General features: G+C 43.1%; 1 protein-coding gene across 2 annotated transcripts; it reads left to right on the top strand.

The window, feature by feature from the left end:
* Positions 1 to 99936: 99936 nt before the first annotated feature.
* SH3RF3 (SH3 domain containing ring finger 3) lies at positions 99937 to 761755 on the top strand. 2 transcript variants are annotated; one of them, XM_073664834.1, is made up of 10 exons: positions 99937 to 100835; positions 406474 to 406749; positions 438626 to 438721; positions 530390 to 530743; positions 582191 to 582300; positions 629096 to 629266; positions 675217 to 675464; positions 690854 to 691191; positions 751984 to 752318; positions 757553 to 761755. In XM_073664834.1, the coding sequence occupies exons 1-10, from the start codon at positions 100308 to 100310 to the stop codon at positions 757719 to 757721; spliced, it is 2625 nt and encodes an 874-aa protein (XP_073520935.1). In that variant the 5' UTR covers positions 99937 to 100307; the 3' UTR covers positions 757722 to 761755. The 2 variants fall into 2 exon arrangements, with proteins under 2 accessions (XP_073520935.1, XP_073520937.1); XM_073664836.1 differs by lacking the exon at positions 530390 to 530743 and having other exon boundaries at positions 99939 to 100835.
* The last annotated feature ends 391678 nt before the right edge of the window (positions 761756 to 1153433 follow it).

Raw genomic sequence — 1153433 nt, forward strand, 5'->3', positions numbered from 1 at the left:
TCCTCAGATAAAAAACGCACATGCATCTTTAGTGTGTTTCAGTGGCAGAAACACTTCAAAAATGCATGTAATCCACACCTAAGTATGTCAATAAAGTTTCGTCACAGCCATATACCAGGAAGTATTAAAAACAAAGCAGCTTTATTTAAAGCATGACACACTAAAAAGAGACAAAAAACAAAGCGTCAAAAATGCGATAAAAAAGCATGTAAAAAATCTGCACACAAAAACGCTATAAAAAAAACAACAAGAAACCTCATTTAAATAATAGGTGCAGAAATGGTGCAACATCAAAAATTCAACAAAAGCTCATTGAGGGAATGTAGCCTTAGGCCACATTCACAAGACGAATATTTAGTGAGTTTTTGAGGTTGCATATTTTTGCTGCATTAAAACCGCAGTGTCTAAGGCTATGTTCCAGCAATTAATTTTTGGTGAGTTTTTCATGCTGCGTATTTTCGAAAAAACACAAGTAAACTATTTTACTTAATGGGTGCAGAAATGGTAGAGAAAATCTGCAAAATCTGATTACATTGGCATTCTTATGTTATTCCTTGCCCTTTATCAAACACTGAACAAAAGCTCATCATGGGAACGTAGCCTTACAGTTCCAGCAAAGTGGATGGGATTTCTATAAATCTCCTGCCCCTGTGCTTTTTAATTACTCAGCGTAAACTGACCTGCGGTGCGTGTTTCACATCTGCAGCATGTCAATTTCTCTTGCGTGTACACTGAATTTTCTGTGTAGATTTTCACTATAGACTTGCATTAGATGCGGAAAATCCACAGGTAAAACACACCCATGCACTTTTAGTAATGTGGAGGCACAGTAGGGGTATAATTACTATGGAGAGGCACAAAGGGGCCCAAAAGGATGGTCATATTACTGTGCATGGCACAGAGGGGACATTAATACTATCTAGAAGCACAGAGGGAGAACTATTATTAAGTGGACTTACAAAAAGAGGCATTATTACTACGTGACAAAACATTGGGGGGCATGATTATTACAAGATCAAATCCAAAATAGTGGTGATGCTGTGTAAAATGTAAAGAAAACAAGAATGCAATTATTCCCATTATCTTAATATATACTTACCTGGTAATGTCTTCACATCCTGTTCCATCCAGATGTGTCCGGATCCCAGAATTCCAAGCGGCGGAAGTTCGCCGACCGCCATATTGGGACACCCAAGTGATGGATGTCTCAATATGGAAACCGCTTGTGGTACCAGCCTCTTGCGCGGTACAACCAGCGGAACACTGTCGCGAACACGCTGTACACGCCGAATCAGCCGAATGATTCACTGACCGCCGTATCTAATGTCAGGGATTCCTGCGGCAGCGCAGTGTGAGCAGGCAGAGCGCGGCGTGAGCAGGCAGAGCGCGGCGTGAGCAGGCAGAGCGTGGCAGCGCGGTGTGAGCAGACAGAGCGCAGCGGCGCGGCGTGACATTACTGCCCTGCTGATGCAATAGCATCGGGCCTCCATCTAGTTTATTTATAACAGAACATAGAACACAGATTAGAAGGTGAAAGTTCATTTTTTTCACATGAAAAGGAAAAATGTCTAACTCAGAAATTGATGGCAGCAACTTATCTCAAAAAAGTTGGGACAGGGTTAGCAAAACGTTGGAAAAGTGGATCTAATGAAAGTCACGTGACTGTGTTTAAAAATAGCATGTTAGTGAGAGTCTTTCAGAAGCAAAGACGGCCAGAGGTTCACCAATCTGTGAATAACTGCGTCTAAAAATTGTGGAACAATTTAAAATCCTCCTCAACGTAAAATTGCAAAGACTTTGAATATCCACTATATACAGTACACAATATCGTCAAAGATTCAGAAATTCTTGAAAAATCCATATGTACAAGGGATAAGGCCGACAGTCAATATTGCAATCTCATGATCTAAGGGCCCTCGGGCGGCACTGCAATAAAAACAGGCAAATCACTGCATGTGTGGGCTCAAGAATACTTATAGAAATCATTGTCTGTGAGCAGAGTATGCCGTGCAATCCACAAATGCAAGTTAAAGGTCTATCATGTAGAGAACCAGCCATAGACGTATCAACACAATCCAGCAGTGATGCTATCTTCTGTAGACCAAAGCTCATTTAATATGGCAAAAATGGAAAACTGTTCTGTGATCAGATGAATCAAAATGTAAAATTCTTTATGGTGACCATAGACACTGTGTCCTTCAGACTTAAGTGGAGAAGGACCATCCAGCTTGTTATCAGTGCACAGTTCACAAGTCTGCATCTCTGATGGTACGTGGTTGCATTAGAGGCTATGACATGGGCAGGTTACACATCTTGAAAGGCACCATCAATGCTGAGCATTATAGAGAGGTTTTAGAAGAACCTCTGCTCCCATCCAGACAATGTCTATTTCAGGGAAGGCCTTGCATATTTCAGCAATATAATGTTAAATTACATACTGCATCCAGCGCAACAGCATGGATTCACAGAAGAAGAATGTGGGTGATGAAATGGCCACCTGCAGTCCAGACCTTTCACCAATAAAAACATCAGGCGCATTATGAAATTAAAAAATCTGGCAATGACGACCCAGGACTGATGAGTAGCTAGAATCCTACATAAGACAAGAATGGAATAACATTCCTCTCCCAAAACAATTGGTCTAATTTCCCAGACATTTACAGACTGTTGTAAAAAGACTAAGGAATGCTACACAATGTGAAAAGTCAAAGGAAGGGAAGAATGAATATATGCACACACAAATATCTGAGTCAAGTTAATAAGTTAATGAGACAAAAGTGTCATACATATATATATATATATATACTATTAGTATGACGCGCCCCTGGGCCTGTGTCGCGCTGCGATGCGCACGCGGGAGCTTACCCGGAGCCGGATCTCTTGAGGGTTGTAGTCTCGTGGCGGCGACCCGGTCCGTGCCCAGGGAGTCAAACTGAGCGGCGATGTACTAGCAGTAGATGGTTGGTGACTACGCCACCCGTTGAATGCAGCTATGGAGCTGCCGCTGCAGGGCAGACCGCTGAGGTCGGTGGAAGGATGGTGCAGCGTGGATGGTATAACCCCCAACGGGAGGGGTATGGCCTCAGGGCAGCCGACGTGGATGATGGGGGTAGCAGGAACCACTCAGAGACGGTGCGGTGTAGTTCAGGGTCTTTACTGGTAACAAAGAAAGACCCTCCCGGAGTACTTGCTAGTGATAGGGGCCTGGTCAGTCCTTGAGCAGATGGGATTTCCCCTGGCCAGGCGGAGTTGTAGGCCTTCCCAACTAACTGTACTCTTCTGGCTACCTTGCTAGAGGTGGGAATAAGTAGCCCACGTCCCTGAGTGTACCGTGTGGTGCTCACCCGTATGGCCGGTGACTCGGGGCCTTCTAATGGCTTCCGCTCCACGATGGCGGTGCTGGTCCCACGCGTGTGACCGTGCCTTCGGGCTTCTGGGCCAGAGGACCTGAAATCCTCTGCCTGACGGTTTCTGCTGCTGGGTAGGAGTTAGTCCCCACAGCCTCGGACTCCGGGTCCGGTAAGAAATCTTCTCAGTCAGGGCGAGCTCTGTAGCTGCCAGCCCCTGACTCGTTGTAACACTGCTCCCCACAGGGCTCCTGATGTTTCTTGCTATGCTGCTTCTCTTCTCTACTCTTGTTCTGTCTTCTTTCTCACTAACTCTGCCTCAGCCCCGGGTTTATATAGGGGAAGTCCTTCCCCTCCCAAGACTGGGCAGGAGGTGTGGCATGCACAGGATCCCTGACCAAAGGACCTCCCACCTGCTCTCAGACGTAATATCTCTATCACTGTGGCAACCAGACCCCTGGGGTGTCACATTCCCCCCTAGTGAAATTTAGTACTCCGGGACTAAACATATTTTTTTTTTTTTTTTTTTTTAGAAAAACATAACAAGGTTTAACAATAACAATACAATAAGAAAAACACATAAGATGGTTACGGCGTGTCCGCAACCGGGTGCAGTTTTGAAAAGCAAGGTGTCCATTTCACCAAAACAGGGAGACGTAACCAGGTAGGGGCCTGTCCTGCCCCGAGTCCTTAACAGTCTTTAGTCCATCCTGGGTTACGCTCCAACTATGTACAAGGATTCCCGGTAAATCCACCAAGGACTCCTAAAAAGAACTAGAAACACAAAATTATACACAAGCAACTATAAACAAGTAAACATTATAAGATAGCTTAAACATTTAGATCCTCCAACGTGCGGGTAGCTGGCCTCTAGTGGCCCTAGTGGACCTACGGAGCTGACTGTCTGGCCCTGAACTACAGGGTGTAGAAGCTGCCAAGGGTAAACTGGGCAGCTGTCCATGGGCCCTCTGGCTCACTAGGGGTATGGCATGCTCACTATAAGCAGAGGGTTGATTTTCCGGGTCTGCTTGTGTAGAGTCTTCTGCCTCCTGGACCGGCTGTTCTTCCAGCTCTACCGGTTGCTCCGTAGGTTCTTGGGATGATGGTTGGAGGAAGGTGAGTACGGGTACCACAACTGCACCATTGACTTGAGTCCAAGACCGAGGGAAGTCCCCGAGCACGGTACTAACCATATCTTCCCTTTCCTCTACGGGTCGATGGTCTTCTTGTTCCTCTTCAGGGTTCCTCAGTTGTTCGGGACACTTCTTCAGGTGGTCCCGGGATACAATGGCTGTGGTTTCCCCTCCGTCTTTACTGATGGTACAGACCTTCGGGTTTTCGTGGCTCGAGGGCAGTACGGTGTACGGGTCCTTCTCCCACTGGTCGTCCAACTTGTGGAGCCGTCTCTTCCTCTTCAAGACCTGCTCTCCGGGTACCAGGGGAACAGCGGGAGCATACTGGTTGTAAGTTTTCTCTTGTCTTTCCCTAGCCTGACAGAGACTTCGCTCCACGCTCTCCTGTACTCTCCGGTACTGCTGCTGCCTCTCTGTGTCCCAGTCTGTTTCTGGTGAAGTGTCCTCGGGTGTCAGGACTCCCATTTCCAGGTCAACAGGTAACTTACCAGGTCTTGCCCTCATTAGGTAAGCCGGGGTACAGTTGGTGGAACCTACCGGGATGTGGTTGTATAGGTCCACCAGATCGGGCAACTTTTCAGGCCACAGACTGCGTTCTTCCAGGGGCAATGTTTTTAGAAGATCCATTACCACCTGGTTCATTTTTTCACAAAGTCCATTAGTCTGCGGATGGTAGGGTGTCGTCCTTATCTTCCGGCAGCCATACAGATTGCAGAATTCCTGGAAGACCTCCGCTTCAAAGGCAGGTCCCTGGTCCGTCAGCACTTGGTCCGGGTACCCGTGTGGACGGCAAAAGTGCTGCTGGAAGGCTCTAGCTGCTGTTTGAGCCGTTAAGTCCTTGACGGGGACGACAACCAGAAACCGGGAGTAATGATCCACGATGGTTAACGCGTAGACGTAGCCACTTCTGCTTGGGGTCAGTTTTACATGATCCAAGGCTACCAGTTCCAACGGTTGCCGGGTGACGATGGACTGCAGGGGAGTCTTCTGGCTGGCGCGGTCCTTCCTTCTCAGGTTGCACGGGCCACAGTCTCTGCACCACTTCTCAATGGTTCCCCTCATGCCTACCCAGTGGAATCGCTCGCGCAGCAGGAACTCCAGCTTCTTCCACCCGAAGTGTCCAGCTCCGTCGTGGTATGCCTCCATCACCATGGCTGCGTCTCTTCGTGGCACCACTACTTGCCAGAGTAATTCATGCGTCCGGGAGTTAACCATTCTGCGGCACAACTTCCCTTTGTAAAGGAACAGTCGACTCTTCTCTGCCCATAGTTGTTTGGCTTCCTCCGGAGCGTCTGGTTCAAGGCGAGCCTCCGGCCGAGTCAGCATCTCCTTCACCAGTCGGACGGCAGGGTCGCTGTCTTGCGTTTCCGCCCAGTTGTAGTGAGGTAAGGGGTTCAACGTAGCAGCCTGCTTACTCCTTACCCGGTGGGAATACTGGATAGTCCCATGACGGTGGAACGCAGGGAGTTCAATTTCTTCCAGTCCCTCCGGATCTTCTCCTTCGTCCGGCAGGTTGGGCATCCTGGACAGGGCGTCCGCGTTAGTATTGGAGCGCCCTGCCCGGTATTTGATTATGAACTCGTAGTTGGACAGACGGGCCATCCACCTCTGCTCCAGGGCACCGAGTCTTGCCGTGTCCAGGTGTGTCAACGGGTTGTTATCCGTGTACACGGTGAACCGGGAAGAAGCAAGGTAATGCTTAAAGCGCTCAGTGACTGCCCATACCACGGCCAGGAACTCTAGCTTAAATGAGCTATAATTCTCGGGGTTCCTTTCAGTGGGTCGCAGTTTTCGGCTGGCGTAGGCGATTACTCGTTCTTTCCCCTGCTGGATCTGGGACAGTACGGCTCCTAGCCCGATGTTACTGGCGTCGGTGTAGAGGATGAAGGGCTGGCTATAATCCGGGTACGCCAAGATTTCATCCCCCGTGAGGGCCATCTTCAGCTGGCGGAAGGACTCTTCTTCTAGCTCCTCCCATTTGAAGGGCAGCTTCTGGTTCTTGGCCTTCCGGGACTGGCCTATCAGGAGGTCCTGCATAGGTGCTGCCTTTTTGGTGAAACCGGGAATAAACCTTCGGTAGTAGCCTACCAACCCGAGGAACTGCCGCACTTCTTTTACGCTGGAGGGGCTTGGCCATCCCTTAATTGCGGTGATCTTATCGGGGTCGGGAGCCACTCCGTCAGCGCTCACCACGTGTCCCAGGTACTGCACCTTTGGTTTCAGGAGGTGACACTTGGAGGGTTTCACCTTTAGGCCGTAACTCGCCAGAGCTTCGAACACCTCCGCCAGGTGTTTCAGGTGGTCCTCATAAGTTTTGGAGTATACGATGACATCGTCCAGGTACAACAGGACCGTCTCGAAGTTTCTGTGGCCCAGACAGCACTCCATTAATCATTGGAAGGTTCCTGGGGCGTTGCAGAGTCCGAACGGCATGCAGGTGAACTCACTAAGTCCCATCGGGGTGGTGAATGCGGTCTTCTCCCGGTCCGCCTCTGCTACAGGAACCTGCCAGTACCCGCTAGTGAGATCCAAGGTAGAGAAGAAGTTAGCAGATCTTAAAGCAGCCAATGACTCCTCTATCCTTGGTAAGGGGTACGCATCCTTGTGTGTGATACGGTTGATTTTCCGGTAATCTACACACATCCTCATGGTGTTGTCTTTCTTTTTGACTAAAACTAGCGGGGCTGCCCAGGGGCTACAGCTATCCCGGATTACCCCAGCCTCCTTCATGTCTCTAAGCATCCCCTTGGCGTGTTGGTAATGTGCAGGGGGTACGGGTCGATACCTCTCTTTTATGGGAGGATGATCTCCCGTGGGGATGCGGTGTTCTACCCCCTTGACTCGCCCGAAGTCTAACGGGTGTTTACTAAACACTCTCTCATACTCTTGAACCACCCGGTAGACTCCCTGTTTCTGGTGGGAGGGAGTGGAGTCAGTTCCCAAGTGTAGTTGCTGACACCAATCCTCCATTACTTTCTTAGAGCCGTTACCTTCCTCCGGGTGAGATGGAGGCAAGGGTTCCACAGACTGTATAGAGTTTTGGTTGATGGTATATAATTTTGCTAGCGTGGCATACCGGGGCAGGTACACTTCCCTCTCCCCGATATTGATTATGCGAACGGGCACCCTCCCATGGCGTACATTGACCACCCCCCGTGCTGTCAAAATGGTGGGCCTACTGTCTGAGTAAACTGGTTCTACCATTGCCTGGTAATCTCTACCTCTCAGACCAATAGCTGCCCGGCACCAAATCATCATTTCGCTTTTTGGGGGCATGGCAATAGGGAAAGGGTCACACATTCTTACGCTACCAATCTCACCGCCGGAGAGTTCCACCTGTTGCCGTCGCATCAGTGCCCGGATCTCTTTCTGGAGCACTCGCTGCTCGCCGGAGCTGGCGTTCTTGGCAACCTGCTGTAGAAGGAAAATCACCTCTGCAAGACAATTCTCAATTACATTAGTTCCTAGAGTTATTTTTGGGTGGCTCTCATGTTTGTCAATGTCTACAATGATCAGTCCCTGTGCTGCCAGTTCGACTCTACCGATTTTGATGGTCACCTCTTTAAATCCGATCTGTGGCACGGGCTGGCCATTGCTGGCGATGATACTCAAGTCGTCGTCAGGGTAGCGGGTAATATCCGAGTCATTCCAGTACTGCTTAAAGAGCACGTACGGGATAGTGGTGACCTGTGACCCGGTGTCCAGTAGGGCACTCATGGGAATGCCATCCAGTACCACAGGCAAGACTGGACGTCCTCCCACATATCTGTCGCGCCAGTTCGATGGGCCTGGTGATCTTTTTCCTGGGGGTTGGCCCTCTACCCCAGGTTGTGCCCGTTTAAAGAACAGTACCTTTCCATATGTCCGGGTTGATTGCAGCGGCGGCAGATGGGTCGTCCGTCCTCGCTGTATCGGTCACTGGGTCTTCCTCTGGCCGGTGGGGTCCTCCTTGGTCGACGCCACGGGATGTCCTCCGGTCCGGATGCCAGCTGGATCTTCCCTGGGGTGGAAACCTGTAAAGACTGCACAGTTCGGGTTAGCGCAGCAACGCTCTTAGCTAGCTCATGGACCTGATGGCGTAGGTCTGGAGCCGGGTCATTGTCCAAAGCCTGCGCATCAGCTCCCACAGGCCCTGCCGACAAGGGCGCCGCCTCCTGGTGGTAAGTGATAGCTGGGCGCCTGTGGGTCACAACGCCACCCGGTGCCGGTTCTCGGAGCACCCGGATGGCTCTGTCCTTGAACTGTGCAAAGTCCAGATGGGGATCCTGTAAGGCCATTGCCCGCAACTGGGTTCGGTGGGCATTGCAATATAAACCCTCTATAAATTGTTCAGTCAACAGCCTGTCCTCGTTTCCCACCCCATCAGGGTCGGTCTGCTTTATGGCCCTCAGGGCCTCTTGTAGGTTTAGTGCATAGTCCCTTATACTCTCATGCGCTCGCTGCTTGCACCCGTAGAATCTAAGCTTAATCTCGGCTGAGGTGCGGGTATCAAAGGTGTCCTTCAGCCGGGTTAGTATCCCTGCGACAGTCTTCCTCCCAGGTGGCCAGGATTTTACTTCCCTTTTGGCTGCCCCGGTTAGTTGAGCCACCAGGATGCTCACTTTTTGCTCTTCTGTGAGGGGGTACACCTGGAAGAGGCTATCCAGCTTTTCTCTAAAGTCATGCAGGGTATGTGACTCCCCTGAGTACTGGGGTAGCCAAGCTGCTCCCGGGATATAGGGCATGGTGAAGGGCATAACTGCAGCAGCGGTGGCGCTGGCGGGGGTTGAGGCAGTGAAGCTCTCCTCTGTATCCGACATCTTCCTCCCCCCTAGTGGACCGTGGCCTACCTTGCGATGATCCTGTTCCGTAGGCCGCGGCTCCGCAGTGGATCGTCAGGGTTGAGGACCTTCCGTCGCGCTCCGGTGACGTCGGCGTCTGCTGGGCTCCTTCCAGGACCTTACGCAACGTCCGGACGTGAGGCGGGGCTTCAGTTCTCGCGCGCTTTCGGAGTCCACGCCCCTCTTCTTCCCGCGCGGCGTCCTCAAGATGGCGTCCAATGGCGGGAAAACTCCACGGATGGCGGGAAGAAGGTCGAAGATGGCGCCGGATGGCGGGAAAACTTCGCGGATGGCGGGAAGAAGGTAGAAGATGGCGCCGGATGGCGGGAAACCTCCACGGATAGCGGGAATCTTCACCACTGGTAAGTTTGAACAGTCTTTGCTTTTCAGGCACGCAGTACCCGGTGGTTGCGGGCACGAAATCCTGCCGACTACGCCAAAGTTGACGCGCCCCTGGGCCTGTGTCGTGCTGCGATGCGCACGCGGGAGCTTACCCGGAGCCGGATCTCTTGAGGGTTGTAGTCTCGTGGCGGCGACCCGGTCCGTGCCCAGGGAGTCAAACTGAGCGGCGATGTACTAGCAGTAGATGGTTGGTGACTACGCCACCCGTTGAATGCAGCTATGGAGCTGCCGCTGCAGGGCAGACCGCTGAGGTCGGTGGAAGGATGGTGCAGCGTGGATGGTATAACCCCCAACGGGAGGGGTATGGCCTCAGGGCAGCCGACGTGGATGATGGGGGTAGCAGGAACCACTCAGAGACAGTGCGGTGTAGTTCAGGGTCTTTACTGGTGACAAAGAAAGACCCTCACGGAGTACTTGCTAGTGATAGGGGCCTGGTCAGTCCTTGAGCAGATGGGATTTCCCCTGGCCAGGCGGAGTTGTAGGCCTTCCCAACTAACTGTACTCTTCTGGCTACCTTGCTAGAGGCGGGAATAAGTAGCCCACGTCCCTGAGTGTACCGTGTGGTGCTCACCCGTATGGCCGGTGACTCGGGGCCTTCTAATGGCTTCCGCTCCACGATGGCGGTGCTGGTCCCACGCGTGTGACCGTGCCTTCGGGCTTCTGGGCCAGAGGACCTGAAATCCTCTGCCTGACGGTTTCTGCTGCTGGGTAGGAGTTAGTCCCCACAGCCTCGGACTCCGGGTCCGGTAAGAAATCTTCTCAGTCAGGGCGAGCTCTGTAGCTGCCAGCCCCTGACTCGTTGTAACACTGCTCCCCACAGGGCTCCTGATGTTTCTTGCTATGCTGCTTCTCTTCTCTACTCTTGTTCTGTCTTCTTTCTCACTAACTCTGCCTCAGCCCCGGGTTTATATAGGGGAAGTCCTTCCCCTCCCAAGACTGGGCAGGAGGTGTGGCATGCACAGGATCCCTGACCAAAGGACCTCCCACCTGCTCTCAGACGTAATATCTCTATCACTGTGGCAACCAGACCCCTGGGGTGTCACAAGTATGCATATAAATGCCAGACTGTGATGCAGAATAGAGCAATCGGTAAGGAAACACAAAAAAAAACAAAGTAAAAAAAACAATAAAAAGTCAATAAATGGTGTAATGAAAAATGGTTATACAGTCATGGCCAAAAGTATTGAGAATGAGACAAATAGTAATTTTTCCAAAGTTTACTGCTTCATTTTTTGTAATGTCAATTTGCATATACTCCTGAATGTCAAAGAGTGATCAGCTTAACAGCAATTACTGTACTTGCAAAGTCTATATTTGCCAAGAAAATGAACTTTAACCCCCAAAACACATTTCAACATCATTGCAGTCCTGCCTTAAAAGGAGCAGCTAACATCGTTTTAGTGATTGATCCATTAACACAGGTGTGGGTGTTGATGAGAACAGGGCTGGCGATCAATCAGTCATGATTAAGTAAGAATGACATCACTGGACACTTTAAAAGGAGGCTGGTTCTTGGTATCATTGTTTCTCTTCAGTTAACCATGGTTATCTCTAAAGAAACACGTGCAGCCATCATTGCACTGCACAAAAATGGCCTAACAGGGAAGAGTATCGCAGCTACAAAGATTGCACCTCAGTCAACAATCTATCGCATCATCAAGAACTTCAAGGAGAGAGCTTCCATTGTTGTCAAAAAGGCTCCAGGGCGCCAAAGAAAGACCAGCAAGCGCCAGGACCGTATCTTAAAACTGTTTCAGCTGCGGGATCGGACTAGCAGCAGTGCCGAGCTTGCTCAGGAATGGCAGCAGGCTGGTGTGAGTGCTTCGGCACGCACTGTGAGGCGGAGACTCTTTGAGCAAGGGCTGGTTTCAAGGAGGGCAGCAAAGAAGCCACTTCTCTCCAGAAAAAACATCAGGGACCGACTGATATTCTGAAAAAGGTACAGGGAGTGGACTGCTGAGGACTGGGGCAAAGTCATTTTCTCTGATGAATCCCCTTTTCGATTGTTTGGGACATCTGGAAAACAGCTTATTCAGAGAAGAAGAGGTGAGCGCTACCACCAGTCTTGTCTCATGCCAACTGTAAAGCATCCTGAAACCATTCATGTGTGGGGTTGCTTCTCAGCCAAGGGAATCGGCTCACTTACAGTCTTGCCTAAAAACACAGCCATGAATAAAGTACCAGAATGTCCTCCAAGAGCAACTTCTCCCAACCGTCCAAGAGCAGTTTGGCGCCCAACAATGTCTTTTCCAGCATGATGGAGCACCTTGCCATAAAGCAAAGGTGATAACTAAATGGCTCATGGAACAAAACATAGAGATTTTGGGTCCATGGCCTGGAAACTCCCCAGATTTTAATCCCATTGAGAACTTGTGGTCAATCATCAAGAGACGGGTGGACAAACAAAAACCAACAAATTCTGGCAAGATGCAAGCATTGATTATGCAAGAATGGACTGCTATCTGTCAGGATTTGGTCCAAAAGTTGATTGAGAGCATGCCAGGGAGAATTACAGAGGTCTTGAAGAAGAAGGGGCAACACTGCAAATATTGACTTGCTGCATTAACTCATTCTAACTGTCAATATAACCTATTGGTACTCATAATATGATTGCAATTATATTTCTGTATGTGATATAAACATCAGACAAACACTAATAAAAACCAGAGACCAGCAGATACATAGTACATAGATACATAGTTTATAAGGACGAAAAAAGACAAGCGTCCATCCAGTTCAGCCTATTTCTTGTGCACTGCAGCTATTCCGCAGCGTTGATCCAGGGGAAGGCAACAAAAAACCATGCGGTATAGGCCAATTTACATCATTGAGGAAAAATTCACTTCCCGACACCAATCTGGCAGTCAGATTAAATCCCTGGATTAATTAACGAAGCATAAGATGTAATTTTATTGTTCTCAAGAAAGGCGTCCAGGCCTCTCTTGAACTCATTAAGTGAGTTGGACATCACCACTTCCTCTCCCAGAGAGTTCCAGAGTCTCACGGCTCTGACCGGAAAGAATCCCCTTCTATGCTGGTGCAGGAACCTCCTTTCCTCCAGACGCATAGTGTGCCCCCTCGTCTTTGTCACCATCCTTGGTATAAACAGGTCATGGGAGAGATCTCTGTACTGCCCCCTGATGTATTTATACATGTTTATGAGGTCTCCCCTAAGCCTTCTCTTTTCCAACGTAAATAGGCCTAATTTTGACAACCTCTCTGGGTATTCTAGTCCCTCCATTCCCTTTATTACCTTAGTCGCCCTCTTTTGTACCCTCTCTAGCTCCAATATGTCTTTCCTGAGCACCGGAGCCCAGAACTGTGCACAATATTCTAAGTGCGGCCTTACCAGCGCTTTATACAGAGGAAGAACAATGTTCTCATCATATGCCCCTATTCCTCTTCTGATGCATGCCATGACTCTATTTGCCTTCGCAGCTGCTGCCTGACACTGGGCACTCCAATTTAATTTGCTATTAACCAAGACGCCCAGGTCCTTCTCCATGTCAGATTTCCCCAACGGTTTCCCATTTAATATGTATGGGTGACTGCTGTTTTTCTTTCCCATGTGAATGACCTTACATTTATCGGCATTGAACCCCATTTGCCATTTTTTGGCCCAACTCCCCAATTTATCTAAATCCTCCTGTAGCTGTGCCCTATCCTCATCTGTATTAACTACTTTACAAAGTTTAGTATCATCTGCAAATATTGCTATTTTACTATGCAACCCTTCCACTAGATCATTAATAAATATATTAAATAATATAGGGCCCAAGACAGACCCTTGAGGCACCCCGCTAGTAACCCTGACACACCCTGAGCTTACTCCATTGATAACCACCCTCTGCTTTCTATCACTCAGCCAGCTATTTACCCACTTGCACACATTATCCCCCAGACCAAGCATTCTCATTTTATAAACCAACCTTTTGTGTGGCACGGTATCAAACGCTTTGGACAAGTCAAGGTATACAACATCCACTGACTCTCCCCGGTCCAGCTGTGAGCTCACCTCCTCGTAGAAGGCCATCAGGTTTGTTTGGCAGGAGCGATCCCTCATGAATCCATGTTGACATGGAGTTAGACAGTTATTATCATTAAGATATTCTACAATAGCATCTCTAAGAAATCCTTCAAACAATTTACCCACAACAGACATTAAGCTGACTGGTCTATAGTTCCCAGGGTCACTTTTAGACCCCTTTTTGAATATTGGTACCACATTTGCTTGGCGCCAGTCTAGTGGGACAGTCCCTGTCCATAAAGAGTGCTTGAATATAAGATACAGCGGTCTGTCTATCACATTACTTAATTCCTTTAGTACCTGGGGGTGTATGCCATCTGGGCCTGGTGACTTGTCTATTTTGATATTATTTAGGCGTTTCTGAACTTCCTCCTGGGTTAGGTGGGTGATATTTAGCGGAGGGTTTACTTTATCAGTCTGCATTTCCTCCGATAAATTGTTTTCTTTTGTGAAAACAGTGGAGAAGAAGCTTTTGAGTAGGTTTGCTTTACCCTCATCGCCCTCTATGATTTTACCCAGGTTATTTTTCAATGGGCCAACACCATCAGTTTTAATCCTTTTACAGTTTATGTAGTTAAAGAACAGTTTGGGATTCATTTTACTTTCCTTGGCAATTAGTCTCTCTGTCTCCTCTTTTGCTATTCTTATTTGTTTCTTACAGATTTAGTTTTTTTCCCTATAAGATATTAGCGCTTCCTCGCTGCCTTCTTGTTTAAGTTTACCGAAAGCCCTTTTTTTGTTTTTCATTGCCCTCTTGACTTCCTTATTTAGCCACATTGGCTTCCTCCTATTCCTAGCCCTTTTATTCCCATAAGGTATGTACCTTCTACAGTGACTATGTAGGACTGTATTGAAAATTTCCCATTTTCTATCCGTGCTCCTATTACTGAAGATACTATCCCAGTCTATAAGGTGAAGGGCATCTCTTAGCTGATCAAACTTTGCCCTCCTGAAGTTGTGTTTTTGTGACTCCCTTGCTGGGCACCCTACTGAAGCACATGTGGAATTGTATAATGTTGTGGTCACTATTTCCCAGGTGCCCCCCGACCTGCACCTCAGTTATTCTGTCTGGCCTGTTAGTTAATATTAAGTCTAAAAGGGCCGTCCCTCTAGTTGGTTCCTGCACAAGTTGTGACAAATAATTGTCTTTGATAATTGACAGAAACCTGCTTCCTTTCTGAGATCTACAGCTTTCGGTTTCCCAGTCTATATCGGGGTAGTTGAAGTCCCCCATAATAATCACCTTCGTCTATTTGTCTCATTAATAGACTTTCCGTGGCTTCTGCTATATTTGGTGGTTTATAACAGACTCCTATGATAATTTTATTATTGTTTTTTGCCCCATGTATCTCCACCCATAAGGACTCGACCTCCTCATTTCCCTCCCATACATCCTCCCGTATTGTAGGCTTTAGACATGTCTTTACATATAGACAGACTCCACCCCCTTTCCGACTTCTTCGATCTCTTCTAAACAGACTGTAACCCTGTAAGTTAACTGCCCAGTCATAGCTTTCATCTAACCATGTCTCGGTTATTCCCACTATGTCATAGTTACCTGTAGATATTTCTGCTTCCAGTTCATCCATCTTATATGTCAGGCTCCTGGCATTTGCTAGCATGCAGTTTACACGATTTTGTTTTGTTCCAATCTTCTCCCTGTGGATTGTATTAGAAATTTTCTTACCTCCCTTCCAAGTATCTTGTCTTGGACCTTCTTTGTCGCACTTCATATCTTTCATTAGTATGTTCTCTGGTTGCATGTTCGTGTCAGGCATTTTTCTTCCCATCCCCTCTTCCCATCCCCTCTATCATGTGAAAATATAATTTTGGTGTCATTCTCAAAACTTTTGGCCATGACTGTACACTTTATTGATCAAACATGATGGTGTGCAGTGAACATACAATACGATAAAAAAGGAGGTGCACATGAAAATATAAAATAGTGATACAAAATGTCATAAAACTGGTTAGGGGAGAATTCTGCTGTGAGTATACAGTGCCTACAAGTAGTATTCAACCCCCTGCAGATTTAGCTGGTTTGATAAGATGCAAATAAGTTAGAGCCTTCAAACTGCAAACGAGAGTAGGTTTTATGAACAGAAGCATAAATCTTACAAACCAAAAAGTTATGTTGCTCAGTTGAATTTTATTCAATTTTAAACATAAAAGTGTGGGTCAATTATTATTCAACCCCTATGTTTAATATTTTGTGGAATAACCCTTGTTTGCAATTACAGCTAATAATCGTCTTTTATAAGACCTGATCAGGCCGGCACAGGTCTGTGGAGTTATCTTGGCCCACTCCTCCATGCAGATCTTCTCCAAGTTATCTAGGTTCTTTGGGTGTCTCATGTGGACTTTATTCTTGAGCTCCTTCCACAAGTTTTCAATTGGGTTAAGGTCAGGAGACTGACTAGGCCACTCCAACACCTTGACTTTTTCCCTCTTGAACCAGGCCTTGGTTTTCTTGGCTGTGTGCTTTGGGTCGTTGTCTTGTTGGAAGATGAAATTACGACCCATCTTAAGATCCTTGATGGAGGAGCGGAGGTTCTTGGCCAAAATCTCCAGGTAGGCCGTGCTTTCCATCTTCCCATGGATGCGGACCAGATGGCCAGGCCCCTTGGCTGAGAAACAGCCCCACAGCATGATGCTGCCACCACCATGCTTGACTGTAGGGATGGTATTCTTGGGGTCGTATGCAGTGCCATCCAGTCTCCAAGCGTCACGTGTGTGGTTGGCACCAAAGATCTCGATCTTGGTCTCATCAGACCATAGAACCTTGAACCAGTCTGTCTCAGAGTCCTCCAAGTGATCATGAGCAAACTGTAGACGAGCCTTGACATGACGCTTTGAAAGTAAAGGTACCTTACGGGCTCGTCTGGAACGGAGACCATTGCGGTGGAGTACGTTACTTATGGTATTGACTGAAACCAATGTCCCCACTGCCATGAGATCTTCCCGGAGCTCCTTCCTTGTTGTCCTTGGGTTAGCCTTGACTCTTCGGACAAGCCTGGCCTCGGCACGGGAGGACACTTTCAAAGGCTGTCCTGGCCGTGGAAGGCTAACAGTAGTTCCATAAGCCTTCCACTTACGGATGATGCTCCCAACAGTGGAGACAGGTAGGCCCAACTTTTTGGAAAGGGTTTTGTACCCCTTGCCAGCCTTGTGACCCTCCACGATCTTGTCTCTGATGGCCTTGGAATGCTCCTTTGTCTTTCCCATGTTGACCATGTCTGAGTGCTGTTCACAAGTTTGGGGAGGGTCTTAAATAGTCAGAAAAGGCTGGCAAAAGAGATCTTTAATCCACACATGTGAAGCTCATTATTCTTGGTGCCTGAACTACTTCTTAATACTTTAGGGGGACCAAACAGAATTCTTGTGGTTTGAGGGGTTGAATAATAAATGACACTCTGAATTAACTTTTAACGTTTAAAAAAAAACAAAAAAAAAAAAACAAAAACAAAATTTGCTGCAGTGCATTTCCCACTTCCAGGCTGATCTACAGTACAAATGTCACAATGCCAAGTTAATTCCGCATGTGTCAACCAGCTAAATCTGCAGGGGGTAGAATACTACTTGTAGGCACTGTACATACAATAGGGTAAATCTTAAAATAAAGTAAAGTATATTATCCACCTAAAGAAATAGCCTGTAATGTGCTGTAAAAGGACCATTTATACACATATATATTAGGTACCAAACAGGTAAGTAATTGGTGTTAGAGTCGATGGTAAATAAACAAAGTAAAGTATAGCAGTATATAGACATAGAGAATGTCAAAATGCAGAGTCACAAAGAGCTGGTCAAATGGTCCACAGGCTACATGGTAGGCAGGAAAATTGTAATAAAGACATGATAGCTAGGCAGATGCCAGCAGAGACTCCCTTGAGATGCGCCCACCCTGACACATGTTTCGATGTTGCCTTTGTTAGAGGGTATAGACACAGTCCTATTGCCAATGCAGACACAGTCCTATTTTACATTAGTGTGGCTGTGACTTTTATTCCCACCGAGACAGAGGATCTATGTCTTTCTGCAGTGTGCTGATTGTTGTAATCAGCTCTCTGCTGTGAAAGGTCACACCGTAGTTGAAACCCCAACAGCTTACTTTTGGGGCCAGCTATAAGTTGTTACTTACATGGTGTTCTCCATCGTTTTGTCTGATTTTAGTATCTCCCTGATTAGTTCCCGACATCAGCTTGAATTCTAACTACTGACTGTATGTCGATATTGTCCCTGATCTGGGCCTGTTGGATTTGACCAGGAATCATGACCATTCTTCCAGCTCACTCCACCAGCCAGCAGCCATTCTGTGGAGATAAAACCAGAAGGCCCTGTATATGTGTTAAAGGGTGAAGACCAAGGTTCTTTTGGGGACTGCTAAACAAAGTGGATTGTGAAAAGTCTGTCTATGAAAGAACTATTAAGAGCTGTCAGGCTTCCACTTTACAGTATAACTGTCCCAATTGTAGATCACCTACAAGAAGCAGTTGAGCAAATGCAAGACCTCACCTAGTTGGTCCAGGATCTTGCAGAGTGGATTCAGCCTCAAGTAACCACTCAAGACCAAGCCACTGCAGCACCTCCCTTATCCATTCCCAAACCTAAGATATCTGACCAATATTCAGGTGACTAAAAAAATGCATTCCTTTAGCGAAAGCTATCATCTGTCTCTGCTCACATTTTTTTTTAGCTATGGGAGCCAACATGAAGAACTCATCATTTTCCAGCTGCAGTGTGACCCTCGCTACCCTCTGGTGATCCAAAACTCACCACAGCTGACTTTGTCTATGAGGCACTTGGGCTCCTGTATAATGATCCTGACTATATAGCTATAACAGTAAATTAGCCTTGTTGCCTAAGGGCAACGTACTGCTGGAAGAATATTGTATTGAGTTCTGGTGCTGAGCCATGGCATTATACTGCATATTAACCTTACTTTCAAAAAACCTATTTGGTTGGAAAAATTTATGGCCACGGCCTTTATTAAAAATTCTTATACTTAAAAAACCATAACTTTAATAAAACTCTTATAACACCACAGCTTAGCCATAAGCTCAAGCCCATTTACCTTACCAACCTGGTGTCCATTCAGTCTCCCGAACGACTAACCCCAAGGCCGTGACGAATATAAACATATATGTAAAGAGGGTGGGCGGGGCAGCAGCACTAGATGAGCAGCGTCTGAGGACTGACACTCTCCTCAGGCGCTGCCATCTTTAATACCCTGCACCACCAATGTGTAATAAATATTAGGACTCTATCAGCAGCTGTCGCATAGGGAAGAAGTAGTCTTCCCCCTGTGACACCTCACTGACAGGCTGGCTACCTGAACCAATCCCCAGCATGGCGGGAAACCATTCCAGCCACATTAACCCTTTCAGGAGAGGAAAACAATGCATAATAATGCCATGCATTCCCCTCCTGAAGGTCCGGGTCTTAACATACTCTCACAGTGGAATAACCAGGCCCTTCGCCATCAGTTAGTTCCACATGAAAAGTTATATTTTAATACTTCACTCTTTGCTGCATATACAATAGAGGATGAAGTTTAGGAATACAGCCCAGTGCCATTTTGTTGGTGACTGCAGTGTGATACTGATTTGTGGACAGTGTAACTGAGGACTGCTGGCGGGGCCGGTTCTAGGTTACCCGCTGCTTGAGGTGAAATTTGAAATGGCGTTCCTCCCCGCAGTGCAATATAAACCTGCGATGATGAAACGCAATTCACCCATTGTGTTTTGGGTTTTGTATACGACATTCATTCTGTGGTAAAAATGACCTTTCATCATAATTTTCCATGTCAGAATAATTATGACGATATAAAACTTGCATGGCTTTTTATTTCTGTGTTGAAAAAAAATGTAAAAGTTTGTAAAATAAATAAAATAGGTTTGTGCCTCCATTTTCAGTAATGTTTTTATGTTTCTGACGATGAAAATGTGTTACGGCTTGTTTTTTGTGTAACTGAGCTAACATTTTTTTTATACTAATAGGGTAATAAGGGTACATACAATATTTTGATTGTCATTTTCATCTGCCTACCATCTATTGACCAATTATCATATTGAACTTGCTAATCAGACACTTGAGTAATATCATTGGTGTTATGTCTCTGATCAAACATTTGACTGACTGGAACATCGCTAGCTGAGTTTGCAATTAATAATCAATATCAATAGTTAATTAAAGGGAGTTTGTCACACCCAAAATGGCATTTAAACTGACTAAATATTTATATAGGTGACTTCTCCCCTATTTAAATCATAATGGGCAAGAATATCTTAACTTTATTGTTAATTAAAAATCAACTTTTGATTGATATGCAAATGAGGGAACTTTAGTGCACCCATGGCATGGTCTATGCCTTGGTGCACCATCATGCCCTCTTACTTGCATAATAAACTTCGTACCTCACATTGATTGACTTGTTTCCAAGGCCCAGAAATAGCATTGCTCCTCCTGTCTGCTATTGAGCACTGACACTGGATGATCACAGGGACGCACGCATAACGGCTGTTACATTCTGCAAAGGAAATAAAGAGAAAAAAAACAGCTCACCCTTGTCAGTTCCTCCAAAGCAATGATGAAGCTCATGATCACTCTACTGTTTAGCATCCATAAGAGAGAGAAAAAAAACAATCCAGCTTCTTGGAAGGACTTCAATGAACAAATTATTCTTGTCTGTTTTATGGATTTTTATCCACAGGAAACTTCCTCCCAAGACAAAAAAACTATTACCACATTATATACTAAAATCCTTATCTTTATCCCATGCTAACAAGAACACCTGCAAAGGGACCTTAGAAAATTGCAAGAATCTTCAGAGAATCATATTATGAAATCTAATTTATCCAAATCTGAGAATAAAGCCCTGGATCAATTATGCTCTAGAACAGACATAATAATTAAAATATCTGATAAAGGTGGATCTGTAGTATTTATGAATGATTGCAATTATGTGTCCACGATTGAGGACATGTTAACAGATCTGGATACTTATATACCCTTACAGAACGACCTAACTTTAATATTTCAGCAGGAATTAAACATTATTCCCCAGGAAGGTTTTTCTTTAGGAGTTCTGTCCATGAAACACTCTGAGTACTTGATTGTTGATAATCCTGTAACTCCAATTTTGCATGTGACTCGCCCCCTGGGCCGTGGGGCACTCGGATCTGGGCAATAGGGAGACGATGGGGGTAGTAGTGGCGACCCGGTTCCGTGGCTCAGGGTGGTCAGGCCAATGGTAGTCTGCTACGTTCTGCTGATAATGTCCGACTACGCCACCCGTGGATTGCGGTTATTAGGAACCGCCGCTGCATGCAGACCGCTGGGGCTGATGAGGTGTGCAGCTAGGGTAGTGTGACTCCCCACGGGAAGAGTGCGGCCCCAGGGCAGTATAATGGATGGTGGGAGTGATGGTAGTGAGAGTCCCAGTGCTAATAGTGCTGGAGGAGCAAGGAGCACACAGACAACAGGTTGCGGTCCAGGGTCTTTACTGAAACAGGTAAACTGACCCATAAACAGTCCCAGCTAGGAGGGGACCTGGATGTCTGAGAGCAACGGGGAAATTGGCCCTGGTCAGGGTGAGGGTGTAGGCCTACCGTGCTTCCTGCGCTCCTTCTGGCTATCTCCTCGTTATAGGGTAACAGCCCACGTTTCCGAGATTTCCGTGTATTCTCGCCTGTATGGCCTGCGACGTGGGTTCCTTTCTGCTCCCAGCCTTGTGCGGCTTTCCTGGTCCCTTCGGTTGTGGCAGGGCCTCCAGGCTTCTTAGGCCAAGGAATATACAGTCCCTTGCGGACTGGTTCTCTGCTTGGGGATGTGTAATCCTCCCAGCCTCAGACACCAAAGTCTGGTAAAGTAAGTCTTTTATCTGCCAAGACAGGCTCTCTTCGCCTCTTGTCTCTGGCTTGTGGCTCTCCTCCTGCCACACTTCCTCTTAGGTGCAATACAAAACTGTCTGTCCCTGCTCTGCTCTGGGTCAAGTCTCAGTCCTGAGACAGGCCTTCAAGTTCTCTCTAACCCTGCCCTCAGTACCAGCTTTTATAGGGGCAGCCAGCTCCCCCTACTGGCCTGAGACAGGAGGCATTGCATGCTAATGTTCCCCTGACTAGAGAACCTCCCCCTTGCTCTCAGACACAGCTTTAATTACACTTGTGGCATCCAGGCCAGGGTGACACATTCCCCTCTAGTGAAATTTAGTACTCCGGGACTAAACAATAAACAAAGACGATATGCATAACAATAAAACATTAATAGACAGACGACGCACAAATTGAGTTCTTAAGGTCACAGTGTGGCCTGTGACTGGGTGTCCATATCACCAGCACAACGGGGAGCCTTAACCAGGTGGGGGTCTTTCTTACCCCATGTCCTTCACAGTCTTAGTTCATTCCTTGGTTAGGCTCCGAAAGCAGTCCATACAAGGCTCCAATTATAAAAAGTCCATAACCTTTGAGTCCTTATGGTAACTGCAAGAAACTGAAACACAGAATAACCAAACAAGCATGTAACTTGGCAAACAATTCAACATTTGGTAACAGGGTTATTTACAATCTCAGCGCGCTCTATATTCTCCAGCGAGCGGGTATCTGCCCCTTTGTGCTCCTGGTTGACCTACGTAGCCCACTGTCTGGTGGTGGACTGACTTGGCTTTCCCCACTAGCGTTAGGGGTACAGCTACCAGCTGGGTGTACAGGTAGGGCAGGCAGCTGTCTGCGGGTCCTTTGGCTTACCGCAGGCATGGCAGGCTCACTGTCAGCAGAGGGTTGACTCTCCTGGGCTGCTGGTACAGGCTCTTCTGCCTCTGGAACCGCTTGCTCCTCTTCACCTTCCGGCTCTGGTGTTGGTTGTTGCTGTGCCGGTTGCAGGAAATGCAGGACGGGTACCACTATGGCATAATTTATGCGAGTCCAGGACTGAGGGAACTCTCCGAGAACGGTGCTGATCATTTCTTCCTTGTCCTCTGTGGGTTCAAGGTCACTCTGATCCTCTTCTGCACTACGGAGTTGCTCGGGGCACCTTTTGAGGTGGTCTCTGGAGACGACACTAGTGGTTTCTCCTCCGTCCTTGGTGATTACGCACACCTTTGGGTTGTCGTGGTCAGACTGCAGTATGGTGTAGGGTTCCCTTTCCCACTGGTCGTCCAACTTATGTAACCTTCTCTTCCGCTTCAGGACCTGCTCACCAGGTTTTAGGGGACCAGCAGGGGCGTGTTGGTTGAAGAGTCTTTCTTGCCTCTCTCTCACCTGGGCCAGGCTCTTCTCCACACTCTCCTGTACCTTCTTGTACTGCAGTTGCCTTTCCGTATCCCAGTCTGCATCCGGGGAGGTGTCCTCAGGTGTTAGGACTCCCATCTCCAGGTCTACGGGCAGCTTACCTGGTCTGGCTCGCATCAGGTAAGCCGGGGTGCAGTTGGTAGCGTTCACCGGGATATGATTGTATAAGTCTATCAGGTTTTTCTGGCCACAGGCTGCGTTCCTCCAGGGGCAACGTCTTCAGGAGATCAATAACTATATTGTTCATCTTCCCACACATCCCGTTGGTTTGGGGGTGGTAAGGCGTTGTCCGAATCTTCTTACAGCCATAGAGGTTGCAGAACTCCTGGAAGATTTCAGCTTCAAACGCTGGACCCTGGTCTGTCAGGACCTGTTCCGGATACCCGTGTGGACGGCAGAAGTATTGCTGGAAGACTCTGGCCGCTGTTTGGGCTGTCAAGTCCTTTACCGGGACCACCACTAGAAAACGGGAATAGTGGTCCACGATTGTCAGGGCATAGATGTATCCTGGCCGGCTTGGAGCCAATTTGACGTGGTCCAGAGCTACCAGCTCAAGAGGCTGCGTGGTGACGATGGGCCTCAAGGGTGTCTTCTGGTTGGTGCGGTCCTTCCTCCTCAGGTGACAAGGGCCACAGTCTCTGCACCACTTTTCTACAGCTCCTCTCATGCCGACCCAAAAGAACCTTCCTCTTAGCAGGAACTCCAGTTTCTTCCAACCAAAGTGTCCCGCTCTGTCATGGTAAGCCCCCAGGACCATAGCTGCATCCCGCCTTGGGACCACGACTTGCCAGGTCAGCTCGTGCGTCCGGTGGTTGACAATCCTTCTGCACAACTTGCCTTCAAAGAGGAACAGCTTGCTCTTCTCCTTCCATAGCTGTCTAGCTTCCTCTGGAGCATCCGGATTCATGCGGGCGTCTTCCTGGGTCTGCAGGTCTTTCACCAGGCAGATGGCCGGGTCACTATCTTGGGTCTCGGCCCAGCTGTGGTGAGGTAGGGGATTGATCATCACGGTTGTTAGATCCTCCTCCTTCACGCGGTGGGAGTATTGAGCGGCTCCATACCGGTGAAACGCAGGGAGTTCTACCTCCTCCAGCTCTTCTGGGTCTTCGTCACCTTCAGGTAAGTGAGGCATCCTCGATAGGGCGTCAGCGTTGGCATTGGTTTTGCCGGCCCGGTACTTGATCACGAAGTCATAGTTGGAGAGACGGGCCATCCACCGCTGTTCTAGGGCACCCAGTCTTGCATTGTCCAGGTGTGTCAACGGGTTGTTGTCCGTGTACACGGTGAACTTTGCGGAGGCCAGGTAATGCTTGAAGCGTTCCGTCACGGCCCACACCACCGCCAAGAATTCTAGCTTGAAGGAGCTGTAATTCTCCGGGTTCCTCTCGGTGGGCCTCAGCTTCCGGCTGGCGTACGCGATCACCCTTTCTCTGCCCTGTTGGTTTTGGGACAGTACGGCTCCCAGTCCCACATTACTGGCATCTGTGTGGAGAATGAAAGGCTGGCCATAATCAGGGTAGGCCAGGATCTCGTCCCCTGTGAGGGCCATCTTTAGCTGGCGGAAGGACTCCTCTTCCGGTTTATCCCACTTGAAGGGCGGATTTTGGCTCCTGGACCTAGACTGTTCGATCAGGAGGTCCTGCATAGGAGCTGCCATCTTGGTGAACCCGGGGATGAATCTTCGGTAGTAGCCTACCAACCCGAGAAACTGTCTCACCTCTTTGATGTTCGAGGGGCTTGGCCAGCTCTTGATTGCCGTGACCTTGTCAGGGTCGGGGGCCACTCCTTCCGCGCTTACCACGTGCCCTAGGTACTGGACCTTTGGTTTCAGCAGGTGAGACTTCGATGGTTTCACCTTCAGGCCATAGCCTGCCAGGGCTTCGAACACCTCAGCCAGGTGTTTGAGATGGTCCTCGTAGGTCTTCGAATAGACGATCACGTCGTCCAGGTAAAGGAGGACCGTCTCGAAGTTTCGGTGCCCTAGACAGCATTCCATCAGCCGCTGGAAGGTCCCTGGTGCGTTGCAGAGCCCGAAAGGCATACAGTTGAATTCGCTCAGTCCCATCGGGGTGGTGAAGGCGGTCTTCTCCTTGTCAGCCTCTGCCACAGGAACCTGCCAGTACCCGCTAGTAAGGTCCAAAGTAGAAAAGAAGTTAGCTGATTTTAGTGCGGCTAAAGACTCCTCTATTCTAGGCAGCGGGTATGCGTCTTCGTGGGTGATACGGTTGATTTGTCTATAGCCCGGCGCACATTCTCATGGTGCCGTCTTTCTTTTTCACCAGAACCAAGGGGGCTGCCCAGGGGCTACAGCTGTCTCTAATGGCCCCCGCTTCTTTCATTTCTCGTAGCATGCCCTTGGCGTTCTGATAATGTGCAGGGGGTACAGGCCTGTGTCTCTCTTTTATTGGTGGGTGGCTCCCTGTGGGGATGTGGTGTTCTATCCCCTTTACTCTGCCGAAGTCTAGCGGGTGCTTACTAAAGACTCTCTCGTACTCCTGTACCACCCGGTAGACTCCTTGTTTTTGGTGCAGGGGAGTGGAGTCAGCACCCATATGGAGTTTCTGGCACCAGTCCTCCTTTTGTTTCTGGGAGCCATTACCCTCCGCCTGAGGAGATGGAGGCAAGGGTTCCACGGCCCTGATAGCTTTGTGTTCGACAACAAACAGTTTGGCGAGTGTAGCGTACCTGGGTAAGTGTACTTCCCTCTCCCCAATGTTGAGGATGCGGACGGGCACCCTCCCATGACGGACATCAACCACCCCCTGGGCTGTCAAAATGGTGGGCCTGCTGTCTGAGTACACGGGTTCTACCATGGCTTGGTAGTCTCTACCTCTCAACCCGATTGCAGTCCGACACCAGATCATCATTTCACTTTTGGGAGGCATGGAAATGGGGAATGGGTCACTCAGTCTTACGCTACCGATCTCACCACCAGACAGTTCTACCTGCTGCCCTCTCATCACAGCTTTTATCTCCTTGTTGAGGACTCTCTGTTGGCTGGAACTAGCATTCACCGCCACCTGTTGTAGAATTACAATTACCTCTGAAAGGCAATTTTCAATTACGTTAGTACCCACAGTTATTTTAGGGTGACTTTCACGTCGGTCAATGTCCACAATAATTACTCCCTGTGCCAGTAGTTCAACTTTACCAATTTTTATGGTCATCTCCTTGAACCCCATCTGCGGCACGGGTAAGCCATTACTGGCGATGATGCTCAAGTTACTGTCTGGATACCGTGTGATATCAGCATCAGTCCAATACTTCTTAAAAAGTACATAAGGGATAGTGGTTACTTGCGACCCAGTATCCAGCAAGGCGCTCATGGGTATACCGTCCAGCACCACGGGTAAAACCGGGCGCCTCCCAACGTACTTATCACGCCAATTATAAGGGCCTGGTGATCTTATGCCTGGGGGTTGGCCCTCTGCCCCAGGTTGGACCCGTTTAAATTACAGTACCTGGAAATGTGTCCGGGCTGGTTGCATCGACGGCAAATGGGCTGTCCATCCTCTGCGTAGCGGTCTGTGGGCCTCCCTCGGAACGACGGGATCCTCCTCTGTCGACGCCACGGGACATCCTCCGGACTTGAAGCCAGCTCGATGGGTCTTGACGGGTCCACTTGCAACGCCTGGACGGTCCTGGTAAACGCCGCGACGCTCTTGGTCAGCTCCTGGACTTGGTCGTGCAGGTCTTTCGACGGGGCTTGGTTCAGGGCCTGTGCATCAGCCCCCACGGGGTCCATAGAGGAGGGCGCCGCCTCCTGGTGGTAGGTGAGAGCAGGGGGTTTATAGCGCCACTGGTTGCAGATTCACGGAGCACCTTTATGGCCCTGTCCTTAAATTGGGCAAAGGTCAGGTCGGGGTTCTGAAAGAACATGAGGCGCAGCTGGGCCCTGTGGGCGCTGGACAGCAGACCTTCTATGAATTGTTCTGTTAGCAGTTTGTCCGTTTCCTGCACACTGCCAGGGTCAGTTTGTTGGATAGCCCTCAAGGCTTCCTGCAGATTTAGGGCATAGTCTCTGATGCTGTCCTGTGCCCGCTGCTTACACCCAGAGAACCTCATTTTAATTTCAGCGGAGGTACGTGTGTCAAAGGTACCCCGCAGCCGGGCCAGAATACCCTTCACAGTTCTTTTCTCCTCAGTGGGCCATGATTTTACCTCCCTCTGGGCTGCGCCAGTTAACTGCCCTGTTAATATGCTGACCTTCTGTTCCTCTGTCAGGGGGTAAACGTGGAACAAACTGTATAGCCTTTCCTTGAAGTCAGTTAGGGCATGGGGCTCCCCTGAGTATTTGGGCAGCCAGGCCGCTCCAGGGATGTAGGGCAGGGAAAAGGGCATCACCGCTGCTGCAGCTGCGTTGGTGGTAGTGGGCGCCTCTGTGTCCGACATCTTCCTCCCCCCTAGTTAAGCGTGGCCTACCTTCCGACGATCCTCTTCTGTAGGCCGCGGCTCCGCTGCTGCTGCTCTGGACGAGGACCTTGCGTCGCGTCCTGATAACGTCAGCGTCGCTCTCTCTCCCTTCCAGGACCTTGCGCAGCGTCGGTGCGTGGGGCGGAGCTTCGGGTCTCGCGCGCTTTCGGCGTCCACGCCCCTCTTCTTCCCACGCGGCGTCCTGAAGATGGCGTCCGATGGCGGGAAACAGCTGCGGATGGCGGGAAGACGGCAGAAGACGGCGGGAAACGGTCCAAGATGGCGTCTGATGGTGGGAAACGACTCCGGACGGCGGGAAACTTCGCCACAGGTAAGTTACAAAAGTCTTTTTCAGGCACGCAGTACCCGGTGGTTGCGGGCACGAAATCCTGCCGACTACGCCAAAGCTGACTCGCCCCCTGGTCCGTGGGGCACTCGGATCCGAGCAATAGGGAGACGATGGGGGTAGTAGTGGCGACCCGGTTCCGTGGCTCAGGGTGGTCAGGCCAATGGTAGTCTGCTACGTTCTGCTGATAATGTCCGACTATGCCACCCGTGGATTGCGGTTATTAGGAACCGCCGCTGCATGCAGACCGCTGGGGCTGATGAGGTGTGCAGCTAGGGTAGTGTGACTCCCCACGGGAAGAGTGCGGCCTCAGGGCAGTATAATGGATGGTGGGAGTGATGGTAGTGAGAGTCCCAGTGCTAATAGTGCTGGAGGAGCAAGGAGCACACAGACAACAGGTTGCGGTCCAGGGTCTTTACTGAAACAGGTAAACTGACCCATAAACAGTCCCAGCTAGGAGGGGACCTGGATGTCTGAGAGCAACGGGGAAATTGGCCCTGGTCAGTGTGAGGGTGTAGGCCTACCGTGCTTCCTGCGCTCCTTCTGGCTATCTCCTCGTTATAGGGTAACAGCCCACGTTTCCGAGATTTCCGTGTATTCTCGCCTGTATGGCCTGCGACGTGGGTTCCTTTCTGCTCCCAGCCTTGTGCGGCTTTCCTGGTCCTTTCGGTTGTGGCAGGGCCTCCAGGCTTCTTAGGCCAAGGAATATACAGTCCCTTGCGGACTGGTTCTCTGCTTGGGGATGTGGAATCCTCCCAGCCTCAGACACCAAAGTCTGGTAAAGTAAGTCTTTTATCTGCCAAGACAGGCTCTCTTCGCCTCTTGTCTCTGGCTTGTGGCTCTCCTCCTGCCACACTTCCTGTTAGGTGCAATACAAAACTGTCTGTCCCTGCTCTGCTCTGGGTCAAGTCTCAGTCCTGAGACAGGCCTTCAAGTTCTCTCTAACCCTGCCCTCAGTACCAGCTTTTATAGGGGCAGCCAGCTCCCCCTACTGGCCTGATACAGGAGTCATTGCATGCTAATGTTCCCCTGACTAGAGAACCTCCCCCTTGCTCTCAGACACAGCTTTAATTACACTTGTGGCATCCAGGCCAGGGTGACACACATGCTCTGCCCAAAACACACATGGCAGTTTTTCCCCCACCAATGCGTCCCATAGTCTCGGTCATTGGGTCTGTGGAGAAACCCTTAAGCCAGTGGATAGCTTTATTGTTACAACCCCTTGTCCAGCGCATAACGGGTTATTTACAGGATGCAAGTGATATACTAAATATGTTACACAGTATACAATGGTCCAGAGAATGGTCATGGTTTAGCTACGATGTCATGTCATTGTAAATATATATTCCACACAATATAGCTTTCTTTCACACAATATTCTTTCTTTCACTCTGTAGTATGAACATGAAAAATGGTTATTTTATATTTCAAATCCATATTGAAATAAAATAAGAACCAGACATGTCAGCATTTGTAGGTATCCTACCTCAGTAGACTAGGGGTCATTAGTCCAGACATACTAAAACATAGCTTTAGTTTAAGTTTGCTAACAGTCTGAGGTTTAATCTTTATTACTGAAGGGAATTAGACTTTGTAAACGCTGTGTTTGCTAGAACCAGAGACAGACGATTGCACAATATGGTAAATGAGACTACAGGCATATGGCTTAAGATGGAGAAGCTTATTGTAGTACCAAAAATATAAGTGGCTATCTGAAACCCATTATGATGTATCCAACCTTTAAATAATATTCTGATTATATATTCTGTGTTAAGGTATACTTTATCTGTGAATGTATCTCACTGATACATAGCTTCTTAACACAATATACCGTCTGGGAAGAAAACCTTGTTCTGATTTATAACCCGGTGTAGGATTTACTCTTACCATATGTAAACATTATGACAGAAGTAGAATTGTCTGTGAACAGGTCTTGTCCGGCATTGCTTATCTGTGATAGCTGGCCACTGTCACGGGATTGGAATGTTGGACAACAACCTATGAATTTTCATGCTTACGTAATCTTAGGTTGGGTTAGCCTTTTTCTAAAATATAAAAGCTATTGAAGAATTCAGTTATGGCAGAAGCATTGTGGACCTGTCAAGAGGACGCTCTTTACAGTGTAGGACCTAGGACGCATTCTCTGCCCATCACTGAACGCTTCTCCAGCTGAAGTTTCCGGACAGATGATGTACATGCTACTAGGGAAATATTTTTCTTCTTCTATCTAATAGTAAGTATGTAACCTTTATAAGTATTTAACCTTAGTAACCTTTAATCTACAAAAGTGTACGCAATATCATAATATCATACTATTCCTTTGATTCTGTATTTTATCTTTCAAATTAACTATTATAAATAAAATTGCATTATATTACAAGTGGTTGCCTTCTTTAAAGCCGTATCCGAACCTTATTGCTAAAAACTTGGCAATACATAATTTGGCGTAGTCGGCAGGATACGCAGAAGGCTCAGAAGTTCTTTTTATTGGAAAGTAGAAGGGACTTTGTGTGATAGTGTTATATTGCGTAAAACATGCCTCTCTTTAAGAAAAAAGAGGTTGTAAGTGTTTCTGTAGAAATTCCAGGGTGGGAGCAGGCTCTTTACCATATTTTGGCCAAAGAGTGGTCGCAAAGTGTTGGATTAAGTGAATCATGGGATAAATGTTTAAAAGAGGCTGAACCTGCTGATGTGGTGACATGTCTGCAAAAAGTGAGAGTAGAAAAAAAACAGGAATTGGGTGCTGTGAGCAGGAGAGGATGGATTTTGTTACATGCTTAAAGGAGACAGCATGAGGAAGGGCTTCAATTGCTGCAAAGAATGCAAGCGTTAGAACAGCAAAGGTGTGAAATGCAGAGTGCTTTGACAGTGGTGCAATGTCGGAATAGGCTGCTAAGGATAGATGTGATGGATATCAGCATGTTGCAGAACGGGCTGCTGTATGTGTAGCGCAGTATAAATACAAAAAGAGGGAAGGTTAATAAAAAGTCAGGGGTTTCACATAATAGAAAGGTTACAGTAAAAGACCCTGAATCCCCACAGCAGGGGCCGGGCAAGACACGGGGAGAGAGAGGGTCCACTCTGTATTTTATCTTTCAAATTAACTATTATAAATAAAATTTGCGTTATATTACAAGTGGTTGCCTTCTTTAAAGCCGTATCCGAACCTTATTGCTAAAAACGTGGCAATACACACACTCTCTGTCTCTGTCCCGATTCTGGACTGCTACTCGCTTCTCTTCTCTGCTATCTCTTCTCTTCCAGGCTCTTACTATCTGCTCCGGTAGTTCCTCTCCTGCCACAGTGATACCCACTGCATTCAGCACTGCTCGCACTAAACCTTAGGTCTCTTTTCTGCACACTCTAGGCTCTTTCTGACTCATTACCAGTAAACTCTCTCTTGTCCCTTCAGCTTGGCTCCTCCCACTCTGCACTAGTCCCAACCATTAACTCTACCTGCCCCTGTCAACTACCTGTTGCTGGGCGGAACACAGTTTCATCAATAACAATGCAAATTATTCAACACACAAAGATTACAATGATACATGTGTCTTCAAGGGGTGACATGGGCAGCATTTCCATCTCCTTACACATACTCACAGTGCTCACTTGCACAATAGGACATTCCCATCCTGGTCATTTCACTTTTCCCACCTGACACTCTGACTATTTTAGGTGCAGAACCTTTCTCTCTATATAACATTTCCCACCCAGATTTTTAGCTGTTATAGCTACTTTAGGCAGCATGCACTTGCCATTCTCTGTTTGTGACAACACCCCAATATTTCCTCAAGTGACAGCTTCTTATATATTCATTAGCAAAAGGTTAATCTGGCCCAAAGTTATGGTAAACTATTTGGTAAGAGGGGAACCACAGTCCCCTTCCACCCTCTTACACATAGACCATGTATTACATGATTGCGTATTTATTTGATTATCAAATTATAATGCAGCTTTTTTATTTCGCAGTGGCAGAAAAAACATATGACCAGTTCAGGTTTCTAATGTAGGAAATTTGGCAATTAGCGGATCGTTGCCTTGACTGACAGGCTACAATTAAATGAGAGGTAGTATTGATGACAGAAACAGTCTAATCTACATAATTGAGGAGCTTTATAAGTACATTGTATATCTTGCCTTCCATTTACTTGGAGATACTATAGTAGAGTTCAGACCTGCATTCAGAATATTGAAGACTTCTGGGCTGAAATCGGTCCCTGTTCAATGCAAACACATTGTTCACTTTTTTTGTGATTTGCATTTTGATGTGGTCTTTTCTCCAAGTGCTTGCAGTTTCCAATAACAGCCAATAATACTGTAAATGCACCTTTATACCTTGTGGTAAAAGTTCAGTAATGTACAGAGGCTTCCATCTGTGCTTCATAGGTTCGATGAGAGATCTGTATCCAGAGTGTAGCTGTCTTCATTAGCGCAAATATCACCATAGCTTTAATACTTTGCTAATTTCCTCTTCAAGTGTGTTCCTTATTTTCTATAACCTGTTTTCTCCACCCTCCTTGAGACTGTAAATATTCTGACTCCATAACTGGGCTGCAAGTGTGGGGTTCTTTGCACAGCATTTCTATAACTGTCTGTATTGTGCCAGTACTCACACACCAAGAACTTCGTTAGACAGTGTCAACTGCAGAAGAAAATATGAAGATTCCAAGAGGGTTTTTTTTCTCAAGCTGAATTCTTGTATTATGCACACAGTAACAGCAACAGGAGAAAAGTTAATGCTAAGCCAGGGATGTACAGAGGATGAACATCAGACAATTATGGCTGACTTAATACTAAGTGAGCAAGAAGGGAGGGTTTACTTACATCAGAGCTGGAGAACAGGGAGACAGACAGGACAAACTTTCAAAGGCAAACCTGATTGTACAGCAGTTGTCATGCCTCGGTTTGGGGATTTAATCCTGTGACCTGTGGCTTTGTGGTCAGTTCCCCTGTCTGCTGCGTTATCGCCCTTTCTTCCCTGTCCAACTGTTGATGGTTTCAGTTGCCTTTGTTTTTCCCTTCTTGGTTTGCGCCTCTCCAGGTGTTTCTCATTTTCTCATTTTGGGAAAATGCCCTATCACATTCTGGGTGGGATTTTATATGTTCACCCTTCAATGCACTTCCTTGCTGGCTATACATCCTGGTGGATGTGTGTTCTGGCGTTCCAGCCCTTCAGCTAAGGGGTTTACCTTGTTTGGTAAACTACATTTGTATCCCTGCAGTGAGTCTGTTTTCTTAACTTTCCCTTTTACCACCGTTAGGTCTCTGTGAACACATCCCTAATTGTTGGTTCAGGTGTGGAAACAGCGAGTAGTGAAAGCGCACATACCTTGATCATTTCTCCTTCAGGGTGCGTAGGTGGAATACACGTCTCAGGCGTTATGGATGTTGGCGCCACTTTGCCTAGAAAAGATTTCTTATCGGCCTCCAGCTCCATTTCCACATGGGTAAATTCTGCTCCCAGCTGCGCAATATATTTCAGAAGAGTGACAGACAGAGATGAGCGGTGTTCGACTAGAACTGTTCGCCAATCTCAAATTCGAGCTATTTTGGGCGGTGTTCAAGTCGTTCGTCGAACGTGAACGATTTGCAAAAAATTTGGCTGTTCGAGGTTATGTTCGATAACTGTTTGTGCACCAAAAGCGTGTCCTGCATGTCTGGCATTTAGAGCACCAATCATGCAGGGATTGTCTGCCACTCACTGTAATGCCACAGCCATGGTGGTTGTGGCATTACAGTGGTTACCCAAATCGATGGGAACAGTGCTCACAGTGAAACATGAAAAGCCGGCAATTCATCAGCGGCATACACCGGTACCCGACAATTTAGAACCGAAAGTATAGAGCATCACACATAGATTAGATAGATAGAAACATGTCAGTCACATATATATGAAGTACAGTGACAGAGTTGCTTACTGTACTTGTCATTTAGTGTAAAGGATTTATTTAAAAAAATATTAGTGTTTTCATGCACCGTCTCTTTAAAAAAGCCGGCCGGCAATTCAGCAGCGGTACCCGACAATTTATAACAGAAAGAATAGAGCATCACACATAGGTTAGATAGATAGAAACATGTCAGTCACATATATAAGAAGTACAGTGATAGTGTTGATTACTGTACTTGTCATTTAGTGTTAAAATAAAGGATTTATTAAAAAAAAAATTGGCGTGGGGTTCCCCGTAATTTTAGTCTCTAGCGGAGGTTAAGCAGACGGCTGGGGCAGATGTTTGAAGCCTGGGAAGGGGGTAATACCCACGGAGCTTCCCAGACTACTAATATCAGCCCCCAGCTGAATACCTAGCCTTTACTAGCTATTAAAATGGGGGACCCCCAAAAAAATGACGTGGGGTCCCCCCTATTTTAATAGCTAGCAAAGGCTAGGCAGGCAGCTGGGGGCTGATATTAATAGCCCAGGAAGGGTGCCATGAATATTGGCCCCCTCCCAGGCTAGAAACACCAGCCGTCAGCCGCCCCAGAAATGGCGCATCCATAGGATGCGCCAATTCTGACACTTAGCCTCGCTCTTCCCACTGCCCTGTAGCGGTGGCAGTGGGGTAATAGGGTTGGGGTTGATGTCAGCTTATAATGCCAGCTGACATCAAGCCCAGGTTAGTAATGGAGAGGCGTCTATAAGACACCCCCATTACTAACCCCATAGTCAAAGTTACAAAAAAACACAAACACCCAGAATAAGGTCCTTTAATTGAAATAAAGACACAATTCTTTATTGTTCTAAATTAAACCATACTTACCAACACGCCCCTTCCAGCTGAAGCCAACGATCTCCTGCAATAAAAGTAAAGTAATAAAGCAACATCATCCTTACCTTTCCATGGTTGCCACGACAGCTTCAGCTCTGCTACATTCACATGACAGGCTGGACCGCAGCAGAACGCTGCCATCCAGCTTGCCATGTGGCAGACACTGAGAAGCGCAGGCATGCTTGCGCTCCTCAGTGTCTGGCTGTGACGGCATAAAGATGAGCCGAGTTCATGTCCAATGAACTCAGCTCACCTCATGCACGTCACTGACAGCGTGGGAAAATTCTCCTGCGCATGCGGTGAGTGCAGGAGAATTTTCCCACGCTGTCAGTGACGTGCATGAGGTGAGCTCATGTCCAATGAACTCAGCTCACCTCATGCACGTCACTGACAGCGTGGGAAAATTCTCAGTGCTCAGCGCTTCAGCAGGAGAATTCTCCCACGCTGGGATGGCATTGAGATGACAGGCTGGATGTCACAGCTGAGCGCTGCCATCCAGCATGCCATCAATCATAGACACTGCAGAGCGCAGGCATGCTTGCGCTCTGCAGTGTCTCTGAAGGATGACAAGCTGGATGGCAGCGCTCAGCTGTGATCCAGCCTGTCATCTCAATGCCATCCCGGCTTTTTTAAAGAGAGTGTCTTCTGAGCAGTTTGTCAGCTTTTGGACACCTTTGAAGGTGTTTTCTATGTGTTTATATGTGTTTTTGTTTGCCTGCCATTGGTTTTAACGGTGTTCGACGGTGTTCTAAGTTGTTCGACGAACAGTTCCTCGAACATCCTGGTGTTCGACGAACCGAACCGAACCCGAACACTACGGGGGTGGCTCAACACTAGTCACAGAGACTCTAGCTCTCTCTATCTGCTGAGAATTCAAATACCAACAAGAGGAATATAAATAGCCCGGAGGGATGCTTATGCAATATTTACCAAATGGGGAAACCCCATATAATACCCCTCACTAAAGACTATAAAATGTAACTTTTATTAAATATTCAATTAAAATGCACACTGGGTATTAAAAAACATCCCTGATCTACCTAAACTTTCTAATATAATCACTGATATGTTTTTTCTGATGGTCTCATAGGAAGCCACCATTCGTGGCAGAATAGGAAGGTAGTTTATACTAGCACATGTCCCCCAACATGTTTCACCGCTTCAGCTGCGTCGTCAGGGGATGGGACATTGGCTTGAATGGCTTCCAGCCAGACATACCTTCTATATATAGCCTGTGGCGCGTGCGCAGTCAATGTATCTTACGGTCACCGCTGCAGTGTCACTGCGCATGCAGTGACCGCAAGATACATTAACTGCACACGCACCGGGAGCCACAGGTCCCAGCACATGTGCACTGAAGCTGGTAATCACACCGGACCAGCAGCCCGACGTGTGCAAATGCGCATGCGCCCCACAAACCTAGCGCTTGCCAGGAGCAGTATTCAAATGTCATGGGCGGCACCAGCACTAACTGAACGCGGTGACTGCCCATGACCTAATCTGAGAATCACGCCCCTATGATGTATACGAGCAGGTAGGACAAAATATATAAAACGTTATAAAATCATTATACTACCACAGATTTTCATGAAAACAGCTTGTTAGTGATGCACATTGCATTACTAACAATCCAATGGGGGCAGTGTACATAGCAACTAGGAAGTGACAGGTTCCCTCTAAGCAAGAGGCACCACTAATCAAACAACACCATGAAGACCAAGGACATATCCAAACAAGTCAGGGACAAAGTTTGTTGAGAAATACAAGCCAGGGTTGCTTTATAAAAAAATATCCCAATCTCTGATGATCTCATCACCATGGAATCCATTATCATCAAATGGAAAGAACATGGTAACACAACAAGCCTGCCAAGAGAGGGCCACCCACCAAAACTCTCAGCCCAGGCAAGGAGGACATTTATCAGAGAGGCAGCACGAGACTAAAGGTAACCCTGAAAGAGCTTCAGAGTTCCAAAGCAGAGACTGGAGTATCTGTGCATACGACCACAATAAGCAGTACATTCCAACTAATATGACTTAGGATAAAAGCCAAATCAGAATCTCAATTTGCAGATACGGTGCTTCGGGTTATTGCCCCTTATCAGTGCAAAGTATGAGAACTGATTTGTCTAGATGAGAGGCTCTGGACTGAGGTCTAAGGGGTAATTTTTCTCCTTGTGGCGAGTGACATACTGGCTTTGGCATGCGTGTCTCCAAATTGAGATTCTGATTTGGCTTTTATTCTAAGTCATATAACAAGGCTCGTTAAAGGGTCAATAGTGACTTGTAGGATTGCTTCTTCCAACAGGTGGCGCTATAGAGTTCAAGTCCTCTTCTTCTCTGAAGAGGAAATTTGCATATTACGTTTCCCAGAGGAGCATTGCATGGCGAATAAGCCTCCTTAGAATGGCATGCCAAAACTGGTATGTCATTCTCCACAAAGAGAAACGTTACCTTTTAGAGCTCAGACTAGAACCTCTCACCTAGCCAAATCAGTCCTCATACTTTGCACTGATGAGGGGCAAAACCCTGAAACACCATGTCTGCAAATTGAGATTCTGATTTGTCTTTTATCCTAAGTTATATTACAAGGCTCATTAAAAGGTCGATAGTAACTTGTAGAATTGCTGCTTCCAACAGGTGGCACTATAGAGTTCAAGTCCTCTTCCTCTCTGAAGAGGCAATTTGCATATATCATTTATTGTGATAGATAAATCATGTAGGGGACTTAGGTTAGATGGAGGAAAGATGATGACTTCTGTTTTGTCCACATTGAGCTTTAGGAAGCAGGATGAGAAGAAGGAGGATATGGCTGATATACACTCTGGGATTCTGGACACCAGAGAGGTGATGTCTGGGCCAGAAAGGAAGAACAGAGTATCATCAGTACATAGATGGTACTGGAAGCCATAAGACTTTATGAGTTCTCTCAGGCCAAAGGTATAGATTGAGAAGAGTAGGGGTCCCAGAGGAGCCTTGAGGGACACCAACAGAGAACAACCGAGATGAGGAGGTAGTGTAGGTATGGGAGATGCTAAATGTGCGGTTCAAGAGGTATGAGGAGATCCAGGAGAGAGCAAGGTCTTTGATGCCAAGGGAGGAGAGGATTTGTAGTAGGAGGGAGTGGTCGACTGTGTCATAGACAGAGGACAGGCCTAGCGTGGCGGTGAAGTTGGGAAGGAGGTGGGATGGGATGGGGTCAAGTGCATAAGTGGTGAGGTGCGATTTGGAGAGGAGATGAGTGAACTCTCCTTCACTGATGGTGGGGAGGAAGGTTATAGGAGAGGGGCAGTGGTCTTTTATACATAGGAATTGTGGAGGATGGGCAGTAAAGGCTGGCCTTGTTTGGTCGACCTTATTTTTTAAATGTGCAGCGAAGTCTTCTGAAGAGAGGAGGAAGTATGGAGGGGGAGATGAGAAAGTGAATAGATGGTGGTCAGATAGGGAGAAAGGTGAGGTTATGAAGCTTAATAGGAAGCAGAGTCGGGTGAAGATAAGGTCTAATGTATGTCAGTCTGTGTGGGTGACTGCAGAGGACCACTGTGTACGACCAAAAGTCAAGGGATAGGAGTTTGGCGGCTGCAGACTGGCGGGTGTCAGTGGGCATATTAAAGTAGCCCATGATGATGGTGGGAATGTCAGCAGAGAGAAAGTGTAGAAACCAGGTGAATAGGTCAATAAAGGCAGTGGCCCGGCACAGGAGTCGGTATATGACGGCCACTTGCAGGTTCGAGGGAGAGTAGATACAGACAGAAATGCACTTCAAAAGAAGGGAGGATGAGGAAGGGTAGAGGTGGGATCAGGGGTGGATTAAGAGTAGCCAGGCCCCCGGGCAGTTTAGAAGGTGTGGGCCCCCCAGGTAACCGATGTATCACGTGACATGTCACATGATCCCCTTTGATACATCGTGTGATAGGTCATGTGAGTAAAACACAGGTGCTCTGGTGCAGATCTGTAGCTGGAAAATGTATAGTGCTGCAAATTTTTTCCTTATTTACAGCACTATACATAACATAGTGCTATACATAATAGAGCTGGAGTGGGACAGTCATTTTCACGAGGGGCCACATGAGAGACTGTGACTGTTGTGGAGGCCAAACCATTAGGCTAATATTAATTCTGATCAATTTTAATATTGACATGTTAATTATAATTATTTTTTTATATTAATTGTATCACTTAATATTGAGCAGAATTAAGTATGCTGACATCACCCTACATACAATATAAGCCCCCACATAGCCCCCTCCATACAATATGAGCCCCCACATAGCTTCCTACATTCAACATGAGCCCTCACATAGCCCCCTCAATCAACAACCAAAGCGATCAACCTATGGGGCCCTTATACATGTAAACCATAATCAAAAAAAACCCTTAAAAAATCTCCCTTTAATTAGTTTGTTTAAAAACCCAATACGTAAAGACATAAATTCACACCTCATAGTCACGTTTCTATGGACATGGACTAACTATATAGATTGCCAGAATAATGAGAGAGAATGTTTTAAGGCATTTTTATTACTTACTGCAAAGTCAAAAGTTTACATACATTTCATTAGTATTTGGTACCATTGCCCTTAAACTGAATTACTTGGGTCAAACGTTTGGGATATTCTTCCACAAGCTTCTCACAATAGTTGGTCGGAATTTGGGCCCATTCCTCCTGACAAAACTGGTGTACCTGATCCAGGTTTGTAGGTCACCTTGCTCGCACCTGCCTTTTCAGCTTAACCATAAATTTTCAATAGGATTGAGATCAGGGCTTTATGATGGCCACTCCAAAATATTGACTTTGCTATCCTTAAACCACTTTGTTACCATGTTGGTACTATGCTTCTGTCATTGTCCATTTGGAAGACCTATTTCTGCCCAAGCTTTAACTTCCTGGCTGATGTCTTGAGATGTTGCTACAGTATTGCCACATAATCTTCTTTTCTCATGATGCCATCTATTTTGTGAAGTACACCACTCCCTCCTGCAGCAAAACAACACCACAAAATGATGATGCCACCCCCCGTGTTTCACAGTTGGGATGGTGTTCTTAGGCTTCCAAGCTTCGCACTTTTTCATCCAAACGTAACGAAGGTCATTATGCCCAAAAAGTTAAATTTTAGTTTCATCAGACCACAGGACATGTCTCTAAAAATGAAGGTCTTTCTTCATGTGTGCATTTGCAAAGATTAATCTGGCTTTTTTTATGTTTCTTTTGGAGTAATGGCTTCTTCCTGGAAGAGTGACCTTTCAGCCCATGTTGATTCAGTACTCGTTTCACTGTGGTTGTTGACACAATCTTACCAGCTTCTGCCATCATCTTCACAAGGTCTTTTGCTTTTGTCCTTGGATTGATATGCACATGTCGAACCAAAGCACATTCATCTCTGGGACGCAGAACCCGTCTCCTTCCTGAGCATTATGATGGCTGGACATTCCCTTCTTGTTTGTACTTGCGTATAATTGTTGTACAGATGAACGAGGCACCTTCAGGTATCTTGAAATTGTACCCAAGTATCAGCCAGACTTGTGCAAGTCCACAATTCTCTTCCTGATATCTTGGCTGATTTCTTTAGACTTTCCCATTATGCTACACAAAGAAGCAGTGTGTTTCAGGGGTGCATTAAAATACATCCACAGGTGTGTCTCTAATTAAGTCGGATATTGCCCAAAAAACTATCAGAAGCTTCCAAACACATGCCATTATCATATGGGGAGTGCAGAATTGTTTAAAGGCATAGTAATCTTAGTGTATGTAAACTTTTGGCTTTGCAGTAAGTAAAAATGCCTTAAACATTCTCTCTCACTCTTTATTCTGGCATTTGGCAAATAATAAAAATGATGGTAATCCTAAATGACCTAAAACGGGAAAGGTTTATTCTGATTTCATGTCAGATATTGAGAAAAACATGCATATGTGTCTTTTTATATAGTGTATGTAAACTTCTGGTCTCAGTATATATATATAGACCCTATATGGCTGAACAGTTGTGTGCTTAGCTTATTGCCATCTTCTTCCGACATGTTTCCCCCCTCTTTTGGTCATTTAGGGATTCATCAGGGAATTCCTTCAATCAGGACAAGAAAAGGAGACCATAAGCTGTACTGTAATGAGGATCACAGCTCACAGGTCCAGATAATATGCCCCCACATAGCCCCTACATACAATATGATCCCCCACACAACCCCCTATATACAGCATGAGTCCACACACAGCCCCAATATACAGCATGAGCCCCCACACAGCCCCATACATAGTTTGAGCCCATACACAGCCCCATACATACAGTTTGAGCCCACACACAGCCCCATACATACAGTATGAGCCTACACACAGCTCCATACATACAGCATGAGCCCACACACAGCATGAGCCCACACAGAGTCCCTAATATACAGCATGAGCCCCCACATAGTTTACAGCCTGTACGTACGCCCTAGCACTTTGACTGACAATTCCCGGTGCAGTGCATCATTGCACAGCCAGCTGTATGACTGAAAGCTAGTGGTCCTGGGATGAATAAAGTCCATTTTTCCCCCATGAACTGCACCTTCAGTACAGCGGTCGGGCACCTTTCTAACACTATTAACCTGCAGATTAACCCTACATCTGCAGGTTAGTAGCGTTATCCGACACGACAGGTTCCCTTTAAAGGGGTTGTCCACTACTCGGACAAATCCAACTCAATCCGTATGTTCCCCCTTGTAAAATAACAACACTTCTACTCACTACCGGTGCCGTACTAGCGGCAGGGTTGGTATGGCACCAGTGGTGGGTAGGAGTGTTGGTATTTTACAAGAGGGAAACATACTGTTACGCTCACGCCCGGACTGACTGGCGTGAGCGTGGTTAGTGGTCCCACTGGGCCACGAACTGAGGAGTGCCTAGAGGGGCATGACTAGGGGCCTCGCCAGATCCGACCACGAACACACGGCAGCTTAATCGACTCTGTGGTCTGAGGAGGGATGTGGGAGGTGGCCCAGGTGCTACTCAAGGTCAGACCCCGGTAACAGCTGTTGACCCACACCAGGGAATGCAGGAATGGGCAGGCACAGCTGGTATGCAGACAGGTGGGTACTGGCTGGTATGGCTGGCATGCAGACAGGCGGGTACTGGCAGGCACGGCTGGTATGCAGACAGGCAGATACTGGCAGGTAGAAACGCAGGCTGGATAGGGACCAGTACAGACTGGGATACAGGAACAGAGCCACAGGTGCGGTGGACAAGCAGAGCAGAACCGCAGGAGCAGAGGACAAGAGGAGCAGAGCAGAGCGAAATGGTAGGTACGGAGGACAAGCAGAGCAGAGCGAAACCTCAGGTGCGGTGGACAAGCAGAGCAGAGCAAAACTGCAGGTGCGGTGGACAAGCAGAGCAGAGCGAAACCGCAGGTGCGGTGGACAAGCAGAGCAGAGGGAAACCGCAGGTGCGGTGGACAAGCACAGCAGAGCGAAACCGCAGGTGCGGTGGACAAGCAGAGCAGAGCGAAACCGCAGGTGCGGTGGACAAGCAGAGCAGAGCGAAACCGCAGGTGCGGTGGACAAGCAGAGCAGAGCGAAACCGCAGGTGCGGTGGACAAGGAGAGCAGAGCGAAACCGCAGGTGTGGTGGACAAGCAGAGCAGAGTGAAACCGCAGGTGCGGTGGACAAGCAGAGCAGAGTGAAACTACAGGTGCGGTGGACAAGCAGAGCAGAGCGAAACCGCAGGTGCGGTGGACAACCAGAGCAGAGCGAAACAGCAGGTGCGGAGGACAAGCAGAGCAGAGCGAAACCGCCAGTGCAGAGGACAGGAAGATAGTTAGAACACAGGATGAAGATACGGAGGCAGGGAAATGGGACAAGCAGAACCAGATACACACAAGGTACTTACAATGAAGTAGAAAGTGGACACAAAACTCACAAACAGAAGTACAGAGACAACGAGTTGGAGTTAGGTGCAGGTTCAGACACTGCAGAAAAAGGGAAGGTGCGGACATAGAGACAAACAGGTAACGGGCTAGGACACAGTTCAGACAGGAACTGAACCCGGAACAAGATACAGGACCGAGCCTGGGAACTCAGCCCCCAGGGTGGCGGAAACAGACTAGAAGTCACAGATACAGGTAACGGGCCTGGGTATACAGCCCCCAGGGTGGCGGAACAGACTAGAAGTCACAGATACAGGTAACAGGCCTGGGTATACAGCCCCCAGGGTGGCAGAACAGACTAGAAGTCACAGATACAGGTAAAAGGCCTGGGTATACAGCCCCCAGGGTGGCAGAAACAGACAAGATACAGGACAGGACCTGGCAACTCAGTTGCACAGAACACACTGAAAGAAAGTGTTGCTCAGGCACCTCCTACTGGGTGGAGGGGGTTTAAGTATCCAGTGACTCACTGCAATAGGCTGGGGACGCATTAGGAGTGCGCACACTGTAACTTTAAGAATCAGGCAGTAACCACACCGCCGCCCTAAGCAATCAGACAAGAGACATGCACTCAGCAAGTACTGGAGCAAAGTGTGCAGCCTGGACTGATAGGTAAGTTGGCAGGCTTCATGGTGGGAGATGGTAAGCCATGCCAGCACGCCGCCAGGGATGTTACACATACGGATTAAGATGGGGTTGTTTGAGTTGTGGAAAACCTCTTTAAGTAGTTAACAGCAGCTGGGCGAAGCTCAACTTCACCCAAGGCTGCAAGAGACAGATCTTGGCTTTAACCGCGCCCCGGCACTGACAGCTCACTCAGCATTAGAGCCGGCTTTCAGTCAATGCAGAGGCACAGTTACAGCTGCCGCTCACCATGCACTGAGCAGTTACTGAAGTTGCCCAGCAGCACCTCTATGACTGAAAGCCTTAGGCTGCCGGGAGGATTAAAGTTCATTTCCTCCTGGCAGTGGGGCTCTAAGTGCGGTTGGCTGTACGACTTCAGAACGCTATTAGCCTGCATATTAACCCCATATCGTTGAAAGCATTTATTTTACTAGACAGGTTACTAGACCATAAAATAGTGACAGTAGTATAAATGCATAGAAGCAGAATTTGCAGTAGTCATTCATAAAGTATAATGCACCCCCATAGTCATCCATAAAGTATAATGAACTCCCATAATGATCTACAGTAGCATAATGCACCCCATACACATCCACAGTATTATAATGCACCCCCATAGACATCCACAGTAGTGTAATGCACCCCATAGACACCCACAGTAGTATAATGCACACAATAGACATCCACAGTAGTATAATGCACCCCCATAAACATTCACAGTAGTATAATGCACCCCATTGACATCTACAGTATTATAATGCACCCCATAGACATCCACAGTAGTATAATGCACTCCATAGACATCCACAGTAGTATAATGCACCCCAAGACATTCACAGTAGTATAATGCACCCAATAAACGTGCACAGTAGTATAATGCACCCCATAAACATCCTCAGTAGTATAATGCATCCCATAGACATCCACAGTAGTATAAAGCACCACCATAGACATCCACAGTAGTATAATGCACCCCATAGACATCCATATTAGTATAATGCACTCCATAGACATCCATATTAGTTTAATGGACCCCATAGACATCCACAGTAGTATAATGCACCCCATAAACATCCACAGTAGTATAATGCATCCCATATATAAAAAAAAAAATAATCACCGTTCCTTCGCTCCCACACAGCGCGCTTCCTCTTGTAAAGCCAGCAGCTGACTCCAGCGTGTGACAGGAGCATGACATCACTGCCATTCACGCAAGTCACTTCAGCTTTTGAACAGACACGCCCACGCTGTGTATGCTGGGTCCTGCTCTGCCTGACGTCATACAGCAGGGTGGGCCCAGCATTATTTAAACAGCGTTCAGCCGTGAGCCTGCAGCGGTGACAATTTAAACATGTGGCGGTTTCAAACACATGCGAATTATAAAGGGGGCAATTAATTGGGCCCCCCAGAGTCCCGGGCGGTAGCACAGATTGCCCTCATTATAATCCGCCTATGGGTGGGATTGGGATGATGGTGTAGTTGTTAGAAAGCAGAAGACCCACTCCTCCACTATATCTATTGCCAGGATGAGGAGTGTGGGTGAAGTGAAGCCACTATAACACAGCGCAGCAGGTGAGGCTGTGTCAGAGGGTATTAGCTATGTTTCAGTGAGGCCCAGGAAGGATAGGTTACGAGAGGTAAAGAAGTGGTGAATGATGTGGAGCTTATTTCAGATGGAACAGGCGTTCAAAAACAGAGAAAGGGCGTGTTGGAGTGGGGGTTAAAGGGATGGGTTTGATGTTGCTGAGATTGCGGTGGTTTTTAGTAGGTGGCTGGTGAGTGAAAGGATGGAAAATTAATGGGGGGAAATCAGCTGTGTAGGTCCAGGAGTGGGGGATATATCTCCAGTAGTGAGGAGGAGTAGGGAGAGGAGGTGAGGAAAAGGTAAGTTGCCGGCTTGTTTTATGTTTTAGTAGAAGGGATCTGAGGTTAAGGTGCAGGTCGGCAGATGAGGGAAGGTGAGATAAACATTTGTTTGGAATAGTAACATTTGTAAGTAATAGTGGAGCAAAAACTGTAAGGTCATAGGTAAGCATGCTGAAAATGTAAGTGTGGGAAGTTAAAGAGGTAAGCAAAGTTAATAAACAGTTGTAGCTCTTACCTTCTGATCACTTTTGGAACATTTCTGGTATATTTTTAATGTGCACTTAAAAGCTGCACTTGAAGATCCACGAAGAAACCATGGTCCCAAGATCTTGTGTTTCACAATTGTACATCTTTAATTGCACATGAAAGATACCAGGTAAGACTAGAAGGGAGGAGCCGCAAGGAGAGAGGTAAGACAATTTGAGAAATAGGATAAATTTACAGACAGAGTTAACTTTGCTAATTGCACAGCAGGGAATGGAAGCATCAGACATACCTAAAACAGAGTGATAGACAGGTGTGAATTGTGATCAATGAATGTGAGGAATATTCAATTCAAAAAGCAGCAGATATACATGTGGAGGAGAAAGATGGATGGCCAGATCAAGCTTGGTGGTGACATTGAAGGATATATACTATAGGATTATATTTCTGGTATATTAAGCTGCACTTAAAGATGCACGTAGTTTGCAGTTTTGTTTTTACGGCATACATTCTGTGGTAAGAAATACTCTGATTCATGATTTTCGAGGTCAGTATGATTATGGCGATACCATACTTGCATAATCAATAAAATGTAGATGCTTGTAAAAAAAAAAAAAATTGGGGGAGGGTAGGTTTGTGTCGCCATAACCCATAACATTGTTATTTTTCTGTGAATTGAACTGACTGGGGTCTTGCTTTTCCTATTAACATTGGCTGTATAATTAGGGATTGCTTTCCTGCTGCAGCAATAAATTTGGGGCCAGTCAGACACCTCTGTGATGGTATGGCATGATGGATAAATATTAGTGATGAGCGAACGTGTTCGCCACTGCTCGGTACTCACCCTAGCATCACGGGGCTCGACAAGCTTGGCAAGTATTTCTGGGTTGCTCAGGCGGGAACTCGGGTCCTCTCCCTGCATGTTTGCCGCTATTTAGAGAGCCAATGAACATGCAGGGATTGACTGCCACGCACTGTAATGCCGTAGCCATGTTGGTTGTGGCATTACAGTGATTGGCTGGCCGCACAGCGTCATCAGGTCTATATAAGACCTGGCGCCGCTGTGCTCGTCACAGTCTACCCCGGAACCAAGAAGAGTAGGGAGAGGTGCTGCTGCGACAGGGAGAGATTTGCTTGTTTATAGTTAGTATAGGTATTCCACAACATATATATATCCATCTGAACTAACAGTCCTTCTGAGGACTAATCTAGCTGCTTATGTTCAGTGGTGATAGCAGGAGTTAGTCAGGCAGGCAGTGTATGTGGCAGACTGCAGTGCATATAGTGCAAGAGGGTCCATTGAATGTCCTGTTAGTTTAGGCATTCCACAACATATATATATATATCCTTCTGAACTAACAGTCCTTCTGAGTTCTAATCCAGCTGAAAATAATCAGTGTTAGGCAGGCAGTGTATGTGGCAGACTGCAGTGCATATAGCGCAAGAGGGTCCATTGAACATCCTGCCTGCTGCTGCTGTAATAAGTACAGATATTTGTAGACATAGCCCCAGATATCACAGTACACCATTTTTCTGCTCCATTTGCTTGTTAGCACTACAGAATACAGCCAGATCTGTTCATATTTCAGTGATAAAAATCCAGAAATTTGAACTGAACGTGGAAAATATTGGCCTCCTTTTCCATTCGGTTGCAGTGTGTCGGTCAAGCTATTCACACTAGGTGTCTGTGAAGAATAGTATTAGTAAATTACAGGTCTGCTATTTAAAACCGTGGTTCTCTGTCAGACATATCACCTATAACAGTGTTCCAAAATCAGCCATTTCTGCATTCCATTTCGTTGCAGTGTGTCGGTCAAGCTATTCACACTAGGTCTCTGTGCAGAATAATATTAGTAAATTACAGGCCTGCTATTTAAAACCGTGGTTCTCTGTCAGACATATCACCTATAACAGTGTTCCAAAATCAGCCATTTTTTCCATTTTCATTTCGTTGCAGTGTGTTGGTCAAGCTATTCACACTAGGTCTCTGTGTAGAATAATATTAGTAAATTACAGGCCTGCTGTAGCATCGGCGTCTCTGCCCCTGACAGGCAGAGACGCCGTTCCCCTTACCGACGCGCTCCGGGTCCGGCGTCTTCCGGCCTTCCTGCTGCTGCTGCCGGCACGCACAGCTTCCCTAGCACTGTGTTTAGGGCGCGCGCTCACTCCCTCTTAAGGGGCCACGTGCGCCGTCCTAAGGAGTCCCCGGCCAATGGCCGGATGACCTCTCATATAAAAGGCACCTCCTCCAAAATGTAGATGCCCGTGCAAGGTTGTAGCTCTGTGTGCTAAACTCTGCTTCAGCCCTCAGGTCCCGCTGCCAGCCTGACTATCAGTCCAGTCTGCCAGCCTGACTACCAGTCCAGTCTGCCAGCCTGACTACCAGTCCAGCCCGCCAGCCTGACTGCCAGTCCAGTCCGCCAGCCTGACTACCAGTCCAGTCCGCCAGCCTGACTACCAGTCCAGTCCGCCAGCCTGACCACCAGTCCAGTCCGCCAGCCTGACCACCAGTCCAGTCAGCCAGCCTGACTACCAGTCCAGTCCGCCGGCCTGACTACCAGTCCAGTCCACCAGCCTGTCTACCTGTGTCCGCCTGCCAAGTACACTGTCCAGCCCGACGGTCTGCCTACGGTCCTACACCGCCAGCCTGTCTATGTGCCAGGCTTGCCTGCCTACCTGGAGATTGTGCCAGTTACCTGCCGTGCCTACCAGCCAGCCTACCTGGAGGCTCCTGCCAGCTACCCGTGGTGTCTACTAGTCCATCTTCCCGGATCACTCGTCAGCCTGCCTGCCGTGCTCATCTGCTGTACCGGTCAGTCCCTGCCTTCTGACCCGTGGGAGACACATGCTGTCATATAAGGACTGGTCCAGAGTAGCACCTGGTCCCTCTGCTCAGTCCTTCCCTGGTTCACGGAGTCGATTGAGCCACCATGCGACCTTGGTCAGTCCGAGTTGATACCTAGTTACGCCCCTCTGGTCCCTCCTTGCACCGCAGCACAGAGGTTCCACCACCCGGATCCGTAACGCCTGCTATTTAAAACCGTGGTTCTCTGTCAGACATATCACCTATAACAGTGTTCCAAAATCAGCCATTTCTGCATTCCATTTCGTTGCAGTGTGTTGGTCAAGCTATTCACACTAGGTCTCTGTGTAGAATAATATTAGTAAATGACAGGCCTGCTATTTAAAACCGTGGTTCTCTGTCAGACATATCACCTATAAAAGTGTTTCAAAATCAGCCATTTCTGCCTTCCATTTCATTGCAGTGTGTTAGTCAAGCTATTCACACTAGGTCTCCGTGTAGAATAATATTAGTAAATTACAGGCCTGCTATTTAAAACTGTGCTTCTCTGTCAGACATATCACCTATAACAGTGTTCCAAAATCAGCCATTTCTGCCTTCCATTTCGTTGCAGTGTGTTGGTCAAGCTATTCACACTAGGTGTCTGTGAAGAATCGTATTAGTAAATTACAGGCCTGCTATTTAAAACCGTGGTTCTCTGTCAGACATATCACCTATAATAGTGTTCCAAAATCAGTAATTTCTTCCATTTTCATTTCGTTGCAGTGTGTCGGTCAAGCTATTCACACTAGGTCTCTGTGTCGAATAATATTAGTAAATTACAGGCCTGCTATTTAAAACCGTGGTTCTCTGTCAGATGCATCACATATAACTGCGTTCAAAAATCAGCCATTTCTCTTGAACGTGGAAAATATTGTCCTCCATTTAAAATGGGCAAGGTGCATGGCAAGGGACGGGGAAGTGGACGTGATGATGATGGTGCATGCAGAGTCGCCGAGGACATGGCCGTGGGCAAGCTGAAATTGTGCCACAACAAACACCCTCATCTTGTCACTCGATCTTCCTGTCCCAATTACTAGGGTACCACAGTACACCACTATTGAACCCAGAGCAGTGTCAAAAGGTTGTTGGTTGGATAGCAGATAATGCTTCCAGTCACTTTGCCACCACCACCACCACCCTGTCTTCCACACAGTAAAGTCTCAGTAGCCATGAGTCTGGACCGCATATTCCTCACCCTGATCCATCTTCCTCCCACCATGCCAAGTGCCCGGAGACAACTGATCCCACACTTGGACACTCAGAAGAGCTGTTCACTTTTCCATTTGTAGATTCGGGCCTCTCGCCCGGCCAGCTTCAAGCGAGTCAAGAGGAGAACGCGTGTAGCGATGTCCAAATATTGGAGCAGCCATGGTCACATGATGGCAACGGTGGGAAAGTGCAATAACTGTCGCAAGAGGTGGATGATGATGATGAGTCACAATTGCCAGAAAGTCAGGAGGAGGACCAGGGTGGGGAAGTGGAAGACGAGGTGGTGGATGATATAGTAACTGACCCAACTTGGCAGGGGGACATACAGAGCGAGGACAGCAGCATACAGGGGGAGGGAGATGAAGCATCACAACAGGCAGGAAGAAGCAATGTGGTGGCCGCAGACACAAGGCGGGAAAGCGTTCCTCGTAACGCCAACACGACGGAAGTTGCCAGAACATAGGTCTTCCCGAGTCTGATTGTTTTTTAAAGACTCTGCAGATAACTCCAGAAAGGCCATTTGCACCACCTGCCAGGCCAGCATCAGCAGGGGTAGGAAAACTAGCAGCCTGACCACCACCAGCATGATTAGGCACATGGCAGCAAAGCACCCGACTAAGTGGGCCGAACCCCAGGGTCCAGAAACAGTGTCTGCGGGTGACACCACTTCTTCTTCCGTTGTTGTGCATGCACGCCAATCCCCTGTCCATGGCGCATGCCAAGATGCCTCCCGCCCTGTACGTGTCATTGCACACTCTCAACTAGCACCATCAGCAAGGACGTCCACGTCCTTTTCCCAGTGCAGTGTTCAGTTGTATCTACCCCAGTCCTTGGAATGCAAGCGCAAATACGCAGCTAATGCCCAACAGGGCACACTACTAAATTCACACATTTCACGAATGCTTGCACTCGAAATGTTGCCTTTTAGGCTCGTGGAGAGGGTAGCTTCCCGCAACCTGATGGTGGAGGTTGTCCCTCGGTACTCTCTCCCCAGCCGCCACTATTTCTCCCGGTGTGCCGTCCCCGCATTACATGAGCATGTGTCCCACAACACTAGCCGTGCCCTCAACAATGCAGTTACTGGGAAAGTCCACCTAACCACGGACATGTGGACAAGTGATAGTGGGCAGAGGTGGTACATCTCGCTGATAGCACACTGGGTTAATATAGTGGAAGCCGGGACCCAGTCGGACCTTGGGACAGAACACGTCCTCCCGACACCGAGGATTGCAGGCCCTGGGTCAATCAGGGTTGCCCCCACATTGTACAGCTCTTACAGCTCCTCCTCTTCCTCTTCAGCCTCCATCTCCGAAATTACCACATCAGTCACAAGCTGGAAGCACTGCAGCACTGCCTCGGCCAAGTGGCAACAGGCTGTGCTGAAGCTAATATGCTTAGGAGACAAACCGCACAATGCTGAAGAGTTGTGGACAGCTCTGAAAGATCTGTGGCTGATACTGCTGACCCTACAGCCAGGCATGGTCGTGTGTGACAATGGCCGGAACCTGGTGGCTACTCTGAGGCGAGGCGAGCTCACACACGTACCATGTCTGGCCCATGAGCTTAGCCTTGTGGTTCACCGGTTTCTCAAAACCTACCTGGATCTGCAGAATCTGATTGTCAAAGAACGCCGCCTGTGTGCCCATTTTAGAAAGTCAGCTACAGCTTCCGCCGCCCTTGTCGTGCTTCAGCAGCATTTGCAGCTTCCAGCTCACCGACTGATCTGCGATGTCCCCACGCGATGGAACTCTACATTGCAGATGTCGGGAAGGATTTGTGAGCAGAAGAGGGAAGTTGTTGACTACCAGCATCAACACGGCCGTCGGTATTGAGTTCAGACTCCACACATAAGGCCTCAGGAGTGGACATGGATGTCAGACATATGTACCATCCTCCAAAACTTTGAGGACTCCACCAAGATGGTGAGCGGCGATGACGCCTTAATTAGCGTCACCATCCTGCTTCTCTGTCTTCTCTGCCGGAGCATGATGAGATGGAGCAATGATCCATACAGGGTAATTGCACACAGCCCAGCCTTATCTCATCCCAACGTGGATTGGGTGACAATGAGGAAGAGGAGGAGGAGGAAGAACAAGAGCTAGTTTCATGCGCTATAGATGGTACTACCTGCACAACTGTCACACCATCTGTTCAGCGTGGATGGCCTGAGGACAGGGAGGAGGAGGATGAGGAGGAGAGCATGGTCAGTCGTTCTCTGGGTGAGGACACGGAAGTCTTGCCTCTTTGCAGTCTGGTACACATGGCTGAGTTTATGTTACGCTGCCTTTCCCGTGACCCTCGCGTTGTCCAAATTTTGGGTGACAGTCATTACTGGTTGGTGACACTTCTAGACCCACGCTACAAGGAGAACTTTCTGTCTCTTATTCCCACGCAGGACAGGCCTAATAAAATGTTGCAGTACGAGAAAGCCATTGTTGCGGAATTATTTTAAAAATTTCCATCTGAAAACTCTGGCGGCAGAGGTCCGAACCAAGGAGTACAGCCAAGAGAGACACAAATGAAATCCAGCAGTGGCAGGGGAACACTGTCAAAGTTCTGGGACAGTTTTCTCAGACCCTCCCATCGCACAGGCCCTGAGGCACGGGGTACTCTCACAAGGAGAGAAAAGTTTTGGAAGATGGTGAGGAAGTATCTTGCCAACCGTACCAACGTCCTCCGTGATTCCTCTGTGCCTTATAATTATTGGATATCCAAGCTGGACACGTGGCATGAACTGGCTCTCTACACCTTGGAGGTCCTGGCCTGTCCTGCTGCTAGCATTTTGTCAGAGCGGGTTTTTAGTGCCGCTGGTGGAATTATAACTGAAAATGCTGACAGGCCGACTCTTATAAAAATGAACAAGGGCTGGATTGGGCCAGATTTCTCAACACCACCGAATGATAGCAGCGTAACATAAACTCAAATACAGTGTCTTTTTTTGGGGAGGTCTAACTCTATTCCCATGCACCTCTATCTTCACACTCAGACATGGGTATATGCTTCCTGATTTTGTGCATTTGCTCTTGTCCTCTTCCTTCTCTTCATCCTCAACATTCTCCTCCATATCACCACTATATCTACCATATCACCATATCTACGTCTCTTGCAAGGGACATTGGAGTTCCTCCAAAGTTTTGGCAGCCGTTGCATTCACTGCAGGGGCAAACAGTTTGGGAGACCCACTTCCTAATAATGGGAACATTGTTTTCAGGAGGCTCTCCGACCTCTATGTCTCTTGCAAGGGGCATTGGAGTGCCTCCAAATTTTTGCCACCCGATGCATTCACTGCATAGGCAAACAGTATGGGAGACCCACTTTATAATGATGGGAACCTTGTTTTCAGGGGGCCCTCTGACCTCTACGTCTCTTGCAAGGGACACTGGAGTTCCTCCACATTTTTGGCAGCTGTTGCATTCACTCCATAGGCAAACAGTATGGGAGACCCACTCCTTTTTAATGGGAACATGTCGAACTCGTTACTGTAGCCCAGCTCCATGTGTCTTTAAATTGTTAGTAGGGTTTTTCCTAAATTTTGGCAGCCTTTGGACTCACTGCATACCCTATAACTGTATAACAGCCCCTCTAATTTATAATGGGAACATGTCGTTACTGTGGCCCAGCTCTATGTGGGTTTAAATTGTTAGTGGGGTTTTTCCTAAATTTTGGCAGCTGTTGGACTCACTGCATACCTCATAACTGTATAGCAGACCATCTCCTTTCTAATGGAAACATGTCATATTCGTTACTGTGGCCGAGCTCTATGTGTCTTTAAATTGTTAGTCGGGTTTTTCCTAAATTTTGGCAGCCCTTGCAGTCACAGCATGGGCATTACCACTATAGGAGACCCACTCCTTTATAATGAGAACATTTTTTTTACTGAGACCCTCCTCTATGTCTCTTCAAAGGGGTATTGGGGTGCATCCAAATTTTTGGCAGCCCTTGCAGTCACTGCATACGCAATAACAATACAAACACATGGGCCATGCACACGGTGAACAAGTCTGTAGGACAGTGTTCACACCACCAAAAGACTGAAAAACACAAGGACACAGTAAAACAAACGTATAAAAAATACTCTGTTGTAAAAAAGTAACAGTAAACTGCAAGTGCTAGTAAAAAAAAATGGTGACAAAAAGCAGGGTATTTAGGTGACACGTTTTTTGCAAAAAATGTATACTAAGCCGCTCTACCAACGTCAAGGTAACCCACATCAGAGCAGTCCCTATCTGATGTATTTAAAAACTGATCATGTGTATAGTACCTATATGAACAGATCTGACAGGTAATGTCCATGTGGACACGCATGCCGTTCTCTGCAGCGTGTCCACATGGACATTCCTGTCAGATCTGCTCATATAGGTACTATACACATGATCAGTTTTTAAATACATCAGATAGGGACTGCTTTGATGTGGGTTACCTTGACGTTGGTAGAGCAGCTTAGTATACATTTTTTGCAAAAAAAGTGTCAACTATGTTTTTATCACCTTTTTACTAGCACTTGCTGTTTACTGTTACTTTTTTACAACAAAGTATTTTTATATGTTTGTTTTACTGTGTCCTTGTGTTTTTCACACGCAATAACAGTATAAGAGACACACTCTTTAATAATGGGAACAACAAAGCATAGCTGACTGCTGGTCCTTTACGAATAATAAGGTTGTAAAAATAGTGTTTGTGACTTTCACAATCTCTCCTTCATAAATAAAACAGGATGTGTCTGATGATGTTTCACACATCACATGGCCAGATAAGGTTGTAAAATGTTAAAATGACATTTCCCAGTGAATGCAATTGTCACAGTGAAAGCAATGCAAAAACGAATAAAAACGCTACGTGTGAACATAGCCCAAGGTGTGGAGGAGCATTTTTGTTTCTGGTTATTTATTTTGCCTTATATACAAGTCATTACCCTGGAAAGGATGTTCCTTAACATATTTCCCAGGAAAATCCATTTTGGCTTCGTTTTTGTATGTTTTATTGTGAGTCCGAAAAAGTGGCGTAATACCTCTGACAACATTGTTGACAGCATTGACCTGGGAGTCAGAAATGCTTCCAGGGGTCTTCCCCATGCTGTTCCCATGTCATTTGAGCACTGTTCCCATATATTTGGGCAATTTTTAGGCCCTCTGCAGACCGCTGGGGTGGGGGGGGGGCACCGGAAAAATGCTTGAGTTTCCCATAGACTTACATTGGGCTCGTTACTCGGACCCGAGCAACAAGTACCCAAGCATTTTAGTGCTCGCTCATCACTAATAGATATCTGGCCGTATTTCTTAGTGTCGAGGACACCATTAATACTGACCAAATGCATAACCCCATTTGCTGAAATGTAACCTCAAACTTGCAAGGAACCTTAACAATACCTCATTGTTACCTGCTGACACTCTTTATTGTGCATCAATAAAGCCCTTCGGTGGACTTTTGTTATAGCTAAATATTTTACATTCTGAGTCATCAATTCAGAGCACCTGTTGCCATTTTTCTGTATCCCGGTCCCTATTTTTTCATGCATAGTTGAGACGCTTGGCCTTGTTTCCAAGTTGAATGTGGGGCTTTTTGACTACAATTCTTCCATGAAGACCACTTCTGTGCAAACTTCTCCAAACAGTAGATGAGTCTATCTGGTCTCACTGGTTGCTGTCCGTTCTGAGCTTATGGCACTGCTGGATATCTTCTGATTTTGAAGGGAAATATGATGTATCTTTCATCTGCTGTACTAAGTTTCATAAGCTAACTACTGTGTCTATGGTCTTCCAAATTTCTCATTACTTGGTTCTTCAAAATAGCATGAACAGCACATCTTGACACCCCAGTATTCTTCAAAATCTTTGCCCAGGAGAAACATCGCTGATGCAGTATAATTACCCTGTGTCTTGTTGCTGTGCTCAGTCTTGCTAGGATGTATGAGCTATGACATGAAACTGTCTCCTGTAACCTCAGCTTTGTAATAGAGCTTGGCTGTTTCTCCCTCTAGCTTTAAGCCTCCAACACAGCTGTTTCAGTTTCAGTTAATGACTGTGTTTCAACTAAATGAAAATGTTGATCATTATCACCTGTTTTGTATTGGTTAATTATATACCTTACTTTAATTCTACAAAATTCTGAACTGATTCTGTTTTAAGGGCAAAGGGTGTTCACACCAAATTTTGTTTTAATTTAGATTTTGTTCATTCACTTTACATTGTGTTAATTGATAAAAAATAAACAATTAACGCTTCTATATTTGAAACCATTATTACTTTGCAACATTTTTTCCACAACTGCCTAAAACTTTTTTACAGTACTCCTATATTTTTGTTTTCACAAAGATGTAGATATGGTGGCGGAAATGTTGGGAGGCATAACTGCATTACGCTTTGCAAACAAGCCTATAAAAACACATCCAACATTCCTTAATGTATTTCCTGAGCATTCCAGACACATATTGTCACTTATGGATCCATAAAAAATCCAGAACCATTAAAGGGCTACAACATTGTACTCTGGGGCTCTACTGTACCCCTGTATACCGTATCACTACGATTTTATAAATCGTGTATTATGAAGGTATTTTCTGGCATACGGTACGACACAAAGCAAGAACTATGTAGTAAAAGGGTTTTCATTTATTTTGGCACTTTAAACTTTTTTTTTTTTTACCAAACTCTATTTTGCTTACATTTCTATTCTACGTAAAAATATATGATGCTCACAAGCCACAATTTCATTATTTGCACTGCTAACTTTGTGGAACAAAGCTTTCTATTTGATGTGGTAGGGTTAATTAGTAGATTAATCCTTTATCTGAAACTCCAAGTGAGTCTAAAGAACATGTTAATTATATTATATTCTGTTAATTGTATATTATGCACCCTTATCAAGAAGAATATTTCTCATACTCTGAGGCTTGATATTTGACATTGTTCCAACCTTTATACAAAGACTAATGTTTCCTATCAGTCAGACAAATTAGAGGATTAATCAGCTTGTAAAGATTTATGTATTAGAGTTTATGATTAATAGCACCAGTGAGTGTGTAGTGCAGGGTCTGGTTGAATGGGGAAGCCAAGCTCATGTGAAATGTTCTCCATGCGTCACTTGAAACCAACACAACAGAGTGAAACTAGAAAGCATAGCAATTAATCTATTTAAGAAAGAAAACACAGTGCCCCTTGTAACCTATTTATTATATACCTGAGATGTTCACCATGAACAATGAGAATGGACTGACCTTCTACACTATGAATCACTGCTGGGTTGGAGAATATGTTGTGCTATTCAATGATGATATACTGTTTTAGTTTAGCTCCTATTGTCTTCTAACACTTACGAAAAAAGGAGAAGTCTGTATGCTGAAGAAAATCCATGTTCATTACTGAAAGAGCAATTAATAAGTGGAAACATTCATGCATATAAATACAGTCTTTGTTGAATTTGCCTTGGTTTCTTGCAGCTAAGCAGAATAATTCCAATCCAACTTCTGAAAGCCAGGAAACTCCACTGATGGATGCAGTTTTGCCTACTAATATTACTTACCCCGCTATCTGTAAGGTCTCAGCCAGACGAGCACATTTTTGGCTATTGCGCTGTCAATGTGCATGATGGGCCACACACGGACAGCACATGGACCCAGGGCCGTATTTGCCCTTAGGCACTTGTAGGCACGTGCCTAGGGCGCCGGAATTCGGGGAGGGCGGCGCCTGAGCGTGTTTTTTTTTTGTGTGTGTTTTTTTTTTTGGTTCGTGCCCCCGGAGCCCCCCCCCCCCCGGTAATCGCACCCATAGGCGGATTATAATGAGGGCAATCCGGGGTGTCTATGGGAGGATTGCCCTCATTATATGTGCGGCGCTGCGGCACATACTGGCAGACAGTGGCGGGGGGCCCCGGACCGCTCCCCCAGCAGCGGCGCACGGCCGCTGCTTCTTCTCTGGCCGGGCCAGCACTGCAGCAGTTAACTTCCCTGTTTGCTGGCCTGGCCGCGTAACTGCTAGGAGACACGGCCCTGTGCGCGGCCGTGTCTCCTAGCTGTGACGTCACGCAGTGCGCGCCCGGCCTGCTGTGCTTCACCGGAAAAAAGCAGGATGACTGGAGCCGAGCCGGGGGATGGTGAGTCTATGTGTGTCTGTGTGTGTGAGAGTGTGTGTGTATGAGAGTGTGTGTGAGAGAGTGTGTATGTGTGAGAGTGAGTGTGTGTATGTGTGATTGAGTGTGTGTGTGTGTGTGCAGGCAGATATCATTGTGTGATGTCTGTTTATTTGTATTTTTGTGTTTCAAATGTGTTTATGCGTGTATGTATATGTTTGTGTGTGCGTGACTGCGTGCGGCCTCCCGCTGTCTCTGGGGGGGCGCCATGCGGCCTCCCGCTGTGTATAGATGGCGCTGTGCGGCCTCCTGCTGTGTATAGATGGCGCTGTGCGGCCTCCTGCTGTGTATAGATGGCGCTGTGCGGCCTCCTGCTGTGTATAGATGGCGCTGTGCAACCTCCTGCTGTGTATAGATGGCGCTGTGCGGCCTTCTGCTGTGTATAGATGCCGCTGTACGGCCTCCTGCTGTGTATAGATCGCGCTGTGCAGCCTCCTGCTGTGTATAGATGGCGCCGTGCGGCCTCCCACCGTGTATAGATGGCTACGTGTGCTCAATATTGAGTCATACAATTAATGTAAGGCTATGTGCCCACGATGCAGAAATGCCCTCTCGCCCTCCGGTCACGCCCACCCACCTCACCTCTCTAGTCTTCTCTGCTGCTGCGATCTGGAAAGAAGAGGAAGAGCCCGGTCACTTGAAGTTCCCACGGAGGTCCGGGCAGCACATCGCTGGTGGCGGCTCATCTCAGCAGGCAGCGCCGGTAATTGTGTCCTGTTGTGATGTGCCATTGCGCCGACACTGCCATCCGGGCCATGGTAACGGTGCATGATGCTGGCTGAGGAGCAGCCGCTTCTGCAGACAGTCTGCTCTGCAGCATAATTGATGATGGCAGGCGGCGATGCGGGATCATAGTTTAGGCGCAGACGCGCAGTCAGCAGCTGCTGTGCACAGACAGTACAGCCAGCGGGCAGCAGTGCCAGCCTGACAGAGCCCAGACTGCCTGAGTCTCTGACTAGTCTCAATCAGTGAATATGAATAGCGGTACCAGAGCGCCAATAACAGGGCAAAAATATTAAAAGGACTGATTTATTAATACACACAACGCGTTTCGGTGGACACAGCCACCTTCATCAGGTGTGACAAGCAGCAAACAATTGATCCTTATATACATTTGACTAGGTATACAATTACTTCAAAGGGGCGGGGCCAGATACAGAGTAATACCTCTATATTAACCCCTTGAGTTCATATATGCTCAATAGAGTAAAAAGGATGGTTATAAATAGTGTTGAGCCAACATGCTCGACACTGCTCGGTACTCGCCCGAGCATCACGCTACTCGGGATGTTCGGCGAGCACCGAGCATTTCCGGGTTACTCGGGCGGGAGCTCGGGTCTCCGCCCTGCATGTTTGGTGCTCTTTACAGAGCCAATGAACATGCAGGGATTGCCAGCCAGTCACTGTAATGCCGCAGCCATGTTGTTTGTGGGCATTACAGTGATTGGCTGGCCGCACAGCGTCACCTCTCAGACGATCAGCTCGTCATGATTGGTGTGTGTGGGTGTCTGTGCGTGTGTCTGCGAGTGTGTGCGATGTGTGCGGGTGTTTGTGCGATGTGTGCGGGTGTGCGCGATGTCTGCGAGTGTGTGCGGTGTCTGTGCGATGTGTGCGGGTGTGTGCGGTGTCTGTGAGGGTGTGCGCGGTGTCTGTGCGATGTCTGCGAGTGTGTGCGGTGTCTGTGCGATGTCTGCGGGTGTGTGCGGTGTCTGTGCGATGTCTGCGAGTGTGTGCGGTGTCTGTGCGATGTCTGCGGGTGTGTGCGTGCAGGCAGACATAGGCCGATGTGACACTACTACTCCCATCGGCCTATGTCTGTCACCCGTCCACTCGTGCCAGCAGGATCAGCTCGATGGGAGCAGTAGTTCCCATCAGCCTGATCCTGCTATTTAAATTGCCCTACTGTGTCCCCAATAAATTTTAAATACATGTCATTGGTGGCCAGTGGTTGCCTACAATAAATTAGTTCATACATTACCTGTCCCCACCGATCGCCACCTAAAATAAAGTAAAAAATAAAAAACTACACCTATACTCACCTAGACACCTAATTCCCCGAAGCCATAGATCTCCTGTAATAAAATATAAAATAATAAACCACAACCTTATCCTTACTCCTCCGTAGTAGTCCACGAGTGTCCCACGATGATCTCCAGTTTAGAGCAGCCACATAGAATGTGACCGTTCTGAACCGCTGCCGCCGCTAGATTGATGGGGTCGTAAAGCAGCCCTGTCATTGCATAAGCGGGTTCGCCGGAGTTCAGGCAGCGCTGCTCCGGTTAGCTCCTTTACGGCCCTGCTGTATCGTGAGAAATTCCCACGGTACAGCAGTGCCGTAAAGGAGGTCTCCGGAGCTGCGCTGCCTGAATGCACTCCGGTGACCTCAGTCAGGGGCTCACGCTGCCGGGAGCGGACGTGTTCCCGGCAGCGTGAGCTTACAGCAGCCATGCACAGCTGTCACCATCTCCAGATGTGACAGCTGTGCATGGGAGATCAGCGCAGGAACGTGGAAAGGTAACTATTTTTTTTTAGTAAACTAAGAATTAAATAAAATGGTGTGTTTTATTTCAAATAAATTATTTTTTTCTGGGTGTAGTGTGTTTTTTCTTTTTAACACTTTGTAGGTTAGTAATGGGGGTGTCTTATAGACGCCCATCATTACTAACCTGGGCTTCATGGCAGCTGGCGCTGACATGAACCCCAACCCTATTACCCCCTGCCACCGCACCAGGGCAGCATGGAAGAGCGAGGCTAAGTGCCAGAGTTGGCGCATCCTATGGATGCGCCATTTCTGGGGTGGCTGACGGCTGGTGTTTCTAGCCTGGGAGGGGGCCAATATTCATGGCACCCTTCATGGGCTTTAATATCAGCCCCCAGCTGTCTGCCTAGCCTTTGCTAGCTATTAAATAGGGGGTACCCCACGTCATTTTTTTGGGGGGGTCCCCCATTTTAATAGCTAGTAAAGGCTAGGTATTCAGCTGGGGGCTGATATTAGTAGTCTGGGAAGCTCCGTGGGTATTACCCACTTCCCAGGCTTCAAACATCTGCCCCAGCCGTCTGCTTAACCTCCGCTAGAGCCTAAAATTATGGGGGATCCCACGCCAATTTTTTTTTAAATAAATCCTTTATTTTAACACTAAATGACATTTGAGGAGTTAATAAAGATGCAGTCCCTAAATTATTATTTATTTTTTAATTAATTTTTCCCAAAAATTTTGACGTGGGCTTTGCCATATTTTTGCATGCCAGGTACAGCATCCAGCTTCTATGAACGCGCCATTTTCCGGGGTGGCTGCGGACTGCAATTTGCACCGGGGGGGGGCAGAAAGCTTGGGCCTCCCTGCGCTGCAGATTCCATCCCCCAGCTGCCTAGTTGTACCTGGCTGGACACACAAATAGGGAGAAGCCCCACGTATTTTTTTTTTTAATTATTTCATGAAATTAATGAAATAATAAAGAAAAAAAGGGCTTCCCTATATTGTTGTGTCCGGCCAGGTACAAATAGGCAGCTGGTGGTTGGGTGCAGCCCGTTCCTGCCTGCTGTACCTGGCTGGACACAAATATAGTGCGAAGCCCCACGTAAATTTTTTTTTAATTATTTCAGGAAATTGATGAAATAATTAAAAAAAAATTGACGTGGGGCTTCGCACTATATTTGTGTCCAGCCAGGTACAGCAGGCAGGAACGGGCTGCCCCCAACCACCAGCTGCCTATTTGTACCTGGTTGGACACAACAATATACGGAAGCCCTTTTTTTCTTAATTATTTCATGAATTTCATGAAATAATTAAAAAAAAAAATACATGGGGCTTCGCCCTATTTTTGTGTCCAGCCAGGTACAACTAGGCAGCTGGGGGCTGGAATCCACAGCGCAGGGAGGCCCAAGCTTTCTGGGCCCCACCCGTTGCAAATTGCAGTCTGCAGCCACCCCGGAAAATGGCGCGTTCATAGAAGCGCCATCTTCTGGCGCTGTACCCAACTCATCCAGGGCCCTGGTGCGGTGGCTCACTGGGTAATAAAGGGGTTAAGGCAAGCTTGGCATTATCAGCTGGCCCTAAGCCTGAAATTCATGGGGTCACGCCAATATTAGAGATGACCACCATGAATTTCTAGTAAAGTATTTAAAAAAAACACAACACCCAGAAAAAAGTCCTTTAATTGAAATAAACACACAATTCTTTATTGTTCTAAATTAAACTCTACTTACCATCACGCCCATTCCAGCTGAAGCCAACGATCTCCTGCAATAAAAGAAAAATAATAAAGCAACATCATCCTTACCTTTCCATGGTTCCCACGACAGCTTCAGCTCTGCTACATCGAGATGACAGGCTGGACCGCAGCAGAACGCTGCCATCCAGCCTGTCATCCCGCAGACACTGAGAAGCGCAGGCTTGCTTGCGCTCTTCAGTGTTTCTCTGTGACGGCATAAAGATGAGCCGAGGTCATGTCCAATGAACTCGGCTCACCTCATGCACGTCACTGACAGCGTGGGAAAATTCTCCTGCACTCAGCGCTTCAACGTGAGAATTTTCCCACGCTGTCAGTGACGTGAATGAGGTGAGGTCATGTCCAATGAACTCAGCTCACCTCATGCACGTCACTGACAGCGTGGGAAAATTCTCACGCTGAAGCGCTGAGTGCAGGAGAATTCATTTTTTTGAGGGCGTCCCCCATTTTAATAGCTAGTAAAGGCTAGGTATTCAGCTGGGGCTGATATTAGTAGCCTGGGAAGCTCCGTGGGTATTACCCCCTTCCCAGGCTTCAAACATCTGCCCCAGCCGTCTGCTTAACCTCCGCTAGAGACTAAAATTAAGGGGAACCCCACGCCAATTTTTTTTAAAATAAATCCTTTATTTTAACACTAAATGACAAGTACAGTAATCAACACTGTCACTGTACTTCATATATATGTGACTGACATGTTTCTATCTATCTAATCTATGTATGATTCTCTATTCCATCTATTCTAAATTGTCGGGTACAGATGCTGAATTGCCGGCCGGCTTTTTTAAAGAGACAGTGCATAAAAACACTATTATATTTTTAAATAAATCCTTTACACTAAATGACAAGTACAGTAAGCAACACTGTCACTGTACTTCATATATATGTGACTGACATGTTTCTATCTATCTAATCTATGTGTGAAGCTCTATTCTTTCTGTTGTAAATTGTCGGGTAGCGGTGTATGCCGCTGATGAATTGCCGGCTTTTCGCGTAATACATTCTACATTATTCTTAGTTGTTTTACTTCATGTAGAATTAACTTACAAGGAAAGAAAGGGTTTATTTTCATTCCGATATTTGTGTCCCATTGACCTGCATTGGTTTCTTGTATCGGAATCGGCGATATCCGATACTTTTTGGGTATCGGTCCGATCCAATCCGATACGATATTTCCTGATATCGGAAGGTATCGCTCAACACTATCCTTAACATATTTCACAGGAAAGCACTTTCACTTTCGTTTTTGAACGTTTTATTTTGAGCCTGTAAAAGTGGCTTAATACCTCTGACCACGTTGTTGACAGCAGTGGCCTGGGGGTCAGAAATGCTTCCTGGGGCGATCCCCATGCTGTCCCCATGTCATTTGAGCACTGTCACTATCGTTTTGGGCACTTGTTAGGCTTTTAAAAGACTGCCGGGGGAGCCGCCGCAAAAATGCTCGAGTCTCCCATAGACTAACATTGGGCTCGTTGCTCGGGTCGAGCACCCGAGTATCACGGCGAGCTCGGCCCGAGCTTCGAGCACCCGAGCATTTTAGTGCTCGCTCAACACTAGTTATAAATTAATACCTAATGAAGCATATAGGGTTCTTATAAAAAGGATTCGCAGTATAAAAACTTGTGAATCCTATAATCATAATACTTAATAGGATATATTGTTATCTACCACCCTATATTTTATATTATAAAAAAAAATAATAATAATTTTTACATACAACATAAAACAATGTATAAATATAAAGTTATAAAATTACAATCAGTTTCTATCATTATAATTAGGGAAATATATAAAAATATACACTGCATCCTGTGAGTGATTTAGGTTTCTGGCCTGTGCTGGTAAATACAGCAGCCTTTTTTTCTGCTATGTTTTTCTAAATTTTTGTGTCCTTTTGCTGTGTTTTTGTTATTGAACCAAGGTAAAAAGGTATATACGATGTAACGCTGGTGGGTGTGGGCCCACTGCGCCATGGGCTGGGCTTACTCTGGAGAAGTGTGACTAAGCGACTACCTGGTTTTCACTAGAGCCTCTGATAGTGAGGATAGGCTGGGCTGCAAGTAGTTGCCAGGTACAAGAGGACAAAGACAAAGCATGGTCAGATGGTCCGAGGTCAGGGCAGGCAGCATAGTGTCAATAAGAATAGCCGGGGTCAGGAGCAGAGAGGTCAGATAGGATGGAAAACTAGCTGGGGTCGTTAACGAGGAACAGAGTATGAAGACAAGTATACTAGGGAACTAACGGAGCAGGAACAAATGTTCGGGAAGGGGGTAGCAGGATGACCGACCTGATGCAAGTAGATGCCGTGTGAGTAGGGCGGAGCTGAGGAGGCCCGTGAGTTGACATAGGAAAAGGGGTGCCATCAACAAATTGAGTCACTTTCGGACCCATGGTTAGATACTTCAGAGCTGTCTTCTAGAGAATTAATGAGCTTCAGATTAGGACTAAACTTATAATTCACTTAGTGATACACTACAAGCCATATCTGAAATTCTACTCCATCTTTATTGATACATATTAGTGATTTCCATCCACATGGTTCTTTAAGTCATATGTCATGATGATTGATACGTCTCACTATCTTTAGCAAAGGAAAATGTATGGGATGATGACATGCGTTATTAGTTCTGTTCTGAAAAATGGGTCTTTTATTACTATGATGATTACTAACCGGAAGAGTTCTCAAGAGGACGATGCATGTTTTCAATTTCTTGTGGTTTTCTGGAGGAAAAAGTCAATTTTTCTTTTTTGAGGAATGTATTTTCTAATTTTTGATATTTGCATAACGGAGCATGGGCTGTTATGACAAAGTACTTATTTGCTTTATTGTAAACAAAATGAACATTTGTAGCTTGAATTTTGGGTTGGTGATACTAGGGTTTTTGTAGTTAAAACTGAAAACTTTCCAATAAAGATACAAAATGAAATAAAAAGAAAAAAGATAGGAAAAATGTGGGTATTAGAGATAAATGAATATACTGAAATTTGTTTCAATTAGATTTATTTGAAATGACTGGTGGATTCAATTCAGTCCAAATCTAATCGGTCTAAATTGAAAGCACCCCTATTGCCACGAAAAGATGTTTAATATGTGCTGAGTTCTCTCCAGACCCCAAATCATAACAAGCTGTGATAAAGAAAATAATCAATAATGCTATTATAATCTATAAATTAACAATATTGCTTAGCCTAATTAATAATATATATGGTATTATGTGTGTATGCTGTGTCCCTCTCTGCGAGCTGTGCACTGTGCGATGTGGACAGTGACAGCCTCCGCTCTGTTGTTGGCTCAGATCTGCAGTAATGAGCCGGCAACACAGCGGTGTTATAATATCCACCTTGCAGATGACGTCACCGATCTCTGCCGGGAAAATAATGAAACCTATATTCACCTCCAGTGCCGATGCTGTTCCAGCGGTGTCGGCACTAGCTCTCCCGGGTCTTGCATGACATTATTACGTCAGTCAATCAGCAGCCGCTTCGCTCTCCCATAGCTGCAGGTACTCTCTCGCTTCCTTTGGATGTCTGATTTGTAAGAAGGTGGGGAAAGGGAAGTGGCCTCTTATTTACAGCAGGGATCTTGTGACATAACAATGTCACATGAGTCCCGGGGAGCCAGTGTCGACACCACTGGAACAGCACCGGCACCGGAGGTGAATATGGGTGTCATTATTTTACTTAGTGGAAACATGGTAATTGGGAAGGGGTTGTCTGAGTAGTGGACAATTCCTTTAACTCTACTCTGAGAAGTCAGCTGTAAGCTATTGAATTTAACACTACTTTACTCACTTATACTAGTGTGCTGCTGAGTGCTTGTTTATTACTAAGATCTACCACTATATGGTCCCTGTGTGTTAATACTGGTCTTTGTACCGTGAATTTTTTTTTGGAATAGTATGGTTGTAGTGTCAAAATATTATATACTGTAGTGGTTATGTTGTGGCATTATTATTTGAGCCTTATATAGTGGTTTTATAGTTTATTTTGGTCATTGTATAGCGTGTTTTGTTGAGAAACAGTATGGAGGTAATATTGACTCATAATATTATTATTATTATTTATAACAATGTATATAAATCATTTTTATGTGTATGGGAGCAGAATTGGACTTGCCCACCAGAGAACCAGAGGATCCTCCAGTGGACCCCAGTCAGGCACTGCTACTCTAGGTTTCAAGCACAGACAAATCTGCTGTAGCCGGCAGCATAAATGAAGGTAGTTTTAGCATCTATTGTATATTGTGTGTGTGCTCTAGTGTAAGAGCCATCAGCATCCCTCCTGAAGATCTTATAGAGTTGAATGTAAGTTTTGTTTATTCTAAGGCCTGCAACAGTTAGCTAACCTACGGACAGCGATAACAATTGGGCCAGCCCATGGTTGGAGGAGTTAAGTGGGTATAGGAACTTTGTTAGACAGTTATTGGAAAGTACTGAGAAGAGAAGGAGCTATTGTTGGCAGACCAGCATTGCTTAAAGCACCACTCCAGCGTTTTTTTTATTGCAATGCTGGAGTGGTGACTTTAAATGTAACCCCCCTGCCTCCTGTCTTGTACTCACCTCCTCACTCATTTTCCAGCGTCGCTCCCAACGGTCTCTGGCAAAAAGTAATGTGCCAGCACATTTTCAATACAAGTCTATGAGAGCCTCGTTTTGGCCTCGTTCTGGCTCGCATAGACTTGCATTGAGAGCTTGTGACGTAACTTCTGACTTCCGGCCAATCAGAGGTTACAGGCACAAGATGGCACCGCAGGACCGGAGTGGCTCTGAAAAACAAGGAAGACGCCAGAGAGTGAGTATATGACCGGGGGCAGGGGGCTTATATTTAAAGCGCCACTCCCACATTGGAAAAAAAACTGCTGGTGTGGTGCTTTAAGCGTGTTGTGTGTGAAGAAGAGAGAAGACTATACTCAGGTAGCAAGTTCTGAAGAAACGAAGTACCAAGTGGCAGAAGTAGTCCTACATCAACAGGCAAGTGGGGTGCCTACAGGAAATGTTATCTATACTAGATAAGAATGTCAAGTGTAGCCAGCCTGGAGGCTCAACTTAAGTAAGACTGGGTTGGTCAGGCTGGGACATGTATTCTTCTAAGGATGCAGCAGCACACTGGGGCACATGTGACCCATATGAATTGGAAGTTGAGAATAATTGTGAGGGGCTTTAGCATTTGGCCTAGTAGGGTCTACTAGGGCATAATAGGCTAAGACGACGTTGAGTGGGGATGCTACTTGCGCAGTTTTAGGGTGCCAACCTCGACGGTCAGGTAGGAAAAAGAATAGGGTCTTTACAGGGCTACATAGGTGTCCTATTATTACCATTCCTTTGAAGCTTATTCTTATACAGACATGGCGAAAGTGTTGGCACCCTAAAAATTAGTTCTAGAAAAGGAAGTATTTCTCCCAGAAAATTATTGCAATTACACATGTTTTGTTATACATATGTTTATTTCCTTTGTGTGTATTGGAACAACACAAATAAAACAGAGAAAAAAAGGCAAATTGGGCATAATTTCACACAAAACCCCAAAAATAGGCTGGACAAATTGTTGGCACCTTTCCAAAATTGTGGGTAAACAACTTTGTTTCAAGCATGTGATGCTCATTCAAACTCAACAGGTGTAGGTAATATGAAAATCACACCTGAAACCAGATAAAAAGGGGAAAAGTTGACTCAATCTTTGCAATGTGTGTTTGCGTGTGCCACACTAATCATGGATTACAGAAAGAGAAGAAAAGAACTGTCTGAGGTCTTGAGAACCAAAATTGTTGAACAATATCAACAATCTCAAGGTTACAAGTCCATCTCCACGAGTCTTGATGTTCCTTTGTCCACGCTGTGCAACATAATCAAAAAGTTTACAACCCATTGGGCTGTAGCTAATCTCCCTGGACTTGGATGGCAGAGAAAAATTGATGAAAGATTGCAACATAGGATAGTCCAGATGGTGGATAAGCAGCCCCAATCAAGTACCAAAGAAATTCAAGCTCTCCTGCATACTTTAAAAGCTGCCAGGGACCAAGCTGCATGAGAGACTAGTCAGAGAGGTGGATTCTTCCCAGCGGCTTCTCTCTACCCGCTCTCATGAAGTGATAGGTTGCTCCCTGCATACATGTATGCGGAGAGATGTCATACCAGGACAACGGGTGGGGAAAAGCTGGTGACACACCTGTCTGACTAGCCTCTCATGTGGTTTGGTCCTCAGCACCTGTTAAAGCATGTCTTTCACTGAAGTTCCACAGCGTGTCAGAGTCAAACATATCTGGCTGAAATCATGCAGCCAGCGTCTAATACATGCTGCCCGTGGATCGATGTGATTTTACCACAATCCAGTGAGGTTTCTAAATTGACAGTTAATTGGCACTCGATTTTCTGGGCTAAACCTATAAAAACATGCAGCCATTAACAAATACCTTGAAAACTGCAGCAATTTGTGCAAAAACTGCATGTTAACACAATACAGTTGCCACTAGTTGTGCTCTTGTAAACTGGCCCCAGGAGGTAGTTGTGTGAGTGGTGCTCCATTTCCGTGTTAGGGCCAGCTACAGGAAATTTTGTGTTGTTGGAGGGTGTGTGCGACTCTGTACCTGGATCTGCTGCTTCCATCGTCCGTTCCATTGGGCACGTACGGCTCATTACTGCTATATCATTAGAAATGTCTGCTCTGTTCCTCTGCTCTGGGCAATATGGCACTGGCTCTGCCCTTCCAGACACTGTACTAGTACAGCTTCCGCCACTTGTTCCGTCACTCCCCGTGACTTTGCCTTTGGACATGCCCCTCTCACTCAGTGTTTCTCACTCAATCGGTTGCCTCCATTCATTTGGCGTTTCTTACCCGCTGGGCTACCTCCCTTCAATTGACGTTTCTCACCCGGTGAGCTGCCTACCTTCACTTGGCGTTCTTCACCTGATGGGCCACCATCCTTCACTCTGTGTTCTTCACCCGATGGGCAATCTCTCTTGCTGGACCGCACCTTTTCCATGACGTTGCACCTCTTTTGGGTCAGACCTTGGCTCTGGCACACCTCCCCCTTGAGAGCATCACTCCGGTTGGCTGGTACATCGTTTTCGCGCCTTCAGACACCGTCCACTCGCACGATGGGCAGGACTTCCTCATCTCAGACCACAGGATGCTGCCATCTTGGGACCCACACTGCCGTCCACCATCTTGGAATTCGCAATGTTGTGTGCCATCTTGAGGCTTGTGCCGTTGTCCACCATATTGTCCACATTACAGGTATTAGGTTCCCTGATTTCTTCACTTGAAATGTTTGAGTCCTACTGACAATGCCACTTGTAAGCTGTGCCCCGGTGGTAGTCATGTGAGGGGTGAGCCATTTCCACGTTGGGGCCAGCTACAGGAAATTTTGTATTTGAGGGTATGTGCAACATTGTTCCTTGATCTGCTGCTACCATCGTCAATTCCAATGCACTTAGTGCAGTCCCGCTCCTGTTTACCGTTTCAGTCAATAAGCCAGGCTAGTCCATTTTATATACAGCCAAACTGGTCCATTTTATATACAGCCAAACTGGTGAACAGGAGATTACAAGTTATACATTCTCTTCCTCCATCTTCCACACAATACACCGGCTCCATTCTCAGAGTTACAGTTAGCACTTTGTTCCCGGCAACAGGTACTGCAGAGGACATGGGGAGATGTTTGATTTGCCTGGGTTTCCTTAGGGGTAGGGTCATACGGGTCCACGTGTAACGCTATGATCCCAATACCCGGAGTCTTTAGCTTTACTAGTCCCAGAGGCCGTTCGTTGAGACTAAGCTCCCTATTTCTAGTGCTCACAGCAGGGCACTATCTTTTGCTAAGGTCCCCCTCTTCCACTAGACCCTACTTTTCCCGGACCACTCGCCTGTGATGTTCTGCCACCTCTGTAACTAGCTTCTTTCCATGCTGAGCCTTGTGTTTCTATAAGCAATGAACCTGTTTTCCTTCTGTCACCTCCTCTCTATCACACAGCTTACTCCACACTCTGCCCACTGAACACTGACTAAGTACTTCCTATATCCCTATAGCCTTCCCACTGGTTTCCCCTATAGGGCCGCCCACAACTCCTCTCTGGGGACAGCCTTGAGGTTAACCCTCCAGGAACCTGACACACACCGGCCATAAGGATAAAATACACTCTTTATACATCATATACAAACAATGTAAGCCTGTAAACATTAACTCTGGGTAACTTACCTCAATGTCTTCTTGAGGGGGACAGAGCTCCTGTCCACCCTCTTACACTCTTACTCTATACAGGTTACTACTATCACTGGCGTTCTCACTTATTGGGATGATGTCTGTAAAGCGTTGTGGAATTAGTGTGTCACGCAAGGTGTGGGAAAGACTTAGTGCAACACAAAGGGAAGAGGGAAAGGGAGCCCAGACTCTAGGGAAAGAGGAAAGTGGAGACCTCCTAGGCTGATCTAGTATCACCCTGTCTCCACTAACATCCCTATATTGGCTCTTCACCAATCGCTGCACGCGAACCTCGCCCTGTCTTTCTCTGGCATTTGGCCCTGGCTAGGGAAGGGAGTGGGATGAGCGCTAGTCGATCCCCACTGACCACTAAAGACAACAAGGGGGAACAAACAAGGGAACATAGCTTAGCTTTTAGTCAACTTTAGAGAGATGAACACCCGTCCTCATAGCTCCAGAGAGGATGAAGAAAAGCACTTGCTCCGAGCCTTCACAAAGGGTAATGTGAGTATCGCCGGAACCTCCCTCCAGCAGACAGGTATTTATACACCCAGGCCAGGGTGTTAATTAACCAGAGGAAGGTAGCTGCTGGGTCCTAGAGAGACAGTCGCTAAGAAGGTGTCTGTAATGCCAAATGTAGAGATCTCCTGCAACCAACTGCAGGGCTTCTGTCTGTCACTTCTGACACACCCATGAAAAAATGGCTCTATATAAGTGAGTAAAATAAATTAATGTGAATCCATAAGATTCAGTCTTCCACATTCTGCCACATCTCAAAATCAACTATAGTGTGGGCCATTGGCATCCCAATCCAACACTGGTGGTGGGGATGCCAGAAGTGAGGTCCACAGCAACCAAAATTGCATAACTTATCCTGAAGATGAGTTATAAAGCATTTTCCTACAAATGACGTACAGTATAAAAACTTTTGAGTGGAAATTACCACTCATGCATTGCCAGTACAATACTTCAGTGCATCACCGAAAAGGAGAAAAAAACTATTTCAAGTGATGATATGTTCAATTTTTTTTACATGGTATGAACTTAGCTTTATTTTTAATTAGAGATGCAAACATAAAGCAGTAAACCCTATATGTAGTAATATTGCCCTTGCAGTAATAATTACTACTTTTTATGCAGGCACTCTCAGAATTGTGTCTAAGAACAACTTCTCCCTAGATTTCTCGTCTCCGCTTTTCTATTTTGATCACGCTGAACAAGCAACATTATAGCTTCTTTGATTATGTTTATTTCTTGAGCAAACATTCATCAGCATGATTTTCAGCATAGTGTTTATGCATGTAAATTACCTATGTATGGAAGCTGATGTATATATTGTGTGAGAAAACACATTAAAAGGCCATTTATGTGCAAAAAGAGCCTTCTTGGTAAAATTAGCATTTATTAAATTGCTAAAACTCATAAGGCTGAATTGGATAACCCCCCTCTTCTGCCTGATGTAAATACCAGCACTGCTGTGATAGTGTAGACTAAAGGGCTATCCAGAAAACTCCACATCTGTAATAGTTGTAAATATATTTAATAAAAATTCACATGTGAACTCTTTTCAATTAAACAAAAGACCCTAAAGCAAGCAACTGCATGAAAACATTTTTAACACACTTTACCTAAAATATTGACTGCATTAATAGTATTTTCCCTACTTGGATCCATTATTAGGAAAAATATAACAATGTGCATTCTACTAAAATACCATCCAACATGTATAGCTCAAAAATATACATATCAGAAAAATATGCTAAAGTAAGCCATAAATGTTCACCAAATGCCACATATACCTATCAGATATGTTCCTTGAAAGGATTTTCTAAGAATGACTAGCTTACACTATAGGCTTGCTGAGGTTAAAAATAGCAAACACAGTTACTGTATTCGCACCATCCCGTGTGCAAAAGGTTGGAAGAGAAGTTTTGACTGCCTTTAATTTTGTGTTGTCGCAAGTGATGCACTCAAGTTTGGAAGTTTGGGGGTGAAATACTGCTGACAGATTCCCTTTAAAGGGGTAATCTCAAGTTTGAAAGTTATCCCCTATCCATGGAATAAGGGATAGCCTCATGATCGCTGGGGGAGCAACCGCTTGGAACATCCACTGATCCCAAGAAACAGGGCTCTACGAGCCCCATGTGAATGGAGCAGTGGTTGATCATGTGCACTGCAGCTCCATTCATTCTTATGGGAATGCTGAAGAAAAGTGAAGTACAGTGCTCTGCAATCTCCAGCAGTCGCATTAATACTGAATGGAGACCACCACTCCATTCACATGGGGCTATTCTGAGGCCCGGTTATTGGGATTGGGGAAAGTCTCAGTGGTCAGACCCCCAGCGATCGGGAAGATATCTCTTATTCCACGTAGAGGGGAGAACTTTTAAACTTGAGAATACCCCTTTAACCCCTTTACCCCCGGACCATTTTCTGTTTTTGCGTTTTCATTTTTTGCTCCCCTTGTTCCCAGAGCCATAACTTTTTTATTTTTTGGTCAATATGGCCGTGTCAGGGCTTATTTTCTGCGGGACAAGTTGTACGTTTGAACAACATCACTGGTTTTACCATGTCGTGTACTGAAAAATGGGAAAAAAATTCCAAGTGCGGTGAAATTGCAAAAAAAGTGCAATACTACAGTTGTTCTTTGGGATTTTTTTTACCACGTTCACTGAATGCTAAAACTGACCTGCCATTATTATTCTCCAGGTCATTAAGAGTTCGTAAACACCAAACATGTATAGGTTCTTTTTTATTTAAGTGGTGAAAAAAAAATCCAAAGTTTGCTAAAAAAAAGTTGCCATTTTCCAAGACCTCTAGTGCCTCCATTTTTCGTGATCTTGGGCCGGGTGAGGGCTTATTTTTTGTGCGCCGGGCTGACATTTTAATTGTTACCATTTTGGGATAGATCTGATGTTTTGATCGCCCGTTATTGCATTTTATTGCAATGTTACGGTGACCAAAAAAACGTAATTCTGGTGTTTAGAATTTTTTTATCGTTAAGCCGTTTACCGATTGGATTAATTATTTTTTTATATTGATAGATCGGGCGAAAGGGGGTGATTTAAACTTTTATGTTTTTTTTCTTTTTTTAATATTTTTAAAAACATTTTTTTTACACTTGCTGCTTGCTTCAATAGTCTCCATGGGAGACTAGAAGCAGCACTTATCTGATCGTTTCTGTTACACACATGCGATGAGCAGATCGAATCTGTGTAACAGAAATGCTCACTTGCTATGAGCGCTGACCACTGAGCGGCGCTCATAGCAATCTAGACATGATAACCATGGGTTGTTGTGCCAACCCATCGGTGACCCGTGATCATATGACGGGGTCTCCGATGGGCGGGGTAAGTGACGCGCATCCGGTTTGCGCAAGTTAAAGGTATTTAACTAGTTAAAAGCCGCGGGTGGATTGCGATTCCACCCGCGGCTGTTACGGAACATGTCAGCTCAGCTCATATTCCCGTAACATGAGCAGCCCGCGCTGAACCGGGGGTTCCGATGTGGTGCATACTATTATGTGCCACGTCGAAAAGGGGTTAAAGGGAATCTGTCAGGAGAATTTCACACCCCAACCTATCTATATACACATGTAGCTCTTTCAAAAACAAGTCCAGCACCACCTTTTTTGGCCAGTTATTTCCTCCTTTATTGAGAAATCAGCATTTGAATTGATATGTAAGGCTGTAGATCTGAAGCCTCTGGCACTCCAGCTCTATTACAACTCCTACTTGTCTGACAGCCTCTATACTGTGTGACTTCAGGCAAAAGAGCCATCAGTCAAGCAGAAGAAGGCATGTGAAATCCTTCTGACAGATTCCCTTTAAGTACTTTGGTATCTGAAGTCAGCTATAGGTGGCAGAATTGTGAATTGTTGACTGCAGCTTAAAAGTTCAGTTTAGATGTTTAAAAAGGCTTATTTTATACCAATTCCTGGCACATTTCATGGCATATTTTTCAGATACTGCTCAGATTAATAACTGTTAATAATATAGCTATATCCATCCAACATATTGACTAAACACATGCCCAACCACCCACTAGGGCAGGGATGTCAAACTCAAACACACAGAGGGCAAAATGAAAAACTTGGACAAAGTTGCGGGTCAACCAGTATACAGAATAATGGGCCCCACATAGTCCTCTATACAGAATAATGGGCCCCACATAGTCCTCCATACTGAATAATGGGCCCCACATAGTCCTCCATACAGTATAATGGGCCCATACAGTCCTCCATACAGTATAATGGGCCCCACATAGTACTCCACACAGAATAATGGGCCCCACATAGTCCTCCATACAGAATAATGGGCCCTCATAAGGGTGGTGATTCTGGTGTCGTGGGCCCCACATAGTCCTCCATACAGAATAATGGGACCCGCATAGTCCTCCATAAAGAATAATGGGCCCCACATAGTCCTCCATAAAGAATAATGGGCCCCACATAGTCCTCCATACAGAATAATGGGCCCCACATAGTCCTAAATACAGAATAATGGGCCCAACATAGTCCTCCATACAGAATAATGGGGCCCACATGCTCCTCCATACAGAATAATGGGCCCCACATAGTCCTCCATACTGAATTATGGGCCCCACATAGTCCTCCATAAAGAATAATGGGCCCCACATAGTCCTCCATACAGAATAATGGGCCCCACATAGTCCTCCATACAGAATAATGGGCCCCACATAGTGCTCCATACAGAATAATGGGCCCCACATAGTCCTCCATACAGAATAATGGACCCCACATAGTCCTCCATACAGAATAATGGGCCCCACATAGTCCTCCATACAGAATAATGGGCCCCACATAGTCCTCCATACAGAATAATGGGTCCCACATAGTCCTCCATAGAGAATAATGGGCCCCACATAGTCCTCCATACAGAATAATGGGCCCCACATAGTCCTCCATACAGAATAATGGACCTCACATAGTCCTCCATACAGTATAATGGGCCCCACATAGTCCTCCATAGAGAATAATGGGCCCCACATAGTCCTCCATACAGAATAATGGACCTCACATAGTCCTCCATACAGTATAATGGGCTCCATATAGTCCTCCATAAAGAATAATGGCCCCTCACAGGGGTGGTGGTTCTGGTGTCGCTGTCGGTGTATGCTCTAGGGCAGGGTTCCCCAACTCCAGTCCTCAAGGCCCACCAACAGGTCATGTTTTCAGGATTTCCTTAGTATTGCACAGGTGATGCAATTATCACCTGTGTAATACTAAGGAAATCCTGAAAACATGACCTGTTGGTGGGCCTTGAGGACTGGAGTTGGGGAACCCTGCTCTAGGGTGTCCTCATTTGTTTCACCTATGTTCCTGTTAGAAATCTCTAGGGGGCGACAAAGCACAATGAATACTATGTAATTAGATGACTTTATACTTAATGCTGGTACTTTTATAATCTGGTTCTGGATTACTGTTTTTTAAGAAACTCTAACCATAATGTCTATTCATCTTACATGTGAATGCTATTGTTTTCTGTAACTGATGTTGACAACATTATTAGTGCTAATATTCTGTACAATGTCCCGCACCCTGACGTAATAGTTTGTCAAAGATTTCAGGTAATTGATCACAGGCAGAGGTTCTGTATAGTATGTGGAGCATTGGTCACTTGAAGGTGAGAACCAGGAGATGCTTGTCAGATACTAAGCATCCAACTGTAATACACATTGTACAAATGTCCGAACAACTTATGTAAGTCCGTATTTATGTCCATCAGGCAATGAAGGAGTTAAGCCTGCAGGAAGAGACAGAGACCACAGGAGGGCTCTGCTGAGTAGAGAGCCATTCTGGATATGTGTTTTCAGACTTTATTTGTCATTATTCATGTTTCGATTTTTACAATATGATTGAACATTTAGTAAATTATTTTTGTAAACTGTCACACACACTGTTAACTTGTATAACCTTAGACCCACAATAAATGTGATTAGCCAGCAAAAGACATATAAGAACATATGTGGGAAAAGGTATATCATGGCTAACGTTCCCTATTGACATTAGAGAAAATAAGACCAAACCCAATCAACCATCTCATGTATATGAGACCCTCCTGAAGCACAAGGATCAGTGTGTTGAATTTCAATGCCCAATCCTTTTGTTCCTGTGGGAGATAAGCTGCAGCAGCTCACTCCCCTCTCCCCATTGAGAATACATTTATGCTCAGCCAAATGAAGCATGCATATGTATGGGTCGGTGTAAGAGATATAGCTGCCGGCCAAGTAAGTGTTCGGTCGTCAGCTATCTGAGGATTTTTGGACACGTAAACAGCATTTTCCAAGGTTTTTTTTTTAAAAAAAAAAACATAAAATGATAAAATAACCACTGCAGTGGTACCTGGGGGTACTGAAGTGATTACGTCACTCCATATTTTCTGCAGACATTTAAGTCACATACTGGCTTTAGGGATCACATTGTCATGTACAACACGTGACCAACGTAGCCAATGATTAGCTGCAGTGATCATAAGGGCTCATGCACACGACCGATTATATCTGACGAGTGTAATCTGTGATCTTCACTTATAGCACTCGTACCCATGATATTCTATGGGGCTGTGCATGTGTCTGATTCTTTCCTCTGAACGAGTGTTCCAAGGAAAAAATCTGAAACATGTCCGATTTTGATCCCAGTGTCGGATCAAAATTGGCAATAGAAGTCTATGGGTCCGTGAAAAACATCGGACCGCATGGACTGACAGAATGGAGAGGGAGGAGAAACTTTTTTTTCCTCCACCTTCAAGAAAAACTGATGCCAGAGTCTGATCAGAATAATGGGATGTTTTTCTCGGATGAAGATCGTGTGCACCTACCCTTAGATTGATTGACGTGGCATCAATGTGTAACGTGGCACGGGATGGAAGCCGTGCGCAAGGTACTCAGATGAATGTGAGGTCCTGGTTGGGTGTGCAGACTTGTGTCGAAGGGGCGGTATGCCTGTGCAGGCCGTATGTAACCGATGATGCTGGTTTGCCAGGACCAGATGTTAACCAGTTCATGAAAAGAGACCACCATTTAAAATTAAATTTCTTTTTACTGAAGAATAACTTGACATGAACTATATACTGTACAGCAGATAGTAGGCATTTATCTTCAAGGATGTTTCATTAACCATAAGCGTCATGAACACACACATCTCCTTCTTCCCTGAAAACGCTCTATATTCTTCGCTTACCTCCTCTACTCTTTGCACAACCCAGCACACTATCTTGGGAGCTTCAATTTTCCTCTGTGGGAACCTTACAGGTCGAGGTGTAAGGCTACAGCCCCTTTTCCTCTGTGGGAACCTTACAGGTCGAGGTGTAAGGCTACAGCCCCTTTTCCTCTGTGGGAACCTTACAGGTCGAGGTGTAAGGCTACAGCCCCTTTTCCTCTGTGGGAACCTTACAGGTCGAGGTGTAAGGCTACAGCCCCTTTTCCTCTGTGGGAACCTTACAGGTCGAGGTGTAAGGCTACAGCCCCTTTTCCTCTGTGGGAACCTTACAGGTCGAGGTGTAAGGCTACAGCCCCTTTTCCTCTGTGGGAACTTTACAGTTCGAGGAGTAACGCTACAGCCCCTTTTCCTCTGTGGGGACCGCACGGGTCGAGGTGTTATGCTACGGCCCCTCACAGCTACTCTGTTTCCAGTCCACAAGAGTCATAGACATCATCCTGAAGCAACGCGTCCTGTGATTTCTCCATAGGAGAGGATGTGTCCCAATATGGCGACACTTGACTTTCTTTACTGTGGACCGCATGGGTCGAGGTGTTATGCTACGGCCCCTCACAGCTACTCTGTTTCCAGTCCACAAGAGTCATAGACATCATCCTGAAGCAACGCGTCCTGTGATTTCTCCATAGGAGAGGATGTGTCCCAATATGGCGACACTTGACTTTCTTTACTGTGGACCGCATGGGTCGAGGTGTTATGCTACGGCCCCTCACAGCTACTCTGTTTCCAGTCCACAAGAGTCATAGACATCATCCTGAAGCAACGCGTCCTGTGATTTCTCCATAGGAGAGGATGTGTCCCAATATGGCGACACTTGACTTTCTTTACTGTGGACGCTTAGTAGCTACAAAGACATACATATTCTTTTCCTTTAGCTTCCCTTTAGGTTTGCCTTCTGTTTCCTCTCTGACGAAAACTCTGTTCCGTCCTGCTAGCCTTCGTGCCCCAGGCCCCGATAATCTTTCTCTCACTCTCTCTGTAACAGTACACACTACACATTACACTGTACATTACATGAAAGTGTGGCACCCCAGGGGTCTGGTTTTCCACAGTAACAGCAATGTTATGTCTGAGAGCAGGTGGGAGGTCTCTTGGTCAGGGATCCTATGCATGCCACACCTCCTGCCCAGTCCTGGGAGGGGAAGAACTTCCCCTATATAAACCTAGGGCTGAGGCAGGGTGAGTGAGTAGAGAAGAAGCAGAGAAAAGAAGCAAATATAGGAAGAAACAACAGGAGCTCTGTGGGAGCAGTGTTACAAGGAGTCAGGGGCTGGCAGCTGCAGAGCTCGCCCTGACTGAGAAGTTATCACCGGACCCGGAGTCCGAGGCTGTGGGGACTAACTCCTATCCAGCAGCAGAAACCGACCGGCAGGGGATTGCAGGTCCTCTGGCCCAGAAACCCGAAGGCCCCGAGTCACCGGCCATACGGGTGAGCACCACACGGTACACTCAGGGACGTGGGCTACTTATACCCGCCTCTAGCAAGGTAGCCAGAAGAGTATCGTTAGTTTGGGAGGCCTACAACTCCGCCTGGCCAGGGGAGATCCCATCTGCTCAAGGACTGACCAGGCCCCAATCGCTAGCCAGTACTCCGGGAGGGTCTATCTTTGTCACCAGTAAAGACCCTGAACTACACAGTACCGTCTCCGAGTGGTTCCTGCTACCCCCATCATCCACGTCGGCTGCCCTGAGGCCATACCCCTCCCGTTGGGGGTTATACCATCTACGCTGCACTATCCTACCACCGGCCTCAGCGGTCTGCCCTGCAGCGGCAGCTCCATAGCTGCATTCAACGGGTGGCGTAGTCATCCAACATCTACTGCTAATACAGCGCCACTTAGTCTGACACCCTGGGCACGGACCGGGTCACCGCCACAAGGACTACTACCCCCATCGAGATCCGGCTCCGGGTATCCCCTACAGCACTGGCCCAGGGGGCGCGTCAAAAGCTTCTCAAAGGACGTGGGCAAAGTGCCTATCCCCCTACAATTGCTGCACTAATGGGGTATTTAAAGAGTATGTAATGGTTATCTTATCATTTAATCACATTTCTTACTCTTAGCATGTTTTTTAAAAATCTCAAATAACCCCATTAAATCCTTCCTGCAAAAAGAAGTATAGTTACCTCCTGTGGATGGCAGAAGTTCAGAATTAAAGCCTGCACCATCTGCAGCAGATGTCAGCTGTAACATATAGATGACAACCGCCTGCAGAGTCCTGGGATGAGTCCAGTCATGGAAGTGTAACTCCCTAGAAAATCTGAAAAACTCAGAATTGCTGTTCTATTATATCTCACCTTTATAAAAAAAAAAGGTAATAAAAAGTGATTAAAGGGAATCTACATTATGCTGCTCTCAGAATAGGTGGCAATAACTTGGTGACAGATTCCCTTTAAATAACCATGTGTACCCCAATATTTTACCAATTAAAATGTCAACTCTTGCTCCCTTATTTCGCTTGAAAGAAAAATAAAAAAACTCATAAATTCTCGAATATGACAGCACAAGAAGTTTATTTTTATTAAAAAAAAAATGTATTAAAACAAAAACGGTATAAATTTGGAATCAAGTTAATTGTACTTGTGAGATGGTGGAAGGTACTGGCCCTAGTACCTACTGAATAATGTATGCATTTCTCTACAGGGATTTCCTGCACTCAACATAACTTTCTGCTGTCACGCGAAGTGACTGCAGATTGCTGAAATGTAACAGTGTGCAATGTGCACACTGTCAGGATTCATCTGTATTTCCAGTGTGAATGAGAGAAGCGGATGAGAAGCTAGTAAGCATGTGACCGCAATTATGCAAATTGCATAATTGCAGTCATTAGAGCTCCTGCTCTAGTTAGAAGTACAGTGGCAGTGTGCACATTGCACACTGTCACAATTTGGAAATTTGCAGTTGACGCGCCCCTGGGCCTGCTGTGTCGCGCAGCGTCTCGCGCACGGGGGCTTACCCGGAACCGGATCAGATGAGGGTTGTAGTCTCCGAGTGGCGGGGACCCGGTCCGTGCCCAGGGAGTCAGACTCAGTGTGTGGCAGTCTTGATAGATGTTATTTGAGTGTCGACTACGCCACCCGTTGATTTGCAGCTATGGAGCTGCCGCTGCAGGGCAGACCTCTGAGGTCGGTGTAGAATTGTGCAGCGTGATAGTATAACCCCCAGCGGGAGGGGTATGGCCTCAGGGCAGCCGACGTGGAAGATGGGGGTAGCAGGAACCACTCGGAGACGGTGCGGTGTAATTCAGGGTCTTTACTGGTGACAAAGATAGACCCTCCCGGAGTACTGGCTAGCGATTGGGGCCTGGTCAGTCCTTGAGCAGATGGGATCTCCCCTGGCCAGGCGGAGTTGTAGGCCTCCCAAACTGACTGTACTCTTCTGGCTACCTTGCTAGAAGCGGATATAAGTAGCCCATGTCCCTGAGTGTACTGTGTGGTGCTCACCCGTATGGCCGGTGACTCGGGGCCTTCTATTGGCTTCCGCTCCACGATGGCGGTGCTGGTCCCACACGTGTGACCGTGCCTTCGGGTTTCTGGGCCTGAGGACCTGAAATCCCCTGCCAGTCGGCTTCTGCTGCTGGGTAGGAGTTAGTCCCCACAGCCTCGGACGCCGGGTCCGGTAAGAAAGCTTCTCAGTCAGGGCGAGCTCTGCAGCTGCCAGCCCCTGACTCGTAGTAGTATTGCTCCCACTGAGCTCCAGCTGTTTCTTCCTATGACTGTCTCTTGTCTCTACTCTCCTGGACTCCTAACCCTGCTTCAGCCCCGGGTTTATATAGGGGAAGTCCTTCCCCTCCCAAGACTGGGCAGGAGGTGTGGCATGCACAGGATCCCTGACCAAAGGACCTCCCACCTGCTCTCAGACGTAACATCTCTATCACTGTGGCCACCAGACCCCTGGGGTGTCACATTCCCCCCTAGTGAAATTTAGTACTCCGGGACTAAACATATTTTTAGAAAAACATAACAAGGTATAACAATAACAATACAATAAGAAAAACACATAAGATGGTTACGGCGTGTCCGCAACCGGGTGCAGTCTTTGAAGAAAAGCAAGGTGTCCATTTCACCAAAACAGGGAGACGTAACCAGGTAGGGGTTTGTCCTACCCCGAGTCCTTAACAGTCTTTAGTCCGTCCTGGGTTACGCTCCAACTATGTACAAGGATTCCCGGTAAATCCACCAAGGACTCCTACAAATAACTAGAAACACAAAATTATACACAAGCAACAATACACAGGTAAACATAAATAAAACAATTTATACACTTCAAATCCTCCAGCGTGCGGGTAACTGGCCTCTAGTGGCCCTAGTGGACCTACGGAGCTGACTGCCTAGCCCTGAACTACAGGGTGTAGGAGCTGTCAAGGGTAAACTGGGCAGCTGTCTACCGGCTCTTTGGCTCACTAGGGATATGGCAGGCTCACTGCAAGCAGAGGGTTGATCCTCCTGGTCTGCGGGTGTGGGGTCTTCTGCCTCCTGGACCGGCTGTTCTTCCAGCTCTACCTGTTGCTCCGTAGGTGCTTGGGATGCTGGTTGGAGGAAGGTGAGTACGGGTACCACAACTGCACCATTGACTTGAGTCCAAGACCGAGGGAAGTCCCCGAGCACAGTACTAACCATATCTTCCCTTTCCTCTACGGGTCGATGGTCTTCTTGTTCCTCTTCAGGGTTCCTCAGTTGTTCGGGACACTTCTTCAGGTAGTCCCGGGATACAATAGCTGTGGTTTCCCCTCCGTCTTTACTGATGGTACAAACCTTCGGGTTCTCGTGGCTTGAGGGCAGTACGGTGTACGGGTCCTTTTCCCACTGGTCGTCCAACTTGTGGAGCCGTCTCTTCCTCTTCAAGACCTGCTCTCCGGGTACCAGGGGAACAGCGGGAGCATACTGGTTGTAAGTTTTCTCTTGTCTTTCCCTAGCCTGACAGAGACTTCGCTCCACGCTCTCCTGTACTCTCCGGTACTGCTGCTGCCTCTCCGTGTCCCAGTCTGTTTCTGGTGAAGTGTCCTCGGGTGTCAGGACTCCCATTTCCAGGTCAACAGGTAACTTACCAGGTCTTGCCCTCATTAGGTAAGCCGGGGTACAGTTGGTGGAACCTACCGGGATGTGGTTGTATAGGTCCACCAGATCGGGCAACTTCTCAGGCCACAGACTGCGTTCTTCCAGGGGCAACGTTTTTAAAAGATCCATTACCACCTGGTTCATTTTCTCACAAAGTCCATTAGTTTGCGGATGGTAGGGTGTCGTCCTTATCTTCCGGCAGCCATACAGATTGCAGAATTCCTGGAAGACCTCCGCTTCAAAGGCAGGTCCCTGGTCCGTCAGCACTTGGTCCGGGTACCCGTGTGGACGGCAAAAGTGCTGCTGGAAGGCTCTAGCTGCTGTTTGAGCCGTTAAGTCCTTGACGGGGACGACAACCAAGAACCGGGAGTAATGATCCACGATGGTTAACGCATAGACGTAGCCACTTCTGCTTGGGGTCAGTTTTACATGATCCAAGGCTACCAGTTCCAACGGTTGCCGGGTGACGATGGACTGCAGGGGAGTCTTCTGGCTGGCACGGTCCTTCCTTCTCAGGTTGCACGGGCCACAGTCTCTGCACCACTTCTCAATGTTTCCCCTCATGCCTACCCAGTGGAATCGCTCGCGCAGCAGGAACTCCAGCTTCTTCCACCCGAAGTGTCCAGCTCCGTCGTGGTATGCCTCCATCACCATGGCTGCGTCTCTTCGTGGCACCACTAGTTGCCAGAGTAGTTCATGCGTCCGGGAGTTAACCATTCTGCGGCACAACTTCCCCTTGTAAAGGAACAGTCGACTCTTCTCTGCCCATAGTTGTTTGGCTTCCTCCGGAGCGTCTGGTTCAAGGCAAGCCTCCGGGCGAGTGAGCATCTCCTTCACCAGTCGGACGGCAGGGTCGCTGTCTTGCGTTTCCGCCCAGTTGTAGTGAGGTAAGGGGTTCAACGTAGCAGCCTGCTTACTCCTTACCCGGTGGGAATACTGGATAGTCCCATGACGGTGGAACGCAGGGAGTTCAACTTCTTCCAGTCCCTCCGGATCTTCTCCTTCGTCCGGCAGGTTGGGCATCCTGGACAGGGCATCCGCGTTGGTATTGGAGCGTCCGGCCCGGTATTTGATTGTGAACTCGTAGTTGGACAGACGGGCCATCCACCTCTGCTCCAGGGCACCGAGTCTTGCCGTGTCCAGGTGTGTCAACGGGTTGTTATCCGTGTACACGGTGAACCGGGAAGAAGCGAGGTAATGCTTAAAGCGCTCGGTGACTGCCCATACTACGGCCAGGAACTCTAGCTTAAATGAGCTGTAATTCTCGGGGTTCCTTTCGGTGGGTCGCAGTTTTCGGCTGGCGTAGGCGATTACTCGTTTCTTCCCCTGCTGGATCTGGGACAGTACGGCTCCTAGCCCGATGTTACTGGCGTCGGTGTAGAGGATAAAGGGCTGGCTATAATCCGGGTACGCCAGGATTTCGTCCCCCGTGAGGGCCATCTTCAGCTGGCGGAAGGACTCTTCTTCCAGCTCCTCCCATTTGAAGGGCAGCTTCTGGTTCTTGGCCTTCCGGGACTGGCCTATCAGGAGGTCCTGCATAGGTGCTGCCTTTTTGGTGAAACCGGGAATAAACCTTCGGTAGTAGCCTACCAACCCGAGGAACTGCCGCACTTCTTTTACGCTGGAGGGGCTTGGCCATTCCTTAATTGCGGTGATCTTATCAGGGTCGGGAGCCACTCCGTCAGCGCTCACCACGTGTCCCAGGTACTGCACCTTTGGTTTCAGGAGGTGACACTTGGAGGGTTTCACCTTTAGGCCGTAACTCGCCAGAGCTTCGAACACTTCCGCCAGGTGTTTCAGGTGGTCCTCATACGTCTTGGAATATACGATGACATCGTCCAGGTACAACAAGACCGTCTCGAAGTTTCTGTGGCCCAGACAACACTCCATTAGTCGTTGGAAGGTTCCTGGTGCGTTGCAGAGTCCGAACGGCATGCAGGTGAACTCGCTAAGTCCCATCGGGGTGGTGAATGCGGTCTTCTCCCGGTCCGCCTCTGCTACAGGAACCTGCCAGTACCCGCTAGTGAGATACAAGGTAGAGAAGAAGTTAGCAGATCTTAAAGCAGCCAATGACTCCTCTATCCTTGGTAAGGGGTACGCATCCTTGTGTGTGATACGGTTGATTTTCCGGTAATCTACACACATCCTCATGGTGTTGTCTTTTTTTCTGACTAAGACCAGTGGAGCTGCCCAGGGGCTACAGCTATCCCTGATCACCCCAGCCTCCTTCATGTCTCTAAGCATCCCCTTGGCGTGTTGGTAGTGGGCAGGGGGTACGGGTCGATACCTCTCTTTTATAGGAGGATGGTCTCCCGTGGGGATGTGGTGTTCTACCCCCTTGACTCGCCCGAAGTCTAACGGGTGTTTACTGAACACTCTCTCGTACTCTTGAACCACCCGATAGACTCCTTGTTTCTGGTGTGCGGGAGTGGAGTCAGTACCCAGATGTAGTTGCTGACACCAGTCCTCCATGTTTTTCTTAGAGCCGTTACCTTCCTCCGGGTGAGATGGAGGCAAGGGTTCCACAGATTGTATAGAATTTTGGTTAATGGTATATAATTTAGCTAGCGTGGCATACCGGGGCAGATACATTTCCCTCTCCCCGATATTTATTATGCGAACGGGCACCCTCCCATGGCGTACATCAACCACCCCCCGTGCTGTCAAAATGGTGGGCCTACTGTCCGAGTAAACTGGTTCTACCATTGCCTGGTAATCCCTACCTCTCAGACCAATAGCTGCCCGGCACCAAATCATCATTTCACTTTTTGGGGGCATGGCAATAGGAAAAGGGTCACACATTCTTACGCTACCAATCTCACCGCCGGAGAGTTCCACCTGTTGCCGTCGCATCAGTGCCCGGATCTCTTTCTGGAGCACCCGCTGCTCGCCGGAGCTGGCGTTCTTGGCAACCTGCTGTAAAAGGAAAATCACCTCTGCAAGACAATTTTCAATTACATTAGCTCCTAGAGTTATTTTTGGGTGACTCTCATGTTTGTCAATATCTACAATGATCAGTCCCTGTGCTGCCAGTTCGACTCTACCGATTTTGATGGTCACCTCTTTAAATCCGATCTGTGGCACGGGCTGGCCATTGCTGGCGATGATACTCAAGTCGTCGTCAGGGTAGCGGGTAATATCCCAGTCATTCCAGTACTGCTTAAAGAGCACGTACGGGATGGTGGTGACCTGTGACCCGGTGTCCAGTAGGGCACTCATGGGAATGCCATCCAGTACCACAGGCAAGACTGGACGTCCTCCCACATATCTGCCGCGCCAGTTCGATGGGCCTGGTGATCTTTTTCCTGGGGGTTGGCCCTCTACCCCAGGTTGTGCCCGTTTAAAGAACAGTACCTTGCCATATGTCCGGGTTGATTGCAGCGGCGGCAGATGGGTCGTCCGTCCTCGCTGTATCGGTCACTGGGTCTTCCTCTGGCCGGTGGGGTCCTCCTTGGTCGACGCCACGGGATGTCCTCCGGTCCGGATGCCAGCTGGATCTCCCCTGGGGTGGAAACCTGTAAAGACTGCACAGTTCGGGTTAGCGCAGCAACGCTCTTAGCTAGCTCTTGGACCTGATGGTGTAGGTCTGGAGCCGGGTCATTGTCCAAAGCCTGCGCATCAGCTCCCACAGGCCCTGCCGACAAGGGCGCCGCCTCCTGGTGGTAAGTAATAGCTGGGCGCCTGTGGGTCATAACGCCACCCGGTGCCGGTTCTCGGAGCACCCGGATGGCTCTGTCCTTGAACTGTGCAAAGCCCAGATGGGGATCCTGTAAGGCCATCGCCCGCAACTGAGTTCGGTGGGCATTACAATACAGTCCCTCTATAAATTGTTCGGTCAACAGCCTGTCCTCGTTTCCCACTCCATCAGGGTCGGTCTGCTTAATGGCCCTCAGGGCCTCTTGTAGGTTTAGTGCATAGTCCCTTATACTCTCATGCGCTCGCTGCTTGCACCCGTAGAATCTAAGCTTAATCTCGGCTGAGGTGCGGGTATCAAAGGTATCCTTCAGCCGGGTTAGTATCCCTGCGACAGTCTTCCTCCCAGGTGGCCAGGATTTTACTTCCCTTTTGGCTGCCCCGGTTAGTTGGGCCACCAGGATGCTCACTTTTTGCTCTTCTGTGAGGGGGTACACCTGGAAGAGGCTATCCAGCTTTTCTCTAAAGTCATGCAGGGTATGTGACTCCCCTGAGTACTGGGGTAGCCAAGCGGCTCCCGGGATATAGGGCATGGTGAAGGGCATAACTGCAGCAGCGGTGGCGCTGGCGGGGGTTGAGGCAGTGAAGCTCTCCTCCGTATCCGACATCTTCCTGCCCCCTAGTGGACCGTGGCCTACCTTGCGATGATCCTGTTCCGTAGGCCGCGGCTCCGCAGTAGATCGTCAGGGTTGAGGACCTTCCGTCGCGCTCCGGTGACGTCGGCGTCTGCTGGGCTCCTTCCAGGACCTTACGCAACGTCCGGACGTGAGGCGGGGCTTCAGTTCTCGCGCGCTTTCGAAGTCCACGCCCCTCTTCTTCCCGCGCGGCGTCCTCAAGATGGCGTCCAACGGCGGGAAAACTCCACGGATGGCGGGAAGAAGGCCGAAGATGGCGCCGGATGGCGGGAAAACTTCGCGGATGGCGGGAAGAAGGCAGAAGATGGCGCCGGATGGCGGGAAACCTCACCACTGGTAAGTTTGAACAGTCTTTGCTTTTCAGGCACGCAGTACCCGGTGGTTGCGGGCACGAAATCCTGCCGACTACGCCAAAGTTGACGCGCCCCTGGGCCTGCTGTGTCGCGCAGCGTCTCGCGCACGGGGGCTTACCCGGAACCGGATCAGATGAGGGTTGTAGTCTCCGAGTGGCGGGGACCCGGTCCGTGCCCAGGGAGTCAGACTCAGTGTGTGGCAGTCTTGATAGATGTTATTTGAGTGTCGACTACGCCACCCTTTGATTTGCAGCTATGGAGCTGCCGCTGCAGGGCAGACCGCTGAGGTCGGTGTAGAATTGTGCAGCGTGATAGTATAACCCCCAACGGGAGGGGTATGGCCTCAGGGCAGCCGACGTGGAAGATGGGGGTAGCAGGAACCACTCGGAGACGGTGCGGTGTAATTCAGGGTCTTTACTGGTGACAAAGATAGACCCTCCCGGAGTACTGGCTAGCGATTGGGGCCTGGTCAGTCCTTGAGCAGATGGGATCTCCCCTGGCCAGGCGGAGTTGTAGGCCTCCCAAACTGACTGTACTCTTCTGGCTACCTTGCTAGAAGCGGATATAAGTAGCCCATGTCCCTGAGTGTACTGTGTGGTGCTCACCCGTATGGCCGGTGACTCGGGGCCTTCTATTGGCTTCCGCTCCACGATGGCGGTGCTGGTCCCACACGTGTGACCGTGCCTTCGGGTTTCTGGGCCTGAGGACCTGAAATCCCCTGCCAGTCGGCTTCTGCTGCTGGGTAGGAGTTAGTCCCCACAGCCTCGGACGCCGGGTCCGGTAAGAAAGCTTCTCAGTCAGGGCGAGCTCTGCAGCTGCCAGCCCCTGACTCGTAGTAGTATTGCTCCCACTGAGCTCCAGCTGTTTCTTCCTATGACTGTCTCTTGTCTCTACTCTCCTGGACTCCTAACCCTGCTTCAGCCCCGGGTTTATATAGGGGAAGTCCTTCCCCTCCCAAGACTGGGCAGGAGGTGTGGCATGCACAGGATCCCTGACCAAAGGACCTCCCACCTGCTCTCAGACGTAACATCTCTATCACTGTGGCCACCAGACCCCTGGGGTGTCACACAGTCACATAGAGTAAGTGTACAAAGTTATGGTCAGCCCAGAAAACCCATTTACTGTACATTGTAATCTACTTTATGCACGACAGAGGTCATTCACTTTGTTTATATAATAAATTGTACACAGTGATGTACCTATAGTACTATGCACTGCAAGACAAAATCTGGACCTGCACTTCCCCCTTCCCCCACCACCACCATTTTGTTCAAATGTGTTGCTAGAGTCTGGCATTGCAGGAGTCTACCAATTTTACTACCATCCTGTTATTGAACAATGCCCACTATACCAAGACCAATATACTGTACCAATAATACTACAAAAAAAGTAGTATAAGTGTATTCAATACAGGTAAATCCAGTGACTTCTTCCAGCCATGACTCATCTATGCAAAATTTAGAACACACACCTCCATGGCTGATCCTTTTTAGTGTACGCTCCCCACTTTTTCCACTATTTATACACAAACTAGATGATGCCGTAGTCTCCTAAGAGTCAGTAGCATAGCTACTGGGGGGGCAGAGAGTGCGGTCACCCCAGCCCCCGCGCTCTGAGGGGCCCATCCGGAGCTACACTACTTATAATTGTATCAGAGTGCGCAGCGCGCCGAAACAGTTAAACTCTCCAGACACGAACTACCCGCACTGCCACGCGAACACTATAGGGCTCATGAGCCGGGGAGGGGGTCCGTCATCTCATGTTCAACTGTATCGGCATCCCAGATGCTGATACAGTTGAAAGCAATGATGAGAGAGGGAGAGTCAGCTGATGCTCCCTCCCATCATTCCCCCTCTGCGTCTAACGTCTCAGCACAGTGGGCACGATGGCTTCGCTACATGGCACCCGCTGAGCTGAGATGTGTGGGAGCACAGAGCGCTCGTTGCAGAGACACTGGAGCAGCAGGGGAACGAGGAGGAGAGGTGAGTATTGTATTGCTTTGATGGGGAGTGCATTAGACGGTATGGAGGCCTATGAGGAGTGCATGATACTATATATAGGCCTATGGGTAGTGCATTATACTGTATGGAGGACTATGGGGACTGCATTATACTTTATGGCGGCTATTTAGGAGGACATCATACAGTGTGGGGATTACAGTGAGGGGGCCATCATACAGTGTGGGAGCTAATGTGGGGTCTTTATAAAGTTTGGGGGCCTACTAAGGGGTCAGTATACTGTGTGGGTGGTACTATACAGTGGGGGGCATTATACTCTGTATAGGAGAGCATCATACTGTGTAGAGGGGAGCTGTACAGGGGGGAGAATCGTGACATTATTAAATGTCAAGTGGGCACTTATTGTTATAGGGGAACTCAGGTTACTGTGGCTGTCAAAGGAGCACACAGAGGGCATTATTACTTTCTAGAGGGCAAAATGTGGGCACCGTTTTCTAGGGCACTTGCACAGGGCAATAATATATTCTAGAAGTTTGTTTTACCATCTAGAGGGCACACAGTACCACACAGTAGGTGCAGTAATAGGGACACATATGGCAGCAGTGGATCAGCATTGGGGTATTAGCAGGATAAGGAGTTTGTGCAGGTTGGGGATAGATGGGGACAGCACTGGAAATGTGAGAAGTCAGATGTGTCTTTGTTGTAATCTGTGCAAAAGACTCCTAGCTGGAAAAAGTTGTCAAGTCGGTCAGGACCAGATAGAAAAGACAGAAAAAGTGAATGACTCCACTAGAAAGAAGGTCAGCTGTAAGTCACCATCTATAATTGTACAGTAATCTGTTACATGTTCTGCAGGACTGGTATGTACCACTATATGGTCACCATATGGCAGTAAGATCAGTGTTGGTCTTTGTAAGTATGAACTATAAAGTAGTGTATAAGAAAAAACCGTTTCAGTAATCTGACCTTCATCAGTTTATACACTAAGTAATTCATACATATTCATGAAAATTGATAATATAGAACATAAGACAATCCGGCTCTCTGTATTTCATATGATAGCCATATGCCTGAGGGGAACCAAGCCTGTAGTAGCACATAGTATTGTGACGTCCGTCGCTGGAGTAAATAGCTAGTGTGACCTGGGCGCTTACACCGGTGTTTCCGTGTAAATCTCTGAAATACGTGATTCAGAAAGTAAAAAAAAAGTTAAAATAAATAAATATTTAAATAAAAATAATAAACACATTATACTCACCCACCACTTACCTGCACCTTGACCCCGATGTTCTCGTCCCCTGTAAAAAATAAAAAAACACCATATACTCACCTTTCAGCTAATCCCCGAAGCCATGGTCACCTGCAATAAAGGTAAAATAATAAACCAACCTCATCCTCACCTGTCCGCCGTAGTCCATATACCGAGTGTCCCACGAAGATCTCAGTGATAGCACAGCCACATCCGGGGATGTGACCGTTCTATCAGGCAGCCTGCGATACACTGCGGGAGTGCACTCCGGTCAGTGTATCTATCGCGAGAAGGTGTCAGCACTGAGGTCCTCAGAGTTCAAACAGCTGAAGATCAGCTGAGAGCTTCAGGACCTGACTTACGGCATTAGTGCTGTGTGGGAATTTTCCTACGCAACACTAATGCTGTAAGTGAGGTCCCAGAGCTCAAGTGACCTCATTCCTGCAGCACAGCAATGTTCACTGATAGGAGTGGCTCCACTCCTGTTAGTGTATAGTGCTGTCTTCTACAGCAGTCATACAAGTGATTGATGTGGCTGCTGTAGAAGTGACCCGGATAACCGTGGGACAATCGGATTACGTCATGACGGCGGACAGGTGAGGGATATGGTTGTTTTTTATTTATTTATTTTTTTACAGGAGACGAGAGATTCGGAGATTAGGCAAGTGATAAATACATTCTAAAACCGTGTGGAATTTAATTAAATACTTTATTCTGGCCGTGTCTTTATTGAAAAAATGTTGTAAAACTTACTACGGGGTTAGTAATAGGGGCATCTTATAGACGACCTCCATTACTAACCTGGACTTCATGTACACGAGGCTAACACGAGGCAGACGTGAACCCCAACCCTATTACCCCATTCGCCACTGCTACACGGCAGTGAGAAAAGTGGAGGCTAAGCGCCAGAATTAGCGCATCTTATGGATGCCCCATTTCTGGATCCTCTGAGGACTGATATTATCAGCCTCGGAGGGCGGCAGTATCCATGGCCCCTTCCCTGGCTATTAATATCAGCCCACAGCTGTCTGTTTAGTCTTTGCTGGTTACATTTTATAGGGGGACCATATGTCAATACTCACCCCTGGTAATTCAAGGGTTAGGGTATGTGCACAAAAATCCGAACAAGCAGCGCTTTGGACGCAGTATACTTTTTGCTTTGTCCAAAGTGCTGCGTTCTATTGAACGCAGGTGAATACGCATGTGTTCATTGAACCATGCGGATTCACCGCATTCAAAACATTCTACTGATCAGATTTCTCTTGCGGAAACTAGCAACTCCGCAAGAGAAATTGACATGGTGCAGTCTTGAAAGACATGCAGCATACCCGTGTCTGCGGGTGATTCGCAGGCACAGATGAACAAATAGTGGACATGGGATTTCTATAAATCCCATCCACAATGCTGTAACATCTGGAGCTGCGGGTTTGACGTTGCATAAGCAAGCAGCGGCTCCTGATTGTGTGCACATACCCTTAAAGCGATGTCCCATGTTTCTTTTTTCAAATATCTTTATTTAGCTCCAAAAAACATTCATTGCTGTACAAAAACGTATAAAAAAACGCATGGAAAAACGCATCAAAAATTCTGCAGCAAAGTGAATGAGAAACGTGAAGTGTCAAGCACACGTTGAGTATTTTTTGACTTGCAGATTTAGTGCAGAAAATAATCATCAGCATGTCAATTCTCTGTGCGTTTTTGCCACTTTTTTTGCCTGCGTTTTTTCAAAGGGTGAAAAACGCAGGCAAAACGCACCAAAAGGCAAAATAGAAAATAATCTTCAGCATGTCAATTCTCTGTGCATTGAAGGCACTGAAAAAATTCATCAAAATCTCAACAAAAAAAGTGGCAAAATCGCGGCAAAAACGCATGCAATAAGACGCATCAATATTGTGGTAAAATCGCGGCAAAAACACAATGTGTGAACATAGCCCTATTCTGCAAAAACCCATGAAAGCACAAAATCTTGATAAAAAAAAACCAAGATGTGTGCATGAGATTTCTGAAATCTCACAGACTTTTCTGTTACTGTAAAACACAGCAGAAAATTTGCATAAAAAAAGCATTAAAAAAATGCTGAAAAAACAAATGTGGGAACATGTCACTTCTTACAGCGTTTTCTCAGCGTTTTTCAGCCATTAGAAATAATGAGTGGTAAAAAAAAGATGGAAATAAGCATCAAAAACTCAGGGGTCATTTTTTTATTCCAAAACCTGATGAGATTTTTTTTTTCACTGAACTTTAAGTATATGCATAAAGAGATAAAAGGACAGTGAAAAAAATGCAGCAAAAAACGCTGCAGAAACGCACCAAAAAAGCAGCAAAAAAGCAAGAAAAATCCTGAACAAACCTTCCTGGCAAGACATCAGGATTTGCTGCAGAAAAAAAGCGCAGCAAAAACGCATTGCTACGTTATACAGTTCCAGAAAAGTCTATGAGATTCCAGCTAAACGCAACATGACCTCTGCTAATAATTCCAGCAAGTTTTGAGTTCCAAAAGTCAAATGGCGCTCCTTCCCTTCCAAGCACAGCCTTGCACGCAAACAGCAGTTTTCCACCACATATTGGGTATTGGCGTACTCAGGAGAAATTGCACAACAAATTGTATGGAGCATTTATTCCTGTTACCATTGTGAAATTGAAAAAATTGGGGCTAAAAGAACATTTTTGAGGGAACAATATGATTTTTTATTTTCTCGGCTCAACGTTATAAAATTCTGTGAAGCACCTGGGGGTTCAAGATGCTCACCAAACATCTATATAAATTCTTTGAGGGGTCTAGTTTCCAAAATGGGGTCACTTGTAGGGGGTTTTCACTGTTTATGAACATCAGGGGCTCTACAAATGACGAAATGGCATCTGCTAATGATTCAGCCAGTTTTGCGTTCCAAACGTCAAATGGAGTTCCTTCCCTTCCGAGTGCCTAAACAGTAGTTTTTCACCACATATGGAGTATCGGCATACTCAGGAGAAATTGTACAACAAATTGTATAGTACATTTTTTCATGTTACCCTTGTGAAAATGCAAAATTTGGGGCTAAAACATAATTTTTGTGGGAAAAATATGATTTATTTTCTCGGCTCAATGCTATAAAATTCTGTGATGCACCTGGGAGTGAGTTCAAAGTGCTCACCACACATCTAGATAAATTCCTTGAGGTGTCAAAATGTGGTCACTAATGGGGAGTTTCAACTGTTTAGGCATATCAGGGGTTCTCCAAACGTGACATGGCATACGCTATCTATTCCAGACAAATTGGAGCTCCAAAATTCAAATGGCCCTCCTTCCCTTCCAAGCCCTGCCACATGCCCAAACAGTAGTTTTACACCACATATGGGGTATTGGGATACTCATTCTATACAAATTCTATGGTGCATTTTCTCCTGTTACCCTTGTGGAAATGGTAAATTTGGAGCTAAAGTAACATTTTTGTGGGGAAAAATAAAATTTTCATTTTTTCCTTTCACATTGCTGTGAAGCACCTGAAGGGTTAATAATCTTATTGGATGTGGTTTTGACCAGTTTGAGGGGTGCAGTTTTTAGAATGGTGTCACTTTTACGTATTTTCAGTTATATAGACCCCTCAAAGTCAGTTCAAATGTGATGTGGTCCCTAAAAAATGGTTTTGCTAATTTTGTTGGAAAAATGAGAAATTGCTTATCAACTTTTAACCCTTATAACTTGCTAACAAAAAAAATATGTTTAAAAAATTATGCTGATGTAAACTAGACATGTGGGAAATGTTATTTATTAACTATTTTGCGTGACATAACTCTGGTTTAAGGGCATAAAAATTTAAAGTTTGGAAATTGCTAAATTTTCAAAGTTTTTGCCAATTTTCTGATATTTTCACAAATAAAAACAAGTCATATCGAAGAAATTTTACCACTATCATGAAGTACAATATGTAAGGAAAAAGAATCTCAGAATTACTTGAATATGTTGAAGCGTTCCAGAGTTGTTAGCACTAGTGATGAGCGAGCATGATCGTTACTCGAGATTTACGAGCATGCTCAGGTGTTTCCCGAGTATCTTCTGCGTGCACGGGTGTTATGTTTTAGTTGTGCTGTGTGCATGATTTGCGACTGTTTAACAGCTTTAATACAAGTGAGGAATACCTGTTTCTTAGGCATTCCTCACATGTATTAAAGCTGTCAAACAGTTGCAAATCATGCGCACGGAGTGACTCAAACATAACACTCGACCACGCTGAAGATACTCGGCGAGCACCCGAGCATGCTCGCCGAAGGGTTAACAGAACATACTCGTTCATCACTAATTACCATATAAAGTGACAGAATTGAAAAAATTGGCCTGGTCAGGAAGAAGAAAACAGGCTGGGAGAGGGTGTGTGAAGGGGTTAAGGTACATCCACATATGTAGGATTTATAACAAGATCCGAATGAAAGGGGCTAATCCACTGTAGTTTCCATGCAGAATCTATGCAGAAAAGGAGCATGTTACTTATTAACATTAAATGATATTTTCTGCTGCGTGGACAACAATCTGCACAGATTTTTTTGCTGGTGCAAGTGAACAGTTACAAAAACCACATCCACATCCACTAAATGCTGCTTGCTATTAGATTTCACGTGGATATTTTTCCAAAACACAATCTGTATCAAATCTCGAACTTGTGAATGAACCCTAAGGAATAGTTTGCTCCGAATTGGGTCACTGAGCCTTGCTACCTGCATTTATATTATGATACTGAATTATTGATTGTTATCTGCTTAGTGAAGGAGCACATGCTTGTGTATTGGCCCCACGCTTCTAGGGTAAGCTGGTACTAATTCTTCCTACTGACCAGAGGGGCAGAGGTTTTTTTTTAAAGCATTTTTTATTACTGCACACAAATTGGTGTGGCTGCCATACCACGCATACTGTACTAGCTAGAATCTCCTCTAATAAGTAAGTACACCCCTAGTGTGCTAATAGTACTCACAGATCAGAGTTGCCTTTCTAGCTGCATAGCGGAGCACCTGTGCAGCTTGTAAACTCCATCCTGGCACAAGAGATGGTCACATTGGTCAGTGGAGTGGAGATGAGAGGAGAAGGACGTGGGATGATGTCCCCGTTATGTGACATGAGGGGTCGGATGTTTCCATGAATACAAGGCTTTTGCTTTCCACTTGGTATCTGTAGTTGTCTTTTAACTTTTATTACTGCACAAAATTTGTTTTATTACTGCACAAAATGTGTATTACTGAACACTAAAAAGTACTCTGCAGAGGAGGACCATCTTGCAACTTCAATTAGTAATAGCTTGCCCGGGCTGCAAGTGGCATAGACAAATGGTGATGAGTTTTTTTGCCCTTTTATTTTATTTGCGCTGGTCCTGCATATTTAGATTTTCTTTTTAAAAAAACATCATATGTTGTTTTAAGTGCTATATTTTATGTTCATTACCAAGGTTGCATAGTCCGTAGGATTCTCTGGATGCTGCTCTGCATTTTTACCCTTGTGGTAAAGACCATAAAAATGAGCATAATGGGCATAATAAATACAAAGACTCATATTTCTAGAACATTATGGTGGATTTTAAAACAAAAAAACAAAAACATTTTTTTTTGTTTTTTACTAGTTTAATAATAAACAAAACTTGTCATCATATTAAAAAAAAATGCAGCAATGTGACCTCAGGTGAATACACTGAAAAGTTTTTAAAAATCATGAATAAATGGCACAAAAAAGGCATGAGTGAGCACCCAAGAGTTTTATTCAAAGGGTTAAATTACTTTATGACATGGATCTTATACTGCCAACACGCAGAGAGAGAGCTGCCTTGCATTAAATACCATTGACTCCATTCTGGCCCAAATGGGCTCTGGGCATAATATGTCATCACATTGGGCAATCAGCCACTTTTTACTGATTTGAGTAGTAGCTATTCCTTCTATGACTATGACAACTGATTTTATGGAATAAAGTTCTGTTTGCTGCATGGAAGAAGCTGAAATCCTTTCCTTTTTTACTTGTTCAATGGCTTTCTGCCCTCTTTGATATCAGTTTTTAATGTCCAGCACCCATTTGGGCACCTTGTCTATACACTGCGTGCAGAATTATTAGGCAAGTTGTATTTTAGAGGATTATTTTTATTATTGATCAACAACTATGTTCTCAATCAACTCAAAAGACTCATAAATATCCAAGCTTAATATTTTTGGAAGTTGGAGTGTTTTTTTTTAGATTTGGTTATCTTAGGAGGATATCTGTTTGTGCAGGTAACTATTACTGTGCAGAATTATTAGGCAACTTAATAAAAACCAAATATAATCCCATCTCACTTGTTTATTTTCACCAGGTAAACCAATATCAGTGCACAAAATTTAGAAATAATCATTTCTGACATGCAAAAACAAAAACCCCAAAAATTAGTGATCAGTATAGCCACCTTTCTTTATGATGACACTCAACAGACTTCCATCCATAGATTCTGTCAGTTGCTTGATCTGTTTTCGATCAACATTGCGTGCAGCAGCCACCACAGCCTCCCAGACACTGTTCCGAGAGGTGTACTGTTTTCCCTCCCTGTAGATCTCACATTTTATGATGGACCACAGGATCTCTTTGAGGTGCAGATCAGGTGAACAAGGGGGCAATGTCATTATTTTTTCTTCTTTTAGACCTTTACTGGCCAGCCACGCTGTGGAGTAGTGGGATGCATGTGATGGAGCATTGTCCTGCATGAAAATCATGTTTTTCTTGAATGATGCCGGCTTCTTCCTGTACCACTGCTTGAAGAAGTTGTCTTCCAGAAACTGGCAGTAGGTCTGGGAGTTGAGCTTCACTCCATCCTCAACCCGAAAAGGTCCCACAAGTTCATCTTTGATAATACCAGCCCATACCAGTACCCCACCTCCACCTTGCTGGCGTCTGAGTCGGAGTGGAGCTCTCTGCCCTTTACTGATCCAGCCTCTGGCCCATTCATCTGGCCCATCAAGAGTCACTCTCATTTCATCAGTTCATAAAACCTTTGAAAAATCAGTCTTAAGATATTTCTTCGCCCATTCTTGACGTTTTATCTTATGTTTCTTGTTCAAAGGTGGTCGTTTTTCAGCCTTCCTTACCTTGACCATGTCCCTGAGTATTGCACACCTTGTGCTTTTTGATACTCCAGTAACGTTGCAGCTCTGATATATGGCAAAACTTGTGGCGAATGGCATCTTGGCAGCTTCACGCTTGATTTTCCTCAATTCATGGGCAGTTATTTTGCGCCTTTTTTGGCCAACACGCTTCTTGCGACCCTGTTGGCTATTTGCCATGAAACGCTTGATTGTTCGGTGATCATGCTTCAAAAGTTTGGAAATTTCAAGATTGCTGCATCCCTCTGCAAGACATCTCACAATTTTGGACTTTTCAGAGCCCGTCAAATCTCTCTTCTGACCCATTTTGCCAAAGGAAAGGAAGTTGCCTAATAATTAAGCACATGTTATATAGAGTGTTGATGTCATTAGTCAACACCCCTCCTCATTACAGAGTTGCACATCACCAGATTTACTTAATTGGTAGTTGGCTCTCAGGTCTATGCAGCTTGGAGTAGGACAACATGTATAAAAAGTATCAAAGTGATCAAAATACTCATTTGCCTAATAATTCTGCACGCGGTGTATGACTGCGATGTCGGTTATTCAGATCAGTGAAGAGTATCAGTTTGGCCATTTTGATGTGGCTTTTATGCCTGCTTGAACCAGCCCAGAGTGAACTGAATTTAATGAGATGAGGGGCATTCCTATCTGTGTGTTGGCAGAGTGAGTTCAGTGGCTTAAGCTAATTGAATCCTTTGTACACACCACATACTTATACAGAGCAGTAAAAAATGGCTGCTTGCTTACTTTGATGCCAGCTTTTATGCCTAGTGCCCAATTGGGACAGTTTAGAGTGAAATTAATTTGATCCTTGTTCGGTGTTCTGCCTTGATTTTATCAGACCAAAGTTACTCAATTCTTTGACAACGCCAGTTACTTAATCAAATCAGTGAAAGGGGTCGTCTGTCCACTTTGATGAAAGCTTTTATGCCCAGAACTCATTTAGGATGGCATGGTGTGAAATTTTGATGCCTTGCATTCCTTTCCGTGTGTTGGCAGTGTGATATCAGTGGCTTAAAGTCATTTAACCCTTTAAATAAAAGTTTGGGCTTATTCAGATGTCAGTTTTTTACATATTAGTTTTGTTCATGATTTTCAACGCTAGACCATGAACCTATTATAGTTTATGGGGCTGTTCACATGTCTGTTTTTTTGCAGACTGAGTGGTCCACTGTGAGATATCCTTTTTTTTATTAGAGTCATGGCTCAAAGTTGCCTTATGCAAGTTTAGGGGTGAGTGTGAAACGAATACAACACTAGGATGCCATGCGTGTGCTGTCTGGTTTTCACTGACTGTTTGACACTAGAAGATTGAGAAACCTAAGTTGTTTTTTCTTGCAGATGAGAAAAACTGATGACACTCTGATTGTAAAAATGTCAGAGTTCAAAAGCAAATGCAATCCTATTAATTAATAAAAATGACGCAGTGACTAAACACTGGTGAAAATCTGACCCAAAACACAGATGAACAATGGTCTATTTTTTTGCATATAAGAAAAACTGATGAAGCTCTGATGGTAAAATCTGATCAAAACACTGATGAAAATCAGATCCAAAACACTGATGAAAATCAGATCCAAAACACTGATGAAAATTGGGTCCAAAACACTGATGAAAATCGGATCCAAAACACTGATGAAAATCTGATCAAATCACTGATGAAAATCAGATCCAAAACACTGATGAAAATCGGATCCAAAACACTGATGAAAATCTGATCAAATCACTGATGAAAATCGGATCCAAAACACTGATGAAAATCGGATCCAAAACACTGATGAAAATCGGATCCAAAACACTGATGAAAATCTGATCAAATCACTGATGAAAATCAGATCCAAAACACTGATGAAAATCGGATCCAAAACACTGATGAAAATCGGATCTAAAACACTGATGAAAATCGGATCCAAAACACTGATGAAAATCGGATCCAAAACACTGATGAAAATCTGATCCAAAACACTGATGAAAATCGGATCCAAAACACTGATGAAAATCTGATCAAATCACTGATGAAAATCGGATCCAAAACACTGATGAAAATCGGATCCAAAACACTGATGAAAATCGGATCCAAAACACTGATGAAAATCTGATCAAATCACTGATGAAAATCAGATCCAAAACACTGATGAAAATCGGATCCAAAACACTGATGAAAATCTGATCAAATCACTGATGAAAATCGGATCCAAAACACTGATGAAAATCGGATCCAAAACACTGATGAAAATCGGATCCAAAACACTGATGAAAATCTGATCAAATCACTGATGAAAATCAGATCCAAAACACTGATGAAAATCGGATCCAAAACACTGATGAAAATCGGATCTAAAACACTGATGAAAATCGGATCTGAAACACTGATAAAAATCTGACCATTTTGTGCAATAGAAAAATCCCGGACTTTTGATTGAGGTCTTAGCTGTCATGCAGAAGTCTGTGGATTTTGGTCGGATCACGCACTGCAATGCATCCGCCTATAGCGTGACAGCCTGATAGATATATAAGAAGATGTCATGCTCCGGTCAGGAGACCCGCACCAGTCCGTGCATTGCAGTCCATTATCTGATGTCTGCATGTGCCCTTACTTATGTAAATCAATGAAAATTGTTGTACTGCCACATTTGATGCCACCTTTTATGCCCAGATCCTATTTGGACCTGTCTGATAATAATTGCATTTAATGAGGGGAATCTCTGTGAGTGCTGGCAGTGTAAGATATGCCATGCAAAGTCATTTATCCATTTAAAAACAGCAGTGTTGTTCTGCCCAGTTTGATGACAGCTTTATGCCCAGAATCCCTCTGGAGCAGCCAGTTGGTAGTGTAACCCTTTACATAACCCCCTGGGGTGCCAGGGTCGTGGCTCCTGTGTGCACCTCACTGCACTGCCCTTTATGATGACGATGATGCCAGGCTTTGCCAGTATAAGGGCAGCAGCGCCAGAGATGAAAGCTCTGCTGCAATCAGGAAAGTGCTGAATAAAGCGAGTGCCGCCCGAATACGAGGCACCTCCAGCCGTCACCACCCGCCAGCCAGGCTGCTCCTCCTCCCGCCACTCGCAGGCTGTGCTCAGGTTACAGAGCTGCTATGGAGCTGCAGAGGGGGTGAGGGACAGGTCACCAGCCGGCAGCACAATGAAGCACATGCCCTGCTGATCTGCCATGAAGTTAGGGGCTGGCACGGAGGAGGTGAGGGGCTGCTTGGTGCCTCTATGAAGTGGCCCATGTGAGGACTCAGTGCCAGTCACCACAGCACCATTTCCCTGCCTGGCTTGTGCCCCCTCCGGCTGCTCTAGATGCTCCTCGGGGCTTCCTGGCTGTGCACCTCTAAGGGACCACAGAAGCCATCGAAGGGGGAAGAGGAGGAGAGGAGACGGGAGCGGGGCGGCAGGAGAGAAGGGGCAGACATGGACGAGTCGTCGCTGCTGGATCTGCTGGAGTGCTCGGTGTGCCTGGAGAGGCTGGACACCAGTGCCCGGGTGCTGCCGTGCCAGCACACCTTCTGCCGCCGCTGCCTGCAGAGCATTGTCAGCTCCAGGAACGAGCTGCGCTGCCCGGAGTGCCGCATCCTGGTGGAGTGCGGGGTGGACGATCTACCGGCCAATATCCTGCTGGTCCGGCTGCTGGATGGCATCCGCCAGAGACCCCGCAATAGCCCCACGGGGAGCCCCACTGCCGGCGGCCACCACTGTGCTGGCAGCAACAACAGCAACAACCACAGCCCAGGATGTGCTGCCACCGGAGGCACCCCGGGGACTCACCCACACAGCCCAAGCCTGAGGGACCTGGCTGCTGCCAGCCAAAATGCCCTCCTGCTAGCCAAGGTATGTGCCAGTGGCTCACGTGTTCCTGATTTATGTGCTTTGTGTAGCAGCTGAGCGCAGGCTGTGCCACCTTCATACTGCTGGTGCCATGTGAGCGATCTGGTGTCCGACAACTGTGCCCATCTGTGCCAGTCTGCAGATTCATGTATCACCAGGGGAGTACAGCTGGGGGCATAAGCCGAGGCAGGGGGGTCTACACATGCCATTCACTACTACTCTTCCATGTGGAATCAGGAGCACTATGGTGCTGTGCCATCCCCCTGCTGTGAATGGTACACATCCCTGGACCATGGTATGACTTATTGATTAGGGGGATGTGGCTACCATATTCTGGATCACTACCAGTCCCAGCATGCCAGTGGTGGCATATCATCCTGAGATGTAGGATGCCCAGGCTTGTCCCCTCTGGTGGCACTGGGCAGAGCTGACCACATGTATGGCCAAGTATGCAGCCCTCTGACCACCCATCTGTGGCTGGCATGCACATCGCCCGGCTAGCAATCCAGTATAAATGATTTACCATGCAATTATTCCTCATTACATCACCGCCTGATTAACCCTGTCCTGCCCGGGAGACTGCTATGTCTTACAGTTACGCACAGGGCTGAAGTAATGGCTATCCTGTGTTCTGCAGACCAGGCGCTGGCTTCTGCTTGGGCAGTGATATTCTGTATGTGATTTATGTTTCCTTGTTATATCACATAGTCCCATGGACGGACATGCTGCTATGGAAATGAGGAGGCTTGTAAGAGCCAAGGTGGTTGTTGTTGGGGGCTGTATCCAGAGCTCGTTGTCTGCTAGAGTACGAGGCCCCTAGCAGCCCCTATAGTTTCCTTGGGCAGGGAATAGGGATATATCTCCTTACTTATCTGATCATCGTCCCCTATAATATGCCAATAAAGTTTCACGTAACATCTTTATGGGAACTGTCACCATCCTGATGCCTGGATTGTCAGGCACAGCAGCTGACACTGGAGGTGTTTCCTATAAGAGCAAGCAGCTGTTATTACTGAGAACATGGGCACCGTTATACAATGGGCTCCTGATAAAGGGGGGATGTAAGGGACAGGGCGAGCCTTCCAACGTGTGTTAGAAGTATGGGGTCTCTTGTAAACTCAGTATCTGAGCAGGGGCCACAGGTAAGGGGCCACGACCAGCTCCAAAGCCACTTCTGTCACAGACACATAAAGGGGTGCATTGTGATCAGCTATGGGACTCATAGGTCCTGCTATTCTGTATTCCTCTGCCCCGGTATGGACTGCCATGCCTTATGCCACCTATGCAGAGCTTCCCCTTTAAGGGAATCATATGCTGAGGAGGTTGATGTGATAGAAACATCTACTAGCTCAACCCCTGCGTCTGACTGGCCAGCGTTAAAGGGGTCTGCAATGGTGACTGGTGGCCTATAACTGCAGATCTGAAGGATGTTAATAATGACTTATGCAATGAACGCTTAGCCACCGCTTTTAGTTGCTGTTTTTTTTTTTTGTCTCCCAAATATTTTAAACTATTTTGCCATATTTGCACATACCTAAAGGCAGCCATATGCTTTCAATAGCAGTTGGCCAACAGCTGTTCTTCTTGACCCACCATACTTACGCATGCTTACTTGGGTGAGCATACGTGTATTCTTAGTGCGGATAAAGGGAATCTGTCACCAGATTTTTGCTATGTAATCTGAGAACAGAATAATGTAGAGACAGAGACCCTGATTCAAATGATGTATCACTTACTGAGCTGCTTGCTATCATTTTAATAAAATACCTGTTTTATTTGCCGCATATCTACTTGATATCCAAATGTTGAGATCTGTATAACCCTGCCCCATCACTGATTGGCAGCCTTCTGCCCATGTAGAGTGTACACATAAAGCAGCCAATCAGAGGTGGTGGCGACTATACAGAGCCCATGAATATGGAGGACTACCTAGCAGCAGGTTTACTAGTCCTCTAGTGATAATCTCCTGCTGATAAAATACTGATTTTATCCAAACTACACTAAGCAGCCCAGTGACACATCGCTGGAATCAGGGTTTTGTCTCTACATTATGCTGCTCTCAGATTAAGTGGCAAATACCTGGTGACAGATTCCCTTTAAAAGCCTGTTTACACAGACTTCCTTTCCATAAGTTATCTGTTGCTTTTGATGGGCAGAATAGCCTTTAGCGTGTAGTTTTGATATAGATAGTTAGACATTTTTGGAGCCCAAAACTAGGATGGATCCAAAAGTAGCACTGGTACATACGTTTTTTCATCTTTTAGTTTGCTTCATTTATGGATCATTTTTGAGGACCTATTTCAAATGAACCTTTAATTTTAAATATGTTTAAAGAAATGAAGTTTTTGCTTGGCCGGTCTTCAGGCTACCCAGTAATACCAGCCAATATTCCATTCATCATAGCGTTGCAAAGACTTGTACCTTCCCCCGAGCATGCACCCTGGGAAGTGCTCAGCCGTACTGTGTTTGGAAATTTGGAAAAGTTTAGAATAAAAGTTATACTGGAACCTCGGCCATTGTGAATCACTTTTAATACATACAAAACAAATAGAATGTTAACTTTGTATAGAATTTAGACCACCCTTTTGACCCCCTATATCTACTGTATACAATTATTTGATCGCTGGTGACAATACCGATTTTATAACTTCATTACAACAATCAATGATGTAACTTGAAGCTCATGAGACCGCAATGCAAAATCTCAAACAGGACCTCCGCCTTTAATATTGTTCTTTTTACATGTGTCAATGGGACCATTTGTGCCCCACTTGGCTCCAAGGGCCAGGTGCAACTTCAAGCCCTGTACCCACTATTGTTATGCCCCTAAGAACAATGCTAGAATGGTCTTATATTTATATAATGATCAATACTATAATGATAATATATTATATCCATATAATGATAATATATTATATCCATATTTAGGAGCATACCGCCATCTGATAACTGTTTCATAGTGACTCCAGCTCTCTTACGCCTTCTTGTTAGTGGAATGCCCTACAACTTAAAGGGCTTGTCCTTTTACTTAGGAAAGGGTAAAACTATTAGATTCCTTTAGGTTTGACTTCTGGTATCGCCACAGCCCATTCAACCAGCTAATGTCATGGGTGTGTCAGATGTAATAGACAGTCGCTTTGGATCTAGCTGTAGAAGGTCACTGCGCTTGGCATTGCAGACACCTTCTTAATCCTTCTTCCTTTAAGACCCAGCGGCGACATCCCTCCTACCGCTGATTAACACACCCTTGCATGGGAGTTAAAAACCCTCAGTTTGCTCCAGGCAATCGCTGGTGATACTTCTATGTTCTTTTGTGCATGCTTGGAGCACTAGCTGTTGGCTGGTTTCTTCTCTGGTGCCCTTGTAGGACAGTTGGCGTTATTCCTCTGGTGTCTGCTCAAGCTAAGTTAATCCACTTTGTTTGTCTACCTTGTTGTCTTTAGTTTGTAGTGGGGCCTGACCAGTGCTCCCCTCTCCCCCTACCTATCTAGGGCCAAGCTCTAGGGATATACAGGGTTTAGGGTCCTACTCGGTGATTGGTGTGGAACCAATATAGGGATGGTAGGGTAGGCAGGGTGTTATTAGATCTGCCTAGGGGTCTCCACTCCCCCTCTTCCCTTCGTGTTGCACTTAGTCTTTCCCACACCTTGCGTGACAGCTAATCGGGGAGATGCTGGGAGTTGGACATTGATGGCTTTCTTCTGTGCATAATAATGGTAGAAGGAGCTTTAAGAACATTGGCCCAACTAGACATGGTGCTAATCAGCAGACAGAACGTATGATCAAAACACTCCTTCATCATGTGATTGGATCGGTTATGCCGGCATAAATATAATCGTTATTGGCTGCACTTTACAGGGGAGGTGCTGCCTATAACACGCAAGGTGCATGGAACAGAACAATTGTATTAACAGTCATTCTGTCCCCATATACTTTGTGTCGGCCAATGTCATTGAATGCCAAATGATTTGTAAATAGTCGATTAAAGCTCATTTTTGCCCCATACAATTATGCACTAATTTGATCTTGGGTATAAATATATATTTTCCTAAACTGAGTGTAAATCCAGGTAACAGCAGTTGTGTAGTACCTGGAGCCAGGCCATGCACCTGAGCGGATGCAGTAAAATATGTCAGAACACCCAGGGCTTGGATGCTTTGTCCCTACAGCTGTCTGTTCTTTACTACATTTCAGATTTAATGAGGAATATATTATGTGTACAGTGTAATCCCATGCCAGCAATACTAAAGACACCAAGATATATTATACTGTATATAATAATGGTGACCTGAAGAAGTCAACAGTTATACTGAGAATTGTACAAATATGGTACATTAATGTTGCTTTATGTGATTGGTTGTGTATTAATATAAAAGAAATAGACACAATATACGTTGTCTGGAATATTATGTATCTCACTATATCCAACAGTTACCATGCTGCTATGCCACGTGGCACAAGTGGAAAGGGCACCATGTAGTCTCTCTCTTTGTATCAGTTCGGGAAGAACACTGCCCTGATACCCCAATATCATTTCTAAACTTTTTAAAGGCCAGCATTTTCCAATCTCGTGTATCTTCTGTCCTATTGGAATATCTATAATTAATGCCGGATGACTGTGTATAGTGAACCTCGCAGAATTTGCATTACTGTGCTGTTGCCTGATCTTCTCCATATCACTGTTAAAGGGAACCTGTCAGCAGGTTTTTGCTATTTAATCTGAGTGTAGCATATTATAGAGCAAGAGAGCCTGATTCCAGGGATGTGTCACTTATTAGGCTGTGTGCTGTAGTTTCAATACAATCAGTGTTTTATTAGCAGGCGATTATCACTGCCTGACTAGGTCTCATGTGCAGGCCAGTCCAGCTAATCAGTGTAACCCCGCCCCCACCAATGATTGGCAGCTTGCTGACAGTGTATAGTATACAGAGGAAGCTGACAATCAGGGGTGTGGGCTTGTTATACACAAAGCGGCATTCTGACCACTGCTACATTTTATAACAGAGAAAACAGGTATTAGATCAAAACTACACCAAGCAGCCCAGTAAGTGACACATCGCTGGAATCAGGGTCTCTGCCTCTATATATTGCTGCTCTCAGATTACATAGCAAAACTGCTGACAGATTCCCTTTAAATAAGCAGCCTCCGTGCAGGAAAGGTAAGATACGAGGACACATTTTAGTTTGCAGGTAATGGATTGTATATGTCATTTTCTTTTTTCTGTCTTTTGATTGATTCGGAGTATTCTTACGAAGTTTTAAAACCTGTGTTGTCGAATAATCTAATGAAAAACATCCACAACCATTGAGTCATAGAATGAATATCCTGATAGCCTGGTACCGGATCACATTACCGCAAGAAGAGCCAGAGTTCTCGCTAAAAGGCCAATGCAGATCATTCATCAACTATTTCTTCGTATGCTGCCAGACCGGGCAAACTCTCCAGGCTACTACAGATGATTGGAGCTCAGCATTTTCCTAAGAGGAAATTGAGTCTGAGTAGACAATCCCCTTTGGAAAATATTCTTAAAGATCTAGGTCACTTTGAAGCCTTTCATCGTCCCGAGGATGGCGGTGCTATCGTCCTTTTGCTGCTCAGAAGGTTAATGCTTAATATACGTATGTCAGAAGGATATAGGGTTAGCAGAGCTATTGTAATTAGTGAGCGGGTATGGCACTGATTCTCTGCATATGCATTTAGCTTTCTGACACATACATGTGCTTATCCGTATTGGTATATCCCATCAATCAGTATAATATGTCCCACAATCACAGGCGCTATAGCAAAGCGGAAATGTTATTTTGCTGCTAAATTGAAGAGAAGATGTCTTATCAGGTGAAGAATGTGGAGGATCATATCTGCTTATCCACATATGTGTAATTGTCTTCACATATAGAATTTGTGGATATTCCTGTTTTCCTTACAGGGGTTGTCCTGCCCAAATCCATAAGTCTGCAGTCACTCTGTGTGTCACTCTGTGTCACTCTGTGTGTCACTCTGTGTGTCACTCTGTGTGACTGCAGACTTATGAATCCCCCCAGTGCACGCACTGTGATTGGATCGGAGGGTATGTATGAGTTATACATACTCCCGGCCAGTGGGCGTGGCCTTGTTCCCAGACTCTTGTATGGAGATGAGGCCGCGCTGTCTAGTTGGCCACGCCCACTGGATGGCCGCATCACTAGGCGTCAGTACGAGTGTATGGAGTGAGGCCACGCCCACTAGACGGGCCCTGGCCGGGAGTATGTATAACTCATACATACCCTCCGGTCCAGGGTCAGAAACCAGCAAATCCCCGCAGCGTACAGAGCGTGCACTGGGGGGATTCATGAGTCTGCAGTTAAAACCACTTTAAAGGAGAAATTGTTAGTTACTGCTCTGATGTAGGATTGTCCATTGTCCACTTGTTTTTTGTTTTGTTTCTTAGTGGCCTATAGTTAAATGATGAAGTTGCTCTGCCAGTTGTCTTCATGAAAAATGACCTACTATTTTGTGTCTACAGCTCCAATACACACCGGTGTGTCTCCATGGTAATAGACAACAAATAAACCCTGCATGTTCTAAATACTTTAGTGCTATTTCCTTTCAATTTCAATCTTCTTTCCAAGGGAAAAGTGGACATGTGGTATACTTCACCATAGGGGCTCGTGCAGATGGCCGTATTTTCAGTCCGAGTGCAATCTGACAAAACATCTGATCGAATTGGGACCAATGTTATTCTATGGGGCCTTGTACATGTCCGATTTTTTTCCTCGGTACGAGGAAAGAAATTGTTGCATGCTCAAGTTTGATCCAATAGTCGCATCGCACTCAGCCATGCAATTCAATGAGTGTGTGGAAAACATCGGACTGCTCTTGGATGACAGCTGAGTGCAGTCTGATTTCCCCAGACTGACAGAATGGAGAAGATGGAGACATTTTTTTCTCCATGTTCTCCTCATCTGAGTGAATCGGATTACACTATGATCATACTCAAATCAGAGTGTGATTAGCATAATCGGCCGATTCTCTCGGGTGATAGAATATATGCTCGTCTGGATGTTACCTGGAGCATGGTATGATGTGGAGAGTGGCATTACCTAGCTGATCTAGTAATACGCTGACTTTTAGTAAATGGAAATGAGTACCTTGCTTACTGTAATGTTGGTTTGCGTTATTGATCAGGGTGGTTACTAAATTGTCAAAGTGTCATTGAAGATATAGATTGCCCTAAGTTCAAGACTAGAATTCTCCTTATGTAAAATACACACTGGTAAAATCAATAGCGTCTGGCATTGAAGGGGAAGTCTGGACAACTTACAAGTGCATTCATGCTGTTCATTATTAGAAGTCATTTAAGCCGCTGTTGTCCCAGTTTTTCCATGGAGTGGGCTGCTTTCTCACACAAAGGACTAGTTGCAGGTGACTCCTACTGATTTAAATGGAGCTTATCCCTTTAGTTTTTCCCTATTAATACTTATTTTAAATTGAGTGCTAATTGTTATGTATTTTGTGCACTTTGTAAAGCGGCATCCAGACCAATGACTGTGCAAACCGGTGTGTCATGTGCTAGCTCCAGCTGTAAAGCTGATGGTGATAATTCCTTGCATGGAAGGATTTTTTTGGAGGAAATTACAATCCAGCCCATTATCAACTTTAAGATTGCCTTTACAGGCTGCAGTTGGTGCTTGTGCCCAGAAAAGGGAATGGCCCTGCTGTTCTACAAACTGTCTATTACCGAAATTGTTCCATAAACTCTTCCCCGTGTGCCCCATATGGCCGACTCTTGACGCTCCCTCTGTGAGTTGGAACGGGGAGGCCATCTAACGCAATGATCACACATTTTGGACGTACCTGTGGCAAATAGGACGTACATTTTCTGAAGAATCTGCAGTAGAAATCAGAGTTTTCTGCCATTGTGTAAGCAGCTCCGCACATGGATTCGCCCCATTGTCATTCACTGGAGCTAATCTGCTGCTTGTCTGCTGTCAATCACAAAATCCTCAGTGATCATTATTATACACAGAACATGGCATTATAAGCAGTGCCGTATAGGATCTCTACATCCTTAATTTTTCTTATTGCAGGGATAAAAAGAATAAAAATCTAAAACATCAACATTTTGTTACATTTTGTTACAGATGAAGGTTTGCATTTGTCAAGCAGCTATAAAAATATCATTAAATGTGCTTGAAATAGCAAGTAATATAACTAATAGTGATGGGCGAACATGTGCCGCACTTAAAGGGCTTTTCCCATGAACGAAGTTCATTTTAATCAATAGATCTTGGAATAATAATAAGTTCCACAATTGGATGTGATGAAATAAAATGTTCCTGTGCTGAGATAATCTTATAAATGCGCCCCTGCTGTGACCCTACCCTTTCTCAGTGGCAGCCAATGCACAGATAGAAAAGGGTGCTGGCGAATCTATTGAAATGAGCCAGTCCAACAGCCCGCCTCAATTTTTTTTTTCTAGCGGATCCCTTTTTTTTGTTTATGTATAATGCTCTGCATCATTATATGACTTCAAGAAAGACATTAAAGGGAATCTATATGTAGGTTTTTGCAGAGAGAGCGGCATAATATAGGGACAGAGACCATTGTTCCAACGATATATCATCCCTTACAATACTGGTTGCTGCAGTTTTGATAAAATCATTGTTTTTTCTGCTGTAGATCTATCAATTCTTTACAAGTTGAGCTCTGTATAATCCCACCCATAACATTGATTGGCAGCTTTTTGTGTACACTGTGCATAGGCAGACAGCTGTTAATAAGTGGTTGGAAGTGAGGTTACACACAGCAGGAGGACTACATGGCAGGAGACAACTAGTCTTCCTGTGATAATCTCCAGTTGATAAAACACTGATTTTATTGAAACTACAACAAGGAGCCTAATGAGTGATACTGATGACTGGAATCAGGGTCTCTGTCCCTACATCATGCTGTTCTCAGATTACATACCAAAAACCTGATGATAGATTGTTAAACTTTACTCTGTATACCTTTATAGTTTACAGTAATGGACCTAAGGAACAAAAATAATTAACTTCATCATTTGTCTTCTTAAAAGTTTCATTCTAAAATTTTGTTGAGAATAAGACTTTTTGTTTCATATATAAAACATAACAAGTTTTGAATTTGTTTGAACCTATGTAATGTCTTTATGTTTTCGTTTTCAGAATGTATATGTATTAATATGACATAATCAGGCTCCAAATGCATAAAAAAAAGTTAAAAAATATTTGCAGATTTTGTTGAGTTTGTTTTTCGACATCTGTTTCCAATTAGTCATGCCGATGAATGGAGTGTTGGTTTTTCAAACCTTTCCAAGTACTGTCATCCTGGGATATTTTTAATATGTCTGGATTATAGTTTGGCACAATGCTCTTGAAGCATCGCAATGGAATGCATGAGCCATTCTTTATTGGAAAAGCATTGTTTAGCACTGTTTTGTACATTGGCGCTTTTCATTTCTGTAAATGGCTGTTTTTAATCGTTGTGAGTCACTTTAGATATTTACATATCTGTTCAGATTGTAAAGACATATAAGGCAGCCTATACAAATGATGGTTTTTTTTTGCTTTATATTGTTTTGGTCTTCAACCTAAGGTGTCTTGTGCCTCGTGTTGTCTGCTTATGCGGATGGTGAAAGTCATGCCTGTGCTAAAACTCAAGATCTTGCCCTGCTTAGCGGGGATAATTAACACTTGGCAGTTATTAATGCATAACAAGAACTGACAGTAGGATGATAAAGAAGCTGGCTGTGTATCCGATTATGGCTATACGAAGATGCTGGAGAACAAGTCTCCTCTAAAGAGGGCAATTTGATACATAAGTCATGTACTGGAGCATGGAGTTTATACAGTACACCACTGTGAGGTCATGTAACGTAACAAGCTGTTTTTGGTAATAATTACGTTAAAAATCTTCAACCAACGATTGCAGGAAATTTGTGCCAATAGCTGCATATGTGGGAGGCAGAAGACGCATGTATTGTTTCATGTCTCAAGGTCTGGATGATTGGTGATGACCTAAACTCCATTCAGGACTGTCCAATAAATAAAGTAAGAATGAGTTGTGCATCTCGTTCAGACCATGCTTCCAGTCTAGAGAAGAGCAGGTGAAGTCAGACTGCGGAAGCCATCATAAGCAATAGTATAGATAGTACAGTTGTGCTCAAAAGTTTACATTCCTTTCTTGGCCTTGTTTCAGGGAATATGAATGATAACAAAAAACCTTTTTCTCCACTCATGGTTATTGGTTGGGTGAAGCCATTTATTGTCAAACTACTGTGTTTTCTCTTTTTAAATCTTAATGACAATCTTATTATATTTATAGCTTTTTTAGCCCATGTATGGTACAATTACTTGGGTACTGTAATATTGTTATACTTAGTACAATATGTGTGGGTGGTAGAGTTGGTTTGAATCGAATAGAGAAATGGAGAAATCTGCAGCATGATCTGCTTTGGAAAATCTATACCATAGTTATACTTGTCTGTTAGAAGGTGATATTTACCTTTGTTTGGTGTAGTGTCATAAGTGCCCTGATAATTTCTTGTTTTGGGGCTTAAAGGGAGTCTTTCACCAGGTTTTTGCTACCTCATCCGAGCCCAGCATAATGTAGGTGCAAAGACCCTGATTCCAACTATACATCACTTACTGTGCTGTTCGTGGCCATTTTGGTAAAATCCCTATTTTATCTGCTGCAGTTCTCTGAATGCTGAGCTCTGTATAACCCCGTCCACACCACTGATTGGCAGATTTCTACCCATGTACAGTGCACACAAAGCTGCCAATCAGTGGTGGGGGTCGGGGATATACAAAGCTCATGAATATGGAGGACTACCTGGTAGCAGGTTTACTAGTCCTTTAGTGATAATCTCCTGCTGATAAAACACTGATGTTATCAAAACGACACTAAGCAGTAGGTGATACATCGCTGAAATCAGGGACCCTGTCTCTACATTATTCTGCTTTCAGATTAGGTGTGACAGATTCCCTTAAAGATCTTTTAAAAAGCTCCCAGTACCCCTGATAGTAGCCGATATTACGGTACCTCTATGCAATGCGCGTTTTCTATGGGCTGTGAAATCAGTGGTATTTATCATGTGTGTGCAATCTTACCCAACACCTGGCTTGTGTTCTGCTTGCTTATTTTTTGGCAACCCTGGCCCGTACTACATAACTGGTGTATATTTAGCTTGCGTCTGCTACCTAATCCATCACTCGTGTCTCTGGATGATGTTTTTGTTAGATCTTCATCTGTAAACAGCAATCTGTTGTAAAGTTCTTCCTATTACCACAACCCTCAGCAATTTACCAACGTCTAATTGTTACTGTTCATTAAGCAAGCACAGGAAAGCCGTACACTCGTGTATATACACTGTCAGAAAAAGAAAATCTTGGATAGATTTGTATATGCATATACCTTATCCCGGTCAGTCAGTGCTAATAGGATTATGACAATATTTAAATGATTATTTGTCATGATAGATATGCTGAAATATACAGAAATTGTTGTAGACTGTAGCAATTCATTAAAAATTCAATTAAGTATCTCCAGCTCTGCTAATCTCCAATACAGCACATTCATAATTAATTTGCTACTTTGTAAACAAAATTGACCTCTTTTAGACACAATTATGTGCTCGTTGGTCACTGTAATACTTGAAGACTTGTGTAATAGTACTCTCCATCAAATATATGGTGGAGAACAAACAAGTGCTTAAGGATGATCTGTCACCACCATTGACATGTTTGTTCTAGTAAATACTTGTTTTCCCCAGGAACATATTATTTTTATATCTGATATTTGTTGTTCCTCTGTTATTTCTCATGGAAACATATGAATAAATTGACAATTGGGAGTTGCGATGCTCCTTGTCATTGTAAGCATTGGACAGTGGCAGAGAGTATAGGGTTATGTCCCCAACTGGTCTGCCATGGCAAGTTCTTCCAGCTACGACTTGTCGGCAGAGTTTACGAGACATACACATTTCACTTCTCAGAATTTCACTACTGTTCCCAACATATACAAACCCACACTTGCTGATACCCCCATGCTGTGCCTGTTGCTGTCGCTTTTGTCCTTACTACTACTAGAGATGAGCGAACCCGAACGAACCCGAACTGTAAAGTTCGGGGTTCATGTCCAGTGCTGAACTCTGAATACAGGCTACTCCTGGAAGTCCGTTTTACAATTCAGGAGTGAGAGAGTTTCCAGCTCCAAAGTTGTTTAGGTCACCAATGATTTATATAGGGTTTGGGTTCAGGTTCTAGTTTGGGTACAGTGTTGGTACCCGAACCGAACTTTGGACTCAAGTTCGGTCGAACACGATGAAACTGAACTTCCATAGGTCCACTGATTCGTAATTACTGCTCATACTGTGACACCTGTTTGTGCCCCACATAGTAATAATGCCCCCTTTGTACCCTTTAAATGGTAAAACTGCTAACTAGAATATAATAATGGAGCTTTATTTTTTTTCATCCCATCTGTGCCCTAGAAAGTAATCACATAGTAATGGCAACAAGAAATGTTGGTGGTGAAGCAGGAGCGGAGTCCCTGCTCTGTACATTGATTTCCTGGCGGTGGGCTTCAGGAAAATGGCCGTCGGAGGCATGCGCAGATTTCGATCTCAGCTAAATGCTTCACTGCTGACATTTTCTTGAAGCCCAGGTCCTGCAGCCTCACACCGTTGGGACACCCCCTTCTTCCCAGCCAGGGCCCGCAGCATCGACTCACTCCTGCTGCCGCCCTGTGACCCCGCTCCACTGTCGCTGCCCCCCCCTCCCCGGTAAGCTACATTCGGACCATAAGACGCACCCCCATTTTCCTCCCAGATTTTGGGGGGAAAAGTGCGTCTTATAGTCTGAAAAATATGGTATTTATTTACAATTTAAAATGATTAGGAACTGCAAATAAAAACCACATTACCCAGCAAACAATAAAGAAAAAACTCAAACACAAGCTCCATATAAGTGGAAATGCGCTTGGAACGTGCAAAATTCTGAAATGAAGGTGTAGAGATCTGAGGTTGTGGGTTGTAAGTAATCACCTAGGCAGGTTAACAATGCAGCAATATTTTATTAATCACCTCCATGGTAATGCAGCAGTTCCAAGTAAATGGCCAAAATACAGTTCTCTCAGTCCTTAAGTTCTCAACCTGGGATCAGTAGTTCCACTGGATTTGTATCAGGTGATACCCACTGTCTCCCAACTTTTGGTATCTCCAGCCAGTATACTTTGTAGCCACAGTCCATGATCCTCCAGACGACAGATAAAACGATGAAAGCACAGATATCCAGTAGCAGCAGTCCTTCAATAAAGTTTAAATCCAAATGACATATCCACAACTGAAGCACGTTTATCCACTTTAGTTGATAACAGATCTTCAACACTCCGTAAGTCATCCATCCAACAGCTCCAGGTCCACAGCCATAGATCCTAACCCTCAGGCATCCTCCCACCAACTCTACTAAAACATCACTCTCCTTTCTTTCACTGGGATCAGTCCCCTCCCAGGTCAGAAGTGATCACCCTCCTGTTAGAACTCTCCTGTTAGGTTTTTTTTAGTTTGCTGGTCACATGACCATTTTTGCCTATTTAATCCGGCTCCGCCCTCCTGGTCTTGCTGGACTTCATTGTATTTACTACTCTTGAGCTAGCTTGGTGCTCTGTTGCTGTTCTCTGTTAGTTTTGCTAGGTCTTCTGACCTCTATGCTTTTTGTTGTGTGTTTGTCTTTGACTGCTACTATTTCTGCTAGGAGGTGTCCAAACTTATCCCAGTCCCTAGTTCTTGTAGGGATCCCTCCCTCACATCTATAGGTCTTCGTTCAGACTAGCCGAGGACTTTAGCGGGTCTGATCGCAGGATCAGGTTCCCCGTTACATCGTAGGGATCTAGTTTAGTTCTATTGTAGGGACAGTTCTCCTGTCTTTCCTTAGTCCCTGTAGCAGATCATAACACCTCCACCTTAAGCATTTACTGTTAGCTAAAAACAATGAAGAATATTCTAGGAGCCTTCATCTGAGACTGCATGTAAGACCCCCTGTGGTGACTTCTCCACTGTGTCTACAATCTACACACACATAATGAGATTATTAGCTGTCGGAACCATGGTTAGATACTCCTGAGATACAGATATCCTGAGATACAGATTAGTGGAATGCTGGACATTTTACAAGTGAATCTAGTGCACATACTGACAAGTTAGCAGAACTATATAAAACATAAGTAAATCACTAATAAAACACAATAATAATATTGACAAAAATGGTGGTCTGTTACTGGAAAAGTATCATAGTCTTTAGTAAGTGGGCAGCTCCTCATAGAAGGTGTGAGGATCCATCCTGAAAGAAGATGGTCAGGTATTGTTTCAGCTTTATATTGATGTTCATAGAAGCTCAGTTTTTCCTTTTAGAGGTGATGTTATTTAGTTGAATTTACAAATCCGCCTTTTAGCTAGACAGTTTGTTTAAAAGAAGAGCCGGTCTGAAGAGGCTGCATAAACTGTGAACTGCTGGGACTGCAAAGACATTGTTTGGCTCAGACACTTATTCAATCAGCTCTTTTACTCAATCAAAGTCAAGCACTGCCTAAAATAGCCGAGTTAGCACCCTCCGCTCCTTACTCCTGGCTCTGTTCCTTTCAAGTTGAAGTTACAGAGATATGAAAGTGTATAGGGATGACACAGCACTCTTCAGGATGAGAAGTATTATTCTTAGCCCTGGCCAGGAGGGGTCTGATGGAGCACAAGTTATACTTATAGAGTATATATAACCTAAAACATAATATGCAACCAATAGGCTAACCCAGGGCTCGACAAACCCAGGCGCCTGGTCGCCAGTGGCGCCTAGAAAATGTTGTCTGGCGCCTAGAAAATGTTGCCTGGTGCTTGAGGAGTTGAGAAGAAAAAAAAATACTCTCAATCCAATCCCACCTCCTGCACGGAGTCATCCAATCGGAGGAAGCAGGGACAGTATCGCTCAGGCCGCCTTCTCCACTTTGCTCCGCCCCCCTTATGCTCCGGGACTGGACAGGGAGAGTTGGGTTACGGGGGAAGCAGGGCCGGCGTCAGCACCCGGCGTACCCGGGCAAGTGCTGGAAAATCAGAGGGGCCCAGCCGCCCACTCACTGTCGGGGCCCGGGCCCACACACCCACCCGCCCACTCACTGTCGGGGCCGGGCCCACACACTGTCGGGGCCGGGCCCACACACCCACCCGCCCACTCACTGTCGGGGCTGGGCCCACACACCCACCCGCCCACTCACTGTCGGGGCCGGGCCCACACACCCACCCGCCCACTCACTGTCGGGGCCGGGCCCACACACCCACCCGCCCACTCACTGTCGGGGCCCTGGCCGCTTCCTCGGCACCTGTTCAGGGACGCAGGCGCTGCTTGATTGCCGGCACTTCCCCCAGACATGGCCGCGCGCTGTCCGGCTGTGTCTGCTAGTAATGACACGGCAGGGTCGACGGCACTGCACCTTTAATTGTGCTTGTGTGTCGCTCCTGCCGCGTCATTACTAGCAGACACAGCCGCACAGCGCGCGGCCATGTCTGGGGGAGTGCCGGCAATCAAACACCGTCGGAGCGGAGGTCCTGCACAGATGGGCGGGAGGGGCCCGGACCCGACCGCAAGTGGGCCCCTCTGATGTTCCAGGGCCATGAAGTCTGTGACACGCCGGGGGCCCTGCACTGCCCCATACCCGAGGAGCTGCTGGACAGGACACTGGACCGGGGACAGGTGAGTGAGGCTTCCCCAATCCCCATATTAAAAATATTAGTAATGGGTCTGTGTGAGTGCATGTATATGTGTATATGACTGTGTATATATATTTGTCTGTTTTATCTATGTGTATGTCTGTATGTGTACATATGTCTGCGTACCGTGTGTGCGCACGCATATGTCTGCGTACCGTGTGTGCGCGTGCATATGTCTGCGTACCGGGTGTGCGCACGCATATGTCTGCGTACCGTGTGTGCGTGCATATGTCTGCGTACCGTGTGCGCGTGCGCATATGTCTGCGTACCGTGTGTGCGCACGCATATGTCTGCGTACCGTGTGTGCGTGCATATGTCTGCGTACCGTGTGTGCACGCGCATATGTCTGCGTACCGTGTGTGCGCACGCATATGTCTGCGTACCGTGTGTACGTGCATATGTCTGCGTACCGTGTGCGCGCGCGCATATGTCTGCGTACCGTGTGTGCGCGCGCATATGTCTGCGTACCGTGTGTGCGCGCGCATATGTCTGCGTACCGTGTGTGTGCGTGCATATGTCTGCGTACCGTGTGTGCGCGCGCATATGTCTGCGTACCGTGTGTGCGCGCGCATGTCTGCGTACCGTGTGTGCGCACGCATATGTCTGCGTACCGTGTGTGCGTGCATATGTCTGCGTACCGTGTGTGCGTGTGCATATGTCTGCGTATGTGAAGGATGAGGGGGCAGGCTGGGCCATGTGTAATAAATAAATATATATATATATATTTATTTATTTCTCCGCCGTATCTGTGCATCATGAATCGTGTATGTGTTAAAAGGGCCCACTGAGACTCTTTCGCCCGGGGCCCAGAAAAACCTGGAGCCGGCCCTGGGGGGAAGGATCGCTGTGGCCGGGGGCCCGTTCTCATCTCCCGCTACCTGTGTAAGTACATACAAAGGCCGTGCTCCCCGGGGAGACGCCGTGTGTGAGGGGGTCTATATGTACAGTTTGTCAACAAAAAAAATTCTGGCTCCTAAATTTTTTGGCTGGCTCCTAGATTCTGAACAACTTTGTCAACCCCTGGGCTAACCAAGGCTTCTAAAGGGGTCTAACCATTTTATATACATAGACCGTTATGTATGGCTTTACATGGCAGGTCATTATCAGGCAAGACTGATCAAGTGGATTCAGAATGCTGTTCTTAAGAAAGAAAGCCACAATTTATGTTGGCATGGAATCACCATGTAAATGCTCAAATTCCGAGTCAATTTACAGGGTCAATGGGTATCTATTATTTTCGAGGAACTTTTGAGGCTCCCAAGAGCTAATCCAGATTACATTTTTATAGAGATTAGAAATATTGGAAGTATAGAAGAGTGGTATTACTCTAGGATACCATAGCTAATATATTAACCGGAAAACAACCAAGTGTCAAATTGATGGCCCTAGGTCCCAAGCTTTAAAATAAATATCAAAAGACTGAACGTCACTTCCAAACAAAACAGGTACATACCAAGTATAGCAATCTCCATATATAACTAACAAATAAAGTTGCACTAACTGGCGCTCCTATGGATATCCCAAATACAGAGGCAAAAAAATGGAACAATAAAAGAAAAAAAATGTTCCTTGGAGATCTTTTATGATCTCTTGGGGAATAAATTATGTAAAAAATATAAATATGTACATCTACAATAAAATCGAAAAAAGTAATAAAAGATAAAAAGTCGCCACTACAAAAATATGAGAAAAAAAACATTTTTTTGGATGTAAAATAAATTTTTAGATACATGATACAAAAAACCTGCACAGATTAGTTATTCACACAAAACCGTAATAACCTGGAAAATTCGACAGGTTATTTGGTCTGAAAGGTGAAAAAAAATAATGCAATTTGTCCCACAAAAAAAAGCCTCATACAGCCACATCAATGACAAAATAAAAAGATTATAGCTGCTACAAACAGGAGTGACAAAAAAAAAGGGTGTCGTAGAGAAAAATTGTAAAATCCATAAGGACATCTCTGGAGAGGGGACATATCACCCTCACATTGAACATATGGGATTAAGATATATTTTCGGCTTCGTGGGGAATTGACGAACATAACGTATTCACTCACATCACCGTAAAGCCAACCGAACACCTCCAACTTAATATCAGATGAATGCCATGTTTCATCTCTATAGAAAGGTAAAGTCTTAATAGGAAACATGACAACAATATCTCCCGCCTGGGACCTCCAGGGGCGAAGATATCCTGAAAGTTGGGGATATTATAATCTTCGAAAGGCCTAGCATATCCCACGACCAGCCCCTTACATGAGCTCACCAAGGGGAGGTATGTGGGTGTTACGTTGATCCAATAAAAATCAGTTTTGTTTTTTTCATTTGTCAGTTTTTGAAGACATAGTGCTCTGTGGTTCTGTTCATTGCTCTACAGCCATTTGCCCACGTAGCGTTTTTGTAGCATTTTTGCAGCTTTTTTACGGCCGAGAAAACGCTTGTAAAACCGTCTGCCATGCAAAGCAATGTGAATTCGGATGTGCTGTGCACATGATGAGCTGATTAGCGCGCCGAATTCGCATTGCGTTGCAAAACGCAGCATGACCATTTGTACCGCGATTACGCTGCAAATTCGCTGCCATTGAGGAACATTGAAACGCAGCAAACCCGCAGGTATTTGTGGATTTGCTTCGTTTCAATTAAATTCAATGGCCGTGAATTTGCAGCGTACTCGCGGTGCGTGTGGTACCCAGGATGAAGAGGAAAAAAAAAATAAAAAGTTAAAAATAAAAAAAAACCTGTATACTCACCTCTCCGGTCTGCTCCCGGCGACGATCCTCTCTTCTCGGCATCCTGCGGTGTACTTGCAGGACCTGCGGTGACATCATGTCATTTAGTCAGCTGATGGTCACGTCAGCGGTCAGGTGATGGTCGCGTGCCCATCAGCTGACTAAATGACGTCACCGCAGGTCTTTCCAGTACACTGCGGGACGCCGACAAGAGAGGATCGCCGCCGGGAGCAGACCGGAGAGGTGAGTATACAGGTTTTATTTATTTTTAACTTTTTAAGGTTATGTGCCCACGATGCAGAAATGCTCAGGATTTTTTCCTGAGCGTTTCTGCATCTCCCTGGCAGAAAAAAAACGCATGCGGATTGTACATGCGTTTTCCTGCCAGGGACAAGCGGAAGTGAGGCGTCCTTCACATGCATTTCCGCATGCGGGTTGACAAGCGCTTTCCAAGCGATTTTAGCATCACTTGGAAAGTGCTTGTGACAACTAGGTCACACTATATAAAGCCATGCAAACGGCATGGATTTATATAATGTGACCCGAGAGAGTGGTTAAAAATAAAAAAATAAACTAATACTTACCTTCCGATGGCCCCCGAGACTTGCTGCACTCCTGTGCTGGCTGCCGTCAGATCGCGGTACGCTGTACTGAAAAGACCTGCCGTCACATGACTGTGACGTCAGCGCCGGTCCTTCAGTCCTGCACGTTCTGTCGGCAAGCGAAGAGAAGGAGTCCGGGGGCCGTCGGATGGTGAATATAATCTTTATTTTTTATTTTATTCTTTTTTTTATGGTACCTGGGTGTGGAGGAGAGTCTCCTGTCCTCCACACCCTGGTACCATCCGCACATTAGAACGTGCCAATTACACAAGAACAGATGCAGTCTTGCGGAATTGGCGCGTTCTAATGCAGGTCAATGGCGGCGAAAACGCAGCGCTTCCGCAAAATTAATGGACATGCTGCGGATTTTTGAGCACAGCATAAACGCTGCGGAAAAATTCGCAGCATGGGCATTGAAAGTGCGGAATTGCATTGGAGACCATGGGGGAAGGTTTACCAAGCGTTTCCGCTGCGGAAATTCCGCAGCGTAAACGCTTGAAAAACGCATCGTGGGCACACAGCCTAATTATTATTTTTTTTTTACTATTGATGCTGCATTTAAAGCATCTAAGTTGGTCACACAATATAAATCCATGCCAGTTGCATGGATTTATATTGTGTGTAGTGTTGAGCGATACCTTCCGATATCGGGAAATATCGGATCGGATTGGATCGGTCCGATACCCAAAAAATATCGGATATCGCCGATTCCGATACCGGAAACCAATGCAAGTCAATGGGACACAAATATCGGAATAAAAATAAACCCTTTCTTTCCTTGTAGGTTAATTCTACATGAAGGAAAACAACTAAGAATAATGTAGAATGTATTACATGAAAAGCCGGCAATTCATCAGCGGCATACACCAGTACCCGACAATTTAGAACAGAAAGAATAGAACATCACACATAGATTAGATAGATAGAAACATGTCAGTCACATATATAAGAAGTACAGTGATAGTGTTGATTACTGTACTTGTCATTTAGTGTTAAAATAAAGGATTTATTTAAAAAAAAATTGGCGTGGGGTTCCCCGTAATTTTAGTCTCTAGCAGAGGTTAAGGAGACGGCTGGGGCAGATGTTTGAAGCCTGGGAAGGGGGTAATACCCACGGAGCTTCCCAGGCTACTAATATCAGCCCCCAGCTGAATACCTAGCCTTTACTAGCTATTAAAATGGGGGACCCCAAAAAAAATGACGTGGGGTCCCCCCTATTTTAATAGCTAGCAAAGGGTAGGCAGACAGCTGGGGGCTGATATTAATAGCCCAGGAAGGGTGCCATGAATATTGGCCCCCTCCCAGGCTAGAAACACCATCCGTCAGCCGCCCCAGAAATGGCGCATCCATAGGATGCGCCAATTCTGACACTTAGCCTCGCTCTTCCCACTGCCCTGTAGCGGTGGCAGTGGGGTAATAGGGCTGGGGTTGATCTCAGCTTATAATGCCAGCTGACATCAAGCCCAGGTTAGTAATGGAGAGGCGTCTATAAGACACCCCCATTACTAACCCCATAGGCAAAGTTTAAAAAAGCCCCACAAACACCCAGAATAAAGTCCTTTAATTGAAATAAACACAATTCTTTATTGTTCTAAATTAAACCATACTTACCATCACGCCCATTCCAGCTGAAGCCAATGTCTTCTGCAATAAAAGTAAAATAATAAACCAACATCATCCTTACCTTTCCATGGTTCCCACGATGGCTCCAGCTCTGCTACATTCACATGACAGGCTGGATCGCAGCCGAAAGCTGCGGCTGACGGATGGTGTTTCTAGCCTGGGAGGGGGCCAATATTCATGGAACCCTTCCTGGGCTATTAATATCGGCCCCCAGCTGTCTGCCTAGCCTTTGCTAGCTATTAAAATAGGGGGGACCCCACGTCATTTTTTTTGGGGTCCCACATTTTAATAGCTAGTAAAGGCTAGGTATTCATCTGGGGGCTGATATTAGTAGCCTGGGAAGCTCCGTGGGTATTACCCCCTTCCCAGGCTTCAAACATCTGCCCCAGCTGTCTGCTTAACCTCCGCTAGAGACTAAAATTACGGGGAACCCCACGCTGATTTTTTTTTTTAATAAATCCTTTATTTTAACACTAAATGACAAGTACAGTAATCAACACTGTCACTGTGCTTCTTATATATGTGACTGACATGTTTCTATCTCTCTAATCTATGTGTGAAGCTCTATTCTGTCTGTTATAAATTGTCGGGTACAGATGCTGAATTGCCGGCCGGCTTTTTTAAAGAGACGGTGCATGAAAACACTAATATTTTTTTTAATAAATCCTTTAACACTAAATGACAAATACAGTAAGCTGAGCGCTGCCATCCAGCTTGTCATCCTTCAGAGACACTGCAGAGCGCAGGCATTATGGGAACTTCCGATTCCGGTATTCGATATTGTAAAACTATCGGAACTCAGTATCGGAACTCCAATACCGCGAGTATCGGTCGATACCCGATATTTCAGTATCGGAATGCTCAACACCAATTGTGTGACCAACTTGTCAAGCACTTTCCAAGTGATGGTAAAATCGCTTGGAAAAGTGCTTGAAAAAACGCATGCGAAAACGCATGTAAAAACGCTGGAAAAACGCTTCTCTCTGGCAGAAAAAACGCATGTAAATCTGCATGCGTTTTTTTCTGCCAGAGAGGCAAAAATGCTCTGCATCAAATCTGCTACGTGGGCACATAGCCTAAGGAGTTGCTGTAAGGAGTGCTTCCCTCTGCTTAGCTGAGGCATTTCCGTGACACATGTTTAGTACTTTTCTTTTGTTATCCCTTTTAAGTCATGTGATTGTATATACCATAATGTATTGTTCCCATTTTGTAACATCTTTGTATATTTTTTTCATAAACAATCGGCCTGTATAAACGATTGATGGTGGCAGCTAGTTCCTTTTGTTATTGAGGTGTTGGTGGTGATTGTATCGAGGTATTTATATTCCATGTGTTGGAATCGGAGGTGTATATATCATACGCTCACTGTGAGTTCCCCAATAGCTGCCCCAGTGGGGAAAACAGCCGTTCCCTTGTCCATCACTCATCAGTTAATTGTGTAATTGTCCTTAAGGCAGCGGAGTTGAATATAAGTAAATAAAAGTAATATTGTTTTGGAGATTTCAGAAATGGTTACAAAAAAACCTTATTAGTTTTAAAGTGAATTTGTCTTTAGGTATCACAATTTGAGGATAACTTAATGTAAGGATGAGACCCTGATTGCCACAGTCTGTCACTTACTGGGCTTCCAGCTGTAGCTCTGATGATATCACTGTTTTATCTTCTGCAGCTCTGCTAGCCCTCTCAATATTGAGCTCTGTGTAACCCCCATCTACACCATTGCTAGAAAACTTTCTATCTACTCTTTGCAAAGGAAGAAAGCTGCCAATTATTGTTATTGCGTTGAGATAACCAGAACTCATGAATATTGAGGACTGTGTAGAAGGAGCTTACCATTGAGAAGACTAGCAGAGCTGCAGAAGATAAAATAGTGGTTTGTTAAAACTACAGCAGAAAGCTTAGTAAATGACTCAAGACTGGCATCTGCTTCCACTCCATGTTTTTTTCAGACAGATACTCTTTTAATGGTAATAAACTTTATGGGAAGTTAAAATTTAGAAACCATACAAACATGTATTAAACACTTCAATGGACATTAAAGCTATGGCAGTAGCTGCACCATTAGACCCTTCTACCATCATGATCATATCATACTTAATCGTGTTATGCCTTTAACTAGGCACTCGCTTTACATATGTAAACCTTATGTTACAGGATGAATCTTGTGGCAGGTTCCCTATATTTTTTTCTGTGCTCACCAAGAACTTTTGTTTTCCAGACAACTACTGTATAGTTAAGATGACTTTCAATTAAATACATTTAACGCTGTTTCAGTTTTATGATTATTTCATTTTTCATGCCACCTTTGGGCACACATCAAGCGCCATATCATCTGTTGACAGCAGTATAAAGAAGATGAAGTGTAGTAAATATAATCTCGCAAAATGAAAAATGTACAACTTTGGCAAATGTAGTATTTTATTTCTAAAACCCTTTAGCTCATAAAACATTGGAGCAAAACGCCCACTTTGACTAAACCTCAGGTTGTAGGGTTGTCCAAAACCAACAATGTTTTCTGCGACGATAATATTACTAATACAAGACTTGTAGTAGTGACTTGCTGCATCTGAACATGGAATTTGTGGTGTGGTTGCGTATCTATACATATAACTATTAGATCTGTTTTATATGGCTGATTCATTGAGAAATTCTATTTGAGCAGACAGCAGATAGAGATGTGTTAATTATAAGAGTTTATTAATACTATAGTGTATGACCTCTTTGGTTTGCGTGTGTAATTTCTCTTCCTGGAATCTTCCATGTTGTGATGATGCATATAATGGCTGCTGTATGTTCCAAATAAAGCAGTTCATTCTCCCACAATGTCTGACTGCTGATGATTCTGTAAAAAAGCCTGAAACCTGCAACAAGTGGCATAGAAGATGAGAATAGCCCTTTAAAGAGACTCTGTTACCAGGTTTTTGCTACCTCATCTGAAAGCAGCATAATATAAGGAAAGAGACCCTGATTCCAGCAATGTATCACTTAGATTACTAGGTTCAGCAGTTGTGACACAATCAGAGGTTTTAGATGTAGTGTGTAGCAGAGCTGAGAAAGCTAACCCCGCCCACACCACAGCTCTATGTGTACATTGTCTATTGACAGTGAGCTGCTAATTAGTGCTTGGGTGGAGTTGGACCAGGATGCCAACAAGCTGTAGTCCTATAGTGTTAATCTCCTGCATTGCATTGAAACAGCAGTACACAGCCTAATAAGTGACACATCGCTGAAATCAGTGTCTCAACCCCTACATCATGCTGCCCTCAGATTACATAGCAAAATCCTGCTGACATATCCCCTTTAATTAATAAAGACAAATAAGCACAGGATTATGTTATCAAAATCACATTATAAAGCAATACCCTATAAACCTATATCCAGTAACAATGTATGTTTGTGCCTCCACTCTGCATATAGGCTAAGGGAAGAGCTCAAGCTTTCTCTCATTATGACAGCTGCGCTGGCACACCCTTCTGTAACAAAAAAGCTCCACTGCCAATCAGCTGTCACAAGATTGGCATCTTAAGCCCCTGAATTAGCCAAGAGTACATGGCCTGGGTGGTCCTCTAGAGTAGCAGCGATGCTTACTTAGCAATTTTCTACTTTGGCTAATGCTACTGTAAAAAAGAATACAGTTCCTTTGGAGAGACGACTCTTAAATATTATATGAAGACATTTCAGAAGGATGGGAGAAGATGTTGGGTCAAAACACTAAAATGCTTGGTCATAAGCACCAATGGCAGCCTTTACTGTGCCTGCACACACTATCCACAGAAAAAAGGGAGACTCAGCTGTGAGTTCATTGCTCCGATGGTTAGAGTGACCTTTACTTGTACTTACGGTATATGTCCATTCACACGGACGACCAGCGGCATGATACGACTGCTGATTGGTAAACTTTTACCAATTGGCGGTGAATTGACTTCCTGTTTACACAGGCAGACCAAAGCAAACGATGTGCATTGAGCGATCTGTACTAAATTGCTCAGTGCGCATAGGCTGCCATAGTTATAGGCACTGCGAGTCCTATTCCCACCTGACGAAGCACCGCCCAGAGCGATGATCTTTTGTTCTGGACTTTGCTCGTTCATCGGTTGATCGGCAGCCTGTTTAAATGGCAAGTTTTTAACAACGCTCATTCACAATTATCTTGCAGTGTAAATGCCCCTTATCCCTTTGTTAAAGCACAGACAGTAAATGTAGAGTTAGCATTGTTTGTCTGGTCATTATCACCATAACGTAATAAACAATCTATTGCATTTGTAATGACTAACAGGTGCGGGTATGAAATGTGCCAGGATTATTTTTTCTCTTGATTGTGGATATGTTTCAGCCCACAGTCTAAAATGAATTAAACAGCTGCAGATAGCACATGAAGATATGTTGGCACGGCGGAGTGAGCGTAAGTCTCATTGTCTGCTTACAGTTATATGTGGACATTGTCAGTATGGGCGTTTCTGGAAGGGTTAATGACTAAAAGGAATGCTCTTTGGTGGTCTAAGTAATCTCTGGAACTAAGGGGTGTTCTTTTCTGGCTTTGCATGCTGACTTGAATAGGAACGTGGGAAGCTGCGTAGAAAGTTTTGACTAGTCCCAAGTTCACATTTTAGAGTTTGTTACCCAAGCCAAGGAAGCCCTCTAAGTCCTGACTGTTGGATGGAGACACCTATTGGACCTCTATCCTATTGCTGACTACTGGCATATTTTACTCCATACAGATGGCACTAAAAAAATTACATTTTAACACCCTGACCCAGCTGCTCCCTCCCCTCTACCAGGGACTTTTGCAGTGATTCAGCTAGTCAGTTTTTAATCACATGATTTCATAGACCTAATGGAAAAGAGAAGAATTAGCGGAGACGAGATCTTAGTGCCAAGATCTCAATCTGTGCATGCGCCGCCCACAATGTCCATTTTCCCGGAGTCCACCGCATTGTATACCATGTAAATGCAGGGGCTTTCTCAAAATGTCGACGGAGCTCCAGCACTGACGAACACCCGCAGCATCGCACATCCAAACACCCACTCCTCCCAGTGTGGGGCCCGCAGCATCACCCCACTCCTGCCTCTGCCGCCTCCACCAGCAATGACCCTGGGACCCCGCTCCACCGTAGCCGGTAAGGTATATTTGTATTATAAGACGCACCCCCATTTCCCTGTTGGGGGAAAAAAGTGCGTCTTATAAAGCGAAAAATACGGTAATATGATGACTGCAATATATTAAAAGTATTAAAGTGTTGATGGGAGTATGTTTTTAATTTAGGTTTCTCGACACTGAAGATTTCAGGGTTACCATCTCATTCATCTAATCCTATTGTATCTAATTCAGTGTAAATGCATAGCTATTTCAAGACCAGGATTTTTTTTATAGTATTTGCCTACTTTAGGTGTTTGCTGGTTTAATGGCTATAAAAGTTTTTTCTTTACTAACTGTAGAAGAGGAATTTTGCATTTGTTAAAACGTCACACTGGGCTTTCTATCTGTACCAGTTGTATAGAACTATCATTTTTGGCAGATCCCGTCTCCTATCCTGCGCCCATCTGCTGAAGATGGTCCTTAGACAGTGATGTATTTTAATGGTCTAGCTGAGAGAAGCTGATGGGACTCTGTGACATGACAGAAGTTCTTGGAAACTAGAATTATACTTGAATGCAGTGAACAAGGTTTTATCTGCACTTTTCCGCCTGATTAAGACCAGTGCTGATATTAATGAAGAGCACCGCTGAGACTTTATACACTACAGCCATGTAAAGCAGGCGCTGCCCTTAGAAAGAGGCTGGAGACCACCTTTTTGTTATAAACCAGTCAGAGTTTACACCCATGTGCCAAAGTGTAATTAGTTCTATTTTACTCCTTTTCTTCCTCAGGGAGCAGTATTGACTTCTATTAGCTTTTGGCAGCTGAAGCCTTAATATCTGATGTCATATGGTTTCTTGCCATCAGATATAGTTACTGTAGCAACATATAAACAGGACACAAAACAGTTTCACGTGATTACGTCACTAGTCAGACAACCATCATCTTTTTGTTTATTTTTTAACATTGTTTACAGAACGTTCTACATAATAAAATAAACATAAAATGATGTTTTGGGACGCAGCTCATTTCTAGAGATGTGTCCAAAAATGCTGTCTATGGGTGCTATGTATATACAGCGGAGTGGGTGGGTGCCTTGTTCTGTGTGCCAGGAGGCTATGCCAACAAGTCATTTTGACTTGGCCAGGCTGGTTATGTACAGGGCTAAGGTAGCACCCTGAAGTTTTTCCCTGGGTGAAAGACTTTTATGGCAAACCTCCAAGAGATCTTTAAGCAGATGATATATTTTATATAGAATATTAACCTAAATCTATAGATTCTGAAAAAATCATTTTTAATTAGATTATTCAAAATAATATACATAAAAGTACAGTGTTTCTGGTTGTTATTCTCACTTTCTCTATACTGATATCTTTTCTGACCCTAGATATATCCATTTAAATTTGAGTTTGCTACAGGCTATATTTTTAGCTGTGGACTGTGAAAAAAAAACTACCTTAAAGGGTTGGTCCAACACTAATAGTAAATTTCATACGATATGTCTATTTTAATTACTAATTGAACCACTTTTCTAATATACTTCATTTGCCAATTCCCTAACCTTCCCTCTCTGCATTAACTTCTCTCTGTGTTTTTATTTTTATTTCTAAAGGCCCCGTCACACTTAGCGACGCTGCTACGATCCTGACAACGATACGACCTGTCAGGGATCGTTGCTGCGTCGCTATGTGGTCGCTGGTGAGCTGTCAAACAGGCAGGCTCACCAGCGATCAGGGGAGCAGCGACATCGTGGAAAGAATCTTTCCACGATGTCCTGCTCCTGGTTACGAGCCTGCTGAAGCAGGAGCAGGCTGGTAACTATTGTAAACATCGGGTTACTAGGGGCACACGCGCACCTAGTAACCCGTTGTTTATCATGGTTACCACTCTGCTACAGTGAGCGGGAGGTTACCGCTCACTTTAACAGGCTCGTAACCATGATAAACAGCGGGTTACTAAGTGCGCGTGTGCCCCTAGTAACCCGATGTTTACCATAGTTACCAGCCTGATCGCTGCTCCCGCTGGTCACACACAGCGATGTGTGCTGACCAGCGGGAGAGCAACGACCAAAAAATGGTCCAGGACACTTTGCAGCGATCAGCGATCTCACAGCAGGGGCCTGATCGCTGCAAAGTGTCACACATAGCGACATCGCTGGTGAGGTCGCTGTTGCGTCACCAAAACCGTGACACAGCAGCGATCTCGCTAGCGATCTCGCTATGTGAGACGGGGGCTTAATGCATGGGATTCTCATCAGGGGGCAGGGGCTGCTGTCACTCATATGACATCCTTTTCCATTCGAAAACAACGCGTCATTGGTGGCAGCGCTGTGGTCACTTAGTCCCCACCATTGCTTTCACTGCCCTGAAACCAGATGTCATCAGACATGTCTTTTCAGATTCTGGGCTGTGCCTTTTCTACTAAGCATGTGCCGGTTATCAATTCTGATACATGCTCAAGCACTGGGTGACGAACAGCCAATTACCTGAAAGGTGAGGTTGTGGAAGATACTTTGAAGTCACAGTTCCACAACATAGTTAGACTGAGTCCAGCAACACAATGTAGTTATACTATATCTGCAAGGTCTCACCCAGGCAAAGATTTCAAAACAACCTTGGGTTACAAGAAGAAACTTGGGTTTTTGAAGAAGCAACAGCTGTGGGCTGTAGAGCGGTTCAATAATGAGTGTCTTCAGGCAATATTTAAGCATGGTGGAGGCTCCCTGCAAGTGTAGAGCTGCATTTCAACAAATGGAGTTGAGAATTTGGTCAGGGTTATTGGTGCCCTCAATACTGAGAAATACTGGCATTTACATAGAGATGAGCGAACCCGAACTTAAAGGGGTGGTCCAGTACTTTATATTACCCCCCCAATGTATCCCCCCGGGGCCCCTAAGGATTTTTGTAATTACCTTACATTGCAGATACTGCCTGTGAGCAACACTATCACTGGCCACTCACAGGCATCACGTGACCCCCGGCTGCAGCCGGCTCTGACATCCGCTGATGTCACGACAAATGCTGGCAGCAGCCGGGGGTCTTCTGCGTTCCAGGTGGATGCCAGGCTGTGGGTGGGGTTACACCCCCCCCCCCCCCCCCGCGTCACAACCGGCATCCACCGCGCGCTCTCCCTCTCCTCATTCATTTGGAAAGCGCGCAGTGGATGCTGGGTGTGACGCGGAGGGTAACCCCGCCCACAGCCCAGCAGCCACCGCAGGGACCCCAGCGCTGAGTCACGCCTCACTTGTCATGACGTCCGCGCGGGGTCACCTGATGCCTGTGAGCGGCCAAGGATAGCGCCGCTCAAAGGCATTATCAGCAACTTAAGGTAATTACAAAAAGTCTTAGGGGCCCCGGGGGAATACAGTTAATATAAAGTACTGTACAACTTCTTTAAAAGTTTGGCATTCGTTCTGGACAGTTAGTGTCCAGTACTAAATGGCAAACATAGACTTCTCCCGGAAGTCCATTGGAGAGAGAGAGAGAGAGAGAGAGATTTTTTTTCCAGGTTTAGGTCCCTATTGTTTTCAATAGGGTTCGGGTTCTGGTTCAAGTTCGTGTACAGTTCTGGTACCCGAACCGAATTTTGGAATAAAGCCATCTGACTGGCTGCAAATTTATTGTACAGCAGTAACCCCAAACATACATTCAATGACATTAAGAACTATCTTCTACGTAAAGAAAATTAAAGAGTCCTGGAGTCATGCGGCGGCAACCCTGAATATTGTGGCCCCGCTCCGTCGCAGCCATCCCCGATGGGCTAAACTCGGATTACAAGACGCACCAATATTTTCCTCCTAAATTTTGGAGAAAAAAAGTGTGTCTTGTGATCCGAAAAATACGGTAGTTAATTTAGTGACAAAATGTATATGTGGTGGAGAAAGGTTGAACTTGATGGATGTAGGTCTTTTTTCAACCTATGTAACTATGTAAGTGATGATATGGCCTCCATGGAGCCCTGATCTCAACATCATTGAGTCTATCTGGGATTACATGATAAGACAATGGAATTTACGTAAGCCTACGTCCACAGATCTATGGTTAGTAGTGTTGAGCGAGCGTGCTCGTTTAAACCTTTAAACAAGCACGCTCGCGTACTCGCCGAGTAGTTTTGGCGTGCTCGGCATCTGTTTCAGCGGCCACGGCTGCATGTGTCGCGGCTGTTAGACAGCTGTGACACATGCAGGGATTGCCTAACAAACAGGCAATCCCTGCATGTGTCACAGCTGTCTAACAGCCGCGACACATGCAGCCGCGGCGGCTCAAACAGAGATGTTGAGCACGCAGAAACTACTCGGCGAGTACCCGAGCGTGCTCTTTTAAAGGGTTAAATGAGCACGCTCGCTGAACACTAATGGTTAATTCTCCAAGATGTTTGGAACAGCTTCCCCTGTTGAGTTCCTTCAAAAATTGTATACAAGTGTATCTCGAAGAATTGATGGTGCTCTGAAGGCAAAGTGAGGTCTCACCAAATATTGGCTTGATTTAGATTTCTCTTTTGTTCATTCACTTTACATTTTGCTAAGTAAAAATAAATTAAACACTTCTATTTGTGAAAGCATTCTGACATTATAGAATTTCTTCCACATCCTCTTAAAGTGAATTTGTGACCAGGTTTTTGCTACCTCATCTGAGAGCAGCATATTGTTGGAAAAGAGGCCCTGAATCCAGAGATGTATCACTTAGTTTACTGGGTGCAGCAGTTGTGACACAATCAGAGTTTTTAGATGTAGAATGCAGTGGAGCTCAGAAAGTTAACCCGCCCACACCAGGTTTTATATGTACTTAGTTTATTGACAGTGAGCTGCTTATCACAGGAGGGGGCTGAGTTGGGCCATGAGGCAAGTGCCATCTAGTCACAGCAATGATAATATCCTGATGATAAAACCTTCATTGTAAGTAAATAACAGCATACAGCTTGATAATTTACAAATCGTTGAATTCACTGTTTTTACCCCTACCTCATGCTGTCCTCAGATTACATAGAAAAACCTGCTGACAGATTCCCTTTAAACTGTTATACAGTACTGAAAATAAAATGCACAGTAGGGACTTGTAACCTAAGTAATTTCTAATAATCAGTGCCAATACCAGTGGTATTTGTGGGATGTGAATATGCTGAGATTTGACATTCATCTCTACTATACGTGCACAATACACAATTTGGTATAATGATGGAAAGCAAATACAATAGTGCTCATTCCTTGGAATCAGGCTATCCGGATATAGAATAACATGCTGGATGGGAAGACATTTACAAACATTCACTATTTTCGGCTTGATTTTCTTTTTGTACAGTGAAGTTTTGTTTCCTATTGTAATCGTATTTGCTTCATCTTTGAGAACAGCAAATGCAGAATCGGGAGAATAGTTCTAGGAGTTTGTTTAATCTGTAAAGCTTTGTCAGCGCCAACAGGGATAGAAACATTACTTTCTTAACTGTACTTTATATGCAGCTTTTCATCTTTGCCAGTATTGTGATTTGGAAAATCATGTGAAAGCTGCCTATGGCAAACAGCTTTACTGAGACATTGGCAGTGTACAACCCAAGCTTTACGAATTAGGAATTAGCTCTAAACAGCATCAAGACCACAGGGTTTAACCCCTTAAGAGCAATCTGGCTGCAGAAATGAAAAATTATTTCTCGTTTCCAGTTATAGAATGCATAGGTATATCGATTGCAAAACGTTAGGCACATCTTGTCAATTTATATATTCTCTTCATTAGTTAAAGGGAATCTATCATCAGGTTTCTCTTATGTTATCTGAAGACAGCATGAAGTAGGGGCTGATATACAGAGTTCAGTGATGTGTCATTAAGTTGTGTTCTGTTTACTTACAATGAAGGTTTTATCACCAGGAGATTATCACTGCCCTGACTATAGCTTATGCTACTGCTAGTCTGACTCTGCCCCCTCTTATGATAAGCAGCGCACTGTCAATAGACAATGTACAGAGAGAGCTATGGTGGGGGAGGAGTTAGGTTTCTGAACTACATGTAAAAATTCTGACTGTGTCACAACGGCTGCACTCAGTAAATTAAGTGATACATCGTTGGAATCAGGGTCTCTTTGTATACCTTATGCTTTCATATGAGGTAGCAAAAACCTGGTGACAGATTCCCTTTAAAGAATATCTGTCCGTTTAAAAAAAAAAACTGTAGAAATTCATGGACTTACTGTCCTTATCACCGACAAGCAATTCTAACTGAATTTAGTGCACTTATCAGTTTTAATACGTCAAAGAAATCTCGCTATTCTCTTGCTCTGTACTGTGACACAAACTTTTTTTGAGTTGGTGGTTCAATTCCATCAGCATTTTGCCAGCACTATAGGTGCCAAAACTTCCTTTTTCCTATTTCCCAAGTTAGATCAAGTTGTCTGAAAGTATGATGATTCTTTAAATGAAAAGGTATGCCGAATATTATTTGATACTTACAGAAATCTATTTAGATGTCATCATCATTACAAAAACTAAGGTTTTTTTCTGAGATTATAAAAAGCAGGTGTTTTGATAAAATAACATACCTATACTCAACCATCATATAGCCAGCAGTTCCAACTTAGGTTCTCCCTTCCAGTTTTCGAGCTATAACCACATTGCCAGCTTTTGACCATTTTTTTGGTCCAGGAAAACCCCTTTAAGTCATATATTATTTTAAAATTTTACATTACTTCCCTCTTTGTATTACAGTTTTCTCCATCAGGCACTGGAAGCTACAGTGGGTACGGAAAGTATTCAGACCCCTTTAAATTTTTCACTCTTTGTTTCATTGCAGCCATTTGGTAAAGTCTAAAAAGTAATTTTTTTTTTCTCGTTAAAGTACACTCTACACCCCATCTTGACTGAAAAAAAACAGAAATGTAGACAGATGTACGTGAGATGTTGAGATATTTGATGTTACATCATAAAATTCTTCTACAATTTATGATGAAAATACGAAAAAAAACAAACATCTTAAACCATCATCATAAAGTCACGATAAACTTTGAACCTCTTTTTTTAAAAATTTGTGGCAGGCATATGCTGTGTGGTGAAGGAAACTGAAGGACATCTGGTGTGGGTTGCATGAAAGAATCTTACTTCTTTTTTTCTGCTAGAACCACAAGAAACATCCCAGGAGCTTATAAAAAGGGATGATGAAGAGGTTCTTTCAGCGGGTCTAGAAGTACCGTGATTAGCACCACGTATTTGCCTCCCCGTAATAACCAAGGGTAGTTTGATTGAAATGTGAATGAAGATGATATTGGCAAAGATGAAAATAAGAAATCCTGTTCTGCTCTATATATTGCTCCTACATTCATGTACAGTTTATGTCTAAAACAGACAAGAGAATAAATCCCTGAAAGATACACTCTGTAAAGTATCTCAATTCCCATTACACATTCTATTACGTATTATGTAGGTTCTTCTTGCACAAGGTGAACCAGCCATACTGGATGCCTTTTTATGCATTATCAAATTTCTGGTTTTGGGGTCTCACTTTCAGAATTGACAACTTTTAATTGCTGCAATAAAACCTAATGAGGGTTCAACCTTAAACATTTATGGCATAGCCACAGTATGGGTAGTAGAGGATACAGCATGCTGTAACACATTAGTGCAGGAGAATGCGCCCAATGCAGTGGTATACATTAAGAAGTCTACACTCAAAGTGCCATAACTACAGCGACGATGAAGGCACCTCACACTGCTTGGCTGCTATTCTTCTTTCTTCACCTCCTTGGTTAACATCTGGATGACAATCTGTGTTTGATAGAAGTCTGTTATCTGAGGAACCTAATGTGACAGTTGATTTGTACTGGACTCAGACTTGATTGTAGAGTTCTTTTTGTGTGGAGACACCATATACAATCAAGAATAAATTGTGGCGTTTCATTTCTGGTGCTACCAATTATCAGAAGAATCAGTGTCCCATTCCAGATATACAGTCAGGTCTGTGGAGTTGGTAAGCCTAACCTCCGACTCCTCAATTTCTATGACACCGACTCCACGACTCCCTCATACATGGCTCATGTTTAAGTGATAAATTTACTGTAGCACAGATTCATCTCAGCTAAAAGTCTAGACCCTTAGATCAGGAATAGGACAGACATTTATAGGACATTTCATAACTTTCCCAAATTCTTATGAAAAAATATTCCCCACAAACTGCATTGAACTACAGTACCCAATTTATTATATACTGTATTCTCAGGAACCTCCAGCTCTCTATACTTCGCCGCACAGAGTGAAAGACATTGGGGGTGAAGCTGCTGCAAGAATGACGACAAGCCACCTTGGGATAACGGCTGCTGGCCTTATCCTGTAGCGGGAAAACTATGCGGCATAGAAGAGACGCCGTGTGCATATAGCCTAATATCAGAAGGTTTTGAAGTTGCTGCCAGTTAATTCTGCTATTTTTCCCACAAAATACACTTTATAGAAATATTCCAGATAAGTAGATTTTTGTGTGGATTCACCCTCACCCCAGACATTTTGTCCCAGCTGGCACGGTGGTTCCATGTATCCCCCTGGTTATCTCAGCTGGCACGGTGGTTCTGTAGCACCCTGAGGATTCGGCTGCTGCAGGGGTATTGCACCTCAACCCAGAGGTGTGATATTCCACTCCCGGGTAAGGATGGAGTGTGGAACTGAGCTCGGTAGGCTGCATGCACTACACACATCCCATTTCCGAGGAACAGGCCGACGGTACTCCCACTTAGAAATGTGCAGGTACGACCGAGTCTGTTCCTGGCTGGAGTGGGAGGGGGGTGGTACATCCCAAGTAGTGTAGGGGCAGATAGGGGGAGCAGCCTGGGTAAAGATAGGAGCTCATTGGGTGCTGGTCACCTGAGCTCACACATAGAGGGTGTATATAAGGTGGGCACCAACTAGAATCAGGGTCAGTCTGTCAGAATCAGGAAGAGGAGCAGAGCAGAGCCCTAGAGAGAGAGAGAGTGGAGCAGAGAAAGAGAGACCCAGAGGGGGAAGCAGAAGAGAGGACTCCAAGATCCCAAATTAAAACAACGGGTGAAGAGCCGGCATCAGGGTACCGGAACCCAAGCTGGTGGGGGCAGAAACACACCCTAGCCAGAGACCGGAGACCGTGGGCAGCGTTTGCCACGGTCACCCATCACATCCACCCCGAAGGCACACCACATGAAGGGTCAGGGAACCCAGGGCCAAGGGTGTCCCAACAGAAGGCCCGAGGGAGCTGGACCTAGGTGGATCACTGGTGGGGACGGCCAGAGAAAGGACAGAAGGAGAGCTCAGGGTCACGCTCCGGACTCGCTTGGGGGTTGGCTGGATCCAGGACCTGGTGGACGCAGCACGGCTCGGGTGGTCACTAGCAGCTGGAGTGACCGGAACATCAGCAGTGAGTAAATACCCTAAACTGCACAACCCGACTCTGTCTTCCTTTAACATCTATGCTGCACCACCACAACCCCCATCCTCTGCACCTGACCCCCTGAGGCTATACCCCACCCGTTGGGGGTTATACCATCAAAAGCTGCACCTACACCATCAGCCTCAGCGGACCCTGCTGCAGCGGCGGCCATAGTGACCGCAATACAACGGGTGGCGTAGTCGACACAAAAGAACTTTAGTAACATCTGTAGAACTGCCACATCACACTGAGCTTGACGCCCTGGGCACGGGACCGGGTCACAGCCGCTCGGAGACTACAGCCCCCCATCTGATCCGGTGCCGGGTATTCCCCTCAAAAAGGAATATGTCCCAGGGGGCGCGTCAACTTTGGCGTAGTCGGCAGGATTACGTGCCCGCAACACCCGGGTACTGCGTGCCTGAAGAAAAGTGCAAGTTTACCTCAGAAAGAAGTCTCCCGCCGGTTCCGGAGGGTCCACGCCATCGGACTCCATCACCAGTCGTTTCCCGCCGATTGTCCGCCATTTCCAGCTTGTTCCCGCCATCTGCAGAGTTTCCCGCCACTGGGCGACGCTTCCCGCCAAAACCGCAGATTTCCCGCCTTGGAAGAGCAGCGGACGCCATTATGGGCGTGCCAAAGGAGGGCAAGAGGCCACCTCCCATCGTGGGCCGGGACAGAAAATGGCGCCAAAAGTGGAAACCGCCCCCACCAACAGAGACTGTGATGTTGGAGGTGTCTGTCAGCGTGAAAGAACTACCCCTGGAGCTGACAGTCACCGAGTTGCCCCGGGACCGCCCTCGAGGTGGGGGGAGACGAAAGGAGAGAACAAAGATGGGTGCCGCCTGGAGCAGTCTGGAGCGAGCGCACCCGGAGGCAAGAAGTCTAACGAGGAGTAGCGGAGAAGCTTACCCGGATATGGAGAAAAAGCAGAACAGCACCGGCCCGCTGGCCAGGAGCCTGCTGGAAGAAGAGCAGAGCAGCACCGACCCGTTGGTCAGGAGCCTGCTGGACACCACGACCCCACTAGGCCTAGTGGAGGTCCTTGCACAGCTCCCCCGAGACCGGGAGTGTGCACAGACTGCCCTGGAGGGCCTCGCACGGAGGATGGCCCGGGTACAGCGCGAGATACTGGCGGAGTGGAGCCGGGAGATGACCCAGCAAGCAGAGACCAGTCAACGGAGCACGCTACCCTGGAAGAGGAAGCAGACCGCCTCTGAGGATGGCGCGGGAGGACCCAAGGCCGGAGACGGCGCCGAGGAGGGAGCCGAACGCATGGAGGCAGGTAAAGGGGACGCTTATACCCCATACCGAGAGACCGCCCACCTGCCCCGGTTCCCCGTCGCAGAGCCCGAAAGTCCCCCGTCCGTGCCAGTAACCGCCATGTCACCGCTAATGACTAGGCCCCAACCGGAAGCCGCCGCCGCGACCCCTGTGATGTCACGCGCCTCGACCCGGGGCGTGACAAAGCAGGAAATACCACCAGCCTGGTCGCAAGGCCTAGTACCCCCGGGCGCCGAATCACCAACAGCGCCCCCTACCTCCGCGGAGCCTCCGGCCTGGCCGCAAGGCCAGGTAGCCCAGGGCGCCGCCGTCCTAACGGTGCCCTTCACCTTCCAGGTGCCCCAGGCCTGGCCGCAAGGCCTGGGCAACCCGGGCGCCACCACCACCGCGCCCGCATCCGTAAAACCAAGGGTGCCGAGTTTGGGAAAGGACCTCTTCAGCCAGCTCACATGGCCGGACGGGCGGCCCTTTATCTGGCCCGAGGAGTTTTGTGAGCTGGAGCGGCAACAAAGACTAGGGCCCTTGTGTGAGCCCCTGATCCCGGCTCCGAAGCCCGTGACTCGGGTCTCGCCTCCTTTAGAAGAAGCCCAATTCGTGTGGGACCCCACGGGAGAAGATTTGATGGGGTTCACCGGAGAAACTCGGGCAGTCGCCGCTGAGCGTACTGAGTGTTGTCGTCAGCAGCTAGCAGAGTTTGCGAGAGAACGGGAGGAGAGGCGGGTCAGAGAACAACAGGCCCAAATCCGGAGCGCGGAGCAGAAGAGCCGGACTAGGAGGAACCCCCGTGCAGCGCACTGTCCCCGCACCATCGGGACGGTGATAAAGTTCAACCCGCAGCATGGGTGGGGCTTTATTCGGGACCGTAACAACCGCGGTGACGTTTTTGTGACCCGCAGAGACGTCGAGTCCCACCTGCCGGAAGGTCACAAAGGCCGTGACCTCTACGTAGGAGACGAGGTCACTTTCACCCGGCACAAGTGTGCCAAAGGACCTTACGCCCTCCACGTACACCGCTTGACGGAGGAGGAGTTGCGGTGCGAGGAGGAGGAGCAAGAGGACCCGGACGGGTCTGAAGCAACACCATATCACCAAGAAAAAGCAGGAGGGAGCCGTCGTTAAGGACGGGGGTAGAGACTGTATATAGTTGCCCGTCGGGGCACAGTGAACCGTTGCTGCTAAAATAGTCCCCGTTGGGACCAGTGAACTGTTTACCCGTTAACCCCTTCATCCTACAGGCTGAGGACTGTGAGCAGCCATTCCCTTCCCTCTACCTGGCCGAGGACTGAGAGCGGCCAACTTCCCCTGTAAATAGTTGCGCGTCCTAAAGCGCCCCCTACCGGTTTTATAGAAAACCAGTTTTTCAAAGAGACTGTCGCACTTTTCCCGGACACACGTTGCACAGTGTCCGGAGGAGGAACCAGAAACAAGAAACGACTACGAGAATGTTATATGAAAAGTTTTATATATATATATAATGTTTTATATGTTTTTCTATGTTTATAAAAAAAATTTGTATGTTTTGGTGTTTATGTCTTACAGCCCGAGGACGTGCTGTGATTTACCAGGGGGGAATGTAGCACCCTGAGGATTCGGCTGCTGCAGGGGTATTGCACCTCAACCCAGAGGTGTGATATTCCACTCCCGGGTAAGGATGGAGTGTGGAACTGAGCTCGGTAGGCTGCATGCACTACACACATCCCATTTCCGAGGAACAGGCCGACGGTACTCCCACTTAGAAATGTGCAGGTACGACCGAGTCTGTTCCTGGCTGGAGTGGGAGGGGGGTGGTACATCCCAAGTAGTGTAGGGGCAGATAGGGGGAGCAGCCTGGGTAAAGATAGGAGCTCATTGGGTGCTGGTCACCTGAGCTCACACATAGAGGGTGTATATAAGGTGGGCACCAACTAGAATCAGGGTCAGTCTGTCAGAATCAGGAAGAGGAGCAGAGCAGAGCCCTAGAGAGAGAGAGAGTGGAGCAGAGAAAGAGAGACCCAGAGGGGGAAGCAGAAGAGAGGACTCCAAGATCCCAAATTAAAACAACGGGTGAAGAGCCGGCATCAGGGTACCGGAACCCAAGCTGGTGGGGGCAGAAACACACCCTAGCCAGAGACCGGAGACCGTGGGCAGCGTTTGCCACGGTCACCCATCATATCCACCCCGAAGGCACACCACATGAAGGGTCAGGGAACCCAGGGCCAAGGGTGTCCCAACAGAAGGCCCGAGGGAGCTGGACCTAGGTGGATCACTGGTGGGGACGGCCAGAGAAAGGACAGAAGGAGAGCTCAGGGTCACGCTCCGGACTCGCTTGGGGGTTGGCTGGATCCAGGACCTGGTGGACGCAGCACGGCTCGGGTGGTCACTAGCAGCTGGAGTGACCGGAACATCAGCAGTGAGTAAATACCCTAAACTGCACAACCCGACTCTGTCTTCCTTTAACATCTATGCTGCACCACCACAACCCCCATCCTCTGCACCTGACCCCCTGAGGCTATACCCCACCCGTTGGGGGTTATACCATCAAAAGCTGCACCTACACCATCAGCCTCAGCGGACCCTGCTGCAGCGGCGGCCATAGTGACCGCAATACAACGGGTGGCGTAGTCGACACAAAAGAACTTTAGTAACATCTGTAGAACTGCCACATCACACTGAGCTTGACGCCCTGGGCACGGGACCGGGTCACAGCCGCTCGGAGACTACAGCCCCCCATCTGATCCGGTGCCGGGTATTCCCCTCAAAAAGGAATATGTCCCAGGGGGCGCGTCAGTTCCATGTATCCCACTGGTCATCTCGGCTGGCACGGTGGTTCCATTTATTCCCCTGGTCATCTCAGCTGGCACGGTGGTTCCATGTATCCCACTGGTCATCTCAGCTGGCACGGTTGTTCCATGTATCCCCCTGGTCATCTCAGCTGGCACGGTGGTTCCATGTATCCCACTGGTCATCTCAACTGGCACGGTGGTTCCATGAATCCCCCTGGTCATCTCAGCTGACATGGTGGTTCCATCTATCCCCCTGGTCATCTCAGCTGGCATGGTGGTTCCATGTATCCCCCTGGTCATTTCAGCTGGCACGGTGGTTCCATCAATCCCCCTGGTCATCTCAGCTGACATGGTGGTTCCATGTATCCCCCTGGTCATCTCAGCTGGCATGGTGGTTCCATGTATCCCCCTGGTCATCTCAGCTGGCACAGTGGTTCCATGTATTCCACTGGTCATATCAACTGGAACGGTGGTTCCATGTATCCCCCTGGTCATCTCAGCTGGCACAGTGGTTCCATGTATCCCACTGGTCATATTAACTGGCACGGTGGTTCCATGTATCCCCCTGGTCATCTCAGCTGGCACGGTAGTTCCATGTATTCCCCTGGTCATCTCAGCTGGCACAGTGGTTCCATGTTTTCCCCCTGGTTATCTCAGCTGGCACGGTGGCTCCATGTATCCCACTGGTCATCTCAGCTGGCACGGTGGTTCCATGAATCCCCCTGATCATCATCTCAGCTGGCACGGTGGTTCCATGTATCCCACTGGTCATTTGTATAATGTAGAGAATGAGGGAAAGCACTTACCGAGATGCTTTATATGTTGCGTGTGGTGGCTTAGAAGACATAAAATGGAAATCTTGTCTTGCTGGAACTCCCTACAAGTAAATGCCTGTAGTAATAATAGCTCCATAGTGGTTGTGAATAAAGAAATGGTCGGAAGCCGTCTTTTCAGAATGCAGATACCCAGTGTTCATGAATTTGCTCGAGGAATCAAAGTCCTTGCAGCAGGGGACCTGTTTTCTTATGTCATTTTCAGTCACCAGAAATCATGTAATGATACCATGTACGCCTCGCTAGCCGTGAGAGGATTAAACTCAGCTCTGTAGATTTCCTGACTCTTTTTGGGGTTTAGATGTCTACCAAGGGCTGTTTGAAGGAGCGCACTGGCATCCAGAGGCCCATAACTGTTTGCAGCTGTGTTTATTTTCTTGGATTTTGACTCTTCTTGGCTGAAATCCATTGCTGAGAAATGAAATACTTAAAGCAGCAGTTCATTTCCTACCGCCTGCTCTACAGAACTGGGTTGCTCTGGTGTGCTGTATACTGATATTGAGCGTTGTTTTAATAATGGTAATAACTCTAAAAATATATAATATTCTATATTTCTCGGTATTGCATTATTTTCATAAGTTGGTAAAAAGTCATGTAATTATAGCTTTGTGTATATATAGAGACATTTGTGATATGCCTTGGGATTTATAACAATAACGTTAGGTCTAAATTCCAAAAAAACACAGTAAAGCTGAATAGACTGCAACAATCACTGTTTTTCCAGTTTATATGGAATAGTTCCGAAGGTATTTTATGTATATCTTTATACTCAGATGTTCTATTAATTATGGCAAAAAATAAAAATGATATGCTTCCCATATAAAAAAGAATCCTGGTCATTCTTTCATAGAATTTGGAAAGATTGATCATACCTTGTAGTAAACTCTACACTCCTTATTATTGGGTAAATGATCTTGAACATTCTATTCCGTTTCTTCACATATTTGTGAATGTGGATGCAAGGTTACGGTAAATTCTGAAACACATTGAAGGGATTTCCTGGGCTTTAAAAAAAGGCATATGTGAAAACATAATAAAAAAGCAAATAGTCAACTTTGTCCCTTATGCTCGGGGCCCAGGATCCAGCAGTCCTCCACTAGTCTATTTCTACTTTTCTGAAGCAACAATGTGATGACAGCTGGAATATATGCGCCTTGTGACCACTGCAGACAGGGAATAGAGGAAATCTTACACCAGGGCTGTGGAGTCAGAGTCGTGGAGTCGGTGTCCATTTTGGTGGAGTCGGCATAAAATATATAATAATTTGGGTTCAGTAGTACAATGCAGGATGTGCTGTAAATGTTTCATAAGAATTTGGATTGAGGTCTAAGGGGTAACGTTTCTCCTTGTGGAGAGTGACAAACCGGCTCTGGCATTGGAAGCATCAATCCTACAAGTCACAATCGACCCTTTAACGAGTCGTGTAATATAACTTAGAATAATAACCAAATCAGAATCTCAATTTATAGACACGGTGTTTCAGGCTGTTGGCCCTCGTCAGTGCAAAGTATGAGAACTGATTTAGCTAGGTGAGAGGCTCTGGACTGAGGTCTAAGGGGTAACGTTTCTCCTGCAAGACTCGTTAAAGGGGTGATTGTGACTTGTAGAATTGCTGCTTCCAAAAGGAGGCGCTATAGAGTTCAAATCCTCTTCATCTCTGAAGAGGCAATTTGAATAAGAATTTGGGAAAGTTATGAAATGTCCTATAAATGTCTGTTCTATTCCTGATTTAAGGATCTAGGCATTTAGTTGAGATGAATCTGTGCTGCACTTTATGTACATGCTTAGTAGTGAGGCAGTGCTGTGGAGTTGGAGTTGGAATCGGAAGTCAGGGAAATTTAGGACTCGGGGTCAGAGTCGGTGGTTTGGCTTTCCGACTCCACAGCCCTGGCTTACACTCCGGCGTCACCTCACTAACCTCACTAAGGTCAATGTATCACAGTGGGGGACTACCGGAGTGACGGCACAGGCGAAGCAGAGGATTTCATAGGTAAGTAATATGTTTTTTCACATGTAGCTGGCCCCATTAACTTCTGTCAACAAAACTGAAATATAATGATGTTACTGTTATACATTTTGCTTTAGTTTTAATTTTTTTGGTAAACCAAGATAACAAGTCACAACTTTCTACATAAAGTTATTAATCCATACTCAGTGTCTAAATTCTTCTAAACCATAAATAGCATTTTAGAAAAATCCCATAAAAGCTAAGTTTATATGCGGGCACATTGGGTGCCTGATACTGATTCACAATTGTAAATTAGTCTTATTATTAATACTGATTTGAATTTGCTAATATCCATTAACTTAGAAAACCTGACAACACAATGATCCTAAAGCTACCAAATTAGGCTATATCTGCACACGGCATCTGTGAAGAATATTGAAGATATAATCTCAGGTCAATTATTGTGCCCTGTTTGGCTGGGGATTATAGAGGTCTACAATGTACAGCTGTAACCGGACACTTTTGCAGCTAAACAAGAAGGAAGGGGGCTGAGGGACAATGCGTGACAAAATCCCCACCTTCTGCTGTGGAGCTGCCACATTAAGACCCCCTGTGGACCACAGCCATGCGGCATGTCTTTTGTGTCAGACAAGTATAATTCAATACCGAGTTATGGTAATACAATGCATCCCAGCGATACAGCAAATAGATTTTTGGAAACACACGAACAGGAGGAATATCACCCTAGCTTCCAGCACAGTGTAGCGCGTAGGGATGGGGAGATACACGGCACAGCCTTTTGGGAAACCCCTAGGGCCTTTGTGTTTGGTCTCCCAACGTAGCAGGGACCCGGCTGGATCCAATGACACTAGTACCGTTACTCTAGGACCGTCCATTAAGGAAGTATAGCCCCTTTTAGTTTTTGGAGTTTGTAGTTGAGAGAGACCAGGGGTAGAGATTTAGGTCCAGCCAAGGGGCAGGAGGGGGAGTGACCCAGAGGGGTTAAGAGCTCCAGCAGCCCTAGCTCAGTGTCCGGCAATAAAGGGAACCACAAGCCTCCTATGCGGCAGCCCCTCCCCCGCAAGCCAAGCCTTCAATCTGACTGGTAACTGACTCTCAATAACTGCTTATATCTTTTGTACCACTACAATTGTGTTTGCATCTCTGACCATTATATATATATATATATATATATATACAGTACAGACCAAAAGTTTGGACACACCTTTTCATTTAAAGATTTTTCTGTATTTTCATGACTATGAAAATTGTACATTCACACTGAAGGCATCAAAACTATGAATTACCACATGTGGAATTATATACTTAACAAAAAAGTGTGAAACCACTGAAAATATGTCTTATATTCTAGGTTCTTCACAGTAGCCACCTTTTGCCTTGATGACTGCTTTGCGCACTCTTGGCATTCTCTTGATGAGCTTCAAGAGGTAGTCACCAGAAATGGTCTTCCAACAATCTTGAAGGAGTTCCCAGAGATGCTTAGCACTTGTTGGCCCTTTTGCCTTCACTCTGCGGTCCAGCTCACCCCAAACCATCTCGATTGGGTTCAGGTCTGGTGACTGTGGAGGTCAGGTCATCTGGGTTTAGCCCCCCATCACTCTCCTTCTTGTTCAAATAGCCCTTACACAGCCTGGAGGTGTGTTTGGGGTCATTGTCCTGTTGAAAAAGAAATGATGGTCCAACTAAACGCAAACCGGATGGAATAGCATGCCGCTGCAAGATGCTGTCGTAGCCATGCTGGTTCAGTATGCCTTCAATTTTGAATAAATCCCCAACAGTGTCACCAGCAAAGCATCCCCACACCATCACACCTCTTCCTCCATGCTTCACGGTGGGAACCAGGCATGTAGAGTCCACCCGTTCACCTTTTCTGCGTCGCACAAAGACACGGTGGTTGGAACCAAAGATCTCAAATTTGGACTCATCAGACCAAAGCACAGATTTCCACTGGTCTAATGTCCATTCCTTGTGTTCTTTAGCCCAAACAAGTCTCTTCTGCTTGTTGCCTGTCCTTAGCAGTGGTTTCCTAGCAGCTATTTTACCATGAAGGCCTGCTGCACAAAGTCTCCTCTTAACAGTTGTTAAAGAGATGTGTCTGCTGCTAGAACTCTGTGTGGCATTGACCTGGTCTCTAATCTGAGCTGCTGTTAACCTGCGATTTCTGAGGCTGGTGACTCTGATAAACTTATCCTCAGAAGCAGAGGTGACTCTTGGTCTTCCTTTCCTGGGGCGGTCCTCATGTGAGCCAGTTTCTTTGTAGTGCTTGATGGTTTTTGCAACTGCACTTGGGGACACATTCAAAGTTTTCCCAATTTTTCACACTGACTGACCTTCATTTCTTAAAGTAATGATGGCCACTCGTTTTTCTTTACTTAGCTGCTTTTTTCTTGCCATAATACAAATTCTAACAGTCTATTCAGTAGGACTATCAGCTGTGTATCCACCAGACTTCTACACAACACAACTGATGGTCCCAACCCCATTTATAAGGCAAGAAATCCCACTTATTAAACCTGACAGGGCACACCTGTGAAGTGAAAACCATTTCCGGTGACTACCTTTTGAAGTTCATCAAGAGAATTCCAAGAGTGTGCAAAGCAGTCATCAAAGCAAAAGGTGGCTACTTTGAAGAACCTAGAATATAAGATATATTTTCAGTTGTTTCACACTTTTTTGTTAAGTATATAATTCCACATGTGTTAATTCATAGTTTTGATGCCTTCAGTGTGAATGTACAATTTTCATAGTCATGAAAATACAGAAAAATCTTTAAATGAAAAGGTGTGTCCAAACTTTTGGTCTGTACTGTATATATATATATATATATATATATATATATATATATATATATATACACACACACACACACACATATATATATATATATATATATATATATATATATATATATACAGTACAGACCAAAAGTTTGGACACACCTTCTCATTTAAAGATTTTTCTGTATTTTCATGACTTTGAAAATTGTACATTCACACTGAAGGCATCAAAACTATGAATTAACACATGTGGAATTATATACTTAACAAAAAAGTGTGAAACAACTGAAAATATGTCTTATATTTTAGGTTCTTCAAAGTAGCCACCTTTTGCTTTGATGAATGCATTGCACAATCTTGGCATTCTCTTGATGATCTTCAAGAGGTAGTCACTGGAAATGGTTTTCACTTCACAGGTGTGTCTTGTCAGGTTTAATAAGTGGGATTTCTTGCCTTATTAATGGGGTTGGGACCATCAGTTGTGTTGTGCAGAAATCAGGTGGATACACAGCTGATAGTCCTACTGAATAGACTGTTAGAATTTGTATTATGGAAAGAAAAAAGCAGCTAAGTAAAGAAAAACGAGTGGCCATCATTACTTTGAGAATTGAAGGTCAGTCAGTCCGAAAAATTGGGCAAACTTTGAAAGTGTCCCCAGTGCAGTTGCAAAAACCATCAAGCGCTAGAAAGAAACTGGCTCACATGAGGACCACCCCAGAAAAGGAAAACCAAGAGTCACCTCTGCTTCTGAGGATAAGTTTTTCCGAGTCACCAGCCTCAGAAATAGCAGGTTAACAGCAGCTCAGATTAGAGACCAAGTCAATGCCACACAGAGTTCTAGCAGCAGACACATCTCTTCAACAACTGTTAAGAGGAGACTTTGTGCAGCAGGCCTTCATGGTAAAATAGCTGCTAGGAAACCAATGCTAAGGACAGGCAACAAGCAGAAGAGACTTGTTTGGGCTAAAGAAGACAAGGAATGGACATTAGACCAGTGGAAATCTGTGCTTTGGTCTGATGAGTCCAAATTTGAGATCTTTGGTTCCAACCACCGTGTCTTTATGCGACGCAGAAAAGGTGAACAGATGGACTCTACATGCCTGGTTCCCATCGTGAAGCATGGAGGAGGAGGTGTGATGGTGTGGGGGTGCTTTGCTGGTGACACTGTTGGGGATTTATTCAAAATTGAAGGCATACTGAACCAGCATGGCTACGACAGCATCTTGCAGCGGCATGCTATTCCATCCGGTTTGCGTTTAGTTGGACCATCATTTATTTTTCAACAGGACAATGACCCCAAACACACCTCCAGGCTGTGTAAGAGCTATTTGACCAAGAAGGAGAGTGATGGGGTGCTACACCAGATGACCTGGCCTCCACAGTCACCAGACCTGAACCCAATCGAGATGGTTTGGGGTGAGCTGGACCGCAGAGTGAAGGCAAATGGGCCAACAAGTGCTAAGCATCTCTGGGAACTCCTTCAAGATTGTTGGAAGACCATTTCCGGTGACTACCTCTTGAAGCTCATCAAGAGAATGCCAAGAGTGTGCAAAGCAGTCATCAAAGCAAAAGGTGGCTACTTTGAAGAACCTAGAATATAAGACATATTTTCAGTTGTTTCACTCTTTTTTGTTAAGTATATAATTCCACATGTGTTAATTCATAGTTTTGATGCCTTCAGTGTGAATGTACAATTTTCAAAGTCATGAAAATACAGAAAAATCTTTAAATGAGAAGGTATGTCCAAACTTTTGGTCTGTACTGTATATATCCCTTATGTGTGTAGTGTCTAGTGTGCCCTTAAGGTGATTAAAAAGCTCCACAAAAGTGCCCCGTTAAATGAAAATAATGCATAGCAACGTCAAAACTACATTACTGTGTACATGTTCCATCTTATGTCACTTTTAACCACTTCAGGGTTCGGAAACCCTCAAGTGGTTAAAATAAGTGAAATGTTCATTGTTCATGTGGCTTCAACTGGGAAGCCGCCTGCTCTCACAGTATAGAGTAGAAGACCCCAGTGGAGGAGATGCTGCAAGAAATATGGTGAAGCTACTTCAGGAAAACAACTGCTTGCATTAAAGAGTTTTTTAAATGACCAGAAGTGCTGTCAAATGGCTAGGAAATCCACTAATAACTAAAATGAATGGGTTGCTGTGCTTGTAAACTGCTCACACTCCTGACCTGGTGATGTTGAAGAACTGACACTCAACTCAGTTGGATTGTGTTGACTCTGACAATCAGTAAGTGAAAACATATTGCAAAAAAAGAAGGAAAAAAACTCAGCACTCACCATGCTGCAACAAAATCTTCTTTAATATTAAGTCACAAAGAACGAATTACATCTTCACAGGGGAGAGTAGCAAAGATGTAATGTGGGCAATGGCTGTTCTGCGTTCACTACCGCCTTCTCTAGCCCTTTCTTTGAGAGCAAATCTTAGTGATGTACTATAATTTACTGTAACCCCTGGGAAGGAATTTTATAGTACATAGAGTATGTGGGGTCTGAGACAATAACACAGGACAGAATATGCTATTATAATAGATGTCCATTAACGCTGTTTATAACAACATACCATATATATTACATTGTCATAATACAACATAAAACACAAAAACAACGAGTGAATGTTTAAAATAAACAAAGAAATACAGTCTAGATGGTTTCTCTGTTAGTCTGTGGCATTTTCTTACTGACTAATTAAATCTAAAGTAGTTAGTCGTGAAGACATCCTACAGAAAACAAAGAACAGGACACAGGCAATATGGTGGCCCAGGTAATACTCTGTACTATTGCAAACAGGGCTTTGGGGGAGGTTCCTGCTGCAGCAAGTTGTTTTACAGCCAGCTACAAGACAAGAGGAGAAAAATGGACATAGTTGATCTTGTAAGACAAGCAGAGATCTCTTTGTCTATTTCTCAGTGTTAGTTGTACTATAATAAGAATAGGAGCAATGAAAGAAAGGAGATTACCATAATTAAGGAATTGCTCTGATATTTTTGTGCATTTTCTGTGTTTATTCTGCGAAAAAGCATAGAAATTCTGATCATAATCTCTTGGAGAGAATTATCTCCACCTGTGAGTTGAGCAGTGCTGTTTATCATGTCTCAAACTTTTGGTTTGATTATGTCATCAGTAAAAAATATTTTTCTATAGTTCCTTGTTGGAGCAAAATCATTTGTAATGTACATTTTTTTCTCCCAAATTCTACATTCCAGTTGCCGATGTTACTGTCTGGGGTTTTGTGGCTTACTTGCTGCAAAGTCCCATCATATAGAGGATTTATTAGGGAATTAGATTATTCTGAGTCATAATGCAGCCTCAGAGTAATTCTTCACCAGAAATAGAGACTTGGGGGCCAATTCTTTAAGTCTGGTATTGCACACACCACTATTAATGAAGAGTTCACGCCACTTAATGAAATCCTTTTTTTAAAAAAAACTTTATCTTTATTTATTTATTGAATATACACTGCTCAAAAAAATTAAGGGAACTCTTAAACAACAGAATATAACTCCAAGTAAATCAAACTTCTGTGAAATCAAACTGTCCACTTAGGAAGCAACACTGATTGACAATCAATTTCACATGCTGTTGTGCAAATGGAATAGACAATAGATGGAAATTATTGGCAATTATCAAGATACACTCAATAAAGGAGTGGTTCTGCAGGTGGAGACCACAGACCACATCTCAGTACCAATGCTTTCTGGCTGGTGTTTTGGTCACTTTTGAATGTTGGTTGTGCTTTCACACTCGTGGTAGCATGAGACAGACTCTACAACCCACAGAATTTGCTCAGGTAGTGCAGCTCATCCAGGATGGCACATCAATGCGAGCTGTGGCAATAAGGTTTGCTGTGTCTGTCAGCATAGTGTCCAGAGGCTGGAGGCGCTACCAGGAGACAGGCCAGAATACCAGGAGACGTGGAGGGGGCTGTAGGAGGGCAACAACCCAGCAGCAGGACCGCTACATCTGCCTTTGTGCAAGGAGGAACAGGAGGAGCAGTGCCAGAGCCCTGCAAAATGACCTCCAGCAGGCCACAAATGTGCATGTGTCTGCACAAACGGTTAGAAACCGACTCCAGGAGGGTGGTATGAGGGTCCGACGTCCATAGATGGGGGTTGTGCTCACAGCCCAACACTGTGCAGGACGCTTGGCATTTGACACAGAACACCAGGATTGGCAAAGTCGCAACTGGCGCCCTATGCTCTTTACAGATGAAAGCAGGTTCACACTGAGCACATGTAACAGACGTGACAGGGTCTGGAGACGCCGTGGAGAGAGATCTGCTACCTGCAACATCCTTCAGCATCACCGGTTTGGCAGTGGGTTAGTAATGGTATGGGGTGGCATTTCTTTGGAGGGCAGCACAGCCCTCCATGTGCTCACTAGAGGTAGCCTGACTGCCATTACGTACAGAGATGAGATCCTCAGACCCCTTGTGAGACCATATGCTGGTGCGGTTGGCCCTGGGTTCCTCCTAATGCAGGACAATGCCAGACCTCATGTGGCTGGAGTGTGTCAGCAGTTCCTGCAAGATGAAGGCATTGAAGCTATGGACTGGCCCGCCCGTTCTCCAGACCTGTATCCGATTGAGCACATCTGGGACATCATGTCTCGTTCCATCCACCAACATCACGTTGCACCACAGAATGTCCAGGAGTTGGCGGATGCTTTAGTCCAGGTCTGGGAGGAGATCCCACAGGAGACCATTCGCAACCTCATCAGGAGCATGCCCAGGCGTTGTAGGGAGGTCATACAGGCACTTGGAGGCCACACACAATACTGAGCCTCATTTTGACTTGTTTTAAGGACATTACATCAAAGTTGGATCAGCCTGTAGTGTGTTTTTCCACTTTAATTTTGGGGATGCCTCCAAATCCAGGCCTCCATTGGTTAATAAATTTGATTTCCATTGATGATTTTTGTGTGATTTTGTTGTCAGCACATTCAACTTTGTACAGAACAAAGTATTCAATGAGAATATTTCATTCATTCAGATCTAGGATGTGTTATTTGAGTGTTCTCTTTATTTTTTTGAGCAGTGTATAAAGAGAAAAAGACATACAATCATAAGGCACTAGCCGTTCCGAGATGAATACAAGGAGACAATCACTGAGGGAAGGAAATAACAACCAAAGAAATTAACTTATTACTCAAATCCTTAGGACTGTACAGAATAACAACATCATTTAAGCATTAAAAGACCAGGATATGAAAATACATAGCCATAGTTGTTCAAGCTGAGAGTGGCAATCCAGAGAAAAATATCTAATGACATTAGCAAAGAAGAAAAAAGCAAAAAGCAAAAAGGAGAACAGCAGAAGAAGATGCACTAAAAGAAGAGAGGAGGATAAGGTGGGGGAGGGAAGGCAATATCAAAAGGTGTTCCCACATAGGGCTAAAGAGCGCAGATCAGTTCTCCCTGATAAAGGCCAGGTAGTCATTCGATGTTCTAAATTCCATCCAATAAAACCAGGTTTTGTGGAAACGATCATAAGAGTTATTAATCGAAGCAGTGAGTTCTTCCATTAACACCAACTCATTTATTTTAGTGAACCAGAGGGAGATTGTCGGAGCAGTATCTTTCTTCCTGAGCACGGGAATGCATGATCTTGCAGTTGCGAATAAATGTCTTAATATCGAATGCCTGTAGGTATGGAGGAGGACGAGAGCCGGGTCAAGGTCTGAAATGAGATTTGTGATTTTACGTATCACTTGCTGCACTTTTCCCCCAAAATAAGAGAGAAGCCTGCAGGACCAGAAAATGTGTAACCAGAAAATTTGGTGCATCTTTGTTGTCGTTCACCCCTCTTCAAAAATGCAAATACAGTCAGACACTGGAGTAGCTTTTCTGGCCTAAGGAATGGCATCAGTTTTAATTAATTTGATGGGCTGGAGTAGCCATGCTCCATCCTGCCCCGGCACTTCCCCAGCTCTACCCATTTTGGTGGAGCTGCGGTGAAAATGCCAGAAGTCGCTACATTTTTGTGCAGTTCCACACTGTCCAAAATTTTGCAACTTTTCAAAGTGTTGGCTGAATTTGATGAATCAGCCTCATTGTGTTAGAAATACTTAGAACTGAATTATTGGATTACTAAGTTTAATAGGAACTTTGTTTCATAGACACCCAACTTTGTGTGTTAGTTCCCATGGATAGCAGCAAATAATAGCTTTATCACATTTTAGAACAGAGCAAGTTGATCTTGATTGGTTACTAGCACGTTGATGTTCTAATTTTTAAGTATCTACTTGGCAGAAAGGTGACGTAACGTTTTTGATCTAAGTACCGGAACCTTTGAATCACCTCCCTCTCATTAACGCTGAACTGTTTACTCACATTATCATATGAAAATGGATTTGTTCCATGTCGATTTGACATCATGTTCAATCCTCCAGCGAGGATAGTTGCTAAGTAATTAGTGAGGCTGTAATAGGCATTCGTCTAATTGCACAAGAGGGAGCCAGACTTCATATTCTTGGAATTCCGGGAATACAATACTTACAGCATATTTGGCCCACATCATCCATTTTATTGGACTGACTTTACTAATGTGTGTTTTTAATGGACTTTCTGCATTTATGATTCTAGAAAACATGTAATACAGCACATTGTAAAAAGTAAGTTGTAATATACTGTACATGTATACGACGTACCACTTTATGAAACCGAAAGATGGCAGTAGTAATGTGGTAGGTAAGTTATTTTTAAAAAAAAACTCGAGCCAATGGACAAAAAATGTAAGGAGGGAAAGGGAAGATCACCTGAACAACCACAGATGTGGCACTTTCTATTCTATGTAACAGTACTTAGCTTTTCTAATAAAATAAATGGAGGTTTTGGGCCAAATAATAATTACAATTTTTTTTAAATTTGTTACCCTTGAAAATATAACATTTTTAATAATAATAATACCTTTTATGACAATAGGATTAGTAAAACTGGTAAATCAGAGACACACAATGCACAGCTGACTACATGGACAGCATGGTGGCTCATTCATTTTAATACGTGGTTAGGACCGTCCCGATTGGGTACACCTTGTCGCTGGTGGGATGGCTTTAAGCTTTTTTGATCATAAACAGTGTTTACATAGTACACTATGTTATTTATATGCACTATTGCTTTTTTCTTACTTAGTGCTGGGTATATTTTAATTTTGTTTTTTATCTTACAGAAGTTACTTATATATTTATGCTCTATCCCTATCAATTTCTAATTGGCCAGGGTCCGGCTGTTATCGGTTTTTGCAGCAGTGGCCGCCAACCGGAAGTACTTACTTGCTGAGCTTGGCCGTCTACTTGTAGTGGCCACCGTGGGGTACTGCACATCTGCCTCCTATTGAATTAAATAGGCAGATGTATAGTACCCTGCCTCAGCCACTACAACTAGACGGCCAAGCTCAGCAAGTAAGTACTTCCGGTCGGTGGCCACCACCACCGACACCGATAACAGCTGATCGGCCGGGTGCTGGACCCCGGCCAATCAGACATTGATGCCCTGTCCTACGGACAGGGCATCAATGTATAAGTGGTGGACTACTTCTTTAAGTTTTGTCTATTTAATGGCCAATTTGAACATGATCTTTTTCGTTGCATGTATACCAACTTATACTCCAGTTCATTTCTTTTGGTTTTGCTATGTGGTTAGCACTGTAGCCTTTTCGTGCTTGGGTTCTGGGTTCAAATCCCACCAAGGACAACATCTCCAAGACGTTTGTATGTTCTTCTCATGTTTCCATGGGTTTTCTTTGAGTTTCCTCCCACACTCCAAAGACATACAGAATTTAGATTTCGAGCCCCAATGTGGACAGTGCTGATGATAGCTATAAAGCGCTGTAGATTTAATGGCGCTATGTAAATTAGTAAAATAAATATATAGACTGTGAAATAGCAGTACATTGAGCCATGCAAAAAAAGTTTTTTCGGTAGTAGAACTTACACGGGTCAAAGAAGTTTCCATTGGAGCCAAGAAGATTTTTCATCATTTTACTGTAAAGAATAGAGATTTGATTTTTTCCATCCTATATAATAAAGATAATTGCAAGAATGGACAGAAGAGTGAAGTTGTCCATAGCAAACATAAAAGCATAAGTATCTGTTGGAAAATAACAGATGTCGTGTAAGTTTTTGGAGTACATAGCAGCAAACCATCTCCACATGAACAAAGCATAAATTGCAGAGGAAGAGTGTGGTTGGTATGAATATGCCTTCTTGCATAATGACTTTCCATTATGATATGAACAGCAGCTCTGCAGAACAGAGGCATGGCAGGGATGCGCGCTAGGCTTTTAGAGCGACAGAATGAAACAGCAGGAGAATGTGGGGAGTTTCTCAGTTCCAAAAGATCCCACTGTCTGGTCCGGTTAGAAATCAGCTTCTCTTGTGCGGCACATGCTATTGTAGACTGAACTCAGAATAAAATTACAGCTATCAAAGGCAATTTACATTGCAAAATATTTCTCTCCAGATCTCATTCGCTGACCTCTGCTGCTTGTTACTGCTTACTTACTGCCTGCATTCTTTCTAAAAGGATAGCAGCTCCGGCACTGTCATTAGTCAGAATGGTTATATCCACTGATTGTGACTTTTTGTCACGTAATTTCTGATATGGACGTCCAAAATAGCATCATTATTGCAAATAGATAGCATCAATTAAGTGAAATTTTCTACTTTTATCTCCACGGCAGGTCACAATAGAATGGTTTGTGAGCTCTTTGCAGCATTTGGTTTATATCAGTATTGATAATGGTATATGTTTTATGTACACTTTCAATATAGTAAAATCTGCTCCTTCTGCGTAGATCTTAAATCTAGACAATCCAGTGTGTTTAAAGGGTTTAGCTACTACTTTTTTAATATTGGCATATCCTTAAAATAAGTCATCAATATCTGATTATTGGGGATGCAACACACCGCCCCCCCACCGATCATCTGTTACCTGTGCCGATGATGAAACACAGCAGCTCTGTCATATCTCTAATGTCCGTGGACGAATACTGCAGATCCACCTCTATTCAAATGAATAGGGGATGGAGCTGTAGTACCTGGCCATGACCACTATAATTTTGATGGAGCTGCTGTGTTCCTGCAGCATCTGAGAACTTCTACCCGCCATCGGCACCAGCAATAGCTGATCGGCAGGGGGTGCTGAGTTGCACACCCCCATCAATCAGATATTGAAGACCAAGCCTAAGGACAGGCCATCAGTAAAAAAGTAGTATCCAAACCCTTTAAGAAAAACTACTTACTGGTGCAAATATACAGAACTGTGAGCCATTTCAATATATTTTTACATCAATTGTAACTAAACACCTGAAGAATTCACTATTATTTTTTAGATTTTATGCACGTATTGTATTATGTATTTTCATTCCAATCCATCATTGTAGGGCCAATGACTTAGAAGTAAAGGTTGAGTAGCTTGCAAATATAATATGTCCCCTATATAATTGGGTCTCTTGCCAAATTTTAACCGTATAAATACATTATCATTGTACATCTGATATACTTTTTAGCTTGTCTTTGATATATATTGCCTAATTTGATGAAGTCTTTCGCCACTTTATTTCACAAAATGTAGTCATAGTAAGGTTAAAGGGGTATTCCAATCTCCAAGATCCTATCCCAATATGTAGTAGGTGTAATAATAATAATATTAGCAAATATCTCCAATTAGAAATGTAGTATAGTATTTTTGATTCGCCATCTCTCTTACCTCATATGCAGGCAATACAGGACCTTAGGTATCCATGGTTACGACCACTAGCAACTAGCTAACTAACTGTGACTTTATCAGTGGACGTAACCATGGATACCTAAGGTCCTGCAATGCCTACACATGGGGTAAGTGACATAGTGAATCAGAAAATAATATACTACATTTCTAATTGGAGTTATTTGCTAATATTATTATTATTACACCTACTACATATTGGGATGGGATCTTGGAGATGGGAATACCCCTTTAACTGAATACTCTTGTTAAATGGGTTGTCCAAATTTTTCAAGCTTTGACATACAGCAGGAAAAGTGCTAAAATAAATAACCACTGTTCAGTTCCCCACTGCTGCCACTGTTTTTTTGTCTATTTTCTTGCAGCATTGATGCCAAGTACATCCATGTGAGTTGTACACCAATCACTGGACTCAGCCGTATGGTGCCATGTATAATATACCGTACATTGCTGCAGGGAGGTAACCAAAGACCATATAACATTTTCTGCTGTTAGCCATTTTTTTTTTAAATCCCTAACAACCTCTTTCACAACACTTTTAAGCAACAGCAGCAGCTGACAGTTGTTGTTTAGCTAAAAGTTAGTTTGGATCCCATTCTAATATATTTGGAAGCCTATTTCTCTCTTTTCCTAAGAAGACAAGGAGCCACTCCCTCTGGTTGGAGAAAAAGGGATTCAAACACCTGAGGCACCGAAGATTTTTTACCCTAAGGGGATGTGTGCACGATGCGGATTTGAAGCAGAAATTTCCTGAACACTTTTGCCTCTCCCTGGCAGAAAAAACGCAGGCGGATTTTACATCCGTTTTTGACACGTTTTTTTACATGCGTTTTTTTAAGCGTTTGTGTACATCAAGGAATGCTTTTTGGAGCTAAATAAAGTTATTTGGTGGGACATTGCTTAAACCCTTGGATTACCATAGAACTGGGGTGAGTATATTAATTAATTTAAATGATTAAAGAATGTGTCTGCTGTAATTCAAATAAAGTGTTTGCTCTGCGCCTGTGTGTTTATTTAACTCTTTACTTTAATTTAGTTTGGTCATGAAAAGGTCTGATTGACACCTTGTCATCACCAAACAAAAGAGCTGGGTGTCAGCTAGTCCCATTCACCCAGTCTTCATTAGCATTTCTATTCATGTAATTTATGCGGCTGCTGTGAGCTGTTATTATTAGCCTGGGAAGGTGCCATTAGGCAAACCTGGTCCCTGGCCATTTAACCCCTTAAGCCCCGCGGGTGGTTTGCACGTTAATGACCGGGCCAATTTTTACAATTCTGACCACTGTCACTTTATGAGGTAATTACTCTGGAACGCTTCAACGGATCCCCCTGATTCTGAGAATGTTTTTTCGTGACATATTGTACTTCATGATTGTGGAAAAATTTCTTCGATATCACTTGCGTTTATTTGTGAAAAAAACGGAAATTTGGCGAAAATTTTGAAAATTTTGCAATTTTCAAAATTTGAATTTTTAAGCCCTGAAATCAGAGCGATATGTCACACAAAAGAGTTAATAAATAACATTTCCCACATGTCTACTTTACATCAGCACAATTTTGGAACCAAAATTTTTTTTTGTTAGGGAGCTATAAGGGTTAAAAGTTGACCAGCGATTTCTCATTTTTCCAACAAAATTTACAAAACCATTTTTTTAGGGACCACATCACATTTGAAGTCACTTTGAGAGGTCTTTATGACAGAAAATACCCAAAAGTGACACCATTCTAAAAACTGCACCCCTCAAGGTGCTCAAAACCACATTCAAGAACTTTATTAACCCTTCAGGTGCTTCATAGGAATTTTTTGAATGTGGAAGAAAAAAATGAACATTTAACTTTTTTCACAAAAATGTTACTTTAGACCCAGTTTTTTTTATTTTCACAGGGGTAACAAGAAAAAATGGACCGCAAAATTTGTTGTGCAATTTCCCCTGGGCACGCAGATACCCAATATTTGGGGAAAAAACACTGTTTGGGCGCACTGTAGGGCTCGGAAGGGAAGGAGCGCCATTTGACTTTTTGATTGTAAAATTTGCTTGAATAATTAGCGGACACCATGTTGCGTTTAGAGAGCCCCTGTGTGCCGAAGCATTGGAGCTCCCCCACAAGTGACCCCATTTTGGAAACTAGACCCCCCAAGGCACCTATCTAGATGCATAGTGAGCAGTTGCAATCCCCAGGTGCTTCACAAATTGATTCGTAAAAATGAAAAAGTGAAAAAAAAAACACTTTTTCATTGTTACGAATCAATTTGTGAAGCACCTGGGGGTTCCAACTGCTCACTATGCATCTAGATAGGTGCCTTGGGGGGTCTAGTTTCCAAAATGGGGTCACTTGTGGGGGAGCTCCAATGTTTGGGCACACAGGGACTCTCTAAATGCAACATGGTATCCGCTAACAAATTGAATGGAAAATCGGCTCAAATTGTTAGCGGACACCACATTGCGTTTGGAGAGCCCCTCTGTGCCCAAACTTTGGAGCTCCCCCACAAGTGACCCCATTTTGGAAACTAGACCCCCCAAGGCACCTATCTAGATGCATAGTGAGCACTTGGAAGCCCCAGGTGCTTCACAAATTGATTCGTAATAATGAAAAAGTGAAAAAAAAAAACACTTTTTCATTTTTACGAATCAATTTGTGAAGCACCTAGGGGTTCCAAGTGCTCACTATGCATCTAGATAGGTGACTTGGGGGGTCTAGTTTCCAAAATGGGGTCACTTGTGGGGGAGCTCCAAAGTTTGGGCACAGAGGGGCTCTCCAAACGCAATGTGGTGTCCGCTAACAATTTGAGCCGATTTTCCATTCAATTTGTTAGCGGATACCATGTTGCATTTAGAGAGTCCCTGTGTGCCCAAACATTGGAGCTCCCCCACAAGTGACCCCATTTTGGAAACTAGACCCCCCAAGGCACTTTTCTAGATGCATAGTGAGCACTTGGAACCCCCAGGTGCTTCACAAATTGATTCGTAATAATGAAAAAGTGAAAAAAAAAACACTTTTTCATTTTTACGAATCAATTTGTGAAGCACCTAGGGGTTCCAAGTGCTCACTATGCATCTAGATAGGTGCCTTGGGGGGGTCTAGTTTCCAAAATGGGGTCACTTGTGGGGGAGCTCCAATGTTTGGGCACACAGGGACTCTCTAAATGCAACATGGTATCCGCTAACAAATTGAATGGAAAATCGGCTCAAATTGTTAGCGGACACCACATTGCATTTGGAGAGCCCCTCTGTGCCCAAACTTTGGAGCTCCCCCACAAGTGACCCCATTTTGGAAACTAGACCCCCCAAGGCACCTTTCTAGATGCATAGTGAGCACTTGGAACCCCCAGGTGCTTCACAAATTGATTTGTAATAATGAAAAAGTGAAAAAAAAAACACTTTTTCATTTTTATGAATCAATTTGTGAAGCACCTGGGGTTCCAAGTGCTCACTATGCATCTAGATAGGTGCCTTGGGGGGTCTAGTTTCCAAAATGGGGTCACTTGTGCGGGAGCTCCAATGTTTGGGCACACAGGGACTCTCCAAATGCAACATGATATCCGCTAACAATTTGAGCCGACAATTTGTTAGCGGATATCATGTTGCATTTGGAGAGTCCCTCTGTGCCCAAGCATTGGAGCTCCCCCACAAGTGACCCCATTTTGGAAACTAGACCCCCCAAGGCACCTTTCTAGATGCATAGTGAGCACTTGGAACCCCCAGGTGCTTCACAAATTGATTCGTAATAATGAAAAAGTGAAAAAAAAAACACTTTTTCATTTTTATGAATCAATTTGTGAAGCACCTGGGGTTCCAAGTGCTCACTATGCATCTAGATAGGTGCCTTGGGGGGTCTAGTTTCCAAAATGGGGTCACTTGTGGGGGAGCTCCAATGTTTGGGCACACAGGGACTCTCCAAATGCAACATGATATCCGCTAACAATTTGAGCCGACAATTTGTTAGCGGATATCATGTTGCATTTGGAGAGTCCCTGTGTGCCCAAACATTGGAGCTCCCCCACAAGTGACCCCATTTTGGAAACTAGACCCCCCAAGGCACCTATCTAGATTCATAGTGAGCACTTGGAACCCCAGGTGCTTCACAAATTGATTCATAAAAATGAAAAAGTGTTTTTTTTTTCACTTTTTCATTATTACGAATCAATTTGTGAAGCACCTGGGGGTTCCAAGTGCTCACTATGCATCTAGAAAGGTGCCTTGGGGGGTCTAGTTTCCAAAATGGGGTCACTTGTGGGGGAGCTCCAATATTTGGGCACACAGGGGCTCTCCAAACGCAATATGGCGTCCGCTAACAATTTGAGCCGATTTTCTTTCAATTTGTTAGCGGACACCATGTCGCGTTTGGAGAGCCCGTGATGTGCCTAAACAGTGGAGCTCCCCCACAAGTGTCCCCATTTTGGAAACTATACCCCTCAAGGATTTTATTAAGGTGTATAGTGAACATTTTGAACCCAGAGGTACGGCACAGAATTTGTTTACATTAGGTCATCATATTGAATAAGTTGTCATTATTCTTGAGCGCAAGTGCTCGCTACTTGAGTTTGCATCGAGTACTCAGGTATGCACCATGTACAGCGTGTGCTCGAGTGACATGCTTGAGTCCCTGCTCCGCATGTTTCACGGTTATTAGACACCCAAAAAAAACCATGTGGGGATCGCTCGTGCATGGCAGGCAATCCCCGTAAAGTTTTTTGGCCGCGAAGCATATGGGGCAGAGACTCGAGCATGTCACTCAAATACCCACGATACTCAATGCATACCAGAGCACCCGATGCAAACTCAAGTAGCGAGCACTTGCTCTCAACACTAGTCGCCATATCGTCATCTTTTTTTCTTACTTTTGAAAAAAATCCCAACCCCAGCCCTAACCCTAGCACAACCCTAGCCCCAGCACAACCCTAGCCCCAGCACAACCCTAGACCCAGCACAACCCTAGCCCCAGCACAACCCTAGCCCCAAACCCAGCCCTAACCCTAGCCCAATCCTAACCCAAGAGTTTATTTTTGACGCCGTTCCTTGTGCGGTATAAGTGATTAGACGACTTTATTCTTCGGGTCGGTGTGATTACAGCAATGCCAGAATCATATGGGGTTTTTATGACTGACAGCTGTCACACACTAAAAGACGCATTTTTTGTAAAATCTAGTTTTTGCATCGCCATATTTTGAGAGCTATAATTTTTCCAGATTTTGGCAGACAGTCATGTGACGGCTCGTTTTTTGCGGGATGACTTGACGTTGTTATTGGTGCCATTTTCAGGCACGTGACATTTTTTGATCGCTTTCTATTCCGATTTTTGGGAGGCAGAATAAACAAAAACCAACAATTCAGGAATTGTTTTTTTTTTTTTTTTTTTTATTCTGTTCCGCGTGTGGTAAAATTGATGAGGTAGCTTTATTCTTCGGGTCAGTACGTTTACAGCGGTACCACATTTGTATCATTTTTCTATGTTTTGGCGCTTATACACAATAAAAGCTATTTTATAGAAAAAAATATTTTTTAGTATCGCTTTATTCTGAGAGCTATAACTTTTTTATTTTTCGGCTGATGGAGCTGTATGGCGGCTTGTTTTTTGCGGGACGAGATGACGTTTTCAGCGGTATCATTTTTATTTATATGCGTCTTTTTGATCGCGTGTTATTCCACTTTTTGTTTGGCGTTATGGTGATAAAGCATTGTTTTTTGCTTCGTTTTTTTTTTTTTTTTTTTACCGTGTTCACTGAAGGGGTTAACTAGTGGGACAGTTTTATAGGTCAGGTTGTTCCGGACGCGGCGATACCAAATATGTGTACTTTTATTGTTTTTTTTTATTTTTTTTATAATAATATTTATTGATGGGTACATTATATTTTTATTTTTGGTGTATTATTTTTTTTATTTTTTTATAATATTTTTGCACATTTTTTTTTTTTTTTTTTTCCACTTTCACACAGTTTATACACTTTATTACTTTGTCCCACTCTGGGACTTTCACTTTTTTTTTTCTGATCGCCTGCATGGCACAGGAATGGAGCACCATCCCTATGCCATGAAGGCTGTCAGAAGTGCACAGTGTGAAGATTGCTTGGAGATGCACTGCGCATGTCCAAGCAATCTTCCTGCTCTCTGGTGACCCGGATGTTGTCTTGACGACATCGGGTCGTCATGGCAACACCCGGGAAGCCTTTGCAGACTGCGCTGGAAGCCGGAAGAGGAGGTGAGTATCGGCGATCACCTCCCCTTGCCCCCACAATGCCGCGATCGACTTCGATCGCAGCATCGCGGGGGTTAATGTGCTGGGAGCGGTGCAGGACCGCTCCCTGCACATAGTACCGGGTGTCAGCTGTGACAATCAGCTGACACCCGGCGGCGATCGCGCCCGCACAGCCTGTGTGCGCGCGCGATCGCGATGACGTACTAATACGGGTCTGGCTCTTAAGTCCCAGGGCACAGACGCGTATTAGTACGTCAGATGTTATTAAGGGGTTAATAACATCTCACGGCTGGTTCGTTATCCGCTACGTCCCCCCGATCAGCACTCAGCAGCGCTTTGAACACAGCACATTTTTGTTGCGTCCAAAACGCTGTGTTCTAATACCTTTTGTTGTCAGTACATGTGAATCCACCACGTATAATGACACTTCAATCGGTAAATTGATATAATATATTGAATTCACGCTGAACTGTTGCGTGAATGAGCAAAACAATTAAATAATTGAGATAATTGATTAAAAGATGCTTTATTGATATAAAATCATACAACTAAAATTGATAAAATATTTGTATAGGACGAGGATAGAGGGATAAATTGGGATCCCTGAAGAAGGAAACCGCAACTGTTTCCGAAACGCGTTGGAACTTTGGTCCTCTCAGCTATCCTTAGCTGCCTCATCACGTGATAGTCACGTGACCGTGACATCACGTCAGGTCTTGCACGTTCAGCCTGCCTTACCACAAGCAAGCGCGCCAACGAGCAGCATACCACTGAAGCACGAGTCATCGGCCGGGACTCTGCTCACCAACACCACTAGCCAGAAATCGCCTTTCCTCAGGACTCTTGGACATCACAGAGGCTAATCACCTCTATAGCCACGCATTGAAGGCATCTTCATAGAAACAGCCGCACTCTACTCACGCTGCACCAAGGTATTGTAAGCACATAGAAGCTACATACGGACAGTGCACCTGTTGAAGGTAAGACTTTCTTCATAGACTGTGCCAACACTGATGACCGCACATTATACTCTAATTGCGGCGCCTGATATTGGAAACTTCCCTTATGTGTCTCCTTCTCTCCCACAGCAGCCATAATAGTATCACGCTGTTACAAGGGTCTGCCTGAAACAATTCAGGTCCGCACTATCTATCCAGCCCTATTCATCCTGGAAATAGGTCTATACTATATTGACCGAACATAATCTCCAAACATCTGTAGGGATCCATGCGGATTAACCCAGTATTAACTACTGCCTATGAATGAGAAAGCCTAATTCCTGTAATACCTCAGCAGCCTATCATACGCTACTGCACATATAATCAGGTATTATTATTACCATACCAATAGGCACATCGCTATGGATATACTCCTACACCTTATCAAATAACAGTTGTACCTTTCATATTCTAGCATTCAGCACTTCTGCACTCTAATCTGCACAGCCTTACAACAGCAGGTATCATTACGGGGACCATCCTCCTACTACCCCATACGGGTAAGTAACGTATACTTTCCTACTTAGGCCTTCTATCAGGATATAATCACTATCCTTATATCTAAAAAATGTATTCCCTCCATTTAGGGCCCACCATTAACCATCATCAGCTCCAAATCTACAATACTACCTCTAGCAATAGGACCTAAATCCATCAAGTCGAGAATACTCAACACCGGAGGACAATTTATCCCTCTATCCTCGTCCTATACAAATATTTTATCAATTTTAGTTGTATGATTTTATATCAATAAAGCATCTTTTAATCAATTATCTCAATTATTTAATTTTTTGGCTATCAATATCACCCCTCCGCAGTCCCAGAAATGGCGCATCCATAAGATGCACCAAATCTGACGCTTAGCCTCACTCTTCCCACTGCCCTGTAGCAGTGGCGAGTGGGGTAATGGGGTTGGGGTACATGTCAGCCTTGTATTGGTGGCTGACGTGAAGCCCAGGTTAGTAATGGGGGCGTCTATTAGACGCCCCCATTACTAACTGCGTAGTAAAGTGGTCGGCGCTTTGTCAATAAAAGACACGGCCAGAATAAAGTATTTTAATGAAATAAAACACACACTGTTCTACAATTTTTTTATTACCCTCGGTCCGTGAAGCCCTCGATCTCCTGAAAAAAACGTAAAAAGACAAACAACCATATTCCTCACCTGTCCGCCATCAACAACGCAGTCCACGATTACGCCGAGTGTCCCGCGGTGATCCCGGTCACTTCTACTGCAGTGACATCAGCAATCACTGATGTCACTGCTGTAGAAGACAGCAATGTACACTGACAGGGGTGTAAAATCACAGCACATCCGGATTACTATTGCTATACATGGCAGACCTATTAACATGCGGTTTTAATACGTTTCCGCGGCGGAAAAACCACTGCGGAAGCGCATTAAAAACGCATAGTGTGCACATAGCCTAATTGTGGAATAGCCTCCCTCAACAGTTGGTCACACTGGTAATTGTTTAGGCTTCAACAAGTTTTAGATGATTTAGATGAAAATAGCATTAATGTTTCAGTAAATGCATTTGTATAGACTTATTCTTCAAATGTTAATCCAATCTGATCAGCACTTGGGATAATGAGGGAAAGCTTTCACTCTTAGGCCAAATTGGTTTATTCATTTTGGTTTTTTTTTGCTTTCTTGTAGATCAAGAGAGGATCAAATTTCCAAAGTTTACTTGCATACTCTACCTTCCTTCATATTCTTCTGTCTGATCAACATTCGGGATAGTGAGGAAACGTTTTCACGCTTAGGTCAAATTGGTTTATTGATTTTGTTTTTTTTTTGCCTTCTTGTAGATCAATAGGTGATCAAAATTGCAAAGTTTACTTACATCCCTTACCTTCCTTCATATTCTTCCATCCCTTGGTTGAACTTGATGAACATATCTTTTCTTTAAACCCTGCTATGGGTCATAAAGATAACTAATGGCAAATCATCTGAAAAATGTCATCACTTTTACTTTCTTACTTTCAATATGTTTTCATATTACTTTGTCGATGTTGAAGTGGCCCTGTCCTACTGTATACAGGTGGTCAAAAGTAAATAGACCCAAGTTGAGCTTTTGACATTTTGATATCTGGAAAGGTTACAAGCCACTCCTGCTCCTGCCAGACCATAAAGTCTCAGCTATTCAGGTTTGAACGTTGTTTTTCTTTAGTTTTCAGAGAGACGTTTGCATTTTTATATTTTAAACAATTGTAACAAGTTCTGCATGCCTATAAAAATTATTAACACAAAATTTCAATCAATAATTCAATTCAAAAATGCCATTTATTTGCTGAGCTGTTCTTACGAGGAGAATTCTTATTAGAAAAGCTGTTTTTAAATGCTTAAGTCAGCATGATTTATTGAGCTGCCTCATTCAAAGACAAAAGCAACTACATTTCTCAGTTTCATTTTGTTACACTCACCAGTATAAAAGTTACATATCATGTTTTACAAGCTATTGGCTTTGTAACATTTTGTAACGCTACATCTTAATTTATATATCAGATCATATATTTGGCAAACTTCTACTGGCAACTGGCACCTAAGGGAAATAATTTCACTTAAGACTGCATTCACACATCGGAATGATGTCATAGTGCTATCTGATTTTTTATCGGACAGCACTTGGACCCCTAGAATGGAATGGATGTACTAACACATCTGTTAAAATCACTGATTCGAGAGTCAGATCCGTATGACTCGGAGCATGGCCTATTCTGATCTGATTTTGCTGATCAGATTCGGCCATTAAAGGGGGTTGTCTTAAACGAACAGTGAATTTCATACTATATGTCTAACTGTTTAATTATCTAACCACTTTAATGGACTTCGACTAGTGTACTCTAATGTTCTTCAACTAAAAATTCCCTATTCCCTGCCATTCCGTCTCTCCGCTGACTTCTTGTCTGTGTTTTATTTTCTTACTTGACAATGACAATTTGTTTGAGTTCCGGCATGCACTGGGTTTTCTCATCATCAGGTGGGAGTACCAGCAATCACTGGGTATTCTCATCATCAGCTGGCTGGAGCTGCTATCACTACCTCTTGCTCTGTTTTCTGCCCTGAAACAAAGCTTTAGGGCAATCACTTACCACAGCCTTTTTCAGTACATCCCATGATGACATCCTGTCTCAGTAACCATGATGTATAAGCAACTGCAGCTTCTATCATGCCACCACACTTCTTCAGTCCCTGCCACCCTGCTTATTCAGTCCACACTGCCACATTGCTTTTGTCACCATCACCTCATTCACTGACATGAGATCATCAGGGAGTGGTGATAGAAGCAGGGAAAGTGACAACAGCTCCATTCCACAGCTGCTGTCACTGCCCTGAAATGGAAATGGAATGTCAATTTGAAAAAAATACTTACTATGGAAGAGACTCGCCTATTCAAGTTTATGGGTGCACAAAAATAATCGGATCCCACATGAATAATTTGTCAGATAGTACGTAGTTACTAAAGAAAGTCAGATAGTACGTAGTTAAGATATTGTGTACCTCTATATACCAGTCATAGGTTCCAATCCAAATTCATCTTTTACTAACATGTTATCTGTTAATTGAGGTATATGACAAGTATTACCTGTACCTAATAATTTAGTGGCTTAAGATCTTTCCTGGTTCATCCAAAGGTGTCATCAAGTTTTATTTATCAATCAATCAATCAATCAATATAAAAACTTGGTCCTACATTATCGAATTGTGGCTAGCCAATGGTGTAGAACTTATCATGGCAGTCGAATAGCCACTAAGGGTGATTCTGGTATTGTGTAATTAATTTGACTTTTGCCACTTCAATATCACCAAGTTCTTTATCTGTACAGTATTTAATCCTAAAATATGCAAAAAAGCTTTCCTCTTGAAGTAATAATAATGGCGGCAGTACCTTCTATTGATAGCCTCCTTGTAAGACGATGATCCTCCCATAATAGTGTCTTGAGTCATGACTATGGATGTCACCCAAAGAAAATGCACCCGGACAGCAGGCAGGAAAATGCAGTTGTGCTCAAAAGTTTACATACCCCGGCAGAATTTTTCCTTTCTTGACCTTGTTTCAGAGAATATGAATGATAACAAAAAAACTTTTTCTCCACTCATGGTTGTTGCAATTTATTGTCAAACTACTGTGTTTTCTCTTTTTAAAACTTAATGACAACCAAAAACATCCAAATGACCCTGATCAAAAGTTCACATACCCCAGTTCTTAATACCGTGTATTGCCCCCTCTAACATCAATTACAGCTTGAAGTCTTTTGTGATAATTGTGGATGAGGTTCTTTATTTTCTCAGAGGGTAAAGCTGCCCATTCTTCTTGGCAAAAATCCTCCAGTTCCTGTAAATTTCTGGCCTGTCTTGCATGAACTGTGCGCTTGAGATCTCCCCAGAGTGGCTCAATGATATTGAGGTCAGGAGACTGAGATGGCCACTCCAGAACCTTCACTTTGTTCTGCTGTAGCCAATGACAGGTCGACTTGGCCTTGTGTTTTGGATCGTTGTCATGTTGGAACGTTCAAGTACATCCCATGCGCAGCTTCCGGGCTGATGACTGCAAATTTGCCTCCAGTATTTGCTGATAACGTGCTGCTTTCATCTTTCCTTCAACCTTTACCAAGTTTCCTGTGCCTTTGTAGCTCACGCATCTCCAAAACCTCAGCGATCCACCTCCGTGCTTTACTGTAGGAATGGTGTTCCTTTCAGCATAGGCTTTGTTGACCTCTCTCCAAATGTAACTTTTATGGTTGTGGCCAAAAAGTTCAATTTTGGTCTCATCACTCCAAATCACCTTGTTCCAGAAGTTTTGAGGCTTGTCTCTGTGCTGTTTGGCGTATTGTAGGCGAGATACTTTGTGGCATTTGCGCAGTAATGGCTTTCTTCTGGCAACTCAACCATGCAGCCCATTTTTCTTCAAGTGCCTCCTTATTGTGCATCTTGAAACAACCTCACCGCTAGTTTTCAAAGAGTCCTGAATTTCAGCTGATGTTATTTGTGGGTTTTTCTTTGCATCCCCAACCATTTTCTTGGCAGTTGTGGCCAAAATTTTTGTTGGTCTCCTTGACCATGGTTTGGTTTTTACAGAGCCCCTGATTTCCCATTTGTTAATCACAGTTTGAACGCTGCTGACTGGCATTATCAATTCCTTGGATATTTTTTTGTATCCCTTTCCTGTGTTATACAGTTCAACTACCTTTTCCCGTAGATCCGTTGACAATTCTTTTGCTTTCCCCATGACTCACAATCCAGAAACGTCAGTGGCTGGCTGAAAGATGCAAGAGTCTGTCTGGATTCCAGAAACTCACTCAGCTTTTATGCACACACATTGATTACAAGCAAACAGGACAAGGTGAGAATGTTATCTTTAGTAGCCATTCAAACCCATTTGCGTCAAATTCTGTGCATGTTATCAGGCCAAAATCACTAGGGTATGTGAACTTTTGATCAGGGTCATTTGGATGTTTTTGGTTGTCATTAAGATTTAAAAAGAGAAAACACAGTAGTTTGACAATAAATGGCTTCATCCAACCAATAACCATGAGTGGAGAAAAAGTTGTTTTGTTATCATTCATATTCTCTGAAAAAAGGCCAAGAAAGGAAAAATTCTGCCGGGGTATGTAAACTTTTGAGCACAACCGTCCATTTTGCATATGTTTAATAACACACCTAGATTTGACATGTTTATATTTCTTGTATTTCAATTTTTGAGGCACGTTCTACAATAAAATTTGAGTGCTTCTACTTCATAAATCTATTTAGGGCCATATTTGTCTGTTACAAAAACTTTCTACAAGCTTAATGAAAATGCTTAAATGATTCTCACACATAATAAATCATTTCAGCAGGCATATTTTTTTCAATTTCCATATATTAAATCTAGAAAATATCACTTATCAGTGATTTTCGCTATACACCATTAACATAAAATAAAAAAAATAAAAAAATGATTTTTTTTTTTAATATTACATTGCCCATTGGATCAAGTACTAAATGTCATGTTCCATCTTAGAGCTACCTTAAATCATAAATTAGGGAACTGCACTTCCAGTATCTTTTACTGCCAATGCTAATTTTACGTGTCGGAAAACTGGGTTTTTGCAGCAGGAGCTTGTCATGGCAGAATGTAAATGCAGAGAAATTAGAGGTTTTTGCAATGTCCTGGAGACCATTGAGACAACCGCTGTGTGTTCTTTGTTCACAGAAGACTGGCCCCATAAACGGTGCTTGCATTTTGCTGACATTGTCAGATCAACGATGGGAATTAGAATCCCCTGCAGTTGCCCTACTCTATTACCTAAATCTCTCCTGCTTAGGAAGTCATTTACATAGTAGATATGCAAGGAACTAATGAAAATGCAATTGCCTAAAATATTAATAAGGATTTTTTACCTGGAGCATTTCTGTAACATTTATGGAATATTTGTGTTTTGTGAAAGTCTTCATACTGGAGCCTCCACCAGAAAAAACAATGAGGTTCTTGTATAACCCATTATCTAGAATCACGTAGGAAAGAAACATTTGCAGTAGCTTTGGCCTTTGCATCTGCTGCTTGTGATTTTAGGACAACTCATCAGTAGTGAAGCTGCATTTTGTAGCTTATTCCAAAGACATTATTATCTTAGGCATGGATTGATTGAAAATGACCAATGGAGACATGTTCACCTTCCAACACCCGAGCGGATCTAGCACAGCCTGCTCTGGAGGTCTTCGCTAGCTTCGAAAGCAGTGTTTGCTTTGTCCGGAAGTCACAACACCACTGCAGCCTGTGATTGACTGCAGCAATCAGGTGACCAAATGAGTACGTCATCGGGGAAACATCTTATGACACTCTTTTCCAGTCACCTGACCGCTGCAGCCAACCATAGACTGCAGCGGTGCTGTTTAGAAATTTGGTTCCCAATTAATCACAAAATAACTTAATATTTTTGGAATAAACCCTTTAAATACATAATTATCTTTTTTCCTTTACTTTTTCTGATTAAACCATTTGTTGCATGTAGTGATTAAATAAGAACATTTTAATTAGTTGTGAAACAATAGAACTTCTTCTGATATGTCATTACCTTATCACTTATGCCACACTTATTTGTGAGATCCAAAAGGGTTTCCAGAACTAATGCTTTCAGATCTATACTTTTGTCGCAGTGTTATAATTCTTATGAAGCACTTTCTGTACGTTAATAATATAGCATTACAGTAATAAACTTTTCACTTATTTCTTAATAAAAAAAAACAATTACTCACCGATTGTCATTTTCCCAGTTCCCCGGCCGTCCCAATCGTCTCCTCACTTACGTAATTTCTATTCTGACTTGCCGACTAACACATGGATCTATGTATGAGCCACAAGTCATTTTACAATGTAATCCTATGGAGCGTCCGAACAAGGTTCCATATGCTTATATAGTAAGGCCCCCTTCACCCGTCCGTGTTTCCAGTCCATGTGGTATCTGTTTTTCTCACGGATACCACACGTACCCCTTATAATCTATGGTGCTATGCACATGTCTGTGTTTTTTTCACGAGACTGTGTGTCCATGTAAAGCAGAGACATGTCCATTTTATTCCGGCAGCATGGATGACAAGGGCCAATACAAATCTGTGTGCCGTGGACATCCGTATGCTATCCGTGTGCCGTCTGTGTGTTGTACGTGTTTAACATTGCAGAGTATAGGAGACGCTTTGTAATTTCATTCTTTACCATACCCAGAAAACACAGATGGCACACTGATAACTCACTGATGATACACTGATGACACACTGATGGCACACTGATGACACACTGACGACACACTGACATCACATTGACAGCACACTGACGTCACACTGATACAAAACACTAATGACACCTGTACTGTTTTTTCTGCAACCGGTGTTATAAGGACGAGTGAAGGGGGCCTAAAAGCGACTTACGACTGACACATAGAGCCATATGTGAGCCATCTAGTCGGAATAGAAGTCACGTAAATGAGAAGAGGTCTGGAGCGGCACTAGAAACCGGTGAAGACGGCGATCAGTGAGTATCTTAACACACTTTCACTACACTACATATACCTGTAACAGTATTCATAAAGCACAAAGTATGTATCCAAGCTAGTGACATCAGTACATTTAAATGTCAAAAAATACTATGTAGCTACACGGTGGAGTACTCCTTTAAAATGAAAACACAGAAAAGAACAACTGATGAAGTAGACACAAACCACCATTAAAGCATTAAAAATAGCATTTTATTTATAAAAATTAAAAATAGTAACCATTATATACGTCAAGGTCTAGAAAGGAGGAAATGGTGGGAAAACATCAATATCCAATAGTGTATACAAATACTAGTATAGACCACATAAAAATGGTCCTTATAAACAGTAATTATAGTATAGCATCAAACTGGCCATAACCAAGAATTCAGACAGAAATGGTATGTGCTGTTTTAGTATAAGATGTATTGCTTACCCTTGATAAGGGAGGATACATGAGCCCACCACGCTGCCCCAATGCACGTTTTGCTTAATTGCTTTCTCAAGGGGAAATGACAGGTTTAGCTAATAAAAAATGTTTGGGAGTGCTTCTATAAATTGGTATCACTTGCCTGCCAGCTGGATACATGGGCATAACACTTGGCATTCAATCTGCTCTCACAGACTTTTCACACACGCCTGACGCTCGCATTCCAGCCACATTTGAGTTGGCAATATAGCTCTTCTATTTCTAGGGTTTACTCAAAATTAAATTGGGATTGAACACAGCAGCCTGGACAATATTTGCCTGGTACGTTCAGTGGCGGCTCTCACAAATATCCATCCAAATACTTCTCTAATCCCTGGTCTTCTGCCTCTCTCGTCTCATCTTACAGCACACCTTTATTGTTTTTCAAGGCGGGTAGAGACATCAGTGAATCGCTGTAGTGCTAACTGTGGCTTTAGGGTTAGTGCGCAATAGTGCTGTTTATTGCTTTATGACACCATTGGTTTGGGCCGTAATAGATGTCGGTATTGACAAAGCATGGCATTTTATTAGATCGCTGTCCATGACAATTTGTGTCCATCAGGAATATTGAAAATCAGACTAAAGTAGTAAAGTCCTTGTTATGAGTCTAAGGGAGACTAAATATGACTTTGGAAAATTATGGGGATTTTTTTGTCTGTTTAGTTTTTATAATTTGCTTTTTGCACTTTGTTTTACTGCGGATCTCTGTTTCTCTGCTGCCCTAGATTTAAAGCGTTCTGGCCTTAGCAAAAAAATAATTTGATTCTAATAATATTTTCCAGCACTTTTGTATATTTATGGCTATTTTTAAGCTTGCTGCATGCAGAATGCTTTTTCACAGCCCATAGTGAATTGGCGTAAAGATTGCTGTAGCTTTCCCTCAGTGCCTCGGAAGCTATGTATAATAAGGAATAGTTACTGGAAGGAGAAGGTAAAGGATGACCTCAGCACAGCCAGTCAGCAGCCTACTAAATCACCTTGCTGCTTGCTTCATTACTGGCTGCAATTTGATGGATTACCTATTTTATCTCAGATATCCTCTAGTGGGATATTTGATGACTATGATGAATGAGACTTGGAAATTTCAAAAAAGAACATATATATTTCTAAGCAAAATATATTATCTCAAAATATGATTTGTAATAAGACCGGATATTGCTCTATTTGCTTCACTGACTTGCATCATAACCTGGGCTATGTTGACTTAATGAAGTCCATGTTTTGTAGATCAACCCCTATCGAATTAAGTAAGGCTGATCGCGCGTCATAGAGAGTCATGCTTATCAATTCTACGTTTAAGCAGAGTGGTTGTTCAACCGTTATTCATCCTCCAGTCAGTATCCCCACGAAGCTGCATGGCAGTGTGGCCGCAACGCTTCCTAACAGTCTCCCTGAGTTTTCCCTTAATGATTGGGCAGAGTGATCCTAAATCACTCAGCCTGATACTAGAGAGAAATGTGCACATGTACCACTAGACCTCTCCATCCAATCACTGTAGTGATACCTGCACTGTCGTAGGGAGGAAACTGGAAGCGGAAAAATCAGTGTCCACTGTCCTGGTACGACCAGGGCAACACTGGAGCCTAGAGAGATGAGAAGCAACTCGACCCCAATATGTGGCTACTACTAATGCCCACCTTCAGGGATCTTACAATAGCCATTGCTGCAGTCCACTGGGGATACTGAAAACCACCCCTTTACTGATTTAGACCATTAAAAGGAACCTGTCACATAAACAAACGCAATGAACCGGCGACCGCACTTTTAGCACCACTGCCAGATGGAAATAAACTTTATTCCTCCAGGCAGTGCTGAGATTTCAGTCATGGAGGCGCCGGCTCGGGTTCAGTGACAGGTCTGAGTATAGAGAGCAGCGTCTGTAACCGTGCCCCCGGCCCTGACTGACAGGAGCTCAGCATTAGGGCCGCCTGTCAATCAGTGCTGGGGATGCGATTACAGACGCTGCTCTCTATACTCAGAGCTGTCACTGAACCCGCGCCAATGCCGCCACCATGACTAAAACCCAAATGCTACCTGGAGGAATAAAGTTCATTTCCTTCCGGCAGCGGGGCTCAAAGTGCCGGCGCCCGGTAGGTTCAGAACGCTATTAACCTGCAGCTTAACCCAACATCTGCAGGCTAATAGCGTTTTTTCATGTGACAGGTTCCTTTTAAGGATAATGTCATCAAAGGGATTGTTTCATCATCCTTACTGGTAAAATTGCAAAGTATTTGTAAAAACACAAATTTTGGAATTGTTATTAAAAATCCTCTTTGTTCTGATGGATGGAGGGAGTTTTAATTTTCTTGTTACTGGCCTTCACTGCAGTGCATCAGCAGTGGACGGTCTCCTAGGCCAGGATCGCGACACTTGCAAAATTATTTATTAATTATTTATTTTACTCACTTACATAGCGCTATTACTTCCACAACTTTACATACATTATCATCGCTGTCCCCATTGGGGCTCACAATCTACATTCCCTATCAGTATGTCTTTGAAGTGTGGGAGGAAACCGGAGAACCCAGAGGAAACCCACAGAAACACAGGGAGAACATACAAACTCCTTGCAGATGTTGTCCTTGGTGGGATTTGAACCCAGGACCCCAGTGCTGCAAAACTACAATACTAACCACTGAGCCACCGTGCTCTTTTCTATAGAAAGCTAGCTGTGTCCAGCCATCCTGAGTGTCCTCTAAAGTAAAGGAGGCAAAGTTGCCTCTGCTCTCATGAAACAACTCTTAACCATTTCACAGTCCTATACCACTATGACTGCTGAACTTAAAGGGGTATTCCCATCTCCAAGATCCTATCCCAATGTGTAGTAGGTGTAATAATAATAATTGAAAATACCTCCAATTAGAAATGTAGTATAGTTTTTCTGATTCACTATGTCTCTTTCCTCGTGTTCAGGCATTGCAGGACCTTAGGTATCCATAGTTACGACCACTGATATGGTGACAATTAGTTGGTACTGGCCGTAACCATGGATACCTAAGGTACTGCAATGCCTTCACATGAGGAAAGAGACATAGCGAATCAGAAAAACTATACTACATTTCTAATTGGAAGTATTTGCAAATATTATTATTATTAGTAGTATTACACCTACTACATATTGGGATAGGATCTTGGAGATGGGAATACTCCTTTAACCTTCACTGCTTTAGATATAGATGCTGCTTAATGCTATTTCTCTGAATGATATGTGGCCCTGTATATCTGTTTGCTCTGTATCTAATTAGGGCTCTGTATGATAATATTTAGTCATGCAGCACACTGGTTCCAAGTTAGTTCCTAAAGTATAATGGGACATTGGCTCTAATCCACTCATTTCTGAACTACAGGTCCCTTATTAAAGCACTTCAAATGAGACAAAAACTCTGATGTGCAATCTAGTAAAGCAATGTGTGTCTTACTGTATATTATCTCCTTTATTTTTTGTATCGCTGCCTCCTCTAGTCTTATGTATGTGTCAGACTTTTCATGCTTCTGTTATTTCCTTCATGTAGGTAGATACTGTCCTGTGAGTGCTAATCTTCACCCACAGTAGGAATTAAGGAAAAAGACCTTGACAAGTAATACATCATGGGGACATAATGAAAGCAGAAAATGTAGAATTCCTACACTTCTGTTCTTTAGTCTCGAAGCCTAATTATTTTCTGTGTATGACTGGACAACAAGTGGTCATTAAAGAAGTTGTCCACTACTTGGACAAATCCTTGTCATTCACACGCTTGGCCCCGATAAAATAAAAAAGTTTATACTTACCTCCCGTGACGGCGTTGTTCCAGCGGTGTTGGCACTCATGGTCCCAGGGCTCTAATGCTGTGTTGTGACACATTACCAGGCGCTGGCGTCACGGGCCTCGCCTTCAGACAAATTGAACTTAAAGACGAAGTCAGAGATCAGCTACTTTCTCTTCATGTTCAATTCGACAGAAGGCGGAGATAGTGACGTCAGCGCTGATTGGGCGCCGGGGTCACATGTCACAGCAACAGCATGTGATCCCCGGGACCGCGAGTGCGGACACCGCTGGAACGGCGCCGGCACAAGAGTTGAGTATAGGCTTTTTTATTTTATAGGGGCCAAACATTTAGATCAAGAATGGGTTGTCCTAGTAGTGGACGACCCCTTTAATGTAATATTTTGTGATAACATTTAAAAAAAACTCCTACCTTTACTTGCCAATAACATTTCATGGAGAGTATTGGGTTACATTATTCATCTGCACATCACCAGCCCTAAAGGCTATAACACATTATTTGAGCTACTTTGACAGCTCAGGGGTAAATTATCTCGTGTGATTTCCTTTTTCTGGGTAAGATGTTTGGCACAAGAAGAATTTTCACTTTAAGACAGGGAATAAGGTTCAAAACCTACCATTACTAAGTTTAATATCTTCACACATCAAGCCCTTTACACAAAACCCAAAATGGAGTGAATGGGAACGCCAGGCCCACTCCAACCCTCCCACCATGGGCGTACCCAGGATCAACACCAGGGAGGGGCAAGCCATGGTCACAGATACCGAAGAGAAATATATATATAGTACAATGCAAAGATTTCACTTCTCACATTACATGAGCGATATCTATTCTAAATTCCACAATAGCTCAGAAACCGGCGAATCGCTCCACACAGCATACTGGCCGCCATAAAATGCCCCATAAAGGATACTGGTCCCCATATAATGCTCCATACAGGATACTGGCCAACATATAACGCTCCATACAGAATACTGACCCCCATATAACGCTCCATACGGAATACTGACCCCCATATAACGCTCCATACAGGATACTGGCCCCCATATAACGCTCCATACAGAATACTGGCCCCCATATAACGCTCCATGCAGGATACTGGCCCCCATATAATGCTCCATACAGAATACTGGCCCCCATATAACGCTGCATACAGAATACTGGCTCCCATATAACGCTCCATACAGGATACTGGCCCCTATATAACGCTCCATGCAGGATACTGGCCCCCATATAACGCTCCATGCAGGATACTGGCCCCCATATAACGCTCCAAGCAGGATACTGGCCTCCATATAACGCTCCATACAGAATACTGGCCCCCATATAGCGCTCCATACAGAATACTGGCCCCATATAACGCTCCATACAGAATACTGGCCCCCATATAATGCTCCATGCAGGCTGTTCCCCACACATAATGCCTCATGCAGGCTGTTCCCCCCCACATAATGCCCCACGTAGGCTGTTCCCCCCACATAATGCCCCACGCAGGCTGTTCCCTCCACATAATGCCCCATGCAGGCTGTTCTCCCCCATATAATGCCCCATGTAGGATGTCACCCCACCTTATAATGCCCCATGCAGGATGTCACCCCCCCTTATAATGCCCCATGCAGGATGTCACCCCCCCTTATAATGCCCCATGCAGGATGTGCCCCCCCCTTATAATGCCCCATGCAGGATGTCACCCCCCCTTATAATGCCCCATGCAGGATGTCACCCCCCCTTATAATGCCCCATGCAGGATGTACCCCCCCCTTATAATGCCCCATGCAGGACGTCACCCCCCTTATAATGCCCCATGCAGGATGTCACACACCCCCACCTCACACCCCTCCCTTATACTGCCACAGGCCTCCATACAATAAAAAAAAAAATCAAATACTCACCTCACATCTCACCTGCTGCCACTGCTCCAGACTCCTCAGCGTCACCGGCCTCATCCCACTCTGCGCTGTGACTGCTCAGGAGAGAGCGCGGTGACGTCTGACCTGAGATGTCACAATGCAGCAGCCGCGGAGGATGCAGGAGCTGCTGCGGAGGCACGGGGAGGGGTAAGTATTGTGCCGGGTGCTGGGGCCCTGAGCAAGCGAGGGGAGCGGGCGCTGATTGTGAGGGCCCCCCCCACCTGCTCAGGGCCCCGGCATTTGCCCGGGTGCTGACGCCAGCCCTGGTGTGCGGCTTGCGTGCCTGCTTCTAGGGGGGGCAGCTGCCCCTCCCTGCCCCACGGTGGGTACGCCCATGCCTCTCACCATTCCCTTAAAAATCCTGGCTTAGAAAATACAATTCTCAAACACTCATCAAATGCAGCTTTCGTGGACTTTTCTATCACACCCTGGATAAGACATACAGATCATTGCAGACAAGTCATGATATTTGTTTAATCATTGAATTAATTACTAAATAAAAACTTTCTGGCGATGCAGCTTTATTGGCTTAGATATTATATTTGTTGTAAAGTAATAACTTCATTGCGGCAGCTTTAGGATAGCTCATTTACCAGACACTCTGCTCTTCTTTCTTCTCCAGAGGACTAACATCTTGAATGTTAATACTAGAGTGGAGAAGCAGTGAAGGATTTCTGGCCGGTCTGCCAATGTGGGTCACATGGGAAGAAGCAAGGATTTAGTAGAAACTTCAGGCATGCAGATGAGATGCCTGCTGTTCTCAGCAGGTGGACCTGCCTGACCTGCTGTGCGCAACTGACACTGTGTGACCTTATGGGAAAATAATCATTTCTCTGCAACTGTTCCTGCTTCTAATCCCTCATTAACCCTTTAGCCCACCCCTCGTAGAGCCGAACCCAGCCATGGCCCTCAGGTGCTGATGGCTGCTGCTGGAAATGCTAAGTAGTGGTTAATGGTATCCCCAGCTGGTATACATCTGGGGTTTACCTTACCATCAAATAATTTCACACATTATTTTGCAAAGAATGGTTAGGATTTTGAAAAAATGTCTATGTGTCACATCTAGTGAATAATCTCCATTCAGATTTTACATTTTATCAGTTTTTTGTTTTTTTTCATTTTGATGAAGATAAAATTTCGCACATCTAAATTTGCACTCATTCATGTCCTCAGCTTAACAAAAAATGGTATTTGTTATTCAGTATGATTTCCCCAAAACATTTATCACCTACATTCAGTATTGATAATAAACGTGTTATCATTGGTGTTCCATAGCTGGAACCCCCGTAATGAATAAATGAGGGCCCCTGTTTCTCTTTGTTACTCATCTGGGGTGAAGGCGAGTTTGAATTGTGTGGTGATCAGCATGGTGTGGTGTGGTGATCAGCATGAGCAAGTCAGCCGAAACAGAGAATCGTAAATTGTAGCCACAACGCACATAAGGGTTGCCAAAACTTTCAGAATTTCCAGGACAGTCTGTAAAAATAGGGCACTATTTGCCCCATCTATAAAAATAATTTAGGGTGTCCATGATTTTTTATGAGCTTAAGAAACTTATACCGATTATCATGATGGTAGTTTTCATCATTTTACAGTTTACAGTGAACGCAGCTAATGTCTGATATAAGAACTGTGGGCTGTAGACATCTATCGCTTATAATCATAATGATTTATTAGGGTTTTCCAATGTGTCTGTAAAAAATATTATCTGTCTGAATTTTTAGTGAGTTATCCAGAAAAAATAAAAAGTCAAGTTGCGCTCATGCTCGGCTTTCTCTACTCAAAAATGCATTCCAGTGGTCGATCTAAGTGATACCTTTTGTTTGTGCGACAACCTCTTTTTTTTAAAAAAATAGGAGCGATTTTCTCCATGTTGTGCTGCACTGTATGAGGAAGACTATATTTTGTCTTTTATGAATATAGATTATAGTCTATACATTCAAGTTAATGAGACATGACATACTATGTAGATATAAAGTACTTGATGAAAATGATGGGTACCAATACCAGGAGCTGCCCACAATTTTTATTTTGATCATTGTGACGCGCCCCTGGGCCTACTTGGTGTAGCGTTGCGCACGCGGGGACTACCCGGAGCCGGGCCTGTTGGGGGTAGTAGTCTCGTGGCGGTGACCCGGTCCGTGCCCAGGGAGTCAAACTGTGTGGCTGAGTATTAGCAGTAGATGTTGGACGACTACGCCACCCGTTGAATGCAGCTATGGAGCTGCCGCTGCAGGGCAGACCGCTGAGGCCGGTGGAAGGATTGTGCAGCGTGGATGGTATAACCCCCAACGGGAGGGGTATGGCCTCAGGGCAGCCGAAGTGGATGATGGGGGTAGCAGGGACCACTCAGAGACGATGCGGTGTAGTTCAGGGTCTTTACTGGTGATAAAGATAGACCCTCCCGGAGTACTGGCTAGCGATCGGGGCCTGGTCAGTCTTTGAGCAGATGGGATTCCCCCTGGCCAGGCGGAGTTGTAGGCCTCCCCAACTAATTGTACTCTTCTAGCTACCTTGCTAGAGGCGGGTAAAAGTAGCCCACGTCCCTGAGTGTACCGTGTGGTGCTCACCCGTATGGCCGGTGACTCGGGGCCTTCTAGTGGCTTCCGCTCCACGACGGCGGTGCTGGTCCCACGCGTGTGACCGTGCCTTCGGGTTTCTTGGCCAGAGGACCTGAAATCCCCTGCCGGTCGGTTTCTGCTGCTGGGTAAGGATTAGTCCCCACAGCCTCGGACTCCGGGTCCGGTGGTAACTCTTCAATCAGGGCGAGCTCTTCAGCTGCCAGCCCCTGATTCCTTTTAGCACGACTTCCCCAGAGCTCCTGATCTCTCTTTCCTATAGCTGCTTCTCCTCTTCTTAACTCTCCTTCTTAACTAACCCTGCCTCAGCCCCAGTTTTATATAGGGGAAGTTCTTCCCCTCCCAGGACTGGGCAGGAGGTGTGGCATGCATAGGATTCCTGACCAAGAGACCTCCCACCTGCTCTCAGACATAATATTGCTATTACTGTGGACCCCTGGGGTGCCACATTCCCCCCTAGTGAAATTTAGTACTCCGGGACTAAACATACTTTTGTAAAACATAACAAGTAAAAACAGAAACAGTACAATAAAGAAAAACACATTAGGATGGTCACGGCATGTCCGCAACCGGGTGCAGTCTTTGAAGAAAACAAAGGTGTCCATTTCACCAAAACAAGGAGACGTAACCAGGTAGGGGTCTGTCCTGCCCCGAGTCCTTATCAGTCTTTTAGTCCGTCCTGGGTTACGCTCCAACTATATGCAAAAAGGATTCCCGGTAAATCCACAAAGACTCCTACAAATAACTAGAAACACAAAATTATACACAAGCAACAATAAACAGGTAAACATTAATAAAATAGCTTGTACATTTAGATCCTCCACCGTATGGGCAACTGGCCTCTAGTGACCCTAGTGGACCTACGGAGCTGGCTGACTGGTCCTGAGCTACAGGGTATAGGAGCTGTCAAGGGTAAACTGGGCAGCCGTCTACGGACTCTTTGGCTCACTAGGGGTATGGCAGGCTCACTATAAGCAGAGGGTTGACTCTCCTGGTCTGCTTGTGTGGGGCCTTCTGCCTCCTGGACCGGCTGTTCTTCCAGCTCTACCTGTGTCTCCGTAGGCACTTGGGATGCTGGTTGGAGGAACGTGAGGACGGGTACCACAACAGCACCATTGACTTTAGTCCAAGACCGAGGGAAGTCTCCGAGCACAGTACTAATCATATCTTCCCTTTCCTCTACGGGTCGAGGGTCTTCTTGTTCCTCTTCAGGGTTCGGTAGCTGTTCGGGACACTTCTTCAGGTGATCCCGGGATACAATGGCTGTGGTTTCCCCTCCGTCTTTACTGATTGTACAGATCTTTGGGTTGTCGTGGCTTGAGGGCAGTACGGTGTACGGGTCCTTCTCCCACTGGTCGTCCAACTTGTGGAGCCGTCTTTTCCTCTTCAAGACCTGCTCTCCGGGCACCAGGGGAACAGCGGGAGCATACTGGTTGTAAGTTTTCTCTTGTCTTTCCCTAGCTTGACAGAGACTTCGCTCCACGCTCTCCTGTACTTTCCGGTACTGCTGCTGCCTCTCTGTGTCCCAGTCTGCTTCTGGTGAAGTGTCCTCGGGTGTCAGGACTCCCATCTCCAGATCAACAGGAAGCTTACCAGGTCTTGCCCTCATTAGGTAAGCCGGGGTACAGTTGGTGGAACCTACAGGGATGTGGTTGTATAGGTCCACCAGGTCGGGCAGCTTTTCAGGCCACAGACTACATTCTTCCAGGGGCAATGTTTTCAGAAGATCTATCACCACCTGGTTAATTTTCTCACAAAGTCCATTAGTTTGCGGGTGATAGGGTGTTGTTCTTATCTTCCGGCAGCCATACAGGGTGCAGAACTCCTGGAAGACTTCCGCTTCAAAGGCAGGCCCCTGGTCCGTCAGCACCTGCTCCGGGTATCCGTGCGGACGGCAGAAGTGCTGCTGGAAGACTCTAGCTGCTGTTTGAGCCGTTAAGTCCTTGACGGGGACGACAACCAAGAACCGGGAGTAGTCATCCACGATGGTTAACGCGTAGACGTAGCCACTTCTGCTTGGGGTCAGTTTTACATGATCCAAGGCTACCAGTTCCAACGGCTGTCTGGTGATGATGGACTGCAGGGGAGTCTTCTGGCTGGCACGGCCCCTCCTTCTTAGGTTGCATGGGCCACAGTCTCTGCACCACCTCTCGATGGTTCCTCTCATGCCTACCCAATGGAACCGCCCGCGCAGCAGGAACTCCAACTTCTTCCATCCGAAGTGCCCAGCTCCGTCGTGGTATGCCTCCATCACCATAGCTGCGTCTCTTCTTGGCACCACTACTTGCCAGATTAGTTCATGCGTCCGGGAGTTAACCATTCTGCGGCACAACTTCCCCTTGTAAAGGAACAGTCGACTCTTCTCAGCCCACAGTTGCTTGGCTTCCTCCGGAGCGTCTGGGTCAAGGCGTGCATCTGGCCGAGTCAGCATCTCCTTTACCAGTCGGACGGCAGGGTCACTGTCTTGCGTCTCCGCCCAGTTGTAATGAGGTAATGGGTTGAACGTAGCGGATTGCTTACTCCTTACACGGTGGGAATACTGGATAGTCCCATGACGGTGGAACGCGGGGAGTTCAACTTCTTCCAGTTCCTCTGAATCTTCCCCTACGTCCGGTAGGTTCGGCATCCTGGACAGGGCGTCCGCGTTGGTATTGGAGCGTCCTGCCCGGTATTTGATTGTAAACTCATAGTTGGACAAGCGGGCCATCCATCTCTGCTCTAGGGCACCGAGTCTTGCAGTGTCCAGGTGTGTCAACGGGTTGTTATCCGTGTACACGGTGAACCGGGAAGCAGCGAGGTAGTGCTTAAAGCGTTCGGTGACTGCCCACACCACTGCCAGGAACTCTAGCTTAAATGAGCTGTAATTCTCAGGGTTTCTTTCGGTGGGTCGCAGTTTTCGGCTGGCGTAAGCAATTACCCGTTCCTTCCCCTGCTGGATCTGGGACAGTACGGCTCCTAGCCCGATGTTACTGGCGTCGGTGTAGAGGATAAAGGGCTGGCTATAATCAGGGTACGCCAGGATTTCACCCCCCGTGAGGGCCATCTTCAGCTGGCGGAAGGACTCTTCTTCCAGCTTCTCCCATCTGAAGGGTGGCTTCTGGTTCTTGGCCTTCCTGGACTGGCCTATCAGGAGGTCCTGCATAGGAGCTGCCTTTTTGGTGAAACCGGGAATGAACCTTCGGTAGTAGCCTACCAACCCGAGGAACTGCCTCACTTCCTTTACGCTGGAGGGGCTTGGCCATTCCTTAATTGCGGTGATCTTATCAGGGTCGGGAGCCACTCCGTCAGCACTCACCACGTGTCCCAGGTACTGCACCTTTGGCTTCAGGAGGTGACACTTGGAGGGTTTCACCTTTAGGCCGTAACTTGCCAGAGCTTCGAACACTTCCGCCAGGTGTTTCAGGTGGTCCTCGTAGGTCTTGGAATAGACGATGACATCGTCCAGGTATAACAGGACCGTCTCAAAGTTTCGGTGTCCCAGACAGCATTCCATCAATCGCTGGAAGGTTCCTGGTGCGTTGCAGAGTCCGAACGGCATGCAGGTAAACTCGCTAAGTCCCATCGGGGTGGTGAATGCGGTCTTCTCCCGGTCCGCCTCTGCTACAGGAACCTGCGAGTACCCGCTAGTGAGATCCAAGGTGGAGAAGAAGTTAGCAGATTTTAAAGCAGCCAAAGACTCCTCTATTCTTGGTAAGGGGTACGCATCTTTGTGTGTGATACGGTTAATTTTCCGGTAATCTACACACATTCTCATGGTGTTGTCTTTCTTTTTGACCAAGACTAGTGGAGCTGCCCAGGGGCTACAACTATCCCTGATTACCCCAGCCTCCTTCATGTCTCTAAGCATCCCCTTGGCGTGTTGGTAGTGTGCAGGGGGTACGGGTCGATACCTCTCTTTTATGGGAGGATGGTCTCCCGTGGGGATGTGGTGTTCTACCCCCTTGACTCGCCCGAAGTCTAACGGGTGTTTACTAAACACTCTCTCGTACTCTCGAACCACCCGGTAGACTCCCTGTTTCTGGTGGGAGGGAGTGGAGTCAGTACCCAAATGTAGTTGCTGACACCAATCCTCCATTATTTTCGTAGAGCCGTTACCTTCCTCCGGGTGAGATGGAGGCAAGGGTTCCACAGACTGTATAGAATTTTGGTTGATAGTATATAATTTGGCTAGCGTAGCATACCGGGGCAGGTATACTTCCCTTTTCCCGATATTTATTATACGAACGGGCACCCTCCCATGGCGTACATCAACTACCCCCCGTGCTGTCAAAATGGTGGGCCTACTGTCTGAGTAGACTGGTTCTACCATGGCCTGGTAATCTCTACCTCTCAGACCAATAGCTGCCCGGCACCAAATCATCATTTCACTTTTCGGGGGCATGGCAATAGGGAAAGGGTCACACATTCTTATGCTACCAATCTCACCACCGGAGAGTTCCACCTGTTGCCGTCGCATCAGTGCCCGGATCTCTTTCTGGAGCACTCTCTGCTGGCCGGAGCTGGCGTTCTTGGCAACCTGCTGTAAAATGAAAATCACCTCTGCAAGACAATTTTCAATCACATTAGTTCCTAGAGTTATCTTTGGGTGACTCTCGCGCTTGTCAATGTCTACAATGATCAGTCCCTGTGCTGCCAGTTCGACTCTACCGATTTTAATGGTCATTTCTTTAAATCCGATCTGTGGCCCGGGCTGACCATTACTGGCGATGATACTCAAGTCGTCGTCTGGATAGCGGGTTATATCCGAGTCATTCCAGTACTGCTTGAAGAGCACGTACGGGATGGTGGTGACCTGTGACCCGGTGTCCAGTAGGGCACTCATAGGGATGCCATCCAGTACCACAGGCAAGACTGGACGTCCTCCCACATATTTGTCGCGCCAGTTCGATGGGCCTGGTGATCTTTTTCCTGGGGGTTGGCCCTCTACCCCAGGTTGTGCCAGTTTAAAGGACAGTACCTTGCCATATGTCCGGGTTGATTGCAGCGGCGGCAGATGGGTTGTCCGTCCTCGTTGTACCGGTCGCTGGGTCTTCCTCTGGCCGGTGGGGTCCTCCTTGGTCGACGCCACGGGATGTCCTCCAGTCCGGATGCCAGCTGGATCTTCCCTGGAGTGGAAACCTGTAAAGACTGCACAGTTCGGGTTAGCGCAGCAACGCTTTTAGCTAGCTCTTGGACCTGATGGTGCAGGTCCGGAGCCGGGTCATTGTTCAAAGCCTGCGCATCAGCCCCCACAGGCCCTGCCGACAAGGGCGCCGCCTCCTGGTGGTAAGTGATAGCTGGGCGCCTGTGGGTCACAACGCCACCCGGTGTCGGTTCTCGGAGCACCCGGATGGCTCTGTCCTTGAACTGTGCAAAGTCCAGATGAGGATCCTGTAAGGCTATGGCCCGCAACTGGGTTCGGTGGACATTGCAATATAGTCCCTCTATAAATTGTTCGGTCAACAGCCTGTCCTCGTTTCCCACGCTGTCAGGGTCGGTCTGCTTAATGGCTCTCAGGGCCTCTTGTAGGTTTAGTGCATAGTCCCTTATACTCTCATGTGCTCGCTGCTTGCACCCATAGAATCTAAGCTTAATCTCGGCTGAGGTGCGGGTATCAAAGGTGTCCCTCAGCCGGGTTAGTATCCCTGCGACAGTCCTCCTCCCAGGTGGCCAGGACTTTACCTCCCTTTGGGCTGCCCCGGTTAGTTGGGCCACCAGGATGCTCACTTTTTGCTCTTCTGTGAGGGGGTACACCTGGAAGAAGCTATCCAGCTTTTCTTTAAAGTCATTCAGGGTATGTGACTCCCCTGAGTACTGGGGTAGCCAGGCTGCTCCCGGGATATAGGGCATGGTGAAAGGCATGACTGCAGCAGCGGTGGCGCTGGCGGAGGTTGAGGCAGTGAAGCTCTCCTCCGTATCCGACATCTTTCTCCCCCCCTAGTGGACCGTGGCCTACCTTGCGATGATCCTCTTCCGTAGGCCGCGGCTCCGCAGTGGATCGTCAGGGTTGAGGACCTTCCGTCGCGCTTCTGTGACGTCGGCGTCTGCTGGGCTCCTTCCAGGACCTTACGCAACGTCCGGACGTGAGGCGGGGCTTCAGTTCTCGCGCGCTTTCGGAGTCCACGCCCCTCTTCTTCCCGCGCGGCGTCTTCAAGATGGCGTCCAACGGCGGGAAAACTCCACGAATGGCGGGAAGAAGGCAGAAGATGGCGCCAGATGGCGGGAAAACTTCGCGGATGGCGGGAAGAAGGTAGAAGATGGCGCCGGATGGCGGGAATCTTCACCACTGGTAAGTTTGAACAGTCTTTTTCAGGCACGCAGTACCCGGTGGTTGCGGGCACGAAATCCTGCCGACTACGCCAAATGTTGACGCGCCCCTGGGCCTACTTGGTGTAGCGTTGCGCACGCGGGGACTACCCGGAGCCGGGCCTGTTGGGGGTAGTAGTCTCGTGGCGGTGACCCGGTCCGTGCCCAGGGAGTCAAACTGTGTGGCTGAGTATTAGCAGTAGATGTTGGACGACTACGCCACCCGTTGAATGCAGCTATGGAGCTGCCGCTGCAGGGCAGACCGCTGAGGCCGGTGGAAGGATTGTGCAGCGTGGATGGTATAACCCCCAACGTGAGGGGTATGGCCTCAGGGCAGCCGAAGTGGATGATGGGGGTAGCAAGGACCACTCAGAGACGATGCGGTGTAGTTCAGGGTCTTTACTGGTGATAAAGATAGACCCTCCCGGAGTACTGGCTAGCGATCGGGGCCTGGTCAGTCTTTGAGCAGATGGGATTCCCCCTGGCCAGGCGGAGTTGTAGGCCTCCCCAACTAATTGTACTCTTCTGGCTACCTTGCTAGAGGCGGGTAAAAGTAGCCCACGTCCCTGAGTGTACCGTGTGGTGCTCACCCGTATGGCCGGTGACTCGGGGCCTTCTAGTGGCTTCCGCTCCACGACGGCGGTGCTGGTCCCACGCGTGTGACCGTGCCTTCGGGTTTCTTGGCCAGAGGACCTGAAATCCCCTGCCGGTCGGTTTCTGCTGCTGGGTAAGGATTAGTCCCCACAGCCTCGGACTCCGGGTCCGGTGGTAACTCTTCAATCAGGGCGAGCTCTTCAGCTGCCAGCCCCTGATTCCTTTTAGCACGACTTCCCCAGAGCTCCTGATCTCTCTTTCCTATAGCTGCTTCTCCTCTTCTTAACTCTCCTTCTTAACTAACCCTGCCTCAGCCCCAGTTTTATATAGGGGAAGTTCTTCCCCTCCCAGGACTGGGCAGGAGGTGTGGCATGCATAGGATTCCTGACCAAGAGACCTCCCACCTGCTCTCAGACATAATATTGCTATTACTGTGGAAACCAGACCCCTGGAGTGCCACATTTGTAATCCAGTAACCACAAATTAAGACATTCTGACACAAATCTTGTCTGTTGATCCTTTTGTCTTGGAAAAAACAATTGATTGCATTTATAGCTAATGCAAAGCATAGAGGAATATACTATTTCTAGACAAAACCAAAAATTTCTTTACCAGAACTTTTTGGAAGTGCATTGAGGTGAAGGGTGCATTGCTGGAAAAGGGAAAAAAAAAAAAAAAAAAACTCTTTAAATCTCTTAGTTTGCGACTGTGAACGAGCTGCGTGTGTCCGGAGCGTAAGTGCGAACGAAAGTAAGTGTGTGACTTGTTTTTCAGTGACTTTGTATTCAGGGAGTTTGGAAGGGAGGACTTAGGACTGAATTGCTGACTGTATTTCATTAATTCTTTACTTTACTTTTTACTTAACATTCTGTATATTGCAATCCCCATTAGGAAATGAGCTCCATTATTGACAATGCTATCCAGTGTACATCTTGCCACATGTATGTATTCCTTGAACAGCCGGTCGGGGTTGCTTACTGCTGCGCTAGATGTGTGCACGTTGTGCGTTTGGAAGCCCAGATACTGGATCTAAATGAGCAGCTGGCAACACTGAGATCCATTGACAACATGGAAAGGAGTCTGCTGCTCACTGAGCAGCAGCTCACTGGGGTAGATGTGGGGGAGGGTGGTAGTCGGGAGCTGCAGGACAGTGAGGTCGCTAGTTGGGTGACAGTTAGAAGGGGTGGTAGAGGGAAGAGCGCCAGGGAGGCTAGTCCTGATCTGGCACACCCCAATAAGTTTGCAAAGTTGGCAGATGAGGGAAGTGACGGTACAGGGGTAGCACTACTGCAGCAAGGCATGTCCCCTGAAAGCCGGAGGGAAATAGGAGAGTAGGGCAGGCCAGGCAGTTGTTGGTAGTGGGGGACTCAATTATTAGAGGAACAGATAGGGCAATCTGTCACAAAGACAGGGATCGTCGAACAGTGTGCTGCCTACCTGGCGCTCGAGTCCGGCACATCGCTGATCGGGTTGACAGATTACTGGGAGGGGCTGGTGAGGACCCAGCAGTCATGGTGCACATTGGCACAAATGACAAAGTTAGAGGTAGGTGGAAGGTCCTTAAAGATGATTTCAGGGAATTAGGCTGCAAGCTGAAAGCAAGGACCTCCAAGGTGGTATTCTCTGAAATACTACCGGTACCACGTGCCATGCCAGAGAGGCAACGGGAGATTAGGGAGATAAATAAGTGGCTCAAGAACTGGTGTAGGAAGGAGGGATTTGGGTTCCTGGAGAACTGGGCCGACTTCTCAGTTGGCTACAGACTCTACGCTAGGGACCGGCTGCACCTTAATGGAAGGGTGCAGCTGTGCTGGGGGAGAAAATGGCTAGAAGGTTGGAAGAGTGTTTAAACTAGGGATTGGGGGGGAGGGTATTCATTTTATAGGTGGGGAAGATAGTGCAGATAGTGACCTGGGCACAAATAAAGAAATTGGGGGTGGGGTTAGAGCAGTCAATAAAGTAAGAAGGAATAGAGGTACAGAGAGATACATAAAATGCATGTACACTAATGCCAGAAGCCTCACCAACAAAATGGAGGAATTAGAATTAATTTTGTTGGAAAATAAATATGACATGGTAGGGATATCTGAGACGTGGCTGGACGAGAGCCATGACTGGGCAGTTAATTTACAGGGCTATAGTCTGTTCAGAAATGACCGTACAAACAAGCGAGGGGGGGGTGTGTGTTTATATGTAAAATCATCCTTAAAACCTGTCTTGCGGGAGGATATATGTGAATCTAATGAAAATGTAGAGTCCCTGTGGGTGGAGATAAGGGGAGGGGGAAAAAATAATAAATTACTGATAGGGGTTTGTTATAAGTCTCCAAAAATAATGGAAGTAGCGGAGAATATCCTCGTAAAGCAAATAGATGAAGCAGCGACTCAAGGAGAAGTCATTATTATGGGAGACTTCAACTACCCTGAAATACATTGGGGGACAGAAACATGTAGTTTAAGCAAAGGAAATAGGTTTTTGACTACTATGAGAGACAATTACCTTTCACAACTGGTTCAGGACCCAACAAGAAGGGGGGCACTGCTAGACCTAATATTAACCAATAGACCAGACCGCATATCAAATTTACGAGTTGGGGGTCACTTGGGTAATAGTGATCACAAAATAATACTTTTTCATGTAACCTTTAATAAGATGTGTAGTAGAGGGGTTACAAGGACACTAAACTTCAGGAAGGCAAATTTCCAACGGTTAAGAGATGATCTTAGTGCAATAAACTGGGACGATATCCTGAGACATAAAGCTACACAAAGCAAATGGGAGACATTTATTAACATCCTGAATAGGACCTGTGCACAATATATACCCCTTGGGAATAAACATGCTAGAAATAGGAGGAAACCACTATGGCTAAATAGAGCTGTAAGGGGCGCAATAAGTGACAAAAAGAAAGCATTTAGAGAACTAAAGCAAGTAGGTAGTGATGAGGCATTAAATAAATATAGAAAATTAAATAAATTATGTAAAAAACAAATCAAGGCAGCAAAGATTGAGACAGAGAGAATCATTGCCAGAGAAAGTAAAAATAACCCCAAAATATTCTTTAACCCCTTAATAACATCTGACGTACTAATACGCGTCTGTGCCCTGGGACTTAAGAGCCAGACCCGTATTAGTACGTCATCGCGATCGCGCGCGCACACAGGCTGTGCGGGCGCGATCGCCGCCGGGTGTCAGCTGATTGTCACAGCTGACACCCGGTACTATGTGCAGGGAGCGGTCACGCACCGCTCCCAGCACATTAACCCCCGCGATGCTGCGATCGAAGTCGATCGCGGCATTGCGGGGGCAAGGGGAGGTGATCGGCGATACTCACCTCCTCTTCCGGCTTCCAGCGCAGTCTGCAAACTCTTCCCGGGTGTTGCCATGACGACCCGATGTCGTCATGACAACATCCGGGTCACCAGAGAGCAGGAAGATTGCTTGGACATGCGCAGTGCATCTCCAAGCAATCTTCACACTGTGCACTTCTGACAGCCTTCATGGCATAGGGATGGTGCTCCATTCCTGTGCCATGCAGGCGATCAGAAAAAAAAAAGTGAAAGTCCCAGAGTGGGACAAAGTAATAAAGTATATAAACTGTGTGAAAGTGGAAAAAAAAAAAAAAAAAAATGTGCAAAAATATTATAAAAAAATAAAAAAAATAATACACCAAAAATAAAAATATAATGTACCCATCAATAAATATTATTATAAAAAAAATAAAAAAAAAACAATAAAAGTACACATATTTGGTATCGCCGCGTCCGGAACAACCTGACCTATAAAACTGTCCCACTAGTTAACCCCTTCAGTGAACACGGTAAAAAAAAAAAAAAAAAAACCAAGCAAAAAACAATGCTTTATCACCATACCGCCAAACAAAAAGTGGAATAACACACGATCAAAAAGACGCATATAAATAAAAATGATACTGCTGAAAACGTCATCTCATCCCGCAAAAAACAAGCCGCCATATAGCTCCATCAGCCGAAAAATAAAAAAGTTATAGCTCTCAGAATAAAGCGATACTAAAAAATATTTTTTTCTATAAAATAGCTTTTATTGTGTATAAGCGCCAAAACATAGAAAAATGATACAAATGTGGTACCGCTGTAAACGTACTGACCCGAAGAGTAAAGCTGCCTCATCAATTTTACCACACGCGGAACAGAATAAAAAAAAAAAAAAAAAACAATTCCTGAATTGTTGGTTTTTGTTTATTCTGCCTCCCAAAAATCGGAATAGAAAGCGATCAAAAAATGTCACGTGCCTGAAAATGGCACCAATAACAACGTCAAGTCATCCCGCAAAAAACGAGCCGTCACATGACTGTCTGCCAAAATCTGGAAAAATTATAGCTCTCAAAATATGGCGATGCAAAAACTAGATTTTACAAAAAATGCGTCTTTTAGTGTGTGACAGCTGTCAGTCATAAAAACCCCATATGATTCTGGCATTGCTGTAATCACACCGACCCGAAGAATAAAGTCGTCTAATCACTTATACCGCACAAGGAACGGCGTCAAAAATAAACTCTTGAGTTAGGATTGGGCTAGGGTTAGGGCTGGGTTTGGGGCTAGGGTTGTGCTGGGGCTAGGGTTGTGCTGGGGCTAGGGTTGTGCTGGGGCTAGGGTTGTGCTAGGGTTAGGGCTGGGGTTGGGATTTTTTTCAAAAGTAAGAAAAAAAGATGACGATATGGCGACTAGTGTTGAGAGCAAGTGCTCGCTACTTGAGTTTGCATCGGGTGCTCTGGTATGCATTTAGTATCGTGGGTATTTGAGTGACATGCTCGAGTCTCTGCCCCATATGCTTCGCGGCCAAAAAACTTTACGGGGATTGCCTGCCATGCACGAGCGATCCCCGCATGTTTTTTTTTGGGTGTCTAATAACCGTGAAACATGCGGAGCAGGGACTCGAGCATGTCACTCGAGCACACGCTGTACATGGTGCATACCTGAGTACCCGATGCAAACTCAAGTAGCGAGCACTTGCGCTCAAGAATAATGAAAACTTATTCAATATGATGACCTAATGTAAACAAATAATGTGCCGAACCTCTGGGTTCAAAATGTTCACTATACACCTTAATAAAATCTTTGAGGGGTATAGTTTCCAAAATGGGGACACTTGTGGGGGAGCTCCACTGTTTAGGCACATCACGGGCTCTCCAAACGCGACATGGTGTCCGCTAACAAATTGAATGGAAAATCGGCTCAAATTGTTAGCGGACGCCATGTTGCGTTTGGAGAGCCCCTGTGTGTCCAAACATTGGAGCTCCCCCACAAGTGACCCCATTTTGGAAACTAGACCCCCCAAGGCACCTATCTAGATGCATAGTGAGCACTTAGAACCCCCAGGTGCTTCACAAATTGATTCGTAAAAATGAAAAAGTGAAAATAAAACACTTTTTCATTTTTATGAATCATTTTGTGAAGCACCTGGGGTTCCAAGTGCTCACTATGAATCTAGATAGGTGCCTTGGGGGGTCTAGTTTCCAAAATGGGGTCACTTGTGGGGGAGCTCCAATGTTTGGGCACACAGGGACTCTCTAAATGCAACATGGTATCCGCTAACAAATTGAATGGAAAATCGGCTCAAATTGTTAGCGGACATCACATTGCGTTTGGAGAGCCCCTCTGTGCCCAAACTTTGGAGCTCCCCCACAAGTGACCCCATTTTGGAAACTAGACCCCCCAAGGCACCTTTCTAGATGCATAGTGAGCACTTGGAACCCCCAGGTGCTTCACAAATTGATTCGTAAAAATGAAAAAGTGAAAAAAAAAAACACTTTTTCATTTTTATGAATCAATTTGTGAAGCACCTGGGGTTCCAAGTGCTCACTATGAATCTAGATAGGTGCCTTGGGGGGTCTAGTTTCCAAAATGGGGTCACTTGTGGGGGAGCTCCAATGTTTGGGCACACAGGGACTCTCCAAATGCAACATGATATCCGCTAACAAATTGTCGGCTCAAATTGTTAGCGGATATCATGTTGCATTTGGAGAGTCCCTGTGTGCCCAAACATTGGAGCTCCTCCACAAGTGACCCCATTTTGGAAACTAGACCCCCCAAGGCACCTATCTAGATGCATAGTGAGCACTTGGAACCCCTAGGTGCTTCACAAATTAATTCGTAAAAATGAAAAAGTGGTTTTTTTTTCACTTTTTCATTATTACGAATCAATTTGTGAAGCACCTGGGGGTTCCAAGTGCTCACTATGCATCTAGAAAGGTGCCTTGGGGGGTCTAGTTTCCAAAATGGGGTCACTTGTGGGGGAGCTCCAAAGTTTGGGCACAGAGGGACTCTCCAAACGCAATGTGGCGTCCGCTAACAATTTGAGCCGATTTTCCATTCAATTTGTTAGCGGATACCATGTTGCATTTAGAGAGTCCCTGTGTGCCCAAACATTGGAGCTCTCCCACAAGTGACCCCATTTTGGAAACTAGACCCCCCAAGGCACCTATCTAGATGCATAGTGAGCAGTTGGAACCCCCAGGTGCTTCACAAATTGATTCATAAAAATGAAAAAGTTTTTTTTTTTTCACTTTTTCATTGTTACGAATCAATTTGTGAAGCACCTGGGGGTTCCAAGTGCTCACTATGCATCTAGATAGGTGCCTTGGGGGGTCTAGTTTCCAAAATGGGGTCACTTGTGGGGAAGCTCCAATGTTTGGGCACACAGCAGCTCTCCAAACGCAACATGGTGTCGCTAACAATTTGAGCCAATTTTGCGTTAAATTTGTTAGCGGACACCATGTTGCATTTAGAGAGCCGCTGTGTGCCCAAATATTGGAGCTCCCCCACAAGTGACCCCATTTTGGAAACTAGACCACCCAAGGCACCTATCTAGATGCATAGTGAGCACTTGGAACCCTCAGGTGCTTCACAAATTGATTCATACAAATGAAAAAGTGTTTTTTTTTCACTTTTTCATTGTTACGAATCAATTTGTGAAGCACCTGGGGGTTCCAAGTGCTCACTATGCATCTAGAAAGGTGCCTTGGGGGGTCTAGTTTCCAAAATGGGGTCACTTGTGGGGGAGCTCCAAAGTTTGGGCACAGAGGGGCTCTCCAAACACAACATGGCGTCCGCTAATTATTCAAGCAAATTTTACAATCAAAAAGTCAAATAGCGCTCCTTCCCTTCCGAGCCCTGCCGTGCGCCCAAACAGTATTTTTTCCCCAAATATTGGGTATCTGCGTGCCCAGGGGAAATTGCACAACAAATTTTGGGGTCCATTTTTTCTTGTTACCCCTGTGAAAATAAAAAAAAATGGGTCTAAATTAACATTTTTGTGAAAAAAGTTAAATGTTCATTTTTTTCTTCCACATTCAAAAAATTCCTGTGAAGCACCTGAAGGGTTAATAAAGTTCTTGAATGTGGTTTTGAGCACCTTGAGGGGTGCAGTTTTTAGAATGGTGTCACTTTTGGGTATTTTCTGTCATAAAGACCTCTCAAAGTGACTTCAAATGTGATGTGGTCCCTAAAAAAATGGTTTTGTAAATTTTGTTGGAAAAATGAGAAATCGCTGGTCAACTTTTAACCCTTATAGCTCCCTAACAAAAAAAAATTTTGGTTCCAAAATTGTGCTGATGTGAAGTAGACATGTGGGAAATGTTATTTATTAACTCTTTTGTGTGACATATCGCTCTGATTTCAGGGCTTAAAAATTCAAATTTTGAAAATTGCAAAATTTTCAAAATTTTCGCCAAATTTCCGTTTTTTTCACAAATAAACGCAAGTGATATCGAAGAAATTTTTCCACAATCATGAAGTACAATATGTCACGAAAAAACAATCTCAGAATCAGGGGGATCCGTTGAAGCGTTCGAGAGTAATTACCTCATAAAGTGACAGTGGTCAGAATTGTAAAAATTGGCCCGGTCATTAACGTGCAAACCACCCGCGGGGCATAAGGGGTTAACTACATAAATAGTAAAAAACTAAAAAATGATAGTGTTGGCCCCCTTAAAAATAGTCTGGGTGAAATGGTGGATGAGGATGAGGAAAAAGCCAATATGCTAAATGATTTTTTTTCAACCGTATTTACACAAGAAAATCGCATGACTGAAAACATGATTAGTGATAACAAAAATTCTCCAGTAAATGTCACTTGCTTAACCCAGCAGGAAGTACGGCGGCGTCTAAAAATCAATAAAGTTGACAAATCCCCAGGCCCGGATGGGATACACCCGCGAGTACTGCAGGAATTAAGTAACGTCATAGATAGACCATTATTTTTAATCTTTAAAGATTCCATAATAACAGGGTCTGTACCACAGGACTGGCGTATAGCAAATGTGGTGCCAATATTCAAAAAGGGGACAAAAACTGAACTTGGAAATTATAGGCCAGTAAGCTTAACCTCTACTGTGGGTAAAATCCTGGAGGGTTTCCTAAGAGATGCTATGATAGAGTATCTGAAGAAGAATAATCTCATGACCCAATATCAACATGGGTTTACGAGGGACCGTTCCTGTCAAACTAATCTGATCAGTTTTTATGAGGAGGCAAGTTCTGGACTGGACCAAGGAAATGCAGTGGATGTTGTGTATATGGACTTTTCAAAAGCTTTTGATACGGTTCCACACAAAAGGTTGATACATAAAATGAGAACAATGGGGATAGGGGAAAATATATGTATGTGGGTTAAGAATTGGCTTAGTGATAGGAAACAAAGGGTGGTTATTAATGGAAAACACTCAGACTGGGTCTCAGTTAACAGTGGGGTACCACAGGGGTCAGTATTGGGCCCCCTTCTTTTTAACATATTTATTAATGACCTTGTAGGGGGCATACAGAGTAATATTTCAATATTTGCAGATGACACTAAACTCTGCAGGGTAATCAATACAGAGGAGGACAATTTTATATTACAGGAGGATCTATGTAAACTAGAAGCTTGGGCTGATAAATGGCAAATGAGCTTTAATGGGGATAAATGTAAGGTAATGCACTTGGGCAGAGGAAATAAAATGTATAATTATATGCTTAATTATAAAACACTGGGCAAAACTGTAACTGAAAAAGACCTGGGTGTATTGGTGGACGACAAGCTCACGTTTAGTGGCCAGTGTCAGGCTGCTGCTGCAAAGGCAAATAAAATAATGGGATGCATGAAAAGAGGCATAGATGCTCATGAGGAGAACATAATTTTACCTCTATACAAGTCATTAGTGTGACCACACTTAGAATACTGTGTACAGTTCTGGTCTCCGGTGTATAAGAAAGACATAGCTGAACTAGAGCGGGTGCAGAGAAGAGCGACCAAGGTTATTAGAGGACTGGGGGGTCTGCAATACCAAGACAGGTTATTACACTTGGGGTTATTTACTGTGGAAAAAAGAAGGCTTAGAGGTGATCTTATTACTATGTACATGTATATGAGGGGACATTACAAAGACCTTTCTACTGATCTTTTTACTCTGAGGCCTGAGACGGGGACAAGGGGGCATCTTCTACGTCTGGAGGAAAGAAGGTTTAATCATAATCACAGATGGGGATTCTTTACTGTAGGAGCAGTGAGACTATGGAACTCTCTGCCGCATGATGTTGTAATGAGTGATTCACTGTTAAAATTTAAGAAGGGCATGGATGCCTTTCTTGAAAAGTATAATATTACAGGTTATAAATACTAGATTCCTTGATAGGGCGTTGATCCAGGGAACTAGTCTGATTGTCGTATGGAGTCGGGAAGGAATTTTTTTCCCCAATGTGGAGCTTAGTGTTTGCCACATGGTTTTTTTTTGCCTTCCTCTGGATCAACAAGTTAAGCTATGGGTTGAACTAGATGGACTTAGCCTTCCTTCAACCTTAAAAACTATGTTACTATGTTAGAACATCATGAGGTATGTTTCAAGACATACTATAGAATAGCGTTATATGAAATGGAGACCTCAAATTTGAACTCTATTAATAATATCACATCTATCAGAGCTTGAATCACCTAGACAAGGAAGGAGTATGAGTAGTCTTATATCGTTGATCTTTGTGACCAGATGTAGATTTTCAGTAGCCCTTAGCTGTAATTTAATAGGAATTCGACAATAATTTTTCTTTTTATTGGTGGGCTATTGCCGAAGCCCTTTTTTTTTTCTTTTTTTTTTTTTTACTACTGAACAGTGTGGGGTTGACCTACAAAATCACACATTGATGGCTTACCCTAAAAGTGCATTTAAACTGCAAGATTATCGTAAGCGAACGTTCCTAGAAATGTTCCTTTTACAATAATCTTGAAGCCTAACCAGGCTGTTGATCACCTGATGAATGCACAAAATGCTCGTTCATCGATTGAAATGATCTTTTGGTTTTCAAAAAAGATCATCATTCTGGGCAGTGAATCGTCTTGTGTAAACAGGGCTCGCAATACCAAGAACAATGGCAGCCAATGAACACTGATCTATTACAGATCACCAATTAGCAAATATTTACCCATTCTTTTAACGCTGCCAAATCAGGTAATGTAAGCCAACCTTTAAGACAGGCCCCATCCTTTGGTGTTGATTAGAGATGAGTGAATCAATTCTATGCAATTCTATTTGTGTCTAATTTTATGAAATTTGCAGGTTCTGGCAAATTTGAATAATTTGCCTTTCAATTCACACAAATTGCCCAAAAAATGCCCACTTCCACTTCACACATTGCACAAAATTGCATCAGCCACAGAAGGCTCACATAACCTTGGGCACGACCTCACAGGTTTCAATATAATGCCTTGTAGCTATCATATCAAATGGTATAGTGCAGCCAACCAGTAGAAACTATCGTAGCTTGTGTAAAAGCCAAAGCAAGGAATGCAGCAGCCATTTTAGGGTGATTTAGGATAGTGAGAGCATGTCTAAGTTCACAGCTTACTAATATATATTGCCAGATGAGACCTCAGAGTTGCAGTTGTGCTCAAAAGTTTACATACCTCGGCAGAATTTTTCCTTTCTTGGCTCACCTGTGACCTGTTTGCTTGTAATCAGTGTGTGTGCATAAAAGCTGAGTGAGTTTCTGTGATCCAGACAGACTCTTGCATGTCCATCTTTCATCCAGCCACTGACGTTTCTGGATTGTGAGTCATGGGGAAAGCAAAAGAATTGTCAACGGATCTACGGGAAAAGTTAGTTGAACTGTATAACACAGGAAAGGGATACAAAAAAATATCCAAGGAATTGATAATGCCAGTCAGCAGCGTTCAAACTGTGATTAACAAATGGAAAATCAGGAGCTCTGTAAAAACCAAACCACGGTCAGGTAGACCAACAAAAATTTCGGCCACAACTGCCAGGAAAATTGTTCGGGATTGAAAGAAAAACCCACAAATAACATCAGCTGAAATTCAGGACTCTTTGAAAACTAGCAGTATGGGTGTTTCAAGATGCACAATAAGGAGGCACTTGAAGAAAAATGCGCTGCATGGTCGAGTCACCGGAAGAAAGCCATTACTGTGCAAATGCCACAAAGTATCTCACCTACAATATTCCAAACAGCACAGAGACAAGCCTCAAAACTTCTGGAACAAGATAATTTGGAGTGATGAGACCAAAATTTAACTTTTTGGCCACAACCATAAACGTTACATTTGGAGAGAGGTCAACAAGGCCTATGATGAAAGGAACACCATTCCTACAGTAAAGCACGGAGGTGGATCGCTGATGTTTAGGGAATGTGTGAGCTACAGAGGCACAGGAAACTTAGTAAAAGTTGAAGGAAAGATGAATGTAGCACGTTATCAGCAAATACTGGAGGCAAGTTTGCAGTCATCAGCCCGGAAACTGCGCATGGGACGTACTTGGACGTTCCAACATGACAACGATCTAAAACACAAGGCCAAGTCGACCTGTCATTGGCTACAGCAGAACAAAGTGAAGGTTCTGGAGTGGCCATCTCAGTCTCCTGACCTCAATATCATTGAGCCACTCTGGGGAGATCTCAAGCACGCAGTTCATGCAAGACATCCCAGGAATTTACAGGAACTGGAAGCTTTTTGCTAAGAAGAATGGGCAGCTTTACCATCTGAGAAAATAAAGAACCTCATCCACAACTACCACAAAAGACTTCAAGCTGTCATTGATGTTAGAGTGGGCAATACACGGTATTAAGAACTGGGGTATGTGAACTTTTGATCAGGGTCATTTGGATGTTTTTGGTTGTCATTAAGATTTAAAAAGAGAAACCACAGTAGTTTGACAATAAATGGCTTCACCCAACCAATAACCATGAGTGGAGAAAAAGGTTTTTGTTATCATTCATATTCCCTGAAACAAGGTCATGAAAGCAAAAATTATGCCGGGGTATGTAAAATTTTGAGCAGAACTGTATACACAAGTATTTTCTGGGCAATGGAAGGCTTTGCAGAATTGCAATTAACGGTTAATGAAATTACTGCTAATCACATTTTTTTGCATTGATTCAATCATCTCTAATATTGATGGATTGAGCGTTCTTTGTATCACTGAAATCCTTCACGTGCTGTGTTCTCCTGCTTTTTCTGTGCACATCAAAAATATATGCCATTACCTGAACTGTTTTACTAGTGTTGTCCTTTAAAATCTCTTAGGTTGGGACAATCAATCAGTTTTATAAAATCTGTGGTGATTAGCAAGGTTAATCTCCAAATGAGAAAATCTCTTTAATAGAGTTCTCTTACAAGTGTATCAGTAAAATGAGTTTATTTGTGATTATTGAGGCACAGTCCTAAAAATATATCAATATAGTAACATATTCTATGAACCAGATATTATAGAACTTAACCATAGAATGACAAAAAGGAGTCTATTATTCAATCATAGCAGTCAATTTAGTTAAAGAGGGTTGTCTGGGACTCTCTCTTCCGTCTCAATTGAGAGCATAGAGACAAGAGGCAGTTATCATACACCTATTCTATTCCAATGAATTGGACTGGTGCACAATACCTGATAATCGTGAATATGATGGACGTTGTATCCCCTGCACCGCTCCATTCTCAATGCAGAAGTGAGTGGAGAGAGACAATCCCTTTAAGTTTCTGGCTCTGTTATTTCCATTTTCTTGAAATCCAAAGCTGGATTGTGTATAACATTTAGAAAATGTGCTCATTGTATTTTTCTCCCAGACTGAAATATAATCTGGTTTATATGAATAAAGCAGAATCTGATGGCAGGTGTTGTCTGCAAAAAAAATATTAGATCCCGACCTGAACCCTGGAAATTATTGTTGTGGATGATTTTCTGCTGTTAAATAAAACGAAGCCTACAAAATATACACAAGACTAAGATAACAAAATGGAACTGATTCTGCTCACCCTCATGTTGTCATCGGCAGTAGTGAAGGAAAGCAGGTGCACAGGAGCAGTGCAGGAGTCGGCCCCAGAAGTGGACCAAAGGTAAATGTTCCAGCACTCTGCCAGCTTCCCATAAAATCAATATGTTTTTAGGACAAAGTTAAAACACCTACATAAGATAAAAAAACAAACAAAAAAACATGGTGAGATAAAGGGGTGGCAGCATTACGTGTTTCAAACTGGTTCTTAATCGTAATTACTAATAAACATTGATTTTATCGGAAGCTGGTAGAGTGCTGGAACATTTACCTTTAGAGAAAACCATGTTAAAGGGAATCTGTCAGCAGGTTTTTGCTATGTAATCTGAAGACCGTAGGAGATAGAGGCTGAAACACAGAATTCAGGGATGTGTCACTTGTCAAACCGCGTGCTGTTATTTACTAACTGTGAAGGATTTATCACTAAGAGATTAACATTGCCAGACTACATTAGTCCCCTCCCCCTGTGATAAGCACCTCACTGTCTATGGACTTTGTACACAGAGAGCCAGGTGTGGGCGGGGTTAGCTTTCTCAGCTCTGCTGCATTGCTAAATCTAAAAGCTCTGATTGTGTCAGAACCACCGCACCCAGTAATCTAAGTGATACATCGTTGGATTCAGCTTCTCTTTGCGTACATCAGGCTGCTCTCAGATGAGGTAGCAAAAACCTGCTGACAGATTCCCTTTAACTACTTACATATGGGTATTATTTGTACAGAAATTGTAAACTTACCGGCAAGGATCAAGCTGAATGGGACAGGATCCTGGGTTCGGGGACTAAATTTTACGCACTAATAAAATAATAAAACTTCATTAATTATGGTAAAATTTTTGCAGAGTGCTATGCGTGACCATAATCCTTAATAAATTCAAAAGGTGACACAATAAATACGTATATTGAGTCATGTCATGTATATCTCTCTACATGTATAAAGTCATGGTGTGGGTTGGATTCCAGACAGAATCTTAAGTACTGCCTGAACACTCTGGCCAATTTACTAATCCTTTCCCTTGGGATTTACTGGAGGCAGCTGAAGAACATGCATTCAGATTTTAATAGAAAGAATTAAAATTAACAAAAATGTACATTCAGGCATTACTAACAATTGCTAATTTCTCATACTTTAGCGGCTATTATTAAATGGCTACTTCTATGAAATAATTATTTTTTTTCATTTGTCTAGTCAATCCCTGCAGCATGAAGGCTTTTGTTGGTGAATATTTAAGTGAGTGTATTAGTCAGCGGGCCTCAAAGTTAATGTGAATAGATTGGCAGTCTATGTATATATTCACACTGCACTGGCTAACATCCAATGTTCATTTCTACTGTAATGTGCTTTGATGGGGATTTAACTGCATTTCTTAGATAGGATGAGATAAGGTGCTGGAGAAATTCAATAAATTGTTCTGTGAACAAATGGATTTATAAAAGTGTCAAATTTACTACCTACCGAGCTTGAAAAATTCTGGAAGCCAAAGATGTGAATTTCCCACTTTGCAATAAGAGCTTTTAGTTTCCTTGGTTAATACTGTATATAGCTGTTATATGTAATACTTTTGTGTACTTGCTAATGTTTTCTGTGGGGACAGCGACCAGAAATTAGTAATTTTTAATTAAACTGAAGAATTTATTTCCACTGTTCTTTGTAAATAGCTATGGTGAATAGGAATACTCAGATGCATTTATTTCATGCAAATATCATCGATTGGAGGTTAGTTTTACGATCTCAAATATTTTCTAGTAATGTAATCATTTATAACTGTAGTCTGCTTATGGCAAAAAAAAATATAATAAAATATCTGCCCTGTCAAAACAAATAAAACGATCACTTTTCTGTATTTCGTCACTTGGATCTGGGGAGCTGCACTGCCTCTATGTATGCATTTTCAGCTTGTTTATACGTAAAGGATGAAATCCAGAGTGAGGATACAAATCACCAATTATTCTTCACATAAAAACGCATTAAAGTGCAATTTACATGTAGTCTGGAGAGAAAACTTTTCCATGTATTGATTATGTCTGTTAACAGTGAATTATTCCATTTGACTGTGTCACTTCTAAATTAGTATACAAAGAGCATCTGGTTAGGGATTGCATATTTTCAGCTTTATTTTGAGCATTGTGACATTTGCACAATCTTTTATGGTGTAAATTAAAGAAAGAATTGGGGACCTTGTTGAGGGTTTGTTGTTTTATAGAAATTGTAGGATTTGGCAAAATGCATTGCTGTGTAGTTAGTCTCTATGTCCTGATCCCAGGATCAGTACTCCAGGTTGAAAGACGCATAAACTGTACTAGCTATTGAGCCCGCTCTATGCCCGGGTCGTGAGCATTTTTAGTGGTACATTTCTGGCGCCATTTTTTTTTAAGACACTGTGTCTGCGAATTCGCATATACAGTGTCTTCAATAAAATGGCGCCGGAGATCACAGTATGCGCACGCGCTGAATACGGCGTCATTTTATTGAAGTAATGTACTACAACATCAACATAGCAGTGCGCACGCACCAGCCATAGGGATGATGGCAATGGGCGGTGGGTACGTACTGCTATGTTGATGTTGTAGTATATTACTTAAAAAAATGGCATTAGATAGCGCGGTAGGCGCACAAGCTGACTCTGGCGCCATTTTATTGAAGTATTGTACTACTAAATTAAAGGGAACTTGTCACCAGAAATAACGTTATTAACCTGCAGATATGTGGTTAATCTACAGTTTGACAGCATTATTATGCTGCTTGGCACCTGCACGCAGCTTAATACAGCGGGGAAAAAATGTACTTTATTCCTCAAGAGACCAGGATTCAACCTCAGTCATGGGGGGCGGGGCCAGTTCAGTCATCGCTCTGAGTATATAGAGCGGCGGCTGCAATCGCGCCCCCAGCCCTGACTGACACTCGCTCTACATTGACGTTGGCTGTCCATCAGGGCTGGAGGCGCGGTTACAGCCGCCGCTGTATATTCTCAGAGCAATGACTGAACCTGCGCCTCCCCCAACCTCATGACTGAAACCGAATGCTGGCGGGGAGAATACAGTTACTTATTTCCCCGCATTTGGCTCCGTGCAGGCATCGGGTAGCATAATAATTCTGTTAATCTGCAGATTAACCACATATCTGCAGGTTAACAGCGTTATTTCTGGTGATAGGTTCCGTTTAACATAACACAAAAATGTACCAATAATAATACTGGCCACCCAAGTGTAGAACGGGTTCAATAGCTAGTCCTGATATATGCTCCCCCATCCTTGTATATATCCCCCTATTCTATTATATGCTCCCCCAGCCTGGTATATGCTTCCCCAGCCTGGTATATGCTCCCCCAGCCTGGTATATGCTCCCCCAACCTGGTCCCCCATCCGACTATATGCTCCCCCAGCCTGGTCCCCCATCCTATTATATGCTCCCCCATCCTGATATATGCTCCCCAAGCCTGGTCCCCCCATCCTATGATATGCTCCCCCATCCTGGTATATGCTCCCCATCCTGCCTGCGCTGCTGTTTTTCAATCCATATACAGTGGGTACGGAAAGTATTCAGACCCCTTTAAATTTTTCACTCTTTTTTTCATTGCAGCCATTTGGTAAATTCTAAAAAGTTCATTTTTTTTTCTCATTAATGTACACTCTGCACACCATCGTGACTGAAAAAAACCCAGAAATGTAGAAATTTTTGCAAATTTATTAAAAAAGAAAAACTGAAATATCACATGGTCATAAGTATTCAGACCCTTTGCTCAGTATTGAGTAGAAGCACCCTTTTGAGCTAGTACAGCCATGAGTCTTCTTGGGAATGATGCAACAAGTTTTTCACACCTGGATTTGGGGATCCTCTGCCATTCTTCCTTGCAGATCCTCTCCAGTTCCGTCAGGTTGGATGGTGAACGCTGGTGGACAGCCATTTTCAGGTCTCTCCAGAGATGCTCAATTGGGTTTAGGTCAGGGCTCTGGCTGGGCCAGTCAAGGATGGTCACAGAGTTGTTCTGAAGCCACTCCTCTGTTATTTTAGCTGTGTGCTTAGGGTCATTGTCTTGTTGGAAGGTGAACCTTCGGCCAAGTCTGAGGTCCAGAGCACTCTGGAAGAGGTTTTCATCCAGGATATCTCTGTACTTGGCTGCATTCATGTATCCTTCAATTGCAACCAGTTGTCCTGTCCCTGCAGCTGAAAAACACCCCCATAGCATGATGTTGCCACCACCATGTTTCACTGTTGGGATTGTATTGGGCAGGTGATGAGCAGTGCCTGGTTTTCCCCACACATACCGCTTAGAATTGTCACAAAAAAGTTCTATCTTCGTCTCATCAGATAAAAGAATCTTATTTATCATAGTCTGGGAGTCCTTCATGTGTTTTTGAGGAGAGTCTTCCGTCGGGGCACTCTGCCATAAAGGCCCAACTGGTGGAGGGCTGCAGTGATAGTTGATTTTGTGGAACTTTCTCCCATATCCCTACTGCATCTCTGGAGCTCAGCCACAGTGATATTGAGGTTCTTCTTTACCTCTCTCACCAAGGCTCTTCTCCCACGATTGCTCAGTTTGGCTGGATGGCCAGGTCTAGGAAGACTTCTGGTGGTCCCAAACTTCTTCCATTTTAAGGATTATGGAGGCCACTGTGCTCTTAGGAACCTTGAGTACTGCAGAAATTCTTTTGTAACCTTGGCCAGATCTGTGCCTTGCCACAATTCTGTGTCTGAGCTCATTGGGCAGTTCCTTTGAGCTCATGATTCTCATTTGGTCTGACATGCACTTTGAGCTGTGAAGTCTTATATAGACAGGTGTGTGCCTTTCCAAATCAAGTCCTATCAGTTTAATTAAACAAAGTTGGACTCCATTGAAGGAGTAGTACCATCTCAAGGAGGATCACAAGGAAATGGACAGCATGTGACTGTCTAAGCAAAGGGTCTGAATACTTATGACCATGTTTCAGTTTTTCTTTTTTAATAAGTTTGCAAAAATTTCTACATTTCTGTATACAAATAAAAAAAAAACTCTCCTACTCACCTTTCCTCTGCTTCCCTGCAGCTCATTGACTGCTTTAAATATTTAAATAAAATGGCACCAGAGTCAGCGTGTGCGCAATCCATGCTATGTGGCGCCATTTTGTTGAAGACACTCTGTGTGCGAGAAACTGTCTTCAATAAAACGATGCTGGAGATCGATCACGATATGCGCAGGCGCTGACTCCGGTGCCACACTCCTCCAGCTTCGTCCGCCGAAGATCGCAGACTCTGTCGCCACATTCCTCCTCCAGCCTCATCCTCCTCCCTGTCACCTCGAGTCACTCGATCGCCGTAGTATTAACTCTGGATGCGTCCTTCTGACTTCGGCCACACTGCGCACTGCGCAGGCACAGCCTGTGGACAGAAGGACACATCCAGCGTTATATTATAGATTTTGAATATTTGTGTATATCCAGGACGTATGGATAAGGGTATATATAATCCTCTCTGCAGTCTAAATCATAAAGATTAGTCATCAGATACATTTTTTTCAGAATGGTTGTTTTAGTTGGTTCCATGTTTATATAGTATTATACATTGTAAATTAAATTAGAAGCTCTGTATCGTCAGAGATTGTAGAAGTGCATCCATTGATGAGATGTAAAGTTGAGCTGTGTGTGGAAGCATAGAAGCTCTTCAAAGAGTTGTCCACTGCTAAGACAACAGCTTCTCATTCCTCATGTTTGGCCCCGATAAAATAAAAACACCTATACCCACCTTCCGTGCTGGTGCCATTCCAGCGGTGTCAGCACTTGCTTTCCTATTGCTCATGTGAGATTGTTATGACATGTGAGCCCTGCGCCAAGTCAGCTCTGGCGTCACCGTTCCCACCTTCAGACGTATAAGTAATTAACAGGTAGTGAGTGGCCAATAACACCAGCGCTGATTAGTAGAAGGACTCACGTGACGTAACCTCACATGAGGCCCGGGAACGCTAGTGCCGACACCGCGGAACCGGCACAGGAGGTGAGTATAAGTGGTTTAATTTTATCAGAGCCAAACACTCAGATTGAGAAGGGTTGTCCTAGTAGTGGACAACCCCTTTAATAGGGTTTCAACTGTTGGACTTTGCACTAGCCACTGTGCTTAGCAGGTCTCAAATGAACCATGGCTCTAACCATTTAAACCCTATACAGGGATGTGGAACTACACAGGGTCCCTTGGGTTGCATTCACAGAGTGGCCGCTGGCTGGTGGAGTTCCCAGGGAACTTCTGTCTGTGTCGTCCAGAACAATACATGCACATGTAAAAATGTTGCCGCCTACCCACAGAAGCAGAGGTTGTAGAAGTGGGTTCAGACATGGATGTAATACCAGATATTTCATAATTTGGATGAAATACAAACATTTGATTGACTCAAACCATATGAAGGAAATCTGGAAATGTTAAATGAACAATTATGATGAGTGTCCAAGTGCATGGTATTTGGATTTACTAATGATTTCCCCCTGTAATGTGTTCACGCACCAAATATTCACAATCCTCTTCAAAAGTAGTTCTAGTATTTCATATTTGTGCTTTGCCTGAAACTGGGATTACAAGAATTTTAATTGAATAAAGGGAAAATAGTCTCCGTACAGAGTTGTGTTACAAGCTAACACAGAAAAAAAATTAAAGTAAAACCATGTCAATAATAGTAAAAGTAAAACTTCAAATTATAGCGAGGATCAGCTTGACATACTCTCTTGTTGATGTAAAAACTTTAAAGGAATCTGTCAGCAAGATCAGGTTCCCCTCCCATCCCCAAACCGCATATCTGGGCATGTAGGTCTTTGAAATGTAAATCCATTGATACCTTTATATGGTATATCTGTTGCTGCATTTCTGAGTAGTGTTTTCATTAATATGTAAATGAGGTGTTAAGTACACTGGACGTGGCAGGGGAGGGGGGAAATATTTTAATTAACACAGTAGGCGGGGATTTCTTCATGTCCCCCGGCCCGCAAGCATCGGAATCTTCCCTGGATAAAAAGCAATTTCGCAGCAAACAGACCTCTAATATGAGGCATACAGGTAAGTATAGATTCACATTTCTATCACCTGTATGCCCATATTAGAGGTCAGATAAGTGCCAGGGTGGTGACAGATTCCCTTAAAAATGTGGTGCCCAGAACTGGACACAGTATTTCAGATGAGGTCTGACCAAAAAGGAGTAGAGGGAAAAAATACTTCATGTGATCTAGACTCTATGCTTCTCTTAACAGGTCCCAGAACTGTGTTTGCCTATACATATACAGTCATGGCCACAAGTGTTGGCACCCTTGAAATTGTTCCAGACAATAAAGTATTCCTCCCAGAAAATTATTGCATTTACACATGTTTAGTTATACACATGTTTATTTTTTTTGTGTGTATTGGAACACCACAAAATGAAACAGAGAATAAAAGCCAAATTGGACATAATTTTACACAAAATCCCAAAAATGGGCAGGAGAAAATAGTTGGCACCTTTCCAAAATTGTGGGTAAACAACTTTGTTTAAAGCATATGATACTTGTTCAAACTCACCTGTGGCAAGTAACAGGTGAGGGGAATATGAAAATCACACCTGAAATCAGATAAAAAGGGGAGAAGTTTACTCAATATTTGCATTACGTCTGTGTGCCACACTAAGCATGGAGAACCTAAAGAGGAGAAGAGAACTGTCTGAAGACTTGAGAACCAAAATTGTTGAAATACATCAACAAACTCTAGTTTACAAGTCCATCTCAAGAGATTTTGATGTTCCTTTGTCCACGGTGCGCAACATAACCGAGAAGTTTATAGCCCATGTCACTGTACTTAATCTCCCTGGACGTGGACGACAGAGAAAAATTAATGAAAGGTTGCAATGCTGGATAGTCCAGATGGTGGATAAGAAGCCCCAATCAAGTTATAAAGAAATTCAAGCTGTCCTGCAGGCTCAGGGTGTATTAGTGTCAATGCAAACTATTGGTCAACATTTGAATGAAATGAAACACTATGGCAGGAGACCCAGGAGGACCCCACTGCTGACACAGAGACATTAAAAAGCTAGACTGCAGTTTGTTAAAATGTACGTGAGTAAGCCAAAATTCTTCTGGGAAAGGGTCTTGATGAGACCAAGATAGAGCTTTTTGGTAAGGCACATGATTCTATTGTTTACCAAAAAGGAATGAGACCTACAAAGAAAAAAACACAGCATCTACAGTTAAATATGGCGGAGGAGTCAGGATCTAAATCCCATCGAGCACCTGTGGAGAGATCTTAAAATTGCTGTTTGGAGAAGGCACAACCAAATATGAGAGACCTGGAGCAGTTTGCAAAAGAAGAGTGGTCCAAAATTCCAGTTGTAAGGTGTAAGAAGTATGTTGATGGTTATAGGAAGCGATTGATTGCAGTTATTTATTCAAAAGGGAGTGCAACCAAATATTAAGTTGAGGGTGTTAACAATTTCGTCCTTCTCAATTTTGGGGTCTTGTGTAAAATTATGTCCAATTTGCCCTTTTTTCTCTGTTTTTTTGTGTTGTTCTAATACACACAGAGGAAATAAACATGTGTATAACAAAACATGTGTAATTGCAATCATTTTCTGGGAGAAATGCTTCATTTTCTGGAACAATTTCATGAGTGCCAAAACTTTTGGCCATGAGTTATATATATATATATATATATATATATATATATATATATATATTGCAATTTGAACACGTCACCAATTTTCTAAGTAAATATATTTCTAAGGGTGCTATTGACATGAAATTCTCACCAGATGTCAGTAACAAACCATCCAATCCACACAGACAAAGAAATCAGTCCATAGATGTCCATAAATTAAGTTTTGTGTAATAATAAGAAATGACACAGGGAAAAAGTTTTGAACACATGAAGAAAGAGAGGTACAAAAAGCCACGGAAAGTGATGACTAGTGTTGAGCGATACCTTCCGATATCGGGAAATATCGGATCGGATTGGATCGGACCGATACCGAAAAAGTATCGGATATCGCCGATTCCGATACCGGAAACCAATGCAAGTCAATGGGACAGAAATATCGGAATGAAAATAAACCCTTTCTTTCCTTGTAGGTTAATTCTACATGAAGGAAAACAACTAAGAATAATGTAGAATGTATTGGGGGAGGTGGGGGAGACAATAAAGGCATAGAGGTTTAGCCCAATCAAATGGAATAGCAGGAATTAATATTTTTTTTAAGACGTTCTGAGTTACGGAAATATTGACTATGTTAAGTATTTTTATATTTTGTCAGATATTTATGTTTCACTACTTCCATGCTCTTCACCTTCTTTTTTACTTCTCCCACACTTTCTCCTTCATCATCCTCAGCATCTTTTTCATCCTCTTCTTCTTCACCTTCTTCTTCTTCACCTTCTTCGTATTATTCTTTTTTTTTACATTCTTCATATTCTACTTCTTCATCTTCTTCATATTCTTCTTCTTCATCATATTCTTATTTGTGGCAGGCATTCCTGTAGTTGTTATCTATAAAAGGTTGGACATTACACCTTTCGTTCTGCCCGTCACAAAAGATTTACAACAGGATTTGTGCGCATAAAGGACTGTTCCCTGGTAAAACTGGGGGATGCTGAGTCACTGGTGCCCGCAGCAGGAACAGAATCCTCACGTCCTCTCCCTGCAGGCACAGAATCCCCACGTCCTCTCCCTGCTGAAACTCCACGCCCACGCCCACGACCACATGCCTTACTCCCTGCCTTCTTCATCTTGGTAGACTGATAAAGATAGGCAGAAAAGTACTAAGGGCTTAGTGTGCTTATTCCTGAACAGCTGCTAACAGGTATAAGAAACACTAATTTTATAAAGTGTGGACTAGACTTTAATATGAGCTAATGTGGCCTACACAACTGTAAAGTGGAGTGTTTGGTGAACTTTATTTAGGTTTTTTTTTGTCACAAAAAGACACTGGATGTGCCTAAAGATGTAATAACGATAGTATCACAAACTTTTTGTAGCTATTACAATGTAGGAAGGTAACCTACAATGCAATAGATGAGGCTACAAAAAATAGGCTAATACTAATCTGGCTGGGGCTGCAGGGCACAAGGCTGCAGAAAGGCTCCTCTATCTACTCCTATATAGTGTGTTTGGAACCAATTTAGCTGAATACGGATGGAACCACCACACTAATAGGAGAAATCAGGAAAAATTATGAATTGGCAAAAAAGGACAATGTATGAGGCAGTGACACACACTGAGTGCACTACAACCAGACGTGGTTGAAGCACACACTACAGGGTGAGCTGCACTCACACACCAGACCTTGCAGACAGCGGTGAACAGTGCAGATGCAGAGCACTGTGCACTAGCGCTGCAAGACCAAAAAAATTTCTCTATCTACTCCTATATAGTGTGTTTGGAACAAATTTAGCTGAATACGGATGGAACCACCACACTAATAGGAGATATCAGGAAAAATTATGAATTGGCAAAAAAGGACAATGTATGAGGCAGTGACACACACTGAGTGCACTACAACCAGACGTGGTTGAAGCACACACTACAGGGTGAGCTGCACTCACACACCAGACCTTGCAGACAGCGGTGAACAGTACAGATGCAGAGCACTGTGCACTAGTGCTGCAAGACCAAAAAAATTTCTCTATCTACTCCTATATAGTGTGTTTGGAACAAATTTAGCTGAATACGGATGGAACCACCACACTAATAGGAGATATCAGGAAAAATTATGAATTGGCAAAAAAGGACAATGTATGAGGCAGTGACACACACTGAGTGCACTATAACCAGACGTGGCTGAAGCACACACTACAGGGTGAGCTGCACTCACACACAGAGACCTTGCAGAAAGCGGTGAACAGCACAGAGAACTGTGCACTAGCACTGCAAGGCACAGCGATTTATAAAGTAGCTTGGGTAAAGCAGAATAGACCAAATAGGTAGCTAAAACTGTCCCTCAGAACAACAGCGTCCTATCCCTAACTGAATTCACAGCAGAGTGAGCTCAAAATGGCGGCGGCGGCTTTTATAGTGCATCATGACATAATTTCAGCAGCCAATCACAGCCATGCCATTAGTTAAGATGCCTACATGCCTAACAGGATGTGCCCACACTTCTTAGGATCCTCATTGGCTGAGTAAAATGAAAATGGCTCATTGCATTATGGGAACTTCCGATTCCGGTATACGATATTGCAAAAGTATCGGAATTAAGTATCGGAATTCCGATACCGCGAATATCGGCCGATACCCGATATTTCAGTATCGGAATGCTCAACACTAGTCATGACACCAGATGGAATCTATCAGTAATTGAAAAGAAAGAAAATTAGATACTTAGATAATTGGTAACGTGTTCAATATATATTTTTTATGTTGTATTGAGCAAAGTCTAGATAGAGCCTTTACTGTAGTCCAGAGCTGCATTTATAATACTGCAGTCTACAAGACTGTAATTTCCCTTAACTATTTGCTGGTCTAAAGCATACATATCAAACTCTGGCCTGTGGGCCAAATCTGGCCCTCGGGGTAGTTATATTTGGCCTGCGACACCAGAACCACCAGCCCTATGTGGTGCCATTATTCTGTATGGAGTACTATGTGGGGCCAATTATTCTGTATGGAGGATTATGTGGGACCCATTATTCTATGTAGATGACTATGTGGGGCCCATTATACTGTATACTGGTTGGCCCGCGACTTTGTCCAAGTTTTTCATTTTGGCCCTCTGTGTGTTTGTGCTTAATAGCATTCCTGGAACTGTTATTTTATACCAAGCATTATATGGTAATTAAACAAATGGACAAAATCGCTGTACCCTACTGGTAAATTAAGAAAAACCCACAATAATCACTGAAATAATTTGAAACTGAGAAACTTAATTTTCAATTTAAATTTACTGAATATCAACTAGTGAAAATCTGACATTGCTTTGGAATTGTGTTCCAACAGAAAAAAAAACCCCCAAAGAAAATGGCCTGGACAAAAATGATGGTATCCCTAGAAAAAATTGAAAATAATTTGACCATAGGGACATGTTAAACTAAGGTGTCTTCTGTAATTAGCATCACAGGTGTCTACAAACTTGTAAGTAGTCACTGTGTTGTTTGGTATTATGGTGTGTACCACACTGAATATGGACCAAAGAGAACTAAGGAGAGAATTATACCAGGAGATTAGAAAGAAAATTATAGACAAACATGTTAAAGGTAAAGGTTATAAGGCAATTTCTATACAGATTGATGTTGCTGTTACTGCAGTTGCAAATATTATTCAGAAGTGTAAGGTCTATGGGACTGTAGCCAACCTCCCTACATGTGGCCACATGAGGACAATTCATGACAAATTGAAGAGATGGGTAAAACCAATGGTAATCAGGGAGTCCAGAACAACTTCCAAAGAGATTAGACGTGAATCCCAAGGTCAAGGAACGTCAGTGTCAGATTGCACCATCTGTTGCTCTTTTGCCCAAAGTGGACTTTGGACTATGCCCCATGAGGAAACCACTGTTGAAAGCAAATCATAAAAAAGCAAGACTGGAAGTTGCCAAAATGCATGCTGACACTCAAAAAAGCTTCTGGGAGAATGTCCTTTGGACAGATGAGACAAAACTGGAGCTTTTTGGCAAGTCCAATCAGCTCTATGTTCACAGATGCAAAAATGAAGCCTACAAAGAAAAGAACACTGTCCCTACTGTGACACATGGAGTAGGCTCAATTATGTTTTGGGACTGATTTGCTGCATCTGATATAGGTTGTTTTGAATCTATGCAAGGTACAATGAAATCTCAAGACTATCAAGGCAGTCGCAGGTCATAGGTCTTCCAACAGGATAATGACCAAAACACCCAAAAATGGATAAAAGCAAAGCATTGGACTATTTTGAAGTGATCTTCTATGAGGCTTAATCTAAATCCTAGTGAACATCGGTGGAAGGAGTTGAAACATGTCGTCTGGAGAAGGCACCATTCACACCTGAGACAGCTGCAGCAGTTTGCTCACAAGACGTGGCCCAAAATACATGTGGGCAGGCGCAGAAGTTTTACTGAGATTTACAGAAATTGTTTTCTTGCAGTGATTGCCTCAAAAGTTTGTGCAACAAAATATTAACTTAAGGGTACCATCATTTTTGTCCAGGCCAGTTTCATTAGTTTTTTCTTAGTCTGTTAACCCACAATTCAAAACCAATGTCTGATGTTCATTAGTTGAATTCAGAAAATTTACAATGAAAATTACTTGTCAGTTTCAAGTTATTTCAGTGACCATTGTGGATTTTCTTACTTTATCAGAAGGATGCCAACAATTTTATTCAGTAGATGTAGTGAAAATCTAACTTTCTGCAGTCTTTATTTTTAAGAGCTCTACTAAATTCTTATAAACTTGGAAAAATGGCACCCCTAGAGTTTTTCAGTAGTGTCCCACCCCAAAAATACTAGTACTGAAAGAATCCAGCACTAATTAGTTAATGGAGACTATAGTATTTATTCGTGTCATCCAATCCACAGTGTTAAACGTGATATTTCGGCACTTTAAACCCTCATAAATAGGGATGAGCGAACTTGTGGAAGTTCTGGTTCTGGTACATGACCCGAACTTTAGTCCAAAGTTTTGTTCAGGTATCAGAACTGTACCTGAACTTGAACCAGAACCCGAACCTCATTGAAAACATTGGAGACCCGAACTTTGGATCTGGATAAAAAATATCTTTTACCCTCTCTCCTCTTCCTCTGGAACTCCGAACATTTCCACGGACTTCCGAAGTCCGTGTTCGGCATTTAACACCGGACACTAACTGTCCGGTATGAATGCCGAACTTTTAAGTTTGGGTTTGCTCATCTCTACTCATAAGGCATATACAGGTATTGAATACGACAGAGAAAGGTGAGAAGAAAGGAATTACTGTAAATGTCTATGATAATTCATTATATGTAATTACTAGATTAATAAAACGTATAAATCAGAAATTAAGGCTTTAATGCTCACCTTTTATGCAATATGCTGCTGTTCCTAAATCCATCAGAGCTATGTTAGTAGTATAGCTTGTGTGCCTAAGACGTTACGTTAAAATTGGAAGAATAGGACTAGGAAGCCACAACATCATCTTCAAAAATCATCATTAAATGCAACTTCTGTTCTGTTTTCCCAATACAATTCCGCCTGCTCGTTGGAGTAAAAAATGTCTTTGGAGTTCTTTCCCATGGCACATTGCAAACAATATTAAAAGTCACGTTTATCCCGTCTGTCTCTGTTCTAGCATCTAGAACTGTGCGTTTGGCACTCTACATAGTGACAGCCTCAGACAAGCTTTCCTTCTTGGCCAGGTGTTCAGAGGCCATTGTCACATGCCTCAATAGATGTAACCGTATCTTCCCTGACTTTATGTTTTGTGAAATTCAGCTTTTTAATCTTTTTCTCAGTGTTTCATATAACTAAACCAGGTTAATTAGTAAACAAGGACTCCATAAAAATTGAGAATGAACACTTATGTATTAAAAAATGCTTCTCCGCTATGGCTGCCCTTGCTTATTAATAATACTCTAGAGCTAGCCACAGTATCAAGGGCTACTGAGGCAACACTTCACTATCAGCTCCTCTGCTGCCAGATCAGCACCTTTCCCAACTTCATTGCCATAAGCATGTTAACCCCTGCAGGATTGGGGAATTTATTTTTTTGTTTCTTTTTTATTTTTTTTTCCTCCCCTTTGATCAATAGCTATAATTTTAGTATTTTCCAAGCGACATAGCTGTTTAAGGGCTTATTTTTGGGGAACAAGTTGTACTTGTATAATATACAGAAAAACAGCAAAGAAAATTCCAAGTAGGATGAATTAGTGAAAAAATTCTGCCAGTGTTTTTTGGGTTTTGCTTTTACAACTTTCACTGTATGGTACAAATGGCACAGTAATATGATTTTTTCAGGACAGTATAATACAGAGATAACAAATTTCTATTGTTTTTTTTATTATTATTTCAGTGATAAAACATTCAGAACTTTCTAAAAAAAATATGGCTTTTGTCACCATTTTCTGAGACCTTTAACTTTTTTTAATTTTTTTTCCAGCAATGTGCTTATGTCTGGTCTTGTTTTTACTGCTAGCATTTTGGGGTACATACAACATGTTTTGTGAGACTAGCAATGAACAAAAAATACAATTATAGCGTTTTTTTCTCTATATGGCCTTTTCTACATAGATTGATTATGTTTATATTTTTATATATCAAACTTTTATTGATGCTGTAATACCATATATGTCTATTTATATATATACAGGGTGGTCCAAAAGTAGGTGGACAGAAAGTGTAATAAGGTTATGAAGGGGGGGATTTATCAAACATGGTTTAAAGTGAAACTGGCTCAGTTGCCCTTAGCAACCAATCAGATTCCACTTTTCATTCCTCACAGACTATTTGGAAAATGAAAAGTGGAATCTGATTGGTTGCTAAGGGCAACTAAGCCAGTTTCACAGATCTAGTTTTCACACATAGATCTCCCCCAAATCTGTTTTCTTTTCAGATAATTCAGATAACACATAATGGCAAATAATTTAAATACAGATCAAAGAAAATGGATTTTACCAGAGTATTGGAAATCTCAAAATGCTGAAACCGTTAGAGCAAATTGGGTTGAAACATTTGGTACTCAAGCCCCAAAGAGGCAAACCATTTACCGCATTCGTGACAAATTCAATGCCACTGGCTCAATCCTTAATGCTCCAAAAACTGGTCCACCCAAAACAGTCTGTACAGAAGATAATAAACAACTTGTTGCTGAAACATTTGTTCAGAGTCCAAAAAAGTCCATCAGAAGAGCCTCTTTGGAATTGGGAATTTCACGAGCTTCTATCATGCGAATCCTGAAATCTATTGGGTGGAAAGCTTATCGTCCACGTCTAATTCATGGTTTATTGGAGGATGATCCAGACAGGCGGCTGCAATTTAGTGTTTGATAAATCTCCCCCTTCATAACCTTATTACACTTTCTGTCCATCTTCTTTTGGACCACCCTGTGTATATATGTATATATATATATATATATATTTTTTTTTTACATAGATATATATAATTATTATTTTTTATTGATCTGTCTATTTACTCTAATAGAACAATATTTCTTTATATAGTGTAAATGATGGTCTTCTATGAAGTCCACCCTGTGGTAGACATACACATGCCAGAGATTGCTCCAAAATCCAAAATGCTGCTGTAAGTGATTGACAGTGGCATCTAAATAGTAGAGATGATCAAATCTTTTGACATTCAGATTCACGAGCTTTGACAAATTTTTACCCAATTAGATTTTTCATGAATTATGAAGTTTTTCGTTTGTCCTGAAAAGGCATGTAGAACTCTCTGAAGTGGACTATATATAACTTACTTCAAACTCTTTAACGGAAATACATCCTTAACTCAGTATTATCAAAGTGACCTCAACGTATATGGCTATGGGTAAATGGATGGCACTTGCTCTTCATTGTTCATGCTTAGTCAGTGATTTTTGGCTTTCTCTCTTTATCTCTATTGCTAAGCTATGAAGTGTGATATCTTTTCACTATTTAAATTCACCCCAAAATGGCTGCTGTATTCCCTGCCTCTGCTTTTATACAGGCTATGATAGTCCATCCTGATTGGCTATACTATACCATGTAATGTGATAGCCTTATTGCATTATGGGGATGCCCCGCCATGCCTGAAGTTATGTGAGCCTTTTCTGGTTGGTGCAATTTTCAGCACTGTGTAAAATGGTAGTGGGCATTTTTAGTGAATCGCGTAAAACAAATGTCAGATTGTTCTAATTAACCAGGCCCATCGAATTCCTAAGACTTCAACATAAATTTGATTCATGTAGAATCGATTCACTCATCTCTGTTAGGCTATGTGCCCACGATGCAGAAATGCTCCAAATTTTTCCTGAGCGTTTCTGCGGATTGTACATGCGTTTCCCTGCCAGGGACATGCGGATGTGAAGCGTTCTTCACATGCATTTCCGCATGCGGGTTGACAAGCGCTTTCCAAGCGATTTTAGCATCACTTGGAAAGTGCTTGACAACTTGGTCACACTATATAAATCCATGCAACCAGCATGGATTTATATAGTGTGACCGAAAGAATGGTAAAAAATAAAAAATAAATCTATACTTACCTTCTGATGGCCCCCGCAGTCTTGCTTCCCTCCGTTCTCCCTTTCCGGCAGATGGCAGTATACTACACTGAAGGACCTGCCGACGTCAGCATCGCGTGACCCGTCACATGACTATGACGTCAGCGCAGGTCCTCCAGTCCATCGTGAGCTGCCGGCAAGTGAAGACGAGCACATCGGGGGCCGCCAGAAGGTAAATATAACATTTATTTTTCATTCTTTTTTTCACAGTTTCTATGGTACTCGGGTCCAGAGGAGAGTCTCCTCTCCTACACACCCGGGTATCATCCGCACATTGGAATGCATGGAATGTGCATCTACATATACAGTGATGCTTAATCCATGCGTTCCAATGCAAGTCAATGGCGGCGAAAACGCAGCGCTTCCGCAAAATTATTGGTAGTGCTGCGTTTTTTTCCGCAGCGGAAATTTCCGCAGCATATGCACAGCATATGTGGATTATCATTGGGGAACATGGCAAGCCTTCTACCATGCGTTTTTTAAGCGTTTCTGTAGTGTTTTTGCCGCTGCGGAAACGCTTAAAAAACGCATCGTGTGCACACAGCCTTAAACAGAAGTTATCAGAGATAGCACCAATCACTGCTGTTGCAGGAAGATATCAGCTGTAAAACACAGCCGATATCTGCCACATGTTAATCGGGCTAAACTCCTGAGCCCACTCTACACATGCGGAACCCGCGATGGACCTTTACGTTAAATGCACCAAAGATCTGTGGACTGGGACGGTAATGGATTTGAGGAATAGAACAATTTTTAGTTTTATTTAACAGATTTTTATCATGCTATGTTTTTGCAGGAGTTGTACGTGAGTTGCAGTTGCCTCTTTTGGTTGGAGAAATTGTCCTATCTCTGACATATATGGCAAATCTACAAGATGTGCCATCACTGTGATCCACATTTTTCTTTATAACAGCCCCTGCTGTCAATGGAGAGTTTGCTTGACATGGGTGTCTATCCACTCATTTGTATGGGAGTTCCAAAAATTGGCTAACATACAGGCTCTGCAGTTTCTGGAACTCATGTATAAATGAATGGATAATTTCATCAATGCTCAAAATTCCTTTACATTGTAAAGAAACCCTTAAGGTGAAACATCTCTTTGACTTGACATCTCCTACTTTGTATATATAAGACATCGGGGAGGCTTTTAAGTACGGTAAATATGGTTTTGTGCCTTGTGATTACTAAAACATGCAGAACTGATTTACATCGCCTCTAGTGTATATTTTGTCACTCTCACCTGAAGATGAGTGCTTGGTTACTATGGAAACAGTGTGCAGAAGGAACGCGGACCATGCTCACATCAGTCTCAACGTACAGGCTCAGTACCATAGAACGATGACCAGCCGCTAAGCAGACCACGACATTAGCCATTTTAAGCCACAGCAGTCTATGAATGCTATCATTTTACTATTGTGTTCCTTTCATTTAGAGAAATAGTGCAGGCAGTGATTCACTGTGGAGTGGGAGCCCAGTCACATTCCTTCTAAGACAGGCAGGACAGTGGGAGGATGACATGAATCAGATGGAAATGGAAAAACATTACACTTCCATTCTAAATCTATTCAAAAGTCGCTTAAGTGGTATAGACAAGAAATTTTATTGCAGATTTGTGTGTCTAAAGGGGATTTTTTAGGATGACAGTAAAATACCAGTACATATAGAAAAATCAGGATTTTACTGCTGATATAAAGGTGTTTAAAAGAATTAACACAACCATTTGCTAGGATTACTTACACCTATAGTTATACCTGGGTTTAGCTGATCATTGTAGGTCTGGCTCCAGAGACCCCCCAATCCTCAGCGCTAATTATTTGGAAAAGCTGGATGAGGCGAACATTTCAATACATTTAATATTTTGCCCAAACAAATGAATGGTCATCTGCGGTATATCATGGGTTTTCGTCTTTCGCTTGAAAAGGGGGCTCAATTTGTGCGAAACTGACTAAAAGAAGTTTCTGATTCGAGAACCCCAGTCTACGATGTCTATAGGCTCTTATATGTTATATTGATACGGGCTGTCATGATGAAACACTTTTATGAAGAAAGACTTGGAAGTTTACTTTTATATTAATTACATATTTTTAGAATGGGTCATCAATACCAGATTGATGGGGGTCCAAAAGCCAGTACCCCCACTGATCAGCTGTTTTCAGCTCTGATGTAAGCATTTGAGGGAGCTGCACAGCTCAGTGACCTGTGTAAGTGTAAAGTGGGGCAGAGCAGTAGTCGCGACTGAGCTGCTGTCCGGTTACGCTCTGGCACTTTACAGACTGGAGGTATTCCAGTCCCAGGTGGGCTGTGGGGTGTAGGGTGCATCTCACTCACTTGTGGGCTATGGGTCTCTGCTTCCTCCAGACTTCTGTCCTCAGGAGCCGCCGCACACAATGCATGGGACACCAGGTTCTTTGCAACATTCAAACTTTTACTTAACAGTCCAAGTTCATCAGGTAAATACAGGTGGGATAGGGCACATCAATGCAGATTTTATCCCTCCTTAGCACAACTCCTCTTCTCTCACACTCTCATTCTGGACTAACCCCAAACCGGTTGACTCCATCAGCCTCAGGGATTTGCCACCTGCTCCCCATGTAATTTCACATCCATCGACCTCGAGATGTCAGAAGACCACCTGCTCCCTGGTACCCGGCCCGAGCCGTAGGCTCCAGACGTTACAGAAATATCCATTAAAGATTTAAATTTGGCCTCCAACTGCCTCACATGACTGACACATGCTGTTCTAGCAGCCCACTGCACCTGAACTTGGATATCACACTAGTTACTTCGCCACCTCTGACTGAATTAACCGTAACCAGGAAGGGCCCACTCCTATAGCCACTCCTACCCCTCCCAACTGGGAATTTCCATAAACTCATTAACTAAGCCAAACAAACACAAAAACGAAAAAGGAGAGAAAGTGTGCAATTAAGATATTTAATCAAATGAGGTAATGACTTTGCTTTTGTACAGCTTCTTATTGAAACCGGAAGTAGGTGCAAAAGAGGGGGAAATCATTGCATGGCACATACAGTTGTATAACCCCAGGATGCACCCTTGAGCCCGTACCTCGATTATAACATACAATGATGCATTCTACAAAGAAATATCAGTATATCATGATAAGTCATCCTGAATAATAAACAGAATATCAAAATGTCAACAGTCCACATTAATATATAAAGTAGTAATAACAAGTGGATATGTAGATTATGTAGATTTATCACTACCTACAACCAGGAGTGGGAGAACATGAGGTCTATCCTCAAGCGTCATTGGCCGGTCCTCCAAACCGATCCTCTTTTAAGGGACTCTCTGATGGACCACCCATTAATGACAGCTCGCAGGTCTAGAAATTTGCGCGACATACTTGTTCGGAGTCATGATGTGCCCCAAACACCATCCTTGTTTGGATCCAGTGGATACTTGAGGGGTTGTTTCCAGTGTGGCCACTGTCTGGCCTGCAGCAATGTCCTTCGCTTCGCTTCATTTACATCAGCAGATGGGACCAAAATATATGACATTAAGGAATACGTGAATTGTGGCACCCGCAATGTGGTGTATTATGCCACTTGCGGTTGCCAACTTATATATGTTGGTCTAACATCCAGAGAGTTACGCAGATGTGTGAGGGAGCATGTGAGAGACATTGCGGCGGCCCGGACAGTGGAGGATCCCTCTTTGTTAAAAACTTTGCCCCGGCATTTTAGGACCCACCATGATTGCGACCCTGTCTCCCTTAAAATTAGGGGGATTGAGATCGTACATGGTGGGATACGCGGTGGCAACATTAGAAGGAACCTTGCCCAGCTTGAAACACGCTGGATTGTAACCCTAGGGATGATGACCCTTGGGGGTTTAAATGAATCTCTTAGTTTTGCCCCTTTTCTGTGATCGTTGCCCCCCGTGTCTTCTGTTTTATACACCTATAACATTTTAATATATATTTTTTTCTAAAAAAATCTTTTAACAGTTCCTGTTTCGTTTGATGTTGCCTCCCTCCTCGCCCTCGGCATGATCTATGTGAAGGGATTCCATTTTCCGGATGAGATTGGCATGGGCTGAAAATCATTGCATCATTATGACTGTTTTTTGGACTCTCATATATTTTTTTTTTTTGGGGTAGACTGTTTATGGGTTAATGTAAGTGGCGCTATTTAGCCCATGCCCTGATGCGATTCAGATGTACCTCTATTTTATTCATTGCTGTGATCTGCGCTCCTTCATTTCCTGCACCCTCCTCTTGGAGACAAGACGTATTAGATCGCGAATGCGCATGCCCGGGAGTCATGGTGACGCGTCCCTGCTCCCGGACGTGCTCACACTGTTTGCCGCGATGACGCTGGTGCACTTCCGGTTCGGAGGTGAGAGACAGGAAGTGACGTAGCGCTGCTGAGTGTCCAGCATCTGGTATTGTACAAACACCATGGGATATATAAAGAGGCCGCGGTCTGGGACACATCATATTCCCCCTGATGAAGCTATAACTTAAAGAAGAAACGTACGTTGGGGTTTGTAAGCGGGGGATTCTTCCACTGTGGGGGTTTGCATGGCGCTAATTTAGGCCTATGATGGGCTTGATACTTTTTGCATTACATTATGCATCTCCCATGTTATAGTTTACCCCTTTTTGTGATTGTTTGCCATTTGTCCCTTCCCTCAGCATGATGTTTTGCTACCTCAGTGACATATAGTCATACATATTCACTTGTTATTACTACTTTATATATTAATGTGGACTGTTGACATTTTGATATTCTGTTTATTATTCAGGATGACTTATCATGATATACTGATATTTCTTTGTAGAATGCATCATTGTATGTTATAATCGAGGTACGGGCTCATGGGTGCATCCTGGGGTTATACAACTGTATGTGCCATGCAATGATTTCCCCCTCTTGTGCACCTACCTCTGGTTTCAATAAGAAGCTGTACAAAAGCAAAGTCATTACCTCATTTGATTAAATATCTTAATTGCACACTTTCTCTCCTTTTTCGTTTTTGTGTTAGTTTGTCCTATGGTTGGAGTTTTTATGTGCCTGTTGACTATTGTCCACGGGACATAATTTATGGATAGTATGAAGTTTGTATATTTATCATTAACTAAGCCCCTCCCACACTGGAGCTAGGCCAATCACCAAACGTCTCCTTTGGGTGCTGGACAAAATTTACCCTTCACCCACTTAACATCAGTCACTACCTAACATCATGAACTGAACTTCCTATTTCTAAAGTTTTAGCCTATGTCTAATGTTAATTCTATACCTACTACGTAGATGGAGGCCCGATGCTATCGCATCGGGAGGGCGGTAATGTCACGATGGGGGCAGGCTTTGCAGCGTTGAGAATCTCTCCCCCATGTACTCACCCACCTATCCACTCTCTCTTTCCCCCATGTGCTGACTTCTCCCGTCTGTGCTCTCTTCTTTGACCTGTCTACCCCATGTGCTATCCCCCTTGTCTGCATTCTCTCTACTTCCTGTGCTGTGTTCTCCCTTCATGTGCTGTCCCATTTGAGCTGTCTCTCCCCTGTGCGCTTTCTCTCTCCCCCATCTGCTGTCTTCTCCTCTCATGTGATCTGTTCATTGACCTGTGTACCCGATGTGCTCTCCCCCTTTTCTGCTCTCTCTCTCCACCCATGTGCTGTCTTCTTCCCTCATGTGTTCTCTCGTTTGAGAACACCGCCGGGATCAGCCGAATGATTCACTGCGCCTGAGAGGAATTCGCTCAGGCGCATTAAATTGGATCGTCGCCAACTTTGTGCAGGCAGATAGCGGCATCACATTAAAACTGCGCATGCGCTCCTCCTGTACAAACTGAATGACTTGGGTCAAACAATTGGGATACCCTTCCACAAGCTTCTCACAATAGTTGGTCGGAATTTGGGCCCGTTCCTCCTGACAAAACTGGTGTAACTGATCCAGGTTTGTAGGTCGCCTTGCTCGCACCTGCCTTTTCAGCTTTGCCCATAAATTTTCAATAGGATTGAGATCAGGGCTTTGTGATGGCTACTTCAAAACATTGACTTTGGTATCCTTAAGCCACTTTGTTACCATTTTGGCAGTATGCTTCAGGTCATTTTCCATTTGGAAGACAACCAATTTTTCCATTTGCAAAACAACCCCACAACATGATGCTACCACCCCTGTGTTTCACAGTTGGGATGGTGTTCTTAGGCTTCCAAGCTTCTCCCTTTTTCCTCCAAACGTAACGATGGTCATTATGCCCAAAAAGTTCAATTTTAGTTTCATCAGACCACAGGACATGTCTCCAAAAATTAAGGTCTTTGTTCCTGTGTGCATTTGCAAAAATTAATCTGACTTTTTATGTTTCTTTTGGAGTAATAGCTGAGTGGCCTTTCAGCCCATGTTGATACAGTACTTGTTTCACTGTGGTTATTTACACAATCTTACCAGCTTCCGCCATCATCTTCACAACGTCTTTTGCTTTTGTCCTTGGGTTGATATGCACATGTCAGACTAAAGCACGTTCATCTCTGGGACACAGAACCTGTCTCCTTCCTGAGCGGTATGATGGCTGGACATTCCCATCTTGTTTGTACTTGTGTAGAATTGTTTGTACAGATGAATGAGGCACCTTCAGGTATTTTCAAATTGTACCCAAGGATGAGCCAGACTTGTGCAAGTCCACAATTCTCTTCCTGATATCTTGGCTGATTTCTTTACACTTTCCCATGGTGCTACACAAAGAAGCAGTGTGTTTCAGATGTGCATTAAAATACATCCACAGGTGTGTCTCTAATTAACTCAGATGTTGCCAAAAAAATCTGTCAGAAGCTTCCAAACACATGACATCTTCATATAGGCAGTCCAGAATTGTTTGAAGGCATAGTAATCTTAGTGTATTTAAACGTTTGACTTTGCAGTAAGTAATAAAAATGCCTTAAAACATTCTCTCTCATTATTCTGGCATTTGGCAAATATTAAAAATTATGGTAATCCTAATTGACCTAAAACAGGAAAGGTTTATTCTGATTTCATGTCAGATATTGATAAAAACATGCATGCTTGTCTTTTTATATAGTGTATATAAACTTCTGGTAACTGTAATAAAAGAACATGTCAATGTCAATAAAATATATTTAAATCATTCACAATGTTACTAATCATAAAACCTTGTGCACATTACATCTGGAGCATACCTATTTCACGAGGAAGAGATGAAGGGCATGAATTGCCATGAACACACCCTTACATAATGACTAGGTACTGCAGCTCAGCTCATATTGGAGAGAATGGGAGCTAATATACAGTACTCGGCAGCAGCCACTGTATAGAAATTCAGAAAAATTTGAGGCACCATAGAGGGATCCTTATAAAACTTTAATCTTTATTTCAGTATTTAAAAAAACATCACAATAGTGAGGAGACAAAATGAGGCAACATTTCGGCTATGTTTGGCCTTTCTCAAGCATAAAAAATATAACATTGCGGTATATGGCCGAAGTTTTATAACGATCTCTCTATGGTGTCTCGGGTTTTTCTGAATTTCTTCAGCTTGTGGATCTTGTGGGAGACCCTACCGAGTAAGCAGAATTTTATCAATGGTGCAAGTGAACAATATATTGGACTATTCCAGGGAAAGATCATCCATGAAAAAGTATTGGACAATCCACTTAATCAGAAATTTATGGCTGTGGCTAAGACCACCAACAAAAGGCTGTGACAATGATCAGATAAATGTGTACTTCAATCTAACTGTAGAAAAAAAGACATGGACCGTACATCTAGAATTTTTACTCTTGTGGTTAAGCAAAGTTAAATACGAGGTTCTTAGTTAACATTATGATCAGACCGTATGAAGCCCCCTGCCACGTCACGGCGAAACTCTTTGTAGGTCCCTAACCTTTTTTTATTTTACCTGGTACCAGTACTCCTCCCATTTTGCTCTCAATTTTTTGTCTGAGACATGTGAATTTTTTTTTAGATCTATTCACTTGATGTTGGTGCTGTGCGGCAACCCCCACCAAAGCGATAATGCACCAGCAGGGGGAGCAACCCAGGTGCACCGCAACACCCATGCTACAGACAAATACCCCATGACTCCAAGTCACCCTCCCACACAAGGACAGCACCACAGCTACAATAGATCTAAAAATTTCACCTTCCACATGGTCTCAGCCAAAAAGTTGAGAGCAAAATGGGAAGAGTGGTAGTACAGACTATGTATTGCAACATTACTGTAGGAAAAGACAGGGACCGCACATACAAAACTGCATTATAAATACCCTACCTGGGATATAGAGAAATATCTGGAAGTACGCTTTTTGACATAATATAAGCATACTTTTAAACCTAGTTCTAGAGATGACCCATCGGAGGAAGCTGATGTGAAACGTGCGTCAGGGGTGTTCCCTAGCTGCACAATCACTCTGGTATGTCTCTCTGATGCCTTTTACGGTATATTGATGGTTTGAATATGTATTTGTGTATTGCCCACTTGCTTATATCACCTTGCTATCCTCTTATGTACACTTAGTGCAGTGCCTAAGTGTGTATATACTAGGTCTAGAGATGAATACTTATCTATGTTTGTAGAAAAAAAACTGCCAATCTTCATTAGTATGTACTCCCACTTTTGCATTATAACCTCATAATTCCTTATGTCATCAGTTGTGTAGGGATATGAATAATGCTCCTCCAGGTCATGTTATACTAGTACTTCCTGATGAACATTTTTGTGGAAAGAAGCGTAAAAATAAAGCTTGAAATGTAGCCGCTGTGCAAGACTCTAATCAGTATCATCTGGGTGGGATAAAATAGTAATGTATAGAGTTTATTATTTATTATTAAAGATTTTTCCTTGATTTTATGTGCTCGCTAATGAGATTTTCAATGAGAAAATACGCAAACATCACATGCTACATTTCCTCTGCAGCAGCTGCTGATAACCAGGCGGATTACAGTGTAAAAGAGGGTCATCATCGTCAGACAACCCTTTTAATAGAGAAATCTCCATTGACATGATTGGAACTACTGTGCCCTTCAATGGTTAAACAGGCAAGTGCAGATGAGAGCAGAAAATCATGATTAGATTACAAAGAAGGAAATATAAAATCCTGTTAAATAACTGGTAAGTTTAACCGGCGTAATATTAGATTTTAAGAGGTCTAAATACATTTAGACGTTGCGAGTATTCTCAAGCCTCCATGTTTGGACTCTGGATATTAGTCGACATATATAACTTTAAATGACTTAACTATGTGCTCCATATAGCTGCGGTCTTTAGTGTATAGAGCTGTCACAGTGGGAGTGGGAAGTGGGCTTGTTTGCCAATAACCTCAGAGAAGAAATTCCATAACCTGCCGTGCAGAAAAGGTCAAACTCATTTTTGCAAACAGGAGTACGGTTGGTTTAGCCGCGCATTGCAGAAGCCAGCTCATTACTAGTAATTAATCCTCAAGGTTCTCGAATGTCAGTTCAGGGAGGCAATACCATAATGCAGGTAGGCTATGAAAAGTAATTGCTATTTTTCTTAGCTATGTGTGACCTAATTGAGAGCCAATCCTGCCTCATGTTTTCTCTCATTCTCACGTAGATATACCCTTAGCTAAGGACATGGTGGGGCAATAAAATGCATCTTCATCCTGGTGATTCTATGTCCTAGATGAACTTTCTCCTGTTAGTAATTTGCAGAATGATAAATTCCATTTTATTTTGTGAGCCTGACTGATACATGAAATATTCCAGATCTTGCAGAGAAAATATCTTTTCCGGGGGAAGGAAGCAAGGTTTGTTCTATCTAGCTACAAATATGTCATATTGTGCAGATGAATTCATCTTTTATATTCTGGGCTGAATGAAAAGATCTGCTTAATGTTATTGTAGTGTTTGCTGTAAGAAATCAGATTTCTTCTAGAACAGAGATACAAAACCTTTTCTGGTGTGATGGTCACTCTGTCCATAACAATTCCAAAGGGCCTTAATAGAACGTAAAGGGTTGTTACCATATGAGACATTTTCAACATATCGAAAATATATGTCATAATTGTATAAGAGGTGATGCTTTCACTTACAGGGATTCCCACCTATCGGGAAAATGGCAGTCTCCATTTTTGTGCGCCTAAAAAAGGAAAATACCATGCATGCACATGGCCCTCACCCCAATTGGTAATAGATACTCTTGAAGAAGCCCTCCCATGAAGATTATTTTTGAATAAATCTGTGGATATGTGCATGTAGTGTAGTGTGTTAATATACTCACCTGATGCCACCTTCTCCAGGATCCGTCACCATTCCGCTCCTCTTCTCAGTGACATCACCACTCTTCCAACCAACTATCTGGGTCTCTCTATGCGCATGCCGGAAGTCTCTTTTACAATGTTAATCTATGGAGCCTAGTTTTGACTCTCCAGAGGTTTACATTGTAAAAGCCACTTCTGAAGTCATCTGAAGAGTCTGAAGAGCGGAGATATCACTGAGAAAACCAGCAGAACGGCAGTGGATACCGGAGAGCGGGCGGTAGGTGAGTATATTATTTACACTGACACTACATTACATGTGACGCACCCCTGGGCCTGTGTCGCGCAGCGTTGCGCACGCGGGAGCTTACCCGGAGCCGGATCTCTTGAGGGTTGTAGTCTCGTGGCGGTGATCCGGTCCGTGCCCAGGGAGTCAGACTAAGTGGCGCTGTATTAGCGGTAGATGTTGGACGACTACGCCACCCGTTGAGTACAGCTAAGGAGCTGCTGCTGCAGGGCAGACCGCTGAGGCCGGTGGTAGGATTGTGCAGCGTGATAGTATAACCCCCAACGGGAGGGGTATGGCCTCAGGGCAGCCGACGTGGATGATGGGGGTAGCAGGAACCACTCAGAGACGGTACGGTGTAGTTCAGGGTCTTTACTGGTGACAACGATAGACCCTCCCGGAGTACTGGCTAGCGATTGGGGCCTGGTCAGTCCTTGAGCAGATGGGATCTCCCCTGGCCAGGCGGAGTTGTAGGCCTCCCAAACTAACTGTACTCTTCTGGCTACCTTGCTAGAGGCGGGTATAAGTAGCCCACGTCCCTGAGTGTACCGTGTGGTGCTCACCCGTATGGCCGGTGACTCGGGGCCTTCTAGTAGCTTCCGCTCCACGACGGCGGTGCTGGTCCCATGCGTGTGACCGTGCCTTCGGGTTTCTTGGCCAGAGGACCTGAAATCCCCTGCCTGACGGATTCTGCTGCTGGGTAGGAGTTAGTCCCCACAGCCTCGGACTCCGGGTCCGGTGATAGCTTCTCAGTCAGGGCGAGCTCTGCAGCTGCCAGCCCCTGACTCCTTGTAACACTGCTCCTACAGAGCTCCTGTTGTTTCTTCCCATAGCTGCTTCTCTTCTCTGTCTCTACTTCTGGCATGGCCCAGGAGCTGGGCCCAGCCGGAGCCACAGCTCCCTGTCAGCCCTCCTGGCTGAACTCTCCCTCTGAACTCTCTAACCCTGCCTCAGCCCCAGGTTTATATAGGGGAAGTTCTTCCCCTCCCAGGACTGGGCAGGAGGTGTGGCATGCATAGGATTCCTGACCAAGAGACCTCCCACCTGCTCTCAGACATAACATTGCTGTTACTGTGGAAACCAGACCCCTGGGGTGCCACACATGCACATAAACAGCAGATTTCTAAAAAAAATAATCTTCATTGGAGGCCTTCTTTAAGGGCTGTGGTGTTGTTCTGTGATGCCTCCTCCCAACCCATTGGTGGTGCTTTGCTTCATCTAGGAAAGCCTATTACATGAAATACTTCCACTAGGCAAATCCAATACCATACAACGGGTACTGGCCATCTAAAGTGTAGGTATTCTTCCACCAATCATATAATTGACTTGTGATTACACTTGAAAACTTCTTTAAAGTAATACATCATCTGGTGGTACCCACCGCATCACAAAATCCTAATTAATTGGGGTTTTACAGATGTTCCATATGCAACTTGCCTGCATACTCAGGTAATGGGTTGTGATGAGCATGGCTCAACGTGAAACCCATGCCAGAAATAACTCACAATTTTAGGTTATTACACAAAATACATTTGGGTAATGCTACATACTGTTATAACAAAATGTTGGATAGCTATGATCAACGATGGGAAGAAAACCTTCTATCATGATTAGCCCATAGGACTCCTACTGCGGCTCGCTAATACCTGCTTAATAGAATATAAAAAGTGCCTTAGTATTTTTGGTAAATGTGTCACATACCAACTTCAGTTGTTTTTAGGATGTCTATTTTTTACTTACAGCATATTAATAAACCTGCCCGAATCGGCCCAAAATAATATAGGCACTGAAGGGAGTTTGACTCCAGGTTGTAACCCAGTGTCTGCTGGATGTTTCTGAAAGGATGCCATGTTTCTCAGTAAAGCTAACAATATGGTTAAGAATATAGGAACATTTAAAATTGCTTCCTTGTCGCCTATAGAGCAGTGTAAGTGGTTTCAAGGGGTCCAAACTGGTGACAGACTCCCAAATTCCATTATTGCTATGGGATAGGTTTTACTGGAAATCCTCATAAAACACAATGTAGGTCATGAAGTTTGTTGAGTCTTGACTCATTAATTGCTGATTAGTAGACAGCTTATAATCTAGGATTCTGTTTTGTCATCAACCTTGGTTTCATCAAGGAAAAATAAGACACTAATTGAAATTTATCACTGCTGGGCTTTAGATTAATTGGCAGTTATGAAGTTTCTTATTAAAGTAAATGAAAAGGCCGAAGCAGTGGAGAACTAATCCTAATGCTTGCTTCTGATTTCTCATGGCTATATGTGGAAGTAGGGTATAATACTGAAAGATTACAGGGCAATTTATGTAAAGATAAAAGAAAATTGACGTCCCAACAGGGACGTAGTATTGTTTCTTTTCTGTATTATGCAAGGAGTGAATATGTTATGCTTTACGTTTATCTGTCTGCTTGCCTACATACCCATGCTCACATTTGCAGCCATGCACCATGCATGAGCATAAGTATCTCATCTGACATAGTCTTCTTCTAAACAGAGATATGTGACATACACAACAGCAGTGTGAAACAGAATTATAAAATCATAACCTAACCTTAGGTAAAAACCTGTTTATGTATTTCCTTTTACATCTTAAAAGAAGGAATAGTCCAACGTCCCCACATGTTCACTCGTTCCTTGACCATTTTTGCCCCTATTTCCTCACATCTTATCCTTGCTGGACTAACAGTTGTCATTTCTTATTTGAAAAAAAATTTTTTTTTCTCATCCTAAATTTTTCTTCCATTTCTTATCCAGATGAATATCATGTTTGGTTTGCAGCATCTTTATGCTGTTAATACCCAACTATATCCATCCTATAGTAAAAGTTCTCCTGCTCTCCATAAGATACTCTTCCCCCACAGACCAACTCGTCCTCCCAGCTGCCACTCTGCCAGTGTCAGTGCCAGTTATACATCTTATCCTGTTTGTGTGCTGCCATTGCTGCTTGTGTATTGAACTTCTAACCTGGCTTGTTTCACTAGTTTTCCACATAAACCCTTAATGTATATAACAATGAACTGGGTAGATTGTTAAATGAATAAGATGCTGCCTTTGTCTGTACATAGTAATTCAAGTATATTCTGCCAAGTACTGCTCATATAAGAGGGTGGAGGGCCACCAGAAGATTCTCCTGTTCTCCTGTGGGCCAGTCCAAGCCTACTTGATGTATCACAAAATCATTTGGTTATCTTGGGTCACTTACTGTATTATTATTGTTATATTTATTTATTTATATAGCGCCATTGATTCTATGATGCTGTACATGAGAAAGGGGTTACATACAAAATATAGATATCACTTACAGTAAACAAAGTAACCATGATAGACTGGTACAGGTGGAAGAGGACCCTGCCCTTGTGGGCTTACATTCTACAGGATGATGGGGAAGGAGATAGTAAGTTGTGGGGTTGCCGCAGCTCTGGTGGTGGTGAGAAGGCAGCGGGGTCATTGCAGGCTGTAAGCTTTCTTGAAGAGGTGGATTTTCAAGTTCCGTCTGAAGGATCCGAATGTGGTGGATAATCGGACATGTTGGGGCACAGAATTCCAGAGGATGGGGGATATTCGGGAGATTAAGTAAGGAACGAATAAGTGTGGAGGAGAAAAGGAGGTCTGGGGAGGACCGGAGATTGCGTGAGGGAATATATCAGGAGATTAGTTCGGAGATATACGGAGGAGACAGATTATGGATGGCTTTATAGGTCAGTGTTAGTAGTTTGAACTGGATACGTTGGGGAATTGGTAGCCAATGAAGTGTTTGGCAGAGGGGTGAAGCGGATGAGTAGCAAGGAGAGAGGTGGATTAGTCTGGCAGGAGAGTTAAGGATGGACTGGCGAGCTGCTAGAGTGTTATGGTACGCTAAACATTGACCAGGGAGTTAAACAACCGGAATAGTTAACACTATCTAAGTCGTTCTACAACCTGAGTCAGCTGCACCTAAAGTACTGGGAAAGGAGGGTACTACAGGAAAAAATGTGCAGTCTATTTGGTAGTCGTCCTCCACAAGGCAAAAAACATTGAAAATAGGTATAGGAAACGATCATAAAAAAATCTTCTAGCTCAACATGTTAAAACAAAAACACTTATTTCAGCTTTATGTAACTTCACTATCTCTATGTAACTCCTTTTTACTCAGGCCCCTTAGATGAGAATCCTGAAAAAGGGAACCCCCCTCTGTTAACTCAGTATTCCCTAAGGGTATGTGAAAATGGGTTAAACTTAAATGAGCCTCCAAAACTAATTTTTGAGGGAGCCTCATATAACATCAGATTTACCATATCAAGCCACAAAATTATCTATAATGCTTTTCTGAGTTCTAGATCTGCAAAGTTAAGATTACAGGCAAGTACTGTGCGCCTGTAAAGAACCTCAAACTAGGAGAGAAGACCCTAAAGTGCTATTATTTAGAAAGGTTATGTAGAAAACCCTTCTGAGGGCTCTCAAGAAAGAGGTTAATTCCAGAAAAGCAGTCTTTGCTTCTGAAGCATATTGCATAACTGTGAACGTGGGTTATGATGAAACACTGGCTAAGTCTCCATGGACTCCTTTAATGACAAGCGCTTTGCAGAAAAGTACTCTGGAAAAACAAAAGGCAGTCTACAAATCATGTTACTTTACAGTCTGTCATAACAGGATTTACCCATGCTGCCTGAGTGTTTGTTTTGGCACAAGGAATTGATGAAAATGGTTCTTATTCTTACATAATATTGCATATGGCATACTTATTCTATCTGTAACCTATAAGGCCAAATTATATTGTAATTTAATGACTAGTCTATCTCTTTTTTTTGTTGCGTTTGCACTTTTTTTTTTACTCTTTGTTAAGAAAAACATAGTGAGTAATGTAATAGTTTTAAAAAAGGTCTAAATCTATATTCTCATGTGTCAGTCATTCTGCCATATGATACAAATGCTGGGAGATGGGGTGTAAATCTGCGCTGCCAGAGATCCAATGTACGATAGGAAACCAAAAGATGTAGTTTTTATTCGTCAACGCGTTTCGCGGTATTCCAACCTCTTCATCAGGACAAACCACAATGATAGATACTAGACCTTCAGAAATGTGGATGCCTTCATTTATTTTTCATGGGAATTACTGTTCATGCAATTTACTAACATACAAAATGTTTACCAGATATTATATTATGCCCATCCATTAAGTCAATTCAGCATAAGTTGTCCTCTAAGCCATTTTAGAACCAGAACCAGTAATAATTTGCATGAAGCAGTTTTCAACAGCCGGTGTAGGGCCCAATGCATGTGGCTCTCCGCCTGCATCAATTCTAGAAAGATTGCGCACTAATGGCACCCGAGATTAATAGAATTTGTTATTACAGTCAAAATTATTTCATTGGCAGTTAATATCAAGGAGACATTCCACCAGGACTCCCCTTCCCCTTATTAGCCAGAAAGGAAAGCTGTTCTGGAAGACTTGAGCTCTCTATGTATTACAAGCATTTAAATGTCCGCCATACTACGTGATCCGTTCAGTGGCTACTGCAGTAGAATTTTCTTGCCATCTAGGGCGTTCCGTAAAATTTGCTATTTTCTGGGGGTTCTGGTCCTGTAGTAATTAGATGATCAATGCACTGCAGCTACTGAGATGACAAAGCCTGCTTTAGGCTCTGCCACAGCTCTCTACCTTTCCTCTCATTTGTAATTGTGTGAGATGAGAGATGTAGACCTGCTGGGGTTACTGTTCCAAAACTAAAAAACTGTTCCCTTGTAATGAAAAAAATGACCTAATGTTACAATAGGCTTTCAGTTTTTACATACTTTTTCTAACGCTAACTAGGGTTAGGGATAGTGCTAGGGTTAGGGTTAGCGTTTGAACTAGAGTTATGGATAGTGCTAGGGTTAGGACTAGGGATAGTGCTAGGGTTAGGATTAATGCTAGGATTACAGATAGTGCTAGATTTAAAGCTATAAAATAGCTCCATAAAAAACATAAAAATTGAATAAAAAGTTAAAAAAAACTGACTTTTTATTTTAACAGTTTTATGTTGGAATTCAGGAAAAAATCAGAAAATAACTAGGGGGTTGTATTGCAAACTATTATTACATCAGTATTTTCTTAAACTAAAATATATGTATTTGGGGTATAAGAGGTTCATGGATGGATGAAAGTGATTTAGAAAATGCTAATGGACCATGGTAAAGAGGGGCCGAAAATACTTAATTGTGCCATGCCTTTGTATCGGCAGCACATGCTGCACCACTGCTTTTCTGTTTCATTTTAATCGCTCTGGATTTTAGTTTTTACCTTTGTATATTAAAATGAGTTGCCTTACATCTTCAATCACTGCTCTCCTTTCTCCTAGCTTCGTACTTGCCAGGGAAGTGGTCCTCTCCTGATGATTGACAGGGTAGACCTTGCGTATCCGACAGCCTCTGACCTAAACTATGAACTCTTTGCCTCTGTAGCATTAGATGGGTGCATTGGCACTGATGCTGGCCAGATCCAGCATTCTGTTCAGTTTTAGGGCGGTAATTGCATGCCCTATAGTAGAAAGCTGGCAAGCATTGCACTCCTTGCATAGGAGACTTCTGATAGGCTGCAGAGGTGGCAGGTAACCTAGGCAACAAGTAGTAAACAAACTATAGAATCCCTCCATTCTTGTGAACAAAGAGGAATTTTAATAAGGTAATTTGCAAAGTTGCTTGTTTTTACAAGTACTTTGTAATTAATAAAACAAGACAACTCCTATAAATAACAGGCACAGTGTTTTTTTGCATTACACACATGGTTTGTTGGCCCATATTCTTTTTTAGCTCACCCTAAAGTTTCATTTATATTAATCATTATAGTGAACGAGCCTTCTTAAGAACACTTGTTTCAAAATAATCGTTCAGTGTAAAAAGGCTGCCAATCACCTGATGAACGAGCAAAACACTTGTTCATCTGGTGAAACGAACTTTTGTGCTGGACAAAAGATCATCATTCTCAACTCGCATCATCCTGTATAGACATGACCTGTGCTGCAGAGAAATATGGCAGCCTGTGCACACAGAATAATCTATTACAGATTGGATTGCTTAGTGTGTGTCGTTTACAGCGGTCTGTATGTGTATACAGGCTATTATACGATTGCCGATAGGTAAATATTTACCTTTTTTGGAGTAATTTAGTGCCGCCTGTTGGTGGTTACCTAGTACATACAAAGAAATAATGCAATATATGGTTTGAATCGCTATACTCCGAGAGACCTACTTGTCTATAGACACTTTCCTAATTTTTTTTAAAACTCTGTAACGTACACATTTTCTCGACATGCAAAGCTCTTACAATAGATGGAAGATACAATAAAAAGGCAACAGATGCTCTTTGATCACTTATACTAGGACCTGGCGGTAAATTGACAATGGGGCATTAAAAAATAAACATTTTTATTCTGTTTCATTTATATTTACCGTATCAATTTTGGTTGTAGATACACATCCTGTAGAAACGATTATTTCTCTTAAATCTGAGTATATTTGGGTCAACAGACCTTATATCTATTAGTACTTTAAAAGGGAAACTGACTAGGGATGAGCGAACCCATGGAAGTTTAGGTTCCGGTACCCAACAAGAACTGTACCCAAACTTCAACCAGAACCTGAACCTCATTGAAAACAATGGAGACCCGAACTTTTGATCTGGAAAATATTCTCTCTCTGCAACTTTCCTCAGAACTCCGAACATTGCAACGAACTTCCAGAAGAAGTCCATGTTCGGAGGTTTGCACCGGACACTAACTGTCCGTGTTACGAAACTGGCGTAGTACTGCTGGAAACCAGTGGCCGAACAGGAACAGCAAGCGGTTATAGATGTAAAGGAGTTGTAGGGAGCAGTCCATAGATGAATGAGAACAGTCTGGGAAAGAATATTCAGTAGCTGAGACTGGGACTAAGCTAACAGCTAGACACAATACTCAAGCAATGAGTGAGAAATCCATGTGGTTCTAAGTAGGCCCAAACAGGAAACAAGATGGATTCCAAGGCTCAGAATCTGCCATCTTAGTAAAAGACAATTGCAGAACACAACAGCAGCCTGCAATGGTAATTTGCAGCATAATTGTTAAGGTGAACAATAGCAGCCACTAGTGGTCAAACTGTAGAAAGACAAGAGGAATTCTGACAGTCCAGTACAAACCCTGAACTTTTAAGTTTGGGTTCGCTCATCTCTAAACCTTACAGCTGATACATGCTGCCTGACCCATGACCAGCATGTATCAGACACTGGCCTGGTTGCATGATCTCAGCCAGGTATGTTCAACTCTGAAATGCTGCGGCAGTTCAGAAAAAAACAAAGTTTAAAAGCCAGCCACCACAGGAAACTAGTCAGACAGGCGAGTCCCTAGCGGCTTCTCTCCACCCACTCCCCTGGAGCGATGGGTATATTCCTATACATGCACTAGTCTCCCGTGTGGCCGCAGCGTTTCTGAGTTAAACTTACCTGGCTGAAATCATGCAGCCACTGTCTGACACATGCTGCCTGTGGATCGAACAGCATGTATCAGCTGTCAAGTTCCCTTTAAGACACTGGCATGTACGTATAATATATGTCCTTGTGTAGTTTTCATGACTTTACATCCCATATAGTACATTTGCATTAGGTGTAGGGCCTTTGTGTTGATTACGAATGTGTTAGGAGACCTGTAAATGATTTGTGAACGCTCATGCAGCTGAGAAGGCGTAAGCAGCGTTTTTTCGGCTGATATTTCTTTGGGCCCTTTGTTTGAACTGGAGGAACTTTTGGTGTGATCACAGAGTCGCTGTGAGGTGTGTCATTCCCCGTCAGCATACACTATGTTGTCTGCTGTCTGGACACTCCGTGTCTGCAGGCACTACCACTACTAACACAGTTTCTCAGCTATGTGGATTTCAGAATAATTGGAGCAGCTGTGACGAGGATGCTCAAGCTGTTCATGTATTGACAGACAGTACGGAGCACGTGCAAATGTGTTATTAATTTATTTCATTCTGCTACTCTATCCCCTGCAACGACAAAACACTTGACAGATATCCACAAGCGAGACGTATGGGAGAGGAAATCTTGGAGAAAATGTTCTTAGTAGTAAGCTGTCATTTTATAGTAACAATATTATGTCATAGTTTTGTGACTACTTTAACACTTGTTTCTTTAGCTGGTCTTTAGACGTAAAGATTATTTCATAAGTTTGTAATAACTAGAAATAATTGTTATGTAGTGAAATCAGATGGTAATGACTCATGGAAATCATGTACAATATGTACCGCTGTCTACATTAGCAAGTGGGGATGACACCTCAGCCACCAGCTGTGATTCAGTAGACGTTGTGCCGGGACTGAATTTTACCTGCATTGGAAATTTAAAGCGTATCAAGTACTTTTTGATTTCAGATTTATTCCTAAACTCCACAAGAAAATGTGGTTGCAAAATAAAAAACAGCACTAAAGAGCCAGGGTGCTTTATAAAGTTTTTGTTGAGAGGCAAAATAACAAGAATTTGCAGTTCAAAAAGCTTTGAAGGAAACATGGCATATAGAAATTGGAGGAAGCAGCTCATTACATTGATATACAGTACAATATACTCGTTTTTCTTTACTTAGCTGCTTTTTTCTTGCCATAATACAAATTCTAACAGTCTATTCAGTAGGACTATCAGCTGTGTATCCACCAGACTTCTGCACAACACAACTGATGGTCCAACCCCATTTATAAAGCAAGAAATCCCACTTATTAAACCTGACAGGGCACACCTGTGAAGTGAAAACCATTTCCGGTGACTACCTCTTGAAGCTCATCAAGAGAATGCCAAGAATGTGCAAAGCAGTCATCAAAGCAAAAGGTGGCTACTTTGAAGAACCTAGAATATAAGACATATTTTCAGTTGTTTCACACTTTTTTGTTAAGTATATAATTCCACATGTGTTGTTTCATAGTTGTGATGCCTTCAGTGTGAATGTACAATTTTCATAGTCATGAAAATACAGAAAAATCTTTAAATGAGAAGGTGTGTCCAAACTTTTGGTCTGTACTGTACATTTTTATTGGAAAAGATTCAGAAAAACTTGCATTATATGCATACAAGCAGCTGGGATTTCAATGACTGAGTCCAGTGAGCAGTTCTACTCAGTGATTGACAGTCTTCACTGCATTGTTGTACATGTAGAGCGCTGTGAATCACTGAATAGGCCCGCCGACTGAACTCATGCAACAAACCCCAGGAATTTCAATTAATACAATACAAGTTATACTGATTTTTATCCAACCTATATATATCATTCTGTTCAGCTTATCCATCTCTATGTAGTGAGTCAGCCCCTGCTAACAACTGAATAACACTGTGACTTTAAGAGACAATGCTCCCCTCTGATGTGTGTGCTCTTGGGCTATTTCTTCCCCCCCCCTGCAGCTTGCTGTGTGTTGGTTTGGAAAATAAGCAGGAAGTTAGAGTTCAGGAAGTATCTGTGAGAGACTCATGCTGCCCTGTGAGAGACTCATGCTGCCCTGTGAGAGACAGGCATAACAATAAGTGTGTCCTAACAAGGGAGAAGATAGTGCCCAGTTATCACAGGATTGATCTCCAGTACTGTGTCAGAAGGAAGAAAGAGCATTGCACAGCCAAGGTAGTTCTCCCCGAGCACCTTTAACATGAAGGAGGAAACAACTCTGTGGTACCAGTGATCCCTCAACATTGAAAGAGGGAACGAGACTTGCCCGGATCCAGAAAAGGACAGATACATTAACCTGAAGGAAGAGCTCAACACAGCAAACTCGGCTTTATTGTATCAGGACCAAGCAGCAGCTACCAGATTTTCTTCTAAGCCCTACAGAACTGTGAGTGTGACACCGGTGTTTAGCTGTGTTAGGGTATAGAGTAGGTTTCTATAGTTAGGGCACTGTAGGATCACGGCCCTATTATTGGAAGCCATTTAGGAATTTAGCACAGAGTAGTTTGTAGAAATAGTTTATACTGTTTGTATTGAACTTTGCATTGCTGTAGCTGGAGCGCAGCTTGTGTGACATGCTCCAGCTATCTCTCCTTGTATATATTATTGCTATTATCATTACAATAACTATTAATCTTATTTTCCTGCATATAACCTGCTGTCTCTCAATAAAGCCGGTGTATTGTTTCTGCCTCCTCGTCTACTGTACCGTATTTGAGTCCTGCCCGGCGGTTGTCGTTCAGGCACTGCTACATCTATACCATGCTGTCCACAGATCAGACTGCGTGACCAAGGTGAGAGGTTCAGTTTAACCATAGAGTGATGATTCATCTACTACCTCGAATATCTTATCAATCAGTAGCTGATTGGCTTGCATGTAGCAGTTTATTCCTATGCCAATCTCTGCAGTCTGAGAAAATATCTGTCAAGACTCTCAATCTATAATATGTAACACTAAAACGTTTAGCTATATAATCACTGGTCGGAAAGGAGTATAGCTAAAATATATAAAATTCAAAATTTTATTAGATCCAAAAAATAAAAGAAAACATGAAAAAACAAAAAAACAAAACAGGAGAATACTGAAAGCTAATCAGGGACTCATTACACCAGTATGTATATATACATGTGTATTTGGCTCAGGTGCTAATCAAAAAAACAATTTTGTTGACATGATTCCATACAAAAGTAATTAAATTATTATCTATGCATATTTTTATGTCCAGGAATGGACCTTTTACTAGATATAGCAGCTAGGCAAATAATTTAATCAATAGAACTTTCTGCAATAAATTTAAATTAAAGTGCAAGTGCTTAGCTGCAAAACATTATCTGACATATGTATCAAATGCGTTAGATTTGTAACTGATATATATATAGCCACATGCAGATCCCAAATCTGAGCCAGGAAGATTTTTGGCTTCCTGTATGGGCCCAGTAATATGCTAATGCAACTCTGAAACGCAGAGACCAGTGTTATGCCCTACTGCATGCCCTCCTGGAAAAGATTCTTATGCATAATTTACATCACCCATAAATTGTCACACATGAACTTACTATTTATCACACAGGTGAAGTATCAGTGAGCCTTGTAGCTGCACCCCGACGACGCCATTTCACCACGCTTCTTCTAACAGGGAAATAAGAAACGTTGTCATATATCTTAATGATAATTGCTCATTAATGAGATAAGAGATGACAGTTGGTGCTCAAAAAGTTCTATGGACAGCTGTAACTTTTGCGTCAAGAGAGCCTGTCTGCATTTAGCTCCTCCCTCCATAGACTTTTATAAGTACCAACTGTCATCTATCTTATTAAAGTGAAAATCTGTCTTCACTGAACACAGATTTTATCCATGATAACTGAGAATAAATAATCAATCCAGGAGGAGAAAGAGGATTACTACTGTTAGGCCACATTCACACGTTCAGTACTTGATGACATTAGTATTTGTAAACCAAAACCAGGAGTGGGTGATAAATACAGAAGTGGTGACGTGTTTCTATTATACTTTTCCTCTGATTGTTCCTCTCCTGGTTTTGGCTTACAAATACTGATGTGAAATACTGACCAAATACTGGTAGTGTGAATATGGCCTTAGATATATTACAAAGTTGCTTATTTTCATGTGTACTATTGATTTATGAAATAAAAATTAAAATGATTACTCTTTAAATTTGCTTAAAATATCAATATATACAGTGGTGGCCAAAAGTATTCGCACCCCTGTAATTCTGTCAGATAATACTCAGTTTCTTCCTGAAAATGATTGCAATCACAAATTCTTTGGTATTATTATCTTAATTTAATTTGCTTGCAAGGAAAAAACACAAAAGAGAATGAAGCAAAAATCAAATCATTGATCATTTCACACAAAACTCCAAAAATGGGCCAGGCAAAAGTATTGCCACCCTCAGCCTAATACTTGGTTGCACAACCTTTAGCCAAAATAACTGCGAACAACCGCTTCCGGTAACCATCAATGAGTTTCTTACAATGCTCTGCTGGAATTGTAGACCATTCTTCTTTGGCAAACTGCTCCAGATCCCTGATATTTGAAGGGTGTCTTCTCCAAACTGCCATTTTGGGATCTCTCCACAGGTGTTCTATGGGAGTCAGGTCTGGACTCATTGCTGGCCTCCTTAGAAGTCTCCAGTGCTTTCTCTCAAACCATTTTATAGTGCTTTTGGGAGTGTGTTTTGGGTCATTGTCCTGCTGGAAGACCCATGAACCCATGACCTCTGAGGGAGACCCAGCTTTCTCACACTGGGCCCTACATTATGCTGCAAAATTTGTTGGTAGTCTTCAGACTTCATAATGCCATGCACACGGTCAAGCAGTCCAGTGCCAGAGGCAGCAAAGCATCACCAAAACATCAGGGAACCTCCGCCATGTTTGACTGTAGGAACCGTGTTCTTTTCTTTGAATGCCTCTTTTTTTTCCTGTGCACTCTATGTTGATGCTTTTTCCCAAAAAGCTCTACTTTTGTCTCATCTGTCAAAATACAGGAGAACAAAAATGAGTAATTAGGCAAAATAAGTAAAGTTTTATTAATAGATAAATTCAAAACATGAAAGTATACAAAATCCAAGAAATGGGGGAATAAAGTGCAAGGTGCCGGATAAAAGGGGGGAATGGCAGGGAGGGCAAAAAACAATCACAGTTGTTTAAATGTATAAATACATGACCAAGGGTAGAAATGCATCAATAAAATCGACAGGAAGGAGTATAAATGGGACAGTAAAAAAGGCTCACCCCCATAGAACAGCAAGAACCTCCTAATCAATACTAGATAGAGAATGTGTACACATCATAAATCATGCTTAGTAGCAGGGGATGAGGTCTCATGTTAGGTGCAGATGTGACTGCAAAAAGCATGTCAATAGATAAGGGGTGAACTGCAGTAATGTCCCAAAAAGATGCCCAGGATAATAGACCATTGCACTCACCCGTAAGGTCAGTATAAGAGAGCCCACGATTCCCGGAAGCCCCCAGGACGGCACATATGGAGGAGAACGCACCCCGACGCGCGTTTCGCCGGTCTTTCTCAAGAGGCGCATTCTGGACCCGGGACTCAACATGTTTGTTCAGGTACCGTGGTCCATTTAGCGTCTTATGGTTGGCCCTGGTTTGTTTTTTTGTCTCTTCTGACCAGAGAACATTCTTCCAAAACGTTTTAGGCTTTCTCAGGTAAGTTTTGGCAAACTCCAGCCTGGCTTTTTTATGTCTCGGGGTAAGAAGTGGGGTCTTCCTGGGTATCCTACCATACAGTACCTTTTCATTCAGACGCCGACGGATAGTACGGGTTGACACTGTTGTACCCTCGGACTGCAGGGCAGCTTGAACTTGTTTGGATGTTAGTCGAGGTTCTTTATCCACCATCAGCACAATCTTGCATTGAAATCTCTCGTCAATTTTTCTTTTCCGTCCACATCTAGGGAGGTTAGCCACAGTGCCATGGGCTTTACACTTCTTGATGACACTGCGCACAGAAGACACAGGAACATTCAGGTCTTTGGAGATGGACTTGTAGCCTTGAGATTGCTCATGCTTCCTCACAATTTGGTTTCTCAGACAGTTCTTTGGTCTTCTTTCTTTTCTCCATGCTCAATGTGGTACACACAAGGACACAGGACAGAGGTTGAGTCAACTTTAATCCATGTTAACTGGCTGCAAGTGTGATTTAGTTATTGCCAACACCTGTTAGGTGCCACAGGTAAGTTACAGGTGCTGTTAATGACACAAATTAGAGAAGCATCACATGATTTTTCAAACAGTGCCAATACTTTTGTCCATCCCCTTTTTTAGGTTTGGTGTGGAATTATATCCAATTTGGCTTTAGGACAATTCTTTTTGTGTTTTTTTCATTGAAGACAAATTAAATGAAGAGAATAATACCAAAGAATTTGTGATTGCAATCATTTTCAGGAAGAAACTGAGTATTATCTGACAGAATTGCAGGGGTGCCAATACTTTTGGCCACCACTGTACAATGCATGCCTTATTCAGACATCAGGTTTTTTGGTTAATATTTCATCAATATTTGTAAATCCAGGCGTAGGTCCAAAACATAGAACAGGTGTGAATCTTTCAGTCGTGGTTTTTCTCTGTGTACTCCTGATTTTGGTATACAAATCCTACGGAAATTCAGACCAAGAAAATCAGAGTTATGGGAATTACTCATATACATCCATTAACAAAGATGATCCTAACTAAAGATGATCCGTGCCGCCCTGGGTCCCCTCCTAGCTTACATGCAACACAGGACAGTGTTTCCTCATCTCTACAGTGTATAATGGGTTTCAGTAGCTATACCAGACCACTTCTCTGTCTTTTTCATGGGATATGACAGAGAAAAGAGATGATAAACAGTGATATGTTGATATCTAAAGATAAGGCTGAATTCTCTTAGGATTTTCTCCTAAGTTCAGTGGCTCCATTGAAGCTTATGTCCGAACCCAACGCAAAATAAGATTTGAGCGTATGTGTCGTCATTGACTATACTGACACAGACCAAGTCACTGTGAGCATCATTTTCGGCTGTGTACGCCTATTGGAGGTGGGCACCAAGAAATTGTCTACTCAGCTCAGTTGACTGTTGATAATATCAGTTGCACATGAGTACTTGGTATATAGGTTGGGTCTAGGTTTAGGTGGCTCGCAGTGCCATTATTATTTATTTAGTCACTATGTGCAAACATTTGGTTTGATTGATACCTCTGGTGGATTGGGATCTACTATTTTGCAGCAGTTTTATTTTATTTTTAACCACTTTTATAGCAACATTAATTCCACAGCATTACAGACATTATCATCACTATCCCCATTGGGGCTCACAATCTAATTTCCCTATCAGTATGTCTTTGGAGTGTAGGAGGAAACCGGAGAACCTGGAGGAAACCCACACAAACACGGGGAGAACATACAAACTCCTTGCAGATGTTGTCCTTGGTGGGATTTGAACCCACGACCCCAGCGCTGCGAAAGTACAGTGCTAGCCACTGAGCTACTCTGTGTTTGTGGCAATATTAATAGTAGCCAGTTATGGATTTGTTATTTGCATTTTAGACTAAGGCTGTGTGCACACGATGCGTTTTTTAAGCATTTCCGCATCGGCAATTCCTCTGCAGAAATGCTTAAAAAACGCTTGGAAGAAGGCCTGCCATGTTCCCCAATGATAAGCCGCATGTGCTGTGCACATGCTGCGGAAATTTCCGCTGCGGATTATCATTGCGAAAAAAAACCCCAGCACTACCAATAATTTTGCGGAAGCGCTGCGTTTTCGCCGCCATTTACTTGCATTGGACCGCATGGAATCCGCATCACTGGATCTGTACATGCGCATTCCATGCGTTTCAATGTGCGGATGGTACCCGGGTCTGGAGGATAGGAGACTCCTCCGGACCTGGGTTCCAAAAAAAAAGAATAAAATAAAAAATAAATATTATACTTACCTTCTGATGGCCCCCGGTGTGCTTGTCTTGGCTTGCTGGCAGATCGCGGTGGACTCAAGGACCTGCCATGGCATCATTTAGTCATGTGATGGGTCACGCGACCGGTGATGTCGGCAGGTCCTTTCAGTGTACCGCGAGCTGCCGGCAAGCCAAGACAAGGACACCGGGGGCCATCAGAAGATGAGTGTAGATTTATTTTTTATTTTTTAACATTCTTTTGGTCACACTATATAAATCCATGCCGTTTGCATGGATTTATATAGTGTGACCAAGTTGTCAAGCACTCTCCAAGTGATGCTAAAATCGCTTGGAAAGCGCTTGACAACCCGCATGCGGAAATGCATGTGAAGAACGCTTCACATCCGCTTGTCCCTGGCAGTAAAAACGCATGTACAATCCGCATGTACAATCCGCATGTACAATCCGCATGCGTTTTTTCTGCCAGGGAGATGCAGAAACGCTCAGGAAAAAATCCGGAGCATTTCTGCATCTTGGGCCCATAGCCTTATACTTCCTTCCCTTTCAGGAACAGTTTTCAGCAGGCTCCTTATCATCCGGGGCACGATTACAATGACAGATAACATCTTTATACTGTACACTGTAAACAGCTTATAGCACAGGATCCACCAAGTACAATAAGTGATGTCACTGCTGACCCTGATCCTCCTCCCTTCACATTGACCTTTGCATATTGTGGCTATGCGCACTTGTTGTTTCCTTAAGCAACAGGAAGTTAGAGTCTAAAAAGGTTGAGTGACCAGTGTGAAATTTGTAAGATTTCTATATTTATTTTTTTTTTACATTTTTATAAATGATATGGAGAAAAAACATTGCCAAGAATAAAAAAATAAAGATGACATTGATAAATCTGATTTTTTTTTTTTTTTTTTATAATAGGCCAATTTCCGATGACACAGTAGCATTAAGTGCATTTTTAACACTGTACGTTTGGATTTTCCATTCACTGCTGATTGTGATTCTTCTAAATGTTCTAAAGCAAGACCATGTTGAATATTGTATTGTTTATATGACAAGATCATATAAATTCATCAATGTTTTCCCCTATGCATTAGAGACATCTTTATTACATTTATAAGGTGCTCTTATCACAATTTTTTTGCTGTTGTTGTATTTATGGCATTTTGTAGGTCATTGAAATGCTTACAACAGCAAAAAATAACGTTGATTGATCTGACAGCAATTGTATGTTCTTGTACCATTCAACACTCAACAGGAACTGCACCTCTGGTAATTATAACCCTGCATACTTCAGATACTGGCAACAGGAGACAGCCCTTCAGAAGCAGGGGCTACTGACTACACCATAAAATGTTATTTGTCTCTGATGTTTGTGTTCAAAGAAGAAATCTCCAGTTCCACAGCACTCCAAGTTTCTGCTACACTTCCAATTAGTTGTATTAGGGCAGCTGTAAGTCTGGCATATCTGCTCATAGACGTGGGATCTAAAAACGACTGTCCAAGTCACATAAATTTGTAGCGTAAAATACTACCAGATTTACAGTATGCAAGTAAACTACATTTAGTTAAAAGAAAAAAAGTGGTTTGGTACCGTGTTAGTCAGTTGAAAAAAGATTGCTCTCAGTGGGAAAAACAAGATAATCTTGTAGTTATGATACATTTTAATGGCTAACAAAAATAAAATAAATGATTTTACAAGGCAAGCTTTCGGGACAACTTAGGTCCCTTCCTCAGGCTTTCATACCATGCCCAAGGAAGGGACCTAAGTTGTCCCGAAAGCTTGCCTTGTAACATTTATTTTATTTTTGCTAGCCATTAAATGGTATCATAACTACAAGATTATCTTGTTTATCCCACTGAGAGTAAACTACAGCATATAGACAGACTGATCGATACATAGTTAACAGATATATAGAAAGACGGATCAGAGATAAATAGGTCAAAATATAGATGATAGATTGATGGAAATGTAATAGACCGATTCATAAATATAAATAGATAGATAATAGATTGATTGATAGAATAGATAATTGAACTATCTATTGATCACAGCTCAAACAATAATAGATAAATACATAACAGATAGATAGAAATGCAGAGAAAGAAAGAAATGTAGATATATACAGATAGGATAGATAGGAGGGGGCATGCTGGAGATAGATGCTTCTGAGTCATGAAGAGGTGCCATCTCTTCATGAATCAGTTGCGTCGGACGAATAGCGTTGTCCTCTGTGTGCGCCTCACCATGAATCCTACTCTAGTCCTTGAAGGAATAAGATTTGTGGCATGATGGCCACTGCTCATCATATATTTCACAAGCAGGGTTCGCCACACCCCGTCCACCCCAGCTACTCCCATTTTGATGGAGCCAGGAGAAACTGGTGCGAAGTCACCCGAAGTCACAAAATTTAGGCACAAAATTTTCATGGCATTTTTGACAGCTTGGGTTCATAGTGTTTTACTCACCGTACAATGTTTACATCTTTAGTTCCTAAACCAATTTCTGTTTAGTCCCTTTTTTTATTTCTCAGTGGTCTCAGTACCTGTGAGTATACTGTATGCATGCCAATTACATGACAAAGAGAAGTTGGACAAGGGTCTAATGCAGGAATGCAGGTAGGAGAAGAGCAGGAAATGGGAAGGAGTTATATAAGTGACCGTGGGAGTGGGGGTATCATAAAAGGAGGGGTCTTTGAGAGGCGGTAAGACATTTTTTCTGTAGCCTTGGAAGAGCAATATCCCAGCTAGCCTCCCTTGGTTTTGGTGAGGTAGAGAGTACTGTTACATCTTTTCATGGAATAATGGGCCTGGAGTTAAATCTAAGAAGTGGGATGGATATTGTCACAGCATCATACGTTATTGGCAGTGGGGGGATGTCCTTGAAGTCGACTTGTAAGATCAATGGTGGATGCATGTTGGGGTGACAGCAAGGTAAGTCCAGGAGTCCCCCGAGTGACTTTAGATTTGTCCTAGTAAGTATGAGAAATTTTGCACAGGAAGCTAAGGTGCCTGAGTATGTGGTTTTATGGTAAAACTGCAGATTTGGTAAGTCTGAACTTGTGTCAAAAAGGCTAAAAGTAATATCACCTGTGCAATTGCAGATTGGGGCTTCAAGAACAAACCCTCCTCTTTAATGTTATAGCCAAGGCTATATTTTTTATGGTTGGGTGGAGTTTTGGGGCTTGGTGACCTCAGTAAGCTGTAATGTCATGAGATGTTGAATTTTATGCTTGTAAAACATTAATAAAATGGCTTCTGTGGCCAATTATTTCATATTTGTGTCATGTCTTTATTTGATTGAGCCAAAGAGGAGAAATATGAAATAAGTTGCCAATAACTCTTTGTCATGTTTTTATTACGGTTACTTCAATTCCTTGTAGTCTTTAATGATTGCATCCTTCTAGTAGTGGCGGACACAGGAGTCCTGGGCAAGAATGGTATATGGGCCCTTTGCAGCCCCACAGTTCATCCTAATGAACTCATTTATGTGTCTATGACAAGCTTCTTCAGAGGTGTAAGTGGGCCACCTTACCTCTCGAGCCCTTGTGTAACTTTGCAGGTTGCTTTAATTGAAAAATGCACCCTATGTGTCAATTCATCATTGCATTTGCGCCTTTTTGTCTAGTTTTTGGTGTTTTTACTTGCTTTCCATTTGCGCCTTATGTTTCTTTTAATTTGCACCATAAAGTCAACTTTATATGCTCCTGCCTGTTTTGTTTGGCATTTTGAGCGGGGTATGTTTTTTTTTTTTTTTTTCGTTTACATATTTTTAGATGATTTATCAGTTGAAATGTTTTAAAAAGTCACAAAATGTTTCTGTAAATTGACTACATTTTCCCCCAGAGTGATTTTATGTACGTCTGGACTTTTTTGTGCAAATTTTAAGATGTTTTAGCAGAACATGTGACTTAAGGCCTAAGAAAGAGCATTATTTATTTTGTGCAAAATTCTTGAACCATGTGCGACGTTTTAAAGAATTTATCACAAAAATTACAATAATTTAGGAGGGAAATGGGGGTGCGTCTTATAGTCCAAATGTAGCTTACCGGGGGGGTGCAGTGGCGGTGGAGCAGGGTCACATTTAACAGCAGGAGTGGGTCGACGCTGCGGAACCTCAGCTGGGAGATGGGGGTGTCTTGGTGATGCAAGGCAGGAGCGGAGTTCCCACTGCACATATTGACCTTGCAGTGGGCTTCAGGAAAATGGCACTGGTGTCGGGGTATGAGCAGATTGAGATCTCTGCTCAATGATGAACTGGGATCTCAATCTGCGCATATGCCGCCTCCACCGCAATTTTACTGAAGACCGCCGGGAGATCAATGTGCACAGCAGGGACTCCGCTCTTGCCTTGCACCGCCAGGACACCCCCTCTTCCCAGCCCAGGGTCCACAGCATCGTCCCACTCCTGCTGTTAAATGACGTAAATGTGACCCCGCTCTACTGCCGCATTTGGACTGTAAGACGCACCTGTGACCCCTGACATGCCTGATCCTGATGACAGGTTACTAATTATTTTTTTCCTATTTTCCTTCTCTAAACCTGGGGTGCATCGGATGCGTCTATAGTTTAAAAAATATGGTAATATACAGAGTAAGGAATGGTAAGGAATAGTATGGAGTATTAATTTTTCAAGTCCAGGCCCTAAGAAAAAGAAACATAATATTTGGGGATCATAAGTAGCATAACATCTTAAGTGTACAGCACTATATATTTTGGTATTAGTGTATATAGCGAAAGCAGTGTTCAATTTTATTAAAGAGATCCAGACAGCTCCCCCATGCCCCCAAACTGCCACCATGTGTTTATTCTTATGTTAATACTCTTCCTGACAAGCCCTTTGTATGGTATATTTGATTGTTAGTATATGTCAAAAGACAATTTTATAAATCCATTAGTGATATGCTAATTAGTTTCAGTCTAGTCAAGGGAGTGTTGGTTTCCACATTTCCCCAGACTAGTGGTCCCAAATTTAATGTTATCTCGCCTCTATGGGCATGATAACAAGAGCCGAAATCACCTACATTTCTTTGCAAATCTTCCGCATTTTCACAACTTTTGTCCTTTAACTTCAGTATGCAGTGAAGCCGAGTGCACATTCCCCGGCTTCATAGGAGCGCTGCCGGTATGGGATTTGGTGGTGGCAGATTGGGGATGTAAGAACAGCCGTGCTTGCTGATATTGTCTTCAGCTCCTTCATGGATGGCCGATTACGTTGTAACAATGTGCTCCCCGCACATACTCAGTGCACCTGTGAAGCCTGGGCATGGACACCTGGCTTCATTGTGCACTGACATGAAAGGACAAAAATCATGCCCACAGGGGAGTGATAACATGATTAATGGGACGACTTGTCTGGGATAATCAAATCCCCCTCGAATAGTCTGACACTAGTTAGAATATTGCAAATTGTTCATAAAATAATTTTTTGCCATACGCTGCATTCAGATATACAGTACAAACAGCTTGTTAGGAAGGGTATAACCATAAGAATAAATACATGGTGGCAGATTGGAGGGCATGGGGGAGCTGTCTGTTTCCCTTTAAATACAATGTATTTTCAACAGTGCACAGTGGGGAGTGCTATACAGCACTATCGGAAAAAACTTGGCGTGGTAACAGTTAAAACAATACTGTGTATTTGTGAACATGAACTAGATGAAAACTAAGGTCCTGTAAGTTTTAATTGCAAGGCATACCAAGCACTTCAGCTCTGTACCGTTCACCAGGATTTATTTTTATTTTTCCAAATGTCTTTGTATGTTTTAGTCATCCATAAAATTGTGTGGGCGGAATAAGGAGACGAATGATTGTTCTTAAATGTACTTCAGTTGTGCAATTCAGATCTTACATGTTCAGGTTAAATTGTCACTTCACAAAGTTTTTTTAATTTGTGAAGTTGTTCCCAAGTTCTTAAAGTAAAATATTATATGTGTCTGATATTCTTGGCCCATTATTTTCAAAAGTGGTAAAAATGCTACAGCCTGATGTTAATTTTAAAATGTGTTGCAAAATATTGAAAAGTCTAATTACATAGAGGCTTTACAAGGGGATGTGCTGGAGTCAGATGCTCCAGATTCATGGAGGGGTGCACACGTCTTCATGAATCTGGAGCGTCTGATGATTGGCGTGCGCCACCATGCGCTGCACCAACAATTTCACTCTAGTCAGGTACTGAATTGAGATTTCTGCTATGGAGATCTCCACAGTTTGTCATGAACTAAACGAGATGTGACCTCAGGATCCATCGCGCCCCTATCCTGCCACTGTGGCACCCCCAACTCCATTTCGGCAGAGCTTGGTGAAACTGGCGAGACACCAAAAGTCGCAAAATTTTTGCAACTTTTCAAAGCTGTTAAGACAGAATTCTGGTGTGAAAGCTCTGATGAATCTGGCCTGTTTTGTTTTGATTGTGTTTTTTGGTCAGTGATATTTTTTATGTCAAAATGATACATATTCTTAGGGCGCAGTCAGACGGCTGTATAACACAGACGATAATCGCATTGCAAAGCTTGGACTGGCCGTCGGCTTTCCTGACTCGAGCATGACAGCATATATTTCTATGCAGCTGTCACTCTCTAGTTAGGAGAGCCACCAGCCAGTCCGTTCATTGCTATTTGATCGTCGTCCGTGTTATACAATCGTCTGACTGCTCCCTTAGTATGAAGTTACACCTGACATTTTTCACATATGTTCCTCTATAGGACTTCAAAACACCAGAAAATTCTTTTTACAAAATTTGACAAAACACTTCTAAAAGAGTACTGTGATCAGTTCACTGTTAAAGATGTATTCTCATATTATTAAATTGGTTTAGTTTGTTACACAGCATGAAATTAAAAACAGCATGAAATTAAAAAAAGCATGAAATTAAGCAAGTTTGTAATTGACTTGCTTTTTCTACCAGTTTTCATTTTCCTGCTATGACAGCTTTTATCTTACATAGTGTGCAGATTGCCTAGGAGATTCCAGGCTGAGGAGTTAACTCCTGAGATCTCATCAGGATTGGTTTCAATGCAGCACTAAGCTGCTCATCTCCCTTCCCCTACCTGTCAACTCCTAGTCCTTACTTGTTATCCAACAATCCCCCAACCCTCACTAAACCATCTCAGACAGAATAGAATCATAGAATGTTAGAATTGGAGGGAAACTCCAGCTAAAGATAGTTCCAACTATGATAGATAAGCAAGGTCAATTCCTTGTAGACATTGCCCTTGCTGGGATTTGAACACAGGACCCCAGCATTGCAAGACTACACTGCTACCCACTGAGCCACCATGCTGCCATCTTAAAATAATAAGCAATAACAAAAATGTTTCTTTTTTAGGAGTCTACCCAGGTCTTAAACCCAAAACCTTCACATTACAGATAGATAGGAGCTTTATTGTGCTGAGCCACAAGCTCTAGTCCCATCCCATCGACAGAGCAGCCCGGAAGAGTTAGAGCTGCCTTGCTGACATGAGCAGGAGGAGCTGTCCATGACAGCTCTGAATTGGCGCCTGATTAAAAAGGCAGGTAGTTACCAACTTCCTTGCTGTTAGTTCTTAGGTCCATAGTAAAAAATATAAAATGGTTCCCGAAAAGCCATTTAAGCCAATTTTGCTGATACAAGCTGGTAAAACACCATACATGCTAGTATCATTTCTGGCCCGACCACCAGGAATCCTGACGAGAACTAACTTCCACCTAGGAATAGATGAAGCAATTAGCTCAGGTCATAACACTTGGAGGTCAGACTGGGTATAGTGATATGAGCAAGGCCCATGTTTCATGGATGTGTGAAACCAGTCTTAGTAAAGGCTTAAAAACAGTACATAAATATTTTTATGTAAGGAATGATATCCCTCTATTATATCTGGACTTCAGTGGAACAAATGTTTTCCACCTGCTCGTAATACATCATGTAGCATCTAAGGAATTTGGTTTGATGTCTATAGATGAAGCCGTCATTTATGCCTTTCGTTCTCTATGTATTACGTATTGTATTATGTACATTTATGTTTTGATGGAAACGTAATACTCTAACTTGTTTTATAGACGTAGTAAAATTAACTGTATGTAATGCTCATATGTGCACCATAACAATAACTATAAGTGTGATATGGGCTTTGTGATACATTGTGGGCAGGCACTACTAACTAAAAGTAATAAATAGGAGAATCCATTATCACTGTGCAAGGAACTCGGCACCAAATTCTTTGAAATAGAATCAATTTTCCCACCGTTATGAATTATCGGAAAACACATTTGTACAAATGTACCTTCCTCCGCTCTTTGCTACTCCATCAAGTTTATTAGACTTAAATAATTAATCTACCTATTTCCGATGCTTGTGCGATTTACCATAATCAGGAAGATATTAACCTGTCTCAGCCTTTTATCTTTTGTCAATAAACTTGAGTGGTAGTTCTCTGCTTTGTACTAACACTTTACATACTTGCTAATTATACTCTCATGGTGTCACAGTTAATTCAGCAACATCTGAGCCTATAGTATGGGCTAAAAATATTCTACAAATCTCTGTTGCCTCTATCGTTCTCGCTTTCCACCTCTATATATAATGTCTATGTAAATAGATCATCAGTTCTCCTTTTGTTTTGGTTGTTCGTTATTTCCTCTCTTGTAAAGCTCTAAGCTCAGAAGAACGTGTTGAAATAAAGTTTATATATCTGTATATACTCCTTTTAATTGAAATTGCAACAAAGATTGAAAAGTCATGGAATTATGGAAATCACTGGATCGATAGACATGTTAATGATATACAAATGATAAAAAAATAAACACAATTTTGAAAACATCTCGATTTTATTCAGCATTGAGTATGAGAGCCACTCGCAGACATACACACACTTGCACAACTTGGCATGCTATTAATGAGGTTATTTAAGGGTCTGAGGAATGTACTGCCACACAGAATACACTTGGGCATGGAAATCATTAAGATCCGCTGCTGGCAGCTTCCTTTGCAATTGTCGACAAACGACGTCTCAGATGTGCTCGATGGGAGACAAGTCTGGAGATGATGCAGGCCATGATAGCACATTTAGTAATCTTCACTGCTCACAGTAGTCCAAGCAACATTGTCATGTTGAAAAACTGCTTCTGGGATAATTTGAAGAAATGGCCGTACCACAGAACGCACTATGACCAAGTAATTGTAAGGCTGAACTGTTAGTGTTCCAGGAATAAAAACAAGAGGGCTCCGGCTACCATACGTGTATTTCTGCGTGTGTGCTCATACTCAATACTGAACAAATTGAGATGTTTTGAAAAATGTATTTTGATTTTTTTTTTATCGTTTGCATATCACTAACATGTCTATCAATCTTGCGATTTCCATAATTTTTTCATCTTCTGGTTGCAATTTCCATGTTGAGTGTGTATATGATTTTATACTGTACACGTTATAAACATTTTACACTGTGTTCCAAATTCTTATGCAAATAATATTTTCTCAGATTTTCCCAAATTACCTATATGAATTGCAGTCATTGTCATTTTCCAGTCAAATAACTATTAGAGTACAATTGAAAGATTTTTGTACAAACTGCCTATGATAACAGTATATTTTTAAAAAAATAAAAAACTCAAACTGCACTCAAAATGCATGTTCCAAATTATTATGCACAGCAGAGTTTTCAACCTTTTCATTTTAATAAAGAACAAAAAAATGGTCATTTTTGAAATTATAAGCATTAGCAGGTTATTACAAACTGAAATCAAACAGTTTTCAACTCAAAACTTTATTCTAGGTGATGTTACATTTGCACATAGGACCCCTTGTTCGAAAGGAGCTTCTGAACTCTCTCGTCCATTGAATTTGTCAGGTTTTGGATGGTGTCTGCTTCAATTGTTTTGCATGAGGACAGAATACCCTCCCAGAGCTGTTGCTTAGATGTGAACTGCCTCCTGCCATCATAGACACTCCTTTTGATGATGCTCCAGAGGTTCTCAATGGGGTTGAGGTCAGGGGAGCATGGGGGTCACACCATAAGTTTGTCCCCTTTTATGCCCATAGCAGCCAGAGATGCAGATGTGTTATGTGCAGCATGAGACGGGGCATTATCATGCATGAAAATGATCTTGCTGCGGAATGCACGGTTCTTCTTCTTGAACCATGGAAGGAAGCGCTGTTTGAGAAACTCAACATACATTATGGAGTTCATCTTTGCCCCTTCAGGGATCCTAAAAGGGCCGACAATCTCTCTCCCCATGATTCCAGCCCAAAACATTACTCCACCTCCTCCTTGTTAGCGCCGTAGCCGTGTTTGCATGGGGTGTCCATCAACCAGCCATCCTCCACTCCATCCATCTGGACCATCGAGATCATTTCATGCATGATAATACCCCGTCTCATGCTGCACATAACACATCTGCATCTCTGGCTGCTATGAGCATAAAAGGGGACAAACTTATGGTGTGGCACCCATGCTCCCCTGACCTCAACCCCATTGAGGACCTCTGGAGCATCATCAAAAGGAGTGTCTATGATGGCGGGAGGCAGTTCACATCTAAGCAACAGCTCTGGGAGGGTATTCTGTCCTTATGCAAAACAATTAAAGCAGAAACCATCCAAAACCTGACAAATTCAATGGACGAGAGAGTTCAGAAGCTCCTTTTGAACAAGGGGTCCTATGTGCAAATGTAACATCACCTAGAATAAAGTTTTGAGTTAAAAACTGTTTGATTTCAGTTTGTAATAACCTGCTAATGCTTATAATTTCAAAAATGACCATTTTTTTGTTCTTTATTAAAATGAAAAGGTTGAAATCTCTGCTGTGCATAATAATTTGGAACATGCATTTTGAGTGCAGTTTGAGTTTTTTTTTTTTTAAAATATACTGTTATCATAGGCAGTTTGTACAAAAACCTTTCAATTGTACTCTAATAGTTATTTGACTGGAAAATGACAATGACTGCAATTCATATAGGTAATTTGGGAAAATCTGAGAAAATATTATTTGCATAATAATTTGGAACACAGTGTATATTCAGGCTTATACAGTCATATGAAAAAGTTTGGGCACCCCTATTAATCTTAAGCTTAATGTTTTATTAAAATTGGTGTTTTTGCAACAGCTATTTCAGTTTGATATATGTAATAACTGTTGGACACAGTAATGTTTCTGCCTTGAAATGAGGTTTATTGTGCTAACAGAAAATGTGCAATCTGCATTCAAACAAAATTTGACCGGTGCATAAGTATGGGCACCCTTATCATTTTCTTGTTTTAAATACTCCTGCCTACTTTTTACTGACTTACTAAAGCACTTTTTTTGGTTTTGTAACCTCATTGAGCTTTGAACTTTATAGCCAGGTGTATGCAATCATGAGAAAAGCTACTTAAAGTGGCCACTTGCAAGTTGTTCTCCTGTTTGAATCTCCTCTGAAGAGTGGCATCATGGGCTTCTCAAAACAACTGTCAAATGATCTGAAAACAAAGATTATTCAACATAGTTGTTCAGGGGAAGGATACAAAAAGCTGTCTCAGAGATTTAACCTGTCAGTTTCCACTGTGAGGAACATAGTAAGGAAATGGAAGAACATAGGGACAGTTCTTGTTAAGGACAGAAGTGTCAGGACAAGAAAAACATCAGAAAGGCAGAGAAGAAGAATGGTGAGATCAGTCAAGGACAATCCTCAGACCACCTCCAGAGAGCTGCAGCATCAACTTGCTGCAGATGGTGTCACTGTGCATCGGTCAACTATACAACGCACTTTGCACAAGGAGAAGCTGTATGGGAGAGTGATGCGAAAGAAGCCGTTTCTGCAAGTACGCACAAACAGAGTCGGCTGAGGTATGCAAAAGCACATTTGAAGAAGCCTATTTCGTTTTGGAAGAAGGTCCTGTGGACTGATGAAACCAAGATTGAGTTGTTTGGTCATACAAAAAGGCATTATGCATGGTGGCAAAAAAACACAGCATTCCAAGAAAAATACTTGCTACCCACAGTAAAATTTGGTGGAGGTTCCATCATGCTTTGGGGCTGTGTGGTCAATGCCGGCACTGGGAATCTTGTTAAAGTTGAGGGACGCATGGATTCCACTCAGTATCAGCAGATTCTTGGCAATAGTGTTCAAGAATCAGTGATAAAGTTGAAGTTACGCAGTGGATGGATCTTTCAGCAAGACAATGATCCAAAACACCGCTCCAAATCTACTCAGGCATTCATGCAGAGGAACAATTACAATGTTCTGGAATGGCCATCCCAGTCCCCAGACCTGAATATCATTGAACATCTGTGGGATCATTTGAAGAGGCTGTCCATGCTCGGCGACCATCAAACTTAACTGAACTGGAATTGTTTTGTAAAGAGGAATGGTCAAAAATACCTTCATCCAGGATCCAGGAACTCATTAAAAGCTACAGGAAGCGACTAGAGGCTGTTATTTTTGCAAAAGGAGGATCTACTAAATATTAATGTCACTTTTCTGGTGAGGTGCCCATACTTATGCACCTGTCAAATTTTGTTTGAATGCAGATTGCACATTTTCTGTTAGTACAATAAACCTCATTTCAAGGCAGAAACATTACTGTATCCAACAGTTATTACATATATCAAACTGAAATAGCTGTTGCAAAAACACCAATTTTTATAAAACATTAAGCTTAAGATTAATAGGGGTGCCCAAACTTTTTCATATGACTGTATATATATATATATATACTGCCCAGTGCCCACCTGCCCACACAATACTGCTATTCACTGCCCAAATGAGGTGCTTTAAGCCCATTGTGTGACAAGTGCAATACAAATGTGTTTGTTGTTGTTGAGACTGCCTTACAATGTCTAAATATTACTTTGATTCAGTATCCAGTAGTGCCATCATAACAATCCTGTACATTATCCACATAAAACCACCGTTCATTGTCTTAATATTACTACTATACAATGCCTAAATAGAGAAAGAGATTGTTGATAAAGAACATGGAGTTCCCGGCTGTGAAAGTTGATCTACTGTATTCCTAAAAGTACAATGCTTTAAGGTTGTCTCAAAATTAGGGTTCTGGACAATTTGTTAATTTGCCACCCCCCTCAAACTGTGACTGTTTAATACATGGAATGTGCATTTACGCAAATATTGTCAAGTTTAATTTGTCATCAAACTGTCTTTTATGCATTCACTGTCTTATAATTAGGCAGTATTTTTTGTCTATCTTTTTTACATGAAATATCACAAATGTGAAGTACTCTTAGGCTAAGTGCCCACGATACGTATTTCATGCGTTTTTGGTGCGGAAATTTCCGCAGCGTAAACGCATGATAAACGCATGGTAACCCTTCTGCCATGGTCCCCTATGCAATTCCGCACTTTCAATGCCCATGCTGCGGATTTTTCCGCAGCGTTTATGCTGCGCTCAAAAATCCGCAGCATGTCCATTAATTTTGCGGAAGCGCGGCGTAATTGCCGCCATTGACTTGCATTGAGACGCATATAATCCGTGTCAGTACATTTGTACTCACGGATTCCATGCGTTTCAATGTGTGGATGGTTCCCAAGTCTGGAGGAGAGGAGACTCTCATCCAGACCTGGGTACCATTGTACCTGTGGAAAAAAGAATAAAATAAAAAATAAAGATTATACTCACCTTCCGACGGCCCCCGGTCTCCTTCCCTGTGCTTGCGGGCAGGACTGAAGGACCTGCGGTGACGTCACAGTCATGTGACCGCAGGCCCTTCAGCGCAGTGTCTCGCGATATCCCGGCAGCCAGGAACGAGCCAGGAACGAACGCGGCAGCACACGCCGGGCCATCGGAGGGTAAGTATAGCTTTATTTTTTTATTTTTAAACATTCTTTACGGTCACACTATATAAATCCATGCCGTTTGTATGGATTTATATAGTGTGACCTAGTTGTCAAGCACTTTCCAAGTGATGCTAAAATAGCCTGGAAAGCGCTTGTCAATCCGCATGTATTCCGCAGGAAAAACGCATGTACAGTCTGCATGCGTTTTTTCTGCCAGGGAGATGCAGAAATGATGCAGAAATTTTCTGCTTCATTTCTGCATCGTGGGCACATAGCCTTAGGGTTCGTTTACACGAGCAGGCAATCCTTTAAAGGGAATCTGTTACCAGGTTTTGGTAGCCCGTCTGAGAGCAGCGTAATGTAAGGGCAGAGACCTTGAATCCAGTGATGTGTCACTTACTGGGCTGCTTGCTGTTATTTTGATAAAATCACTGTTTTTTATGCTGCAGTTCTAGCAATCATTAGAATATTGAGCTAAGTATAGCCCCACCCACATCACAGATTGACAGCTTTCTACCCATGTACAGTGTACGCAGAAAGCTGCCAATCAGTGGTGGGGGTGGGGTTATACAGAGCTCATGAATATGGAGGACTACTTGGCAGCAGGTTTACTAGTCCTCGAGTGATAATATTCTGCTGAAAAAACTGTGATTTTTAGAAACGTACACTAAGGAGCCCGGGAAGTGATACATCGTTGTAATCAAGGTCTCTGCCCTTACATTATGCTGCTGTCAGATTAGGTTGCAAAAATTTGACGACAGATTCCCTTTAAATGATGATTGATACAATCGTAACTCACAACTAGTAAACAATATCAGACAAGTGTTTATAGAGGACGAGGATAGTGAAAGAAATGGTTGAATAGCGACCATTATATCATAACATCGAACATCGTGCACTGTGTTTACACAGACAAAAAAATTTGACGTCAAGGTGTGTTCAACGCTCAAATCCCTTAAGTGATACTATTTATCTCAAATACATACATTTATTAAATATTGTACAAACATTTCCGTTGATACTGTGCAAAGACAATGTAATTTCACAGTTTTATATGAACAGTAGTATATGCAATAATAACGATGAACAATATGACACGAATAATCACCTCGGAACACAGTCAACCAGTCACTGAAAGCCATATATACAGTGGGGAAAAAAGTATTTAGTCAGCCACCAATTGTGCAAGTTCTCCCACTTAAAAAGATGAGCGAGGCCTGTAATTGACATCATAGGCAGACCTCAACTATGAGAGACACAATGAGAAAACAAATCCTGAAAATCACATTGTCTGATTTGGAAAGAAATTTTTTTCAAATATTGGTGGAAAATAAGTATTTGGTCAATTACAAGCAAGATTTCTGGCTCTCACAGACCTGTAACTTCTTCTTGAAGAGGCTCCTCTGTCCTCCACTCATTACCTGTAAATAAGCTGTAAGTGGATTTGACTTACTCGGACTGAAATTATTTGGACTAAATAGATATTCCTTAACTAATATTGAGGTATGGATATACAGTATAACACCTATTGGCTGTTGTTATTCATGTATGGATCACTTGCATGTTTGTTTTTTGTTTTTCTGAGTATAATTTTATTGTTTATGACCTCCATTTTGGAGATCTTCTGCTGTTTTGACTATAAATTAAAGGGGTTGTCCGATTTTAAGCTACAAGTCTGCAGTCACTCTATGTGACTGCATGCTGTGGGGATTCTCAGGTGTGCAATTTGCATACTTCCAACCACATTACGACTAGACTGTGTCCGACCTCTCTCAATACACTTGCATTGAGAAAGGCCGTGCCCATCTAGTCTGCACGTGATTGCATGTGTGCAAATTGCATACTTGTGGTAACGCGCCTGCTGCTTTTCTGGTGTCGGCACCGGAGAATCTTCATAGAGCATAGTGCAATGTGAGGATGAACTTGATGGACCTAGGTATTTAATCAACCTACGTTACTATGTTGCAAGTCTGCAGGCACAATGAGTGACTGCAGACTTGTAGTTTAAGACTGGACAACCCCGTTAAGGTACATTCACATGGTTCTATTTCTGTTATGTAAACCTTCAAATTGTACATTGCCATAATATGGTAGCCATAGAAGTCAGTGGGGTCCTCCTGTATCTTGTGGAAGAATATTGGGGTCTTTTCTGTAAGATCAGATGTCATATTACTGAGGTTTTTACTCCCCAACACATTGGTTCTAGAACGTCACCGTCTTTATGGTGGTTGTACAGAGGCACCATATGGTTATGCTTGTAGCTTCCCAGTTAGTACTGTGATAGATCAAAATCACATACATATTTCACCAAGTATATTTGTTAGTATGCAATAAGAAAAAGTTTACAATGTGCTTGGACTATGCTTTACTTGCTCTCTGCGATTCATCCTGACACATCCAAACATCGCATCAGTCAAGCTGATTGCTGATCTTTTGGACTTTTGAGGATAAGAAAAGCCTTAGGTACTTGTTGACATGACATGAACTGAGCTGAACTTGACGAATGCAGAGGAAACCTCTATTTCCGTCACACACGATCTAAGAACACCGGCAGCAGCAGGTGGTGTGCTAAACAATTTTTGACCATGAAAATTTCCATCAGGATGATAAAAATCAATTTTTAGTTCAGAAGTGTGTCTAACAGAGTCCTTTTGAAAACAAAGCAAACATGATTAGATCAAAAGTGCTGTAATAAATAATAAATCAGTTTACCTTCCAGTATTGTGAAACGGTTTAATTATAGATCCCTCAATTAGATTAGATGTATTACAATGGGTAATTAAAAGTGTATCAAAGAAGCAGCTATCATGAGAACAAATGTACGCATCTCCTGAAATGTATCTCGTAATTCCATGTGACAGAGTGTCGCCTAAACGTTAACAGCCATGTAATAAACAATATGTATCTCATTTATTTGCCCTTTCAAAAAAATTATAGAGCTATTCTGACATGGATTTTAAAAGTACGTATATCAGATCTAAGAGATCTATTTAATCTATTGAGTGTTTTTATTAATATGCAAATGAGGAGTTAAGTTCTCTGGGCGTGACAAGGTAGTTAAAGGGAACCTGACAGCTGAAACATGATGTTTGGTCATTATGGCCAAATTAGGCCCATCCTTAAGGAGTTAAAACATATCCATAAGGCCCTATTAAAACCTCAGTATTTCATCAATATTCGTAAACCAAATCCAAAAGTAGTTCGAAAACACAGATGTGTAAATCTTTCCGTTATTGAAAGTAGAGCTACATCATTTAAAAAAGAAAAATATTATGCGACAATGAAAAAATAATAATATTTGGTCATTAAAGGGAACCTGACAGCTGATCCATGCTCTCCGTGAATCAGGCAGCGTTCAGCCATCAAAAGTAGGACCTAGCCGCACGGATAACTAGTCGCTGTGTTTCTGAGTCAAACTTACGTGGCTGAAATCATGGAGATGTCTGATATATGCTGCAGCCTGTCAGGTTCTCTTTAAGGAGCCAGTGCCTTCCAAGGTTGTTTTTTTATCTAGCTCCAACCTCTATATATTGATTACTCACTCTATGGGCACGTGCAGACGACTGCTTTAATTGCATGAGAGCTATCCATGGTTTTCACAGATAGGCACTCGTTCCCATCTTATTCTATGGGGTCGTGCACATGTCCAATTTTTCCCTCGGACCGAGTGATCTGAGGAAAAAAATTTTAGCATGCACTATTTGCCTCCGATAATAAATGGATGGCACTCGCCCATTCATGTCTATGGGTCTGTGAAAAAAATCGGACTGCACTCGGATGACATCCGATTTTCATGGACTGACATAATGGAGAAGGTGGAGAGATTTTATTTTTCTCTCCACCCCGCAGAAAATTGGATCCCACTCTGATAAAAGTGTGATTAGCATAAGGAGGCAATGGCTAGTTTAGTGCTCTTTCACGCCCAGAGCACTTAAAGTCCAATTCGTATATGAATCGTATTCCTAATTTCTCAGCAATGCGGCAACAGATGAAAGATGTAAAGTTGTCGATGGATTTATGTTTCAAAGTCTGCATGCCCAAATGTGCTATTGGGGTAGGGAGTTGATCTTACTGACAGATTAGGGAAATAATTTAAATTTAATGATTTAGTTTAATGACTTCAGTTAAAAGGAATTATTTTATTATAGGCTGAATGATCCCAATACATTAGTACTAGTGATGAGCAAATCAGCCAAAATTCATATCGCCAATTTGTTCGAATTTGGCTAGGAAACTTGGAATTTGATCAATGGGGTCAAAATGTATTTTATGCACATTTAATGGGTCTGAGGTCTCTTATGTGTGGGCCCACCTGTCTTCTTTGCTCCACAGGTGCTGTCTTTAGCACCTCCATTGCCCACTAGAACTAGAAGTGTCATGATGTTAGCGCCAGACTCATGACATGATGTCATGGTGTGCATCAGGCTGTGACATTATGATGTTGGTGCTGGAGGCACTGAAGACCTGATGGGACCCATAGCTTGAAGAAGACTAACAGCCTATGCATGAAAATTGGATTAGAACTAGAGATGAGCGAACCTGAACTTAAAAGTTTGGGGTTTGTACCAGACGGTTAATGTCCGGTGCCAACAGCCAAACACGGACTTCTCTTGGAAGTATGTTGCAGTGCTCGGAGTTCCAGGGGAAGTCCAGGAGGAGAGAGAGAGAATATTTTCCAGATCAAAAGTTCGGGTCCCCATTGTTTTCAATGGGGTTCGGGTCCTGATTCAAGTTCGGGTACAATTCTGGTACCCAAACCAAACTTTGGAATAAAGTCTGAGTCAAGTACCAGAACCTGAACTTCCACGGGTCCGCTGATCCTGAATTAGAATGTCAAAAGGTGAAGTTGCGCAGAATAGATGAGGACTGTGGAGAGGTGAATTTTTATACATATATATATATATTTTTTTTTTATCCATACCCAGCCCTTTTGAATTTAGCAATTTAGCAAAATGGTGGTCCACCCACAATTTAGCTGGATTTGTGCATATAGAAAACAATATTGAATTCTGGTGAATCATTACATTATTATTACAGTTACATTACGTGTGAAATTGTATAGATTTATTGATGTTCGAGGTAATCATTACTTGTGACAGCTTTCGTTGATGTTACTAATTATATCTGCCAAAGGTGGTGGATTAGCGTATGCAGCGATCATAGATCTAGAAGGTATTGTGTGAATGATAATTTTTTATGCTCATAAGGGAACATAACCAGGTCTATTGAAAGAAGGCATTGTTGTGTGACAGGGATATTGTGTAACCAGTAATTTGAGATAAAACATTTCTGAATGCCTCCATGAAAGGATAACACTGCTCAATCTCACCAAATATGTCACACAATCAAATTATTTTTGCTGCAATGCCAACAATTAAAGAGAATACCTTGAAAAATAAGTCAGAAATAAGGTACTGTTTGAAATTAATGGGCCCAGTTTATTAAGACCGGCATTCCAGCGTTAATGAAGGGGCGTTTTGGAGTAGGATGCGCCAAATCATTAATAGCTGCATGCCACTTAATGAATTCGGCACATCTTATCAGTGGCGTGCACCTCTTTGTACCTTGCCAGAAATGTTACTACCTTGCCAGAAATGTTACTACCTCTTGAAGCTCATCAAGAGAATGCCAAGAGTGTGTAAAGCAGTCATCAAAGCAAAAGGTGGCTACTTTGAAGAACCTAGAATATGAGACATATTTTCAGTTGTTTCACACTTTTTTGTTAAGTATATAATTCCACATGTATTAATTCATAGTTTTGATGCCTTCAGTGTGAATGTACAATTTTCATACTCATGAAAATACAGAAAAATCTTTAAATGAGAAGGTGTGTCCAAACTTTTGGTCTGTACTGTATGTAAGGCTATTTTCACAACATGTTTGACCCTACATTCAGTGGCTTTGTCAGGGACATATGAATCCCTGCAAAATGGGATTGGGGCATATTCGCTGATGTGGCCATTGTCTATAGTGATACAGACGGAGTCACAGTGTGTTCTGTCGTACATCATTTTCGGCCATAAAAGCCTATCGGAGACGTAGTAGACTATGCCTTGCTGCCAGCCTCAACTAGGCATAATGGCCGGAAATGATGTACGACAGAATGTGCTGTGACTCTGTCTGCATCATTATAGACAATAGCCCCATCAGCGAATACGTCCGAATCCCATTTTGAGGTTCAGACATAAGTCCCAACGGAGCCAATGAACGTGGGGTCAAACATGATGTGAACCTTGCCCAAATGGTCATCAAGAGTTTATAAAGCTGCACCAAATTCGCGGCTACAATCTCTATTAAGTCATTTATTTTCTGACACCCCCCGATGTGCAGTTGTAAACCTGCTTCTAACATTAAAAGTTGTCACCCTCTAGAATACCCCTGCATCACCTGGACAGGGAATGAAATCTCCTCCTATATGGATACAAGGGTAACATGGCTGAGGAAGCTGATAGCACACGGACAGGCTTAGTGTTGTAGACAAATGCGATTGTATGTATACTGACATGTGTATGATTTCAGTCTGGTCTGAAAAGCGCTTGCAGATGTTGTTTTGCAATGATACATCTATTTAATATAATGGATGATCTGCTCCTTAGGGAAATTCTTGGCTTGCCCAAGCAGAAGTGAACTGCAATGACTGCAGGATTAACCCTTGTAGTTGAGGGTTGAACAACCTCATGGTATTGAATAATACCATGGATTGGATGAACCAGTTTATTGTATCTATACATTATAAAATCTCATCTGTAGATTATGTATTAGTGTGTGACCTGACATGTACAGTGTGCTAGGCATTGTAGAATATTGAGTTACTGTACAGATGTGCTTTTTCTTTTGCCGTTGTATGGTTGTTGCATGTTTTGCATTTGTCTTTTAGAAGAAAGCCTTCCGACATTCTGTGAATTCATACATTTCACTGATTATCTGTTCTCTGTATAGTACTGCAATAAATAGCCGCTCCACAACCGCTGTCTGGAGGAAAAACCTCAGCCATTTGAGCAAACAGCTTGCAAAAACATTTGTAATTAGCATTGGTGATGATAATTACAGTAACATGCCGTATGAGCACCAAGGGGAATTCTTTTTCCCAGACCATCTTGCAGTCTTCTATTTTTTTCTTAGTTCTGTGAGAAATAGTAGAAGAAATAAGCCATTGTAAGGTTTATGGTCTCATTTCTTAGTCCAATAACTCTTAAGTGGTGCGTCCTCCCCATTTAGTGGTTTTGTGTTGTGAACTGTGGAGTTCTTGGTGCATTCTGAACGAATATAATAACAAACACAAGCAAAAATGATATATATTCTAAATATTGACAAGATATGCACTGATGAAGTGGACAGGACGTCCACGAAACGCATCTGATTTTGGCATCTAAATAAATGGACTCTTCACCAAGCATTGGGTATTGCATCCCTTCTTTTGACCCGGAGGAGCGCGGAATCATTGGCACTTTCTTGCATCCATAATATATTCTAAATAAAATTACAACAGATACATCTTTGATATACACTCATCAACACTGCAACACTGAGAAAGAAAAGTTGTGGAATTATGAAAATCATATGATCGATAAACATATTAATGATATGATGAAAAAATGGAAACAACATTTTCAAAGCATCTTGATTTATTCAGCATCCAGTATGAGCACCATGTGTAAGTAAAGAAAAACGAGTGACCATCATTACTTTAAGAAATGAAGTTCAGTCAGTCCGAAAAATTGGGCAAACTTTGAAAGTGTCCCCAAGTGCAGTTGCAAAAACCATCAAGCGCTACAAAGAAACTGGCTCACATGAGAACCGCCCCAGGAAAAGAAGACCAAGAGTCACCTCTGCTTCTGAGGATAAGTTTATCTGAGTCACCAGCCTCAGAAATCGCAGGTTAACAGCCGCTCAGATTAGAGACCAGGTCAATGCCACACAGAGTTCTAGCAGCAGCACATCTCTACAACAACTGTTAAGAGGAGACTTTGTGCAGCAGGCCTTCATGGTAAAATAGCTGCTAAGAAACCACTGCTAAGGACAGGGAACAAGCAGAAGAGACTTGTTTGGGCTAAAGAACACAAGGAATGGACATTAGACCAGTGGAGATCTGTGCTTTGGTCTGATGAGTCCAAATTTGAGATCTTTGTTTCCAACCACCGTGTCTTTGAAAAGGTGAACGGATGGACTCTACATGCCTGGTTCCCACTGTGAAGCATGGAGGAGGAGGTGTGATGGTGTGAGGGTGCTTTGCTGGTGACACTGTTGGGGATTTATTCAAAATTGAAGGCATACTGAACCAGCATGGCTACCACAGCATCTTGCAGCGGCATGCTATGCCATCCGCTTTGCGTTTAGTTGGACCATCATTTATTTTTCAACAGGACAATGACCCCAAACACACCTCCAGGCTGTGTAAGGGCTATTTGACCAAGAAGGAGAGTGATGGGGTGCTACGCCAGATGACCTGGCCTCCACAGTCACCAGACCTGAACCCAATTGAGATGGTTTGGGGTGAGCTGGACCGCAGAGTGAAGGCAAAAGGGCCAACAAGTGCTAAGCATCTCTGGGAACTCCTTCAAGATTGTTGGAAGACCATTTCCGGTGACTACCTCTTGAAGCTCATCAAGAGAATGCCAAGAGTGTGCAAAGCAGTCATCAAAGCAAAAGGTGGCTACTTTGAAGAACCTAGAATATAAGACATATTTTAAGTTGTTTCACACTTTTTTGTTAAGTATATAATTCCACATGTGTTAATTCATAGTTTTGATGCCTTCAGTGTGAATGTACAATTTTCATAGTCATGAAAATGCAGAAAAATCTTTAAATGAGAAGGTGTGTCCAAACTTTTGGTCTGTACTGTATATCACGAGCATATTCTATGGCTGCACAGTTGCTGTTGTATAATAAAAGTCTCTTCTGCTCTGGAGGACCCAGATTTCATTGTATTCTGTAAGGATAATAACTAAGATATCAGGAGAAACTGATGAGAAAATCTGTTCCAAACATTCAATCATCTTCCATTGAGACCATTGTTCAGCCATTGTCACTATTACTGTAGAATAATCTCAGAGATTTCATGAAGTGTGTCATTATGGCTGAATTCTGACAATACATACAATATCTCAGGGACCATGTTCAGGTCACAACCTATAAATCCTGCAGAAACACCTTGACGTTTAGATTGAAAGTGACTTTATTATGTTCTCTAATTGTGCGAGTTTCCTCTAGATACTCTGGTTTTACCTTAAAACTCTCCAATCATATCGTAAATTATAAAATAATCAGACCACAATTAAAAAGAGCTGGTAAAAATGTTACATAAAGTGAAAAGTGCCAATAAAATTTCAAAATATTGCACAAAGTCTGTATTTCAAATTTTCAGTGGAGCTGGACATGTAGGACACAAAATCCATAAAGAACTCTGCAATAGACAAAATAAAAAAAGTAAAATTAGGGCCTCTCAACAGTGTCACAGTCTGAATGTTGTCATAGCAAACTCACAGACCACCAGCTTTTGTATTAAAGGGGATGGCCACCTTTGATTAATTTTATTTGTACTTAAATTCATATATTTTGGGCTAAAAATCATTTTTGCCTTAGAGTTTCATTGTAAATTTTTCACCATTTTGCTTTTTCAGGCTCTGTTTCCTTGTACATCCAACTTTAATGTAGTCTATGGCCTTAAATGAGCTGAGAGGAGCTCCTAAAAAGACAGATGAAACTGTTACACGCTTTCCTGTTAGGGTATGTACACACGATAAGTATTTACTACGTGTTTGTGACGTTATATCCACTCGGTTTTGCCATAAAAACTGAAGAATTTCCTAGAACCAGCAAAGTAAATGAGATTCCTGAAGTCTCCCGCACATGTTGCTTCATTTTTCCTTGCAGATTTGAAATAGTTTCAAAACTGCATGTCAATTCTTTCAGTGTTTTTACAGCGTTTTTCACCTATTCTAATAAATGTGAAAAAAATGCTTCAAAAATACATGCAAAAAAGCAACAAAATCTCATTAAAAATGCGGCAAAACCACACATACTTTATGCTGTTTTTTCCAGTCAACACTTTAGTATTTACAGCAGAAATGTCTGCAGCAGCTACTTAACATGTGCACACACCCTTAGGCTATGTTCACACTTTGCGTTTTTGCTGCGTTTTTTTCTGCAGGATAAAACCTGCTCTTGCCAGTAAAGAAGCTGCTTACAAAAAGTAGGTTTTGCTGCGTTTTTTCACAAAGTTCAGCTTTGCTTCCACCACAAAAGCATGAACACAGGTCACTAATGCAAGGACATATGTGAAATCATAAAACCATTTTGGAAAAAAGGGCAATTTTATCAAATTATTTAGTGGAAAAAGATTTTTATGTCTGAAAAAATAATGACTATTCTGACCAAAAAAGTTCACATGAGTTCATGAGAAAATACACAATTACAAATGTTGAATACACAATTACAAATGTTGAATTGGATGGGAATAGTTTACCTAAAACATTGGCAGAGAATTTAGTTGAGCCCCCTGATGAAGGCTCTGCCGTAACGTGCGTCAGGGTGGGCTCATTACTCTTTTGGCTATATCCACTGAGGTATTTATACCATACTAACATACGGCCTTGTAAGTATTATTTGCGCCGCTGCATTTGAGCAGGCGATGTCTAGGATTCCTCAGGTCATATGGGATGGTTGCAGATATATTCTAATAGGCATGCTTTGGCTATATCTGCGGAGGTATTTATGCCATATTATCTCACAGCCTTATAAATACTGTTTGCACTGCTGCAATTGAGCAGGCGATCTCTACGATTCTTCAGGTCACATGGGATGTTGCAATTATATTCTAATAGGTATATTTTGTTGCATATATTGAGATATATTCTTATACTGAGACATATTGAGTGCTCTGTTTGATTCCTGTACTGGACCTTGAGTTGGTCAGATATTGTTCAATTTCACACCTTGGTCAGTCAATGCTTACTTTACACATATGAATCATTTTATTATAGGGGTTGGTACTTTAGATTACCCCCCCATGTATCCTCCCCCAGGTCCCTAAGACTTTTTGTAAATACCTTCTGCTGTTGATAATGCCTGTGAGCGACGCTATCGGTGGCCGCTCACAGGCATCACGCGACCCCCGGCTGCAGCCGGCTCTGACATCCGCTGATGTCACGACATCTGCTGGTAGCAGCCGGGGGTCACAATCTTCCTGGTTCCAGGTGGATGCCAGGCTGTGGGCCAGGTTACCCCCCGGCACCCGCCGAGCGCCCTGCCTCTCCCCATTCATTGTGAAAGTGCTCGGTGGATACCGGGTGTGACGCGGGGAGTAACCCCGCCCACAACCCAGCAGCCACCGCGGGGACCCCAGCGCTGAGTCACGCCTCATTGTCGTGACATTGGCGCTGGGGTCACGTGATGCCCCCCAAAGGTGGCCAACCCCTTAAATTCTTTGTCCAGGCAATTCTACTAATATTCTAATAAGGCAACATCACTTAGGATAGGTGTTACATTACTGCATTACACTTGGTGGGTGTTCTCAACTCCTAATAAGTCCCTCTTTAAATTAACGTCATGATTCCCTATTGATCAGAGTTTCCCTATAGATCAGAGTTAGGCCTCATTCACACGTCAGTGATTTCGTATCAGTGTTTGTATGCCAAAACCAGGAGTGGAACATACAGAGAAAAACTATAACTGAAAGATTGACGCCTGGTCTGTGTTTTGGAGACACTTCTGATTTTGGCATACAAATACTGATGAAATACTGATCAAAAATACTGATGTGTGAATAAGGCCTAACCTAAACATTTTGTAAAACCATTACCGAACTTTTATTCTAAAATGCAATAAGCCGGTGGTCTGTGAGTTTTTTCTGCACTATTCAGTTATTGATAGTGTTGAGTGGGACGTATTTTTTTAGATTTACCATAAAATTGGCCTTAATTTTTTTTTCATTTAAAATTCATAACAACAGAGACTGATTTGAGGGACTGCAGTATGTGTATGTTTCATAATATGTATACATATGTATATAGTAACGGAATTACTAAGAAATAATATGTTTGTCATATGCAAGTACTAAAATCCCTCTTCAGCCATGGGACTGCCATATTGCCCTTGTAAGGTTGGGAACAGTTGGCTATATTATATTAGTTGCACTCTTATCAGTGAAGCAGTTATGAAATTAAATGTCAACCTTTACCACCATTTCTGAGTTTATATATAGAATTTTGATAATAAATTGCTTTTCTTATCTTGTACTAATCCCAAGTTACAGCTATATGTAACTGTAAAATGGTATCCGGAGGTTGACATATACCGTACTTTCAGAAAAATGACTGCTGTGTATTTGGCCAATAATTCTAACACTACACAATTTCTATTTGGGCAAAAATCTTGATTCAGATACGAAAAAGTTTTTTTTATTTCTGGACATTTGTGGCAGTTATAATCATGGTGTCAGTTGTTAATAAGTCTCTTTTTTCATTAAATTTAGGAGGTAGACCAGCTCTTATCATACATGCTTGATAGGGGTTCATTAGACAGAGCTTGACCAAAAGAGGGTCCTTTTAACCTTCCATCTTGTAACATCCCTGGCGGCATGCATAGTGCACCACCTCCCACTATGCAAGACCGCAATCTTACCTGTCAGTCCAGCCTGCAAATCTTGCTCCAGTTCATGCTGTGTGCATGTCTCTTGACTGACTGCTTAGGGCGGCGGCCCGGTTACTTCCTGATTCTTATAGCTGCTGTGGGCGCACCCCTAATGCGTCTCCAGCCTATTGCTGTGAGTCACTGGATATTTAAACCCCCTCCACCCAGTAGGAGGTGCCTGAGCAACACTAACATTCAGTGTGCTCCTTGACTCTGTAGTTGCCAGGTCCAGTTCTGCTTCTTGTCTGTTTCCGCCATCTCTGGGGGCTGCATACCCAGACCTGTTATCTGTGACTTCTTGTCCGTTTCCGCCATCTCCGGGGGCTGTATACCCTGGTTCGTTCTTGTATCTCATTGCAGTAGCAGTTCCTGTCTGAACTGTATCTTAGCCTGTTACCTGTTTGTCTCTATGTCCATACCTTCCCTTTTCCTGCAGTATCTGAACCTGCACCTTACTCCAACTCGTTGTCTCTGTACTTCTGTTTGTGAGTTTTGTGTCCACTTGCTACTTCATAGGAAGTACCTTGTGTGTATCTGGTTCTGCTTGTTCCTTTTCCCTTCCTCCGTATCTTCTTGTGTTTTCCAGTCTGTTCCATGTGAACAGAGCCCTGTCCTCTCTGCCTTGTCCACCGCACCTGTGGTTTCGCTCCGCTCTGTCTTGCCCACCGCTCCGGCGGTTTCTCTCTGCTCTGACTTGCCCACCGCTCCGGCGGTTTCCCTCTGTTCCGCCTTACCCACCGCTCCGGCGGTTTCTCTCTGCTATGACTTGCCCACCGCTCCAGCGGCTTCCCTCTGCTCTGCCTTTCCCACCGCTCCGGCGGTTTCTCTCTGCTCTGACTTGCCCACCGCTCCGGTGGCTTCTCTCTGCTCTGCCTTGCTCACCGCACCAGCGGTTTCTCTCTGCTCTGCCTTGCCCACTGCTCCGGCGGCTTCTCTCTGCTCTGCCTTGCCCACCGCTCCGGCGGCTTCTCTCTGCTCTGCCTTGCCCACCACTCCGGCGGTTTCTCTCTGCTCTGCCTTGTCCACCGCACCTGCGGTTTCTCTCTGCTCTGCCTTGTCCACCACTCCGGCGGTTCCGCTCTGCTCTGCCTTGCCCACCGCACCTGCGGTTTTCGCTCTGCTCTGCTTGCTCACCGCACCAGCAGTTCCTCTCTGCTGTGCCTTGTCCTCCGCTCCGGCGATTTCGCTTTACTCTGCTTGTGTACTCATCTGCGGCTCTGTACCTGTCTCCCAGTCTGTACTGGACCCTATCCAGCCTGCGCTCCTACCTGCTAGTACCTCCCGGTCTGCACTCCAGCCGTGCTTGCCAGTGCCCACCTGTCTGCATACCAGCCGTGCTTGCCAGTGTCCATCTGTCTGCATACCAGCCGTGCTTGCCAGTGCCCATCTGTCTGCATACCAGCCGTACTTGCCAGTACCCACCTGTCTGCATACCAGCCGTACTTGCCAATACCCACCTGCCTGTATGCTAGTGTAACCTGCCTGTTCCTGCATTCCCCTGTGTGGGTCAACAACTGTGACCGGGGTCTGACCTGGAGTCGCACCTGGTCCCTCTGCTCGGTTCCTCCTTGGTCCACGGAGTCGACTAAGCCGCCGTGCGACCTTGGTTGGATCGGGTTGATACTTAGTTACGCCCCTCCAGGCACTCCTCGGTTCATGGTTGGTGGGATCACTAATCACTCTCATGCCAGTCAGTCCCGGCGCGAGCGTAACACATCTGGCTGTTGTATGCCATTATAAAGCAGGAAAAGGGTATAAAATAGAGTTGTAGATGGCAATTTTCCATACTGCAGTGTCCTGTAAAAAAAAATATACAGCTGAGCTTGTTTTTTTAGCATGGTAATCTATGGATGCCAACACAAGACATCCATCGTAGATGTTCATTAAATGTATACATCCTGAGCCATTCATGACGTGTCCATTAAATACATCCAATAGTAGTCTATGGATGATGGATTCCAGTGACAGGCGCATCTGTTTAATAGGAAAGCTCATCACATATTCAGGAATGTGCCATTCTTTTTTAGAACATAGCCCTTTCCACTTTGGAGCCCATTATGTTCTAACTTTTAAAACTTTTCAGCTTTGGACTAATTTTCCCCCTGTCCCAGCGGTCTTCCCTAGCCTATATGTGCTTTAGACCAATGAATTCTCCTCTCGCTCCATGGATGAGTGATGATGAGTAACATATGACAATATACAGGGATATTTATGTGTTTAATTTGAAATACGCCATGTGTAATCCATTCTCAAAGGGAGACAGCTCTGTCTTACATACAATTTTCCTGCTGATGTTTGCATGTATAGTTAATTAGATGCAGGTAATAGACACCACATTTATCACTGTAATGTAAGTCGCTAGAGCACTAAGTTTGCAGAGTTTGTCAGCAGAACATGGGTCTTGTGGTGTGGAATGGAAAAGTTAAGGCGAACTTTATTAATGAATACAGGCTCCCTTGACACTACAACATTAGTAATGCCCCTGTAGGCAGCGGTGCTGTGATGTACATCAGGGATGATCAAGACGCGACAGAGAATTGATGAGATTTTCCAATAGAAGGTCATCCACAAACATGGCAGTCACTTTGGTTGTATCCGCCGCAATAATTATATATTTAGATTTAGATGTAAATGAGCATATTTTATTATATGGGCAAATCTGGAGGCTGCACAGCCCACAGTACAGGACCTAATATGACCACTATGTGACTAAATACAATTCTTTCTGTAAATGTGAATGAATTTGTAGCACAAGAGTGCACTTATCTATTTATGGCTGTTGGGAGAAAAAACGATGAGCAGCTGAATTTTCCATTATGCCAAGGAGGATCACGTCTTGCACACAAAATACCTTTACCCTCTAGAAAATCAGGGGTTTTCCTACGAACGAAAGTTCATTTTAATCAATAGATCTCGGAATAATAATAATTTCCACAATTGAATGTATTTAAATAAAATGTTCCTGTGCTGAGATAATCCTATAAATGTGCCCCTGCTGTGTACTGTGTAATGGCTGTGTCTGACCGTACAGGAACATGGTCTGATCATACCACATCTCCTGGGCAGGGGAGGAAGCAAAAGAGTATACAGACATTACAGCACGGGATCACAGCTGATTCTTTTTCATGAGGTAAAACATTTCACTGCCTGTTTTTAAACAATGTTTTACTTCAAAGAAAGAATTAGCTGTGATCCCCTCCTGTAATGTCTTTATACTCTTTTGCTTCCTCCCCTGCCCAGGAGATGTGGTATGATCAGACTATGTTCCTGTACGGTCAGACACAGCCATTACACAGTACACAGCAGGGGCACATTTATAAGATTATCTCAGCACAGGGACATTTTATTTAAATGCATTCAATTGTGGAAATTATTATTACTCCAAGATCTATTGATTAAAATGAACTTTTGTTCATGGGAAAACCCCTTTAACAGTAAACATTTTTTGTGGGTCTTGGAATGCTTGATATTAAACCATACAGTATTCATCCAGATAACTAGTAGATTTCTCCAAGCCCCATCTAGTGACCCTGATACAAATCCAAACCCATCCCCCCAATGGGAATTTATGGGATATTTGGTTACTTCAAAGCAAATCTATATTGGACATAAAATATTTAATCATCCATTGTGTTAGTAAAGAATAGTGAAAGCTGGAGGCTCCTGTATGTTTGGGGCCTCTGTTGTTTTACAAGTTCGGGTGTGTTGAGTTTTGCCTCTTAAAGAGAACCGGTCATCAGGATTTTATACCCCAATCTAATGGCATGTATGTACAGGAAGTTGAGAGGTTCTCTTTAATGAACCAAATGATGATTAAGGCTGTGTGCCCACGATGCGTTTTTTAAGCGTTTCCGCAGCAGCAAAAAACTCTGCAGAAACGCTTAAAAAACGCTTGGTAGAAGGTCTGCCATGTTCCCCAATGATAATCCGCATGTGCTGTGCACATGCTGCAGAAATTTCCGCAGCGGATTATCATTGCGGAAAAATCCACAGCACTACCAGTTATTTTGCGGAAGCACAGCGTTTTCGCCGCCATTGACTTTCATTGAAACGCATGTAATCCGCATCACTGTATATGTAGATGCGCATTCCACGTGTTTCAATGTGCAGATGGTACCCGGGTGTGGAGGACAGAAGACTCTCATCCGGACCCGGGTACCATAGAAACTGTAAAAAAAAGAATAAAATAAAAGATAAAGATTATATTTACCTTCTGGCGGCCCCCGCTGCACTCGTCCTTTCATGCCGGCAGCTCGCGATGGACTGAAGGACCTGCGCTAACGTCATAGTCATGTGACAGGTCACGCGACACTGATGTTGGCAGGTCCTTCAGTGTACCGCGATCTGCCGGCAAGGGAGAACGGAGGGAAACAAGACACTGGGGGCCATCAGAAGGTAAGTATATATTTATTTTTTTTATTTTTTACCATTCTTTTACGGTCACACTATATAAATCCATGCCGGCTGCATGGATTTATATAGTGTGACCAAGTTGTCAAGCACTTTCCAGGTGATGCTAAAATCGCTTGGAAAGCGCTTGTCAACCCGCATGCGGAAATGGATGTGAAGAACACTTCACATCCGCATGTCCCTGGCAGGAAAACGCATGTACAATCCGCATGTACAATCCGCATGTACAATCCGCATGTACAATCCGCATGTACAATCCGCATGTACAATCCGCATGTACAATCCGCATGTACAATCCGCATGCGTTTTTTCTCTCAGGGAGATGCAGAAACACTCAGGAAAAATCCGGAGCATTTCTGCATCGTGGGCAAATAGCCTTAAGGGTTTTTTCCCAGGAACAAAAGTTAATTTTAATAATTGTCTGTGTCTGACCGTGTACAGAACATGGTCTGATCATACCACATCTCCTGGGCAGGGGAGGAAGCAAAAGACAATACAGACATTACAGCAGGGGATCGCAGAGGATTCATTTTGTGAGGTAAAACATTTCACTGCCTGTTTTTAAACAATATTTTACCTCACAAAATGAATCATCTGCTGTAATGTCACATCTTTATTTGTGGAAAGTTGTAGATGAGCTATAGGTTAGTGGGAGAACTGAGCCTGGCAATGTCTGGGCAATCTCTCTGCAATGAGAGAAGTCAAATCCTGAAATTACTTACAGTAAATTACTCGTTATACTATTTTTTAACTCAATTTATAAAGTTCAGATTGCATGGAGGAAAAGGGCAGCCACAGCAGAGAAATGGGGAGAAGTTATAGCAGGCATTTTCCTTTGCTGTTAATAGAAGCTATCTCTATTCATGGCTCTATATGGCACAATGACTGCAGCCTACAGGGAGGGTTCAATCTGTTACCAGTCTAGAAGTGCACTAAATAAGAAAGGAGCTTATTTCCATAGAAAATCTGTGCAGATCACAAAGATCGGCTGTTTGATGTGTAGCCTCTTTGAAAACAGTGATGAAACAGCAGTAAAAGCGGGGCACATGCTTGCATTGGCAATCTTACTTTAGCAATTATTTTTCATCTTCTTTCGATATGGCTCACATGTAAACTTAAATCTTTCATGTTGTACTAAATATCCTACTTTACTCATCCTGGAAAATGCACCAAATGTAGATCATCATTTTTTCCTTATATCATTTTTGATATTCCAGTTATATGTGGGTAATGCGTAAGCAAAACCTGTTAAAACACCAGAAAACCTATTTTTAATGTTTGTTAATGATATCACTTGATTATGTGTAATCGAGAATATTGTATAAAATCAATATTTGGCGCAGCTTTAATGTAGAGGGGTGCATTGCAAAAAAACACACTTGAACCCCTTAACAAAGATTGTATGTGTTAAAATTGTACATTATACAATGTATCAGAACTAAATGAAATTCAGTATTGGATGTATATTTGCTTCTTCCTGCCGCAAAACACCATAGCGGCATCATAGGTTTAAAAGGAGGTAAAAACAGGAAGTGAAGTAGATGTGGCTTTGGCCACATGGTGTGACTAGGGAGGCTATAAACAATAGCTGAGACAGTCAACTGTAAGCCGGCCTAAACAGGAGCTTCTACCAGTTTTATAGTGGCCATATCATCGCATAGTGGCTGCCGAGCTGCATAAAATGTAATTAAATTATTTAATTTCTCATCTCCACTATGGATATATTAAAGTGAAAAGTTGTAAAAGTCATAATTTATGTGAAGTCCATGCTGGTGTTACCAGAGTCTTTTCACTTGAAGCATTTACTACTTCTCCTGTAGGACACTGACTAATCATAAGCATGCAGCAATGAAGGGGAAAGAAGAACATGCCTATCGATAAGCTTAGAGTAGGTTTTTCAATGTGAGGCATGTAATGCCAGTCTCCTCACTGATCTCACTGAAGAGCGATTACAGGTCCTGAGAGTAGAGCAGAGATGAGATGATTACTAACAATTCTTTATCTTTCATCATTCTCAGGACAGTAAGTTTGGGGGGAGGGGCAGTACAGCAGAGCTGAGCTTTGTCTCATTACAAACACCTCTGCAGCTGTACCTTTCCTCTCAATGTTGTCAGCTTTGTTCCTTCCTCACACTAACAAATGAGAGATGAAAGATGCTAGAAATCTCTGCTCTACTCCAAGCACTTGTAATCACTCTGCAGTCAGACCAGTGAGGAGAACAGGCTGTCCATCATTACATTTCTCACACAGGACAAAACCTGTTTTAAACTTTTAAGCTATTGTGGCGGTATGTTCTTTTCCTCCCTGTATGTTTCTGCCTACTTGTGATTGGTAAACACAATACAAGGGAAGAAGTACACACCCCCAGTGAAAAAATCTCTGTTAACACCATTTTGTCCATACCATAAATTAAAACCTAAATGTTATAAGCTAACACATAATTGGTCACATAATTTCATGGATTTTAACTTACTGCAAATGCAATGCCAAAATCCTTATCAAAATGTATTTTTTCCATTTGTTGATTTCAATTTGTATTCCCAGTTGACCTATGAAAACATCTGTTTTGATTTTCCTATAAAAAACATGTCTAAATTTATTCTTTGGTAGATATTGGAAATATTTCACAATGAAAGTAGAATAGAACATTGTTTCATACCTAACAGAGGCATACAATTATTGGCTATAGCTCTTTCCTTGGCTTTTCCTTATTGAATAACATTACTTGCTAAATGCACAGAGTTTAACCGTTAGGGCTCATTCACACGTCAATATTTTACTTACTAGTACTATCCGTTTTTTTAGCACTCGTATCTATGACAGTCTATGGAGCTGTTCACATATCCGTGATTTTTGCAGACCGAGTGATCTGTGTAAAATTGCGGAGACGCATTCAGTATTGATAAAAAAGTGTCGGATGAAACTCGGCAATGCAAGTCTATGGATCAGTGAATTATCGGATCGCATTCGGATGCCATGTCTGTTTTTTACTGACTGATGGGAGAAGGTGGAGAAACTTTTTTTTGTCATCAGTAAAAAAAACTGATGAAACTCAGACAAAACTGATGAAAATCACTCATGAAACTTGGTCCATTTTTCTCGCACGTAAAAAAACCCCTGACTTCTGAACGAGGCCTTAGCGTAGAGGTAGAACCTGTTTGACCCTGCAGAACCACTACGTTGTCAGTCCGGGAGGTACAATAACCAGTGACATGCAGAGTGAGGGTTTGAGGGTAATAACATCTATTTCTGAATTTTATGGCAAAGTCGGGTGTAATGATTACACAAACCATCCTAATAATAATTGGAAAAGTTTTTTTCTGAAATTAGTGCCTTGTTTTCTTCCTGGTCTCATGCGATACAGTAAACACTAATTACTTTACTAATTGACAGGTTTATGCGGTACGCTTTTCCACTAGCAATCCTATCATTAATAGTAATGGCGTATGCATAAGTCGTATGTGTGACACTTTTGTGACACTTCTCACTTCTGTAGATGCTTCTCACCATTCATGGACTTAAAAAAACAAAGCAAATCTGTCAACGTAAAATGTAGATATGTGAGAAGCCTGTGATCAGGATTACATGGCTGCCATGGCCAGATGTCATGTAGTGCAGCATAGCGTGCAGACATCACAGCTCCAGCCATGCCTGCGCACTACACACAGAGCACATGTCTGAGATGGGATCCTTGGCGTCCACCTGTTCAAGTTCAAAGTTATTGCCAAGGTCACAGGAAGGGAGAAGAATGAAATATCAGGAGACACAACAACAGGTGCCGCATAAACTAGTCAATTCTTTAACTTTTCTCCATGGTCAGAACATGTTTTTCATTGTTTACAGATATGACGTTTCTTATATCCTTGTCATCTTATGATATGGCTTATTCTATTGGAGGATATTTATTATGGAGAGTGGGCTATGCCTGTTATGATGAAAGCTACAGGAAATATGTTATAGTTAAAGGAGAATTCCATTTCAAATGTTAAAAAAAGAAGAACAAGTGTTAAGGGAATCTGTCAGCAGGTTTTTGCTGCCTTTTCTGAGAGCAACATAATGGAGGAAAAGAAACCCTGATTCCAGCGATGTATCACTTAGTTTACTGGGTGCTGCCGTTGTGATGCAATCAGAGTTTTTAGATGTAGTGTGTAGCAGAGCTCAGAAAGCTAACCCTGACCACACCAGCCTCTGTATGGACATTGTATAGTGACAGCTGCTAATCAGTGCTGGAGGCGGAGTTGGACCAGGTCTCATGTGGGCACCAGTCCAGGCAGTGATAATCTCCTGCTGATAAAACACTAAACAACAGCACACAGCCTAATAAGTGATACATTTCTGAAATCAGTGTCTCAGACCCTACCTCATGCTGCCCTCAGATTATATAGCAAAAACCAGCTGACTGATTCCCTTTAACAAAGGTAATTTTCACCATAGCAAAAAATATATATTTCCTATATACAGTCTTTTAATAACCTGTTTTCAGTTTTTGAGATGTCATCTTGTAATAGATCGTAGATTTCCAAATAAATGTTGTAATGGAGCCATCCACAGACCCGAATGTAAATCAGATTTGTTATGGGGTGCAGCCTAATATAAAAAAAGTTCAGCTTTTGCAGCGTTTTATTCAGCAGGAAAACATTACATGTGTTTCTAAGTTATTTTCATGTGTTTTTTATGCATTCAATTCAATGGGTAAAAAATCCAGCAAAAACGCTGAAACGATTAACATGCTGCGTTTTAAAAAAAAAAAAAAAAAACCACCAGTCAAAAAACGCAAGAAAAAAATGCACCAAATGAGATTTTTAAAATTTCATTTACTTGATTGTTACTGTAAAGTGCTGTGTTTTTTTCTGCACAAAAAAATGCAGCAAAAATGCTGTGTGTGATCAAGCCTTAATAGACAGGTGAAGTGAATAACATTAATAAACTTCTATCTCAATTACGCCTGTCAAGCGGTGGGATATATGAGGCAGCAAGTAATTAGACAATTCTTGAAGTTGATGCGTTGAAAGCAGGAGAAATGAAGAAGCATAAGGATTTGAGCGGCTTTGACAGTATCTAAATTGGAATGATTAAAGGGGTTGTCCATGACTAAGATATTGATCACCTATTTTTAGGATAGGTAATCAATATCAGATCAGTAGGGGTCTGAGACCTGGAACTCCCACCAATCAGCTGTTTCTCGGCCACCAGGAGCACAAAGTGGATGCAGTTGGAACATCACACCGCCATATACTGTATAGTGGACAATCTCAGGTAATGCAGTCCAGTTCCCATTGAAGTGAATGACTGCTGTGCTGCAGTGTATGAAGCCATGGTGTTCCAGCTCTGGACACTGCGCACTTCTGGTAGCTGAAGGACCTGGTAACAGCTGATCAACGGAGGTGCTCATACCTTGGACAACCGCTTAACCCAAAGTGTTTGAGTCACACGAGGAGCAAAGGCTATCTGATTAGGCCACTATATTGCTACAAGTTAATGCTGGCTAACACTAGTGCATTGCTGCTTGTTGCTTACCAGGTTGTGTAGCCGAACACTGGTCAGAGTGTATATATATATATATGCATGGGTACGCTAAAGACATACTGATAGGGAATCTAGATTGTGAGCCCCAATGGGGACAGTGCCGATAATGTCTGTAAAGCTGTGGAATTAATGGCGCTATATAATTGAGTAAAATAAATAAAATACTGTATGTATACATACATATCGGATGGCTTTCCAAAAGTCCCACGTTCCATTTGTTTTGGAAATGGTTCTCTTGATAGAGAAAATATGACAGTGCCACTTTAAGAAATGGTAGTACTAACATTCTTGTGAGTAAATGATCATTTTGCTGAATTCATTGCATAATTGCGCAATGTAATTTTGCATAAATACTTAAATCCTTCATGGCCTATACTCGCTGGGGATCCCTGGAGACAACCCGTAGATGGTAGTTATAGAAAGATGTGCTCATTTCTGTGTTATGTATTATAGCAGACTGAATGTCTAAACTGCTTTGTTCAGAATGATTTGTGCGTATGAATTTATCATATATCCAAATGTATCATATTCCGTCTCATCTTTTCTATTAATAATAGATTTCTGTTATTTCTACATATTAAACTTGCAGGTAAGGCTGACATATGGTAACATCAGCTGTCAATCTGCATTGTAGTCATTTATTACTGGTCTCGCACTTGAATTAGAGAAATATGAATTAATTATATGACTTTTAGATTTCTAAAAATATATTTTTTTCCATATACCAGGAACCTTGTGTAGTGTAATAGCCGCAGTTTTACCGTGTGATTTTATGCTGTATTGGAGTCACCTACATAAATGCCTCCGGGGTTTTCGGCAATTACCTTCCCTTTGTACAGTAATTCTGTGGCACCCCAGGGGTCTGGTTGCCACAGTAATAGAAATATTACGTCTGAGAGCAAGTGGGAGGTTTCTCTGGTCAGGAGCCCTTAAGCATGCAACACTTCCTGCCCAGACCTGGGAGGGGAGGAATCTGCCCTTATAAACTGGGTCTGGGGCGGGATTAGTCAGTTGAGTCAGAGCCTGGAGACAGTTCCAGACACAGGGAGAGTTACAGCAGGAGCTCTGTAGGAGCAGTAGCTGAAGACCAGAGGCTGGAGCTGAGCATAGCTCGCCCTGGCAGAAGAATCGAGGAACCGGACACAGGAGTCCAAGGCTGTGGGGACTGATATTCACCCAGCAGCAGAAACCAGCCAGCAGGGGATTCCAGGTCCTCTGGCCATAGAAGCCCGGAGGCTCAGTCACAAGGAAGGGACCAGCACCGCCATCCAGGAGCGGAGGCTAACAGAAGGCCCCAAGTCACCAGCCATACGGGTGAGCACCACACGGTATACTCAGGGACGTGGGCTACTTCCACTCGCTTACAGCAAGGTAGCCAGGAAGAGTGCAGATAGACGGGGAGACCTACAACTCCACCTGGCCAGGGGAACTCCTGTTTGCTCGCAGACTGACCAGGCCCCTTATGTTAGCCAGTACTCCCGGGAGGGTCTGCCTTAATATCACCAGTAAAGACCCTGAACTGCACTGCAAAGACTCTGAGTCGTTCCTGCTTCATCGCCGCACCAGCACTACTAGTGCTGGGACTCCCGTGCACTATCACCCTCACCATCAACTACACTGCCCTGGGTCTCCACTCTTCCCGTGGGGAGTCACACTACCTCAGCTGCACACACCATCAGCCCCAGCGGTCTGCCTTGCAGCGGCGGTCCGCGCTGACCGCAATCCACGGGTGGCGTAGTCGGACAATTAACCTAAAACCCCCACAAAATACCGCCATCGGCCTGACCACCCTGAGCCATGGGACCGGGTCACTGCCACGGATTCTACAACCCCCAGAGACCCGGCTCCGGGTATCCCACACACGTCCACACTAGGCCCAGGGGGCGCGTCAATTCAGCCTAAGCAGATACAGTATATTAAGAAGGTATAGGAGTGAAATACCAACCAGTCCAACACTACTTCTACATGCATGTCGAGAATGTGATTTTCTTCAGATGCTTCATAAACAGAAAATTACTGCTACATGCACCATTTAGTGGATGATACCATGTGCGTCCATATTTTATTATCTACTTCTATTGCATACTTGGCTTTACAGACGTAAAAGTAAAGATCTGTGGAGGGAAATGAGAGAATGAGTCAATCTGCACTCAAATCCTTAAAAAAAACTTCATCTATTTTGTCTATTCTATATTTGTGAAGGAACGCTAAACACAGCAAATATACCAAACAATAATAATGTCCCAGCAATTCTGCCCTTTATCTCCTCCTTTTCTTTCATACTATTTAGTCTCACATTACATTTAAAAATGAGAGCTATACACAACCCCAATTCCAAAAAAAAGTTGGAACACTGTAAAATTTAAAGAAAACAAGAATGCAATGATTTGGAAATCTCTTATTGCTATATTTTATTCTCAGCAGAACATAGAACAGATCAGAAGGTGAAAGTTTGGCATTTCTCCATCTCATTTGGAAAAAATAACTCATTTGGAAATTAATAACAGTAAGGCTATGTTCACAAGTTGCATTTTTGCTGCGATTTTTTATGCAAATTATTGCTTATTACAGTACCAGCAAAAGCTATGATATTTCAGAAATGTCATGCACATGTTTGTTTTATTTTCAAGACTGATGTATAAAAGTATTGCATTGCGGCATGTCAATTCTTTCAGCATTTTTGCTGTGATTTTTCACCTATAGAAAGAAATGAGTGTTAAAAAAATAAAAAAAAAGCTGCAAAAATGCAGCAAAAACATTGCCATCAGTTTTTGCAGTTTTTAGTGAAACAAAAAAACGCAGGTACAGCAGGATGTGAAACCCATTTATTTTTGTATTTTCCCAAGCTTAAACCAAAATGTCTTGGTGTTCCCACATGAGCCTGGATGTTAGTATTAGTACAGTTTAATTAAATTAGTCATTAGTGTTGAGCGAGTATGTTCTATTAACCCTTTCGGCGAGTATGCTCGGGCCGAGCTCTGAGTATTTACAGCTGCTCGGTGATATGGTTGAATCGCTCCCGTGTGCATGATTTGCGACTGTTTGACAGTTTTATTACATGTGAGGAATGTCTATTTCTTACACATTCCTCACATGTAATAAAGGTGTCAAACAGTTGCAAATCATGCACACCGGAGCGATTCAACCATATCACCGAGCAGCTGTAAATACTCGGAGCTCGGCCCGAGCATACTCAGACAGAACATACTTGCTCAACACTATTAGTCATATGTGTTAAAGTAAACAAACTCTGAGAATCTAAATGCCTGAACAGTGTGAGAAAGTAAACAGTGCCTGACCAACTTAATGCACTGCCAATGCACTGTGTTAGGTAAACCATGTCCAACCAATTCAACTTCCCCCGCTGTTTTTACATTTGCAATTGTGTATTTTTTCATCAACTCATATAAACTTTTTTGTTCAGAATAGTCACTATTTATTCAGACATGAAAAACTTTTTCCAATAAATAATTTGATCAAATTGCCTTTTTTCCCCAAAAATGTTTATGGTTTCACATACGTCTTGCATTTGTGGCCTAACACCTTGTATTGTTAATGCTTGCAAGGTGGAAGCAAAACTGAACTTTGGGATGATCCTGAAAAACGCAGCAAAAACACAGCAAATAATTCTGCAAGAAAAGCAGCGAAACAACCTGCAAAACCTGCTTTTTCTCTGCAGCTTTTTTACTGTCAAGAAATCAGGTTTTGACTGCAGAAAAAAGCAGCAAAGAAAGCAACATATGAACATAGCCTAACACATCTCAAAAAAGTTAGGACAGGACCATGCCTTTCATTGTGTAGCATCCCCTCTTCTGTTTCCCATAGTCTGAAAATATCTGGGGAGTGAGGAGACCAATTTCTGGAATTTTGGCAGAATGTTGTCTCATTTTTTATTTGCTGGATCTTTTGTTTTAGACTGTTCAAAATGTTTTCTAATTGGCATTGTCTTGCTGGAACATGCAAGGCCTTCCCAAAAAATGGATATTGTCAGATGGGAGCAGAGGTAGTTCTAAAACCCACTGATAGTGCCCTTCAGGAATTGTAAGCTGCTCATACCATAGGCACTAATGTAACCCCATACCATCAGAGATGCAGGGTTTTGTACTGTCTGCTGATAACAAACTGGATAGTCTCCCTCTCCTATTGGGTCCATAGGACATGGTTTTCATAAAGAATTGCACATTTTTATTCATCTGGTCACGAAACAGTTTTCCATTTTGCCTCAGTCCATTTTTAATGAGCTTTGACCTATAGAAGATGGTAGCGTGAGATATCTTTAACTTACATTTGTGGATTGCACAGAGAATCATTTGCAGATATTATGTACTGTAGATGGCTGGATATTCAAAGACCAAGTATGAACACAAAATGCATCAGTGATGTGAGTCTCCATGCTGACCATTTTTTTTGGCCATGCACATAGATTGTAAGAATATAAAATAAAGAAATGTTACAAATTCATATGTTATTGTATTTCCTCTACTATTAGACCTTCTGGAGTTAGTTCCTTATCACAGAGCAGCTAGGAGGACTGCCCAATGCTGAGCATGGTTACCTGACATTAACCATACTTTGCAGAATTATTGGTCAAAATGGGAAGTTTCAAAAACATCAAAGATTTTCCTTTATAATGGTTTAAAAACAGTCTGCGGAAAAAGGTTGAATTTTAGATGTTAACTTAGGGCTGACATGACACCAGCGAGTGAGCTCATGTGGTGAGACCATTGGGCTGGGGACATGGAGGAATTTAAACTGACCATCTATTTGGTGGTCAGTGTAATTTATTTTTACTGGGGAAAGGATGGCAGCTGTACCAACATTAGTAAAAGGCCTCCATGTGGAAAACCCTCTCCCACAGTTATTTATGGTATTATCTCATAAAGCTGGAAAGTGGAACTTACTGTGTCCTAAGCTCACGGAATAAATGTGTCTCCAGCACCAAAAAGCTGTAATGTGAGCTCTAATATACGGAAACAAGACGGGGAAGTATTTACCTACCTGTTTATTACTATTGTAGTGTGAGTTTATCCTTTTTGCTCTGTTCACATTTATGTTGTCACCGGTTCTGTCATGTTTTCGATCAAACTAACTTATACTTTAGTAAGTCAATGTATCTGGCTACAATGGAAATATGAATACAGCCTCACTGAGCTCTGCATGTAACTTTCAGCATATATTCCAACTAGGCTCTTATCCGCTGCTGAATTTCATAAGGCTTTTTAACATTTTTCTCTCTTTAAAGGAAATCTGTTGCCAGATTTTTACTATGTAATCTGAGGCAAAACCTACAAGAAGCATAATGAGCAACTGTAGCTAAATAAGTAAAAAGCAAAAGTGCTTTTAAATAACAGAGTTCTTAGCAAACACTGTTTTTGTTAAAAAAAAGCATAAGGCTATGTGCCCACAATGCAGAAATGAAGCAGAAAATTTCTGCTTCATTTCTGCAAGTCCTCTCCCGGAAAAATGCATGCGGAAATCCGCACGCGTTTATTGCGCGTTTTTCGCGCTTTTTCGACATGCGGAATTGCCTTGCGTTTTTTCATGCATTGAATAAGGCAATTCCGCTTGTGGAAATGCAAAATGAATGAACATGCTGCGGATTTTTAACGCAGCATAAACGCTGCGGAAAAATCCGCAGCATGGGCATAGAACTTGCGGATTCTCATTGGGGACCATGGGGTGCGGATTACCCAGCGTTTTACAAACGTTTCCGCTGCGGAAATTCCGCATCAAAAACGCTTGTAATCCGCAACGTGGGCACGCAGCCTAAAAGCCATTCCACCACAGCAAGGTGACCCTATTTGGGTCAGTCTTACACTGTCTAATATTAAAATGTTACCATGTGTGAGTGTGATTAAGGGCAGACAAAGGACTGGGTCCCAAACGCTGGACACCTCAGCCTTGGGAAGCATTTTAAATATAATGTCCAGCTCAAGGAAGGGAGGCCACTCCTAACTTGCACAAAATGCAAAAATCCAAAGGAAAAACACAAAAATTGAGCTGGAGTTTGAGTTGGTATACATGCTACACATAAACGCATATTCACATTGGCCATTGAAAAGACAAACCCTACAAGAAACAAAATGAGCACAAACTCTGCTGTAACTAAAAAAGTAAAAAGCAAAAGTGCATTTAAATAACATAGGGTTCTTAGTAAACACTGTTTTTGATCAAAAAAAGCGTAAAAGCCATCCCACCACAGCAAGGTGACCCTATTCGGGACGGTCCAAGACTCTCTAATATGGCCAATGTGAACATGTGTTTATGTGTTGCATGTATACCAACTCAAACTCCAGCTCAATTTTTGTGTTTTTTTCTATGTAATCTGAGGACAGCATGAGGTTGGGGCTGAGACACAGATTTCATTGATGTGTCACTTATTAGGCTGTGTGCCCTTGTTTCAATACAATGAGTATTTATCACCAGGAGATAATGACTGCCAGGATTCATACTCCTGGGAGCCTGGGTCTGACCACACCCTCTCCTCTGATATGCAGCTTGGTGTCAATAGTCTATGTACACAAAAGCTGTGGTGTGGGCGGGTTAGCTTTCTGAGCTCTGCTACACACTACATCTAAAAACTCTGATTGTGCCACAACTGCTGCACTCAGTAATGTAGGTGACACATTGCTGGAATAAGAGTCTACATTATGCTGCTCTCAGATGAGGCAGCAAAAACCTAGTGACAGGTTCCCTTTAAAAGCAGCAAGGAAACTTGATTATCTGGAGGAGCTATAGGAAAGATGATTTATGATAAAATGTTGGGATGTGTGCTGTGCAGCAAGACAACAGTTAAAGCACCACTCCAGCGGTATGATAAAAAAAATGCTGGAGTGGTGCTTTAAATACATTAGGGAGTATAGCTGTGCATATCTAATTGTATGTATGAAATTATTCACACAAATTATAAATTAATATGGAAAGTTTTCATTCATGGCTAAGAACTAAGCTTGTAAAGGAAACATCGTATAGCCGATGAATGCTTGGTGTCTGACATTTGCTGAGCTCTGTCTATCTGTATCACTCTGTCCTAGCGGAAATGATCCATTTGGACAAGTTCTCTTTGAGGAATGGGGCTAGCTCCGAGTTCTGCTCTTAGCTCCTACGGCGTCTGTGTGATATCATTGCTTTATAGCATAATAGTAAACTAATAAGCTGCAACTCCCTTTATAAAGCATGTCTTTTTTTCTCTCCATACTAATGATTATTCATAAAGGTTTCCGCTATGCTTCATTGCTTGATATTTCTGTTTTCAGTCCATTAATTTGTAGAGTACATTTGTGAGCATTGCTCTCTACCTCGATTGTGCGGTCCACGTATTAACATGAAAAAGTGGATACTTACTCTACATCTCTCTATTGTGGTCTCAAATTTTATTAAAATGGCATTTTATATTTGCCTATGGAAGTTTTAATGCACATAAAGACATAGAAGCACAGACTGTGCTCACCTGCCAGGATGAAATGGGCTTTTAAATAGAAATCACATATACAATAATGTCTCTGGAATCATGTATATTTTATTAAAGTCCATAAAAGAAGAACCCCCGCACAGCAGCTACAATCAAGCAGCCATATGCAGAGGAATCACTTAATGCTTCTGGGCCCCAATGCAGCATTTATAACCAGACCTACAATGCGCCATTTATAATGCTGCAGTATGGCCTTGGTGCCGCTGCTTTCCCTACACTTCCCAATGCTCTGTACTTTCTATCTTATGCTTTATAAAGAATAAAACATACTTAGTATTAATAATGACTGAAATGGGTAAAGTTCTGTTAATACTATTATTGTGTGCTATGTTATTTCATTCAGTAAAAAGGTGGAAACATAATATCAGATAAAAACCCTACGGGAACCTGTTTTTTGATACTTTATTAAAATTGTGTTCACATAAAAAAATGTGTTTAACAGTAAAAAAAAATCACAACATACAAATCATTTCTCCCTCCCCTTCTATACCGGTAACACCCACCCTCAATGTTCCTACCTTTTATCTGTAATCAAATCTTCAAAAATGGCACTTTTCCTGGATGGAGAGGACCAATGATGTTTTTCTCTTCCATTCTTTTATGTTATTGCTGTCCCTTTTTAATTATTTATTAGATAGGCCATCAATGCAAAAGTAGTGAACAACCTCTTTAAATGTGGCACGCTAGTTAGGATGTTAGAATACGACAAGATTATGAAAACAGAATCATGAAAATTGCCAGACTCCTGCAAAAACTTCAAAAAAGCCCAAAATATACACTTCCCCAAAATACACAACTTACATACGTCAAAAATGAACAGTCCAATCCAGGTGTATATAATGCGGGTGTGAATTGCTTGCTGTTCTTGTAGAGTGGCATCTATCACTGCCTGACCATATCCATATCACATATTGTGTTCTTATTTATTGATGTTGATTGGGTTTCTGACATGTCCCTTTCTAGATATGGAACCAGTATTATCTAAATGTAATGTATAATATCATATCTCTGGCACTTTATGTCACCATTGTGCTTTACTATATTGTATGGTAAGGCTGTGATATAAGTGATACCTTTTTATGATATTTCTGTCATTTTATGTCACCATTGTGCTTCACTATATTGTGTTTATGTATTTTTTGGGAGTCTGGATTTTGTAGGTGTTTGTAGCTGCAGCAATTGGCCACCATCCATCACCGAGGCAGATGTGGTGCAGCTTGGCTGAAGCCAGTGGCTTTCTTCTTTGTCTTCCATATAATTGTTTTAAGGAGCTTTGTAAAATGTTTGCAGGTTAAATCTCGAAAATTGTTATGATGACACTATCAATGACGGCTTCTACCAACGCTCCGTTAGGAACATTGGTGGTTTCCTGTTACCAGTACATTGTGGGAGCTCAGGTGACATTAATAGTTAGGAAAAAGGTCTGTTAGGTCAAATGTCTGACAGCTCAGTGGAAAGAAACTCCTGGTAGAAATGTAGACTACTATGTATATAGAGAATATCACATATTGTAAGTCAGAATCATTACAAGATGGAAAATGGAGAGTGTCACAGGTGGACTATAGTAAGAGATTAAAAATCAAGGTACATTTCCAGTATGATGGATGAATGTTCTGCCGTCACTCACTCCTACAGCACGACTTGCATTTATGGGATGATCCTTTAATTGCTGGAATCCGGCCAGCTAGTGTCTCTTTTCCAGAAAGCATCACCTTCTGTTTTTCGCTCCAACTCCAGAGGGACCTGACAGCTAACACTCTGCAGTGACCCTGTAACAAGGGGGCAAGTGCAGATCTACAGGTGTCTTAATAGTACAGGTGTCGAGAGCTGCTGAGACGTCCCAGATCACATAAAGAAATGAATGAGCATTGAATAACTGCACAATGTTTAGCCTAGTGATCCCTCTGTTTTTCTTACATTGTTTTGTTACTTCAGCGGCTATTAAATCACAACTTCTTACTACTGGAAGCTACTTATATACAGCATCCTAAGTTAAAAATAGCACGTTTTGTTAGAAAACAGTAGTCCATAACCTGGCAATAGTTAGAATAATTTGCCTTTCACTGTGAAAAAATCATGCAGAATAGAGAACGTTAGGTCACACAGCAGGAATTAGGCACTGACAATGGCTTCCCAATATTTGGCACTATAAAAAACAATGTGTGTCAGTTTTTCATATTCTTTAACTTTTTTTTTCACGACCTCAAAGGATCACTAAACAACATTTTAAGTTATGTTCCTATTTCATATCATAACAATCTTTTTTATATAATGTACACGTGTTTTATTTTCGAGGGCGGGCTAGAAACAGCGATTTCGACTAGCAGTGGATTATTATTTTATTTTTATTTCCTTCCTTTTTTATTTGTTAACTTTTTTTCATTTATTTCAAACATTGTACCCTCACATAGTCATAAAAAATCTTTAGGGTAGTGTTTCAACTTTTTAATACTTTTTTATTGTTGATCTTCCCTCTTTTATTGTTGATCTTCCCTCTAACTGGGACTAGTATATTAGTTACACGTAAGCAGTCTCTTCCTGAGCTGCTGAGTTGATCTGGGTCTGCTAGGACCTAGCAGCTCCTGCTCCTTCTCATGACATAGAAGGGTTGGGAGGAGGAAGCACTGTTAGTTATTCCTAAGCTATATCTACAGTGCTAGTTCAGCGCTGTGTAGAGAGTGATCAGGAAGGCAGAAATGGTAATAAACCATCTTTGCCTTCTTTGTGGGGAGTCCGGCCATCTCTGACAGTTCGCTTCCCGTTCCTGTAGCAAATCAATTACTCAGCAAAGACATCTTAAAACATAATTGCAGATTAATATGCAGACCTCATCGACATTTTAATGCATTGGGCTGTCTGCATGTAGTTAAGCATGGAAGTATATTTAAAATGGTTAATTAAGAGCTTGAGACCAATAAATCAAATGTCACAAGACAAAGCAAATGTTTTTTTGTGTGTGTAAGTTGCAACTTTTTAGGCATGTTTATTGGAACATTTCCCAATGTTAGTAAATATGTGGAGAGCAGTGTGTCAAATGATGAATGTTAATATAGATCTTTTCGTATATCCAGGCTTTTTATGCATGTTAAAATGGTTGCAATGTTAATTTATTCTAAGCCTCTTTTAAGACAGTTATGACCTGTCAATAATATGCAATTGTTTTGCAACTTTTTTAGAACGCAATCACAAATTTTTCATACTTCATGCCAAAATGTTAACCACAACCTCTTTTTTTATAAGTTTTATGTTTTGCATAGATACTTAAAAAATGTGTAATAAAGAATGTAAAGCATTGATAAATTTGGCTTATACATTTACCTCAATGAAATGTCACAATTTACACAAAAAAAACTGACGCAAACACAATGACACATTTCCCCCAGTATGCATCAGTGGTAGTGTGCTTTAAAAAAAACAACCTCTGAGGTTTCTTTGATATTTTATGTCATATTTGAAGAAAAACTGTATGAATAAGGCTTACCTTGGCCACAATCTGTAGTCATGCTTAAAAAGTAGAAATATGACTTACAGCAGGGGTGAGGAACCTTCTTTCTGCCAAGGGCCATTTGGATATTAAGGCTGTATGCCCACTATGTGTTTTTTAAGCGTTTCCGCAGCGGCAATTCCACCGCAGAAATGCTTAAAAAACGCTTGGTAGAAGGTCTGCCATGTTCCCCAATGATAATCCGCATGTGCTGTGCACATGCTGCGGAAATTTCCGCTACGGATTATCATTGCAGAAAAATCCGCAGCACTACCAATTATTTTGCAGAATCGCTGTGTTTTAGCCACCATTGACTTGCATTGAATCGCTTAATATCTGCATGACTACATGTGCACATGCGGATATTAAGCGATTCAGTGTGCGGATGGTACCCGGGTCTGGAGAAGAGGAGACTCTCCTCCAAACCCAGATACCATAGTACCTGTAAAAAAAAAGAATTTAAAATAAAAATATACATTATACTCACCTTCTGATGTCCCGCGGTCTTCTATCCGGTACGTCTTGACTCCCCGGTGGCTCGCGATGGTGTAAAAGGACCTTCCATGACGTCATTCAGTCATGTGACAGGTCACGCGACCACTGATGTCGGCTGTCGTGTGACCTGTCACATGACTAAATGACGTCATGGAAGGTCTTTCTACACCACCGCGGGCCATCGGGGAGAACGGAGAAGGAGACCGGGGGCCATCGGAAGGTGAGTATATGTTTTTATTTATTTTTTACCATTTTTATTCTTTTTTTTTTAACTAACTTGGTCACACTATATAAAATCCATACCGGTTGCATGGATTTATATAGTGTGACCAAGTTGTCAAGTACTTTTCCAAGTGATGCTAAAATCGCTTGGAAAAGCACTTGATAACCCGCATGCGAAAATGCATGCAAAAACGCTTGACAAACGCTTCTACCTGGCAGGAAAAACGCATGTAAAATCTGCATGCTTTTTTTCTGACAGGGAGATGCAGAAATGCTCAAGAAAAATCAGGCGTATTTCTGCATCTTGTGCACATTGCCTTGTACCGTCCTTTGGGGGCCGTACAAATTGTGCACTAATTCCACCCACAAAGTACGTCCTGACTCTGTCACTGGAGACAGGATGTTATCTTTCATTGCTCGCGCCTCAGCATGCAGTAGTGAACACTGTGTGCGCATCCTCACAGAGCAAGAAGAAATTAAAAGGCTGGTGGCCATCAAAACACAGCTGCCGGCCCAAGTACTGTGTTTCCCAGGAATCTGCCCAGGGGCTGGAGAAAAGGTCATCGAGGGCCGTAAATGGCTCTCGAGCCTGAGGTTCCCCACCCCTGACTTACAGGATAGCTACCTCAAAAAGGCGGACTAGTGAGATAGTCTTCTTTCTTTTTTTTTCTTTCTTTCTGACAAAAGAGCTAATTTGCGTATCTTGTCCCATGGAACAGCTTATCTTAAGGAGAGCCAGTCCCCACTTCAAAGCTTTGGTAGAAAAGAACACTCATTTATCTGTATGTGACACTAGGAATGTGTTTTTCTCCCCTATCCATTTATCCCTATGTGGCACAAATGAGAGTTTTCTTAATTTTTTGGGGGGTAAAATAGTTAATTTGAGCATGGAACATTGCTAAAAAAAATCCTTACACAGCTGATCTCCTTACAGGGGTTGTACCAGTAAAAGCAAGAGACCGATCGCTGAGACCTGGACTGATCAACAGAATGAGAAGCTTTTATCCCTGGTAGAATGAAGTGTCAGCTCACATGCTTGACTGCTGCTCCATTTATACCTTATGGAGCTTCCAAGCGTTTCGCTGGGCTTTTCTGGCAGCCTCACAGACGATAAGAGGAGCGGCGGTCAAACATCAGTCCTGCTGCTTCATTTTGTAACAGGTAAAAGCGCCCCACCAGGGATAAAAGTTCCTCATTCTGCCTCTTAGTGCTGGTTCCTGCGATCGGACCCCAACCGTTCAGTAAGCAACTTGTTTTCACTGCACAACCCCATTAAGCAGAACCAGTTCCCACTTCCAAGCTGTGATACAAAAATACACTCATTTATACATATGTAACATTAGGAATGTGTTTTTCTCACATTATATGATGTTAGTAGGAAGAAGGGAAAATAATTTTGGTTTGATCATTTTTATGAAAAAATTGTAAACTTTTTTTTTTTTAAATGTACATATTTCCTGGTTTACAGCAAATACGTTTCATGTTTCTAAACTGCACATCAGATTGCTGCCTCTCCTCAGTGTGAAAAGATGTTCGGCTTCATTCACACCATGCATTAATGGACTGTGTATTATTCATATCTTATATCAAAGTCAGATCCAATCATGTTATAGGAAATCAGGTAAGCTATGACCCAAGGAAACAGTCCCTTGTTTTCTTCTGAATATACAGGTGCATCTCACTAAATTAGAATGCCATCGAATAATAATTTATTTCAGTTCTTCAATACAAAAAGTGAAACTCATATATTATATAGATTCATTACAAACAGAGTGATCTATTTCAAGTGTTTATTTCGGTTAATGTTGATGATTATGGCTTACAGCCAATGAAAACACAAAAGTCATTATCTCAGTAAATTAAAATAATTAACAAAAAACACCTGCAAAGACTTCCTAAGCATTTAAAAAGGTCCCTTAGTCTGTTTCAGTAGGCTCCACAATCATGGGGAAAACTGCTGACTTGGCAGATGTCCAGAAGGCAGTCATTGACACACTCCACAAGGTCCCAGAGTCTGGAGGAAGAGTGGAGAGGCACACAATCCAAGCTGCTTGAGGTCTAGTGTGAAGTTTCCACAATCAGTGATGGTTTGTGGAGCCATGTCATCTGCTGGTGTAGGTCCTCTGTGTTTTATCAAGACCAAAGTCAGCGCAGCCGTCTACCGGGAAATTTTAGAGCACTTCATGCTTCCCTCTGCCGACAAGATTTTTGAAGATGGAAATTTCATTCTCCGGCAGGACTTGGCACCTGTCCACACTGCCAAAAGTACCAATACCTGGTTTACAAACAACAGTATCACTGTGCTTGATTGGCCAGCAAACTCGCCTGACCTTAACCCCATAGAGAATCTATGGGGTATTGTCAAGAGGAAGATGAGAGACACCAGACGCAACAATGCAGACGAGCTGAAGGCTGCTATCAAAGCAACCTGGGCTTCCATAACACCTCAGCAGTCCCACAGGCTGATCGCCTCCATGCCACGCCACATTAAGGCAGTAATTGATGCAAAAGGAGCCCTGACCAAGTACTTAGTGCATTTACTGAACATACATTTCAGTAGGCTAACATTTTGGATTTTAAAAACATTTTTCAAGCTGTTGTTATAAAGTATTCTAATTTACTGAGATAATGACTTTTATGTTTTCATTGGCTGTAAGCCATAATCATCAACATTAACAGAAATAAACACTTGAAATAGATCACTCTGTTTGTAATGACAATATACGAGTTTCACTTTTTGTTTTGAAGAACTGTAATAAATTAACTTTTTGATGATATTCTAATTTAGTGAGATGCTCCTGTATAAGTATTTCTTACAACTGTCATACTGACTACAAATATGTTCAAGTTGATAAAGTCTTGTGTTTGTAAATGCCTGGTTCACGCTCTAAAACTCAAGTTGATGAAAGTCTTTTTCTTCTAAAGCATTTTCTTTTTGCATTTTGTTGGCCAGTTTTGTGGAGTTTAGATTTAATTCGGCCCTTTTGACATATGTTAGAAAGGTAGCAAGCACCTTTTGTAAAGGCAGAACTTTTAAAGAGAACCAGTCACTTGCAATAAATATGTAATTGTCTTACTTGGTATAAACACCTCTGTTCTCCTGAATCTGGAGTTCTTTTTCTTTTCTTCTGGCATCTCCCTGTTCACGAGATATTGTCCTCTCTTCCCTTGATATAAATCTAGTCTTTTAGCCAATTAGGCATTGTTTTCAAGATGATGCCTACAGAAAAGAGTAGAGGTACAAGACCTCTTGTCTTAGAAGACTAGATTTATATATAGGGAAGAGGGGACCATATCTTATGAATGAAAAGGAACCAAAAAATAAATCACCAAAGCAAAAAGAACAGTGGAATTTACCCGTAGGTAAAAAATGCCAACTAGGCAGTGACTTCAAGATGATGCCTACAGGAAAGAGTAGAGGTACACGACCACTTGGCTAACAAGACTAGATTTATATATAGGGAAGAGGGGACCATATCTTATGAATGAAGAGGAACAAAAATATAAATCACGAAATCAAAAAGAACAGCGGAATTTACCCTAGGTAAAAAATGCATACTTATGGTAAGTGACCGGCCCTCTTTAACTAAACATGCAACATTTTAGTTGTTCTCTATCCGTTGGTCTTAAGTAATTTTGAAATGCTATGTCGGTCATAGCTGACCGCTGTGACTCTTTTCATGCTATTGTCTAGAGTTGTCTGACAATGAGCCATTTGGAATGATTTATCATCAGGATCTTTGGCTATGTTAAGTACTTGTCACTTTATTGCTTTATTGAAAGTGTATATACCATGACATTTCCAGCTTCTATTGTTTCTTAACATTGGAGTCATAATTTACTGTCATGAACTTATACAATGCTAGTGGGAATGCTCCTTAAAATTAAGGCTGAACTCATCATTCATGTGGTTTAATAAAGTGTGTTTTCTGGAAAGCAGCATTCAGCACGATGAACGATGAGGCATAATAAGGCTAGTGCTGAGACAATGTATGTGCTTGCTATTGACAATGGAACAAAATTGTAATTGGCATTGACTTGTGAGAGGCCCAATTTGCTTACCTGTAGCATATACTGTAACCGACTTTAAACTGACAGTATATTCTAGAGAATGGATTGGGACCGGCTCATGAGCTCGATTGTAAACTGATTGATTGTGGAAAATAACGGAAATAAAAATGTTATATTTTACTCTATAGTTCCTGAAAATGTAATGAATCTTCATTCTTCAAATTCTTTCCAACCTCTAAATGCAAGATGTAATTTGATGCTGCGCTTTTTCCTTTTCTGAATCGCATTAGCCATGTTCGTGAGCTAATAACCCTTGCAGCAAAGTGCGGCATACAAGCTGCCGCAAGCACTTCATTGCATAATTTCACACATGTAGGCGAAAGAGCAGACTAGGAAACATAGTCATCCCTATTGTAATAACGGCTGCAGGAAGCCAAGTATATTGTTGTGAATAAAGTACATTTAAAAGCTTTCTATTTTTTGTGCTCATTGCAAGTATCCTTCAGGAATGTTGTTTATGGTGTTACAATATGTTAAAAAGTTGTTCCCCAAAAAAGCACAGTATAGGGAATAATTTGCTGATCTCTGGGGTCTGACCGCTGGGACCCCCAGTGATCCCAAGATTAGGGCTCTGCAACCCTGAGAACAATACTCTGGAGCTCTGTCTAGAACTGATGATCGGCCTCTATGCTTTCATTGTCTATGCGACTGTGGAGTGCAATACTCTGTAATTTTCGTCAGTCCTATAGGCAATGCATGGAGTGGAGCTTGATTATGCACATCCTGCTCCATTCGAGACAGGGCTCCAGAGCTCTGTTATTGGGGTTCCAAAGGCCCCATCTTGAGATCCCTGGGATTTGGACTCCTACTTACTTACGATAACTTACTTTTTTGGGAACCACCCTTTTAAGTGTTTATTTTGGATATGCAAAGGATCTCTCAGCTACTAGAAGTTCAATTTCTCAGATTGAGTTCTTTTCTCTATCTTAAACATTAATAAAACACAAAATTGTATATAATTTGTGCTTTTTTTCTGCTTGTACTGACAAGAAGTGCACTAGAGAAGAAGCTAGGAGAGACAAGTGTAATGTTTTAACAGCCAAACCAGTATTGAATTCAAAATAGAGCATTGCCAAAATCTTATTGAGAACATTGCTACCCATTGATAAAAACACCAACAATTATACTGAAAATATAACTTACAGAAGCACTCCTCCCATCAGAGTTTTATCCTCTTAATATATCGCAATCATCATATTATACAGCACTGTGTACTTACAATTGCTCATTTTGCCCTTTTACCCAGCTAATTCTTCTCTTTTCCATTAGGTCTATGACATCATGATTAAAAGCTGACTGGCTGAATCCTTCTAAACTCTATGTAAAAACAGGAGGTCAAATTTCCCTGCAGGAGTCATCATTAGAATTACAATTCTACATCACTGCAAAGTTTCTGATGGGGAGGAGGAGTGGTGCAGTTGGGTTGGAAATTGAAGAGGAGGTGGAGATGGGCTGCCAGGGACTTTGCAGTGATGTAGAATTGTAGTTCTAATGCTGACACATACAGGGAAAAGAGCTCCATAGAGCTTAGAAGGATTCAGCTAGTCTGGTTTTAATCATGATGTCATAGACTTAATGAAAAAGAGAAGAATTAGCTGGGTAGAAAGGCAAATGAGCAATTGTAAGTACTCAGTGCTACATAATATGATGATTGCAATATAATAAACGGATAAAAACTTTGATGGGAGGAGTGCTTCTTTAAAGAGAAAAGGTAAGTATTAAATCAAATAAAATAAATGGAAGATTTAAACAAAATGGCCAAAACATATAGTTATACTCTGCAAATTCCATAAAGCACTATACTATATAATACATCTCTCTGCCTTTTTATTCAGCATGTATAGAGTAGTAGATGAGATCTTTTTTCGTCTTGGCTCTGCTACGCTCCACATATGCTAATGATTGTATTCTAAAAGGTGTTTTATAAATATCCCGAAATGTGTTTCTAGCTTATCTGTGTGATATATCCCGAGTGTTGCAGAGCCAGCATCCTCTAGAGTACAGGCGTAAATAATAGGCTGCAAGTCAGCATGATCTATGGCTTCTCTTCAGGCATCGCAATAAAATCACATCTCAGTGCACCTGAAGCCCCGAGCAGCTTACCCCCTCCGAACCTAGTCCTGGGACAAGTAACTAAGTAACAGCATAGGCTACCATTCATTATCGGACCTGCTGTTTCTAGCATTTTTTAGGATGCTAAATGTTTCCTTTTAATGATATAGTATTTCTTGCTGGCATTTAAAGGGTTACTTAGCTGTGCTGTAAAGTCCAGGCTTATGAAATGCATTTTGGTTGGTTAGATACAGCATATATTTTATTGTATGTCTTCTGCTCTAAGACGTGAATTGTGTGGTGTCGCTGTAATGACGGCTCGTCACAGGGGAACATCTTCATTTAATAGAAAAGGTTGTTCTTCTGGGACTCCAGCTCCAAAATACAATTTTCAGAGTTTTTTAGAGCTCAGTATGATAACTGACAGATATGGTAAGGCCTTATTCAGACATCCGTGTTTCACATACATGATCACGTGTCATGTTTTTCATGGCTAGAACACGTGCTCGTTATATCTTATGCTGTTCTTGTGTCCGTATTTTGATAATCTGATCCAGTACTCTGATGGTCCTTTTTTTTCCCATGTCATTCTCCCTCCCCGCTCCCAAAAAAAGCAGGGGCGTAAGTTTTAGGGCTCGCTCACACAACCGTATACCACAGCCAACATCCATTGTTTTATCAGATAGCACTCAGCCCAATCTTATACTATGGGGCAGTGCCTGCTGTGGGTGCATCCAATATTCGGATCACGTGCACCCATACAAATCTAAGGGTGCGTGTGTAACATCGGACTGCACTCAGAGGTTATTTGAGTGCAGTCCGATTTCGGCGCACAGAGACAATGGAGAAGATGGAGAAATTAAGTTCTCTGTCTTCTCCGCACCTGTGCTGCGATTCTTTCATGCAAGAGAATTGGTTGATACTAAGATGACACTTGGCTCAAACTCTGACAGATCTAAGTGATATTAGCATAATCGGCCCAATTCTCCCATGAGAAAATCGACAGCCATGTGACCCTGGCCATATAAGCAGTCTACCTACTTTTACACATGCATCTGCACCCATGTCATTAAAATATGACATATTGGTAAGACTGTATTTGCATATGTGGTTTTGATGTGGGTTTTTGTAGCAATTTTTGTTGCATTTGTTGTTTCTACTGAAAACTCTGCTTGAATAATCCCACCAAGGACAACATCTGCAAGGAGTTTGTATGTTCTCCCCGTGTTTGTCTGGGTTTCCTCTGGGTACTCTGGTTTCCTCCCACACTCCAAAGTAATACAGATAGGGTATGTAGATTGTGAGCCCCGATGGGGACAGTGCTGATAATGTCTGTAAAGTGCTGTGGAATTAATGGCGCTATATAAAGGAGTAAAAGAAAGAAAGTTTTATGTACATACCAGCAGATTAATAAAAGTATTTGTTTTTATGATTTTTTTTTCTCCAGTGGGATAATAATATTTTACGAAACACATAATTTAAATTACTATCGAAATTGCATTTGGGAATCTATTTCTCTGTTTTAGGAACAGACAAATGAAATGCAGTTAGAAGCTAAGTGACCCTTGGTTTATTATGGGGTCCATGTTCTGGTATTTGTTAGTTTTTAGAATGGAAAAAAAAGTTCATCATGTTTATCTTTTTTTTGTGTTCTAAAAACTGGCACATGCCAGAACCCAGACATAACGATCCATGGGGCCTCTCTGTTTCTGTTTACATTAGTTATGCAATGGATACTTTTTGGATCTTAATTGAGTTTGTTTCGTTCAAGTGTGAACAGAGCCCAATAGTTACATACAGGTTCTACATCCTTATGGGTTTCTCATGTTTACCACAATGGGAGCCTATCCTTGTAATAGAACATATGACTGACTCTTGCTGCATTTTTAACCATACTGTAGCTTATGTGTGAACGCAGAGCAGTTTATGTCAGCAACACACAAATGCAAGATATGTTAGATTTGAGATATCGTGACAAGTGTGAGATCGTCCAGCTACATACTTGGATCAGTTGGGCAGGCCTCTTATGCCAACCTATTTGCAAACACTTTAAAGGGGTAGCCAATTAAATTTTCATCTAAATCCCTATCTATTTAGTGCCATAATTTAAACTAATTTCTAATATACTTGTATTAAAAATTCTCTAACCTTCCCTTACTACACTATGTAACTGCTAATGTATGATTTTTCCCTTACTCCCTGTGTGATGACGTCACTTGCAGAGGTGGCGCTGTTCTCTGCAAGCCGCCGGGTATTTTGACACCGCACTCTGACAGTGCGCTCTCCTCTGTGTTTCCAGCTAGTTACTAATGATCTGAGCCAGAAACTTTTCATTTCAGGGAGGGAGCAGTGACCGCTGCCTCTGCCCCCTGATGACACTTTGAATATCCCAGCATGCACTAGGATTCTTAAATGACGCGTCATCACACAGGAAGTAAGGAAAGATAGTAGAGTTAAGATAGTGTAGTTAGGGAACGGTAGGGTTTTTTTTATACAAGTATATTAGAAAATAGTTTAGATTATGGGACTAAATAAATGGAACATAGATGATCATTTTTGTTGGTCTTCCTACCATCCCTTTAAGGTATAAATGAGCATAACACCATATGCACCCAAATCAGTAGATACTGACACATTATTAGAATAACAGATCAGTCAACAGCAGTTTGTTGATTTGTTTCTAGGGAACAGCACTATATTTTCTATGCTGAAAATATGTGAAAACTCGAAAAGTTAAAATGCTTGTATAGCACAGAGAAGGCAATGCAAATGAGGATTTCCTAATTAGCAAACACTGTAGAACTTGTTACCATTCATAATAGATACAGTCTCCAGATTGTTTTGGGGAATAGTGTGAATAAATTACTGGTTAAAGGGTGCCTTTTCCCTAGAAAATATGACATTTCCATTTCATTCTGGATGTGTTTTCTTCCTCATCATCCCTATGGAAACCTAAAAGATAGACAATGAGGTAAAATAAGACAATGGTGAGAAGGAGTAGAGATGGCGATGTGTCTGGGACACATCACATAATTGGCACATTGTGGAAAGTCTCTCATTTCGTTATATCTGTATCTAGGGATATGACTATTCATGCCATACATCTGAGCAACTAGATTGTTCTGTCCAGCAGAAATCACTTGTTCACAGACAACACATAAACCAAAGCAACTTTTGGCTTTTTACATTTATATTCCCCAAAAGAAAACATCCAAGGGCGTTTTTCTAAGGCAGATAACTCCTGTAACGATATTTCAAAGCAATCAAATTTGGTTACTAGGTCATAATGGAATTTTTTCTAAACTCTAAGCTAGGAAGAGTATAAGTCAGTCTATGTGGATATTCAGCTTTCTATATAAGCAAGCATATTATAATTCACTGACATAAAATAAAAAAAGCCTAAAAATATATATTAAAAAGTTCATAACATTTAATTATGCACGGATTACTTACATTAAAATTTCATCAAATGGGTCAGCCGGCACCTCAGGCGCTGCTGGAATTACATCTCATACACGACCGACAAGTATCATGTACAGTGAAGGAAATAAGTATTTGATCCCTTGCTGTTTTTGTAAGTTTGCCCACTGACAAAGACATGAACAGTCTATAATTTTAAGTGTAGGTTAATTTTAACATTGAGAGATAGAATATCCAAAGAAAATCACATTGTATAAATTTGATAAATTTATTTGCATTTTGCAGTGAGAAATAAGTATTTGATCACCTACAAACCATTATGAGTTCTGGCTCCTACAGACCAGTTAAGACGCTCCTAATCAACTTGTTACCTGCATTAAAGACAGCTGTCTTACATAGTCACCTGTATAAAAGACTCCTGTCCACAGACTCAATTAATCAGTCAGACTCTAACCTCTGAAACATGGGCAAGACCAAAGAACTTTCTAAAGATGTCAGGGACAAGATCATAGACCTGCACAAAGCTGGAATGGGCTACAAAACCATAAGTAAGACGCTGGGTGGAAAGAGACAACTGTGCAATAATAAGAAAATTGAAGAAATGCAAAATGACTGTCAATCGACATCAGTCTGAGGCACCATGCAAAATCTCACCTCAAGGGGTATCCTTGATCATGAGGAAGGTCAGAGATCAGCCTAAAACTACACGGGGGTAACTTGTTAAAGATCTCAAGGCAGCTGGGACAACGGTCACCAAGAAAACCATTGATAACACATTACACCTTAAAGGTTTGAAATCCTGCAGTGCCTACAAGGTCCCGCTGCTCAAGAAGGCACATGTGCAGGCCCTTCTGAAGTTTGCTAATGAACACCTGGATGATTCTGTGAGTTATTGGGAGAAGGTGCTGTGGTCAGTTGAGACAAAATTAAGCTCTTTGGCATTAACTCAACTCGCCATGTTTGGAGGAAGAGAAATGCTGCCTATGACCCAAAGAACACCATCCCCACTGTCAAGCATGGAGGTGGAAACCTTATGTTTTGGCTGTGTTTCTCTGCTAAGGGCACAGGACTACTTCACCACATCAATGAGAGAATGGATGGAGCCATGTACCGTAAAATCCTGAGTGACTACCTCCTTCCCTCCGCCAGGACATTAAAAATGGGTCGTGGCTGGGTCTTCCATCAAGACAATGACCCAAAACATACAGCCAAGGCAACAAAGGAGTGGCTCAAAAAGAAGCACATTAAGGTCATGGAGTGGCCTAGTCAGTCTCCAGACCTTAATCCCATAGAAAACTTATGGAGGGAGTTGAAGCTCCAAATTGCCAAGCGACAGCATTAAAATCTGAATAATTTAAAGATGATCTGCAAAGAGGAGTGGACCAAAATTCCTCCTGACATGTGCGCAACCCTCATCATCAACTACAAAAACGTCTGACTGCTGTGCTTGCCAATAAGGGTTTTGCCACCAAGTATTAAGTGTTGTTTGCCAGAGGAATCAAATACTTATTTCTCACTGCAAAATGCAAATAAATGTATCTAATTTATACAATATGATTTTCTTGATTTTTTTGGGATATTCTATCTCTCAATGTTAAAATTAACCTACCCTTAACCCCTTTACAACCCAAGGTGGTTTGCACGTTAATGACCAGGCCAATTTTTACAATTCTGACCACTGTCACTTTATGAGGTTACTCTGGAACGCTTCAACGGATCCCCCTGATTCTGAGATTGTTTTTTCGTGACATATTGTACTTCATGATAGTGGAAACATTTCTTCGATATCACTTGCGTTTATTTGTGAAAAAAACGGAAATGTGGCAAAAATTTAGAAAATTTTGCAATTTTCAAAATTTAAATTTTTATGCCCTTAAATCAGAGAGATATGTCACACAAAATAGTTAATAAATAACATTTCCCACATGTTTACTTTGCATCAGCACAATTTTGGAACCAAAATATTTTTTTGTTATGGAGCTATAAGGGTTAAAAGTTGACCAGCGATTTCTCATTTTTCCAACAAAATTTACAAAACCATTTTTCTAGGGACCACATCACATTTGAAGTCACTTTGAGAGGTCTTTATGACAGAAAATACCCAAAAGTGACACCATTTTAAAAACTGCACCCCTCAAGTTGCTCAAAACCACATTCAAGAACTTTATTAACCCTTCAGGTGCTCCACAGGAGTTTTTGAAATGTGGAAGAAAAAAATGAACATTTAACTTTTTTCACAAAAATGTTGCTTTAGACCCAATTTTTTTTATTTTCGCAGGGGTAACAGGAAAAAATAGACCCCAAAATTTGTTGTGCAATTTCCCCTGGGCACGCAGATACCCCATATGTGAGGGAAAAAACACTGTTTGGGCGCACGGCAGGGCTCGGAAGGGAAGGAGCGCCATTTGAATTTTCGATTGTAAAATTTGCTTGAATAATTAGCGGACGCCATGTTGCGTTTGGAGAGCCCCTGATGTGCCTAAACAGTGGAAACCCCCCACAAGTGACCCCATTTTGGAAACTAGACCCCCCTGGGAACTTATCTAGATGGGTGGTGAGCATTTTGACCCCCAGGTGCTTCACAAATGAATCCGTAAAAATGAAAAAGTATTTTTTTTCCACTTTTTCATTTTTACAAATCAATTTGTGAAGCACCTGGGGGTTCCAAGTGCTCACTATGCATCTAGATAGGTGCCTTTGGGGGTCTAGTTTCCAAAATGGGGTCACTTGTGGGGGAGCTCCAATGTTTAGGCACACAGGGGCTCTCCAAACGCGACATGGTGTCCGCTAACAAATTGAATGGAAAATCGGCTCAAATTGTTAGCGGACACCATGTTGCGTTTGGAGAGCTCCTGTGTGCCTAAACAGCAGAGCTCCCCCACAAGTGACCCCATTTTAGAAACTAGACCCCCCAAGGCACCTATCTAGATGCATAGTGAGCGCTTGGAACCCCCAGGTGCTTCACAAATTGATTCTTAAAGATGAAAAAGTGGAAAAAGAACCACTTTTTTATTTTTACGGATTAATTTGTGAAGCACCTGGGGGTTCCAAGTGCTCACTATGCATCTAGATAGGTGCCTTTGTGGGTCTAGTTTCCAAAATAGGGTCACTTGTTGGGGAGCTCCAATGTTTAGGCACACAGGGGCTCTCCAAATGCAACATGGTGTCCGCTAACAAATTGAATGGAAAATCGGCTCAAATAGTGAGCACTTGGAACCCCCAGGTGCTTCACAAATTGATTCTTAAAAATGAAAAAGTATTTTTTTTCCACTTTTTCATTTTTACGAATCAATTTGTGAAGCACCTGGGGGTTCCAAGTGCTCACTGCGCATCTAGATAGGTGCCTTGGGGGGTCTAGTTTCCAAAATGGGGTCACTTGTGGGGGAGCTCCAATGTTTAGGCACACAGGTGCTCTCCAAACGCAACATTGTGTCCGCTAACAATTTGAGCCGATTTTCCATTAAATTTGTTAGTGGACACCATGTCGCGTTTGGAGAGCCCCTGTGTGCCTAAACAGTGGTAAACTAGACCCCTCAAGGATTTTATCAAGGGGTATAGTGAACATTTTGAACCCAGAGGTACGACACAGAATTTTAGAACATTAGGTCATCATATTGAATAAGTTGTCATTAGTCTTGAGCGCAAGTGTTCGCTACTTGAGTTTGCATCGGGTACTCAGGTATGCACCATGTACTGCGTGTGCTCGAGTGACATGCTCAAGTCCCTGCCTACATGTTTCACGGTTATTAGACACCCAAAAAAAAACATGCGAGGATCGCTCGTGCATGGCAGGCTATCCCCGCAAAGTTTTTTTTGGCCGCGAAGCACATGGGGCGGAGACTCGAGCATGTCACTCAAATACCCACAATACTCAATGCATACCAGAGCACCCGATGCAAACTCAAGTAGCGAGCACTTGCGCTCAACACTAGTCGCTATATCGTCATCTTTTTTTCTTACTTTTGAAAAAAATCCCAATCCCATCACAACCCTAACCCCAACCCTAGCCCCAAACCCAGCCCTAACCCTAGCCCAACCCTAACCCTAGCACAACCCTAACCCTAGCACAACCCTAACCCGAGAGTTTATTTTTTACGCCGTTCCTCGTGCCGTATAAGTGATTAGGCGACTTTATTCTTCGGGTCGGTGCAATTACAGCGATACCAGAATCATATGGGGTTTTTATGATTGACAGCTGTCACACACTAAAAGACACATTTTTTGTAATATCTAGTTTTTGCATCGCCTTATTTTGAGAGCTATAATTTTTCCATATTTTGGCAGACAGAGTCATGTGATGGCTTGTTTTTTGCGGGATGAGTTGACATTTTTATTGGTGCCATTTTCAGGCACGTGACATTTTTTGATCGCTTTCTATTCCGATTTTTGGGAGGCAGAATAAACAAAAACCAACAATTCAGGAATTGTTTTTTTTTTTTTTATTCTGTTCCGCGTGTGGTAAAATTGATAAGGCAGCTTTATTCTTTGGGTCAGTACGTTTACAGCGGTACCACATTTATATTGTTTTTCTATGTTTTGGCGCTTTTACACAATAAAAGCTATTTTATAGAAAAAATAATTTTTTTGCATCGCTTTATTCTGAGAGCTATAACTTTTTGATTTTTCGGATGATGGAGTTGTATGGCGGCTTGTTTTTTGCGGGACAAGATGATGTTTTCAGCAGTACCATTTTTATTTATATTCGTCTTTTTGATTGCGTGTTATTCCATTTTTTGTTTTGCAGTATGATGATAAAGCATTGTTCTTTACTTCGTTTTTTATTTTTATTTTTTACCGTGTTCACTGAAGGGGTTAACTAGTGGGACAGTTTTATAGGTCAGATCGTTCCGGACACGGCGATACAAAATATGTGTACTTTTATTGTTTGTTTGCTTTTTTTTCATAATAATATTTATTGATGGGTACATTATATTTTTATTTTTGGTGGATTATTATTTTTTTTTTTTATATATTTTTGCTAAAAATTTTTTTTTTTTTTTCACTTTCTGACAGTTTTTACACTTTTTTACTTTGTCCCACTCTGGGACTTTCACTTTTTTTATTCTGATCGCCTTCATAGCATAGGGATGAAGCACCATCCCTGTGCCATGCAGGCAGTCAGCGCTGCACAGTGAGAAGATTGTTTGGTCGTGCACTGTGCATGACCAAACAATGTTCCTGCTGCCTGGTGACCCGGATGTTGTCATGACGACATCGGGTCGTCATGGCAACACCCGGGAAGCCGCGGCAGACAGCGCTGGAGGCCAGAAGAGGAGGTGAGTATTGCGATCACCTCCCCTTGCCACCGCAATGCTGCGATCGACTTCGATCGCAGCATTGCGGGCGTTGATGTGCCGGGAGCGGTGCGGGACCGCTCCCTGCACATAGTACATAGTAGCTGTGACAATCAGCTGACAACCGGCAGCGATCGCGCCCGCACAGCCTGTGTGCGCGCGCGATCGCGATGACGTACTAATACGGGTCAGGCTCTTAAGTCCCAGGGCACAGACGCGTATTAATACGTCATGGGCTGTAAAGGGGTTAAAATTATAGATTGTTCATGTCTTTGTCAGTGGGCAAACTTACAAAAACAGCAAGGGATCAAATAATTATTTCCTTAACTGTACATGGCTGATTCAAATTATTAGGATATGCCAGGCATGCACCGAAACTGCCGGTATTGGTGGGTGGACATTGGCATCACATCAGGAACATCTCCCAATGGTGGAGTGAATAGCACATTGGTGAAAATCGATTTGCAGGACCAGGTTCATCGACCATGTCAGTAATCTGTGACTGCTGGATGGGAGCCCTGAAATCCGTCTCCTACCTGACTGTATTCATGGCTCTGGATGGGACACCCGAGAACCACCTTTTACCTGCCAGCATCACTGACTCTTCTTTTGACTTAATCCGAAAAAGACCCCTATACAATGTGCATAATAAACAAACTCTTTATTTGGATAACAAAGGATTCATTTTAAAAATATAAAAAACAAACATACTGGAATGGTGTTAGATACAGAAAAGACAAAAATACACAATGATGTATAAAACACTGCATAGATAAGGTCCAATTATATACTTATGATCATGTGAGGAGTAATAGTAACAGACAGAAATAATATCATGAATAATGACTCCCAATGGAGCTGCCTGATAATGAATATTCTCCTGTGAAAATGACTCCCACATATGACAGCAGAGTATTACATATGTGTCATATTGTCATAGTAAATGTATATCACAATTGTGCATATGTTTCACATTGGGGAGTCACCCTGCCAAGAGAAAAAAAGAGATGGACATCATCTATGGTGGTGGAGCCCATGTAAATACATAAGGAGCCTGGTGAATGTAGGTATTAAGTCTATATAGATATAACTGCTTAACAAGAATGACACGACTTTAAATAATTAGAAAAATAAAGTGCTTAGTGCGATATTATCATAATAGTCACTCAAGACTTCATAGACCACATCAGGAACTTAATCATACATACCCACCGTATATCATATATCACTGAGTGCCCCTTGATGCGCGTTTTGAATCCGGCTTCATCAGAAGTGGATGAACTGGGTCTGATTGATTCGCACAAACTCTGCCTGGCAAGTTTTGTATATGTATGTTTAGTTTACTACAACTGATACTGCTCCATAAATTCAATTAGCACCCTTTCTGTTGGAAAAATAAAAGTTCTATCTTTAAATGAATTGTTTTAAACCTGTATTATGGTGCATTGTAGAATCGCCTCTGAACTAAGGAAATGTTAAAGCTGCAGCAAATTCTGAATCCTGTATAAATTATTTTAAATCTTGAAGTGTTAACGCTGCCATTGTACAACTTACATTTCTACTAGACACAAGGCACAATGATGATAATGGGTTTCCCTATAGCTTGTGGCAATATTCTCTACCATGGTACTAATAACATTTTAATGATGATAATCTATATTATAATTCAATTTCTAAAGAAATGATATATTGTAGCAAATCCGGAATAGTGGATTTAGCATGTCTTCTATTTTTATTCCATAGACGTTGCCAGGCACATTCGTAGCACTTCCTACATTATATCAAACCTTATAAACCTATCAAGAAATGTTTCATGCTTAATGCCAGGCTATTCTAATATTGCTCTAAAAGATTAACCTGAACCAATAGGATCAGTTTCAATTTCCCATTAAGTATTAGAATCAGTTTCAATTTCCCATTAAGTATTAGCATGGCTTGTACTCCGGAATAAATATCCCAAGATTCCTTCAGACGTACAATTTTCATTTCAGTAGCTTATTAACTCATGCAAATTGTGTTACTTTTTATCCTAATTTAGGCTTTGACCATTATCCTACAGTTTTCAGGGACCTTATATCCTGTTTTACACACATACGCTGATTTGTCAAGATCGGCCTTTTTTGTGCTTGTCTTGATGAAGTGTGCGCTGGAGTAAGGTGTGCCAAATTCATTAAGAGGTGCCTCTTTATGAATATGAAGCTTCTTTCACCTGCTGTACATCAGCGTAAGAAATGTACTCCAGTCTAGGACTGGAGTATTTCTCTGTCGAAAATTTACTCCACTTCCATGAAGGAAATTCTGATTAATTTGTCAGGCATCCCAGGCCATGGTCCATCAGGCTGAGCTCTGCACATTTATCAAAAACTTGGCATAGCTGCTCAAAACTGGTGAAAATCGGTCAAGAGTCGCAAAATTGGTCTAAACTGCTTGATGAATCTTCCACATAGTCTATAGAGTAGTAAGTCAATTTCTCCATTGGTGGCTGTTTCTTGAAAATGGCGATGGTTATTTTTCACTCATTCTACATCATTAGATGTATGCTCTATATATAGTACACTTGTGGAGGGGACATTAGTAATTGCTGGTTCAATGTTATGAGTTCTGATGATACTAATGTGGATGTTGCCATGAGGTACATTTTCTAGAATTTCTGCTTCATATTCTTACACACAAGCAATCTAAGAATTATTTTTCCAGGTAATGTTTAGGTATTGATTTATTTTTCACTTTTCTTTAAAGAATGAGGTTTTGACATGTGCTGAATTGAAAAAGGCTTGTGGGATGAGCCTAAAAGTGTCCTATACTGTGACCAGTGTGTGATGATGTAAAGAATTCACTATGAGCGAAGACATAGTCCAGCTTCACTTATAGATTCTTCTTTAATTACATGAAACGCATACACAGGACATGAAAAGCCATAACAGGTAAATTTGCGTTACTGTAACACTTGCATCAACGCGTTTCAGGTGAACACTCACCCTTGATCAATACTTACTTATGATTAAGGGTGTGTTGATCCGAGCATTACACTAGCACAAATTGACCTGTCATCATGGCTTTTCATGTCCTGTGTATGGATTTCATGTAATTAAAGAAGAATCTATTCGTGAAGCTGGACTATTTCTTCTCTTATCGCATATTTGGGCGGCTGCAGAACTGTTGTTTGAGCTCCAAGTGGATGGGGTTACCATCAATGGTGAGCTGGAATCCATATTAAAGAATTCACTTTAGAAATGTGAGGGCAGGGATTTCTTCACTGTGATTTAAATTGTCAGCTGCCTGATTCACGAGTACCACAAGCAGCCAAGCGCCATCTACTGGTAACTAATTGTGTAGTACAACCAACATCTGCCGGTATTAGAGATAACTCCGATACTGGAAGTTTCATCCCTTGCATGCCAAAGTCAATAGTGACCAGGGCATCTGAATAGATAGAAAGAGTGGGAATAATTGTGAGCACTGAATTATCACGGCAGCCTAAGGCCTAATAAATGCCCCCATATTTGCCATATTAGTACTCCTATCAAGCTTGACTAGTAATACGACAAAATACTGCAACACAAATGTATTGTATCCACACAATTTGTATTAAAGGGAACTTATTTCTTTCCTTGAGCATCCAGTTTAGAAGGCATTCATGGAGAGGCTACAGTCACTGCTCACTATACTGTGAGTGGCGGCTATAAGCACGTCTTAGCACTATGATTGACAGCTCACTCTGCACAGATGCATTACAGAGCGAGCTGTCAATTAAAGTGCCAGTGCGTGCTTACAGCTGAAAGCACTGTGTGCATACCCTCATGACTGAAAGCCGGTGGCTCCCAGGAGGAAATACGTTTTTCTCCCAGTAGCCGCCTTTTCAGTGCAGTGGCCAGAAAGCATTGTAATGCTATGTACCTGCAGATTAACCCTATATCTGCAGGTAAATACTATTTTCCAAGGTGACAGGTTCCCTTTAAATAATATTATTCCTCAGCTATGAATACTACTCAGTATTTTCCCTTTTAGAATACATAATTTAGCGGACTCCTATAAGTTGACAATTGATCATGAAACCTTTTATTCATATCTGAGATCTGGGAGATTTACTGTCTTCCACGACATCTGTTCCGTATTTTATTTTACACAATTTTAGCCTCTCGCTCAACAGGGGGTCATGGCTTCGCAAGAGGGACTTTTCTAAAAAATGAAACTCAAAGTAATCAAACTAATAGGTGGTATGAACTTAGAGTACAATGACAAAGGGTGCACTAAATTTATTATCCAGCATTAGCCATCGTGACAAATTGTTACGCATTTTAAGACTATCTAATCCAAGTTTATTCTGTGTAAACCGTAGACAGTTTAAGTCTGAACTCTAATGACTGAATATTTTGTAAATCAGCTGGTCAAAGCCATCACTAAATTTCCAGCCTTTAGGGTCAATTAAAGATAGATGCAATATTTAAAGTTTTGTACTCCAAAGTAAAATTTAATAAAAAGAAAGATCTCAAAGCCATAAAAATTTAGATATTGCATTTTATAGAATGCATTTTTGAGACTATATTGAAAAGTAAATTTGATTATAATGAAAAAAGAATATAACGTGCTCCTAAGGCATTGCCTCCAGGTACTTACTGCAGCCTAATCCACACAGAATATAAATTTGAAAAGCAAATTGACAACAGAGTCTTTTTTTTAAGAAAGCTAATACTTGTAATGATAGCAACCAATCATAAAAGAATATGGTGGCTACATATTTTTCTGTGCACCGGTATTTTAGTGTACATTTTTGTCAATGTATGTGTGACACTGAGTCATTTCTCATGGACAAGCCGTGAGTTAGGGTAGTCAAGGAGTCTGAGGTCAAGAGCCAGGAGGGTACATCATAAACAGAGGAAAAATACGGAGGCATAGTCAGGTAATGGTCCGATGTCAGAATACCAGGAAGATAGTGGATCACAGCAAAGGGGCTAGACAAATGGATGGTCAGAACGAGGTCCAAGGTCTGGCAGCAATAGATCTACAAGCAAAGCACAAGACACAGAGTAACAAACCACACTGATCTTAAGCTACTACTGACAGCTATCTGGGACTGCCAGCCAAGTTAAGTACCTGAGTAATCATTAGGAATAGGGAACACCTGACGGAAGCTCAGCACCTCCCAGTCACAGATTGGACGGCCGAGCTGTCAATCAAAACAGACAGCTCAGCACGCCCCTACACCAGATGGGATGACTGAGCTGTCAATCACTGAGTACAAGACACACTGAGGAGTCGAATCGTGACATTATGGAAAAGTGTCATTGTATGAGAAAGAGGTGTACAACTTGGTATTTTTACAATTTGGATAGAAGTTCATATTATATTCTAAAATACTGCCAATGTATATATTACACCAGTTCCTACCAGTCAATATAGGCTGCTTTCACACATCTGTGTTTCGTGGACCAAGTACAAACCGGCAGCAAGTCTTCTGACCTGAACTTGACAGCCTCATAAATATACTGTCACGTTTGGTTCAGGACTCGACTCTGGTCAGTCCATGCATCGCGGTCTGAGTAAGGATTGGGAAACATGGATGTATGAAACTGGCTCTAGGGTTACCCAGTAAGCAGCTTCAAAAGCCCCTGGATCTGTATTATTCTTTGCATTTTTCATCAGTGCTAACTTCAAATGTTCTCCTGGTTGTTTTTGGAAAAGTGCACACTATATAAACGTTCCTGACTGCCGCATTTGAAGTCCTTTGAGACTAAATCTTCCCATATGTTATGGGATTACAATTCTCAAATCAGTCAAATGGTATTTACATTTCAGAAAGAAATATGAAGGTAATAAATATCAGATTGATTTTGGTGTGGCTTATGCTGCATATTTTCCAAATCTGCACATGGAAAAAACTTGACCTATTTTGCAGAAAGACTAGACATGAATATACACTTGGATAAAATTTATATTTTCAGCATTAACAATTTTATAACATTTTCTTTTTGTATTTATAAGTTCTTTGTCAAATCTTGTGATTAAAAATTCTTGGAATGTATAAAATGTCTGTTCGTCAATTTACTTGTCATTATGGATATGATCTGGGAATGATGAGGCAGGTAAAACCATTATCCATTGCAATGTGGTGATCAGGAGCTAGACTGGATCTTTTTACTTGTCTTCCCTACAGACATTAACTGGCTTTCCTTTCCTTTCCTTGCTGCCAAAACCACGGGCAGCATAAAATCCGGACAGACTTACTTATTACAGAAAGCTGTATTTTATTCTAAAATGAGACAGACTATATAGTTTAAAGGGAACCTGTCTCTTCTGAAGACACAATTTACCTGCAAATATAGTGGTAATCTGCAGGTAAACAGTGTGTAAATCGGGCTGGAAGCGTGGATACAGGGAAAACGTGAAGTTCTATTTTCCCTGGAGCCGCTTTTTTCCTAACATTAGAGTGGCGCATCGGGCTGTAAAAGTTGGTGCTTACTACACAGTGAGCTCATTGTAATCACTCCATCTGCACCTTGACTGATAGCCTGCTCTGCAGCTTATGAAATATTCTCCCTGCAACCATTGCCATGTCATCGGGGCAGCTTTAACAGTTGGTGCTCACTGCACAGTGAGCGCACTGTAATCACTCCATCTGCATCTTGACTGATAGCCTGCTCTGCAGCTTATGAAATATTCTCCCTGCAACCATTCACATGTCATCGGGGCAGCTTTAACAGTTGGTGCTCACTGCACAGTGAGCGCACTGTAATCACTCCATCGCACCTTGGCTAACAGCTGGACCTGCACAAACATGCTGCAGAGCGGCTGTCTACCAAGATGTAAGGGGAGTGATAACAATGCACTCACTTTGTAGTGAGCACCATCCTATAGCTTCCCCGATGACTGTAAGTGAGCAGCTTCAGGGAAAATATAACTTCATATTCTCCCTGTAGCCATACTTCTAGTAAACCAGCCTAACATGATTAAAATGCTATTAACCTGCAGATTATCACTATATTTGCATGTAAATACTGTGGGAAGAACTGGGGTGCCTCCCTACTACTCTCCTCAAACGGCTTACCTTGATTCCATGAAATGCCACAGGGTTTTCTATGAAACTGCAACTGCTGTTAAAGAGAACCAGTCAACTACGGGCAGCATGAATCACAACTAGGTTGCACAATTGCTACCAGGTATGGTTTTGCTCTGCCATTTTAAAGAAATATAGTTTGTAGATCCAACTGGGGACCAAAGCTGGAGATAAGACTAGCCCTGCGTTGTCCTAGGTCGGATCTTCCTGTCGTTGCTGGAGGTGAATGACAGTTCTCTCCCTATTTACAAGCAAGGGGGTGACCTACCAATCTGCTTCAACAGTGCTGGGAAGTCTAGTGCTGGCACTATTCTAGTTTCTAGCTACAGTCTCTGGATCTTAAAAGGATAATTTCTCTGAAAAGCTGAAGCTTTTCAGAGACTAATATGACTGTATTTAATCGGGGAGCCAAGCCACAATTCATGCTACCTGCAGTTTTGGCAGGCTGAGTCGCCTGACAGGTTCCCTTTAAGTAATGTAACACAGTGATCTTAGGCTACTATAGGACCATACTGTTCAGCTTTGTGTTTCTCTGATTAAACTAAATGATGGTGTGTTCCAACAAATTTTCTGTTATTAAGGTATTCTCCTCAGAAACATTGCTTTTAAGGTGGAATATGGCAGCTTTTAGAGACAGTGTATGGAATACTTACAGCTCCTTAATTGGGAACCATAGGGACTCTCTTTATTACCATCAGGCTTTTACTATTAGGTAAATGGAATTGTAATTGTCATGGCCATGAGTTGCATACTGTACTGTAAGTAGGTTTCCAGAAGTCAATATGCATTACAACTGCTGACACGGAAAGGATAATATTTCAACATGTGGGACACTTAAGAGTAAGTTATGTAACTTTAAAGAAAGCTCTAATTTTGTCAAGATGCTTTGGGACGTGATCTCTTTAATCCATCATGTCAGATGTATATCTATTGTAGAAAATATGCGACATCTGTTAGTATTCAATCCCAGAATGGAGTCCGATTCAGTGACCCCTGGTCGAAGAGACGGGAGCATCAGGTGTCTGCGGTGTGTATTGGTTTTTCTGACTGCCATAATTTCATTATGTCCACTGGAGAACAGTTGCATAAACTGGAAGAAAGACAAATTAATGTCACATACTTCTATATTTTTTGGCTGAGAATATAATAGATGGTGTCTTAAAGCTACAGTATTGCTAGATGCACATTATCAAAAGAGTTAAAGGTAGCAGATGGCAGCAATTCTACGAAACAAATAACATGGCCAAACGGAATAAATTTGCTTTTCTGGAATCTTAATATACGAGAGAGAAAGGCAGATGCGAGGACTTGCACTTGCAAAGAGTAGGATATTATAGCTTGTCTCGGAGCCCATACCTATGAATAAATTGACAAATACATTGTAGGCTTATCTGATCTGGTTGGCAAACCTTAATGGCATTCGTTGTGAACCTGAGGCTGCAGGCTGTGCTTTGAATTGGTGTTAAATTATATTGCAATGGCTGGCATTATAAAGCCTCAATATGATTTTCCTAGCTGTCACCAGTGATGAAAATATATAATTCTAAAGGACTCAAATCACTGGTATTGTAATGTAGCTTAAAAGACACCTACTGAACCTCCACGTGGCGATCCGGCAACAAATGCCACACTGATCCGATGGCCAGGAGTGAAATATCTACTTTTATTTTTCTTACCACCATATCGGTGTTTTTGTATTCAATGTGAATTATATCAAGACAGTGCATTCATTTCACAGCTAATGTAAAGTTTGGGAATATAAAGGAATCAACTGAAAGGGCTGAAAATCACTTATTCTGTTTGAAAACAGGCTTGAAAGGCTAAGCCGGGGTTTATGTCATTGCTCTATAGAACGCATTATATACGATAGAAGAAAACGATATAAGTTTCATGTTAACTATAAAAAATGTAATTGTTTTACTAGATGAGCAAAGTGGGCAATCTGCTGTGCTATCATGCATCTGTCTGCTCGGCACTGCCTTTTTGTATGCATTAGGCGTCATAGTGTACATTATGTGTCATCTATTGTATATCATGCATTATGCACCATGATCTCCACTCAAGTCACAGAATAGTGCCGGCTTTTTTTAAGCTTTCTATAAATAAATTCTGCTTTCCCTTGTAACAGTAGTTTCTCAGACTATGTAGTTAAGCATTTGCTGTTCTAAGGCTTTTGGCATCTTGCAGATCATTCATCCGAATGCCGCCTCTAGTACCTGAAGACCAACTAGAGTTCCAGTTTTGGTCCATTAACGTAATTTTCAGTAAAGTCAAACAGTCAGTTAACTGGTGCATTAAGACTGTGGTCAGATGTCAATACGCCGCTGTACGTTGCCGGACGTGTAAATAAGACTTGGCCACATAACACAGAAAATTAACTTTAGGACAATTACTGTGACCATCAAACTGGGAAAGACTAAGACAATCAATGCATTCACTAAACTTGGGTGAGAAGCAGTTTTACTGAGTTGTAAAGGGATGGCGTTTTTCTAAAACCACTTTACAAACTGTGGTGGTCCCACTTTCGGGACCCCGACTGATTCTAAGAATCGCTTTTTTTACCTATCTTCGTGTTTGTGCCGCAAAAGAGCAGCATTTAACTGTCCCAGCAAAATAAATGAGATTTCTGAAATCTCATGTACAATTTGCTATTTTTTTCTTTGAAGATTTGAAGCAGTTTCATTTCTGCAGCATGTCAATTCTTTCTGAATTTTTGCAATTGTTTTCACCCATTCAAATGAATGGGAAAAAATACATAATAAAAAAATAAAGAGCATGCGAAAACACAGTAAATACACTTTTTTTATGCAGCACTTTGATGCAGAAATGTCTTCAGCAAATATTTATTGTGTGCACATACCCTAGGTAGGATGCAGTGCGGATGCATGGTTTTTCCCCCTTCACAACATTGCCCCTCAGCTGTGCAGGAAATAATTGAAGGTGGAAGGAACGCTATGCACAGCCTGGGTCCCCTTCATTCTAAGAATCAGTGAGGGGCAAAGAGGTCAGACGTTACCAATCTTTTAGTGAGATGCTATCACTTTTTGGAGATCGGAAAATACCATTATGTGATTGATGCACTTAAACCTCATGCCACATGCTAAATATATAGAAATGTCTAAAAAGCTTTGCTTGCATAATTACATTTTGATCTCCATAATGTGGCAAATGAAAAAATAATTCCCAGTTGACTTCTAGAATCATTTCCCTTGAGAAAAGAGTCACTAGATTATCCGCAGCCGTGGTGCATCTATGTATTACAGGTGCATCTCACTAAATTAGAATATCATCAAAAAGTTCATGTATTTCAGTTCTTCAATACAAAAAGTGAAACTCATATATTATATAGAGTCATTACAAACAGAGTGATCTATTTCAAGTGTTTATTTCTGTTAATGTTGATGATTATGGCTTACAGCCAATGAAAACACAAAAGTCATTATCTCGGTAAATTAGAATAATTAACAAAAAACACCTGCAAAGGCTTCCTAAGCATTTAAAAAGGTCCCTTAGTGTGTTTCAGTAGGCTCCACAATCATGGGGAAGACTGCTGACTTGGCCGATGTCCAGAAGGCAGTCATTGACACTAAGTAAATGCAAAGTAAATTTTGCATTTCATTTGGAAATCAAGGTCCCAGAGTCTGGAGGAAGAGTGGAGAGGCACACAATCCAAGCTGCTTGAGGTCTAGTGTGAAGTTTCCACAATCAGTGATGGTTTGGAGAGCCATGTCATCTGCTGGTGTAGGTCCACTGTGTTTTATCAAGACCAAAGTCAGTGCAGCCGTCTACCAGGAAATTTTAGAGCACTTCATGCAGCTTCCCTCTGCTGACAAGCTTTTTGGAGATGGAAATTTCATTCTCCAGCAGGACTTGGCACCTGTCCACACTGCCAAAAGTACCAATACCTGGTTTAAAAACAATAGTATCACTGTGCTTTATTGGCCAGCAAACTCACCTGACATTAACCCCATAGAGAATCTATGGGGTATTGTCAAGAGGAAGATGAGACACCAGATCCAACAATGCAGATGAGCTGAAGGCTGCTATCAAAGCAACCTGGGCTTCCATAACACCTCAGCAGTGCCACAGGCTGATCGCCTCCATGCCACGCTGCATTGATGCAGTAATTGATGCAAAAGGAGCCCCGACCAAGTATTGAGTGCATTTACTGAACATACATTTCAGTAGGCCAACATTTCGGATTTTAAAAATATTTTTCAAGCTCATGTTATAAAGTATTCTAATTTACTGAGATAATGACTTTTGTGTTTTCATTGGCTGTAAGCCATAATCATCAACATTAACAGAAATATAAACACTTGAAATAGATCACTGTTTGTAATGACTATATATAATATATGAGTTTCACTTTGTGTATTGAAGAACTGAAATAAATTAATTTTTTGATGATATTCTAATTTTCTAATTTAGTGAGATGCACCTGTATATGTTTGCCCAATAATATGAATTGGCGTTATGTAATACCATATTCCCATGCAATGATTGTTGCAGGAGAGATGTTTGGATGGTCACAACTTCTTAAGTCGTAACTGAAGTGATTAGTTCAAGACTTCCTTTTACAAATGGGTTGTCTTAGGCTATGTTCACACATCATGTTTTTTTTGCCGTCAGTTTTCTGCCGCAAAACATGATCTTCAAGGGCATTTTGTTCAGGATTTTTCTTTCAGTTTTAGTGCTTTTTTATGTGTTTTTGGTGCGTTTTTTTCACTGTCCTTCTGTATCTATTTAAGCATGTACATAAAGTTCTGTGAAAAAAAAGAATCCCATTCTATTTTGGCATCAAAAATGCTGAAACAAATTTTGTTTTTTTCACCACCCGTTACTTCCTATGGGTGAAAAAACACTGAAAGAAGTGACATTGCTCTATTTTCCCAAAAAACATGCAAAGGACAAAATCATGAAAAAAAAAACCCATGATGTGTGAACAGAGAATTCTGGTTTCTCATAGATTTTGCTTGTACTGCAAAAGGCAGCTGAAAATTTGCATAAAAAACACAGAAAAAACGATGATGTGTGAACATAGCCTTACTTGGAAAGTGTTTTGTCATGTTAGGCTTTGTTCACATGTTCGTTTCCATTACTACTTTTTTTCTATTTTACCAAAAGAGACCCAAAAGTGATGAATAGTCAAATCCATCCCTTGATGGGCAGCAAAAGTGCCGGGTGGATCCCATTAAGTTATCAGCTTCCATCATGGCGTACGTCATTTTACCTATACGCCATTTTAACTTTAGATAGAAACCAGAATTTTGTTCAATTTTCTCTAGCAAAGATGGATTCTGCAACTGAACCTCTGACAGGAGCCTCCATCACAGTTGAGAAGATAGCCTTGGTCATCAATGACAACAATTGTCCAGTGATTTATTAAAGGTCTTAGTCCTAATCACATAATCATATAAAGTGCTGTTGAATAATTTCACCGTAACGTCTGCCTTCTTAAGACTCCGGCTACTTAATTCTTCCATAGAATTTCAATTATGGAGTGGAATAAAATCCCCTTGGGGTTAGGACCGGAGAGAGAGTTAGAAATATTGCTGTGGGAAAGTTTGAGTCATCCTGTTATCAAATCTAATTTGTATTCCAATGCATAACCTGATTTTAAATGGCACCTATGCAATTTAATATTCATTTCTTTTGTTCTGTATCACAAGAGAATAGTGCGTAGCGAGATATAAAACATTGGTTTACGAAGAGTGTTCAGAGACTGAATATCAACAGTGAGAATAAATTTGGTTTTGCATTCAGAATAATGAATAGGATTTACGTGATTTATATTCAGCCTGTTTTCAGCAATTATTTGGTGAACATTGGTTATCTATTACATGGCTTTTATTACTTTGCAGTTTATATAACCTCAAATCAATATTGCATTAACCGTTCAAATATTATTTCTCTAAAATTGCTTTCCAATGTAATCGGCTGTGAATACTGTAGCTATTGTTATTATTTCAGCCTTGTTATTTGCACAGAACAATTATTGTAATTGGACTGTTTTTCGTAGGTTTTTTTTTTACATTATTTGTGTATTCCATTATGCGTCCATGATCGTAAAGTTATTATATCAGGTAACAAATGGTAAACATACTTACAATCTCAGCTTATGTCTATCAATGCATTCTGTGTCTATACTAAGTATTTTAGGATATCCTGAAAAGAAATGAAGACTGAATGTATTCTGAATCCTTATTGTTATGCACTAAATAAAATGTTAGTTTTACTTTTTTTAAAACTTGTTTACTGTGTGAAACTGTATATATATCAATATTTATATATATATATATATATACATATTTATGTATACATATAAATATATATATATATATACTGTATATCTATATATAGATAGATACATATACAATGGGTAAAATAAATATTTGATACACTGCCGATTTTGCAAGGTTTTCCACCTACAAAGAATGGAGAGGTCTGTAATCTGTATCGTAGATACGCCTCAACTGTGAGAGACAGAATCTAAAAAGAAAAAACAGAAAATCATGTTGTATGATTTTTAAATAATTAAATTGCATTTTATTGCATAAAGTAAGTATTGGATCAGCTACCAACCAGCAAGAATTTGGGCTCTCACAGAGCTGTTAGTTTTTCTTTATGAAGCCCTCCTACTCTGCACTCATTACCTGTATTAATTGCGTCTGTTTGAACTCATTACCTGTATAAAAGACACCTGTCCACACACTCAATCACACTCCAACCTCTCCATGGCCAAGACCAAAGAGCTGTCTAAGGACGCCAGGGACAAAATTGTTGACCTGCACAAGGCTGGGGTGGGCTACTGGACAATAGGCAAGCAGCTTGGTGAGAAGGCAGCAACTGTTGGCACAATTATTAGAATATGGAAGAAACACAAGATGACTTTCAATCTTCCTCGGTCTGGGGTCCCATGCAAGATCTCGCTTTGTGGGGTAAGGAGAAAGGTCAAGAATCAGCCCAGAACTACACGGGAGGACCTGGTCAATGACCTCAAGAGAGCTGGGACTACAGTCTCAAACATTACCATAACACACTACGCCGTCATGGATTAAAATCCTGCATTGCACACAAGGTCCCCCTGCTCACCCCAGCACATGTCCAGGCCCATTTGAAGTTCACCAATGACTATCTGGATGATCCAGAGGGGACATGAAAGAAGGTCATGTGGTCAGATGAAACAAAAAGAGAACTTTTTGGTACCAACTCTATTTGCCGTGATTGTTGGAAGAAGAAGGATAAGTACAATCTCAAGAACAGCATCCCAACCATCAAGCATGATGGGGGAAACATCATTCTTTGGAGCTGCTTTTCGGCAAAGGTGATAGGACAACTACACCTTATTGAAGGGAGGATGGATGGGGTCATGTATTGCAAGATTTTGGCCAACAACCTCCTTCCCTCAGTAAGAGCATTGAAGATGGGTCATGGCTAGGTCTTCCAGCATGACAATGACCCGAAATCCACAGCCAGGGCAACTAAAGAGTCGCTCCGTAAGAAGCATTCCTGGAGTGGCCTAGCCAGTCTCCAGGCCTGAACCCAATAGAAAATCTTTGGAGGGAGCTGAAACTCAATGTTGCTCAGCAATAGCCCCAAAACCTGAAAGCAGAGAAGATCTGTATGGAGAAGTAGGCCAAAATCCCTGCTGCAGTGTGTCCAAACTTGGTCAAGAACTGCAGGAAACATCTGACCTCTGCAATTGCAAACAAAGGTTTTATATTTATATAATCTTCCCGAACAATCAGTGTGTTCAATTACCAAACGGTAACTCAGTTTTTAAGTAGAACCCATCAGCATATATATGCAGCCTACTATGCCACTGACAATATAGAGCAGATTAATATTTAATTTAGTAAGAAAAGATTCAGTATAACCTGTGTTTTACTCACTTTGCTCTTGCTGGGATTTTGGGTCCAGTGGGTGGTCCTATTAGTGACTGACAGCTTGCTATGTATAACTGTGTATACAGAGACAGCTGTCAATCACTGATAGGACCGCCCACTGGACCCATAATCCCGGAAACAGCAAAGGTTTAACCGGTTCCCGACCGCCCACTGTAGATAAATGTCCGCGCTGCCTGGGCTCTGTGCAGCGCCGACGTTTAAAAACGGTGGGTGGTCTCGCAGCGCTCAGGACCCCCAGGGTCCTGCAAGCGCTGCGATTCCGGTGCAGAGCGTTAGCTCTGACAGGGAACATCATCGGGACCTGATTAGATCAGGTCCCAGTGATGTTAACCCTTAGCTGTCTTCTATATGCTGTGATCTATAGTGATCGCGGCATATAGGAGACAGCAGGAGGAGAGGGGGTCGTCAACTTACCTCTCCGAAGACCTCCGAGTCCTTCCAGGACCTGGGGTTGCTATGGCAGCTGGAGGTCACATGACCGCCTCCAGCTCTGCCATATATGGTGTCCTGTCTGGCTCAGCTGCAGCTGTAGCCAGACAGGAGACTCTGACTGAAACAGTCAGGGAAGATCTCATGTAATGTAATATATGTCTATTACATTACATGAGATCAGAGATCAGAAAAATAAAAATTAATGTCCCATACAGGGACTAAGAAAAAATGTGAAAAAAAGTAAAAAAAAAGTTTTTAAACTATTAATAAAAAAATCACAAAATAAATAAAAATAAATAAATAAAATATTAAACCAATAAATCCGTATATTTTTACAAAACCAAAAAAAGTACACATATTTGGTATCGCCGCGTCCGAAACAACCCGAGCTATAAAACTGTCACACTAATTAACTCCTTCTGTGCACACCGTAATAAAAATAAATAAAAAACGGAGCAAAAAAATATGCTTTTTCATCATATTGCCAAACAAAAAGTGGAAAAAAATGCGATCAAAAAACAAAATAGAAATAAAAATGGTACCACTGAAAACGTCATCTTGTTACGCAAAAAAAAAGCCGCCATACAGCTCCATCAGCCGAAAAATAAAAAAGTTATAGCGCTCAGAATAAAGCAATGCAAAAAAAATATTTTTTTCTATAAAATAGTTTTATTGTGTAAAAGCGCCAAAACATAAAAAAAATACAGTAAGTGTAGTATCGCTGTAAACGTACTGACCCGAAGAATAACGCTGCCTGATCACTTTTACCACACGCAGAACGGCATAAAAAAAAAACTCAAAAAACAATTCCTGAATTGTTTGTTTTTGTTAATTTTACCTCCCAAAAAACGGAATAGAAAGCGATCAAAAAATGTCACGTCCCCAAAAATGGTACCAATAAAAATGTCAACTCGTCCCGCAAAAAACAAGCCGTCACATGACTCTGTCGGCCGAAATATGGAAAAATTATAGCTCTCAAAATATGGTGATGCAAAAACTAGATTTTGCAAAAAAAGCGTCTTTTAGTGTGTGACAGCTGTCAGTCATAAAAACCCGATATCAATCTGGTATCTCTGTAATCACACCGACCCGAAGAATAAAGTAATCTAATCAGTTATATCACACTAGGAACGGCGTAAAAAATAAATAAAACCAATTCTTCACCTGCTACTGATTTGTTTATTATGTCCCCAAAGATCCCAGTAAGGCTCTGCCCACATTTATCCTGTGCTCCGCGCTGAGCACTTACACCAGAGTTTCCTTGTAAATCTCTGAAATACATGATTCAGCCGGAACCCATGACGGAAGATTCCCTGTAATGAGACAGATATAGGCCACTGTGGACGCCGTCTAGCCTGGGATCCCACGGTGTCATTTGTTTTAGGCGTGCATAAAAGTGCGGTTGGCCACAGTTTTGTGCACTTCTGAAAAAAAGGACACCGCTACACAGAGGCCAGACGGTGTCCAGAGTAACTCTGCTGCCTCATTACAGTGAATGGATCCTGCAGGGGTTTCATCTGAATTACATCACTTGGAAATTTAGATGGAAACCCCGATGTAAGTGCTCAGCCTAGAGCGCCGGATAAATGTTACGTAAAATGTTCCCAATAAAAGCTTCAACTCAGTCCTCAAAAAAAGCTAGTCCCCACTCAGGTCCGTCATCTGTTAAAAATATAAGGGACTTCCAAGTTACTGGTAGCAGAAAGGCTCTGGAAAAGCAAAATGACCCTTGCCCCCCAAAAGAAATTCAGAAAATTTTGTGCTCCCAAATCCAAATGCCTATTCTACAATAATTTGTTCTCCAATTGTCAAATAGCACTCCGTCCCCCCCATATCTCACCGTATGGCTAAACGGCACGATACAGCCACATATGGGGTATTGACACTTTTAGAAGAAATTGTGTGACACATTTCGGCACCATTTTTACCCATTGCCCTGTGTGAAAATGTAAAATCTGAGGGTAAAACATTTTTTTGTGGTAAAAATATAATTATGATTTTTTCACTGCCCAATGGTATAAATTTAAAAATTAAAAAATACTCACTACTTCCCTAGATGAATTCCTTGAGAGGTGTAGTTTACAAAATGGGGTCATTTGTGGAGGTTTCTGCTGTTTTGGCATGTCAGCGACTCTTCAAATGTGACATGGTGTCTGCTGCCTATCCCAGCCAACATAGCGCTCCTTTCTCTTCCGAACCCTGCCGTACACCAAAGCAGTGGTTTTCCCCCACATATGGGGTATCGGCGTACTCAGGAGAAATTGTACAACAAATTTCATGGTGCAATTTCTCCGGTTATCCTTATGATAATGCAAAATTAGGGGATGAAAAACATTTTTTATGGGAAAAATGTGAAAATTTTATTTTCACGGCTCAATATTATAAACTTCTGTGAAGCAGCTGGGGGTGCAAGGTGCTCACCACACATCTAGATAAGTTCCCTAAGGGGTCTAGTTTCCAAAATGGTGGCACTTGTGGGGGGTTTCCGCTGTTTAGACACATTAGGAGCTCCACAAATGTGACATGGCGTCCGCTAATTATTCAAACAAATTTTACATTCAAAAAGTCAAATGGCGCTCCTTCCCTTTCAAACCCTGCCGTGCGCCCAAACAGTGGTTTTCCCTCACATATGGGGTATCGGCGTGTTCAGGAGAAATTGCACAACAAACTTCATGGTGCAATTTATCCTGTTACCCTTATGATAATACAAAATTAGAGAATGAAAAAGATTTTTTGTGGGAAAAATGTGAAAATTTTATTTTCACGGCTCAATATTATAAACTTCTGTGAAGCAGCTGGGGGTGCGAGGTGCTCACCACACATCTAGATAAGTTCCCTAAGGGGTCTAGTTTCCAAAATGGTGGCACTTGTGGGGGGTTTCCACTGTTTAGTCACATTAGGGGCTCCCCAAATGCGACATGGCGTCTGCTAATTATTCAAACAAATTTTACATTCAAAAAGTCAAATGGCGCTCCTTCCCTTTCAAACCCTGCCATGCGCCCAAACAGTAATTTGCCTCCACATATGGGGTATCAGCGTGTTCAGGAGAAATTGCACAACAAATTTCATGGTGCAATTTATCCTATTACCCTTATGATAATGCAAAATTAAGGGATGAAAAACGGTTTTGTGGGAAAAATGTGAAAATTTTATTTTTACGGCTCAATATTATAAACTTCTGTGAAGCAGCTGGGGGTGCGAGGTGCTCACCACACATCTAGATAAGTTCCCTAAGGGGTCTAGTTTCCAAAATGGTGGCACTTGTGGGGGGTTTCCACTGTTTAGTCACATTAGGGGCTCCCCAAATGCGACATGGCGTCTGCTAATTATTCAAACAAATTTTACATTCAAAAAGTCAAATGGCGCTCCTTCCCTTTCAAACCCTGCCATGCGCCCAAACAGTAATTTGCCTCCACATATGGGGTATCAGCGTGTTCAGGAGAAATTGCACAACAAATTTCATGGTGCAATTTATCCTATTACCCTTATGATAATGCAAAATTAAGGGATGAAAAACGGTTTTGTGGGAAAAATGTGAAAATTTTATTTTTACAGCTCAATATTATAAACTTCTGTGAAGCACCTTGGGGTTCAAGGTGCTCACCACACATCTAGATAAGTTCCCTAAGGGGTCTAGTTTCCAAAATGGTGTCACTTGTGGGGGGTTTCCACTGTTTAGGCACATCAGGAGCTCTCCAAACGCAACATGGCGTCTGCTAATTATTCAGACAAATTTTACATTCAAAAAGTCTAATGGCGCTCCTTCCCTTCCGAACCCTGCAGTGCGCCCAAACAGTGGTTTTCCCTCACATATGGGGTATCAGCACGCTCAAGAGAAATTGCACAAAAAAATTTGGGGTCCATTTTTTCCTGTTACCCCTGTTAAAATAAAAAAAATTGGGTCTAAAGTAACATTTTTGTGAAAAAAGTTAAATGTTAATTTTTTTTTTCCACATTCCAAAAATTCCTGTGAAGCACCTGAAGGGTTAATAAAGTTCTTGAATGTGGTTTTGAGCACCTTGAGGGGTGCAGTTTTTAGAATGGTGTCACTTTTGGGTATTTTCTGTCATAAAGACCCCTCAAAGTGACTTCAAATATGATGTGGTCCCTAAAAAAATGTTTTTGTAAATTTTGTTGGAAAAATGAGAAATCGCTGGTCAACTTTTAACCCTTATAGCTCCCTAACAAAAAAAAATTTTGGTTCCAAAATTGTGCTGATGTAAAGTAGACATGTGGGAAATGTTATTTATTAACTATTTTGTGTGACATATCTCTCTGATTTAAGGGCATGAAAACTCAAAGTTTGAAAATTGCAAAATTTTCTAAATTTTCGCCAAATTTCCGATTTTTTCACAAATAAACGCAAGTTATATGGAAGAAATTTTACCACTATCATGAAGTACAATATGTCATGAAAAAACAGTCTCAGAATCAGGGGAATACGTTGAAGCGTTCCAGAGTAATTACTTCATAAAGTGACAGTGGTCAGAATTGAAAAAATTGGCCCGGTCACGAAGGCAAAAACAGGCTCTGGCGCGAAGTGGTTAAATGATTATAATGTCCTAAATGATTAAAACACAGGTCATACTGAATAATTTCTTACAAAATGTATATCAATCTACTCCGCTCTATAACATACAGTACAGACCAAAAGTTTGGACACACCTTCTCATTAAAATATTTTTCTGTATTTTCATGACTATGAAAATTGTACATTCACACTGAAGGCACCAAAACTATGAATTAACACATGTGAAATTATATACTTAACAAAAAGTGTGAAACAACTCAAAATATGTCTTATATTCTAGGTTCTTCAAAGTAGCCACCTTTTACTTTGATGACTGCTTTGGACACTCTTGCCATTCTCTTGATGAGCTTCAAGAGGTAGTCACCGGAAATGGTCTTCCAACAATCTTGAAGGAGTTCCCAGAGATGCTTAGCACTTGTTGGCCCTTTTGCCTTCACTCTGCGGTCCAGCTCACCCCAAACCATCTCGATTGGGTTCAGGTCTGGTGACTGTGGAGGCGAGGTCATCTGGCGTAGCACCCCATCACTCTCCTTCTTGGTCAAATAGCCCTTACACAGCCTGGAGGTGTGTTTGGGGTCATTGTCCTGTTGAAAATAAATGATGGTTCAGCTAAAGGTAAACCGGATGGAATAGCATGCCGCTGCAAGATGCTGTGGTAGCCATGCTGGTTCAGTATGCCTTCAATTTTGAATAAATCCCCAACAGTGTCACCAGCAAAGCACCCCTACACCATCACACCTCCTCCTCCATGCTTCACGGTGGGAATCAGGCATGTAAAGTCCATCCGTTCACCTTTTCTGAGTCGCACAAAGACACGGTGGTTGGAACCAAAGATCTCAAATTTGGACTCATCAGACCAAAGCATAGATTTCCACTGGTCTAATGCCCATTCCTTGTGTTCTTTAGCCCAAACCAGTCTCTTCTGCTTGTTGCCTGTCCTTAGCAGTGGTTTCCTAGCAGCTATTTTACCATGAAGGCCTGCTGCACAAAGTCTCCTCTTAACAGTTGTTGTAGAGATGTGTCTGCTGCTAGAACTCTGTGTGGCATTGACCTGGTCTCTAATCTGAGCTGCTGTCAACCTGCGATTTCTGAGGCTGGTGACTCAGATAAACTTATCCTCAGAAGCAGAGGTGACTCTTGGTCTTCCTTTCCTGGGGCGGTCCTCATGTGAGCCAGTTTCTTTGTAGCGCTTGATGGTTTTTTGCAACTACACTTGGGGACACTTTCAAAGTTTTCGGACTGACTGACCTTCATTTCTTAAATTAATGATGGTCACTCGTTTTTCTTTACTTAGCTGCTTTTTTCTTGTCATAATACAAATTCTAACAGTATATTCAGTAGGACTATCAGCTGTATATCCACCCGACTTCTGCACAACACAACTGATGGTCCGAACCCCATTTATAAGGCAAGAAATCCCACTTATTAAACCTGACAGGGCACACCTGTGAAGTGAAAACCATTTCCGGTGACTACCTCTTGAAGCTCATCACGAGAATGCCAAGAGTGTGCAAAGCAGTCATCAAAGCAAAAGGTGGCTACTTTGAAGAACCTAGAATATAAGACATATTTTCAGTTGTTTCACACTTTTTTGTTAAGTATATAATTTCACATGTGTTAATTCATAGTTTTGGTGCCTTCAGTGTGAATGTACAATTTTCAAAGTCATGAAAATACAGAAAAATCTTTAAATGAGAAGGTGTGTCCAAACTTTTGGTCTGTACTGTATATTTGAAATGGGAGATAAATCTTCACTGAAATACCACATTGAGGACACTGTCTATGGGCAATACCCAGTCATGTACAATAAAAATGTATATTTCTGTGACTGCTGTGGATAGCGGAGGTAGATGTACAGTATATTCACAGAAGACCATGGGAAATAATGAGGCTAGTCTGAACTCCACTTTCTTCCCATTCACCCCAGAGCAGGTACATAGAGGGCTCCATGACATATATGTAGCACCCTGAGGATTCGGCTGCTACAGGAGTATTGCACCTCAACCCAGAGGTGTGATATTCCACTCCCGGGCAAGGATGGAGAGTGGAACTGAGCTCAGTCAGCTGCATGCACTACACACATCCCATTTCCGAGGAACAGGCCGACGGTACTCCCACTTAGAAATGTGCAGGTACGACCGAGTCTGTTCCTGGCTGGAGTGGGAGGGGGGTGGTACATCCCATGTAGTGTAGGGGCAGATAGGGGGAGCAGTCTGGGTAGTGATAGGAGCTCATTGGGTGCTGGTCACCTGAGCTCACACATAGAGGGATATATAAGGTGGGCACCAACTAGAATCAGGGTCAGTGGTAGAGAACAAGTCAGTTGGAGAGGAGCCTGTCTGATGCAGAGAACAAGTCAGCAGAGAGAAGGAAACAGCAGCCCTGGAGAGAGAGAGTGGAGCAGAGAAAGACCCAGAGGGGGAAGACAAAAGGGACCCAAGAACCCAAATTAGAGCACCGGGTGAGGAGTCAGCAAAAGGGTACCGGAACCCAAACTGGTGGGGGCAGAAAGCACACCCCAGCCAGAGACCGGAGACCGTGGGCAGCGTCTGCCACGGTCACCCATCACATCCACCCCGAAGGCACACCACATGAAGGGTCAGGGAACCCGAGGCCAAGGGTGTCCCAACAGAAGGCCCGAGGGAGCTGGACCTAGGTGGATCACTGGTGGGGACGGCTGAGGAAAGGACAGAGGGAGAGCTCAGGGCCACGCTCCGGACTTGTTTGGGGGTTGGCTGGATCCAGGACCTGGTGGACGCAGCACGGCTCGGGTGGTCACTAGCAGCTGGAGTGACCAGTACAACATCTGCAGTAAGTAAACACCCTTAACTGCACTACCCGACTCTGTCTTCATTGCCGTCTGCACTGCACCACCACAACCCCCATCCTCTGCACCTGTCCCCCCTGAGGCTATACCCCTCCCGTTGGGGGTTATCCCACCAAGCTGCGCACCCACCATCAGCCTCAGCGGACCTTGCTGCAGCGGCGGCCACAGTGACCGCATCACAACGGGTGGCGTAGTCGACACAAAAGAACTTTAGTAACATCTGTAGAACTGCCACATCACACTGAGCTTGACGCCCTGGGCACGGGACCGGGTCACAGCCGCTCGGAGACTACAACCCCCCATCTGATCCGGTGCCGGGTATTCCCCTCAAAAAGGAATATGTCCCAGGGGGCGCGTCAACTTTGGCGTAGTCGGCAGGATTACGTGCCCGCAACACCCGGGTACTGCGTGCCTGAAGAAAAGTGCAAGTTTACCTCAGAAAGAAGTCTCCCGCCGGTTCCGGAGGGTCCACGCCATCGGACCCCATCACAAGTCGTTTCCCGCCGATTGTCCGCCATTTCCAACTTGTTCCCGCCATCTGCAGAGTTTCCCGCCACTGGGCGACGCTTCCCGCCAAAACCGCAGATTTCCCGCCTTGGAAGAGCAGCGGACGCCATTATGGGCGTGCCAAAGGAGAGCAAGAGGCCACCTCCCATCGTGGGCCAGGACCGAAAATGGCGCCAAAAGTGGAAACCGCCCCCACCAACAGAGACTGTGATGCTAGAGGTGTCTGTCAGCGTGAGAGAACCGCCCCTGGAGCTGACAGTCACCCAGTGGCCCCGGGACCGCCCTCGAAGTGGGAGGAGACGAAAGAGAAGAGAAAAGATGGGTGTCGCTTGGAGCAGTCTGGAGCGAGCGCACCCGGAGGCAAGAGGTCTAACGAGGAGTAGCGGAGGAGCTTACCCGGAGATGGAGAGAAAGCAGAACAGCACCGGCCCGCTGGCCAGGAGTCTGCTAGAGACCGAGGAAGGAGGGCAGAGCAGCACCGGCCCGCTGGCCAGGAGCCTGCCGGAAGAAGAGCAGAGCAGCACCGACCCGATGGTCAGGAGCCTGCTAGAGTCCACAACCCCGCTAGGTCTAGCGGAGATCTTAGCGCAGCTCCCCCGAGACCGGGAGTGTGCACAAACTGCCTTGGAGGGCCTCGCAAGGAGGATGGCCCGGGTGCAGCGCGAGATACTGGCGGAGTGGAGCCGGGAGATGACCCAGCAAGCTGAGACCAGTCAACGGAGCACGCTACCCTGGAAGAGGAAGCAGACCGCCTCTGAGGATGGCGCGGGAGGACCCAAGGCCGGAGACGGCGCCGAGAAGGGAGCCGAACGCATGGAGGCAGGTAAAGGGGACGCCTATACCCCAAGCCGTGACACCGCTTACCTGCCCCAGCTCCCCGTCTCAGAGCCCGAAAGTCCCCCTGCTGTGCCCGTAGCCGCCATGTCACCGCTATGGACTAGGCCCCGACCGGAAGCCGCCGCAGCGACCCCTGTGACGTCACGCGCCTCGACCCGGAGCGTGACAAAGCAGGAAATACCACCAGCCTGGTCGCAAGGCCTAGTACCCCCGGGCGCCGCATCACCAACAGCGCCCCCTACCTCCGCGGAGCCTCCGGCCTGGCCGCAAGGCCAGGTAGCCCAGGGCGCCGCCGTATTAACGGTGCCCTTCACCTTCCAGGTGCCCCAGGCCTGGCCGCAAGGCCTGGGCAACCCGGGCGCCACCACCACCGCGCCCGCGCCCGTAAAACCAAGGGTGCCACACCTGGGGGAGGACTTGTTCAGCCAGCTCACATGGCCGGACGGGCGGCCCTTCATCTGGCCCGAAGGATACCATGAGCTGGAGCGGCAACAAAGACTAGGGCCCTTGTGTGAGCCCCTGATCCCGGCTCCGAAGCCCGTGACTCGGGTCTCGCCTCCTTTAGAAGAAGCCCAATTCGAGTGGGACCCCACGGGAGAAGATTTGATGGGGTTCACCGGAGAAACTCGGGCAGTCGCCGCTGAGCGTACTGAGTGTTGTCGTCAGCAGCTAGCAGAGTTTGCCAGAGAACGGGAGGAGAGGCGGGTCAGAGAACAACAGGCCCAAATCCGGAGCGCGGAGCAGAAGAGCCGGACTAGGAGGAACCCCCGTGCAGCGCACTGTCCCCGCACCATCGGGACGGTGATAAAGTTCAACCCGCAGCATGGGTGGGGCTTTATTCGGGACCGTAACAACCGCGGTGACGTTTTTGTGACCCGCAGAGACGTCGAGTCCCACCTGCCGGAAGGTCACAAAGGCCGTGACCTCTACGTAGGAGACGAGGTCACCTTCACCCGGCACAAGTGTGCCAAAGGACCTTACGCCCTCCACGTACACCGCTTGACGGAGGAGGAGTTGCGGTACGGGGAGGAGGAGCCAGAGGACCCGGGCGGGTCTGAAGCAACACCGTATCGCCAAGAAAAAGCAGGAGGGAGCCGTCGTTGAGGACGGGAGTAGAGACTGTATATAGTTGCCCGTCGGGGCACAGTGAACCGTTGCTGCTAAAATAGTCCCCGTTGGGACCAGTGAACTGTTTACCCGTTAACCCCTTCATCCTACAGGCTGAGGACTGTGAGCAGCCATTCCCTTCCCTCTACCTGGCCGAGGACTGGGAGCGACCAACTTCCCCTGTAAATAGTTGCGCGTCCTAAAGCGCCCCCTACCGGTTTTATAGAAGACCAGTTTTTGCAAAGTGACTGTCGCACTTTTCCCGGACACACGTTGCACAGTGTCCGGAGGAGAAACTTGAAACAAGAGACGACGAGAAAGTTTTATCTGCTAAGATATGTTATTTATATAATGTTTTATATGTTTTATATGTTTATATGAAAAATTTTGTATGTTTTGGTGTTTATGTCTTTACAGCCCGAGGACGTGCTGTGATTTACCAGGGGGGAATGTAGCACCCTGAGGATTCGGCTGCTACAGGAGTATTGCACCTCAACCCAGAGGTGTGATATTCCACTCCCGGGCAAGGATGGAGAGTGGAACTGAGCTCAGTCAGCTGCATGCACTACACACATCCCATTTCCGAGGAACAGGCCGACGGTACTCCCACTTAGAAATGTGCAGGTACGACCGAGTCTGTTCCTGGCTGGAGTGGGAGGGGGGTGGTACATCCCATGTAGTGTAGGGGCAGATAGGGGGAGCAGTCTGGGTAGTGATAGGAGCTCATTGGGTGCTGGTCACCTGAGCTCACACATAGAGGGATATATAAGGTGGGCACCAACTAGAATCAGGGTCAGTGGTAGAGAACAAGTCAGTTGGAGAGGAGCCTGTCTGATGCAGAGAACAAGTCAGCAGAGAGAAGGAAACAGCAGCCCTGGAGAGAGAGAGTGGAGCAGAGAAAGACCCAGAGGGGGAAGACAAAAGGGACCCAAGAACCCAAATTAGAGCACCGGGTGAGGAGTCAGCAAAAGGGTACCGGAACCCAAACTGGTGGGGGCAGAAAGCACACCCCAGCCAGAGACCGGAGACCGTGGGCAGCGTCTGCCACGGTCACCCATCACATCCACCCCGAAGGCACACCACATGAAGGGTCAGGGAACCCGAGGCCAAGGGTGTCCCAACAGAAGGCCCGAGGGAGCTGGACCTAGGTGGATCACTGGTGGGGACGGCTGAGGAAAGGACAGAGGGAGAGCTCAGGGCCACGCTCCGGACTTGTTTGGGGGTTGGCTGGATCCAGGACCTGGTGGACGCAGCACGGCTCGGGTGGTCACTAGCAGCTGGAGTGACCAGTACAACATCTGCAGTAAGTAAACACCCTTAACTGCACTACCCGACTCTGTCTTCATTGCCGTCTGCACTGCACCACCACAACCCCCATCCTCTGCACCTGTCCCCCCTGAGGCTATACCCCTCCCGTTGGGGGTTATCCCACCAAGCTGCGCACCCACCATCAGCCTCAGCGGACCTTGCTGCAGCGGCGGCCACAGTGACCGCATCACAACGGGTGGCGTAGTCGACACAAAAGAACTTTAGTAACATCTGTAGAACTGCCACATCACACTGAGCTTGACGCCCTGGGCACGGGACCGGGTCACAGCCGCTCGGAGACTACAACCCCCCATCTGATCCGGTGCCGGGTATTCCCCTCAAAAAGGAATATGTCCCAGGGGGCGCGTCATATACATCATTGATATAGTACATTTATAAGAAGGGAGATTCATTGCTTGCAGCTACCATTGAAACTTTGGATCTGATAAGTGTTACATAAGGAGTCCAACGTAATAGATTTCTTTACTTCTTTTGGGCATAGTTCACCTTTGCAGGCAATTCAGTGTGAATGATGCATATAAAATGAGTGCTATTTATCAATGTCTCTGTACTTTCTTGAGTTTTCATTATTTTTGTAAACCTTGTAAAGGACACATTGTACTTCAAGACATAAAACAACTCTAGGAAGAATAGATTACGGTTTTCAGTGTTAGGCATGGCTTGATGTATTGTGCATCCTAGTGACCTCTGACAGAAACAAGAGAGAAATTGATGTAACCAACATGTCCATGTACACTGCTTGTTTTTCTATATTTTGATTCATGACAAAAAGCTGTGTGACACCATTCATTACAATGAAGCCCTTTTAAAACGAATGGGCATCAAAACAATTGATCGTCTGCATTGCAGCAGTTCTGTGTGAGTTTCTCAGCTAATACAATGTACAGTACAATTAGCAGCAATGAGCAGCGGTATTATTTATTCTTTGCTGCTATTTTGGAAGTTATAACAATATGATGTACTTTTTACCTATTCAGTAATGGCCCCACAAATGTCAGATTTAATGGAAGTGGTTTATTTTAAACAGTTTCTCTCCATGAATTTGAGGTCTGAAGGGAGAAAATGTAAAGATTGTGCAACAGAATGAAGAATTTCTGCCGGTAAAGTTATAGAAATCACCCTAGGATAGGAATTATCATTGTTTTCATAGTGTAATTATTAAAAGCATGACTAAAGACATAGAAAATCAGTAAGGGGCTCCATGCACAATAGTTACTGTAGCTATCGGTCAAACGATGGTTCAGCCAATCGTTCAGGCTGCAGCTATATTTCCTCACTCCGCCATATACAGGAGCACTTGCTCTGTTGGGAAGTCCTATTCTCTGTACGAGAGGACCGCTGCTAGACTCCTCTGACACTGGACATGCTGGATTCATCTCCCCCCGAGCGTTATCTGCCAGGGAGAGTCAAAAACCCATAATATGCATTAGACTGTTGGCTGAGCCCGCCAATATCGGCGGGTTTAGCCAACATTGGTTGAATACAGCGGTCCCCAACTTCTCTTACCTTCAGAGCCACATCCAACTCTGAGACATGGTTGCAAGACACATTCAGGCCTGCCGTCCACAGTAGTGACACCCAGAGCCCCCCATTACTGGTATGATGACAGCCAAAGCTTCCCCACAGAGAGCATACTGAGATCTTGTGCCTCCCTCCAATGTAGACAGTATACTTTTATCCAGGAGTTTCACACTTTACCCTCATTCGGTATTCTCGTATATGTGACTAACAGTATCACCTTATTTCCAATTCACTATATTTGTCTCCCCCCCCCCCCCCGCAAGCATATGCACTGCACATACAGATCTTCTCTTCTATGCAAATCACCATCTTATAAAAGTCACCATCTAGAGACCTTCTCCTCGTAGCTGGTTGCTAGACCAGATTCTAATGTACCAAGCTGGCAGACCGATGGGAATCACATGTGGCTCCCAATCCACAGGTCCCTCAACATTCCTGGTGTAATGTGTATGGGGGCCTTAAGACTTTCAAGTTGGCAATTCAACTTTTAAAGTATTTGAGTGTGGTCCATTTCCAATCATTCATTAAAGAGTAACCGTTGATTTAATTCTTATTTCATAAATCAATAATACACATGAAAATAACCAACTTTGTAATATATGAAAATTCTCAATTCTCAAATGAAATCTTATCTGTAGCTCCTGCCATCTCTTATCTCTGTAATGGGAAAGTCTGTCTTCACTGATTTTACCTCAAAATTCAGAATTTTGACAATGATTTATCAATTTTGGCAGAGAAAGAAGCACATTTTTCTGATAAAATATATTATAAAGTTGCTTATTTTTACATCCACTATAGATCCACTATATATTCATGAAATAAGAATTAAATCAATGGTTATGCTTTCACCCCTTCACGACCGATGACATATATTTACATCATCGGTCATGTCTCTGCCTTTGATGCGGGCACCGGTGCTGAGCCCGCATCTTTCCCCACATTTATTAGCTGATTTAATCAGCCATCAAGTGCCTCTAACAATTGTGGGTGGAACTGGCCGGAAGCCTGTCACAAGTCCCGCCTATTGGCACCCCTGTCACGTGATCGCTGGAGCTGATGGGTTGTCACCTGTAGAAGACCCCTTTGTCTGTCATCACGATCCACTTGTGAATGCCGGATCATGATTTTTGCTATAAGAGGCGATCAAAACATTGTACCCCAAAATGGTATCAATAAAAAAGTCAGATAAAGCTGCAAAAAATAAATTCTCACCCGGCCCCAGATCCTGAAAAATTAAAACGCTATGGGTCTCGGAAAATGGCGACAAACGCAAAAACTTTTTTTCATATAAATTTCTGAATTTTTTTTCACCACTTAACTAAAAAATAACTTATTCATGTTTGGCATCTGCGTTCTCATACTGACCTGGGGAATCATATTGCCAGATGAGTTTTACCGTATATTGAACATGGCAAATAGAAAACCCAAAAAAACATTGTGGAGTTGCACTTTTTTTTGCAACTTCACTGCACTTTGAATTTTTTTCCAGTTTTCCAGTACATTGTGTGGTAAATCCAATGGTGTCATTCAAAAATACAACTCGTCCTGCAAAAAACAAGCCCTCATACGGCCATATTGACCACGAAATAAAAACGTTATGTCTTTTGGAAGAAGGGGAGGAAAAAATGAAAACGGAAAATCACCTGGGGGTGAAGGGGATGAGGTGTGTTCCCTTCTTGGTAAACAATGGTAATTGATATTATTTTGCTTTTGCCCAAGAATAGTCATTTGCAGAGGAAAAACTGAAGTGGGCATAACATTGAATAAGTGGTGTGACCCTTTAGTTTCAGAATCTATGGAGGGCCAAAAGATCAACCCAGCTGCTCATTAGGTGAAGGCGTATACTTGTGATATACCATCACTTTCATAATATGAGAAGAAACCTTTAATTCTACATTTTTAAAAGTCATATAGTTTTGCAAAGCCAACTTGCTATGGACTGTCGAATGGACTAGCCCACACTGAGGTCAAGATGACTACCAGTCCATTTTGCTAAAAATACCAACAAAAGTCAGAGGTATAACCTTTACTTTGGGTAATGATTCTGTTTTCTACGCTAGCTCTGTATGTAAGCACAGGTGACGGTAGAGAGGCTTCTTTCATCACCTGGTATCCCGCACACAGGGCACGTGCCTTGCTCCCCTCCAGCAGTGCCATTGGAAAAGAAATATTAGGCATTGGCTGTTTATAGAAGTAACGATAATGTGTTAGTACTGATAATAAAGTAAGAATAGTAACCTTTCCATAAACCTAACCTGGGCATATCCTGTCATTAGCTCGAGAGCGTCTTCTAATGTTCAAAGAGTTAGTTGCTAGTAGCAACAGGCTTTAATGATGCAAACATTTTCTTGTCTCTGAAAGCCAATTAGCAGGGTTTATATTACACTAACTATTCCAGTTTGTGTCCATGATGAATAGGAGTAATAATCTTCATTATGCAGCTTCATCTGTTAGGGATTAGTGCATATAGAACAGTGTAAATTTACAATAGGAGATACTTGTCCAGCAGTCAGAAAACCTTTGAATATTGTGCGTGGGAAATAGGAATATCCTACTATTTTCTCATTTGTATCAGTGTACATTTCTGTATTGGCTTGAAAAGTGCAACACTTGGAGTGGTCATTCTTTTATAATCTTATCATTGCTAATTCATTGTTGTACTGTAAGGTCATGTTCACACGTTCAGTATTTGGTCAGTATTTTACCTCAGTATTTGTAAGCCAAAACCAGGAGTGGAACAATCAGAGGAAAAGTATAATAGAAACACGTCACCACTTCTGTATTTATCACCCACTCCTGGTTTTGGCTTACAAACACTGAGGTAAAATACTGACCAAATACGGAATGTGGCCTAAAGGAATTCAACCTGAAAACGAAGTATCTGGGAGGTTCTCTGATTATGGAGACCAGGGCTGTGGAGTTGGTAAGCCAAACCTCCGACTCCTTAATTTCCATGACACCGACTCCACGACACCGACTCCCTCATACATGGCTCATGTATAAGTGATAAATTTACTGTAGCACAGATTCATCTCAGCTAAAAGTCTAGACCCTTAGATCAGGAATAGGACAGACATTTATAGGACATTTCATAACTTTCACAAATTCTTATGAAAAAATATTCCCCACAAACTGCATTGAATTACTGTACCCAATTTATTATATATTTTAGGAGTCGGAGTCGGTCCAGTTTAGGTGAGTCACAGTGCTCATTTCATGTGGTGTTGGTGCAGTGTGTCGGCCATTGTTGCTGTGGTTTTGTGCTTGTGGGGCGGCGAGGCCTGGAGTCATGGGGTCTCGGCCTTGCAGCATGGGTGCTGTGAGGTACCAGGCCGCCCGCCCTGCTGGTGCATTGTTGCAGCGGTGGTGGTTGGCGCACGGCTCCGCTCCCGTTCAGGCAGGAAATGTTAGGACGAGGTTTGCCGTGACGTGGCAGTGGGCTTCATACAGTCTGATCAGAATGTTAAACTAAGAACCTCATGTTCAGTTTTATATATTTTAGCCGAGAGGCATTAGATCAACGTTGTTTTTGGAGGTGCTGTCCATTCTCTTTTTCAGCTTAATGTCGGTCCAGTTTATACCGACTCCACCAAAATGGGCTCTGACTCCAACTCTACTACTCCGACCTCACAGCCCTGATGGAGACTGTCTGTTCTAGGTAAATCTGAGGTTACATATCTTTGAAGAGATTTTCTTGACGGCAGTGTCAAGTTGTTTCCCTGTTTCTTCTCTGATGCTATTAACGTACATATAGTTTATATTTCATCCCTGCAGATTGTTGTTCTTTGCATGCATAATATTAACATATTACATGCGACCACATTGGGAAGGAGAAATCTAAATGGAGGTCGGTCTAGCACTGTGTTGCTCCACTCACACACCTCCTCACCACAGCTGAGCAGGTGCAGTGGATAAGGAGATTTGGAGCTGTATTTCCAGAATTTGGTGGGGTCACACCAATGGGCTTCCAGTAATCTAACATTAATGAACTGTGGATAAACATGTTTGGTGGATAAATCTCCTTGACATCATATTATAAATGCCCTAAATTAAAGTCCATTTGGTGACAGATATACATTTCACTTGGGATGTTAAAATAACAGGGAACCTCGTGTACAAAGCTGTCTTACTTCATATTCTTCCTGCGCATAGTATCACCACTTCTAAATTTCACGTCGTTTTTCTAACATGCAGAGATATATAACAGAAAATATAAATATGTATAAGATCCTCAAAGCTCTTTTAAAGATTTAGGTCACTTTCAGGAAGAAAGATTTGGCTGTTTCCCTGAAGGCTGCAAAGTAACATTAATTATATTCAAGGACTTTCCATGATAACTTAAAGTTCTTTAAAGGTATTTTGCTTCACTTACAATTTATGGACAATCTTGTTAAGACATTGTATATTTAGTAATGTACGAAATGTAATATTTAAAACCATGATTTTCCTGCAGAAGGAAGCACATTACCCAGTGTAATTTTGGTAAATGTATTATTTTATTGTCTTAAAGGCATTGTTGACTCAATTTATCAATGTTAGGCCACGGCCCCACTATCAGTATTCGGTCAGTATTTTTTCTCAGGTGTGGGAGCCAAAACCATGTGAAGAACAATCAGAGAAAGGTATAATAGAAACCAGTGCACCAATTCTGCATTTATCACCCACTCCTGGTTTTGGCTCCCACACCTGAGAAAAATACTGACCGAATACTGACCAAATACTGATTGTGGGGCCGCGGCCTTAGAGGGTAGCTATGCTGTTGAAACAATAATGCAAGTCATACTCATCCAGCTCCATTGCTAATGATACAATAGTCTTAGCCAAGCCTGGAGCAGTGATGTTTTATAGCATTTTTTTGCAGTGTTGTGGCAAACAGGAATAAGATTTTTGGCGTAAGATGCACCCCAGCTCATGATGAATTCCCCCGTTCCGCCTGCATTCTGCAATAGCACCGCCCATTATGGCAGAGCCGGGCGAAACTGGCGTGAAAACGCCAAAAATTGCAATTTTTTAAAAATTTCTCAATGCAATTTTCACCAGAATTCTGGTGTAATTGCTTTGATAAATTGGGGTCATAGTGTCTAGTTTTCTCATACCGGCCATCACATTAATGAATTAAACAGACAGCATATTGCTTTTAACGACATATAATGTACAATTTCTGAATTTGTTTTCACCACTTAAATAAAAAACCTACATATGTTGGTATCTGCGGAATGATTGGAGAATCATATTGCCAGGTCAGTTTTACTGTCCAGTGAACATGGTAAATAAATAACCTAAAAAACAATTCTGAACTTGCACTTTTTTTGCAATTTAAACGCACTTGGAATTTTTTTCTGCTTTCCAGTGTATCACATGATGAATTAAATGATGTCATTCAAAAGTACAACTTGTCCTGCAAAAAAACAAGCCCTCAGACAGCTATGTGGACGGAAAAATAAAAATGTTATGGCTCTTGGAAGAAAGGGAGGAAAAATCGAAAATGGAAATTTGCCCGGACTTGAAGGGGTTAATAGTCTTAAACAGACCATATGTAACGCTTAGTTCCCATTCCAAGGTATTGCGGAGCTATTGAACACAAAGTGCCTGGTTGCCCAAAGATTAGCGCTATTTGCTAGGGGTTGCTCAAGGTGGGCAATGCCTTTTTATAACATGATAGCAATGTTGTGTAATGTAATAATGTCATTAAATAAATATTTACTTTTATGTTATTTAATATACTACTCGTGTGTATTTAGTCACTGGATTTATATGTACTGTATAGTTACTGGATTCCATCATTTGCATATTATATGACCATTTTATTAATTAGTTGTTTTTTTCTGTGATTCATTGGAGAAAAATATATTTGTAAGGAGAAAGACTTTTTTTCTACAACATGTTGTGAAGATCATGGATGTGTCTCATCTTAGCAGACCTTCTCTCACACTTCTTACTGTCTCCTAAGAAAGCTTCAGCTTGATTCACTGGACTTTTCACTCTGATATAAATACACTCTGACCACAGTGATGGCAAATAAGCAGCATTTGCCCTTCTCTGTCAGCAGGAGGTTGAGTTATGAGCAACATATAACTTGCTGATGAAAGACTCTCACAGGGTGAATTAGCTGCTGGTTTAGGTTAGACCCCATGAATCCTCTGAATATCACCTCTCGTTCTCAGTCTTATAAAAAGATGAGCTGCTATCAATGCAATGCAGCCGCTCAGATTAAAACAAGGAACCTATTACTGCTTATTGATTCTCTTACAGCGAGAATGTGAACTACTATGTCAGGTCGTCCATTTCTGCGGCTCGTGTGCTAATAAAGGTTTACAAAATACAAGCATGCCTACAGAGATAGAAATGCTGCCGACTCAGCAATAAGGGGGGCAGTGCAGTCATTGGCCTTGGACCCCGGCATTAAACTTGATTAAGATTCCAGTTAAAGTAAAATATCTCCTAATGATCTTCATCTGCTGTTCTCTCCTTTCTCTTCATCATTCCTCCTCTTGTACTGTCTAGGGATATCTTCTTTATTGCGACCACAAAATATCAGAAAAATAAAACAGCCATCCTAGAATTTTATTTCTATATATATATATTTATACGTTGTCTCTTAAATATGACTAAATATGCTGGGGTTTGATTGGTTCTGAGTTGGCCACCATTTTCCATTCATTGCTATGATAAAAAGGGTAAAACCCCAAAACTTTGGTAAAGGAGTTTTCCACTATGTTGATAACGTATTATTAGGAAAGTACAATAATATCACATCAGTGGGGATCACACACCCATCAAACCATAAATCAGCTATTATATGCTCCTGCATCAGCCAGATGTAAAGAGCACAGAGCAGAACACCACAGCTCCATCACACTGTTTAGTGGCCGCTCCGGGTACTGCAGATAAACTCATAATTTTAATAGGAAATATTCATTATTATTAATAATTTTTTTTTTAGAGCACCATAGATTCTATGGTACTGCACATTTGAAACGGGTTTACGTACAAAATGCAAATATTAATTACAATGAACAAGCTAACAATGACAGACTGGCTCAGAGGAGAAGAGGGCCCTCCCCTTGTGGGCTTACAGTCTACAGATTAATCGAGAAGGAGGCAGTAGGTTAAGGGGTGGCAGAAGCACCAGTGGTGTTGAGGTGACAGTGGGGTCATTGCAGGCTATAAACTTTCTTGAAGAAATGGTTTTTCAAGTTCTGTGTGAAAGTTCCCAATGTGGTAGATAATCGGACATGTTGCAGCACAGAATTCCAGAGGATGGGAGATACTCAGGAGAAGTCTCGGAGTTGATTGGGTGAGGAACGTACGAGTGTGTAGGAGAGCAGGAAGTCTTAGGAGAACCGGAGATTACGTGTGTTAAGATATTGAGAGATTAGTTTGGAGATATATATGGAGGAGACAGATTATGCACAGCTCTATAGGTCAGTAGTAGCTGGAACTGGATTTGTTGGGAATTGAAGGCCAATAAAGTGATTTGTAGATAGGAGAAGTGGAGGAGTAGCAAACAGAGAGATGAATTAATCTGGCAATATTATATAGATATATTTTGGATTTCAGGTATTAGACCAAAATGAAACCTGTTCTCTTAAAGGGGTTGTCCACAACTTGGACAATCCCTTCTCATTCCACATGTTTGTCCCCATCAAAATAAAAACACAGTCATGGACAAAAGAGTTGGCACCCTTGAAGTTGTTCCAGAAAATGAAGTATTTCTAATAGGAAACAATTGCAATTACACATGTTTTGTTATATACATGCTTATTTCCTTTGTGTGTATTGGAACAGCACAAAAAAACTGGGAAAAAAAGGCAAATTGGACATAATTTCACACAAAACCTCAAGAATAGGCCAGACAAAATTGTTGGCACCTCTCCAAAATTGTGGGTAAACAACATTGTTGCAAGCATGTGAAACTCATTCAAACTCACCTGTGGCAAGTAGCAGGTGTGGGTAATATGAAATTCACACCTGAAACCAGATAAAAAGGGGAGAAGTTGACTCAATCTTTGCATTGTGTGTCTGTGTGTGCCACACTAAGCATGAAGAACAGAAAGTTGAGAAGAGAACTGTCTGAGAACAGGGCTGTGGAGTCGGTAAGCCAAACCTCCAACTCCGACTCCTCAATTTCCATGACTCTGACTCCACGACTCCGACTCCCTCATACATGACTCATGTTTAAGTGATAAATTGACTGTAGCACAGATTAATCTCAGCTAAAAGTCTAGACCCTGTAAGGCAGCGCTAGTCATCATCCTGGGGGATACTCGCTGCAGCGCGTCAATTAAAGCACACCAGCCACGACTTTGCGGTGTTTCACAGTCCAACAGTTTATTACACTTCATAAACTGCTGATCACACAGTCCATCTTAGTGCTCACTGGCATATTAAACATCCAGGAGCCTTTCAACTAGCAGACAGGCCCTCTTGGCTGCAGTTACATCCCCCCGGCTAGGCACCAACATCAATGTCCATATCAATGTCCACATCAAGCAGTGTTTTACCTTTTGCCGGGTTGTAGCTGCTTCAGTCCGCTTTGTTCCACCACCACTGTGGCTCTAAGGCTTACCACATGTGGTCTCCAGCCCTTATCCCCGTCCAAGGCCACTGGCATCTCTCACACACACAGATCCAGGCTCTGCCCTCCAGGACGCTTATCCTCCAAAACCTCTGGCCCTCCAAGGCTTACTGGCATCGCTTACACCCACAAGGATCCAGGCTTCACCCTCCAGGAGTCCACCAAGCTTCTGGCCCTCCAAGGCTTACTGGCATCGCTTACACACACAAGGATCCAGGCATCACCCTCCAGGAGTCCACCAAGCTTCATCAGGCCTCACCAGGCCTCACACGGTGCCACACACACGGGGAACAGGCCTCACGCCTATCACACCCCTTGCACCACTGCACACACCTGTCTCAAATTACCAGGGTTTTTATATCCTATAGAAACAGCCACAGGACCTGTGCTTATCTCACAGTCACGTGTCCAGACCTTCCGTTGTGCAAAAGGACCAGTGTGATGTCACAGTCATGTGACCAGTCAGCTGAGGGAGGTACATGGTCCGTCAAAACACACACTGAACCATTAAAGGGATGCCTGCTGCATCACAACCCTTAGATCGGGAATAGGACAGACATTTATAGGACATTTCATAACTTTCCTAAATTTTTATGAAAAAATATTCCCTACAAACTCCATTTTATACCAACTCCACCAAAATGGACTCCGACTCCACGACTCCACAGCCCTGGTTGAGAACCAACATTGTTGAAAAATTTCAACAGTCTAAAGGTTATAAGTTCATCTCCAGAGACTGTAATGTTCATTTGTCCACGGTGCGCAACATAATCAAGAAGTTTATACAGTACAGACCAAAAGTTTGGACATACTTTCTCATTTAAAGATTTTTCTGTATTTTCATGACTATGAAAATTGTACATTCACACTGAAGGCATCAAAACTATGAATTAACACATGTGGAATTATATACTTAACAAAAAAGTGTGAAACAACTGAAAATATGTCTTATATTCTAGGTTCTTCAAAGTAGCCACCTTTTGCTTTGATGACTGCTTTGCACACTCTTGGCATTCTCTTGATGAGCTTCAAGAGGTAGTCACCGGAAATGGTTTTCACTTCACAGGTGTGCCCTGTCAGGTTTAATAAGTGGGATTTCTTGCCTTATAAATGGGGTTGAGACCATCAGTTGTGTTGTGCAGAAGTCAGGTGGATACACAGCTGATAGTCCTACTGAATAGACTGTTAGAATTTGTATTATGACAAGAAAAAGCAGCTAAGTAAAGAAAAACGAGTGGCCATCATTACTTTAAGAAATGAAGGTCAGTCAGTACGAAAAATTGGGAAAACTTTGAAAGTGTCCCCAAGTGCAGTTGCAAAAACCATTAAGTGCTACAAAGAAACTGGCTCACATGAGGACCGCCCCAGGAATGGAAGACCAAGAGTCACGTCTGCTTCTGACGATAAGTTTATCCGAGTCACCAGCCTCAGAAATCGCAGGTTAACAGCAGCTCAGATTAGAGACCAGGTCAATGCCACACAGAGTTCTAGCAGCAGAAACATCTCTTCAACAACTGTTAAGAGGAGACTTTGTGCAGCAGGCCTTCATGGTAAAATAGCTGCTAGGAAACCACTGCTAAGGAAGGCAACGAGCAGAAGAGACTTGTTTGGGCTAAAGAACACAAGGAATGGACATTAGACCAGTGGAAATCTGTGGTTTGGTCTGATGAGTCCAAATTTGAGATCTTTGGTTCCAACCACCATGTCTTTGTGCGACGCAGAAAAGGTGAACGGATGGATTCTACATGCCTGGTTCCCACCATGAAGCATGGAGGAGGAGATGTGATGGTGTGGGGGTGCTTTGCTGGTGACACTGTTGGGCATTTATTCAAAATTGAAGGCATACTGAACCAGCATGGCTACCACAGCATCTTGCAGCGGCATGCTATTCCATCCGGTCTGCATTTAGTTGGACCATCATTTATTTTTCAACAGGACAGTGACCCCAAACACACCTCTAGGCTGTGTAAGGGCTATTTAACCAAGAAGGAGAGTGATGGGGTTCTACGCCAGATGACCTCGCCTCCACAGTCACCAGACCTGAGCCCAATCGAGACGGTTTAGGGTGAGCTGGACCATAGAGTGAAGGCAAAAGGGCCAACAAGTGCTAAGCATCTCTGGGAACTCCTTCAAGATTGTTGGAAGACCATTTCCGGTGACTACCTCTTGAAGCTCATCAAGAGAATGCCAAGAGTGTGCAAAGCAGTCATCAAAGCAAAAGGTGGCTACTTTGAAGAACCTAGAATATAAGACATATTTTCAGTTGTTTCACACTTTTTTGTTAAGTATATAATTCCACATGTGTTAATTCATAGTTTAGATGCCTTCAGTGTGAATGTACAATTTTCATAGTCATGAAAATATAGAAAAATGTTTAAATGAGAAGGTGTGTCCAAACTTTTAGTCTGTACTGTATATAATCTGAGACATATTCATATATGTATATGTTTATAACTGGAGCTGGAGCTAATCTTTTCTGGACGTGGACGGCAGAGAAAAATTGATGACAGGTTGCAATGCAGGATAGATGGTGGATAAGCTGCCCCAATAAAGTTCCAAAGAAATTCCAACTGTCCTGCAGGCTCAGGGTGCATCAGTGTCAGCGCAAACTGTTTACATTTGAATGAAATGAAACACTATGGCAGGAGACCCAGGAGGACCTCACTGCTGACACAGACATAAAAAAGCTAGACTGCAGTTTGCCAAGATCCTTCTAGGAAAGCGTTTGTGGACAGATTACTCTAGTGGGCACATCATTCTTCTGTTTACTGAAAACAGAATGAGGCCTACAAAAAAACAACAACACAGTACCTACAGTCAAATGTGGTGAAGGTTCAAAGATGTTTTGGGGTTGTTTTGCTGCCTCTGGCACTGGTTGCCTTGACTGTGTGTAAAGCATCATGAAATCTGAGCATTAGTAAAGGATTTTGGGTCGCAATGTAGTGCCCGGTGATAGAAAGCTTTATTTGCGTCCTAGGTCATGGGTCTTCCAGCAGGACAATGGCCCCAAACATACTTAAAGAAGCACCCAGAAATGGCTGGAAACAAAGGGCTGGAGAATTCTAAAATGGCCAGCAATGAGTCCGTATCTAAGTCCCATTGAACACCTGTGGAGAAATCTTAAAATTGCTGTTGGGAGAAGGCACTATTTGGCTGATGGGAGAAGGCACCCTTCAAATATGAGAGACCTGAAGCAGTTTGCAAAGAGAGTGGTCCAAAATTGCAGTTGAGAGGTATAATGGTGTTAGGAACTGACCTGGGTTGGAGTAGTGGCATTGCAAATACTAGGGGCAGCAGTGACAGGTAGCGTAGTCAGGAAAAGCCAGGAATCGGTACACAGTAAAAGCAGTATACTCTTGAAGCATTTAGCACGTTGTTTAGTCAGGGAAAGCCAGGAATTGGTACACCGGAAAAACAGTAGAATCATGTATGAGGTAGCAGGTGAAGGGAGAGCTTGACTAGATGTTAGGAACGCAGTAATCTCACAAGGAATGAAGTGCCGGGCCAGGTTTAAATAGGGTGTTCAATCAGGTACTAACAAGATGTAGCCAATCAGAGACAACACAGCGTGGAGCCGCTCATGAACAACACAGGTACTAGAATCTAGGTTAGCCATGAACTGTCTAACGAGCTGAATAGCCCAGAAAAAAGAGCTGCCGCCTGGTGCACAAGAGCTGCTGGGTTTGAGTCCTGACAAAGAGTATGCAACCAAATATTAAGTTGAGGGTGCCAACAATTTTGTCCAGCCCATTTTTGGGGTTTTGTGTAAAATTATGTCCAATTTGCAATTTTTTCTCTGTTCTTTTGTATTGTTCCAATACACGCAAAGGCAGTAGACATGTATAACAAACATGTGAAATTACAATAATTTTCTGGAAGAAATACTTCATTTTCTGGAACACCTTCAAGGGTGCTAACACTTTTGACCATGACTGTATACTCACCTCCGGTGCCGGCGCTGTTCTAGTGGTGTCGGCACACGGGTTCCCCAGGGCTCATGTGAGGTTGCAATGTCATGTGAGCCCTGCGCCCAATCAGTGCCACTGTCCCTGCCTTCGGACAAATCAAAAATCTAGTGGACGTCAGATAGCGGCTGCAGCCCTGACTTCCTGTTGATGTTCAATATGTCCTAAGGCGGGGAGAGTGAAGCTGGCGCTGATTGGGAACGTGAGTGCCAATACTACTGTAACGGCGCTGGCACTGGCAGTGAGTATAGATATTTTTATTTTAATGGGGCCAAACAGGAGGAATGAGAAGAAGTTGTCCAATTAGTGGACACCCCCTTTAAGTCCTGGCCTTTATGTCAGATCTTTTTATGGAGGAGATCTATGCAGTTTCCCTCCCAAAGTGATGCCTGCCATCTATTTAGTTACTAGTGATTATAATAAACTCTAATAGGCCATATGCATCTGGGCTAAGTTTAGCTGAGTTTGGCCAATGATAGCTTAAGAGGCGTAAGGTCTGATTGGTGCCCTAGCCCATTTATTCTAGTTATTATGGGGGGAAATACAGCGCACATGTCTCACCAATAATAACTTGTTACATGTACCTAGGACATGTCAGAAGTACTTTACAACTAGAGGCATGCTTTAAGTTCTCCCATTACATTGATTTAAACCTGAGTACATCTGCAATATAAAGGGAGCTGATGTCCCGAGATCATAAGAAGTTGATTAAATAATCATCAGTTAAATTATTCTGTTAGATATTGTATATACTTACAAGCCCAACACTTATCCGTCTGGAACAGAAATGTGATAATCTCTGCATCCTGTTCTATAATTAAGCATTCACACCACATTAGATTTATTTTTTTTTCGTGTGATGTCCTGTATTGTTGCTGTCCATCCTAGTATTGCTAATTAGAAAGATCCTCCTTTCTCCCTTCTGGAGCGTTCCTTATTGGAAAGGATGTGCCAGTCCCAATTACCTCCCTTTATTACTCGGTGCGATCACTTTGGAAACTAATTAGTCGACAGTCAAAGACTTGTTTATTAGAAAGACGCTTTAGTGATGGATTAAACATCTGCTTGTGGATCCTCCTACAACATGGGAACACTTTTCAGAAACCACATTGTAATACTACAAGAAATATAGTTTTTTTTTTCTTTTTATTTACCCAACTACTATTGTCACTTGAATTTTAGTCCCAAAATGCAGTGTAACAGTGACCCCAACACACTATTTGTAGTCCCGGTCTTGTTACATTTATCACAGGAACTGATGGGCCATCTCAGGCACCAATTACTGGGTGCAGCAGAAGCTTCTGCCCCTTATACAAGTATGGACCTAAAATGTACTGTCCCTGCATGGAGTAATACAACCACTAGGGCACCAATGCAGTAGTTTCGACTTTAAAGAGACACAAGAATATTGATACTCATAGAGAGGTGCAATTTTCCTTTGGGACAGTATAATGTAGGTGGGTTACTTAGCAGGGGCTTCCCTTTCTAAATCATTACAGGTTAGTCTCTTACTCAAAACCTGCTCATCCCAATTGCAACTCAATTTCCTTGCTGCCATTGTAGTTGGATTTGCAATGCTTACATGTTATACTTTACAGACTCACGCCAAGTCCTGAAGTGCCCCAAAATATTACCCCTAATACATATCAAGCCATACACTGTGATTCCAAGCTCAGCACCATAAGACTATGTCACATCATACCCCTCCCTACCAGAGGAGATGTGACATCAGTCACCAGCATCATGGCATGAGGGCCAATTCCCCAAGCAACATGTCATTTAACTAAAAGGAGACAACCGATTAGGGGAAGGGCTGAGTGTTGCCCTCTGGATAGAACACAGTGATAAAAACATTGGGACATAAAACATTGAAATAAGAACAGGTGGGTAAAGTATGCCAACAACATATTGGATGTTTTCGCTAATAATTGGTGAGACGACATGTGGCTTCCACACGCTACAGCTGGAATAATTCTTACAGTTATGTTAAAGAACTAAATAACACAGTGATATCCTAATACAGAGATAGTAAAGATGGTGATGTCACAGTACAGAGATAATAAAGATGATGATGTCACAGTACAGAGATAATAAAGATGATGTCACAGTAAAGGTATAGTAAAGTGATGTCACAATACAGAAATGATAAAGAAGGTGATGTCACAGTAAAGTGATGTCACAGTACAGAGATGATAAAAAGGTGATGTCACAGTTAAAATATAGTAAAGTGATGTCACAATACAGAGATCATAAAGAAGATGATGCCACAATAGAAGTATAGTAAAGTGATGTCACAGTACAAAGAGGATAAAGAAGATGATGTCACTGTAAAGGCATAGTAAAGTGATGTCACAGTACAGAAATGATAAAGATGATGTCACAGTAAAGGTATAGTAAAGTGATGTCACAATACAGAAATGATAAAGAAGGTGATGTCACAGTAAAGTGATGTCACAGTACAGAGATGATAAAAAGGTGATGTCACAGTTAAAATATAGTAAAGTGATGTCACAATACTGAGATCATAAAGAAGATGATGCCACAATAGAAGTATAGTAAAGTGATGTCACAATACAGAAATGATAAAGAAGGTGATGTCACAGTAAAGTGATGTCACAGTACAGAGATGATAAAAAGGTGATGTCACAGTTAAAATATAGTAAAGTGATGTCACAATACTGAGATCATAAAGAAGATGATGCCACAATAGAAGTATAGTAAAGTGATGTCACAGTACAAAGAGGATAAAGAAGATGATGCCACTGTAAAGGCATAGTAAAGTGATGTCACAGTACAGAAATGATAAAGATGGTGATGTAACAGTAGAAGTGTAGTAAAGTGATGTCACAGTACAGAGATGATAAAGTAATGTGACAATAAAGATATTATAAAAAGTGATGTAATTGAACAGAGAGTAATAAGCAATGATATTCCAAAACAATGCGAGGATATTGATGTCACAGCATATCGGTAATAATCTAAGTGAGGGCAACAGTTCGATGTAATGGTCTGAACATGGTCACAGTGTGGAGATGATGCATGCAGTAATTATAGTAGGGGAATACAGGGATAATACACAACATGGTGTCACAAATCACAAATAAGTGATGTCACAGTATTGAGTAATGAAGACTGTAATAAACAACTGTACAGTCATTAGACAAGTTATTGGAGCACAGTGATATTACAGTATGGGGAAATGTGCACAGTGATGTCACAGCATGGCGTAGTGTTACAGAAAAGTAATAATAGACTTATGTCATACCTAAAGGCTAGGGGCACAGTGTTAAACATAGCATCATAATACCAGAATAATGCACAGGACAGAAATACTGAACACTTGTAATCCCTTACACGGCAAAGCCACAGTTAAGTCAGATCAGCACTAGGACCCAGATGGGGCTGCAACTCCCCTGAGAGTTTCCTAAAATGGCCATCCAGAATCCCACCTCTCATTTGCCATCTCATAACATTTGGTTATTGATCAGTGTTCTTCAATATGTGCTTCTTTCATTACATGCTGGGACCTTCACAGCTGCTGGAGAGCCACTGGTCGCATTAGACTGAACTAGATGAATTCTTTTTCCCCTTTGGCTGGCCATACACGTAATGATTTTCAGCCCACATCATGCCAGAAGGAAGGTGTTTCTCTCAGATTACTTCATGGCTGGTTTATAGTGATTAGATCATTATTGGACAAGATGTCAATACGGTTGCGATGAGCACAGTAACGAGCCTCACTAGGGATAGTATAACATTGACATCTTATTCTGGGTATTCTAGTAGCCAAGTCTCATGGGTGTAGGTTTATTAAACTGCTTGGTTTCTCTGTGTTGGTAATGTAATGGAGTCAATAATGGAAATGTCACTGGAAAGAAACACATTTTAGGAGTGTTCATGATCTATGTGTCTCCATTTGTATTTCATCACCCTAATGTTGCTATACAAATTATCTTACTGTCATTGGATTTATAGGGTTGTTGAATACCAGAAAAGTACCAGGAATTATAAAGAGAAAAGTAATGTTTCTTCATTCTGTTAGTGCACAGTGTGTCATCAATGATCAGATAAAACATTTGCAGGATATTAGGTAATCCTATGCCGATGCTACTGTTTATTGGACTTGAAGAACACATGTCAGGTTGGGTGAACATGTTTTATACAAGGACATTTGTACGGCTGATGCCAATCCCTGAATATTTCCACATACTCAGGTGTTTACATCAATAAATTACTACTCATTTTATATAGAAGTACTGGTATCAATGAATTTCCTATACAAAGTATTATTTTTATTATCCCTCAAACTCTCTAATTTTTTTGAGGAACATTTTGCGTGAATGTCAAATAAGGAAATAAGGTGTCAAACTCGTTATCTATACTCTGCAACCATGTATGGTCTACTATCGATGTGACCACACTATACTAGCTCAGACACCCCATACATTAAAGGGTTATTCCTATCACAGCCATTCTTTTAGCCAGACTGCTATATCTGTCAACAGGTGCTCACCATATAAGGTTGGGTCCAACTCTTGGCTGTTTTTGGAATCCTGACTTCCTGTGAATGTTCCACAGAAACAGATATTCCCTTTTTCTGCCATGAATGGCTGAGATGGGAATGATCATTTAAAGGGAATCTGTCAGCAGGATTTCACCTCCAAACTATTTATATGCACATGTAGCTCTTTCAAAGACAAGTCCAGCACTGCCTTTAAATGGCCAGTCTGCTCCTCCATAACTGATAAATTAGTGTTTGAATTGATATGCAAATGAGTTTGACAAGCTATTTGTAGCCTCTATGCTTTGTGACTTCAGGCAAAGGAGTCATCAAGTGATGCAGGAGGAGGCAGCACCAGGCAGGGATTAGAGCTGGAGTGACAGAGGTTTCAGATCTACAATAATTTTTCAGTCTCATTTGCATATCACTTTAAACATTAATTTCTTAGTAATGGAGGAATGGACTGGTCATGTACAGATATTGTCACACTTGTCTTTGATAGAGCTATATGTGCATATAAATTGTTTTTTTTTTTTGGGGGGGGGGGTGAAATTCTGCTGACAGATTCCCATAAAATAAATACTAAGAATATGCTAGATAGGTCCTGGTCCAAAGTACTTAAAGTGCACCTGTCAGCAGGACTGTGCTTAGTAAACCACATACACTATCAGGTGGGCGCCCTTACACTGAGTAAAATGATACCTTTGTTGATGAAATCCATGCTGTGGTTCTTTTATAAATCTTTATTTTCATTCCTGAGATAATGATATGCTCGTGATTCGGGGCGGCCTTTGGGGAGGGGCTTTATCTGGTAATTGTGTAATTACACTGCTTGTGTAATTGTGTTCCAAACCTAAAATTTACATGCACCAAAATGGCCCCCGCGCATGCACAGAAGCATCTCTCGGTTGCCAAGAGATGCTACTACGCAAGCACGGCTAGCGGTGCCATATTGCTACAGGCAAATTTCTTTTCCCTCCAGCAAAATGGCACCGCTAGCGGCACTTGCGCAGGAGCATCTATCGGCAAGCAATTGATGCTATTGCGTACACATGGGCGCCATTTTGCTGGAGGAAAAAGAAGCCTACATCATGCCAGAAGGAAGGTGTTTCTTGGTGTTTCTCTCAGATTACTTCATGGCTGATTTATAGTGAATAGATCATTATTGGACAAGATGTCCAATAATACCAGCACTTGCGCGGCAAGCGATAGATGCTACTGCACACACACGGGCGCTATTTTGCTGGAGGAAAAAGGAGCCTACATCATGCCAGAAGGAATGTGTTTCTTGGTGTTTCTCTCAGATTACTTCATGGCTGGTTTATGGTGATTAGATCATTATTGGACAAGATGTCAATACGGTTGTGATGATAGTACACCATTGACATCTTATTCTGGGTAGTCTAGTATCCAAGCTCATCGGTGTAGGTTTATTAAACTGCTTGGTTTCTCTGTGTCAGCAAGCGATAGATGCTACTGTGTACACGCGGGCGGCATTTTGCTGGAGGAAAAAGAATTTGGCTCCAGCAATATGGCGCCATGTGCCGCGCATGCGCAGTAGCATATCTCGGCAACCGAGAAATGCTACTGCTCAAGCACGGCTGACGGCGCCATATTGTTGCAGGCAAATTTCATTTTCCCCCAGTAAAATGGCGCCGCTAGCGGCGCTTGCGCAGTAGCATCTGTCGGCAAGTGGTAGATGCTATTGCGCATGCATAGGCGCCATTTTGCTGGAGGAAAAATAAATTTGCCTGCAGCAATATAGCACCGCCGGCCGCGCTTGCGCAGTAGCATTTCATGGCATCCGAGAGATGTTTCTTTAATCATGCGCCGGCAGTAGGGCTATTAAGGTGCATGTAATTTTCAGGTTTAGAGCACTAATTACAAAGGCAGTATTTAAAATAGGAGGCAGGTCACTGAAAGCACAGTGACCTGTCAGAAGCCAGAGATAGGAATACGTAAGCAGAGCACCAGATAAAGCCCCTTCCCAAAGTCCCGCCCCGAAGCACGGGCATCTCGTTATCTCAGGAATGAAAATAAAGATTCCAAAAGAACCACTGGATGGATTTCATCAAGCAAGGTATCATTTTACTAAGTTTAATGTCGCCCACCTGGCAGTATATGTGGTTTACTAAGCACAATCCTGCTGACAAGTGCACTTTAAGATAAATGTCCAATATATACACAGTGCTTTTAACATTTTGCTTAATTTGAAGGAGAAGGAGGGTAGATACTAGAGCAGTGTTTCCCAAATCTCATCCTCACGGCCCCCCATAGGTCATGTTTTCTGGATCTCCTTAGTATTGCACAGGTGAGAGAATTCCGGATGCCTTGATGATACTTCAATCACCTGTGTAATACTAAGGAGATCCTGAAAACATGACCTGTGGGGGGCCGTGAGGATGGGGTTTGGGAAACACTGTACTAAATGGACAGACTGGTTTTTTAGTTGTTGAATGATGTTTTTTTTTATCTACTCATAGAAGTACAGCCAATTATATTTTGAATGAATTGTAAATGAATAGACATTACATTATTCTGCATTTCTTTCATTTAAGTTTTCATTTGCTTTCATGTTTGGATTTGTCATTATCATTTATATGATTTCATTTTTTTTTTTAAATCTTTTCTTCATTGTTTACTATTGTTGAAAATGTCAAATCTAAAATGTCCTTTTCAAGCTTTGGATTGATGTTTTTAGATAATAACATTATTCACTATTTCTTTCTGAAGCTATTATTGTCGGAGCATTCAGCCAGCAATGATCCGAGTCATTAACATTTTGACATTTTTATTGTGTGGTTGATGGTGAAAAGCATTTCTTGATGATTGTTTAATTTATCATTACATTTGGTTTTTATGAATACGGAACTCTCTACTAGAAATGCCAGGATGAAAAGTGAAGTATTTTATGCAGGCACTGTTTCTTTTTAGGGTACAGAATAAAAATTTGTTAGGAAGATTTTAATTAAAAGTTTAATGCTGTGCATTACGGAGCTTCCCATGATCTTGTCTAGATGAAGACGGTAGCAATTACTAAATGACAAAGCCATAAAAACCTGAATACTTCATTCTTAGTAGTCGATAAACACTTTTACTAGAACCTGGTGGGTGGGCCTTATAGTAGTAATATTGACCACATTCGATATTAAAGATTTATAGTCATGAATGTCATAATTATCATACTATTTCCAATGTGCATTTATGCAGCCAGGTTTCTTTTTTGAGTCTTCATTTTTCCTCCTCTTTTAACAGCATAAAAACATTTTTAATTTTTCTGTCAACACACCCTTGTTAGGGCTTGTTCTATGCAGAAAAGGGCTATACTTTTGAATGACACCATTCAGTTTACCATACAATGTACTGTAAAATGGGAAAAAAAATTCTAGGGTGAAAAGATGAAAAACTGGCAATCAGTTTTTAAGGAATTTTGGGTTTAGTTTTTATTGCGTTCATTGTGCAGTAAAAATAACCTTACCACATGATTCTCTGGGTTTTATTTAATTTTTTTTAGCGGCGTAAAAAATTCTGAACTTCGTAAAAAAAATTCATATTTTTTTGTTGCCATCTTCCAATACCAATCATTTTTTTATTTTTCTGCCTGAAGACATGAATGATAGCTTGTCTTTTTTGTATGTGGAGCTGTAGATTTTAGTGGCACCATATTTATATGATGCACATACAACATTATGGTCTCTTTTTATTACAGTTATTGATAAAGGTGTGGCAACCAAAAAATGGCAATTTTGGCATTTCAGTTTTTTTTCTTTTTACCTGGTGGGTTAAATAATTTTAGATTTTGATAGACCATAATTTTAAGGATGCAGGTATACTGGATATATAAATATTTTTCTTTATTTTAGCTGGGAAAAAGACAGGTGATTTAAATGGTTATGTTTTTCTACTTTTTATAACTTTTCCCCTTACCCTTTATTTTTTAGTGCCCATAAGAGACCTGAGCCTGCAATTGTCTGATTTCTTGTACTATATACAATTCAATATTGAAGTATATAGTGAAAATTGTGGCCTCCTATGAAGCCCAGCCTGTGGCAGGACCCTAACTGCCATGTTAACCCATCGGCACAATGGAATCACGTTGTGGGGGAGACTTCACAGCGATTACACAATCTAAATGCCGCTGTCAATTATTATAATCTTTGAGAACTAACCAGAGATCTGTGGATGTAGGCTTCTGCAAATACTTCTGTTCTCCATGTAATCCCACACAGACTTGATAATGTTAACCTCAGGGCTATTTTATTACTCCCATGATTCCTTGTTCTTCTCTACACTGAAGATAGTTTTGGGGTTGTTGTCCTGTGGCATAATACATTTGAATCCTCAATGATGGTACTACATGATGGATAAATATCTGCCTTGATTTCTCAGTATTGAGGACACCATTAATCCTGACCAAATCCCCATCTCCATTTGCTGAAATGCAACCCCAAACTTGCAAGGAGCCTTCACCACACTTCACTGTGGCTTGCAGACATTGATCGTACCATTTTCCAGTCTTTCAGCGAACATAATGCCTTTTGTTACAGCCAAATATTTCCAATTTTGACTCATCAGTCCAGAGCACCTGCTGCCATTTTTCTGCACCTCAGTTCATATGTATTTGTGCATAGTTGAGCCTCTTGGCCTTGTTTCCATGTCATAGCAAGGGTTTTAGACAGCAACTCTTCCACAAAGGCCATTTCTGGCCAGATTTCTCCAAAAAGTAGGTGGGTGAAGCTGGGTCCCACAGATTACTGCCAGTTCTGAGCTGATGGCACTGCTGGAGTTCTTCCGATTTCAGAGGGAAGTATGATGTGTCTTTTATCTGCTGCACTAAGTTTTCTTGGCCTAATACTGTGTCTATAGTTCTCAACCTTGCCCTCACCTGTGCAATACTAAGGAAATCCTAAAAACATGATGTATTGGGGGGCCGTGAGGATGGAGTTTGGGAAACACTGCACTAGACTCTCAGGTCTGATCAGATTCCTGTAGTTGCATCCCCTCTTGCAAGACTTCTATAACATTTACTTGTCCCATGGAAAAACTTTCCATTTTAATGTAGATTCACATATATTACAAAGCAACTACCATTTCAGCATTTAAATATTCAGGTAATATACTGTAACTGAATGGTATATAACTAAAGTGATCGTCTAGTACACAGAGGTTTCCTTACCCTACATTGAGTATAGAATGCTATACCTGGTCTGCATGGAAAATAAAACAGTTTTTCTAACTTGAAAATGTTGTGCACAGAACTCAAATGCTATAGGTTTCTCAGAAGCAGAAAATGGGGTCTGCCTTTTTCCATAAACAGAGCAGTGCCCCTCTATCTTACTAGCTGTATCTTGTATTCCACCTTTCCCAATCACCTGAATGCAAATTAGATACGGGACCTGACAGAGGCCATAAACAACAATACCGATTTATAATAAGAGCCTCCTTTACAATCCCTACAATTTTTTTCTATATATATACAGTACAGACCAAAAGTTTGGACACACCTTCTCATTTAAACATTTTTCTGTATTTTCATGACTATGAAAATTGTACATTCACACTGAAGGCATCAAAACTATGAATTAACACATGTGGAATTATATACTTAACAAAAAAGTGTGAAACAACTGAAAATATGTCTTATATTCTAGGTTCTTCAAAGTAGCCACCTTTTGCTTTGATGACTGCTTTGCACACTCTTGCCATTCTCTTGATGAGCTTCAAGAGGTAGTCACCGGAAATGGTTTTCACTTCACAGGTGTGCCCTGTCAGGTTTAATAAGTGGGATTTCTTGCCTTATAAATGGGGTTGGGACCATCAGTTGTGTTGTGCAGAAGTCTGGTGGATACACAGCTGATAGTCCTACTGAATAGACTGTTAGAATTTGTATTATGGCAAGAAAAAAGCAGCTAAGTCAAGAAAAACGAGTGGCCATCATTACTTTAAAAAATGAAGGTCAGTCAGTGCGAAAAATTGTTAAAACTTTGAAAGTGTCCCCAAGTGCAGTTGCCAAAACCATCAAGCGCTACAAAGAAACTGGCTCACATGAGGACCGTCCCAGGCAAGGAAGACCAAGAGTCACCTCTGCTTCTGAGGATAAGTTTATCCGAGTCACCAGCCTCAGAAATCGCAGGTTAACAGCAGCTCAGATTAGAGACCAGTTCAATGCCACACAGAGTTCTAGCTGCAGACACATCTCTTCAACAACTGTTAAGAGGAGACTTTGTGCAGCAGGCCTTCATGGTAAAATAGTAGCTAGGAAACCACTGCTAAGGACAGGCAACAAGCAGAAGAGACTTGTTTGGGCTAAAGAACACAAGGAATGGACATTAGACCAGTGGAAATCTGTGCTTTGGTCTGATGAGTCCAAATTTGAGATCTTTGGTTCCAACCACCGTGTCTTTGTGCGACGCAGAAAAGGTGAACGGATGGACTCTACATGCCTGGTTCCCACCGTGAAGCATGGAGGAGGAGGTGTGATGGTGTAGGGGTGCTTTTCTGGTGACACTGTTGGGGATTTATTCAAAATTGAAGGCATACTGAACCAGCATGGCTACCACAGCATCTTGCAGCGGCATGCTATTCCATCCGGTTTGCGTTTAGTTGGACCTTCATTTATTTTTGAACAGGACAATGACCCCAAACACACCTCCAGGCTATGTAAGGGCTATTTGACCGAGAAGGAGAGTGATGGGGTGCTATGCCAGATGACCTGGCCTCCACAGTCACCAGACCTGAACCCAATCAAGATGGTTTGGGGTGAGCTGGACCGCAGAGTGAAGGCAAAAGGGCCAACAACAAGTGCTAAGCATCTCTGGGAACTCCTTCAAGATTGTTGGAAGACCATTTCTGGTGACTACCTCTTGAAGCTCATCAAGAGAATGCCAAGAGTGTGCAAAGCAGTCATCAAAGCAAAAGGTGGCTACTTTGAAGAACCTAGAATATAAGACATATTTTCAGTTGTTTCACACTTTTTTGTTAAGTATATAATTCCACATGTGTTAATTCATAGTTTTGATGCCTTCAGTGTGAATGTACAATTTTCATAGTCATGAAAATACAGAAAAATGTTTAAATGAGAAGGTGTGTCCAAACTTTTGGTCTGTACTGTATATATATATATATATATATATATATATATATATACTGTAGATCTAAAACTATTTATTTAACCTTAAGGATATAGCAAGATATTTGTATGTAAATTTAATGGGCATGTCTATATTTTGTTCAAACGCCCAATGAATAAAAAAAATTAACCAAGAAAATGAGTTGTTTTAACTATAGACAGAGTTTTCAAAATGACAGCTACTCCATTTATATGTTATCAGTGTCAGACAGGAAGCCTTATTCTTTTAAGATAGATTATTCTAAGGACATGTTTAATTTATCATTGAGACTTTATGAAATACTATAAAATCTGCTCCTCGGCTTACTGATATAAAAGCCATATCCCCTGCCTTAAAAAAAACTTTTATTTATAATATTTTATTTGCAAAAGTTTTATCTATTATTTTTCTCATTTATATTAGTAAAGATACAGAATTCTAATTTTTGCCATTAAGGACTGCACGAAAAGAAGAGAATCTTGCGGCTGTCATGTAATGTTCCTCCATAGGAAAGGAGGATTGCAGTCATTTGATATTTTCTGTAACCTCATTTTTACGACAAATGCGTAACAAACTGTGACATCCATTTGCACATATTTTTTTACATATTTTTTTGTCTGAAAAATAGAGTACATACTGTACATGTGGCTCCGGTCCCGGCGAGTCCCTGCAGTGCACATAGCTGGCGCTGGGGGGATTCATAAGTCTGTAGTCAGAGTGACTGCAGACTTATCTATTTGAACCAGACAACCCCTTTAAGAGTGGTCCTTACTGATGATCTAGAAGTTAAGACACGTTCACATATTATACATTTGTTTTTGTCATGGATTTTGCATGTATTCTTGTCAGTGCCATGTAAGTAAACATCTTCTAGAATAGGTAACATTGGATTTCTACCTTATAGTAAATGCTTCTGGCAAATCTGATGATTGAACTTACCCTTTCAGACTGTTTGCTTAAAGATGACCTTTGATCTTAGTCTATATGGAGGGAAAAAATGGATTAGATTCATTATTCAGTATTAAAGTTAGAGCACATTTAGTTTCCTATTATCTGCAACACATTTGTAAAGGATATCTTTAAAGGGAATTTGTCAGAAGGTCTTTGCCATGTAATCTGAGAGCTGCATGATGTAGGGACAGATACCCTGATTGCAACGATCTGTCACTTATTAGGCTGTATGTTGTGTAAGAAAAAAACTGTTTTAACAACAGGAGGTTATCACTAGAGGATGTGACTGCTCATTCAGCCACTCCCCCACACTGATTAGCAGCTTACTGTCAATATGCATTGTACACAGAAAGCTGGTGTGAGCGGGGTTATATAGGGTTCAGCATTCTGAGCTCCACTAGATCAACAGCAAAACTATGACTCTATCACAACTGCTGCACCCAATAAACTAAGTGATACATCGCTGGAATCAAGGTCTCTGTCCCTTCCTCATGTTGCTGTCAGATTACATAGCAAAAACCTGCTTACAGATTCCCTTTAACCTGTGTGAGAGCTGCTGTCTGGGGCAGACATACCATTGCAGCCGCACAGAGGCCCAAGTGTTAAGGAGACCCACTTCCACCTCCAAAGCAGTAGGCAGCTTCTGACACAGAAGGACCCATATAGTGTTCTTGCACAGGGGGCCTCATCATTTGGTGCAGAGCCTCCATCAGGGCATAACTGCCCTTACTGTTGTGTGGGGCCTGGTGAGCAGAAGTAAAGAGGAGGGGCCCGGACTTGTGCTCCTGCTCTCCGGGCCTCAGGGTATAGTAAAGCATTGTGTGCCAGCGTGCTGCCGTAGGCAGAACACATCTTGGTGCAGGGAGCCTTCCTGAAGCTCCACGGAACAACCGTGCAGCTCCAAGGGAGTCCCTCCACCTCTTCTGTGATGCGCTAGTGATGGTGCGTATGAGATGATGTCATCGCGTACGTGCTGGCATCTATGTACACAACTCGCCAGGATACCAGAAGTGGAGCTGCACCTGCAGGGGATCGTATGAGAGGTAAGTGTGAAAAACTTTTTTTTTTTAATAAAATGAATTAAATGCGCTTGGGGGAGGGAGCAAATTATGATGAATTGAAGGCGTGGGATGGGGGACAGTGAATGATGATGTATTGAGGTGGGGGAGCTCAAATAATGATGGTGTGTGGGACAGCAAATGATGGATTGAGGGTGGGAGACGGAGAACAGCAAATGATGAATTGAGGGTGGGGGTAGGGGACAGCAAATGATGAATTGAGGGTAAGAGACGGGGGACAGCAAATGAAAAAATTGAGGGTGGGTTATGGGGTACAGCAAATGATGACTTAAGGGTGGGGAGTGGGGAGAGCAAATAAGGATAAATTGAGGGTGGCGAACAGCAAAAGATAATGAATTAAGGGTGGGGGGAGCAAATGATGATGAATTCAGACTGGGGGATGAGGGGCATCAAATGATAATGAATTAAGGGTGGGGAGAATAAATGATGATGCATTGAGACTGGGTGATGAGGGACAGTAAATGATGATGAATCTCAATTCATCATCATTTACTGTCCCCCATCACCCAGTCTCAATACGTCATAATGTGTGAGGGGCAACAAATGATGATGCATTGGAGGTGGGGTAAATGATGAATTGAGTGTGGGGGAGAGCAAATGATGCTGTAGTGAGGATGGGGGAGACCGAACAATGATGATTTGAGGGTGGGGGTTGGAGAGAGAGAGGAAATGACATAATGAATTGTGCTGGAGGGCGGCATGTAAATATAATGAATCGAGAGAACAGGAGGTACAGAGTGGGGGCCTTGAGGATGCCGGAGTGTAACTGGTAATAAATTGGGGGAAAGAGTACAGGTTCTAATTCATTTATATTTTTATTGGGTGGGGAAAGTGGCTATTTATAGTTAGAGGGGGCAGAGTGGTGGATTACAATTTATATTTGGAATGGTGGGTTGCATAATAACTAATTATATAATAATGGTGGGCGCACATCTGTATTCAGCTGCATAGTGTAGAAGTTGGGGGAAAAGTGGGAATGTGCTCTGGAAGTGATGCTCTAGAAAACTGTGTGTTATTTTCTGCAGAGACGAGACCTGGCTTGAAGAAGTATTGGGGGTCTTCGCTGGATGAAGAAGAAAAGCAAAGATGAAGGACTTCAGCTAGAGACGTCACTGGTGAGTCAGTGTATTACCTGTACACTTACACTATACATCATTTACTATATACAGGGCTCTTGTGTATAATGTCACCGGTGATCACTGTATTTTCTGTACACTGACACTATATATATAGAGCTCCTGTGTATAATGTCACTGGTGATCACCATATTACCTGTACACTGATACTATATACAGAGCTCCTGTGTATAATGTCACTGGTGATCTCTGTATTACCTGTACGCTGACACTATATGCAGAACTCCTCCATATAATGTCACTGGTGATCACTGTATTACCTGTACACTGACACTATATACAGAGCTCCTCTGTATAATGTCACTGGTGATCACTGTATTACCTATAAACACACACTGATACTATATACAGAGCTCCTGTGTATAATGTCACTGGTGATCACTGTATTACCTGTACAATATACACAGCTCCTGTGTATAATATCACTGGTGATCCCTGTATTACCTGTACACTATACACTGTATACAGAGCACTTGTGTATAATGGCACTTATGGTATTAGTATTGTGGTTTTTGATTAATGATCAGCATTGTAGTGTTCAGTCACTATGTGGCGGTAGAATGTGGACTGGTCATGATGTGGCCGTATTTTTTCCTTGTATGTGGTATTATTTAGTTACTATGTGGTGGTAATATGTCTGGTCATGGTGTGGTGGTATTTGATCCTTATATGTGGTATTATTCGGTCACTATGTGGTGGTATTATGTGTCGTGGTCATGGTGTGACAGTATGTCTCTCTTGTACATAGTATTATTTAGTTACTATGTGGTGGTAATATGTGATCCAGCCATGGTGTGATGGTATTTGCCCCTTGTATGTGGTATTATTGGTGATTTTAAAAAATGTATGTGACACATTCCCTTAAAGAAAAACAAATAAAAATATACCTAAAAATAGTATTGGATATTATAAGAAATGTATAATAGGTTAGAGTAGAGTAGGGCCTGGCCAAGAGAGTCTACCTTGTCGTGGTGGCAAGCTTAAAAAATCTTTTGGCCAAAACGAAACCTGATGACTATGTACACTTGAAACCAGAAGTTTACATACACTATATAAAAAGACACAAATACATGTTTTTCTCAATATCTGACATGAAATCAGAATAAACCTTTCCCGCTTTAGGTCAATTAGGATTACCATAATTTTTAATATTTGCCAAATGCCAGAATAATGAGAGAGAGAGAGAATGTTTTAAGGCATTTTTATTACTTACTGCAAAGTCAAAAGTTTACGTACACTAAGAATACTATGCCTTTAAACAATTCTGGACTGCCCATATGATGATGTCATGTGTTTGGAAGCTTCTGATAGTGTTTTTGGCAACATCTGAGTTAATTAGAGACACACCTGTGGGTGTATTTTAATGCACAACTGAAACACACTGCTTCTTTGTGTAGCATCATGCGAAAGTCTAAAGAAGTCAGCCAAGATATCAGGAAGAGAATTGTGGACTTGCACAAGTTTAGCTCATACTTGGGTACAATTTCAAGATAACTGAAGGTGCCTCGTTCATCTGTACAAACAATTATGCACAAGTACAAGCAAGATGAGAATGTCCAGCCATCATACCGCTCAGGAAGGAGACGGGTTCTGTGTCCCAGAGGTGAACGTGCTTTGGTCTGACATGTGCATATCAACCCAAGGACAAAAGCAAAAGACCTTGTGAAGATGATGGCGGAAGCTGGTAAGATTGTGTCAATATCCACAGTGAAACAAGCACTGTATCAACATGGGCTGAAAGGCTACTTTGCCAGGAAGAAGCCATTACTTCAAAAGAAACATGAAAAAACAGATTACTCTTTTCAATTGCACACAAGTACACATACTTTAATTTTAGGAGACATGTCCTGTGGTCTGATGAACTAAAATTGAACTTTTTAGGCATAATGACCATTGTTACGTTTGGAGGAAAGAAGCTTGGAAGCCTAAGAACACCATCCCAACTGTGAAACATGGGGATGGCAGCATCATGTCGTGGGGGTGTATTGCTTCAGGAGTGACTGGTGCACTTCACAAAATAGATGGCATCATGAGAAAAGAAGATTATGTGACAATACTGAAGCAACTTCTCAAGACATCAGTCAGGAATTTAAAGCTTGGGCGGAAATGGATCTTCCAAATGGACAATGACCAGAAGCATACGCCAAAATGGTAACAAAGTGACTTAACCCCTTAAGGACAGAGCGAATTATGTACTTAATGACCAAGCCAAATTTTACAATTCTGACCACTGTCACTTTATGAGGTAATAACTCTGGAGCGCTTCAACGGATCCCACTGATTCCAAGATTGTTTTTTGATGACATATTGCACTTCATGATAGTGGTAAAATGTCTTCGATATTTGATGAAAATTTTTAAAATTGTGCAATTTTCAAACTTTGAATTTTTACGCCCTTAAATCAGAGAGATATGTCACACAATAAATAAATAACATTTCCCACATGTCTACTTTACTTCAGCACAATTTTGGAACCAAAATGTATTTTTGTTCGGAAGTTATAAGGGTTAAAAATTGACCATTGATTTCTAATTTTTCCAACAAAATTTACAAAACCATGTTTTTTTAGGGACAACATCACATTTGAAGTACCTTTGAGGGGTCTACATGACAGATTGTACCCAAAAGTGACACCATTCTAAAAACTGCACCCCTCAAGGTGCTCAAAACCACATTCAAGAAGTTTATTAATCCTTCACGTGTTTCACAGGAACTGAAGCAACGTGGAAAGAAAAAATGAACATTTAACTTTTTTTCACACAATTTTACTTTCCAAGGGTAACAAGAGAAAATGGGCCACAAAATTTGTTGTGCAATTTTTCATGAGTAAGCCAATACCCCATATGTGGAGGAAAACCACAGTTTGGGCGCACGGCAGGGTTCAGAAGGGAAGGAGCACCTTTTGACTTTTTGAATGTAAAATATGCTTGAAGAATTAGCGGACGCCATGTTGCGTTTGGGGTTCCCCTGATGTGCCTAAACAGTGGAAACCCCCAACAAGTGACCCCATTTTGGAAACTACACCCCTCAAGGATTTTATCAAGGGGTATAGTGAACATTTTGAACCCAGAGGTACGACACAGAATTTGATAATATTAGGTCATCATATTGCATAAGTTGTCAGCACAAGTGCTCACCATTTGCATCGGGTACTCGGGTATGCACCGAGTATCATGGGTGCTCGATTGACATACTCGAGTCCCTGTCCCACATGTTTCACGATTGTTAGACACCCCAAAAAAAACAAAAAAACATAAGGGGATCCCTTGTGTATGGCAGGCAATCCCCGCTTGTTTTTTGGCTGCGTAACAACCGTGAGACATGCGGAGCGAGGACTCAAGCATGTCATTCGAGCACCCGCGATACTCGGTGCATAGCTGAGCACCCGATGCAAACTCAAGTAGCAAGCACTTGCGCTCAACACTAGTCAGCATATCGTCATCATTTTTTTCTTTACTTTTGAAAACTCCCAACCCTAACCCTAGCCCTAATGCTATCCGTAAGCCTAAGCCTGGACTAACCCTAACCCTGGGCTAACCCTAACCCTAACCCTGGGCTAAACTTAACCCTAACCCTGGGCTAACCCTAGCACTGGGCTAACCCTAACCCTAACCTTGGGCTAACCCTATCCCTAACCCTGGGCTAACCCTAACCCTGACAAAAAATATATATTTTTATATTTTAACATTTTTATTTGCCTAAGGGAGGTACAAGAGGGGGTTTGATTTATTTATTTATTTTTTTTTTATTTCTTTTGATCACTGTGATATGGTTTATCACAGTGATCAAAATGAAACAATAGGGAAAATTCCCTGTTGTTGCCAGGCACTGCGCATGCGCCCACCATTTTTTTTTACCGGAAGATACCAGGGAGCCGGGGGACCAACAGGGGGAGATCGGAGGATGGCGGAGGTGCCAGGGGGGTCGGGGGCTTAATTTCTCACTCCTTGTATATAATGTCAGAGGAGAGAGAAATGAATGTAAACACGTTTTTTTGTGATTCGGTGAATGGCAGCGATCACGTGACAGTGGACCGGAAAAACTGGCCCTGATCATATTCTCCGGAGAATTTCCGACTCTGGGGGGCACTACAAACTTATTCCTCAGCGTCGTATTTTCACAGCGCTGACGAATAAGTACCCTTAACTGCCGCTGTGAAAATGCATTACTGCGGTCGGTAAGAGGTTAAGGATAACAAAGTCCATGTTTTGGAGTGGCCCTCACAAAGCCCTAATCTCAATCTTATTGAAATTTTATGGGCAAAGTTGAAAAGGCAAGTGCGAGCAAGGCGACCCACAAACCTGGATCAGTTACAGCAGTTTTGTCAGGAGGAATGGGCCCAAATTCTGACCAACTATTGTGAGAAGCTGGTGGAAGGATATCCCATACGTTTGACCCAAGTCATTCAGTTTAAGGGCAATGGTACCAAATACTAATGAAATGTATGTAAACTTTTGACTTTGCAGTAAGTAATAAAAATGCCTTAAAACATTCTCTCTCTCATTATTCTGGCATTTGGCAAATATTAAAAATTATGGTAATCCTAATTGACCTAAAACAGGAAAGGTTTATTCTGATTTCATGTCAGATATTGAGAAAAACATATGTGTCTTGTTATATAGTGTATGTAAACTTCTGGTTTCAACTGTATATGATATGGTGTTTGATGGGAACTGTTAGTGTGTGATTGGTGAGGCTGAGGTGCAGAAGTGGAGTTTTTCCAAGAGTGGGCGGTGGGACTGTGGAGGGTTCGAGGGGTGGAGGCGGAGCTGGGGTGGAGCATGGGTGGAGTCTCAAGGGGGCCCGCAAATTTTACCAGTATGGGGTCCGGAAATTCCAGGTGGCAGCCCTAAGTCTGATACTCCCCTGTAGCCATTTCCGACAATATGACTATTCTTTTTTTTGTAATATCTAAATGTACTGTCCATGAATTTTCACTTCACACTTACAAAATAGCTGTCATCATCTTGTAGTCTTACAACTCCTCAGAGTCTTAAGGGTGAACTGGTGTCATTCAATTCAAACACTTAACCTCTCTGTGTGAACCAGAGTAGATTGCAAAGCAATGTCTGTCCTTCCCATGCACCCTAATGGAGTCTGCAGAAGCTAAAAGCAGGATTTGTTGTCTGCTGGCCACATACGTTTTCTTGCTTTTCTGCTTACAACAAGGACTGATTTTTACCAAAAGAGATCAAATTAATTACTCATCGTAAAATAATTTTAGTAGTGGTGTAGACATTACGAAGACTGAGTTGGTAAGAATTAGTGATAGTGATGAGTGAATCTGCCGAAATTAAAAACGTATCAGTTCACTCAAACTTGGCCAGGAAATTCAATTCAGATTCGAGGTGAATCGCATGGACATTATCATTCTCTGATTGCACAATATTCTCTTAAATCATCTTTTAATGATAATAAATGGATATTGCAATAGCTGATTATAACAGAGAGATGTATGGCTATTATTATGGTTAGCTTGACTGTATTGTACAGCTTCCTTATACTTTACATGAAGCGTAATTGCTGTCTCTCATCCTTCTACTGCCACTTAACCCCTTCACGACATCCGCCATACATGTACAGCACAAGTTGGAAGCGGGTGTATGGAGCGGCCTCACAGGGTGAGCCCGTCCCATACCCGTTAGGTCATGGCTGCATGTTACAGCCAGGACCTGTCTCTAACAATCGCTGTTAAATGCCGCTGTCAAACTTCAGCATGGGGTCACCTCATTCTAACCTCCCATGGGCTCTCCTGTGACATGATCTTGGGTTGCCGATGGCTTTCTATGGCAGCCGGGGGTCTGCTGGAGACCTCCATGCCTGTCATTATGGAGCTCTTTTGAAACCCTTCCTGTGGCCGTGCTTCAAAGGAGACTGTGATTTTTGCTATATGCAGCAATGCCTTAGCATTGCTGTATATAGCAGAAACAATCAGACGATCGTATCTTCAAGTCTCCTAAAGGGAATAACAACTACTGTGAAAATTAAAAAAAAGGTTTTAAAAAATATGAAAAAAATTTAAATAAACATAAAAGATCAAATCACCCTCCTTTTCCCCTATTAAAAATAGATATTGATAAAATAAAAAATACATATACAGTATGTGGTATCACCACTTTAAGAAAAGTCCAATCTATCATAATATAAAAAATGTAAACCAATCGGTAAACACCGTAAACAAAAAAAAAAATCAAGAACGCCTAATTTATGTTATTTTGGTCTCTGCAATTACACATAAAAATGCTGTAAGAAGTGATCAAAATGTCACATTTATCCCAAAATGGTATCAATAAAAACGTTGCCTCGCCCCGCAAAAAATAAGCTATCACACAGCTCCATCGACCGAAAAATAAAAATGTTACGGATCTCAGAATATGATGAAACAAACTCAAATTTTTCATCACTAAAATAATTTAAAAAAATTGGACATGTTTGGTATCGCCGTAATTGTACTGATGAGGAGAATTATACTGCAACGTTGTTTTTTACCACAAAATGTACACCGTAAAAACAATTCCCAAAAAACAATGTCAGAATTGTTTATTTTTTCACAATTTCTCACCATTTGAATTTTTCCCCCCGTTTTCCAGTATACTATGTGGTAAAATGAATTATGTCATTCAAAAGTACAACTCGTCCTGCAATAACCTAGCCCTCATATGTCTGTGTAGACAGAAAAATAAGTTATGGCTCTGGGAAGAAGGGGAGGAAAAAGCGGAAACGCAAAAACAGAAATTGGCCCCGTCATGACGGGGTTAATATAAGCTACTGGCAGATCCACAAGATAACTGCATAAATATAAGCGACTTGTAATTCTCTTTTTTAATACTTTGCATATACAAATGAGTTCACGTATACTGTGCTTTCTCTAAATAGGCTCTGAATGATTCAGTAACGCTCCTAGATTGTGTTGCTTCTTACAAGATATAATGCCCAGTATACAACTCAATAAGAAATTAGTTGCAAACTTTTGTAGGTGTCTTTGTTGAGCAGTTCTCTAATATATTGTGAAGTATGGCTGCAAATCTGAAATTCAAGATTAGGGTACTAGTAATCCAATAATCCAATGTTAACCAGGGGTTTTATAATGGTGCTTGTCAATGCCAAGCAACATGTTTTTGATTCAAATTATGATTCTGGGTTTAAGATGTTGATAAATTCCAAACGTCTTTTATTGAAATTCATAACAGAGTGACTGGTGCATGTCTTGGTTACATTACATATTTTTGTATTGTTTTCAGAGGTGAGCTGATCTTTTGAAATTCGAATTTGCCGACTTCACCAAATTTTCCGCAAAAATTTGATTTGCGACAAATACATTTGCACAAATTTTTACTTAAGAGATTGTAATTGCTCTTAAAAAAACATGGGAGACAGGAGAGAGACCGTAGCAGACCATAAGAACTTATACTGTTCAGGCAAGAAAGAGGGGCCCCGATGACCATAAGAGCTTACACTCCACAGATGAGAGAGAACCACACTAAGTATGAGAGTTTACACTCTACAGACGAGAGAGAGGACCCCAATAACCATAAGAACTTATACTCTACAGACGAGAGAGAGAGGACCACACTGAGCATGAGAGTTTACACTCTACAGACGAGAGAGAGGACCACAATGACCATAAGAGCTTACACTCTACATACGAGAGAGAGAGGACCACACTGAGCATGAGAGTTTACACTCTACAGACGAGAGAAAGGACCACAATGACCATAAGAGCTTACACTCTACAGACGAGAGAGAGAGGACCACACTGAGCATGAGAGTTTACACTCTACAGACGAGAGAGAGGACCACGATGACCATAAGAGCTTATACTCTACAGACGAGAAAGAGAGGACCACACTGACCATGAGAGTTTAAATTCTACAGGAGAGACAGAACCGCGCTGACCATAAGAGCTTACCCTCTACAGACGAGAGAGAGAGAGGACCACACTGACCATAAGAGCTTACACTCTACGAGAGAGACTTACCCAGTGACTCTGGAGATGGGAAGGCCCACACAGCAACACTAAATGATATTTGCTGGCCTTATGATGCTTCAGCAGTGTAGGAAATAGTGGCAGGCCAGTTTTTTATTTTAACCGCGAATTGAATCTCAAAATATTCACAATTGTGTGAAACCACTAATTTCAGGAAATTAAACTCCTCCTGGTTCCTCTGCTAATCCATCTCCAATTGGTACCATTGGCCTAATAAGACTATCCGCATACTTATTCTATATTGCACCATTGTTCTACTACTGTACTGTGTTTTAGAGCAAAGTAATCTTGACAGATTGCTATACAATGGATAAGACTCAGTATAATTTGCATTATATTCATTTACACCTCTGCTCATTCTGATCTTAAGAGTCCAGTGGGCAGTCGTACAGCTATTGCTGTACGTACAGTCACTAAGGAGCTGACTGGGCCCGCCTACTGGACTCTTAAGCTCAGAATAAGCATTAATTTATATGAATAAATAGCAACTTATACTGCATTTGTTTCCGCAAACATGTATATCAATCTGCTCAGCTCATCCTGCTCTATATGATGCTGCCTGCAGATTGCACTGCATTTTAAGTGGACAGAACCCCCTAGAGAAAGAGAGAGAACTGTCCAAGTTCAAAGCAGACATTCATAGTGCCAGTGCAAATAGTTTTCAGTATGACAAAGGTGGTCTTGAGATCTGCTGTGTGAAATCTGTTCTCCCTTCCTCAATAAATCATCCTGACACTGGTAAGGAACATAGTAAATCTATCCACAAGAGATATTGCCAGAGGCAGTCATGCTTCTGCTCCAAGTGCTTTCCGATTACATAGAATGTGGTATTAATGACCCAGCCACATAGTGAGAGTTTAATCAGCGGCTCCCACAGCACAGATATGTGAGCTCAGAGTAGCGCGTCTCTGTCAGGTCTGCTTATGACACTCCGCAATACCCAGGGCTTACATAATACAGACATAGTTATCACTGACGATTTGAAATGACTCATTTAATATAAAATGTTTCACCTGCGTGGTGTATATATACTGGGGTGCTGCATACAAAGCAGCATGGTTTGGTTGGTCCCCGTCAGTCATATGAGTGTATTTCTCCTGTAGTTCCATATCTGTAAGTGTTTGAACATGAAACTAATGGTTTCATCCAATGTGTTGTACCCACGTTTAAAGGGAATCTGTCACATTAAACATATTTTGATCATCACCCTGTTACATACATTCTGTTATCCATAAGGCAAAGGATAATGTTTGTGCCTTTATTTCTGCACAGCTACTAATATATATGGTTATTGGCTTGATACATTGGTGGCATAGCAACCTCAAGGTTTTTATGATTTGCAGCGACACCTGTACGCATGGGCATCATGGTTCTGGTATGTCCACCGGCTCTTGTCATCACTGCGCTGTCTAGCATCGGACAATGGTCCCACGTCATTCAGCTCTGATACCGACGCTGCCGCGCATCCTTGTTACCATGGTGTAGCATGCGTCACTTCCAAGTGGACGCATTGCATCACTGGGAGATACCACCTGCTGCCCTGGTTATGATGGCGCTTTATGCTTAATTTCCAGTCAAGGCAGAGTTATGATTGTCTCCGTGTCATGCTGCAAACCTATTGGTGTGTACCCCTTTTTTAAACTCCTCTTCCTGTACATTCCATTACCCCTTGATAAAGGCTCGTACCGAAACGCGCGTCGGGGATGCGCACAAGTTGGTGTCCCTGCAGTGGTTGGCACTCTCCTCAGTTATACATACTTCATATTGGATCAATAGGTGTAGTCCTACCCATTTGTGACAGGACGGGTGCTATTTCATCCAGGTTCACATGGTTATGAGAGATCTATAGCCCTGATATCCACTATATACACACATGGTCAAAATTGTTGGTACCCCTCATTTAATGAAAGAAAATCTTTTGTCACATTATTTTCAGGGGTATCATCATTTCTGTCCAGGCCTATTTCATAAGTTTAATTTTTTTTTTAATTCTGTGGAAGCAGGGTTGAAAAGCAATGACTGACTTTCATTTATTCATTTTCATAGATTTTTAATTTATTATTACTTTTGTCAGATTCAAGTTATTTCTGTGACTATTGTGGGTTTTTCTTTCATTAAACGAGGGGTGCCAACAATTTTGACCACGTATGTACACTTTACATATTTTGATATTGGTAATCTGATACACTTATCATACATGGGCACGGCACTCCTCCTTTGTGTGTGTGTTTTTCACATGTAATCATATACATTTGTTCCCTGTACCATCCCATTTACCTGCATGAATTTTACTAATAAAGTTTTCTATTTTTGCAATATTGATGGACTCTAGTGATCATCTTTTTAGACTTTCTACCCTCCCCCTCTGCCCTCTGCACATTAAACATAGTTTGATCTGGCAACAGCATGTTATAAAGCAAGAAACGCTGAGCAGATTTATACAAGTTTGTGGAAACATATTCCATTTATCTTGTAATTTATTTTATAAAAGTCTTCCATATTCTGGGTTGAGTGATAAAGGGGGTGGGCTAATCAATGATTGTATGTATACTAATACGGATAAGGCTGTCATTCATTGATTAGTACTGCTTACTTAGGGTATTTTTTTTTGCATTTATTCTTGCTGATATGGCGATAACATATTCAAAAGCATTTTACAGACATTGTCATCAATCATTGTCATCATTGGGGTTCACAATCTAAATTCCCTATTTGTATGTCTTTTGGAGTTTCTGGATATTATATCTATAGTAATCAGAATGGAATCCATTGTTATTCTCCCAGTTATGAGTGTAGTATGTTAATGGGCATTTATTGTATATGATTTAATATTTGTTGTCTAAGTGGGCATTTGTATGTACTATTTTTTTATGTTTTTTCTCATTTACTATGTTTTAGACCATAACTGGCCATCTCCCCGATATATAAATTTCTAGTGGGCACTCTGCGATAACCAACAGTTGCCACCTGTTATCATTCCACCTTTCCCAGTCCCTTTACATGGCCACACAAAGTTGTGCAGTACACACAAAGCCTTGCTAATCTGACTGCTGACAATCTGTTCTAATTAACACTGTTTTTGTTCAAAAATAACATAAAAGCCATCCCACCACGGCAAGGTGACCCTATTCGGGATGGTCCTGCACTGTTTAATATTAAAACCTTACCATGTGTCAGAAGTTGTAAGGTAAGGTTTTAATATTAGACAGTGTAGGACCGTCCCATATGTTATTCCTATGTGTGCACAACATGTGTGCTATGCTTGTGTCATGTGTGCACTGTGATTGTACCATGAGTACACTGCGCTTGTCATGTGTTTGCTGTGCATGTGTGACTTGTGTGACGTGTGCACTGTAATTGTGTCATGAGTGCACTGTCCTTGTGTGATGTGTGCGCTGTGCTTGTGTGATGTGTGCGCTGTGCTTGTGTGATGTGTGCGCTGTGCTTGTGTGATGTGTGCATTGTGCTTGTGTCACATGTGCACTGTGGTTGTGTGACTTTGCTTGTGTGGCATGTGTGCTGTCATTTTCTGCTGCATGTACCATATATTATTCCTATGTGTGTACAACATGTTTTTATTGTATGATGTGTTACTTGAAGGATGGGGCCCATATACATTTATTCCACAGTGGGCTCCTGATCTCATTAATGTCTGCCTCTGACCAGTCGTTCTGTATATGTGCAATATGCATATTCACAATCCATAATGCTAATCTTTCATTGTATATGCTACAGACTACTGTATATAAATCTAAAAGCCAAATGATAAGACCTTCATGTGGATATGTGAATGCTGTGTTGGGATGGTTGGATAAATATGAAATGTTATTTATTGCAGTGATTTGCTCATAGAAAGATTTTGTATATGAATTGCATTGGAGGGTTTACTTCAGGGAGTTGCATAGCATTATGCTGGAGCTACATGATGACTTTGCCATGACAGCTTGCACTGCCAGAGATAACGCAATATTTTTTATGGCCAAAGTCATCGTGTTGTCTCAGTCTAAGACCACGGCCCCACTATCAGTATTTGGTCAGTATTTTTTTTTAGGAGTGGGAGCCAAAACCAGAAGTGGGTGATAAATGCAGAATTAGTGCAATTGTGTCTATTATACCTTTTCTCGGATTGTTCCTCGCCTGGTTTTGGTTCCCACTCCTGAGAAAAAATACTGACTGAATACTGACCAAATACTGATATTGGGGCCGTGGCCTTAGTGTTGCTCTCTTGCAGTCCTCTAAAAAGTTTTTTTGTGTTATGTTTGTGTCCTTTTTACAGTGTTTTGCTTTGCCCCAAACTTGTTTTTCCAGTTTTAAAAGTTTTTTAGTGCACAGGTCTGCACTGTGCAAAACTAACAAACACAGCTACTGTATATTCACCCACCAATGATCCATCAGCCACCCCGTGTCTTTTGTTGGTAGGCTTCAGTTGTGAGCTCAGGAGTCAGTCATTGTAGTGCGCTCAGTGGTCTCATCTTGTCTGCCTCGTTATGACCGCTCATCCCAATAATTGGCAGCAGCGGTCACTTGCACTCTATTCATGATGTTACCACTGCAGCCTGTCAACAGCGTCGAAGAGGTATTGCTGGACCTGGAGGGTGAGTGCTGTCTTTTTGTGATTTTCTGCAAGTATATAAATATGAATCCTGGACATCCTATTTATGAGAGCGGTGATGGTTATAGCAAAATAAAGCAAACCTTGCATTACACGTTTTTTCTTCATGGGGGGGCTGGATATGTTGTATGTAGGCTAGTGGGCTTGTTGGCCACGGCTACTTTTTAGTCCCAGTCCAGCCCTGTTATGTTTATTGTAATGTCCCTATGAAATCTATTTGGGCTAGAATATGTATATTTCTTTGCTCTATACACTTTATTATGCGTGACATTTTTACACAGACGCAGCTCATGATTTCTCTTACTTATTCTAACAATTCCACCTACTATAGTTGCTTTACATTTGGATTGCACTACTCACATTTTTATGGCTGCAGCACTAGTTTTTGTTTTGATGGTAATATGGTATATTGTTATTATATCCTTTATTACCATGGATCTACAGTACATCATACACTTTCCTTTCACTGCATACACGGTAGTAGACGTGACAGCTTCAAGTGAGAAGATGGATGTTATTTAGACGGATGTGTTTGTTGAATTAACTGGAAGGATACATGATGCTTTATAAGCCTAATCATTAAATGTGGATAACTCGCCGGAGAGAGAACATCACAGAGATTACCAGTAAGCAGACATCTCATCTTCACCGGCTGTGGAGGGTACAGAGTGCATTTTGAGGACACCAGTCCCCAGCATGAGCAATGCCATAATATGTATTAGGTTTATTAAAAAGATAATTATAAACAAATGGAGAGGAATGAATGTAAAATATATATGGCTCTGCTTTATTTCCCGATAAAAGGATATGCGTTTATTGCTGTATCACATATCTTAAAATCCTAAGGGATCAGTTTTACATTTTCCAGCAACAACTGGACAGTAGTTTACTGAGAATTTTGTCGACTAGAATAAAATGAATTTTTAGCATTAGAAATCCTAAATTGAGGTTGCTTTTTCTATCATATATGGTAAATGTCTTTTAATCTAGCCTCTATGGCAGGGATGTCAAACTCAAATACATAGAGGGCCAAAATCCTCCATACAGTATAATGGGCCACACATAGTCCTCAATACAGTATAATGGGCCCCACATAGTCATCTATACTGTGTAATGGGCTCCACATAGTCCTCCATACAGTATAATGGGCCCCCCATAGTCCTCCATACTGTATAATGGGCTCCATGTAGTCCTCCATAGAGTATAATGGCCCTACATAGTCCTCCATACAGAATAATGGGCCCCACATAGTCCTCCATACAGAATAATGTGCCACACATAGTCCTCCATACAGTATAATGGCCCTACATAGTCCTCCATACAGAATAATAGGCCCCACATAGTCCTCCATACAGAATAATGTGCCACACATATTCCTCCATACTGTATAATGGACTATACATAGTCCTTCATACAGTATAATGGGCTCACACAGTGCTCCATACATTATAATGGCCCTACATAGTCCTCCATACTGTATAATGGGCCCCAGATAGTCCTCCATACAGTATAATGGGCCCCACATAGTCCTCCATACTGTATAATGGGCCCCACATAGTCCTCCATACTGTATAATGGGCTCCACATAGTCCTCCATACAGTTTAATGGCCCCACATATTGTTCCATACAGAATAATGGCCCCACATTAACAAAATAAATATACCCCAGTCCCCCGCTCCTCCGGTCAGGATGTCGGTACAGTTGAAGGTGCAATGCCGGGAAGGAGGGGGGGTGTGCTATGCCAGCGTCGCGGGCCAAATATAATTACCCTGCTGGCCAAATTTGGCCCACGGGCCAGAGTTTGACATGTGCTCTATGGTATTAGGTATTCTGGATTGTAAGTATTGGCTGGTTATAAGGAAAGGTATATAGTAATGAACCTTATGAGAGGTTAAAGTACTGATTTAGTAAAAATACAGTGTATTACAGTAGTAGAAATGGCTGTGAAACTTTCCTAATCTCATCCACACGCTGTGTAAAAAATCTGCATTAAATTCTCAGATATTGACCAAGAGGTGGACATATTATTTGTAAGGAGCCCATTTCCACCTCAAAAGCAGGTGGAATTGATGAGCTGTTGGGCTGCAAAGTGCCCCTATATTGTCCTTTTAGGCTAAGTGCCCATGATGCAGAAATGCTGCATATTTGTTTTGCTTCTCCCTGGCAGGAAAAACACATGCGGATTGTACATGCGTTTTTCCTGCCAGGTAGAAGCTTTTGTCAAGCGTTCTTCACATGCATTTCTGCATGCGGGTTATCAAGCGCTTTTCCAGGCGATAGCATCACTTGGAAAGTGCTTGACAACTTGGTCACACTATATAAATCCATGCAACCGGTATGGATTTACATAGTGTGACCACGTAATAGTTTAAAAAAATGAATAAGAATGGTAAAAAATAAAAAATAAAGATTATATTTACCTTCCGATGGCCCCCGGTATTTTCTCCGCTCCGTCTGGTCTGTTGTATGGGTCGCGGTGGTGTGAAAGGACCTGCCATGACGTCATTTAGTCATGTGACAGGTCACGCGACCGCCAACGTCAGTGGTCGGGTGACCTGTCACATGACTCAATGACGTCATGGCAGGTCCTTTCACACCACCGCGACCCATACAACAGACCGGACGCATCACTGAGGAGACCGGGGGCCATCGGAAGGTAAGTATAATCTTTATTTTTTATTTGAAATTCTTTTTTTAACAGGTTCTATAGTACCCGAGTCTGGAGGAGAGTCTCCTCTTCTCCAGACCCGGGTACCATCCACACATAGAATCGCATATTATCCGAATGTAATTTCCGCAGCATGTGCACAGCACATGCAGATTATCATTGGGGACCATGGGGCACGTATTACCAAGCGTTTTTTAAGCGTTTTCGCTGCGGAAATTCTGCGGCAAAAACGCTTGAAAACCACATAGTGGGCATGCAGCCTTATAGGTGCCCTCTTATGTCTGTGTCCGCCAGTGTATTAATCAACAGTGCAGATTTACAGTATGTGAATTTATGCTACATAGGGTGAAATCAGCGGCGAATCTGCCTCTAACTCATGTGCATTTGTTGCTAATTTTGTAACTGGTTTAATTTTCTCCACTGAATTTATGACCTATGTAGACATACAGTAAGGGCATCAGGAAATTCAATGAATTTGAAGATTTGAAATAGTGAATAGCAGATTGATTAGGGATACATTTGAGGTGCGGTAAGGGTTGGTTTGATAGCAATGTCATTTCAGCTCACTCATTTCTTATCAAAGGATGGCTCAGAGAAAGTTCCAGCAGCACCGAAGGACGAGACAGAATAATAAGACTGTGCCCAGAAGGAGGAGCCCATGTCAGCATATTCACACTTTAACGTGCCTCTTAATCACTAAGAAGAAAGTGCATGTCAAGATATTGCAATTAATGAGCTGTCTGTATTGTACTCTGGAAAACATAACCAGTCAACAGCACGTTAATTCAAAGTCCAAGTATAAAACATTCTCGAGTGGAACTGGTTCTTTAACCACATTATTGATTCATTTTGTTTGATAACAATATATGATTCTACTGAAATTCTCTGTGGATTTATCTGTGGATTTATATCCTGGACTTATATTTTTATCAGATTTGTTTTATACAATATGAAGAAGGAGCTGAATGCACTATTAAACATGAGTGATCTCACAAACTGATATCTATAGCAGACAATAGTGCATCATTTGAAATATAAATTTGCTAATTTTTCTTAAAAATTTGATTTGCGTTGACTAAATTCTCCTCGAATCACAATACTAAAAACCCTCTAATTGCCTGGAAAATATCTGTATAACACTTTGAGTCCTCTTTGAACCCATTTGAAGCTCTGTATTGCAAACCATCCATTTTAATTTCAAAGTGACCTCAACCCATCTGGCTAGGTGCAAACAGATGTTACGCATTGGTAACCAGGACCTTAATTTCAGACTTTGTAGGTTACTTATATTGTATAAATGGTCAAAAAATTATCCCTTCCCTGGGGGTAGATGGCTGCCTTGCTTTTGTTTATATGCAGGCACTGTAAACCAAAGAAGCCGTGACATTTTCACATTGGGGTGCAAAAATTATGCCTGTTTGAGGGTATCAAGAGCTTTGCTCTTTGCTAATTGAAGAAGAGATTTTTCACGAGTCGTCCAAAAATGATTTCTTTAGTTAGGGAGACAAAACAGGTGTACCTTTTTTGGCATCCACAACAGGTTTGCTTTTTTACAAAATGATTAAGCAAAGGCTTTTTATTAAGGTGTCCAAAATGATTCTCATTTTTAAAGGGGTCAAAACAGGTGTACTGTTTTCAAAGTAAAGAAACAATGGCTTGTCACCCAGCCTTTACAAAAATCAGCCCTATTTTGGGAGCTGTTTCATGTTTGTGTAACACTCAACAATGTATGTTTCCCAACATCAGTAGTACTGTATAATGCTATAAAATACAGTGGGCAGCCAGGAAATGTAGTCCTGGCACGGTTTTGCAGTAGCAATGGCAGCATGAGAGGTCACACATTAGAGAATTTGTACGCAAGCAAAGAGATATGTGGCAGTTTAGGGTCAGCAATGACAGCACTGGCAGCAGTACAGTCTAGCACTATAAAACACAGTGGGCAGCCACGATTTGTGTGTGGTGTGGCTGTACAGTGGAAGCAGTAGAAGTAGCACGGTAGAGAATTACAGTGGCTGCCAGCAGTGCTGTTACTGTTGCTGCTGTTAGCAGTTCGCATTTCTATGTAGTATATGAGGGTTTTTTCTATTGTGCTACCACATCCGTTGCCACTTTTAGATTTAACATACATTTTGGACCCAAGTATAATATTTAACCCTTTACCCCCGAGGGTGGTTTGCACGTTAATGACCGGGCCAATTTTTACAATTCTGACCACTGTCACTTTATGAGGTAATTACTCTGGAACGCTTCAACAGATCCCGTTGATTCTGAGATTGTTTTTTCGTGACATATTGTACTTCATGATAGTGGTAAAATTTATTCGATATCACTTGCGTTTATTTGTGAAAAAAACAAATTTGGCAAAAATTTTGAAAATTTTGCAATTTTCAAAGTTTGAATTTTTATGCCCTTAAATCAGAGAGATATGTCACACAAAATAGTTAATAAACAACATTTCCCACATGTCTACTTTGTATCAGCACAAATTTGGAACCAAATTTTTTTTTTATTAGGGAGCTATAAGGGTTAAAAGATGACCAGCGATTTCTCATTTTTCCAACAAAATTTACAAAACCATTTTTTTGGGGACCACATCACATTTGAAGTCACTTTGAGGGGTCTTTATGACAGAAAATACCCAAAAGTGACACCATTCTAAAAACTGCACCCTCAAGGTGCTCAAAACCACATTCAAGAACTTTATTGACCCTTCAGGTGCTTCACAGGAATTTTTGGAATGTGGAAGAAAAAAATTAACATTTAACTTTTTTCACAAAAATTTTACTTTAGACTAAATTTTTTTTATTTTTGCAGGGGTAACAGGAAAAAATGGACCCCAAAATTTGTTGTGCAATTTCCCCTGAGCACGCAGATACCCCATATGTGAGGGAAAACCACTGTTTGGGCGCACGGCAGGGTTCGGAAGGGAAGGAGCGCCATTTGAGTTTTTGATTGTAAAATTTGCTTGAATAATTAGCGGCCGCCATGTTGCGTTTGGAGAACCCCTGATGTGCCTAAACAGTGGAAAACCCCCACAAGTGACACCATTTTGTAAACTAGACCCCTCAGGGAACTTATCTAGATGTGTGGTGAGCACCTTGAACCCCCAGGTGCTTCACAGAAGTTTAGAACATTGAGCCGTAAAAATAAAATTTTCACATTTTTGCCACAAAAATGTTTTTCAGCCCCCAATTTTGCATTTTTATAAGGGTAACAGAAGAAATTGCACCAAGCAGTTTGTTGTGCAATTTCTCCTGAGTAAGCAGATACCCCATATGTGGGGGAAAACCACTGTTTGGATGCACGGCAGGGTTCGGAAGGGAAGGAGCACCATTTGACTTTTTGAATGTAAAATTTACTTGAATACTTAACGGATGTGCCCCATATGTGCCTAAACAGTGGAAAAACCCCACAAGGGACACCATTTTGGAAATTAGACCCCTCAGGGAACTTATCTAGATATGTGGTGAGCACCCTGAACCCCCAAGTGCTTCTCAGAAGTTTATAACATGGAGCCGTGAAAATAAAAAAATCCAACTTTTTCCACAAAATTTATGTTTTAGTCCCAATTTTTTTATTTTCACAAGGGTAAGAGGAGAAAATGGACCCCAAAAACTGTTGTGCAATTTCTCCTGAGTACGCCAATACCCCATATGTGGGGAAATACAGTGTTTGGGCGCACAGCAGAGTTCAGAAGGGAAGGAGCATTGTGTGACTTTTTGAACGCAAAATTGGCTGGAATTGAGAGCGGACGCCATGTTGCGTTTGGAGAGCCCCTGATGTGCCTAAATAGTGGAAACCCCCCACAAGTGACCCCATTTTGGAAACTACACCCCTCAAGGATTTTATCAAGGGGTATAGTGAACATTTTGAACCCAGAGGTACGACACAGAATTTGATAACATTAGGTCATATTGAATAAGTTGTCATTAGTCTTGAGCGCTAGTGCTCGCTACTTGAGTTTGCATTAGGTACACGGGTATGCACAATGTATCGCGGGTGCTCGAGTGACATGCTCGCGTCCCCGCTCGCATGTTTCATGGTTATTGGACACCAAAAAAAAACTATGCGGGGATCGCTCGTGCATGGCAGACAATCCCCGCGAGGTTTTTTTGGCCACGAAGCATATGGGGCGGAGACTCTAGCATGTCACTCGAGCACCCGCGATACACAGTGCATACCCAAGCACCCGTTGCAAACTCAAGTAGCGAGCACTTGCGCTCAACACTAGTCGTCATATCGTCATCTTTTTTTTTTACTTTTGAAAAAAATCCCTAGCCCAACCCTAACCCTAGCCCAACCCTAACCCTAGCACAACCCTAACTCTAACCCTAGAGTTTATTTTTTACGCCGTTCCTCGTGCAGTGTAAGTGATTAGACGACTTTATTGTTTGGGTCGGTGCGATTACAGCGATACCAGAATCATATCGGGTTTTTATGATTGACAGCTGTCACACACTAAAAGACGCATTTTGTTTGTAAAATCTAGTTTTTGCATCGCCATATTTTGAGAGCTATAATTTTTCCAGATTTTGGCCGACAGAGTCATGTGACGACTTGTTTTTTGCGGGATGAGTTGACATTTTTATTGGTACCATTTTCAGACACGTGACATTTTTTGATCGCTTTCTATTCCGATTTTTGGGAGGCAGAATAAACAAAAACCAGCAATTCCAGAATTGTTTTTATGTTTTTTTTTTATGCTGTTCCGCGTGTGGTAAAATTGATAAGGCAGCTTTATTCTTCGGGTCAGTACGTTTACAGCGGTACCACATTTATATCGTTTTTCTATGTTTTGGCGCTTTTACATAAAAAAATATTTTTTTGCATCGCCTTATTCTGAGAGCTATAACTTTTTTATTTTTCGGCTGATGGAGCTGTATGGCGGCTTGTTTTTTAGCGGTACCATTTTTATTTATATTTGTCTTTTTGATCGCGTGTTATTTCATTTTTTTGTTTGGCGGTATGATGATAAAGCATTGTTTTTTGCGTCGTTTTTTCTTTTACCGTGTTCACTAAAGGGGTTAACTAATGGGACAGTTTTATAGGTCAGGTCGTTCCGGACGCGGCGATACCAAATATGTGTACTTTTATTGTTATTTTTTTTGTTTTTTTTCATAATAATATTTATTGATTGGTACATTATATTTATATTTTTGGTGGATTATTATTATTTTTTTTTTTCATATTTTTACAATTTTTTTTTCTTTTCATTTTTTAACACTTTTTTGACTTTTATTCTGTGTCCCACTCTGGGACTTTCACTTTTTTTATTCTGATTGCCTGTATAGCACAGGAATGCAGCACCATCCCTGTGCTATGCAGGCTGTCAGTGCTGCAGATGCAGAAGATATTTTGGTCATGTACTGCGCATGACCAAAATATCTTCCTGCTGTCTGGTCGGGTCATCATGGCAACATCCGGGAAGTCGCGGCAGACAGCGCTGGAGGCCGGGAGAGGAGGTGAGTATTGCGATCACCTCCCCTTGCCACCGCAATGCTGCGATCGACTTCGATCGCAGCATTGAGGGGGTTAATGTGCCGGGAGCGGTGCAGGACCGCTCCCTGCACATAGCACCGGGTGTCAGCTGTGACTATCAGCTGACACCTGGCGGCGATCACCCCACGCACCGCTTGTGTGCGGGCGCGATCGCCATATGACCTAATAATACGTCATTGGTCCAATCGGCCCAGGTCACCATGACGTACTATTAGGTCATCCTTCAGAAAGAGGTTAATTTGTTTACAAAACTTTCTTACCACATTTAGCCAACCCAAGAAAAATATGACATCAACCAGAAATGCTAGGCAGAGTTCATGTGATGGATAAGAAGGATAATTCAACAGCCTTCTTGTAATACCAGTGTGGGGTGTATTGCTCTCCAATTTGACGCTTTAGTTTTCTAAAACAGAACTGCACCGTTAAATGCAGGGCTGTGGAGTCAGTAAGCCAAACCTGCGACTCCGAATCCGACTCCTCAATTTCCCTTACACCGACTCCACGACTCCGACTCCCACATATATTGCTTATATTTAAGTGAAAAATGTATTGTAGTACAATGTGAACATCAGACATTTAATCATTTTTATAATACAATAATCAAGATATTTAGATAGAATATAATGATGGATAGCTGGAGGGATAGCTGGAGGGATAGATGAATGGATAGATGAATAGATAGATAGATAGAGGGATAGATAGAGGGATGGATAGATAGAGGGATGGATAGAGGGAGGGATGGATGGAGGGATGGATGGAGGGATAGATGGAGGGATAGATGGAGGGATAGAGTGTGATAGACAGATGACAGCTACAGACAGCAAATAGTACATTGCACATATCGCACATATAGTTCACACACATTGTACAGAGAGCACATAATAATCACCTACAATATTAGCATTAGTTACCTTCCTGTGACAGAGATGAGCAGTAGTACTTTCACTTTCTCCAGCTCGGGGCCCAGGAATCGGATCCTGTGCAGGGCTGGCACCCCTCCCCCTCCTCTCTCTGGTGAAGACGGCAGAAGACAGGACAGAGGAGGGGAGATTGCCCCTTGCAGTCTGGAGCCAGTACAGGATGGGAGCACTGCAGCATACAAGTGAGTTTTGATAGGTGCGTGCCCCTGCTTCTAGAGGGGGGGGCAGCTGCCCCCCCTGCCCCTCGCTGGCTACGGCCATGATTCACACACAGCGTTTTTGCGGATCCGTTTTTTGCAGCAAAATACAGTGTCTCTGGGCATCCCAGCAAAGTCAATGGGTTTCAAGCTATGACATTCAGACACATTGTTTTGTGAGGATCCGTTTTTGGGCTCAAAAACGGATCCTCACAAAGAATGAGCATGTCAGTTTGTTCGGCGTTTTTCTAATCTGCTTTTGCTATTGAAAACATTATCTATGAGCTCAAAAACCTTTCAGGTGATGCGGTTTTTTAAAAAGCTGATCTGATTTTGCAGCTGAAAAACGTATCCTCAAAAAAACGCAGCAAAAACGCTATGTGTGAATGTAGCCTTAGATCAGGAATAGAACAGCCATTTATAGGACATTTCATAACTTTCCCAAATTCCTATGAAAAAATATTCCTCACAAACTGCATTGATCTACTGCACCCAATTTATTATATATTTTTAGGAGTCGGAGTCGGTCCATTTTATACCGACTCCGACTCCACCAAAATGAGCACCGACTCCGACTCCACGACTCCTACTCCGACTCCACAGCCCTGGTTAAATGGCTCAATTTACTATAATAAAATATTTGGACATTTTAGGTTAACGTAAAGGACATGATTTTCCCCTGTCCCCAAAGGAACAAATAAAAACAAGGGAGAAGGTAGGAACACTTCTTAAAAATGATGCAACAGACCACAGTATAGTTGTGTTGTGTACTATTGTCAAGCTGAAAAACTAATATATGTATGTAAAAAGTAAAATGTGTGTAACTTTGTATGATTTTTTATCATTTTTTTGGGGAGAGGATAGATATTTTTGTGTGAAATTGTCCCACCCTCTCTCACCTTTAAACAAGATTTACTTAACCTTAAAAATATATAGCTCTCTATGTAGATACACACATAGAAAGTAATTTGTGGCAAGAGCCCACAGTATTGTTGTGGCACCTACAATTGTTAAATGTGACTAGTAAAACAGTTGCAAAGAAGTAATCTTTTTTTGTATTTTTTTATTCTTTATATTTTTTTTAAATAGTAACCATCCCTGTCAACCAAAATGCAACATAATTTAAGGAACCCTAAAATACTATATTACAATGAAGCTACACGTAGGTTCAATGCCAGAAATGAACATGCAGCAACAACATGCAGTGTGGTTCTGGGGGTGTACAGTTGATAAAGTAGACAATTAAACAGGTATTCAAAAACTAAAATGTGAACTTTCTTTAAAAAAATAAAAAATAAATAAAAAGTGTGGCTTGCGCATCTCAACATGCAGAAATCACACTTTCTGTGACACACAAGCTTTCGGAATTTGGTTTTAGTAGCAAAATTAGCACTGAGGGATTTAATGCTGCCCCTCCTTGTTAGCAGTGTATGGAGAAGAATAACACAATGCAGTTATTAAGGTGCTGTTACTGCAGTTAATCACAGAACAATCAATTCGCAGTCACAATGAGTGACTGTACAGATATAGCAGATACCTATGTATCACTTGGATTAGTATTCACAGACTGAGATTACCACTCCCATTTTCAATCTGCTTTATCAGTACGGAAGTAGTACACAACAAATGCGTTAGGCCTTTTTCTATTCTGTGAGTTCTGACCTCCTATCCCTACACGGTACAAGCATAAAATGGTGCTCTTTGGCCTGCCACTATCTTTTATACTGGTTGTGATAACCCACCTGATTGGCTGCAGTAGACCATGTGATTTGATAGCGTCAGGGTATTATGGGGAAGCCTGCGTGGCCATGCCTGACACCATTAACTCACTCACTGAGTATTCAGTGGTGTGTAAAATGGTTTTGGGCATTTTTATTTTTGCCAATCCTTGATTGCAAAGTGTTCAAATTTGTGTGGAATCTGGAATTTCAGGAAATTCGATCCTCCACACATGGATCCGGTCATCTCTAATGTATTGCATATATACCAACAAGTCTAGTATACATAAAAACAGCCAATATCAGCTATGTATCTACTGCACATTGCAGTGTAACCTGTTATAGAGCTGTCAAATGCTCTCAGTCACTGAAACTGGGACAAGCCATCTGAGAATCTATTATATTTCAGTGCCATACAGTCTAATTGATGCCCTTGTCGAATAATGTTTGAACTGGTTTGTTTAATTGGTGAGGTCATCTCGACCCTGTATATTGTTATAGAAGTAGAGGGGCTGAGTTTGTCATGTGTAACATGGATATATATCTTATCAGTACACCTAATGGGTTACTTGCAGTAACTCAATGTTATCACAAAGCTTAGTCACCTTTTCCTGTTCTGCTACATCTGTGACTTGGGAATGCCGTAATACTTTGATTACTAATTTTTGATTAAAATAAATGGATTAATTTTTGTAACTAGTCGTAAATATAAATGATATTGGGATTTGTTCACTTTCATGTTTCTTTTGTGTTCGATCAATCTGAGACCGCATCTACATATACAGGGTGGGCCATTTATATGGATACACCTAAATTAAATGGGAATGGTTGGTGATATCAACTTCCTGTTTGTGGCACATTAGTATATGGGAGGAGGAAAACTTTTCCAGATAGGTTGTGACCATGGCGGCCATTTTGAAGTCGGCCATTTTGGATCCAGCTTTATTTTTTTCAATGGGAAGAGGGTCATGTGACACATCAAACTTATTGAGAATTTCATAAGAAAAACAATGGTGTGATTGGTTTTAACATGACTTTATTCTTTCATGAGTTTTTTACAAGTTTATGACCGCTTATAAAATGTGTTCAAAGTGCTGTCCATTGTGTTGGATTGTCAATGCAACCCTCTTCTCCCACTCTTGACTCTCTGATAGCAACACCGCAGAAGAAATGCTAGCACATCTCGTATCTTCACAGCATAGACAATTGCCTTCAGATGACCCAAAAGATAAAAGTCTAAGGGGAGACCTTAGTGGCCATTCAGCTGGCCCATGACGACCAATCCACTTTCCAGGAAACTGTTCATACAGGAATGCTCGGACCTGACAGCCATAATGTGATGGTGCACCATCTTGTTGGAAAAACTCAGGGAATGTGCCATCTTCAGTGCATAAAGAGGGCAACACATCATCATGTAGCAATTTCAGATATCCAGTGGCATTGAGGCTTCCATTGATGAAGAATGGCCCTACTATCTTTGTACCCCATATACCACACCATGCCATCAAGATACGAGTCTTATGAAATTCTCAATAAGTTTGATGTGTCACATGACCCTCTTCCCATTGAAAAAGGTAAAGTTGGATCCAAAATGTCCAACTTCAAAATGGCCACCATGGTCACCACCCATCTGGAAAAGTTTTCCCCCTCCCATATACTATTGCGTCACAAACAGGAAGTTGATACCACCAACCATTCCCATTTAATTTAGGTATATTTATATAAATGGCCCACCCTGTAGATTGTAAGCTTGTGAGCAGGGACCTCACTCCTCTTGGTATCTGAGTTATGTGTTGTTATTCTGTTATGTTTTTATTGTCTGTATAATTCCCCTCTGAAATGTAAAGTGCTACGGAATATGTTGGCACTATAGAAATTTAAATTATTATTATTACATATTTCTGTTCCATAGACCGTTTAGGGAACTATACATTATTACATGCTTTCATTATGTTTGAAGAGTGTAAAGCATTGTGTGCAGAAAACAGGTCTACATGGAGGTCATGCCTTCTTCTCCTCCATGAGACTATTTCCTATTCTCCCACATCACAATGTGCAGCAATTCTTGTACTGAACCTGGTGCTGTCCGCGGTACTGAACTTCCAAAGCGAGCTCTTGTTAGGCAAAGTATGATGAAAGAATCCTTATTGTGGATAAAATATTAATACTATAATCAAAGTGCATTTCTTAGATGGTTTTTCCCGAACCTCAAGTCCCCTGCATGTGGCTCCCCGGTGGATGGCAGCTGTGGATATTATTATGGACTGGTGGCACCAAACAGTTCATGGCACTGTGACTATGCATAAGAATAAAATTAAATTTATCTGTTTTTATTAGTATACCTACAGTAGAAAAGGTATCTGAAAATGAATAATCCCTACTATGATCAGTGACATCCTGACCAGTATTTTCCAGGTTGTAATGTATACAGATTGGAATCTTTTTTTAATATATTTGCAAATTATTTAGACTTTCGTGGGAGGTTTATGGTCCTTTTTTAATATAGTGCTTATACATGACCAATATACACTGCTCAAAAAAATAAAGGGAACACTTAAACAACAGAATATAACTCCAAGTAAATCAAACTTCTGTGAAATCAAACTGTCCACTTAGGAAGCAACACTGATTGACAATCAATTTCACATGCTGTTGTGCAAATGGAATAGACAATAGATGGAAATTATTGGCAATTATCAAGACACACTCAATAAAGGAGTGTGGGGATCACAGACCACATCTCAGTACCAATGCTTTCTGGCTGATGTTTCGGTCACTTTTGAATGTTGGTTGTGCTTTCACACTCATGGTAGCATGAGACGGACTCTACAACCCACAGAAGTTGCTCAGGTAGTGCAGCTCATCCAGGATGGCACATCAATGCGAGCTGTGGCAAGAAGGTTTGCTGTGTCTGTCAGCGTAGTGTCCAGAGGCTGGAGGCGCTACCAGGAGACAGGCCAGTACACCAGGAGACGTGGAGGGAACCGTAGGAGGGCAACAACCCAGCAGCGGGACCGCTACCTCCACCTTTGTGCAAGGAGGAACAGGAGAAGCACTGCCAGAGCCCTGCAAAATGACCTCCAGCAGGCCACAAATGTGCATGTGTCTGCACAAATGGTTAGAAACCGACTCCATGAGGGTGGTATGCGGGCCTGACGTCCACAGATGGGGGTTGTGCTCACAGCCCAACACCGTGCACGACACTTGGCATTTGCCACAGAACACCAGGATTGACAAAGTCGCCACTGGCGCCCTGTGCTCTTCACAGATGAAAGCAGGTTCACACTGAGCACATGTGACAGACGTGACAGAGTCTGGAGACGCCGTGGAGAGCGATCTGAGATCCTCAGACCCCTTATGAGACCATATGCTGGTGCGGTTGACCCTGGGTTCCTCCAAATGCAGGACAATTCCAGACCTCATGTGGCTGGAGTGTGTCAGCAGTACCTGCAAGATGAAGGCATTGAAGCTATGGACTGGCCCACCTGTTCCCCAGACCTGAATCCCATTGAGCCCATCTGGGACATCATGTCTCGCTCCATCTACCAACGTCACGTTGCACCACAGACTGTCCAGGAGTTGGCGGATGCTTTAGTCCAGGTCTGGGAGGAGATCCCACAGGAGACCATCCGCAACCTCATCAGGAGCATGCCCAGGCATTGTAGGGAGGTCATACAGGCACGTGGAGGCCACAGACAATACTGAGCCTTATTTTGACTTGTTTTAAGGACATTACATCAAAGTTGGATCAGCCTGTAGTGTGTTTTTCCACTTTAATTTTGGGTTGACTCCAAATCCAGGCCTCCATTGGTTAATAAATTTGATTTCCATTGATGATTTTTGTGTGATTTTGTTGCCAGCACATTCAACTTTGTACAGAACAAAGTATTCAATGAGAATATTTCATTCATTCAGATCTAGGATGTGTTATTTAAGTGTTCCCTTTATTTTTTTGAGCAGTGTAGTATTACAATGATAGTTTGTTTCAAAACCTTCCCTAGAAAGAGCTATTTTTGCCCTGACTAGTTGGTACTTATTACTTTAACGGTATTTTGTTCCCTTTTATCTCATTCTTTGATACTTTCTGTCTATTCCTTAAGTATTTCCGTTGTGTAAATTTCTCTTTCATAAATCAATAGCATACGTGAAAGTAAGAAACCTTGTCATATATCTTATTAGAGAAATCTGCTTGTCTCTCATCCAGGACTGATCCTTCATTCTCAAAATTCTCAATTCAATTAAAAAAATCTGTCTTCAGTGAATACAGATTTTCCCATTACTGAGAAAGGATTCTATGGTGAACTGTAAATGTTGTTTCAGGAGAACCTGCGGCAGAATGTCTGGGTTTGCCTCTGGATCCTCACTCCCCTTCCCCTCTCCAGAAAATTTTAAAAGCACCAACTGCCATCTCCTATCTCAGTAATGGCAAAATCTGTCTTCACTGAATACAGACTTTACAGATTTTACCCATGACTTGACAGTGGAAGATCAGTCCTGGAGCGGAAAAAAGGAAATTCCTCTAACGAGATATATTACAGAGTTGCTTATTTTCTTGTGTACTATTGATTTATGAAATCACAAATCAATTGATAAATAAGTTATTCTTGAACTACTTTCATGACCATCAGCATTTACAAGTATTCTTTGACTGGCTTGAATAGTTGTATCTTTCAGGGCATGGGTGATCATTGAGCTTCATAGTAATGTACTTTGCAATAATATCCTGTAAATACTTATGGTTAGTTTATGGAATTACTTTATACTTTTCCGTAGGTTTTGCTTATGTTGATCACTAGTTTTTCTCTCATTTTAAAGAACCTACTTTCTGCTGTAAGGAAGCGTTTTTCAGCCATGATCTGGAGAGGCACATTACATTTGATATATGATATTTATTAGTTCATGCAGTTACAGAAAGCACAGTAGGGTACCCTAGTAATGCTTGCTTTCCAGCACAGCATGATCTACTCATTGCACTATTATTTTAGTAATAAGCGAAAATTGCAAAAGAGCTAAGTAAAAGTAGATATATTTAACTAGTACATGTAATGTGAAACTAAGGGAACATTATTTTACTTCGGGTATTACATTGCAGTTCTTGGTTAGGACAAATCAATAGTGTGGTTTTTAAAGGGTTGTCTGGTGGTTAACAAACCCCATTTTCAAATACTATATCAGGGAGTTCTAGGGCAATAGATGTGGAAACTGCTAGAGCTGGAGTAGAAAATGGCTTAAAACAGCATATGATGCCCTGTAGGGCTGGCACCTCCATATTCTGCATTGCAATGGGAATTGTACAATGTTTATTCTCCCTTTTGGTGGCAATTGAACATTAATGTTTTCTCTGACAACTTAATAGGAACCTGTCATGTAAGATAACGCTATTAACCTATGGGGTTAATTTGTAGGTTAGTAGTGTTCTGACACCATGAAGTACCGGCAGTGAGAGCCCTGCTGCCAGGAGGAAATTAACTTTTTTCCCCCAGCAGCATTTGCCTTTAAGTCACAGGGGTAGCACCGGCATGGTTTCAGTCATCACTCAGTGTATAGAAAGCGATGGCTGTAACCGTGCTCCTGGCACTGACTGACAGCCAGCTCTAACACTAATCCTGCTGTCAGTCAGTGCCAGGGGGTGCAATTACAGCCACCGATCTCTATACACCGATTGGTGACTTAAACTGTGCCGATGCCGCCCCTATGACTGGGAGCCAAACGCCGGCGGGGGGAATAAATTGAATTTCCTCCTGGCAGCAGGGCTCTCAGTACAGTTGTCAGAATGCTACTAACCTGCAGAGTAACCCGATAGCTGCTGCATGATGCATTGAAATCACTTTGGTTGTTTGGAGACCCTTGTAAAAAAAAAGTAAGTATTGAAAACTGATATTGAGACATTAACAGAACTGTGGAACAAACTGTGATCGAATTTCTTATTGCCTGCTGAGACATCCCTGCAATATTATTTACTTACTTACCTACACTGATTAGTTTACTGTGTATATTAGGATACGTTCAGTTGGGCAAGCAGTGGTGCTGCAAAAAGTCAAAACAAGAAGTAGAAATACTCAAAGCCAGCCATTCATTTGCCATAAGGAGTCACCCCCAGACAATGCAGTGCAACCTGGATTTTGGAGATTTGTTGTTCTAGTACCATTGAAATGTAAAACTGTTGTGACTATCTTTGTAAGAACTTATTAATATATAGTTACATATAGTAACATACAGTTACTATAGTTGAGCAGATCTTTTGAAATTCAAATTCGCCATATTCATCAAAATTTTTCCCCAAAATTTGATATGCATTGGACAAATTTGCCTCGAATGGCAATACTGAAAAGCCCCTAATTGCTCAGGAGAGAGAAACAGAGAGACCAAATCTGCACTCGGAGATTTATAATGTCCTTCTTGTTTGCAGTGTATGGAAAATTTAACAAAGCTGTTATTAAAGGGAATCTGTCAGCAGGTTTTTGCTATATAAACTGAGAGCAGAATGATGTAGAGACCCTGATTTCAGCGCTGTGTCATCAACTGGTCTGCTTGTTGTGGTTTAAATAAAATCAGTGTTTTATCAACAGGAGATCACTAGAGGATTAGTCTAGTTCCATGTAGTCCCCCATATTCATGAGGTCTGTATAATCCCGTCCTGCCATTGATTGTCAGCTTTCTGCCTATGCACAGTTTACACAGAAAGCTTCCAATCAGTGATGTGGGTTGGGTTATACAGAGCTCAGTCAGAGAACTGCTAGTTTTGCAGCAGAGAAAACAGTGATTTTATTAAAACTGCAGCAAACAGCCCAATAAGTGATATATCTCTGGAATCAGGGACTCTTCACCTACATTATGCTGCTCTCAGATTGCAAAGCAAAGCCCTGGTAACAGATTCACTTTAAGGTGCTGTTACTGCAGTGAAACACAGATGAATAAATTCACAGTCACACTGACTATACAGGTTCAACAGTTCCCTTATATATTACTAGAATGTTTGGATTGTTATTCACAGACTGAAACTATCACTCCCATTTTCAATGAAGTTCAGCATTTCTGTACTACACCAGAATCAGATTAGGCCTTTTTCTATCCCTAAGTGGAATGAGCGCTCTGACCTCCTATCACTACACTGTACAAGCATAAAATGGCGCTCTGTGGTCTGCCCCCATCTTCTATCCTGACTATGCTATAACTATGTGACGTCAAAAGCTGCAGGGCAGTAAGGGGTAGTCCACATGGCCACATAAAACGTCATTAGCCCATTCGCTGATGCGTCAGCAGTGTGTGAAATGGCGATGGCCATTTTTTTTTCAATTCTCGCTAATCGGATTACAAAGTGTTTGAATTTGCAGGGACCTGTGACTTTCAGGAAACTTAAGTCAAAGTTGATCCTCCATGGATCGATCTGCTCATCTCTTGTTACAATGACAATTATTACATTGAATTATAGATTGTGTTGTACAGCTTTTTCCCCTTCTTATTGATTTTGCCAAAAGATATTTCCTTTAGCGGTTTTCTTCTAGACTTCATTGATGATTACCTATTCTCAGGATAGGTCATCAATAACAGAATAGCCATGGGTTGTCTAATTAAAGGAGCCTTGAAGCATTGGAAGTAGAACGGCTTTACACATTGTATACACTATGTGCAGAATTATTAGGCAAGTTGTATTTTAGAGGATTATTTTTTTTGTTGATCAACAACTATGTTCTCAATCAACCCAAAAGACTCATAAATATCCAAGCTTAATATTTTTGGAAGTTGGAGTGTTTTTTTTAGATTTGGCTATCTTAGGAGGATATCTGTTTGTGCAAGTAACTATTACTGTGCCGAATTATTAGGCAACTTAATAAAAACCAAATATAATCCCATCTCACTTGTTTATTTTCACCAGGTAAACCAATATCAGTGCACAAAATTTAGAAATAAACATTTCTGACATTCAAAAACAAAAACCCAAAAAATTAGTGATCAATATAGCCACCTTTCTTAATGATGACACTCAACAGCCTTCCATCCATAGATTCTGTCAGTTGCTTGATCTGTTTTCGATCAACATTGCGTGCAGCAGCCACCACAGCCTCCCAGACACTGTTCCGAGAGGTGTACTGTTTTCCCTCCCTGTAGATCTCACATTTTATGATGGACCACAGGTTCTCTATGGGGTTCAGAACAGGTGAACAAGGGGCCATGTCATTATTTTTTCTTCTTTTAGACCTTTACTAGCCAGCCACGCTGTGGAGTAGTTGGATGCATGTGATGGAGCATTGTCCTGCATGAAAATCATGTTTTTCTTGAACGATACGGACTTCTTCCTGTACCACTGCTTGAAGAAGTTGTCTTCCAGAAACTGGCAGTAGGTCTGGGAGTTGAGCTTCAGTCCATCCTCAACCCGAAAAGGTCCCACAAGTTCATCTTTGATGATACCTGCCCATACCAGTACCCCACCTCCAACCTTGCTGGTGTCTGAGTTGGAGTGGAGCTCTGCCCTTTACTGATCCAGCCTCTGGTCCATCCATCTGGCCCATTAAGAGTCACTCTCATTTCATCAGTCCATAAAACCTTTGAAAAATCAGTCTTAAGATATTTCTTGGCCCATTCTTAACGTTTTATCTTATGTTTCTTGTTCAAAGGTGGTCGTTTTTCAGCTTTCCTTACCTTGGCCATGTCCCTGAGTATCGCACACCTTATGCTTTTTAATACTCCAGTAACGTTGTCACTCTGAAATATGGCAAAACTGGTGGTGAATGGCATCTTGCCAGCTTCACTCTTGATTTTCCTCAATTAATGGGCAGTTATTTTGCGCCTTTTTTGGCCAACACGCTTCTGGCGACCCTGTTGGCTATTTGCCATGAAACGCTTGATTGTTCGGTGATCACGCTTCAAAAGTTTGGAAATTTCAAGACTGCTGCTTCCCTCTACAAGACATCTCACAATTTTGGACTTTTCAGAGCCCGTCAAATCTCTCTTCTGACCCATTTTGTCAAAGGAAAGGAAGTTGCCTAATAATTAAGCACACCTTATATAGGGTGCTGATGTTATTAGTCAACACCCCTCCTCATTACAGAGATGCACATGACCAGATTTACTTAATTGGTAGTTGGCTCTCAAGCCTATGCAGCTTGGAGTAGGACAACATGTATAAAAAGTATCATGTGATCAAAATACGAATTTGCCTAATAATTCGGCACACAGTGTAGTAACTGCGGGAGGTACTGCTAGTTCTCAGCCATGTACGTCCATAAAAGAAAGCCATTACACAGTTTGCGAACCTTTGCCACTTGTGGTGCACTGGGGCCCCTTTAATTAGTTGAACAGTTGGGGGTGATAGGAGTTGGCCCCCAACTGGTTTGATATTCATGACCTAACTGAAGAACAGGTTTAAATATAAATCTTAGAAAAACCTTTTAAGACTAGAGCCTATGACAATGATTTGTCTTCTATATGGTGTAAAAAAATTTTGTATAAGGTATAATTTATGTTAAAATGTTTTCATTGATCAATAAAACATATATGTTAATTAAGAATAACCCAAATAGACCCAAGAAAACCAAGGGAAACTCAGAAAGAGCATATAAACTCCACACAGATTTTACCCAGTACTGCACGGTAACTGTGCTAAATACTGAGCCATCGTCCAGCCCCATCATGTAGCATGGTGGACTACATCAATATAACTGTAAATATTCAGAGACCTTTTCTCTGTGGTGTGATTAAAAGATGAACATGTACGATGTAATCCACAATGCACTGTGACACTCATCAGTCACGGTCATTGCTGAATCACATTCAATTTACAACACATTATCGCAAGGTGAAGGTTCTCTCCCCACTGACGAGCGCTCTGACAGAAGCTGAAGAAAAGATGAGAGAGATTGCTAGGACGTACTATATGATCTGTGAAATTACAGCTACCTGTCTGCGTTATCAGCATTTCTGAAGGAACAGCCGTTTCACTCTTACTGGATAAGACAAAGCTCGCCATTTGTTCTCTTGCAGTTATCTTTAAATCTGAATTACACATAATTTATTATTTAAATTGTCAAGCCTACTTTGGTCATTTTGCTTAACTTAGCTTTGAAACAAATATATATATATATATATATATATATATATATATATATATATATATACAGTACAGACCAAAAGTTTGGACACACCTTCTCGTTTAAAGATTTTTCTGTATTTTCATGACTATGAAAATTGTACATTCACACTGAAGGCATCAAAACTATGAATTATCACATGTAGAATTATATACTTAACAAAAAAGTGTGAAACAACTGAAAATACGTCTTATATTCTAGGTTCTTCAAAGTAGCCACCTTTTGCTTTGATGACTGCTTTGCACATTCTTGGCATTCTCTTGATGAGCTTCAAGAGGTAGTCACCGGAAATGGTTTTCACTTCACAGGTGTGCCCTGTCAGGTTTAATAAGTGGGATTTCTTGCCTTATAAATGGGGTTGGGACCATCAGTTGTGTTGTGCAGAAGTCTGATGGATACACAGCTGATAGTCCTACTGAATAGACTGTTAGAATTTGTATTATGGCAAGAAAAAAGCAGCTAAGTAAAGAAAAACGAGTGGCCATCATTACTTTAAGAAATGAAGGTCAGTCAGTGCTAAAAATTGGGAAAACTTTGAAAGTGTCCCCAAGTGCAGTTGCAAAAACCATCAAGCGCTACAAAGAAACTGGCTCACATGAGGACCGCCCCAGGAAAGGAAGACCAAAGTTTATCTGAGTCACCAGCCACAGAAATCGCAGGTTAACAGCAGCTCAAATTAGAGACCAGGTCAATGCCACACAGAGTTCTAGCAGCAGACACATCTCTTTAACAACTGTTAAGAGGAGACTTTGTGCAGCAGGCCTTCATGGTAAAATAGCTGCTAGGAAACCACTGCTAAGGACAGGCAACAAGCAGAAGAGACTTGTTTGGGCTAAAGAACACAAGGAATGGACATTAGACCAGTGGAAATCTGTGCTTTGGTCTGATGAGTCCAAATTTGAGATATTTGGTTCCAACCACCGTGTCTTTGTGCGACGCAGAAAAGGTGAACGGATGGACTCTACATGCCTGGTTCCCACCGTGAAGCATGGAGGAGGAGGTGTGATGGTGTGTGGGTGCTTTGCTGGTGACACTGTTGGGGATTTATTCAAAATTGAAGGCATACTGAACCAGCATGGCTACCACAGCATCTTGCAGCGGCATGCTATTCCATCCGGTTTGCATTTAGTTGGACCATCATTTATTTTTCAACAGGACAATGACCCCAAACACACCTCCAGGCTATGTAAGGGCTATTTGACCAAGAAGGAGAGTGATGGGGTGCTACGCCAGATGACCTGGCCTCCACAGTCACCAGACCTGAACACAATCGAGATGGTTTGGGGTGAACTGGACCGCAGAGTGAAGGCAAAAGGGCCAACAAGTGCTAAGCATCTCTGGGAACTCCTTCAAGATTGTTGGAAGACCATTTCCGTTGACTACCTCTTGAATCTCATCAAGAGAATGCCAAGAGTGTGCAAAGCAGTCATCAAAGCAAAGGTGGCTACTTTGAAAAACCTAGAATATAAGATATATTTTCAGTTGTTTCACACTTTTTTGTTAAGTATATAATTCCACACGTGTTAATTCATAGTTTTGATGCCTTCAGTGTGAATGTACAATTTTCATAGTTATGAAAATACAGAAAAATCTTTAAATGAGATGGTGTGTCCAAACTTTTGGTCTGTACTGTATATATATATATATATATATATATATATATATATATATATATGGAATTTCTACACCTTTACATTTTGTTTTCTTCTTGAAAGCCAGAATGCACAGTTCATAACATTGTTATTATAAGGCATAAGAATACTCACAAGGTATGATAATCACCGAGGACAATGTAGTAAGGAAGTAATAATGCTAGCTTTCATATTGCTACCTCCGCCGTATATGTATCCAAACTAGGCACTCTAACCAGTAATCCTTAAAACCCTTTTACACAAGAATGATAACCAACAAATTAGCGTTATTAAATTCATGACCCGGCCATTTTCCATTTTTTGCATTTTCGGATTTTGCTCCTTTTCTTCCCAGAACCATAACTTTTTTATTCCTCAGTCAATATGGCCATGTGAGGGCTTATTTTTTGTGGGACGAGTTGTACGTTTGAACGCCATCACTGGTTTTACCATATCATGTATTGGAAAACTGGAAAAAATTCCAAGTGCAGTGAAATTGCAAAAAAAGTGCAATACCACAGTTTTTTTTTTTTTTTTTACCACGTTCACTGAATGCTAAAACTGACCTGCCATTATTATTCTCCAGGTCACTACGCATTTTAGACACCAAACATGTATAGGTTCTTATTTATTTAAGTGGTGAAAAAAAATCCAAAGTATGTTTAAAAAAAAAATGGTGCTATTTTCCGAGACCCGTAGCGTCTCCATTTTCAAAGGGATCTGGTGCCGAGTGAGGGCTTATTTTTTGTGGGCTAAAAAAACATTTTGATTGATACCATTTTGGGGTACATCCGATGGTTTGATCACCTGTTATTGCATTGCATTTTATTGCAGTGGAGCGGCTACCAAAAAAACTTAATTTTGGTGATTTTCATTTTTTTCTTGTTACGCTGTTTACTGATCGGATTAATTTTTTTTATATTGATAGATCGGGTGATTCTGAATGCGGCGATACCAAATATATGTATATGTGATTGTTTTTATTGTTTTATTTTGAATGGGGCGAAAGGGGGGGTGATTTAAACTTTAATTTCTATTTTTTTTTTTAAATATTTTTAAAAACATTTTTTTTTTACTTTTTGCATGCTTCAATAGTCTCCATGGGAGACTAGAAGCTGCAATTGTCTGATTGCCTCTGCTACACACAGGCGATCATTATATCACCTGTGTGTAGCAGAATTGCTCACTTGCTATGAGTGCCGACCACTGGGTGGTGCTCATAGCAATCTGGCAGTGACAACAGCAGGGGTCTCCTGCAGTGGGGTTAGTGACGCGCTTTCGGTAAGCACAAGTTAAATGCCACTGTCAGAGATTGACAGTGGCATTTAACTAGTTAACAGCCGAGGGTGGATCGCGATTCCACCCGCGACTGTTAGGGGCACATGACAGCTGTACATATCAGCTGTCATGTGCCCGGAAAGGTGCTTTCTCAGTACCGGAGCCCGCACTAAAAGGAGGTACCCGACGCGTGCCGTACTATTACAACACACATTGGAAAGGGGTTAAGAACCCTCATTCACTGTTATTGACGTGTGTAAACATAATTGTGATCTGCCAATGAACGAGCAAACAAAACAACATCCCCACAACAACAGGGGATGTGCTGCCGAAATTATGCATACAGTTTGTAGAATGAATTAAAGGTATTAAAGGGAATCTGTTACTAAGGTTTTGCTATGTAATCTGAGAACACCATAATGTAATGCAGAGACCCTGATTACAGCGATATGTCACTTACTGGTGCTGTGTTACTGTTTCAATACAATCAGTGTTTTAGCTGCAGGATATTATAACTACAGGGCAGGCTGTCTTGTGCCTCTTTTTCTAGCCCTGCCCCCTGCACGGATTGGCAGCTCTGTGTCACTATACAATGTACACAGAGAGCTGTGATGTGGCGGGATTATACACAAAACAACTGAGCTCTGCTAGATCTGCCGCAGAGTAAAATGTGATTCTATCACACCTGCTGCACCCAGTAAACTAAGTGATACATTGTTAGAACCAGTGTCTCTGCCCCTACCTCATGCTGCTGTCAGATTGCATAGCAAAAACCTGCTGACAGATTCCTGTGTGCTTCTATTGATTTTGCATTAGCCTTTTTAAGAGGGCCTTTGAACCAGTGTTATTCGGCTTTGGCATTGGAAAAGTTTCAGTGTTTTGATATCAATACATGTGGCATTGATTTATTCTCACTGGTGGTTTGTAGTTTCTAATCCTTCTATCCTTACTTTGGTAGTTATTCCCCCATACACTGTCTTGCTATAGACCTAGTGGTTTTGTGCTTGTACACAGCAGCCAGATTGAACCATGAAAATGAACAGCAGGGTTCTGGAACAAAACAGCAGTTTGTACCATAGATGAAACAGAAGGTGGATTTAAGGGGTCCGTGATTTTTTTGAAGCTGTAGAAATTTATACCGATTATTTTCACTGTAATTATCACCATTTTACAGTTTACAATATAAACAGCTGATGTCTATATTAGAATTATGGGCTATAGACATCGATCACTCATAAACATAATTATTTATTATGGTTTTCCAATCTGTCCGTAAAAATTATTATCTGTCTGTGATTTTTGTTAAACTGTCAAGTTGGCAACCCTGGTCCTGAAATGGCAGTGCTCAACTGATGGGTGGTCAAATAGGTAAGAAACGGTTATATGAAAAGATTTGCAGGTCACTGATCCATCTGCCATGTCTGTAGTTAGTGGCCACCAGACCAGAACTCTACGAAATACCTACAACATCCCATTCTGATTGTTGGCCACAGCAATGTCCTTCCTTTGTGGATAATGCATGTATGACATCATGGTGGACCATTAATTAGAAGAGGCACCTAGTGTGTCACAGGTAGTCGGAGATTCACAGGATTTTGGTTTAGTGGCCACTGACTACCATAGTTGCTGCTTAACCAGGGTCCTGTGGATTTTTTTGTTATTTTACTATTTTAACGCATTTCCAGCTCTTAGCCAGATTTTTTTACATCCTCTTTTAACCCCCCTGTGATGGCAGAGAAATATAAGACATACAGTTATGTTTCCCCACAGAGTACAGCTGGATGCTGAGAGTCCCGGCTGGGGGGCACTTTGTGATCATCGTTTTGTCATGAGAGCCTTCTAACAAATTGCCATTAACCCCTTTAATCTTCATTCATAGATGGCGGATCAGCCCTAATTTAGGAAGAACTAAAATGCAGCAAAAAAATGGACCACTGAGAAAAACAAATAGCTTGTAGACGTTACCTGTAGCATAGGTCTAACCGAAAAACTGCTTTTAATGTCTATCAATATTGAAGAATAAAACTTTTTTGGATCAGTACAAGCTGCTACAATGACATGAATGCAAATATGAATGAAACACTTAAAACATTACATGAAATGCAACAAACAGATGGCATGATAGGATTTCTTGTGGTTGTTTGCAGCAGTAATTCTAGCCAGGCATCATACACAAGTGTTTCCTTAAATTTTTAATTATTGACCAATGTTTAACTAATTTACCTGCAAGAAAAACCTGGAAAAAGGGAAAAATATCAGAAGACCCATCATGTAATTTATATAACGCTAGTGCTTTGTGATGTCTGTAATTATGGAAAGTTGTTGCAATCTACATGTAGTTTCCATAGAAACTGGTATTGACAGCGCGTCACCTACATCAACATGCATGTGAAATGGCAACAACATCCATGCTCTAAGTGTGAACTCGAAGCAAAATGTTTATCTTTGGAAATCTGCATAGACTACTGTTAGTTGGACTACTGATTAGTTGGTGTACCATTTCTTGGTTGTCTGGCATGTTGTTTTTTTCTCCTCTCTAGCATGGTTCCCCTAATTCAGACTACTTGCCCCACAATGCCTCTGGCCTTGCAGGCAGCGGAGCCCATAATAAGGGCATAAGTGATAGAACAGTGATATAGAACTGCAACCCCCTGCAGACCAAGGCTGTGTTCACACACAGCATTTTTTTTCATTGTAGCTCATAGCAAGTCTTGTTATGGCACACATGGTGAGGTGGATTCACTAAGCTGTTTGTCTAGAGAGCAGCTTTCACTGGAGGCGTTAGTATAGAGATATATTGCTGACGTGGAGAAGCTGGAAGGCATAGGGAACAGCAGATCTGGATATGCAGGTTGGCTCCTGGAATAATGTAGCTGGGTATGATGGCTGGCACATGGAAGAGCATGGATCAGTGGAGCTGGATATGCTGAACAGCACATGGAAGAACGTGGAGCTGGATATGCTGAACTGCACATGGAGCAGTATGGCACAGGGAAGCTGGATATCCTTAACAGCACATGGAGCAGCATGGAACAAGATAGCTGGATATGCTGAAAAGCACGTGGAGCAGTATGGAACAGGGGAGCTGAATATCCTGAACAGCACACGGAGCAACAAGGAACAGGGGAGCTGGATATGCTGAACAGCACGTGAAGCAGCAAGGAACAGGGGAGCTGGATATGCTGAACAGCACGTGAAGCAGCGAGGAACAGGGGAGCTGGATATGCTGAACAGCACGTGAAGCTGCAAGGAACAGGGGAGCAGGATATGCTGAACAGCACGTGAAGCAGCATGGAACAGGGGAGCTGGATATGCTGGACTGCACATAGAGCAGCAAGTAACAGGGGAGCAGGATATGCTGGAATAGGTAAACTTGTACAGCAGAGTCAAGTTTGCAGTCATACAGAGTTGTGTTTGTTAAGAGACACTTCAAGAGAACTAAAGCAAAGTAACATTGTAGTCAGCGTGTCGCGGCCTGAGCCAAAGGCCAAAGTGACTGATGTCAGAGGTGCACACTGGATTATCATGCTAACCAATACACACAAGAGCAGAGGGAGCTGGGAAAGAAGATGTAGAGCCTGGTGCTGGAACAAGGCAAGGTAACACTTTCACACAGCAGATACTAACGTCTGCCTACACAGCAGAGCATGTGCTGGACTGGTGAGTATATGACTATGGTAAATGGAAAAAACAGATCAAAATGTATACACATTAACATAACAAATTTCACTTGTTGAATATAGCTGGTGAGTAAGTACTACAATTGCAAAAAACATACCTGGAGTGTTGATTGGTGGTGGTCCAGCCAACAATACTCCTAAAATCATTACAATGGAGGGACTGTAGCACCAAATTACTTGGCGAAATAACACCTTTACTCCATAACAAGTTTTATTATTTTCTAGCTGGTACTAGTTGATGAAACATTGAGTTATAACAAGATAATGTTTCATCTGTAAATGTTTTGTTGTAAACATCAACGTGAACAACATTATGGATAATAAACCCTGTTGTGTGCAGTACTGAAATGATGATGAATTTATTTGTGTACTACAATTACTATAAGAAAATATTAGTAATGTGTAAAGGAAAACTTAATGACCAGTCAGCCCTTTGTCACATTCTTATCTACACTTTTGAACGTTAAAATTGCAACACCAAGAAGAAGAAGTTGTCAAGATGTTAATGATATGCAAATGATGACAAATAGAAGGAAAAGAAGTTGTTTTTCAACACCACACCAGGCCTCATGTTGCTCCTCATGCTACCGTGAGCAGGCTGCATGGCCTAAATGTTCTACCGTGGTCTGCATCTTCTCTGGACTTGTCTCCCATCGAGCACAGCTTGAACAACATTGGCCGGCAAATGCAAAAGGAGCTGTCAGCAGCTGATCTTTATCTTCTGTGTCCAAATGCATTTGGCCTGGCAGAGCATTCCTCAGACAACCATTAATAACTGCAATTCTAGCATGCCAAGGCATGTAAGAGTGTGTATTTTTGTGCATGGTTTTCATACTCGATACTGATTAAATCGAGATGTTTTAAAAATTAGTTTACATTTTTTCATTGTTTGCAAAGTATTAACATGTATATCAATCTTGTGATTTTCTTAATTTCACAACTCTTCCTTCTTGGTGTTGCAATTTTAATGTTGTAATTAAACACTGGTACAGTAGTGTTGAGATTAATAGCAGTGTGTTCAAAGACATGAGTTTAGCACAGAATCTTTAGTTTTTATGTCCTTGCATTGGGAACATTGCACACTGTTTTCTAATTCAAAACATGAAGAGAAATGTGTATAATTTTTAACTAATTTACAGAAAACAACAAAAAATGAGCATTGGGCTGTTCTAAAAAATAGCAGTGTCTGCATTTGTCTTTACGAAATCACAATATGTACTTTTTTTGAGGATTTAGCATTCCTGTGAATCACTATCCTAATATTTAGTTGTATACCCACAGTTTTTTTTAGAACTGCTTCACATCTATGTTGCATAGAGTCAACCAACTTCTTGCACCTGTCATCTGCCCAGGTTTCTTTGACTACATACCACAATTTTTTGGCATTTGTTGGCTTTGCCTCAGAAACAGCATTTTTGATGTCACTCCACAAGTGTTCTTTCGGATTGAGGTCCGAGGATTGGGCTGGCCACTCCATAACCTCAATTGTGTTGGCCTAGACCCAAGACTTTGCTTGTTTACTGGTGTGTTTACGGTCGTTGTCTTGTTGAAACACCCATTTCAAGGGCATATCCTCTTCAGCGTTAGGCAACATGACCTCTTCAAGTATTTTAATATATGCAAACTCGTCCATGATCCGTGGTATGCGGTAAATAGGTCCAGCACCATAGTAAGAGAAACATGTCCATATCATGATGCTTGCACCAACCATGCTTCACTGCCTTCAGAGTGTACTGTGGCTTGAACGCAGAGTTTGGGGGTCGTCTGACGAACTGTTTGTGGCCCTTCGACCCAAAAAGAACAATTTTACTTTCATCAGTTGACAAAATGTTTCTCCATTTCTCTTTAGGCCAGTTGATGTGTTCTTTGGCAAATTGTACAGTACATGTCTTTTTTTTAACAGTGGGACTTTGCGGGGACTTCTTGCTAAGAGATTAGCGTCACACAGGTGTCTTCTAACTGTCACAGTATTCACAGGTAACTTGAGACTGTCTATGATCATCCTGGAGCTGATCATTGGCTGAGCCTTTGCCATTCTGGCTATTCTTCGATCCATTCGAATGGTAGTCTTCCGTTTTTTTCCACGCCTCTCTGGTTTTGCTTTCCATTTTAAAGCATTGGAGATCATTTTAGGTGAACAGCCTATCATTATCCGCACTTCTTTATAAGTTTCACCCTCTCCAATCAACTTTTTAATCAAAGTATGCTGTTCTTCTGAACAATGTCTCGAACGACATATTTTTCAGGCGTTCAAGGAGAAATGCATGTACAACATGTGCTGTCTTCGCCCTTCACCTGGTTCTTCACAGAATGATTGACATCACTAATTGAACTCCACACTGCTATTATTTTGAACACACCCTCTTTTGATTAATTATACAAATACACAGACTCAAAAACATGAAGATCGTGAATGCTGAGTCTCTTGGTTTTCTTACAATCTACTGCACCAACTGGTAAATTGTTTGACATGTGGCAATATAATTTATACCAAAAACAGTGATTAATCTGGTTAGTTATATTGGACTGCTATTATTTTGAACACTACTGTATATATTAAAACTGAGGGGATTCAGGTATTAACCTATGGCAGAACTGTTTTTAACCCGCAAGGCATGAGTGAAAATCAATGCCCTCAATTACTAGAAACCATGTTCTGAGATGAGCTCTAGTATTGTTAATCTACGCTTCAGAACAATGAGATTTAGTGAGTGCATGGCGGATAAATAAAAGGATTTAAAAAGCCGATTTGACCTACGCAATTTGAAGAAACATTGTTTATCTATTATAAGAATCAATCCAGGATTAACATACTTTAGAATATTTTATTTAATCTATACTAGTAACTAAGCTCTGGTTCATGCCAATTTGCATTATCCTTCATTATAGTGCCTTGAAAAGAAGCAATAATGCTTATGCTTTATAGATTGTTTGCATCAAGTTATATTCCTCCTTGCAGACGGTTGTTCAATGCGACAAATTCTTAATAGTAAACTACTAATAAGGTTTTTACTTTGGATAATAAAATAGCAGCTTAGAACTTTACCGCAGCGCCACACATCATCTAGGAACAATAATTAAAACTTGATAAAAATGCAATTTATTAGTCTCCAGTTTCCTCTGGCTTTTTCCCGCTCCAAAGTCAAATGTGTTATGATGGGCTTTTTCTTTTTTAGCACACCATTGATTTATTGCGAATGGGCAATATAAAAATTACAATTCTTATTAGTAAATATTTAGAATTTTAATGTGACTACAAGTTCCTTAAAGTAACACTGCTAAAGCTGAAAAACTGCATTGTGCCAACTGCAGAAGCTGATGCTCATCTTGCATTCTGCACTATGCCCAGACTGCTCTTATACGCAGGACCATCTATATGTATAGTGCATTGATCATGTGCATCGTTCAGAGGTGTGCGTGGGTTATACACAGCTCAGCATTCTGAGCACTGCTACATCTAAAACAGAGAAAACAGGGTTTCTATCAAAACTGCACATAGCAGCCAGGTAAGTGATATATCACTGGAACCAGGGCCTCTGCATCATGCCGCTCCTAGATAACATAGCAAAAAACTGATGACATATTCCCTTTATCTCTTTCCCATCTGTGCGATTTTCCATTTGTACACTTTTCTTTTTCTCCCCTTCCAATAGCCATATCTTTTTTATTTATCCATCCACATAATCATATGAGGACTTTAATTGCGGGACAAGTTGTAGTTTTGAATAACACCATTCATTTTACCATTAAAGGGAATCTGTCAGCAGGTTTTCGCTATCGCATCTGAGACCAATATGTTGTAGGCAAAGAGAAGCTGAATCCAACAACTTAGATTACTGGATGCAGCCGTTTTCACACAATCAGAGTTTTTACATTTAACAATGAAGCAGAGCTGAGAAAGCTAACCCCGCCCACCAGGCTCTGTATATACAAAGTCCATAGACAGTGAGCTGCTTATCACAGGAGGGGGTGTGTGGGACCAAGGCTCACCCAACCAGCTAGTCCAGCAATGATAAGCTCCTGATGCTAAAACAATCATTGTAAGAAAACAAAACCTCAGAGCTTGATAAGAGAGGCATCGCTGAAATCTGTGCTTTAACCCCTACCTCATGTTGTCTTCAGATTACAAAGCCAAAACCTGTTGTCAGATCCCCTTTAACTGTACTGGAAAATGGGGAAAAAAATCCAAGTGTGGTGAATTTGCAAGAAAAAAACACAAGTAAGCAATTTTTGGGGGGTTTTGTTTTTATGGCGTTCATTGCGATGTAAAAAGGACCTGCCAATATGATTCTTCAGGTCAGTATGACCTCTTTATTGTATAGGTTTTTTTATTATTTTAATGGTGAATAAATCTTGGAAATCTGGAAATAAGAAAAAAAAAGTCACCAGGTATCTGTCTCGTAATAATGCAGCCAGTGCCTGATTCATGCTATCGTGGTTCGGGCAGCGCGAAACCCCTGTCACGTCTCCTTTAACACAATTCAAGAAAAGTTGTAGGTCTCATTTTTTCTGGTCAAATTACTGCTTAAATACCTTTATGATATTGTTTGTGATATTGTTGTGTTTGTGAACTTTCATTTCATTGTTTTTCTTTTTCTTGTTTTTAGAATATTTCTCAGCTTCCATGTGGAAGAGCGCTCTATGCTTACGAAGGAAAGGAGCCTGGTGATCTCAAATTTAACAAGGGGGACATCATCATTCTAAGACGGAAAGTGGATGAGAACTGGTACCATGGAGAGCTGAATGGAAATCGTGGCTTCTTCCCAGCAAGTTACATCCAGTGCATAAAACCTCTCAGCCAGCCTACTCCACAAGGGAAAGCACTTTATGACTTTGCCATCAAGGATAAAGATCAGGATAAGGACTGTCTAACATTCACCAAGGTAAATATACAATAATCCGCTCTGCATGAAAATTCCATTGATCTCACTGCTGGAATAATTGCATTTAGCTTGAGAAACCACATCTCAAGTCTTCTGTTTTTATGTATTGCACCAATTAGTAAGAAAATGATCATAAAAAAACTGACAAAATAAGCCTTCTGTTGTATTCTCAGCAGGATACTAAGTAAGATGAGGAGTGAAAAATATGCACACCATCACAGACTATTTTGGACTGATTTCTGAGAATTAATATAAAGGGGACATTTACTAAATGCTAAACGCACCAGAATTCAACAATTGTCCTTTTTTTTAAGTTTGCTCAGTTAGTTGCATGGCCAGGATGGAAAAGGGATGGAAAAGGGATGGGGTTTAACAGACATGGGCAAATTAAGCTAACCAAAAATTGGTGTAAATATAAGGACGGTTTACACTACCCGACGTACGGCATTAAACGACCGCCAATCGGTAAATATGTGCTGACCAGTGATTGTTTAATAGCCTGTTTACATAGGCAGACCCCAATTCAGACGCTCAATGAACCATCTTTAGTAGCTCGTTAAGTGTTCATAGGCTAAACATTGTTCTCGGCAGCACAAATACTGTTGATATTTTGTGCAGAAGATCGTCACAAAACAACTTTTTGCCCAAGGAATGCTCGTTCATGATAATCTTGCAGTGTAAATGGACCTTTAGACTAGACAGTCTAAAAATGCATTGTATTTATCAAGCTGCATGAGCCACTATGATAAATGTGGTTCATTTTCAGGAGGAAATTTCGTCTAAGAGGATTATTTAGTGTCATTTTTTTTACTTGCTTTATCAATTTTTAGACAAATGTATCAAAGTATTGCACAATGTATGGCAAATTTAGCACAATTCATTTTGTCGGCCATTTTAAAAAATGTGACTGCATTTGTCAAAAATGCATCTACCGTAGTTCAACATAGAAGAATATTAGCAAGAAATAGCATATAAATTGGCAAGCATTGAGCAGTTATTCATTTTAGGTCAACATGTAAAAAAAAAAAGTTCAAAGGAGTGAACTTTCTCTTGGCTTCAACTTCTGCATCTTACTGTGTAGTGGATAGTATACAGTAATACAATACAAAAGATGTAATAAGCTTATAATTACCGTATTTTTCGAATTATAAGACTCACTTTTTCTCCCCAAATTTGGGAGAAAAATGGGGGTGCGTCTTATAATCTGAATGTATCTTATCAGGGAGGGGCAGCGGGGTCACAAGATGCAGGGTCGCTGATTCAGGAGGTTGACGGTGAAGGAGTTGGGTGATGTTGCAGGCCCCTAGCTGGGAGGAGGCGGTGTCCCGGCGCTGCAAGGCTTCGGGCCTAAGGCTCTTCCTAAGATGTCGGCGCTGTGTGGAGTCCTCCTCCCAGCCAGCCCGGAGATCGCCCCCTCCTGCCGTCGCCGGCCTCCTGAAGCAGCGACCCTGCCTCCTGTGACCCTGCTCCACCGCAGCCACCCCCTCCTGAAGCAGCGACCCTGCCTCCTGTTACTCCGCTCCATCTTTGATTCCTCGGTAAGCTAAAAATGGGACTATAAGAGGCACCACCATTTTATTTAAAAAAAAACTTTTTCCTATTTTTCCCCCCAAAATTTGGAGTGTCTTATGGTCTGGTGCGTCTTATAGTCCGCAAAATACGGTACCTAAAATAATTTTTTCATGTACAGTATACTATACTAATAATTTAAAGAAAGTTAATTGTAAAAAGATAAAATATATTTTTCTGAACTTATATCTACATAATGCTAAATATAAAAGTTGTATTGTAAGAAAAGCTAATTGAAAATCCTTTGATCTGTTGACATCTTGAACATTGCATATACAGTAGTAGACAGAAAAGTCTAGATAAATGTAACCTCATATTCAAGGATGTTTCTGTCCTAGTTTTTATGCCACCTTCTGAGTTGAGTGAATTTTCAACTTTTTTAAATATCAAAAATGATAAATTAAGCAAAACCAGTCACTCCAATTAAACGATTCTCTCTTTTTCAGACAAGATGGTCCAAACGGCATAAAATGAGTTAAAAAAATTGAAAAACTTGCTAAACAAGCCGTAAATCAACAAATCACTCTGAAAGTCGCAAAACATAAAAAAAACACAACACACGTTCTAAAAATTACAGTAGACTCCGAATAGTCATTTCATGACCAGGTGATTTTTTTTTTTTTGCTCACAATACCAATCTGTTCTTTGCCATCTCCAATGCTGACTAAGTCTGTTGATGTCATGGCATCGAGGCACATCACATATCATGACATCATCAAGTGAGGCCTAGTAATGTCGATTTTTGGCTCCTCTGGCACTGACTAGGTCTCTTGACATTATGACTTGTCGCCCCACAATGTCATGACTTCACAAGTCCATGGGGTGATGAACATCATGACATCACAAGACCTAGTCAGGGTCTGAGTGTGACTCAGGAAAGACTTAGTGCAACACAGAGGGAAGAGGGAAAGGAAGCCCAGACACTAGAGAAAGGGGGAGTGGAGACCTTCTAGTCTGGTCTAGTGTCACCCTATCTCAACTACCGTCCCTATATTGGCTCTTCACCAATCGCCGCACACGTGCCTCGCCCTGACTTTCCCTGGCGTATGGCTAAGGTTAGGGAAGGGAGGAGGGTCACGGGCGAAGATATGTCTGATATGTCCCTTCTCCAGACTTTCCGCAATGAAATCCTTCATGGCTTTTCTCTCTGGGCCAGAAAGATTATAAAGTCTGGACTTTGGTAGTTTAGCTCCGGGGGTCAGGTTAATAGTACAGTCATAAGCACGATGAGGAGGCAAATCCTGACACCCCCTCTCAGAAAAAACATCCTCAAAACTAGACAGAAAAGCAGGTAATATTTCCATAGAGACAGTAGCAAGGGAAATATCTAAACAGTTCTCATGGCAGTAATCCCCCCATTCAATAATCTCCCCGGTTTGTCAATCCACCAACGAATTATGTTTAACAAGCCAAGGGATACCCAAGACAATCGGTGTGGGAAGATTGTCCAGAACATAGTAAGGGATTATTTCACAATGAACTGACCCCACCCTCAGTTTTACATTATGTACAATCTGAGTAAATGTTTTCTGTGTAAGTGGCGCCAAGTCAATGGCGAAAATGGAAATAGATTTATCTAAAGTATAGCAAGCAAGACCATGAGTTTTCACAAACTCAGCATCCACCATGCTGACTCCGGCTCCACTATCAACAAACACAGAAATTTTCTCTGTTTTGCTCTCTAGCACCACCTCTGCTGACAGGACAAAGCTGGAACTGCAGTTTGGCCGCAAATGTACCCCTTGTTTATCCAACTCTAGACTACCAAGAGTTAATTTAGTCTCCTTTTGTTTAGGAATTGAAGGACAGGTCCCAACAAAATGTCCCTTTTTCCCAGAAAAAAAACATGCCTTTTTTCTTGCAAATCTCCGGGAGATGTATGATGCAGAGACACCCCCCAACGGCATGGGTTCCTCCACCTCCCCCAGTACTGGTTCACCCCCAGACCACTCCCCTGGCAGAGGTACACAACCCCGACAAGAAGGCCCCGGAGAAGGTGGTCTCACCCGTCTATCCCGAAGGCGTCTATCAAGACATATGGCCAAAGACATGGCAGCCTCCAAGGACTGTGGAGTTTCATAAACTGCCAAGGCATCTTTTAACCTTTCAGTAAGCCCCTCACAAATTTGACTTCTAAGGGCTGAGTCATTCCATTTGGAATCTGTTGCCCATCTATGGAATTCCGAACTGTACGTCTCCACTGACCGATTCCCCTGCTGAAGGCGACGTAGCCTAGACTCAACCAAGGCGACTCAGTCAGGGTCATCATAGATAAGGGCCAGAGCCCCGAAAAACCCCTCCACAGACTGGAGACAAACCGAGTCCCGCAGTAAAGAAAAAGCCCGGGATTGAGGATCGCCCTGCAGTAGAGAGATCACAATTTCAAATGCTTATCATTTCCGGAGGAATAGGGAGGAAGTTTAAAATACAATTTGCAGCCTCCTTGAATACAAAAAAATTGTCCCTACCTCCAGAAAATCTGTCCGGGGGGTAACTTTGGGTTCAGGCTGGGCAGGCCTACCTGCAGAGACCCCCATATTGGTGACCCGCTGATGCTGCTGCTGTACCTCACCGCGGAGGTCATTCACCTCCAGAGACAGCCTGTGCAGCTGCTCTACAACTGAACCTATACCAAAGGAGAAAGGATGAAAAAAGATCCATGCCCAAAAACACACAGAGAAAAAAAAAAAAACTGTCAGTTTTTTTTTTTTCCTTTTCAAAACGTGTTCGGCCAGCGATAATGTCACGCAGGGTTTGGGAAAGAATTAGTGCAAGGGAAAGGGAGCCCAGACACTAGGGAAAGGGGGAAGTGGAATGGTCTAGTGTCACCCTGTCTCAACTACCGTCCCTATATTGGCTCTTCACCAATCGCCACACGCGTGCCTCGCCCTGACTGTCCCTGGCGTATGGCTAAGGCTAGGAAAGAGAGGAGATAAACACTAGTCAATCTCCACTAAACTCTATAGACAACAAGGGTAGACAAACAAGGGGGAATTGCCTAGCTTTAGACGACTCCAGTCAAATGCGCACACGGCCTCAAGCTCCAGAGAGGACGAAATACTGCTCCTGCCAAAGCCTCACAAGTAGTAATGAATATCGCCGGCACTTCCTTCTCAGACACACCAAGTATTTATACACCCAGGCCAGGGAGCTAATTAGCTGGCGGGAGCTAACCGCTGGGTCCTAGAGACAGCCAGGTCCTAAGAAGATGTCTGTAATGCCAAACATAGAGATCTCCTGCAACCAACTGCAGGGCAACTGTTGGTCACCTCTGACACACCCGTGACATTGAGGCATTGGGAGACCAACACAAGTCATGGCATCACGTGAGTCCTTATAAATAGGCTCCGTGCAATGTCATGACTAGTGTTGAGTGAATTTGTTCGGCATTTCAAATTCGGGTTCGTGTTCGGGCTTCCATGCCTGACAGCGTGGCAAATCAGGGATGTTCGTGGGCGGAGCCGATTTTTTGGCGCGAACAAGCCGGAACCCCAAACACAAACCCGAATTTGAAATGCTGAACAAATTCGCTCACAGTCACTGGAACCGTGGAGATGAAAAACAAAGGCATGTGAAGAGAAAACTGGACCAGAACTGTGAAGACTGAGCATGAAGCTGCGCAAACAAGGTTGAGGAGAGAGGAGTATCATTTTATTTTTTGATTCTTTCCTGACTTTTTTGAATCCAGCAAAATTGCAGCCATTCTGTGAATCTGAATCTGTGGGGAAATTCGAGACAAATTTGATTCACCTCAAAGCGATTCCCATGGCTGCTCTAGACTGTAATATGTTGAATAAGGCTATGCTCACACACGTTGTGTTTTTTTTTCTGCTGCTAACTTTTCTCTGGCAGGAAAACAGCTGCGTTAAAAACGGGTTTGGTGCGTTTTTTGTTGCGTTTTTTGCTGTGTTTTTGCTGCATTTATTTGACCACCCATTACTTTCTATGGATGAAAAAGCGCTGCAAATACGCAGGAAAAAACGCAGGTGCGTTTTCTGCTGCAAAAACGCTGAAAGAAGTGACATGCTATATTTTCCAAATACGCAAGGAAGGCAGAAAATACGCTGCAAACAAAAAGCAACATGTGTGAACAGAGAATTCTGGTCTCTCATACACTTTGCTGGTACTTTAAGACGCAGCTGAAAATTTGCATAAAAATCTGCTGCAAAACACAACGTGTGTGAACATAGCCTAACTACTGCAGTGAAGGAGAGTGAGTGTGTTATGCTACATTCACATGCCAGTATTTTGGTCAGTATTTCACATCAGTATGTGTAAGCCAAAAGCAGGAGTGGAACAATCAGAGGAAAAGTATAATAGAAACACGTCACCACTTCTGTATTTATCACACACTCCTGGTTTCGACTTACAAATACTGGTGTAAAATACTGACCAAATACTTAACATGTGAATGTTGCCTTAGTCTGTGAATATTAAAGAGATTCAAATGATACGGGAGAGAAAGATAGGGAATGTGCCAATATCAGTTCCAGACTCTGTGTGATTGATCAGTGATGTGGTGTAGCTGGCATCTCTTCTGCTGCATTTAAACTACAATTATACATTTTTTCTTCATTATGAATGCACCAGAAAGCAACAGCAAGGCAGCATAATATTTTTTACAGAATAAAAATCTGAAATCATTGTTTGAGACAGTGGGCTTGCTTGTCACAAGTGAACGTTCTGCAATTTTACATTTCTTTTGCAATCCTTTTGTCAAGGGGGAATAATTATTTTTAAAAAATACAAAACAAAATTCCCCAAAATCCAGACATTTAACTATCTCTCAAAGTGTGTGTGTTGGAAAGAATTTATATTTTTTGCACATGTTTTTTTAGTCACATTTTTTATCCATACATACCACATCAATACAACTTCCTCTTGCAGGTGCTGGCTTTTTGGATGAGCGCCTATCTAGCATTTCTCATTATGTCATTTTTGGGAAGAGATTTGAATTTTGTTAAATAAAAAAAAAATAGACATCTAACTGTGCATGTCTGTTTTTCCATACCTCTTTTACTATTCCAGTTTGACAACCATACACGCCTACATACCTATACTGCGGCCTGCTGCCACATTTTGTTTCATGTACCTGTACCTACCAACCCAGCTATTCTTGTTGCGTAATTTTTGGTAATAATTGGGAATTAAAAGCTTACTAAAAAGCTAATTGTAGTGTTGTAGAAAACATATAGTTAAAAAAAAAGCGGCAATGGCAATGGACAAGTTACTGTATTAAAAAAATGTATAACCTGGCTAAGCATGTGGGAGACGCTAGTACAGGGTAGTAAAACTCAAACACGCAGAGGGCCAAAATGAAAAACTTTGAGAAAGTCGAGGCCCAACCAGTATACAGTATAATGGGCCCCACATAGTCCTCCATACAATATAATGGCTCCACATAGCTTTCCATACAGTATAATTGGCCCCACATAGTCCTCCATACAGTATAATAGGCTCACATAGTCCTCCATACAGAATAATGGGCTCCACATAGTCCTCCATAGAGTATAATGGGCTCACATATTCCTCCATACAGAATAATGGCCCCACATAGTCCTCAATACAGAATAATGGCCCCACATAGTCCTCTATACAGTATAATGGGCCTCACATAATCCTCCATGAAGAATAATGGCCCCATATAGGGGTGGTGGTTCTAGTGTCGCGGGCCAAACATAATCACCCTGCGGTCCAGATTTAGCCCACGGGCCAGAGTTTGACACGTGTGCGTTAGTATAGGCAGAAGCACCAACACCACTGGCACCAGCTGTCTGGACAGTAGTACTAAAAAACGCAGGTCACAATTGGCCTTCTTTGCCTGCACCAAGCTCATTAATGGGGAGGAAGCAGAGGGTGTTATGGAATACATGACACATCATTCGTTTCACAGCAAGATGATGTTACCTCTGACATTGACACCTTCAGTCAGTCAGTGTTCTGCACAGAATAATCTGCCTATTCTCAATAATTTTGCACAGTTTTTTTAATTAAAAAAATACATGAAAAGTCAGTGCGTTGTATTATTAGATGGGCTATTACTCAGTTTCTCTGGTGTTGTATCTTTGACATTACGAAGACTGTATTTGTGTTAAAGAGCTAGAAAGGGGTTGGATACATTCCTCTGAGAGGACAGATTGTTTACACACATCTTTTTTGGGGGCATTTGAGGGTTTTGCAGTATTGCAATTCACGGTGAATCAATTCTCTGAAAATCTAATTTTTTGAAGAATTTGTCGAACCTGTCAATTTTGACTTCCAAAAGATTTGATCATCTCTAGTACAGTATGAAGTTTTTATATCAAATCACTTTGATACGGAATAAGCTGTATGCACCGTATGCTAAAACCTATCTTGAAATAACACATCCCTTCTGAAAATGGATTTGACTTGTAGTTCTGGATAATTGTGTGGTTTCTTAATATTTAAAGCACTGAAATTAACAAAGATGCTCCTTTGCTGCTGCCTTATCACACATGCTTGACACAGCACTATGGGAATCAATACCACCTTCAAAGAAGTACTCTGTAAGATTCCTAGATAAGATTACAAAGTGCCTTGAGTGCTGTACTCAGTGGTGCCCCTTTGTTTTGAGGATCAATGGGGGTCCCAGCTGTTATCTCTAGATATGTCTCTATTATTATATGAGATAGAAAGTATATGGAGCTCCACAGATGAAGGGTCACAGATAACTCACATTATTGCATTTAAGGTAACATTTACTGTAGACATGGCTGTCAGATACATGTATATTAGCATTTCTTGATTCAATTTTAATCTTCATTTTGAAGGAAAAAACTAATATATGGTCAGCAGTATTGAATAATGGATCATTTGTGATTCGAATTTGCGAAAAAATTTTATTTGTGACAAATAAATTTTCTGCAAATTGAATGTTCCTTATTATGTTCTGCTGTCCCTCCAGATCCCAGAGTATAATAAATGTAAGATGTAAAATAAATAATACTTCTTCTTTCCAGCCACCTTGCTGCCATCCGGCCATTGTTCTTCTTTCTACCATCATGCGCCGCATCTCCATCCTCTTCACTGTAGGCCAGACGTCCGGCTTAGTCACTGTGCTTTGTAAAGTTATGGCACATGTCATGACATCACAACATTGCAACCTTGCGATGCACAATGATATGCATGGAGTGACTGTGGCCAAAACTGCTGGCATTTAGGGAAGAGATCAGAGATGTGGCGCACAACAGCGGAAAGAGGAGAACTACCGTATTTTTCAAACTATAAGACGCGCTTTTTTCTCCACCAAAACTTTGAAGGAAACTGGGGGGTCCGTCTTATAGTCCGAAAAATACGGTAGATGGCGGGCAGTGAACAGCGGGGCATCCGGAGAGGTGAGCAGTCAGGTGAGTATTAGTTGTTTTTTTTTTTACCATTTGCCAGCCCTAAATTGTTCAACGAAATGGTGGCTGGGTATATTTTTTTTTGCAAATCCCGAATCAAATCACAAAGTGTGTCAATTTACGTGGAACCATGACTTGAACTTGATCCTCTATAGATGGAATCATTTATCACTAATCAGCAGGGAACAAAGGTATGAAATTGCATAAGTTTACCCCCTTAAAAGTTTGAGCATTTCACAACCAATGTGGAGGCTCTAGGGGATTGCTAGAAATAGGAGAGCAGCAATTTGCTGTGAGTCCCAGAAGAAGATTGAAAACATAAAGGGACACAGAACAGAGAATTGCGCCACGCTCTGCAGAGAAAAGGCGAGGCGAGATCATATGGTTTAGTGACAAAGCTGGCTTAGGAGGGTCAACTTCAATACAACGAACAGGGTAGAAGTTTAATTGGGAAAAAAAACTTTCAAAGGCTGAGCTGCTGATCAAATGGACTGTGCAAGGGATGCCAGACAGAAAGGAATGAAATAAAATGCCGTCTAGGAGTCTGAAAGGTACTTTATGAGACAAGAAAGAACAAGAATGAACATTGTTCAAGGGCAAATGTAATAATGTTCATTAACTAAAAGGTTATAGAAATTAACAAAGGAATAGTTAGACTGGTAGTTTGGTTTGCTCTTCAATTAATTACAGATATTTATGTAATTTTCTATTTATATACATTTTAGCAATCAAAATCTTGGGGTTCTTATTTGCTTTACTGTTTATATATCTTATAGTATAATACAATATGTAGATTCGTAATAAAGATAAACTACATGTAGACAGAGAAAGTTTAGTCATTGCTTCTATTTGTAGTAGTTTTCCAACTGACCTGTGAAGTACAAATGGGAGAATATATGTTATCAAAATTCTTGTTTTTGCGTTGACTGATGCCCAAGTAATGTGAGAATGTCGTTACAATGTCTGACGCAGTCAATATAGTTGAGTCTTCTCCTCTTGCCTGTGACTGGCAGAACATGTACACAATGCATGGAGGGTTGTGCTTGGGTAATGAGTGAGTCGATGAATTCTCAAGTGTGTAGAGCAAAGCATTCTGCTCAGAACAAGCAAAATGCTGCACAGCTGATAAGATGGGGACTTACCGTAAAGACCCCAAGAGCAATCCAATAATTTGTTAAGGTATTGGATTATTCTTTAAAGGGAACCTGTCACTTGATTCATGATACCCAAACCACGGGCAAACGGAACAAGAGCATGGCTACTTGATTGCAGCCAGGTATATTTTTCTCCGAATGCTCCGGTCTTTCAGGAAAAATATAGTTTGAAGATTATTTTCCAGTACAGCTAGAAGTGATTGACAGGTCTCTCCCGATGGACACACATAGGAGAGATCTGTCAATCCTCTTGATTGGGAAAAGTTGGCCAGGAGATTGCAATTCTGGCTGTTTTCTCTTTTTCTAATTACCCCATTTATATATTTTGATAGACCGAACTTTTATGGATGTAGCAAACCGCATATCTGTATTTTTTTTTAATATCTTTTATTTTAAATACGGGTAAAACAGGTGACTAAAACTTTAGCATTTTTTTCTAACTTTTTTCATATTTTTAAATACTGTTTTTTTAACTTTCGACTGTACATTGTAGTGCCATTAGGGGACTTGAGCCTGTGATTGTCTGTTCGCTTGCCTTATACTATATACAGTGAGGAAAATAAGTATTTGATACACTGCCGATTTTGTAAGTTTTCCCACCTACAAAGAATGGAGAGTTCTGTAATCTGTAATTTTTATCTTAGGTATACTTGAACTGTGAGAGACAGAATCTTAAAACAAATCCAGAAAATCACATTGTATGATTTTTATATACCGTATTTTTCGGACTATAAGACGCACTTTTTTCCTCCAAAATTTTGGAGAAAAGTGGGGGGTGCGTCTTATAGTCCAAATACTATTTACCTGTATATACTGTATGGCTGTGCGCGGTGGTGGGTGTGGGGGAGCGGCAGCGGGGGATCAGCGTGGCACAGGAGGCCTATGCTGTGCCCGCTACTAAAGAAAATGAATATTCCCTGCTCCCCACGCCCATGGGCGTGGAGAGCAATGAATATTAATTTTCTTTAATAGCTGACAAAATGTAACCGCAGCGCGGCTCCTGCTGCCAGTCTGCGGTCTGTGTGCCCACTATTAAAGCTCATGAATATTCACTACAACCCATGGGAGTGGGTTGTAGTGAATATTCATAGCCTTTAATAGCAAGCACACTGACCGCAGACCGGCAGCAGGAGCGCGCTGCGGTACAGTGTACCGGCTATTGAAGAGACTGAATGGTCACTGCTCCCCATGCACAGAGTCCCGGCGTGGGCAGCAGTGACTATTCTGGCACAGCACTTCACTGGGTGAGGGTGCATGGCAGGGACGCCATGCGCGCCCTGCCGTGCGCAGCTCACACAGTGAGAGTGTCGGCAGCAGAGCAGGACAACACTGGAGGAGAGAGGAGGTGAGTATAATTATTTATTTTTGTGGGTAGCGTGATGGGCGCTCAAGGGGTGCCATGCATAGCAGGATGGGGGATCAAGGGGTGCCATGCATACCAGGAAGGGGGATCAAGGGGTGCCATGCAGCCCAGGATGGGGGATCAAGGGGTGCCATGCATACCAGGATGGGAGATCTAGGGGTACCATGTATACCAGGATGGGGATGAGGGCTACGTATACCAGGATGGGATGGGGGCCATGTACACCAGGAAGGAGGGGCCATACATACCAGGATGGAGAATATTAACAGAATTGGGGACATTATCCCAATACCAGTGCCAGCAGCTGACCCCCTCACCCAATAACATGACATCATGCCCACATTTTTTGCTTACATTTTTTTTCCTATTTTCCTCCTCTAAAACCTTAGGTGCGTCTTATGGTCCGGTGCGTCTTATAGTCTGAAAAATACGGTAATTAATTTGCATTTTATGACTTGAAATAAGTATTTGATACAGTAGAAAAACGGAACTTAATATTTGGTACAGAAACCTTTGTTTGCAATGACAAAAGTCAGATGTTTTCTGTAGTTCTTGACCAAGTTTGCACACACTGCAGCAGGGATTTTGGCCCACTCCTCCATACAGATCTTCTCAAGATCTTTCAGGTTTTGGGGCTGTTGCTGAGCAACATTGAGTTTCAGCTCCCTCCTAAGATTTTCTATTGGGTTCAGGCCTGGAGACTGGTTAGGCTACTCCAGGACCTTAAAATGCTTCTTACGGAGCCACTCCTTAGTTGCCCTGGCTGTGTGTTTCAGGTCATTGTCATGCTGGTAGACCAAGCTAAAGAGGTTGTTGGCCAAAATCTCACAATACATGACACCATCCATCCTCCCTTCAATACGGTGTAGTTGTCATGTCCCCTTTGCAGAAAAGCACTCCCAAAGTATGACTGTGTGGCACCCCAGGGGTCTGGTTTTCCACAGTAATGTAATGTTATGTCTGAGAGCAGGTGGGAGGTCCTTTGGTCAGGGATCCTGTGCATGCCACACCTCCTGCCCAGTCTTGGGAGGGGAAGAACTTCCCCTATATAAACCCGGGGCTGAAGCAGGGTTAGTCAGTCAAGGAGAGTAGAGACAAGAAACAGCAGAAGCAATACTACTACGAGTCAGGGGCTGGCAGCTGCAGAGCTCGCCCTGACTGAGAAGCTTTCTTACCGGACCCGGCGTCCGAGGCTGTGGGGACTAACTCTTACCCAGCAGCAGAAGCCGACCGGCAGGGGATTTCAGGTCCTCAGGCCCAGAAACCCGAAGGCACGGTCACACGCGTGGGACCAGCACCGCCATCGTGGAGCGGAAGCCATTAGAAGGCCCCGAGTCACCGGCCATACGGGTGAGCACCACACGGTACACTCAGGGACGTGGGCTACTTATATCCGCTTCTAGCAAGGTAGCCAGAAGAGTACAGTCAGTTTGGGAGGCCTACAACTCCGCCTGGCCAGGGGAGATCCCATCTGCTCAAGGACTGACCAGGCCCCGTTCACTAGCAAGTACTCCGGGAGGGTCTATCGTTGTTACCAGTAAAGACCCTGAATTACACCGCACCGTCTCTGAGTGGTTCCTGCTACCCCCATCATCCACATCTGCTGCCCTGAGGCCATACCCCTCCCGTTGGGGGTTATACCATCTACGCTGCACCATCCATCCACCGGCCTCAGCGGACTGTCCTGCAGCGGCAGCTCCATAGCTGCATTCAACGGGTGGCGTAGTCGTCCTACATCTACCGCTGTTACATCGCCGCTCAGTTTGACTCCCTGGGCACGGACCGGGTCACCGCCACGAGACTACAACCCTCAAGAGATCCGGCTCCGGGTAAGCTCCCGCGTGCGCAACGCAGCGCGACACAGGCCCAGGGGCGCGTCAACTTTGGCGTAGTCGGCAGGATTTCGTGCCCGCAACCACCGGGTACTGCGTGCCTGAAAAAGAGACTTTTCAAACTTACCTGTGGTGAAGATTCCCGCCATCCGGCGCCATCTTCAGCCTTCTTCCCGCCATCGGTGAAGTTTCCCGCCATCCGGCGCCATCTTCTGCCTTCTTCCCGCCATCCGTGGAGTTTTCCCGCCATTGGACGCCATCTTGAGGACGCCGCGCGGGAAGAAGAGGGGCGTGGACTCCGAAAGCGCGCGAGAACTGAAGCCCCGCCTCACGTCCGGATGTTGCGTAAGGTCCTGGAAGGAGCCCAGCAGACGCCGACGTCACAGGAGCGCGATGGAAGGTCCTCAACCCTGACGATCCACTGCGGAGCCGCGGCCTACGGAACAGGATCATCGCAAGGTAGGCCACGGTCCACTAGGGGGGAGGAAGATGTCGGATACGGAGGAGAGCTTCACTGCCTCAACCCCCGCCAGCGCTACCGCTGCTGCAGTTATGCCCTTCACCATGCCCTATATCCCGGGAGCAGCTTGGCTACCCCAGTACTCAGGGGAGTCACATACCCTGCATGACTTTAGAGAAAAGCTGGATAGCCTCTTCCAGGTGTACCCCCTCACAGAAGAGCAAAAAGTGAGCATCCTGGTGGCCCAACTAACCGGGGCAGCCAAAAGGGAAGTAAAATCCTGGCCACCTGGGAGGAAGACTGTCGCAGGGATACTAACCCGGCTGAAGGACACCTTTGATACCCGCACCTCAGCCGAGATTAAGCTTAGATTCTAAGGGTGCAAGCAGCGAGCGCATGAGAGTATAAGGGACTATGCACTAAACCTACAAGAGGCCCTGAGGGCCATTAAGCAGACCGACCCTGATGGAGTGGGAAACGAGGACAGGCTGTTGACCGAACAGTTTATAGAGGGACTGTATTGTAATACCCACCGAACCCAGTTGCGGGCAATGGCCTTACAGGATCCCCATCTGGGCTTTGCACAGTTCAAGGACAGAGCCATCCGGGTGCTCCGAGAACCGGCACCGGGTGGCGTTGTGACCCACAAGCGCCCTGCTATCACTTACCACCAGGAGGCGGCGCCCTTGTCGGCAGGGCCTGTGGGAGCTGATGCGCAGGCTTTGGACAATGACCCGGCTCCAGACCTACACCATCAGGTCCAAGAGCTAGCTAAGAGCGTTGCTGCGCTAACCCGAACTGTGCAGTCTTTACAGGCTTCCACCCCAGGGAAGATCCAGCTGGCATCCGGACCGGAGGACATCCCGTGGCGTCAACCAAGGAGGACCCCACCGGCCAGAGGAAGACCCAGTGTCCGATACAGCGAGGACGGACGACCCATCTGCCGCCGCTGCAATCAACCTGGACATATGGCAAGGTACTGTTCTTTAAACGGGCACAACCTGGGGTAGAGGGCCAACCCCCAGGAAAAAGATCACCAGGCCCATCGAACTGGCGCGACAGATATGTGGGAGGACGTCCAGTCTTGCCTGTGGTACTGGATGGCATTCCCATGAGTGCCCTACTGGACACCGGGTCACAGGTCACCACCATCCCGTACGTGCTCTTTAAGCAGTACTGGAATGACTCGGATATTACCCGCTACCCTGACGACGACTTGAGTATCATCGCCAGCAATGGCCAGCCCGTGCCACAGATCGGATTTAAAGAGGTGACCATCAAAATCGGTAGAGTCGAACTGGCAGCACAGGGACTGATCATTGTAGATATTGACAAACATGAGAGTCACCCAAAAATAACTCTAGGAACTAATGTAATTGAAAATTGTCTTGCAGAGGTGATTTTCCTTTTACAGCAGGTTGCCAAGAACGCCAGCTCCGGCGAGCAGCGGGTGCTCCAGAAAGAGATCCGGGCACTGATGCGACGGCAACAGGTGGAACTCTCCGGCGGTGAGATTGGTAGCGTAAGAATGTGTGACCCTTTTCCTATTGCCATGCCCCAAAAAGTGAAATGATGATTTGATGCCGGGCAGCTATTGGTCTGAGAGGTAGAGATTACCAGGCAATGGTAGAACCAGTTTACTCGGACAGTAGGCCCACCATTTTGACAGCACGGGGGGTGGTTGATGTACGCCATGGGAGGGTGCCCGTTCGCATAATAAATATCGGGGAGAGGGAAGTGTACCTGCCCCGGTATGCCACGCTAGCCAAATTATATACCATTAACCAAAATTCTATACAATCTGTGGAACCCTTGCCTCCATCTCACCCGGAGGAAGGTAACGGCTCTAAGAAAAAAATGGAGGACTGGTGTCAGCAACTACATCTGGGTACTGACTCCACTCCCGCACACCAGAAACAAGGAGTCTATCGGGTGGTTCAGGAGTACGAGAGAGTGTTCAGTAAACACCCGTTAGACTTCGGGCGAGTCAAGGGGGTAGAACACCACATCCCCACGGGAGACCATCCTCCTATAAAAGAGAGGTATCGACCCGTACCCCCTGCCCACTACCAACATGCCAAGGGGATGCTTAGAGACATGAAGGAGGCTGGGGTGATCAGGGATAGCTGTAGCCCCTGGGCAGCTCCACTAGTCTTAGTCCGAAAGAAAGACAACACCATGAGGATGTGTGTAGATTACCGGAAAATCAATCGTATCACACACAAGGATGCGTACCCCTTACCAAGGATAGAGGAGTCATTGGCTGCTTTAAGATCTGCTAACTTCTTCTCTACCTTGGATCTCACTAGCGGGTACTGGCAGGTTCCTGTAGCAGAGGCGGACCGGGAGAAGACCGCATTCACCACCCCGATGGGACTTAGCGAGTTCACCTGCATGCCGTTCGGACTCTGCAACGCACCGGGAACCTTCCAACGACTAATGGAGTGTTGTCTGGGCCACAGAAACTTCGAGACGGTCCTGTTGTACCTGGACGATGTCATCGTATATTCCAAGACGTATGAGGACCACCTGAAACACCTGGCGGAAGTGTTCGAAGCTCTGGCAAGTTACGGCCTAAAGGTGAAACCCTCCAAGTGTCACCTCCTGAAACCAAAGGTGCAGTACCTGGGACACGTGGTGAGCGCTGACGGAGTGGCTCCCGACCCTGATAAGATCACCGCAATTAAGGAATGGCCAAGCCCCTCCAGCGTAAAAGAAGTGCGGCAGTTCCTCGGGTTGGTAGGCTACTACCGAAGGTTTATTCCCGGTTTCACCAAAAAGGCAGCACCTATGTAGGACCTCCTGATAGGCCAGTCCCGGAAGGCCAAGAACCAGAAGCCACCTTCAAATGGGAGGAGCTGGAAGAAGAGTCCTTCCGCCAGCTGAAGATGGCCCTCACGGGGGACGAAATCCTGGCGTACCCGGATTATAGCCAGCCCTTTATCCTCTACACCGTACTGTCCCAGATCCAGCAGGGGAAGGAACGAGTAATTGCCTACGCCAGCCGAAAACTGCGACCCACCGAAAGGAACCCCGAGAATTACATCTCATTTAAGTTAGAGTTCCTGGCCGTAGTATGGGCAGTCACCGAGCGCTTTAAGCATTACCTCGCTTCTTCCCGGTTCACCGTGTACACGGATAACAACCCGTTGACACACCTGGACACGGCAAGACTCGGTGCCCTGGAGCAGAGGTGGATGGCCCATCTGTCCAACTACGAGTTCACAATCAAATACCGGGCAGGACGCTCCAATACCAACGCGGACGCCCTGTCCAGGATGCCCAACCTGCCGGACGGAGGAGAAGATCCGGAGGGACTGGAAGAAGTTGAACTCCCTGCATTCCACCGTCATGGGACTATCCAGTATTCCCACCGGGTAAGGAGTAAGCAGGCTGCTACGTTGAACCCCTTACCCCACTACAACTGGGCGGAAACGCAAGACAGCGACCCTGCCGTCCGACTGGTGAAGGAGATGCTGACTCGGCCGGAGGCTCGCCTTGAACCAGACGCTCCGGAGGAAGCCAAACAACTATGGGCAGAGAAGAGTCGACTGTTCCTTTACAAAGGGAAGTTGTGCCGCAGAATGGTTAACTCCCGGACGCATGAATTACTCTGGCAAGTAGTGGTGCCACGAAGAGACGCAGCCATGGTGATGGAGGCATACCACGACGGAGCTGGACACTTCGGGTGGAAGAAGCTGGAGTTCCTGCTGCGCGAGCGGTTCCACTGGGTAGGCATGAGGGGAACCATCGAGAAGTGGTGCAGAGACTGTGGCCCGTGCAACCTGAGAAGGAAGGACCGTGCCAGCCAGAAGACTCCCCTGCAGTCCATCGTCACCCGGCAACCGTTGGAACTGGTAGCCTTGGATCATGTAAAACTGACCCCAAGCAGAAGTGGCTACGTCTACGCGTTAACCATCGTGGATCATTACTCCTGGTTTCTGGTTGTCGTCCCCGTCAAGGACTTAACGGCTCAAACAGCAGCTAGAGCCTTCCAGCAGCACTTTTGCCGTCCACACGGGTACCCGGACCAAGTGCTGACGGACCAGGGACCTGCCTTTGAAGCGGAGGTCTTCCAGGAATTCTGCAATCTGTAAGGCTGCCGGAAGATAAGGACGACACCCTACCATCCGCAAACTAATGGACTTTGTGAGAAAATGAACCAGGTGGTAATGGATCTTCTAAAAACGTTGCCCCTGGAAGAACGCAGTCTGTGGCCTGAGAAGTTGCCCGATCTGGTGGACCTATACAACCACATCCCGGTAGGTTCCACCAACTGTACCCCGGCTTACCTAATGAGGGCAAGACCTGGTAAGTTACCTGTTGACCTGGAAATGGGAGTCCTGACACCCGAGGACACTTCACCAGAAACAGACTGGGACACAGAGAGGCAGCAGCAGTACCGGAGAGTACAGGAGAGCGTGGAGCGAAGTCTCTGTCAGGCTAGGTAAAGACAAGAGAAAACTTACAACCAGTATGCTCCCGCTGTTCCCCTGGTACCCGGAGAGCAGGTCTTGAAGAGGAAGAGACGGCTCCACAAGTTGGATGACCAGTGGGAGAAGGACCCGTACACCGTACTGCCCTCAATCCACGAGAACCCGAAGGTTTGTACCATCAGTAAAGACGGAGGGGAAACCACAGCCATTGTATCCCGGGACCACCTGAAGAAGTGTCCCGAACAACTGAGGAACCCTGAAGAGGAACAAGAAGACCATCGACCCGTAGAGGAAAGGGAAGATATGGTTAGTACTGTGCTCGGGGACTTCCCTCGGTCTTGGACTCAAGTCAATGGTGCAGTTGTGGTACCCGTACTCACCTTCCTCCAACCAGCATCCCAAGCACCTACGGAGCAACAGGTAGAGCTGGAAGAACAGCCGGTCCAGGAGGCAGAAGACTCCACACAAGCAGAACAGGAGGATCAACCCTCTGCTTATAGTGAGCCTGCCGTACCCCTAGTGAGACAAAGAGCCGGTAGACAGCTGCCCAGTTTACCCTTGACAGCTCCTACACCCTGTAGTTCAGGGCCAGACAGTCAGCTCCGTAGGTCCACTAGGGCCACTAGAGGCCAGTTACCCGCACGCTGGAGGATTTGAAGTGTATAAATTGTTTTATTTATGTTTATCTGTGTATTGTTGCTTGTGTATAATTTTGTGTTTCCAGTTATTTTTAGGAATCCTTGGTGGATTTACCGGGAATCCTTGTACATAGTTGGAGCGTAACCCAGGATGGACTAGAGACTGTTAAGGACTCGGGGTAGGACAGACCCCTACCTGGTTACGTCTCCCTGTTTTGGTGAAATGGACACCTTGCTTTCTTCAAAGACTACACCCGGTTACGGACATGCCGTGACCACCTTTATGTGTTTCTTCTTATTGTACTATTATTGTTGTTATATCTTGTTATGTTTTTTCTAAAATATGTTTAGTCCCGGAGTACTAAATTTCACTAGGGGGGAATGTGGCACCCCAGGGGTCTGGTTTTCCACAGTAATGTAATGTTATGTCTGAGAGCAGGTGGGAGGTCCTTTGGTCAGGGATCCTGTGCATGCCACACCTCCTGCCCAGTCTTGGGAGGGGAAGAACTTCCCCTATATAAACCCGGGGCTGAAGCAGGGTTAGTCAGTCAAGGAGAGTAGAGACAAGAAACAGCAGAAGCAATACTACTACGAGTCAGGGGCTGGCAGCTGCAGAGCTCGCCCTGACTGAGAAGCTTTCTTACCGGACCCGGCGTCCGAGGCTGTGGGGACTAACTCTTACCCAGCAGCAGAAGCCGACCGGCAGGGGATTTCAGGTCCTCAGGCCCAGAAACCCGAAGGCACGGTCACACGCGTGGGACCAGCACCGCCATCGTGGAGCGGAAGCCATTAGAAGGCCCCGGGGAGATCCCATCTGCTCAAGGACTGACCAGGCCCCGTTCACTAGCAAGTACTCCGGGAGGGTCTATCGTTGTTACCAGTAAAGACCCTGAATTACACCGCACCGTCTCTGAGTGGTTCCTGCTACCCCCATCATCCACATCTGCTGCCCTGAGGCCATACCCCTCCCGTTGGGGGTTATACCATCTACGCTGCACCATCCATCCACCGGCCTCAGCGGACTGTCCTGCAGCGGCAGCTCCATAGCTGCATTCAACGGGTGGCGTAGTCGTCCTACATCTACCGTTGTTACATCGCCGCTCAGTTTGACTCCCTGGGCACGGACCGGGTCACCGCCACGAGACTACAACCCTCAAGAGATCCGGCTCCGGGTAAGCTCCCGCGTGCGCAACGCAGCGCGACACAGGCCCAGGGGCGCGTCAACTGTTCTTGAGATTGTACTCATCCTACTTCCTCCAAACACGGCGAGTAGAGTTGATCCAAAAAGTTCTATTTTGGTCTCATCTGACCACATGACCTTCTCCCATGCCTCCTCCAGATCATCCAAATGGTCATTGGTGAACTTCAAATGGGCCTGGACATGTGCTGGCGTTAGTAGGGGGACCTTGTGTGCATTGCAGGATTTTAATCTATGACAGCGTAGTGTGTTACTAATGGTAATGTTTGAGACTGTGGTCCCAGCTCGCTTCAGGTCATTGACCAGGTCCTCCCGTGTAGTTCTAGGCTAATTCTTGACTTTTCTCAGAATCATCCTTACCCCACGAGAAGAGATCCTGCATAGAGCCCCAGACCGAGGAAGATTGACTGTCATCTTTTGTTTTTTCCATTTTCTAATGATTGTGCCAATAGTTGTTGCCTTCTCAACAAGCTGCTTACCTATTGTTCTGTAGCCCATCCCAACCTTGAGCAGGTCTACAATTTTGTCCCTGGTGTCCTTAGGCAGCTCTTTGGTCTTTGCCATGGTGGAGTTGTTGGAGTGTGATTTATTGAGTGTGTGGACAGGTGTCTTTTATGCAGGCAGCAAGTTCAAGCAGGTGCAATTAATACTGGTATTGAGTACAGAGTAGAAGGACATCTTAAAGAAAAACTAACAGTTCTTTGAGAGCCAGTATTATTGCTGGTTCATAGGTGATCAAATACTTTTATGCAATAAAATGCAATTTAATTATTTCAAATTCATGCAATGTGATTTTCTGTTTTTTCCCCTTAGATTCTGTCTCTCACAGTTGAAGTTTTCATATGATAAAAATCACAGACCTCTCCATTCTTTGTAGGTGGGAAAACTTGCAAAATCGGCAGTGTATCAAATACTTATTTTCCCCACTGTACAGCAATACCACAGTACTGCTGTGTATATCAAAAGTCATGGTCTCTTTTTAGCGCCAGCCACAAATTGACAGCAACATTTAACAGTTTAGCAGCTGCTAGCGGAGCTCCGCTTTATTCGTGGCTGTTAGAGGCGGATGATAGCTGAATAACACTGTCATGATCTTCCTTCAAAATTGTTGGCTCAGTTCCTTAAGGAGCCCCCTGGCGAAGGCTAACGCCTAAATGCGCGTCGGGACCTGACACCATTCAACCAGCAGGAGGAGATGAATTCAGGTTTGTGCACTTATATATTAAATGTACTATTCTTTTCTCATGGCAAGAGGTGGCCAATAGAAGAGAATTTCTGTCCGACTTTTTTCTAAAGGTGGTAATAATGACACCATTAGAGGAGAACATTAATGTAATATCCAAAAAATCAATGGCTCTTTTTTGTATGTTATAGGTAAACTTGAGGTTCATATTGTTTTTATTTAAATTTTCTACAAATTGTCTGGCCAAATCCTCTGTCCCATCCCATATCAGGAGCAGGTCATCGATATAGCGACCATACCACCTGATATGGGAGGGGACAGGGGAGACACCCTCAAAAAGAGCCATTTCCTCCCATTTAGACATAAAAATATTGGTGATAGAGGGGGAAAACCCGTCCCCATCGGCTAGAAATTCTCTTCCATTGGCCATCTCTTGTCATGAGAAAAAAACTATCAAAAACATTCCTGTGGGGGAACTTATTCAAACCAAAAGAAATACTAGTAAAGTTGATAGATATATACACGAATCTCTTATTGTTGGACACAGATTGCAGCATAGACAATATCCTAAATGGATGATTAAACAAGCATTCAACATAGTTGACAATATGAGACAATTGGCTTTATTCTAAGAAAAAGTACCAGATAGAAATATTGAGTCTAACAGAATCACATTTGTCACCACATATAGTCCTCAATTTTCGGCTATTAAAAATATTTTAACTAAATTTATGCCAATTCATTATCAGGATGCCAACCTTAAAAATATACTTACTGAACCGGTCAGATTTGTGGCCAAAAAAGCACCAACACTAGCTAATTTACTATCTCCAAGTCTATATACTAGTGAAAGTGTGAATAAAAATAGGAGAACATGGTTAGATATAAATGGATTCTTTAAATGTGGACATACTGTGTATACTTGCTACAAATTTGTTACTAAAACACACAATTTCACATCTTTAGACTCTGGGAAAACATATAATATATACAGTTTCATTGATTGCAACTCACAATTTGTCATATACATGATAACGTGCAACATATGCAAGATTCAATATGTCGGATGTACTTGCGGTCCTTTAAAAGTCCATATTTGGCGTCATCTTACTGATGCTAGTAATAAACTCACCTGAGGGTGCTCTGCTACCTCTAGACATTTTGCGGAGATCCATAATGGTGCCACATCAGCTTTCAGTGTCATAGGGATCGAGAAAGTCAGTAAACCTCTGAGGGGAGGAGACTGGTGCAGCAAACTACTAAATAGAGAATCCTGGTGGATCTATCTTCTCAACACCAGATCACCAATGGGAATGAATATACGAAACAATATTATTTACCATTATGATTAATGAGGTTTATATTGAGACTTCTTAGAATATGTCTTTATCTGAATGTGGTTGTATTCTAAATTTGTATATTTTTTTTAAATGTTTTTATGCTGTTTTTCTATTTGCTGAATGGGCCCATGTGATCCAACAGGAAATGATACAAATTGCTAGCAGGTAATGCATTTCAGATTAAGCAATGAATAAGGACACATTGTCTGAAACGCGTTTGCGATTTTGATGCAATTATGATACCACTGGTACTTGTGTAACTTGGACTATTAGAGATTTTAATATTTTTAAAATAAAACTATTTTTTTTTATGCTCTCTTCCATCCTAAGTAAACATTTGTGTGGTTATACTTATCTTGTGAATTGGCTATTAACAGAGAAAACAAGGATTCTATCAAAACTACATCATGCAGTCCAGTAACTGATACATAGCTGGAATCAGGGTCTCTGCTCCTACATCATTCATCTCTCAGATTACATAGCGAAATACTGCAGGCAGATCCCCTTTAAATAATGCCCTCCTAGAGTACTTTGTGCACAGTATAAACATAAAATAACGTCTCCCTGGAGAATAATCATACACTAACTGAAATGTAGAAAAAAGACATGGATTTCACATCTAAAAATCAAGCGTTGATCTAATGCCGCTAGGCAAAAACTTACAAAACTGAACAAGATGGTCTTAGTTTAACATAATGATCAGATTGTATGAAGCCTGCTGCCACTTCATTGTGACCCTCTCAGTGGATCCCTAACTTTTTTTAGCCTTAAAGGTGCAGCACCGTGCGCCAACAACCGCTGTCAGTGACAGTGCACCAGCAGGGCGGGCGACCTGATGTCTCGCAGCACCCATGCAGCAAGTTTGAGTCCCCATGACTCCAGGCCACACTGCCCTAGCATTAGATCATCTTGTGACTTTTAGATGTGGGGCCCATGTCTTTTTTCTATAGTTAATCATATTATCCTAAAATAACACAGGAGAAGAAGGAATGATCCAGCTTCTGATCCAGGTATGTATAAGCAAATGCCTTTATTTGCAAGCAATTAAAATACGTACCAAGAAAAAATCATTCACTCACCTGCAATCTGGAGGTGTGAGTGGGGACTTGGGGATTTCATTAACCTCACGCGTTTTGAGCGCTACATGCGCTCTTAAACTTTGTTTGAAACATGTTTACAATACATAGCATGTTTTTTTCTTGCTACGTATTTTAATTGCTTGTAAATAAAGGAACTCGTTTTATACATACCTGGATCGGAAGCTGGATCGTTCCTTCTCCTGCATTCATCGCATGCCGGGCAGTGGCGTCAATCGCGGGCTTCCGTGCTGATTGAACTTATGGAAGGGTGAGCTGGCTTTTCTTTCTTTTTTATGAAATAATACATCCATGCAGTATAATCATAAACACCCCTTGCAGTAAAATGATACCCTCTGGAGTGTAATTGTCACGCAAGGTGTAGGAAAGACTTAGTGCAACACAAAGGTAAGAGGGAAAGGGAGCTCAGACTGTAGGGAAAGGGGAGAGTGGAGACCTCATAGGTAGATCTAATCTCACCCTGTCTCCACTAAAGTCCCTATATTGGTTCTTCATCAATCGCCGCACGCGTACCGCGCCCTGTCTTTGGCCCTGGCTAGGGAAGGGAGGAGATGAGCGCTAGTCGATCCCCACTGACCGCTACAGACAACAAGGGGGGATAAACAAGGGAAAATAGCTTAGCTTTAGACGACTCCAGATAAATGCGCATATGTCCTCCAGCACCAGAGAGGTAGAAGTACTGCACTTGCGCAAGCCTTCACAAGGGATAATGTGAAAATTGCCGGCACCTTCCTCTGGCACACAGCTGGTACTTATACACCCAGGCCAGGGTGTTAATTGGCCAGAGGAAGGTAGCCACTGGGTCCTAGAGAGACAGCCTCTAAGAAGATGTCTGTAATGCCAAACGTAGAGATCTCCTGCAACCAACTGCAGGGCAACTCTCTGTCACTTCTGACCCACCCGTGACAGTAATGTGTTCCTTCCGTGGGCATGTGCCATGTGAATTGCTGAATGCAGTTCACTGCAGTTATCAGTTTCACTATAGATATTGGGTTCAATATGTTGTAGGGAACTTGTTTATTGCATCATTTGTTCCACAAATAGGATGAAAAACAGAAATATGAACAGCCCCAAAGACTATAGTGGGTATATGCCATATCCATGTAAAATAACAGACTTGTGAATTTGGCCAAAGATAGAGGGTCTCAAATTATTTCACATTCAGGGTTTATAGAATGCGGGGTGGTAATTATTATGGACATTTTACACATAGTGGAGAGCAAATATAGGCTTACATCCAGGTTTAGCAGACAGTACGCACATGATAGGCTTAGCTATAACAGCTCAGCAAGCCTCTTACAAGGTAGGTTTAGATGCAGCTGGTATTCTTATTAGAAGTTTTGTATTTTGCATGTTCTCATCAATAGTATGTACTAATCAAGGAGCTTAAAGGGGTATTCCCATTTCATACATTTTTGGCGTATCCATACTATTGTCACGGTTGTGTCGGAAGTGACAGACAGTCGCCCTGCAGTTGGTTGCAGGAGATCTCTACGTTTGATATTACAGACACCTTCTTAGAGGCTGTCTCTCTAGGACCCAGTGGCTACCTTCCTCTGGCTAATAAACACCCTGACCTGGGTGTATAAATACCTGCTGTCTGCTAGAGGGAGGTGCTGGCGATACTCACATTACCCTTTGTGAAGGCTCAGAGCAAGTGCATTACTTCTTCCTCTCTGGAGCTATGAGGACGGGTGTTCATCTCTCTGAAGTCGACTAAAGCTAAGCTATCTTTCCTTGTTTGTTTCCCCTTGTTGTCTTTAGTTGTCAGTGGGGATCGACTAGCGCTCATCCCCCTCCCTTCCCTAGCCAGGGCCTAATGCCAGGGAAAGACAGGGCGAGGTTCGTGTGCGGCGATTGGTGAAGAACCAATATAGGGACTTTAGTGGAGACAGGGTGAGATTAGATCTAGGAGGTCTCCACTTCCCCCTTTCCATAGTGTCTGGGTTCCCTTTCCCTCTTCCCTTTGTGTTGCACTAAGTCTTTCCCACACCTTGCGTGACAACTATAGACCATAAATATATAGTAAAAGCTGTTCCACCAACGCGATTTTCATCTTTCTCAACAACGGGGCCTTGATATGAGCCTCTGTCAATGTAGAGCTGGTCAGAATTCCTATTCATTTTTATGTGACATCCTGCCACCTCCCCATTGATAGCAGCACGTCATAGGACCCTGTTATTGAGATAGATGGCAGCATGGTGGCTCAGTGGTTAGCATTGTTGCTTTTCAGCATTGGGGTCCTGTGTACAAATCCCATCAAGTACATCTGCAAGGAGTTTGTTTGTTCTCAAATTTGTGTGAATTTCCTACCACACTCCTAAAGACATACTGATAGGGAGTGTAGATTATGAGCCCCAATGGGGATATGTCAGTCGGCGGCTTTCTCATAGAGAACACAGGAGCCCTCGGCTGCACAAGCTCTCCTGTATATGTGACGGAGATGGTTGTCTGCCGAACGATTGGCCAAAGCATCATTTGGCCAACAGCCATCTAGTGTGTATGGCCAGCTTAAGCAAGGTTATGAATACACTGAATGGTATAATACATGTTGAAAAAGGGTATGCAAAAAGAGAAATGTCTTCACAAAGTTTTATAAGGTTTGGGGACCTTGTTCAAGCACACCTGGCTTACCATCAAAAATCTGTTCCGGGATAATATGATGTACATGCTAATTTCAACATTCTAACTTTTGAATTAGGTCATTTAGTTGTATATTTCTCCTATACATTCATGTAATAAGGGGGTATACTTGACGTCTACATAGGTAAAACTGGACTCCCGGGGACACAAACTCTCTTGGTTTATGTGATTCATTAGTGGATTCACTCCTGAGGAGGGGCTGCAGCAATGGTGTGGCAAAGCATCCAAAGGTAGAGAACACATTAGGCTTTCCTTTATTACAAAGTATTTCTATCAAAGCATTAAAAATAATGCTTATATTTATCATGCTGTTAGTTTATCCAATTATTTATGGCCCTCTGAAAATAGAGGAGCTGTTTAATTCTTAAACATTTAATGCAATATTATTTTTAAAACACTAGAATTCTACACTTCAATCACATATTGATAGCCCTGTTTCTTATTAGAATGCATAGGCTAAATTATGAAATACAACCATAATTCCAAAACAGTTGGGGCACTATGTAAAATTTAAGGAAAACAAGAATACAATGATTTGTAAATCTATTATAATCATATTTCATTTTCAACACGACATAGAACACAGATCAGAAAGTGAAAGTTAGACATTTTTCCATTTGATATGAAAAAATGAACACATTTAGAAATTGGTGGCAGCAACACATCTCAAAATAAAGTTCTTCTTACAACAGTCTGTAAACGTCTGGGAAGTGAGGAGACAATTGCTGTAGTTTTGTGAAAGGAATGTTGTCCTATTCTTGTCTGATGTAGGCTTCCAGCTGCTCCACAGTCCTGGGTCGTCTTTGCTGTTTTTTTCATTTCATAATACACTAAAAGTTTTCTATTGGTAAAAGGTCTGGACTGCAGGCGGCCATTTCATCACCCAAACTCTTCTTCTGTGAATCCATGCTGTTGTGATGGATGCAGCATGTGGATTAGCATTTTCTTGTTGAAATATGCAAGGCCTTCCCTGAAATAGACATTGACTGGATGGGAGCAGAGGTTGTTGTAAAACCTCTCTATAATGGTCAGCATTGATGGTGCCTTTCAAGATGTGTATGCTGCCCATGCCATAGGCTCTAATGCAACCACGTATCATCAGAGATGCAGGCATTTGAACGATGTGCTGATAACAAACTGGATAGTCTCTCTCCTCTTGAGTCCCCAGGACACAATGTCTATGGTTTCCATAAAGAGTTTCACATTTTAATTCATATGATCACAAAAAAGTTTTTCATTGTGCCTCAGTCTATTGTAAATGAGCTTTGGCCCACAGGCGATGGCAGCATATCTGGATTGTGTTTATATGTGGCTTTCTCTTTGCATGATGCAGCTTTTATTTGCATGTGTGGCTTGGACTGTGTTCACAGACAATGATTTTTGGAAGTGTTTCCAGACTGCTTGCACTGGAAATGTTGCCATTTAGACTTGTAGAGATGGAAGCTTTCCGCAACCTCATGGCGGCGGCCGTCCCTCTGTACTCGGTCCCCAGCCGCCACTAGTCTTCCGCTGTGCCATCTCCACCTTACGCAAGCACTTGTCCCTTAACATCAGCTGTGCCCTGACCAACGCTGTAACTGGGAAGGTCCACTTAACCACAGACATGTGGAAAAGTGCTTGGGGCCAAGGACACTACATTTCCATGACGGCATACTGGGTGAACATTGTGGAAGCCATGACCCAGAACACGTGCTCTCGACTCCAAGAATTGCGGGCCCTGGTTTGATCAGGGTTTCCCCCACCTTCTACAGCAGTTTCTGCACCTCCTCCTCCTCACCGTCCATCTCCGAAACGTCAACATCAGTCGCAAGCTGGAAGCACTGCAGCACTGCCTTGGCCAAGCAGCAACAGGCTCTGTTGAAGCTAAACTGCTTAGGTGACAAACCGCTGCAGAGTTGTTGAAAGGTCTAGGCCAAACTGATCTGTGGTCTCGTCCCTGAATTTTACAGCCAGTCAAGGATTTATATTTACTAGCACAAGAAGATTTGGGGAGATGTCTCTTGTGACTAAGAGAAGGAGAATAGAGAGTAAGTAGATAGTTCATGAATTTGCAAGAGTGTCTCTTGAGTTGTAGAATGGGAGTGGATGGATTGGTATGGTTTAAGAATGTGAAAAGAGCATGAAAGCTGTACATGGTAAAGGATAAGACAGAGGGACTGATATAAATGGAGTACAGAGAGTGTGTGAAAGGGCAGTAAATTTCAAAGATTGCAGCACCTAGGACATAGATGATACAAATAGATATGGTAAATGCATCTTGCAGTAGAGGTGAACTAGAAACAAGTTTCTTTGAATATTTATGGATTACCTGTCTCCTGCCCTGTCCAACTGCCATGTTTAATTGCCTTGCACTTTGACTAATATTGAACTTTGACCAAATCTGCAAAAGTGCCCCTCTGCATAACGTGCTTTCCCTTTGGCTAGGTCTTCATTTACAAGGAAGTTTGTTCTTAGATCCAGATGGAATTTTACTTGTTAAACAATTAATCAACTGACTTAAGACAGGAGGAGTGCTCTGTTGGTCTCTGTTATTCTGCAAAATTAAGAAGCAATACCACCTTGTTGTACTGAAGCAGCCATGATTCTATGACTCTGATAACTGTTGAAGCCAATAAGCATAATATGCCTCTTAAAATGACAACAGCTACATGGCTTTTTGTGCCAATATATTTACAAGTGTGTTCATTGGAGTTGAACAGTTTGAATTGCATTAGTCTGTTATAGGAGCCACTTTAGTAAAACCCATATCACAGATGCTTACTGTTGTACCCTGACATTATTTACTCATGTTTCACCCAAATTGTTTGACTATGCTATTTGTGCATGACACCCCTCTTCCCCTTCTTATATTAAAATAATTAACATGGATGATCAACTAGAAAAAACAAGGCAAGAGGATCAAACTGAAGAAAAAAACATCATCTTGGAGCCTTAAACCTATATGCAATCAGGAACTTGCAGGAGGGACATGGGTAATAGCTGTTTAGCAGCGATGTATTAGTAATTAGTAATTTTTTTGCAGAGATGCTGTATACACATAAATTGGCAATATATTGGAAAACTGGTAACTTGCTTGTAGATATGCTGTAACACGCAAATACCTTGACTTTGGTAATCTGTCAAGGTATCAAATAGACTTTGGTAATCTGTGATCTTTATAGCAGAATAGTAGGTGTTGACAACATCTACAGAAGCTGAACCAAGCCTGGAAATAAATGCTGGAAGTAAAATGGAAGTGAAGAGTAGCATTGTAGATAAGTAGACATCTGGTTGAGCCAAGTAGACGGAGAAGCAACTCCTGACAAACATAGTTTCTGAGAACTATGCTTTCCTTACAATCAAGCAATGGAAAGCTCCCTCCACCGAACTTAAAAGGCTTAGGATGATGACATCAATAGTGTGTTTCAGGATACCACAGTAACCCTGAGCAATCTAGCACTGATGGAGCCAACCATAGAGGAAGGTTACAAGTCCGGCCGCTAGAGCCAGGATAGGTGAGTAACAGTTATTTGGCATAGGGCCCATAGACATTGCAGTGTTGTTAGATAGCATTCAGTTTTCTATATCTGTCTATAATTATTACTTTTATTTGACATTTTTATTTGTAGAAAATGTATTTATTTCATTTTATTATCTGTATTTTATCCTTTTTTGGTGCAGCAGTTACAATGTATGTTGTTATATGCATTATTCTAAACTCTATGTGTGACTGTTTTTATAAGGCAGCCGTTACAGTTATTCTATTTTTATTGCATTTCATTTTCTTGTACTTTATTTTACACTCTTGATGGTACAGCAGTTACTTTAATTTTTGGTGGTTTGGAACAAAGACTGTCACTAATTTGGAACCAAGCTTTGCAGTTTCAGATCCCAGCGTGACTTGCATGTAACAGCATATATATTATGCTACTCCTGGTGTGCAATGTAATAACATTGCGGGGTGTTACATAAACATTGCAGCGTGTTTGGTAAAAATATGTTTAAATATAATGTCTTTTCTCTTTGCTAGATTACATTGATTTTATCAGGTTCCTCCAGCAATTTTTGCAGGATTATTTGAAAAATAGTTGTAATATTTTAATATGACATCTGTATATCAACCCTGACAAGATAGATTCATCAGCTAGGTATAAAAAAAAGGAAATGTGAGAATCCAAAGGAGTTCATTACTTTCAAAGTAGGTCACTTGCAGGGAGACCAGAAAACTCCCACAGAGGAAAATGCTTGAGGTTTCAAAAAAATTGAAAAATAGTGAAAGCGCATCAGTTATACAGTGTCTAGAATCTGCCCAACCTTAGTCTGCCAGGCTCCACTCTGCCTTTGATTATCTAGCAGTGGGTGGCTATTGAATGTTATCCTCTACACCACAAGTAAAGCGGGTTAATATGGAGCTTGTTATGTCACTCACATCATTCACTATGGAGTGAGATGAAAAGAGACCTTCTCCAGTGACCCCCATACAGCGGAGCTCAGTTCTGCGGAGCCCTGCTGAATACTGGCATGTTGTGCAGGGCTAGTGTCGTTTTATCTACCGCAAGAGACGCCTTGCGTAAAATCCTTAAAGTTTTTTATTTCATAATAGAACTAAACAAATCTTTTTTTTCTTTCTGTATGTTACATTCTCAACTGTCCTAGTATAGAACGCTTATACAGTATATATACGGAATATACAACGTCATACCGCCATTCAGTACAGATTGTATCCCTAGGATGGGACAAAATGAGGAAGATACTAGTTATTCCATGATTATAGCCCACCAAATAATAGGGAATGTTTAGTTATTACGAATACAACATATCAAATATATATTTTTGTGTGCTACATTAATAAGTGGCACGCACATGGTAAGTACCATCACAGTAATGCGTATCTCTATTAATCTTGAGCAAACCCGATTTAGCCGAGATAATAAATCCCTTAATGCTTCAATGACAGCCTGCCGTAAAAAAGGCTTTAATCCCGCAGACAGTAATTTTGTGCTTGTTACATGCAGCCGCAGATAGGGGTCCGCCTGTTAGTGCCAGCAGGACACCTCAGAGAGAGACATTTTTTAACTGCTTCAACCTTTGGTGATCATTTTGTAAAACGCATTTACTGAGTGATGACATTTTATCCCTCTATTTTAGGGACACTTTATGTTATTGAAAACTAGACCAGTTCAAAATTGGAAAAAAGTCCCTATTATTTATATTATTATTATTATTATTATGTACCTTATCAATAATGATAGATCCATTTATTACCCAGCACATTTTAAAATAGCTAAGTTACATCTGGAAAATAGTTTTCAGGATGGACATTTTCTAAAAGTTTGTTTTTTTTGTTTTTTAAAGAATTAGAATTACACTAAGTCAGACACACATGGTAATTATTACAAAATGTCATTGTATCTTGCATAATGTACATGTCCTTTATTCAGTTTACAGCACAATTTGGATGATGCTTGAACTTGAAGTTCAACAGGGTCCTATGAGGTTCTTCACAACAGTTGCTCTGGACGATGTAAATGTTAACTCTGCAAATGATGTATGATATATTTATTTAAATGCATAAAAATGTAAGTGTTTGACCCATTGAAATATACATGTTGTTTTTCAGGATGAAATTCTGACAGTGATCAGGCGTGTAGATGACAATTGGGCTGAAGGAATGTTGGGAGAAAAGATTGGGATTTTTCCAATTCTCTATGTCGAGGTGAGGAATTTTCAGTCATGGAAATACATATGGTAACAAGAGTCCAAACTATTATAAATCAGAGACTGAAAGCTATTTGTGGTACACATAATGTCACTATTTGCTGTAAACGGTGATGCGAAATATGATGTACAAAATATGAAGCGTTATAAATAGAAGTGACGGAATATGAGTGCAACTGAATTCTGATATTACATGAAGTGCAAAATGTGAGAAGATAGTCCTGATGTCCTAAGGACCTTTAATGATTTTTTATGGACAGAAGATTCATCATCTCTGTCTTGCGACATTGTTGGTCTATACTCTTGCATTCCACATAAACTTGCCCTAATGGCATTTGAGTAGCACCCTGCCACCTGCAGCACCTAAAGCCTTGAATACAAAAGTTTATTTTAAGTGTGATTGAGCTTTCCATCATAATCATTTCATTTTTGAAGACACTTATTATTTGCTAATTAGGGGCACCGCAAAGGGGTCAAAATTCATGGGGTCGCTGGTGGTGCTGTACGTGGCATAATGGGAAAAATTGTTAATTTTTTCACCTAGTAACCCATTTTCTGACTGCATAGCCTGGTAAAGTTGCTTCATAGAAGATATACTCCTAGTGTGGATTGGTGGTGAAGCGACTGTGCCAGGCATTTGTGATTATATCAATAGGAATGATCTAAGCCTGAAATTCATTGGATTGAAAAGGTTAATAAACCCAAACAGGGTGGTGACTGGTGTAAAGTCCTGCTTAATAGGGAGGCGTTTTGTATATTGCAGCTCAATACTCACATTCCTAATGGCTTGAATTTCCACAGTGACTTCTTATATATTTATTATTTGGGTGTAGCGTATCCTTTCCCATATATTTGATCCATAATCATTCAATATTATATGAAATTTCAAGTTATATACGAGTATATATGTATATACAGTGGCTCCGTCCATCTTCCCATCAATTTTAACCATCTTCCCTGTCCCTGCTGAAGAAAAGCAGGCCCAAACCATGATGCTGCCACCACCATGTTTGACAGTCGGGATTGTGTTTTGAGGGTGATGAGCTGTGTTGCTTTTACGCCAAACATATCGTTTTGCATTGTGGCCAAAAAGTTTGATTTTGGTTTCATCTGACCAGAGCACCTTATTCCACATGTTTGGTGTGTCTCCCAGGTGGCTTGTTGCAAACTTCAAATGAGACTTTTTATGGATATCTTTGAGAAATGGCTTTCTTCTTGCCACTCTTCCATAAAGGCCAGATTTGTGCAGTGTACGACTGATTGTTTTCCTATGGACAGGCTCTCCCACCTCAGCTGTAGATCTCTGCAGTTCATCCAGAGTGATCATGGGCCTTTTGGCTGCATCTCTGATCAGTCTTCTCCTTGTCCGAGATTAAAGTTTAGAGGGATGGCCAGGTCTTGGTAGATTTGCATTGGTCTGTTACTCCTTCCATTTCAATATGATCGCTTGTGCAGTGCTCCTTGAGATGTTTAAAACTTGGGAAATCTTTTGTATCCAAATCCGGCTTTAATCTTCGCCACAACAGTATCTCGGACCTGCCTGGTGTGTTCCTTGGTCTTCATGATGCTCTCTGCACTTGAAACAGAACCCTGAGACTATCACAGAGCAGGTGCATTTATAGGAGACTTGATTACACACAGATGGATTCTATTTATCATTACCAGTCATTTAGGACAACATTGGACCATTCAGAGATCCTCACTGAACTTCTGGAGTGAGTTTGCTGCACTGAAAGTAAAGGGACCGAATAATATTTCACGCCCCACTTTTCAGTATTTAATTTGTTATAAAAGTTTAAAATATCCAATAAATTTCGTTCCACTTCACGATTATGTCCCACTTGTTGTTGATTTTTCCACAAAAAATTAGAATTTTATATCTTTATGTTTGAAGCCACAAATATGGCTAAAGGTAGAAAAGTTCAAGGGGGCCAAATACTTTCACAATGCACTGTATTTGTGTGACATCACTTGAGCAGTGAGGGGGAGCAGTCTTTGCTTTTAAAAGGATTTCCTGTCTGCATTGTTTTTGACATGACTAAGGCCATTTAAATGTCGAAATGTGTAATTTTTTTTATTGCTTTTCCCTGACACACACATGGAATTTTAAAGAACATTAAATAAAGGATTCCTATTTTTTTAATTAAAGGGAACCTGTCAGCAGGTTTGTCCCATATGTGGTAAGGCCAGTACCTTTCAGCCCTGATATACAGCATTCTAATATGCTGTATATATGCCCCCAACCCGGCCTACAACACAAAATAAGACGTTTTATCATACTCACCTGCGGGGCAGTCCGGTCCGATGGGCGTCACTGTCTTGGTACGGTGCCTCCATTCTTCTTGCGATTCCGTCCTCCTCCTTACTTTGTATGGATGATGCATCTTACGTCATCTACACAGTGTCCCCAGCATCACGCTCCTGTGCTCCTGTTGAGGGCAGTGCAACATGATGCAGTGCACATGCGCCAGGAAAGGTCAAAGAGCCCTGACATATGCACACTGCAGTACCTCTCTCTGCCCTGGATGGGGCAGAGAAGTACACATGTGCAGGAGCACAATGCCGGGGAGATTGTGTGGATGACGTAGGACACATCATCTACACGAAACAAGAAGGAGGACGGCATCGCAAGAAGAGAGGAGGCGCTGGACCAAGATAGCGACGCCTATAGGACCCTATCACCCCATAGGTGAGTATCATAAAAGGTCTTTTTCTTGTTTGCAGGTCGGATTGGGGGTATATATACAGCATATTAGAATGCTGTTTATCAGGGCTGAAAGATACTGGCCTTACCTCATATGGGCCAAACCTGGTGTCAGGTTCCCTTTAAATCCAGCAGCACTCTTTCTATTTTCCCAATTGAATTCTACTCGAATATGGTACAAAAATCTGCATTTGCCAAAATTCATGTATTTTATAATTTTCTTTTGTGCAGATTCAGCTACACTACCGTTCAAAAGTTTGGGGTCACTCAGACAATTTTGTGTTTTCCATGAAAAATCATACTTTTATTTATCAAATGAGTTACAAAATGAATCGAAAATATAGTCCAGACATTGACAAGGTTAGAAATAATGATTTTTATTAGAAAGAATTATTTTCTCCTTCAAACTTTACTTTTGTCAAAGAATTCTCCCTTTGCAGCAATTACAGCATTGCAGACCTTTGGCATTCTAGCTGTTAATTTGCTGAGGTAATCTTGAGAAATTTCACCCCATGCTTCCTGAAGCCCCTCTCACAAGTTGGATTGACTTGATGGGCACTTTTTGCGTACCATACGGTCAAGCTGCTCCCACAACAGCTCAATGGGGTTGAGATCTGGTGACTGCACTGGCCACTCCATTACAGATAGAATACCAGCTGCCTGCTTCTTTCCTAAATAGTTCATGCATAATTTGGAGGTGTGCTTTGGGTCATTGTCCTGTTGTAGGATGAAATTGGCTCCAATCAAGCGCTGTCCACAGGGGAGGGCATGGCGTTGCAAAATGGAGTGATAGCCTTCCTTATTCAAAATCCCATTTACCTTGTACAAATCTCCCACTTTACCAGCACCAAAGCAACTCCAGACCATCTCATTACCTCCACCATGCTTGACAGATGGCGTCAGGCACTCTTCCAGCATCTTTTCATTTGTTCTGCGTCTCACAAATGTTCTTCTGTGTGAGCCAAACACCTCAAACTTTGATTCGTCTGTCCATAAAACTTTTTTCCAATCTTCCTCTGTCCAATGTCAGTGTTCTTTTGCCCATATTAATCTTTTCCTTTTATTAGCCAGTCTCAGATATGGCTTTTTCTTTGCTACTTTGCCCTGAAGGCCAGCATCCCGGAGTCGCCTCTTCACTGTAGACGTTGATACTGGCATTTTGCGTGTACTATTTAGTAAAGCTGCCAGTTGAGGAGCTGTGTGGCGTTGATTTCTCAAATTGAGACTCTAATGTACTTGTCTTGTTGCTCAGTTGTGCAGCGGGGCCTTCTACTTCTCTTTCTACTCTGGTTAGAGCCTGTTTGTGCTCTCCTCTGAAGTGAGTAGTAAACACCGTTGTAGGAAATCTTCAGTTTCTTGGCCATGTCTCGCATGGAATAGCCTTCATTTCTAAGAACAAGAATAGACTGTCGAATTTCACATGAAAGTTCTCTTTTTCTGGCCATTTTGAGAGTTTCATAGAACAAACAAATGTAATGCTCCAGATTCTCAACTAGCTCAAAGGAAGGTCAATTTTATAGCTTCTCAAATCAGCCAAACTATTTTCAGCTGGGCTAACATACTTGTGCAAGGGTTTTCTAGGGTTTTCTAAACATCCATTAGCCTTCTTACACAGTTAGCAAACACAATGTACCATTAAAACACTGGAGTGGTGGTTGTTGGAAATGGGCCTCTATACACCTCTGTAGATATTGCAAAAAAGACGTTTGCAGCTAGAATAGTCATTTACCACATTAACAATGTATCGAGTGTATTTCTGATTCATTTAATGTTAGCTTCATTGAAAAAAATGTGGTTTTCTTTCAAAAATAATTAAATTTCTAAATGACCCCAAACTTTTGAATGGTAGTGTAAATTTTTCTGAACTTTGAAGGATCATCAAAAGGTTAAAAATAGAAAAAAATACTTATACACACACCTCACTGTTCACTTTTCCGGTCCCTCTGCTCGTCACCATTCTCCATCCAGTCCTCATCACATCTTCTTATCACCATCACTGATTGTTGAAATCCCTGGGTCTCTCATGCTGGCCAGGCATTAATAACTCTGATGAGTCCCAGAAGGGTTCTGCGCAAACACGCACAAGGTCACGGCGCACATTGTGATGTCATGACCTTACAAACGCATACACAGAATCCTTCTGGGCCTCATCAAAGCAAAAGTCCCAGCCATGCATGAAGTAGCTCAGGAATTTAGCACTCACGGCGTTAATAAGAAGATGCAACAAGGATTGGACAAATAACTGTGAGAAACAGAGTAAAAATATTATTTTTATTTTATTTTATTTGGGTCTGGTATATATTTGGGTCTGATATATATTTATTTGGGTCTGGTATATATTTGGGTCTGATATATATTTATTTGGGTCTGGTATATATTTGGGTCTGGTATATATTTATTTGGGTCTGGTATATATTTGGGTCTGGTATATATTTATTTGGGTCTGGTATATATTTGGGTCTGGTATATATTTATTGTATAACTGGGCTTCTAATCCAATCTCAAATTTAGACAGGTTAAACTGTAGAAGTCTGAAAATGCGCCTAATTTTGCTCCAAAATGTTAGATACTTTTGTCTAACATTACACAACTTACTGGCTGGCTTACACGGCTTCAAAATTGCACCAAAATGTCACTGCAATTTTGTGAAGGTGTCGTATCATAAGCGTACCCCTTATTTCTAAGTCATGCATTCCTCTAAATCAAGGGTGGGGAACCTTTTTTCTACCAGGAGCCATTCAGATATTTATACCATCACTTGGGAGCTGTACAAAATTATTAACTTGAAATTTATCCTGCTATATTTGGTCAAACATTTAGTTAACTCAGCCCTTATGTGATGGCTGGAACTGATTCTCTTTGGTGCGTCGTATGATGTTAGGTGGTATTGATGATGTTGCTACTCGCAACTACTTTTACAGATTTACGTCGGTCTGGAGTGCAGGGGACTCTTTGCGATGAATTTTGAAAAGAGCTCGCAGCAGTAAGTTGTGAACACAGAGGTATATTACACTGAAGGTCTTCTCACAGTGAGAAATTCATCACTGCTCATGTAACATTTCTAGAACTTAAGCATTGGGGGGTCTACAGTTTATACATCACATAAGAGACACTGAGACTGGACATCACAGGAGATGCTGGGCTGGGGCCTATACATCACAGGAGACTTTGGGGCATATACACATCACAGAAGACGCTGGGAGTTTATATATCACAGGAGATGCTGGGGGCATTTACATCACAAGAATGGCTGGAGGCATAAACATCACAAGAGATGCCGAGGCATATATATTACAGGAGTGGCTGGGAGCATATACATTACAGGAGATGCTGGGGGCATATACATCACAGGAGAAGCTGGAGCATACACATTACAGGAGTGGCTGGGTGCATATACATCGCAGGAGATGCAGGGGTATATACATTACAAGAGGGGCTGGGGCCATATACATCACAGGAGGGGCTAGGGGCATATACATCAAAGTAGAAGTTGGAGCGCATACATCACAAGTGGGGCTGGGAGGCATATACCCTGGGGCACAAACATTACAGGAGGGGCTGGGGCCATATACATTACATGAGACGCTGCGGCATTCACATTACAGGAGATGGTGGAACATGTACATTACCGGAGACAGTGGGGCATATACATCACAGGAGCGGCTGGGGGCATATACATCACACGAGACTCTGGTGCACAAACATCACAGTAGGGGCTGAGGGCATATACATCACAGGAGACGCTGGGGCTTATACATCACAGGAGGGCCTGGTGGCATATACATCATAGGAGAGCCTGGGGGCTTATACATCACAGGAGACACCGATGCATATACATCATAGGAGAGCCTGGGGGCTTATACATCACAGGAGACGCCGAGGCATATACATCACAGGAGGGGTTGGGGAATATACATCACAGGAGGGGCTGGGAGCATATACATCACAGGAGACACCGATGCATATACATCACAGGAGTGGCTGGGGGCATATACATTATAGGAGACCCTAGGACATGTACATTACATTACAGGAGGCGCTGCTGTTGTTGTAGTCATCCGTGGGAGACTGGACGGCAGAGCACACTGACTCCGTCCACATAGGACGTCCTGACGCTGGTACATGCCAGGATGTAAGCCTTCATTGCATGCACCGCAGTGCTCAGTAGTGAATGCTGCATCACACTGTGACTGTAACAGGCAGAAAAAAGCTTACCGCTGGTCACAGGCGTCGGCTGATGAGAGAGTACTACTCCCATCAGCTTATTCCTGCTGTCGCTGATATCAGCTGGCGCTACTGATGGGAATATTCATCAGAAAAAAATTGACGTAGGGTCCCCCTATAAATTCTAACCAGCAATGGCTAAACAGACAGCTGCGGGCTGATGTTAATAGCCTTGGAAAGGGCCATTTCCCTGGCTATTAACGGCTCAGAGCTGTTTGATTAGCATTTACTGGTTAGTTTACAGGGGGACCCCAGAAAAAAATTGACGTAGGGTCCCCCAATAAACTCTAACCAACAAAAGCTAAACAGACAGCTGTGGGCTGATATTAATAGCCAGGGAAGGGGCCATGGATACTAGCCCCCTCTGAGTCTAATAACATCAGCTCTCAGCGGCCCCAGAAATGGCGATTCAGTGGCACCAAATCTGGTTCTTAGTCCCGGCTCTTCCCACTTGCCCTGGTGTGGTGGCAAGTGGTGTAATAGGGTTGGGGTTCATGTCAGCCTTTTATTGGCAGCTGACATGAAGCCCAGGAGTTAGTAATGGAAAGGCATCTATAAGATGCCCCCATTACTAACCCCATAGTAAAAGTTTGTAAATAAAGGCACAGCCTGAAAAAAAACTTTATTTGAAATAAAAGCCCACACATTTTTCACATTTATTTAAAAATAAAAAACACAGTTATACTCACCTAACACCTAATCCATTAAAGCCATTGTCCCTTGTAAAAAAAAAAAACCCCAAAAAATCGAATTTATACTCACCTAACACCTAGTCGCCAAAGCCATTGCTCCCTGTAAAAAAACAAAAATAAAAAACAACCATTTCTCTCACCTGTCCAAAGTGAAGAGATAATCCATGCTCTCCCATGACCATCCAGATGACTTGGAGAGCAATCACATCATCAGGACAGCAGGCTCACACTGACACAGGTGTAGCACTGAGCAGTCATGAGAAAGTTCCCCGGAGTTCATCAGCTGATGAACCTCGGTGAACTCACTTACAACACCTCTGCTGCATGAGAACTTTCTCACCGCAACCCAGCACTATACAATGCAGGAGCAATTACGCTCCTGTCAGTGTGAGCATGCTGCCAGGGAGAACAGTCACATGGATTATCTTCACGTTGGACAGGTGAGCATTATGGCGGTCTATTATTTTTTATCTTTTACAGGTGACAAAGGCATCGGGAATTAGGCTGTGTGCCCACTATGCATTTTTTAAGCATTTCCGCAGCGGCAATTCTGCTTAAAAAACGCTTGGTAGAATGTCTGCAATGTTCCCCAATGATAATCCGCATGTGCTGTGCACATGCTGCAGAGATTTCCATTGCGGATTATCATTGTTGAAAAATCTGCAGCACTACCAATTATTTTACGTAATCGCGGCGTTTTCGCCGCCATTGACTTGCATTGAATCGCTTAATATCCGCATGACTACATGTGCACATGTGGATATTAAGCGATTCAATGTGTGGATGGTATCCGGGTCTGGAGAAGAGGAGACTCTCATTCAGACCCGGGTACCATAGTATCTGTAAAAAAAAATAATTTAAAATAAAAAAATACATTATACTCACTTTCTGATGGCCCCCGGTCTCCTTAGTGATGTGTCCTGGCTCCCCGGCAGCTCGCGATGGTCTAAAAGGACCTTCCATGACGTCATTTAGTCATATGACAGGTCACGTGACCACTGACGTCAGTGGTCGCGTGACCTGTCACATGACTAAATTACATCATGGAAGGTCCTTTTACACAACCGCGAGACACCGGGGAGACCTTACGCATCATATAAGGAGACCGGGGGCCATCGGAAGGTGAGTATAATGTTTTTTGTTTTTTTTTTACCATTTTTATTCTTTTTTTTAACTAACTTGGTCACACTATATAAAATCCATGCCGATTGCATGGATTTATATAGTGTGACCAAGTTGTTAAGCACTTTCCAAGTGATGCTAAAATCTCTTGGAAAGCGCTTGACAACCCGCATGCGAAATCGCATGATTTAAACGCTTCACTTCCGCTTGTCCCTGGCTGAAAAAACACATGTAAAATCCGCATGCGTTTTTTCTGCCAGGGAGATGCAGAAACGCTCAGGAAATATCCGGAGCATTTCTGCATCGTGGGCACATAGCCTTAAGGTGAGTATTATGGTGTTTTTTATTTTTTCTCTTTTACAGGGGACAAGGTCATCAGGGATTAGGCATTAAGGTGAGTATAATGCATTTTTATTTCAATATTTATTTATTTAAGGTTCTTTTTTTTCTTGGAGCACAGGCATAAGCTTTTTACCGCCAGACACAGACACAGCTGTGGGCTTACGCTGTCATTAGACAGCGTGAACCTGCAACGCTCTGACCGGCGGTAATGATATTATTGCCGATCAGAGCCTGTGTTTCCCGCGCCATCATGCAGATGACAGTGTGAGAATCCACAGATGTTCAGGCCCCCCATTCATATGAATGGGGCCTGGATTCGGGTTCGAGTTCAGGTACCGTTCTGGTACCCGAATCAAACTTTTTATAGATGTTCGGTCAAACCCGCCGGACCCGAACATCCGTGTGTTCGCCCAGCACTACTTCTGAGCTCCGCGATCCCCAGCCCGAGCACTGGAGTGCCCAGAAATCTATCCACCCCTGCTCTAAATCATGCCTCATTGTCAAACGAGACATAAAAAGGGTCTAACACGCATAACATACAATATATGGTACAATCCATGTACTCCAGTGTTTTTACACAAATTTAGCCAAATTTTGTGCTCCTCTTCCCCTTGTCATTTTCAGCCTGCAAAATTGTGTTTAATGGATCTGAAATGTACAACAGATGTATGATGTCACAGTCATTTTGTTCTGCCCTTTTCACATCTAGGCGTGTACAGTTTTACCACATGTAGCAATCCACAGTCCTTGAGGTCATTTACATTAATCATAACATTCCATTACTATGCTTGGCCTATGTCATAACTTTCCAGTGTAACTGATACTGTTCTCCATGACACACAGTAACCTTCAAATACATGTGTGACAAGTAACAAATAATATCAGATAAATAAAACAATAATAAATACATAGATGAATATATTTATACATATATATAATAAACAAATTATATATACAGTACGGACCAAAAGTTTGGACACACCTTCTCATTTAAAGATTTTTCTGTATTTTCATGACTTTGAAAATTGTACATTCACACTGAAGGCATCAAAACTATGAATTAACACATGTGGAATTATATACTTAACAAAAAAGTGTGAAACAACTGAAAATATGTCTTATATTCTAGGTTCTTCAAAGTAGCCACCTATTGCTTTGCACACTCTTGGTATTCTCTTGATGAGCTTCAAGAGGTAGTCACCGGAAATGGTTTTCACTTCACAGGTGTGCCCTGTCAGGTTTAATAAGTTTGATTTCTTGCCTTATAAATGGGGTTGGGACCATCAGTTGTGTTGTGCAGAAGTCTGGTGGATACTCAGCTGATAGTCCTACTGAATAGACTGTTAGAATTTGTATTATGGCAAGAAAAAAGCAGCTAAGTAAAGAAAAACGAGTGGCCATCATTACTTTAAGAAATAAAGGTCAGTCAGTCCGAAAAATTGGGAAAACTTTGAAAGTGTCCCCAAGTGCAGTTGCAAAAACCATCAAGCGCTACAAAGAAACTGGCTCACATGAGGACCGCCCCAGGAAATGAAGACCAAGAGTCACCTCTGCTTCTGAGGATAAGTTTATCCAAGTCACCAGCCTCAGAAATCGCAGGTTAACAGCAGCTCAGATTAGAGACCAGGTCAATGCCACACAGAGTTCTAGCAGCAGACACCTCTCTTCAACAACTGTTAAGAGGAGACTTTGTGCAGCAGGCCTCCATGGTAAAATAGCTGGTAGGAAACCACTGCTAAGGACAGGCAACAAGCATAATAGACTTGTTTGGGCTAAAGAACACAAGGAATGGACATTAGACCAGTGGAAATCTGTGCTTTGGTCTGATGAGTCCAAATTTGAGATCTTTGTTTTCAACCACCGTGTCTTTGTGTGATGCAGAAAAGGTGAACGGATGGACTCTACATGCCTGGTTCCCACCGTGAAGCATGGAGGAGGAGGTGTGATGGTGTGGGGGTGCTTTGCTGGTGACACTGTTGGGAATTTATTCAAAATTGAAGGCTTACTGAACCAGCATGGCTACCACAGCATCTTGCAGCGGCATGCTATTCCATCTGGTTTGCGTTTAGTTGGACCATCATTTATTTTTCAACAGGACAATGACTCCAAACACACCTCCAGGCTGTGTAAGGGCTATTTGTCCAAGAAGGAGAGTGATGGGGTGCTACGCCAGATGACCTGGCCTCCACAGTCACCAGACCTGAACCAAATCGAGATGGTTTGGGGTGAGCTGGACCGCAGAGTGAAGGCAAAAGGGCCAACAAGTGCTAAGAATCTCTGGGAACTCTGGGAACCATTTCCGGTGACTACCTCTTGAAGCTCATCAAGAGAATGCCAAGAGTGTGCAAAGCAGTCATCAAAGCAAAAGGTGGCTACTTTGAAGAACCTAGAATATAAGACATATTTTCAGTTGTTTCACACTTTTTTGTTAAGTATATAATTCTACATGTGTTAATTCATAGTTTTGATGCCTTCAGTGTGAATGTACAATTTTCATAGTCATGAAAATACAGAAAAATCTTTAAATGAGAAGGTGTGTCCAAACTTTTGGTCTGTACTGTATATATACAGTGTGTAATTACATTTTAACTTGAATAACAATCACATTTTTGTTACAGCTTCTACTCGTGATAAATGTGTGGAATGCTGTAGAACAAACAAAAATGACAACATGTACTTCCAATTTTGACTGAGCAATAGTAAACTATGCTTTTATGCACTTAAATGGGTTGGCCACTAAATTTATTTTGACAAATGTGTTGGGAACATGATTTTCTTGCACTTACTAATATATAGGTATTAAAGTAAACCTGACGGCTCATACATGCTGCCCGTGGAGTGATTTCAGTCATGTATATTTGACTATGAAACAGTGCAGCATTTCATACTTTAAAATCCATTGGGGACCAAACCACATGGGAAACTAGTCGGAAAGGCAGCTTCTCCCCGCTTGGTCCGCTTGAGTGATGTGTGTCCCCCTGTTTGGCTTCTGTATATACTGTAGGTAGAGACCTGTCACTCCAGGGCAGTGGGTGGGGAGAAGCCGCAGGGAATCCACCTTTCTAACTAGTCTCCCGTGCGGCTCAGTCCCTGGTGGCTTTTAGTCTGTGTGCCCACTATGCGTTTTTTAAGCATTTCCGCAGCGGCAATTCCGCTGCATAAACGCTTAAAAAACGCTTGGTAGAAGGTCTGCCATTATCATTGCGGAAAAATCTGCAGCACTACCAATTATTTTGCGGAAGCGCTTCGTTTTCGCCGCCATTGACTTGTATTGGAAAACATGACATCCGCATCACTGGATCTGTACATGCGGATTCCATGCGTTTCAATGTGCGGATGGTACCTGGGTTTGGAAAAGAGGAGACTCTCCTCCGGACCCGGGTACCATAGTACCTGTAAAAAAAAGAATAAAATAAATATTATACTTACCTTCTCATGGCCCCTGGTGTCCTTGTCTCGGCTTGCCGGCAGCTCGCGGTGGACTCAAGAACCTGCGGTGATGTCATTTAGTCATGTGACGGGTCAGGCGACCGCTGACGTCGGCAGGTCCTTTAAGCTGCCGCGAGCTGCCGGCAAGCCAGGACGCAACAGATAAAGACACCGGGGGCCATCAGTAGGTAAGTATAATATTTATTTTTTATTTTTTACCATTCTTTCGGTCACACTATGTAAATCCATGCCGCATTAAATCCGCATCGTGGGCACACAGCCTAAAGCCGGAGAGGTAAGTATAATGTTTTTTTTTATTTTTTACATTTTAACTCTTTTTTTTACTTTTGATGCTGCATTTAAAGCAGCATAAGTTGGTCACACAATATAAATCCATGCCAGTTGCATGGATTTATATTTTGTGACCAACTTGTCAAGCACTTTTTCAAGTGATGCTCAAAAAAAAATGCGTGCGAAAATGCATGCAAAAATTCTTAAAAAACGCTTCTCCCTGGCAGAAAAAACGCATGTAAAATCCGCATGCGTTTTTCTGCCAGGGAGAGGCAGAAAAAACGCATGTAAAATCCGCATGCGTTTTTCTGCCAGGGAGAGGCAGAAACGCTCAGGAAAAATCCGCATCAATTCAGCATCGTGGGCACATAGCCTAGCACTGGTGCCTACAAAACCCTTTTCAAAGTGCTATATACCAGAATTTTCATAAAAAAGGACTAGCAGAAATGTTATTTGTTCATATAAAATTGTTTGAGGAATGCTTTATGCAAACAGCAGAGCCGGCTACCCGTGAATACCGAGATATCTCCCTGTGGAGGCGAATGAGGGGAGGGCAAGAATACTGTACTGATGTTATTACTGTGTTTGTGATGTTATTATAATATATTATGTTATATTATGTATCATGAGGTTTTGAACCAGCTTGATTCAACAACATAGAAGACAAAACTTGCTCATTTCAGATTCTGGGAGTAGAGGAATATTGTACAAAACTTGCATCTTAAACTAAAGATTGCATTCTATCATAGAAATTGGTTTTGGATTACAGAAAAGGCTCTACTTTTATTCCACAAACAGCCCAACTCTTGTCCAAAGGTTGTACCTGGTAATTCAGGTCATCTTCTGGTCAGAAACAGCCCATGAACAAGAATGATGGAAAAAGCCAAACTTTAATTAAACTTAAAGGGAACCTGTCAGGTGGGAGTGACACAATGGAAAAGTCATATATCTGATTCACTAAATTCACTACCTCCAACCAAAGGTAGGCATAGGGGTGGTATAGCAAAGGGAGTATGGCTGCTGTATTCTGACCAGGGTGACAAAATTTTCCCAAATTTATCTACTTTGTCAGAAATGTTAGCTGACAATTTAACTTTGATCATATACCAGGAGATCCGTTTATTCACTTCCATGAGGTCTAAGTCTTGTGTCTTCTCCTGGTTGAAGCGCCAGGAAGATAAAGGAAATGAGAACATGGGAATATTTAGAAATATCAGGGATATGTTTGTGACGATACAGAGTAAAATCTTAATAAGCCAGACGTTTAGACTTGTTAGGTCAAGAGAATACACTATTGTGTTTAAATTACATTATTGTGTTTAAATTGTCTTGTACATGTTTGTGTATTTCTAAAGGTCAGACCAGTATTTGTATAACCCTGAATGCTATCTTCTCTTTGATTCTGAAACAATGATGTGTATTTACAAGAGGCCTTGTGATACCAACTATGTAAATAGATTAGCTAGAGCAATGAATGTTTGCTAGATATGTTAAATACCATTGTAGGGTGTTTGCCAGTCAATCTTGGGGGATGAGCTGTGGAGACTAGAGCCCTGCAACTTTACCTCTTACCTGTGCCTGATAACCTCACACAGATTTAAATATAAACAGGGATGTCTGTAGTGCTAGAGGCAGATTCAGTCTTGGGACAGAGAATCAGAAGGACTTTGGAAGGAGAATGGGAGACATCCTTCAGGAAAGTAGATGGATTGCATGGCATCTAAAGAGACACAGATTTGTATTCTACATGGTTCTAGCCTAATGGTATCGGCCCCGACTGGAAAGATTCGGATCTGCTCCATTAACCATCCCAGACATGGATACATTTTGGGGAGTCCAGAAGAGGACGAAGAAGTCACCTGGCCCCATGGATACGTAGTTTTGGGGTTGCTAGGAGGGACCCACCAGTCGCCTAGAACCCATGGAGACATTTGGAGTTGCCAGTAGGGACTCGCAGGTCACCTGGCCCCGTGGAAACTCTCGGAGAGGCCAGATTTGGACCTTCGGGTCTCCTGGTCTTGTGCCTCGATAGACTGCTAGCTTACTAAGCTTGCCGCTACCTTCTCTCTGTGGGGGCCCGCCAGAAGTGGGGGGCCACTGGTTGAGGTAGTCGGCCCTGGAAGTCTCCAAAGTCACAGCTGTTCTATCCCAGGCGGGCGGAGAAAGAAGGGTGAGACTTTGTAATGTTGTACCATCTTGGGCATTTGCTGGGACTGTTCTTTGTGTTTACTGTCCGCTTTGTGGTTCAATAAAGTATTGCCACGCTTTTTACCCGCACCCTGTGTTGTCTGAGTAGCGTTACGCCCACGGAAGACCCCGTGTCTTCACAATGTTCATTTAGCAAAGCCTCCAAGGGGCTTTTCTTTAGATTGTGGCCTGTAACTGAGAGGATAAGAAAATATACTCTAATCCAGACCCTATGCATTTTGGGGCAAAGCCACCATATGTGATACATGTTGCCCTCAGTCCGGCAGCCTCTAAAGCACTGATAGGAGTAGTTGGGAACGGCTTTGGCCACTCTGGTTGAGCATCTTATGTTTTTCATCTGTTAAATAAAGGAGTGTCCAGCAACCCTATCTTGATCAGAAAATGAATTTTTTATATTCTGTGTACCTCATTCAGTTGATACAACCTATGAGATTCACTATTAAGAATGTCCTGCCATTCAGTGTCTTCAATTTTTCCTTAATAAACAGCAGTGTTATTTCATGTACTTTCACCAATCAGGGCTTGTACAGCCCAGAAATAAGACCTGCCGAGATCTACTAAAGAGATTAGAGGGTCAGTATCAACAGATACATTTTGGTGTCATTGCCGACCTCCTTATTGACAGTATGACAAAATTGAAATTATTAAAAAAATTCTTTGTGTGGCAGAACATGCTCTATTTGTAATTTTGAGAATTAAGTGTTCCATTCATCATTATCTGTGCTATCCTACAATGCTCTTCAATTTCCAATTGCTGAACCCCTCCAGACTAGCTAGTTGCAGTAGCCACACTGTGTGCAATATGTGCAAAACTTTTGATGTTTAAAATATAAGATATCCCTGCATTGCCAAGAAGATTTTGTTGATCAAGAATTAAGTGGGAGTAGCTTTAGGGTTATATTTGAACCTGTGTGACTGCTGCCCTACAAACAAGTTATTGATGTCTTGATAGTGGCTAATCATCGCCTTGGTAGAGTGCTCCAACCTTTGAGTAGCTACAATATTTTTTAAACCAGATTTTGGACAGCTAATTTGCCCTCTTCTTTAGACCTTTGCTAGGTCTGTAGTTTAATTCTTGCGAGGCCGCCATTCCATTTCAGCTCTTTAAGGCCATTTTGCCAGATAGTATAAATACTGTGTATCTTCCACTGCAGTTTTGTGTGCAGAAAATGCCAATTGTCGGGGAATAAAAATGATGTCAGGGGACAAGGATCAGGCATGTGTATGTTTTTTCACTGATGACTCTTTTCTTTTCTAAATGATAAGCTGTTGCCAGAAATCTGAGCGCTTGGAGAGATAGCTTCTGCCGATACCTATCTAAAGTGTATCACGGGGCAATAGACAATTTGGATCGATATAGTGCTTTATAGAAAACATGAAAGGTATCAAGTATCTAGTTTGGTTCAGTCGGTATCTCAGTAGTTGTGTTTTTGAGTACAACATCATAGGATAACCCAGTCTAGGCGTTACCTATAGTGGCCAATATGTGGCTTGTTCGGTCTCCTTCTTCATAATAGGATTGTTTAGCAAAGAATCATTTATTTTTCACCATTTCTAAAATGTATGCTTTGTATGCTTCTATAGCCTCCATTCACTGCTCTTGAGTAAAATAATGATTTGCTTGAATAAAGACAGCCTCAGAATTATCAACTCTTTTAACTTCCCCATAACTTGAGTCTTAGTTTTCATCCTGCTATTGGCCTGTATAAGAACTCCTCAAAGTGAAAATCTCATAGAATCTTAGACTATTTTTACTAGCTGAGCCATCATTAACGTGAAAGTGCTCTGTAACATGTAGCTTTATTGTTGTATTATCTATTAATGAGAGCCATTGGGTTTGAGCCTCCAACACTTCCCTGTCCCAACCAACCTCCTGGACAAATGTATCATTAATAATAATGAAGAATTATCTGAGAGATTTCTTGTAAAATATTTAATACAAGACACCTTTGGCAGCAAATTATCATTGACCAGGGTCAGTTCAATTCGGAAAAGGGTATTGTGTGAGTTTGCGTGTCATAAAAAAGTGTCAAAAAGCCTGCACCTCTCTATGCTGAGCTCGCCACACAATTACCAGCATCATCTCTTCTAACAATTACCGAATTTAGTGGGAGGCAAAAGCAAAGTGGTTTGTTCAGAACTCAACGTATCCCAGTATGGATGAGAATGCTATTGTAATCCTTCTGAATCGGTACCAGAACAGAAAGTGTTGTCTCAAACTGGCAAACCCTTTTCCATGGTGAATGCACTTGGGTACACAAATCAAGATCCACTGCTGGCAACACCCTTTGCCAGCAGTCAACCATTGATGTCTCAGATATACATAAAGGGAGACAAGTCCGGGAACCTTGCAGGCCAAGGTTGCATGTTTAGGCTAAGAAGACAGCTCACAGTAACACAAGCAACATGTGGCCGAGTGCTGCGCTTTGAAAAATGGCTCCTGAGATACTTTGGATAAATGGCCGTGTCTCAAATTAATGCGAGCATGTTTTTCTGTACATTCTGCTCAATACAGAATAAATAAAGGTGTTTTGAATTTTTTTTTCCTGTTTTCTTATCATTTGCATATCATTAACATGTCCATTGATCCTGTGATTAACATAATTGGACAACTTTTCATTCTTGGTGCTACAGTTTCACTGTTGAGTGTATAATATATATTTATGGAGTAGCTTAAACTTCTTTTTAGATATGAAACTTTACCTACTTTACATACTTTTTTTACTTCATTATCGTGTTTTCATTCATTTCCTTTTAACTGCCATTTTTTAGAACAAATAATTATATCGGCATTTATATGGTAATGGAAGCCTTCTCCACCTCCTGCACCCAGGATACTTGTGTTACAGCATAATTACTCCAGAGCTTTGATTCTACAAAGTTCTGAACAATAGATCTTCAGAAAAAGACTTCATTAATAGAGGGTTTGTTAGTTAATTGCTTTGTGCAAAACTGGACCAATTAGCCCAAAAGAAACCTTCTTATTAACCAGAACAGCAGAATAACATTTCTTCTTTCATAACTGCTCAGGAGTGAATATTATAACTTATAGATAGAATAACACTTCAGTTATAATCATTGCATCGTCCTGTGTTATTATGCAGAGGCCACTTTTCAAAATTTCCAGAACTTCTTGAAGAGTTGGATATGGGCAGTGTCGAATTGGGGTGGCAAGGGCCCACCAATAACATTGACTCTGGAGGTCCACTATTCTGCTATGTGCAAATATTACATTTCCCTCTTTCATAATTTTTCCTATGCTTCTATTTAATAATAAACTATGTAGTTTGTTGAATGAATGATGAGATGCTGCTTATTTCTGTTCATAGTGAATCAAATGTATTGGGCCATCTACTGCTCATGTTGTGGGGAAAGTGGCTTACTCCTGCACAGGGGCCCACCTGGGGATTCACCTCTTCACCTGTGGGCCAGTCCAAGCCTAGACATGGGCAGCACGTTCTCTTGGAAAATCAGATCTGCGGCAGTCCACTGTCGTCTTCATCCTAATTTCCAACAGCAGAGTAGCTTCTATAGACAGCGTAACATAATTAAGACCTTGTCTGGCATAATGTGACATTGACATAATAGGATGGCATTTGTAACATAATTTATCAAGTTTCTCATTTCTCGGTGTGAAGTTTTTCTTCAGCAGAATAATGCTTGCTTTCTTGAACTTGAATGCTATCACCATTAGGTCTTACAATGGTAAGTGATCTGTAATGTACAGAAGTGTATCCATGTGACATGTTCCCTTTAAAGCTACAAATCAATGAACTATTGAATAAAGCATAAAAGCTAACTATTACATTATCCTCTTAGACAATATCTTGGAATATACCATTTTAGCGATTCACCCATAATGAAGGCCTATTGTGTTTCATAAAATGCCATTTCTCCAAACAACTTTTCATGAATCCCCATTTTGGTAGACAGTTGAAGATAGATTGCAATGGATTTTGTGGCAGAAAGCCTACATTTATGTTGCTCATCACCATCTTCATCCTGACCCTAATGACATAATTGAGATTATAAAGAGCGGCTCTTAGAACAGAGTGAGGCTTTTATTGACTTGTCAGACAATAACTTGTATGATTACTTCTTCAAATTGTCTTTTACTAAAGGTCATTTTAGCAAATACCAATTTAAAGCCTCATTTCATCTTTCCAATGTTTTACTACCACAAATATACAGAAGTTGCTTTTATTCTGCCTGTGCACATTTTTGCTAATGGCCATTCAATAAATGGCTGGAGAAAATCTGCTTTCTTTTTAAGCATGAGCCTGTTGACGAATAAACTTATCACCACTTTGGTTAGGATAGTATGTTACTGACGCACCCCTGGGCCTGTGTCGCGCAGCGTTGCGCACGCGGGAGCTTACCCGGAGCCGGATCTGTTGAGGGTTGTAGTCTCGTGGCGGTGACCCGGTCCGTGCCCAGGGAGTCAGACTAAGTGGCGCTGTATTAGCGGTAGATGTTGGACGACTACGCCACCCGTTGAGTACAGCTAAGGAGCTGCTGCTGCAGGGCAGACCGCTGAGGCCGGTGGTAGGATTGTGCAGCGTGATAGTATAACCCCCAACGGGAGGGGTATGGCCTCAGGGCAGCCGACGTGGATGATGGGGGTAGCAGGAACCACTCGGAGACGGTACGGTGTAGTTCAGGGTCTTTACTGGTGACAAAGATAGACCCTCCCGGAGTACTGGCTAGCGATTGGGGCCTGGTCAGTCCTTGAGCAGATGGGATCTCCCCTGGCCAGGCGGAGTTGTAGGCCTCCCAAACTAACTGTACTCTTCTGGCTACCTTGCTAGAGGCGGGTAAAAGTAGCCCACGTCCCTGAGTGTACCGTGTGGTGCTCACCCGTATGGCCGGTGACTCGGGGCCTTCTAATGGCTTCCGCTCCACGATGGCGGTGCTGGTCCCACGCGTGTGACCGTGCCTTCGGGTTTCTGGGCCAGAGGACCTGCAATCCCCTGCCGGTCGGTTTCTGCTGCTGGGTAAGGATTAGTCCCCACAGCCTCGGACTCCGGGTCCGGTGATAACTTCTCAGTCAGGGCGAGCTCTGCAGCTGCCAGCCCCTGACTCCTTGTAGCACTGCTCCCACAGAGCTCCTGTTGTTTCTTCCTATGCTGCTTCTCTTCTCTACTCTTGTTCTCTCTCTCTCTCTCTCTCTCTACTTCTGGCATGGCCCAGGAGCTGGGCCCAGCCGGAGCCACAGCTCCCTGTCAGCCCTCCTGGCTGAACTCTCCCTCTGAACTTCCTAACCCTGCCTCAGCCCCAGGTTTATATAGGGGAAGTTCTTCCCCTCCCAGGACTGGGCAGGAGGTGTGGCATGCATAGGATTCCTGACCAAGAGACCTCCCACCTGCTCTCAGACATAACATTGCTGTTACTGTGGAAACCAGACCCCTGGGGTGCCACATTACTTTATATGCTTAAATAGAGATACAATATTACTTTCTGCCACATTTCTCTTAAGATGTATATCAAATTGCTGAGTTATATTGTAGAGAGTCCTACTAGATTACCAAGTCAATAGTTGATTTTGTCTTTGTTGGAATAGCATAGGATCAATGTTTTAAAGGGAACCTGTCTCATACTTTTTCATGCTGCTTCTATGTAGTCAAGGGGATGAAGCCTGATTCCTTTGACCCCCATGGGATCTCGGAGTACCATTTATTCACTGTACACAGTTGTTCCGATTAATTCAGCTATTCTATAGTATAGCACAAGAAAATAAATATGTAACCAATGCAGATTACACTCCAAGAATTGGTGCTAAATACACTTTTAGGGTGATTTTGTAAATAATGCAAAAATATTCACAATGTAGATTTACAAGAAAGCCATTGGGGGAAACACTCAAATAAATTATAGAACTAAAAAGCAGAAAAAAGAGTCGTGGAAAAGAGTCCAGATAGACGAATATATTGTGCCCAAATTATAATACTTTATTAATTAGACAGGATAAACAGTACATCATATAGTATGAAACAATAGCATGCTGCTGTGCAATAGCGCACCACATGGGAAGCCATGGTCAAATGCATGTAATTGATAAGAGCATGTGCCACATAATCGGTATCATAGTGGTACCAAAGGAAGGTGTCCCTTACATTTAACCAGTGTTATAAAGGTCTAAGGTTAAATCCATTAATGCTAACTTACATGGAGGCCGGTTCCCAGCTTGCCCCTGTCACCCCAACACATGTTTCGCCTTTCTCCATCAGAGGGCCTGGCAAAGAAGGGCGTGATTAAGAAGGGCGAAACGTGCATTGGGGTGACAGGGACACGCTGGGCCTTGACCTATTTCCAGAGCATGGTTCCCATGACCCCATCCCAACTAGTTAGGTGACTATTTGACCACTGCAACCAGGCTGGAAAAAAATAAAGGTGTGGCTGCATAGCATGCTTGCTTATGTACCTCCGATAGAAATGCAGGATGGCAATCAGGGGGCTCCTTGTTATCAAGATAGATGCGAGTCCCAGAGATGAGACCTGCATCTGTCAGAAATTCACAGCCATAAATGTCTAATATTGTAATACCCCTTTGAGTAGTCCTTTCAGAAAATGATTTGTGGGATACATTTCTGTTTCATAAAACTAGATGCCATAATACTTATTACATTGCAGATTAGATTATTGACTCTTTTCCATCTAAGCCTTCACAATGCTCCGATTTGCATTTTAAATAATTTGTTTATTGATCCAGTGCCTGAGATTTATTGCATTTATACCTTTGTTTATACCTATTTGCTGTTTTGATCAATTATATTCATGTTTCAGGCAGTTCTTAATTATATAATTGGAACCTGATTATTTCATTAAATCTGTTTATGTATACAGTAAAATTAATTTCCTCTTTTATGTTGTAACATTCATTTTATCTGTCATTCATGGCACTTGGCAGATAACAGATGATCATACATTGCAGATTATAAAACAGATATGGACAAGTAAAACATATGTGAAATATACAGTATGTAATGCTGCAGGAAGAAATGCAGCCTATTAAAACTGGTGTAGCATCATTTTAGTATTCAATGTATCACTATAATTTTGTCTTCTACTTGTTTGCTTTGCTAAAACTTTTACTTAAAGATGTTGGCCACTACTAGGACAACCCCTTCTCACTCTGAATGTTTGCCCCTGTTAAAATAAAAACACCTATACTCCCCTCCGGTGCCGGCACAGTTCCAACCGTATCAGCACTTGCGGTCCCGGGGTTCACATGAGGTTGTTATGTCGCGCGAGTCCTGCGCCCAATCAGCGCTGGCGTTACTGTACCCACCTTCAGATGTATAAGTAATAGTGATGAGCGAGTATGTTCTGTTAACCCTTTCGCCGAGTATGCTCAGGCCGAGCTCCGAGTATTTACAGCTGCTCGGTGATATGGTTGAATCGCTCCCGTGTGCATGATTTGCGACTGTTTGACAGCTTTATTACATGTGAGGAATGTGTAAGAAATAGACATTCCTCCCATGTAATAAAACTGTCAAACAGTTGCAATTCATGCACACGGGAGCGATTCAACCATATCACCGAGCAGCTGTAAATACTCGGAGCTCGGCCGAGCATACTCGGACACAACATACTCGCTCAACACTAATAAGTAATCAAGAGGAAGTGAGCGCCGAGATATCCTATGAACACAAACCACAGGCTGGCTTTCACTGGAGGATCATAGTTATAGGCACCAGGGTCATGTTGTAATTGCATAGTTCTTACCAGTAATATTCCATAAACCCAGACTGAATCTCCAATTATATTAGTAAATGTCTGATTTTAAAGGCGCATCCCTTTGATGCATTTTTCATCTTGTGCACTTGGGTTCTTTGGTCTATCACTGCATTTTCAGTACCCACCTTCCAGTTTTGAAAGTACTGTTTGGCTGTGATGTTCTGCTTGGAGAATGAATCATGTCATGGGCTGTAAATCCAAGAAACCTTTTGAATCTTTGCTTTATATTGTTTTGTTTATAAGTTATTTGAAGCAAAGCCTTTAAGTACAAATGCTAAAATGTGTCAAATTTAATAGTTTTCACACTGCAAAGTTCAGGACCACATAGAAAATCAAAATAATGTTTACTCACCTACTACAGTGATGTCAGCACTTCTATTCTTGCCAGCCATGTGATATTGTCAGCCAGTCAGCAGCCATTGATCGCCTGCAGCTCATCAATGTTTTATCAAAGTGGACAACCAGTGGGAACAGAAGCGCTGACATTGCTGGAAATTCTCCACAGCGGGAGGTGAGTATCCATTGTTTTGATTTTCTATGGGGTGCTCCCATCTGTTATTCTTAATATCACAACAGAAAAGCTGCATAAAAAATTGATAGTTAGTAAATGAGAAATCTTTATTAAATAAACTATGAAAATAAGAGCATACAAATAAAAACTCTTAGAAAATGCATAGGAGCACACACCCAATATTCAGAGTAGCCATCCTGGTAAATGACTAGATCTCCTCCCATATCTATATCAATATACCAACAATCTCCCCCAAGTAGGTGGTACGCAAAGCCCATATATCAATAAATACTAATAGGTTCATGCAAACATAAAGATAAAGTAATAATGCATTGTAACATGTCTAGGCAAACTCATGTAAGCTAGCCTATTCCCCAAAAATACAACATTGCAAAACATACAAATTGAATACTATCCTGTAATGGAGAAATGCTGGCATGCAGGGGGGTGTAACAAAAAGTCCCACCTGTTCTTTTTTGCACAAATCAATAATGCATTTATCTAAATGTATTTGTGATCAAAAGAAGGTGCAATGCCATTACCACCATGATTACTCCTGATTTGGAGTCTAGCCTCAGTGACCCCATTGATGCAACTAGAATGACTTACTGTTAAATGCCTTATTTATTTATCCGGTAAACATGGCTATGTGAACAGGTACATGGTGTCTGACAGGGTGTATGAAAAAGCGGCACGTCGTCCTGGACCTACAGCATATCAACGCTGCAACACACTATATATTTAAACTCCATATATCAAGAAGATGCTTAAAGGGTATATCCAAGACTTTATGGAAAAACAAAAAATGTGCCAAAGCACTGAGAGGCAGGTAATTGCAACATACCTGCCTGTTGTGCAAGGCGCCGTTCTTCCCCGGCGCAGAGAGGTGAATTCAGCTACCTCTGTTGACGCGACGGGGCGTGACTTTCGACGTCATTCTGATTGACAGACGGCTATTCTATTCAGGCTGCGGGGATCCGGCTATCAATCAAAATGACATCGGAAGTCCCGCCCCTTCGACAGATTGGAGCAGAAAAGAAGCCTCCGCTTTGTAGACTTGACGTCAGTAGAGGCTTCTGAATCCCCAGCAGGAGCGGTCTGTGACCGATCTGTGCTGGGGAAGAACGGCGCCTGGCACAACAGGCAGATCAGTTGCAATTACCTACCTGTTAGTACTTAGGTATATTTTTTGTTTTTTATAAAGTCACGTATATATCCCCTTTAATACAATAAGTATAATTGTGCCAGTTTCCTATTACAGGCTCCCCAGTGAAGTCCACATCACTCATTCGCTCAGCCAGCTTGTGTGGTCTCCTGACAGTAGACTCTGCCAGGTCCCGAGTTCAAGTACTTTCTTTTTTTCCACAATGCAGTCAACAAATTTAATTCCATGAACACAGCTTTCTTGAACCTTACATTATTAATGCACTATGTTTAATATACAGTATATATTTTTATTGTTATAATGTATATTAATGACACTTACCCTTGCACATAACTCTATGACTCTGTACACTGGCAATACTATTCTCTTTTTATTCCTGGTTAGGATTATCGCTAATTTTTTGGCAAACCACATCTATACCATGCCCATATGGGTGAACATCAAAATGCATTGACACTCTATAAAAACCTCCCCTGATCTGTTATCCCCTATATGTAGTTTTGTTTGAGAAAGGGACCTGTATGGATCTGAAACGGGTAATAAAGACTATGTGAAGCACATCTATATGCATGGAACCACTGTCTCTATTCAGCAGCACGGTCATTTAGACATCAGACTTTCTACCACTTTTCAAGAACACAACGGAATAGCAAACCAGTGAACAAACAAGCAAATCTTATTGTTTCATTTGGAAAATATTCCACCAAACATTGACCATATTCCCCAGATATTGTAACACTGGTACTAGGATCTGACCTCAGCAATAGATCCTAGCCCTTCCAAGACACACCAACAACAGCCCCCAAACATACAGTGGTGTGAAAAGTGTTTGCCCCCTTCCTGATTTCTTATTCTTTTGCATGTTTGTCACACTTAAATGTTTCAGATCATAAAACAAATTTAAATATTAGACAAAGATAACACAAGTAAACACAAAGTGCAGTTTTTAAATGAAGGTCTTTATTATTAAGGGAAAAAGAAATCCAAACCTACAGGGCCCTGTGTGAAAAAGGGATTGCCCCTAAACCTAATTACTGGTTGAGCCACCCTTAGCAGCAACAACTGCAATCAAGGATTTGTGATAACTGGCAATGAGTCTTTTACAATGCTCTGGAGGAATTTTGGCCCACTCATCTTTGCAAAATTGTTGTAATTCTGACACATTGGAGGGTTTCCGAGCATGAACCGCCTTTTTAAGGTCATGTCACGGCATCTCAATCGGATTAAGGTCCGGACTTTGACTAGGCCACTGTCTTAATTTTGTCTTTCTTAAGCCATTCAGAGGTGGACTTGCTGGTGTGTTTTGGATCATTGTCCTTCTATATAACCCAAGTGCGCTTCAGCTTGAGGTCACGAACAGATGGTTGGGCATTCTCCTTCAGGATTTTTTGGTAGACAGCAGCATTCATGGTTCCATTTACCACAGCAAGTCTTCCAGGTCCTGAAGCAGCAAAATAGCCCCAGACCATCACACTACCACCACCATATTTTACTGCTGGTATGATGTTCCTTTTCTGAAAAAATGCTGATTAATTTAAGCCTTAGCTTTTTCAATTATATTTTGCTATCAATAGCTCTTGGAGTCTAGTCCGTAGACGGATGAACGGTTCCCTTGTGTATACCGTATTTTAATCATGTGATTTTTAATTGTATTGATAAAAAATTAATGTTTTATACATATATCCTTTTTTCTTCTCTATTGAACCAAGAATTCAGGTTCAGCATTGTGTTGATTTATATGACTCTATGAAGAGTGGTGAACTACCAGTTTCTGGACATTTGTGTTAATTTATTTATTTCATATGGTTTTTATGTACATGCAAATACATGAAACTATATCATGGCTTTATTTGTTGAAAGTAACATTATCTGGAGGAGGTGAAGATGTCTGGCAGGGTAGCTTTGTATGCTGTAAGGAGAACACAGTGTTTCAGCTTCCAGAACACCATGAATGTCTCTTTCCAAGCACTCCGGGCAATAAATCTGCCAGTGATAAAGGTCACAGTATGTTGTAGCATAAAGTAAGACAACAAATGTTAGTGGAGTAAATAGTAATAGAAGTGACATGGAGAACAAGAATGTCTGTGCTGAATCTTCACAATGGCGTGTGGGATGCTGGTGTAGCAGTATCATAAACTATTTTATAAGACTTATTGTTCTTTCTCGGAAGCCTCCAACCTGCTACGCCAGAAAACAGCTGGCAGGCTCATGTTTCCCATGGACATATACTTTAGAAATAATGTAGGATGGATGCAGCTGGATGTTACTTATATGTGGGAATAAATACAAAGCGACAAAGTACTATAGCTATAAACCAAGGTGATCTATGACTTATGGATACAATGTTGCATATATAATGAGACAATGGTTTTCATGAAATTAAAATGTTAGAAGTATTAATATGCTTTATATTTTAGGAAGAAGGTAAAAGTTTTGGAAGTATTTTATAATTTGTGAACATTTCATTCATTTAAAGATTAAAAAAGTAAAAAAAACAACACAAAATATACAGTATACAAATTTGAAAAGTGACAATTTCTCAAGACCATGCCTCTTTAGATTGGATCTGAGTGATGGTGTGCTGTGCTTTTCATTCTTCAGTGGGTATCTGTGACAGTTAAATATGATCCAGCTGTCTTGTTAAACTCCCTGAGCACAAATAAGCCATTCCGTTATTTCATGTTTTTTAGCTTTTGGATCTTAAATATATGAAATGGAGTGAATCCAAACTTTGGAAATGGTTTACAGATCATAAAATGCGGATGACATTTTTCAAGCTTTGGAGAAATGTCAGATCAGAATTTCATTTAACAACATTTTTATCATTCTATATACAATTTCCAGGGCCATTTCAATGCTTGGCAGGTGATTCTATATATATCACTTATGCTGCTATTTAGAAACAAGTACTTACATATATATTTCCTCTCCGAACATGATGTCCATAAACCAGATATATTCTGTTCTGTAAAACTAAGAGAAAATAAGTAATACATTTGAGGTCACTTCAAATTTGTATTTCAAAGCTAAAAAGAAATTAGAAAATGTAATTGTTTTATAGACAGGATATTTTGGTGACATAACCAATGTGTTACCTATCAGCTGGTTGTCTTTTTAGGCTATGTGCCCACGATGCAGAAATGCTCCGGATTTTTTCCTGAGCGTTTCTGCATCTCCCTGGCAGAAAAAATGCATGCGGATTGTACATGCGGATTGTACATGCGGATTGTACATGCGGATTGTACATGCTTATTGTACATGCTTATTGTACATGCGGATTGTACATGCGGATTGTACATGCGGATTGTACATGCTTATTGTACATGCGGATTGTACATGCGTTTTTCCTGCCAGGGACAAGCGGAAGTGAAGCGTTTTTGCATGCATTTCCGCATGCATTTTTTCTGCCAGCGGTCGCGTGACCCGTCACATGACTAAATTACATCATGGCAGGTCCTTTTCAGACCATCACGAGCTGCCGGGGAGCCAAGACGCATCGCTAAGGACACCGGGGGCCATCAGAAGGTGAGTATAATGTATATTTTTTATTTTATTCTTTTTTTTGCAGGTACTATGGTACCCGGGTCCGGAGGAGAGTCTCCTCTTCTCTAAACCTGGGTACCAGCCGCACATGGAATCCGCATGTACAGATACAGTGATGCGGATTACATGCGTTCCAATGCAAGTCAATGGTGGCGAAAACGCCGCGCTTCCGCAAAATAATTGGTAGTGCTGCGGATTTTTCCGCAATGATAATCCACAGCGGAAATTTCCCAAGCATGTGCACAGCACATGCGGATTATCATTGGGGAACATGGCCGGCCTTCTACCAAGCGTTTTTTAAGCGTTTCTGTGGTGGAATTGCCGCTGCGGAAAAGCTTAAAAAACACATAGTGGGCACACAGCCTAAAAGTTGGAATTGCACACCAAGTATTTGGGTTGTTTTTTTTTTAGTTTTAAGCCAAACCCAGAAATGGATCAAAGTAAACTAAACAAAAAATAAAACATAACAATCATTAGTATTGACCTTGTCTCACAATAAACTCAATTTGGTAATATGTCCAACAGACAAGTGCCTTATTCATCCTCAAACGCAAAAAATAGAACAGGTGCATTTTCAGTTTTGATTAAAATATGTTAATGGAGGATATCTATCTGAATTGTGTTGACAAGCACATTCAATTAGCGACCCTTACTTTAATAGGGAGATATAATAAAGATTCAACACCTCATTTTTCAAACTTCAAGTAACACAAATAGCCCACAATTCTCATCTTTTATAATTGCTTTTTATTCTTTTTTTTTTCTTATCTTGTATGTATAGCAATAAGAAAGTAATCATGTATACAACATAAACACCTTTAAAACGTTCACAGACCTTTGGTAATACAGTTTCTGTAGTGTGCAGTCCTGCATTCGATCATTATTTCTTCCATGTAGACCAAAATATGGAAACTTTACTGCATCCACAACAGAGACATTAACCAGACCTCAAAAGTTACACTTACAGGCACCCAGCATCACAATAAGCATGTAATGTTTTGGGAAGACACACCATCATCCTGTAGTGTGAAGGTTGCTTGTCCTGAATAAACTATGTCTCTAAATGAGGTCCAGAGAGCAAGAGCTACTTGATAGAAAGCTACATCTAAATGTTTTTTTTGTGGGTGCTCGGTAGGCACAGATTATTTCTGCCTGTTGATCTGAAAACATGACAAAGAGTGTAGAACCTCAGTAATTGTTTGAAGAATGGGCCTAAGTTAGTATCATGGGTGTACCCAGGATCAAAACTAGGGGGGGGGCAAGCCATGGTCACAGATACCGAAGAGAAATATATATATAGTACAATGCAAAGATTTCACTTCTTACATTACATGAGGGATATCTATTGTAAATTCCTCAATAGCTCAGAAACCGGTGAATCGCTCCACACAGGATACTGGCCCCCATAAAATCCCCCTTACAGGATACTGGTCCCCAAATAACGCTCCATACAGGATACTGGCCCCCATATAACGCTCCATACAGAATACTGGCCCCCATATAACGCTCCATACAGAATACTGGCTCCCATATAACGCTCCATACAGGATACTGGCCCCCATATAACGCTCCATGCAGAATACTGGCCCCCATATAACGCTCCATGCAGGATACTGGCCCCCATATAACGCTCCATGCAGGATACTGGCCCCCATATAACGCTCCATACAGAATACTGGCCCCCATATAACGCTCCATACAGAATACTGGCTCCCATACAACGCTCCATACAGGATACTGGCCCCCATATAATGCTCCATACAGAATACTGGCCCTCATATAACGCTCCATACAGAATATAATGCTCCATACAGGATACTGGCCCCCATATAATGCTCCATACAGAATACTGGCCCCCATATAACGCTCCATATGGAATACTGGCCCCCATATAACACTCCATACAGGATACTGGCCCCCATATAACGCTCCATACGGAATACTGGCCCCCATATAACACTCCATACAGGATACTGGCCCCCATATAACGCTCCATGCAGGATACTGGCCCCCATATAACTCCATGCAGGATACTGGCCCCCATATAAGGCTCCATGCAGGATACTGGCCCCCATATAACGCTCCATACAGAATACTGACCCCCATATAACGCTCCATACAGAATACTGGCCCCCATATAACGCTCCATACAGAATACTGGCCCCCATATAACGCTCCATACGGGATACTGGCCCCCATATAATGCTCCATACGGGATACTGGCCCCCATATAATGCTCCATACAGAATACTGGCCCCCATATAACACTCCATACAGAATTCTGGCCCCCATATAATGCTCCATGCAGGCTGTTCCCCCCACATAATGCCCCACCAGGCTGTACCCCCCACATAATGCCCCACGCAGGCTGTTCCCCCCACATAATGCCCCATGCAGGCTGTTCCCCCCATATAATGCCCCATGTAGGATGTCACCCCCACCTTATAATGCCCCATGCAGGATGTCACCCCCCTCCCTTATAATGCCCCATGCAGGATGTCACCCCCCCTCCCTTATAATGCCCAATGCAGGATGTCACCCCGCTCCCTTATAATGCCCCATGCAGGATGACACACAACCCCCTTCCTTATAATGCCCCATGCAGGATGTCACCCCCCCCACCTTATAAGGCCCCATGCAGGATGTCACCCCCCCCTCCCTTATAATGCCCAATGCAGGATGTCACCCCCCTCCCTTATAATGCCCCATGCAGGATGTCACCCCCCCTACCTTATAATGCCCCATGCAGGATGTCACATCCCCCCTTATAATGCCCCATGCAGGATGTCACCCCCCCCCTTATAATGCCCCATGCAGGATGTCACCCCCCCTTATAATGCCCCATGCAGGATGTCACACACACACACCTCACCGCCCTCCCTTATACTGCCACAGGCCTCCATACAATAAAAAAAAAAATCAAATACTCACCTCACATCTCACCTGCTGCCGCTGCTCCGGACTCCTCACCTGCACCGGCATCATCCCGCTCTGCGCTGTGACTGCTCAGGAGAGAGCGCGGTGTAAAGACATCACCGCGCCCTCTAACCTGAGACGTCACAGTGCAGCAGCCGCGGAGGATGCTGGAGCTGCTGCGGAGGCACGGGGAAGGGTAAGTATTGTGCCGGTGCACTGAGCAAGCGGGAGGGGGGAGCGGGCGCTGACGGTGAGGGGGCCCCCCGCCTGCTCAAGGCCCCGGCATTTGCCCGGGGGTGCTGACGCCGGCCCTGGTGTGCGGCTTGCGTGCCTGCTTCTAGGAGGGGGGGGCAGCTGCCCCCTCCTGCCCCACGGTGGGTACGCCCATGTTTGGTATGACATTAACATCTATCAAGTAAAATTATTCTCAATTTTATTGTCAGCCTGTGAAGGATTGGTGAATGGGAGAATGTCAAGGTTTAACCTAGCGGCTGCATTTTTGCCTAACTTAAGGTGGTGTATTGCTTTGTCTGAAAGGCGTATGTATAGGGAATTTATAGTAGTCCAGCCATGAGGTTATAAAATCGTGTTCCTGTATTGATAGGTTTTCTGGTTGAATCTGATGTATAACTTTGGCATTGTCCCTCAGGTAGAAGTATGAAAATGTAATAATTTTTTATATATGTTTTTGAGAGACAGTTCCTGTTACATCTGTCAGGGGCCACAGGCTCAAAAAGGCTACATGGACAAACTGAAACAGACTTGGTACAAGCCCCTCTGGCAGATCCCAGAGAAACCCTAACTTTACCCTTTAACCACTGTACAAGGATCTGGTCTTACAACGAGGTCCAATGGATTGTTTCCACAAAAGGGCTACTGTCCGGAAGAGCGAACCAGAAGCAGAAAGAGTCGCCAAGCAGGGTCAAAGCCAAGAAGCCATGTCAAGGACAAAATCAAGAGACAAGTGAATAGTCAAAATTCAAGCACTTAAACCTATGATAGGAAGAACATATTCCAAATAATAAAAAATAAAAGTGCAATGCAGCACAGCCCAATTAGTCCAAACCTCAATATATTACCTACAAAAACTATTTGGGAATAAGAAATATAACCAAAAAGGATTTAAATAATTCCATTTATTAAGAGACACCACATGACAAACAATAATAAAAAAATATTAAAAAAAACATATAAAGACATGATTAAAAATGTGTGAATAAAAAGAGAGGTAAAGAAACATCTATATCAGCATGATGTCATATATGGGTCATTAGTATAAGAGGTCATCATATAAGAGGATATATGCAAGTGAAAATATAAATTCATATAAAGTGCATAGTGCAAATAAAGTGAATACAAGTTAAGTACAGTGCATATACTCTGATGGCTATGGAAATTACATATAAATAGTATACCACCAAGTGTGCCAGTTTTAAACACTAAATATAAGGAATATACCGGACCCAGGTTCATACTGATGATGTGTCCACGTCTGCCCCTCACTCCAACGCGCGTTTCATAACGTGCTTCCTCAGGGAGTGGTGGAGGACAACGGGACCAGGTGTGATTAATATAGGCACAGAGGCGATCTATTGGCCAAGAGGAGGTGAGTTATGTCAGGTGCAGAGTATATGGCGCATACCGCTATTTGCCAGAAGAAGTCACTCGACCATCGCTGGGATCACGGCCAAGTCATGAAACGGCGCTGAGGCGCCGTCCATGACATCGCAGGTGATCCCAGAGAGAGACCAGCGCGCACTTCCGGAAAAGATGCAATGCGCACAGCACTGGCGTCGCCATATTGCTTATGAGCAAACTATAGAGGAAAGTGTAGTTTCACCAATCTGTGCCCACTATTGATCCAGCAGATATATATATGCTAACAATATTGCTCACATCAATAATGAACTGGATCATTAAAGAGTTACATAATCAACATGTATAATCTCTCAATATTAGGAAACACCCAATTCAGTGGCTACATACTAGATGTAATACAATACATGATTAGAAGTTCTAATTAGAAGAAATACATATAATATATAAGAATAAATATATGATTTGATATTAACATTAGAAGAAAAAATACATATATACATCCCTCCCACTGAACACACACATGCTCATGTGTTTATATGTACTGTCACATATATCAAAAGAATGCATATTATAAAAAAGTGATATTTGTGCAAATATAGTGCATCACATATCCCAAAAAAAGCATAATAAATCTCATCGTATACAAAAATCCGATGAATAATGATAATCATCCGTAACACCATCAACTGTTCACTAAAAGGCAGGATCCGGAAGGAAGAACATCAGCCACACGAAAAGCAGAAAATTCAAGAACAAACTTTATATCAATCAATATGGATCAAAGAAGAGAGATACATATGATGAAAAATTAAATATTACCGTATTTTTCGGACTATAAGACGCACCAGACCATAAGACACACCTAGGTTTTAGAGGAGGAAAATAGAAAAAAAAATGTAAGCAAAAAATTTGTTCATGATGCACTTTTAAAGGGGAGGGGGTCTTCTGCTGACACTGGTAAATATGCCCCCCCTTCCCTTTATACGTGGCCCCCATCCCCATCCTGGTATGCTTGGCATCCCTCCATCCTGGTATGCATGGAACCTCTCCATCCTGGTATGCATGGCACCACTCATCCTTATCCTGATATGCATGGCACCCCTCATCCCTATCCTGGTATGCATGGCACCCCTCATCCCTGTCCTGGTATGCATGGCACCCCCCCAACCCTATCCTGGTATGCATGGCACCCCCCAACCCTATGCTGGTATGCATGGCACCCCTAATCCCTATCCTGGTATGCATGGCACAGCAATCCCTGTCCTGGTATGCATGGCACCCCTCATCCCTGTCCTGGTATGCATGGCACCACTCATCCCTGTCCTGGTATGCATGGCACCCCTCATCCCTGTCCTGGTATGCATGGCACCCCTCATCCCTGTCCTGGTATGCATGGCACCCCTCATCCCTGACCTGGTATGCATGGCACCCCTCATCCCTGTCGTGGTATGCATGGCACCCCTCACCCCTATCCTGGTATGCATGGCACCCCTCATCCCTATCCTGGCATGCATGGCACCCCTCATCCTTATCCTGGTATGTATGGCCCCTCATCCTTATCCTGGTATGTATGGCCCCCTCATCCTTATCCTGGTATGTATGGCTCCCTCATCTTTATCCTGGTATGTATGGCCCCTCATCCTTATTCTGGTTTGTATGGCCCTCTCATCCTTATCCTGGTATGTATGGCCCCTGCATCCTTATCCTGGTATGTATGGCCCCCTCATCCTCATCCTGGTATGTATGGCCCCCTCATCTTTATCCTGTCATGTATGGCCCTCTCATCCTTACCCTGGTATGTACAGTTATATGAAAAAGTTTGGGCACCCCTATTAATCTTAAGCTTAATGTTTTATAAAAATTGGTGTTTTTGCAACAGCTATTTCAGTTTGATATATGTAATAACTGTTGGACACAGTAATGTTTCTGCCTTGAAATGAGGTTTATTGTACTAACAGAAAATGTGCAATCTGCATTCAAACAAAATTTGACAGGTGCATAAGTATGGGCACCTCACCAGAAAAGTGACATTAATATTTAGTAGATCCTCCTTTTGCAACAATAACAGCCTCTAGTCGCTTCCTGTAGCTTTTAATGATTTCCTGGATCCTGGATGAAGGTATTTTTGACCATTCCTCTTTACAAAACAATTCCAGTTCAGTTAAGTTTGATGGTCGCCGAGCATGGACAGCCCTCTTCAAATGATCCCACAGATGTTCAATGATATTCAGGTCTGGGGACTGGGATGGCCATTCCACAACATTGTAATTGTTCCTCTGCATGAATGCCTGAGTAGATTTGGAGCGGTGTTTTGGATCATTGTCTTGCTGAAAGATCCATCCCCTGCGTAACTTCAACTTTGTCACTGATTCTTGAACATTATTGTCAAGAATCTGCTGATACTGAGTGGAATCCATGCGTCCCTCAACTTTAACAAGATTCCCGATGCCGGCATTGGCCACACAGCCCCAAAGCATGATGGAACCTCCACCAAATTTTACTGAAAAAATACATATATACATCCCTCCCACTGAACACACACATGCTCATGTGTTTATATGTACTGTCACATATATCAAAAGAATGCATATTATAAAAAAGTGATATTTGTGCAAATATAGTGCATCACATATCCCAAAAAAAGCATAATAAATCTCATCGTATACAAAAATCCGATGAATAATGATAATCATCCGTAACACCATCAACTGTTCACTAAAAGGCAGGATCCGGAAGGAAGAACATCAGCCACACGAAAAGCAGAAAATTCAAGAACAAACTTTATATCAATCAATATGGATCAAAGAAGAGAGATACATATGATGAAAAATTAAATATTACCGTATTTTTCGGACTATAAGACGCACCAGACCATAAGACACACCTAGGTTTTAGAGGAGGAAAATAGAAAAAAAAATGTAAGCAAAAAATTTGTTCATGATGCACTTTTAAAGGGGAGGGGGTCTTCTGCTGACACTGGTAAATATGCCCCCCCTTCCCTTTATACGTGGCCCCCATCCCCATCCTGGTATGCTTGGCATCCCTCCATCCTGGTATGCATGGAACCTCTCCATCCTGGTATGCATGGCACCACTCATCCTTATCCTGATATGCATGGCACCCCTCATCCCTATCCTGGTATGCATGGCACCCCTCATCCCTGTCCTGGTATGCATGGCACCCCCCAACCCTATCCTGGTATGCATGGCACCCCCCAACCCTATGCTGGTATGCATGGCACCCCTAATCCCTATCCTGGTATGCATGGCACAGCAATCCCTGTCCTGGTATGCATGGCACCCCTCATCCCTGTCCTGATATGCATGGCACCACTCATCCCTGTCCTGGTATGCATGGCACCCCTCATCCCTGTCCTGGTATGCATGGCACCCCTCATCCCTGTCCAGGTATGCATGGCACCCCTCATCCCTCACCTGGTATGCATGGCACCCCTCATCCCTGTCGTGGTATGCATGGCACCCCTCACCCCTATCCTGGTATGCATGGCACCCCTCATCCCTATCCTGGCATGCATGGCACCCCTCATCCTTATCCTGGTATGTATGGCCCCTCATCCTTATCCTGGTATGTATGGCCCCCTCATCCTTATCCTGGTATGTATGGCTCCCTCATCTTTATCCTGGTATGTATGGCCCCTCATCCTTATTCTGGTTTGTATGGCCCTCTCATCCTTATCCTGGTATGTATGGCCCCTGCATCCTTATCCTGGTATGTATGGCCCCCTCATCCTCATCCTGGTATGTATGGCCCCCTCATCTTTATCCTGTCATGTATGGCCCTCTCATCCTTACCCTGGTATGTACAGTTATATGAAAAAGTTTGGGCACCCCTATTAATCTTAAACTTAATGTTTTATAAAAATTGGTGTTTTTGCAACAGCTATTTCAGTTTGATATATGTAATAACTGTTGGACACAGTAATGTTTCTGCCTTGAAATGAGGTTTATTGTACTAACAGAAAATGTGCAATCTGCATTCAAACAAAATTTGACAGGTGCATAAGTATGGGCACCTCACCAGAAAAGTGACATTAATATTTAGTAGATCCTCCTTTTGCAAAAATAACAGCCTCTAGTCGCTTCCTGTAGCTTTTAATGAGTTCCTGGATCCTGGATGAAGGTATTTTTGACCATTCCTCTTTACAAAACAATTCCAGTTCAGTTAAGTTTGATGGTCGCCGAGCATGGACAGCCCTCTTCAAATGATCCCACAGATGTTCAATGATATTCAGGTCTGGGGACTGGGATGGCCATTCCACAACATTGTAATTGTTCCTCTGCATGAATGCCTGAGTAGATTTGGAGCGTTGTTTTGGATCATTGTCTTGCTGAAAGATCCATCCCCTGCGTAACTTCAACTTTGTCACTGATTCTTGAACATTATTGTCAAGAATCTGCTGATACTGAGTGGAATCCATGCGTCCCTCAACTTTAACAAGATTCCCGATGCCGGCATTGGCCACACAGCCCCAAAGCATGATGGAACCTCCACCAAATTTTACTGTGGGTAGCAAGTGTTTTTCTTGGAATGCTGTGTTTTTTTGCCGCCATGCATAACGCCTTTTTGTATGACCAAACAACTCAATCTTGGTTTCATCAGTCCACAGGACCTTCTTACAAAAAGAAATTGGCTTCTCCAAATGTGCTTTTGCATACCTCAGCCGACTCTGTTTGTGGCTTGCTTGCAGAAATGGCTTCTTTTGCATCACTCTCCCATACAGCTTCTCCTTGTGCAAAGTGCGTTGTATAGTTGACCGATGCACAGTGACACCATCTGCAGCAAGTTGATGCTGCAGCTCTCTGGATGTGGTTTGAGGATTGTCCTTGACTGATCTCACCATTCTTCTTCTCTGCCTTTCTGATGTTTTTCTTGGCCTGCCACTTCTGGCCTTAACAAGAACTGTCCCTGTGTTCTTCCATTTCCTTACTATGTTCCTCACAGTGGAAACTGCCAGGTTAAATCTCTGAGACAGCTTTTTGTATCCTTCCCCTGAACAACTATGTTGAATAATCTTTGTTTTCAGATCATTTGACAGTTGTTTTGAGGAGCCCATGATGCCACTCTTCAGAGGAGATTCAAACAGGAGAACAACTTGCAAGTGGCCTCTTTAAGTAGCTTTTCTCATGATTGCATACACCTGGCTATGAAGTTCAAAGCTCAATGAGGTTACAAAACCAAAAAAAGTGCTTTAGTAAGTCAGTAAAAAGTAGGTAGGAGTATTTAAAACAAGAAAATGATAAGGGTGCCCATACTTATGCACCTGTCAAATTTTGTTTGAATGCGGATTGCACATTTTCTGTTAGTACAATAAACCTCATTTCAAGGCAGAAACATTACTGTGTCCAACAGTTATTACATATATCAAACTGAACTAGCTGTTGCAAAAACACCAATTTTTATAAAACATTAAGCTTAAGATTAATAGGGGTGCCCAAACTTTTTCATATAACTGTATGTGTTAAGGGGACGGTTGCAAACAACTTTATTAAATAATGGAAAGCAACCGAAAGCGGGGTCTGCGATGCAGCCTGGAGGACTGCGGCCGAACACCTTCCGGGTAAGAAGGTAAAAAAAACAACTGAAACAACAATCCTCTCCGTGTTACTGCACACCAGAACGGGAATAGGGATTCAACATCTATCCCCCTTACTTTAAGAAAGATAGGAAAGATAGGATGGAACTCACGGTAATGAGAAGGTAAGGTTTTTAGTTTGAGAAGTTCTTTTCTTTCATCTCCTTCACCATCTTGATTCAATCTTGCTGTTTTAATATCTCTCACATTGTAACATACCTGGCGGCGTCCTTGCATGGTGGTCCATCTCCCACTGTGCAAGAGCGCGCACTTGATCTCCAGTCCAGAATGTCTCTCTGGCTTCCCTCCATGCTGTCTGTTTGTGTCTGTTTCTGCTGCTTAAGGGCGGCGCCCGATCACTTCCTGCTTTTTGTACCTGCTGTGGGCACACCCCTTGTGCGTCCTCAGCCTATTGCTGTCTGTCACCTGGTATATAGCTCAGCTGCTCCAATCAATCCCTGCCTGAGCATAGTGTTTCATTCAGTGTGTGCTTGCACTCTGAAGGTGCCAGGTCCCGCTCTGTGTTCTCTTGTCTGCCTATCCTGGAGGCTGTATTTCCAGGCCTGTCTGAACACGCTCCTAGCCTGTTCCTCCTGCCTTCTAGGGGCCGATTACCTAGACCCGCTCCTGTATCTTGTCTGTCCTGTCTGAACACGCTCCTTGCCTGTTCATCCTGCCTCTCTGGGGGCCGTATTCCCAGACCCGCTCCTGTATTCCGCTGCAGTGTCGGTCTCCTCCATACACTCAGTTCCAGTCTGAACTCTCTCCTATCCTTTACCTGTTTTGCCTCTATGTCCGTTCCCTTCCTTTTTCTGCAGAGTCTGAACTCGTACCTAACTCCTGCTTGTTGTCTCTGTACTCCCGTTTGTGAGTTTGTGGTCCACTCGCTACTTCACTGCAAGTACCCTGTGGGTATCTGGCTCTGCCTTTCCCTTCCTGTCTGTTCCGTGTGAACAGAGCCCTGTCCCCCCTGCTCAGCCTTGCCTGCTCTTACTCCTTTGCTCACCGCTCCGGCGGTTCTAGCCTGCTCTGACTCCTTTGCTCACCGCTCCGGCGGTTCTAGCCTGCTCTGACTCCTTTGCTCACCGCTCCGGCGGTTCTAGCCTGCTCTGACTCCTTTGCTTACCGCTCCGGCGGTTCTAGCCTGCTCTGACTCCTTTGCTCGCTGCTCCGGCAGCCTTGCTCCGCTCTGACCCTTTTGCTCACTGCTCCGGCAGTCTCGCTCCGCTCTTATCCTTTTGCTCACTGCTCCGGCAGTCTTGCTCCACTCTTGCTCACCGCTCCAGGCGGTCTCGTCTTGCTCCACTCTTGCTCACTGCTCCGGCAGTCTCGCTCAGCTCTGACCCTTTGCTCACCGCTCCTGGCGGCCTTGTCCTGCTCTACTCTTGCTCACCGCTCCAGGCGGCTTTGTCCTGCCCTGTTCTCGCTCACCTCTCTGGGCGGCCTCACTCTGCTGTGTTTGTCCGCCACATCTGTGGTTCTGTTCCTGAGTCCCAGTGTGTACTGGGTCCTATCCCGCCAGTGTCCCTACCTGCTAGTGCCTCCCTGTCTGCACTCTAGCTGTGCTTGCCTGTACCCCTCTGCCTGTATTATTCCTGAGTCCCAGTGTGTACTGGGTCCTATCCCGCCTGTGTTCCTACCTGCTAGTGCCTCCCTGTCTGCACTCTAGCTGTGCTTGCCTGTACCCCCCTGCCTGCATACCCGCCTGCCTGCATACCAGTTGTGCCTGCCTATACCCACCAGTCTGTGTGCCAGCCTACCAGTCTGTTCCTGTATTCCCCTGTGTGGGTCAACAGCCGTGTCCGGGGTCTGTCCTGGAGTAGCACCTGGTCTCTCTGCTCGGTTCCTCCTTGGTGCACTGGCGTCGTATGCCGTCGTGCCACCTTGGTCGGATCGGGCAGATACTTAGTTACGCCCCTCCAGGCACTCTCCGGTTCATGGCACAGTGGAATCACTACATAAACACGCACACGCCAGTCAGTCCGGGCGTGTGCATAACACACATGTTCTAAGATTCGAACACGTAGTTGCCTAGATGTGAGACCAATATAGATCAGATCACAGGGCATGTGAGATAATAAATAACCAAAGTTGTTTTACAGTTAATAGAATGTACAAATTCAAATTCAAGCATTGGTTATGAGTTAAGGGCCACTGGTTGCATCCTCACAGAATACTCACCACAGTTTCAGACTTTCTTTTGAAAGATGCCAATGTTATCAGTTACTTATTTATTTAGAACTATTTTATCCTGCAGCACTTTACAGACATTATCGTCACTGTTCCCATTAGGGTTTACAATCTAAATTCCCTATCAGTATGTCTTTGGAGTGTAGAAAGAAACCCACGCATACACGAGGAGAACATGTCAACTACTTGCACATGTTGTCCTTGGACCCCTGGGCGGCAAAGCAACAGCACTGAACAACTGTGCTGCCCAGTTGTGTTTACATCTAGCTCTGCAGAAGATGGTGTGATTCAGACTTCATAAGAACACTCTACATAGGAAAATCTGAGACTATGGTGGACATTTTGTGCAAACAGGGGACATAAATGCACAAATGGTTGTTTATGAGGTAGGCACCCGGCATTTACCAGATACATAAGGACATCTATGGTTTGACTTCTTTGCCTTGTTGGATTGTATGGGTTGTTACCAACATCTGCTGAGAATTTCATGTCAATAGCAAATTTAGAAATATATTTACTTAGAAAATTGTTGATGTGTTCAATACTTATTTAACCCACTGTATATTCAAATTTTGACTTTAAGGTCTCTTTAACAAATGGAACTATTGATATTTTAGTGGTTAGTTTGACTCTTTAATTTTTTTGGTAGATGCCTTACTAGGTGGACTTGGACATATGTTAGGCACTTTGCAACATTGGACTTACTTGTACATTCAATGTTGTGTCCCTGTCTTTGATGCAAGCACAGGAGCTGAAACCTCATTGTTTCCGGTAGATGAAGACTGTGTTATTCAGCTATCATCTTCCTCTAACAGCAGTGAGTGGCGCAGAGCTGTTCCCTTGTAACTGACAGGGACATTTACAGTGCACTGCCTTTGGTTTGCACCATTACACGCGCCCATCAGCTCAGAAAACCCCCATGCCTTCCATGACAGTACTCTGTTGCAGTCCAGCATGTGTCTAGTCTTCATAAGAGACCATTATTTTTGCTAAATACTGCCATACTATGGTAAAAATGCAGTAAAAATAGAACAAAGTTTTGAAAAAATACATATAAAAATTCATATCACACTTCTTTTCTCTCATGAAAAATAATAAATAAAAAAAACACATATGTGGTATAGCCATGTCTGTAAAAGTCTGATCTATCAAAATGTAAAATTAATTAACCATATCAGTAAACATCAGAAATAGAAACAAATGGAATGCCAAAATTGTTGTTTTTTTGGTCACTGCAACGGCGCAAAAAAGAATGCAATAGGAAGAGATCAAAACATTGTATCTATTTCAAACTGGTATCAATAAAACCGTCAGCTCTCCATGCAAAAAAACAAGCCCTCACATAGCTCCATTGACCAAAAGTGAAAACGTTATGGGCCTCAGAAAAATCTCAACACAAGGAAATGTTTTTGAATAAATTTCAGATTTTTTTTTTCACCATGTGAATAAAAAAAATATGCAAGGTTAGTATTGCCGTAATTGTACTGATCAGTTTATTTTTACAGCTCAACGAATGCCATAAAAACAAAAACAAAAAAATAATTGCAAAATTAATTTTTTTTATTCATTTTGCCACACTTTGAATTTATTTTCTTGTTTTCCATTACATTGTATATTAAAATAGATGGTGCAATTCAAAACTACAAGTCGTCCTGCAAAAACAAGCCTTCAAACGGCTATGTGAAAAATTAAGTTGTGGCTCTTGGAAGGAGGCGTGGAAGAAAAGAAAGGGAAAACGGAAAATCGGCCAGTTGGGAAAGGGTTAAGGTTGTAATCAGATCACTATTTTTAAGATGGCTCCACATTTTGGCCAATCCCTACTTTTTAGAAAAGTCCCATGAAAATCATGTGATCATATAATATTACCTTGTTTTTCGCCAAATTATTAACTGTACTCTGTAGGGAAGCTGGGTAGTAAGTGTTCTTTTCAGAATAAATTAACCCTATACATGCAGGTGTTTCTCACAAAATTAGAATATCATCAAAAAGTTAATTTCAGTTCTTCAATTCAAAAAGTGAAACTCATTTATTATATAGAATCATTACAAACAGAGTGATCTATTTCAAGTTTTTATTTCTGTTAATCTTGATGATTATGGCTTACAGCCAATGAAAACACAAAAGTCATTATCTCAGTAAATTAAACTAATTAACAAAAAACACCTGCAAAGGCTTCCTAAGCATTTAAAAAGGTCCCTTAGTCCGTTTCAATAGGCTCCACAATCATGGGGAAGACTGCTGACTTGACAGATGTCCAGAAGGCAGTCATTGACACAAAGTAAATGCAAAGTAAATTTTGCATTTCATTTGGAAATCAAGGTCTCAGAGTTTGGAGGAAGAGTGGAGAAGCACACAATCCAAGCTGCTTGAGGTCTAGTGTGAAGTTTCCACAATCAGTGATGGTCTGAGGAGCCATGTCATCTGCTGGTGTAGGTCCACTGTGTTTTATCAAGACCAAAGTCAGTGCAGCTGTCTACAAGGAAATTTTAGAGCTCTTCATGCTTCCCTCTGCCGACAAGCTTTTTGGAGATGGAAATTTCATTTTACAGCAGGACTTGGCACCTGTCCACACTGCCAAAAGTACCAATACCTGGTTTAAAAACAACAGTATCACCATGCTTGATTGGCCAGCAAACTCACCTGACCTTAACCCCATAGAGAATCTGAGGTATTGTCAAGAGGAAGATGAGAGACACCAGACCCAACAATGCAGACGAGCTGAAGGCTGCTATCAAAGCAACCTGGGCTTCCATAACACCTCAGCAGTGCCACAGGTTGATCCTCCATGCTACGCCGCATTGATGCAGTAATTGATGCAAAAGGAGCGCCGACCAAGTATTGAGTGCATTTACTGAATATACATTTCAGTAGGCCAACATTTTGGATTTTAAAAACATTTTTAAAGCTGATGTTATAAAGTATTCTAATTTACAGAGATAATGACTTTGGTGTTTTCATTGGCTGTAAGCCATAATCAGCAACATTAACAGAAATAAACGCTTGAAATAGATCACTCTGTTTGTAATGATATATATCTATATATATATGTCTATATCGATCTATATAATATATGAGTTTCACTTTTTGTATTGAAGAACTGAAATAAATTAACTTTTTGATGATATTCTAATTTTGTAAAAAGCACCTGTACATAGGGTGAGACATGACAATTTATTTGAGCGGGGCAGGGAGAACCAGCATCGGCATATCTCTATGACTAATCATTCTAGTCTCCTTCATGAGGTGGCATACTGTAGTCAAACAATCCTCATTCATGAAGAGGTTCACGCCTCTTCATGAATCTGGAGTATCTGACGAGTGGCGTGCACCTCCATGCTCTATACCAGAAAATCACTCTCCAGTCAGGTACCGGAGTGAGAGTTCAGGTGTAGGGAACACCACAGATCATCATGAATTAGACAACTTGTGGTTTCTTGCCCCGCTGCACCCCCAACCTGCCCCAGCTGTGCCAAATTTGTCCATGCTGGGAGAAACTGAATTTGTGACTATTCAAAGCTTTTAAACTTTGCGACTTAATGAATGAAGTTTTAATGAATTGGACGCAAGAACTTTTTCAGCCACATAGAAAGCGAACATCTGAAGGGTAAGACCAGGAAGGCATACCAAAAGATCAAAGATATACCCTGAAAGTTTAAACCAAGAGTGGGAATTTTGAAACAAACTAACTAAGCCAGAACAGATCAAGGAAAGATGGAAAGAGGGCACGGAGCACCTCTAAAAGAACAATACAGGAAGAAACTGAGACAGGAAATTATAGCGAACTGAACACCTCTAAACACAAAGTCGTTGCTGTGATAAAGATTTTGTCATAAAACAAAACGCTTGCTTGGATGTGACAAAGTGACGCTCACAGCCCTCCCTGGGAAATGGGGTACTCGGAGCCGGGTCAGATGTTGGGGAGGTAGTCGTGGCCTGGACCCGTTCCGTGCCCAGGGCCGTCACATTAAAAGTAATAATGGGCTTATCCGGGTTGAGTGGTATTTATCGACTACGCCACCTGTGGTGTCTGGTGATGCGCCACCAGCGCTGCTAGCAGTCCTCTGAGGCTGGAAGTTGTGGCAGCAGGTGATGGTATAACTCCCCACAGGCAGAGCTGGGCCTCAGGGCAGAGGTGCGGATGGAGGAGGTAGTAGTAGTGAGGAAGTTCTGGTGCTGTGCGGTGCGGTGTAATAATAAGAGTCCGGAGGCCTTAGGGATAGTCTTCCACATCTTTACTCATGGTTTTGGTAAGCAGCGGCAAGGCTTCTCCCTGCTCCTCACGGCGCTTTGTGGCCACCAGAGACGAGGGCTCAGCGCACTTCGATCAGGACCCTCTGAGTGTTCCTAAACTGTCCCTTTCGACCTCTCCTATCCGTGTACGTGCAAAGGCTGGGTCTCCCTCTGGACTATGCACAGATATAGGGTAAGGCGGCAATTCCGTTCCGCCCGTCACCCGACGGGATCCACTGTAGCCTACCGGGCTTCTCTGACAGAGACGTGAAGTGGCAAAGTCAGATATCGGGGGCCGGTACCCCTCTTGCAGCAGGAGTCCCTCTGGCCAGGCCAGAATGGAGAGTACAGGTGGCGTACGCTGCTTCGTCCGTGCTCCCTGGGATCCTTTTGCTTGTGGAGCTGTCACTATAGCTCCCGACCTTCTTAAGCAAGGGAACTTGGCTGGGGTAGAGACACTGTTAACTCATACCCACTCCTCGTGTCAAGGTCAGAGCACGAGGACCGTGCATCTACAACATGCTGCAGGCTCCAACACATGGCCGCTGCCAGCTGTGAAGACCACACTCCATGAATAGGAACCAAGAACGGAACCAAGAACCTTGTGCTCAAGATGGCTGGCTATTATATATCAAATTATGTGTGTAACTATAACTGTGTTCTACCCTTCACCCACTACATGGTTCCCCTAACTTTTGGTTCCCCCCACTATGGTGCATACTTGCCTCCCATAGGTCAGGAGTGTGTAGTGTTGAATGTAGATTCAGGGTCCTGACCAGTGCACCTTCCTTACCTGGGTGAGGAGACAGGCTGCAGTATCTTCCCTTGTGGCGACCGAACCCTCAGGGGCGCCACAACAATATTCCAATAGAGCTAATAAAGTCTTCTGAAGGAGCAGTTGATGTCATCACATGCCTGTGTCAGCAGATATGGTCAACTGGCAAATGGCCCAAGGACTGGCTGCTACCTACTGTGGACTATTGTAGTCATACTTCATGCCAGCAAAATACTACTGATCCTACAAAGATGGCTACAGCCTTACTTTGACAAAGAGCTGTAGCAGTATTCAGAAAAGTCAGAGGAACAAGAGATGTAATTGCTAACATTAGATGGATAATTGAAAAGGCCAAAAAATACAAGGATATCTATTTTTGATTCATGGACTACAGCAAAGCCTTCGACTGTCTTGATCACCAGAAACTTTGAAATAGCATGAAGGATATGTGTGTGCCGAACCATCTGATCAGTCTCATTAGGAGCCTTTATATTGATCAAGAAGCAACAGTCTGAACGTAACACAGCATGGTTCAAAGCAGAGCAAGGAGTCAGACAAGGCTGCATCCTGTCACCATTTCTTTTCAATTTCCATCTATTTTCAGGAAGACTGGACTTACCGAAAAAAGAAGAAGGAATAAAAATTGGTTGACTAATTATCAACAATCTTAAATACGCAGACAATACAACATTGATAGCAACAAGCGTAGATGAAATGAAGGAATAATTACGGAGTGTCAAGATGGAAAGCTCGAGCATGGGATTCCTACTGAATACAAGGAAAACAAAGATATTGACTACTGCTAGGTATGACCGAGACACATTTGAGATGGATGGCGACGAACTGGAAGTTGTAAAGGACTTCAACCTACTCGGATCAATGATCACTTAAGATGCAGCGATGACATGACAACACTGGAAGTCAATAGGAGAATAGCTATGGGTAAATCAACAATGAAGTCACTGGATGACGTCTTCAAATCGAGGAAAATTTCACTGGCAACGAAGACACAGCTCGTACATGGCCTGGTCTTTTCCGTAGTAACATTTGGATGCGAAACCTAGACAATAAAGAAACAAGACAGAAGAATCAACGCCTGAAATGTGGTGCCGGAGAAGGATGCTATCAATACCGCGGATGGCAAGAAGAACAAGCAAATCATTATTGGAACAAATCAAGCCAGACATGTCACTCAAAGTAAGGATCACCAAGCTGCGACTTGCCTACTTTGGACACATCATATGAAGAAAGCAATCTTTGCAGAAGGACATCATGGTCAGAAGAATAGAAGCAACAAGGCGAAGTGGAAGACCAGCAACCCTGATACAATCAAAATAACAGCGGAGCAGACCCTGGTGGACCTCTTTAGGCTTGCACAAGATCGATCTTCCTAAAGAGCATTCATTCATCAAGTCGCCGTAAGCTCCAATAACCCACATAAAAAAGCGCTAAATAAATACTAAGAAGAAAGAGTATCTGAATTTATATTTAAAAACTACTTTGTGTTTATCTGTTCAGTCTTTTGAGCTTCTTTTAGTCGCTTCAGGTTTCCAACGACACAAAGCGGTTAAAATAAGTGACTTTACCATTCTTTAAGTGGCATCCAATTGGAAGCCTCTCAGTAGTTTATACAAGTAAAAAAAAAATTCTGGCGGCCAAAGATATCGCAAAAACTCAATCAGGGAATGAATTAAATGACGCGAAAAAAAAAAGACACTTTGTCTTAAAAAATGCTATAGATTTGCGTACGTCAAAAAGACATCATCTGCACGTACAGTACATAGGTCGTAATCACTTTTTTTCAGAGTGCAAATAGAAAAGAAACATCAATTTTACTCTTCACATTTGCATTTAAATTTATGCTTTTTTTGTAGGAAAAGTCATATTTCTAACAGAAATATACAAAAAAGCTCCAATTGTAGCTAAATTTGTATTTTTTTGTTACTTTAATACTTTTAAAGGGGTTTTCCCATTTCAGAAAATATTAATATTTAGGTGCAATTTATTATAAAAAAAAACAGAAACAAAAACACAGTCTACTCACCGTCCCCGGGTACAGTGCTGAGTCTCCACTGCTGTTCCTGGTGTCCGGTGTTAGCTGTGGAACTGATGTAACGTCAGCCAATCAATGAGCTTAGCGGTTCTGAATGGGGCATTTTAAAAGCCACTGAGGTCACTGACTGACTGCTGCTCAGTCAACATGAAGTCAGCGCCGCAGCCAATATCAGATGCCAAGAGCAGTGGCGGAGACTCAGCACTGGAACCTGGGTGTTAGGCGTCGGTCTGGTGCTGGATTCCAAATGGGTCCAGAATCTTCTGTGGTCTCCCATTTTGGTCCAGCTGGGGCTGATGCTGCTCAGCATCGTCATCAGCCCCAACGCCTAGCTGGTCCACGAGATGTGCAGATTGTCTCCTGGGTATTTGTGCCTAGCAATGTTAAGCATAGGTTGCAGAGGGAGACAGGGCTTTTGGAGTCTAAGTCCAGGATTCGCCGCACTGAGCATGCCCGTGGCCTGGCGGATCGTGATTGGTGGTTTGGCACCCGCCTGACCCGGTGACCTGGCACCGCCTGATTGGTCCACGGGTAGTGTCACCAATGGCACGTCGGTGGGCAGGGCTTAGTCTTTAAAAGGCCCGCCTACAAACATGGCGGCGCGCTCTGATCATTGAGCAGTGATGCTGGTGTGTGGACGACTCTGTTCCACGTGTAGTTTCTGCTAGGCAGGTTAGCTCCATAGAGGCAGGTAGCTTCGTCTAGCAGTCTGGCTCAGCCAAAGGGGTCGCCTAACACCCCGAGCAGCCTGCACACGTCCTGTTCACGGCTATCGTCTGTCAGACACGTGGAGTAATACCCTGCAGTCCGGTAGCATGCAGGCTGTAGGCACGTGTACCCGTCGGCGTAGTCACACACGCATCCTAGCGCTGCCAGTATAGTCCCTGTGTAGTTAACAGGACTACAGATAGTTTTTCTCCGCCTATCTCTCGTGCTGCTAACGGAGATAGAGCGAACCGCTATACCCGTTCCTGTGTGCAGTAACACGGAAGGGTCTATCATTTAAGTTGGTTACTTTACTTTCCACCCGGAAAGTGTTCGGCAGCAGTCCTCCAGGCTGCATCGCGGACCCCGGGGTCGGTTGCATTCCATTATAATAAAGTTGTCTGCAACCGCCCTCCTAACACTGGGACTGAGGGGCCAATGAACAAGATTTTCTGAAAGGGGACAACCACTAAGCTTTACCAAATAAATATAATAATATAGTGCAAAACAACAGTAACAATGAATAAGGAAGGCCACAGCCGGGATGAGGTAGGAATGTATGGCTGGTCTCCTGAGTGAGATGACCTTGGATGGAAAGCTGTTAGCCATGACTGTGTAAACAGACCTAAGCAAATTAGAGGGGAGGGCTAAAAGGTGAAAGGAAAAAGGGCAATTTCCAACCAGCTGGGGGAGAATAATATGCATTAAACCTTGGAACCATATCCACAGGATCCACAGCAATCCTGAAGGGGGGTTGAGTATCCCATTGCAATGCAGGCTTTTGCTTAAAAGTAACAAAGATACTTTTTGTAAAAAACTTTGGTTGTAAAGTGGCATGCACTGCACAAAATAACATGTCTTCAAAGAAAATCCCTCATATTTAAAGAGGATCTGTCAGAACTATCCACCCCCAGAATGTTTATATGGTCAGTTTCTCTCTGCTAAAAATTGTCATCCATATCTTTACCAATGCAATTTTTTGCTCCCTGAATGAAAGATCACTGTTTAATTCATATGCAAATAAGATGTAAAAGCTATGGGCATGTCAAAGCACTTCCCAAGTCTCTGACTCCCTGGCACTTTTCCATGCCCAGCTCCAACTCAAGTTTGCCAACCATCCAGAAATTCCAAGACAGTCCGTACAAATTGGGCACTTTTTTGCTCTGTTTATAAAAAAATTTAAAGCGTCCATTATTTTTTTGAAGCTGAAGAAACTTCTACAGATTATTTTGACTGTAATTATTATCATTTTACAGTTTACAGAAAATGCAGCTAATGTCTTCTTATCAGAATTATGGGCTGTAGACTTGTATCACTTCTAATCACAGCAATTTATTATGGGTTTCCATTGTGTGCATAAAAAATGTTGTCTGTTCATGATTTTTTGATAAGCTGTCCAGAAAAATAAAACATCAAGTTGGCAACCCTGCTACAACTTAGGCCACGGCCCCACTATCAGTATTTGGTCAGTATTTGGTCAGTATTCGGTCAGTATTTTTTCTCAGGAGTGGGAGCCAAAACCAGGTGAGGAACAATCAGAGAAAAGGTATAATAGAAACACATCACCAATTCTGCATTTATCACCCACTCCTGGTTTTGGCTCCCACTCCTGAGAAAAAATACTGACCAAATACTGATAGTGGGGCTGTGGCCTTACTCTGTTTGACTGACAGCTCACTAGCTGTGTAGTCATTCCAGTGAGCTGTCAGCCAAGCAGAGACAAGTGGGAATACATCAAGGGAGGCAGAAGCTTGGGAAGTGCTTTGATCACACCAAGAGCACTTAAGCCTAATTTGTGTATGAATTAAACAGCATTTTTTTCCTTCAGGGAGCAACAGATTGCATAATTAAAGGCATGGATGCATTGTCTTTCTGAAAGCAACATAGCTATATAAACAAGTTTTTTCACGGGGGGGGGATAGGTAAGGTGGACTTATTCTGACAGATTCCCTTTAAGGTAATTGTATTGAAAGTAAAATGTAGATAGGAGATGGACTTTCTCACACAATTTGTTAGCCTGTAGGGTTTTCTACTGAAACAAACATTCTTGCAGAAAGAATGCAGAGCACAAGTTAATTTCCCTGTGATCTCTTTGACTTTGGCTTGTAGACTACTTTTCGTAGTTTCAAGCTTGATCAAAGTTCTAAAGCTTAAAGGGGTTGTTGTGAACCTTGGAAAACAATTTAATTTTACTTAAATACTAGTGTTGAGTGAGCATGCCTCATTAACCCTTTCGGCGAGCACGCTCAGGTGCTCGCCGAGTATTTTGGCGTGCTCGGCATTTCAGCTGTGACACATGCAGAGATAGCCTGTTCGCCCTGGGCGTGGCCATGTCTGCTAATGTGATGTCACGCAGTGCGCCCAGTACTGCTATTTACCACCGGAGAGGAGCTGGATGATGGGAGCCGAGCAGGGAGATAGTGAGTGACGTGTGTGCGTGTGAGAGACACAGTGTGATTGCGTTTATCTATGTATGTGTGATATGTCTGTTTATATGTATTTTTTTGTTTCAAATATATTTATGCATGTATGTGTGTGTCTTTGTATATGTCTGTATATGTTTGTGTGTTCACATTTCTGCGACCCATATACGTGCAAGTCTGCATGTGTATACATGACTGCATGTGCATGACTGTGCATGACTGCGTGTGTGCGTGACTATGTGTCCGCATACTGTATATAGGGTGCTACGTGCGGCCTTATGCTGTACATGGGGAGCTACGTGCTTCCTCATGCTATATATGGGGAGCTACATACAGCCTCATGCTGTATCTGGGGAGCGCCATGAGGCCTCATACTGCATCTGGGGAGCGCCATGAGGCCTCATACTGCATCTGGGGAGCGCCGTGTGGCCTCATGCTGTATCTGGGGAGCACCGTGCGGCCTCATGCTGTATCTGTGGAGCTACATGCGGCCTCATGCTGTTTCTGGGGAGCTACATGCGGCCTCATGCTGTATCGGGGGAGTGCTGTCTGGCCTCATGTGGTATCTGTGGAGCGTTGTGCAGCCTCATACTTGACATGGGGGGCTACATGCGGCCTCATACTGGACATGGGGATGTACGTGCGGCCTCATACTGTATATAGATGGCTACATGTGGCCTCATACTGTATATAGATGGCTACATGGGGGCTCATACTGTATCTAGGGAGCTATATGGGGGCTCATACTGTATATAGGGAGCTATGTGGGGCTTATACTGTATATAGGGATTATGTGGAAGCTCATATTCTATGTAGGGTCTCATACTGTATATAGGGTGATGTCAGCATACTTAATTGTGCTCATTATTAATATAGAGCAGAAAAACTTGGCACCCTTTTATTTGCATTCATATAGAGATAAATGTTTTCAGTCCTGGTACAGACCTTCATCAGAACTGAATGCTTTAGGTAGGGAACAACCAGAAAAAAACGCGCTTGTGTGCTGAGGACAGCGCTCTCCTTTAAGTAAAAGCCAACCCCTTTTACATTCATCATCTCCTACTCCAGACTGAGCAGTGAGGGGTTCTCCTGCTGCAGCCAGTTGTTGACACAGAATTGGAGAAGGAAAAGGGCTGATCTCGTAGGACAAGTAGAACATTTCTTAACAGATTTCTCAGTTCAGATTGCAATGTGAGACAGAAAAAGATTCAATAGAGGAAAAGGTTAAAGGATAAATTGCTAGGATTTGTCATATGTTTAAGCAGGCTTGCATATCGGATATTGTCTTCAAATATCCCTCAAAAGTGATTGTGTGGTTGAATTGTCAACTTATCTGTGTAAACTGAATACACTTGTGATATAAATCTAGTTTGGTAGAACTCATAGATCCTTGCTGTAATATATGATCCACTTGAAAGGCCGTGTGGAATCATTCTTTTCTTTTCCTTGAGTTTTTCAGATCATTGTAAAGTTATCATCACATCTTTGTATTTATGAGCAATAGACAATGTGTAGTCTGATTAATGGACATAATGGGATATATAACTTCCTTGGTCTCTATTTTGATGGCTCTGCGTGCTTTTTCATTTGTATTATTTTCTTGGTGAATGATGACACATATTTTCCAGCTCATGCTGTTCCGGTATAAAACATTCTTTCATTCCCACGATACAGATGAAATCATTGCCAGCTTTGAAATACAGAGGAATTTGTTCAGTGCAGAACTTCAAATAAAACATGCCAGAAAATTACTAACTACTGAGCATAAAAAAGATTGCAACACAGAAAACAACATATTTCATGTGTAATAATTTGTCTGTAGACAATATAATATCACTCTGGTTCTTCTGGGCTTTGTTCATGCAGAAAGCATTGTTTCTTTTGAGGTGGAAACCCCCTTCTTATATACAATTCTGGTGTCATCAGTCATGTTAAAGCCTATGTCAGAGTCCACATGTCAGACAGTGGCAGCACTTTTCCTCACTTCTTTTCGAGCAGAACACTAATAAAAATTGTCATTGCTGGAAGACCCTTCTTCTTAATTATTGAGAATGAGATATTTGCTTTAGTACTTATTTTTTATTTACTATCCAGACTTTATTGATGGGGCAATTTTTTTCTGGAACTTCACATTTACAATAATATACAGTGAGTACGGAAAGTATTCAGACCCCTTTAAATTGTTCACTCTTTGTTTCATTGCAGCCAAAGAAATGTAGAAATTTTTGCAAATTTATTAAAAATGAAAAACTGAAATATCACATTGTCATAAGTATTCAGACCTTTTGCTCAGACACTCATATTTAAGTCACATGCTGTCCATTTCCTTGTGATCCTCCTTGAGATGGTTCAACTCCTTCATTGGAGTCCAGCTGTGTTTAATTAAACTGATAGGACTTGATTTGGAAAGGCACACACCTGTTATATAAGACCTCACAGCTCACAGTGCATGTCAGACCAAATGAGAATCATGAGCTCAAATGAATTGCCCACGGAGCTCAGAGACTGAATTGTGGCAAGGCACAGATCTGGCTAATGTTACAAAAGAATTTCTGCATTACTCAAGGTTCCTAAGAACACAGTGGCCTCCATGATCCTTAAATGGAAGAAGTTTGGGACCACCAGAAGTCTTCCTAGACCTGGCCGTCCAGCCAAACTGAGCAATCGTGGGAGAAGAGCCTTGGTGAGAGAGGTAAAGAAGAACCCCAAGATCACTGTGGCTGAGCTCTAGAGATGCAGTAGGGATATGGAAGAAAGTTCCACAAAGTCAACTATCACTTTTGCCCTCCACCAGTCAGACCTTTATGGCAGAGTGGCCCGACGGAAGCCTCTCCTCAGTGCAAGACATATGAAAGCCCGCATAGAGTTTGCTCAAAAACACATGAAGGACTCCCAGACTATGAGAAATAAGATTCTCTGGTCTGATGAGACAAAGATAGAACTTTTTGGTGATAATTCTAAGCGGTTTGTGTGGAGAAAACCTTGCACTGCTCATCACCTGCCCAATACAATCCCAACAGTGAAACGTGGTGGCAGCATCATGCTATGGGGGTGTTTTTCAGCTGCTGGGACAGGACGACTGGTTGCAATTGAATGAAAAATTAATTTCATCCAAGTACAGAGATATCCTGGATGAAAATCTCTTCCAGAGTGCTCTGGACTTCAGACTTGGCCGAAGGTTCACCTTCCAACTATGACCCTAAGCACACAGCTAAAATAACAACATAGGAGTGGCTTCAGAACAACTCTGTGACCATTCTTGACTGGCCCAGCCAGAGCCCTGACCTAAACCCAATTGAGCATCTCTGGAGAGACCTGAAAATGGCTGTCCACCAACGTTCACCATCCAACCTGACGGAACTGGAGAGAATCTGCAAGGAAGAATGGCAGAGGATCCCCAAATCCAGGCGTGAAAAACTTGTTGTATCATTCCCAAGAAGACTCATGGCTGTACTAGCTCAAAAGGATGCTTCTACTCAATACTGAGCAAAGGGTCTGAATACTTATGACCATGTGATATTTCAGTTTTTCTTTTTTAATAAATTTGCAAAAATTTCTACATTTCTGTTTTTTTTCAGTCAAGATGGGGTGCAGAGTGTACTTTAATGAGAAAAAAATGAAATTTTTAGAATTTACCAAATGGCTGCAATGAAAAAAAGAATAAAAAATTTAAAGGGGTCTAAATACTTTCCGTACCCACTGTATAGAGCTATTTTTCCTAGAATTATCTTTATTAATATATTAGCATAGTATGCTTGCCACATTCTTTTTTAACTCCTTAAAAGGAAACTATCAACAGAAAATGACTTCTTGTTTAAATCATGTTTTTGTGTTAAATCCAGGGCTGTGGAGTCGGTAAGCCAAACCTCCGACTCCTCAATTTCCATGTCACCGACTCCAAATCCGACTCCACGACTCCGACTCCCTCATACATGGCTCATGTGTTAAGTGATAAATTTACTGTAGCACAGATTCATCTCAGCTAAAAGTCTAGACCCTTAGATCAGGAATAGGACAGACATTTATAGGACATTTCATAACTTTCCCAAATTCTTATGAAAAAAATATTCCTTACAAACTGCATTGAATTACTGTACCCAATTTATTATATATTTTAGGAGTTGGAGTCGGTCCATTTTATACCAACTCCGACTCCACCAAAATGGGCACCGACTCCATGACTCCAATTCCACAGCCCTGGTCTATTTAATCTAATTTAATCTAAATTTAATCTTATTTAATTTAATCTAAATTTAATCTATTTAAAAAAAAAGAAATTAGAAATGTTTAATTTTTTACTTGTTACAATGTATTAAAAATAAAAAACTGAAATCTTACAATTTTCTTACTGGCCACAAATAATTTTTTAAAATCTAATTTCCTACTGTTTCAGGAAATAACACATGTACATTGCCATTATGGTCAGAACCCAACTCTATCTTTGGTATTTAATTAGCTAATGAGCTTATGCAAAGGTCATTGTGAAAGGAGGGAGAGCAGGGAAAGCTGTGACATCGTATATTGTGATTGGTGGATACTATTTTATCAGTTGTGTATAGAGGTGTTACCTAACATTTTAATCCTGCCTTTGATAATAAGAAGCCTTGCTGAAAACTCTTCCTGAAAGGGCATGAAGTATGAGTCTAAAAAAAAATTGCAGGGTTACTAATTTTGTTTTTTTTAAATAAAGATCTTGATATGAAAAAAACATTGCCTTTTTAAACATGTATATATATATATATATATATATATATATATATATATATATATATATATATATATATATATATATATATATGTAAGACAAAAAAAAACAATAAGCCATTTTCTGATTATAGTGTCCCTTTAAAATTAATATTTGAAGCAACATTGCATGGTGTGAAAACCCACCAACATATTTTAACGGCGCATATAAACCACAGATAAAGTATATTTGTACAAAGAGCTTTTTGAAGACCCAATGTCATTACACTGGAATTATAGGAGGTGTCATTAGTAGAGACACATCTGTTTTTTCATTTTTCTTCAAGTAGTTTGCTTTCTTATAGCTGATGTTGAAGACTTTGATTCTACAACATATTCTAAAGCACAGGCATTCACCGCAATTCACTACAGGCCTTGCACCTCAAAAAAAGAAAGAAATATTAGGCTCTTGACTAGTGTTGAGCGATACCTTCCGATATCAGGAAATATTGGATCGGGCCGATACCCAAAAAGTATCGAATATCGCCGATTCCGATACCGGAAACCAATGCAAGTCAATGGGACACAAATATCGGAATGAAAATAAACCCTTTCTTTCCTTGTAGGTTAATTCTACATGAAGGAAAACAACTAACAATAATGTAGAATGTATTGGGGGAGGTGGTTGCCCAAATCGATGGGAACAGTGCTCACAGTGAAACATGAAAAGCCGGCAATTCATCAGCGGCATATACCGGTACCCGACAATTTAGAACAGAAAGAATAGAGCTTCACACATAGATTAGATAGATAGAAACATGTCAGTCACATATATAAGAAGTACAGTGACAGTGTTGGTTACTTTACTTGTCCTTTAGTGTTAAAGGATTTATTTAAAAAAATAATAGTGTTTTCATGCACCGTCTCTTTAAAAAAGCCGGCCGGCAATTCAGCAGCGGTACACGACAATTTAGAACAGAAAGATAGAGCATCACACATAGATTAGATAGATAGAAACATGTCAGTCACATATATAATAAGTACAGTGATAGTGTTGGTTGCTGTACTTGTCATTTAGTGTTAAAATAAAGGATTTATTAAAAAAAAAATTGGCGTGGGGTTCCCCGTAATTTTAGTCTCTAGCGGAGGTTAAGCAGACGGCTGGGGCAGATGTTTGAAGCCTGGGAAGGGGGTAATACCCACGAAGCTTCCCAGGCTACTAATATCAGCCCCCAGCTTAATGCCTAGCCTTTACTAGCTATTAAAATGGGGGACCCCCAAAAAAATGACGTGGGGTCCCCCCTATTTTAATAGCTAGCAAAGGCTAGGCAGACAGCTGGGGGCTGATATTAATTGCCCAGGAAGGGTGCCATGAATATTGGCCCCCTCCCAGGTTAGAAACACCAGCCGTCAACCGTCCCAGAAATGGCGCATCCATAGGATGCGCCAATTCTGGCACTTAGCCTCGCTCTTCCCACTGCCCTGTAGCGGTGGCAGTGGGGTAATAGGGCTGCGGTTGATGTCAGCTTATAATGCCAGCTGACATCAAGCCCAGGTTAGTAATGGAGAGGCGTCCATAAGACACACCCATTACTAACCCCAGTCAAAGTAAAAAAAAAACACAAACACCCAGAATAAAGTCCTTTAATTGAAATAAACACACAATTCTTTATTGTTCTAAATTAAACCATACTTACCGTCACGCCCATTCCAGCTGAAGCCAACGATCTCCTGCAATAAAAATAAAATAATAAAGCAACATTATCCTTACCTTTCGATGGTTCCCAGGACAGCTCCAGCTCTGCTACATCGAGATGACAGGCTGGACCGCAGCAGAAAGCTGCCATCCAGTCTGTCATCCCGCAGACACTGAGAAGCGCAGGCTTGCTTGCGCTCCTCAGTGTCAGGCTGTGACGGCATCCAGATCAGCCGACAATGAACTCGGCTCATCTCATGCACGTCACTGACAGCGTGGGAGAATTCTCCTGCGCATGTGGTGAGCGTGAGAGACTCGGCTCATCTGGATGCTGTCACAGCCTGACACTGAGGAGCGCAAGCATGCCTGCGCTTCTCAGTGTCTGCCTGCAGCATGACAGGCTGGATGGCAGCTTTCTGCTGCGATCCAGCCTGTCTTGTGAATGTAGCAGAGCTGAAGCCGTCCTGGGAACCATGGAAAGGTAAGGATGATGTTGCTTTATTATTTTACTTTCATTGCAGGAGATCGTTGGCTTCAGCTGGAATGGGCGTGACGGTAGGTATGGTTTAATTTAGAACAATAAAGAATTGTGTGTTTATTTCAATTAAAGGACTTTATTCTTGGTGTTGTGTTTTTTTTTAAATACTTTACTAGAAATTCATGGCGGTCATGTCTAATATTGGCGTGATCCCATGAATTTCGGGCTTAGGGCCAGCTGATAATACCAAGCTGGCACTAACCCCTTTATTACCCAGTGAGCCACTGCACCAGGGCCCTGGATGAGTTGGGTACAGCGCCAGAAGATGGCGCTTCTATGAACGCGCCATTTTCCGGGGTGGCTGCGGACTGCAATTTGCAGCGGGGGGGGGGGGGAGGGCAGAAAGCTTGGGCCTCCCTGCGCTGCAGATTCCAGCCCCCAGCTGCCTAGTAGAGATGAGCGTTGTTCTACTCGAACTGTTCGAAAATCTCAAATTCTAGCTGTTTTGGGCGGTGTTCGAGCCGTTCGGCGAACACGAACAATTTGAGAAAAATTCAGCTGTTCGAGGTTATGTTCGATAACTGTTCGTGCACCAAAATCATAACTGGATTTTTTCTCAGTAATGATGAAAATTAATGTTAATACGCAGTTTGAGTGTACAGCGGGGTGGGGGGAGGGGCAGGGGATGGATCTCTGCAGGAACAATGAAGATCTCCATTTTTTTTTCTCTTTCCCGCATTTACAGTGGGGAGGTGCAATCTGTCAGCCTATCAGCAGCGCACACACGGAGCGAAGTGCTTTTTTTCACACAAGCAAGGGCATGTGTCATTGGCAGTGTATGTCACATGTCCTTGCCCTATAAGACCAAGCCATTTTCCCCGTCGCCACCATTTTCTCACTGCTGCAGCTGCGTGTTAGACGGCACCGCTGTTGCTGTGTGCGCTATACCTTGTTAATTTCAAGCCAATTTTCGCACAAATATACAGATAGCTTGGGAGTAGGGAATAGTTGTGATTGCAGTCCTTTTAAGGACTAGGTTACAGCATTTCCTACGACTTTTATCAGGGAGGTCTGTGCTCTTAAATAGATCGGTTGTGGGAGTAAAGACTAATTGTAATTGCAGTCCTTTTCAGGACTAGGTTACATGAGTTCCTATCAGTTTTTGCCAGGCAGGTCTGTGCCAGTGCTGTGCAAGTTTTTTTCACAGCATTTGGCTGAATCTAGCAAAGCTAATCCTTTTTGGCCTATTGCAGAGTGTGTTAGTCAGTGGAGTAGCCTATCTGTGTTGCAAGATATACCACCTGTGTATAGAATACCAATTTTTTTACTGCACCTAGTGAAGTAAAATCTTTTGGGCATAGCATCATTCTATTAGTCCATCTATACTGACCTCCATCAGGTTGCAAATTAAAACTAATTTTTATCTGCATCTACAGTACCTCTGAAAAAATATTTGGGCTTCTAGCAGTGTGTGGGACTTGTTCTATTAGTCCATCTATACTGACCTCCATCAGGTTGCAAACTGAATATATTTTTTTCTGCATCTACCTCTGAAAAAATATTGGGCTTCTAGCTATGTGTGGGTCTTGTTCTATTAATCCATCTATACTGACCTCCATCAGGTTGCAAACTGAATATAATTTTTTTCTGCATCTAGCTCTGAAAAAATATTTGGCCTTCTAGTAGTGTGTCGGACTTTCTCTATTAGTCCATCTATACTGACCTCCATCAGGTTGCAAATTAAAAATAATTTTTATCTGCATCTACAGTACCTCTGAAAAAATATTTGGGCTTCTAGCTGTGTGTGGGACTTGTTGTATTAGTCCATCTATACTGACCTCCATCAGGTTGCAAACTGAATATATTTTTTTCTGCATCTACCTCTGAAAAAATATTTGGCCTTCTAGTAGTGTGTCGGACTTTCTCTATTAGTCCATCTATACTGACCTCCATCAGGTTGCAAATTAAAAATAATTTTTATCTGCATCTACAGTACCTCTGAAAAAATATTTGGGCTTCTAGCTGTGTGCGGGACTTGTTGTATTAGTCCATCTATACTGACCTCCATCAGGTTGCAAACTGAATATATTTTTTTCTGCATCTACCTCTGAAAAAATATTTGGCCTTCTAGTAGTGTGTCGGACTTTCTCTATTAGTCCATCTATACTGACCTCCATCAGGTTGCAAATTAAAACTAATTTTTATCTGCATCTACAGTACCTCTGAAAAAATATTTGGGCTTCTAGCAGTGTGTGGGACTTGTTCTATTAGTCCATCTATACTGACCTCCATCAGGTTGCAAACTGAATATATTTTTTTCTGCATCTACCTCTGAAAAAATATTTGGCCTTCTAGTAGTGTGTCGGACTTTCTCTATTAGTCCATCTATACTGACCTCCATCAGGTTGCAAATTAAAACTAATTTTTATCTGCATCTACAGTACCTTTGAAAAAATATTTGGGCTTCTAGCAGTGTGTGGGACTTGTTCTATTAGTCCATCTATACTGACCTCCATCAGGTTGCAAACTGAATATATTTTTTTCTGCATCTACCTCTGAAAAAATATTTGGCCTTCTAGTAGTGTGTCGGACTTTCTCTATTAGTCCATCTATACTGACCTCCATCAGGTTGCAAATTAAAACTAATTTTTATCTGCATCTACAGTACCTCTGAAAAAATATTTGGGCTTCTAGCAGTGTGTGGGACTTGTTCTATTAGTCCATCTATACTGACCTCCATCAGGTTGCAAACTGAATATAGTTTTTTCTGCATCTACCTCTGAAAAAATATTGGGCTTCTAGCTGTGTGTGGGTCTTGTTCTATTAATCCATCTATACTGACCTCCATCAGGTTGCAAACTGAATATATTTTTTTCTGCATCTACCTCTGAAAAAATATTTGGCCTTCTAGTAGTGTGTCGGACTTTCTCTATTAGTCCATCTATACTGACCTCCATCAGGTTGCAAATTCAAAATAATTTTTTTCTGCATCTAATCCAGCCAATAGTTTTGGCCTAATACCACAGTTTGGCCACTCAGCTCTGCTCGGTTACCATCCATTGTTTTTTTGTGCAAACAACTCCAGAGTTGTGAATTAGTTAACCACCAAAATGAGTGGAAAAAGGCCTGCTGCTGGTGGAAAGGGGAATAGGCGTGTTGGGAAGGGGAAAAAAGGTTGTGTCCGTGGGGTAGGTGTTAAAGCAACAGTAACATCTGCAGAAGAAAGACCATCTTCCAGCCAAACTAAAATGTCTACTTCTTTTAGCGGACAATGTGATAAGATCCCTTTCTTATGGCCACGCCAATCGCTACAAATTCCAGATGAGGCACAAAAACAGCAGGTGCTTCAACGGATATCAAGTGCTCCTTTAAGTGGGCTCTCCTCCACATCAACTTCAACATCACAAATACTCCAGTCCTCAAAGGTGTCACCCAAATCGCACTTGCTTCCTCACAGCTCCCAAATCTCCAGCTGCCCGTCTGAGTATGAGGTAGAACAGATGGTTGAGTCTGCAGAGCTGTTTACTCATACTATAGCCTGGGAATCAGAGGTCGACTCCAGCGCTTCTGTGAATCCAGACGAGGAAATGATCTGCACTGATGCCCAGAATCTTTATGAGTCGGATCCAGGACCAGACGCAGAAGGTTCTGACCATAATGTAGACCCTCATTCCCAAACTGTAACTCCTGTTGGTGGAGACAATGAGGAAGACGATGCTAAGACTCAAATATCTGATTGGAGCGACAACTTTAGTTTTTTGTCAGGGCAGGAACAGGTTGGCTCTGAGGACGACGGGTGTGATAACGCACAGGGTGATGATGATGAGGTCGGAGATCCCACTTACTGTCAACCCACAGTCAGCCAAGAGATGAGGTCAGCAGAGGAGGTGGAGGAAGATGCTAGTGACGACGAGGTCAGGTTGCGCCTTCCTGGACAGAGACGTAGTACTGGAAGCACGTCAACAACTGCATCCTCAAACACAACTCTGCCTCTCACCACAAGTCGTGGTGGCTCTTCAGGTCGCATGGGTGCTAAGCCTTGCATAGCCTGGGCATTTTTTCAGATCGATAAAGATGACCCAACTCGTGTTATCTGTAACATTTGTCAGCAAAAGCTAAGTAGAGGCCAAAAAATACATAGTTTGAGTACTTCATGCATGAACCGGCACATGGACATGAAGCATAAGTTGCAGTGGGAAGCTCAGTGTGCTACAATGCGGCCTAGCTGGCTGGGCCAACCACCGTCTGCCATATCTTGTGCATCCGCGGCCTCTTCATCCTCTGTGACTGGGGGGACAGCAGTCACACCTGTTTTGGGGCGCAGACCTGCCACCTCTTTACCCGCAACAGCCAGCGTGATTGGCAGGTCATCATTTTCTTTGGAGGTGGTAACACCAGCTGGTGTTGAGCGCTGTCCGACATCGATAGCACCACCTTTGGATGAAGGCAACCTAACATGTCCGCCTGCATCTTCCTCACAGACCGGCAGTTTGCCGGGGACACCCTTATCAACCCCGTCTAAGCACAATAGCCAGCCCTCGGTCCCTCAGATGTGGACAAGTAAAAGACCATTTCCTCCTAGCCATGAGAAAGCTAAGAGGTTGAATTTCACCATCTGCAAGCTCTTGGCTACAGAAATGCTGCCTTTCCGCCTGGTGGACACAGAGGATTTTCGAGACCTTATGTCCGTCGCAGTGCCCCAGTACCAGATGCCCAGTCGGCACTACTTCTCAAAGAAAGGTGTGCCTGCGCTCCACCAGCATGTCGCACACAACATCACCGCTTCTTTGAGAAACTCTGTGTGTGACAGGGTGCATTTCACCACAGACACTTGGACGAGTAGGCATGGACAGGGGCGTTACATGTCGCTGACTGGGCACTGGGTAACTATGGTGACAGCAGGACAAGGGGCTGCTGTCCAAGTCTTGCCGTCCCCACGAGTTGTGCGTCAATCCTCTTTATGTCAAAGTTCCTCCACTGCTTCTGCCTCCTCAACCTCCTCTCGGTCTTCCACCTGCACCCAAAGCCTGTCTGGTCATGCCACAAGCTTTCTAACTGCGCAGAAGGGATCCTGCACACCTCCTTACTATGCTGGCAGTAGGGCTCAACGTCATCAGGCGGTTTTTACATTGAAATGTCTGGGAAATGTGAGTCACACAGCTGAGGAGTTGTGGTCAGCTCTGGAGAACCAATTTCATGAATGGTTGTCTCCACTGGACCTGAAACCAGGGAAGGCCGTGTGCGACAATGCTGCAAACCTGGGTGCGGCCCTTCGCCGGGGCAATGTCACACACGTGCCTTGTATGGCTCACGTGTTGAACCTGGTTGTCCAGCAATTTTTAGCCCACTATCCCAGACTAGATGGCCTTCTGCAGAGGGCACGGTCGCTGTGTGCTCACTTCCGCCGTTCGCATCCCGCAGCTCAGCGACTTACATCTCTACAGAAGTCGTTGGGCCTGCCACTTCACCGGCTAAAATGCGATGTGCCTACCCAGTGGAATTCAACTCTGCACATGTTGCAGCGACTGTGGCAGCACCGACAAGCCCTGGTGCAATACGTTCTGACGTATAGCCTGGGCCAACGAGATTCAGAGGTGGGGCAAATCACGCTGGAGGAGTGGTCTCAGATCAGGGACCTATGCACCCTTCTGCACAGTTTTGAAATGGCGACGAAGATGTTTAGTGCTGACGATGCCATTATCAGCATGACTATTCCGGTGATTTACATGCTGGAGCACATGTTAAACAGAATTCGGAGTCAGGTGGTGGCACAAGAGGAGGTGGAGGAAGTAGAGGAGGAGGAGTTGTATGCGGAAGGGCTAACATCTGCAAGGTCCAGAAGGTCGGCAGCACCAAGGCGGCAGGCATGTGAGGGTGGGGGAGATGGTTTTACCAGGGCGCATGGTAGCAGCCAAACTAGTGAGGAAGGTGCAGGAGCCCAGGAAGAAGTGGAGGACGAACTGATGGAAGACTCATCAGATGAGGGAGACCTTGATCACATTTCTGTTGTTCGAGGTTGGGGGGAGAGGACAGAGGAAGGAAGCATGATTGTTACCTCACCACCAACACAACAGGGACTTGGTGCTCCTGGATGCGCAACACACATGAGTGCCTTCTTGCTGCACTACCTGCAACATGACCCTCGAATTGTGAGAATTAGAAATAATCCTGACTACTGGGTTGCCACACTGTTAGATCCCCGGTACAAAAGTAAATTTGCAGAAATTATTCCTGCCATAGAAAGGGATGCACGCATGCAGGAGTATCAGCAGAGACTGTTGCAGAATCTTACATGTGCTTTTCCACAAAATACCAGTGGTGCACGTAGTGAATCTCACAGTTCCAACTTGCCATCCGTGGGACCGTCAAGTGTTCAGCACTCAAACCGTAACAGAACCACAGTATCTGCTGGTAACATCAATTTTGCGGAATCATTTCACCACTTTTTTAGCCCATCCTTTGCAAGGCCACAGGAGACAAGAAGTCTGACACATAGTCAACGCCTAGAGACGATGGTACAGGAGTATCTCCAAGTAAACATTGAAGCCACGACTGTGTCACTGGACCCTTGCTCTTTTTGGGCTTCCAATCTGGATAAATGGCCGGAGCTAGCCACTTACGCCTTGGAGATCTTGTCATGCCCCGCAGCCAGCGTTCTGTCTGAACGTGTGTTCAGCGCTGCTGGTGGTGTGCTGACAGATAAGCGCACGCGGCTCTCCACTAATAATGTAGACAGACTCACGTTCATAAAGATGAACAAATCATGGATCCGAAACGACTTTTCTACCCCTGTGTCATCCTAGGGAGAGTAAAAGCTTGATGATTGGTTAAAATCACCCTACCAAACGTTTTAAGCTTTCAAATCACTAATCATGTTTATCTGTATCTTGACTGGAAAATAATTTGGGCTTTGTAGCAGTGTGCAGCACTGATCCTATTAGGCCATCTATAATAAGCTCCACCAGATTTAAAATTAAAAATAATTTTTAGCTGCATCTAGCCCGGAAAATAATTTTGGGGCTCCGAGATGCGCAAGACACATAAGTGCCTTCTTGCTGCACTACCTGCAGCATGACCCTCATATTGTCAGAATTCGAAGTAATCATGACTACTGGGTTGCCACACTCTTAGATCCCCCAAACTTTTCGATCAACCTTTTCATTTTAATAAAGACCAAAAAAATGGTCATTTTTGAAATTATAAGCATTAGCAGGTTGTTAGAAACTGAAATCAAACAGTTTTCAACTCAAAACTTTATTCTAGGTGATGTTACATTTTCACATAGGACCCCTTGTTCGAAAGGAGCTTCTGAACTCTCTCGTCCATTGAATTTGTCAGGTTTTGGATGGTTTCTGCTTCAATTGTTTTGCATGAGGACAGAATACCCTCCCAGAGCTGTTGCTTAGATGTGAACTGCCTCCCGCCATCATAGACACTCCTTTTAATGATGCTCCAAAGGTTCGGAATGGGGTAGAGGTCAGGGGAGCATGGGGGTCACACCATAAGTTTGTCCCCTTTTATGCCCATATCAGCCAGAGATGCAGATGTTTTATGTGCAGCATGAGATGGTGCATTATCATGCAGAAAAATGATCTTGCTGTGAAATACACGGTTCTTCTTCTTGAACCATGGCAGGAAGTGCTGTTTGAGAAAATCCACATACATTATGGAGTTCATCTTTAGCGCCTTCAGGGATCCTAAAGGGGCCGACAATCTCTCTCGCCATGATTCCAGCCCAAAACATTACTCCACCTCCTCCTTGTTGGCGCTGTAGCCGTGTTTGCGTGGGGTGTCCATCAACCAGCCATCCTCCACTCCATCCATCTGGACCATCGAGCGCTGCACGGCACTCATCCGTGAACAAAACAGTTTTGAAATCAGTCTTCATGTAATGTTTGGCCCACTGGAGCCGTTTCTGCTTGTGTGAAGTGGATAGAGGAGGTCGACAGGATGGCGTATGCACAGCTGCAAACCTCTGAAGGACCCTGCATCTTGTTGTTCGGGGGACGTTGGAGGCACAAGCAGCTTCAAAAACTTGTCTGCTGCTATGACAAGGCTTTTTTGCCGCTGCTCTTTCAACCTGACGTAATTGCCTGTAGGAAAGAGTCCTCAATTTGCCCTTATCAGCACGCACACGTGTGTACTGTGAATCAGCTACATACTTCTTGATTGCCAAGACACTTCATCCTGATCATCGCACAATGTTGATTGTAGTCATGCCTTGACCTAAACACTCCACAATTTGTTGCTTCTCAGCAGCCGACACATCCTTTTTCTTTCCCATTTTGGCAGAAAATGTAGGCTGCTTAATAATGTGAGAGAGCCTTCTTAAGTAGTCTTGCCTTTCATTGGACACACCTGCCAAACTAATTAGCACAGGTGTCTGCAATTGCTTACAGTGATATAAAGAGCCCTGACACACATCACCATCAATGAGTTTAACTGACAAACAAACAAATTCTTCCCTTATCACTCCTAAACACTTTTTGCATAATAATTTGGAACACAGTGTACATGTGCTTTTCCACAAAACACCAGCGGTTCACGTAGTGAATCTTACAGTTCTAACTTGCCAACCGTGGTCTGTATGGAATTGTTCAATAAAGGGCCCAAAATTAAGATAACATAGATGGGAGAGGTCTCTATGAATAGGAATTCCTAAGTATTTGATACCCTGTGAGGGCCAGGCAAAGGGAAAGTTGGACTGGATGGAATCCTATATGGATTTGGGGAGGGAGACATCGAGGGCCTCAGACTTCGCTGCATTGATTTTAAAATTTTACCATGTAACAAAGTGATCTATTTCAGCCATAACAGCATGGATGGATATATGTGATTGAGTGATATATACTAGGACATCATCAGCAAATAGAGAGCACTTGTACTCGGTGCCTCCCACCTCAATCCACCTAATATTGGGGTTATGGCGAATTGATGAGAGCAGGTGCTCCGTCACTAGGATGTATAAGAGAGGGGTCAGAGGACATCCCTGCCTTGTCCCATTGGTGATTGTGAAAGGTGATGAAAATGTTCTGACGCACCCCCTGGGCCTTGGGACACCCGGAGCCGGACCCTTTTTGGTGGATGCTGGTGGTTGTAGTCTTCGTGGCGGCGACCCGGTTCCGTGGCTCAGGGCGGTCAAACCAGTGGCGGAACTATTTATGTGGTTTTGATGTTTAAATGTCCGACTACGCCACCCGTGGATTGCGGTCAGAGTGAACCGCCGCTACAGGGCAGACCGCTGAGGCTGGTGTTGTGGGTGCAGCAGAGCGTAGCATAACTCCCCACGGGAGGAGTATAGCCTCAGGGCAGTGTATGCGGAGGATGGGGGTGATGGTGCAGGGCAGCAGCAGTAACGACACGGAGTCAGTGATGCAGTCCAGGGCCTTTACTCACAGTTCTTATTATCCAGACCACGTCTGCAGGTAACGGCTGCCCACGTCGTACTGTGCTCACCAGGTGAGGGGCTCAGACAACTCCCAGATAACTTTGGAGCACTTCACAGGACCCCCTTTGTGTGTCCTTTGTCTGGCCTTTCTTACCAACACTTCTGTCCGGCTGCCTCGGGCCTCCTCTTGGTAAACTTGGCGCCAGTTTCCCTGACCCTATGTGGTGCCTTCCTAGCGGGTGTAGCGAGGGGCTGCGCCACATAAAATGTCAGAGCCTCCGGTTTCTAGCTGAGGGTCGTTTCCTGCCTCCACTAGTTCGGGGACCGGTCTCCCCCTTTGGCCTGACCCCTCCACGCAGGTGGATTCGGGCGTGCGGTGGCGACTCGCCCGTCCGCACCCCTGGGATCCCTTCATTCCTCGTTCCTGGAGCCTTCTCCGCTCCTCTTCCTTCCTTCTCCCTCTTCCAGGCCTGGGCCTCTGTTACTAGACCCGCCTCCAGAGCAGAGCTCATGCAGAGCCCCTGCTCCCTGCCACTTCTGCTCAGACTTCTCTGCACTGAACTAAGATGGTGCCCACCTTTTATACTCCCTTCTCAATGCACCCAGGAACTGCTTCCTCCCTGCTCCTGCACTACAGGGTTCCCCTTCCTCAGTGTTCCCTCCCCCCACTCCAGCCAGGGACAGGGACTGTCGTGCCCATCTCAGGGGCATATTGGTCGCCCTGCCCCATGGCAATGTGGTGTAATGCATGCAGGTGTCGGGTCCTGATCCACACTCCATCCTTACCTGAGAGTGAGATATCACACCTCTGGGTGAGGTGCAATACGTCTGTAGCAACCGAGCCCTCAGGGTGCTACAGTTCCATTTATCTTCAGCCTAGGTGACGTATTGCGATACAGGGCCGTGATTTTGGCTATAAAAGGGTCCCCTAGACCCCTACCCCAAGCTTTTTAAGAGAATCATATATGGCGTGCCAGGAGACTCTATGGAATGCTTTCTCAGCATCCAACGAGAGTATCTAATTACAAATTTTTAACTGCATCTAGCCCAGGAAATACTTTGTGCCTAGTAGCAGTGTCTGCTAGTCAGCGGATTATCCCGGCTGTTAAGCAAGCTACACCACCTGTAGTTTAGACACTTAATTTTTTCAAAGGAAATGCTTCGGGACCATGGGATACTCAGTGAAGAGCATCAGGAGGCACCCCAAGGCATAGGGGCTGGGACTGGCAGTAGGATGCCTTGCGGTGGACAGCCGAGCTCGATCCTTATAAAAGCTTTTTAACTGCAGCAGCTTTAGTGGACGCTACTGGAGCTGGAATTACGCGGCTGCTGGCATGAGACTTGCCCTCCAATAGATCCTTGTAAATGGATTTAAAGTGTATTCATTCAAATTAGAGAGACAATTTAAATTAAAAAGCTTAGAGCTGCCTCCACCACAGGGGGGCTCGCTCGACCCACCAGCGGACAGGCACCAGTATTGGGAGAGGGGGGCTGGCCATCAGGGTTCACCGCGGCTCTGGCACAAACCCGGCGACACGGAGGTGGCACGGGCAGGAGCGGACTGGCCGTGTCGGCTTCTCACTTTTTGGATTTTAGAAGGGCATGACATGCCTATATCTGTGTCTCCCCCTCCTTTTACTCCTCCACCTCTTTTATTTTCGCATGACTATATGTACTTGTCACTTTTCCATGTGTTAGTTGTGTCTTCTGAGCAGTTTGTCAGCTTTTGGACACCTTTGAAGGTGTTTTCTATGTGTTTCTATGTGTTTTTGTTTGCCTGCCATTGGTTTTAACGGTGTTCGAAGGTGTTCGACGAACAGTTCGACGAACAGTTCGGCGAACACACGGGTGTTCGACGAACCGAACCGAACTCGAACACTACGGGGGTGGCTCAACACTACTGCCTAGTTGTACCTGGCTGGACACAAAAATAGGGCGAAGCCCCACGTCAATTTTTTTTTAATTATTTCATGAAATAATTAAAAAAAAAGGGTTTCCCTATATTGTTGTGTCCGGCCAGGTACAAATAAGCAGCTGGTGGTTGGGGGCAGCCCGTTCCTGCCTGCTGTACCTGGCTGGACACAAATATAGTGCGAAGCCCCACGTCAATTTTTTTTAAATTATTTCATGAAATAATTAAAAAAAAAAGGGCCTCCCTATAATGTTGTGTCCGGCCAGGTACAAATAGGCAGCTGGTGATTGGGGGCACCCCGTTCCTGCCTGCTGTACCTGGCTGGACACAAATTTAGGGCGAAGCCCCACATCAATTTTTTTTTAATTATTTCATGAATTTCCTGAAATAATTAAAAAAAAATTGACGTGGGGCTTTGCGCTATATTTGTGTCCAGCCAGGTACAGCAGGCAGGAACAGGCTGCCCCCAACCACCAGCTGCCTATTTGTACCTGGTTGGACACAACAATATAGGGAAGCCCTTTTTTTCTTAATTATTTCATAAATTTCATGAGGTTTCTGGGGCCCCCTGCTGCAAATTGCAATCCACTGCCACCCCGGAAAATGGCGCGTTCATAGAAGCGCCATCTTCTGGCGCTGTACCCAACTCATCCAGGGCCCTGGTGCAGTGGCTCACTGGGTAATAAAGGGGTTAGGGCCAGCTTGGTATTATCAGCTGGCCCTAAGCCCGAAATTCATGGGGTCACGCCAATATTAGACATGACCGCCATGAATTTCTAGTAAAGTATTTAAAAAAAACACAACACCCAGAATAAAGTCCTTTAATTGAAATAAACACACAATTCTTTATTGTTCTAAATTAAGCCATATTTACCATCACGCCCATTCCAGCTGAAGCCAACGATCTCCTGCAATAAAAGAAAAATAATAAACCAACATCATCCTTACCTTTCGATGGTTCCCAGGACAGCTCCCGCTCTGCTACATCGAGATGACAGGCTGGATCGCAGCAGAAAGCTGCCATCCAGCCTGTCATGCCGCAGGCAGACACTGAGAAGCGCAGGCATGCTTGCGCTCCTCAGTGTCAGGCTATGACGGCATCCAGATGAGCCGAGTCTCTCACGCTCACCGCATGCGCAGGAGAATTCTCCCACGCTGTCAGTGACGTGCATGAGGTGAGCTGAGTTCATTGTCGGCTCATCTGGATGTCGTCACAGCCTGACACTGAGGAACGCAAGCAAGCCTGCGCTTCTCAGTGTCTGCCTGCGGCATGAGAGGCTGGATGACAGCTTTCTGCTGCGATCCAGCCTGTCATGTGAATGTAACAGAGCTGAAGCCGTCCTGGGAACTATGGAAAGGTAAGGATGATGTTGCTTTATTACTTTACTTTTATTGCAGGAGATCGTTGGCTTCAGCTGGAATGGCGTGATGGTAAGTATGGTTTAATTTAGAACAATAAAGAATTGTGTGTTTATTTCAATTAAAGGACTTTATTCTGGGTGTTTGTGTTTTTTTTTAACTTTGACTATGGGGTTAGTAATGGGGGTGTCTTTTAGACGCCTCTCCATTACTAACTTGGGCTTGATGTCAGCTGGCATTATAAGCTGACATCAACCCCAGCCCTATTACCCCACTGCCACCGCTACAGGGCAGTGGGAAGAGCGAGGCTAAGTGCCAGAATTGGCGCATCCTATGGATGCGCCATTTCTGCTGCGGCTGACGGCTGGTGTTTCTAGCCTGGGAGCAGGCCAATATTCATGGCACCCTTCCTGGGCTATTAATATCAGCCCCCAGCTGTCTGCCTAGCCTTTGCTAGCTATTAAAATAGGGGGGACCCCACGTCATTTTTTTTGGGGTCCCCCATTTTAATAGCTAGTAAAGACTAGGTATTCAGCTGGGGGCTGATATTAGTAGCCTGGGAAGCTCCGTGGGTATTAACCCCTTCCCAGGCTTCAAACATCTGTCCCAGCCGTCTGCTTAACCTCCGCTAGAGACTAAAATTACGGGGAACCCCACGCCAATTTTTTTTTTAATAAATCCTTTATTTTAACACTAAATGACAAGTACAGTAACCAACACTGTCACTGTACTTAGAAACATGTCAGTCACATATATAATATCTATCTAATCTATGTGTGATGCTCTATCTTTCTGTTCTAAATTGTCGGGTACCGATGCTGAATTGCCGGCCGGCTTTTTTAAAGAGACGGTGCATGAAAACACTTTTAATGTTTTTAAATAAATCCTTTAACACTAAATGACAAGTACAGTAACCAACACTGTCACTGTACTTCTTATATATGTGACTGACATGTTTCTATCTATGTAATCTATGTGTGAAGCTCTTTTCTTTCTGTTCTAAATTGTCGGGTACCGGTATATGCCGCTGATGAATTGCCGGCTTTTCATGTTTCACTGTGAGCACTGTTCCCATCGATTTGGGCAACCACTATAATGCCACAACCACCATTGCTGTGGCATTAACGTCTTAAAAAAATATTAATTCCTGCTATTCCATTTAATTGTAATGTAAGGGAGATAATGTAATGTCAGCGCTTGAGCAGGAGAATTCTCTCACGCTGGGATGGCATTCTGATGACAAGCTGGATCGCAGCTGGGCGCTGCCGTCCAGCTTGTCATCCTTCAGAGACACTGCAGAGCGCAGGCATTATGTGAGCTTCCGATTCCGGTATTCGATATTGTAAAAGTATCGGAACTCAGTATCGGAACTCCGATACAGCGAATATCGGTCGATACCCGATATTTCAGTATCGGAATGCTCAACACTACTCTTGACCTATGAAGGCAACCACTACTATAAACCATATGCCATTCTCCAATGGCAGTCAGCGGGGATATAACTTGACTGTGGCATCAGTCAGTAGAAAATGGAAATTGTAGTGTAGATTAGAAGTTGAGGTCAAGACAACAGGTATAAAGCGTTTAGAATCCCCATGTTTAGAAAAAAAGTTGGTTTTATGTAATGCTAATCAACAAGGCACAACAAATTAATATTATGCGTAGCAGCCCAGGAACCACTGCAATGTATTCTAACAGTTTTACTGTTAGGAAAGTTCCCTTTTTTCCTGAGATTAGGAGGATGTTCACAGATTCCTCAGACACTTCTTATCTGCGCATACATTTATTTCCTAAAATGTTTCTAGTTTCTAGGTTATGTTATATACAGTATACAGAACAGCAATGGGGCACCCGCAGCAGAGACAGATCGAGCAGCTGTTACTGGCACCAAGAGGATTCACCTAACAGCTTCCTACCAAGTTCATAAATCCCTGACTGTAAGATCTAGAGGCTATACATTTTGGCTAAGAGACCTTCTCGCCATTCTCTGTTCTCCATACAAACTGTATAACTCATTTATAATGTCTTCACAGAACTGTAATGGGAAAGCTATGATTTTGTTATGGAGTCTTAAATCTAACTATACATCCCAGATAAAAAAAAATGAGACTTGGCAGAAAAGGTATGTGGCGATCTTTAGGGGCATTATCCTTAAGTATTTATGGCAAAACCAGTAACTGAGTTAGGGTAGTGGACAACCTGTTTAAATACTCCGTTCATCTCTAAACAGAACCTTCCCAAATTTACTACTGGCGCAGTAGGAACATCGATGGACAAACCTACGTCAGCATACTGTATATAGGAAATGTCATATGCCCTCCAGCAGGAGACAAATCATTGGTTCTCTACAATATAGTGTACAGATAAAAAAATCTCAACTTTTGTTATACCATATTATGCTGGATCTGAGCAATGTTTTCGATATTGTTGCATAAGTTGCTTCCTGCCTTAACTAAATAACTTTCTATGCATATTTCATTCTCTGATAATACAGTATGTCAAGTCAATTTTGTTAACCTATTTATTGCTTTTCTCTACAATTTATTATTATATAAAATGGACATGGCCTTCAAGATACCTTTCAGAACCAATATAAACAGAATGTAGAAAAAGTCAGATATTTTGCACTGGTGCATAACTATTAGGCACATCTGCTGTACTTGTTACCAGGTTTAATACACCACGAAATGATCAGTAATTTCAATAACTGTTGAGTTCCAAGTATCTGGTGGATATGTCAACCAATACAGTCATTGTACAAATACAGACATATTTCAATCCAAGTTATTTTTCATGTAAATGCCAAAGTCAGTTTTTCATATACACCAGTGTTTCCCAAACTCCAGTCCTCACGGCCCCCACAGGTCACTTTTTCAGGATTTCCTTAGTATTGCACAGGTGATGGAAGTATCATCAAGGCATCCGGAATTCTCTCATCTGTGCAATACTATGGAAATCCTGAAAACATGACCTATGGGGGGCCGTGAGGACTGGAGTTTGGGAAACACTGATATACACCAATATCTAATATAATATATTGCCCCAAATTGGTTATTTTATTTGCATATATGAATTTGAGTATTTTCAGCATACATGTGAAACCAGTTATGAAATGTTGCACTGCTTTACATTTCGAATAAGTATGATATATACTTATGTCCATACTGTATGCCCATAAACATTTAAACATTCTCTTAAATGTATCCATAGTCCCTTATATACCTCACCGGGCTGTAATACGTCAGCTTTTTTACATTTTATAAGAAAGCACAGTAGACCGTTCTTTCCTTTACAGCATGTCATCACAAAAAATATACATATACTGCACACTATATCGTTTTACATTGGGATCAATGGTCAATACAGCCACTAACAGTACTGTAACATACATCAAAACCTTCCATCCAAAGGGGGGCCTTAAAGTTGGAGGTGATATTGGAAGGTTATTTTGCGGCACAAACAATATGCAGAAACCTTGCTAATTAGATTTTTTTCATGAAGGACAATTAAGAGCGACTAATGCATAAGAAATTAGTATTGTTGCCTTCTGCAAATTGGAGACCTACAGACCTGCAAGAGAACAATAGCTAGAAAGTGACTTTTTGCTTTGGATAAAGAAATCAGAGATCATCAGAATAACCAGAGTCCTAATTGACCAGTGGTTGGTCAATGGTGCGATGATGTAATGTCAGGCTTCTATCTTTACAGCCCAAACAGTATCACAAAAAATAAGAAAAAACCTCAGTACCTGCTTCAAAAATGCATTAAAAACAATATTTCAACCTCAAAATGGATCTTTATCTTAGTTGCCTTTAGAAGTAATCATAGAGATTTTTTACATGATTCCTATCTCCATAAAAAGAAAAATCTTAAAATTTGGGTATGTTTGTTTCCCACTTGTCTTCAACATATTCACCCAGGTCAATAAAACTAAAACATGTAAAGTAATTTGCTTTGCATTTTTAGTAAGCAGAGCCATGATAGCTGTTCATCTTAATGGCTGTGACATGAAATAAAAAGAGTGTACATGTATGACATGGTCAATACTCATTTTTGGAATTATCAAGCAGAGCTTTGAATGTCACATTCACAAGGATAGCTATAGCAGCTGAACATTGTGAGGTTGCCATCAAACTACTTTTTATATCTCAGCTTCCCTGATAATTGTGAGATTTAAGGGGTTGATCAAGATGAGACAATGGTAGCGTATCACTACAAATTGTTGCCAATTTTCAACTATAACCACGACAGTCGTTAAAATGAAGCAGTTTTGGTCCTCGTTCCTTTTTTTCTTTCAAGGCCGCATGAAAGGCCAATTAAAATCAATGGCTGACCATGTGGCCACATGTATAAAAAAAAACAAGAAGAGAAAGGGACAAATTATATACTTCAAGAAAACGTACACTTACGTCAGAAGTTACTGGATTTCTTCCTAAGTAGTGACAATGATTACCCCAATTTCCATTACGTAAATATTACAACAATGGCCATGTATTCGATATTGACATAGTAGAAAGAAAAGTGCAGTGTGGTTGATGCTGTCATATAAAGACCATTGCATAACACAAAATCACAGGTTTACTTAAAAGCAACGCGTTTCGAAGTCAGTCTAACTTTTTCCTTAATTCCTTCTTCCTTTGAAATGCGTTGCTTTTAAATAAATCAATGATTTTGTATTATAAAAGGATCTTTATATGACCGTGCCCACTATGTGTTTTATTTTATAGAACTGTATTAGATAAGCATTAATAATGCAGGTTAGCTATTATTTATCTTAACCCCATAACACCCAATGACGGACACTGCACGTCATGAGCGGGTGCTAGTTTCCGCTCCTTGCCGTGCAGTGCCCGTCATAACTTTAAACTGTCACTGCGTGTAAACACGCAGTGACAGTTAAGTGGCGACAGCTGTCTGTGACAGCTGAGTGGCACAAGAAGAGGTGCAGGGACACATGCCGGTGGTCCCCGCACCCAGATCGCTGCGATCGGTCAGTCAATCTCACTGACCGATCTCAGCATGATCGCCCAGGAGATGCTGTAATATCAGCATCTCCTGCCCGATCAGTGCTGGAAGTCAGCGCTGTTAACCCCCTGAATGCTGTGATGGAGCATGATCGCAGCGTTTAGGAGGCAGGCAGAGGGCTGGGAGCTCCCTCTGCCTTTAGATCGGCGCCCCCGCGATGTAATCGCGGGGCCTGATCGTTGCCATTTGAATTCGGGGCCGTCATGACGACTCCTGGGTCACCAAGCTACGGAAAGCTGCTGAGACCATGCTCACAGCATGGTCTCAGGAGCTTTCACTATAGGTATAATGCACTGCAATCTAGTGCATTGCAATGCATTAAACCTGTGATCAAAGAGAAAAAAAGTGAAAGTTTCATAAAGGGACTAAGTAAAAAAATTGTAAAAATATGTAAAAAAAAATATTACAAAATAATAATAATCATGATAAAAATATCACACTAATAAATACACATTTTTATGTAAAAAATAAATAAATAAAAAAAAGTACACATATTTGGTATCGCCGCGTCCGGAACGACCCGACCTATAAAGTGTCACACTGGTTAACCCCTTCAGTGAACGCCGTAAAAAAATGCTATAAATGTGGTATCTCTGTAACCGCACCGACCTGAAGAATAAAGCTGCCTTATCAATTTTACCACACGCGGAACAGCATAAAAAAAAAACAAAAAAAAATTCCAGAATTGCTGGTTTTTGTTCATTCTCCCTCCCCAAAAATGGAAATGGAAAGCGATCAAAAAATGTCATGTGCCCGAAAATGGTACAAATAAAATCGTCAACTCGTCCTGCAAAAAACAATTTCTTGCATGAGTGTCCCAGAGGAAGATTCCCTATAATGAGGCAGATGGAGGCACTGTGGACGCCATCTGACCTGTGATCTGGCGGTGCACGCCTTTATGCGTGCATAAAAGTGCGGTCGGACAAAGTTTTGTGCACCTCTAAAAAGAAGGGCAACACTGAACAGAGGCCAGACGGAGCCCAGAGTAAGTCTGCTGCCTCACTATAGTGAATGGATCCCTTGGGGGGTGTCACCTGAATCACGTCACTCAGAGATTTAGATGGAAACCCCAAAGCAATTGCTCAGCGCAGAGTGCCGGATAAATGTGATCCCAGATGTTATGTAAAATGTTCCCAATAAAAGCTTCAAATCAATCCACAAAAAAACCCCACTCAGGTCCATGATCTGTCAATGGAAATATAGGGGGCTTCCACATTACTGGTAGCACAAAAGCTATGGAAAAGTGAAATGGCTCCTCTCCCCCAAAAGAAATTCAGCAAATTCTGCACTCCAAAATTCTAATACCCCCCTGCCCTTCTGAGCTCCAGTGTGTGTGCCTAAACCACATTTAGCATCCACATGTTTGGGTCACTTGAGGGGAGATTCTGCTCTTCTAGCATTTAGGGTCTCTGTATATGGAGTCCGCAAACTATTCTATGAAAATCTGCGCTACAGGAGGAAAATTGCGCTCTGTCCCTCCCGAGCCTCGCCATGTGGCTAAGCAGTACTGTACAGCCACATATGAGGTATTGCCACATACAGCAGAAATTGTGGGACACATTTTGGTGCCAGTTTTATTTATTATCCCCATTTAAAAATGTAAAATTTGGGGCTAAAACAAAATTTTTGTGGTAAAAATGTAATTATTTTTTCTTCACTGCCCAATGGTATAAAATTCTGTGACACACCTGTGGTGTCAATATGATCACTGCAACCCTAGATGAGTTCATTGAGAGGTGTCGTTTGTAAAATGGGGTCACTTACAGGGAATTCTGCTGTTATTACACCTCAGGGGATGTCCTAGTGGGTCATGGCAGCCTCAAACCATAACAGTAAAATGTGCACTATAATATAGTGCTCCTTCCCTTCTGACCTTTGTACTATACCTCAAAAGTAGTACCCAATTACATGTAGGGTATTGTCGTACTCACAAGAAATTGCACAACAAAATGAGAGGTCAATTTTCTCCTGTTACCATTGTGAAAATAAAAAATTTGTGGCTAAAACAAAATTTTTGTGGAAAAAAATTGATTTTTTTATTTTCATGGCTCTACGCACCTGGGGGGTTCAAAGTTCTCAACACACATTTAGATAAGTTCCTTGAGAGGCCTAGTCTCCAAAATGGAGTCATTTGTGGGGGGTTTCCGCTGTTTAGGTACATCAGGAGTTCTCCAAATGCTACATGGCGTCTGCTCTCAATTCCAGCCAATTTTGCGTTCAAAAAGTCAAATGGTACTCCTTACCTTCCGAGCCCCGCTGTGCGCCCAAACAATGTTTTCCCCCCACATATGGGGTATCAGCGTACTCAAGAGAAATAACACAACAACTTTTTCAGTCAATTTCTCCTGTTATCCTTGTGAAAATAAAAAAATTGGTGGTAAAATGTCATTTTTGTGGAAAAAATATGATTTTTTATTTTCATGGCTCTACGTTATAAATTTTTGTGAAGCACCTGTGGGTTCAAAGTGCTCACCACACATGTAGATAAGTTTATTGAAGGGTCTAGTTTCCAAAATGGGGTCACTTGTGGGGGGTTTCCACTGTCTAGGCACATCAAGTGGCTCTCCATACGCGACATGGCGTCCGCTAATTATTCCAGCAAAATTTGAACTCAAAAAGTCAAATGCACTTCGTCCCTTCTGAGCCCTGCCATGTGCCCAAACAGTGGTTTTCCGCAACATATTGGGCATCGGCAGGATCAGAAGAAATAGCACAATACATTTTGGTGTCCATTTTTATCTGTTACCCTTGTGAAAATAAAAAAAATGGGTCTAAATTAAATTTTTTGTGAAAAAAAGTTAAATGTTAATTTTTCTCTTCCTCGTTGCTTCAGTTCCTGTGAAGTACCTGAAGGGTTAATAAACTTCTTGAATGTGGTTTTGAACTCCTTGAAGGGTGCAGTTTTTAGAATGGTGTCACTTTTGGGTATTTTCTGTCATAAAGGCGCCTCAAAGTCACTTCAAATGTGAGGTGGTCCCTAAAAAAACTTTTAACCCTTATAACTTCCTAACAAAAAAAAATGTTGTTTCCAAAATTGTGCTGATGTAAAGTAGACATGTGGGAAATGTTATTTATTAGCTTTTTTGTGTGACATATCTCTCTGATTTAAGGGCATAACAATCCTAAGTTTGAAAATTGCAAAATGTAAAAAATTTTCTCCAAATTTCTGTTTTTTTTCACAAATAAACGCAAGTCATATCGAATAAATTTTACCACTATCATGAATTATAATATGTCACGAAAAAACAATCTCAGAATCAGGGGGATCCGTTGAAGCTTTCTAGCATTATTACCTCATAAAGTGACAGTGGTCAGATTTAAAAAATATGGCCTGGTCATTAACCTACAAAGTGGCTCGGTCCTTAAGGGGTTAAACAAAAATTGCTTTCTGTTGAGCAACTGTGTAAAAGTGGGGTCAACTCTCTCCTAATGCTGCTGCCATTTTGTACTAGAAGGTAGTGGGTGACAGTGACAATCTTCTGTCGATCAGACATTGTTGTTATCCTAACACTAAGCCATGAATGGCGACAACCTATCCTGTGACAACCCAGTAAACTGTGGTCATATCGGTATGCGATTAGTAGTAGAGCTAGGCTTTAAAATGCTCCCTCTGAACTTTCATTATCAAGATAAAAATTCTAATATGTAGAATTCTACTATCTTCACAGTCACTAGCTGTGAGATGTCACCCTCCAGTACTTACATTTGTCATATACTTTTAAGATTGGCTGTATCAGCTTTCATACTAGGTAGATTTCAGCTATCCTACAATAGTCTCTGGTTTATCTTAAATCAATATGAAACATGAAAACAGCATGTGTGAGATAATAAATCATCCCTCCACGAGAAGGGTATTTTATTGATTCACAAAAGATCAGTTTTCTTAGAATTATAGGTGTAGTGAAAGAGCACAATAAATCTAAAACACTTTCCTTGTATAACATCAGTTTAAAGGGAACATACGCACCATCTGGTTGTTCCTAGTACACTGGGGATATATGATTGTTCTAAAATCTTTTTATTTGGGAATCTTGGGAAAGGCTAATAACTGAGTCAGTATATGTAGTAGTGTCACTGATGTCTTTACATATCATGGGGGGTTGTATATACTACTTTACAGTTTACTGGTAGATCCAGTTGTAACAAAAATTGGCCATATACTAAAGATTAAAAAAACAACAACCCAGAACCTGCTGATTTCGGTGGGATTAGCAGACCATTTAGAATGTATCAGGGCCCCCCAAATGGCTCCTTTTCCTTTGATGGCAGGGCTAGAAATATATTTTATTTGTCTATTCCACTGACATTGCCTGAAACTTGCCAAAGCATGTTTGGTTTTGTCACAAGTGATATCAAAGTTATGGCCGTCAAAAGTTATATTTATTAATCAGATAGAGATATTAGATTGATCTCTATAGTACAAAAATAATCAGATTATAGAAGAATAATAGAATAAATATAATTGATTAGTGTTATTCATTCTTGGATTAGGCACCAAAGCAGACATTCAAGGCAATAGGCTGAATTTTAATTTCTTGAGCCCTGATTAAAAAATTTTATGCGGTCCTCCTGACTATTAAGTGGCATAGTTTTGTCATATGATGCTGTTAGCCCATCTATTGTGCCAGGTTCCAGGTGTGATTGCAATTTATGCACCACCTAAAACCTTGTCTCTGCAAAACAATCAGTTTACTTGTGTATAATATACAGTATATTAAAACAATTTGTTGAAATGTATACATTTCTCTATGATTTGAAACTATTGTGATTTTTAGTATATTTGATTTTCAGCATATGTATATAGCAACCAGATTTGATGATTGGACAGGTTTTGCTAAGGATTTCTTTATATAGCCAGATTTTCAATTTAAAGATATTGTAACGGGTCTGGGAGGTGGAACCTCAGAGCAACTATACAAAGGGGCAGTCCTTGTAAGGAAGCGGGTGGCTCCCAGGGAAGGCGGGCAGGTAGTCACGGCAAGTGACAGGGACAGTCTCTGGGTAGAAGGGCAGGAGGTCACGGCAAGTGACAGGGACAGTCTCTAGACAGGTGGATGGTCACGGCAAGTGACAGCAGGGTAAGAGTCTCTAGACGAGGCTAGCAGGCAGGTAGCAGGTGAGCGCTCCCAGGTGAGCGTGCAAGAGTCTCTGGACAGACGGGTGGTCACGGCAAGTGACGGCAGAGCCTCCAGGTAGGCTAGCAGGCAGGTAACAGGTGAGCGGGCAAGAGTCTCTGGACAGGCAGGTGGTCACGGCAAGTGGCGGCAAAGCCTCCAGGTAGGCTAGCAGGCAGATAGCAGGTGAGCGCTCCCAGGTGAGCGGGCAAGAGTCTCTGGACAGGCAGGTGGTCACGGCAAGTGACAGCAGAGCCTCCTGGTAGGCTAGCAGGCAGGTAGCAGGTGAGCGCTCCCAGGTGAGCAGGCAAGAGTCTCTGGACGGGCAGGTGGTCACAGCAAGTGACGGCAGAGCCTCCAGGTAGGCTAGCAGGCAGGTAGCAGGAATCTGGCAGGTATCAAGCAGAGGTCTGGCAGGTAACTGGCAGGTATCTGGTAACGGGACCTGAGAGCTGAAGCAGAGTTGAACGGCTTTGCAACAACATTGCTCGGGCACCTCCATTTTGGAGGAGGTGCCTTATATATGGTGAGGTCCTCCGGCCATTGGCCGGGGACTCCTTAGGACGGCGTGCGCGGCCCCTTTAAGAGAGGGGGAGCGCGCGCGCCCTAAGCACAGAGGCCGGGAAGCAGCGCGCGCTGCCAGCAGAGCGGGAGGAAGCCGCCGGGCACGGAGCGGAGAGGTGAGGGGAACGGCGTCCCTGCCTAGCAGGAGGCAGGGACGCCGATGCTACAGTACCCCCCCCTTTAGACCCCCTTTTTTAGGCCAGAGAGAAATTTATCAAGGATGAGAGGGGCATGGATGTTCTCCCGGGGCTCCCATGTTCTCTCCTCAGGACCAAACCCCTTCCAATCCACTAGAAAAAAGGGCTTTCCTCTTACCCCTTTTGGTGGCCAGAATGTTCTCTACCTCAAACTCGTTTTCAGCGGAAACCGGAGCAGGAGGCGCACCTGTAGACTTGGAAAAAGAGTTAAGTACCACGGGTTTGAGAAGAGATACATAGAAGGAGTTAGGAATCCGCAAATTGGCCGGGAGTTTCAATTTATAGGCCACCGGATTGATCTGTTTGATAACTTCCAGTGGACCGATGAACCGAGGCCCTAACTTGTAGGAAGGAATCTTGAGCCGGACATATTTGGACGAGAGCCAGACCTTATCACCAGGACGGAATTGTGGTGGATCCAGACGTCTTTTGTCAGCCTGTTTTTTCATCCGCTCGGATGACTGAAGAAGTGCGGATCTGGTACTTTCCCAAATGGAGGAGAATTCGTTAGCGAGAAATTCCGCAGCCGGATTGTCCACCGAGGCGGAGACGGGAAACGGAATCCGAGGATGCTGACCGAAGACTACAAAAAACGGGGATTTAGAGGAAGATTCGCTCTCGTGATTATTGTAAGAAAATTCGGCCCACGGTAAAAGATCCACCCAGTCGGAATGGTGAGCATTAACAAAGTGCCGGAGGTAACTGGTTAAAATTTGGTTGATCCGTTCTACTTGGCCATTGGACTGTGGGTGATAGGCAGAAGAAAAGTCCAAGGTGACCCCCAGCAGTTTACACATGGCTCGCCAAAAACGAGAGGTGAACTGAACCCCTCGGTCGGATACGATGTGGAGAGGAAGACCATGAAGACGGAAGAAGTGATGAATAAAGTCTTTAGCTAACTCTGATGCAGACGGGAGACCCGCCAGGGGAATAAAGAGAGCCATTTTGGAAAAGCGGTCAGCGACCACCCTTATGACCGTGCAACCGGCAGAGACAGGGAGGTCCGTAATAAAGTCTATAGCTATATGCTGCCACGGGGCAGCAGGTACAGGAAGAGGAAGGAGACGGCCGGCTGGCAGATGTCTCGGAACCTTGTTGCGGGCGCAGGACACACAGGCTGAAACAAAGTCTATTACGTCCTTGTGCAGGGTAGGCCACCAGTAATGCCGGGAAATTAGCTGGAGGGTCTTTTTCTGACCAACGTGGCCAGCTAGCTTGGACGAGTGTCCCCAGTGTAGAACCCTCTCACGATCAGGAACAGATACGAACGTCTTACCGGGTGGAAGACGATTTAGAGTCACCGGGGCCACCTGCATTACTTTGGCGGGGTCGATGATGTGTTTAGGCTCCTCCTCAAGATCAGAGACCAAAAAGGATAGGGATAAGGCATCAGCTTTGATGTTCTTGTCAGCCGGGCGAAAATGAAGAATGAAATTAAAGCGGGCGAAGAACAAGGACCACCGGGCCTGGTGCGGGTTAAGTCTCTGGGCACTTTGGAGGTAAGCCAAGTTCTTGTGGTCCGTGTAAATTATTACCAGGTGAAGAGCCCCCTCGAGCAAGTAACGCCACTCCTCCAGTGCCAGCTTAATGGCCAACAATTCTCGGTCTCCTATGGAATAATTGCGCTCAGAAAAGGAGAAGAGTTTGGAGAAGAAGCCGCAGGTTACCATTCTTCCGGAAGACGACTTTTGGGTAAGTACTGCTCCGGCTCCGGAGGAGGAAGCGTCGACTTCTAGAAAGAATTGTTTGTTGCCGTCCGGACGATGCAGCACAGGGGCGGAGGAAAAAGCTCGTTTTAAGGAAAGGAAGGCCTCCTCAGCTTCGGGCGACCATTCTCTGGGATTAGCGCCCTTACGGGTGAGCGCCGAGATAGGGGCAGTCCGAGAAGAGAAGTGCGGAATGAAGAGGCGGTAGTAGTTGGCGAAGCCCAGGAACCGCTGAATAGCCTTGAACCCCTCTGGTCGGGGCCACTTCTGGATGGCAGACAGTTTCTCAGGGTCCATTTGTAGGCCGGTCTGAGAGATTATGTAGCCCAGAAACGGAAGCGAGGTCTGCTCAAAGAGGCACTTCTCATATTTTGCATAGAGGTGGTTCTGCCTGAGCCTGAGCAGAACCTGACAAACGTCCCTCCGGTGAGTGAGAAGATCCGGAGAGAAGACCAAGATGTCGTCCAGGTACACCACCACGCAGGAGTAGAGAAGGTCATGGAAGATGTCGTTGACCAACTCTTGAAAGACGGCGGGAGCATTACAGAGACCGAAGGGCATTACAAGGTATTCATAGTGGCCGTCCCGGGTGTTGAATGCCGTCTTCCATTCATCCCCCTGACGGATATGGACCAGATTATACGCCCCACGGAGGTCCAACTTGGTGAAGATTCTAGCCCCCCTCAGATGGTCAAATAATTCAGGAATGAGCGGAAGGGGGTATTTATTCTTCACTGTGATCTGGTTAAGGCCTCTATAGTCTATACAGGGACGGAGTGAGCCGTCCTTCTTTTTGACGAAGAAGAAGCCTGCTCCCGCCGGGGAGGTAGATTTCCGGATAAATCCCCGGGCCAGATTCTCCTCAATATATTCAGACATGGATCGGGTCTCAGCAGCGGACAAAGGGTAAATACGCCCACGGGGAGGAGTAGCGCCGGGCATCAGGTCAATTGGGCAGTCGTATGGTCTATGAGGGGGTAATGACTCAGCCTCTCTTTTATTAAAAACGTCCGCAAAAGACCAATAGGGAACTGGTAGGCTGGGTAGATTGGCTGGGGTAGGAGAAGGACGGGCAGGATGAACTGGAACTAAACAAGTCTTATGGCAGTCCTGACCCCAGCGAAGAACTTCTCCGGTCTGCCAATCAAGCACGGGTGCGTGTCTCTGGAGCCAAGGTAGGCCTAGCAAGAGGGCGTGAGAGAGTCCAGGCAGAACATGAAAGAAGATGCTCTCAGAGTGCAGCATTCCCACCTGCAAAGTTATGGATTCGGTGATGAGTTGGATGGGATGAGGTAAGAGGCCAGAGGTTTGGTGGGAATGCGGTATTTCTCTACCAGGGACTGAGAAATGAGATTTCCGGCAGCTCCAGAGTCAAGTTGAGCCACTTCAAAATAACGGTTCTCCCTCCAGATGATAGAGACCGACAGCATTAGAGATGGAGAGGGTTTATTTTTGTCTAGGGCGACCTCTCTGAGCGACCCTAGACACAGGCGTTTCCCGACCTCTCCGGGCAAGAATGGATCCGGTGCTCCTTACTGCCACAGTAGAAGCAGCTCCCCTCGGCTCGGCGCAATTCTTGACGGGTCCTGACCATCTTGGTCTGGTCGACCTGCATAGGCTCGGGTGAGTGCACCGGGGGAGTAACGGAGGAAGTGACGGGTCTCTGGAAGGTAGGGGCAAGGCGTGGAAACCTCCTCTCACGGGTGGCCTCTTTGGTGCGCTCCTGGAACCGGATGTCAATCCGGGTGGCAAGTGAAATTAAGTCGTCGAGAGTGGTAGGAATGTTCCGACCGGCGAGTTCATCTTTAATACGGCCGGACAGACCCTCCCAGAAGACGGACACCAGAGCGTCGTTATCCCAGGCAAGCTCCGAAGCAAGGGTACGGAACCGTATGGCATGACCCACGGTGAGACTTCATTGGCGGAGGCGTAGCAGAGATGAGGCGGATGAGGTCTTCCATCCTGGTTCGTCTAAGACCTTCCGGAAAGCCGTGAGAAAGGCTGGCAGGTTGGACACCAGGGGGTCTCCTCTCTCCCATAGAGGATTTAGCCAAGCCAGCACCTCCCCCGTGAGATGGGACACGATGAAGGCTACTTTGGCTCGGTCGGTGGAAAACTGGTGTGCCAGCAGTTCGAAGTGCAGAGTGCACAGATTAATGAAGCCCCGTGCCTGATCGGGATCTCCGCCAAAACGAGGCGGGGCGGTGAGGCGAGGACCAGGAAGAGATGCCATGGAATTGATGGGCAGCGACGCTGCCGGGGTAGGAGTCGTGCGACTGGAAGCAGGTCCTGAAGAGGTAGTCAGTGTGTCCAGACGGGAGTTAACACTACGCAGATGACTCAGGATGGACTCCTGTTGGGACCTCTGACGGGAAAGTTCATGACATAGGTCCGAGAGCGTCGGGAGCTTGGGTGTCACCGGGTTCCATGGCCCGAGCAAACTGTAACGGGTCTGGGAGGTGGAACCTCAGAGCAACTATACAAAGGGGCAGTCCTTGTAAGGAAGCAGGTGGCTCCCAGGGAAGGCGGGCAGGTAGTCACGGCAAGTGACAGGGACAGTCTCTGGGTAGAAGGGCAGGAGGTCATGGCAAGTGACAGGGACAGTCTCTAGACAGGTGGATGGTCACGGCAAGTGACAGCAGGGTAAGAGTCTCTAGAATGGCTAGCAGGCAGGTAGCAGGTGAGCGCTCCCAGGTGAGCGTGCAAGAGTCTCTGGACAGGCGGGTGGTCACGGCAAGTGACGGCAGAGCCTCCAGGTAGGCTAGCAGGCAGGTAGCAGGTGAGCGCTCCCAGGTGAGCGGGCAAGAGTCTCTGGACAGGCCGGTGGTCACGGCAGGTGACGGCAGAGCCTCCAGGTAGGCTAGCAGGCAGATAGCAGGTGAGCGCTCCCAGGTGAGCGGGCAAGAGTCTCTGGACAGGCAGGTGGTCACAGCAAGTGACGGCAGAGCCTCCAGGTAGACTAGCAGGCAGGTAGCAGGAATCTGGCAGGTATCAAGCAGAGGTGTGGCAGGTAACTGGCAGGTATCTGGTAACGGGACCTGAGGGCTGAAGCAGAGTTGAACGGCTTTGCAACAACATTGCTCGGGCACCTCCATTTTGGAGGAGGTGCCCTATATATGGTGAGGTCCTCTGGCTATTGGCCGGGGACTCCTTAGGACAGCGCGCGCGCGCCCTAAGCACAGAGGACGGGAAGCAGCACGCGCTGCCAGCAGAGCGGGAGGAAGCCGCCGGGCACGAAGCGGAGAGGTGAGGGGAACGGCGTCCCTGCCTAGCAGGAGGCAGGGACGCCGATGCTACAGATATGCTATGCCACATATTAAAAACAAAATGATCATTCTCAATCATAACCTAAATCTTTACAGTAATAAAATGTGTGTTTAACAAAAATTGGTAGATCACTTAGAGAAAAGTTCTGTAACAAGTTAGAAGACTTTAGTCTAGCTTCATATTTATACAGTGCTGTACGCCGGGAACTACACCAGTTTTTTCTGTCAGAATTCCCTAAAAAATGTTTTTTTTTATACATTGCAGAAAATTGCATCAGCAAGAGAAGGCTCGCGTGACCTCAGACACAGTTAGATGGCCTTCCCCATAATGCCTTGCAGCTATCACATGACGTTATATAGTGTAGGTAATGAGGAATCATTATCATAGCTCGTATAAAAGTAGAAGCAGGGAATGCAGTAGCCATTTGGGGTGAATATGGATAGTGAGAGGACATCACAGCTCACAGCTTAACAATAGATATAGGGAGAGTAAGCGATAAAACACTGATTAAACATTACCGATAGTGTGTCACAGCATAAAAGTGAAGAATAGTTACCATGCATTTACCTGCAGCCATATATGAAACGGGTACTATTACAATACTAAGGATGTGTTTGCAATATGGAGTAGTTAGGAGTGAGCATGCTCGTTACTTGAGATTTACGAGCATGCTCGGCTGTTTTCAGAGTATCTTCAGCGTGCTCGGGTGTTATGTTTTAGTCAATGTGTGTGTATGATTAACAACTGTTTGCCAGCTTTAATACATGTGAGGAATGCTTGTTTCTTAGGCATTTCTCACCTATATTAAAGCTTTCAAACAGTTGCAAATCATTCACACAGATTGACTAAAACATAATACCCGAGCACGCTGAAGATATTTGGCAAGCACCCGAGCATGCTCGCCGAAAGGGTTAACAGAACATACTCGCTCATCACTAATAAGGAGATTAAAAGGGATTGCATGCAGTCCTAGAAGAACCCAGAGTGGTATAATCATCTATTCAGGGCAATTGGAGTATTTGTGATTCATTTCGAACTGATTCTCCATTAATCAATTTTTGTTTAAAATGTGCTGAAGCTTGCAAAAATGAATTTCTAAAGATTTTCTCATCTTTGAATGGCATATGTCCTTGCTTACTGCACTTATGTCCTAATGTAATGGCCAAACAGTCCAGGTTCTCAGCCTGATCTATATACTTTATATACTCTATATATTAAAATTGTGGTGAACAAGGATTAATATGACTAAATTTAATTACACCTGAGCATATCATTTTTTGGTTTAGTTTTACTTTAAAGTGAACCTGTCATCTGATTCATGCTTCCCAAACCATATTGTTCTCTGAAACGCTGTGGTATTTCAGAGAAAGTATAGTTAGAAGACCAGCAGTGCTGGGAAGAGCTGACCATTGGCAGCGGTCAGCTGCAGCTATGGTTCCCTGGTCTCCGGCTGTGGTCCCCTGGTCTCTGGCCAGTGCCGGCTCCAGGTTTTTCTGGGCCCCGGGCGAAAGAGTCTCAGTGGGCCCCTTTAACACATACCACGATTCATGATGCAGAGATACGGCGGAGAAATATATATATATATATATATATATATATATATATATATATATATATATATATATATATATATATTAGTACAATGCAAAGATTTCACTTCTTACATTACATGAGTGATATCTATTGTAAATTCCACAATAGCTCAGAAACCGGTGAATCGCTCCACACAGAATACTGGCCCCCATATAAGGCTCCATACGGAATACTGGCCCCCATATAACGCTTCATACGGAATACTGGCCCCCATATAAGGCCCCATACGGAATACTGGCCCCCATATAAGGCTCCATGCGGAATACTGACCCCCATATAAGGCTCCATGCGGAATACTGGCCCCCATATAAGGCTCCATACAGAATACTGGCCCCCATATAACGCTCCATACAGGATACTGGTCCCCTTATAAAACTCCATACAGGATACTGGCCCCCATATAACACTCCATACAGGATACCGGTCCCCTTATAACGCTCCATACAGGATACCGGTTCCCTTATAACGCTCCATACAGGATACTGGCCCCCATATAATGCTGCATGCAGGCTGTTACCCCCCACATAATGCCCCATACAGGCTGTCCCCCCCTTATAATGCTCCATGCAGGCTGTTACCCCCCACATAATGCCCCATACAGGCCCCCCCCTTTTAATGCTCCATGCAGGCTGTTACCCCCCACATAATGCCCCATACAGGCTGCCCCCCCCCTTATAATGCCCCATGCAGGCTGTTCCCCACCTTATAATGCCCCATGCAGGATGTCACCCCCCCTCTTTATAATGCCCCATGCAGGATGCCCCCCCCTCTTTATAATGCCCCATGCAGGATGTCCCCCCCTCTCTTTATAATGCCCCATGCAGGATGCCCCCCCCTTCTCTTTATACTGCCCCATGCCTCCATACATTAAAAAAAAAATCAAATACTCACCTCCCTTCTGCTACCTGCTGCCCGCTGCTCGGGTCCGAACTCCAGTGTTGTCGGCGTCTTCCCGCTCAGCGCTCCCTGTGACGGCTCAGGGGAGGGCGCGGTGTAAAGACGTCACCGCGCCCTCTGACCTGAGACGTCACAGGGAGCGCAGAGCAGGAAGACAGCTGATCTGCGGAGGCACGGGGAGAGGTAAGTATCCGGCTGCCGGGGCCCTGAGCAAGCGGCGGAGAAGAGCGGGCGCTGACACCGCTCTCCTCCGCCCATAGCCCAGCGGGGTGCGCGACCGCCAGTGGGCCCCTCTGCCTGCTCAGGGCCCCGGCATTTACCCGGGTGCGCCGGGTGCTGACGCCGGCCCTGTCTCTGGCTATGGTCCCCTAGTCTCCCGCTATGGTCCCCTGGTTTCCGGCTATGGTCCCCTGATCTATATTCCTCCCGATACGCCGGAGCATTTCTGAGAAAAATATACCTGGCTGCAACCGCCAAGCCAGGCTCTGATTTATGCTGCCCGCAGTTTTGGCAGAATAAATAAGGTGACATGTTCCCTTTAAGGTCCTGTTCAGAATCTATTGGAGATAAACTGTGTATGGCCAGAATAATGCTGCTAAAAGAACTCTTGAAATCAGGATTATGACGTGTATGTGCTCTCTGGGGTGTGAAGGAGCTTTTTAAAATTCAAAATGGCACAATTTAGTTTTCAATACAGAGTGCAAATAATGTCCTCAATCCTCTGGAGGAACTGCAGACATAATATACAGAGTGAGAATGCAGAACATATAACAAAAGAATCTCAAGACGTAATCTATTATACTGCCAGAAGTTAGGAACAGTTGTCTGCAAAGAAATCAAAAACAGTGCATTTGTTATTGTCTTGATGCTGAACTTTAGAAAGCATACTCTAAAAATGACATATACATATGTGGTGGGCTTCAAATTAACCAAATTAGTGGGCTAAGCTGGTAATGAAATATGCATACCCTATTTATAAATGCGCAATTTTGTGTGATTTAGGACAGAGACTGTTCACATAGGTGATAACACACAAGTAATTTCATGCCGGTGCTCTTTTTCAGCTCAGCACAAGCTTGTGTAGCGATTTAATGGCTGCTGATAAAATGCGGCATTTAAAGCAGTCAATGTGTTTTATACACTCTGGCATTTCATCTCAGTTAAGCTTGAAAGTGCGAGTGGGTAAAGTACTCTACATGTCAGATTTTGCTGAGCGAATACTGTTTTCATGTTAACGTTTTTCCCATTGTCTTTCGATGATGCACTCAACATTAAAACAGCTGCGCTGATCATTTTTTTCTTGCATACACCCAGCACCCTGGATGTACACATTTATGGCATAGGAAAATATAATTGTTCCATAAGGCCTTCAAAACTACCAACTAAGCTGGCGGGAACATGCATTACATTTACCTAATCTTGCATTGGATGGTGGGGTGCTGGCACAGTTCCCAGAGGAGATTACCATCACTACTGAGTCATCTAATATCTGTACTGGACATATCAATTTTAACATTGAAAGCATCAATTTGTGAGATTTTCACTGCATGTCATGCATAACGTTCCAAATCTATGTTAGGAAAGTATAGTATATGTAAAAAACTGACCGGTTACTAGGATGATAACTATGAAAATTACTTTAAAGCACTTTTATTGTGCTAGAGGCAAAGGTGTAGCTGCTTTTCAAATATTTTATTGACACTAAATACAGAGGCAAAGAAAGCATTTTCATGTTTAGGAAGACAACCCATTCTAATTTACCATATTGATGCATGTGGTTATGATAAAGGGCAATCCACTTTTCCAAACTCCTTCTATGAGCTGCAACAAGGAGCCACTAACAATTAGCATCTCTTGCTCCTCCTTATCTAGCCCATGCATGTATTATGTGTCCAGCTACTACAGCTTCTTGGCCAAAGATAGAGAAGGTGAGATCTGCAAAAGTCATCTGATCCCTGGACCAGAATTTATTTGTAAAGTGGTTGCCTTCTTTGCACAACTTTAAATTCTAATTCCTAAAAGCTAAAAAAAAATCAGGTGACATAGAAGTTAAATTATTTGTAACCGCGAGAAAGACTATACTTATTCATCCAATTGTCAGTCATGAACCTGCCAATTACTTTTGTCTAAAAGACAAATTATTAATTGTAGCAATTTACTTTGCGATGTATAATTTGTCTTCTCGAATTCTGTTCTTTAAAGGTTTTGTACCTATTTTGTAGAATGCGGAAAGAACAGGATCCAGCAGCTTGCACTGTAGTGTATTACATGCAAGCGCTACTTAGCAATTAGAACATTTGTAATAATAACAATTAAAATATGTTTTATTCATTTATATAATTTAAAAAAAGTGTTATAAGTTTTATGTAACCTTTATTATCTGCCAATCAGCTGTTCAGATAAAGTAGCATGATTTTGACACCTGTTCTGTTTTAGATGTGGTAAAATGTATCTGCTCCGGCAGTGTTTGACTATGTCCTGCCAAATCTGTCACAATATGGATACCATTGATGCCCATTGGACCTCATATACTTACTAAATGTTTTATTGAGTATATTTGTAGTGTGCATGCAGTAATATTCTTCCCATAAAATCAAACCAAAATGCAAATATGAAGTATGAAATATGACAGTGTAGAATTCTTCATAAATGTCCTAAAACATGATTTTTATGGTATGAAAGTAGTTAGGTTGTAATAATATGTACTAAGAAGAAAGCAATGCAAACAAGCTTACTTCCAGGAAGAAAATAGTTGGCTTTCTAGTCAACTTTTGGAGGAAGCTATAAAAGTCAAACAACAACAGGCTCTTCAAAGTACCTACTGTATCTGGGGTTGAATATAAGTTTCTTCCATGCAGTGGCTTCCTTCACCTAGCAATCCCTTAAAGACTAAGCACGCTTAGTAACAAAATTGATCATTTTTGTGCATGTACGTATGAATACTGGTTCATGAAACAAAAGATAGACTACGCAATATTGGCCTGGATTTCTACTATCATTGTTAAAGCCAAGAAATCCATATTTTATGTCTATTGAGGCTTTTATAGAAAAAAAAGAAAATACTTGAAGTCGATAGATCTTTTTTAATCTTACAGGTGTCATATCTGGATATTTTGGCTAAAGGTAATTGGAGAATTTTGGTTAATACAGGAAATAATAATGATAATAATACCGATACTTTACTGTTGCGCATTTTTAGATTTCTTAATTACTGTGTTCACTTTGTATCTGTTTTCAGCAAATGGCATGGAATTATAGGCAACAGGATGCAACTTGACAGCCATTTAATTTCTTTTCTTTTTTTTTTCTTTCTCCTTAATGTTCCTTGCACTCAGCTGAACGAGGCAGCCAAACAACTTATTGAGAAGGACAAGACAAGCTTATCCTCAGCACCAGGCTATGAGGTCCCTGTCTCTGTTGATGCCAACATGGTACTCAGTGTGACCCAGACTCCTATTCTAAACAATACCGGAGTTGTCAGTGACAACCAGAGGCATGTCGACATCAAGAAGAATGCCAAGAAACGACACTCGTTCACAGCCCTCAGTATGACGCACAAATCCTCCTATGCCATGAATAACAGGCATTCCATGGAAATTAGTGCTCCAGTATTGATCAGTTCTAGTGATCCTCGCGCTGCTGCCAGAATCGGAGGCATGGCTCAACTTTCATCCAGTGCACCAGTCCAGGTAACTGTTTTTAGAGCAGCCACATTAGGACATAACTAACAATTAGGAGCCCATTCAGATGGCGTATGAAGAAAACTAGCCAATATTTCCAATCTATAACTATAGTGTGTTGCCTGTGCTGTGCGACTTTCTTTTTGCGTGATGCATACATGTATCCTTCATACATGTGCCCACTATGGGAATCTAAACATGCTATCTTTCAAATCTCTTTTGCATGTTTATCTCTACTAACATTAAATCGAATATAGAACATATTCTAATACTAAACCTGTGCTGCCCTCATTATGACAGCATAAGCAGGATCACATTATAATATTCTGTTGACTCTCCTTGTTATTCATGGCTGTTGGAAGGTTAACTAGTCCCATAAATTATCATTTATTAACTTTATAAAATGGAAGGCTTATTAAAGCCTGCATATAGATGGACCTAATCCATAGAAATCCTAGGCCTATTTACACCCTGCTGTTTCCATTGACTATCTCGTGCCTTTGTCCTTAATGCATGGGCAAGTACAATACTTGATTTCTACTGCACCTTACTAACCATTTGTAGGAACAGTATATCAATGCTACTCGGTTCATTGGTAATCTGTTTTAACTATTTTATTTCTTAGGTTTTAATATTTTTTTCCTAATTGATCTAGTCCGGTGGAAGTGGAAGTAGTGTCAAATATGTATTAAATATTGTATCAGTATCTATCTAAATCAAGTTTGGGGTCACATAAGAAACTCAATAAGATTGGCTGTTAGGTATGTGTATCTGCAGCCTTTGTATACAATTTCATAGCCTTTACTACAAGAAGAAACTTTTGGATGAAAAACGTTAAGCTTTTTTTTTAATGTATCCTAAAAGGCATAAACTTGGTTGTTATGCAACAGCAGTAATCATTATAATGGAGCCTCTCTTGTGTCATGTATGCCCGATGGTGCTTAGGATGTCAGGTCTCAGATGGTGGAGTCTGCGATCATATTATTAACAATTAACTATTCTTGACAGATGCTTGGCAAGGTGCAGGCTTGCATTTATCTCAAAAGGATCTCATGAATAATGTAGCATCGCTTAATTCCAAGACTGGTAACATTGTGCCAGTTTGAGGATATAGTCATACAACATAAAGAAGATATGATGAATTAAAATGACAATGTTTATAAGGTTTATTCACCCATCATTATAAGGCTTGTGGTCATTCTAGGTACATTGATCACCTGCAGTGACTCAGTGCTTATTGTCATTTAGGTTTATATGGAGTTTAGTTATTTAAATACAGTAACTATAATACATTCAAGAGCTGGCATACTGTATGTTGAACCCATAGAGCTGCACAATGACTACTGCAAGTAAGGGGCCCATGTTCATCAATAAAAGGATTGTGTCACTTTTTTTAATGTTTGGACTCTATGATAAAAATGTATTTATTAGTGTACAAAATTAAATGGTGTAATTTTTTTTGTAAACTTTTTAACTCAGCTATTAGATCCTGCCATTTTTATTTGCTGGTGTATAAGTTTCAAAGTACACCACAAATACGGCAGCCGCAGGGCATAGGAGACTGCAGTTAGCGTCCGACCGTATCTACTGTACTGTGGCTGCCTGAACTGTGAACTGAGCACGTCCCCAGTTCACCCAGTGCCCAATTAACAGCTGTAGGTGTTATCATAGCCTAGTGCTGTGCATTTGGTTTCAGTTCCCATTGGTCACCTGTAATTGCTGTGATCTGAGTGGATCTGTCATGTCACTGCGACGCTCAGATCACAATAATGAGCAGTAACTAAGCACAGGTCCGGGTACCTGCTCCACAGCAGTTATTTATCCAATGACAGGTATTCACCTTTGGATGAAGTCACCACCGCAGTCCTGATGCCAGATCTGGTGTGCACTCTTTGGTAATTACTGTGATATGAACAGAGCAGTCATGTCATTGCGGAGCTCAGATCACAGTAATGACTAGTAAGTACTCATCAGATCCAAGAACCAGGACTTAGGAAGTGATTTCACCCAGCAGTAAGTACACATCACTGGATAAAGACACTGCCGCCACACTGGTGCCTGTACCTGGTGAGCGCTCACCAGATATTACTGTGATCTGAGCTCTGCAGTTGCAATGACATGACCACTCCGCTCAGATCAGAGTAATTGTCTACTGAGCCATATCATTTTATATTGTGTTATACAGTTCAAATATTCATGTATCTAAGCCAACCACGTGTATCACAGTCTGCAAGACCATGTATCAAAAGTTCTAAATGTCCCCCCGCCTCAATAAAAAAGAGATAGATAGATATCCGGGAAGTCCTATCTCTCAACTTTTATAAACCAGGAAAAGGAAATGTATTGTGATGGCCATTATAGAGTACGATGCTTTCAAAAATGCTAACACCTACACACACTGAGTATAGTATCCCCACATTGATTTCTTCTCCCACAGTTTCACCCCACACGTACAGTATGATGAATCCACAGTACCTCCAGCAAAGTATGATGTTCCGACAGTGCCACGAACGCAGTATAATTCCCATACAGCATGATGCCTCTAAAGTACCCCCAATAGTATCATATCACCATATTCCACACACACACACTCACACAGTATTATGCCCCCCACACTGTATGATAGCCTGTCAGTATGATGCCCCCACTCAGTATGATGGCCCCTTTCTCAGTATGAGGGCCCCCACGTCTCCCTACCCAGTATGAGGGCCTCACATCCTCCTCACTATGAGAGCTGCACAGCCACCTATTCAATATAATGGGCCCACCCACAGAATGAGGGTCTTCAAAGCCCTCACTCAGTATGTCTCTGCACTGTGATCCTAAACTTCATCCTCTTTCATCCTTTTGCAGAAACCCAAAAATTTAGGGGAGAAGTAACATCAGACACATGTAAGCATTTCCTGCCCACATACATTTACTGCAGTCATAAAGAAGCTAGCATTACACTGGGTTTTCATGACAAATGTCAGCAGCTGCCCGACCTAGTGTTTAAAAGTTGAAAATATAAAAACTTTTAAAATTATTTTTGATATTTTACACCATTAAAAAATTGAAAATATTTTTAAAAATATATTAATATTTTACATTTTTTTTCAATTGTTGAAAAAAAATTGTTTTAATGTTACATTCCATTTAAAACTATGTTCTAATGTCCATTAGATTGTATGCAATAATGCGTTGGTGGGCATTAAAGGTACGCTATATTGAACTGTTTAATGACCATATACGGTATAATGACCATATACTTGTCATGCATGGGGCCCTCTGCTCTTTTCTAATAGACCAGTGTTTCTTACTGTTATTAAGCTAAGTACATGTAAGAATCCAGGGTGTATACAGCTTTACTAGTAAGCACAAATATTGCAGTGTACACTGATATTACAACCTGACACATAATCACTATAACAATATCACATTTTCAATTTTATCTCATGCCATAAATACCAGCTAAATGTCCTTAGGCTTTAAGGTTGAAGTGATTCATATCAATAAATAAATTAATTATGGCAATCGTATATAGGTGTAGAGTGTTACAAAGAGTAATTTCACAAACAAATACTGCAGGTTAATTGGGAAGAGGGGTCAGTGGCTTCTGAATTCTGATTAAATGAGGAGCTATAGTTTGCAATTTCAGCTGTGTTGGCTGAGGGTAACAAATTTCAGAAAATTTCACATTTGTTTTTTTCCTCCACGTGAAAAATAGAATGCTTTTTTTGTTTGCTGGTTTGATATTTGGTCTATGTATTAGTTTTTACAATCAGTGCCGAATCCGCTTTTGTCATAATTAGAGATGAGCGAACCCGAACTTACAAGTTACCTGACAGTTACTGTCCAGTGCTAAATGCCAAACACGGACTTTCCCCGGAAGTCTGTTGCAATGTTCGGAGTTCCAGAGGAAGAGAGAAAGAATTTTCTGGCTCAAAAGTCCGAGTCCACGTTGTTTTCAAATGGATTCTGGTTCAAGTTCAGGTGCAGTTCTGGTACCCAATCCTTAGAATAAGGTTCGGGTCAGGTACCAGAACCCTAACTTCCATGGGTTCACTCATCCCTAGTCATAATAATTCAAAGTGTCTTCTATCAACTACTTGGTGAAAAAGGAACAGCATTCAGATGACATTCAAATCCTATTCTTTTTTTCCATGGACCCATTGACTTGAATCGAAGACTTTTATCTGAAAATCCTATCAAAATAGGACATGTTCATTGTTTTTTTTAAGTCAGAATGGTCCACAAAAAAACTGATATAACGGACAGCATACATACGACAATCACTGTGTGAATGAGCGCCAACAAATACAATTCAATTTCTACAATGAGTTTAATTTCTATCCGTAAGTAGCTTTTCAGCATTCATCAAGTTTCCCATCTTTGCTAATTTTCTAGAAAATAACTGATTACCTTAAAAGTGGCTGGAAATTATTATTATTTTTATTATATGTTTTATCTTTGTTGAATACAAGTCACACTGAATAATCTGAAATTGAAATTCTTTCATTGACAAACCAAGCAGAAAGAAATGCAGGTCTGGTGCTGGTCCGTTAATATTTAGTCAAGCAGTTGAATGCACATATCTAATGAGGTCGCTTTTTATCCCACTCATGTGGACATCTTGAGTTGAAGCATGTGAGGCATTTTAATATGTGGCAAGCAATTTACTCAGGTAACTGCGCAAATTGCATCTGACATCTAAAACGTGAGTGGAGAGAAAGACGCTGAAGAGGCGGAGGAGGAGGCCTTTCCAAGTAGCAGTCACATTAATTCAGCAAATGCATCAATACATCTGTTCTGTGTGATATCGTCTAATGCAATAACAACATTGACAAGCTCTACTGAGCTAATCTTCTTTTAGCAGGGCAGAGATACGCTTCCAATTTTAATACCATTTACCTGACGACAGGTAACAGCAGATACCAGGGTAGAAAGATTAAAAGAGAACTTTAATGTTTCCTAAATTTGTAATGTCTGTCAATTGGGATTTAGCGGGTAAAAAGTAACAGGATTACAGAAGGCATACAAGGTGGAAACAAAGCGGCATCATGTTAAACATACGAGGTGTGCGTGTAAAGTGGATGACTAATGTGCTGTCTGTTCTTATAAGACATTGATTATCCATCTGTTTTTTGAGTACACCCTGTCAATGAAAGGATAAAGCCTGGCAATGATTTCATGGACATGCATTGATGCATCGGTAAGAGATCCTTCTTTCCAAAGCCTGTTCAGACAGAATTATATAAAGAGTTTGAAGGATGTTTAATAAATAGCTGTGATTTTCTCACACATAAATGAACACAATGATATATTGGATGAATGATATGGCAACAGCAAAAACCTATCCACTATACAGTAGATTTTGACCAATAGTAATAATTCAGCTACACAAAATCGATGTAGAAAATATTATATCATTTTCTAGGAAAGGGGAAGCATATGGCTTGCTAGTTGCATTGTTGCTACATACTCATTGTACAAGACATTCAGCAGTCTATTCCGTTGTAAAATATCAGCCTGTGCCAAATTTATGCAATGAAATAGGCTGCAGATATCAATATAATTGTTTCCATTTCAAGAAAAATGAATTTGCATTGCAAATGATACTATTGATCCATTGATTATTTATTCACGCTGAATCATGAGGTCTTTTATGTATTGGTTTCTCTATCTTGACCGCCAGGGAAGTGACATTTAACCAAGAGGTCCATGGCAAATTTTAGAATTTGGGATGATATAATATGTATGTTAAGGCGAGCGGTTGCAGACAACTTTATTTAATGGAACGCAACCAACCCCGGGGTCCGCGATGCAGCCTAGAGGACTGCTGCCGAACACTTTCTGGGTGGAAAGGCAAACGACAACTAAATGATAGACCCTTCCATGTTAACTTCACACCGGACAGGGTATAGCGGTACGCTCTATCTCCGTTTACAGCACGGAGGAGAGAGCGACCGGCGACGCACCTAACAATTATCTTAGCCCTTCGTGTTAACGCACACGGAAGGGTAAGGCGGTTCGCACAATCTCCAGGAACCGCAGCGAGACGTGCGACCATGGGAACACCAGTAGCCCTGTCTTTGATACAGGCGCTACGCTATGGGGATTGGCGCTAAAGCAGTTCACACAATCTCCAAGAACCGCAGGGAGACGTGTGTCCGGACTATGAGCAGTAGCCCTGTCTACGGTACAGGCGCTACACTATAGGAGACGGCGCTAGCGTGCGGGTGTGATTCCCGCCGGGTATTTGAGCACTCAGCCGGCGGCTACCGGACTGAGCAAACCCGCTCTAATTAGCTCACAGGCGGCTCGGGGTGTAAGGCGAACCCCCTAGTTAGAGCCAGTCAGCGAGGCGAAGCTACCTGCCTACTTTTTCTACCTGCCTAGCTAAAGCTATGGCTCTTCGAGGAGCCCAGAGTAAGCGTGCACACCACAAACAGCTAGCTCAAATGATCTGAGCGTGCCGCCATGTTTGTGGGCGGGCCTTTTAAAGATTAAGCCCTGCCCCACTGTCGCACCATAGGTGACGACACCCGTGACCAGGCTTTGCCAGGTCACCGGGTCAGGTGGGTGCCAACCCACCAATCATGATCCGCCAGGTCACGGACATGCTCAGTGCGGCAAATCCTGGACTTAGATTCCACAAGCCCTGTCTCCCTCTGCAACCCAGGCTTAACATTGCTAGGCACAACTACCTGGGAGACAAACAGTGCTCGTGGACCAGCTAGGTGTTGGGGCTGATGGTGATGCTGAGCAGCATCATCCCTGGCTGGACTGGAATGGGAGACCACAGAAGGTCCTGGACCCATTTCGAATCCAGCACCATACTGACGCCTAACAATGTACATAGCAAATATGATGACATAGTAGTTTTAAAATGTCGGTGTATTCATTTTCTTTCATTACTTTGCTATAGCTTCTGAATGCTTAAAGTGGCACTCCAGGTTGGTTTGTTTTTGTAATTAATCCTGTAAGTAGTCCCCCAATATGTATAATTCAGCTAGTATTTTCTTATTTAGCTGTTCTTTTCTATCTGGAAATTCATAGTATACTTATCTTTAGTTAGGTCATCCCATGGTGGCCTCCTTGGAATTACATGCTTTAATGTTCTCTGAAGTTGGTCACCATCTCAATCAACAGAACCATCAGAGTCAACATACTGTCTGATGAAATTCCATGGCATGTACAGTAGTTCTCTACAGAGTGAAGACAGAAGCTTCTATCAAAGATAATGATGATAATTTCACAGCTCCTGTCATCTTGTCAAACAATAATAATGAATGAGATCACAGTTCTGCTTCTGACTGTATACTTATAATCAGATTTTCATCACCGCATATAGAAATTGTATAACTATACTGGCTTTAATTGGTCATGTGATGTAGTACTGATTCATTATAGAAATTTCTAGCAGTGCTTAAAGGAAAAAATCCAAGATGAAATCTAGGAATTAAGATGGTGTCTAAAGGGAAGAAATCCAGGCTACGCTATATGTAAGTGAGCCTTCCAAACATAAAAGAAGTACAGAGCGTGACAGACAATTATGTGGGGATGCAGTTATTAAAAAAAATGAGACTGCTTCTTTAACCAATTCAGAACCAAGCCTTTTTGACTTGTCCTGACCAGACACTTTTTTTATTTTAATATTTTTTGTTTACATAAACCTTTAACACCTTTTAAAAAAAATTCTATTTTTTAAATATTTGTTTTTACGACTAGAAAGTACCACTAAAAAACATTTACATTTTGTTTGCCTCTCATTCCCAAATACATTATGATGCCCGCAAAGAGAACAATAACACAGTAAGATGTCCTCACAGTACCACACACAGTATGATGCCACCACCGTATATTGGCCCCCACAGACTCCCCACTCAACATATGATGGCCACCAAAATCCCCCACAGCCACCAAAACAATATGATGGCCCCTCACACAGTATGATTGCCCTCACAGACCCTCACATAGTATGATGGCCCCCACAGCACCTCACACAGTATGATGGCCCTACAGCCTTTCACACAGCTTTATACCCTCATGGCCACCCCTTCCCCATTTTAAGATGCCCCTCATTATTATTATATTTTATTATGCTTTGCTTAAATAGAACCATCATATTCTGTCCTAAAGGGGGTTCACAATCTAAATTCCCTATCAGTATGTCTTTGGAGTGTGGGAGGAAACCAGAGAACCTGGAGGAAACCATGCAAACAAGGAGGAGAACATACAAACTTCTTGCAGATATTGTCCTTGGTGAGATTTGAACCCAGGACCTCAAAGCAACAGTGCTAACCACTGTGTCACTGTGCTGCCCTTTGTACAATAGGATGCCCCTCACAGCCTCCCACACACAGTATTATGGTCCTACAGAGTCCCCCATACACAGTACCATGGCCCCCTACTCACAGCATCATGCCCATACAGTTCCTTCACAAGTACTGACAACATTAGAAGAATAATCCTATAAGCTTGATGCACGGCATTGCAATGTGCAGGATGTGGACTGAGGCGTTGCACAGTAGACGTGATCTAATGACATAATTGCACCTGCTGTGATGACACTGAGACTCACAAACTGAATGGGGAACAGGGAGCGAGTGGCTTCATGTCCTTTTTTTTAATGCAACTGTATCTGCATCCTGAGGATGCAGATATTGTTGAAATTCAGAAGTTGGGTAGAGATGGTACTGTTCACAACCAGTCCTAGATTCAGACTGGCTCACTGGGGAACCGGAGAATCCTCTGATGGCCACTGGCCTCTCCATCAGGGGTGTCCATCGTAGCAAACCTCATGGCTGCTATGGGGCCCCTAAGTCTGTTATTCCAAAAAACTGGAGTAAATCTTCCATATAAAAAATATCACAATTTTTATTAAATTAACAAAATACATAGGCAAACACATATACAATGCAAGAGTCAGGTATTAAAAAGCATGACACCCACTAACCATTGTAGCTTGGGATGAGATGAGCATATAACCATATATGCTGAAATAAAGTGCTAGTGCTAAAAGTATTTAGTAACAAAGACTGCTGTGTGCGCAATCTATAAATCACCACATCCACACTGCGTTTAAGTGCAGAAAAATTAAAGAGATCCATAAATATAAAAACAAGGTTTTATTTAGTCAATCAATTAAAATATCAAACCAGATTAAAATACAACATATAATTAAAATAGAGGAACAGAGTGCCCAGTATAAGGGGAATAGCTCCTGCCCAGAATATAACAATAGTATCACATATAGTAGGCTCAAAAAATCAATAGAAATAACTAATAATAATAGTCATGAGATGTCAATATGTGCTGCAATTACATCTGCAAACTGACATTTAAGACAACCTAGCTACAAAAACCTGTATGGGAAAGGAAGTAAGCCCCAATACATGAAAAACAGCTTAGATAATATAAAATTAGTATATGCAGTGAATATATAGAGCAGCAAAATTAGTTTAAATAAATCATAATGAAATCAGTATTTGGAATGTATAAAGAGAGTGTCATGATTGATACAAGTAAAATCTTATACCTGATCCAGATTGAGTAAAGAGATGAGCCATAAATTAGGAATGTGCAGAGACCCGGGCAGAATGCTGTCCCCCTTCACCCCAACGCGCGTTTTGCCCGCTTGCTTCTTCCGGGGGCGTGTCAGGGTGAGGGGAGGACGTCGTTTTAAACAACGTGTTGGCCAATCAAACAGCTTATAGCTGGAAATGGGAGAACCAATCACCGGACTTGAATCGCGCATGACGCGACCGCTCCTCCTCCCAAGTAAAAGTGGCTTCCAGCGGAAGCGCTCAGTGACCCGCACGCTGGAATGCAAGCTTGTCAGTAGCGAGCGCCCATGGAAGCTAGGGAGGAGAGAGAAGGATACGCATGCGCATAGTCCGGCATTGTGGTGAGAGACAATAATGGATTACTATGGACTAAAGAAGAGGAAGTAAGTGGAGGAATATAGATCATACATATTAGTAGGCTAGTTGCAATGTGGCTATATTCATATTGTTATACACCAAATTTCTAGAGTACATGATTATAAGGACAGATATATACATAAAAAGAATACATGATTACACAAATAGATATAGACCAATATCCACATAATTAATTATAAATGAGAACTCAATAATAAATAAAAGAAACATATTATGAAATGAAAAATATATATAAATGAAAAATATATATAAATATATAATATATATATGAAAAATAATAATAAATAATAATAACGATATTGCCAATAAATAAAAATGAATAAATATGTTAGATTGTGTGCGCAATCTGCTTAGTACATCAAAATAGCTATATCACTGAGTGCTTGGTGATAATGATAACCTTGGGCTATATGCAGTCACACAGACAACAGAAAAGAGGCTCTTACCCATAATTAACCCATGTAGGATGTCACAGAAGTAGCCCCAACGCGCGTTTCACATTGGCTTCCCCGGGGGCTGGGGCCTCTAAGTTGGAGAGATCCCAGTGCTCAACAGCTGCCCTTAAAGCTGGCAATGCTGCAGCCATTGTTTGGATTTCAACTTTATATGCACCCTGAGGATGCAGATACCGTTGAATACAATGGTCTAGAAGAGAGATGATTGCTCTCTTACCCCCATTTAGCATATGTGCTTGAGACAAGATGGGGTAGGCCTTAGAATGGAAAATGTGGAGGCCAATTCTGTATATAGGGGAAATGTGGGGCCTTCATACTTTGTATAGGGAGTTGTCGGTGTCATCATACCGTGTATAGGGAGCTATGAGGGCCATCAAGCTGCATATAAAGGGGCTTTTGTCACATCTTTCTGTATATAGAGGATAGTGAGGGCTTTCATACTGTGTATAGGGGCTGTTGGGGTCCTCATACTGTGTATAGCGGACCTCGGAGGACAACATACTGTATATAGGGAGCTGTGGGGCCTCATTTGTGTGTAGGGAGCTATGGGGGCCATCATACTATATACAGGGATCTGTGGGGGTCATTATACTGTGTATAGGGAGCTGAGTGCAGAGGAGCAGTTGGGACATCCTGTATGTAGAGTTGTAGGGCATCATACTGGGAATAGGGGGCTGTGGGCCATCATACTATGTACAGGGGACTGTGGTGGTCATCCTACTGTGGATGTGGGGCCATCGTACTGTGTATAAGGAGCTGTGGTGTCATCATAATGCATTTAGGGAGCTATGGGAACATTATACTGTGTAGATGTTATCAGTTTTGGACATCATACTGGGACATCATACTGTATATATCATACTGTATAATAGGTAGCTCTGAGGGCCATCATTTTTTTTTATAGTTGGGCTGTGAGTCATCATACTAAGTATAAGGGGCTGTGGGAGCCATCATACTGTGTATAAAGGGATGTGGGGCTGTGGTGACATTATACTGTCTTGTTGGGATCACCTTAGGGTCATCATACTGTGCATGTGTTGGGGAATTCACTGTGCGTGTATTATACTGTATGTTGGGGCGGAATTTTGGGGGTAATATACACAAAAGAGGCCATGAAATCGGTATGGTAGTAGTGAAAACACTGAGGAGCTTCTCTGGGCAAGGATTTGTGGAGCTATACTACACAGCCCTCTCCAATGTGTTATTTTGCCTTATCATTAAAGTAGTTTTCAAAGTCAGGGTTTCTCCAGGCATTGTGTCATGCCTAATACTAGCAATGAGTAGAATACTCAGTTAGGATTCTGCTCTGCTTGCCGGTTCCATCAGTCATCACATGATCGCTCATATCCAATTTGCATACCTATGGTCATAATCTGAATAATATGAAACAGGAAGATTGGCTACCAGGCACGTGACCACAAGAATGCACGTTGCATATTAGCAATCGCGTGATAATCAAAGAAAGCAAAGCCGAAACTGTATCTTATGGTAATACGGCAAGATACGGTGCCTGACGACAATTAGCTCCTTTATTGATAATACATTAGTTTTGTATAGGTGAAAGGTGGGCCTTCAGAATCAAGTCCCCTCATGAGTTCAAGGTTTCCAGTCTGACACTGACCAGACTTGTCTTTCATTAAAAGCCCAATAGCAGTCCTGTGGTCTGCCACTCTTAAAAGTATGACACCGGTATAGGTAAACTTATTCATAGGTTAGTGGGTTGTTCCCAAATTGCATTGTTTTTAACAAAGCACAGTAAATGCACACTGGCATGCAAGGTGTGGGAAAGACTTAGTGCAACACAAAAGGAAGAGGGAAAGGGAGCCCAGACTCTAGGAAAAGGGCGAGTGGAGAGCTGATCTACTATCTGATCTACTATCACCCTGTCTCCACTAACGTCCCTATGTTGGCTCTTCATCAATCGCCACATGTGAACCTCACCCTGTCTTTCCCTGGCGTTAGACCCTGGCTAGGGAAGGGAGGGAGATGAGCGCAAGTCGATCCCCAGTGGCAACTAAAGACAACAAGGGGGAACAAACAAGGGAAGATAGCTTAGCTTTTTGTCGACTTCAGAGAGATGAACAACCGTCCTTATAACTTCAGAAAGGATGAAGTAATGCACTTTCTCCGAGCCTTCACAAAGGGTAATGTGAGTATCGCCAGCACCTCCCTCTGGCAGACAGCTGGCATTTATACACCCAGGCCAGGGTGTTAACCAGCCAGAGGAAGGTAGCCGCTGGGTCTTAGAGAGACAGCCTCTAAGAAGGTGTCTGTAATGCGAAACGTAGAGATCTCCTGCAACCAACTGCAGGGTGACTGCCTCACTTCTGACACACCCGTGACACATACTTACAGTTAATATACATACTGATCACAACATAAAGATTATTTTCTTGTGCCTTTGTGCCTTTTTTACATCGAGCTTCTCCTAACATAATAGGCAGTTCTATTCTTATTTGCTAAAACTGCATTTCTCAGCAGTACATCCTTCTCTTCAGTGCTGCCGCCCCCTTCCCTGTGTGCTCCTGACAAGTGCCACCATTCTGAGTTATCAACAAGCTAATCTAAGTGTAGGATTCACCTTATGCTTCTGTGCACTCTATGTTCCACTCTATGTACAATACTTTGCCTGACTAATTCTATCTCTGCCATTTACATCATTAAACTGGTATACAGCAATTTTGGTGCCAACAATGTATGAACGGTTTTATATTATATTTATGGTGCTGATTAAGAATATGACTTCGGTTTTGCCAGACTGGCTCTAGTTTCTAAGATATTTAATAATTAATTACAGTAGAATTATGGCTTCAAAAAGTTGCTTTAACAGCATTGTAAGCCTACAAATTGAAATGCAAAATAATTAAATGGGATATTTCATAACCTAAGACACTGTTAAAGAGTCAAAAGACAGACTAAAAGACTAAAAGCGATTGCATTTCTTATAACACACAAGTTGCATTGGGGGAATGCATTATTTTCATGGATGAATTATCTCAAAAACTTGAACCAATTTAGCAAAATTAATGGGATTTTTTAATTCAGTACCCTCAAAATACCATAAATCCATTCTAAAAACATTGGCTCCTAAAAAAATTTTTTTTTTGTAGACCTTATTATAACTTTAATTGGTTTTACATCATTAGCGCCACCACGGCAGAAAGTAATCCTCTGCAACATACATCAATAGAGAAGCATTTGCAGTTTTACATCAGTAACCTCACAGCAGCAGGCAACAAATACAGCTAAGTTAATCTCAGCTTCTGTACAAAGAATCAACTCCTGGAGCATATCTCTCCTCTCAGCTCCTTGCATACAGCCCACCCTTTAGTATATCTCAGATTTCTGCCCCCTCTATATACAGCTCATCCTTCAGAATTTCTTTCTTTTCTGTTCAAACTATGTACAGTTATATGAAAAAGTTTGGGCACCTCTATTAATCTTAAGCTTAATGTTTTCTTAAAATTGGTGTTTTTGCAACAGCTATTTCAGTTTGATATATGTAATTCAAATTTTGTTTGAATGCAGATTGCACATTTTCTGTTAGTACAATAAACCTCATTTCAAGGCAGAAACATTACTGTGTCCAACAGTTATTACATATATCAAACTGAAATAGCTGTTGCAAAAACACCAATTTTATAAAACAATAAGCTTAAGATTAATAGGGGTGCCCAAACTTTTTCATATAATTGTATAGCCCATCCTGCAGTATATCTCTCCTTTTCTGTTCCCTCTTTATACAGCCTATCCTTCAGTATATCTCTCCTTTCTGTCCCTTCTATGTACAGCCCATTCTAAATTAGATCTCTTCATTCTAGCCTCTGTATATACAACCCGTCCTGCAGAACATCACTTTTCTTAGTTACCAGCACACACGTGCTGCTGTTTCCTGGTATTACCCCTGCACTGCAATTAAGGAGGCTCTATCCCTTTCTGTGACATCATCTCTGACAGTAGGAGCTTCAGTTTAGACAGACACAGCACAGCTATTCTGGCAAGATGTCAGCTAAGAGAGATTGTACTGCTCAGGATTAACTAGAGCTCTGGAACTTCAAGGCAGTTCCGATACCAAATAAAGATTAAATAGAGTCTAGAAAGGCTTTCCTAGAGGGTGATATGTGCAAAATAGGGCAGACTTAAAATATGGTAATATTGGCACCAAATAATAAATATATATATTATTATAACACCATATTGGGATTTTGGAAACACCCATTTAACTAACACCTTTATTTCGATGCATGTACTTCTTTCTATAGGATTATGAACAATCATGGCAAATATGGGCATGAGAATTAGTTGCTAACAAACAATACATAATGATAACCCTGCAGATTTCAAACCCTGTTCGGTCTGTCGAATGTATATAGTGTGTCTCTCAAAGCAGTAGTGCATCCTGCTAAATTTCCCAGCAATAAGAGGAAATGCAATAGCAATGAACCTATTTTATAATCATTGGAAGCTCTAATGACAATACTGATGTTCAAAATGCAGGAAAGCGGAAAATGATTTTTTGGCCTTATTGGCACAAGGATGTAAAATGAATAAAAAGGAGACGTACTTAAATGTCTATTTCACTTTAGAAACGACATATCTGATGTTACAGTGCTGTACTATATTTGGGGAACTGCAGAGTTTATGGTTAGAAGGGATTGATTATTATAACACAAAAGTCTTTTGTTGTACACTTTTTACAAGGATGTTCAATAGTTTTCAAAATTTTTGACTACAGTACAATTTCCATAGCTTAGTATTATCGGGACCTGAGAGGTACAAGTTAGCAGATATTCTGGTTTATTGTAAAGTCATTGAATGTAATTTCACTTGCAAATTTACAAAAACTTCAAGATGTTTGGGTATCTGGTATAACTTTGTAATGTGTACAAAACCCACACAGGGGATGAAAAAGTATTTATAATATTTTACATTGACATTAACATATGACTAAATGTTAAAAATAGACAAGTCCAATAAAAGCTTACAAAGGGATATAGTGATACAAAAGCAGATAGGGCCCAGTTTCAGAGAGTTTCAAATGTCCACTGTGGGCACAATTATTAAGAAATTTGTATTTTTGATAATGAGTTTTATTATTGAATAGCTACAGTGTTGCTGGTAAATTCAAAAGGGTAACCAACATGACACCTGAATATTTAAGAAAGTAAAAGTGAGGTTTTGTCTTTCTTAGGAGAATATTGTCACGCTGTCTCTGTATACTGGAGGTAGGGGGCCTAAGCTGACCCTAAGCTGGGGCCCTGACTAATCCCTCAACCTGGAGGTACTGTTAAAGGTACAGAGGTCCAGGCCGCCAGCGTAACCCCTACCTCCTGAGGATCCCTGCACCTAAGTAATCTAGTCCTGAGAAGGACCCCGATCACAACAAAAGGGGACAAGTAATAATATACCCACACACAGTACTTAGACGAACGAGACAGTACAAGGGAAAAACCAAAACCACCTTGCATACAAAAACTACACTACTACAACAGAGGGAACACCAACGGGAAAGGAGATAAATGATAAAGCGAGGAAGGGAAAAAACACTCCAAATACACTTATCTCTGAAACTCCAAATACCACGATCCGCTCTGTTAGTCTGCATGAAATGCTTTCACCGACACTTGCCTAACAGACCAGCAGGCATTTGAAGGAGTCTCACTACAGCAGCATTGATTGCAGCTGGGCGAGGCTGAACCTCGTCTAGCACAGAGAGAGAGAGAATTAACTCCCTCACTGCCGAAAAACACAAAGCACCAAAAAGTCAGCTGCGAGAAGTCAGGCTGTGTAATCGTGACGATCTTCGTGGCGACACACCCGTGACAGTACCCCCCCTTCTACGAGGGGCCTCCGGACCCTCAGGGCCAGGTTTATCCGGGTGAGTCGTGTGGAAGGCCCGAACTAATCGGTCTGCGTTAATATCCGACGCAGGAACCCACATCCTCTCCTCAGGACCATACCCTTTCCAATGAACCAGGTACTGAAGGGACCGGCGATTAAAGCGTGAATCGATGACCCTCGATACCTGGAACTCCAAGTTACCCTTGACCACCACTGGAGGGGGAGGTAAAGGTGACGGTACCACCGGCGCCACATACCTCTTAAGCAACGATCTGTGGAACACGTTGTGAATTTTAAACGTAGGGGGGAGGTCAAGACGGAATGCCACCGGATTAATAATAGAACTGATTCTGTACGGCCCGATGAACCTGGGACCCAGTTTCCAGGAGGGAACCTTAAGTTTTATATTCCTGGTAGACAACCATACCCGATCGTTCACACTTAGGTCCGGACCAGACACTCTCCTCCTATCAGCCATACGTTTGTATCGGTTCCCCATAGTATTCAGATTCTTCAGCACCCCTCTCCATACTGAAGCGAGTGATGAGGAAAATCGTTCCTCCTCAGGAACCCCCGAAGAGCCCCCCCTACTGAAAGTACAAAACTGGGGGTGAAAACCATATGCCCCAAAAAACGGGGACTTACCAGTGGACTCGCTCCGCCTATTATTAAGAGCAAACTCTGCCAGAGGTAAGAAAGAAGCCCAGTCCTCCTGGTTCTCTGACACAAAACACCGGAGATATGTCTCCAAGCTCTGGTTCATACGTTCCGTCTGACCATTGGTCTGAGGATGAAAAGCCGATGAGAACGACAAATGCATCCCCCGCCGTGCACAAAACGCCTTCCAGAACTTGGACACAAACTGAGACCCCCGATCAGACACCACCTCGGAGGGTACCCCGTGAAGCCTCACAATCTCCCCAATGAACACCTGCGCAAGAGTTTTAGCATTAGGGAGAGCCGGAAGAGCGATAAAATGTGCCATCTTGCTGAACCTGTCCACTACAACGAGTATGACCGTTTTACCCGAAGATGGAGGGAGGTCCGTAATAAAGTCCATAGACAGATGAGTCCAAGGACGCTCCGGGATCTTCAAAGGTAAGAGGGCCCCAGACGGACGGGTATGTGAGGTCTTAGAGCACGCACAAACCCCACAGGACGCGACAAAAGTTACCACCTCCTTATGTAAGTTAGGCCACCAAAACCGACGCGAGAGGAGATCCACAGTTGCTCTACTCCCCGGGTGTCCTGCAAAAACTGAGTTATGGTGTGCCTCGATCACCTTTTGTCGCAACTGATCTGGAACAAACAGTCTCCCCGGAGGTCCAACAGGGGCGTCCCCCTGAGCCTCCAATACCTCCTCCTCCAGCTCAGAGCATACTGCCGAAACCACCACCCCCTCCTGAAGGATAGGAATCGGGTCGTCCGTATTCCCGGCCCCAGGGAAACTACGAGATAAGGCATCCGCCTTTACATTTTTTGACCCAGGACGATATGTAACGACAAAATTAAACCTGGTAAAAAACAATGACCACCTAGCTTGTCTGGGATTCAGACGTTTCGCGGACTCCAGATATAGCAGGTTCTTGTGATCGGTGATGACGGTGACCGGATGGACTGCCCCCTCCAAAAAATGGCGCCACTCCTCAAAAGCTAACTTAATGGCCAAGAGTTCCCTATTGCCGACATCGTAATTCCTCTCAGCGGACGACAATTTTTTAGAGAAAAAGGCGCACGGATGCCACTTACCAGGGGACGAACCTTGTGACAATACTGCTCCCACCCCTACCTCGGAAGCGTCTACCTCTACAATGAATGGCTGTGACGCATCAGGTTGAATGAGTATGGGTGCCGAGGCAAAACATTTTTTCAAGGAGGAGAATGCTTGACAAGCCTTGTCAGACCACCTAGAAAAATCCGTCCCCTTTTTAGTCATGTCTGTGAGAGGCTTAACCATGGACGAGAAATTACGAATGAACTTCCGGTAATAATTAGCAAACCCCAGGAAACGTTGTAGTGCCTTAAGATTCTCTGGCCGATCCCACTCAAGAACTGCCCGCACTTTCCCAGGGTCCATACGAAAACCGGACGCTGAAACCAGGAAGCCTAAAAACTGGAGTTCCTGTACGGCGAACACACACTTTTCCCATTTGGCATACAGTTTATTATCCCGCAAGATCTGTAACACCTGCCTAACGTGCTCCTGATGAGACACCAGATCCGGCGAGTAAATTAAGATATCATCCAGATATATGACAACAAACTGTCCCACCAGGCGGCGAAAAATGTCATTAACAAAGTGTTGGAACACCGCCGGGGCATTAGTCAGACCGAATGGCATGACAAGGTTCTCATAATGCCCCTCCGGAGTGTTAAACGCCGTCTTCCACTCATCCCCCTCCTTCATCCTAATCAGATTGTATGCCCCCCTGAGATCCAACTTAGAGAACCATTTGGCGCCCACGATCTGATTAAAGAGATCGGGAATAAGTGGGAGCGGATACGGATCTCGGACCGTAATCCGATTAAGTTCACGGAAATCCAGGCAAGGGCGTAAGCCTCCATCTTTCTTCTTAACAAAGAAGAACCCAGCAGCCACCGGTGAAGATGAAGGTCTAATATGCCCCTTAGCCAGACTTTCTGAAATATAATCCTTCATGGCCTGCCTCTCAGGACCAGAAAGGTTATACAACCTAGCTTTAGGTAACTTGGCCTCAGGGAGCAGTTTTACAGAACAGTCATACTCGCGATGAGGAGGTAGTTCCTGACACCCTTTCTCCGAGAATACATCCTCAAAGTCCGCCAGAAATGGAGGTAAGACCCAAGGAGTAACCGCACCGATGACCGTGTTCATGCAGTTTTTATTACAGAATTTACTCCATTGGCTTATCTCTCTGGTTTGCCAATTAATAACCGGGTTATGCTTAGTTAACCAAGGAAGGCCCAACACTATAGGAGTGGGAAGACCCTCCAACACGTAGCAAGACAACAGTTCTTTATGTATCGCCCCCACTTGAAGTTTTACGTCATGCACAGCTTGCAAAAAACTTCCCTGACCGAGAGGCCTGGCATCGATCGAGAATATGGGGATGGGTTTAGCCAACTCACTCAATCGCATACCTTGAACCCGGGCAAACAGAGCATCAACCAGATTAGCCCCGGCCCCACTATCCAGAAGAACAGATATCCTCTCAGTTCTCGTACCCACCACCACCTCCGCCGGTACGAGAAACTGAGACGAAACTAGGGACGAAATACCTACTCCCAGATTGCCGTCCACCACACAACCTGGGATCAACAGTTTTCCGACGACTCTTCACTCTGCAAGGGACGGGATGGACACCCCCCAATAAAATGTCCCTTTCTCCCGCAGAAGAAACACCTTCCTGTCTTATGGTGCACCACCGGTCCCCTCCCCCGAAATGATGTCCCTCCTAATTGCATAGGCTCCTCTGGACTGACCAGGGGAACCACCATATGAGGGGACCTTGTAGGAGGTGGAGTCATCACAGGGGGTAGAGTTATCCCGCACCTCTCCCGAAGCCGTCTGTCAACGCGAATAGCAAGGGCCATAGCGGCTTCCAGTGACGCGGGAGAGTCATACTGTGCCAACACATCCTGTAATTTGTCGGATAAACCTTGACAAAATTGGCTCCTAAGAGCCGGGTCATTCCACTGGGTGTCCGTGGCCCACCTACGGAACTCCGAACAGAATTCCTCCGCCGGACGATCTCCCTGCTGGATCCTACGTAACTTAGACTCAGCAAGGGAGATCCGATCTGGGTCATCATATACGAGTCCCAGAGCAGCGAAAAACCTATCCACTGACTGGAGAGCCGGGGAGCCCGGGGGAAGAGAGAACGCCCAAGATTGTGGGTCCCCTTGTAGGAGCGAGATGACAATTCCCACCCTTTGTTCTTCACTCCCCGATGACCGAGGCCGCAGCCGAAAGTACAACTTGCATGCCTCCCGGAAAACAAAAAACTTGTCCCGCCCCCCAGTGAACCTGTCAGGGAGAGCTACTTTAGGTTCTGGTCCGGCTTGCTCCCGAGGATACAAAACCTTGGACCTAACGTCCGCCAGCTCCATGGACAAACTCTGCAACTGCCGAGCTAGACCGGCTACTGGATCCATGGTAGCTGAAGAAAAACTAAGTGGGTCGGTGAAAATGTCACGCTGTCTCTGTATACTGGAGGTAGGGGGCCTAAGCTGACCCTAAGCTGGGGCCCTGACTAATCCCTCAACCTGGAGGTACTGTTAAAGGTACAGAGGTCCAGGCCGCCAGCGTAACCCCTACCTCCTGAGGATCCCTGCACCTAAGTAATCTAGTCCTGAGAAGGACCCCGATCACAACAAAAGGGGACAAGTAATAATATGCCCACACACAGTACTTAGACGAACGAGACAGTACAAGGGAAAAACCAAAACCACCTTGCATACAAAAACTACACTACTACAACAGAGGGAACACCAACGGGAAAGGAGATAAATGATAAAGCGAGGAAGGGAAAAAACACTCCAAATACACTTATCTCTGAAACTCCAAATACCACGATCCGCTCTGTTAGTCTGCATGAAATGCTTTCACCGACACTTGCCTAACAGACCAGCAGGCATTTGAAGGAGTCTCACTACAGCAGCATTGATTGCAGCTGGGAGAGGCTGAACCTCGTCTAGCACAGAGAGAGAGAGAATTAACTCCCTCACTGCCGAAAAACACAAAGCACCAAAAAGTCAGCTGCGAGAAGTCAGGCTGTGTAATCGTGACGATCTTCGTGGCGACACACCCGTGACAAATATCCATGTGTACAGAATTATTATGTAACTAAAGGAAAAACGTATATTTTCCAATCTTAATTGTTTATTTTCATATGTTAAAGTGAAACGAATAACCAAAAAACTCAAAATGTACAAAAATACATTCATGATATTTAAAAAAAAAAATTAGTAACCAATATAGCCTCCCTTCGTTTCAATAACAGTCATAAGCAATATCAGTCATAAGGTTTCTATCTATGTAGCCAGTCAGTTTCTCATTCTGTTGACAATCATCTTTTTGGCAACCCCAAACCCAGCCTCCTAGACACTATTCAAGAGAGGTGTACTGTTTTCTTTCACCGTACTGTAGATCTCCCATTTAAGAAGGGCACACAAGTTCTCAATAGGGTTTAGATCAGCTGAAGAAGGGGCCATGCCATTATTCTTTCATATTTAAAACCTTTCCTTGCAGCCAAGAGGTGGAGACTTCAAGGCATACGATGGAAAACTGTCCTGCAGAAAAATCATGGTTCTCATGAAAGATGCATACTTTTTCCTGTAGCACTGCTTGAAGAATGTGTCTTCTAAAAACTGTCAGTTTGTTTAAAAGTTGATTTTGAGTCCATCTTCAACCCAAAAAGGTCCAAAAAGCTCATCTCTAATAATAGCAGCCCATAAGTCGAACCATCCATTACTTTCATCTCATCAGTCCATAAAACTTTTGAAAAATCTGTCTTCAGATATTTCTCGATGTTTCAACGTTTGTGTCTTGTTCAGTGATGGTCGGGTTTCAGCCTCCCTTACCTTGGCCATGTCTCTGACCACTGTACTTCTGGGCTCTCAAGGGAAGTTGTAGTTCTAGAATATGACAGCCCTGGAGGATAAGGGGTTCCTGGTCCTGGTCGCTTTGTGTTTCATTCTTTTTAAATCTTTGTTATTTATTATTCGTCTTTTTTCTCAACATGTTTTTTGTGATCCTGTTGACTATTTGCTTTAAAACTTTTGATGCTTCTGTGATCACATCCCAAAACCTTAGCAATTTTAAGAGCTCTGCATACCTCTCTAAGACTGAACAAATTTTGACTTTTCAGAGTCATTGAAATCTCTTTTGTGGCTCAAAAAACAAGCTGCCTAATAATTATGCACACCTTGATAAAGAGTGTTGATATCTTTAGGCCTCACTCTCCCTCATTACACAGATACACTTGCCTAATATTTGTTCACACAGGGTATGTATGGCATGTAATGGACAGGTGATACTGTATGTTCTATTTAAAAGATCAGACATGTTGTGGTTAAGAACCGCCACACATGAGTTTCTGCAGATTTTTTTTTACTATAAACTATAGTTCATGTAAATGTGTTTTCCTCTTTATGTAAATACAATTTAACTATAGCAGTTAAAAAGCTGCTATATTGTATGTTGTAGTTCTTCAGTAAGCCAAAATACGATGACCCTGGAGGTCCCTTCCAACTCTAACATTCTATGATCTTCTTCTTTTTGGTAGTGGGAACATTGACAATTGTAACAATTGTATCCAGTTTATGCAGTACTTGAGATAAACATCTTGACATCATGGATAGCTGGTTGATACATTTTACTTGAAGTAAGTTTCAGAAAGCAGTAGCATCAAGAATCCATTTTTAACAGGTTGAATCAGAAGCCATAAAGGTGAATGTAATAAAATATAAAAACTGGCAAAAAATTACAGAAAGCAAATGGAAAGGTGCATTAAACTCTGTAAATCCTGTAACAGAAATGTTTTTAACAATTTGTTGTAAACTTGACACTTCACAATAATATAGAGAAAATATCCAATGGGAAAAGTCCCTTCCAACCACTCTTTTGGATACTTCGTAATACTATACACATGGAAAGTCGCCAACTTTTAAAATATAAAGCTGCATTCACATTTCAGACACGGTGCATTTTTTTGCAGCAATCACAATAAAACTGCAACATTTTTGGTGATATTTTCAAAAATCAAGGCACATGGTGAGTTTTTTTTGTTATGGTTGCTGCAGTGTGTGAACGCAACCTCTGCTTTAGTGTCTCAATAACTCTGACACCCTACAGTAGAGAGGGCCAAGTACATGGGATCAGGTGGGAATGGGTCCCAGAGGTGAGAAGGGATCACTACAAACTTTAATCCAGCCCTTTATAATAATAATAACAATAATACAAAATGACAATACTATTTATAAAGCCCTAGCAAGTTTTGCAGTCTTTTACAATTATAAAAATATATATTGAAAGACATAATGAAAAAGATGGGGCGAGTCAACATCTGGCTTCTATGAGTTTAGTATTAAACTAAAAAATACAGGAAAATACTTCTGAAAAAAAGCCAGTTTGAACCTATTCTAAGACTGGCAATATATTGAAAAAAAAATACAGATCTAGCAATAGTGTAAAAGCAGTAGTGTAATACATTTATGGCTATTGAATGATGACATAAATCTTTTTTTTTTTTTTTTGCAACAGTGATGACCACGTATTACCCCTTTGCCCCTTTTCTTTCAGACGGTACAAGTGTAAATACTGTTTTTCCAAGGCCGCCACAGAGAATGCTACTAATCTACACCAGTCATGATTATTATCAGCTTTACAGAGGCTTACTGAGTCTTAAGGGACCTGAGCAGGCACTTAATCATTTCCAGAGTACAAAGACCAGAGTGATGCTCTGGTGCCCTGGTGATCCCAGAAGTGGATGATTTTACTGGAAGAAAAGCAGTTCTCCCAAACGAGGGATAGCGAACCATAACACAGAATTAGCATTTCATTCATATCTACAGCTGTTTCTTATAACATTTTAAACCTATTTTATAAAATGAAGGCAAAAAAGCTTCTTCTTAAATGTCTCAAAAATTTTGAAGTAGAAAAAAACATACTGTTAATGAAATTAAAAAATTCAATTTATTTCTCCCAAATCATTTTATAAATTCACTCAAAGTAAACACAGTCATAACAAAATCTACTGCCATAACTGCGGTGTTAGTGGGGTTAGTACTACAAAAAGTGGCATATTAATAAATATGTTGTAGAGTTAGGCCATGCTCACGTCGCTGAAATTGGCAAATCCACAATATATTGTGTGAAATTTAGATTTGTTCCATGGATTAGCAAGCACATCATGGGCACTGTAGACCCGATTTTTTAAGACTGGTGTTGTACACCCCAGTCTACAAGAATGGAGGTAGCAGAGTAAGAGGAGCCTGATGCGTCACTTAATGAATTAGGCGCGTCTTACAAGTAGTAATGACAAATGCCACGGCACACATAGAGATCCAGGTGATATGCGTTGTGAAGAGCTGCCCACTTACTAAAGACTATGATACTTTTCCAGCACGGACCACCATTTTTGTCAATATTACTATTGTGTTGTATTAGTGATTTACTTGTTATGTTTTATATAGTTCTGCTTACTTGTGAGTATGTAAGATTCACTTGTAAAATGTCCAGCATTCCACTAATCTCATCTTTATCTCAGGAGTCCATTGTTCCAACAGCCAATGGTCTCATTGTGTGTGTGTGGATTGTGGACACAGTGGAGCCATCACCACAGAGGGTCTTACATGCTGTCTCAGATGAAGGCTTCTAGAATATTCTTCATTATTTTAGCGAACAGTGAATGTTTAAGGGGGAGGGTGTGATCACTTCCGACCTGGGAGGGGACTGATCCCAGTTGAAGAAAGTGGAGACATGTTTTACAGAGTTGTGTGGAAGGATTGAAGGAAGAGGATGGAGACCGTGGTCTTGGAAGGATGAATGGATAAACATGTTACCATTATGGATTATGTCGTTTGGATTTACACTTTCTTAAAAGGACTGCTGCTACTGGATACCTGTGCTTTCATTGTTTTATCTGCCGTCTAGAGGATCATGGACTGTGGCTACAGACTATACTGGCTGGAGATACGAAATCTGTGGGCCAACCAAAAGTTGGGAGACAGTGAGTATGGCCTTATACAAAGCCAGTGGAACTATTGAACCCAGCTTGGGAATTTGAGGACTGAGAGAACTGTATTTTGTCCATTTACCTGGAATTGCTTTGTTACAATGGCTGTGATCAATAAAATATTGTTGCATCGTTTACCTGCCTAGGTGATTACTTACAACCCACAACCTCAGATCTCTACATGCGTATTTATTAATGCAGCATGAGTCTGTACAGAAGAGGGCCAACAATTCGGTCAAAAGACCTTTTTTCAGTGCTAACCTCACAAAATTGGAAGAATTTTCCAAGAAACAATGGATGAAAATCCCTCAAATGAGAATTGGAAGACTCTTTTCTGGCTACAATCTGTGATAGTTTGAAAAGGGGGTGATACTAGGCATTAACCATCATTTAATCTTCAACTTGCTTAACTGTTCACAATAACAGTCATTTTGACCAAGGGTGCTCAAACATTTACATGTCACAATAACACTTGTCTTTTCTTTTAGGAATCCAAAATAGATCCCATTTTACCTTTTAGGCCACGGTCCCACTATCAGTATTTGGTCAGTATTTTTTCTCAGGAGTGGGAGACAAAACCAGGAGAGGGTGATAAATGCAGAATTGGTGACTTGTTTCTATTATACCTTTTCTCTGATTGTTCCTCTCCTGGTTTTGGCCCCAACTCCTGAGAAAAAAATACTGACCTGAATACTGATAGTGGGGCTGTGGCCTTACCCCTCTTTGGGCAGGAAGCTATATACCACCAAATTTTCAACTATTGGCTTCTTTATCAGTCTATCATTATGTACTTATGCAAGAAGTACATACAGCATGATCATTATATGTTGTCCAAACCTCTTTTATTAAAACAAAATTCAATACCTCTTTTTTAAAACACTGGAGTAAGGTGTGCCACATTTATTAAGATGATTTTTCAAAATTGCATCAAAACTAAATGAAAAATGTTAACACCCCAAAATTGCAACAGATTTCCAAAATATGCTCCATAATTGCCCCAAAATTGTGTAATGTGAAAAATTTCCCATAATTAAGCCAACCAAGCAGTGGCTTAAGAAGTGTTTAACCTCTTCACCCCCCAGCCTGTTTTGCCCTTCCTGACCAGGCCAATTTTTTCAATTCAGACCACTGTCACTTTATGTGGTAAAAACTCTAGAATGCTTCAACGGATCCCAGTGATTCTGAGAATGTTTTTTCATGACGTGTTGTACTTCATATTAGTCTTAAATTTAGGTTGTTACGATTTGCATTTATTTATGAAAATGGTGAAAATTTGACAAAAAAATGTATGCCCTTAAACCAAGTAGTTATACCACACAAAATAGTTAATAAATAACATTTCCCACATGTCTACTTTACATCAGCACAATTTTTGAAACATAAATTTGTTTTGTTAGGAAGTAATAAGGGTTAAAAGTTTATCTGCAATTTCTCATTTTTCCAACAAAATTTACAAAAAACTATTTTTAAAGGAACCACATCCCTTTTAAAGTGACTTTAAGGGCCATATATGACAGAAAATACCCAAAAGTGACACCATTTTAAAAATTACACCCATCAAAGTGCTTTGAACCACATCCAAGAAGTTTATTAACCCTTTAGGGTCTTCACCAGAATTAATGCAATTTGAAAGGAAAAAATGAAAATTTTACTGTTTTCTACCAAAATATTGAATTAGCCTCAAAATTTGCATTTTCACAAGGGTAATAGGAGAAAATGGACAGCACAATTTGTTGTGTAGTTTCTCCTGAGTACATTGATACCCCATATGTGGTGGAAAACTACTCTTTGGGTACACGGCAGGGCTCAGAAGAGAAGGAGCAACTTTCAACTTTTGGAACGCAAAATTGGCTGCAATTGGTAGCAGATGCCATGTCACGTTTGCAGAGCCCCTGATGTGCCTAAACAGTGGAAATCCCCCACAAATGACCCTATTTTGGAAACTACATCCTTTAAGGAACTTATCTAGAGGAGTGGTGAGTGCCTTGAACCCACAGGTGCTTCACAGAATTTTATAACGTTGAGCCGTTAAAATAAAATATCATCGTATTCACACATAAAATGTTGCTTTAGCCCCAAATTATTCATATTCACAAGGGTAACAAGAGAAAATAGACCATACAATTTGTTGTGCAATTTCTCCTGAATACGATTCCCTATATGTGATGGAAAACTGATGTTTTGGCGCATGGCAGGGATCGGGAGGGGAGGAGCGCCAATTGAATTCTGGAGCACAATTTTGGCTGGAATAGATTGTGGATGCCATGTCACATTTGAAGAGCCCCTGACATGCCAAAAAGCAGAAACCTCCACAAGTGACCCCATTTTGGAAAATATACCTCTTGAGGAATTCATCTTGGGGTGTAGTGAGCATTTCTAACCCTCAGGTGATTCACAGAATTGTATAACATTGGGCTGAGTCAACGGAAAATTACCATTTTTTCCACTAAAATGTTGCATTAGCCCCAAGTTTTTAATTTTCAAAAGAGATAAGAGAAAATGGAAAGTATAATTTGTTTGTCACAAATAATAATGCGTGTCAGAGAATTGTATACCATTGGACAGTGAAGGAAAAATTATTTTATTTTAGCCCCAGATTTTACATTTTCATATGGAGAAATGAGTAAAACTGGCATCCGCTATCCGACCATGACGTATGGATACGTCAAAGGTCGTGACGAGGTTAACATGTGTAGAAAGATGTGCTTTATCTATTACAGAACCTGCTCTATTGTGATAAATTTGGCAAATATTCTGCCTGCCTAATCTAGTTTATTGCTGTCTAGATTAGGTATTAATAATAATAAATCTGTCTCAATTCCTTCTGTTCCTGCTGTTTTTGCTGATTTATGTTTCTTAAAGTCGCCATTCTAAGAGAGGTTTTTAGAGACGCATCAAAAACTAAAGCAATGGGGTTTTTACACTTCTTTTATGTTGCATTTTTTTTCCTATTGAAATCTTGCAGACAATATCTTAGGCATCTAAGAACACTTTAAATTCCTTCTATGTGAGTAAAATATATAAATTCATAGAAGAAACTAATTTGAGATTCATACTGAGTTATGCAAATGAACTAAGACCATGTAAATTTCATGATGTTGATGAACAGATCAAACACTGAGTTATTATATCAGGAAAATGATCTAAATTACCCAGACATGAAACAAGATTATTTCAATCTCAATATATTACCGAAATGTTTACAAGTGACGTTTTCTAAAGACTTTTTGTAGGGATTTTATGGTGTTTAGCAGAGTAAATTTACACCCATGCATCAGACATTTGTTTCATTCATTTGGTGAATCCTGTGATTTAGTACTTGCCATTATGTTATTTAATGGGGTTTTCCAGTTCGAGTCATGTTACTGTGGGTAGTTCCATACACATAATTTTTTGAAAAAACACCACTGCAGGTTTTGACATTGTTTTTTGAGCAAATCCAGTAGTAGATCCAGTAAACAGAAGTGTAAAGCCATCCATAGTTTTTAGATAGTTGTCAGCAAAACTAGCCAATGGTTCAGACAGCAGCTATATTCTCTGATTCTCCCATACACAGGAGTGCTCACTTTTTCGAGCGCTCCTGGCAGCCTAAGGCTTTTCTATTAATTTCCCAATCATATACAGGATTTTGAAAAAAACACCAATGCCGTTTTTGATAGTTTTTAAGCAAAGCCAGAAGTGGATCCAGTAAACAGTCTAAGTGTAAACCCTCCAAATATTTCATGTATTTTAGATAACTGTCAGCTGAACCAGTTGATTGTTCTGACAGCAACTATCTCACCTGACTCTCCCATATAGGGCTCACTCACATGAGCATATAATACGGCCAAGTGTTATCCCAAGTTTTATACTATGGGGCAGTGCAGATCTACTGTTTTTTGCTCATGCCAATTCGGCATGAGAAAAAAATCGCAGCTTGCTGCGAGTAGCTCCGCAATTTAGATTACGGGCATCCATACAAGTTTCCGGGGGCATCAAACTGCACTTGGATGTCACCTGAGTGCAGTCCGACATCCACGGACTCAGACAATGGAGAAGATGGGGAAATTAAGTTACCTGTCTTCTCCGCACCTGTGACACAATTTTCTCATGCAGGAGAATCAGATCATACTAAGGTGACACTCGGCTCGCACTCTGCCAGAGTTTGAGCCAAGTATAATTAGCACAATCGGCCTGATTCTCTCGCATTAGTGAATCTATGGCTGTCTGACCGCAGCCTTACAGGAGCACTCGCTCTGCCAAGTGCTTCTGTGTTTTCTATGAGAGAGCCGCCGACAGACATCGCTGGTGGCAGTTTATCTCTAACGCTACGTTCCCACAATGAGCTCTTGGTGAGTTTTGGATGTTGCAGATTTTCTGCACCATTTCTGCACCTATTAGGTAAATTAGGTTACTTGCTTTTTTTTCATTGCGTTTTTTGAGTGCGCTTTTTTACATGCGATTTTATTGAGTTTTTTGATGCTGTGATTTTTGTTATAATTCATTTTAAACTAAAGCTGCTTTTTTTATACTTTTGGGTATTTAGCTTTGACAAAACTTAATTGATACAGTCATGTGCAAATTACATGCAGAAACGTACTAAAAACGTATGTGCACTTTTATCAGTGGCTTCTCCGCATCAAATGCAAGTCTCTCAGAAAAACCCACTCATAAAACTGAGAGTACCCACAAGAGGAATTGAAATGTTGCAGATGTTAAACCCACACCGCAGGTCGGTTTACGCTGAGTAAATAAAAGCACAGCGGACATGAGATTTCTATCAATCCCATCTACTTTGCTGAAACTGTAAGATGCTGAGTGTTTGACACAGCAAATATGTGCAGCGTCAAAAACTCACCAAAAACTCAGCCTTAGTGAACAAAAGGATCAGCAGTCTTAAATTGGACATGTCAGATCCTTATCTCCCCTGGCAATATTTCTTGGGGGCCCACATATACATAAGACTGTCGGTAGGGCTCATAGATATCGGCGTGTATGTCTGACATTAGTCTAATGTGTATGGGGGCCTTAAGGCCTTCCCATTCACCTCTGCTTTTAATCTTAAATAAATTAATCAAAAATTGCTCCAAAAATGCAATAAAACTTTACTAATATACAAAATGTATGCTTGCTGTCAATGTATGGCTGCTCAATGTGAAAAGATGTAATGAACGATTGCATTTAGTGACTTGTTCTGATCACATGTAAGTGGCACAGCTCTGCTGATAAGCCCATGTCTATTGCACATGATCAGGTTCACTACCAGTAAACACATTTCATACCATGCAATGCAGTAATAATGATAGTGTGATATTGAAACATGAGGTATTTCGGTTTTTTTAGGTTTCTTTTAGCTTCCTTTATTAAAAAAAAAAAAAACACTTTTCTTTATTATATGAAAAAAAGTTTTTTTAATTCGTAAAATAACTGCATTTTATATACAATTGTATAGTTTTTTTTAATAAGTGAAGATTATTGTATGGATCATTACATTATAGCTTTAAAAAAACATAGACTTTAGTCTCTTTCGGACACATTACTCTTAAACGAGCTGTTTGTGAAAAAAATTCTAGTTCCTATAAAGGAATATGGACATCATAGAGAGAGGGTCTTCTGCTCAGCACCCCCTCTGTGACCCAGAATGAAGAGCCACCTGTAAGTGCAGCTCTTTCTTTGATAATCTAAGCTTTTCACATTTTACGTGGATGGCATTTATTTGGATGGTTACAAATGTAAAACTATATCTTTCGGTTTACTGGGGGTGTGAAGACATACTGTTTGTGAACAACTGATGGCAAGGGGTAGACAAAGGATAGACAAGCCCTTGCATGATACTGAACAGTACATAGAAGTAATAATGGAAACTTGTTGAAAGGATAAAAAAATAATAATTTGAAGAAGTCAAACAGCAGACAAATTCTTAAAATTCTTTTTTTTATTCTTTCTATAGATCACCATTATTACTTCTATGTACTGTGCAGTATTAATTCTCCCCGTTATTGTTTCCCATCTCAGGACAAACCTTAATAATAATTTAAGTTTATCTGAGTTCTAAATCTGTATGTATCTTCTTCTCCACAACCATAAACCCCTTCACACTACTTTTCTCCCATGTTTTATCTCACTAGATTCGCCACACCATCATTTCTAACTGTTGCGCAGTTTTAGTTATTATTGAACTTGGCATGAGTTTCATTGCCTGGTAGTAATCACATCATCATAATCATCAATCTGCATGTTCAGACTAATCATGATTATTGCTTCAATTAAACAGTTAATGCCACAGATTGCTCCGAAAAGGATGAGTAAGAGCACAGCCTAATTACAGCTCATAAATAACCAATCAGTAGATGGAATAATAGGCTTTATTCATCCTAGTGTTTGACTCTACATCTTAATCTCTGTTCTGTCATTTTTATCACAAAGTTATAAACACATAGTGATGAGCGAATCGATGTGATGCAAATCAAATTTGTGCCAAATTTGTGTCCCAGTTTTCACGAATTCACTATATGCAGAAAATTTGAACAATATGTGATTTGCTTCATGTGAATGGTCTACAATAGTGATTTTACACATTGCAGAAGATTGCATCAGCCAGAGAAGGATCACAGGACCTCGGGTGTGTCTGGTCGGACTTCAATGGTTTCATAGTTGTAAATAGGTTGTCCAATCCTAAACTACTAGTCTGCAGTCACTTCATATGACTGCAGACTTGTGAATCCTCACATTGCATGCACTGCACACTGTGAGGATTCTCCGGTTCCGGTAGCGGGTGGTCATGTGACTACAAGTATACAAGTTGCATACTTCCGGCCACATTCCAACAAGACTTATCCGGACAATACACTTGCATTAAGTGAGGTGGCGCTAATCTAATATGCACATGTCCACATGTATGCAAATCACATACTTTTGGTCAAGCGCCCACCTTTCCCTGTGCCGGCACAGGAGAATCCTCACAGCACTCAGTGCGTATAATGTGAAGATTCAAAAGTCTGCAATTACTTAGAGTGACTGCAGGCTTGTCGCATAAGGCTGGGCAACCTCTTTAAGTTTGAAAGAAAACTCAAGTCCATCAAGTTCAACCTATAGCCCAACATGTTGATCCAGAGAAAGGCAAAAACCCCATGGGGCAGATTCTAATTGCATCAAATTAATGGAAAAATTCCTTCCCGACTCCACATGTACATAGCTGGTGTACATTTCATTTTCTGGGGCACAGACGGATGAAAAATGTGGCAAATTTATTACGAGGCGTTCATTTATTAATGATGTTTGGTAATATGATTAGGGAAGAATGGAAGATAAAGGGTAGGAAGGGTAAAGGGTAGGTACCTGCTCTCTTTTGTGTGTAAGAATATGGAAATTTGTATGGATTTTGTAAGAAAAATATTAAAATATATTTAAAATATAGTTTTTGCTGACAATGAATGTTAAGTCATTGCTACCTCATATCACTTTAGCTTTTTTAAGAAAGCAACTATGAGCATATATGTTCAGAAAAGCTGTTAAAGGGGTTTTCCCATGAACAAAAGTTCATTTTAATCAATGGCTGTGTCTGACCGTGTATGGAACACAGTCTGATCATATCACAGCTCCTGGGCAGGGGAGGAAGCAAAAGAGTATACAGACACTACAGCAGAGGATCACAGCTGATTCTATCTGTGAGGTAAAATATTGTTTAAAAACAGGCAGTGAAATGTTTTACCTCATATAAAGAATCAGCTGTGATCCTCTGCAGTAATGTCTGTATACTCTTTTGTGTCCTCCCCTGCCCAGGAGATGTGGTATGATCAGACCATGTTCCTGTACCGTCAGACACAGCCATTACACAGTACACAGCAGGGGCACATTTATAAGACTATCTCAGCACAGGAACACTTTATTTAAACACATCCAATTGTGGAACTTATTATTATTCCGAGATCTATTGATTAAAATCAACTTTCATTCGTGGGAAAACCCCTTTAAAGCTAATTTCTAATTTATTTATTTGGACTCAGCAAAGCTGAATTTATAATGTAAGAAAGGCAGAACATCCAAATATACAGTATGTAAAGCTAATAATGCCAGATACAATAACGATTGAATAACCGTCATCTAAATGAATGAACTGTAGATATCTATATATACTTAATCTTGACACTGTATTTTCACTTTTTTTGGAACGGACCTGTTAGTTTTCTTCCAAGCTTTTTGCTCTGTTCACTGAAAATAATAACATTTGTATAAAAATTATGCAAAAATGTAGTGGATTGTGACAAATTGCCTCCGCCATGGCAATGTTTCCCAGGCACAGTTCCATAGAACGTTATAGAGTGATTGCCTACGTCTTTGTTTTATTGAGTATGGGAATTACTGAACTGAGTCTCAAAGGTCATTAGAAATTTACCAAATCATATACTTCTAGGGAGCAAACCTCCATATACGCCACAAGCCAGCCCCGTTTGCATCACTTATGTAACTAAAGAAATAAATAAAGCTGAGCACGAGATAAGATGTAAGTAAGCATCTGAGACATAGAAGTACATTTTCCCTCTGAATTAATGAAAGTGGCAGTGGCCTGCGGTGAGACAGTTCTAGATTCGCTTTGAAGTCAGACTAGAGATTTCAGGCTGGTGATTTTATTGATGATAATAACACTGAGCTTATTGCTGAAGCAATTACTTTTAGTGTGTTGCTGGAATTGCTGCTATGTCTTGCACTTGCACACTTATCAATTCAGCCATCAAATATCTCATTCGGATGGGAAGATGCATTCTCAAGCAGTATTAGAGCTCTGTTACACTGAATTCCAGTGGGCCATGGGCACTTGAGAGGCTTCAAATGTTTAGTTTACTATTCTTACAGCACATGGGCAATGATATATGATGGGGGAGGAGGGCAAAAAGCATCTTATGGAAATGTAGCTTATTTGCTTTAATTCATGAATTGATATTTTAATAGTTTAGAATTTTAAGAATTGAACATTAAAAGAAAGAGCACTTGAAGGAAAAAGGGGGTCATGGACATTTTATGAGCTATTTGAACATTGCATAATAAAAACTAAGACCCCAATCCATCAAGACTTGCATTGTTCATGTCGGTCTTGATGAGGATGTGTTCTGGAGTCAGACGCTTCTGATTCATGAAGAGGCGTACATGTCTTCATGATTCGGGAACGTTGGACAAGTGCCATGCAACTCTATGTGCCTCCCCACAAATCCTACACCAGCTCCTGCTGGAGTAAGATTTGTGGCGTAAAGAATGCCGCTGCTTGTCATGAATTTGACGAGCGGCGATCACCAAGCCCTTGTCCCATCCCAGCTTCACCCATTTTGTCGGAGCTGGACGAAAATGGTGTAAGAAAACCAAAAGTCGCATGATTTTGGCACAGCCTCGAGTTACACTAAAATTATGCAACTCTTCAAAGCTTACATTGTACGCTTTCAATTTTTCTTTTTAACAATGTCCACACATGAATATCCCATTACAGTCACCAACAGAATGTCTCTGCACTGTTATCCTAAACTTTATCAACCCCTTCTTTTTCAAACACCTAGAAGGAAAAGGAATTACATCAGACACATGTGAATAGATCCTGCCTGCCTACATTTACAGCAATCATAATACGAGCTAGCACTACAATTGATTTTCATGTCAAATGTGAACAGCTGCTCACTCTAGGGTTTCAAAGTTGAAAATATCAAAACTTTTTTTTATCAGTTTTAATATTTTTTACCATAAAAAAATATTAAAGGGGTATTCTCAAGTTGTCTCTTGAGCAGCTCAGAGCTTTGATGTGTCCTTACAGTCTCCTTACTTCCTGGTTTCTGGCAGGGCTGGCTCTCCTCCTTCCTGGTGAGTAGCAGAGCTGAAGTATTAACCCCTTTAAAGCCCATGACGTACTAATACGCATCTGTGCCCTGGGCTTTAAGAGCCTGACCCGTATTAGTACGTCATCGCGCGCGCACACAGTCTATGCTGGCGCGATCGCTCCTGGCACATTAACCCCCGCAATGCTGCAATCGAAGTCGATCGCAGCATTGCGGTGGCAAGGGGAGGTGATCGGTATACTCACCTCCTCTTCCGGCCTCCAGCGCTGTCTGCAGCTTCTTCCCGGGTGTTGCCATGACGACCCGATGTCGTCATGACAACATCCGGGTCACCAGGCAGCAGGAACATTGTTTGGTCATGCGCAGTGCACGACCAAACAATGTTCTCACTGTGCAGCGCTGACTGCCTACATGGCACAGGGATTGTGCTCCATCCCTATGCTATGCAGGCGATCAGAATAAAAAAAGTGAAAGTCCCAGAGTGGGACAAAGTAAAAAAATGTAATAACTCCCAGAAAGTGGAAAAAAAAAAAAAATTTTTTTAAAGATATTTAAAAAAAAAAAAAAGTAATCCACCAAAAATAAAAATATAATGTACCCATCAATAAATATTATTATGAAAAAAAAGCAAACAAACAATAAAAGTACACATATTTGGTATCGCCGTGTCCGGAACGACCTGACCTATAAAACTGCTCCACTAGTTAACCCCTTCAGTGAACACGGTAAAAAATTAAAATAACAAACGAAGCAAAAAACAATGCTTTATCATCATACTGCCAAACAAAAAATGGAATAACACGCAATCAAAAAGACGAATATAAATAAAAATGGTACCGCTGAAAACGTCATCTTGTCCCGCAAAAAACAAGCCACCATACAGCTCCATCATCCGAAAAATCAAAAAGTTATAGCTCTCAGAATAAAGCGATGCAAAAAAATAATTTTTTCTATAAAATATCTTTTATTGTGCAAAAGCGCCAAAACATAGAAAAACGATATAAATGTGGTACCGCTGTAAACGTACTGACCCGAAGAATAACGCTGCCTTATCACTTTTACCACACGCGGAACAGAATAATAAAAAAAAAAAAAAACAATTCCTGAATTGGTGGTTTTTGTTTATTCTGCCTCCCAAAAATCGGAATAGAAAGCGATCAAAAAATGTCACGTGCCTGAAAATGGCACCAATAAAAACATCAACTCATCCCGCAAAAAACAAGCCATCACATGACTCTGTCAGCCAAAATATGGAAAAATTATAGCTCTCAAAATATGGCGATGCAAAAACTAGATTTTACAAAAAATGCGTCTTTTAGTGTGTGACAGCTGTCAGTCATAAAAACCCCATATGATTCTGGTATCGCTGTAATCGCACCGACCTGAAGAATAAAGTCGTCTAATCACTTATACCGCATGAGGAACGGCGTAAAAAATAAACTCTCGGGTTAGGGTTGTGCTAGGGTTAGGGTTGTGCTAGGGTTAGGGTTGGGCTAGGGTTAGGGCTGGGGTTGGGGTTAGGGTTGTGATGGGGTTGGGATTTTTTTCAAAAGTAAGAAAAAAAGATGACGATATGGCGACTAGTGTTGAGCGCAAGTGCTCGCTACTTGAGTTTGCATCGGGTGCTCTGGTATGCATTGAGTATCGTGGGTATTTGAGTGACATGCTCGAGTCTCCGCCCCATATGCTTCACGGCCAAAAAAACTTTGCGGGGATTGCCTGCCATGCACGAGCGATCCTCGCCTGTTTTTTTTGAGGTGTCTAATAACCGTGAAACATGCGGGGCAGGGACTCGAGCATGTCACTCGAGCACACGCAGTACATGGTGCATACCTGAGTACCTGATGCAAACTCAAGTAGCGAGCACTTGCGCTCAAGACTAATGACAACTTATTCAATATGATGACCTAATGTTATCAAATTCTGTGTCATACCTCTGGGTTCAAAATGTTCACTATACCCCTTGATAAAATCCTTGAGGGGTCTAGTTTCCAAAATGGGGTCACTTGTGGGTGTTTCCACTGTTTAGGCACACAGGGGCCCTCCAAACGCGACATGGTGTCCGCTAACAAATTGAATGGAAAATCGGCTCAAATTGTTAGCGGACACCATGTTGCGTTTGGAGAGCCCCTGTGTGCCTAAACATTGGAGCTCCCCCACAAGTGACCCCATTTTGGAAACTAGACCCCCCAAGGCACCTATCTAGATGCATAGTGAGCACGTAGAACCCCCAGGTGCTTCACAAATTGATTCGTAAAAATGAAAAAGTGGAAAAAAAATACTTTTTCATTTTTAAGAATCAATTTGTGAAGCACATGGGGGTTCTAAGTGCTCACTATGCATCTAGATAGGTGCCTTGGGGGGTCTAGTTTCTAAATGGGGTCACTTGTGGGGGAGCTCCAATGTTTAGGCACACAGGGGCTCTCCAAACGCAACATGGTGTCCGCTAACAATTCGAGCCGATTTTCCATTCAATTTGTTAGCGGACACCATGTCGCATTTGGAGAGCCCCTGTGTGCCTAAACATTGGAGCTCCCCCACAAGTGACCCCATTTTGGAAACTAGACCCCCAAAGGCACCTATCTAGATGCATAGTGAGCACTTGGAACCCCCAGGTGCTTCACAAATTGATTCATAAAAATGAAAAAGTGGAAAAAAAATACTTTTTCATTTTTACGGATTAATTTGTGAAGCACCTGGGGGTTGAAAATGCTCACCACCCATCTAGATAAGTTCCCAGGGGGGTCTAGTTTCCAAAATGGGGTCACTTGTAGGGGGTTTCCACTGTTTAGGCACATCAGGGGCTCTCCAAACGCAACATGGCGTCCGCTAATTATTCAAGCAAATTTTACAATCGAAAATTCAAATGGTGCTCCTTCCCTTCCGAGCCCTGCCGTGCGCCCAAACAGTGTTTTTTCCCCACATATGGGGTATCTGCTTGCCCAGGGTAAATTGCACAACAAATTTTGTGGTCTATGTTTTCCTGTTACCCCTGCGAAAATAAAAAAATTGGGTCTAAAGTAACATTTTTGTGAAAAAAGTTAAATGTTCATTTTTTTCTTCCACATTCCAAAAATTCCTGTGAAGCACCTGAAGGGTTAATAAAGTTCTTGAATGTGGTTTTGGGCACCTTGAGGGGTGCAGTTTTTAGAATGGTGTCACTTTTGGGTATTTTCTGTCATAAAGACCTCTCAAAGTGACTTCAAATGTGATGTGGTCCCTAGAAAAATGGTTTTGTAAATTTTGTTGGAAAAATGAGAAATCGCTGGTCAACTTTTAACCCTTATAGCTCCATAACTCAAAAAAATTTTGGTTCCAAAATTGTGCTGATGTAAAGTAAACATGTGGGAAATGTTATTTATTAACTATTTTGTGTGACATATCTCTCTAATTTAAGGGCATAAAAATTCAAATTTTGAAAATTGCAAAATTTTCAACATTTTCGCCAAATTTCCGTTTTTTTCACAAATAAACGCAAGTGATATCGAAGAAATTTTACCACAATCATGAAGTACAATATGTCACTAAAAAACAGTCTCAGAATCAGGGGGATCCGTTCAAGCGTTCCAGAGTAATTACCTCATAAAGTGACAGTGGTCAGAATTGTAAAAATTGGCCTAGTCATTAATGTGCAAACCACCTTGGGTTGTAAAGGGGTTAATAGAACTATAAAGCTCAGCACAAGTTCTGCTGTAACACATTCAGCTATCAGTGGTCTGTTCTTGAGTGTATGCCACTGTCACTATATGTACGTGTAGAGGTAACAGGGCATTTGAACAAGCACAGGGGTCTGGACAGCAAGAACATGAGAGCGGTGATTAGAAGACCTGCCCTGAAAGCTGCACAGCTGGTGATTTTGCAAGTTTTATAATAGCAGCTCCTCAGAAGCTGAGAGAGAGGTGGAAGTAGATGAACAGCTAACTACTGCATAGAAATCAATGGGACTGGAGAGTTTTGACTGGGATATTGGGAGTTAACCTCTCTCCTGCAATGTCTGAGCAGGCACAGGTGGTCATGCGCCACGGAAACCAGCTATACACTATGTAAACTAAATGCTTTCATTGCATTAGAATGACAGAAGATGGAAAAAGCAAGTCAGTTGCAATCTTGCTTATTTCTTTGCTGTCTAACTAAAACAATTTATTGACTTGAGAGTACAGTTTTAAGTATTTGTGTAAGCCCACATCCCTTTCCAGGGGTTAAATGGTGAAAGCCAGGGCATCCCATGGGGTCTAGTAAATGGAGTGGCTAGCTCTAAGTCTGTCAATGGAAGCCCTATTAAGAGCTGCCACGCTAACATGGACAGTGCCCCCATGACAGATCCCCAACCAATGCCTCATGAATGGTGCCTAGACTTCTTGCTTGTGATTCGTAGGTCAATGATCGCTGCAGTAATTATTGTAGACCATTGACAAGTGGTGGGTGTAGAATAGGGTCCTATTTTTTTTTTCTATTAGCCTAACTAGACAGAAGATGCTGATGACTAGGACTTAACTGTGCCTGAAATCCATGACAAAGAAATGCTTATTTGCTGACAACCTTGACAGGCGGGGTAATATCATGTTTTACTGGTACATGGAAGCAGAGTTCAACCCCATAAACTTCTGTTTGGGGTTGTGTATATAGTACAGATTGCATACACAGTTTTTACCCCTCATGAAGATCTTGTAGACTTACCTGTTTAGAGAGCTTATATTTCATGACAAGTGCAAAAACAACAAAGAGCACTTAAAATATCAAAATTGTTTTGTAACGTGACATATTTCAGTTGTGTTAATTCGATATGTTATCCTATTACCCTCTTATCTCATCTTTTATGTGTTAAAAAATAGGATTTTTATATCATGCCCATTTGGTAAGGTCAATATAACAATATGTAGCTAATATATCCTTGGTGGCCTCTTACACAGGCCTTGAAGCTCTCTTGGTGTGATTACATATTCTAGTTATACCTAGAGATTATGAATTGCACAGTGGCAGTTTCTTATCTGAACTCACAGACCATGTCAGCTATTACAGTATAAATCACTTATATTCACTGCCATTAATACTTTATAGTTACTTAACGTACTGGGTGATAACTGCTTTCTATCACTTGTCTTAGACCAGAGTATGCTTTTTTCTGGACTCACATATTTTTTCTAATGGATCCGGCAAGAAAAAGCCATTAACGGATCCGTTAGAAATAAACGACAACAGATGCCGCATAAATGGATCCTTTGCTCATTGACTCCATTGTTAAAAAAACGGATCTGGCAGAGATCGGTTAGTGAATAACGGACTTAAAAGTTGTGTCAGCACAACTTTTTGCCTAACGGATTTCTTCTGGATTCGTTCTAACGGATCATTACTGGACATTTTAACATAGCCTAAAACTCAATTGAGAAACAAACTGAAATCATTTTGAGGGGGAAAACACCCTCTTATAACTGGGGTTGTGGTTGTGGTGTGTTAAATAGTAGTCAGTACACAGCTGCCATCATTTACAATCATTCTGATTAACCTTATATAAAGTAAAGCTGTTCTAGTAGTATTTTTTTTACATTTAGTTGCATTTTACAACAAAATACAAAGACCATAACCAGCTTATAACACAGCAAAGGGATCTCATTGTTGAAAGCTGTCATTTAGGAGAAGGGTATAACATTTTTTCCAAAGCCTTAGATATAGTATGGAACATGGTGAAGACAGTCAAGAAAAAGTGGCTTCAATTTGGCACAAGTTACATTACATAGAACTCAAAAATTGATGAAAAGACAAGAAGAAAATTGGTCTGGGAGGCTGCCAAGAGGCCTACAGCAATATTAAAGGAGCTACAGGAATTTCTGCATGTACAAACGCTTTACAGATGTTGTCCTTGGTGGGAAATGTTAGAGGTTTTCCCTTTATGTGAAGCTTCTCAGACTGTCTGCAATGTGCCCTACACAGTCCCTTTCCTCTGTTTTTGAGTGATAGCTCCAGCGGTCTCCTAGATGAATAACACGATAACACAGCTGTCACTCTAGAGGGTGTTTTCTTGTGTAGTCAGAAGAGTGATAATTTGCTTGTGTGTGGCCACTGTATAGGAGAATTATTTTTTGTATTAGTACTTTTATAGCGCTAGAATACACTTAGCCCCTGATTGACAAAGCAAGCATATGTTTAACCTAAATGTCTAACCTGTGTGTTTCTGTGTCCCACTTTTATTTTCTTGTGTTGATGGTTTGGGTTATGTACTGTTCTTAAAAGAGTGGTGAGAGGTATGACCAAACAGCAAAATTTGCTTGACCATGCATATTGCCCTGCTTTTTTTCTGGAATATAGGAGGGGGTGTGACATCCAATAAAAGTTCTCACGCCGCTAGTGGTGATGTCAGTGAGGTGAACGGAGCTCATCGGCTATGAACTCCACTCACCTTATTCACGTCACCGCGAGGCACTGATGCTGTGCTATCACGTGCTGCTCAGTGTCTCTTCTTGATGCCAGGCTGAAAGGTTGCATTATGCCGCCGTTCAGCAATTAACAAAGTATGCGAACATGAAATATATAAAATTTGAATAGCATTACTGCTATAGAAAATAGAAATAACAGAGAAATCTTAGAGCATAAATTGGCCAATTCATGTGTACCTGGTAGCTGCGGTAAGGCGTTTCTCGATACCAGGACCCAACCAATGTGAACTCCGCTCTAAGAGACGAAAGTTTGTATGTGTATGGGAAGGTACGATCCTGCTGCAATTAAAACTGCCTGTAGCCTAGAGGCTTAGTGCTCAGTCAGAAAGCCTATACATATAAACAGAAAAAACTGACTGGCACATCCAAAACAAGAAATAGATGTGTACAGGTGATTACTAGGAGTAGCTACCTCCATATACAACTAACAAATAAAGTAGCACTATGCAGCGCTAAGTATGCGAACATGAAATATATGAAATTTGAATAGCATTACTGTTCTAGAAAAGAGAAATAAGTGAGAAATCTTAGCGCATAAATTAGCCATTTCATGTGTACCTGGTAGCCATGGTAAGGTGTTTCTCGATACCGGGACCCTACCAATGTGAACTTCTCTCTAAGAGACCGTTCAGCAAGGCATCTAGATGTAGCAGAGTTGAACTCGTCAAGGGACAAATGGATTATTGCCGGACAGGTGAGGAATATGGTGTTTTATTATTTTGCATTTTACAATAATGAATGGGTAAAAGAGGGGGAGTGTCTATTTAAAATAAAGTAGTCTGTGTCTTTTTTTCAATGAAAGGACTTTATTCTGGCTATGTATTTTTTACAATATGACTATGGGGTTAGTAATGGGGGCTTCTTATAGATACCTCTCCATTACTAACCCCTGGGCTTGATATCTGCTGACAATACAAAGCTGACATCAACCCCAATACTATTACCCCACTTGCCACCGCACCAGGGTAAGTGGGAAGAGCAGAAGTTAAGCACCAGAATTGGCGCATCTTATGGATGCGCCATTTCTGGGGTGGCTGAAAGCTGATGTTCTTAGTCTGGGAGGGGGCCAATATCCATGGCCCCTTCCTAGCCTAGTAATATCAGCCCACAGCTGTCTGCTTAGCCTTTGCTGGTTATTAAATATAGGGGGGCCCCACGTAATTTTTTTTTGGGGTCCCCCATTTTAATAACCTGTAATGGCTAAATATACAGCTGTGAGTTGATATTAATAGCCTGGGAAGCTCCATGTTTATTACCCCCTTCCCAGGCTATAAACATTAGCCCCCAGCTGTCGACTTTCCCTCTGCTGATAAAGAAAAAGTAGGGGGACCCCACTCCATTTTTTCTTCAATTTATTGAATTATAAGCTAAATACATGTACACTAAGGCTATGTGCCCACGATGCAGAAATGCTCCGGATTTTTCCTGAGCGTTTCTGCATCTCCCCTGGCAGAAAAAATGCATGCGGATTGTACATGCGTTTTCCTGCCAGGGACAAGCGGATGTGAAGCGTTCTTCACATGCATTTCCGCATGCGGTTGACAAGCGCTTTCCAAGCGATTTTAGCATCACTTGGAAAGTGCTTGTCAACTTGGTCACACTATATAAATCCATGCAAAAGGCATGGATTTATATAGTGTGACCCCAAAGAATGGTTAAAAATAAAAAAATAAATCTATACTTACCTTCCGATGGCCCCCGGGGTCTTGCTTCACCGTCCTGGCTGCCGGCAGATTGCGGTACACTGAAGGACCTGCTGACGTCAGCATCGCGTAACCCGTCACATGACTATGACGTCAGTGCAGGTCCTCCAGTCCATCTCGATCTGCCGGCAAGTTCAGGGCCAAAGAGCTTGTAAGCGCTGCTCACATTTCCCGTGACAACAAGCAGTAAATAAAATAAAGAATGCATGATATCTGGAGAATGGAGAGTAATTTTAATAAAAGCTAAATAGCAAACTTGCTTGTTTTTAAAAGTGCTTTAAATTTTTACCCATCTTAAAAAGGAGAATGACCATTTAAATATGTGCAATAGTAGTATAGTTACAATTTTAGTAGTCAGCTATCAGTAATTGCTTTTGATGAATTATGTGCAATAAAGCATTTGATTCATGAATCACAAAAAGTTTATGAAATGCTACCGTACATTATGTATAGGACAATGTACTAGGAATTTCATGACCTTATAAATAAAAAAGACCAGACGTAGTGGATTTATACCGCACACAGAACTGGTCGAATCCACAGGTGGATTGTAATAGATCCAATAGTTATAGGTTATAAAATACTCATGATGTTAAAGAATCACTCCCATCAAAATGGATATCCTCTTAATATATTGCAATCATATTATATGGCAGTGTGCACTTAAAATTGCTCATTTTGCCCTTCGACCAAGCTCATTCTTCTGTTTTCCATTAAGTATATGACATCCCATGATTAAAAACTGACTACCTGAATTTTTCTAAGCTCTATGTAGAAACAGGAGATCAATTTTCCCTGTATGAGTCATAAGTCACTGCAAAAGTCCCTGGCGGGGGGGAAGAGGAGCAGCTGGGTCAGAAATTAAAGAGGAAATTTATTAATGCTGGGACAAGAGACTTCCTGTTTCTACATAGAGCCGAGAAATGAGAAAAATTAGCTGTGTAGAAAGGAAAAATGAGCAATTGTAAGTACACAGTGCTATATAATATGGTGATTGCAATATATTAATAGGATTAAAATGTTGATGCTTCTTTATTAAGAATACAAAGTGCAGGCTGTACGACAGAGACATCTGTAACATGTGAGTTTACTATCTGAAGGGAAAGGAATAACATCTCAAGGGTATATTCAACATAAGGGCATTGAGGAAGAAGGAGGCATTTGGAGACAAGCAATTGCTTTAAGTAATAATGTTTACTCATATTTTGGAGCATGATCCCATAGTTTAGACATTACTAAGCCATCTCTCAGTATGATACAGACATCAGGTTAGAAATATATTGGAATGGAGAAGAGTTGTTATGTTGCTGCTTACTTAGTGAGTGCTACGTATTTTACTGGAAGTTAAATATTTATGTCTTGCAGAGGACATAGTCTAAAATTCCCATCTAATTGATGGCATGATCTCATTAAACAAAATTGTACATTGCGTGTCAGTGAGCACTCTTTATTAAACTGATGAATATGTTAAGCAAGCCATCTTTTTCTTGCTGGTGCTGAATGGCCGAATAATGATCATCTCAACCTTTTACCTTATGAAGCTGCAAGCAGTTGTAGATCTTGAAATAATGTTTCTCCAAGAAGATCCATTATCAATTTACATATAGAATATGCAGTTCTTGATATGTGTAGCAAAGTGGCATAATGTGTGTTTATAGCTCACTCGCCATGAATGAGACTGTTTTATCTAGAGTCTGACATGTTGCAGTTGCTGGGAGATGGGATTGGGGAATTGGGAATATATCATGTAATATTTTACATTCTAGTGAAGTTTTGCCCTCTCATCCTACGAATACATCAGATTTGTGCACTTGTATATTTAGCACTTGATTTGGTGATGTGAAGGTTTAATAATTTCTGAAGTGCATTAGCTATAAAATGTGTATATTTCATAGGGAGCTGGAGGAAAACTCAAACAAAGATATATATTTCTTGGTAATTTGTTGGTTTGTCCTTGGCTTATCAATTCATGTGTTGTATATGTTTCTGCATTTATCTGGTGTTCAAGAGATTTGACACTTAAGATTCCTCTTCTTGATTGAATTATTCCACAGTTTTGGTCCTTTGAATAACACTTTATAATGTATAGATAGATAAAATCTCTATAAAAACTAAATACAATTTTCTCCTTTACACAGTGCTACAGTCTTTATTATAATCAAAAGCCGCATTAGTAATTTTGCAGCTTCAGAGCTGAAATCTTCTACTATTAATGATTTGCATTTTTGGAAGTGCAGTCCTCTTTCTTTTATTGAGTTTTTAGTGTAAGAAAAAAGTTACAAACCTTTCATATTTCAAGCATGAATATATAGCAGTGGACTGCCTAATTCGTCAGGTATTAGTGTACCAATATTGGATGATATTCAACGAAACAGGATCTTTGCAGTAGATATTGTATAGTAATTAAATGAAGAAAAAATAAACTTTTCCCGTTTGTGAGACAATTGTGTAATAATGAAGCAATATAGGCTGAAGACATTGGGGGTGGTTCTAGCAGTTAATCCACCATGGGAAAAGTACTTTACACATTAAATTATAGTCAGATTAATTTCTCTTTAATGATGAAAACATGGTTCATACATAAACTATGCAAACTATGCTATGCAGAATGCAATTTGCTGCTTGGCTCTGTCAAATATGAAGTTCAGAGTATAGGGTATCATAAAGCATTCGTTGGGCCATTATTAATGACTCTGCACCAGTTTTCTGACATTAAAAAACATTAAGTCATAACTTGCACAACAAATTAGCATCTTTTCATCCTCTTTCCACAGCCCTTACTACTTTTCTAAAAAGTGGTTGGTGCTTGGCAGCTAAGAATCACCCATTGACTAATAAACAAACTATAATTTACATTGGAAATTGGCTTAAATTATAACGGAAATCAAGAAGTTTTGGTGCGCAGGTTACATAACATGCACTGAATCTCATAAGACGTGTGCACCTTTTAATAAATTAGGCACATCTCTAGCAATGTTTTGATTCATTTAATAAGTGTTCCCCTATGTGTTCTCCGACAGTGATTTCGTGAGAAGTATTAATTCCTAAGCCTACCATGTATAGTTATTGGAGTTATACAGATGCCTGAAAAAGGTCTTTAATATTGAATTGCTATTCATATTCTAGCCTAATGGAGTGGCTTATTAGAACTTCAAATTAGTTTTTAGCAAGTGTGCGAAGTTGGCTGAAAATTCATTTTCTTTCTCTGTGCTGTACTGGCTGGATCTAGTATGCAATTTAATTACATTGTATTAATATGCCAGTAATATCTAATCCTGTGTATAATAAGATTTTTGCGTTTCATGGTGTCTGAAGTGACCTGTAACCCCATAGCCAGCAGATAAGCCAAGCTAAGGTTGCTCACCATCCAGCTCAGGACCACTAGCCACAGAGTGCTGGAGCAGACACACTAATGAGGTGTTTGACTGCTCTCTACTTCCCATTTAAGTTCCAGTAGAGAAGCTTTACTGAGCCTGCAGAGAAACTGTTAACAAGCTGATGTCCCTTGTGGCAACATGGGATTGCTGGAGTTTCAAAAAAGAGCTTGGAGTCATGCTGACATGTCTTGCATTGCAGTGACAAATTGTCAGATCAACCCCCCTGTGCTCCCAAAAGGAGCAGACAATTTTCTTGATGTCTACAATGATCATAGTCATTTATCTAGAGAGCGATATATCTGAATAAGGCCATAAATGCCCGGGTTGTATTTTTCTATACCTATATCATGTTACATTCAACACAAATGCACTGATACTGTCCGAATAGCAGGTATCTATTATAGCGTAGGACGAGAATAGGTTCTGTTTGACACATAAGTGTAGAAGGATTTGTAGCATGCAGTATTCATATGCTACTCCTGCTCATTTAACGTCCTACATTCTCTGTTACCGATGGAGGAAAAGTGATGCCGCTCACCCCAATAGTTCCTCCTTAGAGTCCGGAGCACCGAGGGGTCTCTGCCAGGACGTGATGCACAATGAATGGTAAGGAAACCCAGCTCCATAAACTCATAATCTTCTTTATTTAGGTAAGTATATACAAATGGACAACATGGTTAAAACACGCCTGCTACTGACATCTACACGTTTCCGTTGCCGTATGATTCTTAATCATGATTAAAGGGATTGTCCGCTCATTCTCCTCAGGGCTCCCGTGCTGTTGTTGTGACACGTGACCCCAGCACCCAATCAGCACTGGCATCACTGTCCCCACCTTTGGACAAATCAAACATGAAGAGGAAGTCCTGGCTGCCACTGATCTCTGACTTCCTGTTCATGTTCAATTCGACAGGAGGCGGGGACAGTGACGCCAGCTCTGATTGGGGGTCCTGGGGCACGTGTCACAACAACAGCACGGGAGCCCCGTGGAGAATGAGTGAGGTTGCGGACAGGTGTTTTTTCTACTGATAACAAGTTCAAACAGGTGCCAGTACTATAGGTAATGAGTGGAGGACAGAGGAGCCTCTTAAAGAAGAAGTTACAGGTCTGTGAGAGCCAGAAATCTTGCTTGTTTGTAGGTGACCAAATACTTATTTTCCACCAAAATTTGAAAAAAATTTCTTTCCAAACCAGACAATGTGATTTTCAGGATTTGTTTTCTCATTTTGTCTCTCATAGTTGAGGTCTACCTATGATGTCAATTACAGGCCTCGCTCATCTTTTTAAGTGGGAGAACTTTCTCAATTGGTGGCTGACTGAATACTTTTTTCCCCCACTGTATATATCCATTAGACCCCTTTTATACTTACTATACCACTAGAGTGAGATGAAACCATGGCACAGATATGTAACTTGTAGTTAAGATATAATTGTAATGTAAACTATATTTCCAAGTTCTACCCGTTCGTGAGTCTGTTTCCTTAGATAATTGATATAATGAAGAAAAAAACACTCAAGAAAACTCTGTGACAATGTTATTGAAAAACTGGAGCTAGAAGATGAAGTCACTGAATATTTCTTGGAAAGCAGTAAAGTTAATCATTAAAAAGTGGAAAGAATATTAGAATGTGCCACAGATATAAATCTGGCCAGAGATGACTGTTGTCAATATTGTAATAGCGCAAAGAGGGCAGTGATGGTAAAAATATCAGTCATTTTTGCTTTATTTCTATGTTCTCTTCATTTCAATGTTCTTTTCTATTGAAACATAAGTACACAGAAACAGAACTTCGACAGACAGAATGTGAATGATAACAAAGCCAATATTGTTCAAAGTCCAGTATAACACAAAAAAATGACAGTTCAATGTTAAGGTGTTCAGAGGAGTCGCAAGTGTTGGGCTCAATAAATGTGCCCACTAAATGCCTATATAGTTTGATTATTGATCATTCAATAACATTTTTCTTAAGAGAATAAATAGCAAATGGTGGGGTGAGAGGGAGCGGTGGTGTTGCTGAAGTTGCTTAATGTTAATGTTTATTCCATTGGTAACGTGTAGCAAAGTAAGCTTGTAAATCACAGGAACATTAGGATGCTGAGATTGAACAGTGGGGTTGTATAGAGGTATTATGTAGTTTAACCATTGTTCAACTTAAAGGGATATTCTCAAGTTTGGAAGTTATCTCCTATCCACTCTAGTAGCAGTGTCAAAGATGAGCACAACGCCTATCTCCGGTGGTCCCTTTAAGAATGGATGGAGCAGTAATGTGCATGATTGACCACCTCCTCATTCATAAGTGGCTCTTCAAAGCCCAAGTTCTCAAGATCGTGGGGGTCCCATCAGTCTGATCCCCAGGGATGAATGGGGCGTAACTTGAAAATATGCCTTTCAGACTTTGTGCAGATCTCTAAAAAGGTGGTAATAAAGGCCCTCATAAACAATGAACTAACATCAGCCAAACCGGACAATATTGGCAATCTCGCCAACAGTCTAATGTCTATAAGATGCTCCTGACTTTCCTGAAAGATGAAGTTGGGAGAGATAAGGATCCCGCATGTCTGATTTTTGATTGCCTATCTTTTTATCCTTGGCGAGATAAGCCACCATCTGAGGAGTATGTTATCGTCTCTCTCAAAAGGAACAGAGGAGCATGTGGCAGAACAAGTGCTCTTGTGTATAGAGGAGTTGGGAAAGATAGCTGCCTGGTGAGCAATTGGGTATTGGGCACTTAGCAGTTTAGTACCTGCTATTAGATGGATCAGAAATATCTTCACATTGAGATAGTTTGTAATGACAATTGTCTAGGTATCTGGCAGATTTTAGATAAGAGGTCAAAGACCAAGTCCCAAAAAATTTTAAGGAAGGAACAGGACCACCATACATGTAGATGTGTCCTCTTGTCTAGGTTACATCGTCAGCATGACTTTGTGATATAAGGATGACATTTTTGAGACAGACAAGGTATACCAGCATAATCTAAATTTGCTTGTTATTCTGCTTCCTTATACAGTGCGAAGGCCAATGATAGGATTGTTATATGCTTTGTATTTCGCTTTCTGAAAGACTTGTGTTCAGATATCATTATAGCGCACCTGTCAGCAGTTTTGTGCTCAGTAAACCACATATACTGTCAGGTGGGTGACATTACACTGATTAAAATGCTACCTTCCTTGATGAAATCCGTCAGTGGTTCTTTTTTAATCTTTATTTTTATTCCTGAGATAATGATATGCTCCTGCTTAGGGGCGGGCTTTGGGGAGGGCTTTATCTTGTGCTCTGCTTGTTTATTCAGCTGTATGGCTTCTGACAGGTGACTGTGCCTTCAGTGAGCTGCCTCCTATTTTAAATACTGCCTGTGTAATTGTAGTAGAAATCTTGAAATTTACATGCAGCAAAATGGCGCCCGCACATGCGCAGTAGCATCTCTTGTTTGCTGAGATATGCTATTGCGCGGCCGGTGGCGCCATATTGCTGCAGCCAAATTTTTTTTCATCCAGCAAAATGGTGCCCCTGCCTGCGCAGAGTGTTACTTGCCGATATATCTGTTGCTTGCCGATATATGCTACTGTGCAAGCGCCGCTATCTGCGCCATTTTGATGGAGGAAAATTAATTTTGCCTACAGCAATATGGCGCTGCCGGCCATTTTGCTGCATGTAAATTTCAGGATTTGTACCACAGAATTACATATTCAGTATTTATAGGAGGCAGGTCAGTGAAGGCACAGTGACCTGTCAGAAGCCATACTGATGAATATGTAAGCAGAGCCCAAGATAAAGCCCTCCCCAAAGGCCGCCCCGGAGCACGAGCATATCATTATCTCCAAACTGAAAGTAAAGATTATAAAAGAACCACAGGACGGATTTCATCAAGCAAGGTATCATTTTAATCAGTGTAACGGCGCCCGCCTGACAGTGTATGTGGTTTACTGAGCACAATCCTGCTGACAGGTGCGCTTTAATGATATATAAGATGGTTTCAAAAGTGTATTCCTTTAAAGCAATAACTGATACATGGATGTAATTTATTTGGGTCTGGTGATTGAGCTAAGAGCACCTCATCATCGTAAAGGTATAGGTTGGTATAGCCATTTTGCCTAGAGTCTTAGATAATGCTGGTGTTAAGGAGTTTAATTTGGTGGCATTTATTCTATATGTAATGTATGATTTTTGGCTATGTGAAGAAAGATTGAAAGGACCTGTATAAGGACATGTGGAAAAAGTAATTCAATTTAGGATGGCTTAAACCTTTCACTAGGGTTTTTCTGCCTATTCAGTAGATGAAGGAAGCTGATTGAGAATGTAACACATTCTTAATAGTGGGCGATACAACGAGTAATGTCCTAAAAACAAGTCCAATCAATAACTGCACAAATTTGTGCTTAAAAATGTGATGCATTTAGGGAGTTTCAAAAAAGATACTTGTTTCTGGTTTATTTTCATGATCAGTGCTTCTGATTTATCTTCATTTCTTTTGAAATTAGATCATTTTTCAAATTGCTTGAAAAAGTTTTGATACTTTAACTTTTGCATCTGATATAAAAAGGGCATATATAAAGGCAGCCGGCAGTTATGTGATGTCTGCATCTAATTTCTATGTGTTTTTCATATGGTTTTCCATGATAGTTTGTGTTATTGTCTCCATTACCTTCATAAAGAGATTAGCAGCTATTGAATAAGTAAAAATACACTAATTATACTAAAGTGAATGGTGTCTCATATATCCTCCCCACCAACTAAATGAGAATTCAGGGGGCCAGTCACTTGAGTACTAATATTGATCCATCCCTTTAAACAAGATCATGTTAGCATTAAAGGGAAACAGTAGGGAATTCTTAAAGAAAGTATATTAGAAAATAGCTTAGATTATGGCATCAAATAGATAGGGATTTAGATAAAATTTACTTTCTCCTTTGGACCACCCCTTTTTCCATAGATTGCACCTTTGGGAAGAATGGAGTATTGGAATTGTGTTTACTTTTATCACACTTATAAGCTTTAGACTGAGTCTGTTTTCTGCTATATAGGGTTGCATATTCGTTATATTATTGATGGTATATTACATACTGTATTCGCCAATGTGTTGAGTATGTTAAAGTTATATAAACTATGGGAAATAAATGAATTTGCATCTGTCACAACAGGTCCTCAGATTACCTCTTCTAATAGCTCCTTCCTGCTAACGTCATCCCTTATGTTCTTTTTCTGTAGGACTCTTCTACATTTGGCACTGCGGCTGCTGCTGGTGCTGCTAGTCCAAAAACAGGCACACTCAATGGAGAACAAACAAATTCACCAAAAGTTCAAATACCTCTCAATGTGTAAGTGGAAATATTATATGTTGTATGTATTCATGTTCACTCATTCAAAATGGAAATCAGTGTTTATTCTCTGTAGGTAGATGACAGATGAGTTTGTATAGTAAAAGTTCTTTATGTGAATGAAAAACAGAAAATAGTATTTAACACCTTTCACAAGTGTCAGCATAAGTTAAACTCGCCACTTCAAGGAACAGCGGCTGCAGAGCTGAATAAAACATAATTGTATTTTTTAATATCTCATCTCTGTTGTGGAGATATCAACTAGTAATATTTCTATGCTATTTTTCGGCAAGACCAAGGGACCATTAGCAGAGATTTGCATTTGGGAACAGTTATTTTTTTCTCTGCATGACGTTAACCAATAATAAGCAAGAGAGCACCATGCAAGGGAAAAAAGCAACATGCCCCCAGAGATAGTCAGAACTGTCTCTCACTGTTTGAGATATGTAATGACACACAACTTTGCTCACTGCGCTGATCTCACTACCGTCACATAATGTGATTACAAGTGAAGTAGGGGAATAGAGCAGAGCTGTGTGTCATTACATTCACTTCTTGCAACTTTCATCTCATGGCAGTCAGTGTAGTGGTAGGGAGAATAGAACAGAGTTGGTTGTGAGAGTGCTGTAAGAAGAGAACTGAACTTGTAATGACAATGTAATATGACTTCTCTACTTGTAATCACAGTAGATGCTAGCAGTGAGAACAGCTAGGAGAGCAGGACTGTGTGTTTCACACAGAGAAAGCCAGGCAGGTCGTTTTTTCTTCCTATATGTCTGTTGCTTATGATTGAGTGTTGTCATGCAGGGGAAAAAGTAAATGCCCCCCAAAGATGAATCTCTGCTAACGTTTCCATGATCTTAGCAAAACTCGGCATATATGAGAAATGAAAAAAATAAAATGTCATTTTATTCAGCACTTCAGCCACTATTCCATGATGTGACCACTTTAACTTGCTAAAACTGGTGACAGTTCCAGTCTAACTTGTCGCAGACTATTCCTATCATGTGTTTAATAATTTTATACCATATACCCAGCTTAGAATGGTTTAAAACTACAAACTTGCCCCTTCTGTGCCAAGGCTTACTGGATCCTCCATTGGTTCCTGCATCCTTCAGCGATGCTGTTTGAACATGGATGTGTGGCTGCCATAACTATTTACTCACCGCAGTGAACACCACTAAGTTCACCTCTGCAGCAAATAATTAGCTGCAGAGGTCCCATGTTCTATGACGAAACCTCATTGCTGAAGGCCAGGATACAGAGGCCAGTGGGAGGACCGGGAGAGTAGCTCAACATAAGCAATTCGAATTTGTAAAGTGAGTATTACTCAGTTTGGCAATTTATACTTTTCTAAGCTCCTTTCAATGTATTTTTATCTTTAAAGAAATCTTAACGGATATACAATTGTGACTGATGCTATGAGAAGTATTAGCTCTCTTTGAGTTTTAGTGTTTTCCAGTTAAAAAAGAAAATATTTCCAAACAAAGATCTTAAAAAAGGTGTCAGGTGAGGTTGGCAGGGGTGTTAAAGAGGGCCTTTCGCCACATTTTTCATGTTAACCTTGATGCATGTAATAGTGGCTGCAGAGCGGAATAATACGTTTTTGTTCTTTTTAAATTCACCTCTCCGTTGTGGAGATATTGACAATCAAAGTATTTGGCACATAATGAGTTAACACAGTCCAAGTGGGTGTTATCAAATAGCAACTCATACAAGGAGAAGAAGTGAAAACACTCACTTAGACTTAACCAAAGTTAGCTCACCAAGTGCCAAGTACTTTGATTTCTAATATCTTCGCTACGGAAAGGCATAAATAAAAACAAACAAAAAACGTTTTATTCCACTCTTCAGCCACAATTACATTGTGTGTAAAGTTCAGTATGTACAATTTGGTGAAAGTTCCATAGTTTCATAGTTTCATAGTTTATAAGGCCAAAAAAAGACAAGCGTCCTTCCAGTTCAGCCTATTTCTTGTGCACTGCAGCTATTCCGCAGCGTTGATCCAGGGGAAGGCAAAAAAAAACCCATTCGGTATAGGCCAATTTACATCATTGAGGAAAAATTCACTTCCCGACTCCAATCTGGCAGTCAGATTAAATCCCTTGATTAATTAACTAAGCATAAGATGTAATTTTATTGTTCTCAAGAAAGGCGTCCAGGCCTCTCTTGAACTCATTAAGTGAGTTGGACATCACCACTTCCTCTCCCAGAAAGTTCCAGAGTCTCACGGCTCTGACCGTAAAGAATCCCCTTCTATGCTGGTGCAGGAACCTCCTTTCCTCCAGATGCATAGTGTGCCCCCTCGTCTTTGTCACCATCCTTGGTATAAACAGGTCATGGGAGAGATCTCTGTACTGCCCCCTGATGTATTTCTACATGTTTATGAGGTCTCCCCTAAGCCTTCTCTTTTCCAACGTAAATAGGCCTAATTTTGACAACCTCTCTGGGTATTCTAGTCCCTCCATTCTCTTTATTACCTTAGTCGCCCTCCTTTGTACCCTCTCTAGCTCCAATATGTCTTTCCTGAGCACCGGAGCCCAGAACTGTGCACAATATTCTAAGTGCGGCCTTACCAGCGCTTTATACAGAGAAAGAACAATGTTCTCATCATATGCCCCTATTCCTCTTCTGATGCATGCCATGACTCTATTTGCCTTCGCAGCTGCTGCCTGACACTGGGCACTCCAATTTAATTTGCTGTTAACCAAGACGCCCAGGTCCTTCTCCATGTCAGATTTCCCCAACTGTTTCCCATTTAATATGTATGGGTGACTGCTGTTTTTCTTTCCCATGTGCATGTACTCGAGGGATAATGGAAAGTTGCAAGAATAGAAAAACTTTGTTTCCAAAAATCCCAAAATTCCCTCCTTCACAAGCATAGCTTACAGTATAAATCTACAAATGCCCCTATGTGATCATTTATGGTATATGCTTGCAGACAAGGCATTTACAAGGAATTTACAGTGCTTAAAGGGGTTGTCCGGTCCAAACCGATAAGTCTGCAGTCACTCTGTGTGACTGCAGACTTATGAATCTCTCCATATCACTGCGGGGATTCACCAGTTTCTGAGCCGGGACCGGAGGATATGTATGAGTTCTCCATACTCCTGGCCAGAGCCCGTCTCTACCAGTAAATGTGATTTTAACATTTTACTATTTTATCTGGGCATGTGGTGTGTGTGACATGGGTAGACACAGCCTGTTTCATTTATGAAGGAGGACTCTGAAACTCACAAAGCGTATGCAGACAATGCAAGAAGTGCCAAAAATTAGAAGAAAAAAGGACTCCGATACACCCTGTATTATTCATAAAGAAGGGCCTCATACACACTCTGTTAAAATTGTTAGGTAGTGGGACTCCTAGACTCATAAAGCCTATGTACTAAGTGAAAAAGCTGCCAAAAAAAGCTGCTACATTTTGAAGGAGTGGGACTCCTAGATTGGTAAAGCTTATGCACTAAGTGCAAGGGCTGCCAAAAATTAGAAGGAGGGACTGCAATACACCCTGGAAGACATGTAGAGGAGGGCCTCAGAAAACATTTTTCCCTATTTTTAAGGAGTAAATACCTGCACCGTTCTCTGTACTATGCAGCAACAGTGGTAAGATAGGGTTTATAAAAAACTCAGCTTCTCATGCTTTTCTTGTTAGTGGACTCGGCTGCAGACCTGGAGCTTATGCCTACTAAGTAACCATTTATGTACTATTCAAGGGGATATGTATCTCACCTGATATCTTAATAAACCGCTGCTATATCATTCTAACTAACCACCTTTGGTATAGTCATCATTAACACACAGGAGTCTGCAAATATTTATTGTATTCTGGTTTGGATGCATCGGAAAAAGTTTATGTAAATCTATGTGGATATAGGTGGTCTCTATATTGGGTGTTGATTATATTAGATAACATTGTGTATTATAAGTGCAGTTCTTTTGGCTCTGTTATTAATATACTAGATATTTTTTTCTTTATATTGTGAGGCTGAGGGAATGGCTAGGCATAGCCTTATTGTGGGCTGTTACTTTGTTTAGTCAGTTTTTTGACCTTTTAACTGTTTTGAATTGTTTTTAACAAATTGTGTGTGGATCTTTCTACTTAAAATATTTATCTTTGTGGTGATCCCTGTTCTGTGCATGTCTTCTTTTTCTTTTGTTTGATTTAGCTCTTTTTGATATGATACAGAATGATCCCAATGTCACGGGTGTATCAGAGGTGACAGACAGTCGCCCTGCAGTTGGTTGCAGGAGATCTCTACGTTTGACATTACAGACATCTTCTTAGATGAGAGGCTGTCTCTAGGACCGAGCGGCTACCTCCCTCTGGTAATTAGCTCCCTGCCATGGGTATATATACCTAGTGTGTCTGAGAGGGAGGTGCCGGCTATATTCTTTTCTACTTGTGAAGGCTTTAGCAAGAGCAGTACTTCGTCCTCTCTGGAGGTTGAGGCCGAGTTCGCATTTGTCTGGAGTCATCTAAAGCTAAGCATTCTCCCTCTGTTTGTCTACCCTTGTTGTCTATGGAGTTTAGTGGAGATTGACTAGTGCTCATCTCCTCTCATCCCTAGCCTTAGTCATACGCCAGGGAAAGACAGGGCAAGGCACGCGTGCGGCGATTGCTGAAGAGGCAATATATGGACGGTAGTTGAGACTTGGTGACACTAGATCAGTCTAGGAGGTCTCCACTTCCCCCTTTCCCTAGTGTCTGGGCTCCCTTTCCCTCTCCCCTCTGTGTTGCACTAAGTCGTTCCCACACCTGGCGTGACACCCAAGTATTTGATGGTGCCCTCCTATGTGTTGTTTGCTGGAATTTTACTAGTCATTTCCGCCGCAGAAAGGAGTGATTGAAAGTTCTCCTTGTAGTGTTAGTCGAAAAGGGTGAACAACCAGTAATCAGTGTTGGCACAGGGGAAAAGGCAGTGGTGTCACCCGCAGATACTAATTGTGGACCCAGGTGTTCGGCCCACCTAGTTTGGTGCTTTGATGACATGTGCCTGAGCATGCTGGTGGTGGTCAGGCCAATAGTGGTCAGGCCCCTGCTGATTTTGGTATGGCACAGGTTGAAAATAACCGTTCTTTTTTCAGTCACACTTTCTTTAAAAAAGCACCAGACTGGGAAACACCTAACCCTTGGCCTGGCAACTTGCCGTGTGTGGATGCACTATGAACAGTTGCTCGCCTTCTCCCTCTGGCCATCCCACTGCCTCTTTGTGCCTGTTTCGGATCCTTCCCCCTCTGCACTGCTGTCCTTACTCTGCATGGCACCTTCCAAGATTGGGTCAGTGACTTCATCGTCCACCACCTCATCTTCCAATTCCGCACTCTAGGCCTTCTGACTTGTTGACTTAACAACATCACTTGTTGGCACCTGTGTTTCATGATCATCCACCTATTGAAACACTAATTGCAGTTCCATTCCATTGTCTTCTTCTGACTACTCAAATATTTGGGCATCACTGCACATGATCTCCTCATGTCCCTCTTGAAATGTGCAGGGCGAGAGACCAGAATCAATAAATGGAAATGTAAAGAGATTCTCGCAGTGTCCAAGTGTCGTTCACTTGTCTCCTGGGACTCGCATAGTGGCAGGAAGGTAGGATCAGGGTGAGGATTATGTGGTCCAAACTCTTGGCTAGTGAGACTGGACCGTGTTTGTTGTACTCCCCCCGCAGGCACAGTTTCATGTGGCCTTCGGCCTCTTCCGGCACTATCAGCAGCACATCCACTTTCCCGTCCCTTACCGCACGCCTTGCACATTTTAAATTAGATATATAATATATGCCTGCAAACTTTCCGGTATTAATAGGGAAAGGAAAATATGTAGCCCTGTAAAGGACTTTTGTTTTTAGGTTGCAGCAGCAGTATACCTATAGAAGGACTATAAGGCAATAAACCCTGTCTATATACCTCTAATCCAGAGCTATCCCTCCACCTCCAGCTATCCCTACACTGAACGCAGGTAACAGCAGTTTTACTAGAGAAAGAACAATATTTAGCCCTGAAATGGACTTTTGTTTTAATGGTGCAGCAGCGGTATACAAGTACGCAATAGCAATTAAACACTGCCTATATGCCTGCTCTAATATAAACTGTATAAGCTCTCCCTCCTAGATCAACTCTCCCTGAACTGCTTCCAGAGGAGAGTGTCCCAAGCATCGCGTCACCAGGTCTGATATAAGACATGATGATGCGATACGGCCGGTCAATCTTAGTAATGCCAGTAGACAACATGGCTAAGGTATTACCATGTATGGCAGGCAATCCCCACATGTTTATTGGTTGTCTAACAGCCGCAACACATGCGGGGTGTGGACTGGAGTATGGCGCTCGAGCACCCGCGATACTCGATCAAGCAACGAGCATACCCGAGCACCCCAATGCTTTACTGAGTATCGAGCAGTGGCGAGCACGCTCGCTTATCACTAGTCATCACTAGATCAATGCTGACCACCTATCTAGTATACACTGTCCTGTGTAGACAGAAAGTCATCCTCTTTTTGTGAACTATCAAATCACACAATCACCTATTAAATTCTAGCAAATTCCTTTGGCAGCCCTCAGATTCCACCCCTCTTCACCCAACTCTTGTTCTTCTGTGTGCTCCTCAGGCAACTAAAGAGTGTAGTGATATAGTAGGTGAGCCCATATGATAATTAGCTGCAGTACTGTAACACTCCCCTTACACAGCTTCACACTATCTTCTCTACTCCTGCTTGTAAGAGCTCACAGAGTAGCCTATCACAAGCAGGAGACAGGTGTGACTGGCTGAAGCTGCATTATATAGAAAACATACTTGTCAGCAGTTCTGATTTATCACTAATGCCCTAAGATAGGACTCAGGTGTGCGCAAGTGCAATGTGATGAGAATTCACCCTCTCCACAAAGCCAGAGGCATCAATGGAGATGTAGTCTTTATTAAAGGAATAATATCAGAGAGGAAAGAAGAATAAACATGGTAGACAAATAAGAAATGGCAAATCAAATAATACAGTACACACAAGTTAAATGTAATTTACAATATTCATTGCTATTAGATTATGCTGCACAATATGGACGTAGAAAAATAATTGCTTTGTTTTAATTTAAAGGGAATCTGTCACCCCCTGGGCAATATCAGACCTCTACTATGGCCATACAGGGTATAGAAAAGTAAATCTATACATACCTGTATGGCTCATATCAGAGGTCTGATTGCAGAGAAAAGCACTTTAATCAATTCTTTTTTCCACAGGCTTGGCATCTGGGGGACGCCAAGCAATCCCCCCCTATATGCTTATTATTCCCCTAAATCCCCGACTCTCTGCTTAATTAGCATATCCCCCCTCCCCTGCATGTTACAGGGCCCTGTGACAGGCCCTGTGACGTGCACGGTGCTCCCTGACTTCCCGGGCATGCGCAAAGCGCCGCTCACATAGAGCTCGCATAGAGCGCGCTTTGCTTCATCTCGGCCCCGTCTGCCTGTGCTCTGTGCCGCAGGTTTCTATTGCGCAGGCGCCAGAAAGTGACAGTGACCCCCCCCGGCACCTGCGCAATAGAAACCTGCTGGTGAATAAGCAGCCCCAATCAAGTTCCAAAGAAATTCAAGCTGTCCTGCAGGGTGCATCAGATTCAAGGCAGACTATCCGTCGACATTTCAATGAAATGAAATGTTATGGAAGGAGACCCAGGAGGACCCCACTGCTGAAACAGAGACATAAAAAAAGCTAGACTGCAGTTTGCCAAAATGTACGTGAGTAACAAAAGATCCTTCTGGGAAAGCATCTTGTGGATAGATGAGACCAAGATACAGCTGTTTGATAAAGCACATCATTCTACTGTTTACCAAAAATGGAAAGTGGCCTAAAAAGGAAAGAACACAGTAACTACAGTCAAATATGGTGAAGGTTCAAATATGTTTTGGGGTTGTTTTCCTGCCTCTGTCACTGGGTGCCTTGACTGTGTTCAAGGCATCATGAAATCTGAAGATACCAAATGATTTTGGGTTGCAATGTAGTGCCCAGTGTTAGAAAGCTGGATTTGCATCCTAGGCTATGGATCTTCCAGTAGGACAATGACCCCAAACATATTTCAAGAAGCACCCAGAAATAGATGGAAACAAAGCTCTGGAGAGTTCTGAAGTGTCCAGCAATGAGTCTGATCTAAATCACATTGAACACCTGTGGAGAGATCATAAAATTGCTGTTAGGAGAAGACACCCTTATAATATGAGAGACCCAGAGCAGTTTGCAAAAGAAGAGTGGTCCAAAATTCCAGTTGAGAAGTGTAAGAAGCTTGTTGATGGTTATAGGAGGCGAATGATTGCAGTTATTTATTCAAGGGTGTGCAACCAAATATTAAGTTGAGGGTGCCAACAACAGTGTCCGGCCCATTTTTGGGATTTTGTGTAAAATTATATCCAATTTGCCTTCTATTCTTTGTTTTTTTGTGTGTTATTCCAATACATACAAAGAAATAAACGTGAAATTGCAATAATTTTCCTGGGAGAAATACTTAATTTTCTGGAACAATTTCAAGAGTGTGTATATGTCCATGTATATACAGTACAGACCAAAAGTTTGGACACACCTTCTCATTTAAAGATTTTTCTGTATTTTCATGACTATGAAAATTGTACATTCACACTGAAGGCATCAAAACTATGAATTAACACATGTGGAATTATATACTTAACAAAAAAGTGTGAAACAGCTAAAAATATGTCATATACTCTAGGTTCTTCAAAGTAGCCACCTTTTGCTTTGATGACTGCTTTGCACACTCTTGGCATTCTCTTGATGAGCTTCAAGAGGTAGTCATTAAGAATTATCTTTAGCATAAATAAGGAAATGGAGTCCTGGATGTGATCACCAGAGCCTTGATCTCAACATCATCGAGTCTGTCTGGGATTACATTAAGAGACAGAAAGGTTTGAACAATCCTACATCCACAAAAGATCAGTGGTTAGTTCTCCAAGATGAAACAACCTCCCACCTGTGTTCCTTCAAAAGCTATGTGGAAAATGTACCTAGAAGAATTGTTGATTTGTTGCTCGTTAGAAGGCAAAGGGTAGTCACAGCAAATATTGATATTTGATTTAGATTTATTTATTGTTCATTCACTTTGCATTTTATTAATTGATAAAAATAAACTAACTCTTCTGTTTTTGATGCTGCAAATTCATCTAAAGGTTCCAAACTATTAGAATTGACACACACCTGAACATACACCACCATATTTTAAAATCCATGTAGCAAACAATCCATGCTCACGTTGGATCCTTGCAGATCATATACCATAAGTTCAAAGAAAACAATTTATATTCAGTTACCGTACATATACTATATAATCAGTAGGTTAGAGGCTGCATAATTTGGCTACATTAAAGTGCTATTCTTATTTCAGCAAGTTATAGCTCTGTCCACAGGATAGACTATAACTTGCTAATCGGTGGCTTCTCAATGTTCATAAAGTCTTTGAGTCTCAATGACCACAAAGTAATGGATACTGCTAACCCCACCAAGAGACAGCCAACACACTGACTCCAGCAGACAGATGACCCTACAAGACTATATTTGTATCTCTACTTGCAGTGCAATTATTCATACATTCCCCTTTGTGAAGCTTCGGTCAGCAGTGGTCAGGGCTGCCAACTTATTTTTTTTATTTTTTATGGACAACTTATCTGAAAATCAAGGACAGACATATTTTTATGGACACATTTGCAAACCCTTTCCCCTTAGAAAAGATAAAAAGATATAAGGCTCCTGATCTCAAAGTACCGATTGCAATGATGGTGATGCAAATCTGATATGAGCTAGCATAGATTTGGAATAATAATAATAATTTTTATTTTTATAGCGCCAACATATTCTGCAGCACTTTACAGTTTTAGGGGGGACTTATACAGGCAGTACAGAATAATCATATCTCATATCGAAAGTAGTGAGGGCCCTGCTCGCAAGCTTACAGTCTATGAGGAAATGGGGGAGACACAAAAGGTAAAATGTACGTAAATTGTATAATGCAGCGTTGATATACTAAAAAGGATAAAAAATAATACATGAACTGGTCGCCAGCCAGTATGTGTACAGTCCAGTCAGAGGCTATTAAGTGCATGGATGGTATGAACCTGAAATTGAAGATTTAAATATGGGCCAAAACTGGGACAGTTAGATAGTGTGTTGAGGCGATAGGCCAGTCTAAAGAAATGGGTTTTTAGGGTCCGCTTGAAACTGTGGGTATTGGGAATTAATCAAACTGTCCTGGGTAGTGCATTCCAAAGAATTGGCGCAGCACATGAGAAATCTTGGAGACGGGAGTAGGAAGTTCGGATTATGGAGGATTTTAGTTTTAAGTCATTAGCAGAATGGAGGGCTCCTTGTAGGATGGTAGACTGAGACTAGGGAGGAGATGTAGGGGGGTGCTGAAACATTGAGTGCTTTGTGGGTAAGTGTGATAACTTTAAATTGATCTCTGTATTGGATGGGCAACCAATGCAATGGCACGGGGAAGAGGCATCGGTGTATCGGTAGGCGAGGAATATGATCCTGGCTACTGCGTTAAGGACGGATTGGAGAGGGGAGAGTTTAGTAAGAGGGAGCCCGATAAGTAGAGAGTTGCAGTAGTCCAGACGAGAATGAATAAGAGCTACAGTAAGAGTTTTTGCCGAGTCAAAGGTAAGAAAAGTCCTGATTCTTGAGATGTTTTTGAGGTGTAGATGAAATGAACGAGCGAGTGATTTGATGTGAGGAGTGAAGGAAAGATCTGAATCCAAAATGACCCCAAGACAGAGGGCTTGTTGCTGGGGAATAATGGTTGAGCCACAAACGAAATGGCAATATTGGGCATAGGTAGGTTAGTGGAGGAAGGAAATACGAGTAGTTCAGTTTTTGACAGATTCAGTTTTAGATAGATGGAGGACATAATGTTAGAGACAGCGGAAAGACAAATCACTGGTCTTTTGTAATAATGCAGGTGTGATGTCGTGCAGAGGTATATAATTGGGTGTCATCAGCATAGAGATGGTACTGAAAACCGAATCTGCTGATTGTTTGTCCAATAGGAGCAGTGTATAAGGAGAAAAGAAGGGGGTAGGACTGATCCTTGAGGAACCCTGACGATAAGGGGAAGGAGAGAGGAGGAGGAGCTGGCAAAAGACAGAGAAGGAGCGGTCAGAGAGGTAGGAGGAGAACCAGGAGAGAACAGTGTCCTTGAGGCCAATAGTGCGGAGCATAGTGCGGAGGAGCTGATGATCCACAGTGTCGAATGCTGCCAAGAGATCTAGGAGAATCAGCAGTGACTATTAGATTTAGCTGTTAGTAGATCATTAGAGACTTTAGTGAGGGCAGTTTCAGTAGAATGTAAAGAGCGGAAACCAGATTGTAAAGGGTCAAGAAGAGAGTAATCTGAGAGATAGCTGTTTAGACGGGAATGGACCAGGCGTTCCAGGAGTTTAGAGATAAAGGAAAGATTGGAAACAGGTCTGTAGTTGGCCGTGCAGTTCTGGTCAAGGGATGGTTTTTTAAGTAATGGATGTATGCTGGCGTGTTTAAAAGAAGAGGGAAAGATACCAGATGAGAGGAAGAGGTTGAAAATTTTAGTTAGGTGAGTGGTGACAGCTGGGGAAAGGGACTGAAGGAGATGTGAGGGAATAGGGTCACTGGTGCAGGTGGTAGGGCAAGAAGATGCAAGGAGCCTGATCACTTCATCTTCTGGGACTGGTTCGAAGTCAGAAAGTGAGCAAGATAGAATGTGGGGGGGGGGGAAGCATGCATAACATTTGGGGATTGGGAGAAAATTTCCTGTCGGATATGGTCAATTTTTTCTTTGAAATAATTGGCCAGATCGTCAGCGCTGAGGTCGGTGGTCGGGGCCTGTGCTGTTTGATTGAGGAGAGAGAGAAACATGTCAAAGAGGCGTTTGGGATTATTGGAAAGTGAGATGATGAGGTTATTAAAGTAGGTTTGTTTGGAGAGGTAAAGGGCAGAGTTATATGTTTTCAGCATAAATTTATAATGGAGGAAATCTTCGGGCAGATTAGATTTTCTCCACAGCCGTTCAGCGCACCTGGAGCACCGTGTTTGAGGCGTGTGCCAGGGTTGTCGCCGTCTATGCCGAATTGTTCTTTGTGTAGGAGGTGCGGCTTCATCCAGGGCACATAGCAATATTTCGTTATAATGCTTCAATGCAGAGTCGGGACATGAGTGGGAGGACATTGAAGCCAATGATGATTGCAACTTTTTCATACATTTCTGGGTGTTAATGATGCGTATATTTCTATAAGTGTGGAAAGTGGGGGTTTCTTGAGTAGAGTCACAGTTCTTGACAGAGAATGAAAGAAGATTATGGTCAGAGAGTGGAAGAGGAGAGTTAGTAAAGTCATGTACTGAGCAAAGCCGGGAGAAGATCAGGTCTAATGTGTTCCCGTCTTCATGTGTAGGAAAGGGGAACGCCAATTGGGATGTTAAAACGCTCCCATGATTAGAGTGGGGATATCGCAGGATAAAAAGTTTGGAAGCCAGGCAAAGTGATTCAGGATCTGATGGGAGGGACCTGGAGAGCGATAGACAACTGCCATTCGCAGGGAGAAGGGCCGGTAGAGTCTGACCTCAAAAGAAAGGAAGATAAGGGAGGGTACTGGGGGGATAACCTGAAAAGTACATTTTGTTGAAAGAAGCAGACCTCCATCTGATCTGTTGTCAGGTCTCGGGGTATGAGAGAAGTGTAGGCCACCATGTGAGAGAGCAGCTGCGGCGGTGGTGTCCGACTTCTGGATCCAGGTTTCAGTGACAGCCAGAAGGTTGAGGGAATTAGAGAGGAAGAAGTCATGGATGTAAGAGAGTTTATGGCATGCTGAGTGCGCATTCCAAAGGGCACAGTTGAAAGAGACAGAAGGCATGCAAGGAATATTAATAAGATTAGCAGGGTTTCTGAATGTAACAGGGAAAGGGTAAGTGCTATTATTACCGGAGGGTCCTGGATTAGGAGAAATATCACCTGCGACTAAGAGAAGGAAGATACAGAGAGTGAGCAGATGGTTGAGTAATTTGTGAGAGCGTTTCCTGTGTTGTATGGTGGGAATGAATGAATCTGTGTGGTGTAACATTGTGAAGAGAGCATGACAGCTGTACATAGGAGAAGAGAGAAGAGAGGGGTTAATATGGATGAAGTGTGCAGAATTTGTGAGAGAACGGTGAATGTGGATGATTGTAGCAGCCAGAACCTAAAAGGCACAAATACAAATAGTGAATACTGTTTGCAAAACACATGACCTGGAAGCAAGTGTGTTTAATTGTCTTGCAAGTCTTACCTGTCTCCTGCCCTGTCCAACTGCCATATCTAACTGCCGAAGCACTTTGATAAACTATGGCACTTCGATAAAGTATGCATAAATGCTATATGCATAAATGCCCCCGCATAAATGCTGCCCCTTGACTATGTCTCAATATATAGGGACGTATCTGCTTAGATCTACACAGATTTAACTCGTTAGCAGTCAATCAACTAGCTTAAGACAACAGGAGACAATAAAACAGCATAAAGAAAACAGACTGGCAACTCAACGTGGATCATAAACTGTTAAAGTAAGTGTGATGACCTTAAAGTATCATGGATTAAACAATGTAGTTGAATGAGATATATATACCAGTGATTAGCTGCAGAGCATTGCAAGTAACATGGAGGTACAATGCAGATTTCAGAAAGGGTAACACATAGCAGAGGAAGGTTTTCTGTTTCAATTAATGTAATAAATCTGTCTAAAGTAGAAACAAAATCACCATTCTATGATCACCATGCCCCCCTTTTTTTACTCTTTTGGACAATTTTGTTACATTTATTGATTTCTGACATTTTTTCGGCTGCCTGGTCTATTTTGGGGCCCTTTTGGCAGCTAGGAGCACGGACTCTTACAAGCGGAAGCATATTAAAGCAATTTTCCATCTATGAAATATTTTTGAAAAAAAAAACATGCAACAGACCCTAGAGATGTAATGATGTCATACTCTCTTGACTTTGGCCACATGCCTCTTGTGTCTGGGGAAGAAAGCCCTGAGGCCAGCGGAAGACTTGGGCAATGTTAAAAAAAAATAGTTGCAGGGTTCAGTACAGTGATTAAGTTAAAAGCCCCGCTACATGTTTTTCTTTTCTTTTTTTCTTTCGTAATTTACATTTTTAAATTCAGGGTAAAAATCTTCTTTAAGCTGACAGATACACTCTAAATGGATTTCAGTTGATAGAAGATTAATAAAAAATGAAATTATTGAAATTTCACCGGTATTTCTTTTTTTAATTGTTTTAGTCATTTAATTTTTATATTTGTAAAAGCTTTTCTGGGCACGTTTGTATTTTAGATGCAAACTTCCTTTTATAGACTGTGGAATAAAATAACTAAATTGGAGTCAATTGACTGGGAAATGTTATAGATTATTGCATTCTCTATGACTTGATGAAGTACAGCCCTATCCCCAGAGATTAGAGAGTGGCAGGGGAGATGCATATGGAGGCTTATCTGTAAGTATTACTTTGCTGTATTGCCAAGATTGCGCAAAAGATTGTGTGATGTTCCTCCCTTATTAGAAAGATTGTGTTGATTTGTGTAATAAAGAAATGCAGAATTGGCGTAATAAAAGTCCAGCCAGTGACATGGAACTTCCTGCTGATTGGGATCACTCTTCTATTTTTTCTTTATACATCTCTCTATAAGGTTCTTCTGCATAAAATAGTCAATTAAAGGTCTAGACCAGGGATGTCAAACTCTAACACACAGAGAGCCAACATCGAAAACTTGGACAAAGTCGTGAGCCATCCAGTATACAGTATAATGGGCCCCACACAGTCCTTAATACAGAATAATGGGCCCCACATAGTCCTCCATAAAGAATAATGGCCCAACATATGCCTCCATACAGAATAATGGGCCCCACACAGTCCTCCATAGAGAATAATGGTCCCCACATAGACCTCCATACTGTATAATGACCCCACATACTCCTCCATACAGTATAATGAGCTTCACATAGTACTCCATACAGTATAATGGGCCCCACATAGTCCTCCATACAGAATAATGGCCCCATATAGGGGTGGTAGTTCTGTTGTCGTGGGCCTATAAAACCACCCTGCGGGTCAGACTTGGCCCACGGGCCAGAGTTTGGCATGTATGTCTGGACCCACCAGTAAATCTGCTCGAGACTTGCTGTCATGAATCTTGGCGCCTCTTTAACCAACACATAATAATTGAATGAGGCCCAATATGGTTGTTTTCTAGGGTTTGTCCCCTTTAACACCCTGTAATTTGATTGTGTAAGAAGTGTTATGATCTGCTACAAGCACTAAGGAAAGAAAGGAGATCTGTCCCTACAATAGAACTAAGCTAGATCCCTACGATGTAACGGGGAACCTGATCCTGCGATCAGACCCGCTAAAGTCCTCGGCAAGTCTGTACGAAGACCTATAGATGCAAGGGAGGGATCCCTACAAGAACTAGGGACTGGGATAAAGTTGGACACCTCCTAGCAGAGATTGTAGCAGTAAAAGACAAACACACAACACAGAACATAAAGGTCCGAAGACCTAGCTAAACTGACTGAGAAAGGTAACCAAGCACCAGGCTAGCTTAAGAGTAGAAATTACAATGAAGTCCAGCAAGGCCAGGAGGGCGGAGCAGGATTAAATAGGCAAAAAAGGTCATGTGACCAGCAAGATAGAAAAAACCTAACAGGAGAGTTCTAACAGTACCCCCTCTTCTATGAGGATCCTCCGGATCCCCTAGGCCCAGGCTTATCAGGAAACCTCTTGTGAAACGCTCTGACAAGTCTGGAAGCAGAAACATCATCCGCCCTCACCCATGAGTTATCCTCGGGTCCGAAACCCTTCCAAACGACGAGATACTGCAAACTCCCTCTATACCGTCTAGAATTTAGGATGCGGGAAATTTCGTATTCCCCGGCCTCCACCACCGGAGGAACAGTGGCAGAGGTGTCTCCATCCGACACATAAGCTCTTTTCAACAGAGAAACATGAAACACCAGATTAATCTTCCAGGAGGTAGGAACCTCCAACCTAACAGCAGATTGGTTAACTACCTGAAGCACCTTAAAGGGCCTTACAAACTTGGGACCCAATTTTTTAGAAGGAATCCTCAACCGCAGATTCTTAGAGGACAACCAAACCATGTCACCAATAGCAAACAAAACCTCTTGCCGTTTCCTATCAAAGTACCTCTTAGATTTTTTGTTAGCCTCCTGAAGATTACCACGCACATCCGTCCAAACTCTCTCCAAATCACCGGAAAAACTCTCCTCTTCAGGCACAGCCGATACCAATTTGGAGAATGACCCAAAAGACGGATGTCTCCCAGAGCAACAAAAAAAAAACGAACAACCAGCAGAAGAGGATGTATGGTTGTTAAGAGCAAACTCAGCAAGTGGCAGAAACTCAGACCACCCCTCCTGATTGTCTGCCACAAACAACGCAAGAACTGCTCAACATCCTGATTCTTCCTTTCTGTCTGGCCATTAGACTCAGGATGATATCCGGATGAAAACGACAAATGAACTCCCAACCTGTCACAAAAAGCACGCCAAAAACGAGCCAAGAACTGAGGTCCCCTATCCGAAACAATGTCAGTAGGAACGCCATGTAGTCTGACAATTTCCTTGACAAAGGCCTTAGCGAGTGTCTTAGCGCAGGGCAGTTTGATGAAAGGAACCAAGTGACACATCTTGCTAAAATGGTCCACGACCACCCAGATGACTGTGAAACCCTCAGAGGGGGGAAGGTCAGTAATAAAGTCCATAGCCAGATGTGTCCACGGTGCACTAGGAACCTCCAGAGGGCAAAGCAACCCCGTTGCAGGAGTATGTGAAGACTTAGATCTAGCACACACCGTACATTGACGCACCCACATAATGACTTCCTTCTGCCATCCAGGCCACCAAAACCTACGACCCACAAGTCTCTTGGTCTCAGAAATTCCTGGATGACCTGCCAACTGAGACTCATGACACTCAACAAGCAAATCTCTCCTAAAGGTCCTAGGCACAAACAACCTCCCATGGGGAGTGTTAGATGGGGCATTCTCCTGTGCTTTAAGAATCTCATCTTCCAAAACGGAGTCCAATGCAGCAATCACAACACCTTCTTGTAAAATGCTCCCCTCCTCCTCAGCACCGACCATGGGAGAAAAGCTGCGAGACAAAGCATCAGCTTTAACATTCTTGGTACCCGGGATGTAAGTAACGGAAAAATTAAACCACGAGAAAAAAAGTGCCCACCTAGCCTGATGGGCATTCAAGCGCTTGGCAGCATCAAGATAGATCAGATTTTTATGATCAGTGAAAACCTGAATGGGAAATTCAGCTCCTTCCAAGAGATGACGCCAGTGTTCAAATGCGAGTTTAATAGCCAGCAATTCCCCATTACCAATATCGTAATTAAGTTCAGTCTCAGAAAATTTTTTTGAAAAAAAAGCACAGGGATGTACTCCTTCCTTGTTTTTCTGAGACAACACCGCACCGACCCCCACCGAAGAAGCATCAACCTCAACCAAAAACGACTTAGTCACATCAGGCTGCATAAGGATGGGAGCAGAGCTGAACCTCTCCTTTAGAAACACAAAAGCTTCAATGGCCTCAGTAGTCCACTGAACCGCATTAGCACCTTTCCTGGTGAGATCGGTCAGTGGTTTGACAATAATAGAAATTTTTTTAATGAATTTTCTGTAATAATTGGCGAAACCCAAAAACCTCTGTATCGATTTCAAACTAATAGGCCTAGGCCATTCCTGCACAGCTTGAACTTTCACCGGGTCCATCTCAAAGCCCTCGCTGGAGATAATGTAACCCAAAAAACTAATTCTCTGTACAGCAAACTCACATTTCTCCAGCTTAGCAAAAAGCGAATTGTCAATTAATAACTGTAATACCTCACGTACGCTCCGCCAATGAGACTCCAGATCCGGTGAATAAATCAAAATGTCATCCAAATACACAACCACATTTTTGCCGATCAAGGGTCTAAGGATGTCATTAATAAGATTCTGAAAAAATGCTGGAGCATTGGTAAGACCAAAAGGCATAACCAGATTCTCAAAATGACCCACAGGAGTGTTAAAAGCAGTCTTCCATTCATCACCCTCCTTCATGCGCAACAAATTGTATGCCCCCCGGAGATCAATTTTAGAGAACCACTTGGCCCCCACTAACTGGTTAAACAAATCAGGAATCAATGGCAGTGGGTAAGGATTGCGTACAGTAATTTTATTAATCTCACGAAAATCCAGACAAGGACGTAAACCGCCGTCCTTTTTTTTAACAAAAAAAAATCCAACAGCCACAGGAGACTTGGAAGGCCTAATGTGACCGGCGGCCAAGCTTGTCTGTATGTATTCCTCCAAAGCCTTTTTCTCAGGAATAGTAAGATTAAATAAACGACTTTTAGGAAGAGTCGCTCCAGGGACAAATTCAATGGTACAATCATAGTCTCTATGGGGAGGCAAAATTTGTGACTCTTCCTCAGAAAAAACTCTCCAAAAATCCTGAATAGGTACAGGTAATTCCCCTTTTTCCACTGCAGCAATACGTCCATTACAACACTTGTCATAACACTTAGGGCTCCAGGACTTAATTTCATTGGTAGACCAATCCAGTACAGGATTGTGCAATTTTAACCAGGGTAACCCCAAAACTACTGGAGAAGGTAAATTATTTAATACTACCAAATCCAAATTTTCTTGGTGAATACCATTAATAGTGAGGGGAAATTCACAGACCTTGTGAGTAACACTCTTCAAGGGGGAGCCATCGACAGAAACCACAGCAATAGGGGATGACAAAGGTTTGGGTTTTAATTTAAGTTTTTCCAAGAATCCCCCATCAATCACATTCAGAGTAGAACCACAATCCACAAATACCCGAAATTCAATTAATTCTTCCTGAGCAGCAGTAGTAGCAGAAAGAAATACCCCCTTAGTATTTAAACAGGCTATACGGGCGTAACTGACCTTTTTTTTTTCTTTGTTCATACGAAGCACACAGTTCTTAATAAAATCGTCCGATTTCCCGCACTAAAAGCACAAACCTTCAGAAGATCTGCGGTCTTTTTCCTGAGAGCGGGGAGCCATCGCCCCAATCTCCATCGGCTCTCCAATGTCAGTACAAACCCTCTCAAGACTCGGAGCTGACATGGCAGAGGATTTACTCTCATTAACCCTTGCACGCAGTCTCCTGTCCACCCGTATAGCTAATTGCATTGCCTCCTGCAAGTTTCCAGGTGTGGGATAAGCAATCAGCAAATCCTTAACCCTTTCACCTAGCCCCGCAAGAAACAAACTTTTCAAACCTGAATCGTTCCACCCCACCTGGGCAGACCACCGACGGAAGTGAGAACAATATTTTTCCACATTACCTGATCCCTGCCTCAAATGTCTCAATTCAGTCTCAGCTGATGAGACACGATCAGTATCATCATACAACAAACCCAAAGCAGAAAAAAATCTATCCACTGATCTAAAGCATGGATCACTAGGTTGGAGAGAAAAGGCCCATCCCTGAGGTTCTTTGCGCAAAAGTAACATTATGAACCCTATGCGCTGTGATTCATCACCAGAGGATCTGGGTCTCAAACGAAAATACAACAAACAAGCATTTTTAAAGGAAAAAAATTCTTGTTGATCACCAAAAAATAAATCAGGCAAACGTACCTGGCTCCACAAAATGTGCTCCAGAACAGCTACTCACGTGTTGTTGGAGCTCGGCCACCTCCAGAGAGAGTCCCTGCAGGCGTTGAGCCAAATCCTGAACCAACACCATGATGGAAACTGGAAGTCTTTCCTTAGAGATATTTTTTGGCTGGACTTACTGTTATGATCTGCTACAAGCACTAAGGAAAGAAAGGAGATCTGTCCCTACAATAGAACTAAGCTAGATCCCTATGATGTAACGGGGAACCTGATCCTGCGATCAGACCCGCTAAAGTCCTCGGCAAGTCTGTACGAAGACCTATAGATGCAAGGGAGGGATCCCTACAAGAACTAGGGACTGGGATAAAGTTGGACACCTCCTAGCAGAGATTGTAGCAGTAAAAGACAAACACTCAACACAGAACATAAAGGTCTGAAGACCTAGCTAAACTGACTGAGAAAGGTAACTAAGCACCAGGCTAGCTTAAGAGTAGAAATTACAATGAAGTCCAGCAAGGCCAGGAGGGCGGAGCAGGATTAAATAGGCGAAAAAGGTCATGTGACCAGCAAGATAGAAAAAACCTAACAAGAGAGTTCTAACAAGAAGTACCTTATCCAGTGGTGGACATTTGCTTTGAATATGACAGCAACATCTTACTTTATAATAATAATTACATACTATGGTTGTTTTTCGGGTCCAATATAAGGGAACAAGAACAACAGTCTATCAAGAAGAAACTATAAAATATTTTTTTTTATATTTTAGTTATTTCAATATAGCCTTTGTTAAGAGAAAATAACTAAATAAATAAATGAATAACATTTGTTATCCGTCAGTGTATTTAGAAAAGATATTTGGATATAGCTTTAATGCCGCAGTTGAGACATTAGGGTTATAAGTGAGAAATCACAAAGCTTTCTTCTTTTATGTACTGGAACATGTATGACTTGTTATCAGCATCCATTCACACAGGAGAGAGCTAAAGTGAAGGATTTCATTATACTATAGCCTAGGATAGTAACATAATTAAGATGGCAATATGAGATAGTAAAGAAAATGAATGGTATCTAATAAGACTGCTCATGTGTGAAAAATGCATGCAGGTGCTTACTTTGGAAAAAGAAACAGCAAAAAAGGACAGAGAGGCTGAGATATTCAATCAGCTCCATTTTCTACTTTAATTCATTTAACCCTTCTATAATATTCATCATGTTATAATAATGATATAAAAAATATCTTGATTTAGGGAAGTCAAGGAGTCCGAGGTCAAAAGCCGGGAGGGTGCGTCATAAACAGAGGGGTGAGGCCTAGACGTAGTGAGGTCAGAATTCCAAAAATGGTAGCAGTTAAGACAAAGGGGCTAGGCAAATGGATGGTAAAAAGGAAATCCAAGGTCGGGCAAGAAAGACCAGAATACTAGAACCCAAAGCACAGAGTAACACACACCACTTAAGTAGAGCTACAACTGTCAGAGATCAGAGACAGACAGACAGCTAAATAGCCTATAAATAATTCCGAACAGGAGACACTAGGAAACCCAACCCACTCCGGCTCTGATTGGTCAACTGGACTGTTACGCACCACACTGACAGCTCAGCATGCCCCTGCTCCAGATTGGACAGCTCAGCTGTCACTCACCACACTTTGTGGAGGAATCGTGACATTGAGACAGTGGAACATTGAACTGCAGCCCATCTGGTGATAAGTAAGTTTAAGGCATCCTCTTGTTCTTCACCAGGGACTCACACAAGGAAGTTTAAGCTTAACCAGTCAGACTCTTAAGGTCAATGTACTCTGCAAGATTATAGTAAATGAGCTTTCCTATGAACGCTCATTTCCTGATAACCGTGCAGTCTAAAGAGGCTGTCGATCACCATATGAACGAGCAAAATGCTTGCTCATAAGGTAGCATGATCTTTTGCACTTCCCAAAATATTATCAGTCTACGTGCACTAAACTTCAAATAGGGCGTTCATATAACCGTGTGCATCTCTTAGGTTACATAGTGCCTATTTACGCAGAAAAAAAAACATTTCAAGAGCTGGATCACTGTAGATCAGAACACATTCACATTGAATCTCGACCTATTAAAGTCAATGATCCAATTCACATGTGCAAATATTTTCATCAACGTATTACAGAATCACAGCATATTACTTTGGCCCTATTCTCAGAAAAGTCTACCCCTAAGCTTGCTCAATAGGTCAGCACAGGGATACAAAAGTGATTCAGTTTGAATATAAACTCAGGTTTTTTACTCGTGGAACAGAAAACTTTTTAATTGTTTGTCCGAATTTATTCTTGGAGAATTCACGGGCTGACAGCCTAAGTTGTTAGCAATAAAACACAAAAGACTACAAGTTACAGGTTCAATGGGAGAGGCAAACTGAAAGGAAATCTGTCAGCACGTTTTTGCTATGTAATTTGAGAGAAGCATAATATATGGCAAGAGAGCCTGATTTCAACAATGTATCACTTACTGGACTACTTGGTTTGGTTTTGATAGAATCCTTGTTTTATCTGTTGTAGATGTAGCAGTGGTCAGAATACTGAGCTCTGTATAATCCCGCCCATACCCCTGATTGGCAGCTTCATGTGTATGTAGCACCCTGAGGATTCGGCTGCTACAGGGGTATTGCACCTCAACCCAGAGGTGTGATATTCCACTCCCGGGTAAGGAAGGAGTGTGGAACTGAGCTCAGATAGACTGCATGCACTACATACATCCCATTCCAGAGGAGCAGGCCGACGGTACTCCCACTTAGAAATGTGCAGGTACAACCGAGCCTGTTCCTGGCTGGAGTGGGAGGGGGGTGGTACATCCCATGTAGTGTAGGGGCAGATAGGGGGAGCAGTCTGGGTAGTGATAGGAGCTCATTGGGTGCTGGTCACCTGAGCTCACACATAGAGGGATATATAAGGAGGGCACCAACTTAGATCAGGGTCAGACGCTGAGAACAAGTCAGTTGGAGAGGAGAGAGAAGAAAACAGCAGCCCTGGAGAGAGAGAGAGGAGAAAGAAAGAGAAAGACCCAGAGGGGGAAGACTGAAGGGACCCAAGAACCCAAATTAGAGCACCGGGTGAGGAGTCAGCACAAGGGTACCGGAACCCAAGCTGGTGGGGGCAAAAACATCCCTAGCCAGAGACCGGAGACCGTGGGCAGTGTCTGCCACGGCCACCCACTACATCCACCCTGAAGGCATACCACATGGAGGGTCAGGGAACCTAAGGCCAAGGGTTGCCCAACGGAAGGCCCGAGGGAGCTGGACCTAGGTGGATCACTGGTGGGGACGGCTGAAGAAAGGACAGAGGGAGAGCTCAGGGCCACGCTCCGGACTTGTTTGGGGGTTGGCCGGATCCAGGACCTGGTGGACGCAGCACGGCTCGGGTGGTCACTAACAGCTGGAGTGACCGAAACATCCGCAGTAAGTAAACTCCCTTAACTGCACAACCCGAGTCTGTCTTCATTGCCGGCTGCACCGCACCACCACAACCCCCATCCTCTGCGCCTGTCCCCTCTGAGGCTATACCCCTCCCGTTGGGGGTTATCCCACCAAGCTGCACATCCACCATCAGCCTCAGCGGACCCTGCTGCAGCGGCGGCCACAGTGACCGCATTACAACGGGTGGCGTAGTCGACACAAAAGAACTCTTATAACATCAGTAAGGACTGCCACATAACACATAGCTTGACGCCCTGGGCACGGGACCGGGTCTCAGCCGCTCGGAGACTACAACCCCCCATCTGATCCGGTGCCGGGTATTCCCCTCAAAAAGGAATATGTCCCAGGGGGCGCGTCAACTTTGGCGTAGTCGGCAGGATTACGTGCCCGCAACACCCGGGTACTGCGTGCCTGAAGAAAAGTGCAAGTTTACCTCAGAAAGAAGTCTCCCGCCGGTTCCGGAGGGTCCACGCCATCGGACTCCATCACCAGTCGTTTCCCGCCGATTGTCCGCCATTTCCAGCTTGTTCCCGCCATCTGCAGAGTTTCCCGCCACTGGGCGACGCTTCCCGCCAAAACCGCAGATTTCCCGCCTTGGAAGAGCAGCGGACGCCATGATGGGCGTGCCAAAGGAGGGCAGGAGGCCACCTCCCATCGTGGGCCAGGACAGAAAATGGCGCCAAAAGTGGAAACCGCCCCCACCAACAGAGACTGTGATGCTGGAGGTGTCTGTCAGCGTGAAAGAACTCCCCCTGGAGCTGACAGTCACCGAGTTGCCCCGGGACCGCCCTCGAAGTGGGAGGAGACGAAAGAGAAGAACAAAGATGGGTGTCGCTTGGAGCAGTCTGGAGCGAGCGCACCCGGAGGCAAGAGGTCTAACAAGGAGTAGCGGAGAAGCTCACCCGGAGATGGAGAGAAAGCAGAACAGCACCGGCCCGCTGGCCAGGAGTCTGCTAGAGACCGAGGAAGGAGGGCAGAGCAGCACCGGCCCGCTGGCCAGGAGCCTGCCGGAAGAAGAGCAGAGCAGCACCGACCCGATGGTCAGGAGCCTGCTAGACACCACGACCCCACTAGGCCTAGTGGAGGTCCTTGCACAGCTCCCCCGAGACCGGGAGTGTGCACAAACTGCCCTGGAGGGCCTCGCAAGGAGGATGGCCCGGGTACAGCGTGAGATACTGGCGGAGTGGGGCCGGGAGATGACCCAGCAAGCAAAGACCAGTCAACGGAGCACGCTACCCTGGAAGAGGAAGCAGACCGCCTCTGAGGATGGCGCGGGAGGACCCAAGGCCGGAGACGGCGCCGAGGAGGGAGCCGAACGCATGGAGGCAGGTAAAGGGGACGCCTATACCCCAAGCCGAGAAACCGCCCACCTGCCCCAGCTCCCCGTCGCAGAGCCCGAAAGTCCCCCTGCTGTGCCCGTAGCCGCCAGGTTACCGCCATGGACTAGGCCCCGACCGGAAGCCGCCGCAGCGACCCCTGTGACGTCACGCGCCCCGACCCGGAGCGTGACAAAGCAGGAAGTACCACCAGCCTGGTCGCAAGGCCTAGTACCCCCGGGCGCCGCATCACCAACAGCGCCCCCTACCTCCGCGGAGCCTCCGGCCTGGTCGCAAGGCCAGGTAGCCCAGGGCGCCGCCGTATTAACGGTGCCCTTCACCTTCCAGGTGCCCCAGGCCTGGCCGCAAGGCCTGGGCAACCCGGGCGCCACCACCACCGCGCCCGCACCCGTAAAACCAAGGGTGCCGCGTCTGGGAGAGGACTTGTTCAGCCAGCTCACATGGCCGGACGGGTCTGAAGTTACCACCAGCTATAAGCAAAGAGCAGGAGGAAGACGCCGTTGAGTGCGGCAGAGAAGGAGCTGTAAATAGTTACCCAATCGGGGTATATAGAAACTGAAACTGTTGCTGCTAAAATAGTCCCCGTTGGGACCAGGGAACTGTTTACCCGTTAACCCCTTCATCCTACAGGCTGAGGACTGTGAGCAGCCATTCCCTTTCCTCTAACTGGCCGAGGACTGAGAGCGGCCAACTTCCAACTTCCCCTGTATATAGTTGCGCTTCCTAAAGCGCCCCCTACCGGTTTTATAGGAGAAACCATTTTTCTAGAAAGACTGTCGCACTTTTCCCGGACACACGTTGCACAGTGTCCGGAGGAGGAACCTGAAACCAGAGACGACGAGAATGTTTATATGAAAAAAGTTTTATATATATATAATGTTTTATATGTTTTATATGTTCATATAAAAATTTTGTATGTTTTTGGTGTTTTATGTCTTACAGCCCGAGGACGTGCTGTGATTTACCAGGGGGGAATGTAGCACCCTGAGGATTCGGCTGCTACAGGGGTATTGCACCTCAACCCAGAGGTGTGATATTCCACTCCCGGGTAAGGAAGGAGTGTGGAACTGAGCTCAGATAGACTGCATGCACTACATACATCCCATTCCAGAGGAGCAGGCCGACGGTACTCCCACTTAGAAATGTGCAGGTACAACCGAGCCTGTTCCTGGCTGGAGTGGGAGGGGGGTGGTACATCCCATGTAGTGTAGGGGCAGATAGGGGGAGCAGTCTGGGTAGTGATAGGAGCTCATTGGGTGCTGGTCACCTGAGCTCACACATAGAGGGATATATAAGGAGGGCACCAACTTAGATCAGGGTCAGACGCTGAGAACAAGTCAGTTGGAGAGGAGAGAGAAGAAAACAGCAGCCCTGGAGAGAGAGAGAGGAGAAAGAAAGAGAAAGACCCAGAGGGGGAAGACTGAAGGGACCCAAGAACCCAAATTAGAGCACCGGGTGAGGAGTCAGCACAAGGGTACCGGAACCCAAGCTGGTGGGGGCAAAAACATCCCTAGCCAGAGACCGGAGACCGTGGGCAGTGTCTGCCACGGCCACCCACTACATCCACCCTGAAGGCATACCACATGGAGGGTCAGGGAACCTAAGGCCAAGGGTTGCCCAACGGAAGGCCCGAGGGAGCTGGACCTAGGTGGATCACTGGTGGGGACGGCTGAAGAAAGGACAGAGGGAGAGCTCAGGGCCACGCTCCGGACTTGTTTGGGGGTTGGCCGGATCCAGGACCTGGTGGACGCAGCACGGCTCGGGTGGTCACTAACAGCTGGAGTGACCGAAACATCCGCAGTAAGTAAACTCCCTTAACTGCACAACCCGAGTCTGTCTTCATTGCCGGCTGCACCGCACCACCACAACCCCCATCCTCTGCGCCTGTCCCCTCTGAGGCTATACCCCTCCCGTTGGGGGTTATCCCACCAAGCTGCACATCCACCATCAGCCTCAGCGGACCCTGCTGCAGCGGCGGCCACAGTGACCGCATTACAACGGGTGGCGTAGTCGACACAAAAGAACTCTTATAACATCAGTAAGGACTGCCACATAACACTTAGCTTGACGCCCTGGGCACGGGACCGGGTCTCAGCCGCTCGGAGACTACAACCCCCCATCTGATCCGGTGCCGGGTATTCCCCTCAAAAAGGAATATGTCCCAGGGGGCGCGTCATGTATACTGTGCATGGTCAGTAAACAGCTAATCAGTGGTGGGGGCTGAGTTACACAAATCAGCTCCACTGCTGTGCACATGAGACCTAGTCAGACAGTGATAATCGCCTGCTGATAAAACACTGATTGTATTGAAACCACAACACACAGCTTAATAAGTGGCACATTCTTGAATCAGGCTCACTTGCCCCATATTATGCTGCTTTCAGATTAAATAGCAAAAACCTTACAAATTCCCTTTAATAGTGATAAATCAAGGGGTGAGGCAAGAAGCAGAGTGAAGGAACAGAATAGAATCAGATGACAAGAATTGTTTTGAAATAATTTATAACAGAGGCAATACATATAAGTAACTCAAGAAGTTAGTGAGAGACCTAGCAGGATTGTAAAAGAAAGCACTGATGACATCAGAAGCAGGCCATGAGTATGCATTTTGTTGCCTAGCACAACAGAAAGAAGAAATAAAACATTTTTCAGCGGCAATACCATATGGTCATGCTGCAGGGATAGAGCAACGTACATATATACTTCTAAAAAGTATTTTCCCTTCCCGAGAATGTATCAACATATTTTGTAACAATATTGAATCACATTGGAATTTATTTGGCTCCTTTTTGAAAAAAAAAAAAGAAATCTTTAACTTCAAAGTAAAAAATGCTTCTGTACAAAGCAATCTACAATCATTTGATACATTCACACGAGGTGAAAATGGTTCAGCAGAAAACCAAACCACAGCTGCAACAAAGAAAAGCTGTATACACTGTGCATATTATTAGTATTACTATCAGTCCTAACTCCAAAGTAATAGTTTCTGGGATTCATTTTACAGGCGGTGAGAAAGAGAAATGCTTAGCTTGTGATTTCCATCAATCTCCAAATACTTCTGGAGTGTCCATATATTTATAATAGCCAAATACATACAGTACAGACCAAAAGTTTGGACACACCTTCTCATTTAAAGATTTTTCTGTATTTTCTTGACTATGAAAATTGTACATTCACACTGAAGGCATCAAAACTATGAATTAACACATGTGGAATTATATACTTAACAAAAAAGTGTGAAACAACTGAAAATATGTCTTATATTCTAGGCTCTTCAAAGTAGCCACCTTTTGCTTTGATGACTGCTTTGCACACTCTTGGCATTCTCTTGATGAGCTTCAAGGGGTAGTCACCGGAAATGGTCTTCCAACAATCTTGAAGGAGTTCCCAGAGATGCTTAGCACTTGTTGGGCCTTTTGCCTTCACTCTGCGGTCCAGCTCACCCCAAACCATCTCGATTGGGTTCAGGTCTGGTGACTGTGGAGGCCAGATCATGGCGTAGCACCCCATCACTCTCCTTCTTGGTCAAATAGCCAGTACACAGCCTGGAGGTGTGTTTGGGATCATTGTCCTGTTGAAAAAAAAATGATGGTCCAACTAAACGCAAATCGGATGGAATAGCATGCCGCTGCAAGATGCTGTGGTAGCCATGCTGGTTCAGTATGCCTTCAATTTTGAATAAATCCCCAACAGTGTCACCAGTAAAGCACCGCCACACCATCACACCTCCTCCTCCATGCTTCACGGTGGGAACCAGGCATGTAGAGTCCATCCATTCACCTTTTCCGCGTCGCACAAAGACACGGTGGTTGGAACCAAAGATCTCAAATTTGAACTCCTCAGACCAAAGCACAGATTTCCACTGGTCTAATGTCTATTCCTTGTGTTCTTTAGCCCAAACAAGTCTCTTCTGCTTGTTGCCTGTCCTTAGCAGTGGTTTCCTAGCAGCTATTTTACCATGAAAGCCTGCTGCACAAAGTCTCCTCTTAACAGTTGTTGAAGAGATGTGTCTGCTGCTAGAACTCTGTGTGGCATTGACCTGGTCTCTAATCTGAGCTGCTGTTAACCTGCGATTTCTGAGGCTGGTGACTCGGATAAACTTATCCTCAGAAGCAGAGGTGACTCTTGGTCTTCCTTTCCTGGGGCGGTCCTCATGTGAGCCAGTTTCTTTGTAGCGCTTGATGGTTTTTGAAACTGCACTTGGGGACACTTTCAAAGTTTTCCCAATTTTTCACACTGACTGACCTTCATTTCTTAAAGTAATGATGGCCACTCATTTTTCTTTACTTAGCTGCTTTTTTCTTGCCATAATACAAATTCTAACAGTCTATTCAGTAGGACTATCAGCTGTGTATCCACCAGACTTCTGCACAACACAACTGATGGTCCCAACCCCATTTATAAGGCAAGAAATCCCACTTATTAAACCTGACAGGGCACACCTGTGAATTGAAAACTATTTCCGGTGACTACCTCTTGAAGCTCATCAAGAGAATGCCAAGAGTGTTCAAAGCAGTCATCAAAGCAAGAGGTGGCTACTTTGAAGAACCTAGAATATAAGACATATTTGCAGTTGTTTCACACTTTTTTGTTAAGTATATAATTCCACATGTGTTAATTCATAGTTTTGATGCCTTTGCTGTGAATGTACAATTTTCATAGTCATCAAAATACAGAAAAATCTTTAAATGAGAAGGTGTGTCCAAACTTTTGGTCTGTACTGTATTTATGTATATACCTGTAGATATATCTATATATCTACATATATATACAGTAGATATCTCTCTCTCTATATATATAGGTATATATATGTCTCTCTCTCTCTCCGGGTACCAAGCCTCCCAGGTAAGTACCGAGCCTTGCATATATATCAAACAAAATGGAGGCATCACATCACTTAAAAATAAAGTGAAAAGAATACTTTTTAATGATGACGTTTCGGCTCTGGGTGTGAGCGTTTCTGTACTGTAGCTGCATAAGTTAAAAAAAACACTCCCTGTATCCAGCCAGCCTAGTCACACCCATCAAAAAGTCTTTGTTTCTGAGAATTATCACACCCTATGAGATTTGGCAGGACAGAACGCACTTACCTTTTCCTTACTCTGACATTTTCAACTTTTTTCCTTCATGCATGTAAAAAAAATTTGGCACTGCCCAACAGATGAAATAAAGGGATATGTCCTTAACTATATTGGATAGACCATTTATGGTGGGCATCCCCACATATCACGTTCCCTAGTCTAACTAAGGATTCCTCAGTTGATGCAGTGGGTAACATTCTGAGGATTCATTCAACATCAGCTGTGATATCTGTTGGTAAAAGATAGGTGAGATATCACTGCAGTGATGTGCAGCTGGTCATGATGCATGAGAAGAACAGGAGTGTTTTCATTCTTTGATAGAACAGAAAATACAACATTAGATTTCTGAAAACATCTTAGCCTATTTGCACAAGTTAGTATACTGATCATTTTTATGTGTATCATTACTTATATAATTAATCATGTAGCTAGAACTTGTACTACCAATTGTAATATTCCTGAAATACAGCCACCTAGACTCTTAAGAGTAATTGTCAGTTTCATTTTTATTTCCTAAATCAATAGTACATGTGAAAGTAATCAACTTTGTTACATATCTTATCAAAGAAATGTACTTCTTTCTTATATATGGATATATCACTCTCAATTGATGAGTAAAATTTGTAAAATTCAGAGAAGGCAAACTTTCCCATTACTGAGATAGGAGGTGACGATGCTTTTAAAATTCTATGGAGAGGAGAGGGGGGTGAGAAGGGGAAAGGCGCTAAAGGCAGAAATAGATATTCTGCTCCAGGTTCTCCTGTTCTCCTGCAAGTTCTCTGGTCTCACTAAAGACAGATTTTATCCTAGAATTGAGAATTTTGAAAATGAATGATCTATTCAGGAGGAGAAAGAAGCTGATTTCTTTAATAGCACACGTTACATAGCTTCTTATTTTCACTTGTACTATTGTTTTATTTAAAAATATAAACAAAACAAATAACAAATAAAACAGTTAATCTTTAATCTAGTTAGTTGGATTTAGTTAGGATAGCCAACTGAGCCATTGAGGATTCCAATCTTCTTGTGAGTTAGATACTCAGAACTTTTGTTTCACTTTCCTAGCCTTGTTGCTGATTAGTCACTAGGAACAACAGGCCTATAAATGTAGAATGTACATTAAGGCTAAGTGCCCACGTTGCGGAACTGAAGCATATTTTTTACGCTTCTCCCTGGCGGGAAAATCGCATGCGGATTTTACAGGCGGTTTTCCCGCCAGGTAGAAGCGTTTGTGAGGCGTCTTTGCAGCGTCTTTGCATGCATTTCCGCATGCGGGTTATCAAGCACTTCTCCAAGTGATTTAAGCATCACTTGGAAAAGTGCTTGACAACTTGTTCACACTATATAAATCCATGCAACCGGCATGGATTTATATAGTGTGACCAAGTAATAGTTAAAAAAAAAAGAATCAGAATGGTAAAAATAAAAAAATAAAGTTTATACTCACCTTCCGATGCATTCTCTGCCCCGTCCGGAGTCTTGAGCTGCTCACGCTGTTGTGTGCAGGACCTGCGGTGAAGTTATTGAGTCATGTGATGGGTCACATGACTCAATGACGTGGCAGGTCCTTCACACAACAGCGCGACGGAGGGAAAACATCAGAAGATAAGTATAAACTTTATTTTATTCTTTTTTTTACAGGTTCTTTGGTACCCAGGTCTGGATGAGAGTCTCCTCTCATCCAGACTTGGGTACCATCCGCACATTGATTCCGCTGCTCTTCCGCAAAATTAATGAACATGCTGCGGATTTTTGACCGCAGCATATACACTGCGGAAAAATCCGCAGCATGGGCATTGACATTGCGGAATGCCATTGGGGACCATGGGGTGCGGATATACATGCGTTTTACAAGCGTTTACGCTTGTAATACGCAACGTGGGCACGCAGCCTTAAAGCATCAAACATATAATCAGTAATATTGTCAAAAAGTTCAGCTAATTTTATTATGTGAAATTTTAACAGCTAAAATTACTATTGGGAGAGAACTCAACTTTCTTTTGCCATGGTACATGGACCGTTGTCTTGTCGTTGGCTATGCTGGGGTGGGTGCCCTATTCCTTGTGAATAGCCCCACTGAAACTCCTGCACTGAACTCAAACGAAGACCTGTAGGAAGGGGAAAGGGGTCCCTAAAAGATCTAAGGACTGGGAGCAAATACAGGAGACCTCCTAACAGAAAAGTTAGTTGCAGAAACAAAGATTAAAGGGAACTAAGCTGGTGGAACAAGAAGGATATCAATTGTCCAAAGCACAAAGAACTTAACAAGGCAACTTAGCCAGAGCACGAGCGTAACAACACTGATGTCCAGCGGGGAATGGGAGACAGGTGCTGAGTAATAAAGAGTGCAGAGATCACGTGACCAAGACACCCAGCACCAGAGGAAAAGAGGAAAAAACTAGAAGCCAGCAAACCACAACAAGATGGCCGATAGTAAAACAACATAGATTCTAACAGTACCTCCCCTTTTACGAGGATCCTCCGGATCCTCTAGGCCGAGCCTTACCAGGAAATCTCCTGTGAAAAGCCTTAATTAGCCTTGAGGCCAAGACGTCCTCGGCCTTCACCCAGGAATTATCCTCGAGCCGAAACCTCTCCAGGACTCAAGATACTGTAATCTTCCTCTATGCCACCTGGAATCCAAAATGCGAGAAATCTCAAATTCACCGTCCTCATCAACAGGAGGAGCAGTAGGCTTCGCCTGCTTATCAGGCGTGTCCGCCTTCTTAAGTAACGACACATGAAACATAGAATTAATCCTCCAGGACGAGGGAATGCCCAACCTCACCGCTGCCGAGTTGACAAGCTGAACCACTTTGAAAGGACCCAAAAATTTAGGCCCCAGTTTTTTAGAAGGAATTTTCAAACGAAGATTCCTAGAGAACAACCAAACCATATCCCCAACAGCAAACAAGGTCTCCTTTCTTTTTTTGTCAAAATACCTTTTTGATCTCCTGTTAGCCTCTTTAAGATTCAGGCGTACACTGGTCCAAACCCTCTCCAAATCACCAGAAAAATTGTCCTCCTCTGGTACAGCTGCCCCAACTTTGAAATATGGACCAAAAGATGGATACCTGCCAGTACAACAAAAAAAAGAACAACCAGCCGAGGAAGAAGTATGATTATTAAGGGCAAACTCCGCAAGTGGTAGAAATTCTTACTACATTTCCTGATTGTCTGCCACAAAACATCTCAAAAACTGCTCGACATCCTGGTTCTTCCTTTCAGTCTGTCCATTGGACTCTGGATGATACCCCGACGAGAATGACAAATGAATTTTCAATCTGTCACAAAAAGCATGCCAAAGAACGAGCCACAAACTGTGGTCCTCTATCGGAAACAATGTCCGTGGGAACACCATGGAGCCTGACAATCTCCTTCACAAAAAGTCTTAGCAAGAGTCTTGGCGCAAGGTAACTTGTTGAACGGAACCAGATGACACATTTTACTAAACTGGTACACAACAACCCAGATGACAGAAAAACCCTCCGATAAAGGCAGATCGGTGATAAAATCCATGGCAAGGTGCGTCCATGGCGAACTAGGAACTTCCAAGGGTCATAGCAACCCCGCAGCCGAAGAATGAGAGGCCTTTGACCTAGCGCACACAGAACACTGACGCACCCACTTGATGACTTCCCTTTGCCACCCTGGCCACCAGAAACTCCGACCAATAGACTTCCTAGTTTCCAAAATCTCTGAGTGACCCGCCAACCGAGACTCATGACATTCAACAAACAACGCTCTCCTCAAGGCTGTAGGCACAAACAATTTACCACACAGAGTGTTAGTTGGTGCCGCACTCTGAGCTCCTAGGATGCCATTCTCCAACTCAGAATCCAATGCGGCCACCACCACCCCTCTCTGCGAAATACACTCCTCCCTCTCAGCATTCACCGCTGGAGAGAAACTACGAGACAAAGCGTCAGCCTTAACATTCTGTGTCCCCGGAACAAAGGTTACGGAAATATTGAACCAGGCAAAAAACAGTGCCCACCTAGCCTGATGGGCATTCAAACGTTTAGCTGCGTCCAGATAAATCAAATTCTTATGATCAGTGAAAACCTGTATAGGATGTCAAGCCCCCTCCAAAAAATGTTGCCAATGCTCGAACGAGAGTTTAATAGCCAACAACTCACGATTCCCAACATCATTGAGCTCTGTCTCAGAAATTTTTTTTGAAAAGAAAGCACAGAGATGCACCCCATCCTCACCCTCCTGGGAAAGAAATGCCCCTACGCCTATAGATGAGGCATCCACCTCAACCAAAAATGGCTTGGTCTCATCCGTCTGGATAAGAACAGGACCAGAGCTGAACCTCTCCTTGAGATACTCAAAAGCTTCAATAGCCTCAGTGGACCATTGGACTGTATTAGCACCCTTCTTGGTGAGATCAGTAATGGGTTTAGCGATGACAGAGAAATTCTTTATGAATTTCCTGTAATAATTGGCAAACCCCAAAAACCTCTGTACGGACTTCAAACCCTCAGGCCTCGGCCACTCCAGCACAGCCTGAACTTTCACCGGGTCCATCTCAAAACCATCACAAGAGACAAAGTAACCCAAAAACTAATTTTCTGGACAGCAAATTGACACTTCTCCAATTTAGCAAAGATTGTGTTATCTCTCAGTATCTGAAGAACTTTGCGGACTCTCTGCCAATAAGACTCAAGATCCGATGAATAAATCCAAATGTCATCCAGATAAACAATAACACTCCTACCGATCAAAGGTCTCAGAATGTCATTGATGAAATTTTGAAAAAATGCTGGGGCGTTAGTAAGCCCAAAAGGCTTCACTAAACACTCAAAATGACCCTCCAGGGTGTTAAAAGCTGTCTTCCATTCATCTCCGTCCTTCACCCGCAGCAAATTATATGCCCCACGAAGGTCAATCTTAGAAAACCATTTAGTTCCGGTCAATTGGTTAAACAAATCCGGAATAAGTGGTAACGGGTAAGGATTGCGCACAGTGATCTTATTAATCTCCCGAAAATCCAGACATCGCCTAAGACCCCGATCCTTCTTTTTGACAAAAAAGAACCCAATTGCCACAGGAGACTTAGAGGGTCTTATGTGACCTGCAGCTAAACTAGTCTGAAGGTACTCCTTCAAAGCCTTCCTCTCGGGAATTGTCAGATTAAACAACCGACTCTTAGGGAGCTTAGCATCAGGGACGAAGTCAATAGCGCAATCGTAATCTCTATGAGGTGGTAAAACTTTCGACTCCACCTCCGAAAAAACCCTCCAAAAATCCTGAATGGGTTCAGGTAACTCCCTCTTCACAACAGCCTCAATGTGAACATTACAACACTTACGATAACACCCCTGACCCCAGGATCTTATGGAACCAGACGACCAGTCCAGCAAAGGATTATGCACTTTTAACCAGGGCAACCCCAGGACGACCGGGGAAGGCAACTTAGCAAGTGCAAATAAATCAATCTGCTCCTGATGTTCCATATTCATAGTAAGTGACCTTTCGAAGAATGCTCCCATGCTCCAGGGGAGTATTATCAATCGCCACCACAGGAAAAGGAGATGACAAAGGTTCAGAATCAAACTTAGACTTTTCAAGAAATTGTTGATCAATCAAATTAAGTGCAGAACCACAATCCACCATAACCTGAAACTCAATCGAACGACCCTGACAGGTGGTATTACCAGGAAAAAACACCCCAGCAGAACGTAAAAACGCAATGCGAACGGGAGTGTTATTTCTACTGACCATTTTTTTTTCTTTCCTTAAGCGAACCTCACATTGCTTTAAAAAATGATCAGCCTTACCGCAATACAAGCAAAGTCCCTCAGAGAACCTCCTGTCCCTCTCCTTGGAATGGGATGACATTGCCCTGACCTGCATAGGTTCCCCAGTTTCGGCAGGAATATCATGAGAAACAGAATCCAGCAATACAGGAAACTTCTCCTCATTCTGTCTAGCCCTCAATCTTCTATCCACACGGATAGCTGACTGCATGGCAACTTGCAGAGTATCAGGTGCAGGTAATGCAATGAGCAAATCTTTAACCCTTTCACTCAAGCCTGCCAGAAACTGAAACTTGAGTGCAGAGTCGTTCCACCTGACCTCTGCAGACCATCGTCTGAACAGGGTGCAATAACTCTCAGCATCAAGAGAACCCTGTTTGAGACGTCTGAGCTCTGCCTCAGCTGATGTAACCCGATCAGGATCATCATATAGCAAACCCATGGTATCAAAAAATGCCTCCACAGACCTCAAACAATGATCATCAGGAGACAAGGAAAACGCCCAGATTTGAGGTTCCTTACGCAATAGAGACATAATAATCCCTACACGCTGTAGTTCACTCCCAGAAGATCTATGTCTGAGCCAAGAATACAACAAACAAGCATTTTTAAATGAAAAAAAATCCTGTCGTTTCCCCGAGAAGCACTCAGGTAATCCTACCTTAGGTTCTTCATAGTTTTCTGCTGGGTATTTACTCACGTACTGCTGAAGACCGGCAACCTCCAGAGTCAACCCTTGCAAGCGTTGAGCATGCTCCTGGATGGTACTCATACTGAAGAAAATCCAGGAAGAGGAGAAGAGAAGAAAAAAAACTTTTTTTTTTTTTTTTTTAAACGGGGCTGGACATACTGTTATGTTCTGCAACTTAGAACTAAGGAATAGGAGGGAAAGCTGTCCCTGCACTGAGACTCAGCTTAACCCTACGCTGGGGTGGGTGCCCTATTCCTTGTGAATAGCCCCACCGAACGAAACTCCTGCACTGAACTCAAACGAAGACCTGTAGGAAGGGGAAAGGGGTCCCTAAAAGATCTAAGGACTGGGAGCAAATACAGGAGACCTCCTAACAGAAAAGTTAGTTGCAGAAACAAAGATTAAAGGGAACTAAGCTGGTGGAACAAGAAGAATATCAATTGTCCAAAGCACAAAGAACTTAACAAGGCAACTTAGCCAGAGCACGAGCGTAACAACACTGATGTCCAGCGGGGAATGGGAGACAGGTGCTGAGTAATAAAGAGTGCAGAGATCACGTGACCAAGACACCCAGCACCAGAGGAAAAGACTAGAAGCCAGCAAACCGCAACAAGATGGCCGATAGTAAAACAGCATAGATTCTAACAATATCTGCTTGTTCCTCTGCAGGGAAATTCACTTGAGTGTATCCATTAGATGCTTTTCCTAAATTTGAGATTTGATACATTACTCCTTTGACCTTTGCTCCAGGCCCCCATTTTTCTTGTGTGGTTAAGTTGCCACCACAAATTCTTCACACTCTCCGCCACCAGAAATGGTAATGTTTCTGAAATGAACCCCTAAATTCAGTTCTGGCATTTTCCAGCAATCAGACACCAAACAACCCTTCTTCCATCAGATGGATGGCTAGATAGCACCTTAAATTGGCTGATATAGGAGAATGAGTCCAAAGTCACCGATATTTAAGATTAGTCTTCCCAATTATAGCCTGAAGGTGCTTTATGAATTTATTATACTACTCATCCTGGAGATACTTGTGTATAGTCTCAATTGTGATCAAAACTAATATAATAACATTTATCTGAAAAATATGGATGATGTGGTCTGACTCGTATTGATTGTTATTGAACCTTTTTACAGTGAGAAGTGTGTAAAGTTTGACCTACAAACTACTCCAACATCAATTTCTCCGCTTCCGCTTTTAGGCTATGTGCCCACGATGCAGAAATGCCTGCCAGGGACATGCGGATTGTACATGCGGATTGTACATGCGTTTTCCTGCCAGGGACATGCGGAAGTGAAGCGTTCTTCACATGCATTTCCGCTTGTGGGTTGACAAGTGCTTTCCAAGCGATTTTAGCATCACTTGGAAAGTGCATGTCAACTTGGTCACACTATATAAATCCATGCAAACGGCATGGATTTATATACTGTGACCGAAAGAATGGTAAAGAATAAAAAAATAAATATATACTTACCTTCCGATGGCCCCCACAATCTTGATTCCCTCCGTCCTGGCTGCCGGCAGCGATACACTGAAGGACCTGCCGACGTCAGCGTCGCGTGATCCGTCACATGACTATGACGTCAGCGCAGGTCCTTCAGTCCATCGCTAGCTGCCGGCATGAAAGGGCGAGTGCACCGGGGACCATCAGAAGGTAAATATAATCTTTATTTTTTATTTTATTCTTTTTTTCACAGTTTCTATGGTACCCGGGTCCAGTGCCATAACTATAATCTTCGGGGCCCCGGTGCAAAACTTCACAGTGGGGCCCCTCAACATTTCAATAACTAGAGGTTGTGCGGAACGTGGTGAAGCCTGCTACGCATTGTTGTATACAGCACACAGGCTTCACCACGTTCCGCAAGACCTTTAGTAGATTTTGTTGTTTATGATGCAAGTTTTAGAAGTTAAATATTCAGTGAATATGTTTGGAAAATTAATAAGGTGAATAATTCCAAATATTGCACAGTTTTCAAATAACTGTATATGTTTATTAAATAGTAGGGCTTCTCACAGTTTGTCACAGAGATATTTGTGTCTGCTGAGACTGTCTCCTCTCAATGATGCTGAGAGTTTGTTACAGTCAGTGTGCACTGTGCCTGCCTTGCCAACTCTCTGTGATCTCCAGACTAACATATTGTTACAAATCTTGTGCTATGAGACTCTCCAGGCCAGTGCAGGTTTCCATTCATTGACAGCTGGCAGAGCTCCTGGAAATTATTGAAATGATAGTCTCTCCTGTCCTCCGGGTGACATTGTCTGACAGGAATATAGGAGCTGGGTATTTTATGAGAAATTGAAGTATTAAAATGCAATTTTTTACCATCAGTTTGGGGCCCCTTGGGTGGTTGGGGCCCCGGGGCAGTGCCCCGGCTGCCCAGGTTGTAGTTACGGCCCTGCCCGGGTCCGGAGGAGAGTCTCCTCTCCTCTGAACCTGGGTACCATCCGCACATTGGAACGCGTGCATTCCGCATGTCCTTATCTAGTGAAGCATGCGTTCTAATGCAATTCAATGGCGACGAAAACACAGCACTTCCGCAAAATAATTGGTAGTGCTGCTTTTTTTTCCGCAATGATAATCCGCAGCGGGAATTTGCGCAGCATGTGCACAGCACATGCGGATTATCATTGGGGAACATGGCAGGCCTTCTACCATGCGTTTTTTAAGCGTTTCTGCAGCGCTTTTGCCGCTGCAGAAACGCTTTAAAAACGCATCGTGGGCACACAGCCTAAAGGATGCTTTACCTTATGGCCATGCGTCAGGCCATCCTGAATAGAGATCCACACAAACATAGGCATACTGTACTCATATGTGCTTGTCTTTGGTAACAATATTAAATCAATATGCAGTTGTTTGGAACGGGTATAGTGGCTTTGGGTTGCATCCTTTCAGGACTTTGTCAGTCTTTCCTAGATTGTAGAGGGTAAAGAAACTACAAAACATATGCAGTAGCAGCCTGATTGAGCCATGGTTCTAGTGAATGTTGATTTACCATATTTACCATGTCTTCTTCAACACAGTGAGTCAGATCATGGTTCAAGTGCCTGTAACTGCAGTAAATGCCTTCAGCTTTTCCTCCTGCACTCAACAGGACTACAGGAGTGGTTCTTGTACCAACACATCATCAAAAGTGGTCACAGCATATCTTTTGCATGGGCTTCCATTTTTGCAGTACCTGGAGCTCCATTAGTTCTAAACAATCAATGTTGTCATCTGTATCAGAAGAATTAAACATTTTGTGTGGACTGGAATAAACTTATTTTCTATTTCTATCATTTTCTTCATGAATGCACACTTGTACTACTATGTCTCTTGCTTTCTTCTCTGCTTTCTCGTATTATTCTTTTTTCACTTCTTGCTCTACCCATCCTACCACTCACATTGCATCTATGGCTGAATCTGAAGCAACCTTGCTACTTGAGGTCCCACATGGGTTCTGTGAGACTAATTCAAGGTACATCGGATTAATCTCTTGCCTCAGAATCTGGAGCCTTTTAATGAAATTAATTTCAGATAATTTGAAAAAATCTCTAGTCTCTTCTGGAACTAATTTCAGATATCTTGAAATAAACTCCAGGCTCCTGAAACTAATTTGAAACACCTTGAATATGTTAAAACCTTCAAAATCTGACCCCCTCATATTTAAGGTAAGTTCTATATTATCTATTTCAGCCCCTTCACTTATGTTCTGTCTTTAAGACACAACATAAAAAACACCACCAATGCAGCTATAAAGTTCCCACCAGCCCCAGACGCATGACATGTTTTGTCATATGCTAAAGAATGAAAGTCTCAGAATGTATCAGGGATAAGATACAGTTTGTCAGTTTCTTCTCATTTCAGTCACCAACTTTCTTCTCACATGCACTGTTGAATGTCAATGTGTCTTATATCTTTCTATATCTGCAAATATGTCACCTATTGTTGTTCAAGGGATTGCATGACAATAACAAAACACACTCATTGGGAACAAGGCATAGGCCTGTCTAAACACTTCACGTTCCCCTGACTAATGGTGCCTCACAAGGGTCCCTGTTTGGAACTGTAAGGGTCCCGATCCCGACTCAGTGGACAGCTCTATATACTGCCATTTCTGACTGCTGACTTCTTGCCCCCTGAGAGTCAAGGATGTACAGTGAATTCTGGCAATTCAAATCTGCTTTTGTCCCTCAGGTTGGTCTTTCTTCTCCATATTAAAGGAACAGTTCCATAGTACTGAACACAACTTATTTCAATTACTCACTCAGTCTCTCACACACCTAGAAAGTTTTATTTACAGTCCTCATTCTAACCCAAGACTGAATGGGGAAAGTTTTTCTAGAGAAGAGAGCATGTAAGACAAAGGATCACTTACTGCGGTATTTTTATGTCTCACCATCTCTAAAAATATCCCTGGGGATCTCGGCTGTGCTCCCAAAATGTTTGAGCTGACCTAATTCCAATTAAAGGTTTCTTCAGTTTATGGCCGTACCCGTGAGCAGCCAAGAAAGAACATACTGAGCTGTGATGTTCTGCTAGGAAACTGTTTACTGTTTCTCTACTAGAACTGGTAACAGCTGCTTAATGGAAATGCTGGGTGCTGGAGCCCCACCAATATGTAGGCCATCATTATTACTGTAGTGGTCACCTCTTCAACTATTCAACTACTACTTCTGTCCAGGAAAAATATATATCTTTGTACCGTGTTAGCTAGTAGATAGAAAAATATTAAGATTTGAGAGTCCTCAGTGGTTGATACCTTTTAATGGCTAACTGAAAAGAAGGTAACAAATTGCAAGCTTTCGAGACTACTCAGGTCTCTTCATCAGGCATAGTATAACACAAAATCTGAAGAGTCATATATTTATACACAACCGGGCACAAGAATAATGCAATAGATGAGACAAGTGACGTGAAGCAGAACTATTAGTATTGGAGGGGGAGAAAGAGTTGTGGTCGTAAATATTGGAGCAGTTTATAGATAAGGAGTGTGAAAGTTTTATTATCCTGTGATTGAGGTCTGGTCCATGGCTGTGATGCCCCCACATTCCTTAGCTGATGTAGAATGACATGAATCCATGCGACACATTCATTCCTGCACTGAGTGTATCAAAGGTTGTCATAAGTTGTCAAAAAATTGGAATATGACCCTACACAGGACTATTACAAGGAACTAAACAAGTTGGTATTTTGTCTGCCTGACGAATCCATAAGAGCCGATAATTTGATATCAGAGAGTCCAAGAATAGGGACAGGAAGACCAATTATTTCATGTGTGGGCACCCTTACTGAGCAAGTTTCTGGATGGGTATTCTTAAACCCCTGGTAAAGGATACACCCAGCTACATTCAGAATACAATGGGTCTGTTGAATAAACTAGCAGCAATAGGTCCTATACCAGAAGGAACCATCATGGCCACCATGGATGTGGAATCTTTGTACTCTAATATCCCACACCAGGATGGATGCCTGCAAAGTCTTCATGGAAAATGTAGGAATTGATGCTGATTCTGTGGTGAAACTTACAAAATTCATCCTCACCCACAATTACTTTGAATTTGATAACAACACACTTCTATATCTAGAGGAGACTGGTACAGCAATGGGAAGTAAAATGGCTCCACAGTACGCAAATCTTTTCATGGCCAAGCTTGAAAGTGACTTTTTGTCCTTATGTCCCATCAGGGCTCTGGCCTACTACCGTTACATTGATGATATTTTAATCTTCAGGACGGGGTCTGAGCAACAGCTGAAGATGTTCCATCAACACTTTTATCAATTTCATCCTGCCATCAACCTAACACTCAACTACTCCTGTGCTGAAATTATCTTTTTGGACACCATCATTAAGCTACAGAACAATGAAATAGAGATGTCCCTGTACCAGAAACCAATTGACCATCCAACATACCTTAAATGGGACAGTTTTCATCCAAAACACATAAAAAACTATTGTCTACAGGCAAGCCATCAGATACAATTGGATACTTTCCAACCCTATGGATAGAGACAAACACCTTGGTGGTCTCAGTAAGACCCGTTTGAATCAGGGCTACCATCCAAGAACAATTGAAAACCAGATTGCAAGAGCCACCAGAATATCAAGGAATCTTCTCCTACATTACAAAACTAAACAAGAAAGCATCCGGGTGCCTCAAGTAGTCACCTACAATTCAAATCTGGAGGTGCTAAGGAGAGCTGCACGTAAACTACAACCTTTACTACAAAAAGATGCCCGATTACAATCCATATTTCCAGCCCCCCACTTCTGTGTTTTAGGCAGCCCCCAAATCTAAGAAGCATCATTGACACCAGCTTAAGGGACCTTTCCCTGCAACCAGAAAAAGTGTAAAACCTGTCCATTTATAATGACAACGGGCAAGATAAAGATCCCTAACTCACATCAGGACTACAAAATCCCAGGTACTTTCAGCTGCATCACATCTAATGTAGTGTATTTAATTATATGTACCAAATGTCCAGCTGGGGGTCTGTATCTTGGGGAGACAGGGCAAAATCTTAGAACATAGTTGACTTCTCATCGCCACACAATAAAAGAAAAAAAAATAGATCTACTTGTGGCTAAACATTTTTGTATCCCTGATCACAACATCATGGACATGAAGTTACTGGTATTAAAAGGTAACTTCAAGTCTCAGAGCGACAAAAAAATTTGGGAATACAAACTTATGACAATCTTTGACACACTCAGTGCAGGAATGAATGTGTTGCATGGATTTATGTCATTCTGTATCAGGAATGTGCTCCTCAGACCTGTGGCGGCATCACAACCATGGACCAGAACTCAATCACATGACAATAAAATATTCATACTCCTTATCTATGAACTTCTCAAATATTTACGGCACAACTCTTTCTCCCCCGTCCCATAGTAATAGTTCTGCTTCAGGTCACTTGTCTCATCTATTGCATTATTCTTGTGCCCAGTTGTGTATAAATATGTGACTCTTCAGATTTTGTGTTATTCTATGCCTGATGAAGAGGCCTGTGTAGTCTCGAAAGCTTGCAATTTGTTACCTTCTTTTCAGTTAGCCATTAAAAGGTATCAACCACTGAGGACTCTCAAACCTAAATATTTTACTTCTGTCCAGAGATACTTGCTGGGTTGCGGGGGTGCCTTTGGATGTGTGCAGTTCCTGCAACCTCATTGCTGCAACTGATCATGGGCCCCAGCGGTCAGGAGACCAATTAAATAGCAGGTCATCACTTCCTGTCCTGACATAGCCCACCACTGGGCTACAGTGGATCTGTGGGGGTTAGAGCAGGTGAGCATCCATGATTTTATTATTTTGCAACCATCCCGGTTTCCAGTAAAGTTTATGAAAGATCTGTCACTTGATAAAAAGTAGCTAGTTTCTGTGCTTATTTTATTATCGTTACTCCACTAAGTATTCCTTTTTGTTAAATCTACCATTTGGTCTTACTGCTTTGCCTAATGCATCTACAGTTTACTATTATTATTTATTATTATAGTGCCATTTATTCCATGGCGCTTTACATGTGAAAAGGGGTATATATAATAAAAAAGAATTACAATAATCTTAAACAAAACAAGTCACTGATTGGTGCAGGAGGAGAGAGGACCCTGCCCGCGAGGGCTCACAATCTACAAGGGATGGGTGAGGATACAGTAGTTGAGGGTAGAGCTGGTCGTGCAGCGGTATGGTGGAGCGATGGTTACTGCAGGTTGTAGGCTTGTCGGAAGAGATAGGTCTTCAGGTTCCTTTTGAAGGTTTCCACGGTAGGCGAGAGTCTGATGTGTTTGGGTAGAGAGTTCCAGAGTAGGGTGATGCACGGGAATAATCTTGTATGCGATTGTGGGAAGAGGAAGTAAGAGGGGAGTACAGAAGGAGAAAGCAGATGAAAGCAGATGAGAGAGTGAAGTCAAGTGGCGAAGGTTATGTTATCTGATAGGATCAAAACTGTGTTATATAGTTAAAAAAAACAACATATAAACCTCAAAAACAAACAATGCTTTATTCTTTGGAAGCGAAATGTAGCATAAAACAAACCTATTCCCTCTACAAAGCTAGTTGTGGCAGCAAAGAATAGAAAAATTCTAAAGGAAAGCCTGCTGTATAAGAACTGAAAAAATAATATTTTGTTTTGTTAAGATGATGCCAAAAATAAAACCAAATCTACAGAGAACATCTGAAAAATGCAAGGTTTATGTTCAGAACTTTATCCAATTAAGAATTTATGGCTTGACTTGACAAAACTTAATCACTAACAGTCCTCATGCAACAACTCAACAGAACACTGTTGTAAAGAATAATTGGCACACATTATAGAGAGGCAGCAATATAGCAAAAAGAGGGACACCGGCCACACAGTTATGCACAGTGACCAGTGTCCCACAACGAGTGCACAGTGCTGGATTTGAGCGCAACTCGGATTAACAGTACAAGAGCAAACTTTTAAATGTTACCTCCTACGGATTTTACATAAGCTATAAAATTAGCATTTGTCTTTTGTTTTTTAACAGATCAAACTGAAAAGTTCAATGAATGGGAGTTTTTTTACTGGGTAGAATAAGAGCTATGTAATTTGGTAGCAAGAGACTACAGAATTGCCAGAACAGATTGAATGATAACAGCTGCCAATCTGAAATCAATAGGGCTATTAAAAAGGACCTTTCATCTGGTGAAAAGTGACCATTTTTTGCTCTTATTTTATTCTTGCTGCTACTCAGAATATTCAGGGTATATATACTGTATATATATATATATATATATATATACTGCATATATATATATATACAGTACAGACCAAAAGTTTGGACACACCTTCTCATTTAAATATTTTTCTTTATTTTCATGACTAAGAAAATTGTACATTCACACTGAAGGCATCAAAACTATGAATTAACACATGTGGAATTATATACTTAACAAAAAAGTGTGAAACATCTGAGAATATGTCTGATATTCTAGGTTCTTCAAAGTAGCCACCTTTTGCTTTGATGACTGCTTTGCACACTCTTGGCATTCTCTTGATGAGCTTCAAGAGGTAGTCACCGGAAATGGTTTTCACTTCACAGGTGTGCCCTGTCAGTGGGATTTCTTGCCAGTTGTGTTGTGTAGAATTCAGGTGGATACACAGCTGATAGTCCTACTGAACAGACTGTTAGAATTTGTATTATGGCAAGAAAAAAGCAGCTAAGTAAAGAAAAACGAGTGGCCATCATTACTTTAAGAAATGAAGGTCAGTCAGTGCGAAAAATTGGGAAAACTTTGAAAGTGTCCCCAAGTGCAGTTGCAAAAACCATCAAGCGCTACAAAGAAACTGCCTCACATGATGACCGCCCCAGGAAAGGAAGACCAAGAGGACCTCTGCTTCTGAGGATAAGTTTATCCGAGTCACCAGCCTCAGAAATCGCAGGTTAACAGCAGCTCAGATTAAAGACCAGGTCAATGCCACACAGAGTTCTAGCAGCAGACACATCTCTTCAACAACTGTTAAGAGGAGACTTTGTGCAGCAGGCCTTCATGGTAAAATAGCTGCTAGGAAACCACTGCTAAGGACAGGTGACAAGCAGAAGAGACTTGTTTGGGCTAAAGAACAAAAGGAATGGACATTAGACCAGTGGAAATCTGTGCTTTGGTCAGATGAGTCCAAATTTGAAATCTTTGGTTCCAACCACCGTGTCTTTGTGTGACGCAGAAAAGGTGAACGGATGGACTCTACATGCCTGGTTCCCAACGTGAAGCATGGAGGAGGAGATGTGATGGTGTGGGGGAGCTTTGCTGGTGACCCTGTTGGGGATTTATTCAAAATTGAAGGCATACTGAACTAGCATGGCTACCACAGCATCTTGCAACGGCATGCTATTCCATCCGGTTTGCGTTTAGTTGGACCATCATTTATTTTTCAACAGGACAATGACCCCAAACACACCTCCAGGCTGTGTAAGTGCTATTTGACCAAGAAGGAGAGTGATGCGGTGCTACGCCAGATGACCTGGCCTCCACAGTCACCAGACCTGAACCCAATCGAGATGGTTTGGGGTGAGCTGGACCGCAGAGTGAAGGCAAAAGGGCCAACAAGTGCTAAGCATCTCTGGGAACTCCTTCAAGATTGTTGGAAGACCATTTCCAGTGACTACCTCTTGAAGCTCATCAAGAGAATGCCAAGAGTGTGCAAAGCAGTCATCAAAGCAAAAGGTGGCTACTTTGAAGAACCTAGAATATAAGACATATTTTCAGTTGTTTCACACTTTTTTGTTAAGTATATAATTCCACATGTGTTAATTCATAGTTTTGATACCTTCAGTGTGAATGTACAATTTTCATAGTCATGAAAATACAGAAAAATCTTTAAATGAGAAGGTGTGTCCAAACTTTTGGTCTGTACTGTATATTCTCTATAATCCGCTATATGGTTCCAGAGATTTGGGCCTTTTTATTGAATGGTAATTTTTATGGTGTTTATCAAGAAGGCATTGCTCATGTCAAGAGGTTGCTCTGCATTATTAGCCAATGAGCCATGCGCCCTTAGTAAAGGCCATAAAAAGTAGCACTAAATAAAAAGAGCCATATTTCTGGTACCATATAACTTTTCAAGAAAAAAACAATATCTAGGGGATTAGCTGGGATAAAATAAGAGCAAAAACTGGTCACTTTGACCTGATGACAAGTCATCTTTAATTGAAAAGTTTCTTTCCTCTTTTGTCAGTGTCCTTTTACTTAGAACATGTATAAATTGAAATATTGTAGATTGAATAGAATGGATGAAAATGCTTATGTATTGCCTAATGCATTCACTTTAGTGTGACCTCTGATTTTCCATTACAATGGTATTTTCTTTCTGCAGGTATTTAGCCCTGTATGCCTACAAGCCGCAAAAGAATGATGAGTTGGAACTGCGGAAAGGGGAGATGTACAGAGTCACAGAAAAATGCCAAGATGGTTGGTTTAAAGGCACATCGCTCCGCACTGGGGCATCAGGAGTTTTTCCTGGCAATTATGTTACTCCAGTTTCCAGGTGACTGGCTTTACAGTAGTCCCATTGATAACTAAAGTAGCTGAGTGTGCTTGTGCAAAAATTTGACTGTTCTATGTGTCTCCAGGGTAACAGACTACAAACAAATCCTGTGTAGTCTGATCCTACAGTCATACTACTTTCCATCAGTCCAGTACTTCTTATTAACCTAGAGAATATCAAAAATATCAGCCGTAAGCAGGGATGAATTATCAGACTATGCAGAGTTTGTTTCGGTTTGCATACACAAAACTTTAAATCTGGACTATATGTGAATGTGTTTAAAGAGTTTCTTCATCTCTTTTTCAAAAGTAACCAGAAAGAAGGGATCATTGCAAAATAAAGAAGTGTTGCCTCTTTAAACCTTCACCTCTCCAGCGCCTCCGATCATGTGGTTTCTGCCAAGAATGAAAGTGATAACGTCCTGTCCATACAGTCACCTCATGGCAAAGGCCACTGATTTGAGTCCCTGTAGTGCTGAAATGGCTGGTGTTTGGTAATTAACACTTCGTTCTTTGTTTTATAATTGTCGCTTCCCTCTGTACACTTTTCCAAAAGTGTAGAAAACCTCTTAATATTTTTTTATCCCAGCTGTATTGCAGCATTAAAAACCATTTAGAAATTTATAAATCAATAGTCCACATGAAGATAAGCAACTTTGTCATATATTTTATCAGATTAATGTACTACTTTTCACATCATGGATTGCTCTTTTACTTTCAATTCATTGGTAGAATCTGTATTCAGTCAAGACAGGTTTTCCCTTTACTGAGACAAGAGATGGCAGTTGGTGCTTTTAAAATTCTATGGAGTGCGGAGCTAGAGACAGACACAGACATCCTGCTGCAAGTTCTCCTGAAATGACAGTTATCGTTTTCCATAGAACTTTATGAGCACCAACTGTCATCTCCTATCTCAGTAGAATGGGAACATTAGTATTCACTGAAGACAGATTTTAGCAGTGAATGGAGAATTTTGAGAATGACTGATCAGTTCAGGAAGCGAAAGAAGCAGATTTCTCTGATAAGATATATTACAAATTTCTTATTTTCAGGTGTACAATTGATTTGTGAAAAATTTTAAATGACAGATACTATTTAACCATGTTTTAAGGGATTATCATCTGCACATTCATTTTATTTTATTTGTAGAAAACAACAGAAAAGAAAAAAAGTTTACATAGTTGTTTTCATGCTCTTTTACAGTGTTTACAATTAAAATATCTTGTTTTTCAATTAATATAAAATAAAAATTTAGTTTCTAGGAAGAAAAAGACCCAAATGCCCAATACAGTGCTTTGAAAAGTATTTCCCTTCATAGACAATGCAGACATGTAAATTATTTTCACTCTTGTATGACCTGCATAAAATGGTTGAAGGTTCTGCATCCAGATTACAACATTATAACCGTGGGTGTTATTCTAATTTCTGCTATTTATTTCTTGCTGCTTTTAGGACATGCTCCAAAATAGTGGAAACATTGCCGGGTTTGTTGTTTGTGTGCAAAAAGTGTGCATTTAACACTGAACACTAAAGGAATGTGATTTCATGAACACTCATGTCCGCTGTGCTTGTAAAGACGCTGTTGTACTGTGCATTTTTTGTGTATTTGGTGCATTTTAGTGAATCCCTACGTTTCTCCACTAAATAATGGATAAAAAAATGCTGCTTCAAATCCGCACAACAAAAGCATAAACTAGGGGAAAGCAGCAAAAAAAGCCACAGTTAAAACACAATAATCAAAGCCTATTTTAATGTGCATAGTTGAAGAGAAAAATGCAGCAGAATAAAAATGAAGCATTTTTGTACCAGGGAATATGGCTTTATATTGCAAAAATATTCCTCAACATTAGACCATGTTCACACGTTCAGTATTTGGTCAGTATTTTACCTCAGTATTTGTAAGCCAAAACCAGGAGTGGGTGATAAATACAGAAGTGGTGACGTGTTTCTATTATACTTTTGCTCTAAGGGCGCATTCAGACGGCCATATAACACAGACAACGATTGCCTCGCAATGCTCGGATTGCTCGGCGGCTCTCCTGACCCGAGCGTGACACCATGTATTTCTATGCTGCTGTCATGCTTGGATCAGGAGAGGCACAGGTCAGTTCGTGCACTGCGATGTGATCGTTGTCCATGTTATATGGTGTCCTAATTGTTCCACTACTGATTTTGACTTACAAAAACTGACCGTGTGAACATGGTCTTATAGAAATTTTGTAATCACACAAGTGCCTGTCCCCATTGGAGCTCACATACTGATCCCAAACACTGCTAAACCCGCTATATACCTTTTGGTGGGGGAACCTGCTCTACTTAAAGTGTTTTTTCCCAAGAACAAAAGTTAATTAAAAAAATTGTCTGTGTCTGACCGTGTACAGAACATACCACATCTCCTGGGCAGGGGAGGAAGCAAAAGACAATACAGATATTACAGCTGGGGATCGCAGAGGATTCATTTTGTGAGGTAAAACATTTCACTGCCTGTTTTTAAACAATATTTTACCTCACAAAATGAATCCTCTGTGATCCCCTGCTGTAATGTCTGTATTGTCTTTTTCTTCCTCCCCTGCCCAGGAGCTGTGGTATGATCAGACCATGTTCTGTACACGGTCAGACACAGCCATTGATTAAAATGAACATTTGTTCGTGGGAAATCCCCTTTAAGTGCAACAGCTGATTATGGAGTCCTATTGGAAAAGCTCCTTGAGAAAGAAAGCAAATAAGTTCTCTCCCAGAAGAAAGTAAACTACCTTTTAGTGCACCGTGGGGTAGCTAGCCTTTCCCTATTCTAGGAGAGAGCCAGTGTCCATAATGCCTGTCGGCTGTGACATGGCAGTGCGTGAAAGTTGCTCTGAAAATCTCTGTGAAAAACTCAACCAACAATGGATTCATGCTTTAGATACTTAGTTGCCATTAACAGAAGAGCACCACAGGGTAATAAACCTAGAAATGTCTTTCTGATCACAATGCCGCAAGTTAAAGCCGCACTCAATATAACACATGGCGTAGTCGTCCAGAATGACAACTTGAACATTGAGGTAGCTAATGTCTAAAATCTTCAGACACTTTATTAACTTTGATGTTTGCAAGGAAACAGGAGTACTCATAGGAGACCCATGAAAGTGTGGCGCCCCTGAGGGTTCGACCGCCACAGGGATTCTGCACTTCTTTAATGGAGTGTAGTGTTCCTCCTCTGAGGTAAGAACAGTGTGATAGTCGTGACCCAACCTTTGCATCCAACACCACATTTCTCCACCAGAGGGAGCTAGTATGCACTAGGTGCTGCTCCCCTGGTTACAGGGAGACTGGGGAACCAAGAGTTAGGGGAACCAGTTAGTGGGTGGAGGACTTACAAGTTAGTTACACTTTAAATTTCATATTTAATAAAAAAAGCCATCTTTGGTCTTGGTCTTTCGGCTGTTCTCTGTGCTGTCATATACTGTGTGTAAATGTGACCTCCCTCCCGGAGCGCAGATCCTGTGTGGGCCTGCATCGGCAAGAGACACAGCCCTCGTACCCCGGCCTTGGGACGAGGGGCAGGTTGCAGACAAGGAATGTCTCAACCCGGCCAATGACCAGGACCAAGAAGGCCCGGAGCTCAAGAGTGTGGCTCCACAGCAAATGGATCCCAGGCAGGATGCAGACGGAGCGGTGTACGCCACCTGTCCTCGCCATGCTGATATATTCAGAGGGACTCCGGCTGCAAGAGGGGTACCGGCCCCCGACACCCGACCTTGCTACTCTATGTCCTGGACGGGAAAGCCCGGTAGGCCCAGAGGATCCCACCGGGTATCGGACGGAGTGGAGCTGCCACCCGTGCCCTTGTTCTGAGAGGAGCTCAGAGGGAGTCCCGGCCTATTTGCACACACACGGACAGGAAAGGATTCGGTCTGTAGTTCAGGAACACTCTGGTGTAGGGTCCCGATTGAACGCTGGACTTACTCGGAGGTTGTCGGACCCCCGTCCCTGGTGACCGCAGGACTCCACGGGGAGCAGGGAGTCGCCTTCCTTCTGCCATCTCTAAAGTGAGTAAAGCCTTGGAAGTTCACCCCTATGGCCTCCGGACTGTTTATTCTGCGCTACACCGCATGACGCGGTGCCCGTCTTCCTCTACTACTACCCCCTCCATCCTGTCCCTCTGCCCTGAGGCCTTGCTCCGCCTGTGGGGAGTAGTAATAACTCTAGCCGCCATAACACCATACCTCAGCGGACTGCAGCGGCGCTGGTGGCCTTCACCAGGCGCCACATGTGGCGTAGTCGTTAAATCAGCCACTCAACCCGGATGAGCCCACACCATCTCTTTTAATGTGACGGCCCTGAGCACGGGTCGGGTCCGGGCCACGGCTGCACCCCATCTCTCCATCACAGGACCCGATTCCGAGTCCCCCATCACCCAGGGTAAACTAAAGGGCTTTTTCGAGCATGAGGCGTCACAAAAGCACGAGGAGAATATGAAAAAAGGACCCTAATACTGAAAAGCAAGAGTCCTAACCCCTATAATATAACTACGTTTTAAGACAATAAACTGGAGAATTGCTCTAATGGCTACAGTTACACTTTTAAGTACGAAATACATTACAATTGTTGTTATGCAGCTGTGCTCTAAGAAATCTGGCTAGCTGCTATACCACCCAGTAGCTGTTTCTTTAAGAAATTAACTTTGTTTTTCTAACCCTACTATACAACCCATCCGATATACTTAGTTCCCACTTTACAGCTTTACAGACCTAATATAAAAGTCCAGCTCGATTGTAGATACTCATTTTGTATACACAAGTGTTTATACAAAACAATGACGAACTTTTAGCCTTTATTTATAGTGTCACTATTACTATGTGGTAACTTTGATGTATGCAGTTCTTTGCTCTGTTGGTCGTGTCTAGTGGCGGCTCTCTCATAGAGAACACAGGATCGCTCGGCTGAATGAGCTCTCCTGTGCATTGAAGAGATGGCTATCTAACCATCATTTGGCCGTTGGCCATCTAATGGGTATGGAGGGCTTTAGTTTGTTTATTTGTATTTTACTGTCAGGCTGGATTCACACATCCATGTTTCGCCGTCTCTGTACAGACCACAATGTATGGACTGGCCATGAATCTCCTGACCCGAGCTTTGCTGCTTCATATATGCTACGAGGATTTTGAATGTGGGACGAGAGATGGGGCGCAGGTACACCGCGAAACATGGATGTAAGAATCTGGTCTTACTGCCTCATAAATGGAGATACCTGTACACATCTGAGTTTCTTGACACCTGTTATAGCCAAGCCCACTGATACCTTCTATATGGTGCTAATTAGAAATCTCCAGTGTCAGCCGGTGACCTCAAAAATACCAGCTAGAGTGCCCGCTGTGTGATGGCTGCACCTCGGAGTGCCTGCTGTGTGATGGCTGCACCTCGGAGTGCCCGCTGTGTGATGGCTGCACCTCGGAGTGCCCATGTTGTGCTTTTTATGTTGATACAATTGGCAGGTTCTAACAACAGAAAGTATATTATTTATACAAACATTAATATAAAAAGTCAATTTATGTGTATTGCATAATAATAATAATGATTACGGTAATTCTTTTACAGTGGTGGCCAAAAGTATTGGCACCCCTGCAATTCTGTCAGATAATACTCAGTTTCTTCCTGAAAATGATTGCAATCACAAATTCTTTGGTATTATTATCTTCATTTAATTTGCTTGCAAGGAAAAAACACAAAAGAGAATGAAGCAAAAATCAAATCATTGCTCATTTCACACAAAACTCCAAAAATGGCCCAGACAAAAGTATTGGCACCCTCAGCCTAATACTTGGTTGCACAACCTTTAGCCAAAATAACTGCGAACAACCGCTTCCGGTAACCATCAATGAGTTTCTTACAATGCTCTGCTGGAATTGTAGACCATTCTTCTTTGGCAAACTGCTCCAGGTCCCTGATATTCGAAGGGTGCCTTCTCCAAACTGCCATTTTGAGATCTCTCCACAGGTGTTCTATGGGATTCAGGTCTGGACTCATTGCTGGCCACCTTAGAAGTCTCCAGTGCTTTCTCTCAAACCATTTTATAGTGCTTTTGGAAGTGTGTTTTGGGTCATTGTCCTGCTGGAAGACCCATGACCTCTGAGGGAGACCCAGCTTTCTCACACTGGGCCCTACATTATGCTGCAAAATTTGTTGGTAGTCTTCAGACTTCATAAAGCCATGCACAGGGTCAAGCAGTCCAGTGCCAGAGGCAGCAAAGCAACCCCAAAACATCAGGGAACCTCCGCCATGTTTGACTGTAGGGACCGTGTTCATTTCTTTGAATGCCTCTTTTTTTTCCTGTACACTCTATGTTGATGCTTTTTCCCAAAAAGCTCTACTTTTGTCTCATCTGACCAGAGAACATTCTTCCAAAACGTTTTAGGCTTTCTCAGGTAAGTTTTGGCAAACTCCAGCCTGGCTTTTTTATGTCTCGGGGTAAGAAGTGGGATCTTCCTGGGTATCCTACCATACAGTCCCTTTTCATTCAGACGCCGACGGATAGTACGGGTTGACACTGTTGTACCCTCGGACTGCAGGGCAGCTTGAACCTGTTTGGATGTTAGTCGAGGTTCTTTATCCACCATCCGCACAATCTTGCATTGAAATCTCTCGTCAATTTTTCTTTTCCTTCCACATCTAGGGAGGTTAGTCACAGTGCCATGGGTTTTAAACTTCTTGATGACACTGCGCACGGAAGACACAGGAGCATTCAGGTCTTTGGAGATGGACTTGTAGCCTTGAGATTGCTCATGCTTCCTCACAATTTGGTTTCTCAAGTCCTCAGACAGTTCTTTGGTCTTCTTTCTTTCCTCCATGCTCAATGTGGTACACACAAGGACACAGGACAGAGGTTGAGTCAACTTTAATCCATGTTAACTGGCTGCAAGTGTGATTTAGTTATTGCCAACACCTGTTAGGTGCCACAGGTAAGTTACAGGTGCTGTTAATTACATGAATTAGAGAAGCATCACATGGTTTTTAAACAGTGCCAATACTTTTGTCCACCCCCTTTTTTAGGTTTGGTGTGGAATTATATCCAGTTTGGCTTTAGGACAATTCTTTTTGTGTTTTTTCATTGAAGACTAATTAAATGAAGATAATAATACCAAAGAATTTGTGATTGCAATCATTTTCAGGAAGAGACTGAGTATTATCTGACAGAATTGCAGGGGTGCCAATACTTTTGGCCACCACTGTATATGTTATACTTTTTAGACTATTGATTAATAATACTTGTATAATGTTTTACTGATATATTTTCCAAACCATATTGTGTTGCTAGGACTGGCTCGCGTCCATTTATTTGTTATTCGAAGCTATAGAGCAATGCTTTGGGCATCTACTCCATATGTTTGTAATGGCATTGTGTTGTCATAGCAACAGATTGTCCCGGGGGTTTATGTGCATCTCTTAAGGGATGGCAATAGTAAAAAAAATGGCAAACAAAATTAATTCCAAGGGACCAGTCTTGAACCAGCACTTATTATGTAAAACTGCTGCAGTAGCAGAGCTGAAGTACAGCCTCACTGGTACACGTTCATATGGAATATTTGTCTGTGCTTTCTGGTAAGGATAGCATGGACCTTCCAGGAAATAATTGCAGATCTGAATGGCTATTTGCACAATCAATACTCCAAATCAATTGCCCGCTGACTTTCTTACTCATTTAACAATTGTCTGCCAAAGACAATTTTCACTATAGGACTGGGTGAATATTTTTGATCCCCACCTTTTGTGAGTTATAGCTTGTTCATTTTTATTTTATCTTTTCTAGCCATACAAGTGCTTGTTATTTTTACAAGGCAAGTTCTATTTTTAATGGCATGAGGTACATAAAAAATTGTAATTAAAAATTAAGTAATTCTACCATATTTAAATTGTTGGGTTTGTTGATATGGCTTTCTTAGTGGGTCAATTATACATTGTATTTTGCACCATAGAAACATATTTTACACATTTTTGTTGTTGGCATATTTTGAGAGCCATATCTTGCTTTCCCTTTCTGTTGACTGAGCTGTAAGAGATATAAGTCTTGTTGTTTGCAGGTTGAGTTGATATTTTCATTGTTATTATTTAGGGGTGTGTTATTGTGGAATTTGGTAGGGTGGGTGAACAAAAAAACAGCAATTCTAACATTTATGCCTATTTGCTAGAAGACTACTGTGCATATAATATATGCTGTTCCATACTTTTTAAGTATTATATTCCTTGTACTTTAATTTCTGACTATTTTTAAGTCCTGTGCTTGCTGCTAGTTAACCACTTCAAACCACAAATAGACTTTGAAGTCCGGGTGGTCTTGCTCCTACTCTACAGTGACTTTCTAAAATGTCACTGCATAGTGGCGCAGCTACACACAATGTAGGTGTAGGAATGTGGATTCGGATGTCTCTGAAAGCCAGAGTCCCCATAGAGAAGGCACAAACTTATTTATTAGTATCTGTGCCGTCTCCATCGCTCTATACACATCGCAAAAGAAGATCTGTGTATGCAGTAATGACTGCGCTGACGGTGCTTCCTCCTTCATTCACAGCAGTCATGTGGTCATTGTGCATAGAGAGGGAGTAAAACTTGCTGGGACATAGGAGACCCAGACAGCTCTGCAATGCAACCAGGAGGCTACATTTCCCCTGTAACTGGGGCTAAAATACCATATTTAACACTAATTGCTACAGAATGAGGAACAAATTTTAAAATGTATTTTAATGATCCTTTGTGGTCATAAAAAAAAATAAAAAAATAATTTTCGCAGTAAAAAAAAAGATAATATGACTGTGACATAAAACTGAAGCTCCACATATCACAAAAAAAGACACAAAAGCTACTTGGATATCCAAACAAGAAACATTTTTACAGTTCTTTAAAGCGCATGTAAACAGAAAATGTGCCTGGTGAGGAAAAAGAATCCAACCTGTCCTAATTATATCCAGCAGAATTGATTTCCTGATTGTCTGGGGTAAAGATTAAGCTAAAGTACAGAAGTATCAGTGCACCTAGGCCCAGTGGCAAAAAAACTGCAACTTAATACCAATTTGAAGTGTAGCAACAATAGTAAAAAGGGGCTTGTATGTACAAACCTGCTAGTTTATATTACACCTAAGCAATTCACTGAAAAGGACTTAAAATTAAAAATAGAAAGAAACCGAGGCGGTCCTATGTGTGAATCAGCCCAGTTTGGCTTACTCGAGCCCAATACTGAAAAGGCTCACCTGGAATCATTGTACAATCTCAGGCACAACTCTGATGTTAGCAGACTGCAGCCCTCATCATCAGCTCCCAGGTGAGGGTGAAGATAAAAATCCAAAATAAAAAATATAAAAAAATGCTGATCTAATGGCGCTATCACTCCAATGCATTATTAAAAAACAATGTTCTTATTAAAACAATTCTCTAGAAAATGTTGTTTTAATAAAAACATTGTTTTTTAATAATTCATTAGAGTGACAGCGCCACTGGATCGTCATTTTTATTTTTTTTTGTAATTTTTTATTTTGGATAAAATAAAAATAAAAAAATCACAGAAAAAAGGCAGCCATATATGCACTGTAGGGTGCAGCAGGCCCCCATGATAAAGGTCTAGTAACATACACTATATATCTCACCATCCACTACTGCTTTGAATGGGAGACTATCATCATTTTATAGACAATCATCTTGGCTATCTCATACATAAATTTGACCTGCTACTATTCTGCATATGATTAGTTATGCAGATTCTTGTCATGTCACTGCATTGTTACTGTTTTGCTCCTACTGGGGTAAAAATCTTTTTTTTCCCTGTATACTACAAATTACAACCTGTTCTCACATTCCCTAATAGCTCAGTGTGTTATTAGATTGATTCCCAAGCGAAAGGTCACTGCTTTGAATGAAGGAGCAGCCATGATGAAGATTTCCCAAGAAAAGAGAAACAACATCATCCAGCTCATCGATAGCAGTCTGCATCATGTGAGTGGCATGACAGTTGGAAGAATACGAAATTAAATTCATCCATTCAAAAGCCAAGAGGGGAACGTCCGGCCAAGATATTGGAGTCAACAAATCAGCTCATCACAAGATCTATCAGTTCTGAGGCGACAAACACGATAGTGGAGGTGGTTCGTATGCTTCGTAATAGTGAGATCACAGATGTCCATGCAAGCACCATGCGATGCATGTTACACAAGTCTGTAATGATGGCTCGAAAAAAGGTGAAGAAGCCTTGACTTCAATATCGTCATACAAAGCGTCGGCTCGAGTTTGCAAAATAGTATGAAAAGTGGACAGTAGAAGATTGGAAACAGGCGATTTGGAGCGATGAAATGAAAGTCAATAGACTAAGCTCTAATAGGAAGAAAAAGGGGCTAACGGATTGAGAAATTGAAGGAACTGTCAAGTTCGGTGGAAAAGCTTGATGATATGGGGTTGTTTCACAGCCAAAGGTGTTGGATACTTGACCAGGATTGATAGTGGTCTCAATGCTGAGCTATATGTGAGTATCCTACAAGACGAGTTACTTCAAACACTCGAATACTATGGGTATGAAAAGAATGACTTAGTGTTCTAGCAGGACAATGACCCGAAGCGTACGTCGAGATTAATGAAAAAATGGTTCAATGACAATGAAGTAGAGGTGATAGACTGGCCTCTACAGTCCCCAGACCTCAACCCAATTGAACACTTGTGGGTAGAGTTAAAGAAAACGCTGTATACATACCCAAGCGAGTCAACCAGTATGCACCAACTTTGGGAACGTGTAGAAGAGACCTGGGATTAGATTTTTGTCGAGACGTGCTTGAATCTGATCGAGAGCATGCCCAGAAGGATTCAGGCAATGTTGAAAGCAAAAGGTGGATTTACAAAATACTAACAAAATAATAAAAATTAAAATTTCAATTTTTAGGAGCAAAACAGTAACAATGCAGTGACATGACAAGAATCTGTATAATTAATCATATTCTAAATAGTTGCAAGTCAAATTTATGTATGAGATAGCCAAGATGATTGTCTATAAAACGATGGCAGTCTCACATTCGAAGCAGTAGTAGATGGTGAGATATGGAGCCTGAAAGTCAAAAGGTCAAAACATTATTAACCTTTTGTTCATCACTGTAAATTCACATGGATAAGGCTTGTATAAGGCACATCACACAGATAAGTGTAGTGCACAGCGTATGTTTTACAGCCTTTTAGATCAGGCCAGCACTATATAAGTGCACCCCACAAGGTCTGACACCCTAAATTCATCGAGCCAACACTAAAGGGTTCAGTTGCATCCTATATAAGATGAAAAAACATTCAACAAGAAAGGATGAAAAAGATGTAATAAAGGCATGAGGTATTGGTCAATTTTGGCCAAAATGCGCAAGCTGGGAACCCATGTTGAGAATACACATTGTCTTGCGAGTTCCTATAAAAAATTCAAAGCAACTCACCAAAAAGGACATACAATTCAAAAAGCATAAAAGAAAAAAGGCAGATGTATTTACCAACACCAGGTCACAGTTCTGCAGGATGCAGGAGGCCCCCATAATAAAGGTGGAGACAACGCAGGTGAAAAATACTGATGAAACAACCATTCACACGCCTACTATTCATGGAGGGGGTGGTTGACTAGTATTATAAATGTGCTCTGATAAGCCTGCCTGATTTAATAGGATGGGTGTTACTAATAGGCTGAAGCTGGACACTGTGCAGTACACTTATCTGTGTGACTGGCGCCCTACAGAAGCAATTACCCCCACTATGGTGTGTGAGTGTTTTTTTGCACCTGCTAGTATGTTGCACCTGCCCCCGCATTTATCATGGGGGTATGCTGCGTCCTGCTAGCGCATTAGTATTGTGACCTGGTCTAGGTAATTACAACTGTTATCTCTTATTAATTTTATTTACCAAGATGAAGACACAATATGCTGTCTTTTCTCATATTACATCTTCCACTACTACGCCATCATCTCCCTTGTTAGTGTCCTCCTATAGTTACATCATCTCTTATAGCACAGTGACAACCTGTGTGGATCAGTGTCAATACTGCTGCAATTGCAGGCCTTTATTAAATAGAAAATTTCCTCTACTGCAACACAAATATTTTTTAATTCCGTTTGTGTAAGAGTTGAAGTAATTTAAGTCTCCTGTTTTACACCACATGAAGGAAGTGTGCAGCCTGCAAGCGAATGAAGATGATAGAGCACTTAATTGTAATTTCCACAATATCCTAAGAGGTTTTTAAGCGCATTTCTGTAGGTATGTTAAAAGTAAATGAGCCACAGTCCTGATCAAATAGGAGGTACGATTTGAAGTTGGATATGACACTTGATAGGGATAAAATGATTCAAAAATTGTTTAGAATTACATTGTGCCGTAAATGTGACATATTGTCTATTTGATGCTATCCTATAGAAGGGAAAACAGCTGCTTACTCATTCAGGCATTGGCTTTTATGGGATGTTTGATGCAACTAACATGTTTTTGCCCAATAAATAGAGAACATTGAGAACAAAGATTGCCAAACAGCCCAGAAGCTGAATACAGAACATCTGCTTTTGTTTTCCTTTTCTCTTTTCAAGCAAACTTTTTGTGCCACCTCTTTTGCAATATGAATGAGATGGTGATTTGTATGTTTAGTATATTCATAGCATGAGAAAATAAACTATTTATTAGTTTCCATAAAATATTGTAATATTGATGTTTTGGTAATATTTAGAACCTAGAGACAAGTTGTTAATTGTTCATTAGAAATATATATATACAATATACAAAAGTTCTATTAGCGCTGGGTATCAAATTATATATTAGCAATGTGCCACATTGACCCCACGTTTTGATTACATGCAGAAAACCAGTGTTTTTTTTTAGTATTCACTGCACAATGCACATTCAATATACAAAGTGTGCTCTATTCTGATGCATAAAATAAAGGCCTTTTTGTAACAGCAAAAAAATAAAGCAAAAGTCTTCTCATTAATAAGTATATGAAGTATAAACTATTCCACTAAGGCTGGAGTCACACTAGCGTATAAAAAAAATCGGTCCGATGTTGATCCAGAAAATTAGGACGAGTGTCATGCGAGTACAATGCATTTTTTCTCACCTAGCATCCATATGACATGCGCATGCAATCCGTTTTTAACATCATCTTTTAAATACAGTAATTCTCTGTCATTTAAAGCTAGTTTACTAACTAATAAAACAATCTTATATACAGAGATAGATAGAATAAGTAGGATAGATGTCCTAGATATTTAATGTCACAAGTCCCCTACATATGATAAACTAGCTACCCTTTAGTGCCCTTCATGTGGCACTAAAGGGTGTTTAGCCTTACTAAACCTATTAAATAAATAATTACTAGGAAAAAAATGGCGTGGGATCCCCTTTATTTTTAATAACCAGCTGAGGGAAAGCAGACAGTTGGGGGCTGATGTTATTATTCTGGGAAAGGGCCACTATCCAAGGATCTACCCAGCCTATTAATATAAACTCACAGCTGTCTGTGTAGCCTTTACTGGTTACTAAAAAGGGGGAACCCCCAAAATAAGTACTTGGGGTTCCGCATATTTTTAATAACAAGCAAAGGCTAAGCAGACAGCTGCGGGCTGATATTAATAAATCAATATCAATGGCCCCTTCCCAGAATAATAACACCAGCCCTCAGCCGCCCCAGAAATGGTGCATCCATTAGATATACTAATTCTGGTGCTTAGCCTCAGCTCTTCCCAATTTCCCTCTTGCGTTGGCAATCAGGGTAATAGTTTTGGGGTTGATGTCCGCTGACATCAAGCCCAAGGGTTTGAAATGGAGAGACATCTATAAGACACCCCCATTACTTACCCCGTAGTCTAAAGAAATAAACACACACACAGAGAAAAGTCCTTTAAGTGTAAGAAGCACTCCCTGACACTCTTTTACCCATTTAACACCATTAAAAAATAAAATAATCCAAAGGGGTCCGCCTTACTGATGTCACCGCTTGCAGCGTAAGAACCAGCTGTAAGATCACATGCAGTAATGTCTGTATACTCTTTTGCTTCTTCCCCTGCCCAGGAGATGCGGTATGATCAGACCATGTTCCTACATGGTAAGACACAGCCATTACGCAGTACACAGCAGAGGCACATATATAAGATTATCTCAGCACAGGAATAGGTTCTTAACATATCGAATTATGGAACTTATTTTTATTCCAAAGTGTACTTTATTCGTGGGAAAACCCCTTTAATGAATCTGACGTGTCTGAAAAGTGCCGTGCACCTCTGTATGCGCCTTGCCACAGTTGGTACTCCATTCGGGGACTGAAGTTAGATTTGTGGTATGAGGAACACTGATGCTCGTCATGAAGTTGACAAGTAGGGGTTGTCATGTCCCCGTCCTGCTACAGCTCTGCCTACTTTATCAAAGTTGGGCAAAAATAGCATCAGACTGTCAAAAGTTGCTAAATTTTTGTGCAGCATTGCATTGCACCAAAAGTTTGTGAAAGTTTTTTATGCTAGAATTCTAGCATAAATGCTTTGATAAATCAGTATGCCTTTACAGGATAGGTGACTATTCGTTACTGCTTGGACCGATCCCAGTCACAAAGTGTGCTGTCGCTGCATTTAATCTTATTAGGACTGCCAGTCTACTATGTCTGAGGGTTCTCCTCCAGTACATGCACAAAAATGATGCAGGGCAGAGCGCATATTTGTTCTGCCGGCACCACTATAGTCTATGGCCCCGTCGGTGCATAAGTCCGAATCCCTTTTTGTGGGGGAATTCAGACGTAAGCCCCAATGGGGCCACTAAACGGGTGCCGTAACACAATGTGAAAGCACCCTTAGAGGTCAGATTGACAACCATCTGCAAGATGTCAGCTATCCTGTGGATGAGTGATAACTAGTGATGAGCGAACACTAAAATGCTCGGGTGCTCGATGCTCGGGTCGAGCACATTGGAATACTCGGGTGCTCGACCCGAGCAACGAGCGCAATATAAGTCTATGGGAAACTCGAGCATTTTTCAGGCGGCTCCCCCCGGCGGTCTGCAGAGGGCCTAAAAATTGCCCAAATCGATGGGAACAGTGCTCAAATGACATGGGGACAGCATGGGGAAGACCCCTGGAAGCATTTCTGACACCCAGGTCACTTTTGTCAACAACGTTGTCAGAGGTATTACGCCACTTTTACGGACTCACAATAAAACATACCAAAACGAAACCAAAATGGATTTTCCTGGGAAATATGTTAAGGAACATCCTTTCCAGGGTAATGACTTGTATATAAAGCAAAATAAATAACCAAAAACAAAAATGCTCCTCCACACCTTGGGCTATGTTCACACGTAGCGTTTTTGATGCGTTTTTTTTTTCACTTTTGCATTGCTTTCAACCGTGACAAATGCATTCACCAGGAAATGACATTTTAACATTTTACAACCTTATCTATCCATGTGGTGTGTGAGATATCATCAGACACATTGTGTTTCATTTATGAAGGAGGGACTCTGAAAGTCACAAAGCCTATTTTTATAGGGCCATCAGGCGGCCTTTACTATTCTTAAAGGACCAGCAGTCGATCCTCACTATTCTTAGAGAGCCATCAGCTGGCTATATTTTATTGTTCCCATTACTAAAGAGTGGGTCTCCTATACTGTTATTGCGTATGCTGTGAGTGCCAGGGCTGCCCAAAATTTGGACGCACCCCAATACCACTATGAAAATTTGGATGCATCCCAATACCCCTTTGAAGAGACTTAGAGGAGGGCCTCCTGAAAACAATGTTCCCATTATTAGGAAGTAGGTCTCCCATTGTGTTTGCCTTTGCAGTGAATGCTAGGGTTGCCAAAAATTTGGATGCACTCCAATGCCCCTTGGAAGAAACATAGAGGGCCTCACGAAAAAATGTTCCCATTAATAGGAAGTGGGTCTCCCATAGTGTTGACCTATGCAGTGAATGCAAGGGTTGCCAAAAATTTGGAGGCACTTCAATGCCCCTTGGAAGAGACATGGAGGTCAGAGGGCCTCCTCAAAACAATGTTCCCATTATTACGAAGTGAGTCTCCCATAGTTCTGGCCTATGCAGTGAATGCAAGGGTTGCCAAAAATTTGGAGGCACTCCAATGCCCCTTGGAAGAGACTTTGAGGTCAGCGGGCCTCCTGAAAACAATGTTCCCAGTATTAGGAAGTGGGTCTCCCATTGTGTTTGCCTATGCAGTGAATGCAAGGGCTGCCAAAAATTGGGAGGCACTCCAATGTCCCTTGGAAGAGACGTGGAGGAGGGCCTCATAAAAAAATGTTCCCATTAGAAAGGAGCGGGCCTCCTATACTTGTAATGCTCATGCACTAAGTGTATGGACTGACAAACATTTACCCCTGGGGGGTATACATGAACATACTGTATAAAAAAATTTTTTTTACCGGCATCATAAACACCCTTTAAAAAAATTATGTGGGTGTTGCATCACGGACCACGGTCACCCTGGTGATATGGTGGTGGAGGATGAGGATGAGGAGAAGGAGGAGGAAAAGAGCAAATAGCCAAAATCATGAAGCTTATACCCATGTCTGGGTGTGAAATGGTGCATGTGAATACACCTCCCAAGAAAAGACACTGGATTTGAGTTTATGTTACGCTGCTATCATTTGGTGGTGTTGAGAAGTCTGGCCCAATCCAGCCCTTGTTCATTTTTATAAGAGTCAGCCTGTCAGCATATTCAGTTGACAGGCGGATGCGCTTATCAGTTATAATTCCACCAGCGGCACTAAAAACCCGCTCTGATAAAACACTGGTGGCAGGGCAGGCCAGGACCTCCAAGGCATAGAGCCAGTTCATTCCACCTATCCAACGTATCCAGCTTGGATACCCAATAATTATAAGGCACAGAGGAATCACAAAGGACGTTGGTACGGTTGGCAAGGTACTCCCTCAGCATCTTCCCAAATTTTGCACTCCTTATGAGAGTACCCCGCGCCTCAGGGCTTGTGCGATGGGAGGAGCTGAAAAAATTCTCCCAGAACTTTGACAGTATTCCCCTGCCTCTGCTGGATTGAAGTTGTGTCTCTCTAGCCTGTACTCCTTGGTTGTACAATGAAGAGTGCCCTCTGCCGCCAGCGTTTTCAGATGGGAATTTTTTTTAATAGTTCCGCAACTAGGGCCTTCTGGTACAGTCCCATTTTTGTAGACCTGTCCGCCTCAGGAATAAGAGATATTGTTAGAACCCTGCTGTTTGTTTTTTCTATCTTGTGGTTTGCGGTCATGTGACCATCTGCCTTTATATTCCAGCTCCGCCCTTCTGGCTGTGCTGGACTTCAGTGTTTTACTGCTTCTCTAGCCTGGTGCTTCTGTGCCTTTCTCTGTCAAGTTCGCTTGGTCCTCTGGCACCTCTAGTACTTTTTGTCAGTTTGTCTTTTTGTGTTCTGCAACAACTTCTGTTTAGGAGGTGTCCCATTTTTGTTTCAGTCCTTAGTTCTTTTAGGGACCCCTTCCTTAATTCTAGATCTTCGTTCAGACTAGCAGAGGACTAAGGCGGGTCTGTTCACTAGGAACAGGCAGCCCGCTACATCGTAGGGATTCAGCTTAGTCTTACTATAGGGACAGCTTTCCCCTATCTTTCCTTTGTACATGTTGCAGATCATAACAGTAAGTCCAGCCCAAAAAACTAAAAGGAAAGAAATTCGGGGATCAGTATGGTTTCCGTCCAGGATTTGGCTCAACGCCTGCAGGGATTGTCTCTGGAGGTGGCCGAGCTTCAGCAACACGTGAGTAGCTGTTCTGGAGCGCATTTTGTCAAACCCAAGGTAGGACTGCCTGATGTTTTTTTATGGTAAACAGCAAGATTTTTTGTTCCTTTAAAAATGCTTGTTTGTTATATTTTCGTTTGAGACCAAGATCCTCTGGGAATGAATCACAGCGCATTGGTTTTATTATGTCACTTTTGTGCAATGAACCACAGGGATGGGCCTTTTCTCTCCAGCCTAATGATCCGTGTTTAAGGTCTGCTGAAGAATTTTTTTCTGCTATGGGGCTATTATATGACGATCCTGATCGAATCTCATTTGCTGAATCAGAACTTAGACGTTTGAATCAGGGGTCAGATGATGTTGAAAATTATTGCACACACTTCAGGAGATGGGCTTCAGAAGTTAAGTGGAATGATCCGGCGCTGAGATGTTTATTTCTTGCTGGTCTAAGTGAAAGGGTTAAGGATTTGCTAATTGCATTCCCTGCACCTGAGACTCTGCAGGAAGCTATGCAGTTAGCTGTTCGTATAGACAGGAGACTGAGGTGCAGGCTCAATGAGGTAAAGAATCCTGTAATGTGAGGTCCTATTCCCCAGAAAATCTGCTCTGACAGCGGGGAACCGATGGAGGTTGGGGCGATGTCACTCCACTCTCAGGAAAGAGACCGGAGATTCGCCGAGGGATTGTGTCTTTATTGTGGTAAAGCTGACCATTTGATTAAGTATTGTGAGCGTCGTTTAAGTAAAGAAAAAAAAAGGGTCAGTTACGCCCGTATAGCTTGTTTACACACTGCAGGAGTATTTCTTTCTGAGAGTACTACTCTGCAGGGAGATTTGATTGAATTTCAGGTATTTGTGGATTGTGGTTCAACACTTAATGTGATTGATAAAGGGTTTTTGGAAAACCTTAAATTGAAATCCAAACCTTTGTCATCACCTATTTCTGTGGTTGCAATTGATAACACTCCTTTGAAATGTATTACTCACAAGACCGCTGCTTTTCCCCTTACTATTTATGGAGTTCACCAAGAAATTTTGGACTTGGTTGTTTTGGATAATTTGCCCTCTCCAGTTGTTCTAGGATTGCCTTGGTTAAGACTGCACAATCCTTTATTGGACTGGTCTACTAATGTGATTAAGTCTTGGAGTCCGAAGTGCTATGATAAATGTTGTAATTGTCACATTGCAGCTGTGGAAAAAGGGGAATTGCCGGTACCTATTCAAGATTCTTGGAGGGTTTTTTCGGAGGAGGAGTCGCAAGTTTTACCTCCTCATAGGGATTATGATTGCGCCATTGAGTTTTTATTCCGGGTGCTACTCTTCCCAAAAGTCGCTTGTTTAATTTGACTATCCCTGAAAGAAAGGCCATGGAGGAGTACATAGAGACTAGCCTGGCTGCTGGTCACATTAGACCTTCTAAGTCACCTGTGGCAGTTGGATTCTTCTTTGTTAAAAAAAGGACAGCCGTTTACGTCCATGTCTGGATTTTCGTGAAATTAATAAGATTACCGTACGCAATTCCTACCCATTGCCGTTAATTCATGACTTGTTTAATCAGTTAGTGGGAGCCAAGTGGTTCTCCAAAATTGATCTCCGGGGGTCATACAATTTGTTACGTGTGAAGGAGGGTGATGAATGAAAAACTGCTCTTAACACTCCGGTAGGTCATTTTGAGAATCTGGTGATGCCTTTTGGTCTTACCGATGCACCTGCATTTTTTCAGAACCTTATTAATGACATCCTGAGATCTTTGATTGGTAAGAATGTGGTTGTATATTTGGATGACATTTTGATTTATTCACCAGATCTAGAGTCCCATTGGCAGAGTGTACATGAAGTTTTGCAGTTATTGAGTGATAATTCACTCTTTGCTAAGCTGGAGAAATGTGAGTTCTCTGCGCAGAAAATTAGTTTTTTGGGCTACATTTTCTCCAGCGAGGGCTTTGAGATGGACCCTGTGAAGGTTCAGGCTGTGCAGGAATGGCCTAGGCCTATTGGTTTGAAATCTATACAGAGATTTTTCGGTTTTGCCAATTATTACAGGAAATTCATTAAGAATTTTTCTGTAATTATTAAACCTCTAACCGATCTCACCAGGAAAGGTGCGAATACGGCCCAGTGGACTACTGAGGCCATTTAAGCATTTGAGTATCTCAAAGAGAGGTTCAGTTCTGCCCCTATCGTTATGCAGCCTGATGAGACCAAGCCTTTTTTGGTCGAGGTCGATGCTTCTTCGGTGGGGGTCGGAGCAGTTTTGTCTCAGGAGAACAAGTGTGGAGTACATCCTTGTGCCTTCTTTTTGAAAAAAATTTCAGAAACTGAATTGAATTATGATGTTGGAAATCGGACGTTGCTGGCTATTAAACTTGCGTCAACATTGGCGTCATTTTTTGGAAGGCACTAGATTTCCTATTCAGGTTTTCACAGATCATAAGAATTTGATCTATCTGGATGCTGCCAAGCGCTTGAATGCCCGTCAAGCTAGGTAGGCACTTTTTTTTTCTCGGTTTCATTTTTCTGTTACCTATATCCCTGGTACTAAGAATGTTAAAGCCGATTCTTTATCTCGCAGCTTCTGTCCTACGGTCTGTGCCGAGGAGGAGGAGAGCATTTTACAGAAAGGAGTTGTGGTGGCGGCTTTGGACTCCAATTTGGAGAATGGGATTCTGAATGCTCAAGATGATGCTCCATCTAACACTCCCCATGGGAGGTTGTTCGTGCCTAGAGCCTTTAGGAGAGATTTGTTTGTGGAGTGTCATGAGTCTCGGTTGGCAGGTCATCCAGGAGTTTCATAGACTAAGAGACTTATCAGTCGCAGTTTTTGGTGGCCTGGATGGCAGAAGGAAGTCATCAAATGGGTGCGTCAGTGTACTGTGTGTGCTAGGTCAAAGGCTTCACATACTCCTGCTGCGGGGTTGCTTTGCCCTCTGGAGGTTCCTAGTGCGCCTTGGACGCATCTCACTATGGATTTTATTACTGATCTTCCTGTGTCCGAGGGTTTTACTGTCATCTGGGTGGTCGTGGACCGTTTTAGTAAGATGTGTCATTTGGTTCCATTCATTAAGTTGCCCTGCGCCAAGACACTCGCTAAGGCGTTTGTTAAGGAGATTGTCAAGCTCCATGGCGTTCCCACGAATATTGTTTCTGATAGAGGACCTCAGTTTGTGGCTCACTTTTGGCGAGCTTTTTGTGACAGGTTGGGATTCCATTTGTCATTTTCGTCTGGTTATCATCCTGAGTCGAATGGACAGACTGAAAGAAAGAACCAGGATGTTGAACAGTTTTTGCGTTGTTTTGTGGCGGACAGTCAAGAGGTGTGGGCTGAGTTTCTGCCTCTCGCAGAATTTGCTCGTTAACAATCATACATCCTCCTCTGCTGGGTGTTCTCCTTTTTTTTGTTGTACTGGGAGACATCCGTCTTTTGGTTCGTTCTCCAAATTGGGGTCGGCGGTGCCGGAGGAGGAGAATTTTTCCGGTGATTTGGAGAGAGTTTGGAAACATAAAGAGGTTTTGTTTACTGTGGGTGACATGGTTTGGTTGTCCTCGAAGAACCTGCGGTTGAGGATTCCCTCTAAAAACCTGGGTCCTAAGTTTGTGGGTCCATTTAAAGTTCTTCAGGTTGTTAACCCGTCTGCTGTTAGGTTGGATGTCCCTACTTCCTGGAAGATTAATCCTGTGTTTCATGTTTCCTTGTTGAAAAAGGCTGACGTGTCTGATAGGGACGCCACTGTCACAGTTCCTCCTGTGGTGGAAGACGGCGAATATGAAATTTTGCGTATCTTGAATTCTAGATGGCATAGAGGTAGATTTCAGTATCTTGTCTCCTGGAAGGGTTTCGGTCCAGAAGACAACTCCTGGGTAAGGACGGATGATGTCTCTGCTCCTAGGCTTGTTAAAGCTTTCCACAGGAGGTTTCCGGATAGGCCTGGGCCTGGAGGATCCGGAGGATCCTCATAAAAGAGGGGGTACTGTTAGAACCCTCCTGTTTGTTTTTTCTATCATGTGGTTTGCGATCACGTGACCATCTGCCTTTATATTCCAGCTCCGCCCTTCTGACTGTGCTGGACTTCAGTGTTTTACTGTCTCTCTAGCCTGGTGCTTCTGTGCCTTTCTATGTCAAGTTCTCTTGGTCCTCTGGGACCTCTATTACTTTTTGTTAGTTTGTCTTTTTGTGTTCTGCAACAGTTTCTGTTTAGGAGGTGTCCCATTTTTGTTCCAGTCCTTAGTTCTTTTAGGGACCCCTCCCTTCATTCTATAGGTCTTCGTTTAGACTAGCCGAGAACTAAGGCGGGTCTGTTCACTAGGAACAGGCAGCCTGCTACATCGTAGGGATTCAGCTTAGTCTTACTGTAGGGAAAGCTTTCCTTTATCTTTCCTTAGTACATGTTGCAGATCATAACAGATATAAAGTTCTCCTTGTAGCGTGGGTCTAGAAGTGTCACCAACTAGTAATGACTGTCACCCAAAATTTGGAGAACGTGAGGGTCATGGGAAAGGCAGCGTAACATAAACTCAGCCATGCGTGCCAGACTACTAACAGGCAAGGCTTCCATGTCCTCACTAAGAGGATGACTGACCATGCTCTCCTCCTCCTCTCTGTCCTCTGGCCATCCACGCTGAACAGACGGTATGACAGCTGTGCAGGTAGTACAGTCTATAGCGCATGAAACTAGCTCCTGTTCTTCCTCCTCCTCCTCCTCTTCCTCATTGTCACCCAATCCACGTTGGGATGAGATGAGGCTGGGCAGTGTGTAATCACCCTGTATGGTTCCTTGCTCCATCTCATCGTGCTCTGCCTGCAATGCATCCTCTTTGATTGTGAGCAGAGAGCATTTCAGAAGACAGAGAAGCGGGATCGTGATACTAATTATGGCATCATCGCCTCTCACCATCTTGGTGGAGTCCTCAAAGTTTTGGAGGATGGTACATGTGTCTGACATCCATGTCCACTCCTGAGATCTTATGTATGGAGTCTGAACTGAATACTGATGGCCTTGTTGATGCTGGTACTCAACAACTGCCCTCTTCTGCTCACAAATCCTTCCCAACATCTGCAGTGTAGAGTTCCAACACGTGGGGACATCACACACCAGTCTGTGAGCCGGAAGCTGCAAACGCTGCTGAAACACGGCAAGGGCGGCGGAAGCTGTAGGTGACTTTCTAAAATGGGCACACAGGCTGTGTACTTTAACAAGCAGATCCGGCAGCTCCGGGTAGGATTTGAGAAACTGCTGATCCACGAGGTTAAGCACATGGGCCAGGCATGGTACGTGTGTGAGCTCGCCTCGCCTCAGAGCTCCCACCAGGTTCTGGCCATTGTCACACATGACCATGCCTGGCTGTGGGTTCAGCGCTGTGAGCCACAGATCTGCCTGCTCTTTCAGAGCTGTCGACAACTCTTCAGCATTGTGCTGTTTGTCACCTAAGCCTATTAGCTTCAGCACAGCCTGTTGCCGCTTGCCCGAGGCAGTGCTGCAGTGCTACCAGCTTGTGACTGATGTGGTCATTTCAGAGATGGAGGCTGAAGAGGAGGAGGAGACTGAGGAGGATGAGGTGCAGGAGCAGTAGACCGTGGGGGCAACCCTGATTGACCTAGGGCCTGCAATCCTTGGCTTCGGGAGGACGTGTTTCGTCCCAAGGTCCGACTGGGTCCCGCCTTCCACTATGTTAACCCAGTGTGCCATCAGCGAGCTGTACCATCCCTGCCCACAAGCACTTGTCCACGTGTCCATGGTTAGGTGGACTTTACCGGTAACTGCATTGTTGAGGGCACGACTAATTTTTTGGGACACATGCTTGTGTAATGTGGGGGCGGCACACCAGGAGAAATAGTGGCAGCTGGGGACCGAGTACCGAGGGACGGCTGCTGCCATCAGGTTGCGGAATGCTTCCCTCTCCACGAGCCTAAAAGGCAACATTTTGAGTGCAAGCAGTCGTGAAATGTGAGAATTTAGTAGTGTGGCCTATGGGGCGTTGGCTGCGTATTTGCGCTTGCGTTCCAAGGACTGGAGTATGGACAACTGAACGCTGCGCTAGGACAAGGACATAGACGTGCTTCCTGATGCTGTTACTTGAGAGTGTGCAATGACAGGTGCAGGGCAGGAGGCATCTTCACATGTGTGGCGCCCCTGAGGGTTCGGTCGCCACAGAGGTATTGCATCTCATGCAGAGGTGTGGTGTCTCACTCTCAGGTAAGGAAGGAGCATGGCTCAGGACCCTAACACTCCATCCACTACACCACATTTCCGGGGGACAGGGCGACATTGCTCCTACGGGAGAGCACAGTCCCTGATTCCTGGCTGGAGTGGGGAGGAACCACTTAGAGAGGGGGGACTAAGTAGTGGATGGATGGAGGACATAGATCCTGGGAGCACTGTAGTAGAAGGTATAAAAACAAGGAACCATTTTGGCTCAGGCAGGCCTAGTTAAGAGGCCTGAGCCTGAAAGAAGAGAAGAGAGGAAAGAGGGAGCAGGAAGGCTCCAGGACAAGGAGAGAAGGGACCCTAGGGGTACGGGCCGTGCAGCAAGCCACCCGTATGCCCGCCGCTACCGAGAGGTAGGAGGGTCAGGCCAGAGAAGTTTAACCGGGTCCCCCAACCAGCAGAGACTACAGGGCTTAACTGGGAACCGGAGGCTGCAGGTCTTTAAGTACAGTAGGCCGTCCACACCAGCCACTAGGAAAGTAGCCACATAGGGCCAGGGGACGGAACATACGTCGCCCGCTAAGGCCCGAGGACACTGGACAGAGGTGCCGCTTGGTGTGAGGTACAAAGAGAGAGGCCAGAGAGGACACACAGAAGGGGGTCCTGAAAAATACTCCGGAATTACCTGAGGGTCGACCGGGCCCCACACTGCGTGAGCACAGGACGCCGTGGGCTCTTACACTGGCCCTGTAAGTGGAACTGTTTAAACCGTGAGTAAAGGATCTGGGACTGCATCGTGTGGACTCTGTGATTATTCTTGCACCGTGACACCTTGCACCATCACCCCCATCATCTATTCATGCTGCCCTGAAGCTACACTCTACCTGTGGGGAGTTACATCACCTTGCTGCACATACCACCAGCTTCAGCGGACTGCCCCGCAGCGGCGGTTACCAATAACCGCAATCCACAGGTGGCGTAGTCACGGACCGGGTCACCGCCACGGTGACTACAACCCCCATCATCTACAATGCCCGGCTCTGGGTATCCCCACGGCCCAGGGGGCGCGTCAACTTTGGCGTAGTCGGCAGGATATGCAACCAACCCGTTATCACCAGGTATCGCGCGCCTAGAGACTGTTTCACTGTACTGAATGTGGCGCCCACCCCAGAAGAACGGGCGCCATTATGTGCGTGCTAAAAGACGACAAGAAACCACCTCCCATCGTGGGCCAGGCCCCAGTATGGCGCCAACAGTGGAGCCCGTCCCAAACAGCAATGGTCATGTATGCCAGTGTGTCCATCAAGGTGGGGGGGCTGACCCTGAAGGTGACCGACAGCAGGCTGCCATGGGACCGCAGCAAATTGCCCTGGGATCGCCCCCAGCAGGGGAGGGGAGAGAAGAAAACTGGGAGACAGGGTGTGGTCTGGATCAGTCTAGACAGACCGCACCCGGTGGAGAAGATGGAGGACGGCAGTACCGGAGCCCCAGCCAGCGGCCTGCTGCAGCCTGCTCGTGGCAAAGCTACCCCAGGAGGACTCGGAGTTCCTCCGCTCCGGGATGGAAGACCTGAGCCGGAGGATGGAGAAGGCCCAGCGTGACGCCATCGCCGGATGGAAGCGGGAGATGGAGCCGAGGATGGCGGACCGGCAGCAGAAGACGCTGCCCAGCACCGGCAGTGCCCCAGCCGTCGCGGATCCCGACCAGCGCCGGGAGGCGACATGTGACGCAGGAGCGGCCACGGGAGCAGGTAGGAGGAGTCTCCCTGTCCCGGGCGCTGCCAGCGTCGACCTGCTCCTGGGCCCCCTGGTGGAGCCGATGCTCCTGGGCGCTACCACCGCCAGCCCGCTCCTATCCCCGCAGCTGGGCCCGCTCCCGCAGCCAAGCCCTCCAGCCCCGGGCGCCACCAGCGGCGGCCTGCTCCCACAGCCAAGCCCTCCAGCCCCGGGCGCCACCAGCGGCGGACCGCTCCCGCAGCCAAGTCCTCTGACCCCGGGTGCTGCTACCACCAGCCCGCGCCCAGGCCCAAGATCAAGCCCTCCAGCCCTGGGCGCTACTACCACCAGCCCACGCCCAGGCCCAAAGCCGCGCCCTCTGACTCCGGGCGTCATCAGCAGCGGCCCTCTCCAGGCCCCGCCACAAGCCCTACAAATCCCGGGCGCGCCACATGCACCATGGACAGAGGATTGGCTTGCATGCACAACAGCGGAAGAAGCAATGGTGCCACCTGCAGACACTATTCCTGGACCCTGAGGTTCGGCCACAAAGTCGGGTGCTTTGTTGCCATGTGCCTGATCATGCTGGTGGTGGTCAGGCTGGTCGTTTTGCCACCTCTGCTGATGCTGGCCTGGCAGTTGGTGCAAATGGCCTTTTTGGGGTTATCGGCTTTAAAAATCAACCAGACACGGGAAGACCTAACAGTTGTACTGGCAACTTCCTTCATGTTGGTGTTACGGGGAAAGGTTGCCTGCCTTCTGTCTGCGGCCACAACACTGCTTCTTACTGCCTGTTGGGGTGCTCTGCCTCCCTCCCCCTATGTGCTGCTGTCCTCACTCTGGATGTCCTCCTGCCAGGTTGGGTCAGTTACTATATCATCCACCACCTCGCTTCTACTTCCGCATCCTGGTCCTTCTCCTGACTTTCTGGCAATTGTGTCTCATCATTGTCCACCTCTTGTGACACTTTCCCACCGTCGCCTTAGTGTGACCATGGCTGCTCAAATATTTGGGCATCGCTACATGCGATCTCCTCTTGCCCCGCTTCAAGTGGACCGGGCGATAGGCCCGAATCTATAAATGGAAAAGTGAACAGCTCTTCAGAGTGTCCAAGTGTGGGATCAGTTGTCTCCGGGCACTCGGCATGGTGGGAGGAAGGAGGATCAGTGTGAGGAATATGCGGTCCAGACTCACGGCTACTGAGACTTGACCGTGTGGAAGACAGGGTGGTGGTGGTGGTGGCTAAGTGACTGGAAGCATTATCCGCTATCCAACCAACAACCTTTGGACACTGCTCTGGGTTCAATAGTGGTGTGCTGCGGTCCCCTAGGAATTGGTACAGGAAGGTCGGGCGAGAAGATGTAGGTATTTTTTGTGGCACAATTTCTGCTTGCCCACGGCCTTGTCCTCGACCTCTGCATGCACCATCACCATCACGTCCAGTTCCCCGTCCCTTGCCACGTGCCTTGCCCATTTTAAATGGAGGACAATATCTTCCACGCTCACTACAAATGACTGAGTTTGGAGCGAACTTATATGTGATTCGTGTGATGGAGAAAACACAGTTTTAAATACCTGGCCTTTAGGTAACTATTTTGAACAGCAAACTGGTGTCAATTGCTTCACTGACACACTGAAACTAATTTTTAATGGAGGCCAGAAATGGCAGTATTTTCTGAAAACGTATATGTGATTCGTGTGACAGAGAAAACACGGTTTTGAATACCTGGCCTGTAGGTAACTAGTTTGAACAGCAAACCGGTGTCAATAACTTCGCTGACACAGTGAAAAAAAATTTGAATGGAGGCCAAAAATGGCAGTATTTTCTGAAAATGTATATGTGATCCATGTGACAGAGAAAACACAGTTTTAAATAGCTGGATTTCTAGCGCTGTAATATGGAAAGGACCTGGCTGTATTCTGCACTGCCAACAAGCAAATGGCGCAGAAAAACGTAGTTCTCTGGATTGCTTTTTAAGCAAATAATGAGGATTAAGATCCAAAAAAAAGTATTCCTGGCCCCTGAGACCTGGGCCTTTGTCTAGAAATATCTAACAGCAGCAGAAGGCAGAATTGGAATGGAGCCTCTTGTGCTATATGCACTGCAGTCTGCTATATACCCTGCCTGCCTATACACCCTGCCTGCCTGATATCTCTGCAGATGGATTAGTCCTCAGAAGGACTGTTTGTTAAGATGGATATGTGTTATGTACGGTTTTTCTCCCTACACTACCTAATACACAAGCAAATCTCTCCCTGACGTAGCAGCACCTCTCCCTACTCTGCCTGATTCCGGAGTGACTGTGACGAGCACGGCAGCGCCAGGTCTGATATAGACCTGATGATGCTCTGCGGCCAGCCAATCACTGTAATGCCACACCAACATGGCTACGGCATTACAATGAGTGGCAGGCAATCACTGCATGTTGATTGGTGCTCTGAAGAGCGCCAAACATGCAGGGAGGGGGCCCGAGCATCTCGCAAGTACTCGGTGAGCTCCGAGCATCTCGAGTACTGTGATGCTCTGGCGAGTACCGAGTACTTGCGAGTATGCTCGCTCATCACTAGTGATAATGCATTACAACTGGAATACCCTTTTAATGTTGTTTTTTTGTGTTTTTTTAAAAGCTTTCAACTTCATATACTTTACTTACAGCCATATCAAATTAGCCTTGAGTGCAGGTTTTGCTTTAATTGGTTTAATACAGCATACACTTTCATGCTGCGCAGTTAGATAACCACTGTGAGCAGGCAGCAGCATTTGCATATAAACTGCATCAACATTAGGCATACCTGCTACCTCTTCTACCTTGTAGAACGCACAATATGTGTGCTATTTGGCTATGGAAATGTAATTAGAATATAGGTCAGGTTCTTGTTCATTTTAAAATATTGTAGAGTAAAGACAAAAGTACATGGATGATATGTTTGAAACAAGAGGGGTTTATAGGGAGAGAAAATAGGAAGCGCAGGCTTCTAAGTGTAGAAGTTGGATTCCAAGGGTATATACTCAGTATAAATCCACTCACCTATTTGGTGTCTTGAGGTTCTGCATGTAAATCCAATCAGTGGATCACTCCATTCCTCTTTCCATTCAGTTTGCTGCAGAAATCTGGGAGCTGATGAGAGCACTGGACAGTGCTTTCATGGGTGATACCACTTTGTAAATGTTTTTCCAAGCAATATACGCTCCTGAAGGATGATGATGGAACTCAGTATTCGGATTCGAAGATAATTTTTATTTCAAACTAAAATACAACTGGTTTCGACTTCTTTGAGCCTTCCTCAGGTATAATAGGGTAGTTGATTTTTTTAGCAAGACTTTAGGCATCACAAATTTCTTAGACCAGGAAGGTATATCGCACGCATGTGAGTAAAATCCAAGCCCATGTTTGTACATAGCGCAAACCCCATAAACATACATATTATTAGTATAGTGAACAATTCCAAAAATTCCAAATCATGTCTTACTTGTGGGATAATGCAAGTAAGAGACAATTCTATAACGCCGTGGGGCCTATTCATTAAGACTGGCATAGCACACGCCTATCTAAATGAAGGACTCACTGGAGTACAATGTTACAAATACATTAACAGGCACACACCACTTAAAGGATATGGTGCATCTTATCAGTGGTGTGCACCTTTGTGCCCCTCCCCAGAAATGTTATTCAAGTCCTTGATTGTAGTAGCATTTCTGGCATACAAACCACAATAATTTTTAATGAATTGGACAGGTGGGCGTTGGCCACACCCTGTCCCACCTGGGCTCCTTTCCAGCCCCTCCCATTTCAGCAGAGCTGCTTAAAACTGGTGTGAAAATGCCAAAGTTTTGCGCAACTCCGATTTGATCAAAAATGTCTCTACTTTTCAAAGTTTTTACACCTGTTTTCTGGCGTAAAAGCTTTGGTAAATTGGCCCCCATGTTCTTTTCAGGTTCAAAACGCTGTACAGTATACAGATATACAGATACAGTATACAGATACAGTATCTTTATAGTGGTCAGAGCATTATTTCTACATGGTCAAAACACTTGATTTGCAGTTCTGTATCAGGACTGCAATGCATAAACCACTACAAATAAATATTAAGAAAGTCACAAGTATATACGAGGGTCAGTCAATAAGTAATGCCTCCTATTTTTTTTCTCGTTAAATATTTGAATTTGGCACAATTCCTCAAACCTTCTTCTCCAATCCACAGCAATTGCAACTTCCTGCACCAACAGGTGGCAGGACTGTATCCGTTTGCAAAATGGCTGACATCGATGTTCGTATTAGACAACGTTCTGTGATTGAATTCTTGCATGCAGAAGGTGAAACACCCATTCGAATTCATGAGAGACTGAAAAATGTGTACGGTGATGCAACAGTGGATGTCAGTACTGTTAGACGATGGGTTCGTCGCTGTAACAAAGCTGAAGGGCCATCACCGTTGGCTGACAAAATGCGGAGTGGCAGGCCAGTAACCGCAGTGACTCCAAGCAACATTCAGCGAGTCGATGACATCATTCGTGGTGACCGCCGGGTGACTGCAGATGAATTGTGTGGCATTATCTGCCTCAGTAAAGGCAGTGTGATGAAAATTATTGGACAACTGGGATACAGAAAAGTTTGTGCACGGTGGGTCCCAAGAATGCTTTTTACCATGCTTGAATACATGCCCTTGTTAAACGGTGGACCAAGACTGTGGAAATGGATGGAGATTATATTGAAAAGTGACAAATTAATCGTTAATGTTGTGGTTTTCAACCTATGTAATTGCATTTAAATTTCTTGCCAATTAAAAGGAGAAAAAAAATAGTACGCATTACTTATTGATTGACCCTCGTAATTTTGGGCATGTTTAGGATACATTAGATAATTAAATAAATAAATAAAATAAATTTCATCGTTTTGTTTTTAGAAATGGTCTTTTAGTTAGAACTTTTTATGCTATACCTTAACCCTTTCACGACATACAGCGGGTGAAATAACTATTGAACACGTCACCAATTTTCTAAGTAAATATATTTCTAAAAGTGCTATTAACATGAAATTCTCATTTTATGTCAGTAACACCCCATGCAATCTACACAGGCAAAGAAATGAAACCATAGATGTCCATAAATTAAAGGGGTTGTCTACTAATTTATATGATCCCCCAATGTATTCACCCCACTGCCCATAAGTGTTTCTCTAAATACCTTGTGGTGCCTTTTCTGCCTGTGAGCGGCGCTATCATTGGCAACTTACAGGCATCACGTGACCCCCGGCTGCAGCCGGCTCTGACATCCGCTGACGTCACTACAAGTCCTGGCTGCAGCCGAGGGTCTCTCTTCCGCGTTCCACCGGTGACTCCTGGGTTGTGGGCGGGGTTACCCCGCGCGTCACACCCGGCATCCACCGTGTGCTATCCCTCTCCTCATTCACTGGGAAAACATGCCGTGGATTCTGGGTGTGATGCACAGTGTAACCCCGCCCATAGCCCAGCATCCACCGCGGGGAGCGCGTCACTGATGTCACGCCTCACTTGATGTGACATTAGTGACGGGTCACGTGATGCCTCTGAGTGGCCAGCGATAGTGCCACTCAGAGACAGAAAAGGTACCGCAAGGTATTTACAAAAACACTTCTGGGCCCCGGGGGGGTACATTGGGGGGTTCATATAAAGTAGTGGACAACTTCTTTAAGTTATGTGTAATAATGAGAAATGACACATGGAAAAAGTACAGAACACGCTTAATGAAATTTAATTAATACTTTGTACAAAAGCCTTTCTTGGTGAAGATGCCTCCTGTATGGATAAACTAGTCGAATGCATTGCTCCGGTGTGATCTTGGCCCATTATTCTACACAAACACTCCTCAAATCCTGAAGGTTCCGTGGGCTCCTTCTATGAACTCTGGGCTTTAGTGTCTTCCATACATTTTCTATTGGATTCAGGTCAGGTGATTGGCTGGGCAATTCTAGCAGCTTTATTTGCTTTCTCTGAAACCAATTTAGAGATTCCTTTGCTGTGTGTTTGGGATCATTGTCTTGCTGAAAAGGAGGGGCCTGGAGTCGGGCATAGCTAGAGGGAGGCCCCCCATGACTGGGATTGGCCGGGAGGATTTGAGTTTGGAAGATGCGGGGGTTTAGGATTGGATATTGAAGTATAGGGACGGGCACCATAAGGATTGAGGGGTGGCTATGGGGAATAGTGTGGGAAGGGCCATTCTTCTGTAGGACTCGGACAGAGAAGTCCCACCCACTCATCCTCTTTTTTACTGCGTTAATTATAAGTTCTGTAATGCAGGGAATAGGGCTAGTTGGTATAGGGCAGTTTTTTAGATGGGTGGTGAGGTTTAGTGACTGTCACAGTGGCTGGATTGGCGGGGGGTGGGGTTCTTGGAGTTGGTACGGATTTGTTGATACAAGGAATTTGCGAGAATTGGGGTGGTCTGGCAATTTTTGGTCTGGGCTCTGGACAGGGTTTTTACCCTGGGAGCTCTTAGGTGATTAATCTTTCACGTATTGTGGAAGTATGGTGCCCTCAAGCTGGTGGTGCACGGCTGAGGGTAAGATGGCGGTTAGATTTCTTTCGTGTTATAAAAGCCAGACCTATTAGCTCCAAGAACCCTCCCCTCTTAATTTATCTGGTATTATTATTATGGTTAATATGTTAATGTTTGTTTGTTAATAAAATGGCCGCTGTGGCCAAATTTATCCAAAGAATCCTGTATTGAAGTGTTTTTATTCGTGGGGGTAAGGTGTAGCGTTGGAGAAGGTGGAACCAGTTAAATACGATAAGAAATCCGTACTGGCCGTACCCGGTCATGTCAACCCTCATTTCATCTTCATCATCCTGATAGATGGCAGCAGATTTTTTTCAAGAATGTGTTGGTTCATTTATCCATAGATTTGTCCTTCAATTACATGAAGTTTGCCAGTGCCATAAGCTGAAAAACAGCCCCACACCATCATGTTCCCAACTCCGGACTTCACTGTTGATATGGTGTTTTTGGAATGTTATGCAGTGCTTTTTGACCTCCAAACATGGTGTGTATTATTGCATCCAAAGAGTTCAATTTTGGTCTCATCTGACCAGGTTATATTCTTCCAATATTCCACAGGCTTGTCTAAATGTTGTTGTGTAAACTGTAAATGCACTTGAGGATGCTTATTGTTCAGCAATGGAGTCTTGCGTGGTGAGTGTGCATACAAGCTATGGAGGTTTAGGGCATTTCTTATTGTTTTCTTTGAAACAATTATCTTTAGCTCTCCACAGGTGGTCATTGGCTCTTGGACAACTCTTTTGATAATTCTTTTTACTCCTCTGTCTGAAATCTTGCAAGGAGCACTTGGTCCTGGCCGGTTTATGGTGAAATTATGTTCTTTCCACTTCTGGATTATGGCCCCAACAGTGCTCACTGGACACTTCAGTAGTTTAGAAAGTCTTCTGTTACCATGTTATTGGTATGTTTTGCAACAATAAAGTTCCATAGATTTTGAAACAGGTCACTGGTTTTACCCATCTTAGAAGTTTCTTGTGTGGCACCTTGGTAATGAGACACCTTTTTATAGGCCATCGGTTGAACCAGCTGATATTTTTCACTAAGTGTCAGGATTGCTTTCTAATTACTGATAAATTTCAGCTGGTGTTGTAAGGTGCCCCAGCGAGGTAGTCGTGGGCGAGCTGTAGCCCCCTCTCGCTCTGGCACCCTACAGACAATTCGTGTCCTCCCTCTGATGTGTGGCTGTGTATGTGGGACTCTCCACTTACTTCAAACCATCTGATCGCGGCTGTCTCCAGGCATTTCTCTTCTGGGACCAGGGCAGCAATAAATTCAGAGGACACGAGGTTCTTAACCACAACTTGAACTCTACTTGGGGAAGAGGAATATGTAAAATATTTACAGGCAGATATAATGGATAAGGCCCGACAGGTTATTATCTCTCTCACAGGCGCTGGCAACTTCTTCAGCCCTGCTTCCCTCTTTAAGTGAAGCATCTCTGTGACTCTAATCTCTAGCCCAAGAGACTCTTCTGCAATACCAACAGTGATCTGGATCCAATATCTCTCTCCCACGTCTTAGCCTGGAGTCCTATTTATCTTCCTCTGCTTCCTGCAGACTAGAAGTGCCCCGGGTCCTCACTACCTCTGATGAGTTTCTCCGGCCGGCTAACAGGACTCTTGCTCTTGCGTAGGGAGACTTTCACACTGGTGATCCCACTGTCTGAGGGTATGGAGCTCCCGTCTACCCTAGCAGTCAATATATATTCAGGCTGCCTGTATGGTTCTCTGTCCTATCTCTTACTGAAGAATCACTTCCTGATTCTGGAAACTAAACAGAGATTTTCCTAATGTGCCCACCCTCAGTGAGCTGTCATCACACAGCATTAACTCATCACTGTCTGTAACACTGCTAGCAGACTCAACCTGACATCTGCACCCAGGACAGTGGCATCTTGTGGCTGTTTACAGGTACTGCAGCCCACAAGGAATTATGCCAGGAACAAGCTCTATATCACTCAAGGCTTGATCAGAGTTCCCCCTCTACTCTACTGACTGGACCACTAAAGCTAACCCCTTAGCTTAGTCTACCAAGAGTTCAGAGAGGTCTGACTTCAGGAACACTTCCTTTAACTATCTCAGTGCCAAGGGAAGGCTACGCCCTTCCCCACTATTACAGTGTCATGACTTTCCATGGCCTTCTGCACCTCTCTTTTTTCATGTGTTCAATACTTTTTCCCTGTGTCATTTCTTATTATTACACATAACTTAATTTATGGACAGCTATGGTTTGAGTTCTTTGCCTGTGTGGATTGGATGGTTTCTTACCGACATCTGGTGAGAATTTCATGTCAATAGCTCCTTTACAAATATATTTAGTTAGAAAACTGGTGACATCTACAATACTTTTTTCACCCGCTGTATGACGTAAACTTATGACATATGCCGGGAACCCGTCATAAGCCCACATCTTTCCCCCCACATGGTGACTGATTTAATCAGCCATCATGTCCCTCTAACAGCCTCGGGTGGCTCTCCACCAGCAGCTGATAATATGTTAAATCCTGCTGTCAATCTCCCGCTATGTATAGCTCAAGGGATTAGATAAACATAGCCTAAATCCCCTAAGGGATTATTAAATCTACTAAAAATTGAAAAAGAAGTTTTTAAAAAGATGAAAAAAATAAAAAACAAAAAACAAAAGTTCAAATCACCGCCCCTTTTGCCCCATTAAAAAAAAACAATTAAAAAAAAAGTTAAAAATGCACATATTTGATATAGCTGCATTCATAAAAGTCTGATGTGTCAAAATCTAAAATAAAATATTCAGATTGGTAAATGGCGTAATGAAAAAAAATCAAAATGCCAGAATTACATTTTTTTGGCCGCCGCAACATCAAAACATTGTATCTACTCTCAAATGGTATTAGTAAAAATGTCAGCTAAGGAAACAAAATATAAGCTCTCACATAGCCCCATTTCCCCAAAAATTAAGACGTTACGTGTCTCGAATAATGACAACAAAAGCAATTTTTTGCTTCTTACAAATTTCCCAAAAAATTTTCACTACTTAAAAGAAAGAAAACCTATACATGTACAGTGCTGGCCAAAAGTATTGGCACCCCTGCAATTCCGTCAGATAATACTCAGTTTCTTCCTGAAAATGATTGCAATCACAAATTCTTTGGTATTATTATCTTTATTTAATTTGTCTTCAATGAAAAAACACAAAAAGAATTGTCCTAAAGCCAAACTGGATATAATTCCACACCAAACCTAAAATGGGGGTGGACAAAAGTATTGGCACTGTTTGAAAAATCATGTGATGCTTCTCTAATTCGTGTAATTAACAGCACCTGTAACTTACCTGTGGCACCTAACAGGTGTTGGCAATAACTAAATCACACTTGCAGCCAGTTAACATGGATTAAAGTTGACTCAACCTCTGTCCTGTGTCCTTGTGTGTACCACATTGAGCATGGAGAAAAGAAAGAAGACCAAAGAACTGTCTGAGGACTTGAGAAACCAAATTGTGAGGAAGCATGAGCAATCTCAAGGCTACAAGTCCATCTCCAAAGACCTGAATGTTCCTGTGTCTTCCGTGCGCAGTGTCATCAAGAAGTTTAAAGCCCATGGCACTGTGGCTAACCTCCCTAGATGTGGACGGAAAAGAAAAATTGACGAGAGATTTCAACGCAAGATTGTGCGGATGGTGGATAAAGAACCTCGACTAACATCCAAACAAGTTCAAGCTGCCCTGCAGTCCGAGGGTACAACAGTGTCAACCCGTACTATCCGTTGGCGTCTGAATGAAAAGGGACTGTATGGTAGGATACCCAGGAAGACCCCACTTCTTACCCCGAGACATAAAAAAGCCGGGCTGGAGTTTGCCAAAACTTACCTGAGAAAGCCTAAAACGTTTTGGAAGAATGTTCTCTGGTCAGATGAGACAAAAGTAGAGCTTTTTGGGAAAAAGCATCAACATAGAGTGTACAGGAAAAAAAAAGAGGCATTCAAAGAAAAGAACACGGTCCCTACAGTCAAACATGGCGGAGGTTCCCTGATGTTTTGGGGTTGCTTTGCTGCCTCTGGCACTGGACTGCTTGACCGTGTGCATGGCATTATGAAGTCTGAAGACTACCAACAAATTTTGCTGCATAATGTTGAGCCCAGTGTGAGAAAGCTGGGTCTCCCTCAGAGGTCATGGGTCTTCCAGCAGGACAATGACCCAAAACACACTTCCAAAAGCACTATAAAATGGTTTGAGAGAAAGCACTGGAGACTTCTAAGGTGGCCAGCAATGAGTCCAGACCTGAATCCCATAGAACACCTGTGGAGAGATCTCAAAATGGCAGTTTGGAGAAGGCACCCTTCAAATATCAGGGACCTGGAGCAGTTTGCCAAAGAAGAATGGTCTACAATTCCAGCAGAGCATTGTAAGAAACTCATTGATGGTTACCGGAAGCAGTTGTTCGCAGTTATTTTGGCTAAAGGTTGTGCAACCAAGTATTAGGCTGAGGGTGCCAATATTTTTGTCTGGCCCATTTTTGGAGTTTTGTGTGAAATGATCAATGATTTGATTTTTGCTTCATTCTCTTTTGTGTTTTTTCCTTGCAAGCAAATTAAATGAAGATAATAATACCAAAGAATTTGTGATTGCAATCATTTTCAGGAAGAAACTGAGTATTATCTGACAGAATTGCAGGGGTGCCAATACTTTTGGCCACCACTGTAGGTATACATGTACAGTGGTGGCCAAAAGTATTGGCACCCCTGCAATTCTGTCAGATAATACTCAGTTTCTTCCTGAAAATGATTGCAATCACAAATTCTTTGGTATTATTATCTTCATTTAATTTGCTTGCAAGGAAAAAACACAAAAGAGAATGAAGCAAAAATCAAATGATTGATCATTTCACACAAAACTCCAAAAATGGGCCAGACAAAAGTATTGGCACCCTCAGCCTAACACTTGGTTGCACAACCTTTAGCCAAAATAACTGCGAACAACCGCTTCCGGTAACCATCAATGAGTTTCTTACAATGCTCTGCTGGAATTGTAGACCATTCTTCTTTGGCGAACTGCTCCAGGTCCCTGATATTTGAAGGGTGCCTTCTCCAAACTGCGATTTTGAAATCTCTCTACAGGTGTTCTATGGGATTCAGGTCTGGACTCATTGCTGGCCACCTTAGAAGTCTCCAGTGCTTTCTCTCAAACCATTTTATAGTGCTTTTGGAAGTGTGTTTTGGGTCATTGTCCTGCTGGAAGACCCATGACATCAAAGGGAGACCCAGCTTTCTCACACTGGGCCCTACATTATGCTGCAAAATTTGTGGGTAGTCTTCAGACTTCATAATGCCATGCACACGGTCAAGCAGTCCAGTGCCAGAGGCAGCAAAGCAACCCCAAAACATCAGGGAACCTCCGCCATGTTTGACTGTAGGGACCGTGTTCTTTTCTTTGCCTCTTTTTTTTTCCTGTACACTCTATGTTGATGCTTTTTCCCAAAAAGCTCTACTTTTGTCTCATCTGACCAGAGAACATTCTTCCAAAACAGTTTACGCTTTCTCAGGTAAGTTTTGGCAAACTCCAGTCTGGCTTTTTTATGTCTCGGGGTAAGAAGTGGGGTCTTCCTGGGTATCCTACCATATAGTCCCTTTTCATTCACATGCCGACGGATAGTACGGGTTGACACTGTTGTACCCTCGGACTGCAGGGCAGCTTGAACTTGTTTGGATGTTAGTCAAGGTTCTTTATCCACCATCCGCACAATCTTGCGTTGAAATCTCTCGTAAATTTTTCTTTTCCGTCCACATCTAGGGAGGTTAGCCACAGTGCCATGGGCTTTAAACTTCTTGATGACACTGCGCACGGAAGACACAGGAACATTCAGGTCTTTGGAGATGGACTTGTAGCCTTGAGATTGCTCATGCTTCCTCACAATTTGGTTTCTCAAGTCCTCAGACAGTTCTTTGGTCTTCTTTCTTTTCTCCATGCTCAATGTGGTACACACAAGGACACAGGACAGAGGTTGAGTCAACTTTAATCCATGTTAACTGGCTGCAAGTGTGATTTAGTTATTGCCAACACCTGTTAGGTTCCACAGGTAAGTTACAGGTGCTGTTAATTACACGAATTAGAGAAGCATCACATGTTTTTTCAAACAGTGCCAATTCTTTTGTCCACCCCCTTTTTTAGGTTTGGTGTGGAATTATATCCAATTTGGCTTTAGGACAATTCTTTTTGTGTTTTTTCATTGAAGACAAATTAAATGAAGATAATAATACCAAAGAATTTGTGATTGCAATCATTTTCAGGAAGAAACTGAGTATTATCTGACAGAATTGCTCCGGGGTGCCAATACTTTTGGCCACCACTGTATGTGCGTACTCATACTGCCCTGGAAAATTATATTGCCAGGTCAGTTTAACCATATAGTGTACATGGTAAATAAAAAACCCAAAAAACAATTGTAATTGCAATTTCAACACAGTAGGAATCTGTTTCCAGTTTTCCAGTACACTATGTGGTAAAATGAATGATTTCATTCAAAATTACAACTCATTATTACAAAGAAAACAAGCCTTCATATGGCTATATTGATGGAAAAATAAAACCGTTATGGCTCTTGTAAGAGAGGGAGGGAAATGAAAACGAAAAAATTGAAAATGGCCATTTCATGAAGGGGTTAAAGGGGTTATACCATGAGCAAAGTACATTTTAATCATTAGATCTTGGAATAAAAATAATTTCTACAATTGGGTGTGTTAAAAAAATGTTGCTGTGCTGGGATAATTATCTTTTAAATGTACCATGTAATGGATATGTCTGACTATGCAAAGCTACTTTAATTCATGGTCTGATCATACCACAGCTCCTGTGCAGGGGAGGAAGCAATGGATTATACAGATATTACAGCATGGGATCACAGATGATTCTTTCTGTGAGGTTAAAGATGTTTTTTAAACAGGCAGAGAAATGTTTTACCTCACAGAAAGCAGCACCTGTGATCTCATGCTGTAATATCTGTAACATACCTGGCGGCGTCCTTGCATAGTGGTCCATCTCCCACTGTGCAAGAGCGCGCACTTGATCTCCAGTCCAGTCTGCTAGCCTGGCTTCCCTCCATGCTGTCTGCTTGCCTCTGTTTCTGCTGCTTAAGGGCGGCGCCCGATCACTTCCTGCTTCTTGTAGCTGCTGCGGGCACACCCCTTGTGCGTCCTCAGCCTATTGCTGTCTGTCACCTGGTATTTAACCCAGCTCCTCCCTTGTATCCTTGCCTGAGCATTGTGTTTCATTCAGTGTGCTCCTTCACTCTGAATGTGCCAGGTCCCTTTCTGTGTTTGCTTGCCTGCCTTTCCTGGAGTCTGTATTTCCAGGCCTGTCTGAACTCGCTCCTTGCCTGTTCATTCCGCCTTCTAGGGGCCGCATACCTAGACCTGCTCCTGTATCTTGTCTGTCCTGTCTGAACACGCTCCTAGCCTGTTCCTTCCGCCTTCTATGGGCTGCATACCTAGACCCGCTCCTGTATCTTGCTACTATGTCTGTTCTTGTCTGAATTCTCTTCTAGCCTGTTTCCTGTTTTTCTCTATGTCCATACCTTTCCTTTTTCTGCAGAGTCTGAACTCATACCTAACTCCTGTTCGTTGTCACTGTACTTCCGTTTGTGAGTTTGTGGTCCACTCGCTACTTCACTGCAAGTACCCTGTGGGTATCTGGTTCTGCCTTTCCCTTCCTGTCTGTTCCGTGTGAACAGAGCCCTGTCCCCTCTGCCCTGCCTCGCTCTCCGCTCCTGCGGTTCTCGCTCTGCTCTGACCCTTTGCTCGCTGCTCCGGCAGTCTCGCTCTGCTCTGACCCTTTGCTCGCTGCTCCGGCAGTCTCGCTCTGCTCTGACCCTTTGCTCGCTGCTCCGGCAGTCTCGCTCTGCTCTGAGCCTTTGCTCGCTGCTCCGGCAGTCTCGCTCTGCTCTGACCCTTTGCTCGCTGCTCCAGCAGTCTCGCTCTGCTCTGACCCTTTGTTCGCTGCTCCGGCAGTCTCGCTCTGCTCTGACCCTTTGCTCGCTGCTCCGGCAGTCTCGCTCTGCTCTGACCCTTTGCTCGCTGCTCCGGCAATCTCGCTCTGCTCTGACCCTTTGCTCGCTGCTCCGGTAGTCTCGCTCTGCTCTGACCCTTTGCTCGCTGCTCCGACAGTCTCGTCCTGCTCTACTCTTGCTCACCACTCCAGGCGGCCTCGTCCTGCTCTACTCTTGCTCACCGCTCCAGGCGGCCTCTTCCTGCTCTACACTCGCTCACTGCTCCAGGCGGCCTCGTCCTGCTCTTCTCTCGCTCATCGCTCTAGGCGGTCTCGTCTTGCCCTGCTCTCGCTCACCACTCTGGGCGGCCTCACTCTGCTGTGTTTGTCCGCCACATCTGTGGTTCTGTTCCTGAGTCCCAGTGTGCACTGGGTCCTATCCCGCCTGTGTTCCGACCTGCTAGTGCCTCCCTGTCTGCACTCTAGCCGTGCTTGCCTGTACCCCCCTGCCTGCATACCCGCCTGCCTGCATACCAGTCATGCCTGCCTATACCCACCAGTCTGTGTGCCAGCCTAACCTGTCTGTTCCTGTATTCCCCTGTGTGGGTCAACAGCCGTGTCCGGGGTCTGTCCTGGAGTAGCACCTGGTCCATCTGCTCGGTTCCTCCTTGGTGCACTGGCGTCTTATGCCATCGTGCGACCCTGGTCGGATCGGGTGAATACTTAGTTACGCCCCTCCAGGCATTCACTCTCTGGCACGGTCCAGTGGAATCACTACATATACACGCACATGCCGCTCAGCCCGGGCGTGTGCATTACAGCATGCTCAGGCCATGGTTCCCGTTGAGCCCCACGGCCTTCGCTCTCTGAGACGTTTTCCAGCGAATACGTGCATTAAAAATAAATAAAAAAAAAATATATATTTTTTTTCTTTAGCTGAGTTCCAGGCGAATTATGCACCCGTCCAGATGGATCTTTCTGCACTCGTTCCTGCGGATTCGCCACGGTACTATGGGGATCCAAGACAGAGTCGTGCTTTTGTGGAGGAATGCTTGCTACACTTCAAGTTCTACCCTCTTTGTTTTCCCACCGATCGGGTTAAGGTGGGATTCATGATGTCTAACCTAGCGGGTGATGCCTTGGAATGGATCAACCCCCTATGGGAAACACAGGATCCTATCCTCCTGGACTTTCAGGCCTTCCTGGTGGCCTTTCTAATGGTCTTCGATGACCCTAACCCAGAGGCTCCTGCTGAAGCTTCACTTCCCAATATCCCGGAGCAGCCCCGATGGGTAAAGTGTGTGGGTAGCGCACTAGTCCTCCTGCCCGAAGAGACTACTGCCCATCCAGAATCCACACAGGATGACTACACTCTCCGGAATACTTCTCCCAACCTCAAGAGGCAGTCCCGACGTGCTAGGCGTAGAGGCAAGCCGTCACGCCTGGGTCTGTCCTCCCAAAGACCTCCTGATCCCAACCTTGAAGTCCCTGCTGAAGCTTCATTTCCCTGTATCCCGGAACAGCCCCGACGGGTAATATGCGTGGGTAGCGCACCAGTTCTCCTGCCCGAAGAGACTTCTGCCCACCTAGAATCCTCCGGGATACCACCTGATGACTTCCCTACACCCGGTACCCGATACTTCATCCGCTCCGTCCTGTGAGCCTGACAATGGGTACCTCAAAGCGGTAGTTAACCCCGAGTCTCTACACCCCTCCGACCCGGCGGAGGACCTCCAGTTGTCTCCAAAACCCTTCGGGGTGCTACCTGGTAGCGAATGGACAGAGTCTTCCCTATACTCTGTACCTGATACCTCGCCCGCTTCGTCCAGTGAGTCCGACCTAGTGTACTCCGAAGCAGAGGTTATCCCCGAGTCTCTACACCCCTCTGACCAGGGGGAGGACCTCCAGTTGTCTCCTGAACCCTTCGGGGTGCTACCTGATAGCGAATGGACAGAGACTCTCCTATACTCGGTACCTGATACCTCGCCCGCTTCTTCCAGTGAGTCCGACCTAGTGTACTCCGAAGCAGAGGTTATCCCCGAGTCTCTACACCCCTCCAACCAGGCGGAGGACCTCCAGTTGTCTCCTGAACACTTCGGGGTGCTACCTGATAGCGAATGGACAGAGACTCTCCTATACTCGGTACCTGATACCTCGCCCGCTTCTTCTAGCGAGTCCGACCTAGTGTACTCCGAAGCAGAGGTTACCCCCGAGTCTCTGCACTCTTCCGACCCGGCGGAGGACCCCCAGTTGTTTCCTGAATCCTCCGGGGTACTACCTGATAACAAAGAGACAGTGACTTTTCTACACCTTGTACCTGATACCTCACCCATTTCATCCTGTGAGCTTGACAAGATGTACCCCGAAGCGGAGGTTACCCCCGAGTCTCTGCACCCCTCCAACCTGGCGGAGGACTTCCAGTTGTCTCCTGAACCCTCTGGGGTGCTACCTGATAATAAGTGGAGAGAGACTTCCTTGTGTGCTGTTCCTGGTACTCCACCCGTTTCGTCTGTTGCTGAGGATGGCTGGATAGGAGGTAGCATCCTAGCTACTCAGATGAGACCAGTTTTTCCTGTGGACAGTGGAAGTGATCTCCTTGAAGTGAAGGATTGGCCCTCGAATTCCCTGCGGAACACTCTGGCAGGCCTGAAGAAGAGGGGGCGTAAGGGGGGGGGTACTGTAACATACCTGGCAGCGTCCTTGCAAAGTGGTCTATCTCCCACTGTGCAAGAGCGCGCACTTGATCTCCAGTCCAGTCTGCTAGCCTGGCTTCCCTCCATGCTGTCTGCTTGCCTCTGTTTCTGCTGCTTAAGGGCGGCGCCCGATCGCTTCCTGCTTCTTGTAGCTGCTGCGGGCACACCCCTTGTGCGTCCTCAGCCTATTGCTGTCTGTCACCTGGTATTTAACCCAGCTCCTTCCTTGTATCCTTGCCTGAGCATTGTGTTTCATTCAGTGTGCTCCTTCACTCTGAATGTGCCAGGTCCCTTTCTGTGTTTGCTTGCCTGCCTTTCCTGGAGGCTGTATTTCCAGGCCTGTCTGAACTCGCTCCTTGTCTGTTCGTTCCGCCTTCTAGGGGCCGCATACCTAGACCCGCTCCTGTATCTTGTCTGTCCTGTCTGAACACGCTCCTAGCCTGTTCCTTTCGCCTTCTAGGGGCTGCATACCTAAACCCGCTCCTGTATCTTGCTACTGTGTCTGTTCTTGTCTGAATTCTCTTCTAGCCTCTTTCCTGTTTTTCTCTATGTCCGTACCTTTCCTTTTTCTGCAGAGTCTGAACTCATACCTAACTCTTGTTCATTGTCACTGTACTTCCGTTTGTGAGTTTGTGGTCCACTCGCTACTTCACTGTAAGTACCCTGTGGGTATCTGGTTCTGCCTTTCCCTTCCTGTCTGTTCCGTGTGAACAGAGCCCTGTCCCCTCTGCCCTGCCTCGCTCTCCGCTCCTGTGGTTCTCGCTCTGCTCTGACCCTTTGCTTGCTGCTCCGGCAGTCTCGCTCTGCTCTGACCCTTTGCTCGCTGCTCCGGCAGTCTCGCTCTGCTCTGACCCTTTGCTCGCTGCTCCGGCAGTCTCGTCCTGCTCTACTCTTGCTCACCGCTCCAGGCGGCCTCGTCCTGCTCTACTCTTGCTCACCACTCCAGGTGGCCTCGTCCTGCTCTACTCTCGCTCACTGCTCCAGGCGGCCTCGTCCTGCTCTTCTCTCGCTCACCGCTCTAGGCGGTCTCGTCTTGCCCTGCTCTCGCTCACCACTCTGGGCGGCCTCACTCTCCTGTGTTTGTCCGCCACATCTGTGGTTCTGTTCCTGAGTCCCAGTGTGTACTGGGTCCTATCCCGCCTGTGTTCCGACCTGCTAGTGCCTCCCTGTCTGCACTCTAGCCGTGCTTGCCTGTACCCCCCTGCCTGCATACCCGCCTGCCTGCATACCAGTCGTGCCTGCCTATACCCACCAGTCTGTGTGCCAGCCTAACCTGTCTGTTCCTGTATTCCCCTGTGTGGGTCAACAACCGTGTCCAGGGTCTGTCCTGGAGTAGCACCTGGTCCCTCTGCTCGGTTCTTCCTTGGTGCACTGGCGTCGTATGCCGTCGTGCGACCCTGGTCGGATCGGGTGAATACTTAGTTACGCCCCTCCAGGCATTCACTCTCCGGCACGGTCCAGTGGAATCACTACATATACACGCACACGCCGCTCAGCCCTGTATACTCTTTTGCTTCCTCCCCTGCCCAGGAGATGTGGTATGATCAGACTGTGTTCCTGCCCAGTCAGACACAGCCATTACACAGTGCACAGCAGGGGCTCATTTATAGGATTATCTCAGCACAGGAACATTTTTTAACACATCCAACTGTGGAACTTATTGATCTGTTAATAAAAATGTACTTTGTTCATGGGACAACCCCGTTAATGTTTTTTTTCACAATTTTAATATAGATGTCTTAAAATAGGCCATAAATATAGGATCAGTTGCAATCTAACTTCTGGCAACTCCACAGCTGATTAAAGGAGTGCTCCAGCAAGCATCACATCCACTTCACTGTTTATCTGGCAGTGGCTTCATAAATTTGTCAATGGCTGTGTCTCATATTGCAAGTCACTGTCATAAGTCTGAGCCTAGCGATTTGTTTTTGATGACTTACCCTAAGGTAGGCCATAAATATTAAAGTCCCAGAAAACTTCTCGGTCAGAGTCGAGTCACCAGAAGAAAGCCATTACTACCCAAATGCCACAAAGTATCTCACCTACAATACACCAAACAGCACAGAAACAAACCTCAAAACTTCTGGAACAAGGTAATTTGGAGTGGTGAGACCAAAATTGAACGTTTTGGCCACAACCATAAGCGTAACATTTGGAGAGAGGTCAACAAGGCCTATGATGAAAGGAACACCATTCCTACAGTAAAGCACGGAGGTGGATCGCTGATGTTTTGGGGATGTGTGAGCTACAAAGGCACAGGAAACTTGGTTAAAGTTGAAGGAAAGATGAATGCAGCACGTTATCAGCAAATACTGGAGGCAAATTTGCACTCATCAGCCCAGAAGCTGCGCTTGGGACGTACTTGGACGTTCCAACATGACAACGATCCAAAACACAAGGCCAAGTCGACCTGTCATTGGCTACAGCAGAACAAAGTGAAGGTTCTGGAGTGGCCATCTCAGTCTCCTGACCTCAATATCATTGAGTCACTCTGGGGAGATCTCAAGCGCGCAGTTCATGCTAGACAGCCCAGGAATTTACAAGAACTGGAGACTTTTTGCCAAGAAGAATGGGCAGCTTTACCATCTGAGAAAATAAAGAACCTCACCCACAATTGCCACAAAAGACTTCAAGCTGTCATTGATGTTAGAGGGGGCGATACACTGTATTAAGAACTGGGGTATGTGAACTTTTGATCAGGGTCATTTGGGTGTTTTAGGTTGTCATTAAGTTTTGAAAATAGAAAACATAGTAGTTTGACAATAAATGGCTTCACCCAACCAATAACCATGAGTGGAGAAAAAGTTTTTTGTTATCATTCATATTCTCTGAAACAAGGCCAAGAAAGGAAAAATTCTGCCGGGGTATGTAAACTTTTGAGCACAACTGAATATGTCAAAAGTTAGTAACAAGACAGAGCATACACAATTGATCTGTGTGCATTGAGAGAGTTTTGTTACAATGATAGTATGTTTGCATAATGCCGCAATATAACAATTAACCATTTTCCTGTTCATAAAAATTTATTTCAAAGTAAAAAAATCCATAAAAGTTACAAAGATGACCCAATAAGTAAAGTCATTCTGTAAAAAAAATATTTTTGCTCCAAAATAAATCTGAATGAATGTAATCTTATAGAAATACTCTATTACGTGAAGCATATGGCTACAGAATTTTATGTCATGCTGCTTGTTTTTGTTTTATTTCTTTAGGATGCCTGCTGGACTTGCCCAGTCACGAAACTGCACCATGGGAGTTCCACTAACAAGCAGAAGTTCTCCACTAGCTACACATGCGTCTCCTGGTGGGATGACAAATTGTACCAATGTTGTCAGACCTGTGCTCCCTATTACTGTACCTCAAATACATGCTCACCAGTCTCCAACATCCTCGCCAAACAATTCATCCAAGATCTCCAACCAGCAAACTATTAACCACACGCGCACCTGTGTGCCAATAGGTAAGTAGTAGAAAAAATGAAATGCTTGTGCTGTTTCATTGCACAAATATATAAAGTTTGTAAAATATATTGAATGTTATTGTAAAATACAGAATTTGTGAGAACAGCAGATCTTTAGTTAATGTAAATCTGATCACATTTTTTCTGTACCCTACAGCTGAACAGCAATTATAAGGTAGCCCCTTAGCCATCTTTTCGTGTGAGTCTTAAAGTAGATCACTTTGGCGCATCTACATTTCAACAGATGTAATGTTTGATTACTACAAGAATCCTATAACAGGACCTTATGTTGCTAGATGTCTCTGGGGTCTAATTGTAGACTGATCCTGAGTTCATTCAACTGAGAATATTGTTCTTTAATTGTAATATGCTATAATTTACTGTATGTAGGCGATACATAGAGAAATGCAAACAGATTGCACAACTCAACTCTAGCTCTAAATGGACAAATCTGAAGTAGTTTCAATTACACATTAGTGATGATTGAGGTCGAACTGAAATCGTAGATTGGAGATCTGAAAGAATAAAATAGGGCCATGTAGCATGAGAGGACAAGAAAAAGTTGGATAAAAAAACAAATTGTCAGCATCAGTCATACATAGCAAACATGGCACCAATAGACAAGTCATAAGAATGCTCAGACACAATATAAGAAACATATTGTTGAAGGAACATGTCTTTACTAGTGTTGAGCCACCCCCGTAGTGTTCGAGTTCGGTTCGTCGAACACCCGTGTGTTCGCCGAACTGTTCGTCGAACTGTTCGTCGAACACCTTCGAACACCGTTAAAACCAATGGCAGGCAAACAAAAACACATAGAAACACATAGAAAACACCTTCAAAGGTGTCCAAAAGCTGACAAACTGCTCAGAAGACACAACTAACACATGGAAAAGTGACAAGTACATATAGTCATGCGAAAAGAAAAGAGGTGGAGGAGTAAAAGGAGGGGGAGACACAGATATAGGCATGTCATGCCCTTCTAAAATCCAAAAAGTGAGAAGCCGACACGTTCACTCCGCTCCTGCCCGTGCCACCTCCGTGTCGCCGGGTTTGTGCCAGAGCCGCGGTGAACCCTGACGGCCAGCCCCCCTCTCCCAATACTGGTGTCTGTCCGCTGGTGGGTCGAGCGAGCCCCCCTGTGGTGGAGGCAGCTCTAAGCTTTTTAATTTAAATTGTCTCTCTAATTTGAATGAATACACTTTAAATACATTTACAAGGATCTATTGGAGGGCAAGTCTCATGCCAGCAGCCGCGTAATTCCAGCTCCTGTAGCGTCCACTAAAGCTGCTGCAGTTAAAAAGCTTTTATAAGGATCGAGCTCGGCTGTCCACCGCAAGGCATCCTACTGCCAGTCCGAGCCCCTATGCCTTGGGGTGCCTCCTGATGCTCTTCACTGAGTATCCCGTGGTCCCGAAGCATTTCCTTTGAAAAAATTAAGTGTCGAAACTACAGGTGGTGTAGCTTGCTTAACAGCCGGGATAATCCGCTGACTAGCAGACACTGCTACTAGGCACAAAGTATTTCCTGGGCTAGATGCAGTTAAAAATTTGTAATTAGATACTCTCGTTGGATGCTGAGAAAGCATTCCATAGAGTCTCCTGGCACGCCATATATGATTCTCTTAAAAAGCTTGGGGTAGGGGTCTAGGGGACCCTTTTATAGCCAAAATCACGGCCCTGTATCACAATACGTCACCTAGGCTGAAGATGAATGGAACTGTAGCACCCTGAGGGCTCGGTTGCTACAGAGGTATTGCACCTCACCCAGAGGTGTGATATCTCACTCTCAGGTAAGGATGGAGTGTGGATCAGGACCCGACACCTGCATGCATTACACCACATTGCCGTGGGGCAGGGCGACCAATATGCCTCTGAGATGGGCACGACAGTCCCTGTCCCTGGCTGGAGTGGGGGGAGGGAACACTGAGGAAGGGGAACCCTGTAGTGCAGGAGCAGGGAGGAAGCAGTTCCTGGGTGCATTGAGAAGGGAGTATAAAAGGTGGGCACCATCTTAGTTCAGTGCAGAGAAGTCTGAGCAGAAGTGGCAGGGAGCAGGGGCTCTGCATAAGCTCTGCTCCGGAGGCGGGCCTAGTAACAGAGGCCCAGGCCTGGAAGAGGGAGAAGGAAGGAAGAGGAGCGGAGAAGGCTCCAGGAACGAGGAATGAAGGGATCCCAGAGGTGCGGACGGGCGAGTCGCCACCGCACGCCCGAATCCACCTGCGTGGAGGGGTCAGGCCAAAGGGGGAGACCGGTCCCCGAAACTAGTGGAGGCAGGAAACGATCCTCAGCTAGAAACCGGAGGCTGTGACATTTTATGTGGCGCAGCCCCTCGCTACACCCGCTAGGAAGGCACCACATATGGTCAGGGAAACTGGCGCCAAGTTTACCAAGAGGAGGCCCGAGGCAGCCGGACAGAAGGGTTGGTAAGAAAGGCCAGACAAAGGACACACAAAGGGGGTCCTGTGAAGCGCTCCAAAGTTATCTGGGAGTTGTCTGAGCCCCTCACCTGGTGAGCACAGTACGACGTGGGCAGCCGTTACCTGCAGATGTGGTCTGGATAATAAGAACTGTGAGTAAAGGCCCTGGACTGCATCACTGACTCCGTGTCGTTACTGCTGCTGCCCTGCACCATCACCCCCATCCTCCGCATACACTGCCCTGAGGCTATACTCCTCCCGTGGGGAGTTATGCTACGCTCTGCTGCACCCACAACACCAGCCTCAGCGGTCTGCCCTGCAGCGGCGGTTCACTCTGACCGCAATCCACGGGTGGCGTAGTCGGACATTTAAACATCAAAACCACATAAATATTTCCGCCACTGGTTTGACCACCCTGAGCCACGGAACCGGGTCGCCGCCACGAAGACTACAACCACCAGCATCCACCAAAAAGGGTCCGGCTCCGGGTGTCCCAAGGCCCAGGGGGTGCATCAGAACATTTTCATCACCTTTCACAATCACCAATGGGACAAGGCAGGGATGTCCTCTTTCCCCTCTCTTATACATCCTAGTCACGGAGCACCTGCTCTCATCAATTCGCCATAACCCCAATATTAGGTGGATTGAGGTGGGAGTCACCGAGTACAAGTGCTCTCTATTTGCTGATGATGTCCTAGTATATATCACTCAATCACATATATCCATCCATGCTGTTATGGCTGAAATAGATCACTTTGTTACATGGTCAAATTTTAAAATCAATGCAGCGAAGTCTGAGGCCCTCGATGTCTCCCTCCCCAAATCCATATAGGATTCCATCCAGTCCAACTTTCCCTTTGCCTGGCCCTCACAGGGTATCAAATACTTAGGAATTCCTATTCATAGAGACCTCTCCCATATATGTTATCTTAATTTTGGGCCCTTTATTGAACAACTCCATACAGACCACGGTTGGCAAGTTAGAACTGTAAGATTCACTACGTGAACCACTGGTGTTTTGTGGAAAAGCACATGTACACTGTGTTCCAAATTATTATGCAAAAAGTGTTTAGGAGTGATAAGGGAAGAATTTGTTTGTTTGTCAGTTAAACTCATTGATGGTGATGTGTGTCAGGGCTCTTTATATCACTGTAAGCAATTGCAGACACCTGTGCTAATTAGTTTGGCAGGTGTGTCCAATGAAAGGCAAGACTACTTAAGAAGGCTGTCTCACATTATTAAGCAGCCTACATTTTCTGCCAAAATGGGAAAGAAAAAGGATGTGTCGGCTGCTGAGAAGCAACAAATTGTGGAGTGTTTAGGTCAAGGCATGACTACAATCAACATTGTGCGATGATCAGGATGAAGTGTCTTGGCAATCAAGAAGTATGTAGCTGATTCACAGTACACACGTGTGCGTGCTGATAAGGGCAAATTGAGGACTCTTTCCTACAGGCAATTACGTCAGGTTAAAAGAGCAGCGGCAAAAAAGCCTTGTCATAGCAGCAGACAAGTTTTTGAAGCTGCTGGTGCCTCCAACGTCCCCCGAACAACAAGATGCAGAGTCCTTCAGAGGTTTGCAGCTGTGCATACGCCATCCTGTCGACCTCCTCTATCCACTTCACACAAGCAGAAACGGCTCCAGTGGGCTAAACATTACATGAAGACTGATTTCAAAACTGTTTTGTTCACAGATGAGTGCCGTGCAGCGCTCGATGGTCCAGATGGATGGAGTGGAGGATGGCTGGTTGATGGACACCCCACGCAAACACGGCTACAGCGCCAACAAGGAGGAGGTGGAGTAATGTTTTGGGCTGGAATCATGGGGAGAGAGATTGTCGGCCCCTTTAGGATCCCTGAAGGCGCTAAAGATGAACTCCATAATGTATGTGGATTTTCTCAAACAACACTTCCTGCCATGGTTCAAGAAGAAGAACCGTGTATTTCACAGCAAGATCATTTTTTTGCATGATAATGCACCATCTCATGCTGCACATAAAACATCTGCATCTCTGGCTGATATGGGCATAAAAGGGGACAAACTTATGGTGTGACCCCCATGCTCCCCTGACCTCTACCCCATTCAGAACCTCTGGAGCATCATCAAAAGGAGTGTCTATGATGGCGGGAGGCAGTTCACATCTAAGCAACAGCTCTGGGAGGGTATTCTGTCCTCATGCAAAACAATTGAAGCAGAAACCATCCAAAACCTGACAAATTCAATGGACGAGAGAGTTCAGAAGCTCCTTTCGAACAAGGGGTCCTATGTGAAAATGTAACATCACCTAGGATAAAGTTTTGAGTTGAAAACTGTTTGATTTCAGTTTCTAATAACCTGCTAATGCTTATAATTTCAAAAATGACAATTTTTTTGGTCTTTATTAAAATGAAAAGGTTGATCGAAAAGTTTGGGGGATCTAAGAGTGTGGCAACCCAGTAGTCATGATTACTTCGAATTCTGACAATATGAGGGTCATGTTGCAGGTAGTGCAGCAAGAAGGCACTTATGTGTCTTGCGCATCTCGGAGCCCCAAAATTATTTTCCGGGCTAGATGCAGCTAAAAATTATTATTAATTTTAAATCTGGTGGAGCTTAGTATAGATGGCCTAATAGGATCAGTGCTGCACACTGCTACAAAGCCCAAATTATTTTCCAGCCAAGATACAGATAAACATGATTAGTAATTTTAAATCTGGTGGAGCTTATTATAGATGGCCTGATAGAATCAGTGCTGCACACTGCTACAAAGCCCAAATTATTTTCCACCCAAGATAAAGATAAACATGATTAGTAATTTGAAAGCTTAAAACGGTTGGTAGGGTGATTTTAACCAATCATCAAGCTTTTACTCTCCCCAGGATGACACAGGGGTAGAAAAGTCGTTTCGGATCCATGATTTGTTCATCTTTATGAACGTGAGTCTGTCTACATTATCAGTGGAGAGCCGCGTGCGCTTATGTGTCAGCACACCACCAGCAGCGCTGAACACACGTTCAGACAGAACGCTGGCTGCGGGGCATGACAAGATCTCCAAGGCGTAAGTGGCTAGCTCCGGCCATTTATCCAGATTGGAAGCCCAAAAAGAGCAAGCGTCCAGTGACACAGTCATGGCTTCAATGTTTACTTGGAGATACTCCTGTACCATCGTCTCTAGGCGTTGACTATGTGTCAGACTTCTTGTCTCCTGTGGCCTTGCAAAGGATGGGCTAAAAAAGTGGTGAAATGATTCTGCAAAATTGATGTTACCAGCAGATACTGTGGTTCTGTTACGGTTTGAGTGCTGAATACTTGACGGTCCCATGGTTGGCAAGTTGGAACTGTGAGATTCACTACGTGCACCACTGATGTTTTGTGGAAAAGCACATGTAAGATTCTGCAACAGTCTCTGCTGATACTCCTGCATGCGTGCATCCCTTTCTATGGCAGGAATAATTTCTGAAAATTTACTTTTGTACCGGGGATCTAACAGTGTGGCAACCCAGTAGTCAGGATTATTTCTAATTCTCACAATTCGAGGGTCATGTTGCAGGTAGTGCAGCAAGAAGGCACTCATGTGTGTTGCGCATCCAGGAGCACCAAGTCCCTGTTGTGTTGGTGGCGAGGTAACAATCATGCTTCCTTCCTCTGTCCTCTCCCCCCAACCTCGCACAACAGAAATGTGATCAAGGTCTCCCTCATCTGATGAGTCTTCCATCAGTTCGTCCTCCACTTCTTCCTGGGCTCCTGCACCTTCCTCACTAGTTTGGCTGCTACCATGCGCCCTGGTAAAACCATCTCCCCCACCCTCACATGCCTGCCGCCTTGGTGCTGCCGACCGTCTGGACCTTGCAGATGTTAGCCCTTCCGTATACAACTCCTCCTCCTCTACTTCCTCCACCTCCTCTTGTGCCACCACCTGACTCCGAATTCTGTTTAACATGTGCTCCAGCATGTAAATCACCGGAATAGTCATGCTGATAATGGCATCGTCAGCACTAAACATCTTCGTCGCCATTTCAAAACTGTGCAGAAGGGTGCATAGGTCGCTGATCTGAGACCACTCCTCCAGCGTGATTTGCCCCACCTCTGGATCTCGTTAGCCCAGGCTATACGTCAGAACGTATTGCACCAGGGCTTGTCGGTGCTGCCACAGTCGCTGCAACATGTGCAGAGTTGAATTCCACCGGGTAGGCACATCGCATTTTAGCCGGTGAAGTGGCAGGCCCAACGACTTCTGTAGAGATGTAAGTCGCTGAGCTGCGGGATGCGAACGGCGGAAGTGAGCACACAGCGACCGTGCCCTCTGCAGAAGGCCAACTAGTCTGGGATAATGGGCTAAAAATTGCTGGACAACCAGGTTCAACACGTGAGCCATACAAGGCACGTGTGTGACATTGCCCCGGCGAAGGGCCGCACCCAGGTTTGCAGCATTGTCGCACACGGCCTTCCCTGGTTTCAGGTCCAGTGGAGACAACCATTCATGAAATTGGTTCTCCAGAGCTGACCACAACTCCTCAGCTGTGTGACTCACATTTCCCAGACATTTCAAAGTAAAAACCGCCTGATGACGTTGAGCCCTACTGCCAGCATAGTAAGGAGGTGTGCAGGATCCCTTCTGCGCAGTTAGAAAGCTTGTGGCATGACCAGACAGGCTTTGGGTGCAGGTGGAAGACCGAGAGGAGGTTGAGGAGGCAGAAGCAGTGGAGGAACTTTGACATAAAGAGGATTGACGCACAACTCGTGGGGACGGCAAGACTTGGACAGCAGCCCCTTGTCCTGCTGTCACCATAGTTACCCAGTGCCCAGTCAGCGACATGTAACGCTCCTGTCCATGCCTACTCGTCCAAGTGTCTGTGGTGAAATGCACCCTGTCACACACAGAGTTTCTCAAAGAAGCGGTGATGTTGTGTGCGACATGCTGGTGGAGCGCAGGCACACCTTTCTTTGAGAAGTAGTGCCGACTGGGCATCTGGTACTGGGGCACTGCGACGGACATAAGGTCTCGAAAATCCTCTGTGTCCACCAGGCGGAAAGGCAGCATTTCTGTAGCCAAGAGCTTGCAGATGGTGAAATTCAACCTCTTAGCTTTCTCATGGCTAGGAGGAAATGGTCTTTTACTTGTCCACATCTGAGGGACCGAGGGCTGGCTATTGTGCTTAGACGGGGTTGATAAGGGTGTCCCCGGCAAACTGCCGGTCTGTGAGGAAGATGCAGGCGGACATGTTAGGTTGCCTTGATCCAAAGGTGGTGCTATCGATGTCGGACAGCGCTCAACACCAGCTGGTGTTACCACCTCCAAAGAAAATGATGACCTGCCAATCACGCTGGCTGTTGCGGGTAAAGAGGTGGCAGGTCTGCGCCCCAAAACAGGTGTGACTGCTGTCTCCCCAGTCACAGAGGATGAAGAGGCCGCGGATGCACAAGATATGGCAGACGGTGGTTGGCCCGGCCGGCTAGGCCGCATTGTAGCACACTGAGCTTCCCACTGCAACTTATGCTTCATGTCCATGTGCCGGTTCATGCATGAAGTACTCAAACTATGTATTTTTTGGCCTCTACTTAGCTTTTGCTGACAAATGTTACAGATAACACGAGTTGGGTCATCTTTATCGATCTGAAAAAATGCCCAGGCTATGCAAGGCTTAGCACCCATGCGACCTGAAGAGCCACCACGACTTGTGGTGAGAGGCAGAGTTGTGTTTGAGGATGCAGTTGTTGACGTGCTTCCAGTACTACGTCTCTGTCCAGGAAGGCGCAACCTGACCTCGTCGTCACTAGCATCTTCCTCCACCTCCTCTGCTGACCTCATCTCTTGGCTGACTGTGGGTTGACAGTAAGTGGGATCTCCAACCTCATCATCATCACCCTGTGCGTTATCACACCCGTCGTCCTCAGAGCCAACCTGTTCCTGCCCTGACAAAAAACTAAAGTTGTCGCTCCAATCAGGTATTTGAGTCTCATCATCGTCTTCCTCATTGTCTCCACCAACAGGAGTTACAGTTTGGGAATGAGGGTCTACATTATGGTCAGAACCTTCTGCGTCTGGTCCTGGATCCGACTCATAAAGATTCTGGGCATCAGTGCAGATCATTTCCTCGTCTGGATTCACAGAAGCGCTGGAGTCGACCTCTGATTCCCAGGCTATAGTATGAGTAAACAGCTCTGCAGACTCAACCATCTGTTCTACCTCATACTCATAATTATTTTTAATTTGCAACCTGATGGAGGTCAGTATAGATGGACTAATAGAGAAAGTCCCACACACTGCTAGAAGGCCAAATATTTTTTCAGAGCTAGGTGCAGATAAAAATTATTTTTAATTTGCAACCTGATGGAGGTCAGTATAGATGGACTAATAGAGAAAGTCCCACACACTGCTAGAAGGCCAAATATTTTTTCAGAGCTAGATGCAGAAAAAAATTATATTCAGTTTGCAACCTGATGGAGGTCAGTATAGATGGACTAATAGAACAAGTCCCACACACTGCTAGAAGCCCAAATATTTTTTCAGAGCTAGATGCAGAAAAAAATTATATTCAATTTGCAACCTGATGGAGGTCAGTATAGATGGACTAATAGAATGATGCTATGCCCAAAAGATTTTACTTCACTAGGTGCAGTAAAAAAATTGGTATTCTATACACAGGTGGTATATCTTGCAACACAGATAGGCTACTCCACTGACTAACACACTCTGCAATAGGCCAAAAAGGATTAGCTTTGCTAGATTCAGCCAAATGCTGTGAAAAAAACTTGCACAGCACTGGCACAGACCTGCCTGGCAAAAACTGATAGGAACTGATGTAACCTAGTCCTGAAAAGGACTGCAATTACAATTAGTCTTTACTCCCACAATCTATCTATTTAAGAGCACAGACCTGCCTGATAAAAGTCGTAGGAAATGCTGTAACCTAGTCCTTAAAAGGACTGCAATCACAACTATTCCCTACTCCCAAGCTATCTGTAGATTTGTGCGAAAATTGGCTTGAAATTAACAAGGTATAGCGCACACAGCAACAGCGGTGCCGTCTAACACGCAGCTGCAGCAGTGAGAAAATGGTGGCGACGGGGAAAATGGCTTGGTCTTATAGGGCAAGGACATGTGACATACACTGCCAATGACACATGCCCTTGCTTGTGTGAAAAACAGCAGTTCGCTCCGTGTGTGCGCTGCTGATAGGCTGACAGACTGCACCTCCCCACTGCAAATGCGGGAAAGAGAAAAAAAAATGGAGATCTTCATTATTCCTGCAGAGATCCATCCCCTGCCCCTCCCCCCACCCCGCTGTACACTCAAACTGCATATTAACATTAATTTTCATCATTACTGAGAAAAAATCCAGTTATGATTTTGGTGCACGAACAGTTATCGAACATAACCTCGAACAGCCGAATTTTTCTCAAATCGTTCGTGTTCGCTGAACGGCGCGAACACCGCCCAAAATAGCTCGAATTTGAGATTGGCGAACAGTTCGAGTAGAACAACGCTCATCTCTAGTCTTTACATCTATTTTCATCATATCTTCAATTCTGAACATTCTTTATTTGCTTCCCCCCTCTTTATAAAGTGCAATTAGTTGCTTCCTTCCCCACTGTTTCTAAAGTAACTGTCAGGTCTGGGACAAGGTACTTTGGTGCAAGAAGCACCCAGAAATGGATGTGTGCCACCCCTGCTGCGCATTCGTGCCACAGATCCTAGAGGGGTGCATGGACGGATTCCTCCACAAGAGGCCCTCATAGCATTCACACACCTCCACCTTCCACCTCATACCAGCAGAAGGAGCCCTGATAGGGATATATAAAGGGAAGGTGGAGCCAGGCAGCTCGATCAGTGTTCAGTCTGCAGAGAGACAGGATGTAGCTGCACGCAGGCTGCTGTGTGAGGCAAGCTAGGCCTCCAGCAGCCCTGAAGCCTGGTGAGGGCCCGAGCACGGCCGAAGGTGAGTGGAAAGTGAGTAGCAGTGGGGGCAGAGGAGCTTACCCAGCTAACCCCGAAACATATACCGGACACCGGGTCCGAGCATACCGGGATCTCTACGACCCAGTAAGGCATAACCGGAATCCCTGGAGAACTATAGGTCCCAGGTCCACCAGAGAGCTGATACGTAACAGTGCCAGGAGACACATAGGCCCCATAAGCAGGGAGCGTGCACTCCAAGAGAAGGCCCTACCACAACGTCAGCCGGTGCAGGACAGAGACAAAGTTAGGCCTAGCTTTAGGCAGGTCAGAAACTTACTACGCAGAGGCAAGGAACAGGAGGCCCTATACCTGCTCATTGGGGACGATCCTGATATGCACCCTTCACCCTACAGTGCTCCGGGATGTGCCTGAATTACCACCAGTAAAAGGTACTGAAGTGACTGTCGTGTCTGTCCCTGTTCTTGCTCTGACCCGGCTGGGTCTCGTCTGTCCTGCATCCCCCTCTCCATATACTGCCCTGAGGCCTAGCTCCACCTGTGGGGAGCTAAACCATCGAGCTGCCTTATCACCAGCCTCAGCGTACTGCCGCAGCGCTGGTGATTCTCACATGACACCACAGGTGGCATCACAAACTTATAAACATAAATATCCACCCTTTCACGAGCTGACCCCAGGGTACGGGCCCGGGAGCCAACCACCACGACATCCCCAAGGCCAGGCAAAGGCCCAGGTACCGAGTCGCCCCCATCCCCCTGGGCTAGTCATCTTTTCTGGCGTCACTAACAGGATTCCGTGCCCGCTGCAACGACGGAGTGTTGTGCCCGTTGCCACAGGGTACTGTGCGCCTTTAATCAAAAACTGTGTGTTTAACTGTGGCGAAGATTGCCACCATTGTTGGGCCGCCGAGCGGGAAGAAGGGCGTAACCGCGGGAAAATGAGAGGCGTGCCTGCTGAAGCGCGCGAAGCCCATGACTCGCCCCATGCCGCGATGACGAATCAGGAAGCGCAAGGTCCTGGAAGGAGTCCAGTGAGCGCCCTGACGTCAGACGCGAGCGACGCAAGGTCCTGGAAGGAGACCGTCACTTGCGGAGCTGCGGCCTACCGGAAGAAAAGTAAAGAAGGTAGGCCACGGTTCACTAGGGGGGCGCAACGATGTCCGAAGCCCAGCAGAATGCTGCGGCCCTCGACAACGCCCCCGCAGGAGTAACTTCGTCCGGTGCTGCTCAGGCAGAAGCATTCGCCGCACCAGCAGGAGCTGTGGCACGGATGGTGCCCATGGCTCTACAGCATGCCCTAAATGTTCAGTGGGTGAGGGAACTGTTGGAACAGGACACCCTGACTGAACGGGAGGATGACCAGGATGGGTCACCCACCTCCCATAACCAGGCGCAGCCCAGGAGAGAGGGCGCCCTTGAGCTACTAGTTCCCCGGTAGCTCTCATGTAACCTGAACTTGGAGTCCGTGAACTATAAGCGGTCCCACCATTGTACATAGTATGCACCTCCTGAGGTGCCCCCTGGTGGTTTTCACAAGACCACCACCACTAAAACCTGCTTGGCGTGGCCAAACCAGTAGTCCTACACCAGTCCTGCAGCCCGCCCAGGACCTTCGTTGGGGGTTTGGAGCAGGTCCCCCACAAGCCAGCTTACCCGTATAAGAGGGACACACCCGAGGAGGGATCTCATCAAAACTGGTCATTGCAGAACGTAAAGTTGTGTTTCTGCTAATGTGCGTGTGCAGCCCACAAACTGTTTCCTTGTACATAATTGCACTCCCTGGAGTGACTCTAAAGCTACCTATGCAGTGAAATGGACACCCTGTTAGGGGACTCGCTGACATCTGCTCAAAAACTTTAACTATTGTATATATGTGTATTATTGATTATGTTTTTGCAACTTTCAAGAAAAGTGCCTCCCATAAAGGGAAGAAATGTTATTGTTGCTTCAAAATGTACTTCAGCCCGGTAGTGCTGAGCTTTGCTAGGGGGGAATGTGGCGCCCCTGCTGCGCATTCGTGCCACAGATCCTAGAGGGGTGCATGGACGGATTCCTCCACAAGAGGCCCTCATAGCATTCACACACCTCCACCTTCCACCTCATACCAGCAGAGGGAGCCCTGATAGGGATATATAAAGGGAAGGTGGAGCCAGGCAGCTCGGTCAGTGTTCAGTCTGCAGAGAGACAGGATGTAGCTGCACGCAGGCTGCTGTGTGAGGCAAGCTAGGCCTCCAGCAGCCCTGAAGCCTAGTGAGGGCCCGAGCGCGGCCGAAGGCGAGTGGAAAGTGAGTAGCAGTGGGGGCAGAGGAGCTTACCCAGCTCACCCCGAAACATATACCGGACACCGGGTCCGAGCTTACCGGGATCTCTACGACCCAGTAAGGCATAACCGGAATCCCTGGAGAACTATAGGTCCCAGGTCCACCAGAGAGCTGATATGTAACAGTGCCAGGAGACACATAGGCCCTATAAGCTGGGAGCGTGCACTCCAAGAGAAGGCCCTACCACAACGTCAGCCGGTGCAGGACAGAGACAAAGTTAGGCCTAGCTTTAGGCAGGTCAGAAACTTACTACGCTGAGGCAAGGAACAGGAGACCCTATACCCGCTCATTGGGGAGTATCCTGATATGCACCCATCACCCTACAGTGCTCCGGGATGTGCCTGAATTACCACCAGTAAAAGGTACTGAAGTGACTGTCGTGTCTGTCCCTGTTCTTGCTCTGACCCGGCTGGGTCTCACCTGTTCTGCATCCCCCTCTCCATATACTGCCCTGAGGCCTAGCTCCACCTGTGGGGAGCTAAACCATCGAGCTGCCTTATCACCAGCCTCAGCAGACTGCCGCAGCGATGGTGATTCTCACCGGACACCAGGGGTGGCGTCACAAACTTATAAACATAAATATCCATCCTTTCACAAGCTGACCCCAGGGTAGGGGCCCGGGAGCCGACCACCGCGACATCCCCAAGGCCAGGCAAAGGCCCGGGTACCGAGTCGTCCCCATCCCCCTGGGCTAGTCAGATGGAAGCAAAGCACTGGAGAGTTCTGAAGTGGCCAGCAAAGAGTCTGGTCTAAATCTCATTGAACACCTATGGAGAGATCTTAAAATTGCTGTTGGGAGAAGGCACCTGGCAGTTTGCAAAAGAGCGGTCAAAAATTCCAGTTGAGAGGTGTAAGAAGCTTGTTGATGGTTATAGGAAGCAATTGATTGCAGTTATTTATTCCAAAGGGTGTGCAATCAAATATTAAGTTTAGGGTGCCAACAATTTTGTCCGGTCCATTTTTGGAGTTTTGTGTGAAATGATGTGATTTTTTTTTGTGTTTTTCCAATACATACAAAGGAAATAAACATATGTATAACAAAGCATATGCAATTGCAATAATTTTCTGGGAGAAATACTTTATTTTCTGGAACAATTTCAATGGTGCCAACACTTTCGGCCATTACTGTACAGTGGTGTGAAAAAGTGTTTGCCCCCTTCCTTATTTCTTATATTTTTAAATGTTTGTCACACTTAAATGTTTTAGATCACAAAACAAATTTAAATATTAGACAAAGATAACACAAGTAAACACAAAATGCAGTTTTTAAATTAAGGTCTTTATTATTAAGGGAAATATAAATCCAAACTAACAGGGCCCTGTGTGAAAAAGTGATTTCCCCCTAAACCTAATAACTGATTGGGCCACCCTTAGCAGCAACAACTGCAATCAAGCATTTGCGGTAACTGGCAATGAGTCTTTTAAAACGCTCTAGAGCAATTTTGGCCCACTCATCTTTGCAAAATTGTTGTAATTTAGCCACATTGGAGAGTTTCCGAGAATTAACCGCCTTTTTAAGGTCATGTCACAGCATCTCAATCGGATTAAGGTCAGGACTTTGACTAGGCGACTCAGGACTTTGACTCCAAAGTCTTAATTTTGTTTTTCTTAAGCCATTCAGGGATGGACTTGCTGGTGTGTTTTGGATCATTGGCCTGCTGCATAACCCAAGTGCACTTTACCTTGAGGTCACAAACAGATGGCCGGACATTTTCCTTCAGGATTTTTTGGTAGACCGCAGAATTCATGGTTTAATTTACCACAGCAAGTCTTCCAGGTCCTGAAGCAGTAAAACAGTCCTAGACCATCACACTACCACCACCATATTTTACTGTTGGTATGATGTTTCTTTTCTGGCAAAACTGAGATGAGTCTTTATGTTCTTTTTTCTCAGCAGTGGTTTTCGTCTTGGAACTCTGGCATGCATGCCATTTTTGCCCAGTCTCTTTCATATGGTGTATTCATGAATATTGACCTTAACTGAGGCAAGTGAGGCCTGCAGTTCTTTGGATGTTGTTGTGGGGTCTTTGTGACCTCTTGGATGAGTCGTCGCTGCGCTCTTGGGGTAATTTTGGTTGGCCGGCCACACCTGGTGGGGTTCACCACTGTTCCATGTTTTCGCCATTTGTAGATAATGGCTCTCACTGTGGTTCGCTGGAGTTCCAAAGCTGTAGAAATGGTTTTATAACCTTTTCCAGACTGATAGATCTCAATTACTCTGTTTCTCATTTGTTCCTGAATTTTTTGGGATCGCAGAATGATGTATAGCTTTTGAGGAACTTTTGGTCTACTTCACGTTGTCAGACAAGTCCTATTTAAGTGATTTCTTGATTGAGAACAGGTGTGGTAGAAATCAGGCCTGTGTGTGATTAGGGGAATTGAACTCAGCTTCCTAAAGATGTGATAAACCACAGTTAATTTATGTTTTAAGGGGTAACAATCACTTTTTCATGATGGGCCCTGTAGGTTTGGATTTATTTTTCCCTTAATAATAAAGACCTTCATTTAAAACCTGCATTTTGTGTTTACTTGTTATCTTTGTCTCATATTTAAATTTGTTTTGTGATCTGAAACATTTAAGTGTGACAAACATGCAAAAGAATAAGAAATCAGGAAGGGGGCAATGACTTTTTCACACCATGGGTGTAATTTTTGTTGTTATTATTATAGGTATTTATTGATTCACTATATTTTACATCATATTGATTATTATTTTATATATATTAATTGTTGTTTTTTTTATCCCTTGTAGCACATCCTTTGGCACAACCTCAAGAACGTCCCACTGCTACCGTATCCCCTATAAGGACTCACAATTCACCATGTCGACATCCTGCTAGCCCACACAGGCCACAAACAACGGTTTCCCCACAACACATACCCCAGCAGCAGTCCTCCATACAGACTACTATTGCAGTACACTGTACTCGGCCAGTTATCCCTCTTACTTCAGCAGCAGCAGCTATCACGCCGCCAAATGTTACTGCGGCCAGCATTAGTGCTGAAACTTGTAATGGCCCAGTCAACTGTATGCCAACTGCCAGCCCCACAAACACAGGCTGCAGGACAGAAGAGAGGAAGACTGAGAAAGTAAGTGCCTTTTGGGTTTAGGAAAAGTAACATGGCTTCATTTTTTGCAGACCTCTAATAGAGCTAGTATAGATGTGCATCAGTCTTTTTCTGAACGCTAGTCTAAATGCCTCCTAATGTATAGTTCTTTTTTGTCAGACTCGTATGGCAAGTCAGAGAGAATAGTTCCATACATAAGGCTCTTTACAAACTTAAAATTCCATCATTGCCATACAGCCAGGTGAATGAAGTTTTAAGGGAATAAAATCATTCCATGTTTTGTACAATATTCCAACTTAAAGAGCAAATTATTGGAATGAAATTGCTTATAGACGAATGTAGTGTAGTTAGAGCTGTGAGTTTGGCTCTGTCTAGATGTCTACAAGTATGTGCTATAATGAAAAAAGAAATCCTGTTGCTTCGTATAAAGAGCCTTTCTAAAGCAAGTGTTTTCAGCCTTGGGTGATTTAATAGTTTAATCTAAGTTCATCCTCTTTGGATACCTAATTCTTTATTTTTCTTTATTTTTTTTCCATTCGACACTCTTATCATTAATTTGTTCTTTACTTGCGGATAAGTGTTCCTATGCAGATGGAACATATCCATAGATATGTAGGTGGTTTGTCTAAAGAGCACAAATGGAGAATTAAATACGCGGTGAGAATGAGCATAGGATATAAAGGAATAGAAAATCCTTCTCATATAAAAAAGATGTTGTCGTCTTGAAGAGATGGTAATTTATATAAATCTCTAGCTGCACATAATACATTTTTACATTTTCATATCCTGTTTCAAGGAATTTTTTTAAAAAAATCTGTTAATTATGAGCAATATAGATTGTGCTGTGTCATAATGTTTTGTGACTCTACTGAGACAAACAGAGCACAGGGAATCCAGTACACCTGCAATGGGCCAAATCTTTGTGGTCATCAGTGATGGTGGCCGTGCCTGGCACCAGGCGCTCCGCACATCCATAGGGCACATGGCTACGGTTGTGCGGGGGTTTACGCCGGCAATTTGTTGTTCCCTCATATGTAGGTGGTAGTGCCGGTCCCCATGATGTAATGCTGTAGAGGAAACAGGATTAAGTCAGCAGGCAGACATTGTAGGAAAACTTATGTAAAACTTTACTAAATGGCAGCCGATGGTAACACAGCAGTAGATGGTAACAGCAAATGATGGTACATTTTCTTAAAGGCAGTTTCCATGATACAAGCCATCAGCAGCAGATAAAGAAACCATGTGTACATGAGGAGTACATTACAGCAAGTCCATCCAGCGTCTAGAGCTGGCGTCCAGTACTGGCACTATGGATGTTATCCACCCTTCTAGGCCGTGATCCTTAGCTGGCCTCAGTGTCCCAATTCCCACTAATCTTCACTACATGTAGGTAACTAATGTCCCCATTTGTTCTATGGGCGATTTACTTCAGTTCATGAGTACTCCACCTGCATCCATGGCGTACTTGTAACTAGAGTGTGTGCACTGAGGGACCAGCGTATTTCTCCCATGGATACTGCAAGTATTCTATGTGCTCTCCTACATCTTCTCAGATTAGTCTGCTGCAACCGGCCTGCTGGAACAAGGAGAGCAAATCTCCTACTGTTCTCTGCTCTTCTCTGACTGAACTCTCTGGCCAACAGCCAGGAGCTGGAGCTTTTATAACTTTTACTCCTCCCACTCAACTATTACCTAGTTACCAGCTAAGTAATGGGATTTACTACCTGGAGCTGGGAACTATATGGTATAGGAAATACTTTATGGTGTATGAAATGCTGAATCATCCTTTTTAAAGTAGCACACACAGTAAAAGAGCAAATGGCAAATCTAAAATTCTAAAACAATACAGATCTCTGCAGGAAACAGTGCAAAATGTCAAATATTTAAAGGATTATAGGAACATACTTCACATTATTGTAATCACCAACTTTGGGGTATTACAAAAAGGCCTGGTTCACATCATGTTTTTGACACACATCAATGGCTCCATCTGGGATTCTGGCCCTGAAAAACAGGATTTAGGTGTATCTGCCGACGTAGGCATTGACTGATACAGACAGAATTTCTTTGTGCTATGTCAGGCTTCTTTTTCACCTTTTTCTGGTGCACCCAAAAATGTGGTCTGCTGTATATTTGTGCTCTCCTCAAAAAGGCAGACAGAGCAGAAAATGAAGAGTACAAAGTGACTCCATGTGCTTTATTAAAGTCAATGGCCCCGTCGGCAGGTATGTCTGAATACTATTTTTCAGGGCTACAAATAGAAGCCTTGAAGGAGCCACTGATTTGGGGCTAAAACGTTATGTGAACCCGACCTTAGAGATACTCTAGCAACAAAGGTAGCAGATTTCTTGGTCCTCTAAATGTGCTTGTGGTGCCAAGTGCCAAAAACTACTGAGAATATAATATCCATTTTTTTAGAAATATCTTTATTCAGCTTTTAAATAATTGCAGGTATGAAAATAAGTAAAAGCACTTCTCTCGACACTCAACCTTTGTTTTGAGCGGTTTTCCAGCACCCACTAATGTTACACCCTTACATTATGTTCATAATCATTGCAGCCATGAATCGATTGCGAATAGTGCTCCACATGCATCAAGTGTAGTGTGGACTTTTTGTCACATTTCATATGCAAATAATTGTGTATAGTATGTGTGCTTGATTTATGTGCTTGTTTTAAAAATAATTACTATTTACAGAGTGTGCTTTCACAATGATAATGGCCGAGAGACAGTAAAGTTACAGTGGTGTGAAAAAGTATTTGCCCCCTCCCAGATTTCTTATTCTTTTGCATGTTTGTCACACTTAAATGTTTCAGATGACAAAACAAATTTAAATATTAGACAAAGATAACACAAGTAAACACAAAATGCAGTTTTTAAATGAAGGTCTTTATTATTAAGGGAAAAAGAAATCAATAAAGCCAAACCTACAGGGCCCTGTGTGAAAAAGTGATTGCCTGATAAACCTAATAACTGCTTGGGCCACCCTTAGCAGCAACAACAGCAATCAAGCGTTTGTGATAACTGGCAATGAGTCTTTTACTAAGCTCTAGAAGAATTTTGGCCACTCATCTTTGCAAAATTGTTGTAATTTAGCCACATTGGAGGGTTTCCAAGCATGAACCGCCTTTTTAAGGTCATGCCACAGCATCTCAGTCGGATTAAGGTCAGGACTTTGACTAAGCCACTCCAAAGTCTTAATTTTGTTTTTCTTAATCCATTCAGGGGTGGACTTGCTGGTGAGTTTTGAATCATTGTCCTGCTGCATAACCCAAGTGATCTTTAGCTTGAGATCACAAATAGATGTCCGGACATTCTCCTTCAGGATTTTTTGGTAGACAGCAGAATTTATGGTTCCATTTACCACAGCAAGCTTTCCAGGTCCTGAAACAGGTCATGAACACTGACCTTAACTGAGGCAAGTGAGGTCTGCAGTTTGGATGTTGTTATGGGGTCTTTTGTGATCTCTTGGATGGGTAATTTTGGTCGGCTGGCAACTCCTGGGAAGGTTCACCACTGTTCCATGTTTTCGCCATTTGTGGATAATGGCTCTCAGTGTGGTTCGCTGGAGTCCAAAAGCTTTAGAAATGGCTTTATAACCTTTTCCAGACTGATAGATCTCAATTACTCTGTTTCTCATTTGTTCCTGAATTTCTTTGGATTGCAGCATGATGTCTAGCTTTTGAGGATCTTTTGATCTACTGCACTTTGTCGGGCAGTTTCTATTTAAGTGATTTCTTGATTGAGAACAGGTGTTGCAATAATCAGGCCTGTGTGTGGCTCGGGAAACTGAACTCAGCTTCCCAAAGATGTGATAAACCACAGTTAATTTATGTTTTAAGGGGGAACAATCACTTTTTCACACAGGGCCCTGTAAGTTTGGATTTCTTTTTCCCTCCCTAATAAAGAACTTCATTTAAAAATTGCATTTTGTGTTTATTTGTGTTATCTATGACTAATATTTACATTTTTGTTTTGTGATCTGAAACATTTAAGTGTGACAAACATGCAAAAGAATAAGAAATCAGGAAGGGGGCAAACACTTTTTCACACCACTGTAAGATCCTATGATGAGTTTTGAGTTTTCATGCAGGTGACAGACAGACATTTTGTTCTCCATCTTCTCATCAGAGAGAATCAGATTGGTCTATGATCACACTGATCAAACTCTGATCAGACTTTGATCAGAGTGTGAGTTGCATAATTGTCCCGATTCTCTTAGGTGAAAGAATATATGCTGGTGTGCGCCTACCCTAAAGTAGTTGCTGCAGAAATTTTTGCACCATTTCTGCATCTCTTTGCAGTTAAAATGCAGCATAAAATACATATGGTTTTGCCGCGTTTTTATTGTGCATTTAACATGCATCTTTATGCAGATTTTTCCCCACTCATTAGAGTGGGTGAAATCTTCATCTGAAAGAATTGACATGCTGCAGATTTAAATATGCTGAAAATCTACAAGTAAAAAATAAGCAATGTGTGCATGAGACTTCAGGAGTCTCATTCACTTTTCTGGGACTAGGAAATCCTCCAGGTTTTGTGACAAAACTGCATAGAAAAAACAAATGAAAAACGCAACGTGTGCACAGACCCTTACAGTTCCAGCAAAGTGGATGGGATTATAGAAATCTACTGCCCAGGTTTTTTTTTTACACAGCATAAACTGACCTGCATTGCATTATTGAAATCTGCAATATATAAATTTTTCTTGCAGTTACGCACAGTTTTATGTGTGGATTTTCCCAATAATTTTACAGTAGATGCGTAAAAAAACCCGCACCTGTATTTTTAGTGCGATTCTGTTGCGGAAGTACACTAAAACCACATGTAATGTGTAGCTGAATGTATCAATACATTTTAGTCAATGCCAAATACAAGAAAGTATAAAAAAAAAATGACACACCAACAAGAGACAAAATGCAGCATCAAAAATGCAATAATGATCCATTTAAAAAATGCAAAAAAATATGCACTCAAAAACTCAATAAAAACAATAAAAAAGCAAAAGTAACTTAATTTATCAAATTGGTGCACAAATGCTGCAGGAAACATTGCAACATCAAAAACTCATCAAGTACTCAGCGTGCAAACTTAACCGTAGAGTGATAGTCATAATACAAAATGGCATGTGTATTGTGCTTGTCAGCCAAGTAAGTGTGTCAATGGGCAAAGTTACTTTTTACCATACTTATGAAATGCAGCTTCAAATTTTATGTAACCAGAAACTTGTTTACTCAAAAAGTAAGCTACAAAACTAAACCAAAAGCGCCACACCAACTGCAATATAAAATGCAACAAATTAAAAAAAAACAAAAACTTCTGCTTCAAAAAGTTGACATAAAAGAAAATATAGACTAAAGACTGAATTAGTATGTTTGAGCTCTTGTTCTCAGAAATTGTATGAACATGATCAGAATCACATACGTAAGAAGAATAAGCTAGAGATTCCAATAAAATAATCTCCTTTATTCGAAATTAAGATATCAGCATGGCAGAATAACCATACATAATGTTGACACATTTCGACGACTCGATTCATCAAGATGGTGGGTTTTCATGCTGGTCTTGATGAGGGTGCATGGTTCATCAAGAGATGCATGCCTTTTAATGAATCTGTTGCACCTGTCAAGTGGCGTGCACCACCTCCATGCTCCGCGCCACAAATCTTACTGGAGTAAGATTTCTGGCATAAAGAACACCACGGTTCATCATGAGTTAACACATATTCAAAAATAGCATAAGCGTTGTGTATCCACTGGAATTTATCAGCCTATGAATTATAATACACCACAAAGTAATTCTCAAATGATAAAGATTTTATTTCAACAAATAGAAAACATTAAAAGACAAGGGAAGGAAAAATACCCACAAGTGGAATAAAATGCGGGGGTGTTGGTTGTAATATACCTATAACTAATACACGTAAGGCTCATCTCTTAATAGTACAGATAAACATCAGTTATAAGGACAGATGCAAGCTAATTTTCTATATAGGTCTAAACTTGATTGTAGGGTATTTATAAATATTACATCAATTATTATTGTCAGCTATTTCAATAAAATTAAGTGAGTACCATTGCATGAAATAAATTGTACATGATAATTTAATTGTAGTTAATCCCAAAAGCATCATACAATCTATTGTGGATAGTGTAGCTTATATACTGAATAAAGTGACACGGCAACATAAAAAACTACAAATCCTCTTTAAATATAAATATATGTACATAAGGGGATATATCACAATCAGATAGATTATTGCACTAGAGCAGTTCAAGCTAGATCAAAGTGAATCATAAAGTACAAATGCATAGCAGATTTGATAGACTGATCAATATATACAGACTCCACACAAACACACTGCAGCTCCCAATGCGCGTTTCATGAATAAGATAAGCTGTGGCCCATGCCCTTGTCCCACCCCAGCTCTGCCAATTTTGTCTGAGCTGAGAGAAACTGACGTGAAAACGCCAAAAATCTAAAATTATGGCATAATTGCTTTGACAAATCGGGGTCTATGTTTTTCCATTCTGCCTTGTTGATATTATATTCTAATAAATTTTGATTAAAGGAAATCATTTTATTGGAATCTCCAGATTTCTCTTCTTGATCTGTTTGCCGCCTTTAGTCAATGGGGTTTCTGGAGATCCTGCGCTATATCCATTGGTGAAGGAAGTGAACTGATGAGCTGACTGTTTTTCTGTGATTGAAATCACGGTTATTGACTTCACAAAGTGATTATATATTGATCCAAAAAATTGGTTGACTATTCAAAAAATGCGAGGTCCTGCTTTGTACAGTAGACTGACATTCTCCATGATATTCTAACATGGCACCATAACATTATCATGATATTCTAACTCAGCGTCATGACATTATAGCTCATAGCTGATTATGTGTTTGCGACAGGATCCATACGTGGTTTTTCAATCTGTGCATATTAATCTTGTATTGCCAATTCATAAATTGCCTGCCTTTTAGACCTTAGGTTACAAGCTCTCTGTCAAGAGTATGATATGCACCTTTCAGAATCAGTCCGAATTTGTTATCGCTCACCTGAGGTTGTGTTTGCTATAAATTTGCAGTAAGAAGCAGCTGGGTCCTTGTGTTTAATGTCCATTTTATACATTATTGGTTTTACATTTTTATGAGTTTTTACTGCAGAGAAACATTGTATCACTTTGCTTTCTCTTAGCTGACATGTTTATGAATTAGTGACCTTTCTGAACGACACATGAGTTCATTGCATCTTCTATATGTAAACCTTTTACTAGAAATTACTGAAGTTTTCACGTCTATGGTGTTAAAAGTCCAGTTCATGAGTTGTTTGGCCCATAAATCAGTTGAGAATAGTTTGGCATGCAAAGGGAAAAAAACTAAGTAGAACGCCAACACCTCCTTACAGAAAATGTAACCTTGAACTATGTTCAAGACATAAAAGTATTTGGCAATCCTGAGGTAGGATACATTGTTTTTTGTTCTGGTTCCCTCCTTCTGCAGAGAACTTATGTGACATTGGCCTGTAAGAGAACAGCCAGGCTTATATACAGTGGGGAAAATAAGTATTTGATACACTGCCGATTTTGCAAGTTTTCCCACCTACAAAGAATGGAGAGGTCTGTAATCTTTATCGTAGGTACACTTCAAACGTGAGAGACAAATATCCAGAAAATCACATTGTATGATTTTTAACTAATTAATTTGCATTTTATTGCATGAAGTAAGTGTTTGATATAATTGAAAAACAGAACATAATGTTGGGTACAGAAACCTCGTTTGCAATCACAGAGATCAGACGTTTCCTGTAGTTCTTGACCAAGTTTGCACATACTGCAGCAGGGATCTTGACCCACTCCACCATACAGATCTTCTCCAGATCTTTCAGGTTTCGGGGCTGTCACTGGACAACATTGAGTTTCAGCAACCTCCAAAGATTTTCTATTGGGTTCAGGTCTGGAGACTGGCTAGGCCTCTCCAGGACCTTGAAATGTTTCTTATGGAGCCACTCCTTAGTTGCCCTGGCTGTGTGTTTCGGGTTATTGTCATGCTGGAAGACCCAGCCATGAACCATCTTTACTGCTCTTACTGAGGGAAGGAGGTTGTTGGCCAAAATCTCGCCATACATGACCCCATCTGTCCTCCCTTAAATACGGTACAGTTGTCCTGTCCTCTTTGCAGAAAAGCACCCCCAAAGTATGATGTTTCCCCCACCTTGCTTCATGGTTGGGATGGTGTTCTTGGAGTTGTACTCATCCTTCTTCTTCTTCCAGACACGGCGAGTGGAGTTCATACCAAAAAGTTCTATTTTGGTCTCATCTGACTACTTCACCTTCTACCATGCCTCTGGATCATCCAGTTGGTCGCTGGCGAACTTCAAACGGGCCTGGACATTGGGGACCTTGCTTGCCCTGCAGGATTTTAATCCATGAAGGTGTAGTGTGTTACTCATGGTAATGTTTGAGATTGTGGTCCCAGCTCACTTCAAGTCATTGACCAGGACCTCCTGTGTAGTTCTGGGCTGATTCCTGACCTTTCTCAGAATCATCCTTACCCCATGAGGCAAGATCTGGCATGGAGCCCCAGACCGAGGAAGATTGACAGTCATCTTGTGCTTCTTCCATTTTCTAATAATTGTGCCAACAGTTGTTGCCTTCTCACCAAGCTGCTTGCTTTTTGTCCTGTAGGCCATGCCAACTTTGTGCAGGTCTACATTTTGACCCTGGTGTCCTTAGACAGCTCTTTGGTCTTTGTCATGGTGAAGAGGTTGGAGTATGATAGACTAGTTCAAACAGGTGCAAATAATACACAGAACAGAACAGAGTAGGAGGGCTTCTTAAAGAAAAACTAACAGGTCTGTGAGAGCCAGAATTCTTGCTGGTTGGTAGGTGATCAAATACTTATTTCATGCAATAAAATACAATTTAATTATTTAAAAATCATACAATGTGATTTTCTGTTTTTTATTTTTAGATTCTGTCTCTCACAGTTGAAGTGTACTTATGATAAAAATTACAGACCTCTCGATTCTTTGTAGATGGGAAAAATTGCAAAATCAGCAGTGTATCAAATACTTATTTTCCCAACTGTATGGTTCTTACATATAAAGATGAAGCAGGCAGATTGCTCAATGTTTTCTATAGTGACGTACACCAGTGGTTGACTTGTGCCTTAGACCTTAAGTGAAGCTATGGCCTGCATTATTGGATCCTCAGTGAGTGAAGCGGAGATTGGCACCATTGGGTTTATTTGTTGCCTAAGACAATGCGTGAAACTGTTACCTGCATCGTATAATACTATTGTGGCCTGCAACAGTAATTAACAGGGTGGACTGTTCTGACTGAGAGAGAAACTGTGGACTTTACCGCATGTGTTGAACTGTGAGATGTGCCAAGTAAATAGCCCAAATTTATTAAGACTGTTACCATTGTAAATGGCAAAATTCAATATGAGACATTCTTTTTTTATTTTTTAAGTACTGTAGGGGAACCAAAGTGCACAAGACCATCAGGTGACACCCTTTTGGGTACAAAGAAAGTAAAAGGAAGGTGCTCACCTGAGCAGGTTGTGTGCAGGCACAAATCCTATGAACATCTGAAAATATCGGCTGCTGCAGCCTCGTGGCTGGGGAATGATCTCCTCCGGGATAGTTGACCAATTTGGACCATAACACGATATCAGGCTGCGCTGCTGTAATGAAGGATCCTTATGACCAAAATTAATTGAATGTTTTTTGGTTTCCACAACGTGATTCAACACTGGACTAGCATCTTTCAAGTGAAAAAAAATATTGTCATTCTACATGTTGCACAGTGATAAGAATCTACTGAGCATACATTGGAATTGACAACTGACGCATGCTCAGTAGAACAGGGACTAGCCCAGCCCAACGGATGTCATTGATGACTTTTCATTTCAGACAGGAGACTGAGGCTGTGACAGTGACGGAAGTGTCTGCTCCCTGATGTTAAATCATTTGACTATCCCAGCATGCATTGGGATTTTCAAATGAAGCGTCATCAATGAGGAAGTAGTAAAAAAATAAATAAAGCCGATAGAGTAGTGAGAGAAGTATAGGGACTTTAATTAAGTATGTTATAAAAGATATTAGATTATGACATTAAATAGATAAGGATTTATGAGTGAAATAAATTTTAGTTTCAGAACACCCCTTCAATGGAAATGAAAAAAACATGAACAGAGCTATAGAGAAACATTAATCAGTTTTAAGACTAATCACTTATATTACTACTGACCTTCCTTGACTAACTGTACTACTTATTATCATGCATTGTGTCACACAGGGATGTTATCAGGCAACCAACAAACACTGTATTTCCTATTCCTTTGCATAAGATGTATAAATGGGTATTGGCCATACACATACTGAAATATTTACCATGTAAATGGATTATAGTCTCCAAACAATCCAGGTTAACCCTGTCAGGTCCACGGCTAAATAATTACTGCTGTCAGTGTGTAGGTCTTCAAGGCCAGTGATGATTTATTTGCTTTGTCTGTTCGTGTTTACGCTAAATAAATAGATAGTTGACATTGCTGTAGGGGTAAATTACAATCCAGCCTTGGCTGCACTGATGTCTTGCATTATCTTGTGGTCATACTTTGTATACTGTAATGGAATTGTAATGCGTTTCAACTCGCTGGCTGTCAGAAGGACCAGCAACATGTTGTGTGTGTATAGGCCATTATTGACCTTTGTGTCTGCTGAACCGGAGAAGCTGAAATCTGTATTCTGAATGCTATTGTCAATACCTTCCTTTATTTTTGTAATATAAAGCAATAAAACAGATTTATTGTAATGGTTTAAATGGAAATGTAAACTTACAAAGTGAAGTGTTCAGACCAAGCCAAAACCATCTATAGCGATTTGCTAAGGAAAAAGTACTTATTCCCATAAACATCTATGACACGGGCAAATTTCCTAATCAGGACTTGTATATTAAAACTTTTGTAAGGAAAAAAGTCGCTGTCAGTAACTCCACAGCGACGACACTGGGGAGATCATGCAATATCTCGCCGTTACTGTCACGCTGTCAGTATTTCGTCCGGAATTGCGAGCACACGATCCAGACTACTCACTCCTTGGGCATCAGCGAGCACGCAGAAAGCGTATGGCGTCACACCTCCGAATTCCAGCTCCAAGAATATGTGTGTATGCCCCGTACGGTTGCTGCTGGCTGCACTTTAGCCCAATTATTAATATTATTCTCTGCCACCACCGTCCAGATTTGAAATATAATGCAGGCCTGGGTGGACGCCTGCGTTTTGGTAGCGTATATGGCTTCCGGGAAGGGAACGATTACAGGACAAAAGAAACAGAACTATTAAATTTTATATTTAATCCATAAGGGAGGCAGTGTTTAGAAAAAAATATATACAAGGATGTTACAAAGGAAACATTAAAATATATAAGCAGTTACATAAAATAAACAGGATAAAAGAAGACAGCTTACTCTATAAAGATCGCTGCGACTATTCAATATAGGTGGAGGCGGGGCTCCCCAGTTGATTTGAGCGTTATCAAACGCGGCCCGCTTTGTATAATCCTTATACCCCCCTGGCAATGAGTGTTTTTGTATTCTCCATGGGTTCTCTTATACCTAAGGGGAGATTTACCCACACGTCCCTTGTGGTGACATCATTTGGGCTGGTCTCCAGCCTGTATATTTTTATTAAAAACGCTAATTTCTGCGATAACTCATCCCTCGTTGATCGCAGAAGCTTGCAAACAACGCCATTTTTTCCGTTATGATTTTACCTTCATTTAGAGACCACACATCGCATAGTTGCAGTCTGCTATTCTGGGGTTTTTGCTCTCCAGAGGGGCCTACGACTATGAAAAACTGAGCATCTTGTTTCTTCCTGTTTCTGTTTCTGTCCCTGCCACCCAAAATATGGGTCCCGTTTATTGTCAGAATTACAGAACATCATTTATTCCATATTTCATATTGGAGTCGATGTGGCTGGAGATCTCTTTTTTAAGCTTGGGAAAGCAAACCTTCCCAGTTACAGACAAATTATTGCAGTCCTGCCACTAATTACCCACTGCGTGTGCCAGGGACGAGAGGCTCGTATTCTAAGTAGCTTGGTGGCACCTCTTGACTGGCATTTGTTTGTGTAAGGTATTTTGGCTGTGGGTGATAATTTGCAGGAAGACACTGTAGATTGTCATCTCTGAACTGTGTTAATTGGAGCTTTGTGCTGAGATTTTTATGGAGACAGCTTGGTACTGACAAAAGGGATAAATGGTCAATATCCATGTCAGGGAAATATGGAAGAACATTTTCCCGACAACAATATCTCCCAGACAGTCGCTCAGATTCCAGGTCTCATTTCTAAAGTTGGAACATAAAATCAGTGATTTGACACTTGCTCTATTTTGTGCCAGTTTTTGTTTTTTTTACAAGAAGCACAGTAAGTTAAATGACTTGACACACTTAAAGGGAACCTGTCACATCGGATAACGCTATTTACCTGCGGATATGGGGTTAATCTGTAGATAAAAGATGAATAGCGTTCGAAAGGTGTCCAGCCGCCAAACTGAAAGTGCGACTCCCAGAAGTAAATTGGTTCTTCCTGGGATTCATTGGATTTTAGTCATACAGACGTGCCGGCATGGCTGCAGTCATTGCTCACAGCACTGTGACTGAGTGCTAGCTCCTGCAAGGAATAAAGTTAATTTTCTCCTGGTTTCACTATGGTGGCCATGCGCCTTTCTAATGCTTCTTACTTGCAGATTAACCCTTTTTCTGCAGGTGGATAGTGTTATCCGACATGACAGCTTCCCTTTAAGGCCCTTTATGACCATTAAAGTAAAGTTGGCTGAACCCACCAATATTGCCAACCCCAACCCTAGCCTAACCCTAACCCTAGCTCAACCCTAACCCTAGCCCAACCCTAACCCTAGCCCAATCCTAACCCCAACCCTAGCCCAACCCTAATCCTAACCCTAACCCTAACCCTTGCCCAACCCTAACCCTAGTACAACCCTAACCCTAGAGTTTATTTTTTACGTCGTTCCTTGTGCGGTATAAGTGATTAGACGACTTTATTCTTTAGGTCGGTGTGATTACAGCGATACCAGATTCATATCAGGTTTTTATGATTGACAGCTGTCACACACTAAAAGACGCATTTTTTTGTAAATTCTAGTTTTTGCATTGCCATAGTTTGAGAACTATAATTTTTCCATATTTTGGCTGACAGAGTCATGTGATGGCTTGTTTTTTGCGGGATGAGTTAACGTTTTTATTGGTGCCATTTTCAGGCACGTGACAGTTTTTGATCGCTTTCTATTCCGATTTTTGAGAGGCAGAATAAACAAAAACCAACAATTCCGTGTGTGGAAGCTTTATTCTTCGGGTCAGTACGTTTACAGCGGTACCATATTTATATTGTTTTTCTATGTTTTGGCGCTTTTACACAATAAAAGCTATTTGATAGAAAAAAATATTTTTTGCATCGCTTTATTCTGAGAGCTATAACTTTTTTATTTTTCGGCTGATGGAGCTGTATGGCAGCTTGTTTTTTGCAGGACAAGATGACGTTTTCAGCTGTACCATTTTTTTGCGCATGACCAAAGTATCTTCCTGCTGTCTGATGACCCAAATGTTGTCATGACGACATCGGGTCGTCATGGCGACATCCGGGATGCCGCGGCAGACAGCGTTGGACGCCTGCAGGAGAGGTGAGTATCGACGATCACCTCCCCTTACCACCGCAATGCTGAGATCGACTTTGATTGCAGCATTGTGGGGGTTAATGTGCCGGGAGAGGTGCAGGACCGCTCCCTGCACATAGCACATAGCACCGGGTGTCAGCTGTGACAATCAGCTGACACCCGGCCGCGATCGCGCCCGCACCACCTATGTGCGGGCGCGATCGCCATGACGTACTGTTCTGTACCTGGCTGTTAAGTCCCAGGGCGCAGGTACGCATTAGTACATCATGGTCTTTTAAGGGGTTAATCTGGTAAAGATTGTGTAGACATAGCCCTCAAACTCACAACAGCCCTATGTAATCCATTTATGGCAGAATGGATAGCTCAAAACCATCACAGGATGGTCTTGAATTTTGGGCATTGTTCTGCCATCTTTGAAAGTTTGTTAAATGTCCCAAATACAAATGTATCTGGCATCCTGATACAATCCCTCAGACAAGAATTGAAAGACTCTTGGCTGGCTGCAAAAAGCATTTGCAAGCTGTGAACCTTTCAAAAGGGGGTGCTACTAGGTCCTAACCATGCAGAGTGCCCAAACTTTTGCATCTGCCCATTTTCCTTTTTGCAATTTTTTTTTTGCCTAAAATACAAAGGAAATGTGTCATCTTTAACTTTAGACCTTTTAGAGATCATTTCATCTTCAACTTGCTTAACTGTTCACAATAACAGTAATTTTGACCAGGGGTGCCCAAACTTTTACATGCCACTATAATATCTATTTTATGCACCAAAGTATGCAATATTTTTAAATATAATTATGTCTTGTAAGCCCTACTTAATATGTCTGACGTATCCATTAGGGCCTCTTACAGTTTTGTCAGAGTGCTGCTTGTTTCCTATTTAGCAACCAGTGACTCATCTCTCAATGATGTTGTCTTCTGGCTTCACCTGCTGCAAGCTTCACATTTGATGGATGGTCGGTCCGACAGCTGCCACTACTGTCAAGCACATCAAGCAGATTGCAGAGTTACTGTAGGTTAGAATGATAATTCCCCAGAATACTTTTTCATCTTCCACATGTAATAGAATGTTGTATACTATGTTTTAGTACAGACAAGGCAACCACGTAACCATACATCAGCTGGTGATTACAGACATAAGACCATGTCGCTTTTTTCTCCAGCCTAACATGAGCAAGGAAGGTTAGTTTACAGTCGGTAAACCCAGTATGTTGGTGTGAAACAGCACAAATTTATTAGTATTGCCCCCCCCTCTTCTTTATGAATACCCCCAAATAGGATGATTCATAATGACATTTCATTTAATGACATTGACAGAAGCCATCAAAGATTAACTGCTGTGATGAATGCTGGAGGATCTATTTTAGAACACTTGAATTAAAGCTTACCTACACTTTTTTTCGAATACGTGACTGGGCCTGTAATACCCTGCAAATCAGTGGGGGTCTGGGTCCTGAAACCACCACTGAACACTCAAACTATTTGTCACACATGTGCTGCTCATGAAGCAGGAGCTTTCTGCTCCTTCATGGGTACAGTTTATGGACTAAGAGAGCCTGTCATATACTGGAGAAATTGTATATTCTCTTTAAAGGGGTTATTCAGAAATAAATAATTTTTTTACTATGAGCCAAAAAATTAACAAGCAGGAAGTTGCTAATGCTAACCAGTTAGCAACTACCTGCCTGTTCTATCTGGCGCTGGCTCAGAGCAGTCACTGACCATCTCTGCCAGCGATTCAGATCCTTCACGTCAACAGAGCAGCTTTCCTCTTACAGGCTGCTCTGTTGCTGGGGAATGACTGCCGACATCGTGCTAATTGATAGCCGACTTTCCACCGTTATACAGCGGGTAACCATCTGTCAATCAGACTGACATCAACAGTCACCACCCTGTCAACAGAGCAGAGCGGAGGAGAAATCAGTGCTCTGTCGACGTGACGTCAGCGAAAGCTGCAGAATTGCCAGCAGGAGCAGTCAGTGATCTTTGCTGGGCAAAAGAGGCATGTAGTTAGCAACTACATGCCTGTTATTTCTTAGGCACACAGTAAAAAATTAATATAGTCCTGGATAACCCCTTTGAATATAATTTGAACGCAACAGGTCTCAAGTAGTAAAAAAAAGTGCTGTGGTTATGGTTGGCAATAATCTGTCTCATAAAAAGCAGAACCAAGAGTAGGATCTAATGAAGAAAGCAGACTACATTCCAGTCTTTAATGTAGGAATTGGAGTGCGGGTTTGCATACTCTCTCAATGTTCACATGGCTTTTCTCTGTGCACATTGCACATTGGAAAAACATAATTAAGTTAATTGGTTTCTAGAAATTGGCTGTAATATGCAAACTTTCATGTTTGCCTGATATATGGATATTGAATTGTGGCGACTGAGAAAGTTGTGTTTAAATACATGATATTTACAGCAATGCAGAGTATGTCAGCACTGTGTAATAACAGATAATGACTAAATAAGCATCTAGATTGGTGGCCAACTGGCAAGGCAGCAGAAATCCAATTTTATATCTGGAACGTCACATTAAAAAGCCTTTCTGCAGACAGACAATGCAGAAGACTGTTTTACCCAAACTACAATATTGTGAATGGTGAAAGAGTTGTCTATAGCAGTTGCATATTTTAGATACAATTTTGTTAAACGAAAGGTATAACGTAACTGGTTGGTATGACAATGCCCAAATATCATCTCAGTTTTAGCCCTGTGGACCACTGGTGATCTCCATATGTGAAATACAGGTGGTGCTGGTGGCCTGTGCTTCACACTCCTACACTATAGCGAGAGCGACAGAGCCTAATTTTAACAAACATGTGCATATAAAGAAACTCCTCTCACGTTGGAATCTGTTGATAGACAACCACTAACACCAGGAGCAATGACACCTACTGCTGATAGACAACCACTAACACCACGAGCAATGACACCTACTACTGATAGACAACTACTAACACCATGAGCAATGACATCTACTGCTTATAGATGACCACTAACACCATGAGCAATGACACCTACTGCTGATAGACAACCACCAGCACCACGAGCAATGACACCTACTACTGATAGACAACTACTAACACCACGAGCAATAACATCTACTGCTGATAGATGACCACTAACACCACGAGCAATGACACCTACTGCTGATAGACAACTACTAACACCACAAGCAATGACATCTACTGCTAATAGACAACTACTAACACCACGAGCAATGACATCTACTGCTGATAGACAAAAACTAACACCATGAGCAATGACACCTACTGCTGATAGGCAACCAGTAACATCACAAGCAATGACACCTACTGCTGATAGACATCCAATAACACCACGAGCAATGACACCTACTGCTGATAGACATCCAATAACACCACGAGCAATGACACCTACTGCTGATAGATGACCACTAACACCACGAGCAATGACACCTACTGCTGATAGACAACCACTAACACCACGAGCAATGATACCTACTGCTGCATGTTACTGGCCTGTACTTTAATCTTACCACTTGGCTGAAGCTGCACCCAACAACAGACTTCCCGCTATATACTCTAGTGGATTGTACAATGTAGAGGACTCTCTGCTCTATTGTAGCTGCATCATCATGTATTTGGCTAAATAGCTATTTATTTTACTGAATATTGCATTATTATATTACATAATGGATCATTTTTGATGTTATAGATGTCTATTAATACTTTCAATATATATATATATGTGTGTGCTATAATTTTCTGTACACTTTCATTCCTGGAAAATGGTCTAAAATTAGAAATCACAAAAGAATAGCATAATTGCATGAATATATGATTTTAGCAGACTTTACTAAAATATAATTGCAGCTGAACAATTCAAATGGAATAATAAAATTACATGAGTTGGTGTTTCCATTGACTAAAACAATGCAAATCCATTATTTTGTGAATAGTTGCTTTTTACAATTTTTTTTTCCAGTAGATTTCCGACACAGTGTTGGAAATGTATTCATCCAGAAAGAAGGCAGCAGTAAACAAAATAGATTTAGTAAAGGGACCAAGCCTCAAGATTCCCATGTAGCATCTTCCATATACATAGAGCAAAAAATGGAAGCACAGGTGTAGGATAGTGAAAAACTGTTCTTATCTGAATGAAAAAAGATCATCAAAAAAATTAAGCGAACACTAAAATACCACATCCTAGATATCACTGAATGAAATATTTCAGTTGCAAATCATCCTCCACGTGCCTGTATGACCTCCCTACAATGCCTGGGCATGCTCCTGATGAGGCGGCGGATGTTCTCCTATGGGATCTCCTCCCAGACCTGGATTAAATCATCTGTCAACTCCTGGACAGCCTGTGGTGCAACGTGGTGTTGGTGGATTGAATGAGACATGATGTCCCTGATGTTCTCGATTGGACTCAGGTCGGGAAACGGGCAGGCCAGTCCGAAGCATCAATGCCTTCATCGTGCAGGAACTGCTGACACACTTTAGCCCCATGAGGCCTGTCATGCATCATAAGTAACCCAGGGCCCACTGCACCAGCATATGGTCTCACATTGGATCTGAGAATCTCATCCCAGTATCTAATGGCAGTCAGGGGACCTCCATGTGCTAGCCAGATAGCACATGGAGGACTGTGCCCCCCTCCAAAGAAATGCCTTCCCACACTATTATTGACCCACTACCAAAGTAGTCATGCTGGTGGATGTTGCAGGCAGCAGAAATGTTCTCCACGGGGTCTCCAGACTCTGTCACGTCTGTCACATGTGCTCAATGTGAACCTGCTCTCATCCGTGAAGAGAACAGGGCACCATCGTGGAATCTGTCAATATTGGTGTTCTCTGGCAAGTGCCAATCACCTTGCATGGTGTTGGGCTGTAAGCACAACACCCACTCGTGGACGTCGGGCCCTCATACCACCCTCATGGAGTCTGTTTATGACAGTTTGAGCAGACACATGCATGTTAGTGGCCTGCTGGAGGTCATTTTTCAGGGCTCTTGCACTGCTCTTCCTGTTCCTCCTTGCACAAAGGAGGAGGTAGCTACTGGGTTGTTGCCCTCCTGCGGCCCCCTCCACGTCTCCTGGTGTACTGGCCTGTCTCCTGGTATCTGCTCCATGCTCTGGACACTGTGCTAACAGACACAGCTACCCTTCTTGCCACAGCTCGCATTGATGTGCCATCCTGGATGAGCTGCACTAAATGAGCAAAAAGTATGGGAACAGAGAAATGGTCTGTGGTCACCACCTACAGAACCACTCCATTTATAGGGGGTGTCTTGCTAATTGCATATCATTTCTACCAGTTGTCTGTTCCATTTGCAAAACAGCAGGAGAAATTGATTCAAAATCAGTGTTGCTTCATAACTGGACAGGTTGATTTTACAGAAATGTGACTGAGTTAGAGTTACATTATGTTGTTTGAGTGCAGCCCAACAAAACAGATTTGTTAGATAACCTTTTAGTTTCCTTTCAGAATCAACATTTTCTATGGAACACAATACTGCAAAATACTCCCACAAATGTGGGCCATTGATTGAAACAAGATTTGTTATTTTACGCATCAAAAAAAGTAATTTTCCTAACACATTCATTCAAGACCATGTTGCAAAACTTAGTTTACCACAATGAACGTCTTTGGAGCAAAGCGAAAATTTAGACTACAAAATTCTAATTAACAAGAATTCAACCACAGGTAAGTCTAATTATTCATTAACCCCTTTACAACCCAAGGTGGTTTGCACTTTAATGACCAGGCCAATTTTTACAATTCTGACCACTGTCACTTTATGAGGTAATTACTCTGGAACTCGTTAACAGATCCCCCTGATTGTGAGTTTGTTTTTTCATGACATATTGTACTTCGTGATTGTGGTAAAATTTCTTCGATATCACTTGCGTTTATTTGTGAAAAAATCGGAAATTTGGCGAAAATGTTGAAAATTTTGCAATTTTTAAACTTTGAATTTTTATTCCCTTTAATCAGAGAGATATGTCACGCAAAATAGTTCATAAATAACATTACCCACATGCCTACTTTACATCAGCACAATTTTGGAACCAACATTTTTTTTATTAGGGAGCTATAAGGGTTAAAAGTTGACCAGCGATTTCTCATTTTTCCAATAAAATTTACAAAACCATTTTTTAGGGACAGAAAATACCCAAAAGTGACACCATTCTAAAAACTGCACCCCTCAAGATGCTCAAAACCACATTCAAGAACTTTATTAACCCTTCAGGTGCTTCACTGGAATTTTTGGAATGTGGAAGAAAAAAATTAACATTTAACTTTTTTCACAAAAATTTTACTTTAGACCCAATTTTTTTTATTTTCGCAGGGGTAATAGGAAAAAATGGACCCCAAAATTTGTTGTGCAATTTCCCCTGAGCACGCAGATACCCCATATGTGGGGGAAAACCACTGTTTGGGCGCACGGCAGGGTTCGTAAGGGAAGGAGCTCCATTTGACTTTTTGATTGTAAAATTTGCTTGAATAATTAGCGGACATCATGTTGCGCTTGTAGAGCCCCTGATGTGCCTAAACAGTGGAAACCCCCCACAAGTGACACCATTTTGGAAACTAGACCCCTCATGGAACTTATCTAGATGTTTGGTGAGCACCCTGAACATCCAAGTGCTTTACAAAAGTTTGTAACATGGAGCTGTGAAAATAAAAAAATCAAACTTTTTCCACAAAAATTATGTTTTAGCCCCATTTTTTTGATTTTCACAAGGGTAGGAGGAGAAAATGGACCCCAAAAACTTTTGTGCAATTTCTCCTGAGTACGCCAATATGTGGGGAAAATACAGTGTTTGGGCGCACGGCAGAGTTCAGAAGGGAAGGAGTACTGTGTGACTTTTTGAATGCAAAATTGGTTGGAATCGAGAGCGGACGCCATGTCGCGTTTGGAGAGCCCCTGATGTGCCTAAATAGTGAAAACCCCCCACAAGTGACCCCATTTTGGAAACTACACCCCTCAAGGATTTTATTAAGGGGTATAGTGAACATTTTGAACCCAGAGGTACGACACAGAATTTGATAACATTAGGTCATCATATTGAATAAGTTGTCATTAGTCTTGAGCGCAAGTGTTTGCTACTTGAGTTTTATCGGGTACTCAGGTATGCACCATGTATCGCGGGTGTTCGAGTGACATGCTCGAGTCCCCGCATACATGTTTCACAGTTATTAGACACCCAAAAGAAACATGAGGGGATCGCGCGTGCATGGCAGGCAATCCCCGCAAGGTTTTTTTGGCCTAGGGGGTGGAGACTCGAGCATGTCACTTGATCACCCGCAATACTCAGTGCATACCCGAGCACCCGATGCAAACTGAAGTAGCGAGCACTTGCACACAACAGTAGTTGCCATATCGTCATCTTTTTTTTTTTTACTTTTGAAAAAAATCCTAACCCTAGCCAACCCTAACCCCAACTTTAACCCTAGCCCAGCCCTAACCCTAGCCCAACCCTAACCCTAGCTCTAATCCTAGCCCAACCCTAACCCTAGCCCAACCCTACCCTTGCCCAACCCTAGCCCAACCCTAACCCCAACCTTAACCCTAGCCCAACTCTAGCCCAACCCTAACCCTAGCACAACCCTAACCCTAGAGTTTATTTTTTATGCCGTTCCTCGTGCAGTATAAGTGATTAGACGACTTTATTCTTCGGGTCAGTGCTATTACAACGATACAAGAATCATATCGGGTTTTTATGATTGACAGCTGTCACACACTAAAAGACGCATTTTTTTGTAAAATCTAGTTTTTGCATTGCCATATTTTGAGATATATAATTTTTCCATATTTTGGCTGACAGAGTCATGTTACAGCTTGTTTTTTGCGGGATGAGTTGACGTTTTTATTGGTGCTATTTTCAGGCACGTGACATTTTTTGATCACTTTCTATTCCGATTTTTGGGAGGCAGAATAAACAAAAAGCAACAATTCAGGAATTGTTTTTTATGCTTTATGCTTCGGGTCAGTACGTTTGATAGCGGTACCTCATTTATATCGTTTTACTATGTTTTTTTCGCTTTTACACAATAAAAGCTATTTTATAGAAAAAAATATTTTTTTGCATCGCTTTATTCTGAGAGCTATAACTTTTTTATTTTTCGGCTGATGGAGCTGTATGGCGGCTTGTTTTTTGCAGGACAAGATGACGTTTTCAGCTGTACCATTTTTATTTATATTAGTCTTTTTGATCACGTGTTATTCCATTTTTTGTTTGGTGGTATGATGATAAAGCATTGTTTTTTGCTTCGTTTTTTATTTTTTATCGTGTTCACTAAAGGGGTTAACTAGTGGGACAGTTTTATAGGTCAGGTCATTCCAGACACGCAATACCAAATATGTGTACTTTTATTGTTTTTTTTGTTTTTTTTTCATAATAATATTTGTTGATGGGTATATTATATTTTTATTTTGGGTGGATTATTTTTTATATATTTTTTTTCAATATTTTTACAATTTTTTTTTTACATTTTTTTTTCATTTTTAAACACTTTTTTTTACTTTTATTCTTTGTCCCACTATGGGACTTTCACTTTTTTTATTCTGATCGCCTGTATAGCATAAGGATGGAGCACCATCCCTGTGCTATACAGGCTGTCAACGTTACAGATGCAGAAGATACTTTGGTCATGCACTGCGCATGACCAAAATATCTTCCTGCTGTCTGGTGACCCGGATGTTGTCATGATGACATCGGTCATCATGGCAACATCCGGGAAGCCGCAGCAGACATCGCTGGACGCCGGCAGGAGAGGTGAGTATCCCGATCACCTCCCCTTGCCACCGCAATGCTGCCATCGACTTCGCAAGCAAGACCTGAGAAAGAAAATAAGTTCTTTACACAAAAAAGGGTGAAGGCAACTAGAAGATCAGAAAAGTCAGAATACTGTAGCAAAAGTGCTACAAAAATTAACAAAGATGGAACTGCAACCATCTCACAGAGACCTTTAGGTCAACCACAGAGGTTAACACCTTAACAGGAGTGTCTTCTGATGACAATGGCTGAAAAAAATCAACATGTAAGTTCACTGCAGTCAATTGAAGAAGTATCAATCCAAATCGAACCTGGGTGAGTGTTACCCGGGACACAATATGGTGCACACTGCAAAGGAATAGCATGCGTTTGTGTTATCCACAAAGGAAGCCTCTCCTAAAGCCCATGCACAAAAAAACTGCCTAAAATTTGCAAGACCCATACTTAAAAATATGGAGACTACTGAGACTGTATTTTCTGGAGTGATGAGACCGAGATAAATATTTTTGAACTGATGGCTTAAAAATTGTATTTGCATCGCAAAGGTGAGGAGTACAAAGAAATATGCATGGTGCCTACAGTGAAACTTGGTAGTGGCAGGGTCCTTTTGCGGGGCTGCGCGAGTTCTGCTGGTGTCGGGGAACTACATTTCATTAATGGTATCATGAATTCACAAATGTACTGCTACATATTGAAAGATGACAATGATCCAAAACTCACATCTAAGGCCACTGTTGCATTTCTGAAGAAAAAACAGGGTGAAAGTGATTCAATGGCCAAGTATGTCTTCTGATATTAACCCAAACAAAACACTTATGGGGAATTCTGAAGAGACAAGTTGAGCATCACTCTCCATCCTGCATTCATGCTCTAAAAGAGGTCATTCCTTAAGAATCGAAAAAATTAGATGTTGCAACATGTCGCCAACTTGTTCATTCCATGCCTAGAAGTGCTGTCTTTAAACATCACGGAGGTCATACAAAATACTAGATGTAGTAGGTTTTAATGTGAGGTGTGTTCATTTTTTGCATCACCTAATTTGAGTAAAACTGAATATTTTATAATGAAATGTATATTATTAAACTTTCTTGTTATGGATTAAAAAATGTATCAAAATCAGTCTTGTCAAAATTTTGGAAATTGTTCTTGTGTTCAGTGAGATATTAATTAAAATCTTACTTTTCAAAGTGGGTGTACTCATTTATGCTGAGCCCTGCATATATACAGTATACATACTGTATATTATTACAGTTTTACACACTACATTGTCTAATGTATTGGGACACTTACACATTACACCTACAGGAGCTTTTATAACATTTAATTCTAAATCCATTAGCATTAATATGGAATTGGTTCCACCTCCACAGTTATAACAGCTTCTACTCTGCTGGAAAGGCTTTTTGCAAGAGTTTGGAGTGAGTTTGTGGTTATTTTTGCCCATTTATCCTGAAGGTCATTTGTGGGGTCAGACACTGATATTGGATGAGAAAGCTTGGCTTACAATCACTATATAAATTAATCCCAAAGGTGTTCGATGGTGTTGAGGTCAGTAAAGTTCTTCCCCACCAAACTGGCGCAACCGTGTCTTGCCTTTATAAACCTTTTTTGCAGTAGCTCACACTCATGCTGAAACAGAAAAGGTATTTCTACAAACTCTTCCAAAAAAGTTGGGAGCATACAATTTTTCAAAATATCTTCATATGCTGAAGCATTATTATTTACCTTCACTGAAACTAAAGGGTCTAGGCCAACCCCTGTAAAACAACCCCATAGCATTATTGTGACGCTGAGTCACTACTCACAAACAAGCCGTGAAACAGGTTAGTCAAAAGGTCCAGGGTCAGATACCAAAAGAGCTGGTCATAAAAAGAGTCATAAGACAAAGGCGTAGTCAGGTCACAGTGTGAGGTCAGAATTCCAGGAAGGTAGCGGATCAAGACAAAGGGGCTAGGGAAACACATGGTCAGAGGCAAGGTCCAAGGTCAGGTAGCAAAAAATCAGAAATAGAGCACTGGAAGACAAGGCACACAAATACCACCGAACTAAGGCTATGACAGGTAATAATCAGACACTGCCAGCCAGCTATATAGCCAAATAATCACCCAGAACCTGGAAGAAACTCAGCACGCCCCCACCCTGATTGGCGGCTAGACTCTCACAATACTGGCATCTCAGCACGCCTCTTCCTCAGATTGGACGGCTGAGCTGTCACTCACAGTACTGACAGCTTAGCACACCACTGCCCAGATTGGACGGCTGAGTTGTGACTATCAATACTGGCTGCTTAGTAGTGTTGAGCCACCCCCGTAGTGTTCGAGTTCGGTTCGGTTCGTCGAACACCCGTGTGTTCGCCGAACTGTTCGTCGAACTGTTCGTCGAACACCTTTGAACACCGTTAAAACCAATGGCAGGCAAACAAAAACACATAGAAACACATAGAAAACACCTTCAAAGGTGTCCAAAAGCTGACAAACTGCTCAGAAGACATAACTAACACATGGAAAAGTGACAAGTACATATAGTCATGCGAAAAGAAAAGAGTTGGAGGAGTAAAAGGAGGGGGAGACACAGATATAGGCATGTCATGCCCTTCTAAAATCCAAAAAGTGAGAAGCCGACACGGCCAGTCCGTTCCTGCCCGTGCCACCTCCGTGTCGCCGGGTTTGTGCCAGAGCCGCGGTGGACCCTGACGGCCAACCCCCCTCTTCCAATACTGGTGCCTGTCCGCTGGTGGGTCGAGCGAGCCCCCTGTGGTGGAGGCAGCTCTAAGCTTTTTAATTTAAATTGTCTCTCTAATTTGAGTGAATACACTTTAAATCCTTTTACAAGGATCTATTGGAGGGTAAGTCTCATGCCAGTAGCCGCGTAATTCCAGCTCCAGTAGCGTCCACTAAAGCTGCTGCAGTTAAAAAGCTTTTATAAGGATCGAGCTCGGCTGTCCACCGCAAGGCATCCTACCGCCAGTCCCAGCCCCTATGCCTTGGGGTGCCTCCTGATGTTCTTCACTGAGTATCCTGTGGTCCCAAAGCATTTCCTTTGAAAAAATTAAGTGTCCAAACTACAGTTGGTGTAGCTTGCTTAACAGCCGGGATAATCCGCTGACTAGCAGACACTGCTACTAGGCACAAAGTATTTCCTGGGCTAGATACAGTTAAAAATTTGTAATTAGATACTCTCGTTGGATGCTGAGAAAGCATTCCATAGAGTCTCCTGGCACGCCATATATTATTCTCTTAAAAAGCTTGGGGTAGGGGTCTAGGGGACCCTTTTATAGCCAAAATCACAGCCCTGTATCGCAATACGTCACCTAGGCTGAAGATAAATGGAACTGTAGCACCCTGAGGGCTCGGTTGCTACAGAGGTATTGCACCTCACCCAGAGGTGTGATATCTCACTCTCAGGTAAGGATGGAGTGTGGATCAGGACCCGACACCTGCATGCATTACACCACATTGCCGTGGGGCAGGGCGACCAATATGCCCCTGAGATGGGCACGACAGTCCCTGTCCCTGGCTGGAGTGGGGGGAGGGGAGGGAACACTGAGGAAGGGGAACCCTGTAGTGCAGGAGCAGGGAGGAAGCAGTTCCTGGGTGCATTGAGAAGGGAGTATAAAAGGTGGGCACCATCTTAGTTCAGTGCAGAGAAGTCTGAGCAGAAGTGACAGGGAGCAGGGGCTCTGCATGAGCTCTGCTCCGGAGGCGGGCCTAGTAACAGAGGCCCAGGCCTGGAAGAGGGAGAAGGAAGGAAGAGGAGCGGAGAAGGCTCCAGGAACGAGGAACGAAGGGATCCCAGGGGAGCGGAAGGGGCGAGTCGCCACTGCACGGCCGAATCCACCTGCGTGGAGGGGTCAGGCCAAAGGGGGAGACCGGTCCCCGAAACTAGTGGAGGCGGGAAACGACCCTCAGCTAAAAACCGGAGGCTGTGACATTTTATGTGGCGCAGCCCCTCGCTACACCCGCTAGGAAGGCACCACATAGGGTCAGGGAAACTGGCGCCAAGTTTACCAAGAGGAGGCCCGAGGCAGCCGGACAGAAGGGTTGGTAAGAAAGGCCAGACAAAGGACACACAAAGGGGGTCCTGTGAAGCGCTCCAAAGTTATCTGGGAGTTGTCTGAGCCCCTCACCTGGTGAGGACAGTATGACGTGGGCAGCCGTTACCTGCAGAAGTGGTCTGGATAATAAGAACTGTGAGTAAAGGCCCTGGACTGCATCACTGACTCCGTGTCATTACTGCTGCTGCCCTGCACCATCACCCCCATCCTCCGCATACACTGCCCTGAGGCTATACTCCTCCCGTGGGGAGTTATGCTACGCTCTGCTGCACCCACAACACCAGCCTCAGCGGTCTGCCCTGCAGCGGCGGTTCACTCTGACCGCAATCCACGGGTGGCGTAGTCGGACGTTTAAACATCAAAACCACATAAATAGTTCAGCCACTGGTTTGACCGCCCTGAGCCACGGAACCGGGTCGCCGCCACAGAGACTACAACCACCAGCATCCACCAAAAAGGGTCCGACTCCGGGTGTCCCAAGGCCCAGGGGGCGAGTCAGAACATTTTCATCACCTTTCATAACCACCAATGGGACAAGGCAGGGATGTCCTCTGTCCCCTCTCTTATACATCCTAGTTACGGAGCACCTGCTCTCATCAATTCGCCATAACCCCAATATTAGGTGGATTGAGGTGGGAGGCACTGTGTACAAGTGCTCTCTATTTGCTGATGATGTCCTAGTATATATCACTCAATCACATATATCCATCCCTGCTGTTATGGCTGAAATAGATCACTTTGTTACATGGTCAAATTTTAAAATCAATGCAGCGAAGTCTGATGCCCTCGATGTCTCCCTCCCCAAATCCATACAGGATTCCATCCAGTCCAACTTTCCCTTTGCCTGGCCCTCACAGGGTATCAAATACTTAGGAATTCCTATTCATAGAGACCTCTCCCGTCTATGTTATCTTAATTTTGGGCCCTTTATTGAACAACTCAATACAGACTACGGTTGGCAAGTTAGAACTGTAAGATTCACTACGTGAACCATTGGTGTTTTGTGGAAAAGCACATGTACACTGTGTTCCAAATTATTATGCAAAAAGTGTTTAGGAGTGATAAGGGAAGAATTTGTTTGTTTGTCAGTTAAACTCATTGATGGTGATGTGTGTCAGGGCTCTTTATATCACTGTAAGCAATTGCAGACACCTGTGCTAATTAGTTTGGCAGGTGTGTCCAATGAAAGGCAAGACTACTTAAGAAGGCTGTCCCACATTATTAAGCAGCCTACATTTTCTGCCAAAATGGGAAAGAAAAAGGATGTGTTGGCTGCTGAGAAGCAACAAATTGTGGAGTGTTTAGGTCAAGGCATGACTGCAATCAATATTGTGCGATGATCAGGATGAAGTGTCTTGGCAATCAAGAAGTATGTAGCTGATTCACAGTACACATGTGTGCGTGCTGATAAAGGCAAATTGAGGACTCTTTCCTACAGGCAATTACGTCAGGTTAAAAGAGCAGCGGCAAAAAAGCCTTGTCATAGCAGCAGACAAGTTTTTGAAGCTGCTGGTGACTCCAACATCCCCCGAACAACAAGATGCAGGGTCCTTCAGAGGTTTGCAGCTGTGCGTACACCATCCTGTCGACCTCCTCTATCCACTGCACACAAGCAGAAACGGCTCCAGTGGGCCAAACAATACATGAAGACTGATTTCAAAACTGTTTTGTTCACGGATTAGTGCCGTGCAACGCTCGATGGTCCAGATGGATGGAGTGGAGGATGGCTGGTTGATGGACACCCCACGCAAACACGGCTACAGCGCCAACAAGGAGGAGGTGGAGTAATGTTTTGGGCTGGAATCATGGGGAGAGAGATTGTCGGCCCCTTTAGGATCCCTGAAGGGGTAAAGATGAACTCCATAATGTATGTGGAGTTTCTCAAACAGCACTTCCTGCCATGGTTCAAGAAGAAGAACCGTGTATTCCACAGCAAGATCATTTTCATGCATGATAATGCACCGTCTCATGCTGCACATAACACATCTGCATCTCTGGCTTATATGGGCATAAAAGGGGACAAACTTATGGTGTGACCCCCATGCTCCCCTGACCTCTACCCCATTCAGAACCTCTGGAGCATCATCAAAAGGAGTGTCTATGATGGCGGGAGGCAGTTCACATCTAAGCAACAGCTCTGGGAGGGTATTCTGTCCTCATGCAAAACAATTGAAGCAGAAACCATCCAAAACCTGACAAATTCAATGGACGAGAGAGTTCAGAAGCTCCTTTCGAACAAGGGGTCCTATGTGCAAATGTAACATCACCTAGAATAAAGTTTTGAGTTGAAAACTGTTTGATTTCAGTTTCTAATAACCTGCTAATGCTTATAATTTCAAAAATGACCATTTTTTTGGTCTTTATTAAAATGAAAAGGTTGATCGAAGAGTGTGGGGGATCTAAGAGTGTGGCAACCCAGTAGTCAGGATTACTTCGAATTCTGACAATCTGAGGGTCATGTTGCAGGTAGTGCAGCAAGAATGCACTTATGTGTCTTGCGCATCTCGGAGCCCCAAAATTATTTTCCGGGCTAGATGCAGCTAAAAATTATTATTAATTTTAAATCTGGTGGAGCTTAGTATAGATGGCCTAATAGAATCAGTACTACACACTGCTACAAAGCCAAAATTATTTTCCAGCCAAGATACAGATAAACATGATTAGTAATTTTAAATCTGGTGGAGCTTAGTATAGATGGCCTAATAGAATCAGTACTGCACACTGCTACAAAGCCCAAATTATTTTCCAGCCAAGATACAGATAAACATGATTAGTAATTTGAAAGCTTAAAACGGTTGGTGAGGTGATTTTAACCAATCATCAAGCTTTTACTCTCCCCAGGATGACACAGGGGTAGAAAAGTCGTTTCGGATCCATGATTTGTTCATCTTTATGAACGTGAGTCTGTCTACATTATCAGTGGAGAGCCGCGTGCGCTTATCTGTCAGCACACCACCAGCAGCGCTGAACACACGTTCAGACAGAACGCTGGCTGCTGGGCATGACAAGATCTCCAAGGCGTAAGTGGCTAGCTCCGGCCATTTATCCAGATTGGAAGACCAAAAAGAGCAAGGGTCTAGTGACACAGTCATGGCTTCAGTGTTTACTTGGAGATACTCCTGTACCATCGTCTCTAGGCGTTGACTATGTGTCAGACTTCTTGTCTCCTGTGGCCTTGCAAAGGATGGGCTAAAAAAGTGGTGAAATGATTCCGCAAAATTGATGTTACCAGCAGATACTGTGTTTCTGTTACGGTTTGAGTGCTGAACACTCCACGGTCCCACGGTTGGCAAGTTGGAACTGTGAGATTCACTACGTGCACCACTGGTGTTTTGTGGAAAAGCACATGTAAGATTCTGCAACAGTCTCTGCTGATACTCCTGCATGCGTGCATCCCTTTCTATGGCAGGAATAATTTCTGCAAATTTACTTTTGTACCGGGGATCTAACAGTGTGGCAACCCAGTAGTCAGGATTATTTCTAATTCTCACAATTCGAGGGTCATGTTGCAGGTAGTGCAGCAAGAAGGCACTCATGTGATTTGCGCATCCAGGAGCACCAAGTCCCTGTTGTGTTGGTGGCGAGGTAACAATCATGCTTCCTTCCTCTGTCCTCTCCCCCCAACCTCGCACAACAGAAATGTGATCAAGGTCTCCCTCATCTGATGAGTCTTCCATCAGTTCGTCCTCCACTTCTTCCTGGGCTCCTGCACCTTCCTCACTAGTTTGGCTGCTACCATGCGCCCTGGTAAAACCATCTCCCCCACCCTCACATGCCTGCCGCCTTGGTGCTGCCGACCGTCTGGACCTTGCAGATGTTAGCCCTTCCGCATACAACTCCTCCTCCTCTACTTCCTCTACCTCCTCTTGTGCCACCACCTGACTCTGAATTCTGTTTAACATGTGCTCCAGCATGTAAATCACCGGAATAGTCATGCTAATAATGGCATCGTCAGCACTAAAGATCTTCGTCGCCATTTCAAATCTGTGCAGAAGGGTGCATAGGTCCCTGATCTGAGACCACTCCTCCAGCGTGATTTGCCCCACCTCTGGATCTCGTTGGCCCAGGCTATACGTCAGAACGTATTGCACCAGGGCTTGTCGGTGCTGCCACAGTCGCTGCAACATGTGCAGAGTTGAATTCCACCAGGTAGGCACATCGCATTTTAGCCGGTGAAGTGGCAGGCCCAACGACTTCTGTAGAGATGTAAGTCGCTGAGCTGCGGGACGCGAATGGCGGAAGTGAGCACACAGCGACCGTGCCCTCTGCAGAAGGCCATCTAGTCCGGGATAGTGGGCTAAAAATTGCTGGACAACCAGGTTCAACACGTGAGCCATACAAGGCACGTGTGTGACATTGCCCCGGCGAAGGGCCGCACCCTGATTTGCAGCATTGTCGCACACGGCCTTCCCTGATTTCAGGTCCAGTGGAGACAACCATTCATGAAACTGGTTCTCCAGAGCTGACCACAACTCCTCAGCTGTGTGACTCACATTTCCCAGACATTTCAAAGTAAAAACCGCCTGATGACGTTGAGCCCTACAGCCAGCATAGTAAGGAGGTGTGCAGGATCCCTTCTGCGCAGTTAGAAAGCTTGTGGCATGACCAGACAGGCTTTGGGTGCAGGCGGAGGACCGAGAGGAGGTTGAGGAGGCAGAAGCAGTGGAGGAACTTTGACATAAAGAGGATTGACGCACAACTCGTGGGGACGGTAAGACTTGGACAGCAGCCCCTTGTCCTGCTGTCACCATAATTACCCAGTGCCCAGTCAGCGACATGTAACGCCCCTGTCCATGCCTACTCGTCCAAGTGTCTGTGGTGAAATGCACCCTGTCACACACAGAGTTTCTCAAAGAAGCGGTGATGTTGTGTGCGACATGCTGGTGGAGCGCAGGCACACCTTTCTTTGAGAAGTAGTGCCGACTGGGCATCTGGTACTGGGGCACTGCGACGGACATAAGGTCTCGAAAATCCTCTGTGTCCACCAGGCGGAAAGGCAGCATTTCTGTAGCCAAGAGCTTGCAGATGGTGAAATTCAACCTCTTAGCTTTCTCATGGCTAGGAGAAAATGATCTTTTACTTGTCCACATCTGAGGGACCGAGGGCTGGCTGTTGTGCTTAGACGGGGTTATAAGGGTGTCCCCGGCAAACTGCCGGTCTGTGAGGAAGATGCAGGCGGACATGTTAGGTTGCCTTGATCCAAAGGTGGTGCTATCGATGTCGGACAGCGCTCAACACCAGCTGGTGTTACCACCTCCAAAGAAAATGATGACCTGCCAATCACGCTGGCTGTTGCGGGTAAAGAGGTGGCAGGTCTGCGTCCCAAAACAGGTGTGACTGCTGTCCCCCCAGTCACAGAGGATGAAGAGGCCGCGGATGCACAAGATGTGGCAGACTGTGGTTGGCCCGGCTGGCTAGGACGCATTGTAGCACAGTGAGCTTCCCACTGCAACTTATGCTTCATGTCCATGTGTCGGTTCATGCATGAAGTACTCAAACTATGTATTTTTTGGCCTCTACTTAGCTTTTGCTGACAAATGTTACAGATAACACGAGTTGGGTCATCTTTATCGATCTGAAAAAATGCCCAGGCTATGCAAGGCTTAGCACCCATGCGACCTGAAGAGCCACCACGACTTGTGAGAGGCAGAGTTGTGTTTGTGGATGCAGTTGTTGACGTGCTTCCAGTACTACGTCTCTGTCCAGGAAGGCGCAACCTGACCTCGTTGTCACTAGCATTCTCCTCCACCTCCTCTGCTGACCTCATCTCTTGGCTGACTGTGGGTTGACAGTAAGTGGGATCTCCAACCTCATCATCATCACCCTGTGTGTTATCACACCCGTCATCCTCAGAGCCAACCTGTTCCTGCCCTGACAAAAAACTAAAGTTGTCGCTCCAATCAGGTATTTGAGTCTCATCATCGTCTTCCTCATTGTCTCCACCAACAGGAGTTACAGTTTGGGAATGAGGGTCTACATTATGGTCAGAACCTTCTGCGTCTGGTCCTGGATCCGACTCATAAAGATTCTGGGCATCAGTGCAGATCATTTCCTCGTCTGGATTCACAGAAGCGCTGGAGCCGACCTCTGATTCCCAGGCTATAGTATGAGTAAACAGCTCTGCAGACTCAACCATCTGTTCTACCTCATTCTCAGACGGGCAGCTGGAGATTTGGGAGCTGTGAGGAAGCAAGTGCGATTGGGGTGACACCTCTGAGGACTGGAGTATTTGTGATGTTGAAGTTGATGTGGAGGAGAGCCCACTTAAAGGAGCACTTGATATCCGTTGAAGCACCTGCTGTTTTTGTGCCTCATCTGGAATTTGTAGCGATTGGCGTGGCCGTAAGAAAGGGATCTTATCACATTGTCCGCTAAAAGAAGTAGACATTTTAGTTTGGCTGGAAGATGGTCTTTCTTCTGCAGATGTTACTGTTGCTTTAACACCTACCCCACGGACACAACCTTTTTCCCCCTTCCCAACACGCCTATTCCCCTTTCCACCAGCAGCAGGCCTTTTTCTGCTCATTTTGGTGGTTAACTAATTCACAACTCTGGAGTTGTTTGCACAAAAAAACAATGGATGGGAACCGAGCAGAGCTGAGTGGCCAAACTGTGGTATTAGGCCAAAACTATTGGCTGGGTTAGATGCAGAAAAAAATTATATTCAATTTGCAACCTGATGGAGGTCAGTATAGATGGACTAATAGACCAAGTCCCACACACTGCTAGAAGCCCAAATATTTTTTCAGAGCTAGATGCAGAAAAAAATTATATTCAGTTTGCAACCTGATGGAGGTCAGTATAGATGGACTAATAGACCAAGTCCCACACACTGCTAGAAGCCCAAATATTTTTTCAGAGCTAGATGCAGATAAAAATTATTTTTAATTTGCAACCTGATGGAGGTCAGTATAGATGGACTAATAGACCAAGTCCCACACACTGCTAGAAGCCCAAATATTTTTTTCAGAGCTAGATGCAGAAAAAAATTATATTCAATTTGCAACCTGATGGAGGTCAGTATAGATGGACTAATAGAACAAGTCCCACACACTGCTAGAAGCCCAAATATTTTTTCAGAGCTAGATGCAGATAAAAATTATTTTTAATTTGCATCCTGATGGAGGTCAGTATAGATGGACTAATAGAACAAGTCCCACACACTGCTAGAAGCCCAAATATTTTTTCAGAGCTAGATGCAGAAAAAAATTATTTTCAATTTGCAACCTGGTGGAGGTCAGTATAGATGGACTAATAGAACAAGTCCCACACACTGCTAGAAGCCTAAATATTTTTTCAGAGCTAGATGCAGATAAAAATTATTTTTAATTTGCAACCTGATGGAGGTCCGTATAGATGGACTAATAGACCAAGTCCCACACACTGCTAGAAGCCCAAATATTTTTTCAGAGCTAGATGCAGAAAAAAATTATATTCAGTTTGCAACCTGATGGAGGTCAGTATAGATGGACTAATAGACCAAGTCCCACACACTGCTAGAAGCCCAAATATTTTTTCAGAGCTAGATGCAGAAAAAAATTATATTCAATTTGCAACCTGATGGAGGTCAGTATAGATGGACTAATAGACCAAGCCCCCACACACTGCTAGAAGCCCAAATATTTTTTCAGAGCTAGATGCAGATAAAAATTATTTTTAATTTGCAACCTGATGGAGGTCAGTATAGATGGGCTAATAGACCAAGTCCCACACACTGCTAGAAGCCCAAATATTTTTTCAGAGCTATATGCAGATAAAAATTATTTTTAATTTGCAACCTGATGGAGGTCAGTATAGATGGACTAATAGACCAAGTCCCACACACTGCTAGAAGCCCAAATATTTTTTTAGAGCTAGATGCAGATAAAAATTATTTTTAATTTGCAACCTGATGAAGGTCAGTATAGATGGACTAATAGACCAAGTCCCACACACTGCTAGAAGCCCAAATATTTTTTCAGAGCTAGATGCAGATAAAAATTATTTTTAATTTGCAACCTGATGGAGGTCAGTATAGATGGACTAATAGACCAAGTCCCACACACTGCTAGAAGCCCAAATATTTTTTCAGAGCTAGATGCAGAAAAAAATTATATTGAATTTGCAACCTGATGGAGGTCAGTATAGATGGACTAATAGACCAAGTCCCACACACTGCTAGAAACCCAAATATTTTTTCAGAGCTAGATGCAGAAAAAAATTATATTCAATTTGCAACCTGGTGGATGTCAGTATGGATGGACTAATAGAACAAGTCCCACACACTACTAGAAGCCCAAATATTTTTTCAGAGCTAGATGCAGAAAAAAATTATATTCAATTTGCAACCTGATGGAGGTCAGTATAGATGGACTAATAGAATGATGCTATGCCCAAAAGGTTTTACTTCACTAGGTGCATTAAAAAAATTGGTATTCTATACACAGGTGGTGTAGCTTGCAACACAGATAGGCTACTCCACTGACTAACACACTCTGCAATAGGCCAAAAAGGATTAGCTTTGCTAGATTTAGCCAAATGCTGTGAAAAAAACTTGCACAGCACTGGCACAGACCTGCCTGGCAAAAACTGATAGGAACTGATGTAACTTAGTCCTGAAAAGGACTGCAATTACAATTAGTCTTTACTCCCAACCTATCTATTTAAGAGCACAGACCTGCCTGATAAAAGTCGTAGGAAATGCTGTAACCTAGTCCTTATAAGGACTGCAATCACAACTATTCCCTACTCCCAAGCTATCTGTAGATTTGTGCGAAAATTGGCTTGAAATTAACAAGGTATAGCGCACACAGCAACAGCGGTGCCGTCTAACACGCAGCTGCAGCAGTGAGAAAATGGTGGCGACGGGGAAAATGGCTGGGTCTTATAGGGCAAGGACATGTGACATACACTGCCAATGACACATGCCCTTGCTTGTGTGAAAAAAAGCACTTCGCTCCGTGTGTGCGCTGCCGATAGGCTGACAGATTGCACCTCCCCACTGTAAATGCGGGAAAGAGAAAAAAAAATGGAGATCTTCATTATTCCTGCAGAGATCCAACCCCTGCCCCTCCCCCCGCCCCGCTGTACACTCAAACTGCGTATTAACATTAATTTTCATCATTACTGAGAAAAAATCCAGTTATGATTTTGGTGCACGAACAGTTATCGAACATAACCTCGAACAGCCAAATTTTTTTCAAATCGTTCGTGTTCGCCAAACGGCTCGAACACCGCCCAAAACAGCTCGAATTTGAGATTGGCGAACAGTTTGAGTCGAACAACACTCATCTCTACTGCTTAGCATGCCTCTTTCTCAGATGTGCCGCATCTGAAACAATGGATACTGGAAGCCTGTGCTAGCATTTCTTCTGCGGTGTTGCTATCAGTGTGTCAAGAGTGGGAGAAGAGGGTTGCATTGACAATCCAACACAATGGACAGCACTTTGAACACATTTTATAAGTGGTCATAAACTTGTAAAAAACTCATGAAAGAATTAAGTTACGTTAAAGCCAAGCACACCATTGTTTTTCTTATGACATTCTCAGTAAGTTTGATGTGTCACATGACCCTCTTCCCATTGAAAAAAATAAAGTTGGATCCAAAATGGCCAACTTCAAAATGACCGCCATGGTCACCACCCATCTGGAAAAGTTTTCCCCCTCCCATATACTAATGTGCCACAAACAGGAAGTTGATATCACCAACCATTCCCATTTAATTTAGGTGTATCCATATAAATGGCCCACCCTGTACAATAGTTGGAACAAAAACAAGTCACCGACTGGTACAGGAGGACCCTGCCCATGAGGGCTCACAATCTACAAGGGGGGATAAGGATACAATAGGTGAGGGCACAGCTGGTCGTGCATTGAGGGTTACTGCAGGTTGAAGTCTTGTCAGAAGAGGTAGGTCTTCAGGTTCCTTTTGAAGGTTTCCACAGTGGGCTAGAGTCTGACGTGTTGAGGTAGAGAGTTCCAGAGTAGGGGGATGCATGGAAGAAATCTTGTATGCGATTGTGGGAAGAGGAGATTAGAGGGGAGCAGAGAAGGAGGATCGGAGGTTGCGTGCAGGTAGGTACCAGGAGACTAGATCACAGAGGAATGTATGGATCCGGGAAATATTTTTGAATTGGAGTCGGCATGAAGTGGAAAGGACTTGGATATGAGGTTTGAAGGAGTGATCAGAGACCAGGGTTACCCCGAAGCAGCGAGCTTGCAGGACAGGGGAGAGTGGACAGCCAATGACTTTGATAGATAGGTCAGGTAGGGGGGTTGAGTGAGATGGTGGAAAGATGATGAATTCGGTTTTATCCATATTAATTTTTAGGAATCTAGCAGAGAAGAAAGATGAAATAGCGGACAGACATTATGGGTGATACTGGAAGCCGTGAGAGTCTATGATCTGTCCCAGGCCAAAGGTGTAGATGGAGAAGTGCAGGGGTCCTAGAACTAAACCCTGGGGGACACTGACAGGGGGTGAGCTGAGGAGGTGGTGTGTGAGTGGGAGACTCTGAATGTCCGGTCTGTTAGGTATGAGGAGATCCAAGATAGGGCCAAATCTGTGATGCCGAGAAATGAGAGAGTCTGTAGTAAGAGGGAATGGTCCACTGTGTCAGAGGCAGAGGACAGGTCCCGGAGGAGGAGGACAGAGTAGTGTCACTTGGATTTGGTGGTCAGTAGGTCGTCATTGATGACTTTAGTCAGGGCAGTTTCAATGGAGTGATGCGGTCGGAAGCCAGATTGTAAGCAGTCAAAGAGGGAGCTGGAGGAGAGGTGAGAGGACAGTTCAAAATGGACGTGTTGTTCCAGTAGTTTTGAGGCTTAGGGGAGAAGTGATATGGGGCGATAGCTAGACAGGGAGGATGGGTCAAGGGAGGGCTTTTTGAGGATGGGTGTGATCAAGGCATGTTTGTAGCATGAGGGGAAGATGCCAGTTGTTAGTGACAGATTCAAGAGGGTTAGGGTTGGGATGAAGACTACGGTGAGGTTTGGGATGTGGTGAGACGGGATTGAGTCAAGTTCACAGGTGGTGAGATGTGACTTGGAGAGTAAAGAGGAAAGTTGATCTTCCGTGATGGCGGAGAAGCTGGTTTTGAAGGAGGAGAGTTGAGTAGTGAGAGGGGGCTGTGGGGACTTATGGCCAAAGCTTTGCCTTATGTTGTCAATCTTCTGATGGAAGAATGAGGCAAAGTCTTCAGCTGAGATGAGTGGGGAGGGAGGGGGAGCTGGGGGACGGAGAATAGAATTAAAAGTACTGAATAGCTGTTTAGGGCTGTGAGACAGGGAGGATATGAGCGATGAGAAGTAGGTTTGTTTCGTTGCAGTTAGTGTAGACTTGAAAGTAGTGAGGGATTGTTTGAATGCAATGAAGTGCTCATTGGAGTGAGACCTTTTCCATGTTTTGTTGGGGAAAAAAAATCTCAAAATGACTTGTTGCAATGGTGGCATCACCTTATAGGATCATGTGTCCTTATACTTTTGTCCATATAGCATATATATAGCCAATCAGCCATAACATTAAAACAAAATTAAGTAAATTAGACAATTTTAAGGAACTGAGCAAGTTTGCAAAAAAAGTATAAATTTTCATGTCTAAGTGACCTTGTAGACCATGTACCGTGGTGGCTTCTCCCAGAATACAGCGGGCCGAGGATAAAGAACACGACCAGGCAATTTGTTAGGAAGCTACTTTTTACTAACAACGAAAACTGAGTTACCCCGGAAACGCAAGAAAGAAATACAGATAAATTTTACACACACCTAGCCCAGGACAACTAGGACCCCTGTGCTGCACAACCGATAGGCCCAGTATGTTCTATCGGATACACTATAATTTGCCTGACTTGTGGTTCCTCCTAATGCAGTAACCGAGAGTTACCGAGAGCAAGGATGTAATTACATGGGTGCAAGAGGCGGCCCCTGAAGTGGTGCAGCGCAGAGATTCACAAACTTAAGAATTCTCTAAGATTACAATTCTGTTACGCTATCTGTAGACAAGGTCACCCACTGAGGTGAGTATCTAGCTAAGGTTCACACAGTCCTATAAACAAACAATGTCTCTAACTGTGAATCTATGTTTGGCGCCAAACTATATTCTGTGTGCACGCTTCCACCGGGATCCCTGTGATGAGGCCTGAGCTCTAGAGTTACCGGCCGTTAACTGATCACTGAAGAGGCTGCCTGATCGTCCAATCGGCCATTCAGCTGCGAGACCGAGGAGTGGATCCTGGGCTTGTCACAGGAGCACAGTTTTAGCCTGACAGGCTAGCAGAATCATGTTGCCAGGTTATTTTTACCACACAGGAGTCCTGAGGAGATAATTTGCATATTCCCACTGCATTTTGGGGTAAGTGAAGAGTCTCCGCGAGCTCAAAGAACACTGGATTTTGGCTGTTGGAGCTGAAAAGAGGACATCGGTAAACCAGGGGAGGAGTCCTGAGGAGATAATTTGCATATTCCCACTGCATTTTGGGGTAAGTGAAGAGTCTCCGCGAGCTCAAAGAACACTGGATTTTGGCTGTTGGAGCTGAAAAGAGGACATCGGTAAACCGCGCGCCGGTAGGCGCGTGCATTTTGAAGCTTTTTTTTTAAGCTTTTTTCACTGTTTTCAGAACATTAACAATAAGAACATGAAAGAGTCCAGGAGCCATTTGGTGAGCTGCATATCCTGCTACATGTTCACAGACTTGCCAGTGGAAAAGCCAAACTTCACATGCCAGAAATGCAAGCTTGTGTCCCTGTTGGAGGAAAAGTTGCGAAATCTAGAAGAGAGGTTAACTACCTTGAAAATCATTAAGGAAGGTGAAGAGTTCTTAGACAGAGCAGAATTATCTCTTCATAATTCAGAAAGAGAAGAAATTCGAACTGCACCTGACGAAACAGAGGAATGGAAGCATGTGACCCACAGAAGCAGGAGGATCGAGAGGCAGTCAGCACCCATACTGCTCAGGAACCAGTACCAGGCTCTCACGCAGGAGAACCATGAAGAAATACAGCAAAATAAGACTTTGCCAGCAATGAATAACCTTGTAAGCCCTCAGAATCCTCCTGGATGGAGAAAGAAGAATGTTGTGAAGAAAAAACGGAGAGTGGTGGTCATGGGGGATTCCCTGTTAAGAGGAACAGAGGCCGCTATCTGCAGACCAGACATAACCTCAAGAGAAATGTGCTGTCTTCCAGGAGCAAAAATTAAAGATGTGTCTGACAGGATATCAAGACTCTTCAAACTTACAGATCACTACCCATTCCTGCTAATACATGTGGGGACAAATGACACCGCAAGAAAGGACCTGGAAACCATCTGCAGTGACTTTGAAGACTTAGGCAAGAAAGTGAAAGAATTGGGAGCGCAGGTGGTCTTCTCATCCATCCTCCCAGTGGATGGCCATGGAACAATGAGGTGGAATAAGATTCTACAGGTGAACAACTGGCTACGTCGATGGTGCCGTCAACAAGGATTTGGATTTCTGGATCACGGAATGAATTACCTATACGATGGACTACTTGCTAGAGATGGGGTGCACCTTACGAAGACTGGAAAACATGTATTTGGAAGTCGCCTTGCTACACTCATCAGAAGAGCTTTAAACTAGAACAATGTGGGAAGGGAAGCAAAAGGCCAGAAAAAGCCATACAGCTGACAAATACTATTGAGATCTCTGCTACTGGAAGTGGAAAAGAAGAACAAAGACAAAACAATTTAAATAATAAAAATATGGGAGGAAGAGAAACCAATCACAAACTAAAATGTTTTTATACAAATGCACAAAGCATGGGCAACAAACAAGGAGAATTGGAACTACTAATGCAGGAAAAGGAATATGATGTCATTGGAATCACTGAAACTTGGTGGGACGATACACATGATTGGAATAAAAGGCTAAAAGGATACAACTTATTTGCAAGAAACAGACTTGATAAACGAGGAGGAGGTGTTGCATTGTATGTTAGAAAAGCGTATATCTGCACAGAGACTGAAGCTTCAGAGACTGGGAGTTCTGTGGAAACTGTTTGGGTAAGAATACAAGGAGAGAACAACGGAAAGGACACCATTGTAGGCATTTACTACAGGCCACCTGGGCAAGCTGAAGATATGGATGAACTCTTTATGTATCAAATGACCAAGTTCTCCAAAAAATATGACGTAGTGGTCATGGGAGATTTCAACTATCCAGACATTTGTTGGGAATCTCTCTCAAGTAAAACTAACAGGTCAAGCAAATTCTTATCCTCTCTTGCTGACAACTTTATCTTCCAAAAGGTAGGGGAGAAAACAAGGGGATCTGCTACTTTGGATCTAATACTTATAAACAGGGAGGAAATGGTTGAGGAGGTAAAAGTGGCTGGGACCCTAGGAGGCAGCGATCATGCTATTATAGAATTTTGGATAACTAGAGGAGGAAGACATGTGAAGACTCAAACTTCAAGGTTAGATTTTAGAAAGGCAGATTTTAAGAGACTCAGAAAGAGAATAGGAGGGATCCAATGGCTGGATGTCCTTAAGGACAAAAATGTCCAGGAAGGATGGGAAATTTTTAAAAATGAGATTCTCAAAGCACAATCGTTAACAATCCCGAAAAGTAGGAAGAATGGGAAGCATTTAAGGAAACCAGGATGGATGAACACAGAACTTAAACACATGCTAAAAAGAAAGAAAGAAATGTTTATTAAATGGAAAGAGGGAGGCATATCTAAAGAAGATTATAATGCAGTCTGCAGATCCTGCAGGGCACGTATCAGGTTAGCTAAAGCTGACAATGAATTAAGGCTTGCAAGAGATGTCAAAAGCAATAAAAAAGGATTTTGGGGGTATGTCAGAAGTAAAAGAAAAGTCAAAGATGCTATAGGATTTTTACAGGATGAAAATGGAGAAATGGTAAGAGAGGATTGTGAGAAGGCCGAACTTTTTAATTCCTATTTTGCATCTGTTTTCTCTCAGAAAGAAAATGTAACATCAACTGATCTTCACTGTCCTTTTAAAGGAATAGAGGAATCCAAGTTATCTGTAAACAGAAAGATTGTGAGGGAATATTTAGCTAACATAAATGAGTTCAAGTCTCCAGGTCCAGATGAATTACACCCCAGAGTACTGAAGGAGATCGTAGAAGAAATTTTAGAACCACTCTCCATAATCTTTGAAAATTCTTGGAGAACAGGAGAAGTCCCAGAAGACTGGAGAAGAGCAAATGTTGTTCCTATCTTCAAAAAGGGGAAGAAGGTGGACCCAGGGAACTATAGGCCGGTGAGTCTGACTTCTATACCAGGAAAGATCTTTGAACAAATTATTAAACAACGTGTATGTAAGTACATGGATAAGAATGAAGTGATTAACCAGAGTCAGCATGGGTTTGTAACTAACAAGTCATGTCAGACTAACTTAATTTCCTTCTATGACAGAATCACTGACTGGGTGGATCAGGGAAATGCTGTAGATATAGTATATCTTGACTTCAGCAAAGCATTTGACAAAGTATCTCACACAATCCTTATTGAAAAAATGACCAAGTATGCAATGGACCAGGCAACTGTTAGGTGGATTCATAACTGGCTTAGTGATCGGACTCAAAGGGTGGTTGTAAATGGCTTCACATCCAGCTGGATGAATGTCTCAAGTGGGGTACCACAGGGCTCCGTCCTGGGACCTGTATTGTTCAACATCTTTATCAATGATTTAGATGAAGGAATTGAGGGTAAACTGATTAAATTTGCTGATGACACAAAGCTAGGAGGGATAGCTAATACTAGAGAAGAGAGAGAGAGAGGATTCAAAAAGACCTAAATAAACTGGAGCAGTGGGCAGCAACCAACAGAATGGTTTTTAACAGGGAAAAATGCAAAGTACTACATCTGGGCAATAAAAATGAAAAAAACATATACAGAATGGGAGGAATAGAGCTAAGCAACAGTACATGTGAAAAAGACTTAGGTATACTAATAGATCATAGACTGAACATGAGTCAACAGTGTGATGCAGCAGCAAAAAAGGCAAATACAATTCTGGGATGTATTAACAGAAGCATACAGTCTAGATCACGTGAAGTCATTATCGGTCTTTACTCCTCTTTGGTCAGACCTCATCTGGAATACTGTGTACAGTTTTGGGCACCACATTTTAAAACAGACATAGACAAACTGGAGCAAGTTCAGAGAAGAGCGACCAGAATGGTGACTGGTCTGCAAACCATGTCCTATGAGGAACGGTTGCAGGATTTGGGAATGTTTAGCTTGCAAAAAAGAAGACTGAGAGGAGACTTAATAGCTGTCTACAAATATGTCAAGGGCTGTCACATTGTAGAAGGATCATCTTTATTCTCATTTGCACAAGGAAAGACTAGAAGCAATGGGATGAAACTAAATGGGAGGAGACACAGATTAGATATTAGAAAAAACTTTTTGACAGTTAGGGTGATTAATGAGTGGAACAGGCTGCCACGAGAGGTGGTGAGTTCCCCTTCAATGGACGTCTTCAAACAGAGGCTGGACAGACATCTGTCTGAGATGATCTAGTGAATCCTGCTTTGAGCAGGGGGTTGGACCAGATGACCCAGGAGGTCCCTTCCAACTCTACCATTCTATGATTCTATGATTCTATGACAATGTGCGCTGAAAAAACAATGTCAGAATTGCTTTTTCTTTTTGCTATTTCCCCACACTTGGAATTTTTTTTCCCATTTTCCAGTACCCTATGTGGTAAAATAAATGGTGTCATTCCAAAGTACAACTCATCCTGCAAAAAGAGCCCTACACACTAGCCATGTTTTGTTCCTGATATGTTTCCTTGTGGGCTGTAGTATTAACAAATGGCCACAAGATGCCACAGTCTAGAATGTAGGTGAAAGGTGAAGTTTTCCTGGTAACACAGCCTGCATAGAGACAGTTTGAGAGTTAACTATTTGTGAGGACAGCTCATAGTGGGTGGGCACTCTAGGGATCTCTGGGTAGTTTCCACAGGCAGGAAGTGAGTAGTTCAGTAGTGTACAGGGCTTCAGAAAAGTGACAGGCTCCATATACTGGCTGCTAGGGTAGACGTGAGCCTTAGTATCCCAGACAGTGGATCAACAGATGCAAGAATATCTTCACAAGAGTCCCTTTACCCGGCCTGTGAACCTCGAGAGAGTCGTCAGGGACCTAGGGCGCATTCTGTCTGCAGGACTGCAGAAGAAGTTAGGACTTAAGGCTAGCACGTGGAGAGAACTCAGATCCGGATATACTGTCACGGGTGAAGAAGATTCTCTAGGGCTAGAGAATAGAGCAACAAAGATGCTTCACTTTAAGTGGGAATCAGGGCTGAAGTTGTATCAAATACCTGTGGGAAAGATGACAACCCGTTGGACCTTATCCTTTATACCTGCCTGTAAATACTCCCAGTTACCCAGTAAAGTCCCAGTTATTGTTATGAACTTTGTGTCCTCTGAATTCATTGCTGCCCTGGTTCCAGAAGAGATATCCCTGGAGACTGCAGAGACCGGCTGGTCAGAAGTAAGTGGAAAACACCATACACATCGCAGCACATGATAGGGAAGACACACTTAGTCTGTAGGGTGCCAGAGCGAGTATGAGCTATAGCTTGCCCACAACTACCTCGCTGAGGCACCTTACATTATTACAACTGCTGCAACCAGTAAACTAAGTGATACATCGCTGGAATCAGAGTCTCTGTCCCTACCTCATGCTGCTGTCAGATTACATAGCACAAACCTGCTGACAGATTCCCTTTAATCAGTGTATGTGTATTTCATCAACTTAGACTATAACCTTTTTTTTGCTTTTAAGACTTTAAGGGACTAGAAACCCCAACACCGTCTTCTTAAAACAAAAGACATTGAAATAGTTTACTGCAATCTTTTTTTCAGGAAAACAAGGCTGATTCTATTTTAGGATTTAGAAATGTGGATCTTTCTGTTGTGCCTTCATGACTAATATAGTAGAACATAGCACAATAATACAGTATAAATACGGTCTAAAAGAACAGGACATGTAGAGTTGTTCCCTACTTGCTCACCCTTTTCAGTGCAGGTGAGAAAAGCATGGCTTTTGTCGTTTAGGGCTTGGGCTGATAACAGATCCTTGTATTTTCATCACAATAATCCTGGACACTTGCATCTGCAGGCACATAGTTTTACATAAATAAAAGTTGCATGACTACCTAAAAACATAATGCAACGTCAATATGCAAATATTACATACTGTAATTCCACCATTGCTACACACATTTTGATAAAAGTGTGTATGCCCATCTACCAGTAACAAGGCAATCTCTTTTAGATAGGACCATATACTAAAAACTCACCTCTTTACGCCTAAACATTGAATGAACTAGAGAAGAATAGGATCCAGCTTTGCTCTAATTGAAAACAGTTTTAGGAAGCTGGGTGTATAGGGTGCAAGGACCATGAAGGTGGCCACCTCCGAAAAGAAAAGAAAAAAATATAGAAATTGGCCAGCAATAACTATAGTATTGAATTGATATGCAGGTGCAAGTACACTGTGACTGCAATACAAAAGTACTGTATATATGCAAATATTTTTATAAAGACAGAAAGATATAATTATATATATCTGCGCTTGAGAAACGCTCACACCCAGAGCCGAAACGTCATCATTAAAAAGTATTTTTTTCACTGTATTTTTAAGTGATGTGATGCCTCCATTTTGTTTGATATATATGCAAGGCTCGGTACTTACCTGGGAGGCTTGGTACCCGGAGAGAGAGAGAGACATATACAGTGCCTACAAGTAGTATTCAACCCCCTGCAGATTTAGCTGGTTTGATAAGATGCAAATAAGTTAGAGCCTTCAAACTGCAAACGAGAGTAGGTTTTATGAACAGAAGCATAAATCATACAAACCAAAAAGTTATGTTGCTCAGTTGAATTTAATTAAATTTTAAACATAAAAGTGTGGGTCAATTATTATACAACCCCTATGTTTAATATTTTGTGGAATAACCCTTGTTTGCAATTACAGCTAATAATCGTCTTTTATAAGACCTGATCAGGCCGGCACAGGTCTGTGGAGTTATCTTGGCCCACTCCTCCATGCAGATCTTCTCCAAGTTATCTAGGTTCTTTGGGTGTCTCATGTGGACTTTATTCTTGAGCTCCTTCCACAAGTTTTCAATTGGGTTAAGGTCAGGAGACTGACTAGGCCACTCCAACACCTTGACTTTTTCCCTATTGAACCAGGCCTTGGTTTTCTTGGCTGTGTGCTTTGGGTCGTTGTCTTGTTGGAAGATGAAATTACGACCCATCTTAAGATCCTTGATGGAGGAGCGGAGGTTCTTGGCCAAAATCTCCAGGTAGGCCGTGCTATCCATCTTCCCATGGATGCGGACCAGATGGCCAGGCCCCTTGGCTGAGAAACAGCCCCACAGCATGATGCTGCCACCACCATGCTTGACTGTAGAGATGGTATTCTTGGGGTCGTATGCAGTGCCATCCAGTCTCCAAACGTCACGTGTGTGGTTGGCACCAAAGATCTCGATCTTGGTCTCATCAGACCATAGAACCTTGAACCAGTCTGTCTCAGAGTCCTCCAAGTGATCATGAGCAAACTGTAGACGAGCCTTGACATGACGCTTTGAAAGTAAAGGTACCATACAGGCTTGTCTGGAACGGAGACCATTGCGGTGGAGTACGTTACTTATGGTATTGACTGAAACCAATGTCCCCACTGCCATGAGATCTTCCCGGAGCTCCTTCCTTGTTGTCCTTGGGTTAGCCTTGACTCTTCGGACAAGCCTGGCCTCGGCACGGGAGGACACTTTCAAAGGCTGTCCTGGCCGTGGAAGGCTAACAGTAGTTCCATAAGCCTTCCACTTACGGATGATGCTCCCAACAGTGGAGACAGGTAGGCCCAACTCTTGGAAAGGGTTTTGTACCCCTTGCCAGCCTTGTGACCCTCCACGATCTTGTCTCTGATGGCCTTGGAATGCTCCTTTGTCTTTCCCATGTTGACCATGTCTGAGTGCTGTTCACAAGTTTGGGGAGGGTCTTAAATAGTCAGAAAAGGCTGGCAAAAGAGATCTTTAATCCACACATGTGAAGCTCATTATTCTTGGTGCCTGAACTACTTCTTAATACTTTAGGGGGACCAAACAGAATTCTTGTGGTTTGAGGGGTTGAATAATAAATGACACTCTGAATTAACTTTTTACGTTTTTAAAAAAAAAAAAAAAAATTTGCTGCAGTGCATTTCCCACTTCCAGGCTGATCTACAGTACAAATGTCACAATGCCAAGTTAATTCTGCATGTGTCAACCAGCTAAATCTGCAGGGGGTTGAATACTACTTGTAGGCACTGTATATACCTATATATATATATATAGAGAGAGATATCTACTGTATATATATGTAGATATATAGATATATCTACAAATATATACATAAATACAGTACAGACCAAAAGTTTGGACACACCTTCTCATTTAAAGATTTTTCTGTATTTTCATGACTTTGAAAATTGTACATTCACACTGAAGGCATCAAAACTATGAATTAACACATGTGGAATTATATACTTAACAAAAAAGTGTAAAACAGCTGAAAATATGTCTTATATTCTAGGTTCTTCAAAGTAGCCACCTTTTGCTTTGATGACTGCTTTGCACACTCTTGGCATTCTCTTGATGAGCTTCAAGAGGTAGTCACCGGAAATGGTTTTCACTTCACAGGTGTGCCCTGTCAGGTTTAATAAGTGGGATTTCTTGCCTTATAAATGGGGTTGAGACCATCAGTTGTGTTGTGCAGAAGTCTGGTGGATACGCAGCTGATACTCCTACTGAATAGACTGTTAGAATTTGTATTATGGCAAGAAAAAAGCAGCTAAGTAAAGAAAAACGAGTGGCCATCATTACTTTAAGAAATGAAGGTCAGTCAGTTCGAAAAATTGGGCAAACTTTGAAAGTGTCCCCAAGTGCAGTTGCAAAAACCATCAAGCGCTACAAAGAAACTGGCTCACATGAGGACCGCCCCAGGAAAGGAAGACCAAGAGTCACCTCTGCTTCTGAGGATAAGTTTATCCGAGTCACCAGCCTCAGAAATCGCAGGTTAACAGCAGCTCAGATTAGAGACCAGGTCAATGCCACACAGAGTTCTAGCAGCTGACACATCTCTACAACAACTGTTAAGAGGAGACTTTGTGCATCAGGCCTTCATGGTAAAATAGCTGCTAGGAAACCACTGCTAAGGACAGGCAACAAGCAGAATAGGCTTGTTTGGGCTAAAGAACACAAGAAATGGACATTAGACCAGTGGAAATCTGTGCTTTGGTCTGATGAGTTAAAATTTGAGATCTTTGGTTCCAACCACCGTTTCTTTGTGTGACGCAGAAAAGGTGTACGGATGGACCCTACATGCCTGGTTTCCATAGTGAAGCATGGAAGAGGAGGTGTGATGGTGTGGGGGTGCTTTGCTGGTGACACTGTTGGGGATTTATTAAAAATTGAAGGCATACTGATCCAGCATGGCTACCACAGCATCTTGCAGCGGCATGCTATTCCATCCGCTTTGCGTTTAGTAGGACCATCATTTATTTTTCAACAGGACAATGACCCCAAACACACCTCCAGGCTGTGTAAGGGCTATTTGACCAAGAGTGAGAGTGATGGGGTGCTACACCAGATGACCTGGCCTCCACAGTCACCAGACCTGAACCCAATTGAGATGCTTTGGGGTGAGCTGGACCGCAGAGTGAAGGCAAAAGGGCCAACAAGTGCTAAGCATCTCTGGGAACTCCTTCAAGATTGTTGGAAGACCATTTCCGGTGACTACCTCTTGAAGCTCATCAAGAGAATGCAAAGAGTGTGCAAAGCAGTCATCAAAGCAAAAGGTGGCTACTTTGAAGAACCTAGAATATAAGACATATTTTCAGTTGTTTCATACTTTTTTGTTAAGTATATAATTTCACATGTTTTAATTCATAGTTTTGATGCCTTCAGTGTGAATGTACAATTTTCATAGTCATGAAAATACAGAACAATCTTTAAATGAGAAGGTGTGTCCAAACTTTTGGTCTGTCCTGTACATATCTCTATAGCTACAGTATATACAGGTGCTTCTCACTAAATTAGAATATAATCAAAAAGTTAACTTATTTCAGTTCTTCAATACAAAAAGTGAAACTGATATATTATATAGAGTCATTACAAACAGAGTGATCTATTTCAAGTGTTTATTTCTGTTAATGTTGATGATTACAGCTTAAGTTACAGCCAATGAAAACACAAGAGGCATTATATCAGTAAATTAGAATAATTAACAAAAAACACCTGCAAAGGCTTCCTAATTGTTTAAAAAGGTCCCTTAGTCTGTTTCAGTAGGCTCCACAATCATGGGGAAGACTGCTGACTTGACATATGTCCAGAAGGCAGCCATTGACACACTCTACAAGGAGGGTAAGCCACAAAAGCTCATTGCTAAAGAAGCTGGATGTTCACAGAGTGCTGTATGCAAGCATATTAATGGAAAGTTGAATGGAAGGAAAAAGTGTGGTAGAAAAAGGTGCACAAGCAACCAAGACAACCGCAGCCTTGAAAGGATTGTTAAGAAGAGGCCATTAAAATATTTGGGGGAGATTCACAAGAAATGGACTGCTGCTGAAGTCATTGCTTCAAGAGCCACCACACAGAGACATATCCAGGACATGGGCTACAAGTGTCGCATTCCTTGTGTCAAGCCACTCATGACCAATAGACAACGCCAGAAGCGTCTTGCCTGGGCCGAGGAGGTCCAAGGTGTTGTTTTCAGATTAAAGTAAATTTTGCATTTCATTTGGAAATCAAGGTCCCAGAGTCTGGAGGAAGAATGGAGAGGCACACAATCCAAGCTGCTTGAGGTCTAGTGTGAAGTTTCCACAATCAGTGATGGTTTGGGGAGCTATGTCATCTGCTGGTGTAGGTTCACTGTGTTTTATCAAGACCAGTCAGCGCAGCCATCTACCAGGAAATTCCCTCTGCCGACAAGTTTTTGGAGATGGAAATTTCGTTCTGCAGCAGGACTTGGCACCTGTCCACACTGCCAAAAGTACCAATACTTGGTTTAAAAACAACAGTATCACTGTGCTTGATTGACCAGCAAACTTGACTGACCTTAACCTCATAGAGAATCTTTGGGGTATTTGTTAGAACCCTCCTGTTTGTTTTTTCCATCTTGTGTTTTGCGGTCACGTGACCATCTCCCTTTATATTCCAGCTCCGCCCTCCTGGCTGTGCTGGACTACAGTGTTTGACTGTTTCTCTAGCCTGGTGCTTCGGTGCCTTTCTCTGTCAGTTCGCTTGGTCCTTCTGGGACCTCTAGTAACTTCTCTGTTTAGTAGGTGTCCCATTTTTGTCCCAGTCCTTAGTTCTTTTAGGGACCCCTCCCTTAATGCTATAGGTCTTCGTTCAGACTAGCTGAGGACTAAGGCGGGTCTGTTCGCTAGGAACAGGCAGCCCGCTACATCATAGGGATTCAGCTTAGTCTTACTGTAGGGACCGCTTTCCCCTATCTTTCCTTAGTGCATGTTGCCGATCATAACAGTAAGTCCAGCCCAAAAAACTAAAAGGAAAGAAATTCGGGGATCAGTATGGTTTCCGTCCAGGATTTGGCTCAACGCCTGCAGGGATTGTCTCTGGAGGTGGCCGAGCTTCAGCAACACGTGAGTAGCTGTTCTGGAGCGCATTTTGTTGAACCCAAGGTAGCACTGCCTGATGTTTTTTATGGTAAACAGCAAGATTCTTTTTCTTTTAAAAATGCTTGTTTGTTATATTTTCGTTTGAGACCAAGGTCCTCTGAGAATGAATCACAGCGCATTGGTTTTATTATGTCACTTTTGCGCAATGAACCACAGGGGTGGGCCTTTTCTCTCCAACCTAATGATCCGTGTTTAAGGTCTGTTGAAGAATTTTTTCTACTATGGGGCTATTATGTGATGATCCTGATCGAATCTCATCTGCTGAGGCAGAACTCAGGCGTTTGAATCCGGGGTCAGGTAATGTTGAAAATTATTGCACACACTGCAGGAGATGGGCCTCAGAAGTTAAATGGAATGATCCTGTGCTGAAATGTTTATTTCTTGCTGGTCTGAGTGAAAGTGTTAATCTGCTAATTGCATTCCCTGCACCTGAGACTCTGCAGGATGCCATGCAATTAGTTGTTCGTGTGGACAGGAGGCTGAGATGCAGGCTGAATGATGTAAAGACTCCTGTAATGTCAGTTCCTAGTCCCCAGAAAATCTGCTCAGACGGCGGAGAACCAATGGAGGTTGGGGCGATGTCACTCCGCTCTCAGGAAAGAGACCGGAGGTTTGCCGAGGGATTGTGTCTTTATTGTGGTAAAGCTGACCATTTGATTAAGTATTGTGAGCATCATAGAATCATAGAATGGTAGAGTTGGAGGGGACCTCCTGGGTCATCTGGTGCAACCCCCTGCTCAAAGCAGGATTCACTAAATCATCAGATGTCTGTCCAGCCTCTGTTGAAGACGTCCATTGAAGGGGAACTCACCACCTCTCGTGGCAGCCTGTTCCACTCATTGATCACCCTAACTGTCAAAAAGTTTTTTCTAATATCTAATCTGTGTCTCCTCCCATTCAGTTTCATCCCATTGCTTCTAGTCTTTCCTTGTGCAAATGAGAATAAAGATGATCCTTCTTCAATGTGACAGCCCTTGAGATATTTGCAGACAGCTATTAAGTCTCCTCTCAGTCTTCTTTTTTGCAAGCTAAACATTCCCAAATCCTGTAACCATTCCTCATAGAACATGGTTTGCAGACTGGTCACCATTCTGGTCGCTCTTCTCTGAACTTGCTCCAGTTTGTCGATGTCTTTTTTAAAATGTGGTGCCCCAAACTGGATGCAGTATTCCAGATGAGGTCTGACCAAAGAGGAGTAAAGTCTGATAATGACTTCACGTGATCTAGATTGTATGCTTCTGTTAATACATCCCAGAATTGTATTTGCCTTTTTTGCTGCTGCATCACACTGTTGACTCATGTTCAGTCTATGATCTATTAGTATACCTAAGTCTTTTTCACATGTACTGTTGCTTAGCTCTATTCCTCCCATCTTGTATATGCTTTTTTCATTTTTATTGCCCAGATGTAGTACTTTGCATTTTTCCCTGTTAAAAAACATTCTGTTAGTTACTGCCCACTGCTCCAGTTTATTTAGGTCTTTTTGAATCATCTCTCTCTTCTCTAGTGTTAGCTATCCATCCTAGCTTTGTGTCATCAGCAAATTTAATCAGTTTACCCTCAATTCCTTCATCTAAATAATTGATAAAGATGTTGAACAATACAGGTCCCAGGACAGAGCCCTGTGGTACCCCACTTGAGACATTCATCCAACTGGATGTGAAGCCATTTACGACCACTCTTTGAGTCCGATCACTAAGCCAGTTATGAATCCACCTAACAGTTGCCTTGTCCATTCCATACTTGGTCATTTTTTCAATAAGGATGGTGTGTGATACTTTGTCAAATACTTTGCTAAAGTCAAGATATACTATATCTACAGCATTTCCCTGATCCACCCAGTCAGTGATTCTGTCATAGAAGTAAATTAAGTTAGTCTGACATGACTTGTTAGTTACAAACCCATGCTGACTCTGGTTAATCACTTCATTCTTATCCAGGTGCTTACATACATGTTGTTTGATAATTTATTCAAAGATCTTTCCTGGTATAGAAGTCAGACTCACCAGCCTATAGTTCCCTGGGTCCATCTTCTTCCCCTTTTTGAAGATAGGAACAACATTTGCTCTTCTCCAGTCTTCTGGGACTTCTCCTGTTCTCCAAGAATTTTCAAAGATTATGGAGAGTGGTTCTAAAATTTCTTCTACGATCTCCTTCAGTACTCTGGGGTGTAATTCATCTGGACCTGGAGACTTGAACTCATTTATGTTGGCTAAATATTCCCTCACAATCTCTCTGTTTACAGATAACTTGGATTCTTCTATTCCTTTAATAGGACAGTGAAGATCAGTTGATGTTACATTTTCATTCTGAGAGAAAACAGATGCAAAATAGGAATTAAAAAGTTCGGCCTTCTCAACATCCTTTCTTACCAGTTCACCATTTTCATCCTGTAAAAATCCTATAGCATCTTTGACTTTTCTTTTACTTTTGACATACCCCCAAAATCCTTTTTTATTGCTTTTGACATCTCTTGCAAGCCTTAATTCATTGTCAGCTTTAGCTAACCTGATACGTGCCCTGCAGGATCTGCAGACTGCATTATAATCTTCTTTAGATATGCCTCCCTCTTTCCATTTGATAAACATTTCTTAATTTCTTTTTAGCATGTATTTAAGTTCTGTGTTCATCGATCCTGGTTTCCTTAAATGCTTCCCATTCTTCCTACTTTTCGGGATTGTTAACGATTGCGCTTTGAGAATCTCATTTTTAAAAATTTCCCATCCTTCCTGGACATTTTTGTCCTTAAGGATATCCAGCCATTGGATCCCTCCTATTCTCTTTCTGAGTCGCTTAAAATCAGCCTTTCTGAAATCTAACCTTGAAGTTTGAGTCTTCACATGTCTTCCTCCTCTAGTTATCCAAAATTCTATAATAGCATGATCGCTGCCTCCTAGGGTCCCAGCCACTTTTACCTCCTCAACCATTTCATCCCTGTTTATAAGGATTAGATCCAAAGTAGCAGATCCCCTTGTTTTCTCCCCTACCTTTTGGAAGATAAAGTTGTCAGCAAGAGAGGATAAGAATTTGCTTGACCTGTTAGTTTTACTTGAGAGAGATTCCCAACAAATGTCTGGATAGTTGAAATCTCCCATGACCACTATGTCATATTTTTTTTGGAGAACTTGGTCATTTGATACATAAAGAGTTCATCCATATCTTCAGCTTGCCCAGGTGGCCTGTAGTAAATGCCTACAATGGTGTCCTTTCCGTTGTTCTCTCCTTGTATTCTTACCCAACCAGTTTCCACAGAACTCCCAGTCTCTGCTTCAATCTCTGTGCAGATATACGCTTTTCTAACATACAATGCTACTCCTCCTCCTCGTTTATCAAGTCTGTTTCTTGCAAATAAGTTGTATCCTTTTAGCCTTGTATTCCAATCATGTGTCTCGTCCCACCAAGTTTCAGTTATTCCAATGACATCATATTCCTTTTCCTGCGTTAGTAGTTCCAATTTTCCTTGTTTGTTGCCCATGCTTTGTGCATTCGTATAAAAACATTTTAGTTTGTGATTGGTTTCTCTTCCTCCGATATTTTTATTATTTAATTTTTTTTGCCTTTGTTCTTCCTTTCCACTTCCAGTAGCAGAGGTCGTTTAAGTAAAGAAAAAAAAAAGGTCAGTTACGCCCGTATAGCTTGTTTACGCTCTGCAGGAGTATTTCTTTCTGGGAGTACTGCTTTGCAAAGAGATTTGATTGAATTTCAGGTATTTGTGGATTGTGGTTCAACATTAATGTGATTGATAAAGGGTTTTTGGAAAACCTTAAATTGAAATCCAAACCTTTGTCATCCCCTATTTCTGTGATTGCAATTGATAACACTCCCTTGAAATGTATTACTCACAAAGTTGCTGCATTTCCCCTCACTATCAATGGAGTTCACCAAGAAACTTTGGACTTGGTTGTTTTAGATAATTTACCCTCTCCGGTTGTTCTAGGATTGCCTTGGTTAAAACTGCACAATCCTTTACTGGACTAGTCTACTAATGTGATTAAGTCTTGGAGTCCGAAGTGCTATGATAAATGTTGTAATGGTTGCATTGCGGCTGTGGAAAAAAGGGAATTACCTGTACCTATTCAAGATTTTTGGAGGGTTTTTTCGGAGGAGGAGTCGCAAGTTTTACCTCCTCATAGGGATTATGATTGCGCCATTGAGTTTGTTCCAGGAGCTACTCTTCCCAAGAGTCGCTTGTTTAATCTGACTATCCCTGAAAGAAAGGCCTTGGAGGAATACATACAGACTAGCCTGGCTGCTGGTCACATTAGACCTTCTAATTCGCCTGGGGCAGTTGGATTTTTCTTTGTTAAAGAAAAGTACGGGGGTTTACGTCCATGTCTCGATTTTCGTGAAATTAATAAGATTACTGTATGCAATTCCTACCCATTGCCGTTAATTCCTGACTTGTTTAACCAGTTAGTGGGGGCCAAGTGGTTCTCTAAAATTGATCTCTGGGGGGCATACAATTTGTTACGAGTGAAGGAGGGTGATGAATGGAAAACTGCTGTTAACACTCCGGTAGGTCATTTTGAGAATCTGGTGATGCCTTTTGGTCTTACCAATGCACCTGCATTTTTTCAGAACCTTATTAATGACATCCTGAGACCTTTGATTGGTAAGAATGTGGTTGTGTATTTGGATGACATTTTGATTTACTCACCAGATCTAGAGTCCCATTGGCAGAGTGTACGTGAAGTTTTGCAGTTATTGAGTGATAATTCACTTTTTGCTAAGCTGGAGAAATTTGAGTTTGCTGTGCAGAAAATTAGTTTTTTGGGCTGCATTGTCTCCAGCGAAGGCTTTGAGATGGACCCTGTGAAGGTTCAGGCTGTGCAGGAATGGCCTAGGCCTATTGGTTTGAAATCTGTACATAGATTTTTGGGTTTTGCCAATTATTACAGGAAATTCATTAAGATTTTTTCTGTAATTGTTAAACCTCTAACCGATCTCACCAGGAAAGGTGCGAATATGGCCCAGTAGACTACTGAGGCCATTGAAGCGTTTGAGTATCTCAAAGAGAGGTTCAGTTCTGCCCCTATCGTTATGCAGCCTGATGAGACCAAGCCTTTTTTGGTCGAGGTTGATGCTTCATCGGTGGGGGTCGGAGCAGTTTTGTCTCAGGAGAACAAGGGTGGAGTACATCCTTATGCCTTCTTTTCGAAAAAATTTTCGGAAACTGAACTGAATTATGATGTTGGAATTCGGGAGTTGCTGGCTATTAAACTCGCGTTTGAAAATTGCCGTAATTTTTTGGAAGGCGCTAGATTTCCTATTCAGGTTTTCACAGATCATAAGAATTTGATCTATCTGGATGCTGCCAAGCACTTGAATGCCTGTCAAGCTAGGTGGGCAGTTTTTTTTCTGTTACCTATATCCCTGGTACTAAGAATGTTAAAGCCGATGTTTTATCTCGCAGCTTCTCTCCTACGGTCGGTGCCGAGGAGGAGGAGAGCATTTTACAGAAAGGAGTTGTGGTGGCGGCATTGGACTCCGTTTTGGAGAATGGGATTCTGAAAGCTCAAAATGATGCTCCATCTAACACTCCCCATGGTAGGTTGTTCGTGCCTAGAGCCTTTAGGAGAGATTTGTTTGTGGAGTGTCATGAGTCTCGGTTGGCAGGTCATCCAGGAATTTCGGAGACTAAGAGACTTATCAGTCGCAGTTTTTGGTGGCCTGGATGGCAGAAGGAAGTCATCAAGTGGGTGCGTCAGTGTACTGTGTGTACTAGGTCAAAGGCTTCACATACTCCTGCTGCGGGGTTGCTTTGCCCTCTGGAGGTTCCTAGTGCTCCTTGGACGCATCTCACAATGGATTTTATTACTGATCTTCCTGTGTCCGAGGGTTTTACTGTCATCTGGGTGGTCGTGGACCATTTTAGCAAGATGTATCATTTGGTTCCATTCATTAAGTTGCTCTGCGCCAAGACACTCGCTAAGGCGTTTGTTAAGGAGATTGTCAAGCTCCATGGCGTTTCCACGGATATTATTTCTGATAGAAGACCTCAGTTTGTGGCTCGCTTTTGGCGTGCTTTTTGTCACAGGTTGGGAGTCCATTTGTCATTTTCATCTGGTTATCATCCTGAGTCTAATGGACAGACTGAAAGAAAGAACCAGGATGTAGAACAGTTTTTGCGTTATTTTGTGGTGGACAGTCAAGAGGTGTGGTCTGAGTTTCTGCCTCTCACAGAATTTGCTCTTAACAATCATACATTCTCCTCTGCTGGGTGTTCTCCTTTTTTTGTTGTACTGGGAGACATCCGTCTTTTGGTTCGTTCTCCAAATTGGGGTCGGCGGTGCCGGAGGAGGAGAATTTTTCCGGTGATTTGGAGAGAGTTTAGACTAATGTACGTTGCAACCTTCAAGAGGCTAACAAGAAGTCCAAGAAGTATTTTGACAGGAAACATAAGGAGGTTTTGTTTACTGTGGGTAACATGGTTTGGTTGTCCTGGAAGAACCAGCGGTTGAGGATTCCCTCTAAAAAACTGGGTCCTAAGTTTGTGGGTCCATTTAAAGTGCTTCAGGTTGTTAACCCATCTGCTGTTAGGTTGGATGTCCATACTTCCTGGAAGATTAATCCTGTGTTTCATGTTTCCTTGTTGAAAAAGGCTGATGTATCTGATAGGGACGCCACTGTCACAGTTCCTCCTGTGGTGGAAGACGGCGAACATGAAATTTCTTGTATCTTGAATTCTAGATGGCATAGAGTGAGATTACAGTATCTTGTCTCCTGGAAGGGTTTCGGTCTCGAAGACACCTCCTGGGTAAGGACGGATGATGTCTCTGCTGCTAGGCTTGTTAAAGCTTTCCACAGGAGGCTTCCGGATAGGCCTGGGCCTGGAGGATCCGGAGGATCCTCATAAAAGAGGGGGTACTGTTAGAACCCTCCTGTTTGTTTTTTCCATCTTGTGTTTTGCGGTCACGTGACCATCTGCCTTTATATTCCAGCTCCGCCCTCCTGGCTATGCTGGACTACAGTGTTTGACTGTTTCTCTAGCCTGGTGCTTCGGTGCCTTTCTCTGTCAGTTTGCTTGGTCCTTCAAGGACCTCTAGTACCTTTTGTCAGTTTGTCTTTTTGTGTTCTGCAACAACTTCTCTGTTTAGTAGGTGTCCCATTTTTGTCCCAGTCCTTAGTTCTTTTAGGGACCCCTCCATTAATGCTATAGGTCTTTGTTCAGACTAGCCAAGGACTAAGGCTGGTCTGTTCGCTAGGAACAGGCGGCCCGCTACATCATAGGGATTCAGCTTAGTCTTACTGTAGGGACATCTTTCCCCTATCTTTCCTTAATGCATGTTGCCGATCATAACAGTATTGTCAAGAGGAAGATGAAAGACACCAGACCCAACAATGCAGACGAGCTGAAGGTTTCTGTCAAAGCAACCTGGGCTTCCATAACACCTCAGCAGTGCCACAGGCTGATAGCCTCCATGCCACGCCGCATTGATGCAGTAATTGATGCAAAATGAGCCCTGACCAAGTATTGAGTGCATTTACTGAACATACATTTGAGTAGGCCAACATTTCAGATTTTAAAAACATTTTTCAAGCTATTGTTATAAAGTATTCTAATTTACTGAGATAATGACTTTTGTGTTTTCATTGGCTGTAAGCCATAATCATCAACATTAACAGAAATAAACACTTGAAATAGATCACTCTGTTTGTAATGACTCTATATACACACGTGGTCAAAATTGTTGGTACCCCTCGTTTAATGAAAGAAAAACCCACAATGGTCACAGAAATAACTTGAATCTGACAAAAGTAATAATAAATTACAAATCTATGAAAATGAACAAATGAAAGTCAGGCATTGCTTTTCAACCCTTCTTCCAAAGAATTTAAAAAAAAATAAACTTATCAAATAGGCCTGGACAGAAATGATGGTACCCCTGAAAATAATGTGACAAAAGGGACATGTTTAATCAAGTTGTGTCCACTAATTAGCATCACAGGTGACTACAATCTTGTAATCAGACAGTGGGCCTGTATACAGGGCTACAGATACTCACTGTGCTGTTTGGTGACATGGTGTGTACCACACTCAACATGGACCAGAGGAAGCAAAGAGAAGAGTTGTCTCAGGAGATTAGAAAGAAAATTCTAGACAAACATGTTAAAGGTAAAGGTTATAAGACCATCTCCAAGCAACTTGATGTTCCTGTGACTACAGTTGAACATATTATTCAGAAATTTAAGATCCATGGGACTGTAGCAAACCTCCCTGGACATGTCTGCAGGAGGAAAATTGATGACAAATCAAAGAGATGGATAATACGAATGGTAACAAAAGAGCCCAGGATAACTTCTAAAAAGATTAAAGGTGAACTTCAAGCTCAAGGAACATCAGTGTCAAATCGCACCATCTGTTGCTGTTTGATCCAAAGTTAATTTCATGGGAGACGACCAAGGAGAACACCATTGTTGAAAAAAAAATCATAAAAAAGTCAGACTGTAATTTGCCAAACTACATGTTGACAAGCCACAAAGTTTCTGGGAGAATGTCCTATGGACAGATGAGACTAAAATGGAAGTTTTTAGCAAGGCACATCAGCTCTATGTTCACAGATGGAAAAATGAAGCATATCAAGAAAAGAACACTGTCCCTACTGTGAAACATGCAGGAGGCTCTGTTATGTTCTGGGGCTGCTTTGCTGCATCTGGCACTGGGTGTCTTGAATCTGTACAGGGTACAATGAAATCTCAAGACTATCAAGGGATTCTAGAGAAAAATGTGCTGCCCAGTGACAGAAAGCTTGGTCTCAGTCGCAGGTCATGGGTCTTGGAAAAGGATAATGACCCAAAACGCACAGATAAAAACACCCAAGAATGGCTAAGAGGAAAACATTGGACTATACTGAAGTGGCCTTCTATTATCCCTGACCTAAATCCTATTTAGCATCTTTGGAAAGAGCTGAAACATGCTGTCTAGAAAAGGCAACCTTCAAACACGAGACAACTGGAGCAGTTTGCTCATGAGGAGTGGGCCAAAATACCTGTCGAGAGATGTAGAAGTCTCATTGACAGTTACAGGAATTGTTTGATTGCAGTGATTGCCTTAATAGTTCAACAAAATATTAAGTTAAGAGTACCATCATTTTTGTCCAGGCCTATATCATGAGTTTAATTTTTTTTTAAATTCTGTGGAAGCAGGGTTGAAAAGCAATGTCTGACTTTCATTTGTTCATTTTCATAGATTTTTAATTTATTAATACTTTTGTCAGATTCAAGTTATTTCTGTGACCATTGTGGGTTTTTCTTTCATTAAACGAGGGGTACCAACAATTTTGACCATGTGTGTAATATATGAGTTTCACTTTTTGTATTGAAGAACTGTAATAAATTAACTTTTTGATGATTTTCTAATTTAATGAAAAGCATTTAGTTTAGTGAGAAGCACCTATATATAGAGAGAGAGAGAGAGAGAGAGAAAGAAAGAAATAGATAGATGGATAGATAGATAGAAAAAATAAAGTCCAAACAGCACCAGCAAACACGCTGTAAGGCTGTGTACCCACGAGACGTTTTTTAATCATTTGCGCAGCGACAAAAACGCTGCAGAAATGCTTAAAAAATGCTTGGTAGAAGGTCTGCCATGGTCCCCAATGATAATCCGCATGTGCTGTGCACATGCTGCGGAAATTTCCGCTGCGGATTATCATTGCGGAAAAAAACGCAGCATTACCAATTATTTTGCGGAAGTGCTGCGTTTTCGCCGCCTTTGACTTGTACTGGAACGCATGGATTATGCATCACTGCATATGTAGATGCGCATTCCACGTGTTCCAATGTGCGGATGGTACCCGGGTGTGGAGGACAGGAGACTCTCCTCCGGACCGGGTACCATAGAACATGTAAAAAAAAAAATATATAAATGTTATATTTACTTTCTGACGGCCCCCGCTGCACTTGTCCTCCCTTGCCGGCAGCTCGCGATGGACTGAAGGACCTGCGCTGATGTCAGTCATAGTCATGTGACGGCAGGTCCTTCAGTGCAGTGTACCGCGATCTGCCGGCAAGGGAGAACGGAGCGAAGCAAGACTGCGGGGGCCATCAGAAGGTAAGTATAGATTTATTTTTTATTTTTAAACATTCTTTCGGTCACACTATATAAATCCATGCCGGTTGCATGGATTTATATAGTGTGACCAAGTTGTCAAGCACTTTCCAAGTGATGCTAAAATCGCTTGGAAAGCGCTTGTCAACCCGCATGCAGAAATGCATGTGAAGAACGCTTCACATCCGCATGTCCCTGGCAGGAAAACGCATGTACAATCCGCATGCTTTTTTTCTGCCAGGGAGATACAGAAACGCTCAGGAAAAATCCGGAGCATTTCTGCATCATGGGCACATAGCCTAAAATTTAAAACGGGTGCACGTCCTCCAGGCACCCAATAGATGAATTCCAAAAAATGAAGACAGCACTCCTGTAGAAATTCCAGTGATATATTAGCTCAAAGGAGCCTTAGCTCCTTTGAGCTAATAAATTACTGTAATTTCTACAGGAGTATTGTCTTCATTTTTTGAAATTTAGATAGTTAGATAGATAGATAGATAGATAGAGAGAGAGATAGATAGATGTCAAATTGTTTTACTGTTTTATTTACCTTGCCACTGTATAATTAAATATTAAATATATTATCTTCCAGAGAGAAAAAAAGGGTGGATTGTTGAAACTTCTAGCTGGAGCCTCTGCAAAAAAGAAATCCCGTTCTCCGCCTTCTATCTCACCAACACATGATCCCCAGGCTATGATGGAAGGAGTAATTCAAGGTGCAATAGGACTTGAGTTCTCCATAACCAACCATGGAAGAGCGGGGTCATGTCCCATTGAAAGTGAAATGCAGGGAGCAATGGGAATGCACCCGCTACACAGAAAAACTGGTTCTTTAGATCTAAATTTTTCAATTCCATCTCCAGTAAGACAGCCTGCCTGTGCAATGGTAACCGTACGCCCAGAACCTAAATCACTCTCCAGACAAAGGTAAGAATATTATAAAAATATAAATGATTATATGATAAATTATTAGTTTTGTTTTTTAGGATATAACCACATTTATGGTAAAAATGGAGGTTTTAATTTCCAATGTGTATATGGCATCAACGTATTCTGCAGTATTGTACAGAAATTGTCATTCCTCATATCAGTCCCTTTCCTTAGTATGGCTCTGAGCACTGTTCATGGATTTTGGAAATTCTTAAGAGGGCTTCCACTGACATTTTTCATGCTAGGCACTCCACAAAGCAGGTCCCAGGGAATGGTTTCATATTCAGCCTTTTACCACTGTATAGAGATCGGGCATTCACTGCAAAATCCACTGGGCTGCATTGCTTCTTCAAGCAGTTACTGGCTAGTTAAGCAAGTTGGCAGTGGGGATGTCGACAAGGTCAAAACTAGAGGCCAGCAGGAGTTGGGAGGGAGGCATTGGGTTAATACACCCTAGAATCAAGTCCCAAGTATCTCTCCAGATAAGACAGCAGAGTGCTAATTAGTGAGTCAAGTCAGCTATCAAAAATAGCGATCAGGAATCTAGCAACAGGAGTAGAATAAAAGCTTACAACTGGCATCACAAAGAAAATGTAAAAAGGTCCCATGCTCTACCACTGGCCACCAAACTCCGCTTCCCAGGCTGGCCCAGCAATGACACAAGCACTGCCCTCTTTGCCTCCAGCACCACTCACTTAGTCAAAGTGGTGGCTAACGACAGCATAGGCAGCTGGTGCAGGAAAGGACCAAGTAAGTATGGTATTTTAGAGGCTCTAATGTACACATTTAAAATACACAATAGGGACAATTTCAGAGAAAGCCTATTTTTGGGGTTTTGTGTCAAATTATGTACAATTTGGATTTTTTTCTTTGTTTTTTTTGTGTTGTTCTAATACAGACAAAGGAACTAAACATGGGTATAACAAAACATGTGTAACTGCAATAATTTTCTTGGAAAAATACTTCATTTTTTAGAACAGTTTCAAGGGTGCCAACACTTTTGGCCATGACTGTAGATGTGATTAGATTTTTCTTGGAACCATAAAGCATGAAATATTTTGTACATGGAGACTCCAAGGGAATATTTTCCCATCACCTCTAGTACATCTGAATCTTAACAAGTTTTTCACAGTAAAATAATATATCTACACAGGTCAAGGACATTTTCTTTTAAGCACAAGAAAATTCATTCTAAAGACTCTAAATGAATTTACATAAATTAAAAAATGAATTCCCAAGAAACACGTAGACCTCTTTTTGAGTTAAAATTAGTATGTTCAAAAGTGATTTCAGTCTTTTGTGAAAGTAGCCATTGATGTGATTTTATGCTGTCAATGCAGAATTATTACTCTCTTGATTCACTTGGAAAGATAGCGCCAGACCCTAAAACCGTCTAAGCAATTCACGTTAACTGGTCCCTTCTTATGTATTCATAACACGATGACACTTCCTAGCTAAACTAATAAACTCATCTGCAGCACACAATGATTTTCTTGAACTAATTTTACCTTTCGCTGCCACAAGCTGACATCTGGAATGATGGGGCTTTTGGAGGTGTCTAATATGGCTCCTAGAGTACAGCTTTGCTGAGAAATTGAAATACTCCTTAATTAACATAGCCACGAAGTCACATGCAGCCCACAAGATATCATCTTTAAGTCATGTTATCTAAAATACACAGGAAAATATCATTTAATTTGCAGATGTTCTTTGCAAAATCTAAAAACAATTTTCTTGCCTGAAAATTAAGTTCACCAAGATAGTTAGTGAGTAAAGGGACTCTGTCGGCACAGAATGACTATTCAAACCAAGCACAGGCACTCGGTGTGGCCAAACATTTTAAGTGCACCTTCCCTACTTGTTTTGCATCTCTTTTCTCCCCCACTTCTTTGATTGACAGCTCTGGCTTTATAGAGCCAGAGAAGGGCTTAGATGGTGGGAAAACCAGTAGACGGGAAGGTGCACTTAAATTTTTGGCCATGCCAAGTGTGCACTAAGCGACTGTGCTTGGTTTGAATAGTCATTCTGTGCTGACACATTCCCTTTAAATATGCTGAATAATGCAAATAATTGTATTTTTGACCCATAATTTTAATAATGTGTACCCAACAAGTACTGAAACCTCACTCCCCAACCAACCTGTTATTGTAGCAGCCGACTAAGACAAAATGTGTACATAAATTTGGCGCCAAAATAAGCTTGAAGCTATGACAATATATGGCTTCAGTAATGATAATTGCTGGTAATTTAGTTGCACTGTCTCTAGATAAGTTTTTAATACACTCTTAAGACATAAATGTGATGGCACACCCAGTCAGGGAAGGAAATGTGACTGTGCTCCGGAAGCCTTATGTAAGTTGATTGCGTGTAGCATTCATCTAGGATGCTGAGGCATTTGTTCCCTATGCATCTCAGCTATCAATTTCAGCCATATTAGTTCCATGAGGTTAGTGTTTTAGTTACATTAGGTCTCCTAGGCTTCTTTTAATTGGATCATTCATAAATGAAATTGAATCAGATGCTAATTTATTGTAGTTCAGTGGTAACATCAGTGAAAGCAGAAGTAACATATTTTCTAGAATGGTATCTCTTGACTTAGCATCCTAGAAGGCACAGGTCTCTGGGAGATCCATAAAAATGGTGAATAGCAAAGTGGACACAATGGAGCCAAATCTAATCATACGTATTTTGACATCATGAGCTCATTGGCTGCTGAAGGTGACCAAAATGGAGTGAGATCTCATCCCAAGTCAACTTGTTAGGCCTTTGTCTCGACCACTAACTCAAGTTGGGAAGCCCTCAATCTCTTCTATCTGTCTGCAAAGTATTATTTCTCTTTTTGTTATAGGGAAGGAATAAGGAAGTATTGTCTTACATTGATTGACTGCTCCAGTGAGCTGATAAAGGGATGGGGCACTAGAGAAGCCTTTAGGAATTACACAAATTTCTGACGAAAGTGAGGCATTATATTAGCTTTTCTTACCTTACAGTAGGTGTTAAAACCTGGGCTTTTCAACTTACTATTGTAGTGCTTTAGTAAACGTTTTTTATTTAAGACTCTAAAGGACATGGATAGACCAAAGCTATTATTCTACACCCTACATACCAACAGAGGTTAACCCTAATCTAGGGAGAAATATTATGCAAATACAGTGGCATGTAAAAGTTTGGGCACCCCTGGTCAAAATTACTGTTATCGTGAACAATTAAGCTAGTTGAAGATGAAATGATCTCAAAGGCCTAAAGTTAAATATGATACATTTCCTTTACATTTTAAAAATTACTAAAAGAAAAATGGGCCAATGCAAAAGTTTGGGCACCCTTGGAGATTTGTGTGCTCAGATAACTTTGACCAACGTTTCAGACCTTAATTAGCCTGTTAGGGTTATGGCTTGTTCACTATCATTGTTAGTAAATGCCAGGCTCCTGCTTTGTGGGCCTCCACCATTTTCATTTTCAGAGTGCTTGGCAGCTGCTTAGAAGAACCCATGGCTGCTGTTTTTTGACTCAAGGTTGGAGGAGGCTGTGTTTTTTAAAGCTGGGAAATTTGCATCACCTGGCCTTTCCTAACGATGATAGTGAACAAGACATAACCCTATCAGGCTAATTAAGGTCTAAAACCTTGGTAAAAGTTATCTGAGCACACAAATCTCCAAGGGAGCCCAAAGTTTTGCATCGGCCCATTTTCCCATGTGTCATCTTCAACTTTAGGCCTTTTAGAGATCATTTCATCTTCAACTTGCTTAACTGTTCACAATAACAGTAATTTTGACTAGGGGTGCCCAAACTTTTACATGTCACTGTATTTAGTATATCGCTTAATACTCATAAGTTTATTTCCCCTGTCCCACACTTATTATACTAATGACAATGTGGGAGTAAGAGGATTCCCCCTGGGAAAAATACCAGTCTCACAGAGGTGAGGCCCATCTCACATTCTATAAAAGAAGAGCACCTGACTTGTCCATGTCATCTCTACTTCCCCATCCATGGAGGTGTTGTAATGTAATAAAATACAGCCATGGATCAGGAATAGCCAATCTGCCCTCATCCTTATTACGCTATTAGCAGCGTTTGTAGTTGTATTCGAGCATGCTGTTTACGCCATAGTTACTCCTTAAACTTAGTTTGTACTTTACGAAATATGGGTGGAGTAAGAGAACAAGGAGCGTTATGTAGCGTATAACAATTGTGGCATAAGGATCATCTTGATAAGATTTCCTCTACCTATAACTGTTAGCGGGAGTCTGGACCATGCATCTATATGAATTCTAAATTTATCTAACAAAGGGTCTACGTTCAATGTGACATATTCTTTAGGCTTAGCACTGACAGTTATTCCTAAGTATTTAAACTTGTCTACAATTTGTAACTGAGATTGTTCCACTATTGGAGAATGGGGCAGAGGATCTACTACCATCAGGACAGATCTATTCCAATTAACTGATAAACCTGACAACCTTCTGAAGTCTGTTATGATTGACAATATTGGACTGATTGAAGATGTTACATTATCTATAAAAAGCAGCATATCATCTGCATAGAGACTCACTTGCTCCTCAATTTCTCCACATCTAAACCCAATAAAATCCTTTGACTGTCTTAAGCGACACTCCAAGGATTCAATGGCCAAACCAAAGAGGAAGGGCAACATCGGGCAGCCCTGTCTAGTGCCCCTTTGTAATTTAAAAGTCTAAGCGAGTTGGCCATTTAGTCGGAGTTTAGCAACTGGGGAATGATATAAGAGCCAGGTTAAAGCCCATCTTTTTCAAAACTGTCCCCAGCTAATTCCATTCTACACTGTCAAATACTTTGGCAGCGTCCAAGGACATAACCGCCCTTGTGCCATCTCCCTTTCAGCTCATTTGGAGGTTGAGGAATAGACGTCTCAGAATTATAGCGGTAGATGCATTAGGCATAAACCCAGATTATCCTCATGTTCTACTTCTCTAAGAACTTTAATCAGTCTATTGGCTAAAGCCTTAGCTAGTAACAGTTTTCAATTTTTGCATGCATTTTCTGTCTTTAGTGTTTCTCTAATAAATTTGCTTGTATTAAAAGCAATACGAAACATTCAGGCCATCTTTTACAAGACTGCACCCAGTCGGCACAGTCATCCGTTGCAACGGTTTTAAGATACTGATTGAGATAATTAATGCAAACAGTATGTTCGAATATCTGTCAATTGGTTTTAATGTTTTCATTTATCACTTAAATGTCCTGAATTTCAGATATCGAGTTGTTGTTCCCTATCCACCACAAAGTGAAGCAGAAATTGAACTAAAAGAAGGCGACATTGTATTTGTTCATAAGAAGCGGGAAGATGGTTGGTATAAAGGCACATTGCAAAGAAATGGAAGGACAGGGCTTTTCCCTGGAAGTTTTGTTGAAAGTTTCTGATTCTGTCAAGCACCATTTCTATACAATGAAGGAGCATCCAGCAAATTACCATATGCTATGTTGGAAACATGGTGGGTGAAAACACACAATAAGCACAAAACATCAAAGAAAGAAAGTGGTTGCCAAAACAAATTGAGTTGCCATTTTGACTTCCAAAGATACCCTTGGACCATCAGTCTATGATCTAAAGAGAAAAGTAAGTTGGATGTCCATCACTGAGAAATGGCTGACTACAAGATCCCTCAGTATGTTGGAGTAGTGCCTTCTGCTTAGAACCATGAACTGAGAAGATGCACATTTTGACCATGTTTGCTAATTGTGATGTATACATGATACACATGAAATTACTTTCAAATTAATCTTTTATTCTATGCTAACTTATTTGTATACACTGCAGTGTTCTTATTACTTGCCTATGCAAGAGGAATATATTATATGAATCGGCCAATGGGCTTTGCACATTGTACATTTGATGTACTGGATTATGGTAGATTCTTCTACAGTAATGCCTGCACAATAAAAGGCACAAGCTTACCATTGTTTAAAAAAAATATGTTACAATGTAGGGAATATTTAGCAACCCATTGAATGTTGGTCTTTCATTTACTTATCAGATAAGTTTTTGGTAGGAAGGTTTCAATATTATGTTTACATTTTTACTCATTAGCCGTTATAATCACATAAAATTTTGCCGAATGGTTTCGCTCAAATATCTGTCAGTAAGATTAAAACTGACAACGAGAACCAGCATAATTAAAGAAAGCACAATGGTAGAGAAGGGAAGGTGAGGCTTGACAAGGCATTGCATTTGAAAAACACAGCTGCTGCCATAAACAGCAGCACTCAGGTCCGTGGGCCATGTCTGCTGTTACAGCACTGCTGTATTTAACTGAGTGAGACTGCGCTGTAAACCCAGACACATCCAATGGACAAGAGTGACATGTTTTTGGAAGATAGCCTCCATGTTGTTTTTTTTTAATTTCCTACAATCTTTAAATCTGGCAAAGAAAATTATATATAAATGCAGTTATAAGTTATTTGTGAAGTGAAGAAAAGCAGTATTTAAAATATAAAAAAATAATAATTCAGAATCATATATTTATTAATGACACATGTTGGGGGACAAGAATTTAGTTAGATACATGTTAAAATTATTTAGTAAAATGTGCTTGTAAAAAGAACACTGCAAAACCCGTGAGGAAAATATTTGTGTACAGATTGTAAAGTCGTGTCCTCATTTAGATAATGTTCTGGAACTGTGGTAATGAAATACAATGTCTGGCTGGTCTTCATCTACTCTAAACCATTACATTATACAACCAGCAACAACATGTAGACTTATCAGTGCAATAATTATAATTGGCAAATTATTATTAGAGTCAATCTGTCTTCAGGTTTTTGCTGAGTAATCTCTGAGTACCATGATATAGGGGAAGAGAGCCTGAGTCCAGGGATGTGTCACTTACTAGGCTGTGTTTTTCTGTTTCAATACAATCAGTGTTTTATCAGCAGGAGATTTTCACTACAGGACAAGCTGCCTCATGCCTTCTAATCAGTGGTGTGGGTGGGGCTAGACACAGGGCTTAGCATTCTGAGCTCAGCTAAAGATGAAACGCAGAAAATGTGATTATCATAACTGCTGCACTCAGTAAACTAAGGGACACGGCACTGGAATCAGACTCTCTGTCCCTATCTCATCCTGCTCTCAGGTTACATAGCAATAACCTGCTGACCATATACCATCAAAATGAATTGTCAAAAATAGGTAAGGGAAAATGATGACCGACAATGGGGCATACTTATCTATTGTGTCTTTTAGACAGTGGATACGTAGACTGGGCAGCCTTAAACTGTGCCATATATATCAACGTCCATGCTGTTTAATAAATTTGGCACATCTATACATCCTAGTCTTAAGTTATACAAACTATTACTTGGTTTACTTTGTGCCAGAAATGTGCACCAAAATTTTGATACATTTTTGGCATACCGTGTCACATTTGGACCATGCCTCTTTTCCAATGCGACCATACCCTTTTCCTGTGAAGCCACACCCTTTGTTGGACAAGGAACAGAAAGTGTCTAAAACATATAATAAATAGTGGAAGTTATGGAATACAGTTTTTGGGACTTATTGCACCAGAATGCTAATATGAACCAACCCACTGAAAATAATAAAGGAGAATACCTATGTATATCCGATGTCCAATAGGGAATGCCAATTTTGTTTGGTGAATTTGTTCAGATTTTTATAAAGAAAAAAAAGTAATGAATGTGTGTGAAATCAGACATGTGAAGGTACAGTACAAGCTCATGGACCTCAAGAAAGTCCTTTTACAGTCCCATGAGCAAGCACCATGTTCATGAGCCCTTAGACCAGAAAGGACTGGCTATATCAGAAAAGCTCTAAATGTCATATTATGTATATGCATCCAACCTGAGGGCACTATCACACAATTACTTATCAAAATCAGGCTTCATACAACAAAATAATGTACAGAATAATGAGGATTTACAATAATTGTAATAGAAAACAATGAGGAAAAAGGGTTGTTAATGTTTAATACTGTACATTGAAATATAGGGTTGTGTCATGTAATCAATGTATGAAATCTAAGATGTTAATATATATGATGATGTTGTGCATTAAAGGATAATTTCACCCAAGACACTTTTACATTTGCTAAGACTCGATAGACATAATGGAAAAAGAAATCCATTGAATCCAATACTGCCTGATCTCTACTTGAGTCATACCTTTTTCTTCTTCTTATCTTTTGCATTGTCTGTTGTTCAACTTTTTTGTTAAAGAGGTTTTCCGGGATTATGAAAAATCAGATCAGTGGGGTTCTGAATCCCCGCAAGCCCACCAATCAGATGCCTACAGCTCCAGTGGTAGCTTGGTATAAACTGTAGAAAGCATGTACAGCACAGCTTCATACACTGTGCAGTGGCCATTTTCAGGTGATCCCTTACATTTGCACCAGTTTTGATAAATCTTCCCAAATCCTATATGCTGCTTATTTTCACAGTGAGAAAAAGCTAAGGTTTACTGCTGACATTGCATGCACTTATGTATTTCTATAGTTTTTTTTTATTTTACTGCAAGCTAAGAGAAATTTGGAAAATACATAAGAACACTGTAGGACTATACTGTGGTACTGTACTAATTAATAATGCCGCTTTACAGTGCACAAATAACCCATCCATATAATGATAGCCTGAATGCCCTGGATAACAGCACCATCCAAGGACCCAAGTTAATAGTGTCACCAAAGCCAGCAGACTGTTCCTCTAAACAATAGTGCCAATAGAGTGTCCCCTATTAACAGTGCCAGCAGAACGTCTCCTTGTACACAATAGTGCCAGCAGAGTAATTACTGTAAACAATAGTGCCGAAGTGTTAAAGTATTATCTATGACTGTCTAGGCAGTGAATGGGTTACATTTTCACCATAATTTAGTTCTTCACTACTTCATTTAATAATATATTTTATAGGGGTTTGAGCTTTATTTTCTGTGGTATAGCCATAGGGATTGAATGGTAAAGAAAGCTCACTTTATAAAAACTTATACAACCCCATAATATTTTCACAGTGATGGTGGGAAGCCGACAAGCTGTATCAGAGAAAGGGAAGTTCTAACAATTTAACTGCCTCATCCTGCCTTGTGTATGCTCCTCTGTACAGCATGAGATGCCTGCTTCCATTTCATTTCTGTTTTAAAAATAAAAAAAAATTGTAATTGCTGAAATAAATTCTTTATTCCAGCTGGGAAATGTCATCTTCATTTAAAGGGGTATTTTTAAATTTAGAAGTTGTCCATAAGATAGGTGATTACTTACCAATCACTGGGGGCCCATTTGTTGGAACCTCATGGATCGTGAAAACTCAGAAGAGCCCTATGTGAATGGAGCGGAGGTTAATCATATACACTTGCACTCCGTTCATTATTATTGAAGTGCTGAAGACCAGCTGAGCTCTTTGCTTAAAGGGGTATTCCCTTCTCCAAGATCCTATCCCAAGATGTAGTAGGTGTAATAATAATAATATTAGCAAATATCTCCAATTAGAAATGTAGTATAGTATTTTTGATTTGTGATGTCTCTTTCCTCATGAGCAGGCATTGCAGGACCTTAGGTATCCATGGTTACATCCACTGATAAAGTGACAGTTAGCTAGGTGTTAGTGGTCATAACCGTGGATACCTAAGGTCCTGCAATGCATGCACATGAGGAAAGAGACATCGCAAATCAAAAATACTGTACTACATTTCTAAGTGGAGGTATTTGCTAATATTATTATTACACCTACTACATATTGGGATAGGATCTTAGAGATGGGAATACCCCTTTAATGTATAGGGAATAATGTCCGAACTTAAGAATACGCCTTTAAGTAGCCTTAGATAAGGAAGTACTGGAGACTTGTATTTATTATGTGTTTCCTTTGATTGGTAGAAAACTCCAAAAGTAAAATACAACTGATATACACTATATTAATTAAGATGATACATTTTCTAAAATAAATCATATGAGAAGTATGCAAGATCTTTTCAAAAGAGCACCCTATTGAGAAAACCACACCTGATCTACACCAGATTTCTCTCTGTGATTTATTTAAAATTCTTAAATATAGTTTGTATATTGACCCCCTTTCTCTAGAAGACCACATTTTCGGAATTTTAAGTGATTGTTCTAAACAGGTTTCACTGTATAACATACCTTTAAAATTGATGCTTTGACATTAAGCCATAACTAATCAGGCTCCTTCCTAAAGAGCAAAATGAAGCCAACAGCCAGAAGGGTACTCCCATATACAGATGCCGTAAAGCTATAGAACATTTAAAGAAACTTGCTAAGTTATGATGTAAATGAGAGGTTGGTATGAAGTGCACTTGTATTGTCAATTTTAAATTTTATTAATACAGTGTGTATGTCCATTTCTGCAGGTGCAAGTACTGTTTTAATCATTTTTCCTTTTTTATTCATTTTAACTAACACTTTAGAGCCAAAGACAAAAATTTTAATTTCTACAACAAAAAGTTCAGTTTAGCTAAAAATACAAATTAACCTTATTTTAGGGCATAATCATTAATTTGAGAATTTACAAGCGTAAACATTTTATTTTTCATTGGTGGTTTTGGCCTAAAGATTCAACTTTTTTCATGAATAAATTCTTTGCCTTCAGACATTTTCTACCTTTCTACTTTAATAATTTATTAATTTCTCATGTAATAATTTCTCAACATTACAACTTTTCAAAAATCTAGATAATTTCCTCAAATATATATGGCTCTACAATGCACACACTACTTGGCATAAGGTATGTCATTAATATGAAGTAAGCTTTATTGCAGTTGGCATTCTTCATTTGACCTTTTCTAAAAGTTCATTTACAATTAATTAATTGCAATGCTAATGCTTACCCATAATTTCTGCTGATTAAAAGAATAAGTAAGAATTATAGGGGTTATCCTAAAAAATCTAATCTGCAGTAGATGTGATTAAGTAATAAAATAAATTATACTTCCCTCTAGAACTCAAGCTCTGGCAATCCAATAGTTCACCAAGTCTGTTTACAAGCAGCTGGCATGTGACCATGTTAGGCAATCACTGGACTTAGCAATCATGTTCCATATTCCTGGCAGCACTGCTAGGCAATGGGAGCCATACTGGTAGTAATATGTCCCGTCTCACTCCCTTGTAAATACAGACTAAGAACATCAGCTGAGCTTCTTCGCTAAATCTCCAGGGTAAGGAAGAGGTATAGTTTATTTTGCTATTTTATCACATGTGCTGCAGCTTTTTTCTAAAGCTGAATAATCCGTTTGAAGTTATCGTTGTAGTTCAGATTTGACTGCAAAAATCGATCTATCAACAACTAAACCTAAAAAGCACAAAAGTCAAAATCACAAAAAAATGCAACACATAACAGTAGGCTGCTAGCAGACCAAACGTCAGCTATACATTAAAGGTATGTATCTGTACATATAAAAAAAAGTATAAAGACAAACTGTCCAGTATCCATAGGTTTCTAAAGTGGAGACATATGCTAAAGATTTGTACTTTTGGCAGTCTTACAAAAGAAGTAATACGTTTACATGACTAGACCATCAATAGTAGACAGATGACATAAACATTTGCATGGTAAATGTTTAGATCGGTCTATAGAAAAAAAAAAGCAAGAAAACTTAAATTCCCCCAAAAATAAAAGGATCAAAAGTGTATGAGCTATATGTAAAGCTGATGTAACCCTATCTCCACAGTGCAAGTACAATCTCTTGGACTTAGGTGCTTATGTTGATGGCTTTGTACAGTAAGAATCACTGATATTGAATAAATTCCAATGGCTTTACTGCAGGGGTATTTTACTCCTTAGCACTATCCATAAAATGTAAGCATGTATAAGAAGAGTAGGTCCTGCCTTAAATGGTCTCATGCTCTTTCCAACTAGGAAGCAAGAACTTACACAGGACTCCCATGTCTGTAGGAACTTTATTGTTTAAAGCAAACTCCTTGGGAATCAACCCAAACAGAATGGAAAGGGATTATTTTTTTTTTTTTGCCAAAACCCAGCACCATGGACTTTACATTGAATAATCTTATTTAACACCATCTTAACGTTTATGTTCATTATTCATGACATTAACATTGTATAAATTGGGGTTTATCACACTATATAATATGCACCTTAGGCTAAATTACAGGCATGGCTGAAAGTGTTGGCACCCTTAAAATTGTTCCAGAAAATGAAGTATTTCTCCCAGAAAATTACTGCAATTACACATGTTTATTTCCTTTGTGTTGGAACCACGCAAACAAAAACCAAAATTGTTGAAAAATATAAACAATCTCAAGGATGTAAGTCCATCTCCAGAGATCTTGATGTTCACGTGTCCATGGTTCGCAACATAATTAAGAAATTTACAACCCATTGGATTGTAGCTAATATCCCTGGACATGGAAGGTGGAGAAAAATCGATGAAAGGTGGAAACAAAGGAAAAACTGGATGATGGATAAGCAGCCCCAATCAAGTTCCAAAGAAATTCAAGCTGTCCTGCAGGCTCAAGGTGCATCAGTGTCAGCACAAACTATCTGTCTAAATTTGAATGAAATGAAACGCTATGGCATGAGACCAAGGAGGACCCTACTACTGACACAGTCATAAAAAAGCTACACTGTGCTTGACCAAAATATATGTAAGCCAAAATCCTTCTGGGAAAGTGTCTTGTGGACAGATGAGACCAAGATACAGTTTTTTGGTGAATCACATCATGCTATTGTTTACCAAAAATGGAATGAGGCCTACAAAGAGAAGAACACAGTACCTACAGTCAAATGTGGTAGAGGTTAAAAGATGTTTTGGGGTTGTTTTGCTGCCTCTGGCACTGTGTGTCTTGATTGTGTGCAAGGCATCATGAAATCTGAAGATTACCAACGAATTTTGAGTCACAATGTAGAGCCCAGTGTCAGAAAGCTGGGTTTGAGTCCTAGGTCATGGATCTTCAAGCAGGACAATGACCCCAAACATACTTCCAGAAGCAGCCAGAAATTAATGGAAACAAAGCTCTGGAGAGTTCTGAAGTGGCCAGCAATGAGTCCAGATCTAAATCCTATTGAAAATTATATAAATTAAGTTAGACATAAATACCACTAGAAAGTAAGAAATCTCTTGCTCATATGGTCTTATCCAGACTCGAGGCAGTAAACATAAAATCAATTTGCAGTATATTCCCAATGATTGCAATAAATGACTAGCAATCACCATCTTAATCACCACATTTGCCTCTAAACTTAATTTGGTCATATTTGACTTGATGAATGATGCACTTTTCAGAGGGACTCACAAGATTAATGACAAGCTTCATTCACTAAATCACTTCCAATTTTTTTAGATTGCCTTAAAAGTGATTTTCCCCAAAATTAAACTTTCTGAACTAATGTAAAATGAGAAAACTTTGTAAACTTTAAAAACAAAATTATGAATTGATCCAAACAGTAGAAGTACATTCTTCATCATGTCGTCTTTTTGGTTGCAAAGCAACATGCTGAAGAATTTACTCATATTTTTTGGATCAATTCATAATTTTGTTTGTAAAGTTTAGAAAGTTTTCCTAATTTTCCATCAGATCAGAAATGTAAATAGTAAGCTGAGACTGATACAAACATACAAGTACATACAGATTAGAATCACCCATGTGGCTGACACATAGCACAATTTTCTATTGGGTGGGGACCTATCCAAATCATCATGAAAAGGCCAAGGAAGTTGAAAAAAAACTACAGGCCATTCTAAACCCACCATCATATTGATATACAGTATGTAGTTAGAGGTACAGTCATGGCCGAAAGTGTTAGCACCCTTGAAATTGTTCCAGAAAATGAAGTATCTCTCCCAGAAACGTATTGCAATTATACATGTTTTGTGTTATACACATGTATATTTCCTTTGTGTGTATTGGAACAACACAAAAAAACGGAGAAAGGCAAGTTTCACACAAAACCTGAAAAATGGGAAGGACAAAATTGTTGCCACCTTTCCTAAATTGTGGGTAAACAACTTTGTTTCAAGCATGTGATGCTCGTTCAAAGTCACCTGTGGCAAGTAACAGGTGTGGGCAATATGAAAATCACATCTGAAACCAGATAAATAGGAAAGACATTGACTCTGTGTGCCCCACTAAGCATGGAGAACAGAAAAAGGAGAAGAGAACTGTCTGAAGACTTGAGAACCAAAATTGTTGAAAAATATCAACAATCTCAAGGTTACAAGTCCATGTACAGAGATCTTGATGTTCCTTTGTCCACGGTCAGCAGCATAATCAATAAGTTTACAACCCATGGAGCTGTAACTAATCTGTCTGGGCTTGAATGGCAGGAATAAAAAATTGATGAAAGGTTGCAACACAGGATTGTACAGATGGTAGATAAGCAACCCCAAACAAGTTCCAAAGATATTCAAGCTGTCCTCCAGACTTATATGTCGACATTTGAATGAAATGAAATGCTACAGCAGGAGACCCAGGAGGAGCCCACTGCTGACACAGGCATAAAGTTAGACTACAGTTTGCCAAAATGTAAGTAAGTAAGCCAAAATCCTTCTGGGAAAGTGACTTGTGGACAGATGAGACCAAGATAGAGCTTTAGGTAAAGCACATCATTCTACTGTTTACCAAAAACAAAATGAGGCCTACAAAGAAAAGAACACAGTATCTACAGTCAAATATGGTGGAGGTTCAAAGATGTTTGGGGCAATTTTACTGCCACTAGCACTGGGTGCTTTGACTGTATGCAAGGCATCTTGAAATCTGAAGCTTACCAAAGGATTTTGAGTCACAATGTAGTGCCCAGTGTCAGAAATCTGGCTCTGTACAAGAAACAGCAAGAAATGGATGGAATCAAAGCGCTGAAGAGTTCTGAAATGACCAGCAATGAGTCTGGATCTATATCCCATTGAACACCTGTGGAGAGATCTTAAAATTGTGAAAAGGCAACCTTCAAATATAAGAGACCTGGAGCAATTTGCAAAAGAAGAGTGGTCCAAAATTCCAGTTGAGAGGTGTAAGAAGCTTGTTGATGGTTATAGGAAGCGATTGATTGCAGTTATTTATTCCAAAGGGAGTGCAACCAAAAATTAAGTTGAAGGTACCAACAATTTTGTCCACCCCATTTTTGGGGTTTTGTGTGAAATTATGTCCAATTTGCGTTTTTTTGTGTTATTCCAATACACACAAAGGAAATAAACATGTGTATAACAAAATATGTGTAATTGCAATAATTTTATGGGAGAAATACTTCATTTTCTGGAACAATTTCAAGGGTGCCAACACTTTTGGCCATGACTGTATATACAGATTTGGCGAAACTCATATGTCAAGTTTATTGTTTTTTTCTTTCTGTTTTGGTATCACTCATAAAAATCCTACTTAGATAGAATGGGTAATTGTATTTAAACACCCTGTATTAACATCGGGAAATGAGAACTGTGTTCTGTCATATGTTAGATAACTGCAAAAATCACCTAAAATAAGGATAACTGACAACCTACGCTAAACATGGTGTCCACTTTAGGATTATGTTCACAAATGTACTGTAAAAATTATAAGGCACTTAGTAATATATTCTTAAAAAAATACCAGTATCCTCTTCGTAGAGTGCAGCCCCTTTGCTTAATATATTCTTTTGAACAAACCGCATGGCAATCCTGTCCTAAATATGGCAGCTGATGGAGGGTCATATGACCTTAAGTGTCCATCAGCAGCCTCCATTAAGACATTAATAGGTCTGTGATGGTAATGTTAGGTCTTTTGTCCTTCCATTAGTGACCATGTTTAGGATGCAGTGCTGTCTGTCCAAAAAAAAGGTACAAAACAAGGCCGTGGCATTTTACAAATGAAGACAACAAATTGATAAGTACATTATTATGCAGTTTACAGTATAACTGTGAAAATTATATTAAATTTACATTAACGTGGACAACCCTTTAAAGGACAGGAGCTACATTATAGCAATATGCAGCAGCACTTGAGATGTTTCTGGTTTATCTACTTTCCCACACTCCCTCCTTAAAGAGGTTGTCCAGTCTTATGAGAAATGACTGCAATCAGTCTATGTAACTGCCAATTTCAGAATCCTGATAGTGTATGGTGTGCACGCCATCAAGATTCACCATTGACAGCGGGCAGTCACATGACCACAAGTATGTGATTTGCATACATGTGGTCACGTGTCGATTAGATGTTCTTGGCCTCTTTCGATTCAGTTTTATTGAGCAAGGTCAAACACATCTAGTCGGAATGTGGCCAGATGTATGCAAATCAGATACTTGTGGTCACGTGACCGTCCTCTCTCATTGGCAATACTGGTGAATCCTGAGAATGGCTGTACTGCACGCTGTCTGGATTCAGAATTTTACAGTCACATAGAGTCACTGTAGGCTTTTTGTGTCAAGCCTGGACAACGCCTTAAAGATTATTTCATGTGCATTGGCTCATTTGAATTGTTAGTCTAAAGATGCTAATGTCAAATTCTGTTCACATGTTGCAATCAAATAATGTTTTTTACAGTGAATTTGTGAAAAATAATGACAGAAAAACTATTATGACCACCATGTGTGACTGGACCCTTGTAGAATGCTGCTCTACAAGGTCACTGGGCACCTGTGTATAGAGCTACACCCTGCACCAACCTGAAGCAAAGAGAGTTTTATAGAGTTTTAATAAGTAACATGTTTTTGTGTGTGCAACACATACGTTTTCTTCCTTCAACACAATGTACAAGGATTACACAATCATTACTGAGTATGCCATGTGTATGATTATACTCTATAAGACTTAGGGCTTAGATGAGGACTGACCAGATCAGCATTTTCATTTTTCATTTCTAATTCTACAATGTGGAAGTACTTACTGCCCTGAGTCATCTGTGTAGACTTTTATGGAAAATGTTCTGTATATTCAATGATTGCAACAGTGTTTTATGTTTTTTTTAAACTGGCATTAAATGGATGACATAATGTAAGTTAACTTGTGAAAATGTTAGATGTTCTCAAATTTCAGTGCCAATAAAGAAAGCGAGTATGATTTCATATTGTGCACCTTTACCTATGGGGTCCATGGAAGCTTGTGTAGTCACCTCTGACGGACTATTTTGTACAAAGCATAATCTGGTGTATTCAACTTGTACATGATGAATTCCTTTGTAGTTTTCACAAACCTCAAAATGTTTCTACCAAGTATGAATGTTAACATTGAGTCTTGGATATGCCAGCACGCCTGGTGACCATCGAACAATGAGAGTGTGTTTTGTTCTTCAAATAAAACAAAGTATTATAATGTATTCATATGAGTAAGTGTTTTCATTTTCTACAACTAGGACATTGCATACAGAACAATTGCTTACATTTTAAGATATAATACATTGCCAGAATAATAAAACTGGAATTCACTTATTGTTAAGCTCGGGAGAAACTTCTGTAAGTATCTCAAATTAGTATCATGCATTGTCATGGCATTGACGAAAAAGCAAAAAATTGCAAATACCCATTATGACAAATTTTATGTCTTTTTGATGCCATAAAATTAAAGGGTCGGTCCGGTACCTAAAATGTCCTTTCTAAATTTCTATCTTTACATTCTAACCACTTTTGTAATTAGCTTTATTATGAAATACCCTACACTTTTCCTTATCTAGCTAATTTCTAAATGCATTTTTTTTACTTCACTTCATGTAATGTTTCATTTGAGAGGAGTCTAAAACAGTATGTTACAGGAGGCTGGGGCTGCACTCAATCTCCACAGCTTATATTGCCCCTCCTGGAACAAGATGTCATCAGGGAAAGTGCTATAGTTATTTACTACAATTTCTTGCATCTCCACCCTCTGAAGATGTCCTGGATGCATGGTGATAGAAGCTGTGGGAAAAGTGAGTGCAGCACTGGCACTCTGCTTCTATCTCTGCAACATCTTCTAACGGTAAAACAAGACGTCATCAGGGGGCAGAGATAGAAGCAGTGATTGACCACAGCGCCACCCCACAACTTATAGCACCACCCTCAAATGAATCGTCATCAGGGGGCAATGATGGACACCACTGATGACCATTCATCTGAGAACGGTGCAAGAAGCTGTGGGAAGGCACTCTTCCAGAAGGGGTGGTGAAGTAACTGTATACTTTACTGCACCCTCCTGTCTGTTATTCTGTCTGAATCCAGAGCCATGAACAGAACCTACTGTATGGAATACAAGAGGAAAGAGGAGAAAGAGTATACTAGCAGAGGCTCATGTGATTGGACTGAGATGTGCACATAAAAGCAGGATGACAGGTAATGAAATTATGTTAGCATACTAGTATGGAGCAGTTAAAAGGGTTGGCCACTTTCTCTTGTTAGTGCAGCTTTCCTCACAAACTGATTAGCATGTGACCAGACGAGGGAAAAGCTGCTTTTCTATTGGAGGAGGCTGATGGATTGGTCTGGTCACATGCTCCTCTATCAGTAGCCATTTTATGAACAGAAATGCTGGTCAGTTTGTGAGGAAAGCACCATTAACAAGAGGAAGTGATCAACTCCTTTAAAGGGACTCTGTCAGCACAGATTGACTGTTCAAACCAAGTACATGTGCTCAGCGGGGCCAATCATTGAAATACACCTTCCCACCTGCTTGATTTGCCTCTATCTCCAAACTTCTCTGTACCTATGAAGCCAGAACTGTCAATCAAATAAAGGGAGTGGTGCAGATAGAGGGAAAACCAGCAGATGGAAAGGTATATTTACATGGCCCTTGAAGCACTGAGCAGCGGGACTTAGTTTGAACAGTCATTCTGTGATGACAGAGTCCCTTTAAGACACATGGTTGTCGGTCCAAAAGAAGTGAACAGACCCTTTAAGGTGTGGCCTACACAATGTCTGGAGTCTAGTGTTATAGAAAATCTATTCCTAAAGCATGTAAATCAAGTATTGATTGTGGCACATGCAATGGCAGCATCTGGCCCGGGTTTGGAACATTTTTTCTGGTTTGCCCTCCTTTCTGCAATTTTACAGTATATTTACTGATGTAGAAAGCTTACCTTACTACACATAAAACAGCAGTAGAATAGCATGGCACAAAAAAAGGCCAATTTGACATCTAAATTGATATCGTTCAATGGCTTATGCAATGTTAAGTAATCTTAAGCCTTGTTTCATATTTCTATCTTCAGGAGCACACCACTCCCAAGCCTCCCTATTGCTTACCTGGTGCAGTGTTCTATAGCAGCAAGGCTGAGCTGCTGGCCTGAAATGTGTATTCTCCCAAGCTGCCAGCAAAGGCACTTTTGGTTCTACAGCATAGGAGAAGCGCGGTGTCACTGAGGCTGGCCTGATCCTGTGATCGAGCCAGCTTCAGAGAAGCGCATGCAAGCTGTATAGCAAACAGCTTGGAAGTGCAAGTTCCTTTCCTAGGAAAGTGGACACTCCAGAGGTGGACAGTAACCATATCAATGAGCTGTACACTATAGGTGCCAGAAACTTGCACTAAAACATTGAATTCTTTAGCACATGAGGGGAAATTATCAAAGGTTTTGTACCAATTTTTTGGCCTCAAAAAGTCGTAAGTTATAATGCATGCCACATTTCCACAGAAAATTGCAACTTTTTAACATTTATCACCAAAGTTGGCACTTGTCTAAAGTGGATGAAGTTATATATGTTATTAAGTTTTAAGCCAGATTCATGAATTGCAACTTTTTAAAAAGTCATCAAAAAAATCACTCCAGTAGGGATGTGGCAAAAAAAGCTAAGTAACGTTTCTAGACAGAAGTGTAACTTATAAAGAAGTGCCATATTTATTAAAAATGATGTGACACTTTAATAAATTTGATGGAAATAAAAACAGCACAGTCGCAAGCAAAATTGACATAAAAATACCTCTCTCATGATGAATTCCTTCCCATGATCCTGCAAGTTATGCCACACCCCTTTACAACAAACCACATCCCTTTTCTGTGAAGACACACCCCTTTTGGTCAAGGTGCAAAAAATTGGCTAAAACATATAACAAATATGTTGCAAGTTATGAAAGACAGTTCATTGGTGCAATGTATACCAGAATTCTGCCACTTTTACTTTAGGTCATCTCCCTCTATGTTTCTTTCAGGTAAGGAGCAGAAACACAGGAACTAAGAGCAACTTGAAATTCTATCCCTTTAGGGCTCGTGCACATGGCTGTATTTTCAGTCCGAGTGCGATCCCACAAAACATCAGATCACATTCAGACCAATGTTATTCTGTGGAAAATGCTGAGGAGCAAAGAGGTTTTTAACCGATTAAAAATAAGATAAAAGAAATGAATGCGCGCTCACCTGGTGCTGTTGCACATTGCAACAATTGAATGGCATAAAATCAGCTGCTGCTGGACACGGGTCATCAGACCAAAGGAAATGCTGTCCGGATAAATTGTGCATTTCCTGCACTGCTGGTACAACCCCTGGCAAAAATTATGGAATCACCGGGCTCGGACTATGCTCATTCAGCTGTTTAATGTTGTTGAAAAAAAGTAGATCACAGACATGGCACAAAACTAAAGTCATTTCAAATGGCAACTTTAGGGCTTTAAGAAACACTAAAAGAAATCAAGATAAAAAATGTGGTACTCGGTAAGGGTAATTTTTTTCAGACCAAGCAGAGGGAAAAAATTATGGAATCACTCAATTCTGAGGAAAAAATTATGGAATCATGAAAAACAAACACACAAAAGAACACTCCAATACATCACTACACTGTGTTCCAAATTATTATGCAAATAATATTTTCTCAGATTTTCCCAAATTACCTATATGAATTGCAGTCATTGTAATTTTCCAGTCAAATAACTATTAGAGTACAATTGAAAGGTTTTTGTACAAACTGCCTATGATAACAGTATATTTTTTAAAAAATAAAAAACTCAAACTGCGCTCAAAATGCATGTTCCAAATTATTATACACAGCAGAGTTTTCAACCTTTTCATTTTAATAAAGAACAGAAAAATGGTCATTTTTGAAATTATAAGCATTAGCAGGTTATTACAAACTGAAATCAAACAGTTTTCAACTCAAAACTTTATTCTAGTTGATGTTACATTTGCACATAGGACCCCTTGTTCAAAAGGAGCTTCTGAACTCTCTCGTCCATTGAATTTGTCAGTTTGGGATGGTTTCTGCTTTAATTGTTTTGCATGAGGACAGAATACCCTCCCAGAGCTGTTGCTTAGATGTGAACTGCCTCCCGCCATCATAGACACTCCTTTTGATGATGCTCCAGAGGTTCTCAATGGGGTTGAGGTCAGGGGAGCATGGGTGCCACACCATAAGTTTGTCCCCTTTTATGCCCATAGCAGCCAGAGATGCAGATGTGTTATGTGCAGCATTATCATGCATGAAAATGATCTTGCTGCGGAATGCACGGTTCTTCTTCTTGAACCATGAAAGGAAGTGCTGTTTGAGAAACTCAGCATACATTATGGAGTTCATCTTTACCCCTTCAGGGATCCTAAAAGGGCCGACAATCTCTCTCCCATGATTCCAGCCCAAAACATTACTCCACCTCCTCCTTGTTAGCGCAGTAGCCGTGTTTGCATGGGGTGTCCATCAACCAGCCATCCTCCACTCCATCCATCTGGACCATCGAGATCATTTCATGCATGATAATGCCCCGTCTCATGCTGCACATAACACATCTGCATCTTTGGTTGCTATGGGCATAAAAGGGGACAAACTTATGGTGTGGCACCCATGCTCCCCTGACCTCAACCCCATTGAGAATCTCTGGAGCATCATCAAAAGGAGTGTCTATGATGGCGGGAGGCAGTTCACATCTAAGCAACAGCTCTGGGAGGGTATTCTGTCCTCATGCAAAACAATTAAAGCAGAAACCATCCAAAACCTGACAAATTCAATGGACGAGAGAGTTCAGAAGCTCCTTTCGAACAAGGGGTCCTATGTGCAAATGTAACATCACCTAAAATAAAGTTTTGAGTTGAAAACTGTTTGATTTCAGTTTGTAATAACCTGCTAATGCTTATAATTTCAAAAATGACCATTTTATTGTTCTTTATTAAAATGAAAAGGTTGAAAACTCTGCTGTGCATAATAATTTTGAACATGCATTTTGAGTGCAGTTTGAGGTTTTTTGTTTTTTTTAAATATACTGTTATCATAGGCAGTTTGTACAAATACCTTTCAATTGTACTCTAATAGTTATTTGACTGGAAAATTACAATGACTGCAATTCATATAGGTAATTTGGGAAAATCTGAGAAAATATTATTTGCATAATAATTTGGAACACAGTGTAGTATTTTGTTGCACCACCTCTGGCTTTAATAACCGCTTGCAGTCTCTGAGGCATGGACTTAATGAGTGACAAACAGTACTCTTCATCAATCTGGCTCCAACTTTCTCTGATTGCTGTTGCCAGATCAGCTTTGCAGGTTGGAGCATTGTCATGGACCATTTTCTTCAACTTCCACCAAAGATTTTCAATTGGATTGAGATCTGGACTATTTGCAGGCCATGACATTGACCTTATGTGTCTTCTTTCAAGGAATGTTTTCACAGTTTTTGCTCTATGGCAGGATGCATTATCATCTTGAAAAATGATGTCATCATCCCCAAACATCCTTTCAATTGATGGGATAAGAAAACTGTCCAAAATATCAATGTAAACTTGGGCATTTATTGAAGATGTAATGACAGCCATCTCCCCAGTGCCTTTACCTGACATGCAGCCCCATATCATCAATGACAGTGGAAATTTGCATGTTCTCTTCATGCAGTCATCTTTATAAATCTCATTGGAACGGCACCAAACAAAAGTTCCAGCATCATCACCTTGCCCAATGCAGATTCTCGATTCATCACTGAATAGGACTTTCATCCAGTTATCCACAGTCCACGATTGCTTTTCCTTAGCCCATTGTAACCTTGTTTTTTTTCTGTTTAGGTGTTAATGATGGCTTATGTTTAGCTTTTCTGTATGTAAATCCCATTTCCTTTAGGCAGTTTCTTACAATTCGGTCACAGACATTGACTCCAGTTTCCTCCCATTCGTTCCTTACTTGTTTTGCTGTGCATTTCCTGTTTTGGAGATGTAGCGCCCCGAGGGTTCGGCCGCTACAGGGGTATTGCACCTCAGACCAGAGGAGTGATATTCCACTCCCGGGTAAGGATGGAGTATGGACCAGGGCTCAGTTAGCTGCATACAGCACACACACCCCATTTCCGAGGGACAGCTCAACGGTGCTCCCACTAGACAGAAGTGCAGGCACGACCGACTATGTCCCTATCTGGAATGGGGAGGGGGGTGGAACACCCAGTGCTGTAGGGGCAGATAGGGGTTGGTTCCTGAGCGTAGGTAAGAGCCCATTGGTTGCTGGTCACCTGGGCTCATGGTCAGAGGGAGGTATAAAAGGTGGGCACCATATTAGATCTAGGTTCGTTCAGTCAGAGGAGAAGACTGGGAGTAGAGGCTCTGTAGGAGCTCTACTCCAGGAGGGCCTGGTGAGAGGCCAAGGAGGAGGTGAAGGGGAGCTGTGGTGCCACCTGAGCCCAGCTCCACGAGAAGGGAGGAGAAGAAGGAACAGGAAAGACGAAGGAGAGACAGAGAAACAGAAGGGCTCAGGAACAAGAAGGTGGAAGGGACCCTAAGAACCCATGAGAATTCAGGGTGAAGGGTCAGGCAGATTAAGGGTACCGGATCCTAAGTTGGTGGAGGAGAAACTACCCTCAGCCAAAGACCGGTCGTCGTGATCATTTATTGGTGCGACACCTCATTAAACCTGCTAGGAAGGCACCATATAGGACAGCGGAGGACGGGGCCCACGTTTAACCGCACAAGTCCGCGGCAGCTGGACAAAAGTGGGTCACTGGTGAGGCAGGCCAGAGAAAGGACAAAAGGGGGTCCTGAGCCATACTTCTGAACTGTCTGGGAGTTGACCGAGCCCCACACCTGGTGGACGCAGCACGGCTTGGGTGGTCACTGCTTCGCGAGAGTGACCTGGAGAAAACGAACTGTGAGTAAAAGACATTGGACTGCAGTACGTTGTCTGTGTGCTCTTTCGCTCCTCCAGCCCTACCGGTACTGGGACTCTCACCACCATCACTCCCACCGTCCACTACCTGCCCTGGGGCCGCACTCTTCCCGTGGGGAGTCACACCATCCCAGCTGCATACATCATCGGCCCCAGCGGTCTGCCCTGCAGCGGCGGTTCCTAATAACCGCAATCCACGGGTGGTGTAGTCGGACATTATCTAAAACATCTAAAAGACTGCCACTGGTCTGACCACCCTGAGCCACGGGACTGGGTCACCACTACTACCCCCATCGTCTCCCTATTGCCCGGTTCCGAGTGCCCCACGGCCCAGGGGGCGAGTCAGAGACATATTGCTTTAAGTTTCTGGTCTTGACACTTTGATGTCTTCTTGGTCTACCAGTATGTTTGCCTTTAACAACCTTCCCATGTTGTTTGTATTTGTTCCAGATTTTAGACACAGCTGACTGTGAACAACCAACATCTTTTGCAACATTGTGTGATGATTTACCTTTTTTTAAGAGTTTGATAATCCTCTCCTTTGTTTCAATTGACATCTCTCGTGTTGGAGCCATGAGTTCATGTCAGTCCACTTGGTGCAACAGCTCTCCAAGGTGTGATCACTCCTTTTTAGATGCAGACTAACGAGCAGATCTAATTTGATGCAGGTGTTAGTTTTGGAAATGAACATTTACAGGGTGATTCCATAATTTTTTCCTCAGAATTGAGTGATTCCATAATTTTTTCCCTCTGCTTGGTCTGAAAAAAATTACCCTTACTGAGTACCACATTTTTATCTTGATTTCTTTTAGTGTTTCTTAGAGCCCTAAAGATGTCATTTGAAATGACTTTAGTTTTGTGCCATGTCTGTGATCTGCTTTTTTTCAACATCATTAAACAACTGAATGAATATCCTCCTAGCCTGGTGATTCCATAATTTTTTGCTGTGCACATGTCCGATTTTTTCCTTGGACAGAGACTGTCCAAGGAAAAAAATCGCAGCATGCCCGACTTTGATCCGATATTTGGATCGCACTTGACCATGCAAGTCAATGAGTCCGTGGAAAGCATCAGACTGCACTCGGATTACATCTGACTGCAGTCCTATTTCCATGGATTGACACATGGAGAAGATGGAGAATTTTTTTTCCATCTTCTCATCCAAGAAAATTGGATCACACTATGATCACACTCTGATCAAACTCTGATCTGAGTGTGATTTGCATAATTGACCCGATGAGAGAATTTATGCTCGTGTGACACTGGTCTAAAAGTATATTTGAGCCATTCCATAGTTATGGTTGTTACATTCACACAACTTAAAATGTATACCGTATTTTTCGGACTATAAGATGTGCCCCAAATTTTAGGGAGGAAAATAGGAAAAAAAAAATATTTTGTATAAAATGGGAGTTTGTCTTATAGTCTGAATTTAAGGTCACAAGATGTATGGTCCCTTCCTCAGGAAGCTGACGGCAGTGGAGCAGGGGTCACAAAATGCATGATCCCTTCCTCAGGAAGCCGGCTGCGGCAGATGTGGGGCAATGCTGTGGGTCCTGGGTGGGAGGAGGGGTTGTTCCAGAAGTGCGATGCTGCAGGCCCGATGTCAACGGTGAGTAGAGCGCAGTGCATTGCTTTCCAGGCGTCCATTTTCCTGAAGCCTTGGGCTCCAGGGAAATGGCCGCCGGGGGCGGTGCATGCACGGCTTGAGATCTCGGCTGGGCCGAAATCCCAATCTGCTCTTGCGCCGCCTCCAGCAGCAATTATCTTGAAGCCGCGGGCCGAAATCTCAATCTGCACATGTACCGCCTCCAGCGGCCCACAGCTTCAGGAAGATGGCTGCCGGGAAAGCAACGCACTCCGCTCTGCTCACTGCCGACACCGGGCCTGCTGCAATGCCACACTTCTGCCGCCGCGGGCTTCCTGAGGAAGGGACCTTGCCTTCTGTCATCCTGCTCCACCACTGACCCAACCCCTGGTAAGCTACATTCGGACTATAAGATGCACCACCCATTTTAAATTTGGGGGAAAAGTGCATCTTATAGTCCGAAAAATACCGCAAATAAATTGTAAGGAAATATACTGAATTTGTTTTTATGGTAGAAACAGATATGTCTTAATATATATTTTCAACTTATGTGGTGAAATTGCAGTTTCTATTTAAATAGCAGTGAAAACATTTTTAAACTGGGTGTTACAGGTGTTACCAAAACATCAGTTTAGATGGGATGGCCCATTTGTAGATGTCTGGAGGCTCACATTTATAATGTAGGTATTTCTATATTTTCACTCTCTCTTTGTAACTTCCTTTTCATTCCGATCTTTCCATTTTTTTGCTCTTTTATCTTTTTTTCTGTGTGCCATTGGTATTTTTATCTTTATTATTATTATTTTTAGTATAGTTCTACTAATCTAAAATTCTGTTGCAAGGAGTACATTCAGATGTGGTGGAAAAATTGCACCATAAATAAAATTTTAGCTAATCCTTGGCAATTCACCTGCAAAACCTAGCTGCTTGTATAGCCAAAAGCCAGAGAGACAGAAGAGGGTCCCTGTGCAGTCCAATAGTTCATCATAATGTGCCTGTGACAGAAGCTATTTATGAAAACAATCCAGAAAACAAGAAACGTTTCGATCTGTAATTCGACCTTCATCAGTCTTAAGGATGATTTCAGAATAACCGCATGTACAGCGCTCGGAGAGTAGTGTTATGTCCACCGCTATGAAGAAGCGCTCTCCTTCATAGTGGTGGACACCGCACTAATCTCCGAGCGCTGTACATTCGGTTATTCTGAAATCAATCTGTAGACTGATGAAGGTCCAATTAGTATTACAGATCAAAACATTTCTTGTTTTCTGGATTGCTTTCATAAATAAATTATCATCCTTTTGAATCACACCTGAGTGCCAAGTTTCTAAATACTGATTACTGGGATAGGATCCTACTTGTGCACCAATTTACCGGAAGTGATTTCCATGCACATTTTTTCCACTACATTTAGATAAGGTTTTGACAGAAGCAGAGCTTGTATTTCCATTGGACACAATTGATTTTTATACTTTTTGCAATTTTCAGATTATATACAATTAAAATTTAATTTACTTTCTAAAATAATTCAGTTTGCATTACAAGAACTTTGCCGGCTTTTATCTACTATTAATTTTCTATCCAGGAATAAAACTCTGTCCTGCTCATGTGATGGAAACAAACCTCTGGTATTCAAGAGAAATAACAGAGGAACAGCACAATGCAGTATTCTAAGTTGCTCCAGAATTCTTATTTCATTGGGAATATAATTATTTACTGAATCAGAAATGTCAGAATTTTTGACAGGTCTTCCTTAATATGAAAGCTTTGCGTTTTGACATGTTTATTGTGTCTTTTTTTCTTTGGTGTTTATTCATGTTGCATATGTAGAGCAGCAGGATGAAAATCCACTGTGAGAAACTGTGGAAAACTCATGTTGCCTCTATATTGTTTTCTGCACAGATAACACGCATATTTATGGGATGAAATTGCTTAATGTTCCACTAAATGTGCTCACTCTCAGCAGGAGGGGGGTCAGCATTAATGCTTCATATAAATCGTACCTAAGACATAAAGTCTTTCAGCCAGAAAATGTTCTTCCTCATCTTCCAACAGAGCACTTTTCTGCACTTTGTTTCGAAAGGGTTTTATGGCGCTTAATATTTTAAAGCATTTTATGAACAGTGTTAATTATAATATCAAACTGAAGCACAGGAATATTGCATGAATATAATCAAATGTTTACTGCAGTAGCTAGACAATTTAATTAAAAGGCTTGGTAACCTGTGTGCTCATATGTATGACCATATGAAAATATCATGGCTTAAACAGTTTGATAGCGTTAATGTAACACTTTTTTTATATTTTGTTTTGTACTAGTGTTATTATATTTGTACAAATTATATTGTGATTTATCTCTTAATCATTGAATTCAGTTTTTTATTCAGTCTAATTGGCACAAGTGTATAAAATCCAGCCCCTAGCCATGAGCCATGATGTTTTCCTTTACAAACATTTATAAAATAATAACTAACAGGGGTGGGGAACCTCAGACGTGTGGGCCATTTACGCCCCTCAATCACCTTTTCTCTGGCCCCTGGGCAGATTTCCGCGCCCGCAGTGTTCCCACCCGTGTTCTAAAGAGTTCACTGGATTCAAGCGTGATACTGCAATTAAAAATGGGCGAATCTTTTGAAATTCAAATTTGGCAGCTTTGCCAAATTTTTCTCAAAAATGTGATTTGCAGTGAATCACTTTTCCTCAAATCACAAGTACTGTAATGCAAAGCCTTCAATTTCCCTAAAAATATGTGCATAGTCGGAATGAGTGAGCCCAATAGAAGCCCAATCGAACGTGACCCCAAACTTGACCCCAAACATGAACCCAATAAAAGCCAATGGGGACCCGAACTTTGGTACTTTAAAATTTCTGTAAAATGGGATAGGGGTCTGCAAAAGAAAGCTACATGGGGGTAAGAGCAGGACAATTGCCCTGCAAACAAATGTGGATAGGAAAATGACTTAAAATAACATAGGATAAAAAAAATAATAATCTTGAACCAGGAGGCGGAGGTCCAAGTGGAGAAGGAGGTGGAGTAGGTCGAAGAGGTGGACGTGGCGGTGTAGGTGGAAGAGGAGGAAGAGGTACCGACACAGTTTTTGGTTCTTTATTTATTTTTTGGGGGGTACTCTGAAAACAGGCAGTGTAATTATCTGCTGGCCACTCTTTCTCTGTATATTGGCCGTGTACTACACTGCTCTTTTTTTGGATGAAAAAATGAGGAGGGCATCCAATAGGGGATGTGGCCGTGTTGCTTCTGCTGGTGGTGTAGCTGCTGAAGGTAGAGAGAGGACCTGGTTGATCTGAAATGAAACACTTTCTTCTGGTGCATGCAGGTGACAGGATGTTCTATGTAATTTAGTAGGCCCAAGCACCACTGGCTGGATGAATGGTGAGGCCAGAACAAGTAGAGGTGGTTTTAGATTGGTTGGCTGAGAGTGCCTTCAGTTTCATTGGTTTGTCTTCGACCTGTGCAGATTTTATACGTGTGGCCCATGGGCATCTGTACTCCACCTCACCCCCTTGCTTATCAGGAAAGCAGTCTGAGCCTCCCAGTCATAGAGCAGTCACTTCAACTTTTTGATGACTCTGCTGGCTGTGGTTCCATGGGCCATACACCTGGCCCTGCCCCACAAGTGGAAGAGATTGAGTGTGACGCGCCCCCTGGGCCATGTTGTGTAGCGTTGCGCACGCGGGGAATACCCGGAGCCGGATCCGATAGGGGTAGTAGTCCTTGTGGCGGTGACCCGGTCCGTGCCCAGGGTGTCAAACTAAGTGGCGTTATTGATATGATGGTATTAGTGTCCGACTACGCCACCCGTTGAATGCGGCTATGAAGCCGCCGCTGCAGGGCAGTCCGCTGAGGCCGGTGGTACGGATGTGCAGCGTGGATGGTATAACCCCCAATGGGAGGGGTATAGCCTCAGGGCAGCTGATGAAGCAGGAAAAGATGATAGTGGTAGTGGTGTGACAAGGAAGCTCAGAGACGTGCATTGCAGTTTTCACAGCTTTACTCACAGTTGGTGTTCAGATCACTTCGGCCAAGAGTGACCACCCGAGCCGTGCTGCGTCCACCAGGTGCGGGACTCGGCCAACTCCCAGGCAGTTCCAGAGCGTGGTCCTGAGCTCCCCTCTCTTCCTTCCTACTGGCCGTCCCCACCAGGGATCCACCTTTGTCCAGCTCCCTCGGGCCTTCTGGTGGTGAAACCTCTCCCGGCTTCCCTGACCCTATACGTGGTATGCCTTCCTGGTGGATATGGCGAGGGGTCGCGCCAAAACTTGTCCACGACCTCCGGTTCCTGGCTGAGGATAATTGGCCTCCACCAGTTTGGGATCCGGTACCCTGTTCTGCCAACCCTTCACCCGTTAACTCGTGGGATCTCAGGGTTCCCTCTTCTCTTGCGTCTCTGGGCCTTTCCTGGTGTTTCTGTTCCTTCTTCCTCTGACTTCTCTCTCTCTCTGCTTCAGGCCTCCTCTCCAGGCCTGGCTCTGGAGCTGGGCCCAGACTGAGCCACAGCTCCCTGTCAGCCCTCTCTGGCTGAGCTCCTCTCTGCACAGAGCAGACCAAAAAGACCCTGTCCTAAGATGGTGCCCACCTTATATACTCCCTCTGACACCCGAGCCCAGGTGACGAGCACCCAATGGGCTCCTACCTATGCCCAGAGTCCCTCCCCTCTCTGCTCCTACACCACTAGGATGTTCCTCCCCCCTCCCCACTCCAGCCAGGGACAGAAGCTGTCGTACCTGCACATCTATCTGGTGGGAGTACCGTTGATCTGTCCCCCGGAAATGGGGTGAGTGTGGTGCATGCAGCTATCTGAGCCCAGTTCCACACTCCATCCTTACCCGGGAGTGGAATACCACACCTCTGGTCTGAGGTGCAATACCCCTGTAGCAGCCGAGTCCTCGGGGTGCTACAAGTGCACTGATGCCCAACCACTTGTTCTGTTTGAGGATGAGTTTATGAGAGGGCAGTGCAAACAGTCAGCGGATCACCTTAGCACATCTCTGATGATGATGATGATGATGAAACACAGGTGCCAACTGCTGCAGCTTTCTGCTGGGTGAGGACTGGGTGGAACATCATGCAGGGGATTATTATTATTTTTTTTAGAGCACCATTGATTCCATGGTGCTGTACATGAGGAGGTGATACATACAAAACACAAATAGAAATTACAATGAACAAACTAATAGTGACAGACAGGTACAGAGAGGAAAGGACCCTACCCTTGCGGCCTTACATTCTCTAGGATAATGAGGAAGGAGACAGTAGATTTGTGGGATGCAGCAGCTCCGGTGTTGGTGAGGTGACAGCGAGGTCAGTGCAGGCTGTACTGTTCTGAAGACATGAGTTTTCAAGTTCCGCTTGAAAGTTCCAAATGTAGGGGATAATCGGATGTGTTGCGCCACAGAATTATAGAGGATGAGGGATACTCGGGAGAAGTCTTGCAGAGAATTGGATGAGGAATGTACAATTGTGGAGGAGAGAAGGAGGTCTTAGAGATTATGTGCTGGGAGATATTGTCAGCTTAATTCAAAGATATATGGGGGAGACAGATTATGGATGGCTTTGTAGGTCAGGGTTAATAGCTTAGAGTGGATACGTTTTGGAATTGAGAGACAATGAATGGATTTGCAGAGGGGAGAAGCAGAGGAGTAGCGAGGACAGAAGTGGATTAGTAGGGCAGCAGAGTTAAGGACAAACTGGAGACATGTGATGATGCGATGGGGGATGATGAGGTCCTAGACTCACATGGAGTCAAGGTCACCCGAGTGACGTGAGCAGTTCAAAGGAAGAGGTGGTTGTCACGCCTCCTCAGCTACACAGCAAAAGAGGGGGCAGGGTGCAAAATTGCTGAAGCTGGCCCCTAGCCATACAATTGGCTGCTACTGTGCAGCGTGGCTGGCCCCTAGCCTTTTCTCTGTCTATGTTGCCTCCTCCTTTGCCTCCTCCTTCTACTCTGCTTCCTTCACCGTCTCCTCATGCTGTCAGAATTTGCGGGCCATCTGTGCGCTTTTCGCGTTCTCATCCTGCTGCTGCTCGCCTGTCTGCAGTCCAGCATCACTTCTGCCACTGATACATGGACCAATAAGCATGGGCAGGGACATTATATCTCTCCAACTGCCCACTGGATAAATGTTGTGGCGGCTAGGCCTGAGGCAGAAAATGTTTTGATGCATGTCCTACCACCACCGAGATTTGCTGGATGTTTTTTGGATGCTTCTCTGTCCATGTTGCCTCCTCCTCCTACTCCACTTCCTAAAACACCTCCTCATCCGGTCAGCATAACACCTTCACCACCAACTTCTGCACAGCCAGAGGAAACCAACAGCAGACTCTTCTGAAACTCATCTGTTTGTAGGAAAAATACCACCCCGCGCAGGAGTTGTGGATGGGGATCAAAGAACAGACAGATGAGTAGTTGGTGCCACTGAAACTCAAGCCTGGCCTGGTGGTGTGTGATAACAGGCGAAATCTCCTAGCAGCTCTGGACCTAGCCGGTTTGATGCACATCCCTTGCCTGGCGCATGTGCTGAATTTGGTGGTGCAAAGCTTCATTAAAAATTACAAAGATATGTCAGAGCCATTGCAGAAAGTGCATGCCATCTGTGCGCACTTTCAACATTCTCAATCTGCTTCTTTTCACCTGTCAGCGCTGCAGCTTCACTTCTGCCTTCCTGCTCACCGCCTCATATGCGCTGTACGCACAAGGTGGAACTCCATCTTGCACATGCTGGAGAGACTGTGTGAGCAGCAGCAGGCGATACTGGAGTTTGAGCTGCAGCACGCACAGGTGAGTCGCTCTGCAGAACAACACGACATCATGACTAACGAATGGGCCTCCATGCAACACGTGTGTGCCGTGTTGCACTGCTTCAAATACTCCATGAACATGGCCAGCTCTGATGACGCCATCATCAGCGTTACTATCCCACTTCTATGCCTCCTAGAAAAAAAAGCTTCAGGCGATGATGGATGAGGTGGTGGCACAGGAGGAAGAAGAGGAACAAGGACCATTCACAACATTATCAGGCCAGTAGTCCACACATGGCTTGGAGGATGGGTTCCAACAGCGGCTAGGTACACAACTGTCCAGCCAGGGGACAGTTTTAAGGGATGAGGAGGAGGAGAAGGAGGAGAATGAGGAATAACCATGCTCACAGCAGGGTGGAACTCAAAGCGGCTCACGGGCATCACTGGAGTGTGGCTGGTGGGGATACAGAGGTTACAGATGATACAGAGGACCCAGACAACACAGTTCCCACCAAGGACAGCTCGTCATTACCTCTGGGCAGCCTGGCACACATGAGCCAATACATGCTGCTGTGCCTGCGCAATGACCATTGCCTGGATTGTTACAAGTGCTGATTACTGGGTGGCCACCCTGCTGGATTCCCGCTACAAGCACAACTTGCCATCCTTACTTTCGTATCTAGCGTGTGATCAGAAAATGCAAGAATACAAGCGCACGCTGGTAGACGTTCTACTAACGGTCTTATCATCTGACAGCAGGGGCTCAGTGGAAGCACAAGGCAGGGGAGGAGGAAGTAGCCAACACAGCTGGGGCACCACCTCGGAAGGGAGGGTTAGCATGGCTGAAATGTGGAAATGCTTGCTCAGCAAGTCACTACATCCAGCACCACCATCTAATCGGGTCCGTAATAGCAGGAGGCAACATTTCGGGTATGCCTGTGTAACAACTCACTCTGGATTTATAGGTTAGACACTAAAAAAACACAACTGAGCCTGCCGGATGGCAACTCAGACCTAAACTCCCTAAACGGCTGTCGAGTTGCTTCACGTTCCTCGTTAAGAACCGGAGGGCACAGCAGAGTGTGAAGTTACTACAAGAGGAGAACTGTGCTGAACAAAGGAAAGATCTCAAAGTGAGTTAAGTAAATAATGAAATACCAAACAAAGAATAAAGTTAGTACTCTTAACAAATATACAGCCTACTTACTAAAGATAAACAGAAGAGAGGTGCAAAGTATAGGAAAGAAACAACAAGGCGAACATCCTTAGCTTAAAGCTCAAAGACTGGCTCCAAAATCAATACAATGTCAGAGCATCTAAATGAATTTATCACCAGCAGGAAATATCCGCTGGGGGACAAAATATAAAGCTGCACCCAAAAGGTGATAGGTGGACAGATGAAAACACCTGTGTTAAGCTAGACAGATTGCTGCCAGAAAACAGAACCCAAACACCCAGAGAAAAGGTGACACGCCCCCTGGGCCTGTGTTGTGCGGGGAATACCGGGAGCCGGATCGCTGGGGGTTGTAGTCTCCGTGGCGGTGACCCGGTCCGTGCCCAGGGCGGTCAAACCAGTGGCGGTCTTAAGTAATAACAATATCCGACTACGCCACCCGTGGATTGCGGTCAGTGGGGACCGCCGCTGCGCTGCCGACCGCTGAGGCTGATGTTATTTGTGCAGCCGAGTATGGGATAACTCCCCACGGGAGAAGTATTGCCTCAGGGCAGCTAATGTGGATGGTGGGAGTGATGGTGAGAGTGTCCCAGTAGTAATGGTGCTGGTGCGGCTATGAAACACAGAGACGTGGGGTGCAGTTTCCAATGCTTTACTCACTGTTGTCATCCAGGTCACTTGTGCACATGAAGGACCGCCTAAGCCGTGCTGCGTTCACCAGGCAAGGGATTCGACCAACTCCCAGGCAATTCCAGAGCGTGGCACAGGGCTCCCTTCCTTTCCTTTCTCTGGCCGTCCCCACCAGTGACCCACCTTTGTCCAGCTCCCTCGGGCCTTCTCTGGGCACGCTGATCTCTGCGTCCCTGACCCTATATGGTATGCCTTCCTGGTGGATATAGTGAGGGGTCGCACCAAGATGTGGTAACAACCTCCGGTCTTTGGCTGAGGAATTTGTTGCCTCCACCAATTTGGGTTCCGGTACCCTGCTCTGCCAACCCTTCACCCTGTATCTCCTGGGCATATGGGGTTCCTTCTGTCCTCGTGTCTCTGGGCCTTTCTCCTCTGTTCCAGTTCCTTTCTTACTTTCCTTTCCGTTCCTTCTCCTCTCTCTTTCTGCTGTTTCTGGCCTCCACTCCAGGCTTCCCTCTGGAGCTGGGCCCAGACTGAGCCACAGCTCCCTGTCAGCCCTCTCTGGCTGAACTCCTGTCTTCTTCTCCTCCTCTCTGAACTGGCTCTGTCCTAAGATGGTGCCCACCTTATATACCTCCCTCTAACACCCGAGCCCAGGTGACTTGCAACCAATGGGCTCCTACCTATGCCCAGAGACCCACCCCTATCTGCTCCTACACCACTGGGTGTACTTTCCCCTCCCCACTCCAGCCAGGGACAGATGCTGTCGTGCCTGCACTTCTCTCTCGTGGGAGCACCGTTGAGCTGTCCCTCGGAAATGGGGTGTGTGTGGTGCATGCAGCTTACTGAGCCCTAGTCCACACTCCATCCTTACCCGGGAGTGGAATATCACACCTCTGGTTTGAGGTGCAATACCCCTGTAGCAGCCGAGCCCTCGGGGTGCTACAAAGGCATGTCTCCTGTTGCTCGGCAGAGAGAGAAGCCATCCACAAAACACAAGCTCAAGGGATCAAATCCATGAGCATGACAGTTTCAACAACATGGTGGATGAGAATGTATCCACACATCTCCACGTACTGAGAGATGGATCTGGCCCATTTAAGTTCTGGGTCTCCAAATTGGACACATGGCCTGAGCTTGCCCTTCATGCTTTGAAGGCGTTGGCCTGCTCTGTACTGTCGGAAGCCAATGTGGGCAAGCTCAGATTCATTAACATGATCCAGTCATGGTGCCCACAGGACTTGTCCGTACTTTTGGCTGAATAGAGAAGTATACCAGCCGCACACAGCCATTGTTAAACTCCACGGCAGTTTGTTTGCTCTATTTTCCATTCACCAAGTTTTGGGACCTCCCCAAATTAAAAAAAAGAGGGTGTTTTGCAGAGTACAACCACACAGGCTGTTTTGCAGAGTAACCCCACAGATGCTTTTTTCAGAGTACTTCCACAGAGGCTTTTTTCTGAGTATGTCCACAGAGACGTGTGCAGAGTACACACTGTTTTTTTTGCACAGTATTCCCACAGACACGGTCGCAGTGTTGAAAATTTTGTTTTAATGCACAGTACTATCATAGACACAGGTGCAGAGTATAACTATATTTTGGGCCCATCCACAACTTGTATACACACAGCAGTAGAGTATAACTATTTTTTAGGCCCAGCCACAATTTGTACAGACATAGCGGTAGAGTATAATTGATTTTTTAGGCATGGCCACAACTCGTACAGACAGTAGACAGAGTAAAAATATTTTTTAGGCTCATAAATGGCAAAGAGACGGCTGCAGAGTAGAATTATTTTTTTAGGCAAACTACTCACAAAGAGACAGCTGCAGAGTAGAATTATTTTACTTGTACAGACAAGGCTGCAGAGTACACAGAGGCTTTTTGGAACTGTACACCGGGGTACAGAGTATACACAGAGATTTAAAGGCACAGTACTCCCACAGGTAGGGTTGCAGAGTACACACAGAGGCTTAAAGGCTTAGTACTCCCACAGGCGTGGGTGCAGAGTACACACAGAGGCTTAAAGGCATAGTGTTCCCACAGGCGGAGATGCAGAGTACACACAGAGGCTTAAAGGCACAGTACTCTCACAGGCGAGGGTGGCGAGTACACACAGAGGCTTAAAGCCACAGTACTCCCACAGGCTGGGATGCAGAGTACACACAGAGGCTTGAAAGCACAATGCTCCCACAGTCTGGGTTTCAGAGTACACATAGCAGCTTTTTGGCACAGTACTCCCACAGATATGGTCCAGAATACAAACAGCGGCTTTTCGGCACAGTACTCCCACAGATATGGGATGGCTGTGATGGCTCAGGAAGTGCCCACAGCCAAAACGCTTGCTGATTGGCTTCGCTGCAGCCTTTCAACAAACTTTATTCGGCATCCAAATTCGAACAGTAAACCAGACATCCGGTAAAAATTCCGTGTTCGGGGTTCGGTAACAGACACTAGAGGTCCGGTACGAACTTTGAACATTGCAGTCCAGGTTTGCTCATCCCTAGTTATAGCACACTTTGTGAGTACACATTCTCAGCTAAATGTCTGAATTTTTTTAAATTCTCTTTTGTAATTTTAAACACAATTATTACATCCTACCGAAAAAGGAATGAGCAAGATATGTTAAATGCACATCTAAAAACCAGCAGCGGCAACAGTTATTGATGTGGAAGGTATGGACATCTAATTAGTCTAGTATAAGTGCACAAAACTCAGTATAGTAGTTTATGACATGCACACTTTGATTAGCTGACACTTTTGATTTTTTTTTGGCTGCATGAAAAATGAAAAAAGTGTAATTGAAATGCTGCAGATTCGAGATATACTGTACTGTATAATCAATGTTGTGATCAATAACTGGCACTATTAGGACTATGGTGAACTGTTTTATAAAGATGATTTGGCAACCTCAATGGTGGATAACTGTACCAGGAGGATAGCCCCTTAGCAGAAAGGGGAGTGACAGTTGGTTGGATAAACAGCTGAAGGCTGCTGGTGAAAAGAGATCATTAATTAAATAGCATTTTAAAGGGATTGCATAGATAAATAAGAAAATTTAGCTTTAGACAGAAATGAATAAGGGGAGGGCCTTTGTGTGTGCCGAGGGTGAAGGTGCACCACCCGTTGGTGATACAGCTTGATACCTGAGTGTGCGATCACGTTCTTTGATTGCAGTCCCAAAATTGCTATCTCTTGATTTAGACCGCAGGATTAACCAGTCACATCAGGCAGTATCTAGCCTCTGTAGCCCCACAGGAGCATATCAAGGTTCATGCTTTCTATGTAAGTCCTTCAATAAGCCACTAATATCTATATAGCCTAAGCAAGAAAGAACCTGTTTTTTAATGAAAATTCTTTCATTACAGCACTCATTCTGACATTCCATTTAACAAGAAGATCCACAATCCTGTTCTTCAATATCCAGTAAGATCCTCTTGCGTTTTAAGGTAAACCAATACAGACACAGTAGGTCTACCAAAAAGCATCACATCTATACAGGCCAGTAACGATAGTCCTTATATATCCTATTACAGGTCTAAAACAGCTCTGGATCCCTGGATGACCAATCCAACCGTCTACTTTTAACATAGCTCTAATCTTTGATTTTATACTAATTTATGCATTCTTGAAACTTTTAAATAACGTTTTTTGAAAATAAAATATCAATATTCACTGAACAATTGTCAACTCTATTACTCTCATATATTCCTCACTTATCTTCCTCAGTAAATCAGCGCAATGGTTTTATAAATTTTATTGTTTATCCCCTCAGTGGTTTATGGTTACACATACCATTTGCAGCAGATCTACTGAGTCTTCTTACCAGCGCCCCTATCTTCTGATTGAGGCATCCACAATAGCTGAATAAATGTTAAAAAATAAACTGAAGAGAATATATATACTGTATGTACAGTTGAAACCAGAAGTTTACATACACTATATAAAAAACACATATGAATGTTTTTCCCAATATCTGACATGAAATCAGAATAAACCTTTCCCATTTTAGGTCAATTAGGATTACCATAATTTTAATATTTGCCAAATGCCAGAATAATGAGAGAGAGAAAATGTTTTAAGGCATTTTTATTACTTACTGCAAAGTCAATAGTTTACATATATTTCATTACTATTTGGTACCATTGCCCTTAAACTGAATTACTTGGGTTAAACTTTTGGGATATCCTTCCACAAGCTTCTCACAATAATTGGTTGGCATTTGGGCAAATTCCTCCTGACAAAACAGGTGTAACTGATCTAGGTTTGCTCACACCTGCCTTGTCAGCTTTGCCCATACATTTTCAATAGGATTGAGATCAGGGCTTTGTGATGTCCACTCCAAAACATTGCATTTGTTATCCTCAAGTCACTTTGTTATCATTTTGAGAATATGCTTAGGGTCAATGTTCATTTGGAAGACCCATTTCCGCCCAAGCTTTAACTTCCTGGCTGATGTCTTGAGATGTTGCTTCAGTATTGCCACATAATCATCTTTTCTCATGATGCCATCTATTTTGTGATGTGCACCAGTACTTCCTGCAGCAATACAACCCCACTACTTTATGCTGCCACCCCCGTGTTTCACAGTTGGGATGGTGTTCTTAGGCTTCCAAGCTTCTCCCTTTTTCCTCCGAATGTAGCTATGGTCATTATGCCCAAAAAGTTCAATTTTAGTTTCACCAGACCACAGGACATGTCTCCGAAAATTAAGGTATTGTTTCACTGTGGATATTGACACAATCTTACCAGCTTCCACCATCATCTACACAAGGTCTTTTGCTTTTGTCATTGGGCTGATATGCACATGTCGGACCAAAGCACTTTCATCTCTTGGACACAGAACCCGTCTCCTTCCTGAGTAGTATGATGGTTGGAAATTCCCATCTTGCTTGTACTTGCGTATAATTGTTTGTACAGATGAACGAGGCACCTTCAGGTATCTTGAAATTGTACCCAAGGATGAGCCAGACTTGTGCAAGTCCACAATTCTCTTCCTGATATCTTGGCTGATTTATTTTGACTTTACCATGATGCTACGCAAAGAAGCAGTGTGTGTCAGGTGTGCATTAAAATACATCCACAGGTATGTCTCTAATTAACTCAGATGTTGCCAAAAACCAGAAGCTTCCAAACACATGACATCATCATATGGGCAGTCCAGAATTGTTTAAAGATAGATGCTGGGAAAGGAAGTTGTTTCTGCGCTCTCTGGAGTCATGACAAACCATTTGCATGGATATAATTGTAGGTTTATTGTCTACGCGTTTCAGAGTCCACCGACTCCCTCCTCAGGCCAACCATACATAACAGTGTTATGTCGGTGGACTCTGAAACGCGTAGACAATAAACCTACATTTTTATCCATACTAATGCTTTGTCGTGACTCCAGAGAGCGCAGAATCAACTTCCTTTCCTAGCATCTATCTCTGACATATCCATAGAAAGCTGCAGCATTTGGAGTGCAGGCTTTATAGGTGTTGTGTCCCACACAACTATGTGAGCTGTTTTTAATACTTTTATGTAACATTTATTAATTGGATAAGACCCTATTGCGCTCTTGCATTTTTCCACAGAATTGTTTAAAGGCATAGTAATCTTATTGTATGTAAACTTTTGACTTTGCAGTAAATAATAAAAATGCCTTAAAACATTCTCTCTCTCATTATTCTGGCATTTGGCAAATATTAAAAATGATGGTAATCCTAACTGATCTAAAACGGGAAAGGTTTATTCTGATTTCATGTCAGATATTGAGAAAAACATGCATATGTGTCTTTTTATATAGTGTATGTAAAGTTCTGGTTTCAACTGTATAACAAAAAACCTTTATTGATACCACAAACAAACACTAGTGTATATATTAAAACAGATTTAAAAACAAGGAGATGTGAAAAATTATCCCCTTGTAATAAGACATTGTTATTTATATAGCAATATACAGGGTTAAAGCACAGAACTGGCACTGCTAAGTTTTGAGCTATGACTTCCTCTCACTATCACAATTCACCCAAAAACAGTTGTTGCATTCCCTGCCTTGTGTTTAATACAGGCTAAGCTAGTTCCTCCTGATTGGCTGTGCTATATCATGTGATATGATAGCTGCACGGCATTATGGGGAAGTCTGAGGTCATGCAAACCTTCTTTAACTCATGCAATCTTCAGCATCATGTAAAATGGCAGCAAGAATTTTTGGTGATTCGCACAAATTGAATCACAAAGACACAAATTGAGCTTGCATTGGATTGATCTCTAATTGTAATAGGATTCCACAATTGCAGCAAGTCTGTTCATGAAATGTATTTCCTCCTAAATATTCCATGTTCAACTGCAAGTGTCATTATTAAAAAGCTGAAGTGCTTATAAACCACAGCAACTCTGCCAAGATGTGGTAGACTATTTGCAGTTACAGAGTGGGGTCACCAAATGCCGTGGGTCATGGTGCATAAAAGTCAACAGCACTATGCTAACTCTAAACCCTCTAAATCTTCTTTTGCCTTTTGCCATTAAGATCAGCAGAAAAACTGTGTACCGGAAACTGAGCAGATGCATGCAGGCCTTAAATCAGCAGGCACAATGCCAAATGTCAGAATGAGTGGTGTAAAACACAACACTGGACTTTGGAGCAGTAGAAACATGTTCTGTGGAGTAAAGGAATCACACTTCTCTATCGGGCAATCTATTGGAGTAGTCTTGGTTTGGGGAAGCCAGGGGAATGTTACCCACCTGACAGCATTGTTCCAACTGTAAAGTTTGGTGGAGAAGGAATATTGCTAAGGGGATGTTCTTCAAGATGTTCTTCAAGAGTTGGACTACACCCTCAGGGAAATCGCGATGTTTCAGCATACCAAGACATTTTGGATAATTGTATATGTGGAACCCCAGGGGTCTGGTTACCACAGTAATAGCAATATTACGTCTGTGAGCAGGTGGGAGGTCTCCTGGTCAGGAATCCTAAGCATGCCACACCTCCTGCCCAGTCCTGGGAGGGGAAGAACTTCCCCTATATAAACTGGGGCTGAGGTGGGGTTAGAGAGAGAGGAGTCCCAGACAGAGACACAGTCTGGTCTGGTGTGGAGCAGTTGCAGGGAAAGTGACAACAGGAGCTCTGTAGGAGCAGGAGTGAGTGCCAGAGGCTGGAAGCTAGATAGCTCGCCTTGGCTGAAGAGATCTCACCGGACACGGAGTCCGAGGCTGTGGGGACTGTTCCATACCCAGCAGCAGAAACCGACCGGCAGGGGATTTCAGGTCCTCTGGCCAAGAAACCCGAAGGCACGGTCACACGCAAGGGACCAGCACCGCCGTCGTGGAGCGGAGGCTACCAGAAGGCCCCGAGTCACCGGCCGTACGGGTGAGCACCACACGGTACACTCAGGGACGTGGGCTACTTTTACCCGCTTCTAGCAAGGTAGCCAAGAAGAGTACAGTTAGTTGGGGAGGCCTACAACTCCGCCTGGCCAGGGGAGATCCTGTCTGCTCACGGACTGACCAGACACCGACCGCTAGCCAGTACTCCCGGGAGGGTCTATCTTTGTCACCAGTAAAGACCCTGAACTACACCGCACCGTCTCTGAGTGGTTCCTGGTGCCTGCGTGCAATTCTACCATCCCCATCATCCACGTCCGCTGCCCTGAGGCCATACCCCTCCCGTTGGGGGTTATACTACCCACGCTGCACAACCGTACCACCGGCCTCAGCGGTCTGCCCTGCAGCGGCGGTGTCATAACCGCATTCAACGGGTGGCGTAGTCGAACAATATCACATCTGCCACTAAAAACATCGCCACTTAGTTTGACACCCTGGGCACGGACCGGGTCACCGCCACGAGGACTACCACCCCCAACGGATCCGGCTCCGGGTATTCCCCAAACATGGCCCAGGGGGCGCGTCAACTTTTGGCGTAGTCGGCAGGATCTCGTGCCCGCAACCACCGGGTACTGCGTGCCTGAAAAAGACTGTTAAACTTACCTGTGGTGAAGATTCCCGCCATCCGTGGAGTTTTCCCGCCATCCGACGCCATCTTCTGCCTTCTTCCCGCCATCCGTGGAGTTTTCCCGCCGTTGGACGCCATCTTGAGGACGCCGCGCGGGAAGAAGAGGGGTGTGGACTCCGAAAGCGCGCGAGAACTGAAGCCCCGCCTCACGTCCGGACGTTGCGTAAGGTCCTGGAAGGAGCCCAGCAGACGCCGACGTCACAGGAGCGCGACGGAAGGTCCTCAACCCTGACGATCCACTGCGGAGCCGCGGCCTACGGAAGAGGAACATCGCAAGGTAGGCCACGGTCCACTAGGGGGGAGGAGGATGTCGGATACGGAGGAGAGCTTCACTGCCACAGCCACCGCCAGCACCACCGCTGCTGCGGTCATGCCTTTCACCATGCCCTATATCCCGGGGGCAGCCTGGCTACCCCAGTACTCAGGGGAGTCACATACCCTAAATGACTTCAGAGAAAGGCTGGATAGCCTCTTCCAGGTGTACCCCCTCACAGAAGAGCAAAAAGTGAGCATCCTGGTGGCTCAATTAACAGGGGCAGCCCAAAGGGAGGTAAAGTCCTGGCCACCTGGGAGGAAGAGGACTGTCAGAGAGATACTAGCCCGGCTGAAAGACACATTTGATACCCGCACCTCAGCCGAGATCAAGCTTAGATTCTACGGGTGCAAGCAGCGAGCACATGAGAGTATAAGAGACTATGCTTTAAACCTACAAGAGGCCCTGAGAGCCATTAAGCAGGCAGACCCTGACAGCGTGGGAAATGAAGATAAGCTGTTGACTGAACAATTTATTGAGGGTCTACTGTGCAATGCCCACCGAACCCAGTTGCGGGCAATGGCCTAACAGGACCCTGACCTGGACTTTGCACAGTTCAAGGACAGAGCCATCCGGGTGCTCCGAGAACCGGCACCAGGTGGCGCTGTGACCCACAGGCGCCCTGCTATCACTTACCACCAGGAGACGGCGCCCTTGTCGGCAGGGCCTGTGGGAGCTGATGCGCAGGCTTTAAACAATGACCCGGCTACAGACCTGCACCATCAGGTCCAAGAGCTGACTAAGAGCGTTGCCACGCTAACCCGAACTGTGCAGTCTTTACAGGTTTCTACTCCAGGGAAGATCCAGCTGGCATCCGGACCGGAGGATATCCCGTGGCTCCAAGGAGGACCCCACCAGCCAGAGGAAGACCCAGCGACCGATACAACGAGGACGGACAACCCATCTGCCGCCGCTGCAATCAACCCGGACATATGGCAAGGTACTGTCCTTTAAAACTGGCACAACCTGGGGTAGAGGGCCAACCCCTAGGAATAAGATCACCAGGCCCATCGAACTGGCGTGACAAATACGTGGGAGGACGTCCAGTCTTGCCTGTAGTACTGGATGGCATTCCTATGAGTGCCCTACTTGACACCGGGTCACAGGTCACCACCATCCCGTACGTGCTCTTCAAGCAGTACTGGAATGACTCGGATATAACCCGCTACCCAGACGACGACTTGAGTATCATCGCCAGCAATGGTCAGCCCGTGCCACAGATCGGATTTAAAGAGATGACCATTAAAATCGGTAAAGTCGAACTGGCAGCACAGGGACTGATCATTGTGGACATTGACAAGCGCGAGAGTCACCCAAAGATAACTCTAGGAACTAATGTGATTGAAAATTGTCTTGCAGAGGTGATTCTTATTTTACAGCAGGTTGCCAAGAACGCCAGCTCCGGCCAGCAGCGAGTGCTCCAAAAAGAGATCCGGGCACTGATGCGACGGCAACAGGTGGAACTTTCCGGTGGTGAGATTGGTAGCGTGAGGATGTGTGACCCTTTCCCTATTGCCATGCCCCCAAAAAGTGAAATGATGATTTGGTGCCGGGCAGCTATTGGTCTGAGAGGTAGAGATTACCAGGCAATGGTAGAACCAGTCTACTCAGATAGTAGGCCCACCATTTTGACGGCACGGGGGGTGGTTGATGTACGCCATGGGAGGGTGCCCGTTCGCATAATAAATATCGGGAAGAGGGAAGTGTACCTGCCCCGGTATGCTACGCTAGCCAAATTGTATACCATCAACCAAAATTCTGTACAGTCCGTGGAACCCTTGCCTCCATCTCATCCAGAGGAAGGTAACGGCTCTAAACAACAAATGGAGGACTGGTGTCAGCAACTGCATTTGGGTACTGACTCCACACCCGCTCACCAAAAGCAGGGAATCTACCGGGTGCTCCAGGAATACGAGAGAGTGTTCAGTAAACACCCGCTAGACTTCGGGCGAGTGAAGGGAGTGGAACATCACATCCCCACGGGAGACCATCCTCCCATAAAGGAGAGGTATCGTCCCGTACCCCCTGCACACTACCAACACGCCAAGGGGATGCTTAGAGACATGAAGGAGGCTGGGGTAATCAGGGATAGCTGTAGCCCCTGGGCAGCTCCACTAGTCTTGGTTAAAAAGAAAGACAACACTATGAGAATGTGTGTAGATTACCGGAAAATCAACCGTATCACACACAAAGATGCGTACCCCTTACCAAGGATAGAGGAGTCTTTGGCTGCTTTAAAATCTGCTAACTTCTTCTCCACTTTGGATCTCACTAGCGGGTACTGGCAGGTTCCTGTAGCAGAGGCGGACCGGGAGAAGACCGCATTCACCACCCCGATGGGACTTAGCGAGTTTACCTGCATGCCGTTCGGACTCTGCAACGCACCAGGAACCTTCCAACGATTGATGGAATGCTGTCTGGGACACCGGAACTTTGAGACGGTCCTGCTGTACCTGGACGATGTTATAGTTTATTCCAAAACCTACGAGGACCACCTGAAACACCTGGCGGAAGTGTTTGAAGCCCTGGCAAACTACGGTCTGAAGGTGAAACCATCGAAGTGTCACCTGCTAAAACCAAAAGTGCAGTACCTGGGACACGTGGTGAGCGCTGACGGAGAGGCTCCCAACCCTGATAAGATCACCGCGATTAAGGAATGGCCAAGACCCTCCAGCGTAAAGGAAGTGCGGCAGTTCCTCGGGTTGGTAGGCTACTACCGAAGATTCATTCCCGGTTTCACCAAAAAGGCAGCTCCTATGCAGGACCTCCTGGTAGGCCAGTCCAGGAAGGCCAAGAACCAGAAGCCGCCCTTCAGATGGGAGAAGCTGGAAGAAGAGTCCTTCCGCCAGCTGAAGATGGCCCTCACGGGGGATGAAATCCTGGCGTACCCGGATTACAGCCAGCCCTTTATCCTCTACACCGACGCAAGTAACATCGGGCTAGGAGCCGTACTGTCCCAGATCCAGCAGGGGAGAGAACGGGTAATTGCTTACGCCAGCCGAAAACTGCGACCCACCGAAAGAAACCCTGAGAATTACAGCTCATTCAAGCTAGAGTTCCTGGCAGTGGTGTGGGCAGTCACCGAACGCTTTAAGCACTACCTCGCCTCTTCCCGGTTCACCGTGTACACGGATAACAACCCGTTGACACACCTGGACACTGCAAGACTCGGTGCCCTGGAGCAGAGATGGATGGCCCGCCTGTCCAACTATGAGTTCACAATCAAATACCGGGCAGGACGCTCCAATACCAACGCGGATGCCTTGTCCAGAATGCCAAACCTACCGGACGTAGGGGAAGATCCAGGGGAACTGGAAGAAGTTGAACTCCCCGCGTTTCACCGTCATGGGACTACCCAGTATTCCCACCGTGTAAGGGGTAAGCAATCCGCTACGTTCAACCCCTTACCTCATTACAACTGGGCAGAAACGCAAGACAGTGACCCCGCCGTCCGACTGGTGAAGGAGATGCTGACTCAGCCAGATGCCCGCCTTGACCCAGACGCTCCGGAGGAGACCAAGCAACTGTGGGCTGAGAAGAGTCGACTGTTTCTTTACAAGGGGAAGTTGTGCCGCAGAATGGTTAACTCCCGGATGCATGAAGTGATCTGGCAAGTAGTGGTGCCAAGAAGAGACGCGGCTATGGTACTGGAGGCATACCACGACGGAGCTGGGCACTTCGGATGGAAGAAGCTGGAATTCCTGCTGCGCGGGCGGTTCCACTGGGTAGGCATGAGAGGGACCATCGAGAGGTGGTGCAGAGACTGTGGCCCATGCAACCTAAGAAGGAAGGACCGTGCCAGCCAGAAGACTCCCCTGCAGTCCATCGTCACCAGGCAGCCGTTGGAACTGGTAGCCTTGGACCATGTAAAACTGACCCCCAGCAGAAGTGGCTACGTCTATGCGTTAACCATCGTGGATCACTACTCCCGGTTCTTGGTTGTAGTCCCCGTCAAGGACTTAACGGCTCAAACAGCAGCTAGAGCCTTCCAGCAGCACTTCTGGCGTCCACACGGATACCCAGAGCAGGTGCTGACGGACCAAGGACCTGCCTTTGAAGCGGAAGTCTTCCAGGAGTTCTGCACTCTGTATGGCTGCCGGAAGATAAGAACAACACCCTATCATCCGCAAACCAATGGACTTTGCGAGAAGATGAACCAGGTGGTGATAGACCTTCTGAAAACATTGCCCCTGGAAGAACGCAGTCTGTGGCCTGAGAAACTGCCTGATCTGGTGGACCTATACAACCACATCCCTGTAGGTTCTACCAACTGTACCCCGGCTTACCTAATGAGAGCAAGACCTGGTAAGCTGCCTGTTGATCTGGATATGGGAGTCCTGACACCCGAGGACACTTCACCAGAAGCAGACTGGGACACAGAGAGGCAGCAGCAGTACCGGAAAGTACAGGAGAGCGTTGAGCGAAGTCTCTGTCAAGCAAGAGAAAGACAGGAGAAGACTTACAACCAGCATGCTCCCGCTGTTCCCCTGGTACCTGGAGAGCAGGTCTTGAAGAGGAAAAGACGGCTCCACAAGTTGGACGACCAGTGGGAGAAGGACCCGTACACCGTACTGCCATCAAGCCATGAAAACCCAAAAATCTGCACAATCAGTAAGGATGGAGGAGAAACCACAGCCATTGTCTCCCGAAGAAGTGTTCCGAGCAGCTACGAAACCCTGAAGAAGATCAAGAAAACCCTCGACCCGCAGAGGAAAGGGAAGAGATGGTCAGTACTGTACTCGGAGACTTCCCTCGGTCTTGGACACAGGTAAATGGCGCTGTTGTGGTACCCGTCCTCACCTTCCTCCAGCCAGCATCCCAAGTGCCTACGGAGAAACAGGTAGAGCTGGAAGAGCAGCCGGTCCAGGAGGCAGAAGACCCCACACAAGCAGACCAGGAGCATCGACCCTCTGCTTATAGTGAGCCTGCCGTGCCCCTAGTGAGCCAAAGAGTCCGTAGACAGCTGCCCAGCTTACCTTTAACAGCTCCTACACCCTGTAGTGCAGGACCAGTTAGTCAGCTCCGTAGGTCCACTAGAGCCACTAGAGGCCAGTTGCCCGTACGTTGGAGGATCTAAAGTGTTCAGACTGTTTTATTGGTATTTACCTGTTTACTGTTGCTTGTAAATAATTATGTTTTTCCAGTTATTTTATAGGTATCTTTTGTGGATTTACTAGAACTCTATTGTATATATGTTTGGAGCGTAACCCAGGAACGGACTAAAGACTGTTAAAGACTCGGGGCAGGACAGACCCCTACCTGGTTACGGCTCCCTGTTCTTTGGTGAAATGGACACCCTTTTTGTTTCAAAAATTGCACCCGGTTGCGGACACGCCGTGACCACTTTAACATGTTTTTCCTTATTGTATTGTTCCTGTTTATACCCTATTATGTTTTAAAAAAAAAAAAAAAATGTTTAGTCCCGGAGTACTAAATTTTACTAGGGGGGAATGTGGAACCCCAGGGGTCTGGTTACCACAGTAATAGCAATATTACGTCTGTGAGCAGGTGGGAGGTCTCCTGGTCAGGAATCCTAAGCATGCCACACCTCCTGCCCAGTCCTGGGAGGGGAAGAACTTCCCCTATATAAACTGGGGCTGAGGTGGGGTTAGAGAGAGAGGAGTCCCAGACAGAGACACAGTCTGGTCTGGTGTGGAGCAGTTGCAGGGAAAGTGACAACAGGAGCTCTGTAGGAGCAGGAGTGAGTGCCAGAGGCTGGAAGCTAGATAGCTCGCCTTGGCTGAAGAGATCTCACCGGACACGGAGTCCGAGGCTGTGGGGACTGTTCCATACCCAGCAGTAGAAACCGACCGGCAGGGGATTTCAGGTCCTCTGGCCAAGAAACCCGAAGGCACGGTCACACGCAAGGGACCAGCACCGCCGTCGTGGAGCGGAGGCTACCAGAAGGCCCCGAGTCACCGGCCATACGGGTGAGCACCACACGGTACACTCAGGGACGTGGGCTACTTTTACCCGCTTCTAGCAAGGTAGCCAAGAAGAGTACAGTTAGTTGGGGAGGCCTACAACTCCGCCTGGCCAGGGGAGATCCTGTCTGCTCACGGACTGACCAGACCCCGACCGCTAGCCAGTACTCCCGGGAGGGTCTATCTTTGTCACCAGTAAAGACCCTGAACTACACCGCACCGTCTCTGAGTGGTTCCTGGTGCCTGCGTGCAATTCTACCATCCCCATCATACACGTCCGCTGCCCTGAGGCCATACCCCTCCCGTTGGGGGTTATACTACCCACGCTGCACAACCGTACCACCGGCCTCAGCGGTCTGCCCTGCAGCGGCGGTGTCATAACCGCATTCAACGGGTGGCGTAGTCGAACAATATCACATCTGCCACTAAAAACATCGCCACTTAGTTTGACACCCTGGGCACGGACCGGGTCACCGCCACGAGGACTACCACCCCCAACGGATCCGGCTCCGGGTATTCCCCAAACATGGCCCAGGGGGCGCGTCATATACATCAAATTTTGTGGGAACATTTTGGAGAAGGCCATTTCTTATTCTAGCATGACTGTGCCCAGTGCAGAAAGATAGTTAGATAAAAGCTTGGTGGGGAAGAATTTGACTGACCTGCTCAGAGCCCTAACCTCAACCTCATCGAACACTTTTGTGATTAACTAGAATGGAGATTGTGAGCCAGTCCCTTTCTAGAAAGCATTCTCAGAGGAGTAGAATCCTGTTTTAGCTTCAAAGGGTAAATCAACTATGTATTAATATCTATGGATTTAGAGTAAGATGTTGTAAAAGCTCCTGTAGGTGTAATGTATAGGTAAGCAAATACTTTTATCTATACAATGTATACTTGACCTGAACACTTAGGGTATGTACACACGATGCAGAAATGAAGCAGAAAATTTCTGCATCATTTCTGCATCTCCCTGGCAGAAAAAACGCATGCAGATTGTGCATGCGTTTTTCCTGCAGAATACATGCGGATCCACATGCAGATTGACATGCGTTTCCGCATGCAGATTGACAAGCGCTTTCCAGGCGATTTTAGCATCACCTGGAAAGTGCTTGACAACTAGGTCACACTATATAAATCCATGCAAACAGCATGGATTTATATAGTGTGACCCGAGAGAGTGTATATACTTACCTCTGATGGCCCGCGCTGTCCTGCTTTACAAAGTTCCCGGCTGCCGGCAACTTTGAATTGAAAGACCTGCCGACGTCAGCGTCACGTGACCCGTCACATGACTCTGACGTCACCGCAGGTCCTACAACTCACTGCAAGTGCCGGGAACCAAGCGGGAGCGCTGCGCGGGCCGACAGAAGGTAAGAATACATTTATTTTTTATTTTATTCTTTTTTTACAGCTTTTTTAATGGTACCTGGGTGTGGATGAGACTCTCCTCTCCTCCACACCCGGGTACCATCCGCATATTAGAACGCGCCAATAACGCAAGTACAAATGCTGTCTTGCGGAATTGGCGCGTTCTAATGCAAGTCAATAGCGGCGAAATCGCCGCGTTTCCGCAAAATTAATTGACATGCTGCGGATTTTTGACCGCAGCGTTAACGCTGCGGAAAAATCCGCATCATGGGCACAGCACATGCGGATTTCCATTGGGGAACATTGCTTCCCTTCTACCATGCGTTTTTCATGCGTTTCCGCGGCGTTTACGCAACTGCAAAAACGCCGCGGAAACGCATGAAATACGCATCGTGTGAACTCAGCCTTAAGGAGAACATGTCATCAGGATTTTAAACATTGTTTACTTTTACACATTTACTTTTCACACATTGGGACATTGAGTTGGTCAGGTATTGTTCAATTTCACACCTTGGTCAGCAAATGTTTACTTTAACACATATCACTAATTTAATTAACCCCTTTAAACCCTGTAGGCTGTTCGCATGTTAATGACCAGGCTAATTTTTACAATTCTGGCCAGTGTCACTTTATGAGGTAATTACTCTGGAACGCTTCAAGGGATCCCACTGATTCTGAGAGTGTTTTTTCATGACATATTGTACTTCATGATAGTGATACATTTGTTCAATTTGACTTGCGTTTATTTGTGAAAAAATTGGAAATTTGGCGAAAATGTTAAACATTTTGCAATTTTCAAACTTTGAATTCTTATGCCCTTAAATCAGAGAGATATTTCACACAAAATAGTTAATAAATAACATTTCCCACATGTCTACTTTACATCAGCACAATTTTTGAAACAACATTTTTTTTTGTTAGAAAATTATAAGGGTTAAAAGTTCACCAGCGATTTCTCATTTTTACAACAAAATTTACAAAACCATTTTTTTAGGGGCCACATCACATTTGAAGTGACTTTGAGGGGTCTATATCAAAGAAAATACCCAAAAGTAACACCATTCTAAAAAAGGCACCCCTCAAGTTACTCAAAGCCACATTAAAAAGTTTATTAACCCTTCAGGTGCTTCACAGTAATTTTTGGAATGTGGAAGAAAAAAAATGAACATTTAAGTTTTTTTCACAAAAATTTTACTTTAGATCCAATTTTTTTTATTTTTGCAAGGGTACTAGGAAAAAATTGACCCCTGAATTTGTTGTGCACTTTCTCCTGAGCATGCCAATACCCCATATGTGGGAGAAAACCACTGTTTGGGCTTAGAAGGGAAAGTGCGTTTGACTTTATGAATGCAAAATTTTCTGGAATAATTAGTGGACACCATGTCACATTTGGAGAGCCCCTGATGTGTCTAAACAGTGGAAACCCCACACAAGTGACACCATTTTGAAAACTAGACTCCTCAGGAAACTTATCTAGATGTGTGGTAAGCACCTTGAACCCCCAGGTGCTTCACAGACGTTTCTGACATTGAGCCGTAAAAATAAAAAAATCTAATTTTTCCCACACAAATGTTTTCATCACCAAATTTTGAATTTTTATAAAAGTAACAGTAGAAATTGCAAACATGCAATTTGTTGTCCAATTTCTCATGAGTACGCTGATACCCAATATGGGGAGGAAATCTACTGTTTGGGCGCACGGCAGGGCTTGGAAGGGAAGGAGCACCATTTGACTTTTTGATTGCAAAAATTGCAGGAATAATTAGCAGACACCATGTCGTGTTTGGAGAGGCTCTGATGTGCCTAAACAGTGGAAACCCACCCCACAAGTGACAACATTTTGGAAATTAGACCCCTCAGGGAACTTATCTAGATGTGTGGTGAGCACCTTGAAACCCCAGGTGCTTCACAGAAGTTTATAAAGTTGAGCCGTGAAAATAAAAAAAAATCTCATTTTTCCCGCAAGAATATTTTTAAGCTCCAAATTTTGCATTTTTACAAGGGTAGCAGGAGAAAATGGACCCCAAAATTTGTTGTGCAATTTCTCCTGAGTTTGCAGATACCCCATATGTGGTTGAAAACTACTTTTGAGGCATAGTGCAAAGCTCAGAACGGAAGATGCACCATATTGGAGTTCAGATTTTGCTGGACTGGTTTGAGGGTGCCACGTCACATTGGTAGAGCCCCTGAGGTGCCAGAACAACAGAAACCCCTGATAAGTGACCCCATTTTACAAACTACACCTCTCAATGAATTAATCTAGGGGATAAAATTGACACCACATGTGTGTCACAGCATTTTATACCATTGGGCAGTAAAGAAAAAATAATTACTGTATATACTCAAGTATAAACCGAGTTTTTCAGCACATTTTTTGTGCTGAAAAAGCCCCCCTCAGCTTATACTCAGGTATATAGAAATTCCGTCGGTGGATATTGGGGGGAGGGTTGCGGCGGCGGAGGAGCGGGGCACACGCAGTAGCCGGCTGCTAAAGGGAAATAAATATTCACTCTTCTCCACTCCCATGGGTATGGAGATGAATGAATATTCATTCTCTTTAGTAGCGGGCACAGAGGAGCGCTGAGCCACAGCTCCTGCTGACAGTGCCTGCTACTAAACAGAATGCATATTCGCTCCTCTCAACGCACATAGTCCCGGCGTGGAGAGGAGTGAATATGCAGCTCACATCAGTGTCTGAGAGTGCATGGCAGCGACGCCATGCACTGCTCAGATGCTGACATGAGCTTCTTCAACAGAACAGGATGCAGAGCTGGAGCAGAGGTGAGGAAGCAAGGTGAGTTTAAGTGTTTATTTTTTATGTGTGCAGTGATGGGGCCATACATTCCAGGATTGGGGGATGAGGGGTGCCATACATACCAGGATTGGGGGATGAGGAGGCCATGCATACCAGGATTGGGGATGAGGAGGCCATGCATACCAGGATTGGGGATGTGAAGGCCATGCATACCAGGATTGGGGATGAGGAGGCCATGCATACCAGGATTTGAGATGAGGGGGGCCATGCATACCAGGATTGGGGATAAGGGGGGCCATGCATACCAGGATTGGGGATGAGGGGGCCATACATACCAGGATTTGGGATGAGGGGGCCATACATACCAGGATTGGAGAGGAAGGTGCCATACATACCAGGATTGGAGATGAGGGGGCCATGCATACCAGGATTGGGAATGAGGGGGCCAAACATACCCAGAATATGGGATGAGGGAGCAATGCATACCAGGATGGGGAAATTTACTAGGTGCTGCTGCATTTCCCACCCTAGGCTTATATTCGAGTCAATAAGTTTTCCCAGTTAATGTGGTAAATTAGGTACCTCGGCTTGTACTCGGATCGGCTTATACTCGAGTATATAAGGTACATATTTACCACCAAAAGTTTGTTTTGGCCCCAGATTTTACATTTTCATACGGGGAAATGGGTAAAAATGGCACCAAAATGTGTCCCACAATTTCTGCTGAATGTAGAAATACCCCATATGTGGCTGTGCAGTACTGCTTAGCCATATGGCGAGACTCAGGAGGGACGAAGCGCTTTTTGCCTCCTGGAGCGCAGATTTTCCTAGAATAGTTTGCGGACTCCATATACAGAGCCCCTACAGGTTAGAAGAGCAGAATCTCCCTCAAATGTCCCCATTCTGGAAATTACACCCCTCTGGGAATTTATCTACAGGTGTAGTGACGATTTTGTGTCCATGGGTGTTTTCCAGAAACAAGCAGCAGTAGATGTTGCTAAGTGAAGATTGCAAACTGATGTTGTAGTGACCAAGTATGTTGTAGTGACCAGTACGTTATGCCCAGCTCGTGCTTCTAGAGAAATGCACCCGTAAATAAGTCGGGCTCTCATCGCTACAGGAATGCCAAACTTGTGGACGCTAACTGCGGTTTAGACACACTGAGGCTCAGAAGGGAGGGGGACATTTGGATTTAGGAGTGCAGAATTTGCTGGATATCTTTTGGAGCCATTTAGTTTTTCCAGAGCCTTTGTGCTACCAGTAACGTAGTAACCAGCCCCCTATATTTCTGTAAACAGGTGACGGACCTGAGTGGGGACTTGCTTTTTTTGTGAATGGAGTTGAAACTTTTATTGGGAACATTTTACATAATAATTGGGATCACATTTATCCTGCGCTCCACGCTGAGCACTTATATCGAGGTTACCATCTAAGTCTCCGAGTGACGTGATTCAGATGAAACCACCAAGGGATCAATTCACTATAATGAGGCGGCAGAGTTAGGCTATGTACACACGTAGCGTTTTGATGCGAAAACGCTTATTAATAGGTCTGCCATGCATAGCAATGTTAATATGAATGTGCTGTGCACATGATGCGTAAATTTCCGCTCCGGATTCACATTGCGTTAAAAAATGCAGCAGGACCATTTCTAACGTGATCCCACAGCGAATTCGCACCCATTGAAGTCCACTGAAATGCAGCAAACCAGCAGGTATATGTGGATTTGCTGCACTTCAATTAAAGTCAATGGCCGCGAATTCGCGGCGGAAACGCAGTGCGGGTGGTTTCCGGGTTGGAGAGGAGGACTACAACTCCTCTCATCCTGTCCGCCGCTTCCACTGATAACAGCGGGAGCGGCGTGGCTGGGAGGAGCAGTAGTCTTCCCAGCCAAGCTGGCTACCACGCGCTATAAAAAAAAGAAAGAAAAGAGTAAAAAAAAAAAATACTATATTCACCTGTCCGGCGGCCCCCGGTGTCTTCCTGGTCCCAGGCGGCGATCCTCTCCTCCCGGCGGCCGGCAGCATACAGCGGGGAGTGGGCTCGCTCCCCGCAACGTACTGAGCTGCCAGGACCTGCGGTGACGTCAGCGATCAGCTGATCGGTCACGTGACTGATCAGCTGATTGCTCATGTGACCGCACCCTGGGAACTTCCAGAAGAAAGTTCCCAGGGTGCGGTGTCATCAGAGATCAGCTGATCAGTCACGTGACCGATCAGCTGATTATTCACATGACCGCATCCTGGGAACTTTCAGAAGAAAGTTCCCAGGGTGATGGCAGTGAGAGCTCACCGGGGCTGATCCGCTGATCTTCAGCTGATGAACCCCACTGACCTCTTGCACAGCTATGTATACTGACAGGGGTGATTTTACACCCCTGTCCGTATACAATGCTGTCTTCTACAGCAGTGACATCAGTGATTTATGATGTCACTTCTGTAGAAGTGACACTGATCGTCGTGGGACACTCGCTGGCAGTACGTGGACTGCGTCGTTGACGGCAGACAGGTGAGGAATATGGTTGTTTGTTATTTTACATTTTTTTCAGGAGATCGATGGCTTCGTGGAGGCGTACAATACATTTTCTTTTTTAAACCGTGTGTTTTTTATTTCATTAAAATACTTTATTCTAGCCGTGTTTTTATTGAAAAGGCGGCGATAACTTTAGTACATAGTTAGTAATGGGGGCGTCTTACAGACACCCTCCATTACTAACCTGGGCTTCACGTCAGCCGCCAATACAAGGCTGACGTGAACCCCAACCCCATTACCCCACTCGCCACTGCTACAGGGCAGTGGAAAGGGCGGAGGCTAAGCGCCAGATTTGGCGCATCTTATGGATGCGCCATTTCTTTGACTGCTGAGGGGTGATATTAATAGCCGCAGAGGCTAGTATCCATGGCCCCTTCCCTGGCTATTAATATCAGCCCGCAGCTGTCTAGTTTAGCCTTTTCTGGTTAGATTTTATGGGGGACCCCAAGTCCATTTTGTTCTTGGGTCCCCCTGTAATCTAGCCAGTAAAGGCTAACAAACATATTAATATGATATTAATAGCCAGGGAACATTGTTGGCTAATGGCCCCTTCCCCCGGCTACTAACATCAGCCCCCAGCGGTCGGCTTTCTCTCTGCTGGTTATAAAAATGACGTGGGAGCACACTCCATTTTTCTTTTTAATTTTCAGCTCTGTGCCCACGATCCGGATGTAGCAGCACTTTGCTGCGTCCAAAACGTTGCATTTTATTGAACGCTGGTGAATCCACATGTGTTCACTGAACCATGTGGATTTACCGCATTCAATACTTTCTAGTCGTCAAATTTCTGTTGCGCAGACTAGCGACTCGGCAAGAGAATTTGACATGCAGCGGTCCTGAAAGACACGCCGCATGCCAGTGTCCACGGGTAATTCGCAGCCTCTGATGCATGCATAGTGGACATGGGATTTCTAGATATCCCATCCACTATGTTGTAACTTCTGGACCCTGCAGGTTTGACACTGCATAAGAACTTTTCTGCTGCAGATTTTGACTGATTGAAGTGTCATTAAATGCGATGGATTCACATGTAGCGACAACAAAAGTGCTGCTTTAGAACACCGCGTTTTGGACGCAATAAAAATATGTTGCGTCCAAATAGCTACTGAGTGCTGTGAGTGCTGATTGGGGGGTCATAGCGGCTAACGAACCAGCTGTGAGATGTTAATTATGGCCAGGGATCATGTTTGCAAATCTTACCTTCCCAGGCTAAAAATACCAGCTCACAGCAGCCACATAAATTACATGATTAGAAATGCTAATGAAGATTGGATGAATGGGACTAGCTGACACTTAGCTCTTTTGTTTGGTTATGACAAGGTGTCAATCAGACCTTTCTTGACCAAACTTAATTAAAGTAAAGTAAAGAGTAAAATAAACACACAGACACAGAGTAAACACTTTATTTGAAGTACAACAGACGCATTCTTTAATCATTCAAATTAACCATTATACTCACCCCAGTTCTAATGGTAATCCAAGGTTTAAGCAATGTCCCACTAAGTAACATTATTTAGCTCCAAAAAGCATTAATTGACGTACAAAATGGTTCAAAAAACGCATTAAAAACGCGTCAAAAATGCATGTAATATCCGCATGCGTTTTTCCTGCCAAGAAGATATAGAAACGCTCAGGAATTTTCTGCTTCAAATACGCATCGTGTGCACATAGCCTTACTCTGGACTCCGTCTGGCCTCTGTTCTGCATCGTCCTTCTTTTCAGAAGTGCAAAAAACTGTGTCCAACTGCACTTTTATGCACACCTAATAAAAAGACGGACACTGCCGGATCACAGGCCAGACGGTGTCCACAGTGTCTCCATCTGCCTCATTATATGGAATCTTCCATCGTGTTTCTTTCTGAATCACGTATTTTAGAGATTTATACGGAAAACCCGGTATAAGCGCTCAGCACAGAGTGCAGGTTAAATGTGAGCTGAGCCTTACTGCGATCTTTGGGAGGCAGAATGAACAAATCAGCACAAGGTGAAGAATTACTTTTATTTATTTTTATGCCGTTCCTTGTGCGGTATAAGTGATTAGACGACTTTATTCTTGGGTCAATGCGATTACACAGATACCAGATTTATATTGGGTTTTTGCATCGCCATATTTTGATAGCTCTAATTTTTACATATTTCTGCCAACAGAGTCATGTGATGGCTTGTTTTTTTGCGAGACAAGTTGACGTTTTTATTGGTACCACTTTTGGGCAAATTACATCTTTTGATCGCTTTCTATTCTGTTTTTTGGGAGGCAGAATAAACATTAAACAGCAATTCAGGAATTGTTTTTTGTGTTTTTTTTTATGCCGTTCTGCGCATCGTAAAAGGTATTTATTGGATTAATATTTTTTCTTTTTTTTTTCGTTCTTTATTTTGTGATTTTTTTAAATATTTTTATAATTTTTGTTAACTTTTTTTTAACTTTTTTACATTGTTCCACTATGGGACATTAACTTTCTCTGCCCTGATCACTGATCTAATACTCTGCAGTGCTTCTGCACTGCAGAGCATCAGATCAGCATCTGACAGGCAGGAAGGAGGCGTCTCAGCTCCTGTTCTCTGAGCAGGCGCTGAGTGGCCACCTTCCTGCAGGACCCTGAAGGACCCCGCAGCCATCTTTGGACCAGAGGTCCCCATGGAGACCATCAGCACAATGTGATCGCACTCCTCAGATCGCCTACCTTCCCAGAGTTCCATGAGTGTCAGTCCACAGATGGCCAGAGATCGCAATCAATGGGTGCTCAGCCCAGAAGAAAGAAGTCTTGTATCACTTAGTAGATAGATGAAAGGTGGCACTCCAGCAAGCGTTTCCAGTTGAAAATTTTTTATTTCTTCAAACACACATTAAAACCTGGAGACGGGGAAGCAGAGTACCTTCTGGACTACCTACTAAGTTAATTAGGGTTCATTGAGACATGCTAATTTACCCTGCCAAATTAAAATTTTTAATGACCTGCACCAACACTGATTTTTAGCACATGATGGGATACTGATAGCCTGTCCCATCCAATTGTATCACTGAATTCAAATGTTTTTTGTGTTATTTAGTATTCCTGGCCTATAACATGCACTCGTTTTATGGGTAAGACACAGGTTCTTTCCTTAGGGACCTAGAAAAAATGGCAAGTTTTCCTACAAAAATTATACACTAGTCCATTTGAATGCTATGTTGTCATTTTTACTGGTTGATATTTGTTAGTGAGGAACAGCTCTCCTGGCTTGTGTTTTAGTAAAAACGTGCTCTCTGAGTTGTGTCATTTCTCTGTTATTCGTTTTGAATATTTATGAACAAGATGACAACTGGGTATTAGGCTAAGATCCCACGTAGCGTTTTTCAAGCGTATATGCTACGGAATTTCCGCAGCGTAAACGCTTGTTAAACGCTAGGTAATCCGCCCCCATGGTCCCCAAGGGGATTCCGCAAGTTCTATGCCCATGCTGCAATCAGTGTTTGAATTGATATGAAAATGAGACTGTAGATCTGAAGCCTCTGTCATTCCAGCTCTATTCCCCATCCCAGTGGCACCTCTGCCTCCTTGACTGATGGATTCTTTACCTTAAAGGGGTATTTCCATTTCCAAGATCCTATCCCAATATGTAGTAGGCGTAATAATAATAATAATTTTAACCTCATCGGTCCATCGGACTTCTTTCCAAAATGCACCAGGTTTGTTTAGATGTTCTTTTGCATATTTCTGACGCTGAATTTTATGGTGAGGACGCCGCTAGAGAGGTTTTCTTCTGATGACTCTTCCATGAAGGCCATAGTTGTGCAGGTGTCTCTGAACAGTAGAACAATGTGCTGTAGACGGTGTGCCGGGGAGGTCTCTATCAGAATACAGCAGGCCGAGGACAAAGGATACTAGCAGACAATTTGTTAGGAAACCACCTTTCTACTAAAAACAGAAACTGGGTTGCCCCGGAAATGCTAGAAAGGAACACAGATAGACTTCACAGATGCCTAGCTCAGGACATATAGGACCCCTGCACTGCACAACTGACAGGACCAGGATGTACTAGAAGATTAAACTATAATTTGCCTAACCAGTAGTTCTGCCTAATGTGGCAACCGAGTGTTACCCAGAGGAAGGATGTAATCAGATGGGTGGAAGAGGCGGCCACTGGAAGTGGTGCAGCGAAAAGTTCACAAACTTAACAACTCTCTATGATTACAATACTTTTATACTATATGTACACAAGCTCATGCACTAAGGGGAGTATCTAACTAAGGTTCACCCAGCCCTGTTAGCAAACAATGTCTCTAACTGAGAACCTATGTTTGGCGCCAAACTCTCTCTATAATCTGGGTGCACACTCCCACCGGGATCCCTGTGGTGGGGCCTGAGCCCAGGACTTACCGGCTGATCTCTAGAGAGGCTGTCTGATCGTCCGATCGGCCACTTAGCTGGGAGACCGAGGAGAGGGTCTTGGCTTGTCACAGGAACACAGTTTCAGTCTGACAGGCTAGCAGAAGGCCATTCACGTCACAGCAGATGCCCTGGGAAGAATCCAACTCTGCATCTAACCGTAGTTGTCCCCGCAAAGCAATTCTTCCTCTCTGGAAGGAGTCACAGGCAAAGTTACACCTTTCCTCAAAGTTCTGCTCAGCTCCCAGCACACTGCACACACAGAGCTTTTGGATGCAGCACCACGATAGTCCTTCTCTCTCTACTTCCTGCTTTTCACTGACTACAACACCATCCACCCAGCCATAGAGATCAGGTCAGTCATAGAGTCTCTTCCACAGGCAACAGTAACCTCTTGTGGCCAGAGTCCAATACTGCAACAAGTCCAAACATTTCCCTCTCACAGTACCACAACTCGAGAGTCTGCTAAATCTTTCTCAAGGTCTTTTGCAGTCAAGTGGGGGTTCTGATTTGCCTCTCTAGCAATCCTACTAGCAGCTCTCACTGAAATTTTGCTTGGTCTTCCAGACCTTATCTTGACCTCCACTGTTCCTATTAACTGCCATTTCTTAATTACATTTTGAACTTAGGAAAGGACAACTTGAAAACGCTTTCCTATCTTCTTACAGCCTTCTTCTGCTTTGTGAGCCTCCACCATTTTCATTTTCAGAATTCTAGGCAACTGCTTAGAAGAACCCATGGCTGCTGTTTTTGGCACAAGGTTGGAGGAGGCTGTGTTTTTATAAAGCTTGGAAATTTGCATCACCTGGCCTTTCCTAACATTGATAGTGAACAAGCCATAACCCTAACAGACTCATTAAGGTCTAAAGCCTTGGTCAAAGTTATATGAGCACACAAATCTCCAAGGGTGCCCTAACTTTGGCATCTGCCCATTTTCCTTTTTGTAATTTTTAAAATAAAAAAATGACTATGTATATACATATACATATATATACACTGCTCAAAAAAATAAAGGGAACACTTAAACAACAGAATATAAATCCAAGTAAATCAAACTTCTGTGAAATCAAACTGTCCACTTAGAAAGCAATACTGATTGACAATCAATTTCACATGCTGTTGTGCAAATGGAATAGACAATAGATGGAAATTATTGGCAATTATCAAGACACACTCAATAAAGGAGTGGTTCTGCAGGTGGGGACTACAGACCACATCTTAGTACCAATGCTTTCTGGCTGATGTTTTGGTCACTTTTGAATGTTGGTTGTGCTTTCACACTAGTGGTAGCATGAGACGGACTCTACAACCCACAGAAGTTGCTCAGGTAGTGCAGCTCATCCAGGATGGCACATCAATGCGAGCTGTGTCAAGAAGGTTTGCTGTGTCTGTCAGCGTAGTGTCCAGAGGCTGGAAGTTGGAGACAGGCCAGTACACCAGGAGACGTGGAGGGGGCCGTAGGAGGGCAACCTCCGCCTTTGTGCAAGGAGGAACAGGAGGAGCACCGCCAGAGCCCTGCAAAGTGACCTCTAGCAGGCCACAAATGTGCATGTGTCTACACAAACGGTTAGAAACCGACTCCATGAGGGTGGTATGAGGGCCCAACGTCCACAGATGGGGGTTGTGCTCACAGCCCAACACCGTGCAGGATGTTTTGCATTTGCCACAGAACACCAGGATTGGCAAAATCGTCACTGGCGCACTGTGCTCTTCACAGATGAAAGCAGGTTCACACTGAGCACATGTGACAGACGTGACAGAGTCTGGAGAGCGATCTGCTGCCTGCAACATCCTTCAGCATGACCGGTTTGGCAGTGGGTCAGTAATGGTGTGGGGTGGCATTTCTTTGGAGGGCCGCACAGCCCTCCATGTGCTTGCCAGAGGTAGCCTGACTGCCATTAGGTACCGAGATGAGATCCTCAGACCCTTGTGAGACTATATACTGGTGTGGTTGGCCCTTGGTTCCTCCTAATGCAGGACAATGTCAGACCTCATGTGGCTGGAGTGTGTCAGCAGTTCCCGCCCGTTCTCCAGACCTGAATCCGATTGAGCACATCTGGGACATCATGTCTCGCTCCATCCACCAATGTCATGTTGCACCACAGACTGTCCAGGAGTTGGCGGATGCTTTAGTCCAGGTCTGGGAGCAGATCTCACAGGAGACCATCCGCAACCTCATCAGGAGCATGCCCAGGCATTGTAGGGAGGTCATACAGGCACATGGAGGCCACACACAATACTGAGCCTCATTTTGACTTGTTTTAAGGACATTACATCAAAGTTGGATCAGCCTGTAGTGTGTTTTTCCACTTTAATTTTGGGGGTGACTCCAAATCCAGGCCTCCATTGGTCAATAAATTTGATTTCCATTGATGATTTTTGTGTGATTTTGTTATCAGCACATTCAACTTTGTACAGAACAAAGTATTCAATGAGAATATTTCATTCATTCAGATCTAGAATGTGTTATTTGAGTGTTCCCTTTATTTTTTTGAGCAGTGTATATACATTTACTGTATATATATATAGTTATACATATATATAGATATATATGTATATCTATGTATGTATATATATATATATATATATATATATGTATATATATATATATATATATATACACATATACTTGAAACCAGAAGCTTACATATACTATATGAAAAGACACATATCCATGTTTTTCTCAATATCTGACATGAAATCAGAATAAACCTTTCCCGTTTTAGGTCAATTAGGATTGCCATAATTTTTAATATTTGCCAAATGCCAGAATAATGAGAGAGAGAGAGAATGTTTTAAGGCATTTTTATTACTTACTGCAAAGTCGAAAGTTTACATACATTTCATTAGTATTTGGTACCATTGCCCTTAAACTGAATGACTTGGGTCAAACGTTTGGGATATCCTTCCACAAGCTTCTCACAATAGTTGGTCGGAATTTGGGCCCATTCCTCCTGACAAAACTAGTGTAATTGATCTAGATTTGTAGGTCGCCTTGCTTGCACCTGCCTTTTCAGCTTTGCCCATAAATTTTTCAATAGGATTGAGATCAAGGCTTTGTGATGGCCACTCCAAAACATTGACTTTGTTATCCTTAAGCCACTTTGTTACCATTTTGGCAGTATGCTTCGGGTCATTGTCCATTTGGAAGACCCATTTCCGCCCAAGCTTTAACTTCCTGGCTGATGTCTTGCGATGTTGCTTCAGTATTGCCACATAATCTCTCTTTTCTCATGATGCCATCTATTTTGTGAAGTGCACCAGTACCTCCTGCAGCAAAACAACCCCACAACATGATACTGCCACCCCCGTGTTTCACAGTTGGGATGGTGTTCTTAGGCTACCAAGATTATTGCCCAAAAAGTTCAATTTTAGTTTCATCAGACCACAGGACATAGCTCCATCTGCATTTACAATCATTAATCTCGCATTTTTATGTTTCTTCCAGGCAGAGTGGCCTTTCAGCCCATGTTGATACAGTACTCGTTTCACTGTGGATATTGACACAATCTTACCAGCTTCCGCCATCATCTTCACAAGGTCTTTTGCTTTTGTCCTTGGGTTGATATGCACATGTCAGACCAAAGCACGTTCATCTCTGGGACACAGAACCTGTCTCCTTCCTGAGCGGTATGATGGCTGGTCATTCTCATCTTGTTTGTAGTGCGTGTAATTGTTTGTACAGATGAACGAGGCACCTTCAGGTATCTTGAAATTGTACCCAAGGATGAGCCAGACTTGTGCAAGTCCACAATTCTCTTCCTGATATCTTGGCTGATTTCTTTAGACTTTCCCATGATGCTGCACAAAGAAGCAGTATGTTTCACGTGTGCATTAAAATACATCCACAGTAGTGTCTCTGATTAACTCAGATGTTGCCAAAAAAACAGAAGCTTCCAAACACATGACATCATCATTTGGGCAGTCCAGAATTGTTTAAAACCATAGTAATCTTAGTGTATGTAAATTTCTGACTTTGCAGTAAGTAATAAAACTGCCTTAAAACATTCTCTCTCGCTCTCATTATTCTGCCATTTGGCAAATATTAAAAATTATGGTAATCCTAATTGACCTAAAATGAGAAAGGTTTATTCTGATTTCATGTCAGATATTGAGAAAAACATGCATACGTGTCTTATCTGCCAGTGCAATAAACTGATCATCAGAAAACAGAGGTGCACCACATAAGCTGCCAGTCTTACCCTCACTGTGTCCTTTATTCCAGCCGATACCCTGAGTTCGAATCCCACTGATTTCTGAGTCAACATATTGGACCAGTGCTGTGGGTGCATTGGCATGTCCAGCCTCCAGTGTAATGTCACACTGAAGTGGAGCAGGTTATCTGCCACAATCATTAAAACCTAACATTTGTCTAAATGAATCGTTAATGGTTCAGTGCCGACTTTCATTTACCTATGGCTGATGCTAATGATTAAATCGGTCATACCACTTGCCTGCCTGATTGTACATGTCTGTCTTCTACACCAAACTTCTAACCCCTATAGCACCCAGTACCTACTCCCTGTCCATTATGTCATCTATATTGTAATACTGCTACCTTTTCTGGCCTTAAGCTGCCACACATCTCCTTCTCTACCCCGTCTGAACTCTCCACTGTGTTTCTCCTTCCACCGGCACTGCACAACCATGCCAGCCACACATTTTCTAGTTGCCCACTGTGTTTCATAGTGCTAGACAGTACTAGTGATATTGGGCAATTAGAAACTTTTTATTTATGTGATTCGCCGCAAATTTATTCTGCGCTTATTCTGCGCTAATCAATTTTTTTGGGGAAAAATCATCAAAGCAAGTGAATTTTAATTTCAAATGATCCCCTCATCTCTGATTATTATAGGCGTCTTTATAGTTTCCTCATTTTAGAGCAATAAAAAGGGTTTTCCGCTTTAACAAAACTTGTCCCCAAATGCTTTTAGTTATGTAAAATGACAAACACAACAGGCATTCACTCTTTCCAGATACAGCGCTAGCTCTCCACTGCTGCTCTGGTTTCTTTATTTTGATTGCAATGACGACAATCACTGAGTTCAGCAGCTCATCAAAAAGTTAATTTATTTCAGTTCTTCAATACAAAAACTGAAACTCATAAATTATAGAGAGTCAATACAAACAGAGTGATCTATTTCAAGTGTTTATTTCTGTTAATGTTGATGATTATGGCTTACAGCCAATGAAAACACAAAAGTCATTATCTCAGTAAATTAGAATAATTAACAAAAAACACCTCCGATGTGTTAAAAAATGGCCCTTAGTCTGTTTCAGTAGGCTCCACAATCATGGGGAAGACTGCTGACTTGACAGATGTCCAGAAGGCAGTCATTGACACACTCCACAAGGAGGGTAAGCCACAAAAGGTCATTGCTAAAGAAGCTGGCTGTTCACAGAGCGCTGTATCCAAGCATATTAATGGAAAGTTGAGTGGAAGGAAAAAGTGTGGTAGAAAAAGGTGCACAAGCAGTCTTGAAAGGATTGTTAAGAAAAGGCCATTCAAAAATTTTGGGGGAGATTCACAAGGAGAGGACTGCTGCTGGTGTCATTGCTTCAAGAGCCACCACACAGAGATGTATCCAGGACATGGGCTACAAGTGTAGCATTCCTTGTGTCAAGCAACTCGTGACCAATAGACAACGCTAGAAGCGTCTTACCTGGGCCAAAGAGAAAAAGACCTTGACTGTTGCTCAGTGGTCCACCGTGTTGTTTTCAGATGAAAGTAAATTTTGCATTTAATTTGGAAATCAAGGTCCCAGAGTCAGGAGGAAGAGCAGTAGGCACACAATCCAAGCTACTTGAGGTCTAGTGTGAAGTTTCCACAATCAGTGATGGTTTGGGGAGCCATGTCATCTGCTGGTGTAGGTCCACTGTGTTTTATCAAGACCAAGGTCAGCGCAGCCATCTACCAGGAAATTTTAGAGCACTTCATGCTTCCCTCTGATGACAAGCTTTTTGGAAATAGAAATTTCATTTTCCCGCAGGACTTGGCACCTGTCCACACTGCCAAAGGTACCAATACCTGGTTTAAAAACAACAGTATCACTGTGTTTGATTTACCAGCAAACTCGCCTGCCCTTAACCCCATAGAGAATCTATGGGGCATTGTCAAGAGAAAGGTGAGAGACACCAGACCCAACAATGCAGACGAGCTGAAGGCTGCTATCAAAGCAATCTGGGCTTCCATAACACCTCAGCAGTGCCACAGGCTGATCGCCTCCATGCCACGCCGCATTGATGCAGTAAATGATGTAAAAGGAGCCCCGACCAAGTATTGAGTGCATTCACTGAACATACATCTCAGTTTGCCAACATTTCGGATTTTAAAAACATTTTTCAAGCTGTTGTTATAAAGTATTCTAATTTACTGAGATAATGACTTTTGTGTTTTCATTGGCTGTAAGCCATAATCATCAACATTAACAGAAATAAACACTTGAAATAGATCACTCTGTTTGCAATAGCTCTATATAGTATATGATTTTCATTTTTTGTATTGAAGAACTGAAATAAATTAACTTTTTGATGATATTCTAATTTAATGAGAAGCACTTGTAGTTATCAATTTAGCTGGTTATTTAGTTACTCTGGCACTAAATATCTAATTTCTCCAAGGTCTAAAAGTGTACATTGTAGAGCTTCATCCTTAAAAACCTTTCTAGAATTGACTGTTCTGTGCAATGATAAAAGAATGGCATAGGCAAGTTTAATATTAAATGTCTGTACATAAATTTGTAGCTAACAGCTCAGTTTTATAGATCAAATTTTAAACCATCAAAGTTTATGAGCACAATATTTATTATTTCAGTAATATTTGACTAGACTATAAATTTGCCATTACCATAAACTTTTTTTTTATAATCAATCTAGTAGACTTAAAGGAATTTTCCAAGAAAAGTTATGTACAAAATTCAAAAAAAGCAAGAGAAAAGAATTGCATTTATGATACTCATTCATTAAAAATAATGTGTAATTTGGTATTAACATTACATTTTCATCTGTAATAGTGCCCATTGCTGTTTCCCCTGTAGCTCGAATATTTGTCCACATTCCGTGGTGGACGCACATGCTCAGTAGTTTTCCTGTTCCACCCATGCTCATACTGCATAATAATTTGACAGTAAAGAGGTTGATATTATTTAGTAATGAGAAAAGAACTACAATATGTGCAGTATATATAGCAAGTGTGGATGAGTTAGATAGATGGATAGAGATAGATAGATAGATAGATAGATGGATAGAGATAGATAGATAGATAGATACTCCAAAAATTTGAGGCAGCACTTCTAAGTCAGATGGGGAAAAAAATGGATTTTAATCAGCCCATGCGACGTTTCAGCTCAAAAAAGCATAACATAAGGTAAAGTGAATACATACACTAAGAGCAATAAAGGTGTTGCAAACATGTTAATCAGCTAATTAAAGCAAAACCAATAATATAGTATAATATCATAAAAATAGTGTAAAATATATCCCAAGTTACATGAAATGCAGAGGACATACAATCAATTGTAATTCATAACATACATACATATATAAATTGTGAATAAAGTGTAAATGCATAAACAATGCCTAATTAATACAATTTGTGCAAATGACTTATTAAGAAGACTCACCTATGCCATTAAAGAATACTGTACGTAGCCCCACATTAGTAATACTGTATACAAATAAAATACTTTGTGCATGTACAAAAAATATAAATTGTAAATTTATAAATTGTGCTTGCTTAAACAATAGTTAGGATGATATAACAAAGTCAATTTTGTAAAATTAGAATATAAATTGCCATTGAATATGTAAAGTCTGTTAACTACAGGGTGATTCACTCGCTACTTTACCCGGAAAAATGGCTGTAGCTCCTAAAAGAGACGGTCGACAGCACTAAAATTTGGACAGTACATACTTTGGTTCATGAGAAGTGAGAGTGTAGTAAACCTCAGCGACAGCGATGAGAAACATCCTCGCGCCGAGCAGGGTCAATTTTAGACAAAGTGGGGCCCTCGGCAAAAGTTTAAAGTGGGGCCCCCAATGCTCACATATTGCACCATCACACAGAAACATTTTGGTTGCATTTACATGAGTTGAGTTCAAGCCATAAAACGAGCGCGATCGACAATATTGAAATAGTTTAATGCTTGTTTCCTGGCCTCTTTACATCGGCTGAGGAAGAATGATGGGGACAGAACGCTCACTAGTAGATCAATCTGTCCCCATACAGTATCATGTTATCAGCAGCACATCTGCATTATCAGCGGGCGATGTGCTGCTGAGAACAAGGATTTTTGTTCCGGCATAAACAATCCAATCTCTCGATAAATAGGCAGCATTTTGCTCGTTTAGTATAATGCATCCCGTCATCCATATAATATAATACATTCTCCATAGTCCTCCATATAGTATAATACACACCCCATAGTCCTCCATATAGTATAATGCACTCCCCATAGTCCACCATATAGTATAATACACTCCCCATAGTCTTCCATAGAGTATAATACACTCCCCATAGTCATCAATATAGTATAATGCATCTCATAGTCCTCCATATTGTATAATGCACACTTCATAGTCCTCCACATAGTATAATGCACCCTATAGTCCTCCATATAGTATAATACACTCCCCATAGTCCTTCATAAAATATAATACAGTACCCATAGTCCTCCATATACAGTGAAGAGCAAAAGGGTAACAATGTTTTGAACTTAGTCCTCGATAAAGTATAATGCAGCCCCAATATAGTACATATAGTATAATGCACACCCCATAGTCCTCAATAGAGTACAATACTGCCCTATAGAGTACAATGCCGCCCCATAGAGTACAATACCATCCCATAGAGTACAATTCAGCCCCATAGCGTACAATGCATCCTCATAGAGTATAATGCCGCCTCACAGAGTACAATGCAGCCCCATAGAGTATAATGAAGCCTCATAGAGTAGACCCATAGAGTATAATGCAGCCTCATAGAGTACAATGCAGCCCCATAGATTATAATGCAGCACCTTAGAGTATAATGCAGCCCCTTAGAGTACAAAGCCGCCCCATAGAGTACAATGCAGCCTCATAGAGTATAATGCAGCCCCACAGAGTACAATGCCGTCCCATAGAGTACAATGCCACCCCAAAGAGTACAATGCAGCCCCATAGAGTATAATGCAGCCCAATAGAGTACAATACAGCCCTATAGAGTATAATACAGCTCCATAGAGTATAATGCAGCACCGTAAAGTATAATGCAGCCCCATAAAGTATAATGCAGCCCCATAGAGTACATATAGTATAATGTAGCCGTATAGTCCTCGATAGAGTACTCTGCCACTCCATAGAGTACAATGCCACCCCACAGAGTATAATGCCGCCCCACAGATTACAATTCCGCTCCATAGAGTACAATTGCACCCCATAGAGTATAAAGCAACCCCATAGAATATAATGCAGCCCCATAGAGTATAATACAGCTCCACAGAGTACAATGCCGCCCCATAGATTACAATGCAGCCTCATAGAGCACAGTGCCGCCCCATAGAGTACAATGCAGCGCCATAAAGTATAATGCAGCCCCATAAAATATAATGCAGCCCCATAGAGTACATATAGTATAATGCAGCCCTATAGTCCTCCAAGATTATGGTCACAACAATGTACTCACTGATTTAAAAAAAAATCCAATACTCACCTTTTCTCTGCTGCTCCGGTCTCTGCAGTGCGTCTCCTCACCGGCCCTGGCGCCATCTGATCTGGCTGACCCCGCCAGTCATCTCCACTATGAGATAGACTTGCTGCACGACTTTCTGTAGCTTATGTGTAGTGCTTGCATTTCACTCTTGTCAAATTCCTTCTTCATTTCTTAATAATGTACAGATAAAGTTTGGAGGAGAGTGTTTTCATTATGAAGAATTATTGGAAAACTGAGTCCTTAAACAGGCACCAAATGAGTTTGGACATTTTCAACACCTGCTTTAAAACATCAGCTTCTCATGAACAAAGGTATGTAGAGTCCAAATTTCAATACGATAGATAGTTTTAAAAGTTACAGCAATTTTTCTGAGTAAAGTAGTGAGCGAATAACACTGTAGTATACTAGATGGTGCTTTATAGGTGGATTATAACAATATGGCAATGGTGATCATATACGGTAAGTAAATTTCCATTAAATGTCAGATCAAAATTACTTATTAATGAATAGCTGACCCCAGTCAACATACCGGTTATATACAGTTATATTAAAAAGTTTGGGCACCCCTATTAATCTTAAGCTTAATGTTTTATAAAAATTGGTGTTTTTGCAACAGCTATTTCAGTTTGATATATGTAATAACTGTTGGACACAGTAATGTTTCTGCCTTTAAATGAGGTTTATTGTACTAACAGAAAATGTGCAATCTGCATTCAAACAAAATTTGACAGGTGCATAAGTATGGGCACCCTTATCATTTTCTTGTTTTAAATACTCCTACCTAATTTTTACTGACTTACTAAAGCACTTTTTTTGGTTTTGTAACCTCATTGAGCTTTGAACTTCATAGCCAGGTGTATGCAATCATGAGAAAAGCTACTTAAAGTGGCCACTTGCAAGTTGTTCTCCTGTTTGAATCTCCTCTGAAGAGTGGCATCATGGGCTCCTCAAAACAACTGTCAAATGATCTGAAAACAAAGATTATTCAACATAGTTGTTCAGGGGAAGGATACAAAAAGTTGTCTCAGAGATTTAACCTGTCAGTTTCCACTGTGAGGAACATAGTAAGGAAATGGAAGAACACAGGGACAGTTCTTGTTAAGGCCAGAAGTGGCAGGCCAAGAAAAATATCAGAAAGGCAGAGAAGAAGAATGGTGAGATCAGTCAAGGACAATCCTCAGACCACCTCCAGAGAGCTGCAGCATCAACTTGCTGCAGATGGTGTCACTGTGCATCGGTCAACTATACAACGCACTTTGCACAAGGAGAAGCTGTATGGGAGAGTGATGCGAAAGAAGCCGTTTCTGCAAGCACGCCACAAACAGAGTCGGCTGACGTATGCAAAAGCACATTTGGAGAAGCCAATTTCTCTTTGGAAGAAGGTCCTGTGGACTGATGAAACCAAGATTGAGTTGTTTGATCATACAAAAAGGCGTTATGCATGGCGGCAAAAAAACACAGCATTCCAAGAAAAACACTTGCTACCCACAGTAAAATTTGGTGGAGGTTCCATCATGCTTTGGGGCTGTGTGGCCAATGCCGGCACCGGAAATCTTGTTAAATTTGAGGGACGCATGGATTCCACTCAGTATCAGCAGATTCTTGACAATAATGTTCAAGAATCAGTGATAAAGTTGAAGTTACGCAGGGGATGGATCTTTCAGCAAGACAATGATCCAAAACACTGCTCCAAATCTACTCAGGCATTCATGCAGAGGAACAACTACAATGTTCTGGAATGGCCATCCCAGTCCCCAGACCTGAATATCATTGAACATCTGTGGGATCATTTGAAGAGGGCTGCCCATGCTCGGCGACCATCAAACTTTACTGAACTGGAATTGTTTTGTAAAGAGGAATGGTCAAAAATACCTTCATCCAGGATCCAGGAAATCATTAAAAGCTACAGGAAGCGACTAGAGGCTGTTATTTTTGCAAAAGGAGGATCTTCTAAATATTAATGTCACTTTTCTGGTGAGGTGCCCATACTTATGCACCTGTCAATTTATGTTTGAATGCAGATTGCACATTTTCTGTTAGTACAATAAACCTCATTTCAAGGCAGAAACATTACTGTGTCCAACAGTTATTACATATATCAAACTGAAATAACTGTTGCAAAAACACCAATTTTTATAAAACAATAAGCTTAAGATTAATAGGGGTGCACAAACTTTTTCATATAACTGTAGGAGGAGGAATAACAGCAAAAAATTATGCAACATCTACGGACACTACAATGTACTGTGTACTACAACATACTGTGCACTATAATGTATGGGCACTGCAATGGCATACTTGCATTTTCACTTAGCAACATCCATTGCTGCTCATTTCTGGAAAACATCAATGGAGTCAAAATTATCACTACAACTGAAGATGATTCCCAGAGGGGTATTTCCAAATTGGGTTCAATTGAGGGAGGTTCCTACTCTTCTGGCACTTAGGGGCTCTGTATATGGGAGTCCGCAAACTATTCTAGGAAAATTTGTTCTCCAAGAGTCTACTAGCGCTCTTTCCTTCTCGAGTCTCGCCATGTGGCCAAATGGTACTGTGCAGCCACACATGGGGTATTGCTACGTTCACGACAAATTGTAAAACAAATTATATGGTAATTTTTGCTTATTTCCTCTTGTGAAAATGTAAAATCTGGAGCTAAAACAACATTATAGTGTTAAAATTTTAATTTTTTTTTCTTCACTGCTCAATGGTATCAAATTTTGTGAAACAGATGTGCCATTTTTCCATTTGCCCAAACAAGAGTTTTATGGCTGAACGTTATAACATTCTGTGAAGCACCTGTGAGTTCAAGGTGCTCAGCACACCTCTAGATAAATTCCTTGAGGAGTGTAGTTTCCAAAGGGGCTCTGCTTCCACTATTTCAATTTTGTGCTCCAAAAGTCAAATGCTGCTCCTTCCCTTCCGAGCCCTGCTGTGCACCCAAAAAGTAGTTTCCCATCAAATATGAGATATCAGTGTACCCAGGAAAAATTGCACAAAAAATTATATGGTCCATTTTTTTCCTGTTATCCTTGTGAAAATGAAAAATTTGGGGCTAAAGCAACATTTTTGTGGGAAAAATTAAAATTTTATTTTTTTTCCTTCCACAGTACTTTAATTCCTGTGATGCACCTAAAGGGTTAATAAACTTCCTTGAGCACTTTGAGGGATGCAGTTTTCAAAATGGTGTCACTTTGGGGTATTTTCTGTCACATATGCCCCTCAAACTCACTTCAAATGCAATGTTGTCCCTAAATAAACAGGTTTTTTAAATTTTGTTGAAAAATTGCTAATAAACTCTTAACCGTTCTAACTTCCTAACAAAAAAAAATGTCTAAAAAAAGGATGCTCTTGTAAAGTAGACATGTGGCAACTGTTATTTATTAACTGTTTTTGTGTGGTATATATTTCTGATTTAAGGGCATAAAAGTTAAAAATTTGAAAATTGTGAAATTAAATTTTTTGCCAAATTTTCAATATTTTCATAAATAAACAAATATCATATTGGCCTAAATTTGACACTAACATGAAGCACAACTTTCAAGAAAAAATAATCTCAGAATCACTGGGATATGTTGAAGGAATACACAGTTATTACCTCATAAAGTGACACATGTCTGATTTGAAAAATGAGGCTCAGTCATTAATGAGCAAATCGGCTTGGTCCTTAAGAGGTTAAATACAGGTGCATCTCACTAAATTAGAATATCATCAAAAAGTTAATTTATTTCAGTTCTTCAAAACAAATAGTAAAACTCATATATTATATAGAGTCATTACAAACAGCGTGATCTATTTCAAGTGTTTATTTCTGTTAATGTTGATGATTATGGCTTACAGCCAATGAAAACACAAAAGTCATTATCTCAGTAAATTAAAATAATTAACAAAAAACACCTGCAAAGGCTTCCTAAGCATTTAAAAAGGTCCCTTAGTCTGTTTCAGTAGGCTCCACAATCATGGGGAAGACTGCTGACTTGACAGATGTCCAGAAGGCAGTCATTGACACACTCCACAAGGTCCCAGAGTTCCAATTTTCATTTGTAAATCAAGGTCCCAGAGTCTGGAGGAAGAGTGGAGAGGCACACAATCCAAGCTGCTTGAAGTCTAGTGTGAAGTTTCCACAATCAGTGATGGTTTGGGGAGCCATGTCATCTGCTGGTGTAGGTCCTCTGTGTTTTATCAAGACCAAAGTCAGCGCAGCCGTCTACCAGGAAATTTTAGAGCACATCATGCTTCCCTCTGCTGACAAGCTTTTTGGACATGGAAATTTCATTCTCCAGCAGGACTTGGCAGCTGTCCGCACTGCTAAAAGTACCAATACCTGGTTAAAAAACACTGAGCTTGATCGGCCAGCAAACTCGCCTGACCTTAGCCCCTTAGAGAATCTATGGGGTATTGTCAAGAGGAAGATGAGACACCAGACCCAACAATGCAGACGAGCTGAAGTTTGCTATCAAAGCAACCTGGACTTCCATAACACCTCGGCAGTGCCACAGGCTGATCGCCTCCATGCCACGCCGCATTGATGCAGTAATTGATGCAAAAGTAGCCCAGACCAAGTATTGAGTGCATTTACTGAACATACATTTCAGTAGGCCAACATTTCGGATTTTAAAAACAATTTTCAAGCTGGTGTTATAAAGTATTCTAATTTACTGAGATAATGACTTTTGTGTTTTCATTGTCTGTAAGCCATAATCATCAACATTAACAGAAATAAACACTTGAAATAGATCATTCTTTTTGTAATGACTATATAATATTTGAGTTTCACTTTTTATATTGAAGAACTGAAATAACTTAACATTTTGATGATATTCTAATTTAGTGAGATGCACCTGTAAGGCTATGTGCCCACAATGCAGAAATGAAGCAGAAAATTTCTGCAGCATTTCTGCATCTCCCTGGCAGAAAAAACGCATGCAGATTGTGCATGCGTTTTTTCTGCAGAATACATGCGGAATACATGCGGATTCACACGTGTACCCAACGGCATGGATTTATATAGTGTGACAGTAAAAATAAAAAAATAAAGCTATACTTACCCCCGACCCCCCGCCGCATGTGCTGTCGTGCTCGTCCTGGCTTCTTCTGGGTTGCCGGCATCTCGCGAGACAGCCTGTGGTCACATGACCGCGACGTCATCTCAGGTCCTGGAAGGAGAAGCGCTGCTGGGGCCGCCGGACAGGTGAATATAAACTTTATTTATTATTTTATTCTTTTTTTTACAGGTACAATGGTACCCAGGTCTGGATGAGAGTCTCCTCTCCTCCAGAACTGGGTACCATCCGCACATAGAGACGCATAAAATCCGCTTGTACAAATGTACAGACACGGATTCTATGCGTCTCAATGCAAGTCAATGGCGGCGCTTCCGCTGCGCTTCCGCAAAATTAATGAACATGCTGCGGATTTATTTGCGCTGCAGAAACACTGCGGAAAAATCAGCAGCATGTGCATTGACATTGCGGAATGCCATTGGGGACCATGGGGTGCGGATTACCATGCGTTTTTGATGCGTTTCCGCTGCAGAAATTCCGCAGCATAAACGCATGAAAAACGCATCGTGTGCACGCAGCCTTAATGTATTCTGTCATCACCTCTCCTGGGTTGTAGAATGTGATCAATGAGTTTGAAATTAAGTTGCCTCTCAGAATGTCCAAGTTCAACAAAATGTCTGGGAACAGGCAAGTCCAGTCTCCTTTTTCTGATGATTGTGATATGGAATTTCCAGCATCTCTCACAAAAGATTTGAATAAAAAGTTACATTTATTTATAATAAAAGTTACAAACAAAAGCCATAGATAAAGATAAGACACAAAAAATGCTTAAAGGGAAACCTCTATGAGAGAAGGGTCTGATGTGTTGCAGAAGGGTGTAGTATTTAAATCAAAATTCTGTCTCACAGCCATGGAGTTTCTATGTATGCCCAGACCAAAGATTTATTTTTTTACCGTGTGGAGCACTGAATATTCATTCTCCTCAATGGCGTGCACAGTGTCAGGAACAGCCGCTGACTCCTGCAGCGGTCAGGTGATCATGCGTGCCTGCTATTAAAGATGAATATTCACTACTCCCCACGCTGCAGGAGCAGCATCTGCGGCTGACACTATGCACGCTATTAAGGAGAATGAATAGTCACTACTCCCCATGCCAATAGTCCAGGCATGGGAGCAATGACTATTCCGGCAGCTCATCTCAGTGTGTGAGTGACTTCATGTGCTGCTCACATGGTGAGATCAGCTTCTGGCAGCAGAACAGGACATAGCGCTGGAGCAGAGGGAAGGAAGGTGAGTAGAATTATTAAATTTTTTGTGTGCAGCATGATGGGGATGGGGTGCCATGCATACCAGATTGGGGGTGCCATGCATACCATGATGGGGATGCCATGCATACCAGGTTGGGGGTGCCATGCATCCAGGATGGGGGTGAGAGGTGCCATGCATACCAGGATGGGGGTGAGGGTGCCATGCATACTAGGATGGAGATGAGGGATGCCATACATACCAGAATGGGGATGAGGGGTGCTATGCATACCAGGATGAGGATGAGAGGTGCCATGCATACCAGGGTGGGGATTCAGGAGCCAAGCATACCAGGATGGGGATTGTGGTGCCATGAATACCAGGATGTGGATTGGGGTGCCATGCATACAAGGATGGGGATGGGTTGCCATGCATACCAGAATGGGGATGCGGTGCCATGTATACTAGGATGGGAGTGCCATGCATACCAGGATGGGGATGCCATGCATACCAGGTTGGGGTGCCATGCATACCAGGATGGGGGTGCCATGCATACCAGGTTGGGAGTGCCATGCATACCAGGATGGGGGTGCTATGCATACCAGGATGGGGGTGCCATGCATACCAGAATGGGGGTGTGGGGTGCTATGCATACCAGGATGGAGATTAGGGGTGCCATGCATACCAGGGTGGGGATGAAGGGTGCCATGCATACCAGAATGGGGATTGGGGTGCCATGCATACCAGGATGGGGATTGTGGTGCCATGCATACCAGGATCTGGATTGGGGTGCAATGTATACCAGAATGGGTATGGCATGCAATGCACACCAGAATGAGGATGGGATGCCATGCATACTAAGATGGGGATGAGGGGTGCCATGCATACTAGGATGGAGATGAGGGGTGACATGCATACCAGAATGGGGATGAAGGGTGCTATGCATACCAGGATGAGAATGAGGGGTGCCATGCATACCAGGGTTTGGATTGAGGAGCCATGCATACCAGGATGGGGATTGTGGTGCCATGCATACCAGGATGTGGATTGGAGTGCCATGCATACAAGGATGGGGATGGGTTACCATGCATACCAAGAATGGGGATGCGGTGCCATGTATACTAGGATGGGAGTGCCATGCATACCAGGTTGGGGTGCCATGCATACCAGGATGGGGGTGCCATGCATACCAGAATGGGGGTGTGGGGTGCCATGCATACCAGGATGGAGATGAGGGGTGCCATGCATACCAGGGTGGGGATGAAGGGTGCCATGCATACCAGGATGAGGATTGGGGTGCCATGCATACCAGGATGGGGATTGTGGTGCCATGCATACCAGGATGTGGATTGGAGTGCCATGCATACAAGGATGGGGTTGGGTTACCATGCATACCAAGAATGGGGATGCGGTGCCATGTATACTAGGATGGGAGTGCCATGCATACCAGGTTGGGGTGCCATGCATACCAGGATGGGGGTGCCATGCATACCAGAATGGGGGTGTGGGGTGCCATGCATACCAGGATGGAGATGAGGGGTGCCATGCATACCAGGGTGGGGATGAAGGGTGCCATGCATACCAGGATGAGGATTGGGGTGCCATGCATACCAGGATGGGGATTGTGGTGCCATGCATACCAGGATCTGGATTGGGGTGCCATGTATACCAGAATGGGTATGGCATGCAATGCACACCAGAATGAGGATGGGGTGCCATGCATACTAAGATGGGGGTGCCATGCATACCAGGATGGGGATGAGCGGTGCCATGCATACCAGGATGGTGATTGGGGTGCCATGCATACCAGGATGGGGATTGGGTTGCCATGCATACCAGGATGGGGATTGGGGTGCCATGCATACCACGATGGGGATTGTTGTGCCATGCATACCAGGATCTGGATTGGGGTGCCATGTATACTAGAATGGGTATGAGATGCAATGCACACTAGAATGAGGATGGGGTGCCATGCATACTAAGATGTGGACTGGGGTGCCATGCATACCAGGATGGGGTTGGGGTGCCATGCATACCAGGATGGGGATGGGGTGCTATGTATACCAGGATGGGGGACCATGTATACCAGGATGGGAATGGGGGCCATGTATAACAGTAAGGGGGGCCATACATACCAAGATGGGGAATAGTAGTACAGAATTACAGTACATTACCCCTATAACAGTGTCAGCAGCAGACCCCCTCCCCCATAACAGTGCATCATGACCACATTTTTTGCTTCAAATATTTTTTTCTATTTTGCTCCTCTAAAACTAGGTGTGTCTTATGGTCTGGTGTGTCTTATAGTCCAAAAAATATGGTATTTAATATGCTTACTTATATAGTGCCGTCATATTCCACAGGGCTTTACAGATATTGTCATCGCTGTCTACATTGGGGCTCACAATCTAAATTCCATATCAGCATGTCTTTGGAGTGTGGGAGGAAACCGTAGTATCCGGAGGAAACCCACGTTTGAAAAACATCAGTAGTAATTAAACAATTTATAAGCGAAGCATAAATAATTGTTAGATTTCAAGCAAAATTCTATTGCAGGAGACATCCAGACGTCTTGTTTCTGTGAGAATATCTCATCTAAAGAACAAAATTTTACACAAGATTCTAACAATATCTACAAGCTTAGCTTTGGTTTCATTTAGCTGAAACGAAACATGATTTTTTTAAAGCAGGTACAGTGGGTGCAGAAAGTATTCAGACCCCTTTAAATTTTTCACTCTTTGTTTCATTGCAGCCATTTGGTAAAGTCTAAAAAGTTCATTTTTTCTCATTAAAGAACACTCTGCACCCCATCTTGACTGAAAAAAAAAACAGAAATGTAGAAATTTTTGCAAATTTATTAAAAACGAAATACTGAAATATCACATGGTCATAAGTATTCAGACCCTTTGCTCAGTATTGAGTAGAAGAACCCCTTTGAGCTAGTACAGCCATGAGTCATCTTGGGAATGATGCAACAAGTTTTTCACACCTAGATTTGGGGATCCTCTGCCATTCTTCCTTGCAGATCCTCTCCAGTTCCATCAGGTTGGATGGTGAATGTTGGTGACCAGCCATTTTCAGGTCTCTCCAGGGATGCTCAATTGGGTTTAGGTCAAGGCTCTGGCTGGGCAAGTCAAGAATGGTCACAGAGTTGTTCTGAAGCCACTCCTTTGTTATTTTAGCTGTTTGCTTAGGGTCATTGTCTTGTTGGAAGGTAAACCTTCGGCCAAGTCTGAGGTCCAGAGCACTCTAGAAGAGGTTTTCATCCAGGATATCTCTGTACTTGGCTGCATTCATGTTTCCTTCAATTGCAACCAGTTGTCCTGTCCCTGCAGCTGAAAAAACAACCCCATAGCATGATGCTGCCAGCACCATGTTTCACTGTTGGGATTGTATTGGGCAGGTGATGAGCAGTGCCTGGTTTTCTCCACACATACCACTTAGAATTATCACCAAAAAGTTCTATCTTTGTCTCATCAGACCAGAGAATCTTATTTCTCATAGTCTGGGAGTCCTTCATGTGTTTTTTAGCAAACTCTATGTGAGCTTTAATATGTCTTGCACTGAGGAGAGGCTTTCGTCGGGTCACTCTGCCATAAAGGCCAGACCGGTGGAGGGCTGCAGTGACAGTTGACTTTGTGGAACTTTCTCCCATCTCCCTACTGCATCTCTGGAGCTCAGCCACAGTGATCTTGGAGTTCTTCTTTACCTTTTTCACCAAGGCTCTTCTCCCACGATTGCTCAGTTTGGCTGGATGGCCAGGTCTAGGAAGATGTCATGCCAGGTGTGAGTGCAACACAAAGAGTCACGCCAGGTGTGAGTGCAACACAGAGGGGAATGGGAAAGGGAGCCCAGACACTTGGGAAAGGTGGAAGAGGTGACCTCCTAATCTGGACTAGCGTCACCCTGTCTCCCCCTAACATCCCTATACAGCCTCCGCAGCTGTCGCTGATCACGTGCCTTGCTCTACTATCCCTGGTGTAAGGCTATAGCTGGGGGTGGAAGGAAATGAGCACTAGTCAACCTCCGGTAGCACTCTAAAGCCAAAAGGAGAACACAACACAGGGGAATAACAACTTAGCTTTAGAAGAACTCTAACAGGGCACACGGCCTCAAGACTCCAGAGAGGACGTGGTGCTACTTCAGCCAAGTTCCAAGTAAAAATGAGTATACCGGGTGACACCCACCTTGACACATCAGGTATATATACACCCAGACTCAAGGGAGGTAGCCGCTGGGTCCTAAACACAGCCTCCTATCTAGGCAGCTGTCTGCATTGTCAAACGTGGAGATCTCCTGCAAACCACTGCAGGGCAACTGTCTGTCACTTAAGTTCTGACACACCCGTGACAGAAGACTTCTGGTGGTCCCAAACTTCTTGCATTTAAGGATTATGAAGGCCTCTGTGCTCTTAGGAACCTTGAGTAATGCAGAAATTCTTTTGTAACCTTGGCCACATCTGTGTCTTTCTAAATGTTTTTCCCAGCAATATGCGCTCCTGAAGGACGATGATGGAACTTGATATTCGGATTCAAAGATAATTTTTATTTCAAACTAAAATACAACCGGTTTCGACTTCTTTGAGCCTTCCTCAGGTATAATATCATGCATATAAACAGATATATCTACACACATTTTATAGCAGATATCCCTGCTTGTCATTTTGGGTGGGGACTGAAAGATCTGTTTTTCAGACACACCCAGAAACTCAGATATGCAGGATTTTGCACTCTGAGGAGTCTAACAAAACCCATATAACAAATGGCTTTTATACAGTTTTTTTTCCCTTCAAAAAATTTTTTCACACAACAAATTTTTTCACACAGAAAGTATTTCCTTTTCTAAAAACACTATAAATATAATTTTACTATATATAAAATGTATTTTAAAATGTTATTAAACATACCAAAAGTGTGATTTCATACAAAAATATAAAATCCTACAAACATATACAGTACATTATGAAAAAATTTAAGACCCTTTCTTTCTTCATATTACAGCCATTTTCAAATACAATTTTTCAATATTTCATTCATATATGTAAAAAAAAAATAAGTAAAAAAAATAATACTAATAATAAAAATAAATAAATATATATATACCTGTCAATATTTATTTTATATGTCATACACCCTCTATAATACCATTTATTATATCTTTGGAGATTGATAATGAAACTAAGAAAAATATCTTCAAGTTATTTTTTAGCCTTGAGAAAAATATGAAAGGTGAAATTAAACACCAGCTAGACGCAGACTTTTTGAATATCTGTTTGGAGCAGAAAATTATTCCAAATGGTCTGCGGATTCATTTTAATAGCACATTCATAGAAGATAAGGAATTTACGGAAAAATGGTACAATATATTAGATGACTGTTCCTACAACCTTATGAAACTTTTAATAGAAAAACGTAATAAGTTGGCAAAAAATTTTGCGGCATTATTTGAAAATGATCTAGAAGAACTAGTAGAGTATAGTTCTTCACCTCTGTATGAAGCACTTAATAAGGATACGAATAGAAATTTACAAACTTTTGAAAGCAATTTAATTGAGATGAAGACCAAAAAGGTCCGTAGAGATTTTTTTGATCTAAAAAACCGGGTGAAAAAACATCCGGAGAAACCGCAGCCGGGGTGGAGAGTGACTAAAAATAATGAAGTTCCCACAAAACCAAAAACCTCTGGTCAGGTTAACTCCATAGGAACCACATCAGAGGTAGATAATAATAGGTTTTTGAAAAAACAAAATGAAATTGTAAAGGGTTTGCATACCTTTTACAACTTTAAGACAAATTCTGCCCTTATGGAGGGTTCATTTAAACCCCGAAGAACCTTTACTGCGTTGGAAGCAGGGGCTATTCCAAAAATGAATACTAAAAATAACATGAATAAAAATATTAAAAATTTGGTACCGCTGAAACAAAATACTAGGGTCATATCTTCCACTCCAGGTGCGATTTCTCTACCGTTACATAAGAAAGGAATTTATGGGGTAGCTAGCGTGGAGACTAATTCTGAGGGAGATCTATCAATTGGGGAGGAAGAGGAATACAATAATTCACTCTTCTCCTTTCTTTCCCCCAATTTAGTAGAGTCTAATACAAGATCACAGGAAACAATACGACCTCAGAATCATATATCTGAATTATGCTCTAACTATAGTATTTTCACAGTACATAACACCAATGAATCACCTAATCTTTACACTACAGTAGTGCAAGCACCATCTCCTTCTCCTGCAAATTCAAATATATCTTTTTTAGAGATTGTACCAAGACCAACACGACTACCCACGGAGATAATTTTACCCAGTCTGTAGACCGGCTCGCTAGTAGCGCCTCCAATACAGGTACAAAAGAAGAATCTGATCACAAAGTATTTTCCTCCAACACCGTTACAATCCTCAAAAAGAAAAGGAGGACCAGAGGTTCTAGAGGAGGGAGAAAAGAAAAAAACTCTGGTCTCTCCAAAAGAAGGAGGTATATAAAAAAAGAATAATATTGAAGGGAATATAGAGAATAGTACGATAAAATTATTTATCAAAACACCAACTCTCTAAGGTTGAAGAAGAAATTCTATCTAAAGGTCTGGGCTTCTGTCCCAAACAGAGAGCCAGGCCTTTGGATTTATTCCTAGATTTAAATAAATACGTCCGCAAATTAACACTTATTAGACATTTTGCTATAATGGATCGAACAGCAGCGTGTAAAGATACGTATGAGGCAAAAACTATTGAAAAAGCTGATACCATACAACCCATTAATAGTATACATAAAAATGCCCGTCCCAAATCCAATTTTAACCCCACTCACCACCTGGGCAGCCATTTGGATACTTTTTACGCTTTAGTATCCAAGGAATTTCGGGGATTAAATAGGACTGGAGAAAAAACTATACAAAAAGGGAAAGCAGAAAACATGAGTTCTGTAGTAAAAAACAGACTAACAAGGAATAAGGCTGCGTGCCCACTATGCGTTTTTCAAGCGTTTCTGCCGCGGAATTTCCGCAGCGAAACGCTTGGTAATACGTGCCCCATGGTCCCCAATGATAATCCGCATGTGCTTTGCACATGCTGCTTAAATTTCCGCTACGGATTATCATTGCAGAACAATACACAGCATGTCCATTAATTTTGCGGACATGCAGCGTAATCGCCGCCATTGACAAGCATTGGACCGTTCAATGTGCGAATCCAGACCTGGGTACCATTGTACCTGTAAAAAAAAAGAATTTAAAATAAAAAATAAAGATTATACTTACCTTCTGATGTCCCCTGGCCTCCTCAGCGATGAGTGCGATGTGTTGGGCAGCTCGCAGTGGTGTGAGGACCTGACATGACGTCAGTGAGTCATGTGACAGGTGAAGTGACCGCCGACGTCATCGCAGGTCCTTCACACCACCGCGAGACACCGGGGAGACCAGACTCATTGGAGAAGGAGACCGCGGGCCATCAGAAGGTAAGTATAATCTTTATTTTTTATTTTTCACCATTCTTATTCTTTTTTTTAACTATTGCTTGGTCACACTATATAAATCCATGCCAAGAGTGTGCAAAGCAGTCATCAAAGCAAAAGGTGGCTACTTTGAAGAACCTAGAATATAAGACATATTTTCAGTTGTTTCACATTTTTTTGTTAAGTATATAATTCCACATGTGTTAATTCATAGTTTTGATGCCTTCAGTGTGAATGTACAATTTTCATAGTCATGAAAATACAGAAAAATCTTTAAATGAGAAGGTGTGTCCAAACTTTTGGTCTGTACTGTATATAAATATATAATGCATGGTTTGTACCAGATAGATAGGAATGGAGTGATTTTTAACCAATAAAAATATATTAATCAAAATTATTTCTGAAATATGGTTCCAAAATGAATTGGTATCTCGTCACTCCATATACTGTACTACCCCATATATCATATGTATAGTTTTGGTGAATACTACCCCATATATCCTACATATGTTTTTAGTGAATAACATTCAGTTTGTATACTATAATAAGAGAGCATTTGTTTAATAAATATCAGGGTTGGCCTGTGACTTTGTCCAAGCTTTTAATTTTGGTCCTCTCTGTATTTGAGCTTGACATCCATGGTCTAAATGAAGCCATTACATTTGCTCTGTATTTATGTGTCTAAAAATCAGTAATTTTATGGAATAGAGAATCTCTGTTGCTACTAATCGTTTTAATGTGTTAATTTTATATTTTTATGTTTTTTAAAATAATAATACTCTTCTGTGGTTATATTCCTGTAGTGCTTGTGACTATAGAATCATCCAATGCAGAATTGAGTTGAATATTAACATCCTAACTATACTGCCATAGAAAACTCTGCCTTCAATATTCAACTATAGAAGAGTTGTAGCAGTGTGTTATTCAACCAGCACGTTATTGTAAATATGCACTAACAGCACTTTGTAACATGAATTTAAAATGTATGCATCTAATTTGTATTTGTAATTTTTGCGTATAATCTTTGTCTGTAATTATTGTCATATCATGTTTCATCATATAATAACACTATTCAGCTAATATGTGGATGTATGAGTATCATTATAATATGTAATAAGGGTATATTAGTATATTTCATTATGAGCACTTATACAAATGGTGATTATACACCGATCACATACACAAATGGATCGCTGCATTGAATCAGATGGCAGTCAGTGCTCATGCCCATTAGGACTCCGATTTTCCGATTTTTCTCCTTGTTGTCTGATGTCAGTTGAATTGCAGCCAGCGTGCCCCATGGACACGCTGTACGATAACACTTAAGGGAAGGAGTTGGGAACCTCGGACTCCAATGTGCCAAATACGGTGCTATCATTGGTTAAAAGACAACACGTGATTCTGACAGGCCGGATATAAAAATACGTTACCGGATCCATTATAACCACGCCACCTAAGGAAGCGAGTGACAAGAAATGCGCGTTGAGTTTGAGGTGCAGTGCGGTTGTGGACATCATTATGGGTAATTATCTGCTAGAATACGCCTGATATGTGACACTGTTTATTATAATATATCATGCAATATTCCATTTGATGTGGCTTGTGAATGTTCTCTTATTATGGTGTACAAACTATCTGAATGCTATTCACCAAAACTATATGTATGATATATGGGGTAGTATATGGAGTGAGAGGATGCCAATTCATTTTGGAAACATATTCCAAAAACAATTTTCATAAATATATTTAGATTGTCTAAAATCACTTCATCCCTATATATCTGGTACAAACCATGAATTACAGTGGCATGTAAAAGTTTGGGCACCCCTGGTCAAAATTCCTGCAATTGTGATTTTGTGAACAGAAGATGAAATGATCTCTAAAAGGCCTAAATTTAAAGATGGCACATTTCCTTTGCATTTTAGGCAATATAAAGGGTGGGCCATTTATATGGATATACCTAAATTAAATGGGAATGGTTGGTGATATCAACTTCATGTTTGTGGCACATTAGTATATGGGAGGGGGAAAACTTTTCCAGATGGGTGGTGACCATGGTGGCCATTTTGAAGTCAGCCATTTTGGATCCCACTTTATTTTTTTCAATGGGAAGAGGGTCATGTAACACATCAAGCTTATTGAGAATTTCATAAGAAAAACAATGGTGTGCTCGGTTTTAACATAACTTTATTCTTTCATGAGTTTTTTTTACAAGTTTATGACCACTTATAAAATTTGTTCAAAGGGCTGCCCATTGTGTTGGATTGTCAATGCAACCCTCTTCTCCCACTCTTGACACACTGATAGCAACACCGCAGAAGAAATGCTAGCACAGGCTTCCAGTATCCGTTGTTTCAGATGCTGCACATGTCGTATCTTCACAGCATAGACAATTGCCTTCAGAAGATCCCAAAGATAAAAGTCTAAGGGGGTCAGATCGGGAGACCTTGGTGGCTATTCAACTGGCCCATGACAACCAATCCAGTTTCCAGGAAACTGTTCATATAGGAATGCTCAGATCTGACACCCATAATGTGGTGGTGCACCATCTTGTTGGAAAAACTCAGGGAACGTGCCATCTTCAGTGCATAAAGAGGGCAACACATCATCATGTAGCAATTTCAGATATCCATTGGCATTGAGGTTTCCATTGATGAAGAATGGCCCCACTATCTTTGTACCCCATATACCACACCATACCATAAATTTTTGTGTTCCAACAGTCTTGGAGGGATCTATCCACTGTGGGTTAGTGTCAGACCAATAGCTGTGTTTTTGTTTGTTAACTTCACCATTCACAAAAAAATTTGCCTCATCACTGAACATAATGTTCTGTGTAATCTGAGGGTCCGGTTCCAATTTTTGTTTTGCCCATTCTGCAAATTCAGTGCGCCGATCTGGGTCATCCTCGTTGAGATGCTGCAGCAGCTGGATTTGTAAGGGTGCCATTTGTGAGTAGCTAATATCTGCCGAAGGGATGTTCAACTGATGCCACTCTCCAGTGACATGCAGCGAGTGCTACACTGTGGGCTCTTGCTGAATGAATCTAGGACAGCCACTGATGTTTCATCATTAGTGACAGTTTTCTTGCTTCCATATTTTGGCAAATCCAACACTGAACCTGTTTCACAAAATTTGGCAAGCAGTTTGCTAGCTGTAGCATGGCAGATGGGTGGTCTCGTAGGGTGTATTGCATTGAAATCTGCTGCAATGATCCGGGTACTGCTTTCACCAGATATCAACACAATTTCTATCCGCTCCTCATGTCCTCACGTGTTAACCTCTGCGACATGTCAATGGCTGTAAACAAAGACAAAATTGTAAATAACTCATGAAATAATAAAGTTACGTTAAAACCAAGCACACCATTGTTTTTCTTATGAAATTCTCAATAAGTTTGATGTGTCACCTGACCCTCTTCCCATTGAAAAAAATAAAGTTGGATCCAAAATGGCCAACTTCAAAATAGCCGCCATGGTCACCAGCCATCTGGAAAATTTTCCCCCTCCCATATACTAATGTGCCACAAACAGGAAGTTGATATCACCAACCATTCCCATTTTATTTAGGTGTATCCATATAAATGGCCCACCCTGTATATATATATATATATATATATATATATATATATATATATATATATTTTCCATTTTAAAAATTACAAAAAGGAAGATGGGCCAATGCCAAAGCTTGGGCACCCTGCATGGTTAGAACCTAGTAGAACCCCCTTTAAAAGTATCACAGCTTGCAAACACTGTTTGTAGCCAGACAAGAGTCTTTCAATTCTTGTTTCATGGATTTTCATCCATTCTTCCTTGGAAAATTCTTTCAGTTCTGTGAGATTCCTGGGTCGTCCTGCATGCACTTCTATTTTGAGGTCTAGCCACAGATTTTCAATGATGCTCAGATCAGGGGACTGTGGGGCCATTGTAAAACCTTCAGCTTGGGTCTTTTGAGGTAGTCTATTACATAGTTACATAGTTTATAAGGCCGAAAAAAGACAAGCGTCCATCCAGTTCAGCCTATTTCTTGTGCACTGCAGCTATTCCGCAGTGTTAATCCAGGGGAAGGCAAAAAAACCCCATGCGGTATAGGCCAATTTACATCATTGAGGAAAAATTCACTTCCCGACTCCAATCTGGCAGTCAGATTAAATCCCTGGATTAATTAACTATCACTAAGCATAAGATGTAATTTTATTGTTCTCAAGAAAGGCGTCCAGGCCTCTCTTGAACTCATTAATTGAGTTGGACATCACCACTTCCTCTCCCAGAGAGTTCCAGAGTCTCACGGCTCTGACCGTAAAGAATCCCCTTCTATGCTGGTGCAGGAACCTCCTTTCCTCCAGACGCATATTGTGCCCCCTTGTCTTTGTCACCATCCTTGGTATAAACAGGTCATGGGAGAGATCTCTGTACTGCCCCCTGATGTATTTATACATGTTTATGAGGTCTCCCCTAAGCCTTCTCTTTTCCAACGTAAATAGGCCTAATTTTGACAACCTCTCTGGGTATTCTAGTCCCTCCATTCCCTTTATTACCTTAGTCGCCCTCCTTTGTACCCTCTCTAGCTCCAATATGTCTTTCCTGAGCACCGGAGCCCAGAACTGTGCACAATATTCTAAGTGCGGCCTTACCAGCGCTTTATGCCCCTATTCCTCTTCTGATGCATGCCATGACTCTATTTGCCTTCGCAGCTGCTGCCTGACACTGGGCACTCCAATTTAATTTGCTGTTAACCAAGACGCCCAGGTCCTTCTCCATGTCAGATTTCCCCAATGGTTTCCCATTTAATATGTATGGGTGACTGCTGTTTTTCTTTCCCATGTGCATGACCTTACATTTATCGGCATTGACCCCCATTTGCCATTTTTTGGCCCAACTCCCCAATTTATCTAAATCCTCCTGTAGCTGTGCCCTATCCTCATCTGTATTAACTACTTTACAAAGTTTAGTATCATCTGCAATTGTGGATTTTGACGTGTGTTTAGGATCATTATCCATTTGTAGAAGCCATACTCTTTTCAACTTCAGCTTATGTTTGCATCAAGAATTTGTTGAAATTTCATTGAATCCATTCTTCCCTCTACCCATGAAATGTTCCCCGTGCCATTGGCTGCAACAAATCCCAAAGCATGATTGATCCACCCCCATGCTTAATGGTTTGTGAGATCTTCTTTTCCTTAAATTCTGTGCCCTTTTTTCTCCACACATATCTTTGATTATTGTGGCCAAAGAGTTCTATTTTAACCTCATCGGTCGACAGAACTTGTTTCCAAAATGCATCAGGCTTGTTAGATGTTCTTTTCCATACTTCTGACACTGAATTTTATGGTGAGGATGCAAGAGAGGTTTTCTTCTGATGACTCTTCCATGAAGGCCATATTTGTGCAGGTGTCTCTGAACAGTAGAACCATGTACCACAACTCCAGAGTCTGCTAAATCTTTCTGAAGGTCTTTTGTAGTCAAGCTGGAGTTCTGATTTGCCTCTCTGCAAGCCTTCGAGCGGCTTTCAATGAAATTGTGCTTGGTCTTCCAGACATTATCTTGACCTCCACTGTTTCTGTTAACTGCCTTTTCTTAATTACATTTAGAACTGAGGAAATGGCAACTTGAAAATGCTTTGCTATCTTCTTATACCCTTCTCCTGCTTAGTGGGCCTCCACCATTTTTATTTTCAGAGTGCTAGGCAGCTGCTTAGATGAACCCATGGTTGCTGTTTTTTGGCACAAGGTTAGAGGAGGCTGGGTTTTTATAAAGCTGGGAAATTTGCATCACCTGGCCTTTCCTAACGAACAAGCCATAACCCTAACAGGCTTATTAAGGTCTGAAACCTTGGTCAAAGTTATCTGAGCACACAAACCTCCAATGGTGTCCAAACTTTTGCATCACCCCATTTTCCTTTTTGTAATTTTTAAAACGTAAAAGATGAAAATATATTTTTGTTGCCTAAAATGCAAAGGAAATGTGTCACCTTTAACTTTAGGCCTTTTAGAGATAATTTCATCTTCAACTTGCTTAACTGTTCACAATAACAGTAATTTTGACTAGGGGTGCCCAAAATTTTACATACCACTGTATATATATTTTTGCAAAATAATATCTTGAATTATGGTTAAACAACCTATGTAGGAGATTGTAAATACTACATTGAGAGATAGTTTTTTCCAGCCCCTGTCACCACTTCTTTCACCAGTGACCACATTTTGGAACCTCATATTTGTTTTCAATTTTGGAAATAAAAGTTTGTAATTTTTATTTATGTTTTTCTTAGAAACTTAAGATGGAGTGACCTAGCTAAGATACCAGTTTTCAACATGCAAATCTGGTATTATTTAGAGATTGGCTCAAATAATTTGGTTGACGTAAAAATGTAATACTGAGGTCCAGTTGGTTCAGAAAATAATATAAATCATTAATTTGAGTCAAAAAGCCATTCCACAGGAGCAAGATATCATTCTATGTATCACCACCACTTCAAAACTTTGGCAAAGTGGTGGGATACATAGACAAAATTGCATGGGCTGATTAAAATCCATTTCTGCACGATCTGACTTTTAAAGTGCTGCCACTGTTTTTTTTTTGAGTCTTTGTATGCTTTTATTTTTCTATACATAGATAGATAAAAATTGATGAAAAATAGAGATTGATTGATAGAAAAATAAATCAATAGATAAACAGCAAGATAAATAGGATGTTAGCTATCGATTAGTAGTATCTCTGATGCTGTATGAATGACTAGTTTCTTTGCAGGTCACGGGAGGAAGACAGGAGATGTGGAGTTAGCAGAAGATGACTGCTATGCACTTCTATGTCACATGGCACAATTTGCTGCCAGCCCACAGAAAGAGAAGAGACAAGAACTACAGAGGAATGAGTAAAGAGGCTGAAAAGGGTGAAAATTACACTTGAGAGTGGTTGGTTTGTTTGCATTGATATGGTTACAATAATGGTGTGCCAACTCCAAAGCTATTTTTTTCCGTTCATGGGATAATCCCTTTAGTATTCGGTCAGCATTTTTTTTCAGGTGTGGGAGCCAAAACCAGGAGTGGGTGATAAATGCAGAATTTGTGCACTGGTTTCTATTATACCTTTTCTCTGATTGTTCCTCACCTGTTTTGTTTCCCACTCCTGAGAAAAAATACTGACTGAATACTGACAGTGGGGCTGTGGCCTAAAGTATAGCTTTGATAAACCTAAGGTTATCAGCACTAAGCACTATTCTGCTCCTTATTGTAACACTCTTCTGATTGATGGATCCACTGACACTCAAAGTAAAATGGAGGGGTTAGGGTGCGCTGCAGAGAGACCAACAATACTGCAAATGAAGGGAGTGTCTACCAGGCATTTATGATCGGTATGGTAGGAGAAAAAAACACTTGGATTCATTCCTCAATCATGGAATCTGTATGGCCATGCACATAGCCCTCTTTACAATGCTCTCCGCATCCCCCTATATACTGCTCTGGTTTTATAGGGTTGGTCAACTGCTGGCACACTCCCTAAATACTGTACTTTCTTTACTTTACAAAGTCAACTATTCTACATAATGAATTTTATTTACATTTTATCTTTTTCTATTCTTTCTATATTTCCCATGCGCTGTCATATTTTGGTAATATCAGCTTTATTTTTTGTTAGATATTTCTGTTTGTACAGAATCAGGTTATAAGTTTGCATGAGATTTAAAGAACAAAAAAATCCTTTATCTTGTAAAGAATATCTCAACACTTTGTCAGATCTGACGAAAGACTGGCTGCAGTCTGGAGAGTTGGAAAGTCAGTTTTTGTAATTAATTTTGCTCTTGTCCAAGAAAAGAAAAGTTCATGACCTTTACTTAATTAAAAAAAAATCAAAGAAACCATAGACTCTCTATTAATATTGCTATATTTAAAATCATGAGCAGATTGCTACACAGATATGCAGAGAAAAGGTTGCTAATGTTGCTGTGATGGCATTTAGAGTGTTGGGTCCATCATTTTAAACATACTTTAAACTTACTGCCACAAATCACTCAGATTCAGAAATAATGATTTTGCTATACACACTGCCTCAGACTGAACAATATGAACTATAAAATGCTTTTTTATCTTAGATGAGACAGTGAAATGTGTGTATAAGTGAATGTGACAAAGATTTATGACTTACAACTCGGATTAATTAGCGTGTATGAATTCTTCAAATACAGGTGCATCTCACTAAATTAGAATATCATCAAAAAGTTAATTTATTTCAGTTCTTCAATACAAAAAGTGAAACTCATATATTATATAGAGTCATTACAGACAGAGTGATCTATTTCAAGTGTTTATTTCTGTTAATGTTGATGATTATGGTTTACAGCCAATGAAAATACAATGCCAAGACGCATGAAAGCTGTGATTAAAAATCATGGTTATTCCACCAAATATTGATTTCTGAACTGTTTCTGAGTTAAAACATGAGTAATTTGAGGTCTAAAAGCACTGTTTCGTTTTTAGTATTATGACGCTTTATCATTTGCTGCAAATAAATACAACATTTTTACCTTTGAATTTCGGAGACATGTTGTCAGTAGTTTATAGACTAAAACAACAATGTACATTTTACTCAAAAATATACTTATAAAGAGAAAAATCTGAGAAACTGAAAATTTTGCAGTGGTCTCTTAATTTTTGCCAGTGCTGTACATGTCAGAGAAGAGAGAAATTATGTCCTCCAAGCCCCATTGGTACTTCCGCAATCCTCCGGCCCCCCCTGCTTCATTCCTGGTAAAATAAATGGCGGGTGCATGCGCAGTACCCCCACGAGATCTGATGGCCGGTACCTGGCAACAATAGGGAATTTTTCCTATTGGTTCCTTTTGATCACTGTGATAGACCCTATAACAATGATCAAAAGCCAAAAAATAGTAAGTAAAATCCCCCTTTGTCATCTCATTAGTTAGATATAAATTATAAAATAAAAAATATATATTTTTCCATTCTTTAGGATTGGGGTAAGGGTTAGGGTTGTGTTAGGGTTGGGGTTAGGGTTTTGTTAGGGTTGGGGTTAGGGTTGTGTTAGGGCTAAGGTTGTGTTAGGGTTAGGGTTGTGTTAGAGTTAGGGTTAGGGTTAAGGTTGTGTTAGGGTTAGGGTTATGGTTAGGGTTAGGGTTGGAGTTAGGATTGTTTTTTTTTTCAAAAGTAAAAAAAAAATGATGATATGACAATTAGTTATGAGCGCATAACACAGGCAATCCCCGCATGTTTTTTTTTGGGTGCCTAACAGCCACAAGACAGGCAGGGCGGGAACTCGAGCATGTCACTCGAGGACCTGCAATACTCGGTGCATACCCGAGCACCCGATGCAAACTCAAGTAGCGAGCACTGGCACTCAACACTAAAGATGACATATTCAATATGATGACCTAATGTTATCAAATTCGGTGTAGTACCTTTGGGTTCAAAATCCTCACTATACCACTGGATAAAATCCTTGAGGGTTGTAGTTTCCATAATGGGGTCAGTTGTGGGGGGTTTCTGCTGTTTAGGCACCTTAGGCTATGTTCACACATAGTTATTTTGGCGCCAATTTTCTGCAGCAAAACCTGATCTTCAAGAGCATTTTGTTCAGGATTTTTCTTGCAGTTTTGGTGCTTTTTTCATGCATTTTTGGTGCATTTTTTAAGCATTTTTTTCAATGTTCTTCTGTCTCTTTTTATGCATGTACATAAAGTTCTGTGAAGAAAAAGAACCCCATTCTATTTTGGCTTCAAAATCTCTGAAAAAACGTAGTGGACAACTCCTTTAAGGAAAGGCCTAAATAAAAGGCAGGCATATATATTAACTAACTATACATACTGTCAATTTAAAATGTATACATAATTGTGGTTGATTAGCTGATATAAGACATCCTTATAAAGATATTTGCTGGAAATGGTATAGTAGTCTGTCTGGAGGCTTTTTTCCCTCACAGTTATGAAACATGAGCACTCATGATGTCCTAGGGCAACAGCAGTTTCCAGATTATATCCCTGTCATTAGACAAATCTACAAACACTGTTGTCCCAAATACATGGCTATCAAAATAAACTGTGAAGATTAATCCTTTCCTGGATTTTTCAGATAGAATTAGATTATAAGGTACATTTAATTAATGGTCCTTTAAAAAGAAATTAATTCTCCTCTATCAACTTCTAAAAGCAACAATTGTAATCCGTCTTGGTTACTGCTTCAATAAAGACAGATTAGAGACTGAATTCACTTTTGAGTTGTCATATTTAAAACAAAGAGTGAAGAAGTGCCAGAATCTTCATAGTGACAGACAGCACCAGTGTCTGACGGAAGCCATTGATTGGTAATAGGTAGTAGTAAGCGAGCATGCTCGTTACTCGAGATTTCTGAGCATGCTCGGGTGCTCGCCGAGTATCTTCGGTGTGCTCGAATGTTATGTTTGAGTCACTCCGTGTGCATGATTTGCGACTGTTTGGCCGCTTTAATGCATGTGAGGAATCCCTGTTTGTTAGGCTTTCCTCATATGTATTAAAGCTGTCAAACAGTCGCAAATCATGCACACATCACTAGTAATAGGGTCTGAACGATTCTAATGTGGTTTTCAGCCTTACTAGTGAATCAAGAGTAAGTGATCAGTGCACTAGAAAGTGGTAATACGTCTGGTAAGGAAAGAAAGATTTTTTTTCTGTAAGAACAAATTACAAAGTTTTTTTGTTACAATAGACAGCTGCACATCTGATGCATTAGAAACTAGAAGATGCGACCAGATACAAAGGCATCTAAAAACAAAACCATCAAAAGACCAGAAGATTATATGTATTTGGGATGCAACTGCCATTACAGCAATGTCAGTGTCGGCTATTCCGGCGATCACTTGGCATTGTTACATCACGCAATCCCTGCGGCCAAAAAGTGGCCTCTTCACTCTCCCCTCCTTCAGACAAATCACTTACATCCAGAGGAAGTGAGAGAGCAGCAGCACTATTTGTCTGAAGGTGGGGAGAGTATAGCGGCCGCGGATTGGCACAAGGATTGAGTGACGTAACAATATCATGTGATCACCGGGGAAGCTAACACCGCTGGTACGATGCCGGCACCAGAAGTGAGTATACTGTAAGTGCTATTATTTTATTGGGGGCAAACATACAGATTAAAAACCCTTTAAGCCAGATTTCCAGGTTGAGACTAGGATATGTTTGTCTTTGATGGGGGTTAATTATTTTTAGATATTTTTGTATTTGGTCGCTGTATTGTATATGTTAATAACGTAACTTCTATTTTCTAATACATCAGATGTGTAGCTGTCTATATGAATGTAATTTCTCATTATTGGAACAAAACTTTGTCATATGGTATTACAAAAAACAATTAATCTCTCTTTCCTTATCAAACTTTCTACCCCTGTCTGGTGGGCTGAGCACTTACTCTTGATTCATTAGTAAAACCAAAAAACCACATTGGATCCGTTCAGGCCCCAATACCAAGGGCATCCGTCAGACACTGGGGTTGTCTGTCACTATTAGTGATGGGGGAGCACTAAAATGCTCGGGTGCTCGATGCTCGGGTCGAGCACATTGAAATACTCGGGTGCTCGACCAGAGCAAAGAGCCCAATGTAAGTCTATGGGAAACTCGAGCATTTTTCAGGCAGCTCCCCCCGGCGGTCTGCAGAGGGCCTAAAAATTGCCCAAATCGATGGGAACAGTGCTTAAATGACATGGGAACAGCATGGGGAAGACCCCTGGAAGCATTTCTGACTCCCAGGTCACTTCTGTCAACAACGTTATCAGAGGTATGACGCCATTTTTACGGACTCACAATAAAACATACAAAAACTAAACCAAAATGGATTTTCCTGGGAAATATGTTAAGGAACATCCTTTCCAGGGTAATGACTTGTATATAAAGCAAAATAAATAACCAAAAACAAAAATACTCCTCCACACCTTGGGCTATGTTCACACTTAGCGTTTTTGATGCGTTTTTGCACTTTTGCATTGCTTTCAACCGTGACAAATGCATTCACCAGGAAATGTCATTTTAAAATTTTACAACCTTATCTGGCCATGTGGTGTGTGAGATATCAGACACATCGTGTTTCATTTATGAAGGAGGGACTCTGAAAGTCACAAAGCCTATTTTTATAGGGCCATCAGGCAGCCGTTACTATTCTTAAAAGGCCAGCAGTCGGCCCTCACTATTCTTAGAGAGCCATTAGCCGGCTATGTTTTATTGTTCCCATTACTAAAGAGTGGGTCTGCTATATTGTTATTGTGTATGCAGTGAGTGGCAGGGCTGCCCAAAATTTGGACGCACCCCAATACCACTTTGAAAATTTGGACGGACCCCAATACCCCTTTGAAGAGACTTAGAGGAGGGCCTCCTGAAAACAATATTCCCATTATTAGGAAGTAGGTCTCCCATTGTGTTTGCCTATGCAGTGAATGCAAGGGTTGCAAAAAATTTGGATGCACTCCAATGCCGCTTGGAAGAGACGTGGAGGAGGGCCTCCTGAAAAAAAATGTTCCCATTATTTGAAAGTGGGTCTCCCATTATGTTTGCCTATGCAGTGAATGCAAGGGCTGCCAAAAATTGGGAGGCACTCCAATGCCCCTTGGAAGAGATGTGGAGGAGGGCCTCATAAAAAATGTTCCCATTAGAAAGGAGCGGATCTCCTATACTTGTAATGCCCATGCACTAAGTGTATGGGCTGACAAACATTTACCCCTGGGGGGTATACATGAACATACTGTATAAAAAAATTTTTTACGGGCATCATATACACCCTTTAAAAAAATGATGTGGGTGTTGCATCACGGACCATGGTCACCCTGGTGATATGGTGGTGGAGGATGAGGATGAGGAGAAGGAGGAGGAAAAGAGCAAATAGCCAAAATCAGGAAGCATATGCAAATGTGTGGGTGGGAAGAGGTGCATGGGAATACACCTCCCAAAAAAAGACACTGGATTTGAGTTTATGTTATGCTGCTATCATTCGGTGGTGTTGAGAAGTCTGGCCCAATCCAGCTCTTGTTCATTTTTATAAGAGTCAGCCTGTCAGCATTTTCAGTTGACAGGCGGATGCGCTTATCAGTTATAATTCCACCAACAGCACTAAAAACCTGCTCTGATAAAACGCTGGCAGCAGGGCAGGCCAGGAACTCCAAGGCGTAGAGAGCCAGTTCATTCCACGTATCCAGCTTGGATACCCAATAATTATAAGGCACAGAAGAATCATGGAGGACGTTGGTACGGTCCCATCTTCCCAAACTTCGCACTCCTTGTGAGAGTACCCCGCGCCTCAGGGCTTGTGCGATGGGAGGGGCTGAGAAAATTCTCCCAGAACTTTGACAGTGTTCCCCTGCCTCTGCTGGATTGAAGTTGTGTCTCTCTCGCCTGTACTCCTTGGTTGTCCAACGAACTGTGACCTCTGCCGCCAGCGTTTTCAGATGGGAATTTTTTTAATAGTTCCGCAACAAGGGCCTTCTGGTACTGCCCCATTTTTGTAGACCTGTCTGCCTCAGGAATAAGAGATATAAAGTTCTCCTTGTAGCGTGGGTCTAGAAGTGTCACCAACCAGTAATGACTGTCACCCAAAATTTTGAGAACGCGAGGGTCATTGGAAAGGCAGCGTGACATAAACTCAGCCATGCGTGCCAGACTGCTAACAGGCAAGACTTCAGTGTCCTCACCAAGAGGATGACTGACCATGCTCTCCTCCTCCTCCTCTCTGTCCTCTGGCCATCCACGCTGAACAGACGGTATGACAGTTGTGCAGGTAGTACCGTCCATAGCGCATGAAACTAGCTCCTGTTCTTCCTCCTCCTCCTCTTCCTCATTGTCACCGAATCCACGTTGGGATGAGATGAGGCTGGGCTGTGTGTAATCACCCTGTATGGTTACTTGCTCCATCTCATCGTGCTCCGCCTGCAATGCATCCTCTTTGATTGTGAGCAGAGAGCATTTCAGAAGACAGAGAAGCGGGATGGTGACGCTAATTATGGCGTCATTGCCGCTCACCATCTTAGTGGAGTCCTCAAAGTTTTGGAGGATGGTACATATGTCTGACATCCATGTCCACTCCTGAGGTCTTATGTGTGGAGTCTGAACTGAATACCGACGGCCTTGTTGATGCTGGTACTCAACAACTGCCCTCTTCTGCTCACAAATCCTTTCCAACATCTGCAGTGTAGAGTTCCAATGCGTGGGGACATCACACACCAGTCTGTGAGCCGGAAGCTGCAAACGCTGCTGAAACACGGCAAGGGCGGCAGAAGCTGTAGGTGACTTTCTAAAATGGGCACACAAGCAGCGTACTTTAACAAGCAGATCCGGCTGCTCCGGGTAGGATTTGAGAAACTGCTGAACCACGAGGTTAAGCACATGGGCCAGGCATGGTATGTGTGTGAGTTTGTCTCGCCTCAGAGCGGCCACCAGGTTCTGGCCATTGTCACACACAACCATGCCTGGCTGTAGGTTAAGTGGTGTGAGCCACAGATCTGCCTGCTCTTTCAGAGCTGTCCACAACTCTTCAGCATTGTGCGGTTTGTCACCTAAGCATATTAGCTTCAGCACAGCCTGTTGCCGCTTTGCCGAGGCAGTGCTGCTGTGCTTCCAGCTTGTGACTGATGTGGTCATTTCGGAGATGGAGGATGAAGAGGAGGAGGAGGCTGAGGAGGATGAGGTGCAGGAGCTGTAGACCATGGGGGCAACCCTGATTGACCTAGGGCCCGCAATCCTTGGCGTCGGGAGGACACGTTCCGTCCCAAGATCTGACTGGGTCCCGGCTTTCACTATGTTAACCCAGTGTGCCGTCAGCGAGATGTACCATCCCTGCCCACAAGCACTTGTCCACATGTCCATGGTTAGGTGGACTTTCCCGGTAACTGCGTTGTTGAGTGCACGGCTAATGTTTTGGGACACGTACTTGAGTAATGCGGGGACGGCACAACGGGAGAAATAGTGGCGGCTGGGGACCGAGTACCGAGGGACGGCCACCACCATCAGGTTGCGGAATGCTTCCGTCTCCACGAGCCTAAAAGGCAACATTTCGAGCGCAAGCAGTAGTCAAATGTGAGAATTTAGTAGTGTGGCCTGTGGGGCGTTGGCTGCATATTTGCGCTTGCGTTCCAAGGACTGGGGTATGGACAACTGAACGTTGCGCTGGGACAAGGACGTGGACGTGCTTCCTGATGCTGCTACTTGAGAGTGTGCAATGACAGGTGCAGGGCAGGAGGCATCTTCACATGCACCATGGACAGGGGATTGGCTTGCATGCACAACAGCGGAAGAAGCAATGGTGCCACCCGCAGACACTGTTCCTGGACCCTGGGGTTCTGCCCACAAAGTCAGGTGCTTTGCTGCCATGTGCCTGATCATGCTGGTGGTGGTCAGGCTGCTAGTTTTGCCACCCCTGCTGATGCTGGCCTGGCAGGTGGTGCAAATGGCCTTTTTGGGGTTATCGGTAGAGTCTTTAAAAAACAACCAGACTCGGGAAGACCTAACAGTTGTACTGGCAACTTCCTTCGTGTTGGTTTTACGGGGAATGGTTGCCTGCCTTCTGTCTGCGGCCACCACACTGCTTCTTCCTGCCTGTTGGGGTGCTCTGCCTCCCTCCCCCTGTATGCTGCTGTCCTCGCTCTGCATGTCCTCCTGCCAGGTTGGGTCAGTTACTATATCATCCACCACCTCATCTTCCACTTCCGCACCCTTGTCCTCCTCCTGACTTTCTGGCAATTGGAAACATTATCCGCTATCCAACCAACAACCTTTTGACACTGCTCTGGGTTCAATAGTGGTGTGCTGCAGTCCCCTAGGAATTGGGACAGGAAGGTCGGGCGAGAAGATGTGGGTGTTTGTTGTGGCACAATTTCAGCTTGCCCACGGCCTCGACTCAGCCTCTGCATGCACCATCACCATCACCATCATGTCCAGTTCCCCGTCCCTTGCCACACGCCTTGCCCATTTTAAATGGAGGACAATATCTTCCACAATCACTACAAACGGCTGAATTTGAAGCGAGGTTATATGTAATCCGTGTGATGGAGAAACCACAGTTTTAAATACCTGGCCTGTAGGTAACTATTTTGACCAACAAACCGGTGTCGAAAACTTTGCTGACACACTGAAAAAAAAATTAGAATGGAGGCCAGAAATGGCAGAATTTTCAGAAAACGTATATGTGATCCGTGTGACGGACAAACCACAGTTTTAAATACCTGGCCTGTAGGTAACTATTTTGAACAGCAAACCGGTGTCAAAAGCTTTGCTGACACACTGAAAAAAATTTAGAATGGAGGCCAAAAATGGCAGTATTTTCAGCGCAATTATATGTGATCCGTGTGACGGAGAAACCAGTTTTAAATACCTGGCCTGTAGGTAACTATTTTGAACAGCAAACCGGTGTCAAAAACTTTGCTGACACACTGAAAAAAAATTGGAATGGAGGCCAAAAATGACAGTATTTTCAGCGCATTTATATGTGATTCATGTGACGGACAAACCACAGTTTTAAATAGCTGTATTTTTAGCGCTGTAATATGTCAACAAGCAAATGGCGCAGAAAAACTGTGCTCTCTGGATTGCTTTTTAAGCAAATAATGAGGATTAAGATCCCCAAAAAATTATTCCTGGCCCCTGAGACCTGGACCTTTGTCTAGAAATATCTAACAGCAGCAGAAGGCAGAACTGGAAAGGAGCCTCTTGTGCTATATGCACTGCAGTCTGCTATATGCACTGCAGTCTGCTATTTACACTGCCTGCCTGATATCTCTGCAGATGGATTAGTCCTCAGAAGGACTGTTTGTTGAGATTCATATGTGTAATGTACTTATTTTCTCCCTACACTACCTAATACACAACCAAATCTCTCTCTAGCTCAGCAGCACTTCTCCCTACAGTGCCTGATTCCGGAGTGACTGTGACGAGCACAGTGGCGCCAGGTCTGATATAGACCTGATGATGCTGTGCGGCCAGCCAATCACTGTAATGCCACAACCAACATGGCTGCGGTATTACAGTGGCAGGTAATCCCTGCATGTTCATTGGTGCTCTAAAGGTCGCCAAACATGCAAGGAGGGGACCCGAGCATCCGCCCGGGCATCTCGCAATTACTCGGCGAGCTCCGAGCATCTCGAGTGCTGAGATGCTCGGGCGAGTACCGAGTACTTGCGAGTATGTCACTATGAAGATTCTGGCACTCTTTTTTTTTGCTTTAGATATGACAACTTAAATGTGAACTCAGTCTAAAATCTATCTTTAATGAAACAGTAATCAAGATGGATTATTAGCAGCTCAATGAGAAATTGGATTACAATTTTTGCTTGTAGAGGTTGAGAGAAGGGAGAGGGAAGAGGATAAATAGGTAAAGAGAGTTAAAGAAGCACTCCCATCAAAGTTTTATGCTTTTAATATATTGCAGTCATTATACTATATAGCACTGTGTACTTACAATTGCTCATTTTGCCTTTCTACCCTGCTAATACTTCTCCTTTCTCTGTTCTATGTAGAAACAGGAAGCTTCTTCTCCCTACATTTATCATTTCCCTCTTCAACTCCTGACCAAGCTCCTGTTTCCTCCTACCCCCTGCCAGGGACTTTTTCAGTGACTCATGACTCATACAGGGAAAACTGTCTTCCTGTTTCTGCATACAGCTTAAAAGCTAGTCAGTTTTTAATCACATGATCTCATAGCCCTAATGGAAAAGAGAAGAAGTAGCTGTGTAGAAGGGCAAAATGAGCAATTGTAAGTACACAGTGCCATATAATATGATGACTGCAATATATTAAAAGGATAAAAATGATGATGGGAGTGCTTCTTTAAAGGCACCTACAAAGAGAGTCACTGCAGCTTCTAGTGCTTTACTGTCTCACCATCATGCTGGATTTACAAGCGTCAGAATGAGGCTTCATCGACTTCTATTGTAAAAGCGACTTTCATCTCACACAGTGTGATCTGGCAAGTCGGAATTGTGAGAAGAAGATTAGAGCTAAGCTGGAAACTGGAGAAGATGGCGATTGGTAAGTATTTTAACACACTTGCAATACATTACATACATTTACACAGGGTTAGCTAATAAAAAAATATTGGATTGCTTCTTTTAGGAGGCAGGGAGAGCAGGAAAGGCCATGCTACATAATCTCAGCACAGAGCCATAGCTTCTTTAGGAAAGCCCATCATGAATTATTTATTGCACTATATCCATCTTCATCATATGCTGCACTGAGGACGTCTGGTACACTGTTCATCTAGGGCACTAGTAATAATGCCTCTTTCCTATAGTGTTTTAGTCATGCCACTGAATTTTACACCAAGCGTTACACAGAGACTAAGAAAATGACTTTCAGAAAAGATATCTTCAATAAATCCATGTAGCAGCAATGTTTTTATTCATCTCATCTTAAAATTTCAATTATGAAATGCAAAAGAAAACCATAAAAGGATCTTTAGTGTTCTTTAAATCTGATATAAAGCAAATAGTCTATGAAAGAACCATAATTAGATGAACACTGTACAGCCAAATACCTGAATGCATGTATATTGCAGCCATAACTCAGAACTACACTCAAAAACAACACATTGTAATAAGAAGCTCCATAAATGTTTATCTGTAATGCACGTAATACAGGACATGTATGGAAACACAAGACTGTATAAAAAAGACTGCAACCTGCAACAAGTTAATGTGCCATCCTAGTGGATAGGTTTTTCAAAAGTCCATTGATACAAGGGAAAAAAGTCTGCGTGGTGGCGATATGAGGCACACAACCTAAGATTTAGGTGAAGGCCTTACCTGCCTGCTCTCTTGACATCAATAATTTCAAGGCAGACATGTTTTAAATGGAGTCACCTTGTTTTCAGCCTCCCTCAACCTGCGATATATAGCTATCATCGTTTCCAATAAAAAAATGTAGGACCCGCAGCTTAATGAAAAAAATAAATAAATAAGAATAATAATAAATGTCAGTTAAAGGGAATCTATCAGCAGGTTTTTACTATGTAATCTGATAGAATGTAAGAGACTGTAAATTTTATCGCCTTTCTTTATGATGACACTCAACAGCCTTCCATCCATAGATTCTGTCAGTTGCTTGATCTCTTTTCGATCAACATTGCGTGCAGCAGCCACCACAGCCTCCCAGACACTGTTCCGAGAGGTGTACTGTTTTCCCTCCCTGTAGATCTCGCATTTTATGATGGACCACAGGTTCTCTATGGGGTTCAGAACAGGTGAACAAGGGGGCCATGTCATTATTTTTTCTTCTTTTAGACCTTTACTGGCCAGCCATGCTGTGGAGTAGTTGGATGCATGTGATGGAGCATTGTCCTGCATGAAAATCATGTTTTTCTTGAACGATACCGACTTTTTCCTGTACCACTGCTTGAAGAAGTTGTCTTCCAGAAACTGGCAGTAGGTCTGGGAGTTGATCTTCACTCCATCCTCAACCCGAAAAGGTCCCACAAGTTCATCTTTGATGATACCAGCCAATACCAGTACCCCACCTCCACCTTGCTGGCGTCTGAGTCGGAGTGGAGCTCTCTGCCCTTTACTGATCCAGCCTCTGGCCCATCCATCTGGCCCATCAAGAGTCACTCTCATTTCATCAGTCCATAAAACCTTTGAAAAATCAGTCTTAAGATATTTCTTGGCCCATTCTTGACGTTTTATCTTATGTTTCTTGTTCAAAGGTGGTCGTTTTTCAGCCTTCCTTACCTTGACCATGTCCCTGAGTAGCGCACACCCTGTGCTTTTTGATACTCCAGTAACATTGCAGCTATGAAATATGGTAAAACTGGTGGCGAATGGCATCTTGGCAGCTTCACGCTTGATTTTCCTCAATTCATGGGCAGTTATTTTGGGCCTTTTTTGGCCAACACGCTTCTTGCGACCCTATTGGCTATTTGCCATGAAACACTTGATTGTTCGGTGATCACGCTTCAAAAGTTTGGAAATTTCAAGACTGCTGCATCCCTCTGCAAGACATCTCACAATTTTGGTCTTTTCAGAGCCAGTCAAATCTCTCTTCTGACCCATTTTGCCAAGGAAAGGAAGTTGCCTAATAATTAAGAACACCTTATATAGGGTTTTGATGTCATTAGTCAACACCCCTCCTCATTACAGAGGTGCACATCACCAGATTTATTTAATTGGGAGTTGGGTCTCAAGCCTATGCAGCTTGGAGTAGGACAACATGTATAAAAAGTATCATATGATCAAAATACTCATTTGCCTAATAATTCTGCACACAGTGTATAGATGTCTGCGTGCGGCCTCCTGCTGTGTATAGATGGCACCGTGCGGCCTCCCGCTGTGTATAGATGGCTACGTGCAGCCTCCTGTTGTGTATAGATGGCTACGTGCAGCCTCCTGCTGTGTATAGATGGCTACGTGCGGCCTCCCGCTGTTTATAGATGGCACCGTGCGGCCTCCCGCTGTGTATAGAAGACTACGTGTGGCCTCCCGCTGTGATAGATGGAGCCGTGCGGCATCCTGCTGTGTATAGATGGCACCGTGCGGCCTCCCGCTGTGTATAGATGGCATCGTGCGGCCTCCCGCTGTGTATAGATGGCTACGTGCGGCCTCCTGCTCTGTATAGATGGCTACGTGCGGCCTCCCGCTGTGTATAGATGGCTACGTGCGGCCTCCTGCTGTGTATAGATGGCTACATGTGCTCAATATTAAGTCATACAATTAATGTAAGGCTACCAGCATGGATTTATATAGTGTGACCATAAAAGAATGGTAAAAAATAAAAAATAAATATATACTTATCTTCTGATGGCCTGCCGACGTCAGCGGTCGCGTGACCCGTCACATGACTAAATGACGTCACCACAGGTCCTTTAGTCTACCGCGAGCTGCCGGCAAGCCAGGACGCATCGGATAAAGACACCGGGGGCCATCAGAAGGTAAGTATATTTATTTTTTATTTTATTCTTTTTTTACAGGTTCTATGGTACCTGGGTCCGGAGGAGAGTCTCCTCTTCTCCAGACCCGGGTACCATCCGCACATTGAAATGCATGGAATTGTGTCACCCTGGCCTGGATGCCACAAAATGTAATAAAACTGTGTCTGAGAGCAAGGGGGAGGTTCTCTAGTCAGGGGAACATTAGCATGCAATGCCTCCAGTCTCAGGCCAGTAGGGGGAGCTGGCTGCCCCTATAAAAGCTGGTACTGGGGACAGGGTTAGAGAGAACTGGATGGCCTGTCTCAGGATTCAGGTCCCAGAGCAGAGCAGAGACAGACAGTTGTATTGCACCTAAGAGGAAGTGTGGCAGGAGGAGAGCCACAAGCCAGAGACAAGAGGCGAAGAGAGCCTGTCTTGGCAGATCACGGACTTAATTTACCAGATTTTGGTGTCTGAGGCTGGTAGGATTCCACATCCCCCAGCAGATAACCAGTTCGCAGGGGACTGTATATTCCTTGGCCTAAGAAGCCTGGAGGCCCTGCCACAACAGAAGGGACCAGCAGAGCCATACAAGGCTGGGAGCAGAAAGGAACCCACGTCGCAGGCCATACAGGCGAGAATACACGGAAAGCTCGGAAACGTGGGCTGTTACCCTATAACGAGGAGATAGCCAGAAGGAGCACAGAAAGCACGGTAGGCCTACACCCTCACCCTGACCAGGGCCAATTTCCCCGTTGCTCTCAGACATCCAGGTCCCCTCCTAGCCGGGACTGTTTGTGGGTCAATTTACCTGTTCTAGTAAAGACCCTGGACTGCAACCTGTTGTCTGCGTGCTCCTTGCTCCTCCAGCACTATCAGCACTGGGACTCTCACTACCATCACTCCCAACATCCACTACACTGCCCTGGGGCCGCACTCTTCCCGTGGGGAGTCACACCATCCCAGCTGCATACATCATCAGCCCCAGCGGTCTGCCTTGCAGTGGCGGTTCCTAATGACCGCAAATCCACGGGTGGCGTAGTCGGACTTTATCGTCGGTACGTAGCAGGCTACCATTGGTCTGACCACCCTGAGCCGCGGGACCGGGCCGCCACTACTACCCCCATCGTTCCCCTATCGCCCGGATCCGCGTGCCCCACGGCCCAGGGGGCGAGTCAGCTTTGGCGCAGTCGGCAGGATTGCAACCAACCCGCCACAAACGGGTATTGCGTGCCTGAAAGAGACTTTGCACTTTCCTGAAAAGAGGTTTCCCGCCATCCGGAGCCGTTTCCCGCCATTTCCAGCCGTCTCCCGCCATCTTCCATTGGTTCCCGCCATCTTCAGCCGTTTTCCCGCCATCGGACGCCATCTTCAGGACGCCGCGCTCCGCCACACGCACCGATGCTATGCAAGGTCCTGGAAGGGAGAGAGAGCGACGCTGACGTCATCAGGACGCGACGCAAGGTCCTCGTCCAGAGCAGCAGCAGTGGAGCCGCGGCCTACAGAAGAGGATCGTCGGAAGGTAGGCCACGCTTAACTAGGGGGGGCGGAAGATGTCGGACACAGAGGCGCCCACTACCACCAACGCAGCCGCAGCAGCGGTGATACCCTTTTCCCTGCCCTACATCACTGGAGCGGCCTGGCTGCCCAAGTACTCAGGGGAGCCCCATGCCCTAACTGACTTTAAGGAAAGGCTGTACAGTTTGTTCCAAGTCTACCCCCTGACAGAGGAACAGAAGGTCAGCATACTAACAGGGCAGTTAACTGGCGCAGCCCAAAGGGAGGTAAAATCATGGCCCACTGAGGAGAAAAGGACTGTGAAGGGTATTCTAGCCCGGCTGCGGGGTACCTTTGACACACGTACCTCCGCTGAGATTAAAATGAGGTTCTATGGATGTAAGCAGCGGGCACAGGAGAGCATCAGAGACTATGCCCTAAATCTGCAGGAAGCCTTGAGGGCTATTCAACAAACTGACCCTGGCAGTGTGCAGGAAACGGATAAACTGCTAACAGAACAATTCATAGAAGGTCTGCTGTCTAGCGCCCACAGGGCCCAACTGCGCCTCATGTTCTTTCAGAACCCTGATCTGACCTTTGTCCAATTTAAGGACAGGGCCATAAGGGTGCTCCGTGAATCTGCAACCAGTGGCGCTATAAACCCCCGGCGCCCTGCTCTCACCTACCACCAGGAGGCGGCGCCCTACTCTATGGACCCCGTGGGGGCTGATGCACAGGCCCTGAACCAAGCCCCGTCGAAAGACCTGCACCACCAAGTCCAGGAGCTGACCAGGAGCGTCGCGGCGTTGACCAGGACCGTCCAGGCGTTGCAAGTGGACCCCTCAAGACCCATCGAGCTGGCTTCAAGTCCGGAGGATGTCCCGTGGCGTCGACAGAGGAGGATCCCGTCGTTCCGAGGGAGGCCCACAGACCGCTACGCAGAGGATGGACAGCCCATTTGCCGTCGATGCAATCAACCCGGACACATTTCCAGGTACTGTAATTTAAACGGGTCCAACCTGGGGCAGAGGGCCAACCCCCAGGCATAAGATCACCAGGCCCTTATAATTGGCATGATAAGTATGTTGGGGGGCGCCCGGTTTTACCCGTGGTGCTGGACGGTATCCCCATGAGCGCCTTGCTGGATACTGGGTCACAAGTAACCACTATCCCTTATGTACTTTTTAAGCAGTATTGGACTGATGCTGATATCACACGGTATCCAGACAGTAACTTGAGCATCATCGCCAGTAATGGCCAGCCCGTGCCGCAGATGGGGTTCAAGGAGATGACCATTAAAATTGGTAAAGTTGAACTGCCGGCACAGGGAGTGATTATTGTGGACATTGACCGTCGTGAAAGTCACCCTAAAATAACTGTGGGTACTAACGTGATTGAAAATTGTCTTTCAGAGGTAATTGTAATCTTACAACAGGTGGCGGTGAATGCTAGTTCCAGCCAACAGAGAGTCCTCAACAAGGAGATAAAAGCCCTGATGAGACGGCAGCAGGTAGAACTGTCTGGTGGTGAGATTGGTAGCTTAAGACTGAGTGACCCATTCCCCATTTCCATGCCTCCCAAAAGTGAAATGATGATCTGGTGTCGGACTGCAATCGGGTTGAGAGGTAGAGACTACCAAGCCATGGTAGAACCCGTGTACTCAGACAGCAGTCCCACCATTTTGACAGCCCGGGGGGTGGTTGATGTCCGTCATGGGAGGGTGCCCGTCCGCATCCTCAACATTGGGGAGAGGGAGGTACACTTACCCAGGTACGCTACACTCGCCAAGCTGTTTGTGGTCGAACACAAAGCTATCAGGGCCGTGGAACTCTTGCCTCCATCTCCTCAGGCGGAGTGTAATGGCTCCCAGAAACAAAAGGAGGACTGGTGCCAGAAACTCCACGTGGGTGCTGACTCCACTTCCCTGCACCAAAAACAAGGAGTCTACCGGGTGGTACAGGAGTACGAGAGAGTCTTTAGTAAGCACCCGCTAGACTTCGGCAGAGTAAAAGGGATAGAACACCACATCCCCACAGGGAGCCACCCACCAATAAAAGAAAGACACCGACCTGTACCCCCTGCACATTATCAGAACGCAAAGGGCATGCTAAGAGAAATGAAAGAGGCTGGGGTCATTAGAGATAGCTGTAGCCCCTGGGCAGCCCCCTTGGTTCTGGTGAAAAAGAAGGACGGCACCATGAGAATGTGCGTGGACTATAGACAAATCAACCGTATCACCCACACAGACGCATATCCGCTGCCTTGAATAGAGGAGTCTTTAGCCGCACTAAAATCAGCTAACTTCTTTTCTACTTTGGACCTTACTAGCGGGTACTGGCAGGTTCCTGTGGCAGAGGCTGACAAGGAGAAGACCGCCTTCACCACCCCGATGGGACTGAGCGAATTCAACTGTATGCCTTTCGGGCTCTGCAACGCACCAGGGACCTTCCAGCGGCTGATGGAATGCTGTCTAGGGCACCGAAACTTCGAGACGGTCCTCCTTTACCTGGACAACGTGATCGTCTATTCGAAGACCTACGAGGACCACCTAAAGCACCTGGCCGAGGTGTTCGAAGCCCTGGCAGGCTATGGCCTGAAGGTGAAACCATCGAAGTGTCACCTGTTGAAACCAAAGGGCCAGTACCTAGGGCACGTGGTAAGCGTGGAAGGAGTGGCCCCCGACCCTGACAAGGTCACGGCAATCAAGAGCTGGCCAAGCCCCTCGAACATCAAAGAGGTGAGACAGTTTCTCGGGTTGGTAGGCTACTACCGAAGGTTCATCCCCGGGTTCACTAAGATGGCAGCTCCTATGCAGGACCTCCTGATCGGACAGTCTAAGTCCAGAAGTCAAAAGCCACCCTTCAAGTGGGATAAACCGGAAGAGGAGTCCTTCCGCCAGCTAAAGATGGCCCTCACGGGGGATGAGATCCTGGCCTACCCTGATTATGGCCAGCCTTTCATTCACCACACAGACGCCAGTAATGTGGGACTGGGAGCCGTACTGTCCCAAAACCAACAGGGCAGAGAACGGGTGATCGCATACGCCAGCCGGAAGCTGAGGCCCACCGAGAGGAACCCGGAGAATTACAGCTCCTTCAAGCTAGAATTCTTGGCGGTGGTGTGGGCCATGACGGAACGCTTCAAGCATTACCTGGCCTCCGCGAAGTTCACCGTGTACACGGACAACAACCCGTTGACACACCTGGACAATGCAAGACTGAGTGCCCTGGAACAGCGGTGGATGGCCCGTCTCTCCAACTATGACTTCGTGATCAAGTACCGGGCAGGCAAAACCAATGCCAACGCGGACGCCCTATCAAGGATGCCTCACTTACCTGAAGGTGACGAAGACCCAGAAGAGCTGGAGGAGGTAGAACTCCCCGCGTTTCACCGGTATGGAGCCGCTCAATACTCTCACCGCGTGAAGGAGGAGAATCTAACAACTGTGATGATCAATCCCCTACCTCACCACAGCTGGGCTGAGACCCAAGATAGTGACCCTGCAGTCCGCCTGGTGAAAGATCTGCTGACCCGGGAAGACGCCCGCTTAGATCCAGATGCCCCAGAGGAAGCCCAGCAGCTATGGAAGGAGAAGAGCAAGCTGTTCCTCTATGAAGGCAAGTTGTGCAGAAGGATTGTCAACCACCGGACGCACGAGCTGACCTGGCAAGTCGTGGTCCCAAGGCGGGATGCAGCTATGGTCCTGGGGGCTTACCATGACAGAGCGGGACACTTCAGTTGGAAGAAACTGGAGTTCCTACTAAGAGGAAGGTTCTTTTGGGTCGGCATGAGAGGAGCTGTAGAAAAATGGTGCAGAGACTGTGGCCCTTGTCACCTAAGGAGGAAGGACCGTGCCAGCCAGAAGACACCCTTGAGGCCCATCGTCACCACGCAGCCTCTTGAGCTGGTAGCTCTGGACCACGTCAAATTGGCTCCAAGCCGGTCTGGATACATCTATGCCCTGACAATCGTGGACCACTATTCCCGTTTTCTAGTGGTGGTCCCGGTAAAGGACTTGACAGCCCAAATAGCGGCCAGAGCCTTCCAGCAATATTTCTGCCATCCACACGGGTATCCGGAACAGGTCCTGACAGACCAGGGTCCAGCGTTCGAGGCTGAAATCTTCCAGGAGTTCTGCAACCTCTATGGCTGTAAGAAGATTCGTACAACGCCTTACCACCCCAAACCAACGGGATGTGTGAGAAGTTGAACAATATAGTCATTGATCTCCTGAAGACGTTGCCCCTGGAGGAACGCAGCCTGTGGCCAGAAAAACTGCTGGACCTGATAGACCTATACAACAATAACAAACTGCACCCCGGCTTACCTGATGCGAGCCAGACCAGGTAGGCTGCCCGTAGACCTGGAGATGGGAGTCCTAATACCTGAGGACACCTCCCCGGATGCGGACTGGGATACGGAAAGGCAACTGCAGTACAAGAAGGTACAGGAGAGTGTGGAGAAGAGGCTGGCCCAGGTGAGAGTGAGGCAAGAAAAACTCTTCAATCAACACGCCCCTGCTGGTCCCCTAGAACCTGGTGAGCAAGTCCTAAAGCGAAAAAGAAGGCTACATAAGTTGGACAACCAGTGGGAAAGGGAACCCTACACCGTACTGCAGTCTGACCACGACAACCCAAAGGTGTGCGTAATCACCAAGGACGGAGGAGAAACCACTAGTGTCGTCTCCAGGGACCACCTCAAAAGATGCCCCGAGCAACTCCGTAGTGCAGAAGAGGATCAGAGTGACCTTGAACCCGCAGAGGACAAGGAAGAAATGATCAGCACCGTTCTCGGAGAGTTCCCTCGGTCCTGGACTCGCATAAATGATGCCATAGTGGTACCCGTCCTGCATTTCCTGCAACCAGCCCAGCAACAACCAACACCAGAGCCGGAAGGTGAAGAGGAGCAAGCGGTTCCAGAGGCAGAAGAGCCTGTATCAGCAGCCCAGGAGAGTCAACCCTCTGCTGACAGTGAGCTTGCCATGCCTGCGGTAAGCCAAAGGACCCGCAGACAGCTGCCTGCCCTACCTGTACACCCAGCTGGTAGCTGTACCCAGGTTGGTCCACCACCAGACAGTGGGCTACGTAGGTCAACCAGGAGCACAAAAGGGCAGATACCCGCTCGCTGGAAAATATAGAGCGTACTAAAATTGTAAATAACCCTGTTGCCAAATGTTGAAATGTTTGCCAAGTTACCTGCATTTTTATTAATAGTGTATTTCAGTTTCTTGCAGCTACCGTAAGGACTCAAAGGTTATGGACTTTTTATAACTGGGACCTTGTATGGACTGCGTTCGGAGCCTAACCAAGGAATGAACTAAGACTGTAAAGGACTTGGGGTAGGACAGACCCCCACCTGGTTAAGGCTCCCCGTTGTATTGGTGATATGGACACCCGGTCACAGACCACACTGTGACCTTAAGAACTCAATCTGTGCGTCGCTTGTATACTAATGTTTTATGGTTATGCATATTGTCTTTGTTTATTGTTTAGTCCCGGAGTACTAAATTTCACTAGGGGGGAATGTGTCACCCTGGCCTGGATGCCACAAAATGTAATAAAGCTGTGTCTGAGAGCAAGGGGGAGGTTCTCTAGTCAGGGGAACATTAGCATGCAATGCCTCCTGTCTCAGGCCAGTAGGGGGAGCTGGCTGCCCCTATAAAAGCTGGTACTGGGGGCAGGGTTAGAGAGAACTGGATGGCCTGTCTCAGGATTCAGGTCCCAGAGCAGAGCAGGGACAGACAGTTGTATTGCACCTAAGAGGAAGTGTGGCAGGAGGAGAGCCACAAGCCAGAGACAAGAGGCGAAGAGAGCCTGTCTTGGCAGATCACGGACTTAATTTACCAGACTTTGGTGTCTGAGGCTGGGAGGATTCCACATCCCCCAGCAGATAACCAGTTCGCAGGGGACTGTATATTCCTTGGCCTAAGAAGCCTGGAGGCCCTGCCACAACAGAAGGGACCAGCAGAGCCATACAAGGCTGGGAGCAGAAAGGAACCCACGTCGCAGGCCATACAGGCGAGAATACACGGAAAGCTCGGAAACGTGGGCTGTTACCCTATAACGAGGAGATAGCCAGAAGGAGCACAGAAAGCACGGTAGGCCTACACCCTCACCCTGACCAGGGCCAATTTCCCCGTTGCTCTCAGACATCCAGGTCCCCTCCTAGCCGGGACTGTTTGTGGGTCAATTTACCTGTTCTAGTAAAGACCCTGGACTGCAACCTGTTGTCTGCGTGCTCCTTGCTCCTCCAGCACTATCAGCACTGGGACTCTCACTACCATCACTCCCAACATTCACTACACTGCCCTGGGGCTGCACTCTTCCCGTGGGGAGTCACACCATCCCAGCTGCATACATCATCAGCCAAAGCGGTCTGCCTTGCAGCGGCAGTTCCTAATGACCGCAAATCCACGGGTGGCGTAGTCGGACTTTATCGTCGGTACGTAGCAGGCTACCATTGGTCTGACCACCCTGAGCCGCGGGACCGGGCCGCCACTACTACCCCCATCGTTCCCCTATCGCCCGGATCCGCGTGCCCCACGGCCCAGGGGGCGAGTCAGAATCTGCATGTACAGATGCAGTGATGCGGATTCCATGCGTTCCAATGCAAGTCAATGTGAAACGCAGCGCTTCCGCAAAATAATTGGTAGTGCTGCGGATTTTTCCGCAATGATAATCCGCGGCGGAAATTTCCGCAGCATGTGCACAGCACATGCGGATTATCATTGGGGAACATGGCAGACCTTCTACCAAGTGTTTTTTAAGCGTTTCTGCAGTGGGCACACAATAGTGGGCACACAGCCTAAAACAAATTATTATAATTAATATATTAATATTGTGCCAAATTAATTTCACGTGAACTATCACATAATCTATCACAGGGGATCATGTGACATGTGATACATCAGGTGTGTGTGGGGGTGTGTGTGTGTGGGGGGGGGGGGCACACCTTCTAAGCTGCCCCGGGCCCTTGCTACTCTTAATCCACCCCTGACCACAGTGTTCTAACTATATCATTCTGTGATTGCTGGCTGAACTGCAGAACTTGAGAATGACCACTGCATGACCATCATGAGTCCTGTAAGCAGGGATGCTAAGGGTACTCACTGATCTCCTATTAGGGATCTATTTTGAAGGAGGAAACCCTGCTCTGATGGAATAGTTAAAGCTGAAGCTGATCAGTGGATCAAGGGACAAAATAACGTCACTTGAATACTGGAAACACTACACACTTTAAACTGCACTTCTATAGAAGGAACTTTCCAGTGTGATCGAAATATGCTCAGTCATCCCTTAAGGGAAAAGGATTTCTTTACCAATGAGTTGGTGTGGTGTTGAAGCTGACTCCAAGGGATTCATAATAGTCTATAATCAATGGTTATTTTACTGTGATGAGGAAAAGTTCTCCTATAGATAAGAATCATATCTTTGGTATTAACTCTGTGTCCTGCACAACCTTATGGTTTTGCTTTAGGAAAAGTTTTCTGCTTTTAAAATGAATTTGACTTTTATCATGAATATTAGGAAAGACAGAAGAGAAGACATAAGCGCTTCCAAAATATGGACTCAGTGATGTACATATAATAGTGATAGTAGAGAAATGATATGAGCTCACCTCTATAATATTTGTATACTTATCCTTACCCTGTCCCCTTCCCCTTTATCCCCTCACACCCTTGTTTCTCCATACCTTTAGATAGTTATATTGTAATTTCATTAATGTTTTGTTTGATTATATCCTTCGTGTGTTGTTTCCCCTCCCTTAAAACCTAATAAAAATAATTTGATGATAGGAGCTCACAGTGCCATGCAAAAGTAGTGCTGTTGCTTCAAAAGCATCCAGCAACTATTAGAAGTAACACAAGCACAGGAGACAGGAAGTGTTGTGTTTCAGAAGCATCCAACAACTAGAGGGGTTAACACAGTCACAGGAGACAGGGAGTGTTTTAGCACAGCCCCAGGGGGATGGTGGGGAACTTATTATTGTAGTCTGGCTGAAGCCAAAGAGAGAGGTGGTGTCAGTGGCATACCGCCAATGGCGGCAGGCCACGCGACTGCTATGGGGCTCGTCAGTCTGCTTCCTCCCTGACCCAGGCGTGCGCAGCTTGATGACGTCATCATGCAGCGCGCCTGGGTCAGGAAGAAAGCTGTCGACAACTATGAGGATGCTGCAGGGAAGCGAGCTGAGGTAAGTTGTTGTTTTTTTTTTATTACTCAAATGCTGAGGAGGGGAGGTGGGGGAGGGCAGTGATGGGATGGTGGGGCTGGAGAGAGCAATAATGGGGCTGGGGAAAGGAATAATAAGATGGTGGGGCCAGGGAGAGCAATAATGGGGCTGGGGAAAGGAATGATGGGATGGTGGGACTGGGGAGAGCAATAATAGGGCTGATAGGGCTGGGGAGAGGAATGATGGGGCTAGAAAGAGCAATAATGGGGATGTTGGGGCTGGGGACAGCAATGATGGGATGGTGGGGCTGGGGAGAGCAATAATGGGGCTGATAGGGTTGAGGAGAGGAATGATGGGGCTGATGGGGCAGGAAAGAGCAATAATGGGGCTGATGGGGCTGGGAAGAGTCATGATGGGATAGTTGGGCTGGGGAGAGAAATAATGGGGCTGATAGGGCTGGGGAGAGCAATAATGGGGCTGATGGGCCTGGGGAGAGCAATAATGGGGTTGATGGGGCTGGGGAGAGGAATGATGGGGCTGATGGAGCTGGGGAGAGGAATGATGGGGCTGATGGGGCTGGGGAGAGCAATAATGGGGATGATGGGGCTGGGGAGAGGAATGATGGGGCTGGGAAGAGCAATACTGGGGCTGATTGGGCTGGGGAGAGCAATGATGGGATGGTGGGGCTGGGGAGAGCAATAATGGGGCTGGGGAGAGGAATTATGGTGCTTATGGGGCTGGGAAGAGCAATAATGGGGCTGATGGGGCTGAGGAGAGCAATGATGGGGCTGGGGAGAGCAATGATGGGGCTGGGGAGAGCAATGATGGGGCTGGGGAGAGCAATAATGGGGATGGTAGGGCTGGGGAGAGCAATTACGGGGATGGGGGCTGGGGAGAGCAATGATGGGGATGGGGAATCTGGGGAGAGCAATGATTGGGATGGTGGGGCTGGGGAGAGCAATGATGGGGGTGCTGGGACAGAGCAATGATGTGGGTGCTGGGAGAGAGCAATGATGGGGTGATGGGACAGAGCAATAATGGAGGTGCTGGGATAGAGCAATGATGGGGGGCTGTGAGAGAGCAATGATGGGGGTGCTGGGAGAGAGCAATGATGGAGGTGCTGGGACAGAGCAATGATGGGGGTGGTGGGAGAGAGCAATGATGGGGGTGCTGGGAGAGAGCAATGATGGAAGTGCTGGGAGAGAGCAATGATGGGGGTGCTGCGAGAGAGCAATGATGGGGGTGGTGGGAGACAGCAATGATGAAGGTGCTGGGACAGAGCAATGATGGGGGTGCTGGGACAGAGCAGGGCCGACGTCAGCACCCGGCATACCCGGGCAAGTGTCGGGGGTCCTGAGCAGGGGGGGGCCCACTCACTGTCAGGCACCCCGGCGCGCTATGGGACCCATGAGGGGAGGAGCACGATGCCAGCGCCTGACACCCCCCCACCCCTCCGCTTGCTCAGTGTCCCGGCACAATACTTACCTCCCCCCGTACCTCCGCAGCAGCTCGGGTCTCTTCCGCGTCCTCTGACTGATGTCTCAGGTCAGAGGGTGCGATGACGTCTTTCCACCGCTCCCTCTCCTGAGCCATCACAGCGCAGAGCAGGAAGACACCTGCGACGCTGAGGAGTCCGTAGAAGCGGCAGCAGGTGAGGAGAAGTGAGGTGAGTATTTGATTTTTTTTTTTTAATGTCTGGAGGCATGGGGCATTATAGAGGGGGGGCAGCCTGCAATGGGGCATTATGGGAGGGGAGAACAGCCTGCATGGGGAATTATAGGGGGGGAGAACCGCCTGCAATAGGGCATTATGGGGGGGTTGAACAGACTACAATGGGGTATTATATGGGGGGGAGAACAGACTGCAATAGGGCATTATATTGGGGGGAGAACAGACTGCATGGGGCATTATAGGGGGGAGGAACAACCTGCAATGGGGCATTATAGGGGAGGAGAACAACCTGCAATGGGGAATTTTAGGGGGAGAGAACAGACTGCAATGGGGCATTATGTGGGGGGGGGGGACAGACTGCATGGGCCATTATATGGGGGGGACGGCCTGCTATGGGGCATTATAGGGTGGGGAAGAACAGCCTGCAATGGGGCATTATAGGTGGGGAGAGCAGCCTGCATGGGGCATTATGTGGGGGGGAGAACAGCCTGCATGGGGCATTATGTGGGGGGACAGCCTGCATGGGGCATTTTGGGAGGGCACAGCCTGCATGGGGCATTATGTGGGGGCCAGTATTCTGTATGGATCGTTATATGGGGGCCAGTATTCTGTATGGAGCGTTATATGGGGGCCAGTATTCTGTATGGATTGTTATGTGGCGCCCCAGAGGGTTCAGTCGCCACAGAGAGACTGCACCTCACCCCGAGGTGTGGTGTCTCCCTTCTCTCAGGTAAGATGGGAGTGCGGCCTGGAACCCCAACCATCTACATCCAACACAACACTGCTCCAGGCCAGCAGGAGGGGCAAGATGCAAAGTAGTTTTCTTCTGAGCCTTTGCCCTGGCTGGAGTAGGGGGGGAACCCAAGGATAGGGGGAACCAATAGTGGGTGTGGGTGGAGGAAACAGATACATGGAGCACATATACAGTAAGTATATAATAGGAAGCCATATTAGGCATATAGCGAGTTGAGTCGAGTACAGTGGGGAGTTCTAGTGAGGGCTGTTCAGAGGAACAGTCCGGGAGCAGAGGCTCAGTCAGAGCTCTGCTCCACAAGTTAGGGCCCAGGATAGAGGCCCCGGAGGAGAGCAGGGAGCAGGCTCCATTCTACGTAAAGGATCCCGTACGCCCCGCTCCTGTCAGGTGTCAGGAAGGATTGGTTGCTACACTCAAAACCCCAGGGGGTCAGGTTGGTCCCGGATCCGACGTACAGGAAGGACTTCAGCATACCCGAGCGGGAATGAGAGTGGGCAGCGCAGGACAACGGTGAGAAGGACCGAGTGTGAAAAAGGTCAAGATAGGTACATATGAAAGTGGGGTTCCGCCAGGCATTCCTAAATTTGCTTGAGAAAGGATTGAACCCCTGTCTGGTGAACGCAGCGCGGCAAGGGAGGCCTTCACCTGCAAAGTGCATTTGTGAATTGCCTAAGAACTGTAAGTAAAACCTTGGACGACTGCATCGAACAGCCTCTTTCTGTTTCTTCACCGGCATCACTAATCCTCACCGCACTACAACGTCCAGCATACCATTCCACCATCCATCTATCTACACTACCCTGAGGCCCGCTCCACCTGTGGGGAGCTGTACCATCTTTAGCTGCCTTGTCACCTGCCTCAGAGGACTGCTGCAGCGCTGGTGACCTTCACCAGACACCACAGGTGGCGTCACGAATTGCTCTGAACTTTATTAGTAATCGCTACCCCTTTTGTGCACTGTCCACCCTGGGCCAGCCACGGTGATATATATATACTGTCCCCAAACAGTAAGACCCCCGGGGGCGCGACAGTTATATGGGGGCTAGTATCCTGTATGGAGCGTTATATGGGGGCCAGTATTCTGTATGAAGCATTTTATGGGGGCCAGTATTCTGTATGGAGCATTTTATGGGGGCCAGTATTCTGTATGGAGCATTTTATGGGGGCCAGTATTCTGTATGAAGCGTTTTATGGGGGCTAGTATTCTGTATGGAGCATTATATGGGGACCAGTATCCTGTATGGAGCATTATATGGGGACTAGTATTCTGTATGGAGCGTTTTATGGGGGTCAGTAGTCTGTATGGAGCGTTTTATGGGGGCCAGTATTCTGTATGGAGTGTTTTATGGGGGCCAGTATTCTGTATGGAGCGTTATATTGGGGCCAGTATTCTGTATGGAGTATTATATGGGGGCCAGTAATCTGTATGGAGCATTATATGGGGCCCATAATACTGTATGGAGGACTATACTATCCGGTCTGCACTGTTCACTGCGAGGATTCGCCGATTTCTGAGATATTGTAGAATTTACAACAGATATCACTCATGTAATGTAAGAAGTGAAATCTTTGCATTGTACTATATATATATATATATATATATATATATATATATATATATATATATATATATATATATCTGTGGTATCTGTGCTTCATGAATCGTGGTATGTGTTAAAGGGGCCCACTGAGACTCTTTTGCCCAGGGCCCACAAAAACCTGGAGCCGGCCCTGGGACAGAACAATGATGGGGGTGCTGGGAGAGAACTATGACGGGGTGCTGGGAGACAGAAATCACGGATGTGCTGGGACACAGCAATGACGTGGATGCTGGGACAGAGCAATGATGTGGGTGCTGGGACAGAGCAATGACAGGGGTGCTGGGACAGAGCAATGATGTTGGTGCTGGGAGAGAGCAATGACGGGGGTGCTGGGAGAGCAATGATAGGGAGGCTGGGAGAGAAATTATGGGGGTGCAGAGACAGAGAAATGATGGGGGTGCTGGGACAAAACAATGACAGGGCTGCTGGGACAGGGCAATGATGGGGATGCTGGGACAGAGCAATGATAGGGGTGCTGGGAGAGAGCAATGATGGGGTTTCTGGGACAGAGCATTGATGGGAGTGCTGGGAGAGAGCAATGATAGAAGTGTTGGGAGAGAGTAATGATGGGGGTGCTGGGAGAGAGCAATGATAGAGGTGCTGGGAGAGAGCAATGATGGGGGTGCTGGGAGAGCAATTATGGGGGTGTTGGGACAGAGCAATGACGGGTTGCTGCGACAGAGCAATGATGGGGGTGCTGGGACAGAGCAATGATGGGGGTGCTGGGACAGAGCAATGACGGGGGTGCTGGAAGAGCAATTATGGGGCGTTGGGACAGAGGAATGACGAGTTGCTGCGACAGAGCAATGATGGGGGTGATGGGACAGAGTAATGATGGGGTGCTGGGACAGAGCAATGATGGGGGTACTGGGACAGAGTAATGATGGGGGTGCTGGAACAGAGCAATGATAGAGGTGCTGGGAAATAGCAATGATGGGGGTGCTGGGAGAGAGCAATGATGGGGTGCTGGGACAGAGCAATGATGGAGGTGCTGGGACAGAGCAATGATTGGGTGCTGGGAGAGAGCAATGATGGGGGTGCTGGGAGAGAGCAATGATGGAGGTGCTGGGACAGAGCAATGATGAGGGTGGTGGGAGAGAGCAATGATGGAGGTGCTGGGAGAGAGCAATGATGGCGGTGCTGGGAGAGAGCAATGACGGGGAGCTGGGAGAGGGCAATGACGGGGGTGCTGAGAGAGAGCAATGATGGGGGTGCTGGGAGAGAGCAATGATTGGGGTGGTGGGAGAGAGCAATGATGGAGGTGCTGGGACAGAGCAATGATGGGGTGCTGGGACAGAGCAATGACGGGGGTGCTAGGAAACTGAAATGACGGGGGTGCTGGGACAGAGCAAAGATGGGGGTGCTGGGACAAAGAAATGACGGGGATGCTGGGAGAGAGCAATGATAGGGGTGCTGGGAGAGAGCAATGATAGAGGTGCTGGGAGAGAGCAATGATGGGGGTGCTGGGAGAGCAATTATGGGGGTGTTGGGACAGAGCAATGACGGGTTGCTGCGACAGAGCAATGATGGGGGTGCTGGGACAGAGCAATGATGGGGGTGCTGGGACAGAGCAATGACGGGGGTGCTGGAAGAGCAATTATGGGGCGTTGGGACAGAGGAATGACGAGTTGCTGCGACAGAGCAATGATGGGGGTGATGGGACAGAGTAATGATGGGGTGCTGGGACAGAGCAATGATGGGGGTGCTGGGACAGAGCAATGATGGGGGTGCTGGGACAGAGCAATGACGGGGGTGCTGGAAGAGCAATTATGTGGCGTTGGGACAGAGGAATGACGAGTTGCTGCGACAGAGCAATGATGGGGGTGATGGGACAGAGTAATGATGGGGTGCTGGGACAGAGCAATGATGGGGGTACTGGGACAGAGTAATGATGGGGGTGCTGGAACAGAGCAATGATAGAGGTGCTGGGAAATAGCAATGATGGGGGTGCTGGGAGAGAGCAATGATGGGGTGCTGGGACAGAGCAATGATGGAGGTGCTGGGACAGAGCAATGATTGGGTGCTGGGAGAGAGCAATGATGGGGGTGCTGGGAGAGAGCAATGATGGAGGTGCTGGGACAGAGCAATGATGAGGGTGGTGGGAGAGAGCAATGATGGAGGTGCTGGGAGAGAGCAATGATGGCGGTGCTGGGAGAGAGCAATGACGGGGAGCTGGGAGAGGGCAATGACGGGGGTGCTGAGAGAGAGCAATGATGGGGGTGCTGGGAGAGAGCAATGATTGGGGTGGTGGGAGAGAGCAATGATGGAGGTGCTGGGACAGAGCAATGATGGGGTGCTGGGACAGAGCAATGACGGGGGTGCTAGGAAACTGAAATGACGGGGGTGCTGGGACAGAGCAAAGATGGGGGTGCTGGGACAAAGAAATGACGGGGATGCTGGGAGAGAGCAATGATAGGGGTGCTGGGAGAGAGCAATGATAGAGGTGCTGGAAGAGAGCAATGATGGGGGTGCTGGGAGAGCAATTATGGGGGTGTTGGGACAGAGCAATGACGGGTTGCTGCGACAGAGCAATGATGGGGGTGCTGGGACAGAGCAATGATGGGGGTGCTGGGACAGAGCAATGACGGGGGTGCTGGAAGAGCAATTATGGGGCGTTGGGACAGAGGAATGACGAGTTGCTGCGACAGAGCAATGATGGGGGTGATGGGACAGAGTAATGATGGGGTGCTGGGACAGAGCAATGATGGGGGTACTGGGACAGAGTAATGATGGGGGTGCTGGAACAGAGCAATGATAGAGGTGCTGGGAAATAGCAATGATGGGGGTGCTGGGAGAGAGCAATGATGGGGTGCTGGGAAAGCAATGATGGAGGTGCTGGGACAGAGCAATGATTGGGTGCTGGGAGAGAGCAATGATGGGGGTGCTGGGAGAGAGCAATGATGGAGGTGCTGGGACAGAGCAATGATGAGGGTGGTGGGAGAGAGCAATGATGGAGGTGCTGGGAGAGAGCAATGACGGCGGTGCTGGGAGAGAGCAATGACGGGGAGCTGGGAGAGGGCAATGACGGGGGTGCTGAGAGAGAGCAATGATGGGGGTGCTGGGAGAGAGCAATGATTGGGGTGGTGGGAGAGAGCAATGATGGAGGTGCTGGGACAGAGCAATGATGGGGTGCTGGGACAGAGCAATGACGGGGGTGCTAGGAAACTGAAATGACGGGGGTGCTGGGACAGAGCAAAGATGGGGGTGCTGGGACAAAGAAATGATGGGGATGCTGGGAAAGAGCAATGATAGGGGTTTCACTTTGCTTGTACTGTAAAGCCTTGTATATTTTCTATGTACACATAGCCTTACAGTTAAATGGGGAGTGTCACAGAGATTGAATAATTTATATTATTGGGCGGCGGAGATTATAGTTAATGGAGGGCACAGTGCTCCTTATCACTTTATGTTTTGATTACTAAGTGGCTAATAGTATATTAATGGGGGGTGGTACATATCTGTATATTCAGGGGCGCAGTGTGGGGGAGACACATGTATGTATACAACATATGTGACCTTGTTATTTTCTAGCCTGGAGATCATCGTGGCAAGACGAGTCGTGGCTAGGAGATGTCGACATGAAGGTCTGACCAGATGGAGAAGAAGCAGCAAAAACCGACTCTGATCAGATGAGACGTCAGCGGAATTTGCCTGGATGTAAATATTATTCTGTATCTGCACTGTGTGACTTTGAGTGATAAGGTTGTCTGTAAAATCCCTTAGGCTGCAGTCTCACATTTGTGTGAAATGTCCATGTGCTGCCAGATTTTTTCATGGGATGGTCCACGGACTTGTAGTGTTTTATAGATCCATTCACACATCCATGAAAATCACGGATCTGAGAATGAGATCTGTGAGGGTCAGAGAATGTCCTGTTCTGATCCGATTTTGAGGATTAGAATAGGACATGCTCAAGGCATTGGTAAAACAGGGCAGCACACTGACACTGCAGGAATGTGGCCATATTATGTATAGCATACTCCCTTAGTATATAGTGTACTCACTTATTATGTATATTATGTATAGCATACTCCCTTAGTATATAGTGTACTCACTTAGTCGTCCTTAGTTATATAGTTTCCTCTTTTATTATGTATAATACCCTCCCTTATTACCTACCATCCTCTCTAGCTCTAGGGGGTCACAGTTTGGGGATCATACTGTGTTGGGGTCACCATACTGTGCCCTGGGAGTTGAGGTGGGGTACAGTAGGGTCATTATACTGCACATGTGGAGGAATTCTCCATGGGGGTATCATACTGTGTTTGGGGGGCACTTTTGTTGGCATCACACTTTATGGGGCAATGAAAGAGGGATCTAGGACTTCAGCAGGAGGAAAATTACTATGTAAAGGCTGGAAAGTTGAGAGATCTGCTCTTCTGTGACCCCGACAATTATTTACATTTTTTGGGGGGAGGGCCCAATTAGACCTTCTGCTATGTGGCCCCATGATTCCTATGTACACTCCTAGGTGTCAGATAAACTCCCTGAACAAACAGTGCAGAGTATTATTGGGCAGGAAAATAAGAACTGGAAGGAATTGTGTCACAGGGATCATCTCCCTCATCAAACCCTCCCCCCTCCATCTCCATGCAGGATAAATAATGGTGTGTACTATTGTGTCCTTGTGAAGGAAAAGCCTGTGGTTGTGTATGCATAGAAGTGTGCTGCTAAGAGATCTAATCTGTGCTGAACTGTGCTACTGAAGAGACTCTTGTCAGATGTGTCTGGTCAGCAATTGAATCTATCCTGTGCCTGAGCGAAGCTGCAGCCTATGGTCGCCCTGAGTAACGGTTCCCACAGGATTCCAAAGAATTCATGAAACCAGTCTCGCCCCTATCTGAACTTAGGCGGCGTGCATGTAACATTGGTGGCCCGTACTGGGAGTCCTGAGCAGGAATTAGTGTGTAGAGGGAGAATAGGAAAAGTGTCTGGATAAACACAGCGGCACAGCACCTCAATTCAACTCTGCTACACCAGTTAAAGGGGACCAGCCCTAAAAAAACTCACTAGCAGCATTGGATGTGGAAATACAAATAGACAGAATTAGTGAGCTGCTTCTTCTGTTAACCTGTGAAGAATTGAAAACAGTAGCAAAACAAATTAAGATGTCAGAAGAACAGATTTCTAAAGCACAGAACTGCAGGCAACTGTTAGCTGCCATTAATGCAAAAATGGATGAGCTGGGGGAGAAAGAAGCTGAAGACGTCATGGGGACGTTCCTCCAGGAGCTAACACAGTTTCTTACCATGTTGAAGTTGGAGGATGGAGGGGCGGCACCAAGTACCAAAAGCGGGAATCTCTGTCCGCAGACAGAACTGCAAGAATTGAAAGAACAAATTCAAAGCCCTAACAACAGCCCTGCAGGAATCGAACTTTAACCTGCTCGGGTTAGATAAATCAGGAAGACAGTCCTCTCTAACACCACAAATCACCATAAGGAAAGAATTCAAGATCCTGGGACAGATTGGACAGTATGAACAGAAAGAGAAACTGTCTTATATGAACTTGTTGCACCAGATCGATGCAGGCTTACAGAAAGGCTACCAGCCAGATGAGATCGTTGAGGGGGCGGTGAAAGCAATCAGCCCAGGACTGAAACTCCGTAGTATGCTAGAAATGAAGAGACAATTGACTTTGCAACAGCTGAAGATGATGTTAAAAGGGTACTATAAAGAAGAGAGTACTTCAGAATTGTTCCACCGTCTCATTAACCTCTCACAGATCAATAATGAGAGGAAGTAATAGGAGAACTGCGAGCCGAGTTGTTTGAGTTGAGAAAGTTGATTCTTTCTAGGCCAGAACTTGTATCCCTCAGACCCAGGAGTGGGTTCCAAAAAAGAAGATACCCGGCTGGTGAAGTGTGCCCTTCATCAAATCAGAGTACAGTGTGTGTCCACTGTCTAAGATGTGGTGAGGAAGGACATTATGCCAAGGAATGCCAATGGTCATGGTCATTTGGGTTAAAAGACAAGAGGTTGCCAGTGCAGGGCGACTGGTAACCACGACACGGAGGAGGCCCCAGAAGCAAATCCAAATCTCACCAAACCCCAGAACGGCGCATGAGGTAAAACGACTGCGTCAATACTATCCCCAAGTGTGTTCCCTTCTACAACAACTGCAAGAGAGACAGGGGTATCACTTACTTAATGCACAGTGCGGAGGTCAAATGATGTACTCCTGGGAGGAGGATTCCTCAGTCAGTAAAGACTTTCAGCCTAATCAGTGAAAGGTGCTTTATACACTGCCAGCTAGATGGACTCCTGGTAAAAGCACTGTCGGACACAGGAGCCCAAGCGAGCCTTTTAAATGAAGAATGGAGATGGTGCTACCTGCCACATACCTGCATTCGGCCGCTAAAAGAACTCTTAGGACTAGTGATGAGCGAGCACTAAATTGCTCGGGTACTCGTTGCTCGGGTCGAGCACATTGGAATACTCGGGTGCTCGACCCGAGCAACGAGCCCAATGTAAGTCTATGGGAAACTCGAGCATTTTTCAGGCCGCTCCCCCCGGCGGTCTGCCGAGGGCCTAAAAATTGCCCAAATCGATGGGAACAGTGCTCAAATGACATGGGAACAGCATGGGGAAGACCCCTGGAAGCATTTCTGACTCCCAGGTCACTGCTGTCAACAATGATATCAGAGTATTACGCCACTTTTACGGACTCACAATAAAACATACAAAAACAAAACCAAAATGGATTTTCCTGGGAAAAATATATAAAGGAACATCCTTTCCAGGGTAATGACTTGTATATAAGGCAAAATAAATAACCAAAACCAAAAATACTCCTCCACACCTTGTGCTATGTTCACACGTAGCGTTTTTGATGCGTTTTTGCACTTTTGCATTGCTTTCAACAAAGACAAATGCATTCACTGGGAAATGTCATTTTAACATTTTACAACCTTATCTGGCCATGTGGTGTGTGACACATCATCAGACACATGCATACAGTGCTGAAAAGACATGGCAACAGCATGGGGAAGACCTCTGGAAGCATTTCTGACTCCCAGGTCACTGCCTAAAAGTGTGCCCATCATAAGTGATCCTTGGCGCATGCAAAGATGCCTCCCGCCATACACCTGTCATTGCAGACTTGCAACAATCACCGTCCACATCCTTGTCCCAGTGCAGCGTTCAGTTGTCCCTACCCCATTCCTTGGAATGCAAGCGCAAGTATGCAGCCAGCTACCCACCCACCAACAGGCTGCAATACTATACTGCCAATTTTTTGACAGTTGCTTGCACTTGAAACGTGGCCTTTTAGGCTTGTGGAGGCGGAAGCTTTTCATAAGCTCACGCCGGCGGCGGCCGGGTGTCCATACTCGGTCCCCAGCCGCCACTGTTTCTCCCGGTGTCATCTCCGCCTTCCACAAGCATGGGTCCCACAACATTACCCGTGCCCTCCCCAGTGCACTTACTGGGAAGGACCGCCTAACCACAATCACATGGACAGGTGAATGTGGCCAGGGACGATACGGAGCCAGTCCACAGCTTTTTTTGTTGAGTTGTATTTCACCACAGCCATATTCTTTAGCTCGGTGAAAGGGCTGACATAGAGGGAAACCATATCTACCCAGCTGTCATTTCTCACAGGAAGTCCTCTAAAACTGCTTTCACTTGAAATGTGGCCTTTTAGGCTCGTGGAGGCGGAAGCTTTTCATAACCTCATGCCTGCGGCGGCCGGATGTCCATACTTGGTCCCCAGCCGCCACTATTTCTCCCGGTATCGTCTCCTCCTTCCACAAGCAAGGGTCCCACAACATTACCCGTGCCCTCCCCAGTGCACTTACTGGGAAGGACCGCCTAATCACAAACACGTGGACAGGTGAATGTGGCCAGGGACGATACGGAGCCAGTCCACAGCTTTTTTTGATGAGAGTTGTATTTAGCTCAGTGAAAGGACTGGCATAAAGGGAAACCGTATCTACTCTCGGTGTCATTTCTCTGTCACCAGGTTCCGCCCATTGTCACACATGACCATGCCTGACTGTATGTTCAGCGGTGAGAGCCACAGATCAGGCTGCTGTGTTACAGCTTTCAACAACTCTGCATCACTGGGCGGTTTGTCAATTAAGCATTAAGCATGTTATCTTCAGCACAGCCTGTTGCCGCTTGGCCAAGGCAGTGCTGTCAGCTTGTGACTGATGTGGTCATTTCGGAGATGGAGGAGGAGGTGCAGGAGCTGAACAATGTGATTACAATGAGGTTAAATTGGTGACGCTGTTTTTTATTCTAAAGAAAGATCCTATTGTTTTGTTTTTTCTTACGTTATTTTTTAAGACAAATGCATTCACCGGGAAATGTCATTTTAACATTTTACAACCTTATATGGCCATGTGGTGTGTAACACATCATCAGACACACCCTGTTTTATTTATGATGGAGGGACTCTGAAAGTCATAAAGCCTATTTTTATAGGGCCATCAGACGGCCCTTACTATTCTTAAAAGGTCAGCAGTTGGCCCTCGCTATTGTTAGAGAGACATCAGCCGGCTATGCTTTGTTGTTCCCATTATTAACAAGTGGGTCTCCTATACTGTTACTGCGTATCCAGTGACTGCAAGGGCTGCCAAAAATTTGGACGCAACCCAATACCCCTTTGAAGAGACATAGAGAAGGGTCTCAGTAAAAAAAATGTTCCCATTATAAAGGAGCGGGTCTCCTATAGTGGTAATGCCCATGCTGTGACTGCATGGGCTGAAACCCCACTAAGTATTTAAAGACACATAGCGCAGGGCCACAGTAACGACAAATTCCCATTAGAAAGGAGAGAGTCTCCTATAGAGTTATAGGGTATGCAGTGAGTCCAACTGCTAACCAATTTTAGGAAAAACCCCACTAAGAATTTAAAGACACATAGAGCAGGGCCGCAGTAATGACAAATTCCCATTAGAAAGGAGAGAGTCTGCTATACAGTTATAGGGTATGTGTAGCACCCTGAGGATTCGGCTGCTACAGGGGTATTACACCTCAAGCCAGAGGTGTGGTATTCCACTCCCGGGTAAGGATGGAGTGTGGAACTGAGCTAGTAGGCTGCATGCACTACATACATCCCATTTCCGGGGGACAGAACGACGGTACTCCCACCAGTTTATGTGCAGGTACGACTGCGTCTGTCCCTGGCTGGAGTGGGAGGGGGGTGGAACATCCCAGTAGTGTAGGGGCAGATAGGGGGAGTAGTCTGGGTAAAGATAGGAGCTCATTGGGTGCTGGTCACCTGAGCTCACACATAGAGGGAGTATATAAGGTGGGCACCATCTTAGAACAGGGTCAGAGTTTAGCCTGAGGAGAAGAGCAGAGGAGCTCAGCCAGGAGGGCTGACAGGGAGCTGTGGCTCCGGCTGGGCCCAGGTCCAGAGCAAGGCCTGCTGAGAGAGAGAGAGAGAGGAGTCAGAAGGACCCAGAGAGGAAAGAAGAAAGAACCCCAAGACCCCAGAATACAGACAGAAGGGTGAAGGGTTGGCGGACCAGGGTACCGGAACCCAAGCTGGCAGAGGCCAAAGCACACCTTAGCCAGGAACCGGAGGTCGTGGTCAGGATCTGCCACGACCCTCACCAAGTCCACTAGAAAGGCACACCAAGCATAGGGTCAGGGAACCCAGAAAAGGTGCAACCAACAAGAGACCCGAGGGAGCCGGACATAAGTGGATCCCTGGTGGGAACGGCCAGTAGAAAGGGAAAGTCAGAAAGGAGCTCAGGACCACGCTCCAGAATTGCCTGGGGGTTGGCCGAGTCCAGGACCTGGTGAACGCAGCACGGCTCGGGTGGTCACTCAAGGCCAGAGTGACCAAAAGAACATCAGTAAGTAAAAACCCTGAACTGCACCTCCCGTCTCAGAGTCTCCTTTCTACACCACAACAACCCCCATCATCCACACCTGCTGCCCTGAGGCCATACCCCTCCCGTTGGGGGTTATATCATCACTGCTGCACATACACCACCGGCCTCAGCGGACTGCTGAGCAGCGGCGGCTTCAAAGCCGCACTCAACGGGTGGCGTAGTCGACAATCAAAGTAACATCTACTGCCATAGACTGCCACTTAGTTTGACACCCTGGGCACGGACCGGGTCACCGCCACAAGGACTACTACCCCCATCGAGATCCGGCTCCGGGTATCCCCTACAGCACTGGCCCAGGGGGCGCGTCATATGTGAGTCCAACTGCTGACCAATTTTAGGAAAAACCCCACAAAGAATTTAAAGGCACATAGAGCAGGGCCACAGTAACAAGTACGACATGTTCCCATTAGAAAGGAGAGGGTCTGCTTTACAGTTATAGGGTATGCAGTTGACGCGCCCCCTGGGTCATGGGGTACTCGGTGCCGGGTCAGTCGTTGCTAAGGGAGATGTCACAGTGGCGGTGACCCGGTCCGTGACCCAGGGCGGTCAATAAAAGGGGATTATTTACAGGGATTTAAAGTTCTTTTAATGTTCGTGATGCCACCTGTGGTATGCTTCTAAAGGGAGCCGCCGCTGTGGAGCAGGTCCTCTGGAGCTGTTGTTAATGCAGCAGAGTTGGTTTAGCTCTCCACAGGTAGAGCTAATCTCCAGGGCAGTGTAGATGTTGTAGATATTGAGGTAGTGCTCGTGGTGCAGTGTAGTGCAGGGGGTGATGGCGCAGCAGTAATAATTCACAGAGACAGTGGGGTGCAGTCTTCCGGATTTACTCACAGTTCTCCTTTTGCTCCTGGTTACAAGTGCAGATCATAACTTCCCACGTCGTGCTGTGTTCACTGGGCCGGGGCTCAGCAAACCCTCAGGTACCTCCGGAGTACATAACGGGACCCCCTTCTGTGTGTTCCTTCTGGCCGTCTCCCTGCACCTCACACCCAGTGTCCCAATCCAGTGGCCGCGGGCCTTGTCGGGCGACGTCTTCTCTGTCCCCTGGGCCCTCTATGGCTACCTTCTTGGTGAAATAGATGTTTTCTTTGGGCTGCAGCACTTGAAATGCTGCACCCTCCAGTTACTAGTTAGGGGCCAGTCCCCTCTGCGACCCGATCCCTCCACCGCCTGGTAAATTCGGGCGTACGGGTGGCCTCTAGCACTGCCCGTACCCCTGGGATACTTTCTTCACTCCTGGAGCCTTCTTTCTGCTCCCGTTCCTTCCTCTTCTCCTTCTCCTGGGCCTCATCACTCAGGCCCGCGCTTCCCTGAGCAGAGCTCCTGATTCCAACTCCTCCTCTGACTCTCTGACTGGAACTCCACAGACTAGAATGTTCCACCCTCTCTTTTATATCACCTCTTACTAAGCTCCCCTGAACTTCTTCCTCCACCCACACCCACTACATGGTTCCCCCTACTTTGGTTCCCCCCACTCCAGCCAGGGACAGGACTGAGCAGAGGAGCAGCTCATCTTATCCCTCCTGCTGGTCTGGAGTAGTGTAATGTTGGATGCAAGTGTCAGGGTCCCGAGCAGTACTCCTTCCTTACCTGAGAGTGAGATACCACACCTCTGGGTGAGATGCAGTACCTCTGTGGTGACTGAACCCGCAGGGGCGCCACACAGTGAGTCCAACGGCTGACCAATTTTAGGAAAAACCCCACTAAGAATTTAAAGACACATAGAGCAGGGACACAGTAACGACAAATTCCCATTAGAAAGGAGAGAGTCTGCTATACAGTTATAGGGTATGCAATGAGTCCAAAGGCTGACCAATTTTAGGAAAAACCCCACTAAGAATTTAAAGACACACAGAGCAGGGACACAGTAACAAGTACGACATGTTCCCATTAGATAGGAGAGGGTCTGCTATACAGTTATAGGGTATGCAGTGAGTCCAACGGCTGAACAATTTTAGGAAAAGACCCACTAAGAATTTAAAGACACATAGAGCAGGGCCACAGTAGCGACAAATTCCCATTAGAAAGGAGAGAGTCTGCTATACAGTTATAGGGTATGCAGTGAGTCCAAAGGCTGACCAATTTTAGGAAAAACCCCACTAAGAATTTAAAGACACACAGAGCAGGGCCACAGTAACGACAAATTCACATTAGAAAGGAGAGAGTCTCCCATAGTGTTGGCCTATGCAGTGAATGCAAGGGCTGCCAAAAATTTGGAGGCACTTCAATGCCCCTTGGAAGAGACGTGGAGGAGGGCCTCATAAAAAAATGTTCCGATTAGAAAGGAGCGGGCCTCCTATACTTGTAATGCCCATGCACAAGTGTATAGGCTGACAAACATTGACTCCTGGGTGGTATACATGAACATACTGTATAAAAAATTTTTTTTACGGGCATCATAAACACCCTTTAAAAAAATTATGTGGGTGTTGCATCAGACCACGGTCACCCTGGTGATATGGTGGTGGAGGATGAGAAGAAGGAGGAGGACAAGAGCAAATAGCCAAAATCAGGAAGCTTATACCCATGTGTGGGTGTGAAAAGGTGCATGGGAATATACCTCCCAAAAAAAGACACTGGATTTGAGTTTATGTTACGCTGCTATCATTCAGTGGTGTTGAGAATTCTGGCCCAATCCAGCCCTTGTTCATTTTTATAAGAGTCAGCCTGTCAGCATTTTCAGTTGACAGGTGGATGCGCTTATCAGTTATTATTCCACCAGTGGCACTAAAAACCCGCTCTGATAAACGCTAGCGGCAGGGCAGGCCAGGACCTCCAAGGCATAGAGAGCCAGTTCATTCCACGTATCCACATTGGATACCCAATAATTATAAGGAGGAATCACGGAGGATGTTGGTATGGTACTCCCTCAGCATCTTCAAAAACTTTGCACTCCTTGTGAGAGTACCCCGCTCCTCAGGGCCTGTGCGATGGGAGGGTCTGAGAAAACACTCCCAGAACTTTGACAGTGTTCCCCTGCCTCTGCTGGATTGAAGTTGTGTCTCTCTCGCCTGTACTCCTTGGTTGTCCAACGAACTGTGACCTCTGCCACCAGCGTTTTCAGATGGGAATTTTTTTAATAGTTCCGCAACAAGGGCCTTCTGGTACAGCCCCATTTTTGTAGACCTGTCCGCATCAGGAATAAGAGATATAAAGTTCTCCTTGTAGCGTGGGTCTAGAAGTGTCACCAACCAGTAATGACTGTCACCCAAAATTTTGAGAACGCGAGGGTCATGGAAAAGGCAGTGTAACATAAACTCAGCCATGTGTGCCAGACTACTAACAGGCAAGACTTCCGTGTCCTCACCAAGTGGATGACTGACCATGCTCTCCTCCTCCTCCTCCTCTCTGTCCTCTGGCCACCAACGCTGAACAGACGGTAGGACAGCTGTGCAGGTAGTACCGTCAATAGTGCATGAAACTAGCTCCTGTCCTTCCTCCTCCTCCTGTTCCTCATTGTCACCCAATCCACATTGGGATGAGATGAGGCTTGGCTGTGTGTAATCACCCTGTATGGTTCCTTGCTCCATCTCATCGTGCTCCGCCTGCAATGCATCCTCTTTGATTGTGAGCAGAGAGCATTTCAGAAGACAGAGAAGTGGGATGGTGACTCTAATTATGGCGTCATCGCCGCTCACCATCTTGGTGGAGTCCTCAAAGTTTTGGAGGATGGTATATATGTCTGACATCCATGTCCTCTCCTGAGGTCTTATATGTGGAGCCTGAACTGAATACCGACGGCCTTGTTGATGCTGATACTCAACAACTGCCCTCTTCTGCTCACAAATCCTTCCCAACATCTGCAGTGTAGAGATCCAATGCGTGGGGACATCACACACCAGTCTGTGAGCCGGAAGCTGCAAATGCTGCTGAAACAAGGCAAGGGTGGCGGAAGCTGTAGGTGACTTTCTAAAATGGGCACACTTTCGGCGTACTTTAACAAGCAGATCCGGCAGCCCCGGGTAGAATTTGAGAAACCGCTGAACCACGAGGTTAAGCACATGGGTCAGGCATGGTACGTGTGTGAGCTCGCCTTGCCTCAGAGCCACCAACAGGTTCCGGCCATTGTCACACACGACCATGCCTGGCTGTAGATTCAGCGGTGTGAGCCACAAATCTGCCTGCTCTTTCAGAGCTGTCCACAACTCTTCAGCATTGTGCGGTTTGTCACCTAAGCATATTAGCTTAAGCACAGCCTGTTGCCGCTTGGCCGAGGCAGTGCTGCAGTGCTTCCTGCTTGTGACTGATGTGGTCATTTCAGAGATGGAGGCTGAAGAGGAGGAGGAGGCTGAGGAGGATGAGGTGCAGGAGCTGTAGACCATGGGGGCAACCCTGATTTACTTAGGGCCCGCACACCTTGGCGTCGGGAGGACGTGTTCCGTCCCAAAGTCTGACTGGGTCCCGGCTTCCACTATGTTAACCCAGTGTGCCGTCAGCGAGATGTACCATCCCTGCCCACAAGCACTTGTCTACGTGTCAATGGTTAGGTGGACTTTCATGGTAACTGCGTTGTTGAGGGCATGGCTAATGTTTTGGGACACGTGCTTGTGTAATGCGGGGACGGCACACCGGGAGAAATAGTGGCGGCTGGGGACCAAGTACCGAGGGACGGCTGCCGCCATCAGGTTGCGGAATGCTTCAGTCTCCACGAGCCTAAAAGGCAACATTTTGAGCGCAAGCAGTCGTGAAATGTGAGAATTTAGTAGTGTGGCCTGTGGGGCGTTGGCTGCATATTTGCGCTTGCGTTCCAAGGACTGGGGTATGGACAACTGAACGCTGCGCTGGGACAAGGACATGGACGTGCTTCCTGATGCTGCTACTTGAGAGTGTGCAATGACAGGTGCAGGGCAGGAGGCATCTTCGCATGCACCATGGACAGGGGATTGGCTTGCATGCACAACAGCGGAAGAAGAAATGGTGCCACCTGCAAACACTGTTCCTGGACCCTGGGGCTCGGCCTACAAAGTCTGGTGCTTTGCTGCCATGTGCCTGATCATGCTGGTGGTGGTCAGGCTGGTCGTTTTGCCACCCCTGCTGATGCCGGCCTGACAGGTGGTGCAAATGGCCTTTTTGAGGTTATCGGCAGAGTCTTTAAAAAACAACCAGACTCGGGAAGATCTAACAGTTGTACTGGCAACTTCCTTTGTGTTGGTGTTACGAGGAACAGTTGCCTGCCTTCTGTCTGCGGCCACCACACAGCTTCTTCCTGCCTGTTGGGATGCTCTGCCTCCCTCCCCCTGTGTGCTGCTGGCCTCACTCTGCATGTCCTCCTGCCAGGTTGGGTCAGTTACTATATCATCCACCACCTCATCTTCCACTTCCGCACCCTGGTCCTCCTCCTGACTTTCTGGCAATTGTATCTCATCATCGTCCACCTTTTGTGACACTTTCCCACCGTCGCCTTCGTGTGACCGTGGCTGCTCAAATATTTGGGCAACGCTACACGCGACCTCCTGTTGCCCCGCTTCAAGTGAACCGAGCGAGAGGCCCGAATCTATAAATGGAAAAGTGAACAGCTCTTCAGAGAGTCCAAGTGTGGGATCAGTTGTCTCTGGGTACTCGGCATGGTGGGAGGAAGGAGGATCAGGGTGAGGAATATGCGGTCCAGCCTCACGGCTACTGAGACTTGACCGTGTGGAAGACAGGGTGGTGGTGGTGGCTAAGTGACTGGAAGCATTATCCGCTATTCAACCAACAACCTTTTGACACTGCTCTGGGTTCAATAGTGGTGTTCTGTGGTCCCCTAGAAATTGGGACAGGAAGGTCAGGCGAGAAGATGTGGATGTTTGTTGTGGCACAATTTCAGGTTGCCCATGGACTTGTCCTCGGCCTCCGCATGCACCATTACCATCATGTCCAGTTCCCCGTCCCTTGCCACGTGCCTTGCCCATTTTAAATGGAGAACAGTATCTTCCACGCTCACTACCAATGAGTTTGGAGCGAACTTATATGTGATCCGTGTGATGGAGAAAACAGAGTTTCAAATACCTGGCCTGTAGGTAAGTAGTTTGAACAGCAAACTGCTGTGAATTGCTTCACTGACACACTGAAAGAAATTTTTATTGGAGGCCTGAAATGGCAGTATTTTCTGACAACGTATATGTGATCCATGTGACAGAGAAAACAGAGTTTTAAATACCTGGCCTGTAGGTAAGCAGTTTGAACAGCAAACTGCTGTGAATTGCTTCGCTGACACACTAAAGGAAATTTTTAATGGAGGCCAGAAATGGCAGTATTTTCTGACAACGTATATGTGATCCGTTTGACGGAGAAAATACAGTTTTAAATAGCTGGATTTCTAGCGCTGTAATATGGAAAGGACCTGGCTGCATTCTGCAGTGCCAACAAGCAAATGGCGCAGAAAAACGGTGTTCTCTGGATTGCTTTTTAAGCAAATAATGAGGATTAAGATCCAAAGAAAAGTATTCCTGGCCCCTGAGACCTGGGCCTTTGTATAGAAATATCTAACAGCAGCAGAAGGCAGAATTGGAATGGAGCCTCTAGTGCTATATGCACTGCAGTCTACTATATCCACTGCCTGCCTATATACACTGTCTGCCTGATATCTCTGCAGATGGATTAGTTAGTCCTCAAAAGGACTGTTTGTTAAGATGGATATGTGTAATGTACGTTTTTTCTCCCTACACTACCTAATACACAAGTAAATCTCTCCCTGACGCAGCAGCACCTTTCCCTACAATGTCTGATTGCGGAGTGACTGTGACGAGCATGGAGGCGCCAGGTCTGATATAGACCCGATGACACTATGCGGCCAGCCAATCACTGTAATGCCACAACCAACATGGCTACGGCATTACAGTGAGTGGCAGGCAATCCCTGCATGTTCATTGGCTCTGTAAAGAACGCCAAACATGCATGGAGGAGACTCGAGCACCCGCCGAGCAACCCTGGAAATACTCGGCGAGTGCCGAGCATCTCGAGCAGTGAGATGCTCGGGCGAGTACCAAGCAGTGGCGAGCAAGCTCGCTCATCACTACTTAGGACCATTGGAACTCTACGTCAAAGCTGTCAACCAGAACGAACTCCCTTTCATAGGCTGGGTGGAAGTGACTTTCCAACTGAGGGCCACGAAGAAAAGTCCAGAAAAGACTGTTCGTGCCAAAAGACTCCTCAGAAGTTCCGGAAGGCCTAGTTCAAGGTGAGACTGTGCTTCCGATTCCTACTGATGGGTTTGCTCGAGTGACAGTACCAGTGATGAATACTATGAAACACGAAATTAGACTGGATCCAAAGACTGTGTTAGGTCACATTGAAACCACTAAAACAGTATATCCAGCCACTGTGAGTCCCACCCAGGGGTCTACCGTGAATTCAGTCTCCCCACCAAGGAACAGGAGTTGCCCAGGGGAGGAAATTGCATGACCCAACTCAGGGTCCTGTTATCCCCCAGTACTCCTGGAACACTTGTGTGCTGAAGATATAGCAATAGCAAAACAGATGCTGAGAGAAGAGTGTCATGCATTCCCAAAAGATGACTCTGATATAGGCTGTATCCCGTCGTTGCAATTGAAAATCAATTTGAAAGACATGACCCCAGTAACCAGAAGTTACATGTTTGTGCCAAAACCATTACATCACAAAGTGAAAGAGTTTTTACAAGACCTAATCTACTGAGGTTGGGTCCAAAAGTCGAAATCGTCTTATTCCTCTCCTATTGTTTGTGTTAGGAAGAAGGACAGCACGTTGAGACTTTGCTGTGATTACTGGGAACTAAACCAAAAGTCAGTACCTGATCGGCACCCGATACCAAAGATTCAAGATATGCTGGATAACCTATCAGGAAGTACCAGGTTCTCTGTCCTCGATCAGGGTAAAGCAGTCCAGTAGACCCTTGACAACATTCATCACACCATGGAGGTTATATGAGTGCATCCGCATACCGTTTGGGCTCAGTTCAGCTCCATCAGAATTTCAGAGGAGCATGGAGACCCGTTTGGAAGGATTGAGGGACGATATCTGCCAGCCGTACTTGGATGACAATGTGATGGACAGTAAAACCTTCCGGGAACATGTTGAACACGTGAGGACCGTATTACAGCGGTATCAAAAACACGGAGTTAAGTTGACCCCAAAGAATTGTGAACTGTTCAAAAGGCAAGTCCGATATCTAGGGAAATTGTGTCCGGAGAAGGACATACCATGGACCCAGCAGAAATCGCTCAGGTACTGGTCTTAATAGACAAGCGGCCCTCTACTGTCGGGGAGTTGAGGCAGATCTTAGGATTCCTCTCCTACTATCATGCTTACGTTTGGAACTTCTCCAGGATTGCCATCCCACTATACCTCCTCTTGGGGACTACGACAGAGTCAACCACACCCACGGAGAAAAAAAAGAACGCGGGTAGGACTGGGCTTAAAAGAAACAACACTGTTTCTTTCGGACAGCCCATTCTCTGGACAGCAGACCACTAGGAGGTATTGGAAGAACTAGTAGACTACCTGGTAAAACCACCCATCTTGGGCTATCCTGATTTCAACTTACCATTTATTCTTCATTGTGACATTTCTCAAGTTGGACTGGGAGCTGCCCTGTATCAGTATCAAGATGGAAAATTGAGAGTCATCGGATACGATTCTAGAACATTGACAGATGCCAAGAAGAATTACCATCTACATTCCGGAAAATTGGAGTTCCTGGCATTGAAATGGGCTATCTGTTAACGATTTAGAGATTATCTCTACTAGAGCAAAGAGTTTAAGGTATACACTGACAACAACCCTTTGACCTATGTCCTCACAACAGCCAAACTGAATGCAACGGGTCAGAGATGGGTCGCTGAACTAGCTGACTTCAATTTCAGCATCAAGTACAGGGCAGGAAAATGCAATGAGGATGCTGACGGATTGTCGAGAATGCCACTAGAGCCTGAGGAGTTCATGCAAGAATGCTCAGAGGAAGTCAGTCTGGAAGCAATTGAGAGTACTACCCAAGCAGTACAACCTTATCAGGAGGAAGACACACCATTGTTGTGTCCGTTGACCACCGCTCACCATAAAAGCGAGAGAACAAGATCACCCCCTGTCCATTCAACAACTACCTAAAGGAAAAATCCATAGAGCACAACGGGAAGATCAGATAATTGGTACAATACTACTTTACGTGGACTAAAATCGGTTTCCATGTAAACGGGAGAGAGATAATGAGTCACCAGCAGTATCTGTTTTAGTTAAAGAATGGACGAAGCTCAATCTCAGTGAAGACAGTATCCTGTATCGTAAAGGAGGACAAAACCGGCAGTTGGTACTACCCAGAGTATTCCATAGGTTGGTCTTCAAAGAACTCCATGAAAACATGGGACATCTGGGAGTGGAAAGGACAACCAACTTGATCCGTGAACGTTTCTTCTGACCGTACATGCAGAGAGATATTGAGAGGTACGTGACAAGGGAGTGTGGGTGTCTGAAAGATAAATGTCCCAACACATCAACCCGGGCAACATCCAAAGTACGTATCCATTTGAGATGGTCTCAATAGATTTTCTACATCTCGAGACGTGCAAGAGTGGTTACGAATACATATTAGTGGTGATGGACCATTTTACTCGATTTGCCAAGCATATGCCACCACCAATAAAGCGGGTCGAACAGCGGCAGAGAAGATCTTCAATGATTTTGCTTTGAGGTTTGGGTTCCCTATGAGGTTACACTACGATCAAGGAAGAGAATTTGAGAACTAGCTCTTTGCCAAGCTAGGAAAATACTGTAGAATTTAGAGATCCCACACAATGCCCTATCACCCAGAGGGTAATGGACAAGTGGAACGTTTAAACCGGACATTATTGTATGATGTTGCACACTTTAACAGCTGACAAGAAGAAAGACTAGAAGAGTTCTCTGTCAAAAGTAGTACATGCCTATAACTGTACAAAGAGCGATGCAATGGATTACTCACCCTTCTTCCTATTGTGTGGACAATTGCCAAGACTGCCAATCGACATCATGTTTAATACTCCGGTGTCAGAGACTTACAGAACGTATCCGGAGTACATTCGGAAATGGAAGGAATGTATGGCAGAGGCATACAACATAGCGTCCAAAGTGGTTATGCAAGGACAGAGCAAGAGTAAGGAGTTCTATGATCGAAAATGTTATGGAGTAGAATTGGCACCAGGAAGCCGGGTGGTAGTCAAGAACGTACGTGAGAAAGGTGGTCCAGGAAAACTTTGTTCGTACTGGGAAGACTAGGTGTATGTGGTCGTAAAGAGGAAAGCTAATGACAGGCCAGTGTATGAAATCCGATTGGAAAGAGGGGACAAAAAACCAGAATAGTCCATCGGAATTTATTACTACCCTCTGATTATCTCCCATCACAACAAGATTTCACAGAAGCAGACCGTCATCGACTGAGATCGACTAAGAGACCACCACAGATTGAAGCTCCAGTGGGGGATAGTGACCTTGAAAGTTCCGATGAAGAAGAGCACACCGTTGTATTTCTCGGACCAGCAAGGAGAGGGATGTACCATTCTCAGGAGAGTGAACTATGTCCCAAGGCTCCAGAGTTTGAACCAAGGAGTACAGATGAAGTCCAATTCAGATCTGATGATCGAACACCCGTCACTGGAGAGACCGATCAACGCTCAGGCAAAGCGGAATTACCAGATCGCGTGGAACCAGGCGATTCTGGAGAAGTACAGGAACTTACAGAGGCAGTTCCAGGAGCATCAGAGGAAGCACGGGAAATGAGTGCGGCGGAAGAAACTCCTGTGACCGAAGAACCCGTGGTATCTGAGGAACAACCCACCAGGAGGATGTCGACTCGAGAAGTGAGGAGGCCCGTGATGCTGACGTATGAGACACTTGGTGAACCGAGTCAAGTGCCAAGGACTGTTGACTGGAAACAGGTATCTCTGCCTACGCACCAGGTAAGCCCACTGGAGTTGTATTCACCACCGAGAGAGAGTATGCAAGATGTTGCCTGGTGGAAAGACTTATTTTCTTGCTTTGATTTTCCTTAACAGACTTTGTAGAAACAAAGAACTATTAAGGCCTAGTGAGAGAGAGCTGGTTGAAGACGTACAAAAAGCTCCAGCTGAAGAGATGATAATTGTGTTAATTGTTTATTTCTTACAGGAGTACTACAAGAAAAAGGTCGTAGAATAGGTTGTTGTAAATGTTTATAAATGTTATGCCAATTTGACAATGCCAATTTGTATATAAAGTTACTCAACTTTCACCACTGTCTCAGAATTGGTCAGATTGACCAATTAAGACGAATGTCGAGGACGACATTTTAAAAGAAGGGAAGAGTGTGACATGCAGAAGTAGTGCTGTTGCTTCAAAAGCATCCAGCAACTATTAGAAATAACACACGCACAGGAGACAAGAAGTGTTGTGCTTCAATAGCATCCAGCAACTAGAGTCACAGGAGACAGGGAGTGTTTTAGCAGAGCCCCAGGGCAATTGTGGGGAACTTGTTATTGTAGACTGGCTGAAGCCGAAGAGAGAGGTGGTGTGTTGTCTGTATCTGACAGAAGCCAACTGAACAGGATTCAGATCAGGAGATAAACTATACACACGTCAGATAAACTCCCTGAACTAACAGTGCAGAGTATTATTGGGCAGGAAGATAAGGACTGGAAGGAATTGTGTCACCGGGATCATCTCCCTCATCAAACCCTCCCCCCTCCATCTCCATACAGGATAAATAATGCTGTGTACTATTGTGTCCTTGTGAAGGAAAAGAGTGTGGTTGTGTATAATAATAATAATATTTATTTATATAGCGCCAACATATTCCGCAGCGCTTAACAATTCACAGGTTCATATACAACAGTCATAAGTAACATAGCTAAAGATAATACAATAGTTACAGCAAAAATAATGACAACCCTGCTCGTAAGAGCTTACAATCTACAATGAGGTGGGGGTGACACAACAGACAATGGCTTATTTACAAGGATGATCCAGCCATCTTGAGGGGATGAGGGATAGATAAAGGCTGCATGACCTCATCACCAGCCAGTATCTGTAGTGCTTTTGGGTTCGGTGGAAACTTATGTTTGGAGAAATAAGGAATGGGCTATAAGAATATAAAAGGACTTCGATTAGGGAAGGTGATAGGCTGCTTTAAACAGGTGTGTTTTTAGGGAGCGCCTTAAACTGTGTAAGTTGTGGTTCATCCTAAGTTCTTAGGGTAGAGCATTCCAGAGAATAGGTGCAGCTCGGGAGAAGTCTTGAAGCCGGGAGTGGGAGGTACAGATTAGTGCGGATGTTAGTCGAAAGTCGCTTGCGCAGAGTAGAGAACGGGTAGGCTGATAAACAGAAATGAGGGAAGAGATGTAGGGGGGTGCCACACTGTGGAGGGCTTTGTGGGTGAGAACAAGCAATTTAAATTGGATCCTATAATTCATGGGCAGCCAGTGCAATGACTGGCACAGAGCGGTGGAGTCTGAGTAACGGTTAGCCAAATAGATGACCCTGGCTGCAGCATTAAGGATGGAGTGGAGGGGGGAAAGTCGAGTGATGGGGAGGCCAATTAATAGAGAGTTACAGTAGTCAAGGCGGGAGTGGATCAGGGCAACAGTGAGGGTTTTTGTTGTTTCCAAGGTGAGAAAGGGGCGGATTCTAGAGATGTTCTTCAGGTGCAAGCGACAAGAGCGGGCAAGAGATTGTATGTGGAAGGTGAAGGAGAGATTCGTGTCAAACACAACACCCAGACAACGTGCCTGCTGGCTTGGCATTATTGTGGTACCACACACGAAGAGAGAGATGTCAGATTTAGAGAGGTGAGTAGACGGCGGGAGTAGAAGAAGTTCAGTTTTGGAAAGGTTGAGTTTCAGGTAGAGAGCGGACATGATGTTAGAAACTGCGGCCAGACAGTCACTGGTGTTCTGTAGTACAGTGGGGGTAAGGTCAGCGGATGAGGTGTATAGTTATGTGTCATCAGCATAAAGATGGTACTGAAAGCCAAATTTGCTGATGGTCTGTCCAATTGGGGCTGTGTAGAGAGAGAAGAGAAGAGGGCCAAGGACTGCACCCTGAGGAACCCCAACAGTGAGAGGAAGGGGGGAAGTAGTGGAGCCAGCGAACGATACACTGAAAGCATGTGTATGCATAGAAGTGTGCTTCTAAGAGATCTAATCTGTGCTGAACTGTGCTACTGAAGAGACTGCCGTTACTGTACTTGCTTTAATAGACTGCACTGTGGTGAAGCCTGTATCTTCAAAGAGTTAAATGGTACTGGTCGTACTTGAATAAACTCCACTGTTAAACTGTTGAAAAAGACACTTGTCAGTTGTGTCTGGTCAGCAATTGTATCTATCCTGTGCCTGAGAGAAGCTGCTGCAGCCTATGGTCGCCCTGTGTAACGGTTCCCCCAGGATTCCAAAGAATTCATTAAACCCATCTCGCCCCTATCTGAACTTAGGCGGTGTGCGTGTAACATCACCTCCACTGGAGAGAAGACAGAGGCTCAGGGGTGGACACAGACTGTAGTGGGCCCCTGTGCAAGAAATTTTTGGGGGTCCCCCCCTGTCCTTCATAAGGCAACAAAGTTATGTAAACATAACCCCCCCATGTGCATCTCTCACCCCCCCATGTGCAGCTCTCATCCCCCCATGTGCAGCTCACCCCCCGTGCATCTCTCATCCCCCCCGTGCATCTCTCATCCCCCCGTGCATCTCTCACCCCCATGTGCATCTCTCATCCCCCCCATGTGCATCTCTCATCCCCCCCATGTGCATCTCTCATCCCCCCCATGTGCATCTCTCATCCCCCCATGTGCATCTCTCATCCCCCCATGTACATCTCTCATCCCCCCATGTGCATCTCTCATCCTCCCCCCATGTGCATCTCTCATCCCCCATGTGCATCTCTCATCCCCCATGTGCATCTCTCATCCCCCCCATGTGCATCTCTCACCCCCCCATGTGCATCTCTCACCCCCCCATGTGCATCTCTCATCCCCCCCCATGTGCATCTCTCATCCCCCCCCGTGCATCTCTCATCCCCCCCATGTGCATCCCTCATCCCCCCCATGTGCATCCCTCATCCCCCCCATGTGCATCTCTCATCCCCCTCCCATGTGCATCTCTCACCCCCCCATGTGCATCTCTCATCCCCCCCATGTGCATCTCTCAGCCCTCCCATGTGCATCTCTCAGCCCTCCCATGTGCATCTCTCAACCCTCCCATGTGCATCTTTCATCCCCCCCATGTGCATCCCTCATCCCCCTGTGCATCTCTCATCCCCCCCGTGCATCTCTGATCCCCCCCACTCCTAGTTAATTAATTGTATTTAAAAAAAATAAAACTTGTTATACTTACCCCCATGCGATCCCTGCAGAATCCTGGCGCTCGTCCACGTCGCTGCCACCAGGTTCTCCTGACGTTCGGCCATGTGACGGCGCCACATACATAGCCATCAGCTTTTGTTTTGGCCAAAAGATTTTTAAAGCCGCCACCACGATATGGTAGACTCTTCTGGCCGGGCCCTACTCTAACCTATTAAAATTTTCTTAAAATATCCAATACTCTTTTTAGATATATTTTTATTCAGTTTTCTTTAAGGGAATGTGTCATATACATTTTTTTTTTAAATGACCAATAATACCACATACAGGGAATACCGCCACACCATGACCAGACCACATATTACCACAACATAGTGACCGAATAATACCACACAGAAGGGAGAAAAACTGCCACACCATGACCAGACCACATATTACCACCACATTACTAATATTACCATAAGTGTCATTATACACGGGAGCTCTATACATGGTATGTATAATGTAAGTGTCCAGGTAATCTAGTGATCACCAGTGACATTATACACAGGAGCTCTGTATATAGTGTCAGTGTACAGGTAATACAGTGATCACCAGTGACATTATACACAGGAGCTCTCTATATAGTGTATAGGTAATACAGTGATCACCAGTGACATTATACACAGGAGCCCGGTACATAGTATATAGTGTAAGTGTACATGTAATACACTGACTCACTGGTGACGTCTCTAGGTGAAGTCCTTCAGCTACGCTTTTCTCCTTCATCCAGCACAGACCGCCATCACGTTTTCCAGCCAGGACTCGTCTCTGCATAAAATAACACAGTTATCTAGAGCACATTCTCCAACTTCTACATTACGCAGCTGAATACAGACGTGCATCCACCATCAATATATGGTTAGTTATTATGCAACCTACCATTCCAAATATAAATTGTAATCCACCACGGTGCCCCCATTAACTGTAAATAGGCACTTAATATATAATTTAATTAGAACCTCTACTCTTTCCGCCAATTTGTTACCAGTTACACTCCTGCATCCGCAAAGCCCCCTACTCTATACTTCCTGCTCCCCGCATTCATTATTTACATGCACCCCCTGCCCCAATTCATTATATCATGTCCGTGCTCTCCCCACCCCATCATCATTTATCATTTACTCTCCCCCACCCCACATTCATTATATGCAGCTCATTATCCCCCTACTCCCAATTCCCCCATGTGCAGCTCATTTTCTCCCAATTCCCCCATGTGCAGCTCTCATCCCCCCATGTGCAGCTCTCAAACCCCCCCATGTGCAGCTCTCACCCCCCCATGTGCAGCTCTCACCCCCCCATGTGCAGCTCTCACCCCCCCATGTGCAGCTCTCACCACCCCCCATGTGCACATCTTTCACCCCCCTCCCCAACATGTGCACCTCTCTCACCCCCCTCCCCCACATGTGCACCTCTCTCACCCTCCTCCCCCACATGTGCACCTCTCTCACCCCCCTCCCCCACATGTGCACCTCTCTCACCCCCCTCCACCACATGTGCACCTCTCTCATCCCCCTCCACCACATGTGCACCTCTCTCATCCCCCTCCCCCACGTGTGCACCTCTCTCATCCCCCTCCCCCACATGTGCACCTCTCTCATCTCCCTCCCCCACATGTGCACCTCTCTAATCCCCCTCCCCCACATGTGCATCTCTCATCCCCCCCACATGTGCACCTCTCTCATCCCCCTCCCCCACATGTGCACCTCTCTCATCCCCCTCCCCCATTTGTGCACCTCTCTCATCCCCCTCCCCCACATGTGCACCTCTCTCATCCCCCCCACATGTGCACCTCTCTCATCCCCCCCACATGTGCACCTCTCATCCCCCCCACATGTGCAGCTCTCACCACCCCCCATGTGCACATCTCTCATCCCCCTCCCCCACATGTGCCCCTCTCTCATCCCCTCCATGTGCATCTCTCATCCCCCTCCCCCACATGTGCACCTCTCTCATCCCCCTCCCCCACATGTGCATCTCCCATTCCCCCCACTCCTAGTTAATTGTATTTTAAAAAAAATAAAACTTGTTATACTTACCCCCATGCGATCCCTGCAGAATCCTGGCGCTCGTCCATGTCGCTGCCACCAGGTTCTCCTGACTTCTGGCCATGTGACGGCACGTCACATGACCGGAAGTCAGGGGAATCATGAAGGCGCTGCTGCAGGAGCGCAGCGCAGCGCTGAGATGTCCCGGACCCGGCGCTTAGCATGGGGCCGGGGGCCCCATGAGGAGAGAGTCGCACAAGAGGGGGGCCCCTACCGGCCGGGCCCCATACTGGAGTCAGGGCAGTCATGCCCTGATGGCGGCCCTGCTGGAGGGGCCCCCTCTCCCTCGGGGCCCCCGTTCAATGAACCAGCTGCACGGGCGGTAGTTCCGCCCCTGCAGAGGCTGCTTTTCCCAATGCATACAAACCATGGATGTTTATATATTCAGATAAGTACTAATTAGAAACGGATGGGATTAGGAGGGCTCTGTCATCCAATGTACAGTTGAAACCAGAAGTTTACATACACTATATAAAAAGACATATATGCATGTTTTTCTCAATATCTGACATGAAATCAGAATAAACATTTCCCGTTTTAGGTCAGTTAGGACTACCATAATTTTTAATATTTGCCAAATGCCAGAATAATGAGAGAGAGAGAATGTTTTAAGGCATTTTTATTACTTACTGCAAAGTCAAAAGTTTACATATACTAAGATTACTATGCCTTTAAACAATTCTGGACTGCCCATATGATGATGTCATGTGTTTGGAAGCTTCTGTTTTTTTGGCAACATCTGAGTTAATTAGAGACACAGCTGTGGATGTATTTTAATGCACACCTGAAACACACTGCTTCTTTGTGTAGCATCTTGGGAAAGTCTAAAGAAATCAGCCAAGATAGGAAGAGAATTGTGGACTTGCACAAGTCTGGCTCATCCTTGGGTACAATTTCAAGATACCTGAAGATGCCTCATTCATCTGTACAAACAATTATACGCAAGTACAAACAAGATGGGAATGTCCAGCCATCATAACGCCCAGGAAGGAGACGGGTTCTGTGTCCCAGAGATGAACGTGCTTTGATCCGACAACCCAAGGACAAAAGCAAAAGACCTTGTGAAGATGATGGTGGAAGCTGGTAAGATTGTGTCAATATCCACAGTGAAATGAGTACTGTATCAACATGGGCTGAAAGGCCACTCTGTCATGAAGAAGTCATTACTCCAAAAGTAACATAAAAAAGCCAGATTAATGTTTGTACATGCACACAGGAACAAAGACCTTAACTTTTGGAGACATCCTGTGGTCTGATGAAACTAAAATTGAACATTTTGGGCATAATGACCATCATTACATTTGGAGGAAAAAGGGAGAAGCTTGGCAGCCTAAGAACATCATCCCAATGTCAAAAAGGAATAGTCGGCACTCCGTATAGCTAGGGTGGTGCACGTGGAAAACAATGTCTGTAGGAAAAGAAAATCCCGGCACTCACGTGTTGATAATCAGTTGATTTATTCCACAACTCATACAAAACGTTTCAGCCTGTCCAAGGCTTTTTTCAATTGTGGTTAAATACATTCAGTCAAGACATTTATACACAGATCCACGGAAATGACATAATTCTCATTAACATAAAAATAAAAAAAGAGTAGACCATTTTGACCCCTCTAGTGAAGAAAAATAAATCTTTTTTACTAGATACAGGAGATTTTTTAGAAAAAATTAAAACCATTCATAATATATCTTTAGATGCCATCATCACTACAATAGATGTGATAAGTTTATATACATCAATAGAACATGAAAAAGGATTAAACGCAGTGAGGTAGCTTCTTGAGATAAATGAATTTCCAGGGATTCAAAGAGATATGGTGATGGAGTTACTAGAGGTGGTTTTGTATGAGAACTATTTTTTGTTCCAGGATGTATATTATAAACAGAAGAGGGGATCGGCAATGGGTGCGAATGTGGCCCCCCCATACGCAAATGCATATATGTCATTCTTTGAGGAGCATTATGTCTATATACATCCTCTATTCAAAACGCATGGAAGAGCCTGGTTTAGGTTCATAGATGACATTTTTTGCGTATGGGAGGGGCCACAAGAAACCCTAATGACAGTCTATGATGATTTGAATAGTGTGTGGAGTGAATTAAAATTTACCATTTCACATAGCACTGAGAGGATAAATTTTCTGGATACTATGGTGATTAGGAATGAGAAAGGGGACTTTGAGACAGATTTATATAAAAAAGATACGGACAGGAATAGTATCTTACATTTTAGGAGTGCACACCCACATTCTGTTAAAAAGGCTATCCCCAAATCACAGTTTCAGCGGGTGACTAGGATTGTTAGCAACCCCTCTACTTGTTCAAGAAGAATTAAGGAAATGTGTGAAAATTTTAGATTGAGAGATTATCCCCAACGTATTCTAGATGGGGCATTAAGAGAGATAGTTACGGATAAGAGAACACGCAGAAGGGATGAATCACGTATATGCTTTGTGAGGGAATATCATCCGGTCAATTTAAAAGTAGATCAGATTATAAAGAAATATTGGTATATTCTAGGACAGGCATATCCGAGTGGAGATGGAATTTAATGCACCTCCCCTCATCTGTAACAAAAGATTGCCCAATGTGAAGGATAAACTAGTACGGGCTGATGTTGGGAGCGATGCAATAATTCCTAGACAGACTTTTCTTTCAACAAAAAATAAAGGAACGTATCCCTGTTTAAATTGTGCTCAATGTAGTAATGTAATTAAGGGGGAATATTTTAGTCATCCTAGGACAGGTAAAAGATTTAGTATTAAGGGCTTCTATACTTGTAAATCTACAAATGTGGCCTACCAGATAAAATGTCCGTGCGGTTTTTCATATATTGGAGAAACCATGCAGTCAGTGGGAACACGGGTCAATAAACATAAATCTACTATCAGGTGTGGTGATACTTCGCTTCCCCTTCCATTACATTTTAAGGAAAAAGGGCATTCAATAGCCCAATTGAAATATCAGGTTATAGAACAAATAGATACACCTAGAAGAGGAGGTAGTATCAAAAAAATCCTTTTACGTAGAGAAGCCTTCTGGATATATACTTTGGGAACTTTATATCCAAATGGCTTGAATCGAGAATATGATGTTAGTGGTATTATGTGACCAGGATAATGAGTAATATATGCATCCTATTTCTCTTTTTAGACATCCCAGATGCGATGAATTCCTGAAGTATCTGCATGGGAACAAATGGGATGCATATTATACTTGCCATATTTTGTTGGGTTAAATGAGATGGAGAACTGAGATAAGATATGACGTAAGATGGACGGTTTCCCTATGTATTTACGATAATTCTAGGAATGATGGAGAGATAATTAATTATACTGTCACCTTTAACGAAATAAATAAAGTCTTTTTCAGGGGATAGATGATAACAATGGATGAATTTTTAAAAAATCTCTCTTATCTCAGATAACGATCTGGGCGAGGTGAGAATCATTTACAATACAGATGTTCTCTATTCCCGTACGTTTGTGATGATTTCTCTAGCAGTAGCTTTATATGTAGTTACAATTTATAATGAGATATAAAGTGATATAGGAATAATATGATGAATTTTTTTATGATGTAAATTAGGATTTATGGGAATATGGCAGTATATTGATCTCTTTATAAGGTGTTTACTAATATGATTACAAGGGAGAAGAAAATAAAGGATAGATTTAGTCACTTGATGCAGGCTGTTCATGGAGTATCAGTTGTATATATTAATGTAACAAGCAGTATTGTTCTAATAAATATTCTGAAAAAATCTTAAAATATGAAAGAATTTTTTCCAAAAAAATTATATAATGCTGGATATGTTTAACAAAAAGAACATTGAGAAATTTAGATTAGAACATTTATGATATATTTATGAAATGGAATCCATATCTCAGGATTTATATTCTTATATTTGGTTGGAGACTGTTTAGATATATGTATTTATTTGTCATTGATATATTGGATTTTATGGGAAATATCAAAAAATCTTAAAATATTAAAGGAATTTTTTTTTTTCCGGAAGAACTATGAAATGTTACATGTATCTAACCAAAAGAATATGGAGGAATATGGATATTGAAATGTGGTACATTCATGCAATAAATTTTACAATCTGCGATGTATATGTTCTTACATTTAGTTGGGGATTATTTAAATATATGAATTCACTTGTTCTTTTTTATTGTGGAATTTAAGTGTATTATTGCTTAATTTTTGTATGTTGTTGTAAAGTTTTGTTATATATTTTTTGTCTTGTTGGTCTACTCTTTTTTTTATTTTTATGTTAATGAGAATTATGTCATTTCCGTGGATCTGTGTATAAATGTCTTGACTGAATGTATTTAACCACAATTGAAAAAAGCCTTGAACAGGCTGAAACGTTTTGTATGAGTTGTGGAATAAATCAACTGATTATCAACACGTGAGTGCCGGGATTTTCTTTTCCTAAGAACATCATCCCAACTGTGAAACATGGAGGTGTGCATAATGTTGTGGGGTTGTTTTGCTGCAGGAGGGATAAAATAGATGGCATCATGAGAAAAAAAGATTATGTGGCAATACTGAAGTAACATCTTAAGACATCAGCCAGGAAGTTAAAGCTTGGGCGGAAATGGGTCTTCCAAATGGACAATGACCCAAAGAATACTGCCAAAATAGTAACAAAGTGGCTTAAGGATAACAAAGTCCATGTTTTGGAGTGGCCATAACAAATCCCTAATCTCAATCCTATTGAAAATTTATGGACAAAGCTGAAAAGGCAGGTGCGAGTAAGGTGACCTACAAACCTGGATCAGTTACACCAGTTTTGTCAGGAGGAATGGGCCCAAATACTGACCAACTAATGTGAGAAGCTTGTGGAAGGATATCCCAAACGTTTGACCCAAGTCATTCAGTTTAAGGGCAATGGTACCAAATACTAATGAAATGTATGTAAACTTTTGACTTTGCAGTAAGTAATAAAAATAACTTAAAACATTCTCTCTCTCATTATTCTGGCATTTGGCAAATATTAAAAATTATAGTAATCCTAATTGACCTAAAAGGGGAAAGGTTTATTCTGATTTCATGTCAGATATTGAGAAAAACATATGTGTCTTTTTATATAATGTATGTAAACTTCTGGTTTCAACTGTAATTGACGTTTATGAAACAAAATCAGCCAATTTTAAGATTTTACAGATGATAAACAATGCTATAGACTGATGTGCATGAGACTCACTACATGCACTGTTTCAATCTGATCCACTTGCCTGATACTTTATTCTTCTGTAGATTATCATCCTGAAAATCCGTACAAAAAATTCATAGCATTTCTGCTACATGTGAATGTAGTCTTAAACGCTTTCCCCAGATTAGTTTGCATGAATTTATAAATGTAGCAAGTAAGATGAACGGTCAGGAATTTGTTCCCTTTTTCCTTCCTCGTTCTGCCCCCTCCCCATTGACGGCCACCATGTAGCTAAATATATACAGGTCAATAGTGAGCAGGGTATGAGGAAACAGACCATTTGTCTGCTTTATTAGTTATCAAGTAGCACAGTATTTGTGTGCCCTTTAGGTTAGCATTACAGCAGATCTGTCCCTTTTAACATGCTGCCCTTGAAGGACATTGAAGGTGAAAAAAATTACTTTCGAAGTGTAATGTAAATGAGGCATAATAAATAATCAGAGAACAAATCTTGGCTAGAAGATTCCAAATTGTATTTTAGTTAGTTCTGTTTCTTAAAAGAAGCCAATTCAAGTGGAGAGTAAAATTAATTTTTTTCATTTACAATACTTCATCATCTGTAATAGCACTAGAATAATCGTAAGAGATCATTATCATTAATAATATTAACATCACAGAGCTTTTATCAGTTCTTACCAAGATTTTTATGTCTATTATTCTAGGTGTATTTCCTTTTGTCTCCATTTTCCTCCTCTCTCACTTACTGAGAATATTCACTAGAGTTGGTTACTGGAAATTAAATTTTGCAGACAGTGGCTTGTTTTATTAAGAATTTTTCCCAGATAATTGTCTTGGACCTGCCTTAATGGAAATGTAATTTGACTGCCTCTGTGTTAAATAACATTCAGGTTTGCTTTGACAGAGACGGAAAGTATCTTATTCAGAAGTTGGCACTAAACAATCTAAATGCAAATGTACGAATTTTTGGGATATAGTGGTGAACTTTTCCATTAACCCTTTATATCCCATGTTTTTTGTCCCTAAATCATCTTTGCTTTATTCTATAAATGCATCCACTGTGTCATTATGTGCTGTGTTAACATAGCTGGGGGTTGTTATTTTTAAAGGTTAATTTCTTAGTTAAACAACAGAATATTATAAAAGTCTAAAACATTAGTTCCCTCACATAGTAACTAGTGATGGGCGAGCACTAAAATGCTCGGGTGCTCGATGCTCGGGTCGAGCACATTGGAATACTCGGGTGCTCGACCCGAGCAACGAGCCCAATGTAAATCTATGGGAAACTCGAGCATTTTTCAGGCGGCTCCCCCCTAAAAACAATGTTCCCATTATTAGGAAGTGGGTCCCCCATAGTGTTTGACTATGCGGTGAAGCAATGGCTGCCAAAAATTTAGAGGAACTTCAATGCCCCTTGCAAGTGACGTAGAGGTCGGAGAGCCTCCTAAAAACAATGTTCTCATTATTAGGAAGTGGGTCTCCCAAAGTGTTTGCCTATGCAGTGAATGCAAAAGATGCCAAAAATTTGGAGGCACTCCAATGCCACTTGCAAGACATGTAGAGGAGGTGATATGGTAGATATGGTGGTGAATGATATGGTGATGGAGGATGAGGAAAAGGAGGAGGACAAGAGCAAATAGAAAAAATCAGGAAGCATAGAAGCGTATACCCGTGTGTAGGTGTGAAGAGGTGCATGGGCATAGACATCCCAAAAAAAGACACTGGATTTGAGTTTATGTTACGCTGCTATCATTCGGTGGTGTTGAGAAGTCTGGCCCAATCCAGCCCTTGTTCATTTTATTAAGAGTCAGCCTGTCAGCATTTTCACTTAACAGGCGGATGCGCCTATCTGCTATAATTCCACAGGCGATACTAAAGACCAGCTCTAAGAAAACGCTAGCGGCAGGGCAGGCCAGGACCTCCAAGGCGCAGAGAGCCAGTTCATTCCACGTGTACAGCTTGGATACCCAGTAATTATAAGGCACAGAGGAATCATGGAGGACATTGGTACGGTCGGCAAGATACTCCCTCACCATCTTCCCAAACTTTGCACTCCTTGTGAAAGTACCCCACGCCTCAGGGCCTGTAAGATGGGAGGGTCTGAGAAAACTGTCCCAGAACTTTGACTGTGTTCCACTGCCTCTGCTGGATTGGAGTTGTGTCTCTCTTGCCTGTACTCCTTGGTTGTCCGACGAACTGTGACTTCTGCCGCCAGTGTTTTCACATGGGAATTTTTTTAATAATTCCCCAACAAGGGCCTTCTGGTACTCCCCCATTTTAGTAAACCTGTCCGCCTCGGGAATATGAGATAGAAAGTTCTCCTTGTAGCGTGGGTCTAGAAGTGTCACCAACCTGTAATGACTGTCACCCAAAATTTGGAGAAAGCGAGGATCACGGGAAAGGCAGCGTAACATAAACTCAGCCATGCGTGCCATACTGCTAACAGGCAAGACTTCCGTGTCCTCACCAAGAGGACGACTGACCATGCTCTCCTCCCTGTCCTCAGGCCATCCACGCTGAACAGACGGTATGACAGTTGTGCTGGCTGTACCGTCTATAGCGCATGAAACTAGCTCCTCCTCCTCTTCCTCATTGTCACCCAATCCACATTGGGATTAGATGAGGCTGGGCTGTGTGTTATAACCCTGTAAGGTTCCTTGCTCCATCTCATCGTGCTCCGCCTGCAATGCATCCTCTTTGATTGTGAACAGAGAGCGTTTCAGAAGCGGGATGGTGACGCTAATTATGGCGTCATCGCCGCTCACCATGGTGGAGTCCTCAAAGTTTTGGAGGATGGTACATATGTCTGACATCCATCTCCTGAGGTCAAATGTGTGGAGTCTGAACTGAATACCGACACCCTTGTTGATGCTGGTAGTCAACAACTGCCCTCTTCTGCTCACAGAATAACCACCAGGTTAAGCACATGGGCCAGGCATAGTACGTGTGTGAGCTCGCCTCACCTCAGAGCCACCACCAGGTTCCGGCCATGGTCACAGATGACCATGCCTGGCTGTAGGTTCAGCAGTATCAGCCACAGATCTGCCTGCTCTTTCAGAGCTGTCCACAACTCTTCAGCATTGTGTGGTTCGTCACGTTAGCATATTAACTTCAGCACAGCCTGTTGCCGCTTTTCTGAGGCAGTGCTGCAGTGCTTCCAGCTTGCGACTGATGTGGTCATTTCGGAGATGGACGCTGAAGAGGAGGAGGAGGTGCAGGAGCTGTAGAATGTGGGGGCAACCCTGATTGACCCAGGGCCCGCAATCCTCAGCGTCGGGAGGACGTGTTCCGTCCCAAGGTCCGACTGGGTCCCGGCTTCCACTATGTTAAGTGTGACGTCAGCGAGATGTACTGTCCCTGCCCACAAGCACTTGTCCACATGTCCGTGGTTAGGTGGACTTTCCCAGTGACTGCGTTATTGAGGGCATGGCTAATATTGTGGGACACGTGCTCGTGTAATGCGGGGACAGCACACCGGGAGAAATAGTGGCGGCTGGGGACTGAGTACCGAGGGACGGCCACCACCATCAGGTTGCGGAAAGCTTCCATCTCCACAAGCCTAAAAGGCAACATTTCGAGCCCAAGCAGTCGCAAAATGTGTGAATTTAGTTGTGAGGCTTGTAGGGGGTTGGCTGCGTTTGTGTTTCAAGGACTGGGGTAGGGACAACTGAACGCTGCGCTGCGACAAGGACGTGGACATGCTTGCTGATGGTGCTAGTGGAGAGTGTGCAATGACAGGTGCATGACAGGAGGCATCTTCGCATGCGCCATGGACAAGGGATTGGCTTGCACGCACAACAGCAGAAGAAGCAGTGGTGCCACCTGCACACACTGTTCCTGGACCCTGGGGTTCGGCCCACAAAGTCGGGTGCTTTGCTGCCATGTGCCTGATCATGCTGGCGGTGGTCAGGCTTGTAGTTTTGCTACTCCTGATGATGCTGGCCTGGCAGGTGTGAAAATGGCCTTTTTGCGGTTATCGGCAGAGTCTTTTAAACACAACCAGACTCTGAAAGACCTAAAAGTTGCACTGGCAACTTCCGTCGTGTTAATGTTACGGGTACCAGTTGCCCGCCTTCTGTCGGCAGCCACCACACTGCTTCTTCCTGCCTGTTGTGGTGCTGCGCCTCCCTCCACCTGTGTGCTGCTGTCCTCGCTTTGTATTTCCCCCTGCCAGGTTGGGTCAGTTACTATATCATCCACCACCTCGTCTTCCACTTCCGCACCCTGGTCCTCCTCCTGACTTTCTTGCAATTGTGTCTCATCATCGTCCACCTCTTGTGACAGTTTCCCACCGTCGCCTTCGTGTGACCGTGGCTGCTCAAATATTTGGGCATCGCTACATGCGATCTCCTCTTGCCCCACTTCAAGTGGACTGGGCAAGAGGCCCAAATCTATAAATGGAAAAGTGAATGGCTCTTCAGAGTGTCCAAGTGTGGGATCAGTTGTTTCCGGGCACTCGGCATGGTGGGAGGAAGGAGGTTCAGGGTGAGGAATATGCAGTCCAGACTCACAGCTACTGAAACTTTACCGTGTGGAAGACAAAGTGGTGGTGGTGGTGGTGGCTAAGTGACTGGAAGCATTATCTGCTATCCAACCAATAACCTTTTCACACTGCTCTGTGTTCAATAGAGGTGCTCTGCGGTCCCCTATTAATTGGGACAGGAAGGTCGAGCGAAAAGATGTGACATAGACATAATATACGAATAGGATATCAACTGCATAGTGTATCCAAACACTTTAGCATTGTCCATCAAAAAGTTCCAAAATTTATGAGGGTCACTATCATTGATCATGTACCAGATACTGTTCCGGATCGGTTGGCTAGTTTAATTAATAAGGAGAGTTTCTGGATTTTCAAATTAGGCACATTAGCCCCTGAAGGTTGGAATTTGGTCCTTGAGAATGTGGTCAGCTCTTAGTGGCCTTTTTTCAAGCTTATGGGTGATTTCACCCTTCTTTCCCCTTTCCTTATTATTATTATCACATTTTGAATACGTCATATTTTATTATTGCATTTTTAATATTGCATTTTACATTCTTTATATTATTAATATCTTTCAGTAATATGTATTGCTGTATTGCACTGCTTTTTTATCTACATTTCCCTATTTCTGTGAATTCATGTTCTAGTTGTCTATGTGCTGACATGAGAAGTACCTACACACTGGCGCATGAAGGGTCTTTAGAAACTATGATTAACCAATTAGTTTGGTAACTAATCATTGTGAAACTTTCCCTATAAATGTTTTTCTTTTGTTCATATCCCTGTACCCAGGGGTGGATTAAGGATAGCCAGGGCCCCGGGTAGTTGAGACTGCATGGGCCCCTCCACCACCCCACGTGACGGGTCAGGGTTCACCATATACCTGAAACATTATTTATGAAAAAAATAGCTGCTGGGTGAAACTATAACATAAAAAACATCCATTAATCTAAAATTTACCTTCACTTAAACAAATACTTTAAGCCATAGTATTGAACAGACCAACTTTAATATGTAAACAAGTCTCTACGAGTGGTGACAGTTTCCACACGTACCGGAAACTGTCTATGGTCTGCGCACATGTCAGTGTGTTTCCATGGACCGTGTGTTCGTGTGCTCCACACGGAGACATGTCTGTTTTTTTGCAGATACACGGTCCACAAAACTGTCTCACACTGAACACACACAGATGACATCCGTTTGTCATCAGTGTGACACGTACCGGTGCCTGGGAATCAGCGGTACAGTTAGCGCTGTCCCCAAGCACCGGGGGCTGAACACTGCCCTCATCATGGATCCCTGCCGGCGCTGCGATCAGCACAGGCAGGGACAATAGCGAGAGTAGTAGTCTGCTCCCGCTGTGTCCACGCCTGCAAAAATAAGATTAAAATAATAAAATCCATGTACTCACCTCTCCTAGGTGTCCCATGCTGTAATCCATGCAACCGCTGCTTCTGAGGAGCCGGAGAAAATGAGCCGCTCCGTAGCTGCACTCTGTGAGTGACAGGACACTGCTCTTGAGTGCAGCTCCGGAGCCGCTCACTGGAGCGGCTCATTTTCACCGGCTCCTCTGTCAGCAGTCAGAGGATTACAGCGTGGGACACTTAGGAAAGGTGAGTATATGGATTTTATTATTTTAATCTTATTTATACACAGGGACACTGCGGGAGCAGACTACTACTACCCTCATCATTGTCCCTTGCTCGCGCTGATCGCAGCACTAGCAAGGAATCATGATCAGCAGCTCCTCCTCTGCTCTATTGGCCTCAATGACACTGTTCTCTCCTTGTTCTCCTCCTATTTCTCTGGCCTCTCCTTCTCTGTGTCTTTTGCCTGCTCCTCCTCCTCTCTCCTTCCCCTTACTGTCGGGGTTTCTCAAGGATCAGTCCTAGGCACCCTTCTTTTCTCCTTATACACTGCTCCTATTGGACAAACAATCAACAGATTCGGTTTTCAGTACCATCTCTATGCTGATGACTCCCAATTATACACCTCTTCTCCGGACATCACCCCTGCATTACTACAAAAGACCAGTGATTGTCTTTCTTCCGTGTCTAACATTATGTCCTCCCTCTGCCTAAAACTGAATCTGTCAAAAACTGAACTACTCGTATTTCCTCCCTCCACTAACCTACCTGTGCCCGATATTGCCATTTCCGTTTGTGGCTCAACCATTACTCCCCAGCAACAAGCCCGCTGTCTTGGGGTCATTTTTGATTCAGATCTTTCCTTCACTCCTCACGTCAAATCACTCGCTAGTTCATGTCATCGACAACTCAAAAACATCTCAAGAATCAGGACTTTTCTCACCTTTGACTCGGTAAAAACTCTTACTGTAGCTCTTATTCATTCTTGTCTCGATTATTGCAACTCTCTACTAATCGGTTTCCCACTTAGTAAACTCTCCCCTCTCCAATCCATCCTTAGCGCAGCAGCCAGGATCATATTCCTCGCCAACCGCTACACCGAGGCCCTGTGCCAGTCATTGCATTGGTTGCCCATTCAATACAGAGTTCAATATAAACTTAACATGCTTACCCACAAAGCACTCCATCCTTCAGCACATCTCCTCCCTTGTCTCAGTCTACCACCCTACAAGTGCCCTCTGTTCTGCCAATGACTTAAAACTAAAATCCTCCATAATCCGAACTCCCCACTCCCGTCTCCAAGATTTCTTGCGTGCTGCGCCTATTCTTTGGAATGCACTACCCAGGACAGTTTGATTAATTCCCAAACCCACAGTTTCAAGCGGACCCTAAAAATCCATTTCTTTAGACTGGCGTATCGCCTCAACACACTTATCTATCGGTCCCAGTTTTGGCCCATATTAAAATCTTCTTCAATTTCAGATTCATACCAATCATGCACTTAATAGCCTCTGTCAGGACTGTACACATACTGGCAGGCGACCAGTCCATGTATTATTATTTATCCTATTTAGTATATCAAGGCTGCATTATACAATATATGTACATTCTACCTTTTGTGTCTCCCCCATTTCCTCATAGACTGTAAGCTTGCGAGCAGGGCCCTCACTCCTTTTGACATGAGTTATGCTTATTCTGTACTGTCTGTATATGTCCCCCCTAAAATTGTAAAGTGCTGCGGAATATGTTGGCGCTATAAAAATAAAAATTATTATTATTATGAGGGCAGCGTTCGGCACCTGCGCTTGGGAACAGCGCTAACTGTACCTCTATTCCTAGGCGTCGGTCCTGATGTGGCAAATGGTTGCCACACGGGACACGGATATTTCCGGTACCGGCTTTTCCAGTACCGGAAATAGCCGGACATGTGAAACCAGCCTAATGCTATGTAATCTCACCCGGGTGAGGTGAGTTTACGCAGGTTTACAAGAAGCAGCATGGCTGCATGTGAATTTCTGTGGCAAAGACCAGGGTCTTCAGTGTATGACCAATAGCATGTCATTAGATGCGGTAAATCTGCATGTAACTAAACACAAGTGCTGTAATTACAATGCAGCGTTTTGGATGCAGCGGAAATACGCTGCATTCAAAACGCTACCATTCCTGATTGTGGGCATGTACAAGCAGAATTTGCAGTGGCGCTCTGTATCTAAGGGCAAGGAGCCTTTTATTGTGTAAAAAATGTGGAGATGGTAGTGGACTGAAACTACATGGGACCAATGCCCCATCACACTATACGCTGTCCACCTTGGAGATTTTGCTTGCATTGCATCATACATTTATACAAATAATGAAATGCATGATGCAAGCAAAAATTCTAAGATGATGGGGGGGGAGGGAGTAGACAGTGTGAAGGGGCATTTGTCTTTATGTAGTTTCAGTTCACTCCTCTCCCATCCCCAACATTATGTAGAAACTTGAAAAATGACAATGGTCCTCTGCCCTTTTATACAAAGTGCTGCTGGCTGCCCACCAGTTGCACTGCCACAGACACTGTCTGAGACACACGATGATTTAAGCTAATGTTTGTCTGCGGCAAGTGGCATTGGAACACTAGAAGGCAGCCAGCAAGCACTCTGTATAAAATGGCAGGGGACCATTATTGATAGACAGGGTCGGACTGGGGTGCCTAGGGCCCACCAGGGGAACTGACTCTAGGGGCCCACACTACAGCCCACCATAAACGGTTTTATTACTTGTTATGCTTTTCTATAATGTACTATAATTACATGATTGGCCGCGCTGTGGAGCACCAAGCGGCAGGACTTTCTTCGAACAGTCATTCCATACTGCCAGAGTCCCTTTAATGGTAACTTGTCACCTTGAAAAACGCTATTTATCTGCAAATATAGGGGTAATCTGCAGGTAAATAGGGTTTAAAGCCTGGTTAGACGGCTTATTGGAAAAGCATTGACTACACGGAGAAAATTAAATTTTATTCTCCCTGCCGCCACTCGCTTCCTGTCATAGGGTCGGTGCAAGGAGGGAGACATTATAGTCACCGCGAACTACAAAGTGAGGGTGCTGCAATAACGTCTGGCACCTTGATTGTGACATCTTCCATGGAGGCCAAACTCAGGCTGAGCTTCATTGAATGACTAACATGGCAGCAGCACCTGGCAACTAGTGCTGAGCGAGCGTGGTCGGATAAGGTGTGATCCCAGCATGCTCGGGTGTTATCCAAGTATCTTGTAGTGCTCTGGTACTATGCTCGAGTCCCCGGGGTAGCATGTTTTGCGGCGGTAGACAGACGCAACACATACAGGAATTGCCGGTTTGTTAGGTAATCCCTGCATGTGTTGCTTCTGTCTACCGCCGCAAAACATGTTACCGCAGGGACTCGAGCATATTAGCAGAACACTACAAGATACTCGGATAACACCCGAGCATGCTGGGATCACACCTTATCCGACCAAACTCACTCAGCACTAGTTGCCAGGTGCTGCTACCATGTTAGTCATTCAATGAAGCTCAGCCTGAGGTTGGGCTCCATGGAAGTGTCACAATCAAGGTGCCGGACGTTATTGCAGCACGCTCACTTTGTAGTTCGCGGCGACTGTAATGTCTCTTATCCAACCACGCTCACTCAGCAATACTGGCAACCCATCAGTGACCTGCAACTGTGTCACAGGGGGCTGAAGGGAGCAGGTGACTGCATGCACCGGCCATTGTGCTATCTAAATGCCGCTGTCAGTGATTGACAAGGGCACTTAAATACTCAAAACAGCAGCAATCAAGGCGAGCTCTGATCACTGCTGTTACATGCAGATGCCGGCTATGTAACACAGCCAACATCTGCCCGGTATGGAGCAGGCTCAGCTCCTGAACCCGCTCCATACAAGCACATCCCAATGGTGACAGTTATGACAAGGTTAGCAAATTTCACTTGTCTGTTCCTAAATGTGGAAAGACAAATAGAATTCCCTAACACATGTGAAAGAGACCTAATAGATTTAGTAAAGGTGCCTCAAGCACACACCACAATGCACAGTTACATACACACATCTTACAAAAATACATATTATTCCAGATACGCAGACGCTCACAAACACATCAGTACATGAATGCATCATCTGAACCACCATCATTTGTAATGTCAGGTCAGCCCCATATATATTTGTATGGCATAAACCTACAACTCCCAGTATGTAATTAACAATAGAGATACTGGGAGTTGTTATCAGTCATCATCAGACTGCGGACCATACAGGAACCACAGTATTGATGAGACACAGGCAGGATCACAAATGAACATTTACATCCAGGTATCTTACCTGAGACGTCTTCTCTGATTAGAGTCGTTCTCTTTCTTTTCATCTCCATCTTGTCCAGACCCCTTGAGGACTTTTCTCATCCACAGCTCTTCTCTGCAGACTTCCATGTTCTCCGATCTTCTGCAGCACATCCCCACACGATGCCCTTAAAGATAGCAGTATCATTATAATGCTCCTGAATAAAAATATGTACACTGAGCCCCTGAATAAACCTAACTCTTACAATGCTCCCTGCACAAAACATGACATACACTCTACCCGTCTTATTGTACCTGCTCTCAACACTGTCCTCTCCTTTCCATACTGGGCCCCCTCTCCACACTGTCCTCTCCTTACCATACTGGGCCCCCTGTTCACATTGTCCTCTCACACTGTGTCCCCCCTATACTGCCCAGTCTCTATACTGTGCCCCTTCATCACACTCCCCCCTCCTCAGCATACTGTTCCCCCCTTTCTGTGCCCTCACACTGTTTCCCCCATACTGCCGCATCTCCATACCTTCCCCCACACTACCTAGTCTCTGTGCTGTGTCACCTCACACTTTTCTCCCTCCATACTGTCTCCTCACACTATTCCCCCACTCTCCATACTGTTTCCTCACACATCCCCCTTCCCCATTCTGCTCCTGCACTCATTCCCACCCCTCCTCTGGTTCACCATACTGTTTCTTCACACATCTCCCCATTCTGTCTCCTAAAATTTCTCTCCCATCTCTCCCCAAATATAATAAATCTTCGGAATAGCACACAGACATGCAGAAGTGCGCTTACACACACGAAAACAAGCGCACACAGACACATACTAAGTGCTCTTTCACACGTCAGTACATGCGACGGCAGTTTCCACATGTACCAGAGACATTGGTACACGTAGACCCATTCAAATGAATGTTTTTACCTGCTGCACCTCCCGCAAAAAATCCCTGATGACAGCGCTCTTCCCAAGCACCGGGTGGTGAACGCTTCTCTCATCATAGATCCCTGCCGGCGCTGCGATCAGCAGCAGCAGGGTCAATGATGAGAGTGGTAGTCTACTCCCACCGTGTCCAACTGTAAAAATAGGAATAAAATAAAAAAATCCTTATACTCACCTCTCCTAAGTGTCACCCGCTGTAATCCGTGCGAGCGCTCACACCGAGGAGAACGACTCCTGCAGCGAGTGGGCCCCGGAGCTGCGCTCAACAAGGGGTGCCCTGTCAATCACTGAGCGCAGCGCCGGGGTCCGCTCGCTGCTGGAGTCATTCTCCTCGGTGTGAGCGCTCGCACGGATTACAGCAGGTGACACTTAGGAGAGGTGAGTATAAGGATTTTTTTATTTTATTCCTATTTTTACAGTTGGACATGGCGGGAGTAGACTACTACTCTCATCATTGACCCTGCTGCTGATCGCAGCACCGGCAGGGATCTATGATGAGGGCAGCGCTCAGCACCCAGCTCTTGGGAACAGCGCTAACTGTACACTGACTCCCAAGCGCCGGTACGTGTCACACGGATGACACACAGGTGGACACGGATATCTCCAGTCCCGTAAATATCAGGATATGTGAAAGAGCCCTAATATACACACGCAGATACACATACTCAAAGAAATGGGGACAAGTACACACACAGGCAAGCACACGCAGTCATGCACAGACACACTCAGACAATCACACACAAAAATGCAGACATGCAGGGAAGCACGCACACACGTGTGAAGGCACATATACACACGTAGACATGCAGGCACTCAAATACATACACACAAACACATGCAGGCATATACACACACACGCGCACGCACCCGCAAGCATATACACACACACACAGGCAGGCATATACACCCACCCGCAGGCATATACACACACCCGCAGGCATATACACACACACGCGTATGCATCCGCAGGCATATACACACACACGCAGGCAGGCATATACACACACACCCACAGGCATATACACACACCCGCAGGCATATACACACACACGCGCACGCACCCGCAGGCATATACACACACGCACAGGCAGGCATATACACACACACACAGGCAGGCATATACACACACACGCAGGCATATACACACACACGCAGGCATATACACGCACCCGCAGGCATATACACGCACACGCACGCGCAGGCATATACACGCACCCGCAGGCATAAACATGCACCCGCAGGCATATACACGCACTCACAGGCATATACACGCACACGCAGGCATATACACGCACAAGCAGGCATATACACGCACACGCAGGCATATACACGCACACGCAGGCATATACACACACACACGCAGGCATATACACACACACACGCAGGCATATACACACACACGCAGGCATATACACACACACACACAGGCATATACACACACACACACGCAGGCATATACACGCACCCGCTGGCATATACACGCACCCGCAGGCATATACACACACACACACGCAGGCATATACACACACACAGACACATGCAGGCATATACACACACACACGCATATACACACACACACACGCATATACACACACACACAGACACACTCAGGCATATACACACATACACGCATATACACACACACACGCACGCACGCAGGCATATACACACACACAGGCATATACACACACACACGCAGGCATATACACACACACGCATATACACACACACACGCATATACACACACACAGACACATGCAGGCATATACACACACACACGCATATACACACACACACGCAGGCATATACACACACAAACACACACACGCAGGCATATACACACACACGCAGGCATATACACACACACGCAGGCATATAAACACACACGCAGGCATATACACACACACAGACACACACAGGCATATACAAACACACACACATATACACACACACACGCAGGCATATACACTCACAAACACACACACGCAGGCATATACACACACACACAGGCATATACACACACACGCAGGCATATACACACACACGCAGGCATATACACACACACACACGCAGGCATATACACACACACAGGCATATACACACACACACACACGCAGGCATATACACACACACAGGCATATACACACACGCAGGCATATACACACACACACGCAGGCATATACACACATACACAGGCATATACACACACACACACAGGCATATACACACACACACGCAGGCATATACACACACACACGCAGGCATATACACACATGCAGGCATATACACACACACACGCAGGCATATACACACACACACGCAGGCATATACACACATACACAGGCATATACACACACACACAGGCATATACACACACACACGCAGGCATATACACACACAGGCATATATACACACGCAGGCATATACACACACACACACGCAGGCATATACACACACACAGGCATATACACACACGCAGGCATATGCACACACACATGCAGGCATATACACACATACACAGGCATATACACACACACACGCAGGCATATACACACATACACAGGCATATACACACACACGCATATACACACACACACGCATATACACACACAAGCATATACACACACACGCATAAACACATACACACACACACATGACTCACCCATAAAAACATCATTGAATACTTGGCACGGTGCTCTTGACATGAAATTGAAGCAGTGAGAGCTGTAGGCCTGCAGCCTTGTTTCCAATTCCAGGCCAGGCCAGGTTGGAGAGTTGAACTGTAGAGGACGGTCACCGTCCACATATCCAGCCTCGGAGCCGGTATAAAAAAGCCCAGTGTCAGAGCAGGAGAGAAGGGGGCGGTGCGCCGGTGCCACCACCTGGTCGGGAGCCGGTATTACTACAGGGGAGCAAGCCAGGCCAGATATGGAGCCGGGATGGGACCGTATCAGAAGCCCGGGAGCAGGGAGAGCAGAGCGAGACGTCGGGTTCGGTGGCGCCGGCGTATCATAGGACGGCCCCGGAGCAGAGAGAAAGCACTGCAGAGCGCGGCCGCGGCGTATCAGAGGCCAGAAGAGAGTGGCGTCAGCGTCACCTGACACCACACCACAGTCTGCCAGCCAGCGGGAAAGCAGAGCGCAGTGCGTGTCACCGCCCAGAAAGAATCCATCCTCTTAGTGTCAGGGACTCACGTGGTAAGTATGCCGCATGCACGTCACTGCAGTCCCGCTGTCACCAATGAATGTGCCGTGCGTGCGACGCTACATTTGCTTCAGCCGCGCTTTTAAAGGGCTCCCGCCACCAATTTTCTCACTCTCATATCGGGGCCCACCGGGAAATTTCCCGATTTCCCGCCAGGCCAGACCGACCCTGTTGATAGATATACACAAAACACATACTTTTTAAACACACTTTGACACTGGAGCAGCAGGGCTCAGCAGGAGTCGAGGCAGCAGGCAAGCTCTGGGTCATGGTGCGTGGGGTAGGAGCAGGCAGCTCCTCTTCATGTCAGCCATTTCTTCTTTTTAATAGACCAGCGCCCGCGCTGTGTATGCTGGGCCCTCCCTGACGTCATGTGCCAGGGCGATCCCAGCATCAAGTAAACTTCCCGCCCTGGAGGATCTGCAGCCGGCCGGATGGGAGTGGCTGCGTGATGCAGCGTGTCTGTGAGTGGCTGCTTTGAAATTTGGGTCCTGCCCTGCCTGACGTAGCTGTATATTCACTAGCGCGGGCAGTTTAAATGATGTTGGGACCGCCCTGCCACATGACGTCAGGCAAGGCAGTCCCAGCATCATTTAAACTGGCTGCACTAGTGAATATAATACAGCTACGGTGGCCGGATGGGAGCGGCCACGTGATGCAGCCAGCGTGTCTTTGAGTGGCTGCCCTGCCTGACGTCATGTGGCACTGGCAGGGCGGCAAAGCATGATTCAAGCCGCCTGCGGCTGCGGGCCCGCAGCGGTGGTGATCTGAACCTTCGGCCAGCGCGGCGGTGACAAAAAAAAAAGATTGCGCATTATAATGGGAGCAATTCATGGGCCCCCCGGAGCCCCGGGCTTCGGGCGGTAGCCCGAATTGCCCTCATTATAATCCGCCTATGCCTGTACCACCAGATGAAGATTGTTTGGCTATCGAAACGCGTTGTGGAGAGGGCTAATTAAATAAATTTTTCAGCCCTAAATATTGTTTCTTAGTGATCAATTCAGCACTCCATAGACCGCTTTTTCTTTATTTCACTCATTCCTATTCCCTCTCTGAGGGTTGGCGGTAGGAGCAGCTGTTGATCACTTAATAATCATCCACACAACCCCCCATCTAATTCCTTTGAGGACCTGCAGCGCCGGAGCCACCTTTCCCAACTTAAAAGGACCTGCGGTGATGCGCCACCAGCTTCCAGTCACGTGGTCCGCGACCAGTCATGTCATCCACGACCAGGAATGTGGAAGTAGCGGTGGCGGACGGCGGTCTGCAGTACGTGGTGGGAGCTTCAGTCTGCAGCATGCGGTGAGAACCTCTATCCCCAGCCTCAAAGCAATCACCGGGGTTGTGCAGGGGTGCACAACTCCACTAGGTGAGTGGCCATTTGGCCTTCCTCATTTTAATATATCCATCTGGTCCTTCACACAGCGCGCTTTTTCTCTTTTTTTCTTTGACTGTGTATAAGGTGGTGGTAGTGGCTAAGTGATTGGAAGCATTATCTGCTATCCAACCAATAACCTTTTCACACTGCTCTGTGTTAAATAGTGGTTTTCTGCGGTCCCCTATTAATTGGGACAGGAAGGTCGAGAGAGAAGATGTGGGTGTTTGTTGTGGTACAATTTCAGCTAGCCCACGGCCTTGGCCTGGTCCTCCGTATGCACCATCATCACCATCACGTCCACTTCCCCGTCCCTTGCCACGCGCCTTGCCCATTTTAAATGGAGAACAATATTTTCCATGTTCAGTACAAATGTCTGGATTTGAACCGCAGTGATATGTGATCCATGTGACGGACAAACCACAGTTTTAAATAGCTGGCCTTTACGTAACTATTTTAACAGCGACCTCGTATCAATAACTTCGCTGACACACTGCAACAAAATTTCAATGGAGGTCAGAAATGGCAGAATTTTCAGCGTGATTATATGTGATCTGTGTGACGGACAAACCATAGTTTTAAATAGCTGGCCTGTGGGTAACTATTTTTAACAGCGACCTCTTGTCAATAACTTTGCTGACTCACTGCAACAAAATTTTAATCGAGGCCAGAAATGGCAGAATTTTCAGCACAATTATATGTGACCCGTGTGACGGACAAACCACAGTTTTAAATAGCTGGCCTGTAGGTAACTATTTTTAACAGTGACCTCATATCAATAACTTCACTGACACACTGCAACAAAATTTCAGTGGAGGCCAGAAATGGCAGAATTTTCAGCGCAATTATATGTGATCCGTGTGACCGACAAACCGCAGTTTTAAATAGCTGGCCTGTAGGTAACTGTTTTTAACAGCGACCTCGTGTCAATAACTTCGCTGACACACTGCAACAAAATATCAATGGAGGCCAGAAATGGCAGAATTTTCAGCACAATTATATGTGATCCGTGTGATTTACAAACCACAGTTTTAAATAGATGGATTTTTAACGCTGTAATATGAAAAGGATCTGGCTGTATTCTCCAGTGCCAACACGCAAATGGAGCAGAAAAATTGTGTTCTCTGGATTGCTTTTTAAGCAAATAATCAGAATTAAGATCCAAAAAAAAATTATTCCTGGCCCCTGAGACCTGGGCCTTTGTATAGAAATATCTAACAGCAGCAGAAGGCAGAATTGGAATGGAGCCTCTTGTGCTATATGCGCTGCAGTCTGCTATATACCCTGCCTGCCTATATACACTGTCTGCCTGATATCTCTGCAGATGGATTAGTCCTCAGAAGGACTGTTTGTTGAGATGGATATGTGTAATTTACTTATTTTCTCCCTACACTACCTAATACACAAGTAAATCTCTCCCTGACGCAGCAGCACCTTTCCCTGTCTGATTCCGGAGTGACTGTGATGAGCATAGCGGCAACAAGCAAATGGAGCAGAAAAAATGTGTTCTCTGGATTGCTTTTTAAGCAAATAATCAGAATTAAGATCCAAAAAAAAATTATTTCTGGCCCCTGATACCTGAGACTATTTCTAGAAATATCTGTAAAAGCACCAGCAGACAGAACTGGAATGGACCCTCTTGCTATATGCACTGCAGTCTGCCACATTGCACACTGCCTGCTTAGCACTGATATCTATGCAGCTGGATTAGTCCTCAGAAGGACTGTTAGTTGAGATGGATATGTGTAGAATATGCTGTGGTATACCTACACTAACTAAGAAACAAGCAAATCTCTGCCTAGCTCAGCAGCACCTCTCCCTACACTGCTTGATTCCGGAGTAGACTGTGACGAGCACGGCGGCGACAGGTTTGATATAGACCTGATGATGCTGTGCGGCCAGCCAATCACTGTAATGCCACAACCAACATGGCTGCGGCATTACAGTGTGTGGCAGACAATCCCTGCATGTTCATTGGCTCTCTAAAGAGCGCCAAACATGCAGGGAGGGGACCCGAGCTCCCGCCGAGCAAACCCGGAAATACTCGTCAAGCGCCGAGCATCTCGAGCGGTGAGATGCTTGGGCTAGCACAAAGTAGTAGCGAGCATGCTCGCTCATCACTAATAGTAACAACATCCATGTAAACCTCTGTTAATATTTGTATCACATTTATATATTTGCTGTTTTTTGAAGGAAAAAATAGCACCACCCCATGGTGCAACTGCAATGGATATTATTGTATGTCAGCAAGGATTGGTACCCTTGGAATGTGTTGTATGACAGATGTTGTGGCTTCGATGATAAATGGAAGTCACTACCCAGATGTGAATGGAGATGTGAAAAGAGCTTTGTGAATGTTTGTGTCTATCAATTGATGGCAACTTTGATAAAAAAAAGTGATGGTCTGCTTCCATACATATTGTATGCTTGCTTACACAAGCAAACAATTTCTATTGTGATTTGCCATAATACATTATTTCTTTATTTGGGAATAGTTAATGCCTAAGATCACACAACACATACTATTCCAGTATAATCACAGCGACCCCAATATTGCTTTCACTCATGTATAAACGTAGTAGAAGAAAAAATGCCTTCAGGAGAATTCTTGCAGGATGTGTCAAAGATGAGGAGAGATTGCCATTTGCTGGTCAGAAACAATCAAATGGAACCAAAATGTGTTAGGAAAGTTGAAGGAGGAGCAGATTTAGACGCTGGACCCTGTCAGATGACTTCCAGGACTGAATATAAGGCTATGTGCCCACGATGCAGAAATGCTCCAGATTTTCCCTGAGCGTTTCTGCATCTCCCCTGGCAGAAAAAACACATGCAGATTATACATGCGGATTGTACATGCGGATTGTAAATGCGTTTTTCCTGCGAGGGACATGCGGATGTGAAGCGTTCTTCACATGCATTTCCGCATGCGGGTTGACAAGCGCTTTCCAAGCGATTTTAGCATCACTTGAAAAGTGCTTGTCAACTTGGTCACACTATATAAACCCATGCAAACGGCATGGATTTATATAGTGTGACCCCAAAGAATGGTTAAAAATAAAAAAATAATCTATACTTACCTTCTGATGGCCCCCGCAGTCTTGCTTCGCTCCGTCCTGGCTGCCGGCAGATCGCGGTACACTGAAGGACCTGCCGACATCAGCATCGCGTGACCCGTCACATGACTATGACGTCAGCGCAGGTCCTTCAGTCCACCGCGATCTGCCGGCATGGGAGGACGAGCACAGCGGGGGCCGTCAGAAGGTAAGTATAACATTTATTTTTTATTTTATTCTTTTTTTCACAGGTTCTATGGTACCCGGGTCCAGAGGAGAGTCTCCTGTCCTCCACACCCGGGTACTATCCGCACATTGGAACGCATGGAATGCGCATCTACATATACAGTGATGCGGAATCCATGCGTTCCAATGCAAGTCAATGGCGGCGAAAACGCAGCGCTTCCGCAAAATAATTGGTAGTGCTGCGTTTTTTTCCGCAATGATAATCTGCAGTGGAAATTTCCGCAGCATGTGCACAACACATGCGGATTATCATTGGGGAACATGGCAGGCCTTCTACCATGCGTTTGTTAAGCATTTCTGCAGCGTTTTTGCCGCTGCGGAAACGCTTGAAAAACACATCGTGGGCACACAGCCTCAAAGTCCAGTGCACCAAACATGAGACAGGATTGGCGCCAAGCTACAGAGAGGAGCAGACGCGCTCTGGACGTGCTGAGAAGCCCAGCGTGGCAGGCCTGAGCAAGAGGCCTGCGACACATAACAGCCGGACACCTGTAGATGAACTCTGGATTCCCCACAGAGGTTCCTCGAGTGCTGCACCTGCTGAGGAGAGTCGGGACCTGTTTGCAGTGTGAGTTTGCAGGACCCGATGTCACCTGCCAACAGACGAGCTCTGGATTCCCCTACCCAAGGCTTGAGAGACTGCCTCCAATGGCCAAGCAGAGAGGAGCTGGGAGAAGGTTGTGCCAGGAGAGCCATGCCAGCGGAAGCAGAGGAGCTGAACAAGTGAACAGGGCCGTCACTTCCACTGTTCACCTACGGTACCAGGGGCAGTTGGGTTTAGGATCTCAGGTTTGGAGGGGACCAGTTGGGGTGGGAGAAGCTCATCTTGATTTGATTGACTTTGTCCGGAAAAGACTTGCGGACTAGCGGGAATAACCGGTGACCCCCGCTAAGGCCATATACAGAGTTAAAGAACTAACGTGGTGACTCCCACAATTGGGTACATCACACTACCTTGAGAGACTTTGCATTATTACTTCAAATTACCGTTTGTTATCACTGTTACTATTCACTTGTTTAGAACACCTGTTACGTGTATATATATATAAACTGTTTATATCCATCACTGACTGTCCTCGCCTTGTGTCTCTGTGCGTTGCATTCTGGCACCTGCATTACATATACACCATGGTTCTGGAGTTTGACACTTTTCAGGTTTCCTGTGTACAGTGTCCATTTTAGGACATGATCAGATATCAAAGTCAAACATCAGAATAATGCCAGTTTGAGGCCAAATACCATGTCTGAGAACTGACTTTGATTTGTACATTTGATACCTGACTTTGACATGTAACTTTTATAAGTGAAATGTCAAGGTGACATTAGTTTGTGTGCTAATCAGTATAATTAAAAGTCACTATTTGCTGCTGGGATTTGAACACAAAACTCTATGTCTAGAATCCAGTGCACTAAGCATTCAGCTATACACTCAGTTGAAGAAACCTAGGCATTCTATTTGGTTATGTGATTTTCAGTGCAAACCTGTCTGAAACTCATTGGGACTTTCACACATACATCCTCCAAGGAAAATTCAAATGATGTGTGACTTTGATACTGTATGTGAGTCTGATATCTGACTTTCTTTAAACATCATAATTAGAATCACAATGAATTTTAGACACCTTGAGTATTTTCATGGTTGATCTCATAAGCCAAGAAAAACTGTTAACCTCTATTACTTAACCCTATGGCTGAATGGCAAAGCTTTAGACTCATAGCATGGAGCTTTCTGAGTTCAGATACCAGAGAATGTTTTTTCAATTATGCTGATTAGCACACAAACTACAGTAATGTTTTACTTTTAATATCTGACATTCTGATTGTCATCCAGCGTGTTAAGAAAGAGTTTCAGACACTCTGTCTATTTGCATGGCAAATCACATAGCCAAAGTAAATTGGGAGGCACTAATTCACTTTATATCAATATCCAAGTTGACTGTACGTTTGCATAATTTCTTAGGAAAAGGTCTAATGATCAAATTTCTTTATTGTAAATTTTTCTTTCCATCCACCCTGTTTTTGCTGCTAGAGAAGTGTAGTGAGCTGGCCGGCTCTGGCTGTTCTGTGATTATTGATATAGAGCCTGTTACAGAAGTGATTACACAGGATGATGTTGCCACCTTGTGGCCAGAGGTTGCACCTGCGCAGGGTGTGATGACAGAGAAAAAGACTGAGCCTCCTGTGTCCGGCCCTAGAGAGTCACGTGACCAAAGTGGGAAGCAGAAAAAAGCGCGAAAAGAGTTTGCTGTGGTCTGTGAAAAGAGCCAGGACAGTGTGCAGGCCCTCATGTGTGGCGCAGGAGAGACTCTCAACGTGATTTCTTCTATCTGACACCATATCCTCGGAGCCTTCCCCAGCTCCTGCACTGCTGAAGGTTTCAGCTGTTACACTCCCTGCTACTGGAGTGTGGACTACATAAGGGGACCCACCAGAGCTTCTATCCGGATCAGAGAGACTGTAAGCGGGACCTCTGGCGAGAGGCCGAAGTATTCCTTTCTTTCAGTGACATTTGTTGTTCCTGTCTTCTTCGGCTGGGACCCCTTCCTGCAAAGACAGACAGGCCTGCGACGGGGGACACATCCTTCTGGAGTAAAGGACTGGTAACGTGTGAGTAGGGACAGTGAGGGTCAGCTTATCAGTACACGTTATTACTGTGCATATTTACGGTTGTCATTTATTGTTTTTTTTTCTTTGCTGTGTTAAAAATGTATACGAGTAAAGATACGGTTATCAAGATAGAGTCTGTGTGTGGGGATCTTGCTGGGCCAGATCATAGATACCAACGCGTGGCCTTGCCCGTGGTCACTTCAGAAGGACCATGCCTTGCAGGCAGTGTACTAGTCTGACCCCCTAGTGATCTGGATTTTTAAGCCAGTTTTTGGGTGGATAGAAAGAAAAATTTACAACTGATAATAAAAAAAAGTCACTGTTCGCTGATGAGATTTGAACCCAAAGCACTATGTTTAGAAGCTAATGGACTAACCATTAAGCTATACAATCAGCTGAAGAACCCTGGGTGTTCTATTTGGTTATGTGATTTTCAGTGCAAACCTGTCTGAAAATCATTGGAACTTTCACACATACCTCCTCCAAGGAAAATTCAAATGATGTGTGACTTTGATATCTGAGTCTGATATCTGACTTTCTTCAAATATCAGAATCAGAATCACAATGACTTTTAGACACCCTGGGTATATTCATGGTTGATCTCATAAGCCAAGAAAAACTACTGTCATCAGTTTAGTGTATAGCTCAATGGTAAGTGCATTGGCTTCTATAAATAGAGTTTTGAGTTCTAGTCCCAGCGAACAGTGACTTTTTTTTATTATTCAGGTCAGATGTCAAAGTCGGATATCAAAGTCAGATGTCAAAGTCACATATCAAAGTCAGTTCTCAGACAGGGCATTTAGCCTCAAACTGGCATTATTCTGTTGTTTAACTTTGATATATGATCATGTCCTAAAATGAACATTGTACCTGTGTGTACATTGTAACCATACGCACTCACCAACACCCAATGCACGTTTCACAAATGCTTCGTCAGGGGTGGTTGGTAAGTAAGTGACCCAATCCCTTTTTTGTTTTTTGTTTATGGTATTCTCTTGTATATACATGTAATGTCCAAACCTGGCTGAGGCCCGGTGCCTGGCTTGGGCCGGTGTCTGGCTGAGGCCTGATGCCTGGCTGAGGCCTGATGCCTGGCTGGGGCCGGTGTCTGGCTGGGGCCCGGTGAGCGGCGTGGCAGAGTGGCGTGTGCGGTTTTCCAGTGGCCATGGCCATCTTCCTGAAGCTGTGATCTACTGGAAAATCACCACCCGAGCTACCAGTTTGCGCATGCGCCGGCTCGGGCGGCCATTTTCCTGTAGATCACAACTTCAGGAAGATGGCCATGCTGCTCTGCCTCACCACCGACAGCCAGACACCGGCCCACAGCTTCTCACCTCTTCTGCTGCCGCTGCCTGGGTCCTGAAGGAGGGAGGGAATGGAGGGCCCTGTGATCCCACTCCACCACCACTGTAACTATCCGGTAAGCTCTACGTTCGGACCCCCCATTTTGCTCCCAAATTTGGGGGAAAAAAGTGCGTCTTATGATCCGAAAAATACGGTATTTCCTTTCTCGCAGATCATATCTGTCTCTGCTATTTCTCGTCATAAGTGCCTAAACAGCCATGATTCCTTTTGTTATATCTGTGACAGGTTCACCATTTCCAGTCAAAGGACGAACATCAGCACATTTGTCAAGCAAGTCTATTTTGCATATTTCAAATTAAAAAATGGTGATCAAAATACGTCTTGAGCCCCTCACAAGGCGTGCAAGGAGTTTGTCAAGAGTTTACGAATGTGGATGAAGGGAACACTTGATAAGATGCCATTTGATATACATATGGTTTGGCAAGTTACTTGTGTGAAGTGAAAACTTCAGGATATAACAAGAAAAATAAATATAAAATAGAGTATCCTAGTCTACCATCAGCTATACCTCCAGTGCCTCATCTGAAATCCCAATGCCAGTTTTCCTTGAACTACTCTCTTTTTAAGAACAGCATTATGGTGAAAAACAAAGTGACTGCAATGATGAAGATTTTGAAATTGAAGATGTCTCATTCGTAAGAGATTTGACCAGCATGAGTTGGCACAAGATTTCGGACAGTCAAAAAAGACTTCAAAACTCCCAGGATCAAGACTGCATGAGAAAAACTTGTTTGAAAAGGAGCAAAAATATCATACTTTTGTTCCAGAGAAAGTGCATTTCTACAATACTTTAGAAGTGACTGTGGCTTTGTGTTTTGCCATAACATACATGGTTTAAGTGAGGATAATGAATAACTCAAATGAATGGCGACTGTTCATCGATATAAAGAGACATAAACACAGTCATTGAGTTGTTGCAATATCACAAACACAATTGGATCATCTGTGTTGACTTAAAATAGTATGCTTATTTCTTGGTGTCATGCAAGGTATGGGAAAGACAACACAAAGTGGAGACCTCCTAGGCTGATCTAGTGTCACCCTGTCTCCACTAACGTCCCTATAATGGTTCTTCACCAATCACCGCACGCGTACCTCGCCCTGTCTTTCCCTTGCATTAGGCTCAGGCTATGGAAGGGAGGGGATGAGCACTAGTCGATCCACACTGAACACTAAAAACAACAAGGGGGGACAAACAAGGGAATATCGCTTAGCTTTAGTTTACACCAGACAAATGCGCACACGTCCTCTAGGACCAGAGAGGAAGAAGTACTGCTCTTGCTCAAGCCTTCACAAGGGGTAATGAATATCGCCGGCACCTCATTCTGGCACACAGCAGGTATTTATACACCCAGCCCAGGGTGTTAATTAGCCTGAGGAAGGTAGCCGCTGGGTCCTAGAGATACAGCTTCTAAGAAGTTGTCTGTAATGCCAAACAAAAAGATCTCCTGCAACCAACTGCAGGGTGACTGTCTGTCATTTCTGACACACCCTTGTCACTTGGTCACCAACATGGATACACTAAGTCTACTTGTTTTCTGTGCATGTGGGACAGAAGAGCTCATGAGAAGCAATTGATGGAGAGGAATTGGCCACCAAGATCTGACCTCAAATCTGCTGAGCCACACATTCTACATGAGCCACTTGATGACAGAAAGAACAATATATTCCCACCTCTGCACATGAAACTGGGACTCATGAAGCAATTTATTAAAGCTTTGCCAACTGAAGGAGACTATTTCAAACACAAACAATTACACAGAAATTTAGAATTTTTTCAGAACATTTTGGAGAGCTACAAAATGCTTGGTTGCAACATAAGCATCAAGGTGCATTTTCTGCATGACCATCTTGCTAACTTTCTTGAAAACCTTGGTGCAGTCAGTGATGAATAATGTGAACAATTCCAACAAGATTTTAAGATCATGGAGGGACGGAAGCAGGGTAAATTGGATGTACATATAATGGTGGACTATTGTTGGAACATCAGGTGAGATTGTCCAAAGATTGAACAATCCAGGAAAAGCTAAAAGCATACATTTTAGCCATAACTGCTACCTAAAAAATATTTTTAAATAAACATTAAATTTAGGTTACTTTTTCTTGGTATTATTTTTTTATATAACAAAAGCCTGGCATTTTAACAGTGGTCTGTAGACTTGTTACATCCATTCACATATTAAAAGGGAATATTAAGGTCTATGTATTGAATGAAGTGAGACTGTCAGTGGCAGATGTACTATGAACATAGATGTTAACCCACTTGATGTCAGTAATTAGTAACGATTGTTGCATCAGAAGTGAGGGATGTTTGAATTACGGAAAAAAGCAAGTACACATAGTTTGAGTTTACAACAAAACCCACAAGACAACCTACAAGTCTAAAATAAACTGCAAGGATAAAAAAAGCCTTCTTATTAAGTGTTTAGCCCTTTTACCCACTGCACTGTTAATTTACACATATAGGCTATATGCGCACGATCAGGATTTGAAGCAGAAATTTCCTGAGCGTTTCTGCATCTCCTTGGCAGGAAAAACACTGTGGAAATGCCGCACATTTTTGACGCGTTTTTGATGTTTTTTTTAAGCTTTTTTAAGCGTTTTTGTACATCAATGAATGCTTTTTGGAGCTAAATAAAGTAATTTGGTGGGACATTGTTTAAACCTTTGTATTACTGTCAGAACTGCGGTGAGTATATTGATTAATTTAAATTATTAAAGAATGTGTCTGTTGTATTTCAAATAAAGTGTTTGCTATGTGTCTGTGTGTTTATTTACCTCTTTACTTTACTTTAATTAGGTTTTGGTCATGAAACGGTCTGATTGACGCCTGGACATCACCAAACAAAAGAGCTGGGTGTCAGCTAGTCCCATTCACCCAATCTTCATTAGCATTTCCATTCATGTAATTTATGCGGCTGCTGTGAGCTGCTATTTTCATCCTAGGAAGGTGCCAATTGGCAAACATGGTCCCTGGCCATTAATAACAGCTCCCAGCTGGTTCATTAGCTGCAACCCATGATCAGCACTCAGCAGCGGTTTGGACGCAGCATATTTTTGTTGCGTCCAAAACGCTGTGCTCTAATGCAGCACTTTTTTTGTCAGTACATGTGAATCTACCACATGTAATGACACTTCAATCGGTCAAAATCTGCAGCGGAGACTAGCGTTTCCGCTACAGAAATTGACATGCTGCGTGAGTTTGGATATGTGGCAACGGTCAGGAGCCGCTGCAGATTTGATGCTGTGTGTTTATACAGAGTCAAACCCACAGCGTCCAGATGTTACCGCACAGTGGATCGGATCTCTAGAAATCCCATGTCCACTATGCATGCATCAGAGGTTGCAAATCACCCACGGACACAGACATGTGACACGCATGTCAAATTCTCTTGCAGAGTCGCTAGTCTCTGCAAAAAAAATGTTACCACTAGAATGTAATGCGTTAAATATGCATGGTTCAGTGAACACATGCGGATTTACCTGCATTCAATAGATATTAATAGCCAGGGAAGAGTCCATGAATACTAGCCCCCTTCACGGCTATTAATATCACCCCTTAGCAGTCCCAGAAATGGCGCATCCATAAGATGCGCCAAATCTGGCGCTTAGCCTCTGCTCTTCCCACTGCCCTGTAGTGGTGGCAAGTGGGGTAATGGGGTTGGGGTTCACGTCAGCCTTGTATTGGCGGCTGACGTAAAGCCCAGATTAGTAATGGAGGGCATCTATATTACTGACAGAGGTATAAAATCACCCCTGTCAGTGTACATTGCTGTGCAGGAGGTCACTGAGGTTCATCAGCTGAAGATCAGCTGATCAGCCCCGGTGAGCTGTCACCACCATCACCCTGAGAATGTTCTTCAGAGTGTTCCCAGGGTGAGGTCACGTGAGTGATCAGCAGGTCCTGGAAGCACAGTATACTGCGGAGGCCGCCGGACAAGTTTAATAAGGATTGTTTTTTATTTTTTACTTTTTTTTTCTTTTTTTCACTGCCGGTGGTTCCCAACTCTGCTGAGGAGAACTACTGCTTAGTGGGAGCGGCGGTCGGATGAGGGGAGTTGTAGTCCTCCTCTCCCGACCCGGGTACCACCGGCACCGCATCTCCGGAGTGTTTTTCACTCATTGGCTTTAATTGAAACGCAGCAAATCCACAGGTATAAATATTATACCTGCGGATTTGTTGCGTTTCAATTAAAGTCAATGGGCGGGAAACGTTCCAGAAATGCTGGGCATAATGGTCATGCTGTGTTTTTTTCCGCAATGCTAATCCTGAGCGAAAATTTACGCATAATGTTCACAGCACATCAGTATTAGCATTGCTATAGCTGGCAGACCTATTAACGAGCGTTTTTGCAGTGTTTCCGCGGTGGAAAAAATGCAGCGAAAAACATCAAAAATGCTTTGTGTGCACATAGCCTTAGTGAATGATGATATGTTCAGAAGCTGAGCAATAGCACTGGGTGTCAGGGGTAATTTTGACAACACTGAGAAAGAGGAGAGCAAAAACATTTTTACACAGGGGTCCTCTGCAATCAGCGTCCACCCCTGCATTCTACCTAGAATCTATAAATCTCTATACAAAGCATTGGGTCACTCTATAGTGGCCTCGACCACCTCTCCATTATCCATCTTCCTAGAAGGAATTCTCACGTCATTGATTAAGAAAAACAGATCTTTCATTTGAGAAACTCATTTTATTAAGATTATATACTGTATACACTATGAAAACAATACCACTCACCAGCATTTTAGCAACCGTAGAGGTAACAACTGTCTGTGTACCTCTATTCATCATTCTAAGGGCTTTCTAGCTGTGAAAGTTTTAATTGACACCACAGATGTATCAGTCAATTCTATCCAGTTGTGGCTAGAGTTACGTTCATTGATACTTAATGATTTTTTTTTCTGTATGGCAATGATTTTTACATCCAAAACTGTGGCACAACAATGGGGTTGAATGTAGTGCCACCCTATTCAAACTGTTACATGGGCCACTTTGGGGACTGTTATGTCTATATTGATACCTTTGCTACATAGGCAACATTTTCTGCATCTGGCAAGACCTCTCGCTAACTTTTCCTCAAATTTGAATTATGTTAGACCAAAGTTCCAATTTACACTTAACCATAATTCTGAACATATTAACTTTTGCGATACTCTAGTCCTTAAGACCTATGGAGGCACACTCTACTGATCTTTATACAAAACCTGCTGGCAGGAACAGCCTCTTTTAATGCTTGAGCTGTCATCCTAAAACTATGAAAAAAGCACTGCCACTGTCACAATTTCAGAGATTCACTATAAGAGATTCAGATAGCAAGATAATGTCTAGTTATCTGGGCCATCTTACCAAATTCCATGAGAATCGTTTTCCACAACATCTTCTGAACTCTGAAATAAGTAGGATTACCACATCTATAATTATACAACAGACATAATCAAGTACCAACCATATTCCATTTGTCCATATGCTCCACCCTTTAATGTCGAACATACATTGTTATACAGTAGTGATGGGCGAGCACTAAAATGCTCGGGTGTTCAATGCTCGGGTCGAGCAAGTTGGAATACTCGGGTGCTCGACCCGAGCAACGAGTCCAATGTAAGTCTATGGGAAACTCGAGCATTTTTCAGGCGGCACCCCAGCGGTCTGCCGAGGGCTTAAAAATTGCCAAAATCAATGGTAACAGTGCTCAGATGACATGGGAACAGCATGGGGAAGACCCATGGAAGCATTTCTGACTTCCAGGTTACTGCTGTCAACAACATTGTCAGAGATATTACGCCACTTTTACGGACTCACAATAAAGCATACAAAAATAAATCCAAAATGGATTTTCCTGGGAAATATGTTAAGGAACATCCTTTCCAGGGTAATGACTTGTATATAAGGCAAAATAAATAACCAAAAATACTCCTCCACACCTTGGGCTATGTTCACATGTAGCCTTTTTGATATGTTTTTGCACTTTTGCATTGCTTTCAACCAAGACAAATGCATTCACTGAGAAATGTCATTTTAACTTTTTACAACCTTATCTGACCATGTGGTGTGTGACACATCATCAGACACATGCATACAGTGCTGAAAAGACATAGGAACAGCATAGGGAAGACCCCTGGAAGCATCTCTGACTCCCAGGTCACTGCCTAAAAGTGTGCCCATCATAAGTGATCCTTGGCACATGCGAAGATGCCTCCTGCCATGCACCTGTCATTGCAGACTTGCAACAATCACTGTCCACGTCCTTGTCCCAGTGCAGCGTTCAGTTGTCCCTACCCCATTCCTTGGAATGCAAGCGCAAGTATGCATCCAGCCACCCACCCACCCACAGGCTGTAATACTATACTGCCAAATTTTTGACAGCTGCTTGCACTTGAAATGTGGCCTTTTAGGCTCTTGGAGGCGGAAGTTGTCCACAAACTTATGGCAGCGGCTACCAGGTATCCATACTCGGTCCTCAGCCGCCACTATTTGTCCCGGTGTCGTCTCCACCTTCCACAAGCACGGGTCCTACAGCATTACCCGTGCCCTCCCCAGTGAACTTACTGGGAATGACCGCCTACCCACAAACACATGGTCAAGTGAATGTGGCCAGGGACGGTACGGAGCCAATCCACAGCATTTTTTTGCTGAGAGTTGTATTTCACCACAGCCATATTCTTTAGCTTGGTGAAAGGACTTGGGAAACTATATCTATTCCAGCTGTAATTTCTGCCAGGAAGTCCTCTAAAGCTGCTTTCACTTGAAATGTGGCCTTTCAGGCTCGTGGAGGCGGAAGCTTTTCACAACCTCATGCCGGCGGCGGCCGAGTGTCCATACTCGGTCCGAAGCCGCCACTATTTCTCCCGGTATCGCCTCCGCCTTCCACAAGCACGGGTCCCACAACATTACCCGTGCCCTCCCCAATGCACTTACTGGGAGGGACCGCCACAAACATGTGGACAGGTTAATGTGGTCAGGGATCGTTTCAGAGCCAGTCCACATTAAAAATGCAGCCATACAGTGTCCGGGAACCATCCCACAAACTTTTCTTAGCCAGGGCTGTTTATCGTCAGGGTTGGACGGGCCCACCAGAGAACCGAAGACTCCTCCGGTGGGCCCTGGCTTATCCTTTAATAGAGTTCATAGTGCCGAGGTGAGGCCATGATGATGATAGAGGCCACCATTTGCTTAGTTTTCTGTTACTTGGAATGCCAGCGCAAGTGTGCAGCCAGCCACCCACCCACCCACCCACAGGCTGCAATACTAAACTGCCAGATTTCTGGGCAGTTGCTTGCACTTTAAATGTGGCCTTTTAGGCTCGTGGAGGAGGAAGCTTTTCACAACCTCATGCACGAGGCGGCCGGGTGTCCATACTCGGTCCCCAGCTGCCACTATTTCTCCCGGTATTGTCTCCGCCTTCCACAAGCACAGGTCCCACAACATTACCCGTGCCCTCCCCAGTGCACTTACTGGGAAGGACCGCCTAACCACAAATACGTGATCAAGTGAATGTGGCCAGGGACGGTATGGAGCCAGTCCACAGCTTTTTTTGCTAAGAGTTGCATTTCACCACAGCCATATTCTTTAGCTTGGTGAAAGGACTTGGGAAACCATATCTACTCCAGTTGTCATTTCTCCCAGGAAGTCCTCTAAAGCTGCTTTTCCTTGAATTGTGGCCTTTTAGGCTCGTGGAGGCGGAAGCTTTTCACAACCTCATGCTGGCGGCGGCCGGGTGTCCATACTCGGTCCCCAGCCGCCAGTATTTCTCTCGGTATCGTCTCTGCCTTCCACAAACATGGGTCCCACAACATTACCCGTGCCCTCCTCAGTGCACTTACTGGGAAGGACCGCCTAACCACAAACACGTGGACAGGTGAAAGTGACCAGGGACTGTACAGGGCCAGTCCACAGCTTTTTTTGCTGAGAGTTGTATTTCACCACAGCCATATTCTTTAGCTTGGTGAAAGGACTTGGGAAACCATATCTACTCCAGCTGTCATTTCTCCCAGGAATTCCTCTAAAGCTGCTTTCACTTTAAATATGGCCTTTTACAGGGGTGGATTAAGAGTAGCAAGGGCCCCGGGCAGTTTAGAAGGCGCGTGGCCCCCCCACACACACCTGATTTATCACGTGACATGTCACATGATCCCCTGTGATAGATCATGCGATAGTTCACGTGAAATTAATTTGGCACAATATTAATTATAATATATTTTTTTAGGCTGTGTGCCCACTATGCGTTTTTTTTAAGCGTTTCCACAGCAGCAATTCCGCTACAGAAACGCTTAAAAAACGCTTGGTAGAAGGTCTGCCATGTTCCCCAATGATAATCCGCATGTGCTGTGTACATGCTGCGGAAATTTCCGCTGCGGATTATCATTGCGGAAAAATCCGCAGCATTACCAATTATTTTGAGGAAGAGCGGCGTTTTCGCCGCCATTGACTTGCATTAGAACGCATGGAATCCGCATCCCTGCATCTGTAGATGCGGAATCCATGCGTTTCAATGTGCGGATGGTACCCGGGTGTGGAGGACAGGAGACTCTCCTCCGGACCTGGGTACCATAGAACCTGTAAAAAAAGAATAAACTAAAAAATAAATATTATACTTACCTTCTGATGGCCCCCGGTGTTTTTATCCGATGCGTCCTGGCTTGCCGGCAGCTCGCGATGGTCTGAAAAGGACCTGCCGTGACGTCATTTAGTCATGTGACGGGTCACGCAACCGCTGACGTGGGCAGGCCATCAGAAGGTAAATATATATTTTTTATTTTTTACCATTCTTTTACAGTCACACTATATAAATCCATGCTGGTTGCATGGATTTATATAGTGTAACCAAGTTGTCAAGCACTTTCCAAGTGATGCTAAAATCGCTTGGAAAGCGCTTGTCAACTCGCATGCGGAAATGCAAGTGAAGAACGCTTCACATCCGCATGTCCCTGGCAGGAAAACGCATGAACAATCCGCATGTAAAATCCGCATGCGTTTTTTCTGCCAGGGAGATGCAGAAACGCTCAAAAAAAATCCAAAACATTTCTGTATCGTGGGCACATAGCCTTACATTAATTGTATGACTCAATATTGAGCACACGTAGCCATCTATACACAGCGGGAGGCTGCACGGTGCCATCTATTCACAGCGGGAGGCCGCACGTAGCCATCTATACACAGCGGGAGGCCGCACGTAGCCATCTATACACAACGGGAGGCCGCACGTAGCCATCTAAACACAGCGGGAGGCCGCACGGCGCCATCTATACACAGCTGGAGGCCGCACGGCGCCATCTATACACAGCGGGAGGCCGCACGGCGCCCCCCCCAGAGACAGCAGGAGGCCGCACGGCGCCATCTATACTCAGCAGGAGGCCGCACGTAGCCATCTATACACAGCAGGAGGCTGCACGGCGCCATCTATACACAGCGGGAGGCCGCACGGCGCCCCCCCCAGAGACAGCAGGAGGCCGCACGGCACCATCTATACTCAGCAGGATGCCGCACGTAGCCATCTATACACAGCAGGAGGCCGCACGGCGCCATCTATACACAGCAAGAGGCCGCACGGCGCCATCTATACACAGCAGGAGGCCGCACGGCGCCATCTATTCACAGCAGGGGGCCGCATGGCGCCATCTATACACAGCAGGGGGCCGCACGGCGCCATCTATACACAGCAGGGGGCCGCACGGCACCATCTATACACAGCAGGAGGCCGCACGGCGCCCCCTATACACAGCAGGGGGCCGCATGGCGTCATCTATACACAGCAGAGGGCCGCACGGCGCCATCTATACACAGCAGGGGGCCGCACGGCGCCATCTATACACAGCGGGAGGCTGCACGGCGCCATCTATACATAGTGGGAGGCCGCACGGCGCCCCCCAGAGACAGCAGGAGGCCGCAGGGTGCCAATTATACTCAGCAGGAGGCCGCACGCAGTCACGCATGCAGTCACGCACACACACAAACATATACAGACATATACATACACGCATAAACACATTTGAAACACAAAAATACATATAAACAGACATCACACAATGATATCTGCCTGCACACACACACACATATATACACACACACATACACACACACATACACATACGCACACACATATACACACACACATATACACACACAGACTCACCATCCCCCAGCTCCATTCCTCCTGCCTGCTCTGACTTCTCCATTGCAGCAGTGTAGGCCGGGCACGTGACGTCACAGCTAGGAGACACGGCCGCTGACAGGGCCGTGTCTCCTAGCAGTGACGCGGCCGGGCGCGCACTGCGTGATGTCACAGCTTGGATACACGGCCGCGCACAGGGCCGTGTCTCCTAGCAGTGACGCGGCCGGGCCAGCACAGGGAAGTTAACTGTTGCAGTGCTGGCCCGGCCGATGAAGAAGTAGTAGCGGCCGCTGCTGGGGGAGCGGTCCGGGGCCCCCCCCGCCACTGCTACCGGTATGTGCCGCGGCGGCCCGCACATATAATGAGGGAAATCCGGCATTAGACACCCCGCCCTGCAGGCTCGGGACCCCGGGTGGTAGCCCGGATTGCCCTCATTATAATCCGCCTATGGCCTTTTAGGCTCGTGGAGGCGGAAGCTTTTCACAACCTCATGTCGGCAGCGTCCATACTCGGTCCCCAGCCGCCACTATTTCTCCTGGTATCGTCTGCGCCTTCCACAAGCACGAGTCCCACAACATTACCCATGTCCTCCCCAGTGTACTTACTGGGAATGACCACCTAACCACAAGAACCTTCCCACCCCTTTTCTTAGCCAGGACTGCTTCTCGGCACGGGACAGTCCCACCAGAGAATCCTCTCGTTTGCCCTGGCTTCTACATCAGGAAAGTTCATGATAGCACTAACTTTGCAGCTGCTATGGGGCTCTTGAGCGGTGGGGAAAGGTGAGCCCTCAGAATCAAATCCTCTGGTGGGCCCAATGTTTTTTGTAGCATCGGCATCTCTGCCTCCTGCCCGGCAGAGACGCCGCCCCCTTACCTCCGCGGTCCTGCTCCGGCGTCTTCTGGCCTCCCTGCAGCTGCTGCTGGTGCCGGAAAAACTAAAAGGCAGTTCAAAATCCGTATTGGGGAACATTTAGGTGACACAAAAGGGAGACACCCCTAGCGAAACATGTAAACACTTATCATGGTGGGAATCTAGACTCTATTTCGTTTAGCTCTGTTGAAGTGATTAGCCCTCCAGCCCACCAGGGCGATTGGGATCCTGCAGAGGGAATGTAGATGGATTTTCTGGCTGGAATCCTAAAATCCAGGAGGTATAAATGAACAACTAAACTTCTCTAGCTTTGTCTTAGTCTACTCATTCTATTAGCATACCAACTTATAGGAATCAATACTGGCATTATGTCATTTGGACTTATATATACATTTACTGTCTCATGGTCGGTATCCTGGTCCATGAAAGTTTGGACAATCAGACTACTGGTATTTCCTGTTAGTCTTTGTATTTAGGCCCTTAGGACATACAGTTTAGTGGGCTTATAACTTTTTATTATTACACCTCTATATTTCCCCCTATTATAGTGACCGATACTGATTTGTACATTTTTTCAAAGTTTTTTTTCATCAACAAATCCTCTATGCCTAGTGTTATGATTTTGTTTGTGTCTTATTTGATGCCTATAACTTGCTGATCTTGCGCTTGTTATAACTTATGAAATTGGTGTTTCCTGCTCTTTCTAAGCGCTGGTGAGACGCGTTCCACCATGATCGCGCGGCGGAAGTGACGTCATGTGTCTGCCGCGGGTGGAAGTACTGGTGACACGCATATGCGTTCCATTGAGCTTGCGCGGCGGATATGACCTACATTGCCACATGCGGAAGAAACAAATCGCCGTTGGCACGCACTCAGCGTTCCAGCAGTGCCTCATGGTGGTGATTGCTCTACCGCGCTAGATACGGCTGACAGGTGTTTCCTGTACAAGTACTGCAGGGGGTGTATTTAAGCCTGATGGGTCACTGACTCTTTTGGCTTGGTGATTCAATTGATGGGATATATTTACTCCTCCATCTAGCTCTACCTATTATGGTGTACTCTTGTGATTGTCCCCTGATGAGCCCTGACCTAGGAGGGGGCGAAACGCGTTGGGACTGGGACCTCATCTTTATATAGTGATAATGAAGCAATCAGCATCAGATAAGTCTGCAATCTAGCAGTTTGTTATTACGTGATTGCTGTGATGTGAATTTATTTAGCACATTGCACTAAGTACTGGGAGTGTAGCGCACATCATTACCATGAATTATTGAGCATCACATGTCTGTTATCTAGCAGTCTCTTTCTTTGACTGTTATACTATCTCAATGAGAACATTTGACTAACACTGTTGTTATTATATGATTATTAAAGTGGTCTGCAGATACCTTTTTTGGCCATTATGTGGGTTAACTGAGACACAAAAAACTGACACTCCTTACCCATCTTACTATAACTGATGCATGGTTGTGATGTGAATTTATTTAGCACATTGCACTAAGTATTGGGAGTGTAGTGCACATCATTACCATGAATTTTTGAGCATCACATGTCTCTGTTATCTAGCAGTCTTTTTCTTTTCTATTTTTGACTACTGTTATATTACCTCAATGAGAATATTTGACTAACACTGGTGTTATTATATGATCACTAAAGTGGTCTGCAGATACCTTTTTTCGGCCATTTTGTGGGTTAATTGAGACGCTAAAAGCTATTCTAATTCTATATTTATTGATAGGGATACATGGTCTCTGTCAATTCTATTTTTTACAACTATAGCCCTAATCTTCTTGGGGCATTGACATTGATTGTTTGTGGTCATTTCAATAGAATAAGTTATCTTGTTGACACTCCTTACCCATCTTATCATAACTGATGCATGGTTCTTTACTCTTACAGCATATCAACTTTTGATATGACTGTCAGGTCTCCCAATTTTGGGACACCGGTTTATTTTTTGTTCCTGTTTTTTGTTTTCATGTTTGTATGTCTGTATAGGGACGTGCTAGGGACAGGCAAGGGACAGCCTCTGTGGAGCGGGGACACCACGCCGACACATTAGGGTGATTACTCCGCTGTTAGGTAGGGCATTCCTCCCTTAGGGCCTATAGGGTGAGTCTGCATGTCATTTTGTGCTGCCCCATTGCCTTTCCTTCCCCATACTTTTATCTGAATTTTTGTCCTGAATTATTGCTATTATCTTTTAAAATATCTATTAAAAGTTATATCTTAAGGTGTATACTTTATGTTCTCTGTGGTTTTTGCCACCTCACAGGCCATATGATTGCCCTATCGATCTGGTACCCGGTACCACTCCACCCCGTGGGTGTATTTACCCATTGTCGTCGACCGAGACCCGGTCCATGTCGGAGTACATCGAAGAAAATCTGGCTAGGGGATTCATCCGGAAATCTACCTCCCCGGCTGGAGCCGGCTTTTTCTTCGTCAAAAAGAAAGACAGTTCACTACGTCCCTGTATCGATTATAGAGGTCTCAATCAAATTGCCATCAAAAACAAATACCCCCTGCCGCTCATCGCCATTAAGGGCGCTACGATCTTCACCAAGCTAGATCTACGTGGGGCGTACAACTTGGTCCGGATCCGCCAAGGGGACGAGTGGAAGACAGCATTTAATACCCGGGACGGTGACTATGAATACCGTGTGATGCCCTTCGGTCTCTGCAATGCTCCAGCCGTCTTCCAAGAATTAGTTAACAACATCTTCCGTGACCTCTTATATTCTTGTGTGGTGGTGTACCTGGACGACAACATCTTGGTCTTCTCTCTGGATCTTCCCTCACATCGGAGGAATGTTCGTCAGGTTCTGCTTAGGCTCAGGCAGAATTACCTGTACGCAAAATTTGAGAAGTGCCTCTTCGAGCAGTCCTCTCTTCCGTTCCTGGGTTATATTATCTCTAGAACAGGTCTACGGATGGACCCCGAGAAGGTCTCTGCCGTCTTAAATTGGCCCCGTCCGGAGGGGTTGAAGGCGATTCAGCGATTCCTGGGCTTCGTCAACTATTACCGTCTCTTCATCCCACATTTCTCTTTCCGGACTGCTCCCATCTCTGCGCTCACCCATAAGGGAGCAAATCCTAAGGAATGGACGTCCGGAGCGGAGGAGGCCTTTCTTTCCTTAAAACAAGCATTCTCTTCTGCCCCTGTGCTGCACCATCCGGATAGCAACAAGCAGTTCTTTCTGGAGGTTGATGCTTCCGCTTCCGGAGCCGGAGCAGTGCTCACCCAGAAATCTCCATCCGGGAGAATGGTAACCCGCGGCTTCTTCTCCAAGCTCTTCTCCTCGTCTGAGCGCAACTGCTCCATAGGAGACCGAGAACTGCTAGCCATCAAATTGGCACCAGAGGAGTGGCGTTACCTGCTCGAGGAGACTCTGCACCCAGTGGTCATTTATACTGACCACAAAAACTTGGCTTATCTTCAGAGTGCCCAAAGACTCAATCCGCGTCAGGCCCGGTGGTCTTTGTTCTTTGCCTGCTTTAACTTTACCCTACATTACCGCCCGGCGGACAAGAAAGGGTTGATTGTGACTTGTAGGATTGCTACTTCCAATAGGTGGCACTATAGAGTACAAGTCTTCTTTTTTTCTGAAGAGGCAATTTGCATATTAAATTTCCCAGAGGAGCATTGCATGGTGAATAAGCCTACTTATCTTGACGTGCCAGAGCTGGTGTGTCACTCTCCATAAGGAGAAACGCTACCCCTTAGACCTCAGTCCAGAGCCTCTCACCTAGCCAAATCAATTCTCATACTTTGCACTGACGAGGGCCAACAGCCCGAAACACCGTGTCTGCAAATTGAGATTCTGATTTGGCTTTTATCCTAAGTCATATTGCACGACTCGTTAAAGCGTTGATTGTGACTTGTAGGATTGCTACTTCCAATAGGTGGCACTATAGAGTGCAAGTCCTCTTTTTCTCTGAAGAGGCAATTTTCATATTACATTTCCCAGAGGAGCATTGCATGGCGAATAAGCCTCCTTACCTTGACGTGCCAGAGCTGGTGTGTCACTCTCCATGAGGAGTAACGCTACCCCTTAGACCTCAGTCCACAGCCTCTCACCTAGCCAAATCAGTTCTCATACTTTGCACTGACGAGGGCCAACAGCCCGAAACACCGTGTCTGCAAATTGAGATTCTGATTTGACTTTTATTCTAAGTCATATTGCATGACTCGTTAAAGGGTTGATTGTGACTTGTAAGATTGCTACTTCCAATAGGTGGCACTATAGAGTGCAAGTCCTCTTTTTCTCTGAAGAGGCAATTTTCATATTACATTTCCCAGAGGAGCATTGCATGGCGAATAAGCCTCCTTACCTTGACGTGCCAGAGCTGGTTTGTCACTCTCCATGAGGAGTAACGCTACCCCTTAGACCTCAGTCCACAGCCTCTCACCTAGCCAAATCAGTTCTCATACTTTGCACTGACGAGGGCCAACAGCCCGAAACACCGTGTCTGCAAATTGAGATTCTGATTTGACTTTTATTCTAAGTCATATTGCACGACTCGTTAAAGGGTTGATTGTGACTTGTAAGATTGCTACTTCCAATAGGTGGCGCTATAGAGTACAAGTCCTCTTTTTCTCTGAAGAGGCAATTTGCATATTTTGAACAGCAAACTGGTGTCAATTGCTTCACTGACACACTGAAACAAATTTTAGTGGATGCCAGCAATGGCAGTATTTTCTGAAAACGTATATGTGATCCGTGTGACGGAGAAAACACAGTTTTAAATACCTGGCCTGTAGGTAACTATTTTGAACAGTAAACTGGTGTCAATAACTTCACTGACACACTGAAACAAATTTTTAATGGAGGCCAGAAATGGCAGTATTTTCAGCGCAATTATATGTGATCCGTGTGACGGACAAACCACAGTTTTAAATAGCTGGATTTTTAACGCTGTAATATGGAAAGGACTTGGCTGTATTCTGCAGTGCCAACAAGCAAATTGGACAGAAAAACGGTGTTCTCTGGATTGTTTTTTAAGCAAATAATGAGGATTAAGATCCCCCAAAAAATTATTCCTGGCCCCTGAGACCTGGGCCTTTTTCTAGAAATATCTAACAGCAGCAGAAGGCAGAATTGGAATGGAGCCTCTTGTGCTATATGCAGTGCAGTCTGCTATATCCACTGCCTGCCTGATATCTCTGCAGATGGATTAGTCCTCAGAAGGACTGTTTGTTGAGATGGATATGTGTAATTTACTTATTTTCTCCCTACACTACCTAATACACAAGTAAATCTCTCCCTGACGCAGCAGCACCTTTCCCTGTCTGATTCCGGAGTGACTGTGACGAGCATAGCGGCAACAAGCAAATGGTATACCTACACTAACTAGAAACAACAAATCTCTCCCTAGCTCAGCAGCACCTCTCCCTACACTGACTGATTCTGGAGTGACTGTGACGAGCATGGCGGTGCCAGGTCTGATATAGACCTGATGGCTCTGTGCGGCCAGCCAATCACTGTAATGCACATTCACACTGTGGCCATTAACAAACATAACCATGGAAACAAAAAAAAAATAGCAAATATCCTGCAATAAGTAAATAGTAATATTACATGTAAATAACATAGGGTACTTAGTTGATAGTATTTTTGAAAAAAAAACAACCTAAAAGCCATTTCACCACGACAAGGTGTACCCAATCATGAAAAACCTCTCTATGTGCCAGCAGGCCTCAATAGATGGAGAGAGAGCAGGACCCAGACCTGACTGTTTTTCAAATGCCTGTAGAAAGTTATTTAAACTAAATGCACAGCTCAAGAAGGCAGAGCCAAGCCCCTATATATGCAAAGTACAAAAAACTAAAGCAAAACCCAAGAAATAAGCTGGAGATACTTTTTGCAGGGTATTTATTCATTTTTTTTATCCTAGGTTATATTATATATAAACATTTACTCCTCTTGCAGAAATCACATTCCAACATTTAAGATTTCAGAACAACTCCAATGATGTGCCTCAAGAAACTCTGTAATATTAGGAATCAACTTATCAGTGCTGAAACAGTAATTTTTTCTTTCTGGAATTTTATTACATTTTTCAAAAATACTAACACAAATGCAAAATGACAATTAGAAAAGTAAACAGTTATTATTCATAAACATAACATCATTTCACAGAGTAATTCATCCGCATCAATAAGTGAACTCAAAGCCAAAGAGATCTCCGCCGGTAGGTAGTTACAAATGTACCTAATCAATGACAAGACAAGACAATAACACAGAAGGGGGGGTGGAATTAAGGAGCACATCCAATTCAACATCCATTACCCAGGCCATTTTTCGTAACCATAGTCATTAACAGTATCTTTGTACCCCATAAGTGTCCCAAAGATTCCAGACTGTTTCAAAGCACTCAATCGTATTATTCTTAAGGGCCGAGAGGTATTCCATGCTTCGCACGTCTGGTATATGCATGTGTAATTAATTATTTGATGGGGGTTGATTAAACTTCCATTTACAAACATTTGTCAGCAGTGGTCATATGCAATAACAGTTGACAGATTTTGTGATTGATCTGAAATGGTAGAATACTGAGTAAATAAAATTTAGGCTTAAGGGGAACCTGAAAACCAGTGACCTTAAAAATGAGATCCTTAACGGATTTTCAAAAGCCTTGGATACCTGCACGTGACCAAGATGTATGAGGTAAATCTCCCTCAGTGTTACCACATCTCCAACAGCAGTTAGGAATAATAGGGTCAAATTTATGCAGTAGGGAAGGGGAGCGATACCAAAGCATAAGTACTTTATATTGGTTTTCCCTATAGGCGAAGCATTTGGAGTTTTAAGCTGCACTTCTCCATACTCCTTGCCAAATGGTAAGTGAAAGGGATTCCCCCAAAAACCCTTCCCACTTACTCATATATGAGTGTTTCGGGTGATCATCTATATAAGGGTTAAGTTAACTGGCAAATATCAAACATAAGTCCCTTAGTCGAGACCTCGGCTCTATATAATGTCTTGAAATAAGTAGACTGGGAGACCTAAAGGTGGAGAAAAGAGAGTGTATATAATGCCTGATTTGCATGTACTGATGTACTGTGAAAGTTAAATGGTATACCAAACCGGGATTGTAGAGACTCAAAGGGTAGTAGAACCCTTATGTGCATGTCAACTGTATCTGCAAAGCAAAAAAGGAGCTTATTGAACCATGGCCTAATGAAGTTACTTTTCAAACTGTTGTGTAATGTAGGGTTAAATCGGAATGAGGTCATCATACCATTATTAACCTTATAGCCTGAGAGGTTCTAAAAGGGCATGCAGGTTGGGAAGAGTGATATGCAATTGGGTTAATTTCAGTAATACATCATCAGCAAATAAAGACAGCTTAAATTCCTTATCTCTTACCAACCCTCCATAGATATTTGGGTTGAGGCGTATAACAGGGGCCTCTATACACATTACGAAGAACAAGGGCAATAAGTTACAACCTTGACGAGTTCCATTATAAATTTGAAAGGGTTGAGATAACACGTGTAGTAGATTTACCATTGCTTAGGGCTGTGTATAGAGACTTTAATGCAGTAGCAAATGGTCCTGAGATTCCAAATTGAGCTAAAGTTTTGGACATGAATGACCAACCTAGCTCAAAAAGAAGGAGAGTAAGGTCATGGAGTGGCCTAGCCAGTCTGCAGGTCTTAATACCATAGAAAACTTATGGAGGGAGTTGAAGCTCCGAGTTGCCAAGCGACATCCTCAAAATCTTAATGATTTAGAGATGATCTGCAAAGAGGAGTGAACCAAAATTCCTCCTGACATGTGCGCAAATCTCATCATCAACTACAAAAAAAGTCAGACTGCTGTGCTTGCCAACAAGGGTTTTGCCACCAAGTATTAAGTGTTGATTGCCAGAGGGATCAAATACTTATTTCTCACTGCAAAATGCAAAAAAAAAATATCTCATTTATACAATGTGATTTTCTTGATTTTTTTGGGAGATTCTATCTCTCAATGTTAAAATTAACCTACACTTAAAATTATAGACTGTTCATGTCTTTGTCAGTGGGCAAACTTACAAAAACAGCAAGGGATCAAATACTTCTTTCCCCCACTGTATGTGAATTATTTTGCCTAATATTAATGGAAAAAAAAAATCTGAAAAAAATGATGAAATAGTAAGCGCTACATAGTGTTCCCGAATAACATAAGTTTCCCATGCCCCCCAAACAATCCTCCGTGTGCTATTCATGCATGATAAATCATGTCCCCATGAGTTTTCAATCTTTAAACACCTGTAGGTTTAGAATATCTCTGAGTTTTGCTATCTTCCTATCACATAGCATCCTTTAGATTGACTGCACCTGTATAAGAGATTATGCACACAAATCAATGGGCATTCTAGACAAAAAATAATTTGTACTGTACCTTGGGTAAGCTGTCTGCTGTGTCTTCATGTTCTTTATTCTTTATCTCTAGAATATATACAATATTTTATGTGGCATTTCCACAGTGTTAAATGTAGATATGGCACATTTTCTAAAGCTAACTCCACTGAGTGAAACGTATTGTAATACGTTTGATTGAAATGACATGTATTCAATTGAAAGTAAAAGCTTGTTTTGTGCAATTTACTGTAACTTTTCCATATCTCTTCTTTTCATACCACGCTCCTGAATATTTTCTTTGTATGTATTTTGTTAACACAATGCAGACAATTTAAATTCCTTTTAAAATAAAAAATAACTATTGAATTTGTATAGAAGTGACTTGCAGCCGAGAGATCTTCTGGATAAATTAAAATAACTGTGCGGTTAACTAAAGATTGCATACATAAAGTTGTTCAACTGTACGAAAAAAGACATGACCAGCAAGCTTAACAACAAGAATGGCGATGGAGAGAATTTTAGATCCAGAAGTAGGCAAAAATGCATGAGCCAATCAACCCTAAAAGGGAAATGTAGTGCTTCCTGATCCCATGTGACAATCAGACTAGGAATTTGAACACAAACTGTATACGGTTACAGAGACATTAATCTTATATAGTTAAAAGAAACTATCTAAAGGCCCAAATACACATTATATGAATGTCATCTGGACCCACTGATCTGGAATTCCAATCCTCAATACTTTTATTTTCAGCAGAGATAGACCCCTGCCACAGATATCTGGCAGTGGCCTTCTCCTCTCTCTGTTAAATACATATTACTGCTTGACAACTATTTCATATGTATAGCGAGCCAAAAGTGTAACTTTCTTTCAAGTAACTTTTCAGAATAAGTAATCATGTGCACGTAAATAAGGATTGATACTATTTCTGGCCATTATATAACTTTGTCCTGCATTTTCCCCAGCTTTTCCCTCTGCAGGTTTTATCTCTTAATTTACAATTGACTTTGAGCTGGTGGAAGGAGAGCTGCTATAATCTCTCCAAAGTATAGAGCACAGCACAAAGAGAGATTCCAGCTCATAATTCCACTTTTGCGCACACAGAAAGAAGCAGCAGTACTGAGGAAATTATACAGCAGTACTGAGCTGTTTGGATGTGAATAAAGCTCTGTAGTGTAAAAGACTTGTACGAAAGTGCAGTGTGATCTTTCAGTTTCTCCTTCTGACTTTTTTCTCTCTCTGCTCCTCATTCCTCCTCTCCCACTCCCTCTCCATAGAGTATAATTGGAAGCATAACCCAACAGCACATTGACCTGGCAGTCTTGTTCAAGACAGAGTTGACCTGTTTTTTCCACTTAAAGGCAATCTGTCACCACATTTGACCTATCTAAAATATATGGGCATACAGGTTATAGACTGTTGAAAAAAGTCCTACCTGTATGCCTCATATCAGATGCCTTATTGTTGATAAATCACCTTTTATCACTCTATATAAATGACCTCTTCCAGGCTGTGGGGAGGACGCTGCCTGAAAGATAACTCTGCCTCCAGAGCTTATTTTACATGAAGTGGGAGTTACCAATGTGATATGAAATGGCCGCTCTCTGCTCTCCTAATCTCACTGCAAAGATTATAACTGACACATCTGCAGGTTCCTCTCAGTGCTTCAGCTTCCATCTCATAGGCAGACAGGGTTGCAATATTGTTGTAATACAGCAGAGCTCAGAGAGCTGAAAAAAATGTGTCTACAAGACAAATCACATTTCTCCTGTTTTCTGTTAGTTACGTTTCACACACGTAATCTTCAGATTTCATAATGCCTTGCACACAGTCAAGGAATCCACTGCCAGAGGCAGCAAAACAACCCCAAAACATCTTTGAACCTACCCCATATTTGACTGTAGGTACTATGCTCTTTACTCTATAGGTTTAATTTCGTTTTCAGTAAACAGTAGAATTATGTGCTTTAACAAAAAGCTCTATCTAGGTTTCATCTGTCCACAAAATGCTTCCAAGAAGGATTTTGACTTACTTACGCACATTTTGGCAAACTGCAATCTAGCTTTTCTATGTCTCTATGTCAGCAGTGGGGCCCTCCTGGGTCTCCTGCCATAGCGTTTCAATTCATTCAAATGTTGATGGATAGTTCACGCTGACACTGATGTACCCTGAGCCTACAGGACAGCTTGAATTTCTTTGCAACTTGATTGGAGATGCTTATCCACCAACTGGACTATCCTGCGTTACAACCTTTCAGCAAATTTTTCTTTGCCGTCCACGTCCAGAGAGATTGTAAAGACCTGGAGTGGGCGTAATACTACTTAGACAACACAGGGTGAAGGTAAAACAGTGTGGCAATACTTTATTGAACCACCAAACAGACAATAAAAACATAGAACAGTCTCAGGAAATGCCCAAGATAGTACAAAATTACACAGTCTCACCCTTCTGCTGGCCCGCTGAGGATAGATCAGCTGCGACTTTGGGACTTCCAAGGCCAACTACCTCAACCACTGGACCCTGCTTTTGGCGGGCCCCCACAAAAAGGAGGTAGTGATAAGCTTAGGAAGCTGACAGTCCATCGAGATACAAGGCCAGGAGACCCAAGAGTCCCACCCTAGTTTCTCAGATAGTTTCCATGGAGCCAGATGACCAGCTGGTCCCAATCTGGCTTCTCCGAATGTCTCCATGGGTTCCAGGCGACCGGAGGGTCCTACCTGGCAACCCCAAACAACATATCCATGGGGCCAGGTGACCTCATCGATCTAACCTGGTCTCCCCAAATGTATCCATGGGTTCTCTAATGGTCAGTGGAGCAGATCTGTATGTTTCGAGTCAGGGCCGTATACCCTTGGGCCGGAATCATGTAGAATCCAAATCTGTGTCACTCTGGATTGAGCCATGCTACCAAGCTGATGTCCTGAAGAGTTTGTCTGATCTTTGATTCTTTTTGTAAAGTCCTCCTGCTACAGAGGGCTTGTTCCTTAAATAGTTCACAATTGTCCTTTCAAGCACACAGGTCAAGGAGTAGGGAGGGTATTATTCTACAGGGCTCAGGTCTCATTGTTTGAGCATTTAATCAATTTACATAGTTGGTATAGAGGATGGTGGTCTTTAAATCAACAACTAGCTGGTGTTAGTACAATATGTAATTAGCATATTAACAAACATTATTGTTTCCAAACCAAGAGAAGTCAACATTCAGGTTTATACAGATAAGATGACCCTCGCACTAGATATGCGGGTAAACGCGGACCCCATACCTCTCCAATAGGACATCAGAGAAATAAAGAACAGAGAAGAGAACGGAATAAGGTAATTAACTTATCTACACATACCCTTAGCACCGTAGAATTACAGGTGCTGGAAAAAGGTCTGTCATTCTCACCTTCTCGATCTCTTGATCCCTTCATAGCTATAAAAGATATTCACCTTTTTGCCCAAAAGGTGATATTGAGAAAGTTACATTCGAGCTCACCTAATGAAGATTGCTTTACTACTAGGGAAGAACAGGAGGCTTTGGCCATCTTAGAATCCCTATCTGAGGAAAACTCTACATCTAATACTGTGAGTAACTTCCCCCTGCACCTATACGGTAAATCTAAAAGATTTCCACCAATCAGTGTGTGCCCTGCAGTGGATGTTTTTACCAAATTGGTGTCAGCTGACATAGAAAATTTGGCCTCAGCACCGGATAAGACATATAAAAATCTTAATAAAGTGGAACAATCAGCTTTGAAGGAATTACAGCAGTGGCAAGATGTCATCTACAAGCCAGCCTATAAAGGTGGCAATATTGTTATTTGGCCTAAGGAGGCCTATGAGAGACAGGCCTACAAATTGCTCAATGACACACGGTGTTACCGTAGACTATCCAGTAATCCCACTGCTCACTTCCAATCTGAGCTGGTTCAAATATTGGATAAAGGGTTTGAGCAGGGTATAATTCCTAAGAAAATGGTAGACAGTATTAGAGATTTGCATCCCTGCATTTCAACTTTTTACATTATCCCTAAGATACACAAAAACCTATCTGACCCTCCCGGAAGACCCATAGTCACAAGTATTGGCAGCTTGTGTGAACTGATATGTGTGACTATTGATTTTTATCTCAAGCCGATTGTAGTTACACTGGCATCTTACATCAGAGACACTACTGCGGCACTACACCGACTTGATGGTATACAACTGGCTCCTAACATGACAATGGTGGTGGCGGATGTCGAGTCCCTATACACCTCGATAAAGCATGAGAATGGTCTAAAGGCGATCTCTTTCTTTTTGAAATCTAGCAATATTGAACCTGAACTGGTAGAACTATTACTTATTTTACTAGAGTTTGTCCTTACACATAACTATTTCATCTTCAATAAACAAATTTTTTTACAAACCCAAAGTACTGCGATGGGTGCGGCTTGCGCACCCAGTTATGCAAACCTATTTCTTGGAGCATGGGAGAGGGACATCTTTATGATAGATTCTATACCAGGTATCGAGAATGTTCAACAGTGGATGAGATACATAGATGATGTGTGGTTCATCTGGGAGGGCACTAATCTGGAACTGGAGGACTTTATGAACAAATTGAACCGTAATGATTTGAACATCAAATTATCATATAAAGCAGGTAGGGATGTAGAATTTCTAGACATCAGTATCTCGACTTTGACATGTGGCGGCTTGCATACTGATGTTTTTAGAAAACTGACCTCTACAAACTCTCTCCTGCATGCGAGCTCTTCTCATCCAGCCTCCACAATTAGAGCCATCCCAGTAGGGCTATTTTTGAGACTTAGGCGTATCTGCTCCGATGACTCTTCCTTTGAAAGGCAGTCGGCGGACTTGAAAAGACGTTTTAGGGAGAGAGGATATAATCGTCATCAGATACAAAAAGGGTACTCCAGGGCCAAGCAAATCCCACGGAATGATATCCTGTACAAACCCAAATTTAATGATCCCACTATGAATGCTGATTCTATTCGACTGATCACGACATATAATGACCAATGAAGTAATTTAAAAAAAATCATACAAAAACATTGGAGTGTACTACGAGTTGACCCTGTCCTTAAAAAATACTTACCGGAACATCCATCCATTGTAGCATGCAGGTCAAAAAATCTTAAAGACCTTCTGGTTCGAAGTCACTACGAGGGAAGACATCAGAATATTAACACCTGGTTGGATACAATTGGTTTCTATCTATGCAATCACTGTAAAGCATGCGCCAATATGACAAAGGCGAAGGATTTTAGAAATTCGACCAATACTAAAACATGCACAATCAGACATCACCTCACATGCTCCTCAAAAGGTGTTATATATTTTGCGGAATGTCCCTGTAAGAAAATTTATATAGGACTAACTACCAGGGAATTGAGAATCCGAATACGTGAGCATGTGAAAGATATTGAAAAGAGTATAACAACAGAAGATGTAACTTCACTTAAAACGTTACCGAAGCATTTCTACCTCCACCATCAAAGCAATGCCAAATTACTTAGAGTCAAGGCCATTGATCAGGTGTCTGTAGGCTCTAGAGGTGGGAATCTTGGGAAAATACTAGCTCAAACTGAAAGCAAATGGATATACAGGCTCAATACTGTATCACCAAATGGTCTTAATTAGTGTTGAGCGAACATGCTCGACACTGCTCGGTACTCACCCGAGCATCACGCTACTCGGGATGTTCGGCGAGCACCGAGCATTTCCGGGTTACTCAGGCGGGAGCTCGGGTCTCCGCCCTGCATGTTTGGCGCTCTTTACAGAGCCAATGAACATGCAGGGATTGCCAGCCAGTCACTGTAATGCCGCAGCCATGTTGTTTGTGGGCATTACAGTGATTGGCTGGCCGCACAGCATCACCTCGAGTATTTAAAACCGGGCGCCGCCATCTTGGACACAGTCGCTCCGGATCAGACAGTGTAGGGACAGCGCTGCTGATTTAGGGAGAGATATATCCTGCAAAATAGTTAGTGTAGGGTCTGTAAAGGCTGCCAGATCAAACAAACAGTCCTTCTCAGGACTAATATCCATCCCAGGTATATCAGGCAGGCAGGCAGGCAGGCTGTATAGGAGACGCAGTGGTTATACCAGCAAACGCTGCATTACAGTCCTGTGTGCTGCTCCTGTTGCTGAAATTGCTGGACTTAGCTCCAGGTCCCGGGGGCCAGGAAAAATCCTTTTTTTTTTATCTAAATCCTCTTCTTTTTTTTCCTCCTTCACAATGTACAAATACCCATCTTATTAACCTTTCGGTGCCCCCCCCCCCCAAAAAAAAGTGTGCCTCTGATTTTTCAGACACAAATATATCTGTTGAAAATAGTCTGGTGTAGGCCAGAGAAATAGAAGTGTGGTTTTGCAGTTCTATGGGCCATTTGTATCTAAAAAAAACAGTTTGAGTGTGTCGCTCACTGTTCAGCCGCAAATATATATATATTTTAAAAAGCCTGGTATACACCAGTAAATTATTACTGTGGTTGTGATGTTCCACGGTAAAACATCTCTATTATCCTGTTTTTGGCATTTTTTGCTGTATAAAAATAATAAGTGTCTCCCTGATTTTTCAGACACAAATATATCTGTTGAAAATAGTCTGGTGTAGGCCAGAGAGACAGAAGTGTGCTTTTGCTGTTCCACGGTAAAAAATCTCTATTATCCTGCTTTTTGCATTTTTTGCTGTAAAAAAAAAAAAAATAGTGTCTCCCTGATTTTTCAGACACAAATATATCTGTTGAAAATAGTCTGGTGTAGGCCCGAGAAATACAAGTTTGAAATTGCTGGACTTAGCTCCAGGTCCCGGGGGCCAGGAAAAATCCTTTTTTTTTTATCTAAATCCTTGTTTTTTTTTTTCTCCTTCACAATGTACAAATACCCATCTTATTAACCTTTTGGTGCCCCCCCCCCCCAAAAAAAAAGTGTGCCTCTGATTTTTCAGACACAAATATATCTGTTGAAAATAGTCTGGTGTAGGCCAGAGAAATAGAAGTGTGGTTTTGCAGTTCTATGGGCCATTTGTATCTAAAAAAAACAGTTTGAGTGTGTCGCTCACTGTTCAGCCGCAAATATATATATATTTTAAAAAGCCTGGTATACACCAGTAAATTATTACTGTGGTTTTGATGTTCCACGGTAAAACATCTCTATTATCCTGTTTTTGGCATTTTTTGCTGTATAAAAATAATAAGTGTCTCCCTGATTTTTCAGACACAAATATATCTGTTGAAAATAGTCTGGTGTAGGCCAGAGAGACAGAAGTGTGCTTTTGCTGTTCCACGGTAAAAAATCTCTATTATCCTGCTTTTTGCATTTTTTGCTGTAAAAAAAAAAAAAATAGTGTCTCCCTGATTTTTCAGACACAAATATATCTGTTGAAAATAGTCTGGTGTAGGCCCGAGAAGTACAAGTGTGGTTTTGCAGTTCCACGGTACAAACCTCTGTATTATCCACTTTTGGGCCATTTGTATCTAAAAAAAACAGTTTGAGTGTGTCGCTCACTGTTCAGCCGCAAATATATATATATTTTAAAAAGCCTGGTATACACCAGTAAATTATAACTGTGGTTTTGCTGTTCCACGGTAAAAAATCTCTATTATTCAGGTTTTGGTAGTTTTTTCTGTAAAGAAAAACAGTAGTGTCTCCTGACTGTTGTGACACAAAATATATCTGTTGAAAACAGTCTTGTGCAGGCCCGACATCCCAGTGTGGTTTCGCAGTTCCACGGGTCAAATCGCTGTACTATCCAGTTTTGGGCCTTTGGTATCTAAAAAAAAAGCAGTTTGAGTGTGTTGCTCACTGTTCAGCCGCAAATATCTCTATTTAAAAAAGTGTGGTATACCCCAGTAAACAATAACTGTGGTTTTCCTCTTCCACGGTTCTAATCTACTCTTTATTACCCTTTTTCCATTGATAGCGCAAGTGTAAGCTATTTTACTTCATTTACAATGGGCAAGGCGCGTGGCAAGGGACGTGGAAGTGGACGTTCTAGTGATGGTTCGTGGAGAGGACGGGACCGTGGCCAAGGTGAAAATGTGCCACAACCAACAGCCACATCTTCTCGCTCCCACTTCTTGACCGAATTACTAGGGAAGCACAGAACAACACCAGTATTGAGAACTGATCAGTGTGAACAGGTTATTAATTGGATAGCAGACAATACTTCCAGTTACCTGGGCACCACCACCTCCGGTCTGTCTTCCACACGGTCAACTCTTAGTAGCCGTGAGTCTCGACCGCATACTCCTCCTCACCCTGATGCTCCTTCCTCCCACCATGCCGAGTGTCGTCAGACAGCAAGTGATCCCACACTTGGACACTCTGAAGAGCAGTTCACTGGTCCATTTCCATATTTGGGCCCCTCGCCTGATACGCTTCAAGTGGTGGAAGAGGAGATCCCATGTTGCGATGCCCAAATATTTGAACAGCCACGGCCACAGGAAGTCGACGTTGGCAATCTGTCACAAGAGGTGGACGATGACGAGACACAATTGCCAGGAAGTGAGGAGGAGGATCGTGGTGCGCAAGTGGAAGAGGAGGAGGTGGTGGATGATCTAGTAACTGACCCAACGTGGAAGGAGGACATGCAGAGTGAGGCCAGCAGCACACAGGGGGAGGGAGGCAGAGTACCCCAACAGGCAGGAAGAAGCAGTGTGGTGGCCGCAGACAGAAGGCAGGCAACCGTTCCCCGTAACACCAACACGAGGGACGTTGCCAGTACAAGCGGTAGGTCTTCCAGAGTCTGGAATTTTTTTAAAGACTCTGCTGATAACCCCAAAAAGGCCATATGTTCCACTTGCCATGCCAGCATCAGCAGGGGTGACAAAACTACCAGCCTGACCACCACCAGCATGATCAGGCACATGGCAGCAAAGCACCCGACTTTGTGGGGCGAAACCCAGGGTCCACGACCAGTGTCAGCGGGTGTCACCACTGCTTCTTCCACTGTTGTGCGTGCAATAGAACCCCCTGTTGTGTGTGCAAGGCAATCCCCTGTCCATACTGCATGTAAAGATGCCCCCTCCTCTCAGTCTTCACTTGTTATGGCAGTTTCTCAAGAAACAGCATCAACGTCCATGTCCACGTTCCACTGCTTCGTTCAATTGTCCATATCCCAGACCTTTGAATGAAAGCGGAAATTCGCAGCTAACGCCCCACAGGCCACAGTCCTAAATTCACACATTTCACGACTGCTTGCATTGGAAATGCTGCCTTTTAGGCTGGTGGAGATGGAATCCTTCCGCAATCTTATGGCGGTGGCCGTCCCTCGGTACTCGGTCCCCAGCCGACACTATTTTGCCCGGTGTGCCATCCCCGCACTACACAAGCACGTGTCCCAAAGCATCTGCCGTGCCCTCAACAACGCAGTTACTGGGAGAGTCCACCTGACAACGGACACGTGGACAAGTGCTTGTGGCCAGGGACGGTACATCTCTCTGATGGCACACTGGGTAAACATAGTGGAAGCCAGGACCCAGTCGGACCTTGGGACGGAACGCATCCTCCCCACACCGAGGATTGCGGGCCCTATGTCAGTCAGAGTTGCCCCCACAGTGTACAGCTCCTGCGCATCCTCCTCCTCCTCCTCCTCCTCATGTTCAGCCTCCATCTCAGATATCACCACATCAGTTACAAGCTGGAAGCATTGCAGTACTGCCTCCGCCAAGCGGCAACAGGCTGTGCTGAAACTCATAAGCTTAGGTGATAAACCTCACACTGCTTGTGAGTTGTGGACAGCTGTGAAAGAGCAGGCAGATCTGTGGCTGAGACCGCTGAACCTACATCCCGGCATGGTCGTGTGTGACAATGGCCGTAACCTGGTGGCGGCTCTGAGGCGAGGTGAGATCACACACGTACCATGCCTGGCTCATGTGCTTAACCTCGCGGTTCAGCGGTTTCTTAAATCGCACCCCGAGTTGCCAGATCTGCTCGTGAAAGTACGCCGCCTGTCAGCTCATTTTCACAAGTCGGCTACAGCTTCCGCCGCTCTTGCTGTGTTGCAGCAGCGTTTGCAGCTTCCGGCACACCGACTGGTGTGTGATGTCCCCACACGTTGGAACTCTACCCTCCACATGTTGCAAAGGATTTGTGAGCAGAAGAGAGCAGTTGTGGAGTACCAGCTGCAACAAGGCCGTCGATATTCAGGTCAGACTCCACACATAAGACCTCAGGAGTGGACCTGGAGGTCTGACATATGTACCATCCTGACAAACTTTGAGGAGGCCACCAAGTTGGTGAGTGGCGATGACGCCATCATTAGTGTCAGCATCCCACTTATCTGTCTTTTGCAACGCTCTCTGCAGAGAATTAAAGAGGAGGCATTGCAGCCAGAGTATGATGAGATGGATCAAGAAGCCGTAGCAGGCGATTACACACAGCCCAGCCTCATCTCATCCCAACGTGCATTGGGGGACAATGAGGGAGAGGAGGAGGAGGAGGAGGAGGAAGAACAGGAGCTGCTATCATGCGTTGTAGAAGGTAGTACCAGTACAAGTGTCATACCGTCGGTTCAGCGTGGGTGGCCTGAGGACAGGGGGGAGGAGGAAGAGGAGGAGGAGGAGGAGGAGAGCATGGTCAGTAGTCATCTTGGTGAGGACACGGAAATCTTGCCCGTTACCAGTCTGGCACGCATGGCTGACTTTATGTTACGCTGCCTTAACCGTGACCCTCGCGTTGTCAAAATGTTGGGTGACAGTCATTACTGGTTGGTGACACTTGTAGACCCCTGCTACAAGGAGAACTTTCACTTTCTTATTCCTGAGGTGGAGAGGTCTACAAAAATGGGGCAATACCAGAAGGCCCTTGCTGCAGAACTCTTAAAAAAATTCCCATCTGAACACGCTAGCGGCAGAGGTCACAGTTCGTTGCCCAACCAAGGCGTACAGGCGAGAGAGATGCAACTCCAATCCAGCAGAGGCAGGGGAACACTGTCAACGGTCTGGGACAGTTTTCTGACACCCGCCCAGCTTACAGGCCCTGAGGCGCGGGGTACTCTCACAAGGAGTGGAAAGTTTCAAAAGATGGTGAGGGAGTACCTTGCCGATCGTACCAGCGTCCTCCGTGATTCCTCTGTGCCTTTTAATTATTGGGTATCCAAGCTGGACACTTGGAATGAACTCGCTCTGTACGCCTTGGAGGTCCTGGCCTGCCCTGCCGCTAGCGTGTTATCGGAGCGTGTTTTTAGTGCCGCTGGGGGAATTATAACTGACAATGCCTGTCAACTGACAATGCTGACAAGCTGACCCTTATCAAAATGAACAAGGGCTGCATTGGGCCAGACTTCTCATCACCACCAAATGACAGCAGAGTAACATAAAGTCAAATCCACTGTGTTATTTCGGGAGGTGTATTCACATGCACCGCTTCACACCCACACATGGGTATAGGCTTCCTTGTTTCGGCTGTTTAATCTTCTTCTCCTTATCCTCAGCCTCCACCACCACTATACCACCAGGGTGGCAGCATTGCAAGTTCCTCCGTCCTAATTTTTGGCAGCTTTTGCTGGGAAAGCATAAGCAAATACCATGGGACACCCACTCCCCAATAATGGGACTTATGTTTGTAATATGCTGTACTGCATGGCTCTTGTAAGGGGCATTGCAAGTTGCTCCGTCCTAATTTTTGGCAGCTTTTGCTGGGAAAGCATAAGCAAATACTATGGGAGACCCACTCTCCAATAATGGGACTTATGTTTGTAATATGCTGTACTGCATGGCTCTTGTAAGGGGCATTGCAAGTTGCTCCGTCCTAATTTTTGACAGCTTTTGCTGGGAAAGCATAAGCAAATACTATGGGAGACCCACTCCCCAATAATGGGACTTATGTTTGTAATATGCTGTACTGCATGGCTCTTGTAAGGGGCATTGCAAGTTGCTCCGTCCTAATTTTTGGCAGCTTTTGCTGGGAAAGCATAAGCAAATACTATGGGAGACCCACTCCCCAATAATGGGACTTATATTTGTAATATGCTGTACTGCATGGCTCTTGTAAGGGGCATTGCAAGTTGCTCCGTCCTAATTTTTGGCAGCTTTTGCTTGCAAGGCATAAGCAAATACTATGGGACACCCACTCCCCAATAATGGGACTTATGTTTGTAATATGCTGTACTGCATGTGACGCGCCCCCTGGGCCGTGTGTACACGTGTGTGGGATACCCGGTGCCGGGTCTCTGGGGTCTGTAGTCTCCGTGGCGGTGACCCGGTCCCGTGGCTCAGGCTGGTCAAACCAGTGGCAATCTTTCTTAGGTTTTGAGGTTAATTGTCCGACTGCGCCACCCGTGGATTGCGGTCAGGGAGTACCACCGCTGCGAGGCAGACCGCTGAGGCTGGTGTTGTGTGCGCAGCATAAAATGGGATAACTCCCCTCGGGAGGAGTATAGCCTCAGGGCAGTGAGTGTGGATGATGGGGGTGATGGTGCACGAGCGCAGCAGGAATGACTCAGAGTCTTTGCAGTGCAGTTCAGGGTCTTTACTGATGATTATAAGGTAGACCCTCCCGGGAGTACTGGCTAGCATAAGAGGCCTGGTCAGTCTGTGAGCAAGCAGGAGTTCCCCTGGCCAGGTGGAGTTGTAGGCCTCCCCGTCTGTCTGCACTCTTCCTGGCTACCTTGCTGTAAGCGGGTAGAAGTAGCCCACGTCCCTGAGTGTACCGTGTAGTGCTCACCCGTATGGCTGGTGACTTGGGGCCTTCTGTTAGCCTCCGCTCCATGACAGCGGTGCTGGTCCCTTGCTTGTGACTGAGCCTCCGGGCTTCTATGGCCAGAGGACCTGAAATCCCCTGCCGGCTGGTTTCTGCTGCTGGATATATAAGTCCTCACAGCTTCGGACTCCTGTGTCCGGTTCCTATTGTCTTCTGCCAGGGCGAGCTCTGCTCAGCTTCCAGCCCCTCGTCTTTAGCTCCTAGCTCCTACAGAGCTCCTTGCTGTTATTTTCCCTTGCTCTCACTCTGACTCTGACTGTTCTCTTTTCTCTGACTCACTCAACCCCACCCCAGATCCAGTTTATAAGGGCAGAATTCTCCCCTCCCAGGACTGGGGCAGGAGGATGTTGCATGTTTAAGGGATCCTGACCAGGAAACCTCCCACTTGCTCTCCGACGTAATCTCTATTACTGTGGTGACCAGACCCCTGGGGTGCCACACATGGCTCTTGTAAGGGGCATTGCAGTACCTCATAATTTTTGGAAAGCATTCCATTCACTGCTTAGGCCAACAGTGCACAGGAGACCCAGTTGCTATAAATGGAAAAAAAGGTTTAGTTAACGCCCTCTGACCTCCATGTCATTTCCAAGGGGCATTGGAGTGCCTCGAAATTTTTGGTAGACATTGCACTCACTGTATGCCCTATAACTGTGTAGCCGAAACGCTCCTTTTGTTACAGAAACATATCCTACAAGACGTATCTGGTTGACTGGCCTGATATTGATGTGAATGGTCCCTGTTCCTCCTGCTCTTTCTCCTTTGCCACTACCTCATCCATCATTTATCACCTGAAGCTTTGTTTTAACGGGAGTCATAGAACTTGGATAGTAGCAGGAAAACATCCAGCAATCCTCGGAGGAGGTAGGATATGCGCCAAAACGCTGACCTCCTCAGGCCTAGCCGCTACTACATACATGCGCTTGCATTACAACAAAACAAAGCAGATGCTAACTTCTATCATCCTCATCATGCTCCTCACCTTGGCACTCTCAACTCCCCTGATGGAGAAGCCAGGGCCCACCGGAGGAATCTGATAGTCCGGTGGGCTCGGCCAATGCTGCCCTGAAGCAGGCCAGGCTAAGAAAAGTGTGGGAAAGGTTACCGGTACAAATAGGGGTGGCTGGGGACCGAGTATGGACACCCGGCCACCCCCTGGAGGCTGGGGAGCAAGCGGGGACACCCGGCCACCAGGCGGCTGGGGACTGAGTATGGATACCAGGCCGCCGAAACAGCCATGGCGTGGTGGCCAGATTCCGCCTCCACATGCCTAAAAGGCCCAATTTAAAGTGCAAGCAAGCAAGCAGTATGGTATTGCAGCCTGGGGGTGGGTGGGTGGCAGGCTGCATACTTGCGCTTGCATTGCAAGGAATGGGAGAGATACAATTGAACACTGCCCTGGGACAAGGACTTGAATGGGGATAGCTGCAAGTCTGCAATGACAGGTGCAAGGTGGGAGGCATCTTCGCATGTACCATGAACATGGGTTTGGCATGCACACACTACAGCGGAATAGGCTCTCCTTCCCACTAAATGCACTGGGGAGGGCACAGGTAATGTTTTGGTATACGCGCTTAATCTTATGTATAAGGCACACCAGGACAAATAGGGGCGGCTGGGGACTGAGTATGGATACCTCGCTGCCAAAGCAGCCATGAGGTAGTGGCCAGCTTCGGCCTCCTCTAAACTAAAAGGCCCCATTTCAAGTGCAAGCTAGCAGTATGAATTGCAGTCTGGGGGTGGGTGGGTGGCAGGCTGCACACTTACACTTGCATTAAAAGAAAACATAACAGATGCTAACTTCTGTCATCATCATCATGCTCCTCACCTTGGCACTCTCAACTCCACCGATAGAGAAGTCAGGGACCATCGGAGGAGTCTGGTTCTCTGGTGGGCTCATCCAATGCTGCCTAAAGCAGGCCGGGCTAAGAAAAGTGTGTGGGGGGATGTTCCAAAGAGAAATGGGGGCGGCTGGGGACCGTTTATGGACACCCGACTGCCCCCAGGCGGCTGGGGACCGTGTGGACACTCGGCCGCGGGGCGGCTGGGGACTGAGTATGGACACCCGGCAGCTGGGCGGCTGGGGACTGAGTATGGATTCCAGGCCGCCAACACAGCCATGACGTGGTGGCCAGATTCCGCCTCCACATGCCTAAAAGGCCCAATTTCAAGTTCAAGCAAGCAAGCAGTATGGTATTGCAGCCTGGGGGTGGGTGGGTGGCAGGCTGCATACTTGCGCTTGTATTGCAAGGAATGGGGGAGGTACAATTGAACACTGCCCTGGGACTAGAACTTGCATGGGGATAGTTGCAAGTCTGCATCTTCTGACGCGGCAAGGATCACTTATGATGGGCACACTTTTAGACAGTGACCTGGGAGTCAGAGATGCTTCCAGGGGTCTTCCCCATGCTGTTCCCATGTCTTTTCAGCACTTTATGCATGTGTCACACAGCACATGGCCAGATAAGGTTGTAAAATGTTAAAATGACATTTCCCGGTGAATGCATTTGTCATAGTTGAAAGCAATACAAAAGTGCAAAAACGCATAAAAAATGCTACTTGTGAACATAGCCGAAGGTGTGGAGGAGTATTTTTGTTTTTGGTCATTTATTTTAACTTATACACAAGTCTTTTCCCTGGAAAGGATGTTCCTTAACATATTTCACAGGAAAAAAGTTTCACTTTCGTTTTATTGTGAGCCTGTAAAAGTGGCTTAATACCTCTGACCACGTTGTTGACAGCAGTGACCTGGGGGTCAGAAATGCTTCCTGGGGCGATCCCCATGCTGTCCCCATGTCATTTGAGCACTGTCACTATCGTTTTGGGCACTTGTTAGGCTTTTAAAAGACTGCCGGGGGTGCCACCGCAAAAATGCTCGAGTCTCCCATAGACTAACATTGGGCTCGTTGCTTGGGTCGAGCACCCGAGTATCACGGCGAGCTCGGCCCGAGCTTCGAGCACCCGAGCATTTTAGTGCTCGCTCAACACTAGTCTTAATGAAAATTTTGGCTTTATTGCTTTTCTATGAATCATCCTGTATATAGGGACATATGTGGTTTCTTTGGGTTAGGGAGATGTAGTGTTTTATTGTTTTATGGTTTTAACACTGTTCTTTTTCTATAGATTGTACACTTTATGTGTTATGCTGGTTTCCAGATGAGAACTTTGGTACATACCTTCCGAGGACCTAATAGGAAACATGCTTACCTTGGACCATCGGGGATGCAGGTCTGAAGATGAATCCCTCTTGAGACAAAAAACAAAAAAGAAATGAGGTTATGTCTTTGTTAAACACATTGGACCTATCAAGACTTTTAGAGACAATGCTATAGTAATGAGTATTCTATCTTTTAAAACAAGGGGACCAATATTATTTTCACATGTACTGGTGTGTTTTTTTTTTTTTTTTTTTTTTTTTGTTTCTATGACCAGTGCATACAGTTCTTTCACCTCTGCACATGGTCCTTTTAAGGTATTTTAACTATCATGTACTCTTGCCATGTTTTTACAATTGCACTCTATCACTTTCAGCACATCTTACCCAATGCATAGCACTCTGCACTTTAATTTATAAAATAAGTTACACTCTATATGATATGCCCTATGGCATTATATTAGCACAGTATGTCACTTTAGCACATGGTATCAGGAGTTATAGTACCATATATTCACTTCAAACACATACAGTGCTGGCCAAAAGTATTGGCACCCCTGCAATTCTGTCAGATAATACTCGGTTTCTTCCTGAAAATGATTGCAATCACAAATTCTTTGGTATTATTCTCTTCATTTAATTTGCTTGCAAGAAAAAAACACAAAAGAGAATGAAGCAAAAATCAAATCATTGATCATTTCACACAAAACTCCAAAAAAGGGTCGGACAAAAGTATTGGCACCCTCAGCCTAATATTTGGTTGCACAACCTTTAGCCAAAATAACTGCGAACAACCGCTTCCGGTAACCATCAATGAGTGTCTTACAATGCTCTGCTGGAATTGTAGACCATTCTTCTTTGGCAAACTGCTCCAGGTCCCTGATATTTGAAGGGTGCCTTCTCCAAACTGCCATTTTGAGATCTCTCCACAGGTGTTCTATGGGATTTAGGTCTGGACTCATTGCTGGCCACCTTAGAAGTCTCCAATGCTTTCTCTCAAACCATTTTATAGTGCTTTTGGAAGTGTGTTTTGGGTCATTGTCCTGCTGGAAGACCCATGACCTCTGAGGGAGACCCAGCTTTCTCACACTGGGCCCTACATTATGCTGCAAAATTTGTTGGTAGTCTTCAGACTTCATAATGCCATGCACACGGTCAAGCAGTCCAGTGCCAGAGGCAGCAAAGCAACCCCAAAACACCAGGGAACCTCCGCCATGTTTGACTGTAGGGACCGTGTTCTTTTCTTTGAATGCCTCTTTTTTTTTCCTGTACACTCTATGTTGATGCTTTTTCCCAAAAAGCTCTACTTTTGTCTCATCTGACCAGTTTTGGCAAACTCCAGCCTGGCTTTTTTATGTCTCGGGGTAAGAAGTGGGGTCTTCCTGGGTATCCTACCATACAGTCTCTTTTCATTCAGACGTCGACGGATAGTACAGGTTGACACGGTTGTACCCTCGGACTGCAGGGCAGCTTGAACTTGTTTGGATGTTAGTCGAGGTTCTTTATCCACCATCCGCACAATCTTGCGTTGAAATCTCTCGTCAATTTTTCTTTTCCGTCCACATCTAGGGAGGTTAGCCACAGTGCCATGGGCTTTAAACTTCTTGATGACACTGCGCACGGAAGACACAGGAACATTCAGGTCTTTGGAGATGGACTTGTAGCCTTGAGATTGCTCATGCTTCCTCACAATTTGGTTTCTCAAGTCCTCAGACAGTTCTTTGGTCTTCTTTCTTTTCTCCATGCTCAATGTGGTACACACAAAGACACAGGACAGAGGTTGAGTCAACTTTAATCCGTGTTAACTGGCTGCAAGTGTGATTTAGTTATTGCCAACACCTGTTAGGTGCCACAGGTAAGTTACAGGTGCTGTTAATTACATGAATTAGAGAAGCATCACATGATTTTTCAAAGGGTGCCAATACTTTTGTCCACCCCCTTTTTTAGGTTTGGTGTGGAATTATATCCAATTTGGCTTTAGGACAATTCTTTTTGTATTTTTTTATTGAAGACAAATTAAATGAAGAGAATAATACCAAAGAATTTGTGATTGCAATCATTTTCAGGAAGAAACTGAGTATTATCTGACAGAATTGCAGGGGTGCCAATACTTTTGGCCAGCACTGTAGCTAGTCATTTTTTTACTTATGTATTTTTGAGCCATTGTTCACAGCACATTTATATATCACATATCTAACATTATCCAACATCATTCAGACATTTTACTCCATTTTATATTTATATAATTTTACTTAATTACTTTCACATGTATGTACATCTTATGTTTTGCACCAGGCACATCGGCACTCCTATTGACATACGTTTTACATCACTAAGTTTAATTCACGTCTTCTTTCCCCCGCATACATCTTCATGCATGCATCAGTCTCATTCACGCTTACCCCACGTTATTGATACACAACCTGGTTATTTATTTGTTCATTTTTTTAGCATTGCTTTTCAATACTGTCCTCTCTCCAATTCTTTACATCACCCTTTGGTGCCCGTGCGCCTTTCGTTTAGCGCTTCAGACTTCAGGCTATCCGGCCATAGAGGGGGCGCACGCGCAGTAAGTCTCACATTACCATGGAGATGCTGTCAGCGTGCGCTCCACAGGCCGGAAGCCGGAAGTCTCGTTCACAGGAAGCGCTGCGGAGGTATGACACGCGCCATGCGCAGAGGGTGACCACGAATCTCTTCCTGCTTACTGTCCCGTGACATCTGATCCCTGCATCTATTGGATCCCACCACACATAAATTGGTAGCTACCTCTCCTACATTTCCACGCCCCCTGAGGAAGTCAACATGATGAAACGTGCGTTGGGGTAGAGGGACGCTGCATAACTCCTGTGCCTGCAATACAGCTGCTCTGTGGTATGTTTATTATTCTGCTATTTTATCTTTTGCATTTTGCACTGTTAGGGTGTTTTAACTCACAGTCTGCATTTTAGCACTATATGGCAGCATAGTATTTACTTCATACAAAATACATACTATATTTAGGCACGTACATGCAATGGTCATTCCCTCACAGTATGGAGGTACTTTTTATCCTTTATTTATTCTTTGTTTGTGTATTTTATCAATAAAAATTTGATGTTTTGCTGAATTTATTTGGTCTCTGACTTATTTATCAGATTTTGGACCGAATTATTTGATGTTCATGGTTATGTTGGTTCAGCAACTATATTTGCAATTATAGGACCATACCTGCTTTTTGATTTTAATTATACAGATAATAGTATGTCCATCTTGACCAGCCAAAGAAAAACACATACATTCACAAGTCAACACAAACACAATAGTGTATTTCTCTAGCTGATTAAGATTAGAAGCTGTTTCGTCAGAGATTAGCTACGTCTCATGGGTTGTAAACTTCTTGATTATGTTGCACACCGTGGACAAAGGAACATCTCTGAAGATGGAATTTTAACCTTGAGATTGTTGATAGTGTTCAACAATTTTGGTTCTCAGGTCCTCAGACTGTTCTCTTCTCCTCTTTCTGTTCTTCATGCTTAGTGTGGCGCACACAGACATACGATGCAAAGATTGAGTTAACTTCTCCCCTTTTTATCTCATTTCAGGTGTGATTTTCATATTGTCCACACCTGTTAGTTGCCACAGGTGAGTATGACTGACCATCAATGCTTGAAACAAAGTTGTTTACCCACAAAAATTTTTTAAAGGTGTCAAAAATTTAGTCAGGCCTATTTTTAGGGATTATCTGAGAAATTATGTCCAATTCCTTTCTCAGTTTTTTGTGTTGTTTCAATGCACGCAAAAGAAATAAAAATGTGTATAAGAAAACGTGTAATTGCAGTAATTTTATGGAAGAAATGCTTAATATTCTGGAACAATTTCAAGGGTGCCAACACTTTCGGCTATGACTGTATATAGCCAGGGTCTAACAGAAGTTTTGCCAGTGTAAACTGACTGGTCTCATTCATTGCAGTACATGTGTATTGCAATGCATGAGATCAGTGATCAGAGAAATAAAAGTTAAATTCCCATAGATGGACTAAGTAAAAAAGTTAAAACAATAAAGAAAAAAATGCAAAAATTATAAAAAAAAACCCTACAAAATAAAGAACAAAAAATATTACACCAATAAATACACTTATAAAAAAAAGTATATAACTCTCGAAGTAAGGCGATGCATAAAGTTTTCTGTAAAAAAAAAGGGTGTTTTTAGTGCGTGATAGTAGCAAAACATAAAAAATATAAATCTGGTATCGCTGTAATCACACTGACCCACAGAATAAAAAGTCTTATCACATATACTGCACGAGGAACGGCATAAAAAATAAATAAAACCAATTCTTGACCTGTGATTGATTTTTTTTCTGCCTCACATTTATCACATTTATCCTGCGCTCTATGCTAAGAGCTTACATCAGGATTTCCATTTAAATCTTTAAAATACATGATTCAGACAGAACGCCTGATGGAAGATTCCCTATAATGAGGCAAAAGGAGTCACTTTGAACTCTGTCTGGCCTATGATCAGGCTGTGCATAAAAGCGCGGTCGACCACAGTTTTGTGCACCTCTTAAATGTTGAATACCGCTGATCAGAAGCCACAGAGAGTTCAGTCTTTAGTGAATGGATCTCTCAGGGTTTCATCTGAATCACATATTTTGTAGATTTAGATTGAAACCCCAATGTTTCAAAGTAGAGCACAGGATAAATGTGAACTGATCCAAAATGTTCTGTTCCCCCATAATGCCACCAATAAAAGCTTCTATGCAACTCACAAAAAACAAGTATTCACGAAAGTCAGTCATCTGTTAAAAGAAATAGGGGGTGTCCACATTACTGGTAGCACAAAGGCACTGGAAAAGTGACATGGCTCCCACCAAAAGAAATCCAAATGCCCCACTACTTTCTGAGCCCCACAGTGTGCCTAAACCGAAGTTAATGTCCACATGTTTGGCATTACTATAGCAAGGGGATGCCCCTTAATTTATGGGGAGCATATCTCTGAAAAAACAACAGCTAGGCATGATGTGCGAGCATTACAATGAATTTGGCACTACAATGGCATATTTGCATATTCACGCTGCAAAATCCAATGCTGTTTGTTTCTGGAAAACACCCATGTAGTCAAAATCATCACTACACCCATAGATGAATTCCCAGAGTTTTTAATTTCCAAATTTGAGTCAATTGAGGGAAATTTCTGCTCTTCTGGCACTTAGGAGCTAAACAAATGGAATCTGCAACTATTGTATGAAAATCTATGCTCCAAAAGTCAAATAGCGCTCCTTCCCGCCCAAGTATCGCCATGTGAGGTATTGCCACATTCACAAGAAATTGTGTAACAAATTATGTGGTCACTTTTACCTATTTTCCCATGAGAAAATGTAAAATCTGGGGCTAAAACAACATTTTAGTGTTAAAAATGTAATTATTTTTTCTTCACTGCTCACTGGTATAAAATTTTGTGAAACACGTGGTATCAATATGCTCACTGCACCGCTATATGATTTCATTAAAAGGTGTGTAGTTTGTAAAACAGGGTCACTTATGGGGGCATCCTGCTATCCTGACACCTCAGAGGTTCTGCCAATGTGACATGGCGCTTGCAAACCATTCCAGGTAAATCTGCACTCTGATGTGGCGCTCCTTCCCATCTGAGCTATGCAATATGGCTGAAATGTAGTTTCCTACCACAAATATTGTGGTACATTTACTCCAAAGAGCCCTTTTGAAAAATTTAAACTTGTCGCTAAAACAACACTTTAGTTGAAAAAATGTAAAAAAAAATTTCACAGCCCATTGTTATACAATTCTGTAAAATACCTGTGGGTTTAAAATGTTCACTACACCGCTAGAGGAATTCTTCGAGAGGTGTACTGTAGTTTCCAAAATGGGGTTGTGGGGGTCGTGATGACATTCCACTCGTCCTCCAGTCACTCCAAATTCAAACTATGAGCATGGGTCAACCATTCAAAGAATGAGTCAGACAACAAGCTGGTTCAAGCTCAGAGCATGCTCAGAAGGCTACTACAGACAACGTCCTCAGCAATGTTCTGAATTTATTTTTTACATGCACAAATCTAAATACACTACATAATGGGAGGGGAAAGAGGTTGTCCGGAGCGGGGTAAGCCATGAAAGTCCAGTGTCTAGCCACTCCTGATTGGTCCACATCTCCTTATCTCAGTCTCTGGGCAGATATTGCAGCCGTCAGCTTATAATCTTGTTTCGTTTCTCTGAAATAAGTCTTGGCAACACTGGAACTGTCTTAGTTTAAGTTTCGATTTGAGTATTACGTAGCAAGGAAAGCTTATTGTTATATGACACAAAATGGTGGTTAGTACATTAGCAAAAAAGCGTATAAAAATTACAAAAAATATAAAAGTTACAAATATATATATTCTCTTTTACCCCGACATTCCCCCCTAAACACTAAGCTTTCCTTTGCTTCGGGGCCTTTGAGACTGTCCATGTGTGGGGAGAGGGGAGGTGGATTTCTTCACCCAATCATCTTAGAAGCTGCCCCCTTATGGGACGCCCCCAGACAATTGAGCCCTACCCTAAATGACACATGGAGTTCTCCCAACTGATCCTAAACTGAATCTTTCAATTGAACTTTGTTATGGGGGGGGTCTGATTAGACTTGTTCAAAGAAGTGTATTTCTCCATATCTTCTCTTGATTCAGAAAGGTCCCGGAGGTTGGGACAGCATTGGTTATATTTTTCCTGTATAAGGGGACTATGCAGCACAGGACCACCAGGCCCAATACTAATAGACCTCCCATTACTAGACAAACTTGTTGGAGGAATCCCTTGAGCCCTCCCAACCAACTTGAGAAAAAGGAGGTATCTACCCCTGTGTGGTAGCTGTCCACCCTGGGACAGACAGTAAGCATATGGAAAGGATATAGAAGAAGGTAGTCATCTTTTATAGACTCGTTCTGTCTCTCTTGCAGTGGGAGGCGTGAATCCAGGTGCTCTTGCCCTCAAGCTTCAGAGCCATCGGGGTGGTGAGAAGCACAGTGTACGGTCCCTCGAACCGCGGCTGGAGGCAGTCTTTCCGGACAAACTTCTTCACATACACTAGATCGCCTGGGATGAAATCATGTACTGCATCACCTGTAGATTCTGGGAGAGAAACAGATACTGGAGAGCGGGTGTTAGTCAATTCTCTAGACAAGGCAATCACAAATTTTACCACTCTATCATGTGTTTCAGACAACTCTTGGGGCCTAATCTCTCCTATCTTGGGTGGGGTCCCAAACAAAATTTTATAGGGAGTCAGCCCATGTTTGGCCTGAGGAGTGTGTGTGATATGATACAATACTATGGGGAGTAGGTCGGGCCAGGGGAGGGGATGATCTTAGGTCATTTTCAAGAGCTGGGTCTTGAGTGTGGAATTCATTCTCTCCACTTTGTCTGAACTGGCAGGATGGTATGGAGTGTGGAGGCCCAAATCTGTTCCCAACATGTTCCAGAGTTCTTCGTAGATATTTGCTGTGAAAGCTGGTCCTTGATCCGATTCTATGACTTGGGGAACTCCAAATCTGCAGGCAATTTCGGTGATCAGTTTCTTGGTTGTGACTTTAGCAGTCATGTTGACAACCGGGTAGGCCTCGGGCCAGGCTGAGAACATATCCACGGCTACCAAAACGTACTCCTATTTTCCTGCTTTAGGCATTTGGATATGGTCGACTTGTATTCTCTGCCAAGGGTAGTCTGGTTTAGCCAGGTGTTGGAGAGGGACCCGTGCCGTACACGTTGGGTTGCAGGTAGCGCAGACAGAGCAGGATTTTGAGTACGCAGTCACAGTGGAAGAGATTCCGGGTGCAAAATACAGTTTCTTGATACATGCCAAGGCTTGATTCTTTCCTCTGTGTGTAGGCCCGTGAGCCCATGCTGCCACAGCTGAGTACATGCGTCTAGGCAAGCAAGGCTTCCCATCCACTTGGAAAAAAGTCGAGTTGACCTTTGAATCTTTGCGACCTGCCAGCACGGCTCCTGCCGCTTTCCATTGCTTGACTTCTTCAGTGGGGGTCTTCCTTTGTTCCTCACACAATTTTTCTTCAGGCATCCTGACCCCCCTGGATTCCACCCGTGTCTCCGCTGGACTCGTATGGTCTTCCGCCGGCTGTTCTTTTGGCTCTTTCTCTAGTGAGCGCCACAGCTACGGTTTGCAGAGTCTCTCCCATCTCTTCTTCCTTTTCCTGCCACTTTGATGACACATTCTTCACTGCTGCAGTCTTGGCTGCTTGGTCAGCTAGGTGGTTGCCCCTGGCTTCTCTGGATTCTAGTCTTCCATGAGCCTTGACCTTGATAACAGCAACCTGAATGGGTAGTTCCAGGGCCTTCATTAGGGCCTTAATCCATGAGACATGTTTCACTGGTGTACCTGCAGCTGTGATGAATCCTCTAGACTTCCACAAGAGTCCAGAATCATTGCAAATTCCATGTCCATACCTGGAATCGGTATATACATATTCGCCTTTGTTCCTGCTGCCAGGTGGCAGGCCTCTGTGAGAGCCACAAGTTCAGCCTCTTGTGCAGACATGTATGGTGGTATAGCTTCAGCCTTGAGGACTGTTAGGTCCGTTGTGACAGCATATCCCGTGTGGAACTTCCCTTGAGGGTCTGCGAGCGGATGTGCCACCATATTCTCTGGAGCAGAAGTCTCTTCCTGCAAAATTTTTATACAATCATGAGGTTCTACCAATGGACCTTCACCCTCCTCACCTTCCCCCCTAGAAGGTGGAAGCAAAGTGGCAGGATTGATAGTCAGACATCTGGTCAGCTGACTTGTCAAGGAGGATGTGAGCAGCGTGGAACGCCTTAAGGCACGGGGGGGGCAGTTCGGGCGACAGGGTCCAGGCGGGCTGAGTAGTAGCCCAAAGGCCGATACTTATGATCATAGCGTTGTGCTAGAACTCCAGAGGCATGACCTTCCGATTCCGAGACAAAAAGGTGAAATGGCTGAGTATAGTCTGGTAAGCCCAAGGCCGGGGCAGAGACAAGAGCCTGTTTAAGGCGGTCAAAACATAGTCTGTGTTGATGAGAAACACGTGGATCTTTAGCATGAAGCCAAACTGAGCCTTCATCCTTGAGACAGTCGTACAGAGATTGCATGAGCTTTGAGGCATCAGGGATCCATTGCCTGCAGTAAATGATGAGGCCAAGGAAAGTCTGCATAGCGGAATAGGTGGTTGGGAAAGTGATATCCATGATGGCTTGTTTTCTTTCTTCAGTCAGATGTCTAGTACCTTGTGATATACAATGTCCGAGGAAAATGACCTTGGGCAGACACCATTGGACTTTGCCTTTCGAGACTTTACAGTTAGCTGAGTGAAGAAACCAGAGAAGGGATGCTGACATCTCTGGCAAATTTTCTTCAGTGCCACAGAGTAAAAGATCATCCACATACTGTAGAAGGGTGACCTGAGGGTTCTCTTGAACCCATGGCTCCAGAATAGACTTCATAGAATGAGTGAATTGGTTAGGAGAGTTCTGGGCTCTTTGCGGAGTCCTGGTCCATGTAAGCTGTGCTCCTTGAAAGGTGAAGGCAGAAAGAAACCACGAATCTTCATGTAAGGGTATACTGAAGAAGGCGTTGGCCAGATCTAACACCGTAAACAAGGTGGCCGTTGGAGGCACCTGAGACAAAAGGGTGTTTGGGTTGGGTACCACTGGAGTTTCTAAAATGGTAGCTGCATTGACGGCTCTGAGATCCTGAACCAACCGGTATCTTGGAGGCTCTCCCGGAGCGGTTTTCTTTTTTACAGGAAAGAGGGGTGTATTGCATGGAGATACACATCTGACAAGGACTCCTGATTCCAGGAGGGAAGCGACTTGGGTACTCAAGCTTTGTTCTTGTGCAGCCTTGAGGGGGTATTGTGGCAACCGTGGGTACCTATGTCCAGGCTTGAGGTGTACTCGGACCGGGGGAACCTGCAGGAGGCCAACGTCCTCTGGCCCGCTGGACCACAGAGAGTGAGGGAACTGTGAGGTTGTATGGTCATCATCATGAGAGGGAAGGCTTTAAGAACACCGCGGTCTTCAGTCCCTTGTTTGGAATGAGGGTCCCGCAAAAGAAGCTCCATACCATGGTTTCCGAAAGTAATTGTTGCCTTCATCCGCTCTAAGAGATCGGCTCCCAACAGGTTGACAGGGCAAGTTTCAGAGACCAAGAATCTTGTGAGTACTCCGGTGAACGGTCCTGCAGACACAGGGACTGTGAGTGGAGAAGAAATATGTTGGCCTTCTACCCCAACACAGGTGAGGGTATCCGGTGATAGGGATACAGAAGGCGGGAGCTGTGCAGAAGAAATGACAGATGTGGCCGCCCCAGTGTCCACCTGTAACTCCAGTGGTTGATGGTCCACCTGTAAAGTGACAGTCTCTGAGGATGTGGTCAAGGCTACCACACTCCCAACATAACATTCATCCTTCAGAATCACGAGATTGTCTTCTGTTTCTAGATGATCCCTTGTCATCTCTTCTGTCTTGTTTTCTATATGTGGGAGGAGTATCATCACCTGTGCCTTTAACCATTACCCACTTGATTCCATGTTGGTTGCCAGGGGGTGGGTAGCTTTCTTGAGGTTGATATAGCATGGCAGGTGCGGCTTTCTTCTTTAGCTTAGTATCTTTTTCCATTTTTAGCATTGATTTTTGGAAAGCTTTAACGATATCCACCGCGTCGTTGAAAGAAGAAGAACGAATCTCGGGCCGTACTCTCAGGACTTCATCTCTGAGAGCGTCTTGTAGGCCATCTACTAGGGCCTGAACCAACAGGGCGGCCTGCGTCCTGACGTGAAGACTGTATCCGAGATCCTCAAAATGCATGCTGAGTCTTGCAGCATATTTTTCCACAGATTCATCAGGGTTTTGTTGAACATCTTGTACAGACCCAGCTTGATCTGACAAGCGATCCTGAGCCCAGGCTTTTAACTGTTTCATGTATTCTAGGCCGGATTCATACGTACTAAGGGGTCCTGCTTTTGTGGAAACCATGGCCTTTTGAAAGCTCTCCGTTTTCGGCTAAGTGAGCCTGGCATTCTGCAGCCAGAGTAGAACCAGCAGCAAGGGAAATTTTGCGAGCCAATCCTCCAGCATGGCTCATACAGGTGTTTGCAGGGTTGACTATGGCCCCCACCCGATGTGTAAGGATGTCACCATAGCCTATTGACAGAGTGACAGGGCGTCCTGATGGGTCTACTAGATTACGGGAGCGGCAGGGGTCCCAGACTTCTGAGGGGCTGAGGGGTGGTGCTCTTTCAGCAGTTGCTTGGAGCAAGGGCCGGAGTACGGGTAATGGATATGGGGTGGAGGATGCCATAGGAGACGTATGGGGTAAAGGGGGGGGGGGGGCTGGAGTATCTTGAGCCCATCCCTCATCTGGCTCCGTATCGTCTTGAGTAACAGTATGTTGGCGGAAGGAGAGCAGTCTGGCCTGAAATTCTGGGGGGTTGAGGAGGATATCCCCAGGGTTGTGGGTGACTCCCATAGGAAACAGGGGAAGCGTCTCAGCATCGTGGACTGGAGCAGAGGGTGTCACATTAGTTTCAGATGGGTGCTCTGGGACTGCGGGCTTTTCCACCTGTGCTGGTGGCTGGTAATATGCACCGGACGGATCTAGTAGTGGATATAGGCCGGATTGGGGCTTTCTGGGCCTCCCACAACAAGTAAGAGGTGTAGCAAGATGGCCGTGGGAGGGAGGAGTTGGAGTGGAAATGGGATAGTTCTTGGAGGCAGGAAAAGGTGTGGTAAGATGGCCGTTGGAGGGAGGAGGGGGGGTGGGGGTGGGATTGTTCTTGGGGGCAGGCTGGGCATCGTGCCATGGGCGGCCCCCCCCAGACACAGCAGAACTCCACCCAAAATGGGTTTTGCTCTCCACACACCCGACACATCCACCCCTCCGATAATTTATTGCTGGCACCATTATAGGGCGGTGGCTGAGGGCTCGGTGTAGTGACAGGCATCAACGGGGTTACGGCCAATTTAGGGTCACATAACAAATCACATTCTACAGCTTTCATGTATCCGAACAAAGGCTCGGTATTCTCTGTTCCCCCCTGCACCATCTACTCTAAGATGTGCTTGAGTCTGGTGCAAAAATCCTCACCCAACTTTCCCAACTTCTGTGTAACACATTCTTTCCAAACTGAAAACTAAAGCCTGCCTGTACTGGATAAGCTTATCATATTCTACAAATTCCTAACATTCTTCTTGCCTTCTTGCCTTCCCGTAACTCCACTAATTGGCTTAACTCCTACAGCAGCATTCCGCAACTTACGAGATCTTTCAAATTTAAATATACTCAACATTTTCTTATAGAATGCAATGATCTGTCGCGACTCAGATCACTGGTGCAGTCCACAGGTCGCCATTCCTCAGTGTAGAGCACACCTCAATACACTGATGAGATAGAGAGACACCTCAATCTAACTCCTTTCCTAACCTTGAATGGCGACTTTACAGTGCGACTCACCACGGCACCCTGACTACAGGTCACCACCCGTCAGTGTAGAGACACCTCGATACACTGATGAGATAGAGAGACACCTCAATCTATCTCCTTTCCTACCACGGCACCACCCGACAGTGTAGAGACACCTCAATACACTGTTGAGATAGAGAGACACCTCAATCTATCTGCTTTCCTACCACGGTACCACCCGACAGTGTAGAGACACCTCAATACACTGTTTCCTAACCTTGACTTTACAGCAGTCTCTGTGTTAGACGAAGAGCACTCCTCAATTCGTCACAGATTCTTTCTCCCTTACACTACAATTCAGGAATGCTTTGAAACTTCGACTATCAGTTACGGGAGGCAGCTATCTAAGAAAAGTACAGTGACCGGGGGAGGAGGAGGTGGTGTGCACACGAGCACGCGCAGGCATGCGACGTCACTCGTTTTAACACTTGCTGGTTCAGGACGTGGTGCGGGACGCCCAAGGTCTCACCACTCGACCGATCACCCACCCAGATCCAACCTGACAATCCCACAGGAACCGCTGCGGCTGACACACAGGCAAGTGAGACATATAAAATACATCTCAACTTACCGTGTTCGATGGAGGTTGATCAGGCCTCAAATTCAGCCACCGCGGTCACCACCAGGGAAATCAGCAATATGGGTCCGGGAGGGCGGCGTACCGCTAGCCACGCCGCACGTTGAGCACCATTTGTGGGGGTCGTGATGACATTCCACTCGTCCTCCAGTCACTCCAAATTCAAACTATGAGCATGGGTCAACCATTCAAAGAATGAGTCAGACAACAAGCTGGTTCAAGCTCAGAGCATGCTCAGAAGGCTACTACAGACAACGTCCTCAGCAATGTTCTGAATTTATTTTTTACATGCACAAATCTAAATACACTACATAATGGGAGGGGAAAGAGGTTGTCCGGAGCGGGGTAAGCCATGAAAGTCCAGTGTCTAGCCACTCCTGATTGGTCCACATCTCCTTATCTCAGTCTCTGGGCAGATATTGCAGCCGTCAGCTTATAATCTTGTTTCGTTTCTCTGAAATAAGTCTTGGCAACACTGGAACTGTCTTAGTTTAAGTTTCGATTTGAGTATTACGTAGCAAGGAAAGCTTATTGTTATATGACACAAAATGGTGGTTAGTACATTAGCAAAAAAGCGTATAAAAATTACAAAAAATATAAAAGTTACAAATATATATATTCTCTTTTACCCCGACAGGGTCACTGTGAGGGTTTCTGCTGTTTTGACATCTCAGGGGCTCTATCAATGTGACATGGTGTCCACAATCCATTCTAGCAAAAATTGTACTCCAAAAGTCAAATGGTACTCCTTTACCCTCGAGCCCTGCTTTGTACCCAAATAAGAGTTTCTGACCACATATGGGGTACCTTGTGCTCAGGAGAAATTGCACAACAAATTATGTGGTCCATTTTCTTTTGTTACGCTTATGAAAATTTAAAATGTGGGCCTTCAGCAACATTTCCACTGAAAAAAATTAATATTTAATTTTCACTGTCCAATATACTAAAATGTTGTGAGTCATCAGGGGGTTCAATATGTCCTACACACGTATTTACTATATAGATTACTTGAAGGGTGTAGTTTCCAAAATGGGGTCACTTGTGGGGGGTTTCCATTGATTGGGCACATCATGGGCTCTGCAATGACAACTTGGCATCCGCCAATTTTGCACTCCAAAAGTCTAATGGTGCTTCTTCCTTGCCAAATCCATGCTATGCACCCAAACAGTAGTTTTCCACCACATATTAGGTATTGGTGTACTCAGGAGAAAGTAAACAACAAATTGTATGGTCCATTTTCTCCTGTTACCTTTGGGAAAACGAAAAATTTGGGGCTAAAGCAACATTTTTGTGGGAAAAATTAAGATTTTCATTTTTTCCTTACACATTGCTTTAATTTCTGTGATGCATCTAAAGGGATAATAAACTTCTTGAAAGTCGTTTTGAGCACTTTGATGATTGCAGTTTTTAAAATTGTGTCACTTCTGGGCATTTCCCGTCACATAGGCCCCTCAAAGTCACTTCAAATGTACTGTAGTCCGAAATAAGTAGGTTTTTGTAAATTTTGTTGGAATAATGAAAAATTGCTGATAAACCTTTAACCCTTCTAACTCCCTAACAAAAAAAATTAGATTTAAAAAATGATGCTGAAGTAAAGTAGACATATGTGAAATGTTATTTATTAACCATTTTCTGTTCTATAGCTATCTGATTTCAGGGCATAAAAATTCAAAGCTTGAAAATCGCAAATTCAAATCTTTTGTAAAATTTTCGATATTTTGATAAATACGCAAATCATATGGACCAATATTTATCACTAAAATGAAGTACAACTTGTCACTAAAAAAACTTTTTCAGAATCACTGGAATAGCGTTCCAGAGTTAATAATTCATAAAGTGATGCATGTCAGATTTGAAAAATGAGGCTTAAGAGGATTTTTAGTGATTCAAACAAACAGACTCAGATTAGGAAATCATCAATAGAAAATGATGCAAAAGTTTCTGGGGCTTAGCTGAGAGACAAGGACTGACACATCCTGACAGATTTAATATAATTTACTCCAGAAATTGGCAGAAAATTTTGTGAAAATCTACGTTAGCTCATGGCTGTTTAGATTCTTGTTTGTGGTGTCTGTGGCTTGTCACCATGAAAATGCAATTCTGGTAATTTTTTTTATGAAAGTAAAGCTACATGTAAACTGACAGTCCTAATATATAGATATGTAGGTATACACAGTTAGGTCCATATATATTTGGACAGAGGCAAATTTTTTCTAATTTTGGTTCTAGACATTACCACAATGAATTTTAAACAAAACAATTCAGATGCAGTTGAAGGTCAGACTTTCAGCTTTCATTTGAGGGTATCCACATTAAAATTGGATGAAAGGTTTAGGAGTTTCAGCTCCTTAACATGTGCCACCCTGTTTTTAAAGGGACTAAAAGTAATTGTACAATTGACTCCAAGGCTATTTCATGGACAGGTGTGGGCAATCCCTTCGTTATGTCATTCTCAATTAAGCAGATAAAAGGCCTGGAGTTGATTTGAGGTATGGTGCTTGCATTTGGAAGGTTTTGCTGTGAAGTAAACATGCGGTCAAAGGAGCTCTCCATGCAGGTGAAACAAGCCATCCTTAAGCTGCAGAAACAGAAAAAACCCATCCGAGAAATTGCTACAATATTAGGAGTGGCAAAATCTACAGTTTGGTACATCCTGAGAAAGAAAGAAAGCACTGGTGAAGTCATCAATGCAAAAAGACCTGGGTGCCCACGGAAGACAACAGTGGTGGATGATCGCAGAATAATCTCCATGGTGAAGAGAAACCCCTTCACAACAGCCAACCAAGTGAACAACACTCTCCAGGAGGTAGGCGTATCAATATCCAAATCTACCATAAAGAGAAGACTGCATGAAAGTAAATACAGAGGGTTCACTGCACGGTGCAAGCCACTCAAAAGCATCAAGAATAAAAAGGCTAGACTGGACTTTGCTAAAAAACATCTAAAAAAGCCAGCACAGTTTTGGAAGAACATTCTTTGGACAGATGAAACCAAGATCAACCTCTACCAGAATGATGGAAAGAGAAAAGTATGGCAAAGGCGTGGTACAGCTCATGATCCAAAGCATACCACATCATCTGTAAAACACGGCGGAGGCAGTGTGATGGCTTGGGCATGCATGGCTACCAGTGGCACTGGGTCACTAGTGTTTATTGATGATGTGACACAGGACAGAAGCAGCCGAATGAATTCTGATGTATTCAGAGCCATACTGTGTACTCAGATCCAGCCAAATGCAGCCAAACTGATTGGTCGTCGTTTCATACTACAGATGGACAATGACCCAAAACATAAAGCCAAAGCAACCCAGGAGTTTATTAAAGCAAAGAAATGGAATATTCTTGAATGGCCAAGTCAGTCACCTGATCTCAACCCAATTAAGCATGTATTTCACTTGTTAAAGACTAGACTTCAGACAGAAAGGCCCACAAACAAACAGCAACTGAAAACCACCGCAGTGAAGGCCTGGCAGAGCATCAAAAAGGAGGAAACACAGCGTCTGGTGATGTCCATGAGTTCAAGACTTCAGGCAGTCATTGCCAACAAAGGGTTTTCAACCAAGTACTAGAAATGAACATTTTATTAACAATTATTTAATCTGTCCAATTACTTTTGGTCCCTTTAAAAACAGGGTGGCACATGTTAAGGAGCTGAAACTCCTAAACCCTTCATCCAATGTGGATACCCTCAAATGAAAGCTGAAAGTCAGAACTTCAACTGCATCTGAATTGTTTTGTTTAAAATTCATTGTGGTAATGTCTAGAACCAAAATTAGAAAAATGTTGTCTCTGTCCAAATATATATCGACCTAACTGTACATCAGGTAGAAGAGCTCTTCAATGATGTAGTATGCATCCCTTGGATCTAGTAAGATAATTATAATATATCTTGTAGATACTTCATGATGATTTTGCCTGCCTCCATTCACAGTTAAAAGGACTGATAACAGCAATGTATCACTTAGTGTACTGGGTGCAGCAGTTGTGATGCAATAAGAGTTTTCTCGTTTATTAAATTTTTCTGCAACTGTAGGTCTGGACTTTAGTGAAAACTGGCATTTTATTTGTGTGTTCTGCTTGTCTAATAATCTTTATTAATATATTTAAGTTCAATACTCATGTCATTCACTATCATGCGGTAGAGAAATGTTAAATCATTTTATAGAGTTTGCAGACCTGAGATAATTATTGTCCATTAAGATTTAATATGCATTAGTGTTCATAAATAATTGCAACAGATGTCCAAACGATTTCACAGGCCTGTGCCATGAACTCTCGTTTCTGCATTCCTTGTTGCCAGTAAATTGTAAAAGAAAAGTGGAAGTGGAAAGGCAGCCATCAAGAGCAGGTACAAGTATTTAAAGGTTTTTATGGGTTCTTGCTAAATTTCTGCAGTCATTCTATGTGACTGCAGATAGCTGAATCCTGACGGTGAGTAATCTGCACACTGTCAGGATTCCTTTTTGTTGATTGCTCGAGTGGACAGTCACATAACAACAAGTATGAGATTTGTATAGTTGAGGTCACATGTCAATTAGTTTTTCATCAGCTTCTCTCAATAGAATATTGAGAGAAGCAGGAACAGTGGCTAGTTGGCAGGTGACTGCAAATATGCAATTCTCATAATTGTTATTTGTGACCGCCCACTTGAGCAGCCAACAGAGTGGAATTCTGACAGTATGCAGATTGCTCACCATCAAAAATCAGCTATCTGTAGTCACATAGAATGACTGCAGAAATTTAGCTAAAGCCTAGAAAACTCTTTAAGAAAGATATATCAATCAATAGAAACTTCTGCGAGAAATACTGAAACATGGCTTGTATAGTGAGGAAATTATTGTGCTGCTCAATATTTAATTACACCTTGGATTGCACATCACAATGACCAATTTTCCCATGAGCAAGCACACAACATGCAGTGCGAAAGACAGCTGTGGAGCAACTGCTGAGCTCTAACACGTTGCATTCCAGTGATAGCTGACATGGACACCATCTTCTATGGCATGGTTAATGTATGTATTGTTATTTCCTGGGTAGACACCTGCACAGCATAGAGGCTGGAGAGGGTGTTTTTAGTGATCCAGAAGCATTTGTTTAATCTTCTCTGTTGAAGGTACAGATTTTCATTTTAGAAAGTCAAGGTAGAGAGCAGGGCCAGCTACAGGGTTTTCGTGGGCCCCAGGCAAAAGAGTCTCAGTGGGCCCCTTTAACACATACCATGATTTATGATGCAAAGATACAGCAGATTTCACTTACTTTTTACATTACCTGAGTGATATCTATTGTAAATTCTACAAAAGCTCAGAAACCTGAGAATCCTCGCAGAGCATAGTGAGTCACAGGGAGTCAAAAGTTTTCATTTTAAACCGGACAGTATAGTCCTCCATATAGTATTATGGGCACCACATAGTCCTCCATACAGTATTATGGGCACCACATAGTCCTCCATACAGTATTATGGGCACCACACAGTCCTCCATACAGAATAATGGGCCCCACATAGTCCTCCATATAGAATAATGGACTCCACATAGACCTCCATACAGTATTATGGGCTCCACATAGTCCTCCATACAGTATTATAGGCACAACATTGTCCTCCATACAGTATAATGAGCCCCATATAATGCTCCATACAGAATAATGGGCACCATATAATGCTCCATACAAAATAATGGACTCCATATATTGCTCCATACAGTATGAGCCCTATATATTACTCCATAAAGTATGGGTCCCATATATAGCTCCATGCAGTATGGGCCTCATATATTGCTTTATACAGTATGAGCACTGTGTATTGCTGCATACAGTATGAGCTCTATATATTGCTCCATACAGTATGGGCCCCATATATAGCTCCATACAGTGTAAGCCCTATATAAAGCTCCATACAGTATGGGCCCCATATATAGCTCCATACCGCATGGGCCCTATATATAGCTACATAAATAAAAAAAAATAAAAAAAATCAAATACTCACCTCTCCTCACTGGCGGCAGGTCAAGACTCCAGCGTCGCCACTTCCGGCTCTCTGCACTGTCAGAGCAGAGGGCGCACTGTAGTGACGTCATCGCGCCCTCTTCACAGTGTCAGAAGATGTGGAAGATGCCAGAACTGCGCAGGATCGAGGAGAAGTAAGTATTGCAAATACTGGGGACCTGAGCAAGCGGGGGGCCCTCTCATGGGCGCTGGCACCAGGTCCCCATAGTGTGACGGGGTCCCCGATGGTGAGTGGACCCCCCCCGTTTGCTCATGGCCCCGGCACTTGCTTGGGTGCGCCAGGTGCTGACGCCAACCCTGGTAGAGAGTCTATGAAGCAATGCAACCTGGGAAAATTATGAAAAATTGTACTTCACCGAAAGGAAAATAATGCCATTTATTACTGGTTACCCTGCAAATCAATGCCTGAGCTTAAAGCTGTTTTGTATGATATGTATACTGGTAAACTCTCAAAATAACCATAAATGATATTATAGATTAAAGCACAGCTTTTCCAATATAAGTAAACTGGTACAGAATAAAAGATTGATGTAAATAACTGATGTGACCAATTTGTACATGGGATGTAATAATAACCTTGAAATACACCGACCCTAAAATAAATCAGATCACAGGTCAATAACACCCATACTAGAGATGAGAGGATCTAGTCCAGGAGGACTGAGCTTGAGTCGAATTTCCTGAAATTTGCAGTTTCACATAAATTAAAACACTTTGAGATTCAATTTGCGGTTTGCAAAGAAAAGAAAAAAAAATTTCCAACACTGCTGAAGCATCAGCTAGCAAGCGAATGTCTTTTTGAGTGGGTTTCCCCATTTTGCCTTGCAGCTATGAAACCTAGTGGATTATTATACCTTGTACAGTGGTGGTCAATACCTGGGCCATCACAGATCAGCGGTTCCCAGTGGAGCACAGTTTGTACAGCAGAGTTGTTCTCCATTTCTGCAATCACAGGGTAAGTCTCTCGTTCCAGTAGGGTGTAAGCTCTTATGGTCAGCGAAGTCCTCTCGCTGTTCTGTAAAGTGTGAGCTCATATGATCAGTGGGGTCCTCTCTTTCTATCTCTCTTCTGTACAGTGTAAGCTCTTATGATCAGTGGGGTCCTCTCTCTTTTCCATAGTGTGTAAGCTCTTATGATCAACGGAGTCCTCTCTCTCCCTCCTCTAGAGTGTAAACTCTTATGGTTTGCAGGGTCATCTCTCTTTCTCCTATAGAGTGCAAACTCTCATGAGTGGGGTCCTCTCTCTCTTTCTTCTCTCCCCACATGTACCTTCTGATAAATATTACTATTAAATTACTTTGGTAGTATGATATAATACAATAATCAGCATATCTTTCATGGCTTCTGTAAAAACAGAAGCCGTAATACCAGTGTGAAAAGAGTATAGGGGAATTGACTAGCATTATTTACTTCTCATGCATAGTTAAAAAGGGCCAACATTATTTTTAAAATCCACTTCCATTGGAACGTTGCTTCTCCAGTGGTCCTGCACCAGCTTTGGTAACTTTGTTGAAGTAGTAAGTACCCATTTTAGCATTTTGCCAGTTTTTTTTATATAGTTAGTTACATAGGTTGAAAAAGACCTAGGGCCATCAAGTTCAACCTTTCTCCACCAATTGTACATTTTGTCACTAAACTATATGTAACCCACAATGTTATGTGTATCGAGGAAATCATCCAGCCCTTTTTTGAAAGCTGTTATAGTGTCGGCCAATACTACCTCTTGTGTTAGGGCATTCCACAGTCTGACTGCTCTAACTGTAAAGAACCCTTTCCTATTTAGCTGTTGGAATCGTCTTTCTGTCACCCGTAATGAGTGCCTCCTGGTCTTTAGTATTGTCTTTGGAAGGAATAAGTCATGTCCTTTGTACTGACCGCACATATATTTATATATTTATACATGTAAATGAGATCCCGTCTGAGGTGTCGTTTTTTCTACGCTAAACAAGCCCAACTTTTCCAACCTTTCATCATAAGAGAGGCCTTCCATCCCATGTAATAATCTAGTTGCCCGCCTTTGAGCTGACTCTAACTTCTGATTATCCTTTTTAAAATGTGGAGCACAAAACTTGATCCCATATTTTAGATATGGCCTTACTAGTGATTTATAGAGGGGTAACAATACGTTGAGATTGCGGGATTTTATCTCTCTTTATACACCCTAAAATATTGTTTGCTTATGCGGCTGCTGCTTGACATTGAGTACTGCTGCTCAGCTTACTTATAACCAGCATACCCAAGTCCTTCTCCTCTTCTGTAGTCCTGATTATACTCCCATTTAATGTGTATTCAGCAATAGGATTAATAGGTGCATTACTCTATATTTATCTATATTAAACTTCATCTGCCAAGTGTTTGCCCATTCAGTCATCTTATCCAGATCATTTTGCAATATTGTAATGTCAAGATCAGATTTTAATATCCTACTTAGTTTGCTGTCGTCAGCAAAGTGTGACACTTTACTCTCAATCCCATCCGCAAGGTCATTAATAAAGAGGTTAAAAAGAATCGGTCCTAGCACAGATCTCTGCGGTCCCCACTGCTGGCTATATCCCATATAGAGAACGTACCATTTATGACGCTTTTTGATTCCTTTCTTTTAGCCAATTCCTTACCCATCTGTATATAGTTTCCCCCACTCCTTGCTTCTGTAGCTTCAGTGTAAGGCTGTTATGTGGTACAGTATCAAATGCCTTTGCAAAGTTCAGATAAATAACATCAGCCATATTACTAACATCCAGATTCTCTGTGATATAGCTTTGCAGGTCATCTCTTATAATGCCCTCAAAAACTTTGCACACTACCGATGTCAGACTTACTGGACGGTAGTTACCTGGATCCACCTTCTTACCTTTCTTAAATATCAGTACCACGTCAGCCATCCTCCAATCCTGTGCCACCACCCCTGTTACAAGAGAGTCTGAGAACATCAGATACAGCAGTCTGTCAATTACGGAGCTCCATTCCCTCAGTATCTGTCACGGGTGTATCAGGTTTGACAGACAGTCATTCTGGATCCGGTTGTAGAAGGTCGCTGCATCTGGCTTTGCAGACACCTTCTTGATCTTTTCATCATCCTTCTCTCACTAGGACTCACGGTGATCTCCACCTTCTGCTGCTAATTAACACACTCTTGCATGATCTTTAAAAACCCTCAGTGTCTCCAGAGAATCACCGGTGCTAGAAATTTATTCCTCTGTTCAGGCCTGGAGTTCTAGCAGTCGGTTAGTTTCTTCTTGGAGTTCCTTGGTGGATTGTAGTCGTGATCTCTCCGGTGTCTTCTCAAAGGTAAGTGTTTCCCCTTTTCTGGATGCCTTATTTGTCTTTAGTTGCAGTGAGGTTGACTAGTTCTCACCCCTCCCCCTCTCTACCTAAGGCCTAACTCTAGGGTCAGCCAGGGATTAGGTATCCTGCTCGGCGATAGGTGCGGACCCTATTTAGGGACAGTAGGGGAGTCAGGGTGTTGTAAGATCTGCAAATGGGTCTCCACTCTCCTATTCCCTAGTTGTTGGACTTCCCCCCTTTCCCATCGTCGTATGCTGGGTCCTTCCCATACCTAGCTTGACATTATCACCGGCCGTTTAAAAAAAAAAAAACTGACACGTGGTTTTTTTGTTTGTTGTTTTTTTTTTGGTGTGTTTTTTTTGGGGGGGTTTATGGATCCCCTTTTGGTGCTGGCAGAGCAGCTTCAGAGTTTGTCACTGGAGGTGACTGGTTTTCGATCTGAGGTTCAGCAGCAAAGGCAGGGGCTGCAGACTCCTAATGTTGGGGACTCTGCGGGTAGGCCGGTCCAGCTTGAGCCCAAAGTTGCCCTCCTGGACAGGTTTTCAGGAGGCAGAGACAAGTTTTTTGTATTTAAAGAAGCTTGTAAGTTGTACTTTAAACTTTGACCTTACTCCTCTGGAGATGAGGAGCAGCGAGGGCGGACTGTGATCTCACTGTTGCAAGGAGATCCTCAATCCTGGGCTTTCTCTTTGCCACAGGGTTCTGTTTGTCTCCAGTTAGTAGAAGGGTGTTTCGGGGCTCTGGCGCTCATCAAGGCTCCGTCGCCTTCAGCCGGGAAATCGGTTAGTGGAGACTTATACTTCCGAATTCCGTAGATGGGCAACCGATACCAAATGGAATGACCCGGCTCTTAGAAGCAAACTTTGTCAGGGTCTTACATAAAGGTTTAAGGATGCCTTGGCAGTTTATGAAACTTCGGGGTCCTCGGAGGCTGCCATGTCGTTGGCGAAATGCGTGCACAGACACCTTCGGGATAGATGGGTGAGGCCACCTTCTCCTGAGCCCTCTTTTCGGGGCAATGTCCCTTTGCTGGGGGGGGGTGTCTGGGGGTGAACCTGTACTTGTGGAGTTGGAGGAACCCATGCAGTTAGAGGGGTGCTTCTGTGGCATATGTTTCCCCTGAGATCCACAAGAAAAGGGGTGTGTGTTTTTTTGGGGTAAAAAGGGACATTTTATTGGGACCTGTCTCTCGATTCCTAAGCAAAAAAACCCTCGATTAACAGTTGGTAGTGTGGAGTTGGATAATCATGCGGTGTGTTTGTCTACAGTTCTCGGTTTGTCCTGACAGCAGAGGTGGTGCTAGAGAGCAGGACTGAGAACATTTCTGGGTTTGTGGACAGTGGAGCTGGAGTCAGCATGGTTGATGCTAGATTTGTGAAAACTCATGGGCTTACTTGCTGTATGTTAACTAAGCCCATCCCTATTTATGCCATTGACTCAGAGCCACTTGCACAGAGATCTCTGACTCAGATTGTACATAATACAATACTGAGGGTGGGGTCTTTTCATTATGAGTAATTCCTTGTTATGTCCTGGATGGCCTTCTCACTCCGATTGTACTCAGTCTACCCTGGTTGGTGAAACATAATCCGATAGTGGATTGGCAATCCAGAGAAATTGTTGAATGGGGAGATTACTATTATGAGAACTGCTTAAACATTTCCCTTACCTGCTTTTTTGTCTGGTTTTGAGGACGTATTTTCTGAGAAGGGGTGTCAGGATTTGCCTCCTCATCTAGCATATGACTGTCCTATTAACCTGACTCCCAGAGCTAAACTACCCAAGTCCTGACTGTATAATCTTTCTGTCCCTGAGAGACAAGCCATGAAGGATTTCATTGCTGAGAGTCTGGAGAAGGGACATTTCAGACCCTCATCTTCGCCCGTGGCGGCAGGGTTCTTCTTTATTAAGAAGAAAGATGGCTGTCTCCGTCCCTGTTTAGATTTCCGGGAATTAAATCAAATTACCATCCGAGATCCGTATCCTTTTCCTCTGATTCCAGATTTATTCAACCAGGTTGTGGGAGCTAAGGTGTTCTCCAAGTTTGATTTGAGAATAGCTTACAATCTGGTTAGAATCAGAGAAGGGGGATGAATGGAATGCGGCGTTTAACACCCCTGAGGGGCATTTTGAGAGTCTGGTTATGCCTTTTTGTCTGACCAATGCACCTGCGGTGTTCCAGCATTTCATACACAATATTTTCCATCATTTAGTGGGCAGGTTTGTGGTGGTCTATCTGGATGATATTTTGGTTGTTGAGACTCATCAGGGTCATGTTACACAGGTACTACAGATATTAAGGGATAACAAACTATATGCCAAACTAGAAAAATGTGTTTTCACCGTCCAGGAGGTGCAGTTTTTGGGGTATCTGTTGTCATCATCGGGTTTTTGAATGGATCTGGAGAAGATCCGTGCTGTACTTGATTGGGACCGTCCCGAGCACCTGAAGACATTACAGTGCTTTCTGGGCTTTACTAATTTTTACCGGAAACTTATCCAAAATTATTCGGTGATTGTGAAACCCTTCACTGACATGACAAGAAAGGGGTCTGATCTTTCTAAATGGTCGAATGCCGCCCAGCAGGTTTTTTCCTCCTTGAAGAGATGTTTTGCCACAGCACCTATACTCAGTCAACCCATTGTTTCTCAGTCTGTGTGGGGACGTTTCTTCTGTCTGGGGATGTTTCTTCTGACTGGGGCCAGCGCATTGCACAGTCTATAGAGGGTTCGGACGGAAGGACGCATCCCTGATTATATTAGAGATACATGTGTGTGTGTGTGTATATATATGCGCATGTGTGTGTAGATATATATGTGTGTGTATATATATATATGTATGTGTGTGTATATATATATTATATATATGTGCACACACATACGAGATTATATATATATATATATATATATATACAGTACAGACCAAAAGTTTGGACACACCTTCTCATTTAAAGATTTTTCTGTATTTTCATGACTATGAAAATTGTACATTCACACTGAAGGCATCAAAACTATGAATTAACACATGTGGAATTATATACTTAACAAAAAAGTGTGAAACAACTGAAAATAAGTCTTATATTCTAGGTTCTTCAAAGTAGCCACCTTTTGCTTTGATGACTGCTTTGCACACTCTTGGCATTCTCTTGATGAGCTTCAAGAGGTAGTCACCGGAAATGGTCTTCCAACAATCTTGAAGGAGTTCCCAGAGATGCTTAGCACTTGCTGGCCCTTTTGCCTTCACTCTGCGGTCCAGCTCACCCCAAACCATCTCGATTGGGTTCAGGTCTGGTGACTGTGGAGCCAGGTAGCACCCCATCACTCTCCTTCTTGGTTAAATAGCCCTTACACAGCCTAGAGGTGTGTTTGGGGTCATTGTCCTGTTGAAAAATAAATGATGGTCCAACTAGACACAAACCGGATGAAATAGCATGCCGCTGCAAGATGCTGTGGTAGCCATGCTGGTTCAGTATGCCTTCAATTTTGAATAAATCCCCAACAGTGTCACCAGCAAAGCACCCCCACACCATCACACCTCCTCCTCCATGCTTCCTCCAGGCATGTAGAGTCCATCCGTTCACCTTTTCTGCGTCGCACAAAGACACGGTGGTTGGAACCAAAGATCTCAAATTTGGACTCATCAGACCAAAGCACAGATTTCCACTGGTCTAAAGTCCATTCCTTGTGTTCTTTAGCCCAAACAAGTCTCTTCTTCTTGTTGCCTGTCCTTAGCAGTGGTTTCCTAGCAGCTATTTTACCATGCAGGCCTGCTGCACAAAGTCTCCTCTTAACAGTTGTTGTAGAGATGTGTCTGCTGCTAGAACTCTGTGTGGGATTGACCTGGTCTCTAATCTGAGCTGCTGTTAACCTGCGATTTCTGAGGCTGGTGACTCGGATAAACTTATCCTCAGAAGCAGAGGTGACTCTTGGTCTTCCTTTCCTGGGGCGGTCCTCGTGTGAGCCAGTTTCTTTGTAGCGCTTGATGATTTTTGCAACTGCACTTGGGGACACTTTCAAAGTTTGTCCAATTTTTCGGACTGACTGACCTTAATTTCTTAAAGTAATGATGGCCACTCGTTTTTCTCTACTTAGCTGTTTTTTTCTTGCTATAATACAAATTCTAACAGTCTATTCAGTAGGACTATCAGCTGTGTATACACCTGACTTCTGCACAACACAACTGATGGTTCCAACCCCATTTATAAGGCAATAAATCCCACTTATTAAACCTGACAGGGCACACCTGTGAAGTGAAAACCATTTCCGGTGACTGCCTCTTGAAGCTCATCAAGAGAATGCCAAGAGTGTGCAAAGCAGTCATCAAAGCAAAAGGTGGCTACTTTGAAGAACCTAGAAGATAAGACATATTTTCAGTTGTTTCACACTTTTTTGTTAAGTATATAATTCCACATGTGTTAATTCATAGTTTTGATGCCTTCAGTGTGAATGTACAATTTTCATAGTCATGAAAATACAGAAAAATCTTTAAATGTGAAGGTGTGTCCAAACTTTTGGTCTGTACTGTATATATATATACTGTATATATATAATATGGAAAAATAACAGCACAGTATTATTGTTGTTGTTGGTTCAATATTTCCCCAAGCAACCTGCCACAAGCCTCCAAGTATAGGGAAAATAGAATGGAGGCAGCACTCCAAGGGAAATTATCTCTACTGGAGTGCTGCATCGATATATAATTATATATGCGGTTGAAACCAGAAGTTTACACACACTATATAAAAAAGACACATATGCATGTTTTTCTCAATATCTGACATGAAATCAGAATAAACTTTTCCCATTTTAGTTCAATTAGGATTACCATAAGTTTTAATATTTACCAAATGGCAGAATAATGAGAGGGAGAATGTTTTAAGGCATTTTTCTTACTTACTGCAAAGTAAAAGTTTACATACATTTCATTAGTATTTAGTACGATTGCTCTTAAACTGAATGACTTGGGTCAAACATTAGGGATATCCTTCCACGAACTTCTCACAATAGTTGGCTGGAATTTGGGCCCATTACCCCTGACAAAACTGGTGTAACTGATCCAGGTTTGTAGGTCGCCTTGCTGTCACCTGCCTTTTGAGCTTTGCCCATAAATTTTCAATAGGAATGAGATCAGGATTTTGTGATGGCCACTCCAAAACACTGACTTTGTTATCCTTAAGCCACTTTGTTAACATTTTGGCAGTATGCTTCGGGTCATTGTCCATTTGGAAGACCCATTTCCTCCTAAGCTTTAACTTCCTTTTTGATGTCTTGAGATATTGCTTCAGTATTGCCACATAATCTTCTTTTCTCATTATACCATCTATTTTGCGAAGTGCACCAGTCCCTCCTGCAGCAAGACAACCCCACTACATGATGCTGCCACCCCCATGTTTCACATTTGGGATGGTGTTCTTAGGCTTCCAAGCTTCTCCCTTTTTCCTCCGAATGTAACGATGGTCATTATGCCCAAAAAGTTCAATTTTAGTTTTATCAGACCACAGGACATGTCTTCAAAAATTAAGGTCTCTGTTCCTGTGTGCATTTGTAAACATTAATCTGGCTTTTTTATGTTTCTTTTGGAGTAATGGCTTCTTCCTGGCAGAGTGGCCTTTCAGCCCATGTTGATAAAGTACTCCTTTCACTGTGGTTATTGACACAATCTTGCCAGCTTCCGCCATCATCTTCACAATGTCCTTTGCTTTTGTCCTTGGGTTGATATGCACATGTCGGACCAAAGCACGTTCATCTCTGGGACACAGAACCTGTCTCCTTTCTGAGCGATATGTTAGCTGGACATTCCCATCTTGTTTGTACTTACGTATAATTGTTTGTGCAGATGAGCGAGGCATCTTCAGGTATCTTGAAATTGTACCCAAGGATGAGTCAGACTTTTGCAGGCCCACAATTCTCTTCCTGATATCTTGGTTGATTTCTTTAGACTTTCCCATGATGCTACACAAAGAAGCAATGTGTTTCAGGTTTGCATTTAAATACATCCACAGGTATGTCTCTAATTAACTCAGATGTTGCCAAAAAACCTATCAGAAACTTCCAAACACATGCCATTATCATATGGGCAGTCCAGAATTGTTTAAAGGCATAGTAATCTTAGTGTATGTAAAATTTTGACATTGCAGTAAGTAATAAAAATGCCTTAAAACATTCTCTCTCTCATTATTCTGGCATTTGGCAAATATTAAAAATTATGGTAATCCTAATTGACATAAAACGGAAAAGGTTTATTCTGATTACATGTCAGATATTGAGAAAAACATGCATATGTGTCTTTTTATATAGTGTATGTAAACTTTTGATTTCAGCTGTATATGCCACAGCCCCATGTCTCCTGTGATGTATATACCACAGCCCCATGTCTCCTGTGATGTATATACAGCAGCTTCACATCTCCTGTGATGTTTATACCAAGCCCCATGTCTCCTGGGATGTATATATCACAGCCTCATATCTTCTTTCATGTATATACCACAGCCCCATGTCTCCTCTGATGAATATACCAGAGACCCATGTCTCCTGTAATGTATATACCCCAGCCCTAGTGTCCCCTATGTGTTGTATATACAGTAGTCTCGGAGTCTCCTATGTGATGTATATACAGCAGTCTCAGTGTCTACTATGTGATGTATACTGCAGATCTCCCACTGCCTGAGTTCTATAAATGTAACATGAGCAGTGATGGATTTCCCACTGTGAGGAGGCCTGCAGTGTAATATACATCTGTGTTCGGTACAACTTACTGCTGCGAGTTATTTAAAAAAATCATCATTGCAAAGAGCCACCTGCGCTCCAAAGCGACACAAATCTGAAAAACAGTTATGTGTAGCAACATCATCCATACCACCTAACATCACAGCCGCACAAAAGAGAAGCAGATCCAGCCATCACAATAGGAGCAAATTAATTAAACGTTTAACCAAATATAGCAGGGTAATTTTCAAGTTCATAATTTTGTACGGGCCCTGAAGGATGGTATAAATATCCAAAAGGCTCGTGGAAGAAAAAAGGTTCTCGACCCCTCCTTTATACCAACCATCTACTTCTGTAAAATCCTGTTACCTCTTAAAGAGATTTTGTAACCATTAAGCTTGTTGATTTCAAGTCAGTTCAATCTACTTGAATTGTTGCTAGTGTACATCTTTATTACTTTTTCCATTCCTGAGTGGGAAAACCACTCTGGCCTCAAGGGCCAGTGTATCCATACTATTTAAAGGGAACCTGTCACCCGTTTTTTTCCATATAAAGTACGGCCACCACGATTAAGGCCTCTTTTACAGAATACTAGAATGCTGTAAAAAAAGTCCCCAATCCCCTTAGTAAATACTGAAAAAAAAAACTATTATATTCACAGATGGCACTATCCAGTCTGATGGGTATCTCTGGACTTGATCTGGCATCTCCTCACAGTACTGTATTGTAATGCATACGTGCCAGGAAAGGCCACAGAGCACCTATGATCCGGAGGTAAAACCGGAGCATGCGCACTACAGTACTTTGCTCTGTAGACAGCAGGGCAGAGAGAAGCACTCTTGCACAGAAGCATGATTGGGGAACAATGTGTGGATGAGGTAGGATGAATCATCCACACGAAGCAGGAAAGGAGTACAGCGATTAAAGAAAGATAGGAGGTGCCAGATCAAAACCAGAAACACCCATTGGACTGGACCGTGCCATCTGTGAGTATAATAAAAGGTCTTTTTTGGGATCTACAGAGGGAATTGGGGACTTTTTTTACAGCATTCCAGTATACTGTGAAAGAGGCCTTAAAGGTGTGGCCGTATCTTATATGAGAAAATCTGGTGACAGGTTCCCTGTAAAGGAGTCCACTACGCAACCTTTTACATCCTTGTCTTTTGACAATTCAGTAAATATTACACACAGATATACCATGATATATAATACATGTACTTTATAATCATTGTTTTCATAATTGTTATACTGATTTTCAATGTTCTGTAGCATACCTGTAATAATTCTCTTGCCAGATTTGGACCCAAAAGAAAAACATTCAGCATATGTCTGACCATAGAAGTCAAAGGAAACTGTGCACTATTCATCCAATAAAAACAACTGTTTTTGTGATCTGACCATATACTGCCAACCTTCTGAAAAAGACTCGTGTGAATTGAGCCTAATGGAACGTTTATACTCAACGATCCGCTACGTTAAATAACCAATGATTGGTATACAGTGGGGAAAATAAGTATTTGATACGCTGCCAATTTTGCAGGGTTTCCCACCTACAAAGAATGGAGAGGTATGTAATTTTTATCGTAGGTAAGCTTCAACTGTGAGAGACAGAATCTAAAAATAAAAACCAGAAAATCACATTGTATGATTTTTAAATAATTAATTTGCATTTTATTGCATGAAATAAGTATTTGATCACCTACCAACCAATAATAATTCTGGCTCTCACAAACCTGTTAGTTTTTCTTTAAGAAGCCCTCCTACTCTGCACTAATTACCTTGTATTAATTGCATCTGTTTGAACGTGTTAGCTGTAGAAAAGACTCCTGACCACACACTCAATCATTCACACTCCAACCTCTCTATCATGGCCAAGAGCAAAGAGCTGTCTAAGGATACCAGGGACAAAATTGTAGACCTGGACGAGGCTGGGATGGGCTACGGGACAATAGGCAAGCAGCTTGATGTGAATGCAACAACTGTTAGCACAATTATTAGAAAATTGAAGAAACAAAAGATGACTGTCAATCTTCCTCAGTCTGGGGCTCCATACAAAATCTCGCCTTGTGGGGTAAGGATGATTCTGAGAAAGGTCATAAATCAGCCAAAAACTACACTGGAGGACCGGGTCAATGACCTGAAGAGAGCTGGGACCACAGTCTCAAACATTACCGTTAGTAACACACTACGCCGTCATGGATTAAAATCCTGCAGGGCACGCAAGGTCCCCCTGCTCACGCCAGCACATGCCCAGGCCCGTTTGAAGTTCACCAGTGACCATCTGGATGATCCAAAGGAGGCATGGGAGAAGGTCATGTGGTCAGATGAGACCAAAATAGAACTTTTTGGTATCAACTCCACTCGCCATGTTTGGAGGAAGAAGGATGAGTACAACCCCCAAGGACACCGTTCCGACTGTGAAGCATGGTGGGGGAAACATCATACTTTGTGGGTGCTTTTCTGCAAAGCAGACAGGATGACTGCACTGTATTGAAGAGAGCATGAATGGGGTTATATATTGCGAGATTTTAGCCAACAACCTCCTTCCCTCAATAAAAGCATTGAAGATGGGTCGTGGCTGGGTCATCCAGCATGATGATAACCAGAAACAGACAGCCAGGGCAACTAAGCAGTGGCTCTGTAAGAAGCATTTCAAGGTCCTGAAGTGGCCTAGCCAGTCTCCAGACCTGAACCCAGTAGAAAATCTTTGGAGGGAGCTGAAACTCAATGTTGCCTAGCGTCAGCCCCGAAACCTAAAAGATCTGGAGAAGATCTGTATGGAGGAATAGGCCAAAATCCCTGCTGCATTGCTGCAAACTTGGTCAAGAACTACAGGAAACATCAGACCTCTGTTATTACAAACAAAGGTTTCTGTACCAAATATTAAGTTCTGTGTAAAAAAATTAGAGATGCGCTAGGAAGTGAATCTAAAATGTAACATGCAGTGATGGTATACCCATTCCATGTGCATACATAAAAAGGCTGATATAGAAATCAAAGTTTCAAATATCAGTGTATCCTACCTTATATTGTCATCTGGTAGTTGTAATCTGTGCCACATAAAGATCCTTATGGATATATCTGTGTATTAATCCTTTGGTTTTCTAACAATGTGCTGTCCTGCAGAGCGCTGCACTGCATCCAGTAGTGATCCCGCAAATGTCGTTTGATGTCTGACCTGTTGAGCCTGGTCTTAGGTATAGTATCCGTAAATCCAGACGCTTGGTATACTTGTGGAATATTGGTATCCACAATCCACGAGGTGGGGAAAGAACTGAGCGGAATCGAAATGGTGCCAGCCGGTCACCGTTATACCGTGCTGTGATTCAAACAGACTGCCACCTTTCCAGGTGAGTGACGTCACTCAGGTGGTGTAGACTCTCCTAGGGGAATTGAATTCCAGAGAGTATACCTTTCTGACGGGTTTCAGCGGTTACGACCACCTTTATCAGAGATGGTGCCTGTAACCTATGGCGGTGTTTATATAGGTGCCTGTTTGAACTATGGGCTTTGAATTCTGCTTCCGTATAGAAAGCAAATAATTCGATCTCACTGTTGAGACCAAATGGTCTCAGTGTTTTTAAAGTGAAGATCTATCTACTTTCTATTTTTGACATTTATTTAATTATATCCCCTCCTCTCCAATGTTTTCCAACTTTTTCCACCCCCCAAAAAAAAGAACTGCTCAATATATTGCCATTATGTGCAGTTTTATAGTGCTGTGATAATGGATGCCCTGTGAATTGTCTTTTAATGTTGTAATGATGTTCTTTTAATCTGATTCTTAATTCACGCTTTGTCTTACCTATGTATAGTTTTTGGCTAGGGCGTATTATACAATATATCACACTTTTTGTATAACATGTAATATGGGTTTATTGTATATTGATTTTTTTGGAGTTTGAAAAGTGTATATTGGATCCTGTTTTTGGTCATTCTGCACATGACACAATTTTTACATGGAAAAAAGCCTTTTTCTCTATTTATGCCATTTGTCTTATATTGATTTCTTACAACTGTAGGTGCTATATTGCTCGCTAAATTAGGAGCTTTTCTAAATATAAAATTGGGTTTGGATGGAAATAAATCACCTACTATTTTATCACCTTGTAAGAGTGGCCAGTGTTTTTCCACGATCTGTTTTAATATCCTATAGTCATGATTGTATTGTGTGATAATTGGTACCTCAAATGGCGCATCAAATTTCAATGATTTTTTTGTATTTGAGGTTAATAAAGATTCTCTAAGTATGTTTGCTACTTTCTTTTCTATTTCCCTCAACTTATTTTTGTTGTATCCCTTTTGCTCAAATTTGTCCATCATTCTCACTCTTTCTGTTTGGTAATCTTCTAATTTTGTACAATTTCTTCTGATACGTGTAAATTGTCCTTTTGGAATGTTTTTAAGCCATATGGGCAGGTGACAACTATCTACCTGGATGTATCCATTACTGTCTGTGGGTTTGTTATAAGTTTTTGTTATTAATTTATTATCCTCTATGAATACTGTGATATTCAGAAAATTAATTGACTCTTTACTAATAGTGGATTTAAAATATAATTATTTAAAAATAGTGTTAAAGAATCCTGACCCCCTGCCCAAATAAAATAAACATCATCTATGAATCGTTTTCATAGGACCAGAATCGCACCAAGCTCCCCATGGGGCCGATGTATGATCTCCTCCCACCCCCCCCATATAGATTAGCGAAGCTTGGTGCGAATCTGGTCCCCATCGCAGTTCTCCCTGTCTGCAACTAAAATTGCTCATCATATTTAAAATAATTATGAGATAAAATTAATCTAATAGCTTCTATAATAAAATTAATTTGATTTTCAGGCATTATAATATCTCTGCATGTTACGTTTTAGACTTAGCGCTAGTGCAAATTTCTCTTTTTTACCTAGTTGAAATATTAAGTTCTGTTTTTTACTGTATCAAATACTTATTTCATGCAATAAAATGCAAATTAATTATATCATACAATGTGATTTTCTGGATATTTATAAGATTCTGTCTCTCACAGGTGAAATGTACCTACGATAAAAATTACAGACCTCTCCATTCTTTGTAGGTGGAAAAACTTGCAAAATCGACAGTGTATCAAATATTTATTTTGCCCACTGTATACTGTTTAGTCAGGCAGATTGCATTTTATATATATGCACAGAACAATCCGTAATAGTTTATTCAGTGAGAATAGGTTGCTGTTGTTCTAAACAGCACAGGATGATGTGCTTCCGAGAACTATGATCTTTTAAACTGGACAAAAGATTATCTCACCCAACGAACGAGCGGCGAGATGACCGGCAGCCTGTTTAAACTGTGTGATTAACAAGAAACAAGTGTTCCTAGGAATGCTCGGTTCCGATCATCATGCACCTTTGTTAACACTAGACCTATTGTTCCAGAGGTTTTCAGATTAAAACAATGTCTCATATTTCCTTATTCTTTCTCAGGTTTTATGCTGCAATACAAAGTTTATAGTAAACGCTAATCTGAAACCCAAAGTGAGTGCAAAATATATTTTACTGGTTAGACAAAGCATTTTTTTATGAAAAATAACACGTGTCACAGGTCATTTATTTGAAATCTCCACAGATGTCTTTGCGTTAAGTATATCCAATGTCAGCCAAAAACACAAGCTTGTTTGACCTGACTGTACATCTGGAATATGTATGGTAAGTATTGTGATCATTATGTTATGACTAGAGATGAGCGGTGTTCGACTAGAACTGTTCGCCAATCTCAAATTCGAGCTGTTTTGGGTGGTGTTCGAGTTGTTCGACGAACCCGAACGATTTGCGAAAAATTCGGCTGTTCGAGGTTATGTTCGATAACTGTTCGTGCACCAAAAGCGTGTCCTGCATGTCTGGCGCTATTTAGAGCACCAATCATGCAGGGATTGTCTGCCACTCACTGTAATGCCACAGCCATGGTGGTTGTGGCATTACAGTGATTGCCCAAATCGATGGGAACAGTGCTCACAGTGAAACATGAAAAGCCAGCAATTCATCAGCGGCATACACCGGTACCCGACAATTTAGAACCGAAAGAATAGAGCATCACACATAGATTAGATAGATAGAAACATGTCAGTCACATATATAAGAAGTACAGTGACAGTGTTGGTTACTGTACTTGTCATTTAGTGTAAAGGATTTATCAAAAAAAATAATAGTGTTTTCGTGCACCGTCTCTTTAAAAAAGCCACCGGCAATTCAGCATCTGTACCCGACAATTTATAACAGACAGAATAGAGCTTCACACATAGATTAGATAGATAGAAACATGTCAGTCACATATATATGAAGTACAGTGACAGTGTTGCTTACTGTACTTGTCATTTACTGCAAAGGATTTATTAAAAAATATAATAGTGTTTTCATGCACCGTCTCTTTAAAAAAGCCGGCCGGCAATTCAGCAGCGGTACCCGACAATTTATAACAGACAGAATAGAGCTTCACACATAGATTAGATAGATAGAAGCATGTCAGTCACATATATATGAAGTACTGTGACAGTGTTGCTTACTGTACTTGTCATTTACTGCAAAGGATTTATTAAAAAAAATAATAGTGTTTTCATGCACCGTCTCTTTAAAAAAGCCGGCCGGCAATTCAGCATCTGTACCTGACAATTTATAACAGACAGAATAGAGCTTCACACATAGATTAGATAGATAGAAACATGTCAGTCACATATATAATAAGTACAGTGACAGTGTTGGTTACTGTACTTGTCATTTACTATTAAAATAAAGGATTTATTATTAAAAAAATTGGCGTGGGGTTCCCCGTAATTTTAGTCTCTAGCGGAGGTTAAGCAGACAGCTGGGGCAGATGTTTGAAGCCTGGGAAGGGGGTAATACCCACGGAGCTTCCCAGGCTACTAATATCAGCCCCCAGCTGAATACCTAGCCTTTACTAGCTATTAAAATGGAGGACCCCCCCCAAAAAATGACGTGGGGTCCCCCCTAATTTAATAGCTAGCAAAGGCTAGGCAGACAGCTGGGGGCTGATATTAATAGCCCAGGAAGGGAGCCATGAATATTGGCCCCCTCCCAGGCTAGAAACACCAGCCGTCAGCCGCCCCAGAAATGGCGCATCCATAGGATGCGCCAATTCTGGCACTTAGCCTCGCTCTTCCACGCTGCCCTGGTGCGGTGGCAGGGGGTAATAGGGTTGGGGTTGATGTCAGCTTATAATGCCAGCTGACATCAAGCCCAGGTTAGTAATGGAGAGGCGTCTATAAGACACCCCCATTACTAACCCCATAGTCAAAGTTAAAAGAAAACACAAACACCCAGAATAAAGTCCTTTAATTGAAATAAAGACACAATTCTTTATTGTTCTAAATTAAACCATACTTACCATCACGCCCATTCCAGCTGAAGCCAACGATCTCCTGCAATAAAAGAAAAATAATAAAGCAACCTCATCCTTACCTTTCCATGGTTCCCACGACAGCTTCAGCTCTGCTACATCGAGATAACAGGCTGGACCGCAGCAGAGCTCTGCCATCCAGCCTGTCGTCCCGCAGACACTGAGAAGCGCAGGCATGCTTGCGCTCTGCAGTGTCTGGCTGTGACGGCATAAAGATGAGACGAGTTCATGTCCAATGAACTCGGCGCACCTCATGCACGTCACTGACAGCGTGGGAGAATTCTCCTGCACTCAGCACTTCAGCGTGAGAATTCTCCCACGCTGTCAGTGACGTGCATGAGGTCAGCTGAGTTCATTGGACATGAATGAGCTCACCTCATGCACGTCACTGACAGCGTGGGAAAATTCTCCTGCACTCAGCGCTTCAGCGTGAGAATTTTCCCACGCTGTCAGTGACGTGCATGAGGTGAGCTCATTCATGTCCAATGAACTCAGCTGACCTCATGTACGTCACTGACAGCGTGGGAGAATTTTCACGCTGAAGTGCTGAGTGCAGGAGAATTCTCCCACGCTGTCAGTGACGTGCATGAGGTGCGCCGAGTTCATTGGACATGAGCTTGTCTCATCTTTATGCCGTCACAGCGAGACACTGAGGAGCGCAAGCATGCCTGCGCTTCTGAGTGTCCGCGGGATGACAGGCTGGATGGCAGCGTTCTGCTGCGGTCCAGCCTGTCATCTCGATGTAGCAGAGCTGAAGCTCTCGTGGGAACCATGGAAAGGTAAGGATGAGGTTGCTTAATTATTTTACTTTTATTGCAGAAGACATTAGCTTCAGCTGGAATGGGCGTGACGGTAAGTATGGTTTAATTTAGAACAATAAAGAATTGTGTGTTTATTTCAATTAAAGGACTTTATTCTGGGTGTTGTGTTTTTTTAAATACTTTACTAGAAATTCATGGTGGTCATGTCTAATACTGGCGTGACCCCATGAATTTCGGGCTTAGGGCCAGCTGATAATGCCAAGCTGGCCTTAACCCCTTTATTACCCAGTGAGCCACCGCACCAGGGCCCTGGATGAGTTGGGTACAGCGCCAGAAGATGGCGCTTCTATGAACGCGCCATTTTCTGGGGCGGCTGCGGACTGCAATTTGCAGCGGGTGGGGCCCAGAAAGCTTGGGCCTCCCTGCGCTGCGGATTCCAGCTCCCAGCTGCCTAGTTGTACCTGGCTGGGCACAAAAATAGGGCGAAGCCCCACGCATTTTTTTTTTTAATTATTTCATGAAATTCATGGAATAATTAAGAAAAAAAGGGCTTCCCTATATTGTTGTGTCCAACCAGGTACAAATAGGCAGCTGGTGGTTTGGGGCAGCCCGTCCCTGCCTGCTGTACCTGGCTGGACACAAATATAGTGCGAAGCCCCACGTCAATTTTTTTTTAATTATTTCATGAAATAATTTTTTTAAAAAAGGGCTTCCCTATATTGTTGTGTCTGGCCAGGTACAAATAGGCAGCTGGTGGTTGGGGGCAGCCCGTTCCTGCCTGCTGTACCTGACTGGACACAAATATAGGGCGAAGCCCCACGTCAATTTTTTTTAAATTATTTCAGGAAATTCATGAAATAATGAAAAAAAAATTGATGTGCGGCTTCGCCCTATATTTGTGTCCAGTCAGGTACAGCAGGCAGGAACGGGCTGCTCCCAACCACCAGCTGCCTATTTGTACCTGGTTGGACACAACAATATAGGGAAGCCCTTTTTTTCTTAATTATTCCATGAATTTCATGAATTTAAAAAAAAAATACGTGGAGCTTCGCCCTATTTTTGTGTCCAGCCAGGTACAACTAGGCAGCTGGGGGCTGGAATCTGCAGCGCAGGGAGGCCCAAGCTTTCTGGGCCCCACCCGCTGCAAATTGCAGTCCGCAGCCGCCCCGGAAAATGGCGCGTTCATAGAAGCGCCATCTTCTGGCGCTGTACCCAACTCATCCAGGGCCCTGGTGCGGTGGCTCACTGGGTAATAAAGGGGTTAAGGCCAGCTTGGCATTATCAGCTGGCCCTAAGCCCGAAATTCATGGGGTCACGCCAATATTAGACATGACCACCATGAATTTCTAGTAAAGTATTTAAAAAAAACACAAACACCCAGAAAAAAGTCCTTTAATTGAAATAAACACACAATTCTTTATTGTTCTAAATTAAACCATACTTACCGCCACGCCCATTCCAGCTGAAGCCAATGATCTCCTGCAATAAAAGTAAAATAATAAAGCAACATCATCCTTACCTTTCCATGGCTCCCACGACAGCTTCAGCTCTGCTACATCGAGATGACAGGCTGGACCGCAGCAGAACGCTGCCATCCAGCCTGTCATCCCGCAGGCACTGAGAAGCGCAGGCTTGCTTGCGCTACTCAGTGTCTGGCTGTGACGGCATCCAGATGAGCCGAGGTCATGTCCAATGAACTCGGCTCACCTCATGCACGTCACTGACAGCGTGGGAAAATTCTCACGCTGAAGCGCTGAGTGCAGGAGAATTTTCCCACGCTGTCAGTGGCGTACATGAGGTGAGCCGAGTTCATTGTCGGCTCATCTGGATGCCGTCACAGTCAGACACTGAGGAGCGCAAGCATGCCTGCGCTTCTCAGTGTCTGCGGGATGACAGGCTGGATGGCAGCGTTCTGCTGCGGTCCAGCCTGTCATCTCGATGTAGCAGAGCTGAAGCTGTCCTGGGAACCATGGAAAGGTAAGGATGAGGTTGCTTTATTATTTTTCTTTTATTGCAGGAGATCGTTGGCTTCAGCTGGAATGGGCGTGATGGTAAGTATGGTTTAATTTAGAACAATAAAGAATTGTGTCTTTATTTCAATTAAAGGACTTTATTCTGGGTGTTTGTGTTTTTTTTTTAACTTTGACTATGGGGTTAGTAATGGGGGTGTCTTATAGACGCCTCTCCATTACTAACCTGGGCTTGATGTCAGCTGGCATTATAAGCTGACATCAACCCTATTACCCCACTGCCACCGCACCAGGGCAGCGTGGAAGAGCGAGGCTAAGTGCCAGAATTGGCGCATCCTATGGATGCGCCATTTCTGGGGCGGCTGACGGCTGGTGTTTCTAGCCTGGGAGGGGGCCAATATTCATGGCTCCCTTCCTGGGCTATTAATATCAGCCCCCAGCTGTCTGCCTAGCCTTTGCTAGCTATTAAATTAGGGGGGACCCCACGTCATTTTTTTGGGGGGGTCCTCCATTTTAATAGCTAGTAAAGGCTAGGTATTCAGCTGGGGGCTGATATTAGTAGCCTGGGAAGCTCCGTGGGTATTACCCCCTTCCCAGGCTTCAAACATCTGCCCCAGCTGTCTGCTTAACCTCCGCTAGAGACTAAAATTACGGGGAACCCCACGCCAATTTTTTTTAATAATAAATCCTTTATTTTAATACTAAATGACAAGTACAGTAACCAACACTGTCACTGTACTTATTATATATGTGACTGACATGTTTCTATCTATCTAATCTATGTGTGAAGCTCTATTCTGTCTGTTATAAATTGTCAGGTACAGATGCTGAATTGCCGGCCGGCTTTTTTAAAGAGACGGTGCATGAAAACACTATTATTTTTTTTAATAAATCCTTTGCAGTAAATGACAAGTACAGTAAGCAACACTGTCACAGTACTTCATATATATGTGACTGACATGTTTCTATCTATCTAATCTATGTGTGAAGCTCTATTCTGTCTGTTATAAATTGTCGGGTACCGCTGCTGAATTGCCGGCCGGCTTTTTTAAAGAGACGGTGCACGAAAACACTATTATATTTTTTAATAAATCCTTTACACTAAATGACAAGTACAGTAAGCAACACTGTCACTGTACTTCGTATATATGTGGCTGACATGTTTCTATCTATCTAATCTATGTGTGATTCTCTATTCCTTCTATTCTAAATTGTCGGGTACAGATGCTGAATTGCCAGCCGGCTTTTTTAAAGAGACGGTGCATGAAAACACTATTATTTTTTTTAATAAATCCTTTGCAGTAAATGACAAGTACAGTAAGCAACACTGTCACAGTACTTCATATATGTGACTGACATGTTTCTATCTATCTAATCTATGTGTGAAGCTCTATTCTGTCTGTTATAAATTGTCGGGTACCGCTGCTGAATTGCCGGCCGGCTTTTTTAAAGAGACGGTGCACGAAAACACTATTATATTTTTTAATAAATCCTTTACACTAAATGACAAGTACAGTAAGCAACACTGTCACTGTACTTCATATATATGTGACTGACATGTTTCTATCTATCTAATCTATGTGTGATGCTCTATTCCTTCATGTCTAAATTGTCGGGTACCGGTGTATGCCGCTGCTGAATTGCCGGCCGGCTTTTTTAAAGAAAGCGTCTTCTGAGCAGTTTGTCAGCTTTTGGACACCTTTGAAGGTGTTTTCTATGTGTTCCTATGTGTTTTTGTTTGCCTGCCATTGGTTTTAACGGTGTTCGACGGTGTTCTAAGGTGTTCGACGAACAGTTCGACGAACAGTTCCTCAAACATCCCGGTGTTCGACGAACCGAACCGAACCCGAACACTACGGGGGTGGCTCAACACTACTCAACACTAGTTATGACTGCATCCTGTTAGTGCATGTATGCATATGATGAGTACACTGCCAACTGTCTCAAAAGAGAGAACATTTTTTTGGACTTAGTACTTGAATCTTGACATCTTGCTGATCAGTAGTGTTGAGCATTCCGATACTGAAATATCGGGTATCGGCCGATATTCGCGGTATCGGAATTCCGATTCTTAATTCCGATACTTTTGCAATATCGTATACCGGAATCGGAAGTTCCCATAATGCAATGAGCCATTTTCATTTTATTCAGCCAATGAGGATCCTAAGAAGTGTGGGCACATCCTGTTAGGCATGTAGGCATCTTAACTAATGGCATGGCTGTGATTGGCTGCTGAAATGATGTCATGATACACTATAAAAGCCGCCGCCGCCATTTTGAGCTCACTCTGCTGTGAATTCAGTTAGGGATAGGACGCTGTTGTTCTGAGGGACAGTTTTAGCTACCTATTTGGTCTATTCTGCTTTACCCAAGCTACTTTATAAATCGCTGTGCCTTGCAGTGCTAGTGCACAGTTCTCTGTGCTGTTCACCGCTTTCTGCAAGGTCTCTGTGTGTGAGTGCAGCTCACCCTGTAGTGTGTGCTTCAACCACGTCTGGTTGTAGTGCACTCAGTGTGTGTCACTGCCTCATAGATTGTCCTTTTTTGCCAATTCATAATTTTTCCTGATATCTCCTATTAGTGTGGTGGTTCCATCCGTATTCAGCTAAATTGGTTCCAAACACACTATATAGGAGTAGATAGAGAAATTTTTTTGGTCTTGCAACGCTAGTGCACAGTGCTCTGCATCTGTACTGTTCACCGCTGTCTGCAAGGTCTGGTGTGTGAGTGCAGCTCACCCTGTAGTGTGTGCTTCAACCCCGTCTGGTTGTAGTGCACTCAGTGTGTGTCACTGCCTCATACATTGTCCTTTATTGCCAATTCATAATTTTTCCTGATATCTCCTATTAGTGTGGTGGTTCCATCCGTATTCAGCTAAATTGGTTCCAAACACACTATATAGGAGTAGATAGAGGAGCCTTTCTGCAGCATTGGGCCCTGCATCCCCAGCCAGATTAGTATTAGCCTATTTTTTGCAGCCTCATCTATTGCATTGTAGGTTACCTTTCTACATTGTAATAGCTACAAAAAGTTTGTGATACTATCGTTATTACATCTTTAGGCACATCCAGTGTCTTTTTGTGACTAAAAAAACCTAAATAAAGTTCACCAAACACTCCACTTTACAGTTGTGTAGGCCACATTAGCTCATATTAAAGTCTAGTCCACACTTTATAAAATTAGTGTTTCTTATACCTGTTAGCAGCTGTTCAGGAATAAGCACACTAAGCCCTTAGTACTTTTCTGCCTATCTTTATCAGTCTACCAAGATGAAGAAGGCAGGGAGTAAGGCATGTGGTCGTGGGCGTGGGCGTGGGCGTGGAGTTTCTGCAGGGAGAGGACGTGAGGATTCTGTGCCTGCAGGGAGAGGACGTGGGGATTCTTTGCCTGCTGCGGGCACCAGTGACTCAGCATCCCCCAGTTTTACCAGGGAACAGTCCTTTATGCTCAGCTTTGTAGGAGCTAGCCGTACCCCACTGCTGCGCGAGGACCAAATTGAAGCCGTTGTCGGATGGATGGCAGCTAACGCATCGACTTCAATTAGTTCCAGATCCTCTCAGGTCCTGAGCACTGAAGAGCACCCATCTGTCTCTTCACCACCTGCCAAATTGCCCAGGCAGTCAGAGAGCCCTGGACAGGAGCCATCTCTACTTCTGTTCTCTGAATCTCTTGGCTTGGAAAGAGGGGGCCAGCCAAGCAGAATTCTAGAATTTGAAGAAGAGGTAGTATGCAGTGATGCACAACCGTTTTGTCTCTCTGAATCTGAAGAGGCGGGTGGGCCAGTGCCTATGGTCAGCAGCACACCTCAGTACGCATCTGATGATGAGACTCAGGTGCCACTTTCTGGTGCGTACTGTGCTGTCGAGACTACCCAGGAGAAGCAGTTGTTTGAAGAGGGTGGTGTAGATGATGAGGTCCTTGACCCATCATGGCGTGAGGGACAGGAAGGTGGTGGGAGCAGCTCTGAGGAAGAGATTCCCCGAACGGCCCAAAAAGGAGGGAGAGGGAGGGGGCAGACTTGGTTGCCTGTAGCCTCCACTTCGGCACCCATTAGGAGCATGGCTCTTCCAAAATCCAAAGCGGGCGCTCCCAAGACTTGCAGTGCCTGGTCCTTTTTTGACACAGTTGCAGATGACATTTGCTTTGTCAAATGCAAGCTGTGTAATCAGAAGGTGAAAAGAGGGAAAAGTGTCAGCAACCTCAATACCACAAATATGTGGAAACATGTGCGGACCAAGCACGTGGTGGAGTTACAAAAGCACACTGAAGACCTAGGCCAACCTACAGCGCCACCTACCACCTCTTCAGCTCGTGTTGTAGCCTCTTCCTCCAGCTCACACACAGCTGGTTCGGCTTCCTCACAGGATCGCCATGGAAGAATCTCTGGCACTGTTGTACAGAGACACAGTGTAATTTCACCCACAGCACCACTTTCCCAGTCATCCTCACACTCCCAGGCCAGTCTACAGCCATCGTTAGCACAGGCATGGGAGAAAAGGCGCCCATACTTGGCAAACTACCCCCGAGCACAGGCTCTGAATGCTGGCATTGCTAAACTACTGGCCCTTGAAATGCTATCATTCAGGCTGGTGGAGACTGACACATTCCGTAACTTTATGGCATTGGCAGTCCCACAATACAACGTGCCCAGCCGCTTTTATTTCAGCAGGCAAGCCGTCCCTGCCCTGCAACATCATGTGGAGGGAAAAATTAAACATGCGCTACAAAACGCCGTCAGTAGCAAGGTCCACCTGACCACCGATGCGTGGACCAGTAAGCATGGACAGGGACGATACCTTTCCCTCACTGCCCATTGGGTAAATGTTGTGGAGCCGGGTACAAATCTTGAGATTGGCGCTGTACGTGTTCTGCCAACTCCAAGGATTGCAGGAATCCAGTCTGTACACATTGACTCCTCCTCATACTCCAGTTCCTCTGAATCAGCGCTGCAGGAGCCATCACGGTCTACCTCCACATCGACCCGTGAACGGTTACCTGTTATGATGACCGATATGAGCATAGCCGTGGCCAAACGTCAACAGGCCGTATTAAAATTAATTTCTTTGGGGAATCGAAGCCACACAGCGCAGGAGCTCTGGAATGCCATCAAGCAGCAGAGCGACGTGTGGTTTGTGCCAGCGAATCTCCAGCCAGGCATGGTCGTGTGTGACAATGGCCGAAATCTGGTGGCAGCTCTGGGCCTAGGCAACCTCACTCACATCCCATGTCTGGCACATGTGCTCAACTTGGTCGTGCAGAGTTTTTTGAGGGACTATCCGGATCTTGATGCACTGCTTCACAAGGTCCGCATAGAGTGCGCTCACTTGCGGCGTTCCAGCAATGCAAGATCACGCATTGCAGCTCTGCAGCGCCGATTACGTCTTCCGGAACATCGCATCATATGTGACCTACCCACCAGGTGGAATTCAACGTTACATATGTTGGAGAGGTTGTGTGAGCAGCAGGCAGCAGTAATGGAGTACCAGCTGCAGCAGGCGCAAACAAGTCGCAGTGCGCGCCGTTCACACTTCACCACCACTGAGTGGGCCTCTATGAAGGACATTTGCCACGTTTTGCGTGCCTTCGATTATTCCACGCGGATGGCGAGTGCAGATGATGCACTAGTCAGCATGACTATCCCCCTTATCTGCCTGCTTGAAAAAACATTGCAAGCACTAAGGGACGAGGTTTTGGAAGAGGTGGAGGATGAGGAGTCACAAATGCCATCTGCTTCTCTACAGTCTGCGCAACGTGGTTCCTCACAAAGGCCTAGGCAGGGGACACTTTGTGAGGAGGATGAGGAGGAGTCAATGGATGAGGAAGACATCTGTCCAGAGGAGGGAGGTACACAATTCTCTAGTAGTCAGTATCTAGAGCGAGGGTGGGGTGATGCAGAGCAGGCAGAGATCACGCCTCAAGCATGGGACAGTGTTTCTTGGCCAGTTGGCAGTCTGCAGCACATGGTTGATTTCATGCTGCAGTGCCTGAGAAACGACCGCCGCATCGCCCACATTCTCAACACGGCTGATTATTGGGTGTCCACCCTCCTAGATCCTCGCTACCGGGACAACTTACAAAGCCTCATAACACCGTTGAACCGGGAGCGTAAAATGCGGGAGTACCAAGACGCACTGGTGCATTCCATCATGTTCTCCATTCCAACCGAGAGCTGTGCTGCTAGTGCTTTACAAAGCAGCTCAGTGCGTCGAGGCAGTGGAGGAAGCTCTGCACAAAGAGGAAGCAGAAGCAGCGCCTCAGCACAAGGCAAGACCAGTATGGCCGAAATGTGGCAAAGTTTTGTGTCCCCGCCACCACAAATGTCTACACCATCACAGACGGCTCCAGTCAGCAGGAGGCAACGTTTCCGTCAGATGGTGACAGACTACATGTCTTGCCCTCTTAGTGTACTCCCAGACGGCTCTTCTCCCTTCAAGTTTTGGGTCTGTAAGCTGGATACATGGCCAGAGCTTAGTCAGCATGCATTGGAGGTGCTAGCTTGCCCTGCTGCTAGTGTATTATCGGAACGCGTCTTTAGTGCCGCAGGTGGTGTACTAACAGACCGTCGCATGCGACTATCCTCCGATAACGTTGACCGGCTTACTTTTCTCAAAATGAACAAGGCCTGGATCTCTCATGAATTTGCCAGTCCTCTTCCAGAATAAATAATTGGTTGGCAACAGTATCCAGGTCTCCTGTTCTGTTCATGTTTCTACCACCTGAACTGTAATCCCTGAGCTCCAACACCGCCAGTTGGCGCTCGGAAGTGCCATCTGCACAGTCAACACTTGCTGCCGTGTTATTGGGGTTCAGTAACGTCAGCTGTTCCCCTGCTGTGCGGACGGCAATTTCTCCTGCTCTGTCCACATTCTCACTACTACAGATTTGAAAGTTTCTCCAATTACACCTCTGGCTCCTCTGTTTTCAGTATTATCCCTGAGCTCCAACACCGCCAGTTGTCGCTCGAAAGTGCCGTCTGCACAGTCAACACTTGCTGCCGTGTTATTGGGGTTCAGTAACGTCAGCTGTTCCCCTGCTGTGCGGACGGCAATTTCTCCTGCTCTGTCCACATTCTCACTACTACAGATTTGAAAGTTTCTCCAATTACACCTCTGGCTCCTCTGTTTTCAGTATTATCCCTGAGCTCCAAAACCGCCAGTTGTCGCTCGAAAGTGCCGTCTGCACAGTCAACACTTGCTGCCGTGTTATTGGGGTTCAGTAACGTCAGCTGTTCCCCTGCTGTGCGGACGGCAATTTCTCCTGCTCTGTCCACATTCTCACTACTACAGATTTGAAAGTTTCTCCAATTACACCTCTGGCTCCTCTGTTTTCAGTATTATCCCTGAGCTCCAACACCGCCAGTTGGCGCTCGGAAGTGCCGTCTGCACAGTCAACCCTTGCTGCCGTGTTATTGGGGTTCAGTAACGTTAGCTTATCCCTATCTGTGTGTCCGGCAAATTCTCCTGCTTTGTCCACATCCACTGTACTACGGATTTAAAACCTCCTCCAAATACACCTCTGGCTCCTCCGTTTTTAGTATTTACCCTGGGCTCCAATACCGCTAGTTGCTGCTCAGAAGTGCCGTCTGCACAGTCAACGCTTGCTCCAGTGTTATTGGGGTTCAGTAACGTCAGCTGATCCCCAGCTGTGTGTCCGGCAAATTCTCCTGCTTTGTCCACATCCACTGTACTACGGATTTAAAACTTGCTCCAATTACACCTCTGGCTCCTCCGTTTTTAGTATTTACCCTGGGTTCCAGCATCGCCAGCTGGTTCTCGGCAGTTCCATTTGCTCTTGTACCTTCTACTACCCATCCGGGTTCCAGTACCGTCAGCTGGTTCTCGGCAGTGACTTTGGCACGGGTACTCCCTCCTGCCCAGCCTGGTTCCAGCACGCCAGCTGTTTCTGGGTAGTGTCAACGTCACTTTGCCTCCAATGCGTTGTCCTGTCGTGTTGCGGTCGGGTTAGCCGACTCTATGGTGCCTGCAGTTTAGGTGACTCCTATGTGGGCTGCGGGATCTGGTAATGAAGGCTGGTTCCATAGTGCCAATAGGACAAGCACCCCCTGTAGGACTGTGGGTTTTGGTAACTGCGGCCGGCTCGCGGCCTTGAACTTTTTTTTACATGGGTACCTTCTGCTACCCATCCGGGTTCCAGTACCGTCAGCTGGTTCTCGGCAGTGCCTTTGGATTAGGTGCCTCCTTCTCGGTATCCAAGTTCTACCAACGTCTGCTGGTCCTTGGTAGTGCTTTCTGGCACAGGTACCTCCTGCTTAGTAACCGAGTTCCAGTACCGTCAGCTGGTGTTCGGCAGTTCCATTGGCTCTTGTACCTTCTGCTACCCATCCGGGTTCCAGTACCGTCAGCTGGTCCTCGGTAGTTCCATTTGCTCTTGTACCTTCTACTACCCATCCGGGTTCCAGTACCGTCAGCTGGTTCTCGGCAGTGACTTTGGCACGGGTACTCCCTCCTGCCCAGCCTGGTTCCAGCACGCCAGCTGTTTCCGGGTAGTGTCAACGTCACTTTGCCTCCAATGCGTTGTCCTGTCGTGTTGCGGTCGGGTTAGCCGACTCTATGGTGCCTGCAGTTTAGGTGACTCCTATATGGGCTGCGGGATCTGGCAATGAAGGCTGGTTCCATAGTGCCAATAGGACAAGCACCCCCTGTAGGACTGTGGGTTTTGGTAACTGCGGCCGGTTCGCGGCCTTGAACTTTTTTTTACATGGGTACCTTCTGCTACCCATCCGGGTTCCAGTACCGTCAGCTGGTTCTCGGCAGTGCCTTTGGATTAGGTGCCTCCTTCTCGGTATCCAAGTTCCACCAACGTCTGCTGGTCCTTGGTAGTGCTTTCTGGCACAGGTACCTCCTGCTTAGTAATCGAGTTCCAGTACCGTCAGCTGGTCTTCGGCAGTTCCATTGGCTCTTGTACCTTCTGCTACCCATCCGGGTTCCAGTACCGTCAGCTGGTCCTCGGTAGTTCCTCAGCTTTCTTGTACCTTCTGCTACATTTCCAAGTTCAAGCTTTTTGAAATGGTTCTTGGTAATCACTCTAGATCTCCCTGACGAGGACCCTGAAGACGAGGGACCCTGAAGACCAACCCTAAGAAGACGAGGACCCCGAAGACGACGACCCTGAAGACGAGGACCCTGAAGACCACCCCGAAGAAGACGAGGACCCTGAAGACCACCCTGAAGAAGACGAGGACCCTGAAGACCAGCCCGAAGAAGACGAGGACCCCGAAGACGAGGACCCAGAAGACCAACCCGAAGAAGACGAGGACCCAGAAGACAAGGACCCCCGAAGACGACGACCCTGAAGACCACCCCGAAGAAGACCAAGAAGATGACCCTGAAGAAGTTGACCAAGAGGACAAAGAAGAGAAGACAAGCACCAAGATGCAGAAGAACAAGAGACAGAAAACCAAGAAGCAGAAATACAAGAAGCTGTAGAACAAAAAGCGGAAAAACATTAAGCATAAGACTAAAAATCAAAGCAAAAGATAATATCTAAATTATAAGCAGAAGATGACTAAGCAGTGTATGGGGGTGAGTCTGTTCCTCCTCGTGGTGCCCCTGGAAAAGACCTGCTGCTGCAGGCCAAACTGAACGCGGACAAATCCTGTTGTAAATCTTTTGTGACGGGCAGAACGAAAGGTGTAATGTCCAACCTTTTAGAGATAACAACTACAGGAATGCCTGCCACAAATAAGAATATGATGAAGAAGAAGATGAAGAAGATGAAGAAGTAGAATATGAAGAATGTAAAAAAAAAGAATAATACGAAGAAGGTGAAGAAGAAGAAGAAGATGAAGAAGAAGTGGATGAAAAAGATGCTGATGCTGAGGATGATGAAGGAGAAAGTGTGGGAGAAGTAAAAAAGAAGGTGAAGAGCATGGAAGTAGTGAAACATAAATATCTGACAAAATATAAAAATACTTAACATAGTCAATATTTCCGTAACTCAGAACTAGTGTTGAGCCACCCCCGTAGTGTTCGGGTTCGGTTCGGTTCGTCGAACACCGGGATGTTCGAGGAACTGTTCGTCGAACTGTTCGTCGAACACCTTAGAACACCGTCGAACACCGTTAAAACCAATGGCAGGCAAACAAAAACAGATAGAAACACATAGAAAACACCTGCAAAGGTGTCCAAAAGCTGACAAACTGCTCAGAAGACACTCTCTTTAAAAAAGCCGGCCGGCAAATTCAGCAGCGGCATACACCGGTACCCGACAATTTAGACAAGAAGGAATAGAGCATCACACATAGATTAGATAGATAGAAACATGTCAGTCACACATATAAGAAGCACAGTGACAGTGTTGGTTACTGCACTTGTCATTTAGTGTAAAGGATTTATTAAAAAAAATATTAGCGTTTTCATGCACCGTCTCTTTAAAAAAGCCGGCCGGCAATTCAGCAGCGGTACCCGACAATTTAGAACAGAAAGAATAGAGCTTCACACATAGATTAGATAGATAGAAACATGTCAGTCACATATATAATAAGTACAGTGATAGTGTTGCTTACTGTACTTGTCATTTAGTGTAAAGGATTTATTTAAAAAAATAATAGTGTTTTCATGCACTGTCTCTTTAAAAAAGCCGGCCGGCAATTCAGCAGCGGTACCCGACAATTTAGAACAGAAAGATAGAGCATCACACATAGATTAGATAGATAGAAACATGTCAGTCACATATATATGAAGTACAGTGATAGTGTTGGTTACTGTACTTGTCATTTAGTATTAAAATAAAGGATTTATTATTAAAAAAATTGGCGTGGGGTTCCCCTTAATTTTAGGCTCTAGCGGAGGTTAAGCAGACGGCTGGGGCAGATGTTTGAAGCCTGGGAAGGGGGTAATACCCACGGAGCTTCCCAGGCTACTAATATCAGCCCCCAGCTGAATACATAGCCTTTACTAGCTATTAAAATGGGGGACCCCCAAAAAAAATGACGTGGGGTCCCCCCTAATTTAATAGCTAGCAAAGGCTAGGCAGACAGCTGGGAGCTGATATTAATAGCCCAGGAAGGGAGCCATGAATATTGGCCCCCTCCCAGGCTAGAAACACCAGCCGTCAGCCGCCCCAGAAATGGCGCATTCATAGGATGCGCCAATTCTAGCACTTAGCCTCGCTCTTCCACGCTGCCCTGGTGCGGTGGCAGGGGGTAATAGGGTTGGGGTTGATGTCAGCTTATAATGCCAGCTGACATCAAACCCAGGTTAGTAATGGAGAGGCGTCTATAAGACACCCCCATTACTAACCCCATAGTCAAAGTTAAAAAAAACACAAACACCCAGAATAAAGTCCTTTAATTGAAATAAAGACACAATCCTTTATTGTTCTAAATTAAACCATACTTACCATCACGCCCATTCCAGCTGAAGCCAACGATCTCCTGCAATAAAAGAAAAATAATAAAGCAACCTCATCCTTACCTTTCCATGGTTCCCACGACAGCTTCAGCTCTGCTACATCGAGATGACAGGCTGGACCGCAGCAGAACGCTGCCATCCAGCCTGTCATCCCGCAGACACTGAGAAGCGCAGGCTTGCTTGCGCTGCTCAGCGTCTCTCTGTGACGACATCCAGATGAGCCGAGTTCATGTCCAATGAACTCGGCTCACCTCATGCACGTCACTGACAGCGTGGGAAAATTCTCACGCTGAAGCGCTGATTGCAGGAGAATTTTCCCACGCTGTCAGTGACGTGCAGGAGGTGAGCTGAGTTCATTGGACATGAGCTCACCTCATGCACATCACTGACAGCGTGGGAGAATTCTCCTGCACTCAGCACTTCAGCGTGAGAATTTTCCCACGCTGTCAGTGACGTGCATGAGGTGAGCCGAGTTCATTGGACATGACCTCGGCTCATCTGGATGCCGTCACAGCGAGACAGTGAGGAGCGCAAGCATGCCTGCGCTTCTCAGTGTCTGCGGGATGACAGACTGGATGGCAGCGTTCTGCTGCGGTCCAGCCAGTCATCTCGATGTAGCAGAGCTGAAGCTGTCGTGGGAACCATGGAAAGGTAAGGATGAGGTTGGTTTATTATTTTTCTTTTATTGCAGGAGATCGTTGGCTTCAGCTGGAATGGGTGTGATGGTAAGTATGGTTTAATTTAGAACAATAAAGAATTGTGTCTTTATTTCAATTAAAGGACTTTATTCTGGGTGTTGTGTTTTTTTTAAATACTTTACTAGAAATTCATGGCGGTCATGTCTAATACTGGCGTGACCCCATGAATTTTGGGCTTGGGGCCAGCTGATAATACCAAGCTGGCCCTAACCCCTTTATTACCCAGTGAGCCACCGCACCAGGGCCCTGGATGAGTTGGGTACAGCGCCAGAAGATGGTGCTTCTATGAACGCGCCATTTTCCGGGGTGGCTGCGGACTGCAATTTGTAGCGGGGGGGGGCCAAGAAAGCTTGGGCCTCCCTGCGCTGCAGATTCCAGCCCCCAGCTGCCTAGTTGTACCTGGCTGGACACAAAAATAGGGCGAAGCCCCACGTACTTTTTTTTTAATTATTTCATGAAATTCATGAAATAATTAAGAAAAAAAGGCCTTCCCTATATTGTTGTGTCCGGCCAGGTACAAATAGGCAGCTGGTGGTTGGGGGCAGCCCGTTCCTGCCTGCTGTACCTGACTGGACACAAATATAGTGCGAAGCCCCACTTCAATTTTTTTTAATTATTTCATGAAATTCATGAAATAATTAAGAAAAAAAGGGCTTCCCTATATTGTTGTGTCCGGCCAGGTACAAATAGGCAGCTGGTGGATGGGGGCAGCCCGTTCCTGCCTGCTGTACCTGGCTGGACACAAATATAGTGCGAAGCCCCACTTCAATTTTTTTTAATTATTTCATGAAATTCATGAAATAATTAAGAAAAAAAGGGCTTCCCTATATTGTTGTGTCCGGCCAGGTACAAATAGGCAGCTGGTGGATGGGGGCAGCCCGTTCCTGCCTGCTGTACCTGGCTGGACACAAATATAGTGCGAAGCCCCACTTCAATTTTTTTAAATTATTTCATGAAATTCATGAAATAATTAAGAAAAAAAGGGCTTCCCTATATTGTTGTGTCCGGCCAGGTACAAATAGGCAGCTGGTGGATGGGGGCAGCCCGTTCCTGCCTGCTGTACCTGGCTGGACACAAATATAGTGCGAAGCCCCACTTCAATTTTTTTTAATTATTTCATGAAATTCATGAAATAATTAAGAAAAAAAGGGCTTCCCTATATTGTTGTGTCCGGCCAGGTACAAATAGGCAGCTGGTGGATGGGGGCAGCCCGTTCCTGCCTGCTGTACCTGGCTGGACACAAATATAGTGCGAAGCCCCACTTCAATTTTTTTAAATTATTTCAGGAAATTCATGAAATAATTAAAAAAAAATTGACGTGGGGCTTCGCACTATATTTGTGTCCAGCCAGGTACAGCAGGCAGGAACGGGCTGCCCCCAACCACCAGCTGCCTATTTGTACCTGGCCGGACACAACAATATAGGGAAGCCCTTTTTTTCTTAATTATTTCATGAAATAATTTAAAGAAAATTGACGTGGGGCTTCGCCCTGTTTTTGTGTCCAGCCAGGTACAACTAGGCAGCTGGGGGCTGGAATCCGCAGCGCAGGGAGGCCCAAGCTTTCTGGGCCACCCCCGCTGCAAATTGCAGTCCGCAGCCACCCCGGAAAATGGCGCGTTCATAGAAGCGCCATCTTCTGGCGCTGTACCCAACTCATCCAGGGCCCTGATGCGGTGGCTCACTGGGTAATAAAGGGGTTAGGGCCAGCTTGGCATTATCAGCTGGCCCTAAGCCCGAAATTCATGGGGTCACGCCAATATTAGACATGACCAACATGAATTTCTAGTAAAGTATTTAAAAAAAACACAACACCCAGAAAAAAGTCCTTTAATTGAAATAAACACACAATTCTTTATTGTTCTAAATTAAACCATACTTACCATCACGCCCATTCCAGCTGAAGCCAGCGATCTCCTGAAATAAAAGAAAAATAATAAAGCAACATCATCCTTACCTTTCCATGGTTCCCATGACAGCTTCAGCTCTGCTACATCAAGATGACAGGCTGGACCGCAGCAGAACGCTGCCATCCAGCCTGTCATCCCGCAGACACTGAGAAGCGCAGGCTTGCTTGCGCTCCACAGTGTCTCTCTGTGAGGGCATCCAGATGAGCCGAGTTAATGTCCAATGAACTCGGCTCACCTCATGCACGTCACTGACAGCGTGGGAAAATTCTCCTGCACTCAGCGCTTCAGCGTGGGAGAATTCTCACACTGAAGCGCTGAGTGCAGGAGAATTCTCCCACGCTGTCAGTGACGTGCATGAGGTGAGCCGAGTTCATTGGACATGAACTCGGCTCATCTGGATGTCGTCACAGAGAGACGCTGAGCAGCGCAAGCAAGCCTGCGCTTCTCAGTGTCTGCGGGATGAGAGGCTGGATGGCAGCGTTCTGCTGCGGTCCAGCCTGTCATCTCGATGTAGCAGAGCTGAAGCTGTTGTGGGAACCATGGAAAGGTAAGGATGAGGTTGCTTTATTATTTTTCTTTTATTGCAGGAGATCGTTGGCTTCAGCTGGAATGGGCGTGACGGTAAGTATGGTTTAATTTAGAACAATAAAGGATTGTGTCTTTATTTCAATTAAAGGACTTTATTCTGGGTGTTTGTGTTTTTTTTAACTTTGACTATGGGGTTAGTAATGGGGGTGTCTTATAGACGCCTCTCCATTACTAACCTGGGCTTGATGTCAGCTGGCATTATAAGCTGACATCAACCCCAACCCTATTACCCCCTGCCACCGCACCAGGGCAGCGTGGAAGAGCGAGGCTAAGTGCCAGAATTGGCGCATCCTATGAATGCGCCATTTCTGGGGCGGCTGACGGCTGGTGTTTCTAGCCTGGGAGGGGGCCAATATTCATGGCTCCCTTCCTGGGCTATTAATATCAGCCCCCAGCTGTCTGCCTAGCCTTTGCTAGCTATTAAATTAGGGGGGACACAACGTCATTTTTTTGGGGGGGTCCCCCATTTTAATAGCTAGTAAAGGCTATGTATTCAGCTGGGGGCTGATATTAGTAGCCTGGGAAGCTCCGTGGGTATTACCCCCTTCCCAGGCTTCAAACATCTGCCCCAGCCGTCTGCTTAACCTCCGCTAGAGCCTAAAATTAAGGGGAACCCCACGCCAATTTTTTTAATAATAAATCCTTTATTTTAATACTAAATGACAAGTACAGTAACCAACACTATCACTGTACTTCACATATATGTGACTGACATGTTTCTATCTATCTAATCTATGTGTGAAGCTCTATTCTGTCTGTTATAAATTGTCGGGTACCGCTGCTGAATTGCCGGCCGGCTTTTTTAAAGAAACGGTGCATGAAAACACTATTATTTTTTTTGATAAATCCTTTACGCTAAATGACAAGTACAGTAACCAACACTGTCACTGTACTTCGTATATATGTGGCTGACATGTTTATATCTATCTAATCTATGTGTGATGCTCTATTCTTTCGGTTCTAAATTGTCGGGTACAGCTGTATGCCGCTGCTGAATTGCCGGCTTTTCATGTTTCACTGTTGGCACTGTTCCCATCAATTTGGGCAATCACTGTAATGCCACAACCACCATGGCTGTGGCATTACAGTGAGTGGCAGACAATCCCTGCATGATTGGTGCTCTAAATAGCGCCAGACATGCAGGACACGCTTTTGGTGCACGAACAGTTATCGAACATAACCTCGAACAGCCGAATTTTTTGCAAATCGTTCGGGTTCGTCGAACAACTCGAACACCGCCCAAAACAGCTCGAATTTGAGATTGGCGAACAGTTCTAGTCGAACACCGCTCATCTCTACTCAGAACGTCTTAAAAAAAATATTAATTCCTGCTATTCCATTTGATTGGGCTAAACCTCTATGCCTTTATTGTCTCCCCCACCTCCCCCAATACATTCTACATTATTCTTAGTTGTTTTCCTTCATGTAGAATTAACCTACAAGGAAAGAAAGGGTTTATTTTCATTCCGATATTTCTGTCCCATTGACTTGCATTGGTTTCCGGTATCGGAATCGGCGATATCCGATACTTTTTCGGTATCGGTCCGATCCAATCCGATCCGATATTTCCCGATATCGGAAGGCATCGCTCAACACTACTGATCAGTGAAAAGTAAGGAACTATTTCTGTCTCTTGTTCCAGAGATTAAAATAGATACAGATCAACCACTTTCATCATGTCCTCTTGTCAAACTACCACTGTGATTTAATTACCGGGCGACGGTATGATCAGGCGTGTTTGTAGCCTAACAGGCAGACATTAAATTAATAGACTTTTCATTCCCTACTGTGTCGATTCATGGGAGTGCACACATTTTATTGCAATCTTTCCTTCAGGATATTGTAACATAACACAAAGATTGGTAAGTATGTCATGTTTCATTTGACAGCTTAACGTGGAATATTTAATAAGTTTATAAGACCTTGAAGGATAGTGTTTGTATAGCTGCTATAAGTGTTAATGTCTGACATTATGTTAGTAACCTCCCTAAAGAGAACCTGTCAGCTTTCACGGCATGTCCTCCTTACTAAATATGTACATTCTTCATAATATAACAATTCTAAAACTTTGATTTATTTTTGAAATTTTTGAATAAATTGACAACTGGGTGGTACCAGTTGGGAGTGTGTCCCCAGCAGACTCTGACACTGTCCAATCAGAGTTAAGAGTATGACACTTTGAAAAGACACATCTCTTTGATAAAAAAGAATTGTAACAAACTAATTGTCGATTTATTTGTATATTTCTATTAGGTGTGAAAAAAGGAATGAAATAACACAGAATTATAAGACAAAATACCCCACAGTTAGTTAATGAGAATACAAGTAAGGCCACATTCACACGCTCAGTATTTGGTCGGTATTTTCCATCACAAACTTTTTGATGTATCACAGCCAGCACCTGCCGCATGTGTAGCGGGCTAAGCTCCTGAGCCTGCTCTACATAGGGAAACTCCAGCTCAAACATACAGGCACGAGTTAAGAGGTTTTCTCCATTCATTATAATGGGTGAAAAATGCTGCAAAAACACTGAAAGAATTAACATGCTGCACAATGCACCAAATCTGCAAGGAAATAGTAGGCAACATGTGCATGAGATTTTAGAAATCTCATTTACTTTGCTGGTACAGTAAAATACATTTTTTACAACAAAAATGTGCGCAAAAATGCAGCGTGTGAGCAGAACCTTAGAATACTGATGCTGTAATGAACCCTCATAGTGACCAGGTGACAGGAAGTAAACTATTGGATTATGGTGGCCGATTAATGCACCCCCTGAATGAGGTTATTTTGGATATTGTTTCATTGTTAAGTTACATACAGCTGGAGAGAGAGACACAGAGAGAGAGACAGAGAGAGACAGAGAGAGAGAGAGAGACAGAGAGAGAGACAGAGAGAGAGAGAGACAGAGAGAGAGACAGAGAGAGACAGAGAGAGACAGAGAGAGACAGAAAGAGAGACAGAGAGAGAGAGACAGAGAGAGAGACAGAGAGAGAGAGAGAGAGACAGAGAGAGAGAGAGACAGAGAGAGACAGAGAGAGACAGAAAGAGAGACAGAGAGAGAGAGACAGAGAGAGAGAGACAGAGAGAGAGACAGAGAGAGACAGACACAGAGAGAGAGACAGAGAGAGAGACAGAAAGAGAGACAGAGAGAGAGAGACAGAGAGAGACAGAGAGAGAGACAGAGAGAGAGACAGAGAGAGACAGAGAGAGAGAGACAGAGAGAGACAGAGAGAGAGAGACAGAGAGACAGAGAAACACATTTTTTTTTTCAAGCTCAGAAGTTTTAGTCCCCATTGTTTTCAATAGGGTTCTGGTTCAAGTTCTGGTACCTGATCCGTACTTTGGAATAAAGTTCAGTTTGGGTACCAGAAACCGTACTTCCACGGGTCCGCTCATCCCTAGTTGCCATCTGTTCAGTTAGCCATTAAAGGGTATCAACCACTGAGGACTGTCAAATGTTAATATTGTTGTGGATTTTGATGCATTTATCCTTTATTTGATGCATTTGAAGCAGATTTTAGGCTGCATTTTTTAATGCATTTTTTCGTGCTAAAATGCTTGGATTATGCACTGACAAAAGCAACTATGTTTTTACGTGATCTTTTCCAGGCTCCCTATAGAAGCGCAAAAGCACAAAGTTCAAAAGCTTTTTTAAACTTTCAGTGGGAATGAGTTTTCATCAGATCACTTCAAATTTACATGAACTGTTAAACGCAGCAGATTTTCTGTATAAACAAAGCATAGTGGAAAAAACGCAGCACTTACACTACGTTGAAACATGACCTAAGGGCCTAGTCACACATCAGTTCTTGACCATTTTGCTCCCGTGCAGCAATCATTCTGCATACTTTTTTTCTCATCTGTTTTTAAAAACTGAAGAAGATAAACTCTAAACTTTTTTCTTCCATTTCACTTACAATAGATCTACAGAGATAGAAATTGGAAGTTGTCTGCTTTCGATCCCTATAGACTTAGCTATCTGCTTCTTATTCAGAAAAAAAAATGGATTAGAATATCGCAAGAACTGAGTTTACCGGAACATTCCGATGGATTCATTAAAATCTATGACACCATGTGCTGTCCCTTTTAAATAGGGATTGTACGTGGGTGAGAAAATTTCATGTTAGGCTATGTTCACACAGCATTATTTTGTTCCTTATTTTTCACCTGTATTTGTAAATCAAAGCCAGGAGGGGGTCAAAAACTGAGAAATTTACAATATATTCATTCTTTGTTCTATTTCTGGTTTTGGCTTCCAAATACTGATATGAATTACTGATCAAACATTAAAGTGTGAACATGGCCTTTATGTGCCCTAACAGATCTATATATACTTCACATCATTTTTAGACATATCATAGATGACATTTTTGTCAGAACTTTATGGTATGTTGCTCAGTGATAGGTATGGAAAGAAGGAACAATGATTTAAACAATATTAATGACCTAAGACATGATTGTAGACAAGATAAGTAAACCGAAATCTACCAGTTAATGAGCAGCTAATGATCCATGCAGTCTACTAGTTTTCCTATAGACTTTTATAATGTAAGTAATGCTCATTCTTAGATCTAAGGGAATGTACGGAATGTATTCCTATGGTTATTGCAAACAGCACTTGCATGTGACCAGCCCTGTAGGTTGTAATGAAGGTGCAATGTTTATCCACGTTCCCTTTACAAACTGCTGCATTCACATGTTGCATTCTTTTGGGCACGTTTTACCGGGATTTTCCAAAATCATGGAAAAATATTACAATTGTGGAATAAAAACACATCTCCGCCACAATGTAGAGATTCAGTAAGAAAAATTGCCAGTCTTGACAGTTTTCAGTGCATTTACACTTTTTACAGGTATCAAAACTAAAGACATAAAAACTTGCAACCATATTGAAAATTACGGCAAAGCACAAAGTGGTTTCTAAATGCTATTTTCCTTATAAGGTTGACCTCACCAAAAAGGCAGTGTGTGAATGTACTATTAGATCCTATTTACAGCAATGTGTACATATATTGTAGACTTGTCACTGAGCAAGCCAGGTAGAATATGAATGATATTGTGTTGGATCATTTGAAAAAAACACTAGGTCTCCAATGCAGAACTATTCTTAAAGCCTCATTAACACTGCAGTACCAGATGTTTCATTAGTTTACTTTTATGCCACGATCAGTAGTTTATTCAAGAAGCAGAAGTGATAATGTTTCAATAATATTTCCCTAGTGCTTAGGATCCACTCCTGATTGTGGTTTAAAAGAAAGATCAAAAATACTGTTCAAATACGGAAGTGTGAATGAGGCCTATCAGAAATCAGAATCTGCCAAGGGGTCTAAATTAGGAAAAAGATGCAAAATATGGTCCAATTATGACATACACCATAATTGGCGACTCTTTACTGCCATATAATTATTAAAATTCCCCATTTCTGGGGGGGGGGGGGTGCATATTTCACCATGTGCAATAACAAGCAGTTTAACCAAAAAAACACAATGATGTGTGGCCTAAAGCACTTATATTAAGGCTATGGACAGACAGTCATAGATTCTCTCATCCGAGAGAATCAGGCTGATTATGCAAATGTCCAATTATGCAAATAACACTCTGATGAAACTCTGATCCGAGTGTCAGCATAGTACACACTGTCTCGAGAAGATGGAGAACAAAATTTCTCCATGTTCTCCATTGTGTCAGTGTAGGGATGTGGACTGTCCTACCCTGTTCCTGCCCCTGAAGACAACAGAAGCACTATGTGAATACCGCCGTGCGGTTTTATATGTGAGGTAACCTGTGATATAATGTATTATGATGATGTGCAGTGTACAAAGTGTTGGAGCATAATGCAACTATAGCATAAGGAGAAGCTTAGGACAGCATAGGATATAAAACAGGTTAGCATGTAGATAGGAAATGGTTAAGGTTAGGATTAGCCCAGTGGGAGGGCACTTGTGCTGATAAGAAGGGGGGCACTTCTTGCTTAGATAGAGTTCATTGTTAACCACTGAAGTGTATAGTAGAGGTAAAGTTGCTAGGTTGCTAGGGGCAGCATGGGCCAGACGTTCAAGGCAGTAAGCGGCCAAATGGAGATCCCTGATGGACATTCCAACAATGTCTGGAGCCTAGGGCTCTGGCCAGGTACCATGGAACGAGCCTGGTCTTCCAACATCACGAGATCGGTGGACATGGAGACACATGGGGACAGGTGGCTGGTCGGGGGTGCACTGCTGGAAGTGACAACGAATCCCTGAGGATGATGGAGTCAGCAGGCTTTGGGGTAGTCCAGAATGAATCGGTGATAAAACAGAAGATGAGCTATACTAAAGAGGAAGGAAGTCTAAATTTCTGCTACCTATCCCACCTGTATTCACCTATTCAACTTGGACTGTTTAGTAAAAGTTTGACTGTTACAATGAACCTGGTGTCCTACGCATTGTGTGCTGCAGCTCCTGAGAACGGAAGCCAGGAGGTAACAGGGGCCTGGGGCCTACAACTGAGTGTGATGCACCCCCACACCCTATAGCACACTGGGACTGAGAAAACCCCTTGTCTGTAAAGTGCCAGGGTGCAAGCGGATAACAGCTCAGTCATGAGTACCGCTCTAGAGCACTTTACATTTGGCATATTTGGCAGGATCGATCCATGCATCAAGAAAACTTGACAGATGCGGGGAAGGATCCAGGGGAAATAAAGATGGCGCTGAAAACCGATGAAATATAGTGGTGAGTGGCGGGAAATGGCTAGGTGGACCAGTCCATCGTGGGCGTATCCAAAGAGAAACTGTGCAAAAGTCCATCCAGCCTAGGAAGAGGCTTGTCCAGAGAGGCCAGCTCATGATGAGCAGTACCAGCCCCCAATGGGCATGACGAAAAAAAAAAGAAACCATGCTCATTGCAGCGAGTCAATGAAGAACGGGTGGAGACCGCTGAAAAAAGCCCCACCCAGGAAGGGGCGGAACCGTGACAGGCCCCAGGAGTCGAAAGAGACTATGCCATTGGTGGGCAGAGAGTCGGTGAAGGAACAGCAGGCAGAGACAATGATGAAGTCAAGCGAGGCCTCTGTGGGTGCGACTGGAGGAATAGAAGAACCGGAGCACGTTAAATCGAACGCAGAGGGAGGAGGAGCCTGCGGCCAGGAATCAGCCGACTTAATCTACAGTAGGGAAAATAAGTATTTGATACACTGCTGATTTTGCAAGTTTTCCCGCCTACAAAGAACGGAGAGGTGTCTGTAATTTTTATGATAGGTACACTTCAACTGTGAGAGATAGAATCTTAAAAAAAATCCAGGAAAAAAACATTATATGACTTTTACTTAATTAATTTGCATTTATTTGATACAGTTGAAAAACAGAACTTAATATTTGGTACAGAAACCTTTTTTTGTAATAATCAACGTTTCCTGTAGTTCTTGACCAAGTTTGCACACACTGCAACAGGGATTTTGGCCCACTCCTCCATGCAGATCTTCTCCAGATCTTTCAGGTTGTGGGGCTGTCGCTGGGCAACATTGAATTTCAGCTCCCTCCAAAGATTTTCTATTGGGTTCAGGTCTGGAGACTGGCTAGGTCACTCCAGGACCTTGAAATGCCTCTTACGGAGCCACACCTTAACACCTGATTGTGTTTCGGGTCATTGTCATGCTGGAAGACCCAGCCACAACCCATCTTCAATGGTCTTACTGAGGGAAAGAGGTTGTTGGCCAAAATCTCCTGATACATGACCCCATCCATTCTCCCTTCAATACGGTGCAGTCGTCCTGTCCCCTTCGCAGAAAAGCACCCCCAGAGTATGCTTTTTTCCCATCATGCTTCACAGTTGGGCCGGTGTTTTTGGGGTTGTACTCATCCTTCTTTTTCCTCCAAACACAGCGAGTGGAGTTGATGCCAAAAATTTATATTTTGGTCTCATCTGACCACGTGACCATCTTCCATGTCTCCTCTGTATCATCCAGATGGTCATTGGTGAACTTCAAGTGGGCCTGGACATGTACTGGCATCACAAGAGAGACCTTGCGTGCACTGCAGGAATTTAATCAATGACAGTGTAGTGTGCTACTAATGATAATGTTTGAGACTGACAGCTCTCTTCAGGTCACTGGCCAGGTCCTTCCATGTAGTTCTAGGCTGATTCCTGACCTTTCTCAGGATCATCCTTACCCCACGAGGCGAGATCATGCATGGAGCCCTAGACCAAGGAAGATTGACAGTCATCTTGTTTCTTCCATTTGCTAATGATTGTGCCAACAGTTGTTGCCTTCTCAATAAGCTGCTTGCCTATTGTTATGTAGCCCATCCCAGTGTTGTGCAAGTCTACAATTTTGTCCCTTGTGTCCTTACACAGCTTTTTGGTATGGCAATGGTAAAGAGGTTGGCGTGTGATTGATTGAGTGTGTGGCAGGAGTCTTTTATACAGGTAATGAGTTCAAACAGGTGCAATTATTATAGGTAATGAGTGCAGAGTAGGAGGGCTTCTTGAAGAAAAATTAACAGGTCTGTGAGAGCCAGAATTTTTGCTAGTTGGTAGGGGATCAAATACTTGTTTCATGAAATTGTGAAAGCAGGATTTATTTATCTATGTTGACTCCATTTTGGTTATTCTACATGCATCTCCTTTTCTGTAAAATGGAGGCTGAGCCAGTATGTATGTTTTGAGATAAGGAGTTTCAGGAATTTCTTTGTCTTACAGACTTAGAGATAACACATATCATAGTGAAAGTAAAGAAGAGATAGAGCCACACCTAAACTCTTCAGCTGGGTGTAAACAGTATTAACTTTAGCCAATAAGATATATGTATGCTAATGCCAGAATATATGTAGAGATAAGATGAGCCATTTATTTTGCTACAATGTATGTCCACGAAATGTTTATATAAACACTGACCTATGATGTAATAAAGAGAGATCTTCATTGATGCTCAATGTATCAGTTGGGCTCTTCCCTGGACGTATTTGGATTTTATAATTTAATTTGGAGCAGGCACAATGTCTCAGGACGTCCCAAATTATGTGGCAACGATACAATAAAATACAACTTAATTATTTAAAAATCATACAATGTGATTGTCTGGTTTTTATTTTTAGATTCTGTCTCTCACAGTTGAAGTGTAACCTACGATAAAAAATACAGACTTGTCCATTCTTTGTAGGTGGGAAAACTTGCGAAATCAGCAGTGTATTAAATTCTTATTTTCTCCACTGTATAAGGTACCTGGATGTAAATGTTTATTTGTGATACTGACTGTGTCTCATCAGTACTGTGTTTCTTGTATGGTCCACAGTTTGATGATGGCTGTTAATAAAAACTCCCAATATCTCCTTACAATTGATAAGGACATACTGTGAGTTGTAGGGTTGTAGGTTTATGTGATACAATTGTTTACTAGGCTGACTTGACATTATAATTGATTGTTGTACTAAGCTTCGTTCTTGTATTCAAGTACTTTTGGTTCTGGTGATGTATTCATGTATTTATGGTGGTTCTGGTGATGTATTCATGTACTGATGGCTCTGGTGACGTATTAATTTACTGATGGTGGTTCTGGTGATGTAATCATGTACTGATGGTGGGTCTATTAATGTATTTATGTACTTATGGTGGTTCTAGTGACGCATTCATGTACTAATGATGGTGTTTCTGGTGATGTATTATGTACTGATGGTGCTTCTGGTAACGTATTCATGTGCTGATGGTGGTTCTAGTGGCGTACTTATTTACTCATGATTTTTCTGATGCCATTTTCATGTACTATTGATGACTCTGGTTTATGCATTGATGATGATTTTGGTTGCATATTTATGTAATTATGATGGTTCTGGTGATGAGCATATCACTAGAATCATCATTACTACATGAATACAGCATCAGAACAACCATCACTACATGAATATGTCCTCAGAATCGGAATACCTCACCAGAACCACCATCAGTACATGAATACATCACCAGAACCAACATCAGTTTTGTGCAAGCTGTATTTGTCGCATGACGGACGCAAAAACAATCAGACATATCCCTTTATCTATCATGGGGGTCTGTTTATTTTCCATTAGGGTATGTGCCAAATGCTGGACACCTTAATTGAAACCAAATAGCCCCCATTATAGTTACGCTATATTAGTTTCTATGACTATCCTTGGGTTTGACATTTAAAATATGGGACGTCAGGGTTGAAAATGGTCCCCAAAAAATAATTGATTCTGTATGCACTACCTGTTATGTCACATCCCTAAAGCACACCAGTTTCTTACTGTTGTTGATATTTTATTGTGAACAAGATAACAATTCTAGTGCAAGTGGTCATCAGAGCTTGTTATTTAACCCATTGGAGGGGGGAGGTGCATTAGGGGTCTTGTTACTTTAGTCTCTGACCCATTCCTTTGCTTTGGGTTTGGGCACCATTGGCTTAATCTGCCTAGGGCACCAAAATACCTTGTCCTGGTGCTGGTAGTGACACTAAATTGTGACAAATAAGCAATAATAGATGTCACTGGAAGGAAGAGAGAGGCCCCAATTCACCGTTAGCGTTTTTTTAAGTCACTTTCCTTTTTTTGTCTTGTGATATTCATTGTCATTTTTTTGGGGGGGGGGGGGCAAATTCTTCGAAATGTCATGCGTAGTTCATGAATGTGACGCAAAGACCAAAAAAAAAATTCTATCTTAAATTGTTTTTGTGACAATTCAGCTCAAAAAGTCATGTTTCACAAAATGGTGGCAAAAAACTGGTGCACTCAAAAAAACACCAGGGACTGGAGTGGAGTTTCAACAAATTTTGCAACTTTTTAAAATGTTGCACATAAAGAATCAGCCAAAAACATCTGGAATCACAAAACTCCATCCACAAAGCAGAAAAAAAAACAGGCAACCATATATAAAATATACTTCAAAAAAGACGCAAATAGAATAATGAATTGGGTGCAAACAAAAAAAAGGCACAAAACTAGACAAAAATGAGGAGCAAAGGCGATGATGAATTAGGGCAAAAGTGTTATCTTTCTGTTACATTGGTTTTTTTTTGTTTTTTTTTTAAAGTAACAATTCAAATGAAAAAATTGGAAAATGTACAATCTTTCATCTCCCCCTTGTGGCCAACTTGTTAAATGCAAGGTTAAAAAGTGACCAGCAAATAAATACATGCTATACTGAGGCATGAATCATATTAAATTCTGTAGTGGATAGCAATTCCTGCATGTATACTGCATTCATGTATTTAATAGCTATAGTTTCTTACATTTTAGGAACGATACATCACATTCATCTTCGTACATCAAGGAACAAATACATATCAGGCTAATATAAGTAAAACAGAATTGTTGCTCTCAAGCCAGGAACTTCACTTTAAGCAGCCAGTGAGTAAACATTCTCTAAATCATAAAACCTTAGAATAGCATAATAAGGATATCTGTGCGGTGCAGCATGACCAAACATCATAAGTATACACAAGAACAAGCACTTAAGAGGTGTGGACTGGGGAGAAAAAATAATAACTCATCGACAGGGTTTCCCTAGAAAACAAATTATTCAAGCATCATCTTCGTCATTCCGATGATGTAATCCTAATTTCAGTTGCGTCACCTACTTTTATAAGTGCTCTCTGTGTAAGGTATACAGTTTTAGGATTTCTTAGCTCAGTTTCTTAGCATATTAACATGTTTTTATATGTTTTTCAGATATGCCTCGTTCTTGCATTAACAAAGTGGATAGTTTTTGCCACATATGCGGAGAAGTCACAAAGGGAAAACTTGACTACCATGATGAGGAAAGCCAAAAACCTGTATTTTGGCTGTAGAATAGAATATCAGGACAAGAGCTGGGCTCCACACATATGCTGCAATACATATGCATCACATCTTACCCAGTGGTTGCATGGGAAGAGGCTATCTATGCCTTTTGCAGACCCAATGATCTGGAGATAGCCAACCAATCACACTACCAATTGCTATTTCTGCATGGTGCCCCCATTATTAAAGGAGTTTCAAGGACGAAGAAGTGGGCTTTCCAGTATCCAAACATTCTATCTGCAATATGCCCAGTACCACATACAGAAGAACTGCCGGTTCCAAAAGCACCAGAAACATATTCAGTTGAGTCAAGTGAGGAAAAAGAGGACAATTGGTGTCATGAAGCATCTTCCTCTCATGACCCAGACTTTCTGTCAGCAACCACAACTGAACCATACCTTATAACACAAAGTGAACCAAATGATCTTATTAGAGATTGGTATCTGCCCAAGAATAAAGTCCCCGTCTCACATAGCGATATCGCTAGCGATATCGCTGCTGAGTCACGGTTTTGGTGACTCACCAGCGACCTCACCAGCGATGTCGCTGTGTGTGACACTTTGCAACGATCAGGCCCCTGCTGTGAGGTCGCTGATCGCTGCAAAGTGTCCTGGACCATTTTTTGGTCGTTGGCCTCCCGCTGGCCAGCACACATCGCTGTGTGTGACCAGCGGGACCAACGATCTGGCTGGTAACTATGGTAAACATCGGGTTACTAGGGGCACGCGCGCACTTAGTAACCCGCTGTTTACCATGGATACCACTCTGCTACGGTAAGCGGAGGCTCCCGCGCACCGTAGAAGAGTGGTATCCATGGTAAACAGCGGGTTACTAGGGGCACACGCGCACTTAGTAACGCGATGTTTACCATAGTTACCAGCCTGCTCCTGCTTGCAGCAGGCTGGTAACGGGAGCAGGACATCGTGGAACGATCCTTTCCAAGATATCGCTGCTCCCCTGATCGCTGGTGAGCCTGCCTGTTTGACAGCTCACCAGCGATGTATTAGCGATGCAGCAACGATCCCTGACAGGTCGTATCGTTGTCGGGATCGCTGCTGCATCGCTTAGTGTGACGGGGCCCTTAGGCTGAGCTCTTAGGTTCCAGGCTACAGCAGTGGAATCTCCTAACTGGCGATGTTTGCATTTCTTAGTTCCACAACCATGATAAAGATCTTGTTCAATACTTCTTCATGGAGGACGTTCTTGTGACATGCAACAACAGTTTAATGGAAGCTCTGAAGATAAGTCATAATCCAGAGGAATGGAGGCTCTTCATTGATTCGTCCAAACCAAGCCTAAAAGCAGTCTTGCTGCATAATAGCAATGCATTACCTTCAATTCCAGTTGCTTATGTGACACGCCCCCAGGGCCGTGGGGTACTCGGCAGCCGGGCCTCTGTGTATGCCAGTAGGGGAGTATCACGGTGGCTGGCCCAGTCCGTGACCCAGGGCGGTCAGTGCAAAAGGGGGGTACTTTTATATGGGGTTTTTGGGATTGTTCGTGACGCCACCTGTGGACTGTGGCCAGAAGTAGCCGCCGCTGCGGAGCAGTCCTCTGGAGCTAGTATTACGGCAGCAGGGGTGGTGTGGCTCTCCACAGGTAGAGCAAGCTCGAGGGCAGTGTAGGAAAATGGTGGTTGCGCTGGGCGTTGTAGTGCAGAGAGGGAACGATGGCGCAGATTAAAGAATGGACAGAGGCAATGCGGTGCAGTCATCCGAGTTTTTACTCACAGTTCTTATGACAGTTCCACTGGTGCACTGTACAGGTGTCAGCCTCCCACGTTGCGCTGCGTTCACCAGGCAGGGGTTCAGCACTTACTCAGGTAGATTAGGAGCACCTGACAGAACCCCACTTTCTTGTGTTCCTAGCTAGACCGTCTTCACGCTGGGTCTTTCTCCCTCCTGCCCTGCGCTTCCCCACTCTGAATCCTGCTCGGGAGCTCTGAAGTCCCTCCTGTCCGTCGGAATTCACAGACCTGCTTGACCCTCAGGGGATTAGAATGAGGCTTCGGCAACTGACTATATAAGCCTGAAGCCTCCAGTTTTCCCAGCCGGGACGTAGAGTAACACGGCTGGATCAGGGGCCGGTCCCCTTCTTGCGACCTATGATCCCTCTGTCTTCTGACAGATGCGGGGCGTACGGGTGCCTTCCTGCACTCGCCGTACCCCCTAGGATCCCTTCTTAGAATGGAGCCTACTCCCTGCTCTACTCCTGGGCCTCTGACACTAGGCCCTAGTTGTGGAGCAGAGCTCCTACTGAGACTCTGCTCCCGGACTGTTCTTCTGAACTGTCCTCTACTGATCTCCTCTCTCTAAGATGGCTTCCCTATTTTATACTCATACCAAAGTGCTCCCCCTAACTACTTCCTCCACCCACACCCACTACTGGTTCCCCCTACCTTTGGGTTCCCCCCACTCCAGCCAGGGACAAGGCTCAGCAGGAAAACACATTGCATCTTGTCCTTCCAGCCGGCCTGGAGCAGTGTAGTGTTGGGTGCAGGTGTTGGGGTTCCGGGCAGCACTCCCTCCTTACCTGAGAGAAGGAGACACCACACCTCGGGGTGAGGTGCAGTACCTCTGTGGCGACTGAACCCTCAGGGGCGCCACATATGCAGTCCACATGAAAGAAACCTATGACAGCATGAACCTATGACAACATGAAACAGCTGTTGAGGTGCCCACATTGTGGCCCCTCTGTGGTGACTTAACCCCTTTACCCCCCAAGGTGGTTTGCACGTTAATGACCAGGCCAATTTTTACAATTCTGACCACTGTTACTTTATGAAGTAAGAACTCTGGAACGCTTCAACGGATCCCCCTGATTCTGAGAATTTTTTTGTGTGACATATTGGTCTTCATGATAGTGGTAAAAAATTTTCGATATTACTTGTGTTTATTTGTGAAAAAAAAAACGGAAATTTGGCGAAAATTTTGAAAATTTCACAATTTTCAAACTTTAAATTTTCATGCCCTTAAATCAGAGAGATATGTCACACAAAATAGTTTATAAATAACATTTACCACATGTCTACTTTACATCAGCACAATTTTGGAAACAAAATTTTTTTTGTTAGGGAGCTATAAGGGTTAAAAGTTGACCAGCGATTTCTCATTTTTACAACAAAATTTACAAAACCATTTTTTTAGAGTCCACGTCACATTTGAAGTCACTTTGAGGGGTCTTTATGACAGAAAGTACCCAAAAGTGACACCATTCTAAGAACTGCACCCCTCAAGGTGCTCAAAACCACATTCAAGAGGTTTATTAACCCTTCACAAACTTCACAGCAATTAATTGAACGTGAAAGGAAAAAATGAACATTTAACTTTTTTTCACTAAAATTTTAATTTAGACCCCAATTTTTTTATTTTCATAAGGGTAACAAGAAAAATTGGAAAACAAAAGTCGTGCAATTTCTCCTGAGTACGCAGATACCTCATATGTGGAGGAAAACCATTGTTTGGGCGCATGGCAGGGCTTGGAAGGGAAGGAGCGTCATTTGACGTTTTCAATGCAAAACTCGCTGGAATTGACAGTGGACCCCATATCGGCGTTTGGAGAGCTCATTATGTGCCTAAATAGTGGAAACCCCCCACAAGTGACACCATTTTGGAAACTAGAACCCTTAAAGAACTTATTTAGATGTATGGTGAGCACTTTGAACCCCCAAGTGTTTTGCAAAAGTTTATTTTTTTTTCACAAAAATGATCTTTTAGCTGCAATATTTTTATTTTCACGAGGATATAAGGAGAAATTGGACCCCAAAAGTTGTTGTGCAATGTCTCCTGAGTACGCTGATACCTTATTTGTGGGGTCAAGCCATTGTTTTGACGCACGGCAGGGTTCGGAAAGGAAGGAGTGACTCTTTGGAATGCAGACTTTGATGAATGGGCTGCAGGCGTCATGTCACGTTTTTAGAGCCCCTGATGTGCCTAAACAGTGGAAATGCCCAACAAGTGCCACTTTTTGGAAACTAGACCCCCAATGAATTTATCTAGATGTGTGGTGAGCACTTTGAACCCCCAGGTGCTTCACAGAAAATGATAACGTTGACTTGTGAAAAAAAACAAAAAACATTTTTTCCACAAAAATGTAAAAAAAATATATTTTCACAAGGGTAACAAGAGAAAGTGGACATCAAAATCTGTTGTCCAATTTCTCCTGAGTACGCTGATACCCCATGTGTTGGAGAAAACTACTGTTTGGGCGCATGTCAGGGCTCGGAAGGGAAGGAGTGACGCTTTGGAATGCAGACTTTGATGGAATTGTCTGTGGGTGTCATGTCACGTTATCAGAGCCCCTGATGTGCCTAAACAGTGGAAATGCCCAACAAGTGCTCCCCTTTTTGGAACTGATACCTGATTTTTAAACGTTATAATGTAGTGTCATACGTCAGTTGTGTAGGACAACCTGACGAACACTACACAATTGACGTATGACAACCTGACGAACACTATGCCCGTTGTGTAGTGTTCGTCAGCTTTCATACGTCAGAAATTAATTTAGTAGTCCATGGAAGTATGGTACCTTTTGAAGCATTCTTTGATGCACAGGCCAGGTTTGTCGGGACAGGTGTCACATTGATAAATGGTGTCCTTGCGTATTCCCCTTTTATAACACACTCGGCACTTCTTTTGTGACTTACCTCTTTTTCCGCTGTGAGGGATCTGCCCCGGGAAATGCTGGCCTGGTACAATTTGAGGTCTTTCAGTTCCGGAAGTACTGGGGCCCACTCTGTCACCACTGCCAAATATCAGGCTCTTCATCACTACCTCCTGGAAGTGAAGGTACAATGTAGAAGTCTGGCCTGCACATTGTGACAGAAGGAAAGCATTGTGCATTGCCATCTGTACGATGTGCACGGCCAGCTTCTTATACCATACCTTGGCCTTTCTTCCACTGTACGGCTGGAAGACTTGATCAGAGAGATCAACTCCCCCCATGTACTTGTTGTACCCCACTACACAGTCTGGTTTGACGACCTGTGTAGTGGAACCTCGTACAGTGCTGAGGGTGCTGCCATCACCATGTCTGGTGGTCAAGAGAAGGACATCCCTCTTGTCCTTGTACTTGACCACCAATAGGTGGTCGCCACATTAGGCTCTGCTCTCACCCCTTCTGAACAGCTGCCCAATTAGCGTCTTTGGGAGGCCTCTCTGATTTTTGCGGACAGTACCACAGGCTCACGCAGAGAAGGACTTGAAGAGAGTGACACTGGTATAAAAGTTATCCACGTACATGTGATAACCTTTATCCAGCAGTGGGTGCACCAAATCCCACACAATTTTCCCACTCACTCCCAGAACAGGAGGGCATTCAGGTGGTTCAATCCGGGAGTCCTTCCCTTCGTAAACTCTAAACTTGTGAGTGTACCCTGAGGTACTCTCACAAAATTTATAGAAATTGATCCCGTACCTGGCCCTCTTACTGGGCAGGTACTGCCGGAATCCAAGCTGCCCCTTAAAATGAACTAGGGACTCATCCACGCAGATGTCCCTTTGGGGCACATACACTTCCGCAAACTTGTTGTTGAAGTGCTCGATGACCGGCCGAACTTTGAAAAGACTATCAAAGTTCGGGTCATCGCGTGCGGTACACCTTGCATTATCATTGTAAGGCAAGAACTTGTGGATGGCCTCAAAACGTCTCCGGGTCATGACCATTCGGAACACTGGAGTGTTATACAAAACATCAATACTCCAGTATTGCCGAACTTCTGGCTTCTTCAGGATCTCCATATGAAGGACCAGGCCCCAAAACTTCATCATTTCTTCTGCGTCTACAGGAGACCAGTTAAAAAATGATGAAGAGGGGTTTTGTTCCAAAAATTGATGAGCGTATAAATTAGTTTGGCCCACCATGAGGTTTACAAAATCCTCAGAGAAAACGGCTTTGAAAAACTATATTTCTGTGAAGCCGGTGGTGTCAAACTTGATTCCTGATTCGACCACGAAATCAGGAATCAGTGGCTCATAATTTTCGCGGGGCGAGGTCCATATGGTGTCAGTAGTGGGGGGCGCTTGTTCATCTTCTCTTCTGGGGCGACTGCGTGGCGGTCCAGCAGCACCTGAGGAGGAAGAGGAGGAGGAGAAAGAAGAGAAAGAAGAGGAGGACGACAAGGAATCAGAAAAATAAAGAAATGTGGGATCCTCGCCATCGCTGTCAGTGTCGTAGCCAAGAAAAGTATATGCCTCCTATGCTGAATAGCGAGTTTGGGATGAGCGGGACATTTTTTTTTCTTATGTGTGTGGTGCGTGTGCATCAGTACTTTATTTAGAGTGTGTGTGTGTCAGTGTGCTTGGTGTGAACTTTTTTTTTCTGAAAAAAAAGAGAAAAAAAAGGAACTACCGTAGGTGGTGCAAACAGCAAGCACGAGTGCGGAACGGTGAGCTATGTCACCAATCAACTTTCAGCAGGTACTGGGTGTGCGCGCAGATGTGGTGCAAAGGAAGGGGGAGTGTAAAACAGCGAGCACGAGTGCGGATCAGTAATCTGTGGTCACTAATCAGCGCTCATCCACTGCAGAAAGCACGAAAAAAAAACGGACAAAAGTCGAGCGATCAAACACTGATCAAGTAATGATCGGCACTTGGTGGGAGAAAGGGGGATGGGAAGGGGGGAAGGAGGAGAGGGGAGAGAGGGGGATTGGGGTGGATGAGGAGGGATCAAAAAATCCTACTTATAGTTGTCGTCTTTCAGATGTCTTCTGTAAGATGTCTTCTGGAGCAGGAGCGGCGATTGTGGTGTCACAGGCTTCTGTGGCACCGCAAGGCCCAGCACGGCGCACAATCTGACAACATGACCGCCCTCTAGAAAAGTAAAAAGGTTAGTTGAAAAAAAAGGGTAAAGTGCCGATCAACTCTCGGCGGCAGCTGGATACACGCATGGAGGTGGTGCAAATTAAGTGGGGGGAGAATTGACAGGGACAAAAAAAAGTCCTGAAAAGCAGCGTGCTTGGACATTGATCAGTGACGTAGTCACTGGTCAGCGCTCGGCCGTTGGAGGACGCACGGAAAAAAAACCGGACAACAGTTGAGCGATCAAGTACTGATCAAGTAATGAGGTGGGGGAGGGGGAGGGGGGGATTGGGGTGGATGGGGGGAGAACAGAGATGGACTTACCAAAGTCTTCTCTGTTTTTCTTTCAGCAGCAGGATCAGCAGCAGGTTCTGGAGGATCCTCTGGAGCAAGAACCGCAGCAGGACACGGAGTAGAAGACCCAGGACCCAGGAGACCGCAGCAGGACGCCGGAGCAGCAGCAGCAGCGACTGGAGCAGGTGGGAAGAAGGTCTTGTGGTGTCACAGAAGATTCTGTGGCACTACAAGGCCCAGCACAGGGCAGATCAGTGTGACCGCTCTGTAGAAATCCTCACCAAGTGTGAGCATCTGCAGGACGGGGAGGTGATAGGGTGGTGACAGCCAGGTCGGTCACCACCTGGTCACCTCCCGGACAAGTGCTCTGATTGGTGCGATCAATGATGACATCGATGGCTGGGGCCTGGGCACGAGCCACAGGGGGTCACAGGGAGGTGGCAGGCAGGTCACAAGCTGGTCACTATCCTGTGACCACCCTGTCACCTGTGTTCAGGTAATCTGATTGGAGCGATCAATGTCTTCATCGATCGCTCCAATCAGAGCTGGCTGGGGGCTCTGCTCACATCACATGGGGTCATGGGGCAGTGACAGGCAGGTCACAAGCTGCTCACCGTGCCATGTCTGCACTGTTACCGCGCGGTAGAGCTATAATCAGCGCGATTGATGTGATCGGCGATCTCACCGATCATAGCGGGTTGGGGCCAGGGATGGGGTCTCCTAGCAACAGACTAGGATCGGTGCTCCGATCCTAGGCTGCACATCACTGTTTCTGGCAATCTGATTGCCGGAAACAGTGAGAAATGCTGTGACTGGTTGTTCAGAATTGAACAGCCATTCACAGCGATCGTGGGTGCAGGGGGGCGACGACATCCCCCGGGATGATGGCGCCATCTACCTCGAGGTAAGATAGCGCCGGAAATGAAATGCGATCACCACGACCAAAGTCACGGTGCTGCATTAAAGATAGGGCGTACTAATATGTATCAGGCCCATAAGGCCCAGGGCACAGATATGTATTAGTACGCCCTGGGCCAGAAAGGGGTTAAAGGTCATTGTCCTGTTACTTGGTCTCCAGGGTGGATACACAAAGTATTGCTGCTTTTTGTGTGAGTGAGATAGCCGTGCAAAAGAATATCACTACAAGAAAAGAGACTGGCCTCTCCGACATTCACTTCAGCCACAGAATAAAAATGTCCTGCATCCAGCACTTGTTGACCCACATAAGATTTTGTTACCATCATTGCATATCAAGTTGGGCCTAATGAAGAACTTTGCTTTTGCATTTTTATCCATTACCTTTATATTCAAGTATCTCCTTGATAAATTTCCAAGGTTGAATGAAGCAAAAATAAAGGAAGGAGTCTTTATTGGACCTCTGATTCGTAAGCTTCTTCAAGACGAGGAGTTTCTCAGTTTGTTGCAGGGCAAGGAAAAGACTGCATGGGTAGCATTCACATTACTGGTAAATAATTTTTTGGGAAACTCAAGAAAAAAAATCTCAAAACCTATAAAGATCCTGGCTGTAACATGTCCTTAAAGATTCATTTCTTACATTCGCATCTAGGCTTTCTTCCACCAAACTGCGGAGCAGTGAGCGATGAGCACGGTGAGAGATTTCACCAAGATATTGCAGCTATGGAGAAAAGTTATCAAGGAAAATGGAATCCATCAATGCTAGCAGATTACTGTTGGACAAATGTAAGAGATGAACCGATGCAGTAGTACAAGAGACTAGCAAAAAAGAGTTGTCAGTGAATGAGGACCAAATTTTGTAGTGCAATTTCTGTAACTGTTTATAATTCGCAATAGTGTTTAGACATGTTTTAGTTATTTCAATTGTTACTAAGTTTCCTCTATATGAATATCAGAAAATTGGCATAGCAAAATAATCTTTATATTTGCAACAATAATAATGTTTCAAAGTACTGAAACTTCTGTGCATTAGTTATATGTAGCAGTAAAATTAAATCTCTTTGATATCATAGAAAGAAGAGCCTGCTTAAAATTTGAATTCAGGAGGTCACAATTAGTAGGAAATGGCGTATTTCATAACTGAACCTGATAACTTTTGAAAATATGTAGAAAAGTGTTATTAATTTCTCTCAGCTGTTCTTAGAATTGTTCTACCTGGCCTCTGTAATCAAGGTAATGGATCTCATCAAACGAATCACAGATTTTTCTAAGGCAGCACAGTGGCACAGTGGTGAGCACTGTATTCTTGCAGCACTGTTTCCAGGGTTGAAATCCCACCAAAAACAAAGGGGTTTGTATGTTCTCCCTGTGTTTGCATTTCCTCCAGGTACTCCAGTTTCCTTTCACACTTTAAAGACATACCATTTAAAGAATTTTGGATTGTGAGGCCCAATGGGGATAGAGATGATGATGTGTATAAAGAGCTGGGGAAGTTAATGGTGCTATATAAGTGAGTAAAATAGCTAAGTGAATATTCAGTTTGCCTATACCTATTCTTTGGCAAACCCAGGGGTGGATATATTATTAGTGCAACCTGTGCAGCCATAGAGGGCGCCAAGAGATAATCGGGCCCCCTTACACCTCTGAAGCAGGTGGAATTGTGCATTATAATGGGTTATTGGACTGCAAAGAGACCATTTACTGCTCTTGCACATTTCTGGAGTAAACACCAGCACTACTGCTCCTGAATTGCACGTGCTTGAGAAAAGGACTGCAGTCCTGGCTTAATGTAGACAAAAACCGCACCAAAAATGATGAGAAAGAGAACTTCTTGATTCAGTAAGTGAATATTGTTTCATTTTGATCCGGCAAGAAAAGGTCCAATATTTCTACCAACAATGGTCTTTATCAAGTACATTTGTAAATTAGGAGGGCCAAGTATGGAGTAGATGCGGGTGAATGCAGCCCAGGTTTATTATTTGCATCATCATTAACTTCCACTATTACCTATGAACATGAACTGGTGTTCAGGAGTGTGGAGGGCACAAGGCATTATTCCAGATATATACCGTGTTCCAAATTATTACGTAAACGCTATTTTTCAGATTTTCCTAAATGGTTAATGCAATTGAGTCAGTATAATCTTCAAATCATCAACCATTAGAGGATAAATCAAATTTTATTGAACAAACCTCCCAACAATAATTTTTGTTTTCAAAAGTAAAAAAAACCTCAAAATGCACTATTCCAAATTATAATGCCCAAAGAATTGAAAATGGTAATTTGCTGAATTTGCAGCATTAAGAGGTCACATTTACTGAAATCAATTTTTTTTCAATCAAAAACATCTTAACAGGCCAAGGCACATGTTAACATAGGGCCCCTTCTTGGATATCACCTTCACAATTCTTACATCCATTGAACTTGTGAGTTTTTGGATAGTTTATGCTTGAATTTCTTTGCAAAATGTTAGAATAGCCTCGCAGAGCTGCTGTTTTGATGTGGGCTGCTTCTTACCCTCATGGATCTTTTGCTTGATGATAATCTAAAGTTTCGCAATATGTTTGAGGAAAGGGGAGGAGGGTGGCCACACCCTGAATTTTTCTCCTTTTATGCCCATAGCAGGCAATGACTCAGAGGTATTCTTTGCAGCATGAGATGGTACATTTGTAAGCAGGTGACCGGATACAACGCACAAAGCACAAGGCGGAAGTAACCACTGAAGCTATTTATTTCCCTGATATGGTGGGAATTGTGGTAACTATAGCAACAGCAATTAATGAAAAACAGGATAATTACAGCATGAAATATACAATAACAAAAGTACAAATAATCCTCAGGTTCACTCTAGCTACTATGGCAGTCTCTGGTTATATGTTCTTATAACTTCTGACAAAGGGGATGCTACTATAGAAAGTCACTGTATTTTCTCTTCTTCTAACACAGGCCCTAGCAGGGGTCTCCGAGTTCTCCCCAGTAGGCCTCAAGTCCTCCTAACAAAGTCTAACATGGTTCGCTGAGCCATTTTTGCTTTAATAGGCCCCCATCCCGTCTGTTGTACTAGCCCTGACCAACCTCTGTACCGTACATCGGTGCTGGAAGCAACGGCCCAACTCACTCGCGCCTCCTGCTCATCACCACATCCACCCCGGAATGGAGTCTTCTCCTGGATCTTTGGTGTTCAACTGATGGTGGATGTCTCTTGTACCCGGTTGGATGAGGGTTGGGCCTCGGCTCTTGACGGGCATAATCTGGACTCCAGGTCTTGATCGACGCAGGTCAGGTTTTCAGAACTTGACCGGCATCATCTGGATTCTGCCTGGCGTGGATCGGATCATCGGGTCTTGACCGGTGTTGTTTGGATTCCAGAACTGGTTTGGCGTGGCTCGGGTTTTGATTACAAGCGCGCCACAGCTCGCTGCTTCGGGCCTTCTGCTGCGGCATATCACCCTGTCCTCAGCGTCTTTGTAAGGGGGAAGACCAAGGTGTAAGTACTTTCAGAACAAGGGATCCGGAACTGCCGGGGCCGTTCCTCTGGTTGCAGGGGGAAGACAGACTGCTAGCACAGGAGTCAGGTGACCGGGAAGCTAGGGGCATGTCCAGAGCCAGAGCTCAGGGGTCAGGTGACCGGGGAGCTGGGGGCATGTCTAGGAAGAGGGAGAAAAAGGAGGTTTGCGTGGGAAAGCAGAGAGTTGACAGTTGGGGTAAAGCACCACTAGAGGGAGAAGAAACGCAGGGGGCTCAGCGGGTCAAACCGGAGACTGCCCACTGCCGCCAGAAGACGTGGAGCCAAGGAAGTGAGGTGCAGTGTTACGGACTAGGGGCTCAGCGGGTCAAACCGGAGACCGCCCTCTGCCGCCAGAAGACATGGAGCCAATCAAGTGAGGTGCAGTGTTATGGACTAGGGGCTCAGCGGGTCAAACCGGAGACCGCCCGCTGCCGCCAGAAGACAGAGCTTTGTTTAGGCGGGGAAGCCAGAATAAAACAAAATCGGCATCAGTCAGCAACTGCCTTATGGGGAACAAGAGTCAGCTAAGTGTAAAACTGCCGATTACAACCGTTTCAACTCTGCTACATCTAGCCAAACTGTGGATTGTCAGTTAAAGTCTGTTACCTGCTATTCCCCTTGTTGTCCCCATATTTCCCCTGTTACTCCCTGCGTGGAGATTGACCCTGCTACAATAAATACCCCCCTGTTTATTAACTCTGTACTGGCTGCTCTGTGTTTCTGTGTCACTGCATCTAAAGTACCTTACATTTTCCTTGATGCCCGTACCTTCACTTGGCATCAAATTTCCTCTTGTTTTAGCACACTGTCCTTTTATGACGGGGAACTGGGTCATTAAGGTCATCTGACTCGGTGCTCCATTCAAACTCTTTCTCTCTGAAACTCTCCCTGTTTAGGTTGGTTCCACAGGGTCTCGTTTGAACAATAGATGGCAGTCTTCTTGCACAAATGCTGGACAGCGCTGGGGATTCTTGTCTCTTATGTTGCACCTTCTTACACATTGTTATGCATAAAGATGATTTTCTATGGATGGCACAATTCTTCTTTTTGTACCATGGAGGAAAGTGGTCAGTCAGAAACTCTATGTACATTGCAGAGGTCTTTTCACACCTTCAGGGAACCTATAGAGGCCAACAAGGTTTATCACCATGATTCCGGCCCAAAATGTGACTCAACGTCGCAGCCTTGATCGAACATTGTGGCCAGCCACCATCTATCCACTACATTATCCATCTGGGCCTTCCAGAGTTGCACGGCACTCATCAGTAAACAAGATTGTTTTAAAATTAGTCTTCATGTTTATCTGGGCCCATTTCTGCTTGTGAGCACTGTTTAAGGGTGGCTGAATGGTAGGTTTATGCACAACTTCATATCTCTGGAGGATCCTACAACCTGAGGTTTGCAAAACTACAGAGGCACCAGCAGCTTCATATACCTGATTGCTGCTTTATAATGGTATTTTAGCAGCTGCTCTCTTAATTCAATGAATTTGTCTGGCAGAAACCTTCCTCATTATTCCTTTATCTGTGTGAACCACAAATCTCTTCAGAGTACGATGATCACCCTTCTGTTTTTGTGCAATATCTAATGTTTTCATACCTAGTCCAAGGCATTGCAGTATTTGATGTTTTTTGGCATTGCTTGAAACCTTTGCCTTGCTTAACCCCTGAACCCCCGAAGGTGATTTGCACGTTAATGACCAGACCAATTTTTACAATTCTGACCAGTGTCACTTTATGTGGTAATAACTCTGGAACGCTTCAATGGACTCCACTGATTCTGAGAGTGTTTTTTCATGACATATTGTACTTCATGATAGTGGTAAAATTTCTTCGATATGACTTGCGTTTGTGAAAAAATCGGAAATTTGGCGAAAATTTCACAATTTTCAAAATTTTAATTTTCATGCTCTTAAATCAGAGAGATATGTCACACAAAATAGTTAATAAATAACATTTCCCACATGTCTACTTTACATCAGCACAATTTTGGAATCAAACATTTTTTTTTTGTTAGGAAGTTATAAGGGTTAAAAATTGACCAGCAATTTCTCATTTAAAAACAAAATTTACAAAACCATTTTTTTTCTAACAGACCTAACAGTTGTACTGGCAACTTCCATCGTGTTGGTGTTACGGGGAACGCTTTCCCCCCTTGTGTCTGCGGCCACCACACTGCTTCTTCCTGCCTGTTGTGGTGCTATTCTTCCCTCCCCCTGTGTGCTGCTTTCCTCGCTCTACATGCCCCCCTGCCAGGTTGGGTCAGTTACTATATCATCCACCACCTTGTCTTCCACTTCCGCTCCCTGGTCCTCCTCTTGACTTTCTGGCAATTGTGTCTCATCATCATCCACTTCTTGCGTGAGTAATTGCACTTTCCCACCGTTGCCTTTGTGTGACCGATGCTGCTCAAATATTTGGGCATCGCTACACGTGTTCTCCTCTTGACTCGCTTGAAGCTGGCCGGGCTAGAGGCCCGAATCTACAAATGGAAAAGTGAACAGCTTTTCTGAGTGTCAAAGTGTGGGATCAGTTGTCTTCGGGCACTCGGCATGGTGGGAGGAAGGAGGATCAGGGTGAGGAATATGCGGTCCAGACTAGTGTTGAGCCACCCCCGTAGTGTTCGGGTTCGGTTCGGTTCGTCGAACACCGGGATGTTCGAGGAACTGTTCGTCGAACTGTTCGTCGAACACCTTAGAACAGCGTCGAACAACGTTAAAACCAATGGCAGGCAAACAAAAACACATAGAAACACATAGAAAACACCTTCAAAGGTGTCCAAAAGCTGACAAACTGCTCAGAAGACGCTCTCTTTAAAAAAGCCGGCCGGCAATTCAGCAGCGGCATACACCGGTACCCGACAATTTAGACAAGAAGGAATAGAGCATCACACATAGATTAGATAGATAGAAACATGTCAGTCACACATATAAGAAGCACAGTGACAGCGTTGCTTACTGTACTTGTCATTTAGTGTAAAGGATTTATTTAAAAAAATAATAGTGTTTTCGTGCACCGTCTCTTTAAAAAAGCCGGCCGGCAATTCAGCAGCAGTACCCGACAATTTATAACAGAAAGAATAGAGCTTCACACATAGATAGATATAAACATGCCAATCACATATATAATAAGTACAGTGATAGTGTTGGTTACTGTACTTGTCATTTAGTGTAAAGGATTTATTAAAAAAAATAATAGTGTTTTCATGCACCATCTCTTTAAAAAAGCCGGCCGGCAATTCAGTACCCGACAATTTAGAATAGAAAGAATAAAGAATCACACATAGATTAGATAGATAGAAACATGTCAGTCACATATATATGAAGTACAGTGACAGTGTTGCTTACTGTACTTGTCATTTAGTGTAAAGGATTTATTAAAAAAAATAATAGTGTTTTCATGCACCGTCTCTTTAAAAAAGCCAGCCGGCAATTCAGCAGCGGTACCTGACAATTTAGAACAGAAAGATAGAGCATCACACATAGATTAGATAGATAGAAACATGTCAGTCACATATATAAGAAGTACAGTGACAGTGTTGATTACTGTACTTGTCATTTAGTGTTAAAATAAAGGATTTATTAAAAAAAAAATTGGCGTGGGGGTCCCCGTAATTTTAGGCTCTAGCGGAGGTTAAGCAGACGGCTGAGGCAGATGTTTGAAGCCTGGGAGGGGGGTAATACCCACGGAGCTTCCCAGGCTACTAATATCAGCCCCCAGCTGAATACCTAGCCTTTACTAGCTATTAAAATGGGGGACCCCCCCAAAAAAACGACGTGGGGTCCCCCCTATTTTAATAGCTAGCAAAGGCTAGGCAGACAGCTGGGGGCTGATATTAATAGCCCAGGAAGGGTACCATGAATATTGGCCCCCTCCCAGGCTAGAAACACCAGCCGTCAGCTGCCCCAGAAATGGCGCATCCATAGGATGCGCCAATTCTGGCACTTAGCCTCGATCTTCCCACTGCCCTGTAGCGGTGGCAGTGGGGTAATAGGGCTGGGGTTGATGTCAGCTTATAATGCCAGCTGACATCAAGCCCAGGTTAGTAATGGAGAGGCGTCTATAAGACACCCCCATTACTAACCCCATAGTCAAAGTTACAAAAAAACACAAACACCCAGAATAAAGTCCTTTAATTGAAATAAACACACAATTCTTTATTGTTCTAAATTAAACCATACTTACCGTCACGCCCATTCCAGCTGAAGCCAACGATCTCCTGCAATAAAAGAAAAATAATAAAGCAACCTCATCCTTACCTTTCCATGGTTCCCACGACAGCTTCAGCTCTGCTACATCGAGATGACAGGCTGGACCGCAGCAGAACGCTGTAATCCAGCCTGTCATCCTTCAGACACTGAGAAGCGCAGGCATGCTTGCGCTCCTCAGTGTCTCTCTGTGACGGCATAAAGATGAGCCGACAATGAACTCGGCTCACCTCATGCACGTCACTAACAGCGTGGGAGAATTCTCCTGCACTCAGCGCTTCAGCGTGAGAATTTTCCCACGCTGTCAGTGACGTGCATGAGGTGAGGTCATGTCCAATGAACTCAGCTCACCTCATGTACGTCACTGACAGCGTGGGAGAATTCTCACGCTGAAGCGCTGAGTGCAGGAGAATTTTCCCACGCTGTCAGTGACGTGCACGAGGCTGATATTTAAATTTGGCTCACAAATCTGTGATTGGTCGCGGGCAGCGTCCGCGACCAATCAGCACGGTAGTGTTTAACTTTGGCGGCAAGATCAGTGATTGGTCGCGCGCCAAGACCGCGACCAATCACCGATTTGGGCGCCACATTTAAATATCGGCCGCGACCAATCAGCACAGCGTTGTTTAAATGTGGATCCATTGATCGGTGATTGGTCGCGGCCGATATTTAAATTTGGCGCACAAATCTGTGATTGGTCGCGGGCAGCGTCCGCGACCAATCAGCACAGTAGTGTTTAACTTTGGCGGCAAGATCAGTGATTGGTCGCGGTCAAGACGGCGACCAATTACCGATTTGTGCGGCACATTTAAATAGCGGCCGCGACCAATTGGATGTCAGCGCCGCTCCCCGGTCCTCCCTTCACAGCCTAGCCGCATGGATGTCAGCGGCGCTGCCTGTGCGGATACTTCCGCTGCGAGAATCCGGGACATGAGCGGGCGCTCGCAACAGAAGTATCCCGACCCGCAGTGCCGCTCCCCGGTCCTCCCTTCACACCCTAGCCGCTGATGTCCCCACAGTATCCGCATGGTGTTACAAAGGTCCGGACATTTGTGTTAAAAATCGCTGATTGGTCGCTGGCGCTGCCCGCGACCAATCACCGATTTGGGCGCCAAATTTAAATATCAGCCGCGACCAATCACCGATTTGGGCGCCAAATTTAAATATCCTCCGCGACCAATCACCCATCTTGGCTCCACATTTAAACACCGCTGTACTGATTGGTCGCAGACGCTATTTAAATGTGGCGCTAAAATCGGTGATTGGTCGCGCCCAGCGTCGGTGACCAATCAGCACAGCGGTGCTTAAATGTGGAGCCAAGATTGGTGATTGGTTGCGGCCGATATTTAAATTTGGCGCCCAAATCGGTGATTGGTCGCGGGCAGCGCCAGCGACCAATCAGCGATTTTTAACACAAATGTCCGGATCTTTGTAACACCATGCGGATACTGTGGGGACATCAGCGGCTAGGGTGTCAAGGGAGGACCGGGGAGCGGCGCTGCGGGTCGGGATACTTCTGCTGTGAGCAGTCGCTCATCTCCCGGCTTCTCGCAACGGAAGTATCCGACCAGGCAGCGGCGCTCCCCGGTCCTCACCAATACGATTAGCTGATTGGTCGCGCTCTCCGCACGCGACCAATCAGTGATCTTGGCGCTAAAGTTAAACACCGCTCTGCTGATTGGTCGCGGACGCTGCCCGCGACCAATCACCGATTTGGGCGCCACATTTAAATAGCGGCCGCGACCAATCAGCGAGCTTGGCACCAAATTTAAACAACGCTCTGCTGATTGGTCGCGGACGCCAGACGCGTCCAATCAGTGAGATTGGCGCCAAATTTAAACAACGCTCTGCTGATTGGTCGCGGACTCCAGCCGCGACCAATCAGCGAGATTGGCGCCAAATTTAAACCCCGCTCTGCTAATTGGTCGCGGATGCCGGCCGCGACTAATCAGCATTATTGGCGCCAAATTTAAACACCGCTCTGCTGATTGATCGCGGTCGCCGTCCGCGACCAATCAGTAGTATTGGCGCCAAATTTAAAGCCTGCTCGGCTGATTGGTCACAGTTGCCTTCCGCGACGAATCAGCGATTTTGACGCCAAATTTAAACTCCGCTCTGCTGATTGGTCGCGGCCGGCGATTGCGACCAATCAGCATTATTGGCGCCAAATTTAAACCCCGCTCTGCTGATTGGTCGCGACCGCCGGCCGCGACTAATCAACATTGTTGCCGCCAAATTTAAACACCGCTCTGCTGAATGGTCGAGGTCGTGACCAATCACCATTATTGGCGCCAAATTTAAACACCGCTTTGCTGATTGGTCGCGACCACAACCTATCAGCATTATTGGCGCAAAATTTAAACCCCGCTCTGCTGATTAGTCGCGACCGCCGGCCGTGACCAATCAGTGATATAGTCGCCAAATTTCAACACCGCTTTGCTGATTGGTCGCGGTTGCTGGCCGCGACCAGTCAGCGATTGTGGCGCCAAATTTGAACACCGCTCTGCTGATTGCGCCGGGTCTGCCGCATACATATTCTAGAATACCCGATGCGTTAGAATCGGGCCACCATCTAGTTTCATGAAATAATTTTAAAAAAAATTGACGTGGGGCTTCGCACTATATTTGTGTCCAGCCAGATACAGCAGGCAGGAACGGGCTGCCCCCAACCACCAGCTGCCTATTTGTACCTGGCCGGACACAACAATATAGGGAAGCACTTTTTTCCTTAATTATTTCATGAATTTCATGAAATAATTAAAAAAAAAAATACGTGGAGCTTCGCCCTATTTTTGTGTCCAGCCAGGTACAACTAGGCAGCTGGGGGCTGGAATCTGCAGCGCAGGGAGGCCGAAGCTTTCTGGGCCCCACCCGCTGCAAATTGCAGTCCGCAGCCACCCCGGAAAATGGCGCGTTCATAGAAGCACCATCTTCTGGCGCTGTACCCAACTCATCCAGGGCCCTGGTGCGGTGGCTCACTGGGTAATAAAGGGGTTAGGGCCAGCTTGGCATTATCAGCTGGCCCTAAGCCCGAAATTCATGGGGTCACGCCAATATTAGACATGACCACTATGAATTTCTAGTAAAGTATTTAAAAAAAACACAAAACCCAGAAAAAAGTCCTTTAATTGAAATAAACACACAATTCTTTATTGTTCTAAATTAAACCATACTTACCGTCACGCCCATTCCAGCTGAAGCCAACGATCTCCTGCAATAAAAGTAAAATAATAAAGCAACCTCATCCTTACCTTTCCATGGTTCCCACGACAGCTTCAGCTCTGCTACATCGAGATGACAGGCTGGACCGCAGGAGAACGCTGCCATCCAGCCTGTCATCCCGCAGACATTGAGAAGCGCAGGCTTGCTTGCGCTCCTCAGTGTCTGGCTTTGACGGCATCCAGATGAGCCGAGGTCATGTCCAATGAACTCAGCTCACCTCATGTACGTCACTGACAGCGTGGAAGAATTCTCCTGCACTCAGCGCTTCAGTGTGAGAATTCTCCCACGCTGTCAGTGACGTACATGAGGTCAGCTGAGTTCAATGGACATGAATGAGCTCACCTCATGCACGTCACTGACAGCGTGGGAAAATTCTCCTGCACTCAGCGCTTCAGCGTGAGAATTTTCCCACGCTGTCAGTGACGTGCATGAGGTGAGCTCATTCATGTCCATTGAACTCAGCTGACCTCATGTACGTCACTGACAGCGTGGGAGAATTCTCACGCTGAAGCGCTGAGTGCAGGAGAATTCTCCCACGCTGTCAGGGACGTGCATGAGGTGAGCCGAGTTCATTGTCGGCTCATCTGGATGCCGTCACAGCGAGACACTGAGGAGCGCAAGCATGCCTGCGCTTCTCAGTGTCTGCGGGATGACAGGCTGGATGGCAGCGTTCTGCTGCGGTCCAGCCTGTCATCTCGATGTAGCAGAGCTGAAGCTGTCCTGGGAACCATGGAAAGGTAAGGATGAGGTTGCTTTATTATTTTACTTTTATTGCAGGAGATCGTTGGCTTCAGCTGGAATGGGCGTGGTGGTAAGTATGGTTTAATTTAGAACAATAAAGGATTGTGTCTTTATTTCAATTAAAGGACTTTATTCTGGGTGTTTGTGTTTTCTTTTAACTTTGACTATGGGGTTAGTAATGGGGGTGTCTTATAGACGCCTCTCCATTACTAACCTGGGCTTGATGTCAGCTGGCATTATAAGCTGACATCAACCCCAGCCCTATTACCCCACTGCCACCGCTACAGGGCAGTGGGAAGAGCGAGGCTAAGTGCCAGAATTGGCGCATCCTATCGATGCGCCATTTCTGGGGCGGCTGACGGCTGGTGTTTCTAGCCTGGGAGGGGGCCAATATTCATGGCACCCTTCCTGGGCTATTAATATCAACCCCCAGCTGTCTGCCTAGCCTTTGCTAGCTATTAAAATAGGGGGGACCCCACGTCATTTTTTTGGGGGGGGGTCCCCCATTTTAATAGCTAGTAAAGGCTAGGTATTCCGCTGGGGGCTGATATTAGTAGCCTGGGAAGCTCCGTGGGTATTACCCCCTTCCCAGGCTTCAAACATCTGCCCCAGCCGTCTGCTTAACCTCCGCTAGAGCCTAAAATTACGGGGAACCCCACGCCAATTTTTTTTTAAATAAATCCTTTATTTTAACACTAAATGACAAGTACAGTAATCAACACTATCACTGTACTTCTTATATATGTGACTGACATGTTTCTCTCTATCTAATCTATGTGTGATTCTCTATTCTTTCTGTTCTAAATTGTCGGGTACCGCTGCTGAATTGCCGGCCGGCTTTTTTAAAGAGACAGTGCATGAAAACACTATTATTTTTTTTAATAAATCCTTTACACTAAATGACAAGTACAGTAAGCAACACTGTCACTGTACTTCATATATATGTGGCTGACATGTTTCTATCTATCTAATCTATGTGTGAAGCTCTATTCTTTCGGTTCTAAATTGTCGGGTACCGGTGTATGCCGCTGCTGAATTGCCGGCTTTTCATGTTTCACTGTTGGCACTATTCCCATCGATTTGGGCAATCACTGTAATGCCACAACCACCATGGCTGTGGCATTACAGTGAGTGGCAGACAATCCCTGCATGATTGGTGCTCTAAATAGCGCCAGACATGCAGGACACGCTTTTGGTGCACGAACAGTTATCGAACATAACCTCGAACAGCCGAATTTTTTGCAAATCGTTCGGGTTCGTCGAACAACTCGAACACCGCCCAAAACAGCTCGAATTTGAGATTGGCGAACAGTTCTAGTCGAACACCGCTCATCTCTAGTCCAGACTCACGACTACTGAAACTTGACCTTGTGGAAGACAGGGTGGTAGTGGTGGTGGCAAAGTGACTGGAAGCATTATCTTCCAACCTTTTGACATTGCTCTGGGTTCAATAGTGGTGTGCTGCTGTCCCCTAGCAATTGGGACAGGAAGGTCGGGCAACAAGTTGTGGGTATCAGCCTCTGCATGCATCATCACCATCATGTCCTCTTCCCCATCCCTTGCCACGCACCTTGCCCATTTTAAATGGAGGACAATATTTTCCACGCTCACTAGAAATGGATGATTTTAGAACGCAGTTATATGTGATACGTCTGACAGAGAACCACGATTTTAAATAGCAGGCCTGTAATTTACTAATACTATTCTTCACAAAGACCTAGTGTGAATAGCTTGACTGACACACTGCAACGAAATGGAAGGCAGAAATGGCTGATTTTGGAACACAGTTATATATGTGATACGTCTGACAGAGAACTACGGTTTTAACCCTCGGTCACATACAATATCGGTTCTAACGAGTTCACATACAATGTGACTGTCAGGCGCAGGCTAGAAAAATACCTATAATATCTAATGTTTGCAATTTCAGTGCTCTAAAAGTGATCAGTGACCTTCATAGGGATGTAATAAAAGAGACTACACATAATCAGGTGCAAAAAAAAACCATTTACTTAACATAAAACTAATAACTCTGAAATACAAACATTTCAAAACTCCCGCCAAATAGTCCCCAGTTCGACTATTTTTATGGAAACAAACTTAATTTTAAGGTACCTTAAGTACTATTAAACACATATTCAATCAGAATTAGATCCTGAAGTTTCCCCAGAAAAATTACACTTGCAGAGCAAAGAGCAAGAATTACACATCATTTTTGCATGTGTCAGGCAGATTGCATTATGACATTTGTGACTTTCATAATTAGAAAGCCTTCTGATTCCGCTTTCCGTGGTGCAGGTGGTGCATCTCCTTCTTTTGGGAGGTGGTGCAGGTGTTGAATTTTTACTATCATCTTCTGGGCGGAATCTTTTGAGCTGAACTTGAAGGTGAGAGGGGATACCGATTGTTTTCATACTTCTCCTGCGTAGCTCTCCAAGCACTAGTTCATGGGCCAATTTTTTCAGATAGAATCGTCTACGGAGTGGTTCAAGCTTGTTTTCAAGGTAAATGACTTGTGAATTTATACCACCCAAATTCAACATAGCAAAAAATATGACCATTGGCCAGCGTTTGGTGTTTCTGCTGACGTTGAAAGTTGAGCACATCTGATCAGCTGTATCAACACCCCCTTTGGTTGCATTATAAAATGTAATTATCTCCGTTTTTTTTTGTGCCTCAGTCCCAGGATCGATGGCATCATCATCATGAAGTGTTGATAGAAGAAGTACAATTTTTTTTGCTTGTGGTACATAGGAAACCAAAACCTTTCCATTATGGAATGCAAACATACTGCTGTACTGTTGTCTCCCTTTCACACTTACAAACTGTGGAGGCAATTCTTTTTTATTTTTTCTTACAGTTCCGACATATGAAAGCTTCTGCATTTTCAGATAATCAATCAGATCACAATTTGAAAACCAATTGTCAGCTGTTATATTGCGACCCGATCCAAATAAGGGCTCAGCCAGTCTTTTTACAACATCACTGGGTTTGTTGCTGACACAGTAAGGACCTTCTGGTTGTTTTCCTGCATAAACTTCCAGGTTGTAAGTGTAGGTCTTACTGGCATCAACAAGGGCATACATTTTTATTCCATATTTGTTAGGCTTTGATGGAATATATTGACGAAAGGCACATTTACCACGAAAACCAGGGAGCATTTCGTCAATAGTGAGATTCTCCCCAGGGCAATAGCTTTTTTTACAGTTTTCAACAAATTTTTGGAATATATCACGAATTGGAGCAAGTCGGTCATGTGTTTTACATTCGGTTCGGGTAGTTCTGTCGTCAAACCGAAGGCAACGAATTAGAAGCTTGAATCTGTTTATGGACATAACAAAGCCAAATTTTTCAACTCCATCCCCATCTTTACTCCAAAGTTCCTCCAAACTTTGTCTATTTGCCCTATAATCTCCTGCAAGGTATAATAATCCAAAAAAAGCATGCAGTTCTATTTCATCTGTGGCCTTTATGGTTCTGTTGCACATGAACTTGTCCTTTATAATGTCTATATATTGGTTGGTATATGTGACAATAGAGTCCAGAATGTCATCTGTGAATAAACTATTCCAGTATTCAACTGCAGTTTTTGCATTACTTGCAGTTCCTATAACTGCAGGAAGGTGAGTAATAATGCTTTGAGGTTCCCTACGTTTTTTCTGGAGTGGCTTCTTGTTCCATTGTTTTTTTTTATCTTTTCCCATATAATAAGATTCTACATCTTCATCCTCATCACTGTCACCATCTTGCTCTGTTTCAGAATCCACTTCACATACTTCCACCTCATCATGAGAATCAATCTCACTTTCCTCTCCTAAATCCTCATTCAGTGTGGGGTCTGCATCATCTAACAGCATGTTTATTACTTCCTCAACATCAAGGTTTTTTGATAAATTGTACATTTTCCTCTCCATTTCAGCAGATAATCTGAAGCAAGAGAAGGAATATGTGTTAGGGAACTACTGTATATGCCTGAGCAGCACACTTTCTTTTTTAATCTGCCTTATTTCTATGAAATATCCTCACACTTTGTGCTATACATTCATAAAACAAGGTAAATAAACAATTGTGATGAATAAAAACATAAAATACCAACCTTATTGAGTGTGACGTGTTCACATACAATGAGCCTGAGAGATTAGCGCAGCTATATCTGTCCTCCTGAAGCTCTGCAATCCAACTGTGGTATGAGGTTTCACAGAGCTGCTAGAGACAGGAGACTATCTGGAGGGAGGGGATTTCCTCACAATCTGGTGAGGAAGGAGAAATGAAAGTAAAAGAGATGTGCCTGTCAGGCCTATTGTATGTGACGGAGGGTTAAATAACAGGCCTGCTGTTTACTAATACTATTCATCACAGAGACCTAGTGTGAATAGCTTGACTGACACACTGCAACAAAATGAAAGACAGAAATGGCTGATTTTGGAACACAGTTATATATGTGATACGTCTGACAGAGAGCAACAGTTTTAAATTGCAGGCCTGTAATTTACTAATACTATTCTTCACAGAGACCTAGTGTGAATAGCTTGACCGACACATTGCAATGAAATGGAAGGCAGAAATGGCTGATTTTGGAACACAGTTATATATGTGATACGTCTGACAGAGAACCACGGCTTGAAACAGCAGGCCTGTAATTTACTAATACTATTCTTCACAGAGATCTAGTGTGAATATCTTTACCGACACACTGCAACGAAATTGGAGTCAGAAATGGCTGATTTTGGAGCACAGTTATATGTGAGATACGTCTGACAGAGAACCATGGTTTTAAATAGCAGGCCTTTAGTTTAGTAATACTATTCTTCTCAGAGGCGTAGTGTGAATAGCTTGACCGACACACTGTACTGACAAAATGAAAATGTAAGCCAATATTTTCCATGTTCAGTTCAAATTTCTGGATTTTTATTGCTGTAATATGGAAAAGATCTGTCTGTATTCTGCAGTGCTAACAAGCAAATGGAGCAGAAAAAATGTGTACTCTGGATTGCTTTTTAAGGCCACGGCCCTACTATCAGTATTTGGTCAGTATTCGATCAGTATTTTTCCTCAGGAGTGGGAGCCAAAGCCAGGAGTGGGTGATAAATACAGAATTGGTGCACTTGTTTCTATTATACCTTTTCTCTGATTGTTCCTCACCTGGTTTTGGCTCCCACTCCTGAGGAAAAATACTGACCAAATACTGACCAAATACTGATAGTGGGACCGTGGCCTTAGCAAATAATCAGGATTAAGATTAAAAATTAAATTAATTAATTAAAAATTGGTCCTGGCCCCTGATATATGGGGCTATGTCTACAAATATTTGTAAGAACAGCAGCAGCAGGAACTTGCTATGGACTCTCTTGCACTATATGCACTGCTGTCTGCCACATACACTGCCTGCCTAACTCCTGCTATCACCTTCACCACTGAAAATAAGCACCTGGATTAGTCCTCAGAGGGACTGTTAGTTCAGATGGACATACAGTATAAATATATGTTGTGGAATACCTATACTAATTTTAAAGAAGCAAATCTCTCCCTGACTCAGCAGCATCTTTCCCTACTCTGCCTGATTCCGGGGTAGACTGTGACGAGCATGGCGGCGCCAGGTCTTATATAGACCTGATAACGTTGTGCGGCCAGCCAATCACTGTAATGCCCACAACCAACATGGCTACGGCATTACAGTACGTGGCAAGCAATCCCTGCATGTTCATTGGCTCTCTAAAGAGCGTCAAATATGCAAGGTGGTGACCCGAGTTCCCGCCCGAGCAACCAGGAAATACTCACCGAGCTTGTCGAGCACCATAATGCTCAGGTGAGTACCTAGCACTGGTGAGCACGTTCACTCATCACTAATCTTTAACTCAAAAATGAATGCTTATTTTGTAATTTGATGGCTTTATTGACTCAGTCCTATATGGTTCATCTGTATGTCTTGTCTGTGTATGTATTTGGCTTTTAATCATGTTTTAATATATATGAATAAAACTGTACAATATATTATGTTTTATTAGTCCTGCACACTATTTTTTTGGGTTGTAACATATTAGTAAGGTTATAAGAGGTTTCATCGTGCGGCTAGATAAAAAGAATAGTTGCAATTTGAAGTAATAAATGAAAAAATAATGAGAGTAAATTATTAAATCATTATTCTTGTGAATAGAGTTACCTCTAAAAAGGTTAGGTTATTCCGGTAGTAGAAAAAGGAAGCAAACGATCATTGCACATGAACTGAGTAGTCTTTCTAACCTCTTTGGTCTGTCGAGGTTGGTGGAATGTCCACACGTCCAGCTGAAACCTTTGGCTTTGTTCAAATAGCTATTAATGCCAATGGCAACACAGTAGGAAACAATTATTTTTGCACACACAGACCATGCAGCGTGCGTCAGAGTGAGAAGTATTTCATCATTTTATTATAACCATCTTAAGACAAATAATTTATGCTACATTATTACACAAAGGGCAACGGCCTTATACCAATTAGCATATACTGTAAGTAGATGCTCAGGACTAAAGACATGAGGCACAATAGCTTGCAGGACAAATTACATGAGGTGCAATGCACTGTAAGACAAGTGACATGAGGTGCAATGTGCCACAGGATAAGTGACATGAGGTGCAACATGCTGCAAGACAAATTACATCAAGTGCACTATGCTGCAATTTAAATGAAATGACATACAATATACTAAGGGTTAAGTCACATGGAGTGCAATATGCTGCAGTAAAGGTGACATGTTGCAACATGCTGCAGAGGAAAAACAAGTAAAGTAATATGTTTCAGAGCAAGTGACATGGTTTTTAAGTCACATGGTGAGCTCTGAAATCTTAGCTTACGCTGATGTAATACTATTTTTAGATACTACTATTACTAATACTATATTTTGAGAGCTTTATGAAAATGATATCAATTTGATAAATGTAAATACTTTTATGCCCAAAAATGACAAAATTATTCTCGGAGTGATACCTTTATTGACTAACCAGAAAAAATATATTTGCAAGCTTTCTGAGCCCAGGGGCTCCTTCTTCAGGAAGGATTACAGATGAATTGATAAGACAAAAGCACAACATTTAAGAGATATTACATTTGCCAATAAAGGTATCACTCCTAGAATACATTTGCCAATAAAGGTATCACTCCTAGAATACTTTTGTCAATAAAGGTATCACTCCTAGAATACTTTTGTCATTTTTGGGCATAAAAGTTTTTACATTGATTTTTCTGGCTAACGCAGTACCACAATGTAATTTTGTATTGTACATCATCAATTTGATAGCAAAGAGTTAACTCATACTTAAGTGTACCTATCAAACCTGATTATTTTAGCAATTACCCATCTCTAAAATACCTCTGGAACACTACAAGCACTGAGTACTGTCATTATAAAATACTTATGTAAATTGCTCTAAATAATTAAGAGGAAAGCATCTGCCTTAGAAATGTGTTTAATATTCTGCTTATCTTTACAAATTGTACACGAAACAGAAGAGCTCTCAATTATTAAGACAAACAACTGTTAGGGTGCAGGGTACATAGAAATCATGAGGCCCCACAGAAAAAGTTCTAATTGGGCCTTTTTCCATCCTCTCAAAAAAAAATATTTGGTGAAGTTGGTGGGGTTATTGTACATAGATGCAGGCACAGACAGGCATACCTCCCAACTTTTAAAGACAGGGAGAGGGACAAATATTGCAACACTTACGCAATAATTTTATAATTTTGTCCCATAGTGTTTACACCATTTCATGGCCCCAAAGAGCATGACGTCAACAAAAATGCCCTCCCACAAACAATATGATACCCCTATATTGAATTCTAGTGAATTCCCCATAATAAACACAATACCATCAACATTCACAATATGCTGACCCTCACAGTGGCCCCAGCAAAGTATTATGCCACCACTGTATGCGAACATATTATGTGAACATATTTTGTTGCCACAAGGCCCCACACACAGTATGATGCTTCTACAGTGCCCCTTTCATAGTATGAGACTCTACAGAGCCTCCCCCATTTAATGTAATGAACCTATCTTTCCGCCACACACATTTAGAGGCCCTCAGAGTGACCTTATAGACATTATGATGGTCCCACAGTGAACCCCACCCTCCCACAGTCTTATGCCCCCACAGTTCCTCCACATACATTATGAGACTCGAAATGACCCCATATATAGTATGATGGCTCCAGTGATCTGAGATAGTATGATGGCCCCATATCTCCCCCACACACATAGTATGATACCCCACACTCTCTCCATAGAGTATGATGTCCCCACAGCCCCCCACACACTATATTGTCCCCACAACCCCCCATATAGTATGAAGCCCCCATAGTGATGCCCTTCACAGTATGATGTCACCACTACACTACACAGTATCAAAGCCCCCCCCAACACACAGTTTGATTGCCCTACAAACCCCACATATGTGCTGATGCACCCAAACCACCACACCACAGTCCCTCACACAGTATGATGTCCCCAGGGCCACAACTCATAGTTTGATGGCCCCCAAATACTTTGATACCCCCATAGCCACCCACACAGTCTAATTCCCCCACAGCCTCCCATACAGTATGATGGCCCCCACAGTCTCCCACATGGTATGATGTTCCCCGCAGCCCCCACAAACTGTATAATGACACACAGACCCTATGACCCATATCCCCCACAGCCCCACACATAAAATGATCCCTCACAGTCCCCAAACACAGTATGATGCCATCATAGTCCCCACACACGGTATGATGTCCCCACAACCCTCCCCCCACCCCTCTCCCCCACAGTATGATGTCCGATACAGGTCTCTCCATAGTATGATATAATTCAAACCCCCCACACACACACAATATGATAGCCCACACAGCCCTCCGCACTTTATGATGGCCCCCACTACCCTCCAGACAGTATTATGCCCCCACAGACCTCTCACCCAGTATGATTTCCCCACAGCCCTCACACGTAGTATGTTAGCCACTTTACACCCCAAGTACTGACTGACAAAATAGTTAGCAAAAACTACTAAATTTGTTGTGCAATTCCTCCAATACACCATATGTGGGGGAAAATCACAGTTTCAGCGCACGGCAGGGCTTGGAAGGGAAGGAGGGCCATTTGACTTTTTGAATGTAAAATTTGCTGGAATAATTAGCGGACACGATGTTGTGTTTGGGGAGCCCCTGATGTGCTTAAACAGTGGAAACCCCCACAAGTGACACCATTTTGGAAACTAGACCCCTCATGGACCTTATGACCTTATCTAGATGTGTGGTGAGCACCTTGAACCCCAAGGTGCTTCACAGAAGTTTATAACATTGAGCCGTAAAAATAAAATTTTCACATTTTTCCTACAAAAATGTTTTTTCAGCCTCCAATTTTGCATTTTCATAAAGGTAGCAGGAGAAATTGCACCATACCATCTATAGTGCAATTTCTCCTGAGTAAGCCGATACCCCATATGTGGGAGAAAACCACCGTTTGGGCGCACGGCAGGATTCGGAAGGAAAGGAGCGCCATTTGACTTTTTGATTGTAAAATTTGCTTGAATAATTAGCGGACGCCATGTTGCGTTTGGGGAGCCCGTGATATGTCTAAACAGTGGAAACCCCCACAATTGAAACCATTTTAGAAACTAGACCCCTCAGGGAACTTATGTAGATGTGTGTTGAGCACCCTGAACCCCCAGGTGCTTCACAGAAGTTTATAACATGAAGCCGTGAAAATAAAAAAATCAAACTTTTTCCACAAAAATAATTTTAAGCCCCAATTTTTTATTTTCACAAGGGTAAGAGGAGAAAATGGACCCCAAAAACTGTTATTCAATTTCTCCTGAGTACGCCGATACCCCATATGTGGGGAAAATATACATGTTTTGGCGCACGGCAGGGTTCAGAAGGGAAGGAGCCCTGTGTGACTTTTTGAACGCAAAATTGTCTGGAATCGAGAGCAGACGCCATGTCGCGTTTGGAGAGCCCCTGATGCGCCTAAATAGTGGAAACCCCCCACAAGTAACCCCATTTTGGAAACTAGACCCCTCAAGGATTTTATCATTGGGTATAGTGAACATTTTGAACCCAGACGTACGACACAGAATTTGATAACTTTAGGTCATCATATTGAATAAGTTGTCATTAGTCTTGAGCGCAAGTGCTCGCTACTTGAGTTTGCATCGGGTACTCAGGTATTCACCATGTATCGCGGGTGCTCGAGTGACATGCTTGAGTCCCCACCCCGTATGTTTCACGGTTGTTAGACACCCAAAAAAAACATGCGGAGATCGCTCGTGCATGGCAGGCAATCCCCGCAATGATTTTTGGCCGCAAAGCATATGGGGTCGAGACTCGAGCATGTCACTCGAGCACCCGCGCACCCAAGCACCAGATGCAAACTCAAGTAGCGAGCACTTGTGCTCAACACTAGTCACCATATCGTCATCATTTTTTTTCTTTACTTTTTAAAATATCCCAATCCGTAGCACAACCCTAACCCTAGCACAACCCTAACCCAACCCTAACCCTAGCACAACCCTAACCCTAGCACAACCCTAACCTTAGCACAACCCTAACCATAGCACAACCCTAACCATAGCACAACCATAACCGTAGCACAAACCTAACCTCAAACTTAGCAGAACGCTAAACCTAACCCTAGCACAACCCTAACCCTAGCCCAACCCTAACCATAGCACAACCTTAACCCTAGCTCAACCCTAACCCTAGCACAACCCTAACCCTAGCTCAACCCTAACCCTAGCACAACCCTAACCCTAGCACAACTATGACCCTAGCACAACCATAACCCTAGCACAAACCTAACCTCAACCTTAGCAGAACCCTAAACCTAACCCAACCCTAACCCTGGCACAACCCTAACCCTAGAGTTTATTTTTTACGCCGTTCCTCGTGTGGTATAAGTGATTAGATGACTTTATTCTTCAGGTCGGTTCAATTACAGCGATGCCAGATTCATATCGGGTTTTTATGATTGACACCTGTCATACACTAAAAGACGCTTTTTTTGCAAAGACTAGTTTTTGCATCGCCATATTATTTTGAGAGCTATAATTTTTCCATATTTCGGCCGACAGAGTCATGTTATGGCTTGTTTTTTGCAGGACGAGTTATCGTTTTTATTTGTACCACTTTCGGGCATGTGACATTTTTTGATCGCTTTCTATTCTGATTTTTGGGAGGCAGAATAAATAAAAACCAACAACTCAGGAATTGTTTTTTGCGGTTTTTTTTATGCCGATTTGCGTGTGGTAAAATTGATAAAGCAGCTTTATTCTTCGAGTCAGTATGTTTACAGTGGTACCATTTTTATTTACATTTGTCTTCTTTTTGATCGCGTTTTATTCCATTTTTTGTTTGGCATTATGATGATAAAGCATAGTTTTTTGCTTCTTTTTTTTTTTTTTTTTTTTTTTTACCGTGTTCACTGAAAGGGTTAACTATTGGGACAGCTTTATAGGTCAGGTTGTTCCGAAAGCGGCGATACCAAATGTGTACTTTTATCGTTTTTTTTTCATAATAATATTTATTTATGGGTACAGTATACAGTTGTGCTCAAAAGTTTACATACCCCTGCTGAATTTTTGCTTTTTTGACCTTGTTTCAGAGAATATGAATAATAACAAAAAAACTTTTTCTCCACTCATGGTTATTGGTTGGGTGAAGCCATTTATTGTCAAACTACTGTGTTTTCTGTTTTTAAATCTTAATGACAACCAAAAACATCCAAATGACCCTGATCAAAAGTTCACATACCCTGGTGATTTTGGCCTAATAACATGCACAGAATTTGACACAAATGGGTTTGAATGGCTACTAAAGGTAACATCCTCACCTGTGACCTGTTTGCTTGTAATCAGTGTGTGCGCATAAAAGTTGAGTGAGTTTCTGGGATCCAGACAGACTCTTGCATCTTTCATCCAGCCACTGACGTTTGTGGATTGTGAGTCATGGGGAAAGCAAAAGAATTGTCAACGGATCTACGGGAAAAGGTACTTGAACTGTATAACACAGGAAAGGGATACAAAAAGATATCCAAGGAATTGATAATGCCAGTCAGCAGCATTCAAATTGTGATTAACAAATGGAAAATCAGGGGCTCTGTAAAAACCAAACCACGGTCAGGTAGATCAACAGAAATTTCGGCCACAACTGCAAGGAAAATTATTTGGGATGCAAAGAAAAACCCACAAATAACATCAGCTGAAATTCAGGACTCTCTGAAAACTAGCGGAGCGTCTGTTTCAAGATGCACAATAAGGAGGTACTTGAAGAAAAATTGGCTGCATGGTTGAGTCGCCAGAAGAAAGCCATTACTGCGCAAATACGCAAAACAGCACAGAGACAAGCCTCAAAACTTCTGAAACAAGGTAATTTGGAGTGATGAGACCAAAATTTAACTTTTTGGCCACAACCATAAACGTTACATTTGGAGAGAGGTCAACAAGACCTATGATGAAAGGAACACCATTCTTACAGTAAAGCATGGAGGAAGATCACTGATGTTTTGGGGATGTGTGAGCTACAAAGGCACAGGAAACTTGGTAAAAGTTGAAGGAAAGATGAATGCAGGACGTTATCAGCAAATACTTGAGGCAAATTTGCACTCATCAGCCCGGAAGCTGTGCATTGGACGAACTTGAATGTTCCAATGTGACAACGATCCAAAACACAAAGCCAAGTCGACCTGTCATTGGCTACAGCAGCACAAAGTGAAGGTTGTGGAGTGGCCATCTCAGTCTCCTGACCTCAATATCATTGAGCCACTCTGGGGAGATCTCAAGAGCGCAGTTCATGCTAGACAGCCCAGGAATTTACAGGAACAGGAGGCTTTTTGCCAAGAAGAATGGGCAGCTTTACCATCTGAGAAATTAAAGAACCTCATCAACAACTACCACAAAAGACTTCAAGCTGTCATTGATGTTAGAGGGGGCAATACACGGTATTAAGAACTGAGTATGTGAACTTTTGATCAGGGTCATTTGGATGTTTTTGGTTGTCATTAAGATTTTAAAAGAGAAAACACAGTAGTTTGACAATAAATGGCTTCACCCAACCAATAACCATGAGTGGAGAAATTTTTTTTTTGTTATCATTCATATTCTCTGAAACAAGGCCAAGAAAGGAAAAATTCTGCTGCGGTATGTAAACTTTTGAGCACAACCGTATTTTTATTTTTGGGGGATTATTTTTTTCATTTTTTTTATATTTTTGCAATTTTTTTCTCATTTTTTCTTTTCATTTTCCGATACTTTTTCTTAGTTTTACACTTTGTCCCACTATGGGACTTTCACTTTTTGCAGGCTGATCGCTTATATAGCATAGAGATGCAGCAGCAGCATCTGTATGCTATATAGGCTCTCAGCCTACCTGCAGAAGTTACTTTGATCGTGCACTGTGCATGATCAAAGTAATTTTCTGCTGCCTAGTGACCCAGATGTTGTCATGACAACATCGGGCCACCATGACAACTTCCGGGACTGGCACAGACAGCATGGGACGCCTTGCTCCCAGAATGCTGTGATCAACTTCTATCTCAGCATTTTTGGGGTTAATGTGCTGGGAGCGGTACGGGACCCCACCTTGCACATAGCACTGGGTGTCAGCTGTGACAATCAGCTGACACCCGGAGCCGATCGTCTCACACCGTTTGTGTGTGGGCGCGATCCCGTGATGCGTAATAGTACGTACCTGGTCCAATAAGCCCTGGCCAGCGCGACGTACTATTACTGATCACATCAGAAAGGAGTTAAGACAAAAATCCTACTTAAAGCAGATTTGACAATACAATCTGTATTCACGTTTTTTAAATATATTTCTTAGATCTGATGAGACTGATGTACTTGTTTTGAAAGTTTATGTCAGAATAGCTATATAATCTCTTTTGTAAATGTAAACTCAATCTCTGCTCAGCCCACCTAGCCTGATTGACAGCTCCTCAATGTTTTTCCTCTCTGCTGCTGAAATCTCACACTGCCAGTACTAGCTTCAGTATTCAGTATTCTAACGAAGTTTGAATACACTTGACTCAAGCTCTCTCACTGTTTTATCTGGACTCACATTGGGCTCTTTTTATTATCTGGATCATACATAGTAACTTAGTAACGTAGGTTGAATAAAGACCTAAGTCCATCAAGTTCAACCTTCCTCCCCCAATTGTACTCTGTACACTAACACTACACTAACTTACTAACTAACTGGGACTAGGCCTCACAAATGTGTTATTATTATTACCATTTTTATTATTGCTGCACTATTACAATTAAAAATGTAACCGTTTATAATTTTTTTTTTTAATTAATTTTATATTTTGTATTACTCTTGTGATTCTAATAATGGTACTACTAAAATCCCTATGCCTCAATCTGTTGATCCAAAAGAAGGCACAAACCCCAGGACACATTCAGACAATTTGCTTCACAGGGGAAAAATTTCTTCTTGATCCCGAGAAAGGCGATCAGTACAAGAACCCTGGATCAAACCTAATTATGATACTAGTTATGTAATTACTATTACCGTACTAAATGTACTACTATAGGTGTAACATTTTGTCTAATTTAACTGTAGCCCACAATGTTATGTGTATCAAGGAAATCGTCCAACCCTTTTTTGAAAGCAGCTATTCAAACATGGAGTATCATGGAGCATCTGCCTATTAGAGATGAGCGGTGTTCGATTCGAACTGTTCGCCAATCTCAAATTCGAGCTGTTTTGGGCGGTGTTCGAGCCGTTCGGCGAACACAAACAATTTGAAAAAAATTTGGCTGTTTGAGGTTATGTTCGATAACTGTTCGTGCACCAAAATCATAACTGGATTTTTTCTCAGTAATACTGAAAATTAATGTTAATATGCAGTTTGAGTGTACAGCAGGGTGGGGGGAGGGGCAGGGGATGGATCTCTGCAGAAATAATGAAGATCTCCATTTTTTTTTCTCTTTCCCGCATTTACAGTGGGGAGGTGCAATCTGTCAGCCTATCAGCAGCGCACACACGGAGCGAACTGCTTTTTTTCACACAAGCAAGGGCATGTGTCATTGGCAGTGTATGTCACATGTCCTTGCCCTATAAGACCCAGCCATTTTCCCCGTCGCCACCATTTTCTCACTGCTACAGCTGCGTGTTAGACGGCACCGCTGTTGCTATGTGCGCTATACTTTGTTAATTTCAAGCCAATTTTCGCACAAATCTACAGATAGCTTGGGAGTAGGGAATAGTTGTGATTACAGTCCTTTTAAGGACTAGGTTAAATCATTTCCTACGACTTTTATCAGGCAGGTCTGTGCTCTTAAATAGATAGGTTGGGAGTAAAGACTAATTGTAATTGCAGTCCTATTCAGGGCTAGGTTACATCAGTTCCTATCACTTTTATCAGGCAGGTCTGTGCTCTTAAATAGATAGGTTGGGAGTAAAGACTAATTGTAATTGCAGTCCTTTTGAGGGCTAGGTTACTATCAGTTCCTATCACTTTTTGCCAGGCAGGTCTGTTTTAGTGCTGTGCAAGTTTTTTTCACAGCATTTGGCTAAATCTAGCAAAGCAAATCATTTTTGGCCTCTTGCAGTGTGTGTTAGTCAGTGGAGTACTCTATCTGTGTTGCAAGCTACACCACCTGTGTATAGAATACCAATTTTTTTACTGCACCTAGTGTAGTAAAACCTTTTGGGCATAGCATCATTCTATTAGTCCATCTATACTAACCTCCACCAGGTTGCAAATTCAATATAATTTTTGTCTGCATCTAGCTCTGAAAAAATATTTCGGCTTGTAGCAGTGTGTGGGACTTGTTCTATTAGTCCATCTATAATAACCTCCACCAGGTTGCAAATTCAATATAATTTTTTCTGCATCTAGCTCTGAAAAAATATTTCGGCTTGTAGCAGTGTGTGGGACTTGTTCTATTAGTCCATCTATACTAACCTCCACCAGGTTGCAAATTCAATATAATTTTTTTCTGCATCTAGCTCTGAAAAAATATTTCGGCTTGTAGCAGTGTGTGGGACTTGTTCTATTAGTCCATCTATACTAACCTCCACCAGGTTGCAAATTCAATATAATTTTTTTCTGCATCTAGCTCTGAAAAAATATTTCGGCTTGTAGCAGTGTGTGGGACTTGTTCTATTAGTCCATCTATACTAACCTCCACCAGGTTGCAAATTCAATATAATTTTTTCTACATCTAGCTCTGAAAAAATATTTAGGCTTGTAGCAGTGTGTGGGACTTGTTCTATTAGTCCATCTATACTAACCTCCACCAGGTTGCAAATTCAAAATAATTTTTTTCTGCATCTAGCTCTGAAAAAATATTTCGGCTTGTAGCAGTGTGTGGGACTTGTTCTATTAGTCCATCTATACTAACCTCTACCAGGTTGCAAATTCAATATAATTTTTTTCTGCATCTAGCTCTGAAAAAGTATTTCGGCTTGTAGCAGTGTGTGGGACTTGTTCTATTAGTCCATCTATACTAACCTCCACCAGGTTGCAAATTCAATATAATTTTTTTCTGCATCTAGCTCTGAAAAAATATTTCGGCTTGTAGCAGTGTGTGGGACTTGTTCTATTAGTCCGTCTATACTAACCTCCACCAGGTTGAAAATTCAATATAATTTTTTTCTGCATCTAGCTCTGAAAAAATATTTCGGCTTGTAGCAGTATGTGGGACTTGTTCTATTTGTCCATCTATACTAACCTCCACCAGGTTGCAAATTCAATATAATTTTTTCTGCATCTAGCTCTGAAAAAATATTTAGGCTTGTAGCAGTGTGTGGGACTTGTTCTATTAGTCCATCTATACTAACCTCCACCAGGTTGCAAATTCAATATAATTTTTTTCTGCATCTAGCTCTGAAAAAATATTTCGGCTTGTAGCAGTGTGTGGGACTTGTTCTATTAGTCGATCTATACTTACCTCCACCAGGTTGCAAATTCAATATAATTTTTTTCTGCATCTAGCTCTGAAAAAATATTTCGGCTTGTAGCAGTGTGTGGGACTTGTTCTATTAGTCCATCTATACTAACCTCCACCAGGTTGCAAATTCAATATAATTTTTTTCTGCATCTAACTCAGAAAAAATATTTCGGCTTGTAGCAGTGTGTGGGACTTGTTCTATTAGTCCATCTATACTAACCTCCACCAGGTTGCAAATTCAATATAATTTTTTTCTGCATCTAGCTCTGAAAAAATATTTCGGCTTGTAGCAGTGTGTGGGACTTGTTCTATTAGTCCATCTATACTAAACTCCACCAGGTTGCAAATTCAATGTAATTTTTTTCTGCATCTAGCTCTGAAAAAATATTTCGGCTTGTAGCAGTGTGTGGGACTTGTTCTATTAGTCCATCTATACTAACCTCCACCAGGTTGCAAATTCAATATAATTTTTTTCTGCATCTAGCTCTGAAAAAATATTTCGGCTTGTAGCAGTGTGTGGGACTTGTTCTATTAGTCCATCTATACTAACCTCCACCAGGTTGCAAATTCAATATAATTTTTTTCTGCATCTAGCTCTGAAAAAATATTTCGGCTTGTAGCAGTGTGTGGGACTTGTTCTATTAGTCCATCTATACTAACCTCCACCAGGTTGCAAATTGAATATAATTTTTTTCTGCATCTAGCTCTGAAAAAATATTTCGGCTTGTAGCAGTGTGTGGGACTTGTTCTATTAGTCCATCTATACTAACCTCCACCAGGTTGCAAATTCAATATAATTTTTTTCTGCATCTAGCTCTGAAAAAATATTTCGGCTTCTGTGTTGGACTTGTTCTATTAGTCCATCTATATTAACCTCCACCAGGTTGCAAATTCAATATAATTTTTTTCTGCATCTAGCTCTGAAAAAATATTTCGGCTTGTAGCAGTGTGTGGGACTTGTTCTATTAGTTCATCTATACTAACCTCCACCAGGTTGCAAATTCAATATAATTTTTTTCTGCATCTAGCTCTGAAAAAATATTTCGGATTGTAGCAGTGTGTGGGACTTGTTCTATTAGTCCATCTATACTAACCTCCACCAGGTTGCAAATTCAATATATTTTTTTCTCCATCTAGCTCTGAAAAAGTATTTCGGCTTGTAGCAGTGTGTGGGACTTGTTCTATTAGTCCATCTATACTAACCTCCACCAGGTTGCAAATTCAATATAATTTTTTTCTGCATCTAGCTCTGAAAAAATATTTCGGCTTGTAGCAGTGTGTGGGACTTGTTCTATTTGTCCATCTATACTAACCTCCACTAGGTTGCAAATTCAATATAATTTTTTCTGCATCTAGCTCTGAAAAAATATTTCGGCTTGTAGCAGTGTGTGGGACTTGTTCTATTAGTCCATCTATACTAACCTCCACCAGGTTGCAAATTCAATATAATTTTTTTCTGCATCTAGCTCTGAAAAAATATTTCGGCTTGTAGCAGTGTGTGGGACTTGTTCTATTAGTCGATCTATACTAACCTCCACCAGGTTGCAAATTCAATATAATTTTTTTCTGCATCTAGCTCTGAAAAAATGTTTCGGCTTGTAGCAGTGTGTGGGACTTGTTCTATTAGTCCATCTATACTAACCTCCACCAGGTTGCAAATTCAATATAATTTTTTTTTGCATCTAGCTCAGAAAAAATATTTTGGCTTGTAGCAGTGTGTGGGACTTGTTCTATTAGTCCATCTATACTAACCTCCACCAGGTTGCAAATTCAATATAATTTTTTTCTGCATCTAGCTCTGAAAAAATATTTCGGCTTGTAGCAGTGTGTGGGACTTGTTCTATTAGTCCATCTATACTAACCTCCACCAGGTTGCAAATTCAATGTAATTTTTTTCTGCATCTAGCTCTGAAAAAATATTTCGGCTTGTAGCAGTGTGTGGGACTTGTTCTATTAGTCCATCTATACTAACCTCCACCAGGTTGCAAATTCAATATAATTTTTTTCTGCATCTAGCTCTGTAAAAATATTTCGGCTTGTAGCAGTGTGTGGGACTTGATCTATTAGTCCATCTATAGTAACCTCCACCAGCTTGCAAATTCAATATAATTTTTTTCTGCATCTAGCTCTGAAAAAATATTTCGGCTTGTAGCAGTGTGTGGGACTTGTTCTATTAGTCCATCTATACTAACCTCCACCAGGTTGCAAATTCAATATAATTTTTTTCTGCATCTAGCTCTGAAAAAATATTTCGGCTTGTAGCAGTGTGTGGGACTTGTTCTATTTGTCCATCTATACTAACCTCCACCAGGTTGCAAATTCACTATAATTTTTTCTGCATCTAGCTCTGAAAAAATATTTAGGCTTGTAGCAGTGTGTGGGACTTGTTCTATTAGTCCATCTATACTAACCTCCACCAGGTTGCAAATTCAATATAATTTTTTTCTGCATCTAACTCTGAAAAAATATTTCGGCTTGTAGCAGTGTGTGGGACTTGTTCTATTAGTCCATCTATACTAACCTCCACCAGGTTGCAAATTGAATATAATTTTTTTCTGCATCTAGCTCTGAAAAAATATTTCGGCTTGTAGCAGTGTGTGGGACTTGTTCTATTAGTCCATCTATACTAACCTCCACCAGGTTGCAAATTGAATATAATTTTTTTCTGCATCTAGCTCTGAAAAAATATTTCGGCTTGTAGCAGTGTGTGGGACTTGTTCTATTAGTCCATCTATACTAACCTCCACCAGGTTGCAAATTGAATATAATTTTTTTCTGCATCTAGCTCTGAAAAATTATTTCGGCTTGTAGCAGTGTGTGGGACTTGTTCTATTAGTCCATCTATACTAACCTCCACCAGGTTGCAAATTCAATATAATTTTTTTCTGCATCTAGCTCTGAAAAAATATTTCGGCTTGTAGCAGTGTGTGGGACTTGTTCTATTAGTCCATCTATACTAACCTCCACCAGGTTGCAAATTCAATAATTTTTTTCTGCATCTAGCTCTGAAAAAATATTTCGGCTTGTAGCAGTGTGTTGGACTTGTTCTATTAGTCCATCTATACTAACCTCCACCAGGTTGCAAATTCAATATAATTTTTTTCTGCATCTAGCTCTGAAAAAATATTTAGGCTTGTAGCAGTGTGTGGGACTTGTTCTATTAGTCCATCTATACTAACCTCCACCAGGTTGCAAATTCAATTTAATTTTTTTCTGCATCTAGCTCTATAAAAATATTTCGGCTTGTAGCAGTGTGTGGGACTTGTTCTATTAGTCCATCTATACTAACCTCCACCAGGTTGCAAATTCAATAATTTTTTTCTGCATCTAGCTCTGAAAAAATATTTCGGCTTGTAGCAGTGTGTTGGACTTGTTCTATTAGTCCATCTATACTAACCTCCACCAGGTTGCAAATTCAATATAATTTTTTTCTGCATCTAGCTCTGAAAAAATATTTAGGCTTGTAGCAGTGTGTGGGACTTGTTCTATTAGTCCATCTATACTAACCTCCACCAGGTTGCAAATTCAATATAATTTTTTTCTGCATCTAGCTCTGAAAAAATATTTCGGCTTGTAGCAGTGTGTGGGACTTGTTCTATTAGTCCATCTATACTAACCTCCACCAGGTTGCAAATTGAATATAATTTTTTTCTGCATCTAGCTCTGAAAAAATATTTCGGCTTGTAGCAGTGTGTGGGACTTGTTCTATTAGTCCATCTATACTAACCTCCACCAGGTTGCAAATTCAATATAATTTTTTTCTGCATCTAGCTCTGAAAAAATATTTCGGCTTGTAGCAGTGTGTGGGACTTGTTCTATTAGTCCATCTATACTAACCTCCACCAGGTTGCAAATTCAATATAATTTTTTCTGCATCTAGCTCTGAAAAAATATTTTGGCTTGCAGCAGTGTGTGGGACTTCTTCTATTTGTCCATCTATACTAACCTCCACCAGGTTGCAAATTCTATATAATTTTTTCTGCATCTAGCTCTGAAAAAATATTTAGGCTTGTAGCAGTGTGTGGGACTTGTTGTATTAGTCCATCTATACTAACCTCCACCAGGTTGCAAATTCAATATAATTTTTTTCTGCATCTAGCTCTGAAAAAATATTTCGGCTTGTAGCAATGTGTGGGACTTGTTCTATTAGTCCATCTATACTAACCTCCACCAAGTTGCAAATTCAATATAATTTTTTTCTGCATCTAGCTCTGAAAAAATATTTCGGCTTGTAGCAGTGTGTGGGACTTGTTCTATTAGTCCATCTATACTAACGTGCACCTGGTTGCAAATTCAATATAATTTTTTTCTGCATCTAGCTCACAAAAAATATTTCGGCTTGTAGCAGTGTGTGGGACTTGTTCTATTAGTCCATCTATACTAACCTCCACCAGGTTGCAAATTCAATATAATTTTTTTCTGCATCTAGCTCTGAAATAATATTTCGGCTTGTAGCAGTGTGTGGGACTTGTTCTATTAGTCCATCTATACTAACCTCCACCAGGTTGCAAATTCAATATAATTTTTTTCTGCATCTAGCTCTGAAAAAATATTTCGGCTTGTAGCAGTGTGTGGGACTTGTTCTATTAGTCCATCTATACTAACCTCCACCAGGTTGCAAATTCAATATAATTTTTTTCTGCATCTAGCTCTGAAAAAATATTTCGGCTTGTAGCAGTGTGTGGGACTTGTTCTATTAGTCCATCTATACTAACCTCCACCAGGTTGCAAATTCAATATAAGTTTTTTCTGCATCTAGCTCTGAAAAAATATTTCGGCTTGTAGCAGTGTGTGGGACTTGTTCTATTTGTCCATCTATACTAACCTCAACCAGGTTGCAAATTCAATGTAATTTTTTCTGCATCTAGCTCTGAAAAAAATATTTAGGCTTGTAGCAGTGTGTGGGACTTGTTCTATTAGTCCATCTATACTAACCTCCACCAGGTTGCAAATTGAATATAATTTTTTTCTGCATCTAGCTCTGAAAAAATATTTCGGCTTGTAGCAGTGTGTGGGACTTGTTCTATTAGTCCATCTATATTAACCTCCACCAGGTTGCAAATTCAATATAATTTTTTTCTGCATCTAGCTCTGAAAAAATATTTCGGCTTGTAGCAGTGTGTGGGACTTGTTCTATTAGTTCATCTATACTAACCTCCACCAGGTTGCAAATTCAATATAATTTTTTTCTGCATCTAGCTCTGAAAAAATATTTCGGATTGTAGCAGTGTGTGGGACTTGTTCTATTAGTCCATCTATACTAACCTCCACCAGGTTGCAAATTCAATATAATTTTTTTCTGCATCTAGCTCTGAAAAAGTATTTCGGCTTGTAGCAGTGTGTGGGACTTGTTCTATTAGTCCATCTATACTAACCTCCACCAGGTTGCAAATTCAATATAATTTTTTTCTGCATCTAGCTCTGAAAAAATATTTCGGCTTGTAGCAGTGTGTGGGACTTGTTCTATTAGTCCGTCTATACTAACCTCCACCAGGTTGAAAATTCAATATAATTTTTTTCTGCATCTAGCTCTGAAAAAATATTTCGGATTGTAGCACTGTGTGGGACTTGTTCTATTTGTCCATCTATACTAACCTCCAGTAGGTTGCAAATTCAATATAATTTTTTTCTGCATCTAGCTCTGAAAAAATATTTAGGCTTGTAGCAGTGTGTGGGACTTGTTCTATTAGTCCATCTATACTAACCTCCACCAGGTTGCAAATTCAATATAATTTTTTTCTGCATCTAGCTCTGAAAAAATATTTCGGCTTGCAGCAGTGTGTGGGACTTGTTCTATTAGTCGATCTATACTAACCTCCACCAGGTTGCAAATTCATTATAATTTTTTTCTGCATCTAGCTCTGAAAAAATATTTCGGCTTGTAGCAGTGTGTGGAACTTGTTCTATTAGTCCATCTATACTAACCTCCACCAGGTTGCAAATTCAATATAATTTTTTTCTGCATCTAGCTCAGAAAAAATATTTCGGCTTGTAGCAGTGTGTGGGACTTGTTCTATTAGTCCATCTATACTAACCTCCACCAGGTTGCAAATTCAATATAATTTTTTTCTGCATCTAGCTCTGAAATAATATTTCGGCTTGTAGCAGTGTGTGGGACTTGTTCTATTAGTCCATCTATACTAACCTCCACCAGGTTGCAAATTCAATATAATTTTTTTCTGCATCTAGCTCTGAAAAAATATTTCGGCTTGTAGCAGTGTGTGGGACTTGTTCTATTAGTCCATCTATACTAACCTCCACCAGGTTGCAAATTCAATATAATTTTTTTCTGCATCTAGCTCTGAAAAAATATTTCGGCTTGTAGCAGTGTGTGGGACTTGTTCTATTAGTCCATCTATACTAACCTCCACCAGGTTGCAAATTCAAAATAAGTTTTTTCTGCATCTAGCTCTGAAAAAATATTTCGGCTTGTAGCAGTGTGTGGGACTTGTTCTATTTGTCCATCTATACTAACCTCAACCAGGTTGCAAATTCAATGTAATTTTTTCTGCATCTAGCTCTGAAAAAAATATTTCGGCTTGTAGCAGTGTGTGGGACTTGTTCTATTAGTCCATCTATACTAACCTCCACCAGGTTGCAAATTGAATATAATTTTTTTCTGCATCTAGCTCTGAAAAAATATTTCGGCTTGTAGCAGTGTGTGGGACTTGTTCTATTAGTCCATCTATATTAACCTCCACCAGGTTGCAAATTCAATATAATTTTTTTCTGCATCTAGCTCTGAAAAAATATTTCGGCTTGTAGCAGTGTGTGGGACTTGTTCTATTAGTTCATCTATACTAACCTCCACCAGGTTGCAAATTTAATATAATTTTTTTCTGCATCTAGCTCTGAAAAAATATTTCGGATTGTAGCAGTGTGTGGGACTTGTTCTATTAGTCCATCTATACTAACCTCCACCAGGTTGCAAATTCAATATAATTTTTTTCTCCATCTAGCTCTGAAAAAGTATTTCGGCTTGTAGCAGTGTGTGGGACTTGTTCTATTAGTCCATCTATACTAACCTCCACCAGGTTGCAAATTCAATATAATTTTTTTCTGCATCTAGCTCTGAAAAAATATTTCGGCTTGTAGCAGTGTGTGGGACTTGTTCTATTAGTCCATCTATACTAACCTCCACCAGGTTGAAAATTCAATATAATTTTTTTCTGCATCTAGCTCTGAAAAAATATTTCGGCTTGTAGCAGTGTGTGGGACTTGTTCTATTTGTCCATCTATACTAACCTCCACTAGGTTGCAAATTCAATATAATTTTTTTCTGCATCTAGCTCTGAAAAAATATTTAGGCTTGTAGCAGTGTGTGGGACTTGTTCTATTAGTCCATCTATACTAACCTCCACCAGGTTGCAAATTCAATATAATTTTTTTCTGCATCTAGCTCTGAAAAAATATTTCGGCTTGCAGCAGTGTGTGGGACTTGTTCTATTAGTCGATCTATACTAACCTCCACCAGGTTGCAAATTCATTATAATTTTTTTCTGCATCTAGCTCTGAAAAAATATTTCGGCTTGTAGCAGTGTGTGGAACTTGTTCTATTAGTCCATCTATACTAACCTCCACCAGGTTGCAAATTCAATATAATTTTTTTCTGCATCTAGGTCAGAAAAAATATTTCGGCTTGTAGCAGTGTGTGGGACTTGTTCTATTAGTCCATCTATACTAACCTCCACCAGGTTGCAAATTCAATATAATTTTTTTCTGCATCTAGCTCTGAAAAAATATTTCGGCTTGTAGCAGTGTGTGGGACTTGTTCTATTAGTCCATCTATACTAACCTCCACCAGGTTGCAAATTCAATATAATTTTTTTCTGCATCTAGCTCTATAAAAATATTTCGGCTTGTAGCAGTGTGTGGGACTTGTTCTATTAGTCCATCTATACTAACCTCCACCAGGTTGCAAATTCAATAATTTTTTTCTGCATCTAGCTCTGAAAAAATATTTCGGCTTGTAGCAGTGTGTTGGACTTGTTCTATTAGTCCATCTATACTAACCTCCACCAGGTTGCAAATTCAATATAATTTTTTTCTGCATCTAGCTCTGAAAAAATATTTAGGCTTGTAGCAGTGTGTGGGACTTGTTCTATTAGTCCATCTATACTAACCTCCACCAGGTTGCAAATTCAATATAATTTTTTTCTGCATCTAGCTCTGAAAAAATATTTCGGCTTGTAGCAGTGTGTGGGACTTGTTCTATTAGTCCATCTATACTAACCTCCACCAGGTTGCAAATTGAATATAATTTTTTTCTGCATCTAGCTCTGAAAAAATATTTCGGCTTGTAGCAGTGTGTGGGACTTGTTCTATTAGTCCATCTATACTAACCTCCACCAGGTTGCAAATTCAATATAATTTTTTTCTGCATCTAGCTCTGAAAAAATATTTCGGCTTGTAGCAGTGTGTGGGACTTGTTCTATTAGTCCATCTATACTAACCTCCACCAGGTTGCAAATTCAATATAATTTTTTCTGCATCTAGCTCTGAAAAAATATTTTGGCTTGCAGCAGTGTGTGGGACTTCTTCTATTTGTCCATCTATACTAACCTCCACCAGGTTGCAAATTCAATATAATTTTTTCTGCATCTAGCTCTGAAAAAATATTTTGGCTTGCAGCAGTGTGTGGGACTTCTTCTATTTGTCCATCTATACTAACCTCCACCAGGTTGCAAATTCTATATAATTTTTTCTGCATCTAGCTCTGAAAAAATATTTAGGCTTGTAGCAGTGTGTGGGACTTGTTGTATTAGTCCATCTATACTAACCTCCACCAGGTTGCAAATTCAATATAATTTTTTTCTGCATCTAGCTCTGAAAAAATGTTTCGGCTTGTAGCAATGTGTGGGACTTGTTCTATTAGTCCATCTATACTAACCTCCACCAAGTTGCAAATTCAATATAATTTTTTTCTGCATCTAGCTCTGAAAAAATATTTTGGCTTGTAGCAGTGTGTGGGACTTGTTCTATTAGTCCATCTATACTAACGTGCACCAGGTTGCAAATTCAATATAATTTTTTTCTGCATCTAGCTCAGAAAAAATATTTCGGCTTGTAGCAGTGTGTGGGACTTGTTCTATTAGTCCATCTATACTAACCTCCACCAGGTTGCAAATTCAATATAATTTTTTTCTGCATCTAGCTCTGAAATAATATTTCGGCTTGTAGCAGTGTGTGGGACTTGTTCTATTAGTCCATCTATACTAACCTCCACCAGGTTGCAAATTCAATATAATTTTTTTCTGCATCTAGCTCTGAAAAAATATTTCGGCTTGTAGCAGTGTGTGGGACTTGTTCTATTAGTCCATCTATACTAACCTCCACCAGGTTGCAAATTCAATATAATTTTTTTCTGCATCTAGCTCTGAAAAAATATTTCGGCTTGTAGCAGTGTGTGGGACTTGTTCTATTAGTCCATCTATACTAACCTCCACCAGGTTGCAAATTCAATATAAGTTTTTTCTGCATCTAGCTCTGAAAAAATATTTCGGCTTGTAGCAGTGTGTGGGACTTGTTCTATTTGTCCATCTATACTAACCTCAACCAGGTTGCAAATTCAATGTAATTTTTTCTGCATCTAGCTCTGAAAAAAATATTTAGGCTTGTAGCAGTGTGTGGGACTTGTTCTATTAGTCCATCTATACTAACCTCCACCAGGTTGCAAATTGAATATAATTTTTTTCTGCATCTAGCTCTGAAAAAATATTTCGGCTTGTAGCAGTGTGTGGGACTTGGTCTATTAGTCCATCTATATTAACCTCCACCAGGTTGCAAATTCAATATAATTTTTTTCTGCATCTAGCTCTGAAAAAATATTTCGGCTTGTAGCAGTGTGTGGGACTTGTTCTATTAGTTCATCTATACTAACCTCCACCAGGTTGCAAATTCAATATAATTTTTTTCTGCATCTAGCTCTGAAAAAATATTTCGGATTGTAGCAGTGTGTGGGACTTGTTCTAATAGTCCATCTATACTAACCTCCACCAGGTTGCAAATTCAATATAATTTTTTTCTCCATCTAGCTCTGAAAAAGTATTTCGGCTTGTAGCAGTGTGTGGGACTTGTTCTATTAGTCCATCTATACTAACCTCCACCAGGTTGCAAATTCAATATAATTTTTTTCTGCATCTAGCTCTGAAAAAATATTTCGGCTTGTAGCAGTGTGTGGGACTTGTTCTATTAGTCCGTCTATACTAACCTCCACCAGGTTGAAAATTCAATATAATTTTTTTCTGCATCTAGCTCTGAAAAAATATTTCGGCTTGTAGCAGTGTGTGGGACTTGTTCTATTTGTCCATCTATACTAACCTCCAGTAGGTTGCAAATTCAATATAATTTTTTTCTGCATCTAGCTCTGAAAAAATATTTAGGCTTGTAGCAGTGTGTGGGACTTGTTCTATTAGTCCATCTATACTAACCTCCACCAGGTTGCAAATTCAATATAATTTTTTTCTGCATCTAGCTCTGAAAAAATATTTCGGCTTGCAGCATTGTGTGGGACTTGTTCTATTAGTCGATCTATACTAACCTCCACCAGGTTGCAAATTCATTATAATTTTTTTCTGCATCTAGCTCTGAAAAAATATTTCGGCTTGTAGCAGTGTGTGGAACTTGTTCTATTAGTCCATCTATACTAACCTCCACCAGGTTGCAAATTCAATATAATTTTTTTCTGCATCTAGCTCAGAAAAAATATTTCGGCTTGTAGCAGTGTGTGGGACTTGTTCTATTAGTCCATCTATACTAACCTCCACCAGGTTGCAAATTCAATATAATTTTTTTCTGCATCTAGCTCTGAAATAATATTTCGGCTTGTAGCAGTGTGTGGGAATTGTTCTATTAGTCCATCTATACTAACCTCCACCAGGTTGCAAATTCAATATAATTTTTTTCTGCATCTAGCTCTGAAAAAATATTTCGGCTTGTAGCAGTGTGTGGGACTTGTTCTATTAGTCCATCTATACTAACCTCCACCAGGTTGCAAATTCAATATAATTTTTTTCTGCATCTAGCTCTGAAAAAATATTTCGGCTTGTAGCAGTGTGTGGGACTTGTTCTATTAGTCGATCTATACTTACCTCCACCAGGTTGCAAATTCAATATAATTTTTTTCTGCATCTAGCTCTGAAAAAATATTTCGGCTTGTAGCAGTGTGTGGGACTTGTTCTATTAGTCCATCTATACTAACCTCCACCAGGTTGCAAATTCAATATAATTTTTTTCTGCATCTAACTCAGAAAAAATATTTCGGCTTGTAGCAGTGTGTGGGACTTGTTCTATTAGTCCATCTATACTAACCTCCACCAGGTTGCAAATTCAATATAATTTTTTTCTGCATCTAGCTCTGAAAAAATATTTCGGCTTGTAGCAGTGTGTGGGACTTGTTCTATTAGTCCATCTATACTAAACTCCACCAGGTTGCAAATTCAATGTAATTTTTTTCTGCATCTAGCTCTGAAAAAATATTTCGGCTTGTAGCAGTGTGTGGGACTTGTTCTATTAGTCCATCTATACTAACCTCCACCAGGTTGCAAATTCAATATAATTTTTTTCTGCATCTAGCTCTGTAAAAATATTTCGGCTTGTAGCAGTGTGTGGGACTTGTTCTATTAGTCCATCTATACTAATCTACACCAGGTTGCAAATTCAATATAATTTTTTTCTGCATCTAGCTCTGAAAAAATATTTTAGCTTATAGCAGTGTGTGGGACTTGTTATATTAGTCCATCTATACTAACCTCCACCAGGTTGCAAATTCAATATAATTTTTTTCTGCATCTAGCTCTCAAAAAATATTTCGGCTTGTAGCAGTGTGTGGGACTTGTTCTATTAGTCCATCTATACTAACCTCCACCAGGTTGCAAATTCAATATAATTTTTTTCTGCATCTAGCTCTGAAAAAATATTTCGGCTTGTAGCAGTGTGTGGGACTTGTTCTATTAGTCCATCTATACTAACCTCCACCAGGTTGCAAATTCAATATAATTTTTTTCTGCATCTAGCTCTGAAAAAATATTTCGGCTTGTAGCAGTGTGTGGGACTTGTTCTATTAGTCCATCTATACTAACCTCCACCAGGTTGCAAATTGAATATAATTTTTTTCTGCATCTAGCTCTGAAAAAATATTTCGGCTTGTAGCAGTGTGTGGGACTTGTTCTATTAGTCCATCTATACTAACCTCCACCAGGTTGCAAATTCAATATAATTTTTTTCTGCATCTAGCTCTGAAAAAATATTTCGGCTTCTGTGTTGGACTTGTTCTATTAGTCCATCTATATTAACCTCCACCAGGTTGCAAATTCAATATAATTTTTTTCTGCATCTAGCTCTGAAAAAATATTTCAGCTTGTAGCAGTGTGTGGGACTTGTTCTATTAGTTCATCTATACTAACCTCCACCAGGTTGCAAATTCAATATAATTTTTTTCTGCATCTAGCTCTGAAAAAATATTTCGGATTGTAGCAGTGTGTGGGACTTGTTCTATTAGTCCATCTATACTAACCTCCACCAGGTTGCAAATTCAAAATATTTTTTTCTCCATCTAGCTCTGAAAAAGTATTTCGGCTTGTAGCAGTGTGTGGGACTTGTTCTATTAGTCCATCTATACTAACCTCCACCAGGTTGCAAATTCAATATAATTTTTTTCTGCATCTAGCTCTGAAAAAATATTTTGGCTTGTAGCAGTGTGTGGGACTTGTTCTATTTGTCCATCTATACTAACCTCCACTAGGTTGCAAATTCAATATAATTTTTTCTGCATCTAGCTCTGAAAAAATATTTCGGCTTGTAGCAGTGTGTGGGACTTGTTCTATTAGTCCATCTATACTAACCTCCACCAGGTTGCAAATTCAATATAATTTTTTTCTGCATCTAGCTCTGAAAAAATATTTCGGCTTGTAGCAGTGTGTGGGACTTGTTCTATTAGTCGATCTATACTAACCTCCACCAGGTTGCAAATTCAATATAATTTTTTTCTGCATCTAGCTCTGAAAAAATGTTTCGGCTTGTAGCAGTGTGTGGGACTTGTTCTATTAGTCCATCTATACTAACCTCCACCAGGTTGCAAATTCAATATAATTTTTTTTTGCATCTAGCTCAGAAAAAATATTTTGGCTTGTAGCAGTGTGTGGGACTTGTTCTATTAGTCCATCTATACTAACCTCCACCAGGTTGCAAATTCAATATAATTTTTTTCTGCATCTAGCTCTGAAAAAATATTTCGGCTTGTAGCAGTGTGTGGGACTTGTTCTATTAGTCCATCTATACTAACCTCCACCAGGTTGCAAATTCAATGTAATTTTTTTCTGCATCTAGCTCTGAAAAAATATTTCGGCTTGTAGCAGTGTGTGGGACTTGTTCTATTAGTCCATCTATACTAACCTCCACCAGGTTGCAAATTCAATATAATTTTTTTCTGCATCTAGCTCTGTAAAAATATTTCGGCTTGTAGCAGTGTGTGGGACTTGATCTATTAGTCCATCTATAGTAACCTCCACCAGGTTGCAAATTCAATATAATTTTTTTCTGCATCTAGCTCTGAAAAAATATTTCGGCTTGTAGCAGTGTGTGGGACTTGTTCTATTAGTCCATCTATACTAACCTCCACCAGGTTGCAAATTCAATATAATTTTTTTCTGCATCTAGCTCTGAAAAAATATTTCGGCTTGTAGCAGTGTGTGGGACTTGTTCTATTTGTCCATCTATACTAACCTCCACCAGGTTGCAAATTCACTATAATTTTTTCTGCATCTAGCTCTGAAAAAATATTTAGGCTTGTAGCAGTGTGTGGGACTTGTTCTATTAGTCCATCTATACTAACCTCCACCAGGTTGCAAATTCAATATAATTTTTTTCTGCATCTAGCTCTGAAAAAATATTTCGGCTTGTAGCAGTGTGTGGGACTTGTTCTATTAGTCCATCTATACTAACCTCCACCAGGTTGCAAATTGAATATAATTTTTTTCTGCATCTAGCTCTGAAAAAATATTTCGGCTTGTAGCAGTGTGTGGGACTTGTTCTATTAGTCCATCTATACTAACCTCCACCAGGTTGCAAATTGAATATAATTTTTTTCTGCATCTAGCTCTGAAAAAATATTTCGGCTTGTAGCAGTGTGTGGGACTTGTTCTATTAGTCCATCTATACTAACCTCCACCAGGTTGCAAATTGAATATAATTTTTTTCTGCATCTAGCTCTGAAAAATTATTTCGGCTTGTAGCAGTGTGTGGGACTTGTTCTATTAGTCCATCTATACTAACCTCCACCAGGTTGCAAATTCAATATAATTTTTTTCTGCATCTAGCTCTGAAAAAATATTTCGGCTTGTAGCAGTGTGTGGGACTTGTTCTATTAGTCCATCTATACTAACCTCCACCAGGTTGCAAATTCAATAATTTTTTTCTGCATCTAGCTCTGAAAAAATATTTCGGCTTGTAGCAGTGTGTTGGACTTGTTCTATTAGTCCATCTATACTAACCTCCACCAGGTTGCAAATTCAATATAATTTTTTTCTGCATCTAGCTCTGAAAAAATATTTAGGCTTGTAGCAGTGTGTGGGACTTGTTCTATTAGTCCATCTATACTAACCTCCACCAGGTTGCAAATTCAATATAATTTTTTTCTGCATCTAGCTCTATAAAAATATTTCGGCTTGTAGCAGTGTGTGGGACTTGTTCTATTAGTCCATCTATACTAACCTCCACCAGGTTGCAAATTCAATAATTTTTTTCTGCATCTAGCTCTGAAAAAATATTTCGGCTTGTAGCAGTGTGTTGGACTTGTTCTATTAGTCCATCTATACTAACCTCCACCAGGTTGCAAATTCAATATAATTTTTTTCTGCATCTAGCTCTGAAAAAATATTTAGGCTTGTAGCAGTGTGTGGGACTTGTTCTATTAGTCCATCTATACTAACCTCCACCAGGTTGCAAATTCAATATAATTTTTTTCTGCATCTAGCTCTGAAAAAATATTTCGGCATGTAGCAGTGTGTGGGACTTGTTCTATTAGTCCATCTATGCTAACCTCCACCAGGTTGCAAATTGAATATAATTTTTTTCTGCATCTAGCTCTGAAAAAATATTTCGGCTTATAGCAGTGTGTGGGACTTGTTCTATTAGTCCATCTATACTAACCTCCACCAGGTTGCAAATTCAATATAATTTTTTTCTGCATCTAGCTCTGAAAAAATATTTCGGCTTGTAGCAGTGTGTGGGACTTGTTGTATTAGTCCATCTATACTAACCTCCACCAGGTTGCAAATTCAATATAATTTTTTCTGCATCTAGCTCTGAAAAAATATTTTGGCTTGCAGCAGTGTGTGGGACTTCTTCTATTTGTCCATCTATACTAACCTCCACCAGGTTGCAAATTCTATATAATTTTTTCTGCATCTAGCTCTGAAAAAATATTTAGGCTTGTAGCAGTGTGTGGGACTTGTTGTATTAGTCCATCTATACTAATCTCCACCAGGTTGCAAATTCAATATAATTTTTTTCTGCATCTAGCTCTGAAAAAATATTTCGGCTTGTAGCAATGTGTGGGACTTGTTCTATTAGTCCATCTATACTAACCTCCACCAAGTTGCAAATTCAATATAATTTTTTTCTGCATCTAGCTCTGAAAAAATATTTCGGCTTGTAGCAGTGTGTGGGACTTGTTCTATTAGTCCATCTATACTAACGTGCACCAGGTTGCAAATTCAATATAATTTTTTTCTGCATCTAGCTCAGAAAAAATATTTCGGCTTGTAGCAGTGTGTGGGACTTGTTCTATTAGTCCATCTATACTAACCTCCACCAGGTTGCAAATTCAATATAATTTTTTTCTGCATCTAGCTCTGAAATAATATTTCGGCTTGTAGCAGTGTGTGGGACTTGTTCTATTAGTCCATCTATACTAACCTCCACCAGGTTGCAAATTCAATATAATTTTTTTCTGCATCTAGCTCTGAAAAAATATTTCGGCTTGTAGCAGTGTGTGGGACTTGTTCTATTAGTCCATCTATACTAACCTCCACCAGGTTGCAAATTCAATATAATTTTTTTCTGCATCTAGCTCTGAAAAAATATTTCGGCTTGTAGCAGTGTGTGGGACTTGTTCTATTAGTCCATCTATACTAACCTCCACCAGGTTGCAAATTCAATATAATTTTTTTCTGCATCTAGCTCTGAAAAAATATTTCGGCTTGTAGCAGTGTGTGGGACTTGTTCTATTAGTCCATCTATACTAACCTCCACCAGGTTGCAAATTCAATAATTTTTTTCTGCATCTAGCTCTGAAAAAATATTTCGGCTTGTAGCAGTGTGTTGGACTTGTTCTATTAGTCCATCTATACTAACCTCCACCAGGTTGCAAATTCAATATAATTTTTTTCTGCATCTAGCTCTGAAAAAATATTTAGGCTTGTAGCAGTGTGTGGGACTTGTTCTATTAGTCCATCTATACTAACCTCCACCAGGTTGCAAATTCAATATAATTTTTTTCTGCATCTAGCTCTATAAAAATATTTCGGCTTGTAGCAGTGTGTGGGACTTGTTCTATTAGTCCATCTATACTAACCTCCACCAGGTTGCAAATTCAATAATTTTTTTCTGCATCTAGCTCTGAAAAAATATTTCGGCTTGTAGCAGTGTGTTGGACTTGTTCTATTAGTCCATCTATACTAACCTCCACCAGGTTGCAAATTCAATATAATTTTTTTCTGCATCTAGCTCTGAAAAAATATTTAGGCTTGTAGCAGTGTGTGGGACTTGTTCTATTAGTCCATCTATACTAACCTCCACCAGGTTGCAAATTCAATATAATTTTTTTCTGCATCTAGCTCTGAAAAAATATTTCGGCATGTAGCAGTGTGTGGGACTTGTTCTATTAGTCCATCTATGCTAACCTCCACCAGGTTGCAAATTGAATATAATTTTTTTCTGCATCTAGCTCTGAAAAAATATTTCGGCTTATAGCAGTGTGTGGGACTTGTTCTATTAGTCCATCTATACTAACCTCCACCAGGTTGCAAATTCAATATAATTTTTTTCTGCATCTAGCTCTGAAAAAATATTTCGGCTTGTAGCAGTGTGTGGGACTTGTTGTATTAGTCCATCTATACTAACCTCCACCAGGTTGCAAATTCAATATAATTTTTTCTGCATCTAGCTCTGAAAAAATATTTTGGCTTGCAGCAGTGTGTGGGACTTCTTCTATTTGTCCATCTATACTAACCTCCACCAGGTTGCAAATTCTATATAATTTTTTCTGCATCTAGCTCTGAAAAAATATTTAGGCTTGTAGCAGTGTGTGGGACTTGTTGTATTAGTCCATCTATACTAATCTCCACCAGGTTGCAAATTCAATATAATTTTTTTCTGCATCTAGCTCTGAAAAAATATTTCGGCTTGTAGCAATGTGTGGGACTTGTTCTATTAGTCCATCTATACTAACCTCCACCAAGTTGCAAATTCAATATAATTTTTTTCTGCATCTAGCTCTGAAAAAATATTTCGGCTTGTAGCAGTGTGTGGGACTTGTTCTATTAGTCCATCTATACTAACGTGCACCAGGTTGCAAATTCAATATAATTTTTTTCTGCATCTAGCTCAGAAAAAATATTTCGGCTTGTAGCAGTGTGTGGGACTTGTTCTATTAGTCCATCTATACTAACCTCCACCAGGTTGCAAATTCAATATAATTTTTTTCTGCATCTAGCTCTGAAATAATATTTCGGCTTGTAGCAGTGTGTGGGACTTGTTCTATTAGTCCATCTATACTAACCTCCACCAGGTTGCAAATTCAATATAATTTTTTTCTGCATCTAGCTCTGAAAAAATATTTCGGCTTGTAGCAGTGTGTGGGACTTGTTCTATTAGTCCATCTATACTAACCTCCACCAGGTTGCAAATTCAATATAATTTTTTTCTGCATCTAGCTCTGAAAAAATATTTCGGCTTGTAGCAGTGTGTGGGACTTGTTCTATTAGTCCATCTATACTAACCTCCACCAGGTTGCAAATTCAATATAATTTTTTTCTGCATCTAGCTCTGAAAAAATATTTCGGCTTGTAGCAGTGTGTGGGACTTGTTCTATTTGTCCATCTATACTAACCTCAACCAGGTTGCAAATTCAATGTAATTTTTTCTGCATCTAGCTCTGAAAAAAATATTTAGGCTTGTAGCAGTGTGTGGGACTTGTTCTATTAGTCCATCTATACTAACCTCCACCAGGTTGCAAATTGAATATAATTTTTTTCTGCATCTAGCTCTGAAAAAATATTTCGGCTTGTAGCAGTGTGTGGGACTTGTTCTATTAGTCCATCTATATTAACCTCCACCAGGTTGCAAATTCAATATAATTTTTTTCTGCATCTAGCTCTGAAAAAATATTTCGGCTTGTAGCAGTGTGTGGGACTTGTTCTATTAGTTCATCTATACTAACCTCCACCAGGTTGCAAATTCAATATAATTTTTTTCTGCATCTAGCTCTGAAAAAATATTTCGGATTGTAGCAGTGTGTGGGACTTGTTCTATTAGTCCATCTATACTAACCTCCACCAGGTTGCAAATTCAATATAATTTTTTTCTCCATCTAGCTCTGAAAAAGTATTTCGGCTTGTAGCAGTGTGTGGGACTTGTTCTATTAGTCCATCTATACTAACCTCCACCAGGTTGCAAATTCAATATAATTTTTTTCTGCATCTAGCTCTGAAAAAATATTTCGGCTTGCAGCAGTGTGTGGGACTTGTTCTATTAGTCTATCTATACTAACCTCCACCAGGTTGCAAATTCATTATAATTTTTTTCTGCATCTAGCTCTGAAAAAATATTTCGGCTTGTAGCAGTGTGTGGAACTTGTTCTATTAGTCCATCTATACTAACCTCCACCAGGTTGCAAATTCAATATAATTTTTTTCTGCATCTAGCTCAGAAAAAATATTTCGGCTTGTAGCAGTGTGTGGGACTTGTTCTATTAGTCCATCTATACTAACCTCCACCAGGTTGCAAATTCAATATAATTTTTTTCTGCATCTAGCTCTGAAATAATATTTCGGCTTGTAGCAGTGTGTGGGACTTGTTCTATTAGTCCATCTATACTAACCTCCACCAGGTTGCAAATTCAATATAATTTTTTTCTGCATCTAGCTCTGAAAAAATATTTCGGCTTGTAGCAGTGTGTGGGACTTGTTCTATTAGTCCATCTATACTAACCTCCACCAGGTTGCAAATTCAATATAATTTTTTTCTGCATCTAGCTCTGAAAAAATATTTCGGCTTGTAGCAGTGTGTGGGACTTGTTCTATTAGTCCATCTATACTAACCTCCACCAGGTTGCAAATTCAAAATAAGTTTTTTCTGCATCTAGCTCTGAAAAAATATTTCGGCTTGTAGCAGTGTGTGGGACTTGTTCTATTTGTCCATCTATACTAACCTCAACCAGGTTGCAAATTCAATGTAATTTTTTCTGCATCTAGCTCTGAAAAAAATATTTCGGCTTGTAGCAGTGTGTGGGACTTGTTCTATTAGTCCATCTATACTAACCTCCACCAGGTTGCAAATTGAATATAATTTTTTTCTGCATCTAGCTCTGAAAAAATATTTCGGCTTGTAGCAGTGTGTGGGACTTGTTCTATTAGTCCATCTATATTAACCTCCACCAGGTTGCAAATTCAATATAATTTTTTTCTGCATCTAGCTCTGAAAAAATATTTTGGCTTGTAGCAGTGTGTGGGACTTGTTCTATTAGTTCATCTATACTAACCTCCACCAGGTTGCAAATTTAATATAATTTTTTTCTGCATCTAGCTCTGAAAAAATATTTCGGATTGTAGCAGTGTGTGGGACTTGTTCTATTAGTCCATCTATACTAACCTCCACCAGGTTGCAAATTCAATATAATTTTTTTCTCCATCTAGCTCTGAAAAAGTATTTCGGCTTGTAGCAGTGTGTGGGACTTGTTCTATTAGTCCATCTATACTAACCTCCACCAGGTTGCAAATTCAATATAATTTTTTTCTGCATCTAGCTCTGAAAAAATATTTCGGCTTGTAGCAGTGTGTGGGACTTGTTCTATTAGTCCGTCTATAATAACCTCCACCAGGTTGAAAATTCAATATAATTTTTTTCTGCATCTAGCTCTGAAAAAATATTTCGGCTTGTAGCAGTGTGTGGGACTTGTTCTATTTGTCCATCTATACTAACCTCCACTAGGTTGCAAATTCAATATAATTTTTTTCTGCATCTAGCTCTGAAAAAATATTTAGGCTTGTAGCAGTGTGTGGGACTTGTTCTATTAGTCGATCTATACTAACCTCCACCAGGTTGCAAATTCATTATAATTTTTTTCTGCATCTAGCTCTGAAAAAATATTTCGGCTTGTAGCAGTGTGTGGAACTTGTTCTATTAGTCCATCTATACTAACCTCCACCAGGTTGCAAATTCAATATAATTTTTTTCTGCATCTAGGTCAGAAAAAATATTTCGGCTTGTAGCAGTGTGTGGGACTTGTTCTATTAGTCCATCTATACTAACCTCCACCAGGTTGCAAATTCAATATAATTTTTTTCTGCATCTAGCTCTGAAAAAATATTTCGGCTTGTAGCAGTGTGTGGGACTTGTTCTATTAGTCCATCTATACTAACCTCCACCAGGTTGCAAATTCAATATAATTTTTTTCTGCATCTAGCTCTATAAAAATATTTCGGCTTGTAGCAGTGTGTGGGACTTGTTCTATTAGTCCATCTATACTAACCTCCACCAGGTTGCAAATTCAATAATTTTTTTCTGCATCTAGCTCTGAAAAAATATTTCGGCTTGTAGCAGTGTGTTGGACTTGTTCTATTAGTCCATCTATACTAACCTCCACCAGGTTGCAAATTCAATATAATTTTTTTCTGCATCTAGCTCTGAAAAAATATTTAGGCTTGTAGCAGTGTGTGGGACTTGTTCTATTAGTCCATCTATACTAACCTCCACCAGGTTGCAAATTCAATATAATTTTTTTCTGCATCTAGCTCTGAAAAAATATTTCGGCTTGTAGCAGTGTGTGGGACTTGTTCTATTAGTCCATCTATACTAACCTCCACCAGGTTGCAAATTGAATATAATTTTTTTCTGCATCTAGCTCTGAAAAAATATTTCGGCTTGTAGCAGTGTGTGGGACTTGTTCTATTAGTCCATCTATACTAACCTCCACCAGGTTGCAAATTCAATATAATTTTTTTCTGCATCTAGCTCTGAAAAAATATTTCGGCTTGTAGCAGTGTGTGGGACTTGTTCTATTAGTCCATCTATACTAATCTCCACCAAGTTGCAAATTCAATATAATTTTTTTCTGCATCTAGCTCTGAAAAAATATTTTGGCTTGTAGCAGTGTGTGGGACTTGTTCTATTAGTCCATCTATACTAACGTGCACCAGGTTGCAAATTCAATATAATTTTTTTCTGCATCTAGCTCAGAAAAAATATTTCGGCTTGTAGCAGTGTGTGGGACTTGTTCTATTAGTCCATCTATACTAACCTCCACCAGGTTGCAAATTCAATATAATTTTTTTCTGCATCTAGCTCTGAAATAATATTTCGGCTTGTAGCAGTGTGTGGGACTTGTTCTATTAGTCCATCTATACTAACCTCCACCAGGTTGCAAATTCAATATAATTTTTTTCTGCATCTAGCTCTGAAAAAATATTTCGGCTTGTAGCAGTGTGTGGGACTTGTTCTATTAGTCCATCTATACTAACCTCCACCAGGTTGCAAATTCAATATAAGTTTTTTCTGCATCTAGCTCTGAAAAAATATTTCGGCTTGTAGCAGTGTGTGGGACTTGTTCTATTTGTCCATCTATACTAACCTCAACCAGGTTGCAAATTCAATGTAATTTTTTCTGCATCTAGCTCTGAAAAAAATATTTAGGCTTGTAGCAGTGTGTGGGACTTGTTCTATTAGTCCATCTATACTAACCTCCACCAGGTTGCAAATTGAATATAATTTTTTTCTGCATCTAGCTCTGAAAAAATATTTCGGCTTGTAGCAGTGTGTGGGACTTATTCTATTAGTCCATCTATATTAACCTCCACCAGGTTGCAAATTCAATATAATTTTTTTCTGCATCTAGCTCTGAAAAAATATTTCGGCTTGTAGCAGTGTGTGGGACTTGTTCTATTAGTTCATCTATACTAACCTCCACCAGGTTGCAAATTCAATATAATTTTTTTCTGCATCTAGCTCTGAAAAAATATTTCGGATTGTAGCAGTGTGTGGGACTTGTTCTATTAGTCCATCTATACTAACCTCCACCAGGTTGCAAATTCAATATAATTTTTTTCTCCATCTAGCTCTGAAAAAGTATTTCGGCTTGTAGCAGTGTGTGGGACTTGTTCTATTAGTCCATCTATACTAACCTCCACCAGGTTGCAAATTCAATATAATTTTTTTCTGCATCTAGCTCTGAAAAAATATTTCGGCTTGTAGCAGTGTGTGGGACTTGTTCTATTAGTCCGTCTATACTAACCTCCACCAGGTTGAAAATTCAATATAATTTTTTTCTGCATCTAGCTCTGAAAAAATATTTCGGCTTGTAGCAGTGTGTGGGACTTGTTCTATTTGTCCATCTATACTAACCTCCAGTAGGTTGCAAATTCAATATAATTTTTTTCTGCATCTAGCTCTGAAAAAATATTTAGGCTTGTAGCAGTGTGTGGGACTTGTTCTATTAGTCCATCTATACTAACCTCCACCAGGTTGCAAATTCAATATAATTTTTTTCTGCATCTAGCTCTGAAAAAATATTTCGGCTTGCAGCAGTGTGTGGGACTTGTTCTATTAGTCGATCTATACTAACCTCCACCAGGTTGCAAATTCATTATAATTTTTTTCTGCATCTAGCTCTGAAAAAATATTTCGGCTTGTAGCAGTGTGTGGAACTTGTTCTATTAGTCCATCTATACTAACCTCCACCAGGTTGCAAATTCAATATAATTTTTTTCTGCATCTAGCTCAGAAAAAATATTTCGGCTTGTAGCAGTGTGTGGGACTTGTTCTATTAGTCCATCTATACTAACCTCCACCAGGTTGCAAATTCAATATAATTTTTTTCTGCATCTAGCTCTGAAATAATATTTCGGCTTGTAGCAGTGTGTGGGACTTGTTCTATTAGTCCATCTATACTAACCTCCACCAGGTTGCAAATTCAATATAATTTTTTTCTGCATCTAGCTCTGAAAAAATATTTCGGCTTGTAGCAGTGTGTGGGACTTGTTCTATTAGTCCATCTATACTAACCTCCACCAGGTTGCAAATTCAATATAATTTTTTTCTGCATCTAGCTCTGAAAAAATATTTCGGCTTGTAGCAGTGTGTGGGACTTGTTCTATTAGTCCATCTATACTAACCTCCACCAGGTTGCAAATTCAAAATAAGTTTTTTCTGCATCTAGCTCTGAAAAAATATTTCGGCTTGTAGCAGTGTGTGGGACTTGTTCTATTTGTCCATCTATACTAACCTCAACCAGGTTGCAAATTCAATGTAATTTTTTCTGCATCTAGCTCTGAAAAAAATATTTCGGCTTGTAGCAGTGTGTGGGACTTGTTCTATTAGTCCATCTATACTAACCTCCACCAGGTTGCAAATTGAATATAATTTTTTTCTGCATCTAGCTCTGAAAAAATATTTCGGCTTGTAGCAGTGTGTGGGACTTGTTCTATTAGTCCATCTATATTAACCTCCACCAGGTTGCAAATTCAATATAATTTTTTTCTGCATCTAGCTCTGAAAAAATATTTCGGCTTGTAGCAGTGTGTGGGACTTGTTCTATTAGTTCATCTATACTAACCTCCACCAGGTTGCAAATTTAATATAATTTTTTTCTGCATCTAGCTCTGAAAAAATATTTCGGATTGTAGCAGTGTGTGGGACTTGTTCTATTAGTCCATCTATACTAACCTCCACCAGGTTGCAAATTCAATATAATTTTTTTCTCCATCTAGCTCTGAAAAAGTATTTCGGCTTGTAGCAGTGTGTGGGACTTGTTCTATTAGTCCATCTATACTAACCTCCACCAGGTTGCAAATTCAATATAATTTTTTTCTGCATCTAGCTCTGAAAAAATATTTCGGCTTGTAGCATTTTGTGGGACTTGTTCTATTAGTCCGTCTATACTAACCTCCACCAGGTTGAAAATTCAATATAATTTTTTTCTGCATCTAGCTCTGAAAAAATATTTCGGCTTGTAGCAGTGTGTGGGACTTGTTCTATTTGTCCATCTATACTAACCTCCACTAGGTTGCAAATTCAATATAATTTTTTTCTGCATCTAGCTCTGAAAAAATATTTAGGCTTGTAGCAGTGTGTGGGACTTGTTCTATTAGTCCATCTATACTAACCTCCACCAGGTTGCAAATTCAATATAATTTTTTTCTGCATCTAGCTCTGAAAAAATATTTCGGCTTGCAGCAGTGTGTGGGACTTGTTCTATTAGTCGATCTATACTAACCTCCACCAGGTTGCAAATTCATTATAATTTTTTTCTGCATCTAGCTCTGAAAAAATATTTCGGCTTGTAGCAGTGTGTGGAACTTGTTCTATTAGTCCATCTATACTAACCTCCACCAGGTTGCAAATTCAATATAATTTTTTTCTGCATCTAGGTCAGAAAAAATATTTCGGCTTGTAGCAGTGTGTGGGACTTGTTCTATTAGTCCATCTATACTAACCTCCACCAGGTTGCAAATTCAATATAATTTTTTTCTGCATCTAGCTCTGAAAAAATATTTCGGCTTGTAGCAGTGTGTGGGACTTGTTCTATTAGTCCATCTATACTAACCTCCACCAGGTTGCAAATTCAATATAATTTTTTTCTGCATCTAGCTCTATAAAAATATTTCGGCTTGTAGCAGTGTGTGGGACTTGTTCTATTAGTCCATCTATACTAACCTCCACCAGGTTGCAAATTCAATAATTTTTTTCTGCATCTAGCTCTGAAAAAATATTTCGGCTTGTAGCAGTGTGTTGGACTTGTTCTATTAGTCCATCTATACTAACCTCCACCAGGTTGCAAATTCAATATAATTTTTTTCTGCATCTAGCTCTGAAAAAATATTTAGGCTTGTAGCAGTGTGTGGGACTTGTTCTATTAGTCCATCTATACTAACCTCCACCAGGTTGCAAATTCAATATAATTTTTTTCTGCATCTAGCTCTGAAAAAATATTTCGGCTTGTAGCAGTGTGTGGGACTTGTTCTATTAGTCCATCTATACTAACCTCCACCAGGTTGCAAATTGAATATAATTTTTTTCTGCATCTAGCTCTGAAAAAATATTTCGGCTTGTAGCAGTGTGTGGGACTTGTTCTATTAGTCCATCTATACTAACCTCCACCAGGTTGCAAATTCAATATAATTTTTTTCTGCATCTAGCTCTGAAAAAATATTTCGGCTTGTAGCAGTGTGTGGGACTTGTTCTATTAGTCCATCTATACTAACCTCCACCAGGTTGCAAATTCAATATAATTTTTTCTGCATCTAGCTCTGAAAAAATATTTTGGCTTGCAGCAGTGTGTGGGACTTCTTCTATTTGTCCATCTATACTAACCTCCACCAGGTTGCAAATTCTATATAATTTTTTCTGCATCTAGCTCTGAAAAAATATTTAGGCTTGTAGCAGTGTGTGGGACTTGTTGTATTAGTCCATCTATACTAACCTCCACCAGGTTGCAAATTCAATATAATTTTTTTCTGCATCTAGCTCTGAAAAAATATTTCGGCTTGTAGCAATGTGTGGGACTTGTTCTATTAGTCCATCTATACTAACCTCCACCAAGTTGCAAATTCAATATAATTTTTTTCTGCATCTAGCTCTGAAAAAATATTTCGGCTTGTAGCAGTGTGTGGGACTTGTTCTATTAGTCCATCTATACTAACGTGCACCAGGTTGCAAATTCAATATAATTTTTTTCTGCATCTAGCTCAGAAAAAATATTTCGGCTTGTAGCAGTGTGTGGGACTTGTTCTATTAGTCCATCTATACTAACCTCCACCAGGTTGCAAATTCAATATAATTTTTTTCTGCATCTAGCTCTGAAATAATATTTCGGCTTGTAGCAGTGTGTGGGACTTGTTCTATTAGTCCATCTATACTAACCTCCACCAGGTTGCAAATTCAATATAATTTTTTTCTGCATCTAGCTCTGAAAAAATATTTCGGCTTGTAGCAGTGTGTGGGACTTGTTCTATTAGTCCATCTATACTAACCTCCACCAGGTTGCAAATTCAATATAATTTTTTTCTGCATCTAGCTCTGAAAAAATATTTCGGCTTGTAGCAGTGTGTGGGACTTGTTCTATTAGTCCATCTATACTAACCTCCACCAGGTTGCAAATTCAATATAAGTTTTTTCTGCATCTAGCTCTGAAAAAATATTTCGGCTTGTAGCAGTGTGTGGGACTTGTTCTATTTGTCCATCTATACTAACCTCAACCAGGTTGCAAATTCAATGTAATTTTTTCTGCATCTAGCTCTGAAAAAAATATTTAGGCTTGTAGCAGTGTGTGGGACTTGTTCTATTAGTCCATCTATACTAACCTCCACCAGGTTGCAAATTGAATATAATTTTTTTCTGCATCTAGCTCTGAAAAAATATTTCGGCTTGTAGCAGTGTGTGGGACTTGTTCTATTAGTCCATCTATATTAACCTCCACCAGGTTGCAAATTCAATATAATTTTTTTCTGCATCTAGCTCTGAAAAAATATTTCGGCTTGTAGCAGTGTGTGGGACTTGTTCTATTAGTTCATCTATACTAACCTCCACCAGGTTGCAAATTCAATATAATTTTTTTCTGCATCTAGCTCTGAAAAAATATTTCGGATTGTAGCAGTGTGTGGGACTTGTTCTATTAGTCCATCTATACTAACCTCCACCAGGTTGCAAATTCAATATAATTTTTTTCTCCATCTAGCTCTGAAAAAGTATTTCGGCTTGTAGCAGTGTGTGGGACTTGTTCTATTAGTCCATCTATACTAACCTCCACCAGGTTGCAAATTCAATATAATTTTTTTCTGCATCTAGCTCTGAAAAAATATTTCGGCTTGTAGCAGTGTGTGGGACTTGTTCTATTAGTCCGTCTATACTAACCTCCACCAGGTTGAAAATTCAATATAATTTTTTTCTGCATTTAGCTCTGAAAAAATATTTCGGCTTGTAGCAGTGTGTGGGACTTGTTCTATTTGTCCATCTATACTAACCTCCACTAGGTTGCAAATTCAATATAATTTTTTTCTGCATCTAGCTCTGAAAAAATATTTAGGCTTGTAGCAGTGTGTGGGACTTGTTCTATTAGTCCATCTATACTAACCTCCACCAGGTTGCAAATTCAATATAATTTTTTTCTGCATCTAGCTCTGAAAAAATATTTCGGCTTGCAGCAGTGTGTGGGACTTGTTCTATTAGTCGATCTATACTAACCTCCACCAGGTTGCAAATTCATTATAATTTTTTTCTGCATCTAGCTCTGAAAAAATATTTCGGCTTGTAGCAGTGTGTGGAACTTGTTCTATTAGTCCATCTATACTAACCTCCACCAGGTTGCAAATTCAATATAATTTTTTTCTGCATCTAGCTCAGAAAAAATATTTCGGCTTGTAGCAGTGTGTGGGACTTGTTCTATTAGTCCATCTATACTAACCTCCACCAGGTTGCAAATTCAATATAATTTTTTTCTGCATCCAGCTCTGAAATAATATTTCGGCTTGTAGCAGTGTGTGGGACTTGTTCTATTAGTCCATCTATACTAACCTCCACCAGGTTGCAAATTCAATATAATTTTTTTCTGCATCTAGCTCTGAAAAAATATTTCGGCTTGTAGCAGTGTGTGGGACTTGTTCTATTAGTCCATCTATACTAACCTCCACCAGGTTGCAAATTCAATATAATTTTTTTCTGCATCTAGCTCTGAAAAAATATTTCGGCTTGTAGCAGTGTGTGGGACTTGTTCTATTAGTCCATCTATACTAACCTCCACCAGGTTGCAAATTCAAAATAAGTTTTTTCTGCATCTAGCTCTGAAAAAATATTTCGGCTTGTAGCAGTGTGTGGGACTTGTTCTATTTGTCCATCTATACTAACCTCAACCAGGTTGCAAATTCAATGTAATTTTTTCTGCATCTAGCTCTGAAAAAAATATTTACGCTTGTAGCAGTGTGTGGGACTTGTTCTATTAGTCCATCTATACTAACCTCCACCAGGTTGCAAATTGAATATAATTTTTTTCTGCATCTAGCTCTGAAAAAATATTTCGGCTTGTAGCAGTGTGTGGGACTTGTTCTATTAGTCCATCTATATTAACCTCCACCAGGTTGCAAATTCAATATAATTTTTTTCTGCATCTAGCTCTGAAAAAATATTTCGGCTTGTAGCAGTGTGTGGGACTTGTTCTATTAGTTCATCTATACTAACCTCCACCAGGTTGCAAATTTAATATAATTTTTTTCTGCATCTAGCTCTGAAAAAATATTTCGGATTGTAGCAGTGTGTGGGACTTGTTCTATTAGTCCATCTATACTAACCTCCACCAGGTTGCAAATTCAATATAATTTTTTTCTCCATCTAGCTCTGAAAAAGTATTTCGGCTTGTAGCAGTGTGTGGGACTTGTTCTATTAGTCCATCTATACTAACCTCCACCAGGTTGCAAATTCAATATAATTTTTTTCTGCATCTAGCTCTGAAAAAATATTTCGGCTTGTAGCAGTGTGTGGGACTTGTTCTATTAGTCCGTCTATACTAACCTCCACCAGGTTGAAAATTCAATATAATTTTTTTTTGCATCTAGCTCTGAAAAAATATTTCGGCTTGTAGCAGTGTGTGGGACTTGTTCTATTTGTCCATCTATACTAACCTCCACTAGGTTGCAAATTCAATATAATTTTTTTCTGCATCTAGCTCTGAAAAAATATTTCGGCTTGTAGCAGTGTGTGGGACTTGTTCTATTAGTCCATCTATACTAACCTCCACCAGGTTGCAAATTCAATATAATTTTTTTCTGCATCTAGCTCTGAAAAAATATTTCGGCTTGCAGCAGTGTGTGGGACTTGTTCTATTAGTCGATCTATACTAACCTCCACCAGGTTGCAAATTCATTATAATTTTTTTCTGCATCTAGCTCTGAAAAAATATTTCGGCTTGTAGCAGTGTGTGGAACTTGTTCTATTAGTCCATCTATACTAACCTCCACCAGGTTGCAAATTCAATATAATTTTTTTCTGCATCTAGCTCTGAAAAAATATTTCGGCTTGTAGCAGTGTGTGGGACTTGTTCTATTAGTCCATCTATACTAACCTCCACCAGGTTGCAAATTCAATATAATTTTTTTCTGCATCTAGCTCTGAAATAATATTTCGGCTTGTAGCAGTGTGTGGGACTTGTTCTATTAGTCCATCTATACTAACCTCCACCAGGTTGCAAATTCAATATAATTTTTTTCTGCATCTAGCTCTGAAAAAATATTTCGGCTTGTAGCAGTGTGTGGGACTTGTTCTATTAGTCCATCTATACTAACCTCCACCAGGTTGCAAATTCAATATAATTTTTTTCTGCATCTAGCTCTGAAAAAATATTTCGGCTTGTAGCAGTGTGTGGGACTTGTTCTATTAGTCCATCTATACTAACCTCCACCAGGTTGCAAATTCAAAATAAGTTTTTTCTGCATCTAGCTCTGAAAAAATATTTCGGCTTGTAGCAGTGTGTGGGACTTGTTCTATTTGTCCATCTATACTAACCTCAACCAGGTTGCAAATTCAATGTAATTTTTTCTGCATCTAGCTCTGAAAAAAATATTTAGGCTTGTAGCAGTGTGTGGGACTTGTTCTATTAGTCCATCTATACTAACCTCCACCAGGTTGCAAATTGAATATAATTTTTTTCTGCATCTAGCTCTGAAAAAATATTTCGGCTTGTAACAGTGTGTGGGACTTGTTCTATTAGTCCATCTATATTAACCTCCACCAGGTTGCAAATTCAATATAATTTTTTTCTGCATCTAGCTCTGAAAAAATATTTCGGCTTGTAGCAGTGTGTGGGACTTGTTCTATTAGTTCATCTATACTAACCTCCACCAGGTTGCAAATTTAATATAATTTTTTTCTGCATCTAGCTCTGAAAAAATATTTCGGATTGTAGCAGTGTGTGGGACTTGTTCTATTAGTCCATCTATACTAACCTCCACCAGGTTGCAAATTCAATATAATTTTTTTCTCCATCTAGCTCTGAAAAAGTATTTCGGCTTGTAGCAGTGTGTGGGACTTGTTCTATTAGTCCATCTATACTAACCTCCACCAGGTTGCAAATTCAATATAATTTTTTTCTGCATCTAGCTCTGAAAAAATATTTCGGCTTGTAGCAGTGTGTGGGACTTGTTCTATTAGTCCGTCTATACTAACCTCCACCAGGTTGAAAATTCAATATAATTTTTTTCTGCATCTAGCTCTGAAAAAATATTTCGGCTTGTAGCAGTGTGTGGGACTTGTTCTATTTGTCCATCTATACTAACCTCCACTAGGTTGCAAATTCAATATAATTTTTTTCTGCATCTAGCTCTGAAAAAATATTTAGGCTTGTAGCAGTGTGTGGGACTTGTTCTATTAGTCCATCTATACTAACCTCCACCAGGTTGCAAATTCAATATAATTTTTTTCTGCATCTAGCTCTGAAAAAATATTTCGGCTTGCAGCAGTGTGTGGGACTTGTTCTATTAGTCGATCTATACTAACCTCCACCAGGTTGCAAATTCATTATAATTTTTTTCTGCATCTAGCTCTGAAAAAATATTTCGGCTTGTAGCAGTGTGTGGAACTTGTTCTATTAGTCCATCTATACTAACCTCCACCAGGTTGCAAATTCAATATAATTTTTTTCTGCATCTAGGTCAGAAAAAATATTTCGGCTTGTAGCAGTGTGTGGGACTTGTTCTATTAGTCCATCTATACTAACCTCCACCAGGTTGCAAATTCAATGTAATTTTTTTCTGCATCTAGCTCTGAAAAAATATTTTGGCTTGTAGCAGTGTGTGGGACTTGTTCTATTAGTCCATCTATACTAACCTCCACCAGGTTGCAAATTCAATATAATTTTTTTCTGCATCTAGCTCTGTAAAAATATTTCGGCTTGTAGCAGTGTGTGGGACTTGTTCTATTAGTCCATCTATACTAACCTCCACCAGGTTGCAAATTCAATATAATTTTTTTCTGCATCTAGCTCTGAAAAAATATTTCGGCTTGTAGCAGTGTGTGGGACTTGTTCTATTAGTCCATCTATACTAACCTCCACCAGGTTGCAAATTCAATATAATTTTTTTCTGCATCTAGCTCTGAAAAAATATTTCGGCTTGTAGCAGTGTGTGGGACTTGTTCTATTTGTCCATCTATACTAACCTCCACCAGGTTTAAAATTCACTATAATTTTTTCTGCATCTAGCTCTGAAAAAATATTTAGGCTTGTAGGAGTGTGTGGGACTTGTTCTATTAGTCCATCTATACTAACCTCCACCAGGTTGCAAATTCAATATAATTTTTTTCTGCATCTAGCTCTGAAAAAATATTTCGGCTTGCAGCAGTGTGTGGGACTTGTTCTATTAGTCGATCTATACTAACCTCCACCAGGTTGCAAATTCATTATAATTTTTTTCTGCATCTAGCTCTGAAAAAATATTTCGGCTTGTAGCAGTGTGTGGAACTTGTTCTATTAGTCCATCTATACTAACCTCCACCAGGTTGCAAATTCAATATAATTTTTTTCTGCATCTAGGTCAGAAAAAATATTTCGGCTTGTAGCAGTGTGTGGGACTTGTTCTATTAGTCCATCTATACTAACCTCCACCAGGTTGCAAATTCAATGTAATTTTTTTCTGCATCTAGCTCTGAAAAAATATTTTGGCTTGTAGCAGTGTGTGGGACTTGTTCTATTAGTCCATCTATACTAACCTCCACCAGGTTGCAAATTCAATATAATTTTTTTCTGCATCTAGCTCTGTAAAAATATTTCGGCTTGTAGCAGTGTGTGGGACTTGTTCTATTAGTCCATCTATACTAACCTCCACCAGGTTGCAAATTCAATATAATTTTTTTCTGCATCTAGCTCTGAAAAAATATTTCGGCTTGTAGCAGTGTGTGGGACTTGTTCTATTAGTCCATCTATACTAACCTCCACCAGGTTGCAAATTCAATATAATTTTTTTCTGCATCTAGCTCTGAAAAAATATTTCGGCTTGTAGCAGTGTGTGGGACTTGTTCTATTTGTCCATCTATACTAACCTCCACCAGGTTTAAAATTCACTATAATTTTTTCTGCATCTAGCTCTGAAAAAATATTTAGGCTTGTAGGAGTGTGTGGGACTTGTTCTATTAGTCCATCTATACTAACCTCCACCAGGTTGCAAATTCAATATAATTTTTTTCTGCATCTAGCTCTGAAAAAATATTTCGGCTTGTAGCAGTGTGTGGGACTTGTTCTATTAGTCCATCTATACTAACCTCCACCAGGTTGCAAATTCAATATAATTTTTTTCTGCATCTAGCTCTGAAAAAATATTTCGGCTTGTAGCAGTGTGTGGGACTTGTTCTATTAGTCCATCTATACTAACCTCCACCAGGTTGCAAATTCAATATAATTTTTTTCTGCATCTAGCTCTGAAAAAATATTTCGGCTTTTAGCAGTGTGTGGGACTTGTTCTATTAGTCCATCTATACTAACCTCCACCAGGTTGCAAATTCAATATAATTTTTTTCTGCATCTAGCTCTGAAAAAATATTTCGGCTTGCAGCAGTGTGTGGGACTTCTTCTATTTGTCCATCTATACTAACCTCCACCAGGTTGCAAATTCAATATAATTTTTTCTGCATCTAGCTCTGAAAAAATATTTAGGCTTGTAGCAGTGTGTGGGACTTGTTGTATTAGTCCATCTATACTAACCTCCACCAGGTTGCAAATTCAATATAATTTTTTTCTGCATCTAGCTCTGAAAAAATATTTCGGCTTGTAGCAATGTGTGGGACTTCTTCTATTAGTCCATCTATACTAACCTCCACCAGGTTGCAAATTCAATATAATTTTTTTCTGCATCTAGCTCTGAAAAAATATTTCGGCTTGTAGCAGTGTGTGGGACTTGTTCTATTAGTCCATCTATACTAACCTGCACCAGGTTGCAAATTCAATATAATTTTTTTCTGCATCTAGCTCAGAAAAAATATTTCGGCTTGTAGCAGTGTGTGGGACTTGTTCTATTAGTCCATCTATACTAACCCCCACCAGGTTGCAAATTCAATATAATTTTTTTCTGCATCTAGCTCTGAAAAAATATTTTGGCTTGTAGCAGTGTGTGGGACTTGTTCTATTAGTCCATCTATACTAACCTCCACCAGGTTGCAAATTCAATATAATTTTTTTCTGCATCTAGCTCTGAAAAAATATTTCAGCTTGTAGCAGTGTGTGGGACTTGTTCTATTAGTCCATCTATACTAACCTCCACCAGGTTGCAAATTCAATATAATTTTTTTCTGCATCTAGCTCTGAAAAAATATTTCGGCTTGTACCAGTTTGTGGGACTTGTTCTTTTTGTCCATCTATACTAACCTCAACCAGGTTGCAAATTCAATGTAATTTTTTCTGCATCTAGCTCTGAAAAAAATATTTAGGCTTGTAGCAGTGTGTGGGACTTGTTCTATTATTCCATCTATACTAACCTCCACCAGGTTGCAAATTGAATATAATTTTTTTCTGCATCTAGCTCTGAAAAAATATTTCGGCTTGTAGCAGTGTGTGGGACTTGTTCTATTAGTCCATCTATACTAACCTCCACCAGGTTGCAAATTCAATATAATTTTTTCTGCATCTAGCTCTGTAAAAATATTTCGGCTTGTAGCAGTGTGTGGGACTTGTTCTATTTGTCGATCTATACTAACCTCCACCAGGTTGAAAATTCACTATAATTTTTTCTGCATCTAGCTCTGAAAAAATATTTAGGCTTGTAGGAGTGTGTGGGACTTGTTCTATTAGTCCATCTATACTAACCTCCACCAGGTTGCAAATTCAATATAATTTTTTTCTGCATCTAGCTCTGAAAAAATATTTCGGCTTGTAGCAGTGTGTGGGACTTGTTCTATTAGTCCATCTATACTAACCTCCACCAGGTTGCAAATTCAATATAATTTTTTTCTGCATCTAGCTCTGAAAAAATATTTCGGCTTGTAGCAGTGTGTGGGACTTGTTCTATTAGTCCATCTATACTAACCACCACCAGGTTGCAAATTCAATATAATTTTTTTCTGCATCTAGCTCTGAAAAAATATTTCGGCTTGTAGCAGTGTGTGGGACTTGTTCTATTAGTCCATCTATACTAACCTGCACCAGGTTGCAAATTCAATATAATTTTTTTCTGCATCTAGCTCAGAAAAAATATTTCGGCTTGTAGCAGTGTGTGGGACTTGTTCTATTAGTCCATCTATACTAACCACCACCAGGTTGCAAATTCAATATAATTTTTTTCTGCATCTAGCTCTGAAAAAATATTTTGGCTTGTAGCAGTGTGTGGGACTTGTTCTATTAGTCCATCTATACTAACCTCAACCAGGTTGCAAATTCAATATAATTTTTTTCTGCATCTAGCTCTGAAAAAATATTTCAGCTTGTAGCAGTGTGTGGGACTTGTTCTATTAGTCCATCTATACTAACCTCCACCAGGTTGCAAATTCAATATAATTTTTTTCTGCATCTAGCTCTGAAAAAATATTTCGGCTTGTAGCAGTTTGTGGGACTTGTTCTTTTAGTCCATCTATACTAACCTCCACCAGGTTGCAAATTCAATATAAGTTTTTTCTGCATCTAGCTCTGAAAAAATATTTCGGCTTGTAGCAGTGTGTGGGACTTGTTCTATTTGTCCATCTATACTAACCTCAACCAGGTTGCAAATTCAATGTAATTTTTTCTGCATCTAGCTCTGAAAAAAATATTTAGGCTTGTAGCAGTGTGTGGGACTTGTTCTATTAGTCCATCTATACTAACCTCCACCAGGTTGCAAATTGAATATAATTTTTTTCTGCATCTAGCTCTGAAAAAATATTTCGGCTTGTAGCAGTGTGTGGGACTTATTCTATTAGTCCATCTATATTAACCTCCACCAGGTTGCAAATTCAATATAATTTTTTTCTGCATCTAGCTCTGAAAAAATATTTCGGCTTGTAGCAGTGTGTGGGACTTGTTCTATTAGTTCATCTATACTAACCTCCACCAGGTTGCAAATTCAATATAATTTTTTTCTGCATCTAGCTCTGAAAAAATATTTCGGATTGTAGCAGTGTGTGGGACTTGTTCTATTAGTCCATCTATACTAACCTCCACCAGGTTGCAAATTCAATATAATTTTTTTCTCCATCTAGCTCTGAAAAAGTATTTCGGCTTGTAGCAGTGTGTGGGACTTGTTCTATTAGTCCATCTATACTAACCTCCACCAGGTTGCAAATTCAATATAATTTTTTTCTGCATCTAGCTCTGAAAAAATATTTCGGCTTGTAGCAGTGTGTGGGACTTGTTCTATTAGTCCGTCTATACTAACCTCCACCAGGTTGAAAATTCAATATAATTTTTTTCTGCATCTAGCTCTGAAAAAATATTTCGGCTTGTAGCAGTGTGTGGGACTTGTTCTATTTGTCCATCTATACTAACCTCCAGTAGGTTGCAAATTCAATATAATTTTTTTCTGCATCTAGCTCTGAAAAAATATTTAGGCTTGTAGCAGTGTGTGGGACTTGTTCTATTAGTCCATCTATACTAACCTCCACCAGGTTGCAAATTCAATATAATTTTTTTCTGCATCTAGCTCTGAAAAAATATTTCGGCTTGCAGCAGTGTGTGGGACTTGTTCTATTAGTCGATCTATACTAACCTCCACCAGGTTGCAAATTCATTATAATTTTTTTCTGCATCTAGCTCTGAAAAAATATTTCGGCTTGTAGCAGTGTGTGGAACTTGTTCTATTAGTCCATCTATACTAACCTCCACCAGGTTGCAAATTCAATATAATTTTTTTCTGCATCTAGCTCAGAAAAAATATTTCGGCTTGTAGCAGTGTGTGGGACTTGTTCTATTAGTCCATCTATACTAACCTCCACCAGGTTGCAAATTCAATATAATTTTTTTCTGCATCTAGCTCTGAAATAATATTTCGGCTTGTAGCAGTGTGTGGGACTTGTTCTATTAGTCCATCTATACTAACCTCCACCAGGTTGCAAATTCAATATAATTTTTTTCTGCATCTAGCTCTGAAAAAATATTTCGGCTTGTAGCAGTGTGTGGGACTTGTTCTATTAGTCCATCTATACTAACCTCCACCAGGTTGCAAATTCAATATAATTTTTTTCTGCATCTAGCTCTGAAAAAATATTTCGGCTTGTAGCAGTGTGTGGGACTTGTTCTATTAGTCCATCTATACTAACCTCCACCAGGTTGCAAATTCAAAATAAGTTTTTTCTGCATCTAGCTCTGAAAAAATATTTCGGCTTGTAGCAGTGTGTGGGACTTGTTCTATTTGTCCATCTATACTAACCTCAACCAGGTTGCAAATTCAATGTAATTTTTTCTGCATCTAGCTCTGAAAAAAATATTTCGGCTTGTAGCAGTGTGTGGGACTTGTTCTATTAGTCCATCTATACTAACCTCCACCAGGTTGCAAATTGAATATAATTTTTTCCTGCATCTAGCTCTGAAAAAATATTTCGGCTTGTAGCAGTGTGTGGGACTTGTTCTATTAGTCCATCTATATTAACCTCCACCAGGTTGCAAATTCAATATAATTTTTTTCTGCATCTAGCTCTGAAAAAATATTTCGGCTTGTAGCAGTGTGTGGGACTTGTTCTATTAGTTCATCTATACTAACCTCCACCAGGTTGCAAATTTAATATAATTTTTTTCTGCATCTAGCTCTGAAAAAATATTTCGGATTGTAGCAGTGTGTGGGACTTGTTCTATTAGTCCATCTATACTAACCTCCACCAGGTTGCAAATTCAATATAATTTTTTTCTCCATCTAGCTCTGAAAAAGTATTTCGGCTTGTAGCAGTGTGTGGGACTTGTTCTATTAGTCCATCTATACTAACCTCCACCAGGTTGCAAATTCAATATAATTTTTTTCTGCATCTAGCTCTGAAAAAATATTTCGGCTTGTAGCATTTTGTGGGACTTGTTCTATTAGTCCGTCTATACTAACCTCCACCAGGTTGAAAATTCAATATAATTTTTTTCTGCATCTAGCTCTGAAAAAATATTTCGGCTTGTAGCAGTGTGTGGGACTTGTTCTATTTGTCCATCTATACTAACCTCCACTAGGTTGCAAATTCAATATAATTTTTTTCTGCATCTAGCTCTGAAAAAATATTTAGGCTTGTAGCAGTGTGTGGGACTTGTTCTATTAGTCCATCTATACTAACCTCCACCAGGTTGCAAATTCAATATAATTTTTTTCTGCATCTAGCTCTGAAAAAATATTTCGGCTTGCAGCAGTGTGTGGGACTTGTTCTATTAGTCGATCTATACTAACCTCCACCAGGTTGCAAATTCATTATAATTTTTTTCTGCATCTAGCTCTGAAAAAATATTTCGGCTTGTAGCAGTGTGTGGAACTTGTTCTATTAGTCCATCTATACTAACCTCCACCAGGTTGCAAATTCAATATAATTTTTTTCTGCATCTAGGTCAGAAAAAATATTTCGGCTTGTAGCAGTGTGTGGGACTTGTTCTATTAGTCCATCTATACTAACCTCCACCAGGTTGCAAATTCAATATAATTTTTTTCTGCATCTAGCTCTGAAAAAATATTTCGGCTTGTAGCAGTGTGTGGGACTTGTTCTATTAGTCCATCTATACTAACCTCCACCAGGTTGCAAATTCAATATAATTTTTTTCTGCATCTAGCTCTATAAAAATATTTCGGCTTGTAGCAGTGTGTGGGACTTGTTCTATTAGTCCATCTATACTAACCTCCACCAGGTTGCAAATTCAATAATTTTTTTCTGCATCTAGCTCTGAAAAAATATTTCGGCTTGTAGCAGTGTGTTGGACTTGTTCTATTAGTCCATCTATACTAACCTCCACCAGGTTGCAAATTCAATATAATTTTTTTCTGCATCTAGCTCTGAAAAAATATTTAGGCTTGTAGCAGTGTGTGGGACTTGTTCTATTAGTCCATCTATACTAACCTCCACCAGGTTGCAAATTCAATATAATTTTTTTCTGCATCTAGCTCTGAAAAAATATTTCGGCTTGTAGCAGTGTGTGGGACTTGTTCTATTAGTCCATCTATACTAACCTCCACCAGGTTGCAAATTGAATATAATTTTTTTCTGCATCTAGCTCTGAAAAAATATTTCGGCTTGTAGCAGTGTGTGGGACTTGTTCTATTAGTCCATCTATACTAACCTCCACCAGGTTGCAAATTCAATATAATTTTTTTCTGCATCTAGCTCTGAAAAAATATTTCGGCTTGTAGCAGTGTGTGGGACTTGTTCTATTAGTCCATCTATACTAACCTCCACCAGGTTGCAAATTCAATATAATTTTTTCTGCATCTAGCTCTGAAAAAATATTTTGGCTTGCAGCAGTGTGTGGGACTTCTTCTATTTGTCCATCTATACTAACCTCCACCAGGTTGCAAATTCTATATAATTTTTTCTGCATCTAGCTCTGAAAAAATATTTAGGCTTGTAGCAGTGTGTGGGACTTGTTGTATTAGTCCATCTATACTAACCTCCACCAGGTTGCAAATTCAATATAATTTTTTTCTGCATCTAGCTCTGAAAAAATATTTCGGCTTGTAGCAATGTGTGGGACTTGTTCTATTAGTCCATCTATACTAACCTCCACCAAGTTGCAAATTCAATATAATTTTTTTCTGCATCTAGCTCTGAAAAAATATTTCGGCTTGTAGCAGTGTGTGGGACTTGTTCTATTAGTCCATCTATACTAACGTGCACCAGGTTGCAAATTCAATATAATTTTTTTCTGCATCTAGCTCAGAAAAAATATTTCGGCTTGTAGCAGTGTGTGGGACTTGTTCTATTAGTCCATCTATACTAACCTCCACCAGGTTGCAAATTCAATATAATTTTTTTCTGCATCTAGCTCTGAAATAATATTTCGGCTTGTAGCAGTGTGTGGGACTTGTTCTATTAGTCCATCTATACTAACCTCCACCAGGTTGCAAATTCAATATAATTTTTTTCTGCATCTAGCTCTGAAAAAATATTTCGGCTTGTAGCAGTGTGTGGGACTTGTTCTATTAGTCCATCTATACTAACCTCCACCAGGTTGCAAATTCAATATAATTTTTTTCTGCATCTAGCTCTGAAAAAATATTTCGGCTTGTAGCAGTGTGTGGGACTTGTTCTATTAGTCCATCTATACTAACCTCCACCAGGTTGCAAATTCAATATAAGTTTTTTCTGCATCTAGCTCTGAAAAAATATTTCGGCTTGTAGCAGTGTGTGGGACTTGTTCTATTTGTCCATCTATACTAACCTCAACCAGGTTGCAAATTCAATGTAATTTTTTCTGCATCTAGCTCTGAAAAAAATATTTAGGCTTGTAGCAGTGTGTGGGACTTGTTCTATTAGTCCATCTATACTAACCTCCACCAGGTTGCAAATTGAATATAATTTTTTTCTGCATCTAGCTCTGAAAAAATATTTCGGCTTGTAGCAGTGTGTGGGACTTGTTCTATTAGTCCATCTATATTAACCTCCACCAGGTTGCAAATTCAATATAATTTTTTTCTGCATCTAGCTCTGAAAAAATATTTCGGCTTGTAGCAGTGTGTGGGACTTGTTCTATTAGTTCATCTATACTAACCTCCACCAGGTTGCAAATTCAATATAATTTTTTTCTGCATCTAGCTCTGAAAAAATATTTCGGATTGTAGCAGTGTGTGGGACTTGTTCTATTAGTCCATCTATACTAACCTCCACCAGGTTGCAAATTCAATATAATTTTTTTCTCCATCTAGCTCTGAAAAAGTATTTCGGCTTGTAGCAGTGTGTGGGACTTGTTCTATTAGTCCATCTATACTAACCTCCACCAGGTTGCAAATTCAATATAATTTTTTTCTGCATCTAGCTCTGAAAAAATATTTCGGCTTGTAGCAGTGTGTGGGACTTGTTCTATTAGTCCGTCTATACTAACCTCCACCAGGTTGAAAATTCAATATAATTTTTTTCTGCATTTAGCTCTGAAAAAATATTTCGGCTTGTAGCAGTGTGTGGGACTTGTTCTATTTGTCCATCTATACTAACCTCCACTAGGTTGCAAATTCAATATAATTTTTTTCTGCATCTAGCTCTGAAAAAATATTTAGGCTTGTAGCAGTGTGTGGGACTTGTTCTATTAGTCCATCTATACTAACCTCCACCAGGTTGCAAATTCAATATAATTTTTTTCTGCATCTAGCTCTGAAAAAATATTTCGGCTTGCAGCAGTGTGTGGGACTTGTTCTATTAGTCGATCTATACTAACCTCCACCAGGTTGCAAATTCATTATAATTTTTTTCTGCATCTAGCTCTGAAAAAATATTTCGGCTTGTAGCAGTGTGTGGAACTTGTTCTATTAGTCCATCTATACTAACCTCCACCAGGTTGCAAATTCAATATAATTTTTTTCTGCATCTAGCTCAGAAAAAATATTTCGGCTTGTAGCAGTGTGTGGGACTTGTTCTATTAGTCCATCTATACTAACCTCCACCAGGTTGCAAATTCAATATAATTTTTTTCTGCATCCAGCTCTGAAATAATATTTCGGCTTGTAGCAGTGTGTGGGACTTGTTCTATTAGTCCATCTATACTAACCTCCACCAGGTTGCAAATTCAATATAATTTTTTTCTGCATCTAGCTCTGAAAAAATATTTCGGCTTGTAGCAGTGTGTGGGACTTGTTCTATTAGTCCATCTATACTAACCTCCACCAGGTTGCAAATTCAATATAATTTTTTTCTGCATCTAGCTCTGAAAAAATATTTCGGCTTGTAGCAGTGTGTGGGACTTGTTCTATTAGTCCATCTATACTAACCTCCACCAGGTTGCAAATTCAAAATAAGTTTTTTCTGCATCTAGCTCTGAAAAAATATTTCGGCTTGTAGCAGTGTGTGGGACTTGTTCTATTTGTCCATCTATACTAACCTCAACCAGGTTGCAAATTCAATGTAATTTTTTCTGCATCTAGCTCTGAAAAAAATATTTACGCTTGTAGCAGTGTGTGGGACTTGTTCTATTAGTCCATCTATACTAACCTCCACCAGGTTGCAAATTGAATATAATTTTTTTCTGCATCTAGCTCTGAAAAAATATTTCGGCTTGTAGCAGTGTGTGGGACTTGTTCTATTAGTCCATCTATATTAACCTCCACCAGGTTGCAAATTCAATATAATTTTTTTCTGCATCTAGCTCTGAAAAAATATTTCGGCTTGTAGCAGTGTGTGGGACTTGTTCTATTAGTTCATCTATACTAACCTCCACCAGGTTGCAAATTTAATATAATTTTTTTCTGCATCTAGCTCTGAAAAAATATTTCGGATTGTAGCAGTGTGTGGGACTTGTTCTATTAGTCCATCTATACTAACCTCCACCAGGTTGCAAATTCAATATAATTTTTTTCTCCATCTAGCTCTGAAAAAGTATTTCGGCTTGTAGCAGTGTGTGGGACTTGTTCTATTAGTCCATCTATACTAACCTCCACCAGGTTGCAAATTCAATATAATTTTTTTCTGCATCTAGCTCTGAAAAAATATTTCGGCTTGTAGCAGTGTGTGGGACTTGTTCTATTAGTCCGTCTATACTAACCTCCACCAGGTTGAAAATTCAATATAATTTTTTTCTGCATCTAGCTCTGAAAAAATATTTCGGCTTGTAGCAGTGTGTGGGACTTGTTCTATTTGTCCATCTATACTAACCTCCACTAGGTTGCAAATTCAATATAATTTTTTTCTGCATCTAGCTCTGAAAAAATATTTAGGCTTGTAGCAGTGTGTGGGACTTGTTCTATTAGTCCATCTATACTAACCTCCACCAGGTTGCAAATTCAATATAATTTTTTTCTGCATCTAGCTCTGAAAAAATATTTCGGCTTGCAGCAGTGTGTGGGACTTGTTCTATTAGTCGATCTATACTAACCTCCACCAGGTTGCAAATTCATTATAATTTTTTTCTGCATCTAGCTCTGAAAAAATATTTCGGCTTGTAGCAGTGTGTGGAACTTGTTCTATTAGTCCATCTATACTAACCTCCACCAGGTTGCAAATTCAATATAATTTTTTTCTGCATCTAGCTCTGAAAAAATATTTCGGCTTGTAGCAGTGTGTGGGACTTGTTCTATTAGTCCATCTATACTAACCTCCACCAGGTTGCAAATTCAATATAATTTTTTTCTGCATCTAGCTCTGAAATAATATTTCGGCTTGTAGCAGTGTGTGGGACTTGTTCTATTAGTCCATCTATACTAACCTCCACCAGGTTGCAAATTCAATATAATTTTTTTCTGCATCTAGCTCTGAAAAAATATTTCGGCTTGTAGCAGTGTGTGGGACTTGTTCTATTAGTCCATCTATACTAACCTCCACCAGGTTGCAAATTCAATATAATTTTTTTCTGCATCTAGCTCTGAAAAAATATTTCGGCTTGTAGCAGTGTGTGGGACTTGTTCTATTAGTCCATCTATACTAACCTCCACCAGGTTGCAAATTCAAAATAAGTTTTTTCTGCATCTAGCTCTGAAAAAATATTTCGGCTTGTAGCAGTGTGTGGGACTTGTTCTATTTGTCCATCTATACTAACCTCAACCAGGTTGCAAATTCAATGTAATTTTTTCTGCATCTAGCTCTGAAAAAAATATTTAGGCTTGTAGCAGTGTGTGGGACTTGTTCTATTAGTCCATCTATACTAACCTCCACCAGGTTGCAAATTGAATATAATTTTTTTCTGCATCTAGCTCTGAAAAAATATTTCGGCTTGTAACAGTGTGTGGGACTTGTTCTATTAGTCCATCTATATTAACCTCCACCAGGTTGCAAATTCAATATAATTTTTTTCTGCATCTAGCTCTGAAAAAATATTTCGGCTTGTAGCAGTGTGTGGGACTTGTTCTATTAGTTCATCTATACTAACCTCCACCAGGTTGCAAATTTAATATAATTTTTTTCTGCATCTAGCTCTGAAAAAATATTTCGGATTGTAGCAGTGTGTGGGACTTGTTCTATTAGTCCATCTATACTAACCTCCACCAGGTTGCAAATTCAATATAATTTTTTTCTCCATCTAGCTCTGAAAAAGTATTTCGGCTTGTAGCAGTGTGTGGGACTTGTTCTATTAGTCCATCTATACTAACCTCCACCAGGTTGCAAATTCAATATAATTTTTTTCTGCATCTAGCTCTGAAAAAATATTTCGGCTTGTAGCAGTGTGTGGGACTTGTTCTATTAGTCCGTCTATACTAACCTCCACCAGGTTGAAAATTCAATATAATTTTTTTCTGCATCTAGCTCTGAAAAAATATTTCGGCTTGTAGCAGTGTGTGGGACTTGTTCTATTTGTCCATCTATACTAACCTCCACTAGGTTGCAAATTCAATATAATTTTTTTCTGCATCTAGCTCTGAAAAAATATTTAGGCTTGTAGCAGTGTGTGGGACTTGTTCTATTAGTCCATCTATACTAACCTCCACCAGGTTGCAAATTCAATATAATTTTTTTCTGCATCTAGCTCTGAAAAAATATTTCGGCTTGCAGCAGTGTGTGGGACTTGTTGTATTAGTCGATCTATACTAACCTCCACCAGGTTGCAAATTCATTATAATTTTTTTCTGCATCTAGCTCTGAAAAAATATTTCGGCTTGTAGCAGTGTGTGGAACTTGTTCTATTAGTCCATCTATACTAACCTCCACCAGGTTGCAAATTCAATATAATTTTTTTCTGCATCTAGGTCAGAAAAAATATTTCGGCTTGTAGCAGTGTGTGGGACTTGTTCTATTAGTCCATCTATACTAACCTCCACCAGGTTGCAAATTCAATGTAATTTTTTTCTGCATCTAGCTCTGAAAAAATATTTTGGCTTGTAGCAGTGTGTGGGACTTGTTCTATTAGTCCATCTATACTAACCTCCACCAGGTTGCAAATTCAATATAATTTTTTTCTGCATCTAGCTCTGTAAAAATATTTCGGCTTGTAGCAGTGTGTGGGACTTGTTCTATTAGTCCATCTATACTAACCTCCACCAGGTTGCAAATTCAATATAATTTTTTTCTGCATCTAGCTCTGAAAAAATATTTCGGCTTGTAGCAGTGTGTGGGACTTGTTCTATTAGTCCATCTATACTAACCTCCACCAGGTTGCAAATTCAATATAATTTTTTTCTGCATCTAGCTCTGAAAAAATATTTCGGCTTGTAGCAGTGTGTGGGACTTGTTCTATTTGTCCATCTATACTAACCTCCACCAGGTTTAAAATTCACTATAATTTTTTCTGCATCTAGCTCTGAAAAAATATTTAGGCTTGTAGGAGTGTGTGGGACTTGTTCTATTAGTCCATCTATACTAACCTCCACCAGGTTGCAAATTCAATATAATTTTTTTCTGCATCTAGCTCTGAAAAAATATTTCGGCTTGCAGCAGTGTGTGGGACTTGTTCTATTAGTCGATCTATACTAACCTCCACCAGGTTGCAAATTCATTATAATTTTTTTCTGCATCTAGCTCTGAAAAAATATTTCGGCTTGTAGCAGTGTGTGGAACTTGTTCTATTAGTCCATCTATACTAACCTCCACCAGGTTGCAAATTCAATATAATTTTTTTCTGCATCTTGGTCAGAAAAAATATTTCGGCTTGTAGCAGTGTGTGGGACTTGTTCTATTAGTCCATCTATACTAACCTCCACCAGGTTGCAAATTCAATGTAATTTTTTTCTGCATCTAGCTCTGAAAAAATATTTTGGCTTGTAGCAGTGTGTGGGACTTGTTCTATTAGTCCATCTATACTAACCTCCACCAGGTTGCAAATTCAATATAATTTTTTTCTGCATCTAGCTCTGTAAAAATATTTCGGCTTGTAGCAGTGTGTGGGACTTGTTCTATTAGTCCATCTATACTAACCTCCACCAGGTTGCAAATTCAATATAATTTTTTTCTGCATCTAGCTCTGAAAAAATATTTCGGCTTGTAGCAGTGTGTGGGACTTGTTCTATTAGTCCATCTATACTAACCTCCACCAGGTTGCAAATTCAATATAATTTTTTTCTGCATCTAGCTCTGAAAAAATATTTCGGCTTGTAGCAGTGTGTGGGACTTGTTCTATTTGTCCATCTATACTAACCTCCACCAGGTTTAAAATTCACTATAATTTTTTCTGCATCTAGCTCTGAAAAAATATTTAGGCTTGTAGGAGTGTGTGGGACTTGTTCTATTAGTCCATCTATACTAACCTCCACCAGGTTGCAAATTCAATATAATTTTTTTCTGCATCTAGCTCTGAAAAAATATTTCGGCTTGTAGCAGTGTGTGGGACTTGTTCTATTAGTCCATCTATACTAACCTCCACCAGGTTGCAAATTCAATATAATTTTTTTCTGCATCTAGCTCTGAAAAAATATTTCGGCTTGTAGCAGTGTGTGGGACTTGTTCTATTAGTCCATCTATACTAACCTCCACCAGGTTGCAAATTCAATATAATTTTTTTCTGCATCTAGCTCTGAAAAAATATTTCGGCTTTTAGCAGTGTGTGGGACTTGTTCTATTAGTCCATCTATACTAACCTCCACCAGGTTGCAAATTCAATATAATTTTTTTCTGCATCTAGCTCTGAAAAAATATTTCGGCTTGCAGCAGTGTGTGGGACTTCTTCTATTTGTCCATCTATACTAACCTCCACCAGGTTGCAAATTCAATATAATTTTTTCTGCATCTAGCTCTGAAAAAATATTTAGGCTTGTAGCAGTGTGTGGGACTTGTTGTATTAGTCCATCTATACTAACCTCCACCAGGTTGCAAATTCAATATAATTTTTTTCTGCATCTAGCTCTGAAAAAATATTTCGGCTTGTAGCAATGTGTGGGACTTCTTCTATTAGTCCATCTATACTAACCTCCACCAGGTTGCAAATTCAATATAATTTTTTTCTGCATCTAGCTCTGAAAAAATATTTCGGCTTGTAGCAGTGTGTGGGACTTGTTCTATTAGTCCATCTATACTAACCTGCACCAGGTTGCAAATTCAATATAATTTTTTTCTGCATCTAGCTCAGAAAAAATATTTCGGCTTGTAGCAGTGTGTGGGACTTGTTCTATTAGTCCATCTATACTAACCCCCACCAGGTTGCAAATTCAATATAATTTTTTTCTGCATCTAGCTCTGAAAAAATATTTTGGCTTGTAGCAGTGTGTGGGACTTGTTCTATTAGTCCATCTATACTAACCTCCACCAGGTTGCAAATTCAATATAATTTTTTTCTGCATCTAGCTCTGAAAAAATATTTCAGCTTGTAGCAGTGTGTGGGACTTGTTCTATTAGTCCATCTATACTAACCTCCACCAGGTTGCAAATTCAATATAATTTTTTTCTGCATCTAGCTCTGAAAAAATATTTCGGCTTGTACCAGTTTGTGGGACTTGTTCTTTTTGTCCATCTATACTAACCTCAACCAGGTTGCAAATTCAATGTAATTTTTTCTGCATCTAGCTCTGAAAAAAATATTTAGGCTTGTAGCAGTGTGTGGGACTTGTTCTATTATTCCATCTATACTAACCTCCACCAGGTTGCAAATTGAATATAATTTTTTTCTGCATCTAGCTCTGAAAAAATATTTCGGCTTGTAGCAGTGTGTGGGACTTGTTCTATTAGTCCATCTATACTAACCTCCACCAGGTTGCAAATTCAATATAATTTTTTCTGCATCTAGCTCTGTAAAAATATTTCGGCTTGTAGCAGTGTGTGGGACTTGTTCTATTTGTCGATCTATACTAACCTCCACCAGGTTGAAAATTCACTATAATTTTTTCTGCATCTAGCTCTGAAAAAATATTTAGGCTTGTAGGAGTGTGTGGGACTTGTTCTATTAGTCCATCTATACTAACCTCCACCAGGTTGCAAATTCAATATAATTTTTTTCTGCATCTAGCTCTGAAAAAATATTTCGGCTTGTAGCAGTGTGTGGGACTTGTTCTATTAGTCCATCTATACTAACCTCCACCAGGTTGCAAATTCAATATAATTTTTTTCTGCATCTAGCTCTGAAAAAATATTTCGGCTTGTAGCAGTGTGTGGGACTTGTTCTATTAGTCCATCTATACTAACCTCCACCAGGTTGCAAATTCAATATAATTTTTTTCTGCATCTAGCTCTGAAAAAATATTTCGGCTTTTAGCAGTGTGTGGGACTTGTTCTATTAGTCCATCTATACTAACCTCCACCAGGTTGCAAATTCAATATAATTTTTTTCTGCATCTAGCTCTGAAAAAATATTTCGGCTTGCAGCAGTGTGTGGGACTTCTTCTATTTGTCCATCTATACTAACCTCCACCAGGTTGCAAATTCAATATAATTTTTTCTGCATCTAGCTCTGAAAAAATATTTAGGCTTGTAGCAGTCTGTGGGACTTGTTGTATTAGTCCATCTATACTAACCTCCACCAGGTTGCAAATTCAATATAATTTTTTTCTGCATCTAGCTCTGAAAAAATATTTCGGCTTGTAGCAATGTGTGGGACTTCTTCTATTAGTCCATCTATACTAACCTCCACCAGGTTGCAAATTCAATATAATTTTTTTCTGCATCTAGCTCTGAAAAAATATTTCGGCTTGTAGCAGTGTGTGGGACTTGTTCTATTAGTCCATCTATACTAACCTGCACCAGGTTGCAAATTCAATATAATTTTTTTCTGCATCTAGCTCAGAAAAAATATTTCGGCTTGTAGCAGTGTGTGGGACTTGTTCTATTAGTCCATCTATACTAACCACCACCAGGTTGCAAATTCAATATAATTTTTTTCTGCATCTAGCTCTGAAAAAATATTTTGGCTTGTAGCAGTGTGTGGGACTTGTTCTATTAGTCCATCTATACTAACCTCAACCAGGTTGCAAATTCAATATAATTTTTTTCTGCATCTAGCTCTGAAAAAATATTTCAGCTTGTAGCAGTGTGTGGGACTTGTTCTATTAGTCCATCTATACTAACCTCCACCAGGTTGCAAATTCAATATAATTTTTTTCTGCATCTAGCTCTGAAAAAATATTTCGGCTTGTAGCAGTTTGTGGGACTTGTTCTTTTTGTCCATCTATACTAACCTCAACCAGGTTGCAAATTCAATGTAATTTTTTCTGCATCTAGCTCTGAAAAAAATATTTAGGCTTGTAGCAGTGTGTGGGACTTGTTCTATTATTCCATCTATACTAACCTCCACCAGGTTGCAAATTGAATATAATTTTTTTCTGCATCTAGCTCTGAAAAAATATTTCGGCTTGTAGCAGTGTGTGGGACTTGTTCTATTAGTCCATCTATACTAACCTCCACCAGGTTGCAAATTCAATATAATTTTTTTCTGCATCTAGCTCTGTAAAAATATTTCGGCTTGTAGCAGTGTGTGGGACTTGTTCTATTAGTCCATCTATACTAACCTCCACCAGGTTGCAAATTCAATATAATTTTTTTCTGCATCTAGCTCTGAAAAAATATTTCGGCTTGTAGCAGTGTGTGGGACTTGTTCTATTAGTCCATCTATACTAACCTCCACCAGGTTGCAAATTCAATATAATTTTTTTCTGCATCTAGCTCTGAAAAAATATTTCGGCTTGTAGCAGTGTGTGGGACTTGTTCTATTAGTCCATCTATACTAACCTCCACCAGGTTGCAAACTGAATATAATTTTTTTCTGCATCTAGCTCTGAAAAAATATTTCGGCTTGTAGCAGTGTGTGGGACTTGTTCTATTAGTTCATCTATACTAACCTCCACCAGGTTGCAAATTCAATATAATTTTTTTCTGCATCTAGCTCTGAAAAAATATTTCGGCTTGTAGCAATGTGTGGGACTTGTTCTATTTGTCCATCTATACTAACCTCCACCAGGTTGCAAATTCAATATAATTTTTTCTGCATCTGGCTCTGAAAAAATATTTAGGCTTGTAGCAGTGTGTGGGACTTGTTCTATTAGTCCCTCTATACTAACCTCCACCAGGTTGCAAATTCAATGTAATTTTTTCTGCATCTAGCTCTGAAAAAATATTTCGGTTTGTAGCAGTGTGTGGGACTTGTTCTATTAGTCCATCTATACTAACCTCCACCAGGTTGCAAATTCAATGTAATTTTTTTCTGCATCTAGCTCTGAAAAAATATTTCGGCTTGTAGCAGTGTGTGGGACTTGTTCTATTAGTCCATCTATACTAACCTCCACCAGGTTGCAAATTGAATATAATTTTTTTCTGCATCTAGCTCTGAAAAAATATTTCGGCTTGTAGCAGTGTGTGGGACTTGTTCTATTAGTCCATCTATACTAACCTCCACCAGGTTGCAAATTCAATATAATTTTTTTCTGCATCTAGCTCTGAAAAAATATTTCGGCTTGTAGCAATGTGTGGGACTTGTTCTATGAGTCCATCTATACTAACCTCCACCAGGTTGCAAATTCAATATAATTTTTTTCTGCATCTAGCTCTGAAAAAATATTTCGGCTTGTAGCAGTGTGTGGGACTTGTTCTATTAGTCCATCTATACTAACCTCCACCAGGTTGCGAATTCAATATAATTTTTTTCTGCATCTAGCTCAGAAAAAATATTTCGGCTTGTAGCAGTGTGTGGGACTTGTTCTATTAGTCCATCTATACTAACCTCCACCAGGTTGCAAATTCAATATAATTTTTTTCTGCATCTAGCTCTGAAAAAATATTTCGGCTTGTAGCAGTGTGTGGGACTTGTTCTATTAGTCGATCTATACTAACCTCCACCAGGTTGCAAATTCAATATAATTTTTTTCTGCATCTAGCTCTGAAAAAATATTTCGGCTTGTAGCAGTGTGTGTGACTTTTTCTATTAGTCCATCTATACTAACCTCCACCAGGTTGCAAATTCAATGTAATTTTTTTCTGCATCTAGCTCTGAAAAAATATTTCGGCTTGTAGCAGTGTGTGGGACTTGTTCTATTACTCCATCTATACTGACCTCCACCAGGTTGCAAATTCAATATATTTTTTTTCTGCATCTAGCTCTGAAAAAATATTTCGGCTTGTAGCAGTGTGTGGGACTTGTTCTATTAGTCTATCTATACTAACCTCCACCAGGTTGAAAATTCAATATAATTTTTTTCTGCATCTAGCTCTGAAAAAATATTTCGGCTTGTAGCAGTGTGTGGAACTTGTTCTATTAGTCCATCTATACTAACCTCCACCAGGTTGCAAATTCAATATAATTTTTTTCTGCATCTAGCTCTGAAAAAATATTTCGGCTTGTAGCAGTGTGTGGGACTTGTTCTATTAGTCCATCTATACTAACCTCCACCAGGTTGCAAATTCAATATAATTTTTTTCTGCATCTAGCTCTGAAAAAATATTTCGGCTTGTAGCAGTGTGTGGGACTTGTTCTATTTGTCCATCTATACTAACCTCCACCAGGTTGCAAATTCAATGTAATTTTTTCTGCATCTAGCTCTGAAAAAAATATTTCGGCTTGTAGCAGTGTGTGGGACTTGTTCTATTAGTCCATCTATACTAACCTCCACCAGGTTGCAAATTGAATATAATTTTTTTCTGCATCTAGCTCTGAAAAAATATTTCGGCTTGTGGCAGTGTGTGGGACTTGTTCTATTAGTCCATCTATACTAACCTCCACCAGGTTGCAAATTCAATGTCATTTTTTCTGCATCTAGCTCTGAAAAAATATTTCGGCTTGTAGCAGTGTGTGGGACTTGTTCTATTAGTCCATCTATACTAACCTCCACCAGGTTGAAAATTCAATATAAGTTTTTTTCTGCATCTAGCTCTGAAAAAATATTTCGGCTTGTAGCAGTGTGTGGGACTTGTTCTATTAGTCCATCTATACTAACCTCCACCAGGTTTCAAATTGAATATAATTTTTTTCTGCATCTTGCTCTGAAAAAATATTTCGGCTTGTAGCAGTGTGTGGGACTTGTTCTATTAGTCCATCTATACTAACCTCCACCAGGTTGCAAATTCAATATAATTTTTTTCTGCATCTAGGTCAGAAAAAATATTTCGGCTTGTAGCAGTGTGTGGGACTTGTTCTATTAGTCCATCTATACTAACCTCCACCAGGTTGCAAATTCAATGTAATTTTTTTCTGCATCTAGCTCTGAAAAAATATTTCGGCTTGTGGCAGTGTGTGGGACTTGTTCTATTAGTCCATCTATACTAACCTCCACCAGGTTGCAAATTCAATGTCATTTTTTCTGCATCTAGCTCTGAAAAAATATTTCGGCTTGTAGCAGTGTGTGGGACTTGTTCTATTAGTCCATCTATACTAACCTCCACCAGGTTGAAAATTCAATATAAGTTTTTTTCTGCATCTAGCTCTGAAAAAATATTTCGGCTTGTAGCAGTGTGTGGGACTTGTTCTATTAGTCCATCTATACTAACCTCCACCAGGTTTCAAATTGAATATAATTTTTTTCTGCATCTAGCTCTGAAAAAATATTTCGGCTTGTAGCAGTGTGTGGGACTTGTTCTATTAGTCCATCTATACTAACCTCCACCAGGTTGCAAATTCAATATAATTTTTTTCTGCATCTAGGTCAGAAAAAATATTTCGGCTTGTAGCAGTGTGTGGGACTTGTTCTATTAGTCCATCTATACTAACCTCCACCAGGTTGCAAATTCAATGTAATTTTTTTCTGCATCTAGCTCTGAAAAAATATTTCGGCTTGTAGCAGTGTGTGGGACTTGTTCTATTAGTCCATCTATACTAACCTCCACCAGGTTGCAAATTCAATATAATTTTTTTCTGCATCTAGCGCTGAAAAAATATTTTGGCTTGTAGCAGTGTGTGGGACTTGTTCAATTTGTCCATCTATACTAACCTCCGCCAGGTTGCAAATTCAATATAATTTTTTCTGCATCTAGCTCTGAAAAAATATTTCGGCTTGTAGCAGTGTGTGGGACTTGTTCTATTAGTCCATCTATACTAACCTCCACCAGTTTGCAAATTCAATATATTTTTTTTCTGCATCTAGCTCTGAAATAATATTTTGGCTTGTAGCAGTGTGTGGGACTTGTTCTATTAGTCTATCTATACTAACCTCCACCAGGTTGAAAATTCAATATAATTTTTTTCTGCATCTAGCTCTGAAAAAATATTTCGGCTTGTAGCAGTGTGTGGGACTTGTTCTATTAGTCCATCTATACTAACCTCTACCAGGTTGCAAATTCAATATAATTTTTTTCTGCATCTAGCTCTGAAAAAATATTTCGGCTTGTAGCAGTGTGTGGGACTTGTTCTATTAGTCCATCTATACTAACCTCCACCAGGTTGCAAATTCAATATAATTTTTTTCTGCATCTAGCTCTGATAAAATATTTCGGCTTGTAGCAGTGTGTGGGACTTGTTCTATTTGTCCATCTATACTAACCTCCACCAGGTTGCAAATTCAATGTAATTTTTTCTGCATCTAGCTCTGAAAAAAATATTTAGGCTTGTAGCAGTGTGTGGGACTTGTTCTATTAGTCCATCTATACTAACCTCCACCAGGTTGCAAATTGAGTATAATTTTTTTCTGCATCTAGCTCTGAAAAAATATTTCGGCTTGTAGCAGTGTGAGGGACTTGTTCTATTAGTCCATCTATACTAACCTCCACCAGGTTGCAAATTCAATGTCATTTTTTCTGCATCTAGCTCTGAAAAAATATTTCGGCTTGTAGCAGTGTGTGGGACTTGTTCTATTAGTCCATCTATACTAACCTCCACCAGGTTGCAAATTCAATATAATTTTTTTCTGCATCTAGCTCTGAAAAAATATTTCGGCTTGTAGCAGTGTGTGGGACTTGTGCTATTAGTCTATCTATACTAACCTCCACCAGGTTGAAAATTCAATATAAGTTTTTTTCTGCATCTAGCTCTGAAAAAATATTTCGGCTTGTAGCAGTGTGTGGGACTTGTTCTATTAGTCCATCTATACTAACCTCCACCAGGTTTCAAATTGAATATAATTTTTTTCTGCATGTAGCTCTGAAAAAATATTTCGGCTTGTAGCAGTGTGTGGGACTTGTTCTATTAGTCCATCTATACTGACCTCCACCAGGTTGCAAATTCAATATAATTTTTTTCTGCATCTAGGTCAGAAAAAATATTTCGGCTTGTAGCAGTGTGTGGGACTTGTTCTATTAGTCCATCTATACTAACCTCCACCAGGTTGCAAATTCAATGTAATTTTTTTCTGCATCTAGCTCTGAAAAAATATTTCGGCTTGTAGCAGTGTGTGGGACTTGTTCAATTTGTCCATCTATACTAACCTCCGCCAGGTTGCAAATTCAATATAATTTTTTCTGCATCTTGCTCTGAAAAAATATTTCGGCTTGTAGCAGTGTGTGGGACTTGTTCTATTAGTCCATCTATACTAACCTCCACCAGGTTGAAAATTCAATATAAGTTTTTTTCTGCATCTAGCTCTGAAAAAATATTTCGGCTTGTAGCAGTGTGTGGGACTTGTTCTATTAGTCCATCTATACTAACCTCCACCAGGTTTCAAATTGAATATAACTTTTTTCTGCATCTAGCTCTGAAAAAATATTTCGGCTTGTAGCAGTGTGTGGGACTTGTTCTATTAGTCCATCTATACTAACCTCCACCAGGTTGCAAATTCAATATAATTTTTTTCTGCATCTAGGTCAGAAAAAATATTTCGGCTTGTAGCAGTATGTGGGACTTGTTCTATTAGTCCATCTATACTAACCTCCACCAGGTTGCAAATTCAATGTAATTTTTTTCTGCATCTAGCTCTGAAAAAATATTTCGGCTTGTAGCAGTGTGTGGGACTTGTTCTATTAGTCCATCTATACTAACCTCCACCAGGTTGCAAATTCAATATAATTTTTTTCTGCATCTAGCTCTGAAAAAATATTTCGGCTTGTAGCAGTGTGTGGGACTTGTTCAATTTGTCCATCTATACTAACCTCCGCCAGGTTGCAAATTCAATATAATTTTTTCTGCATCTAGCTCTGAAAAAATATTTCGGCTTGTAGCAGTGTGTGGGACTTGTTCTATTAGTCCATCTATACTAACCTCCACCAGTTTGCAAATTCAATATATTTTTTTTCTGCATCTAGCTCTGAAAAAATATTTTGGCTTGTAGCAGTGTGTGGGACTTGTTCTATTAGTCTATCTATACTAACCTCCACCAGGTTGAAAATTCAATATAATTTTTTTCTGCATCTAGCTCTGAAAAAATATTTCGGCTTGTAGCAGTGTGTGGGACTTGTGCTATTAGTCTATCTATACTAACCTCCACCAGGTTGAAAATTCAATATAAGTTTTTTTCTGCATCTAGCTCTGAAAAAATATTTCGGCTTGTAGCAGTGTGTGGGACTTGTTCTATTAGTCCATCTATACTAACCTCCACCAGGTTTCAAATTGAATATAATTTTTTTCTGCATGTAGCTCTGAAAAAATATTTCGGCTTGTAGCAGTGTGTGGGACTTGTTCTATTAGTCCATCTATACTGACCTCCACCAGGTTGCAAATTCAATATAATTTTTTTCTGCATCTAGGTCAGAAAAAATATTTCGGCTTGTAGCAGTGTGTGGGACTTGTTCTATTAGTCCATCTATACTAACCTCCACCAGGTTGCAAATTCAATGTAATTTTTTTCTGCATCTAGCTCTGAAAAAATATTTCGGCTTGTAGCAGTGTGTGGGACTTGTTCAATTTGTCCATCTATACTAACCTCCGCCAGGTTGCAAATTCAATATAATTTTTTCTGCATCTTGCTCTGAAAAAATATTTCGGCTTGTAGCAGTGTGTGGGACTTGTTCTATTAGTCCATCTATACTAACCTCCACCAGGTTGAAAATTCAATATAAGTTTTTTTCTGCATCTAGCTCTGAAAAAATATTTCGGCTTGTAGCAGTGTGTGGGACTTGTTCTATTAGTCCATCTATACTAACCTCCACCAGGTTTCAAATTGAATATAACTTTTTTCTGCATCTAGCTCTGAAAAAATATTTCGGCTTGTAGCAGTGTGTGGGACTTGTTCTATTAGTCCATCTATACTAACCTCCACCAGGTTGCAAATTCAATATAATTTTTTTCTGCATCTAGGTCAGAAAAAATATTTCGGCTTGTAGCAGTATGTGGGACTTGTTCTATTAGTCCATCTATACTAACCTCCACCAGGTTGCAAATTCAATGTAATTTTTTTCTGCATCTAGCTCTGAAAAAATATTTCGGCTTGTAGCAGTGTGTGGGACTTGTTCTATTAGTCCATCTATACTAACCTCCACCAGGTTGCAAATTCAATATAATTTTTTTCTGCATCTAGCTCTGAAAAAATATTTCGGCTTGTAGCAGTGTGTGGGACTTGTTCAATTTGTCCATCTATACTAACCTCCGCCAGGTTGCAAATTCAATATAATTTTTTCTGCATCTAGCTCTGAAAAAATATTTCGGCTTGTAGCAGTGTGTGGGACTTGTTCTATTAGTCCATCTATACTAACCTCCACCAGTTTGCAAATTCAATATATTTTTTTTCTGCATCTAGCTCTGAAAAAATATTTTGGCTTGTAGCAGTGTGTGGGACTTGTTCTATTAGTCTATCTATACTAACCTCCACCAGGTTGAAAATTCAATATAATTTTTTTCTGCATCTAGCTCTGAAAAAATATTTCGGCTTGTAGCAGTGTGTGGGACTTGTTCTATTAGTCCATCTATACTAACCTCCACCAGGTTGCAAATTCAATATAATTTTTTTCTGCATCTAGCTCTGAAAAAATATTTCGGCTTGTAGCAGTGTGTGGGACTTGTTCTATTAGTCCATCTATACTAACCTCCACCAGGTTGCAAATTCAATATAATTTTTTTCTGCATCTAGCTCTGATAAAATATTTCGGCTTGTAGCAGTGTGTGGGACTTGTTCTATTTGTCCATCTATACTAACCTCCACCAGGTTGCAAATTCAATGTAATTTTTTCTGCATCTAGCAATGAAAAAAATATTTAGGCTTGTAGCAGTGTGTGGGACTTGTTCTATTAGTCCATCTATACTAACCTCCACCAGGTTGCAAATTGAATATAATTTTTTTCTGCATCTAGCTCTGAAAAAATATTTCGGCTTGTAGCAGTGTGTGGGACTTGTTCTATTAGTCCATCTATACTAACCTCCACCAGGTTGCAAATTCAATGTCATTTTTTCTGCATCTAGCTCTGAAAAAATATTTCGGCTTGTAGCAGTGTGTGGGACTTGTTCTATTAGTCCATCTATACTAACCTCCACCAGGTTGCAAATTCAATATAATTTTTTTCTGCATCTAGCTCTGAAAAAATATTTCGGCTTGTAGCAGTGTGTGGGACTTGTGCTATTAGTCTATCTATACTAACCTCCACCAGGTTGAAAATTCAATATAAGTTTTTTTCTGCATCTAGCTCTGAAAAAATATTTCGGCTTGTAGCAGTGTGTGGGACTTGTTCTATTAGTCCATCTATACTAACCTCCACCAGGTTTCAAATTGAATATAATTTTTTTCTGCATCTAGCTCTGAAAAAATATTTCGGCTTGTAGCAGTGTGTGGGACTTGTTCTATTAGTCCATCTATACTGACCTCCACCAGGTTGCAAATTCAATATAATTTTTTTCTGCATCTAGGTCAGAAAAAATATTTCGGCTTGTAGCAGTGTGTGGGACTTGTTCTATTAGTCCATCTATACTAACCTCCACCAGGTTGCAAATTCAATGTAATTTTTTTCTGCATCTAGCTCTGAAAAAATATTTCGGCTTGTAGCAGTGTGTGGGACTTGTTCAATTTGTCCATCTATACTAACCTCCGCCAGGTTGCAAATTCAATATAATTTTTTCTGCATCTTGCTCTGAAAAAATATTTCGGCTTGTAGCAGTGTGTGGGACTTGTTCTATTAGTCCATCTATACTAACCTCCAGCAGGTTGAAAATTCAATATAAGTTTTTTTCTGCATCTAGCTCTGAAAAAATATTTCGGCTTGTAGCAGTGTGTGGGACTTGTTCTATTAGTCCATCTATACTAACCTCCACCAGGTTTCAAATTGAATATAATTTTTTTCTGCATCTAGCTCTGAAAAAATATTTCGGCTTGTAGCAGTGTGTGGGACTTGTTCTATTAGTCCATCTATACTAACCTCCACCAGGTTGCAAATTCAATATAATTTTTTTCTGCATCTAGGTCAGAAAAAATATTTCGGCTTGTAGCAGTGTGTGGGACTTGTTCTATTAGTCCATCTATACTAACCTCCACCAGGTTGCAAATTCAATGTAATTTTTTTCTGCATCTAGCTCTGAAAAAATATTTCGGCTTGTAGCAGTGTGTGGGACTTGTTCTATTAGTCCATCTATACTAACCTCCACCAGGTTGCAAATTCAATATAATTTTTTTCTGCATCTAGCTCTGAAAAAATATTTCGGCTTGTAGCAGTGTGTGGGACTTGTTCAATTTGTCCATCTATACTAACCTCCGCCAGGTTGCAAATTCAATATAATTTTTTCTGCATCTAGCTCTGAAAAAATATTTCGGCTTGTAGCAGTGTGTGGGACTTGTTCTATTAGTCCATCTATACTAACCTCCACCAGTTTGCAAATTCAATATATTTTTTTTCTGCATCTAGCTCTGAAAAAATATTTTGGCTTGTAGCAGTGTGTGGGACTTGTTCTATTAGTCTATCTATACTAACCTCCACCAGGTTGAAAATTCAATATAATTTTTTTCTGCATCTAGCTCTGAAAAAATATTTCGGCTTGTAGCAGTGTGTGGGACTTGTTCTATTAGTCCATCTATACTAACCTCCACCAGGTTGCAAATTCAATATAATTTTTTTCTGCATCTAGCTCTGAAAAAATATTTCGGCTTGTAGCAGTGTGTGGGACTTGTTCTATTAGTCCATCTATACTAACCTCCACCAGGTTGCAAATTCAATATAATTTTTTTCTGCATCTAGCTCTGATAAAATATTTCGGCTTGTAGCAGTGTGTGGGACTTGTTCTATTTGTCCATCTATACTAACCTCCACCAGGTTGCAAATTCAATGTAATTTTTTCTGCATCTAGCTCTGAAAAAAATATTTAGGCTTGTAGCAGTGTGTGGGACTTGTTCTATTAGTCCATCTATACTAACCTCCACCAGGTTGCAAATTGAATATAATTTTTTTCTGCATCTAGCTCTGAAAAAATATTTCGGCTTGTAGCAGTGTGTGGGACTTGTTCTATTAGTCCATCTATACTAACCTCCACCAGGTTGCAAATTCAATGTCATTTTTTCTGCATCTAGCTCTGAAAAAATATTTCGGCTTGTAGCAGTGTGTGGGACTTGTTCTATTAGTCCATCTATACTAACCTCCACCAGGTTGCAAATTCAATATAATTTTTTTCTGCATCTAGCTCTGAAAAAATATTTCGGCTTGTAGCAGTGTGTGGGACTTGTGCTATTAGTCTATCTATACTAACCTCCACCAGGTTGAAAATTCAATATAAGTTTTTTTCTGCATCTAGCTCTGAAAAAATATTTCGGCTTGTAGCAGTGTGTGGGACTTGTTCTATTAGTCCATCTATACTAACCTCCACCAGGTTTCAAATTGAATATAATTTTTTTCTGCATCTAGCTCTGAAAAAATATTTCGGCTTGTAGCAGTGTGTGGGACTTGTTCTATTAGTCCATCTATACTGACCTCCACCAGGTTGCAAATTCAATATAATTTTTTTCTGCATCTAGGTCAGAAAAAATATTTCGGCTTGTAGCAGTGTGTGGGACTTGTTCTATTAGTCCATCTATACTAACCTCCACCAGGTTGCAAATTCAATGTAATTTTTTTCTGCATCTAGCTCTGAAAAAATATTTCGGCTTGTAGCAGTGTGTGGGACTTGTTCTATTAGTCCATCTATACTAACCTCCACCAGGTTGCAAATTCAATATAATTTTTTTCTGCATCTAGCTCTGAAAAAATATTTCGTCTTGTAGCAGTGTGTGGGACTTGTTCAATTTGTCCATCTATACTAACCTCCGCCAGGTTGCAAATTCAATATAATTTTTTCTGCATCTTGCTCTGAAAAAATATTTCGGCTTGTAGCAGTGTGTGGGACTTGTTCTGTTAGTCCATCTATACTAACCTCCACCAGGTTGCAAACTGAATATAATTTTTTTATGCATCTAGCTCTGAAAAAATATTTCGGCTTGTAGCAGTGTGTGGCACTTTTTCTATTAGTCCATCTATACTAACCTCCACCAGGTTGCAAATTCAATATAATTTTTTTATGCATCTAGCTCTGAAAAAATATTTCGGCTTCTAGCAGTGTGTAAGACTTGTTCTATTTGTCCAGCTATACTAACCTCCACCAGGTTGCAAATTCAATATATTTTTTTCTGCATCTAGCTCTGAAAAAATATTTAGGCTTGTAGCAGTGTGTGGGACTTGTTCTATTAGTCCATCTATACTAACCACCACCAGGTTGCAAATTCAATATAATTTTTTTCTGCATCTAGCTCTGAAAAAATATTTCGGCTTGTAGCAATGTGTGGGACTTGTTCTATTAGTCCATCTATACTAACCTCCACCAGGTTGCAAATTCAATATAATTTTTTTCTGCATCTAGCTCTGAAAAAATATTTCAGCTTGTAGCAGTGTGTGGGACTTGTTCTATTAGTCTATCTATACTAACCTCCACCAGGTTGAAAATTCAATATAATTTTTTTCTGCATCTATCTCTGAAAAAATATTTCGGCTTGTAGCAGTGTGTGGGACTTGTTCTATTAGTCCATCTATACTAACCTCCACCAGGTTGCCAATTCAATATAATTTTTTTCTGCATCTAGCTCTGAAAAAATATTTCGGCTTATAGCAGTATGTGGGACTTGTTCTATTAGTCCATCTATACTAACCTCCACCAGGTTGCAAATTCAATATAATTTTTATCTGCATCTAACCCAGCCAATACTTTTGGACTAATACCACAGTTTGGCCACTCAGCTCTGGTCGGTTCCCATCCATTGTTTTTTGTGCAAACAACTCCAGAGTTGTGAATTAGTTAACCACCAAAATGAGTGGAAAAAGGCCTGCTACTGGTGGAAAGGGGAATAGGCATGTTGGGAAGGGTTGTGTCCGTGGGGTAGTGTCACGGGTGTGTCGCCACGAAGATCGTCGCGGCTACACAGCCTGACTTCTCGCAGCTGAGTTTTTGGTGCTTTGTGTTTTGGTAGTGAGGGAGTTAATTCTCTCCCTCTGTGCTTGACGAGGCTCTACCTCGCCCAGCTGCAGTTAATGCTGCTGGATTGGGATTCCTTCAAATACCTGCTGGTCTGTTAGGGATGTTGTCGGTGAAAGCATTTCTTGCAGACCTACAGAGCGGATCGTTGTTTGGTGGAGTTCGGAGCGAAGAGTATACGGTGTGGTTTCTTCCCTTCCTCCCTTTATCATTTATCTCCTAACCTGTTGTTGTTCCCTCTGTAATTGTGGTGTGAGTTTTTTGTATGCAAGGTGGTTTTTGGTTTTCCCCTTGTACTGTCTCATTTGTTTAGTACTGTGTTTGGGCATTTTCTATCCTGTTCCCCATTGTTGTGATCGGGGTCCTTCTCAGGACTAGATTACAGAGGTTCAGGGATATTCAGGAGTTTAGGGTTACGCTGGCGGCCTGGACCTCTGTACCATTAACAGTACCTCCAGGTTGAGGGATTAGTCAGGGCCCCTGTTTAGGGTCAGCTCAGGCCCCTGACCTCCTGTACGTTGAGACAGCGTGACATTTTCACCGACCGACACAAAAAAAAAAAATTCTCTCCAGCCACCATGGATCCAGTAGCCAGTCTAGCTCGGCAGTTGCAGAGTTTGTCCATGGAGCTGGCGGACGTTAAGTCCAAGGTTTTGTATCCCCAGGAGCAAGCCGGACCAGAACCTAAAGTAGCTCTCCCTGACAGGCTCAGGGGGACGCCCCTGTTGGACCTCCAGGGAGACTGTTTGTTCCAGATCAGCTACGACAAAAGGTGATCGAGGCACACCATAACTCAGCTTTGGCAGGACACCCAGGGAGTAAAGCAACTGTGGATCTCCTCTCGCGTCGGTTTTGGTGGCCTAACTTACATAAGGAGGTGGTAACTTTTGTTGCGTCCTGTGGGGTTTGTGCGCGCTCTAAGACCCCACATACCCGTCCGTCTGGGGCCCTCTTACCTTTGAAGATCCCGGAGCGTCCTTGGACTCATCTGTCTATGGACTTTATTACGGACCTCCCGCCGTCCTCGGGTAAAACAGTCATACTCGTTGTAGTAGACAGGTTCAGCAAGATGGCACATTTTATCGCTCTTCCTGCTCTTCCTAATGCTAAAACTCTTGCGCAGGTGTTCATTGGAGAGATTGTGAGGCTTCACGGGGTACCCTCCGATGTGGTGTCGGATCGGGGGTCTCAGTTTGTGTCCAAATTCTGGGAGGCTTTTTGTACTCGGCGGGGGATGCATTTATCGTTCTCATCGGCTTTTCATCTTCAGACCAATGGTCAGACGGAACGTCTGAACCAGAGTTTGGAGACATATCTCCGGTGTTTTGTGTCAGAGAACCAGGAGGACTGGGCTTCTTTCTTACCTCTGGCGGAGTTTGCTCTTAATAATAGGCGGAGCGAATCCACTGGTAAGTCCCCGTTTTTTGGGGCATATGGTTTTCACCCCCAGTTTTGTACTTTCAGTAGAGGGGGCTCTTCGGGGGTTCCTGAGGAGGAACGATTTTCGTCATCACTCGCTTCAGTGTGGAGAGGGGTACTGAATAATCTGAGTACTATGGGGAACCGATACAAACGTATGGCTGATAGGAGGAGAGTGTCTGGTCCGGACCTAAGTGTGAACGATCGGGTATGGTTGTCTACTAAGAATATAAAACTCAAGGTTCCCTCCTGGAAACTGGGTCCCAGGTTCATCGGGCCGTACAGGATCAGTTCTATAATTAATCCGGTGGCATTCCGTCTTGACCTCCCCCCTACGTTTAAAATTCATAACGTGTTTCACAGATCTTTGCTTAAGAGGTATGTGGCGCCAATGATACCGTCAACTTGGCCTCCTCCTCCAGTGGTGGTCAATGGAAATTTGGAGTTACAGTTATCGAAAGTCATCGATTCACATTTTAGTCGCCGATCCCTTCAGTACCTGGTTCATTGGAAAGGGTATGGTCCTGAGGAGAGAATGTGGGTTCCTGCGTCAGATATTAACGCAGACCGGTTAATTCGGGCCTTCCACACGACTCACCCGGATAAACCTGGCCCTGAGGGTCCGGAGGCCCCTCGTAGAAGGGGGGGTACTGTCACGGGTGTGTCGCCACGAAGATCGTCGCGACTACACAGCCTGACTTCTCGCAGCTGAGTTTTGGTGCTTTGTGTTTTGGTAGTGAGGGAGTTAATTCTCTCCCTCTGTGCTTGACAAGGCTCTGCCTCGCCCAGCTGCAGTTAATGCTGCTGGATTGGGATTCCTTCAAATACCTGCTGGTCTGTTAGGGAAGTTGTCGGTGAAAGCATTTCTTGCAGACCTACAGAGCGGATCGTTGTTTGGTGGAGTTCGGAGCGAAGAGTATTCAGTGTGGTTTCTTCCCTTCCTCCCTTTATCATTTATCTCCTAACCTGTTGTTGTTCCCTCTGTAATTGTGGTGTGAGTTTTTTGTATGCAAGGTGGTTTTTGGTTTTCCCCTTGTACTGTCTCGTTTGTTTAGTACTGTGTTTGGGCATTTTCTATCCTGTTCCCCATTGCTGTGATCGGGGTCCTTCTCAGGACTAGATTACAGAGGTTCAGGGATATTCAGGAGTTTAGGGTTACTCTGGCGGCCTGGACCTCTGTACCATTAACAGTACCTCCAGGTTGAGGGATTAGTCAGGGTCCCTGTTTAGGGTCAGCTCAGGCCCCTGACCTCCTGTACGTTGAGACAGCGTGACAGGTAGGTGTTAAAGCAACAGTAACATCTGCAGAAGAAAGACCATCTTCCAGCCAAACTAAGATGTCTACTTCTTTTAGCGGACAATGTGATAAGATCCCTTTCTTATGGCCACGCCAATCGCTACAAATTTCAGATGAGGCACAAAAACAGTAGGTGCTTCAACGGATATCAAGTGCTCCTTTAAGTGGGCTCTCCTCCACCTCAACTTCAACATCACAAATACTCCTGTCCTCAGAGGTGTCACCCCAATCGCACTTGCTTCCTCACAGCTCCCAAGTCTCCAGCTGCCCGTCTGAGTATGGGGTAGAACAGATGGTTGAGTCTGCAGAGTTGTTTACTCATACTATAACCTGGGAATCAGAGGTCGGCTCCAGAGCTTCTGTGAATCCAGACGAGGAAATGATCTGCACTGATGCCCAGAATCTTTATGAGTCGGATCCAGGACCAGACGCAGAAGGTTGTGACCATAATGTCGATCCAAGTTCCCAAACTGTAACTCCTGTTGATGCAGACAATGAGGAAGACGATGATGAGACTCAAATACCTGATTGGAGCGACAACTTTAGTTTTTTGTCAGGGCAGGAACAGGTTGGCTCTAAGGACGGCGGGTGTGATAACACACAGGGTGATGATGACGAGGTTGGAGATCCCACTTACTGTCAACCCACAGTCAGCCAGTCGATGAGGTCAGCAGAGGAGGTGGAGGAGGATGCTAGTGACGATGAGGTCAGGTTGCGCCTTCCTGGACAGAGACGTAGTACTGGAAGCACGTCAACAACTGCATCCTCAAACACAACTCTGCCTCTGACCACAAGTCGTGGCGGCTCTTCAGGTCGCATGGGTGCTAAGCCTTGCATAGCCTGGGCATTTTTTCAGATCGATAAAGATGACCCAACTCGTGTTATCTGTAACATTTGTCAGCAAAAGCTAAGTAGAGGCCAAAAAATACATAGTTTGAGTACTTCATGCATGAACCGGCACATGGATATGAAGCATAAGTTGCAGTGGGAAGCCCACTGTGCTACAATGCGGCCTAGCCAGCCGGGCCAACCACTGTCTGCCACATCTTGTGCATCTGCAGCCTCTTCATCCTCTGTGACTGGGGGAACAGCAGTCACACCTGTTTTGGGACGCAGACCTGCCACCTCTTTACCCGCAACAGCCAGCGTGATTGGCAGGTCATCATTTTCTTTGGAGTTGGAAACACCAGCTGGTGTTCAGCGCTGTCCGACATCGATAGCACCACCTTTGGATCAAGGCAACCTAACATGTCTGCCTGCATCTTCCTCACAGACCGGCAGTTTGCCGGGGACATCCTTCTCAACACCGTCTAAGCACAATAGCCAGCCCTCGGTCCCTCAGATGTGGACAAGTAAAAGACCATTTCCTCCTAGCCATGAGAAAGCTAATAGGTTGAATTTCACCATATGCAAGCTCTTGGCTACAGAAATGCTGCCGTTCCGCCTGGTGGACACAGAGGATTTTCGAGACCTTATGTCCATCGCAGTGCCCCAGTACCAGATGCCCAGTCGGCACTACTTCTCAAAGAAAGGTGCGCCTGCGCTCCACCAGCATGTCGCACACAACATCACCGCTTCTTTGAGAAACTCTGTGTGTGACAGGGTGCATTTCACCACAGACACTTGAACGAGTAGACATGGACAGGGGCGTTACATGTCGCTGACTGGGCACTGGGTAACTATGGTGACAGCAGGACAAGGGGCTGCTGTCCAAGTCTTGCTGTCCCCACGAGTTGTGCGTCAATCCTCTTTCCCTGGAAGTTCCTCCACTGCTTCTGCCTCCTCAACCTTCTCTCGGTCCTCCACATGCACCCAAAGCCTGTCTGGTCATGCCACACGCTTTCTAACTGCGCAGAAGGGATCCTGCACACCTCCTTACCATTTGTCAGGCTGCATAATTTTACAACGTTAACAGGCTGCAGAGGTACAATTGTACCTTCATATATACCTCCACTGTGGGAAGACTTTCTCCTTTACTTGGTTTCAGAAACTAAAGTTCATTCAGCTACAAATGTTATGCTGATATCTATTGGCCAGTGTTGTTACTGCTCACTTATGTTGCTGTCAATTAAGTTGATTCAAACTGGGAGTGGCTTCTACTTCTCTTCCTGCCTCCCTCCTCTCAGTAGACATTTTGCTGTTCATCTCATTGCTGTGAGCACACACATTTCTAGGCTTGTGAAGTCTTCAATTTCTTGGATACAAAGGTAGGAAAGTCTCACAGCATCTAACAGCCAGTTATACCTTAATTCGCCTTATGTGGGGACAGTCAGAAATTGTCTTTGAGCCTGGACTTGGCTTACATTTATTTTGCATGAAACTTATCACTATAGGTATGATTTTTATACGAAAAATGGATAATAATTAGTATCTACATATTGTTTTACGATGTTTTACTTATATTCAGCACAAAATAAAGATGGTGGCTCTGTTACAATTTTCCTATTGGTCGAAAAAACAGTCGAAGATGGAATGAAAATTCTGAAACCGTATACGGTTTACATAATATATAAATGACATTTATAAATAATTATCACTAGAAATAATTTACCTTTTTATCTGCACTTTAGAATCGAGTTTCATTCTACTTGCCACGTGTTACTGAAGTAAATTACGAAGCCAAAATTCATCTACCAAGTCATCATGAGTGATAGTGATGGTGGATCTAGTTTCCGCCATAATCCAAGAAAACGTGTTTGCAGGTTAGTATGATTTCGTGAAAAGCCAATAATGTAGTATTGTGTAGTATTTCGGAAAATTATTTATTTTTCATTTTTTCATATTTACAGATTTACGTCTGACGAAATAATGCGAATGCTAGAAGAATCTGATTCTGAGCACGAGGAAGAACCATATGTTGCATCTGATGATGAAAACTATGTACCACAAGTGAATGTTACTGAAGAAGATTCAGACATTGAACAAGAAATGGTCATAGAGCAGGAAAAAGAATACGACTCAGACGAAAGTGTTGAGGATGAGTCTGTGCCTCAAAGTGCAGGCGACATTTGGACTGCTAAGGATAAAACTCAATGGTGTAGTGATCCACTGCCAAATGCACAAACAAAATCTCGTAATGTCCTACGACAAAGAGGTGGCCTGCAGCAATCAGCAACCTGTATACAGCAAAAGAGCTATTCAAGTCAATCATGACTCCCGAGATGTGTGACATCATATTACGAGAAACGAATCGAAAAGCCAAGAGAGTTTGTGATGCTTACAACAATGAACTGGTACAACGTTTTCCTGATTCTTCTGAATGGCCACCACAAAAAACATTCAAGCAATTTACTGAAACTGAACTCCATGCATTTTTGGGCATACTGATTGCTGCTGGTGTGCACAGAGACAACAAAGAGAATCTGGAGGAAATGTTGCTGCTCTGCCTCTTATACGTGCAGCCATGTCTCGTGACCGCTTCAAGATGATACTCAGATTTATCAGATTTGACAACGAAAATACAAGTGCAGAACGTGTGCAAACAGATAAAGCTGCACCAATATGGGACATCTGGACAATGCTGAACAGAAATCTGGAGAGAGCCTACGAGCCATATAATTGTATCACCGTCGACGAGCAATTATTTCCATTTAGAGGCCATACTAAATTTACCCAGTATATACCTTCAAAACCAGCTAAATATGGCATAAAGCTTTTCTGGGCTTGTGACTCGTCAAACGCCTACCCATTACAAGGTCAGCTCTACACTGGGAAACCAACTGATGGTCCTCAACAAGTAAACATTGGTGAACGAACAGTATTGGACCTAGTGAGCTCGTATAAAGGCTCTGGAAGAAATGTCACCACCGATAACTTCTTTACAACCATGGAACTAGCTAAGGTATTGAACTCCTGGAACATGACACTAGTTGGTACAGTGAGAAAAAACAAAAGGTTCCTACCTAGCAACAAGCAGCCTTCCAAAGAAAGGCCTGTAAACTCGACAAATTTTGCCTACAATCATGATGCAACAGTCTGTTTATATGTACCAAAGAAGAACAACTCAGTCGTGCTTCTATCATCTATGCACATGACGGGAGAAGTTGAAGAGACACTAGCAGCCAAGCCAGAGATAATAAAATACTACAACAAAACAAAAGGTGGAGTTGATGTTATGGATAAAATGTTGGGAGAGTACACTGTGAAACGACGAACATTATGTTGGCCTCTGGCATTTTTATTCAATATGATTGACGTCACTGGGTTAGCATCCTACATCATCTACAGAGAACACAATCCAAGCTTCAGGACAAAGGATCAACGAAGAAAGTTCCTGAAAGATCTCGCAAATCAGCTGTGTATGCCTGCAATTGAAGATCGTAGTACAAACCGAATGATGATGAGAAACCATTTTCTTCGAGGTGCAGTAGAAATGGTGCTTGGACGATGCATTCTGGTAGCATCGCAAGCAGCAGCTGGCCCTCAAATACCTCATGGTAGTCGTGGACCCTCCCCTGTTGTTGGTAGTTGCTATGTCTGCCGAGACCAGAGGCGAAAACAATGTAAGACTAGAAAGTCTTGTGTGGTTTGTGTGAAACCCATTTGCGATGAACACTCGGTAGCAAAGACAACATGCATTACTTGCGAAGAAAATCAATAAAAAAAGTTTATTACATTTTCTTTTATAATGTAAATGAACAGTTTTTTTACTTGTTTATAATAATAAAATAGCATTATCATTAAAAAAAATATTATTCTTTTTTCCTTGCATTATCTTCATTCGAAATATATGAGGGTACATTTGTACCTATGCAGCTTGTTATGGATGCAAAAATATCTCGACCCCTTATCTCGGAAGGGGGTGGAGATATTTTATTGAAATTTGGCCAATATATTCTGGACCAAAACTGCAGAGATGTCGCGAAATTTCAGCCCTCTACGGCTTTTCGAAAAAAAAGTTATTGCAATTTTAAAACGGAATAGTTACACTTGTACCTACTCGGCCGGACGAAGGGTAATTACTATGCTGGCAGCAGGGCTCAACGTCATCAGGCGGTTTTTACTTTGAAATGTCTGGGAAATGTGAGTCACACAGCTGAGGAGTTGTGGTCAGCTCTGGAGAACCAGTTTCATGAATGGCTGTCTCCACTGGACCTGAAACCAGGGAAGGCCGTGTGCGACAATGCAGCAAACCTCGGTGCGGCCCTTCACCGGGGCAATGTCACACACGTGCCTTGTATGGCTCACGTGTTGAACCTGGTTGTCCATCAATTTTTAGCCCACTATCCCGGACTAGATGGCCTTCTGCAGAGGGCACGGTCACTGTGTGCTCACTTCCGCCGTTCGCATCCCGCGGCTCAGCGACTTACATCTCTACAGAAGTCGTTGGGCCTGCCACTTCACCGGCTAAAATGCGATGTGCCTACCCGGTGGAATTCAACTCTGCATATGTTGCAGCGACTGTGGCAGCACCGACAAGCCCTGGTGCAATACGTTCTGACGTATAGCCTGGGCCAACGAGATCCAGAGGTGGGGCAAATCACGCTGGAGGAGTGGTCTCAAGATGTTTAGTGCTGACGATGCCATTATCAGCATGACTATTCCGGTGATTTACATGCTGGAGCACATGTTAAACAGAATTCGGAGTCAGGTGGTGCGACAAGAGGAGGTGGAGGAAGTAGAGGAGGAGGAGTTGTATGCGGAAGGGCTAACATCTGCAAGGTCCAGACGGTCGGCAGCACCAAGGTGGCAGGCATGTGAGGGTGGGGGAGAGGGATTTACCAGGGCGCATGGTAGCAGCCAAACTAGTGAGGAAGGTGCAGGAGCCCAGGAAGGAGTGGAGGACGAACTGATGGAAGACTCATCAGATGAGGGAGACCTTGATCACATTTCTGTTGTGCGAGGTTGGGGGGAGAGGGCAGAGGATGGAAGCATGATTGTTACCTCGCCACTAACACAACAGGGACTTGGTGCTCCTGGATGCGCAAGACACATGAGTGCCTTCTTGCTGCACTACCTTTAACATGACCCTCGAATTGTCAGAATTCGAAATAATCCTGACTACTGGGTTGCCACACTCTTAGATCCCCTGTACAAAAGTAAATTTGCCGAAATAATTCCTGCCATAGAAAGGGATTCACGCATGCAGGAGTATCAGCAGAGACTGTTGCAGAAACTTACATGTGCTTTTCCACAAAACACCAGTGGTGCATGTAGTGAATTTCACAGTTCTAACTTGCCAACCGTGGGACTGTCGAGTGTTCAGCACTCAAACCGTAACAGAAACACAGTATCTGCTGGTAACAGCAATTTTGCGGAATCATTTCACAGCTTTTTTAGCCCATCCTTTGCAAGGCCACAGGAGACAAGAAGTCTGACACATAGTCAACGCCTAGAGACGATGGTACAGGAGTATCTCCAAGTAAACATTGAAGCCATGACTGTGTCACTGGACCCTTGCTCTTTTTGGGCTCCCAATCTGGATAAATGGCCAGAGCTCGCCACTTACGCCTTGGAGATCTTGTCATGCCCCGCAGCCAGTGTTCTGTCTGAACGTGTGTTCAGCGCTGCTGGTGGTGTGCTGACAGATAAGCGCACGCGGCTCTCCACTGATAATGTAGACAGACTCACGTTCATAAAGATGAACAAATCATGGATCCAAAACAACTTTTCTACCCCTGTGTCATCCTGGAAAGAGTAAAAGCTTGATGATTTGTTAAAATCACCTCACCAACCGTTTTAAGCTTTCAAATTACTAATCATGTTTATCTGTATCTTGGCTGGAAAATAATTTGGGCCTTGTAGCAGTGTGCAGTACTGATTCTATTAGGCCATCTATACTAAACAACACCAGATTTAAAATTACTAATCATGTTTATCTGTATCTTGGCTGGAAAATAATTTGGGCCTTGTAGCAGTTTGCAGTACTGATTCTATTAGGCCATCTATACTAAGCTCCACCAGCTTTCAAATTAATAATAATTTTTAGCTGCATCTAGCCCGGAAAATAATTTTGGGGCTCCGAGATGCGCAAGACACATAAGTGCCTTCTTGCTGCACTACCTGCAACATGACCCTCAGATTGTCAGAATTCGAAATAATCCTGACTACTGGGTTGCCACACTCTTAGATCCCCCACACTCTTAGATCAACCTTTTCATTTTAATAAAGAACAAAAAAATTTTCATTTTTGAAATTATAAGCATTAGCAGGTTATTAGAAACTGAAATCAAACAGTTTTCAACTCAAAACTTTATTCTAGGTGATGTTACATTTGCACATAGGACCCCTTGTTCGAAAGGAGCTTCTGAACTCTCTCGTCCATTGAATTTGTCAGGTTTTGGATGGTTTCTGCTTTAATTGTTTTGCATGAGGACAGAATACCCTCCCAGAGCTGTTGCTTAGATGTGAACTGCCTCCCGCCATCATAGACACTCCTTTTGATGATGCTCCAGAGGTTCTCAATGGGGTTGAGGTCAGGGGAGCATGGGGGTCACACCATAAGTTTGTCCCCTTTTATGCCCATATCAGCCAGAGATGCAGATGTGTTATGTGCAGCATGAGACTGTGCATTATCATGCATGAAAAATGATCTTGCTGTGGAATACACGGTTCTTCTTCTTGAACCATGGCAGGAAGTGCTGTTTGAGAAACTCCACATACATTATGGAGTTCATCTTTACCCCTTCAGGGATCCTAAAGGGGCCGACAATTTCTCTCCCCATGATTCCAGCCCAAAACATTACTCCACCTCCTCCTTGTTGGCGCCGTAGCCGTGTTTGCATGGGGTGTCCATCAACCAGCCATCCTCCACTCCATCCATCTGGACCATCGAGCGTTGCACGGCACTCATCGGTGAACAAAACAGTTTTGAAGTCAGTCTTCATGTATTGTTTAGCCCACTGGAGCGGTTTCTGCTTGTGTACAGTGGATAGAGGAGGTCGACAGGATGGCTTACGCACAGCTGCAAACCTCTGAAGGACCCTGCATCTTGTTGTTCGGGGGACGTTGGAGGCACCAGCAGCTTCAAAAACTTGTCTGCTGCTATGACAAGGCTTTTTTGCCGCTGCTCTTTTAACCTGACGTAATTGCCTGTAGGAAAGAGTCCTCAATTTTCCCTTATCAGCACGCACACGTGTGTACTGTGAATCAGCTACATACTTCTTGATTGTGCGATGATCAGGATGAAGTGTCTTGGCAATGTTGATTGTAGTCATGCCTTGACCTAAACACTCCACAATTTGTTGCTTCTCAGCAGCCGACACATCCTTTTTCTTTCCCATTTTGGCAGAAAATGTAGGCTGCTTAATAATGTGGGACAGCCTTCTTAAGTAGTCTTGCCTTTCATTGGACACACCTGCCAAACTAATTAGCACAGGTGTCTGCAATTGCTTACAGTGATATAAAGAGCCCTGACACACATCACTATCAATGAGTTTAGCTGACAAACAAATTCTTCCCTTATCACTCCTAAACACTTTTTGCATAATAATTTGGAACACAGTGTACATGAGCTTTTCCACAAAACACCAGTGGTTCACGTAGTGAATCATACAGTTCTAACTTGCTAACCGTGGTCTGTATGGAGTTGTTCAATAAAGGGCCCAAAATTAAGATAACATAGATGGGAGAGGTCTCTATAAATACGAATTCCTAAGTATTTGATACCCTGTGAGGGCCAGGCAAAGGGAAAGTTGGACTGGATGGAATCCTGTATGGATTTGGGGAGGGAGACATCGAGGGCCTCAGACTTCGCTGCATTGATTTTAAAATTTGACCACCAAAGTGATCTATTTCAGCCATAACAGCAGGGATAGATATATGTGATTGAGTAATATATACTAGGACATCATCAGAGCACTTGTACTTGGTGCCTCCCACCTCAATCCACCTAATATTGGGGTTATGGCGAATTGATGAGAGCAGGTGCTCCGTCACTAGAATATATAAGAGAGGGGACAGAGAACATCCCTGCATTGTCCCATTGGTGATTATGAAAGGTGATGAAAATGTTCCATTTATCTTCAGCCTAGGTGACGTATTGCGATACAGGGCCATGATTTTGCCTATAAAAGGGTCCCCTAGACCCCTACCCCAAGCTTTTTAAGAGAATAATATATGGCGTGCCAGGAGACTCTATGGAATGCTTTCTCAGCATCCAACGAGAGTATCTAATTACAAATGTTTAACTGCATCTAGCCCAGGAAATACTTTGTGCCTAGTAGCAGTGTCTGCTAGTCAGCGAATTATCCCAGCTGTTAAGCAAGTTACTTAATTTTTTCAAAGGAAATGGTTCGGGCCCCCGGGACACTCAGTGAAGAGCATCATGGAGGCACCCCAAGGCACAGGGGCTGGGACTGGCTGTAGGATGCCTTGCGGTGGACCGCCAAGCTCGATCCTTGTAAAAGCTTTTTAACTTCAGCAGCTTTAGTGGACGCTACTGGAGCTGGAATTACGTGGCTGCTGGCATGAGACTTGCCCTCCAATAGATCCTTGTAAAAGGATTTAAAGTGTACTCATTCAAATTAGAGAGACAATTTAAATTAAAAAGATTAGACCTGCCTCCACCACAGGGGGGCTCGCTCGACCCACCAGCGGACAGGCACCAGTATTGGGAGAGGGGGCTGGCCGTCAGGATTCACCGCGGCTCTGGCACAAACCCGGCGACACGGAGGTCGCACGGGCAGGAACGGATTGGCCGTGTCGGCTTCGCACTTTTTTGGTTTTAGAAGGGCATGACATGCCTATATCTGTGTCTCCCCCTCCTTTTACTCCTCTACCTCTTTTCTTTTCACATGACTATATGTACTTGTCACTTTTCCATGTGTTAGTTGTGTCTTCTGAGCAGTTTGTCAGGTTTTAGACACCTTTGAAGGTGTTTTCTATGTGTTTCTATGTGGTTTTGTTTGCCTGCCATTGGTTTTAATGGTGTTCGAAGGTGTTCGACGAACAGTTCGACGAACATACGGGTGTTCGACGAACCGAACTCGAACACTACGGGGGTGGCTCAACACTACTGCCTATATCTCTTAGCATTGAGGACACCATTAATACTGACAAAATCACAACTCCATTTGTTGACATGCAGCCCCAAACTTACAAGGACCCTCCACCATATTTCACTGCTGCCTGCACACAATTATTGGACTGCTCTCTCTTCAGTGAACAAACTACTATTTGTTACAGCAACATATTTCAAATTTTGACTCATCCATCCAGAACATGTGCTGCCATTTTTTTGCACCTCGGTTCCTGTTTTCATGCATAGTTGAGTCTTGTTTCCATGTTGCTGGTATGGCTATTTTGCCGCAATTCTTAAAAAAACACTTCTGAACAGACTTCTCCAAACAGTAGATTTGCTGCACTATGTTACTTTGGCTGACCACTGCGATCAACGTTGACAATTTCTTTTTGCTTCTTCAAAAGAGATTGAAAAGAATATTTTGAAGCCTTGCTGGTATAACTATCTTGTGTCTTAACAGTGTGCTCAGTCTTCTTGTCTGTCTTTTGCAATCTCACCTTTGTAACATAGTTTCACTGTTACTTACCCCCTCATTCACAGCTGTTTCTACATATAAAAATTATGTCATTACCACTTGTTTGGAATAACTGGCCACCCAACTTGCTGGTACGCTGAGTTTTATATGCAGATTTTTCACATAGACTTGCATTAGATGCAGAAAATCTGCAAGTAAAAATTTGATATGCTTTTTTAGTGGGTTTCCTTGGCGGAAACGCCTCAAAAATTCATGTAATCCGCACATGACTATCGATATAGTTTTGTCAAAGCCAAATAACAGGAAGTATTAAAAACAATGCAGCTTTGTTTAAAACATGACATACCAACAAGAAACAAAATCTGCAGTCTCCAAAACTTAAAAACACAATAAAAAAACCCCGCAAGTAACCTAATTCACTTCAAGGGGTTATCCCACGAGCAAAGGATCAATTTAATCAATAGATCTTGGAATAATAATAATTTCCACAATTGGATGTGTTTGACTTCCATGACAACATCCCAGTCACCAGACAGCAAGAAGTTACTTTGGTCATGCGCAGTGCACGACCAAAGTAACTTCTCCCTGTGCAGCGCTGACAGGCTGCATAGCACAGGGATGGTGCTGCATTCCTGTGCTATATAGCCTGAAAAAAGTGAAAGTCCCATAGTGGGACAAAGTGTGAAAGTATAATAAAGTGCCAGAAAGTGAAAAAAAAATGTACAAAAATTTGTAAAAATATATATATAAAAAAAGAAAAAAATAATCCCCAAAAAATAAAAATATATTGTACCCATAATATTTATTTATTATGAAAAAATAAAATAAAACAATGAAAGTACACATATTTGGTATTGCCGTGTCCGAAACGACCTTACTTATAAAACTGTCGCACAAGTTAACCCCTTTAGTGAACACGGTAAAAAAATAAAATAAAAACGAAGCAAAAAACTATGCTTTATCATCATACCGCCAAACAAAAAATGGAATAAAACGCGATCAAAAAGACGAATGCAAATAAAAATGGTACCACTGAAAACGTCATCCTGTCCCGCAAAAAACAAGCTGCCATACAGCTCCAAAGACCGAAAATAAAAAAAGTTATAGCTCTCAGAATAAAGCGATGCAAAAACAATTCTTTTTTCTATAATATAGTTTTTATTGTAAGTGTGTGTAAGTGTAAAAGCACCAAAACATAAAAAAACAATATAAACGTGGTACTACTGTAAACGTACTGACACGAAGAATAAAGCTGCTTTATCAATTTTACCACACGCAGAACGGCATAAAAAATAAATAAATAAAACAATTCTGGAATTGTTGGTTTTTGTTTATTCTGCCTCCCAAAAATCAGAATACAAAGCGATCAAAAAATGTCACATGGCCAAAAATGGTACCAATAAAAACGTCAACTTGTCCCGCAAAAAATAAAGACATCATATGACTCTGTCGGCCAAACTATGGAAAAATTATAGCTCTCAAAATATGGTGATGCAAAAATTAGTCTTTGCAAAAAAAAGCATCTTTTAGTGTGTGACTGCTGTCAATCATAAAAAAACTATATGAATCTGGCATGGCTGTAATCGCATTGAACCGAAGAATAAAGTCATTTAATCACTTATACCGCACGAGGAACGGCGTAAATAATAAACTTTAGGGCTAGGGTTGTCCTAAGGTTGGGTTGGGCTAGGGTTAGGGTTGGGCTAGGGTTAGGGTTAGGCTAGGGTTAGGGTGGTGCTAGGGTTAGGGTTGGGCTAGGTTTAGGGTTGGGCTGGGTCTAGGGTTGTGCTAGGGCTAGGGTTGGGCTAGGGTTAGGGTTGGGCTAGGGTTGGGCTAGGGTTAGGGTTGGGCTGGGTCTAGGGTTGTGCTAGGGCTAGAGTTGTGCTAGGGTTAGGGTTGGGCTAGGGTTAGGGTTGGGTTAGGGTTAGGATTGGGCTAGGGTTATGGTTGGGTTAGGGTTGGGCTAGGGTGTGCTAGGGTTAGGGTTGTGCTAGGGCTAGGCTAGTGTCATGGTTGGGCTAGGGTTAGGGTTGGGGTTGTGCTAGGGTTGGGGTCATATTAGGATTGGGGTTAGGGTTGTGTTGGGGTTTTGGATTTTTACAAAAAGTGCTCGCTACTTGAGTTTGCATCGGATGTTCGGGTATATCGCGGGTGCTTGAGTCTCCTCCCATATTTTTGCAGTTGTTATACAGCCAAAAAAACCTCACAGGGATTGCCTGCCATGCACGAGCGATCCCCACATGTTTTTTTTTGGGTATCTAATAACCATGGAACATGCTGGGCGGGGTCTCGAGGATGTCACTTGAGCACCCTAGATACACGGTGCATACCCGAGCACCCGATGCAAACTCAAGTAGCGAGCACTTGTGCTAAAGACTAATGAAAACTTATTCAATATGATGACCTAATGTTATCAAATTCTATGTCAAACAAAATGTTCACTATACCCCTTGATAAAATGCTTGAGGGGTCTGGTTTCCAAAATGGAGTCATTTCTGGGGGGTTTCCACTGTTTAGGTGCGTCAGGGGCTCTCCAAATGCGACATGGCTTCCGCTCTCGATTCCAGCCAATTTTGCGTTTAAAAAGTCACACAGTGCTCCTTCCCTTCTGAACCCTGCCGTGCACCCAAACAGTGTATTTTCCCCACATATGGGGTATCGACGTACTCAGGAAAAATTGAACAACAGTTTTTGGGGTCCATTTTCTCCTCTTACCTTTGTGAAAATAAAAAATTTTGGGCTAAAACATCATTATTGTGGAAAAAGTTAGATTTTTTTATTTTCATGGCGCCATGTTATAAACTTCTGTGAAGCTCCTGGGGATTCAGGATGTTCACCACACATCTACATAAGTTCCCTGAGGAGTATAGTTTCCAAAATGGTGTCACTTGTGGGGGGTTTCCATTGTTTAGGCACATCAGGGCTCTCCAAGCGCAACATGGTGTCCGCTAATTATTCAAGCAAATTTTACACTCAAAAAGTCAAATGGCGCTCCTTCTCTTCCAAACTCTGCCGTGCGCCCAAACAGTGGCTTTCCCCCACATATAGGTTATCGGCGTGCTCAGGAGGAATCGCACAACAAATTTTGGGGTCCATTTTTAAATGATACCCTTGTGAAAATAAAAAAATTGGGGTCTAACGTAACATTTTTGTGAAAAAAAATAAATGTTTATTTTTTTCTTCCACATTCCAAAAATTCATGTGAAGCACCTAAAGGGTTAATAAACTTCTTGAATGTGGTTTTGATCACCTTGAGGGGTGCAGTTTTTAAAATGGTGTCAATTTTTGGTATTTTCTGTAATAAAGGCCCCTCAAAGTCACTTCAAATGTGATGTGATCCCTAAAAAAATGGTTTTGTAAATTTTGTTGTAAAAATGAAAAATCGCTGGTCAAATTTTAACCCTTATAGCTCCCTAACAAAAAAATATTTTGGTTCCAAAATTGTGCTGATGTAAAGTAGACATGTGGGAAATGTTATTTATTAACTATTTTGTGTGACATATCTCTCTGATTTAAGGGCATGAAAATTCAAAGTTTGAAAATTGCAAAATTTTCAACTTTTTTGCCAAATTTCAGTTTTTTTTTACAAATAAACGTAAGTGATATCAAAGAAAATTTACCACTAACATGAAGTACAATATGTCATGAAAAAACAATGTCAGAATCAGTCGGATCCATTGAAGCGTTCCAGAGTAATTACCTCATAAAGTGACAGTGGTCAGAATTGTAAAAATTGGCCTGGTCATTAACATGCAAACCACCTTTGGGGGTAAACGGGTTAAAGCTATGTTCCCATGTTGAGCTTTTGGTGTGTTTTTGATGCTGCGTATTTTTTCTGCTTCAAAATGCAGCGTCTTACAGTTACAGCAAAGTGGACAGGATTTATTGAAATCTCCTGTCCACTGAACTTCTTTTTAACACAACGTAAACTGACCTGCAGTGCATGTTTCAAATCCGCAGCTTGTCAATTTCTCTTTCGAGTACGCTGAGTTTTCTGTGCAGAATTTCCCCATAGACATGCATTAGGTGCAGAAATTCCACAGGTAAAAATGCGTTTTAAGTGCATTTCCAGGGCAGAAATGCATCAAAAACGCATGTAATCCACACCTAAGTATATCAATAAATTTTTGTCAAAGCCAAATACCAGGAAGTTTCAAAAACAAAGCAGCTTTAGTTAAAGAATAACACACCAACAAGAGACAAAAAACGCAGCATCAAAAACGCAATAAAGACGCATGTTTAAAATCCACACACAAAAACGCAATAAAAAAGCAATTAACCTAATTTAAATAATAGGAGCAAAAATGGTGCAGAAATTCTGCAACATCCAAAGCTCACCAATAGTTATCTTGGGAACGTAGCCTTAAATTCTGTAGTGCAGATCAATATAGGCTGCGTATTTCATGTACAGCATGTGAATGAGATTTCTGTACGCATATCCACAATGCATAATCCCCTTCATCTTTGGCCTGAGGGAATGGTATTTGCTAGCAGTGTCTTGGTATTATCTTGCTATCTTATATCTTGGTATTGGTATTTGTTATTGGCTGCTATTTGCTATTGCAGCATTCATAATGACCCATACAATAAAACTATATCATTATTTATCATGTCATTAAAATAAATTAAGAAACTATGCCCTAGTTGCTGTTTTTCTCAATCTTGCTTTAAAAGAAAAGTAATCAAAAAGTCATATGCATCCCAAAATATTATCAATAAAAACTGCAGATCATTACTCAAAAAACATGCCTTCATATAGTGCTGTAAACAGAAAAGTAAAAAAGTAAGGACACTCACAATATAATGACCAAAAAAATGAGTTGTTGTTTTTTTTTTTTAATGATTTACTTGTGCAAAAGAATTATAACATAAAAAAGTTATAAACTGGGTATCATCATTAGGGCTCGCTCACACTGCTGCATAATACAGCCGAGTACTATCCAGTGATTTATCGAAGAACACTCAGCCCAAAGTTATACTGTCAAGGTAAAATATATATTATAGAAAATCAATTAGTTTCTTTTAATAGATTACCTAATCAGTGTGAATTAATAAAGAGATGATGGAATAATCTATGTGTATGTATGTATGCAAATGTGTATATGCACATGGATTATGTTAATAGTTAATGAATATATAACTAACAGCTTCTGTTCATATTGTAGACATGAACAACTAAATGATTTCCTGGGAATGACGTATGCATGTGCATGGCTGATAACAGAAGATTTAAGTCGAGTTGGCAAAGATGGCGCTGAGAGAGGAACTCACCCCTCCCATGGGAATTCCTTAAGCGTTACTAAGACCAAGAGATACATGAAAGAGCAAATTGCAGTGTGCCGAGTTATCAGAAAGAGCAATGAATTGTACTAATCCCATCTAGAAGTAGAATACTATATAACCCCATAACTACGTAATAAAGTATGCCATTTTGTGTGGTTCAGTCTCTGAGTGAAGTTTTTCAACCAGATTAGCAGATTTGGTTAATTAGCTTCTCTGCATGTACTCGGACATCTTTAATTTGGAGGACAGCAGTTAACTAGTGTATCTTAAATTGGTGAAACCTCCACAAATGGTGCCGTGACTTGGATCACACTCGAGGGGACTCTAGGTCTTGAGGTGCCCATCACCAGACCACCTAAGGACGAGCTGGGACTGCTCAAAGCGAGAGCCTGATCAACTCTCATCACTGAATATGGTAAGTCTGCAGATTTAATGAATCCGTAGTGCTTACTCGTATTTTGAGCAGTCTCTGGTGAGTTTGTGGTGTCTAGATTGGCCCTTAGGGACAGCCCCGTGTGACTGGGCGGGTCCCGGCTGTGTGATTCCAAGAACTCTGGTGTGTAGTCGCTCCTGGCTAACTGCTGCTCTGTTGTATCTGGGGTGTTCCGTCCCATTAGAACGCTCTTTGTACGCCGGGGCGTACAAGTATACACTTGAGAATTTAGGAAAATTTCTTTGTTTATAATGCGGGCACGTGGGGAATGACGTTGTTGCTGATAAGTCGTGTATTAAGACGCCATTAGGACGCTGGAGCGCGGGGCCAACCAATCCTCTATTAAGTCGTGTATTAAGTCGTGGGACACGCGGGGAGTGAAGTTACTGATAAGTCGTGTATTAAGACGTTATTATGGAGCAGGCACGCGGGGTTAACCAATCCTTTCTTAAGACGTGGGATACGCGTGGAGCCTACTGCATCGCTAAGCTGTATATTAATACGTCACTAGGACGCGGGTGCGCAGGGTGTTCAGTGCTTCATTAAGTCGTAAAAGAATCAATTCAGTGCTTGGTAGGGAGTGTAGGGACTTGTTACAATTCTACTTGTGTATCAGCTGCCTGGTCTGATCATAAGTCTAAGGAGACGGAACGCCTGGAGCCAAAATCATGGAAAAAATTAAAGACATTGTTTGTGTCACAGGGGTCGCTCGATCAGGAGCAACAGGACCCCAAAGATATAGTTGCTAGAAGAGAAGGAAGGAAATATGTAGAGGAAACCAAAAAAGTAATGTCATTGTGTGGGTTGTTCCCCGGGGGGGGGTTGATTACAGTACGAGATGTTGAATGCAGCAATTTGTGAAAACAGGGGAAAACTGTAAGATAATGGGTTGTTGCAAAGTGCATACATGTGGAAAAAGGTTGGCTTGGTATAGAACAGCAGAGAATTTGTCAAAAGAAGGGTGGGTGGAGGAAGAAAATACAGGCAATAAGGGAAAGGCGCCATGTTATGTGTATTACAAAGATACTGCTCTCCAGCCGCTGCCCGATAATGGCGGACGGGGGGATGGACCTGTACAAATTGCAGTCAGCAGAATCCTGATAATAGAGATACTTGTCTTGCATGCGGGGCACCACGTCCCACACCTCCCACAGTTCCTCCCCTCCCCACCATGCCTCCGCCACCGCCCTATAATGGCGGCGCAATGAATTGTTGGGTGTGTTCTAATTGTGGCCAGCAGAATCCATTGCCAGACGATTATTGTGTTGCATGTCACGCGCCCCATCCAGGAGGCCCACCCCTCGCTACTACCCAAGCCACTCCTAGTGCCCCATCCTCATCCTGCAGCGATCATGTTACTACACCCATTGCATCACCTCCGGCCTCTGACCAGATGTCAGTGGGTGTGCTCCTTCCCAGTGGCATGCACCCTTCCTGTAGTGTGCTTCCTTCCGGTAGCGGCCATCTTGGCTCACCCTTCCTGTAGTGTGCTTCCTTCCAGTGGCGGCAATCTTGGAGCACCCGGAATACAAGCCACAATACACACTACACCTGGAACATCAACCGCAACATTTACTCCGGTTGTCACTCCGGATGGTGCGTACTATGTCCCGAAAGACTATGCTGGAACAAGGAACCTTACTTCTATTGCTCTTCCTGCTATAAGTTCTGGAATGTATGGATTTCCTATGCAAGTCTGTGCCCAAGCAATAATCCAAGCTATACGGGAGTATAGAGGACTAACTACGTTGGAGGAGATAAGACTAATCAAAATTGACTATCATAAATCTCAAATTCTCACCCGAGCTGTGGAAAGTGCCACAGCTAGATCAGACCTACTCAGCCGCCAGATGACCTCAGAAGATAACCCAAATGAACTATTTCCTAGACAAACAAGCCCACCTCCTGTTGCTATGTTGCCGGTATCTCCCTCAACATCTTCTCAGTCAGTATCTCCTGTGCCAGATCACCATAATAGATATGTGGCATTCACACCCTCGCAAGTTAATCAAGTGATTAGTCAACTACCTAACCCAGACAGACACCCTATGGCGTTCTACAGAAGAATCAGACAAATTCAACAAACTTATTCAGCCACTTGGAAAGATCTTCATGAAATCACTAGCATTAGAGCGGGATATGCCTTCTGGCCAATAATTCAAGTAGCTCTGAATGACAGCCAAGTGACAGACAAGGAGACTTACCAATCAGGAGGAGCTTTTTGTCAACAACTTCAGCAATGGGCCAAGGAGCGGCTCACAGACTCATCTACCAGTGTATCGGACCGTACTCAAGAATCAGGGGAGAATGTAGAAAAATTTTACACCAGAATCCATACTCTGTTCAAGGATCAAGGGTTTGATGAAGGTCGGAGGATCCAACAGAATCTGCTAGTCACTTCATTTGTTAGGGGACTCAGAGAGGAAATCTCAGCGAAGCTTACAGACTCCAGACCAGGATATGTGGACATGTCCCCGCGAAAGGTACTCCTTATTGCTAAAGCTATAGAGAAACAATTGAACACTGTACCAAGGCTTGCTCCAAGGCATACTCCAGAGCCTGCTCCAGCACCTGCACCGACTCCTGTTCCTGCTGCTGCTCCAGCTGCTCTAGCAGTCTATCAACCTGCCGATAATCAACAAGAACAGTTGCCATATTCCCCAGGATACCCACAACAACTATACCGCTCACCCCCACAATGGATGGGTCCTCCACAAATGTACAGAGGACCGAGTTTAAGACTAAGGGAACCAATCTGTCACCGTTGTAACCAACCAGGTCATTTCAGAAGAGGATGTCCAGAGAATAAAGGGGATCCTTTCTATGGCTCGATGCCACTCTCCTAAAACCCGCAATTTGAAAGAAGAGATTCTCCACGCTACCAAGGGAATCTACGGTATTCCCGCCAAGAGTATAGACAGCCATCACGGCAGCCACCACAGAGAGAGTATGAGACAATGTGAAGAGAACCTGTGCAGAATTACAGAGACCAGCCACCGCAACAGATGTACCAAAATAACAGGGACCCACCACGCCGGTTTGCGGGGGAAGACCAGAATTACCCCGCATAGGACAGTGGCAAACCCATGCTCACCTTGACCTCAGTTGAAAACGTACCCACTAAATCTGGACTGATTTCTACTGTCAAAGTAGATGTAGGGGACAGAACTTTACCTTTTCTAGTAGACACGGGTGCAGCCAGATCAGTAATACGGTCAAAAGATTTACCCTATGAATCGCTTATATCTGATGATTTCCTTTCATGTGTGGGAGTGGATGGAAAAGCACACTCATCCCGACTAACATTTCCATTGCCTATTGGGAAAGAACAGAAGCTGCTGGCCAGATTGCTAGTTTCAGACACCTGCCCGCTTAATTTGTTCGGAGCAGATCTACTCCAGAAGTTAAATGCTCAAATATCATATGATGAGAATGGAATGCATCTAGATGTCTCTACTCCGTTATCATTAGAGGAACAAACAAAGGTACATGCCCTCCCATTGTGTGTCATCCAATTTGCAACAACCGCCACACCACAGCGTTATCTTGATTGCATGCTACCTGAACTCTAGTCTCAAGGTCCTGATGATATAGGCCGGCTGCCTGTCCCCCCAGTCCAAGTTTTCTTGAAAGAAGGTGCACCGATTCCCAGACTCCCACAGTACCCACTGAAAGCAGCCCAAGAAGCGTCATTAGATGCCCAGATCCAAGAATTACTCAAGCAAGGAGCATTAATTCCCTGTGTTTCTCCTGCTAATACTCCATTGTTTCCAGTGAAGAAGAAAACTGCAAGAAGAGAACCGGATAAATTTAGGATGGTGCAAGATCTGAGAGCTGTGAATGCAGTTACAAACCTGGAGACGTCAGTGGTGCCAAGTCCACATACATTACTCAGTGAAATTCCCCCTGAGGCAACGCATTTTACAGTAATCGACTGGGCAAACGCCTTCTTCAGTGTGCCTCTGCATCCAGACTGTCAGTATCTTTTTGCTTTTACACACAGAGGAGTACAGTACACCTGGTCCGCTATGCCTCATGGAGCTCAGAACTCCCCTCATCACTTCACATTGACCTTAACTGCCTGTCTCCAACCCCGGAAGAGTGAGAACCCTAAAGTCACATTGATACAATATGTCGATGATCTACTCTTCTGTTGTCCCGATGACCAAACTTGCCACAGGTTCAGCTATTCTTTGCTCCAATTTATGGCCACCATCGGATGCAAAGTTACTCTGCGAAAGCTACAATGGTGTTGTACCAAAGTTGTGTTTTTGGGTCATTGCATATCCCAAGGTACCAAGCATCTCACTGAAGAGCGGAAAACTGACGTCCGTGACATCCCGTACCCGAGAACTGTCAAACAACTCCAAGCTTTCCTGGGAATGGTCACATACTGCAGGCAGTGGATCCCTAACGCGTCAGCTCTCATGTAACCTCTATATGATCGAGTTCACTCTTCTGAGCTTGACCTGCATTTTGACCAAGAAACTGAAGATGCAATGGACAAGTTGAAAGAACTCATCATTTCAGCCCCTGCACTGGGGATTCCCGACTATGAATTTCCATTCTTTCTATTTGTCTCTGAAGCGTGTGGCCATGCCTCAGGAGTTCTGGCACAAAAACATGGAGGCCACATGAGACCCATCGGATATTATTCCAGTAAATTGGATCCAGTGGCGCAAACAGCTACAACACGTCTCAAAGCAGAGCTGGCAGCTACAGAACTCCTCCACAGAACAGCAGATGTTGTACTTGGCCCTCCTACAACTATAATGGCCCCTCTTGATTTGAAAGCTATCCTTTCACAAACCCAGCGCAACCATCTATCTATGCAATGTCGTGTCAGAATCCAATGTGAGCTCCATTAACAAGAAAATATAGCTTTTTGGTGATGTACTATCTTGAACCCCTCCACTCTGCTTCCTCTGTCAAGGGGGGACTGCTCTGGAGACTTAGGGGGGTCCTCAGAAGACAATGTATACCCTGATTCGAGTGACCATGATTGCCTTGAGGTCATGAAGGCAGAAACCTCTCACCTACCTACTGTCTCTGAGCAGCCACTGCCTGAAGCGGATCTGATACTGTATACTGGCGGGTCCAGATACGCAGATGAATATGGAACGTACCATACGGAGGTGTTTGTGCTCACCAGAAGTCAGAGACGAGGGGATGAGGAAGAAACGGGAATGAAAAATTTGGGTCTGGAAGAAGAAGAGGAGGAAGAAGAAGAGGATCAAAGACTGGAAGAGAATCCAGCACACAGGACTTTAGTGGACCAGCAGAATGCGGTAACAGAAGAAGAAAAACAAGGATGGATCGGACGGGGAGGAACGTTTTGTAATGATGGAATCTGGAGAGTGGGAAGAAGAATATGTTTGCCAAGAGCACTGTATCCTGCAGTGGCTCAGTGGGCTCATGGAAAGGTACATAGAGGGAAGAATCAGATGATTTCAGCTATCAATAAACTCTATATTGCACCCGAGATCTCAGCTCTTGCTACAAACTATACTAGGAGGTGTGAGATTTGTAAAACTTGTAATCCCGGAAGAACAGAACATGTGCCAAAGAAGAAACTGGCAAAGTCACAGTATCCTTTCCAGAGAATCCAAATTGATCATATGCAATTACCCAAGAGTGGAAGATATGAATATGTTCTGGTGGTGGTGGATATGTTTTCCGGCTGGACAGAAGCATACCCAGTAGCCAACATGACCACTAGAACTACAGTGAAAAGGCTTCTGGCAGAACTTATCTGCAGATTCGGGATTCCAGAAGTGATTGAAAGTGATCAAGGACCCACCTTCACTGCTGAAGTTACCAAATCAATCTGGGAGATGATTGGGGCGGATTTAGGCCTGCCTACTCCTTATCATCCTCAAAGTAGCGGCAAAGTTGAAAGGATGAATGGCACTTTGAAAAACAAAATTCTTAAAGCCAGTAAAGAATTGTCACTTCCATGGCTGGAGGTGCTGCCTATTGCCCTATACTCAGTCTGAAATACCCCGAGACAACCCACAGGGCTCACACCATACCCACAGCAGTTTAGTTCAGGGAATGATAAGCTTGTGAATTTTGTTGTCGGACTTGCTGAAGAGTTAAAACTAACATATGCTACAGTGTACTCTTCTATTCCAGACTCAGATCTTGAACCAGGTACTCACAGAATCCAGCCTGGAGATTTTGTCTGGATAAAGAATCACGTGCGAGGCACACTGGATGCCAGATTTGAAGGGCCCTACCAATTGTTGCTTACATCACCTACGGCTGTGAAGGTCGAAGGCCGAACATCATGGGTCCACGCATCCCATTGCAAGAAGGCGATCTCAGACCCACAACCCTGATGCTCCTTTTTCTGATGACGGTAGCTATGGGGGAAGCCTTTGTTATGGTAACACGTGCATTCCAAACAATTATTACTAAAGAGAATGATGTTCCAGTTTTCTGGTACATACAGGGCCAAGAGAGAAGTTAACCCCAAAGACAGTTTTGACCCACATATATATATTGATGTTCTTGGCGTGCTTAGGGGGGTGCCAGACGAATTCAAGGCCCGAGACCAAGTGAAGGCAGGATTTGAGTACATAATACCCATAATAACCGTTAACAAGAACGTAGATTGGATAAATTACATATATTATAACCAACAAAGATTTGTCAATTACACCAAAGATGCCATACAAGGTATAGCTGACCAACTAGCACCAACATCTACCATTGCCTTCCAAAACAGAATAGCTCTGGATATGTTACTTGCAGAAAAAGGAGGGGTATGCAAAATGATAGGTGAGCATTGTTGTACTTATATCCCAGACAATACCGGCCCCACAGGGAAAGTTACTAAGGCTTTCAAAATCTATGAACAAACAGTTCCCCTTAGAACAAAGGTGTTGTACCAGAGAGATCACTGGAAGTAAATGAGTTTGTAAAGTTAATATCCATATTTCTGTGTTAGGGGTGGCCCTCGATTACCCAGTCACTAGATCTTTTTGGGTCTCCATCCCTTTTCTGTAGGTCTTCGTGTGAGTTAGATTTAGGAACGTTGGTGGGTCCGTCAAAAAGGGACGGGGCGCCCGTCACATCGAAGGGTTCCAGAATAGACTTAACATAGGGTCAATTTCTTCTCCCTCTCTGATTTTTAGCATATGGATATCAAAAGCAAATAATTGATTTTAGGGGGGTCTGTCAAGGTAAAATATATATTATAGAAAATCAATTTGTTTCTTTTAATAGATTACCTAATCAGTGTGAATTAATAAAGAGATGATGGAATAATCTATGTGTATGTGTAGCACCCTGAGGATTCGGCTGCTACAGGGGTATTGCACCTCAACCCAGAGGTGTGATATTCCACTCCCGGGTAAGGATGGAGTGTGGAACTGAGCTCGGTAGGCTGCATGCACTACACACATCCCATTTCCGAGGAGCAGACCGACGGTACTCCCACTTAGAAATGTGCAGGTACGACCGAGTCTGTTCCTGGCTGGAGTGGGAGGGGGGTGGTACATCCCAAGTAGTGTAGGGGCAGATAGGGGGAGCAGCCTGGGTAAAGATAGGAGCTCATTGGGTGCTGGTCACCTGAGCTCACACATAGAGGGTGTATATAAGGTGGGCACCATCAAAGAACAGGGTCAGTTAGCCACAGTCAGTCAGCCACAGTCAGTCAGTCTGTGAGTCTTTGCAGAGAAGTCAGAGGAAGAGGAGCAGAGAAGCCCCAGAGAGAGAGAGGAGAAAGCCAGAAAGACCCAGAGGGGGAAACAGAAAAGGAACTCTGAGAACCCAAAGTCCATCAGCGGGTGAAGAGTTGGCAAAAGGGTACCGGATCCCAAGCTGGTGGAGGCAAAAGCACACCCTAGCCAGAGACCGGAGGCCGTGGGCAGTGTCTGCCACGGCCACCCACCACATCCACCCCGAAGGCATACCACGTGGAGGGTCAGGGAACCCAAGGCCAAGGGTCTCCCAACAGAAGGCCCGAGGGAGCTGGACCTAGGTGGATCACTAGTGGGGACGGCCAGAGGAAAGGACAGAAGGAGAGCTCAGGGTCACGCTCCGGACTTGTTTGGGGGTTGGCTGGATCCAGGACCTGGTGGACGCAGCACGGCTCGGGTGGTCACTTGAAGCTGGAGTGACCGGAACATCAGCAGTGAGTAAATACCCTAAACTGCACAACCCGACTCTGTCTTCATTTTACATCTACGCTGCACCACCACAACCCCCATCCTCTGCACCTGACCCCCTGAGGCTATACCCCACCCGTTGGGGGTTATACCATCACAAGCTGCACCTACACCATCAGCCTCAGCGGACCCTGCTGCAGCGGCGGCCATAGTGACCGCAATACAACGGGTGGCGTAGTCGACATAAAGAACTTTAGTAACATCAGTAAGGACTGCCACATACAACTGAGTTTGACACCCTGGGCACGGACCGGGTCACAGCCACTCGGAAGACTACAACCCCCATCTGATCCGGCTCCGGATATTCCCACTAAAGAATATGGCCCAGGGGGCGCGTCAACTTTGGCGTAGTCGGCAGGATTACGTGCCCGCAACACCCGGGTACTGCGTGCCTGAAGAAAAGTGCAAGTTTACCTCAAAAAGAAGTCTCCTGCCGGTTCCGGAGGGTCCCCGCCATCGGACTCCATCACAGGTCGATTCCCGCCGGTTGTCCGCCATTAACAGCGTTTTCCCGCCATCTGCAGAGTTTCCCGCCACTGGGAAGCGATTCCCGCCATTTCCAAAGGTTTCCCGCCTTGGAAGAGCGGACGCCATTATGGGCGTGCCAGAGGGTGGCGAGAGGCCACCTCCCATCGTGGGCCAGGACCGAAAATGGCGCCAAAAGTGGAAACCGCCCCCACCAACAGAGACTGTGATGCTAGAGGTGTCTGTCAGCGTGAAAGAACAGCCCCTGGAGCTGACAGTCACCAAGTGGCCCCGGGACCGCCCTCGAAGTGGGAGGAGACGAAAGGAAAGAACAAAGATGGGTGTCGCCTGGAGCGGTCGAGAGCGAGCGCACCCGGAGGCAAGAAGCCTGGAGAAGAGTATCGGAGGAGCTTACCCGGAGATGGCGAGAAAGCAGAGCAGCACCGGCCCGTTGGCCAGGAGCCTGCTAGAAACAGAGGAGGGAGAGCAGAGCAGCACCGGCCCGATGGCCAGGAGCCTGCTGGAGACAACAGTAGGAGAGCAGAGCAGCACCGACCCGTTGGTCAGGAGCCTGCTGGAAACAACGACCCCACTAGGACTAGTGGAGGTCCTAGCACAGCTCCCCCGAGACCGGGAGTGTGCACAGACCGCTCTGGAGGGCCTCGCAAGGAGGATGGCCCGGGTGCAGCGAGAGACGTTGGCGGAGTGGAGCCGTGAGATGGCCCAGCAGACCGAGACCTGTCAGCGGAGCACGCCACCCGAGACGAGGAAACAGACCGCCTCTGAGGATGGCGCGGGAGGATTGAAGGCCGGAGACGGCGCCGAGAAGGGAGCCGAACGAGTGGAGGCAGGTAAAGGGGACGTCTATACCCCAAACCGGGAAACCGCGTACCTGCCCCAGCTCCCCGTCGCAGAGCCCGAAGTCTATCCTGCCGTGCCCGTCGCTGCAACGTCACCGCCGCAGACTAGGCCTCAAACGGGAGCCGCGACCCCTGTGACGTCACACGCCTCGACCCCGAGCGTGACCAAGCAGGAAGTACCACCAGCCTGGTCGCAAGGCCTAGTACCCCCGGGCGCCGCAATACCAACAGCGCCCCCTACCTCCGCGGAGCCCCCGGCCTGGTCGCAGGGCCAAGTAGCCCAGGGCGCCGCCGTCCTTACGGTGCCCTTCACCTTCCAGATACCCCAGGCCTGGCCGCAAGGCCCGGGCAACCCGGGCGCTAACACCACCGCGCCCATAAGACCAAGAGTGCCGCATCTGGGAGAGGACCTGTACGCCCAGCATACGTGCCCGGATGGGCAGCCATTTATATGGCCACCGGAGTTTCACCATCCCCGACTCCGGAGAGAGAGACCCCTTGATAAACCCCTGATCCCGGCTCCAAAGCCCGTTAAGAGGATCTCGCCCCCGCTAGCAGAAGCGCAGTTTGAGTGGGACCCCACCGGAGAAGACCTCATGGGGTTCACTCAGGAGACTCGGGCAGCTGCAGCGGAGCGTGCTGAGTGCTGCCGCCAACAGCTCGAGGTCTTCGAGAGGGAGCGGAGAGAGAGGCGGGTCCGGGAACAGCAAGCTCAAATAAGGAGCGCGGAGCAGAAGAGCCGGGCCAGGAGAGACCCCCGTGCAGCGCATAGTCCCCGCACCACCGGGACTGTGATAAAGTTTAACATGCAGCATGGGTGGGGCTTCATCCGAGACCACCGCACCCTAGGCGACGTCTTCGTGACCAGGAGAGACGTTGAGTCCCACCTACCGGAGGGACACAGAGGTCGTGACCTTTACATCGGGGACGAGGTCACCTTCACCCGGCACAAGTGTGCCAAAGGACCCTACGCCCTCCATGTACATCGCCTGACGGAGGAAGAGCTGCGGTGTGAGGAGGAAGAACAAGAGGACCCGGACGGGTCTGAAACTAGAGTTAGAGGTAACCACAAAGAAAGAGCAGGAGGACGCCGTCGTTAAGTACAGCAGAGTACAAGCTGTATATAGTTGCCCGTCGGGGCACAGTGAACTGTAACTGTTGCTAATATAGTCCCCGTTGGGACCAGCAAGTGTGAACAGTTTAACCCTTAATTCCTCCCTTATACCTGGCCGAGGACTGAGAGCGGCCACTACCCCTTTTTGTAAATAGTTGCGCTTCCTAAAGCGCCCCCTACCGGTTTTATAGGAAAACCATTTTTCAAGAAAAGACTGTCGCACTGTACCCGGTCACACGTTGCACAGTGACCGGAGGAGGAGCCAGAGGCGACGAGAATGTTTTATATGAAAAGTTTTATGCTAATATATGTTGTTTTATATGTTTTATATGTTTATGCAAAAATTTGTATGTTTTTGGTGTTTTGTTCTTACAGCCCGAGGACGTGCTGTGATTTACCAGGGGGGAATGTAGCACCCTGAGGATTCGGCTGCTACAGGGGTATTGCACCTCAACCCAGAGGTGTGATATTCCACTCCCGGGTAAGGATGGAGTGTGGAACTGAGCTCGGTAGGCTGCATGCACTACACACACCCCATTTCCGAGGAGCAGACCGACGGTACTCCCACTTAGAAATGTGCAGGTACGACCGAGTCTGTTCCTGGCTGGAGTGGGAGGGGGGTGGTACATCCCAAGTAGTGTAGGGGCAGATAGGGGGAGCAGCCTGGGTAAAGATAGGAGCTCATTGGGTGCTGGTCACCTGAGCTCACACATAGAGGGTGTATATAAGGTGGGCACCATCAAAGAACAGGGTCAGTTAGCCACAGTCAGTCAGCCACAGTCAGTCAGTCTGTGAGTCTTTGCAGAGAAGTCAGAGGAAGAGGAGCAGAGAAGCCCCAGAGAGAGAGAGGAGAAAGCCAGAAAGACCCAGAGGGGGAAACAGAAAAGGAACTCTGAGAACCCAAAGTCCATCAGCGGGTGAAGAGTTGGCAAAAGGGTACCGGATCCCAAGCTGGTGGGGGCAAAAGCACACCCTAGCCAGAGACCGGAGGCCGTGGGCAGTGTCTGCCACGGACACCCACCACATCCACCCCGAAGGCATACCACGTGGAGGGTCAGGGAACCCAAGGCCAAGGGTCTCCCAACAGAAGGCCTGAGGGAGCTGGACCTAGGTGGATCACTAGTGGGGACGGCCAGAGGAAAGGACAGAAGGAGAGCTCAGGGTCACGCTCCGGACTTGTTTGGGGGTTGGCTGGATCCAGGACCTGGTGGACGCAGCACGGCTCGGGTGGTCACTTGAAGCTGGAGTGACCGGAACATCAGCAGTGAGTAAATACCCTAAACTGCACAACCCGACTCTGTCTTCATTTTACATCTACGCTGCACCACCACAACCCCCATCCTCTGCACCTGACCCCCTGAGGCTATACCCCACCCGTTGGGGGTTATACCATCACAAGCTGCACCTACACCATCAGCCTCAGCGGACCCTGCTGCAGCGGCGGCCATAGTGACCGCAATACAACGGGTGGTGTAGTCGACATAAAGAACTTTAGTAGCATCAGTAAGGACTGCCACATACAACTGAGTTTGACACCCTGGGCACGGACCGGGTCACAGCCACTCGGAAGACTACAACCCCCATCTGATCCGGCTCCGGATATTCCCACTAAAGAATATGGCCCAGGGGGCGCGTCATATGTATGTATGCAAATGTGTATATGCACATGGATTATGTTAATAGTTAATGAATATATAACTAACAGCTTCTGTTTATATTGTAGACATGAACAACTAAATGATTTCCTGGGAATGACGTATGCATGTGCATGGCTGATAACAGAGAGATTCATGTCGAGTTGGCAAAAATGGCGCTTAGAGACGAACTCATCCCTCCCATCGGAATTCCTTAAGCGTTACTAAGACCAAGAGATACATGGATGAGCAAATTGCAGTGTGCCGAGTTATCAGAAAGAGCAATGAATTTTACTAATCGCACCTAGAAGTAGAATACTATATAACCCTATAGCTACGTAATAAAGTATGCCACTTTGCGTGATTCAGTATCTGAGTGAAGTTTTTCAACCAGATTAGCAGATTTGGTTAATTAGCTTCTCTGCATGTACTCGGACATCTTTAATTTGGAGGACAGCAGTTAACTAGTGTATCTTAAATTGGTGAAACCTCCACAATACTATGGGGCAGCGCAGATCAGTGATGTCATCCGAGTGCAGTCCGATTACTGCGGATGCAAGCAATGGAGAGAGAGAATTGGAGCACAGTGCACTGACACAGTTTGAGCCAAGTGTTATTTGCATAATCAGCCCGATTCTCTCGCATGACAGAATAGACGGCCGTGTGACCCTGACCTTAGGGTTCGCTC

The sequence above is a fragment of the Phyllobates terribilis genome, unplaced genomic scaffold (assembly GCF_046119375.1).
Source record: "Phyllobates terribilis strain yellow unplaced genomic scaffold, ASM4611937v1 Scaffold_2__4_contigs__length_985480577, whole genome shotgun sequence".
NCBI classification, from domain to species: domain Eukaryota; kingdom Metazoa; phylum Chordata; class Amphibia; order Anura; family Dendrobatidae; genus Phyllobates; species Phyllobates terribilis.

Excerpts from the sequence above, each read along its gene's own strand:
- SH3RF3 (XM_073664834.1), top strand. The coding sequence starts at position 100,308 with ATGCTCCTCGGGGCTTCCTGGCTGTGCACCTCTAAGGGACCACAGAAG. Across the intron at positions 406,750-438,625 it reads ACTGTCTAACATTCACCAAG|GATGAAATTCTGACAGTGAT; the intron begins GTAAATATACAA and ends GTTGTTTTTCAG. Across the intron at positions 691,192-751,983 it reads AAGAGAGGAAGACTGAGAAA|AGAGAAAAAAAGGGTGGATT; the intron begins GTAAGTGCCTTT and ends ATTATCTTCCAG.